General features: G+C 46.9%; 9 protein-coding genes, 1 long non-coding RNA gene and 3 other non-coding genes across 104 annotated transcripts; 7 read left to right on the top strand and 6 right to left on the bottom strand.

Moving 5' to 3' along the window:
* The first annotated feature begins 161,001 nt into the window (after nt 1-161,001).
* LOC118708619 lies at nt 161,002-161,108 on the top strand. The gene has a single exon (XR_004984672.1). It is a non-coding gene; the product is annotated as a U6 spliceosomal RNA (small nuclear RNA).
* A 58,970-nt stretch (nt 161,109-220,078) lies between these two features.
* Nucleotides 220,079-484,233, top strand: CELF4 (CUGBP Elav-like family member 4). Of its 50 annotated transcripts, XM_045574983.1 has the most exons (16): nt 220,079-220,509; nt 295,077-295,159; nt 425,424-425,502; nt 457,444-457,572; nt 457,866-457,945; nt 458,362-458,505; nt 459,789-459,936; nt 462,039-462,188; nt 465,931-465,996; nt 467,018-467,101; nt 470,895-471,038; nt 471,638-471,703; nt 475,384-475,462; nt 476,079-476,250; nt 479,996-480,082; nt 482,050-484,233. In XM_045574983.1, exons 1-15 carry the CDS (start codon nt 220,224-220,226, stop codon nt 480,047-480,049), a joined length of 1,764 nt encoding a protein of 587 aa, XP_045430939.1. In that variant the 5' UTR covers nt 220,079-220,223; the 3' UTR covers nt 480,050-480,082; nt 482,050-484,233. The 50 variants fall into 50 exon arrangements, with proteins under 50 accessions (XP_045430939.1, XP_036275454.1, XP_036275451.1 ...); XM_036419561.2 differs by lacking the exon at nt 471,638-471,703 and having other exon boundaries at nt 425,424-425,472; nt 457,447-457,572; nt 465,931-465,993; nt 467,021-467,101; nt 470,895-470,978; XM_036419558.2 differs by lacking the exon at nt 471,638-471,703 and having other exon boundaries at nt 425,424-425,472; nt 457,447-457,572; nt 470,895-470,978.
* Nucleotides 479,932-640,998, bottom strand: KIAA1328 (KIAA1328 ortholog). 4 transcript variants are annotated; one of them, XM_045574982.1, is made up of 11 exons: nt 640,644-640,998; nt 634,283-634,318; nt 633,487-633,629; nt 629,385-629,479; nt 622,524-622,639; nt 589,917-590,044; nt 555,743-556,410; nt 553,231-553,338; nt 525,228-525,409; nt 515,272-515,380; nt 479,932-480,377 (listed from the first exon to the last, which is right to left on the bottom strand). In XM_045574982.1, the coding sequence occupies exons 1-11, from the start codon at nt 640,996-640,998 to the stop codon at nt 480,368-480,370; spliced, it is 1,950 nt and encodes a 649-aa protein (XP_045430938.1). In that variant the 3' UTR covers nt 479,932-480,367. The 4 variants fall into 4 exon arrangements, with proteins under 4 accessions (XP_045430938.1, XP_036275437.2, XP_036275439.1 ...); XM_036419544.2 differs by lacking the exon at nt 479,932-480,377 and adding an exon at nt 495,138-495,428; XM_036419546.2 differs by lacking the exons at nt 479,932-480,377; nt 640,644-640,998 and adding exons at nt 495,138-495,428; nt 640,390-640,408.
* Nucleotides 640,999-641,010: 12 nt separating this feature from the next.
* On the top strand, nt 641,011-656,331 carry TPGS2 (tubulin polyglutamylase complex subunit 2). 4 transcript variants are annotated; one of them, XM_036419606.2, is made up of 7 exons: nt 641,011-641,206; nt 643,843-643,922; nt 649,638-649,725; nt 651,749-651,877; nt 652,727-652,840; nt 654,351-654,511; nt 655,391-656,331. In XM_036419606.2, the coding sequence occupies exons 1-7, from the start codon at nt 641,011-641,013 to the stop codon at nt 655,628-655,630; spliced, it is 1,008 nt and encodes a 335-aa protein (XP_036275499.1). In that variant the 3' UTR covers nt 655,631-656,331. The 4 variants fall into 4 exon arrangements, with proteins under 4 accessions (XP_036275499.1, XP_036275501.1, XP_036275500.1 ...); XM_036419608.2 differs by lacking the exon at nt 651,749-651,877; XM_036419607.2 differs by lacking the exon at nt 652,727-652,840.
* A 3,444-nt stretch (nt 656,332-659,775) lies between these two features.
* FHOD3 (formin homology 2 domain containing 3) lies at nt 659,776-994,801 on the bottom strand. Of its 23 annotated transcripts, none has more exons than XM_036419534.2 (29): nt 994,511-994,800; nt 951,801-951,907; nt 941,715-941,779; nt 855,013-855,080; nt 848,887-848,992; nt 794,232-794,326; nt 786,611-786,722; nt 781,222-781,316; nt 772,242-772,385; nt 765,692-765,933; nt 750,003-750,104; nt 747,049-747,384; nt 746,338-746,412; nt 742,645-742,758; nt 734,350-734,484; nt 730,585-730,638; nt 725,531-725,745; nt 708,082-708,354; nt 702,842-703,722; nt 694,712-694,870; nt 685,175-685,357; nt 683,455-683,574; nt 682,094-682,255; nt 679,864-680,054; nt 675,072-675,264; nt 671,670-671,693; nt 669,965-670,139; nt 668,501-668,662; nt 659,776-660,320 (listed from the first exon to the last, which is right to left on the bottom strand). In XM_036419534.2, exons 1-29 carry the CDS (start codon nt 994,673-994,675, stop codon nt 660,238-660,240), a joined length of 4,836 nt encoding a protein of 1,611 aa, XP_036275427.1. In that variant the 5' UTR covers nt 994,676-994,800; the 3' UTR covers nt 659,776-660,237. The 23 variants fall into 23 exon arrangements, with proteins under 23 accessions (XP_036275427.1, XP_036275428.1, XP_045430925.1 ...); XM_036419535.2 differs by having other exon boundaries at nt 730,585-730,635; XM_045574969.1 differs by having other exon boundaries at nt 734,350-734,448.
* Nucleotides 807,120-807,224, top strand: LOC118708519. Its single transcript, XR_004984599.1, has one exon. It is a non-coding gene; the product is annotated as a U6 spliceosomal RNA (small nuclear RNA).
* Nucleotides 849,786-858,704, top strand: LOC118708322. The gene is made up of 3 exons (XR_004984532.1): nt 849,786-849,797; nt 850,166-850,167; nt 858,547-858,704. It is a non-coding gene; the product is annotated as an uncharacterized LOC118708322 (long non-coding RNA).
* Nucleotides 994,802-1,006,266: 11,465 nt separating the features above from the next.
* On the bottom strand, nt 1,006,267-1,048,126 carry MOCOS (molybdenum cofactor sulfurase). 8 transcript variants are annotated; one of them, XM_045574321.1, is made up of 15 exons: nt 1,047,532-1,048,109; nt 1,041,938-1,042,027; nt 1,038,544-1,038,610; nt 1,037,065-1,037,700; nt 1,034,948-1,035,024; nt 1,032,766-1,032,965; nt 1,030,057-1,030,173; nt 1,027,703-1,029,454; nt 1,024,824-1,024,986; nt 1,021,522-1,021,600; nt 1,018,656-1,018,780; nt 1,014,321-1,014,426; nt 1,011,489-1,011,627; nt 1,008,238-1,008,342; nt 1,006,267-1,006,475 (listed from the first exon to the last, which is right to left on the bottom strand). In XM_045574321.1, exons 1-15 carry the CDS (start codon nt 1,047,677-1,047,679, stop codon nt 1,006,323-1,006,325), a joined length of 3,957 nt encoding a protein of 1,318 aa, XP_045430277.1. In that variant the 5' UTR covers nt 1,047,680-1,048,109; the 3' UTR covers nt 1,006,267-1,006,322. The 8 variants fall into 8 exon arrangements, 5 of the variants coding, with proteins under 5 accessions (XP_045430277.1, XP_045430278.1, XP_045430280.1 ...); XR_006740254.1 differs by lacking the exon at nt 1,011,489-1,011,627 and having other exon boundaries at nt 1,047,532-1,048,118; XM_045574322.1 differs by lacking the exon at nt 1,008,238-1,008,342 and having other exon boundaries at nt 1,047,532-1,048,115.
* Nucleotides 1,048,127-1,053,531: 5,405 nt separating this feature from the next.
* Nucleotides 1,053,532-1,082,200, bottom strand: ELP2 (elongator acetyltransferase complex subunit 2). 4 transcript variants are annotated; one of them, XM_036417530.2, is made up of 22 exons: nt 1,081,892-1,082,200; nt 1,080,790-1,080,868; nt 1,076,765-1,076,835; nt 1,075,784-1,075,940; nt 1,074,729-1,074,806; nt 1,072,783-1,072,847; nt 1,071,924-1,071,990; nt 1,071,342-1,071,482; nt 1,069,505-1,069,600; nt 1,068,353-1,068,453; nt 1,068,048-1,068,179; nt 1,063,691-1,063,840; nt 1,062,973-1,063,161; nt 1,062,038-1,062,107; nt 1,061,453-1,061,548; nt 1,061,253-1,061,310; nt 1,060,114-1,060,186; nt 1,059,243-1,059,435; nt 1,058,281-1,058,402; nt 1,056,695-1,056,828; nt 1,056,076-1,056,189; nt 1,053,532-1,054,061 (listed from the first exon to the last, which is right to left on the bottom strand). In XM_036417530.2, the coding sequence occupies exons 1-22, from the start codon at nt 1,082,027-1,082,029 to the stop codon at nt 1,053,905-1,053,907; spliced, it is 2,481 nt and encodes an 826-aa protein (XP_036273423.1). In that variant the 5' UTR covers nt 1,082,030-1,082,200; the 3' UTR covers nt 1,053,532-1,053,904. The 4 variants fall into 4 exon arrangements, 3 of the variants coding, with proteins under 3 accessions (XP_036273423.1, XP_036273424.1, XP_036273426.1); XM_036417531.2 differs by lacking the exon at nt 1,069,505-1,069,600; XR_004984248.2 differs by lacking the exon at nt 1,056,695-1,056,828 and having other exon boundaries at nt 1,053,825-1,054,061.
* Nucleotides 1,082,201-1,082,709: 509 nt separating this feature from the next.
* Nucleotides 1,082,710-1,101,223, top strand: SLC39A6 (solute carrier family 39 member 6). Of its 3 annotated transcripts, XM_036417535.2 has the most exons (11): nt 1,082,710-1,082,954; nt 1,084,440-1,085,234; nt 1,086,660-1,086,701; nt 1,086,906-1,087,089; nt 1,089,685-1,089,854; nt 1,092,369-1,092,587; nt 1,095,103-1,095,208; nt 1,095,853-1,096,230; nt 1,097,536-1,097,616; nt 1,099,036-1,099,226; nt 1,099,995-1,101,223. In XM_036417535.2, the coding sequence occupies exons 2-11, from the start codon at nt 1,084,449-1,084,451 to the stop codon at nt 1,100,145-1,100,147; spliced, it is 2,310 nt and encodes a 769-aa protein (XP_036273428.1). In that variant the 5' UTR covers nt 1,082,710-1,082,954; nt 1,084,440-1,084,448; the 3' UTR covers nt 1,100,148-1,101,223. The 3 variants fall into 3 exon arrangements, with proteins under 3 accessions (XP_036273428.1, XP_036273429.1, XP_036273430.1); XM_036417536.2 differs by lacking the exon at nt 1,086,660-1,086,701 and having other exon boundaries at nt 1,082,714-1,082,954; XM_036417537.2 differs by lacking the exon at nt 1,097,536-1,097,616 and having other exon boundaries at nt 1,082,716-1,082,954.
* Nucleotides 1,087,562-1,087,685, bottom strand: LOC118708553. Its single transcript, XR_004984627.1, has one exon. It is a non-coding gene; the product is annotated as a small nucleolar RNA SNORA21 (small nucleolar RNA).
* Nucleotides 1,101,224-1,102,864: 1,641 nt separating the features above from the next.
* On the top strand, nt 1,102,865-1,138,051 carry RPRD1A (regulation of nuclear pre-mRNA domain containing 1A). 2 transcript variants are annotated; one of them, XM_036418027.2, is made up of 7 exons: nt 1,102,865-1,103,168; nt 1,116,623-1,116,752; nt 1,120,247-1,120,353; nt 1,120,804-1,120,901; nt 1,124,560-1,124,686; nt 1,124,810-1,124,985; nt 1,135,362-1,138,051. In XM_036418027.2, exons 1-7 carry the CDS (start codon nt 1,103,018-1,103,020, stop codon nt 1,135,509-1,135,511), a joined length of 939 nt encoding a protein of 312 aa, XP_036273920.1. In that variant the 5' UTR covers nt 1,102,865-1,103,017; the 3' UTR covers nt 1,135,512-1,138,051. The 2 variants fall into 2 exon arrangements, with proteins under 2 accessions (XP_036273920.1, XP_036273921.1); XM_036418028.2 differs by lacking the exon at nt 1,135,362-1,138,051 and adding an exon at nt 1,126,719-1,126,799.
* A 3,134-nt stretch (nt 1,138,052-1,141,185) lies between these two features.
* Nucleotides 1,141,186-1,146,579, bottom strand: CUNH18orf21 (chromosome unknown C18orf21 homolog). Of its 2 annotated transcripts, XM_036418029.2 has the most exons (5): nt 1,146,359-1,146,568; nt 1,146,246-1,146,268; nt 1,144,523-1,144,722; nt 1,143,417-1,143,616; nt 1,141,186-1,141,813 (listed from the first exon to the last, which is right to left on the bottom strand). In XM_036418029.2, the coding sequence occupies exons 1-5, from the start codon at nt 1,146,433-1,146,435 to the stop codon at nt 1,141,660-1,141,662; spliced, it is 654 nt and encodes a 217-aa protein (XP_036273922.1). In that variant the 5' UTR covers nt 1,146,436-1,146,568; the 3' UTR covers nt 1,141,186-1,141,659. The 2 variants fall into 2 exon arrangements, with proteins under 2 accessions (XP_036273922.1, XP_036273923.1); XM_036418030.2 differs by lacking the exon at nt 1,143,417-1,143,616 and having other exon boundaries at nt 1,141,721-1,141,813; nt 1,146,359-1,146,579.
* Nucleotides 1,146,580-1,153,433: the final 6,854 nt, after the last annotated feature.

The raw sequence follows: 1,153,433 nt of genomic DNA, 5'->3' as shown, positions 1-1,153,433 counted from the left end.
TAAATACTTAAATATTTATGCAAATATTCAAAAATCTGAGCATGAAATTGTGATTGGACATCAGTAGACTCTTCATAGTTCGGTATACTTTTTTCCTGGCCATCTTAAAAATTGATCCAAGTCAAACAAAAGCATTCTCCAGTGTTTTTCAACTTGATGTATTTCATCATCTTGACACAGCCTTGGGACAAAAGCCTCATCCAGGACAAACTGGACTTTATGTTGATGGCTTCCAGACAGTTGATACATAGGAGGAGAGTGAGGGCGAGTACATGTGTCACAAAAAATGTCCAAGCCTCATTGTTGTCACAATTTTTACAATCTAAAATAACAAAACTTTAGTGCCCCTAATTGCAACTTTTCCCTAGTTTGGGTTTACTGGAGAGAACAATGGATTAGCCTTCTGCCCAACAGCTGGCTCAGACTTCTCTCCTGCTGCTTTAATAGCCTTTTAGGTAATAACCTGTTTTATTAAGACAAAGACCCAGACCCTTTAAGTCCCAGTAGAGATTAGCTTAAAAATGAGGCACTCCAGGAGGCCATGAAAGCCACTGAAACTTCTCTGTTCCTTTCCCTGAGTTTTAACCTCCCCTAGGGCAAGAGTTCCTGACCTGAAGACTATAAAGCAGCTTTTGCGGTCCATTAGTCCATTGCAAATTTATATAAAATGTTGGATAAATGCATTTTTCTGGGAAGAAGGTCTACAGCTAAAATATTTCATCCTCAAAGGACTCTAGGCCTACAAAAGAGTCAGAGCTTTAAAGGATCTGTATCTTGATAACCACTAAAAACACTGGGCTCCTGAGAGCCAGAGTGGCTTAGCAGGAAAGGTGTTGAATGTGGACACAGACAGAACTAGGTTCAATCCCTAGCTTGACCATTATCATCTGTGACCCTAGGCAAAGAATTGCAACACAGTTCAATTTCCTCATGCAAGCTGCACACCCTTTCTTTGCAAGGTTGTGGTCCAGACTGAGATAAAAGCATTTAGCAGGCATTAAATAAAATAATCCCTCCTGTAATATTCCAATCCAATCTGGATGAAATAACACCATTTACTCAGAAGAGATACAACCTCCATGTACCTCCAGGAAAATATTTTGGTGTATATTTTAGTAAATTCTCCTGTGTGCAGCTGAAGAGATGCGGGGGGTGGGGTGGAGGGGGCACCATTCATTGGAGTATCTAATAAGCATCCAAAATCCAGAAGGGAAGCCAAAGGGGAATCAATGCAATGAGGGGTATATCAGGCCAATGATGAACAAAAACACACCATTATTTTCTTACAATGTGGTGGAAAGACCACTGACATAAGAGCCATCACAATCAGATTCCAGTTTGAGCTCCATACCTATTACCCTTGAAAGGTTTTCAACTAATGACTGTTTCCCTTCTGTTGAATGAAAGAAATAATACCCACCTTGCCTTTCACATAGGACAGTGATGAAGACAAAGAAAATCTTGGATTATATGAAATAAAATAATGAGTGTGAAACAACTCTGAAAGGGCTGCAAAAGTAAGGAATGGTCATTACTACCAGCATCACAATTTTCATCATCAATCCATGAAGACATCTTTACAGGACAAATAAGCAAACTGGGTAGAGATAAAAAAAGAATAGTGCTGCCGTGATAAGCAAAATGATCTGGCCTCATTCAGTGGGAGGATAGCCATCTGTTCCCTTTCTCCTTTTCATTTTCCCCAAGACATGAGGAAATATCACATGATTCTGCATGTGGGCACTCATCCCCTCTATGACCAATGTGTGCCAATTTCCTTGTTTTATATATTCATAAAAAGATACCCATTAACAAGCTCCTTATGCCATTCCAACAATGAAAGCCTCTTCCTCCTACTCCTCCTCCTGCAGCTGCTGCTGTCCCCCAACCCCCTCATACATGTATTTCTAGTTGTCCCTCTCTGTCCATGCTTTTCTACCTTTCCCTACCTAAAGATACCTGGCACTTCCATGTAACAAAATTCTTGCTCATACCTCACTCTATAGCTCAGAGGCCAATTTATGTAGACTTCTCTATAACTCTCCCAGCCACAGTGGTCTCTTTATCTTCTGCACTCCCATAACTCATGGGATTTGGGAACACGACCCTGCGCTTTGCCATCCAAATGCGAGATTCAAATGTGTAACTATTCATTATTACCACGAGGGTACAGGTATAAACATACATCCTGGGATAACAGAAATACATGGTGCCTCTACGTCTGGGTTACAAATGCTGGGCCTTTCCCATGTAGAACCTAATGTCACTATGTCACTATGCTCCTTGTAGGAATCTGCTTTTCCAAGCTGGACTCCTAGGATATAAGACTCATCTTACTTCTCCTCTACCACTCTACATTTATCTAGTGGGTTTTTGTAAATCTTGTCCCATTTGGAAAGAGTCAGCAACGGGAATTTGCATGCAAAAGCATATTGGGTCATGCCATCAGAAAGATCAACTGTGGTGGAGGAAGGGAAGTAGGACAAGGTAGAGAGAGAGAAGGGATGTAACAGAGGCTCCAGACTATCCCAGAGGCAGCTCAAAATCTGGGATGGAGCATCCGAGTTTCCCCAAATGGAGGCAAGGAGCTCAAGACTTTGTATGCCTCCATGAATTAGTCATCAGATGCAGCCTGCTCTCAAGAAGGGGACATAACTTAACCAAAGCAGCTTCCTTTAGTCCAGAATGATTTCTGCAGAGACATGGTTCTGAGTACTCCACACAGCCAGGAGAATGAGTGATTTTGACCTTGTTTGTATTAGTTCCTATTGTTGCAATAAGAAGTTACTGATGCACAAATTTAGAACTTAAAAGAGCGCACACTTATTAGATCACAGTTCTATAGTTCAGAAGTCCAAAAAGGTTTGGATGAGCTCTCCACTTGGAAGCTGAAATCAAGGTGGTAGCTAGGCTGCATTCTTATCTAAAGCCTCTGGGAAGAATCTACTTCCAAGCTCATTCAGGCTGTTGGCAGAATTCAGATTGCAGTTGTAGAACTGGGGTCTCTTATTCCTGGCTGTCAGCACAGGGGTGCTCTTAGCTCTGAGAGGCCTCCTTCAGCAGTGGAGAACACTCTTGTATTGATTCCCTTATGTTTTGCATCTCTTACTTCTTCTACCAATAATCTCTAGATCTAGATCTAAGGACTCATGGGATTAAGCCAGACCGATCCAGCTAATTTCTATATTCTAAAGTCAACTGATTAGAAATGCAGTTCCATCTGCAAAATCCCTTCACAGCAGTACCTAGATTAATGTTTGATTGCATCACTAGGAGAAGGTTTGTACACATCAGGGACTGGGAATCTTCAGGGTCTTCTTGGAAATCTGCCTACTATTGTCCTAAATGGTAAACAAAGCTGCAGAGTAAAATCCATTATAACCAGCTACTACTTAAGTCATTCACAGCTAAGAGGCAGCAACAGGTCAAGATGAGTCCCTGTCTACAATGGGCTGACTGAGGTCATCAAAGACAGGAAGAACTGACTGGGCCATGGGAGTGGCAGAGGATGACATCACTCAACCCAAAATTCAAGATTCATAATAAGACCAAAAGTCATTTTACACTGCATCATAATATCTAGTACCTATTATAAACAGGAAATCACATTTATGTGTTGCATCAGCAATCTATCCATTCAGGGAAAATGCATTTTCTAAGAAAATTAAAATCATTAATTTACCCTGAAATTTTATTGGGGAGAAATTCTGTTGTATTAGAATACAGATGGGAGATAAAAGATGCTGGAGTACTCCATTCTTCCCTTTATTAATGAATGCCCATTAAAATTACATAGGAGCCTTGTAAGCATCTCTCTATCTTATGACTCATCATTTTCACATTTGAGAGCAGAATTTCTGTGAGAAGGTGTTACCCTAAATACAGTGGCACCCACACTCACATATACACAGAGATTGGTTGCATTCATCCATTTATTTTTTCATCCCTTACTTCAGTAGATAATATTTTGAGTATTGAGAGTATACCAGGCATCATCCTAGTTATGGGGACCATACATGAAGTTCCTGTTCTGCAGGTGTCTAAAGTTTAATAGGGAAAATGAAGAAGCAAATAGGCGATTAATGGCAGGAAAGCCCTTGAGTCCTGGGGGTTAAGGTTAGAAATGTCTAACTCAGACTTGAGACAAGAAAATCAGAGAAAACTTCTAGATGAAGAACTAAGGAATAGTGGAACTTACCTGTGAAAAGGAGAGAATGACACAAAGCAGGATGTTCCAGCCCAAGGAAGGAACACTCTAAAAGGCTTGGGAGAAGGAACACTCTAAAAAGCTTGGGAGAAGGAGAAAGGTGGCACATTTCATAAGAAAAACAAAAATATAGCATTACAAATCTTTCCAAGGGGCTTTAGCAAGAAGAACACAGGGAAAAGGAGAAAAAGTATGGGTTTGAATTTTAAAAAATAAATCCTGTCTTTGACATTTATATTATAAGTTAGTGATGTTTAAGAAAGAAGTCAACCCAATTGCTTAAAGTCTATTCACTCATCTGTACAATTAGAACAGTGCAAAAATTAATTTTTAAATATATGCAAAATATATTGTTTTCAAGCAAATATCCAATAAATACTAATTACAATCCTTCAACTGTACCTTGGAGTTTAGGAAATTGCGTAGCCTTATATTATTAGAGAATTAATGGAGGTTTCATGAAGTAGGTAACATCTAAAATGAACTTTCATGGCTGATCCCACAGAGATAGGGATATGAGATGATTCAGGAGAACACAGGTAAGTATAAAATGTGTGGGCGAATTTAAGTTTGTAGTATGTGTCTGAGTCGTGTGTGTGTGTGCGTGCACGCAAATGTGTGTGAGTGCATGTGTAACTATGCATATATGTTTGTATGCAAGTGTGTCTGCATAATATGTATTTGTGTGTATAAAGCAGAGAAATGGAAAATGAAATTGGCAACATGGGGCCAGTCTTGGGATGCCCCAGCATGGACATGACCTATACAACTAGGAGTTCATTCTTGGCATTTGGGGGCACTGGGACAAATTGTAAGGGAGAAAAGTCATCACCAGGTTAGTTAGCCTTGCAGAGGAAGAGGGCAGCATTAGCTCACAGAGCATGTAGGATGGGGAGAGATCAGACTCAGGCAGAGATATGGGCTGAAGGGAGGGATGCTGGGCAGCCTTGGAAAGAAAAAAGAGTCACTAGAGAGTAAAACTGAAAGCACTTTTTAAATGGCTGGTAAATAGGAAAAGGGGGACTTCGTGATGGTTCCAACATGTGGGGCAGAATCACCCAAAGCGTGTATACATAAGGGGAATGTGGAAAGGGTCAGGGCTAAGATGCCAACTCGGCTTTTTGGTTTGGGAGCAGGGGAGAGAGGAAATTATTTTAAAGCTATATATTAAAGTTCAAACTCTCATTTTTAAAAATCTCCTCCTGGGTATTCTATCATAAAAACTGTATTCTAAAGGGTCTTCAAGTCTCCTTGGCTCCCCACAGAGAACTCTCATTTGAAAGCAAATATGAAGGGAGAGATAATATTCCCTTCTCTGTTAACCAAAGGTCCAGAGAGAAGTAATGCTCATTAGTCATCAGGCCAGAAAGTTCTGAGAAGAGGACTCTCACAAACAGGGACTTGTGTGAGAGCCATAAGAAAGATGTAAGCAAAATGCTACAATGCTCTGGGGGTGGCAGAGGAATGACCATGTGCCACAGGGCAATCAGAGACATCCCCATGAAGAATTTAATCTGGGGCAGAGGAAGGCTGCAAGGAAAGGCAGAGAGTGAGTGGGCATTGTGGATTTTACCAACGGCCAACCTGAACACATCAGGGACCAACAAGAGAGCAATTTCCTTAATATTCAGCACATTCCAGAGAGATACTATAAATATAGCTATGGCTTTAGGCTCTGGGCTGAGGCTGAGGTATATTACCTTGCCCAGAGTAAACTTGGCATGAGGCTTCTTCACAAGACAGCCCTGGGTCTTCTTTGCTTCTCGCTCTTACCTATCTTTGCAGACCACACAACATCAATGGGATGAAACGGATCCCTGAGTCTTCTGAAGCAGTTATTCTGTCCATCTATAAAGGACAGAAGCTGATAGTCCCAAGGCCAAGATCCATGAACTCAGTGCTGGGCACACTCCACTAAGCTCCAAACTGAAATCCCTACAATAGTGAGCACCCAAGAGTCCTGTGCTGGTGGCATCACCATCTCCCAACTCCAAATTCTCCCACTATGATTTTTTATTTCCTTATAATTGTGGGGTTTCAGGGCCCAGTATACCATTCTCTGATGAAAAGCAAACCCTACCATATGTGGCATATATTATAGCAGCACAACATTGTCATTAGGGCTCAGTCAATTTTACAATGTCAACATAAATACTGACCCAGAGAAATCATATAGTAGTGCTCAGTATATACAAGTCCTTTAAAAAAAAAACATATTTTTGCTTATATTTAGGTAGAAGAAAAGGGGGAGGGAGAAAGAGAGAAACATCAGTATGAGAAACATGGATCGGCTGCCTCCTGCATGCCCCCATCCAGGTATTGAGGTTGCAATTGGGGCATATACTTTGACAGGGAATCAAACGTCAAACAATGTCCAACCAACTGAGCCACGCCAGCCAGGGCCAAATCCTTTGATAAATAGCACCCACAGAAAAGGTGTATCCTGGCTCTTCCAATAGAAATAAATAACCCCCAAGTCGCTTATACTGGGTTCTAGGATGAATTTCACTATTTTATTAGAAGATTATATATTTTGCAATTGTCTTTTCTTTCACCCAACTGAAATTTTATAGAAAACATATTATCAGCCAATAATAATTTTTAAAGTATTATTGAATGCTGAGTTCAGCATCAGACACAACTACAGAAGTAAAAAGAACACTCAGAATGTTTGGATGGCAAACTCAGGAGGCTTGAACAACTTACAACTCCAGAATCTTAGTCTCCCTTCTAGAACTCTAGAGCCCTGTCTACAACCCTTCCAAGCCAGCACAAAACCTCTGCTCTAGCAATCCATGGCAGAGAACATAGTTTTTTTCTTTAAAGTCCAAGTTGCTTTCCAATAGCTAGAAACCATACAAGTTCTAGTATAGTGCCTGAGAACTTCCCTCAAATGTTCTGAGTTGTTTTTTTCCATATAGAAGAGAAATAATTTAAAATATGTACATATTCAAAGACTCAATCTTGCCTTTCCTCATTCTATTGACAGCTATTATTCATGTTGGCTTTTCTGATCTCCTTTGTCTTTTCTCTTTCATGTTAAATGGCTCCCTGGCTTTCAAAGTTCCACAGGTGAAAAACATTTAAGGGGATAAGGATAAACCCCAAGATCAATATGTACAAAGAATGGGAGTAACAAACCATGGGTACTAATCACAGTGAGGCTATCAGGATCTACTTCTAATTAGTGATCTTCAGTTAACAAAGACATTCAGGGAGGCCTATAAGGTCCAGAAGACCTCATCTGACTCTGCATCTTTAAGTCTTGTCCCTAGTTGGCTATCATCTCCAGATTTCTAGCACTGGACAAACTGGTCAAAATAATCTTTATCATTTTGTGTTTTGTTAGCTATATTCTGTCACATGTTTGCTATATAGAGAAGAAACAAGGTAAAGGATCCAGGTTGGTGGCAACATGCATTTACTTGCTGGACTTGCCCATCATCATTCTGAGAAATGAACATCATGTTATAATCAAACTTCACACATAACACCTTCCTTTTATTGGCTGATTTTTTTCACCTCAATACATAACTCATCCTAATTATGCTTTAATCATTTCCTGCTGAAGAATTGTATGCCCTTTGATTAGTAGCAATGATTTTACAATGATTATAAGTCTTTGTTATAGAAGCATGCTTTATATGGAACATTTTGAAGACTTTTTAGCCACTGGTACTTTGATGTTGGTAGAATGTTCATGACCAGGTCAATCAGAATTGGCCACTTATATTTGGGAACATTGAGAAGTGAACTTGAATGAGAACAGTAAATTCATATTCTGGAGAAACTCAGTTATAGAAATGCTAGAGAAAATGAGAATTCCAGGAGTACTAATGTGAATATGCTGTTTGGGGAGGATTAACCTGGAGACCAGAGGCAAGACATGTCCACTTGGAGCAGGGACCTGGAGGCAGAGCAATCACTAGAAGCTTTTGCCAACATACAATGAGTGTCTATCCCAGACTGGCCTTAGTGGAAATGAAAAGAGGAGAGAGAGTTACCATGTCCTAGACCAATACTATTTGAAGTATGAGGGGGTGGGGGAGGTAGTCAGCCTTGACCAAGTAGGCACAGACCTGATTAAGTAGGAGCATGGTAAACTGATAGAAGTATCTTTCCATTTGCTGAGGTCACAAAGAGCTTGTACAGAGGGAAGCCATGCTGGGAATAGGGCCATAAATCATCCATACTTGAATATTCCATGTATTTTTTTAAAGACCCCCTTGCTACTCTATTTGACCATACAGTATTGGGGCAAACAAACAAAACAAAGTATAAAAAATATAATTCTGACCACATTTCAGGGGTAAAGGTGGAACATAATATTCACAGATGTCTACCAAACAAGACAGCATATACCAGATGCATACCCCAATGCAAAGCACTTATGATGCTGCAGTGCAAAAGAGCTCTGGCTTGAAGACCTCTGGGGGCCTCTTAGCCATCTCCCACCAAGGAACAACAGTACCAATAAGACAGAAATCTTAGCACCCTCTGGATGGGCACATAATAGAAGTCACTGGAGAAAGGAGAGAAAGCATGAAGAGTAGACATAAGGTGAGACACAGCTAATCTGCTGGTTGCATTCACCAATGAGGTAGAAATGACCAGCAGAACAGTGGCAGGAGGGCCAAGCCTGCCTAGCAAATCCATACAGCTTCACACTGAGAAAGAGATGAAGAACAGCACATGGATCTATGCCTTTTACCTCCGGAATGCTGCCCACCAGTAAATAATCCCAACCAATCGTGCCTGACTCAATCAATGACATTGGGCTATTCCTTCTTTATTGGGGTAGAAAGGAAGCTAAGAAGGGACTGGTGGAAGCAGGTAGGCCTGATATGGGAGAAATGATTGAAGGATGGAGATATTCTCTCCTTAATGCTAACTTAACTATCCTTCAAGGTCTGAGCAAAGCCACCTTCTCTAAAGTCCTGAAAAGCCTCATAATTTACCTCAAATAACAAAGGATTTCAATTATACTCTTTATGTTTCTAATCCTCTTTTTGGTTTTAAAATTATTTGGTGTGTATGTGCCTAAATTATAAGCTTCTTGGAGGCAGACTCTGGGTCTTATTTATCTCAAAGCCCTTCCTCCATGGCATCTGATGTAAGACACACTCAGTAATGAGTAAGTGTAAGCCCAGGTTCTCAATATCTCACTGAACTTTCCTGCCTTCTGCAAAAAATCAAGGCCCACAAAGAGGAAGCCAGTATCAGGAGCCAACTTAGAAAGGGAAAGGTTGCTTTCTAACTGTCAGCTAAGATTTAAAAATAGTAAATGGCTGCATCCTCAGTTGGGGAGGGGGAAAGTGCCTCTGCTCAGGGGCAAATTCCACACCCCTAAGCATGACATTCAGCTTCATGTAGGAATAAGAAAGTTAAAAGTCAGAAGAGCTAGAGGAGCTAAAGAGGTTCGGGCTACTAGGAAAGGTAGATGGGGACAGTTCATAAGCCATAGGTTTTTTCTAACTCCATGAAAGAAAACCTTTTCACAATTTATCAGTATACCCCCAGCATTTAGCACAGTGACTGGCACTAATAACAGTGAGCTGACTGAATCCATATAGCAATGAATAATGAATCAATTGATTGGTTAATGGATATAGGAAATCTACGAATGAATTCTGAGCCAACTGTAGGTGCAGGGAAAAGGATCCTGATCCCTTCTGTGTCTGTTTGTCCACTTGTCCAGCTTTATTGGGAGGGCAGGAAGCCAGAGCTCCCATTCTGCCTGGAATAAAGGGAAGAACCAGACTGCGGTGTACAATGTCTTGGCTGCCATTCTTCTGGGGACCCTAAACCTGTTTGTGTGGACCCATGTGAAAAATTCTTAAGGTCAGACCTGAACATATACTGGAACTGAACAGGATAGAATGGAATAAACAGAACTGAATGCCAAGATAAAGAAGTGAATAGACTTGGGCCAAATTCAACTAAAGAGATGAAAACTTCCTCAGGACTGTCAGGTCACTGAAGGCGTGGAGTCGCAAAGACATAGCCAAGCTAGCCAACAATTTCTGTAATCATGGAAGGTCATGCCAGATAAATAATCTAGGATCTCAGGAGTCAGCTGCTCACTGCACGGCCTGCAGCTCCCTCTGGGCCTGCGTTACATCCCTGCACCACCCGCTGTCCAGGGTTTTATGTATGAACTTTAGGGGGAAAGGCAAACAACTCTGTGAAAAAAAGGAAGAAAAGGTATTTTATCTCTCCTCCCCACCATTTTTTTTCCCCCCTTTAGCTCTTTACACTCCTTGAGAGGCATAACACATCCAAAAGCTATCAAAAATTCAAGCTCTCGAGAATGATGAAACAGGATAACACAAGAGGGGACATCCAGAGCAGCCAAAGGCTCTTACCTTGCCCACAAGTGGTGGCTGGGGCTCTGAGCCCTTAGGAAAGACCCTGGAGAAAGCAGGAAGGGGATCAGAACAAGATCTGAACAAGGGAAGGAGGGGCTTTTGGGAAAGGGCAGGAATCCAGGGACGGAGACACAGGTGATGATGATTAAAGAGGAGTGATGAGGAGTCACCAGGAAACACGTTTGTCCTTCCTATCTGACGGGGCTGTAATTACAGGAGGAGTGAGCTGATGAGGCATGGAGGACCTTTTCCGCTTATGTTTGCATCTTTCCTCCATAATCATCTTTGAGAAAAATGTGAATTTGGAGATGGATAAAAGGCTCAGAAACTCAGATCATTGGCTCCATGGGTGCAGAGTCCCTGCAACTGGACTGAGTTTATTCAGACCACCTGTTTCACCATCAGAAGACCCGGCTTTCCTGTGTACGCACGTTCCCAAGTGCTGGGGCACATCTCTGAGATGAATGACCATGATCTGAACCAGCTGCCCTCCCAGGCCCAATTTGGAACACAGATGGGCAATATTGAGGATACTTATGAAGAAAGTGTGGCACCTGCTTATGGCAGAATTGGGAAACACAAGTCTCACTCCATGAAGAGGTCAGAATAGTCGAGTCAGACTCTGGAGGAATGGCTCTACAAATCTGGGAGGTTGGTGTGATTTGGAGTATTAGGAAAACATTCCCTGGCATGGTAGGACTTCGTCTAGGGCTAGGCCTTGACCACTAAAAGGAAGACAGGGAGCTGGGCTTCCCTGGCAGGCTAAATGACAATTACCAAACCAAAGATGCCATGTTGAAGTGAGTGTGGCAAGGGAATAGGTTCTGAGAACCAATTTTTTTTTTTTTAAACAACCTCCCTTCTTTGAGATCTCCTGAAATACCCCTTTATCCATGGAGATTATTTTTTCCATTTTCCCCATTAGCAGTGGCTTTTATTTCCACTGAACTACTAATAATCTGTTGTTTTTGATGCCTTTCAAGGAGTGCATCTTATATTGCCTTAATGGGGGTTATTTATTTATCTGATCTAAATTTTTTACTAGACTCTAAGCTGCATAATGTCCCTATGAGTGTGCTTCACCGAGATTGGAAATGTAGTGTAGGTTAGTTTGATTGATTGACTTTTTCATGAATGTTAGGAGTATGTGTGGAGGTATGGCTGTGCCTTGCATATCTGATCTAAGTGCAGAAACTGGACACCTGCAGCTCTGAAGGGAGCCACATGCTCTTCACTGGGGTGCTTTTGATCAGCACCCTCTCCTAAATAACAAGGTTCTCCCTTTTTTTTTCTTTTTTTTCTTTTTTTCCTGTGTCTTTTGTAGGCCGGGGTCTGGGGCCAACCCTCTTGGTGAAAAATCTCTTATGGGCAAGCTCCTCCCCAGTGCACACACGAACAGAGAATTACTTGGAGAAAAATTGTGAAAACTAAAGCCCTGGCCTGGTGACAGCTTAAACATAAATATATGTTTCAATATATGGAGAGTTTAAATAATCGTATAGGACAGAAACTTTATGATCCCAACAAAAGATGAGTAGTCTGAATGAAATTCATTTTACATTTATTTTCCTTTTACAGAATATTTTTCTTTCCCTCACATCAATTGGTCTGAGCTCCACCCTCTACCTTCTCTTATGGATGGAATCTCCCAGGCTCTGCAGCAGTCTGGCTTCCCCAGGCCCTGGCAGAAGCTTGGTGGAGGGGGAATGAGAGACAGCACTCAGTCTTTATTCCTTCATTTCCCTCCCTGCAGTCTGCAGGTCAGCTGTGGCCGTGTTTCTCCATTAAAATCTTCTTTTCAGCAACTGTAGCTACAAGTCTCTCTGGATTCAGCAACTGCTTTGTTCCTTCAGGCCTTGAGCTACTCATGTTGGTAATGCCTCCTCTTCTGCTCGTGCCAGCTCTGGGAGAACTTCCACATCTTGTGTCAATTTTCCATAACATTGCCAATCTCCTACCCCATTTGGGTACTGCCTGTCCCAGTTTCCTCACTAACACAAAAATGATGACCACTTTTCTATTTATATTTTGATCCAGGGTTAGCCTGATTGTTTAATGTGTCAAGCAATACTGGCTATTTGGATATTTAGACTGGTTGGCAACATGCTTCCATAGATTTGCTCAGAATCTTAAGTCTCCATCATGACTAACCAAATAAAATCATGAAAAGCTGCATTAATTAGTTTATGGTGAGAACAGAGGAAACTCTTAGAGAAAGAAAACTCACAGACCTTGCCCCTCTGTACTTGGTGGGGGGAGACCTCTTCGGTACCCTCTCTCCTGGTCCATGTTAACTTAAAGCTAACAAGAATTTCAGAAAGAAAGGAAGGTATATGCTGCAGCCATGAGAGCTGTTTTATTTATTCCTCTTCTACCTGTATGAGACAGAGATAGAAAAGACACATGTAAAATGTAATTCCAGGCTGGAAATCTTATTTTCATAGAAAACTCAGGCCTCAGAAGTTTTTGGCATTTAGCTGCTGCCCATTGGGGAGGTGTTTTGCTATAAGGTGTCCAGATTGTCCTAATGTGGCAATGCCAACAACTGACCTAAGCTCCTTAAGGGAGAAACTGACTGTGGTGTTCACAGCTCTTTAGATGGTCAAAGCTTCCTTTCCTGGATTTGGGGGACAATCTCTAGGAGCCCCATTGGACACTCTGCTTCCAAAATAAGACTCTTGCGCCAAGAGCTCTGAGCTTCCATGCTGTGCCAGCTCACTCTTCATTGATTGATTTTATGTGCACACTACTCAATGTTTGCTCAGTTGTCAAAATGGCTTTTAAGTTTGTTCTTGTCAGGGTTTGATGCCATAGCCTATAGGCTCCCCAGTGGCAGGCATCTTGAATTATCAGTTACCTTATGCAAAACCCAAGTAGAAAGGGAGGTGGGGGTAAGAAAAAGTGAGATTTTTATAAAGCACTATGCAAATACAGATTATTAACATCGTCATTATTAATAGATTATGATGATAGTAAAGGCATTGATAATGATTATAATAGTCCCTCAGAAAACATTCTTGTCTTCCTCCCTTTAGAATGCACAGATTGGCCCACTCTGAGGTTGACTACAAAATGCCCATTTGAGAAATCCTAAGTAAAAGCTTTCTTGATTTCCCTGAGCTTCTGATGCAAAAAAAAAAAAAAGGCACAAACGTATATGTGCATGTGTACATGTTCACACTTGCGTGTGTATGTGCATGTGCATGTGTGTAAGCACGTGGATAGATTGCCTTTTGTCTCCAACAGGAAATGACTCCAAGGTGAGGCACAGGGGGAAGCTTTGCAGACTGCAAGCTCCTGGGGTGTAGTCATAACCATAAGGGAAAATAGTTTGCAGTGTGGGAGATGTTCCTGCATTTGAGGGGGAGCATTTCTTCAGGCCATTGTGGACCAATAAACAGTTCAATTTTTTCATTGTTCTAATTAATTTAATTAAGTTAACTTCCAAGGTGTGTTAAGAAGCAATGCCTTGGGTGATTAACTGTTCCCATATCAAGGTGTTTTCACAAACACATTTACCCTGATTAGTGTACACATTATTATGTAATTAAATACCTCACACAGAGGAATTTATTAGTGCCTCCTTGTCTCTGAACAAATAAAGCAGTCCTCAGAATCTCTTGGAAAGACAAATTCAGTTGCTAGAAAAGAGGGACAGACAGATGTGGAGACACACAGAGGTTAAACTTTAGAGAGAAGGACCTGCTGCCCCTCCCAGGGCTGTGCCACCTCCCTGAGAGTTAAGTCTGACCCACTCCTGTGCCCACTGTTTCTCTTCTCCTCCCCAGTTGGTCCCATAAAGTGCATATCACCTTCCAGCAAGACTGCTTCTTCCTCTTCTCCTTTTACAAAGAGGATAAAAAGGTCTTTTCATAAAGGAAATAAGGACTCTCTTCATCTATGTACATCCCTCTGGTCTGCAGAAATCTTGTGGAGTTCACAAAGCTTCATTTCAACATTGTCCATCTCCTCCTCATCCATTCACTATATGCCACAAACTATTAAGCCAGATTCTATAAGGCCACCCTCTATTGCTTGAAAGGCTCTGTCTTAGTCTGTTTGGGCTGCTGTAATAACATATCATAGACTGAATAGCTTACAAACAACTGCAGTTTATTCCTGACAGTTTTGTAACCTGGGATCAAGGTGTTGGGAAATTCAGTGTCTGGCGAGGGCTAGTTTTCTGGTTCATAGATGCCCGTCTCTTGATGTGGCCTCATGTGGTGGAAGGGGCTGGGGAGCGCTCTAGGGCCTCTTTTATTAGTGTACTAATTCCATTCATAAGGACCCCACCCTCATGATCTAATCACCTTTAAAAGGCCCCCACCTCCAAATACCATCACATTGGAAATTAGGTTTCAACACATGAATTCTCAAGGGGCCGGGGTGTGGGAGGAAGAGACACAAACATTCTGTCCATAGCAAACTCGTATTCTGGATTACTGAAGTAAATGAGTGCCAGTCAGATACTGGGTTCTGAGACAGGTCAGAAGAGAAATTCATTTTGTACAGCTCACTTTTCTCAAGGCCTTTTCCCTCATGTCTACCAACTTTATTATATGTATTGTCAACTCTACAAATTTTAATTGTGTCCTAATAATCATAATATTAATAACTTGTACTTACTGATTACAACTGTCCCATACTGTCCTAAGCACTTATGCCCCTGATCCAATTCAATCCTACAACTCTATGTGGTAGGTATTAGTATCACTATTTAACAGATGAGGAGACTGAGGCATTAAGTAATGAGGTAACATGTTTAAGATCACATAGCTGAGAAATGGCAGGGATATGGAAATAATTCAGGACCATTAGACATGCAAGCCCCAGCCCTGGCCTGTGTGTTCAACCCCTGCCCCACCTCAGAAAAAGAGAACAGAAGCATGAGCATGAGCATGAGCCCTGATGTCTAGGCCTCAAGGCTCCAGGCCCATGCCACTGATGTGAAAAGCCAAACACGTTTCTTTGCTCACCTGAACTATTTGGTGCAGTGAGGCCCAAGCAACTTAGCCACATCAGCGAGGATAAAGTAAGTGACATTTCTGGGGACTGTAGAAAACACTACTGAAAGCCAAGTGAATCAATGCTGAACACAGAACAAAACAGTTCCCACACTGGGATTAGACCATTCAGGTTGGTGGCAGGGAGAGAGAATTATGTAAGCTGGGGCCAGCTCCTGAGGGAGCTGAGATTGATTCTATATGATTGATGACTCCAGGACAGAATGCCAAGTCATCAGTTGCCTCAGCTAATGCCACAGATCACTTTTCCCTGGTGCCCAGCCTGAAAGATTTCTCTTCTGTTTGTTTGGCCTGGGGCAGGCGCCTGCCAGGCTCAGTTTGTAACTTCATCAAGGTCTTCTGAGAAAAGACAGGTGACAACATCTGGCAGGAGGGCACAGAACTTGAAGAAACAGCAGAATTGAGAGTGCAAAGGTGGTATGTGTGTGTGTGTGTGTGTGTGTGTGTGTGTGTGTCACAAAGAAAGAGAGGTGGCAATAGTCCTACCCTAAGAATCCTAAATTCCAGTTTCACATGTGCGAGTGTGTAATTTTTGACCAACTATATTTTCTCTGTGACTTGGTTTCTTCATATAATGAATCAGAATAATCAAGATATTTCTCTATCATTAGGATATTAGGAAAAGGCTCTCAACCCTCTCTAAAATTTCCTCATTATGGCCTTAGGGTTTAATATTTTCCTCAACCTTTATCATGTTTTCTTGGCAAAGTTTAGTTTGCCTTATATGACCTCACACTTCATACTGTATACTATTGCATGGTCCACTGTGGCTACCTATATGAAAGTCCTATCACCCAATTAATCTGGATGTGTCTTAAAATTAAAGACTACAGTTTTTCCTAGATCTTCTATAGTCCTGGGTCTTAAACAGGTCACATGATCCATAACTATTTCCCCTGACTATACATATACATACACACACACATATACATATATGAATGGTTTATATATAAGTATGTTAATGATATAGATCAAGAGCTATTTGTTAAATCACTTAAAGATTATGATATGCTAAGGCTGTGGTTGGCAAACTCATTAGTCAACAGAGCCAAATATCAACAGTACAATGATTGTCATTTCTTTTGAGAGCTGAAAACCAACTTCTGCGCATGAAGAAGTTTCAATTGCACTGTAGGTGCACGCCCACACATGGTATTTTGTGGAAGAGCCACACTCAAGGGGCCAAAGAGCCACATGTGGCTCTCGAGCCACAGTTTGCTGACCACTGTGCTAAGGGACAGTAGTGAGAAATCTCAATTTCTAACTTTCTATTTCACTTCCTCTGACAATGTTTTATAAACTTTAACTTGAGCTGAGGTAGGTCATTGCTCAGTGGTTAAGTGTTGACCTATGAATCAGGATGTCACAGTTCGATTCCAGATCAGGGCACATGCCCATGTCACAGACTCAATCCCCAGTGTGTGATGTGCAGGAAGCAGCCAATCAATGATTCTCTTTCATCATTGATGTTTCTATCTCTCTATCCCTCTCCCTTTGTCTCTGAAATCAACAAAAATATTTTTTTAAAAAAACTTTAACTTGAAAGATAGGATAATCTAGCTAAGAAAGAATTTAAATAATATAAGTAAAAGAAAGATGGTAAACCACATAGCTACTTTTTAAAAATCCCTATGTATGATTATAAAATGGATAATTCCTACACATAATAAAACAATTGGGGGAAAAAGAAAGATAAAAATAATAAATATCCATAAACCATTATTATTGCTGGACATTATTAAATACTCCTCATATTTCTCTATCACTCCATCATTCTATATGTTTCTGTATGTGCTTATGTGTACATTTAATTAGAATTTTAATATTCAATTCCTGGAAGTTAGTTCAAGTCTTTGCACACAGACTGAGTCTCTGCCCCAGGGTGGAGAAAGCGATTGGGATCTCTTACATAAGAAAGTGATCAAGAGATCCAATGTGAGTTAACTAAACACCATGCAAAAATAGACTTATTTTCTTCTTAGGCACAACATATCATAATCTTTAACAAATAGCTCTTGATCTTCTTGAGGATAACAGAGAGAAATATTGGATGATATATATAGTCCAGGAATGTAGGAAGTGGATTCATGGCTTTCTTTATGTGTTGGCCATACCTACAGATTGTTGGAGGTGGTCCAGAAAGGCTCTTCTTAACTTAGCTACGCATTCACTCATTTGCGTATTACTCCAACCATTAGTTCCTAAGGGCTGCCCTAAACCAAGCACTGCTTTAAGGGCCCAGAGTGTGACAACCAGACTGAGTTTACAGAAAGGGAGTTCCTCAGGCATAAATCCATGGATAAAGGGAGCAGATTGAGTAACAAACCCTACACTGAAGATACTGACTGACAATTTAATACTACTAAGTATAGCAGGGGAAACTATAGAGAAACCTATATTGACTAGGCTTCCCCAGAGTAAAAGAAACATCAAGAGCCCAGCTGGTGTTCTCAGTGGTTGAGCACTGACCTAGGAACCAGAAGGTCACAGTTGGATTCCTGGTCAGGACACATGCCTGGGTTGTGGGCTCAATCCTCAGAAGGGGACATGCAGGAGGCAACAGATAAATGATTCTCTCTTATCATTGATGTTTCTCTCTCTCTCTCTCTCCTTTCTCCTTCCTCTCTAAAATCAACAACAATTTTTTTAAAGAAATGATAGAAGATGCAACCAATTCATTATACAATATTGGCCCATGTCCTATAGCCGAATCTCTACAAATTGGAGACTCAGGACAACTAGTGGTATAGTGTGAAGGCCTGAGAGACGATGATTGAGATTCCAGGCTGGGTCTGAAGAACTGAGAATCATAAATGCCAAAGACAGAAGAAGATGGTCACCTCAATGAAAGCATTCAATTCCACCAGACCTCATCCAACCTTCCTCTGCCTTTTTTTTTTTTTTTTTTCCTATTCAGGCATGTAATGGATTAGAAGCTGCCCACCCACATCGGGGTTGGCAATCCACTTGACTCAGTCCACCAATTCAAATGCTAATCTCTTCCAAAAAGGCTCTCTCAGACACACCTAGAAAAAGTATTTAACTAAACATCTAGGCACTTTATGGCCAGACAAGCTGATACAAAAAATTTACCATCACAGCTTCCATCTGAGTTCTAAAAACCAACCTCCTGGCAACAAGATTGCAGAAAACCGATCCAAGAGCCATTCCCAGAAGAATGAGAAATTCCTCTTAAGTACTAGCCTAACAACAGCTAGACACAGATGCTAGAGAAATTAATCTATTCTTAGACTAACAAAGTATAATTTCAATGTCCACCCTAGCAGAGGAATAGTCCATATTCCTTCCTCTCACTGTTGTTAGGCTCAGTTCTGGGCTTGGGACTTAAGAACGGATCCTGACAACCCAAGATAGCAGCATTCAGACCTGAGGCCAGGGGCATAAGAAGAAAACTGATAGGTTTAACTAGAGTAAAAAAAAATCACATATATGGGAAAGAATAGCAGAAGGAGGCATAATAGGCATTTCCCTTTGAAACCCCTAGTAGACTGTTTTGGAAGGAATGGTAGGTTAATCCTGCATTGCTCCCAGGAAAAGGGTAAAAATTACTGAAATAGCTAAAGTCGTAATTCGATATAAAGAGGAACTTTCCCCTGATGGAGAATGCTACATAGACTGGTCTTGGCTGTGAGATGGTGAGTCACATTCCTCCAAGAGTGTATGCAAAACCAGGGTCTTCACGCGTCAGGTCAGAGGTTGAAGCACAGGCCCCAAGGGGCCTTTCTGTTAGCAATCCCCTGGTTCTCTGATTGTTTAAATCTGGAGGCATAGAAGGGACTAATAAACTGGGGAAATGTTCATTTTTTTATTTCTTTTTTTCAGTTCTCTCCCAAACCCCATGTTATCCTACTGGCTCAGGTACCCCAGAAAACCTTGTTCTTAGTTATCCTATCACTAGAAAAGAGCATGTGTGTGCTTCCTTCTTTATTAGGGACTCATCCTTGGGGCTATTAACATGTTCATGGCATTAAAACCTACATTTATAATCTCAACTCCCATCAGTGGCATATCAATCATCAGGCATAGGTGGGCAGGGTAATGTTTCCTGGGGCAGTGTGGATCCTATAAAGTTCCTCACATTGTGCTATCTGGCTACATTTGTGATTAAGCTGGCTGTGGGAGAAATGCAATTTATGTTATCAAACTTCTTCCTACAGACACATCCCCATCTCTTCCATAAGGCTTTCCAGGACCACTCTGAATACTGAGGCATCCTCTCTTTTCTTATCACCCCTACTTAGGCATCTGTGATGAATTCAGTTGGGGAGGGAACAGCATCTGTTTCATAGTGGCAGATTCAAATGTTAGAGGCTCTCCGTTTGAAGACCTAAAGCCATGGGGTGTTAAATGGAAGGGACAGATAGACAACACTCTTTATTCAAATGAATTTTCCCCAAAAGCATAAATTTATCAAGCAGATAAAGCACATCTGCTCTGCCAGAAGCAGTAATTAGGGGTGAAAGAGTCTGGAGCCCCATTCACTTATTCCTCTGCATCTTGCTTCTGTCCCTCAGGGGCCCCTAAGAAGGCTCTGCAGAGAATTACTTTACTTGTGGAGAAACTGAGGCAAGGGGCACAGAAAAGAAAATTGATATCCTCAATTTAAGATTTAATTAGCAATTATGTGGAGTGTGTTCTAGTTACCACAGTGGGTATGTCTATGCATGGGCACATGGCTAAATTAAGATAAGAAAGATGTATCCTAACCAGAAATGATGAGTCACTTTACTTCTTCATTGGACCTGGGATTAGTTACACCTTTTTTCCCCAAAGAATATGGTACTTTGTGACAAAAAGGAAAGGGGAAGGAGTGGGGGAAGAGATGAGAGAAAATTCTGCCTTGGCATTATATATATATATATATATATATATATATATATATATATATATATATATATAATGCCAAGACCTAAAGCCATGGGGTGTTAAATGGAAGGGACAGATAGACAACACTCTTTATTCAAATGAATTTTCCCCAAAAGCATAAATTTATCAAGCAGATAAAGCACATCTGCTCTGCCAGAAGCAGTAATTAGGGGTGAAAGAGTCTGGAGCCCCATTCACTTATTCCTCATATATATATATGTGGGGTTTTTTTTGCAAATTTGCGTCCAGTCATAAATTGGGCCCCCCCCCCCCCACACCAAACCATGGAAAGTCACTATTTTTAGTCTTAAGAACAGCTCTCTCAGCAGAATAATAGTTCTTGGTCCATGGAAGTTGCCCTTTGTTTTTTTAAAACAGAAGTTTGAAGCTCAGTGAAAATGGAATGTCTACCCCATCACCTCCCTCTTTCCTGAGATTCCTGGCCCTAAAGAGGCTTATTGTGTGGCTTTCTAAGGCGGGACTGAAGCTGGAGACATTTATGAAAAGCATGAAAGGGAGTTCTCTTCTAAACTAGAGTTCAACACAGTGGATGTTGCCCATGGAGGCCAGTCAGCAGATGAGGACTTCTGGGGGACAAGTGAATCAGCCTCCTCCCTCTGGACCTTACCTGGCTGCTGCCCAGCTCATGGGACCACTGCCAGATGTCCTAAGGCCCTGTCTATGGTAGGCACTACTTTATCTGTTACTTTGAAATTTACCCCATCTTTTCTCATTTTGTAAACAATCTTCACAATAAACTCTCAGCAGGAAATGCTGTATATTCCATGTGATCTAGCAATGCTGAGCATGCTCTCCATAAGTAATTGATAAATTAATTGAAGTCAAGGACACCATGTGGCCACCACCATATTTCCTTATTTCATCCTCATTTTCATCTCTTCTTTCTCCCCCAAAGAGTATGTGAACTTGAGTCAATCATCTATCTTCTCTGTGCATTAATTTCTTCATCAGCAAATGTAAATATTATGTGCTTTCATCATAAGCTGTTTGTAAGGTTAAATGATGTGCAGTGAAAATGTTCACTAAATATTAGTTTCCTTCTCCCTTTCTTTCTTCCCCTGCTTCAGCTTTTCTTCTTTATCTTTCTGCAATCCTTTCAAGCACAGGTACACAGAAATGATTGTACTTGTCAGGTTAAGTAAGTAGATACTTGACTACCCAAGGTTTCTTACTAAAAGTGATGCCTTCATACCTCTTCCTTATTTTCTCAGAGGGATATGATTGACAGAGTATTCAGCAGCAAAGCTAGGGATCTGGTGCTAGGGGTTAGGAGAGGAGACTTCTAAACCAGACATGCCTTAATACATGTGGAGTCCATGGGCCATTTGTAGCCATCATCTAAGAGGATCAGGTAAGAAGCTGAAACCATCAAGCCATGTACTCAAAGCAGGAGGGTTTAGGGTAATGGTACTTTAGGCTCCCTTAACCACATTCCATAACCAGTGATAAGCATACAGATATGAGAGTGGTATTTGGAGCTCTGAACATTTCTTAAAAATAAGGAAACCTACCTGACCAAAGAGATGGAAAACCCTGAGGAAGTATGCCTGGCCATCCTTTGGATCTGCCCAGCACCATTTTCTAACAAGTCACAGCCTCCTGCCACTGGGTGGGCATCTTATTCAGGCCCACCCAATCACAGCTCTTCAGAAGCCCAAGGGAATCTTTGTTGTTGTTTATAAAACATCTTCTACACTAAGCCCATCACAGTGTTGAGTGATTTGCATGGATCGCTCCAATAACTGTCATTATTATTATTATCATCTATCAGTATTCCTTTGTAAAAGAAACTGAAGCAAAGGGAAATGAAGCAGACTCCTAGCTAGTTGTGGTATGTACCCTGAGACAGGCTGATTGGATTGCCTTTCCTAGGATTTCTCCAGACTTGATCTAGAGTGGAAAAAATGGTGGGCTGCCCTGCCCAACTTGGAGCTGTTATTTGGGTCCATTTGTCTCTTTCTCCTGCTCTTCCAGAGTGAGGCTCGCAGAATGTGAGCCAGGATCTGCCTATAGCTGTAAGCCTTGCCTCTGGAGAAGGCTGGTTTGGCCATCACCCACATAATAGAAAGGAGATGGAGAGCCTGATGAGGTGCCACCTTGAGTCTCATCATCCCTAAGGCTGGCTCTGTTTCTGGCCTGCCTTTTCTTGTGGTCTTGTGTCGGGGGGCAAGAAAGGCAGAACCCCTCCCTATCCCACACACATGTTTTATTTCTGACTTACTAGTGACCTGATTTGAGATGGTTTTCATCACTTGTAACCACAGAATGCTGATTAATTCAGATGGCTTCCTCTCTGTAACCCTTCACCTAGTGGCATGCAGTCCTGATAGAGAATAACCTGTACTCACATCTGGAATCCCCAAAGTATATTTTGTCAAAGACCTACTAGCACTTTAAATCTGTACAGAAAGTTCTGGGTTATCTGAAATGAGCTCACCCCAAGTAGGAATTCCTCCTCTAGCACCTGCGATAAAGAGTCAGTTAGTGCCTGCCCGACATCCCACAGGGACAGTGGGCTTTGTGGGGAAGCACTAACAAGAGCTGGTTTGTCTGGATATAAATGCTCTTTAGTCCACTTCACTGTCTCCTTTTAAAATTTCTATAACTTATTCACTCACCATATAGTTATCCAAATTATGATATATTTTAAAGAAACATTTCATTTGTATTCTCATAATCCAGATCTAATGGATATTAATATTTTGATATAGTTTGCCACAGATGTTTTTTTTTTCCCTGAGAAAATAGATAGTTACATATACAGCTGAAGTTACCTTTATAACTTTCTCCAATTCCATTCACCTAAATGTATCCCCAGACATAACTACATCACTTTCTCTGTAACTTTAGTACTATGGCATGTCCATAGCCAGAAGACATATACATTATTTGCTTCTGTATGTACTGCATCCTTTACACAATATTAAGGTTTCAACTTGTCCATATGCATACAGGTTGCCTAGTCCATTCATTGTAATGGACACTTAGATGTATTAGGTGAACATATAATTTATAGTATACAATTTATTTTTTTAAATATTTTATTGATTATTTTTTACAGAGAGGAAGAGAGAGGGATAGAAAGCTAGAAACATCGATGAGAGAGAAACATCGACCAGTTGCCTCCTGCACACCCCCTATTGAGGATGTGCCCACAACCAATGTACATGCCCTTGACTGGAATCAAACCTGAGACCTTTCAGTCCGCAGACCGACACTCTATCCACAGAGCCAAACCAGTTTCAGCAATAGTATACAATTTGTTTATCTCTCTCATATTGATAGACATGTACATTGTTTGCAGTATTTTGCTCCCACAAATCATGCTGCAAAACTACACCCTTGTGGACATTTGCTTCTACACCATGGTCTGCGTTTCACTAGACTAGACTATCCAGTAGTAACAGAATTTGAGGTCATGAAGTTTAGCATCTTCTTCCTGTGGTTCCTAAGCACAGGTGTGGCCTGTGACAGGAAGATGTGCCAATGGCCATCTGACCATGAGCACTTAGTACACAGTTTCCATGTCCAGGGCCGCTAAATAAGTTATGAGAATTTGGCGACAGTTTCTGTAAAGTGCTGGCCACAGTAGGCACTCAATAAATGGGGGCAGTAGTTAATGGTTTTCTCTTCCTCTCCTAATCAAGGGTTTTGGTTCCACCAGGCCTTCCTCAAAACTGTTTAATAAAGTCAGGAAACCCTTTGAATAAAAATGGTGATGGAGTATATTGCCTAATTAACTGTGCTGGTAATTAAATTGCAACACTAACGGCCTGTACGCATTTAACTAGGCATTTATTACAGCTTAATAAGGTAACGATTGTATGATAAATACATGCCACTTGATTACAAGGAATAGATTCTCTGAGCACTAACAAATGCTGGTGACAGGCTGAAAATATTACAAAGTTTGTGGAGTCTCTCATTTACTCTCTCACACATTTCTGTATTCATATAAAAAAAAAGATTCAATCGGTTATATAAGCACAATGAAACAATCTGATTAGTTCCTGTTGCCACAGTTCATCTCCACTGCTAGCTCTGTGATTAAGCATGGGTAGAATCAGATGCCATGTAGAGTAGTAAGGTTGGGAGAGCCTTGGAGGCCACTTGGTGTGCTCCCTCAGGAGAAACCCAAGGACCAAAGAAGAGGCATGCCTTGCCCAAGGATACATAGGCAAGAGGTTCAGAACAAGAACTAGTTTTTTGGACTTTTTTTTCTTTTTCAATTATAGCTGACATTCAATATTATTTTATATTAGTTGAAGGTGTACAGTATAGTGGTAAGACATTTATATAATTAGTGAAGTGACCCGCCCCTGCCTCCCCTCCCCAGGAAATTTAGTACCAACCTGGCACCATACATAGCTATGGCAATATTACTGACTATATTTTCTATACTGTACTTTACATCCCCATGACTATTTTCTACCAGTTTGTAGTTCTCAATCCTGTCACTTTTTCACAATAGCCAAGATATATAAAAACAAAACAAAAACTAAGTGTCCATCAATAGATGATGGAATAAAGAATATGTGGCACATATATTCAATGGAATATTACTTAGCCATAAAAATAGAATGAAATCCGACTTCTTTTTATATGTTATTTTCTCTCCATAGCAGAGATATGTGCTTTGGAAAGTTCTTCTTCTCATTTTGTCTGTTAATACTTTCTCTACCTGCTTATTAACTGGGAAAGACCTCTTTCTCTTCTAGAAAGGCACATTTTCTGAGACAAGGGGCTGAGAGCCTAAAATTCACAGTAAGACTCAAATGACTGACATGCAATCCTTTTCAGAGAGTCAGTTTTGACACAGATAGTAGGAGAAACTGGCAGCACTAGAGCCAGCAGTAAACTCTAGCAGCTCCTACAGGATCAGATTGCCAGAGTCAAATATGCATATCCCTTTCCTGCTCCACAGGGAGGTCAAGTTGGTAGTTCGAAATCAGCCCTGATTTCAAGGAGCATTTACACAATAGAATTCAGCAAAACCCTTGATTTGGAGCTTGTTTTTTTGTTTGTTTGTTTTTTGGTTGGTTTTAAGTGGTTTAACAGCAAACCATGAATTAGGGCTCTAAAGTAACTGGGTTACAAGGAAGGAAGAATGCAGAAGGTTGACTTCAGTTGAGTTTGATGAAGTCCAACATAGCCCATTTTCCAATTTTACCAAGAGTTGTTCTCAGGCACAGGTTCTATCCCCAGAATCTTTTTGACCCAAATCCATGCACACAGACATTTTTTATAAAAAGGAACACAAAAAGGAGACAAGTAGAGCTACAGAAGAAAAATAGTTTAGAACACACTTCTGCTTAAGTAAGCTGATTATATGTCCAATAGACAGAGAGAGAGAGAGAGAGAGAGAGAGAGAGAGAGAGAGAGAGAGAGAGAGAGAGAGAGAGAGAGAGATATGAAAAAGACTCTCCATTGTTTGGTCATAAAATATGATGTTTGCCAAAAGTATTCTAGATTTTTAAAGATTTATAAAACTGAGGTATAAACTCCAAAAATTATCACTCCAAAAATGATTAATAATCATCTGTCACTTAATTAAAATTCAGTAATTGCCTTATTAGATCAAAGGAAATCCTTCCTGAATGTATGTAATAGACAAAAAGAAAAAAAAAAAAACACCTAAATTTAATTTTTTATTAAATCAAGCCATTTCATCTTTGTCACACTAAAAAACTAAAGAACAATAATAATTGTATTATCCCAATCATATGAGCCAGCATTTGAGGATAGGAATTGGAAATTAAAGGGATATTGTGCCAAGTGAGAAATCACATGTTTAAAACAATTATGTGCTTTATAACTAACACACATTAAAACCAAGGAGATTTAGAGAGGACCCAGCATATTTTTTCTTCATTATTTTAGGGTTATTTTTTAAGTTGAGGCCCTCAGAGGTTGAAGTAACCTCTCTGCCTTCCATGGTTCTACAAGGAGATTTGCTTCCTATGATAGCAGAGGACGCAAGCTCTCCCTCAGCAGGCCTAGGAGGTGGTGACGGCTGATCCTAGGGACCAAGACCAGTAACTCTAGACCTCTGTGGCAAGCAGGTGGACAAATGACTCCACAGATAGTTCAAAATTCTAAGGTGATTGGATGGGTAGCTAGGGCACAGAACTACCACTCCTGGTCCTTTTCAGTCCTTTCATGTCTCGCTCTCTCTTGTAGGTGAGTCTCTCAGGGTTATTGTCAAAGTGCAGAGTACAGCACAGATGTCTGCTTTCCTTTTCTCCCACAACATTAATCTGCTAAGAATAATGATCGTTATTCTTATAGCATACTATCTCATTTATACCTCAAAATCATTCTTCTAGGGCTGTGGTCAGTAAACTGCGGCTCTCCAGCCACGTGCAGCTCTTTGGCCCCTTGAGTTTTTAGCAGAGGCCAGCTTAGGAGTACCCTAATGAAGTTAATAACAATGTACCTACCTATATAGTTTAAGTTTAAAAAGTTTGGCTCTCAAAAGAAATTTCAATCGTGGTACTGTTGATATTTGGCTCTGTTGACTAATGAGTTTGCCGACCACTGTGCAAGGGTATTATCATAATATTTTGTGATAAAGATGGTTTTTTAAAAGTGTCAGCTCAAATTAGGACAATACTGACTATAGGTCCAGACTTCACCACATCCTGTGTCTCAGAGCACCCCAACCCCACTTGAGGCAAATACTGATGCCTGGCCTCGCTCCACAAGATTCTGATTTAATTGTTGAGTTCTGGGGATCACCATTTAAAAAAAAAATCCAAGAGAAATTCAGTATTGAGAAGCATTGATCTGGAATTCATAGTCAAAAGTCCTGGCCATTCCAGCAATCCCAAGAAAAGATGCCCAACAGTACTAATCATTAGTAAAATGCAGATGGAAACCACAAGACACTATTGCCACCATTAAAATGGCTCTTATCAAAAGAACAGAAAATCAGTATTGGCAGGGATGTAGAGATATTGGAAACCTCATGTATTATTGCTGGGAATGTACAATAGTAAATATGGACTGGAATTCTCAAGTATGGTTTGCAGAAACAGCACATTTGAACTACTTCTTGAATTAGGTTTAGAACTTGGCACGAAAAGAAAAAAAAAATCCTCCAACATACCTATTTTCCTATAACTGCCTTCATGTTTTTCCTCCTGCCTAATCTCTGTTATAAATTGCTCACTGAGGCTCTCATAGACCCAGAGCTCCATTCAGTGGGCCTTGCCCACCAAGAGACCACCCCACTAAAGCACCTTTGAGTTAGTTTCCAACTTAAAATGAGACTCACCCTATTATGCAGCTTCCAATTGCAATAGCTACTTAATTTATGAACCCATAAGGCTCCAAGCCACTGAAAGACAGAGCTGCATCCCTAGCTGGTTTGGCTCAATGGATAGATAGAGTGTCGCCTGCAGACTAAAGGGTCCCAGGTTTGATTCCAGCCAAGGGCACATGCTTGGGTTGTGGGCTTGATCCCCAGTAGGGGGCGTGCAGGAGGCAACTGATCAATGATTCTCTCTCATCATTGATGTTTCTATCTTTCTATCCCTCTCCCTTCCTCTCTGAAATCAATCAATAAATATTTTTTTAAAAGACAGAGCTGCATACATGAGTTTTACCTAGGGTGACTCCAAAGCCATGAAACAAAGGAGTGGGCTCTGAGTGCAGACAAGTTGGCTACTCCGCAAGATATGGACCCAAAAGAGGCCTTTTGACCCTCATCTAAGAAGAGAAGAGCAAACCCTAGGTTGCAAGCCAGCATCAGGACCAACCCTAAGTTGGTCCATGTTGAGCATATTTCACTCGGCTGGGTGTTTGAGAAAGTCATGATTACACATCATAGCATGTACTTTTGTGTGCTTAGAATCTGCAGTGATTCAGGACTGAGTGCCTTTACTAATGAGAATGTGAAAAAAATATTTTTCCTCTGGTGAATTGCTAGGATCTTAGAAACAAGGAAGAAGTCTAATTCAGTCATTTGGGGTCTTTGATTAACTGGAAAGGTTTTTTAATAGTGTAAAATGTGGTCTCCATCTGGGACCAATAGGAGACTCTCAGGCAGCAGAATCATTTGCTGGTTAGTCTTTGCTCCTCCCAGGAGAGAATTCTGCCTGAGGTCCCTTTACTATCCCCATGTTGAGCAGCACAGCCAGGAATTCAGAGGAGCCCCACCTGTGCTCTTTAACCACAGAAGCAGCTAAATACACACAGCCATGGAAATCCCACTCCTGAAGCCTTTCCCTTACAAATTCAGAGGGAGTGAGAGTGAAAAGTCTCCCACTCCCAAGACAGTTCTCTCGAAGTCTGCTTCTTCATAATTCAGAGGACTTTCAACCCAGGAACATCTTCAGGCTGACAAGGGGAAAACAAGACTCACCAAATTCCTCCAGAATCTCCCTCAAGAGATGCTTTAAAAATTGCACTATAATCCTCACATTCAGCAGAGCAGAGTCCAACAAGTGCTGGGATCAGCCTTCTTCACAACCAGTGGGCAGCTCTGGATAAGTCCCATAAACTACCCTAGGCCTAAGTTTTCCTTCAGACAAAACCTCTTAATGAAGTCCATCATATCTACCCCAGAAGACGAGAAGTTATTAGACAAATGTAGCTTATGAGGATACTTAGGAACACAGTCTGATGAACTCTGCATACATAAACTACTTTCACCTTTACAGCATTCACGCTGCCTTCAATGGAAGCATCCAGTCTATCCCCGAGATGAAAAATGAGGAGTGGCTCTTGGCATTTGGCAACAATTTACAACATGGATAAAAACACCCACCTTGACATTTTCAATGCCTGGCTCAGGAGAAAAAGTCCTTTTTCCTTGATGCATTAAGAGAAAATGTACATGATTATCATCTGCCTTAAAAAATGGGGAGAGAAAGAGGGAGGAGAAAAGGAATATAGCTGAAGTGACACCGAGAAACTCACCATTTTATTCTGCTCAATTGAACTTCATTAATCATAGAAAATCAGAGATGGAAAAGACCTATTAGGTCACCCCATCCATCCCTTGGAAAGCATTAAAAGCTTTCAAATGAGACGGAAATCAGAGGTCCTGATTGCCGACGGTCATTAAAGATGTTTTTTGTGAAGGAAATGTTAACCTTCATGTCCCTGACAAATTACACTCTGGGTGGTGACAGGCTTATGTCGCTGGAGCACCCAGGCTCTGGGGTGGGAGGTCACCACCCCTTCGTATGAGTGTCCGCACATGGCTTTGGCAGGAGTCCCTATTAGATAACCACTATTTGCTACTGAGGGGTGCTGGGAAGAGAGTGCAGCCTATTTCCCTGCTCTGCCTACAGCAGAGGAGGAATGTCATTTCCCTCACTAAACCACTTCCTTTCAGATCCCACTAAACCACTTCCTTTCAGACTTTTAACAGGGAGTCTCCTTGCTTTTGCTGGCTTACAGGCTTACAGCCTGGCCCCCATAGTGAGCCTTCACAGCCTTAAATTCTGGGCAGAGCAGCCCTCACCCATGGACAGAGCTCCCACTGTTTGTCCCAGATTTCCTTGCCCCTTTCCTTAGCAAGTAACACCCATCTTTATTTTAAGGAGTTGTCCTTCTCTCACTCCATGGCTCTTATGAGGCAGGATCCTCATTTCTAGTTCATAAGAGTGGCCACATGCCCCAGGTCTGCCTACATAGTAGCTTAACCCTCTCACTACAGTTATTAGCCAAGAATGAGTACATGGCCCAAGCCACTCCACTACAGGTCATTCTCTGGAATTTTACACATCGACTCTGAGAGAAAGCTTTCTATTTCTTCTGATGTCATTGAAGAAGCATCAAAATGAACCTGAAATTGTAGTGGCCTTCCCCACTGCATGGAGTAGCCCGTCAGACCAGAACAGCATGAGGACCACTCTTGGGAGAGGGAGAGAGCTGTTTGTATCTCATGAGTCCCTAAGAGCAACCACCCTGTATTTCCCAGTTATATAAGCCAATAAATTAAGCTTCTTCACTGAAACTACCTTGAACTTGGTTTCTCTCCATGGAATCCTGACTACTAAATGCCCACCAGATAGGTAGATAGGTGCCTGCCATTCTATCCTTATTAATCCACAGGAGTCTTGACTCTCCAATAAGATGATAGCTCCCAGGGGCAGAAGACATGTTTTCCCCTTCTCTTCAGTGCAACAAACAAAGCGCCCCCTCCCCAGATCATTATGAAATAGTAGATATTGCATTTTAGCCAAGTATCTTTGCCAGTAGGTACTTGCTTTTGCTTTTCTTCCCTGTAGGGATTCTGGTAACTGAGAAGTATCATGAGTCATACCCCTAACGTATTCATTAATGACACCCCAAGAAGGGCAAGTAATCCCTCTTCTAAGGATACAAGGAACATGGTTGGGCTGGCTGAAGTATCTTTCAACCCATCAAGTTATTCCTGGCATTGACCTCCCTCCACTTCTCCAGGACATCTTATGCCATGGTTTTCTTTCTGTTCAGGGCTCTGCTCTGCATTTTGCATATCATGTGAATCTGCTCACACCAACCAAAGACTGATCCTTTTATTTCCTTCTCATCACATCTTCCTGCTGCATTGGTTGGCTATCAGGGCCAGTTTGGGTACCTGCCATTCAGGACCAAGGACAGAGGTTGGTAGAGGGAACTTTAATAAAAGCAAAGGAGACACCTGTCATCAGCAACCCTTTACCCCGAAGGCTGAAGGTAACAAAAAAATTAGTCTCAGTGACATAAGAAATAACTGAAGTTAAGACTTAAAACAAAACCACAAAACTTGTATGCTCTCTCCTCCCTCGTAGCATCATCCCTGTCTGTACCCCTTCTCTAGTGCCCATTCTCCAAAGTAACTTCCTTTCTTTTTTTCCTAGGGACTCCTCAAAACCTTTATGTAGCCAACCTCAGACGGGCATCAGGAGATATGTAGTGAAAGCCAGTTTTTATTAATCATCCCATGGGTGAGCTGTATGTTTTGTATTTGTTTTTAATACTGAATCCAATAATAGCAAAAATAGTAGCAGCAACAATGACTTACATAACACTTCCAATGTGCAGGCACTGTTTTAACTGCTTTATAGAGATCAATTCATTTAATCCTCACAATAAACCTTGGAGAGAGAGCTAATATAATCATTACCAGTGAGGTTAGGTAATTTGCTCATCGACACAGCTGATAAATGACAGTGCTAGGATTGTTTTTACCAAGAAAATATCTGCAGTCAACAGAATTAGAAAATTCCATTATTTCCATTGGGGATCAATTGGGTGTTGGAATAAGTTGATTAGGAGAAATGGGAAATGGATGTTGAAAAGATAAGTCAGAATGGGCAGGTGACTGGGGCTCACCTTGTAGAAGTGAGAAACAGGAAGGGATTTGGACTGAAAGTTGGAGGCTGAGAAGTATGAATGCCCACAGCATCCAGCACTGCCCTAGGGGGGGTAGCAAAGATGTCAGAGGATCCTCAAGGTGCAGTGGCCCAGACTAGCTCCACGCAGCCTGTGGGAGGATAACCTCAGGGAGAATGGCACAGACACAACAGGAATAGAGACCCAAGCAGGGCTCCATGATTAGCACTCAGGTTCTTCTGGACTAGGACTTCATTTCCAGAGAGAAATATAATCTGAATTTCAAATGATAATATAATGGTTAGAACATGAAAGATCCATATATTACTATAATAAATTACTTTGATAATTTTAATTATCCTAGTAAAACAGATGATTTATATTTAATTGCCTTACTACAATAAAATTAAGTGGTTGTAGCTACAATTGTTATATATAATATAGAATCAATACCATAAATGAAAACAATTATATTATAAAAACAAACAAATGATTTAGTTAACAATTTTACATTTCAGATATTTGAACTTGGGGTTTCTTGTTGTTGTTGTTCTGTTTTTGCTTCCAGGCTGATTCTCAAGTTTCTCATGCAGAGGCCTGTAAAATTCTGTACCCCATTGCCGAGTCAGTTTGTGTATGCTCCCTTCTTGGGTGACCAGTGGAAGAAATGATCTCCTTATCCTTGACAAGTCAGCCTCAACAGAGAAAAGGCTTACCTTATTTTTAGAAGCTCCTTTATTAAGATACTAGAGGCCTGGTGCACAAAATTCGTGCATGGGTAGGGTCCCTAGTCCTGGCCGATGACCAGGGCTGATCGGGGCCTTCGGATGCCAACCAGGCCTCTCTTCCCCAGTTGCTGGCTACTAGCCTAGACCTGTCTTTATTCCACACCACCCATGGTAGTCAATACACTTCATAGTGAGCTATCAAACTCCTGGTCTCCCAGTCAACTCTTGAGAGGAAAATTTGCATATAGGCTTTTATATAGAGAGATAATTTTCCTATAAAATAATGCACCTATTTGAGCATAAAACTCGATACATTTTGACAAATTTGTACTTTAAGGTAACCATTATTTCAATGCATGACTATTGAATTGAATACAAACATATGCAAAATGTATGGCACATAAAAATAAGTTTCCTAATAATAAGGAATGTTATATAAAAATAAAAATAAATAACCCCCACAAAAAAATAACCCAACCAAAATCATCACAGCCTTGTTGGCCAGGAGTTCAAAAGCAGCTAATACAATGCCTGGCATATTAGGCTTGATGATAAGTTTTTTAAAAAGTGAAACAGCTTCTATGTATCAAAACAGTGTTAGACTGTAAGTACTGTGCCACAAAATATTGATGCAAACAACTGAATTAGTAGCTAGAAAGTAATGCAAACCTTGAGAGAGGAGCACACTATTGTGGAAATTAAGAGAAAGAAATGAGGAAATGCAACTATAGAAACTTGAAAATCACTTAAGGTAGCATCTGAGGTGAGATTGGATAAATGAACTAGCTTTGAAAGGTATAATTTGCAGTTTTCAATGGTGAGAATAGCTCTCTAAAGCAAAGGTTCCAGCATAAAGCACAGACTCCTGAAAGCCTGGTATGTGTTCATAAGATACTTATAGAATAACAGACAAAACAAATAAGCAACAAAAAGTTATAAAGGTATGTTGCTATGAGAAGTCCCTCTACCCTGCCTAGCTCTCTGCCAACAAATGCTCCACCAGAGCCAATGCATTTATTTGCTCAAAGCCTTTACTTCTTATTAAATTACAAATATGCACATGGAGCTGTTCTATCCAGTCCTCACCAGGCATTTGCTCCTAAGATAGAAAATGGAAGTAGGCTTTGAAGTACGGAAGAAGAGAATAGATTACCAAATGCCCAAGAAGAGAGAGGGTTATGTGCCCAAAAGGTACCTAGGAGCAGGGAATAAGCAGACTTTAAAGTCACTAACTGGCATGAGAGTCTTGCTCCAGGTAATCCTGAAAGTTGACTTGCTGGCATAAATCAACTATGGGATGGCTATATCTTATGAGTCAAAAAAAAAAAAGTTTTTGCTCAGACATCTTGCCATGAGACTTCTCTCCATCACTGGCTCAGACCTATCTCAAAGTGGCAGCTCTCTGAAACACTCCTCATCACACTATGGTGATAGCCTGGATCCCAAGAGGTTAAGCCCAAATTGTTGAATACAGTGGGATGGATTAAATGTCTATCAGCCCTCATGCATTTGATTCTTTCTCTCAGTACTCTTCAATTATGGGAAAATCTTAGCCCTTTGGTTAAGGTTATTTTGGGAGCCAAGGGTAACTTCTGCCAAAGACCAAGAGTGATATGTACCATTAGGATCCAGCAGTTGAGTGCAGCTGTTTTCTGGGAGTGTGTTTCCTACAAGACAAAAAAAAAAAAAAAAAAAAGCCAGTTGCCACTCTCAGAAGTACTGATGCAAAGAGGAAAAAAGGGTAATGGGCAGTTCAGACAGCAAGCTGAGGTTCTGGAATTTCAGGTTCATTTAAGATGTTTCAGACATTCTCAGAGCCTGAAGGACCTTAAAAGTGCTTTGCCTTAAATCAAGTGAACTCTAAGCATCCCCACTGTTCTCAAGACTTCAACTCCAAGTTCGACTTCATCACTCCAAGAATACTGAGGATAATCTAAACTAATAAGTTAAAATACATGTATTGCTCATACAATGTTTTCTGGCACTCTCAAGAAATTGACTTTCTGCCCTGCCTAGGTAGCTTTGATTGTTGGAGCATAGTCGCATAGACCAAAAAGGTTGCAGGTCCGATTCCTGAACAGGGTGCATTCCTAGGTTGTTAGTTTCATCCCAGTTGGGGTGCTTAAGGGAAGCAAACAATGTTCCTCTCTCTCTCTTTCTCCAAGATCAATAAAAAACATATCATTGGGTGAGAAGTTAAAAAACAAAGAAAAGAGACTGACATATTGATTGGCAAAATAAGATACCCAATAATGAAAACATAGTCAATGAGTGATGGACACAACAAGGACCAAAGACATTCCAGGGTCAATAATATTACACAGATTGAGAAATTATTTTCTTTTTAATAATTTATTATGGAGAAAGTTGGGGATAAGACTTCCTTTTCAACTTAAATTAAACAGAGATTTAATTTTTATACCCAACTCAGATTTCCCAGGCTTTATTTTTTATTTCATAGGGCCCTAAACAGTCATAAAAAACAGCTCATTACCAATCAATTCATTAAGTTCATTGATTCCTCGGGGAAAAAAGACTGAAATGCCCTTTTTAAAAAAGCTCTTCTTTGTCATCTTAGACTCTGACTATAGATTTCTTTAATGTTCTGACCTTGCTCCTCATCTGTACTTTTGACATACTCTTTCCTGAAAGTCTCAACCACTCTCAAAGTGTTAGAATGATAAAAGATCTTACACTTCTATGGAAATTATTTGAAACCATACTGTGTTCCAAGCACCAAACTGAGACCAAGACAGAATAGCTGACTTTCTGAGATAATTCCACAACTCCATTTTGGAACTAGTAATAAAATCTCTGTCTATAGTAGCGCAATTCAAAGGAGCAAACTTACATGGCTTTGCAATGTTTTCACTGAACTGGTTGATGAGATGTTTATAGATTATGTAGATACAATATCAATCCTGTAGCCTTGTGCTTTTCTCAACAAGTGTAGTTTAATGATCAGGTGTCCAAAGATGAGTATTGGCCCTTTGGCAGAATATAGATTTTGGGTCATCTAAGATCAGTGCTTCTAAGAATAACCTTTCTGGAACTATTTTATTAACAAGACAGACTCTCTCTTTGGCCCACATTGTCAAATACAAATCCTCTATCACCTTTCTTATACTAGTTAACTAATAGTTCCAATGTATCTACCAAATGAAATAAAAATATATAGCTCCCTAATTTCCTCTCCCTTCTGCTTCCTTCATCTCCTAGGTAAAGTCAAGATCCTTTGAGAATGGATGAGAGGTCTAGGACAGTGCTGAAAATTGGCCCTAGTACAAAGAAATAAAAGGTCACTAGCTTACACATTTTATCCAGGTTCCACTATTAACACACTGACCATATAAACCTCAGCAATCCTCCTTACCCTCAGAAACATAATTCCCTTAATTGTCAAACAAGAGTAATAACTACTCTGCCCACCTAGAGTGGTCATTCTTTCTAAATAAATACCTACAGGCTATGTTAAATCCAAGTACCCCTATGGATTCTATGGCCCTTTATTCTTCCACCATCTTTCATGGCAGATATTACCATTATTTATTCAGGTACTGAAGACAAGTCCAACCCAAGAAAGTCCCAAAACCTACTATATCAATACAACCATTTGATTCCCCTTCTATTAATATAATATTTTGTGAAGTCTTCCTCCTCCTTATCCCTTTTCCTCATTTTAAAATTATATCATGCTTCATTGAGTTATTCCAATGGTTTCTGGTTTGTCTTTGAAGCTCCCTGCCTCCATCTTGGCCCTGTAATACCATTCTCCAAAACATCATTTAAAAACGTTAAATCCCAAATTATCACTCTCACTGACCTATTCTTTCCTACCTGTCCTCAAATATCCTTACCCCACCTACCACTTAATAAATTAGCTACATTGTGTCAAGAAAATGATAGTGATAGAACAAATGTAATTTAAGAAGAGAATGGAATGAGGGGGAAAAGTGTTCACCTATTGTCCTTTTACTTTTGCAGATCATTCAAAACATATATGAGCTTTATTGCCCTGACTGGTTTGGCTCAGTGGATAGAGCATCATCCTGCAAACTGAAGGATCCTGGATTCAATTCCAGTCAAGAGAATGTACCTTGGTTGCAAGTACATCCCCAGTATGTACTTGCAAGTACATCCCCAGTATGTACTTGTGTTCAGGAGGCAGTTGGTCAATGTTTCTCTGTCATCAATGTTTCTAACTCTCTTTCCCTCTCCCTTCTTCTTTGTAAAAAAATCAATAAAATATATTTTAAAATCATATATGTGCTTTATTATAATTTATTATTTTTTAACTAGAGGCTTGATGCATGGAAACCCATGCACTGGCGGGGCTCCCTCAGCCCAGCCTGTCCTCTCTCACAGTCTGGGAGCCCTCAGGAGTGGGAAGTGACTCAGCGATCAGGGAAGGCGATGCCCCCATTACACCTCAGCTGCTGCCACTGCCGAAGTGCAAGCCTTGGCCAGCCCTTGTTACCTGAGCCTTGGGCCGCCCTGAGCAGCTGGGCAGCTGACATTTGAAGCTTGCCTGTGCCTTGGGCTGTCCCTGGACATCTGGGGGGCTAAGGAGGCTGGGGGACTCAGGAGGTAGGTGTACAGAGTGGCTGGACCTGCCTGGGGATTGGCCCGGCCGTGCCACGTGCCAGCCGCCCCAGCGGAGCTGAGGGGACTGGACACCATCATTTTGTGCCTATGGGTGCTGCCATCTTTGAGGGCATGACAGTCAATTAGCATATTCCCTCCTTTTTGGCTGTGGGCATCGCCATCTTTGTGAAGGTGTGGTAGTCAATTAGCATATTCCATTTTTATTAGATAAGTTGGGAAATATTTTTAAGCATTTATTGCCATAACTGATGTCCTTAGGCTTTAACACTTTATTTTCTCTGATTCCTTGGCATTTCCTTAATTTTTTGTCTTTTGTTGGATTGTAATGTAGCTTCTTTATTTTTTTAGCTCCATAGAAAGTTATAAATCCTTGTTTTAATTATATTCATGTATAATTTTAAAAACATTTTTATGAAGTATAATACATATGCAGAAAAGTGATATTACACATTTCTCTTTCATTATATTTTTAGAAATATGAATCTATAGAAACAGCAAGCATCTCAAGAAACAGAACTTTCTTGTATGTTATCTCATAAACCCCTCTTGTCCTCCATTCTAGCCTCTGACCTTCCAAGGACAATAGCTCTCCTGACATTTAAGAGCACTGGTTAGTTTTGTGCTTTTATATAAATGGAACTATCCAGTATGAACTCTTTTTTGACTGGCTTCCTTAACTCAACATTATATTTATGAGTTATGTCTGCATTGTTTTATGTAGTTACAGTGCATTCATTCTCATTGCTACATAGTAGTCCTTTGGGTGAATGTACCACAATATATCTATCCATCTGACTGTTAATGGGCATTTCGTAGTTTCCAGCTTGGGAGTATTAAGAATAGTGCTATTTCTGGCTTCTGCTTGAGATGTAGAAAGCTAGCAGGAGCATAACTCCCACTCTTACAACAGAAATGCTGAACAAGCTATAAATTCATAATTCTGCTTGAACTTGTCAGTGATCTGAGCTTGCAGAACACACAAGGGATCTGACATCTAAGTAAACACAAGTGTGTGCAAGGAAAGACAGGTATGGGCACTTGCTTACCTGGGGCAGATGCTTCCAGCCATTGGTAAGAATTCAGCCAAAATTGTTATTGAACTGTTATAGCCAAATGATGGATCTCAAGAAGATAAAGAATTCTGAGATAGAATGCAGATAGAATAGAAATCTACACCCACTCACTGGCCCTTCTCTGTGCACCTTCCTGGTGATGACAAAACTCTGACGGGAGTTCTAAAGAAGCATCTCCTGGTAGTGCAAGCCTAAAGCAGCTTTGGCAGGAGGGCCATGAAACCACATCCTTATCCCCAGGCCTACTGCCTCTTTGTAATAAAAGACTTTATATGCATAACCCATAGACATAGACAACAGCGTGGTGGTGGCCAGACGGAAGGGGGGCTGGGGACTTGGTAGGAGCAGGCAAAAGGGGGAAATAGGAACATCTGTAATAATGTTAACAATAAAAATAAAGAGGGTGCACCTGCTCCCACCACAAGCTAAGAGGCATACATAAAGTAATCGTAGAATACTGCGGGTACAGGGACAAGAGCAGGGAAGAAACTCTCTTTTCCTAACGCATCGCATAAAGGGAAAGCCTAAAGTTAAGAGTGGATTGGACATTGAGAAAAACTCTCTTGGCAAACAAAATCCCTACCTCAAGACAGGGTGGACTTGAAGAATTTCAAGCCTGTGATGCATTGAAGGTAACCATAGCAACAGAGAATTGTAAGTCTAGCTCAACTCCAGCTACATTCATGCAAATCCCCAAACTAAAGTTCTAACAGAAGGAAAGCCACATCCATCTTCAAGCATATAAACTACTTACTTCAGCCTCAAGTGTCCTGCACAAGATGTGTCTTCCAACAATAACTTAAAAGACACACATACCTCCCTAAAAATATTTTGTCAAGACAGTGCAATCAACAAAACCAGATACATGTACAACACAGATGTTGAAACTATTAGAAAATTTTAAATAACTATAATTTATATGTTAAGGCTCTCATAAACAGATGGATAACATGCAATATCTGCTCAGTGGATAGAGCATTGGTCTGCAGAATGAAGGGTCCCGGGTTCGATTCCAGTCAAGGGCATGTACATTGGTTGTGGGCAAGTCCCCAGTAGTGGGTGTGCAGGAGGCAGCTGGTCGATGTTTCTCTCTCATTGATGTTTCTAGCTCTCTACCTCTCTCCCTTACTCTCTGTGTAAAATCAATATATATATATATATATATATATATATATATATATATATATATATACACACACACACACACACACACACACATATACTTTTAAAAAAAAAACATGCAATATCTGATGGGCTATCTGAGCAGAGAAACAGAAATGAGGAAAGCTAATCAAATGAAAATGCTGGGAATGCAAACTATAATACATAAATACATCATGAGCTCATCAGTAGACTGGACATGGCTGAGGAAAGAATAAAAAAAATTACCCGAGCTGAAACAGAAGAAGAATAAAATATTATTAACAATAATAATAATGGTAATAGAACAAAGCACACAAAAGCTATGAGACATGGTCAAAAAGTATTTTACACTGACTCTCAGAAAGTGAAAAGAGAGAGAATGGGATGTAAGAAATAGATGGAAAAATAAATACTGAGAATTTTCTAAAATTAAGGATGGTTATGATACTAAACAGGGGGGGGAAATAAAACAAAACTGTGTATCATATACAAACTACTGGAAACCAAAGAAAAGAAAAATTGTGAAGGCAGCCAGAGAAAAATGACATCTTACCTACAGAAATGAAGAACTATAATAGAATACTCATCAGAAACAATGCAAACCAGAGAAAAATGAAATGGCACTTGAAAGTATTTTTTTTAAGCTTTCAATTTGTTATACTCAACAAAAGCAAAACTCTTAAAAAATGGATGAGCCACAAATATTTTCTCCAAAAACAAACAAACAAATGGTGAGGATGCAGAGAAAAAGGAATCCCCATGCACTGCTGGTGGGAATGCAGACTGGTGCAGCCACAATGGAATACTATGCTGCAGTAAAAAAGGAATTCTTACCATTTGCAACAGCATGGATGGACCTGGAAAGCATTAGGCTAAGCAAAATAAGCTAGTCAGAGAAATATAAATATCACATGATCTCACTCATTTGTGGAATATTAATGAACAACATAAACTGTTGAACAAAAACAGATCCAGAGACAGAGAAGCATTGATCAGACCATCAAACCTCAGAGGGAAGGTAGAGAAGGGCAGGGTTAAGGGGAGAAATCAACCAAAGGACATGTATGCATGCATATAAGCCTAACCAATGAAAACAGACACCAGGGGTGTGAGGGTAAGAGGAGGCAGGCAATGCGGGGATAAGGACACATATGTAATACCTTAATCAATAAAGAAAAGAAAAAACTAAAAAAAGAGAGAACCCATTGTCAGGAGAACAGTAGTGAAAGAAATATTTTTAAAGTTTTAAAGAGAAGAATATGATATCAAAAGAATATATCAAGCAAAAAAATGAAGAGATGAAAACAGAATGTATATTTAAAATAAAATTTTCTTTATTCTTATTTTAACAGCTCTAAAACACAACCTTCTAAAGCAAAAATAGCAATGTATTGCTTATAGCTATATAAAAGTACAATGTAAAATAAAAAGATACAAATGCTTTAAGAAAGAAATTGGGGCCCAGCAGCGTGGCTCAGTGGCTGAGCATCAATCTATGAACTAGGAGGTTGTGGTTGGATTCCCAGTTGGGGTGCATGCCCGGGTTTCAGGCTTAAACCTCCTTCCCAGTGAGGGGTGTGTGGGAATTGGCCAATCAATGACACTCTCTAACCATTTCACTCTCCCTCTCCCTCTTTTTCTCCTTCTCCCTCTTTCTCTCCCTCCCTCTTTCCCTTCCTCTCTGAAACCAATAAAAATATATTTAGCCCTAGTTAGTTTGGCTCATTGGCTAGTCAGCTTGTGGACCAAAGTGTCCCAGGTTCAATTCTGGTCAAGGGCACATACCTTGGTTGCAGGCTCTTCCCGACCCAGATCCTGGTAGCGGCTTGTACAGGAGGGAGGCAACCAGTCCATGTTTCACATCAACTGATGTTTCTGTCTTTCCCTCTCTCTTCCACTCACCCTGAGAATCAATAAAAAAATATCCTCAAGTGAGGATTAACAAAAATAAATAAAAATAATAAAATAGCCAAAACCGGTTTGGCTCAGAGGATAGAGCATCGGCCTGCAGACTGAAAGGTCCCGGGTTCGATTCCAGTCAAGGGCATGTACCTTGGTTGCAGGTACATCCCCAGTAGGGGGTGTGTAAGAGGCAGCTGATCTATGTCTCTCTCTCTCTCATCCCTGTTTCTAACTTTCTATCCCTCCTCTTCCTCTCTGTAAAAAAAAAAAAAAAAAATCAATAAAATATATTTTAAAATAATAATAATAATAACAATAATAATAATAAAATATATTTTAAAAAGAAATTGGGGATGATATTCATGTGAGTGAACATAATCTGTTGTATTTCCCCAAGTATTTAACTCTGAATTTTCTGCCCACTCCCTATATATGGAACTTCTGGGGTGGCCAGAAGCATATTTAGACATGGGGAGAAGAGGCAGCCCGCTCCCCATCCACTGGATACTCTCAGCACAAAACCAGACAAAGTGAAAACCTGGTGTGTCCCCCACCCCACCCCCAATCCTGGAGTCAGGAGCCACAATGTCATTCACAAACACATCCAAGGAGAAAGGAAAGCTGATGGTTCTGTTTTCCTGCTGCGCGTTCTTCTTTAGGCCTTGACTCACTTTCCAGACAGGTGGAGGAAGATCCCACACTTATTCCTGGTCTAATGCAGCTTCTTTTCTGAAGCCCCAGCTCCCGGGACAAAGAGTCTCTCTGTAGAAATGGAAATATTCGTGCCACATGGACTAGGGGACGAACAGTTCCCAGAGTATTTTCTTTCTTTTCTCCCACCATACCAAAGGAGCCCACTTAGAAGTAAATTTAGAGCAGAACTGGAAATCCAATCTCTCGGGCAGAAAAAGAAAAAGAAAAAAGCTGCTAAGAAAAGCTCAGGAAGGTAAAATTTGAGAAAGGAATAGCTACAATTTTGATCGTGTGTCAAATCCTCAACGGCTGAGTGATCTCCGGAGCTGCCTGGCACTGCCCAGCTCTGGGGTGCTGAGCTGAGCTAAAGAGGTTGGCAGGTGGCGACGGAGACAGGGCAGGTCTGGTATGGGCAACTTCTGACAGGGAGGCAAGGGGCAGGCTGGGGGTTTGACACAGACCCAGTTTTACTCCAGAGCTGCCTGCACCATTCTATCATGATCCAATAAAACATGAGCCTGGAGAGAGCCATTTGTAAAGCATTACGCAGCTACCTGTGTGAGACCCAGGCCTACACAAGATGAACCCTCTAGCAGCAACCCGTGGCACAGGCTGGCACCCTGCAGCTGGAGATGCCTATATTGCACAGAGCCTGGGAAGCGGCCAAGGGCAAATATCAGTAGTCCCCACACAGAGCAGAGAGCCACCACTAATGCGCTTCCCAGGTGGCCCCTCACATCATCCTGCATGTGTCCAGGAGGTGGTCTGGTGAGGATCCCAGGTGAGGGTGGGTTGCTCCTTCACCTCCCCTCCACCTCTTGAGACTAGACTGTGTCGTTGTCTACACTGCAGGGGTGGGGAACCTTTTTTCTGCCAAGGGCCATTCGGATATTTACAATATCATTTATGGGCTAAACAATATTATCAATTTACAAATTAGCCTGCTATAGTTTGTCAAACATTTCATTAACTTCACCTAATGTTTTGACAGGGCTAGATCAAATGATTTCTCGGGCCTTATACAGCCCATGGGCCAGATGTTCCCCACCTCTGGTCCACAGGAAGCAAAACTTCCAAACGCTGAGCTCCAGGACAGACTGCCACTGTGCCGAGCAAGCTCCAGAGCTTCCACATGCAGCCCAACAGGCTAGCATCCCTGAGACCACTGAGAGCCTCAGAACATTGTTAATCCCGCTGTCCTGCCTGAAAGAAAAATAGCCTCCGCTAATGCCAACCTGCTCATCCTTCAATGTCGCCTCCGCCAAAACCCTCCTATGACTGTGGCAGTGAAAACTGATTCCCTGAAGGTATTTGTCTAATACTTAGATACAACTTCCCACCTAACAAACAGGCAAAGACAAAAATACCCAATCTTGGCACATTTGAAAAGAATTAAGGCATTCACAGGTGGGCTGAGGGTGTGTGTCCATTGGTACATTTCTCTGAAGACAGTGCGTATAAAATAGATAAGGTATATAAGCCTAGACTTGGAATTCTTCTCTGGGGATTTCTCAACAGGGACGTTTGTTGTTGCAGCTTATGATCAGAGAGGTTTGTTTTGCAGCTCATACTGAGGGTGAATCTGGAGACATTTCCTAGCTCTGGTTCCTATTAATTAAAAGTTCTAATACCCTCTCAACCTCAGTTTTTATATCTGAAAAAATGGGATTATACACAGGGTTGATGTAAAGATTAGATTATATAATGCATGTAACTTGACATATAATGAAAACCCAGTAACTTTCCATTATTGTCATTTTCTTGTAATTCAAATATTTTCAGAAACTTAGATAGCCATCAATAGGATTTAATCAGAAACACTGTGATAGGTCTATGCAACAGAATACCATTCAGGTTTTTTAAAGAATACTAACATTGAATTTAAAAAAGAACAAATTTCAGAAGAGCCTCTGCATGTTTAAGTCTACGGCTGTGACTCTGTGTGTATGTGTGTGTGCATCTGCATGTGTATGTGACTCTGTGTGTGCATGTGTGTGTGCAGAGTATGCATGTGCAATGTATGTAAGTCCTGTGTATATCTGTGGTAAGTTTTCTGTGATCATCTGCAGGGTGTTCATGTGTGTGAGTTCTGTGTGTGCTGTTCAGTATATTTTAAAAGATCTGTGTGTCTATAGTGTGTGCATGTTTCATTGGTACATGTGAGTTCTGTGTGTATCTGGTGTATCTTGTGTAAATTCTGTGTGTGTCTATAGTGTATGTGCCTTCCATGTGCATCTGTGGTATGTGAGTGTCTGCAGGGTGTGAATACTAGCTCTATATACACATTGAATTTTTTTAAAAAGAACAAATTTCAGAAGAACCTCTGCATGTGTAAGTATATGGCTATGACTCTGTGTGTGTGTGTGTGTGTGTGTGTGTGTGTGTGTAGTGTGTGCATCTATAATGTATGTCAGTCCTGTGTGTATCTGGGGTGAGTTTTCTGAGAGCTGTGTGTGTGTCTTAAGAGTATGTGTGTGAGAGATGTGTGTGTGTATCTTAATAGTGTGTGTGAGAGAGAGTTATATGTGTGTTTGCAGGGTGTATGTGAGAGAGAGAGCTTCGTGTGTATGTCTGCAGGATGTGTGTGAATTCTGTGTGTGGGTCTGCAGAGTGTGTGTGTAAGAGCTGTGTGTGTCTACAGGGTGTGTATGTGAGAGCTGAGTGTGTGGGTCTGCAGGGTGTGTGTGAATTCTGTGTCTGGGTCTGCAGAGTGTGTGTAAGAGAGAGCTGTGGGGGTGTCTGTAGGGTGTGTGTGAATTCTGTGTGTGTGTCTGCAGGGTGTGTATGTGTGTATGTGAGCTGTGGTGTGTGTGTGTGTAAGAGCTGTGGGGGTGTCTGCAGGGTGTGTGTATGCGTGTGTGTGTGTGTGTGTGTGTGTATAAGAGCTGTGTATGTGTGTGTGTGTGCAGGGTATGTGTGAATTCTGTGTGTGTCTGCAGGATGTGTGTGTCAGAGCTGTGTGTGTGTGTGTGTGTATGTGTGTGTGTAAGAGCTGTGTGTGTGGGTCTACAGGGTGTGTGTGTGTGTGTCTACAGGGAGTGTGTGAATTCTGTGTGTGGATCTTCAGGGTGTGTGTGAGAGAGCTGAGTGTGTTTCTGCAGGGTTTGTGTGATTTCTGTGTGCCTCTGGGTGTGTGCATGGCTGCATATGTAGCCAGTATCAGAAGGTGAATAAGCACTGCACTGCACCCAGGAGTGAGGGAAGCCTGATTGGGTTCTGCTGTGTCACATAGCAGTCCACCCTGGCCAAGTTATTCAACTCCTCTACTGCCAGTTTCTTTGTCCATCAGAAAACTGCCACCTCCTTCCCATGGGCTGCATGAGGAAGTTCATTCAAGGGTCTGACACATAGTAGGTGCTCTATAAAGTGCAATAATTGCTCATCATTGTCACAGTCATAGAGATGTTTGGACAGATATCATCTGACATCTAAAACTCAGCTGGGTGGTAGGAATTGTGTTTTAATTTTATCTTTATAATATTCTCTATTTTTTATGTCCCATATGCATATATATTATTTCTATAATGCAACAGACAATACATGTGTTTTTCCAACAAAACCACAACCTGAGCCTGGCATCAGTCACCTTCACAGTGCAGCAAACAACCTTCCAAACCCGACCGCAACCAAACATCTCCACCTTTCAGAAAGCCCCTCTCTCCTTCCCCGACAGCCCCACCCTTAGGGTCTCAGTGTATTTAATCCAGCACTTCTGGGTTTAAAGCCGAGACTGTGATATTATGTCCAGAAAGTCCTGCTTTAAATCCCCTTGACCTGGGATTGGCCAGTTGTTGGGGCAACGTTCCATCTTAATCCCATGAGAATTGATTTTTCTAAGCAGATTAACTTGTTGTCACTTTGGAAGGTATGGTGGTAAAGGGCAGCCCGGTGTCATTCGGTCAGAGTGGGAGGTTGGGAGCCAGGAGGGATGGAGAGAAGAATGTGGCAGGGGGAAGTTCAGAGGTGAGCAGTTGACACCCACAGGCTGCGGAACAGGGTGTCTGGAAGCCCTGAGTGAGTGGGGTGGAGGGAAACCAGAAAACTAAAGGAAAACTTCACTTTATGAGTTGATTCAGGACAGAGTCCCCATTCGGCTTGTTTATCTGAATTACCTGGAAAACTTGTTAAAAATTCAGTTCCCAGGCAAGACCTTTCTCTCTACAGAAGACCCTGCTAACAGTGTGAAGTGAGGCCTGGTCGTCTGTTTCCCAGGTAAGAACCAGATTCACCATTATAGAGCAATGAGGCTTTGGGGTCAGAGTCCCACCAAATACTGTGTGTCTTCAGTGTAGTTACATGACCTCTCTGGGCTCTTCAGGCCAGGGAAAGAAGGGTGATGGTCCAGAACAAAATGATGATGAGACTATTAAGGTGGGGCATTTTCTGTGTAAAACGGAAGCTAGTTGATTTGAAGCAAAAGCACAGTTCTCCTGTTGTCTAAGAGGATGCTCTAAGGATGGTTTCTGATCCTAAGGTACCCCAGGCTGTCTCCCCTGCCTCAGAAGCTTCTGCTGAGCTTTTCCCATCCTGCTGCTGCAGGCAGCCTGCGAGTGTGCTCCACTGCCCCCTAGTGGTCTAACATGGGTAGGTGAACAGACTCTCCCTGTTGGGCTTTATCCAAATTCTGAGCAAAGACAGAGCAGACGGGCCAACATAGTGGAGAAGGGAGGGAGCCACATAAACCTTTCTCTGACATTGTGGGGCCTGAACCGCCCCTCCCACCACACACACACCTGATCACTGGCGCTCAAACTGTGGAGCGTCACCACTTTGCTTAAGGTTTCATCTCCCTCAATGCCTCCTGCGCCCTGGGCCAGGCTCTTGCTGGGAGCAGCACGTGGGGAGGGGCTGGTGGGAAGAGACAAAGCTGTCACCTCTGGAACTGGAAGAGCTAATCTGACCCTTGAGACCTTGGTTGCTACATGTGGGTGACGCATGCAGAATTCTCCACTTGAAAGGGTTAAAGGCCAGCCCTGAGGGAGCACACTGCAGGCTCCTCGTGCCATTTAGCTCAAGCTCACAAGGAAAACTAACCAACCTGCTACACCTCAGGGTGCTGCCATCTGCATGGCTGGCACTGGTCAGAGAAAACCATCTTCAGCTTCCAGCCCAGGCCTCATGGGTGCACACCTGACCTGTCTGGCCTTTCTTTTCAGGCCTCAGGCTATACCACTCCAGAGGCCAAGTCCACCACCAGCCCTGTCCCCTGTTCCCCCAGCGAAACACAGCCACCCTATACCCTGTACCCCCAAACACGTACCCCTGAGTTTGGCATTTGGGCCTCTGGAGTCAGAGCTTCGCCTTCGTTATCCTATTCCTAAGTGACCCTGCTGGTGTCAGATGGTGGTCAGGAGGACCTGAGGGTGGCTAGTGCTAGAGGCCTCAGAGGGCTGGGTGCAGTCTTCTACCCAAACGCACATCATCTGGACATGGCCCAACCAAAGGGAGCAGACATTTGGGGTCGCTGTCACAGCACTGTGTAACCTCCGGTGGAGTCATGAGAAAAAGAGGGAGGTTGTGGTGTCCAGGTGGCCCTCTTGAGCATGGATGAATGAACTAAGTATTTTCCCAGGAAGCCCCTACTCCTCCCACCAGCAGGTCTTCCAGAGAACAGTCTTCTTAATGAGAGAATGTGGAGGGAGCCCACTGAGGGCTAATGCCATGTAAATATGAAGCCTCACTTCCCGATGCTGCACTCCTTGTGCTGAAAGTGGTCTTATCAGAGTTGGATCAGCTCCCTTTCTCTCCCTGGGATTTCCCTAAACACCCTCCAACCAAGACTATTTAGCCCTGTCCCTTGGTTTTGCTTCCCCTAGGAAAGGTGGGTTCTGACCTCCTCCCTCCCCCACTCATACACACACTGATCACCATGTAGCAGGTCCTGTCCTCTCAGGCCAGCTAGGCTCAGGGCTCAGGGCCCAGGGGCTCAGGACTAAGGTCACATGGCTTCCCTCCTACTAAGCCCTGCTTCCAGTCCTGACCTGGTGAAGGTAGTGAGCAGGTTATGACAGAGCCTAGCATTTCCCTCACTTGACATTGGGACACCATACTCCCTGTTTCCCTCCCATCTTTCTATCTGTTATATCTCAGCCTTCCTTTTTGGGGCTTTCTGGTTCTCCTAATTTGTAAACTTTGCAGGGCCCAGGCCAGTCCTTGCTCTCTTCTCTGTCTATACTCACTCCCTCCTGAATGTCATCCAACCCTAGGGACTTCCAACATCAAATATGTATCCTGATGACTCGGTTTCTACTACATATGACATCATCATTTTATGTCATTAAGAACATCAAAGGTAACATGGGTGTCTTTGTTTGGGCTACTATAACAGTGACTTATAAACAACAGAACTGTACTGCTGGCAGTGTGAAGGCTGGAAGTCCAAGACTAAGGTGCTGGCAGATGCTGGGCCTGGTAAGGGCTATCTTCCTGGTTCATGGCTGCCACCTTGTCTCTGGGTCCTACATGCTAAAATGGACAAAGGGGCTTTCTGGGTCTCCTTTATAAGAATACCAGTCCTGCCGAAACCGGTTTGGCTCAATGGATAGAGCGTCGGCTTGGGGACTGAAAGGTCCCGGGTTCGATTCCGATCAAGGGCATGTACCTTGGTTGCGGGCATATCCCCAGTAGGGGGTGTGCAAGAGGCAGTGATCGATGACTCTCTCTCATCGATGTTTCTAACTCTCTATCTCTCTCCCTTCCTCTCTATACAAAATCAATAAAATATATTTAAAAAAAAAAAAAAAAGAATACCAGTCCTGCCCAGCTGGCATGGTTTAGCATTGATCTATGAACCAGGAGATCAAGGTTCGATTCCCAGTAAGGGCACATGCCTGGGCTATGGGCTGGATCCCCAGTGTGGGGAGTGCAGGAGGCAGTTGATCAATGATTCTCTCCCATCATTGATGTTTCTATCTCTCACCCCCTCTCCTTTCATTCCTGAAATCAATAAAAATATATTTACAAAAAAAGAATACCAGTTCCATTCAATGAGGGTTTCACTCCTTATGACCTAATCACATTGGATATGATTTCAACATACAAATTAGGGTGGTAAGGGAGGGGATTGAATACAAACATGCATTCCTTTGCATAGATAACACCAAACTCTTCATTTCTCCCCAATCCTGATTTCCAGACAGCCTCCTGGCACTTCAGTAGAGGCAACTATGTCTTCCCGATGCTCAGGCTAGGGAATCCTTTTATTATTACAGAATATAGATATTTTATAAAGTCCTCCATTCCCAAAGCTGGGATTCCCATTGGTTTCTGATTACAAAGAACAGGCATGCCTCCAGGACACCTAGCATGGAGGTGGCTGTAACACAGGCAGGCATCCTGGGGCCAGCTCTTTCCGCTCTCTGCCTGTACTGGCCCATGACATATTTGTGCCCCCAGGAAGGGCACTTTGTGTTCTCTACTTCCTCAGATGCATTTCTTCCAATACAAAATATCTATATTCTATAACAATAAAAGGGTAACTTGCTAATTGTACTGAACATCCTTCCGGGCGTCATTCCGGATATCCATCTGGACAAAGCCAGGGCCAGAGTGAAGCCAGTCCAGTCTCTGGAGAAAGAGCCAGGCACGGACAGATCGGTGCCACTGGTGTGATACAGACAGCGCTGCGGACTCCTGGAAGTTGGGATTGGGCACCATGGCCACTTTCCCTCTCTTGATTCTCCACAAGGAAGAAATAATATAAAAGTGGCTGCCAGGTGGCTCCCGACAACTGGTGTAAATGTCGGTGGGACAGATTCAGAGGGCTGAATGTGTCCCACCCCCACCGCCCTTGGTGAGTGCCAGATGAAGGGCTCACAGCTGAGTGCCACTGTGGCAGCGAGAGCCTCTCCAGATCAGGACAGACTGGACGCAAGCCTGCGGCAGGCACAGCGCAGCCAGGATGAGCAGGAGCCACAGGCAAAAGTGGCAGGCATTGTTGGACTGCTGGTTTTGGCCCAATCCCTGCAGACCACACCAAGGGACTCCCCAGGAGCTATTACATATACATATATAACTAGAGGCCCGGTGCACAAATTTATGCACCGGGCCTCTAGTTATATATGTATATGTAATAGCTCCTAGGTGTGGAGTGGAGGGAAATTAATGAGACAGAGATTTTAAAAAATTAATCAGGAATAAAATTAAATTATCTCAGAATTTGTAAGTCAAAGGGAGATTATTAATTTGTCTGCAAAAATAAAAAAGAAAAGTCAATTTACACAAAACTTTTGCAAGAACAAAAAACTGATTTCTAAGTAACTAATTCAGTCACGAGCTTTAGAAAGCTGGCAGGAAGGTAAACGGGCCAATCTCCGGCACCAGCAGGTGCCTGCCCTACATTTCACCATTCCTCCTTCAATACACCATTAGCGCAGCCACCCCAGACTCTGTGCACTCCTTCCATGTCTGGCCTCAGGATCTTCCTATTCCCAAGGAGTGACCTCCAGAATCCCATCCATCTTTTAAGGCCTATGTTCAATTGTCCCTTCTCCAATTTTTTTTTTTTTTTGGCAGGACCTTTTCATCTTGGGGCACTTAATGGGCATCATCATAGCTTCCTTGAGAGCAGGAGCAGGGAAGCCCTAGCCTGTGCCCTGCTGCCTGTCCCTGGGCCCCATGTTGAGAGACGGCTTCTATGGAGAGGTATAAGCCCAGCTAGGATGCACCAGGTCATAGAATCAGGCAGAAGCCCAATCAGCTCCAGAATAGCAAGATAGTAAACATTTCTGGAAATGAACCCTTTTACCAGTGGCCCTCATTCCCAGCAGTCACCCCAGCTTTAGCACCAGTGCTTAGAGTGTGCTGGGCACATAACAAGTATGTATTGAGCAAATTAAGGAATAAATAAGTAAATGAATGAAACACACACCATACATATTGTTTCAAACATATCTGGTTCCCCAGTAACCTGGGCTCTATCCTGAGTTATTATCTCTCAGTTCATCTGCTTCTCAGAGCCTTCTCTGAGCTCTGCTGGGCACCAGATTGAGACAAGTACTCTGTTAAAAAACTACCTCTCATTGGTGCCCGCCCCCTCAGTCAATGGCACACTCTATGGCTAAGACTCTGGTTCTTATAGTCATACATACACGGAGTTTGTAATCAGAATTCAGCAGGATCTATTTTAAACACACAGGGACTACAGTACATATGAATATGCTAATCAACTAAGCTTAATAGTTCTGGTTTGTATTAATGCAAATTAAGCAGCTGCATTTCTCACCAAATATTTTCCTTGGTATTTACTGAGGAAATCAAGGTCCTTCTGATAAGTTCTAATATTTAATCTAAAAGCTCTAAAGAAGGTGCTTTAGTTGAGCATAATCTAATTTCACTGAACAAAATTGCATCTAAAAGCAATATAAAGTTACAATTTGTTCCTTGTCAAATAGTAAAAATGGCCTTTAAATTTTACATGGTTTTGACCTTTGGTTTTTGCATTTCAATTAAACTTCCCTCAGAGCCCAGAGAATCAAATGTTCCCTGAGTGTGAATTAGGTCCTGGCGAATGGTGGCCACTGACCCCTCTGTTTACTTCCTTTCCAAACTGGCATCTGTCTCCCTTTGGACACAGAGCAGAAGTTTCTTCCCTTGGTGGCTGGAACAGAGGTAAACAGAAATCCCAAGTCTACACAACATCCTTAGACATTAGACATACACAACATCTCAGAGTCGATCTTCTGAGAGTGATCCACTCCTCTAAGCCTCATTTGAACAAGGATTTTACCTTTACAGAGCTTGTGCACACCTGTCATTTTCCTCCTGCTTCATGAGGACCTAGGAAGCAGAGGAGAGATTGTCTTTTTATTTCTGGTAGAATCCAGTACTTGGACCTGAAAGTCTGATGCCATTCAATATCCATTCTCCCTATCTTCCTTGGCAATGGAGTCTGATTTTTATTCAAGGCAATAATACCCCCAGCTAAAAATACTACATTCCCAGCTTCCGTTGCAACTAGTGAAACAAAATAAAATAAAAATTTTAATCCTAGTTTTCTAATGATATGGTGGAACCTCCTCAGTAGCCCTGATTATTACCTCTAAGTATCTTTTCCATGACAGAAAGAAACCAGATAAGTTTTATGTGATATGCAACTAAATCTAATAATAACTCTTGTGAAATTAGGATAGCACAGTTCCAGGCACATAAGTACTCAATAAATTATATCAGTTAGTTTAAGAATCAGATGGAACTGAGCACTATTCTAAACATTTCACATGTATTAATCCTTCCACATCCTCATAACTCTAGTGAAATCATACATCTTCAATAAATACATGTTGAATAAAAAAAATAGACAGATTGATAGATGACACCTTGCTTATTGTATCTGAACCTTACCTACTCACTATCCTGGGTAAAATCCAAGTTAAATGACACACTAACTCCTCAGGCCCATAGATAATGTATCCCCCATGACCATTTTTTCCTCGAGATTGGGATCATTTTATATCAAGCTAACTGGAGAATCCTTGTATGTATATTTCTCCCTTCAAAGAGAGAAGTGTATCAGTGCATCTCTTTCCTGAGCATGCAAACATGTAAGATTTTGCCATTGACCTAGTGGAACAGGAGGTCCAGAATGACAACTTTTTTTTAATTTGAGAAAGGAGGAGGAGGAGGAGGAGAAGGAGGAGGAGGAGGAGGAGGAGGAGGAGGAGGAGGAGGAGGAAGAAGAAGAAGAAGAAGAAGAAGAAGAAGAAAAAGAAGAAGAAGAAGAAGAAGAAGAAGAAGAAGAAGAAGAAGAAGAAGAAGAAGAAGAAGAAGAAGAATGGTAGTTGATCTTCAAAGTTCATGGCCTCCAGGAGGAGAAGGAGAGGGAGGAGCAGGAGGAGGAGAAAAAAGAAAAAGGAGAGAGAGAGGGTGGGGGGGCATCGATTTGTTGTTCCACTTATTTATGCATTCACTAGAGGCTGGTGCACGAAATTCATGACTTGGGGGGTCCTTCAGCCTGGCCTACCCCTCTCCCAGTCTGTGAGCCCTCAGGGATGCCCGACTGATGGCTTAGTGTTGCCGTGGAGGTGAGAGAGGCTTCTGCCACCATCGCTGCGCTCGCCAGCCGTGAGCCTGGCTTCTGGCTGAGCTCAACTCCCCCATGGGAGCATTTGCCCCCTGGTGGTCAGTGTGCATCATAGTGATATATAGTTCTGCCATTTGGTCAATTTACATTTTAGCCTTTTATTATATAGGATTAGTCATTTCTAGTATGTGCCCTGACCAGGGCTTGAACCCACAACCTTGGTGTATCGGGAGAATACTCTAACCAACTAAGTTACCCAAGGCCAGAATGACAATTTGGATAGGGAAGTGATGAAGGCTGAGGACACATCAATGACCATATGACACACCATAGGCCTAGACCCAAGCAGAGAGCTCTGGTACTTACACAGTGACAGGCCATGAACTGGGCACATACATCAGTACATGTCATCTCCACAAGAGCCTCATGAAGTGGAATATTATTTTATCTAAAGACACTAACTAACAGAGGCATTGTGATTTCTTTTGTTCATTTAAACTTAATAAGCACTTATTATGAGCTAGGCCCCTGGTCAGCAAACTGAGGCTCACGAGCCACATGCAGCTCTTTGTTCCCTTGAGTGTGGCTGTTCCACAAAATACCATGGCCTAGGCAAATCTATTTTGAAGAAGTGGCATTAGAAGAAGTTTAAGTTTAAAAAAAGTGGATCTCAAAATAAATTTCAATCATTGTATTGCTGATATTTGGCTCTGTTGACTAATGAGTTTGCCAACCACTGGGCTAAGCAATAGCATTGAAGGATATAAGGGAGAATATGGCATATACCTTTAAGGAGCTTAGAGTCCAGTGGGGGAAGATAGACAAATAAATGAAAATCATATATGGTGACTGGTGCTGTAAGGAAAGTATTCGGTGCTGTGGGGGCAGATTAGGACCAGTCACTGTGGAGGTATGGTGAGAGCTGAGGCACATGTTGGGGTAGAGATAGGAGGCAGAAGGGAAGGTATTCCCAGGGCAAGAATTGTCCAGGGATGCAGAGATGTTTAAATACCTGGGGCATGGGTATGATGGCTTAATACTGTGCTGACTAGGTAGGCTGAACTACATTTCACATAATTTCCTTTCCTTCTACGTTTCCAGTCAGGGTAAGTTATGAGGGACATTCCTGGAAATTAAGGGAAAAGGAGGCAGAAGTAAGCAGCAGCCATTTTATAACTAACACTGTTGCTGATCTGATGATTTACCAAAATGGCATGAAGTAGCCAGGAGTGAGCAATTTTTCTACTCTCCCTTGGAGCCTACATCAACTCCTCTGGCTCCTGGGCCAGGCATGTGGTTAGCTCTTTGATGGGAAGCTCTGGCTTCTGCAGAGTAACCTCATCACCAAAGTCAGAGGCAGTAACATGGACACAGAATTCAGGACATGGTCATGGGTCCCAGCTTGTATACTTGGGGTTGCAGCTTATTCATGATCTTCCTTTCCTAACTACCTGCCTTTGGACCTGAATCTTCTACATCAAAGGAGACAATAGTCCTTTAGAGACTGCTTACCCAACTCCCACAATTGTGTAAGCTGGTAACAATAATATATATGTAGTATATATGATCTTACTGGTTCTGTTTCTCTTGCTGATCCTGACTATTGAATTTGGTACCAGAAGTGGGGTACTTCTGAACAACCACCTGAAAATGTGGGAACAGGCCGTCTGGAAGAGTTTTGAAGGGTATGACAGAGAATGCCTAAATTGCCTTGAACAGACTGTTCATAGAAATATGGCCAACAAGAACACTGCCAATCAGGCTCAGAAGGAGGTGCAGAGTGAGTTGCTGAGAACTGGAGGCAGGGGGTCTTGTTATGCAGTGGCAGAAAGCTTAACACAGTTGCCATCTGCTGTACAGGGGAAAGCTGAACTTGTAAGGGATGAACCTCGTTCTGTACCTACGGTGATTTCCAAACAAAGTGTTGAAGGCATTGCCAGATTTCCTCCTGCTGCCTATATAAAATGTGAGAGGAGAGAGATAAGCTACAGGAAGAACTGTTAAATAAAAAGAAATCAGGACTTGGTGGGACTGAATATTCTCAACCCCTCTAGGTGGCAAAAGATGTTGAAATGAAGAAATAACTTCCAAGCAGCGGCAGGAAAACTTGGCAAACATGAAGTTTTATCTAAGTATAAAGCTACTACAGCTTCCTAAACCACCTCAGGGTCTAATTCTTGAAGAATGAACCTAAAATGCATTCTTTCTTTTTTTTTTTTCTTTTCTAAATTTGAGATTTGAAGCTTAACCACACCATCTTTCAAAGTCTAGGCCGTCACTTTCTCCTAGCTTTCTCCGTAATCTTGGGCTATTCTCTCTCAGTGCCTTCCATGAGGTCCTCTTTTTAAGCCCATCATACAAAAGCGGGTGCTGTCCAGAGAGCTCTATACTCACCAGTCATAGATTTTGTACCATTCCACATTTTCAAATTCAGTTTGCACACTGACAAACTTATAGTTCACGCTGCAATCTTTCCCTATCCCTCTCCCTTTCCCTTTCCTTCTCCCTCTCCCCCCCCTCTCTCTCTCACACACACACACAAATATCAGAGCAAATCCTCTCTCAAGCATTGCCACTTAATCTATGAAACTAGGCCACCTGGATTTGAGTCCTGCCTCTACCATGTCCTGACTATGATACCTTGGACAAGTATTTTTTTTTTTTTACTTTCCTGTTTCAAATTTTTTACTTATGATTTGAGGTTAATAATAGTTCTTACCTCATTAGGTTATGATGGTAAAAATGACCTCTACACATAAAATAAAATAAAATAAAATAGTGCCTGCACATATTGCACTCTCCATAAATTTTAACTCTCAATATTATTATATCTTGGTAAATTGGATCACACAATAGTCCAAGGAGAAACCCTTGAGGTCAACTATTGCCCCACAATACACACATATTCAATTAATAATCAAACAATACACACATATTCAATTAATAATCAAACAATACACACACATTCAATTAATAATCAAACTTGTTGGCTTTACCATTTGAACATCTTCAGAATCCACCCTGACTGTCACCTCTTTAGTTTAAAACGTTTAGGTTCCCTCATCAATCTGAAGCAGTGTGCACTTGCCATTTTGTGTGAACTGTAACCAAAACAACCCTATCCCAACATACCCCCATCCAAAGCCCTTATCCATACTGTAACAAAAATACCTTCCTACATTAAAACCCTCATCATGCCTCACCCCTGCTCAATTAGCCATAGAAATAAAATCTTGACATTTTAGCTCAGCCTCATACAGCAGCCTGCCAGGGCTGTTCTCTTTCCTTGGTGCTCACTGTGCTCTAGTAAGTTTGAACTATTGGCAAATTTTGAACTGTTTGGAACTTTAACATGTTCTTTCTCCTAGAGTGTTCAATGAGGAAAAAGAGGTTCTCTTTATATCAAGTTAAAACCCTCTCACCATAAGTGTCCAGAGCTTAGCAACAGGTGGGAAAGGAAGTGGTCCAGGGAGAACAGGAGGGGAGGAGACCAAACCAAGCAGGGAGAAGTGCATGTTAGCCCTGGGCTGCTCTGGCCACCTCAGAAGGCAGCTCCCAATTGAATATTACCCCAAACTCTGCTTTGCTTGCTTTCAAAGCAAGGGATAATTTGAGTATTGCCAGGTAACTAATCTAACCCTGCAGATGTCAGAAACTCCACCAGTGAAAACAGGTCCTGCAATAGCACCAGAGGAGATTTTCATAGCAGAAACCAAATCCAGGAACTCCAATAGGAAGGCTTTATGTTATAGAGTTTGGGTATTCTTTAAAAAAAAAAAAACAAAAACAAACAAACAAACAAACAAAACAACAACAACAAAAAACCTTCAAAAAAAAAAAAAAAAAAAAGTACTCCAGAGGCTGTCAGGCACCTCCTGTCTCCATTAGAATTCAGAGTATTCCACGGTAATTACAAAACAGCTGTAATGGAAAATTGGTAGTCAAACCCATTTTCCAGCGACTAGAACGGTGAATGGGCTCCATTATGTTCCTAATTCTCATTAACTTAATTTGCATAGGAAACAATGAAGGAATACATAATGAGGTACAGTGGGCTAACAGCCCAGCCCTTACCCTTTACAGTGCTGGGTTCAACCCGCAATGACCCATTCCCAGGGAGGGAGGCTGAGTGCCCAGCTGGGCTGCACCATGCTGGGGTGACTGTGGCTGCAGCCCGAACTAGTCCAGGACAGGCAAGGTGGAGGGTGACAAAGAAATTGTCTTGCCTCAGCACACTCCAATGCAGACTCCATTTCCTCTTCCACCCCCATCCCTGCTCCTGGTACAGCTGAAGAACTGGAGCAGAAGGAGGAGGGAACTTGTTTTTGGGTAAGCAACTCCAGGCTTTGGCTGTGTGTGCACGCGTGTTGCTTCCTACAAATCTGGTTTGAAGTATAATTAGCCCTGACAAAAAGATGAGATCAGCATCCAGGGAGCTGGGTGTGTTGGGGCTGCAGGGCTGGGCCTGAGATGGGTCCCCCTTGACAGGTGGGGCCAGCAGGGCCTTGTCCCAGTCTCCACTCAAAGCTGTGACCAGAACATCTGCTGGGAGACTAAATGGGACTTGAGATGAGGCAGGGGTGGATCACAGCCAAAGCTCAGAGCTTGAATAGCTAAGTTATCTCCTGACTCTTATCTATCAAGCTGTGAGTGGTGGAAAGCCAGAAGTTATACTCCCTGCTTTAACAAATCAAATTAGAAACTAAGAAAAAGGCACAATCTGTCATAGACGATTTGTGATATTTCAGACACTATACTGGACAGTCTCACTGAATCATTGTAGCAAAAGTGCAAGATGAAGTTACATCCATTTTGCTGATGAGGAAACTGGGGCTGAACTGACTTGATATGCTAGGATTACTGAGAGGTTCAAAAGCAAAGCCAAGACTGAAGCTGTGTCTCTAAACTAGATGGTCTAGTTAGGCCAATGTTCTCCATGCTTCTCAATGGCGTCCACGAAAATGATAATATTGCATGATACCCCGAATGAAGAGTTTTGGTTTTGGAGCCTAGAAAATGTCACCCTAATTCCCAACTAGGTGATAGGATCAATATTTCATGCCATGTGGATTGAAAAATTCAAGTCTAATTCATAGAAAAAATTATGGACCCTTGTGTAAATAAATTGAGAGTTCCCCAGAAGACAGAAATATCCTAACAGTGTCTCCCTAGGTGAGGCAGAAGTGCCTAAGATGTTACTATTTGATTGAATTGTTTCCCTCACCATATTCCCTTTCTTCAATGCATACTTCTGTGGATGGTATCATATTCATTCCACAGAGAAACATAATGCAGGGAGCATTTATTTACCTTAAAGTAAAGAGACCTGGGTTTGAGTCCTAACTCTGACCCTTAAAAATGGAAAGATCTAATGCAACTCACTTCTGCAGAACTGAACCAGATAACCTTCCTGCTCTTAAAACTCTGCAAATGTATTTATCATAGGCTTTCCCCTTGAAGTGGGGACAGGTCAATGGTATGCAATGTACTAAAAGGAAGAATAGGATAGGCAAAGTCACCAAAAACTAACTTTTCCAACAATCAAACTTTCCCAGTTGACCTACACCAACTCTTTCACCCCCAAAATCTCCAACAACAATTACTTGAAAAACTACTAAGTCCTGGGCATCACACATTACATATTGAAAAACTGTAACAACACTGAGATTAGTTTCTCCATCACCATTATTTGAGGAAATTATCACAAGATATCAAAGCCACACAGCCCAATGTTCTGCCTAAACTGGGTGTTCAGCTTTGTATCACCACAAAATATTTATTTTTTGCAACAACTTGCTGCCTTTCCATTAGGAAATCCTTCTCTGCACCTATAGTTGATGGCACACTTTCCAGCATTTCACTGAGTTCTCCATGCTCAGGGTGGGTTTGAGAACTCAGGCATGTCCCACCTCATTTGCTCCTCAACCTCATCCTCAGAGATGCAGTCTGCATCCAGGAGACCTGGAAACAGCTAGCTTCAGCAGAACTTCTGGTTGACCTGACCAACTGGGTTGGTTCTTCAAGTATCCTCCATGAAGCTCAGACAGAGATACCCTAGAAAACCAACACAGAGACCCCTCATGAATGAGACAAAGGCAGAAAGCCAGTCTGCACTACTATGCACAGAATCCCTGCCTTTCTGTCTGTGACAATCAGCCACCAGTTCATAAGTGCTTTGTAAGTGTTTGTTGATTAATGAATCAACTTACTGCTTTTATTAGTACCCAAGATTATTTACTATGTACCTGATATGTGCAGTCATTGTTCCAGGAATTGTAGAGGATTTACATTACTCCAGTTCATAAAACACATTCCAATTTTCTAAGTATTCATGTTATTATTCAAAACTGTTTGGTTAGTCCTAAGAACTGGGAGATGGTCATCTTTCTTGATACTAATCTCATTTTGGGCAGGATATTCTGCAACTAATGACCAGAAAAAGACTCAAGAGACTACATCCAATGTTCTAATGTTGTGTCATTTCACCCTTGGTTTTAAATATAAATACCAGCTCACCTATAGAAGCAAGGACCAATCTCAAGCAATCCCCCATATTAGATGGATAGACTTTTAGATTAGTTTTCTTGTATGTTCTCCAAGCACAGTTCTTTTTATCTCTCTATGTAAAAAAACAAAACTGAAGATATTCTAGGAAGATTCAGGGCTGGTTTGTTTATTCCCTTCTTGGGTTCACTCAGTGGCACTTATGCACCACCAAAAGCCCACTTGTGACTGAAGTTCCCCTCACAGAGTTGCAGGTACTCCATGTTCCCTAAGTAAGAGCCTATCACTGTGTTCCTGGGAACTAGCACCACACAGCTCTGCCAACTGCATTCACTTTTAGATTCTGGGCTTTGAAACCAAATAAAAATTGATATGTGTGTAATCACATTTGTTTAATTAAAGGAACACATCTGTGCAGTAAATATTCCAGCACGAGCTGGTCAATAGCAAATCCTCAGCATGTACAGTAATAATTGACTAATGCAATTAAATGCATGTCAGAGTTTTAAAAGAAAATATAATGAGATTTCATCATTTTATATGTACAGGTAATTAGTTCTTAGAAATGTGAGTAAAAGCAAATTATCTACAGATTTGAACTATCAGCAGATAATTCAAATGACCTAGTTTGGGAAAGAAAATGATATCTGAAACCTAGAGAAATTCAAACCAAAACAAATGTTCCCTACAATTACATCTGAAAGCTGTATTAAGAAATGAGCATGTACAATTCTGTTCAACCTATTTTCATTGAGCTTTCCTTTTGGATGAGTTGAGCCATAGTGAAGGTACCAGGATAGACAACATCTCTCCTGGCTCAGGCTCTGCTACAGGCCAGTTAGGCAAGGAAACTTTCAGCCCAAGCTCTGAGTCACTTTGAACAAGTCTTTGTTTTAGATTCAAGTTGACTCCATCTTTTGCTGCTTAATAGTTCCTATTTGGTGTGAGTGTTGTCAACTTGGATTCTGGACAGTATGTGCACAGTGGTCTGTGGAAGGGCATTCCAGGAGGAGGGAACAACATGAGCTGATGTAAAGAAATAGGAAAACACATGGCCTATTTGGGAAGCAGCGAGGAGCTCAGTCTAATTGGAGAAGATTCCAGTAGGAAAAAATTCCAATATGGCTGTCAAAATAGGCTGGGAAATGATGGGCAGAGACTTGAATACCAGCCAATAAGTTTGAGCATCATTCCTCTGAAGGCAATACAGAGTTGCTGAATATATTGTTTTCTGATACTTCACTCAACAGTAATCATACCAAATGCTTCAGAAACCCCAACACTCAGATGTCAACTCTCTGCTCTTATAGTCAAATCTTCACCCCCCAAATCCTGGCCCTTTGAGATTAGGACTCCCCTTATTTGGGATGGGAAGCTGTATGGCTGTTTTTCCCTCCCTTCCCCAGATGATTCCTCAGTTCAAATGGCTTCCCTTCGCTAAACTCTCAGAAGTGATGACACTGGCCACCTTAATGGCCCATCTTAATGACCATGGTTCTGCATTGTAAATCCTGTCTCATGTAAATCTTATTGTCGTAACCAGACCAAGGTTGGGTGAGCAAGGACAGTGAGCCATTTCTGTGCATGCAATTTTAGATTTTTAATATGTATTTGTAGGCTGTTTGATTGCATCTTTGCTGCCATGACCCCATGTCAGGAAATAGCAGTGAGAAGACAGAATGAGCATGAGAAGCACAAGACATGAACATTATTTGATATGTGAGTAATATGTTCCTCACTAACTGGAGGGAAAAAGCTTTATCTGGTCACACAGTTAGATGCTATACTGAGGGGCACCCCCATCTGTCCCCTGGCTTGCACCCCTCATAACCAGATCCTCTCTTCTGTGGACAGTTTATGTTGGTGCATTGGTGGCTGGAACTAATAGTCATCCTGGACCCACACTTAGGGCTTAGCAAATGGAAGTTCCTTCAATGGCAACAACAACAACAAATGTAATAAAAGTGATAGAGAGAAAACCCACAGAATAGAAGAGACAATGAGACATATGAAATAACAAAGTACAGACCTTATTGGCATCAAACAAACAAACTGGAAATATATACACATATGTATAATATATAGCAATTTAATATAATGAATATAAATAAACAATTAGAGAAATATAGATACTTACTAGATATTTGTGTATAATGAGTTTTTGTTTTGGGTTAAGTTTTAAGTATGATCATTGTAACATGGTTATAACTTGTTTATCTTTTTAAAAAGAAACCTTGCATTTTATAGATACAAACCAAAATAGAATGATAGGATATCATGATGTCTATATTTCCGTCACAATAATCCAGGGGAGAATAAAAAATGGAGTAGATAAAGATGTAAATGAAACAAAAATGGCCAATTTTTGAGGTAAGTACAAAGGATTTAATATACTAGTTTCTTGGCATCTGTATATATTTAATTTTTTTTCATTAAAAACGATGATGGTTATAATTTGCAGTTACTGAGGGCAGTGTGGGGCTGGGTTGTTAGTTTATGGTCAAGGTTTAAGGTTGCACTGGGGCGGGAGTCCTGGGTTCCATCTGTGGCTGGAGTTATAATTTATCAGGCATGGAACAATCTGTGACCAAAGGAAGAACTCAGGAGTAGTCAGAACAAGGAAAAGACTGTATGATCATGATTCTAAAATAACTTTGGATCTGAGCTAGGGATCAGTCTGTGACCAGCTTAAGAGGAAGCTAGAATTAAAAAGAAACTGTAACCAAAACAGGAGGTCATTCTTTCTGAAGTTGAAATGGTCTATACCCTCAATTGGGAAATTACCTATTTCCAGGGTTAAAATTTAAAGTTGTGGCCAAATAGAGAGGAAATTGTAAATATTCTCTATAAAGATGGTGTGGGGTAGATAGCATGTTGGATCCAGCATAACATTATCCCAGTGATTGACACCTGTAAGCCAGTACAGTTGAGGTCATGGTCAGCTATGACTGATTTGGAAAAGAGTTAGTTGGTGAAAGAAGTTAAGGGAGTCTATGGTTTAGTTTCTTGATAGGGTTAGGAGGTGGTTTCACACACTGGGCTGCATGTTTGAGTTACCTGTGCTGGGGCAAGATGGAAGAACACATAAAAGTGCCAATGGCAAGACCTCAGCTAAGAGCCTTGGCCTGGTGAGAACCACTGAGTTAGGGTGTCAAAGGGTGTTAGGGAGCCTTTGGATCTGGAGTTAAAGGTATTTGTGACTAAAGTTACAAGTGTAACTGTTCTACCTGTGACTACATAACAAAGAAGAAGTATTGGGGCCTCCATAATTGTGTAGAAGGTTTGCTTCATGAGCACTGGGTTCCAATCCTGGGGACCCAGATTCAGGCTATTATGGAGATATATAAACAGATGTGGTGCCTTGATTTAAAACAATGCTCCTAACTCTCCCCTAAGGCATGTGCTGGAATCCTTTTACCTGGAGCAAGAATGGGTTTCTCCACTGAAAAGACTCCATACTAAGAGGTCTAGAACCTGTGGCCATTCAACAGATCACAAATAAAATGGTTCATTAGGAAAATGAACCCCTGACCTTGGCCTTAGTGGACCCATGTGCCAGTCCACTTTGTTAATCATGAAGTCCAAACAAGGATGGAAAAACCCAATAGCAGGGGTACCAGCACATAGCAAACGATATATAAGAACTGAATGTCTGAGAAAAGAGCCCATAGTAGGGAAGACACTATGACAACTGAGTTCAGAAAACAACATTCCTATGTAACAAGTACTATTATTATCCCTACCTGTTAATGCAGATGAGGAAGCTAAAGTTCTTTGAGATACACAATCAAGCATCCAGCTAGAAGCAGAGGATCAAAACCAGGATTGGGAACACAAAACCTGAATTATTTCATTTTTTGTGGCCTTAATTGTACAGTGCAACAAATTCAGTGTGTGTGTGTGTGTGTGTGTGTGTGTGTGTGTGTGTGTGTGTGTGTAAGGAAGGGGCAAGAAGGCAGAGGGTCAGCCAGGAGAAAATGATGATACAGATAGTCCTGAAAGTCTAGCAGAGAGGTTTTCAGTTGACTTGACAGTAAAGAAGATCCATTGTAACTCCTTGAACCAAGGCAGAGACCATAAAAGTGGTGTTTGGGGATGCTTAATCTTGCAGGGAGAATTGAAAGATAAAAGCTGTGGGAGCAAAGCACTCAGGCTTCACGAATCAGTTATTCTCATTCCCTTCCATGGCCACTGAGTCAAGTATACCAACTAGTTTCTTTGTCAGTTCCCCCCTTCAGTCTTGTTTCCTATTTCTAGGATGGGGTGAAGGTTATCAACTATGATTACTTGTACTGGTATCTGCACCTCTGAGACACGTTTTCCCCTTAAAAACACAGCAATCTGTGCAATCCTCACTGGTCCTCATTTCATCTGAAGAGAAATGTCACAGCAATGCTCTCCACTGGTGCATTGTGGGACTAAAGTTAACCTCCCATCTAAAAGGGGAAAGCCTATAAACAGAGCCAAGAAGAACAGGCAGTCCTCTATATCTTAGAAGATGGAACTCTCTTGGATAGGAACTTGGAATAGATGGTGTCAGGGTCTCCTCCAAATGATGATGAGATTCTCATTCTTAAAAATGTGTCAGGCTCAGCCTTCTGCCTTTAAGCAGGCCTGCACTCCTGGAGGAAGCTCAATTCCTGAAGCTTGCCAACCCTTTCTGTATTCCAGGGTTTTGGCACTTGCTGTTTCCTCTTCCTGGATGGCTCTTCCTTTTGCTCTTTGTAAAGCTGGCTCGTTTTCTTCCTCCAGAAGACACTTGCTTTAAATGTCTTTTGCTCACAGAGGACTCACAACCACACATTTAAGTAGATCATTCAGTTTTTTTCTTTCTCATTTTAAAACCCTGATTGTTTCCGATGTGGACTGATAATCATATACAATTATTTGTTTGATTGATGCTTATTTCCCCAATTAAAACACTAACTGCACAAATTTGTTTACTGGTGGATTCCTAGGATGTAGCACAGTGTCTGGCACATAATAGGTACTCAAGAAATACTAGATGGATGGAAAGAAGATTAGATAAAATAATGGATGGATGAGAGGGTAGGTGGATGGAGAGATGAGTTGATGGATAGATGGATAATAGATGGATGACTGATAATTAGATGAGTAAAGAGAATAAAGAATGAATAAATACTTTATTGTGTGTCATGAATAAAGATGGGTTCTGAGGTCAAATGGCTTTGAAAAATATGTTCTTTTCCCTTCTTGGAGATTCACAGTACACATTAGCAATTTAAAGAGTCTGAAAATTCCCCAGTAAGAATGAACTTGCTTAATTTTATTTACCCCAGCATTTCCTAAACTTGTTTTAATTTAAAATACTTCTTTTTCATGATACCTTTACTTAACATTCTGCTAAATAATGTTCCTTAAAACAAGATTTGGAAAATCTGTTCCTTTATGACTATTGCCATGTTGAAGAGTATTTTTTAATTTTCCTTCCAGGCTGTAAGATCCTTAAAGATGTACACTAAGACTCACTCATCTATGTGCCCTCATTGTATAGTACAGTGCCAAGTACAGAGAAAATACTCAAGAAATAATTGAGAACTTGAGAATGAAGAAGAAAGGATGGAGGGAGGAAAGTAAGGAGGGAGAAAGGGAGAGGGAATTTAGGTGGGTTAGTCAGTAAGTGATTACTTCCTGATATATAATTTCCATTGACTTTGAGAAAAATAAAATGCTAATAATAGCCTTACCAAGTCAGAAGTCAGAATTTCATTAATAATCTTAGATAAATTCTAGATTAGTAATTTACCTAGGATTAGGATTCTAGCTAAATCACAATAAACCTTCCCCACCACCCTCTCACATACACACATATAAACATGGTGTTCTTATGATGAGCTTGCTCCTCTTTCTCAGAGACATATAATTACTATACTTAGAGTGTTAGCAACAGTATTTCATACTGGATAAGAGTATAGGCTCTAAAGTAAAATCCATTCTCTACCATTGTCTGAGTCTGAGTGGCTGTAACAAAAATACCACAGGCTGGGTAGCTCATAAGCAACAGAAAATATTTCTAACTCTTTTCAGAACTCCAAGATCAGGGAATGGGCAGATTTGATGCCTGGTTAGGGCCTGCTTCCTGATTCATAGATGGTCATCTTCTCACTGTGTTCTCACATGGTGGAAGGGTGAAGCAGCTCTCGGAGGTCTCTCTTATAAGGGCACTAACCCCACTCATAGACTTCTACCCCAATCAGGATCTAATTGCCTTCCAAAGGACCCCCATATCCAAATTCCATCATTTTGGGAGATAGGTTTTAACATGTGAATTGGGGGGTGGGGACACAAACATTCTGTCTATAGCAATCACGTGAAAACTTTGACAAACTAAGCTTTGTAAGGCTCAGTTTCTTCACATGAATAATACAGGTAGTAATATTAATAGCATATAATTACAGTGCTGTTGTGAATATTAAATTAGATAAACATGCCATGATCTTAGAGGATCATGCCTGGTATGAACGAAGTGAGCAACCACCTCTGGAACTCCATTCCTGATGGTGACATCAGGAGCCAAGGCATTCCATCTCTCAGGAGAAATGCCTAAGGAAATGCTTAACTCAGAAAAGCAGTACTCACATTGTAAAATGTCAGACCCATAGAAGGACAATTTTAGTGACTGGGCTCTTCAAATCACACCCTAAGATTCTATTTCCCCTTTGAACATCTTGTAAAATCACACACCAGCCCATTTCTCTAGCAGTTTGTAGATGCTCTCTGTACCAAGAGGCTGGTGAGAGACCAGAAGTAAGCATACTTCTTCCAGAAAAAAATTCAAGCTATACTGGCTTATAGCAATGCACCTGGACCTGGCTTTGCTCCACTCTTCCTTGTAATCAGCTCAAATGGTCTTTACCATGATTTTAAATAAAATTTAAACCCATTTAGAAAATTCCAAACTTTTAGAAGAGGAAGGGATTCCTTCCTGAAATCAAACATCTTTGACAGATGGCTAGACAGACTTGGAGGGTAGATGGGGGTGAGTTCAATAGCTGCATCCCACATCTTTAATCTTTAGAAAGTTCTCGTGTCAAACTGAAATCTGCTTCACTGTAACTTCCATCTGTTGTTCCAGGTCTGCCATTTAGAGCCAAGCAGGACAGGTCTGCTCTCTTCCTTTGGACCCTCATTCATTCCTGACCCTACCTCCTATCATCTCTCCTCTGCACCACACACCCTCCTTCTCATTGAATGTTCTCCGTGAATACTGTGGTTTCATTCCCGTTACCATGCTGGTGACCTCCCTGAGAAGCCACTATATGGTTATTATCTATTTTAAAATGCATCTGCTGGAACTAAGCCCAATGCCCCAGATGTGTTCAGACCAGAGCAGCAAAGCCATCAGTAGTTAAGAACAACAGCTTTTACAGTCAGACACTTCGGTTCCACTTTGTCTTAGCTCTGTTGCCTGGTAGAACTTAAACATTCAGAACCTACGTTTCTCTATCCAAAAGTGGGCATAGCAATTAGGTTGTCAGAGCTTGAATTAAGCACAGTTCCTGCTTCCTGGCTAGTACAAAAATAAATGGTGGCTACAACTAATGCTGGTGTTATTTGTATTATTAGACATGATATTCCATTAATTATGTGAAAATTTAAAAGCTATTCATGCTTTTCATTCACAAAAGATGAGTTACCCAAAACACATTTCTCCTATAAGTTATTGTTAAGCAAATATCTCCCGTATCTTACATTTGTGCAACTTGTATTTTGAAATCCAAATTTAGAATTTGACTATACTCACATTTATCTTCTGGCTCAATGACCCAATACACAAATAACATCCACTATGAATAAAAAAGAAGACTTTCCCTTGGCCACAAATCACAGGACTTCACTGCACACAGAAAATGGAAGCTTTGCTAATATAAGCAAGACTCTCCTGTAGTTGGGCTCATCTTGCCTCAAGTTTCCTTTCCCAAAATATATATATAAATTTATGGAAAACTTTCTAGAAGGATTCACACAAAATGCTCACAGTACAGTGGGTCCTCAACTAATGTTTCATTCAACATTTTGTTATAACACTGATGAGATGTGTAAGAAGGTAACTTGTTTATATCAATTAGTTTATTGTACATTGGCTTTATTAATGCATTCTCATTTGAGTCGCAGAACCAATGACATTAAGTAAGGACACTGTCATTACCTCGGGGGAAGTGCTTGAGTTCAGAAAGGGTAGTTAAATAGATTTATTACTATTATTATTATTATTATTATTATTTTAATCATCACCCAAGGATATTTTCTCCATTGATTTTTAGAGAGAGGGAGGGGGAGGAAGTGGCGGGAGAGAGAGAAAGAGAGAGAAACATCGATGTGACAGAGGTACAAGGATTGGTTGCCTCTTGCATGTGCCCTGACTGGAGCGGGGAATGAATCTGAACCTGAATGCATACGCCTGACCAGGAATCAAACCTGTGACCCTTTGGTAGGCAGGCAGACATTCTAACCATCAGTTGAAGAGATTTTAGTTATTATTTTTAATGTAAGGTCTTAATATTTGGAAGGAGAATATTTCAGGAATTTCTTGTGCAATGAAACCTAATTGTGCAAAATTACACACAAACTATTAATATTTGGATAGAGATTAACTGGATAGACTATAAAATGGAGAGAGAAGAACAAGCTCAAACTTCCACATAGCACTAAATATGAGAACTGAAAAAGAAACACATAGAATTTCTAAAGAAAGTATACAACCAACCAAGTGATCATTCTATGAAAACAATATATCTTATAAATAAAATTGCTCAAAACCAATTAGACAGCACAGCTAATAATTTAGAAAAAAAGATTGGGGTTCAGCAGGATGGCAGTACCAAAATCTTTAAGTGTAGAATTGAGTCTATATGGTTGTAGGAAATGCAGATTCAAAACAAAATAAAACAGTTTAAAATTGAAAGAATATGTATAATACAAAAATAATGAATTATTAATATTCTAGTTCTGAAATTCCTTGGTAACCACAATTAAAAAAAAACAAAACAGGAAGCAAATGGAAAGCTAAAAGCATGACATAAAGTAAACAGCAATAATTTCCTCATCTGCAGAGAAGGCAATTGACAGTTTCTGCTTCATTTAGGGAAGTTACTTAACCTTTCTGTGTTTCCTTATAGTGACATAGTGAATAAATATATTTCATTTATTTATTTATTTTTATTCAGCACAGTGCATGGCATTTATTAAGAACTCAGTAAACATTAGCTGTAATAATCATATAGTTGTCATTATATTGATTTTGATATTTCTAAAAATATAAGGGTAATTCAGTTTTTACCAGAATTAAAAACCAGACATATACTTACCAATTAGCAAGAAAAAAACAAGAGCAAATAAAATATAATCTACATATGAACAACAGAGTACCAAAAAAAAGAGAGAGAGAGAAAAAAATAACAAAGGATGAAATAAAGATAAAAAAATGAAAACCACATTGTGTCAGTTAGGTGCTCCTGGCTACAAACAACAGAAACTTTGATTTTAATAGGCCAAAAAACAATAAAGAACTGCCTAATTTTAGGTAACAGGAATGCAAGTTGTAGGACAGCCACAGGGCCATTAATTCATAAGCTCAAGGATACCTCCAAAAACCCATGTTCTTCCCATCTCTTTGCTCTGCCATCCATATGAGGGCCTCACCCTAAAGTGGGCAGCAGGGTGGTGCTTTAGGCGCTATGGAAGGTCCAGGTGCAGCCTCCAGATGTGATGAGACCCAGCAGCTGTAGACTGACCTTTCCCACAGCTCTCTTAGGAGCAAAGAAATTTTCTGCAGAAAGGCCTCCCAAACCCATTTCCTTTCTCAATATCTTAGTCAGAACTGAGTGCCCGTTCATGAGCCAGTCGCGGTCACAGGATGGATTATATTGGACTAAACAGGCCCGCGTGAGAGCTGAGGGTGGAGTCTGCTTCTCCTGGAGCTTTAGGGTACATTTCTGGAAGTATCTGGGCTCCCCCAGGACAAAGCTTGAGTGAACAGAGACTGGGCAGGGGATAGCAGTGTCCATGTACCGGTTTAAAAAACAAACTATCAATCTAATTAACTTCCTCATTAGTAGACCAAAAGCTTTTTATGTTTGGTCAAAATAGAAAATACACAAGATACAACTCAAACAAGGTCAGAAATAAAGACTAAACACTAAGATATATGTACACAAAAATAAAACAGGGATAGAAATCGCAAACAAAGCATTAAATAGGCCAAGAGGGGCATTTTAAATTGATTACTAGTGTAATCCACAATTAGGATACAACAAATGCACATCTTCATCTCATTATATTATAGCACCACAAAACACAAAGCAGAATCTCTGACAAACAAGAAAATTGAAAGCCATGCAACAATCAGAGAAAAGTCAGGCACATTTCTGTAAGGTTTAAGAAAAGAGTGAAGCGTTCCTAATAATATAGCTAATGATGTTAATTTAAATATTTCTCATTTAAATGTCTTCTAACCACACTAGTTTGATGTAAAATAGAATTAAATCTACAGCTCCAGTTATGATCATTGAAGCACCACCTGCCCAGGCAGGCAATAACACCCTTGAATGGCTTATTTGCTGTCCCTTATAGCCCCTCAAAGATCCTCAAGCCACAGAGCTGCCTCATCAATACCAAAGAGCAGCCCTCGTTCACCTGCTCTGAAGTCCCCTCCACTGCCCAGCACCATCTTTGTTGCAGATGAACCTGGTCAGGCCCACTGTCTAGCAGAAGCCATTTCCCCTTTCCTTTCTGCAAAACCTAGAGGAGACCTTTCCTTTAAGATCCATGGCTGAGCCAAAACGGGTTTGGCTCAATGGATAGAGCATCATCCTGTGGACTGAAAGGTCCCAGGTTCTATTCCAGTCAAGGCCACATATCTTGGTTGCGAGCACATCCCCAGTTGGGGGTGTACAGGAGGCAGCTGATTGATGACTCTCTCTCATTGATGTTTCTAATTCTCTATCCCTCTCTCTACCTCTCTGTAAAAAAATCAATAAAACATTTTTTTAATCCATGGCTGAGAGCATATCACAGCCTTTAGCAAGGATTTACTCAGAGTTATTGCCAACAGATGCACCCACTCCCAGAGGCTCTAGCCAGCCGCCCTCCCTGAACCCTCTTATTCCATCCCTGAGATTCACCTTCGTGTGCAACTTTGCTCCCAGGCTAAGTTCTGCTTCCCCAGGCTTGGCCTTCCCAGGCTTGACCACAACAGAACCTCTACTCTACACATTAAATGACCATAGGAAGTTCAGTTAGATCCACATGGAATCATTCTCTTCTCCAATGGCATGCAGTATGTGCCCTTGTCTCAGTGAGGCCAGACAGCATTTACCTTCTATCTATTAAGCTTACAAAACTCTTAGGGCTCAATTTCATCTTCAGGAATCCCACACTGACATGTATCTAACTCTACATACTACCAAATAGAGAATGCAATATATCTTCAAATGTACACGAAGCATTACAAAAATGCTTCCTATATTAACATTAATAAAATCTGAGTAAGTTGCAAAGAGGAGAAATTTTACAAATTAAAAGCAAACAGCAGGAACAATATACAATGGAAAATGAAAAAATAGTTCTAAATTATACTAAAACTATATTTTAAATGCCTATTTAGAAAGTTATGACAAATGGAAATTATATTTCCTGTTGCAATAATTTTTTTTTTCAGTGATAAATATTTGGCCATAAATGCCTACAAAATTAAAAGTGGAATCCTATATTGTCCATTACACCATACTGTCACAACCAGTTCTGAAGGCTGTGTCCCTGCCCTATGCTCAGGCAGCTGCAAGGCCTGGGGTAGGATAGGATATGATAGGAGGGGACAAGAAAGGAAAGGGAGAGGAAGGCAGGCCTGCATGTAGACAGGCCGAGAGGAGAAATAGAAATATAGAAAGGGAACGAGAAAAAGATGCAGGAATGGAAAAGGGAAAGAAACGTGGGGCTGCATGCGTGAGGGGGTGGCAACCTCATGGGTGGAGGGCTGGAGCTGGTATGCCTGGCAAGGAAAGGGACACAGGTGGCACGGAGTGGGAGCCCTGCACAGAAGCAAGGAGAAGGGCAGTGGCCCCTGGTGTTGGCAGGTCCTGCGAGTGAGGGGTGGATGGTCCGAGTCCTTCCAGGCAGAGGTGCTCCTGCTTCATGGCAGCAGCGCCCAGGACACATGGGCCTTGGCCACCCTCACTGGGCTGGTTGTCGAGGGCAGGGAATGGGAGAAGGACAGCAGCAGGGAGACTGAGGAAGGTGGGGGAGTGGGGCAGCAAACACCTGGCCGGGCTGAGCCCTGGGATGGGGGTTAGTGTCCCCCCACCTCAAATGGAAGCTTTAAGAAGGAAAGGAAGGAGGGAAGAACTTTATAAAGGAGCCAGTAGAGAGCAGAGTAAAAGAAGGAAAGAAGATGTATAAATGAACTGTAGGAGCTATAATGAAAATCAAGTGTAATTGTGTACTGGGGAAAGATTTTAAAAGTAGGAGTCCAAAAAGAAAAAATATAAATGATAGTGAATAATTAGGATGGTAGATAAATAGGTATTAAAACATTGAAAGTAAGTAGAGAAGAATTTATGGGAAAGGTAGGATGAGAGAGAAAGAGGGAGGGAAGAAAATTTTTAAAGGGGAGCCAGTAGAGCTTAAAAGGAGAATGGTAAGAAAGAATAAATGGGGGAGGGAACATAGCATACCTAAGGGGGAAGTAAATAAAAAAAATAAGGTGGGAAGGGAAAAAAAGGGGAGGGAGAGCAGGGGTAAAGATAAAGAAAAGAAGGAATATGGGGACGGAAGGAGGGTAAGAGAAAGATGGGAAGAAGGATGATGGAACAGAAATAGGAAATAAGGAGAAAAAAAGTTTCTAAATTATGCATCAGTAGGAAAAAAATGTTACATAAAGGAGAGAGAAAAATTGTGTGAGAAGGAGAAGCCAATAATGTAGTCAAATACAATTGTGTGGGAAGGGGATAAGATTAAAAAAAAAAAAGTTAATAGGGGCAACCAGGCTGTCAGGGGAGGACAGTTAGGGGTGACTAGGCTGGCAGGTGAGGGCAATTAAGGGATCAGGCAGGCAGACATAGCAGTTAGGGCAGGCATATAGATGAGTGGTTAGGGGCCAGGGGTCCCAGATTGTGAAAGGGATGTCCAACTCCCAGTTTAGGCCTGATCCCTGCAGGCCTGATTATCCCTATTAACTGGCAGTTGCATATCCCCCAAGGAGTCCCAGATTGGAGAGGGTGCAGGTAAGGTTGAGGGATCCCCCACACACACACTGGGAACAAATTTCATGTACCAGGCCTCTAGTATAAAAATAAAAGAACAACACATCTAACTTAGTTATCAGAAGAAAAATATAGTAAATCTGAGGAAAGCAGAAGTTTTTAAAAATCATTTAAAGTAATGAATTAGAAATGAGAAAATTGATGTCCTAGAAATTGACTTTAAAAGGAAAAGCCAAATATCCAAATATCTAGCAAATATATTCAAGCAAATAGTAAAAAATACACAAAAACAACACATTAGAAATGAGAATGTAAATATATTCATAAGCTTTTTAAAAAAATGTATATAACAATAAAGAAATGGGCAATTTTCTAGGGAAATATAAGTGCACAAAACTTAATCATGAAGAGAAAGAATATCTGAACTGATCAAAACAAAGAGAAAACTCTCAAAATATAAATATTTATTACCTCCTAAATTATACAGGAAAAAAATGTGAGTTCTTTAAAACTCTTAAGAAACAAACAATTTCCACTTTATATAAAGTATTCTGGAATTCATTTTTAATGGAACATTTCCAGTTTGTTTTCCACAACCCTGATACTTCAACTTGATAGAGAAAGCACACACATACCCACACATCCCACATACAGCTATACACAAATACCTACAGATGCTATTTCCTGCCTATGCAAATGAAAAAATCCAAAATAAAATAACAACACAAATTAAAAACATAAGCATGATCTAAGAAATGTAAGGATTGTTATGATTTCAAAAATTTACCAATATATCATTTTCTTAAAAAAAAATTAATACTCCTGATATATACAGATACTAATAATAAAGTTTTTGTTTCCTTTAAAAAATCTGTCTTAAGAAATGTAGTAGAAATTTGGTGAAATGAAGAAACACTGAAGGAATCTATATTAGAGTGAGCAGCAGTACAAAAGATAGCACATCTACTGCTTTTACACAATACTTTTGAAGATACAGTCAATGCCACAAAACAAGAAAAAGAGGAATATATCCTAAGATTCCAGGAACACCAACCAGAAAGAATGTATACACCCCTATGTTCATAGCAGTGTTATTTACAACTAGAGGCCCAGTGCATGAATTTGTACATGGTGAGTTCTGGCTGGCACAGCCCCAATTGGGGCAAATCAGGGCTGGGCCTATTGGGAGGAAGAGATGGTGGGAGATTGGCTAGCCAGCCCATCCTGATTGGAACAGATAAGGGCTAGGCTGGTTTTGGGGAAGGGCCAAGGGTGATTGGCAGGTGGGCCCTGCCCCCAATTGGGGGGGATGATTGAGGGCAGGGCCTGCTGTGGAGATGAGCTGTGGACCAATTGGGGTGGTGGGGGCTGATTGAGGGTCTGGCTGTAGGGAGGGGCCCTGGGAATAGGGTGTATGGGGGGAAATAAGGGACAAAAAATTTCCTCCAAAAAGAATTAATAAGTTTCAGTTCATTTCAATCAAAATGCTCAAATTCCTTGGAAAGATAATATAAAAATTCATCTAGAATAGGGGTGTCGAACTCAATCAGAGAAGGGGCCAAAATCTAAAATCCAGCCTAAATCGCGGGCCGAATGGTTTACTGAACAGTCATAAACTGTCATTGTGATGGAAACGCAGCGGAGTGCAGTGATGACAGCGCGGTGCGGGCCACATTGCAAGGCGTGGCGGGACGGATCTGGCCCGCGGGCCTTGTGTTTGACACATGTGATCTAGAAGAATAAATAAAGAACCCCCCTAAACAGAGAATAATGAAAGGAGACTAACACTACCAGATAATAACATGTGCTACATTATAAAGCTCAGTAATTATAGCAAGGTGGTGCTGGAGCAAGAATTGTCCAATGAATCAATGGCACTGAGGAGCAGTTCTAGAAATAGACTCTAATACTAATTACAGTTCAGCTTTTGACCAAGATCACCCTTTAAATCAAGGGAGAAAGAAGAGAGTATTTAATAAATGGTTCTTAGTCAACTGATTACATATTTGAAAAGAAAATGTTAAATTTCTTCCCTATACCATACCCCAGAGGTATTCACCCATTAATTATAATATGGAAAGGAGTAAGGGAGGGAGGGAGAGAATGAATATAAGACAGAAGTAAATAGATATTATTTTAAAATGTGATATGAATCTAAAAACAAAAACGTTAGTGAAGAAAAGGATAGCTACATTTTAATACATGAGTATTAGGAACTTCTGATGAGAGGTAGAGAATCACTATGTAATTTCTAAATATAAATATATTGGGAAAATATTTGTATTATACAGCAAAGCTCTACAGATCAATAGAAAATGAGCAAAGAATATGGGCATGCAATTCACAAAAGGGAAACAAAATATAAGCAATGATAAAAAGAAATTATTTCGTATTTCATACAAATTGAGACAACAATGTGATTTCTCTTTTGCCTATTTAAAATTCCATTCTTCAATTATGACAGGGTTGCATTGGAAATATGTACCTCCACATATTGTTAATGGGAGTCTAAATTATTTCAGACTTTCTAGAAGATAATACAGCAATAAGTATCAAGACCCTTAATATTTTTAAATGTACTTTTAGCAATAATTTCTAAGTAAATAAGTTGGGATTTGCCCCCAATGTATAAATGTGCCCACAGATGCTATATTTCTAGTTTTTAAAATTAATAAAGAACCACTTTCATGCCTTCAAGACAGGGTTTTGGTAAAATATTTTTTTTTAATTTGACAAAGGTTCTCATGATACAATGTATTAAGTAAAAAATTCTGATGAGTAACTTTATCATGCACAGCATGAATATGGACTTAAGTTTGTAAAACTCAACAAAGATAGATGTGTGTGAGGGAGACAGAGAGAAAGAGAGAGAGAAAGAGAGAGAGAAAGAAAGAGAGAGAGAGAGAACAAAAGAACAAGAGAGTGAGCAAGTGAATAAACATAACAAATGTTAGCTAAGAGGTGATAAATATAGATGTGTTCTGTTTTCTTATTATAACTTTCTGGATGTTTATTCTTTTCACTTAATAAATAAATATTGCTTTTTTTCTTTATTGATTAAGGTATTACATATGTGTCTTTATTTCCTCATTATCACCCTCCCCCCCACTCATGCCCTTACCCTCCTGGTATATGTGACCATTGGTTAGGCTTATATGCATGCATACAAGTTCTTTGGTTGATTTCTCCCTCTTATCCCCACCCTCGCTTGCATTCCCTCTGGGGTTTGATGGTTTGATCAATGCTTCTCTCTCTCTAGATATGCCCTTACATTGCTTTTTTAAAAAAATGTAGGAGAGAGATAGAAACATCAATAACGAGAGAAAATCATTGATTGGCTGCCTCCTGCATGCCCCCTATGGGGAACGGACAACCAGGGCATGTGCCTTGCCTGAGAAACAAACCATGACCGCCTGGTTCATAGGTCAGTGCTCAACCACTGAGACACACTGGTTAGGTGACATTGCTTTTAATATCAGAAAAAAAGGATTTCATTTTTAAAACAGTGGTTGTTTGTTTAGAACTCTTGTTTATGCTTATGTATTTTTTAATATATTTTATTGATTTTTTTACAGAGAGGGAGAGGGATAGAGAGCTAGAAACATCAATGAGAGAGAGACATCCTTCGATCAGTCACCTACTGCACACACTCTACTGGAGATGTGCCCGCAACCAAGGTACATGCCCTTGACTGGAATTGAACCAGGGACCCTTCAGTGTGCAGGCCGACACTCTATCCACTGAGCCAAACCGGTTTGGGCTAGGCTGATATATTTTAATTAGAGTTAGGTCTTCTTGTGTGACCACAGAGGGAGGAGTCAAAAGTTTCTCAGCAGAACACCAAGGACTTCTTCCGGGTTCTGAACCTTTGCTTTGGTTTTCAGAATTCCCTGATCCCCATCTGTTGGTTCCCTCAGTCCCTCCCTGGGTGTAGTCAGGGAGATGAAGGCCAGCCAGCCAGCCCCACAACTGGGTGAGATGTGTCCACATCTCATCTTGTGGGCCCGACCACTTCCCTCAGCTCCAAGCAGCCTCTGTATTCCACAACAGAGCACTCTGTCCTCACATGCTGCTCTCCTTAAATGAGAAGGAAGAGAGCAGTTGGCCCACAGACAACTACACAGAAAGATAGGACTCACGGCTCATGAGCGCAATGGCAGTGGCAGTGTTAAGAAGCAACGAGCCAAGTGGAAAGGAGCAATGAGCAAGCAATAAGAAGTCAGGGGTCCTGGACTGTGAGAGGGCACAGTCTGGGCTGAGGAATGCCCTCCACCCTCAATGCACAAATTTTATGCACCAGGCCTCGATTATAGTGTAATATAATATAGTATAATATAGTGTTAATTTTCTCAGGATGTTATAACAAAGTACCATAGACTGGGCGGCTTATAAACAACAGAAATCCATTGCTCACAGTCTGGAGCCTGGAGGTCCAGATTAGGACCAACATGGTTGCTGGCAGCCAACTTCTTATTGTGTCCTCACATGGTAGAAAGAGAATGAGAGGGTTCTCTGGGATCCCTTTGATCAGGGCACTAATCCTCTTCATAAGGGCTCCACCCTCATGACTTAATAACTAAAAGGCTCAACCTCCTAATACCATTACATTGGCATTAGTATTTCAGCATATGAATTGCAGGGGGATACAAACATTCAGTCCACTGCAATGTATTAAGTGAAAAAGACTGATACATAACTTTATTATGTATATAATGAATGTGAACTTAAATTTGTAAAACAAAACAAGTTTATCCACCCTACCACCCCCATCCAGATATGGACTGCTAACCAAGGACTCCAAGAAGGGCTTTCAATGGCATCAAATGTAGCAAGAAAAAAGCTGGACTAGGAAGAGAAGCCCGTTCGTAACCAAGACACAGCACATACATGCTTATCACTTAAAAAAATGACACCTCTCCCATAATTTTGGAAGCCCTCATAATTTAATTCTTCTCAAAACTTAATCATACATTTAAAGACCAGGTGAGACATTCCAGTAAGGGGAACTACATAAGCAAAAGTGAAGGACTTGAAATGCTAAGAAGAATAAATGCTTGCATTTTCTTCCCACATGTTTATTATTATAGTCTGTCTCTGCTCTAAATTTAAAACCTGTTTATCCCTCCTCACATCAGCATGTGTCAAAAAAAAAAAAAAAAAAAAAAAAAAAAGCCACAAATTGCTTTTACCCAAAGGATTTGTCAACATAGGAACCATTTTTTTCCTTGTTTTACTCAGGATGTTTGGTCCTCCTACTTGGATTCCAAATGGGAGAAATAATAATCAACAATTGATTTATTTGTATGGACAAAATGATTTGATGCCATTTTTTGTCATTGACAGATTGAACTGGGTGGAATTGCATCCCATTGATAAAATTGTGACGAAATGTTATCCGTTGGATGAGTAAAGTTACAAGTCAAGAGAAATTGCTTTGGCTCACATGATGTTTTCTCATCCGTCAGTCATTTCTTGGCATTTGATAACATCATTGTGTCTGCTCCCATCATATTGACTTTTTTTTTTGTCTGTTATTAATTGAAGCATGACTTTTCTTCCAACACTACAAGGAAGAGCACCAACTCAGAAAATGGAAGAAGTTCCACTTTTCCTTTTCCTGACTCCCTGACTGGTGGGTTCCCTCCAGGGTAACTAGCCTTCCTTATTGATCTACTTCAAATATCAAAACAGATGTGTCCTGCTTTTATAGTCATACAAGAAACTTCCTATGACTTGACTTCAATAAACTTTCTTGCTATGAAGTAAGAATATTACAATTCACTGAGAATAAAAAACTGATAACATCATAGCGTAGATGCATCCCACCAGCATAATGCTGAATGAAAGAAGCCAGATACAAATCTTGCATACTAAGTGAGTTCATTTACATCAAGTTCAAAACCAGATGAGACCCCCTCACTGATCTTAGAAGCCAGGGGAATGGTTACCCTTGGAGATAGTAAGTAGGAGGTGGCAGGAGGGTACTCCTGCTCTGGCAAAGTTCTCTTTTTAGATCTGGAAGGTGGTCACAGAGATATATTCACTTTTTAAAAAATCCCATCATGCTCTACACTTACAATAGTCTTTTGCATGAATAGTTTAATAAAAATGTACTAATTAAAAATATTTAGTTGCTATAAAAATAATTTTTTCCTTTCACAGCCCTGCACTGATGTGATATACATGTGACAAGAAATGGGACTGTAGAGTGATCTCCACATTTCACTCATGGGCAGGTGCATAGGGGACACAGTAGAGAGTCTTCTTGTGGGGTGAAGAGGAGAGGTGGGTGTGGAGAAGTTTAGTTTGAGGTATCTGCAAGGAAGCACACTCAGTCCCCTCAAGGGGACAATTGAAATATATATATATATATATATATATATATATATATATATATATATATAGGAATTGTCAGTCCAGTGATAACTAGAAGCTGTGAAGAAATGGGATTAGCAAGGAGAAGAGGAAAAATGAAAAGGAGGAATGAAGAAGAAGCAGGAGGAGGACATGAGATAAGCTACAAATTTTTATCCACAGGGGCATGGGGAGGGTGGACTTTCTGGCCACTCAGTCTTTATAGAGCAAGACCAGCCCCTGGGGACCATCCATCTAGCAGAAGATGGGTTAATCCTAGCGTCAGTGCCTTCCCCAGTTTACCAGCTAAACCTTGACCTTGATTTTTCCCATTCACGCCCAAGCTCCTTGCATACAGTTGATAATGAATGAGTGCCTCCAGACAAGTCCTATTTTATAACAGCATTGCTAGGCTTTTCCAATGCCAAACAAAAATGAAATAGACATCCACAGGTGAATGCAATTGGTGTGTGTGTGTGTGTGTGTGTGTGTGTGTGTGTGTGTGTGTGTGTGTTTGGGCGCGCGCGCATGCGCGCGCACGTGCGCTAACAAAATGAAAGCAGAAATTTTCAGCACATATTGGAGGTATATGAGTTTTATATGGAGTTTGGGTAGAGTGGCAGTGTGTGGAAAGAGGCACAGTTATTAACATTTCTCTCTTATAATTCCTTGCCTCCTTCTCTCAATTCAGTTCAATAAGGACACCCATAAAATAAGTTATTTTATTCTATAGGCAGTCAATAATATCTGACAATTGGCAGATCAGCAAAAATGACAGTTTTATCCATAACATGAAAATTACCAAAGAAAACCATTGTTTGTTTTGAAATTAATGCCTCTTAGAATCAATCATACATTGGAAAATTGATGTTGACTGCAATGTGTTTATGGGGATTTTCAAGGCTGGTTGCAGGTTTGCTGGCTCCCTTTCTTCCGTGGTGGTTAAATTAGTAAGTCACTGTGCCCACTAGTTGTCCCACTGTCCATCTCATTCTCATAAGTGCCCAAAACCTAGTAAGAGTCCAGGGAATATTAACAACTATTTGTCACTGTGCATTTTGAGACATCAGTGTTTTGTCTTTTGTTGGTGGAATATCACTATGAAGTAGCAACGCTATCTCTAATATGGATTTACTGTGTTGATGCCAACCTTGTATTCAGCTCTGTTAGAGACCCTAAGGAAACTTGTAGATAAGATGAAGCCTCTCTCAGTGTCAGAGCCTAACCTAAGGAAGTAAGGTTTAGGCCACATCTGTGCCAACCACTTTGTTTGCCAGATGAGTAAAATAAGGCCCTGCGATATAGAAACTGAGTCTAGAATTCAGATTTGCTGAATGCCTGCTTGGGAGAATTTAAAGTATGGCATGGAATCCCTTCTGTATTTCCATAATCACATCATAGCAAACACAAGAAACATAGAAAATGATGAAAACTAATGTGTTCATGGTTTGTGATCCATTGTTGATTGGTGACAGTGTGCACAGAGAGAAGGAGTCCTAGAGGCAGTGAAGTGGGGTGGAAAGGAGCAGTAGTCTCAGAGCCATGGGTTCAAATCCCAGCTCTGCCACCTTCTAGCAGGATCATCTGAGATAAGCCATCTAGCTTCCCTGAGCTTCTTTTTTTAAATTAAAAAAAAAAAAAGATAAAATGAGTTCCTTACAGGTAGCTCTCAGGAACAAATAAAATAATGTATAAAAACACCTAACAAAGCACCTGGCACATCAGTCACTCAATTAGCTCTTCTCTTTTTTCCTTTCCTTCCTGGAGCAGCCAGCCAGAGGTTCACAGTGACTACAGACTGGAGATGAACCCCAAGCAGTTTGGATATTTTCTTTTCTTCCGAGTTGCTATGTTCAATGTTGCCATCACCTGCTTGCCCCTGCTTGCATAGGTATGGGGTATCTAGTCACACCCCAGCCTCATTCTCTAAAGTGCAGTCTATGGGGAACGGAAAACAGTTGTCCACCAGCCTTTCCACTTACTGGCTGCCAACACACAAACCAACCATGCAAACCAAGGTTTCCATCTTTACCTCTTCTTCAAAGTCATAGGTAACTTCTTCTAGGAACCTCTGAAAAAATCTGCATGTCTTTCATCCATCCAGAGACCATCCCTTCAAAAATAGTGAACCAAGATAAAGTTCACTAAGGAACCTCTGGGGGCTCCCTGGGACCCAGGGTGACTGTGCACTGACTCTGACCTTGGGGCCCACATGTCTATTCTCCATCACCTCCATCACTGAGTCCCCTAATAGGTTCCTTCTCTCCTGAGAATGTCAGAAACTTGTTGTATCCACTCCCTCTTCCTGGGCTGTGTCTGTGTCTCAGGCCTTCTGATCTGTAAGGAGGGAATACAGGACATATTTCCTTCTGTGAGCACTACATGGTGATGACTGAGGATCCACTGGCAGCAATCCCCTGGACAGCCTCCTGTAAGATGATCTTACCCAAGCAATCTCAAGAGGGTCCCAGGCTCAGATCCTATGTCTTCCCCAAGTCAGGGGAGCTGGAGCTTTACCCAGGGACACAAGGCAGAGGGAACTGACTATTGCATACATGATGCTAAAAGGATCACAAAGATTTTGCCAATCTGAAATAATAGCTGTAGGCAAACTCAGACCCAAAGAGCCCTGTGACAGTCTCAGAGCCTGACTCTGCCCTCCTCCCCCATGTATACACACACACACACACACACACACACACACACACACACACAACACACACACACACACACACACACACACACACACACACACCCTGGAGAAGACAAGACTGAATCCTCATTGAGGCAAGGCATCAAGCTCAGATGAATCAATGAATAGCAAATATGCAGAAATAAATACCTGCATCTCTTTTCTCCTGCCTCTCTGAATTTTAGTCTTTAGGGAGAAGGACTATTTGCTCCAGAGCCTCAGGAATTGCTGGTCGGGATGATTCAAGCTTCACCACTGAAGAGACTAACAGGATGGCCAATGGCCTTGAATGAGAGCTGTCACCTCATTCTGTGGCCTGCTGGAGCTGTTTAGCCACTGGGTGGGTGTTCTGCAGACCCGAAGACTGGTTTCGGTGAGGTCTAGCTTCTTCCTGGGTCTTAGGAGTCTCCTCGCCTGGATTGCAGCCCTGCCTCTGAATTTTACAGCTCTCTGTTAACCTGGTCCCTTCTAGGCACCATCATCTGTGCCATCCATTCTACTAGAAACGTGAGAGTTGGACATTGCACATCCGAATCCTTTTAGCCACACAGCTGGTCCAGTGCTTTGCTCTGAAATATTTGATGGATGAGTGAGTGAAAAAATAAATTACGAGTGACAACCACCTCCTCTTTGAATATACATGTTTGCTATCGCCTTCATCTTTCAATAGCCTCATAAGGCCAGAAGGCTATAATTATTAAGCTCATTTTATAAGCTAGAAAACAAGATTAGGATCTATGACTTTCCTCATGGGCTATAGCTCATCTGTGGCAAAACCATCCTGGTACTCCCCACTCTAAAGTCCTGCTTTGGTGCCCCTTCCCTGGCACAGTACTGCCTCACCCAGCCACTGAGGTCTGAATGGCATGCTGGACACAAGTCTCCCATGCTTGAGCCATCCCCCCCCAAAAAAAAAAACACCACAATGACCATCTCTTCAATGGCAAATAAATAATTAACAGTAATAGCCATGTCAGAATCCTATGGGAAGGAAAGAAACTTCAATGTATGTTTTTTTTTTTCTTTCCTCCAAGGACAAGAGTTCATAAGCGCTCCCAAAAGTTCCCTCTCCCTCCAGGCTCAAATACGGATACCACAGGACAAAACAGGAAATATCTATCCCTATGAACATCTCTGAGAGCTCTCTGCAGAACTGTTCCCTGGCATCATCCAACTCTTCCTTTCCAGTCTAGCAGTGAAGACACAGTTCAATAAAGTCCTTCTAAAGCAGCCAGCCCCTTGGGCCCATTCTTAGTGAAATCATGGAGACAGGTAAGAGAACATTTATAAGGGAAGCTCTTATATGGAACAGTGGGGCCATTCAAAAAGTTTAAGGAAAGCCAGCTGCCCCCAAAGAATCCACCCTACCAGCCTGTGGCCATTGCCTAAAATTCAACTGTCCAGGACATCTTTGTTGTATTAGTCAAGGCCTCTGTTACAATGTCAATGCCAATGAAATGAGGGAACAAGGCCGCTATACTTTAGGGTCAATTTGAAGTTGTGTCCTATGAACTGGTTGATTAATGGTTGTTAGGAGAGACTTGCAGCATTTGGCCACTTAAAAGAAACGCAGATTTATAAAAATTCTGCTGTCTCAGAAGTATTGGCCACCATTGTCTTTCTTATTTCACAAAAATTCCCCCAACAAATAAACAGGGAATTTCCCAAACTGGGTTTGCACTGAACAACTTTGGACAGGCATTCCTAAGTTTCTCCAGTTATACTCAAAGGGAAACCAATTGATTTGTCTAAATAAAAACTGCAAGTACAAATGTTTTAAATGCAAAGTGGGAAGATAGAAGGGACTTCTGGTCAATCATCACTGTAAGAAAATTTTGGTTTCTAACCAATTCCCTCAATGATCTGAAAATCAGGTGGCCACAGCCATACAGTCAATAGGTAGAGTTTCCCCTAAAATACACTCTCCTAACTCATCACTTTACTTTACATAAACAGGAATAAAGTGTAAAAAATAAAAATATTCCAAACAAGAGATGCAATTATTTTAGGTTCTTTGCCACAGGAGAAAAAAAACATCTTCCTGCTATAATTCTCTCTTTACTTCCCTCCCTCATTCTCTTCTTCTCTTCTACCTACTGTTTAATGGGCCCCAGAATTTTTCTCCAGAGAATTTTTTCCCATCATATAACACAATCTTGGAAATAAACACTGGCTCCAATTGTATGGCCTGAAAAAAGCAGAATGGGCCTAAAGGAAAGTATCTACCATTAGGAAGCCAAGTCTATGAGTTAGATAAGGCTGGATGGTTTCTGCTTCCTCCCATTTCTTTACTCTTTACCACTTTAAGAAAACATCCTAAGATTGATACTTGGCCTCATACTTGGCAAAAATAAACAAACAAAAATAAAAAATAAAAAAATAAAAACCTGGAGGTTCTTCACAATAGCCTGGGACTCAGCACTGTTAACGTTAGCCAGTGGGCCAGTCCTTGATCCAGGGAACTTTACCTGATTCTGATCAATGACTTCTTGCTTTGTTCCTGAACCCATCCTAATCATTCACCCAATGTCACGCCACTCCAGGATATGCTGCTCTAGACCCCAGCTACCACCCACAGGGACAGCCCTGCTCTTGGCTAACTCCATACTTGCTTGCTGACTTTGCCTAAATTGGCTGACTGCTGGGTTCATCAGCTTTAAGCTGCTCCCCTCAGGGCCCCACAGAGAAACAGTAAGGGAAGTTGTAAAGAGCATGCAATCCAATAAGATAGCCTGGGATGGAGTTCTGTACCATTTACCGTATGGGTGACCTGAGAATGACACTGCCTCACTCTGACTCTACTTCCTCATCTGAAAGAAAAAAAAAAGAGAGAGAGAGCAATAATACCTGTCTCAAGGTTGGATGTGCAGGAAAAAGGAGTTAGCACATAGATTGCTGAGAACCCTGCCTGACACACAAAAACACTCTTGGAGTGTTTGCTTCCTCCTAGGAAGCTCGCCATTGTGAGTTTCTTGTGCACTGACTATCCCATTGCTGATCACCCAAGCCCATTGATTATCAGGTTGTCTCTTTACTGGACTGAACTCCCCCCACTATTTACCCCATGCAATTAGGCCAGTCCAATTATAGGACCTGCTCCTTTCCAAGTCCTAGCCACAGCTCCCCCCACCTAAGTTACTATAGATGAAACAGCATTGAATATAAAATGTCTCACCCCAAAATCATGTATTGAGCACTTACTATGTGCCAAGCACCATACTGTAGGCGAGAATATACAAAGAAAAACTTATACTACATTTTCTTCCTCAAAATGTTTAGTCTAATACTTTCATAAAATGTCTCTAAAATCACAATGGAAGTTTATAGTGAAAATAAAATCTTGCGTCTTCTGAAATGGGACTACCACATATATTAGATTGTCCTCACAGTTGGATATCCATGGTTTTCAAGGCTGAATTCTGTGGGTTGACTGAGATGAGGATATCTGAATCATCTATTACAGCATCCCATTTGAAGACTGACTTTCTCTGCATTGTGGGCATATGGATCTACAGGGAAGGGACCCTGAAGAGGAAACCCTTCAGCAGGTCTCCAGTTTTTAGATATAAAACTCTTGTTGCCAGCAAGAGATGGCTATACTGGGAGACAGAATCTTGCTATATTATTAGAAAACTAATGAAATCAGTAATCCTTGCTTCTTCTCTAACTCATTCCATCATTGCCATCAACTGTGTCTTCCCAAAATTCACATATTGAAACTGAAATCCTAGTGTGCTAGTGTTTGGAGGTGGGGCCCTTGGGAGGCCATTAGGTCCCAAAGATGGAGCACTCATGAATGCGATAATGATCCTGAGTTTCCTATGCCCTTCCAGCAGAGCATTGCTCCTGAGTATGAGCAACGACACCCTGCAGCCCTGAGAGTTTTGCTTTCCCGCTCGGAGGATGGGACCCTTGGGAAGGCACAGAGTCCGTGCTTCCTCCCCTGAACCTTCAGAAGGAGGGTACACTTAAGTCATCATGTACTCTGAAGGTTATGCTTGGCCATACTTGAATTATAGCTAAAATTGACTTCCCAGAGGTCCTTTCACAGGGCTATTTCAGAGGGCAATAGCCCTTTACTCTGGACCACCACACACCATCCTCAGCATGGAGTTCAGTCCAAACCAGAGACAACTGAGGGAGTCATGGCTGTGCAGCTAGACTCCCCTTTGTGGCGTAATTCTGTGGCCCAAATATTGTATGCAAAGTGGTTTCTTCTAAGTGAAACTAGCCAATAGTGTTTCAGAGGTGCCCTCCCCTCCTCAGACAGACCGAAATCCAAACTCCTAGTCACACTCAAGGCTTTGCATCCCTCTGGCTAGGGGGACCCAACCCACTGAACTCCCACTAAAGTCCCTTTTTCTACAGAGAATTCTCTTCTCTGCAGTCAACTCTGGAAATTATTGTGCCCTACAAGGGGCATCCAGAGTGTGGCCTTACTCTACGACCTCAAGGGGCTACCATATATAATACAATAATCAATGAGCCCAACATTTATCTAAGAAGAAGACAGGTTCATTGAGGCAGGTGGGGGTATGTTATTATAACCTTTTCTTAATTCACTAAGTTTCAATAAATAGAATATTGCTTTCTCTCCCACTGTTCCATCAATAGAGATGGCTGCTAAGTCCACATTAACTGGGGACAAGGTCTACCATGTCAGTTTAGGTTCCAGAAAGGGAAACAGAGGTATATGGGTAGAAAACTGCTCACCAAGAAGTGACAGAGCCAATAGGATACACTAGTTAGTCTGGTAAACTGATTCTGGCTGATGTGCTAACAGACTGGGCCCAAGTAGCCTCCCCACTCCTTTCCAGCAGCATCTGTGCATATGTGGGGCCATCTGGAGGGCGTCCCTGCCTAATGATGATGGGATCTGATCTGAATAGCCAAGGGTAGCACTGCCTGGCACAGACCACAGGCCGGGCCTGTTTGGGGCACAGCTCTACACAGCCTCCCCTACGGCTGGGACACACAGTAAACTCCAAGGGGAGAAGCAGGGGGCAAACCACAGAGGGAGGGCCTGTTCTCCACTCCTCTCCTATTTTACAGCATGTATTCCATGGTTAAAAGAAACATATCAAGGGCAGCTTGAACAACACAACTGAGAGTCTAAATACCCCCTCAGACATGGAAGAGAGAGCAGCACGGTGGGAGAACCACATGAACAAAGGTTTAGAGGAGGTGATTGCATTGTGTTCTGGGAAAATAAAAGAAAATAGCTGATTTGGCAACCAGTTTCTTTTTTTCCTACTGAAAGAAGATTGGGGTTTTTTCTTGTACTTTTTAAAAAAAGAAATTAAATACTCTATTGATCTCCCAGAAAGACCACTACTTCCCCTAAAGAACTTAAAATCTATTAGTCAGTAGGAGATAAAATGTATTATAATGAGGCCTGGATGTGAAAACACCATAGGACATGAGGGGGAGGCATGGAGGGGTGCTTACAAGCAAAGACAGTTTCAAGGGAGGCTGGAAAATGCCCGCATTTAAGAGTGTCCGGATGTAAGAATCATGTCAAGAAAACTTTCCCAGGACTTGCAAATACTGCCCCAGGGAACAGCTCCTCTGGGCTTGGCCCCAGAAGTCCACATGCTGTGGAGAAATCAGGGAAATCGTTTTTAGGTAAGATATGCCCACAGTTGCTGCTTCGGTGACTCTGCAGGTGGAGACTCATATCTTTCCTGTCTCAGTGATTTATAATAAATGCTGAGGGTGCCTGGAGCCATCTCTCTGCATTACTAAGTGTGTGGTTCACAGCTCTTTGGGGAGAGATGGAGCGGTTGAGCCAGGCTTCCAGCCTGTACAGGTGAGTGGATGAGGGCTATGAGATTTGCAGTGTAAAACCAGAAAGAGCTTTCCCTTCATCTTTCCCTTGCCTCTCTTGTGACCTCCTTCCCCCACCCCCCAACCCCCCTTGAACTCAGCCCCATACATCAGTGGCACAGTAGAATCGGATATCAAAGGAAGGCTTGTACTCCCAGCTTCCTGGACCTTTCCTGCTGCAATGAGAGAGGTGTCCACAAATTAGGGGCAGGACCTACCTGGGCTAGACATCTATCAAGACCCTCCCATATCCTATGGAGCAGTGTTGCCTGGAGCTGGTTCACACAGCAGTGCTGCTGATACTGTGGAGTTTGTTGCCCCTTCAGTGCCTGTCTTCCTGGCCTTTGGGGATGGTCAGTGATTTCTGTTATTACAGGAGAAAGACTCTTTCCTACTTGATCCAAGGTAGCATGACCAGCCAGTGCTCGGCCTGCAGGGAGCTCTGAGAGAGGCATTCAGACAAGCAAAGGCCTGTGTAATCCACAGATAGATGTCATTTCAGGTGGCAGCTCTGCATGGCTTTTTGGGACCTTGGACAAATTACTGCCTATTTCCTTACCTGCAAGTTGGGTGTCAGAAAACCTAACTTTCAGAGAGCTTAAATGACTAGGTTCTTGCATGCAAAGTTCTCAGCTCAATGCCTCGTGTATATAATTAGATCTTTCTTTACATCACTTACCAAATAAAGCACAGATGGATGAAAGACTTGATACTTTTTAAAAATAGAAGAAAATATTGGAAAATGTGTCTATGATGTTGAGGTTAAGCACAGTCTACTTATAAATAGGATACAAAAGCAAGTCATTAAAGAACAGTGATATAAATGAACTAAATCAAAATTAAGCACATGCATAGAACAACAAGAAAACAATAGAAGAGAGAAACCACTGTCATAATGTGTAACAGAAAGAATTATTATTTCAAAACTTGTTTTAAAATATCTTCAAAAATAATTAAGAAGCAAACAAACAAACAAAAAATAACTCAATAAAATATAGGTAGTGAACACAACAATTAAATCCACAAAAGAGAAAATACAGCTTGACTTCATCAGAAATAAGGAAAATTGTAATTAAAACATCAATAAAATTCTTGATTCCTTTTACATTGCTTAGTTTGGCAAAATTAAAGTTAGACAATATAAAAGGATGATGAAGTGGTGCAAGGCATATGCTTTGTACACAATTGATGGGAGTATAAGTGTGCACAACCATTTTGGAGAGAGAAATGACAAGCTTTGAGAAAATTTTAAGATGTATACATACATTGAGACATCTACAAGGATGTTTATTATAGCACTGTCTCTAGTTAGAGGAAATTTTAAACAATGACTAAATTAAATGCGATATCCCCACAATATGAAATAGCAGAGTTGCTAAAATGAATATGGTATTCTTCTATATTCTGAATAAAATAATCTCTAAGGTACATGCTGAGTGGAAAGGACATATAGTATGAAAATATGTATGCCAGATTAGATAGAGACTTACATACGCTCTATTATTTTCTACAAGTACATATATGTACATAAAAATCTTTTTAAAAATCCTAGAAGGCTGTGTACCAAACTGAAAACCAATAAATTCTGGGGAGGAGCTGGCAATGGAGACAGTAAAAATGGAATATAGTTTTCACTCTAATGTTTTAACTCTTTACAAAGATAATGCAGACATGAATTCCTTGTGACATTAAAATTAATTTTAATTGAACAAATAAAATACAATAAAACTTATACCTCATCACAATCTTCAAATTCTTTTTTTTAATTTTTAAAAAATATTTTGTTGTTTAAAGTAGTACATGTAGTAGTAGTACATATATCTCCTTTTTTTCCCCATTGACCTTCCCCCAGCTTCCTCTACCCCCTGTCACATGCCCTCTTCCCACCCTCCAAACTTCAAATTCTTATCTAAGGGATACATAATAAAAAGGTCTAATTGAGAGATGATCAAATGCATATCCGGTGCTAACTGGTATCTATGTGTATCTCCTAGATTTACATGTTTCACTATTTTCTATGTTTTCACTATTATCCACAGGACACCATGATGAGGAGGCACTGTTGTCATCTTTCCTGTGAATAAGGGGGCTGACGCAATGGGACGTGTAATATTGCCTACAGTCACCACCCACAAGGAGTTGTAGAGCTGAAATTTGAATGCTGGCAGCCATTCTGGTTGGAGGAGCCCTGCTCAGCTGTCCTCTAGCTCCTCCTGGCTCATGGAAGACCATCTGTGGCAGCAGCCTTCTGGGCCCAGGGAGTGGGCAGCCCTTTCCAGCTTAGGGCCTGACTCTCCCCCAACAAGACCAGGTCTGCCTACTCACAACCAGGGCACCTCACAATGGGAGATGGCTTGCTGAGGGTGGGTCTTGAAGAGTAAGAAAAAAATGGAGAGCCACTGCAGGCACATGGGACATGGGGGAGGGACATCCCAATAGCCCTGCATCAAACCTTCTGTAGCAATACAGAAAGCCTGGGACTCCTGGGGGTGGGGAGAGGGTTCCCAACAGCTTGGCCTCTGTCTCCACTGAGGAGCAAGATCCTCACCTGCAGCTCTTGATGGAGCAGGAGATCAGGCCACACTTAATCCTTCTAAATGGGACATGAATTATTCAAACAAATTAAAGAAAAAGAAGAAAACTCTCTTGTAGTAAATGTGACTCTCATGGACTCTGATATCAGGTGATTAGCAAGGGGCAAGTGAAGCATTTAGTATGGGGTGAGAGAAATAAGGGAAGTGTTTCCACTGAGACAAACCCAGCCCCAACTCCAGCCTCAAGTAACCAAGTACCAGGAACTTCATCGGTTGCTGCCCACCGGTCAGCCAGAGATCCTTCCAAGACAAATTTGCTAATGAGGGTCTTCTCTCAGAAGCCAACCTCTGCATGGTGAACAGGAGGCAGCAGACATACAATTTAGGGGCCACCACAAAGTCCTGCTTAACCCAAATGTGCCCCAATCAGAGCTTCCATGATCATGATCAGAGAGCTCCAGGATGGCTCATCTCAGCATGTAGACTGCATTTCTTAAAGGAACACTGGTTTTACTTCTTGACCCTTTTGCCCCCTGCCTCCACCACCCCAGGCCCTAAGCACAGTTCCAGTTGAGGAGTAAGTGTCAGTCCAGGGAGAGTTCCGGACCCAGAGTCCAGAAGCTGCAGCTCACAGCCCAGCTCTGTAATGAAATTAGCTTGGGCAGGTCCCTGCAGCGGAATTAGCCTCTGTGTCCTCATCTATTCAATGGAGATAATGTCAAATGGGGCTCTTTAACATAATACTTTTTAAAGCAGCTATCTTTTATTAGGTGTGATGGGCACTATGCTGGGACCTCTGACATATACCGACTCTGATTCTCAGGAGCCTTCAAGGTAAATTATTATTCTCTTTTTTCAGATAAAGAAACAAGATTTCCAAGACTCCAGGTGGCTTGGCTAAGCCTGCACAGCCAGCAGTGATGGGAGAAGCATTCCTACCCAGAGCCCTTTGATTCCACATCACATTCTCTTTCCCCCTCACCACCCAGTGTGCTAAGCCTTTTCTTTATTCCCTGGATATAATGAGAGCCAAATGTGATCACAGATATATCAGAAGAGCTGGATGGACAATGCTGTGATTAAACAAAACAGCTCTAAATCTCTGTGGCTTAAAACACAAACACTTATTTCTTGCTCTCACCACATCAGGAGTCAGAGGGCATTTCTGTACACCATATTCACTCAGGGACCTGGATGGAGCAGTAGCCTGACTGGATGTCACTCAGGGGAAGCAGGGCCAAAGCAGGAAGCACATGGAAAGCTGCTGCTCATTGAAAGAGGTCTATGCCACATCTACTCACCTCCAAGCAACCAAAGCCAGGGGGTTGGCTAAGCATGGCCAGGGCAGAGAAGAAAGAATAATTGTGAACTTTGATGGATCCATATAGAAGACCATCAGTGTACAGAATACTTGAAACAGCATGGAACACGCTTTCTCCCATGGAGGCACCCGAGGCCCCATGACTCCAAGCTGAGCCTCCACATCTGCAAACCCACAGATATCTCCTCTGTTATCAGAAATCTAATTATGACTCTGGGTTTCTGCTCAATTATTAAAGACAAGGCAGTGAAGAGCCATGAAAGAGGGGAAAGTCTGTTTTGCAGTGACGACAAACCATATTTCATATGCATAAAAGGAAGAAATAAAAGAGCATTGCTTTTACTCTTATAATTGCAATTTCCTTCTTGTTTCCTTTTCGAATTAGTGGATGTAATTGTTTGGTAATAAAATACCAGCATAACATATTAGAGGTAGAGAGCAGACGGGCTTATGGGACAGTTGCCAGGAATGAGAGGGAGAGAAAGGAGTGAATAAAATCTGGGTGTACAAACCTGTGGGGCTTTTGCAAAATTGTATACCAGACTATATCAGGATCAGGTTCAGACCAGAAAGACTGAAAGAGCAGAGTGAAAGTTCAGTAATAACCAAATGACTGTGGGACACAACAGTTTGGGAAACAAGTTTCAATTTAATACCAGCTCCACTATCTTTTGGCTGTGCCACTTTAGGAAGATGATTAACCTCTCTGAGTCTCCACACATTCATTGCTAAGGGAGAAACAAAAAACAAACAAAAAAATAGCATTCCTTAAGAATTAGGTGCTCCATGAAGAGTAGCTACTTGTATTTTTAGAAAATGACAGCAGATGGGTTAGAACCCTGCAGAGGGGACAGTGATGGACCATAGGAGTCACTTTGGGCAAAATGTCAAAACTCAGGAAGACTTTATTTGTTGTCTTCATTGCTATCATTAGTTTCCCTCTCCTCGGTCCTGCCTCATTTCCCCCCCAAACCTAGCTCATGTCCCTGTGTTGCCCTCAGGTCAATGTTGCATGTTGATTGCCAGGGTATTAACAGGCAGCCAGTGTGCTATGTGATAAGAAAGCCTGAAGAAGCAGTCCTGGAGGAATGAAAGGCTCCTGGATTGGGGACATGCTTCTGCCTCCCACACACACTGTCAACTCAGCTACCCCTTTAATGCCTGTCCTAATTGAGTAGCTGGACCCCATAGGCGAGCCCTAAATTGAGAGCCATGGGAGGTTAGAAATTAAACAGTAGATTCAGTCTGTAACCTCAGAAACCTCCAGACTGGTGCAGGGAGGAGAGGAGGCCCAGGCCGTCCACTGTGGAGGTTCATTGCTTTGTGGCTGTCATGCGTGGGTGCACTTTGTGTGAATACCTGGGGGTCCTCCTGCTGCTCCAAGGGGGCTCCCAACCTTTGATGGTGACAAATTGTTTCCTTATACAAACAGAGGTGAGTGCAGATGGAAGGTATCCTCCACTTATCCAGGGATTTCACTGGCTAATTCTAAGGGAGAAGTTCCTGAAATTTCTCCATCACCCTCCTGAGGAAGGTCTTAGTGCGGGGAAGTGGGTTTTGGTAAGAACTTCCTGCTTCTGCCTGGATCGCACCCTGAAGTTTTCCCAGGAGAACAGGAAGTGGAGAAAATACCCTCTGTTTCAGGCAGAGAAAGTTAGTCTACACAGAATGGAACCTTCTGGCAATAAAGAACTGAGGATGTGGGAAGCCAGCAGTTCTCTGTCACTCTGTCCCCAAAGCTACCTCAAATCAAAGTGCCCCCAGTGGCAGCATGGTGAAAGTTTTACAAGTATAGGTAGTCCTTTTCCTCCAGAGGGAGAAAGACTGTATAACAAATCCCCTGAGGGAGACACCAGGCCAATACCTGGGGGGAAGAACAGGAAGGTAGAGAGAAATGCTCAAAGGACAAAGGTTCTTGAGAAACACTTCTGTTCTGTTGGGAGCACTCCAGGAGGTGTGACCTTGTTCTTCCCAGCGCAGCCTCAGGGGCCTCATCCCAGTCAGGGTCAAAACTGGGGCTACCTTACATCAAAAGTTCCCTCTCGGGTTCCCAATCACCCACAAACACTTAGAGTAGTCATACTATGTGCCAGAAAAATGCACTAGGTACTAACTAAACACAACATAAAAATTCAGAGGTGTTAGACTCCTTGAGTGTAGAAATAGTGAGTCATAGGCCCTGTAAAAGTCTTTTCCAACATTAAATGCAGTTAGTACCTGTGCATTTGGGGAGCCGGCACTGGTTACGTAGTGAAGTTTTGGGGGATACACAATAGATTCCCACTTTCTGGTGAACGTTTTCTGGACTATGGCAGCAGAAAGGCATCTCTTCTACTGAACTGACCGGGTACTCGCTGTGCTCACATTCAGCCATGTGGTTACACTGTCCCCAGTAGTGACTAGGGTTATTGGGTGTGTGCCTCTCGTCTCCTGAGCAACTGCAAGACTTTGCTTCTCTCACAATACCTGTAAAAATCTTGCATGAGATGATAGATGATATGTACATTTATATATTGAATATATTTATATACTGAATGAACAATTGGGTGCCTACAGGCCCCCACACTGTTGATGCGGGTCCCCACCCAGCTGCTCTCTCATGCTGGGCCCTTCCCATAGATGTCTGCCACTGGGTCCCTCCCTGATCACTGGCTTCACTGCCCCAGACTGTCCTTTCAGCTCTCCTATTTGCATCTGAGTTTTACATTTCAAGGGTCTGGTCTTGCTTGAGGATGAAAGGCTTCTGATAAAATAATTCTATCTCCACTTGTGACAGGAAAGGGAAATCTCTTTCAAAGGCCAAACCAAGTAACCAACCTAAGAAAGAGGCTGTGAGCGTCCTTTGCCAGTCCATCTGCTTTACCAACAACAACAGCAGAAAAGTAACCATTATTAAAGAATTACTTTTAAATTTCCTTTTTACCATTTTTTACACTATAAAGACCTGATCTGAAGTCACAGTTAATAGAGTAGTATTTCCCTACTCTTATAATTAGTGTCAAAGGCTCGGGTGTTTTTTTGTTTGTTTGTTTGTTTTGTTTTGTTTTTCATCCTCTTCCTATAGATACCAAGTCCTCCATACCTTTCCCACTTAAGGTTTGTTTTCCACATAAGAGGAAGTGATTCTGACCCTAAAACCTCCCTGATGGTCACATGGGAGAAAAAGAAAAGAAGAAAAGGCAAATGAACAATAGCAACAAAAAATGACATTCTGGTTAATTGAGAACTTGAAAAAGACATGCAATCAACTGGCTCAGAAGTTGAGGAAATCAGGGGGCTCTACAGCCAAATGCAAATAGACTCTCAGCAGAAAAGTGGTGTGGGAGGCAATGGAGGAGTGAAGAGAGGAGAGAAGATGGGGATTTCTTTCGTACTTACCTGTATGGCACTGGCTTCAAGGCGTCTTTAAGTAGAACTGACAGCAGTACAAACACAATAAGCACTTTTGGACAAACTGGAATAGCAATCACTTCAGGAGCCGGGAAGCATTCACGATTTTGCTGTTGTCAACGCTTTCAGTGGCTTTAATTTTCAATGGTAAGCACAACTTCTATATAGTGTTGTCAGAGCCGCAATGAAGTTATGTCATTGAATATTAAAGGCCCAGCCCGAGGAATGCCAACCTACAGATTTGAATTTCATGCTCACTTCTAAACATCAAGACAAATATGTCTAATTTCATAAAAACCTGGCCAGCCCCAGGGAGGCCGACAATCATATCTATTGTTGCCCAAGTTTGCTGGAATAAAACCTGGCCCTGCTCAATGTGTGAGGCCAAAAAGGAGGGGGGAGAAGAGGCAAATGAGAACTAACATTTACTAAGAGATGCAACAAAAACTGGCCAAATCTGTACACGTTTTGTTGACTAGGAGCAGAGCTCTGATTGCATGTCAACTGGTGTCTATCTTGACCACTTGAACTCAACATTCCAAACTGATACTATGAGTCTACTCAAAAGGAATTCTTAGAGCCTAGAAAAGTGATATACTTCTCCTCCAAAGAAATGTGTAAAAATTGTTCCAACCACATGTCTACCTGCACTGAACATAGGCCCCAATGTACTGAGGTGAAAGGTAACCAGGACAATTGGGTTGTAATGAGATGGGTATTAGGAACAAGCAAGAGTTAAAAGTTTGAGAGGAGGATGGGTACAAAGGTGGGTATGATTTCCACTGGAGACTTTTCAGCAAGTATTAACATGTTAAATGTGGTGTTCTCAAAGATGATTAATTCTAAAATTTATAGGAGCTCAATTTCCTTTAAAAGAAAGAAGAAAAGGCAGGCAAGGATACATAGTGAGCCATTTATTAGAAAGTGGTTAGAATAGGTTCCTCCTGATCGTCACATTCATTTCAAAAGGTAGACCCTTTGTAATCTCTCTTCAGACACCAACTCTTCCACCCCAACTGCCACTCACACCCAATATGTACATCATATTTGGAATATCAATTGTAAAAATTTATCAACCAGAGTAATAGATGACATTTTCAAGCCTTAGTAATCTGTTTTTGCATTATGGTATTTTAAGACTTGAAGGTGTTGTCATATCTCTTATCCAACTGAATGCTCATATTGATTCTATAAAGGAGGTACACTAACGCTAGTAATTTGATAATCATCCCCTCTAGCCATTTTAAAAATGCCAATATGATGCCCAGAGGATCAGTGAATTGCCCATTGTAATACACTAATTTTAACTTAAGTTAGATCCCAGGAATTGTGACTCCAACATTAATCATTATTTCGCCTCATTTTCCCTTAGGTGCAGTTCCCATGTCTCCTTCCACAGAGCTTATTCCCTGATCCAGCTGAGATGCATGCAAAAGAATTTAATAAAAATTTGGTTATTTAGCCAGAACATGATTCTTGGTTCAGACATGGTGATGAGGACAGATCTTAACGTCCACTGAGAGTGGACAAAGTAATTCTTTCCTTTTGCATTTCACAAGAACATGTGTAAAGGCATGATCCTCTCCAGAAGTTGGGGGAGAAATTAGCATGGTGAATGGTGAAATAAAGAAATAGTGGGGAAAAATTAGAGGTAAGAATTGACAGCAAATGTCTACAGAAGAATGATGTGGGTCTGGAATGATAATCTTTAGGAATAATGGTACTGTGGGCATACAAAACAGCTCCTTAGAAATGTTGAAAATCTAGTAAGGTATTAAACCCACCACTGGCATGGGTATAGTGGGGTTTTCTCCAGGTATGCCTACCAGTTTGAGTACTGGTATATGACTGAATCCACAGCTAAGGATTCACAGAAGGGTTTTATGTGGCTATAGAGTTACAATGGATAAGAATAAAGTAGACAGTTGCATCTATCTAAGTAAGTAATGAATAGATAAATGGGTGGCTGCCCAGATAGATGGCAAGTTTCTGAGGGGGGCTCCGGGAGCACATGACCTATCAGACCAACTTAAAGCAAGGAGTAAGGCAAAGCAGAAGCTCATAGCCCTCACTCAATCCAAGTACCATAAGCTTATGAAGAGTTGTGAAGAGCCTTTAAGAGCAGGCAGCTATGCCCTAGGAAAGCTAAACTCTATAGTTATGCCCTAAATCCTAGCCCAGAGCAGCCACTGGAGCCCAGATTCTTAGGAAGAATCATGAGGCCTGGGCTGCCTCTTCCTAAATTCCTTAAGTTCAGGAGCTATTATTTTTTAATAGAGCACTAGCATTTCTAGCCTCATTTCCTTTTTCTCTTTTTCCAATATCCTAATTTCTTTCCTTCAGGTGCAAGTGGGTTCTTGCTTCCTCAGTGAAATCTCTCATGCTCCCCTCTCTAACCCCCATGATTCTTCCTCAGGCCGACCTTCCATCTTTCCATCATACAGAGTGCAAGCTCCATTTCATTTTTGCCCTGGATTGCATACATTAGCCTGTATGATTTTTCTATTTCATGGGTCAATGTGACATAGCTGAAAAATCAATCATGGTTTGGAGCTAGAAAGGCCTAGCTTTAAATTTCAGCTCCAGTCCAGCTTGAACTGCTTCTGGCAGGGCACCTGGTTTCTTGGGCCCCAAGTTTCTGTCCATAAAAATGGAAGTCATAATACTGACATTGCAAGGTTAGCCTGAGAATTGGGGACAATTTACATAGTCGACTCCTTGCTCCAATATCGGACATATACAAGTGCTCATCACAAATAACCGTCATTTATTCATGATCATCATTAATACTGTCTTGATGGTATGTGATTTCTTCTACCCCAGACAGTCTGGACTCCCCCCAAGGAAGGGAACATGCCTTTGCATTTTAACCCCCTCCCCAAACTGACTCGAGCCTACAGCAGGGTGCCCTTGTTGACAGATAGCCTTTACCTGCAACTTTGAGTGTGACTGTAGTTAAAGTCACCCAAACCAACTGTAAATTGGAAGATGAGAAAATTGGGAGCCCCAAAACCTAGAGCCAAATCCTGACCCTGCCTTTAAAGAGACTTTTCATGGGTGTATCAGTGAGGGTTGGAAATGAAAAGCACTCAAACTATGGTTTAAAAAAAAACCAATTTAGTTAAGGGACTAAAAGCATGTTAAAGAAGCCAACAAAAACGTCAAGGCACCCAATGGTTAGGAGAGCAGGGTTTGTTGCCACCTTAGGCCGAAGAAGGCAAGGGCAGGAGGAAGTGTGTTACCAGAACCCAGGAAAGCTGAAGTCCTGGAAGAGGGCCCACCTGGCAGGAGCTACAGGTGCAGGAAACAGGTACATCCAGTCTGCTGACCAAAGTGGGGAAAGAGTAGAGCAGATATACTTGACCTCGCTCTCCCCATCACATTCCCTGCAGCATCCTGCCAATGTGTCCCATTGCTGACCCTGATGAGAAGACAGATAGAAGGCTGCAAGGGAGCCTGGGGGAGGTAGTGTGTGAGGTCAGCATCCCAGAGCAGCAAGCAGGACAATAAAAGGCAGACCAGATTGCAGTGGGGTAGCAGATGGAGTGTAATCAGCACAATTAGCAGGACCAAATGAGGGAATGTGTGCAACAAATACATCAGACAAAGAGTTAATATTCTCAGAAAGGCCTGGACACTGAATCCGTAGGTGGTACTGACCATAGTTGACTAAATGTTTGCATTGTATTTGTTGGGGACACAACAGGAAAACCAAGCCAAGCCCAACCAGACAGAGTAGGAGCAGTGCCAGCTGGGTGTGGGGTTGCATGACCTTGAGTCTAATAGCAAATCAAGGGATGATTGTGAAACCCTCCCGGATGTGAGCTACATCCACGTCTCTTTGCCAGTCTTGGTCTCATATCTGAAAATCACCTTCACACAGGGATAAAAGAAATTTTTAAAAATAAACAGAGGCCTAGCCCCAAGAAGGGAAGCAGCCCTAACTTTGGAAGGCTTTAAGCAATGAAACAAGAATGAGTGGGTGTCAGTCAGTGAAAAAGAAAAGCCCCCTGGAAATACTGTGGGGAGGGTGGTCATCCCTCTGGAGCCACTGTTGGACAATGCAGGCATGGCCACCAAGGCTCTGATGGAACTGGCAAAGAGACTTGGGTGTAGCTCACAGACCAGTGGTTGTTTTCTTCCTGGAAGGAAAGCAGGCGTGGAAATAGGCAATGATGCTCCAGGGATTAACGGTGTGGCCCCCACTGTGAGCAGTTGGTGGCTCAGCGGGCTGGAGAGACAGAGCTCCATCTCCCTTCCCCACAACAACTGTGAGTTTTATTAAGAGATACTCAGATTCTATGAGAGTGGGGATTATGTGGAACTCATCTCACCAGCCATTTGACTCTGTTCGTGAAGTTACTTTCTCCAAGGCCTTTCAGTATGAATGCTTGGGAAGCTGGAAAGGAAGAAACCAGTCCCCCACAGCCCCGTCCCCTTGATAACTGGGCCATAAGGACCCCAGACACAATTCCCATCTAGACTCTGCACCAGTGATCATCCCCATAAAGGTGGCATATGGAAGAGAGATGATAATAGTAGCAGCCCCTTCCATCTTTATAATCATTCTTTTATGATATAATACATGAAAACATTTTCTGAGGCAAATATAAGGTATGATAATAAGGGCCAAGAAATGTATCTTCAAATGCAAATAAGACATAAAGTTAAACTTTCCTCTGGATTCAAATATATGTATACATAATCCTACCTAATAAAAGAGTGATATGCAAATTAACTATCACTCTGCTACACACATTAGCCATGCCCATCAGCCAATCAGAGTGAGTATGCAAATAAACCCAACTAAGATGGCTACAGCCACAGAGAGCAGGAGGGAGATTTGGGTTTCCCCAGCAACAGAGGAAGCTAAGCTTTCCGCCTGCCCTTACCAGCCTAAGCCGCCACTCAAGGCTACAAAGTTTCAATTATAGAAGGTAAACAAATCCAAACAGAAATGGCAGCAGCCACAGAGTGAGCAGGAGGCTTGGCTCCGCTCCAGGCTACAAAGTTTCAATTGTAGAAGGTAAATAAATCCCAGATACCAGGGCCTCCACTTGGGTTGCCAGGGGGCATGGCTGGCCTGCAAACCACCACAGGCCCCTCGCTCAGGCTGCCCCACATCCCAAGGGAACCCCCACCCTGATCCAGGACACCCTTCAGGGCAAACCAGCAGGCCCACACCCATGCACCAGGCCTCTATCCTATCTAATAAAAGAGTAATATGCAGATTGACCACCACTCCAACACATAATAGCTGCCCCCATGTGAAAAAGTGGCTGCCCTCATGTGGACATAAGATGGCCACCACAAGATGGCCAGCAGGGGAAGGCAGTTGGGAGGCACCAGTCCTGCAAGGGAGAGCAGTTGTGGGTGATCAGGCAAGCAAGGGAGGGCAGTTATGGGTGACCAGAGAGAAAAGAAGTCAGCAAACAGGCTGGCAGAGGAGCAGTTAGACATAAATCAGGCTGGCAAGGGAGTGATTAGGGGGTGATCAGGCTGGCAGGCAGAAGTGGTTAGGGGCAATCAGGAAGGCAGGCAGGCGAGCATTTGGGCCTGTAGTCCTGGAATGTGAGAGGGATGTCCCAGATTGGAGAGGGTGCAGGCTGGGCTGAGGGATACCCCCTCCCCAGACCGGTGCATGAATTTCATGCACCAGGCCTCTAGTAATACACATATAATTATGCATTACTAAGCATCAGACCCTTCAGTAATGCTTCTTATTTCACTCAAAGCAAAAAAACACACAAAGTCTTACAATGTCCTATGACACTACATGATATGCCCCACTCACCCCTTCAACTCTCTAAACTCATCTCCCCCTGGCTCACACTCTCTCACTTCAGCCATACAGAACTCCATGCTATTCTTCAAACATGCTTCACCTTAAGGTTTTATCACAGGCTGTTCCCTCTTTATAGATGCTTTTCCTCCAAATACCTCCATGGCTAACTACCACACCTACTTCTTTTCTGATATCCTTTCAATAAAGCCTGCTATGACCTCCCTATTTAGAATTACTTTCACCCCAACCATAAAAGTCTCTATAGTCATTACTGTGCTTTACATTTCTTTTCTTTTATTTCCACAATACATCACATTCTATCACACTATTTAGTTCCCTTACTTGTTATATTTATTGTCTTCTGTTTCCTTCTTTAGAATGCAAGCTGTGCAAGGACAATGATCAGTATGTTGTTCACAAATGCTTAGAACAGTGTGTGGAATATATAAGGCAGGAAGTAGGTATTTGTTGAATTAGTGAATGAATGAATGAATGAATGAATGAGCCCATGTACCAGAGTTTAATTACAGGTCTTTTTTCCACTCTGCTTATTCCTAACATACAACTTGTCACAAATTAATGCTTCATTTAGGTTAATTGCATATGTCATTTATTAAGACCTGATTTTAGCTGAAACATCATGAAAAACTGTACCTTTCAACTGCCTTGCTGATGGGCACTTGTATGACTAATTGTCCAATGAAATGTGAATAAGAATGACAGTGTCACATCCAAGATGAGTTCATGAAAAGCAGTGACAAGAGGCCCTATACTCCCAGGTTCCAGGTGGAGCAGGCCACCTGGCGTGGATCCTTGAACAAAATAAAAAACTTTGTGTTGTTGAGCCATTGACATCTGGGAATCGTTTATTCCTGCACAACTTGGCCCTTCCTAGTTAGCAGGGGTGCAGAGGAACTATAGGACTAATAAGAATAAGAACTGAATGAGTAACTTTCATGAAGCCAGATTAACAAGTGGTCAGTGAGTGGCAGACAATCTCTGAATCTGTTGAGAGGCAGAGTGTTAGAGAACTGTTGGGTAAACTGAATGAAAGGCCTGAGAGCATTGTGAAGGTGAATAGAGCTTAGATAAGCAGAGGAAAGGGGCATATTGTAGTTGGACAAATGGCCAGAAGTGGGGCATGATGATGATGGAACTTTGAGAGGAGTGCTTAGTGAAAACAAAGCCATCTGAGATCATAGGGACAGGCTGATGAACTCACTAATCAGTCTCGCCTGACTCACAGAAGTGTCAGCATTGGGAGAGGCTGCAAATAAACAAGCACATTTCCCCTCACACTGCCCACACACATTTCACCGGAGCAGATGTTACTTAAAATTTAATTTACCCTTTTTTGGTGATTTAGAGTGGCTGTTTAATTAGTTTTTAGCATTGCACATTGTTTATGGTCAATAGAAGTTAAAACTGAGAAAGTTTACTGTGCCCTTGATTTATAGACAAAGTCACTAACTGTTCCAGATTTCTCTCCTCTTGCCACATTTCTGATTTAACAGAGTCTCTGACCTAGCAAATTGCTTCTAAATCATATCACTGGGTTTCCTGAATTTCTATTGTGTGGAACTTCTCCCCAAAGACAGCATTCCTACAGCTGAGAAAACACATCTTCTCTTGGTGTTTCAAGTGATAGGATGTCTGATAACAAATGCAATAGGCCAAAAGAACATTTGTTTTCTGAGAATGGCATCATCCTCAATAAGAAAAATTGTAGAGAAAAGCTTCAGCTGAGAATTTCACTTTGGAGTCCACTCAGGCTGGTCCCTGAGCAAACCTAAGACTTTCCCATGAACCAGACCTTACTTGAAGAGGACACCAAGCAGAGTCCATTTCTTCTCACTGTGGGTCTATAATGAATACACTATGGGGATCAAATATCAACTACACGCCAGACCACATGCTGGGAATTATGGGAGATGTAAGGAGAAGAGGGTCTGCGCCCACATTCCTCACGGCTCCGTTTGAGTTCATGTAATTAATTCTCATGGAAAGGAGGCTCACATTGGCTGGATGGCTTGTTACTCGAGCTCCCTTCCTGCTGCCCTCAGCATCACAGCATTTGATGGACCAAAAAGAGGAGTGATCTTAGAAAGAAATTCAAAACATAGGCAATTAACAGGAATAAAGGTGAGGATTACCTAAAGTTCTAAAAATTAGACTGGAACAAGGTTGAGATAAACACAGCATATGAAGGAATGGTCTATTTTAGGAGTATTCCTATTTGTGGAAATTGCATAAGTTATTAGAGGGATATACCCTTTAAGAGGGAGGTTTTTTTACTCAAAATCCACCAGGATTTTTCCATTATAGGGCATCTTTCCTTCTTGTCACTCCTAACATAACATCATACACTAATTAATATGACCCCTCTGCCCTGCATACATGCACGCTGACATGCACACACATAGCAGAAAGCATAATTTGATGGTTAGAAGTTTGCCAGACCACTTGGGTTCAAACCCAGCTTTATCGTTCTTTACATATTTAACTCTAAGCAGGTTACTCCACCTCCCTTACATTTGGTATTCTCATTTGTAAAACAGGGTTAATCACAGAATTTACTGCATAGGTCTTCCATGGGAATTAGGCGGAGTAATATATGTAAAATACATAGAACAGTGCCTGGCTTGTGCCTGTGTCACATGTTGCTATTACGGTTCTCTCTGTGTTCACATCAATTCAATGGGCTAGAAGAGTCCTTGCAATATGGTGAGCTATAGGCTATATGAGAGTGTTCCACTCCGTGGCAGGGGATGACATTTTTAGAACAGTAGGGCTGGGACCTCCTTAGAAAAAAGGTGGACTTCACCCAGGTGATGAGAGACCAGGAATCTTCTTTACAAAGGGAACCAGGGACCAAGGTAGAGCAAAGTCACTGATGGCAGACACAAACTTATGAGAACAACCTCGGGCCACTGGTCTCGCTTGAGCCAAGAGGGTTGGATAGAAAGTGGGGAGTGGGAGAGAAGTACATGATATCAGAGAATATGAATTGTTAAAACAAATTGACCAACAACTCTATTTGCCTTGGGGCCCTGGCCCCACCATGGAACATTCCATGGGAATGAACTTAGGGCTAGAGGCACTTTAATCAGAACCCTGGGCCTTGCACCTGATCAGACACTGCTTTAGTTTTAAGTGGTGCTATTCTAGAACATGCCCCTCCTTAAGATCTCCTAGCACTGCTTTTCCTTCGCACCAGCCCCTTCATCCCAGGGCAGAGCCGGTGCACAGTAAGGAAGATACCCCTGAAACTGGGAAAAGCTGCAGTTGGAGACCAGGATTGCAGAAGATCCAGGCTTTAATCCTGAACGATTATCATGTGACTTTGGGAAATTCACCTAAATTCTCTGAACCTTTGCTCTATCACCTATAAACCAAACTTGAGCTACTTGCTTCTTTAATGGAAGATCAGCTAGAAAAATACTTTAAAATGAATATGCAATTCAAAGCCTATATACCCCAGACCCTGGCATTCACAGATTCTACTACTCCATCTCATATTGCTTGCAAGAGATGCCCAAGTCCCATAGCAGGATGTCACCATTTTGCTGGGATCTGATCTCTGCATGTACCAGTAAGGCCAGGTTAGCTGTGTGCCTAGTGAGTGAGCCTAGCTGACTGCCCAGCTTCCACTTCTCCCCAAGTGCAGTAGGTCTACCCATACCTCTCATTAGGAACCTGAAGGAGCAATGGCAGTTTTTGTGTCATCCACATCTGCATAACATGTCTTGCATTCCTCATATGCCACTACCTACCCACCCTGTGCTTTCTCATCTCCCTTCGACTGTCACAAGGCCCCCCGGATTAGTTGACTTACTTCCACTCCTTGTCCCTGATAGTCTGTTCTTCAAAGCAACTGGTGTCCTTGGAAATCATGAGACAGACCCTGTCATCCCTTCATTCAAATTCCGCCATGTCTCCACAGCCTCCCCATCATGCCCAGGGCTCTCAGAGGGCAGAGCATGTGGTGGTCAGCAGGTGGAGGTGACTGAGTGACTGTCTGCAGAACGAATGACTGATTGCCAATCTGCATCTGTAGAAAGGGGGGATTATGCATGATTGTGTTTTTCATGTATTTGAGATTCACAAAGACCTCAGGATAAAAATCTCACAAACGTCAAGATTTTCCTATATGAGGATAGTACATAATCTATAAATATATAATTGTATATGGAAGTGAAATGAATTGAATGACAACTAAATCCACATTTCCAGGCAATGCCTAGAATTAGTGTACAAATAAATCCAGGACTGTGCACTGAAGCATGAGGTTAGTACACATGCAACCCAAAAGAAGGTGGGGGGTCATGTGACAGGGCGATAGTCCTGGACAACAACAGAAAGCCCTCCTAGAGCTGGTCAGGGCAGGGCAGTGGTCGCTGCACGCAAGGGAGAGGAGCAGCGCTGAGGACTTGCTAACAGAAGTCTGTGGAGTATGTTAATTTCTGTGGGACTTCAGAGGCCCCATAACTCTTGGAGATTAATAAGAATCTGGGAAGTATCTGTCTTTGCCGGCTGCTTTCATTTGCGCAGTAATAAAGCTCGCCTTTCTTGTTTAATAAAAACAATGTGGAAACAAATGGTTCTGTGCACAGTGGAACTTTAGAGAAATGAATTCGGCGGCACGGAGGGAAGCGTTTCATCACGCTGCCAGCTCCCCAAACCTAACATAGAGGCCATAGTCCCTTTGTCCGGGCTGTTCTCACACACCCCAATCCACATTTTGGAGGTGCGTCTGGACCCTTTCCTGGTGTACACAGCTGCTTAATGGAAGAGAGAGGGACAGGCACACATTTGCTTCTGGGGTCTGCACTTGTTCCTTAAACAGAGGAAGCCAGGACTTGCTCCTGAGACCCCGGTGGCTGGAAGGAGGTGGATGGAAGCCCAGTCCCAGGCTGGCAATAAATATGATAGGGAGGAACTAGATCTCCCTAAAGGGAAATCTGCCCAGAAAGAGAAACAGGCTGAGAAATGGCTGAGAGACATCACTGGAAAATGGATGGCAAATGAGTCCTAGGGGAACATGTGGGTCCCCTAGCCCATTTGTTTGCACGTCATGCTTAAGTAGATGGCACAGGGAGGATGGACAGTCCCCCTCCAACTGCCTCAGCCATTAAGAGATTCCAAGCACCAGCTAAACAAATCACCCCTCTGTCCCCAAACAGTGCTTCTGATGTCCCACACCCTTGGTTTCTCCATTGAGGATACCTGAGCTCCCAGCATAGATGTGGCATAAAAGCAACAGGCTTTGCTAAAAGGGTTATATTTTCTCTTTGGGATCCTCTATGATCATGTGGAAAAAAATAGTTCTCAGCCTGGTAAAGATCTAAGTGATGCTTTATGATGAAGAGGAGAGCTAGTGGACAGCTTCCCCTGTGGAAGAACCCAGAAAATAGAGGATGTATAGGATTTATTAACTGCCTACTATGTGCCCTGCCCTGCTGGCCACCATCCCCAGGGAGAGGCATGAATCACAGTAATGAATTAGAACCTCATTAAATTAGACAAGTAGGGGGTCTAGCCTATCTGCATTAATGAAGATCTGATTTATGAACTATCTTTAAAGAAATGCAGTTTTATTACTTTCAAGTATAAGCATTGATTCATATCAAGTGCCAACAAGTATTGCCAAGTGGAGGTCCTGATGGCCCTGCCTTAACAAAAAGATAAGATTAATTTGTAATTAACGGCATCCATTTGCATGAAAACAATTAATGGGCTGAAGTCCTCATAAAAACAGTGCCATCTATTAACTAGATTAATAATGCCCCCTTTGCAATCTAGGATAACTTATTAGTTTTTTCCAGAAAAGGCAAAGGTTAGATATCCAGGAGCTTGGGTGATACACTAAGTCCAGAGAAAGCGATAAAAATGCCCACACTTGCCTGCACAGTCCCCAGCTCCCTTATCTCTTCCCTTCTCCGGTCCTTTCAGTTGGCATTTATTGAGGGCAACTAAAAGAAACAGAAAGAGGAAAGTATAGGATAATCTTTGACCTCTAGGAGCTAACAGGCTGGCTGGAAAGATGAGACACGGAAATATTAAAATATTAAGTTCTCCATCAGGCAATTGCATTGAACTAGTAAGCGGCATTGAACCCCTTAGTTGTGCTAGTCACTGTAGGAATCCCTTTACAGGCGTATGTTAATGTGGAAGCAACGCTGGGAAGTAGGCCTGATAGCTTCCTTCCCCAGTCCCCAGATGAAGAAATTGATCCACTGAATACTCTATACTTTGTCTGCATTCACATAGCTGGAGAGATATTTAAATGTCTTTAAAAATGCCCCTGCCATGAACCATACAGCATTCACACTACTGTGCAGACTCATCCTCTTGACGAGGGCTGTTTTATGACTTGCTTTGACCAGCAGGAGCATTGCAGGAGTGGTGCTTCTGTGATGGGTCACACGATACCTTAGTGTCCGCCTGGCCTCTTAGAACACTGCTTTGGGGGAAGCCAGCCCATGTAAGAATTTGGCCATCCTGATATCTTTACACTGTGAGCAAAATATGCTGGTGAGTCTCTTAAAAAAAACACCCTGGATATTTCACCAGGTCACTTCCTCTGTGTTCTTATTCCACCGGCTTGACCTTCTGGTGACTGTCTATACCCCCAAGGTTTTATTGGGATCCCCTTGAACAGCTCAGAACAAACATTTGGAGAATGAGGCTGTAAAAAAGGATGGCAACTTCCTTCTCTCTTCCATCCCGTTTTCCATACTTCCAGCCCCAAGGGCTTTAGAAAAAGCTCCAGACTGAAAATATCTTTCCCAGAGAGAGCATAGGACAAGCAAGTACATAGCATGTGTGAAAGGTGAGTGCCTGGAGATATCCTCAGTTGAAGGCTCTGGATAAGCCTCATGGAACCAAATCATACAGCTAGGGTCAAAAGCCCTGATTGGGGCAGCACCCTGAGCATAATGAGTACAGAAATCATTGTTAGATGTGTGCCAGGTTTGGGACTATAGGAATCCCAAAACAGAAGAGATAATAATATTTGGGAAATATATATGGGGGACGCATATCACAGTTCCGCCAGGAAAGGATGGAACACTTAAATTAGGAGGTTTCTTTGCAGAGCATTTACTACAATGGGGCAGGGAGGGTGAAGAAGAAGAAACAAAAAGAGGGTCGATGAGGGACCCAGGGGTAGCAGCAGGGAAGCTATGACCAGCCACAGGCGAAAGGGATAAGGACAGAGAGTGGTCACAAGCACTGAAAGGGATTGGAGAGCACGCCACAGAGAGGGGCAGGGACCTTACAGTATCAGGTGATGTAACCTATAGGATTGAAGGAGGGAAAGAAACACCTTGACCCTGCATCTGTAGCTTTTTATTGGCTCAACCAATCGGAAGACAGAAGGTTCATGTGCCTGTTGATATAATTCATACAGGGCACCCTGCAGGCATCAGGGCATAGGGCAGGTGAGGAGTAGATCTGGAGGGCCAACCGGAGGTATGCAGCAGTGTGTGTGTGTGTCTGTGTGTGTGTGTGTGTGTGTGTGTGTGTGTGTGGTGGCAGTGGTGGGTTGGGGGGAAGGGCCTCTGGATTGTGGCTGGGGTCTGAGTAGATGGGGAGAAGAGAGTATCCCATTGAGGGATCCAGTATTTGAAGGCAGAATGAAGGTGTGAGATCCCTGGGAAGCACTGGAGAGTGGTAAACCTGGCTTAGCTGGTTGGGTGAGCTGGATATGAAAAGAGTAGGTTTGAAGTTAGGCCAAATGTTTAGAATTATGGGTTAGATCATCCATACATTCTGCATGTGCCCATCACAGGGGAGGAGCTCGGTAAATTTTTTTTAAAGAAATAACCCAGCACAATCATGAAATACACAGGTATGAGGATCTCAGATGCCACAAAAGGAAGCCCTCCCAGATCCTGCAGTGCGAGCACAGATCAGAGCTATTGTAGGGAACTGGGAGAACAGGCTTCCTACCTTTTGTAATTTTGCTTGTTTGTGGCCTTTATTCTTGAAATCACTGTCCCATTGGGCAGATAGAGCCAATGAGACCCAGAAAGCCACATTTCCTTCAAAAAGAGTCTAATCCTAGGTTGTCACCCCACTTTTTTATCTTGAGACATTCATATTAAAATTACTGGAGAAGGGGATGGGGGTGGGGGTGGTCTCTGGGTGATGAAGGGTGCTACAGGCAGAAAAGAGCAAGGAGAAGCCAAGCATAGAGGTAAAGTTTTCAGACCATGGTCTGAAGACAGTTTGAACTGAAGGGCTTCCTCTCTCCACACTCATATTAACACTCAGTTAGGGCTGGGCTCTCCACAAGTAATGTAACAAGGTCAGGGAGTGTGGGTCTGAGGATCCAAAAGTCTGGGGCCATCTCGATAGGATGAGTGGTTGGAGAATGGTTTCCCAGTTGAAGGAAGCAGACTGAGGAAAGGCAAGTAGGTCAGCACAAACAAGGCATGTGTCCTGAACAGAAGCTCCTAATTCACATCTACAAATATTGACACACACACTCCGAGTGATGCCTATGGCACAGGGAACTGAAGATGAAACCGCCAGGTCATTGCCTTCTGAGAATCTAGGAGTGGCAAGCAACTAGCCCAGCCCTTACCCCAAACAAAGATTCTTTTCAGAGAATCGTGGAAGGCTGGTGGATTGGCTTCTGCTCAGACATCCCCAGGTAGAAGATGGCATGGGATCACTTGATCCATTCTTGGCTAGCTGGGTAACTGATAGAAAGCTTATTCTGTAATAATTTAAATCATCCCAGTTGTTCCCACATGTTTTATGAAAATCAGCATCATCATTATTATGATGACGATCATGCCTCAATTTCTCCTTGCCTACTCTTTTCTATGGACTCCTCCCCAGGACACCATGTGACTCTGCTAGAGTGTGGAGGCCACTGACCTCCTGGGCAGAACCTGCACCAATGCCCCTTCCCTTTCTCTAGCCCAGGGACCTCCAGATAAGACCACCACTTACTCCCAGCCCCTTGGCCTCTGCCTAGGTCTCAGTGGGAAGCCCATCTAAGGCTCTAGCTGGGCAGGACAGTACATGTTTCTGGACAGTAAATGGCCAGAACTTTCATGAAAAAATGTCAGATGGGATATCGTAGGGCCTCACCCACGACTACTCTCCTTCCCACCCTATTGGCACAACCCTCTGAAAGTTATAGGAAATGGCTCGTCTTCTTTTAATCAAGGACACTCTTTAAGATGCTTAAGTACAATACTATTTAAAAATGGGCAGTTTTATAGAAAGGAAGGGAGAAAAAGTACAGCAGGGATGTACAGTATATCAGATTGAATTAGCTTTTGTGCCACAACATGTAAACAAATCTGTTTAATTAGAACACCTTGTTTCTATTGCATTCTGAGCGATTTTTCGATGAGGAGGAGGAAATAAGACAGTGGAGATGGGATTTTGGATCTTCTCTAGGCCCCTGGTGACCCCAACTCCTGGAGTTCTCTTGTACATCCCGGTAAGTGCTCCCTGGGACCTCCCTTCCCTTTTTCCCCTCCCCCATCAGCCTTCAAAATAACAGCCTCCATTTGCAGAGATTTCAGCAGCTTTTACTCACAGAGGGAAGATAAGATGTAGTCTCTGATATGATAAAACTTGGGACCCCCAAAAAAAAGAAATATAGAGAGGAAACCTTCAAAGCCCCCAAGCCTCCTGTGGAAACTGGTGGAGAGGAGCAGCCCTGAGCTGAAAAGTCCAGCATCCTTTCTGAATCTGGTGTTGGGCTGGGCTGGGCTGGGCACTGGGTCCCCGCTCAGGCCTCTGTCTCTGCATTTCTGTAAGGGAGAGCCTAGCTGACATCACCATCACCCCCACACTCAGAGATTCAGACTTGTTCCTTGGACCTTATGCTAGTATACACTTGCCTGGTATACAGAGGCCTAAATATAGGAAGCTGAGAATGATTTATAGAAAGTAGCTGGTTGCCCCTCGCCTGCCCAGAGCCCAGAGGATGTATCATCTCCCTTCATTCCCTGCCACAGTCCTCTCCTCCCAAAAGTGAACACTCTCAGTCTTTAATATGTCCCTGCCTCTCCCTGTTACCCCCATCATTGTACTCACACGTGCAGGGATGTGTGTGTGTTTGTATTTTTGGTTACTGGTGAGTTTCCGAACAAGCAGATTTAAGCTTTTAATCCATCTGTTGGGTGCAAAGCATAATATATTCTGGGAGTGGATTACAGACTAAATTTGGGAAATGTGCTGTCAAAATGTGGTTTTGCAATGCAAGCTTATTGACGAGGGTGTCATTTGGAGTCTGAAGGCCTTTTTGGAGTTGCTGTGTGAGAAGGGGTGGAGACTAGGGCAGCAACAGTTGCACAGAACTCACCATCCACAAAATGGTGGTGGTAGAACAGTTTCTTTTGGGGGGTGCCCCAATCACAACCATCTAGGCTCCTCTCCTCTCCTTGTTCCCTCTCTCCTGGAGCAGGATCCACACCTTTCAGAATCCCTCCCTTCTACAGGAGCACCTAAAAAATTCTGATTTATATTTAGTCACATTTAAGCATGATCGGTAATAATAAAACATAATTCTCCATTTATTTTTAGGGCATGTGCATTTAATGATGTTCAAAACCTTATGTTCTCATAGAGGGAAGACAGGCATCATTCAATATTTAGAGATGATGCTAGAAGGAGGGACAGACATGAGCACCTCTGGTGGCCTCCCATTCAAGTGACACCTAGCATTCCATTCAGTCATTAGAACACAGAATCCCTCCTGCACATGGGAATGGCCAAGAAATGACTTCAGTTTGCCTTGTTTCTGATGCTGCTCCCTGCAGGAAGATCATATTCCAGCTTCTATATAATACATTTGATATAGAAATTGGGGGTGAAATCTCCCATCAAACCCACTCTGCTCTTCCAGGTGACCTAAAGGTGAGGCTGGAACTGTTTCCAGTTCATAGGCTTTGCCCCTATCTTGCCCCTATCATCCCCCAGCTACAAAGTACCATGTATTAACCAATCAGCTATTCCACTCTAGGAAGTATAGTGCTTGGTTTCAGAAAGCTCACAACCCACATGGGGCTGGGGGAGAAACTGAACCTAGGACACAGAGAGTGATGTCAATGAGGGGAAAGAAAGAGGAAGGCAATAGGGTGGAATTTGGCTGCTGGTTCAGTAAAGTTAAGGTAAAAGCTAAGACCCTTTGTGAATCCACAGACACCAGGATCCAACCCCTGCCACTGTCCCCACATTGCTTCTGAGTAGGACGGCCCTTACCTGCCCCATTTCTCACCTGCCCCCTTAAAATCAACACTCTCAATCCCAGTTTGTCTCAATAGGACCTTGGTGTTTTCGAGTTTGTCTGTATTGCCTCTTGGACTAAGATCAGGAAGCCCAAATCTGATTTCTCGTGCATCTGAGGAAAGCACAGAAAATGGTTCAGGACTCCATATTTAGAAAATAAAAAAATGTCTTGCTACTGCTGTGCCCTGCATGAAGGGATAATAGACAACAGCAGAGGAAACACTGACACTAATGATGGGACTGAGACTACCAATGGGACTTGATGCAATAACTGAACAGGAGAGAATCATAATAATGTAATAAATATCCTTTTTGGGGTAAGGAATACCAGAAGTAAAAAGCCGGAAAAGCTTGAGCAGTTCCTTTGGTGGTGTCCATATCACTATCTTTCTGCTGTTCTCTCCTACCCTATCAGGTTTTCACTCTCCACTGGATTATTGCCACCAGCACATAAACATGCCACTTGACCCCACTTCTCCAACCACGGACTCATTTATTTGCCTCTGCATGATGGATGTAGAGGCAGAGGGTTATTTATTCTCTCAAATTCCTCTCCTCCCTTTCTCTGTTAAAGCCACTCCATCCAATTTTCACAAACACCTCTTAACCAAAACCATTCTTATCATGATTCCTAGTCACCTCCATAGTGGTGTACCCACCTGTCAATTCCCAATCTGTTTCACACTTGCCCCAACAGCAGCATTGGACTACACTGTTTACCTCCCAGGACTCCACACTCTTTCTACGTGTTGAGTGCCTTGGTCCTCTTTTCTACCAATATCCACCCCTACCTAATATGACCAGGTCCATGACTTCAAATGCTGCTATGGCCTCATAAATTCCACATTTGACTCTCCAATGTGGATTTTGCTCCTGATTTCTACATGTGTGTCTCCAACTGCCTAGGACAATCTCCACTTAAAGGTCCAAGAGCCCTTTCAAAGAGAGCATGTCCAAAATTGAGCACCTAATTTTTTCCCTCACACCCTGGTCTTATTCTACACACAACCTTTCCTATCTTAGTTGCTCAGATGAGAAACCATGGAGTGTCATCCTTGACTCTGCTTTTTCTGTCACATTCTGTATCTCATCTACTGTCACACCCATGCCCAGTAGATTATGTTGGCTCTACCTTCAAAACGTATCCAAATTCCAGATCTCACCATCTTAGCTGTCATCACCCAAGTCCATGATTCTTACCTCCCTCCTGAATTATTCTCACCGCCTCCCTTGCCTCCTTGGAGGGATTCATAACACAACAGCCACCAGGAATGCTTTAAAGCATAGTTTCATGGCATTGGACATAAGAATCATGTCATGTCTATTCAGAACCTTCCAGTGGCACCCCACTTCACAAAGAACCAACTGCACTCATAACCAGTTTTGCTCAGTGGATAAAGTGTTGGCCTGCAAACTGAAAGGTCCTGGGTTTGATTCTGGTTAAAGGCACAACTTGCGGGCTTGATCTCTTGTGGGGGACATGCAGGAGGCAGCCAATCAATTATTCTCTCTCATCATTGGTGTTTCTATCTCTCTCTCTCTCTCTCTCTCTCTCTCTCTCTCTCTCTCTGCCTCTCCTTTTCTCTCTAAAATCAATAAAATATATATTTTTAAAAAAAGAAAAAGAAAAAGAAAGAAAACTGCAGCTCTCACAATGACCTACAAGGCCCTCGGTCCCCATCATCTCTCCAGACTCAACTATTCTTACTCATCCCCTGATTCATGGTCTCCAATTACATTGTTCTCCATGCTGTTCCTCAAACATTCTGCATCTTACCTTAGGCCCTCTGATCTACAATAGAACTCCCTTGATTAGAGCATTCCTTCTCCCGTGTCTGCTTAGATTACTCCAACACCTTCTTTCAAGTCTTGACTCTCTTTCTCAACAACGTCCACACAGCCACCCTATTTAATCCTGTCACCTACCCCCATAGTACCACTGCCAATCCCCTTACTCTCTTCTATATTCTTTCATAGCATCAGCATACTGTATCACTTATTTTCATGTTATTCTATGCATGTATCTTTCCCTAGTGAAATATAAGCTCCACATGGACAGGAATGTCTGTGTTTTATTCTTGAATATCTATACTCAAGTGCCTATGGCAGAGCCTGAAATATAGGTGTTCAATACATATTTTTTGCATGAATAAACTTCCCTTTAACAACCTAACACAGCCTGCTTCACCCTCAGGGTGAAGGTCTGGCAAAGGTCTCTATGAGTCTTGCTCTTTGGGATAATGTGTTTACATTTCTGATGATAATGGTCATAACAGCTATAGGAGCTATAATTTACACATTGCTCAGAGGATACACAACTTCACAATCACATGCAAAATGCTCACAACACACCAGGCACCATGCTAAGCTCTTAACAAGGATCATATCCTTTATTTTTTCTAATAGTTAAGTGGAATAGTAAATTCATTTCTGGATCCAATACTTCACCCCACCTGTAGCATCCATACCATGAGGGTGCTATTAGGGTGAACAGAGTGTATCCCCACTCCCCTTAATTTTGAATCTGACCATGTGATTTATCTTGGCCAATCACAGAAATTAAAATGATAGCATTGAGTTCCAAGTCTAGGCCCCAGAGACCTTTCAAAGTTCTTCTTGTCTTCTTGCACCTCTGTCATTCCCATGAGCACCTGCCTGGGATGGCCCTCTGGTGCTAGAGAAAGATGAAGGACAGAAAGCCATCTGAGGGAAATCCAGCCTAGAGCAGACATCCCTTATCTCAGCCACATAAGCAGTAAAAATGGTTTGTTTTAAACCACTGAGCTTTGGGGTGGTTTGTTGCACAGAAATGGTGAAGTGATAGAGATTCCTGTCTCCCATGTTAAAGATATTGAGAGAAATGAGGCTTAGCAAAGGTGAGGAACCCACTCAAGACCTCAGGGCTGGTAAGGCCTCCAGATCCCAGAGCCTACACACTAACCACTAGCAAACACTATCAACTCCCTCTTGCCTTCCTGTTCTTTGCACCACACATTGCTTAGACACATTCTGAATTCCTCCCGGAATGTATTAACTTATTCATTTGTTCATTCATTCATACTTTCAAAAAGTATAAATAAAAAAGTGATTGTGCATCAGTCATACTGTGCCTGCAATCTAAAAGTTGCTGATATGCTAAGATAGAACCTGAACTGTGTAAACAGAAATATACAGAAGGGAAGTAAACACACATTGTGTAACTAGAGAGAGAGATATGTCCAAATGAAACTGAGAACAATCACAAAGTAGATAGTGCTGGTGACGATAGTAAAGTTTCCCAGAAAGTAGACCTTAATATGGCTTTAGGGAAAGATACTTGCAATAACTAAATGATTTCTATTCTGGGTGCTGTGTGGATACTCCTTAACCCCTGTGACCTTTTGCTTCCCTCTCCCCTTGGAGTAGAATAAGAGAACCTAATATTAGCTACTGTCACTCGACTTTAAAAATAGACTAGCCATTTTCAGGCTTCATCAAAACAATATCATGATGAGTCACTTATTTTTTAGGATTGTGAATATCCAGAAAATATTAAAAATGTTCCCAAGACAATGAGGCAGTTCTCATTATAAGAAAATGTGAGTGTTTTCTTTAATTAATTTTTTTAGAGAAGGCGAGAGAGATAGAGAATATCAATGCAAGAGAGATGCATCAATCGGTTGCTTGTCCCATGTGCCTCTACTGGGGATCAAACCTGCAACCTAGCCCTAGCCGATTTGGCTCAGTGGATGGAGCATCTGTCTGGAGACGGAAGGGTCCCAGGTTCAATTCCAGTCAAGGGCATGTACCTTAGTTGCTGGCATATCTCCAGTAGGGGGTGTGCAGGAGGCAGCTGATCAATGTTTCTCTCTCATCAATGTTTCTAACTCTCTATCCCTCTCCCTTCCTCTCTGTAAAAAAATTATATATGTATATATATACACACACACACATACATACACACACACACACACACACACACACACACACACACACACATATATTCAACCTAGGCATGTGCCCTGACCAAGAATTAAAACTGAGACCTTCTGGTGCATAGGAAATGTCCCAACCAACTGAGCCACACCAACCAGGACAAAAATGTGATTATTTATGAGCATTTGTAATTTACCTGGTACCATAATATTAATGAGTGGCATAATCAAAATGAGAACCAGAGTATTTAAGGACGAGTAGAGACAGTAAACAGAGGAGGGAAGCAGGTCATTTGTTGACCTTGGGTGAACTGGCAAACCTATTTGAATCTCAGTTTCTCTATTAATAAATTAGAAGCAATAATATCTAGTTCATAAGGTTGTGGTGAAGATTAGGTAAGTAAAAAACTAAAGGACCCAAAAAGATATTTGGCACCAATTATTGGGCATAGATACAGCATTGGAACATTCATTCAATAAATATTCAGTGAATGTCTATCACATGCCAGGCTCGTGCTATGGCCTAGAAATGCCTGGATACCAAAAATTGACCTATCCCCTCCCTGCTGAAGCTCAGTGTCTAGTCAAGGGTGCAGACAAGGAAAACAGGCAGACACAGCACAGTGAACCAAGGGCTCTGATGCTCTGTGGGTGGTTAGAGAGGATGACAGTTTGCAACTTCAGACTGATACTTCCTAAACCTGAGGCACTTAGTCAACATCTCAGAAGAGATTCTGAATGATAATTCAAAGAACATACTCCTCAGGATGTATTCACACTGGAGCAAGATGGGAAAGACCCATTTCAAGCACTCTGATGTCGCAATCAGGGAATGAGGGCCCCCAACCCAAAGAGAAATGGCCCTGCACCAGTAGAGCTCAATGAAACACACCAAATTGTGCCCACTGGGACCTCCAGCTATGCTCGTGTGCATTAACCCCACTTATGTATTGAATGCTTACTCCACAACCTCCTGTGATCCTCAGAACATCCCTATGAAGTGAGTGCTGTTCCTTATCCCCTTTTCCCTGATTAATAAGAAGTCCAGTAAAAGCTCAAAATTGACAGCTAGAAACTTCAGGGCTGCGACTCAAACCTAGAGCCCCTTAAGCAGAGAGGGTCTTTCCCTCCCTTTGAGTAGGCCCGTATGGTGGGCCCAAGGTGCCTCGGCAGACATTTCTGTCAGGCATTCTTGCAGACCTAAGTCTATTTATGATTGTTCAGTTACCAAGAACCACAAGACCAAATTGGGGTTATAAATATAAGGGCTGCGGATGATCTATGCAGTATGAGTTATTAGGGGAGAGTTTGAAATAGAGTTAGGACGTCACTTTGTGCCTGGGTGGAGAATAAAAGCAGCACTTTCCCTCTCCCGTTCCGTAATTCTTTTGATAAAGATGCATGTTCTGTGCACTGAGCTGCAGTTTATTTCTAATCCGTCCGCTTTTGTCCTCTTTCTTAGAACATCTTAGATGCATAACAAAGAAAACAACTGAGCTGCTTCTCTGACTGAAATTACAGCATGGCACCCTCGTGACTGAGGAGTGAGCCACTTCGGGGGCTGGGAAAGGAGGGACAAATGTGAAGGGAGTCACCCATGCCCATGGGAGGGCAGGTCGTGGGGCCTGCAAACAGAGAAGGAGCATTCTCATTGCAGGAGATTCTCATCTGCTCCTTCTAGCAAGCCCAGCATGACCCTGACATAGACACTAGTTATTAGTTCTAGATTCTATCTGCCCCTGACCTTCCCAACAGAAATAATTCTCTCTTCTCAGCCTTCCCATGACCCAGTAACTATGCCTCTTTAGGGGAACTTAGTCCTTCCCATTTTTTACAGATTTATATTGATAGATGTGCAAGTAACTGCTTTTGCTCAACTTTAATCTCCTTGAGGGCAGGGTCTGTTGTGCTGCATCACTGGGGCCCGCACAGCAGATGCCTGTGCCTGTTATTGTATGTTCCACTAATGTTTATTGAAGGGATGAATATATACTTCTATCGCTTTAAAAAATATATGTCAATCACACTGGCTTCTTTCAAGAAACTGGGTGGAGGGGAAAAAAATAATTTTGCTACTGTTCTCAATTTCCACACAAGAATGTCTGGCCCTTGAAAATGTCTGTTTATGTCTCTGTAAAGTGATAAGTGCTCACATAGGTTTATGAAGAGCCTGGATAAGGTCTGAGGACATGAGACACTCAGAATCAGAGCAAATAGTGGAGAAAGACTAAATCCAGCAAGCCCCTCACATCCTTTGCTTGTTCCCAGCTTCACCTCTTCCTGCTTCACTGTCATCATCCATTTTCTCACACCACCATCCACTTGTTCACATCACTGCCCACTTCCTCACATCTCCACCAGGTCCTCATCCCTGGATCCTCTAGTATTTCATAAGCTCCTGACCTTAATCACTCTCCTCTTCCTTCTACATGCCCAATGTTTCCAGATCAACTTTCTGAAAGGTGCTTTAATTATATTAAGAAATGAATGCACATAGTGGTTGAACACAGAGCTTTGGAAAGAGCCAGATTTGGACACAATCCCACCCCAACCACTTACTAAGTAAGTCTCAATCATCTCATCTGTAAAAGGATGACAATAATAGTACCTGCCTCACAAGGAGTGGTGAGTATTAAATAAACTATCATTTAATACTCATATATATAGTCACCAAAGTGCATGGCTTCTTGTACTTAAGAAATGTGAAAGAGAAAGAAGAAAGAAAGAAAGAAGGAAGGAAGGAAGGAAGGAAGGAAGGAAGGAAGGAAGGAAGGAAGGAAGGAAGGAAGGAAGGAAGGAAGGAAGGAAGGAAGGAAGGGAGAACAATAAATAATTTCCCTATTCCCAAACCTACAACAGTTCTCAATACTTAGAAGGCACCTCCCTTTGCCTGAAATCACAGGCCTCCAGAATCCAAGTACATGGCATCTGCAGGGCTGCCCCTCCCCTGCCTGACTCCCCCAAGCCCTCCTTGCTTCATCCAGACTCTCATCTCTCTTTCTCCCTTTCAGAGTGACTTCCCCCTCTAGTCATCTAAGTCCTGGCATCCAACATCTGGGCAAATATTTGAGAAATAGTCTCTTAGAGAACCATAATCATAACATATTTTAAAATATACTTCAGATTGATTCAAAAGCATAGGTTTTATACGTGTGTGTGGGTATATTTGTTTGGGTGTGGATATGTGCATGACGACAATGGGAAAACAAAGTAAAATTAACCTGTTATTATTGTGACTAAGAGTTTTCATATGTAAGAGCAAAATGAATATGTATAAATAAAAGATTATTGGATTTTATCATATAAAAAATAAAAAATAAAAAAATAACTCCCTACATCTAAAAACATATCACAGAGCTGGAATGCAAAAAAAAAATCAAATGAGAAAAAAAAAATGATTGTGCCTTACATGCTAAACAAATGATTAGTAATTTATGAAGATCTATTACTAATCAATAGGAGGAAAATGGAAGAAATGGGCAATGAACTTAAACTAGCATATCACAAACACACACAAAGAAACCCAGAAGGCAAAGAAATATATGGAAATAGGATACTGCCATCCTTGACACTCTTTGAGCTGTTATTATCTGTGTTATATACTCACCTATTTGATCATATACTTTCTGTTTCTCCCCATCCCTGGTGGGATGGTCAGTTGAGTATACCCTGTCCTGGAAGTCACTAGAACAAGATGTTTGGAAGGTTTTTAAAAATGCGGATAACTTTGACCACTAATTCAACCTTTAGAAATCACTCCTAAGAGAAGAATGATAGGTGAACACCAAGATTTCTACATAAAGGTTTTCATCACAATGTGTTTTGCAATGGGGGAAAAAATGGACCTGCTTCAATTTCCAACAGTAAGAAGTTGAAAGTAAGTGGTAGTGTATTCACATGATAGAATGCTAAAGCATTACAGATTATACTTTAGAAGAATATTTAATAGTTTAGAAAAACAGTCACAAAATTTTTAAGTAAAAAAAGGTGGGTAGGATTCCAAATTCATAATATTTGCCTAGGGAAAAAACCTGGGAGGTGTGCATAGAAATGTTAAGTTGTTATCTCAGCAGGAAAGACTTACCAATAGCTATTATTTTACTATCATTTCTTTTCTGTGGGTGAGGCAGTGAATATAAACTACAATGAGCATGTGAATCCTCCCCAGGCTCAAAGTTCTACTTCTTCCATTAAGTCTGCTCTGATCACTCCAGACCGCACTGATCTACAAATCCTTCACACTCTTTGAGCTGTTATTATCTACTAGAGGCCCAGTGCATGACATTCATGCACTGGGGTGGAGAGGGCATCCTCAGGCCAGCCTGCGCCCTCTTGCAGTCTGGGGGATGCCCACCGAAGCTGACAGGCAGACATTCCCTGAGGGGTCCTTGCACTGCTGCAGAGTGCACCAGCACTGCATTTGCCAGCTGTGAACCCAGCTTTTGGCTGAGCAGCACTCCCACCATGGGAGCACACTGACCACCAGGGGCAGCTCCTGTATTGGTGGTCAGTGTGAGTCAGAGCAACCAGTCATTCCACCATTTGGTCAGTTTGCATTTTAGGGTTTTATTATATAGGACTAGAGGCCAGGTGCATGAAATTTGTGCATGGGTGGGGTTGTCCCTCAGCCCAGCCTGTACCCTCGCCAATCTGGGCCTCCTTGGGGGATGTCTACACTGATCAGGCTTAAACCAGCATTCGGGCATCCCTCTCACAATCCAGGACTGCTGGCTCCCAACTGCTCGCCTGTCTGCCAGCTTGATCACCCACTAACTAGTCCCCTGCCAGCCTGATTAATGCCTAACTGCTCCCCTGCCAGCCCAATTGCCCTCAACTGCCCTCCCCTCCTGGCTTGATCACCCATAATTACTCTTCATTGCCAGCCATCTTGTGGTGGCCATCTTTGACCATATGGGAGCAGCCATATTTGACCACAATGGGGCAGCCATCTTGTGCGAGGGTGTGAGGGTAAATTTGCATATTTCCTCTTTATTATATAGGATAGGTGATGGACAGTAGCCTTTTCTGTTGTCACTACATCACAAGTTAGCAGTCCACTTCTTCTATTATTATGATTAGAGGCCCAGTGCACAAAATTTGGGGGTTCCTCAGCCCAGCCTGCACCCTCTCAGTCCAGGAACCCTCAGGGGATGTCAATCGGACATCCTTAGTGGTGCTAAGGAGGCAGGAAAGACTACCGCCACTGCTGCTGTGTTTGCTAGCTATGAGTCCAGTTCAGGACTTTTGGCTGAGTGGCACTCCCCCTGTGAGAGTGCACTGACCACTAGGGAGAAATTCCTGCATTGAGTATCTGCCCCCTGATTGTCAGTGCATGTCATAGTGACTGGTCGTTCCGCTGTTTGGTCAATTTGCATATTAGCCTTTTATTATATAGGATGTTTATACTTACCTATTTGATCATATGCTTCCCTGTTTCTTCCCCTCTGATTATCCAAAGTTTAACAGTATTAATTCTTATTTCATTGAAGGGCCATTCATATCTGGATCTGTCTTACCCTTGGCAGATTGTATTTTCCAAAATAGCTACAGCAATTTCTCGCAACCTACATGCTCTTCCTACATCAGCATTAACATTCCTCCTATGAAAAGGTACAGTCCATGTTCCTTGCTCTTAAATCTGAGCAAGACTCTCACTATAGCCGAAGTGATACTACATGACTTCTGAGGCCAGGACATAAAAGAAGAGACGGCTCCCACCCAGTCATCTGGGGATGCTATGTTTTGGAAACCAGCTACCATCCTGTGAGGAACCCCAGACCACATGGAGGGTCCATGTGTGGGTGTTCAGCAGGCAAAGAGGCCCAGTTGAAGTTCTCATCAACAACCAACAACAACCACCAATATGCAAGTGAAAAATCCTTTGTGATGACTGTGGTCCCACTTTCTATGTGCCTGAAAATACGTGAGATACCTTGAACAAGAGCTAGCTGAGCCTAGCCAATCTCTGAACCTTGAGAGAGGATAATAATAAAACTATTGCCATATTTTAAGTTATTAAGTTTTGGGGTAATTTTTACACAAAAATTGATAACTGAAACTTACTTATACTTCCTTTTTTTTTTTTTTCTTTGTTGCCTCACAGATTTCTCTGGAACACTTTCAGTCCTCAATCGCTTGGCTCTATAAAGATTAACCCATGTATATTTGTTTTATTAATGAATTAGTTAATTAATGGGACTAACCATCACTGCATTCCTTAAGCTCCCAACTTATATATGCTAACGAGTTTTCTTACGAACAGCCTGATCTAAGAGAACCAGCAAAATTAATCATTTCATACTTTTTCTTCACTTTGATTTCTTCTGCATAGTTTCTCTCAGTTACACCTCTAGCTATACCAAAATTTTACTCACTGAAAAAGAAAAGCTAATGAAACAAGAGGACTGATGAAACCAACAATTCTGAGCTTGCCCTTTTTCCAAAAAGCAGCCACTTTCTAAGGAAAGGTGGGCTCTCTTTAACAACCAACATGTTGCTGCTGTCTTTATCCCCTCAGTCAAAGGGATATGCAATTTACAGAACTAGAGCTCCAAGGAGCAGACAGAATCCTCAGTCCCAAGATGCTATGCCATCCGTAACTCTCATACATGGAACCACTTGTGTGGTGTTGTTTGAAGGGCAAAGAGCCCTTTCTGTGCGAACCCACCATTTCAGATCCCCTCACAGGGAAGGCATTTTCTTCTTCAGGCTCTCACTGAAAAGAAACTCCCCTGGGAAGGAAGCGTGTCAGTGTAACAGCACTAGCAGCAGCATTCTCTTTACTTTACTCTAATTCTCAGAGTGAATGTGCTCCGGGAGTTTGTTCCTGGAGTGGAGAGTTCATTGTGCACCACTGAGGCAGGGGTTTGTGAGTGAGGACATCCACAGAGAAGAATTCTGAAATCAATCAAGCTTCTCGTGTTTCACAATGCCACCCGAATTGGTGTATGCTGCCAGCACATCTCTCAACTTGATGGCCACTGATTAAATTTGATTCATCATTTACTTTGTGCTTTTGGTAATCAATGAAATTGTGAACACCTAGAACTGCTGTCACCCCCACACACACACACACTTTTATTAGGCCCAGAGCCCTAACCTGGGCACACGTCAGCTGGACCTCAAGTCCTCTTTGCCTCATGCTGTCATCTCACCAGCTGGACCAGTAAGTGGAAAGGCAAGGAGGTTGTGACCCATGGGTGGAAACCAGGAAGTGGAAGAACTTATTGCAAGTACAGCCTCCCATGAAATGTTCCTGCAAGGCAGTAGGACTGTCTCTGATCCCAAAGAGGAGTTTGGTGATTGACTATTCTCACCTCTCTTCTCTTCTCCAGACACTGTTCAAAGTAGGGATATTAGGAGGATTGGTTCCTTCTTATATAAACCCAACATGTGAGAAGTCATCAGTTTGTTTGCAGCCACTGTCATAGCTGGAGTTTATATTTCAACATGCCCTGAGCTCACTAGATAACCCACCAGAAAGCCAGTGATAAGTTTGACACTAAGTATACTGTGTGACAGGGCTAACCACAAATAGTATTTTCTTTTCCCCTTCCCCACAGGCAAACATTTTTTTTTCTGGTTTACCAATAATCTACTTTGCCAGACAATAAAATGAAATTCAAGTTTTCCCCCCAGAGTTCTCAACAAATTCCTAAAACTGAGCTCCCTGCACTGTCATCATCATCACCTCCCTCACCATGTGCCCATATGCTCCATCTCTCCCATCACCTCATCAGGGTGGCCTCCTTACAGTTGCCACCTCCATCACTAGTGCCAATTAATTGCCCTGAACATCATCGGAATAATGGCCTTCACAAACCCCAACTAGGTAGGGCCCATTCCCACCACAGCAGCGGTTTCCACATGAAGACTTCCATGTCTGCAAGCCCTGAGATACACAGATGGAGAGGAGCCCTGGGAGAAGCTGGAGGGAAAGCATGCCCCAGTCGCCTCTCAAAATATCCAGCCGGCAGCCCTCAGGAAGCGTGTGGCCATTCTTTGAACTCCTTCAAAGTACCTTTCATCTGTTCTAAATCCAGGACCGTCTTTGTACAGGGCTTGTTGCTTCTGGATAAATCCTTGGCCCCTGTTCAAGACTAGGGCTACGTCAGGATGTTCCGCAGACCCCAGCAGGGAGCATTGCTCAACCAGCCTTGCCAGCAGGAACCCTGCTTGTGACACGGATTCCAAATCCCAGCCTGGAGCGTCTGTGCTCAGCAGTGTAACACAGCAGCGATGGCATTGCATCCTTATTTCAACTCCCTCTTCCTAGAGGAGGCCCCCACACCTTCCACGAGGTAGTCCTTTCCCAGGGCACTCTATTTTCAGCTATATATTGTATCACGGACTCTCTTTCCTTATGAAGCAGGCTGGTGAAACATTTTTTTTTTCTCCTGGACTAAGCATTCACTTCCTATCTGACTCAAATCTCTAACCTGGAAATGGAGAAAGGCACCAGAAAAAGCATCTCTTGCTCTGCCCGCAGACGCACCTCAGCCCTGAGACTCACTGTGTGAGGAAGAGTGATAGCTCCCCCTTTCTGAGACCCCATCTCATTGCCCATTGTCAGAGGAAGAGTTTTTCACCACCTGCTTCCCTGGGTGGGGCAGAAGACTAACCCTGCTTTCCAATGTGTGGTATCAAAATTAAACACTTTCACCTGGTTTGTTGTTTTTTGTTTGTTTGTTTGTTTGTTTGTTTGTTTTCTGGTTGTCCAATGATCCTTTTTTAAATATTTTCCTTTTCAGTTTTTAACTAGCTGGGCATTTCACCCCATTACACTGGTGATGTCATCTTATACAATGTCATGGAGGCTGCAGTCATTGACATGGCAACCCTAAGGCTGTGTAATCCCAGGATCTCTTTAATGGTTCCAGAGAGTTCTGTCAGGCCATGTTGACAGTGTCATCAAAAGTGGTATTTTGCTGAGCTTAAAATTTTCTGCTTGTTTCTATCTCTGACTAGTTCCTTGAAGACTTTGAAAATCAAGCTCAGGCGAGGTCTATATGTCCTGAATGAATGGGCAGTTCCACTGTGATCCCTTAGACACAGTAGCACAAACATGAATAAGTCACAAAATAAGCCCAAAACCAGTGGAGGGGAGCAAGAACACTATGAATGGACCGTCTGTGAAATGTGAGTGGGCTGTGAAAAGAATCCGTTTAAATATGACTCATGGTCCTCTGAGGACACTTTCACTCTAAACCACGGATGCTCCACAGGTCACACTAAGTCACAGACACCCCATCCATGATCTCAGTGCTAGAAGAAGACTAAGAACACCTCCATTCTATTAAAAAGAGGAGTGAGTCTATAAGGTCTACCCACATAAATGTGATGCCCCTGATGGGGGAACAGCTGAGGGCAGCAACAGGCAAATTGTAAAAGGTCTGGGTGATCCAGATCACTGTGGGTCTGAGTGGGGCAGTAAGAGGCCAAGAGCACCAGGAGCATTCTGGGGCCAACAGGGAAGGAAGTCTTGCTGTTGGGAGAAGAGAGCAGGAGAATAGGAAGGTGAGATGGCAAATGTCCTAAACAAAGCTTTGTTCCTTCATCCAGACCTCTCATTTTCTCTCTCCCTGGGAGGCGAGGATGGGGTGAGGGGAGGTTGCTGCTATTGTCTTCCTTTCTGCACAGACACCTGTAATGGGAGCTGCATCAAACTCCCTGTCCTTGCTGGGAGGCTGCTCACCACAGTGAGAACCTCAGCTTCTGTCTGGAGTTGCCTAGCAACTCAGAGTCCTGAAAAGAAAGCAAGAAAGCAAAGAAGCCAGACAGGAAAGGACAGATGGAAGGGGGCCTGCCAAAGAAAGGTGATAACCAGGAGCAAAGAGCCCTAAGTGCAGGCTCAAAATGCAGGGCAGCTTCTCAAGTCCTTAAGACCACTCCACCCCAGTCTCCTGCTGTCTCTCACCCTCTGTTCTGTGACCGACAATCCACCACTGCAGATATTTCCCATTCAAACCACTCCCTTAAAGTGCAAATCCTCTGGACAGGGCTGCCCCAAGTCAGTGTGGAAGGAATTTATCAGACCCTCTGGGAGAGGAGAAAAGGCAAAATGTGGAAATGCAGTGTTCTCCAGCCTGTGTTTTCCACTATAGTCTATACCAGTTCAGGTGATTCCATTCTTCTCCATTCAAAGTCTGTCCACGAGTACAAAGATGTCAGCTTTTGGTGTTTGGCAGCAATCTGTGTGACACTCGGTGACTTCATGGAGACTCAGCCCTATCTAAAATAATTCCCACTCATGAAGCTGTCATCAAAGTTATGTAAAAAGGGTGTATTTGAGAATATCTGCACAATATCTGCATATAGGCAGCACACAGTGTATCTTGATTTCTTTCCTAAAGACTGTCATATGCCCTAGTCATTGGATCCCCCTGTGGTCTACATATCCCTCTTACTTTGGTGCAAACTAGCCAGATTCTAATTTTGTACCTAAATGAAGTTTAACTCCAAGGCTGGAGAAATCCCTAGAACCCAACCTTGATTCAAAGCTGGGAGACTTTAATCCTTGCTCTTTGGGAAATGCATCACCCAATGAGCAAGGCAGAACCTCAACAACAAAAAATATCACAGAACTCTGTAGGCAATGGCACAGTTAATCAAGTGGTCCACCCTTGGGGCCATTTTTCATCTGGCTGCCTTTGATGGGTCATTTCAGTTAAACTATGGTGGTGCTTACAGCTCAGTCTACCTGTAATCACAGCCATGGGAGTCAGGGCTGGGACTAAGAATTGGTCTGCAATTGGGTTTGCCATTTTTTGGCTGGTGGTAGACTCCTAGATCAAATCAGGGCTTAATTCCAGATCCTTGGGTCAGGGTTGAAGATTAAGATGTGACCAGCAAATTGAATTGTTTTGTAAACTAGCAGTCCTATATTTATCCATCAATCTATCTATCTTACACTTAGTAAGTTGGGCCCAGTTCTACACTAAATGTACGGAATACATAAGAAAGAAGAAAATGGTCCCTATCTGAGTTTTCTGCCCAATTAAAAAACAAGAGAAAATGGCCCATCTTTTTAATCCAGAGAGAGCTATTGGTCTTGCCAGAGCAGGAGCAGTTCAGTGAAGAAGCTGGACATAGTATGGTCAGGCAGAGGTCTCCTGGGGCAGAGGGAACTTTTTAAAGCTCCCTACCTCCACCAAACTACTAAAGCAAGTCAAAAAGATAATGTGATCTTTTCCAAATTCCACATTCCTAGACCCAACTAAAACCTAAAAAAAATGTATACCTAAGGATGGAGAGAAAAGTGAGAGGCAAGCAAAGGATTCCCAAGCTTGAAGGATATTGAAGCTGATGGAGAATTGACAGAAGAGAGAAAAGGGGGACAAGTATGCCCTGGTGTCATCTCTACTGTTACCTGTTGGGTGTCTGACTGACAATTTCATGTATCACCTCAGCCCTGAGTCTTCATTATTTCATTATTATCAAATTTGAACAGTTCTGTCTTCTTTGTTCCCAAGGTTTGTGTGGTTTTGAGTGTGCACATGTGTGTGCACATTCATGTATGTGTGCTGGGGAAGGACATGTGTGCATGCTAAGGGAACAAAGGGGTACCTACAGTGTATGCATGTGGAATTTGAATTGCCTGTGTATAAAACCATGTGGATTTATGACGGAAAACACTCTGATATTAAAAAGGATATTAAACATTAAATTTGTATTAAATAACTGGCTTCAAAATCAGAAGTCCCTAGAACCTTTGGAAATACCTAACAATTATGTTTCTTGTGGAGCCTCTTTAGGTTCTTTTATTGGGTAGAACTCTGTCTACCTTTATTGCTGGACAAGTGTGTACAGCAGAGACCATCTGAGGTTAGAGCCCTTTACACTGAGCTGCCCAGAGTCATCCAGTGATCATCAGAGCATCCTCACCATGGCTCTGGTTGTATTTCATATTTATCACGTGTGGGCTGGGCTCCTCCCCATTTTGGGGACAGGACGTAAGACTTGGGCATCAGAAGTTTGGTCTCTGCCTAACATTCTTGTCGTAGGAAAGGTGCTGGTGCTGGTGCTGGTGCTGGTGCTGGTGTTGGTGCAGGTGCTGGTGCTGGTGCTGGTGCTGGCAGGGAAGGGACACTGGGGCCCACTCCTCTGTTCTTCTCTTCTATGCTAGTTAGGAGATTTCTCATTACTCCCAGAATATGGCTTTGCATTCCAATTCCTGGCCTTTCTCTGGGGTACACCTTCCACCAAGAACACTCTCCTGCTGCCTGTGGTGCTTCCTCACCCCCAACTGACCCTTCCTAATCCCTCACCCACAGAATGTGCTCTCCTTGGTATCCCCTCAGATTGTCTGTGTGAATCACTTCCTGTTTTCTCAGTCTTTCTCTCTGGGTTTTGTCTCTCCCAATGAGGCATGAGATTACTGCAGATGTCCTTCCCTCGTTGGCACCTCCTGGCTCTCTACAGTCTCTGGGTTAGACCATGGTCCTTCATAAAACCTACTTCCATTGAATTAACTGGAGCAGCCCTGCTGGGAAACTTGCAATTGGACGGCATGAAGTTCACATTAGCTGAGGACTTCAGTTTTTACACCAGGCCACATCCAATGATGTGGTAGTACAATGATGTAAAACACATCATTGGAGCCTCAAAATACCCCTTTAAGGAAGCCAGAAATGGGCTTACTATGCCCACATCACAGAAGGAAGATGAAATTCAGAGAAATTCATGATCTACACTGAAAACACATAGACAGACTAGGGAGCCCAGCCGGTCTTCATCCCACAGATCCCACACTCTTCTCGCAACTACACATGGGCAGGCATTTCCTTGATGCCATTCACGGCCTCATCTCAGCTGTTTATGTTCACCCAGTGCCTTCAGGTGATGCCCCCACCCCCAGCTGCCTTTTAACTGACCTTGCTATCCAAAGTCCCACAGCAGGATGGGTCATAGCTCTACCCAGCCAAATGGAAAGAGACTTAAAAATTTAATCACTGTTGTTAAAGATCAATAGATTGATGAAAAAATGAACCCTTAAAAGGGGATTTGACTTGTAACAGTAACAATCCTTATACCACTCCCTTCCCCTGGCCCAAATGGCAGAATTTTAAAAGAGAAACATTATTTAAATTTGTTTTGTCCAACTGGTGGGCCACCAGCTACATGGAGCTACTGAGCAATTGTGAAGTGGCTGATCCCAATTGAGATATGCTTTAAGTGTAAATACACATGGGATTTCGGATCTTAGCATGAAGAAAAGGATGCAAAATATATCTCATAAATATTTTTCTAATGATAATATGTTGAAATTAGAATATTTTAGGTATATTGAATTAAATAAAATGTATTAATAAAATTAATTTCACCTGTTTTTTTTTTACTTTTTTTAGGTATTACTAGTAAACAGTACATTTCATATGTGTTTTGCATTTGTGGCTCATATTCTATTTCTATTGGACTGTGCTTATATGGACAATAGAGCTTTTCCAGTACTCTTCAAATAGCTCCACACAGGTATCCATATGCTCATATTGTGCTTGAAGTCCCATTATAAGCAGCAATAAGAATTCAGGACAGTCTTTCTAGAAGTTGGTGCTTCTTTCTCCTAACAGGTACCCATAGAAATCAGCTTCTCCAGCCTCCCAGGGTTGATGATGGTCAGCCCCACCACAGAAACATGCAGTGTCCCCAGCAGAGAGAGTCCAGACTGAATTCCCTGAGCTAGGTTCACCATCTAGGCAGTGGTTTCTCTAATGCCTCTTTCTGCACATCATGGAGGGAGGGCCCCTAATTTGCCATGCCTTAAAATTCTCCAAGCTTTCATGAAGTACTGCAACTCTATGCTCTCCTACAAATCTCTGATGTTTTATAAGAGGTTGCTGGCTTTGATCAACGTGAAGAAACTAACCCAGACTAGTTTGGAGTCAATTAAGTTGGATTGACAAATAATACCTGTTGGTATTATATAAGACCACCTGTTGGTATTATATAAGACCACCTGTTGGTAAGATCTGTCCTACTATGTACTACGTGTAATGTGTACATAGAGTCAGTTACTGTAATCCTACCCTCATCAAATTAGAAATATCTCTCCTCCATAGCAAAAACTGAAATGCAACTAAAAACAAACCTCACATCAATAATACATGACTTCTTTTCTTATAATTTAGAAGTCTTCCAGTTAATGTTGATACCTGACACAGCCTCTGTGGCATGGTGAGAAAGAATCGACTACCAGCTGAAGCTCAGCACCAGCTCTGTCACTATTGAGCTGTGAGACTCTTGGCAGAGCAGCCTATTGTCCACTTGGACCTCTATCTTCATATTTTAAAGAGAGAACATGGGCTGGTTGATCTCTAGGCTACTTGCAATTCAAGCCTTCTAGAATGCTGCAATCTACCCTTTTGCATTCCCAAAAGGCCCACAGCCACTGTTTCAAACTTTTTGTGGCATGGAGCTCCCTCCTTGAAAAATATCTCTAGTTGTTTAGAAGTTCTCTACTGACATTTTGCCCTCTCTAACTTCCACCTGCAAATTGGAACCCAATGCATAAGCAGATACAAGTTGTTCTGGATTTCAGAGGAGGTCAGTACTTGTCAAGTTGGGGGAGTGAACAGCTAGTCCAAGGAGGGAAAAGAATATCAGTGGAGCCGAAACCGGTTTGGCTCAGTGGATAGAGCATCAGCCTGCAGACTAAAGGTCCCAGGTTCAATTCCGGTCAAGGGCATGTACCTGGGTTGCGGACACATCCCCAGTAGGATGTGTGTAAGAGACAGCTGATCGATTATTCTCTATCATCGATGTTTCTAACTCTATCCATCTCCTTTCCTCTCTGTAAAAAATCAATAAAATATATTTTTTTAAATTAAAAAAAGAATATCAGTGGAGCCTTAAATATAGATATTATTGGACACGTAGAAAGCAAGAGGCTAGAACAAAACAAACCAATGTAAAAAATGAAAGAGCTAATCTATGGCCTGAAAGAGAGACCCAAGGAAAGAGAGAAAAAGAGATAAAGTTCACAAAGAGGAAAATACACAGCTCTTCAACTGCCCATTTTAGTTTTCAGAATACTAGCTCTAAGTGAGATAATATTTATAATCAAGATATAAAATACCTGACCTTTACTGAGTATTTACTTTGTGTTTGGCACTTTATTTTTTTATTTTTTTTAATATATTTTATTGATTTTTTTTATAGAGAGGAAGAGAGAGGGATAGAGAGTTGGAAACATCGATGAGAAAGAATCATCAATCAGCTGCCAACCAAGGTACATGCCCTTGACTGGAATTGAACCTAGGACTCGTTAGTCTGCAGGCCGATGTTCTATCCACTGAGCCAAACCGGTTTCGGCTGTGCTTGGCACTTTATATTATTCATTAAAACTTCATAATTACCCCATGAAGGAGGAATTAATGACTCCCATTTTATAGATTAAAAAATGAAGGTTATTTGCACAAATGTCTTGTTCTGGTTCTAAAATCCTGTTATCCTATGTGCTTCATAAAAGTAAATATCCCTTTCTCTTACTGAGAGGTACCTAGAGATTTAAGGCAATTTATGAGGATAAAATGTTTTCATCAGACCTCCTATTCCATGTGTGCTCAGTGGGACCATCAAGCTGAGGTCCATGGTCAAATCCCGGACAAGAAAGACAGGATTGCCTGGGAGGTGCCCACAGTCCATCCTGCATAAATAGCTCCCACTGGTTTCTGCTCTCATGCCCATGCCTTGATAGGGTGGAGAAAGTCTCTAGAACTATACAGCTTCTCTCCAAAGACTCCACATAAACCAAAGGAGGCCTCTTTCAGAGGCCACTGTTCATCTCAGCTCCAGCAAGAAGCTTTGAATGAAGCAAAACTAGATACACACAACTAGCCTATTTCCAGTAGAGCTAGGTCTCAGGGCCCCTGAAACGTGAATCCACAAAGCTAAGAAAATCTCTAGATCTCCCAGCTGCCCCTCACTCAGAGATGGGGATAGGGGTATAGAAAGATGTCATTTCATATGATTTAAGGAATATTGCATAAATAGAGCCCAGGAAAATAGAATAAAATATAAACTAAAAATAAATGGTTGAGGCAACTCATCTTTAATGCCTTTTCGTGTAACATCTATTTTGTATAATGGAATATGACTTCCATACCTCGACTGCAAATTTAACCTTGGCCACAAGTTATGATGTACATTACAATACACTTTTATTATGTTACACAGTATTGTAGCGGTTTTTTTAATCTATTGCTAAGCCCCTAACAGTATGTCTGTGTCAGTGAAGCCCATCTGTCACAACCACAGTGGAGACATTATTATGTAAATAGTTCTAGGGCCTCCTTTTGGGGGAATTTAATATACTGTCCTAATATCCCAGCTGGAAAAAAAAAATGTTTATGAAAAAAAACCTTTTTTTGTTTTTTTTTTTGGTTTGTTTGTTTTGTATGTAGAGAAAGGCAGGTTGAGTTGCTGAGGGTTTAGGGTGTTTTTTTTTCTAATAGTTCAAATCTCTTCTCTCTCACACAATGTCTTTAAAAGCTAATGATATGGCTCCTAATAAAATAAAATAAAATACATGAGAGACTTCTTTTAAACACACCAGCTGAAGTGTAGAGCATTAATATCTCTCGGCCTAGCGCATTAGCCATCTTTTCTATATTACAGTCATATTTCAATAAACTAAGTTTTCTTAGCAGGTGCCATCTTGGATTATTTCTTTATTAGATGGAGTTATAAAATATGAAGGTGGTAAGCTGGATTTTTTTGTTATTTATTGCTGCTTTTAAATCTTTGCCAAAATACACACAACTAAATCTTCCTCCTCAGAGGTGGAGAGGCAACACCTGGAAGGGACCAGCAGGCACTCTCGCTTGCAGAGTTGCCAACCGGTGGCTGAGGGGACAAGGACAGGGCCAAACGAATGTAGTTTGCAAGCAGAAGATGCCAGTTCCCCGTCCGTCTTAGTGCATCTTAATTAACTAAGTTACGATTTTAAGGCAGCACACAGAAAGGGGCTAATCACAAGAGGGAACTAGGCTGCTGGGACCTACCAGTCCCACATCAGTATGTACCTGTTTGTGCCCAATAAGGCATCACATGTTTGCTGAGCACTTGTCAAGGGATGAATGCTTTATGAGAATTAAGTAAAGCAAAGGAAATACTCCAAGACTTCAAGGGTCACCCAGTCTAGATGGGAAGGAATAACATTAGGCAGAGAACAACTTCAGGTTGTCTTAGTCCATTCATGCTGCTATAGTAAATGACCATTAACTAGATGGTTTAGAAATATCAGAAATGTGTTGTCCACAGTCTAGAGTAGGGGTGTCGAACTCAATCAGAGAAGGGGCCAAAATCTAAAATCCAGCCTAAATCGCAGGCCGAATGGTTTACTGAACAGTCATAAACTGTCATTGTGATGGAAACGCAGTGGAGTGCAGTGATGACAGCGCGGTGCGGGCCACATTGCAAGGCCTGGCGGGACGGATTTGGCCCTCGGGCCTTGTGTTTGACACATGTGGTCTAGAGGCTGAAAGTCCAGGATTTGTGTCTGGTGACGATCCGCTTCCTGGTTCTTGCAGTGACTTCACATGGTAGAAGGGAAAAGGGGGCACTCTGGGGCCTCTCATAAAGGCACTAATCCCACTCCTGAGGGCTCCACCCTCATGACCTAATCATCTCCCAAAGGTCCCACTTCAAAATACTACAATCACATTGTGGGGTGGGTTTCAACAAATGAATTTTGGGAAGACACAAACATTCCGTCTAAAGCACAAGTAAAAAATCACAAGATTGTATTGGTTGTAGGAATTGAACAGAGAGAGTATGGTACAGGACTGAACAATAGAAGATTCTCAAGGCAGTGAGGCTTAGATGGGACTTGAAGAGGAGTAGGATTTAGCCCACATGTGTCAAACACAAGGCCCGCGGGCCAAATCCGTCCCACCAGGCCTTGCAATGTGGCCCGCACCGCACTGTCATCACTGCACTCCGCTGCGTTTCCATCACAATGACAGTTTATGACTGTTCAGTAAACCATTCGGCCCGCGATTTAGGCTGGATTTTAGATTTTGGCCCCTTCTCTGATTGAGTTCGACACCCCTAATTTAGCCGGTTGGAGCAGAGGGAAGATGCCACCAGACGTTACAACACAGGCATACATCTCTGCTCACTTAGCTAGAGAAATGGCATAAAATTGTGTGGAGGCAGAAAAAGCACAGAGGAGATGACAAAGGGGCACATGGGTTAGAGTAGCAGGTTCCCCATTTTAGCTTGCTGGGATCAAGACAGGGCTAAAGTGAGACATGGGACTCAGAGAATAGGGGAGGCAGCAGTGCCCAGAGGAAGAAGGGGTGCCCAACGCTTGTGCAAGCTATGCCCCGACGGGTGGGGCCTCTCACCAGACTTAGAGGAAAAAGCACATGAAATGCCATCTTGAAGTTAAGTGACTTGATAGAAGGATGACATAAAATACATGAAAGACCAGGCCCTTGACAGGTGGCCATAGTGAATGTGATTCCATTTATACCAGCACCATGTCCTAGGGAAACTTGGTGTATACAGATGAGGGCAAAGAAGTAACACAGGCAAGTTTCTGGTGTCAAGCACAGGAATGTTGGACTGTGTGGCAGCACTAGGCTATGTGGGCAACTAGCTGTTTTTATGCACTTTGCTGTCATCAGTGAGAATACAGCTAAGATCAGAAAAGACTAATCCCTACCTTCAGAAAAGCTGGTTATGGTCAGGGACAGGCAAAGGAGAGCCTGGGAGAAATCCCTGGCGCTTTGCTACAGTCATCACTCAGTTTCTCCACCAGTATGCGCGTTAGCAAGAGTGGTCAGGGAGAGGCACTGTGAAAACCCTGTCTGTGCCAGCCAGGAGCTCCCAACACAGGAAGGAGCCCCATATGAGGAAGACTTGGGTCGTCCTGTGCGCATGGCAGCAGCTCAAGACACTGGTCAAAAGGAAAGTATGTTACAAGGAAAATGGGTGACCTCAGAAGGACTGAGTTGGCAGCTGGCTTTGAAATGCAAGAAGAATCCAACTTGTGAGTAATGAGGAACTCATAGGGAGCAGAGAACAGGCAGTGCCAGGTTGTTCCCATCTCACTGCCCCATGGCAGTCAGGATCCAAACATTCAAGATTCTCCTTAAAATTCTGGGTTCAAAATCCCAGCTCTGCCATTTGCTGTGGTGCAATTTTAGGCTTATTTTCATAATCTGAGTCCCAGTGTCCTCATATGTAAAAGGAACATCATAATGTTCATCCAGTAGGATTGGTTTAAGGAGTGGATGAATTATGAAATGGCAAGAAGTAGGAGTTTAACAAATAACAATTATCTTCCTGTTCTGCAGGTCCACTCTGATATGTGGGATTTATGTGGAGAACTCATATAAATATCCCTGTGGCATCTAATTACATATCCATCAGCACTGTCCTCTGGGGGCCGTGAATGCCATAGTTGCTTCCTTCACCAGGGATCATCCTCAATGCTCAGACACACCTTTTCAGTGTCTCCCCCCAAGTTCCATTGCTCATCTGAGGATCCATAAAATTCCTGCTTTGTAGAGAGCTTTGAGGCAGCCAAAACTAAAGGAGACTAATAGTTGGTGATTTCAAGGAGCCCTGCAAACCTAAACCCGTTGCCATGCATAGATTGAGAGGCCTGAATACCAGGAGTGGACCTTCCTCAGTTTCATTTCGTGTCATACATGTGCAATGCTGCAGGGAGGGCTGAACTCTAACCCACTCCCATCACCACCACTACTCTTGAGAGGATCTTAGCAGGGTGAATGAGAGTAAAGAACCTGAGGGAGAAGGGCTCCCAACTAGGGCAGGAACGACTGGCTAGTCCTGGAATGATGACTTCACCAGCAGTTTCGCTGTGGCCAAACCTGAAAGTTCAATTACAGGTGTTCCTCTAGAACACATGTGTCAAACACAAGGCCCGCGGGCCAAATCCGTCTCGCCAGGCCTTGCAATGTGGCCCGCACCGCGCTGTCATCACTGCACTCCGCTGCGTTTCCATCACAATGACAGTTTATGACTGTTCAGTAAACCATTCGGCCCGCGATTTAGGCTGGATTTTAGATTTTGGCCCCTTCTCTGATTGAGTTCGACACCCCTATTCTAGAATGAGACCAACAACAGGAGCTGAGTTATGGCATCATCCAGGCTTTCCCCACTAGACAAGCATGGGGCTGAGCAGGTCCCCTGAGATCACCTCCCACCCCACATAAGTGAGGCCCCACTGCCCCAAGGATATCTTCCTCAAGTACATTGGAATCAGGAGAAAGAAGGAGGCAGGGTAGGAAAAGGAAAGACCAGGAGAACAGCCAACTGGGGAAAGAGCAGAATGCCCTTTAAAAGTGAGATGTCCCAGGGAAGAGCTAAACAAGGACCTCTTTTCATCAAATTAGCACTTGGAACCTTCCAGGTCTTGTGGCAGTTAACAGAGATTAATTATCTGTGAGCTGAAAGGCACAGTGGGGCAGATGCCTGAGGGTGACACCTGGAGATGGGGGACCCCAAAAGAAACTAAGAGGACACCATAGAATCCAGGGATGCCTGGAGGACAAGTGTTTTTCCTTCTTACCAAGGCTGAAGGTTGGCCCTCACAGCAAACCATCTGGCACCCCCCAGGAAGGTATCGCTGCAGGGCCCCCCTTGGTGGGACCTCACCACAGGTTTGCGATGCTGCAGAAAGATGAAAAGCATTGAAGAGAGGGTAACAGCTTTCAACTTTCATCTGAACTCTCTCTACCAAAAGCAGGAACCAAATAGTAAAGAATGTTACACTAAGATCCAAAATGGTCAGAAGTGGCTCAGCCCCTTACTTCCCCAATGACAGAACTGACACTCAAGAAGACTCACAGCTCACTAAGATGACAGTGACTCGGTGCCCCAGCTCCGACTCCCACCCACTGACTCTGTCCCCCAATCCTAACTCCCACTCACTGACTCCGTCCCCAATCCCAACTCCCACACAGTGCCTTTGTCCTCCAGCTCTGACTCCCATTTCCTGGCTCTTTTCATAAACTCAGTTATTCAAGAGGGGGACAGGGCAGCCTTGGTCCAGCCAGTCAGCTCCTCTTGTGCCTGGCATCATCATGTCCAAGAAGAAACACTTCTCTCCCTGGCTAACCCCAGGGTTTCCCCATAGCTAACCCACTGCCTATGTCCAGAGCTGATTTAGCTATTTAGGCTTGAGTGGTTGATTAGTAAGAGGAAAAACAAGCACTTTGGCAGGGGCATAACCGGGCAGGCACACAAATGTGTGGGGCAGAAGTCCAGAGAGGAAGCAGCTCCATTTGGAAACACCCCCACCAGGATGCAGATGTTCCAGCAGCTGGCTGACCAGCAGGCCTAGCAGGAAGCTGCTCCAGCTCTGACCCCAAAACTCATGCCTCTTGCCCGACCCCCTTCTTGCTCTTCCACTCCAGTCTTCTCTCTGCCTCTCTCATTCCCTTCTGCTTATTCTATTCTTCGCACCTCTTTCTCTGTCCTTTGCTGCATTTCTCACCTCCCTCTACTATCCCTTACACCTTATCCCTTCCCTCCAGGTTCGTTCCCTCTCCCTCCCTCTCTCTCTCTCTCTCTCTCTCTCTCTCTCTCTCTCTCTCTCTCTCTCTCTCTCTCTCTCTCTCTCTCTCCAATCCTTCTTCCTTCTTTTCCTTGTGTGGACATTCTGGTGCTGAGTAGCTCATCTGGGAAGAGCCTACCTGGCAGTATTGAAGTATTTGGGTCTTGCCCTTCTGGCCAAAAGCAGCATGTGCAAGCACAAGCAAAAGTGCTCAAAAGGAGAGGAGGGTTCTTATCTAAGGACACACTCCATTTCATATTCCCTGCATTGGATAGATGAAAAAAGAGGAAGATAATCAGCCCACTGAAGAGTTGGAACTCATGGGGCATAGACATAAAATGATTTGCTTTTTCTCCAATCCCTATTTTCAAAGAGGCTCTGTCGAATCCCCTTTCCCAAACATTATGACAATCCAGGCATATCTTGCTGCTGGTTTATCACTTCCAATTATTAAAAGCACAGATGAACTGAGCCTTGTTAAGAACTCCACCATATCCTACATAATAAAATAGTGATATGCAAATTGACCGTACCTCCACTATACCCACAAGCCATGTCCACCAGTCATGCCTACCAGCCAATCAGGAACAAATATGCAAATAAACCCAACCAAGATGGATGGCTGAGGCAATGAAGAGCAGGAGGGAGGTTTGGGTTTCCACGGTGATGGAGGAAGCCAAGCTTTCTGCACACCCTGGCTGGCCCAGGCCTCCACTTAAGGTTATAGAATTTTAATTACTCAAGGTAAATAAATCCCAACAGAAATGGCTGTAGCCACAGTGCGAGAAGAAGGGTTTGTTCCATTCCAGGCTACAAAGTTTCAGGGCCTCTGCTTGGGTCACTAGGAGGCATGGCTGGCCCGCAAACCACTGCAGGCCTCTCGCCCAGGCCAACCCTCGCCCCAAGGAAACCCCCACCCTGATCCAGGACACCCTTCAGGGCAAACCAGCTGACCCCAACCCATGTACCAGGTTCCTATCCTATCTAATAAAAGAGTAATATGAAGATTGACCATCATTCCAACACACAATATGGCTGCCCCCATGTGGACACAAGATGGCCACCACAAGATGGCCAGCAGGGGAGAGCAGTTGGGAGGCCCCAGGCCTGCAAGGGAGAGCAGAGTGTGGGCGATCAAGCCTGCAGGAAGGGCAGTTGTGGGGAACCCAGGCCTGCAGGGGAGAGCAGTTTGGGAGGACCAGGCCTGCAAGGGAGGGCAGTTAGGAGTGACCAGGCCTGCAGGGGAGGGCAATTAGGGACAAACAGACTGGCAGGGGAGCAGTTAGGCATCAATCAGGCTGGTAAGGGAGTAGTTAGGGGCTGATCAGGTTGCCAGGCAGAAGAGATTAGGGGCAATCAGGAAGGCAGGCAAGTGAGCAGTTGGGAGCCAGCAGTCCTGGATTGTGAGAGAGATGTCCGGCTGCCCTCAAGGGGCCCTGGATTAGAGAATGTGCAGGCTGGGCTGAGGGACACACCCCTCCCCATGCACAAATTTTGTGCACCAGGCCTCTAGTATCCAATAAGGCATCATCTCCTCCCTTCCCCAGCACTGCAAGGCTCTGGCCCAAAGAATGAGCAGATGAGAGGGGGGCTTGGTCTACTCTTTGGACATCTTTTACTCTACCCTCTACCCTTGGTGTGTTGGGGCAAAAATGATAAATATAAAAGATAGAAAGTTTGATAGGTGTGGTGTTCTAGTGGTCCTCCTTTGAATTGACTGGCCATTACTGCCCATAGCTTTTAAACCTTAGCTCACTTGTTTTCTTGTGGTGGCCACATAAAGTCTTTGGGGGCCATCTACATGAGCTATCATTCACAGTCTCCTCAGGGGAAGATTCAGCTCCCCCTCTCACCATTTTACCCTCTCATCACCCTCCCTACCTCTGCCACTGGGTTCTTCTCCCTAGGCAGTTAACCCCTTGGTGGATCAACAGTGGAAGGTGCTGTAGAGGCAAGGCATGCAAACTGGAGGTACAACTCAACTTCTGCATTCCAAATTATTCTTTCACTGGGAAATCTAGAGGGGCCATGTTCTGGTTCTTCATTAGCTAGCTGAGTGGCAACTGGCCTTTAAAGGTAATAGAGCTGAATTCAAATTCAAGGTCATGACTCGCACATTAAGTGAGTTTGGCCAGTTATCAGCCTCTTTTTCACCCATTGCTTCATCTGCAAAATGAAGATAATATTATATCTTCCATCCAGTGCTGCTATATATGACCACACTTTGCACAGGACTGCCATAAAATCAATGTCTGATAAGTACTAGGCACATTACCTTGCCTTTTGGAACCCAACCCCCTCTTATTTAAAATAAAGAGGAGGATTTTGAGCTCCCAAGATTCTTTTCAGCTTTCAATTCACTGGAAAGTGCATACATGTATCTTCTTCAACTGGGTATTACCAATGTGTATACTGGCAGGGACACAACTCTCCTTCCAAGTCTGCCCAAGTGTATTTAATGAATGAAGAGGCTGGGGAACTCGGCTATTAACAATTCAACCCATTCAGTAAGTCAGTAACCATCACTAAGGACTCACCAAACCTAAGAATAAATAAGGATAGATGACTCAGTATTGTCCATGCTCAGTACTAGAGATGGGATATCCAGAAGACACTCTATTCAAGGGAGTTAGGACTGCTGTCTGAATGTCTGGAAAACAATAATTTCTTACTGTGATGTATTTATTTCTTAAGTCACAAACCACACACCAACAATGCAAGCCATCTCTAGGAAATGGATCAAAAGTTGCAGTATCATTCTCCTGCTATTTTGGGGAAATTGAAAAATATAAAAGGAACTTCTTTTGCCCAAGGTCACACAGTATGTAGAATTAAAACTCTCTTTATCCCATAATTAGTCTAATGGCCAAATTGCCTATAAAGCACTTTTCTCCCTCTCCTTGGCCATCCTTAGCTTCTGCTTGGAGCAATGAGAGGAGATCTGAGACCTCAGGGTTGCCTTTTACTTTGTTCTCACTCCAAGCTGGTCAGACTGTGAGAGCCACTGACATTCCACAAAGGCAGAGCAGAGCTTATAGATTTGGGATGAGGCCAATTTAGAGCATTCTCCACTCTCCTTGGGTTCTCAGTGAAAACAAAACCCAATAACCTTGGGATACCAGAAAGAACTCGACAGTATATTCTGGTTTCCTGAAAACTCATGGAAAACTTGGCCAGGCAAAGAATGCATTAACAGCTTTTTTGATGAATTCAATGTAAATGAATTAGAAACAGATGGATAGAGTTTCCCTTGAAATACACATGTGCCAGAGAGACGCAGCAGAGAAAATGCTTATACCTGTGTATTTCCAGGGACTGGGTCAACCCCAAACAGAGTGGGATGTTTTGCTGAGTCCCAAGCACTGGCTTCTTCTCCTGTCCCTAAAAATAACTGAGCTGTCCAGCTGCTGAATGGATATTTTCTCCTTTGGTTTTGTTTCACTTGGTTTTCTCACAAAGCACCAGGGTGATAAATGACTTCAAAACCTGATGGAATGTTCTAGAGGAATCAGTCATCCGGAAAAGTTTTTTTTTAAAAAAAAAAGAAACCTGCCACTATGCTCACATCATTCCCCTCACCAGCCATCCTGCCTCTTGAACATTATCTGTCTTTACTTACCCATCCGTCAATGTCAACCCGATATCTACGACCCCTGGGAAATCTTTTGGGATTACTTTGGTCATCGTGGACATAAAAATCCATTATTGCAACAATATTTTGATCACCTAGTGTGTGCTCACAATATTCTGAACATTCAGTGAAGGTTTAAGACGAAACCCTTGCCCACAGTGAGTTTTTATCTAATTAAGAAGCTCTACAAACTCATGAAACAATTAAGAGATAATGACATGTGGTTCAGGGAGGTCAAAATTAATGATACAAACATTAGATGGCTTCAGGAATTCAAACAATGGAGAAGGCACTGTGTATATTAAAAATGCCAGAAATAGTGATAATAATTAACATCCATGAAATGCTATGTTTAGAGGAATTTTAACAAATGTTTTCCCTTTGGATCTTCACAAAAGTCCTTTAACATAGACAGATATTGGTTTTGCAAATGGGAAACATGGACTGGGGAAGATTAAATGTCTTCTTCAAGGTCACACCACCAGTAGTGGTGCAGCATTGGAGCCCAGCCCGTGCCTTCTAGATCAGGCACCTTTGCCACTTCTTACGAAGATATGTTAAAGTCAGATATGTGAGGCTCCTGGTGTAACTATGGCCTTATCCTGGAAAATCCCTGTAACTGGAATCTACTGGACATTTTTGAATATCTCCAAAGTTGATTTGCACACTCCCACCTTCACATGTTGCTAATGAAGTGCACTCATCTGGGATTTTCTCCTCTTTGCTTTCAATTTTAAAGATCAGCATGAATTTGTACTTTGGATTTTTCTAGCCTAAAATCTGTTCTTCTTTGGAACAAGTAGGACTTCCTCCCTGTGTCTCTTACTGGGTTGCACATCACTTCTTTTATCTTGGACTTTTGTTTAAATAATATTAGGTTATTATTTAGCACATTAATGTTTCATCTTCTGCAGAGATTAGCTACTCTCTGAGGAGACTATTTTGCCTGATACCTGCTTCCAACTGTTTCAAGAGTAGGCCAATGCTATGCTGAGTAAAGGCATGTTAGTAAGAGTAAAAATCTCCACCCCATAATGAGGACTCCCACATCTGTAGCCCCTCTTGCTGTAGAACTCTCCACCTGCATGTTCCGCATGCTTTTCAAGTGTCTCACGTTGGCTATGCTACTATCTTCCCCTAAAACTAGCTTTGTTCCTAGAGGTTTCTCTTCATGTAATTCTCCCAATCAGACTTGGACATTATCTAGCTGCTCCACAGCACTTCACCATAAGGTCTCTCTTGCAAAGCTGGCCTTCCACCTTCCCTTGCCCTAGATTTCCCCACCCAGAGCTGTCCTCTACCTACCTGGGTCTGTCCAAGACATTAAGTCCCATCATAGCTTCCCTCTGTGCACCCAATCCTACTAGGAGGCAACCTGGCCACAACATGAGATGAAGGACATGAACCACACAAGGGATTCATTCATTCACTCACTCACTCATTTACTCATTTCCTTCTTCATGACCTGGATTCCAGAGTAAGGGCAGGTAAACACCTTTGTAAGAGTGCAACACAACATTAAGTATATAATTAGCAATAAGTTAACTACTCAAAAGCTAATGGCTTAAATTGTATCATCGAGTTGGCATTTCAATTTTGACTCTATAGTGGTAATGTTAGATTTGAGAGACCAAATTTGTCCAGGACTTGGATAAAAACTATAAAACCTTATTCCTATGAGAACACCTGTTTGAAATGAACACAGTACCATTGTCATGCAAAGACTTTGGTGGAAGCTTTGCTTTATTTATTTACTCAACAAATGTTTATTAAGCAGGCTCTGAACTGGGGATACAGAGAATAGGCACCAGGGGCATTGTCCTCTAGGGTTTCCCAGTCTGCTTACTCTGTAAAGGCTATAATGGGGGTGGCCCAAACACAGAGGCCTGAGCCGCTATGGAACAGGAAATTGGGGAGAATGTTTTGAACACAGAAACTGGGACTATGTTTGGCGGTCAGTGATCAGCTGGATTCTTTCCCCATATCCACTTCCTGCTTCCCTCTGACACAGCTCACTACCTTTACAGATACATTTTTCAAACTGGAAAAGCAAAACTAAGCTCTGTGGGTCTGAGTGATTGCTTACTCTAAATTAGTAGAGTTTGAGTTAATGAGGTTTAAGAGGGTCGTTTTTCTCCTTCTAGTCAAGTGGGCCTATGCTCTGTCCATGAGGGCCCAGGAATAAGATATTGTTTTGTTTCTTCAGTCACTTATTCCATATGCTCAGGTTCCTCACACATATGTCTAATTATCTCCTACTAGACAAGCTGACCTGAAGTACTTTACTGTTAGGAAGGCTGGTAGGTCATATCCTCTAATGTCTCTGCTCTATTTCTCAGTTTATTACCAAGCAGAGTAAGTATTTAATAATCTCCAACTGTCTAGCTGTTTCTTAGGTGTCAGAGAGTTTTTAAATAGGGTTCCTATGCTAAATATACATATAATCTAGGTAGGTGGACAAAATATATTTTTATGATGACCTAGTCAGTGGTTCTCAACCTTTCTAATGCTGTGACCCTTTAATACAGTTCCTCATGTTGTGGTGACCCCCAACCATAAAATTATTTTCATTGCTACTTCATAACTGTAATTTTGCTAGTTAATTATAATGTAAATATCTGTGTTTTCCGATGGTCTTAGGCTGTACAAGCAGCAGTTCTCAACCTGTGAGGCCCACAGGTTGAGAACTGCTAGTGGGGTTGTCCAATCCACCACAGCCTCAGCCAGCCCTGCTCTCCTAGGTTCCTGTCCCAGAGATTCCACATGTGCTTAAGTGGCCTCACCTAATGTAAAATATACCCCAATGCCGTATGTGAACTGAGCAACTCACATATACTCACATCTATCTTAGAGTGTGAACAAAGCAACAGGAGAGGCCCACTCCCAGACCTCCGGCTCCTGTTTGCATGCTGAGGTATGAGTCTACCATGCACAAAGCAGAGCTCAAAGGCAGACAGCTAATGGAGACCCAGGTCATAATTGTTAGAACCAAATCACTTCTGGTGACAACAAGGTGTGCTCTGGAGGTGCATGGCTGCCCCAGAGAGCTGAAGAGGCCTAGGAAGAGGAAAGGGAAGGGCATTCCCTGAGGGAGACAGAACCTGGACCCTCTTAGTGGCTGGGAAGACAGGTCCATCCAGCTGTCATCACCCTCCCACACTCTGGCCCCCAGATCTGGGTCAGGACAAGTGGGTGGTAAGAAAGAAGAGAGGTGCAAAGTGACAACCCTAAGGTGACAAACAGAAAAGGCCACGGGATAGGTTGCTTCTCTGGAAGACACTGCAAAGCATGCCAACACTTCATGCAAATATAGCTCACATTTATACAAACACCCCAAGGGCTCTGCTAGTTGCCAGGGGAAAAACATTGGGCTCTGATGGGAAAGGGCTGCTGACCTCCATTCTCTCCCAGTTTCTACCTCCCTGCCTTTCTCTCCTGCAGTCAGAGGGTGGGACACAAGGCTTCAACCATTGGGTCTTTGGGAAGCTCAGCCCCAACTACCAAGAGACATGAAATCCTTCAGCAGGACCAGAGCTCCCTTTAGGGGTAGCCAGCTTCCCTGCATTTAGATACTCAGACTTAACTGCCCCTAGACCTCTCCCTTCCCTGAATAGTGGCCCATGCTATAAACCTTTCTTCTCCCATTTTCCATCCAACACATCTCTCCCCTCACTCTGAAATGGACACTAAGGACTCCACCCCAAGCTGACTCCTCCCTTTCTGGGAATCCTCACTTTGGCTTGTTCGTTTTTTACCAGTATTTCCCAAGTGGTTCTGCACCTGAGGCAACTCCCTGGAAGGAAAGAAAAAGACTGAATTTTGAGGAAATAAGTCCCCTGGAGGCCCGACCAGGGCTGGCTTCTGGAATTCATTTTCCAGCTAAGCACTTTAGAATCATGTTCCTCGTGGTTATTAGCACGAGTGACAACAGCCTTTTCCTCCCTGAGCCACGCAGATTAAAGAAACCGAAGACGACATTTCTAAAAGTGTTTCCATCTCAACCCACAGAGAATCAATACAAGAGAAGAGCATTGCCTTAAACACTAATGTTATCCAAACTCAAATTCATTTTTGATGGATTGGTGGTAACTGGGTTTCCTTGAGGCAAGGCCAGGATAAATTTACACATTTCCTGAGTCTTTCTCTCTTGCCCCACCTCTATATCAGCACATGGAGAAAGAGTGCAGTGAATGACACACTCACACCCCTTGGCCCTCAGAACATAATCTGTTTGGGGGAATTGAGAAACTATTTCTAGCAAAGAGGTCCTGGGGCTATGCCTAGGCATCTGCCAGCACGGACTCTATGACTCAAGGTCCATTGTCTGCTGGGAGAGGCAAGGGACAAGCTGCATAGCCTTGGGCAGAGGATGCAGACGCAAATACCAGGACTGTCTGCTGTCCCTATTAAACCCAGCCACATCCCCATACCCTCCCACTGCTGGCCCCTTGATTCCTGCCATCACCACTGTGCATTCAGGCCCAACCCTGCCATGGAACTCAGGACCAAGAATGGCCTGAAGCAGAGGGGTGATCGCAAGCCCAGTCCCACATTTTAAGGCTTAGCATCCAATAGCTGCTAGCCTCACACATGTGCCTGGCTCCCATTCTACTCTATGAATACCCAACCTCACTTTCCCAAGCCTCAGGGCTCGGCTCAGGCATCAAAACCCTCATCCCTGACCTACTTGCTGGGTTGGCCTCTTTTGTTTCTCATCAGAAACACCTCCTCTGAAATTCTGACCACCTGAAACTACAGGTGGATGTCTGTGTAGCTCCAGTGCTACCACATGAACTACTTGATGATAAGGTCCACATATTACTCAGCAGATCTGAGACAGGGCCTGACACACAGTAGATCATAGGAAAAAGAGGAGAAGGAGGAGGAGGGGAGGGATACAGGGAAGATGAAGAGGAGAAAGAACAAACAAGTAAATGACAGAAGGAGTAATTAAATAAAGCCCAGACCAGGCACCTAATTAATAAACAAAGCTTCTGTCCTGCCCTGATGACTCAGGTGATTGAAGCTTCATCCCATACACAAAAAGGTTGTGGGTTCGATTCCCTAGTCGGGACCTCTACATATGCTCTTCTCTCTACTAAGTTTCTCCCTTCAGTTTCTCTCTAAACCTGCCAGCTCCACTTCACCCTTCAAGTTTTGGCTTTCTTGGCCACCCATGCTAAATTATGTTCTCCATACTTTAAGTGCTTCTCAACACCCCCCCCCCCCCAATTATTTCTTCTCTATGCATCTTTCCTTCAAAGATATTTTCATAATTTTTAATTATTTCATTAATTTCTTCATTAGTTTTAGTCTGTTCTCCTCCAGGCTCTAAGAAAGAGTACCATCTGTTTATACCAAGATTGTCCCAGGAACCAATAGAGCTACTGGAATATCCATTCATTTTTTGGTGAAGGAGGAAGGAAGGAAAGAAGCCATCCCAGTCCATCCCAGGATGGAATGCTTTTTGGCTCTTGGCCAAAGGGTGTGTCCCTCACTATTGGCTGTCTCAATGCCATGAGACACTTTTCATTTCTATGCATGAGTGTTACTTGTCCCAGTCCCATTGCTGACTCAGCCCTTATGATTGAAATGTGGCCTGTGACTATTGTGCCAGTGTGTCACTGAGTTTTACTCACAGGCCTGAATCTTCTTCTGGAACTTCCCATGGGTAGCTCAGTGGCCCCAGGCCTCTATTATCCAACCACCAAGGACAGCATTGAATCTTATTCACACTAGGTTTTCCTCATACCAATGATCTCAGACCATGTCTGGCTAGGTCTTCAAATATGTTACTATCAAAAAAAAAAAAATGACCCAAAGGAAATTACAAATATGATACACAGATAAAACCAATTCTATACCCAGGAGGTCCATGGTACTACTGGCATTTTTTTATATATTGGGGTCAGTTCAGGTGATCAAAAAGACAGTTTAAAAAATCAACACCCCAGCAGAGCTCTAATGGAAGACAGAAAAGGTAGATATAACCCCACCCCCCAACTATGATGAGAAATTAGTGGGATGGGGGAGGTGTGTGAGTACTATAGTATGGAGAGGAAACATTGAACCATCAATCAAAAAACATGACAGAGGACCTACTGTGTGCCAGTCCCAAGATCTCCATCCAAAAAAAGCACAGGAGGCAAATATTAGCATAATGAGAAAATCAGAGTCACTTTCAGAAAAGTCACTAATTAATCTAAGTTACTGTGATACTGTCCCAGATTGTTGTGGGGATACAGAAAGAATTAGGCAGAGGCAACCAGGGTGAGGTTGCAACAGGTGGGCAGGGCCTGCTATGAGACGGAGGCCTGGAAACCACACAGAGATGTGGTAGGCCTACCCCAGGTCAGGAAGCAGTGGGATGAGGTGCAAACCCCTTTCTTGTCCTAACCCCTAACTGCTAACCCTGGTTCAACCACAATTCTCATTCTCTGGGGAAAGAGAAAGCTGGATCTAACCCAGAAAAGAGCTACCTCACACCAACAACAGGATTTGATAAAATGTCACTTGATTTATTATCCCCTTAATATGACTGGGAAGGGCCTACCTGGCAAGATTTCAGGCATGAGAATTGTGTCCAGCTGTCCTTTTTCCTCCTGAATCTCCTGGTTTGAGGTCTATGCTGTTCCAGTCCTAGAAATTGTTCCACTCCACCTGAGCATCTTCTGTCCAGCACAGTGATCCTGCCCTTACCTCTTGGGCTGGGTCTGATTTTGTCCATTGTTTCTTCAATGTTTATTCAACTTGCTTCCTCCAATTTTGTTGTGCTGGATGATGATAGAGCCATCATAAAGCTCAGTGCTATCTGCTTTATTCTCCTTATAATCACTCAAATAGAGCATACTGGAGGGATGGCACAGTTGCTGTCATCATCATGGTATATGGGAAGCCATCATCCACCTTTTCCTGGCATTTTGCAACAGTCAGTCCAAATTCCTGGCTTGGCCATTGGATGGGCGAGAGAAAGACCTGAGTCAATGACAATGCAGATTTGAAGGTCAACTTCTTGAAAGTTTGGCAGAAGTCAAAATATTCCGCCTTCCTGATAAGTGAGAAACAGGGAAAAAGAACAGATTACAAAGGCATCTTAGCATTGATCTCAGTTGCAGATTCCTCATACACTGAGCTGAAGGTTAGGGATCCAGACCAAGGACATGGCTGGACCTCGGATCTCCAGAACAGGAAACTCCATACTACATATTCAGTTATATCCTGGAGTTTTAGGATAGATCAGGTTGGGCCCATGGAATTCCAAGAGAATAGACACTGCATTCTTCCAGGAGCCCCTAGTGCCTGTGTTGTATTGATGGGCCCTTCCTCTGCCTGGCCTATAGCTGAATGGAGGGATCCATGGCCAGGAAGAGTATTACACAAGGGCAGGAATGTCTAGCCCTCTTTCTCAGATGGTTCACCTTCTGAAAGCTATAGTCTAAGAAGGTATCACAACAATGATATTTATTACAGAAATCCAAATTGTACGCCATTTGGATAACATTTATAATTCTAAAATTTCTTTCTTTCTGGGGAAATTCTTCACTACTCACCATATAAAACTAATGGCTAATTTTTAAGTTTTCAGGAAGCAAGGGTAACATCTTTTTAGTTTGGTTTTTCCATAGCATCTAACCACATAAAATGGCAAAAGAAATAATTTCTATGTTTGACTGAAGTTGAGTGAGGTGTGTGAATGAATGATCTGTGAGAGAGAATGGGAATATTGACCAGCGATTGAAATGTAGCGTTTATTGTTAGAATATCCTTTCCTTTCCAGTTTCAGGTTTGAGACAAACCAACTTTAACCCAAAAGAATCCAAATCAAGGCCTCTGAAATAGTTCAGCTTAGCAGATATGCTCAAGACTGTCTATTTATGATTGATTCGTTCACTGATTAATACTTTTATTAAGCACCTACTAGGTGTAGGCAGAGAATTATTCCCACCCACAAAACTAATGAGGGAATTGAGTGGGAGCTAGAAAATCCAAGCCAGAGATGAACATTGCTGGAGAGAATGAAGTCAGGCAGTTAGGCAGGAAAGAAGAAGCAGGGCTTTCTCTTTGCATCACCATTGCAGAATTACACAGTGATATCCCCTTACATTCAATGCAAGCATTCTGCTTTCTCCAGTTCCTGCAGTCCACCCATTTTTTTTTCTTTCTGCAATATTTATTCTATAGTATTCATCTGAATTTAATCATGCCAATCTCATCTTGGCAATTTCAAAAGTAAAAATCCAGTGTACATCTCATCTCCTCCTTGGAGCTAATCTCAGTCCCATCTAACCCTGCTTCATTTAATATCAGTGTGCAGCTATGTCTATGACACCTATTCTGGCACCTTAATATAATTTATTTTTAATATACCTGTGGGATTCTAGGTTCCTAGGAGGCCAGGTCTTCTCCTTCTGTTTCCCTGCACTGGACAGAATACACAGCTTTTAAAAAATTATCATATGTATGAATCAAGAGGTAAATAAATGGATTATTTAATAGTTCTCCTAGATATGGGAAGCCCTTGTACTTGGTAACTGAGTCATTTAAGTGTTAATTTACACTAAAATGTTATTGGTTGATCATTATAAATTATTATTTCTGCAGGAGGACATCTATATTCAGTAAGGGATGTTCAGAGTCTTAATCCAAAAGAATGTGTTACAGTTAGTCATTAAATGTAACAAATGTAAGCTCAATTCATGGTGCTGTCATTCATTTAACCCACTGACAAGTTCTGGCTCCCATTCACAATATCAACACTATCCCCAGTTGACTTGATAGTGGTATTGTAAGAAGTCTGCATGTTAATGATACTGAAGGCTAGGAGGCATATAAGTATCCCCAGTTCATGCTAGCAAGCTCTGACTTTCCCTAGGTTATGGGAAAAGCAATCACTACCACACCCACACTGCCTAGACACACACATACACACAGACAGACACACACACACACACACACACACCCCTAGAAGTCTCACAGTTCCTCATAAAATTGTTTCTCTCAGGAGAGAGTGGGTTTTTAAGATAAACTCCTTTAAATGTTGTGTGCCCGCCAGCCACTGATGCAAAGAGCATAATTAAGATGAAAAACAACCAAAACCTTAGAGGAGCAGAGGCAGAACAATTCTGGGCTGCCTCGGTGAAAAGGCTTCTCTCCCCTGTGGTTCTGTGCTCAAGTGCTCTCCACAACAAAGAAATAAGTGAGTGTAGAAAGCAACACAGGATTAAAACAAAAGGCATTAATTATGGAGCTCTTTTGGGCAATCCCGATACTGCCCCCTGCTGGCTTGACCCTAGGGTCACTTCCCAGTCTGAGGCTGGATCACTGTGTTCTAATGTTCTTTTCACAGGTTCCAGAATTGGGAAGCCAAGTGATCTCAAGTGGGAATTGTGCTGAGAGCTAACAGCAGAGCAGGCGGCAAAGGGGATGATGCCCAGAGGATAGTTAAGAAAATTTGGTGGAAAACTATAGAGGCAACTTCAAATCAGGTTCCAAAGGTCCCAAAAAGTTGTAGCAAAACCAGACTTAGCCCCAGCAGGCCCTGACTTCCTCAGAACTAGTGTTCACAGGGTGGAAATTATCTGGCCCACAGGAGAATCCAAATGGCAAGTATTATAAAATTTAGGTATGAGCAGCATTCTGGCATAGGGTATTTGAGCCAGAAACTGGCTACCAACTTGGGAGGCGAGGAACAGAGTCCAAGCCCACAGAGTCTAGGCAAAAACTTGCCAGAGAGTCAAGGCCAAACCCAGATGGCCTGTGCTTCAACACAACATTCTGTCTATTCCAAAGAAGTAATGGCAAGATAGAAACAGCCAGAGCAAACTACCCTGAGGATTGTATCACTGGGTCTGAAGGGAAAAGTTCCAGAATCTGGGAGATGTGGGCTAGAATCCAGCCTGTTCTTCATTTGAAAAATGTGGAAAGTAACTTCCCCTGGAACCGCTGTGAAGACTAAATGAGATAAATAAAAAGTGGTTAATACAGAGCCTGACTCATATTCACACTATCATGATGGTACTGGTTGCAGAGACAAGGCTACTAGTAATGAATGACGAATGACAAATTTTAACAGTGCCATCCAGGGCTATAGCCACACTTTCAATTTCAAATTCAGGGCAGAAGCACCTAAGAGCTGTAGGCCGAAGCCTGCACCAGCTCCAGTTGTCCACTAATGGAAATGACAGATGTTAGGCTCAGGGGACAGAGGCAGCTTATCTCTCCTCCCACAGATACACCACTGGCTCATATTGCAGAGTGAAAAGGCATATTAGTGATCAGCTTGCCCGTACAAGGTCAGGGATCTGGCCAAGATCACCTAGCTGGTTTGTAACAGAGCAAGAGCCAGAGTTGAGACCTCCTAACCCAGAGCCTAGCATTCTTTCATTCCTCTTTGAGTTCCTTCATCCTCATAATGAGCAGGGTGAGAGAAAGCATCCATACTTCTCTCCCTTCTTCCCTCACTTCCCTACTATCAGCACACAGATCTATCCTTCTAGAGTTGGGTAGACTGTCTAATGGGTAACAGGCTAATGGAAAGGACAGGCATGGAGATACTACACACAGTGCATGATCCTGCCCTTTCTAGATGTGGAAGCTACCTCCTCACTGAGGCACAGAGAAGGGTTGTGGGTGCCATGGCAAGCATGCCATGGAGAAATGCCAGTTTTTCCCCAATAATTCAGGTGCAGGTCCATCCTCGTCTTCCATGCCATTCTTATTTGTCGTGAGACACCAGCTACTCTATTCCAAACACGATGCATGAATCAGAACAAAAACTCTGTTTCTTAAATTCACAACTGAAAAACAACAGCATTTATACTCGTTATTTTTGTCTAGAATACAAGGACAATCTATGAATAAAATATACACAGTTGGAGAGGAGGAGACTATTCATCCCACAGATCTCTTCCAACCCAAAGGCCAACTAAACCATTTTCGTGACTTTCCATGGTTAAGAACATATGGCCAGCCAACTAGTGGTTTAATCAATGTTTGGTGTATTGAATTCAGTTTTTACCTGAGCTTATTTGAGTTACTGATTTAAAGTATTAAATTGAAGTAAATTAATTTGACTCCATGAATTACTGGGTTGAATAGAGTTATCTGAAGAAGAGTAAACTTAAGTGAATCTAGGTTAATTCACTTTTATATCGAAAGTAACTAGAGGGTTTTTTTTGTTTTGTTTTTTGTTTTTGTTTTTTTTTTGTTTTAAATATATTTTATTGATTTTTTTTACAGAGAGGAAGGGAGAGAGATAGAGAGCTAGAAATGTCGATGAGAGAGAAACATTGACCAGCTGCCACTTGCACACCTCCTACTGGGGATGTGCCCGCAACCAATGTACATGCCCTTGACCGGAATCGAACCTGGGACTTTTCAGTCCACAGGCCAACGCTCTACTGCTGAGCCCAACCGGTTTCGGCAGTAACTAGAGTTTTTAATACTGGGTTGGTGACCAATGGATATGGATGTTGACCTTGAAAAACTGAGATCTTGGGAAAACTGGCATTAAGATGTGTCCTGAGCAAAGCTCCTCCAGTTCCTGCACGTTAGGCCAATTTGGGGACTGGAAAGGTAGGTCTGCCATTAGGGAGCAGCATGCATCAAGGAGAGAAAATGGTGGTTCATTACTCGGGCAAATCCTATAAAATGCAGGTCTTGCTCATATCCTAGCCTCTTAATTTAATGCAGTCTCCTGTTACTGTAGAATTGCTAGTATCAAAATGAAGAGCTATGTGCATATGGAGCTGCTGAAAGGAAAGCCCATGTAGAGCAAACCACACAAAGCAAGAGACTATTTTAGGCATCATCTCGTGTCCTCTACTCTCCTTCCATGTAAAATTAAATGTGTTCTACACTGTGAATGCTCTCATATCCCCCAACCTGCCTGCCCACCAAGAACATTATTTCTACTTCGATCAATTATTTCTTCAATGCCCATACTCAGAAGCTGAGTATCTTAGAAATAGGTATATGTCTTTAAAATAAAATAGGCCTATGTATATACTTTAGCTGTGAATATGGCATTCAAGCAGTCTCCTACTTAAGAGCAGGCTCTGTGCCAAAAGTTTGAGTGTATATCAGTTTCCTGGTACTCAAAATGCATTTTCCCATAGAAACCATGCTGTCCATGGTAGTTAGGTGCCCAGGCAGCCCACAGAAACCTGTTAAAGCCCCGTATACCTGGAGTGCAATCACATCCCTATAGTGTCCTAAACCCTGACATGTTCCTGTGCGAGAGCACATTTGGAGTTTTAACTGGGAATTCCTCCTCCCCTCCAAATCCTACCCTTACTGGTTGTTGGAGTGGTCACAGGATCACCCCGGCTTCTCAAAAAGATGGATCCCGTATCTCAAGTTCCAAGCTCTACCTCAGGAACTCATTAGTCTTCCCCTCTGCTTCCACATCTTGCTGTTACCAGTTAAGTGTTTTCCCCACAACACATCAGTGAAAAACAGGCAATCAGACAGACACTCATCCAAGTTGTCCTGCCTTCAGAGAGGGAGAAGATGGAAAAAGCCACATCTGAGAGGCAGAGAGGTGGCCACTCTTGTAGGTTCTATCAGGCTTTGTGGCTAGTGGAGAGAAAGGGAGGCCCAAGGGAGGTAGGCGGGAGGGTGCTTAAAACTCACTTCATTGTCTCAGGAAACACCCTTAATGCTCAGAACTGCATCAAACACATCCAAACACTAACAAGCTATACATGGGGGTTCAAACTCAAAACAACACTGATAGATGTTCCTTTAAAATGACCATCATCCCTGGGTACATTATCAGGTGAAAAACATTTCAAACAAAACCAGACAAGGCAGCATGTCCTGGGCTCCCCCAGCCTGTGAAAGCTTTGGCACCTCCCACCAGAATTCCAGTGGAAATCCCATTAGGTTCTCCACCAGGGTGATTTCTCAAGTGTTCCCGAATACAGTTGTTTTATTTTTAACTTCAGGTTTTGTTTTGGTTTAGCGTTTAGCCTGAAGTCACCTATTCAAGGAAAAATTTATATAATGTTTGGAGACATGGAGTCCATTGTTTCATTATTTCTGAAAGCATAAAGTAGATAATTTATCCTCCCAGCTTGCACTACATTCTTTCTACCTTCAGCTTCACCTGCAGTACTACAGAAAGAAAAATATTTTCACACTCAAGGTTTTAGGACTTCTTCTAATTGTCTAGAATTGCCTTCCCTGGTGAGTAAGCACCAAGGAAACCTGTGGAAGAAACAACCTGGTGGCTCTTACCCATCAGGAGAAACACAAGGGGTGAATAAGCCCACCTGCCATCCCACCCTATTGTCCTATAGGCATCATCTCTGAAAAAAAGCAGGCTTCTGTCACCACCATATGAATGGATAAACAAAACATGATCTATACTTACCAAAAGTATTATTCAGCTTTAAAAGGAAAGAAATTCTACTTAGTATACATAGTATGTTATCCTATTATACATATTTAGTATAATAACTGGTATTATCCCCTTTAGCGCTTTGGCTTAAATTACTTTATTTTAAGAAACTGAGTAACTTCCCCCTATCTCAAGATGCCAACATCCTTCTGTTCAGAGGTCTCCTTGGGCCCAATATAAATTTCTTCTATCACCAATTAAACATAGTTTGAACAAAGTGAATATCCAATAAATGTTTTGATTTGAATGGGGGAAAAAAGCAATTCTAACACTTGCTACAATATGAGTAAACCTTGAAAACATTACACAAAGTGAAATAAGCCAGATGCAAAAGGGCAAATAGTGTCAGATTCCATGTATATGAGGTAACTAGAGTGGTCAAATTCATAGACACAGAAAGTAAGGTTTGGGGGAAAGAGAGGAAATGAAGAGTTAGTGTTTAATGGGTTTAGAGTTTCAGTTCAGAATATTCTGGAAATGGATAGTGGTGTTGGTTGCACAGCAATGTGGATGCACTTAAGGGCACTTAACTGTACACTTAAAATAGTTAAAAATGGCAAATTTTATGTCATATATATTTTACCACAAGCAAAGATAATATATGGGCTTCCAGCCTCTACTCAAACTCTCCACTTCATTCCAAAACCACATTATATTGAGAGATGACTACATGCCAAGCATTATTCCTGGCTTGAGGGGAGGGCAGTAGAGGGAGGATTGCAAGTTTAAGTTGGATAAGCAGAGGAGGATTCATTACGAAGGTGAAGTCTGATCAAGAACTTAAAGTGGAAAATTAAGCCTTGCCAATATATGGAGAGAGCATTCCTGGCAGAGAAGAGCAGTGCAAAGGTCCTGGGGTGCTTTATGTCTGGACATACAGGGGCCAAAATGATGCTGAGGACTTGTGTGGGTCTGCATGGTTGTGAGTGCAGAGGCTCTGAGATTGCCAAGCAGGGATGCTCTACAGGCAGTTATCTCTGAGTGGTCAGGGATAGAGATACCCAATTCAAGTCTCATCTGTTTGGAAGCTAGGGTGCTATGATATGGACTATGCATGGTTTTCATTTAATTGCTGTTTTCACTAAGGCAGCAAACCCAACCCTCTGCTGTGGCCAGTGATGAAGAGTTTGGGCCTCTGCGGTTCAATTTATACAGAGACTACAATTCCCTTCTCCTGCCACGGTGTGAAGCTGGGTACTGAAGGAACTCTGGGGGACCAACAACTCCCTAAATAGACTTTCAACAAACCTCTTTTGTCCACCCACTTTCTGAAGGGACTGAACCCTTTTTGTTGAATAAAGGAGTCAATTGGTGAAAAAACAACATACATGACACAAACCAGGGTCTGGTGCTGTAATATATAGTTAGGATTCCTCTTAGAGGTCATATGAGAGTGAGATATCACAGGAAACTTGAGAAGGATTAAGATTAGTGTTGAAGGACAGGGGCTGTGCAAATGAAATACATCGCGGGGCCAGTACCAAGTGTCTGGGAAGGTGAGGTTGAATGGGGGTCCCTACTGAAGATATGTCCTAGAATTTCCATTCAAAATGCCAGAGTGCATCTCATGCACACTTTGGGATTATACTCACCAAATTCTAAGCTTTCTGTTCTTAAACTCATTCGTTCTTGTTGGTGCTCTCCCTGGAAAAGGGGAGATTGAGAATGCCTAGAGATTTCCAAGAATTCTTACTACTCTAGAGAGAAGTTTTGTTACATGAAGTTGTATTTGGCATCTGGGCTTCCAAACCAGTTTGAGGGTATTTCAGAACATTAAATATATTGTATTTCACTCTGTTTCCAAACTATATATCACTCTGCTCATAAAGACCATGATCTCATCTAAGGAAACAAGGATGCTGTGTTCATTTTTATAGACTATGTTCACAGCGCAGCATCTAACCATAATTGGTACTTGGTAAGTATTTATGGAATAAATCAATGACTGACTATTATTGATGAAACCAGAATAAGGTTTCAGTATTGCAATGTGTCTTAATACCCCATTTCTCCTGCTGTATTTAGGAGAACTGGTGGGAATGGTGCCATTTTACAGATTAGTGACATTAGGGGTCCGTTGATTATTTATTGGTGCATAACAAATTCCCCCCAAACTTAGCAACTTGGAACAAAGCACAGTTATTAATCATTTATCATTCGCTCTTTTATTTTCCATTTTCTGTGGTTCAGGAATCTGAGTACAGCTTAGCTGGGTCTTCAACTCCAGGTTTTCTGACTGGTTGTAGGGCTGTAACTAACTCTCACAGGCTGTAATCCAGGTGTCAGCTGTAGCCAAGTCATCTCAAGGTAAAAGGAGGCAGTATCTGCTTCCAAACACACATGGTGGCTACTGGCAGGATTCCTGTCTTCAGAGGCCATCAGACTGAGGGTCTCAGTTTCTCACTAGCAGATAACCAGAGGCCGCCCACAGGTGCTGGCCATGTTGGTGTCTCCACCGTGGCACCTGGCTTCATCAAAGCCAGCAAACCAAGAAGAGTGCCAGCAAGGTAAAAATCAGAGCTTTCTGCCCTGGGCAGGGGACTCAGTTGGTTAGAGTATCATTTCTGTAGGCCAAAAGGTTGCAGGTTCAATCCTCATGACAGAAACAACCAATGTTACTCTCACATTCTCACATCACTGTTTCTCTCTCTCTCTCTCTCTCTCTCTCTCTCTCTCTCTCTCTCTCTCTCTCTCTCTCTCCCTCCCTCCTTCCCTCCCTCATTCTCTCTCCCTCATTCTGTCTCTCTTATTCTGTCTCTCCCCCATCCTTCCTCTGTCCCTCCCTTTAAAATCTATTTTTTTTAAATGTCTTCAGATGAGGAATAAATAATACCAGAGCTTTTTATAACCTAATCTCCACAATGATACCCCACCACTTTTGTGGTATCCTAGTCATTAGAAACAAGTTGCTAGATCCAGCCCACACAGAGCGTGTGAACACCAGGAGGCAGAAGCCTTGGAGACCCATTCAGTGCCTACCACAGGGGCACTGAATGGACCTACATCCTTCAAGATCATTCAATAGATCTGAGGTCAGATTTGGTGATTGGAAATGTGAGTTCTCCACTTTCCTCCTTCCCCTCCATTTTAATGGTGCTGTGGGGCAGGCCTGGTGTGGGGCAAGTGGACTGGGAGGGAGAAGAGCAGAATAGTGAAGGAAGGCATCCTTCAATCCATTTCCCCAAATTCATACTGGAACAGAATTTACATTTTTCAAGTTATCAAACAGTTAGACAGAAATCCAAAGTGACTGCAGGTATGGATTTATGACCATTAATGCAAAAGTTATTTCTAATGATATTCTAAGACATTTCCAGGTAATACATCTGTTAAGTTCACATTTATAATATAACTGGGGCCTGGAAAGAAGTGCAGTGGTGAACAGGGAGGGCTGAGTTGCTGCGTTTCCTGGGACTTTGTGTGCAGGTTTCTAGAAGCAAGTTAAGTTGTTGGGCTGATTTGGCTCTATAAATCATGGCTGGTGGCTTCAGCCAAAGCCAAACCCTCCACTCACTCCCTCTGGGAAACTATGGATCTATCACTTCAAAAAGACTTAGGAACCACCAGGTAGCAACAACCACCAGGAGGACCCTGCACCTTTGACCCTTTCGCCATCTATTTTTGTTTGTTTGCTTGCTTGTTTTGTTTATTTTCCCTGTAGTGACTGACAGTTGAACACTTTAAGTAAAGGGTCTTATGACCCATGTCAGGGACAACAATGATAATGAAACAAAAATCTCCCGCTGCCCAATCACCCAGCAGGACTGCAGAAACCAGGGAGAAAGAAGCAGTGCTGGCAGAGGGAAGATGCAGAGACCTGATGGAGCCCAGAGAGGGAGAAAGAAGGCCAAGAGGAAGGTCTGCCAGTCCCCAATAGTCCTGTGGAATATAGCTGTCCCTCTCTCACAAATACAGACACTCCCCGCACATCCATGCACTCACCTTTCATTCTCTCACTCACACACTAACTTGCAGCCTGCTGTCCTGTTGGGAGCCGTCTTGGATCTCTCCCTCTGTTTTATAAATTTTAAAATGTAAGTAAAAATACATGCTTGTTTTGAATGGACTTCAGGGTTGAGGATCTCAATGGGCACCATTCCTGAAAGACTCTGGGTCAGAGAAGGAGACAGCTCAGCAGGGACATAAAGACAATGGTCCCAGAGCACCTGGGAGATACCCTCAGACATCCGGGATGAGCTGGGAGACAAAGAGCCCAGAAATACCAACCCACTGTCTCTAGACCCCCCATCTGGCCACTGAGTAGTCCCAAGCCCTGAGCTCTCTACTCACTCATGGCCCTCACCACCCTACTGTGGGATTCTCCCTGCCCTGTCTCAAGCTGCCTGGGGATGGGGCCATGCAGAACAGTCAGTTGCCTACATTCCTGAGGCTGAGAGCCACTCCTTGGTTGGGCTACTAGTCATTTCTGCCTTCTAGTTACCAAAGGAAAAAAACTACTGATTGTAAACATCACTTTAAAAGTATGCCATCGGACATCCAGCTGCAATACATCAGCCTGAATTGTACTCATTTATGGTGAAGCATTTCATATTAATGTTTCCATTGCTTATCACAGACGCTGGCTTTAAAGTGCTTAAGCCAGCTATACTGAGTTATTTATTAGGTTTTTTTCCCCCCAAGTTTCCTTTTCCTTAAATAAAGTGTTTGTTTTACCTTCATAGATTTAAGAACTCCTCTAGTCTTCTGTCAATCACTTCTGGTGACTGATATGCCTGCATCCCCTATCTCCCCAGGATATGCTCAGAACCTCTGGACTCACATGTGTCAAACACAAGGCCCGCGGGCCAAATCCGTCCCGCCAGGCCTTGCAATGTGGCCCGCACCACGCTGTCATCACTGCACTCCGCTGCGTTTCCATCACAATGACAGTTTATGACTGTTCAGTAAACCATTCGGCCCGCGATTTAGGCTGGATTTTAGATTTTGGCCCCTTCTCTGATTGAGTTCGACACCCCTACTCTAAAGTATGAACAGATATCCAAGGATCAGCAGACATTTAAGAAAAACTCTAACAAAAAAATAAAAACAGTAAATAAAGGACTGAGAGAAAACAAAGGTAAAATAATTTTTTAAAAAAATGATTAATATCTTCAGAAAAAATAAGATATGTACAAGAACAGAAAGCTATTGTAAAAGAACAATCATAAAACTAAAAAGAGGGCATAGGTATTAAATATGAAATAACCTTAAAGAATCAAATAGACTTCTAAAAGATTAATATAAAAAACCTCTTAGGAAGTATAAAAAGAACAATAAGATGAAAAAAAAGAAAGAAAGAATGGAAAAATGAAAGCATTCATCAAGGAGGTCCAATAGTCTCTTAATAGAAATTTCAATGACAGAGTTCAGAGAAAATAAGGGAGGCAATTCCAAAAGATAAATCCCAAGATTTCCATAACTAAAGAATATGAAATTCCAGATGTGAAGGATTCATCAAAAGCTCAAATATAATGAACTAAAAAAGATACACATCTAGATACATTATTGTAAAATTTCAAAGTGCCCCAGGATAAAAAGTAGGGATAAATACTTTCAGAAAAGGGTGAAAAAGAGATCAATGGACAAGGTTAGAAATCAGGAAAGCATCAGACCTCTCAATAGCAACACTAGACCTGGAATACAGTGGAGCAGCAATTTTCAAATGGTGTGCTGCGAGAATTTTTAAAACATGCAATAAACTGACCATTTAGTCATGGGCACTGAACTCTTTTCGCTTGGATTGTCAAATAAAAAAATGACAACAGTCTGACCAGTGTTGTTCAGTCGTTGAGCTTTGACCTAAAACCAGGAGATCATAGTTTCATTCCTGGCCGGGGCATATACCAGGGTTGTGGGCTTGATCCTCAGTATGCGGCATACAAAAGGCAGCCAATCAATGATTCTCTTTCATCATTGATATTTCTATTTCTCTATCCCTCTCCCTTCCTCTCTGAAATCAATAAAAATACTTTAAATGACGACAGCCAACACAATAATAGCCATCCAATGTAAATGAATCAAAATTATACCTATCTTTTTATCAGATCTGGATAATGAAATTTTTGGTGTACCATAGAATTTCAGTGTTAATTAGTTTATGTGTGACATGAAATAAAAAAAAGTTGAAAATTGCTGCAGTGGTGCAATGTACTTTCATCCTAGAAATCTATATCCAGCCAAATGGTAAGCCAAATATGAAGAGAATATAAAGACATATTCAGATATGCAAGTGCTCTACAATTTTACCCCAGATGTGTTTCCATGAGAGCTTCTAAGAGGATTTCACCAAAGCAAGAGAGAGAGAAAAAAAAAAAAAAACATATATATATATATATATATATATATATATATATATATATATGAGATCCAGGAAGAAGATCATCAGAGGAGAGCAGTGCAGGGGAAACTAAGGCATGAGAGGTACAGCATACCTAAAGGGAGCCAGTCTAGAGCACATAGAGCTTGAGGTTGGGGTTTCAAGGAAAAATCAACACTGTTCAGCCACCCACTGGGCTTGACTGTGTCTAGGGGATCATGGTAACTCCACTGGAAAGTTTGGGGAAGAATCAATGGTAGGTACATAGAAAAGCAGGCATCCTATTAAATTCTATAATTTTAAGTTCTTGGGAAAATAAAAGGTTATTTTAAAAAGGAAATAAGTGCTCATTTTGGCAGCACAAATGCTAAAATTAGAACACTACAGTGAAGATTGGCATGGTCCCTGTGCAAGGATACCATGCAAATTCGTGAAATGTCCCATTATTTTTACAAGGAAAAAAATGTGTTAATCCATATGGGATGATAAATTTATTATGATAATCATTTCACAATACATTAGTTCCCCTTATCCACAGTTTTACTTTCTATGCTTTTAGTTACTGGTGATCAATAGCAGTACACAAATATTAAATAGAAAATTTCAGAAATAAACTATTCAGACATTTTACTTTTTTAAAAACATTTTTAAAAAAATATATTTGTACTAATTTCAGAGAGGAAGGAAGAAGGAAAGAGAGACTGAAATATCAAGGATGATAGAGAATCAATGATTGCCTGCCTTCTGCACACCCCTTACTGGGGATCAAGCCAGCAACCCAGGCATGTGCCCTTGGTCAGAATTGAACCCAAGACCCTTGAGTCCACAGGTTGATGCTCTATCCACTGAGCCAAACCAGCTAGACCTATTCATACATTTTAAATTGCACACTCTTTTGCATAGCATGGTAAAATTTCTCATTGTCCTGTTCTTTCCCAATCAGGACATGAATCATCGCTTTGTCCAGCATATCCACTCTGTATACACTACCAGCCCATTAGTCATTTAGTAGCCAACTCGGTTATCGGACCCACTGTTGCACTATTCCAGTGCTTGTTTTCAAGTCACCCTTATTTTACTTAAAAATGCCCTCGAAGCACAAGAGTAATGATGCTGGCAATTCCAATATGTCAAAAAGAAGTCATAATGTGCTTTCTTTAAATGAAAATAAGTATCTTATTACAGTGCAAGAAGCTATTTTGAGAGACCATATTCACATAACTTTTTCCACAGTGTATTGTTATAATTGTTCCATTTTATTAGTTGTTGTTGATCTCTTGCTGTGCCTAATTGATAAGTTAAAATTTATCATAGATGTGCATTCAAAATATAGTATACTAGGGTTTAGTACTATGCATGGTTTCGGGCATCCCCAGGAGGTCTTGGAATCTATCCCCTGCAGATAGAGAGGGATTACTGTCTGTGTAACTCAAGTCGTTATTCTGTGCATCAGAACTGCATGTCAGTAAAACTCGGGGAAAAGAAAGGAAATAATCATATTTTCATTCCTTTGTGAATATCTTCATAGATATAAATATGAAAATCCTAAAAATTCACTTAATGGAAAATTGCAATATAACTGTTCTGGGAGAATGGAAGAAAAAGAAGGCATGGAGTCAGACAAAAAGAAAAAGCCTACCATTCTATAGATGGAAGTTAAAAAAATAATGTCCTGAAGATAGAGCAATATAATAACATTATTTAGAAATATGAAGGTAAATGCCAGCAATAAGAGCTTAAAATGTTGAAAATGGTGTTTCTAGGGAGTAAGACTCAGGATTAAGGAATGGGGAGGCCAACGAAATGCTGGGTTTTATTAAGTCTTCTCATAAATTCAAATTTTGTAATGATGTACATGTACTAGTTTGATAGAAAGTAAAAATTTAATTCAGATACATAAACTTAATGCTATATGCATAGCTGTGTATTGCAGAAAAAGCAAGAGTCCACCATGAGCAGATGTACAGTGAGGAGCAAAAGCAGGTACAGATCCTGCCCTCTTGAAACCTCTCTTTAATCATAACATGCTGTCTCTGACCTCTGGGCTTACCTGCACAGAGCTTTCCCTGACACTTGTCCGGCTAAAATATGCTGACTCAATTACCAAGGTTCCTTTCTCACCTTCCTTGACTCCCCCCAGGCAGCCAGGCCTCTTCTGGGTCCTACAGTCCTTTGTGAAAACCTCCACTGCAGCAATAATCTCATATGGAACATGTGTATTTGCAGGTATATCTATCAGCTAGTCATATAAGGACCTCATTTTATCCTGAGTATGTTCCTAGCACAGTGTCTGCCTCTATGGCAAAGCTCCATAATTACTTGTCAGATAAAGGCAAGCATGCATGGGTGGAAGGAAGGATGGGTGAAAGTGTGGGTGGGTGGTGGATGGATGGATGGATGGATGGATGGATGGATGGGTGAATGGAGAGATGGATAAGTGCATCTATAGAAGGTCAGGCTGCATTTTCTTGTTACCATCTAAAAGAAAGATTAATATTGGTTGGATTAGTAGACTGGTTGAAAAGAATACTGAGAAAGCAAGAAGTATCCAGGAAATTGATTGTACCATCTTGCCTAGGCTAAGCATAGAGGCTGCACAGACTGAGACACTAGCACAGTGGGAACTAAAGTACTACATTATTGCTTCCACAATACTTGGGACCCAATGTGGCCCAAATGGTGCACACAAGAAGGCTGGAAGGAGGAAAGTTATAGAGAAACAGGAACTCAAGACACACTGTGTAGGTAGTGGCACTTGTTTGTGCTGTGACTTACAGTGCGAACCTCAAATGCCTCGTAGGTGCTGCTCCCAGCTAACAGTGATCCCACAGGAAGGAGCCAGTGAGGATGTGCCATGTCTGGTACCACAGTCTTAACGAGCTGGTAGAACTCTTCTCAAGTCCAGCTTGTGGGTGCAATCAGCACAGCTTAAGCTAACACTTTGCATTCTTTCCTCAAAGATCCCTAAGCAAGTAGACAAGATGCATAGCCCATCCAGCACAGCCATTTCCTAAATTAGAGACCTCATCTTCATAATCTGAGTCTAAAGGGCAAGGGGCATTTACCAAAGACTCAAAGGAAACTTCTAAATTTCTATTGACTCCACTGTATATCCATCAAAAGGATCCTTAGTAACTAACTGAAAGTTAAATGAATTTCTCATACATTCACTCAACCAATAATGATAGCTGATCAGCTTTGCAGCATGAGTTAAGGGCTCTGAAAACACCACACAGTCCAAAAATATCTCTACACTGGCCTGAAATTCTTTTTCACTTTATAATCATGCCTGAAATTCCACCAATTAGAAATTCATTTATAAGCCCCTCTTGTAAAATGTGCTAGAGTGATTATCCTTATTTGATGCTGCTCCACAGTCTAAAATTAGGACCAATGGTTGGGCCTAATAAAGAAAAATTGAGGGGCTTTAGTTTGACTGAAAAAGGCTCTTCTGCCAGTTCTTGCTCTTCAGCAATGGGACTGGCAACTCCCATGAATGACAAGCAATTGCTTACGACAAAATTTTCTCCTAAACAACTCTAAAGGGTAGAAAGTTCTTCCTTGCTGTGGCTTAAAATTTGCTTCCTGACACTCAGTGGTTTGCCCTAGTTCTGCTCTCAACAACACGAAGGGAGTCTAATCACCATCCCCTTGTCAGATATTCTAAGCCACTCCTCCTCTCCCTTGGAGTTCCAGTGGTCCTTCCTCCATTCTAAGAGCTGGGCAGTATGTGTGCATTGATTTGGTTAAATAAGGCATGGCTCAGGATTCTAGAGGATAGAATCTTACAGTAGAGTAGAAGTTGCAGGGTGTCTGTGATATTTGATAACACCCTGTAGTGTCTACTTACCACTGAAAAAGCACCCTGGAACACACATGGGTGTGTGTAGTCAAGCACCAGTTCATGCCGCAGTGTTTCCCAAAGTGTGGTACTCGTACCCCCAGGGGTACAGGAAGAGTTTGGTGGGGGTACACATTGCACTGGAGTTTGGTGGGGATATGCACTGCACTGTGCTTAGCTGCGCCTAATTCTACGTTTTCATGAGTACGAGGGGTACTCAGCGTTACGAAAATTATAGAAGGGGTCCACATATGTCAAAAGTTTGGGAAACACTGATGTAGAGGGAAGTCAAATCAAAGAGAATGGCTCAGGAAGGTACAACATCTAGACTAGTTGGGTCTAGCAATACATGTGCCAGGGCACAGGAGACCCTAAGGTGCAGTCTGATGCCAAGCCAGAGGCTGTTTGCTTTCTATCTCTCCATGCAAGTTCTGTACTTGAAGGTATAGGACCTAGCCTTCTGTCCTGGGTCAGCCCCTACTTGGAGGATTTGAGTAAGTTTCTTAACTCCAATGAGTCTCTCTTTCTTCATCCACTAAACAGGACTTTTCTATCTGGCCCCCTGATCGAGTTTTGGGAGAATTCCATGAGGTGACAAATTTGAGAATGCTTTGAAGGCTATAAAGGAAAGCGGTGTGCAATGGCCAAATCTGGGATCACGGATGATTTCTGTCTGGCTGGGGACATCCCATGCTCAGTTGGGAATTATGGCCAGAAGAAGAGCCAACACCCTTCAACAAAGTGAATTTCTGATTAAGGCAGGATCCAAGGGCTGAATGTTCTAGAAGTGTAATGATTAACTCATTGCCACTTGAACCTTTAGGCAACAAAACAGCATCTAATGAAACTTTCTGTGTGGTTGTGTCTCCTGACACATTGTATGCAGCATGAATGTTGGAGTTGGTGCCACAGCATAGCCCATTGTTTGGAGATGCCTCACTGGCCACGAGGTTGTACAGACCACAGAGCCAGCCCTAAGCAGATACATCTGTTTGGGTTACTCACCAGCCAATCCTAGAGCAGATCTTCACTTTTACAGACATTCAGGATATGGGATCCGGAGGTAGAAGGGAATGTGGAGCCTCTCCTAGCAGAGAATGGAATCAGATACCTGGGGGGGAAACAAGTTTATGAGTACACTCTCCAAGGTGGCCTTAACTGAGATGTAGCAACTTGGTGACCTAATGCCTGGTACAAATAAAGACTGGGCAGTCAGGAGGCCTGGGTTCCTGCTTTTCTACTAAATGTGGGCACAACTGGGGGATTTTCCAGACCTCGTTGTTCTCACTTGTAACTAAGGAGCAGGTCTGGATGATCATTTTATATGACTTTCATTTTTATCGTTGCATTCTACTGCCTCCACCCCAAACAGTGCTATCTCCAGGCAACCTTCAAATATCAGCCTTACCTTTGCTTTCTTGGAAAGGTCTTCCTCATTGCTCTAGATCAAGCTAAAGAGCCTGTCAGACACTGACACAGCACTGCTGGCCTCTCCATGAGGACTCTGTGGCACCCTACCTTTTTGTAGCTCAATGTGCCTGGAAATTAACTTGGGAAATTAAAATTTGAGAGAGAAAGAAAGAGAGAGAGAGAGAGAGAGAGAGAGAGAGAGAGAGAGAGAGAGAGAGATCAGCTTTCTTAGAATGCAAAGAGAAACTAAGAAAGAGCCCACTGCCCTAAGCAAAGGTTTTAATTGCTATGATTAAATGCAAATAACCACAAGTTCTTGGCAGCAAAGCATATTCCATCAGAAGCAAATTTGATTAAGAGAATGTGTGACATCCAAGCCTAGGCCTCAGAGGTCTTGTAGCTTTTATCTTGCCTCCTTTGGAACCCTGAGACAGCCTTGTGAACAAGCACGAGCTAGCCTGCTGGACGTTGAGAACCCCCATTGAGAAGAACCATGGTACCCCAGTCGACAGGTGGCCAATTCCTGGCCAATAGCCTGCTAACATCCAGATATGTGAGTGAGACATCCTAGTCATGAATTCACCAGACAGCCAACCCACCAGGTGACCAAGAACACGTGAGAAAATCCAGCACAAACTGCCCCATCAAACCACAGAAGCACGGATTAATTAAATGGTTCTCATTTTAAACTACTACATTTTGTGGTAATTTGTTATGCAGCAAAAGCTAATGGCTAAAGTTTTCCCTCAGCCCCTTTTTGCTGAACTTTAGCAGATCAGACTTATGGCATGTGTCATAGGAGGCAGAGGAATGGACTACGTTGTGTTAGTTGAGTTAGAAGCCCAGTAGCCTTTTGAAGGGGACGTAGAACATTTCCTAATTCCTGCAGCACAAGCTTCTGTTAAGGAAACACATGGGGCAGGTGATCAGTCGAGACAGATAATGGCTAACACACTTTTATAGTGCTTATTGCATGCCAGACGTTTTTCTACGGGCTTTATTTCTATTACCTCATTTAATTCCAAAGCAACCCTATAAAATGGGAACATTTTTTCCCACTTTACAGATGAGAAAATTGAGATACACAGATGCTAAGTAATTCTCCCAGTCACAGTGCTAGGAAGTGATGAAGCTGGAATTTGGTATGAGGCAGGCCAATCTCTAGAGTCCTTGCTAGTCCTTGTACTCAGCATGCTAGTCTGACAAGTCCTCTGGCAAGGAAGGAGGACAGAGACCCCAAAAAGGATCTCCTAAGGGAAGGGGAGATGTAGATTTGTGACACAGAACCAATCCTAGGGCCTATGGAGTTTCACAGGGACAAGGTGATTTTGACACAGGATGCAGTAAGAACTGGAAATTCCTCAGGGCCCAGGCACTCTTGAGAAATAGAGGCTCAGTACGTGAGAACGAGGGGCCAAGTACAGGAAACTCCAGAAATGGTTCCGAGTACAGGAATCTGGACCCACAAAGGCATCAGCAGGGTGCCAAGCAGGAAGTCACAGACAAAACAGGACCTGTGACCAGAATTCAGCAAAGACTCCAGCACCCCCCAATTAGCAGGCAGAGTCACGAACAGATGGAGCTTTTAAATTTCACTCTCCTGTTTTGGGATAATCTGCAGATGGGGAGGGGGGCAGGGTGTGTAATAAATAAGGAACTGTGCTTCCTAATAACAAAAGAGTAGGTGAAGTCTTAAGTGATTGATGAGAAAAATAAAAAAGAAGTGAGCATATCTGCACCCAAAGTGAGTGAAATGGCTTAGTGATTTCATAAGAATTGCTTAAATAGATCTGTACTGTTTGTGAAGCACTTTTCAAATATTTTATTTGCTTCTCACAACAACCTGCAAGGTGGGTAGCACAGGTATCACTCTCTCTCCTTTTCAGATGCTGGGACTGCAAATCAGGGGGAAAGCCTTGCCCATGGTCATGGAGCTTGTGGAAGGCACAACCAAGACGCCAACACAGGGCTTTGTCCTCCTGGCCTAGAATTCCCCTCCACCCGGCCCTTGGCTCTTCTCTGCACACAGTAGAAGATCTGTAACAATTCAAGAAATGGCATAACTCATAACAGGAAGCCAAGGGAATGCACATTGGTGACTCATTCTCAAAAGAGGAGCCCCAGACTCTAAAGAAGCCACGATAAGGTCACTGTGTCCCCCACACAGACCTTCAAGGAAGAGGGCAGGGGCTTGGGCTTGAATTAATTCATTCCGGCAAACCTGTTTTGCAAACAAATGGTTATTTAAAAAGTTGCTGATGAATTCCATCCAGTTCTTTTTTTCAGCAACAAGTTGCTTGGGGCTGATCTGCAAAATAGTCTGCTACTGGACATAATCCATTTTACCCAAACTGTTTTATGTGCTACACAAATCATGGCTAATTTTTTTTTTCATGTCTGCTTGTTTGTTAGCTTACAAGCAGAGGCTGTTCTAGAGCAGCAGCCCCACCTCCTGACCCCAGCACCTGCCCACTCTGGGCCAAGTCCCAACTACGGTTATGGCTTCCAGGACAAACACAACCTTCCGTTGCTCACTACTGAGCAACTAGGAAGAGATACAAGCCATGAAGAGGACCTCCCACAGCAGAAGTCAGCTCTCTGGAAATGGGTTTTTATTGGGTGTGGCATAGAGAAATCGTTGAAATGGGAGGAATTATCACTTGGAGTCGTCTTTGGATAACAAATTGCTGAGGCCTAAATATCCACAGATTATTCTATCTGAGTTTATCTTGTTGCGACAGTTCCGCATGCTGTAATCAATCACTCTGCGTATCCATAAAACAGCTTGATAGTACACATGTATTCTTCTCAAAATAAAGTTGTAGCATTTACACATAATAACTTATTGGGCTGCAGGCTTTGCCTGACGTATGCTCAATATCATTTGACGTTTTATTGGATCCCACACAAACTTTTGCCTAATATAGTCATTCTACGGGGAAAAGTTAATTGAAGTCTTGACTATAATAAAGAAAGTTAGGAAGAAAGAGAAGTAACTGAGGCAACCTGCTCTGGGGCTGAAGAGAGGCCAAGGTGGGGAGAGCTTGGGGGGGAGTCTGATGTCATCCCTCACTGCCTTAGGCTGCAGGACAGGTCGGTTCAGCTCTCCATGCCTCAACTGCCAGCTGTAAAACACTTAGCATTACCAAGTGTTGCATGTAAATTACACAAAGGGAATGGGAGAGATGATGGAGGACAGAAAGCTCCTGGGAGAGTTCCTGGGCAGGAAGGAGGTACAATTGGCCATTTCAGTCAGGAAATACAAAGGCCACTTCCTCTGACTTCGTAGAGGGCTGGATGAAGTCATAACAGTTTACAAATAAGTTTGATGCTTTCTCTATTGACTGTCATTCTTACAAAAATCTGTACAAATGTTATTTGTTGACTTATTCTATCTCCTACCACACCCCAGACTATCAGTTCCATGAGGCAGAGACTTGGCTGTGGCATCTGCCGTGCCTAGCTGATAGGAGGCACTCAGAAAGCAACTGATGAATGAAGGAAAGATAGATGAGTGAAAGTAAATTAGGCCTGAAATATACTGTCTGACACTTTCAAAAACTGTCACAGGCGTCCTGTTCTGAGCAGCCCCTCTGGCCAAAGCCCTCTGCTCTTTCTTCTCCCACCGCCCTCTAACCTTGCCTGTGCTGTGCCCATGCCCTCTGCAACAGACACAACCCAAAAACAGCAAGGACAGAAGGTCATGCTGCTCACTGTGGGTGACATCAGGGTCCCTATACTCTCTACCCTGATCAGAGGACATGTGGAATGTGGAATCCACTTTGGGGCCACTCTAAGAAGCCCCAGAAACTAGGATGTGCCATATTAATAATGCTTTTTATGTTGCAGAAGTGCTCCATGGATTGGGTGAAATATAGAACTGTGTTCGTCATCCTCAGGGCATCAAAATCATCTGTGAAACTTTATCAACTCGACACTCCAGGCTCTACTTTTATAAGTTGGGACTGAGGAGGTTTATGATGGAGCCTGGACAGCTGTAGTTCCTACAGTTTCACAGCTGATCTTGATATGTTCTGAAAAATAAGAAAATAGGACCAGGCAATGGCTGACATCCTTTCCTTCTTCAATTCCGAGTGTGTAGGGGGGATAAATGGTGATGAAAGACTTGACTTGGGGTGGTGAACACACAATGCAATACACAGATGATTCTTCTCCTACCTACATTATGAAACCTATGTGATTTCATTAACCAATGTCACCTCAATAAATTCAATAAAAAGGGAAAAAGAAAATTCCAAATGCATTTTTTAAGTCTTCTTTTTGGTGGTGGTGGTGGTAATGGAGATAAATATTTGTGGTTTTCTAAAACCCCAGAAAGTCTTATACAAAACAAGTGACTAAAATAGTATGAGTAGGTCCCTCTTGTCTTCACTGTCCACTGAGCATGCCATGGTCATCCCTGCCCCAGTCCTCAGATATGGAATTCTTCAACCACCTACATTGCCCATTGGGTCCTCAATATCCTCTCCAAATCACAGCCATTTGTTTGTGGAAATGATTGGCTAGGGATAATCTTGTGAAAAGCAGCTAACGTTAGGACAAAGAATCTGCCTCCACACTGTCTTGCTGAAACCATTGAAATTCGCCTTGGGATGCTCCACTCACATCCACTCATTTCCTCACTGAACAAACATATTTGACCCCTTCTTACCAGAAACTGTGCTGGGTGCTGAGTATGGAACAGTGAACAAACAGATATGGGGATGCCATCCTTGCGTTGTGTTTAAGCCTCATTGCTTAAGAGTTATTTGCAGTCTCCAGCTTAGTGCTTTAGGAAGTGGATGGTGTAGACAGCTCCCAAGAGTTTGAGACACAACTCTCAAGAAAAATCACAGACATTATCCTGATGATTATCCACTCAATCATCCAAGGTTTTGTTCTCATGCCCTAGTTGGGAAATAAGAGGCTAAGATTTCTGTCCCTGGCGAAATATACAGGCACATCTCGTGTTATTGTGCCTTACTTTATTACGCTTCACAGATGTAGCTTTTTTTTTTTTTTGCTTTTTTTTTTACAAACTGAAGGAAGAAAAAAAGATTATGACTCACTTTGTGTGATACTCGTTTTATTGCGATGGTTTGGAACAAAACCCACAATATCTCGGAGGTACACATAAGCAAATTGAATTTAACCATAAACTCCAGAATATTTGCCTTGAATATGGACCTAGTACCTCTGTTCCTAAACCTTGCTGATACAGAGCTGCAGATATTCACAAGGTCATGTGTCTCCCTGGTTACCATGGCTATGAGGTGAGGAAGAGGGGCCAGGAGCATGCTGAACACAGGCAGAAGCAAATCAGCCTGGTGAATCCAATGCTACCGAGATCACTACAGTGTTAAAGGTCAGAATTCTTCCCTCTTCCAGGCCAGGCTGTGTCCCTTGCACAAAGCAGTTGGAATGGCTTGTGTTGGCCTGGGCCAGCCTGGATAACCGAGTTACAAGCACAGACTCGGGTACTGGGACATTTCCCATGACACTCCACACTTATTCACAGGCACAGGGCTCTAAGTTTTGCTCTCATCCTTCTCTGCACAGGCCATTCTGTCTCTCTAGAATGAAGGGAACAGCTCCAGGATGGCTCTGGACCTTGGAAATGGACCAGGTAAGGAGGGATTAATCACCACCCAACATTCAGGCTTTTCATGTCTCAGTTCCTACTGCCTGCAAGTCCCTACTTTCCTAGCCAGGACTTATGCTATGTTCAGGGTAGATCTACGGGCCCCACTGCACATATCCTCTCCCTTTATTTAATCTAAAGCCAGCCTAGGATTTTTAGAAGGAGCCCTTATTAGAAAACCCTGGGAGCACAAAGAAGAGAAATGCATGCCTGCAATAATGTTCCACATTTGTATAGCACTTTGCAGTTTGCAGAGCACTCACACATTCATTACCTCATTTACCCAGCAGGAATTCCTTCTCGTAACTTAAGTAAAGCCTAGCCAGAGATTGGCACCAGCTCTGCTAGGAGCTTCTTCCATCCCCGCCTGGCCATCATTCCCCAAATCCAACCCCAACATCGGGGCAACACTGTCAGCCTTCTTGGGGCTTGATGGTTTCCAGAAGTCTAATTCTTGGTCCCAGGTCGTAGTCTGACCACCTCCTAGAGGTCACTTTTCTGGAAGCATTCTCATTAGCTAGTTGCTAAATGGGATCCTAACCACTGTAGAAAGAGAAATCTCTTGTATCCAGAGCAATCTGGTCTCTTTCAGCCTATTTGTGGAGAACTATACCTAACATTTACTAAGTATTTACTGAGTGGCAAACATTGCTTTTCATTTATATGAACTCATCTCTTCCTCACAGAAATCGTCAGGCAGACAGTATCATCCCCACTTTATAGATAAGAGAGGCTCAGTAAACACAAGTCATGTTGCATGTTGTAGACGCAATCAAGGGATTGGAGGAAATGCAGGACAATCGAGACTACAGTGTCCTTCATTCAGTCATTCCTTTATGAATACATGCATTCAAAATGTTTTTCCCAAGCTCGTTCTGTATGGCTGGCTGGCCACAGGGACCTAACAGTCATTCAGGCATGTCTCCGCCACCAGGAACACACTGGATGGCTGGTCCCTGTTGGTCTTATCACAGAAGCCCACGCCTGGTCCAGGGGCCAGAAAACATTGCTCAGAGGACCTGACATTCATGAAGAGGGGTATATGTTACCCCAAGTTGACAGAGCGATAGACACAAAGGTTTGGAGATAAGAGAGAGCATGATCAAGCAAGGTGGACTGAGGTGTATGCTGAATTCAAGAGTGAGAGCTTTACCCTGAAATTGCTGAAGCACTAGTGATGGGCTTGAAGCAGAAAAGTAATATGAGAGGGATTTCCCCCTGAATTTACTGTTTAAATGAAGTCCCTACTTATCATCTTGTTGTCCTGTAGTTGCCTCTTTCCAGTAAAAGTGAGTTCAGGTTGGGGGCACCCAGAAAATAAGTCTCTCTGGCCATGGGTGCTACTAGTAGTTAGCTTGTTTTGCCACCCTCTATCGAGTAAAAGGGAAGGTGGTTTTCTCCATCCTCCATTCTGTGCTGTCCCTGACTTGAAGGAGCTGATGCTCTTTTGGTGCAAAAGTCAACAGCACATTCTAGGAACGTGTCTTTGAATACTTCCAGCCTCCATTTCTTCTGGACTTACCTCTAAAATAGTCACCTGCTGCTCACATATGCTGTCAGAGTTCACAAATTGCCCGTCACTGGCTAATGCATTTGTTAGGCATGAAAGAGCTCAGTGGCTTGTGCTCAGCCTTTGGCTGTTCCCCTCTTTGGAGCAAAGATCTGATTTGTTTCCACAAATCAGAGGGGCCTCAGAAACTGAGTTCTGACCAACCTGTACTACAATCAAGGCATGAGACACTAAGACAATGGCACTGCCTTTTTGGGGGGACCGGGAGCCCTTACACTGGGACCGGCATAGCCTGGAAGACTTGGAGAGTGCTGACAACCATCCACAATCCTGTGAGGCAGGTGTGTGCGCTGCTTTCAACAGCCCCCGAAAGGTGTCCGTGGTCCCTCCAAAGGTTAAGGAGCTTGATTTAAAAAAAAACGTGCTGATCTACACTCACTGACTCTGTTGTAACCCACCGAGCCTAAGAAAGCCCTCCCTGCTGTGGGTCTACCCAGTCATATCCAGTTGACCCAACTAGTGCAAACATGGCAATAATTTATTTCAGTTCAAAGAAATGCAAATTGGGTTAATATCCCTTTCTCTGAACCATCACATATTCAATGTAAACTAATTCATTTCCACAGCAGTGAATTTTTCTAGAAACAAATGATACTCTATTCTGTACGAGTCAAACTAGCACATTTTTTAATGCAACAAACATTTATAAACCACCCCTTCCCTCTCCCCTTCCCTCCTTCCTAAAAATACCCATTGCAGCACCATCTTCGAGCCCACAGCCTGTCATCCCGAAGTGCTGCATTGTATTTTTATAATGGGGCTCTTTCAATCCCAGCCATCAAATTATCCTGTTTATTACTATCTCCATTTTTCAGATAAAGGAACTAGGACACAGGGAAGTCACCTGACCAGCCCCCAGCCCCGCAGCAGGACTATGATGGAGAAGATGCGTTTCCAGGTTAATGCAGCCTTAGGAGAGCAGTGGTGGGCAGGCTGGCATGATGATGCTTCCAGAGAAAACAAGCTCTTAGAGAGAGATGATGCCTGCTGCCCCCACCACACACACACACAGCCCAGGCAAACACTGAGGACCATGACCTCGAAGTCATGAGAGGCCACTTCAGCCAGTCGCACTGGACAGGATGTGACCACATGCAATAGCGGACATTTCGAGACGGGTGAAAGGAGGCTATGGGAGAGAAGGAGGCTAATGGAGAGAAGGAGGCTATGGGAGAGAAGGAGGCTGTAGGAGAGAAGGAGGCTATGGGAGAGAAGGAGGCCATGGGAGAGAAGGAGGCCATGGGAGAGAAGGAGGCCATGGGAGAGAAGGGGGCCATGGGAGAGAAGGAGGTTATGGGAGAGAAGGAGGCTAATGGAGAGAATGGGGCCATGGGAGAGAAGGAGGCCATGGGAGAGAAGGAGGCCATAGGAGAGAAGGAGGCCATGGGAGAGAAGGAGGCTATGTGAGAGAAGAAGGCTGTGGGAGAGAAGGAGCCTAAGGGAGAGAAGGAGGCTGTAGGAGAGAAGGGGGCCATGGGAGAGAAGGAGGCTAATGAAGAGAAGGAGGCCATAGGAGAGAAAGAGGCCATGGGAGAGAAGGAGGCCATGGGAAAGAAGGAGGCCATGGGAGAGAAGGAGGCTAAGGGAGAGACGGGGGCCATGGGAGAGAAGGAGGCCATGGGAGAGAAGGAGGCTAAGGGAGAGAAGGAGGCTGTAGGAGAGAAGAAGGCTAAGGGAGAGGAGGCTATGGGAGAGAAGGAGGCCATGGGAGAGAAGGAGGATAATGGAGAGAAGGAAGCTATGGGAGAGAAGGAGGCTGTGGGAGAGAAGGAGGCTAAGGGAGAGAAGGAGGCTGTAGGAGAGAAGGGGGCCATGGGAGAGAAGGAGGCCATGGAAGAGAAGGAGGCTGAGGGAGAGAGGGAGGCCATGGGAGAGAAGGAGGATGTAGGAGAGAACGATGCTGTGGGGTGAGAGGCTTCTCAGAGAAGCAGCAGCTTAGGACCAGCCTGTAGACCTGGATCCACAATGTGAAAGACAGGACCAGGAACCCAGGCCTGGGAAGGGCTGCCACTCCCCCCCTCTCCCTCAACCTCCTTTTCTAAGTGTCAGTGGTGATCTAGATGCCATGCCCCCAACAGACAAGCAGTGTGACCAGGGTACTGGTAAAAAAAAAAAAAAAAAAAAAACTAACTCCTGAAATCACCCCGGAGCCCCTCCCTACATAGGGTGTGAGCCCTCCCTAGCCGGGGCCTTCCCAGCAGGCCTCCAGTCAGGCACAAAGTGTCCCAGACCTCCTGCTGTGGCCTGTGAGGGTGCTGTGGGACAGCCAGCTCAGCTGATAATCACCAGGCAGCTTGGAGGATGACGTCACCCTTTATACAGACAAAATCTCATGCATGTGTGTGTGTGTGCGCGCGCGCGCGCGCGCGCGCGCGCACACACACACACACACACACACACACACACACGCTTTTTTTTTCTGAACACAAAGCTCTTGATTTAAAGAACTAAACCCCAGGGTGAGATTATTCCTGGGCCCCTACCAGGACCCTGAGGGCAGTATTTGGGGTCTCCACCCTGGCGCCATTTGAGTGTCATATCTACATACCACCTACCCAAGAGCTATCTGTGAGCTGTCAAGTTTTGGACTCCGAGGGCAAAAGAAAGTGCTCCCTTTGTGTTTGTGCTCCCTCCTGCCTCCTCGCATGGCCCTGCGGATATCCAGCCCGGGTGCCTGACATGGGCGCAGGGGCTCTGGGCGGTGGCCATCAGAGCCACAGCACCCGGCTCTCCTGCAGGAGGACACGTTATTAATAAACACGCTGCTGCGAGCATTTGCTCACGATTGTTTGATATTTCAGTTTTCAGTAATTTTCTCACTTAATAATTTATTAAATGGATTATTTGTCATTTCAATTTATTAAAAATTGATAAAGGGCTCATTTCTTTCTCCCCAAGCTAGGACACGGGGAGAGATAGACAGGCCAGAGTACAAATGAAAGGCTCCTGCTTCCTTCCCGCCCCCTGTCCCCGCCCAGTGATTCCCACTCTGTGAGCACCCTTGGGTCCCCTTCCTGGTGGCTCTATGCCAAATCTGCTCTCTGGCCAAGGGATGAGGCTGGATGGCATGACCTCACCTCTCCCCAGCCACCTCTACCAGACATCCCTTGGCTCCTGATCTCTGTAATCGCCCAACCACGCTGGAAGCTCAGGCCTCCTGCTGCCACACTCAGCCAGGAGAATGCTTGTCCTGGGCCTGCAGCATGCTGGAGACTGCAAAGCACCCTCCTCCAAGGGGGCAGCCCTGTGAAGAAGAAGCCTGGGACAGTGGTGGGACCTGAGACATAGTGGCTGGAGGAGAGGGAGGTGTTTAAAGCAGGAGAGAAAGAACTTGCAAGGAACCTTGAGTGGCTACCTGCTCTCCTTTGGGCGGTACCCACCTGACAGGCAGCTCTCCTGCTTTTGTGTTATCAATTACTTCATGGTTTCTATATGCTGACCGTGGCCCTGACTCTTCTTACAGAACAAGCATAGAGAGGCCCTTGAGGAGAAAACATAAGCAAGATAGTCTCCTGCTCCTCTTCCTCTTCTTTCACCTCCCCATCTTCCTTTTCTCCCTCCATATGCTCTTCTGTTTGCTCCTTCTCTCTTTCCACTCTCTTGCCATCTCCATGTCCCTTCCAGCTTCTCTCCACCTCCTTTATTGCTCTTTGTGCTCTCTCCATCCTCTTTCCTGTACTGTTTTTCTATCTCCCCCCACCATACACACACACACACACAAGGACTTGGGATGCTTAAGCAAGTGAAAGCCTGCCTCCCCTGCCTTTGGATAGGGGAGCCTTCCCAGAGCTCCATCACCAGCTCCATGGAGTGTGCATTGCAGAGGGTCACACAGTTCTGTGGCTGTTTCTGGGCTGAGAGCTAAGCCCCATGTGCTTGGGTCCCGACCTCAGGCCCACCAACCACAGCAAGAAAAGATGACCGTGCCCTTTGGATCAAAGCCAATGCAGATGAAGCCCAGCCCAGCCACTGGCAGAACTTTAAGGGCAGAGAAAGGAGGAGAAATCAGAAGAGGCAGGAAGGTGAGCAACTAAACAGCAGCCACCTCAAAATCACTTTACCCAAGAGGGTTTGGCCATCATTTTGCCATTTCTGCCTGCCTTCCCAGGCTCCTTGAAATCCCATGTATCACGGTTTTCCAGAGCACTCCTCCCAAGATGAGTTTAATGGCCTTATAAAAGTCACATTGTGCACAAATTGGGAAGTTTCTGAAGCATCGCGCTGGCTCTCATGCATATACACAGCAAAGTTCCCACAGCTGAGCAGGGAAGGCAATTCAATGCGCAAAAACATCCTTGGGTAAATTACTTCCTATTAGTATGTCACATATTTCTTAGATATGACTGTAGTTTCAGGAGGTGACAGCAGCAGTTGACAATAAAACTTTGCACTTCTTTTTATTTATACTTTCTGTGCCTTTCTATTCTGTTTGTTTTAGGTGTTTGGTTTTTGGGTCTTTTTTTTCTTTTTTCTTTCCTTTCAAAGTTACATAGCAGCACATCCAACTGGAAGTCTCCTTGCTTTCAGGGAAGCAAAACTCCCTGGTGTGCCCGACTCCCACCATGCCTCAGCACAGGGTTGTCCAAATAGACATGTCACCTCAAGTGCTAAGGAGGACACTCAAAGGGGCATTGCAACTTCCTATAGACAAAGGCTTCCCTACTCCCCCCCACACACACACTCCACTTCCTTCCAATTCCATTGTTAGCCACAGCTTCCTGATTCTCTCACTAAATAATTGCCCTAGACCTGAGCAAATGAGCTAGAAGAGGCAAAAGAAGACAGTAGCTCGTCGTGTTCTGAAATAAGACCTACCTAGTGAGACAACCTCATTAAAAAAAAGGGGGGGGGGGAATATCTGATAGTGACAAGGGAAGTACTGTAACCTAACCAGACATCAGGAGCTGGAGGGGACCCAGGTCAGGTTAAAAGAGGCTGTGACCTAAAGTGAAGCTTTGATGGCAGGTTCTTTGCAAACACGGTGACACCTCTTCATTTAAGAAGATGTCTGGATGGAGAATGAGAAGATAATGCACTGAGGTAAGGCAAGAATCCCCACCAGTGAATTGATCTCTAAGATGAGAACTTTCTCTCTAGTCCCCTAATATCTTAAAAAGTCCAGTTTGCCGAACTTTGAGATGGGTGTGCATTGCATGGGCCTCTAGACTGCAGCCTAGACCCCTTCCTTCTCCTAGGTCAGGACACCCCAAATATCAAGGAGATGACCTCTTGGGAATCTCTCCATCCTCCAAGCACAGATCTGAGCTTTTCCTGGCCTTTTACCTTGTGCCTGTTACCTCCTCCCTCAACTGGGAGAATTCAGAAGCCTACCCTCTCCTGGAGAAGATAAAATCTCACCTCACCTTCAGCTCTCAGACTCCCTGGTCCCCATCTAGTTCCAACTCTCCCACCCACAGGAGCCTGATTCTGGTTCCCCTCCCACGCTCAGAACCAACTGTGGCACTAATGGAAGCCCATACTTGCTCATTCCCAAAAACATCCATCTCATTTGCCTCAGAATCCAGGTCAAGGTCTCCCAGCTCAAGTTTACTAGTATAGCTAAAGAAGAGGTTCAGTTATTCTGCCTGGAATATTGCAACCCTGTCTATGTATAAAAAATAAGGACTCCAGAACCTAAAGAAACAACAGAAACACAAAATGTAGACAGGAACCCCATCCCATGAGGAAGAAAGTGGGGAGTGGGATACAGAAGCTTCTTAAAAGGGTCAGAAAATGAAGTAGTTTTGCCATAAATGGACAAAAGAAAGAACAAGAGTTAGGGAAGAGGGGTTTTAGGAAGCTGTTTTGGGTAAATGCCATAAAACCTTCAATTTAATTATTTTTTTAACTTTTCAGCCAAAAGTTTTAATACTGCATTCATTAAATGGAGAGGAAAGTTTATCATCCTATATAATAAAAGCCTAGGTGGGGTCACGTGACATCATTATAAGATGGCCACTGCGATGTTGTCACAAGATGGTCACCACAAGATGGGCGGCAGGGAGGGCAGTTGTGGGTGATTAGGTCACCAGGACAGGGCAGTTGTGGGTGATCAGGCCAGCAGGTGAGGGCAGTTGAGGGCGATCAGAACTACAAGGGAGCAGTTAGTTGTCAATCAAGATGGCAGAAGAGCAGTTAGGGGGAAATCAGGCTGGCAGGCAGGAGCAGTTAGGGGCAATCAGGCAGGCAAGCAGGTGAGCAGTTAGGAGCCAGCAGTCCCAGATTGTGAGAGGGATGTCTGACTGCCAGTTGAGACCTGATCTCACAACCAGTAGTTGGACATCCCCCAAGGGGTCCCAGATTGGAAAGAGTGCAAGCTGGGCTGAGGGGCATCCCTCCATGCACAAATTTCATGCACCAGGCCTCTAGTTAAATAACAAAAACAATGTCATATAAATCCCCTAATTGTGACTTGTCCAATGCCAATTTTGGGGGGGGCCATTTAGAAACATCCTGAATATTTTAGGATTTTTGAACCTCAGTTCTCTACTACTTATAATTCAAAATTGCATCTTCCCCAGCCTTCTCCCAGGACTCTTAATTTCTCTTCTCTCTCCACCATTATTTATTTAAGCCTTCTAACTGTATTATTTATTTTAACACCATATTTTTATTATTTATTTTACTATCGCTCTATAACGATATTATTTAAGTCTATAAAATAAAGCTTTTTCCCTTGAACTCTCTGTGCAAAATAAAATTGTATTGTACTAAAACATTCTTTGAAATGCCCTTCTTTTCTACCACTGGATAATAATAATAATACTTTGCATTTATATAGTACCTTTCATCCTGGGATTATTTAAGTCTGCAAAAGCAGCCTGTCTGAATCCTCTAAGAAAAAAAAAAAAAAATCAAGCTGTATGATGATATTCTTTGAAATGCCCTCTATTTCCCACCACCTGCTGCTTTGGAAATGCTCTGTCTCTATGCACTACTCTTCACCTAGGAATGTCCCTGTAGTTCGTCTTACTAACATTCACCTGCTTAGAAGTGGCCAGGTGAACTGTGTCCCTGCTTTCTGAGTGGTGAAGAGGAAGCAATAAGAAGACTTCCATGGCCAGAATATCTGAGTAAATCAGAGGACAGCCGACCTCAAAGCTACTCCCTGGTATTGGAACAGCTCCTCAGAGTCTCCCTCCTCCCATCCATCATGCGGATTTACCAAAGAAATGTGGACTATGCTCTGCAGCCAGACTGCCTGGGTTTAAATCTACATATTCCCAGACTCAGTTTGCTCAGTTAGACTCAGCATGCTCCTCACACCTTGTGCTTACCTCAGGCCTTGGTCACATCCTAAACCATCCTATCCTACTCCTGGCTACTTATTCATCCTCCAATACCCAACTTTAACTCCACGCTAAGAAGAGTAAACAGCAGCCCTGATGTCTCCAGTCATAGTAGCCAGTAACCATCACTTTCTTTTTGACTGGTCCTTTGGTCTTAAGTCTCAGGTAACATATCCTGGAGTTAGATTACATGTTATTTTATACTAGAGGCCAGGTGCATGAATTTATGCACCAGTGGGGTTCAGCTGGCTCGCCCCGATCAGGGCTGATAAGGCCGGGCTGGCCAGGGAAAGGGGGCACGGAAGCTTGGCAGGGGCTTGGGGGTGGGTTGGCGATTGGGGTCAGGGCCAGCTGAGAGGAGGGGCTGTGGGCAGCTGGCCAACTGGCCCTGCCCTACGTCAAATTCCTGGTCAAACTCTCTATCAAGGAGACAATTTGCATATCAGCCTTTTATTATATAGGGTGAATTTTTTACTCTCTCTCTTACAAGTGAACTTTCATTTATTAATTGATTTATTTGACAAATATTATTGAGTATCTACTGACTATGTACTGGGAACTCTATTTAGCTTTAAGAATACATATATGAACAAAACAAAAGCCCCAGCAATCTCAGAGCTTGAAATCCTGTGGGAGCCCAGCCAGCATGGCTCAGTGGTTGAGTGTTGACCTAGGAACCAGGAGGTCACGATTCAATTCCTGTCAGGGCACATGCCTGGGTTTCCAGCTTGACCCCCAGTGTGGGGCATGTGGGAGGCAGCCGATCAATGATTCTCTTTATCATTGATGTTTCTATCTCCCTCTTGATGTTTCTATCTCCCTCTCCTTCTCCCTTCCTCTCTGAAATCAACATATATATATATATATATCATCTTTAAAACTCTATGGGAAAGCACATCCACTATCCAGTCTGTAAAGCTAAGCTATAGCAAGACTCCAGACCACAGTGTACACAGCAGGGGAGCAGAAGATACTTTTTACCTGATTTTTAAAATATTAATGATAAGGCGATAGAAGTTTTTGAAATTATAATGTTAACAGTTTTCTCTAGTTTCAAAGAAATTGTTTTTTTTAAGTTGCCTCCAATCCCAAACTGGTAATTAAGTCCCTAAGTATCTTTAAAATATTTTATTTGGTCCATGTAATTCTTCCCAGAAGTACCTATCCCAGTGTGCAGTAGTCAAGTCCATAATCTTCAGTTACTCATCTGCCATACAGCTTAGTGCTTGCAGGTGTTACTGCAAGGAAACAGTGAGAAAGCCTCTGTGTGGAGGGCATAGGGCAGGCCCATACAGCAGCAGCTTCATATACCACAGTATTACATTCTTCCCCTTCTTGAGGCTCTGGTCCTACCTAACTCTATATTATAACTGAGACCAAAATGTTTGGAGTGAAAAGGACTATTTGCTCTCCCCAGTAAACTCCCCCTTAGAGAAGACCCTAGAGCACATGTGTCAAACACAAGGCCCGCGGGCCAAATCCGTCCCACCAGGCCTTGCAATGTGGCCCGCACCGCGCTGTCATCACTGCACTCCGCTGCGTTTCCATCACAATGACAGTTTATGACTGTTCAGTAAACCATTCGGCCCGCGATTTAGGCTGGATTTTAGATTTTGGCCCCTTCTCTGATTGAGTTCGACACCCCTACTAGAGCATGAGGAAGGATTCCTGTCTCTTCTGGGGTTCATCCCCAAGTCCCAAGCATTCCGCAGACTTCATTAGAGACTCTACACACCATCATAATGGGGTCTGGCCTTGCTCTTTGCCTTGTCAAACCACTTCCATTTTCATTCATTCTTTCAAGCCCTCCTCCTTACCATTGATTGTATTCTTTGTATATTGAATTCTTTTAGTAGGTACTTTGCATTCTTCCCCAGAATGTCTCATCCTGATCAATTTCCAAGCCAATGTTGCTCCTTATCTTATCCCATTTCCATCACGATGTTCCCACAGGAAGAGAAGGGTAGTGGATGCTTAATAAACATTGTTTGCAGAGAATTTGGTTTTACACTGTGAACTATATAAAGTGGTTATAATTACCCCACTTTAAGATATCACAAAGGGAGATCTGCCCCCTCCTCGACTCCCCTGATATCCTACCCATGCTGCTTCACCCCTCTCAGGGAAGGGGACCCTTCCTCTCCAAAGCTGCTCATCATATGCTCTTCCTGAGCACCTGCTCTTCTAAGGCCCTTTAAGGAATTGAGGCATTGCCCTGAGGTTACCAGAAAGACAATGAAGTCACTGAAATAGATTAATCAGAGAAAGTCCAATGGGGTAAAAGTGGACTCTAGGGAGAAAATCAAGGGGGTGAGAGATAAGAAAACCTGAAAAATTAGAGAAGATTCACTTAAAGAATATTGTGTAAGTGTGTCTAAAACTGATCATATGGGTAGAAAACCCTAAGCAGTAAACACACACACACACACACACACACACACACACACACCGAATAGAGCTAGTAAATTGGGCAAAGTTGCAGGATACAAAATCAACACACTAAAATCAATTGCATTTCTCCATACTAATGATGAACAATCCAAAAAAGAAAATAAGAAAACAGTTACACAACAAAACATCAAAAACTATAAAATACTTAGAAATAAAGCTATCCAGGGAGGCAAAAGACTTGTACACTGAAAACTACAAAATATTCCTGAAAAAAATTAAAGGCACAAATAAATGAAACAAACATCCTGTGTTTATGAATTGGAAGACAATATTGTCAAGTTGTCCATACTACCCAAAACAATCTACTCAAAGTTCTCAAGATCAGAAATGCCAGTAGGTGTGTGTTTCTTGGCACAGCCTCTACCCTACCTTGCGCCATGGAATCAGTCAGTGGACCTTTTACAAAGTGGAATGAGAGACCTGTCAGGTAGGCAATACATAATAACAAATCCCCAATCTCCACTCTAGCAACCCAACCAAATTCCTCTCATAGCAAATGGAGCATCTTCCAGAGCTGTATGAGTGAAATAAGGAAACAGTACAGCCTGCAGCAAGCAGAGTAAAGACATTGGGCTCCAAGGTATGTCTGTAGGGCTTTAGGACCAAGAAAGCTCATGTGTGCAAAGTCAGTTTCTGAAACTCAGCAAAGGCAGGGATGACTGCCAGCATGGGTCACAGGGCTGAGGAGTGGCTTTCTGAAGAGCTGGGTTCAGAATTGATGAAGCAGCAGGGCTATTTATTGACCATCTTAAATTCCATAAAATAGGAGAAAAAAATTATCTACCATAAAAATGAAATTGTGTCAGTAACCCCAATAGGCTTGCCCACCAACTAACGAGAACAAGGTAAATTTGAGCTCAATTTACTCAGATGGATAATAAAACTTTCAATTATGATTGCATTATTTGTTGCTATATGGTTGAAAGATTAGGTGACAATATGCAAAAAAAATAGTTTCTTCATATTATAATATTTAGTAATGTCGTTTTATTTTTTATATGTTTCATTAAATTGTTTTGTGGCTTTATTATCTACCCAGATGCACAGCCCAGAAATACAATTATTCAGATTTAGAAGCAATAAAATTTGGCATGCATTTTCTCGTATTCAGAATTCCTGCATGTTAAAAAGAAATTATAGCATTCTTCCCACATTGCACCGCTCTGAGGCCCTCACAGACCCATTCATTAACCAAAGACATTACAGAAAGCACACCATTTAGGTTAAAGGGCCCTTCGGATAACAGATATGCATGCATGAAGCAAATATTTCAATGTAGCCCCGCCTTTTGATTATGACAATAATAGAGGCAAACGGATATGCGTTTGCTGTAATGTGCTGCTTGGTGATGGATCCATTGAGTGGTGAAAACTCTGATTGCAAAGCAGCACACAGAGAAAGCATTATGACAACAAAACCTATCTTTGTAACTATCAGAAAGTGGGAGTTTTACTACTTGAAGAAAAAGGAAAGCTTCCTGGGGAATTGCATTCCAGAACAGTTCTATAAGATGAGAATCCTTAACATATTTCAGCTGCCCATAGAGCTGTGGGTATAGACAGGCATGAGTTGAGGGGTGGTGGTCCCTCTGGTCAGGAATACTTCTTCCATGTCACAATCCTAGGCCTTAGACTCCCAGTTAAGTGCAAATAAATACCTCCAGGATACTTTTGTACCAGTAGGATCCCAACACATACTTAACATATAATTACCTAAAATCATGAAAACTAAAATACAGATATATTAAGAAATATAATACAAGACTATGGTAAGTATTGGTTCTGTTTTAGGGATAGTTGATGGTATCAAAATAGGGATAAAAGGTTCTAAAATGTGATTTTGTACACCCAATGGAGGAAAAGAGAAATCACAAGTTGAAAAAATGTATTTTCCATGCATACTATCAACAAAGGTTAGTATTGCGACCATGTAAAGAGCTATTCTAAATCCATAAGGAGCAAGCAACATGATATAAAGAAAGGGACAGAATATGTGAACAATCATAAATATAATACACATTTGAGGAAACATCAAGAAAATTCATAATGATATGCCTTTGATACCCATCTGATTGGCAAAATTAAGAAGGTTGATATTATCAAGTGTTAGAGATGATATGGATACACAGGATTGGCAGGAGGGAAGTAAACTATTGAAACATCATTGGGAAGAATTTTGGTTTTATTCTATAAAGTCAAATTGTCATATAACCTACAACCCCAAATTCCATTTCTGGATATGTATTCAAAAGAAACTTGTACATATGTGCACCAGGAAAGATGTACAAATGTATTCATAGTAATACTATTCTTGGAAGATAAAATCAGGAAACATTCCAAATGGGTAAGTAGATTCTAGAGTACTACACAATGAAATATTGTGAGGCATTCAAAACTAATGAACTGCATCTACACACAACAATATGGTTGACTCTTGGCAATACAATATTGTTGAAGAAAGTTGGTCCCAGGAGACTATAGGCAACATGATTTCCTTTTCTAAAAAATTAAAAATAACAAACCAAGCAATATAACCTTGAGAATATACATATATACAATAACACATATAATAAAACTATGTGTAAAAGGGAAAGATAAGCACAAGATTCAGAAAAGCAAGTAGCTCACAATGTGGGAAGAAAGCAATGAGCTAGAAAAGCCTCACAGTGGAGTAGGCAAGTTCACAGGTGCTAGTCCCTGCAGCAGATATGCACTCTTGGATACTTATGACAACAGACACACACACACACACACACACACACACACACACACACCAAAGGAGGCCATAAAAAGATATATAGACAATGACAGCAGTGTGTCTGGGACCAAATATTATCCCAAGTCTAAGCACTGAAAATATTACGTGATTATTTAGAGTTCAAGTCCCTTTCATGCATGTTTGTGTATATATTTCATCATACACTTGCCAGAAAAAAATGTGACTTGTCTCTAAATGGGTACTTAAAAGGAACCTATTAGTATTATAATGAAGATGAAGAAGTAACAAAACATGCTGAAATTTTAATCATCAAATCATAAGGGAGGGAGGAGGAACCTAGTAGAATAAGACAAAGACAGAAAGAGCAATAATGACCCAGCTCGTGTAACTTAACCTGCAGAGTAAAGGTTTCCTTGGAAAGGAAAGCCACAGGGTAGAAGGAGGTTTAAGCAAGAGAGAAGACTTCATCCAGTGTGGTGGTCCTCAATCTCACTGTGCCTGAAAAAGCAGCTAGTGAGTTTTGAGAAAGTACAGTTGTATGAACCCCACCCTCTGAAATTCTAAATCCATTCATCTGATTCAGGCTGATATCAGAATGTTTTAAAAAGTCCCCAAGTGTTACTAATGCGTTACCAAAGCTAAGAACCACTACTCTAGTGGAGAAAGCATTAGGCTGGGAATGAGGTTGCCTAGGTGTTCTAATTCCATGTCTTCTATTAGCTACAGAAATTTTGATCCAATAATTTTATCTCCATGAACCTCTATTTTCTCATCTTCTAAATGGAGGGTGCCAGGGGCAAGGAGGAGGGGGCCAGTAGACTCATGGCATCTAAAGATCCTCACAGACTAATTTCATGACCTCCTCTTTATGTATGTTCTAGACAAGAGTAATCTCAGCAAAAGGGGCTTCACTGGCTCCAATGCAGGAAGCATAAAATGGAACAAGCCATGAGTTTCCTGGCTGGATAATGAGATCTTGCCTTAAGATGTGATTAATTAAAGAGGTAATATAGTCTGGTGGATAAAAGCAGGTGCTGGGAAACTTCTAATCATGATAACTCAATGAATTCCCACTCTAACAAACCTCTCTGCTACAAGGAGTTAAAATCTTAAAAGAGAAAACCAATAAAACAAAAAAACAAGCTTAAAAAACAAGATAACAATTGCTATGGACCAGGAAAAAAAGGACAGAAAATCAAGGGGTTGATTAGACTTATGGGTCTCCTGGGCCCCAGACTAGAAGCAGGAGCCTTAGAGTTTGGCTTTTGCAGGTTAACAGAGACCCAAAGAGACCCAGTTAGATAGGAAACCAGCTAGGACCAACTGCATGAGGTTAGGGTGCACAGAATCCTCATGTAAGTGAAAGGAGACCACGGGAAAATGATAGCCTGCTGCCAGGGCCAACGGGCTTGTGAAGATATTGCAGTGAAACTGGAAGAAAAAATAGGTCATAAATTGTGGCCAGGATGTGAGTCTCATATCCTGTCACAGATTCTATGTTAGGATAAGAGAGATGTCAATGTCAACACAGAACAAGAACCCCAACACTTAGATCCAGCTGGAGGCAGCCACCATATTTACATAAAATGGAAAGTATCAAAGTCTTCTTCCCCAAGAACCACTAGATACAGACAATGTTAGAGGTAAATATCAAATATACAAAGAATAGACAATTCGTATGTTATATAAAATATTTGGTAGAAAGAAAAAATAAGGGAGAGTTACACATCTCATCTTATTGGTACCAAAATGTGTCAAGGACAGTACAAGTAATCAAATTATAAAACATTCTTGTGAACACAAATATAAAAATCCTAAATAAAATATAAGCAAATAGACTTCAGAAGTATATTTTTTGAAGTCTGACCAAATACTTTTTTTAAATATTTTTTATTGATTCATAGAAAAAGGGCAATGGAAAGAGAAATAGAATCATCAATGATGAGAAGGAATCCTTGATCGGCTGCCTTCTATAGACCCCCTACTGAGGATCAAGCCCACAACCTGGGCATGTACCCTGACCAGGAATTGAACCTCCTGGTTCATAGGTCGATGCTCAACCACTGAGCCACACCAGCTGGCCCTGACTTTTATCAAATGAATATAAGGATGCCCCAATATAAAGAGAGAAATACATTATTTTCTCAATAGACACACACACACACATTAAAAAATTGTTTTAGATGTCCTAGCCAAGTAAAAATATCAAGATGAAAAGAATTAGATAGAAGACTTGGAAAGGAATACTCAAAACTAGCCTTATTTGCAGTAATAAGTTGCATATATAGAAAATCTGAAGCATCTATCAAGTATTAGAACAAGAAAGTGAAGCAATCCTAATAAAAGATAGTCCTTACAAAATGAATAGTATTTCTTCACACTAATTTGAATAACTAAAAATTCAATTTACAATAGCAACAAAAACTGTAAGATCCCTGAGAATAAAACTAAAAAATTTGGGTAAGAATTTTACAGAGAAAATGGTCAAGTTGTTACTGGAATCATAAAAGAAACTTAAATAAATGGGAGCTACACCTTTTGCATCCTTGAGAAGTCTCAATTGCATAAAGGTGCAATGCCACCCCCAAATAATATACAGATCCAAAGCAATTACAATCCACATTCTGACAGGGGTTTTTTATGGAGCTTCACAGGCTGACTCTAAAGTGCATGAGTAAAAGGCCAAAAAGTGGAAGAATAACATCAAGAGATGTGCCCTTCCCATATCAAGTTTTATGATAAAGCAATAGCATGGTGTCGCCACAGCAACAGACAACAGAACAATGAGCTAGAACACAGAGCTCAGAGAGAGCTTTCATGGGGCACAGAAGTAGATGGAACACAGGGTGAAGACTGGATTCCTGAGAGAAGCGTCCCAGGGTAAGCCATTCTACATTTGGAAGAATGAAAGTCGATCTCTACCCCCATCCATGCACAAACATTAAACATCAGAGAGATGCAATACCTAAGTGAGAGGAGACTCTCTGGTATTAAAAAAGAAGAGGATATCTTGAGGACAGCAAGGGAAAATATTTCAAAAATAGGATCCACAAATCGCTGGCCATAAAAATACTCTGAAAAAGATGAAAAAGCTCACCACAAACATTTGATTAAATTTCAATAAGTAAAATGTTCTGCTTTTTAAATATCATCATTAATAAAGTGATGATAGTTACAATCCACAGAATTAATACCCAGACTTCACAAAAAATTTCAACATGTTAATTTTTAAAAGACAAATGTCCCATCTTTTAAAATTACCGTAAATGTAAAGCGAGTATAGCAGAATATTAAGGTCTAATAAAATTGGGTGATGGGGCACAAGAGTGTTTATTGTGTTGTTCTCTGAGGTTTTCTTTGGTTGAAATATCTCAAATTAAGGTTAATAGAAATAAAAGCAGTGCTTTAACATCAGACAGGCCTGCTGCATTCAATTCCTAACAACTATATATGATACACTTGAACTTTGCATTTAAGGATCTCAGTTTGCCCAGCTGGTGTGGCTCAGTGGTTGGGCATCAACCTAGGAACCATGAGGTCATGATTCAATTCCTGGTTGGGGCACATGCCCGCGTTGTGGGCTCCATCTCCAGAATGGGGCATACAGGAGGCAGCCCATCAGTGGTTCTCTCTCATCATTGATGCTTCTCTCTCTCTTTCTCTTCATCTCCCTTCCTATCTGAAATCAATTTTTTTTAAAGGATCTCAGTTGGAGAGGGGGAAGATGATGATGTAGGTAAATACCTGTACTCACCACCTCCCACAATCACATCAAAATTACAACTAAAATACAGAACAACCATCATCCAGAACAGCTGAAAAGCTGGGAAGTTCTACAACTGGAGAAGTAAAGAAGAAAGCACACTGAGACTGGTAGGAGGTATGGAGTTGTGGAAAGGAATGGTCCGGCACTCATGTGTGCCACTTTTTTAATCAGGAGAGAGATTGTCTCTGTGGAGGCCGCCTGGAGAAGCAAGGGTTCCCAACACAACATCAGACCCCAGCCTATGGTCCTAGAGCTGGGGGGGAAAAGTCCCTACAGGCAGTAAAAACTACAAGCTGTAAGAACCTGTGCAGATTAGGGCTCAGTGACATAGAGGCTACTGGAGACCCAGCTGTTCCTCTTAAAAGGCCAGCAGCAGGAACCGAACTTACAAAGTCTGCTTCCTGTGAGCTCCAGGGCCAGGGCAAGGCTCTGGGGGACTCAGACACATGAGGAGGAACTGGATGGTCTGGCATCAGGAAGGAAATTAGAGGTGGCTTTCTCCCTGACAGATGTACTCATAGAAATCATTGTTCCTATTCTGGGACCTCTCTAGTAGCATGGCTGAATGGCAGCCATTTCTGCTTGCTCTGCCCTGGTGATTCCCTAAGACCTTGCCTCATCCTATTTACTACCCCACCCAAGCTGTGTGCAGCAGGTTTTGCATATGAATGCCCTGCCCTTGCTTAGGCTAAAATATCTCAAACAAGCTGCAGCTGGATCAAGGAGCCCCATACCTAAAACCCAGCAGCATCACCAGGCTGCCTTTCTTTATAGCTAGGCCTCATCTGGGCAGTTCCAAAACTGATACAAAGAGGAGGAATCTGCAGATCTCTCTATAGTTCCTGTTGGGTGACCCCAGACAGTGGCTGACTTTGCACCTTCCTGGAGACCCAAGAGCCAGTGTACTCAGTGGTCAGTATCAGACCACACCAAATTACAACTCTACACATCCATAAATCACACAATCAAGGGGCAGATCCAGTGAGCACCAAAGACCCACTGAAGCAAGTCCTGCTCCATAGGGGTGTCTCTTGCACAGGAACTCTCCCACTGTAGTTGCAGCTGTTCCTCACAGCCAATTGGCCTGGAAGTCAATTCCTCAAAGTGACACTAACAGCAATCAAGTCTCAACTACAATAAGGCTGTGCTCACGGCCCACAAAGGGGTGTACCTAGAGCCCCCAGCTAAGGTGACTAGGGAGGCTGAGGCACTGGAACTACTATACAAGGCCACTCTACCAACTCAAGAAGACATAGGAGTTCTACCCAATATGTAGAAATAAACACAGGGAGGCAGCCAAAATGCAAAGACAAAAAAAACATGTTTCAAATGAAAGAAATGAAAGAAAGCAAACTACTGGATATAGAATTTAAAACCACCATTATAAGGTTACTCAATAATCTTCTAAAAATCTCCAAAAAAAAAATAGAAAAGAACCAGTCAGAAATTAAGCATACACTGACTGAAATAAAGAATAATATACAAGGATTCAACCTTATAGTAGAGGATTCTGAGAATCAAATCAATGATAAAAATATGAGAAAGCAAAAAGCACTCAACCAAAAGAACAAGAAGAAAGAAGAGCCCAAAAAAATGACGATAGTGAAAGGAGCTTTTGGGACAACTTCAAGAGTTCCAAAATTTGCTTTAAGGGGATTTCAAAAGAAGACAAAGAAAGATATTGAAAAGTTATTTGAAGAAATGGCAGAAAACTCCCCTTACCTGGTGAAAGAAATAGATTTACAAGTCCAGGAAGCACAGAAAGTCCCAAACAAGAGGAATCCAAAGAGGACCACACCAAGACACAGCATAATTAAAAATGCCAAGGGCTAAAAGAAAGAGAGAATCTTAAAAGCAGCAAGAGAAAGCAGTCAGTTTCCTACAAGGGAATGCCCATACAATTGTCAGCTCATTTCTCAACAGAAATTATGCAGGCCAGAAGGGAGTGGCAAGAAATATTAAAAGTGATGAATAGCAAGGACCTACAACCAAGAGTACTCTACCCAGAAAAGCTATCATTTAGAATTGAAGGTCTTATAAAGAACTTCACAGATAAGAAAAAGCTAAAGGAGTTTACCACCACCAAACCAGTATTATATGAAATGTTGAAAGATATTTTTTAGAGGAAGAAGACAAAGATTTTTTAAAAAAATTAACAAAAAAATGGCAACAAATACATGCCTATCGATTGAATCTAAAAAAAAAAAAAACAATTGAATCTAAAAAATCTAAAGATCAAAATAAATGAATAACTAATCTAATGAACAGAATAAGTTGGTGAATAAAATAGAATCTGATGTACGGAAATGGAACAGACTGAAGATCTCAGAGGGAAGTGGTGGTGGGGGGGGGGCAGGAAGAGATTAAACAAAGATCTTATATGCTCTATATGCATTATCTATGAATATAGACAACAGGATGGCAAAGGCCTGGAGTAGGGAGTGAGCCAAGTGGAGGGGGACCACAAGGGGGGAAACATCCTTAATAATCTCAACAATAAAGATTTTTTTAAAAAGGGATCTCACTTTCCCTACCTGTAAAATTGGAGCAGTAATAACATATACCTATGGGTAAAGGGCTTCATATATGGCTTAGTATTTAATAAAGGCAGTTTCTTTTGTGTTAATGAAAAAATAATTAATCTAATCCTTTTTTCTTTATTACACATAATGTCCCAAAATCCCGCCCCCCAAAAAAAGGTAAGTAAACTTTGACCTAATTGATGTAGCACATGCTTTTAAAGTACGTGTGAGATGTATTTATTTACAAGAAGGCTCAACAGGTCCAGACCTGCTTGAAATCTAAAATATAACATGTAATAAGTCCTTGGTGCCTACACAATCCTTCAGAGTTCCCTAACAACTCTAAAGCATTTACCCTCTGCTATTTCCTGTGTAGGTGTTCACCCATAACAAAGCTGCTTGTGAGGGTTTCTGTGTTTTAGAGAGTATTCTTAGAAATAAAGTATCTTTCAGACCTAAAATACTGATAATTAATAGCTGATTTCCTAAACTCTCCCAAACCACTCCAAATAGAAATTTATTTTAAAGACTGGAGCTGGAACTGCCAAAGTCATGTGTCCTGACTTCTGAGCCAATATTCTGGCATTTATATTAAAACGTGACACACACAGTTTTCTCACCCAACCTCGGCTTCCATACAGAAACAGAGCCATCTAGAAAAGAATGTTTATTACCTCCTCATATCCTGCTGTGCTGAAGGGTAAAGGTCTTGTCCCTGGAAGGACACATGGACTCCCCTGGGAAGGACAATCATCCCTAGAGTCAATTATCCAAAGAGGTGGCAGTTTCCCGAAAGGCAGGCCTCAGGCAGAGAAGAGAATCTCCTTTCTCTTGGAGGATCATTTTACAGGCACTGCTCTTCAAGGAGTCAAGATGCCTGGGGTGAGCTCCTGGGCATTAGATGCTAAAGTGATGCCCACCCGTGGAGACAGGCTGGGAGCCTGGCTGGATGAATCTCTTCACTTCCAGAGAATAAGTCGCAGCCTCGACGCTGGTCCTGGAGCATCACCATCTCCTGGGCCTGTTTCTCTTTGGCTTCCTTCCCAAGGCCCCAGTATGCATTGTTGGAGCATGCTAGCACCACCATCCTGCGCCCATGCTTGCCTTGTTAATGCACACTTATGTGTGAGAATTAATGGCAAGTCCTCTAATAAAACCTACTTTTTTATGTTTTTAAACTCATAAATTGAGAACACGATTATAAAGAATGTTTAAACATGGAATTGCATGTCTTCCTATGATTCATGACCCCAGTCCTTGCCAAACACCCCTTCCTCTGATGGAGAGGCTTTTCTATTACAGACTAGCTCAATTAGGCAATTAGATCTTCCTGTGTGACAAACTGCTTCAAAATGTAGTGATTTTAAAATAACAATCGTTTAGTATTAACTCGTGATTAGGTGGGTGAGCAATTTGGGCTGGGCTCAGCAGGGTGGTTCTGCTGGCCTCCCCTGGGCTCGCCCATGTGGCTGTGGAGAGCTCACAGGTGGGATGTGGGTTGCTTGGTCCACAACAGCCTCATTCGCAAGCCTGGGAGTGGTGGTAGCTGTCTGTGGGGGTGGCGGGGGTCAATAGTCCATAGATCTCAGACAGGCTTCCCCCAGTTCATTGGCAGACATTCTGCTGGTTAAGGGTTCCCTAGAGCAGCAAGCAGAGACAACTTCAATGTGCAATTGCTTTTCTTTTTCTTTTTTTCTTTTTAAATATATTTTTATTGATCTCAGAGAGGGAGAGAAAGATAGAAACATCAATGATGACAGAGAAAATCACTGATTGGCTGCCTCCTGCATGGAGCCCGCAACCTGGGCATGTGCCCTGATAGGGAATAGCACCTTGACCTTTTGGTTCATAGGTTGATGCTCAACCACTGAGTCGCGCCGGTTCTCTCTTTGTGTTACATTTATTACTGTCCCGTCAACAAAAGAAAAGTACACGGCAAAAAGGGTGTAAATGCAAAAAGGGAATTATAGTAGCCACTGTTTCCAACAATACCAATCTTGATAAGTCTGGGTCTTATTATGAGAAAGGGAAGAATTTTCCTTAGACACACAACATATCCACACACATTCACACACACACACACGTACACACATGCCTATGAAGACTCACTGGATATTCACACATAAAAGCATATGTGCATTCACATCATCAGCGAACATGCCCCCAGACACGGACACTTGCCCACAAGAGTTACATGAAGATGTGCATAAACTCAGTCACATGTGAAAGCACAAAAGCCCATGTACAAGGCAAGGGTTTTTTTTGCCTTACACACTCTGTCTCACTTTAACCACCAGCTTTTCTTTGAGAAAACCTGCCATAGCGAATTCTTGAGGAGGAGGAATCTGCTGCTACAAACCATCCTTTGATAGGAAGGGTTAAGCGATTAAAGATGACCCAGCCTGCCAGCTGCAGGCTCGTCTCTGTGGTCTGATTTCTCAAGATGATACAGCTCACTTCCCAGCGGTGATTGCAAGATTTAAATCTGAGTCGGAGAGAGGAAAATGCAATTCCTAACATGATGTTGGTTAGAGCACAGCGAGAGACGGCATAACCGATGAAGAGACGGTTTTACAGAATTGTTTAACCATTTTACTATATGGAAAATGAGGAGACGTGTTTGCATAGAACTTCAATGCTGCCGAGCCTGAGGAGGTGCCCCGCTCTCCCTCCCTGAGTTTCTAAAATGATGTGCTACATTCTGGGGAAGATATGGCTTTTTAAATAAAGATCTCATCTTCTACTGAAAGCAGAGTGCTTTGTTCTATATTTTTACATCTCTGTGCACCTATTATCAACAATTTATAATTATAAGTGTTTATATTCATACTTTAAAAAAAATTACAATATCATTGAAAAATATGTTTAAAATAGGATTACACATATTTTCATTTCCCTCAAGGTTCTTATGCCTATCGGGGAAAAATGGTTTTTGCCGTAGAGCAGCAAAATTTCTAAAGAGTTTTTATCTAAAGAGCCAAATGGGGCTTCAAATATGGAAAGCTCACGGACTTGCAGTCCCTAACTACACCCCCTGCTTACTGCCTCTCTGATTCAGCCAAGTATAGCCAGCCCTCCCCCCTGCCCAAGGGCACTGGCTGCTGGATCACACCGTGCCTTAGTCAGTGAGGGTTGCTAGAACAAAAATACCATAAACCAGGGGCTTAAACAACAAACATGTATTTCTCCTAGTTCTGCAGGCTGGAAGTCCAAGATCAAAGTGCCAGCAGATTCAGTGTCTGGTGAGCACTCACTTCCTGATTCACCAAGGGCCACTAATAGTATTCATGAGGGTTCCAACCTCAAGGCCTTCTCACCTCCCTAAGATTTTACTTCCTAATACTATCATTTGGGAGTTAGGTTTCAATATATGAATTTGGGGAGAAATAGAATTCAGTCCTTAACACCCAGACTTTGAAATACAGTAGAGAAACTGCCAGAGCTTGCAATGGGTGGGAAGTGATTACTTTGGGTTCAGAAAACTGTTTGTGATTAGTGTGGGCAGTAATTCGAGGCGGACATAAGAGTACCCCCAGAGGCCCACCGGTGTAGCTGACCAGCTTGAGGATGCAAATCCAAGCACTCAGAGGCAGGTGGCCTAAAGGGGGAAGGCAGCTGGGCAGTGGGTATAACTCCAGAGTGGATGGTGCCCTCTCTGCTCAATGGCAGGGATAATGGCCCAATGGGTCCGGCCTTTTTTAAATCTTGGCAACTAATTAAAATTATGTCTGTCTTTAGGCCGGAGGACTTAATCAATCAATCAATCAAACCAGCAGGAAAAAGTCAAGTTTCCAAAGCACATACTCTGATCTTAAGAATCCCAGTAAAATGGGGAAAAGCAAGACTGAGCTCTGAATACCATTATCCACAGACATCTTTGATCTGGCTCCAAGTGGACGAGATGCCAAGTGCAGGGCTCCCTTCCTGCCCTGCAGGCCTGAGGACAGCCTTTTGTTCCACAGCTGGGGGAGGCAGCGGGGTCTGAGCAGTGTGATGTGTAAGAACAAACACCTATTTCCCAAATTAAACCTTGCCCTGGTTTAAACTTTCAAGTCCTCTAGGGCACTTCCCTCCAAGTTCTGCCTTATTCATAGCTGATTTTAAAAGTGATGCACTAAAGAGCCTCTTGCTTGATGTACCCCAACCATATCCAGGTTCCTTTTCCACCAGGAGAAGCCCCTATAGTGTGACTTTCCCCAACACCCACACATATGTGCACACACATACGTGGGGAAGGTGTCTTGCTATACTGAACTGGTACCGCTTTATACTAAAACAATCCATTCACTGCATAACTATCCCATGATTGTTTTTAAAAGAATCTTTAAAAAAGAAAGAGTACACTTCTGTCTTCTGTCTCCAGCCATGAAGACAGAAGAGACACAATCCAGAGATGGAAGATGCTGATGACGCCTCAGCATACCAGCAGACAGCAGCTGCGGGTGGCTGAAGGATGCCCAGGACCAAACCAGAGACAGGCGGACCTGCATTACCACCATTTGTCCACCAACCAGATCTGAAATATCATGGCTGGCATGCACACATAAGGAACTATCTGGCATTGAAATTGGGACTCCAAAGAACTGTTGGCCCAGAAAGGAACTCACTAGATGGATTCATTTGCCTCTCAGCATAACCATTATGTAGGTTCTTACAAGGGTATTTCTTGGATCACATGATCTCACACATCTAAATGAAATAATGAACAACATAAACAGACCCAGAGAAAGAGAACCAGCGATCAGACTCTCAAATCTCAGAGGGAAAGTAAGGGAGGATGGGGATAAGGGGAAGAGATCAACCAAAGGACTTGTGTGCATACATATGGGCCTCGCCAGTGGCCATGGACAACGGGGGTCGGGGAGGGAGGGCGTATCTAGGGAGGGGTTTGGGATGGGAATCAGGGAATAAGGACAATTATGTGAATTATGTGAGACCATAATCAATAAAAAAAAAATACATTTTCTTAAAAAATTTTAAAAAGAGTACAATCCACTCATCAACAATCTATGAAAACGAAGAAGGTGAGGCTGATGATCTGGAGTTTAAATTGGAATGCAGCAGCAATGACTTGATGCAGAAAGTGACTGGGGTGCCTACCCCATCCTCAAAAGTGCATGTCTGAACCCTCACATTACCTCATCTTCACACAACCCTGTGGGCCAGTGAGCAGCTGGTTATGCCCATGACAGAAAAGAAAAAGGCCCAGAGAGATCACAAAGGAATCGTGCTAGATCTGGAAGCTGACAGATTCGTTTGGGAATTCATTATGTGTGCACACATGAATTAACAGTGAGGTTTCCATCTGAGCCTCAGACCTTTAAATGTTCTTTGGGCTCTGAGTTCAGAGCTCTGAAAAGAAGGGAGGGCCCAAAAATCCAGGAAGGTTTTCACAGCTTAGATCCTGGGCCTGAACCTCCAAGAAGCAGCAAACAGGGATGGGGGGCATGATGACTGGCAGGGGGCCGTCGCAGGCAGAGGCAAGAGGTGCAGACTCAAAGGAGTCCAGTTGTAAATAGCACATTGGACACTGACTGATCAGGGCACAGGTTGGAATTGGCAGTTAGAGAAATGATACTGGAGGTTCAGCAGATTCAGATCACATGGGCTGTGAATCAGCTGACCCATTCATTCCCTCTCAAGGGAAAACAACATCATGATCTCCCCTTAGTCTTTTGACATTTAGCAGAAATCAAAAGAAACATAAGCCAGATGGGGAATCAAATAACAACAAGAAAATACAAAGACCTACCCCCAGTCCTAGAGGGCACCAAGCCTGGTGTTGTACCCAAGGTCCTTGCAAATGGTCCCAGACAGGTCCTGTCTACTCTGCAGTTACTAGTGTAGTTCTGTGCAGATCTTAACGCCTGCACAGTGCCTCCCCTGCCACACACAAATCATTCAAGCACTTCTCAGATGGCCACGAGGGGGTAGTGTCAGCCATCACCCTACAACAGAGCAGATCGGGGAAGCACCCAGAGCCTCAGGTAGGTGTGGGGACAGGATGCCAAGTTCACCTAAGAGAGCTGCTTAAAAGCTGCTCTGTTGCTCTCTGCCAAGGGCGGGAGATGGGGCTGGACATGGTGCCCCAAGCTGATAAAGCCAGAACCTCTTTGACACTGAATACCCTTCTCCAGAGTATAAGGGAATAAAGGAACATCAAGACATTGGATATAAATCTGATAAAATAAAAGAAGTTATTCATTTTTTCATTTTAATTTCATACCAGGAAATATTGTGCATAGTTTGTTAAGACCAGTTGTAGGAGAAGGCAGTAATGATCTGGTAATGATTTGAGGAAAAACTGGATGGCCCATTAAATATCTCCCATCTGCCATTGTGCCTTTTTTCCATTATTAAACCCTGATTCATACACAATGCCCCATTAGAAACTCCACAGACTTTTTTTAGGATTGATATCAATTTCTCTTTTACCTATACCAATAAAAGCCTAGGTGGCCCTCACGTGTAACATCGTCACAAGATGGCCGCCACAAAGATGGCCACCACGACCCGGCGGCCACTCTGCACAGTGAGGCCTGGGGGTCTCGGAGTTCTAGGCGGCACAGAGGAGGCCGGCCCCAGTGTCCCCCCCCACCTCACGCTGAAGAGGGTGGTTCCAGTGGAGGAAGCGGGTCACAGCAGGGGAGGGCAGTTGGGCTTGGAGGAAAGCAGTTAGGCACCAATCAGGCCAGCAGGAGAGCTGTTAGAGGGCGATCAGGCTGGCAGGCATAAGCAGTTAGGGGCAATCAGGCAGGCAGGCAGGAGAGTGATTAGGAGCCAGCAGTCTCAGATAGTGAGAGGGATGTCTGACATCCCCCAAGGGGTCCCAGATTGGAGAGGGTGCAGGCCAGGCTGAGGGAGACCCCCAAAGCATGAATTTCATGCACCGGGTCACTAGTTAAAATATATTTGACATGTGACATTGTGTGAACTTCAGGTGTACAACATGGTAATCTGATACAAAATCATATACTGTAATATGAATGCCACTATAGATATAGTTAGCAACTCTATCACATCACATGGCTGTCATTTACTTTTTGTGGTAGAAATAATTAAAATCCAGCCTCTTAGCAAGTTTTATGACTATAAGACAATATTGTTGTTTACATTCACCATATTGTGCATTAGATCTCCAGGACTTATCTACTAGTTTTTAGTTGTATTCTTAAAAATCATCTCTCCTACTAGCCCCTAGTAACTACCACTTTCTTTTTTTACACGTTTGGCTTTTTTAGATTCCACTTGTAAATGCTGTCATACAATATTTATCTTTCTCTGTATGACTTAAGACTTAGCATAATGTCCTGATCCATCCATGTGGTCCCAAGCGGCAGGATTCCTTTCTTTCTCATGGATGAATAATATTCCATTGTGTGTGTGTAGAATATTCCACATCTTCTTTATCCATCATTTATTTGTTGAAAGGCACTTAGGTTGTTTCCAAATCTTAGCTATTGTGAATAACACTGCAATAAACATGGGAGTCCAGATATCTCTTCAATATCCTGTTTTCATTTCCTGTGGGTATATACACAGAAGTGAGATTACTGGATCATATGTTATTGTACTTTTAATTTTTTGAGGAGCCTCCATATATTTTCCATAGTGGCTGCACCAATTAACATTCTCACCATCAGTACACAAGTTTTTCCTTTCTTCCACATCCTCGTCAATTACTTGTTGCCTCTTGTCTTCTTGATGAGAAACTCCACAGTCTGATGTCACTGGGATACTTGGTGTTCTCCCAGCATAACCCAATACTCCATGCTCTCAGATCACCAGTTTTCCTGCTGGCCAGAATGCCTCTGTCATTTGTCTATCAAGTGACTCCTGCTCCTTCCTAACTCAGCTCAAATCTAGCCTGGGCTGCTCTCACAGCACTACATCCACCTCTTTTTATCACCTGCTCACTTTTATTTGATTATCTATGTAGACACCGGTGTTTACGCTCCACCCCCTCCCTACACCTCCCCACTCCCTGCCATTGGAAGTCTCCAAGAACAGAGGTCATGTCTTATTTTGTATTAGAGTTCTTCACAGGGTGCACCTAATAAATGAGTGCTAAATGCAAACGCTTTGCTCACCTTTATCACCTACTGGTATTTCCCCTGTGCCAGTTTGTCAAAATGGGCAGTAATTGATGCAGGAGAATATCAGGAACCAGATAGGAAGTTGTGCCTTAGAGGAGTATATGTGCTTCTTTATCTCATATAAAGGTGAGGGAACTAGCCATAGACAGGATAAACTTAGTCTTCCTTAAGAAAGGAAGGATACCCACATGGAGAGACCCTCCCAACCTGACCACTGATGCCTAAAGAAAAGTAGTCACAATGGGGTAAAGTCTTGTGAGATTGTTCACCTGAGTGCTTCCTGTTGCCCACGTGCTACACTAAACAGCTGACATTTAATCCCTACAACAAAACTGGGAGGGAGGTATGCTCACCACATTTCTCAAGGAAGGACTCTCAGAGCAGAAAAAACACTTGTTGAGCATACAGGATTCAAACTCATTCATCTACCACAAAGCACTTACTTGCAATATGCTGCTGAACAAGAAATCAGGCTGAAACTTCAGGTCCCATTTGGTAGAAAAAAACATGTTTATGTACATTAACATCATGTACTTCAAATCCTTTTGTGCCATAAGAAAGTATTAAATAACTAATTTAAATAGAGAGGTTTTAATAAATTCACATCCACATACCTTACCTAAAGTCAATTCTCCCCATGAGCGTGAGCATTCCTGTGAGATGGGAGATGCAAGTGCCAGACTCCTGAAATGGATGACATTATGGAACAGGTGGGTAATGGGAGAAGGGGGAGAGGCTTAAAAGACAAGCTGCCATATAGGCAGCTCCCAGGCTGGCAAATCCTCTCTTTACAAATCCCCTTTGCTACCCACAGCTACTGTGGGTTCACAACCCTGCTTACCCTCCACCCAATCACCTGCAGTTGCCTCACAAGGATTCGCCTGCTCCCTGCCCCTTCCATCCCAAAATAGCCCTCTCACTAGTGCAGCCTAATCCCACTGGAGCACAGGGCAGATCTGCTCAAACCCATACAGAGACTCTCACTCTGTTATAACTGAAGTTTGAATCCTCAGCTCAACTCAATGACTTTCATACACAGCCTGCAACCCACCAAACAGATTTGACCAGTTACTGATCTAGATGTTCCAGCTTCAGCTTCAGGCCCAGAGTACAACTTACTGCATCCCCAGTATGACTTGCTCCTCCGCTCTACTGTTTCTCACTCTTCTCTCCTCTGAGAACATCACTGCCTTCTTCCAGGCTGCCCACAAACATCTGTAAAGAACTTACTAGGAATTAGATACAATCCTGGCTTGTAAAATCAGATTTCTCCTCAATATTTAGAGTTCATTAGTCTCCTGATGAAAAGTAACCCCATCCTTCTCTATATGCTCAAATATTTATGCTTGGCTTTGAGCTACAGGCATACATCTGCCTCCCCCAGCCCAGTAAGCTCCTTAGAGACAGGGAGATGGCATTGATGGCATTGAGCCCCATTATTGATCATCAATCCAATCTTATTTGGACTGATGGCAGTTCCATCATTTCTGGATCATCATTCCCCATTGGAATATAAACCACAAAAAAAAAATGTATATTTCCCTAGCCAGTCTGGCTCAGTAGATACAGTGCTGGCCCTCGGACTGGGTTCCTGGGTTCTTCTCTAGTCAATGCATATACCTTGGTTGTAGGCTTAATCCCCAGCCCTGGTAAAATCAGGGCTCATTTGGGAGAGTCAAACAATCGATGTATCTCTCTCATACCAATGTTTCTCTCCTTGTGTCTCTCCCCCTCCCTTTCATTCTCTCTAAAAATCAAGGGGAAAATATCCTCACATGACAAAAACAAAACAAAAACAAACAAAAAAACAGAAACAATTATTTAAAATATCAAGGAATGAATTACCTTAAATATGTAATTGATGCAAAAACATAATAGAAATTGCCCAGTGTCCTGGATAATTTTTATTTACCTAACTTTTTTATTATGTACCTACACAATTAAAAAGACTATGTAAATCCATAACACTTTGTGCTATTAAAGAGAGTCCCTGTGTAAATCATTATAAAGAGGATCAAAACTATATTTTACGCTCCCTCTTGGGCTTAGACTCTACCTCTAATGTTAACAATGAAAGTGATGTCAAGCCAAAACTGGTTTGGCTCAGTGGATAGAGCATAGGCCTGCGGACTGAAGGGTCACGGGTTCGATTCCGGTCAAGGGCATGTACCTTGGTTGCTGGCACATCCCCAGTAGGGGGTGTGCAAGAGGCAGCTGATCAATGATTCTCTCTCATCGATGTTTCTAACTCTCTATCCCTCTCTCTTCCTCTCTGTAAAAAATCAATAAAATATATATAAAAAGAAAAAAGAAAGTGATGTCAAGCTTGAGACCCATTCATTCCATCAGCCAGTTGGAAACCATTTATTAAACACCCACTGCATCAAATCTTAGGCTGCAAAGTAAAGAGACATAGTTCCTTCCTCCAGGTGTTTCTGCTCTGGTCAAGAATACAGACAGCCTTAAGAAAGCACCAAGATAAACCACACATAAGCAAGAGACAGGTAACGCAAATTATTTACATGGGTGCTGAAGAAAAATCAAAGTAAAAGAAAAATTCAGACAAGGTGAAGGTAATCAGGAAAGGTGCACTTGAACCTTCTTACTTTCTCAATAGAGATTAATAATGAGTTTCAGTAAACCCTGGATTAACCATTTTAGGATGTCAAGTCATGATGGAACCAGGGGATATAACACACTGTGTGTGGGGGGCACCTGATCCTTTAGGCCTTTCATTTATTCCTCAATTCATTATACAGCCAGGCCCTGTACCAATGCCCAGAGGATGGTGGTGAAGGAGAGGGACATACATGGTCTTTATGAACTAGTGGAATTTGGAAATACTGCAGGAGAGGATCTTTTTTTTATTTTGGAACATCATGCTTTCAAATGTAGGTTGATATTCAAGTCAGTTAAATTCCTAGGCACAAAATGAATGATGATTGGGATGGAGGCAGGTTAGTTCAGAGGCAGAAAGAATGGCAGGAGGAAACTATAGTGAGGATAAATACCAGTCATAATTTATAGCATTTCAAGGATGAAAGGGTTGATAAGGAGGTTTAGGGGGCAGCAATGGGGATGAAGAAAGGACAGGAGTTCACGCCCAAGAAAGGGAGTCCAAAAGGAGCTCTGCACAGGGTCAGCCCCCACCCCCAGGCTGAGACTTGGCACTGCTGACATGGATGGCAGAGCCAAAAAGTAAAAAACAATGAAATGGGGCTACCATCAATGAGGAAGCATCATGCAATGCCAGCATTTGATTTGGAAAGTATTCATAAGGCTTTCTTGGCTAGGATATTTAAGACAAAAATAGAAATATTCTCATCAATGATTTATAAGATTGCTTTAGAGATGTGGGGCAGAACCCAGTATAACAAGGAACAGAAAAGCAGCCTCCCATCTTGTCACTGAACAGGAGAGTATACGCTGGTGGAGGGGGTCTGGGGGTGGCAGGAGCCATGAGCCAGAGTTTCTTGCTTCTATCACAGAAATTCCAGCTCACAAAAGCTACAGAATTAGCTGGTCTGAACCTCAGTACACCAGCCACTTTTTGGATTCTTTCAACTCCAATTTTATTTTTCTCTGGGGTAGAAGCCTCCAGAGGTGATATCTGTAAGTTGCATATGGACTGTGGAGAATGAGAGCAATATTAACAAATTAGCAGTCAATCATACTGGAACGTTATTCCAAACAGAGGACCCTCTTCCTCTGGATTCCACTCTTGGAAGAGAGGAGATAGGGAACAAGGGATGAAATAAGAACAGATTTAGAAAGAGCAGAAAGTGAGAGGAAACCTTCCCAGAATAAGGTAAGGCCTTTTCACAGTTGCACCCTGAGCTATTAGAAGGCCATTCCTGGATTCTGTTCCACTTCAATTATCACACATTGACTCCATCTCCTGACTCGCCATTAGAAGCATATGGGACACAGAGGACAAGTGATTCGTTTCAGACCCTAACTTCCTGCCAGTACTGCTGCCAGTCCCCCAGTCCCTAACACAGCCTTCCTGAATGAAGTTCCCCAGCCAATCTTCATGAAACTCAAAATCTCATCAAGTCACCATCATAGTGGGAACAATCTTCTGCCCCTATTGCCCACTTAAAGGATCAAGTTCCTACCAAGACTGACACATAGGAAGCTCTCCAGTCCCCTACTCAGATGAGTATTTATTGTACACACAGGGTACCAGGCACTGGGGTGGAGAATTGACAAGAAAGGCACAATCATGCCCTTGAGGACCTTAGAATCTATTAGGATGGTGGGGGGCGGCAGGGGGGTGGGGGGAAGGCAGGGAGGTTTCCACCAGTAATTAACTCAATAATGATAATCAGGTAGATGGCTATAAAAAGCAGAGAGTGCCAAAACCGGTTTGGCTCAATGGATAGAGCATCGGCTTGGGGACTGAAGGGTCCTGGGTTCGATTCTGATCGGGGGCATGTGCCTTGGTTGCAGGCATATCCCCAGTAAAGGATGTGCAAGAGGCAGCTGATCGATGACTCTCTCTCATCGATGTTTCTAACTCTCTACCTCTCTCCCTTCCTCTCTGTACAAAATCAATAAAATATATATTTTAAAAAAAAAAACTAAATAAAAAGCAGAGAGCGACGGCCATAGGAGTGCACAATGAGTCACCCATCTTAGTCTGTGGGGTCCAACAAGTAAGGCCTCCCTGAAGCAGTGATGTTCGAGGAGAATTGGGAAAACTGAGCAGCATTTAGCTCTGAAAAAAAGGGAATGAGGGCTGCAGGATGGGGAGCAGTATGCACCCAGACCCCACATGAGAGAGAACATGAGGATGAGACTGGTAACAGCTGGGGCTAAGGACCAGGATAGGGGGAAGGGAGAGGTGACAGAAACTAGAAGAAGCAGAGGGGACAGGGTGAGTTATGAGGATTCCTGGGATACCAAGCCAACAAGGCTGGGCTCTGCACTAAAGGCAATAGGGAGCCATTCAAGGCTTTTAAGGAGGGAGTTGGCATGATCAGATATATGTTTTATAAGCTCATTCTGTGTGCAGAGTGAAGAGCAGTTATGTCAGAAAAGGTAAGGCCAATAGCAAAAAGACCAGTCAGAATTCTATGGCAACAGTGTGAGTAAGAGAGAATGAGGTGGGGAGAAGGCAAATATGTGGTGGAGCTGACAGAGCTTGGAGGATGGGTAAGAGGACATGGTCAGGAACAACTCCCCTTCTGTCTGAGATGGCTGAGTAAGTGAAGGGGCTACCAACCAAAACAGGGAGATTTTTTACTCTCATAAGAAGAGAGAATCCCCAAGTCTGAAGGTCTTCTGATAAAAACTTCAAGAAGTTGTAAATAAAGGACTGGAGCTCAGAAGGGCAGAGGGGACAGGTCATGTTCAATTAGGACCATTGGCACATGACAAGAAATTACTATTCTGTGCAGGAATGTGGCTGCCCTGGGAAACTGGAGCATAAAAAAGAAGAAAAATTCAAGGAGGAGAATAGGATAACTCAGCATTGAAAGACTAGCCAGAGAAATGACCTGGTCAAAGGGACTAGTTGGAAGTAGTGGGTGTACAAATAGAAAACAATGAATTTCTTGAAGGGAAAAGAAGATATTTCAAAGAAGTGATGAGCAACATTAAGATGAAGACTAAAAAAGTAGCTACTGGATTTGGCCAAGGCAGCCACTGATGACGTTAATCAGAATAATTCTGGTGAAGTGGGAGGGGCAAAAGCCAAGTCTAAGTGACTTACAGAACAAATGAACACAAAGGCATAGAGAAAACAGGGGTGGCCAACTACCTACTTCAAGACCTTTGGTGGGGAGAAAGGGGAACAGGGAGCATCTTGAGAGAAACATGAAATGGTGGGACTTTTTAAAGGAATCAGCCTGTGGCTGGAGATGGGTAGGCAGACTGCAGTGGCCTCAGAAATGAGGGAGGATGGGGTCTTCCAATGGGTGTGGCAGTCAACAAGAGGACCTAGAGCTCCATTCCAAGTCTGAGATTCGATGCCTCTCAGGTGAAGAGACACATCCAACAGTCATTTCCACAGGAAACAGTCATTTCCTCAGAGTCGGTTTCAGACAGGGAGCCACACTTCAGCACCCGGAAAGCTTGATGAGAAGGGGAGCCTTTTCCTCTGCCTCATGGATATGAGACAAGGAGCATGTGAGTCTTTCTGAAAGTGGTATCTGAACTGGGGCCCACGTGGCTGGGGCCAGAAAAAAGGACTCAGGAAGGAGGAATGGCAAGGAGATAACCCTGCTCCCTCCTCCTGAAAGCATGTCAACTCACCCAGGAAAAAAAAAAAAAAAAAAACAGGGAAAGAGGATCAGACTGAACACAGACCGCATAATAGTGAGGCCAACCCACCCTCCTGCCTCTGTGCCTCTTCCCCAGGACGTAGGCACTGCTCCTGGGCCCAGGCTGCTGGCTAGCAGGGAACACACTGTTGCCTCTACTCTCCCCAGTTTTCTGTGGACCCGGCCTGTGCCACCTCAGCTCCCAGCCCAGGAACAAAGAGAGACAGACCCACAATGAAAAGGAAACACAAGGGAGGAGAGAGAAACAAAGAAAAGCTGAAAAATTAGGAAATAGCCACCTATTACTATTAAAATGAGTGAATGTGTGTGAGAAAAAGAGAGAGAGAGAGAGAGAGAAAGAGAGAGAGAGAGAGAGAGAGAGAGAGACCTCAAATCTACCTCTGACCCTTGAGCAAATCACTGAACCCTTTTGTATGTGTAAAAAAAGAGAAAAGTATATTTGAAGGTTCCTAAGGTTCCTTTCAGGTTGAAAAATCCTGTGTTTCTCAAATTCTGCATCTGTATATATATAGCACCCCCAGAGGCCAAAAGCATTAGCAGCACAAAGGAAATGCAATAAACCCCAATGAGGAAGATGCGCTCACAGGTACGTGTCCCTGACAAACCCGTGCACTCCAGCACCATGCTTGCACGCACGCACACACACATACACACACACACACACACACACACACAGGAGGGCTGGTGCTATGCTGAAGGGCATGCCTACAGTGATGAAAGTAGTCAGAGCACAGTAGAGAGAGCGCTCCACATAGAATGTGTCAGCCCAATTTGCAGTTGAGCCTTTTCCACTAGCTGAGTAAATGCTAAATCTCAACTAACCTAAATATTTGACAAATGAATCATTTTAGATTATCAAGCTAAGTACTTAAGGATTTACTCTTCAAATGATCAAAAACTAGTTTCAAATGCCACCCCCAAGGGAAATATCTGGATGGTTGGGGGTTTTTTGTATTATAAATATGTGAAGCAGACTCTGCCAAACCTGACTCCGGGGTAGGTTCCTGATAGCGCTGGTTGTCTCGCTGTTCTTTCAACATTCTGTGCCATGTTCTATACCCCCGCTGTGCTCACTGTGACCGGGCTGCAGGACCACCCTCCATTGCTCCAGACCTGGGGGCAAGGGGCAGGGGGCAGGGTACAGACTGAGCAGTCTCTGATTTGGGGAGAGGAGCCCAGAGTAAAGACAAGAAGGACAAGTGTTCTGTGCACAGCAGTACCTCTCACCCCAGAGCTGGACCTCAGGTCGGGGAGGAGGAGGGGAAGAAAAGGGCACATTTTTCAAAGGAAGCTGAGAGCTAGGGACTGGGTACACCTCCTGTGTGCCTGGCTCTGGGCAACCTGGGGTTACCACCCAGAGCGGGAAGAGGAGAGTGTGTTTAGGCAAAAAGAAGGGTTTGTACAGATTTCATCAATCCTTTCACCCTGTTCCCCCTACTTGCCTGATATGTGGGAGAATCCCAGAAGCTCTCTGGCTGCCCTCCCGGTGGGATATACAAGGAGAGAACTGAAAGCGAGTCTGCTCAGCCCCTGGGTGACGGTGGGAGTATAGCAGATCCTGGGACTCAAGGCTCCTTATGACATCTGGGCGGAAACCCATTGGCCCCCAATCTGGGGTTCCCAGGATGGAGAAGATGGCTGCCACACCACAGGGAGCCCACTGAGGCCCCAGATGGCAGCACAAGGACACCCCAAGCCCCTTCCCCACCACAGGGCGTGTAAGCTCCTCCCTCTCTGATGCCAAATAAGGAAGATTTGCCCCAACAATGCTGGATCACCCTGAAAAGAGAGTGAGCCACCTTTCACTGGCACACTTTCTCACGCCCTGGCATGACAGACACTGGGCCCTGGGACAGGAGAGTAACATGAAAGAGCAGATAAAAACACTTGGTCTTTCCCTCTCAGCAGAAAGTCCCCAGTGCTGTTGCAGGTGGGAGCCGGGATGTGGCTGATCTGGCAGGTCCTCACCTGAGGATCCTTTGCCAGCTCTTCCTGACGGGCAGCCAGAGAGGCAGGTGTGGGTGAGGGAGGCCAGGGAATGCAGCACCCACTGGGGGAGCAGTGAGCATGTCAACCCCAGTACCCCTGAGTGAAGGCTAAGACTGAGCGCACCACCTCCCTCAGAAGGAGAGGCAAAGGAGAGGAAGGCTGGTTCCCTCCTAAGGCATCACACCACCCTCCCAGCAGTTTACCTTCAGGCCAGCCTCAGACTGAACGGATAAGATTTCCGGGCGGGAGAAGCCTCGGGCTACCCCAAAACGGTCCACCAGCAAAGTTTTCTTGCTGCCAAGACAAAGGGCTGAAAAATGCAACAGCCCGTGAGAACCATTCAGACAAAGGGTGAATGGGCCTGGGAGGAGGAGAGTGAGTGTCTCCTGGGCAGGACTGGGCAGACCTGTGCAGGGGCCTGGAGGTGGGTGAACCCAACAAAGCAGGGGCCCCAGGCCTCTGAGACCTTCTTCACTCACAGCCTGGAGCCCAGTGTGACTGCCAATAAACAGGAGCCAGGAGGACACTCTGTGCTGTGGCCTTCAGAGCCTCTCTAAGTTCTCAGCCCCAGGGTCCTTCTGTCCTGTGCTGGACACACTTCTATCATCACAGGCTGGAACATTGTAGTCACTGTGCTCCATACCATGTGCAGGACTACACACACCCGCTCACACACACAGACACACACGCCGAGACAACCAGCACTTAACATCTGCTTTGGTCTCTGGTCATTTAATCGGTAGATTCTAAGTGATGTGAGAATACTGACACCCTCGGGTTCTGCTGTCTCCCAGTGGTGACACGGGACGTGCATGTGCATTTGCAGCCTAGAGTTTGATTTTTGTCATCACCTTTAGCACCAGCAGAGCCAGGTGAGACGGCGGAGATAACCACATGTGTGCCATACAGACGAGCGAGGGCCCCCGTCAGGAGCAGCAGGGATCACGCTCCAAAAGAGACAGATGCTCATGAGAATACGAGTCAAGGTTAGGAAGGGGAAACTCAAGCAATGAGCCCCGTTGTATCCAATCTGTGCACAAGAGACTCATGGGAACCCAGACGGCAGAGGAGAGGGAAGCAGGGAACACATGCTGCCCACACAGGGCTGAGGGTACCTGGTTCAGGCTGAAAGGCTGCACAGCAGGGAAGACCAGAGCTACTGCAGTGGTGGGGATGGCTTTCCAAAGGAGGCAGCACTGAGCAGAGCCACCAAGGCAGGGCAGGACTTGTGAGGAAAAGAACTTGATGGCACAGCCTGAGGATGAAATCAGCTCACTGACTTTGAATCTTCACTGTCATTTCCTGGCTGTGTGGCCCTAGGAAAGATACCTAATCTCTCTGGTCTTCGGTGGCCTGGTATGTAAAATGCCGATGCCTCCCTTAGAAGTATGCAGAGATAAAGAACAAAATCTGTAGAGCAGCTGGTACTGTCATGTAAGGGTAAACAGAGGCAGAGAGGCTGCAATGACAGCAGGGGCCAGGGAATGTGGATGGCTCTGGACAGCACAGAGGGACAGGCCCCAGGAAGGTGGAGCACACAGGATGCAGAGGCTGTGGCTGCTGGAGACTGCCTCTGTGGTTCCATCTCTACAGAAACTGCTGCTGTGGAGGTGGCAGTTCTGCCAAACAGGTTATCAGTCTAGCCCTTCGGAGGCTCTCTTCCCATTGGCCAGGATCTGACAGGGAAATCAGCGGGCCAGTAGTGCGGGCCCGGGCTTTGCAACAGACAAGGCCCTAGGGACAGCTTAAGTGGACAATAATTGCAGGTTATTATATACCGGGCTGCAGCCAAAAGCCAGGCAGCTATTAAGTGTGATTGGGAGAAATAAGCAGCAGGAGGAGAATGGATGTGAGAACCAGGTTGCTCTCCTGTTCTCAGGGCTGCTCTGAGGCTGGAGCTGTCCAGAGGCAGGGGTGGAATGAGTGAAGAGAGGAACTCATCTACAATATATGCAACCTGCACTCCAGGAAGCAATACCGTCCTTGCCTCTGATTCCCCCCACTCCCAACAAGATCTGTCCCAATTACCTGATTTGTCCCAGGTGGCAGAGCAAGGATTGCTGTAATAAATGAAAGAATGAGGTCCAGAGAGGGAAAGCAAGTGACCCAAAGACACACAGCAAGTCTTGCTTGAGTCCATCAGAGCTGCTGGAGCTCCCGTTGCTGTATGGCACAGAAGTGACTTGTGGCAAGAAATCCCATCCAGACCTGGCTCTACACTCAGAGGGGCAGGATGAGCAGGAACCGTCTCAGAACTGGGACTGGAAGCAGCCAGTAAGACTCATATGGGGTACAGAGCTCACGGTGTGGTCACCAGCTCATCAGTCAGGACAAGGACAAGGAATATGAAATGTGGGAGGGGCAGGTTTATAATAATACAACCGGTCATTTGTTAAAACTTTATATATTCATTAGTGATTCTCTGGGATAGAAGAGGAATTTCATGCCTATTTTATAGATGAGGATACAGAAACCAATAGCAATTACATGATTTGTCCCAGGTGGCAATGCTGTCAATCACAGGGCTTGTCACAGCTGCTGTTCTAAGAGCCTGAGGACTACCCCCGGGATCTGTCTATGGGAGACCTTGGCAGAGGAGACCCTGATTCTGCACTCCATCACCAGGCTAGGAGAGCTGAGGCTTCATTCCTCCTGGCTAAAGTTTCCTGTTTCATCAAGAGGCGGTTCTTCTCTTTTCAAGCCAAGGATGGCATGAGTTTGAGCCCCAAGGGGTGACACTACCCTCATATGAGGAGTGGATCAGACACCTTAACCTCCTGTCTCCCAGCCTTCGGCTCCTCCAAGCCCACAACTCAATTTGGAAAAGAGGAAGCACAAACACCATGGGAGATTCCCAGAGACAAAACCACTTTCTTCACTATTTCCCAGAGGCAACTCTTACGGAGATGGCTCTACCCTGATGGGGACACACTAATGGAGGCCAATGAAGGAGCACATATGTTGGTGGCAGTGGCCCAACCCCCAACTGCTCCAAACACAAAACCTCAGGGGACATCCAGGAACATCAGCTCAGTGCCATCCTCACTTCTCATTGTCTCTCTCCCTCCCAGCATCCCCTCTTGCAGCCAGGCCTCCACAGCCACGGTCTGGAAATGACCCTAATTTGGGTCACATGAGTGCAGAAACCTGGCGAAGGGAAAGATCAATTACATTGTGACTCAGCGAGAGAGCACAGAGCCAGGGAGTGAGTCATGGAGTTTGCCTACCCTTCCCCCTTCTGGGGAGGGGGTCCTGCTGGCCCATGTGGGAACCTCCCATGTGCCAGGGCATCAAATGTGTGAATGCAAGCTCCCTGGGACAATGAGAGCAGAGATGCTACAGCGTGGGCCCCTGCCTAAGCCGGAAGGCAGCTGGGCATCACTGAGCTTCCATGTTGCAAGAAACTCATGAGGTTCCTCCCTTATATGGGCTCTGCTCCCCCAGCTCACTCATGCAACACTGCACCCACAACTAGAGACTTAGATCCTTCTCATCTTCCCAACACCCTGGAAGGACGACTGAGAAAAAAGCCAGCTGTCCTCTTCCTTTAGAAAATGTCCGTGTCACACATATTCTAAATACTACCTTCTGCTACGGCTTATCTTTATATCTAAAAAGGAGAGAGTTTATTTGTTTCCTTTATCCTCACCCTACGATGTGTTTATTGATTTTGGGAGAGAGAAAAACATTGATGTGAGAGAGAGAAACATCCATCTGTTGCCTCCCATACACACCCTGACCAGGGACTGAACCCACAACCTTTTGGTGTATAGGACTACACCCTAACCAACTGAGCCACCTGGCCAGGGCTAATTTACTTTTTAATGAATATACTCATAATAATCACAGCTAACACTTATTGGGGCACCTACTATAAGGCAGGCATTCATTACCTCATTAATTTATTATCTCTTCTTGACAATCATATGCAATGTTATTATGCCGTTTCAGATAAGGAAACTGAAGCTCTAAGAGCGTGGCTTACACAGCTGCTAGGTTTAAGATCTCTCTGGTTCCAAAGTCCAAATTCTTTCTATGCACATTGCATGAACTTATATCTACATATATTACTGATATATATATCTTAAGTCTTATATTTGTATTTTAAGTATTGATAGTAAATGCCCAGTTGTATTTAAAAACTATATTTCTTTACATTTTACTCTCTGAACAAAGTTTATATTAATGTGTCTATTTAGTAAGAGACCAGAATTTATATATACAACATTACATATACACTTAGGAAGACTTTAAACTTATTAAATAATTCCATTCTGCCATCTGGAAATTATTTGAGGGAGGCATCTTCTTTAATATTCCCAGTGGTAGCAAATCTTCACCCTTTATATGTAGGCAAAACCTATGGAAAATGGGCCTGATATGGTGCCCCTCCCACTTAGGACATGTATGTCAGGGCAGGGGTGATTTCTCTCTTTTCACCCATCCTTCATAAATACCCACGCATTTTCTTTGTATCACTGGTTATATTCTTCTGTGTTACCAGCAGCAATCAGCACATGGTTGGTGAGTCTCTACCCTATGTTTTTCCTATGAGCAGGCCTTGCTGTAAACCCCCTTCCCCACGGTCATCCCTGGAATCAAAGCCTACATCCTTCTATGGCCTTCAGTGCTTAACTTGACTGACCACATGCCCTCTCCATCCTCAGCCACCTGCTGGGAGAGTGAGCAGGAGAGGACCCCCTGCCCCACGGTGGGTGAGTCTGTGGTCCCCAAATAACAACCCTTTGAAGATCTGGCCTGGTGTAAATGTCCTGCAGTCTCACCTTCCTGAACCCCTGTTCAGCTGGGGTCCCCCTATCCCCTCCCAGCCACGTGACTCGTTCATGTCACTGGCAAAGCCTGTGACACTGAGTTCTTAACACCAGCTCTATTGGGAATATTGTGTGCTAGACTATGGGAGCCTGACAGTGGTGGGGAGAATGAAAAGATTAGAGAGCCTGGCCCAGGTAGAAGCTGTTGATTGAGCAACATTATCAGGGAAATAGTGGCCACGATAAAGTGACATTCACTCACAGTAATGTGTGTGTAACAAATACAACTTACTATTCCAGTTTCTAAAGTGAGCCCAGTGTCTGAAAACCTCAGGGCTCGTGTACAATAAATTAACATAATTAAAAACTAATTAGTAAAACATCACAATTAAAAGGACTTGCGCAGAAACTCCTCTCAGGTAAGAAGGGGCCGTGGAGTATCAAGCAGCTGGTACCTAAGGCAGGCCCCAAAAAGAGGCATGGATGTGAGCCAGGCCTACGGAAGGCTCCCCATCCCAGGAGCACCTTGAGAAACACCTGCAGCAAATGAGGACACTCACTCTGGTCCCAACTCCGGCCCCAGCCAGAGGGAGGCACCCTTCCTTCTCAGTAGGAGGAAGGGGCAGGGTTCTTGCAAAGCTCTCAGCCTCCAGTGGCTGATCAGTGATGCTGACCTAAGCACTTTACCTGCATTGACTCATTCAACCCTAGTACTCTCCCTATCCTACAAATAGGAAACTGGGCCACAAAGAGAGGAAACCCGCCCAAGACCACAGAGGTGTAAGTGGGAGAGGCTGAAGCCAGGGAGTCTGGCTCAGCCCACTTTACCTAAACGCACCTGCCACTGTTGGTGAGAGCTGGGACAGGGCTCCTTTTGAAAAGAATTACATGCTTTGGGAAAGGCAAGAGGTAAAATCCTAACCCTCCAGGACAGACCAGTTAGCTTTACCTGCGCCCTTCTGGAGCCCATTTGGACCCCAAGTCCCTACCTTCACCTTAATTTTTCAGAGGAGAACCGTGAGTCGGCTGCCTCCCAGAGAAGCCGGTCTCATCTTCTTTTATGGGATGTGAGGAAGGAAGAGAGGGCATAAGAGAGGCCCGCAGTATCCACTTCGCAGAGGAAAAAGCTGGGGCCAGGGACAGCAACAACGCGGGTCTCTGCCCTGAGTTCTGGGCCCTCAGATCCCGTCCACGCAGGACTTCCGGTCCAGAGCTTCCGGTCCCTTGATCCCGCCCCTTGCACTGCCTTTCCTTCTCCACTGCCCTCAGTGAGACAGAGCCCCCTGTTGAGATGGAAGCCTAAAAGAGGGCAATGGAGGGCGGCCCCTGCTGACCCAAATGCTCAGAGATTCTCAAAAGCATCCCCCCCAATCCCCCCCACTGCAGCCTGGGCTGGAGTCACCACAAGTCCAAAGCCATGTGTCCCTGGGACTCAGCCAGCAAGGAAAAGAAGCCCAGAGGCCCCTCCCTCACCAGCCCTGACTCTTGTCTGAGTTCCCAGGCAACATAGTACCTAATAGGATTCCCTTGGGTTTCCCAGCATCTTGCCTCTGATTCTCTTCCTCCCTCCAAGAGTTTGCTCCCATGGCGGGCCTGCTGTGGACTCAGGACAGGAGTGTCCAATGATGCTCTACTCTGAGTGGCAGGAAGCTGCTAATGTTAACTGAGAGAAGGTAAAGACTATTTCTGTCTTCCTTTCCAGTTTATACATATATATATATATATATATATATATATATATATATATATATATATATACCTTCCCAAATTATTCCAGGACAGAGAAGGCCGAGGCTTGTGGAGAATATTAGAAAAAGACTTCTGAGGCTGCCTGCAAAGCCCTGTCTCGCCCACCCAACCTACCTCCACAAAGGAGACCCCTGCAGGGGCCTCCACTTTCCTACCCTCACGCAGGAAGCCAGAGCCCATTGCCTACTCCTGCCCTGGCAACACCACCCACTGCCTCAGCCACTCTCTTCTCTTCTAAGCTGACACACTCCTTCCTGGAGGGCCAGCTTTCTCCACCAGAAAGCCTTTCCGGGGCACCTCTGCCCACACAAGCTGCACCTTCTCCGGAGTCCCCTGGCTTACATCACCAGCACCTTGTACTTGGTTGGGTCATCCCCTTGTGTGGTTACTGGATTCTCTGAGTTAGTCTCCTTACCCAAACAATGCCTGAACTCTCTACAGAGAGGAAGTGAGTCTCTCTCAGCCTACCCTCACTGCCCTCTGCAGGTCTGGGCAGAGCAATCACTCCACGGAGACCATAGAGATGTTTATTCTGAGGTCAGGTTTCAGCTCTGTTTTCAGCTTGTTCTCATCATAACCTTGGAGAACCAGATGCTTCTTGCCCTCCAAGCCCCAAGGCCAGACTGTCACCCAGTGCTCTGGCCATCTACCGCCTTCTACATCCTGCCTTCACCAGGGTGACTCTCTCCTCAAAGCTGCTACCCCCTTTGCAGATCATTACACGAAACTTGGATGGTTTTCTGTTTTCTCGAATGTAGAACTCCTTGGGCCTGGAAGACATTTAACCATCTGTTGCTGTTTGCTGTTTTGAGGTTTTTCACTTGGTATGACTTTGGTCTCTCTAACTAAGCAGCAGGTTCTTCCCAGGCCTATCCTTTGCTGCTCCCAATGGGAGGTTGGAAGGGCTGGATGAATGCAAGAATGACTGGGTGGTGATGCCTCCAAGCTAAGCCATGTAGTCTTGAGAGTGGTGTGTCTTCACAGACTTGTTCTCAACCTGAGTTCTGAACTCCTGGCAGAGAGTCTGCCTGGGGCCCTACAGCTCCCCATCCTTAGGATCCAGATGAATGAAGACAGTATTGCTCCTCACCCACACACCCCCCCACCAAAAAAAAGAAAAATGTCAGATTAACCTTTGATGTCTAGAAACTCCATCTTGAGGACCGACTGTGTGCTCGTGCCTGTTGAGAGGGGCTGCAGAGGAAGAAGGGAAGGAAGGGCCTGATTACTGGGTTTTTGCCCTCTGCCAGCTCACAGTCTAGATGGAGAAAGAAGATCCATAGGCAGGAGAGCCAGAGCATGTCTGAAGGTGTGTGGCAACAGCTAGGGCTGTGGAGTGTGGGTCACTGGGTACTAAATGGAGGAGAGCAATGGTGGCTCAGCTGGAGGGAAGCTGAACACAAAGAGGGCTTCCTCATGGAGGAGCAGGAGCAAAGGGAAGTGAGGAGCAGGAAGCAATGGTGAAGCCTCCATAACTTCACCACCTGCACCAAGATCCACACCACAGGGGGCTTCCTGATTCCCCCAAAATAAATCAGTAACTAAATGTAAACCCCAAATACAGAGAGAAAATGAGAAGCAATTGTGTCCAGCTCCCACTTCCTCTTGCCAGCCTACTCCCTCTCAGTGGATGGAATAATTGTGTTCAATAAGTGGCACTTGGATAAGTTTTAATTTTTAAATGTCACGGTAGCACTTTGCCCCCATCTTTCCCTAATTACATTTCTCTTTGATGATCTAAAATTAAAAAAATACATATTAACTCAAGTCTTTCAAGGGCAGCGAAACCAAAGAACAAACCTAACCCTTGTTCCTTACAATTTTCTCAGGGGTCCTGCTTCTTTATTATATTAGTTTGAGACACGAGTTACTATTTTATCCCCAATACTCTCCTGTGGCAGAAAGATGGGAGCCTAAACGATCCAGCTCTGTACCTTTAAGAGATCAATGCTTTGGCAGAAGCTGCTTCTGCTGCTGTTTACACAGGGTAACTCAGTTATATGGAGCCTTGTGTCCTGGTTGCTTCTGTCCCGCAACCTGGGGGGAGGTGGGGCATTTCACCAAATACCTGTGGTTGAGCTGAGAAGTGAGGAATGTGTTACCCCTAAGGGGAGACAGCCCAAATCCAAAATAAACCATCCTCAGGTGGGAGAAGTGGAAGGGTAAGGAGCATTCACATAAGAAAGGGGCTCTCCACAGCGTGGTGTCCATATGTGGAGAGATACAAGGAGTGGGCGATGGTGCACGGGGAAGAGGCACAGTCCTAGAGGGAGTGGCCTTATGGCATCTGGAGTTTGCACAGGCATCTGAAATCACCACATGCCCCTTTCATGAACAACTCCACTCTCTCACCTACTCCGGCCCAGGGACTGCTTTTATTTATGTATTGACTATTAATATTAATAATAATATAAATAATTAATAATTCATTTAAAGGGGGCCTCCCTTGTACAAGCCCTTCCTTCCTCAGCCCTACTCAGCTGGCTCCCTTCGCTTCCCCTTGTTCTTGCTCCACTTTGAGGAGAGAAAGGGGCAGGGAGAGAGAGAGACCTCAAGTAGGAATTATTCTCCTAAACTCCTGCTTTGGCAGAAACTACATTCCACTCCTGTTGTGAGATCCTGGGTGGTAAACACCAGGGCCACAAGATGATGCTGGAGGAGGTATTTTGGACAAAGTTACTGGCCTCTGCTGATGTGTCCTGAAAGAAAGGGAAGGAGAAGGTCTCAGCCTGGTGGGTATACACACACACACACACACACACACACACGCAGAGTGTGGATACAAATAGGATCTAGGTACACATCCACACAAGCACCCGCAGCCCTGATAACACATACCTTCTAGCCACACACGCAGACCCTCTGTGGGCCTACCAGGGACATGCTTCTCATTACAGCACTTCGCAGGCACACCGAGCACACAGGCACATGGCAGAGAGCCTGTCTGTGTGAGTTTCTGTTTGATTCCGTCAACTTGGATGATTCTTAGGCCATTCATTATATAACACTGGATAACGTAAGCCCGGGAACCGAGTTATGAATCAAACTATACTTACACATGATTACATCAAGCAAAGGCAGGAAAATCTTTAAATGAAAAGACGCAGTTTCACTATTACAGAATCGTACTTGCTGTGCGGTTTGGGCCCAGGATCCTCCGGGAGGGAGAGGTGTCCCAGGTGGGCTCTGGGCCTGGGGCTGCACCCCTCAGGGCCTCCTCAGGCCTCCTCCTGGCGCTGGAGAGCTCTGCGCTGTGGTTGTACCAAAGAGTCTCCGTCTCGGGTTTCCAGCAATTGGGGTCTCGTTTCTTTAAATAAAATTGTAAGCGTATCGTCTAGTAACGTCACGTCATCCGAGGGCAAGAGAAGAGAAACCCTAAACACTCCAAAGAGGGTGCTGGGGGGCCAGGCTAGGGTCAAGTCAGCAGCTCTGTCCCGAAACCCCACTAGGGAGCGGCGAGTTATTTTAATCAGCCCGGCTCTGGAGCCAGGAGGATGCCTTGGAAAGGCAACTGTGAGAGAGGATGGGATACGGGATTTTAATATCATGAAAATGAAAATCTCTCCCAACCCAAGTTTACCACTACATTCATCCCAGGCGAGGCGGGGCTGCATGCTCCGGCGCCCGCGCTTGCCACTCCCTCTCCCCGCGCAGCTGAGGTTCTGTCCCGGCGGGTCTGGCGGGGACCCTGCGGAGTCCGGGCTGGGCGGCCGGACCCCTGGCCCTCGCCCGCAGACGCGCTCCCAGCCCCGCGCTCCGGAGCGGCAGGTGCCGCCAGCGAAGCCCGCGGGGGCAGCGCACGGCGCCGCGCGCGAGTGTCTGGGTCCAGTTGCAGCCCAAAGAGCGGTTCGGGGACTTTATTTCTTTCATGATCGATTACGAAAGAAAGAAAGAAAGAAAAAATTCTTTCCATTAGAACCAGTAAAGTGGAGACGAGGGCAACATCAAGCCGGTCCCACGCGCTGCCTCACTGGCCACCGCGCCCGGAGCCGCCGACTACCTTCCCGGCGGCGAGCGAGCGGGCCGAGGCCCCGGCTCCTACCTTCTTCCCGCCACGGCCGGCCAGACCAGCCGCCGTCCTCCTGGGCGGGGGAGGCCGTCCGTCCGGGGACGGAAACACCCACCTCCAGCCTTCGCGGGCGGAATGAATCGCTATTCCTCGTCCCCGTCCCCGTTCCTCTCCCTCCCCCACCCCACCCCCCCCCAGCGGCCCCACTGCCCCCCAGTCCGGTCCTCCCAGTGGCTCGGGCGCCGGCGGATGCCGGGCGGAGGAGGGCGCGGGTTGGGGGCCGCTCTGGCAGGTTGGGAACGCGAGGAGGGAACGAGCGGAGACCGGGAGACAGCGCGCGCGCCAAAGAGAGCCCTTGTCTACAGATGTATCCACATCATATATATTTATGTAGCTTTTTTTTTTTCTTCCTCTCGACACTGATCAATGTGCTGCACTCGGATCTCTGGGCGGGCTCCCTCCAAGCCGGCTCCCTTTTTTCTAATCCAAATAAATAAATAAAAGGGAACCAGATGGGAAAGAAAAGCGCCCGTGCCACCTTCGCCGCCGCCGCCCCGCCCGCCATCCCTGCCTTTGCTTTGCCCGCCTGGCGCCCCAATAGAGATCGGTGGATCATGCCCCCCTACTACATACCACACGAACATGGAAACCTATGTATTTGGAATACAAAAAAAGAAAAAAGTTGCACCTGCTGCTATTATAAAAATAAAAATAAAAAGGGGGGTGGGGGGGCAAAGAGGAGGCCAGCAGCCCCGTTTCTAACGGGAGCCCGCTCCCCGTGGCTGCTGCGCCGGAATCTCAGCGCCTCCCGAAGAGCCATGCGCCCGGCGCTATTTATAGCCGGGGGCCGTCCGGACCGTACCACCGCCGCTCGCCGGGGCCGCCGCCGGGGGAGGCGCGCGGGGCGGCACCGCCCCAACCGCCCCGCTCCGGGCCGCCGCCCGCCGCCGCCGCCGCGCGGGAGTCCGCCCGCCCAGAGCGCCCTCCCCGGGCCCCGCGCCCCCCTCCTGCTCCAGCGCACACTCGCCGCCCCCACCCCTGGTCAGACTGGGAACTTGAACCGGTCCAGCCTGTTTAAACGGAAAGGACAGAGATCCTGTCTGTTCAATGTAAAAAAAAAAAAAAAAGAAAGAAAGAAAGAAAGAAAAAAGAAAAAGAAAGAAAGAAAGAAAAAAAAATCAGATCAGACCGCCGAAAGAGAGAGAAGAGAGGAGGAGAGGGAGGGAGGAGAGGGAGCGGGGGGAGAGGGGAGAGAGCGCGCGAGCGCGAGCGAGCGAGAGAAGAGAGGAGAAAGAGAGAGAGAGCAGGGAGCGAGGTTCAGAGCCACCGAGGGGGAGAGAGCCCGAGTGTGTGCATGCGTGTGCGCGTGTGAGCGCGAGCGAGCGAGCCTGCGAGGGAGAGGAGCGGGAGAGTGCGAGCGAGGAAAGAATAAAAGGAAAGAAGATTTTTTTCTCTATGTATATAAAGATGGCCACGTTAGCAAACGGACAGGCTGACAACGCGAGCCTCAGTACCAACGGGCTCGGCGGCAGTCCGGGCAGCGCCGGGCACATGAACGGATTAAGCCACAGCCCGGGGAACCCGTCGACCATTCCCATGAAGGACCACGATGCCATCAAGCTGTTCATTGGGCAGATCCCCCGCAACCTGGACGAGAAGGACCTCAAGCCCCTCTTCGAGGAGTTCGGCAAGATCTACGAGCTGACGGTTCTGAAGGACAGGTTCACAGGCATGCACAAAGGTGAGTGCACCTTATCCTCCTAACTTTGCTGGGGAGGAGAGGGCGGGCGGCGGGCGGGCTAGCCGGCCGGCCGCGGAGAAACCGGAGAGACGGCGCGAGAGAGAGGCAGCCTCCCTCGGGCGGACGCCGCCGAGGAAGGAGGCGCTCGGGCAGCAGAGACCAGGACTGGGGTGCGTGGGGAGCTGTTTGCTGGGGCAAGGCTGGGTTTTGGGGAAATGAGCTGACAGAAGCGGTACCGCCGTAGGGAGAGCAACTGGAGCAGAAGAGGAAGAGAAAGAGAGGAGGTCGAGGAGGAATGGGGCTTTTATGGGGGGGGGGGGGGGAGAGAGATACCGCGACTTGAATGATTGGGATGGGGACAGCTGCACCGCCGAGCTGCACCGGGACGCTGAGCGGCAGGCTGGCAGGCGCGCAGCCGGGCAGGGACCGAGGGTGCTGTCCATCGCTGTGGTGCTGAATATACTGAGAGGAGATCCGGTGGTCCCCTGCTCAGGGCCAGAGTAGAAGCGAGAGTGCAACCGTCTAAAAAAAAAAAAAAAAAAAAAAACGGAGGGAGGTGACAAATTCAGAGATATTTTTATTTCGCTACTAATTTAACAGTAAACTCTCCCTGTCGAGCTGTGTTTCTCAATAATCCAGTTGTGCTGTGAGTGGTGGGGGAGGGGGGTGGATATTTGAAGGAAGGAGGGACAAAACCCAAGATAAGAATTAGCAAGAAGCCAGCCATCCCCTGGGTGGTGTGAGGAGTCGGGGAAGCCTGGATGATGCCCCCTTCTCGGGAAAGTGGGGTTTTACGGGGAAATCTGTGCGTGCAAGATGTGCATTTTAAAGGGAGTAGCCTAATTATCCCAAACTCGCCATGCAGAGAGGTTTATAGTACATTATTCCTCTCCCTTGAAGCAATCAATGCTAGTGAGTGCTTGGGGGAGGGGAGACAGAATAATCAAAGAATTAAAACCCAGCAACTTTTTAGGAAAGTGGACATGGGAATTGTCTGCAGCCTGCCTATTTTCTCCCCTTGTTTTATTATCTTTAAGGCAGAGCCCCAAATGTGTTCAGTTGTAGGATGTGTGTGGGTGGCTGGTGGGTGATGAAATTAGCCCAGTGCTCTGCTCCCTAACAGTAATGTATAGGATGTGCAGCGGGGATTATTCGGGGCTGGAGCTGTGTGGGCAAGTTAAATGCTTTCTGAGAGAGACTGATTGTCAGGCAGAGGAGCACCGTTCTGAGGAAGTTGTAAGGGATGTGTACGGATGTTCTGTTTTTAATAAACAGTAGTGTGGAGAGCCACTGAAGATGCCGTGTTAGAGCTGGTGGTTTTAATGATGAAAACACACACACACACACATGCACATGCACACGCACACCCACCCGCACAGAGAGAGCAGCCTCATCCTTGGCCACAAATGGGCTATGAACAGAGCTGATCCTCCGGCACATTAGGTGCAGAACGCAGAGCTGTCTGGCTCTCCAAGCAGCAGTGGTTTCCACTATCACAACCACCCTCCTTCCCCAGCCCTCCCTTCATCCGAATACTAAGCACAGCTCCAAACTCTTCATAGTTGGAGTCCCAGAGAGCAGTTTTTATTGGCTTTAGCATCTTCCAGCTTGCCTGCTGAGGAGTAAATCTTAAAGTTAATGGCATGTTGAGCTGCACAAAACCACGGCAGAATGGAAATATACTAGGTTTGTTGGGGTGGGGTGAGGGAAGGGGCTGTAATGGAGAAAGAAACCAACCTTTATCCAATATGGAGAAAATGTTCAGAAGAGAAACTGCAAAGGTGGACTGGGGAGGCAGTGTCTGAAATAATATTTGTTTCCTTTCTGCCCTTCCCCAAGTCAACCATATCTTTGTAGTTTTTCCTTTTCCAATCAAGCTCCATTGAGGCTAATCACTGTTTGTATCAAACCTTTGTTATCCCAATACGTCCCCAGATTTTAAAATAGTAATAATGAAAATTAAAAGGCATAGGTAGAAAAATCCTTTACCCATCTCAACAATCAGTTCTTGTGACCATTTGAGATTTTAAAGTTAGAAAAATAGCAGAACCCACTAGAGGCAAAAGACAGTTGTAAAGACCTGGGCTTCCTATGAGACCTGGGTTGGAGCACTTTATTTGATGTTTTATTTCAAATGAAGATAAACTTTAATAATATTTCTTGCTTTCTTCTCACGATCCTTTCTTGCTGGTATCATCACTGTTTCTGATGTTATTTGGACTCCCTTGTATTGTAGGGGGAAAAAGTAGAATTATCATCATTTATATCAAGAAGGTAGAGATTATAATACAGTTATATTGTGTGCATCACCTCACACACACACACACACACACACATATATATATGGCCAGGATTCCTAGGACAAGCAAAACTTCATTTTTCTAAATAATTCTTCCCCTAAACTGACTCAGTCTGTGGCAGGCAGGCCCGCTGGCCCGGCATGCTGGGTACCTCATTGTCGCAGCTCACCCTTCAGAACCTGAGCATATATTTTTTTCCTACGAAACTTCCTGCCTCTCCTTCACTTGGATTTTTATAGGCAGGGTTGGACCACAACATCCCAACAGTGCCTGAAAGCTTCGGGAGAGCTAAATAAATGAGACAGTTTCCGAGGTCTGTTTTATTCAGTCCTAGAAGAGTTTGAACTCCTCCTTCAGTGATACAGCCTGATTTATTAGCTAATCCTAATAAAATAAGCCTCCGGCCACCTTAAAAAAAATTACTCGCCTGCCATTGGTGATTAATTACTATTAAGTCAAAAAGCATGATGAGACTTGAAGAACAAGGGTTGCATTTGATTTCTAGATTTTCTCCAACTCTAAATTAACACAAGGTTCTCAGGATAGAAACATGCCTTTGTTGAGCCTGCTTTCAGGGCATATTTGTGGTTCTTTCTCTCCCCTTCTTGAATTTCTAACTTCTAACGAATCATACTGGGATAAAATTGAGGGATAGCACAGGATAGTGGCCTCCAGTGTGGATGGCATATGTATGTTTTTGGTTAAGGGAAAAAAAGTAAAAGATAAATTAAATGTGTGCAATTTCAGGTTGCTATCCATTTGCTGGCCACCTGCCATTTCAGGTAACTAAAGAAGGAAGGGCTTCTAAGGGTTAACGGAATACCTGCCATGTGTAGAGTGAACCTTAAAAGGCAATTACTCCAGTCAAATTGGGAGTCTGTGGAGGAGGGAGAAGGTGGGTGTTGTGGAGCAAACCCAGCCATATCAGAGAAAAGCTGTTGAGCTGGGGAGGCAAGACAGCACATAGCAGTTGTGGACTGGGTTAATTACTGTAAAGGTAAATTGACCCCCTGGAGACCAGAAAGCAATTGGGAAGGGGGAGATCTGGGTGCTAGGTTAAGAGAGAAACCAGGGAAAAAACACACTAGGATTACAATTTGAAGAAACAACACCCAAAGAAGAAGACACGGTGTAATGCAAACTCTCATGGCTAATTCTGAGTCTTCTTTTTTCCCCCATTAGAAGCACTTTGAGAAAGATTGTTTTTTCCATGCTCCAAAGAAAAAGACATTGTGCTATCGATTTAAGAGAACAGAGGCAAACTCCCAGGGTAGCAACAGAAGTGAGCTCAGGACTAACTTTGCCCCTTGCTATAGAATTGTTCTCCCTTGAAGAAGGGAACAGGTCACCCACTGGTCTAATTCTTCCCTTCTCTCACTTTTTGTTCGTTTCTCTTCTTTTTATTTCCTGAAGAACAAATGGAGCCAGTGACTGAAAATAGATACACACACACACACACACACACACACACACACACACACATTCATGACTGCTAACACACACAGCAGATCACGCATGAAGAAGCCCACAATCCATTCATAACTTTGGTCTTGTCAAACAGGATAAACGGCAGCAAAGACTGAGTTACTGGTCGACATAAAGACTAGTGCTCTCTGGGTAGCCATATTATAATGCATTATCTTTGAAGTCATTTAAGTCCAATTTAAGTGGTATTTAGTATAATATTTATGAATTAATGTAATCTAAACATAGGCTGTCCCCAAAGGTTTGAGCAGCCTTTACTACTGAAGTGTGCTTATTCCTGAAGCCTGCAATGCATTTTAATCTAAACAGCCAAGTCCACATTATAGTCCCTCTAGTTAACCAGCTAGAACACATCTGTGGCCTGGGTAGCCGCTCTGCATTGAGGTCATCCTCCACTGCAGGGAGGAAAATCTAGTCTACTGGCAGCCCCGGGGGCTCCCAACCCAGGAGCCACAACAGCAGAAACTTTTGCCCCTCACACTTTCATACGACATCCAGAGGGAGGGTGGGAACAGAGTGATGGAACCCTTTGTGGACTGAGGTCTGGAGAGCACATCATTTTAAAATGTACTCATCACCAGATGCACAACCCCTCAGTTCAACGGTACCTGACTAGGAAATGCCCGAAGCCCCATGATTTGGGGTGGTGCTGGGAGAAAGGGAAAGGACAGGAGTTGTGATTATGTTTTGGTGATTTGTGACCATCTTCATAAAATTATGACTTGCATTTTCATGTAAGATGTAGCAAGTCTCGGAACATTGAGTTTCCACCGCTTGACTTTGGCTGAGCTGGCTAGTTGTTTTCCTGAAATAGGTGAACTCAAGCCGGCAAGGCTCTGGTGCCCGTGCCCGTTCCAAAGGAGTCTAAGAGGCAGTGACGCTGAACCATTCGCATGGGCATCAGCTCAATTAACATGAACTTTAAAAAAAAATATTTTGAAAAATAAAAATTTATTTCTCTCTGGGGAGACTGATAGAACAGCTGAGCACACACCCATAGTTGTTCAAAGAAAGATGTGCCGAGAGAGAGAGAGAGAGAGAGAGAGAGAGAGAGAGAGAGAGAGAGAGAGAGAGAGAGAATGGGATAGCTGTGATGAGAAAAGAAGACAAATGTGTTAAAAAAAAAACACAAAAACACAAGTTTCACTAAAGAAAATAAGCAATAGCAATCATTAAAAAGCTAAAGTAAAGCAAACCAAACAGCTCCAAAAAAAAAAACCTTCAAATTTCAGGTGTTGATAAGTATCCTATTTGGGAGCAAAGAAAAAAGTATTGGGAAATGATTCCTTATTTAAGAGACTAGTGGTTATTTGCTGCTTGTGCACAATTTCATTTATCTTTTAAACAGACTTCCTCAGAATCAACACACAGGGATAAATTAATATGCACATGTGCACGTATCTGCACCCATGTGCAAGCATGACTAAGCGCATCCCACACATATGGGAACCAGGGCTGGCCTAGATTTCACTGCAATTCCACAGGGAGATGTTAACCATCTTTCCCCCCCTCAGCTTTAATGGGAATTCTAGATTAGGTTGAAAGAACCCCCTTGGCACACTTTCACTGTCTCCACCTGCTCCAGTTGGCTGGATGTCGTGGCTTCTCAAACACAAGACGAAACAAAACAGAAAGAAAAGCTTTTCTTGAGTGAAGTCATAGCTTGAAAACAACCCAAAGGAAAACAATTACAAAAATGCATGCCATAGATATGCACCCGACACAAGCATGTTGTTGAGTTATCGGAGTGCTTTCAAAGAGCTGGTTTCCAGGGGCATTCTTGATGCCCAGTGATCTCTCCATATCCCAGCAATCGGCCACTGCTGCCACTATTATTAGCATCCTCATCTTCATTATTATAATTTATGTATCAGGATGGAAGAGGGGCTTCTGAGCGATCCTTGGAAGCTCTCCTGGGTTGAGAGCCGGTTTTACTTGCTTCAGATAGATTGGAGGAAAACACTGCACTACTCACACCTTCCATGTCGTCAGAAGGCAGTCATTTTCCAAAATGACCCAGGAGGGACCTCACTAAACAGAACTTGGGGTAGGCAGGCTGTAGAAGAGAGGGAGATGCAACAGAGAATGAGGCCCAACATCATGAACAAAAAAAAAAAAAAAAAAAAAAAGGAAAACAGTTCTGAGAGTTATAGGGCCAAAAAGCCAGCTGGAAGCTTGGAGCGCTGGTTGACAGTGGCTATAACTGCAGCAGCTTCCAAACTTGGAAGGGAAATCCCATTTGAGATGTGAAGAGAAGAGTGAGGGAGTGTGAAACTCTGTGTGTTTCTGTGGGAATTGGGGGAATAAAGGAGGAAGGATGCTGCAGCCTGTGTGGGTATAGGTAAGTGTGTGTGTATGTGTGAGTGTATGTGTGTGTGTGTCCGTGTGTCTGCAGAGGAGAGATGACAAATGTAAGTGGTACAGAGATAATGTTAGGGGTAATTTCATCCTGAAGGCTATGTGCATGATCAGGAAGTTGGTTGATGGAGAGAAGGAGGAGATCTGGGAGCAGTGATGCTGTCCTTGTGATTCTGTACTGGCACCACCTCAGGACGGGTGGCTTGGATTTGCCAATGATCTAAGTTTCAATGTGGATATTCCCACCTAAAAGTCCAGATATGGGAGAAGGTTCCATCTCCCCAACCCCCTCACCCTTTGCAGGCTTGCTTGCTCACCTACTGACTTATTTTAGAACTGACCTTCCATCCAGGATCTGGGTGGCAAGCCACTGAACCCAGCTCTTTGCAGAGATAACTCTCTCCACCCACTCATTTCTTCCCCCACCAGCTTCCCCTTGACATCCCAGACCTACTTTTCTCTCACTGTGTTTTCACACACACACACACACACACACACACACACACACACACACACGAGTGTGCTTTGGCCAAGTTGATCAAGCTGAGTACTCCAAGCAGAATGCTGCATTTCCCCTAAAGGCAAGCAGGTGTGGCAGGGATCTGGCTGCCCATCTTTTGGACTCTCTACAGGAAAAGCTCATCCCTGCTTCCTTTACTTTTGCCTTCTCTACAGGTCTTTAAATACACAGACTCTCCAAAAATCACAGGAAGCATCCAATCCTACCCAAATAGCCTAAAGAAGGAGAACAGAGCCCCCCAGCTTAGTTTTAGCCCTTTTATCATTATCCTGCTTCTCCCTTTTTTCCTTCTCCTGGCTAATTAAAGTGCCCTCACAATGCCCAGAGTGAGAATTAAAGAGGAAGGTCCATGTTCCACTTGGCAACATAGGGGTGCAGTGAAAGATGCCAGGGCAGAGAGACAATGATGGGGCACAAGTGGTGGCAGAGGAATTTCCCGACTTTATGTGCTTGCCCTAAGGGCATCTTCCTTCTCTGCTCACCCAGCTCCCAGTGGCCCTGGATGGGTATAAAGCCAGAGCCAAAGCCCTGCCTACAGAGACCAGCCAGGCAGCCAGGTGGGCAGGCCCCGGGTAATTGCCCTCCTTTTTGGGTCCCGCTGTGAGTAGAAGGGGATGTTTTCAGGGCCACACATTCATAGGGCTTCTCCCCTGCCCCTTGCTCCACATTTGGCTTCTCTTATTCGCCCCTGTGTCTCCCTTTCAGCTGAGCTGAGGAACACTCGCAGACGGAGCGATTCCCAGCAGCTCAACCCGGGAACACATCCTACGTGGCCATCTGCAAGATGTAAATAAATGAATGCCCTCATGGAGACAGATGTAGTTCTGGGTCCCTGAGGATGGGACAGCCAAAAATAGTGATCAAAGCTCAGGGGGGGAAATTGATAATGAGTTGGCCTCCAACAAGAGTTTAAATGTTCTGAAAACCGCTTCTGGACAGCGACTCACCTGATGTGATGTTACTTTATTGCAATGCACTCGGCTTTAATTAATTATCACCTTGGTTAAGAGCATCTCCAGATCAAAGGTTTCCAGATACTTAACAGATCTTCCTAACAAAGCCCCCATGCATTAGGCTATCCCACAGCTCTCTGGCCAGACAAACAAGCTTTCTTTCCTCTCTCTAAGCTGCTGGCCATCCTCTTTGCTGAAGACAAGCAATTCTTTCTGCATAGCTGCTCTGTCCTAGGATGGAGATTGTGATGGGGTGTTGTCCGCTGAGGGCGAGGGGCTGCTGTCCAGCAGCTGTTTCTAAAATTGCACAATTGGGACATGGTTCACCTTCAAATCTGACCGGGCTGACATGGGGAGTGTTGACAAAAGAAAAAAGCGTTCATGGAAATGTAAAAGGTGTGTGTGTGTGTGTGTGTGTGTGTGTGTGTGTGTGTGTGTGTTTGTGTGTGTGTGTGTGCACACACACACGCACGTGCCCCAGCACCAATGTGCGCAGCCACATAAATATTATGGGATCAATACATTTCACATCCACTGCCTACACCTCTTAACTTCTCCCTCCTGTCTCTTGAGCACCTGTGCTACCATCGTATTTCACTCTGAGAAATGCTTGCAGCTGAAGCGTGCATAGATGATGCTGTATTGAACCAAGCCATTGTTTGGATTCAGTGGGGGAATCTGAGTGCCCATTGAAGGATGGTCCTTCCTGAGGTAGGAGGTGCCTAAAGAATCTATTTCTTAAGGTATGATAGGAACCTCACCCTCTGGAGTCCCCAAAACCTACAAACTGACAGGTGACTTACTTGAAAGCAACCCTTGCAGTCATTCTAGGCAGATTTGAATGCCATACGTGGCTGTTTGTTCATTATTCTAATTTAATGATGCAGTCACACCTAATTAATCCATGTCTGGTTTATTCATACACTATGTCTGAGGATCCAAAAGATCTCTCTAGCCAGCCGGCTTCCCTTTACAAAGCCGAGTGCAGAATCTCCCACGACAAGTGAGCATGTCTGTCACACGTCTGGGTCCAAACAGGAATGGATCACTGCAGACCAGTCTGGTAGAGGCACTGTCCCTGACACCACTGTTCACACAGGTGGAGGTGACAGTAATCACAGGTGTGCCTCTATCCATGCGATCTGTGTGCCTGTGCAGCACACACATGAGCACACAAAATGTGCCTCCTCACACAGACCCCTCCTAATAGGCAGTGGGCCACAGTCCATGTGTAACAAGGGGCAAAGCTTGTGAAGTGGCCAGCATTCCCACGACTTGGAGTCTCAGTGCGGAAGGTTGAGAGATTGAGCGGAGTCGACCTCCCTTTTTGTGCAGCTGGATTCAGCACATCCACTGCACAGAGAAAGTGACTGAGGCTGGGAGCGGTCTGTCCCCGGAGCCAAGTCTGCAGCATGGCCTTCAGCGCTCCACCCTGTGGCTACTCTGGCCACACGACCCCAGTGAGTCCTGTCTCTTGCCTGGCAGGTACATTGAGAGAACGAAGCATCAACCGAATAATATCCTTATAAAGCCAAGCCTCCTGCACAAGTCCTAGGAGACAAGAGGCATCTAAAGATCAAACAGTACATCACAGTGTATTTGTAGGAACTCTCTGATTCTGCTACCTCCCTATAATGCTCTAATTGACTATTTGATCAGCTCGAAAAGGGCCGTGTTAAAGACAGGCTCACACCAGGCATTCATACACACCCATATACATGTCCACATGTCCACACGCACACCCACTCACCACACAAGCACTTGCACACAGACCTTCTCTTGCACAAGCCATTGCACCCAGACTAGCTCAACCAGCCAGAGTAGATTTTTACAGGAGATGCTTGAAGGTGAGTGAGAAGCAAACACCTAAGGTTGTGCCTTCCCTTCCAGTAATGGGCTTATCAATACCTCTAAAAGAAATGTGACAGCCAGCCCAGTGTGATTCAGTTGTGTGGACAAAGGTCGGCATATAGATATCCATTATTAATAATATCAATATCTTGGTTGACCAATATAACCAGAAACTGTATCATGTCACTGCTGATGGGTGAGGCCGGGAGGACTCCGCGGCAACGGCAGGAAATGATGCCCATGTAAAATTAATCATATTGACTGGTTCTAAGAATACACGGAGAGGCGAAGATGACGGGAGTGCTCACCGTGATGGGAGAGAGGGACCTGGTCCCCAGAGGCCTCATGGTCTTGACTCCTGGAAGGGGACCAGGGGAGTGAGGGCGTCCCTGGGTGAGTGATGAGAACAGTCTTCCTCATCCGGCCTCTGCGTGCCAGTGGGGTGAGGTAGAGGAGAGGTGTTCTCTGAACAGGAAAAGAACGAAATAGGATCCCCTGCCCATTATCCCCACCCCACGTATCCATATCTTTCTCTCAAATCAATACTTGGCTTGGCTTGGTCTCATCGGATGAGGCTCAGAGAGCATCCTTGCGCCCGCTGTGTGACAAGGTCTGTCTCCAATAGGGTGGCATAAGCCTGAAGCAACATCTTCCGTTATGCGGTGGGACACTGGCCCCAGGAGATGCCAGTGTGCACTCTGGAACTTAGGGGTCCCAGAAGGAGTAGCTTCTCATCAGATCGATCACCATGATTTGGTTCTTGGGACGAGACTCGGGGCTCTGCCCCATCATCACTGCTGGTGGGAGGAGGAATACTCTGCATGTCAGACAGCTATTGCTCCCTGAGGCTCACCTCTAGTCACAGTGAGCGGGAAGGAAAGTGAAAGCCACGTGTCCTTGGAATTCCCTCCAGGCAGGCCCCTTGCCTTCCGGAAGTCCCTGGGCAACACCTGGCAGGCTGTCCTGAGAGGGGAGAGGAAAGGAGAGAATCCCAGTGGCTGGGTGCTTACTCGGAAAGCGAGAGAGGGAGCGGGGCTGGCAGGGGAAGCCCAGCGAGAGTTTGAATGCTCCCTTTTCCAGGTTCCATGGTGGGGGGATGGCAGGTGATAGGGGAGAGGCTGGTCAGGGCAGGGGATGTGCCCCTGACTGTGAAAGAGGGTGAGGAATTGATGTCTCTGCTGGGATGTGAGATGGGGCTTCCCAGAGGGAGCACTTAGGCTCAGTAAACGGGCCATGCCTGGTCCTTCCTTAACCCCATCAGCCTCCTCCTTCACCCTCCCCAGGGCTCCCAGGGGTGAGCTTATCCCTCTACTTCATGCACACTCAGGCCCCCCAGGTGCGTGCACCCAGGGTCTTGGCCAAGCTCTGCTCCCTCCACAGTGACAAAGGCCCAGTCTTCCTAGCTGAGCCCCAGTCCCTACGGCCACTGGGACAGTTCACAGATCAGAGCTTCTAAAAGGGCACAGGCTCAGCATGGCCGTAGTGGGCCTGGCCACCCTCCCTCCAGTGCCATGTTCCCTCCTCAGGCTCCAGTCTGAGTCTTAGGAGTCCTATGAGAACAGCCCAGAAGCCAGGCCTCTCCTCTAGACCTTCTTCTACCTTGAGGAGGGGCCCCCAAACTCCCCTCTCTTCCAGTGGTGGCCTGCCCTCTGACGGTGAGAGGGGGAACTTCCTGCACTCCAGTGAGGGCCCCTCGTGCCCACAGCAGGACTCTGAGGCTAGGCGTCAGGGAGCTGCAGACCAAACCTCTCCCGCACCCCTGCACCCCCAAGGACCAGGGTGGATCACTCCTCTTTTGCACGGGGTCATTTCCCCCGCTTGAGTGGGCAGCATGAGACCCTGGGCCCCACCCTTCACTCAACAAGTCAGGCCTGAGCCTGGGCCACCAGCAGAGACCAACAAAACAAGAGATGAGAGTCAGAATAATCCAGACAGTTTTGTAGTTTCCGTACAAATGTCAGTTTTGTTTCATTTTAAAAAATGAATAGCCAGATTATGGCTTAGGGTGCATTTTAATTCTTACTCCCACATGTGGGGGCTCCAGACCCATCCATACCTACAATCCTGTGCCTGAGGACCGATCCATGGGTGCCCATGGGCACACCCGCCACCCCAGCACAGCGACCTAAATCCAGCCGGTCCTCAGCGCGGGAGGCACGGAGCAGGAGAGCCATCACTGGCTTATTACCAGGCTTCATTTTCCCTTCCAATTAAAAATTTTTTAATTAAAACATAAGACCTTTCTCTTTTACTCTCATCTTATTTCAATAAGTAAAGTATTATATTTGTTTTATAGTGAGATCTGTTGTAACCGCGTGGGGCCGGTTTGAAAATCCACTGGAACCAAGAGCCAAGCGTGAGGCCTGGAACGAGGCAGCTGAGTCAGTCGGCAGAGAGGGGGGAGAAGCACGCATTTCAGGGGTGTCTCCACGCAGGGAAAGCAAGCCCTGAGGCTGCAGGGAGTGACCACGGGCAAGCCAGGTCACACGGGCTGACTGGGAGGGGAGCCAACGGAGCAGGGCCCAGGCCACACACACACACACACACACACACACACACACACACACACTCACACAGGAGGGGGGGGAGGCACTGTCTTCCCTTGTCTGTGGCTCACACTGTCTCCAAGGCCTAGGTTGATTTCTCCCTTGTTTCTCAAGTTTCTCAGCAAAACATTAACTTGAAATGTCTGACCTGTCACAGCTGAGCCATTGCTCACAAGCCTGGTCCCCAGCAGAGGCCACCCAGCAGGGAGGAAAGTGTCACCAAGGCTGGCAGAGGCAGGAGGAGGAGCTGCTGAAGCAAGGGCTGCAGCAGCATCAACCCAACTGCAGTCGGCTTCCGGGACATCCTCCCCACCATCCCTGCTTGGGGAGCAGGGTCCCACGCTCACCCCATGGGGCAGGGGCAGGTTTCTGCAAAGCAGAGAATGTGGGGCATTATACTTTGGTGGGGGAGACGCACCAAGCCCCAGACTGGGGAGCCTTGGGTCTAACTGGACAGGAAGGGACCTCAAAGAGTCCCAGATTCTTGTGCAGCGCAGGTACTTGAGGGCCAGGCTCTCTCCCCAGAAGGCTGGGACCCACCCTCACCACCATGAAATAACTGGCTTCAACAGGGGCCAGCAAACCCACAAAGATAAGCCTGCTCAATGCAAATGTCCCCTGCGGGAAGTGAAGGAGCCCCCAAACCAGAGTAATCACAGAGGGGGACACAGGCTCCCGGGTACGGCAGAAGGGGAGGAAGGCAGAGATGCCCATGGGAACAGGCAGCGCACGGAGGCTGGAGTGCCGCCGAAGAGCCGGTTGTTTTGTTTCGTTTCATTCCATTGTGTTTTGTTTTTGTCCCACTGCAGTGAGGTCTTACTCTCAGGCTGGTGGACAAAGGACTTCCTCCCTTTGAAAAAATGTCTGCCCAGCACCAGTCTGGCTGGGGGAGAAAGGGTGGGGGTCCGGGGTAGGGGGATGGGTGCAGATGTGGCCGAGGAAGTCGGGGACACATGTGGAGCCTGCAAGGGCTGTCCTCACCTGCTTCGGGGCTGCAGTGTCCTTCAGATGTCACAACTGCAGCCCACTTAGGCCGAGAAATTACTCAAAGAATATTTAAACTTGGTCCCGGGTTCTCAGTCACCGAGGCAGGCATCCATATTGCCCCCACAGGCTCACTTATGTCCCAAGCAATAAACTAGGGAGTTCTGCAGGTTAGATTCCCCATTCCCTCCACCCTTTCTCTGTGTCGGCACCAGCTCAGGAGGGGCTGGAAGCAGCCAGGCAGTGGGACTGAAGAGGGGACAGTGTTTCGGGGGGTGACACGGGTCTTACAGCTGGAGAGATCTGGCAGATCTTAGGAAGCACTGCTCCCAAGGTGGACAGGAGGCATGCCAGGCCCCTAGGGGGCCCATGTGCTGCAAGGGAGCAATGGGGGTGCCTCGCCGGGCTCTGGTAGAGAAACCCAGCCCAGAGGAACTGGGAAGCCGCTGATTTGGGGGTGCCACGGACACAGGATTATTTGTGGCTGAAGGATCACCCCTCCTCTGGGCCTTTCATAGAGCTTGGCCCCTGGAATCTTCCTGAGCCCCAGGAATTCCCCAGGGAGGAGCAGAGCTGGGCTGCGGAGCAGCTGGAGTGACCACACTGCTCCCCTCCCTGCAGGGACATGGGGGTCAGTAACATGGCCTTCCCATGCCCTCCCCGCTCGCTCACTTAATCCACCTCCTCTCCTCCCACCATCCTCAGGCCCCAAACCCCAAGCCCCAGTGCCCTCAGGCCTCCCAGCCTTCCTAGGACAGCGGTCCCCACCACAAAGTGACCTCCTTTTGCTTTCCTTTTAAGTCCTGCCCCTTGCTGATCTGACAAATCAAACTGGGCAGATGTGTCCTTGGCGGTTAATGGACATTAATGTGTTACTGTTTCTGGCGGCACGTGCCTCGTACCGGGACCTCTTAGAGCCCGGGCTGTAACCTGAAGAGACCTCTCTAATAGGGGAATGTCCAGCACAGCGAGGGCAGAGGAGACGCTGGGAGGCCTCCGGCTACTCAGAGGCGCACGGCCTGGCCTACATCTGTGCCACTGCAGACACGAACCCCAGCTCCCAACCCACCGGGCCAGAGGGACCCAGGCAGCTGAGGGCTGCTCACCCTGCCCATCTCCCTGATGGCAGGGCCAGCACACCCCGCAGCTGCTGAGCCAAAGGTCTAATCAAATATTAAGCACGGTCAGTAAACTTAAGCCCGCGTCTTCTCTGGAACGCCAAGTCCCTTCCCCCAGAGCAGCCCAGGGCAGGGGACATTTCCAGCTCTGCTTTGCCTTGCCGCGATGTGGGGTAGGGGCCTCTTGGTTCGTGCCCCACTGCGGGCAGGAAAAGGAGAGACAGACTGGGACCATGGCAGGGAGGGAGGGAGGGAGGCTCCCATTCTATTATTCATTTCCTCTGATTTTTATCTAATCTCTCTTGATTGTCTTGGTGAAACTTAATAGACAAAGTGAATTTTTATTACATCATCAATATAATCTCTAGCTAATCAGCAGACACGGGGCCACCGCAATCCCTGTAGCTCCTCATCTGGCTTCATAAATAGCGGGAACAATCACTGCCGAGCGCGTGCGATCTCCCACCTCCTTCTGAGAGGCTCCCCCTCCCCAGACCTATTCTTGGGAGTTCAGCCCTCCCTCTACTCATCACCCCCTCCCCGCCCTGTGGGCCCCGTTGCCAGTTCATAGAGAGATCTTCCCCGTTCGCACATATTTTTAGTTTTCTCCCTCCCAGCTTCAGCTGTTAAAATCACAAATCTGGGGCTTGTGTTTCGAATGCCAAAATAGCCTAATGTTGACTGATTTTTATTCTGCTTCTCTCTGTGCTCGGAATATGATATGTCATGAGATATTACCTAATTCTGTGGATCACAGCGTATACGATACGCTGCATTATGTATCCAATTAAGTGACATTATAGCTCATACCTAAATAAGCTATGAACCCAGGTGTTTTGGTCATTCAAAGTCAAACCATGTGTCTGATACACTGTACCCCGGATGTTATTTATATGTTCTTTTATATTATAGTGTGCCTTCCATTTGTATAGCATGTTCCTCTGCAAGGCACTTTCTTGTATAGTACCCCTTTTATTCCTATTGCAACCCGAAAGAGTTGATGCCTTTTTTTGTAAAGAAAAATGGAAAAAGGATCTTGAAGGAAAATTACAACCTGGTCAAATCTTGCCAGGATACAAGAGAGCAGCTCCGGCTCAGAATGGGCACCGAGAGCCAGGGAAGGAACCTGGGCGAGCCGAGGGCCAGACGCTCTGGCTGCTCACCAGACACGCCAATTCCTGGCTGGGCCTGCTGGGCAGCCCGGGGCCAGGGGGCACCCATCATGTAAGAAAAGGTTTGATTGGAAGTCCCCCCCCAAAAAAAAAACAAAAAAAAAACCTGTGCGAAGTTAAATGTGAAACTGGGTGCACCCCCAAGAAATCTCCATGGGGGCTGGACCGATTCTGGACTGAAAGGCTGCCTTCTCCCCACTGCGGGGCCCAGGCCACACAGCTCTGCATTGGCTGGGATTTTGGGAAACCAACCGGTAAGCACTGCGTAGAGCCAAGCGCTATAAATAAAGTGGGTGATGAGGCTGAGGAATCTGCTCTGTGCGTCCACACCCTGGACCATTAGGGGAAGGTCAGAGCAGCTCTGGGAGTGGCCGGCCTCCCTCTGCGGGTCTCTCTTCCAATTCCCATGCTAAGGGCCAATTCTATGCATCTGTTCAGTGGGTGGTCTGGGGACCGTAGGGGGCTCCTCCAGTTTGGGCCTGACAGTTCAAGGAGGCCCCAGTCCTCACAGGGGTCCCCAGGGCAGGCAATGTTTAGCACTCAGGACAGAGGCAGCTGGGGCCCAGGGGATGTCCTGCACCCAAGAGCTGGGCACTGGGTCCCTACCCACCCTGCCACCCCACTCCGTCTCAGCTTTCTCCTCTCTCACATCCCTACAGTGACATCTGCTCTTCCCACCCCTTAGGGTCACCGGGAGGAGGCAGTGAGCTGAGAGGAGGGGAAACATGGTACAAAAGTGAAACTCTCCAGGGTCATCATCATGTATTAAGTGCCAGCACCCTCCACAGACCACGGGGAACACTGGCAGTCCTGCTGGTGCAGAAATCAGACCACCTGGATGCATCAGGCTCGGGGTGCACTGGAGGGAACACTGACAAAGCACCTACTACCCGGCACACACGGGGTCTTCCCCATCCTCTAGCTCACCAAGCCCTCCTGACAGAGCAGTGACAGAGACGTCCCTGTGTGCCTCTAAGTACCAGGGGGACGGTGCTCTGGGAGCAGTAACTCGATGTGGGTTATGTACTGGGGAGACGCAGTGCCAGAATTTGCACCCCAGTTTGTCATAGTCTCAAGCCCGCCACATCTCTGTGACTGCGGTTCCCTTCTGGGGAGGGAATGAAAAGGTTGTCTCTTCCACCTCCTTCGTTCTACAGATGGGGACACCGCAGCCCTGCTGCCTCGCAGGCTAATGTTTCCTTAAGTCAGTCCTCTCTGTCTCTTATGAAGGCTCTGAAAATGTGTACACGCACACATGCACATGCCAGACACACAGATAACACAGAGACACACCCACATTCTGACACACTCAGACATGCTTAGGAGCACATCAAATATGAACACTCAGATACCCATGTACACAAGCACACACACTCAAACATACAGAGACACACAGACAGTGTATAGACACAGAGTCACTATAGACACACATAGAGACACACGCACACTCAGTCGCACACCACTTCTTAACAGGCGTAAATAACTACAAGGCCACAGGCACACGTAAGGCACATGACTCTTTCAGAAGGAGAGATCAGCCCAGCTGCTTTGTCAGGAGAGAGGGATGACAGGGGCTGAGCCTGGAGGCAGGGAGGGGGCACAGTGGGTCCCTAATGCACCTTTCAGCCCCAGGCTGAAGGCCAAAAGTCCTCTTGCTCACACTGGTGTGGCCCAGGGGCCTCGTAAAGGCCAAGGCCAAATCCTCACTAGAAATAAACAACAACAACAAAAAAAACAGAAGGTGTTTGCCGAGAACACTCCCTCTGCAATCTCCCTTCTGCGTCAACCCTCAGGATCCTGGCCAAATCCCTGCTCATCTGACCAAAGCCAAAAGCAGGTCCCGGAGACATTTCGGGCCGGCCTCCCAGGGGCCACTTGGTCCCACGCGTTGACTATGGCAGGTCCCTTCTAGGTCAAGCCAAGGCTGTGAGCAGACAAGGCCCCCTCCAGAAAAGATGGTTGGGAGGGGGGAGAGGAGGCCTGTAGGTTTACAGCCAGAGTCTGTCCTGGAGGCCAGCGTAGGCTCCGGCTGCCCCACTCTGAGGCTGAGCGAGGGAGGATGTCGGTGCTCACTGAGCCCGGTGCCGTCCACCCAAGCTTGCCCTGGGCCAGACTGTCGGCTCCTGTTGTCTATGGGATTACATTTGATTTGGGCTTGGCAGGGAAAGTGGCCCTTTCCTTGTGTATGAAGGGACTGCGCACACACACACACACACACACACACACACACACACGGTGAGCTAAGTGTTAGCAATAGCAGGGAGCTCATCAGAGAATAGGAAACTTAGAGTTTTCTTTTTTTTGGACTAAAATCCCGAGGACCTGGGAACTAGTTCACTAAGACTCCACCATCCGAAGACAGAGCAGACCATTCAGAAGTTGAGGCGTTTGGGGAAATGGGGCAGGCCTACTTTGTAATGCGTGCATTTCAGCCACAAGTGCTGGACAAGAGACGCTCCGGGGTGCCATAGGTGATGTGCATGTGATGCTTTTCACGTGAACATATTGTGCGGGAGGGCCATGAGGGGTGAGGCTTCGTGGCACCTCTGGTCTGTGGCAGAGAGAAGGCCGTGCATGACCTTGGTGTGGCTATGCCCCTGGCCTGTGGTGCATGGATGATGTTGTCTCCTGGGTCCTCTCCGTCTCTGGTGTGTGTGAGCGAAGTGTTGGCGTGGGGGTCACATGTGTCAGCTGCAGGAGGGCTGTGTTTCTGCTGGATCCGGACAAGACAGGGCGGATGCAGACAGGCTCTCTGTTTCCCTGTGGTTTCAAAGCTCCCTCATCTGGCATTTGCTGTCCTGGCGAGCCCCACCCTTTCTCTCAGACCACGGGCATCTCACGCCAGTTTCCTAAGGCTCTGAGTCCAAGCAGAGATCCAGGACCCGGAGCCTCTCCCACAGCTGCCCTGAGAACTGTGTGTGTGTGTGTGTGTGTGTGTGTGTGTGTGTGTGTGCGCGCGTGCATGCGCGTGCATGTGCACACACACCACCTCCATGTGAGCACACCGAAATCTCAGCTTGTGAGGCAGGGCGAGGGATGGGCGGATGTGTGTGCTCAGACGTGCCGAGCGTGGGCAGCCATGTGGGAGCTGCCACGGGCTCCGGTGGGCCAGTTTTTAAGTGACAGATTGTGTGTACATCTAGGATGAGATTTTCTACCAAGTGCTTCTACCAAACAGCAGGAAAAAATGGGCACGACTCCCTGAGTGGGCACTCCCACAGTTCTCTGCCCGTGTGTGTGAGTGTGGGTCTTTCTCGGGGCCTCTGGCCAGGGTGTGGAGGGGATGTGGAAAGGTCTGTGGGAAGGAAGGGCCGTGTGGCTTGGGGCAGCCTGACGGAGTGGGACACTACGTGAGACAGTGTCCTACCGACACCTCGCTGCTTTCCCAGACGCATGGCTGGGCCATCTGTGGCATGTTCTCACATGCTGCCCACAGATTCCCCTGGGAGACGGGAAGAAGAGGGATCGGGGCTCCTCAATGCCCCAGAAGGTAGCCCTGAACACCCAGCTCCCCAAGGAGACAACAAAAGTGCCGATGGTGCATGTGTGTGTGTGGTGTGTGTGTGTGTGTGTGAGAGAGAGAGAGAGAGAGAGAGAGAGAGAGAGAGAGAGAGAGAGGGAGCGTGAGCGAGCGCTGGGGGCGGCAGCTATGAGAAGAGAGAGCCCCCTGCCCCACTGCCTTCATCTGGGTGGGAGCAGATGGTGCTCACACCTGACCAGCAAGGCCAGAGGCTGCTCTGGGAAGCAGTGTGTCCTGAGGAGCATCCCCAGGAAATGCTCTCTGGCTGAATGCACCTCTGCCCGCTCAGATCTGTCCTCTGTCCAGGCTCACAGAGCCCCTGAGCCCAGCCCACACACCCAGCTACAGGTGCCTGCGCCTTTGCCTCCTCTGGGCCATGGGAGGCTGGCCCAGTTCCTGGGCGCAGACACAAGGGCAGGCCCTCTCTGAGCATGGCCCCAGCATGCGCTCACTCCACTCCTTGGTGGCATAGGAGGAAGGCCAGTCCCACCTGCCCCCAGGGGCCCTGGGCCTCAGGCATAGATCTAGCAGTGACCTTCACTCACCTGAGGGCTCTGCTGAGCTGCCCCTCCCCCATCTGCAAGGCCAGAGACCCAGGGTTGTCATGTGGGCTTTGCCCGCAATTCCCTGGTGGGCAGAGCCCTTCGGTGAAGCCTGCTTGGCCTCCTGCAGCGAAGACTGGATCCTGACCCTCCACAGACTATCCCAGGACGCCCGTGTCAGGACCCTGAAAATCTAGTGGGAAATGCAGATCCTATCTCTGCCCTAGACCTCGGAATTCCCCAAAGATGGGCCAGGGACTCTGTAGTCCCAGGGTCTCCACACACGCCACTGCCTGGTTCCCAGAGCTGCTTTATGGCTGCCAAGAGCCCCCAGATCGGTGCCCAGTCCAGACTGTAAGAATACAGCGGCTTCCTCCTGCCTCCAATCTGGACACCCTCTGAGTGTCCTGTAACTTCCTGTCCCTATCCTATGGCCTGCGGGGCTGTGCTCTTCCCCAGGGGAATGACCTCCCAGTCCATCAGGACCAGGTGCGTGTACCGTAAAGCCCTTCCTTAGGCTGTCTTCATACCCGCCAGCCCGGATGTGTCTTCCCCACCTGTAATCTCACTTTCTTACCTTCACACACCCCACTGCACACACAGACACACACCCAGACACAGTCACACAGACACACACAGATATGCACACACAGAGATACATGCACAGAGATACACTCACACACAGGGACACCTGCATCCACACATACACACACACACACACACACAGATATATACACACACAGATCTGCTCACATGCACACACAGATACACTTGCAGTCACACGCAGACACACACAGATTCACACACACACACAACCATGCAAACGCACCCAGAGACACACAGATGCACTCACACACACAGATACACAGAATTGTGCACTCACTTCTATACCCAACCCACCCCTCTGGTAATACATTATGTGCAAGTTCTTTATCACGTGGTTTACTAGTAAACTAGTGTCTTGACTAGCCACCGGAGTCATTGCCCTGCTCAGCCCCTTCTGTGGCTTCCCAGGCCCTTCCAGATCTCCTCAGTGGGAGGGAAGGGGGTCCCTGGAGGGGCACAGAGGCTGTTAGGCAGGCAGTGCTGAGGTCAGACCCCGTCCTTTCCACTGAGAGGCAAGCATTGTGACCTTGAGCAAGTGGCTTTACTTCCTGGGCAGCCTCAGTTTCCTTGTCTAGCAAATGGGGACAAACAAACTGCCTAAGTGGGTTGTTATGAGTGTGAAATGTAGCAATCTACGCAAAGCACCTGACACAGGGCCTGGGACTTGGGGAACCTGAAACGTGAGATCAATTGTAGCCAAGTAGCAAATGAGCAAAGATAGTCAAGAGGCTTGCACGCAGCCCAGACCGCTCGGTTTTGCTGCGCTTACCCTCATGCTTCCTTCCTGTGAGATCAGTTCCTTCTCTGCACCTGCTCTAGCTGCCCCTGCCTGGTGCCCCCTTCCCTCTGCTTCCTTCAGACCAAGGCCGGCTGTTCTGCAGGCGCAGCCTCCTCCAGGAAGCCCGTAAGAGTGCACCCTCCTCCATCTCTCAGTCCCCAGAGCTTGGATCTCCCCCACACACACACCCTGCCTCGCTCCCCAAGGACTTAGACCCCCTGGGGTAACTCCCTGAGCTCCAGACATGCCTTCTCTCCCCTGGAAATGGAGATGGCATTGATCAGCTCTCAGAATGCTCACTTCCTCACAGTCTGTCACCTTCTGGGGTGAGGTTTGTGCTGGATTTAGCATCTGGGATGGCACAGCCATTGGGGACTCTCGGAGGCTGGGGCAGCCATGCAAAGATTTGAGGACCTGCTTGGAGACCACAGTCAAGAGTCAGAAGTAGGTGGAAATGGTGAGCCCCTGTCAAGATTGAAGAGTTTGTGACTAGGGCTTGCTCATGGATTGAGGTGGGGTGTGATGGCTGGCCCTCCTTAGTGCTGGGTTTTCCCCAAGAGCGAGAGAGGAAGCAGAGGTGCCATGGAGAGAGCACCAGGTCTGGAGTCCGATGCCTGAGTTCTAATATTGAGAACTGGATGATGACCACTGGCGTTTTAGTCCCTGAGCAATGAGCCCTCCTCTATAAATCAGCACCAACAACACCTACCTCACGGGTTATTGTGGCAGTTACATGAGAATATGCAAAAACATGGAGAATAGGCTTGTGTGATGGCAACAGTCATAATAGTAAGAGGAAAATGGTTGCCAGGTCTTTATCATTCACCACATGCTCGGCGCAATACCAAGGATTCTAAAGTGCCATCTCATTTAACACGCCCAGCTCACGGTAGGAAGAAGGTTCTGTCTCTATCTCTATTCTGCAAACAAGGAAACAGAGGCTCAGAGAGTGTAAGTAACTTCCAAGGTCACACAGTTGGGAAGTGGCAGAGCCAAGATGCCCACCGGTGTCTGCCCTCAGGAGTCATGGGCTCCACGGAGAATACCCGTGCCTGCCCAGTGGCTAAGCCGGGTGTGGGGCCAGGGAGCCTCTGTGTGTGTGTGTGTGTGTGTGTGTGTGTGTGTGTACACACCACGATGGAAGAGGGGAGCAGCCAGCTCCCGAAGTTCAGTGGATACACAGTAAGCACTCAATAACGAATGTTTATTTATTGCTTCTGTTTACAGCTTTATTCCCAAAGTGAATTGTTTGTTTAAATAAGGAGCATTTACCTTTATTACAGTCATTGGTAAATAAAATTATATTTGCATTTCCACAAATATGTATGAGTTTAATTAGTCTTGCAATCCGTACACAAGTGCCAGGCCAGGAAACACAGTCATGAACTCACACTTCTACCTCAGGCCAAAAAGCCTCCCCAGACAAACACCGTCAGGATTAAATAATTCATTCATTCACCGATAGTCATCGATCACCCTCTCTGTGCCAGGCCGTGAGTCTAGTTACTGAGACACACCAGTGACCAAGGAAGATGAACCCCAGGTTTTCCTGAAGCTTCCATTTTCATGAACAGAACTAGGTGATAAATTAAAATTTAAAAAAAAAAAAAATTTAAGTGTCCCCTAGTAAATACTATATGGAGGATGAAAGTGTATGGATGAGGTGCTGAGTGACTGAGGCTGCTCTGTCCTGGGTGAGCAGACAGTGGAGCTGAGATCCAAACCACAAGCAGGAGCGGAGGGAGAGAGTCCTTTGGGCAGAGGAAACAGCGGGTGTAAAGGTCCTGAGGCAGGAATGGGCTGCATGTGTTCAAGAGACAGGAGAGCCAAAACCAGTTTGACTCAGTGGATAGAGTGTCGGCCTGTGGACTGAAGGGTCCCAGGTTTGATTCAGGTCCAAGGGCATGTACCTTGGTTGCGGGCACATCCCCGATGGGGGGTGTGCAGGAGGCAGCTGGTCGATGTTTCTCTCTCATTGATGTTTCTAGCTCTCTATCCCTCTCCCTTCTTCTCTGTAAAAAAAATCAATACAATATATATATTTTTTTTAAAAGAGAGAGACAGAAGAAAATCCAGTGGACAGGAACATTGCGGGGATGACAGGGAGAGGAAGGTGGGGGAAAGAAGATGGGGGGGGCATCTTGTGTCAGGTTTGGCAGGTTGAGGGGGGTACTTGGCTGTATTCTAAGTGTAGTGAGAAACCAGAAGGAGTGTGCTCTTATGTACATTTCTCAAAGCTCTCTCAGGCTGCTGTGTGGATGCAACACCACAGGAAGGCAGGCGTGGAGGCAGGTGGCCAGGGGAGCGATGATGGTCGCGTGGATTAGGGTGGGCGGTGAAGGCGCAAGAAATAGATGGGCTCAGGATGTGTTGGGGTGATAGGGGGTCCCGGGACTTGTTGATGGACTGGGTGTGGAGCTGAGAGAAAGAAGGGAGCCCAGGAAGATGTGAGCCCGTCAGCGACGAGCGGTGCTATTTGCCAGGAAGGAACATGTTTCATGGGTGGAGATCAAAATTCCATTTTGGCCATGCTGCGTGTGGAAGGCCAGTTAGACACCCCAGTGGAGACAGTCAGAAGGCAGGTGGCCCATATGAGCCTGGAGCTGAGTGAAGGCCTGGGCTGCTGGTACACATGTGAGAGGCATCGGTGTGTCCTGGTCTGTAAAGTCACTTACAATAGAACAAATTAAACAAGCCTTCGGAGATGGGATTGTTTTTCTTCCTAGTAAGGTCCGAGCATCAATTAGGTCGCAGACGGTGAGATGCACACTATGAGTCAGGCATGCGTGATGTCCCAGACAGAACCCTGACTCCCATGTCCCACCCCCACCTTGAGGCAGGGGCCCACCAATGCTAGACACCATTGACCCCCCCCCCTTTTGTCCTTAGGGCATGTTCCTCCCACCTGGATTCCACCTCCCACCATCTCCGAGAGCTTAGCTGTCCTTCCTGTGCTCCCACCTGAGTCCCTCCTGCTGGAGCTTCATCCCCTCTGGCTTTGGCCAGGGCCCCTGCACGGCCCAGCCTGGGAGCATCCCTTTCCCAAGAGGCCAAAGCTGCACTCCACCAGGAGGGAGAGCGGGAACTGTCCGGGGTGAGTCAGCCAGATTCGCCGCGGAGATGTAGGTCGCTGCGCTGCCTCCTCTCTGCTCTGCAGCAGCTGAGGCCTTCCCACCACCACCCACGTCCTCGTGGCCGGCACCCCTCCCCAGCGGCCCCTGCCTGCCTGACCTCGCCAGAGGCTTCTCTGAACCCCCAGAACTGAAGTGCCCTGCAGGGACTCCTGCGTGGCCCCCAGAGTCACCACCAAATGCCTGAGGCAGACGGCTGGCCCTTTTTTCTCTCTTTTCAAGTTAAAACTAATAAAACACACAATGAACTAAGCTGATGTTTTACTTACAAATCAGAGCTGAAATCGCTCACAGAGGTGAATGGGAGACTCCAGCAGGTGGGGCCTGGGCTAGTGAGCCTGCAGGCAAAGTGTCCCCCCCCCCCCCCCACACACACACACAGGACACAGATTGCTCTCCTTAGACACCCCGAGCCAAGCCTCCCTCCTCATCACCACTGTCAGGAGGGTGGTCTTCCAAAGGCCCCCGTGAAGAGGACGGGGGCGGTGGGTGGGAGGACAGACAGAGACCTGGGGACGGTGTGCACACAGATGCACACGCCGTATCACAGACCTGGCAGGAATAGTAACTGTGTACCTGTGGTTGAGTTCTCGGACATGCCAGACAGGGCTGCACTTCCTCACTTCATCCTTGCAACCACCCCATCAGGTGGCCAACAGGGCAGCCATCATGTAACTGTTTCCATGCACAGTTAAGTTCATTTCGCTTTGATGTGATTAGAAATTCAGTTCCTCAGTCTAACGGCCACGGCACAAGTGCCGAGAACCACAGGTACTCAGCAGTGCAGACATAGGGCACGGCCTGCATCGCAGAGAATTCCATGAGACGGCATGCTCTCGTCATTGAGAGCACGCACACACTAACACGTGTGGAAATACGACATGGACAGCTGTGGGCTTCGCTGGAGGTTTCACATATGCTCACACATGGGCCATGTGGTGTGTGGTGTGTGTGTGTGTGTGTGTGTGTGTGTGTGTGTGTGTGTGGTGTCTAACCTCTGCCCACCATCTCCAAACCCTACTGCCTGGGGGAATGTGAGAAACCAAACTTCCTGGGTTCAAATCCTGGTGCTCCCGCTGTCCCTCTGTGTGACCTTAGACACGTGGCTTCCCTTCCCTGCACCCCGGCTTTCTCTTTAGAAAACAAAGATAATAATAGAGCCGTGGCAAAGGGCTGTGAGGAGCATTCCATGAGACAATGCGCGCAAAGCTCTCAGCGTGGCTCCCGGCACATCGCGAGCTATTAATAAACGTGAGCTGTTACCAGCATATCCAGGAGGCAGCATGTTTGCTGGGCTGGGGCCGCCTTGGAGGAATCACAGAGGCAGTGCGTTGAGAACTCTAAGACAGGAGTTTCACTTTCATGCTCAAGCCCCATGTCTAAGGGCGGGGCCAGGGATGGAGAGACTCTGCAGGGGACCCCCCCTGGCCCTGGGAGAGGAAGAATGCTGGCATTGGGAGTGCAGACCTGGGAAGGTGTGCACGGAGAACCTGTGTTAGACATGTTGGGCCTTCACGTGTTCTTTAGAGCTTGCTTCTCCCTGTCTCGCCCTGGAAACGCACTGCCTGGAGAGGGAGAGAGAGCACCATGCGCAGAGCTGTTTTACAATGTCACAATTGCTTTTCACTCCAGTAAAGCATCAGGACAGCGATTCTCTCCCTCGCACCTTGCCCTCCGGGATCTAAAGCCTCACCTGGGAGATGAGGCCAACCCACAAGCGACAACTGGAATGAAAAAGAATCCAGCCGGGAGACACCTGAGGGAATTCCCAGGTCAAGGCAGCCATTTTAACACAAATCAGTTCAACAGGTGCTTGTTGCCTGGAAGACAGCCTGCCTGGGATTCAGAATCAGAGCAGAGATGTGAATGAGTCTCTGCCCTCAAGGCGTTGTGAGCCTGAGAAAGAGGCCCAAGGCCCTGGCAGCCCAAGGCCAACATTCCCACTGGGTGGGGTCCTGCGTTAGGAAGCTTATGATAGGAACCGGCATTGGGAATGTGCTTGGAAGAATGAGTATGACCTTAGGGAGAACAGTTGGAGGTCCAGAGAGGTTGGGCAGCTTGCTCAGGGCCACACAGCTAGTCAAGACTAGAGCCAGGCATGAGGTCCTTCCACCTCGGGGGAGGATTCAGAAAAGAGGATGGGTCCCTGCTCAGGCCCAGAGCGCGGGCCCTGGAGATGCACTGGAGAGAGGCGAGTTGGTCCCCTCCGCCTCCCCTGTCTGTCCTGGAAGCCTGGAGAAAGGTCCCGCCCAGCTTCGGGCTGGAGGCTGCCTGTGTTTTCAGACATGGCCAGCAGAGGGCACCAGGACCACTGCACAGCCGCCCGGGTTCAGGATTCAGAGCCTGGGGTCCTGGGCTCAGGGCACAGAAGTCTCCCACAGGCACACACCCGGATCCAGGTGCCCTTGTGGGACACCAGATGGGAGAGCTACACCCTCCTCCACACACACAGCTGTTAGGTGGAGGGTGGGGCCCAGAGGGCTCCACAGCCAGGCACGTCTGCACCGGGAGTGAATCAAAGAGATTTTTCCCAAGATGAGCCGGGGCCTGATTGTGACTTAAAATGGGTGCGCTCTCTGGAGTTTACATTTCGAGAAGGCAACTCTCCATCTATCATCACTTTGGTTCATTCCCAAGTCCCCACGGCCAACCAGTGGAATGGAAAGAGCTCTGCAAAGGAGAGTCTCCTGGGAAGTCAGGGACAGAGGGGGGAGCCTGCACCGCCCCCAAAGAGCCACAGCTCTCATGGCCTTCTGCAGACGCGTGACCAGGACCCACGTCCTTTCATGGAGACCTGCCTCCCCGCCTGCCTGTGGGCAAAGGCCACTCTTCGGGGGCACGTGGCTGCTCTCCTCACAAAGACACCCCCACAGACTCCCCGGGACTCCTCCTGGCAGCCTGGGTCCTCAGACTGTGCACAGCTGGGGGAAGATTCCCAAATTCCAGAGGATTGGGGTGGGAAACCCAGTTTCGCTTCTGGCTCTGAGAAACCAGCATGCCTCTGTTTGGGAGCTGGCAGTTTGGAGACTCAGAAGACAGGAGAGATCCAGGCGGTGATAACCACCTTGCAGAGCCGGAAGTGTGGGAGCAGAAGAGGAGAACTGGGAGGGAGAGAGGTGGACTCAGAGGAGTAAGCGACAGGAGAGCAGAAAAAGGCCTGGGGTGTGCTGGGCGGCCAGAAGGGCATGGGGACATCCAGCTGACCTGGTGACCAGCTGCACCTGCCGGCCCTGCTGTGGGACAGGGCCAGACTGGCCATGGCTGGGCCGCGTGTGCCACTGCAAGTCACATCTGTCCTCGGCTGTATGTGTGTGAATCTTGTGAAGTCGGTCAGCCAGAGCACCCTGACAGGTGGGGGAGGGCCTCCCCTTTGCATGCCGCTCGTGCCAGCTGGGAGGTGTCGTCCCCGGCTTTCTGCAGACCATAGGAGTGTGGTGGGGACGCAGTGAACTGGGGAAGGACGTCTGCAGGAGCCTGTGGCCTCCTGAGGCAGGGGCTCACGGCCTCGGGAGGTGCGGGGTTGGGAGGAGCAAGTGCAAAATCCATCAGGACCTGCCAGGCTGGGGGCCGGGGGCTGGAGGCTGGGGCTCAGGGTTTTGGTCTGTCACCACCATTCATGACCTCATCCCCCTGTCTCAGGTGTGTCCGAATCTCTTCAGGTTCCGTATCTGCCTCGGAAAGGGCGCATGGTAACCCCTGCCTGCAAGGTTGGGCAGGAAGTACAGGGGAGGTGTGTGCACCACGCCGGTGCCCAGCACAGACCCGTGGTCAGGGACACCCAGCTGTCGCTCAGCCGCTTCCTTAGAGAGGGAGTGGGCACACAGGAAAGGACATGGAAGGGAGGCTCAGCAAGGAAGGGTTCTCATTGTCCAGGTCCAGCCCTCCCTTTGTCCTAAAGCTTGTCCCTGGGGCTCCTGGAGACCACCAGCCTCCCCCCTAGCCCTGTGGCGGCTGGGCCATCCCTGGGGAACCCTGCTTCCCCCACCCCCACCCTCCCCACCCCCCTCCAGGGAATATCCTCCCACCTCCCTTCATTGTTGCAAACAGCTGTGATTCAGAGAGAGTCATTTCCAAGGAAACCAAAAAAAAAAAATTTTTTTTTCCCAGGCGTCAGGGGAAATTTCAACCACGACGTGAGTGGCTCCAGAGGAGCATTGATGGCCCCCAGGACGCAGCTTGGGGCTCTCAGCATTGTCGACACGGCTCTCAGAGGGAGGGACGTAAACAGACATATGTGCAGGGGCGTGTGGGGGAGATGAGCGTTTCCCCAAAGTGGGAATTAAAGTTATCAACGGTGTGCTGCCACAGCCGCCGTTGTTTAGCCGCGGGGCCCTTGCAGCTCCTGGAACCGAGAAGAGCAGGGCAAACGTCAGCGAGGGCCTTTCCTCAGGGCTGGACCCGGCTCTCCGCTTGGCTAGTCATGTAGGGATTCCCACGGGTCCAGCACGGAACCCTGAGAGGTTTGGGCACACCTGAGCTGGCTCCTCGGGGGCCTCTGGTTCTGATGGCAGCCCCGCACCCCCACCCCTCCAGCGATCCCACACCCAGGACCCTGGTTACTGCCTGTTCCCTTGGAGCTCCCGGTACATATTGTACATGCACTTAAACAGTACACTAGTGTAGACTGTTTCTCTGTAGCCCACGTCTGCACACACAAGTGTGTGTAGCCTAGGGGGTGATGACATCCATGACTTTTCCCTGTTCCCATGATCCTATGCAGAATTTCTTCCGGACAGTGGCATTGGCCCTGTTTTAGCATTTCTGAAGTGACTGACCAGGAAAAACATCCAATGGAGGCAAATAAACCTAATACAAGATATGCTCTCTCATAGCTTTGGATGTAAAGGGTTAGGACTTGGCCTCTCCAAAGCATGCAGAGGTGCTGTTTTGAATTCTAGAACTGCCCACTGAGGCAGGAAGGGCGTCCAGCAGGGTGTTCTGTAGGAGAGGCCTGGGTGCAGGGAGCCTAGCAGCTGGGGCCCAGCGCTGGCTGTCCTTCAGTGTCAAGAGGAGCGGGTGCAGGGGGCAGCTTTCTGCCAACCCACAGCATAGAGAGGTCTGCTTCCCCAATTCTGCACCTCAGACCCCCTTATTTCCCATGGCGCGCCAGTGGCCTCAGCCCCCTCTGGAAGGGGTGCCATACACACCCCGTTGCCTGCTCTGTGAGGCATGCCTGGTCTCTAAGCATGAAACCCCGCGAACAATGGGCCAGCTCGGAAGTGTCTGCATCCATCTTCAGTCCTCTGCCTTCCTTCCCTCTCCCCCGCTCCCTCTCCTTCCCCTCTGGCCCTGGGGATGTATTTTGCATCCTCTAAATGATCTTGTTTATTCTACGTTGTCGGAATATAGTTATCTGAATATTAATTATGGCTCTAGTGTGGAGTTCATCGGTTGAATGCAGGAATCAAGAATTCCTGCTTCACTTTCAGCCACCTGCTTTGATTTCTCTGTTTATCTGCTTGACTGAGCTGAAATCAGTTTCTGTAAGTGAAAGTCGGCTGCTTGGAGCAGATGTTAATGCTCAGAAATAGTGTACGGTCTGCTATTAGCATAAGTAGCATGATGCTAATAAATAGAGGTGTGTGGCCCTGGTGGGAGTGGCGGTGGTGGGGACTGAGGACGGCAGCCTGCATGGTGGCCGGTGGCCGAGCTGAGACTGCCCAGAGGGAGAGAGAGCGGCCTGGGTGCTGGGCCCCTCTCTGCCCAAGCCAGCCCCGCCCTCCCCTGTCCTCGGCACCCCTGTTATGCAGCCGGCCGGGGGCTGATGATTAATGATGGCAAGGGCTGTAACCAAATTGTAGTGCCATTAGCACCAAGTCACGACTGACAACTAGATACATCATCTCTGAGGTTTCTATCCAGCTAACTAATTTAACTCTGTGAATACAGGAAATGCTGCACTGTTGCCATGAGGCAAATATCACCAAAGCCAGGAGCCTGTTGGTAACGGATGAGAAAGCAGGAATCCTTCAGGTTCCTGTGGCCGGGTCCGCAGCCCGGGCTGGTGGAAGGACTCCACATCCATCCCATGGAGCCAGCTCAGTGGGGGACTGGCCAAACTAAGCTCTCACTTCCGCACCATCCCTGCTCCCTGCTGGGGAGCTAACAAGGTTTCCTTCTAAGTCAGAGGAGGATGGGTTTGATGCTGACAACGCCTTTATCTCTGTCCCCCCGAATTTCTCCCTGTCTCTGCAGCTCCCCACTTCCTCCAGGAGAGGGACTTGCAGGAGCTTTGATGAGAAACAGGTGGGCCTTACTCTCCTCACAAGAGCTGCGCCTGAGATAGTGAATGCAAATTGTTATTATCTTGGTTTTTGTCATTTTTTTTTTTTACAATGAATCCATTTGAAATGTGCTGTGCTTGCTCATCAGAAGAACCTTGTAAGGAAATCTTTTAGAAATGAAAGGATCCTCTGCCACATAGTCACCCTTGAATTTATCTGGTTTGTGAGCTTGGGGGTCTCATGGGGCCATGTGTTCTAAAGCTACCAGCTGAAATTATTCTCTGAATCAGAAAGCCCCCATTCTAGCCACCCCCTAAGGAGGGCAGTGGCTGGGGAGACAAGGGAGCAGGGACATCCACTCCATGGAAAATCTTCCATTCGCCAACTGCTCACCTGCCCACCGCAGGCAGGAAACAGCCAGCAGACTCTCTGGGGCTCAGCACAGCCAGCCCTGCCTGGAGGTTCTCTGACTCCCACCCAAGGAATCAGCAATGAGCTCACAGGATAATGTCTGTGGAAGCAGACATTTCAGAAAACCCAGAGCACTCCACCAATCTGCGGGAGACGACTGTGCATGAGCAAACATGCAGGGCTGCCTCCAACCTGCAGCCCCCAACCCTGACTTGGGTGAGGGTGTTGTACCTGGGAGGGGTCGAGCCCCCTGCTAGAGGGCACTGCCGCTGGAGGTGGCGGCCCACACTGGCAAGCTCAGAAGATAATGGCAATAACCCAGACAATGCTGGGAAGTTTAGCTTACCTGAGAGATATCCAGACAATGGAGCCGGGAAGAAAGACATTGGCGCCTGAACAATTGCAAGCGCCCCTCTTTCTGGAGAATGGAGAATGCACTAAGGCAATAACTGTAGGTAACCCATAATTATCTAAATAGGTACTGCACGCTGTATCTACAGAGCACTTTCTCCCTTGCAAGCTGCCTCTTTGCTTCCTCTCCTGCAAGCTTTGCAGCTGCCCTGTGAGAGCAGTGAGGCAGGAATTACGACCCCAATTAACAGAGAAGGAAACTGAGGTTGAACCTTGTTGTCAAGGGAGGAGGCCAGTTATTTCTATAAGACAAAGGATTAGGCTCAGGGAATGAACGCTGTGTCGCTGGATTCTTACATGCAGCCTATCTTCCAGGTAATCAAAAGTCCAATGCCTGACCTGCCATGCTCTAGTCTGTTTATCTCCCAGGTGCAAAAGCATGCATTTCCTCAGCCTCCCTCAAGGAGGATATTATCATTTCCCTTTAAGGGCTGTTCTTTAATCTGAAGGCTGTTTCAAGTGTAAATGGGGTGCAGTCTCCCACAAAGATAGCATCCCTCCCTCCATCCATCATTCCACACAACGTGGACGGAGGTTACAAAAGTGGCTGAGACCCGGCCCCTGCCCTCCAAATGCCTACAAAGAAGCAAAGTATAAAGCCACCTTCCCCCACACTGCCTCTGGAATGCACACTCAAAGGGCCGGGAACGTTCAGAAGAAGAAAGGCTGTCTCTGGAGGGGGTGACTTGGGGAGCTGCTGCGCGGGGTGTCCTTCGATCTTGGCCTTGATGAATGGATATGATTGTGAAATGCAGAGATCAGCAGAAGTGCCCTCTGCGGGGAGGAGAGAGCGGCTTGAGTAACGGTGGGTGGAGAGGTGCTGAGAGAGGAACCCTGGCTGGCTGGGCAAGGCGGCAGGTCCCCATGTGGGCAGGAGAGAGGAGATGGCATGAAAGGCCTGGGGCCTGGAAGCCCGGCCCTTGCTTGAGGAGACTGCGCAGGGTGGGCACACCAGATATTAAGACGAAGGGTGCCAGGTGGATTGCAAGGAGGGCTGGGAATGGGCCTGCCTCACTGGCCCACGAGAAGTGATCAAAGCAGGTCAGTACCCTGCCCACCCGACCTCTGGCTGCCCTGCACTCAAGGATTCCAGCGGCTCAGGAGCCCGGGCTGCTGCGGCCTGGCTCCCCCCACTTGGGGCTGCATCCTGCACCCTAAAAGCTCTCCTGGAACAGGCCTTCCAGCCAGGGTCCCAGGGAACAGCTCCACCACGGAAACCCCTGTTCCCAAACTCCTCACTCCCAGGACCTCCATCGATTCCCTTCCACCCACCCCACCCTTGAGTCCGCCACTTTCTCCTTTAAAACAAACTGCTGTTATTAAATAAATAATTGATTCCCTTCCCCATTTTTTATTAATCAAAGGCTAATCAGAGTGCAGATCGGCATGCGGCAAACCAGTGTTAGCCACACGGAGTGGATATAATTCCTGCTAAAAGCAGCGAGGTGCTATTTCTGTTTTCCCCGTGCAGCCTCATCCAGGGGACATGTGCATTGTCCATTAGGCTGAAATACCGAGAAAGAGCTCGGGTTCGGGGACACCGAGTTGGCAAGCTCAGCTATACAGTCCACACCCTTAACGGGTCCCAGGGCCTGGAGGAGGCAGTGTGAGGGCCCGGTTCCTACACGGTGGGGACTAGCAGGTGGAAGAGAAGGGTCTCCAGCTCCAGGCAGCCCAGGACTCGGAGAGCCTCCCTGGGCTAAACTTCAGTCTGGAACCTGCCTTGGACTGAGGCTCAAGGTCGTCCCTAGGCCCCTCCCACAAGCCTGTGACTTCATCCCATTCCTGTTCTGCCCCAGGCAGCCCCCACCCCAGCTCCTAACCCAGCATACTGACACCCCCCTCCTTCCTTGCCTGCACCACCCTCTAGCTTAAAGGTACACAGCATCATCAAGGTTCTACCACCCGACCAGATCCTTATCAGTCCTCTTTTTTTAACCTGCTGACTTTTTTTTGCTTCCCTTTTTTCACTCTTTATCTCTCTTTCTCTCTTTCTCTGTACTTATTGATCCCAAACGAGGGAAAAGCCTATTAATCCTAAACCCAGAGAAGATTGGAGATAGGGCCAAAAGGGCTTGTCAGGACAGAGCCACTCGGCATTATCTCCCAAGATGGTGCCCACGTCACCAGCAGAAGGAGGAGGGGAACAAAGGGAGTGGAACAGAAGGTGGCAGCCCAGGAAGCATTTGTGGCCCTCGGTCCACCTGGCTGAGGAGGAGCCTCCAATCTCAGCTTCTCGCCAACCTCCCTCCCTCAGAGGTGGGAATTCACTGGGAGTGGGGAGACGATGGTGATGTCACAACCCACCTCTGCCTGCCCTTCTCCACTCTCAGACCACCTTCCTGGGCAGGCAGGGAGGGGGGTTAGCTCCCTGGGGACCAAAGAAACGTGGACCCTTGCCTGGGGATGCCCACCGTTGGGCATGGCACCGGGGTCCTAGCACAGCCCCATCCAATATTTGCATCTAATTAGGACCCTGGGACTGCTGGAGTGGCATTCAGCAGGCTCTCAGGCACTGGATGACCCACCAGAGACCTTAGCCTCCGTTTCCTTTTCTGAAAAACAGACACAACTGTAAGAACCTTGTAGGATCATGTTGAGAATTACATGAGATCGTGTTTATGAAGAGCCTGAGTGTTAGTCTTATTATTAATAAATAATTATCATTACACCTTCATCCAAAGTTAAGAGTGAGACCCACTGTCCTCCTTGTAAGATGAAGAGGATTGGGTGCAGTTTTTAGGGACAATACAGACGTGATGTGAAGCAGTGTGTGGACAGTGATGCAAACAAAAGCATGAGGATCAGTGCAGCGACTGTCGTCCACTAAGTGAACCACGTGGCAAACCCAGAGGACTTAAGTTCATCCCTTTATCTTCTTACCCACCCACCCACCCCCCACCACCACCATCACCACATCGCAGCCCCTGGGCACCTAGGCTGCAGACCTTGGCCCACTCTGAACTGACAGAACCAGGATTCCTGGGGCTGAGGAACAGGCACGAGGTGGTTGCTGGGTGCTGGTCCCCCGCTGGGCATAGAACCAAGGCCCCTGTCCTGCCACCAGTGCCACACCACAGTCTTCCTCAAAAGGCTTGTCCAGAAATCCACCAGCTGCTTGCAAAGCAAATCCCAAACATCTGGCTTCCCTTGCCCATAGGAAGACACGGCACCAGCCAATTCACCTATTGGGGTGTCCTTTTCTCCCTCCAGTTGCCCTGTCTCCATTCCTTGTCAACACAAGAGCTGGCACTGGCTGTTTGGACAGTATCTGCAGGCACATGAGAATCGTGACTCATGTTGTCCAGAAAAGACCACTGGACAGGACAGGTAGGGCACACTGTGTCCTGCTCACCTCTAAGGTCTGGAGTGGGCTCACTGGACCAGGGGAAGAAGTGAAGGTCACCCACGGGAGTCTAAGGACCAGATACACGCATTATGTCATCTGTTCTCCCACACACACTAGGAGGCTATTTCTATTACTATCCCCATTTTGCAGGTGAAGACAGGGACCCAAAGCACTTTTGAGGGACTTGCCTTACAAATACCAGTCTTGAGAGCTTGGCTATGAGCCCTATACTATATTACCTCCACCTAGGGTGTCCCTCCCATAGCCTCAGTCCCTTCGGAAAGCAGCAATTTGGGGGTTAAAGAAATAAAGGGATGAGGGAAGAGCATATGGCTTGTTTGTTGTTTATTACCTACTTGAAATGATGACAATTAGACTCCAAGTTACAGATTTACAGAAAAATAAAAGCAAGAGTACAGTGGGGGGGAAATGCTCAACTGAGAGACGTCAGTGTTGAGGTTTTTCATTATAAAAATAACACATGCATGCGGCAAAAAGTGCAAAAGGGTATACAGCGAAGTGTGATTCTCCCTCCCACTCCAGACCCCCTCCCACTCACCAGCAGGAGCAGTTTCCTGTGTATTCTTCTAGAAATATGCCAAGTTACAGACAGGCACACGCAAACACACCCACAGACACTTTCTGTTGTGGAAATTGGAACATGTTCCCCTCACTGCTCTACACCTTCCTTTCTGACTTTGCAATATATCTCGGATCTTTCCAAATCGGCATGCCAATGGGTCAACTTCATTTCGTTTAGCAGTTGCATATCCACTGTATGATTCCACCTACAGAATACATTCTAACAAGTGAAGTTATTTCCATAGACTTGAACATTCTATATTTTGATTGATATTTGCTTTCAAGAATATTGTACCAATTTAAGCTCTCATTAAATATTTTTTGAATTCCTGTTTCCTGAAGTCCTACTAATATTTCGTATACAGGCATATCTAGTTTTATGGAGTCTCGCTTTATTGCATTTCACAGATGTGTTTTTTAAAAAATTGAAGGCAAGACTCTCCCCCAGCAAAAGATTACAACTTGCTTTCTTGTGGTGGTCTGAGGTGGAACCACAGTATGCCTGTCATCAAAAAATAATATTTGCCAAGATGTGGAAGTAAGTGGGAGGCCTTGAAGAAGTCACTCTGGACTCTGGGCCTCAGTTCCCTCACCTGTGAACCAAAGGCTGGCCTAGTCGATCTTTAAGGATCCTTTCAGCTCTGCCTGTCTGTAATTGTAGGTAACTACCAAACGTGTGCTGTGTTAAAACTGTGCTTGGACCCATGAGTTCTCTTAGCCTAAGGAAACTTAAAAATTGTTTGGGGCGTGGAGCACACAGATTTAAAGAGCAATTTGGGATCATCTGAATCAAGTGAGAAGTTGTGCAGTTTTGTTTGTGGGCTTGTAGAAGGTCTTAAGTGATCAAAGGGGCCCATGCCCAGGTGTGTGTGTGTGTGTGTGTGTGTGTGTGTGTGTGTGTTGTGGGGAGGGGGGTTCTTAGTGAAGTAAGCAGGAAAACTCACAGAGGTGTTTGGTTGGAAATGACAATAGGAAAATGTATTCCATTCCCACCCAGAGTCTGGAAAATCAGCCCAAATTCTCTCTCCCCCCACAAGCACCCTCAGTCTGCGTGTTTTCTCACCGCGACTGAATCCAAGTGAAACATCAGGTTGCCGCGGAGCGTGGTTTGATGTTCTAGTTCAGTGAGGATCAGTTCCCATCCCAGCAGTTGCACTATGTGTTGTGTACTTTGAGGAAACGTCAGTTCCGTTTACTGTTCTGGGAAGGAAAAATTACTACATATAAGCCTTGATTACCCCCAGGTTCTCACAAAATGGAGGACTCTGATGGACTCTGTTTTCTGGGTCGCGAAGGGCAAAGAGGGTCTGGAGGAGGCTCGAGCTCCTCTCCCACTTCCATCAGCCCAGGCCCTCGCAGATCTGCACACGAGGCAGCCTCCCAGGCAAGGCTTCCTGTAGCCAGAGGGTCACAGGCTGAGCTGAGGGTGATGAAGCTGATGTTAGGGAGCTCAGGTGTCATCTTCTGGCTTTCGGTTGGCTCTACAGAACCCAGGGCTTGCTACTTTCTTCTTGACAATTGCACTCACGTGATTGAGTTTGGTTCATCTTCCTGAAAAGGGCACGGGGACAGTGAAAGACCAATGATGTGGGCTGAGGGTTCCGCTCAATCGATGCTATGTTATGTGGGGCTTACACACATTAGTGGTATCAGCCATGGTTGGTCAGCACTGGACAGGCTCCTGGTCTAACTGCTCACTCCATCGATAAGGAAACTGAGGCCCAGAGAAGTGGAGTGGCTTGTTTCCACATTCTCAAAGAACCAGAGTGGCGACCAGGCTACATGGCTTGCCCAAGGTCACACATAGCCCCGAAGGGGCAGAGCTGAGGTTCAGACCATATCCATTGGACACCAAAGCTTCTCCCGGGGGGTCCCAAGGCCCTGGGTGCACCTTCTCCATGGCTATAGAAGCTGTTTGTTCTTGGAGTCTATATATTTAATTTTTTATTGGTTTTATAGAGAGGGAAGAAAAGAGAGGGAGAAAGAAAGAGCACATCAGTTTGTTGTTCCACTTCTTTATGCATTCATTGGCTGCTTCTCGTGTGTGACCTGAACGAGGATCAAACCCAAAACCTTGGCGTATCAGGACTACGCTATAACCCACCAGTCGCCAATCAGTGGTCCGTGGACCACTGGTAGTCCATACGGTTTGAAAGGTTGGCAACGACTGTTAACCAATTGAGCTTCTAGGACAGGGCTGAAGTCAATATTTTAAAGGGCATTTGAACAGCCCTGAGGCAGGCTGTCGGTGTGAAAGATGCTACTCTACAAGTGCTTTCAGTGGCCCCATTTAAAAAAAAAAAAAATCTGCTTTTCCTGCAAGTGGCTCTGCCCCACCCAAGTGTTAAGTATTCTTTCAAGGAGCCTCAAGGATCTGGAACCTTTTCAACCCCTACGGGTCACAGACTTACAGCCAGGCCAACACCAGTCACCTCTCCAGATAAAAGATTTACCTCCATTATGGGCTGCTTGTGGGTTGAAATAAAATACACCCCCTAAAACCCTTGAAGGCAGAACTAGTCCTAGCCCTGCTCCTGCTAACACCTGCCACTGTTCCTTCAGAGGGAAAATGAAGACCATCATTTCCCCACCACCTCCTGGAGCTGCTGGGATCATTGAGGTCACTGGTGCGCAGACCAGAGTGCTTCAGACTCCCCTAGACTCTAGGGCAGTTGGTCGGCAAACTGCAGCTCTTGAGCCGTAGTTTGCAACCCTATTGACTAATGAGTTTGCCGACCATTGGTAGGGGCTTAATCACAAGGAACAACAGCCTTAATTATTGGAATGGAGAGTCTAGGTCAGTGGTCAGCAAACTCATTAGTCAACAGAGCAGCAAACCATGGCTCGCGAGCTGCAGTTTGCGTACCACTGCTCTAGGGCCTAGAGGGCTCTTTAAACAGATGGCCAGCCCCTTCCTCAGAGTTTCTGACTCAATTGGTGGGTGAGGCCCAATGATTTACATTTCTAAGTCCTCCCAGGTGATAACCAGGGGCCACGTCATTGGTCTGGGGACTTGAAGGACTACGATTAAGGGAACTTGTGAAAGGGATTGTTATTATTATTTAAAATGTTGTCAAATACAAGACCTTTCTTTAAAGTGGAGAAAGTCCTATTTAGTCCCTCCAGCACCCGTTAGCTGATACATGTAAGCTTTCACTAAATCCCATTTGCTTGTCTGTGGACGTTTTAGAAAATGTTACAGACCCATTGGCCAGTACCCAAAAGATCCCTGGCCACTCTCCCTACCTCCTCAGGAAGCCCAAAGGTTCTCTCCCTTAAAAAAGAGAACCATTAATCTAAGTTACTTGCTCAAGTCCACAGCCTGCCTGCCTGCCCCCACCCCCTGCACGAACCAGGTCACAGACAGCCGGCACCCACGCCCACCCCAACCTGCGAAGTTGCTCCACTCCTCCACACCCCTGAGACCCAGGGCTAGTTCCTCCTCTGGATGGGGGGGGGGGGGGGGGGGGGCTCCTGTCCTAACGCGGGGCCATTGTCTGAGTCGGAGAGAACAAATTAAACATGGGAAGGGTTCCTATAAGTTATGAGCCGCCAATCAGAAGGGCCTGAGGCTGGTTCCTGTTGTTCCTGGGCATGGAATCTGCTGGGAGGGACGGCGGCGGGGGCGGTGCGGGCAGCGCTCAGAGCCTGCACCCAGGACCGGCTTGGGGAGCCACCGGTGGCTAGCTCGGGAGGGAGAGAGGGAGAGGCAGAAAAACAGGCATGAAGGGTGGTCCAACAAGCAAGAGACAGCCCCACAGAAAGAGAGGTTGTAACAAAGAGAAAGAGGAGGGGAGCGGAGGGGGGCAGGATGAGAGAGAGAGGGAGAGGGAGGGCTGGAGCGCCCGCCCGGAGCCCCCGGAGGGGCCGGGAGGCGCAGACAAAGAGAAGGAGAAGCCGACCGCAGACAGCCGGGGGCCCACGCGCCCAGACCCCGAGTTGCCCCGCTCCCCCGCCGGCCCACGGGGTCTCCCCGACCCGACACCCAGATGAGGTCACCGGTATGGACCGCAGGGGGCCGTGCCCCACGCGGGGAGCCCAGCTCGCTCCGCTCCCGCCCCGCTCCCTGCCCTTAATGGCTCCGTAATTGATTGGCCCCGCGTCCCATTTTCACCGCGGGCGGCCCGCGCCAGGATCCGCTAATATCAATACTTCCCGCGGCGGCTCCCTCCGCGGTCTGACCCCCCGCTCCTGGCTGGCCCGCCGGCCCAGAATTCACCTTTGGTGTAACAAGAAGTGGGAGCCGAGTCAGGGAAAAGGGCTTGTCAAGTCAAGTGAACACACATACAATAATAATAATAGTAATAATAATAATAATAATAATAGTAATAGAAAAGGAGGATAGGTAAAAGGAAAAGAAAAAAATCCTCAATAAGGCGGTGGGCGCAGTCCGGGCAGCCTGGGGTTAATTGCAGAAAGGAGGGAGGGAGGGAAGAGGAAGCAAAGGCAAAAAAGGGAAGAGATGAATGAAGAGAAAGAAAGGGGATTTCTTATTCCTGCAGTTGGCACCTGAAGACATCTGTAATGGGCCATTTTCCTTCTTCCCACCCACCTGTCACCAGCCTTCCCCCTCCTCCCGCCACCACCACCACTACCCCAGGCAGGCCTGCAGCCTGACCCATTTTCTTATCCCCCCCCCCCCCCCCATATTATCTGGTCCTACTTTAAGTGCCCCTTTTTCCAACCAGATGTGACTCAACATTTATGGAGAAATTGCTATATGCCAGGCACTGTGCCAGGGGATAATCAAATATTAGCTCATTTAACCTCCACAGCCTCCTCCGAAGACAGGCTCCATGGGTGCAGGGCAGGGTCTGCGCCCCAGCACCCACCCTCAGCACCCAGGCAACCAGGAGCTCAGACACAGTCACAGTCTGCGGAAAGATGAAATGAATGTGGAAATGAAAGGCAGTAGCCTCCGAGGGCAGACATGGAGGCTCAGCCCGCAGCCACACACTCCTTCCTTCCTTGCCACCACTCCTCCTGCTCCCATCCCCACCTCTTCTCGACTGATTAATTGTAGATGATTGATCGGCGGTTCTTTATTAAAGACGGTGTAGGGATTCAAATGTCACTCTGGTTTGAAGGAACTGAAGGGATTGGTAAGAGACGTTGGGAGACAAAGGGCCGGGGAGCCCCGGAAGAAGCCCGGGCAGAGCAGAGGGACTCCTCCCAGCAGGCCGTGGGGTCTCAACCTCTCTCCCCAGGACCCATTTCACTCACAGCCTGAGCCGAAGGAGTCAGCAGACCAGGTGATAGGCCTGACTTTCTCAGAGCTGAGCCTGGGCATGTTCCCCTGGCTGGCTCTCCCCCTGATACTCCCCCAACAAGCCTGTCTCCCCAGCTCGAATCACCCCACTTCTCACCCAGGGTGGGGACTACAGGATCCGAGAGCTGGGGGCAGCCCAGGAATGGGGACGCCTGGCAGGATTAGGTGGTAAACAGTGGAGCTCCCTGGGGGGACGCTGACCACCCTGCAGGAGATGAATGGGTTCCCAAAAGAGACCTGGAGAAGCAGGAGGTGAATCCAGGTCGGCTCTCACCTTGCAAGAGCTCCCCAACCACGGAGCCCCTTACGGCTTCTCCAGATCCATGGGGTCCCTCCCAGATCCAAGGGGTCCTCACCTTTGCTCCTACTCTGACCCAAAGTACGGAAGGGCCCAGTCCCAGCACATCTGCACGTGTGCCCGGCCACAGCGTGAGGGTGGGCGGAACAGGAAGAGGAAGCAAAGCCGTCTCAGGCTGGTTGTGGAGAAGAACCCTGTCGGCTGCAAAACAAGGACAGAATGACGCCAGGATGGGTGGCAAAGGACACTGTCCCGTGGCCCTTCCCGCTGAAAACTCCACAGAGTTCAGAGGCAGAGCTCTCCCTGTCGCTTTGCTGAAGTGGGATGCTTTTGTGAAGGAAAAGGGTGGGGAAGGAGGGGGTGGGTGCAGTGCTAGAACCTTGAGGCAGATCACACGATAGGGAACCCGGGAGACTTTCAGAGGCTGGAAAAAGCCAGCGATCAGAGGCATGGCCCCAGGGCGTCCGGCAGGCCCTGCCACCTGGTCAGCAGGTGTACAGTGAGAATGGAACCACTGAGGTGGCCTGGAGCTTCCTCAAACAAACAGTCCTGCATCTGTTGAAAATGTCTCCTGGCCCTTCCCTCAGCCCTTCTCCCAGCCTCTGTGAATGTAAAGAGGATAATGCATTTTACATTACATCATTGTCCCACCCCCTTCAACACACACACGCACGCACGCACGCACGCACACACCTGTGTAGTCAGACCTGGCAGATTCTCAGCAGAGAGGTGGCTAGATTTCCCCTTGAGGTCGATTCCTGAATCCCAATTTCAAACCACTCCCCATGTTGGCTCCGCCCGGCTCCTGGGCCAGGGCCGGGGACAGGCTCAGGAATCTGTGTGTTTCCTTCTGTCTGGAGCTCACAGCTCACACAGACCAGAAGCAGAGATGAATCTGAGATGGTCTCTGTGCTGGGGGGTAGGTTCTGTATGGCAAGGGCAGAGCTACGGGGCCAGGAAAGGGTCACCGAGGTCAGAGGAAGTGGGACTCATTCGGAAAATAATCCAAGCATCGCCCTTTCCTGAGACGTCCCTATGTGTGCTGGGCACGGCTTCAATGATCTCATTCAGCCCTCACATTTCTACCGGGAGGGAGGTACCATTTATCTTCACGTGGAGATGCAGAAACCGGTGTGCGGGGAGGTTAAGAGCAGAGACTAGTGGCGGAGACAGGGGTTGACCCCAGAGCTGCCAGCTCAGAAGCCCTAACTCTTAAACTCCCTGGGTGCTAAGTGATGAGGACTCGCTAGAACGAGGTGGGCTGGAGAGAACAGCAAAAGCCCCTTTGAGACTCAAGGAAAATAAAGCAGGAAGCTGGATTCTCCTGTGATCCCGAGGTTATGTGGGATGGTGCCCGCCGCTCTCTGAGACTGTCTGTCACTCCTCAAGGCCTCATGCCTGGCTGGCAGGATGAAGGACAGGCTTTCACCGGCAGGCGGGAGAGGCCAGGGTCACTGCAGGCAAGGGCGCGTGGGGCGCCGCTCCCGCGGCCCAGACGGGCGCTCTGATCCTCCCCCGAGAATGTCACGCGGGAGACGGGCGCGCTCTGATCTTCAGAGAGCCGCGGTGCGTCTGTGATGACATGTGGGCATCAAGATTTGCATATTTATTATAGATAAGCTGTCAAAATGTATGTTGTCAATTTCACCTCATACTCCGGATTTAATGGTGCGCGTAAAGGACAGAAAATCTTTAATATTAATATTAATATGATTTTAGATTATAAGACCGCATTGTAGATATCAATCAGCCAACCCTTAAGGACATGTCACTCAAGTTGATATAGTTTATAGAAAATTAATGTAATCCATCCCGTATGATCTATTACAGGGGCAGGAAGAGAGAAAGGAGTGTGCGGTGTGTGTGTGCGCGCTCGGGGACGGGGCTGGGGGGCCATTATTACTGGCCACGGTTCTCTCTGCGCGCTAATTTGTGTGCATGCCTGAGACATCAGAGGGGGGATCTGAGGGTTTCAGACTTGGCAGGGACCTCAGAGACCAGCTGTGCCAGCTCTTTCAGCGTGCTGTGAGGAAAGGAAGGCCAGCGAGGGGAGCGACAGGGCCGCAATCACTCCTAATTGGTGACAAAGGTGAGCCCAGAGCCCGGGCTTTGTGAAGGCCAGTCCTGCCTCCTCCTCTGCTTCCCGGGGCTCACGGATGCACTCCCATCCTCCCTCTCATCCCCTTCCCAGGAGGCTGTCAGAGCAGGTGGCTCCTTCCTCTGAGGGACTCCTCCTTGTGACAAGGGGCCTGAGGGGCCGTGGCGATGTGCAGAGGGGCTCTCCTGGTGACTGCAGAGGAGCCGGGACAGCCTGGAAACCCCCGCTGCTTGCCCACCTGTGTCCCAATGCTTGCGGCCTGGCATGGACAGCCCTCTCCCTTGGATCGTGGACTAAGCCTCTACCGTGGGCATGGCAGCATGAGTGACCTCCAGAAATGCAAGACATCCCAAGACTGTTCCTCTGGGCGGGAAGGGATGATCCCAAAGACAGCTGAGGACCTGGGCTAAGGCCTCTGCCCTGCCCCGAGGTGGTGCTAGCAGCGGAGGCAGGCCCAGGGGCTTGGAAATGGGCTCAGTGGAGCTGAGCTCCCAGCTCTGAGCCGGGTCCTGCTGTCCCCATGCCCACTCACACCCCTGGCACCCCGGCAGCTTGCTTCAACTATGCGGCAGGGGGAGAGGGGGTATGGGAGGGGGACAATTCTATTTTCCATCCAGCCACTCTAAGTCTTTCACCCTCCCTCAGCGAGCTTCTGGCCTGGCCAGAAAAGCAAGGATTGCTCCCAGGAGCTTGGCCGGCTGTTCTTCTGGATCAGACTCAGTTAATTAGGATGACCTGGGCTTGGGGGCAGGAATATAGACCCAGGAACCAGAGGGTGGTCCTCCTAATCTGCAGACCTCTCCTCCCTCCTTGGGGCCTCACTTTCTCTGGGAGCTCCAGTCTTACCCAACGTGATGGAGGCACAAAGATCTTGGTGTCCCAGTGTCCACAGAGACCTTCTCTCTGGGGTTGTCCTAGGCCTCAGCTGAACATCTGGTTTCCCACTAGTCCGCCAGCCCAGGAATTGCACACACCCACTTCCCCACTCCCCCGCCCCTGTCCCATCCCTGCTTAGGCCCCTGACTCTCAGGCTCACTCTCCCTCCCTCCTTCCCTCCCGAGGATAAGAATCAGGCAAATCCTGGTTGGGATAGTTCATGACCATAGAGCTTCTATGCATCTGCTCTTCTTCCCTAAATAAGTCAAGGCCTGTCGGGGCTCCATACGTCACAGATGTGGCAAGGCCTGGACCACTGGTGGGGACACTTGCTGTCACGGCTCCTCAGTGACCCCTAATGGGCCCAGCCAGACAGAGCTGCGCTCAGCGGCCCACAGGCCGGCATCTTATTTACATACTGCTGCAGACGGCCCAGCCCCTGGAGCATTTTTCATCCTGTTCCAACTACAAAAGCCGCCCCGGGTACTTCTGTGTGAGTGCTTCCGCTGGACAATGGCAAAACGCTGATAGGATGAATTGTTCTTTTCTTTTCTAATCTCCCACCCAAGCCTCTGCAGGGCCCGAGGGAGGTGGGGGGGGAGGAGGGAGGCACACACAAAGCCAGGCGAAGGAGCCATGACTGGGCGTCTTTCTCCAGGGAAACGCAGCAGGTGTGAGGGCCCATCAGGGAGTGTGGTTGCCCTGCCTGCTCAGAAATCCACCAGCTCCTTCCCAGGTGCTGTGAAAGGCTTAAAGCTGGGGGGGGGGGGGGGGGGGGGGGGACTGGGGGGGGGGGGGGGAGGCAAACCCACGTGTTCAGGAAGAAAGGAAACTCAGCTGGGGCTGGAGAGGCATCCCCTGAGCCACCTTTCTGTGGGCTCTTAGCACCTCCAGGTGGAAGTAGCAGGAGACAAGTGGCCTTGGTCCTGTCCAAACGCCAGGAATCTTAACCTAATGCTCTCAGCCAGGGGGGGGGGGGGGGGGGGGGGGATCCTAGATCAGTTTTCAGGGATCTGATGCCTTCCCCCACCCCCGCAAATTGTATGCAAAAACGCTGTGTGTGAATGTGTGCACAGAGTGTGGGCACATCCACACATGGGCATGCACTGGGGACACTGCTCTAGGAAGGACGCCTTTCATGGCCATCAGTCTTAAAGGGCAGGAGGCACCTGGGAAGCGCTAGGGAGAGAACCCTGGGCTGCCCCGCCAGCTGCACGGGTGTGACTGCACAGCCAGCACTTTGTCTGAGTCAATCCCACTCCAGCCAGTTCCTGGGGAAGATGGGGAGGAGGGGGGTGTTCTTCAGGCCCAGCAGCTGTCAAGGGTGCAGGGGCCTCTCTTCCCGGAAAGGGAGGTCAGGGGGTGTCCGAGCCGCTGTGACTCTGAGCAGGCAGGTTTTCTGAGTCTCTGGCCCCCTGGCCCCCGTTGCCCGCCCAGAGAGTCTCTCCCTGACCCTCTCTGTGTATCTCCATGTCACCAATATCTGTTTTTATGGATTCTCGGGTCCCCTTTCTTGCTTTGCTTCCATTAATACTTCTCATTCAGGGGAGGATAAACAGGGTCATAATCACGCCATAAAGTGAGCCACGGGCTGTGTGTCGCTTATTGCCCAGGGGTCTGCTAATTGGAATTTATAAAGTTCAATAAAACTATAATCCAATAAGGGCTGAAACGCTTCTTCATTCATCTTAAGGGTAATATTCTGCCTGCCCGCCCACCCGCCTGCCTGCCAGCCAGCAGTGGGAGGCCAGGCAGCAGCCACCAGAAGGCCTTCCCATGGGTGGCCAGGCAAGGGTGGGAGGGCCTGGTGGGGCCAGTCCCCAGCCAGCCAAGATAGTCGTGCCTTTGAGGCTTGGGGGGACAGGGGACCCTGCAATCCTAGCATTACCTCTCGCTCCATTACAGATGCAAAACCCCTCCCCCTCCAGTTACGGGGTACCTGTAATGGCCTCACCCCCAGCTCCCATCCCAACCCCCACCCCTCTAGGGAAACACAGGTGACCAGCTGCAGAGACTCCTGTATAAGGGTGCTGGCCCCACTCCAGGCATTGAAGGTGCCTTCCCTGCCCCAGGAGGTCCCACAGGGGAGGGTGTTTCCACATGCTATCACCCCAACCAGAGGTGGAGCCACCTCAGTCGCCCAGCCATGTCCATCAGGCACGGCCAAGGGCCATTTCCACACCAGACTCCACAGGGAGGGAGGCAAGAGGAGGTAGGAGAGGGGTGCCCACAGCCAAGTGGGGTGGTCACACCTTGGAGGGGGGCGGGGAAAGAAGAGTGTTAGATGAGGTAGGTGACCCACAGTCCTGGTTTTCCCAGGACCCAGAGGTTTCCAGGACATGTGACCTTCTGTGCTCACCCAGCAGCAGATGCGTGTGCCTGAGGAAACCCTGCTGCCCCTGCCTGGCAGCCCCTCTGGGAACACTATCACTTCCTGCCCAACAATTCCTGCAACAAACGGTGGAGTTTCCCATCACCCCCCCAGGAAGCCTTCCTTTAAAAATAAAATAAATGCCCTCCAGCAGGAACATGCCTACTAGCACCCCAAACCCACGTGCCTGCAGCTGCCCCGTGCTGGGTTGGTCAGAGCTCAGGCGTTCTCTGAGTGGGGAGAGGGTGGCAGGTCACAGAGCCTCCACCCCAGCTGCCAACAGGACAAGAAGGAGTGACTGGGTGTCTGGTCCCCTGGCTCCCTCAGGGCTAGGTAGAAGGCAGAGGCCTGCAGAGCCATCTGCCCTCACCAGTCCCCATAGATGGGGCGGGAGGAGGGGCAGAGGGGGGTGGCACACATGTGATGCCTAGAGTAGAAGGCACAGCCCCTACCTACAGCCTCAGTCTCACACAGAGACAAACAGGCCACGTGATTGTCCTCACGTAGCTCCTGGAGGACGGAAGTTTAGTCAAGAGGTGGAACAGGTGGAGAATCCCGGGGATGCCCAGGTGCTGAGCCTTCAGCAAAGGAGTGCAGCTGGCAGGAGCCAGCCGCCCGTGCCACCCTCCTGTGGGCCCACGGCCCTCAAGGCCGGCGGCGTTGTGGAAGTAGCTAAGACCTCAGAGCCAGACCTGCCTGAGTTCTGCCACGTCCACGGTGTTTAGTTTAGTCTTGAGTCAGTCAGTCACTGTCTCCAAGTCTTGGCCTTGGAGGAACCACGCCGTAACTCACAGAAAACGCTGACCACGGCGCCAGGTTCACATGTAGTTAATTCCAGCTACTGTTCGGAGTAATTTATATTTTGTGTGGAATGTCCAAATGGAGATACGGGTCAGTCTGTGGCCAGGGTTGGGGCTCTGCCTTCCCTAAGCTCCCTTTGCTGGCCACGAACCAGGTTAGAGTTGGCATGGAGACAGAAGACTTAATGAGAACTTGTCACTGGGGGACCTGACTTGGGCTTTGGAGTCAGGAAAGCATTTCAGGAGGAAGCGGTGTCTAAAAGTGGTAGGAAGAGCCCTGGCCAGTGTGTCTCAGGGGTCGGAGCATCGGCCTGCACACCGAAGGGTGGAAGGGTCTCAGGTTGGATTCCCAGTCAAGAGCATGTATCTGGGTTGCAGGTTTGATCCCCACCCTGATGAGGGGCGTGTGCAGGAGGCAACCAATCAATGTGTCTCTCACATCCACACACAGCTCTCTCTCTCTCTCCCTTCCTTCCACTCTCTCAAGAAATCAATGGAAAAATTATGCTTGGTCAAGGATTAACAAATAAAATAAAAGTAGTAGGAAGAGGGGGGGGGGCGAGCCCCTCAGCAGAAGGAACAGCATGTGCATTGGTGGGAACAGTGTATGAGGGCCTCACAGGGCCCGAATGGAGCAGAGGGCAAGCAGGGGCTGAGGGGGCTCTGTGCTTTGGATGATGCAAAGTCAGGAAGTGATTTTTTTTTTTTTTTTTTTTTTTCTGGAAGAGGCAGTTTGCCATCTGGGACTGAAGAGGTCTTACAACCTAAATCCTCCTAATGCATCTCCAGCCTCTCCACCCTTTCCCTTCACACCGTCATCATTCATTCAGCTCACTCATTCACTCACTCACTCAGTCACTCACTCCATCAAAGTACATCAGCTGCCCCCAGGAACCTGGCCCAGGTGGTGGGACACAGCAATGAAGAAAGCAGAGCAAGTGCTCCCATCTACCAGCATGAAGTACCCTCGGCCCATCTGGGTCCTGTCTCTGCTCAGGCTGCTCCCACCCCCACCCAGAATGCTCTCCTTTTCTCCACCCAGCTCAGTCTTTCAGAGTCAGGCTGAGGTCCCTCCCCCGCACCCCCCACCCCTCTGCGAAGCTCTTAGCCAAAGGGCAGCACCACCACCTCCAACACCCTCAGTTTACCACCAAGGCGCTGATCCAGCCCGTCTTCCCTCCTGTGCCTCCTGTGGGTCTGTTCCCGCTCCTGGACAGAGGGTGAGCTCCATGAATGAGGGAACCCTGCCTCCCTCTGGCGCTGTGGTCGCCATGCTACCTCCACCAGGTGGAGGGAGGAGAGCATGACTATGGGCCGAGACATGCAGAGTCCTTCCATTTGGGGTCAGGAAGCCTTGGTCTGTAAGAGGTGGGGAGAAGGGAGAAAGACCTGAATAGGATGAGATCCTCAAGGAAGGAGGTCAGGCTGGGGAGAAGGGCTGGGGGGCGGGGAGTGGTGGCGGGGAGCAAAGAGAGGCACACATCTGGGGGAGGACTACTTGTTGCATCAGAGAATGATGAAACACAAAACCAAAACAAAAAAAGAGTAAGGGAAGTCATGGGGAGGCGGTATGTAGTGTAATCTGAACCGCAAATCCTCCACCTCCAGGCTCTCTGAGGCTTTTACTGGACTATAAAACCCGCTGCAAACAGCAAGCCTGCTCGATGACAAAGAGAGATAATTGGCTCTCACGCAGATTTAAGCCCAAAGTTATCAAATAATAATAGCACGTAGAAAGAGGCCCAGGCAAATGGGCCTGGAGAGCCCGCTTCTTCCAAAAAGATGAGGGTTTGCTCAAAGTACCTAAATTATGCTCCTGCAATGGAACAGGGAAATGGTGCATTTAAAAAAATTTTTTTTCTTTTAATGCTTGGATACATTTTTAAAAGTTCCTTTATAATTAGGGCTGTAATTTATATAATTTATTTTTAAAATATCCTTTTTTTAATTTCCACCCGGTCCAGTTAAAGTTGAACTGAAAAGCCCACAGTAAATGATTTTTTTAATAAAACCATTTAAAAGAGCCCCAACCTGAAGCAGAATAGATATGCAGATTTTAGAGGAGGGTGGGGGGGGGAATCATATATATTGAAAAAATAAATTTCCTAACCCATTTTACACCCCAGATTTTATTACCACCGGAAGGTTTTTAAAATTCCAATTCCCTCTGCTTCCCTTACGCTGTTTGTTTGCCACAGGGGGCTCCTTGGGCTGGGGACCAGGAGCTCCGTGGATGGGTTTCAGATGAGTGGCTGAGGCATTTCCCTGCCTGGATTCCTCACAGGATTTGTCTTTCCATGAGTGCGCCATGGGCCTTGCTCTTCCAGTGAACTCTGAGCTCCCTGAGGTCAATGCCATGTCCAAGGAAGAAATCCCCCTTCCCTTCTCTTGAGCATCCAGCTCAGTGCTATGCATACAGTAGGTGGTCAATAAATGTTTGCTGGTTTAGTACGTCCTGTGGAGAACCCTCCAAACCAGAGGCGATCCTAGGCCAGAAAACACAGGAAGCCTTGGTTCCTGTTATAATGCCCCTTCCCAGGTGGAAGTGGCAAGGGGACCACGTTTTCAGTTCTTAGTCAAGGATTCATCATCAGATGGGAAGAAGAGGAGCCAAAAGCAGATTTCCTTGAGCACCAGGGCCAGAGAGTATAGGGCTCTGGTGGTGTGGATGGGCCAGGGTGGGGAGAATGCAGGAGGAGGTTCCAGAGGGTCTGTAAACTAGGGGCTGATGTCACTACCATTCCGGGGACTTGCCCTGAGCATCTCGTAGGTTTGTTGGGCTCAGCAGAGCCATAATCTCAGAAGTGCCCATTCTGTACCTATCCCAATGTTAGCATGCATACACACACACACACACACACACACACACACACACACACACACACACACACACACACACACACCACCCATGTGAAAGGGAGAGGGAGAAACTTAGGCCCTCTTGAACCAATCACAATCACAAAGGTGGTTAGGGCTGTTACTGCTACAGCAAGAAAGGGTGGAAAGGTTCATGAATGCTTAACGGAGGCTCTATGGAGGGGGCAGAGGGCATTTGAACTTGGCCTGAGAGCACAGGTTGGATAAAGATAAGCAGGACTGGGGGGGGGGGGGTGCAGAGGCTGGAATCAGCATGAGCACACCATGGTGAAGGGAGGGAGAGGACCGTCTCAGGAACGGGAAGGAGAGCTGCTCAGCACAGTCGCGGAGATAAAGCTGGAGAGGGAAGCAGATGTTAATAGACGTATTGTGGTGATCATTTCCCAATATAGACAAGTATCAAATCGTTACTTTGTGCATCTGACACAAACCTCATATGTTATGTGTCAATTATACCTCAATTAAAAAAGAGAGAGAGAGAAACTGAAGAGCTAGGTTGATGCAGGTGAAGGAGCAAGTGTGAGAAGGGCCCAGACCCCTGCTCAGTGATCTCTTTGGAAAGTAAAGCTCCAGCCAGCTGCCCACCCCGCTGCCCACACAGGGGCATGTGTTTGCCGAACACCTACGGGAGCCCAGAAGGAGGAGCTTTTGCTCCCACTCTCAGGCTGCTCCACACTTTCCAGATGACAGACGGGCTGGGCCCTGAAGGAGTGGGCCTGGCAGGCAGCTGTTCCAGTGGGTGCAGCCAGGGAAGGCTTCTTGGAGGAGGGGAGACCAGAGCTTGTCCTTGGAGAAGGAAGGAACCCAACAGGGGCCTGGAAGGGAGGGCCTCTGTCCCGCTCCCAGCTCCCCCTGCAGGACCACACACAGCAGTCCAGGCAGCTGCAGGGTGTGGGAAGGTAGGCATTTTTTCGTGCCTGCGGAACCGGCTCACTTCCTTGGCTTTTGCCAAGGTCCCTGAGCCAGTGAGATCCTGCCATACCTCTCCTAGCCTCTGAGAGCTGCACAAACCCGAGAACGCCCTGCCCCTCAGCTCCCTGCTCCCACTGTACACACCCAGGGGCCCCAGAGGCCAGCACTCCTGCAGAGCCCCAGGGAGAAGGGTAGGGTCTGCAAAGACAGAGGCAGAGAGAGGGAGTAGGGAAAGGAGACAGTGGCCTCCTGGCACTGAGCTCCCCAGGGGGCTTTCCCACCGGGTGTCATGGATCCATGGGAAGTGGTCTTGGAACGTGGATCCTCTCCACCGTGACCCATCCACGCTGCCCACCCAGATGTCTGCCTCTGCCTGCCCACAACACCGGTCTGGGAATGATGACCTGCAGCTGGGACACCAATGGGATTCAGTCCTGGTGGCTGAGGAGCAAGTGAAAGCAGCTGGGGTGTCCCGAAGAGGGGACTGCTCTCCCCCTAACCACCCCCCTGGGGCCTGACCCAGGTTAGGATGGCAGGGCCTGGCTGTTGCTGCTTTGTTGTTAAGGAGACCATAGTTGCCAACTCCATAGCTGTGTAGGGTTTTTTCCTGTCCTTTCCTTTCCTTAAAAAAAAAAAAAAAAAAAATTCTGGGCCTGATGAACTGCAGCGGGCCTGGCTGCCCCCTCCCCGCCCCCGGCCCCAGGTGCTGACTCTGCATTAAAGGTCGAGGGCTGCAAACAGCTGCCTTCCAAAATGACAGATGCCCCTGCTTGAGGTAAGCATGGCGGGAAGGCGACCATTTGTCAAAGTATTTATAAAGTGGGTGGGATGCTGAAGTTGTGTTCCCTCTGGGTGAAAAAATAAAAAAGAAAGAAAAAGAAAAGAAAAAGGCTGAGTGTCAGGAGGGAAGGAGTAATCCAGCCGCATGCCTCCCGAACCAGCCCTCCCAGGCCTCTCCTTTGTCATCAACTGGAGAAAATCCTGAGTGTGGAGCTCACTGGCCTGTCTCTTGCCCCCTGGGGGTTCACAGTTTGGGGCTGGGTTGTCAGAGGCAGTGGAAGGGGCATGAGATGTGTCAAATCGGTATTAAGGTCAAGTGTCTCACAGGCTGCGTTGGAGAAGGGATGGCAAGGTATGGGGTGAAGGGTCTGGACCCAAGGTCTGCAGGCGGAGAACACAGCTTGAGCAAGGCCTTTGGGGTTGAGAGAGATGGTATTAAAGGCAGGGCCCCCGGAAGGGGGGACATGCCTTACTCAGGGAGCTCCGTGTGCCCAGGTGTTCAGATTCTGGCTCCCCTCTGCTGGGCGGCACATGGTGGGGCCAGGCCCAGCGCAGTGCCTCGCCCGCAGAGGGCAGCCATGCGGGCCGTGGGAAGGAGAGTAGTGAGTGAATGACAAGAGGCTTGTGGCTCCGGCTTGGACACGTGGGGGTTTGGGAAAGAACGCTGGAGAGAACCTCCATGACCAGGAGGCGGGATGATGGGTGTAGTAAGCGGAACCCTGGGCCAAAGTTCACAATACACTGCTTGCTCCAAGAGAAGGGGACAGCAGCCAAGGTTGTCCTGGAAGGCAGAGACATCTCCAGGAGGTGCCCCCCCCCCCCCCACACACACACATTCTGGGTCCCCAGGCTGCTGACTTCAGTGATGTTATTAAAGTGGTCACATGCCAGAGGGTCACGTGGGAGCACCTAAGGACTGAGGGAGGAGCCATAGAGGCCCCAAGAGAAATGGGGCCAGGAAGGAGACGTCACGTTGTGTGATCCTAGGGAGGGACTGTGGCAATGTATGTGACACCTTCCCCTCAGACCACAAGGCAAGCAGGAAGGCTGGGCCAGGGCCAAGGGCAAGTCAGGTCTCATTCTCTAAGGAGAGAGCCACCCTCAGCACCCAGTTCTCCTGGGCTTCAGACTCTCCTCACAGGGCAGAGAGCAGCAGGCAGCTCGTGGGGGATGCCTCAGAAGAAATGGGGGTACCTCTTTGTCCAGGGCTTGCTCTGTGGCTGAAGGAGGCTTGCTGGAGTTGCCTGAGTGAGTATGAGAGCCCTAGGGCTGAGGCATCCCAAGTGCCCAGATGTACCCTGGGACAGGGGGTCCATGCCAGCCTCAGTGGTTTGGCCAGCAGGTCGGAGCAAGGACTTGTGTGGTGTGTGCTGAGGATGTGATCAGAGACTCCCAGACAGGAATATTCTGCTCTAGGGGAAGGGGGAGGGCAGAGCTTCTGTGCTTTGGTGTGTGTTCATCTCCCCCTGATGCTTTCTTTTATTTTCCCTTCTTTTTTTAATTACCCATTAACCATTTAAAAGTGTACAATTCAGTGGCATTTAGTGCAATCACTGTGTTGTATAACCATCACCTCTCTCAGATTTCAAGACATTTTCATCACCCCAAAAGGAAACCTCAAATGCATTAGATAATCGGTCCCCGTTCCCACCTCCTCCCGGTCCCTGGCAACCACTAATCTCCTTTCCATCTCTGTGGATTATGTATTCGGGATGTTTCATAAGAATGGACTCCTGCAATAGTTGGCCTTTTGTGCCTGGCTTCTTTCACTGAGCATAATGTTTTCAATATTTATCCACATCGTAGCATGAATCAGAATGTCCTTTCTCTTTATGGCTGAATAATATTCTATTGTATGGATATATCACATTTTGTTTATCCATTCATCAGCTGATGTAAATGTGGTGTGTGTTTTTTTCCACTGTGGGGCCACTGTGAACAGTGATTGCTGTGAATATGTGTATCTATTTATTTAAATACCTATCTTCAGTTCTTTGGTGTATACAGCTGATTGGAGTTGCTGGATCATATGACTGATGCCTTTTTATTCTTTGTAAATTTCTGAGCTGACTTGTGTGTCTCAAGGTCTTTATCTTGATTCAGATGGACTCAGTATGTATTCAGTGTCTTCTATGTATCATGCCCTCACTAGTCTTAGGAGCTACCCTGTCTGAAAAGTTATATCCACATTTTACAGATGACAAAGCTGTGGTTCAGGTAGATCAGGTCTTGGGTCAATCAATGGAGAAGTGACAGGAACTCAGATGACACTTCCTGGATTTTTTCCACCTGGCACTCCCCTATGGCCAGGACACCCAATGCCTGGATGTCCCAGCTTCATGGTTTTCTTTGCAGAACTCAAGATATCTACATATATAGCTCCATGTGAAACCAGTATCCTCTAGATTCTATGATACAGTTGCAGTTGCCGGTGCAAATTTTTTCTTTTTTTCTTTATATTTATTATATTGATTGGGATGACATTGGTCAACATGAACACAGAGGTTTCAGCTAATTTTTTTTTTCAGTTGGAAGGAAGAATGTAAGATTGATAACATTCTTTCATTCCATTCATTTTGTATAAGTGAGTTGAAGAAAGACAATCTGAAGTCCACTTCGACGGCTGAACCCTTAAGCCCCACCAGTGAGAGGGAGACGTGTGTTATCTCAGCAAAGTCCAGATGGGCCTTTGGGGTAGAGGGACCACATCAGGGCAGGCGAGGTGTGGGCAGGCGAGGTGTAGACAGAACTCTCAGGAGGCCGAGGAGAGGTAGAGGCAGCAGAAGTGACCCTCAGGGCAAGTGAGCTGCAGACACCGAGGCGGCTGTTCTCTCCCTAAGCGCAGACTCTAATCTCAGGTTGGTATGAGCATGTGCACAGTTACCATGGCTTGGCTTGGAGGGAAAGGGCCCTCCCCATCTCCAACCCACCCAGGCTCCCCCAGCCAGGAAGAGGTGGTTAGCTAAGAGGACCCATCATGGTAGGGACAGGGCTCTAAGCCCCCAGCCCACCAGACCACTGGAGCTCACAGCATGACCTTGAACAGCACATGCAGGTGTGATGAGAGCAGCTGGCTTGTGTCCCCTGCGGCTGCACCTGTGGCATTTGTCAGCCTGGAGAGCGGGCATGCCCTACCTGTGATACCTAGTGCCATCCATCAGCCCAGCAGGAGGTGTGGAGGGGCTGCCAGGCCATGCTCATCTCCCTAGCACTCCACCTGACCCCCACCCCTCCAAAGACCTCAGCTGCTGTGTGTGTGATAAGACCACAGCCCAAGTCTTGGACACCTGCCCTGCACTTCTGTCAAGCAATTAGCACAGCAAATGGGCCCAGAGGGGCCTGCCTCTCGGGAGTTGCCCTCCTGACTCCAAATGCTTTCCCCTGGCTCCTCCCAGGTGCTGGTGGCAGGTGATGGTGCAGGCAGCCTGTGCTCACCAACCAGAACCTCCATCCGCTCCGCAGCCTCTGACGTCAGAGGCTAGGCTTTGCGGTGCCCCAATCAGGCCCACCCTCTCTCCTCTGCCAGGGCTGTTCAGCACCAGATTTCAGCCACATCGGGGAAAAGAAGTGAGAGGAAGGAGAGCCGGCCTGGGAACACTGGGGAAGAGGACACACTCGGTGTGTGATGTCAAAGGCTGGAACTAGGCCAGAGCAGGATAGAGAGGAAGAGCCTGCTCTGGGGATGACTATGGAGTGCATGAGGATGAAGAAATGATATGGAACTGTTATGTTTCTGGCATGAGAGTGCCAATCACAGCAGGCCTCTGTTAAACCCGGGAGAATGGGCAGGTGTTGGCAAGACAATGGGAGCCCCCGAGTCCAGGCTGAATATAAGGCACAAGGAGCCCTCCAGGCAGCGATGTTTAGTAGATGGTGGTGTGTTTGGGAGATGGACACTCCCCACTGTGGCTTCAGGACCACCTGGGAGCCACTGTGATTCCAGGCGAAAACGGTGAAGGGATGAATCCCTGTCTTCTCTTAACGAGGTGCCTCCTCACCAAGGAGCCAAGATTTAAAGAAGGGGATGAGGAAAACCAGTGTCACAAAGAAGGCACAGCTGAGACGGAAGTGGTGATTTTAGAGGAAATAGAGAGTCACAGAATGTTTCCAAGCAAGGAAGTGACAGACCAGAACCTACCCATAGCACAATCGCTGTACTGGCCAGAGACAGGGACACGGGAGGGACAAATTAGGAGGCATTGTAATGGCTCAGACAAGCGAAGATGACGAGGAGATAGCAGGCAGGAGCTGCCAGGGGCAGAGAGGAGACTTCCGTCCTTAAGAACCTATAAATCGGTTCTGTTGAAAGCACATGCAAATGTACCTCCTCTGAGGGGAAGAGGTACAGGCCACGGAGGCCTCCTCAGCCCCTGGGTCCAGCTCCCATTCAGAGGAGTCAGGGGACCTTGATCTTGGGCCTGGGCCCAGGGAACAGAGGAGGCCTCTGTGCTCGGTGGGACCTAGTTGGGGGCCTTGAGCGGCCAGGCCGGCTGTCCAGCCTGACAAAGAAAGCAAGGAACAGCAGCCAGGTGCCCAGCCCTGAGCCACCCTCCCAGTGACTGTGACCGCTGTCGGCTATTTCTCCTCTCTGGCCCCTCATTCCCTCCCTGTGAAATTGTCCAGGAAGGTGGCAGTGTCCTGTCCCTGGGAAGCCAGGCACCTGAAGTCCGCCTCCGGAAAGTGAGGGCCGCGGGAGGGAGCCTGGGAACTGGGAAAGGGACCAAGGAGGAAGCAAACGTCTCAAAGTGAGAAGGAATGTGACATGGGAGACGCCGGATGTTCTCCATCTCCCAGCAAAGCGTTGCATCCTTATGGATGCAAAGCAGGCTGCACAGTGACCTGCAGGGGGCTGCTGTTGTGGCGAAGGCAGGGGGAACGGAAGAAAACATTTCAGGCCTGCAGGATGCGAGCCTGCCACCGGGAGGGCCCAGTCCGACCTCAGGGAGGTCTCGGGGCCCACGTGACCATGCGAGACTGTTCCAGGAGTCCCATCCGCCCTCCCCACCTGCCTCCATGGTGTAGCCTGAGTTAGGGGTGTCCGTGCACTTTGGAAAGTCATCCCTGGGCCCGTGAGGGAGGCTCGTCCTGGTAACAACACTATGTCAGCCCCTCTCGGAGGACTGGGTGGAGGGAGGCGGTTCTGGGAGAGGGTCTTGCAAAGGGCCTGGATCTCCAGGGAGCTGGTCAGTCTGTTCACACACACACACACACACACACACACACACACACACACACCACGGTGGGTGTTTTTTTGGTCCGATGCATTTTCCCCAAACAAGCTTATACAATTAGTTTCTTCTTGTTTCCTAAATTATTTTTGCCACTGCTAATTATTTCACACTCCATATACAAGAGTTATTGGGGTGGGTAATGGGAAGCGAGGGATCACTTCGCGGGAGCATCGCAGGCTCCGAGACACGCAGGCGAGTTTGATTTGTTTTTCTGCTCAGCCGCCTGCCTGGGAAGGAGCGGAGGAGGCTGCTAGAACAGGGGGACTGCGTGGGAGGCGGCAGGGAGGGCGAGACACAGATGTGGGCCGAGGCTGTGAAAGGCACAACCCGCCCACAGCCCAGGAGGGGACACGTGCCAGTGAGGGGAGGGAGGGGGCCGAGGCCACTGCCCTCCTGTCCCAGGACAGCTCAGGGGGGCTGTACAACCCAGAAAACAGCTTTGCTCAGTGGTAGCACTGAAGGGATACTAGAGAGGCCTGGCACCATCGCAGGTGCCCCAGCAGGCCGATGCTGATTCCATCCTGCGGTTTGGAAAGTGGGGCTCAGAGAGATGAAGGAGCTCCCCTGAGATCACACAGCCAGGAAGGGATGGAGCACAGAGTCACCCAGGTGTGTCTGATGCCACAGTCCACGCTTCTGAGTGTCCTGCTCCCCTGCCTGCTACTGGGCCCTCTTTGTTTCCCAGAACACACCCTGGGGGTGCTTCCCGAGGAGGACAGCCTGGCCCCCACAGTCACCCCACCTGGCCCCCCAAAACCCACTGTGCCTGAGCTCCAACCAGAACAGATGTGCCCATTGCGGTACTCCCCTCGGGGTAGCCCTCCTAATGGGCGTGTCCCTTTCAGCTCGGCTTTGCTGGAGGGAGGTGAGAATTCTCCCACAGCCGATCACCCAGGAACGTAAGTGGGGGAGCACCAGGAGAACATGTAAGAGCCATTGAAGGGAAGAGAGGGTATCTACCTGGCAGGTGTACAGCAGGTGGGACGTGGTGCCATGAGGCCCCATTCACTCAAGTGCCCACCTTCCTTGGCAACGGATGAGCGGACTCTAAGGAGACAAGGGACAGTGGGAGGGAGCCTGGGAACTGGAAAAGTGACCAAGGCTGGGTGCCCGGCGTTCAGAATGGAGGGGCTGCCCAGAGAGGTCAAGGAGCGCTGCCTGGCCGAGGTGGGTGTTTCCCAAATCCTGGCTGATGGCAGGGGAATTCGCCAGGCAGAGAGGGAGGAAGAGGCCGCCCTCAGGAAGGCCAGACCCAGTGATCTGGGCTTGAACCCACAGGGTGAGAAGAAGGCGAGAGTGGGGAAGGAGTGAGTGAAAGCAGGACAGGTCAGGGGCCGCTGTAACCTCCAGCCATGCCCAGTGGGGCAGTGGGGGACCTGGCCACCCCTGGTACCAGCCTGGTAGGTGGCCTGGCCCCTCCTCCTGGGCCACTGTGCTGTCTCAGGAGACACCCTGTGCCACCTTCTCTACCCCCCCCCCGGGGGGGGGGCTGATTATACCCTTTCTGCAAAATAAAGGAGGAAGAAAAGAAGCCAGCACTGCCCTCCTCCCCCTCCTCCCTCCTCCCACCCTCCAGGAGCCTTCCCTCCTCCCCAACCCCCTTGTTCTCCGTTGCTAAGTAGATGGTAGGTTTATTTGTGGCTGTCGGTTCCCAGTAGAAAAATTTCGTCTTGGAGAGCCGCCTGGATGGAAATGGCTTCAGCGCCGACTTCATGGAGAAGGTCTGTGCAGTAATTAGTGTTCATGAGGGAGGAACTGGACTGGCAGGCTCCCAGGAAAACTACTCCCCAAAAGTTAGCTCGAGTCCAGAGGGCTACATGGAATCCAATTCCAGAGTGTGCCTCACAGCCGCTATATATAGACCCGCAGACGGAAGCAGCCTCGCAGTGGCTCGAGTTCACGGGGGACCCGCAGTGGGAGGCAGAGGCAGTCTTCTGCCCACCGCACCCCGTGCCTCTCCTCCCCTCCCTGTCCCAACTTGCCCCGGACAGACACTTAGCTAGAGAGGAAAGGAAGGGAGAGGGGGAGAGGGGGAGTGGGGAAGCAAAAGAAGGAGGGCCAGCCCTGTGCTAGGCAGCTCCGGAGGGCATGTCTGACTGCAGATGGCCAGGTGTGTTCAGGTCCCCACAGAGCAAGCTCACTTCAACCCTAGGAATGCCCTCCCCTGCTTCTTTCTCCTCCCCATACCTGTCAAGGACCCAGGGACACTCCTTGCCTCCTTAAGGGCCCCCATCACCCATTCTGTCCCTCCTTCCCTCTCAGGCTGGGTGCTGCTGAGGTTCGGTGTCTCCTCTCCTCTCCTCTCCTCTCCTCTCCTCTCCTCTCCTCTCCTCTCCTCTCCTCTCCTCTCCTCTCCTCTCCTCCTCTCCCTCCCCAAGCCAGGGTTGAGCAAAGAGCAGGTAACCTGGACACTAAAGCATGAGGCAGCAGCCTTAGAGCCTGCCAGGAGGAGGGGGACTCAACTGTGGCCCCCACTTCCTGGGCCTTCAGGTTGAAGGCGGAATAAGCAGAACAGGACTGAAATCCAGAACTCTGGACCTTCCTTCCCACTTCCATTCCCGGGGATTGGCCGGTGCTGATCTTCTGCTGAGGTTGGGACGTCACAGACAAGGAAGCCAGCGACCCCAGAAGGCCAGCAGCCCTCTCCTGGCCTGTGATCCAAGGGGCACGTCCCAGCCCATGTCTGTTCACACGTCTGGGCCCTGAGACCCTTGTATCAGGGTCTCCTTCTGTCTGCATGCCTGTCACTCCCACCTTCTGTTCGCCCAGGTCCTGGGCCGGTGCTCTCAGACAGCCTGGCCCTCATAGAGGTCAGCCCTGCACTTCCCGGGGCGTGGAAAGCCAGGTGATGAGGGCCACAGATGCCAGGAGTGAAATGCCAGAGAGGCAGTCCAGCAGCCACCCTTTTACCCACCCCCGCCCAGCCTTCCCCTCCTGGGCCTCAGCTCTCCCAGCTGGCCTTCTTGGCCATGGGGTACAGCCAGCTCAGTCAAGCCAAAGCCAAGGTCTAAAGGAAATTTCCAGGAAGCTGAGAGAAGGGGTAAAACCTGAGGACATAAAGGCTGAGACGTGGCCAAGTGTGAGAGTCGGACCCATTTTGGAGTGATGAGGGCAGGCCTCTGGTTGGCTCTACCTGGGACATTTTATGAGCCCTGGCCTTGGGTTCCCCCCAGAATCCTGTCTCCACCCACCCCCTCTTTCCTACCCCAAAACCCATGAAGGGCATTGAGAACAGAGGCTAGAACCATACAGGCTTCTAGGACATGTGAGCATTTCAGACCTGTGCTTCCCTCTACCCCTCCTCCCTCCTCCTTCTTCCCTCCTCTCCCCTTCCCCGCACCAACCCCAGCCCTGCCCACTGCCCTCCATCCTTGAAGGCAGGAGCAGGTACACTGGAGGGACTCACTCCATCTGCTCAGGTGACTGTGTTCTCCGTGTCCCTCAGTTTGGTGCAGAGGCTGGAGACATGCCCATCTGTTGGTTTAGTCTGCTTCCTCTTCCTTTTATCTGGCCTTCCATGCTGACCACCCAACATCTGTTTGCTCCCTCCTCCCCAGGAGCACTGGGCTCCCAGCCTCTCAGAGACTTGATCTCCCTCAACCCAGCAGGCCAGGCCCTGGACCTGAGCCTGGTTCTCTCACCAATCAGCTTTGTGATCTTGGGATTGATCATGTCACCTTGACCTGCACACACATCCCTTTCCTCTTCTGCAAAAGAACAGTGTTCACTCCCTGCTCCCTGCCTCCTGCCACTCACCCACTCACTGATGAATATGTGCTGGGACCCACGTTGGGCCAGGACGGTGCTGGAGGCTGGGGACACAGACTCATAGGCAGGGATATCAAACCCATTTCACAGAAAAGGAAACCGAGGTCCAGAGAGACATGTCAACTGGCTGGAAGCTGTGGTTTACCTGTCAGAGGTTGTCTTTAGTCGGCATTCTAAGCCAAGCCAATACCCTCCCCTCACCTGTGCCTCCTGCCCACCCTAGGCCCTGTGTCAAGAGGAGGGCATACAAGGCTCAGAGTAGATGGGGTGGGCCCTGCCATCCTGGAGCTCCCAGGGTCCTCTGGGAAGTCAGGGAGTGCCGTGGATCAGAGTACTCAATCCACATGCACTCCCTCCCTCCCAGGCTGCCTTGGCAGTGCTGCCAGGGGCCTGCCCTGCTACGGGATGGGGGTGAGACACCCCCAGTTTTCCCCATCCCTCTCAGCCCGCATCCACCCCTCCCCCCACCCTGCCTCCCCGCCTCCCCCCATCCCCGGTGTTGGCAATTCCTCTCACAAAAGCAACAATTGACACAGAGGTGCCTCTTTGGGGAAGCATGAAGCCAGCTCTTTGTCACTCAGCTCATTACTTCCTCCTGTCATTAGCATATCAGGTACACCAGGAGACAAAACACACTTGCCTCCTAGACCTCAATGCAAGCCGCCTCAGTGGCTCCGAGCCCCAGTGTGCCAGCCTGTGCACAGGCAGGAGCACCAACAGGGCGCTGTCCCTGTGGTAATGGATGGGCGTGGGAATAATCAGGGAAATGAGCTGGTCCCATGCGAGGGAAGCAGACAGCACCAGATAGTGTAAATGCCAGAGCTATTTTTCACACAGCAGGGAACTTTTAGCATCATATCACAACTGCTGCTCTGGACAACGCAGCCACAGTGATCCCCCATTAATTTTATGTCAGGCACCCTACTGGGTGCCCTGGCCCCAGTGGGCAAGTGTCCTTATCCCCACTTCCTGGGGAAGGAACCCGAGGGTTGTGTAAACCTAAACTATCCGGGTGTCTCCTCAAGGCCAAGGCTATAGTCAGAGCCACAGCCCCCCTCCCAGGTGGCAGACTTGCCCCAGGGCTCCAGATGCAAACAATCAGGCCACAGAGTTAAATGGCTTTTTCAGAGGCACCAGCTGGCTGGTGTCAAAAACCTGGGGGACAGATGTGACCCTCGTTTAGGGGTGGAAAAAAGCAGTGTGTCCTGGAGGAGTCAGAGTGAGACGTAAGAGAGAATATGGGGTTCCAGCACTGAGACAAAAAAGGAAAGAAAGGAGGGAGAAAGGAAAGAAAGAAGGAAAACAGGGAAGTGATGAAGGGGAAAGGAAAGAATGGGAGATGAAGAACAGACCAGGGAGAAAGCCACAGAAAGGTGTTGAGGAAGGTGTCTGGAGGAGCTCTGAAGGGGACGGGAGTGGGCCCGAGCTCACCCTGCAGCCTGTGCATGTGGGGAGCCCTTTCCCCAGCACGTCCTTCCCATGAGGCTGCTCTCCCTGGGCGGAGTTGAGAATTCTCCGCCATTAGGTGGCAGAGCCCATGGTTAAGGTCATGAGCTCCTGCAGGCATCATGACCCAATTCATAGCGCAGCTCTGGCCTTAAGAACGTGGGCAAGTGTTTCAACTTGAGTGCCTCAGTTTCCTCACCTTTAAAATGGGTGTGATAATAGTGGCATTTTACAGAGTTATTGTATTAAGTGACTCAATACATGGAAAGCAGTCAGAACAAAGTCCAACCGCAGTAAATGTGCGCTGTTATCATTTGGGCCATCGGTGAGCCCTGCACAGACTTCAGCTTGGGAGGTATACTTGTCTCATGCCCATCACCTGGCCTTGCCAGCGTGTTTACCTAGGGTTTCCTTTAAAGCAGAGGGCATTTCTCTCATCATCCGGCAAATGGCAGGCTATCAATAAATGATTATTGAGCTCTGGTTGGTCTGGCTCAATGGATAGAGCATCGGCCTGCAGACTGAAGGGTCCCAGGTTTGATTCCAGCCAAGGGCACATGCCTGGGTTGCCAGCTTGATCCCCAGTAGGGGACGTGCAGGAGGCAGCTGATCAATGATTCTCATCATTGATGTTTCTATCTCTCTCTCCTTCTCCCTTCCTCTCTAAAAATCAATAAAATATATATAAAAAAAATAAATAAATGGTTATTGAATGAATGAAGGAAGCATCTTTCACTCCATCCACAGATAACAGTACTCCAATCCCACTCACACAGTCTGAGTCCAGGAATTAATTAGCTCAGTCTTCTCTCTTGGTGGGCTCCGAGGGCACGTGGATGGGTCTCTGGGAAGAGAAGAAATCAAGCTGCATGCCATGCTCTGTCCCCCTCCCCAAAGATCCCTCTCCTCGTTGGCCAACAGCCTTTCACCCACCTCGGGCGCTCCCAAGGACAGCTATAAATAGTGGCTCTGCCCGTCCCAGGATGGGGACCAACTGACTCTAAAAAGCCAGAGCACCTACCACGCCTACAATGTGAACGACACTCCATGCCTCTGATAGGACTGGGAGGGCTCCAGGGGTCAATTCCCAGAAGTGAGCATCTCAAGTCACATTTGCCGACTGCTCCTTTGCCACAGCCCCGGGTTAAATATTGCTAAATGCCTGTGACTGAACCATCTTATTGATGTTGGGCGAAGCCCAATGCTCGGCCAGGAGAGTGGCCTAAGTCCCCAAGATCGTGAGGGAGAGACACCCGCCATGGGAGCTGGACCATGGCCTGCCAGGACTGTATGAGATTGTTTTTCTGCTTTAGAAAAGAAAATCACATTTTCCAAACATTGATCCTATAATATGGGGCTCTTGGCTATTGGTCTTTTCAAAATAACCTGTCTTGGGTGCTGAGTTTGGAATTTCTTGGTTGGTGTGCTGCTATTTCGTTGTTGTTGTTCTTTAAGTGAATTAGGGCCCGTTAGGAAGGAGCCAGAGAAGAGAGGTGAGATTAATTCACCTCACCGGGCAGACCCTGAGTACCCATGTGCATTCAAAGAGGGGTGCATGGCCCCCCTCCTGATTCTGAGCTGCTCATCCTCTCTTGTGAGGCCCCCATCCTGGGCTTGGTCAGGGATGCTAGAGGGAGGCACAGCCCCATGGGCTGGAGTCTAGTTGGGGACACATGGTTCCCACCTATAAAAACAACAGAAAACTCTGTTTAACCAGGTGCTTACTTGTATGTTTCGAAGCCTTGAACTGGAAGGACTTTTTGGAGGGAGAATTGGCGAGTCTGGGAAGCCAGGGAGGGCTCCCGGAGGTGGGGGATGGGGTGTCTAAAAGAGGACCCAGGAGCAGAGAAAGCATCCTGGTGGAGGAGAGGAGCCCGAGCAAAGGCCTACAGATGACGTGGAAATGAGCTGCGAGAGAGCATGGTTCAGTATAACTGAGACACAGGCAAAAGGACACTCAGTTCCCTATCCTCAGCCCCGATACCCACTCCTTTCCTGAGAGATAGGAGCCAGAGAGGCAGAGCCCCATCCTCCTGAGGGTAGAGAGCTACTCCTGTGGCTGTGTCCGGGACAGTTGTTGGCTGGCTGTGGGGACCCCAGGAGGGATTCCTTCACACCTCCCTCTGCATGGGGAGAGGGATAGTATTGGGGAAAGGACCCCCACCTCAGTTTAGCCAAATCAACCACTGTGGAAAGGCCAACACCGGAACTCCATGCAACTCAGCAAGCATTTATTGAGCTCCCTCAAGGGGCCCAAGAAGTACACACAACCAGGGGAATGCTGGGCTCACTGCGGACTCAGATGCCGTACTGAGTCATTCCTACGCACGGAGGTGCTCAGCATGTCTGGCTGGGGCCCAGCAGCGTGCCAAGGCTCTGCAGCTCCAACCAGACAGGCAGAGAGTGAGAGGCAATTTTTAGGCCGGCTCAGAGATGGGCCAGCCAGAGGGCGGGAGTGGGTTCCCTCCTAGATGCTGAGGTGGCCTCGCTTTCTCAGACACTGCCTGTTGCCTATCTCCCACAGCTTAGCAACCAGCTAGGCTACGCCAAGGGAGCCCCGAGACCCCCCTCCCGCTGTGGCGTTCCGGGAGCCAGGGGGCCATTCTCCTGGAGCCAGGCCAGCCTTCTCAGCAGGTGCACCCTGGTCTGAGAAAATCCGAAGCAGGGAAGTCTAAACTCCCCGACCAGGTTAATTAAGAGGGAGCACAGTTCCTGGTGTTCCTGCAAGTAGCGAACGCCACATGCATTTTAAATTCAGCCTGATGCTCAGACAGAGCCGTCTGCGGAAGCCTGACTTTGATTGACATGGGACAGGGTATCGGAGTTGAGGGAGAACAGATGCCTGTGGCCCCAGAGACCTGTGCTGTCTCCACCTGGGTTCTTGTAGGAAGAGAACGAGGTCATCTGTGAGTCCCTGACCCCAAGTGCATGCCATAAAGTATGGAGGGGAACATTTCTGGGCTGGGCCTCTAGAGGGGCTTCAGGATCCAGCCCCAAACCAGCCATCGGGGCCCAGGCGTCCACTCTCCCCCATTCCCTCACCCTTGGGGTCAGAGGCTGACGACAGGGGCCTGGGCTGCTCTGCGGTGTAAGCTCGGTGAGCTCCTGAGCAGGACAACACCTGGGCCAGTTAAGGCCTCCGCACAAGTGAAGGAGCACTGCTGGCTGTCCTGGGGACCAGCAGGAGCCCCGCCCGGGGTGGGGGCAGGGGGCAGGGGCAGCACCCGGGCTACAGAACAAAACCCAGTACAACTGTCAGCCGGACAGGCTTGACTGCTCTGTGCGTGGACACCTTCCCTGCACCAGCCCCCAGCCCTTGGCCACAAACCAGGAGCTCTTCGCCGAGAAGGGGTGATACTGTCACTCTGTCAGGTCCACTCTCTGTCCTTTCTCACGGTGCCATGAGAGGTCGTGGTGCACAGCAAACAAGGAATTCTCCGGCACCGAGGGTGCAAACAAGGGCAAGGGGCAGGGGCAGGCACTTGGCAAAAGCCTGCCTGCTGGTCCTTTCAGCCTCAAGGTGCAGAGTCCTTTAGGCCCCTCAGACCGAACTATGCCCAGCAGGAAGAGAAAGGCAGGACTGTCCCTGAGGCTTCAGTCTAGGTCTGGGGAGATCTGGACTCCTCCCCACTCCCCATTCCAAATCCATCTCTGTCTTGTGGCCACAAAGGGCAGGAGGGCTGAGAGATGATGGAGGCACATTAGAGTTGGTGAGGAGAGGTCCAGTTTCCCATTCCTACACCCCCTTAGCCCCGAGATGCGCTCCCCTGGACTTTCTGGTTCAAAGGGAGTGAACACAGGAGGGCAGTGCTGAGCCCAGAAGCAGGACGCCAGCCAGGGGTGGGGTTTCAGCACTGGAGGGCCCTGCGGAGGTGAGCAGACCAGCAGCCCTGATTCTTTGGCTGAGGGTCCCATCTGTCTCCCCCTCCCCCAGCCCCACCATCCCCATGCCTCAGGCCGCCTCCAGGAAGATGGGTGGCTCTTGCCCTCACCTGGGCCTGAGCCATCGGGCCTGTATCCCAGACCCTCTCCACAAACCCGATGGCCCTACAGCCAGCCATCTCTTCCCAGCCATTCAGCTCCCTGTCACCCAGGCAGGGGCAGCGTGCACTTAGCATCCACTGCACTCAATGATGTCTGTAATGGGGGTGGGGGGGTGGGGGGAGGAGAAAGGTCCCTGGACTTAGCAACATCTACAGTAGAATATTTCCATTTGGGCAAACACATGTAAAAGTGAGTGGACAAAGATGTGCACTCTAACTGCCAGATAAGAGGGGCCGTCGCTGAGGGCTTTAGGAGAGTTGGGGGTTGGGGTAATCAGGGCAGGCTTTCTGGAGGAGGGGAGGACATGAGGGCTCCAAAGCGGGTGGTGTGGGGAAGGCAGCAGGGAAAGGTGGGGGCCCCATGGAGGTGGAGGAGAAGAGGACACCAGAGCCGGGTGGTGGGTGACCATTGCCCTCGGAATGGAGGGAGAAGAGCAGGGACTGTTGGCATGCCCACAGGGAGCACTCCCGGGGGAAAGGGAGGAGAGGACCAGTAAGGGCCAGGGAAGCAGGACTAGGGGGACTGGAAGGGCCAGGGTGGATCCTGGGAAGGTGCTACGAAGATCACCCAGCGTCTGGGCACTGGGGAAGGGGCGCCATTTCATTTTTCTCTGCATATTTCAAAGCCCATTTTCCAGGAGCTCTTGGGGTAGAGGTGGAGGCCAGGTTCACCCTGGGGGCAGACAAGGGCATGGCCACAGGAATCCACAGAAAGTGGGACCACAATGGCTGGGGCTTCACTGAGCAGGACCCAGGAGGTGGGCCTAAAGCAGCACAGACCCAGGCAGGGGCAGCGCTGGCTGAGGGGCGGGGGAATTCCCAGAGGAGGAGCCCTGTGAAGAAGTCTGCAGCTGGGGAAGGGGCATCTGCTGACCCAGACCAAGGGGGACAGAGGCTGGAGGAGGGGACAGACGTAGCCTTAGAGCTCCAGTAATCCTCTTTCCAGGGAGGCTGGTGGAGTTCCCTCTGGCCCACCTCTCTCCCTGCACCCTGCCCCCTTTCAGATTCTGCCTCAGTTTCCCTGTAGCAGCCCAACTCCGTGTTTCATGTGATTCTCGGGTGCAGCCTGGGGTGAGAACCACTCCGGAAAGATGCTCTGAGGGGCGATTTCAGGATTATGACAGGTCAACGGTGGAGATTTGGGCTTTCCTGGACCCCCTTAAGGATATCACCCCAAACAGGGATCTGTGGGTCTGGCTAGTGGGTGGGTTTCCTGCTCCCTTTCCTCCTGCCCCCACTCCCCCCCACCTCCCGCCACTTCCTAGGGCCGGAAAAGTGACTGGCCTGAAGGATCTGATGTTTTATTAAAGTCCAGATCTCTGCATTCTCCAGCCACCTTCCCCTGGCTAATTCTGTAATTCAATTAGTAAGGAAGCCGAGGCCTGGCCGGGGCGGGAGGAGGGAGCGTGTGGGGAGCCTTCCCCTCCGCGATGATTACACCCCAGGCTTCAGCCCTGTTCAGAGCTGGGCAGGAAATTGTACTTCCTTCGCCTCACGATGACAAGGGCCTTTTATGCCGGCACACGGGGCTTTGTAAATTACTGCCGTCACCGTGCAATTAATTCTGCCGCTGCGCTGTGTGCCTCCCCACGTGGGGGAGGGCGCCCGCCCACCTTCTCAGGAATCAGCAGCGCCCCTTGCCCCAGCTCCCCGTGGGCTGCCCTGCTGGAGGAGGGTGGCTGCCACAGCCTATACCCCGCCTGGTAACAACCACTGTCAGCCTCTCCTGGCCACACCCTCCTCCCCGTTCCCTCCCTTCGCTGCACCCAGGGCTTCCTGCTCTCTCTCTCTCTCTCTCTCTCTCTCTCTCTCTCTCTCTCTCTCTCCCTCCAACACCCCAGTTGGTGGGTCTCTTCCCCAGCCCCATGCTCTCACGATCGCCCTGCTCTCAGACACCTGAGCAGGATGATCAGCCTTCCATTCTGAAGGTACTGTCTCTGCTCTCGGGGAACTGACAGTCTCTTCAGAGACCCGAGACGTGAAACTGATGAAAAGAAGGGACAGGTAAATAAGAGCGGTGAGTGGGAAGAGGTTAAATAGCAGCATATGGGAGTGTGAGTGCAGGCCAGGGTCAGTGCATGCAGACCTGAGAGTGGCGAAGGGAAGGCAGGCCCCTGTGGGTGGGTCACATGGGTGGGTGGGAGTCCGCCTTCAGCAGGGAGCCCCAGGGACCCGCTGCACATGACAGCACTCTCTCTCGAAGTCTGACATCGCTCGGCCCCCAGTCCCACCCCCGGCAATTTTCAAAGTCCATCCCTGCCCTGCCAGGCTGCTCTATTCTGTTCAAGTCCATGGTTCAGGAGGGTTGAGATAAAACACGCTGACTCTGACTCAAACAGGGGGACGGAAGAGGAGGGAGACCAGGGCCAGGTCACCCCTCACCCGGACATTCCCTGGTAATTTCCTCGGCTTCTTCCCTCAGATCCTGCCGGCGGGGTCATACAGCTGGCCGGCCGAGAAGAATAAGAGGGAGGGCAGCGATGGGGAGGCTCTGGGTGCCATCATGGATTCCAGCCCTCCCTCCCCCCATCAACTGCTGGAACTTCAGGCCACGGACCAGCATGAAGGCTGTCTGTAGTTTGCTGGGCAGAGAGAGCTGCTTCAGTCCCAGAGCTAAAGGAAGCTGTGAGGCCAGGGGATCGCAGGGCCTGCCATGATCGCAGGGAATTTGCCAGGAAGCTGATACCCAGTGATGGCTGTCTGTTCAAAATGGACTATGAGTCCTACCTCCTGCCTGGCTCCCCCATTTTCAACCCACCTGCTTTTTATTTCACACTCCTCTTTCAGCAAAGATTTTTTTTTTAAATCTTTAATTATGCAAGTGATACATGAATCTATTCTACATCCAAAAGTGTCAATCAAAACAAAAAAAGAGTTAAACTCATGGGAGACACCCCCCAGCCCCCACATCCCTGTCCTTGGCGGGGCGTGACCCTTCCGGACTCACTGTAGGGCAGACACAGAGCCGAGTGCATACAGATCTCCTGGAATATGCCCCCACGGTATGCACATGTCGTATGTGACTTGCCAGTCTGCTTTCTCCCCTGACAATGCCTCTTCCCATGCTGGTACACGTAGGGCCATTTCATTTTTCAGATTGCTTGAACAGAGGGAGCTTTCGGTGGCTTCCGATTGTTGCTCTTCCAAATAGCCACCATGGACCCTTGCTCTCTCTTCTGTGGGCAAGAGTACCCGTATGCTTGAGGGTTCAGGCCTTGGAAGGGAACCGCGGGGCCTGAAGGAGGGAGAGGTTTCTGTCTTGCTAGCCCCGTCCCCAGAAATCTCTCTTGCTAGCTTCCTTCTCAGACTGTCCAGGGACTCCAGGTTCACAGCCTGGCGCTGGCCTTCTCTTCCCCGTGGCAGTGTGTGGAGGTGCAGCCGCTCCCGGAGAGAACCCATCTCCCAGCTAGACTGTGAGTTCCCAAGGGGCCTGGGTGTGTCTCTGGGGACACCTCAGCGCGTCCACAGGGGAGTGGGCCTGGCAGATGTCATGACTGCTGAGCTGCGGTCCCTGCCCCACCCTCATAGCTCCAAGCCCCTCCTCAGCTGCTGTGAGGCGAAGTCAAAACTAGTTGTTCTGTTCCTAGCTGGTTTGGCTCAGTGGGTAGAGCATCAGCCCTCAGACAGAAGGGTCCCAGGTTTGATGTCCCAAGTTAAGAGCATGTACCTTGCTTACAGGCTCAATCCCCGGCCCCAGGTCACGGTGTATGCAGGAGGCAACCAATGTATGCATCTTTCTCACATAGATGTTACTCTCTCTGTCTCCCACCCTTCCTTCTACTCTCTCTAAAAATCAATGGGAATATATCCTCGGGTAAGGATCGACACAAAAATAATAACAAAGAAAAATGCTAGTTCTTCTGTATGAGATTCTGTGTGTACTACCTGGGCACCCTCTCTCTCTCTTGGCCACCCTCAGCCCCCACCTCGGCCTTCACCGCAGGCCTGCCATGCTCTAAAACACCCAGTGATGGCAAACTCTCCTCACGAAGCCACCCCTCCCCACCAAGACACCATCCCCCAGGCTCTGCCTTCAGCAAGGGAGCAGACTTGGTACCTCCAAGTACAGGGTGTCGCTGCTTATCCAAATCTGCCTTTTTATTTTTTTAATTTATTCTTTATTATTTAAAGTATTACATATGTCTCCCTTTCCCCCCATTGACTTCTCCCTAACCACTCTCACCCCCCAGCACATGTCCTCACCCCCTCCTCTCTGAGCTCATCGGTTATGCTAACATATATGGGTACAAGTCCTTTGGTTGATCTCTTACTGCCCCCCCACCACCACCTTCCCTCTGAGGTTTGATGGTCTGTTTGATACTTCTATGTCTCTGTTATCTATTTTTGTTCATCGGTTTATGTTGTTCACTATATTCCACAAATGAGTGAGATCATATGATATTTATCTTTCTTTGACTGGCTCCTTTTGCTTAGCATAATGCTCTCCAGTTCCATCCATGCTGTTGCAAATGGTAAGAGTTCTTTCTTTTTCTACGGCTATGTAGTATTCCATTGTGTAGATGTACCACCGTTTTTTAATCCACTCATCTGCTGATGAGCACTTAGGTTGTTTCCAAATCTTAGCTATGGTAAATTGTGCTGCAATGAACAAAGGGGTGCATATATCCTTTGTGATTCCTGTTTCTTATTTCTTGGGATATAGTCCTAGAAGTGGGATTACTGGGTCAAATGGGAGTTCCTTTTTAATTTTTTGAGGAAACTCCATACCGTCTTCCAAAGTGGCTACACCTGTCTGCATTCCCACCAGCAGTGCAGAGGGTTCCTTTTTCTCCGCATCCTCGCCAGCATTTGTCGTTTGTTGATTTGTTGTTGATAGCCATTCCAAACCTGCCTTCTTAAAGAGCCCTAGTGAGACAACTCATTTCCCGGGTAGACTGTCAGAAGCAACATCTGACTGGCTGCAGAGATGGGCAGAGAAGGCCAGGGTGGGCTGCCCCGGTGGCCTCTGCGTTAGGCTGGTCTCTCTGGGCAGAAGGGATGCTGCCTCAGACCTCCCCTGCACGAGAGTCAATATGTGTTTATATTATACCACACTCTGCAATTACAGAGATCGGCAGAGGTTGTTAATACTCATGGGCTAGTAGAGTGGTCAGCAAACTCATTAGTCAACAGAGACAAATACCAACAGTACAATCAATGAAATTTCTTTTGAGAGCCAAATTTTTTAAACTTAAATGTCTCCTGATGCCACTTCTTCAAAATAGACTCGCCCAAGCTGCGGTTATTTTGTGGAAGAGCCACACTCAAGGGGCCAAAGAACTGCATGTGGCTCTAGAGCCATGGTTTGCCGACCTCTGGGCTAGTACATCTTCCCCCAAGCCACGAGGGGAATGACTATCCCCATTTATAGACCAGGAAACTGAGGTTCACAGAGAGGAATCAGTGAGTGGCCCCTAATTGGTGGGAATCCACCTGGCACAGCTTCCTGTCTGGAACTGCGCATCACCCTGTCCAGGGGACCACCACCTAGAGGAGGTACGGGGAGTGACAGTACCTGCCCTGCAGGCACCGGGAGGATGGGCTGAGAAAGCCTTGGGGAAAAGAGCCCTCCTGGCCGGGGCCACCTGCTGACTATCCCAGACAACCTTTGTCCCCTGCCACGAGGGAGGTGCGGTGTGCCTCAGTGTCCTCGGTCAGCTCCCAGCAGCCTCAGAGCATCACTTCTGTGTCCCCAGCCCAGTCCTGGTGATTGGTCCCCTCCAAAGTAGCCGAGGTGTTCGAGATTCAATGCTCTCAACAATAGGCACCGAGTTCCTGCCCCTGTTCTGGGCCCTGAGGACGAAACAGGAACAGAACCCATTTGAGAGTGAGGAGACTGCTAATCAAGGAGCAGATACACACTATTAATAGGTCACTGAAGAGAAGAGCAACCACGACGAGGGATCAGAGAGTGAGTGTGTGTGGGGGTGGGTGACCATGTTCAATGAGGTGGTCCGGAGAGCCTCTCTGTGGAGGTCACAGAAGCAGAAGCCTGAGGGGGACTGAAGGGGCAAGGGGGTCATTCTGGGGAGAGGGCACAAGCTGTGCAAAGGTCCTGGGACGGAGTGTACCTGGCAGGGCTGAGAAATAGGAAAGATGCCAGGAGGTGAGGTCAAGGAGTAGAAATGTCAGGGGAAGTTGCCTGGGGCCTGGGGGTCCCTTAAAGATTCTGTTACAAAATGCAGCTGTGAGTTCTCTCCAAAAAAAAAAAAAAACTGTGGCAGAAATTCCTGGAAGCTGGAAAAGACAAAAACAGCAGATAATTATCTTTTTATCTAGAACGCCTCCCTTGTTATCCTAGGCCATGGAAACAATATGGTCACTTTCTCCCTCCTCTCCTCCCTCCTTCTCTTCTTTCTCTTCCTCTTTCTCCTCCCTCCTCCTCCCTCTCCAAACCTGCCCCTGACCTTGTCCTGAGCTGGCTTGCCTGCACACAGCTAGACAGTGGCGGCCTCCTCCTTGCAGGCAGGTGCAGGAGGAGGACAAAGCAAGAGAGGGGACGGGAGGAAAGAGGCTCCAGAGAGGCAGGTGGCAGCACGAGGGACCAGGTCACGGGGGCCTCTGACTGCTATTCATCTCAGCCCCCTGTGTCTCCATCAATGACCGTCTGCCATGGCCAGGAGGGAGAAGCAGGGAGGTGAGGAAGAGGGTGGCCTGGGGTCTGGATGGGGAGGGATGAGGCGGAGTGGGAGGGGCTCCTTGGCGCTGAGCTCCTCCCAGCCTGGGGCAGGAGTCTGAGGAAGGGCAGAGAGAGCCCCCGGGGACCCTGAGAGTTCTGCCTTCCAGCTTTCTCTCCCTGCTTCCTCCCTTCCTTCCGTTTCTCTGTCCTCCTCACACATAGATTCCCTTCCAAAATCCTCTCTCTCGGAAGCCAGGAAGTGAAGGGAAGCGGTTCTAGTTTCCACATTGTAAGAGGAGGAAAAGGGCTTCACTGGTGGGTGGAGGGCTCAGGAATTGGAGGGGCATTGGGAACACTCTGCATCTGGGAAAGTAAGAGGCCAGAGCAAGCCTGATGACAAGGGCTGGCATTGGCACCCGATCAACACCACCAGCCTACAGGCCTCATGAGAGGAGGGGGCCATCAGGCCTGCCTGGCACAGAATCTGACTCACAATGGGACTCAGGAAGCGGCTGATAAATGGCCACAAGAATGACCAAGTGGTCAGCTGTGGACAGTTAAGGAAGGAGGCTGGCTTGAGATGGACTAAACCAGTCAAGGAGGGCTGCCTGGAGGAAGTGATCAGATTCTTGAAAGATGGATGGGATTGGGAGAGGTCAAAATGAGGAAAGAGGCATACCAAGTGAGGCGACTGTGAGAGCAAAGAAAAAATAAAAGACAGGAGGGGGGTGGGGGGAGGGAGATAAGAGAATGAGAGAGTGAAAAGAAAAGTGAGCCGAAACTGGTTTGGCTCCGTGGATAGAGCTCCGGCCTGTGGACTAAAAGGTCCCGGGTTCGATACTGGTCAAGGGCATGTACCTTGGTTGCGGGCACATCCCCAGTGAGGGGTGTACAGGAGGCAGCTGATTGATGTTTTTCTCTCATCGATGTTTCTAACTCTCTATCCCTCTCTCTTCCTCTCTGTAAAAAATCAATAAAATATATTTAAAAAAGAAAGAAAGAAAAGTAAAACAAGGGAAGTGGCCAGCCTACAAGGTGCCTGTTCTGGGGCCTTGGAAAGTCTGAGGCCACTGTTCCCCAGGTCAAGCCTGCTGCTGGCCAAAATTATCTTTTTTGCTTTCCCTGCGGTTCTGAGCCTGGCAGGCCTCCCAGGTCACACTGGGCCAGGTCTGGGCCAGGTCTGGGGGCAGAAGAAGAGGCCCCTGGCCCTGGGCAGTCTGAGGGAACTTTCAGAAAGCATTCTCTCTGCCTTGTCACTGTGCCTGAAAGGCCAGCATTAAAAAGCCACCCCTGAGTCAGGAACAGGGCTCTTAAAATCCAGATTTCCTGCTGAGGCACCATCAGAACGCCTCCAGGGAAAACGAGGCTGAACCTCAGAAACCGGAAACCGATGAGCCAAACCTCTGTTCACACTGAGGAGACCAAGGCAGGCCTGGAGCTGTGGTTCTCAGGGGTCACCAGGGGAATTAGAGGCAGGGCAAGGGGCAGCCTCAGGCCCAGCCTTGCCCCTCGGTGGACTGCATATGCCCACGCCTGGAGCAGGTGTGCAGATATCACTGCCCTAGGGCAGGGGGCACGTGGGCAGCCCCATTCACTTCATTAGGACAGCTGATGGAGCCTTTGTTTGGAAGGCCAAGGGGGTCCCTCCATCATCCTGGAGAAAGCAGCCAGCAGCACTCCTGAGGGAGGCCCCACCGCAGGGTTTCATGGTCCAGTGTGGCCTGGGGTGCAGCTGGGCGAGGGGTGAGAGCTGCCCTTGGGAGGTGCTGGGGCTGGAGCTGAAACAGACAGAACAGCGCCCAGAGGACCGGAGGAAGGGAGGGAGGCAGAGAGGGCTGAAGGGAGAGAGCAGAGGCCCCCGAGGTACCAGGGAATGGGGATGGGAAGGGACTATCGAGAAGGGAGGGAGGCAGAGAGGGCTGAAGGGAGAGAGAGGGCAGAGGCCCCTGAGGTGCCAGGGAATGGGGATGGGAAGGGATTATCAGGGAGAGGGGGCGTGGTGGGGGAAGAGGCCCCCCGAGGTACCAGGGAATGGGGATGGGAAGAGACTATCAGGGAGAGGGGGCGTGGAGGGGGAAGAGGCAATTGGGGGGGGGGGAGACTTTGCCGAGGGAGGGAAACGGAGCAGTAACCACGCGAGGGACGAGAGGCAGGCAGGCAGGCGGGCAGGCAGGCACGCGGAGAGGCAGGAGGCTTGAGCGGAGCGCGCGGGAGAGACGGCGGGCGAGGTGGGGAGCGGGCCGGGCGCGGGGAGGGGCCGAGACGGCGGGCGGCGGGCGGCGGGGGCGGCGGCGGCGGCCCGGCGCCCACTGACCCTCTCGCCGTTGCTTCCCTCCAGGCTGCGCCTTCCTCACCTACTGCGAGCGTGAGTCAGCGCTGAAGGCCCAGAGCGCGCTGCACGAGCAGAAGACCCTGCCCGGGGTAAGTGGCGTCCGCGGGCGCGAGCGCCGGGCGCGCCGACAGGGGGCGACTGCGGGAGGCGGGCGGGGCGGGGGCCGGCGGGCGGGCGGGGGGATCGCGGTCCGGGCGGGCGCGCCGGCTGCCTCCGCTCCATCCCCAGCTCGTCCCGCCCGCCCCCCGCCCCTAGAACAGCGAGGGGATCGGGCCAGGGGGCCCCCCCGCACCCCGCCGTCCAGGCCCCTCCTCGGAACCATCCCGGGGAGGGGCGCCTGTGCCGCCGCCACAGATCCGGGCGGGGCTCCTCCCCAGCTGAGCGGGTCTCTTTCCCCCTCCCCACCCCCTGCCCGCCTGCAGGCAGCCCGAGACAGGCATGCCCGCCGGGGGTCCACCCTCCCCCCGCCCGGAGTAGCCTCCAGCCGGTCCCGCGGGGTGAAGGTGCAGCCAGCCGGAGCACCAGCCCATCTACGTCGGATGCTGCGGGCTGTGCCCAGGGTGGGGTTCGGGGCGAGAGGGAAGGGGGCGCCCCCCCATCCAGGCTTGGCGCCGCCGGAGTGAGATCACTGTGTTTACTGAAGGAGCCAGCCCTGGTCTTTGATAAACTATCGCGCCTCAGCCCTGGTTTATTCCTCCTGTGCAGGGTGTGTGTGTGTGTGGGGGGGGGGGGGAGGGGAAGGGGGGATTATTTATGTCCCCCGTAACTGGGTGTGATCTCAGCCGTGGCTGTTACCGAGGCCAGTTCATCACCATAAAATAAGCGTCTCTCAGGTCAGGGGTCTGCATGGTGTCTCCTGTGGGTTCAGAGAGATGCGGGGGAGGGGGATCCGGGAGCTGAGACATACAGCTCACACGGAGTATGCAAAGATACATGGAAAGACGGGAGCGTTTGTGGGCATCGTCTGAGGAATTTATAAATGTACCGGGGGTTTACGCTGTATTATGCAATGGGCACTGCGGGGAAGCACGTGTGTTCTATACGTGTGCTCACCAATGTTTACATATGCATGTTGACAGTCTTACCCAGCCAGCGGTAGGTAAACACACGTTTCCATGCCTGCCCCGCAGCAGGAAAGGTTAACCAGGGAGACGGAGAGAAAAGCAGCCCCCGGTGGGGGCAGCCTTTCCTTTGTATCAGAGCTCCTGCTTCACCTGGTTAGGGGATGGGGAGGGCCTGCCTTCCGTTAAGACAGCCTCTGGATTGTATTTTTGTACTTGTGATTGCAAAGCGCAGGGCTGAATCATCTTAATAACGTACCCCCGGATGCAAATGTATGGAAATCGTGCGCCACACGGGTTTTTATGTGGAGCCCAGCTCGGGCACGGTGGCCAGTCCCCAGTTGGTTCTTAGTGGCGCGGCTACAGGCACATATATTATAGTAATTACTTTCTGGGTGCCCTCTGTAAGATGGCAGAAATAAGCGCCACGTCGCCCCATGTTATGTGTGAGTCACAAAGCCACCGCATCAGATAATCAAAGGCTTCTGAGAAAGGTCTGTGCTGATTCATAAACTGTGGATGGTACTTTGTTTGGGGGGAGATGGTGATAGATATTTTAGAGTCGCCCGAATGGAAGAGAAAATACCACATTGTTTGGGAGGCCCTTCGTTGGCTGGAGAGAGATTGCTGGGGAGTTTCGTGATGGCTAAAAGCCAGGTAGATGGGGGAAACAGAAAGAGAAAGTGGGAGGGGGAGGTTTAGGATTTTTTAAGAGGGAGAGAGGCCCAGGACTGGGGGAATTTCAGTAGCAAATGTGGACTGTGCTGGATCTAGCATTAACTTGTAGTTGTTTATTTTACATATAAGAGAATAGCTAAATGATGGAGTGTATTAGTTCTTTAATAATTTATAGAAATACTTTGATGTTGCAGTAATTACATTAAAGGTCACATATCAAAGGTAATTTGGTTGAGCAGCTGTGATGGTTTCTCAGAAGCAATCAATACCACTGTCCGTGGTGCTGATTTCACTAAGGGGCCTGCCAGATTAAAGAAGGCTTATTACCAGGCAGAAAGGCCCAGGGGAAATCAGGAGCACATTGGAGCGACGCGCCGGCCCCCCTTCCACCGATAATTAACACTGTTCCCCATAATCTGTGCTAATCCTTCATACTGGGAGATCCAGTGGCATTTTTCTAAAATCACAAAGACGGGTTGGGCAAGTTTTGAGGAAAGGACAGAAAGAAATGTGAATGCAGTTGGGGAGGTGGGAGAGCTGAGGACGGAGTCCAACCACAGAGCTAACACAGAGCCTAGAGTCCCCCTGAGGTGCCTGGAATGCTGTCCTTTCTTCAAAGGCCTCACAGGGAGACTCTCGGCATCAAAAACCTCGTCACAATTCTCAGGGCTGGCACAGCCCACAGGGGGAGTGGCGGAAGGAAAGACAGGATTGCAGCTAGAACTTCCCAGGGCACAGAGCCCCTGTACAAACTTACACGGAGGCAAATGAAAATAAAACGATCCAAAAAAATTATGCCTTAAGGTGGAGCCATTTGGATTCCAGAAAGCAGAGCTGGTGTTATTCTTGTTGGTTGGTTCTCTCCTCTGAGATCAGAGAATGCAGGGACAGGACCAAGCAAAATACCCTCCCCCAAAGCAATAATGGGTGCTCCTGTCAGCTGGGGCTGGGGAGAAAGAGACCTCTTCTGGTCTGGGGTGACCGCAGTCGGTGCCTGAGTGAGCTCACTCTGTGTCTGACTGAAGAGAAAGAAATGGGGGAAAAAAGAACCTGGAAAACTGGTAACCTCAGCAATTTAGGCACTTTTCCAGACTTCAAAATCCATTAAAGTCAATCCATTAAAACCAGCCCTCCACTTTCTCCCTGAGAAGACAAGAAGGGAGAAGATAGTGCAGGCAGCCCATTCTGTTTCTTTCCCAGCACGTTACAGAGCTAGCATCCTGCTGGCAGCGGGGAAAACAGCCCCATTGTTGTCAGGCACAGACACACAACCACAACCAGAACAATAACAAGACAGAACTAGAGGCACCCTTCACACGTGTTCTTATTTGGGGACGGAGAGGAGCTGACATTTCTCTTGGGATAAGTGGGAGCTCAGAAACCAGACCACCGTGTCTGCTCTTACAATTCAGAGATTGGTGTACCTGATGTCATTATTCTGAACCAGCCTAACCAAAGGGTGGCTGATGGAGCCATCCCGGGACCAGTGTCACAAATGGATCCTAACTTTTTGAGTTGCCGTGACTTCAGGAGAATGAAATTACTGAACCACAGACCCTCATCAGGCTCCCTTTGCTCAGTGTTTTCTGTCAGCATCTAGGCTGATTCCACTCTCCGTCTTTCTCTCTCCTTCACACTCTCAATCTCACTTTCCTGGCCCCCTGCCTCTTTCCAGCCCACCCTCTTCTGTTACCAATGTTTTTCCACTATTTGTAGGGCACAGTCAACGTGGGGCAGTTTCTCAATCCATCAAGTATTTTCTCAGCGTGTGCTTAGAGACCTGGCAAACACGAGGTTAGAAAAATGTATCCCCACCCCTCTTAGAAATATCCAAGTTGCAGACAGAAGCCACACACATATGTGCACATGCACGTGTGCGCGCGCGCACACACACACACACACACACACACACAGAGAGAGAGAGAGAGAGAGAGAGAGAGAGAGAGAGAGAGAGAGAGAGAGAAATGTCATCAGTGATACCAGGTAGCACATTACTATAACATAGGTAGTGTGGACAATTGTTCAGTAATAATAATAATATATATTTATTAAGCACTTACTATATGACAGTCATGATGCAAGCATGTTATCTCCATTATCTCATTTTATCATTATTATCCCCCGTACATGAGGATGCCTAGGTTTAGAGATGTTCAAAAATATGCCCAAGGTCACACAATTAATAGGTTGCTAAGCCAGACTCAATCCTAGATCCACTATGAAAGCACAGGATAGCCATTCTCTTTCCTAGGGCCACAGTTGCTTTAGAGAGGACACAGATGACTATCAAGTGTAGGAGTTCCCCAAAGGTTTTGTTCCGGATGTTGGCAAGGTAGACCTAGAGAGTTGGGAGATTGGTATGTCAGGGGGGAGCACTGTTCTGAGAACCAGCCTAGACACAAGGCACACATGACAGGTCAGAAGCTATGAGCTGGGCAGATGTCCGTTGAGAGCTCCCTGAGGCTGAGCATGCACAGGAAGCCTTTTGGAAGAATTCTGTTCCTTAAAATAGGTCCCTGCTGCTTAGTCCCAGCTCCCCCAGCCTCTGGGACTTTGCAGGGAATTTCTTCCAGAAAGAGCTCATCTGTTTCCAAAGTTAGGAGTGTAGGGCCTCACGGGAAAAACTCTGATGAGAGAAAAGCAAGGGGACGTGGCCAGCCGTGGCCGGCACTCTACTCCTCTGGCAGCAAAGGGCTCCTCACCAGGACTGCTGGGGAGGAGCTGGGTCCAGTTAGCAGGAGGCCTGGACACAGAGCCAAGAGGGAGCTGGCAGAGGAGAAGGGAGGAGAGGGAGTTGGCAGGGGGAGGGGGTGCGGAGAGTGGGAGCTGGATCTGCTTGGTAAACATTAAAGTTCCAATTCACTAGCTAAAGATTGGCTTCTGTGCCCTCCCTTTGGCAACGTGAGAATACAAAGCAAACCTGCACGCTCCTCTGGGCCATCTCCCACCCCCACCCCTGGCTCAGCCCAGCAGACATGCAGCATCGCTGCCATCACACCTCCTGACTCATGTCGCTCCAACTCAGGGCGGGTCATTTCCATGGAAATTCAATGTGACCTTCTTTGGGTTTACCAGGAAAGATGTTAAAATGGAAAAATAGATATATATTTTTAAAGTTCAGTTGAATTTCTGGCATCATTGTGTCAGGATGGTCTTCTGTCTTTCTCCCTCTTCCTCTCACTTTCATTTTCCTGAGTCCCATTTTGTCTTCCTTTCTTCATCTCTTTTTCTTTTCTTTTTTTCCTTCATGCTTCTTTTTCCTCCCCTCTCATCATTCTTTCTTCTGCTTTCCCCCTTTCCTTTTTTACCTTTTCTTCTTTCCTCTTTTTCATTTGCCTTTCCTGTCTCCCCTCTTCCTCCTTCCCTCCTACCCTCCCTCTCTCTTCTGCCCACTCCACCTCTAATTGGGACCCCACAGGGACTCTCGGGGGACCCCCACCAGCTATCCCGGGGCTTCCCTGATGAAGCCCATCTCCTCCCTGACAGCCCTGCCATGGAAGGATCCATCTAATTTTATGTACAACTTGTAAAGATGAATGATAAGTAGAAAGGATGCAGGCAAGAACAAGATGAATAAATTATAAAGGGCAAATGATGACAAGACAGGGGCCCCCAGAGACAGTGATATGATAACAGAAACTAAAGACAAATTTATGATGGATGTAGTTAGCATGTACGGAAGCCGTTAATTCTTCGGGATAGTTTTACAACTTCTAGTGATTGGCACAATCAAAGTGTTTTATTTGAGGGATGTGATGTATTTCCACTCATCTGTCCTTTAGGCACAGAGTTAGCTTTTGATTCTGTGTGGTTGAGTCTGGGCCCCGTCAGCTCCTGCATCTTGTCTCCCAGCTCCTGCCACCTGCTGAGTTTCTGCGTCAGAAGGTGGAGCCATGCAAACCAGCTTCACCTCCAGCCACCTGGCCCTGCTGCTTTTCCTCTCGCTGGGTGTATTAGTCTGGGGGCTGCTTTAACCAAGTATCACCAACCAGGTCGGGGGGTGGGGGGATGCGCTTATATAACAAGAATGTATTTTCTCACAGCTCTCAGGTTAAAAGTCCAAGATCAAGGTGTTGGAAAGGTTGGTTCCTCCTGAGGGCTGTGACGGAGAATCTGACTCATGCTTCTCTTCGTATCTGCTAGTCTCAGGGGTTCCTTGGCTCATCAGTGGTGTTTTTATGTCTTCACATCATCTTCCCTGCGTGCATGTCTGTCTCTGTGTACAAATTTCCCATTTTTGATAAATCATTTGGGATTAGGGCCCACTCTAATTGCCTCATCTTAATTTGATCATCTGCAAAGACCCTACACCAGGGGTTAGGGCTTTGACATGTTTTGGAAGGAAACACAATTGGACTGTGACACTGAGAAATGGGCAGCCCTATAGCTCTTCCATGATGGGAAGTAAACCAGTTTTCAATGATGTTTGAGTCCCAGGGGTAGGGTGATGGGTAAGAGAAAGAGGTCCCACCAGCCCTTCCTCCACCATCTCTCCCCTGGGGAAATGCTTCTGTTTTCTTCTCTTTGGGAAATAATTGACATAATCTTTCTTATTCCTCCATATCCAAAATAATAAAATTTTCTAATCTACAATAATAATAAGAAAATATTCAACTGTCTTTTGAGGCCAGTGGTACTCAACAAAGAATAATTTTGCCTTCCAGTGGACATATGACATTGTCTGAAGACACTACTGGCATCTGGTAGGTAGAGATCAGGATGCCACTAAACATCCTGCTATGCACAGGAGAGCCTCCTCAACAAAGGATTACCTGGCCCAAAATGTCAGGAGCATGGGGGTGGAGAAGCCCTGCACTAAGGCCAAGGGTAGTTGGAAAAGACTCCATGAGTCCCTGGAACTGAGCTTTCCTCTCTTTCATTTACTGGTTTTCAATCAAGTGGTGGACAAGCCCAAGGGTCCTTAGAGGGTTAGAGGTGGGGCTCATAGGGACCTGTGCTCAGAGGGCATCAGCACAGAGGGAGTAATGGGTAGTAGAGGAGGACAAAGCTCACGTCCAGGCACTAGAGGGCATTCCTAGTTGGCAGGTCACGCACACTCATATCTGTGACCAGATTTGGACCCAGGGCTGCCATCTCAGCACTGAGTCCAGTTCAGTTCTCTCACGTTACCCACATGGCATCTGTAGTTTTAGTGAAATGGGTTGAGAATTTGCTTGTGACAGAGATGGGATCAGAACCTAGGCCTCCAACGCCGACCCACCTGTGGGGTTTCTTTAGTTCCTCCCTTCAGAAGCGTCCCCACTCTGACAGGAAACAGATCGGGCAGGCACGGGTCCATCCTGCAGCCCATCTACAAGTGGCTTAGACCATGTCATGGGTCGAGGGCTCAGGTTGAGAGCACAGGGACCCCTGATGCGCCCATTATGCAGAATGGAACACCAATGTGTTCCAAGAAGGAAATTAGAAATGCTTTTTAGTCAGAGACTGAGGTCCATCTTGGCACAGAGGCTACATTTGGGGCATCCTCAGATCTTGCCTCTCCTCTTCCCTCCCCTGCCCACACTGGCCTGGGTGGGAAGGTGTCCTTATTTTTCAGGCAAGTGTCTCTCAACTCCCACAGGGACCCTGTTGAAGTCTTCTTTGTGGCCCTCCTGGCAGACCTTAGGCCTGGCCATGGCCTGGACTCGCTAAGACCCCCTAACAGTTTGTCTGGAAGAACCAGAGAGCCTGTGTCTACAGCCACCCTATCTAGCTTGAAGGAGATGAGAGGCCCTGTGAGATCATGGACAGAACTTGCCCAGGGGAGGTCAGGGAACCTGATCGTGCCAGGTTCAGCTTGCCCCCAATAAGACAGGTGTCCTGGGCAAAACCCTCGGCTTGGAACCTCTCTGGGCCTTCATCTCCTAGACTGTGAAAGGAGGCGGTGGCACAGATTGCCCCGGAGTCCCTTCGAGCTCTGACGTTCTTGAAAATTCTAAGAATAATAGACTTGGCATTACTCACATCCCTGAAGATGACAGAGAGATGAGGGGAGAGTGGGAGGGTGACGAAGAGTGTTGCCCGCCCCCGCTCTCCACTTCCTGGCTCCATCTGTAGCAAGCGCACTAGAGCACAGGTCACATGTGTCTCTCCCCAACTCAGACCAGCCAGACTGCCCGCCCCTGCGGACCTGCTCTGGAGCAGCGCTGCAGTGGAGGGCTGGACCCTGTGGCACAGCTGCCCTTGCTCCTCAGCCAGAGCCTTTTCCCACCCTCTGCTCAAGCCTCTTTCCGAGGGAAGCAGGCAGGCATTTCACGGCAGTCCTCAGCCTTTGCCCTGGTGTGGTTTGGAACACTGTTGCCATCACCCAGATCAGCAGCAGCCATGTTTATGGATCCCCTGCCCCAGGTAGAGTTCTTTCATGGGAGGCCGGGTGTCTGCCATCAGACAAAGATGGGAAAGACAGCCAGCCCTTTGCCGGAGGAGCGAACAACCAGGTTTGGGAGGCGAGTGTGAAGACAGCTACGATCCAGAAATAGCTTTGTGTTCTGCAAAATGGTAGTGATGGAGTTCCCAGGAGTTCAGATGAGAAAGACTATGACAAATTCAAGTGTCCTAGAGGAGGCCGCATCACCACGGTGGCCTCCTGCCCCCAGACTCCCACCCTTCCAATGCGTTCTTCGTAGGGTGGCCCAGATTTCATAAAGCTCTGACTGCCGAATCCCCTGCAGGCTTCCTGTCGCCCCTAAGAAGCAGCTGGGTGGCAGACTCCTCTCCTGGCCACTGGCCCCCCAGACCCACAGAGCCTGCACATCACCTTCCCTTAGGCCTGTCTTTTTCACGCCATTCCCTCTGCCTGGTGTTTGGAGTCACCCTTGGAGGCCCAAATCCAACATGACTTCCTCTGTAAATATACTCTGGCCCCCTCTGAAAGCTTCCCCATCTCCCGGGTCACCTGACACAGCCCCTTGGTCCCATGCTGCCAGGTTAACTCCATGTTTCACCTTTCAGTGTTCCTGAACTTGATGCTTCCCTAAGCCTGCACCTGTACCTGGAGCTGGTCAGAGCTAGTGGGCAGCAGGGCCATGGCTTCTCTTTCTGCTCATCGACCTCGCTGGCCTTGCCACCTCCCAGTTCTCACGGCTCCTGTCCCAGCCACATTCCCTCCAGGCCCCTCTGGAAAGTCGCCAGCTTAGTTCAGGCTGCAGGGTTATGTTTGGAAAGGCGAGGTCTCACTCTGCAGTCCATCTTGCTTGTGGGAAGGAAATGCTGTGTGGAAGGTGCTCGGGCAGTCGCCGCTGGCAAAGGTGTGTGTCTGGGTGGTGGGTGGTCAGAAGTGAGGGGAGCCTTCCTGCATGTGTGATAAGCCAGAGGGGTGGACGTGGCCCTGTGAGTCCAGGGGAAGCTCCTAAGGGGCCTGCTGACCTTTCGCCAGAACAGGAGGCTTGAAGGTGGACTGTGTGTGAGCTCCTGGTGCCAGACGGATGTGGGCTAGGACCGGAAGAGTTTCTTCTAGAGCACATGTGTCAAACACAAGGCCCGCGGGCCAAATCCGTCCCGCCAGGCCTTGCAATGTGGCCCGCACCGCGCTGTCATCACTGCACTCCGCTGCGTTTCCATCACAATGACAGTTTATGACTGTTCAGTAAACCATTCGGCCCGCGATTTAGGCTGGATTTTAGATTTTGGCCCCTTCTCTGATTGAGTTCGACACCCCTATTCTAGAGAGTGTGTGCAGGGTAAGCAGAGAGCCTGGGGTCTGTGTTGTTGGCCTGCATCGTTCCTGAATGGGGAGCTGCCATGTCCCATCAAAGATGGGCAACCCTGGGTGAAGATGGCAGAAAGTGGTATGGTTCTTTGTTTTTCTGTTCTTGATGAAAACAGTTGCTGTAAAGAGAAAAGGGCTGGAGTCCGGGAGGATGCGGTGTCTTTGGTCCCAGCTCGCTGTGGCTCCCGTGTGTGCTTTGATCAAAGGCCTTTGTTGGCGTTCTAGATGAGAGCAGCATGGGGTGCCAGGCATGAGGCTCCATCTCCTGGTGGCAAGCGAGCCTGGTGTGCCCAACTCTGTGCCCAGCAGAGAAGAGGTAAAATGATACCACCAAGCTGGATGATTTGTCCGTGGAGGACACCAGCCAGCTATGTGACTTGGGACAAGCCACCTGACCTTTCTGGGCCTATTTCTGAACTCTGTGATGAAAATCTGACGTGTAAAACCCGCATGTGCTGTGGATTGCTATAAATAATCCAGGCATTATTGTGAGTGACCAAACAATGATGTGAGTGTGGATGGCCTCCGGGACCTTGGCCACAGTAAAATCTGGTGACTCCTAATTCATACCTGAGGTAATCACAGCACAACAGAAATACAAAATGATCAAGCCTGCAGTTTGAACTATCTGTCCCATTACATTTCAGAAGAGGGAGATGACTGTGAGTGAGAATGACTCCGTAGAGGGGAAACAGAGTCCGGAAGTGTGTAAAGGAGAGGAAATTGGAAAGGTCTTAAGTCTGAATGTTCCTCCTGGCGCTGGGGATGAGAACAGGGAGGATGGAGCTAGAGGATGAAGCTGCTGTCCTGCAGAGCCTCCAGCCCCGCCCCGGGCAGCCAGCCTGCAGGCCTTAATCACCTCCTGGTAGATGAGTCACTGGTCTCCTGCTCACTCTGGGCGTGGCTTCAGATCCGCAGCAATCCCCAGTTTTCCTCCTGCCTGGAAAGGCCTGCCTCCCACTGCCCACACACCACAGTCCTCTTAGGGTTTCAGGGATTAGCTCCCAAGCCTGCACGCCTTCTTCCAGGAAGCTCTCCCAGACTGCTCTAACCCACATCAGCGGCATCAGGTCTGCTCTGGCTCTTGACCCCAGACTCCAGAGTGGGAGGGCAGTTAGCAGAAGCCCGTCTCTCTGGCCACACGACAACTGCTATTCACGGAGTGTCCCTGTGGGCCAGACCCATCACAGCTATTATCTCACCTGCCGGTCAAGGCAGCAGTGCACTTGCTCTCAGGACTGCCAGTGCTGTCCTGCAGAAGGGGACATGGGGTGAAGGGGGTTGCTCAAAGCAACGTGGCCAAGGAGAAGTCTGGCTCCAGGGCTTGCGCTCCTTCCACCGCATCCTGTAGCACCTACTCTGGGAACACCTGAGCTTCACAAGGTCAGGAATGACGTCCCTTCCTCGATGCCTGTCACCCCAAGGCCGAGACCAGGCTACCCCATGGGAGACGCTGGTATAATTGCCAGGGCCATGTGAGGCAGGGCAGGGGCCCAGCAGGTGTTCTGCATCAAAAGCAGAGTCCCATTCCAGCCCCAGCTCTGCCTGGGGCCTTACTGTGTGCCCTTGGGAGGCCACGTCACCTCTCTGAATCCCATTTTCAGTAACTACCCTGTTAGTTAGAAATGCATTTGGCTGCAGTGGCTGCAACAAATAGAGCTTTGCTTTTCTGCATATCACAGAGTCTGGGGTCTGGGGTTGATTGGACAGCATGACCATGTCAGCCTCAGAGTCTCTGTCCTCATGGATATAAAATGGCTGCCCAAGCTCCACACATTACATCCACAATCAAGCAGAATAAGTCCAGCTTTTTATCAGGAATACAAACATTTTCCCACAGGCTCCTCCCCAGAAGACTTCTGTGCGTGTCTCATTGGCCAGAGCTGTGTCACATGGCTACTGTAGCTGCAAAGGAGGCTGGAAAAGGAGCTATGTTGCCAAAGACAAGACATATCTGCCACGATCAAAACTGTACTTTGGTTAGTGAAGGAGAAGAGGGGATAGATAATGGGTAGGAGCCAGTAGATGGTGCCCCACCAGCCTCCTGGAGAAAGGCAGAGGTCATAGAAGAGCAAGCTGGGCAGAGCAACGAACGCCCCCACACCCTCCCCACTCCCCCCTCCCCACCCCACACACATAGTGTTTGCCTTCAGCTCAGATCGTGACCGGAAGCTGATATGGAGGAGGCTGAGTCAGAAGGAGTAGTTTCACAAGGTGTTTCTTCAACTGCTCACTCAGCACATTTGTTCAGCCACTGGCCTGGCTTCTCCCTCCGTGGGATTCACAGCAGGGGAGGAAGGGTTCAGCCCTTGGGTACCATACGTTTATCATCTGTATCTTGGCTTCTGTCCGTCTGTACCTCTGCATGTGGCTTACATTGTAAAGAATCAAAGGCATCCCATGGTCCTCTCCCTGCTCACATTCCTAAGACCACTGCAGTGGTGGGTGCACACTTTCTGAGACCGGGCCCAGCCAGTTTCCAGGGCCAGCAACCTTTATCTCAGGCTGAAGCAAGACGCTGCTGGCCTGGGGTACGGGTGTGAAGTGAAGTGGGTGTGCTCTGTGTCAAGCCCATCTGAGAAATGAGAATTGGCCCTTGTCATAAGCTGCAGCTGGGCTGGCCTGAGGGCAGGAAGGAAGAAATCTGCTTCCCAGGCCACCCCCACTCCCTCGTGTCATGGGCTGTCCCCAGAGGTACTGAGCGAAGTGTCCAAGCAGAGTCTCAGTCACTTGGGTGGAGGGGCAGGGCCATGCAGCTAATTCCTCTCGTGAACCCAGCCACTTCCAGGAGGTGAGCCAAGATCCATGATTTGATCTGTGTGTCACCAGTTTCTTCGAACGAAAGGCCTACCGCACCCATCCCAGCACTCAGCGCCTTCGCCAAACCCAGTTGTCCTGCATTCCCAGCCTGACCCAGGAGGAGGTGCTCATGACCACCCCCAACCTCTCCCTTCCCTAAAGATCCCCAGGACCCCGAGATCAAACCTGCCACACTACCGGGCAGGTTCCGGCCCCGATTTCAGCCAACCCAGCTCCACGCCTCTGAGCTGCATGGTCTTAGGCAAATCACTCCTCTGTGCCTCGGTTTCCTCATCTTGGTTCTGGGACACCAATAGTGCCTGTACCCAGGGCTGTTTGCCACAGTATGAAGTGATGCACCCATGGTACAGAGCACCCCGTGTCCACGTGGGAAATGGATGACGTCTCTCCCTGCCACTGCTGTCGCTTCAGCCATTCTGTCTCTCCTCAGAGGAGCGGCTTCAGGCCCCTCTGATCTGCCCCGGGCCTGCCTGCCCTGGTCTGCAAGACAACGGACCTCAGGGGGCACAACACCAAGCCCCCCCAGCTGCATGGCCAAGCCCAGGGGCTGGCCACATGGGGAGATCAACAAATCTGCTGAATGGAAGCCAAGCATGGGCTTGGCAAGAAATCCCAGAGGCCGCTGGCCCTCTCCCTGCCAAGGCCTGGTGGTGCTGAGAGAGGGTGGTTTGAGATGGCCACGTCATACCCCCAGGAGAGGGGGTAGCTAAGTTGGTCCTAATGGTTCGCACATTCCCCACATGAGGCTCAACTATCTCCCTCTCCACTTCATGTTCACCGACCCCACTCCTGGCAGCGGGGGGAGGGGAGTCAGGACATCTAAAACCCTAACCCACATGTGTCAAACACAAGGCCCGTGGGCCAAATCCGTCCCGCCAGGCCTTGCAATGTGGCCCGCACCGCGCTGTCATCACTGCTCTCCGCTGCGTTTCCATCACAATGACAGTTTATGACTGTTCAGTAAACCATTCGGCCCGCGATTTAGGCTGGATTTTAGATTTTGGCCCCTTCTCTGATTGAGTTCGACACCCCTACCCTAACCCATGCGAGCAGGTTAAGCCAAGTCCCACACAGCTGAAGGCAGTCTAGGGGCCCTCCGTGGCAGGACGGCCCAAGGATCTGAAATGAATATGCAATCGGCCTCTCCCTGCAGCCCCGACAGCTGGCAGCCAACAGCTGGGCCCGCTCAGAGCCTGAGAGGTGGTTTTTAATTCAATTCATAAGTGTTTCCTGAGCCCCCACCAGGATCACGACCCGTGCGAGGTGCTGGCTGGCAGGTGGAAGCCAGGAGAGGCCAAGACCCTGCCGCCCTCGGGGCTTTCCCTCCCACAGAGGAGAAAAGATGTACATGCCAAGCAATTAGAGGACAATGGATTGAGACTTTGGACTAAAATCTAGAGGCCTGAGTGGTCTGGGAGCACAGGCAGCCCGGCGGTGTTTACAGCGTTCCTTCCATGAGTGCTGGGAGCTGGGAGCACTGCCCTCAGAAGGACAGGCAGAGTGTGGGTGGGTAGAAAGGGACTGGAGGCAGCATCTCAGTGAGGTGACACCATTCGAAAAGGAGGGGACAGAGAAGGTGCTGAGGGAGAAAACCAAATACTGCAGAGGTTGTTAGAGGAGATTTCGGACTCCACTGGGAAGAGCTTGAACATCCCACTGAGCTATTTGGCCTCTTTGCTTTGGGTACTTGGGAGCCATGGAAGCTTCCTGAGTCAGAGAGTGACAGCCTGCAGCTGTAAGCAGCGCAGTCTAGACAGGGAAGGCCTGTGTGGTCCCAGTGAAAAGCTGGTGTGGCCTTGGGAGTGGGACGTGGGGGGCGTGGAGAACCTCCCAGTCTCCTCTCACCAGGCAGCCTCAGTGGGCAGAGCTGGCACACCTAGGGCACCGGCTGGCCGAGGCTACTCACTGTTGGAAGGCCTGCCGGAGGAGGGTTCAGGGGGGAATTGGCTGCCTCTGGGACTTGCAGCTGGTGAGGGGAACTTGGCATCCCCTCCCCCAACTGCTTGGAGGACTAGGCCCACCCAGAGGAGTATGGGGGCAGGTTCCTAAACCACCTGACTGTGCCTCGGAGACATTCCAAGGCATTCAGGTGTATAACCCATGCAAAGGAAGAGAGAGGATCTCTCTCTCTCTCTCTCTCTCTCTCTCTCTCTCTCTCTCTCTCTCTCTCTCTCTCTTTCTCTCTCTCTGTTCTCCCCCCTTCCCCAAGACAGGGTGTGGCCTGGGAACCTCCTGGGTGATTTCAGTGCTCCTCCCCCTCTGGGACCCGGGACACCCCCACTCTGTCCAGTGATGTCAGGAAACCCTAATTCCTTCTCTTTGGCCAGAAGAGTTTGATCCACAAATGAGACTCCCCTCTGCCATCGTGTCTCCCTCCTGAGCGCCAGAGAACCTCAGAAATCAGAGTGAGGCGGGACCCCCGCCTTCGCATCCCCCGCTCTGCACCCCCAGTTTTGCAAGGGAGACACAGAAGCCCAAAGCGGGCACAGCCTACAAACGTGGGCAGCCGCTCTGCCAAGATGCCACGTCCCTGTCCTTTCTCATTTGTGACACGGCCTTTATCTGAACGAAGCTCCTTGGCTGAGAAATCTAGTTCGGAGAGCTGGGGAGGGCACCGTTTGCATTAGCATCCATATTATGTATGGGGTGTGCTCAGTGCCGTTTTATTATTTTTGAGTAGACAATTCAACGGCGCTTCCAAGTTAATGTCCTGCCAAGCTGCCTTAATGAAGGGACGCGAGGCACGTGGAGTCAGCACGGTGACGGGGTGGCCGCCGTGGCGAGCTGCTCACGAGCGCTGCCTTCTCTTAGGCAGGCAGCGGGTTCCGCAGACGGCAGTTTTGTCCGTGCTGTTTATGTGCTGACCAAAACTGTTTGCGCCGTGGCGTTTGCAAAGCCCCGACGTCTCTCCTCAAGTCCAAATTACCTTTGCTTCCGACTTGGTGGGTTTGACATTCACAGAGACTTCCACCAGCTCCCTCAGCCGTGAGCATCTCACAGATGGGAGAGACTTGCAGTTGGTCCCGGCCCTTCCACCAAGCCTCCCTGGGTGGAGCGAGCCCCATTCTCTTACCCACCCACAGGGTTTCCCTGGGATGTGGTGGCTGAGGAGGCTGGATCCCACGGACACTCCCCCTCCTCTCCGACCCCCTGCAGCCTTACATCGCCTCATGTGCTTCAGCCTGTACCCTGCCCAGAGCGCCTAAGACACTCCCAACCTCTGTTAGATTCCGGGCAAGATCCCCTTCCATCAGCCATCGTCCGTGGAGGCAAACCCCCATCGGCTGCTGCGTGAGCCCCCCTCCCTCCCCCACCCCCACCCTGTGCTCCAGGTTCTGGGAAGACGGGGTGTGCCATCTTCCTCAGATCTTATTAAATGATTTATCTGGGGGAGCTTACTATTTTCTTTTAGGATAAACTGAGCTAAGGCAATGTGCTTGTTTTAATTAATGAGGTTAACTGACCTCATTATCCGTGGCGTCCGGTTACATCCTGGTGCCTGGGCCAGCTGCAGGTGTGGGCCTTGAAACCTACCAACAGGAAATCTCTTACAACGGGCCGATCCAACCAGCAGGTCTGCCGGAAGGGGGGATTTCCTAATAATACGTGAATTTATTAATAGCCAAAGATAAATAGAGGTGGTGTTTACATTAAACACATGCACGAGGAACCACGGTTGTCTGCTTCCCCACCTCCCCAGTTTACATCCCCCAAGTGCTCCTGAGACTATACGATGATGATCCCCTGCAATCTGACGCTAGGGGGAGCGGGCCTGGCAGGGGCGAAAGACCTGGAGTTGGTGGACTCCTGAGGCAGAAGCCAGGAATGTCGCCAAGGTCCCTAAAGCTGGTGGTGCCTAAGGAAGGAAGGTGATGAGTCCATTGCCCCTAAGCTGGGAATATGGTCCCAGAAACCTGTGTTTGGGGCTGAGAGCTACAGCTCCCAGAGGGAGTGTGTCCAGGGAGGGTGACAAGGGAAGGAGAAGGAGCTAGCGATTGGCTGGTGACATCCAGCCGGAGCAGGACAGCTCTGACAGATGTATCGATAGGCTGTGGCCAGGTCAGGGTGGCAGGAGAACCCTAGGGAGAGGGGATGCGAGGGACAGCCCCTCACACACAATGCGGGGCTCTGGCTTCCCTGTCCCCGCCTCTGCCCTGACAGGAGGAGCTGCCCATCCCGCGCTGAGAGGTGAGGCTCCCGAAATCTCTCAGGGGCTGAGCCCAGGATGCGAGCACCATCCGGGGTGTGTGGAATTCTAACTCCAAAAATTCACGTTGCTCGAAAATCCCACTAGCCTTATTGTTTGGAAACACGGCTTTGGCATCAGGCCAGGCCGGCCGCACTGCATTGGAAATTCATTTCCCATTACCTGCAGCCCATTCGCCCTGACAGCCTGAGTCACTCAGTGCTGACCTGTTTTCAGCTGGCGTCAAGCTTGCCCTCTTCCACATGAGTGACCCTGGATAAAGTCACACTTGCAAAAAGGCACATGTGGACCAGCGCACACATGCAGCATGTACATGTGGACACACAGATGCAGCCGTCTGCACACACTTCACATTCAAAGGCACACACGCCAGGGCTCATGGCATATATGTGTGCGCGTGTACACATACACACAGAAATGTGTGCACACATGCACACACACTCTTCCTCTGGCTCCTTTAGAATCGAAAGAGAATGTAGCTCTACAGGGACAGCTGAAGATAAACTCTTGATTTCTGATTTCCAAAGCAGTTCGGACAAGGTCCTCTGAAATGCATTAAAATGCTAATCACAGCATCTGTCTGAACCCTGGCAGCTGTGTGACTTAGGGGGAAATCGAAGCAGAATGGATTCAGAAGCCTGGAACTCTTTGCCTCTCCTTGCCTGGCTCTCTCCTTTGTCTCCTGCCCCACCTCCCCTTGCCTGTCCCCACCCCCACCCCTACAGCCTCCACCACGCACCGCCCTCTCTGCACGCTCAGCTCCAGCCTGGGCCACAGTGGCTTTGACTCTGCCAGCCTGGTTCCCCCAGAGCACTGTTGCTCCCAGTGTGGACAAACAGCGCTGCCGCCCTTCTGCCTGTACCCAAACTTCCCTCCAGGGAGCTACCCCAGCCAGGGCTTGGAAAAATGACCTCCTGCTGCTCCCCAGGGCCCCACGAGGCCTGTAGGCTCCAGACCCCGCCCCACTGGGGAGAGCAGAAAAAGTACCTGCGTGCTCAAGGATGGATGCTGAAAGCATGCTCTATTCACCCAAAGAAAGAGCAGAATCCAGGCAAGTCCTGGAGCCATTTTCTGACGTCCTCCATGACACCGTCTGTGGACAAGGGAATGGGGTCGGGGAGAGTCACACACTCACACTCCTGGGGAGCACCTCACACTGATGCTCTACACCTTCAGGTGGCATCCAAGCCTTCCCCTGCCTCAGCAAGGCCTCCTTTATTGAGGACTGTTAGACCATCTTCTCTCCACCACTCCCACCTGACACAGGATCCAGGAACACGCCAGTATTCCTGCCCCCCTCTGTGCAGCCTCACACCCCATGCTTTGCTTCATTGCCTGGAATTCTTCTACATCCCAAGCTCTTTGCCGGTCCACCAGTTCCTGATCGACATTCCAAACTCAGCCCAGATATCACCTTCTCCGGGGAGCCTTCCTCAGCCTGGCAGTGGATAAGATGCCCCTCCTATATTCCCAGAAATTCCTGTGCCTGCCTCAATTGACCGAGTTTAATGTGACCACTCAGCCGGTCCCTCCTCCTGGACATGCACTCTCAGAGGGCACACCCACCCCTGTGCACCCAGCAAGGGTACAAGGGGTGGCTGCTAAGTGTGTGAATGTGTGGGTGTGGGTGTGAGTGTGTGCATCTGAATCCTTGGGCCCAGAGCCACTTTGTGGGGCTCCACAGCGGACATCCTAGAAGTATTTTGCCCTTTCTCCTGGGACCTGAACAGGCTCTGGTCAGACCTCACACCAGGCCCCATGTTCCCACCTCCCTCACCCTCCACCCCATGAAGATCGAAGCTCTCAGCATACCACAGTTCCATTTTCCTCTTAAGCATCCGACTGTCATTTCACTAAACACCATCTGGAGACTCCTGGCTTCAGCCCCTCATTTCTCCCAAACTCTTATTAATGTGACGGGTGTTTATTCCTTCTTTTTCCTCTTCCACTTCCTCCAGAACCTCTCAGCTCTGTGGCCTGCAGACATTCATCTTATCTTTGGGGAGCTCAGCTCTGCTGGGAGGGCGGCTGGCTCTGAGCAGCTGACAGTGATAAAGAGCAGACAAAGCCGAGCGAGTTGTGGCGGGCCCTCCCAGAACCCAGTCCCCACCAGACTGCGAAGGGGGTGGCGGAAGGAGACTTGGGGAAGGAACCTGGTCTGCAGCGGCCTGCAGCTCAGCTACACTGACCTTCCCAGACCCTCAGGTCCTCTGGACTCCTTGAGGCTACCAAACAAAGCCTGGATTCCAACCCCAGTCCTTGGTGACCAGGTCTTCCTGCCTTTCCCAGCATCAGCAACTCATTGGTGGTTCATCTTTGCCTCCACCTCATGTTGTGACTCTCATCTGAATGAACCATCTTCTCCCCCCCTCCCCTCCCCCCACCACACAGTTCTTGCTTGTCCTGGAAAATGGAGCTCAGGCCTTGATCCTCCAGGATCGACAGCAGTGACCCAACTGAGATGAGCCCCGCTCAAGGGTGCCTGCTTGCTGGCATCTGGGTGCTGGCAGGAGGAGCCCTCTCCCCGTGCCCACATGGAGCCCCTCCCATTCCGGTCCTCCTCCACCCCCTACTGTGGCCCAGGCTGGCACTCAGAGGCCAGCTCGCTTCCCCTGGTAGAGCATTAAGCTAATGCGTGTTGTGTCTCATTAGTGGCGTTCTGTTTGTGCCAGGGCCAGGCAATTTGATGGGTAGTTGATTGGATATTCTGTTTATTTATGGCAGGAAAAGCATTCTTTATTGAGGACTGGGCAGCACATTTCTGTCCCTATGGCACTAAGATCCTCTGGCAATCATGCAATTATAAATTAAGACTAAATAAATAATATATAATCAGCAATAAGGACTGCATGCCTCCATGTAAAGAGCTCCGTGAGCAGACCCTGGATCTCCTCGCAGCTGGGCCTGGGGACCCAGCAGAACCCCAAGCTGAGAGGCACCAGCCACTCCACATTCTCGGCCGGGGTCACTAGCAGGGTGAGCATGGCGTCCATGGGCCTCAGTCCTAGCACCTGTGAGTGTCAGCACTCGCAGTGACAGGAAGCATTCAGCTTCTGCTCCATCGATCCTCACAAAACCTCGAGGAAGTGAGGGGCAGGCTTTATTGTGTCCCACTGAGAGGTGAAGAAACGGGGTGAGGCCATGGAGGTTGAGAGACCCTCCCGGGACCACAGGAAAAGGCGGGCTGCTTAGAACCCCATTGTCCTGCCCTGTGGCCTTGACCTTTCAGAGGTCGATCAGGGTGGAGGTGATCCTCTTCCAAGGGCCTGAGTTTGGTGTTGCCATTCTTGCAAGGGTAAACGCAGATTTGACTCTCACATGAGGAAGAAAAGTGAACACCCACATTCCACCTCAGAGCTGCCCCTCCACACTCACCCTCCACACTCACCATGCCGGAGCCCCCAAGCCACCCTTCTACCTCAGGGTACCACTGAGTCCATGGGAGGTCGCCACCGACCACCCACTACTGGCTGCTGGTTGGGCCTGGGGAGGGGTCTGCTTGCATCCTGGAGCCCTTGGGAGGTGCAGGTGGTTCTCTTAGAGGGGACCGGGCCGGGGCCCTGCTCTGGGCAGGTGTCCAGTGTGCAGCGGGCTGAATGAGCTGCGTGTTGAAGTCTGGAGATCACACTACAAGCTCTGGCTCATGTTGAGCAGCCAGGGCAAGTAGCAAACAGGGCCTCCCATCCTCCACATCTGACGGCTACCTCCCCTGTGGGGCCAGGGAGTGTCTGAGCTCTGAAATTCACAGGGGCCTGATTCTCAGCTGGTCCCTCTGCAAAGCTCACCTCCACACCTAGCGCGCTCCAGGCAGGGTTCCGAGTCTTGAGACAGACATGGGCCCAGCACAGTCACATTTTCTCTTAGTGCAGCAGCCCCATCCAGGGCCCTGGAAAAATCCTCCTGAGGGTGGGGTGAGGGTGGGGGGGGCAAGATGGGCATCAGTGGATGGGGTTCTATCCCAGCTGGAGCTGGAGGACTGGAGGCACCAGCGAGGCCCTGCAGGCAGGCCGGGTGTGGGACTTGGATGTACCCACTCTCCTCTCCCCCGCCCCCTCCCTGATCCCCCCACTCCTTCCCTGCTCTTCCTCTTCACCCTCCCAAAAACTAATTGTCTCCCTCACCAGCCTGCGCCCGGTGCTTTCTTTCTAGAGGTTTCTGCGGGAAACTAATTATGCACCGCTAATTTGGAAGCTAGCAGCTTTCCCGTTAACGTTGATTTGATTTGGGTTGTTCTGCTGAGTGGCATTTCTGTAAATATGCCACAGGGCTGGGGGCCTATCAGGGAGGGTAACCCTGGGGTCAGGAGGAGGGGCCTGTGGGGGTGGCCAGTGTGTGGGAGGAGAGAGAAGGCTCTATTAACATAAACCTGGGAGACTGCGGGGGTGGGGGGGGGGGGTAGGGGGCACAGAGTGAAAACTGGCCCACAAAGGTAAAAAAAGTTCTAGGTGGTCAGGAACGCTTAGTGGGTGTGGGTGCTGTGGTGCAGGGCAGGAGCTGGGAGCTAGGCGAGGCTGAGCTGGAGAGGGGTGTGGGGAATGCGAGATCTCTGCCATGGAACCCTCTGTCCAAGAGCGGATCTCCAGCCCCAGTGGGTCCCGGAGGGCAGGTGTGTGAGGGTCAGGTGGGAATGGGTAAGACAGGGCCTGAAGGATGAGTACAGCTCCCTTTCTGACCTGCTGTAGCCAGGCCCGGCTCAGGGCCTCTGTGTGTTCAGGCACACAGAGCCCTGTGCTCCGAGGACCCAGGGCTTGGTTTAATGCTTACACTGTCACCATCTTGAGATTTTTAACTTTTGAACAAGGGACTCTGTTGTTTCCGTTTGCACCCACGAATTATGTGACCGGTCTCCCACGGACTGTGTGTTCATCAAGGATGTTCTCTAGGGTCTTCTGGGTGTTTCTCGTGCTTCCTGGAAAGGAGTCCCCTGCAGACAGGACAGGATGGGGTCTGCTGGGTTGTTCTCGAGTGCAGCTGGGCCTGGTACATCCCTGCAGCAGCATCTTACCTGGTTCTCACACATCGCGCAGCCACACCATCCAAGATGAGACACATCAGGCTATCTGTGCACTCTGCCCTTTCCCCTTTCCCTTAAGGGGCCTGGCAAGCATCTCCCAGCAGTCCACTCCCCAGTTCCCACCCACCTGGGAGCCCTGCTCCCACCTCTACGGAGAGAGTGGATGTCAGCACCTGCCTCAGTGTCTGCTCCCAGCTCCCAGCTGCTGACAGCCTGGATGTGGACTCCCATCTCTGGTGGCCGGGAGCCCGCCAGGCTGGCAGCTCCGAGCTCTCGGGCTCAGGCACGTCCACAGGGGATGGATTAGCAGAGAAGGCAGATGAGGCCTGCAGGGCCCGAGGATGGCCAGCCAGACAGGAAGGCCTCAAGGGGAGCACAGAGGAGGGTGGGAAGAGAAAGTGTGGCACCAGGGCCCGCAGTGGGAACCCCAGCTTTCTGCCACAGGGAAGCGGGGCAAATTGCCCTCTGGGGACCACTGGATACCCCCAAGAGATCATCCATCTGTTGCTCCTTTCCTTGCCTGAGACCTCCACACAGTATCAGAGAAGCTTTTCTGGGACAGGGGTGCCCAAAAGGGATCCCAGGTCAGCTCCCACCTCTGTTAGGCTAGCAAGGAGGGAGTCCCAGGGAATGAAGTGTTCGTGGTGAGCCCCCAGCTCATTGCCTGTCTTGCTCTATTGTCCACTCGCTGTGGGCCAAGCCTTAGATCACTTACTGATCCTTGGCCCCATTCCCCGGTTGGGTGGAATGGATTTGCTCCTCCCCTAGCCCTTTTAACATTGTCCCTGCCTCTGCCAGTTCCTCCCGATCCTGTCCTGAGTGTCCTCACCCACAGTCAAACATACCTGGGTTCTAACTCTAGCCTAATCAGACCAGCCATGTGGCCCTGGAGCTGATCCCCTAACTGCTCTGGCCCTCGTTTCTTTTCCTGCAAAACACACTCCTCAAAGTCTTCCTGTGAGGGCTGTGGAGAGGAGGTGGTGATGGCAGCCACTCCTGAGTAGAAGCTACTACTGTGATGTGGTGACCACTCTGATGTACAGTAATGTGGCTTGATGGAGCCATTCTGGCTGCCTGCGATGCTGCTCTTCCTCTCACCTGCCCTAACACCCACCCATCCCTCACAACAAACCTCAACCCCTGGCTCATCCAGGGGCCCGACGAACTACAGGACTCAACAGTGACTCCGCCGCCATGCCTGTGGGTTAACTGGCTGTTTCTGTGGGGCAGCGCTGGTCTTACAAGCCAAGTATGAGCCCCATGCTCCCCGGCACACAGTAGGCAGCCAGGACGGGGGTGTTGAAAGGAATGTTCGAATGTTGTGCCCTACACTCATGGTCTTCCACACGTAGAATGTGTTGTGTTAATAGGGCTGGCTTTTCCCTCCCCTGATGGGATCTCAATGTCCTTTTCCATTAGGCTTATTCCATTCCCACAGCCAACCTTGGGGGACTTACCTCCCCCCCATTGAAGCAGCCAACACATGGCTGTGACTTGATGTTGACTTAAGGTTATGTGAGTTTCTAAGACTGCCTGAGAGGCAGCCTCACGCTGAGCCATATTGACCAGCCGGCTGTGGTAACCAATGCTGAATAATGGTTCGAATGGTAACCAGCATTAGCAAATAGTTCCTGTGATAATTGCAGCCTAATTTGTGTGTGTGCACATGAATTAGCATGCATCTGTATGCCATTAGCACTCTGAATTATCTCCTGAGCAGCAGTGCTTGCCTCAGGCCCTGTGGACAAAGCCAACAGTGAGGCCATTTAGAGCACAGTTTCTTTTAAGAACAAAGAACAGAAAATGGTTTTAAGAAAGGGAAAGGTTGTGCCTCTAGTCCACTCCATGCACTCACTCCATATGCTGGACCTCAGGCCCTCCCAAGGCATGGAGGCAGAGAAAGTTAGGAAAGTCCAGACCTTATCAATATGTCATCGGCCCAGACAGTGTCCTCAGCTGGAACCTCCCTGAGCTTCCTGGGGAAGAAATAAGGAGAATTCAGGAGCCCTTACAGCTGAGAGGGAGCTGGTAGTTGGGCGGTGGATAGAGCATGTTTCATTTGTAATGTGTCTGGGGAGTTATTTGAAGTTTAGTAATCACCTCCTGACTTGAGTTCTCATATCACAGACTTCTGTGATATGAGAGCAGAAACCCTTGTGTTTAGACATGATAAATCCTGGGTGGTAGTAATACTTAAAAACTCACCAAGAGGCAGATAATCCAGTAGAATCAGAAAGTGTCCAAGGGCTGTATGTCTCCAAATAGTGTCAGACTTGTAAATAGCCCAAGTTCTCTGACCAAGAGGAGTTTTACAAGCAACGAAGGTTCAACAGGCAGAGTCACTTCCTGCAGACAGCAATAGCTTTGTGAGTATCGATGAGCTCAGCCTACGAAGCCAGCGTCTGCTAAGGACAACAGAGTCTACAAACATTACCTGTCTCCAAAGCTAGTGAAGAACTCTGCAAACAAGGACTCACCGGGCCAACAACAGGCTCCACAAACTGCTATGGGTTCTGCAAACTTTAGTGACCTTTGTGAGCAATATCAGGCTCTACAAACCCCAAGGAACCTTGCAAGTGGAAGCAAGCCTTGTGGCTAGTGATGAGTTCTGTGTGCAGTGCCGGGTCCTGCTAATAGCAGACTCTACAAACAGCAGCAGACTCTAAATCTAGTAGTGGTGAGACCTTCCAGAAACAGCTGACCCTACAAATAGCATTCTTGCTCTGCAAATATCAATCAGCAGGCATGAGCTCGGCAAGTAACACCAGAGGTGCTACAGACTGCATCCGGGTCTTCCATGCCTTAGCCTCCAGAGACAGAGGCTGAAGGAAGTGCTCCCCGCGCGAGGAGAACTCTCCCCTTTCCTTGTCACCCAGGCTCTCTCTATGGAAGCCCATGGGTGATGACAGGATTCTCTCCTCGGCAACACTTGAGTGGGATGGCCAGTCTCCTCCATGAAGAAATCTCCTCTAGTGGTGCATCCTGGGGCAAAGAACACCCCCAGAGGTGGGAATCCCTGCAAGCACTTTGAAGTCTCAGAGGTGGTGCCAGGGATGGGTAGGGAGGGAGCCACAGTTGGTGTTTAGACACTCATATTCTTGGGGAAGAAGCTGGGCCCCAATGAGAGGAAACGCTGCTGAGGACTGAGCAGCCCCGGCCCTGGGCACAGAATGTGGCCACTGCAATCCCATCCCCTTAGCAGTCCCTGGGAAGCGCTCTTGGCCAAAATAACCCACTGCCTGGCATACCTCTGATGCCTGAAATTTCACCATCGGAGCTTATTCCACTCAAGTCAAAGCATGACCCTTGTTAAAACGAAATCACCACCCACCCACCAACTCTCTTCACGCCCTCATCCTGACACCTCCGTGTGAATCAGCTTGTCATGTCCTCTCCCCGGTGACAGACATCCAAGAGCAGCATCGGAAGGTGTGTGGGAGCCAGCACACGCCTGAATCCTTGGAGCATCGGATGTTATGCCAGGGAAGGAGGGGCAGGCGTGGGCAGGGGTGGAACAAGAAGATAAAGGGTGGGGCCGGACTTGAAAGCAGAAGGTCAAGGTTACACAGTCCTTCCAGGCCAGGTCCTCCCGGGAACGTTGAGATCCATGGGTCATCTGAGAGACCCGGCATCTCCCAGGGCAGCGGGTGCCTCGTTGGAGAGAGGAGGGGGAGTGGGAGTTGGGAATGGTCTGGCTGCAGGATGTGCGGTCTGCTCCCAGGCCGAGCTCCCAGACCTTGTCAATAGCAGGAAGCCTTGCTCGGTTAATTAATGAGTTATTCAGGCTGACCCTTGATCTCTGGAGCAAATCAAGGGCTTTGTGCGGCTCCCATTAACTCCCTGGATTTGTTCAGCGCCTGGCTGGGCGGTGGGCTGGGGAAGCCGCCTCCCCCGCCCTTCTCCAAGCTCTCTGCATTGTCCTGGAGGCCTAGCGAGGACTCAGCCCTGGTCTCTGGCTGTGAGGGCCCCAGAAAGAGCGGGCGGAGGGTCTGGAGGGGCTTTTCGGAGAGGAGGCTCCTCGGAGGGGGAGGAAGACGCATTCAGCAGTGTCCCAGGTTGCAGCTGGGCCAGGGGAAGCAGCCTTGTCCCTTCCACAAACCCGCATACGAGGCCCACCCCCACCCAGGCCCCTTCTTGAGTTCTTACCAAGCACCGTGCTGGAGGGTGGCTGTCAGGATTCAGAGCTGGACATGAGGCCTCCAGAGGGAAGGGAAAGGTCACAGTATCTGCCCCGGGAAAGGGAAATCAGGTCAGGACAATTCCAAGTGCAAAAAGCCTGAGGGTAGTGGTAGTGGGAAGGAGCTGGCACAGAGGCAGGACCAAGGCCCCAGAGTCCCCAAAGCCACAGGTTCCTGAAGGTGTTATAGACACTCCCGAGGCCAAGGGCCCAGAATCGGCCACAAGCATTCCCTCCCTGTGGCTCGTGGCACTGGAGGTACAAGCAAGCGTGAGCGAGGTATCCGGGGCAGTCAAGGCAGGTCTTTCCTCAGAGAAGTCAGGGCCTCCTGGGCTCTGGGTTTATGATCAGCCACTCTCTGGGGAAGACCCCTGTGCTGACCCTGTCTATGGCCTGAGATCCTGTGTCCCTCGAGGCTGGATCTTCACTATGGCCCACCACCCATCCACCATTGCCTTTGCCTAGATACACAATATGAGATTATCCCCAGTCCTAATTCCGGGGGATGGGCACAGAGCTCTCTGGGCTCAGACCTGTCAGCTCTTGTTCCCCATCATGGGGAGGACTTCCCAGCCTTTGGGGTCCCCAGGTACGTTCCTTCCCACCAAGACAGTAGGGAGCTTTTCCAGGAGGAGGAGGAGACATTGCAGCGAGAGGCAAGTGTTGGAACTTTGGAATAGGGGCCAGGAAAAAGCAGAGACATTTTCAAAAGGGGGAATTTCAGCCCAGCTGGGCAGGACTCAGTGATTGAACATCGACCTATGAACCAGGAGGCCTCAGTTCAATTCCCAGGGAGGGGACATACCTGGGTTGCAGGTTCAATCCCCAGTGTGGGGTAGGCGAGAGGCAGCTGATCAACGATTCTCCCTCGTCATTGGTGTTTCTCTCTCTCTCTCTCCCTCTCCCTTCCTCTCTGAAATTAACAACAACAACAAAAAGTTTTTTTAAAAGGGGGGTATTTCATTGACATGCACCCTCAGAATGAGTAAATCCTCTATCTTTGACAAAGGAAGGGAGGATTTTCCCCCCGGGTGTGGAATGCTCCATACTCGGTAGCTTCATCCTTTGGAGGGTAGAAGCAGGTAGGCTGGAGAAATCCACTGCTTCCCACCTGCTCCTCCCGCCTCTAAATGCATTAAATCCATCAAACTAAATGAAAGCAGCTGCTGTTTTAAGGAAATAAAAGCTCTCATATGAAAAAGCCCAGAGATTTTGAGTGGAGAGAGAGAAAAATATATATGAATGTAGTTTTGTGTAGGTTTTTTTTTCCTCCTCCCAAAGTACCACTTAGCAAAGCAAACCTTGGGCAGCCCTGGAGAATGTGCGGGTGAGCAGGTACGGGATGGGGCTGACTCCAGGGATGGTGTCTCCCCCGCAGGGTGGCCACGCCAAGGAAGAGCCCAAGGCCACCAGGTAACGGATGGCCACTCTCCTTGCAGAAGGCTCTAGCACATCTCCAGCCTGTTTCCTGAGCCTGATAAGGTGCAAGCAGTGTGTTTCATTGACTCTTTCCTTCCCAAGGTGAAGCATGTGATTTTTATAAATATCTTTCAGGGCTGACGGCCCCAGTGGAGACTGTTAATTAAACAAAGCATGACGCTGAGAGCGAAGTCTCCTTTGCAGGCTGATCCTATTTCCTTTTTCTTAACACCTGACGGTCATGTCCACATGGACAGGTGTGCACAGGATAGCCCTGATGCACATCTGTGCCGGCCTGCCGAACACGTTGCACATTGCTGGGATAGGAGCAAAGCTGCGGGCAAACGCAGGGAAGATGAAGCCACATCCCTGCCTTCAGGGAGTGTAAGGGTGAAGACGCACAAGTGAGAACCAGGAGAGCGAGCTGTTCGACGCGGGTGCTAAGGGTGCAGGAATGAGGCCAGCCAAGGGCTGCTGCTCCCCATCCAGCCAAGGATGCGGCCCCAAGGGAGTCCAGTGGTCTGACTGGGGGCACTGGGGCAAGGAGAGGCTGAAACCCGGCTCCTCCGCAGGACGGAGCACCTGCCTCCTGGCACCAGCCAGCACCTTCCGGGGCAGCGAGGAGCTCCTTCCACCTGAGGGGTGCAAAGGGGTGGGCTCTGCTCTCCTGCCTCCCAATGGGCCCGTCTTTGCAATGGTTGTTTCCAAGTGTGTGTTATGGGCTTTGTTTTTTTTGTGTTTTTTTTGTGGTTTTTTTTTTTTTTTGTGGGTTTTGGTGCTGTTTGCTTTGTAGTGTGTTTTGTTGTAGTTGTTTGGTTATAGTTGTTTTATTTCAATTACATCTTTCCTCTCCTAATGTGATAGGTTTATGTGGCAGCAAGGAATTGGGTTTGGGGCTAAAAAGAGAGAGTAGAGAGGAAAGAATGGGGGTGTGATTCCTTGAGCAGCGTCCAGGGAACTTGGGGCGGTGGTGGGCTGGGCGCTTCGATGGCAGGGGTGTTACTGACGCAGATCCACGTGCAGAAAGCCTTCCCCAAAGGCAGCTACTCCACGGCTTCTCGGAAACACAATGCAGGCAGTGGCATCGCAGCCCCCGGGACCTGTGGCCTTCCTACGCAGGAAGTGCTGGGTCCTGAGAGCCCTGCAGCCCCCAGTGAACTGCCCACTGGGGCCTCTGGGACCACCTCAGGGTCCCATGGGCATGGCTGCCAACAGCATGGCCGCCAAGAGTGCAGTGGCCTCAGTTGGGCAGGTGACCTGTTTCCCCACCCGTGCAGAGTTCAGAGAGAACCACGCTGTGGGGTGTGGGATGCTAACCATGACGCCTATACGTGGTGGCCCCTGAATAGGCAGTAGCTATTATTGTTTGGCTGCTATTATTACTATTATTACATTACCAAGTGTACACTCACCGGCCACCCTCATGGTGGAGAGCAGACCATCAGATATACTCAGGTCCAGGAGACCTTGCCCTGATCCCACGCTCCCACCTCCTGGCCATAGGCAGGTGGCACATGCCAGCCCCCAGAAGGGCCAGCAGAGGCTGAGTCCTGAGCTCTGGCACAGCATAGAGGGCAGAGCCTTGTCCCCCTGCCTGCCTGGCAAGAGTAGGTCTCAGATGCAGAGCGAGGAGGCAGTGGACAGAAAGTGCTAGGACACCCCCTCACCTCCAGGTTTGCTGGGAAGGGGATGGGCCTGGGGTATGAACACCCTCTCTAGTCCAGGCCCTCCTCGATGCAGGTGCCGGGCTCAGTGCCCCAGCAGAAGTGGGGTGGCAAGGAAACAGAGCCGGTGCAGGCCTTCCTGGGAAGCTCAGGGCCAGCCCGTGGCTTGCTGCATGGCTCCTCAGGGTAGGCGGACTGGGTGCTAAGTGCACCCGTGTCAGGACCCACTGAGCTGTGAACACACTCTAACATGGCCTAGCTCAGAGTCCAGGGGAGGGGTCTGTGGAGGGGAGTATGAAGCAGGGATGTGGGACGGACACACACACACACACACTCACCGCCTTCCCAGCTCCCTGCATGGGCTCACATCCGTGAACCACAGTGGGCCTGCCTGCACCCTCCAGGCACCAGGAAGCATGTCCCCTTCTCATGTCCCTCTCCTCTTGGTGCTCATTGGGTCTCCACCCTCTTGCTTTCTTCCCAGGATGGGGTGGGGGGTGGGGGGGGGGAGAGGCAGCTCATTCTCCTATAGAACTACAGAACGGGGCACCCCGGAGGAGGGGTCTTGGAGCTCCTCCCTCTACCGTGCTCACCATCTCCCAGTCGCCAGGGCTTGTTCAGACAGAATCTGCCATAAATGGGCTGCTTCGCGTTGACAAGCCTCCCACACCCATGGTGGGTGTGGCTGTGGCAGGTCCACATGTGAAGGGATAGGGCCTAGAGCACAGAGCTCTGACCTGGAACCCTTCCTTCTCACCCCGAGAGCCTGGGCCTAGGCTGGTGGCAGAGGAAGGCTTTGTCCCTTCCTGGGAGCTTGTGTGTTATGGCACCAGACCCCAGACTGCCCCGGGGAGTGGCGGGGGGTGGAGCTAGGGGTGGAGGAGGGGGAAGGCACGGGGGACTGTGAGGGGTGCTGAGGCAGCGCCTGCCCTGCCGCCTCCAGAGTGCCCCCGAGGTCAGCTCCAGGGCCGGCAAGGCTGTGCAGCCCGAGGCCCCAGCAGGCAGATCGGAGGGCATCATTCCAGCCACGGAGATCATCAGGGATCGCCATGGCAACGGGGGTGCAATTAAGGCCCGTTTCAGCTGGGAGCAGCTGTGCGCACTTTATCTGCCTTGAATAAGGAGCGAGAGAAAAAACCTGGGGAGGGGGAAGGGTGGGGAGGCGAGAGGGAGGGTAATCGCAGTCCTTTGCAGACCTCTTCCTGTTGTGAGAAAGAGAGGAGAGGGGGCAGGGAGGAGGGAGACCAAAAAAGACAGCCCAACAGGGAGAGACAGAGACAGAAGGGGAAACTGAGAGACTGAGAGCAAAACAGAGATGGAGATGAGAGAGAGATAGACATGGAGAGACATTCACACACACACACACACACACACACACACACAGACAGACAGACAGAGACTCAGACAGACACACAGACAGGAACAGAAAAAGGAAAAGAGAGAGAACAAACTCAAGTCCTAACTTAGAAGCAGACACATGGCCAGAACCTCTCCTCTTGTCCTATACTCAGCGTTTTCCCCAGCCACAGTGGGACCCTCAGTCTCCCCCTTCCTCCCAACACACACACACACACACACCAGCCTCCAAGCCTTTGCTTCTCTGGCCCTGCCTCAGGCACTCCAAAGGCAGACGCTCCTTGGCTTTCTCCTCCAGGAAGCCCTCATGCCTTTCTCAGGACTTCTCCCACCTTAGCAGGAACGGCAGCCTCTCTGCCCAGTTCTGACTGCTGGGGCGGGGCATAAGTCTCTGCCCCGGGCCTGTGTGTGGAAGAATGAACCTCAGAGTAAAGAACCTCGAACTATACCGAAACCGATTTGGCTCAGTGGATAGAGCGTCGGCTTGGGGATTGAAGGGTCCCGGGTTCGATTCTGGTCAAGGGCAGGCATGTACCTTGGTTGCAGGCGTATCCCCAGTAGGGGGTGTGCAAGAGGCAGCTGATCAATGACTCTCTCATTGATGTTTCTAACTATCTCTCTCCCTTCCTCTCTGTACAAAATCAATAAAATATATTAAAAAAAAAAAAAAAACAAGAACCTCGAACTACATTAGGGACACACATTGAGGTTAAGAATTCAGGGCCTCATCTTTTCTCTACTTGGCTGGGTCACTGATTCCAAATTTCACCTTTGGGTCACCTTTTAGCAAATAGTGACCCAGGCCTCTAGATGGCTGAGGAAAGAACCCACCTCGCTCGGCCCCAGGCACAGGAAGGGGCAGTGCACATGCTTCAGCAGGTGCTGTCTTAGGGGTGAGCTAGAAATCCCTGCAGTCTACATGCTTCCACAGGTTGTACATGGCTCTTCTTCCAGCTGGCCCAACACACAACTGCCTCAGGGCCTTTGCACATGCTGTGCCCCAGCCTGGAACATGATTCTTCCGCATACTCATTTGGTTCATCCCCTCGTTGCCTTCGGGGTTCTTCTTGAATGTCACCTTATTCAGAGAAGCCATCCTTCTATTATACACTGAGTGCCCAGATTATTATGATCTCTGAACACATGATAATCTGGCCACTCAGAGTGTGTGTGTGTGTGTGTGTGTGTGTGTGTGTGTGTGTATTAGAGGCCCAGTGCATGAATTTGAGCATGGGTAAGGTCTGGCCAACCTGGCTAGGGAGAGGGGACATGGGCAGTTGGCCGGCCTGCCTGTTGGTCGAACTCCTGGTCGAGAGAATAATTTGCATATTAGCCTTTTATTATATAGGATATACACTGAGTGGCCAGATTATTATGCATTCCGAGATCATCATAATCTGGCTACTCAGTGTATAAAATAGTTATCCCCTGGCCCCAGAGCCAGCATCTTCTCTCCTCCCCGCCTGCTTCCCTGTTTCCATTACAGCCCCACCCATTAAGCCCTGACTGCAAGTTTATTTCTCGTCTCCCTCCACTAGACTGTGTGCTTCATGAGAGCAAGCACCCTGTCCGCCGCTCTGTCCCCAGATCCTGGCACAGGATCTGTCACACAGTGCCCGGGGCCCACTCAATGAACCCTGCAAGACTCAGTGAGTGAGTGACAACTCCTCCCACTGGTCCAGAGTCACACAATTGCCCTCAAAGCAGAGGTGAGGTTGGGCGCCCAATGTCTCAATGTCACTTTCCTGGGTTCCACGTGGTCACAGACTCCGTCTGTCTCCCCTGTTCCCCTTGAGTGCACTGTCCAGGCCACGCTGATCTATTCGCTGTCACTTAAAGGCAGCTCATTCTCCTCCGTGTCTTGGGACGATGTCCTTCTCTTCTCTCAGGACCTGAGTGCCACCTGTGCAATAGGGTTTAGGGTTCCCTTTCTATCTGAAGTCCTCTCTCCTCCAACCCTGAGTCATCTTCTCCCCATGGACAGCGTGGCGCCTGGCTGGGTGAGGAGCTGGGGGTTGGTGGCCTGTTCCTGCTGCTAGCAAATTGTGACTCTGAGCAAGCCACCTCATCACCCTGGCACTGTTTCTTGGCTAGAAAGCAAAGAGGCACAGCTCTGTCGTTAAGGGTTCCTGTTTCCAGGCCTGTGCTGGGCTGCTGTTGAGCAATCAATTGCCTCTGCACCTGGTTGACTAACCCAGTGCCCGCAGCTTGTTGGCCACGAGGTGGGCAGGGTAGCGTCGCTGTGCTGTGGAAGGTGTGTGGACACATTCTCAAGAGCCAAGACCAGGGGCCAAACTGAGCTTTCACCCCTAAGGAGCCAGGCAGCCGGGCTGAGCACGCCTCGGGAAGTGCGCAGAGTCTGGAGAAAGGGCACTCGCAGGCTGTCAGGCCCACGCAGGCGGTGGGGTGGCCGTATCTATTCCTGGCAGTGCCCTTGAAGGCGGTCAGAGCTGCTGGTGGCAGTTCCCGCCAGCCTCCCAGATGCCGGAGCGCTGCTGGGGGCCAGCGCCTGCTCCACAGCCAGAGCAGAGAAGGGCATGGTGATGGTGGCCGTGCCCCTCCTGGCCAGCCAGCAAATGCCTCATAACTGGGCATCCCTCTCCATGGCACTGAGGACAGAGTCTGGAAAATGAGAGACCCACTCAGCTTCTGAGGGGCCAACAGGGGGCCACACCATGGGAGGCAGGTTCAGCGTGGGGCAGGGCTGTGGAAGTCAGAAAGGCTTCCCGGAGGAGGTGGGCTGGGGCCTTGCCCCATTCTCAGAAGGACCTGTGACCTCCCAGGGGAGAAAGAAAGAGTCCTCGAGACCTGCCTGGTCGCCAGGAGCCCAAGGCCTCTGGTGATGAGAAACTCCCTCCCTCTGAGTTGGAGGCGGGAGGTGGAGGTGTGGTGATGCCGCTTGGTTCCAGTGGTGTCAGGACTGACCCAGCCTTTCTGCAAAGCTGGCCTTTCGGTGCCATGCGGTTCTGGCTGATTTTAATACAGGGAGCACCGAACTCCACCATGGGCTGACTCGGGCTTCCCCGGGTGCTTCTGAAAGGAGACATGTTCCTGCCAGCATAATGGAGGCTGAGGGTCCTCGGGAAATGGGGGGAGGAGGGAAGCTAGTGTGCAGAAGTGAGGGGCCCTTGCCCAGAGGTAGTGGCCAGCCAGTGCTTGGAGGAGTGAATGGACTGGTGAGCCAAAGGACTGGATACATGGAGTGTCCCCCAGAAGACAATCACTCAATAAGAAGTCTGGAACTTTGGCCCAAACCTGAAGCTGGGGTAGATGCAAACCAGAGGAGAGAAACCAGGCTGCTGAGCTAGGAAGAGGGCTGTGCCTTCGGCAGCAAGGCCATGCTGGGTGGGCCTGGGCTGCTCCGAACTCCTGGGCCCGGGGGCCGAGCCTGCACATCGAGAAAAACAAAAGCCGCCGCCTCAATCCAGCAGCGATAGGAAGGCCCAGTGGGGGCTGGGGTCTAAAGGGAGCCCTGGGTGCGAGCGAGCCTGGGGTTCTGGTCCCAGTTCTGACCATCAGTGCTGGGGAAGGAGACGGGGGGGGGGGGGGGGGACGAGGGGTGGGCACTGAAGGAAGTTGCTGTCCTTCATTTTGCAATGTCTGTAAACGACATCCGGGCACTCAGCTGTGGCCTGGCTCCCTCCCAGGCTGTGGAGAGGATGCAGAGAGAACACACACGAGGCCTGCCCTGGGCGGTGTGGCTCAGCTGGCTGAGCATCCTCCCAAGCACCAAGAGGTCTCCAGTTGATTCCGGTCAGGGCACATGCCCAGTTTGCAGCTCCATCCTCAGGAAGGGGCAGCAGAAGGCAGCCAATCCATGTTTCTCTCTTCCTCTCCCATCCTCTCTCTCTAAAATAAATAAAAACAGTTAAAAAAATAAAATCAAACACACAAGGTCCTTCCTAAACCTCAACCAGGAGGGTGAGGTTATAATCAGGTCGGAACTTCTCTAACTCCTTCAGGGTTTGTGGAAACTCAAGCTCATTTGTCCGGTGGTTTGGCTTCTGGGCTCGGAGCCCCTGCCAGCCCTGCCAGGCAGCCCCCAAGGCACTCCATCAGCCTCACGACAGTGGCCCTCGCCTTCCTTTTACTTAAACTCTGCTTTTGGTGCGTGCAGGACCTTGCTGTATGCCCTCACGCTGCAGCAGACCCCACCCTGCAGGAGGGTGAAGGCACTGCTAATGGTGAATGAAGGAGGGAGGGAGGGGGGAGGGAGGGAGGGAGGTCATGTGCTCCTCTTGTTTGGTAGAAGCTCCAGGAAGGGAAAAGAAAGGCCGATGTGTCTTGTCCTGGATCCAGGCTTGCGCATGGAGAAATCGCCCAGTGGAGTTGAACCCTGCCCCACAACACCGGGGCCCCCCTATCTTGGCTCCCAGCCTAGCAGAGGCCCGGCGCCTAGCAGGCCCTCTGAACACAGGCTTGAGGCTTTGGGGAGAACGGATGGGACTAAGGAGCAGGGGGGAGGTGGGAAGAGAGGAGGGGGCACTGAAGGAGAGCAGATCATTATGAGAATGATAAAAGTCAGCAGGCATTCACCAAGCGTCTGCCATGTGCCCGGAGCGTGCTGGTGCTTTACCCAGGTCCGGTGTGGTCGTATACCAGGAGGCCGGGGCCAGGGCACACGTGTTGCGGCTGCCACAGGAAGTGGGGGACCTTCCTCAGGGCACGTGGCTCCTTCGTGGCAGAGTCGGTACTCGGACCTGAGCCTGTGGCATCTGCCGCCCAAGGTTGTCCTGCTTTCTGTCGCTCAGGGAGCCTGGCAGGGGGGACCCCAGCCTGTGTTAGGGAGCAATTGAGGTGTCTCCCTGTTCTCCCTGGTATCCTGGCCACGTGTCCCAGGGGAGCAGCTCCAGGAGGGGCCTAGGGGGCTGGCATGTGTCAGCCAGGCCTGGCCCTTCCTGGCTAGGGCTGTGCACAGGAGGGCTTGGCAGGGGCTCCCTAATTTCCCAGCCTCTCCCTCTCCTGGGGAACCCTGGGTCACCGAACAAGGTCCTTGCTCTCCGTAGGGAGGGTGCAAAGTGTTGGATGGCTGTAGTGTTGGCAGAGTCCCCAGCCTGCTCCCCCTCTCCACCACACACGGACAGAAGACAGAGCCTCACATCCCAGGGGTCTCTTCGGAAGCAAATCTTCCTTGTTTGGAACCTTCCTAGGAGCAGCAGCAGCAGGCATGGGGGCTGGGGGGGAGATGGTGCTAAGGAGTCACAGGTCAGAGTGTGTTCTGTCCCTTCCGAGCCTTGGAGGCCGTTGTGAGGATAAAAGCCGACGTGCATGTGCTGCCTGGCACCGCGTGGACGCTCACAGGGCAGGCAACAACGAGGAGGAGGCGGAGGTGCTGGTGGAGACGGAGGACGGAGAGGAGAGGGGCCCGGGGCAAGCAGGCCGCGGAAGCCCCCTGTGGTCTCTCCTCCAGCTCCTCAGGACAAGCTCTGCGGGAGTTTCAGAATGAATCACACTCATCCCTCCCTTTCCTCCCAAATCCCTTTCCTTCCAAGTCCTTGTCCTTGTGTCTGTCTCTTTCCTCGTCTCTCTGTCCTTCTGCCCGTCTCTCTGTCTCTCTGCTCTGTCTCCCCGTGTCTGTCACCCCATCGGCAGGTCTGTGTGTGTTTCTCGCTCCCCATTCCCCCCTCTTGTGCCCCCCCCCATACACACACATGCTCTCTCCTTTGCTTAATCATCGTAATCATTGTGTCCTTGTAACTCAGCCATGGCAGTCTGGCGGTAGCAACACCCCACAAGGTGACAACCCTGAGTCACACACACATTTGGATGCCAGTGTGGTGACTGCCAGACCCTGGACCTCTTCTTAGCAGGCCCCAAACTCCCCTCTGGGACTCTGCCTCCTGAACCCCAGTAACCCTTCCTAGCTCTGCTTCTGTAGGGGTGTGGGAGGATGGAAAAGCAGCCCCCCCCCCACCACCACCAGTATGCTCACTGGGGCAATGCAAACCAGACCCTGCAGCAGTTTGGGGGCGGGGGGGGGGGGAGAGGGGGAGGGGCTATGCCACATACCTTTCTGGCCCTGTCTTCAGCCATTGCCTGAACCAGCTGGCATTGGAAGTGATGGCTGGAAGGCAAGTTCCAGGGTCCCACCCTCGGGCATACTGCCTTCTAACAAGTGCACCAGAGTCAGATTGCATGGCCCCTCCCCCTCCCAGAGGTGACCAGCCCCAGCCCAGGCCTCTGCCCCTGAAGCAGGCCAGCCAGGCCACATGCCCACTGCAGCCCACACACCCAGCACCCTTGTCTCATTCACAGGATGTGCCAACAGCACCCTCTCCTGGAAGTTTTGGTTGGTTTTTGGAGAGGCAGAATCCCATAGCTTTTGTTGACTGCACCCGGTGCCTCTGAGAGCCTGGTTGGAGAGGGGAGTAAGGGGAGGCAGAGGGGCGGGACTTCCGGGAGGGTCTACCCTGAGCCTGTGAGGGGCCCTGATCTGAGCATGGTCCCAGGCAGTGCAGAACAGAGCATCACCTGTTCTGGGAAGCCAGGGTGTGGAAAGTGCTCCTGTGAGCCCACCCCTGCGCTTCCTCCTTCCTCCTGTGCCACTCTGTGTGTGTGTGTGTGTGTGTGTGTGTGTGTGTGTGTGTGCGCGCGCGCGCGCGCGCACCTACGCATTGCTCCTGGAGAAGAGCGGCTTTGTTTATTATGGCTGTAACCTTGACTTTTGGGTAGGGCAGGACAATAGCACTCTTTGGAGCCTGGAGCAAAGAATTTAATATTCATAAGTGACCTCACCGTAAATGGACTCCAGTGCCCCTGAAGGACTCTGCTTCCTCCCACTGTCGCCTCTCTTAGGGGTCCATCAAAGCCTCAAGCAGCAGCCCCTGCCTGACTGCCCACAGTGTCCCCTAGGCTCTGGCTCCTCCATGCTTCCAGGTGCCTGGCCCTGCCCACACAGGAGGTCTGTGTGGGATGAGGGTCCCAGGTGCAGGATGAGCAGGGTGGGGTTAAGGCGGGGGTAGGCTCAGCATCTCACCTAAGCTCCACACATAGGAGGAACTCCGGAAATAACAATCGAATGGGTCTGATCGAAGCACTTACACATGTTAATGTATTTAGTCAGCACAAGGACCCATTTTACAGATGAGAACACTGAGGCAGGGAGAAGTTAAAATAACTGGTCCCAGTTCACACCACCAGTATGGGGCAGTGCTATGACTCAAGGGCAGGCTTTTCAGATCCTGAGGGGAATCTTACAGACACGTGTGAGTATGTACCATCGAGCCTATATTCAATTATGTAACCTCTAAATTTTAGCATCTGTTTTAGAGCTCTTTTCTCAGAATATGCACAATGAATTCAGACATCTCTGACTTACAATGCTTGGACTTAACGATTTTTCAACTCTACAATGGTACGAAAGTGACACGCATAAGAGGTTATGTGAAATATTCAACATTTTATTATAAAATGGGCTTTGTGTTAGATGATTTTCCCCAACCGTTGGCTAATTTAAGTGTTCTGAGCACATTTAAGGTAGGACAGACTAGGCCAGTGGCCGGCAAACTCATTAGTCAACAGAGCCAAATATCCACAGGACAACAACTGAAATTTCTTCTGAGAGCCAAATTTTTTAAACTTAAACTTCTTCTAATGCCACTTCCTCAAAAGACGCTCGCCCAGGCCGTGGTATTTTGTGGAAGAGCCACACTCAAGGGACCAACGAGCCGCATGTGGCTTGAGAGCCGCAGTTTGCCGGCCCGGGACGAGGCTGTGGGGTTCGGTGGGTTAGGTGTAGTAGGTGCATTCTGACTCACAGTGGGTGTGTCTGCACTGAACTCCATCATAAGAGGAAGAGCATCTGTACTTTCGCGGAGGTCTCGCCGGGCAGTTTGTATTGGGCAGTAAATACCTGGTAGGTGAAGGCTGCCTGAATCCGGCCCAAAAGAGACTGAGCTTGTGTGCTCAGTCAGAAGCTGAGACTCCGTGTCGGTGACCGCCGTGATGAGGGTGAGGAAGCCAAGAACTCAGGGTTCTGCTCCCCACTCTCCCACACTGATGACTGCAGAGGCGGGGAGCCGGCCCTTCCTGAGGGCCGGAGCCGGGCAGCCTCTCTGCAAACCTCCGGCGATGGCGCAGTGCGCTGGGCTCAGAGGCAGACGTGGGGCGGGGCAGGTCCAAGCTGCACTTAGGAGATACCCCCCCTCTGCCTGCCTCCAGCATCTGCTTTTCAAACAGAAGGATGGTGCCTGCCATTTCTTCCTCCACTTTTGTAAGCAAAGGAAGGAGAGGAAACAAATCCCAGGAGGTCTCAGGCAGAAACAGGCGAGGGCTCTGCCCGGGCGAGGCCCTGCAGCCTGGCACCAATCCACAGGAGAGGGGGCCTCACAACCCACCAGGCCGCCCAGGGGCACGGGGTGTCCTAGAGAAGCAGGTTCTGCCCCCCCTAGGGGCCCGCATTGAGGAAAACAAGAGCTCTCAGGTGCTTCACAGGCAAGGATCCTGCATGCATGGAGGTGAGGGGCCTGCGGACCGGGCAGGGTTTTTGAGCCCAGGCCTAGGAGGACCACGGGTGCGAAGGAGCTCAGAGCATCAGGGACGGAGAGGCAGCGGCGTTGGTAGCCGGCATGGTGCAGAGCAGAGAGGGGAGATGGCGGAGCCCTGCCCGATGCTCCTTGGACAAGTGTGAGGTTCACATTGCCTCCGTTCCCGGGCATGTGGCTCCCACTGCCCTCCAGCCGTCTGTGCCGTTGGCCACCCAGCCACCTCGAACACATGTCCAGAGAAGAAGCACAGCACACTCTCTTTCCTGCTATTGAGGAGCACACCCTGTGGGCTGAACGCCGCCCCTGTCTGGTTTCCTTCTCCCCAGAGCCAGAGCAGAGCCTCTCGCGGCTCCCCGTGCGGTGTGGGCCCAGCCTCGCTCAGCAGCAGCAGCTGGCCCTGTGAGGACCATCACCCCCAGCCCCGCCTGCCTCAGATATTGGCAGCGGCGCCATCCCTTCTCCCTTCCTGGAGGGGCCTGGGCCCACCCAGCCATTAATTTGCAAATGGGCCACTTTCTGCTTCAAAGGGAAAGTGATTTTTTTTTTTTTTTTTTGTATGAGATCTGCAGTTTTTAAGTATTCTCAAATGACTAGCCCAAATCAATCTGAGATCTAAGAGTCTGGTGCATGTTGAGTGTGGATTCTCAACTTCTGTCTTTATTTCTTTACGAGAGGCCCAGTGCATGAAAATCATGCACTGTAGGGTTCCTAGGGGCTGCCTAGCAGGGGCGCCTCCCTTCCCCCCAGCGGCCCGCCCCCTGGTCGAACTCCTGGTCAAGGGGACAATTTGCATATTAGGCTTTTATTCTATAGGATGACAAGACCCAGTGAGCAGGCAGATGAAGTGGGGGGTGGGGGGGAACACACAGGCCACATTACTCCTGTTTTTATTTGTTTCTTTAACTGAACTGCTGCTGGAAATTTTTATCTCTCCTTCCTCCTCCCCTTCCATTCATTTTCCCAAAGCCCCTGTGTAATTCATTCTCCTTTCCTCACTCAGGTGTGGCCAGCAGCATGTCCAACCCTGAGCCTGGCAAGGGGAGTGGTGGTGGTATGGGGGAAGGCCCACCAAGGAAAAGCCCCAGATAGAGGGTGCTGTGTGGCCAAAGGTCTCTCTGCCGTGCAGACTTGGGGTTCAGGGGGTTCAGGAGGGAGGATGGGTGCAAGTTTCAATAGTCAGGAGGGCTTCCCATGGAGGAGGCTGATGGGAAAGAATAGAAGGATCCCCAGGGCCACATGTCTAATGGTGGATAGGGGTGAACTGTCACCCCTGAGACCCCAGGGTTAACAGGTGTCCTCTTCTGTTCCATGTGCACCTTACCCCAAAGAGGATGACCTTGTGAGATATCGGGTGACTCCAAGGCAGGTCGTCTGGCTCCGGATACTGGCCCCGTGGCTGCCCATCATCTGTGACCAGCCAAGCCACCCTGGCTCACGCTCGCCTCTCCTTCCTAATTGCCCCATCACTGTAAATAATATCTTCCCATCTGAACAATTAGCTTCCTGGTTTTGAAGCTCCCAGTTTGTTTTTCTGGTTCTAAAGCTCTAACGTTGGAAACACAAACACATCCGGCATCTGCCTGCGGTTGCCCTGCAACCAGCAGGCCCCTAATGCTCTCACAGCCCCCACAGGCCTGCCTCTGCCCCTCCCCGGTTCCTCCCTTCCCCTGCTGCTGCAAGGCAGGAGAAGCCAGCTCTGAAACAGCAGGAGAAGAGGGAGGGGACTGGGCTGGGCAGCTGGAGCTTCCTCCAGGATCTGGGAGGAGATCTTTAAAAACAAACCCCAGCCCTTCCTCCCCGGAGGTGCTGAGGAGCTGGTCCATGGAAGGGAAAGTGGGGAAATGTCTCCGGTCAGAAAGGGCTTAGGTGTGAGCAGCATGGCAGTGATGGTGACAACAGCAATAATGTGCCCCCATCTGGTATTATTTGCACTCTGGGTACCACTTTACACTTCATCTTCAGGCACATCAGATCCTTTCGGTAAGTTCAGGAGGAGATTGGGGGTGGGTGGGTCTTATCTCTACTTGCAACAGGAAAAACAAGGCTCAGAGAGTCTGCTCCATTTGCTCAGGGTCCTCAAAAAATACTTTGGGCAGGTGAGTTGAGAGTGGTTGAGGTAGGAGATTAGGTGGGTGAGGCAGGTGGTTAGGTGGGTGAGGCAGGTGGTTAGGTGGTGAGGTAGGTGATTAGGTGGGTGAGGTAAGTGGTTAGGTGGGTGAGGTAGGTGGTTAGGTGGGTGAGGTAGGTGGTTAGGTGGGTGAGGTAGGTGGTTAGGTGGTGAGGTAAGTGGTTAGATGGTGAGGCAGGTGATTAGGTGGGTGAGGCAGGTGATTAGGTGGGTGAGGTAGGTGGTTAGATGGGTGAGGCAGGTGGTTAGGTGGGTGAGGTAGGTGGTTTGGTGGATGAGGCAGGTGGTTAGGTGGGTGAGGCAGGTGGTTAGGTGGTGAGGTAGGTGATTAGGTGGGTGAGGTAAGTGGTTAGGTGAGTGAGGTAGGTGGTTAGGTGGGTGAGGTAGGTGGTTAGGTGGGTGAGGTAGGTGGTTAGGTGGTGAGGTAAGTGGTTAGGTGGGTGAGGCAGGTGATTAGGTGGGTGAGGTAGGTGGTTAGGTGGGTGAGGCAGGTCGTTAGGTGGGTGAAGCAGGTGGTTAGGTGGGTGAGGTAAGTGGTTAAGTGGTGAGGCAGGTGGTTAGGTGGGTGAAGCAGGTGGTTAGGTGATGAGGTAAGTGGTTAGGTGGGTGAGGCAGGTGATTAGGTGGGTGAGGTAAGTGGTTAGGTGGGTGAGGTAAGTGGTTAGGTGGGTGAGGCAGGTGGTTAGGTGGGTGAGGCAGGTCGTTAGGTGGGTGAGGCAGGTGGTTAGGTGGGTGAGGTAAGTGGTTAGGTGGTGAGGTAGGTGGTTAGGTGGTGAGGTAGGTGGTTAGGTGGGTGAGGTAAGTGGTTAAGTGGTGAGGTAGGTGGTTAGGTGGGTGAGGCAGGTGGTTAGGTGATGAGGCAGGTGGTTAGATGGGTGAGGCAGGTGATTAGGTGGGTGAGGCAGGTGATTAGGTGGGTGAGGCAGGTTGTTAGGTGGGTGAGGCAGGTGGTTAGATGGGTGAGGCAGGTGATTAGGTGGGTGAGGTAAGTGCTTAGGTGGGTAAGGTAAGTGGTTAGGTGGGTGAGGCAGGTGGTTAGGTGGTGAGGTAGGTGATTAGGTGGGTGAGGCAGGTGGTTAGATGAGTGAGGCAGGTGATTAGGTGGCTGGGTAGTTAAGAGGTCGATAGGAAGACCAGGTGACTTCAGCCAAGATGCATCTCTCCCTTCCTGGCCTCTCAGGGCAGTGATCACCTGCCCAGTAGGATGCAGTTAGTTGTGTTTTAAATTAAGCCAGTGCCATTCACTAATTATCCCCGAGGGTCTCACCTCCTCCAAGGAGGGAAACCAGCTTCCCCTCTGTCTCTCTCGGCACTCCCTTGGCTGTGTTTCTGGAGCAAAAACAGACATCTGGTCTGAGGAGGCGGAAAGCTCTTTAGACGCTAGGAGCAGTGAAATCAGGCTGCCCCCAGCCCATGAGGTGAGCTTGGTTACTGCCCCTCTGGGTCTGGGACGAACCGGGTGCCCGGCCGTGGTCCGCAGGGCCTGCTGGGGCTGCACAGGAGGCAAGGGCCCGCCTGCCCTTCCTCCCAGTTCTCTAGGATGTCCTGGGAGCTCCACGGGGAGCGCCAGCCCGGCTCTCTCCTCTGCACCTGGTTGTTAGTTCCAGCACGTTCCCCCTCACACAGCCCCCCAGCCAAGGCTGCCTGGAAAACTCTACCGGGAGCGTGTACAGGACACCTTGGGTCTAATGTAACATTTAATGGCCAAATCTCCGCAGGCCCCTGCATTAATGCGAAACTATCTCGCTGAGTCTCCCCAGACAGAGTCACACTGCTAACAGCCCTCGGGCCCAGCCGAGGCAGAAGGAGGTCATGAAGGAGGTGGTGGCCGAAGGGGCCATTCCCAAGGCCAGTGGTCTGCCCCTGACCTCTGAAGGCAGGCCCTGTCGTGTTCAGCTCTCCATCCGGGAACCCGAGGCAGGGTCTTACACACAGCAGGCATTTGATACGTGAATGTATGGACCACTGTGCTTAAGGTTCCGTGGTCTTGGGAACAGATAGTTAGTTTCCTAGTGACATGCAAAGATGGACCTACACCTTCCCTGTCCAGCCTCCCCTGCCCCCCAGCCCAGAGCAGAAATGACACGATTCTGCCTGTACCCCGCTTCCCAGATCTGCCCGAAAGGCTTTGTTTGCACCCCGAAGTGGGAGCTTCAGGGGTTGGGGGGATGGAGGGGGTGGGGGAAAGGTTCCTGAAGGTGCCTGTGAAGATGGCCTTGCAGGGGTGGAGGTCCCTAAGGAGTCCAGCACGGCCCAGGCCTCGAGGCCCTGTAAGGCTGGGAAGGAAAGACCCCTCGAGAGAAGAGAGCCCAGGACACAGAGGAGACGAGGCCAATGGGACACCATCACAGGGCTGTGGATGTGTAGAGGGCAGTGGTCGGCCCTTTGGGCTCCAAGTTGTTATACACACATGCACACATGTGCACACACGAACAGATGCATGCACAGCCAGATAAAGGGCCTCCAGAAATTGTCCTCACTGGGCCCTGCTCTACGGTTTGGAAACCCTGCTCCAGGTCCCGTCTGTGCCCCCTCTGCCCCTCCAGGTAAAACAAGCTATTCTTTACCAGCGCTCCCTGCATCCAGGCCCAGGTTCGGTTCTGGCTGTGCCTCCTGCCAGCTGCTCCACCTTGCACAAGTCCCCTGGCTCCTCCGAGCCTCCGTCTCCTCACCTGTAAAATGAAGGGCGGGTCTGGAGAGTCCCTCGGGCTCCCAGTAGCCTCCGCTCCTCACAGCAGGGGCTGCCGGGCGCTCAGGTGGAGGCAATTTCCCAGATCACTGAGCCCCACCTGGCCGCCGCCGTGCGAGGGCCTCCCCTGGGCCTCGGCCGTCTGGAAGCGCTGCCATCCATCTTTGTGAATATCTGGTTAAAACACTCACCTAATCCTAACCTAATCCTTTCAATTTGGGGAGAGAATTGAAGAAAACACACACACACACACACACACACACACACACACACACACAAAAAAAAACAAAAACAAAAAACAAAAAAAAAACGCAGGCAGCCTGAAGCCTGAATGCTAACAGATGGGTAAAAAGTATGTATAAATTACACCCGCTGCTGTCAATTCAAGCTCTCCAGATAAAGTGATATGAAAGGTGTTTCATTTATAGGGGAAATTAATTGCCAGCTGTATGACTGGATGGTGTGAAGAAACCACAGCCACACGACGTGTCCCATATATTTTCCTGGCTGGGTCCAATACCTTCCATGCCCAGGGCTCCTGTTCGACTCCAGACCTGGGGGGAGGAGGCACCAGGGCAAACATGACCCTAAAGCAGTCATTCCCAAGTTAGGGTGCAGCCGCGAAGCCTCAGGCCTGGTGGAGGCACAGGGCATCGGGAGGTGGGCTGCCACTCCCCCCACCAGCCCTGACCTCTCTGGCCTCGGTGTCCTTGTCCTTCAGGGCCACTGCTTGAGCTACATTTCTCTGTAAAGACACGCCTTCTACTCCACCTGTGCCCCGAGAGTAGGACATGGCAGCCCTCTCTGCGCCCTGCCCGCCTTGCCAAGCACCCCACCAGGGAGACTCAGTCTGTGTGTCAATTGGGTAACACCGGCCGAAACCGGTTTGGCTCAGTGGATAGAGCATTAGCCTGCGGACTGAAAGGTCCCAGGCTCAATTCCGGTCGGTCAAGGGCATGTTCCTTGGTTGCAGGCACATCCCCAGTGGGGTGTGTGTGTGTGTGTGTGTGTGTGTGTGTGTGTGTGTGTGTGTGGAAGAGGCAGCTGATGGATGTTTCTCTCTCATCAATGTTTGTGACTCTCTATTCCTCTCTCTTCCTCTCTGTGAAAAATCAATAAAATATATATATTTTAAAAATGGGTAACACTGGCACCTGGACGCCAGTCACATCACTGTTCAGTGACCACCCTGCTCCGCACTTGGGCCACTCTCTCTCTCAAGGCTCTTAGCTCAAACTTCCACGATAAAATACCACCAATGACTTCCACAAAAGACATCGATTTTTCATGGTTCTGGAGGCTGGAAAGTCCAATAGCAAGGTGCCGGCAGACTCTGGCGCTGGTGAGAGAGCCCACTTCCTGGCTGCAGATGGCTGCCTTCTCATGTGCCCTCACGTGGTGGAGAGGGATGGAGCTCTGGTCTCTTCCTCTTCTGATAGGGCACTAACTCCTTGATGGGGCCCCACTCTCCTCACCTCATCTAAAGCTCGTCACCCCCCAAAGGTCCCACCACCTAATGCCATCACATTGGGGGTTAACACTTCAATGTGTCTCAGGGGACACAACAGAGGTGCTTAACGGAAGGTCCACACCTCCCTCCCGGCCAATGCCCTCCTCTCAATATCAGAGTCTATCGTCTCTGCTGCTGCCTGTGGAGATCAGGAGGTGGGGAGGATGTCTCTGTGGGAGACAGAAGCAGTAAGGACAAGCCCTAAAGCCTGCCTGAGGGTCCTCCCCAGAGATGGTTTATAGGGGAGGAGGTAGGCCTCACTGTTTTCCTGGGACATACATTGGGGACCAGGGGGAGACAGAGCAAAGACAATTTGCACCCCATGCTCCTGTTTCCATGGGAGATTTCCAACTGAAAGCCTTCACTGGATCATCTAGTGAGGATGTCTTGATCCCAAATCATTTCTGAAAAGGGCAGACAGATGCCGAGACGTTCACAGCTCTCAGACCACGTAGGTCCCTAGACACTCAGAAATTGGAGTGTCCCAGAGCCTTCGCCCCATCCTGAAAGGAAGGAGGAGGGCCTCCCCCCCACTCCCCAAGCCTCTGTTCTGCTTCCCCCGCCTCCCCCTTCTTTCTCTCTTGGACAGGAGCTGGGGTCCACCCTGAGAGAGCCAGTTTTAGGACCTGCAGGGACCACACGTGCTCACCCCCACCTGTGCACCCTGGGGTTCCCGGCACAGACCCCACCCCCATGGCATGCATGCGTCTCCCCAGCGGCTTCCCAGGCATGTGGGGTCTTTCCGTGCTGCCTGGGGAGAGGGCGTGTGGGAGGGTTTCCATCCCAGCCCAACCCCCCCCCCCCAAACATTTATCAGAACTCCTAAGACAATGAGCTAATATCCTATTCAGATTTAAATAATAAATTAATCTGCATTATCCTGAGGAGGCCTGAGAGAGACTTAATTATCTGGTGTACTTTAGGGTGGAAATGAAGGTTGGGGATCGTGCTGGGAATAGACAAAGTGACCGGCGATCACGCTGACACAGACACTTAGATGCCTGGCCCCTGGGCAGAGAGGGGAAGCGCCTGCTCTTTCCAGCCCAGAAACTGCCCACACGCTGGGGGCGGGTGCCTTCCTTTCCAACCATCCCCTAGGGCAGCCATTTTCATTATACCGATGGCACACATACACTAATTACTAACATTCTGCGACACACCAAAAAAATGTATTTTTTGCCGATCTGACAAAAACAAAACAAAACACAATAGGTATAATTTTGATGCATTCACACAAGATGGCTATTGTTGATGATCTAAGGGAAAAGAGGTCAGGGCCCCTTTTAGCCAGTCAGCTATTGCATGTTTTAAACAGTCTTACAGCACACCGGTTGAAAATTGCCGCCCTAAGGGGCACCGGAAACACGGTTCCTCATATCGCTCTCCTGAAGAGGAAGCAGACAGCAGCCTGGGAGGTAAGGGATGGGATCCGGAGACCCTGTATAGACTGAAGTGTTTGCTGGGGACCTGCTGGGTGGCCAGCCATTCAATGAGAATAAGAATGGTCCCTAGAGGGGCCGGGGTCAAATAGCCCTGGCTCCAGACCTCGCTTATGTGCTGTGTGACCTCAGGAGGCCTAAGTACGGTAACTTCTCTGAGCCTCCGTTTCCACATCTATAAAACGAGGGTGCTCACCACCTGCGTCCAGAGCGGCTGGAGGATCAGATGCTACAAGGTGTGCAGCTTTTAGCGCAGTGCCAGCGGCAGGAAGCCCTCGGGAAACTGGGTGGTGCCGATGGGGCTCTGAACGTGGGAGCATTTGATGTGTGCTGAGCTGGGCAGGGTGGGGCTGTGGTTCCTCCGTCTTAAACAGTTAGCAGTCAGTGGGGTTGAGGCGATGCCTGCATTCCTCAGCTCGGCTGGCAGAGGCCTGTGGCTCCTTGTTCTTGTTGCTGGTTCCTGCCCCACTCCCTGGGAGCGAGCTTTTCACACTCGGAGCTCAGGAGAGGACCATTTTCAGCCCAGCAGCTCTAGCAGCCAAGATGTGAAGTCACTCCTGCTGCCTCCAGCTCAGCCTTCCTGGCTGCCCCAGCCCAGGGGAGAGGCCAGAGAGAGGCACCTGAGCTGTCGCCTGGGACTCCCGGAACACCCCACCCGCCCACCGCCTCTCCATGCTGTGACCTTGGCAAACCTTTCCGGTTCTGTTTCCTCACACCCACCAGCTTCTCTCCTCCCCTCCCGCAGGCTCTCTTGAGGTTGAGGGGGGGGGGGGGGGGGCTCTGCCTGGGAGATTGGGGTCCCTTGGGTTCTGCCTCTTGGGAAGACACGCTGAGATGGGCGAGTGGGTAGGGATCCCGGGTGGCCATTGAGGCTGAACCAAAGGCTCTGGCTGGGGACCCCATGGGAGCTGGGACTTGATACGTGGACAGTGAGGATGGGGCTCAGGGAGGCACCTGAGTGACGAGTTATCGCAGAGAAAGAACCCAGGCAAGGGGGTGTGACTGGGACCCGGAGCTGAGAAGAGCTTGGTCATTTGTTAAGTTCAAAAGCTGTACGTCATCTCAGCTCTGCAAGGAGAACTAAGGATGGGAGATCTTCCTAAGGAAGACTCGGTGGCCCGGGGAGCTGAGAGCAGACAAGCGATCAGGAGCTACGGCGACCCGAGAGAGGGAGCGCCCGCCAGGCTCCAGCCTCCTCCCAGCTTCGCAATCTAAGTGGCCTCTGCATGTCACCTCCTCCTGGAGACACTTCAGCTGGAGCAATTCCCATCGTCTCAGATCAGCTCAGAAGGGGTTTTGTCCACAGGCAGCCAGGATGCTGAAGGTCTGACTCCTAAATTGTGGAAAATGGTGAGGGGCAGCACTGCCCCCCAACCCCAGCTCCCAGCATGGGCCCAAGGGAAGCCCGACCAGGGAGAGGCAGGAACCACTGAAGTAGGGCAGGGTCTGCTGTGGACCCTCCCCACATCCCCCTGGAGCCTCCCCCTGTGGACCCTGCAGTTTTCTAGGAAGCAGCCCAAAGATCTGCATCCTCACCGCCACCAACACAAGCTGCCACCTCCCCAGGGAAGACAGGAGGCAGCGAAGGAATAAGGGGCCCGTTTTTCCCGCTCCGGGCTTCAGATGGGGTTGGGGGGAGGGGAGTGCTCAAGGATGGGCTTAGGGAGCTTCACCCCAAAGCAGGCACTGGGGAGACATGCAGAATGGGATACAGGGACCAGCGTCTCCTCTCCACTCCCCGCACTGGGACAGGCTGTTGGCTATTGGTGTCCGTTGACTGCAGCTGTGGCCTCCGGACATCAACAGACCAGCCGGAGGGACGGGCAGGGAGAGACAGCAGAGCCTGTTCTGCCCTTTGGACAGGAGCCACAGAGACCCTCCCCTCCCCCAGGGAAAATGATGGACAGTGGCACCCCCTTTCCCGATGAGCTGTGGGAGGGATGCCGGGCTTCTGACCACTGGGGGTTCCCCTGGATGGTCCTTGGAAGCCCAACCACAGAGGTCACAACGGCAGTGAATAGATCACCAGTTCCCGAAACCAGCCTCCAGGGCTTCCACGAGACCTGCAGCCGGAAGGGGGCGCTCCCTCCTCCTCAGAGCAGCCCAGGGCTATGCTGTCTGACCCCGTCAGGGGTCAGGGAGCAACTCATAGTGTGTGGCCTTCCAACACCACTTCCCTGCTTATCCGGAGCCATTGGTTAGCTCTTGTGTTATTCATTTACTCGTTATGGTTTGTCTCAGAGTTTATGTGCAGCTGCCCTGCTCCCTGACAAAACTCTAAGCTGAGGGAAGCCAGACCCCAGGCCTGGTTTCCTGTCTTACCCTCAGCACCCAGCACGCTAAAGAGCGCCTTACGCGTAAGGAGCGCTCAACTCGGGTTTCTCTATGTAAAACCGTCCAGACTCTGCCTCTCCCGGGCATTTCAAATCCTGAAGGAGATGGCCCGCCTCAAAGACTGCTTTCCACAAAGCAAGCCACCGTCCAGGGCTCCGTCCCGCCTTTCCTCCTCAGAGTGACAGCATCAAGCCTCAGGGAGAAGATGAGACTAAGAAATCGTGGGTCCTCCCTCAGACCCACCCTTGGAATCCTCTCCCCGGCGCTTCTCACAAGCCGTCATCCCGTCTTCGCAGGTGGCGACCTTTCTCAGGGGACTGCGTTTGCCAGGTGGCCCGTTCCAGGGTTGGCCTGTGCTTCCTAGATGTTTCCTAGACAATAACATTGTGGCCGTCACATGGCACTTAAAGATCGTTTCCAAGACCGAAGGTTTTCGCAAAAACGGCTCTGATGTTCTCAGCCCTGTTAGTTGCCAGCTGTGTGCTCTGTGCTCCACTGGACCCGCCAGGGCCGCGGGCAGAGCAGCAGGGGTGGCCCTGGCCTCAAGCAGCGCTCAGTCTCACCTGGGGCCGGGCAGTAGAAACATGGCCCCCACAGAACATGTGTTGGCAAGATCAGGGCACGGGACACAGCCCGCACCGTGTCTAGGTCCTGTCCCTATGCAGGGTGGCTCCTTCCCGAGGGAGACCCGTAGTATTTAAGAGCGTGGGAATATCTGGCCCCTGGGCCATCACGGCCCTTGAAATCTTTTGGTCTGGCCCTGAAAAGGCAACTGCAGGTGGGACTCAAAATTCAATAAATCTAGGAGCTTTTTTTTCATAGCAACATAAATGTCTCTTCACTGAATTATATGAAGTGAATGATGTTAGAAATATCCAGTGGCCCTTGGCAGAAAAAGGGCGCCCCACCCTGACCAGTAGCAAGAAGGGGTGGGGCCTGATGATCCCTGGAGCCCCTCTGGCTCTGGGATTCCTGGAAGCACAGCTGCTTCTTAGGGAGACATGAGCTCAGGAGACACTGACCATGGGAAGGTGGGGGAGCAGCACCCCAGGATGCATCCCAACCACACCCTCCGTCTCTCCTCACCTCCCGCAGGCAGCTCACCCCCTCGCCCTCTCTGTCACCTGGTTTTAGGAAGTATCGGAAGATGTGCGTGTGGCAGTCGAACCCCTGTGCTGTAGCTCCCAGGACTGGGACGGGAGCCGGGGATCAGAAAGGCTCTTGGCACCGTGTGCAAGCTCACTGCGCACCAGGAGCAAATCAAAAGAACATCAACTAAGGAGACTCTGAAGGTGCTGAGAGGACATCGTAAGAAACGCATTAGAGGCAGGAGGCTGATCCAAGAAGCCTTCCTCTAGCAGGAGAATGATGGGGAGGCCTGGAGCAGTGAGTGGGAGGTGCTGGCCGTGTCCCAAGGGCAGTAGAGCCGATCTCTCCATGGGGGGCTCATGAAGGTGGGGTGCCACACAAGCAGGCATCCTGGGAGCTGTCCCCCAGGAGCCACCCAGGTCCCCGCCCTGAAGGATGCCACCAACCCTAAAGCATCACGTGTAAGTGGCCCCTCATTCTCATGTGACACGGACCATGGAGACACTCTGTGTCGCCATTTTTACCAAACCCTGTGAGTGAGAGCACCGTCTTCTCCTGCGCTTTCTATTTAGAACGTGTGGGTAGCATCGTATAGCTCCTCTGACCCCCTGTGCCGCTCTCCGTGGCCTGCAAAGCAGGCAGCCCTCACTGCCCTCGGCTTGCTGTTGTCTATAAAGTTGGAGGACGGGGTGGCCTGCCATTATTTCTCTTATTTGTTCTCTTGTTTCTCTAATTTGGACTTTTCATATACGTTGCAGAAGAACAAACACCCTTTCCCCCGCCCCACCTCCCAGCTCCCCACTCTGGGCTTAAATGGGGGGTGTGCAGAGGGCGGGGAGACTCTCCTGGGAGGAGGCCAGTCAGGGGGATGCTGGAGGCTGAGTCCACACACTGTCTGGTGACCCTCACAATAGCCCTCCATCTGAGATGAGATGCTCAGACGAGAAGGTGGTGTCCACTGAGGGCCAGTGTCCTACAGAGCTGGCTGTCCCTCAGCCACTGGGAGCTGAAAGTGGGGGACCGGCAGGGGGGACCCAAAGAGAGGACTAGATGGGACTCGAGGCAGCCTGCCTGGTCTCCCAGCCTCCTTGCCTCCGGGCCTAGGCACAGCAATAGATAGGGACGCTTTGTGCCCTCGTTCCTTGCAGTCGGTGGAAAATTAAATGTTCAAGGTGGGGCAGCTTTTCCACAGAACAGAAGCCTAGGACTCAGGAGGCCTAATTATGCGAGCATGCACAAGCCGCCGCCTCCTGGGACCTCAGTTTCCCCATCTGCACATTGGGCATGATGGTACCTGCCCAGGCAGCCTTGCGGATGTGTTGGGAGATGGAGATGAGAGGATTAATAAGAGTGCACGTAGAAAGGCACAGAGAGCTCCACTCACCTCCCAGGGAACTTGATACTTTAGCTTATCCTGCGCTTGACAGAGGTTTCGCATAACTTAAGGGGGAGAGATAGAGGCTGCATAACAGAACAACAAAAAGTAAGAAGACACACACACACACACACACACACACGCGCACGCACCTTTGTCACATGCCTTTTAGGAAAGGAAGCATAATGGCTTTTTAATGAATGAATTGGCAGCCTTTCACCTGGTGCCTACTGTATGCCAAAGCGTGAGCAGGTGATGGGTAAGGTGGAGTGGGAGAGCTGTCCCAGGCAGAGCACGGAGGGTCCTGGAGCACAGCTCACTCATGAAGCCTTCTCCTCTTTTTACTCCTCCCAGAACCCCGGCCACACCCAGCGGCACAGCCTCAGCCACCAAGCGCGGGGACGCGTCCCCAGAGCCAGGGTTGAGGGAGGAAGCAGGCCATGGAGGGGGTGTGTGTGTGTGGGAGGGGAGGGTGTAGGTGGGAGGGGAGGGTCAGCTTTATCCCGAGACACTTGCAGCTATAAAAAGCTCCTGCCCCCGCCTTCAGACCAAGTGAGAGCTGCTGCTGTGAGCGCCCTGTGAGATCCCTGGGGGTGAGGAGAGGCAGCAAACACCTCCCTGGGGGCAGGGCCAAGAGGGGAGCAGCCTGGGCCTGGCATCCAGGAGGGGCACCGCTGGAGGGGCTGACACTCCTGGCTATGCACTGTGGGGGCCAAGACCAGGAGGCACTTCCTGCTCAGGGCTCCTCCTATCACCCCATCTGCCCCTTCTGCGACCCTCCCCACCTGCCAGCAGACTCTCGATGCACAAACAGCTTCTGTAGCCTTTTGTGTGCAAGCTAGGCCCTAACCTATAGCATCCCGGGTTAGTTCCTGCACCGGGTTGGGGTTTGAGTCTGGCTCTGGGTGTTATTTAAAGCCACAGCGGGCTGGAGCTTGTTGTCTGCCATAATATACACCGTCCTCCCTGGCTCTGAGCCTCCCCGCCCCAGGTGTGCGCAGGGCGGCAGTGCGGACCCACTGCAATGCTATTACAGTATTTGCATTTATATGAGGCACAGACCCCAAGTCTCCCGTCTCTGGGTGCTTTTACAGCCCTGTGTATACATAATTTATTTTTGTTGCTATTTAATCAGTCTCCATGTTGAGATGAAAAGTTTCCAAGGGGCCCCAGGTTATTATGCAACTTTCAATTCCAGCAACATTGACTGAGTGCACGGGGTCCCCAGCCCCGTGCTCAGATGCAAAGGGGTGGGGGGGGGAGGCCTGGGCAGGAACCGTGTGGTGTCTGCCCACCGGGCAAGCCGAAGCTGAGGCCAGGTGGCTGGGGGCAGGGGGCAGAGCCAAAGTCCACCTTCCGTGAGGCGCGGCCAGAGGGGAGATGCTGAAGGAGGAGGTGCCCCAGGGAAGAGCACATTCTCAGGAGGAACCAGCTGGCCTGGGCTTTGGGGTTTCAAGTTGGGAGACAGAGGGGCTAAGCTGCAATGCTGGGACATAGTGGGAAGTAGGAGCTGCAAGTAGGAGCTGATTCAGAAGGCGGGGGTGGGGGTGGGGATGCACCCCAAGTGTGGTGTCTTCAACAGAGTTCAGTCTAAAAAGCAGACGAGGTCGTTCTGGGTTCCTGAAGTGAGCCTTAGAGGATGCCAGAGGGGAGCCCCAGGCTAACCAAGATCTCCACCTCCATCGTTTGTGGAGTGCAGTGGGTTATAAATAAACAACGGAACAAAGAGGCGTGAGCTGATGTTCCTGCCTGCCTGCCGGAGCTGCCCTGGGCGGTGGTGTGAGCTGGGGTCCTGCCTGCCAGCTAGAGCTGGCCCTAGGAAGAGAGCAGAGAGTGGTCCCGGTGGGGTGGCACTGCCAGCTTGGAAATTCCAGGACCCCCGACATAAACACATAGCAGATGTACACAGACACGTTCAAACATGCATGTAGACACACAAAGACACACAGATCTGTCTGCTCAAACATATGGGTAGATGCCTGTGGACACAGACACACAGGCACACAACTGCAGCACACTGGTGCTCACACGCACACCTCCCCTCACAGTGCTGTCCTCCCGAGAGAAGGATGATCAGAGGGGGAGGGGGAACGTGAATGCATGTGCTCCCTAAGAACGCATACTGTCAGGGGCTGAGGTTCTCGATGCAGGGTAGAGAGTAGCATGTCCAGCGGATACTCGGGGGCTCACCACCCATGTGGCCCGGCCCTCTGTCCCACATAACCCCGCTGCCAGCAGATCTTCCTTGGAGGCCGGATTTAAACGATATGCAAAGCGGAGACTTTAGGGCGTTTGGTGATCCTGTCTGGGGAAACAAAAAATGAGTCCTTCCGAAGGCCTTGTGTCCACCAGCTGGGCTGGAGTCTGCCAAGCTCCTGCGGATGGGAGCTCTGTCCCAGCCCTGTCCCAGCCCTGTCCCAGCCCTGTCCCAGCTGGGCTGGAGTCTGCCAAGCTCCTGCGGATGGGAGCCCTGTCCCAGCCCTGTCCCAGCCCTGTCCCAGCCCTGTCCCAGCTGGGCTGGAGTCTGCCAAGCTCCTGCGGATGGGAGCCCTGTCCCAGCTACCCTGGGTGACACCGCCTACGCATCCTCAGAAACACAGCCACGCCCCACCGATGCGCTCATGGAGAAAACCCTCTGCTTAGCTCTTCCCCCGCACCTCCTTCCTCACAGCCAGGAGTCTGCCTGGGAACAGCCCCGGCCCTCCTTCCTCTCTCCCCGTGAGGACACTGACCCAGCTCGGGAAGGTGACATCGCCTTCTTTACCCTTCCCCTGCCCACGCTGGCTCAGGATCCAAGCAGCGCCTGGCCAGGCCCCAGATCCAGATCCACACCACCGCCTCACCTCCCCTCACTCCGCATTCACCGAGACTCGGCTACTGGCCCGAGCTTTTATTTTCCTCTCATCACCCTGATTATTCCCTGTTTAATTAAAATTTGTTTCAGCTAATAGGCCTTAAATTAGTATTTTCAAATATTGACATCTACGGGACCCTCATTCATTATTTTCGAAAGCTCTGGGGCTAATTGCTTTATCACCCGCCAATTAATTACTTGTGCACCGGACAGGTAGCCACTGCCCCTGGAACATGGATGGACACCCTCACAGGTAGGTGAAGCCACACATACAACAGATGCACACAGACATGCGTGAGCACGTGTACACACACACACACACACACACACACACCCTGGACATTCTCCCAGTGGAAGTGAGGCCCAGTAGGATGTGTCTGTGCATGTGTTGGGAGCCCAGGAGGAAGGCAAGGCCCTGCACAGGTCTTTGTCACATGACTCCTCTGTTAGACAGGGTCTGGGGTCCTCTTCGCTCTGCTCTCCCTTCAGTGCCCCGGGTGTGGAGGGAGGGTCAGCAACACAAAAAGGAGACACCCAGAGCTGAGGAAGGGCTCAAGAATGGCAGCCAGAGCTAGTCCCCGGGGGCCTTGAGAAGGCGGGAGACCCTCCAAGGCCCAGCGGAGAGAGTGACGTCTGCACAGGGAGTGAGTGAGCCGCAGGCAGGAGAGATGCTGCAGGGAGGGAGACGCGGGGAGGGGGCAGAGAATGAGCAGAAGACGGAACATCCCCTGGACGCCCTCAAGGTCAGGCCCAGGTCGGCTTCTATTCAACGAGGAGGTGACTGTGGGCTGCACCCAGCTCCCTAGAGGCGCCCAGTTTGGGGCCTGGGCTGATCCGTGAAGGTCTGTGCTAGCCATCGAGCAGATCCATGTGGCCCTGGGAGGATGGGGTTGGGGAGTTAATGGGGAGTCTGTCCCTGTGCTCATTCCCACCTCCGCCACTGAGACCTGAAAAGAGACATAATGTGTTCAGGATGCCACCCCGGGACCCCACCTCTCTCCCTGGCCCATGACCCAGCACAGCCATTTGGGCTGGAGGAGGTGAGACCCGTGTCTTGGCCAGGATCTTCCCCCAGGCCTCCGCCAGGGTGTGCCCTAGCCTCTGAGACTCAGCTTTACCCAGGGCACCGGCTTCCCCATCTGTATGTCTGTCCGTGTCCCCACTGCTGCCAGCCGGCCAGGGCCCAACCTCGGGGACGCAGAGCGGGAAAGGCTGGAAGAGGTTGGAAGGTGGCACTGGGCTCCACTCGGGCAGCGTTTGCACCCTCCTCGTAAACAGTCTGGAGTGATTGGGATTAAAGTCTCTTCAAGTTGCTGGTATCGCTTTGCTTTCTGGCAGAGCCTCATAATCCGCGGGGATTAAAGAAACAGCCGTGCTCATCTCCCACAAATGAATATCTGTCAGAGCCATTGACCTGGTAAAATAATGAATTTTATGTGCAGCAAACCGCACAGGGCGGCGGCAGGAGTGGCCTGGCGAAGTGTTCCCACGTGTCCTGATGAAAGTCCTAAGGAAACGGGACCCCCAGGGGCTGCCCCCCCCCCAGCCCTCCACACCCTGGAACCCCCTTCCCCTGCAGCCTGAGCTGAGAGGCCCAGGCTCCTCTGAAGGAGGGAGGAGAAGGAGGGTGCCCTAGAAACCATCAAGCCCGCCCTTGCTCTGCCCACTCGGAAAAGGCCACGGTCCCTCTCAGTTTCCTGCGTTTGCTCTGGACTTTGTGGGCTGTGGTGGCTTCCTCCAGGGCTCTCCACAGCTCGGCCCGCTTTCAGTCTCTGTCACCAGACAGTCTGTCCCCCTCTAGCCCCTGGGCCCGCGCAGCTCACCAACCCACCGCCAAACCCCAGGACCCAGAGCTGGGGGCGAGAAAGCCTGGCACCCAGGCCAGAGCACTCCTCTTACCTAAGGGGAAACTGAGGCCCAGAGAGGGGACTCAACATCTCCTCCTCACCTTGAGTGTCTGTGGCAGACCGAGGACAGGGGTCCCCGATCATCCATCTCCTGCTCAGTCCTCTGTCCACACCCCTCTTCTGGGGAACACTGAGAATGGCAGTCGGGGGTGGCTGCCTGGTAGCAGGCATCCCAGCTCTCCCGTGGGAGAGGCATGGAGCCAGATACGGGACTGGGAAGAAGAGGTGGCCTGGCAGCTAGGTGAGGCCCTGTGCCTGGGGGTAGCTCCAGCTGGGAGCTGAGGGGCCATCCTTGCTATTGTGGGGTCAGGCCCAGAGCCAGAGACGGGACCCCATTTGCCCGTCTTGTGGGCAGGAGGCTGTGTCCTGTGCTGACCCTGGGGACCTCTGCTTTAACTGCCAGGGTGCCTTCCACCCCTCCAGCCAGTTCACGGAAGCCAATGTGACACACAGCCAGTCTGGCACCTGGCCAGGGATCCGCCCTTGTTGGGGGCCAGGAGAGGTAGCATGACGGACCCCAGGGAGAGATCTGTGTGCGTCTCAGCCATGGCTGTCTCTCTGAAGCCTCCCACTGCCACTCTCCTGGAAGTTTTAGTGGAGACAAGGAGAAGGTAGAGCAGGCAGCCCCCCCACCCCTCTTCCATGGGGCATGGGAATGTGGGAGAGGGGTACCCTCGGGAGCCCAAGGCCATGGTTCTCACTGGGACTTTGGGCGCCTCCGCTGCTTCACCCAAGCCCCCATCCCTGGGTTTGCCTCTGGGGCTGGGGGTGGAGGGAGATGAGACCAGTGATCCAGGGAAGCTTGTGCCAGCCACACAGGGAGAGCGAGGAGGCAGCCACCCTGCTCTCTGCCAGGAAGGAGACCAAGGGTGCCAGACTCCGCCCATCTTTCTCCAACAATGTCTCTTAATTCACCTGCAGACCTGCCTCCATCTCCACCTCCTCCAGGCAGCCTTCCCATCCCATTCTGACCCCTCAGGGACTCCCTTCCCCATGAAAGCCACCCCTGAGTCAGTACCTCAGAGTCAGTCAGGACTCCCAGTCAAAGCTTCACTTATGGAACAGAAAGCTCCTCCCAGCTCCGGATCAGACCTGGACCAGCCAGGCCCTCCCCCATGCCCCACCCCCTTGTCTGCTGCCTCAGCCCCCTGCCTGCAGCAGGGTCTTTCATGAGCACATCGCTGCTCCGGCACCCTGCCCCCCGCCCTATGAAGCAGCAGAGAAAGCCGCTGGGGGACGCAGGACCAGCACCGGGCCACCTGTGAGTTCCCCCGGAGAGGCGAAGCTGGGAGGAGCAGGAGCATTTGTGGGCCACTTCCTCTGGAGAACTAAAGCTAGGGATGACTTAGGAGGCTTCCCATTGAGAAAATCAGGAGTGGGGGTGGTCTCTGGACGGTTTCCATGGCAAAGCACGGCAGGCTTCATGGCAGGCGTCACTGTGGGATGCGTCTCACCAGGGCACTTGTCAGAGGCATCATCCCCAGACACAGGCTCCCCCTCACTCCCGCCCACGCCCACGCCCACGCCCAGTCACACGCTCACTCTCGCTCTCGCCCGCCCACCATGCATCAGACACGCGTTCTCTCTCCCTTTCTTCAGATACAGCGCACCCTCCTGTCTCCCCTCACTCACTCCTGGCCCTCGCAGGGATGACTTCCCAGGGGTCGTGACCTTACTGAGGGCCAGGGCTTGGCATCCAAACTACAGGAGTCTGCGTGACAGGGCTCTGGGAGCCAAAAAGCTTATTGGTTCTCCTGGGAAATACCATGCTCGTTTCACAGGCTGGTTTTTTCCTAATGGGCCACCCAGCCTGCCAGTGCCTGGCCATCCCAGCGGCGGGCAGGCTGCCATCCCTCCCCGCCCACTCCACTCAGAGGTGGGCAAAGGGATGCTGCCCCAGCCCTAACCCTGTCTGAGACCCTGGGGACATCTCCTGCCCCTAAACTCAATTTCCCCACCTGCCTCAGGGTAGCAATGCGCTGCCCGCAGCCCGCAGCGTGGCAACTGGCTGGCATTTCTGCAGCAGAGGGCTCGGCGTTAGAGGCTGTGAAGGACTGGCTTTTGAAAGTAAGAACCCCACCCCACCCTCCGAGGCGAGGACCCAGGAATATCTTTTCTCCCTGTGTGCTCACACTCCGCCAGCGTGGGGGAGCGGGGTGTGTGTGTGTGTGTGTGTGTGAGGATCGCCTTCCCGGAGAGAATGAGGCCAGGCTAATCCACGCAGACTGTGGCAGGCCTCACGTCAGGCATCTGACAGCTCACGTTGCATAAGCTGCACGTGACTGTCCCGAGGTGGCCTGGGGTTCATCCGCCCCCTGCGCCCCTTTCTCTACGGACAGAGCAGATGCCGGCCTTCCACGTGAGTCTCTCAGTGAGTCCCCCTGGGTCCCCACTGTGCGCCGAGGCTCCGGGGGCGCTGGAGAAGGGAGCGCGTGGCCACTGGCCAGGAGACATGACTCACACACATGACGCAATGGAGAGCAGCGGGCGGCCGTTAATCAGAGCAGGAGCATCAGGGTCGGGCTCCCGGGGGCTGCCTCCCCCATCCCTGGCAGAGGCGGGGATGCTGAAGTGGTCAGAGAAGACAGCTTTGTGCGGGCCCTGGGAGGAGGCCCCAGATTTAAGAAGGCCCGGGGGCTGGCCAGCCAGAGCTCAGGGAGGAAAAGAAAGTGGGCAGAGCAGAGAGCTTCGGCCTGGCAGTGGAGGCCTGAGCTATGGGGACAGCCTCACCGCCGCGGACACTTTCTACTCAACCTTCTGAGCGTAGTTCCCACCTCTACAAACTGGGTGCCCAGGAGGATCCCTGCCCCACCCCGGCTCAGGTTGGGGTTCCTTCAGAGAATGAGGGTCTGGGGTTCCTTCAGAAAATAAGGGTGGGCCTGGGAGAGCCGGGAGGGAGAAAGTGGGGTTGGAGTTGGGAGGATCAGGACCAAAGTTCCAGTAGATTCTACACTTGGATCCAATGGTGAGAAAAGAGTCCTAGCTGATGTGGCTCAGTAGTTGAGTGTCATCCTGTGCACCAAGAGATCACAGGTTCGATTCCTGGTTCGAATCCCACATGCCTGGGTTGTGGGCTTGATCCCTAGTGTGGGGCTCATGGAAGGCAGCCAGTCGGTGTTCCTCTCTCCCTTCTTCTCTTCCTCTCCCTCCTCCTCCTCCTCCTCCTTCTTCTTCTCCTTCTCTCTCTCTCTCTCTCTCTCTCTCTCTCTCAAATCAATTTAGAATCATTTTTAAAAGATGCAAATCCAGTCATTTAAAAAAAAAGAAAGAAAGAAAGAAAAAGAAAGAAGAAAAGAGTGAGTTGGGGAGGCGGGACCTTGGCTAAGGAGACTTGGGGTATCATATTCCGGGTTCAGACCATGTCCTTACTTGAGTAGGAGCATCACTGGCAATGGGCAGGGCATGGGACTCTCCCTGGGGAGAGGCGAGGCCTCCAGAGGCTGCGATAGAGGGAGGCATAGCCCTGGGCGATGGAGCCTGGGTCAATGTGGGCGCCCGAGGACACTTTTCATGGTTGGTGGTGAGTGCATCTGGCGGTTCGTGCTCAGAAAATTCACTTCATGGGGTTCAAGAAACTCCTACCTGTTGACTGAAGCAATTCTACCACCAGGCAGGCCCAGCCCTCATGTTCAGGGAACCAGCACTGTCCCTGCTCTCTGCCAGGAGCGGGGGACCCTGCACCTCCCACCCTGTCCTGTTGGACAGAGCATCTCCAGGTCATCTTCCCTGAGGCACAGGGTGCGGGCAGGGGTGGGGGACACAGCACCCCTGTGCTTCCAGCGCTGCCCTCCCTCACACCTCACTCATACCGCTCCAGGCACTTCCCTCCCACCTTCCAGCTGGAGTCCCACCTCCCACACAAACCTCCCCTGAGGCTTCCCATCCCTGCAGCCTTCCTCATGCTCAGCTGACCCCCGCCCCCCCCCCCCTGCCCACTCTCCATTCATTCCTAACAGCCCGCCAGTGAGGTGCCCTCTCCCTTTTATTGGTGAAGAAACAGAGGTGCCCTGAGATGAAGCAGCTGCCCAGAGTCACGTGGCCAGGGAGGGTGGAGCCAGGATTTTGACCTCCAGCCACAGGGCATGCGCCCCTAACTGTGAGGCCATCCAGTCTCTCACTCTGCTCTCAGCTGGCGACAGGGGCTAGGTGGTGATGGGGGCTGGCCTGAAAACAAACGGGTAGCTCCTGTCTGAGGGCCAGTGTCCCCTCACTCCTGGCAGCCTCTTTTAACAAGGGCAGGGCTTGGGTGCTTTCAGTCCGCCCTCCCACTCACCCTCCCTGCCCCCTGCCCCCCAAGCCCTTCCCTCTCCTGCCAGGGCCATCTGTGGGTCACTGTGATTCTGGGTCAGAGGAGCAGATGGCTCACAGGAGCCCGAGGTGCAGCTGCAGGAAGCCCTGAGTCACGGAGGACACCCTTCCTGGGGACCCTGCGCCATCCCAGAGCTGATTCGGGCCCCAGAATCCTCACTGTACACCGGCCACGCCTCAGGCCCAGGGATTTGAGAGTAGGAACAGATGGGCCAGAGCCCCAGCAGGACTGTTGCTCTTTGTCCTTAAAACCATCCTGGAGGGACCATCTCCATATAGGATGGACCCTTGTCTTCCCAGGATCCTCCACTATTGGTGCCTGAGGGTTTTATTGTCCGCCCTCCCCCAGCTCCACCCTGCCAGGGAGAGGATGGCCCACTGACCTCCTGACTAGCAGGAGTGGAACCCACCCACATGTTCCGGGCCTCCCTGAGGCAGCTCCTTGGGCATCTGACCTGTGGGCATCCCAATGTCCCTCTCCCTGACCCCTCCCCACAGGAAGGGTGGGATGGGGGCTCCAGCATTTCCCAGGATTTGGTGAATCCTTCTCAGGCTTGGCCCCCACTCCAGTTCCAGGCAGCTCAGAGGCAGGGGTCCCGGATAGAAGGTTTCTCTGGGGTCACGGACCTCAGCCTGACCCCTTCTCCCCTGCCTCTTGTCCGAATTCACAGAGTGGCTGTGGTTCCCCAAGGAGAACGTTCCGGAGGGACTATCCCCTTCCCCAGTACATCCCCTTGAGTTTCAACCATGGAGATACTTCTGGGATCATTGTAAGGAAATGCAGCTTCATCACTTAAAGGTGCAATTTATTTGTAAACCCATGTGCTCACACACAGGAAAGTAAAACCAGTATTGATTAGCAATTAGTCTATATGTTCCATCACATTGACTGAGCCCCTCCCAGTGCTAGCCCTGCACTAGGGCCTGAGGCAATGAAAGGAATAGGGCAGTGCCTGCCCTGGGGGACCACGGGGCCTTGTACCCCAGGAGCTCACTGCCAGGCCGCTGTCAAAGGATCCAGCAGGTCCACTCCACCCTCCCCTCTGCTCTGCGTGCACCGGCCCTATGCTAGACATGAGGTTAGCATGAAAAGCCACAGAGCCTTCCAGAAGAAATTGTCAAGTGCACCTACCCTGTGAGTCAGGAGCTCAGAAGGCCTGGTGCTCACTAAAGCGGGTGCCCGCTCAATGACGGGAGGAGCTGTGTGCCTTGGGCAACCTACTGAATCTCTGGTCGCCATCACTTCCCTCAGATGGCCTTCTTCCTGTGTGAGGAGTGCTTGGCAAAAATTTTTTTTTTATCCTCACAGCAACCCTATAAGACAGGTAGAATATATGTTATCCCACATGAACTTTTGGAAAGGAGGAAAATGTAAGAGAGGCCAAGAGCCACCCGGAAGGCTGGAACCAGGTGGGCTCACCGGGGTTTAAGAGTGACCTCACAAGACAGGAAGAGGCTGCTTTTTTATCTTCTATTTCTTTCTTTCGTTTTTCTTCCCTTCCTTCCAACCTTCCTCCATTCTTTCCTTCCTTCCTTCCTTCCTTTAATATTTTTCTTTCACTTTCTTCCTCCCTACTTTCTCCCATTCTTTTCTTCCCATTCTAAGTCATCCCCCATCTTTCCTCCTCCTTCTCCTTCTCTTTCCTCCCTTCCTCCTCTCCTCTCTCTTCCCCAGGGAGACGCTGCTGCCCCTTGCATTTCCACCTGCCTTGCATCTGAGTCTTTCTGATTTCAGAATTCGGTATTTCTTTCTCCTCAGCACAGAACAGGTGCAACAAGGGACGAGCATGCGGAGGAAGGAGGAAGAGAGAGGAAAAGGCCACAGTCCATTAACACACTCCCATAGCCCCACAGCCACTTGAGGGCCCAGCCCTGGACTTGATGCATTAAAAGACAGAGGGGCCTCCTGGGCTGGCTCGGCAGTGTGCCCACAGAGCCCCTGGGTCCTCTTTGAAGAGGCTGGTTCAGGACCCCAGCCCCAGAGTTGATTAAGTATGTGCGGTGGGGCTCTAGTGTCCTCTTTTTAAAGAGCATACCAGGTGATACAAAGCAAGTCGCAAGATAGTTTGAGGAATCATAGGCTAAGGAGACAAGGCACTCACTTGAAAATTGTGTTAGGTCAAGTGTGGATCTACCCCAAGCTGAAGGCTGAGGAATTCCAGGGCTGGAGAAACGGGGTCCTGGAGGTGGAACACTTGAGCTGGCTCTGATTGAGAGGATTTGCATGGGTTGTCGGAGGAGGGAGGATTACAAGCAAGAACAAATTATTCAAGTCAGACACTTCAAATGGCAGGCAATAAATTGGATGGATGGATGGATGGATGGATAGATGGACGGATGGTGGCCTCAGTTGGCCCCCACAGATTGCTGGGTGTGCATTACTCTGGTTGTTGGGTGTCTGTGGTTTCAAGCCAGAGTTTTGAAAGGCATGACACAATACCCCTAACCCAACCTCTTACCCACTTGCCATCACCCTTCACTATCCTTCTTTGCTCTAGAAGAGACTAAACAAGGGAATGAAGGTTAAATCTGGCTTCTTCCTCCTCCCTGGCCCACCCTGGGCCCAGCGTTCAGAGAAGAGTTAAGTGACAGAGCCCCGTTCTCCTGTATGAATTAATAATTGATTCGGTAACAAATCACTAATATTGCAGTAGTCGTGGTGAATAAGATAATGAATGTGTTCTGTCCAGGGAGTGTCGTGTTGTGAGGATTCAGCTGAAATTATTCATAAATGTGCTACTTTTCCTCATCTCCAACTGCTGCTAGTTTAGCTCCTCTTTTTAATCTTCCCAGCCTGTCACATTCAATGGTGGAAATCGTCAGGCTCCATATACAACAGAATATTAAGGGGGAACTGCCAGACATTATGTCAAATTTCAATAGGTAATAGAAACAAAGTGCTCACAGACCCCTTCCCATGACTCTGAAAGTTAGAATATAAGACTTTTAAAGAAAACTTTTAGGACGGGCTCTTTGTCTCAGCTTCCGGAAGAAGACCCCAGGTGGAGGAGCTCAAAGCCTTGAGTTGTGGTCCCTACTTTACCTCACACCTGCTTGGTGACTTTGAGCCAGACACTCAACCATCCTGCACCAAATTTCCTGTCTCTGAAAGGAGGTAACACCACCTCTGTATTCTTGTCCTGGGGATAAGGAGAAAGAACGTGCTCTAGGTATGACAGGTTGGGCTGGATTTTCTCCACTCCTGCCCCCTACTTGTTCATTGCACACCAGGCAAGCCGGGTGGTTCCCTCTTCTCTACACACGACTTCCAGTCCTACCACTGGAAGGACCCCTTCCTGGTCTTCCTCCTTCTCTAGTTGATCCATCTGGTCCTCTGTACTCAGCTCAGCTAACACCTCACTCATAAAACCTTTCCTTATCCTACAGTCAGACTTGCTGTCTCTTCCTGCAAGCCCTCCTCAGAGAACTCTGGCCCCTTTTTATACCGTTTTTCGCTTACATCTATCTTCCTAGTAAACTACAAGCATCTCGAGAATGGAAGGTGTCTTCTATATCTTTTCATACAACCAGAAAGAAAGAAAGAAATGTTTGTATAACGAAGCCATTGCTGAGTTGGTGGATGGATGGATGGATATAAGGGTGGGTAGATAGATGGATTTGTAGATGAGTAGATGGATAGGTGGGTAGCTGCAAGGGTGGGCAGTTGAGTAGACAAATAGATGGATGGATAGATGGATGGATGGATGGATGGATAAATAAAAATCGTGAAACTGGCATCGTGCTATTTTCAGCCAATGAGCAATGTCTGCTGAGTCCTAGCTGTGTGCCTGGCCTTGGTGTCCATCTCTGCTGCAATGGGTTGAGAGCAGGAGAGGAAGTGACAACGACCTGACACTGAGTGTGCTTGAAGTAGGATTCCTGTGGTCCCACTGGGATGAAGAGTGGAAATCACAGCATCACAGCTTGACAGACCTTTAGGATGGGCTTTCTGGAGGCCTTTTGGTGGCCCCTCACCCTACAAAAAAAGCCTGGGGTACAGAAAGAGCTTAAACACTTAGCTTGACCTCACAGCTGGTTACACAGGGTCAGATACCAGGCCCCCAGACTATCATTCTTCCTTCATACCAGAGGGCAGCGTACAGAAGGGAGGAGGATGGGCTGTTAGAGAGCTGTAGGTCTTGAATGGGTAGGGCCCGGCCAGTGTGGCTCAGTGGTTGAGCATCAACCTATAAACCAAGAGGTCACAATTCAATTCCCAATTAGGGCACATGCCCTGGTTATGGGCTTGATCCCCAGTGTAGGTATGCAGGAGGCAGCCAATCAATAATTCTCTCTCATCATTGATGTTTCTATCTTTCTTCTTCTCTGAAATCAATAAAAACATATTTTTCAAAATTATGGAGGGACAAAAACTTTTATAAATAAAAAATTGTAATAAAACGTATCAAATACAGTAATAAAAAATTAAAAACAAAACAAGGGGGACTGCAGAAAAGGGAGCTAGACCCCCAGATCAGATGCCACGGGAGTGGAAGGACACGGAGGGGCAGGAGCAAGGATTGTCTTATTCCCCTGTCCCGTTCACCTGTCTCCAGCCCCTTTATCTGAACACAACCTAATGAAATAAAACTTTTCCCACACACCCACCGCACGCCCATCCCAGCCTGAACCACAAAGAGAAACCCACAGGCTGCAAAAAGAATGCTGACACCCACCCCCTCAGACTCAGGTGAAGCCGCCACAGATACCCACATCAACAAATGCAGAAACGCAGGCCATAAAACACACACGCGTGACACGGACACAAAGAAACACGCCCGCCCATCCAAACCTTCATTCCAAGTAAGTTATTAAAAATGTAGACATCGCTGGCTCCCAGGGTCAATATGTTGTTTTTAAATTTAAACATGAATTTCCATTTCATTGAGCCTCCAGGGCTAACAAGATGTGCTGTGACAGGAGCAGCTAGCTGGAAAGGCATGATTGAGGAGCGAGCCAGCAACTGTGTGTGCAAAGCCTGGCTGGGAGGGAGCCTCCCCAGCCCATCCCCCATGGCCTGGCGTGAGCCGTGGGCAGGCGGTGAGTGTGCTGCCAGCCCTCAGCACGGAGCTCTAACCCGCTTGACCATGCCAGGCTTCCAGAGCGAAGAGGCAGGGTGTGATAGAAGCGGTGACATCCAGGTACCCTCCATCCACCTATCCATGCAGCCATTCATCCTTACATCCATCTGTCTCTACTCTATAAAACCCCGAAGTCCTGAACGAAGGACTGTGACGGTGAATGCAAGAAGGAAAGTGCTTTCCCTGCCCCGGGAAGTTTCTGCTCTGAGTGGGATGTTCCCGTGAACCCCAGCCTGGAGACCCCAAATGTGCTCCCACCAGCCCCTCTGTGCCTCAGAGAGCGCCAGCCACTCTGGTTTATAACCATCACTCGCAGACCAGGCTGTCAGTGCTGTGCAGGAAGGTAGCATCCAGCAGGGACCCTCGGCATCTAACCCGCAGCAGGCTCTCGGTGAACGTTGGATGAACTTGTATGGGTTGAACTGAAGTTCACGAGGCAGACTCTGAGGTTTTATGTGGTTTTGCCCTAACTCGTCCCCTGGCACCTGGCTGGCAGGCAGTGCCTACGGCTGATCAATAGAACGGGGATGAGAGATAAGTTAACAACAGCAAAGAAAGGGGTGCTGAGTGGGCAGGACTGGCTCCGTGGAGGAGGTAGACAGGAGAAGGTCTCTCGTCACCCTGACCACAGAGCGTGGAGACACAATGGCAAGGGGGGAGGCCACGGCCTTTGTCCTGGATGGGAGTGGAGCAGCCACAATTGCTGAACTAATCCTGAGGGCTATGATGCAGACACACCCGGGGCGGGCCAGCGCCCCAGGCAGCCAGGCCTCCGCTCTGCCCCCTCTGCCCACCCTTCTCTGTCAGCTGCAGGTCTGATGCTCACCTCTGCCCCTGGGAGAGCTCTGCTTCAGCATTGGCCGTTCTCCCGGGCTTCAGAGACCTGCAGTTTGGTTGAACCCGTGGGCACTGTAGGATCTCAGGTGTGTTATGTCTCAAATGCCCATCAGTTCCCACCAGTTCTCACGCTCAGGGGTTAGCGTGAGAAGGAAGGAGCGGCGGCAGCCTGCATGCACACATTGCCCATAACCTTGGCTCCTGGAGATGGTTTGACTGAAGCTGGACCTCCATTCTCTTTCTCTCAACACTACACACACACACACACACACACCCTACACTCACAGAAACACTACACACAGACACCGTGAACATGCACACACACATGACCAGGAACCAGTGGCTACTGTGAATCAGGCTCCCCAAAATAGTTTCACCCATGCAATCACATGCACACAGAAACATGTACATGTTTCCCTCTCTCTTTTAGATGCTGGCCTCAGAATTAATTCCAAGACTCTTTCCTTAAAATGCAGGCAACTTGGTTTCTGTCTGTGGAACAGCAGCCGCGCTCTCTGTGCCTGGATGTCCAGGAGCTGGGGAGCAATACCCCAGATGCCAGCTCCCATCGTGCCAATCCCCTGACAGGGGCTTCATGGCCACATGCCGCATCTGCCCACTTGCACACCCCCTCCTCTCTGCTCAGGTCGGGGAGTGTGCTAGAGTGTGCTAACTCAAGCACACCCAAAGCACACATTTGTGCCAACACGCAGGCACAAAAAAGGCAATGCTGGGCACACACAGAGCCTCCACATGCCACATCTATCCCTCCCAACATGTACACACATGTCCAAGCTGTATAGGGACCTGTGTGCAGAGATGTGCTGACACGGATGTGTGCAGGATGCCCACGCATATACAGGAGCACCCTGGGGGTGGATAGAGGGCAGGAGCTGCCCGCAAGGACCTGCAGGCCCAGGAACGGAGGCCTGGACCTCTGGCCCTTTAAACGTCCGGTTAAAGTCTCATCTCTCAAATAATTCAGCAGCGGCAGCAGCCAAAAGGGCACACTCTCCTTCCCTTGTCTTCGGGAGCCGGAGAAGGAAGGAGACGGGAGGGTAGATTAATTGGACCTGGAACGGGAGCCAGGGATTGTGGGAGTCAGGCTGCCAGGGACACAGGGCGGGTCCACAGCCCGCTCCTCCTGTCGCCATCTCTGTCCTTCACCTGTCACATTCTCCCAAGGACCCAGGCGCATCTCACGGGGATCTGCAGCCTCTTTGTTCTGAAAATGGTCCCTAGATCACCTCTGCCTCCGACACTCTGGTCAGTCTTTCTCAAACCCCAAAACCAGCATCACCCACAACCTTAGAGGAGGTCCGGGGGCAGCTGGCTTGGCCCAGAGGGGCACATGGTCCCCGAAGCACTCCTGGGCACGAAGGGTCGCTTCCTAAAGCCGATGCTGGCTCGGTTGCCCAGAGGGAGCTGGGGATGGCAGGTGTTAGGCCTGGGCAGGGAAAAGCAAGAAGCCATCCTGTGCACTGAGTCACGACCCCTGGGGTGGATCCCCAGTGCCTGCTCCTCTGTCCCCCCTGACACATACACCCATCACACACCTCAGCCCCCACCCCTTCCCCCTATCACTGGCTCTGCGCTGCCACAGGGTAGGGAAGGTGGGGAGGGCTTCTCAGCTTTACCCTCCATATCTGGCCCTTCCTGGAGGTAGCCCCATCCTAGACTTCCTGATCCTCGGTGGCAGAGTCGGGGCTTGGTCAGCCTGGCCTCCTCTCGGGATACCCTGAGGGGCCAGGAGTGAGCGAGATTAGCTGGCACCGTGAGCTGGGCCTGAGTAGCTGGCTAACAGCAAGGTTGTCCCGGATGCAGGCGGCCTCCTGTGCAGGCCCAGCGCCCGGCCCCGCCCAGAAGCTTCCCCAGGGTTCCTCCCAGCTCAGCCCTGGATGAGCTGCCTCCAAAACTCAGTGCACCTCTCCGTGGGTATCAGTGCATTACATCAGGGGGCACCCTCCCACTACCACCCACTACGCACCTCCACCCCAGCTCCTGGGGGCACTCGGTGGGGGGAGGGGGCAAGAGGTGCCAATCCTCGCATCCCCCCCCCCGAGTTTTTCCTGTCGTCTCTGGAAGCCCGTGGGAAAGTGTGAGTTCGAGTGGGAAATCCACGTCCTCGGACACGAGCTAAGTAGGTCAGGCTCCTGTTCTTCTGCATGGCCGCCCCTCGATGTCTGAGGAGCACCAACCCCCAGCCACCCCCCAACCCCAGCCTTCACTTATAGTCAGTCATCCGTCTTTTGAAAGGGTGGAGTGTGGGTCCAGTTTGGGTCCAGTTTATGGTTTGGGTCCCCCTAAGAGAAAGGCGGCTGCCTGAGCTCAGTGCAGGAGGCTTACACCTGAGATGTAATTTTATCTTGGGGAGATAGCATTCCAATGAGGAGTCCTGCTTTCTAAAGAAAACAAGCCCATTAGCAGAGACCCTGGCACTTGGTTTGGGGCCGGGGGGGGGGGGGGGGGGGGAGAGAAAGGGAGGGAGGCAGGGAGGAAAGAGAGAGAGAGGGAGCCCGAGGTCAGGTCTTCGCCAAGTTCACTTTCTGCCCTCCACCTGCACCCCAGCCACGTTCCCTCGCGGAGCCTCTGTGCCGGGCGAGTTTTGGTACACATGGAGAGGTCAGGGTAGCCAGGCCTTTAAAAAAAATCCCTTTCTTCCAAATCAATGTAAAAATATTCTGCGGTACTGAGCCGATTTAATTAAAAAGGGAAAAGGTTGCCTGAAATATGCCAAAAAAAATTTTTTTGAGCTAATGGGAATCTCATTCATTATTTAATCTCCTGCTTATCAGAACAGGACCAAAATGGAATCGAATATGGCATATGCATGGTGTTGTCCTGGAGAGCAGACAGAAGGCAGGGAGCAGGAGGAGGGGAGACGGCGAAGGACTTGCCATTTCACTTAATATATTAAACCGGCTGCAGGCTCTGAATCAGATTAATAACACTGTGAGCCTGAAAATCCCAATAAATGTGTGCACGCGTGTGTGTATATAGACACACACACATACATATACATTTATCTGGTAGCCCAGCCTTTGCATTACCCTGTAATTCATAAACTGCCACACGACTGGATTTTATTAAATACAAATAAATGCATCTCCTCTGGCAGCAGCCCTGGAGATGATGAGATGGGGGGGGGGGGAGAGCGGGCAGCGCTGTGTCTGGCTCAGCGTCTTATGCTGTGTTGGCAAAAGCCACCTTGTTGTAAGGAGGCCCTGGCGGGTCCTGGAGCAGACCCCGTGGCACCCTCTCCGGCGTGCTGCTGGGAAGCAGGCCAGCATCGCGGAGCGTCCCTGTGAGAGCATCATTGTATACTCTGCCTCTGACCCCCTAGCAATGGCAAAGGCAGTGTCGTCATCTTTGTCCTGCAGGGAGGGAAACTGAGGCACGAAGATGTAGGGTGAATAGCTCAGGTCCAAAGAAGTGTAAGTGGCAGATCTTTTCAACCCTGAGATTGCCGTTCTTCTCACCAAACCACGCACTTTCCCCCGGTGTGTCGGCGTGAGGCCTGGCATCCCCCCTTTGGTGGAGGGACGAACTGATGCTCAGACCAGTCACAGCTCTTCTAAGTTTCCATCTTGTTCCTCCTGATCTCTTACTACTGCCCCCAGACTGTGCACCTCCACTCCCCGGCTCACCTCCTTCCCCTCCCCCCACCCCATAACACCTTGCCTGCCCTCCCCAGCCTGCAGTCCCCGAGGTCCACCTCTGAGCACATGCAGAATATGAGGCCTGGAGGCACCATCTGTGGTGCCTCCTCTCCCACCCCGACCCCCAGTGGAGCACCTGAGGGACTATTGTCTCCTTTCAAAGTGCTTTGTGGCCACCGAAACCGGTTTGGCTCAGTGGATAGAGCGTCAGCCTGCAGACCGAAAGGTCCCAGGTTCGATTCCAGTCAAGGGCATGTAACTTGGTTGCGGGAACGTCCCCAGTGAGGGGTGTGCAAGAGGCAGCTGATCTCATCGATGTTTCTAGCTCTCTATCCTTCTCTCTTCCTCTCTGTAAAAAATCAGTTAAAAAAAAAAATAAATAAATATATATATATATATATATATATATGTATATATATATATATATATATATTTTTTATTTTTTTTTAAGTGCTTTGTGGGGCCTAGGTGACAAATGGGTCATGTGTGTCAGGACAATTTCCCAGCAAAGTCACCTTCCAAGTTGTCCATCTGTGGAGTATTTATCATACAGATCCTTTGTGCCCCTGACAGCAGCATCCAGCATGGCATCCCTGCACCCCACCCCATTCCCAGCGGGCCCCTAGCACGTGATGTTCGGTCTGGGCCAGAAGAAGGGGGACATGTATAGATGGCAACAGGTTCTAACTGGAATGGATGTTCCTATCACCTGGGCTTATCCTGACACATTCCTCCCCCTCCCCGTGGTCCCACCGACCACTTGTAGGGAGCATGCATGGGATACCTGGGGCATTGTCACACCTGGAACATGTTTCCCGGCTTTCCCGCCAACCAGGGACAGCTGTCCTTGACTCTCATCTTCTTGGAAAGTCAGCTTGAGCTCTAGGGGAGGTTAAAAAAAAACACAAAAACAGAGCAGGGCACCAGAGCAGCTACCAAACAACTCCACCAGGCAGTTTCTCCAGCAAACCTGCATCTTATATCTTCTGTGACAAAAAGATTTATAGCAATTTTTTATTAAAAAAGAGAGAGAGAGAGAGAGCGTGCCACAGATAATCAGATCTGAGACGCAGAGACGGGAGCGTGGGGGTGTTCTGGGTGTAAGTTATTTTAAAATATATGTTAGGTGCGTGATGGATTTTTCCACTCCCAGCTAGAGCGGGGCCGAAGCTCCCCCAACCCCATGCCTGGCTTCAAGTGATGAAAATGATGTGTGAAGGGGAAGGACGGGGACAAGTGAGGGTTCGAGGAAGCAGGAACCTGGCTAACATTGGGCAGGAGCACTCTCTCCTGTCTCAGACTGCTGCCTCCCCCCCACCCCCACCCCATCCGGCCGATGGCTGCTCCCTCAACAGGTAGAGACTTTTGCTGCCTTTTAGAAGGAAAGACACAGCCACAGGAAGCTCTTCAGACCAGAAGCAACCTTAGGACCCTCCCCAACTCCCCCTACCCTCCATCCCCAACCCCAGCCAGTGCTAAGCTCTCAAGTAACGGATGGTTATAAAGAGAAAGGCTCGCCTGGACTTTGGAACATGGGGAAGGACCTCACTGACCTTGGTGCTGAGATACACACACCTTTATCCTGGTTCTCTGACCTTTGGGAGCTCCTTTCCCGGGCAGAGCCCCCTGCCTGTCCAGGGAAAGGCAGGAATGGGGCCAGTCTGTACCTGGGCAGTCAGTAGAAAATACTCCCGCCCCCTAGGAAATTCCCTACATAAAAGGAGACTTAATCTGGGCTATCTGCAGAAAACACTGCAAAAGGAATAGGTTTTACCAGTCACTAGTGAGAATGACTGGATGGTGAGGTAAAGGAGGTTGCGCTTGGTGAAACAAATCAAAGACATTTATTTATTTATTTATATTTTTAAAATATATTTTATTGATTTTTTAAAGAGAGGAAAGGAGAGGAATAGGGATAGAGAGCTAGAAACATCAATGAGAGAGAGAGAGACATGGACCAGCTACCTCCTGCACACCCCACACCAGGGATGTGCCTGCAACCAATGTGCATGCCCTTGACCGGAATTGAACCTGGGACCTTTCAGTCTGCAGGCTGACGCTCTATCCACTGAGCCAAACTGGTTTCGGCAATCAAAGACATTTTTAGAGGGTGACGCAGAATTAATGAAAATATTGGGGCAAGAAAAATGCAAGAGACGGGGTGAGGCTTGGCCCCAACATTAAGTGTCTATGGCAGTGTGTGGCCACCGAGGCAGACTCACAGGGGAGATGCCGGCCGGGCTGTCCGGTGCCTTAGGTGGCACTGTGGAGGTGCCACATCACCATCCTTGTATCTGAGTCTCCTCGGGACACCTCCCATCCCCCCCGTGAGCCCAACTCACTGAGAGCCAGAGCATGTGCGGCGGGAGGGCCCGCCCGGGGCAGCCAGAGGAAGGCACAGCCCAGGTGCAGGAGGCTGGTGAGCAGGTCGGGAGCTGGCAGGAGGTAGGTGGGGCCACGTGGCCGACCACAGGCGCCTGCCTTGAGGTCTCTGAGTTGAGCTGTGGCTGTTTGGTCTGTGAATATAGCTAGTTGCACTGGTCACACACCTCTGGGGTGCAATGGACACAGGCCGTGGAGACTTGGCCCTGGGAGGGGATGCAGAAGGAGTGGACGGTGATCTACATTTCGGGCAGAATGTGGCGGCTCTGACCCCCGTGGCCCCCTGGTAAGGGTTCTGCCTCCTGGGCAGGTGGCCTCATGGCGGGGGCCAGGCCAGGGCAAGGCCGGCCATTGGTATGTAGGCTGGCAGGACAGGAAATGAGAATTGGGGCCAAAGCTGGGGGTCTGTAGCTGAGACCCACTCTGAGGAGGGGTGATGGCCTATTTCTCCAGAGCAGTCCCAGCCCAGAGGGTCCACAGGTCTGTCTCTGCCATAGTGTCCGCCTGTCTTACCCACAGGACCCGCTGCACATCATTTGAATGTGCGTATATGGAAATGCTGGCTGTGCCACTCACGCTTCTGCCCACCGCCACAGCTCTGCCAGGTGGGAACAGGGTGTCACCTGTGCCCCAGCCGTGAGGACAATGTGTCGCAGCTCCAGCACTCAGGCCCACCACCCAGCCGCACAGCCAGGTGGGCCAGCCTCCCCCTCTGCACGGCAGCATGAGCTGTCCCAACCACACGTGACCCCCGCACCATCCCCAAGTCACACAGGTCACACATCATCTCATGCAAACCCTGCTACCCGGGTCCTTACACTTGGCCTTCCCTGCTGGATGGGCTGGCCAGGGGCGGGGTGGGACAGGGAGGGGAGAGCAGCAGGAGAAGGGGTGGCCTCGCCTTCATGGAGGGTGACTCCTGGTGATATTTTTAAACCTTCCCCTCATTTGCTAAATGAGGCTTTCGCTCAGGCTCCCTTTGTAGCGGCTGCTCCCGGCGGGGGGTGGGGTGGTGGCCTGGCAGATGCTGGAGGATTTATGGGTGAAACGCGCTGACTCAGGCCCCTATCACTCTCTGTCCCAGGACTGTACGGAGTCCGGTCAGTGCTGCTCCCTGGCTCTCCCTTCCCTCCCCCACACCCCCTTTTTTCTGCCTCTCCCTGTCTCTCTCCCTGTCTCAGCCCAAGCATCTTTCTCTACTCTCCTCTTTTTTCACTGGGTACCCCACTGCCTCCCAGCATCTCCCCACTAGAGGGGACAGTGCGTCCCACATAGAGCCTGTGTGTGTATGTGTGTGTGTGTGTGTGTGTGTGTGTGTGCACGGAGGAGGGGGGCGTGAGAATAAGGTTGCGGTGGAGTAGGAGCTGAGGAAGGGCCTTGCGCTGGGCCTGGTACAGACCTTGAACTTGGCAGGTGGCGGGGGGCACCAGGCTGCCTGAAGGAGGAGCAGGTCCCAGTCCCCGGGTGGAAGAAGCTGAGTAGGGGGACAATGGTGCGGTTCTGTTAGGGACAAGGAAGTCCATTGTGAATTTTATAAGTTCCCTTCATGTTGAACATTGGCTTGTTAGCTTATTCATTGTCTTTCCTCTTCCTCATCCTCCCACCCAGACCCTGGCTCTTTGTTGAAATAAAGAATGCCCCTGCCCTGTCACCCACCCACACTCTGTCTGTGGGAAGGAGAGAAGGATCGCGATGCTGGGCCAGGGCAGGGGGTCAGGGAGTGGGGCGGCTCCATTGGCCCTAAGGAGGTGGGTCACCTGGCAGGCAGCCCAGGCAGGTACAGGAGAAGGAGCATTTAGAAACGGGAATGAGCAACCTGGGGCCCAAATGCCTCTTTTCCCACACGGGCAACCTCGAGGACGATGGTAATTACACTTGAATGCAAATTAAAACGGTTCAAACCAAACACTTCCACACTCGCCTCTGCAGCCTCCATACTCACTCCCAAAATCATTTGCTCCATGAAAAGGGGCCCGTCCCCTGGAGGTGGTCCTGGAAATAAAAAAGAAAGGAAAGTCCAGAAACAAGGAGCCCAACTGACCGAGGACTTGGGTGGGGATGAGGCCCCAGGCCACCAGCAAACTAGTGGCACAAGCATGGTTAGGTGTGAAGGCCAGTCAGTCCCAAGGAGAGAGCAGGGCGCGGCCAGGGAGTGACACACCTGGACGGCAGGAGGAGCTGTGGTCAGTGCAGGCCCCGGGCAGGCCATCTCAGCTCTGGCAATGACAGGCTCCCATCTTGACCAGGCTGAGGAGGACGGAGAGCCACCTGCGTGTGTGGTGGGGTGAGAAGGTGCTGGATTGCTTCCCTCAGTATCTCCCCATTCAACTGCAAGTGCCTTTAAGGCTGGGGGCTTTCCGATCCAAACTGGTGCCAGGGAACCCCCAGTTCCAGTTCTGCGGGGTCGGGAGCTCTTCCTGAACCAGGCCCAGGGGTCCTGGACATTTTCGGCCAGGTTGTCTGTCGCACTGTAGACCTGCTCATGGGGCTGTCTGAGGACTAAATGTGTCCAGGCCTGGACAGCATCTGGCCAGGATCAGCGCTCAGTCAACATGAGTGATGCTGACACCTGAGGTGGCCAGGGTCACCCTGAGAGACATGCCCCTGAGGCCTCCCTGACAAAGGCAGCACCCACTCCCTCGTCCACGCTGCTGCTATGCCCAACGGGGGCTGGCCAGGCTTCCACACAGTAGGTGCTTGCTCAGCTGCCAGGCACAGCCAGCCTCACAAAAGGGTTTGCCCGTGAGACTTGCGGGTCAGTGTTGGAAGGAGTGGCCTGGTGGGAGAAGGCAAGTTACAATGACGATCTTTCCCAGTTCCATCTCTTGCTTCTCTGAGTGAAGAAGGCCTGCCCAGATGCCCAGGTCCACAGGGCCCCCCAGGAAAGCCCGGCCATGCCAGCAGCCAAAGTCCCAGTCAGGAACCCGTGGAGTCCAGCAAAAGCAACTGAGAAAGGAATGCCACCCCCTATCCCACCCCTGCCCTGAGCCAATCCTGTCCCCCCTCATCCCCCCCACCCAAGTCCCAGCACTGCGTCAGGACAGCCCAGGACCTGCTGGGATCAAGCTGTTCCAACAATGAAACACAAATCAGCCGCCCTCGGCCCTGCCATTTGCCAGAACCAAATTCATGAGCCTCTAATAAATAATTCAGGCTTCTCCATCTGTGGAAAAGTTGAATTTGGCCTAATTTCTCTCATAAACAGAGAACATCATCTGCTCAGAGCAGTAAAGTAGACACCAGTCAAAAAAAAAAATATATATATATATATACACACACACACACATATATATATACATATATATATGTATATATATGTGTGTGTGTATATATATATATATATAGAGAGAGAGAGAGAGAGAGAGAGAGAGAGAGAGAGAGAGAGAGAGAGAGAGAGAGAGAGAGAGAGAGAGAACCTCATTCACTCAGGAGGGCCTGGGACCCCTGACTCCAGTTTGCCTTCTATGAGTTTGGGGGGACAGGGGGGACTGAGACAAAGTCTGATTTGAGAGCTGGGGGCCTGGTGGGCGGCTCCATGGAGACGAGGAGAACACATTGAACACCAATAGACGTGTCTCACACAGGGGAGTGTCCATTTACGAAAGTTGGCTGCATGATCTGTTTCTCCGTAGTATTTGCTGAACGAGCGTAAAAGCAACGAACACATTTCCCTGAAACTATCCTTGAGCCCAGGAGCATCCATCCAAGTTCTTTGGAGAAACAGACCCATAGGAGACATAGGTATACATGTGACCTATAACAACCTATATTAAATATATACATATTCATACGTGTTAAAGGGTTTCTTTCAAAGAATTGACCTGTCGTGGTCGTGAGGGTCTGAAATCTGTAGAGCAGGCAGCAGGCTGGAAGCTCCCAGGCTGGAGCTGAGGTTGCAGTCTTGAGGCTGGATTTATTCGTCCTCCGGGAAACCGGAAACCGCGGTTTGCATATAAGGCCCTTCAACTGATGGGGCGAGGCCCGCCGCCACCATGGGGAATAATCTCCTTTACCAAAGTCAGTTCTCCACGTCTTCAAACTGTCTTCACAGCATCGCCTAGACGAGCGTTGGGTTGTCTAACCGGGTGCTGTAGCCTAGCCAGGCGGACACAGAGCGAACCTTCTCGCCAGGTCTGCCTCTGGTGTTCGCTTCTCCCTCGGCGCCTCAGCCCCCAGCCAGCCTAAATCACTGAGGCTCGCCTTCGTGAGCGGGAAGCACAGCCTCAGGGAGCATCCGGGCCTGGGGTGTGGGGCCCAGGGAGGACAGGACTGAGGACACTGAAGCCAAGAAGCTGACCTGGTTTGCCCCACAGTCATACCTCATGAGCTGGGCGGTGTGTGCGGGAGTCAGACCACAGCATTCTTTGCCAGCCCCGGGAGCAGCACCTTGCCCGCCTCTGGGGCCTAGACAGGGTCGTGTGCCTGGGAAGGCGTGTGGCTCTGTTACAGACTGCCTCTGAGCTACTGGACGTGACAGGCAGGTCTCGGGCACCTTGTGTTTCTGTTTATGTTGGGCCCCCTAGGCTGACTGTCACCCACTGGTGAGTAAAAACCCCCATGAATGCATGGCACCCATTGGCAATCAAGTGTTTCCGAGGAGCCATGACCGTGAACTGTTCTGCACGTTCACCAGCTCGGTGCGCGTCATCCGGCAGAGACAGGCCCCGTGGATGCTGGCAGGATAGAGGGGCCGGCCTTTCCACAGGTGGGACAGTCGTGCCCATGACTAAGCACACACGTGTCGTGTGGGCAGCCGGCAAGGCCAGGGCACATGATCTCTGCGAGCCCTCCATCCCCTGGTGGCCATGGTTGCAGAACGGGGCTGGGAGGGGGCATTGGCAGGAGAAGCGGTCTCGCCGAGATGGTGGGGCTTCGTGCCCAGCAAGCCCACCCCTCACATGAATCCCACTCCTCGGAGACCAAGGCCAGGGACTTCACATGGTGTCTCTGCTGCTGTCTGTTCCTGCTCCTCTCCGCCTCTAGTGTCCTGAGAGGGACCCCTGGGGGCCCAGAGGAGGGAGCTGGAGGGAGCTGGTGCAGCCTTCTCTCAGCAGGAGGCCCTGCCAGGAGCCAGCTACCCTGCCCGCCATTGGGTCACTGCCAGAGCCTTCCCTTCCCACCACCACCCCACCCCCCGCCCCTGAGCCAGCTCCTTCTTCAAGGTGGACTGTAGGTCTGCCTTTCCGGCCCCTCACAGTCCAGAGCCAGGCCTGGGAGCAGCCACATGGGCTGGGGCGCAGGGGCTTCTTCCCGGCCAAGGTCACCGTCCAGAATAGGGCACTTCTCCTCGTGCCACGCTGTGCCCACCATCCGCCCAGGACCGGACTCCCGGTCATCCTGCCTCTGGCACACATTTCCCAGCCCCACTCCCCTCTGACCTCCAAACTCCAGGACATCAGAGGAAGGAGTCATGTGGCCAAACCACATGACTTCTGAGAGGGAGGGGAGGCAGGCCTCAGGCTGCGAGAGGTCTCCCTGCCTCCCGGCAGCGGGGCCACCGTGCTGTCCCTCACCCAGCATCCTCCCTGGAGCACCTGCCCTTCACTGCCCGGATGGACCCAGGGCCCTTTCACAGCCCTGCTGCCCGGCCCAGGCCTGGGCAGGGAGGACAGGAGAGGGGACACAGCCCATAACCAGGACGGAGGGCGGTCAAGGAGCCCCCCCCCCCCCCCGCCCGGCCAGAAGCCCCCAGTCGAGCCCAGGGCGCCTGGAAGGGGCAGGGCTCAGAGGCAGACCCGGGCTCCACAAGCTGGGCCTGTACTTCCTCCCTCTAACACGCCCGCCACCCCTCCTCGTATGCAGGCCTCTTGCGCAGTCATTATTTACAAACAGAGAGCCGTAGCCAGGCTCATTCCTGGGTCAGGCAGTCACTGCCCAGCCTGGGCCTGGTTTCTGGACAGCGTGACCTACACGGCTCAAGGGGAAGTGGTGGGAAGGGACCCCAAGCCCAGGCCCCACCTCCCACCACACACACATACACACACACACACACGCACATGCACACGCACTCCCAGGACTCCTCGGTGCACTGTCTGCAGGTCCCAGGCCATGCCTTCAGCCTGCTAGGAGACACAGGAGCCCAGAGAGGCAGGAGGCCCTCCCAGGCTGTCTGGCCTCTGCCTGCATTGCCCTCCGCCTCCCCAGTTCAGGCCGGAAACTCCAGAAGGACAGGATAAATCCAGCCCAGCACAGACAGACAGACACAGAGCCCAGCAGACCTCCCTCAGCGATGAAGGGTCGGCCAAGGTCCCTTGTGGCCAAATGCACGGGCTCCCTAGATGGAGGGTGAGGGCTGGGTGTGTGGGCCCCGCAGGGAGTTCAGAAGGTCGAGGGCCACCGCCAGGCACCGAGCCCTGCACAGCTGCTCCGCGTCTGCAGAGGGGAGACCCTCAGGCCTTGTCAGGTTTGGGACGGGCGAGGGTCTGTGGGAAGCTGGGGGTGACTGGGCAGCGGTGAGGCCAGTGCGCCGAGCTTCCGTCGGTCAGGCCCCCCCTCGCTCTCCTCCCCGCTGAGCCCGTGAGGCCCGCGTCCGGCTGCCAGCGCAGGCGGGCACACCGACGGCACAGCCAGAATGAAGACATCCAGGCGCGAGGCTGCACCTTCGGAGACGGAATCCTGGCTCTCGCTCCTTTAATTAAGAAAAACAAAAGACATGAGCAGGGCGAGCCTGCCGGGAGGTGCCAGGGGAGGCGGGGAGATGGTTCTTGGCTTCCTCCAGCAGGGCTGTCTGCGAGCAACGCTCGGCGGTTTGGCTGTGCTGTCAGCGAGCCTGAGGTCACAGGTCCACAGCCCACAGCAAGGATAGGAACCCCCAGTTCCTCAGCCTGACTCACCCCAGCCGCCTGCCCCCTCGCTGTCTCTCACCAGGACCCCTCAGGGACACAGGGCCAGGCTCAGCACCCGCTCGGGATTTGTCGGTGGTTGTCTGTTTCTAGGCCTTTTCAAAGCCTCCTCCCATCAGGCATCCTGGGGAAGGTTCTCCACAGCCCGCGTTCACAGATGGGGAAGGGCGGTGAGCAAGGACAGGGCTTTGGATGCGCCTTGGAGCACGCGTTCCTGGAGCTTAGAGCCGGTGCCGTGCCGTGTGGGCATGGGGCCAGGGGTCCACCACCACCTGCTGGGCAAGGCCATCTGAGGCCAGGAGTCCTGGTGGTCTCCAGGGGGGTGGTGTCGGGGTGAAGGCCGTGGGGGAAGCAGAGGATCGGCCAGCCTTGCAGGAAGCATCTTCCCAGTTCACCCATTTGTGCCTCGGCGGGGCCCCAGGGAAATGGAAGAAGCAGGCGCCTTGCCCTGGTGGCTGGACGGGGAGGGAGGGCTCGCCCTCACAAACAGGAACAGGCACTGGCCTGGCGTATGCTTGGGTTTGCCTGGACGGGCAGGAATCGGGAGCGGCATCAGAAGGTGGAACTGCTGAGCACAGCTCTGATGCGGGGAGAGAGGAAGGAGCAGGGCCATGGGAGAGCGGGGCGAGGGCTGGCGCTGGGGGCTGGGTTCCAGGCCGGGAGCCCACCCTGGGCGCCCTGGGCTGCGGGAGCACTGAAGGCAGAGTGCCCGCCTCCCTTCTCCTCTGGGGGCAGCACTGCCCGGGGGCGGGCTTCGGAACGGGCCTGGTACTGGGTGTGCTCTTGGGAGTCCTCGTGGCCGCAGGCAGAGAGGTCCCGGCCTGCCAAGGGGTCCACCGGTTTGCCTTCAGCACCCCCTAGCTGACAGTCTTCCCCCCAGCTGGAAACCTCCAGGTGGCGCAGTCAGGGTTGGAGGTGGGGACCTCAGCGTTTACCCCTCCCTGACCAGGCTTCTCCGGAGGGGGCGGGGGGGGGGGGGGGTTTGATGTCTTACTAGGTGACCCAGAGAGGGGCTGCCAAGTTCAGCATGATGACCTGCTAGTGGTGAACCCAAGACACTGTCACTCATTCTCTCAACAAATCCCGGTGAGCACCTCCCTCCCTCCTACAGGAAGCGTGGGGCACAGGACGGGGACGGTGCACGGGCTCACAGGGCCTGTACTTGAGAGGACCGATCGATCGTGTCCGGTCCTTCCCACGCAGCCTCGCCCACTGCGGGAGCGGAATCCTCCGCCGGATAGAGTGCGAGAGCGAACTGTGGCAGGAGCGAGCCAAACCCATTTCCGCCGAGGCCGAGGCTGTGCATGCCGCAGTTCAGCAGCAGGCCGGACACCGGAGGCCGACGCTGCCCTCTGCGTGGGCTCCGCTGGGCAGAGTTTCACAGGGGAGGCGACCCAGCGAGAGCATAATTAATTAGACAGGGGTCGTGGGCGAGGCCAGCAGAAGTGTCCCCTGTGGCCATTTTCCATTTTCCCTCACGGAGAATGCTCATCGGGAGGGGTGTTGCAGATTGGAGTCTGGGATTGTTGGGGAGCCGGAGTGGAGAGCCTGGGAGTAGTGATGGGATCACTTAGGGTCATGCCAGGGGAATGGCAGGGAGCTGAGCAGGAACGAGGGGCCACCGATAGGTCCCCAGAAGGTGGCAGCCGTTGCCGAGCGAGCTCCAACCACTGGCCACTGACATGGCTCGGCTCCTGGGTATGGAGGCTGCCGTTCGCTGCCCTGCCCGCTGGTGGAAGCTGGGAGCACCCAGGGCTAGGAGGTGCCGCCTGGGGCCGGGGCACGGCGGGTCAGCAGTTCCCTGTGGGGGTGGGCAGCAGACGGTTTGGAGTCTGGAGGTAGCACCCTGGCTGGGCTGGCCTAGGGGTGGGCTTTCCAACCCTCCCACCCCTTGTCCCCTCCGCACGACCCCCACCTCTGTCCGCAGTGCCGTGGAGTGGATGCAGGGTGCCGGGGGAGGGCCCTGGCATCGAGCTATTAAGACATCTGTGTCTCTAATGAAAAGTTACCCGTTGCCGGGCAGGGGAAGACACAAATCATTATGAATCAATTTAGCTCTGGCCAGCCATCTGCCCGGCCCGCGTGGGGGGAGCCAGATCGCTGCAGGGAGGGGCCGCCCGCTCTCCTTGCCCAGCCCGGCCTGCCTCCGGGCTGACGCACTGCCCCAGGAGCACTCAGTCTACCCCTGGCCCAGGCGCTGGGCCGAGGACAGCCAGCTGGGTCCCCATCCCAGTGCCTGCCCTGGGCAGACGCCCACGGTGCCCCCGTGGTGTGCCTAAGGGTGCAGGCCAGGTCCAGGGGCCAGGCAGTGGCGTGTGAGCCAGAGGGGAAAGGCGGCCGATTCCACCCTGTCCCTCTCCCTGCTGGCCATTCACTTTGCGCCCTCCGTCCCGCCCCTCCCTCTGGATCTCAAGTGGGTGGCAGCCGTTGGCTAGTTCACTCCGACCACTGGCCACTGTCATGGCTCCGCTCCTGGGTATTGAGGCTGCCGTCCGCTGCCCTGCCCGCTGGCCGGAGCATCTACCTAGGGCCCCTCCTGCGGGCCCAGAGCTGGTCCTGCCCAGGACGGGGCCAGTTGTTGCGTGCGCCGCCCCCCCCCCCCCCACACACACACACTCAAGCTGACAATTTGTCGTTGTTTGTCAAGTGCTTTTGTCATGCAAATCCCAGAGCTGCTGCTGGCGCAGCGCTGGGAGGAGGTGGTGTGTTTTGCTTTATGTTTCCTCCCACAGCCTTCCCGGTTGCAATTGTTAGTGCTGCTTAATTTTGTTAAGGCAGGTAAAAATATCACTTACTTAGTTCCCATCGTGCTTGGTGTAGCTCCCCAATGCGCTCCTCTCCTAAGAGGCTGCCAAGGTTGGGGTGGGGGTTGTTGATTAGGAGGTGACAGAATCTGTCTAGAGAGGCACCCCCTCCCCACCATCAGGACAGACGCAGGCACCTGGGCTGGGCTGGAGCATGGGAGCCGGACTCCAAAACCACCCCCTGGCAGTGGAACCCACTAGCACCTCCTCTGGGATGTCCCGTGGGGGAGAGGCCTGGCAGTGTGGACCCCCCAGACCTCGGGGGATGTTTCCCTAGGACGGCTGCAGCCCGCACCGTCTGGGCCTGAGTGTCCAGGCCACACTCTCCCCCCGTCTCTGGGCAGCCCCTCCTGGTGGCGAAATTGGGGCCCCCAAAGGCCATTATTTTGTGTCAGATTCCCAAGGGAGAGGGCCGGTTCTCAGAAGGCTGGTTCTCAAAATTTGACGAATTCTTAATGAGCGTAATCATCCCTGAGAAGCAGAGTGTCCCTCGTCATTTACCCAGGTTAGAGCTCCCTGTGCTGAGAAGCATGAGCAGGCCGTGAACATGCCCATCAGCGAGGCCTGGGGTCTGCCGCCGGCTCTCCCCGCACCAGGCAGCCATGGGAGGACGCCAGGGTGTCCCCCAGAGGCAAGGAGCCAGTCCTCAGGCCTCCGCTCCATTCCTCTGAGCCCAGTATCCATCCATTCAAGATAAGGCCTGTCCCAGTCCGCTCAGGCTTCCAGAATGGAATCCCACAGGCCTCATCCCTCAGGATTACACAGGTTGGAAAGTCCAAGATCGAGTGTCTGGTAGGGTGGTTCCCTGGGGAGGGCTCTCTTTCTGGGTTGCAGACAGCCTCCTTCCTCCTGTGCCATCAGATGTCGGGAAGAATGAGAAGCAAGCTCTCGGGGGTGTCTCCTAGAAGGGCACTAATCCCATCATGAGGGCCACACCCTCGTGGCCTCCTCTAAACTGAATCATGTCCCAGTGACCTTCCTCACCTCTTTGAACCTTGCTCTTTCCTTCAAGGTTCACCGTCTGCAGGACGGTCTTCCAGGTGCATGAGAACAGAGACCTGGCTCCTCTGGCAGCAGCAGATGGAGTGTGTGTGTGTGTGTGTGTGTGTGAGTGTGTGTGTGTGTGTGAGTGTGTGTGTGTGTGTGTGTGAGTGTGTGTGTGAGTGTGTGTGTGTGTGAGTGTGTGTGTGTGTGAGTGTGTGTGTGTGAGTGTGTGTGTGTGTGTGTGTGTGTGAGTGTGTGTGTGTGTGTGAGTGTGTGTGTGTGTGTGTGTGTGTGTGAGTGTGTGTGTGTGTGAGTGTGTGTGTGTGTGTGAGTGTGTGTGTGAGTGTGTGTGAGTGTGTGTGTGTGTGTGTGTGAGTGAGTGTGTGTGTGAGTGTGTGTGTGTGTGTGAGAGTGTGTGTGTGAGTGTGTGTGTGGGTGTGTGTGTGTGAGTGTGTGTGGTGAGTGAGTGTGTGTGTGAGTGTGTGTGAGTGGTGTGTGTGAGTGTGTGTGAGTGTGTGTGTGGTGTGTGTGTGAGTGTGTGTGTGTGTGAGTGTGTGTGTGTGTGAGTGTGTGTGAGTGTGAGTGTGTGTGTGTGTGTGTGCGTGTGTGTGAGTGTGTGTGTGGTGTGTGTGGTGTGTGTGTGGTGTGTGAGTGTGTGTGTGTGTGAGTGGTGTGTGTGTGTGTGAGTGTGTGTGTGTGTGAGTGTGTGTGTGTGTGTGTGTGTGTGTGAGTGTGTGTGTGTGTGTGTGCACACATCGCTCTAACACAGAATCAGGGTGAGTGTGTGCGTTGCGGAATGGGTATTTGTGCCTTCAGACCCGGTGCTTTGGGGACCAGGTGTTTCTGGGGAACAGCGCCCTGGCCATGCTGCCTGGCCGCTCTGTGATGCCTCCAATCTGCCTGTGAACACAAAGGAATTTTCCAAGCGCAGAACGGGCCTTTGGCTGAGAAAGGCAGAGCCTGGCCTTGCAGGGGTCTCCCCTCCTCTCTTCTCTCAACCTGGGTTCTTAGGGGCCGGAGTGGTCAGCGGGCAGGTTCCAGCTGACGCTCACCGAGTGGAGGAGGCTGCACACGTAAATGGGGAGCATGTCGATCTCATGTTCGGGGGTGCCCCTCACGTGAAACAGATGCCAAATGCAAACCCAGAGGCTGATACAGGGGGCTCCGCATGCCATTCCTGTGGGTTCCCGAGGTGTGGGCTGGGGGGCCATGGGGAGGAGGACCTGCCAGCCTGCTCTTGGGGGAAATTTCCCCTCCTCCCCCTCCCCCTGCATGGGGATAAGCAGATATGCACAACGAAGCTGAATCATCATCGCAGAAGCAATCCTGCTGGAAGGGGAGCAGCGCCCATGGCCCCCCAGGGTCTGGATTCGGTTCCTGTGACCCAGTTGCAGGCAGCATCATTTACCCTCCGCGCTCTCAGCTCCACACACGAAAAGCCACCCTGGGACCAATTGTGCCCTGGATCCGGGCTCTTGGGGTGGGTGCAGCAGGCAGACGCTGAGCTGACGAGGCCCACCGCCCTGCCTGCCTCCTCTCTGTGCTCAACACGCCCCTCCCCGCCGCCCTCCCTCCCCTCTCTCCTGCCCCACCCCTGGGTGCCCTGCCCTGTGTCCTCTGAGACTCAGTGCACAAGCCTTCCTGAGTGCCAGGCCCTGTGCAGGGCCCTGAGAGGTGAGCAGGGAAGACAGCTCCCTCAGGAAGACAGGGCTGCGTGAGAGTCATTGGGTTCTGCTCCCTGTGCGGGGAGAGTGGGCACCGAGAAGCACGAAAGGAAGCTGGGGCCTGCAGGGAGACGGACTGGAGAGCAGATCGCAGGATAGCAGGACCAGTCCGGCCTCCAGCCTGGAGGGCAGGGCCTCACACACACACAGAGCGCTCTGGCAGCTGGCACAGGGCCCTGGTCCAGCACCACGGAGCCAGGAGGGCCCCCTGAGTTCTGAGCCAGCAGGACAGGCTTCCGAGGGGAGAAAGCTGCTGGCGGGGGCTCTGGGGTGAATCCCTGGGGGTACAGGTGTGGGTGCAGGTGCTCCACCCTGAAGAGGGGCAGGCTGTGTCCCTGTGTCCTAGGCGATTAAGGGAGGGTTTGGGGGTCCCGACCCCCTGCTGCTCTCGGGAAACAAATATGAATAAAAGTGTGGTGGTCTTATGCCTACGGCCTCTCCGCCTGCTCCTTGTGCCTCTGTATCCGGCCACCTACAGGCTGTAATTTAGTGCCCCATCCCCAGGTACCACCAGGCTTCCTCCTCCCCCTGCCTCCTCCTCCCCTGCCATCTCCTCCCCTGCCTCCTCCTCCCCTACCTCCTCCTCCCCTACCTCCTTCTCCCCCTGCCTTCTCCTCCCCTGCCTCCTTCTCCCTCTGCCTCCTCCTCCCCTGCCTCCTCCTCCCTCTGCCTCCTCCTCCCCTGCCTCCTCCTCCTGCCTCCTCCTCCCCTGCCTCCTCCTCCCCTGCCTCCTCCTCCCCTGCCTCCTCCTCCCCTGCCTCCTCCTCCCTCTGCCTCCTCCTCCCCTGCCTCCTCCTCCCCTGCCTCCTCCTCCCCTGCCTCCTCCTCCCCTGCCTCCTCCTCCCCTACCTCCTTCTCCCCCTGCCTTCTCCTCCCCTGCCTCCTCCCCCTGCCTCCTCCTCCCTCTGCCTCCCCCTCCCCTGCCTCCCCCTCCCCCTGCCTCCTTCTCCCCTGCCTCCTCCTCCCTCTGCCTCCTCCTCCCCTGCCTCCTCCTCCCTCTGCCTCCTCCTCCCCTGCCTCCTCCTCCTGCCTCCTCCTCCCCTGCCTCCTCCTCCCCTGCCTCCTCCTCCCCTGCCTCCTTCTCCCTCTGCCTCCTCCTCCCCTGCCTCCTCCTCCCTCTGCCTCCTTCTCCCTCTGCCTCCTCCTCCCCTGCCTCCTCCTCCCTCTGACTCCTCCTCCCCTGCTTCCTCCTCCCCTGCCTCCTCCTCCCTCTGCCTCCCCCTCCCCTGCCTCCCCCTCCCCTGCCTCCCCCTCCCCTGCCTCCCCCTCCCCCTGCCTCCCCCTCCCCTGCCTCCTCCTCCCTCTGCCTCCTCCTCCCTCTGCCTCCTCCTCCCTCTGCCTCCTCCTCCCCTGCCTCCTCCTCCCCCTGCCTCCTCCTCCCCTGCCTCCTCCCCCTGCCTCCTCCTCCCCTGCCTCCTCCTCCCTCTGCCTCCTCCTCCCCTGCCCCCTCCTCCTGCCTCCTCCTCCTGCCTCCTCCCTCTGCCTCCTCCTCCCTCTGCCTCCTCCTCCCCTGCCCCCTCCTCCTGCCTCCTCCCCCTGCCTCCTCCCCTGCCTCCTCCTCCCCCTGCCTCCTCCCCCTGCCTCCTCCTCCCTCTGCCTCCTCCTCCCCTGCCCCCTCCTCCTGCCTCCTCCTCCCCCTGCCTCCTCCTCCCCATGCCTCCCCCCGCCCCCGTGTGGTGGCAGCCCCTCCCGGCTGGATGCGACCAGACATGACGGAGACGGCGGCCTCCTCGTCTCGGCTGCAGTGACAGCTGACAAAGTTACAAGGACGGGATGTCAGGGAGGACCGGCCGGCTCCCTCCGGCAGCTGCCCCTCTGCTCCATCCCATTAGGATTGATCCGGCCGGGTCAGGGGTCTGCGGGGCCTGCGCGGCTCCGGGAGCTCTCAGGATGACGGATGGCAGTGCCACCACTGCTGCCCTTCCGCCGGCCCTTGCCTCCACCGCCCGGCTCCTCCCTGGTCCCTGTCCAGTCCCTCCCTCTGGCTCCCCTTCTAGCTCCTCCTCCCTCCCTCTCCTCCTTCCTTCCTGCAGGACTCCTGCTCCCCCCACCCCCAGCTAAGCCGCCCCCCTCATCCTCCCACTCACTCAGCGCCCACTCCGCGGAGGGATTTCCCCCACAACACGCCTTGCCTTGGAAAGGCCCCCTTCTCACTCTTAATGGACCACGAAGCCCCAAGTGCCCCTCGGGAGAGAGGGAGGAAGCCCGGAGGCCTCACTGAGTGAGTTTCCCTCCAGGAGCACCCGCGGGGACAGAATCCAGCCAAGCCTGGGTAGGAGAGGTGGGCAAAGAGGTAGTGTGAGGGACAAGCTGGGCCACCTCCATGAACCCACACCACCAAGCAAGTGGGCTCCCACACATGCTGCCTGCACACACAGAGGGAGGGGCACTCTGAGAGCGACCTGGCGAGACAGCTGGTGTGACCCTCTGCAGGGCGTGGCCCTGTGTTTGGGACCCTGTTGGTTCACCGTGTGTGGCCGTGAGGGTTAGGTCTGGATGGGCAGACGGATTAGCTGGCATACTTGAGGCAGGGTCTCAACCCATGTCTGACTGTATGCATGGCGGGGGGCAAGGGGAGGGAGGATGTGTGTGTGTGTGGGGGGGGGGTGAGCATGTGACATTCCAGTGCCACCGTGTGGCTGTAGGATGCTGACTTCCAGGTCTACAGGAGGTGGCCATGCTCAGAGGCATCTTCTCTCTCCTCCTTCTCCATCCTCCTCCCTCCTCCTCCCTCCTCCTCCCCGGGCACCAGGGGTCCAGCACCATGAGCAGATCTGCTCAATCCCTCCCTCTCTCCCTTTTCATCAATTTGGCGCTTTCTTGTCAAGAAGACAAGCTATTTGCTTCCTGAGGATCAGATGGTGATGGATGAAATATAGGGAATAATTAAATTAGCAGTGTAATGGTGGTGCAAACCTCAATTAAAAAAATATTTCCATTGTCATAAAGTCTAGCCATAAATTCTAGGAGCCCTGCGTCCCTGTGGCCCGCACGCTCAGCAGCTGGCCTGGCCGCCCGGCGGTGAGGGTCCCCCTGCGTCTGGGAGCCAGGCAAGCGGCTGGAGCCTCCCCCGCACGCCGCACCCACTCTGTCCCTGTCACTTCTGAGCCTCACAGTCAGCGTTCGGGCTGTCATGGATTTCAGCCTCCTGTGGCAGGTGTGTCCCCAGCTCTCAGCCTTGCTGACCCCTCTCCCTCTGTGCTCCTTACGCTAACGGCCAGGAAGGAACTTTAGGGTCCACCAGCCCAGGACCTCAGCCTGTTCCTGAGGTTCTGGCTCTGTCCCAGGTGAGAGGGTGTGTGTGAGGGCCCCAGGGGAGCCCCAGGAAGACCCACTGGGAGGGAACACAGCACCCATGTGCAACAGGCACCCCATCTTCCGACAGAGCGGCCTGAGCACCCTCGGGGGCACAGGGAGAGTCTCCCCGGGAGAGAGGGCTGAGTGCTCCAGCAGAAGCAGAGGGGGAGATCGGAGAAGGGACTGGAGAAGGGGTTCTCAGGGGTCCTGTGAGGCCCCAAAAAGGCCCCCATCCCGCTTCGGAGGCACTGCCTTTCCTCCCTCCCATTAGCGTTTAAGGCCCATTATACCAATGGGTCACAGCAACAGCCGTCAATGGGCGGCTATGGCCACCTTGAGCTCATTAGTAACTGAGGAGGGGCCCCCACGCACCAGGAAGGTTGGAGAGGGAAGAGGGATGGGCAGGTTCAAGTCTGGACCAGGGCAATGCTGGGGCCTGGAGGGAGGGAGGAAGAAGGGCAGAGAGGAGGATGGGAGACAGGGGAGAAGGGAGATGGAGGGGATGGTGCGGAAGGAGAGGGAAGAGCCAGAGCAGCAGCAGGCAGCGGGCTTCGGGAAGGAGGAGGGTCCCCACCCTCTCTCTGTTCGTAGCTCCTGGCCCCTGAGGGGCTGGCCATGACCCCACACGCTCACCTTTCTTTTTTTCCTTCAGAGAAGCCCCTCTCCACCTCAGAGGGCCCCTCCCCTTCTCTTTCCCCTTCATAAAACCTTCCTCAGGAAAGGACTTGTCTGACTCCCATGCTGTGCCTGCCGGGGGCGCTGCATTGCATTGGGGACAGGACAGCAAGGCGCTGCGGGAGGCAGAGGTCCTCAGCTGGTAGGGAAGGAGGGTCTGGGTGAGCATCGTGGGGAAAGCTGGCTGCCACTAGACCCTGGCTCTGCTGGTCGTGGGCGTTGGTGCCCCTCACTGCCCCTCGCTGCCCCAGGCTCCCTTGCGGGCCAGTGTGGGCCAGCCCAGATCCATTAAGATTAAAAGGAGATGGAGTAAGGGGTCATGTGGGAAGCAGAGCTTGCAGGTCATCTGCTCCAGATGGTGCTGGAGCAGGGCTGAGCCACGAGGGAGCTGCTGAGTACAAGAAGAACCAGGGCATTGATGAGTTCTGGACTCTCCCATCTGCCCCTTGAGGCCAGAAAAGGCCCCTGACCAGGGTCCTCTGGTTTCTTGCCATCTCTGGGTCTGTCCAAAGAGGTTCAGATGGAGCTAATTAATCTGTCCCCTGGGGTGGGGCCTGGCTCCGCCTTAAGTACAGCACTAGCTAGGCTGCAGATCTTCCACCTCCAGGACTGGACACAAACCTGGGCTTGGAGGTTAAGGAAGCAGCTGACTGGCTGTGGTTCCTGACCCCCAGGGCTCAGGCCAGGGGGCAGAGGCCAGCCATGGCCCAGGGACACGTTCTGGGAGCCCCACTGCCAGGTGGGGAGCAGGGCCTGGCACAGAAGTGCGGGTTCAGCTTCAATAAAGGACCCACCCTCTGAATCCCTCCCTCTCCTCCCCCCTCCCCGGCTGCCAACAACGTGGAACCCAAGGAGGGCAGGAAAGGAAGGGTGGGGTCCAGACTTCTGCTGAAGAGTCTTAGGCACAAATAATGCCCAGGGACCCAGAGGAACTTGGGTTCTCTCTCTCGTTGAGCTGCTAGCACATCCCCAGGTGTGGCCGGCAGGGTTTGGGGAGCTCCCGGTGCAGCAGACGCAGAGGGAGGTGGGAGAAAGGTGGTCTGGCCCGGGCGCTGAAGAAGCACCTCGGCTCCTGCTCTTCTGGACACTCTCAGCCGCATCCCTGTCCACCCTCCCTGCTGTCCCCTCTGTGCCTTTGCACCTGCTGGCTTCTCATCTCCTTCTGAGCAGAGCCCCTCCCTTCCCACGGACACACAGAGTCCTGGCAGAGTCTTTTCTTTGTACTCTTACTTCCCTTCGAGGGCCTCCCCTTCTTTAAGCTCATGATTTGTTTCCCTAAGTGCTCAACACACACTATATGATAGTACCTGCCACCCTCTCTACACCTATCAGTTCACCAGAGCAGGCATCCTTTTAGGAGTTGGGGTGCGGGGGGCGGGGAGGGGGAGGAGAAGAGATGCTGGAACATCAGAGCAGGTAAATTAAAATAGTAGCAAAGTAAAGGGGGGGGAATGTGTTAATTCGTGGTCTCCAGAAAACAAAGCTCAAAGCAAAATAGGTCTATACCAAGGCACACATCACCACCTGGTGGCCATCCTCAGAATTGTAGGTTTAGTTTATCCTGATGAAATCGAAATGTGTGAACTAACAATAAACGTCCCAGTTGAGCCCTATTCGTACCTGGAAACAATAGCAAAAAGTGTGAGCTGGTGACATCACTTTAGAAAACTGAGAAGTATTTGTTGTGCACAAGCCACATATCTGCCCGTGCCAGGTACCCCGCAGGGGAGAGTGCCCACGTCGCCAGAGAAACAGATTCACAAGTGAGACAATGGGAGAAGCAGTCAGCACTGCAGGAGGGCTGCACAGTGGGTGACAGAGAAAGCATCCTGGACGCGGTGTCAGCGAGGGCTTGGCTCCCAAGGCAGGGTTTGAAGAATGGATGAACCAGAGCGTAGCAGGACAGGGATGAGGGTGGAGGGGAGGGGACACGTTGGTGCTGATGGCTAATGGCCTGTCTGATGATTCAGGGTGTGGGCCTGCTTTCCTCATGACATCATCACAGCCACTATCGCCATTGCTGAATCTGTTAGAGGTGGCCATGTGATCCTAACAGATCACCAGGAGAAGGTTTGGCAGAGAAGGTTTGGGATGGGGGTTGACCCAGCAAATCGAGGTGTCTGGTTCTGCACTCGTTAGTACAGGATGGGGGATAGGAGTCTGCTGAGGTGGCTGGGGGACGGCAGAGAGAGGAGGCCACCCGTTTGGGTGTGGAGGACACGCCCTGGTCCAGGGAGAAGCAAGTAAATCAGAAGGGGCTTCTTAGCCATTCCTCCATCCCATGACGCCCCTCCTGTGCTCTGCTCTGTGGTCCGCACCCGCACCCTCCATGGGCTCAGGCTTCCTCAGCCTCCCCTCCTTGCAGGACTCCCAGCTTGGTTCAGAGACCTCCCAGGAGGGGCCGGAGGAGTGTCCCAGCGTCTCCATCATGGACTGGACCTGCTGGGCCGAGCCTCAGTGCTTCCCACTTCCCACTGCAGGCTGGCTTCCCTCCCACTAGCCTTTGTTGGGAGGAGCTGTAGGCCCCCACCAGGCCCCCCTCCACCCTGCCCCACCTGCTCTCCCCTCCTCAGCCCCCATTCCCAGCCCATCCCCTCCCTCTCCAGAGCTGAGGCCTGCCTGAAGACAGATATTAATGTGCAAATTAGCACAACCCGACTGGGTCCAGATTGCCACTTAGAATTTGCATATTAATAAATGTTTTTGTGACAGCATTTAGCAGCTCAGGAAGGACAGAGAGCCTCCCCTCCCCCACCCCCATAGGCGAGATAATAAGACTTGGGAAGCCAAACTTGTCCCCTTCCCATCACCCAACCTGCACACATGCCTCCCATCAATCAATCTCTCTACCTGCCCACCTGCCCCTCAGTGTCACATGCCCCTGCCCTGTCCCGCACACTGAGCTTCTCCGCCCAGTCTCACAATGAGCCAACATGGAAGCAGGACGGCTTGGAATCCGGGATTGGGGTGCGAGCAGCTGGGGTGCATTCACCATGGCTAGGGGATCTGGAAAGTGGGCCAGAGGAGGGAATCTCTGTCCCCAAACAGGACAGGCTATAGTGGTCTGAGAGAGACTTCATTCCTTCCAGACATCCTGAGAGTCCCTGCCTTCCTGGCCAGCCAGGAGAGGGGCTCCGGAGGCAGCGTGGGCCCTGGCCTGGGAGTCCGAAGACCCTGGCTCCTGTGGGCTCAGCCAGGACTCACTCAACACCAGCATCTCTTTGAGCCTCAATTTGCTCTTCTGGGAAATAATAGGGCTCATATCTGACTGCCTGTGTCAGAGGACCGACAGGGGAATCAACCCAGATACAGGATGCGGACTGCAGGACGCGCTGTGAAAAGAAGGGCGGGGCTTACAGCTGCCACGCTGCCCTTGGCGCGGGAGGAAGATCCTGGGGCTGTGTCTGAGACTTCTGTATAATACATGAGCCATCTGGAAATGAAGGATTATGTATAACAGCGCCTTCCGCTGGCTGAGTCTTGCTTCCTTCAAGCACCAAAACTTTTAAACCAACATTTTAACTTCTCCAAGAAAACATCTTTCCGAAATGCATTCCGGTGCCAGCTTTCTCCTCCGGATCCGAGGCTGTCTTTCACGGGGATGGCAGAGGGGGCGGTGCTGGGTGCGGGCAGTGGCCACCGCCCACTGTGTCTGGGAAGCTACTGCCACTCCCAGGAGCCGTGCCGCTGCGCTGCCTCTGGGTGCTTTGATTAAACCCGTGGCCCATCGGCTCTGGTGGCAGAGACCAGGGTCACTAAGCTCCGCTCAGTCCTGCAGGCGTACCCATGTGCCAGACGCCGATCCCGGTGCGGGAAACAGCAGTGTCTGAGGAGGGAACTGGGTGTGGCTTGTCCCCGGTGTTGGTAAACCAGTGGTTAATAGCCCCAGAGCGGGTCTTCTATGCGCTAAGTGCACAGAGTTTTAATACGCGGGCCGTAAATATTTTACATTTGTCGAATCAATGAAGGGATTAACAAACCTTGGGGGCCTTTGTGACCTACTTCCTGGCGCTCTGGTGCTCTGAAGAGTGAGGAGGCCTGCTTGCTAGTTGTGTTACAGAAGGAAAAGGCATTGCATGTGTGTGTGTGCTCGCGTGTGCACATGTGTGCATGTGTAGATATGCCTGTTGGAAAGAATGAGCAGAACTTCTGGAAGCACAGGGCCAGCAGGTGCCCCACCTTCTCCCGCACCTGGAACAAGGGGAGGAGGAGGAACCCTGAGTCTACGGTGGCCATGCAAGCGATGGAGTCTGGCTGGGTTGCAGGCCAGCTGGGGGAGAGGGACAGGGTGCTGAACCTCCCTGGGTCTGCGTTCCCCATTCTCTACAAAAAGCTTCGTTCAAGAGAAACAAAGCAGAAGAGCGGTTAGAGCATTCTCAAGGGTCAACCTTTCCAGCTCGGCTCCTACCAGCTTTGTGGGCCTGGGCAAGCTGCCTCACCTCTCTGAGCCTCAGCTTTCCCACCTATAAAATGGGCCCGTCATAGTCCCCACCTCACCGCTGTGAATAATATCTGCAAGCAGACACCAAGCTCTAGAACAGTCCGTGTTGGCACGTAATAAGCTCTACATAAGCATTTGGTGGGGTTTTGTGTTGTATTTGTTTGTTTGTTTGTTTTTTGTTTGTTTGTTTATTTATTTATTTTTTGCTTTAACTTCCTTACTGGGTCATTTTAAAGTCCACGAGAGTTCATGTCAAGAGTGGTCCTTCAGTGCTAGTTATTCCCTTTGGACTGCCTCCCAAGCCCGAGGCTCCTGTTCCCAGGATGGGGGCGTGGGAAGTGGAGGACCCTTTACAAGCCCCTGGGCTATCTCTGCTCTTCCCTCCTCACCCATCTGAACCCGTCAAGAAATACCCAGTCAGTGCTGATGAGTGATAGAGGACACAGGTGAGGCTGGGGCGGGGCTGGATCTTGCTGTGAATTCTCTGTAGACGCGAGAAGACACAAGCAGGAGGGAAGGCAGGGCCAGCAGGAAGCTGAGCCTTAACGGAGATGGTTAAGACCTTCGCTGCACTCTGTTTAAAAACGTCCATCCTGGCCGGAGCAGTGGGAAGAGACGGGAAGGAAGAGAGGCAGCACCCCTGCCAGGGGGAGGCCCATGTGTACATGTCAGTGGCCAGGCCCTCCTCCCCTCCCATTCGAAGGGAATGCTCAGTGATGGAGGGTCAGTCCCCACCCAGGGCACCTGCAAGGCTCCCACCGAGGGGAGCTCACCTGCCTTCTGAAGCCCCCATATTATCATATGCCCCAGCCTTTCAGCATTTTGGGGTCTTGGAGCCTGGAGCCAGCAGGCCTGAGCTGAGCCCAGAAGGAGGGTGAGGATTTTATTTCATTTTCCTTTAGCACTCACCTTCTCCAAGAAGCCTTCCTTGCTTTTCCCCCCCTGATTTTGTGACTTAATAGCCTAATACACTGTCTACAGTGTGGCTCCTTGAAGAACGAGACTAGTGAGGGGCTTGGTATCAAGTAGGCCCTCACTACTGGTTATTGATGGATGGATGGATGGGTGATGGGTGGACAGATGAATGAATAGATACAAGGATGGATGAATACATAGATGGGTAGATGGATAGTGGGTGGATAGATGGGTAGATGGATGGATAGATAGGTGGATGTGGGTAGATGGATGAAAGGGGTGGGTAGTGGATGGATAGATGGATGGGTGGTAGATGGATGAATGGGTAAATACTGGATGGACAAATGGGTGCATGGATGGATGGATGGGTGGATGGCGAATGGAGGGAAATGTGTGGATACTTGTAGAAGAGAGGCAGGAGAAACAAGGCCAGGGCAGACAGGCGGACGTGTGTGTGGGGGAAGGCAAGGACACAGGTTTCGCGTGGTGGGAACGGTGGGGAGAGGGACGTTGTGCAGACTCTGGCCTGGAGCCCAAGAGAGGAGACTCCGCCCCATGTGTGCACTGGGGAAGGCAGACATTTCCCCGGAGAGACAGTGGCAGGTGAAGTGGGGCCGAGGGAATGGTGTTTGGCAGGATATGGGAGGGATGGCAGCCGCTCTGAGAGAGAGGTAAGGTCAGGGAATTTTCTCTCTGCATCTCCAAAATCACCACAGTTTTGGGATGGCCAATGCCATCACTAGGGACACCCTTGGGATCAGACAAATGCAAGACCGAGCAGGAAGGTGGGAACCTCACATCCTGGCTAACGTGGAAGAGTAGACTTGAGGCCGAGTCCTGAGTCCGCAGGCCCCCAGCCTCATTGGTCCTGGGTAGGAGGGTGGGTCCCGGGGTAAGGGGCTCAGAGCAGGCCAGTGGCTTAGTCTCCCTGGCTGAGGCTCCTGGGGATCCTGACCTTGAATCTGTCCCTCTGCCTCCCTCCAATATTGTGTCCCCTGAACAGAAGGGGGAGAAGACAGCAGGGCCAGCAAGGGCCCAGGGATCTTTCAGCAAGCACTGTCTCAGGAGACCCTTTTCCCTCTGTGCTCACGGTCCAGCTCAGGCAGGAAGTCCTTCCTTGAGTCTGACCCCCCTCCCTCTTATTGTGGCTCTAAATGAAGAAGCCGAGGAAGTCCAATTGCAGGTCCTAAAAGACGGTTCTTAGAATGTCCTAGGACTTGTCTAGGGTCAGGAGACACGGACAGACTTCTCTGCCCCACCCTGGGGCCCCGGATCTCCCAGCTCACTGAAGAGCCAAAGACTGGACTTTTTTTCTCTGTCTCCTGGCCTCTTGTTTGCCTCTGCCAGAGCTGGCCATTATGGAGGTGATTAAATTTAAAGACACAGCAATAAACTCCAACCTACGAAAGGCAGCCAGCATCGTTAACACGTAATTGGAAGCTAAGCTTAATGAGGTAAGAGAGGGGAAAAAATAATATCCACGGTCCCCTTTAGGATGGTCACCACCCCTCGGCTCCCACGTACTTCCTCTGTAGTGGGCGACCAAAGTCCGCCGAGGAGGCGTGTCTCCCACCAGGACAGGACACCAGCCCGTGGAGAGAGAGCAGGGAGACCCTGTGGACACGGAAGACTCAGGAGTTGAGAAGGGGGAGCAGGCGATCAGTGAGGTGGGAACGGCAGGGGACTCTTTTGGAGAAGGAGAGAGGTCAGCCTCGAAAGTTCAAGGACTGGTTGATACCATGAAGTTAGGGACCTGGGGCTGTCTTGCCTCCCTGGACCCCTCATGTCGCCCCCCCCCCCCCCCCAACATGGGCTCAGGGTGCCTGGCACCCTCTTCCCGTCAAACCCGAGCACCCCCAACTGTGGTTTCAGGACCCTCGCAGATGTTGCCAGCACCTGAGGGTTTACATCAGACCCTGCAAAAGGAAAGCATGCCCCCCCCCCCCCATGTGCCGCTCCCCTTCCATTTGGGGTGTATAATGTATACGTGCTTATTTCACGGCCACGAATGCTTCCAAGGGACCCGCTGGTGGCGAACGTGGCCTGATTTATGTCCTCTCGGCGCGCCGAGAAGGATGCGGTGGTTAATAACAATAATGCCGCCCATCTTACAGCGCGCTCTGCTTTTCCAGGGGCCTTTTAAAATCCATTATCCTATTTAATAGAATTGTAGACTCGCCGGGGAAATGGTGACGTCGGGGCAGTTTGTCCGCGGCCACCCCTCCGGCCGCCAGCACCCGCCTCCCTCGCCAACGCCCTGCTCCTCTGTCCGGCTGCCCGGCCAGCCCCAGTCCCTGAGACCCAACAGGGGGTGGCCCTGAGCACGGGGGCCCTTCACTGCTGGGGGCGGGGTAGGGGGAGTGTTCTGAGGGGCTTCCCACCTCCCGGCCTGTGCTGGAGGCCAGAGGAGGACTGGTGTCCTAGGGGAAGGCAGGGCGGGAGGAGGGGGGCGTTGTTGTCCACTTTGCCTGGTGAGGGGGAGGGGGAGTGGCCTCTGTAGCGTCTTGAGGTTGTGCTGGTTGTGACTGTCTTCCCCTGCCCAGTGCGAGGCCCCCCAGCGCATCAAGCCTGCCCCTGCGGGGGTGTGCAGGGCCCTGCTCTCTCTCAGACCTCATCCTCCCCTTCCTTGTCAAGGTTTCCGTCTGCCTATGGCTCCCTATTACTCTCCGCCCTCCCCCTCCCCCCCCAGCCTTTGGAGTTCCAGCCCTTCCTGCCCTCGCCGCCTCCCTCAGTGCAGCCTGCTCCCCGGCTCTGTGCTCCCACAGCCCCACGGCCCAGGGAATGAGTCCGTCCACAGTCGTCCTCTGACAGGTCTGCCTCCGTCTCAGCCCCAGAGGCGCCTGCTTTGCTGCTGAGGACCTTGCACCCCTGCCCAGGACGGACTCTTTTCTCTCCGGTGGACGGGTCCCCCGGGGGTGACAAGCCGCCCTGTGTGCATTCCTGCCGTTTTCTCTGTTTTCTCTCGCGGCTATGTCCTCGGGGCCCCCCATGGGTAAGGCCTTCAGAAAGGGCCCCTCCGCCGGCACATGCCCACGCCACCCTGCACCCAGTGCTGGCACGTTAGAGCCCCCACGGCGCTGGGGAAGCAGATCCCACGCGGATTCTCACGGACGGCTCCTGGGTGGGCGTCCTCTCTTTCCCTGACGCTGCGGGCGGTGCTCAGGAAGCCCGCTGGGACCCGAAGACAGTCCTTCCTTCTCCGCAGCCCCCAGACAGTCCGTCCAGGGGCCATCGGCAGAGTGCTGCCCTGCACCCCCCCTCCCCTCCCAGCCCTGCTCCTCCCGCAAGGACCCTCCGCCTTCCTGCCTCTCGCGACACTCCTGTCCACTCTCCCCACCGCACTCCTGCCGGAACCCTCCGTGTAACCCCCCCAGGGTGCCTGTCTGCTCTGCTTCGGGTCTCACGGCCCCCTCACGCCCTGAGCTCCAGGTGTGAGCACAGAGGAGAGCTGGCCTGCCCTCCGGCTGCATGCTGGGCCGAGAGCCAGGCCGGCACTGCTCCCTGCTTTGCAGGGGCCCCAGGGAGATTGTGAAGTCAGGGAAGTTTGTCCTTGGCCACCCCTCCAGCCCGACAACCCATTTTCACCAAGGCAAGGCCAGACACCTCTCCTTTAGCCCAGAACCCCAAGCTCCTGGGGACGCTGGGGCATGCAGAAGAAAGGTGGGAGGGGCCCTGTTCCAGCCCAGCCTTCCCCGAGGCCCTGGCAGTCCGCCAGCACCCAGCACTGCGCACATGGATGCCTGTGGCCAGAGGAACACTGCGTCCCAGCCAGAGGCTGGAGAGGCGAGCACACGGGGCCAGGCAGAGCAAGGCAGGGAGGGGCAGGGTTTGCAGAGGGGCCGGCTGGGCTGCAGGGCTGGGGCCCAGCTCAGGAGAGAAGGACCGCCAGGCCAGGAAGGGGCTGGGACAGACTGAGGAGGGAGGGCCCCGAGCTGACTCCATGGGGGTCGGGAGCCACAGCAGCCTCCTGAGAGGTGATTGGGCTGAGAGGTGGTTGGCCAGAGAGGGACACAGTCTGGAGATGGGGAGGCTGCCAGGTCAGGGAAGGGATGGGCGGGGTGTCCTTGCAGGGAGAGAACAGGGCTGCGGGGAGGGGAGGGCAGGCGGCCATGGGGGAGTGCTGGACGCTTCAGGTACACTCATTAAGAACCCAGTCTCTGCTGCCGAATAACCTGCCCCCGAGTCTGGGCTCAGTAAAGAAAATTGATTACTTTCCATTGCAATTAACATCTGGTCCCGGGTCACATCGTTAGGATAATTTGTTACAGGAAAAGCAAAGGAACCGGCCATCAGGTAATAAAGTTCTTGTGGACCCAATTAAAGAGGCCCCCTCCAGCCCGTGGGGAGAGTCTGGAGTGGGCAGGCTCCCCTGGGCCAGAGACGAGGACCTGGGAGCCTGGGAGGGTCACCGGAAGCCCACGTTTGAGGGTGAAAGAGGAGGGAAGTTAGAAGTGGCCCGGGCCCCATCCCCACTCTGGCGCCTCCAGTGCCCCCAGGCCTCGGGCACAGCTCTGGGTGCTGGCCAGAGCTACCTGGCCTCACACACTCGGGTCTGCAGCCTGACTCCTCCACTCAGAGAAGCCATTCCCTTCTCCGCGCCTGTGTCCTCTCTCCTGCACCGACGTGGGGAGGACTCCAAGCGCTGAGTTCCTTGTACAGGCCGGAAGGTCAGTGCGGGGTAGTTCAGGATGGGTGATTCAGCATCTGTGCCATGCAGGCCTCCTGGTTCAGTCATGGGGTGAGGGGCCCACAAGGTGTGTGCCTCCCTCCTGGGCCCGTCCTGAAGGCCCGAGGTGACCCCGATGCCTGCCTGGGTCCAGACCCAAGGGCTTCCTTACGTTAATGCTTTTTCCTTCAGTCCTCAAGCCCATTGCCGAGCACTATTGTAAAACCCCCCAAAGTTACCTTTGCAATCCATTTGTGTGCCAGGCGGGCAGATTTATGGCAGGTATCTGTATAAATATTTATACTCTGCAGCAAGGAGCTTTTGGAGGACACACACACACACACACAAACACACACACACACACACACACACACACACACGGGGTCCTTGTGGCCCCCTCCCTTGCCCAGGCCACCGGATGTAGCCAGTGGCTGAATGGTGGCCACCCATGCACATACTCAACCAGAACATGTGTGTCCAAGGCCAGACAGGCCCACACCACAGACACACGAAGCTCCCACAGGCAACCGGCATCCCGCTGAGCTGGGCTCTGTGCCACCAGCTCCAGGCAGCCACCAGCTCACTCCATCTCCGCTCCACAGAGGAAAGGCCAAAACTCAGTGTTTCGGCACAGCATGCCGGTTAGGCAAAGGGAGGTCTGAGGTCAGCACTGAGCAAGGACACTTCTCTACTCTGTGCCTCCTCCCCTGAGGGCCTAGCTCTGCAGGAGAAGAAGCCAGGCTAGGAGGGGATGCTGGCCTGCCTGAGGCTCTTCCAGCAGGATTGACTCAGAGCAAGCACCGCTGCACCTAGATCTGGGAGTACCTGGCTGTGGAGGTGGGGGGTGGGGTGGCCACGCTGTGTGCCCTTAGGGGAATGTCAAGGTCAGATTCAGATCTGAGCAGCCCCCACGGCAGGACAGGAAGGGAGCTCCATGTGGCCAGAGAAGGTAGCAGTCAGATCGTGAGAAGAGTCAGCCTCCTGCAGGGCAGGGACAGCAGGTAGAGGCTGGAGGTCAAAGTGCACCAAATGTGATAATGAGACGGCAGCAAGGGCCAGGCTTCTGCTGCCTGTGCAGGACGGCACAGACCCGGCCTGGCTGGGCTGGGGGTTCGCAGCCCCACTGTCTGCCTCTAAGGTTAGTTCCCTGAACTAGACGCTTAAACATACTCAAGGCAGTACGTTTTATGCTACTCGTATTTCACCACAATTTTTAAAGTTTAAAAATCAAATCACACCATTGCAGAGCTTGAAACAAACAATTTTAAAAAGAAAGAAGAAAACTAGTCCTGTGGAGCCTGTGAGGGGCAGGTAGGGGGTGGGGGTGTGAGCCGGCCCGCAGGGACCGCCTTGGTCGAGCCAGCGGGCAGCCCAGCGGCTCAGTGCTGGGAACAGCTGTCTCTCGCTTGGAAATTGCTGCAGATTTGGGTAAAAGGCACACTCCCCGTCCATCGCTCACCTCCTACGTTCTTCTCCGGAATGTTTCATGGGTGAGAGCTGATGTATGCTGGCTCCTTGCTCCCTAATATTATTGTTCGATTAGAGCAGGCCTTTCACCCGTCCGCAGCATAGATCACCCGCCTGACAGGAGCCCACGGGCAGCTCGCCCGAGGCCGTGCTGTGGGGAGGGGCCTGCCCACCTGGGCTGCTCAGGTCCACACCGACTGGCAGGAATACCACTGCTAGCCCCCCCTCCCACCGCCCCCTCCAACCACCCCCGTCATCTGCTGGCACATGCCGCCTGGATGGCCTGCTCAGCTCCTCTCCACGACCCACTGCCTGCCACCCCGAATTCTACCTCCTCCCAGTGCACCCCTCCCCTCGGAGGCTGGTCCTCTTTCACCTGGGCCGGAGATGTAGGGACAGCCCTGAGGCAGGGTGGTCTTGCATGCTCGGGTTCTGTGTTCCGACGAAGCGCCTCAGGAGCCAGGGGCTCTGTCTCCTCCGTGGAGCCCTTCATTGTCTAGGGGCGGGGCCCGTGGTCAGCGGGTGGTGCGTGCACAGAGCTCAGTCGCCGCTTACCAGGTTGGATCCATCCACCCTCTGGGAGCCATGGCATCCCTGTGAAATGGGAATCATCTCTTCCCTGTGCACCGCCCTCACCTGTGTGAGACGGAGAAGAGATGGCGCCTGTGAACGCACCTCCAGAGAGGAAGCAGGTGGAGGGGGTGGAAGGGGTGTCTGGTGTTGGAGTGGGTCTCCCAGGTGGGAACGGTGTGATAACAGGGGCTCTCGTGTCCCCCGGTGCACCCCCCACCCAGCCCTCAGCCCAGTTCCAGTCACTTGCCCACTGAGAGCATGTCTCTTCCCAAGGCTGTGCTCCCTGCATTGCGTTTACCAAGCTCCACTGCACTGAAGAAGAGAGAAAACATTTGCTCACGAGTGTCTGAGCGCTGCCCGTCCCCAGGCCAGTCCTGAGGTCCCCCTGCCCCCAGGGTCCTGCTCTCCCCGGACCCCGAATCAGTGGGCTGTCTCAGTCATGGCTACTCTAAATAGATGGCATGCGAGTGCTTAGAGAAAGCTGTTGGTGCTCCATGGGCTTTCCCAGGACTCCCCAAGAAGCCAGGCTGGACGCTTGGTTTCCTTCATGGACAGGTCCGTCTGCGTCGGCCGACCCTCAGCACATCTTCTCATGAGGATCTTGTGGGCATTGGACAGAGAGAAGTGTGATGACAGAGTAACCGGAGAGGTCCGGGCTGGAGAGCATCCGCCCTGGGAGATGGATCCAAGAGCCCCTGGCTGCTGCTGGCCTTGGTCCTGACAGCCTCGTTGTTGGCTGCAGAGTGTGGGTCCCACTGACCGAATTTCAGGTGGCTTAAAACTGGGAGCGCAGGTGCATCTCTTTGGGGGCGGAATTCAAATGCAGACACACCTCAGCAGAGGAAAGCGATGGGCTGAATCCTACAAGAGGGAGTCCAATAGGGAGGAATTTGGGGGCTTTCCCTTGGGTGGGCGTTCCAGCTGCAGGTGCACAGACAGGAAGGCGATGGAGCTTCAGGCGGCTGCGGACAGTTCAGTGGGAGCCTCCAGTATCACACAGCTGCCTGTCCCCTAACGGCACCGTAGAGGGCAGGAAGTCACATGCCACAGAGAGAGAGAGAGAGGGAGTGCGGCCCCACACTTCTCTGCAGTTGAACCAGTTCTGGGACCCAGTGGGGTCAGCACTAACGTTTTCAGAGGTGTGTGGGAGGTTGTGGAGACTTCACATGGGAGACATGTGGCATGGTCTCCGGGAGGGAGGACCCACTGGGAAAATGCTCCTTCGGGGTGGTCCCAAGAAAAGGGCTGTTTCCTGTGTCCCCAAAAGAGGAAATCAGGGCCCCGTATGGAAACTGCCAGAAGTCAGACGTCAGATAAACAGTGACAGCACCCTAACATGTGCAGAGGAAGCGTGGGGACTGCGGTAGGGTGATCCCTCTATCCCTCTATCCTGGGACATGTCTACCGTCACCACACCCAGGTCACAGATGGGATCTGAGACCCACACGGCCCACAGGCTGCGTTACGATGGGGCTGGAGCCTGGCTCTGAGAATCCCAGGGCCACCTCCCTCCTGCACCCCCAGCCCATGTCCCCAGGCTCCCAGCCCCTCCTCCCTGCCCCTGCTGGGAGCCTGGCTAGGCCTGCAGGGGTGAGGGGTGGGGTAAACACAACCCAACCATTAACTGGAATTGCACAAAGGGAAGGAAGAAGAGGGGGAGGCTTTTGGCCACGCACAGTTGGTGCAGGGCGAGATGGATGAACTTTCCCTCTCACTGGCGCCTCGGAGCTGACAGTAAATATCAGAGGTAATGATATTGACTTTAAGGAATTATGGCTCCAAATGTCACTTGTGCTCTCCTCGCTTTCTCTCTCTTAAGGAAAAAAGAGAAAGAAAAAAAAAATTCTCCTCGATTTGATTTACATTTTCCCCTGTTCCTAGAGTAGGGGAGATGGAAACAGCCAGCACCGTGTCCCTGGTGAGCTCGCCACCCCAGAGTTCCGCAGACACAGCCGGTGCGGCACCCCTGTCCCTTTGGGACCAGTGTCTCATGCAGGACAAGGAAGATAGCCCCAGCGCATCCTTTTCTTCCTTCCGCCCACCCAACCCCCTGCTCAGGACCCTCTGCAGCCCCCAGGCTGGGAGATGCGAGTTCAGGGGCTGGCAGGTTCTGCCCCAGCTCCCCCAGCTACCTCTCTCTCCTCCCATTTGTCTCCAGGCAGACTCTTCTGCCCCATCATTCCTACCCCCCTTTGACCATGCTGCTTCCTGCCTGCCTCTCCACCGGCTCCATCCTCTTCAACTCTCAGATCACACCTCCTCCAGGAAGCCCCCCATCACCACCCCCTGAGTCCTCTCTCCCTAACTTGCTCGTGCAGACACCCCAGCACCTACACCCTGCGACACCCCCTCCTTCTGTGGGTGGCCTCCCAAGTCTCCTCCCCCAGATTGTGTCTCTAAACCAAGATAAAGCTTCTCGGAGGCCAGGATCCCAGCACCCCTATTCCTGGACCCCATAGCACTTAGCATTTTCACTCCATTGCTCTTCATGGGGACACCAGTAAGGAGATGCTCAGAGAGCTCCGTGGGGAATGGAAGGTGGGGAAGCAGAGGGAAAATAGGAGGGTGGGGATCATCAGATAGGGAGCTCTAGCTGTGGTGGGAAGAGCAGGATGTGGGAGGCAGGCAGGGCTGGGACTCTGAGACCCCAAGGACCATAGTACTCTCCGCAGGCCCAGGTCCGGTTTCCCACTGGGAACATCCACGGATCCTCCAGCTGGCTCTGTCTCCATGGGAACTGAGCTTCAGGTCCCGCTGATCCCGGAGAGGACCAGGCAAGGGGCCCAGAGAGGAGTATGGGGTAGATGGGATCTGAGTAAGTCCCTCCACCTCCACTCCCACATGAGCTGCCCACCACTGAGCCGTAAGAGATCGACACCTATCCTGCAAGCCATGTGTGCGGTTGTGAGCTACCGGGTGACATCAGGAGGAGAGGGCTTGAGACCCAGCAGAGCAGACCTCTGGGCGTGATGTGGATAACCTTGGGGATGTTCTTTACAAACCAGGGTGACCATAAAGGCTGGCCAGGCTGGAGCTCGGCACTGAAAGCCGGTTGGGGTCCTCTGTATGGGGTTCCAATCCCAGCCCTATTCCGTGGGCACCTCGAGGTCTGCTTCGGGAGAACAGAGACCATCCTTCTCGACAGGGTCTTCCGGGGGCCAAGAGCCAGAGGACATAGTGACAGGCAATGCCCCACCCGAGAGGAATGCGGATGGGGCCAACTCACAGGGTGGCTGCCAGTGAGAGATGCTGGCCATTCTCCTGCCCCAAGTAAGGACCGTGAACTGCATGCTTGTGGAAGAGCTGGCTCTAAGGGCAGGGCCAAAGGAGGGGACACATGGAGCAGGAGGGAGAACGAAGCTGCCGGGGGCAGGCAGGTGCCCCTGAGGGGTCCCCTAGCTGACTGTGAGGCCAGCTCTGCAGATCTTCCCACAGCAAGCCCCCTGGCAGCATGCCTCCTCGGGGGACTGGAGGTGAAGACTGTCAGAGGCAAAGAAGCCCGCGCTGGGCCAGGAGAGTCTCCTCTTTTCCCTTTCCAGCCCACTCACCCAGCGGCGTTAGAAGCCGTGTCCTGGAGACCCAGGGGCTGATGAGGTCCCCACGCTGACAGCCTTCCATGCAGCCTGGGGACCCAGGGTAGTGTGGGGGCATGAGGCAGGGCCCTAGATGGAAGCTGAGAAATACACGGGGTGAGAGAGGTCCCCTCCAGGGGGCGTTCGCAGGGACAGCCTTGGGGCCCAAAACCTCAGTTTTCCAGAGCCTTGGTCAAGAATGTTCTTTTATTGCTTGTCTCGTTTTTGATTCTTATAAATATATTTTCAGTAGGACATGATCTCACTCATCTGGGGGAAATGGTGAACAACATAGACTGATGAACAAGAACAGACCCAGAGATAAGGAGCCATGGGTCAGACTGTTGGACCTCAGAGGGAGGGTGGGGATAAAAGGGAGCGATCAACCAAAGGACTTAAGCGCACACATATGAACCTAACCAGTGGTCGAGGACAATATGGGGGTGGGAACATGAGTGTGTGTGGGGGGGTGGAATGGGGGGTTGAGGACAAATATGTGATACCTTAATCAACAAAGAAATTAATTTTTTGCCGAAACCGGTTTGGCTCAATGAATAGAGCGTCAGCTTGAGGACTGAAGGGACCCGGGTTCGATTCCACTCAAGGGCATGTATCTTGGTTGCGGGCATATCCCCAGTAGGGGGTGTGCAAGAGGCAGCTGCTCAATGACTCTCTCTCATCGATGTTTCTAGCTCTCTATCTCTCTCCCTTCCTCTCTGTATAAAAATCAATAAAATATATATTTTTAAAAAAGAAATTAATTTTTTTAAAAAGAATGTACTTTGAATAACCACAGAGAGGCCAGCTCACTGGGAACCCACACCCCTTGAACACCAAAACCGCACTGTCCTCTCCACGACCCCTTGCAAGGGGCCTGGCAGCCCACAGTCTCTACTTCCCCCAGCGCGCCTCCTGGGAACACAGCGTAGCGCAGTAATGCCCTCGCCCCTCGTTCTTGTCTGCGTAGGACACGGAACATCAATATGTTTACGATTCCCCCTCAAGTAAGAGTTATAAGGCTGCACGAGAAGGCCTGAGAAGATCTATGATATGAAAAATGTTTGTACTTCTTTTCTTTATGTTGATTTGGGTTACCTGGAAAGATGTTTCCTCCTCCGCTATTTCTTGTCCGTGTCCCGGTAGGTGATAAATTTCCGTACGTGAAAATACTGCCTGGGTGGGGAGTTCCCTTCCCGCAGCGAAGCTCCTAATGGCTTTTTGGAGGCACAAACGCATGCTCAGCATCTTCTAACCTCACCCACCCCTCCTTCCCCCGCCGATGGCCCAGGCAGGCCTGTGAGTTTCTGCCGAAGGAGCCTGCGGCCCGAGAGGCAGGGTTCCACTGCAGACACAGAGAGGAAGGAGTTTCAGAGAGAATCAGTAGAACACAGAGGAAACCAAGGGATGCAGGGAGGGCCTACTGGGTGCCAGGCTGTCTCCTGGGCACTTTCTCCCGTGATCTCCCGAGGGACCCATGTGTAGGTATCATCTCCATCATCCAGATGGGGAAGCTGCCCATGCCACATCTGCACCCTGAGCCAGTGCGCGCAGAAGCACAGAGATGTTCTGAATGGGATGGAGGAGACCCAGGTAGGCAGGCCAATGGACCGCAAGCAGGTGCCCAGCAGGAGACGCAGGGCAAGGGGCGCAGGAGAGACAGACAAAGAGGGACACAAGGAGAACTCAGGAAGGGCCCAGAGGAGAGGAGGGGCCCGGGGGCTGATCCTGACCTATGGGACCCTCAGAGAGGACCAGGGAAACTCCGCTCCGGCTGAGGCAGCCCTGAGGTCTCTGTGTCGGCTGGCTGTGTGCACTGTGCAGCCTGCCCACTCCTCAGCCCTGGAGCCTGGACCCCGCCCAACCTCGCTGGGCCCCTTCCCCTGCACCTGGCTGGCTCCTGCCCCTGGGGGAACAGGACCTGCAGAATCCGCTGACCCAGATCAAGTGGGACTGCCTCTGGGCTTGGCCTCGACCCTCAGTAGCCTCTGGGAGCAGAGCTGGGCAACCATGACTTGATTAACATTTAAATGCCAGTTGGTGTGAGGAGGGGCCGCAGTGGGGAGTGGGGCTGGAACAAACAAACCCCTGGGCTGGAGCTGTGTGTGGCCAGAGTCCAGGAGCCAGCCCAGCAGACTCTTTGGTCCCTGAGGGTCAAGGTAGTGGTGAGGGCCAGACCTTCTTCCCTCCTCAGGAACCTCAGGCCCAGCTCCTCCTTCGCCTCCTCGCTCATCTCACCAAGACCGAGGGACAGTACCCACCAGGTACACATGCACTCATGCACACACATGCACATAGATGCACACACGCGGGCACACACATGCAGACACAGGGGTCTTTGCAGTTCTTGGTCAGGCACTAGTCCAGGTGGGGTCTGACCTCAGGGCTTCTCTGATCTGTGGGCTTCCTGCTTCCAAAGCACATGGCCTGGCCTGGCCTGGCCTTTGTGCGCCTGGACAACAGGGCTCAGGCAGACCACCCTCCGTAGCTCCCTGTGCCCACCCCCACCCCCCATACCCCGCATTTGTCGTCAGCCCCTGCCCTGTCCTGCCCATCCCTCTCCCCCCCCCCCCCCGACTCCCCGGCAAGGCTGCCATAGAGCAGCTCTAATAGGCCAAGGCCAGGTAGCTCCCCACCAGCCCCTCACTGGGTCTCTCTGAGGGGAATCTTTGCATTGAGACTTGAGGTTTTGAAAGTCACTTAAAATGTCCTGGAGGAGGGAGTGTCCCCTCAAGAGGAAAAAGGCTAGCCTCCAGCTTCACCCCACCCCACACTCCCGTCTGCCTGTGAGTGAGGCCCGGGCCCCTTTCCAAGGAAACTGAGTAGGGGTGTGATTGTCAACTACCCAGGCCTCATTTCTGAGCCAGCCCTCCCCCGCCCCCGCCCCCCGCCCCAGCCTAGCTTTGCATATCCAGGAGGAGTGGGGTGCTAAGGAGTCATTGACACAAGAGCCTAAATGACTTCACGGATCCTAATCCTGCATTCGCCCTCAGCGTGCCAGCCTGCAGCGAGCCTGGGCCAGTTGGGCAGCCACAATGCAATTTCCAGTCTGGCGCATTCCTCAACCCTTTATACCACATGTGTCAAACACAAGGCCCGCGGGCCAAATCCGTCCCGCCAGGCCTTGCAATGTGGCCCGCACCGCGCTGTCATCACTGCACTCTGCTGCGTTTCCATCACAATGACAGTTTATGACTGTTCAGTAAACCATTCAGCCCGAGATTTAGGCTGGATTTTAGATTTTGGCCCCTTCTCTGATTGAGTTCGACACCCCTACTTTATACCCAAGGCTAGCTCCTGGTTGACCTCTGCCCTTTAGGCAGATGTGTTCGCTGAGCCAGCTCTAGGGAAGGCATACAGCACTTCCAAAGATCAACGCCCTTGGGGAAATGCAAGTGTACCTGTTCACATGACAGCCCCTTCCTCAAGCTCCGTTTCTCCCGGCTGGGGGTCCGGTGGGAGGCGGTAATAATAACTGGAATTTAACGAGCACCCACGATGGGCCGCACCTGCTTTCTAGCCTGCGCCCTTAGGGAGCCTCATCCCACCACCATTCTCATCCTAGGACAGCATTCTCCTCCTGGGCCCACGCCATGGAGACTGAGCAAGGGTAGGCAGTGTTCTTACCGTCTCAACTCGGTGAGACGGAGATTCAACCCCAGGCCCATCTGGCTGCAGAGCCCAGTCAGGCCCCACTGCATCCACCGGTGCTCACCCCAGATCTGCAGGTGCCCGTCCAGAGCCCAGAGGTCGAGCCAACAGAGAGCCTTCCCACCCACCACCCCCCCCCCCTCCGAAGGACGCTGGCCCTTAAACGCTTGGAGCTGGAACAAGGCTATGGCCTCCAGACAGGCTTTCCTCTCCCCAGCTGCATATCTTTGGGCAACTGACTGCACCTGTCTGGGCCTCAGTTTCCTCGTCTGTCTAAAGGGAATATTGTCAGTAGTCCCGCCCTGCATGTCATGTGAAGGGTTTGGCGTGGGGCCTGGCACAGAGCAAGCACCCACTTGTGGGTTGACCTGGGACACAGCTCAGCAGTCTCCACGGGAAGGGCCCTGCACAAGGCCTGGGTGGTATACTCAGTGCAGGCTAGTGACTGTGTAGCTGGTGGGTGTCAGCGTTAGGTGGTGGCCTGGCCCAGCAGCAATGACAGGGCACCAGCCTGGAGTCCCCCAAGGCTCCACCCCTGGTGCACACCTGGACCTGGTAGGCGCTCAATGAAGTTCAATTTCTCCCCTAAGAATTTAAGTCCGAAGAATAACATTCCAGACCCACACCTCTGGCTCTGACCTTTGTCCTAAGGACCAGTTGCCACCCTCCCACTGGTCCTCCTCCCGAGTCCACCATCACTCCCCCCTGACGTCCTTATCACTGTCAGTGGTGTTGCTGCCATCAAGTCCCCTGGGACGGTCCCTGGTCCCTCCTGCACTCCGCCCGAACCCCAGTGTCCTTCCCTCGGTCCCATCGCTGCCAGCCTGCTCCAAGCCCACAGTGTCCCAGCTGGTCTTCCTCACACCCCACCCCATCACCTGTCCAGCTGGTCCTCCTCACACCCCACCCCATCACCTGTCCAGCTGGTCCTCCTCACACCCCACCCCATCACCTCCCACCCTGTCCCCTGGGACTGCCCCCACCGGAAGTTTTATTCCACCCATAAGATTATATGTCTGACCCAGAAACCCCTGGCTCCTCAGCCCCTCGAGAAAGGGTCCTTCCCAGCACATCCTGTCGCCCCAGCCACCCACACAGCATCACACCAACGGCATGCTCTGCCACTCCCACCTCTGTGCCTCAGTTTCTCTTTCCCCACTTTCATGGTGCCTCCTCTCCTCTGAGTCCTGTACCCCCTCCCTTCCTTTCTGCCAGGGGAAGCTCCTTTCACCTGAGCAGGGATCCCCAACCTCTGCTCCAGCTTCCAGGTTCTCACCTGGATTTGGCTGCTGAGAATGACAACAAAGGGCCACCAGCTCCGGGCCCAGGGGGCTCAGGCTGCAGGCCCGATGCAATTACATCCCATAGAATGGGGAGGCGGCAGCATGGAGGACAGGTGGGCAGTGGGGTGCACGCTCTGAGGTCAGTGCCAGCCCGAGATGAACACTCAGACTGGTAGCTGCCCGGTGGCTCGTTTGGTGTCCTTGCCCAGATCTTGCCCACACGGCCCAGGCCCCTCTCCTTGCTGCGGCCAGGGCTCCGGAGTAGACCCCAGGATGACAGTTCCCAGCAGGAAGTGAGGCACAGGAGGAGGAGGCTGCTTGCTTACACTGGTCCCTGCCACCTGGGCTCCAGCTGCTGGCCCCTCCCCTGCAGCCGCCTGGACCTCCACTCACGCAGGCAGTGGAAATTACTTGTGAAAGCATTTTTCCTAAACATCACCTCAGTCTCAGGGAAAAGTCAGTCCCTTCATATGAAAGGCAACCCGTTTCGGCAGCCGGTCGAGTGGAGTGGAGGACGAAGGCGAACGTGGGCAGGAGGTTTGGGCAGGTGGAACCCTGCGGGCTCTCCCGGGCAGGGGCCTGGCGGGCGGAGAGGGGAGAGGCCCGGCGCTCTTGGAGTGGAGGAGAGGCCGCATGTACATAATGCGTATAAATGTATATAATAATCATTAGCAGCGATTCAGCTGTCTGCCGCTGGTTTGCAAGATAAATTGCATTAATCAACACGATGCCTTCAGAACTTTTGGTGAGCCGTTTCTTATGCTAATTGGGCCACTTAAAGGAGACTGTCACTGTACCGGGATCTGGCTGTCAAGGCAGTTACTGGCATGTGCAGGCCCCTCCCTCCCAACCCCCTCGTCCCCCATCATCACCTTTCCTTTTTTAAATATAATATTAATGGGTAGAGCTCTGCTAATGACTTGGCCAAAAATAAAACCTTGAAAGGAAAAGGGGAGAAGTGGGTAAGGATGTGACCATCCTTGGGTCACCTCGAAGGCAGCATGGAGAAGCCCTCTGGATAGGGTGCCCCCTGGAGGAGGCGGTAAGGAAGTCAAAGACCAGGCCTTACCACCCCGGGGCCTGCATTTCTGCCGGGATGGAGTCCTGATTCATCTTCCCTCTCCCTCGAGACCCTCAAGACTCAGGTCAGACACAGCATGGACTCTGGGCATCCCAGAATCCTAGGGTCTTGGGCAAGAGAAACCTACAATGTCAGAACCAGACATTTCAAGTCTTCTAGACTATAGATTCAAACCCTCTGAAAGGCCACCTGATTTCAGCCTGTCTCTCTGAAAAGACCAGCGAGATGACTCACTGATTGAGCAAAGCCAAGTTTATTGCTTATGTCAGTGAGAGAGTTCGCCACGGGCGGTCTTAGTGCTGTGTCAGAAGGGGGAGCGTTGGACAGGGCTGGGGGTCTGGTTGAAGGTGGGTCTTGCAATGTGGGGACCTGAATGGGGTTGGGCAGGGTTGTCAAAATAAAAACCAGAGCTGCACAGAAGCAGGTTTTATTCAGGAACTGCTGCACTAGGGCTGTGGTCGGCACACTGTGGCTCGCGAGCCACATGCGGCTCTTTGGCCCCTTGAATGTGGCTCTTCCACAAAACACCACGTGCGGAAACGCACGTATAGTTGCAATTAAAACTTCGTGGCCCATGCGCAGAAGTCGGTTTTCGGCTCTCCAAAGAAATTTCAATCGTTGTGCTGTTGATATTTGGCTCTGTTGACTAATGAGTTTGCTGACCACAGCTCTAGGGAGATGGGGACCCCAGCACAGCACTGGGCTCAGTTGCAAACGCCAAGGAGCAGGGTGGGGAGAGTGGATGGGAAATTCCTAAGAAGAGACATCGGGGTCAGGGGGATTCTGGCCAGAACTGGGCGATGAGGCCAGTAAGGACAGACACCAAGATGGAGGCCTAGAGAGTGGCAGGAGCTTGGCTAGCGTGTCATCAGGTGCCAGCCTGGCAGGGACACGTGGTGGCCTGGCCCTGGTGGCCACGGTGTGGTGAGGGTTCTGGCAGATGCGACTGAGTGGGCAGAAACTCACAGGAAGCAGGTCTGCCCCGCTGAGTAGATTTGCAGGAAGTTCCAGAACAAACAGTAAAGTTACTAGCAATTCCCTCAGGCCACCGCAGGCAGGCGGAGGAGGGCCAAGCCCTCTCCCTGACAAACGCTTCCAGCCCTGCCCCACCCAGGAGGGGGGCCCATGCACCATGCACCCCAAACCTTCAGCGGCACCAGCTCTCTCGTCACATTTCCTGTGGAATCTCCCCTCCCAGCGGAACCGGGAGCCCCCAGTGCCCTGACTCGCCGCTGGTGCCCAAGCGAGAGGCGGAGGGCAGGGCCAGTGAGGAACCTGATGCAGAGTTTGTGCAGCTGCCCGCCCTTCCCCTAGGGAGAGGGGCAGGGAGGCCGGGATAAAAGCAGATGAGCTGGGCGGGGTAGCTCACTAACCCTGCTGCCCTGGGCTGGGTGGGCCTCCACACCTGCCACAGGTGTCACTAGCCTCAGCCACACCATGCCGTTGATGAAACTGGTGACCACCCTGTCACTCCATTCCCCACGCTGAGCTGCTCTCCTGCCTCCTCTCCCTGGGACCCAGAGGCCCGTCTTTCCTGGGCCCCCACAGAAGTGCCTTCCTCCTGTCTTGTTGTTCTCTGAGCTGTCCCATCCCAAGCGCCGTGCACTCAGAGGGGACCTGGTGAAGGCGCTGTGGCTCAGTCAGTGGTGTGATGCTGAGTGGTGTGATGCTAAGCGCTGGGTGGGCCAGCTGAGGAGGGGGCGCTGCTCTGTTCTCCACACGCAGGAGATGACAAACCGGGAGGCATCTTGGCACCACACTCCAGAGATGGCCTCCCCAGCGGCCAGGGCGACAGGCATGGCGCGCCTCTCCCCAGGAAGGTACCATTTGGAGCAACCAGTGTTTTAGTTGCTAGTAATTAAACGTGCGTAACCTGCCCAGCTGCCACTCCAGGAACTGGGACAGAGCTCCTGGGGGTGCCAAGAGTCAGGCGTCACCCTGAGTGGGGAGTGGCCGCCCTGCCTCCGAGGAGGGGGCCTGGGCCAGTGGGAGTGAGCTCGAGTCTCCAAGGACCCAGAGCCTGCCCTGTGTCTCCGAGGCCCCAGCCTCGGGGGGCTGCTTCCAGGTTCCCTTCAGCTGGGGCGGCCAGAGGCCAGCCTGAGTCCCCCAGGCCACCCACCACCCACAGAGCGAGAAGCTAGCCCACCACACCAGAGCGCTTCGTTAATTTGCACACACGGACCCCTCCATTAGGTGCCAGCGCGGAAGCTACCCTCAGGGAGCCCACAGCCCCAACCCCACCTCACACCAGGTGAGAGGGAGACGGGGGGTGGGGGGCTCCACCCAGCTCCACGTCACACCCGCTCTCAGCTTTGACCTTTGCTCTACCCCTGGCATCTCTCACGCTCTCTGTCCTGTCTCTCTCTCTCTGTCTCTCTCTCCTACACCTCTACTTTACCTCCTGGCCCTCCCAGAGCCGCCTGAGGTCCCCCAGGTGGCTCCCTCCTCTCCTGCTTGGCTTCTCTCCACCCCCTTCTTCAATCCCCCACACACACACCGAGCACCACCATGTCCTGCGTCCTAGCACACGGGGGCTTGTGTGGACCCTGCACACACAGGACAGGGGTCCAGCGGGTGGTGTGGGATTCGAGGCCATGGGCGCTGGTGGGAGGAGGTCACACGCCACTCAGTCTTCACGAAGGAGGACGAGCTCCTGAGTGCATCCCCGGGGACAGAATCCAGGAGGTCACAGGCCCCCTGCCGCTGCGTGTCCCTCATCTGTCAAGCGGGCGTGCTGACAGCTCCCGTCTGCAGGCGCACGAGCGGCCATGTGCCTCTGAAGGCCCTTTGTCGACATGTAACACGGGGTTAGTGCGTGGAGAGCAGCCACAGACGGAAAGACAGACGGCCATGCGAACGGACGCCTCGATTGTGGCTCTCACTGCCTCCTCAGGACGAGGGCTCCCTGCCTCACACCAGACCCTCTCCGGGTCTCGGTAAGGACAGGCTCTTAGAGTCTAACTGTAGTTCGGCTGCCGCACCCAAGAAACAGGCTCTTCCCCACACCTGCCAAGCGAGCAGACAGCCCCCCTCTGGGTCTTACAAGCAGCCCAGGAGCCACTGCCTTCCCAATTACCTTTGTCCTGCCCCTCAGGGACCTGTGTCCTCCGTCCCAGGGCCTGCTCCTGGGGGGTAGTCCAATAGCTTGTCCTTGGTACCGGCCCCCTGCGATGTCGTGGGCAGGCGAGTGGGGAGATGTGCTCCCCAGTGAGCTGGTTTTTACCTGGCACTTGCTCTGGGTGGCAGGCCCGAGCTGGGCACCGCCCTGCCCTCGCAGGACTTGGCGAGTCTGGACAGATTCAGAAATGAGCTAAGCATTGTGGGCATGACAGACAGACAGACAGACAGACAGACAGACGGTCCCGGCAGTGGTTGGTCAGAGAAGGAACAACATGGGAAGGAGGGCAAGGGGTTGGTGCTGGGCAGGTCCGATGGGCTTCCTAGAGAAGAGGCTCTTAGAAGTCTTGGAGGACTGGGTAGGCGTAGTCAGAGGGCGACCATTCTTGTTGGGGGAACAACATGGGTAAAGGAGGGAAGGAGGGGGAAGCCACTGGGAGAGGCAGCCTGGCAGGAGTGGAAAGTGAGAGTGGGAAGGCTGGCTGGGGTCTGCTCCAGGCACCTGCCAACTTGTCTGCACACCACACAGTCGAGAGCCAGGGTTTGCAGTTTGCAGGGATGGAGTGTGGGCACTGCCCAGGCAGACACACACACACACACACACACACACACACACACACACACACACTCACACACAATTGGGCTGAGCACAAAGCCAGCATGGTGGGACAACCCACAGTTCTGAGCCCTTAGGCTGCACGTGCCCGCCATCTGGTGGTTGCTTGGAGCACTGCACCCTCCGAGGTCTCAGGCCTCTTGGAGCCTTTGGGGTATCACACTGAGAAGTGACATCCCTGGTCCTCACACACACACAGAATCATCGCTGGATGACAGGATACCCCCACCCCCAATCCAAATGCATACAGAGCCTCGCAAGAAAACCCCAGCTAACGCACAGGAACACAAGTGCAGACGTTCCCAGCTGCACGTCTTTTTTCTCTTCTCACCACATAACATTTTAGGAAGGAGGGGTAGGAGACACTCCTCCCAGCCCAGCACAGCACAGCACAGCAAACACTTCCTGTGGGTGTCCACTCAGTCTTCACCTGCATCCAGCATGCTTTCCATCCTCTCGTGGTCCTGCTGAGGCAGCTTTCCGCTCACACACCTTCCTGGCACCCACCTGGTTCCAGGATCTCCTCCTTCCATGGAGACCTGGGAGGGTTCCCCAGGCAGCCCCCACTGGTGTGCACTAGTGTGAACACACACACACACACATACACACACACAGGGGACAGGACACTGGGGGCCCATCCCCTAATCCATCACATGGTACAGCCCAAGGGGCCTCCTAGCACTAATAGGGACGGCGGAATTAAACACACTCTCTTGCATTGGTTTTGTCCCGTGAGGCTCACAGCACATCTTTACACACACCAGCTCAAACACCAGCTATTACTTCCCTCCATTATCTCCCCGACAAAGGCACTGAGCTCCAGAGTTAACTCAGCCAGGGGCACGGCCCCGGAGCTGGTTGCGGGACCCTGGCCCCCGTTCCCAGTGCCTGGCCTGCACTCCCTGGGGAAGGAGGAGCTGCCTGCAGAGCAGAGGCCCACGGGTGATGTTTCCAGCCCCGGGGAGGGGAAGGGCAGAGTGTGGCTGCAGAGCCCATAGCAGGATGGATGCCCATGCCCCCTCCGGCTCTGCATGGCCTCCCAGAGGCCTCCCAGCTCTGTAAGGAAGGGCCCTTGCCCACCACGGCCGCACACAGAAAACAGAATGTGGGTCAGTGAGGCTGTGGGAGGCGAAGGCTGCCCCGGAGCCACCCGGGGTGGTGGGAGGGGCTGGGAGGGTGGCCCTTGTGCTCTTTAAGCTGAAGCTGCTGTCTTTGAGGAGCCCCAGGGACTGCTGTCAGGAAGCAGGGGGGGGGGGGGGAGGCGGTAGAGAGGCAGCCACATGTGTGTGTTTGTGCATGTGTGTGTGTGTGTGTGTATGTGTGTGTGTGTATCTGTGAGTGCACACAGTATTATATTTCCTATATGAATGCAAAATGGCCCCAGCCTTCCCAGAACAGTACAATCTCAGGTGGCTCTAGGAGGCCAGGTAGAGGGGACTGGAGGAAGAGGAAAGAGGCTGGAGGTAGCACCTAGGATGAGCTACAAATGTCCCTCTATCCTTTGATACTGGGACACACACACACAGACACAGCCCCACAGACAATGCAGCTGGCAGACACCCATGTGTGGGCACAGCACAAACAAGGGGGAGCATGCAAATCCTAGCAGAAAGGCCTATTATCCATGAGAGATGGGTGGGATTAATCAGGGCTGACTTCCTGGAGGAAGAGGAGGGTTTTGAGCCTAGTGCCTCAGCAATCCAGTAGTGCTACAAAGGCCTGCTATGCAGCAAGCACTGTTAGCAGCTCCCTGTGAATATCGTCTTTAATACTCATAGCAACCCTTATGGTAAGAATTGTCGTTTCACTTTTTTATGGGTGAGGAAGCTGAGAATCAGCGAAGTCAAATAACCTGTCTAAGAACCCACAGCTAGTAAGTGGCAGAGCTGTGAAGAAAACCCTGGGCTTCCTGGCTCCCAGGAGCACTTGCTTTCGTCATCCTACAATCCTAGCGTCAGAAAGAAGCCAGGTGGTCGTGGGGCCCCATTGTGTGTGCACGAAGTTGGCAGCCCCAGGTCCGGATGGAGCGCCCTCACCAGGCAGGTGGCAGTCCCACGTGGCCAGGTGGCTTGGGCCCTTGTCAAAGCTGGAGGCATTGCTGCCACCTCCTGACCCCAGAGCTGGGTGACAACCCTTACAGCCACCCAGTACTGCCCCCCAGCCCGTTAGAGACCCTTGGTGCACCCCTCATGGAAGGCAGCTTCTAGGCACCCCCCTAAGAGGCGGATCCACTTGGATGTTCTCATCCTATGTCTGATGACCCTGCATTTCCACCAACATATCACCATCCCTGCGTGGGCTCTGGCCGGTCTTCCCCTCCTCTCAGAGCAGTTGGGATCCTGAGCTGCTTGGACACGTGGGTGCTTCCTCCCGTCCCATCCTTAGGGTTTCCAGGGCTACTGATCTCCCAGAGAGAGGCTGGCCCATACGTCCGGCCAGGACCTCCTGCGGGACATACAGCCACCCCTCAGACCTGATGTTCACACCCACGGATCCGCTTCCTGCAGGTTCCTGTCAAGCCTGCTGACACCTAGCTTCCTGGTCTACCTCATCCCACCGATACCCCATTCAGGGAGGCCCTCTCCCGCCAGGGTGGAGCTCAGCACCATCCCTGCTTTAACTATTGTCCTGAAGAAGAGAGATCAGGCATTTCCTGTGTGAAGGCAAGGTGCAAAGGGGTGGACGCTGCAAGTCGCTCAGGCAGAGTGCGTCAAATGGATCCTCTGACTCACGGGGGGAGGGGAGGGGGGTTGAGCGCCCCATCATGGGAGGCACTCCACCTGTGATCCCCCATGGCTCTCATCTCCATCAGCAGGAGCACGTTTTTTAAGAACAAGGCACGGTTAGCGCATCCACCTGAGAGAACTCAGCAGACCTGCCCAGAGACCTGAGTCTGGGGGGCCCGGGTGTGGAAATGGAGAAGGCACTGGCCCCTTGGGCCCACACGCTGGCCTGTGGGACTGGGGCACAGGACGGGGCACTTAGCTCGCGAATACTTGTGAAATGAATGAGTGAGTGAATGAATGAATGAGTAGTGGTTGAACGAATGATTAGCCACAAGACCTACTAAATCCTCTGCCTGCTCCAAGCTAGTCCCCAATTTAGAGAACCCACAGGCTCCTCCAAAACTCCCCATTGTACGGAGCACAGCCCAAAACCTCATGAGAAATGCTTTGATGTTGCACCTGGGACCCGGTATCTCTGGCACCAGCTGGCAGAGGCATACGCCCAAGAGCTCGGAGAGCCGTAAACCAGCCTCGCCCTCCGAAGGAACGCAGCATTTCCGAGGTCAGAACGAACGGCCCAGCCCGGGAGCTGACTTCATTTCCTGAGCCTGGGATTTGTAGGAAAATGGGCACTGATACCCACCACGCAGCCCCAGATGCCCATGTGAGGGTTCACGGAGGAGGTATTGTTCGGGGGACACAGCGGGACACGCAGACTCCCGAGTCCCTGGGCTGCCACGGCTGGACCGCTGCACCCTGGGAAACTCAATGCAGGGACCGGAAAGCCAGCCCCCTCCCTTCCCTTCCCTCCCCGTGCCCTGCTGCCATGCATTCATCCGCTGGCAAGAGCATCACCGTGTGCCCACACAAAACGCACCCCAGGAAGGAGACTTCCAAGCCTTGGTGGGCACACACGCGTCCACACGCCCAGGTGCCAGGAGGACGCACACAGCTGAGATGAGCACCCAGCCTAGCCCCAGCAGAGGCCGAGTTTCCCAGCAAAGGTACCCGCTGGGGGACAAGCACTCCCCTCCCCGTGCCGAGGGAGTGGCTTGGCGCGGGGTGAGATTTATCATCATTATCCTAATATCATCTCCAGGCCTGACAGTGGCAGCCGCTAAAGAAAATACCAAGGCTTAACTTAGGGCACGTGGGAGAATGAGGCAGACGATAGGACGTATGATTTATGATGGAAATCAATGCAATCATCAGACTCTGTGCTTGTAAAATCGGGCCGCGCCTTCGGTGCCCACAGACCCGCTTCATTTAGCCCTGCCTGTCGGAGGATTCTGGGGACCCTGGGACCTTGGAGGCAGGCTGGGCAGAGGGAACCAGATGTTTGGGACACCGCTCCTCTTTTTTCCCAGCCTTTGGTGGGGGGTTTGCAGGGCACCTGAGGAGGAAGATGAGAGGGAGCCAATCAACCTGCATCAAACCAAGTCATGGGCACTCTCACCCACGTGACTTGCTCCTCTTGCCACACGGCCCTGTGAGGGTCGGGAATTCTGTCCTGTTTTTTTTTGTTTTTTTTTTTTTTAAAGTTATTAGTTTTATTTTTATATATATTTTATTGATTTTTTACAGAGAGGAAGAGAGAGGGATAGAGAGCTAGAAACATCAATGAGAGAGAATCATGGATCAGCTGCCTCTTGCACACCCCCTACTGGGGATGTTCCCACGACCAAGGTACAAGCCCTTGACTGGAATCGAACCTGGGACCCTTCAGTCTGCAGGCTGAAGCTCTACCACTGAGCCAAACCAGTTTCAGCCTGTCCTGCATTTTTAAGTGCATTAAACTGCAGCACAGACAGGGTAAGGACTCCATTAAGGTCACACAGCTGGTCCTGGCAGAGCCAGCTGTGCTGTTCCCATGACTCCACAGCCTCGCCGCACTGGTGTAGAAAGGCGGAAGGGGGCTGCCCCTGCCATGTGGGGTGAGGGGCCCCAAGAAGGATCCACCTCACCCAAAACATCCCCCGGCCTACCCCCCATCCAGAACTCATCACTGGCCACATCCCCGTGAGTTCTGTCACATGCTGTTTAGTTTAGACAGTGCAGCAGTGCTGGTGGTGACAATGACAATGGTGGTGGCATCGGAGAGGGTGACAGCGGTGGTGACCATGGTCCTGGGAACAGTGGTGATGGCGGCAGCGGTGGGTTTTCTGACACACTTGTCACTACCCTAGGGCAGGGTGTCAGGGCAGACTACGGACAGGCATTGCCGGAGGACTGGAGAGGAGCATGTTTCTACGGCACACCTTCTTCCAGAAGAATGAGCCGAGAACTATGCCCGGGGCCTGAGAGACCCAGGAACGGGTGGAGCCATCTTTCTTCCCGGAGCTTCGGACAGGAGCATTCTTTTCCCAGGCGTGCACCATCCCTGCCCTCCATGGCCAGCTCCGGGCTGAAGATGGGGGTGGGTGGAAAGATGACTTCTAAGGCCTGGCCACCTGGTTTCCTGCCCATCTGGGGGGAAGGCTCCCACCACTGAGGGTGCCTCCTGACAGGGCGTTTTCTTCTTCGCTTCTCTTAGAGCCGGGAAGGGCTCCCGTCAAGCAAAGGAGTGACGGGGCAGGGGACGGAGTGATAAGGCACATGGTACAGGGAATGAAACCAGACCCCGGTGGAGGCAGCCTCATGGGAGAGCCAGGTCTCTGGGGAAACAGAGGCCAAGAGGGCACAGGCCGAGTTCAGCCCCAGGGAAGTCTGAGGCCAGGAAATCACGGAAGGAGCCTTCCATGGGCTCTGAAGGTGGGGAGAATGTTGAGGAGGGAGCATGGGGCTCCTCAGCCTCTCAACAGCATCCCCCTCTCTCTGTGCCTAGGGGGACACCGGACCCAGGGGACACTGGGACCCGGGGCCAACTCTGCATCACAGCTATCTTCCACCCACGGGCCAGGGGCCACTGCAGGGGCCCTTCTGGTCAGCATCTCTGAGCCACAGGGAGGATGTGCAGACAGGACTGGCAAGCAGGAGCGAGCGGGAGGCAGACAGGGAGGAGGAGGAGGACGTGGGCACCCAGGCTGAGAACCCCCACCACCACCACCACCACCATGCAGGGAGCAGGGAGCAGGGAGCAGGCGGGCGGCCAGGGCGAGGGGGAGACAATGAGATGAAGAGGAATGGGGCAAGACTTCTGGAAGCCTGGGGTCGCAGGAGGTCTGGCGGGCCGGCTGGGGCCGGGTCAGGGGTGACCTCTCTGGCATTTGGAAGGGCACCGGGGCCAGCGCCTGCCCCGACGAGACCTCGGGGAGCTCGATAGACTTTCCAAACCTAATTAGTGTTTAATGGCCTGGAGAGACACGGCATCCGCCGTCACTGGCCGGACTGCGCCGTCCGCTTCGGGCTCCTAATGACCGTGCGAGGCGACGAGCCGCCGTGGCCGCCTCCGAGGCTGGGTCCACTCCCGTGTGTGTGCTGCGCGGGGCGGCTCTGCGGGGGAGAGTCTGGGGGTGACTCCAGCCGCCCCTTGAAGGCAGGCTTTCCTGTGCCCCAGGGCAACGCTTCCCACCCACCCGGTGCTACTGCAGGTGGTGTGTGTGGAGGGCAGTGCTGGGACAGGGGAGGGGCAGGAGGGAGAAGCAGGGAACAGGGCTCCCAGGGGCCGAGGAGATGCAGCCAGAGCGGTGGGGTGGCCTCCGGACCAAGGGGGGCTCATGTTTAACACGTGGACAGGCGTCCCTCAGGGTTACCAGCAGGTCGAGGCTCAGCCTCCCGCTTCCTGCCCAGGACGCGGGGCCGGCAGGAGGAGGGAGCCGTCCAGGCCGGGGACAGTAGTGCCCGGAATAGTGTTAGATTCCAACCTGCGGGCACAGAAGGCGTTGGCAGGTGTGGCCCCAGGCCCCTGGGCAATGGCAGTGACATCCCCACAGCCAGGCCACCCAGAGAGAGCCAGGCTTGGGACTGGAGGCCACGCCTATATGTGGGACCGTGCAGGGAGAATGAGCAAGGGATCCAGAGTGGGATAGGGAGAGAGTGGGGGTGGCAATGGGGGTTTGGGGGTCGCCTTCGGGGAGTGCAAACGGGAGAAGGAGCTGGTAAAGTCCCCAGGGGAGAGGGGGACAGGGACGGGCCAGCAGGGAGGGCAGGTGACTGGGAAGAAAAGGAGATGAGGACACAGTGGAGGCAAGGAGGGGGCACCAGCCTGCACACACCACACACACATGAATCACACTCACACCTACGCCGGACACACTCGTGGGCCATGCCTGTGACCCAGAGACCCCGGTGTGTTCTGGGAGGGGGTGGGGCCCGTGATCGATGCTTATTAACGAAGCTGCCGGCAATGGCTAATTGATGGCGGGTGCGGCTGTGGTCTGCAATCTAACCTGATTCATCACTCAGGCCGTTGGAGGCTACAGCGCTGTGTTAATTAACGCCAGGGACGTGGGCTGGGACGGGCTGGCTGAGGTGCCTCGTGTTAGAGAACCGAGAGCAAGGGGCCGGGGGAGGGGGGGGAGTGAGAGAGAGAGAGAGAGAGAGAGAGAGAGAGAGAGAGAGAGAGAGAGGGAGATATTAAATCTAAAGCCCAGAGACAAAACAAATTCCAAAAAGCAAATGCCGCCGCCGTTCCTGGGATGACTCAGATGTGCGCTGTGTGGGGATCAGGAGCAATTTCCTCCAGATTTGTCCTTTACTCGGTGCGGGCTCTGTTCTTCCCTCTCACGTGCCTGGGGACTCTCTCCAGACCCAGGGCCGAGCCCCAGGGAGACAGCGGAGGGTCCCAGGTCATGGGAGGGCAGGCCCACAGCCCAGGGCATCCCGGCGAGGTTCCGGGGGAGGACTCGGAGCATCTGACGCAGGTTCAGTCTGAAGGGAGACAGGAGACATGGAGGGGACCGTGGCCGTAGGAAACCCAGACGAGGGTTTCTGTCCAGCCTCCAGCCAGGCTGCCCGCTCCACATGGCAGCCCCGCCCCCTCAGCTTGCTGAGAGGCTCAGCGTGCGGGCCAAGAAGGCAGTGCCCCCCCCTGTGGGCTGGGAGGAGTCAGGCCCTGTGGGAGAGGCCCCCCCCCCCAATGCCCACGGTTGGACCCAGGCAGGTGTGTGCTCTCGGCGGGGGGGGGGGGGGGGGGGGGGGGGGGGCCAGAAGCCTGAGTAAAGGGTGGGCTGGGAGCGCTTTGATGAAGAAACTAACTCTGGAGTCTGGTGGCTGAAGCAGCTTTGGAAGAGGGGCTGGACTGGACCCGTGGAGCTGAGGGGAAATGGGGGTGGGGGAGAGTGGGCTGGAGCTGGAAACATGGCCCCTCTCATCAGTGGAGCCCACTAGAGGGAGCCCCGCCCCGCCCTCTGGTTCGTGAGCAAATACTAAGGAAGGGACTTGCACGGGAGTGGGTGGCTGGTCCCTGACAAGTGCCCGGCTGTGTGGCTGGGATCCAGGCCCCCTTCCCATCTGTGGGAAGGCAGCTCAAGGCGTATGCATAGCATGTGCTCAATGGGTTGAAGTACAATTTCCCCACTTTGGCTTGAATTCTTGAATTCTCTGGCCCCAGCCCAAGTCTGGCCCTGTGTGCCTTCCACTTGGAAGGGAGAATGGAGGACAGAGTGGTCCCATCATAGCCTGCTAAATGGCGGAGGCAGAGGGGACACCCTCGTGAGGTGCGTGCAGCTGAGCTGACTGTCCCCCGGGCACAGTGGGGTGGGGCGCGCTGTGCATGGGGTGCGGAAGCAGGCGGGTCACAGAGCCTCGTCCTGGCAGCATCTTTGCAGCCGCCAGCCTCCTTGGTCCGGGCCCACAAACAGGTCCCTGGCAGTTGCTATGCAACAGGCTGCTCTGCTGGCAGCATCCAGCCACAGCGAAGACACTGACGGAGCCTATTGGTGGGGCCGTCTGGGGCTGCCCCTCCCCTTGTCTCTGCCTTTCTCTCTCATCCCTCTCCAGCCTCCACCCTGTCCTTGCTCTCTGCAATCTAAGTTTACAGAATAGTTCTGCTTCACCCGCAGGACAGGGTTGGGTTGGCACAAAGAAAGTGCTCCCCCTCCCAGTCCCAGGGGAGTCTGTTGAAGGAGGCTTGAGAGGTAGCTGGGCAGCAAAGGCCGCCAAAGCCACTGCTGCCACGGGCAGCCTTGTGAACGGACCCACACACCCTGGGAGGGCGCCGCCCACTGGCCTCTGTAGGGTAGACCTCACATTCTAGACCAAGCATGTCAGACTCAAAGGCTAACACGGGCCAAATAAACAAGGTTGACGTTTATGTGGGCTGCAAAAGCTTCCATTTTCATAGAAACATAGTTTTATTTCTATAGAGACATGAGGAATACAAAGGGCTGAAATAAATGAGTCATCGTTAACATAAAATTGTACAACATTTTAATAAAAATTAATACTTTTTCTTGAACATTAATTTACCAGACACTGAATAACTGCGCAAATTAATAAGCATAACACAAATAAACCTATTTTTCTTGTTCTCCAAAAGTGAAATATTTCCTGTTGCGCACACCAAACCAGCCAGTCCAAGACTGATGACGTGGCCATCGGCTGCTAAAAAATTCGCTGCTGGTATTAGTGGAGAGAAATGGTGTGCCTGCGTAGGCACGTGAGGGAAATGAAAGCAATACCATTATAGTGATCAGTCATTAGCAAAAACTGTGATTCATTACTAATTATTATGTACAACAGGATATTGTAAAAATTAAGTTACAAAATTTTTATTAAAACGTTTCTTACACAACCATTCTATTGGCTGGGCCACAAAAATATCCGCAGGCCATGAGTGTGACATGCTTGGTCCAGACCAGCAGGCCGGCAAACTCATTAGTCAGCAGAGCCCAATATCAACAGGACAATGATTGACATTTCTTTGGAGAGCCACGTTTTTTAAACTTAAACTTCTTCCAAATAGACTCGCCCAGGCTGTGGTATTTTGTGGAAGAGCCACATTCAAGGGGACCAAGAACCGCATGTGGCTCGTGAGCCGCAGTTTGCCGACCGCCGTCTTAGAATACATTTTAAAAAGGCCATGTCCCCTCTTGCCCACGTACCTGGAGAGTCCCTGGCACAGTATCACCAATGCCCCTGAGTTTCCTGCTCACTGAGGGGCTGCCGTGGGCACAGTGACGTCTGGCTTGACCTCCCGGGGCCCGGCCTCAGCGGAGCTGCAGTGTGTCAGCCTGCAGTCAGTGGAAGGGGGGACCCCGCAGTCCCCGGGCCCAGGCTGACCCCCATGGTGCAGAGTAGCTGAGAGGGGACCCTCTGCCTGAGAAGATCTTCCTCCCCAACCTTCCTGCATCTGGCCAGCTCCGGGCACCCACATGCCACCAAAAACAAATGGTGTCATTTTTTATGATTCTGCCTAGGACTTACATGTTCTGATATTTTTGCATTTAAAACCGGCATCACACAAAATAAAGATGAATGGTAGAATCCATGCTAATAATGTGAAATTTATATTTTTCTCTACTTTGAGAGACATCAAATAGCAAATAAAAATACCATGACAAGAGAGAGAGATGGTGGAAGAAAGGAAAAGCTTTATATTTCAGTGATTTAACGTTGCTTCCCCCCCCCCCCTTGCTTTTTTCAACAAAGAGCCTTGCAAATGATCTCTCTCTTCCCGGAGCAGCAATACTGCCGGGACTGGGGCTCAGACGTCCCAGAGGGCCCCACACACGGGATCTGATGCTTCCCGTTTCAACATGAAGCCGGCTTCTCTGCGGGGGGACGAGAAGCAGCAGCAGGGATGGGTGAGGACCAGGAGCCAGGCTCCTCACACGTGCATCAGCGTGGGCAGACAGGGACGAAGACCAGCTCTGCCTCCGAGGATGCCTGCGGCCTTGGACTAGGGACCAATGGGCATTCCCACACAACTTCGTGACTGGGGGACATGCAGGCCCTTCTGGTGAGGAGGGAGCTGGGTGCTACCAGGCACTCACACATCCCAAAAGGGTCCAGAAAGGCCCCTTGGCTTGGAGGTGTGGACACCCCCCCTCCTGGAAGTGCAGTGCTCTGGCTGCCCCCCCGCAGCCACCCCCACCCAGCACCGTGCAGAGACCTCCCGAGGACTCCTGGACACAGAGCTGAAACCCGTGTGGAGGCGGAGCTTTGTTGAGCGACTACTCACCTTGCAGCGGACTTTCCTCCCAGATCCCCTTTAATCCCCAGCCTACATGAGTTCTTTTAAGATGACTGTGATGTCACACCTGTGCTACTTAAGCATACACATGTGTGTGCGTGTGCACCCCACACACATGAGAAAGCAAGTGGGGGCGGGAGAGGTGGGGGGAGAGCGCTCTGCAGGCCCAGTATGACCAGGGGCTGAGTGAGAACCAGGAGGAGCAGGGTTTGGGTGTCCGGGGAGGAGTGACCGGGAGATTTCCAGGTCCTTTACTTCGAGACAGCGGTGGGGCCCGGCAAGCAGAGGGCTGTGGCGGGTAAGGACACAGGTGGGGGAGGCCCCAGGAGATTCGTAGGTTGTCAGGGTGCCCAGTGAGGCAGGGGAAAGTTCATGAGCTGGCCTGGGTGGGTGTCAGCGGAGGACGGGGCAGCGGCCAGCCCTCACCCTCAAGAAGTGGGAGCAGCAGGCGACCAGCCAGGACATCCCTTCGGGACCTGGTGACTGAATACATCCAGCTCTCAAGACGGGAGACCCCTCTGCAGGCCGGCCCTGCTCTGGTGGGGCACTCACTCCAGCCTCAGGGAGCCGCACAGACAGATGGGGGAGAGGAGAGACACCGACAGGGAAATGGCTCCCGCACAGGACCAAACCCGGGCACACAGCCCAGGCTGTGCCGGGAGGATCGGGCAGAGGAGCGGCTGGAGTGGCAGGTGAATCAGGGCCACCGATGGGGGCGGGCCGCAGAGACCTGCAGACACCTGCGAGAGGGAGAGTGGGCTGCCTGAGGACAGACGGGAGGGAGGGGCTGTGGGAGGGAGAGAGGGAACCACATCTAAGAGCCGGGCTGGCCTGTCTGTCCGTCTGTCTGTGTGCCTGCCCGCAGGCCACGGGCCTCCTGCTCTGCGGGGAGCCATGCTGCACGGACAGGTGGAGCGGCTGGACCAGCTCAATCATCATATTTATTCTAACTGTAGTGTAATCGTCCCCAAGGAGCCCGGTTCAAATGAGCTTGACATTATTAAAATTTTAATGCCCAGTTTTCATAGCTGAATGAATATTTAAAGGGTATGTCCCAGCTTAAGTTATGATGATGAAGAAATTAATGGAATGTCTTGTTTAATGCATGGATATGTGTTGATGCAAAAAGTGGCAGAGACGGGGAGGGGGAGGGGAGGCCGAGAAGGGGTCCGGGAGGGAAGGAGCCATCGACCCGCAGCCCTCTGCTTGGGCTTCGGAACAGGGAGGGCCCCAAATTCCGGGCCGGGAGCATTCAACCCCCAGGAGGGGGCCTCGAGCTGGAAGCAGAAGCACAGCGGACAGGAGGTACTGATGTGTCCCAGAGGCCTGGCCCCGGGAGCCTGCCGGGCAGCTCCGGGGAGTGGTCCTGGCACCTGGAGGCCACATGGGATGCTGAGGACACCTCAGAAAGGGAATCAGCAGGGGCAGTGCCCCCGCAAGAAGGGCATCACACCAAATAGAGGGCATCACACCACAGCCTACCTCTCCCCAGCCTCCAGCCCCAGGCCCTCCCGGAAGGAGGTACAGTGGCCAAGGGGGATACGGGACAGAGGAGCAGGAGAGCGGGGAGCGGAAAAGCACCATGGGGCTGGCTCTGGTGCCTTCACAGCGTGGTGTTCACCTGAAAGGGATGCAGTGTTCACCTGGGGCCTGTGCGGCAGGAGGTCCTGAGGCTGAGACCACCCACGGCCCTAGGGTGCCAGGTTAGAAGAAGGACGAGGAGATGCAGGTGCCCCTCCCACCTTCTTCCCCGGTCCTCTCCCAGGATGGCTCCCTCTGGGCACACCACCCTCCATGGTGAAACCAGACCTGGGGAGGCTGGACGGGGCCGGTGTCTGCACAGAGCCTGCTCCAGCTGAGAGTCCTCCCAACTGCGCCTGACACTTCATCGCTGCTGGGGATTAAGAAAGCGCGCGCGCGGGGCTGTATTTTCTCTCTCCCTCTACCTGGCACCTCTCTGGCAGTCCCGAAAAGACTGTCCGGACGCTGACCATCCCTAGATCATAACGGGGCGTGAATAAGGAGGCAGGAGTCACAGGTCCGTGGGGAACAATTCAACTCCGCTCCCGCAGTCTGTTAGGGTCACACCCTGGGGGCTCCGCCGGGGGCTGAGGGCGGGTGGGAGGCCTGATGGGGCCAGGAAGCCCAGGGTCAGAGAGAAGCAGGGTGGCGGTCTGGGGGTGCGGGCCCGGGCTGGCCGGTCAGAGCTCCCCCGGGCCGGAGGCTGAGCGGCGAAGCCTGGTGCAGAGCACTCATGGAGAACAGCGGGATGGTGGCTGACTGCTCCCCCCACCCCCCGCAGGTGGAAGGTTCCAGGCACAGGCACAGGCAGATTCCACTGGTCTTGTTTAACATTCCATGGAAGATGGGCCCCGTTCTATCAGAAGGAGCCCTCCCAGCCCTAGTCAATCCACAGGACTCACCCCAACTGCTCTTGGACCCACATACACTTTCCTCTCCCTTCTTGCTGGGAAAGCTGAACCCACCCCCATCTGGCCCCCTGCCCTTCCCCCTTCCGCCTTGACCTTTCCTGGACCACCCCCAAGCCCATCACGCCTGCCTCCCAGCAGCTCCGTGCAGTCAGGTTCTTGTTGATGTCGCCGTTTGCCGACTGTGTGACCTCGGGCTAGTTGCTTAACCTCTCTGAAACTCCATTTCCTCACTTAAAGTTAAGGATGTCTTCACTGCATGCATCATAGGGGATGCTGTGATAATCCAGCAATGCCATCAGTGTAACAGCTAGTTCTGTCCCTGAGTGTGTACCCCGGGCGGGACTGAGTTCCTCCTCCAGCCACTCACCTCCCAGCCTTGACCGGACCTTGGCTATGGAAACGGGAGAATGTTGGAGGGACCTGTTCTCCGGGGTACCAGGAAGGCTTCGTGGTCAAGAGGAGGAGGCCGCTGGGGCTGGGAGAGGAGCTTGCAAGTCATGGGCTTGCAGGGCATGGGCTTGGGAGAGGAAGGCGCTGGGGAGTCGGGAATGGAGTGATATACAGGGTCAGGGGGGTCTGATGTGAGGGGCCCGGCTGAAGAGGTTGCATTTGATGTGATGGCCCCGGGAACCTGGCCCCCAGCTCCCCTGCCAGATGGGCATGTCCTCCCGGGCTTCCTCCCAGATTGGCCGGGGTGAGATAACATGGAGGCGGCCCACCACTGTGCTGTTAGCCCTGTGCCTGCCCGTCCTGGCCGAACCCTAGACCTGCTGCTTCTAGGAGCTCTGGCTCCTTGTCCGAGGAGAGAGATAACACTCCCTGCCTCAGGGACGTGTAGTAATTACATAAGCATGACAACTACAGAAACACTCCCAGGAGAAGACAGTGCCGGGACTGGGGCCTGGTCAGTAGCAGGAGTTTTCTGCAGGAGAATATTGCAAGTTTGGGGGAGACTGGGAGGCAGGGACAGTCTAGGAAAGAGGGACAGTCTAGGAGACAGGGACAGTCTAGGAGACAGGGACAGTCTAGAAGACAGGGACAGTCTAGAAGAGGGCCAGTGACGACTCCCAGGAAGTGCGGGATGCCTGCTCAGCCTTCTGGACCCTTCACTCAAACACTGGAATGGAGGTGGTTTACTGGGAGAGCCAGGGGACCCTAAGTGGAGCCGGGACTTCACTGAGTCCCTCTTCCTTCCTTCTCCCTGTGACAGGAGCCCCGCATAGGTGGCAGTTCCTGTGCTGGGGGAGCTTCCATGCACAGCACCTTTCTCCCCCTCCACTCCGCATGGGGCAGAGTGGGGCCCACGGGCGCACAGTGGCCCCTGACCCCTCACAGTGATGGGCCCCAGTGTCCTGTCTTGTGCCCCTGCCAGCTGGCCTCTCGCTCTCTGTTCCCTGCCCTGCCTTCTGCTCTGTCCTTCCCGGCGGTGCGTCTGCCCTTCCTTGCAGTCACCTTGCTGACTCACGGCACCCGCCTCCCCCTCCCGCCTGTCTTGAAGCAGCCAGAACTCACTTCCAATCAGAGCCCAGAAGCCCGGGGCAGCTTGTGACTGGCTAGCCCAGCCTCTGGACCCGAGGGCAATTGGCCACAGAAAGTCACCCAGCGCAGGACAGAAGCTCCATAGTAACCCTGGCGGGCCAGGTTCCTGGGCCCATCCGTCCCTGGTGGCCCTGCCTCCGCTTCCCCATCTGTAAAATGGGGGTATGCGTGCCGGCCCCGCCTGCCTTTCAAGGTTTGCTGAGAGAGATGTGCAAATGTGATGAGGCATGAGGGGTGCGTGGCAGACAGACGCTCCAGCAGAGACATAACGTGCGGTCCATTGGCATGCCCCCTGCTGTGTGTTGCTTGGAACATCTTGGGACTTTGGGTGCCTCCTGCATCCGGGAGGAGTGGACAGGCTGCGGAGCGGGGATGCCTGGAGTTCAGAGACCCCTAGTGGCCTGAACGGGCATGGAAACAAATCCCGGAAAGAGGCAGGTGCCCTGGTGTCCTCCTGGCACCCAGACACCCCGTGAGTCCAGTAATTGTGCCAGCTGTACACACACTTCCAAGGGGCAGCCCTGGCCACAGTCAGGAGCCCCAGCCCTGAGCTCTGCACCAACCAGGAGCCCGGAAGCTCAGGCACCCTGGGACCCACAGCTCATGTCTCTGAGGTGGCATTGGGTGAGGTGCAGCTTGCTGCCAGGCTCCAGCCTGGGCAGGGGGCAGTCTTCAGACAGAGACCAGCTTGTGTGGGCAGGGCCAGCTGGAGATGTGCTGTAGGGACACTCAGAGCTGCTCAGAACTGGGACTGGGACAACCTGCGTCCTGGTCCAGAGAAACTCTCTGCAAAAACTGGGCCCGGAGGCTGCATAGGGAAGGGAAGTGGGTGGGGCTTGAGAGAGGACCTGCAGGTTTGCAGCTCTGTGGGTGTCTGCTCCTGCGACCAGCCGGTGTGGTCTGTGTGCCTAGCACCTGTGCACCCGCTCCCACCCCCGCCTGCTCTAACACTGACCTGCTCTGGCACTGACCTGCTCTAACACTGACCTGCTCTAACACTGACCTGCTCTAACAATGACCTGCTCTAACACTGACCTGCTCTAACACTGACCTGCTCTAACACTGACCTGCTCTAGCACTGACCTGCTCTAACACTGACCTGCTCTGGCACTGACCTGCTCTAACACTGACCTGCTCTAACCCTGACCTGCTCTGGCACTGACCTGCTCTAACACTGACCTGCTCTAACACTGACCTGCTCTAACACTAGCCCTGCTCTAGCACTGACCTGCTCTGGCACTGACCTGCTCTAACACTGACCTGCTCTAACCCTGACCTGCTCTAACACTGACCTGCTCTGGCACTGACCTGCTCTAACACTGACCTGCTCTGGCACTGACCTGCTCTGGCACTGACCTGCTCTAACACTGACCTGCTCTGGCACTGACCTGCTCTAACACTGACCTGCTCTGGCACTGACCTGCTCTGGCACTGACCTGCTCTAACCCTGACCTGCTCTAACACTGACCTGCTCTGGCACTGACCTGCTCTAACACTGACCTGCTCTGGCACTGACCTGCTCTGGCACTGACCTGCTCTAACACTGACCTGCTCTGGCACTGACCTGCTCTAACACTGACCTGCTCTGGCACTGACCTGCTCTAACACTGACCTGCTCTGGCACTGACCTGCTCTGGCACTGACCTGCTCTAGCACTGGCCCTGCTCTAACACTGGCCCCTGTGCTCTGTTGCAGATGAACCGGCCGATCCAGGTGAAGCCTGCGGACAGCGAGAGCCGAGGAGGTAGTAGCTGCCTGCGCCAGCCCCCTTCACGTGAGGGCCCACTTGTCTCTGCCCCCTCGTCCCCTCCGGCCTCCCTCTCCCAACACAGCAATGCAGCGACTCCCGCCGCCCGCTCCTGTCTCCCCTCAGGCTGGGTTTTGGAGCTCTGGGGGGACAGAGTAAGGAAGAGGGGTGACTGGGGTCTTCCAGGGGGTGGGGTTCGGTCTTTTCCATGAGAGGGCAAGCAATGAGGATGTCCGGGACACTCTTCTGCTGCCTGTAGGACACGGGAAAGATGCTCCTCCCACTTCTGTGTCACCAGGGAAAACCCCCCTGTGATGGGGCTTGACCAGTGGGAAGGATGTTGGGCCAGGATGTGGGCAATGGAGGTGGGACATGGGAGGGTTCAGGCCAGAGAGGGCAAATCTGAGGAAAGCTCCCTTGGGATGTTGGGCTGCTGAGGGCAAGATCCCAAAGCTGGATTTAGGGAGGAGGTGTCTGAAAGGGAGCAGAGCAGAGGGCACGGCCTCACATCTATACCGGCCCCCTTCTCACAGAGGAAACTGACTTCCGCCCGTGAGGCCACCAGGGCACGCAGGCTCAACCAGGCCGGGCCCTTGGCTCCCTCTGCCAAGAACCCATGCCCTGGGGCCTAGCCTGTGCCCGTGCCCACACCATGCCAGGTCAGGCCCCTCTGCCCCTGGGCTATCCCCGTCCGGGTGTGGACAGGCAGGTAATAAGGGATTTCTCTCTCCCTTCCATTCCCTCCCCACCCCCCAACATTTTCTAGCAAATTAAGAGCAAAAGGTAAAATGGGTGAAAGCTGCTTGTGAATTCAGAGCCAAGATCCTTGTCCTGAGAGAACTCAGGGCGGTCACACAAAGAGCGCCTCCTGCTGGCCGGGAGAGTAAGTGCCACCTGCCGCCCTCTCTGGGGAGCCAGGAGCGGAGCAGGCCTTGGAGGCAGTAGCCCGAAGGAGGGAGAAGCCACACCTGGAGAAGTTGGCCCAGGAGGCAGGCCCCTGAGGTGCAGCAGGGGGCGCCTGTGTGCGGAGCAGACAGCTCACAGTCCAGCCAGCTTCTCTGGAACCCGAGCCCGGAGCAGGGCGGCGGGCACCCCTCTGCCCAGGGAGGCCGCGTCCAGCTCTAACTCAAACCTGCGCTTGCCTCCGAGGCAATAGCTCTCTGACTCCCAAGTTGCTAACCTCATCTCCTTTCTCCCATATATCCCCTGCCGCTGACACTTGCCCCAAACCCGATTAATCAGCTCTTTTATTCTTCCCGCGGTGGAAGGGGGAAAGCAGAGCCAAACCCAAACATCTATCTATTAATTGCATATTCAATATTAAACAGGGAGGTGATCCTGAGTCAGCACTATCACCGAGCTAGTTTTTAAAAAGCGAAAGTATATCCATTAAATACTTCTTCCAGGCGGAGGGGCGGGGGGAGAGGGGAGCATTAAAAAAAGATGACATGAATGGGAACAGGAGGGGGGTAGGAAGGCAGGGGAGGGAGTGGGAAGGGGAATGCTATGGGCAAGGTGAAGGGAAAGGGGGCAGGAGGAGCGAGGCCCGGAAGAAAGTGGGCTGGAGGAGGCCAGAGAAGAGAAAGCTCATGTTGGCCTGCAGCAGGCAGGGAGGGCTTCCTGGAAGAGGTGGGAATTGGACCCAAATGGTGTAGACTTGGCAGGAGACAGTGAGCACGAGTAAAAATGGAGCCCTACACACAAGGCCAAGGGGTTGGACAGGTCTCCATCAGAAGCAGGAGCCACTGATCCTGATGGGGGCACAGGGCAGAGAGAAGGTACCCCAGCTGTGATGTCAGGAAGAGCGGAGACAGCTCCTGCTCCCACTACCAAGAGCCCGGCTCCAGCTCGGCAGGGAGAGAAAGCCGAAGGAGGAGCCTCCCTGGGAGCCACCAGGAGGACCCCACTCATGCTGCAGAGCTCGAGGGAGCACATTGTCGTTAAGCTCAGATTCACACCCAGAACCGAAAGCCAGGCAGGCACACGACACACGCCAGCCGCCCGGCTGACACAGGAGCGGCTGGAATGGAGGACCTGAGCCCTCCCCTCCGGCTCCGGCTCCTCCTGTCTCCCGCTGGGAGGGCCAGCACACAGGGGAGGGTCCGGGCAGGTGCGGAGCCTGAGAGTCAGTCCTTCCCACGTGGGTCCCCAAGGCCAGTGCAGCCCAGGCATTCAGCCAAGCGGGCCCCTGCAGCCCTCCGCTGCTCCCCAGTTCATCTCATGGCACCTCCCGGCGCCTGCCCCGCCCCAAGGCCGGAGCCGTGTGGCTGCAGTCCCGCTGGGCTGGCTAATGAGGTTGGACACAGTGCGTGGGAACGCCGAATCTGGGGCCCTCCTGAGGCCACGTTCCCCACCACGAAACCGTGGCTGGTTCTGTGCTCGCGGCCCCTCCGCCATCTGCAGCCCCATTGGCTCCTGCGGCTTTATAAGTCCTATTAAGTTCCTCATTTCTCCTCCGAGCATCGTTTTATTTTAAAACAGACACAGACAACGCACTATCAGGGAGGCCCTTGAGGGGCTGCTGTGGACCAGGGGATGGGTGTTGCCCCTCCTGTGCCCCTCCCACCCACCCTGGCCCCCACCCCAGGCCTGAGGCCCTCGGAGCCCTGTGGCCACACTGCTGACCTCCAGATGCTGGCTTTCTCCCTTCTAGACTTTTCTAGCTTTTTAGCCCCATATTCTAGGGAGGCAATTCAGTGGGCGAGCAATTTAGATGAAATGGGCGTGTCGGCTGGTCCAGCTTGATAAAAATTCAATATTCAGGAGTTTCCACTTTCCTCTCATAAGAGGCAACAAATGGCTCGCTTCCCAAAAGCTTCTGGGTGAACGGGAACCCCTAGGGTCCCGCTAGGAAGCCTTAGGCCCAGGCGGGAGAGGGCACACTAAGCATAAAGCTCAAGACCACAGCACATTGGAGGTGGATCTGGAAATTATGCTGAGGCAGTGGGAATTAAGAGTTTAAAAAGCAGGTTACTCTAGACGAGATGCATGAGGGAGGAGGGTGGGAAGGTGTGGGGAAAGCCTTCAAGGACAGGTGTGAACAGCCTGTGGGACCCCCGGAGGTGGCCCTGGCGGGCAGAGTGTGGGTGGGCAGAGACTCAGCCCCACAGAACAGACGCATTTGTCAGCAGCCAGTCGAGGCCCAGAGCAGGAATCCAACGCCCTCGCCCTAGCCTCTCCTCTCAGAGACCCCAGGGTGGACAGAGGGCTCCCCCCGGGGCTGAGAAGGGTCCAGTGACTGAGCCCCTAAAGAGGAAGGAGTTCCCCACCTTCACCTGTCCCCCTGTGTCCCCTCAGAAGCCCCCGGAAGCTGGGCGTGTGCACACCCACCATGGGCCCATGTATGGCGGAGGGTCCATTTCCACTTCACCTCTGATCAGACCTCACAGACCCCACCATCTTCACCTCATACCGGACAGCCGCACCCCTGTCCTCCCGCCCCACAGCGATGTTGGGCCCAGGGCCTCAGGCAAGAGGTCCTGGCCAACCTTTGGCTGGGGCACAGTAGCTGCCCTCGTGGCCAGGACACAGCCCCCCGGCAGCCCGGAGCCATCCCGTGCACCCTAGCCGGGAGTCTCCTCTCACCCAGTCCCTCCCGTCTAAAGCAATCCAGAAGGAAAGCCACTCCACAGCCTCTCAGCCTCCTTCAGAGCACAGGGACCGCTTAGCAGCCTGTCCTTCCGTATTCCCACCAAAATCTCTCAAGCTGCAGAAGGCAGCTTTTTCCCTTGAACCACAGCCCCACAGCCAGTGTCCTGGCAGATCTCAGTGTATGTGAATCCTATGTGTTTGGGACCAGCCTTTAAGAAAAGCCATTCAGCTTGGGAAGTCCATGTCAGACACCAGGCAGCACAGCCCAGACCCACTAGGTGTGCAGGGAGCAGCCGGGGCAAGGCTGCAGGCCCTGGGGAAGGGCTGAGGGTCAGACTGCTCATCACCAGGCCAAGTGCCACACACACACACTCACACACACACCCACACAAACACACACACACACACTCACACACTCACACACACACACTCACCACACACACTCACACACACACTCACACTCACACACACACACACTCACCACGCACACTCACACACACACACACACACACACTCACACACACACTCACCACGCACACTCACACTCACATACACACACACACACACTCACCACACACTCACACACACACTCACCACGCACACTCACACTCACATACACACACACACACTCACCACACGCACTCACACACACACACTCACCACACACACACACACACACACACACACACACCCCTCCAGGGCTTGGCTCCTTTGATGGCCAGGAAGTCCTGCCACATACCTGAGCACTGTCCCTCCTACTTTTGACTAAGCATTCCCATGGTAGGTTCCTTAGAATAAATCATGGTGCCCGGTCCCACTGCCCTGCGGGCTTTATTCTCACACCTAAACCCAAAAAAGCAAAACAAAACAACAACAAACACCGCTACCTCTTCCCTTTCCCTAGCCCCCTTTAAAAAGAAAATTTAAAACTCCACGCAGCTCCCCAGTTCACACAACTGAACACAAATAGCAACGGCTCCCAGACGGGCCTTTGTGGGGAGGGAGGTGGCCGGTGGGGAGGGTCCCCCTTGGGGCAGGCAAGCACATCACAAGTCCCTAGTCCCTCCTGCCCTAGGTGCGAAATTATAATTAACTGCAAGCCTGCTGAGCTTAAATGGACTTTGCATTTTCAGCTGGGGGAGGGGTGTTGATGGATCTGCATTTTGTTTTTGTGGGGTGTGTGTGTGTGTGTGTGTGTGTGTGTGTGTGTTTTAGTCCATTTGGCAAGTTAAGTTGAGGCTCGCAGCTCCTTGCCAAATTCCCTGTGGCCCCGGCTAATTTAGCAAAGGATTGTTTCAGGGGAAATGGGATGTTAATCATTGCAAATGGGCTCCTGGATAGTATTTGAAGGCTGCCTCCTGTGTGCCCAGTCTGAAGGAGCGGGTATCAGGAACAGGAATGACGGAGAGAGGAACCCGGACCCTCTGGCTCCCACCCATCACCACTCCCATGGCGTCTTGTGGCAGGCACTGTGTGGGCATGCAGGAGGAAGCCGGGCAAGTTGAGAGAGAGAGTGTCACACGCAGTCCTCCTGGCCAGCAGTCCTTAGTGCTGCAGAGACCTGAGGAGGGCGAGGTGTCTCCAGTGCCCTCTGGGCCCTGGCTCACCTCTCTTGCAACAGCCTGATAGCAGCAAGGAAGCTGTGAGGTTGTGCAGGGGGAGAGGGGGGGGGAGGCAGGGGGAGACAGCTCACACCAGAGAGGTCAGAACAGGTAACACCTGCTTGGCCTGCAGAGGGAAGAGGATCTGAGCAAGCAAGGACCGAGTCAAAATGAGTTTGGGGAGTCCCAAGAGGCTGGAACAGAGGGTCTACCTTGTGGGGAGGGCCGGAGATGGAAGCACTGGTTTCCAGAAGGTGCTTTAAGTGGATGCATTTGGGCAAAGGGAAGCCCTCCAAGACGCTGGGGTAGGGGGTGGCAGGTAAGAGTGGCCCCTTGGAAACTGTAGCCTCAGAACCCTCGGCCAGCTTGGGGAGGGAACCACAGCAGGCCAGCAGGGACACTGGGCACTGCCAGGTGCTCTGAGGACGAGCACCCTGTCTGCTCCACAGCGATGCCTGCCACCTCCTTTGGCAAAGGGAGGATGACCCCCCTTTGGAGCTGCCAGAGGGGGAGCACCTGCGGAGCCCTCCCTGCTGACAGCTGCCGCTGTTGTTTCATTCTTAGAGTTCAGGGGGAGAGCAGAGGGGACGGGGTGGGGACCTCCGACAGGGTGTGGCCAACAGAGTGCGAATGGAGGTCATCCGGCCTAGGGCCAGAGCTGCGCTGAGCATGTGAGTTAGGCGGGACCAGGAAGGCTTCCGGGAGGAGCTGATTATTGGGATGGCAGGGTTACCGACAGGCAGCACCTGGGTGAAGTGTCACAGGCAGAGACATGAAAACAGAGACGAGAAAGGCGACTATGTGCCATCTTAGGTATTCTTTAAATAATGCAGAGGAATCGGTTCGGCTGCAGAGGAAGGTTCGCTTTCTGGGAGACTCCAGATGAGGTGCATCGTGTGTCTCGTTGCTCCTCAAATTCCGGAGCGTGGACCCCTACGCACACACAAGCTGACCGAGTCTGGGGGACCTTGTCTAGTGTCACTCTTCAGTCCAAGTTCACCAGGCCTGTCCCAGAGTCTATGTCCTCTCTGGGGCTGCCCTGCCTTTCTGGTGAGCCATGCCCTGCCTACCCCATCCTGCCTCCTCCTTACCCAGCCCAGCCCAGTGCCCACAGGTGCAGGCAATGCTGCAGCAGCTGCGGCTAAGCCCAAGCCAGGGCTCTGAGGGGGACAGATAGAGCCAGGAGGGCCTCCGTCCCCCATGAATCAGCCAGAGCCTCCAGTGCGAGCACCTCAGCCCTGCAGTATCCCAGCGAGATTGACTGAGCAGCGCCCCCTTTCGATGGAGGGGGGAAGAAGAGGAGACCACACAGAGCATAGTCTGCCTGCCCACCTCAGCCTCCCTGTGCCGGCCTCTGTGTTTTGCTGCCCTTCTCATGGGTCCGTGCTGGATTCTGACACACAGAGAAAACTCTCCTGTTATCAGCAATGCCCATCAGATGCCCAGAAGACAAAGCTGGATCAGAATGGGGGGGAGGACAGATAGGGAACTCGGGAGGGTCTAGGGTGGCACTTGCCTGGGCACAGGCTCAATCGGCAGCAGGATGAGCCTGTCTGCGGTCCACCCGAGTGTGTAGGGTCAGCAGGAGGAGCAGGTGGAACACCCACATCTGCCCAGCAGAGGAGAGCCACCTGGTGCTCAGGGCCTTGTCAGTCTGAGCCAGGCAAAGAGAAAGGCTTTGCAGAGGCTGGGGGTTAGCAGCCAGCATGGGTTTTTGTTCTTTGTTGTATGTGGTTTTTTTTTGTTTGTTTGTTTTGTTTTGGAAGGGGGGGGGCGTGGAAAGGGGCACATCAGGGACCGACCATGATCCCAACCTCACAGATACCACATCCCAGCGCTGGGTAACTGGCCCAGGTGTCAGGAGACTTTTGGCTGGGACACAAATGCCCGATTGGAAGTGGCTCAAGTCCGCAGACAGCTGCGCATGAAAGAGAGATGTGCGGGGTTCCAGGAGGCCTCGCTGAGCTCTGGCCCCAGAGCAGCCACCAGTCTTGGGGGAGACCAGGCTATGGCTGAGGGAGCACCACTGAGCAATGGGGACAGTGAGCCCGCTGGCAAAGGGCAGAGCCGAGCAGGCCGGGCAGGCAGGGACGGCTTGCAGAGGAGGCTCTGTGTTGGCGGGGAGTTGGGCTGAGAAGCTGGGGGGACGAGGAATTGGGACCGTTGGCCTAGAGCCTCTGCGGGGAGATGAGGAAACAATTGGCTTGAGGAAGGGGTCCCAAGGCATGCTCCATCGCACAGTTGGGGGCTTTCTGGAAGATGATGGGGCGTCCTAGAGAGGATGGGGAGGCGGGTGTTTGATGGAGGCTGGGCCTGGGCAGGCTGGCCACCTGCAGGGAGGACTGGACAAGGTGCCACGAAACCAAGGAGAGATCTGTGCCCCTGCAGCTGCGAGAGAATGGGCACGGGGCCTGGGAATGAAACCAGGAGCTCAAGAACCCTTTTGTCACCGAGAAATACAAAGTTCCAGACCATCCCTGCCCTGCCCGGGACTGCTGCTGCCTTCCAGGTCTCTCCCAGCGCACATCCACTGCCAGGCCAGTCCACCCTAGGCGGTCCTCCCGGGCCCTTCCTAGCCTCCAGCTCCATGTGGTCAGGGCCCTGGGCAGGGTCCACTGATGGGGTGAGATCTCCAGAGCTTCCTCATGGGTCTTTCTTCCCAGCTCGGAACCCCCTTCCTGCTCTCCGTCTGAGCCACAGTTAGACAGTGGGTGTTCGCTTCCCATCTCCTCATAGAGACTGTGCCCTTCTTGGGTCAGACCTGTCCGGCCTCCACAGAGCCTCGCTGGCCCCGGGCCCATGAGTGGGAACCTCCCCTACGACCCTGGCTCTCTGCCGCCTAAAACCAGTCCCCTCCTTAGCGTCCCCCTCGACCCCTCCAAAGTCAGGCCGCAGGCAGGGGGTGGAGGTGGGCAGCAGGGAGGGTGCCCCTGACATTGGCATTCTCCTTGCAGCGCATCTTAATAATTTAATGGCTATTAGCGGGGCTGCGGTGGTGGAGGGGGGAGGGGGCACCGAGGGAAGATTTATAGAGAGAATTCGCTCCAGGTTGGGGTTTGTCTTCCTCTGTTTTCCTGGCATTTATCATGCATGTTTTAATTTGGATCGGAGAGTTGCTACCATCTGGCCATTATCGCAAAGAAATATTCATTTTCGCTGAGTGACATAGGCCCCATTCATCACGGGGTGCGCTGATTGCCCGCGAGTGCGGGGCTGCGCTTTCTCCTTCAGTAGCAGCGAGCCTTGAGCTCAGAGCAGGTCCCATTTGCCAGGAGCCAAGGCATGGGGGCAGGCGGCTGCCCCTGACCTCCCAGCCAGGCGGGCAGGGAGCGCTCTCCTGCCATCACAGCCCTCCCCTGCCCCTCCCCTCTCCTGGAGGTGGGATATTGGTGGCCCCCGGCATGGCTCCCAGGCTTCTGACAGCCGTCACGTCCAGGGCTTTCCCGGGCCAGGCCACAGCGATGGCACAGGTGGCCCCTCTGCCCGGTCCCTGGGCCTCAGCACCTGATAAACGCCGGATCCTGTCTTGCCAAGGGCGGAATCTGCTTAAGCAACTGTTCCCTCAGAGAATAGCGCTCTAGTGGCGTCATCCCAGGTCAGGGCTGTGGGGACAGAAGGGCCTCCTCCATCTCTCATCACGTTCTGGTGGCACCATCCATGCTGGGCCTGTGGGGAGAGATGTCTGCCTCAGGTTGGAACATTTCCAGGGTGTCACCTTGTATCCGCTCGCAGCTCACAGCAGCTCACCATGCAGGCCGCCAGGGCCCCCGGTTCCTTCTGTGGGCGATGGGCATGGAACCCAAGCATCACACCGGACACACGGGGCCGTCACAGAGCGTCCTTGCTGGGCTGAGCGCCACTTTGTGTCTACTCCATAAGCAGGCATTCGGTCTGCAAAACTCAGAACAGAGGCGGAAGTCTCCTTTCACATGTTTTAAATCATGGATCAGAGCACCCAGAATTTGGGGGCCCTCTGTGTCCCCCCATGTAGCAGCAGTGGGGATTCAGACACAGCTTGAAGATGGCAGCTGAGCAGTGCAGTGCCCCCCCGAGCATCAGACACTCCCAGGAGGGGACTGGTTTAGAGCCAGAAAGGGCTTTCTAAGGGAGATGTTTGCTTCGCCAAAAGACAAAACCAGGCATGAGGGCTTTCGTCTACAGAGGTTCCGTGTCCCCAGGAGTCCGTCCCGGAGGCTGTGGCCAGACTCTCTAGCTCTCACCGCACTAGGACCCAACCCAGATTTGGCCACAACCCCGGGGACTGGGCTGAGAGGCACCAGAGTCCAGGGGAGGCCCGATGGAGCCCTGATCTGGGCACTTGTGGAACTAAATCAGCCATCCTCCGCTGACCCCTCAGACCCTTGGGCACCCAGCAATGAGAGGGGAGGACCCCACCGCCCTGGAATGCAAGACGGGGGGCGGGGAAGGGGGGGCTTAGGGCCTCTCCCCGCCCGCCAGGCGTGCTTGCACGGGCCACCCCCTCCTCCTGCCAAGTGACACCAGCAGTTCGGAAACATCTGCTCCTCCATCCCGGGCCCGCAATTTGAATAAATTACCCGACATGGCAGCAGCTTGTTATTAATGGCCAAGTTTTAGATTAGAAGATGCTTTCGTTAATAACACCGTAGAACTGGCGCTGCGCTTCTCGCGGATACTTTTCAGTTCTCCCCCTTCCCCTCCTCCTGCCTCCCTCCATCCGATGGCTGCCCCCAGGGGTCCCGGCTACCACCACCCCCTCTCCAATCCCCTCACTGCGTCCCTTCAACTCCCGCTGGGAACCTGAGGACACTTACCCCATGGAGGTCCTTGGCTCCATGTCAGCCCCTCTAGGTGATTCACACTCACCCTCCCCAAGGCTCTCCTTCTGCACCCCTCATCCGATCCCTGGAGCTCTGCTGGCATCCAGGACCCTAGAGAAGCTGGGAAACGGAACCCACCTCTCCCCAGGTGGGCTGGCAGTGCCCTCCACTTGGTTGAGGCTGAGGCCCAGCTTGTTTCTTTATTTGCAGCTCCTGGGTGTTCATTCTCTTATTGATTTGCGCTCTGGCACCACACCCTTCCTGCATGAAGCCCTCCCAGGTTGCTTTTAGCTCCCTCCCCTGGCTCTTTCTACTCCTTCCTCCACTGCCCCTGCCCTCTATCATTTCTCCTGCAGCCTGACCCCTCCTGGCACCCCTGGGGCCTGGCCAACTCTCTAGATCTGTCCGGGTTTGATTAACAGTAGGCGCTCACACAGTGGGTGGCTTCCGACAAGCTTGTGCAAGCCTGTGCGTGAGGCTTCCTGCAAAGAAGGAAGAGAAGAGGGAGAAAGAGAGCCAGCCTGCCAGGGCGGTGTGTGTGTGTGTGTGTGTGTGTGTGTGTGTGTGTGTGTGTTCGATGGGACAGCACGTAGAAAACACTGAGGTGTAAATAGGTAGCCAGTGCGGTCCTGTCCCCAATCTGCTCCCCCAAATGTAGGCCACAGTCATGGTCAAGTGCAGAGAGGCAGGCTCCTGGCAGGTTCAGCCCCAGCTCAGGAAGCAATGGGTCCAGGCCTGGCAGGCGGGGCTGTGCGCAAGGAGCTGGCTTGCCAGGGTGGGCTGCGGGCCTGCCTCCGGGAGGGCACCAGAGTGGGTGTCCGGGAGCAGGAGAAAGGAAGGGGCGCCTGTGTGTGGTGGGAGGGGGAGGAAGGAAGGTGGGGTGTCCCACAGGCAGAGGTTCTGTGAGGCCCCAAAGCCCAGGGGCAGGGCTCCAGGAGAGGTCTTGGGGGGGCTCTCTGTGCCAGAGCTAAGTGTACTGTGGGGTGCCCTGCTCCTGGGGATCCGGGGGGGGTGACCCTGACACTGGCTCTGATGGGAGAATGTGCTGTTCCCTTCCTAGTCACCCCCCAACCCCCCCCCCCCGCCCCATCCCCAATTCTGAAGCTCCAGAGACCAAGGCCCGCACCGCCTCCCGTTCGGCCTAACATTACTGTGGGACTCTGCCTTCGCTAAGAGCCCCGCCATTATAACATAATTACTGCTGAAAATGACCTTTAAAATATATTTTAAATTCAAAATGTCTTTAAACCCTTCACTGAGCACCATTTTTCAATTTCAACGACTGTTTTCCCTTTTTGGGGGCAGCGATGGGTGGGGAGGGAGAAAGGGCCCTCAGAATGGATTTCAAATGCTAATCTCTCCCCGTGACAAGGGGGCTGAGCTGCCCAGGTGGTGCCTTGCAGGGGACCCAGGTGGGTGGGGCAGAGGACACCCAGGACCAGATCAGGGTCCACCCTTCCTCATAGCCTCCAGGTCTGGGGGCCTCGGCCTCAGACTCCCCACACCTGCCCAAGCCCCTGTCCCCAGCCCAGCCCCAGCCTTCGCTGCTCGGACCCCAGGTGACCAGCAGGAGCCAGAGGAAGTGCTCTGGACACGGGCGGTTTGGGCCAGTTCCTCACAGCCTCCTCCTCCACCTGCTTTGCTTCCCTGGCTGCCTCTTCCTGGACCTCCATTGTCACACAGTGTTCAGTTTCTGGCCTTCTCAGCAGCCTCTGGGGGCCCCACGCCCACTCTGCTTCTCCACTGCTCCACTTCAGGGCCCCTTTGCCTGTCCCTCAGTCAGTCTGCGCCCCTGGCTGCCTCTGACCACTCAGTGACAGTGAAGTAAGGTGAGAATGAATGAATGAATGAATGAATGAATGAGGGAGGAGAGGCGGTTGCACAGCTGCCCCCACCCCGTTTTCCTGAAGGATCTAGCCTGCTGCCACACTGCACTCCCCAAATATTGCTGCAGCCCCACCCCCATGGACCCTCGTTTAACGAAACCCTGCTGTGCCTCCCACCTGTCATGTCCCTCTCTCCCCTCACCACCTCTGGGGACCTGGGCTGGGGAGCCCTGTCTACGCAGCGTCACCTCAGCCCTTTCCCATGTGGCCACTGACTGTGTCCTCCCCTACAGAAGACCTAAGGGCAGCCTGCCTTTTGTTCAGCTTGTCCCCATTGGAGGGTGACTCCCAGGGCCTTGGCTTGTCCTTGGGTGCCGACCTGAGTGACCATGAAGTGGCTGCTTGCCTCAAGGACAAGATGACAGAGGCAGTGAGAGGCCATCTGGCCCCTTCCAAGAGGGGTACTTTGGGGGGCCCAAGTCCTGTGGCTATGGATAGGAATTGCACCTCACCGTTCCCTGGGGACTTAGCCATCTCCAGCAGCAGGAGGGGGAGATGCAGGCCTGGGGGAGAGCATGAGAGGGTAAGGGCCTTATATGGGTAACTCCATCCAGGAAGGAGTGGCGAGTGGGCATCAGACAGTTCCTCCAGTGTATTCTTGGGACTATTCCTAAAATGGCCAAATTCCCATAGCCTCTGATTTGTTCACTATGAAAGTCAACATGCATCCCAAAGCCAAATTGATGTGGGTCGTGTCCAGCTCTTTGGATCACCTGAGTTTTGAGATTGTCCATCGTTTTGAATGATCTCGACCGATCCTCAGCCATAGACACCAGGATCCCTTGCTGCCCTGCCTTGATTGAGGTTTGGGTGTGGCAGCTCCTTGGCCTCCCACAAAGGAGCTCAGGGTATGATAAGGGCTTCCAGAGCTCAGCTGAGGGGGCTGTGGAGATGGTGCAACGGGGTGGCATCCATGGCCTGGTTGTGAGCCCAAGTTCAGTCTCAGAGGCCTAGTTGCTGCTTGGCAGGGCTCTGAGGAAGATAGATGGCGGCAGGTGGGTGAGGCCAGACTGAAGTGATGCGGCTTCTGCAGGGAATGTGGTGCTGGGGGGACAGAGCAAAGAACAGCATGGGGGGACACCAGCCACCATCCTGGCCACCCTCTCCACTTCCAACGCCTTTCGAAATAATATCCTACCCACCTCCACTAGATTGGCATTCCTGAAACCATCCTGATATTCTTGTTCCCAAGCTCAGAAATCTAGACCATTTCCCTGTTTTCTATTCCCTTTGATTGCCTTTCAAGAGTCTCCTCAATCTGGCCCCACCTGTCCATCCCTTCCATCATGAGTAGAGGGCAGGCATGGAGTTGCTTCGGAATAGCCAGTATGAAGAGCTTTAATGCAATTCATCTTGTGTTATGGCAAATCTTAAGAGAAGTGTGATGTCCAGAATAGAGGGGGTGTACTGGTAAGACCACATGCCCATTTTACAATGAGGGCCTTGAGGTTCAAAGAGGACTCTATCACTTGCCCACAGTCACACAAAAATTCAATGGTGATGCCTAGACTGGAACCCAGATGTGCCTGAGATCTTGGGTCTCAGTCCCTTCTTTTATCATTCCATCTCTAACTCCTGCCTAGCCTTCAAGCCCAGCTCAAAGCTTCCTTCCTCCAGAAAGTCTCCCCAGACTGCATCAGCCATCCTTGTCCTCTCCCAGCCTTTGCACAATCCTTGTGTGTGTTGTGTGTGCGTGTGTGTGTGTGTGTGTGTGTGTGTGCACTCCTCAGTAAGGCCTAAGTTCCCTGAGGGTTAGAGAGTAGACATAGCCCACACGCCTTCCCTCAGTCCTCTCCAGAAAACAGGCCCATTTATCCCCCCTTACCCTCTTCTACTCCCCCGGACCCTGGGAGAACCAGGGTGGAAGAACCGGGCAGCTCCATCTTCCCACACCAACCTCCTCCTCTGCTTGCTAAGGCCTGGGGTAGGCAAGGGGTCTGGACAGTGGTGCAAGGCCGGCAGAGCAAGGAGAAGGTGGAAGGTAGAGGACATGCCACTCCAGAAACACACATGCTCCATCCACAATGTATAGTCACAGCGTATGCCTCACTTCCCATACGGTCATAAATATCATATTTATAATATCAATTAAATGCCAGTGACTTAAATCATTTATAATAGAGATACAGCCACTCAATGAACCATTAGCAGAGTCAGCGACTTCTCGCTCCTAGCAGGGTCTGACAGAGAGTGATGGCTGGGAGGAGGGGTGGCACGGAGCAGGAGCGTGTCATTCCCACAGCACACTTCCCGCCTGGGAGGGAGACTCCGGCCAGGCTGAGCTGGGGGAAACCATCTGGTCATTTGGTCAACCACCTGCCTTGCATGCAGACGTGCCCAGTGGAAGGGATGGAGGGGGAATGCCTGTCCTCTGCGCTCTTCTGGGAGGCACCTCCAGGAGCCCGCACACTAAGCCTCACTGCTGGGGCCAATGCTAGCCCTGGGGGAGGGGCTTGGGGGGGACAGTGAAAAAGGTGAAGGGATTCAGCAAAGAAAGAAACCCTCTTACACATAGACAACAGGATGGTGATGACTAAGGGGAAGTGGATAGGGAGGTAGAAGAGGGTAAAGGGGGGGGGTAAATTATGATGGAAGGAGGCTCGAGTTCAGGTGGTGAACATACATTACAATATACAGACGATTATTAAAAAAGAAATTGTCTCAAAATATATATATATATATATTGGATATTAAAAAAAAGAATCAGGCAGAGACAAGAGTCTGTGGCACGGGGGCCTATGGGAGCCCCTGCAGTGGCCCCTTGCTCTAGCCAGGGCAATTTTCCTCCACCCCCCGGCCCACTCTGAGTCCCCTCCCTCTCCATGTCCCCTCCTTTCCCTGTCCCTACCTCCTCCTGTTCCCCACAACCCATTCTCCACACCGTGGCCACAGCAGAGCCTGTCTCTCTGGTCCTCTCACTCCAGTGGGAGTCAAGGTCCTCACCACCCCTGTCCTGCTGCATCCAGCTCCACCCCCAGCCACCTGATCGCTCCATCCCTTCCTTAGCCCCCTTGCTGATGGCTATTGTTCAAACCTCTCTGCTTCAGCCTCAGCACAAGCGCCTCTTCCCCCATATGCCACGTCTCAGCCTAGGCGTCCCTCTCACGCAGGCCTATCCTGACTTGTCCACTAAGGCAGCCCAGCTCCACCACTGGCCACCTTGTTATATCATAGTCATGGCACAGACCACTCCCTGATTTTTCTTACCCGCCATCCTCTTCTCCCCACTTAAAGGGGAGCTCCGTGCAGGCAGGGACTCTGTCTGTGTCCTTCTCTGTGTCTTGGAGCCTTGCACAGTGCCTAGCTCAGAGCAGAGGCTCTGGAGCTGAAAGGTTGAACAGAACAGGGACCCCCATGGGTGGTGCTATGAAAGAGCTGGGTGCAATCAGTGAATGTCTACAATGCCAGGGTTACAGATCCCCAGCCCGGGGCCAGGTGCCAGGGGTCAGAGGTGAAGGGGGAAGGCCCCACCTTAAAAGAACCTCCAGAAGCACAGAGGAGCTTGTGGAGAGGGCTGGGAAGCTGGGAGCAGTTCCCTGGTGGAGGGGGAGCTGGCAATGGACCCACTGCACTGGGAGCTCCGGGTGGTGGAGCGGGTGGGCTCCCAGCTCTGAGCCCTGGGATGCCGGGCCATGTCCACCCAGCGTCCAGGTTGGATGGGCTGCTGGAGGGGGGTGTTTAGAAGGAGATGGGGTGGGGAGGGGAGAGGGACTGCACGGGGCTGGAAATGCGACTCACTCAGCCTGGCCAGCTTCCAGAAAACTCTGTGCAATCAACCAGAGAAACACATTTGAGAAAACAGAATTGTGAGAGTAACTTTGAAGCCTTAGTTGCCATGGGAACATGTCTGTAAATACTTAACTGCAAACGTTAAGTGGCACAGGGGATGGAAGGAGGGAGTGGGAGGCAGCAGTCTCCCTGCGGGAGCTGGCCACATCCGCTGGCACCTTTCATCCTCAGCCAAGCCCCCTTCTTCACCCTCCCTCTCCGCATGCCTGGCCGGGGTCCTCTTTCTTTCCCCTCCCCTTCGTTCCTCCTTGTCCCCAGGATCAGCGAGTAGGAGGGTTCCAACTGTCCCCCTGACTCCCTTTCTGTCCCAGTTTGGCCTCATCCCTGCTCCCCACACTGGGACCCTGGAGTCCTCACCAGGAGCTTCCTAGCTCAGAGGTGACCCAGCCCCTGGCCACCCTCCACCGCCCCATCCCCCTTGCTGTTAAGGATGGATGCAGTAAAGCAACATGTGCATCAAGGAAGTCTTTGCAACAAGCATGATTAAGAAGCCCAGATATTTTGCCTGAAGGAACTCTTGGCCTAGATTGCCAATTACGGACCTGCCCCCTTCTCCCCTCCCCCCGCCCCCCTCTCTCCACTGTGCCTGCTCTGACCTGCCCTTGGCCAGGGCCACCCGCCTCCAGTTGGTCTCTTCCCCCAGGGCTCTCCTGTGACTCAGTGACTGTGGCTGCGTGGGGGCCTGGAGGGGGCTCACCCCGTGCCCTCTCTGCCTGGCCCACACTGACCCATCTGCGCTGGTTCTGCCTAGAGGGGTTCAGCCTTTCTGGGTCACAGACCCCATTGAGAAACCGAGAGAAGCTTTTCATTCATCCGTCCAATTGTGCCCAGAAGGTTAATGAACACAAGCAAGCCCTGTGCTGAGGGCTGGGACCTTCCACCCTCCCAGGGCTTCCAGGGCTTACAACTCAGGGGAGGAGCAGACTGGAAGCCAAGAACCCCAATCAAAGCTCCAGCATGTCAGCCCCTGTCAGGGTCAGCATAGAGCCCAGGTGGTTGCCGTTGGACGAGTGAAGGGATATAGGGGTGGGCGGTGAGGAAAAGGGCAGATCCCGTGTAAGATCTTAGAGAGAAGGGTCAGGCTTTGCTTGCTCTAGCTGCACATGCAGACAGACTGCAGAGGACAATGTGGGAAGCAAGGGACAGGCAGATAGGAGGTCATGAAGGTAACAAAGGAGAGAAGGACATGGCTCAAACCCTTGTGGTGGGTTGCATGGTGAGAAAAATTATGGCCCTTGGAAAAGATCATTCACTCATGCTTGAGGCATTTTGTGAACTCTATCAAGATGCCCCTAGACTCCACAGTCAGCCATAGCCCTCCAAGGTTCTGTGCCCCTGCGTTCAGAGCCCACCCTCCTGGGCCTCTCACCCTAACTCCAGGGGATACCTCTATTCCTTCGCCCATCGGTGGGGCTGAGGCAAGCAGGTCCCCTGGTCCCAGTACAGGCCACATGCCCTTCCCAGCTCCTTCAGGAGGAGGGCAAATGGATATGGGTGGCAGTGCCTCTGCCTACACCCAGCAGCCCCTCTGAGCACCTGGAGCAGGAAGGGGATGCCTGGCATTGGGCCAGAGGGCCCTTGGTGGCCCAGGCAACGTGGATGAGTCTTTCAGACATGTTGCCAAAGGAAGGGAGCCAGACGAAAATGAGGACTTTCTGTATGACATTCTAGAACAGGCAAGACCAAACTGTGTGAACAAAGTCAGAGCACTGGGCGCCTTTGAGGCGTTTGGCATGCTGCCCAGGAAGGGTCGAGAGGGACCCTCTGGGAAGGTGCCAATGCTTGATACCCTGATAGGGGCCTGAGGTACATGGGTATGTGCATTGAATTATACACTTAAGAAGTTTGCACTCACCGTTGGTAAATATTACCTTTTTAGAACATAAGAAGGATGGTGAGTCCTGGATAGAACAAGGAGGAGACAGCTCATGTCAGTTGAGAGAAATAGTCCCCCATCCTTGTCACAGGCTCTGAGGTCCTGCAGGCAGGAGGAATGCGATCTGATAAAGGCAGCTGTGAAGTGTTAGCGGTTCACCAAGGGGATGGAGGGACTTTGCAAACAGGATTTTGAAGACAGTAATGCTTGCCCCAAAGAGATGAAGCTGTGAGGGCCGGATGCAAGACCCTTGGCAGGCAGTCGGGGGCAGAGGGGGGCGGGGTCCCAGTGCCCTCACCACACATCACACCTCACAGGTGACCTGCTCTGTGAGCATGATGGACAGAAAGACAGAGAAGTGAGAGAAAGAAAAGTTCATAGCTGTCCCTCCCTTCCAGATCTTCTCCATTGTCCCATCCTTTGCTCCCCCAACCACTCCACACCCCCCACACACACCCGTTTGATTTCCCTGCTCCTCTCTTCTCTCCCCCTGGCTGTTGATGTCACCTAATTGATTTCTGGTCTGGCAGAGAGGATCTGGTTTCAGTTGGGTGTGTTTTTTACCCTGTTCAGAAGAGGCCCCACCGGTCCATGGGCACCCAGGAGGGTGATCCTGACTCAGCCTGTGATGGTGGGAGGGGTTCTCCCATTTGCCATTGGACTTCCCAGCCCCAGAACCCTAACCCTGCTCAGTCTGACTGGAGAAAGAATCCCTCAGGAAAATAATGCTGGACCAAAGGTGAGGCCAGAGTCAGGGGCTGTCTCCTGAGTGAGGCATTGGTTCGGGCTGGAGCAGTCCGAGGGCTTCCAGGGAGGGGTGTGGCTGAGCCCACCATACTTCATGGGTGACCGCTGTCCCTGACTGTGCACCTGAGCACTGCCACGTGGCAGCCCCTGGGTTTCGCCAACGAGAGGATTCCAGGCCCCTTGAAGAGAAGTTAGAAACCCCAGCACATCCATCTTACGAAGTTTTATTACAGCCTGCCAGTTTAGACTAATGACTAATTCATTGTATCCAACAACAGCAGTATATTTTTTATTTTGTTAATTAATTCTCTCAAACAAAGGTGAAGTTTATAAGAAGTGTCCGGAAACGGTGCACACTGTAAAATCGCCTTGCAGCAAGAGATGGAATTATTACTAATACGGGATCAGATTGTGACTGCATTGACTTAGTTACTTTATGACTTGGTAATGGATTTCTTCATTATTTTCTCAGGATTGTGGCATTCATGATTGCATTAAACCCGGTTAATCTATGCAAATATCATTAGGCACCACTAATAACCAGGCAACTTTCCTCCGTGTTCCAGGGAATGTGCTAAGTACGTGGGCTGCATGGGTCACTCCTGGTCAGCAGGGAGGGGAGAAAGGCAGATGCTCTCCTGGAAGATGGGCAGGCCCTTGTGTAGGGTGGCTTGAGGGTCTTGGGAAGGTCTCCTTGCCCCGAGCTATCACACATCTTCCCCCACTGTCAGAGGAGCTGACTTGTCACCATTAACCTCATTCCTTTGGCCCAAGAGCCTTGCCAAAATGCGCCTGCTGGAGAGAAAAACCCATTGGCTCAGTACCCACCCTCAAGCTCTAGAACCGGCACAATGTGCCAGGGGAGCACAGGGCCTTGCTGTGCTGGGGCACCCTTGTGGTCAGAATGGAACTGGCCAAAATACAACGTTTTGGGGAACGACCATTGGCCGTGGAAACTGGGAGGGACGGGTCCCCTGTAGTGGGTGGAGGAATTGGATGAGTAGAGGTAACTGCCCTGTTAGCGACCCATGAGTTAAAACCATTCCAACTCCCCATGGCCTCAGCCACCAACCTCAGGTCAGCCCGCAGTTGCAGGTCCAACAGTCCTCATGGCCCAGCAGAGGCGGTGACACCAGGCAGAGCCCCTGACCCCGTCACAGGGCGCATCATGGCCCCCAGCATTAAGGCCAAGGCAGGCTCCCATTTTATCTTTCATTTTTAAATATATTTTATTGGCTTTTTCCAGAGAGAAAGGGAGAGGGATAGAGTTAGACACATTGATGAGAGAGAAATATCAATCAGCTGCCTCCTGCACACTCCCCACTGGGGATGTGCCCGCAACCAAGGTACATGCCCTTGACTGGAATCAAACCTGGGACCTTTCAGTCCACAGGCCGACGCTCTATCCACGGTGCCAAACCGGTTCGGGCTCCCATTTTGTTTTTGCTGAAGGAAGACCCCGATCACACCACGGGGTGGAGTGGAAAGGGACATGTCTGGTGTCCAGGCTCCCTTCCCAAACTTCTCAGATGAACCCTCCTTATCAATGCATGGGTTACTGTCCCTCCGACAACGTGTGCTGAGCGTGTGCTCCACGGCAGCCCTCCCCCAGCCGCTCCCTGTGGAGGGGAGGCAGCAGCCCCCTCCTGCACCCACAGCGATGCAGACTCACGGTGTCTAACTGGAAGCCATTGGGGGATTCAGTTATCTTGCTCTCATGGCACATTAGAGGAGGAGCGTGAGGACAGGCTCAGAGAAGGGCAGACACCAGGCGCAGGGCCCAGTTTTGGGGGACTCAGAGCCAGAAGGAGTTTCCCATCTGCAGGTCCGGGTGCTCCCTGCCCCTGCCACGATCCTCCCTCTGGGCGGTGACACTGGTCTTGGAGTGGTGGCACCAGGCCTACGGTTCGCATGTGCTGCTCCTCCAGCTCCCACTGCCCTCCCGGAACAGCATGCCCAGGCTTTTCAAGGTTGAGAGCCATTTTTAACATCAAAAATTCATCAGCAACCATCCTCCTCATAGATGTTTTACTTGAGTATCCATTGTTTGAGAGAATGCAGAAGGGCAATAAGCTACCTTGAACTCCGAAGTGCTTTCAAATGAATTGGTACTTTCAAAATCACAACATGCATTTGAAAGGCAGTCACATCTTCCTAGGAGTGAAGCAGCCAGGAGACCAAGTTTGAGGTGCCTGGGGCCCCAAGGTCAGATGCCCCCTAGGCTCTCTGTGTGCTATACATTGGGAAGAAAAAAGGGGCTCCTTGGAGGGAGGGGGGTATGTGGCTGCTATAGCCCACATTCCCCATAGACTATCACACATGGCCCCAAGATCCTGTTCCCAGCTCACCCCCCAAACCCCTCTGTGCCCTCTGACTCAGCACCATCACACCCCTTTTCCCAGAACCCTCTCCCCCCTCCCCCAGCCCCTCACCTTCCCTCTCAGCTGCTAATCCTCCCCAGGATCTGTGGCTCCTTCTCCAGCCTCAGGCACAGCAGCCTAAATGCTTCGCTCATCCCTTTGATCATGGAGGACATTTTCTGGCAAAGTCAGTATGTTGAGGCGACAGGAGCCACCACATTTCTAAGGCCTCCTGGAAGAGAGCAATGCTGAGTCCAAGGCTTAGAACCCAAAGGGTAGAATTCAGGCCCTGGGGTAGGCACATGTGAGTCACATGCTATTTTGCAACTCAGAGCAGGTGTGGCATAGCCAGCAGAGGCACCTGGCACTAATCCCACCTAACGCCACTTACTGCCAGGTGAGCTTGACCAGCTACTCAGTCTCTCTGAGCCTCAGTTAACTGATCTGTCAAGTGGGGATATCGTTGTGTTATGTTGAAGCACTGTAGTGAGAAGTGGGCAGAATGTGTGGAAGTGCCCAGCTGGCACAGAGCTGACTGTCAGGACATCCGAAAGGGCAGCCAGCACTATCCCTTGCGGAAGAGTCTGGCTGCCCAGAGCAAGGAGGCCTGGCGGGCATGCCATAGCCAGCCACTGGGGCTGCCATGCCTCTCCCTATCCTCCCAGAAAAGCCTGTCCCCAGGCCTAATGGGCCCCGTGCTTGTCACCGCCATCTGTCCTCTCCAGAACCTACTGGTGGGAGAGTGTGTCTTGCTTTTCAAACAGAGATTCTGTAACTTCCTGTGATCAGGCACAATTGTATTGAGTAAAATTCTTTGCATTTTCTCCTCTGCCTCCCACTCCAGGTTCTTTCTTATCTCCACGCTTGTCTAACCAACTCTTCCCAGAAAAGAAGGCAGGGCAGCCCGACACTTGTCACACTCCACACTGCTCCCCTCTGGCAGCCCCCAGCCTGCTCTGCCCCCATGCTGGGCCACATGGCCACAGTCTGTTTTTGCTCAGGGACCAGGTCTACTCTTTCATCTTTCAGTCCTGTACCTTGCACATAGTTTGTTGACCAACTGCATGAAGGATGGAAGGGGTCCAGAGCTGGCAGGAAAGTTCCAGAATCATGGAATTTCCCCTTTCTGCCACTCTGCTAACTGAACTTCATGGTTAAGCAAACGTGGCTAACCTGAAAGTCTCAGGGCCCTTGGAATGACAAGAGCAGGCTCTCCGGTCGTTAGCGATGCCAGCCACACACCAAAGTTAATATGCTGCCACCCTGTGAAACAGTTTGTTCTCTCAGGGAAACTGACACTCCCCGCACAGTCTCATTCGTCATCAGAAATAATAGCCTCTTGCAGACTGTAGCCCTTTCAGCTCCCAGGCCATGTGCTCTCTTGAGTTCAAAGAGAGCCTTTTGACCATCTGGTCTGAGGAGCAGCGCAGGGGGTCCCTTCTACCTGGAGATGAGAACTCAGAAGCCAGGCCACCTGGGCTCAACACCTGGCCCTGCAGTTGATGAGCTCTGGGACCTCCAGCAAGTTGCCAAACCTCTCTGTGCCTCAGTTTCTCCATCTGTAAAATGGGAGTGAGAGTGGTACCCACCTCATCAAAGTCTGCTGAGCAGCCCTTGGGCTGTGGTGAGTGCTCAGGATGAGTCAGCTGGCACCGTCTTCTCTGAGGGCATGGACCCCAACAGAGGGAGTGAATGGATGAATCTGTGTATACCAGATGGGCTGACACTGCCATCATCTAACTGCAGGGGCCAGTTCAGACTCTCCCACTCCCAGAGCCAGCCTGCTCTGTGGGTTTGGAGGGCATGGCCCTGGGCATTGAAGAGCATGGACCTGTGGGGGAAAGGCAGACCTTTCCCTAAGAAGGGAGGTCCTCATAGGTACAGTTGGAGCTAAGGAGGTGTCCCTGACCTGCCTCCAAGCTCAGCGAAACATCAAATAAAAGCTTCATGTCTATACAAACCAGCCCCACTGTAACCTGCACCAACCGCAAACCCATCAGCCATGCGGAGGTTCAGGGACCTGGGTTAAAAGAGAAGTTGCTGTAAGTTAGGTACAGAGCAGGACCAATACCTCAGCAGGTGTGGGAGGCCATGGCTAGTTTCTTGACTTTTTGCATTTAGACTTCAGGTATCTGAAGTCCTCAGAAACATCCTGGCTATCCATTCATCCATCCACACTCACCTATTGCTATTTATGTGTCATTGATCATAAATCTATCTGCTCTCTGCAATCATTTTTCTCTCATCTGTGTATCTATCTATCATCCAACTTTTAATCTGGATATCTGCCATCCATTAATCATGTTTGCCATCCATCTATCTCTGTGTCTATCTGTAGTCCCTATCAGTCATGAGTTAACACAGTGTGTACTTAAGCATGGGCCATTTGAGTTCTATGGGGACAGGTGGGGCACCAGTGACTCTAGGAGGCCTGGGGTGGCTGCAGCAAGGATGGATAGGAAGGAAACTGCAGGGTTAATGGAAGAGGAGCCTGGTACCATCCTCTCAGAGCAGGGCTGGCTGATGGATGGAGAGGATGGGGGACTGGGAAAGAGAAGGCAGACGAGGCGGCCAGCAGTGCCATTAGAGTGGGGTGAGCCTTGTGCTGACCTAGTGGTTCCTTCCATGTCCCTCTCCAAGTTATGACGACATCTGTCTAGAGTGAGCCTGTGGTGGGTGGACGGCTGTCCAGGCTCAGGTATCAGGGCAGAGAAGGAGGGTAAGAACCCTGCAGTCCCGAGGGCTGAGCTTCTGTGGGCAGGCTGAGGGCTGGGGACCTGGTATCTTCAGAGAGATGGCAGGGCAGCCTGCAGCAGACCTATCCCTGCAATTCCCGCCCTGGCTGTGTGTTGGTATCACCTCAATAGCTTTCAAAATAATAAAAAATCAAAACACTGATGCCTGAGCTCTAACCCAGTCGAATGTCAGGGGCAGGCCCAAGCATCTGTATTTTTGGAAGCCCTTGGGTGATTTTCATAGCGGCCAGGACCAAGAGCTGCCCTCTTACAAGCCCCAAGGCCTCTGGAGACCCCAGAAAGAAGGAGCGACCTGTTGTCTTCCAGGGCAGGGCTTGGGTGCTGGGCAGGGTTGGGCTCTCCGGGGGGGGGGGGGGGGGGGGCGGCACAGGAGGCCACTTTCTTCTCGGCTGCCTCCTGGCCTGGGAGGAGGCTGGTGAGCCTTCGGCTAGGGTGTCAGGAAGTCTCATCCCCGCCTTGGGTCATACTATAGGAGGCTGGGCCAGGTGACCTCTGAAGATACTGTCCTCCACCACCACCGAGTCCCCAGAAGTCCTCATCACGGTGTCCAGGGTGGAGGATGGCTTGGTAGCTGCAGCCTCTGAGTCCAGCGTGACTCCTGCTGACCCGGGAGCAGTGCTGACCCAGGAGCTTGCACTTCCAGGGAAGATGGGCTCAGGCTGCTAGAAGCTGGCGTGCCGTCCACACTGGTCTCATGGGAAGCAAAGTCCCAGTCCCCTCAATGCTAACTGTGGGTCATGGGTCAGAGGGGCGGGAGGTCTGCCTGGCTCTCTGGCATTGTGTTCTGACTCTGACCCATGACCAGCCCTCTCTCTGTGAGGCTGTGGGAAATTGGGCCATAGCTGGGAGGGTCTCCAGCCGAGATGAGAGTCAGCCTGTGACTAGGGTTAGAGGTTGGGCTGTGGCTGGGTCGCCTGCAGGTAGTGTATCCTTGCAGCCACAGCTCTGCCGCTCAGCCACCAAGTCCCCATCGGTGACTCATAGAGACCAGCCGCGCTATATGCTTAGGCTGAGTCGTGAAGAATTAAGGGCTGGGCTTGCCAGGTGGAGAGGCATGGGGCCTTGACTAGATTGTCTGCACTGTCGACAAGACGTGCTGAAGGCATTCCGTGGTCTGTCCCCCACCCGCCGTGGACCACCCTGCAGACACCTCCTGCCGTGGCTGGAATAAAGAAAGCCCTACTTTGTCTCCTTGAGAGCCGAGGACAAACTGGCCATAATTTATGCTCACACATAATATAAAGGAGAAAAGGCTCCATTGTGCTATAAATTATCCTGTGATGGGCGAAACGCTGGAGTGTGCGCCAGAAGCCAGTGGAAGCCCCATTAGACAACAGCGTTTGGCTGCTGAGAAGTCCCAAGAACCCCGGGCCAGCTGCCGTGCGCCCTGCACCCTGCAAGGATAATGTAGCAGATCGCACGTGTAATCAGTTACCTGGCGAGTTGGCTGAGCACCACTGCCCAGCAAAGGTGACTTCTGCTAGAGCCACATCCACGTCCCCGGCTCCAGCTGGGAGCCCTGGTGCAGACTCACCAGCGTGAGGGTCAAGGCTCAGAAGGTCAGAGGGCCAGAGAGGGAGGCAGCAAGGGGGGTGGATGTGGCTTCCAGACCTTTCACTGTACTGAGCTTCCAGGGCTCTGTTCTTGCCCAGCTCAGAGCCCTCAAGCCTACAGAGTGCAAGAGATGAGGATACAGGGCCATTCATGGCCCCCAAGGTGGTGACAGTTCCAGTCCTGTCTCCCACACGTGCTATAGGCCCCAAGGGCTCAGAGCCACTCTCATGCCCTGGGCAGCTCGAGGGGGCCGCAGAGGCCTAGACAGCGCTTAGAGGGGATTCTTTCAGCATATCTGTCTTCCTGAGTAGTGAGGAGAGAGGGTCTTTCAGCCTAGACCTTGGGGAGGGAAGGCCTGGGGACTCAGCAAGGAAGAGCATTACTTAATTGGTCACCCAGGGACCTCAAGACAGCCAGGCTCTGGGCAGAGGGGTGAGTGAGACTGGAGAAGGCCTGTGAGGTACATCGGGGCTCCCTGGGCAATCAAGGGTCCACAGGGACCCTGAGTGTCCCAGCCATTCCCCCTTCTGAGCTCTGTACCCAAACCTTGCCCTTGCAGAACAGTAGGGGACCAGGCCTTTGCCAGTTGTCCTTACTGAGCTGGAAGGTGGAGGGAGAGGAGAGAGGCCTCCAGGTAGCTCCACCTTCCACCAGGAAGGAGGGTGACCTGAGAGCTCAGCTCTGTGCAGACCACCTGGGTCCAGACCACCTGGTGCAGAGCACCTGGTGCAGACCACCTGGGTCCAGACCACCTGGGTCCAGACCACCTGGTGCAGACCACCTGGTCCAGAGCACCTGGTGCAGACCACCTGGTGCAGACCACCTGGGTCCAGACCACCTGGTGCAGACCACCTGGGTCCAGACCACCTGGTGCAGACCACCTGGTGCAGACCACCTGGGTCCAGACCACCTGGTGCAGAGCACCTGGTGCAGACCACCCAAGTGTGAGTCCTGGCTTCACCAATGGCCAAGTGTGCATTCTTGGGAAAGGTATTTAAGTTCCCTGTGCCTGGATTTCTTCATCTATACAGTGAAAACAATAAAATAACCGCTATATCTGTAAAGTGCTTACCTCAGTGTTTGGGTCCCAGCAAGCTTCATACATGAGAGCCGTGATGATTTTTATTTATTATTGCTCCTGGAGCAAGCAACTGAGAGCTGCGGCCATGGGCAGCGGCATCACCGGGGCCCGGGAGGGAGGCGGTCTATCCAGGGCTGTCTGGGGGCAGCAGAGGTTTTGTGATGTGGGAGTCAGGTCCTACCAGCTGTTGTTATGAAGGGACTGGGATGACACTGAGACAGCATGGGCTGGTCTTTGAACTAGGGAGCCAGGCTGAACCAAGGGAAGAATGGTGGGCAGTGAGAATGGACCCAGGTGGGAAGCCTGGACCGGGTCTGAGTCCCAAGCCAGGCTTCCATGGTCAGAGATGAGGGTCCAGGCCTTGGGCCTCAAGGGAAGTGTCTAGAATATGGTGGGTAGGAGCTGTGTGTGTGTCCCTCACACCATAAGCCCCATCACACTCCTGCTTTTGCACAAGCTGCTCCCTAACCTGGGATTCCTGCTCCTGCCTTTTCCACTTGGCAAGCCCTGTCCTTAATTCTTCAGGGCCCAGCCCAAGCCTTTAGCACACATCATCCAGGCTCTCTGCCCACATGGGCTGACAGCCACTCATTTCCAGGGGCCACTCACACTCTACTTTCTGAGCATTCCTACAGTTCATCCTGCAGATGTCTAAGCCATGATCTCTGAGACAAGAGGAGGAACTGCACGTGCAAATGCCCTGGGGCAGCGATGTGGCTGGAGTATTCCTGAGATAGCAGAGAGACCTGTATGTCTGGAGTGGAGGGATGGAGGGACCAGGGGAGAAAAAAAATGTGTGGAGTTCCTGTGTAGCCCCTTCCCGGTCATTAGAAGACTTGGGCTTGTTCTCAGAAAATGGAGCCACTGTGGGGTTGAGCAGGAGGTAGACAAGATCCGCCTTGGGTTTAACTGACCCTCCTGGCTGCTGGGTGAGGAGCAGAGAGCAGGGGCCTGGGTGGGTGTCAGGAGACAGCGAGAATGTGACTCTCATGGCCTGGGTCCACTTTGAAGCATTGGAAGGCAGACTTGGCTGAAAGAATGCCAGTGAGGGAAACGCATCTAGTTTTACAGGGGACTAGATGTGTTCTCCAGTCTCCTGCCTCCTCCCAGCCCAACTTCAAACAGAGACTGTCTGGAGGGAGCCCTGCACGCAGATCAAGGCCTGGCACAGCCTCCCCTGGGGGCGAGAGCAGCAGAGGGTCCTCATTTGCATCCCTGTGGAGGGGGAGCCCCATCTCAGCGGCACATGCCTCCCCATCCCCAGCAGCCTTTGATCTGGTTTGATGTCTCCTTCAGCCTTCTTCCCAGGCAGGAAGGCTTTCATCCTCCCTCCCGAGGCTGCTCCCGCCCAGCTGTGCCCTCGCTGCCTCGCTGCCTTGGAGACAGCGTGTGTTGTGGGGACAGAGTAGGGGGATCACTCCTCTACTTACTGGTTTGCTGCACGCTGAGAGCCCTCCTGGGCCCCAGGTGAAGGGCATGCTCTCCGGAGCAGAGCTACCTGGTCCCATGGCTGCAGAGGGGCCTGAATCCAGGCCTTTTACCCTGGTGTGGATGACACGGCTGGAAAGTGCTCCCTCCAACCGGAGGATGAGCCATTGTTGGGTTTCCAGGCACGAAAGGAGGGGCTGTGGAACCAGGACCTGTCCACTGCGCCCGGATCCAGAGGCGGGTCTGAGACTGTGTGCCCCCCTCGGGAGTGAGGCAGGTCACGGAGGAGGCAGAGGAGGACTCCGGACTAGGGGGGAGGGCGGGAGAGTGGAAAATGCACAGATTCAGATGATCAGTGTGGTCCCCAATGGTCCGTCAGGTGTCATGGGTGTTTGATGAGGCCGAGTCAGGAGAATTTGTGGAAATGGCACTCAGTGGGGCTCAGCGCCTTCAAGGGATTGTCTCCTGTCCTAGTTGAATCCAAGTACACCTCCTGGAGGAGACTGAGAGCTTCTTGGGGGTCCCCCATTTGGTCAGGGGGTGCAAAGGGAAGCCTGGCTTCTTAGTCTGGCTTGGGAAAGGCATTCTTTCATTCCCTGGGTGTCCCCTCCATACCCTGGGGGGCAGGGGGCAGGCCTCCCCATCTACCAGCTGGCCCCCAGGGTGACAGTAGGAATATCTGTAACCAGCACAGTAAGGGCAGAATCCCCAGCAGCCATGAGAGGGGAGTGTGACTAACACCCCTTTTACAGACAAAGAAACGGAGGGCCAGTGCGGAGGTCCGTGACTCACCTAAGGTGGCACAGCCACCCCCCTGCCCGCCAGCCCTCCTGAGAAGCCAGTTTCCTCTCATCCCCTTCGCCAGAAGGTTCGCTCTGATCCACCTAGAAGTCAGAGAGAAGGAACAGGTGTCCCCCTGGTCTGACCTGTGAGCCCTGGGACACCCAGGGAGAGCACGTGGCCTCTGGATCCCGGAGGTGCCCTGGGAAGTCCCCTAAGAGATGCTCAAGGGCCCTGCCAGGGACAGTGCTCAGGGCTCCAGGCTCTGCCCCCAGATGGGGAGCAGGGGGGCATGGGGCTCTGGCTTTGGCTTCGTCTGCCCACCCCAGAGGCCAATAGCTCATGAGCAGAAGAGAGGCCACAGCCCTCAGAGCCATTCATTCCCCATCCTGGTCCCCAGCCTCTGGTTCTCCCTTGCTCAGGTTCCCCGCAAACCCTCCCCAGCAGCTGGAGGGGAGAGAACAGTAAAAGTCTATTGCGGCAATAAAAGGCATTAACCATCTGAGCTCGCCCAGTGGCCCAGCAGCCGGCTGTCCTTAAGCAGGAAATATTGTTTAATGCCGATGGTAATGAGCGAATCAAATTTTGGAAATTAAACTGGAATTTGAGCATTAGTGCCAGGGCGCTGGCATTTGGCAAGTCAAGTGGTGCTGCTGCGACCTATCCCTTCCTCCTTCCCCAGGGGCCCCTGTGCAGACAGCGAGATGCCACCGGCCGTGGTTGGAGGGGGGGCACCACCCTGAAACTTCCGTCCCAGGGCCTGTCCTAAACCCACCCTGGGGACCTGCTTCTCTTTTTCCAGGGCTCTCCTTTCACAATACAAACCGTGCCAGCGGAGCCCTGTTCCTCACCACTGCCTGAGTGGGGAGCAGGACTGGCTCCTCAGAGGGAGAAATCCCGTCTTGTCAGAGTGCCTATGCCTACCGGGAGGCAGAGGCACCCACTGCTTTTTATGGGCTGGACAACAAGCTCAGAGCTCAGTCAGTCGAGGTTCTGAGAAAATGCCTGGAGGCCAGAGGGTGGGGATGGGGTGTGTTGGTGGGAGAGGGAGCAGGCATGGAAAAGCAAAGGCGGCCTTCTGCAGGAAAGCTCCGCCACAGGCAGCGGCCACTGGGGAGCAGGTGGAAAGAGATGTCAGAGAGGGTGCTCCATCTTTCAAACTGTTCTAATTCCGCTGTGGCCTGGGGACCCCCGCCCCTGCCCCTGGGCAGCATGACTCCAGCCGCTCACCTCCTCTAGGAAAACGTCACCGTTTTCCCTTCCTCTCTGCCCCTAACCCCATCTTCTGCCATCCCTCCTCAGCCTCACCCCTTTTTACCATCTCTTTCCCTTTCTCTTGGTTTCCCAGTCTTCACCTCCACAACCCAGAGCTGGAGTTGGTGAGCCCTGGAGATAAGACAGGGGCTTGTCCAGCCCTGCCAAGGCCCAGAAGCCTGGCTGAGCTGGGGCAGTTGGCAGGGTGGGGCCTCCAGGCCCCCAGCTTTGGCTAAAGCCCACCAGTGGTGGAGGTCCAGGCTAGGGCGTCCTAACCCAGAACCGGTAACAGGAACTGATGCCTGCAGGGCATGGAAGAAGTTGGAACCCAGGGCCGTCTCATCACTGATGATATGCCCAGTGCTGCGTGCTCTGGGTGAGGCGGACCAGCAGAGCAGTGGTTAGAGCTTCCTGAAGAGGAGGAGTCTGGAGTGGCTTGTGAAGGAGAGCTGGGGTCTGGAGGTTTCCTGCTTCGCTCCAGACACCAGGGCAGCCCTCAGCAACGTGTGAACTCTCCTGGCTGTCGGTGAGGGGGCTCTCTGGGGCAGGAGGGACCAACTGCCCAGAGTGCCCCACCTTCCAAGAAAACCATCAACACATGACCACTTGCAGCTTTGGGGGTGGGGGATGCATTTCTGTAGTCTTAGCTGTCTGTGCCCATGTGTGCCAGTCACTCAACAGCCTACAGACATCTAGCGAGTGCCTGCTGAGTGCTGTCACCACAGGGCCCCTGTTCCAGCCACGGAGGCTGCATAACAATGCAGCCCAAAGGGAGGGGTATGATACAATCATTTATTAAGCTCTCGGATTCCGTGGGTCAGGAACTCAGACAGGGCACAGCGTGGAAGGCCTGTCTCTGCGCTAGGATGTCTGGGCCTCTACTGGAGAACTCAAAGGCTGGGCCAGGAGCCGTCTGGGGACTCATTCACTTCAAAGTCTGGTGGTCGATGTTGGCTGTCAGCTGGGGCCTCGGTTCCTTTCTGTGTGCACCCACCGTGTGGGCCACTGGGTGTTGGTCACAGGGCACGTGTCCCCCAAAGAGAGACCCGAGTGGAAACCGATCCCTTTTATGATGGAGCCTTGGAAGTCAGCGGGCATCCATTCTGCTGTTCATGATGGGTTAGAGCAGTGATTGGCAAACTGCGGCTCGTGAGCCACATGCAGTTCTTTGGCCCCTTGTGTGTGGCTCTTCCACAGAATACCACGTGCGGGCGCCCACGTACAGTGTGATTGAAACTTCGTGGCCCATGCGCAGAAGTCGGTTTTCGGCTCTCAAAAGAAATTTCAGTCGTTGTGCTGTTGATCTTTGGCTCTGTTGACTAATGAGTTTGCCGACCACTGGGTCAGAGCAGTCACAAGCCCCACCCAGACTCAAGGGAAGGGGACAGAGGCCCCAGCCTCTTCATGGGAAGGGTGAAGTCACATGGAAATAAAAACCTGCAGGGTGGGAAGTCTTTTTGAAGTCGAGGTGATCTCTGTCATCCTAAACACAGAGCTGACCTGTGTCAACAAACCACTTGGTGTTCAACACAAGTGTGGGGAGGCCACTGAGGGGACCCAGTCTTCAGGCTCTCCAGAAGGACCCAGGGCTGAATTTTGGAGCATGAGCCTCAACCAAGGAGGTAAAAACTTGTGAGATAGAAAGGAGACGTGTCCCGTGGAATGGCACAGAGCATTCACTTGTCCCAGCACTCTGTCCCCAGGGCCTACTCTGGGCCAGGGAGAGGTCTGTTCTCTTCCTCAGGAAGCAGATAGGCGGGTAAGAGGCAGTGGCAGGGAGCTGGACAGAAACCAACTACACAGGCAAAGCAGGAAATAATTATCTTTTAAAAACCAGGCCCTGAGAGTGAGGGGCTGAGACAGAGAATAAAGGAGAGGTGGAAGGAGGAGCCTGGATGAGAAAACAATGTTTACGCTGAGACCTAGAAGAGCAGTAATCAGCCTTGTGATGCGGAGGGCGCCCCCGGCAGAGGCACCAGCTTTTGCAAAGGCCCTGCGGCAGGCTTGCTTGTTGTGAGCTCATTTTGGCAGCTGTGAGTGAAGGCAGATGAGGACGAGAGTGTGTGCCTGAGAGGAGGGAAGCCGGGCGCCTTCAGAACCGCATGAGTGACCCCTGAGCCTGGGTGAGTGGCCAGGCCAAGGGCCTTGCTCCCTTGTTGTATGCGACAGGAAAGGGCAGAGTCGCTGCAGTCTAGCTCCCCCTTCACCCAGCCCTTTCTGCTTCACCACACCCTCTGGCTTGGCCACCCCCCCTCTACTTCCAGCCCCTACCCATGTTGTCCCAGCCCCACTAGCTACGCCCCTTCCCCCCATGCCCTCTCCCTGCTGCCCTCCTCCTCCTCGGGTCTGAGCCCTGCCTCCTCGCTTTGCCCAGCTTCTCCCTCCCCCGAAACCCTTCTCCTCCCCGGCTCGCCCCGCGCCCCCGGGCCCCCCCGCCCCGGTAAGCATCTCCTAATTTTGTTCCAGAAGATAGAAAACTCTTCGTGGGCATGCTCAACAAGCAACAGTCTGAGGACGACGTGCGCCGCCTCTTTGAGGCCTTCGGGAACATCGAGGAGTGCACCATCCTGCGCGGGCCGGACGGCAACAGCAAGGGTGAGCTGCGGGCCGCCGGGTGGGGCGGGCGGGGGTGCGGGCAGGGGGGAGGTGGGCGCGGCGGGGACCGGGTCCGCGCCCCCTGGACAGCCAAGTTCAGAGCCGCCCAGAGCTGGCCAGGGCCGGCCAGCCAGCGAGGGGCGCTTGAAAAGGAAGGGGCGGTGGAACACGGTCTCTCTGTCTCTGCTTCTTGGTGGCTCTCCTTTCCTCTGGATCTTTCTCTCCGCCCTGGTCCTGGCCTCCCTCCGGGCCCTGGGCCCTGGGCCCCGGCTCAGCCCGTCCTGTCCCCCCAGGGTGCGCCTTTGTGAAGTACTCTTCCCACGCCGAGGCGCAGGCCGCCATCAACGCGCTACATGGCAGCCAGACCATGCCGGTGAGTTGGGCCACCCCTGGGTGGGGAGGCTGGGACGCAGGCAGCAGCGACCGGAGGACACCCCTGCCCATCCCAGAGCACCCTCTGCAGGGTCCTGCCCACCACCCTTGCACGGTCCCTACCCTGCAAACCCTGGCCGCGCTGCTTGCTCACTGCCTCTGCAAGAGACAGGAGGGCCTCACCGCCATCCCCTACCTCAGACAAGGACACGGAGTCCAGGGGTCTAAGGAACTGGCTCGCAGTCCATTAAGACCCCAGACCCCTGGGGCGGGCACCGGTGCCGTTCACCCCGCAGCCCCCAGAAGCGCCTCCCGGAGGAGAGGGAGGGCCTGGGTCAGGGGCACGGACAGCTGGACAGCTGGGAGCGGAGGCAGCCAGGGCAGGCGGGCCTCACGCGCAGTCCCGGCTGGCTGCAGGGAGCCTCGTCCAGTCTGGTGGTCAAGTTCGCCGACACCGACAAGGAGCGCACGATGCGGCGAATGCAGCAGATGGCTGGCCAGATGGGCATGTTCAACCCCATGGCCATCCCGTTCGGGGCCTATGGCGCCTACGCACAAGCAGTAAGTGGGGGCGCAGACGCGGGTGGGGGGTGTACGGGTGGCGGTTCTCAGCTAACTCTGCTCAGAAACCCAGGGCAGGGGCACCTGTCTTTGCCAAGAGAGCCCTGTGTCTCTGGCCTAGAAAACACTGCCCCAGCCCTGGGGAGTGAGGAGTGGTCGGGAATGAACCCGGGGCAGAGGCCAAAGGGGGTTGAGAGAAGTGTGGTTCCGTCCAGGGTGGCTGGCTGCCAAGAGTGGTGGTTTGCTGTCCAGGTTCTTAAGGGGAGGAGCTGGAGAGGGGGCTTCTAGGCAGGGCGGCAAGGTGGGTGATCCTGAACGCTCCCCCTGCTAGCCAAACTCTAGGAAGCACCAATGGAAGTGGGAAGGGTGCTTCCTAGAATTTGACTCCTGCCCCTGCTCATGGAAGGGTGTGCTCAGGCTTCTGGTCGCTCCTGGCAGAGGTCCCTCAAAACCCATCACACCAATGCGTTCACTGCAACCCTTCCCTTCTCCCCCCAGCCCCTGGCTCACCAACTTCATCCTTCCACCGTGGGGCCTTCTTGGCCAGCTTCTCCCCTAGGCTGCCTCCCAGATCCGTAGCCACAACCCCCTCTGGTGCCACCCACCCCCGTGCACCGGAGCCTGCACAGGACTCATCCACTGGCAGTTTGTCTCAAAAATGTTCTGGTCTCAGGGGAATCAAGGGAAGGCGGGATGTGAGCCCCATGAAGACCATGATCTGGTTTCGGGGGCAGGGGGCATGTTATTCAGGTTGTTTCAGAGAGAAAAGGACATGAACCCTTAGGGTGGCACCGAGGTAGTCCAGGGCCTGGTTCTAAAAGGCAAGCTCGCCTCCCTCCTTCAGCAGCATTCAGATCTCAGATCCATGTCAATGGCCTCCAGCACCCAAGCACCTTGGTGCAGACATTGGGACTGAACCCCATGCTACATTAATCCTGCGGAGGCTCATCCAACATGTCTCTAGAGCTCTGGGCCTCACAGGGCATCTCCATGATGACGGTCTTCACAGGACTATGGGGCCGGTCCCTCCCCCCACCTTTTATGGCAGTTTCAGAGTCTCTGTTTCTACCATGACTTTGGAATAGTTAGCCCTTTGCGGGTGATTTCTAACAGCCTTTGAGAGCTAGGGCAGCCATGGGGGAGACATTTGGGGGATAGGGAGCTGTGTCTGAGCTCCCTGGGGTTCAGAGCCTAAGAGGCTGGTGTCCTGGAGCTGAGCTCCCTGGTGGCAGGGTTGCCCCCCCTGGAAGCGCGTGATATTTTTTCCATTCCTTCTGCCCCAGCTGATGCAGCAGCAAGCGGCACTAATGGCGTCGGTCGCGCAGGGCGGCTACCTGAACCCCATGGCTGCTTTCGCCGCCGCCCAGATGCAGCAGATGGCGGCCCTCAACATGAACGGCTTGGCAGCCGCACCCATGACCCCAACCTCAGGTGAGCCAGCAGGCACGGACCCAGGACACAGCTGAATCCAGGTCCATCCTTTAGTTTGGCCAGTTTGGGCTACGATGGACCACCTTGTGGCAAACAGGATACGGCATCCATGCCCACACAGGCCTCATCTACTAGCCGTTTGTCTCAGAATGTTCTGATCTCAGGGGAACAAGGGAAGGCGGGATGTGGGCCCATGAAGTCCATAGTATGGTTTCAGGGGTTGTGGGTTTCATTCGTGTTGTTTTGGAAAGAACTGGACATGAACCCATCTCCCCTGAGGCCTGAGGGGAGAAGAGCCCTCTGGGGCCTTGTGTGGTCCCTCGCCCAAGCATAGAAGGAGCTGCTTTTTAAATCTTCCTTTAACCCAGTGGTTCTCAACCTTTCTAATACCGCGACCCTTTAATACAGTTCCTCATGTTGTGGTGACCCCAACCATAAAATCGTTTTCATTGCTGCTTCATAACTGGATTTTGCTACTGTTAATGAATAATAATGTAAATATCTGTGTTTTCCAATGGCCTTAGGCAGCCCTGCTATTTGGGGTCTTAGGCACACCTGTGGTTGAGAACCGCTGCTATAGAGCCTAAGACCATCGGAAAACACAGATATTTACATTACGATTCACAACAGTAGCAAAACTATAGTTATGAAGTAGCAACGAAAATAATTTTATGGTTTGGGGTCACCACCACATGAGGAACTGTATTAAAGGGTCACGGCATTAGAAAGGTTGAGAACATAGACTCACTGGCTTTTTTTCAAAAGAACTACACAACAAGCAAGAGAGAACCACAGTTACTGAAGGACAGGGGGTGGGAAACAGCCCTGCTCACAAAGTGTGATTTTAATTGGATCCTGATTGGTATCCAGTTCAGTGATTCTCAACTGGGGCAATGATTTCATGCCTACCCTCTCCCCACCCCCAAGGACATCTGGCAATGTCCTGAGACCCTATTGGTTGTTACAACTTGGGAGGGGAGTGATCCTCTGATGTCGTAGGTCGAAGCCAGGGATGCTGCTAAACATCCAACAATGCACAAGATAGCCCACGCGACAAGGAAATGTCTGACCACAAATGTCAATAGTGTCAACGTTGAGAAAACCTTGTCTAGTCCCAAGGGCTGGTCCTACAGCAGGGGCTTTCAATCACCAAGCTTCCTTGCTCTCTATATCCAGGTCATAGCAACAGCCTTCCTTACACCCCCGAGAGATTCCTTTCCCAGATAAAGTCCATAAAAGACTGTGCCATCTCTAGGTTCAACTTGAGTACTACCTCATAACTCTGATCCCCAATTTAGGGCTACTCCTGGACCCAGGCCAGCCTCATGTCCTAGTCCACAGAGAGATCCTGCTTTCTACACGAAGGGGAAGGCCCTTTCTAGCTTTGAGGCCTTAGTACAATCACCATGCCAGCCACCCCTGGGATTCTACCCACCTTGCACAGAGAGGGCACAGTGTATTGTCATCTGCTCCTAACTTTACGCTCGCCACTGTGAACATAACCATAATCTCCATGGGAGGAGGCCAGGGTGTCTACTGTACATGGATAGGGCTGAGTCTGGACTCTGCAAAGTCCTCTCTTCCTAATTGCAGGGGAGCTCCAGAATTAAGACCTCTTCCACTCACATAGTAAAACTTCTCCCTGGGGAGGCAGGTTAGCCCCTCCATGATCCAGGCAAGAGCAAAGCCAGCGACTTAGAAGTCTGTTGATGGCTAAACAGGGACTAGCCCATCCTGATTTAGCTGGAGTGAGCAAGAACCACTGAAAAGGACTAAAGGAAGACCAAGTGTGGTCAAATTCAAAGGCACTGAGAAAAGTCTATGTGCTGTAGTTCCAAGGTTGAGTGGTCAGTGGCCAGGGAAGGGTAGGTGGGATTTGGACTCTGCCTTGAAGGATGGGTACGGGTGGGGTGAGTGGAACCACTCCATGCATGGAGGTGATCCAAGATGTGATTCACAGATAGGACTGAGTTGGTGTGTGAATTCCAACTGTACACACAGGCCCTTGGAGCCAGGGGGTGGCGCTCCATGGGTTGGCCTTTCCTCACCTTTGTTCTGCTTGCCTCCCCTCCTCCTCAACCCTTCCCCGCCTCTGAAACCAGGTGGCAGCACCCCTCCGGGCATCACTGCACCAGCCGTGCCTAGCATCCCGTCCCCCATTGGGGTCAACGGCTTCACTGGCCTCCCCCCACAGGCCAATGGGCAACCTGCTGCGGAAGCTGTGTTTGCCAATGGCATCCACCCCTACCCAGGTAAGCACGTCTGGCAGCCCTTCTTTACCCATGCAGCTCACCCCTCATCCATTCTCCCCCCCCCAACCCCTTTTGTTGTTACAACCGGGAATGTGTGGCTCCAGCCCTCCGTCCATTCCTTGGTGGAAGCCCAAATGTGATCAGGGAGATCAGGGAACCTCTGGTGGGAGGAATCAAGTTCCCATCCTTGGGGAGGTGTTCGTCTGGTAGGCGAGAAAGAATGCATTCCTGGGGCTCCTGCAGGGGAGAAGAGAGAAGAGATGCAGTAATTGTACAACCAGAGGCTAGTACCCGTAACTGCAAATTAACTGAGAGTGAATTTGACTTATAAGAAGTCATGGGACAGAAGCTAAAATAAAAAGTATACCTAGTGTTAAGTAGAAAAATACTCTTTGGGGAAGGAAGGGAAAATGCACAGATTGACATTCTGGCGGGAGCATACTGGTGTCCACACAACCCCCCGTCAGCACCTCGCACAAAGGATCAGGACCTTGGACAGCTCCCAGGTCCTGCTATGATTCATTCTGACACACAGAAGATCCCAGAGGCCAGGGCCTGATTAACTCTGTTCCTCTCAAACTCAGCAGCTCTTTCATGGTGGGACTGTCCAGTTGACTTAAGCAGCTTTCATTTCTGGCCTTGAGGATAGACAGAGCAGAAGAGCTGGGTCCAAAGTCCTAGGGTAGACTAGCAAGGGACAATGTCTCAGAGATGCGGGGAGTGGTATCCTCCTTCCTAGAGGGCAGATGACAAAGTTGCAGAGTCCCCATAAATACGCGTAAGTGACCAGTCTGTGCTAGATGGAAAGGGACCCACAGAAGATGGGCAGTATGGGGGTCTCTCCCCTGGGAGGTCAAAGTCCAGTCAGGAGCACAGTATATATCAACAGAATGTTGAAAGAATAAGCAGAATGGTGTCTGATCAAGAGTGGATGTTTCCATCGTGAAGCACTAAAGGTTTCAAAGGAAGGGAGGGTTCTGTAGATGGTTCTGAAGAAGCCCAGCAGAGCTGTCTTTCAGGAGGCTCAGATGGAAGTTGACAATGGGTAGGAATTGGATAGGAGAGGACAGACAAACCAGGGGTACACCCTGGGGAGCGGCTGTCCCGGATGCCCATCGAGAGGAGGGGGCTGCCTGGTAGGCTAGGGATGGTGAGGTTGGCCCAGCCAGGGCAGAGGAGGTCAGCCTGAAGGGGAGTCGGTCAGCCATGGGCAGCAGAGTAATGCTGCCCACTCTAGTTGTCCATCAGAATCCACCGTGTGGCTTTGTAAAACCACAGAAACCTGGAGGTTGTGATTTCTGTTAGTGATTTCAGAAGTGAGGCCCAGACTTTAGAAATATAAAAGTTTCAGCAGCAGAGGACAAGGTCCCTATGCTAGAGAAAACCAGAGGAGAATGTGCTGACTTTGAACTTGGAGTTGTGCTTGTCTTATCCTAGTGTTTGCCCCTCAACTCACCTCTCAGTGCTCAGAGAGGAGGCTGGAGAAGCCTAGAGAGAGAAACGGCAGAGCCCTGGGTCTGGAGTTGTTTCAGGACGAAGAGTCCAGGCTGGCAAGGGAGGCAGGGCAGGGGCTGGGCAGCTGGAGGTGGGAGTGGGCCCACCAATCTCAGGTTCCCGGGCTCCTCCTGCCTCAGGCTCATGGGCTGGGAGATACAGTCCCCGCACATCTGGGCGGTTTCATTCCCCCGCCTCCGTGCCCACAAGCCCATCTGGAGCTCTGGATTTTGACAAACCTGTTCTTTCCCCACCCCCACCAGCATCTGTGAGCTATTTCCCTCGTGGACTTTGGAACTGTTTCTCTCCCCCATTTGTAACAATCTGCCATATCCCATAAACAATTCCCTGCTGGAGCAGGAGGGAGGGGAGGAGGGAAGGAGAGGGGAAAAGTAGTACATTAAAAAAATTAATTTACCATCTTTAAATGCGGAGTTTGGAGCTGCTGTAATGAGCGAGATCCTTCAAAATGTTCACTCTTTGGCAGTTACTAATGAGGTCATTAAGCGGAGAAGTAGAGAGGGTCTCAGAAATGCCTTCCTCCATTCCCTAGCCCCAGGTAGCTTCCCTGCTCTCCCCTTTCGCATGGAAAGCACACAGTGTGGCCTTTACTGCCACATAACACCCCTGCAGGGGTGTCTCTATAAATGTTAAGGATGATTCCTTCTTTCTTATGTTACAGTATTTGCTGAGCACTTGCTATGATCCTGGCACTGTGCATGTGTGTGTGTGTGTGTGTGTGTGTGTGTATGTGTGTGAGTTGGGGGGGTCATGGCTGTCAGGTGAGTTTGCAGGTTTTGTGTTACACAGGGCACCACACTATGTGCCAGAGATAGAGATAACTCTTTCTTTAATTGGCATAAAGGCAGTATGTGCTTAAGCGGCTAGGGAGACCAAGAGCACAGCCTGGAGATGGGTTCCCTCTAGAGAACTGGGGGTCAGGAGGGGGAGCAGCAGGGAGGAGAGGACACCCCCAAGCACCACCACCACAGCCTCAGCACTGGCAGCTCCTGGCTTCAGGCCCCACTGGGGGCGAAGGAGAGGGACAGGGCTAGGATCCAACTTCAGCCACCCCTCTGAGCAGCCCTGGCCCCGCTCCGCTGCTGCAGCCGCAGTCTTTAAGCATCTCTGCCCCATGATTTCTTGGGCTGCCCTGAGGCCCAGATGCTATTGTTCCAGTGGGATGTTACTGAGGCTCAGAAACAAGAGCTCAGGATGGAAGTGAGGAATTCTTCCTGATCTACAAGGCCCCTAAGACTGGCACTGCCAGTTATCTTGGCAATCAAGGTTGCCAGGCAGATAAGTCCTGATGGTTTTCTTTCTACCTCCCTGTTTATCCAGTTTGCTCTGAATGTACTGCGTCTAGATCTGTCCCCTCCCACTGCTCCGGGCCTCCAAGGCCAGCCTACTCCCACTAGCCATCGCCACCAAAGGCAGTGCCCACCTTTGTCCTGCACTAGGCCTCTAAGACCCAGCAAAGGCAACAGAAGTGGACCGAGCCCGGATGCCCCCAGTTGCTTGCCAACATACCAGCATGAGGACCCTCTCCTCGAACCAGGCAGTGGACATCCAAGAGTCACACATTTGGGCTGGAGGAAGGTCCTTGGCCTGCCGGTTCCTCAGTGTCTGTGGGCACCACCCCTCTCCCAGGCCTGCCCAGAGTGTCTTAGTCACATCTCCGGGATGGAAGCCTCATGCCTTGTGCCAACCCCCTAGATCACAGGAGAGGGTCCCTCTGCCTGAGCAGCCATGGGTGGCCCTGGAGGACAGAGTGGCACTGGGTGAGGCCCCCTGTGCCCTTTCTTTCACCAGCTGGTTCTGCCCCTGACTTCTGCTGAGGACAGTGAGGGTGAGACCAGCCTCCTGACAGTCTCTCACCCACTTTCCACAGCCCTTCTCCTGGGCCAGGTCCCTCATGTGTCCCCACTGAGCCCCTCATGGCCAAGCTGCTGGCATCTTCTTCTCAGCCCTTCCCAGCCTTCTGCTTAAAGCATCTGTCTCCCCCCACCCCAGGCCAGCTGCAGGCTGCAGCCCCCATCCAGAAGGGCACCCTCCACCCTACTGAGAGCCCTGGACTGGAGAAGGGGGAACCCCAACAAGGCAGGCAACTCAGATGACCTGCCCCAGGGCAGGCACCACAGGGCTTGGGAAGGGCAATGCAGCCACTGCGTCATCTCCATGGGTGTGGTGGGAGAGGGGCTGGCTTGAGGAGGGCATCACTGACCTCTGCCCCTTGGCTCCCCTGCAGCGCAGAGTCCCACGGCCGCGGACCCCCTGCAGCAGGCCTACGCCGGAGTGCAGCAGTATGCAGGTCGTTAGTACCCACGCGTGCCCTCTGCTCCCCCAGCTTTGCTCATCCCCACTTGTGCCTGGGCACCAGGGCCCTCCCCACCCTAGTCCTGGGCTGCGCACTGTGTGGGAGGGAGAGGGGAGGTGGGGAGGGGCTGGGGAGCTACGATGAAAGGAGGGAAGGCTATACTCCCAGAGGCCCCTGCTTCAGGCTGCCACCCTCCCGCAGGCCCCTAGCATTCCAGCAGTCTCCCACGGGGTCCTTGGAGAGGTGGGTGGTCAGAACTCCAGGCCCTGTGAGCCAGGCTCAAGTGTTGACCTTGCAGTGATCATCCTTGAGGCCAGATTGTCCTTCCCATGGGGCTGCCAAGCCAGTGTGTCTAGTTGATCCAGCACCAAGCCACACAGCAGCATGGGGTGGGGTGGGGCGGTGAGGAGCTGGGGTGCCGCCCACCGCAGTCCACAATTGCTGGTCCTGGAAGCTTAGATGCCCGGGTTTGCGAGAAGGAGAGGCCCTGGAGGGGAAGCAGTTTAGCCTTCCATGCCCCTTCCGCCCCCGCCAGGTAGTGGGAGTTGGTGTGAGCAAGGCTGACTAAGAACAAGGGAGGCTAGGCTGCCAGAGGTGGAAAAAGGAGGGGTAGATGGCCTTGGGTCACTGAATGGGACGGAGACCAGCCACTACAGAAAGCCCAAGGCAAGCTGTCAGTCATGCTTCTCTCACTCCCACCCTGGGCCGGGCACACACACACACACACACACACACACACACAGGAACATGCAAGCACTAACATGCACACACACGCACACACACCTCTGTACATACAAACATGAACATGCACACACTTATCTTCACGGCGCGCTTCTCCTTTACACCCGAGAGCCAGCTTTACCTTACATGGCTGCCCTGAATGCACGTGTTGACTGGTCTGCTTGTATTGCTCAACACTGAAATGTCTCTTCCTTCTTGCCTCTCACCTTGTCGTCTGTCGCTGTCGCCTCGCTGTCGTCGCGTCTTGCCCTCTTGCCTCTCCGCTTTGGCCTTCCAGCAGCCGCCTACCCTGCTGCCTATGGTCAGATAAGCCAGGCCTTCCCTCAGCCGCCTCCAATGATCCCCCAGCAACAGCGAGAAGGTGAGTCTGCACGCCGGGCTCCCAGGCCCCTCCCCGTCCCCTTCTCTCCGAAAAGAGGCTGCTCCCGGGCTTCGGTGGGCTTTTTGCGGGAAAATGACCGTGTGTGTGTGCTGTGTGGAGGTGAGGGCAGAGGGCAGGCTTGTGAGACGTGGGGCTCTCCAATCCAGCGGGAGGTGGGCTTCTCTGGCGGCTCTGCACAGCCCGGCGGGGAAGGTTAGGAGGCTGGGACCCTGGACGACGGGGGGGCCCAGGAATTCCCTCTTCCCCAGTGGATAGGAAGGGCAAAAGTAGGGGTGCTCTCAGCTGGTGTGGGGGTTAAGGCGGTTGGAAAACTATTGTCAGAAGTTTTACCCTCTGGGTGGGTGACCAGGTGAGCCAGGTGGGGACAGGGGCCCAAGGGCAGGCCTCTGGGGAGACGGAGGTCCTGGGAAGCCACATCCAGAGGCCCTGGTGTGACCAGGGTGGGCCAGGCAAGGCCAGGGGGCCCGGGGAGGCTGGGACTCATTAAAACCCAGTGTCCTCCCGGACCTGAGCTGGAGGCCTACAGGAGCTGGGTAAACAAGCCCGCCCTAGGGGCTCCGTGGCCTGCACAAACTCAGTGTGACAGGCAGGAACAGTAACAGCCCATGAAAAGGTCGCCCTGCCAGTGAGGCCACCATGCCCAGCAGCCCACATGGCCAGGGGGTCCGCTGTCTCAGTGGCCGGCATGAGCTCTTGCTGCAGACCGTCCCACAGCCGGGGTAGTGAGTCCTGGGGAGGTCATGTGGGTCTGCGGCCCAAACCCCTATCTTTGGTCAGACAGGCCCCGAGCAGGCCTGGAGCCTGAAGGGCTGAGGCCCTCCGTCTGCTCCCTGCCCTGCCCCCACCTCCCGCTGTGCACCACCCCTTGGGCCCAGCTCTGAGCATCTTCTCGTACCTTCTCTCCATCTGTGGGCAGCTTCCTCCGCACCCTCACGCTCTGTTTGCTAGATCAGACCCTGTGTGGTCAGCCACCACTGCAGCCTATCTTCTGGCCTAGGGTCTCCCATGCCTGTCCCCATTTCCCTGGGGTTGGGTGCCCACGATGAGCGACCCTGGGAGCAGGGTGTGGGAGGAGGGAGATGTGTACCCAGATGCCTGCCGAGCCACACTGCGTACAGGGGATGGCTCCTGGTGCTGGGGGCGGGGTGTCAGGGAGGGCTTTGGGGGCACACAGAGGTAGGGACACAGGCATGCCTGGCGGGGGTCGGGGAGGGGTGATAGGCTGAGGGGGGTTGCGAGCCAGACCACAGCTGTGTTCCACGTTGCATGCGGCATGGATGGGAAAGAGAGCTGTGTTCCTCCAGCTGGGCCTCGTCACATCACGGCCGCTTCCCCCTGGGCAATGTGGGTGAAGTGCCAGGGCACATGGGTTGCTCGGGAGGACCTGCCTGGCAGTCCTTGTCTCTGAGTGGAGCCTGAAAGCCAGCAGATGCCTGACTCCCCAGAGGCTGTCTGTGTCCCAGACAGGCCATGGTGCCCCTCAGGGTTGGCTCCATCCCTGGCTCTGCCAGGGCAGCTGTGTGGTCAGAGGTGGGCACTCTCTGTCCCTGGAGCTCCATTTCGCCACTTTTCAGAAAGCTGGGCTGGACCAGATGGATCTCCAAGTCCTGCTGGCTATGCCATCTGGGTGCTCTAGAGTCTGTGAGCGAGGGAATACAGTGCGAGCTCGGGGCAGCTGGAATAGGAACACGTGTAGGCTTCATGTTGAGGGGTGAGGGGCAGGGGACTGGTGGCGCTCAGCCACACACCACACTGAAGGTTCTTTGTCTTTTCATGACAACATAACATCCACATAAAGCATCTTGCAGAACTTGAACTTGGAACATGGGCCCCAAGTTCAAGTTAGATGTCAGCATAGGGAGGAGAGGGAAGCCCTGAGGAATGGGTCTGGGAGGGGAGAAGGCATGGGGAACTGGGGTGGGGGTAAAGGTGGATAGGTCAGGAGGAGGCAAACGCACCTGCCCCTCGAGAGCACCCTGAGAACCTCCTAGACATGAAGGAGGAAGAGCCTCAGAAGACCGGCCTAGTACGGAGTGTGGACTCAGGGAGCCCTGGCAGGGGGAGGGTGGGGAGCATCTGGGTGGGGGTCCTAGAAGAGCTGTGCCTTAGATTAGGCCTTCAAGCTGGCTCCTGCCCCAAGGGGACTCATATCTAGCTGGGATCACCAAGGGACACACAGAGCATGAGCCAGAGAAGGGGGTGGGCTTGGAGAGGTCACCAGAGCTTGGGGCATCCAGCACCGGGACCCGGGTGCACACTTGCACGGGTTCTGAATAGTTCTGAATGCCATCACCTGGCCATTTACCTGGGAAGCAGCAGTCCAGGGAAGGGAGCGGGTGGGGACCAGGGACCCAGGAGGTCAGCAGCTCAGAGGGTGGCTGTGGGGGTCAGAGGAGTCTTTGCAAGGAGGAAGGCGGAAGGTGGAAAGGGAGGGAAAGGCAGGGAAGGGCAGAGACTTCAGAGCAAGCTCTGGGCTCCAGGACTGGGCTGTCTGGCAGCCTTGGCCTTCCCAGAGAACCGTGACCATTGGCTCTGGCCCGGAAAGCCACACAGCCCACGCCGGGGCCTGACAGCCTTTGATTCTGAGCTCCCACTTAGTTTCCACCTGCTCCGTGGAAGCCCCTCAGCTCGTGCACACCTCTGACTAAGGCAGCCGTTTCCTTTGCATGTCCTCCGTGGACGGGAAGCACTGTGATGACTGCGCTCTAACAGGTTCCGTCAGAGGAACCAGGCTATGCTAAAGATGGCGGGAAAGAGATGGAGTATCTTAGCTTTCCATTTCAACAAGTTAAAACGGAGCATTTGGGTCATTTAAAAAAAGAGAAATGTAAATCTTCAGCTATCTGGAGATTTCAGAAATTCTTCAGAGTTTCTGGGGCATTGAGATTTATGACAGACAGGTAGAGATAGGAGACAGCACAGACTGGAGGCAGGTAGCCTGGGTCTATATCCTGGCTCCCACTAGCTGTGTGACTCTTGGAAGGTGACTTAATCTCTCTGGGCCTCAGTTTTCTCATCTGCGAAGTGGGGAGGACGAGCTATCCAAGAGGCAGGGCTGTGATAAGGAAATGATGCTCACAGGCAGCAAGGCCGGGCATGGAGCCTGGCTGTGGAGCCCTCCTGTGCACCCAGCCCACCAGAGGAGGCAGGGTGAATCTGACTTCTGCCTTTGAGACTGGGGCTGAGGGTGAGAGGGTGGGGCTGTTGGGAAGCAGACAGGAAGGGGTGGCCAGGGAGGAGGCCAGGCTAAGCTCCCACCGCTGAGTGCAGGAAGGAGCTGAAGTTTCCCCCCCCCTCACACCAAGGCGCCCGCACCATTGGCGTGTCTGCCCCAGGACGACCCCCTCTGCCCTCCTCTGAGCAGGGGCTGGGCAGGAGGGAGGCCCGCAGCCCCTCCCAGGTCTTCCTACCTCTGCTTCTCCTCAACGTTTGGTCCCCACTGCCCTCAGGCCTATGCTCACCCCTTGTACTCCATCTCTCCATCCCTGGAGCCTTGGGGTTGCTAGGCAGGCACCCTGGTATAGATCCATTTTGCAGAAAAGGCGACTGAGGCACAGAGAGGTTCAGTGACTTGCCCAAGGGCAGACCAGTGAACAGAGCTCAGATTGTGGGCTCAGCAGCCCTCCTTCTTCTCTGATCTTGGATGAGACCCCCCTTCCTAACCTTGCCCCACCCCTCCCCGCTGCCGCTGCCTAACTCGCTCACCTCTCCTCTGTCTCTCTCTTCCCCCACCCCGCCATCCCTCCTCCCCCGCCCCCTCCCCTCACCGCAGGGCCCGAGGGCTGTAACCTGTTCATCTACCATCTGCCCCAGGAGTTTGGGGATGCTGAGCTGATGCAGATGTTCCTCCCTTTCGGTAATGTCATCTCCTCGAAAGTGTTTGTGGATCGGGCGACTAACCAAAGTAAATGCTTTGGTGGGTAAAGATAACAAACCAACTAGCTTCACCCAGGACAGGGCGGTGCTCGCACCCATTTACCACAGCTGCTTTTAACCTGCCCCTCACACAGCTTCCCCCCACCCCACCACCACCACCAGGTGCCCCCTGTGGCCCAGCTCCAGCCTCCTCCTCTCACTCTTCTTCTCTCTTCTGCTTTTGGCTTCTTGGCTTTCCCTGCCTACCTCTCCTCCAGCTCCCCATCCTCCCCTTCTGCGTCCAAGAGCTAGGTTTCCCCTCCCGGCTAGGAGTCCCAGTTCCCACCCACTGAGAAGGAGGAGGAGCCACCTTGGGCAGAGGTGGGAGGGGGCAGCAAGCAGAGCATGCCACCAATATCCATTCCTCTCCCCCAACATCTCCCCCTCCACAGCCCCTCACCTCTCACCATGGCTGAAAGTTGAGCCTGATCCTTGGGGGGGGGGGGGGGGCTCTGCCTAGCTAAGGCCCTCCCCCGCCTCCCACTTGGCTTCCTCCCATCCACCTCTTTGTCCCTCTCCCATCCCCCTTATCTGTCTACCCTGCTCTTTGCTCCCCTCCTGCCATCCAATGGACTCTCCTTCCCCCACCCCCCCTCTCAGATCACCAGAGCCACCCTGTTGAGGAGTCAGGAAGAGGAAAGTGCTCCCTGCCTCAGGGAGCCTCAGGTCTGAGCTTAGATGGAAATCACACCCACTCAACAGCAGTGCCATCTGCGAGGCAGCTAGGGATGGAGTAGGGAGACAGGCAGGGGGGTGGCAATGGCGGGAGGGGAGGGAGTTCCAGGCAGGGAGGAGAGAATGGAGGAGGACCCTGAGGGAGGCTTTGGGGAGAAAGGAGGGCTCAGGGGAGACCACCTGTGAGGGCGGGTCTGTGCCGGGGAGGGCTTGACCATTCGGATGAGGCTGTTCCATGTGGTGTGGTAGGCAGTGGGAGGTCCTTGGAAGTAACGGAAAGAAGAAACAGCTGTCAGGAAATTTGCCTGGTGGTAGGGTGTTAGGTGGAGGAGGGAGGACTGGTGAGGACTTTGGAGTTGTCAGGTAAAATATGGGGTGCCCAGTTATATTGGAATTCCAGGTGAACAATGGATGCATTTTTAGTATAAATATGTCCCAAATGTTACATTCAATGTGGCCCATGCAGGATTTGAGATATATGTATGCTAACCAAGCATTCACTGTTTATCTGAAAGTCTAATTCAGCTGGGCATCCTGTGTTTTGATTGGCTTCAGACCTGAACTCACACCTCATGCTCACACCTCTCCCCTCCCCACCTCCTCTCCCACCTACCTCAGCCCTTCCCTCTGGGGCCAGAGCCACTCCTGGTTCACCAAGGACTGAGGAGTCCAGCCCCCAGAGAGCCCAGGTCATAGCTGGGGTGGTGAAGGGAGAAGGGACGAGTATAGAAGCATCAGGAAGAGCGTGTTAAGGGAATTCCAGTTTACAGACCAGCTTGCCAGAACCACGACCGGCCTGAGGTTAGGATCTGTGCCCCACTGTCCCGGGAGGCTGTGTTGCTTGAGTGCACGTAGTGGCCTTATAGCAGCTCATTTCTCTCCGGGCACTGGGAGAGCCACGCCAGAGAGAAAGGCAGGGCTGGCCAGCGTCTCCTCTGGCGCGTCACAGTTACGTACGTAAGAACTGGAGAGCCTCCCCTTGGCTCTTCAGTAAGCCCCGGATGTTACATGGACCTGAGGACACTGCTCAGAGCCCGCAGAGTGCTGGCACCCGGGAGAGAGCTGCTTGGTCTCCAGCCAAACCTTTGTTGCATTTGCTCTGTCCCCGGCTGTCCCTGATGTCAGAGCAGCCCAGCTTTTCCAAGGCACTTCCTTAGTCTGCGCAACCAGGCCCCTGACCATGAGCCCATTTCAATTCTCCACGACCGAGGGTTTTCCTCTGGCTTTTAAAAAAAAAAAATCTTCTGACCACCTCTACTCTGGCTCTCTCCTCTCTTCCTGAGCGAGCTTCCATCACCCACATCCTCCACCCGCCTGGAAAAAGGACAGCCTCCCGCCATGCCTGCCGGGTTCTGGTCCGCACACGAGCCTCCTGCGAGGCTCCCAGAGGCCTTTTGTGTGAGAACAAACCCCAGGGACAGCCATTGCCCTCTGAGCACCAGTGTCCGTGTGTGTGTGTGTGTGTGTGTGTGTGTGTGTGTGTGTGTGTGTGTGGAGTAGGACGTCAGCAGTCAGCCGTCCGGGAGGCTCCGAGGTTACATGGGATGGTGTGTGTGAGGGGCTTGGCCAGAGAGGACCCCTAAGAAGTGCCAGATCTCCCTCTATTCCCCCAAAGAGGGGCCATTTGTTGTAAATGTGGTCCTGTGTTAGGAGAACCCCTCAAAGGCCCCCCTCGCTTGCTCGCTCTTTGTGAGCATACACAGAATCTTCCAGAGGCTTCTTTTGTGAGCAGTGGGCAGGGTACCCTGTTGCTAAGTTGAAAGAAGGGCTTGGGAGGGGGCCCCAGGGTCTGGGAGTCAGGAACTTTCTCCGGGAGACTCTGGGAGAAGGAAGGCAGTAACCATGGGAGAGGGTGCTCAGAGCCCAGCCAGTGGAGGACGAGCTCCCTGCCCAGGCTGCCGGACAGTTAACAGAATTAGTTGAGGAAGAAAAGTTCCCTCGAGCCTGGTGTCCTCCCCACCCCTGGGGCTTCTGGAGACTCTTAGAGTCTCCCACAAAAGCTGGGCTCTCCTCCTGCGGGGCCCCATGCCCCTTCTCCCCACTCCGTGGCTGTCCCTCCCTTCACTCCACAGCCCTCCAGCCCCTTTTATCTCTCTCCCATCTCCTCCTTAGCAAAGACAGCCACTGAGGCAAGGTGGTGAGGCAGAGCCAGAGCTGGTGGTGCTGGGGGCCCAGCAGAGGAGGGAGGGGTGTAGCTGTCACCGCAGGTAGAGAGGCTTTGGCTCACCACCTTCCTTAGTGGGGGGGGGGGGGGGGGAGAGCAGTGTAACAGACACTCAATTCACACATCCGCTCTGCTAACAACTTGACCAGCCTTCAGACATCTAGGTTGGTGAGGAGGGGATGGGTGCTGACGGGATGAGATGAGAAGGCGGAAGGATTATTCACACTAATCTCCAGCTATGGGTCATCCGGAATCTCTCTCTTCTGGCATTTGGACTTTTACAGACGTCGCTTGTGTGGCGCTGGGACCGGCTCTAACCAGTTCCATCTGAGCTCACATACCCCTGGCAGAGAGAGCCCTCACATGCCCCCACACACATCCTCCCCATCCTCCGTGGTACTTGGCTGCAAGAGCAAATGTGAGCAAACGCAGGCAGTGTCTGGGGCAAGGGGGAAAGGGCAAAACAGCCACTGCCCGGGAGAGCGAGGGAGGGGCCCCCGGCAGGTGACAGGTACTGGGGACAATTAACCCAGAAGGCAGCTTCTGCGTCAGTGTTTCTATACATCTACCCATTGTATCTCTAATACTCTTTGAGGACAAGTTCCCAAATGAGGCAGGTTTGCAGGACGGCCTGGGAACTTCACCATGCTTAGTTTTCATACGTTCTGTAGGGAGATTGTATAGGAAAACTAAATAAAAGGCAGGTTTTATAGGAGAAAGGGCCTCTAAGTCAAATTCCAGGAAATACTAGGTTAAACACAGATTTATTTATTGGCGAATTTGGGGTGGGAGAGGAGACTTTTATTTGTTAAGGAGCCTTGCACTGCCCCCTCAGGGGCCTGGCTTTAAAGCTAGGGGGCCGCAGAAAGCCCCTTGTCAAGGAGGCCCATCAGGGCTGTTCTGGGAAATGCTGACACAATTCGCAGTCTCTAAGGAGATGCACTCAGTTTCAAAAAGGTGACTTCTCACTGGACTTTGGAACCTGATCCAACTGGGAACTGGGTGTTTCAGAAGGTGAATGGGAGCCGTGGGTGATTCCACATCTTGTCCTGGGATGTTGCGGGGGAAGAAGGGGTAAAAGAACTTGTGCAGGCTCTGAACTGATTGCTGCTGAGAGTGTTAATTTGTACTGTCATTGTTATGATACTATTATTATTATTATTATTATTTATTATTATTGTTATGGGGGTCCCATGGCTTCGTCCAGGCCAAGAGCACTTGCTCCCAGGGCTTGGCATTTTACAAGGCGAAAGGGAGATGCCCACAGCCCCTGGGTACGAGGTGGTGGGTGAATGGAAGTCGGTGTGGACGGAACCCCGGTGTCCACCAGGAGCCCGGCTGGGGCCAGGCCCGGGAGGCGGGTGGAGGGGCCGCGAGCACTGCCCGCCTCCGCCTCCCCCGTGGCCGGCCGGGCGGCACTCGCGCAGGGGGTGGCCCCGATCGGCGGCGGCGGCGTTTCCTCCGTGCCGCCTCCCTCCCTCCCCCTCGCACTGCTCTCTCTCCCCAGGCCGGCACCCCGTGCCCTCCCGCTGCCAGGCCCCCTCCTGTCAGGGAGGACAGTGTCCAATAAACTCCTCCGCCCGCAGGTGTGTCCGCCTCTCCCGCCGCAGGAGAGGGCCGAGGTGCGGGGCCGGCCGGGGTGGGGGGCGGGCGCCGTCCGAGCCCCGCGGAGCCGGGCTCCCCGCCCGGGGGAGAGGGCGCCGTCCGGGGAGACCCTGCCGGGCCCGCGGGTCGGCGAGGCCCGGAGCCTCGGAAGCGCCCACCCCGGGAGGGACCACGGGCTCTGGGGCTGGAGGGGGTGAGGCCGGCCCGGGCGGGGCCCGGGGGGAGGAGCCTCGTGCCCCGCCCCTGCCCAAGGGGGAGCTTCTAGCCCCGCCCCCGCCGGAGGGGAGGATACTGAAGCCCCGCCCCTTGCCCGGAGAGGGAGGAGCCTATAGCCCCGCCCCTATCAGGAGGGGAGTAGACTACAGCCCCGCCCCTTACCCGAAGGGGGAGCCTATAGCCCCGCCCGTTGCCCAGAGTGGGAGGAGTCTGTAGCCCCGCCCCTGTCCGGAGGGGGGCGGAGACTATAGCGGGGCGGGAGCGCCGGGAGGGGCCGCAGTGGCCCGCCCGCCCCGCCTTTGCCCGGACTTGTCCCCACGGACCCCTCCCGCCGGGGCGGCCCAGTGGAAACCCAGGCCCTCGCCCCTCGTGTCTCGCCAGGCTTCGTGAGTTTCGACAACCCGGCCAGCGCGCAGACCGCCATCCAGGCCATGAACGGCTTCCAGATCGGCATGAAGAGGCTCAAGGTGCAGCTGAAGCGGCCCAAAGACGCCAATCGCCCGTACTGAGCGCCGGCGGGAGCGTCCCCCGGGGGAGACCAGGACTCGCACAGGTGACCGGGGGCCGCCGGGGCGCGGGGCCGGGAGGGGGCGTTCGGGAGGGGGCACCGGACGGACCCGCCGCCTCCCCGACCTCCGTGGCCTGGACCCGCTGCACCCGTCTGGACCTGCTCCTTGCCCGGTTCCTGGGGGCCAGGCGCAGAGCTGTGGTCATCCCCCGAAGAATAGTCATGGCCACCCCCCTGACGCAGGGCCGAAGGGGCAGAGTGAGGGGACCGTCCTGGGAAGTGGGAGGGCCCTGGCCTGCGCCTCCGTGGCAGGCTCAGGGCTGGGAGTGTTTGGGGGCGCAGAGCAGGTCCTGTGGGGAGCTGTGGCCCTCCGTGAGGCCTCCTCCTAGCCTCCTTGGCTCCCCCTTCCCCAGCTCTCCTGCCTGGACACCTGGTCCCCTCCCCCCTCCAATTGCCCATAGCTCAGCCTGGAGAAGAGGAACAGGACTTTTCCCAGGGAACTTAACAAAACCGGATAGGACAGAAGCTGAGGACAGTGATGCTGTACCACGGGCCATTTCCCTGCCTGCCGTATGGAGGCCAGGATGGGTGGGCAGTCGTCACCCTTTCTGCTCAGTCTGGGTCCTGCCTTGAGCTGGAGACACAGTGGGCCGCCCCTCTGTCTGCCACCTGTGCCCCTGAGGGAGGCGGCCTCCTGGGAAAGTGGGGAGGAGGAGCTCTGCCAGGACATCCAACGTCCCCTCTCAGCCTGGGCTGCCCGTGGCTGTGAGCTCCTGCAGGGAGGGCCTGCTCATTCTCAGGCCAGAGACAGGCTGTGCAGCCCCCTCCCCTCCCCGCTCAGCCCCCATTTCCTCCCCCCATTCCTTCAGCAGCGCTGTGCCCGGAGTGAGACCGACAAGAGTCCATGTCCTAAGCAGGGGAGAGGGACAACGAGCAAATGCATGATCAGAGAGTAAATTCCACAGCGTGTCAGAATTGTTGGCCACAGTTATATCAGGGAGTCAGGGCAGGCTGTCTACCAGAGAAACTGACATTCAAGTGGAGATTCTAAGAAGGTGACTCAGGGTCTGAGGGAGTTTCTCCAAAAAAAAAAAATATTTACCGGGAGTCTCAGAGGAAGAAAACAGAGACAGGAAGAATGGGCAAAGAGTGGGCCAGGCCAGGCCAGCTCTACAGCCAGAACCTCCAGTCCCGGCCCCACTCCAAGCTCACACCAAGTGCTGGGCCCCAAGCTGAGGTAGTTCTGGGTTGGAGGACACTGAGAATCGTGCCTAGCTCCGGTGGGAGTCCTGTGCCTCCTGCACCCTGGGCGCCCGCACAGAGTCTGCTCTGAGTGTTGGGAAACGGGTGCTCCGGGTCCGGCTCGCAGGGGGCTGGCCTTCCCTGGCTGGAGCTCTGCTGTGTTTAGGGCCAGCATCCAATTGGCTGCGGCCAGGCCATCATTGCCTCACCCCAGTCCTGAGCTGGGGCCTCCCCAGCCTGATTCAAGCTCCCCCAGGCTGGTCAGGGACCCTGTGCAGCCAGGAGGGCACCCGGGAAGGTCCCAGGTCCCCCAGCAGGCAGACAAGTTGTTCCCTAGTGAAGAGAGCAGTTGGGTTGAATGATCTTGTGTCTGTGTGTGAGATGTGAGATGCCGGCTTCCAGATCGGCGTGAAGAGGCTCAAGGTGCAGCTGAAGCAGCCCAAAGACGGCCCGGGATTGAGCTTGGAGGAGGGGCGTGTGATACGCAGGTTGGGGTCCCCAGCACCTAGGACAGCGCCAGGCACTGAAGGGCAGGTGGAGGAAAGCTGGGGGCAGGAGCCGAGCAGAGTCCAGGAGTGGGTATCTTTCAGAGCTCAGGACCAGGGGGAGGGGAAAGAGAGGTCTCCAGGGGACCCCTTAGTTGTTCTTGCCGTAGCCCACACCTGCTGGCACTGCCCTCCTCCATTCTGAGGCCTCTCCTCCCACCCCAAGGGGCCTGCCCATTGAATATCCTGGGTGGGTCCAAGGGCTGTCTTCCGGAAGCGGGTGGCGGTGCAGGGGAGGGTGGCATGTCAGGACTTGGAGGGCACGCCGTGGGCCCTGGTCTGTGTGAGGGAGACTTGCTGCTGGAAGAGCAAGAATCCAGATTGGCAGGCAGGTTGGGCAGGGGCCCGGGGAGGAGGAGGGGCTGGGAGCTGTTCTGAGAAGGCAGAGCTGGAGGCTGGGCTTGGGCTTAAAATAGTCTCCTCTCAGCTGCTTTGCAGCTTGTCCACACTGACATTTCACGATCCCAAGCTTCTCTTCCACCTTCCCATGAAGGAAAACAAAACTGAGAGTGGAAGTCAGTGGGGCTGCGTGTAGAAGGCTGGTGGGTGGGGAACCCTGCAGATAAACCCGATGCCTGAGTGCCACAGGGGAGAGGGCTGGTGAGCAAGGTGAAGGGTAGTCATGCCAAGGGGATAGAACTGGGGAACCCCACCCCAGATCCCTAGATGGGGGCAAAGGACCTGGAAATGGCGAGGAAACAACTCAAAGTGAGGAGAAGGGGACCCAGCCTCAGCCACCTAGGGCTCTGCTGGTAGAGGAGGCAGGCCAGGGCTGTGAGATGGTCAGCCAACAAGGCCGTACAGGGAGGCCTGAGGGATGGAGAAGGAGGAGGTGGACTAGGGAAGGCCAGCAGAGCGAAAGTGACAGCAGCAGAGAGAGATCTGGGGCCACAGCACTCCCTTTCCGGTAGACTGTCCTGTTGTACTACCTGCCCTACTGGGCACCACATGGGCCTCCTGGGGAGCAGAGCTCACGGTGGGAGGTGATTGGGACGTGAAATCGGCAGTGCCAGGGCACGTGTACAGATTTCTGGGAACGTCGATGTGGTTTCCTCCAAACTGAAAATTCCATGCATTCCTGTTCCGAAGGTTCTGAGGGAAGAGGGTTGAGGCAGAGCGGAAGGGGACGGGATCCTAACATCCTCACAGTGGGTTCGCTTGAAGAGGAGGCTTCCTTCCCTGGGGACGGTGGCCCAGGTGGGACCCAGAGGGTGGGAGAGCGAGTTGCTGCCAGTGTGGACTGTACTGTGGCAGCAAAGTATGTCATGGATGGACTTGACGGATCCACAGCCACCTTAGCCAGCCTCCGGGCCCTCAGGTCACCCTGACAGGCTCCCCCTGCTGGTCCACAGGCAGAAGCCATAGAAGGCTGGGGAGGTGAGGAGAGCCAGCACCTGAGGGAGAGAGAGAGAGAATCATGAGTGTGATAGAAAGCAGAAATGTGCTCCCGAGCTGCTGGCCAGCCAAGGTGGTTTAAGGGGCTGTTTTATTTTGTTCTGGCCCCCTTGCCAAACTGCCCACGCCCCCCTCCCTCCAACGCATGATGGATGCCCTCAGTGGCCCTGTGTGAGGTCCTGCTGCCGTTCACAGTGTACCATGTGTCTGCATAAACAACGTGTATGTGTGTGTGTGCGTGTGTTGATGTGCTCATGTTGTCCGTCTGCCGCTTCCTCCATCCTTTGAGTTCTTTTCAGTTCTCTTTATGATTTGACTGCTGTTCTCTCATCCGAGCTGTTAGATTGGTGCTGTGGTCTGGTGCTGTATAAATATTTTTCCTTTTTAATTTTGTTTTAATTTCTTCCTTGCCCTCCTTCACCCTCCACCCAACTCTCCCTGCCCTCCCACACTCCCCCTACCCCACCCGCCCCGCCCCGCCCCACTCCTTCCCTTCCTCCCCCCTTACCCACACTCTTGTCCTCTCTCTCTCTCTCTCCATATATAAATATATATATATAAATCTTTTCTTCTTTTGTCATTCAATCAAATTCCAACAACCCAACCAGAGCCAGTCAAATCCACCACAGTCTCGCGCTGAGCTAGGAATAAAGTTCACGTAATCACATGAGAGTGGAGAAAACAGTCCCCCATCCGTAAGTTCAAATCAACTCAAAGTTCACAGTGTGACATGATGGCGTCATGTAACAAGGCTAAGAATCGGTTGCATGACAATTGCCGTCAAGTTTCGTGGAGGTGCTGTGATTGGAGCGTTTTTCTTGGATGTTGTATCAGTTGATGATTGGCCAGTCATGATCACACGTGCATTCTCTTGACTTTTGTGCTGCCACGATCTTTTTTGCTGTGCTCATTTTTGTTTCGTTCTTGGTGCTTGCAGTGGTTTTACTTTCTGTTGTTTGGTTTTTCTTGTTCAGCGTTTTTTATGCTTCTCTAGATGTCACATAGAGAAAAACAAAAACAAAACAAAAGCACAAAAAAATAGTAAAAAATAAAGATGAATTCCTGAATTATCGAACACGGGATCATTTAACTGTGCAAACCGTTATCTTTTTCTTTAAAAAAAAAAATAAGGAAAACATCTTAAAAATATGCGTGGTTGATTTACTTGCACTTGAAAATATTGTGATTTTATTTTTTTCTAGAAATTTGGGGGCCTTTTTCAATTGACACTTTTCCTGGGTCTGGTCTTTTTCCAGTTAGGCCATTTTAAATCTCACTTCAAAAGGAAAACCAAAAAATATATATTTATATATCTTTACAGTAACAGAATGATTAAAAAAAAAAATTCTAAACCAAAAAACTAGAGTACAAAGCCAGAGGCCTCTGAGAGAGCACCTGGTAACGATTGTAAGGTTTGTATTTTAGCCACTTCTGCTAAATTAAATGTGGGCAGGGGACCCGGGGCCCAGGGTGACGGGAGGGCTTTTAGGTTGGTTTGGAAAAAGCAAAATGCACTTTTTTGTTTCCAACTGAAAAAGGGTCCTTGACAAGTGTTTTTTTTTTTTTTTTTAATTTTATTATTATTTTCTTTGGTGTTGTAATTGTTTAGACTGCTGTGTACGGTTTGCTGTTTGTTGAATCAACAGTGTGAAAACCTGCCAGCATGGATTGATATACGCATGACATGGGCCCCTCCACGGGGGCTTTGCAGTTCTAACTCTCTCAGTGTAACCAGTCACCCCCATGTATAAGTGGAAGCTGCTTGCTAGAATGGAGATGAGTCTCATTTGTTAACTCACAGTGATTAAGCATTCTCCTCTGATTCTAGTCAGATCATGATTTTTTTTTCCTTAAAAGCAAAACAAAACGCCAAAAAAGCCACCATTCAAAACGAAATCAAGAACTGAGTTATGTTTGACGATTAAATCCGTTCTGACTTCTTTTAGGTTCTCCCATCCACCCCTTGAAGATCTGAATTTCCTCTAAATTCCCTGGCATGTATGAGAAAAAACATTAAGTGTGTGTATATGTGTGTATCTATGCATATACATACACACGTATTCATGTATATCCACATATGTGCAGGTGAATATATTCTACACATATATCCAGATAAGCATATATATATACACGTAGCCTCGCAAATAGTTACTGACCTTGGGAAAGAAGCGGTTGGTGGTGGAAACTGGGCAAGGATTCAGCAAAATTCATGTCATGGCTCTTTCTGCCTTTTCCTCAAGGCGGGAGGAGGGGGCTGGGCTGCTAGATTGTGCTACCTTGTTTGCTAGGCTTCTGTATACATATTGTATCTGGGATAGATCCCTCTGAGATCAGCTTAATTACGAATTCATATCCCACCGTCCCAAATTCACCCCTTAGACTGAGCCATCCCCCAATCTAGAACTCAGAAGGAACCTGAATCAAGACCCCTTCCCACAGCCTTCACGACTAGACCTCTCAGTGGTTTCTTGCTCTGAAGAGAAGAGTCGATTTCTCCTTTATGTATCATGATCATGACTAATTCTCATCCCGGTCCTTCCCTCCCTCCTGCCACCCCCAGAACCCACCCCCCACCCCCGCCCCAGGCAGGCTCCTTGTGGTGTTTGGATGCATTTCGTGTTTCCTCTCTTTGCTTAATCAGCCCTGATTTTCTTCATTTTAGGGCAGGATGCTGAACGGGCTACATTAAAAAAACAAACCTCTCTCTCTCTCTATTTATAAATGAGAACTGTTGGATGAACACCTTTGACATATCAGCCAATACCAAGCAAGCTGAGGACTCCAGACACTCTGTGACTGTAACATTTCTTCAAGGGAAGTATAGCGTCTATGGAGTTCAGAGGGCACGTTGTTTGGGGAAAACACATATGACATAAAGAAGAAGAAGAAGAAGAAGAAGAAAAATTGAGAATCAAAAAAACACATACAAAAAAAAAAGGCAACTTTTCAAACAAAATAACCTGAGACCAGACGGGGAGGCTGAAGGGCTGGGAACTGGACAGAGACGCTGCGCTGCTTACCGATCCCCGGGGCTTTCCAGCCCGAGGGCGCCTGCGGCAGGCTGGGGCGAGCGGTGTGCGGGGGCCTGGTCCCCAGGGGGCGGCTGGGAGCCGCCACGGAGCATCTCTATCTGTCATTCCTTTAGCTATTTAGGGACCAAAGGACCAAACTTTTTATTGCAGATGTGTAGCTCTATGTCACACACAGGGGGGGCGGGGGAGCACCTCCTTTCTGTCTCCTGGCTGTTCTCCAAACAGCTTAGAGCGATTCTATGAAAAATATTAAGAAAAAAATTAAAAAAAAAAACCCACAAAAAACTACAAAAACACACAAAAAAAGGAAAAAAATAATGCTTACATGCTTTTAAAACAGCAAGATAATAGTTCTTTGATACTTCGAGAGGCGCTTTGATTACCCTCATTCAAGTCTTAGACACTTTCCTATGGTTTTCTGTATTATATGTCTGGACGGAGCTGTTAAGAGGAACACATTGGTGGATATTTGGGAAAAGCAACAAAAATATTAAAGCTCCTTAGCTGTAAAGTGTGAGAAAAACGAGGGGAAAAAAAGGGACTCACAAGGCAAGAGAATCGTTGTGAAAAGTCTGTAAATGCTTCTAACTTTTCCCCCTCTTACAAACATAATAGTTGTACAGAATTTTAAAAAAGGAGAAGTTTAAAATACCTATATAATAGAAGAAAAAAATTAGAGGAAAGCAACAAATAAAAAAAATAATAAAAAAGGAAAAAAAAACTTATAGAAGTTAGCATTACTGCTAAAATCCCAGATGTTGTAGGACTGTACTTTTTGTAGAGTTTAGACTGAGCATCAATCCCTTCTCCCTGCGAGTGAGTGCTGTCGGATGACGACACCGTTGACCCCGAGGGCCAGGCCAATGGCCCCAGACCTGCGGGCTCCTGGCTGCCCACTGCCCAGAGGCCGCATCAGGGCAGCAAGGCCAGCCGCCCTCACCTCGCTTCGCCGGAGCTGTGTGCTCGCTCGCCGCCCTCCGAAAGCCCTGGACCTCCGCTTCACTCGCCTTCCATGCTTGCTCCAGAGACTTTCCGGGCAAGGGGACCTGGGAACTTTCATCTTAAGACAACTAGACAATACACACACACACACGTACACACACACACACACAACCTTAAACAAGAGAGAGAAAAAACAATCTTTGAAGAATTTCTGAAACTGTTTACAAGGAATTTTGAAAAACAGGGATGTTTAAATGATGCCGGCTCTGTTTTTCTGTAAATAAATTTGCATATTTTGTAGGACTTTTAATTGTAATGATAGAGAAAAAAAAACAAGGAAAACTATTTAATGAAAGCACGATATTTATCTTTGGTAAATGACTTTAGAGCAGTTAAAGACATTGCTTAAAAAAAAACTCAGAATCAGAAAAACACTGATTTATTTAAGAACGCGTATATTTTAAAGTATGACATATTTATTATAATTTATTTGCGCCGTTGGGAAGACTTGCTTTGGCATTTGCCCTGTGGCCCTCCCCATTGGCCGATGCCAGGTCAGCGTGAGGCCAGGGGGCGTGCGGACCTGCCATGTTTTTCCTGTTTTGTTTTAGCTGGTTCCTCTCGGACCTCCTGCCTTTCCTTTTTCTTTTATTTTGTTGGTTAATTATTCTTTTTAAACTCTTCTTTTTCTTTCTCTCGGCTCCTCCTTTTAGGATGTCCAGAGGTTGTAAACAAATCAAAACAAAACCGCTGCAGTTCAGTACAACTGCTCTTTTCACACTCAACTCCCTAAAACTCCTTGTAACCTTCTGTAACTATTGGATGACGCTTTCTCCAGCTTAGCCCTAAATAAAGCACAGTTTAAAAAAAAACAACACCCAAAACACACAACAAGGCTCTTTTTCGGTTTGTGCTTCTCAGAGTCTGGCCAGCTGTGTCTTGGCCCAAGGGGTTTCCTGGGCTGGGAAGCAGGGCAGCCAAGGTCTCTGTTCCAGGCATGGCTAACCAAGAGGAGGGTGAAACACAGGGCTCCATGCGACTTGTGTCCGTTCTAGAAAAGAAACCCTCTGTTTAAAAACCACACACCCAGTGACTCCTGTATGCCCAGCACATGGGAGAGCGAATACAGCTTGTTAACCTCGGGGGGGTGGGGGGGGGGGTGGGGGGGTGGGGGGAGGGGGTTGGAGATACCTTGAAAACTTGCTGAAAACTATCCAGTCAGTTTGCACATGATCACAGAGTGATTGGGGGCCCTGCAGCTCATCCATCACCCTGGCTGAGAACCCCTGGTTCGTAGTGTTAAGAAAACCCAAGACACAGTCCTCATTAATTTCTGCTTATGCTCTATGGCTTACCTTCCTCTGCCATCATTCTAAACCTTTCATCTCAAGCTTAATGAAAAGGAGATGCTTGCACAAGGCATTCCCCTGACTCACCAAGTCCTTTGGAAGCAATCCCAGTGGTGGGGCCATTTCAGGAGTAGGGACTTCAGTTCCCTCATGCTTTTTCTAAGGGCTGGCTTCGGCTTGCTGGGCAGCTGTGCCCCTGCACAGTGTGGGGGGAACTGTGGCCTTCCCCAGCCTTACCCAAAGGCGGCCCCAGGCCTCCCTCCAGCCCGTTCCAGATGGCACTTTCAAAGGCCTTTCTGCTTTTCATCTACCAGTTTTCCACATTCTTCTCTCCCTTCTCCTCTCCTTCCTGTGTGATGCTCACCTGAAAAGAATGTTTATTGAGACCTTTCGGTTACTAGCACCCCTCTCTTTTCCTGTTCTGAGCTGGATCTCACCTGCTGCACACACAGCAGCAATCGAGCAAGACACATGTCCCAGTGCTTCCCCACCCACAAGAGTGACCCAAACCCTCGTGGACAAACCCGCAGCTCCCCCTGGCATGGGTCTGCAGGGCCAGTGGGGTGGAGGGGGGGAGAGATAACCCCCGGGTTGAACCCAAATGAGCAGTCTCACTCTGTAAGGCAGATAGGGACATCTGGGCAGTGAGCTCAGGAGCCCCACTCTGCCCAAGGTGACAGTATCAGACTTGTGGATGCCATTCTAGCTCCCCAAATGGAACCTGCCCCAAATAAACACTCTGAGCCCCCACTGATGCCCCACCTTCGACAGACCACTCCCCAGGCACTCAGATCCCAGTCCCTGTTGACTCATGCTGCCTAAGGGTTAAGGAAGGAAAGAACTAACCAGATACCTGAGGCAGGTTCCAGAACTCTCAGTCTTCATATCCCTTCCCTCCTCTATCTCAGTTTCCTTAACTGTTTTCTTAACAGTTCCAATTTTACCTTTGAGAAATGGCACCAGCTGTATTGACTTAGGCACCAGTCCTTTTCTTCCCTTCTCTCCTTGATTTTCTGGGTTGGAAATGAACTACCTAAAGGTGAGTGAGAAGTAACAAATGTGCTGCGAATGAGCCCACGGCTCTCCCTGCCTGGGAGCACCACTGGCGGTGGGGAAAAAGGGGGCATGGAAGGAAAGAGACACAACCCAAAGACCCACACAGCTCTTATTAGTGAGGAGGGGGAATTCAATGGAAACAACTGTAACACTTATTAACATTTTATGCTGATACTGGAAGTTCAAGAACCCCCTGAGCTGTGTCAGCTCTTTCCCCCAGCACACTAAACTCTGGAGAAAAACAAGCTAATTCTTAAGATCCGTGCCAACTGGTTCTCCATCACTCAAATTAAGGGGTGATTTTGTTCATTTCTGAAGGTCCTATCCTCCTCCAAGTGAGGCGTGGAGGTTCCTCTGTCTCCGGAGTCTCCTGGAATCATCTTTGCCACCATCCTTCTCTCCCTGCCTGTTCTTGGGGCCCAGCTCAGGGGGCAGGGGCCCTGGGCTGGCAGAGATCCAGTGGGCCCAGGTGCTGCCAATCTTGTGTCCCTTCCAGTCTTCCCTTGGGGTCCAAAGAGGGAATCCAAAGCAAGGCAACCAAGGTTCACTTTCACCCTGCATGACAGGCGAGGCATGGGCTTCATGAGCAGTCCTCCCACTCCCCAGAACTGACATGAGGGCGCTGGGCCGACCCAGCACACCTGTCCCCTGCCCTCCAGTCCTGCTCAGGGCCTTGGATCCCACTGTTGGGGCTTTTTCTTTGTGTTAGACTTGGGTCTCACTTAGTTCTGCTTTTTAATGAAAATTACCTTGGGATAGGGGCTGCAGGTGTTCCCTAACCTGCTCAACCAGAATGTTTGTGCACGGACCAAGGGTCCTGTGCAAAGACCGGGGCTGGAGTGATGAGGTCAGTGACGAGCCAGTGCATTATGGGTATTCTCTCTAGTCCCAGAAGTAACCCTGCAGGAGCACTACTGTTTAGAAGAACAATCAGAGACTTGGGATGGTAAGTAACTTGCCCACAATCACATTGCAAGAAAGTATTAGAGCCCAGATTAAAAGTCATTTGTGCTCATCCCCCATATGAAGTGCCGCTATTACAGAACTACAGAACCTGAAACATACATAATTTTATCCACCAATGTCACTGTCACCCCAGTACATTCAATAAAAGAAAGAAAAGAAGTTTCCTGACATCAAAGCAAAAGACCACTGCAGGCTCCCGTGATAGAACTGGGCGGGGCCCAGGAGAGCCAGGGGAGAGAGGCAGGTAGCCCAGCCTCTGAAGGAGAAGGAGACACCTGGGCCGAGTGGAGGAAGGAAGGACTCCAGGCCTTTTGAAGAACCACAGGATGTCTTAGGTAAGCGGGATTATATGTAGGAGCTCCTGGGGCCTTATTTAAAAACAAGCCAGTTACTGACTGCCAGGCACCCCATCTCAGTTAATCTCCCCCACAACACTGGACCCACTTTACAGACAGGCTGCAGGTGTGCTGAGAACCACAGCCCCCTCAGGCAGCTCCCGTGCTCTACCCACTGCGTTACAGGGAAGAGGTTACCTGTTCACAGCACATGCACAATGCCTCCTCCCAGGAAGCTCTTCCTGGGCTCTCCCTTCAAGCCTCAGAGGTGCACAGTGGGACCACAGGACAGAGCAGAGTGGGGCTGTGCTGGGGAGGCACAGACCTCTGCTTCCTGCCTCGCACAGGGAGCCCTGTCCTGGGTCTTAAAGGTTGGGCCCACCTCCCAGGCGCAGGAGCTCTCTGCTAAGTGCTGGGGAGGCGAGGGGAAGCGAGAAGGCCAAGGAGCGACACGCCCTCAAAGTCACCTGGATTAGAGGACTCAGCAGTTCTCTTGATTCTGCTTTCAGCCATGGGCAAAGCCACCTGCTGCCTAGCCCAAGTGCCGGGGCCTGAAGAGGCCTCTGGGCTCCAGGCAAACCTACTTAACCAGGGACTGGGAGCATCTGCACTTCCACCACTCTACTCAATGCCTGGCACATAGGTGCTGAGTAATGTCTGCTGCATGCATAAAAAGCGGTGTGGAGGGGGGATTGAATGCTTCTCACAAGCCCCTTTGGAAGCGCCCCAAGCCTGGCACACCCTTAGCACGTCTCCTCTGCCCCAAGCCCCCCAACCCAGCTCTGACCAGGGACCTGAAGACAGCCCGGTAGTGCCGGTGCCCTCAGTACCTTGTGGGTTCCTTGGATGACAAGCATTTGGGACAGGGTCTGATTGGGGCCCTCCAAGGGGGGTAATGGACACAGATTCTCATGCTATTCCAGGTTTCTGACCACTTAAACTCCCCCTGACCTTAGCTCAGGGTCTGCCTGCTCAGGGGCTGAAGCTCAAACAGAGCGCATTCCCACTGCCCTGCGCTCTGAGGCAGGAGCTCCCTCCCCAGCTGGAGGCCCTGTGGACAGGAAGTGATCCGGCACCTTCTCTGATGGGACTCCTAGCACTGGGCTGGCCGGAGGGCAGTGGGGCCCAGCGGAGACAGGGTTTAGTGGAATGTGCCAAATCATCATGGGCGCTGTAACTGTGCATAAAGGATAGATGAGAAACAATATTTACATGATCTCAAGTATCCCTCTCCATCCCCCCCCCCCACACACACACGATGTAAATTGCAAAGGAAAGCTTGTAATTGTTCAGTGGAGGAAGCTGGCCGGCATCAACTTAACCAGGTAATCAAAGTTAGCATCACCTGCGATGAAAGAAATGGCGACGCTGGGCCTTGCTGTATGATTTACAGCATTTCTATCCTTGCTGAAAATGCAGAGTCTGAATTTAATTAGAAGGAAACAAACAAACCTAAATTGGGGAACATGCTACAAAAGAAATGGTTTGTACTTGCCATTTACTTTTAGCATGTCAACTAAAAGCAACTTATGATCATACATTTGATCCCGGGCTAGAATTTATTTTTCTTTTGTTAAAAAGGGACATTTGAGCCCTGGCTGGTGTGGCTAGGTGGATAGAGCCTCTGCCTGCTGACTGAAAGGTCCCAGGTTTGATTCTGGTCAAAGGCACATGCCTGGGTTGTGGGCTCAATCCCCAGTAGGGGGCCTACAGGAGGCAGCCGATCAATGATTCTCTCTCATCATTGATGTTTCTATCTCTCTCTTCCTCTTCCTCTTTGAAATTAAAAAAAAAACCCACATATTTTTCAAAAAAATATTTTAAAAAGGGACATTTGAGGCAAGGAAACCTTTCCTTCAAAAGGAAAGTTCAAAAGGAAACATTGCAAAATTGAAATAAGGTCTGCAGATTAGATAATGGCAGCATATTAATGCTAATTCCCTGATCATTGTACTATGTCTGTGTAAGAGAATGTAGGAAATATATGCTGAACTGTTAGGGGAAAGAAGCATATTATGTCTGCAATGTACTCTCAAATATTTCAGAAAAGAAGTAATCGTGTGTTAATATATGTGTGAGAATAAGTAGGTGAGGAGTATTTGGGGTCCTTTGTGTTATTTCCAAAACTTGACTGTAACTCTGACCTCAAAGTGGAACATTGGCCAGTCGCAGCATCAGCTGGGGAGCTCTCAGTGCCTGGTGCTTGGACAGGCCAGGAGGAGGCGAGAAAGAAGAGACCAGCGTGCGCCCCCCCTCCCCCCCGCCCCCCCTCCCCCCCCATCCCTGGAAAGCACTGGGAACCTGAAAGGAGGAACCCCCTAGCATGCACATGAGAAGTGGGTGCCATGGGCAGTGTCTGCAGCCCCTCAGTGAGATGCCCCCAGCCCTGGCTCCTGAGGGTGCCTGTCCCCACTCCCCTCCCAGGAACAGCCTGCCCAGCCAGACAAGATCATCTTCAGTCCTGAGGAGAGAAGGGACAGATTAGAAAATACTAGAGGTGGAGAGTGGAGACTGGGGAGGGGATGGGGAGAAGGAAGGGTGGTGAGTGATCCACAGGACCCTCATGGGGAGGTGGGCCACAGCTCAGGGTCCCCTCTCCAGAGCAGCTCTCAGCCTTGTCTGGGCCCGACAGTCCTAAGGCTGGGCCTGGAGAGTCAGGCTGTGCAGGCAGAGCTGCCAGGACCTGGCCCAGGGGATGAGGCCATGGCTCTCCACTCCTGGGAAGGCAGCCAGGCTGAAGTAAATGACACTCTGAGACTGGGCAGAGGTGCCCTGGGTGTCCTGCTGGAGGCCAAGGAGGGCCCTGGGAGCGCCGCCTGAGGAGGTGACATGGAGCTGGCAGGCAGAGCTGTGCGTGGCTGTCATGAGCCCCCAGCCCTCCATGCTTCTGAGGGGCCCTCTGCCCCTTGCCGGCCTTCAGGTTAATGATGACACACCGATGTGTTTAAAGTGCTTTCAGCTGTTTGCCCAGCAGGTGCATGAGCCTCCCTTCATCGCCTCACATGTGGACTGAGTCGGCAAGGCAGGGTGGTCACATGCGCTCTCTGTGTTTTGCAGACAGAGGCAACGAGGGTGCATGGGGGCAGAGCCCTGCACAGGGTCTCACAGCTATGGAGGCAGAGCCAGGACTTGACCCTAAGCCTCTGACGGAGCACGAGGGAAACTAAACGGTTGCCAAGTCCCAGAACCTTTGCAGGTCTCTTTCCACTGGGCCTCGCAGCTCCTCCAACTCCGCCCTAAGCGCTCTTCCTGGAGCTCCGTCTCCATGCCTTTGCCCAGTGTCCCATCTTCTAGGGAAATTCTGGGTGATCCCACTCAGGGTGGTGCCCTGACCCTGAGAGCTCACTGCAGCCCCAGTCCCAGCTGCAGGAGCCGGGGTCCTGGGTCGGGGGGCTGCCTAGAGCATAGTGGCCAGTCCAAATGCTTCAGGTTTTACCGGCTCCAGTGATTCCTGACCTCTGTGGATTGCAGGTTCTTTTGAGAATCTCGTGAAAGCTATGAATCCTCTGGTCCAAGTGAGCATCCAGGGAGCAAGCTGAGACCGGTGATGAGAGAGGACAGCTCCCACCCAGACTGATGCTTTAGAAGGGATTTCACATCACGGGAGAGAGAGCTTTCATTTCTGATAGAGCCCCACTCAGACACCTCCTCCTGGGCGGGCCCCCACAGAGGCCACTGGGTCCCTGGCCCCATTTCCCTGCTCGAAGGTTCTTCTTAAGCTCAGCTGGGCGATTTCAGGGCTGCACCCCAACCAGACCCCCTGCAGTGGGGGCACCTGCTTCCCCCCCTGGGGTAGGAAGCGAGCAGAGAGGAAAGCTTCGTTGGGGTCATGTCCCCAAGTCCTTTCCCAGATTCACTGCTACTCAACTATTTTTCCTCCAATGCCGTAAATCTCCTTCTGTTATTCTCCAAGTTGATATAGTAAGCTGTGTCATTTTGAAAGAAATACATAATGGTATATTAGAGGAACATCTCCTCATTCATGCTTAGAAAAAATTTATTACAATGTGAGAAAGTCTGAATAGCGTGAATTTATTATAATGATTTAACACTTCTGCACTTGAGTTAAGAATGCCCCTCCATAAATAACTGTCTCTGGAAACACAGAAAATTTACACAGTTTACCATTTCCCAATGTTGTATAAATCCACCAGGCTTAAATCACCTCCGCGGGCAGAGGGGGGGCGGGAGGGGAGGAGAAAGCCCAAAACTGGACTGTGAAGTTCATCCCATGCAGGGACAAGGAGACGGGAGCAACCTTCCCCTCCTCCAGCTCCCTCAGCCCAGCACCAGACCAACCCTCGTCAGAATGCGAAGGGCTGAAGGGTGGGGATGGAGAGGATGCGGGAGACACAGTTTATACCCGCAGAACAGGTGGCCTCCCTGGGCCTCGGCCATTCTGTGTGGTGACCCCGAGCAGAGGACTTGCTACGTGTGCGCTCACCTTGGCCCACGTGGCCTGGCTGTTCAGGCCGAGTTGCGATTCTAAAAGCCATCCACCTGGGAACACACTAGGCCGAGGCAGTGATATACTGCCATGGGGAGTGCGGGCTCAGTGGCCAGACCGGCCACTGACGGGACGCGGGAGCTCACAGGGCACATTTCCTGGGACTCTCTTCATCTGTGTAAGGAAAGTGGTGGGTTGTGTGGGCCACACGGTCCAGCCCCTCCGTGGAATTCTGTGGCTCTGGAGTGGGATGGGGATGAGGTTAGGGTAGGGGGAGGGGTGTGCATTTTCTGGGTGCTCGCTCATTCTCAGTGTGTGTGGAGGAGCTGAAGCTTGAGGGCTAGAAGGTCCCACTTCCGAGGGGAACAACGAAACCCCAGGGGCTTCGACAGACCACCTAGAACCACAACTCTGAGAAACCATGACCAGTAACTTGTAAAACTGCTTCTCTGGCTGCCGGGTTAGTCCTTCCCTCCCCCTGAGGACTAGGGTGTCACCCTCACCCCACTCATTTCCAGCTTGTTCCAAGCTCAAGGGGGACAATTAGGGGCAAACATTTCATACTGCGAGCTGGTTGCATGATGGTTCTACTCTTGCCACCTGTGCCTGAGGGGCAGCTGCCAGCTCCTCGCTCAGGTGAAGGTGCAGGCTGCTTGGGAAACGGGCAGGAGGGGTCTCTGGCTGCCATAGGTGTGGCCTCAGAACTGGGCATTTCCGCACTCAAGCCCGCGCCCACATTCTCCCAGCGCCTATAGCCAACTAGGCGGGAGCATTTTCTGTCTCAAAGAGCAGAGGCAGAAAAGGCTGGGTGTCCATGTGATGGGCATGAGCTGGAGTTGACCAGGGCCACCTGTTAGGAGGTGGCAGCCATGTCCTTTCTCTCAGCGGACCACAGCTCCCGTTGCTTTAGCAAGTACTGAGGGAAAGGACATTCAGGTGACCTGGGGGCTCTGCTCTGATTTACAAGCCGTGTCCACTGATCTGATGAGGGATTATTCAATATCAAAGCCACACGGGGACGATGACCATGGAGGTAATTTATTAACTTAAAACCTCATACGTATATGAACAGTTGCCCACGTTAGAAGGAAGGAATGCATGCCGAGTGGAGATGAGGTGTGCGCTGGGAGTGTGCTCAGGCCCCAGCGCCGCAGTGACTGTGGGCTTCCTCCAGCTCTGCTCCGTTAGCCTGCCCCTCCCCAGAGCCATGGTGCTGGAAGGGGCCGAGTGAAAAGTGTCCCTCCCTCCCCATGACATCTGGGCCTGGAAAAACACAAGTGTCACCCTGGGAGGGTGACTGTTGGCAAAAGCATCTCCTTGATTGGCCTGGGCTTTCTAAATCAAGCACTTGGCTCTATGTACAGAGCTTGAATTCACATACTTTGCCCCTTTTCCATTTTGCAAACATTGACTGGCTTTTGTCTCACAGAATGGTGGGTACGAGGGGGGTAATGTTACGACACACTACCCATAGCACCTCCTATATGTGTCCAGTCTTGCCCCCTTTTATTTTTAAATACTTTTATTGATTTCAGAAAGGAAGGGAGAGGGGGATAGAAACATCAGTAACTTACTGGGGATTGTGCCCGCAACCTGGGCCATGTGCCCTTGACTGGAATCTAGCCAGGACCCTTCAGTCTGCAGGCCATGCTCTATCTACTGAGCCAAACCGACTAAGACGTGTGTCCAGTCTTGTTTAGGGGGAGCAGCTAGAGGCTGGGCAAGCAAATCACGACCAGTCACTTCACAGAAAGGAAAAGGCAGATTCCTATGTGCCAGACCCTCTCTCGGCAGTTAGTCAATTCATAATGAAAACATTAGATTAGGTACAAATTCACATCCCACTGACACCCAGGAAGTGCCCCAGGATGGATACACATGGCTGGGGATGTGGCATGTGAAAAAAGTTGATGGATGCTCTGCTGAAAATCAATCTTTGCTCTCCCAAGCTGCTCATTAAGGAGAGGTAGAGAAACAAACTCCATTCTGTGGCATGTGACCCCCCAAACCCTCAGTTTAGATCCCGCTTATGACTCTTCTAAAGGCAGACAAGCTTCTTAAAGAAGCCACAGCTCTCTTCTCAGTCCTTCTGGCATCCTGTGACGTTGGAGGGCCGAGGACACTGGTGGCCGGAAGGGAGGAGTGTGGTGTGGATGATCCCTGGGAGTTGGGTGCATTTAGGTGGTCATGACATCTGCAGTGAGAATATATGGCTCTGGAAACCTGAGAAAATGCCCACCCATTTTACCACACCAAAGAAAACCACTCCACACGCTTTCTGAAATGGGATGAAATGGACTTGGCGACTCTCACGGCAGTGAACTTGAAAAGGACCTGAGTGAAGGAAGGTGGGGGGAGGTGACGGGGCCTCAGCCTGAAGAAGCAGTGCGATTTAGATCTGTCCAGGCAGGGAGGCTGCTCAAGGAGTGGTAGGCTGAAATAAGCTATTTTGATGGAGAATTCAGGGAAGCCACGCAGCTCACTAAGTGCAGCTACCCTGGGGCGTCTGGCCTGGCCTACCGATTCCGAATGATGGGAGTCTTGCTCCTAGTTCAAGCCTGGGGTTGGTGCGAGGGAGAGAAAAGCAACACAGTCATGTAGTAATACACACCAGGGGACATATCTTCCCCTTGATCCAGTGCCTGGAAAGGGTTAAACTCACTGGCTCTATGCGGTCATCACCCAGCCAGCAGCCTGAGAGGCCGCTAGAGCTATTGTAAGCTGAAGGATGGAGGTCCAGTGGGAAATGGAGAGGCTCTGTTTGGGGTGGTGGAGCATAACCAGCTGAGTAGAGGTGGCTACTTGGAGGCATGGGACATTATCCCTGGGCAGCTAGGGTCTTGGATCCTCATGGAAAGAGAGGGAGGGCCAGAGAAAGCCTACCAGACTGCAGGAACTGAGGCTACTGTCCCTTCAGTGGTGTCTTCTCCAGGCACACCCATGGGACACTTAGATCAACAAAATACCAAGAGATTACTCTTACCCAGGCTTCTACCTCCACTGGTGCAGTCACTCTTGTGTGAGTGCATGCGGGTTTCCAGGGGTGGGGTGGGTCCTGTGGGTCCTTCCCTTGGCCCACTGAGCCCTCTTGGTTATGGGATGCACAGCTGCCAGGCTGATGACCAACGAGCCTGACTCACACTTGGCCTTCAGTGTTGCTTGTGATAACAGGTGCACCAACTCCAGCTTCAGAATTAAATGACTACACACTGAGATGTAGGTGCGGAGAGAACAGGGTGAAGAGGTAAAAGGAACTCTCTGCCTGAAATTGCTTGTGTTACAAGGGGCTACTTTTATATTGGAGGAGTATTTCCGTAGATAGGTTTTCTTTGTGTACAAAAGTGAGCCAACCTTTTCCAGCAAAATATTGAGAAGGAAACACGCTTGAAGCAAGGCTGCATGAGCAATGGCCTCCACCATGCAGAAGTGTCCCATGTTGAATTTTCTCATCTCTGTTTGGCATAGAAAGGATACTGCCCTCCATCCCATCCCCCTTAATGTGTTACCTACTGATGAGTCTGATCAGAACACCCCAGGGTTGTCAGGACGATTTCTATGTTCAATACATAACAGAATGCTAGTGAGAGAGGGCCCTGTGAAAGGAGAGACACAATTACTTGCAATTAAAAATTTAAAATCCCAGATCGGTGTAGTAAGAAACCTACAAAGTTCTTGTGGAAATTTTGTATCAACTGCTTTGATGTCAAATGAAAAAGATGTCTTCCAGAATTTGATTCTCTTGTAGGTCATCGGGGGTCCTGCCTGCCCCCATTTTCTTCCGGGTTGATTTCAGTGAACTCAGTTGGCAAGTGCTGTGATTCCAGGCCCTGGCTTCTCTGCAGGGATGGGGCTGAGGTTTAGAGGCAGACTTTGGGCTCAGAGATTGAACTAAATCCAACAGAGATGTCTCATACCTGCAACACACACAACCAGACAGAGAATGATAAGACCAGTGGAACACAGAACCCACGGAGCCCACAGAGATGGCTACCCATGGCCAGAATGGGGCATCTGGTGCAAGAGGGCCTCCCAGGAGCACTTCAGGGAAGGTCACAACAGAAGGCCCCCTCTGTCCATCCATAAGCTCTTCACTTCCGCTCACTTCTAACATCCTTTCTTTTTTAACTTTAAAAAATTGTGATTACACTTATTGGGATAACATTGGTTAACATTATATAAATTTCAGGTGTACAACTTTATAACATCTATATACATTTTGTGCTCAACACCGGAAGTCTAGTCACCTTCCATCACCAAATTTTGGCCCCTTTTACCTTTTTCATTCTTTGCTCATCCCTTTCCCCTTTAGTAACCATCATTCTTTTTGTCTGTATCTAAGAGTTTTTTTGTTTTGTTCATGTGTTGCTTTTTGTTTTATATCCCACTGAGTGAAACCATATGGTTCTTGTCCTTTTCCTTCTGATTTATTTCACTTAGCATAATAATCTCAAGATCCATCCATGTTGAAAATGACAATATTTTGTCTTTTATTATGGCTGAGTGGTATTCTATTGTATATATATACCACACCTTCTTTAGCCAATCATCTGTTGAAGGGCACTTGGGCTGTTTATAATGTATTGGCTATTATAAATAACTAGAGGCCCAGTGCACAAAAGTTGTGCATGGGGGTTTGTGTGTCCCTCACCCCAGCCTGCACTCTCGCCAATCTGAGACCCCTCGAGGGATGTCCTACCGGGATCAGACCTAAACGGGCAGTCAGACATCTCACAATCCAGGACTGCTAGCTCCCAACCTGCCTGCCTGCCTGATTGCCCCTAACTGCTCACCCCCTAACCATTGATCACCCTCTAACCACTCCCCTGCCAGCCTGAATGATGCCTAACTGCTCCCTCTGCTGGCCCAATTGCCCCTAACTGCCATCCCATGCTGGCCTGGTGCCTCCCAAATGCCCTCCCCTGCAGGCCTTGTCCCCCCCCAACTGTCCTCTCCTGTAGGCCTTGTCCCTCCCAAGTGCCCTCCCCTGCAGGCCTGGTCCTTCACAACTGTCCTCCCTTGCTGGCCTGGTCTCCTCCAACTGTCCTACCTAGCTGGCCCGGTCACCCCTATCAGCCATCCCTTGCCAGCCTCGTCCCTAATGGCCCTCCCCTACAGGCCTTGTCCCTCCCAATTGCCCTCCCCTATGGCCTGGTTGCCTACAACTGCCCTTCCCTGCTGGCCATCTTACAGTGGCCACCTTGTGTCCACATGGGGATGGCCATCTTTGATCATATGGAGATGGGCCATTTTTTATCACATGGGGTGGCCATCTTGTGTGTTGGAGTGATGGTCAATTTGCATATTACCTCTTTATTATATATGATGCTAGAATGAATTTAGAAGTACACATATCTTTATGAATACTAGTATATCTAATGGCCATCTGTATGTTTTCTCTGGAAAGACATCCTATGTCTATTCAGGTCCTCTGCCCATTTTTTAATTTGTTTGTTTTGTTGTTGCTGCATTGTTGAGTTGTATGAGTTCTTTATATATTTTGGATATTAGCCCCTTATTGGATGTATTGTTTGCAAATATCTTCTCCCATTAGGTTGGCTACCTCTTTGTTTTGTTGATGGTTTATTTTGCTGAGTAGAAGCTTTTTAGTTTGATATAGTCCCACTCATTTATTTTTCTTTTTATTCCCCTTGTTTTGGGGGCTTGGATAACTATTGTTAATCCTACTAGATATCAATTGAAATATCACTACTTCAGAGAGGACTTCCTTAACCCCAGTATGTAAATTAGGTTGTCCCAGTTATTTTTTTTCTCATAATAATTTGCTTTACTTTATAGCACTTCTCACAATTTATAATTATTTACTTATATAGATTTGTTTAACATCTTCCTCCCTTATTACACTGGAAGCAATATAAGAGCAGAAAGCACTGTATCCTAAATGTCAAGTACTCAATAAATAATGAATGAAACTACCTGATCATTATTTTCTTAAATTTTTTAAATTGTTCAAATAATATAAGAATATGACTTCATTATAAAAACTGAAATACATAGAATTATACAAAGAAAAATGAAAGTCCTCTCAACTCCCTATCCTCCAACCAAATGCAAACTCCGCTAGGCTTCCCAGAGAGCACTGTAAACAGTTTAGTATATGTACTTCCGAATCTTTTTTGTATAATTAAATGCATTCATGTAATTACACAATTAGACACACATGTATTTACAAACTTAAACTGAGCTTTGCTTCTGTCCTGATCTATGATCTGCTTCACTTACTGGAATGCTTCGGAGATTGTTCCACAATCGTGCATATGGACCTACCTAATTCCTGGAAGCTGCAGCAGGGTTCATTTTATGGCTGTGCCATTGCTCTCATTTAAAAGAATCCCCATAGCTTTTATTATCTTAGCCTCGCTAAATTTTGTATTTAGCATTCCTGTTCCATTATCTTAAGGGGGAAAAAGTCAGTATTTGGCAATTAGTGTTGATTTAAGGACAATTTGCTTGAAAACATTTCCTTTACAGAATGCCTTTCTTGAACTTCCTTTCTACCACATTCACACAGATAATGTCAACATAACTTGCATCAATCAGAAAATAAAATGGGAAGACACAGTGAAGGTTTTAAGAAATCTCAGGTAAAGTAGCTCAAATTAGGTTTGCTTTTATCCTGCCATAAACTAGCCAGGTTCACAAAGATCTAGTATCTCCCTTCCTTTCAGAGACATTGAATTCAGGTGTCTATCAGTGACCTCGTGTGATCGGTAGTTTTTTCATGCCAACCAGTGCCCACAGTCTATGAGCAGGTATGAAGCTCAAGTGTTGTTCTGGTGTGGGGATTGCAGAAGTTAGAGCTGCTGTGAGTTCTCTCCTGCCTTCCTATTGCAGAAGTTATAGAGACAGTTAAACAAAGTGTTGGCTCGAAATTTTGACTCTTATCTCTATACCAATTTTGTGGTCCCAACCTCCAGATTTACAAAGTCAGTATCATCTATTGTGTTGGGCTTTCAAAAGTGGACCTGTCCAGCTGCTGTGGCTCAGTGGTTGAGCGTCAACCTATGAACCAGGTCACGGTCTGATTCCCAGTCAAGGCACATGCCTGGGTTTCAGGCTCAGTTCACAGTGGGGGCACGCAGGAGACAGACGATCAATGATTCTCTCTCATCATTGATGTTTCCATATCTCTCTCCCTCTCCCTTCCTTTCTGAAATCAATAAAAATATATTTTAAAAAGACTGCATATATGAAATTTAAAACACACACACACACACACACACACACACACACACACACATCCTGTGAATTCTGAAAAACATTTGGTTCTGAGAGTTTTGGATGAGGGATGGAGGACCTGCATCATTTTTCCTCCCCCTGGCTCTCAGTCCTGAGTTAAGTCTTCACATGAAGATACTATCATGAACAGAAATTGACTTCCAAAAGTTACCCAATCTTCTTCAACAAGACCCACCATTCAAGGTTTGTGAGTTATCTATTCTTGGCTTTTTACTGTTGTTGTTTGGAAGTTTGTGTTAAGGACTGTCACAAGATATGCAAGCAATCTACATGATCTCAAAGATTTTGATATAGAAAGCAAATTTGGGCAAATCTGATAATTTGTACAACTATAAAAATAAAATTAAAAAAGAATTTCTTTTCTTCTTGTCATTGTAGCAGGAGCTATATACATAGATTAAAACAAAATTACCACCCCTTTGTCCTATGCCTGCACTTTAAGTATTGGAAACCTTGAGGTAACTGACTTATTTTCTAGCATCCTAATCATCTTGTGAAATCATGATGTTAAATAATGGCCATTTAAAGAAAATGTTCTCTTTTCCATGGAAATGTGACTTCCTACTAATTATGAATTAAAGCCTAATTGAGTATGGCTGGAAGCCAGAAGGACAAGTAAAATTTATAGAGCCCAGTGTCGGTGATGTGAGAGAGAAGCACTGTGAGGCAGCCCGGAGTCAGAGGGTTACTGCGAGGCTCCACGGGCAAAGCAGCGAGCTGCCCGCTGGGAAACGTAATGCAGAAACCGGGAGCGAGAGGAGGAGTGCTGGCCTTGGACATGACCAGGCCACAGTGACGCTGGGTGACCCTGCTCCTCAGCATGCAATTTTAGAAAGTTCAGGGCACGTGTGGATAAGCACTCATCCCATTTTATGCTACCCGTTATTGAAAACACATTCCATAACATAAATAATTCATCAGTGCGTTGTTTGAAATTTAAGATTACAAAATTGAACGGTAGTGTTCTGTTTTATGACTGTTTGTACTTTCAAAGAGAAAGAAAATATGGATAGATGGACTTTATAACCTTTATATGAACCTATTAGAAAGAACAACCCAACAGAAAAGAAACAACCTTATCCTCTACACACACACACACACACACACACACACACACACACACGGTGTGTGTGCCACAGGCGGTTAGCTTTAGGCTTCAGTAAAGCCAGGTGTTTAGTGCTGACACAGGGACAGAATGACTGGGCAGTAAGGAGTCCTACTCGCTCTCAGAGCCACAGGAGAAGCTGGGAGATTAGAACTGATTGTGAGCAAGTGGAAACAGGAGTTCTTTGGGAGGAAGATTCTTCCAATTTAAGATAACAATTATATCTTTCCATCCTCTTGCCACAAAGAAGGTGGTACAGGCTGGCAGAGGGCAAACTCATGAAGCATAATCGGTGGGTGTATGGTTAAAGGGCTCGCCTAATTTGTCGGTATTGCAGGATGGTGAACTCTTGACTGTTTTCCTAACTCTTAATGTGGCTGCATGGAGAAGCATGTTTGAGTTAATATGTTAGCCCACTAGCCATTGTCTATGACACACACCTAAAGTAAACATTAGAGATGGGAGAACATCCAGCCATATGAGAGTGTGCCCAATGTGACTGCTACTGGTGGCCGGGGGGAGGGAGGGAGGAGAGTGCAGGAAATTGTACCTGATTTACCAGCCCAACTACCTTTAGTGCTGGGAGAATTAGAACAATTCAGCAGAAAGGGAGAAAGGAAGGGGAGCCACCCGAGGAGAAAACTAGTGTAGCCAGATAGAGTGGGAACATTTCAGTTGTTGCAAACACATGGAATGGGAAAAGCAGGAACTGATGAGGAAACATCAGTTTTAACACAGCATTACCAAGCCTGCCAGGCCCCGCGGGTTTCTCCCACTGCCCTGGCAGTAAAATAGCCCAGACAGATCAACATCTATCCCAGTTTGGAAGAATTTAGATAACTAGATGACAAGGAAAAGTCCCATGAATTTGATATTGAAATACAAGCGATGTCAGGTAAGAACGACCGAGTCTAAGGAAGACTGATGGGAAGACCGGGATTTTCTCGCTCATCAGAGCTGGCCCTGGGCCAACAGAGAAAATTGAACCTGACATTCCCTGTTTGGGTCAGAACCACTGATAAATGGAAGGGATACTAGGTAAAAAATAAGTAAATGGGTTATATGAAGGTGAAAATCCAGCCTTATCTTGGGGTCAGAAGAGAGACTCAGAACAAGAGAAACACTCTTTCTTAGCTCAGCTTCCAGATGCAGTCTGAGTGCGAAAGCCACCTCTACTTTGGGAGGACAGAGTGGACTGGAAGCAGCAGGTCCGAGCAGATCCTTGGACAGTGCCTCTGCCTGCTGCACCCTCAACCAGGAAGAGCCGCTCTATCACCTTTCCTCCACAAAGAAATTCATTCTACTTGCGAGATTTAACTTTAACACACATTTTTCTCATCTCAAAGATGTAGGAGTCATATTTAGAAAATGAGACACATTTTATAGCAGTGACTTACATCTCAGATTATATTTGTACACAGATGCAATAAAGAAGAAGAAGAAGAAGAAGAAGAAGAAAAAGGAGATTAGTTTCACCAGAAACACAATCACACTATTGCATTCCTAAGGTAACTCATGAGAGAAACATGGACATTTTCATTCCAACAATCAATCTTGCTAACAGACAAATTTAGGCAATTTTATTTATCACCACTAATTCCTACCTGCCTCTTTTTAATTTATTCAAGAAATGGTTAATGCAAAGAAGAGTGTATGCTTTTTCCAGGTAGTTTATAATTTAGGGGAAAAAAGTCTAAAGAAAGAGAAGTGTATAAGAAGCAAAGGAGAAATCTACTAAATCTATATATATAAAAGGCTAAGTGTCTGTCTGTCTGACTGGTAGCTATGATGCACATAGACCACATGTGTCAAACACAAGGCCCTCGGGCCAAATCCGTCCCGCCAGGCCTTGCAATGTGGCCCGCACTGCGCTGTCATCACTGCACTCTGCTGCGTTTCCATCACAATGACAGTTTATGACTGTTCAGTAAACCATTCGGCCTGCGATTTAGGCTGGATTTTAGATTTTGGCCCCTTCTCTGATTGAGTTCAACACCCCTAACATAGACCATCAGGTGAAGATGCTCAATGCAGTAGCTGCCATGACGTGCACTGGCCATCCTATATAATAAAAGGCTAATATGCAAATCGACCACGGTGGAACGACCAGTCACAATGGTGCACTGACCACCAGGGGGCAGATGCTCAATGCAGGAACTGGCCCCTGGTGGACAGTGTGCTCCCACAGGGGGAGCACCACTCATCCAGAAGTCAGGCTCAGAGTTGGCGAGCACAGCGGCGGTGGAGGGAGCCTCTCCCACCTCTGCAGCAGCGCTAAGGATGTCTGACTGACAGCTTAGGCCCACTACCTCATATGGCTATCCTCACCCATATGGAAATCCATATTAACTGAAAAGAGTGATTTTTTTTCTCCCCTTAATAACAGGTTTTTTTTTTCTATCTCTGTCTGGAGATCATAAATGGATAAACTTTACTTTCTTCAATCTAAAATGAGTGTGACACTGGGATTTACCCTTTATGCAACAGGAGTAAAGAGAGCACAAAAGACTATGAAGTCTGCAGGGCGTGAAATTAAAATCTTCCCATCGACACAAAAGACTCCAGTGAAACAATTCTGCAAGCCCAGTGTGACACCTTCTGGTTTGAATAAAAGTCAATGCCATGTGACCTATAGTTTGTACACCAGTAGAAACAAAGTGCTGTTCACAAAAATATTTATATTGAAGGAAGAGACAGAAAATTGGGGCAAGCTGTGGGGAAGCAGAAGCTTACTTATGGGGCAGCCCTGGGTGGAGGAGCAGTGGGAGCTGCAGAGCGAGCTGGGGGCATCTGTGAGCAGTGCAGATCCGCCCACTCCCAATGCTCCTGATGTCCAGGGGCCTGGCTCTGTGTTCCAGGGCCAGTCCAGTCAGTTCTGCATGCATTGGTTGGCTCTTTGTAAAGCACGGTTTGTGTTACAGTTATGATCCACCTCTCAGCTTTCAACAGAACCCAGTGCTTTCACCCCAGTCCACTTCTTTCCAACCATAGCCCAACAGACGGGAGCTGTGTGTGAGCTCTGTCAGCTGGTCCACAGAGAAGCTGATGCTAGGAGCAGCCCATTTCAGTCATGGGTAAAGACCGTGAGGCCAGCAGACATGGATGGGGTGAGGGACACTGACAGGACCTGCCCCTGAGATAGTAGGCTCAGTGCGTGCTTCCAACCCATCAACAGAGCGCATCTAGAAGCATCCTGATGGGAGTCCACACAGAATGCCATTTGTGGCAGAGTCCATTCTTCACGTGGTAGGGCAGGAGTCCCAAGGTGAGATACTTGCAGCCTTCATCAAGTTATATGCAGTGGCAAGTATGTGACTGCGATGGTTTTGCCAGGCAGACTTCTTCCAGGGCACAGGGAAGAGACAGCCCTTGATAAGATATAGCTTCCCATCCCTTCCCTCAGCATGGACTGGCATGGTGCCCAGCTCTAGCTCTTACAAGTGCCTCAGCAGGGTGACTCAGAGCCCCATAAAGACATCCCCAAGATGTGACTCCCAGCATCCTTTTGTTTATTTAATGCATGATGTTCAAAAAATAATCCTGCTGGCTGAGCATGCTTTTTATCTTATCTTTCCTATATATTTTTATTATTAATATGAACATTAATCAAAAGGTTGAAAGGAAGAATTCTTCATATATGCTAAGAAACACGACTGTAACACGGCTTTTAAAAGACATGCAGCCGTATACGAGGCCTGTGTGCTTTCTAGCTTGCTGTTCTGGTGTTGGGTTGGGGCCCTCTGTTCTGGCTCTAACACTGGCTCTGGTTTCCAAGTAGCCCATGTCCTGTGACGGGGAAGCTTGAAGCGGGGTCCCTATCTTAATACACATCCCACCCATCCCAGAATCTCCCAGCTTTCCCAAAGGAAGCAGCAGCCGCTCCTACATAACAGTAACCACTCCCCCTGCGCCTGCCAAGAGGCTTCCAGTCCAACCAAGCGTTCAGGGCTGAGTGCCAGGCAACACGATGATAATCTTTCAGCCTCGGTGAGTCACACTCAGAATGCACCCATGGCAGAAAGAAAAGTGATGGAAGCATGCTCAGTAAACAGGTGATGCGTTGTCAGTTACTCTTGAGTTTTAAGACCAACTTGGAATCATTCATTCAATGGGAGCATCAGAATTTGTACCAAGTGGCTCATTCATATTCTCTAAGACAGCGAAGATGTTTTGATGAGAATATGATCCAGAAGTCTTAAGGCTAATGAAAATAAAAATGTTCATGTATTTTTACTGTTTTTAAAGAACTATCATATATGTCTCTTTATTTTTGTGATTGAACTCATAAAGGCCAACTGAAATAAAAAATGACTATATTTTTTTGAGGGGCATATCTCATTAATATGAAAAGCAAATAGCTTATGGGAAAATATGAAAGTATTAAATATATTAGAAGTGGTTATATGTGTACACACATATTCAGATGTATAATAGAAACAGTATATAAAGGTGTCCAGCCCAGTGGAAGATTAGTCAATGACCACTTACTGCCTTTATGCTTGGTCTTCTCCATTCTAAGTCTTCTTACTGATCAAGTCCTTGATATACTCAGTAACATTCTTGGTACTAGAAGGCCCAATCCTGACCATTTCTCCCTGAGGCAAGGCATGCAGCCTACCCTAACATGCACTCATTTTTTCTCTGTGGCCAAGGACCTCAATTTGGACTTCTAGGATGCTATCTTTTCCTTTCTCCTGGAGTCCTCCATAAAGCAAGAGCTGATGTTTAATTTCATTTGAACATTAAAAAAAAAAGAAGAAAGAAAGACCCTCAGTAACCACAGGCTTGTGGAGCATAATCCAGGACATGTAATTTGCACCTGGTCTTCTGCTAAGCGAGAAGCCAGAGGTCCCCACAGAATCGCTCTGTGCCTCGCGTGAATGACGCGGTGCCCTTTTCGTATCTACTTAGTAACATTTCTAACCCCTGGCCAGCAGGAAAACGCAAAGATCTGGAAGAGAAATCTAAACCATGATGTTGTGAAGCCAACTATTTCATTATTTTTTAAAGGTTCATTTTTGGAAATGTGTAAGTGTGCAATCTTAAGATAGAAGTGTGTGCTCTTGTTTTAATTTTATTTCTGAACGAGGGGTAAGGTTCGGACATAGGACAGAAGGGAAAACATGAGGTTCCATGTGGTCAAGGGACTTTGTTAAGGTTTTGCTGCTAGTGAGTGGCAGAGGCAGGTTCTGATGAATCCAGGTGTTTGGACTTTAATTCTAATGCCCTCTCCTCTAAGCTATGCTGCTTGTCTGCACTGCAAGGGTTTCACGTTGAGAAAACCAAAACACAACTAGCCACAGGCCAAAGCAGCGTCAGAGGAAGCTCTGTGATATGGTGGAACACCTTACAGCTTGTCAGGAAATTCAACAATGACCACTGTTATTTAGCCTTACACTAGCTCTGTGCTCAGTGCTCTACGTAAACTATCTTGCTTAATCATCACAGCAAGCCTATGAGGGAGATATTACTATCTCCACTTTATTTTATTTATTTAAAAATATATTTTATTGATTTTTCACTGAGAGGAAGGGAGAGGGATAGAGAGGTAGAAACATCAATAAGAGAGAAACATAAATCAGCTGCCTCCTGCCCACCTCCTACTGGGGATATGCCTGCAAACAAGGTATATGCTCTTGACCAGAAACAAACCTGGGACCCTTCAGTCCGCAGGCCGATGCTCTATTCATTGAGCCAAACCGGTCAGGGCAATTATCCACACTTTATAGATAAATGATTTGTTCAAAACCACAGAGCAGGCATTCAAACCTTGGTTATAAACCTTGGTGTTATAATTATTACACCTGGCTCCAAACTGTTCCATAATAGCCTCTTTCAGTTTTATATTATCATGACTGTGAGGGTTACACTAGGTAACATATAAAAGGGTTTTTATAAAAGCATTAAGTGCCTAGAACAGAAAGTGACACTCAACAGTGCTTCTTTACACTGAAGTTAAGGGAATGTAATGACCTTGGACTAATGAACAACTCTAGAAAACCAGTCCAAGGGATAAAACTGTGAAGGATAGCAGGAACGGGCATTACCGAGCAGGCCACAATCACAGTAGGTTTCAGAGTTCAGTGCCGAGAAGACACACTGAGGAGACATAATCCTGCTGGCTCAACAAACAAATAACATATTTATATCATATGCTCCAAGGGCAACCTGAGGGTTTTTCTAACCATTTGGCCTATAGGTTCTAAACTTTTGAAATGGGTTTGCATCCTACAAGTGGGAGTCATTTGTTTTTTGTTGTTTTTTTTAATCCTCTCCCGAGGATACTTTACCATTGGTTTTTAGAGAGAGTGGAAGAGATAGGGAAAGAGAGAGAAATATCAATGTGAGAGAAACACCTGGATTGGCTGCCTCCTGCAAACGTCCAGATGAGGGTCCCAGCCAGGGAGGAGCAGTGCGTAGGCCGACACTCTACACCCGTGTGCTCAAACTGGATAATTATGTAGGTAGCACATTGTTGTAGAGCATTTGGAAAATACAGAAAAGAGTGAACAACAAAATAGCTCTACAATCCTTTCACCTACAACTTAGAAAGATTTCCTAAAGCCTCGGACTAGACTAAGTGACTAGTAAATATAAGCTGCTGTACATTTTCCCCACCCGTGTGCTCTTCCTCTGGTAAGAAGGTCGTGACAAACGTCCTTAGGCTGAATTCACTTCTTGGAATTATGCTATGTCTTAATTATTTCTACTTCCCATTTGTTTCTGTTTTCCTAACTTACACACTCTATAAATAGAGTGTGCAAGAGAAATGGATGGTTATATTAATGGCTTTTAACAGTGGGAATTAGAATAACAGCCCAACATCATGGCTTAATTAAAAGCAACATCTTTTCATCAAACACGTAAGAATGTTCAACTGCTCTTGGTGGTAATGCACCACTGGCAGGGAATTTCAAATCATTAACCCAACTTCAATCAGACACTTTGGAATGGTTGGGCTTTTCATCCCCCTGATTAAGGATGGAAGGCAGAGAGGCATATTTATAACTTCATATTTTTGAAAACATATTCAACACATTCTTTTCTGAAGTTTTCAGATTATTCCTTTTTATTGTCATCATTTTATGTGTACCATTTCATTAGGTTTTGTTTTAATGATAGTTCAGGGCCAAGTGCCCCACATTTTAGGAAGTTATTTGGAAAATCTAGAAGAAATTCTATTTAATACTATTATGAGACAGACTGACTAGTCATCACATTGCAATGATATGTATATAATTTGTAAGAACACACACTTTGAATGGACATATCTACACATGTGTGACACAGCAGTCCTGGAAGAGTAGTCAGCATCGTCATTCACAGCCATCACTCAGATACACCATTTCAGAGAGGCAGAGAGGCCTGCTGGGGAAAGCTGCGCCATAAGCCCAGGGCGTGCCATGGGCTCCAGCTTCCATCTCCCCACCTTTGGGAGAGTGACACATTGTCATTTCCTCTGCTGGGCACGTGAGGGAACCCGGCTGAGTCCTCACAATATCTGTGTAAATGTGTAGATGAGATACAGTTCTATTTTTTTTTTTTTTTTAAGTCACTGTTAGGATTCTGGGCACAAGTGCGAGAAGGCACTGCCATTTGGCTGTTGTGTGTAGTGAGACCACAACGCCCCCTTCTCTGTAGGCTAAGTTTCCTCCTATCAAGTTATAAAACAAATTCCAACCATCAAAGTCAGCTTGCTTCCTCTAAACCAGAATTCGATCAGCTTAGTGTTGACAACTCAGAACCAAATCCCAGTCTCAGACAGTTGGAGAGAATGAAACAACTCTGAGATTTGGAATTGGAAGAGCAAAGTTTAAGCCCTCTTTCCCGCTTCCTCATTGTGTGGCTTCGGGCAGCCACTCAGCTTTTCTGTTCTCATTGCCTCACTGTAAGGTGGGAGAGTACAACCCTGCACCTCGCAGGCTTGTGGTGCAATTTAAACAAGACAATGAATATGAAGAACACTCTGTTAACTCCAAGGTATATGCCAAGGATTGTGAACAGGTAATTATAATTTTCGACATTATATACAATATTTATTACCAGCATAATAAGAAATATGTTTCTTGAATCCTCTGTCAGCTGTCAATCCAGAATTTTGTTGCTTGAGATAAAACAGATCATTGTTAGAATTATTTACACACTTTTCCCTTCTCTGCAGATAGCTCCAGCAGTACTGACTTCATTTTCTTTGAGTATATACCCAGAAGGGGAATGCTGGATATTATGTAGTTCTATTTTTAATTCTTTGAGGAACCTCCATACTGTTTTCTATAAAAGCTGTACCAGTTGAACCTCCGAGGAAAGTGGGGGAGGGTGGGTGGGTGGGAAGAGATCAATCAAAAAACTTGTTATGCATACATGCATAACCCATGGACACAGACAATAGAGTGGTGAAGGCCTGGGGTGAGGGGACAGGGGTGGGCTAGAGGAGGTCAATGGGTACTTATGTAATACTTTCAATAATAAAGTTTTTTTTTAAAGGAGGTATCTGCAGAGAAGGGAAAAGTGTGTTTACCAGTTTACAGTCCCACTAAGTATATAAGAGTTGCCTTTTCTCCATATCCTTCCCAATAATTGTTACCTTTTATCTTTTTTATATCAGCCATCCTAACAACTATAAGATAATGTCTCACTGTTATTTGGGTTTGCATTTCCCTGAGGATTTGTGATGTGGAGAATCTTTTCATATACCTGTTGGCAATTTGTATGTCACCTTTGACAAAGGGCAGCATCCATTCATGACAAAAACTCTCAACAAAATATTTAAAGAGAAAAATTTCCTCGATACAATAATGGCCATTTATAAAAAGCCCACAGCTAATCACAGTCCATGATGAAAAATTGAAAGCTTTTTCTCTAAGCCACGGCACGAGGCAAAGATGCCTGCTCTCGACATTTCTATGCAACAAAGTATAGAAAGTGCAGGAAGAACAAGAAAAAAGAAATAAAGAAATAAAAGACATTCAAATATTTAAGGAAGAGATAAAATTATCTCTGTAAATGACATGATTCTATATGCAGAAAACCCTAAAGACTCTGCAAAAACAAAACAAAAACCTGTTAGAACTAATAAACAAATTCATAAAATTTGCAAGACACAAAATCAACATACAAAAATCAGTAGTGTCTCTTTACATCAAAAGTGATCTATCTGAAAAGGAAACCAAGGGGGAAAATCCTATTTATGATAGCATGGAGAAGAAAAAAAAAACATACTAGGAAATAAATTTACCCAAAGAGGTGAAATATTTGTACACTGGAAACTATAAAACACTGATGAAAAGAGCTGGAGATGATACCAATAAATGGAAAGATATCCCATGTAAGTAGAGAAGTGAACAGTATATCTAATAGAAATAGGCTAACTCCAGCTTCAGTTCTAAAAACTCACTCTCAGGCAGATTTGGTGAGATCTGCTTTTCTCTCTTCATTCTCATGGAAAAAAACCACAAAGAGGCTGAGAATACCAGCATTAACTCTTATGAGCCAGGGAAGGACAGAGATGAGGTTTTAGTAACCTTTTCCTTCAGAGACTGAGAATGTCATCCCATCCCTGTACACCTGGTAGGTTCTTCTGTTGATCAGTTTGGAATAATCATCACTGTTATCACATGACTAAAAGAAAGGAACTCCACCAAGTCTGTTTCATTGAACAATCCCAGAAGATATTAAAGATCTCCATCTTTAATACAAAATATATCAGATCTAAATAGAAAATATAGAAAAAAATCAATATACAAAGGATATACAGCTGCAATAGACTCTTTTTCCCAGTCAAATTTGAGATAAAAGATTTGAAGATCCAAAGCTACATTAATGCAAATATCTGCTGTTGCAAGTATACTTTTTGATTAAATTGGCATACATCAAGCACAATTAGAAAGGCTATTTATAACGAAGAAATACATAATTCTGCATCTTAATGGGGATGACAATTACAGCTGATGGTTGCTAATTAACATTACTTCTTTTGCTCTGGGGGCCAGATATTTCTTACATGATCTTTATTGCTGGCAATGGACACACCTAATTCTGGAAGGCACAAATGGGTTAATTATCAGTGCCATTTGTGCTCATAACAAATTCATTGGTAACCTGCCCGGATCTGGCTTCACACTGGAGTACAGGATCAAGTAGAAGCGTAAACTGACTCAGTATCATGACAGGAAAAGGGCTGAACCTTTTGAGTGAAGGAGACCCACCCTCCTTGTTCAGAATGACAGGGAGAGCAGCCCTCTAGTGCCCTCTCCAGGAGGAGGGATTGGTGAGTGTTGCCTGCTTCAGCTGAGCGGAAATGCATGGCACTGTTTAGTTCAGTGGCACCACCCTCTTTACCAAGATAACCATGTTTCCTCTCCTGGGCAGCTCGGGGGAGAGGAGTGGGGTGTGTGTGTGTGGGGAGGGGGGGGGGGCGCAGAGGGGGAGGGGAGGATGCATGGGTGCTGGAGGCCAGAAGTAAAACAGACATATTCTAGCTCCCAGCACAGAAAACTATAAAGCTCTCTCTGCTTGTGTTATCAATTACATATTTACTTTGTTAGCATGAGATAGATGAATATTTCTACATACAAAGGTGCCCAGCTAAAATCAGGCTAAGTGATATTAATGTCCTATGGTCAGTATTATTGAACCTCAAAAGCAATAAACTTTATGAGTCAATAAATATTACATTTGCAGCATAGTTAACATTCCTTTACTGTCTCTAGCTCTTATTACACATGGTAACTGCAAGTCTACAATACATTATTCATATTTGGGGTGTCACCAAGTGATGGATTGCTGTGGGAGAGGCTGTCCTTTAAATAAATCAACAAATAAAAATGCAAATGTTAACATTTTCAGCCACAACTTTTTCCATCTTGAATGGGGAATGAAAATTTCACATTATATTGACAGGCAGCAGAGAGAACAATTAACAACCTACACTGTGAATGAGAAAGATGACTTTGCCACGCCTCATTTTATCACCTGCATATGGAATGATGGGGGGTTTCTAGGTGTTAGCACTTTGCAGAGAACAAAGGGAAACCTGTCTCCCACTAGCATACGTCCCACCCCCATACTTTCTTGCAAGACTTGCAAATTCTTGGGATTTTGGGGTAGACAAAGGTCTTTTACTCTTGTTTACCTTAGTATTAACTTCAAAGATTTGTTGCAACAAAGAACAATAGATTTTTCTTTTGCATTGAGTTCCCTGTAACTGAAAAGTAGTCTATATAAAAAAAACAAACGCCTTTTCTACACTTTGAAATAAAAATAATTCAAATAATCCCGATTCTGAAGTCTGGAAAGCAACCACTGTGCCTTCCTGGTAACTGATTTCATAGCACTGAATCTTTTTCAACTCTGCACTTTGTAGAATAGACCTATAACATGCCATTGTGCATGTCTAAGGACAAAACCTGGTGTGCTACACATTGTTTCTTTAGCTTTAGCTAAATGCTCATTATTTAAGAAGCTTCTGAGGATCTATATTTAGCTGATCTGCAGTATTAAGAACCAGCAGATACAGAATCCTTTTTCTTAAGGTCCATAAATATGCGTCTTCACAGCAATTTTTACTGGCCTTGTAAAACCCTACAAAGTTGATACGGTCCATTCAGAAATTGTGTGCTGAGGATGTTCTATAAAACTTCCTGGGAAGCACTTGTTTTTACTTTTTCATGCTTCTCACTAAACTGAAATGCAAGAATCAAACACACATTAAAATAGTGTTAAAGGTTCCATTTTAATCTCCAACAATAGGGAAATTCACCAAGACTAAAGATCTGGGCTCGCCCTCCCCTTTGCCTGTAATTCCTCCAGAGGACTGACTCCCTGAGATGAACAAGGACGGATCCTCTGAGCCCAGGCGTTCAGCCACAACGTTAAGCTGCCAAGGTGGAAACTCCATCAATATTGCAGAACCACAACTCACTGTGGGTCTTTGGCAAAATAACAACAGCAGCATTAAGAAGAAAAAAAAGGAGTAATAAACAAAGCATGTGGTAAATGAATTAAATTTTCTTTTGATTGTGGGTGGCCTCCAAAATGGGAAGTTGTCTTGGTCAACTATTTTAATATTTAAGATGCTGGCCTTTGGGGCCTGAAACACTGGCTCACCTTTCATTGGCTATGTGACTTTAGGCAAGTCCCTCAGTCTCTCTGAGCCCCAGTTTCCTTATTTTTAAAGTGAGGGCGACAGTAATACCACTTCACGAGGCTGCGATGAAGATTAACTAAGTCAGATGATGCACACAAAGGGCTAGGAATATGCATGCTTATTGGATGAAAGACATTATTGTCATCCTCTGTGTCATTTCCCGAAAGTTTTTAAAATTAAAATTGTCTTAAAATTTGTATTCATCTCATAATATACTAGGTATTTAGGTGCTCAAACAATCATATTTCCAAGGAAAAATAAATCAAGCCCTTTTGGACTTGATATTTATAGTTTCAGCCATAGTATATAAATGAGAGTTCACTTATTAGATATGAGAATTCTTAATAACATATTTATTTTCCTATTCCAAACAAGACTGGTCAAATTATTAGCTCTCCATTCAAATTTCTCTGTTATAAGTAAATGTTGACAGTCTTTTAATTGTTGTACAAAATCCACTATATTTTTCAAAATCAATAATTCAGTTAGTTAAATTTACAGTCCAGTGTATAACCATTCTGTGATAAATTGGGAAGGACTTGCTGTTAAGCAGATTTTTTATTTTTATTTTTTTTATGAAGGAGGATTAGTAGTGTTTCCATGGAAATCCTTGCCAATTACTATTATCAACTAGGGAAGGCACGCTTAAAGAAAGGTGCTCATGAGCTCAACCAGCCAAATCTAGATGCCAAATAAAGACCTCTCTCCTGAGTATCAGCCATTAAAAGAATCAAGATTTTTTTCCCACTCTTTATTAAATAAACCTCAAAAATGCTACATGGAAATAAAAGGCTTCCCAAATGTAAAGGAACAAGTAAAAACTGTCACTATTTGCAGATGACATGATACTACACATAGGAAACCTTTAAGATTCCACCAAAAATGTATTACAATAAATGAAATCAGCAAAGCTGCAGGATATAAAAAATTAACACAGAAATCAGATGCATTTCTACACACTAATAGCATGCTACCAGAAAGGGAACTTAAGAAAACAATCTTATTTACAATTGAATAAAAAATTTCTAGGAATAAATTTAAACAAGGAGGTAAAAGACCTGTACTTTGAAAACTATAAGACTCTAATGAAAAAAATTGAAACAATACAAATAAATAGAAAGACAGATCAAGCTCATAGATTGGAAAATTAATATTATTAAGATATCCATATTACCTAAAGCAATCTGCAATCCCTATCAAAATACCAATAGCATTTTTAACATAACTAGAAAGAAGAATCCTAAAATTTGTATGGAACCACAAAAGACCCCAAATAGCCAAAACAATCTTGAGAAAGAACAAAGCTAGAGCTATCATGCTCTCTTGTTTCAAAGCATACTACAAAGCTACAGAAACCAAATCAATATGGTACTGGCATAAAAATAGACATATAGATCAATGAAATAGAATACACCACTGAAAAATAAACCCACACATATATGGTCAATTAATTTATGACAAAGGAAGAATACACAATGGGAAAAAGACAGTCTTTTAATAAACGATAATGGGAAAGCTGGACAGTTATATGGGAAAGAATGAAACTGGGACACCATCTTACGCCGTATACAAAAATTTACAATGGATTAAAAACATGGATATTAGACCTGAAAACCATAAAACGCCTAGAAGAAAACATAGGCAGTAAAGTCTTTGACACTGGTCTTAGAAATATGTTTTTAAACTAATCTCCTTAGGCAAGGGAAACAAAGCAAAAATAAATAAATGAGACTACATCAAACTAAAAATCTTTTGCAGAGTGAAGGGAACCATCAACAAAACAAAAGGCAACCTATTGAATGGGAGAAAATGTCTGCAAATCATACATCCAAAAAAGGGTTAGTGTCCAAAATATATAAAGAACTTACACAACTTAATACCAAAAAAACACAAAACACAAAAAACCAGATTCTGATTAAAAAATAGGCAGAGACATTTAAAAAATATATATATACAGATGGTGAACAGACACATGAAAAGATGCTCAACATCACTAATCAGGGAAATGCAAATCAAAACCACAATGAGTTATCACCTCACACCCACCAGAATGGCTATTATCAAAAAGACAGAAATAAGTGTTGGCAAGAATTTGGAGAAAAGGGAGCCCTTGTTTGCTGTTGGTGGGAATGTAAACAGTATGGAGGTTCCTAAAAAAATTAAACATAAAATTACCATACCATCTAGCAATTCCACTTCTATGTATTTATCCGAAGAAAACAAAAACACCAATTTGAGGAGATATGTGCACCCCTATGTTCAATGCAGAATTATTTACAACAGCCAAGACATGGAAGCAAAGTAGGTATCCACTGATAGATAAGTGGATAAAGAAGATATGGTATGAAAGTAAGAATCCTTGTTATTGTTTGGGTTATATTTTGATTTTTGAAACTCTACTGCATGAGTTCTGTCCAGATGCTGGAGGTAAGAGTGCTTGAATAAATCATCTTGTGAAACATACCCCCCCCCCCCACACACACACACGATGTATATATGTAACAGAATATAGCTCAGTCATAAAAAGAATGAAACATTGCCATTTCCAACAACATGGATGGACCTAAAGGGTATAATGCTAAGTGAAATAAGTCAGACAGAGATAAATACTGTATGATTTCCCTTATATGGGGGATCTGAAAAGCAAAGCAAAAGAACAAAAGAGAACAAACTCTGCCGAAACCGGTTTGGTTCAGTGGATAGAGCGTCGGCCTGCAGACTCAAGGGTCCCGGGTTCGATTCCGGTCAAGGGCATGTATTATACCTTGGTTGCGGGCGCGTCCCCAGTAGGGGGTGTGCAAGAGGCAGCTGATCGATGTTTCTCTCTCATCGATGTTTCTAACTCTCTATCCATCTCTCTTCCTCTCTGTAAAAAATAAATTTTATATATATATATTAAAAGAACAAACTCATAGATACAGGAAACAAACTGGTGGTTACAGAAAGGGGAGAGGTTGGGGGGGCAGCTGAAATAGATGAAGGGGACTAAGAGCTACAAACTTCCAATTAAAATAGAAATAAGTCATAAGGATAAAATGTACAGCATATGGAATACGACCAATAACATTATAATAACTTTGTATGATGACAGATGGTAGCTAGATTTATTGTTGGGATCATTTCCTAATGTATATATCAAATTGCTATGATGTACACCTGAAATTAATATGATATCATATGTCAATAAAAACAAAATTTAAAAAATGCTCTTCTCTGGAGACTGTTCAATCAAAGAACCCCTAAAGCTTACCGGGAGGATTCGGGTTGGAATGACGATGTGGTTGAGCTTAAAAGGTCCTTTTGGCGTTCTATTGTCATAGGAGATGTGGACGCATCTTTTCTAACTCCTGTCACTGTCCCTGTATGAACAATAAAGGAAACAATTTGGGAAGTCAATAAAAAGAAATGGAAAAGCCCATTCTGAGTAATATATTAGAGATGATAGGAATTCCTAAGTTTTGAAATTAAGCATTCCCTCTCCCCCTGTGAGATGAAACAATGACAGATGGAAAACTCAGCGGGTTGTTTTGATTTTGTGAGCATCAGAAATCTGCAATATCTTATTTAAAAAAAGTACATTTTTGCAGTAACAGACTAGAGGTTTTTTTAAAATATATATATTTTATTGATTTTTTTACAGAGAGGAAGGGAGAGGGATAGAATTAGAAACATCGATGAGAGAGAAACATGGATCAGCTGCCTCCTATACACCTCCAATTTGGGATGTGCCCACAGCCAAGGTACCTGCCCTTGACCAGAATCGAACTGGGGACCCTTCAGTCCACAGAATTACACTCTATCCACTGAGCCAAACCAGCTAGGGCTAACTAGAGCTTTTTTTTTTTTTTTAAATATATATTTTATTGATTTTTTACAGAGAGGAAGAGAGAGGGATAGAGAGTCAGAAACATCAATGAGAGAGAATCATCTATTAGCTGCCTCTTGCACATCCCCTCCTGGGGATGTGCCTGCAACCAAGGTATATGCCCTTGACCGAAATCGAACCTGGGACCTTTCAGTCTACAGGCTGAAGCTCTATCCACTGAGCCAAACCAGTTTCGATTAATTAGAGCTTTTTAGAAAACCCAGTTCCTCTTATATTCCTGCTGATTTGTGTTTACTGTGAAAATACCCAACATGGTAAATTGCTTTACTTCATTCCCCTTAATGATCATAATAAAAGATCATTCTTCTCTTGACAAAAATAGAAGATTCCAGCACTCTATATCTCCACCCCCCCCCCCCAAAAATCAAACTTATCTTGCCCTCAAAGCTTTCAAGGTAGTCATGAACCTTAAATGTTTCTTTCAAAGACTCTACACTGGGCTAAAGGAGGTATCTCACTGGAAGAGATGCTCAACCAACCATCCTGGGCCCATGTGGCCTCCGCTCCTCTCCAACAAGCAATGTGCATCATTTCTTTCCTGAAGTGCTAAATAAGAAGATATGGACATGAATATTTATTGTTATTGTTTGTTTTTAATTATCAATATTTCTAATAATAATAATGTCTCCTTCTTAATATTATTTTCCAAACAATACAAAACTTCCCTGTCTTTTTATGGAATGCTTATTCACAATCTTCTGATTCCTCAGAGACTATAATCCAGGTTGCTTAAAGAAGTTATTTGGAAAGATTCACTCTTTCTTTGAGAAAAGGGTGAATATTCAAATAACACAAAGATAGCTTTGGTGTGTTGGGAATACCAGACCCTAAAACACCAAGCACTCAGTCTGCTAACTTCAGGAACGGAGCAGTTTAGGTATGACCGCAGAAAATCAGAACTAGAGAGAGCAAGAGCATTCACCATGGACCCTGGCTTTCTAAACTATACTCAATATTAGCTGCTCACTGTTATGTGTGGACGTAAACCACCAGCCACTAAATGCACAATGGTCTTTTGTGTACAAAAACTTTTGGGACCCTCAACCCAAACCAGTACATTCTCACACTAGACATTAGTCGTCAGTCCACATGATGCATTCAGTCAGTAAATATTTGCTAAGTGCCAGGATTAAGCTCAAGCTTAGTTTAGGAGGAGGGGAAAGAAGGTGTGAGAGCAAGGGGATGAGTTATTCTCAACAATACAGTACTGTAAAGAATCAAAAATGACTCAAGGCAGTATGCAGCAGTAGCCACAGATACAGTATGCTCAGTATGTGCTTGACACTCTTCTAAGTCTTTTCCATATACCATACATTCTTTTTATAATAAACAGTTTCATTAAAGCATCATTTGAATACCATAAAATTTAACTGTCTTAGGTATACAGTTTGATAACAGTAGCAAATTTGTTCAGCTATGAAATCATGGGCAGTTTGAAATATTTTTGTTCTGGTATTTGCTTATTTTTACAGCCCAGTTTTATAATATTTCCACATGCCAAAAAGGCCCCTTATGCCATTTGTAGTTCCCTTCACCCTGACTAGTCTGTTACTGCCCTCCCCTCCCCTGCAGCTCTATGTCTATTGTTTGGCCATTTCATTAAAAAAAAAAACACAAAACTTTACAATAGACACTACTTTTATATCTAATTTACAGGAAATAAGCCATAGGGACTTTACATGACCTGCCAAGGTCACAAAGTCAGTACGTGAGGGAGCCAGCATTCCTATCCAGACATTTTGATCCAGGAGTTTTCACCATTCTGCTAGTTACTGCATATTAAATAGGATGAAAAGTCTGAGGAATTAACAAGGGAGCGAGATCACATCGGCTGTCGGGGAGACAACACAGGAGCTGGAGTTTTGATAGAAGGGATAGGGAGCATGGAATTAGCAGAAGCACTAAATTAACAACCTCACAGCTATCTGTTTAGTATATCCAGGAAATATTTATTGAGTATCACTATGTCCTGTTCCTTACTAATCAATTTAAATGCATTATCTCATTAGTCCTTAATTTATATTATTGCCCTCATTTTGTGGAATAGGAAGTGGAAAGTGAGAAAAGGTCAAGCTGCCTGTCCAGTATTACAGGGCTGTTCAGAGCAAGGCTGGGTTTTAAATACAACCAAGGCCTGTACTGCAAACTCAACACTGTGCTAGTTGGCCTAAAAAATAAAACAAAGCAGCAATAATGACCATTGAAAAAACAACAACTGGGCCCAACAGGTGTGGCTCAGTGATTGAGCACAGACCTATGAACCAGGTCATGGTTTGATTCCCAGTCAGGGCACATGCCCGGCTTTCAGGCTCGATCCCCAGTAGTGGGCATGTAAGAGAAAGCCTAACAATGATTCTCTCCCATCATTGATGTTCCTATATCTCTTCCTCTTTCTGAAGTCAGTAAAGCAACAGCAAATGAACAAAAGGAACCCTAATTTTTATGTAAATAAACAGCTTTCTGTAAAAAACAACTGGCCTTTGGAGAGATTATTTTTGTGCTGGAATTTAGAAGAGAGTAAGAGAGAAGGGAGGCAGGAGAAGCCATTTGCCACTCCTATCACTGTCTGGGCAGAGCCCGGGATGCAGGGGAAATTAAAATAAGCACCTGAGAGCAGTCGCAACCGAGGAGGCCTTGTGGGGGAGGTGAGATGGAAGGGCTGCCTGGGGGCGACGGAATAAATGTCTTTTTAGTCAAAGAGGCCTCAACATTATCTTTTTCTGTTTTGATACTTCCATCAAAAGTTTGGTTAAGACAATTGACATTTGATGGGAATAACAGGAAATAAAACTTTTTTCTTTTTTTTGTCTTTAACAGTCTCCTTTAATTATTTATATTTGCAATATGAAACAGAGGCTGGGCACCAACACACACATTCACGCCGGCCAGAGAGGGAACTGGGTCAAGGTCACTTGGCAATTGGGCTGAACCCCAGACCCTCAGGCACTGGAGGGGGACTCCAGTCTGACCCCACCAAGCCCCCACCCCATGGTCTGTGGGAGGCGCAGGGGTCTCGTGAGTGGGTTAGGGCCTCATGGGAATGTCACCAGAGAGCGGCCAGGTCCGGCGGAGGATCCTTGAGCTCCCAGGGAGAAAGTAAAACTTTTAACAGGGGGTCCAAGGACTTCTAATGGGATCCATGTATGTGCTTCAGGAATGTGTGGATGCCTCCTAAGTGTAGATACAATAACATGTGTCTATCTGCTCATTCATTTTCAGGGGCAAAGGGACCAGAGCTTTCATCAGATTATGAAAGGTTATGAAGCCCAGAGAAGTTAGGAATGACTGCACTGAGGCACAAAGCAACACCAACGGGTGCAGATCCATGGATGCACTTCTACTATGTGTGAGTACTATGCCTTACAGGAACTTTATTCCTTTTTTTTAAATTCTCTAGGCTCTATCCCTTATTAAATTTCTAGAAAGCCATATATCAGCTTTTAATTATATTCATTCCTTCTATAAAATTTGATTTAGTGTTTAGTACACCAACAGTTACATACAGTTATGCATATTCATAAAATTACACATTCCTCTATATTTACACACACACACACACACACACAAAGACAATATACACATTTAAAAAATAAAAGTGGTGGTAAGAATATTATCCATTAGGCTGATAAATTTCATATATAAGTGTATATATTTATATATGGGTAAATACATGTGAATACATTTATGTAAATAAACATATATTTCTGCATACACAGATGGAACTGGAGAAACAGCACCACAGACCTGGTGCCCACAAAGCAACACTTAGCTTCCCCCAGGTGGGACACAGGCCCTGCCACCACCCCAGAGTGGCAGCCCACCAAATCACAGCATACCCTGACAAGACCCCAGGATGCAAAATGTGGCCCATAGCCCAGCTCAGCCCAGCCCTGAAACTGTTGCTGTGGGCACTGGGTAATGATGTCACATAGCAATGCCCAGCTTCTTCTCCTTAGCGACTAGCCTCTTTGGAGTTTCTTCCCCCCCAGGAACATGACTTGTTTTATAGCCAGGTGCAAACATTTTACACTTTAACCAAATGTCTGTGAAGCATTTTCCTATGCCTCATCTCATTTGATCCTCATAGAAGTCCTGGAGTAAGTAGAATGCTATTTTCTTTTCATTAGCTGGAATATGAGATTTAGAAAGTTTAGAAACTTGACCTGACCAAAAAGAAGTAAGAAATGGTGGACCTTGAAAATGACTTCAGGTATCTCTCTGCATAGAATATAACACTGCTGCAGTTAAACATTTTACCCTTTGTTCTCCCTGTATGATCTACAATAATAATTTGCTTCATGTTGATATTTACTGCTGTATTTCTGACAATTACCTGAAAGAGAAGTTTGGGTGCTTCACTGGGCTAGAAAAAGTTTTGCTATATCAGAAAGCAGCTCTAATTAAGCAAGTTTATTCTATATCTATAAAAGGCTAAGTTGACTTGTGCATGTGTGATACAGATAAAGCTCTCACTGACACCAATCACATGCGTGTGTTTCCATCTGTCATTGTTGATCAGGAATTTGGTTGACACTTCTATTATAGAGAAAGGGCGCATAGTGATATTAAAATATTTCTTCTAATTATTTCCTTTCAATGTGCACAAATTTGTGCACTAAGCCACTAGTTTAATATAACTGGTGGCCTTATAAGAAGAGGGATATACCAGTGGTGTTTGCTCACAGAAAAAAGGCCTTGTGAGGACACAAGGAGAATACAGTATGTGCAAGCCAAAGAGAGAGACCTCATGGGAAAGACACAGGGAATTATCATGAAGAATGGACATGGACTACATCTTAACTGGGTGGCAGTTACATAGATATATACAATTGTCAATGTTTTTCAAATGCACAGGAAAGACCTATGCAATTTTATTGTATGTAGATTAAATCTCAATTAGAGTAAAAGAAAATGAAGAAACCCACAGTTTTCTTGACTTTCAAGGCAGTGCTACTTTTAAGACTCTAATGTTATCTTTTTGACATTGCCAATCAATCACCATAAGGACTCCAAAGGGACAAGCTTATGCATTCCTTAAATCACTAAATCATTGCAGGTAACGGGGTCAAAAGGTTCAACTGATTAGGTCCTTTTTGTGGGCAAGGACACAGAGAGAAAAACCAGTATCTATAATGTCACCTTAATTTACTCAACAAATATATAATGAACATTTACCAAATATTAAGCAATGGTTTAGGGTAATACAACAGTGGACATATGGGGTGCTTATCTTCTAGTGGGAGAAATGGAAAACATAAATAATAAGTAAACTATATAGTATTTTGAGATACTTCTTTCTATTATAGAAGATGGAAAATGTACAGGTTTTGGTATAAGTTATAAGATGCCATATATAGCAACTTCTACTCTCAATGCTAGTTTCTTGCATTTGAATTCCTTTTTTGAGTGATCTGGGCAGGACAATTTAATCTACATGTTTGGGATTAGCCCTGTACTATACTTATCTTCTGTGTTCTATTAATAAAGGCATCAACTTTTAACCAATCTTTTAGCTCAGCCTTCTGGAAATCAGAAGTGATATCTTGTGCTACCTTTTCTAATGATCAAACAGATAATCATAATGATGATGCTACTAAAAAATAAACACAAGTAAACACTCCTTAGAGGCAAGATTGGAATGGTTTCTGTACTTTGGATATTCCAGTGTGTTTTCTTTTCTTTTTTTTTAATATATATTTTTTATTTCAGAGAGGAAGGGAGAGGGAGAGAGAGATAAAAACATCAATGATAAGAGACTCATTGATCTGCTGCCTCCTGCATGCCCCATACTAGGGATCAAGTCCGCAACTTGGGAATATGCCTTGACTGGAACTCTAACTGAACCTTCTGGTTCATAGGTTGATGCTCAACCATTGAGCCACACCAGTTTGGCCTTGTTTACTTCTTTATTCACATGACCCATGACTCCATCACGGACTAGAAAACACTCGCATCGCTATGAGCCCAGATGCACTCAGAGGAGCAACTAGAGCTTCAGAAATTACTCCTCACTTCAGATGGGTCTTCCATAACCCTCTTCCAGTAAAAGACAAGTGCACATGGAAGCCCCCCTGGAGCCTCAATCAGTGACAGCTGCTGAATATACGTAACCTAAAATACCCAGAGACAAAATGAAAGGTGTGGTCAACCCGTCTGTAGATTGGAATTATTCGAGATTCAGCCTCTCTTAAACTCAGAATTTTAAGGGGATTGGGAGATCAATGAAAGAGGAATAAACAAGAGGTGGCTCTAAATGTAGCAGTGGGCTTTTGATGGCTGATGTAGGAGTTGGCAGTGACAAGCCCTGATCTACCATATCCATTTACCATGCGTGTTCAGTGCCTCACAGCTTCTGCCAGACCTTTCGCATAACTGAAAAAATCCCTCAGCTCCGTGGGCTCCTGTGAAAGGGAATCAGTGATTGCTCAGAAAAAGTTTGAGACAAGCCTGGCGAGCAGAATGACTCACAGGGGCCTCCCTCAATGACCAGGTATACCATAATTTTTGCTAATGCTCCATCTCTATATATAAAAGGCAATATGCAAAGTGTCCCCTTGGGAGTTCGACCAGGCGACCAGGAGTTTGATTGCTTGCTCTGAAGTGCACTGACTATCAGGGGCAGCATAGAACGAAGGAAGACCCTGGTGGGCAGCCGGAAGGCCCTGATTGGTCCTGATTGCCCGCCAGGCCTAGGGATTTCACCTGTGCATGAATTTCATGCACCAGGCCTCTACTATTAAAATAAAAGAAGAGAAAAATACGATAAAGCCTTTCTTATGAGTAGGAAAAAAAAAAAAAGTTAATTCTTACAAGTACAATGCCTTAAAACAAAACTCTTTAAAATATGAAAATGTTTCAATTTTTCACTGCAACACTTTACCACCACCTCCCCACTCCCCAAAAATGGGGGGGGGGGGGGGGGGGAGACACCTAATGAAAAAAATAATACCATGAGTGAAAGCTGTTCCTGAAAACTTCGCAGAATTGTAACAGCTTTCCCCTGGTTAAATTGATTGGTATAGCAACATTATAAAATGACTATTAGGTTTCATTGTGCACAACAGAAAGTGCTGAAATGTCAGCAGACTGTACAGCAAAAAGTAATGGGTTCTGAAACCCTGTTAGTCAAAAATGATTTTGTTTCAAATTAGAAATTGATTTTTTTTGGACACAAGCCCTTTCTAGGCTTCGGCTTCTGTGGCCAGGCCTGGGAGAGATTAACCTCCATCGTGGCAAGGGCTGGCCAGATACCTATCTCAGAGTGCCTTTTCCATTGCAGCTTTCTAGTGTGGCTGTGGTCTTAACCAATCACACAGGTTATTTGTCCCTTTGCTATTGCACTTCATTTTTCTCACTGTGGCATTTTATTTTAGTGCTGACATACAACACAAATTTGGTGACAAGTTAACAGAAGACTGCGTTAAGCCTTGCGGTGCAACCACCACACCGATTCTGACAGGATCTCCACTCTCAAAAGTGTGATGATTGAGAATAAAGCCTCGGAAGAGCCACCCGTTTCTGAAGGATCACTCACAGAGAGGGACGATAGTTCCATCTCAGGTTCTGAGCCTCCTGAATTGCATTTTTGTTTCTAAGTTACCCAAAGGTGATGGAAGTCTGCAGAACTTTTCACTATATCAAACAAAATAAACTTTTGCTTTTGTTTCAGATTGTGCCTAGACTCCTTCTGAAGTTTGGACTAATTATCATCAATTATCTGGGAAAGGATTAAATAATTTCTAGATTAATCACAATTAAAAACAAACATGACAATGCTGGCAGATGAAAGGAAAGAATGGAGCCATACCTGCAGCTCCCATAAAATGCCCACAGCTCTCAGGGAGCAGCTGAGAGTGGCTAGAGAGCTGATGAAAACGTGGCCACTTATACCAGACTAGCAGCCCGGTGCATGGAAATTCATGCACTGGAGCGTGGTTCCTCAGCCTGGCCTGCCACCTCTCACAGTCCAGGAGCCCTCAGGGGTGGGAGGTGACCTGTCGATCAAGGGCAGGCGATGCCCCCATCACCTCTGCTGCTGTCATTGCTGGCAATGCAAGCCTTAGCCGGCCCTGGTTACCTGATCCTCGGGCAGTCCTGGGTGGCTGGGCATCCGGCATCTGAGGCTTGCCTGCACCTCGGGCCGGCCCTGTGGCTGAGGGCAGGTCCGGCCACACTGTGAACCTGCTGCCCTCCTGGCTGGGCTTAAAGAACTGTGGGACTCTGGCGGCAGGTGCAAGGAACAATAGGTCCAGCCACACTGCATGCCTGCCGCCCCCCTGGCGGGGCTGAGGGGACTGGGCACTGCCATCTTGTGGCTATGGGTGCTGCCATCTTTGTGACTGCATGATGGTCAATTTGCATATTCCCTCTTTATCAGATAGGATATGGGGCAGGGCAAGTTCAATGGAAAAGAGGAAATCAGACGGAAATCAGGGTTAATGGCTGTGAGCAGGAAGGAGGTGTGAGCAGAGGGCACCAATGTGCTTTTGGCCCTTTGTTTCCGGGAGAGCTCTTCTGTACAATATGCCAGACTCCTCCCACTCTGCTCCTAAATCCTTCATCACTCCAGGAGAACTGGGGTGGTGAACACACAATACTCTATATGGATGATGTGTTAGAGAACTGTGTACCTGAAGCCTATATAATTTTATTAAACAATGTCACCCCAATAAATCCAATAAAAAAGAAAATAATAATTCTAGGAGAGATGAAGTCGGAGCCAACCAGAAACAACTGGGAAACACAATTACATTTAACTGCTTCGCTCAACATTTCACACAGTTGTTTATAATTGATTTAAAAAAAATATCCATGACATATAAAATAAGAAGAATCACTGGTACTTAAGACTGCTAGGCAATATATGCTTAAGACTTATGAGGTTCTGTTGCAGCCACAATGTAGAATTTATCCATGACCTCTCCTCCACCCTCCCCATATTTCCAGTTAATTGAAGATTAACTGTAGTTGTTAGAGTTTACTTTCCCGGCAGAGATTTATGTTCAGTTTCTTGTCCTCTTTACTCACTTTGAGCATTATTTTGTGTCTATGATCATACTTACTGCTGAATAATTCTTACGGTTGGCTGCTTGCAGAAAGAGGGACAAATGGGATAGTTTCTCATATGAGTATTCTAAGAGACATGCTGATGTAATTCACTGATCGGGATGGGATACCTATGGCCTTGCAGGCGCATGTCAGCTTGTGACATATTTAACCTGCTCAGGGTTGTAGGAAATCATCTGAAGGTCGTGGCTAGTAAGATTCTAAAACTCCCAAGAAGCAGGTTCTCATTTTGCTCCTTTAGATGCTATGCTTACCTCTTTGGGGTTGATATGTATCTGTCTTTTGACACGTCCACAGGGCATCCTGCTCCATAGGTGACTGAAACCCAACTGTCTTCTTCTCTCTTCTAGTCTCTACACTGCTACTGGACTCTTGCTGCTTTTTGATGGATGATGATGTTCCAAGCAGCCAACCATCACATGCTGACTTCAACAAACTGAAAAGAATAGATACGAGTGAGCTGCAGAGAGCACAGAAGGGGTACAGATTCCTCAAAGGTGTATATAATACATTCCGCATGAGTTGAGATAAAATTCATGGCAGTAAAGACATTCTTTTTCTTAATTTTTTAAACTGAGGTATAATTTAAAGAATTCTTTGAAGGTCTATTTTGTGTCCTGTCACAACAATGTTGGAGAAGAAAATGTCTTTCTCCTCCAAAAACCTGTACTTGGATTTGGAGAACTGAGACTCAAACTCAAGAAACTGCTAATAAAGCCACGGACAAAGAGCCAGAGCATCTGCAGAAGTAACAATAAAAGCAAGCTAAGCAGGATCTGTGTAAACTTTACACTGTAAAGGAAGTGCTTCCAAGCACCGAAGATGAACATCAGGAATTAAAATATCACCAGTTTGCTTCAAAGTGCATTTGTGTTTCCCATTTTCAATTGTTAGAGTATTTGTTATGTACCCAGTATATAGAAGAAGGCAGTACAACAGAGTATGTGGAAGATTTGGCCTCTGTCCCCTCTTAATTCCATTATAAAGTAACAACGTAAATATGGAGTAAGAGGAATTTTAATAAAAATAAAAACCTGCATATGCTTTGCTCTAAACTAAATTGTGTTCCCATCTTAGCACATTTCCTCTCATAACATTTTATTTTTTAGAGAGTAATGTTCTGATGATGTATATTTATCCCTTAATATTCAGCCAGCCTTTTCCTTCTAACGTAAGTTCACCACAGACTCATGACACTTTGGTTTCTCTTCTCCATGCCCATAGAGTAAAAATTAAAAGTGAAAAAAAAGAAGACTTTTACTCAAAAAGTAAAGTTCTAAACATTAAGATGTTTAAACTCCCCAGAAGCAGAGATAATATCTAGACAATAAAGACTGATAGCGTGTTATTGGATCCATTACTAAGCCCCAGTTGCCCTGGGGCAGAAGTCAAATCTTGTAAACCCATCAGAGTCAGTGGGCTTCTATTTGTATTGATCAGTAATGTTTGTTTATATTTTAATCCTATATAATAAAGAGCTAATATGCAAATGGTTATCACAATATCACATTGTAATGGCTCAGATGCTCAACATTACGGAGAAAGGAATGGGGACTAGCCAGGCTGCACTCTGGGAGAGGGTTGAGCTGCCTGCCCCTTGGTCCCAGGCACCAGCAGCTGGGGCTGAGGCTCAAGAGAGGGAAAAGCCACATGCCCCATGGTCCAGGGTGCCAGCGGCTGCCCCTGCAGCCTGGGAGAGGGACAAGCCGCCTGCCCTATGGTCCTGGGCACCAGTGCCTGTGGCTGTGGCCCAGGAGAGTGACAAGCAGCCTGTTCCACAGTCCCGGGTATCAGCACCTGCGGCTGTGGCCCAGGTTAAGCCACCCGCCGTGGTCCCCTGCGGCTGCAGCTGCGGCCGGCTAGAGGGAGGGAAGCCCAGGTCCTGAGTGCCTGTGACTGGCTCGAGGAGGAAATGCTGGGTCTTGGGTGTGGGACAAAGCAGAGGCAGTTAGGCATGATCAGGCCAGCAGGAGAGCAGTTAGGAACAATCAGGCCAGTAGGGGATCAGTTAGGGGTGATCAGGCAGGCAGGCAGAGGTGGTTAGAGGCCATCAGGCAGAGGAATTAGGGATGACCAGGCAGGCAGGCAAGCAAGCAAGAGGCTAGGAGCGAGCAGTATCAGATTGTGAGAGGTAGTCGGACATCCCCTGAGGGGTCTAGATTGGAGAGGGTTCAGGCTAGGCAGAGGGACTTTTTTTTTTTTTTTAATCAGAATCTAGGAATTACTTTCCCATGAGGAACACTAATGAATGTGTATCTTAGTTCATAAAACCTCTACTCATGGGACAGGAAAACAGGAAACTAAAACTAACTCACTGTGGACAGGAAAACAGGAAACTAAAACTAACTCACTGTGAATGTAAGATAAATAACTTACACCAGAAGCCCCAAACCCAGGCAAATCCAACTCTACATCTCTGCTTGTTAATGTGACCAAGACTACTACTGGCTTCCCCCAAGTTCACTCATTCTCAGCTCAGCTGAGCTCCCAACACCACCAATTCTGATCAGTTGTAATACTGATTGCTTTCTGCTTCTTTACCCCAGTTTACACAGAAGGTCTTCTGTAGCTTTATTCCAAACCCCTTCCTGGTAATCCTCTAACTCAACAGGGAATTTGGTTTCTAATTTTCCTAAAATAAGAATGACTGTATAAAAAAGTAGTTCTTTCATTTGCATTTATTCCCATCTTTACCCATTTGCTATTCCTCTCTTAATATCTCTAAAGAAAATCATACCTTTTATTCATACTATTTAAAATATATTTTTTATTGATTTGTTTTTTTTCTTTTGAGAGAGAGGAAGGGAGAGGGAGAGAAAAACACTGATGTGAGAGTGAAACGCCTATTGGTTGCCCACTATGGGAATCGAACTGTCAAGCTTTTGGTGCACAGGATGATGCCCAACCAACTGAGCCACTCCCGCCAGGTTTATTCATACTTTTGATACCATTTTGGCCCATGCCCTCTGTAACTACGGCCTGTCAATCATCTCCTTTTCTTAATAAACTCCTCCCTCCTCTCAACCAGATTTTGTCTCAGAATTATAAACGACATCAAAATTTCCATTAAAAATCAAAGCCAAACTTAAGCCTAAAACTTCTTAAGTGGATAAGTATAATAATACTTGATGTCAGTGAGGGAGTGGAATGACAGCATTTTAGTAACTGATGAAGGAACTGCACGTTGGTATTGCTCTTTTGTGGGTGATATGTCAACACAGATAAAATAAGTAAAAATGCATCTACCCTCCATTAGGTCTGATCGAACAATGGAATTGATATCCCCTCCCTTGAGAAACTGATCATTTTGTGATGACATTCCATTTCCCTTAGACCACATTCTATTTGCTAAGACTAGTAAGTTCCCCTTGCCTAAGATCTGGACCCACTCAGTAAACTCCCCTAGGAAAAAGCCCACTAGAGTCCTTTAAAAACTCTGACTCCCCGATCTCTCAGTGCTGCTGCCATTTTGAGGCTCAGCCCATCTGGTTTCCAGATGATCTAGTAAGTTTATAATTCTTTATCACTTCCTGCCTTGTGCATTCCTCCTTTGGAGACCCTAAACACCTTCCAGCTAATTCTGCTTTTAAGAAGTTATCCCATAAAGGATGGTCACAGCAGAATCTCTCTATATAAAAGGCTAATATGCAAAGTGTCCCCTTGGGAGTTCAACCAGGAGACCAGGAGTTTGATCGTTCACTATGTGCTGACCCACTAGAGGGTGGTGCAGAACGAAGGGAGGCCCCAATCAGCTCCGATCACCTGCCAGGCCTACGGACCCTACCTGTGCATGAATTTCATACACTGGCCTTCTAGTTATTTACAACAGTGAAAAACTGAAGGCAAAGATCATTCAATAGGAGAATAAGAAAATAAACTATGATACATCCACCATAGGAGTACTATTAGGCCATTAAAAGAAATGAGGCACATAGTTCTCCATACTATTGTGAAAAAACTTTATGATATACTATTAAGTTTTTACAAAAAGCAATTTGCAATAAAAGAATACACACGAGTATTTTTAAAGTTCTGAACATATAAATACCAAATCAGAGAAGTAGAAATTGAATGACTAAGAAAAATACTTCTATAATTTAATTTATATTCTTTTGAATATTCTTATTTCTTCTAATAGGCATGTACTTTTATAATTAAAAAATAAAAACTTTCACTATCTCCTTTATATTACCACTTCCTCTCTTTCTCCTCTCTGCCAAACTTCTAGAAACAGTAATTTTAGCAAACATACCTAGTAAAACTATTTTTTAAAGGACAAATCTAATGACCTTTTCATTTTCAACAGTCTTGCTTGTTACTAAACCAACAATTGACTCCTTTCTTAAAACATTTTCCCCTTAGACTTCATAATATATTATCTTGATTGTTGCAATAGTTTAAAGAGGCTTCTACTCAGATTCTTTTACTGGGAACTCTTTTACTTCTTCTCCCGAAATGCAGACATTCCTGAAGATTCTGTCCTTGTCCTCTCTTGCACTTTCACAGGGATCCATGCCACACACAATTATGATTTCTAAATAGATTTGCCCTGCCTATAGTGCTGTCCACAATTGCTACCTTATCCAGTACCTCCTGAAAAGCTGTGAAAGGAGTCTTGTCATATTTCCCAAACCAATTCATGTCAAAGCAATGCATAATCTTTATCTCGAAACTAGTTCCTCCATCTGTTTCCATTCTCATTGAATGAAAGCCCTCTTCTCCTTGTCATTCAGATGAAAAACTCCAGTTGTCTCAATTTCTGGTTTCCTTATTCCAGTTCAATAAATTACCAGATCAATCATTCACTTATATATTCATCAGCTATTTACTGATGACACACTGTATGACAACATAATATGCCGTGGGACTGTGGTGGGCAAACATGAAAACAGATATTTACTGAGTACTTGATACATGCTGGATACTGGGCATACATAGACCCTCTGGCTCATATTTTCAACGTGATTTTAAAGTTGGAGACAGAGGTGGAAACAAATCCTTTAAAATCTGCTAAGATAGAAGCTGAAATTCAGGAATACACAAGTTGTTTTGGGAACACAGAGCAGGGCACCTAAAGCTATGTACATAACAGAAGGGAAATTCCTGAAGCACTTACACCAAATCTTAGTGGTTAAGCAGAAGATGAGGATGAAGGGTAGAAGGCAAAAGAAAACAGTATTAGCAAATACACCAAATAGTAAAGCTTGATCATATATTTTGGTCAAGTTAAATAGTTTGGTATTGTTATAACATCAACTGTGGAATATGTGTGGAGAGAGGAAGGTGAAACAGGACAGATATGGGAAGGTCAGATCTTCAAAGGTTTGGTCTTGCTGAAACCGGTTTGGTTCAGTGGATAGAGCTTTAGCCTGCGGACTGAAGGGCCCCAGGTTCGATTCTGGTCAAGGGCACGAACCTTGGTTGGGAAGCACATCCCCAGTGGGAGGTGTGCAGGAGGCAGCTGATCCATCTTTCTAACTACCCTTCTTCTCTGTTAAAAAAAAAAAAATCTATATATCTATATATCTATATATCTATATATCTATATATCTATATCTATATCTCTCTCTTTATATATATATATTTTTAAGGTTTGATCTTCCATGTCAAGGGGCTTGAACTCTATCTTATAGGCAAGGCAGAATCATTAAAGGAATGTCTGTAAGGGGGAAAATGGCACGATCCACCTCAAATTTATGAAAAATTACTCTGGCACCATTTCGAGAACAGACTGCAAGAAGCTATGAGTCAGAGGTGCTGGCACAGCTCTGAGGAGATGATGAGGGTCTGGAAGAGAAGCAGTGGTAGGAATGGAAAGGAGAGCTTTTAAAACATATTTAGGATTCAAAATTGGCAGAACATGATGAGCTCTGAATGTCAAAAGTGAGGGAGAAAAAGGAGTTGAGGATGATTGGCAGAATTTTGGGTGGATAAGCAATACAGAGAAGATTTGGGAAGGGTGGGAGAAATTAAATGTAGCTTGAGGTGCCTATGAAACATTTGGGAAGATATTTCAAGAAAGCAGTTGGATCAATAACTAGCTTTTTCTAGCTGGCTGGCTGACTTTAGGGTGGTGGGGTTGAGAGAGACAAGGTTGAAGAAGTATATGCTTCACTTTCAAATTTCTTGGTGAAGGCAAAGGTAAATTCATTCCTGTAGTAGAAAAAAAAAAATGGGTGCTGAGAGTGGTAAAGGTTTGGAGTATGTATTGAGGGAATTCACAATAAAAATGGCCAAGAACAAGGAACAGATTTCCCTACAGTGTTGAAGCCTACTCATTAGAAATTATACATTTGTATCAGGGTGAAGGTACACATATGTGGAAGCAGAGAAAGTGGCCTGAGAGCTTGCTCCAAGGTTAGGATTTTTTTTGGGGAGGGCAGCAGACTGCAAGTCAATGCCAGGAATCAAACTCTGATATCCAACCCCTGTGCAGTGCCCAGTAGGAAAGTCCTCCCCACCCAGCACAGGCCTGCTATTGTGCCATGATGCCCGCCTCTGTTAGGGCATAATGGCACAATAGTGTTAGGGTATGATGGGAGACAGGGATCAAGGCTCACTTCCCTCCAGGTCTATATCCAGTATATGCAGCATTATTTGTTAAGAAGACTTCTTTTTCCACAGAACTGCTTGGCACCTTTATCAAAAGCAACTGAACATATGAGCATGTGGTTCTATTTCTGAACTTCATTCTGTCCCACTGACCTATTTATCTGTCCTAAGGTGAATACCAACCTGTTTTGATTACCTAACTTTAATTTACATACCTAAAATTGGGCAGCATAAATCTTTCAAATTATCCTTCTAAATTGCAGACTGTCTTTGCCTTAGCTGGTTTGGTTCAAAGGATAGTGTTACCTGCTGACCAAAAGGTACTGGGTTCGATTCTCGTCAAGGATATGTACCTGCTTGCAGGCTTCTCCCTGGTCTGGGCTCCTGCAGGAGGCAACCAATCAATGTGCTTCTCTCACATTGATATTTCTCTCTTTCCCTCTCTCTTCCACTTTCTTAAAAAAAAAAAAAAAAAAAAAAAAAAAAGCAATGGAAAAATATCCTCGGGTAAGGATTAAAAAAATATATATAAGTAAATATATTGCAGACTGTTTTTGCTATTCTAGTCTCTTCATATTTCCATATAAATTTCAGAATGTTTGCCAATTTCTATAGCAGCATGCTGAATTTTTTACTCAAACAGCACTGAATAAAAGCTTCAATTTGGAAAAAAATGGTATCTTATTACTGAGTATTCCAATTCAAGAACATGGTATATCTTTCTTTCCATTTATTTAAGCTTTCTTAAATTTATCTCAGCAGTATTTCATAGGAATTTGATAGTTTTAATGCTACTATAAATTCTTTCTTTTTAGAATAATTACTGTTTTATATCTATTGCTATAGGATAGCTAATTGCTGTACATAAAAATAAAATAGATTTTTACATGTCAAACTTGAAGTTGAATTCTGTGTTTCATTTGCTTAATAATTTTAGTAGTTGTTTCTGTATTCCAGTCATGTTATTTAAAAGTAAAGATAGTTTTACCTGTTTCTCTACCATATTTTTCAGGGATGATCATACTACCTAGGATTTCCAGAGTCAGATTGAATAGAAGTAGTGCTAGTAGATACCCTTATATTGTTTCTACAAGTTTCATCATTAAAGAGATGCAGCTTGTTCATACCCTCTGTCAGTTTTCTAGTTGTCATTTTTTTAAAAAAAATTTGGATAATAAGGATTGGAAGAGTTAGGTTAAATATTTTTTCTGCATCTGTTTAAGATGATGTTTTTCTTCTTTATTATGTTAATATGGCAAATTGACTTTCAAACATTAAGCCAATTTTGTATTCCTGGGATAAACTTTATTTAATCAAGCTGGATCATCCTTTTTAGATATTCCTGGATTTAATTTGATAATATTTTGTTAGGAAATGTTTTGTTTTGCATTTGTGTTCATGAGAAAGAAAAGGAGTTGGGAAAAGTTCTTTTTTTGTCTAGTGTTGTGGTTCTCAAGTTGGGTAGAAGAGGTTTTTTGCTACACAGGGGGCATTTAGCAACATCTGGAGAGTTTTTTAATCCTAATAAAGAGGGAATATGCTAATTGATCCTCATACCATCGAAAGATGGCAGCACCCACAGCCAATAAGGAGGAAATATGCTAATTGACTGTCACGCCCTCAAAGATGGCAGCACCCACAGCCACAATGACAGCGCCCAGTCCCCTCAGCCCTGCCATCTGCCCAGGGCTAGCATACCTCTGAAGTCTCCTAGTCCCCTCAGCCCCCCAGCCCTCCAGGGCCAGCCCGAGGTACAGAAAAGCCTCGGATGGTGGCTGCTCGAGGCTCAGGTAACCAGGGCTGGCAGAGGCTTGTGCTCCTGGCAGTGGCAGCAGCAGAGGTGTGATGGGTGTGTCACCTTCCCCTGGTCGCTGGGTTGCCTCCTGCCCCTGAGGGCTCCTAGACTGTGAGAGGGGGCAGGCCAGGCTGAGCGAGCTCCTCCACTTCCAGTGCATGAGTTTTCATGCACCAGGCCTCTAGTTTAAATATACTTTTATTGATTTCAGAGAGGGAGAGCTAGAGAAAGATAGAAACATCAACGATGACAGAGAATCATTGATAGGCTGGCTCCTGAATGCCTGCCACCTGTGTTTGTGCCCTGACTGGGAATCAAATCTTGACCTCCCAGTTTATAGGTTGATGCTCAATCACTGAGCCACACTAGTCAGGCTCTGGAGAGGTTGTTATCATAATTGGTTGGTTCTATTAGCCTTTATGAGTAGAATACAGGAATGAATGTCTTCTTATAAGCTACATCCAACAATGCATAGAACAGCTCCCTCAAAAAAGAATGACCTGGTCCAAAACGTCACTAATTCCAACGCTGAGAAATCCTTCTCTATCCGCTGAGAAAGTCTGGGTGAGGTTTATATTATTTCTTATGTAGGTGCTGGAGGAAAGCTCATACTTATTGAAAAATATAACTTCTTTAAACTGGCTCAAGAAGAACCAGAAAATGTAAATATCCTTATATCTACTAGAAAAATTGAATTCATAATCAAAATCTTTCCACAAAGAGAAATGATCAGGTGGCTTCACCAGTACATTTTGTGATACTTAAATAAGAATTTTTATTAATCTTACACAAGCTTTCAGTAAACAGAAAGGAACACTTCAACACATTTTATGTTACTATGATACCAAAACCTTAAGTTATTACAAACTAATATCCCTCGTGAACACAGACACATGGAGTTTTAAAAAAATTTTAGCAAATCAAATCCAGTAATACATAAAATGGTACTGCTTCATGGCCAAATGAGTATTTTCCCAAAATGTAATGGTGGCTACACATTAAAAAATATATCCATGTAAATCTCCACATTAAAAGAATAAAGGGGAAAACCATATAATTACATCAATAAATGCAGATAAAGTATCTGACAAAATTCTGACAAAAACTCTCAACAAACTAGAAATAAAAGGGAACTTACTTCAATTTGATAAAGGGCATCTAACAAAAACCTACATTTAATATTATATTTATTGGTGAATTATTAAATGCCTTTTCATTGAGAACAGAGCAAAGTTGTCTTAATGGTCAATATTTACTTCTATTCATTACTGTAATGGAAGTTCTAGCTAATGGAATACATCAAGAATAAGAAACTTAGAAAGACAAAAAATAAAGCAGTTATTATTCACAGACAACATAACTATGAACTTGAAAAATCCTAAAGCATTTACCAGAATCCTGCTAGAATATGTGCATTCAACAAGATTGTAGTACACAGGCTAAATATTAAAAAATAAATAAATCTGGCTCTGGCCAGGTAGCTCAGTTGGTTAGAGCATTGTCCCAATATGCCTAGTTTGCAGGTTTAATCCCTGCTCAGGATACCAAGAATCAACCAATGGCCCTCGCCGCTTTGGCTCAGTGGATAGAGCATCAGCCTATGTACTGAAGGGTCCTGTGTTCAGTTCTGGGCAAGGGCACATGCCCAGGTTGCGAGCATGCAGGAGGCAGCAGATCAGTGATTTTTCTCTCATCCTTTATATTTCTATCTCTTTCTCCCTTTCCCTCCCTCTCTGAAATCAATAAAAATATATTTTTAAAAAAGAATCAACTAAATGAATGCATAAATAAGTGGAACAACAAATTGATGTTTCTCTCTCAAATCAATAAATGAAAAATTTAAAAACATTAAAAATATGTTTTCTAAATGTTACCAACAAATTCAACAAAAAATGTGCAAGACTGTTGCATGAAAAACTACAAGGAATTTTGTGTTCAATTTCAAAAGATCTAAATACATGTAGAGATATACCATGTTCATGAACTAGGAAACAATATTTTTAAAATAATTCTTCCAAAATTGATCTAATAATAAATTTGCTTTCTTAAAATAAATTAAAAAACTGAATCTAAAATGTAAAACTGAATCCTAGAATACCTAAAACAGTTTTTATTAAGTTGGACGACTTATCCAATCTGACTTCAATATTTACTACAAAGCTAAAGTGACACTGACCTAACAATGGAAATATAGATCAATGGAACAGAAATCCATAAATGTGTGAGTGTGTGTGTATGTGCCTTTTGAAAAGACAACAGGCAAGTCAATAAAGAAACAGTAGTTTTTTCAACAATTGGTGTTAGAATAACTGTATATCTGGATAGTAAAAGAAGAAACCTTGAGCCCTAACTCACACTATAAAAATGTATTTGAAATGAATCATAGACTTAAATGTAAAAGTTAAAAGTCTACAAGACCTATAAAAATCATAGGAGAATATCTTTTTAGCCTTCATCAATAAAAAGTCCTGTTTTTCAAAAACACCACTAAGGAAATAGAATGGCAAGTAGCACACTGAGAGAAAATACTCACAATTCATATATCTGATGAAGGTTTATATCCAAAACATGAACTTGGATGTTTAGAGCAGCTCAGTTTTTTTTTTTTCCTTCCCAAATGTAGAAACATTCTAAATGTTCATCAACAAATGAACTGACAAACAACTTGTGGTATATAATAAGCTATTTATTACTCAAGAATTATTTATTACTCAAAAATAAAAAAGTAATTGACTAATGAAACATGGAGCAGCACAGTAAATCTCCAAAACATATAGTGAGTAAAGGATGCCAGATACACGTATATACTATCACATTTATTTGAAGATTTAGAATGTGCAAAACTATCTTATGTGAGAGAAATCAGACCAGGGGTTTGCCTGGGCCAGAGGTTTTTGGGAAGTGGGTGTGGTGGTTCGGTGGGCTTCCTGCTAAGTGACATTCTGGGGTGATGACATTTGATACTAATTGGGGTATCAGTTACACAGGCATATTCATTTGTTAAAACACATCAAATTTGATGTGTGCATTTTATTAAATGTAAGTTTCAATAAACTTGATTGAAAAATAATGTTGATTAAAACAGTACAAAGCCGAAACCGGTTTTGCTCAGTGGATAGAGCGTCAGCCTGTGGACTGAAAGGTCTCAGGTTCGATACAGGTCAAGGGCATGTACCGTGGTTGTGGGCACAAACCCACTAGGGGGTGTGCAAGAAGCAGCTGATCGATGATTCTCATCAATGTTTCTCTCTATCCCTCTCCCTTCCTCTCTGTAAAAAATCAATAAAATATATATTTTTTAAAAAGTACAAAAATTTTTATAAAAAAATCTAACATATACTGAGATGTATTAAAATTAATAACTACAGGGTGTCCTATACTTTGAATAACTACTAATTCCAATGGGTTAAATCTGAAAAGAAAGAAGCATCAATTGAGCTATCAGCTCAATTAAAGTGTGTTTTTTTTGAAACACCCTGTATGTTATTTCCAAAACTACACAGCACCAAATATTAAATTCAAGAAACATTTACTGACCACATATTTTATAACCATTCCTTCACTGTGTGAGGCAACATAAAGTTAAAACCTAATAGTATTTTTTTATCACTTCATACAGTCCAGATAAAATGTGTACAAAATTCACTGAAGAGCTATGACTAATATAAGGCAACATAATTCGTTGACATGATGAAATTATTAGGAATAGTTCTGTTATTCTTATTCAGCATCTGTTTGAGCTGTTAAAGTACTGATAAAATTATTAAAATCAAGACAGCAGAAGAAAAGAGTTTTAAACTCATGACATTTAGAACTGCCACTCTGTATAAGTCACTCTCAAGTTGCTAAGATTTTATTGAGTCATATCTCCATATTTTATTGGATAAAACTTATAAAATACTAGATGGGAATCTTTGAGTAAACCCGATGTAGGATGGAGAAAGGAAAACACTTTCAGTTCTTCAAGTTCCAAAAAATACTAATAATCCAAAATTCCTTGAATTTTTCTTTCTATTTTGCCCAAATCTCATATCATGATAGTCTGTCTGTCTGAGCTTGAATGGCAAAATTTAAATGTCATTCAGGACCAATTGAATACCACTTGTATTTGCATTCTTTAAAAAGTAGAAAAACATTAACCTTTTGTTTTATTGAATTAAAATGCCACGGAAATGCTGATGTAGTCTTGGGAGACTGGGGTACTTTTACAAAGAAGAATAGCTGTCATTTATTAAACACAAAGAACACTTACTTGATAGGATGCTTCCTGACAAAAAGCAGATTGGTATTCTCATCATAGAAAAGGCATTATAAAAAAAATCTAGCCTAGACCTCTGAGATTTGAATAATTTAAAGCTGCATTTGGTGCAATTTGAATTTTTCTTTAGGGAGGCAAAGTTAAATACCTTTAATTTGTTCTAATTATTTCAAATTTGCAAGTTAATTATGGCTGATCATTAAATAACAAAAAGGACTATCATCTCCATAGAGTTTTACCTCCTACCCTCTGCATTACTTAAGCTAGATTTTAGTATGCATGAATTAACTTTCTAAATAATCACACAATTTGACTAAATGGCTCAGTAAAATGAGCTCTGATCCTCAGAATAAGCATTAATGGACATTAGAAATGCTATTGGGACTCTTGTTACATTATAAGTATTTTTAATAGGGCCTTATTTACTAATTTTTATGTACTGTTCAGGCTAGAACACCATATATATATGTTATTTTGGTTTACTGGAGGAAAAGTTCAATCTTTGAGACAATAAAAACAAATGTCCATTAACACAAACTAGATTCATTTTGAAATATTCATGGGATGTGGTGATGGATTTTAACTTGTTTTAGCTGTTCATCTCAATGAATCAATCTAGCAAAATTGGTCTGCTTGGTCTGGAAATGGACTATTATGGATCCATGGATGTGCTAAGTGATTCAAGTAGCAAAAGGAGGTCCAATAAGCTAGGATTTAAATTCTACCTGCTACTTTGAAAGAAAGAATCCACGGTGTCTGGTGTCTTGTGTTGGGAGAGTATCTTGTTACCAATCCTGTGCACACTTGGCTATCAATGAATGTGCATCAAGGTGGCACATGACCCTACTGCTCAGAACTCTTACAAATAATTTTCTTAAATATCCCAACTAAATCTTCATATTCCCCAGAGATGAACCTGTAAATCAGAACAAAATATTTTAAGACCAAGAAGTTTAAAGGATAAAATTTCAAAAGTGATGTAGTCCACATACTATCAGATCTTCCTATTTCCCATTTCAATATCATCAGTACAAATTTTATTTCTAAACACACAATGATTTTTCTGATAACCTTCTCTATGTCAATTCTATGTTTGGGCATGGGAGTACACAAAGAAATAAATGACTAGCTTTGAATATTTACAGATAATCAGGAAGAGACAGCCCAATAATGAATACACAATGTGATAGGTTGGCTATGACAGCAGCATAACCAAAGTGCTATTGGGAGCTAACCCATGTAACAGGAAGCTTGGGAGGAGAGAATGGAGGGTCATAAAGGAAACAATGCAAGGAAAGTCAGAAAAAAGAATGATAAAAGTAACTTACTAGCATAAGCTATGCAAATGCACTTGCTTGGTTCCTTGTTTCCATGGCACAGGAAGACAGAAGGGGGGCAGTGTGGGCAACCCGGTTGGCATGCAGAGGCAGTGAGGAGCAATCAAGCTGGCAGGGGTAGGGGAGTCCAGTTAGGGGTGAGCAGGCAGGCAGGCAGGCAGGTGAGTGAACAGGAGCCAGCAGTCCAGGATTGTGAGAGGGATGTCCACCTGCTGGTTTAGGCCCTATCCCTGGGATTGGGCCTAAACTGGCAGTCAGACATCCTTGAGGGGTCCCGGATTGGAAAGGGTACATCCAGGCTGGGCTGAGGGGACCCCCGCCCCTGTTCACATATTTGGTGCACCAAGCTTCTAGTATTTTTATAATTATACTAAGACTAGAGGCCTGGTGTCCCTCAGCCCAGCCTGCACCCTCTCCAATCTGGGACCCCTCGAGGGATGTTAAACTGCCCGTTTAGACCCGATCCCACTTAGTCTAAATGGGCAGTCGGAAATCCCTCACAATCCAGGACTGCTGGCACCCAACTGCTCGCCTGCCTGCCTTCCTGATTGCCCCTAACGCTTCTGCCTGCCAGCCTGATCACCCCCCAACCACTCCCATGCCAGCCTGATTGATGTCTAACTGCTTCCCTGCCAGCTGTTTGCCCCCAACTTTTCTCCTCTGCCAGCCTAGTCATCCCTAACTGCCCTCCCCTACAGGGTTGATCGCCTCTAACTGCCCTCCCTTGCAGACCTGGTCCCTCCCAACTGCCTTCTTTTGATGGCCATCTTGTGTCCACATGGGGGCAGGTTCTTTGACCACATGAGGACAGCCATATTGTGTGTTGGAGTGATGGTCAATCTGCATATTACTTTTTTATTAGATAGAATTAGATAGGATAGAGGCCTGGTGCATGGGTGGGGGCCAGCTAGTTTGCCCTGAAGGGTGTCCTGGATCAGGGTGGGGGTTCCCTTGGGGCGTGGGATGGCCTGGGCGAGGGGTCTGTGATGGTTTGCCGGCTGGCCACGCCCCCCGGCGACCGAAACAGAGGCCCTGGTGTCTGGAGTATTTACCTTCTACAATTGAAACTTTGTAGCCTGGAGCAGAGCCAAGCCCCTCCTCTGTGGCTGCCACCATTTCTATTTGGTTTTATGTATCTTCTATAATTGAAACTTTGTATCCTTGAATGGAGGCCTAGGCTGACCAGGGTACGTGGAAAGCTTGGCTTCCGTTGCCTGGAAAACCCAAGCCTCTCAACTGCTCTCTGTGGCTGCAGCCATCTTGGTTAGGATTAATTTGCATACTCTGATTGGCTGGTGGGCGTGGCTTGAGTAGAATGATGGTTAATTTGCATATTACTCTTTTATTAGGTAGGATTTATTGTCTTTTCACTCTCATTATCTCATGAATGTACAGTAAAATTTTCCAGGAAATATGATAATATATGACATCATGACAGATTTTACTCAGCATAATGTCTTTGAAAGTCATCTAAATTACTGCATCTGCAATAGCTTGTGCCTTCTTATTTCTGTGTTGCATCCTATTGTTTTGATTTACCAGTTTATCCATTCATCCATTAAAGTACATTTAATTAGAGTGGCTTCCTTGTTTTGGCTACTGCAAATATAAGTTACTATGACACTTCATGTAATAAAGGGAGCTCCTAACCTTTAGTAAGAGGATAAGTCTTCTGGCTCTTACCATTTGACAATACCATGTTTATAAAGGAGTCCTGTTTCTTAATTTTCAACAGATGTTTTGTGACAAACTTTAAAAATACCATCCAAAGTTGCAGAGATCAGACTGTGTCATTTACATTAAGGGAATGCTTACTGTCTGTTTACTGAAGGAAAGTCCACTTACCTTCAAATAAACTCCTTGAAATGTATCAGGAGTTCTAATTCCAATTTGTCCTTCCCTTCTGCTCATTCAAGAGACTCCCATTAACCCCTCCCAATCAACAAGCATCACAAAAATAACCCATTTCCTGGCATTTCTCAAGTGTTTTGAGCTCTGACTACTGAGTAAAACTAGCAAGAGGCCACATCAGCAGGCTTCCCTGTCTCCTGGGCCCCAGCAGCGCAGAGGACCTCCCTCTAGGGCTTTGATTACTATATAGGGCACAACTAAGTTGCCATCCTGCGACTCAGAATCAATAAACCTTCTTTAAAAATACTGGGTGCACCAGTAGGCTACAGCACCTTTTATGTTTTCACACACTCATACGACCATAAGTATATACACAGCGCTCCACTACAGGGCCCCAGAACTGGCTCACAGCCGTTTCATAGCAGGCGGCTTTTGGTATATGAATAGCAATTTTGAAATCCATTTCTTGGCCAGTAGGTCCTATTCATAGACCCATCATCCACTGAAGTAAATGAGAATGTAATAGAAAACTGAGTAAAAGAAAAATAGCATTAAGAGGGTTTCAAAGAAAACACTTTAAAAGGACCCATAATTAGAGCAGCCAGGTTCCAGGTGTGAGCTATTAAACTGTGGATTTCCTACAGTTTGGGCTATGCCCGGGGACCCATTTGACCTAGAATCCTTCAACAGGATGAAAAGCCCCAGAGCATAAGGCTAAAATAAAAGCCTTACTTACCCCACTGTGACAAGTTTGAAGGAAATCAATCATGCTACTTAAAGTTAATAGTTATATATAATTTAGACAAAGACAGTCCTTTGCATGTTTTTCTCATATAATGTTTGTTGCTGTTGGCATTGCTGTATAGTTACCAAATGAGCCATAGTTTTCAAATTCTGCAATTTAAAATCGGTCTCCTTGTGTTGCGCTGCTTTGCAAAAAGGCTTTTGTGCAGTAAGTGTGTTTTATCAAAGACCTCCCTGCGAGGTGCCACACTGGGTTGCTTGGGGAAAGGTGAGAGGCAGGAGCAGGAAGATGCTAAGTGTGAGTATATAATAACTACTTGGTTATGAAAAGCAAACCATGATAGCATATTATATCTATTAGCTCATTAATTTACAGATACAAGCTCCTTTTTCTTCTTATTTATTTATTTATTATTATTATTTTTTTTACATTGCTTAAAGGCTCTGCAGACAGAATGAAGCAGTCAGAAACCATGGTTCAAAAGACTGGTTTCAGATGGCACCACTTAGCCATCTTTGGCACTTATGTGTGCTCTGGAGCAAGGACAATTATGATACTACAGTAAAAATATGAAAAAATTATTTGCTAAAGGTAACGACAATAGTATCATAATAAGGAGTTTACTGAACATCAGTTACATCATAGCAGGATATGTAAGACATAAATGAACTCACACAACAAGCACAATCTGAGCATAGAAAGAATCTTGTCTAGTTGGTCCCAAGTAGATATCACCTTGGAGCTTTCTGAAAATGAAGGTCCCTAGGCCCCATTCACAGAAATTGTGATACAACAAGCTGAGGTTAATGTACTTGGTTTCCTCCACTATTTCTCCTCTAACATGGACTTCAGTTTCCATAGCTCTGTGAAGGGACTAATACCTAACTACAAGATTCCCCCTAAACACCATTTCAGCTGCATCCCACAGGTTTTTATATGTTGTATTTTCATTTTCATTCAGTTCTGTGTTTTCATTTTCAACCCTAGTCTGCTTGCTCAACAAATTACTTACATATTTCATCAGATATGCATTTTGCTATTTTCCTTGCAGCCCGACAAGCATGGGTGTTCTCACTCTTTAATCTCTGCCAATATGAAGAACAAGAAGTGAGAGTTGACTGCTTTTTCCTTAATGAGTAATAAGCCAATCATGTCAGAACTTAGAGATAGACCCTTCCAGACAGAAGAAACTGAAAATACAGAGGGGTTGGCTGAAAATAAGCTAAGTATATCTTCTAGGATCGAAAAGGCCACCGTGGCTGGAATATTGTGAGCAGGATGACAGTAGATAAGACAGAGCTGGAGAGAATGCCAGGTCACAGCATGGAGGGCATGGTAAATTGATAGAGTTTAGATTTGTATGTCAAACATGAGTGGAAGGCATTGGAGACCTTGAAGCAGAGTTTGGACATGGATTCTGACATACCTTTTAAAATGACCACTCTGACTACTGTGTCAAGGATGGGTTGCTGGTGCTATAGGTAGGAATAGGAATACCAGTTGGCAGGCCACACAATAATACCAATGGACATGGTGGGTTGGATACAGTGAAGCAATGGAGAGGGAGGGAAGATGACAAAGCAAATATTTTTGAAAGTAGAGTCCATAGGACTTACTAATGAACTGAATAAAAGAAGGAGGGGTGAAAAAAGGAAGGGTATAAATCAAGACGGTTTATGCAGTTTTTTACCTGAGCAATAGGACTCAAATCTATTTGAAATGGGTAAGATGAAAGGTTTAAGTTTGGGTTTTCCAAACATCTTTTCTTTGTCAGCGTGGAGGTATTCTGTAGGAGAGCAGGGTAACCATACGTTTTATCTGCTTTCTCAGGTCATAAATCATCTTAGAATTAAGAATCAAGTCCAGAATTAATGTCTAGTTTATTGGCATATAATATGCAGAATCCATTTCCTTTCTATTTTTTTAAAAAAATTAATCCACATTTAGCCTCTTGGCACCTCCAGTTGTCTACAAATCCTCAAGGCTAACAGTAAAGGTCTTTCAGCCTTATCTATAGGAACTGTTTTGACACTGAGATGTAGATAAAGAAGCTAGAAGAACTGAATTTGCATATCTATATCTATGTATGTGAATGTGTGTCCATACATATTTAAAATCAACTCTTCACTTTTTGCTTTTGTTTTCTTGTAAAAATGGTTGTTCTACTCTTTCTAGACCAAAGATCCTTCTTCTTGAGAAGAAAATAACTGAGGAGTGTTCCATTCTCCTTGCCCATGAGCTAGCACATCTTAGGTCCTAAATAATAAGCCTATCCTAGATTTGCCCTTAAGCCTTTAAACAAAATCAGATAAGCTATTCCAGTCATCCACAGCATGTTTTAAAACCCTCAGCCTATTTTGGGCTTTAGTATATTTGATAGTATTCTTGCTGTTCTTTGAAATTCTCTTATATATACACTTTGATGTATCTTTTTATTTCTGTAATCACAATTGAAAGAATCCTCCCTTAATTTGCCAACTGATTTGTTTGCATGGTCAGAAATTATATGTTTGATAGTTTCCCGACTCTTTTGACTCTTATCTTTTTGAGTCTTAGATCAGAAATTCATGCTTCTCTCTTCTCAAGTTTTGGTTACACATCTAATTATGACTAATTTTTCATTTGTCAGAACTAGGCTGAACATGACACCTCCACTGGCTGCCTTCATCTCCTTTTAGGGAATTTAATGCTAGCAGCAGGCAGTCAAGATTCTTAAGAGTGGAGTAAGACTTCCAGCTTTCCTTTATCTCTGACTTTACCAAAATGCTCTCCAGTATAACAACAGCAAGCGAGAATGCTTCTCCCTTAAGTCTGACAACCATCCAATGAAGTTGTCTTGAGAAAAGCTAGGGAAACTGAGGCTCAGCGAGGGTAAATTATTTATCTAAGTTCATACAACTAATGTGAGTGGCAGAGCTCACACTCTATCCCGATCTCCGTGCAGTGGTTGGGCTATGAGATCACTGCACTGTACTGTCTTATAATGATCCATTCCCAGGAGTATGAATTCCACGCTTGTGCATATTTTCCTGACATACATCATTACTTCCTGTCCTAGGAAATCTACTTTTCAAAAAGGCAGTACAAATTCAATGTTTCTAAAATCAGTTGGACATGCAATGCCACCAGATGTCTTTTCCTTGTCAGCACACGAGCCTCTCCCCCCCCCCCCCCCTTCCTTCTACACAAAGAACCATGCACAGGTGAAGTATTTGCTGACAGCAAAGTGTAGCGAGGTGGCAAGTGGAAAAAAGTGTTATAATTCCCAACTACAGCCATGTGGCTAGTTGCAGAGATGAGAACTATAATAATTATGAATATTTCTCCTTTACTCTGTTATGGGTATGTTTGTATATGTATATTAATTACATATTTTTGATTCTTTTCTTCGTTATCCCTTTATCGCCTAACTTAAGATGCAGTAGTAATAATTACTTTTATACCACAGCACTGACATCATAGGACCTCAATGCGAAGAGTGACCATCACCCAGGACTTCACATTCTCTTGTGGGGAATGGGTTAGCATGTTACAGGTGTATGTGGGAGAAGGCGTATTATGTTAGTATGCCTTTTATTTTCTTTATTTGGAGATTAAGTATGGTTTGAAGAGATGTACTTGGTGCTAAGTTGACAAGGGGTGGGCTACAACGGTCTTTTTGATATGCCAACTTAGCTAGGCTACAGTCCCCAGATAACCAAGCATGAATCTAGGTGAAGGTATTTTGCAGATGTGATTACAATCCCCCAAACTTTAGGCAAATATGGATGGGCCTCATTCAATTTCTTGAAAAGTCTTTAAAGCAGAGCTGAGGCTTCCCTGAAAACGCAGCTTCAGCCTGTCCCTGAGCTTTCTGCCTGTTCTCCCTACAGCCAGCCATGAACTTCAGGGTGACCTAGCTCAGTAGTTGGCAAACCCATTAGTCAACAGAACCAAATATCAAGAGTGCGATTGAAATTTCTTTTGAGAGCCAAATTTTTTAAACTTAAACTTCTTCTAACACCACTTCTTCAAAATAGACTCGCCCAGGCCGTGGTATTTTGTGGAAAAGCCACACTCAAGGGGCCAAAGAGCTGCATGTGGCTTGAAAGCCGCTGTTTGCCAACCACGGGCCTAGCCTAAGCCGATTCCTTGCAATATGCCTCTTAATATATATCTCCTACTGGTTCTGTTTCTCTGGTTGACCCTGACTAATACAATCCTTCACCATGCCACATCATAGAACAAAGAAAAATTCTTTTTCCATCAAATAGCCCAGGGCTCAGATTCAAGGTTAAAGGATTAAGGCTTGCATACACTGTTTACCAAAGAAGAAAATGCCAAATAGCAAAAGCAGCACAAAAAAATCAATCCTCTGCACCACAGGAACAATATGAAAAGCAAATGAGTTGAGTTCAATATAAAATGTTCTCTGTGGGATTATAAAAATTAGCACTGTTTCATATGTAATATCCAGTTCTCCTGAGACTGGCATCCACCTACAACAAACCACCATGGGCCAATCAGGATCACAACCACATCCTCAGATACTTGATGATAAAAAAAATATATATATATATGCTCAGAAACACAGTCATTATTTCTTTTCATCTTATCTTCAAACAAACCTCCAGTTACCTTATCTATCCAGGAATCCCTCCATACAACTACAAATAAAAGAATGCACTTGTTTTCCAAACTTCTGTGTTTTTATGTGTGTCCTGTGTGTATCCAATTGTCCTGTATCTAAAAATAAAATTTTAAACTATACTCAGATAGTTTGAAAAGCTATTGCTAATTAAAAATAAAAATCATTTATAGCATCTAAAAATTTGATGTCCTTTCAGAGAGAATTCTTGAGATGTCTGAAAACAAGAATAAATAAATCAAATTAATAATTACTAGTCTTAATCTTGCTCTCTCCACTCTTTTACATATAAAAGCCTTATACATCAATGTGATGTTTTGGTAAAATGCTTTTGGCTTCCATCCATTTTGTATTAGCTCTTACTCCCTCTTCCCACTGAGAAGCAATACTGAGATGTATAAACGAAACACAGCCGTATATTTATAGATTCCTTTTATAGAAATATCTAATGTAGTTGTAGAATGAAAAAAAGAATTAAGAACTGGATATATTTTATCAATTAGGTCATAATATCCAAAAACGGTCCATTGAATTCTACCAAAGATTTAGAATTAACATGACAACTAAATCTGCAGGTGTAGGCTTCAGGCTAATCTATATTTATTGGGACTTGCAAAAAAAAAATGCTAAAAAATAAGTGACACTTTTAACCAGCTGATACCTCTAAGATGACTGTCTTTCTCTCTCTCCTGGGAAACAATGTTCACTATCCAAGATGCCACCTCTGCTCCATATTGTGACAAGAACCCATATGTTGCAGATTGGAACAGGGTAGGCAGTCACTGTCTAAAAAGAAATCAAACTGCTCTTATTCCAAATAAACCTAGGAATGAGGTTACTGAAGCAAATTGGCTCAAGTGGCAATGAAGCATCCAACTCCCAAATTCCACTAACGTTGCTGAAGAAAAGTACTTTCCCAAAGATTTGTGTAAGTACATACAATGAAGGGTGAAGACTACCACTATTCAATTCATCTGTGTACAGCAGATAAAAGTGTGTTTCTACAATTTATTAGAGGCCCGGTGCACAAAATTTGTGCACAGGGGAAAGGGTGGTCCCTCAGCCCAGCCTGCACCCTCTCCAATCTGGAACCCTTTGAGGGATGTCCGACTGCCCACTGGGATCAGGCCTAAACCAGCAGTTGGACATCCCTCTCACAATCTGGGACTGCTGGCTTCTAACCACTCACCTGCCTGCCTGCTTGACTGTCCCTAACTGCTTCTGCCTGCCAGCCTGATTGCACCCTAACGGCTCCCCTGCCAGCCCAATCATCCCCAAATGCCCTCCCCTGCCAGCCCAATTGCCCTCCCCTGCTGGCCTGGTTGCCTCCAACTGCCCCTTCCTGCCAGCCTGGTCGCCCCATGCAGCCTACTGTTCAGTCATTTGGTTGTCCCTCACTAACCCCCCTGCCAGCCTGGTCACCCCACGCAGCCTCTGGTCAGTCGTTACTGTTATTGTGATGGCATACCAGACAATTTGCATATTCCCCTATTATTAGTATAAATTGTCCAACTCCTTGTATTAAACCATTGATAGCACCAATATTCTTCAGGAAATTTCTCTAATTTCTATAGATGATGCTCTCTACCTCTGAACCTCATCTACCTGGAAAAATGCTATGCAGCTAAAGAATTTAACATCCTGAAAATCTATGAACTGATATTTGAAAATATTTATCTCACAAATTCAATATATACTAAGATGACAAATGTGATTAAAAATTATCCAGAGCTAAATTATTAGCTTCTTCATGTGGAAACTAATTCAAAGGACACCACATACAAGGGAGGAGCAGTGGGTTTGTCTTTTTCTGTTTGAATGCTGTCAACCTGCCAAGTTCAGCACCTGTAGATAGCAGTTTAGAAGAGCCTGAGCAGTCTTGAGCTTCAATGTTTCAGCCATCATTCAAAAACCAGTGTTTGTGACAAGGGTAGAGGATTAAGGTACCTCAGTATAGAATATAAGAATAAAGTACAGAATATAAGATAACTGGTGTGCCAATTATCAATGATAATTAAAAATAACTGTAAAATGATATTCCAAAATTGACCACCAAAGTTGCTTTAGCAACTTGCACACCTACCAGCAGCATATCAAAGTACCTGTTTCTCCTCACCTTTATGAACATGTGATAATACTAGACTTTTCAATGTTATGTTTTTGTTGTTTTTAATTTTCATCTTTCCAGAATTACTTATAAGATTTTATATACATACTGATTGTTTGGATTACTCTTCCAAGAGTTGCCTATTTGAGGTAGTTTATCTTATCAATTCTAGGGAATTTATACATTATGAAAACATTACTTTTTATTGATCATCTTTTGGTAACTTATTATACCTTCCCTTGAGGCTATTCCAAGTATCTCCATCCTCCTCCTAGATGTTTCCCTTACTGTCACCTTTCTTAGTTGATAATCTCCCTTCATGCTATAATGAGGAAATTAACATTTAAAAAATTCATTCAACAAATATTTCATGGGTACCTACTATCTACTGAAGATACCATCTTTATAATATAGATGTTATAACATATCATACGTAACAAGATATAATCCTTGCACTCACAAAGCTTACAATTGGGTAGTAGTATACAGTACTTAAGAGAACTGAGACAGGGAACAATGGGGTGATCGGAGAAGTATCTGCTCAGGAGATGATGTTTAAACTTTTATCTAAAGAAGGGAGGGGGGGCAATGTTAAAATATGTACACAGATAATAATTTAATAATAATAAAAAAGAAGTTAACGTAAGGAAGGACAGGATTAAAGTGTTAAGGGCAGCACTAGGTATGGTGTAGCATGTACTAGAAACTGAAATGTCAGCCAAAACCAAATGAAGTTGGATCACAGGATGCAAGGAAGAAAGTGCAGAGTCAAGATAGGAGAACATAAAGGCCGTGGTAAGAAATTAGAGTTTTAACTACAGTGGGAGTAGGGGTCACTAAGTGTTTAGAAGGGGAGTGGTATGAGATGAGGTAAGCCAGAGTTTATGCAGAGCACCATGCCAGCCGAGGAGCTCAGCTTTTATTCTACACTAGAGGCCCAGTACATGAAATTTGTGCACGGGGAGGGGAGGGTCCCTCAGCCAGGCCTGCACCTTCTCCAAACTGGGATCCCTCGGGGAATGTCTGACTGCCTCTCACAATCTGGGACCGCTGGCTCCTAACTGCTCACCTGCCTGCGTGCCTAATCACCCCTAAACACCTCTGCCTGCCAGTCTGATCACCCCTAATCACTTCTGCTTGCCTGCCTGATCGTCCCAACTGCTCCCCTACCAACCTGAACATCCCTAACTGTTCTCCGGGGCTGGCCTGATTGCTGCTAACCCACCTCTAACTTGCCCTAAACCTGGGACCCAGGATTCCCTCCTCCAGCCGGCCAGGACCATGGGGCAGGTGGCTTGTCCCTCTCCTGGGCCGCGGACACAGCTGCTGGCGCCCGGGACCATGAGGACCGTGGGGAGTGTGGACTGTCCCTCTCCTGGGCTACAGACGCAGCCACTGGGCGTGCGGCTTGTCCCTCTCCCAGGCCATAGCCTGGCTGGTCCCCATTCCTCTCTTCCCAGTGTTGAGTGTCTGAGCCATTACAGCATGACAGCGTGATGATCATTTGCATATTAGCTCTTTATTATATAGGATGTCCCACATATACTGTGATTTCCTTCCTTTACATCTACTCTTTCATGTCTTCTCCCACCTGAAACACACACACACACCCCCATAGATATGCCTACCTATCAAAATGCTAGGACTTATCTCAAATATAACCTCTTCCACAAACCTCTTCTTAGTTTATCTGTATTTCTTTTATAGCCCATATAGTCTATATATGATCAATATTTATATATGTGACTTACTCCTCTATTAGAGTACATGAAGTAGGGGCTTTTTCACATCTCCTGTAGTACTTGGTGAGCCAGGTTTGTGTGTTTTTTTTTGTTTTGTTTTTTTTAATAAAGGTCATCTTTGCATAGCCAACAAACAAATCTCAAGCAAACTAAGTAAAAAACAAACCAGAGAACCTATAAGCAATCAGAGTTGCTCGTGAATTTTTAAGACATTACCATCTCTCATGTGATAATTATCTTCCAATGGTTGGCTCAGCTGTGCCCCACTATTTGCTCCTACTTGTCATTAAAGCCTCACATATTATTCATTCTCATTCTATAGTGTTTATGCAGGAAGGCAGCAATGTAAGCTCCCTTGCCTGTGATTCTTCCCACAGATAATAGAAAATAAATTGCAATTAGATTTTGGTAATTGTATATAATTAACTCAAAATGAGCTGTTAATTATAAAAAATATGTTTTTTACATCCTCGTTATCTCATTTATTTTAGTTCCAAATTCTTAATGCCCCACTTGAGTAAGTTTAATATTTTAAATACATAATATTTTTAATACTAAGATAATTTAAATTTCCAAATAAACAAAACTTAGCTTAAAATTAAATTTTATCTCGGGAGTTCTACTGGCAAATGACTGTCAAACTCTTAAATGCAGTTAACATTGACATTTTAAAATATATATATATTTTTATTGACTTCAGAGAGGAAGGGAGAGGAAGAGAGAGAGAGAGAGAGAAACATCAATGATGAGAGGGAATCATTAATTGGCTGCCTCCTGCACACTCTCCAATGGGGATGAAGCCCGAAACCTGGGCATGTGCCCTTGACTGGAATTGAACCCAGGACCCTTCAGTCCACAGGCTAACACTATATCCACTAAGCCAAACCAGATAGGGCTGCAGTTAACATTTTAAAGGCCTTAATCAAATACATGTTAAAAAATACTTGTTTGAAAGTAGTGCATGGTTCTAGCTTATTTTTGTCATAATTATCTGAATGTAGGATATGGACGCCCAGGTGTACCTGAACTTCTAAAGCATGTCCATCTCTTAAACTAAAGCACTAGCTTCTAAAGCATTCACTACACTTACCTGAACAGCAGTAATGAAAACTTTCACAAACTGGGAGTATGAGTTGCTGCAACTTTTTGCAAAAGAAAATTGGTATTGAATCTTATAATTTATAATTATAAATTATATAGAAATATATGTAGGTAGAAGTAACAATTCTATTTTGGGGAATTTATCCTAATAAACAGATGTAGCAGAACACAAGAATAAGTACATCTTGCTTGTTATAGTATTGTGTAGTGGTAAAAACTTGAAATAATTTGAATGTCCAACAATGGAAAAGCTGGATATGTTAACAGTGTTCATAGAAACTACGGACTGTTATGCATTTATAAGAAATGAGTTAGCATTGGAATTAGTGTTCTATTGTTGCTATAACAAATTCTCACAAGTTTAGTGGCTCAAGCAACAGACATTTATTATTCTATACTTCTGTAGATCAGAAGTCTGACACGGATCTTACTGGGTAATGGGGTGTTGGCTAGGTTATGTTCTTTTCTGAAAGCTATTCCCTTGCTCATTTGGGCTGTTGGCAAAATTCAATTCCTTGCAATTGGTCAGTTGAGGTACCCATATCCTTGCTGACTGCCAGCTGACGACTGTTCTGAGCTCTAAAGGCTACTTGCATTCCTTGGCTTGTGACCTCCTTCTTCCATCTTCAATGCCAGCAATGGCAAGTTATCATTCTCATGCTTGAAATCTTCCTTTCTCTTTCCATATCATCTCTCTGACACAGCAAGAAAAGACCCCCCAGTTTCCAGAACTGGAGTGATTAGGCTGAGACCACCTAGATAATCCAGGATAACATCCCATCTCAAGGTCTAATCCCTTCATCATATCTACCTAGTCCCTTTTACCATGTAAGGTAACATATTGAGAGGTTCCAGGAATTAGGACACAGACACTTATTCTGCTTACCATAGTTCTATATTTAAAAATCTGATAGATGACCATGAAGTACTAATGTTCAGTGAGGGATGGGAATTAACAGTGAAGGATGGGGATGGGAATGTAGTGAATGCTTTGGAAGATAGTGCTTTAGAAGTTCAGTTTCATATAAAATATTTATAGATATTGTACATATATGGAGACATAAAGAAAGGTATAGAAGAATATTAATTTGAATTTAACCAAGATAATCATAATAGGGAATAGAATGGGGGATGAAATATGACATATCCTTTCTTGATGTGTTTTTGGATGTTCTACTTTCTATAATAAAATATTTTTCTTTTGAAATTTAACGAAGTTCAATTAAAAATAAAATGGAATATGGAAAAGCACCTGAGATCTTGCTTCCCAGCACTGTTATTAGTTTGGCTCAAGTAAACTCATTAAAAAAAAAAAAAGGTGGAATATGAAACAAAATGTATAATATAAAAACCCAGCTCATGCCTGGCCTATATGACTCAGTGGTTGAGCATCAACCTGTGAACCAGGAGGTCACTGGTTCGTTCCTGGTCAGGGCACATGCCTGGATTGTGGGCTGGATCCCCAGTACGGGGAGTGGGGGAAGGAGGCAGCCAATCAATGATTCTCTCTCATCACTGATGATTCTATCTTTCCCTTTCCCTCCCTCTCTGAAACCCATAAAGAAATATCTTTTTAAAAAAGAATCTTAAAAGATTCATACATAATTTGAGCTAGCAGTCCACTTATAGGAATCTATAACAAGGAAATATAATAGGCTGAGATAAGTAAATTATTTATTTACAGAAAGGGTCTTCAAAGCATAATTATAATAGCAAAATCCTGTATTATCCAACAACAGGCTTATAGATAAACACTGAATAATAGATGTCACACATAAATATTTGTTGAGTGAATAAATTACTGTGTTTTCATAAAAATGTAATGGCATCAGAAAATATGATATAGTGAAAAAAGCAAATAAAATTCTATACAAGCATAATATTACTAAATATAGAATATATAATTATTAAAGAAAGATTAAAACAGGAAAAGGGCTGAAAAGATTGTTTCTGATGGTAGGAATATAGGAATAATTTTTATTTTCTTCTTTATACTTTTCTATATATATTCAAAATTTCATAATGAAATATATTTACTCATATGATCAGAAGGCTGGATTCACCAATATGGAGATTTAACTATACATATCCTTCATCTCTATGTCCTACATATTCTTGCCTTGACCCACTGCCCGAGTTTACCTTGGTCCAGAGTCACTACCATTCATATCCAGGTTGAGTTCTCTGGGTTTAGTAAGCTGGTTATCAGCAATCAGTTCCTTTGAGTTAAACACAGCTTGAGTTCTTAACCTGTAAAAATTAATTCAGAGAAAGTTTTATCCCATGGAACCTAAGAAACTGAATGCTAATCCTTAAAAGACCATTCTCTTATAGCTATATTATCCAGCAGTTATTTTCAAATTAAAAAGCTATAAAAAATACTAAATACACAATAATAAAGACAAAGCAGTTTCATAATAATTTGAATTTTCTTTACTTATAGAGGATTGGAGGAAGACTGTTGGTTAGAATATAATTTAAAAACTCAACATTATAGATGTTTTAAGAACACATTAAGTCTCTCCTCTAGAAACTTAAAGCTTTCCCATATCCATTTTTAAGCAAATGTTTTGATCACCAGAATCTAAAGTGTAAATTCTAATAACACTAATTAAAATGATCCTGACCATCATATCCATAGCTGCCATTTCAATTTAACATAATACTGATAATACTAGCCAAAGCAATTAGGTAAGAATAACAAAAGGTATCCCTGTTAGAAAGGAAAAAGTCAAATTGTCTGTTTTCAGGTGATACAATCTTATATTTAGAAACCGTGACTTTACCAAAAACTGTTAGAATTGTTAAGGGAAGAACAGTTTATTACTTGTTTATTTTTTAAACTAGAGGCCCAGTGCATGGATTCATGCAGGGGGTTAGCATCCCTCAGCCTGGTCTGCATCCTCTTACAATTTGGGACCCCCTTGGGGGATGTCTGACTGCTGGTTTAGGCCTGATCTAAACCAGCAGTTGGACATCCCCCAAGGGATGTAGCAGTGCACCAAGAGGCAGGCAGCCAGGGAGGAGCCTGAGCTGGGGCTGGGAGCTGCTCACGCTCATCTTGGCCCACTGCACATGCCACCACTGCTTGGTAGCACTTATGCGGAGTCGGGAGAGACTCCTGCTGCTGCGGCTGGGCTTGCCAGCCTTGAGCCTGGCTTCTGGCTGAGCAACTCGCCCCTATGGGAGCACAATGACCACCAGGGGACTGCTTCTGTGTTGAGCATTGGCGTCCTGGTGGTAAGTGCATGTCAGTCCCCTGTGGTGAGCACACAGCAGGGTGCTGCTTGCCCCTTGCCAAGACACTGAAGGTCAAGCAGGCTCTCGCAGAGAGCAGAAAGCAGGGCCCCTGAAGCAAGCAGACAGCCAGACCCTGCAGGCCCCTTGCTGTTGGGCCAGGGGGCAAGCAGGCCCCCACAGAGAGCAGACAGCAGGGACCCCATAGAAAGCAGACAGCAGAGCCCCTAAAGTGAGCAGACAGCTGGGCCTTGCTTGCCCCTGGCCGTGGTGGCGAGGGGCAAACAGGCTTCTACAGAGAGCAGACACTAGGGCCTGCGGTGGCATCAAGTAGGCAGGTCCGCAGAGAGCAGAGAACCACAGGGAGCAGGCCTAAGCTGTCAGTAGGACATCCCCTGAGGGCTCCCAGATTGGAGAGGGTGCAGGTCTGGCTAAGGGACCCCCACTCCCATGCAAAAATTTCATGCACCGGGCCTCTAGTGTGTGTGTGTGTGTGTGTGTGTGTATGCCAAGCAACTGGAATGACAGAACAACCGGAATGACTAGTTGCTATGATATGCACTATAGCAGCCAACTGGCCATATCCCAGCCCTGATCAGCACCCTCCAACTTCCCATGGCTCCACCCCACAACCAGCCCCTCACCCTACCCCAATCAGGGGCAGGGCCGGTAGGCCAACCACTCACAGGCCCTCCCCCCTGGCCCCCTGGCCAGCAATTAGGGCCAATCAGGTTCCCCCCCATCCTGCCTCCTTTCTTCCCCACCTACACGCTGCCGCCACCACCGTGTGGTTCTCCTCCTCCCAGCCTCCTAGTCTCCCTGCTTCCTCCTTCCCTTGCTCTCTCAGTGCCCCGCCACCACCACTGGTCTCCCACCATGTTCCACGCCACCCCATGGTGATCAGCTCACGTCATAGTAAGCGATCGAATTCCCAGTCTCCCAGTTGAACACCTGGGGGAACAATTTGCATATTAGCCTTTTATTATATAGGATGTTATGGTGGAGAGACAAAAATATGGAATGATGACAGCTAGTCATACTTCTTTACAATTGAATTCCACATGCTGAAATCTCAAGCCTTTACTTAAATGCCTAATGTTCTTTACAATGACATCAAACAGTGAAGGATTTTGTGTAATGGTGATATCATTAAAAAATATTGTCATTGAAATCTGGCAAAAATTACACTGTACTTTTTAGTAGTAAATATTCTAAGCTAACTTTTTGGGAGACAAGGTAATCTTTCAAATCTTCCAAAGATGACAGTGGAATTTACTTAGTAGTCATAATCTGTCCTCATCCTGAGAAAGCTAAGACCCCAAGGAACCTGTTCCTACACATTTGTTACAGAACACAGAGTCATTTTATCCTGTGCTCACCAAGCGACAGATGCTGCTGAAGGACAGGTAGGACTCACCAATTGTAGTCCAGGCGAGACTGATGAAGCTGCTGCTGTTTTAGGAGAAGCTTTGTCTCCTGCTTGGCCAGCAGATGCTGAAGGCGCTCCTTTTCAATTTCCAGCTCCATTTTTTGAAGCATAAGTTGCTGCCTTCTATCTTCTGATAGCTGCTTTTTGAAATCAATTTCACTGGGCTGCAGTACCTCTTGGCCATGCATCAGAGATGCCCAGGAACGCCCACAATAATGGCATGATTCCGGGTGTGTCTTGGAATATTGAGGGGCCATGTCTGTAGGATGGCTAACGGGAACATGATCTGCATTTTCAGAAAGTCTATCAGCACAACATAGTCTAGACGAAGTGGGCATAAGATGCTGGCATTCCTTCATCTTCAATGCCTCTGGAGGAACTTTCTCTGTAGGGACTACCTCTGTTAGTTTTTTCCCTGGGGACCCATAATCACATGTTCTGGTTTCTGATGGCATCATGTCAGGAGCCTCTTTGGGATAATGAAGGGCTGATGGTTTCAAAGAATTGTTTCTGAACTCCACAGAGGGTTCTGAAGCTGAGTCCTGGTCTTTAGGCCTTTGCTTGGTATGATGGTAGATTTGTGGTTTGGCTACACTCAAGTAGGAACCATCCAGTTCCACAGATGAAGATGGGAGAGTGCTCTTCCTATTGAGAACCTAAAAGGAACCACAAGACCACTTGTCAAATAGGAGCACAATTAAACGAGTTATTTCTTTTGGCTTTCCAGAATCCATGATATATTTTCAGCAAAACAAAGTTGTTTTATCTCCTTAAATAACAAACGCTGCTATTTACACAACTAAAGAAACACGTGCCACGAAGCTAAATCCACTTTTAAACAATGGAGATTTCAGTAAATCCGTAAGGATGAGAAAAAGAAAGTGTTGCTACTTGCTGCTTAAGCAAGATTTCAGGAGTTGCAAATAACGAGGGCTACATAAAATCAACGTTGAGAAGAGGCAAAAAATGCAGCATTAAATATTAATATCTTAAAAGGTTTAGTTTTGAATACTAAGCCAGGAAATCCATTGAGCCACCTTAAATACTCTTTGAAATACTCTTTGATTGGCCATTACACAGTATGAGATTTGATGTAAAGCCTTTCACCTTATACTAATAGGATGTAAGTTACCGCTAGAAATGTGATGAGTTTTTATAAGTATTTTTACAGAACATAGATAAAACCAACACTTTCAACAAAATATGATTCTAATCAAAAGTGGTTATTTAAATACAAAACATTTAATTCCAGCTATAAACATAAGTGATTTTTCAATTAAGCTGTTCAAGTGATTATAGTCTGATAAAACCCAGGCAGAAAGGAGGCAGCTGCAAATTACCTTTGACAGTCACAGTGCGCTTTCCCAGCCTTTTGCCTCAAGCTTGTTCTATTAGGGAGAACAAAATTTGGTGTAGACCCTGATTCTCAAACTTTAACAACTATCAGAATCACCTGGGGGGCTTGCTCAATGTCACTTGCTGGCTTTCATGCCCCGAGTCCCTCTTTTGGGAGGTGTGGGGCAGAACTATAGAACCTGCGTTTGTAAGAAGTCACAGGTGCCGCTGTTGCCGTTGAGGCTGGGACCCACACTGAGAACTACTGTTCTGTATCATGGACTATCTGGTCTCTGTATCCTTCTTCTAAGGACTGTTCTGATGAGATTGGGTTCACTCAGGTAATACTGAACAATTTCCTCATCTCAACATCTTAAACATAATCACATCTGTACAATCTCTTTTCATACAATGTACTTTACACCATATAAAATGACACTGACAGGTTTCAGGAATTAGGACATGGACAAATTTTGGGTGGGGCATTATTCATTCTACCAGAACTTCTTTGTAAATAAATCATAAACAGGTGAGATGCTCATCTATTCTAGAGTCACAGAAGGAACAAATAATTGAGATCCCTAGCAGAAGGGGAATAAAATCCCACCAGTTTACTTAGTAATAGTTGAAAATAATGACTGGTAAAAAATGCCAACTAACAGAGATATACAGCAATGCTATGTTTCCTATTCTAGGATAAAAGATGGCTATTACAATTATTCTTTTAAAAATAAATATATTTTATTGATTTTTTTACAGAGAGGAAGGGAGAGGAACAGAGAGAAACATTGATCAGCTGCCTTTTGCACACCCCCCTCTGATGATGTGCCTACAACCAAGGTACAAGCCCTTGCCTGGAATCGAACTGGAACCCTTCAGTTTGCAGGCTGATGCTCTATCCACTGAGCCAAACCTGTTAGGGCTACAATGAGTCTTAAGATTTTGAGTTTCTAAAGCAATTCAAAAGGAATTCTATTAAAATGAGAATGAGAGGCATCTGGGGAGGAGACCAGGTTCTCTTCAGGGCAGGCCATTCTGTACACCCTGAGGGTGCCACTGAGCAGATTACAGCTGCAGGAAAAGGAGCGAGGCCTATGGCGACACTGACAACAAACTCCTCATAAAAAAATTAACCTTACTTTATGCCAAAAAGGAAGCTCTAGTCCACATTAAGCGTTCCTAATGTGGACTTCAGTACCACTTACTGTCAAAACAAATACTTAACATTTATCGTGTGCTATTTTGTATGGAAAACTATCTTTTTACAGAACTATTATATTTTAAAACTGACAGATACATTTTTTACTGTTCCAGAGAGTTAAATTGACTATTTTACATTATCATTTATTTTCTAATACATGTATGATTAACATAACAATAGATAGCATATATGTATTATTTTATATTCTGACTTTTGTTCCTTAATATTATTTACATATGTGCAATTAAAATTTTTCCCCATGATTATTAGCTTTATTTATTTTTTGTTTTTTAAAATCTTTATTGTTGAGAGTATTATATATATCCCCTATTTTCCCCCTTTGACCCTTTTTAGACAACTCCCCCACAAACTCCCCACTGGCCTTCACATCTCATTCATATGTGTAACCTAACGAACAAAGTAAACTGATGCACAAAACAGATCCAGAGACATAAAAGCACAGAACAGATTGTCAAATCTCAGAAAGAAGGTGGGGATGGGAAGGAGAGATCAACCAAAGAATTTATATGCATGTATACATAATCCAGGGACACATAAAAAATATGCTTTTATTGATTTTAGAGAGAAAGAAGAAGAGAGAGGGATAGAAAAATTGATGAAAGAAACATTAATAGACTGCCTCCTGCACACACCCTACTTTCTAAACTATGGCATATTTTTAAATAGACTGGATAGGAAATAAAGACGTTGAAAAATATGTATTATATGACCCTGTATACATATATGCATGCACATGCAGGGGTGTAAGCATATACATGAACACACAGAATCACATACTATTCCTACAGCAATCCAGGGTTTTCCCATGCTCTCGCATTCTATAAATAACGACTGCAGTGTTGCTTGTGAAATACCATCAGCAAGAAAGCAGTGATGTTTTATACATTTCTGGAAAAATCATTTTTACAGGCAAGGCTCTGCTTTAGAGCCAAAAGGAGAGATTTGAACTAGACTGCAGTTATTATTTCTTACAACAGGTCATTTCCTTTGCACAATGAGGAAGTGCTTACTTACAATGTACTTATGAGATGTTAATCACAGGGTCAGTCAATAGTACCAATAGGTCTTATTGGTAATTCCTTTGACCACAAATAATAATTTACTATCATGGCAAGCAACTTGCTAACAATCCTCATATTCCCACTGACAGCATTATAATAATGAAAATCTCAATTTTGTAACTTTAAAATTTTCCCTTGTGCTCTTCATTTGATTGAGAGGTCAGAAATTCAAGACCTAAATAAATATCAGGGGTCCCCCACAAATACATACACACATTGAATAACCATAAAGTCAGAGTTTATTAAAATACATTTCATTTCCAAACTGTAATAGAACCTACACACAGTGTGTATACACCTTTCCAGGACACCCTAAATTACTGTGTGGGGGGCAGGTCATTGCATTGGCTGCAGAACATTTTCAGTTAATGGGAAGTAAGGCCCGAATGACATGCTGCATCTTTTAAAGTCAGGCTTACATGAACCAGTTATCAAGCTGACAGCTATGTAATGCAACAGCTGCACTGTATGTTTTGCCAAAGTCTCATCCTGAATAAATGTTCATTCTCCCCAGTGCAATTAACTCTCCTATACTGGCAGATTTTGCTAGAAGATCATCAAGGTAGATTACCTTCCAGTGTTATGAACTAAGTACTTACAGGTGTTAGCTATATCATCAGTTATAACTTACAAACTTTTGCATTTACCAACACAACCAGGCAAATGAATCATCTAATTTATGAATTATTTATAAGAAGTTCACAGCATGCTCCTGGCGTCATCCGTGGCCTTTACTAGGTCACATGACACCAATTAGAGCTGAATTTTAAATTATTCAATAACCTGAACTCTCTTGTCATTTAACATATAGATATCAATGCAGTAAACAAGTTAAATCTAATGGGCCCTAGAGGTTTAAGCTTCTCTACCGCTCAGCTGAAGCTGTGGGCCATCAGCGGAAGAGAAAAATAACAGAATGCAGCAAACACATTTGCAAGGCTCTAATAACTTATTCTAGTTCCCACAGGGATTGTAGCACAACTTAGGAATATTAAATCTAAAAGACATTAAAGTCAGTAATTATGAGTTTTAAAAGAATATACGCACACAGTAATGTATAAATGACAGAATACTAGCAACAGACACCAAATATAATACCAGCTGTAAGGTATGTACATCACAGGACTGTCAAAATTTTAAGTCTCAGAAAAGGCTAAAACTCATATTCTTTAATCAATTATCACATTTCCTGAACGTTGGAATTTGTTGAGTTGCTATAAAAATGAAAAGAAAGCATGGAACCACTGACCATAAACTTGAATTCAGGTCAAAAGACCTTAAAAAATATTTTTGTTGATTTCAGAGAGGAAGGGAGAGGAAGAGAGATGGAAACATCAATGATGAGAGAGAATCATTGACTGGCTGCCTTCTGCACGCCCCCTACTGAGGATGAAGCCCGCAGCTGGGGCATGTGCCCTTGATTGGAATTAAACCCAGGACCCTACAGTCCACAGGGCAACGCTCTATCCATTGGGCCAGATTGGCCAGGGCCAGGTCAAAAGACCTTGATTAGAATTCTGGTGCTGCTACTTAGGAGTGCTATTATTTTTGTGGAGTCATGTTAGGTCTCTTGGGCAGTTTCCCCATAAATGCTTTTTCACTTAATAGTGTTATTCAATGTGTATACTGGTACTCCAAAACAAATACAGCCCTAGAACTATTTGAAAAATGCTTAAAATAAATTTGTTTCCCTCTGTTCCATACTTCAAGGAGCTGCTCTGGTGCTAAATCTAAGAATAAAAGATTAGGATGACAAACATTTTGGGAGTAATAATTATTTTTTCTTAAGTCATTATGTGGAAAAAAATAGAAATGGACACATCTTCTGTAGCTAAAAGACAAGTCTTGTATACCTAACAATAGAAGGGAAAAGTATATATAAACAAAACACTATGAATAAATCCATTCAGTATATCTTTCCACTCTATAATTTTATCTAGAAGTATAGGTTGCCTCCTTGGGGAGGGCAGGCAGGATGAAGATCTGCAAGTATCTGCCAGACACTGTGCCAGCTCCCAGGGATTCATTTTATGTGATAAGGTCTATGGCCCTCAGATTTTGGCTAAGGGAAAAAACATTTTATGTGATAAGGTCTACGAAGAGTTGAGAAGTATTAGTGAGATTGGTTTTGCCTTTAGCAGGGTGGGGGGAAAGCTGGGAAGCTTTCATAGTAAAGGAGAAATTTAAACTAAGTTCTGGAAGATTGGAGTTTATTAATGATAAAGTTATGTGTGAAGATGTGCTACATGTGCAGGGTAAGACATTTCAGGTAGAAGGCAAAATATGGGTAGAAAATAGAGATTGTGAAAATGAATATGTTTGGTGACCTCTAAGTAGTCCAAAGCATTGTGAGCAGTGTGATGGGAGATGGATAAAACCAAAATGCTCAGTAGATACCATAGAGCAAATGGTGTAAATGCTATGTTAAAGAAGTTCCACTTTAGCTCTGGCTGGTGGGACTCGTTGGTTGGAGTGTTGTTCCATTCAACAGAAGGTGGCAGGTTCCATCCCAGTCAAGGCATGTGTGGGAGACAACCATACATGATATTTCTCTTTCTCTACTCCCTCCCCTCCTACTTCCTCTCTCTCTAAAGTCAATGAGGGAAAAAAAAGTTTGATTTTAAGTTTTATATGTCTACATAATACAGGAGATGGCCAATGAGCCAAAGGGTGGGCAGTTGGAAGAAAATAATAAAAAACAAGAGAATCTGTACTCAGTAGCTGAAGGAATCCAGACATGAAATTTATATGAGGTAATTATAAAAGACAAAGAAGAAAGGAGTACCACAGGCCAAAACACTAACAAACCAAAATGACAATTAAAATTCAAGTGTTCAGATCTACACATTATGTTGAATGCTCTTTGGAAAGCAAGGGAACAAGGTAGAGGGTAGATGCCTGGCCAAGGCATAAAAGGAACTACAGAAGGAGGCACCAACAACCTTTCTAGAATTCCTTGATTAAGTACTCCATAATTTCTTAAAGGGCCAGTGTCTGCATTCTCAAAAAGGTTGGTCAGAATCCACTGTGGATTAGTGTTTCTGTCAACCTCCCTTTATGAATAATTATGAGGACAAAATATTTTTAAAAATCTGTTTGAAAGTACTGAAGTGTTACTAAGGTAGCAAGAACATGAAGGGGCCAAGATTCCAGATAGAAAGAAGACAGGAAAAGACAGCTTGACATTAGTTGTCATGTTTCTGTTCAAGACATTCTAAATTAGGAAGTGCTGGCTGAGAAGAACTTCAAGTTATCTCATAGTGCTGGAAACAAAATTCGAATTTCAGAGCCTGCCAAGAAAGAGAGGTTCTGTCAAAAACCCCAGGCTTTCAATTAAGACCCCTGAAAAGTAAGCAGTAAAAAATGAAATAGAAAAGCCCATGTACATATTAAAGCTGAACTTCAACTACACTCAGTCCTGGACTGGGTTAAAGGCATATGAATCAATGCTAACAGTATGGACAGGGAAAAAGCAAATTCTCTCTGGAGAAAGACAACATCAAACAGAGATCCATATTAAATCCAGCTTTTTTTTTTTTTTATAGGCAATGTCTAACATTCAATGAAAAATTCGTAAGCAAACAATAAAGTAAAAGTAGAGTTAAGAGGGAAAAGAGATAATAGAAATAGAGCCATGAGATTTAGATATTGGCATTCTTCCAAACATGGACTTTAAAGTATTAGTAATTATTATTTATGTGAATAAGATACTAAATGGTATTATAAAGAATACTGTAAAGAAAAAAACTAGAAAAAAATCAAATGGAAATGTTAAGAATGAAGACTCAATAAATACAATAAAAAACTTAGCAGATAACATGTATCTGAGGAGGCAATTGGTGAACTGAAATAAACATCAGCAGAGAATATCAAGACTAACATGAAAAAATGGATATAAAAGAGTGGGAAAATGTAAAAAACATAGGGACATGATGATAAAAGCCTAAAATACATGTAGTTACAGTACCAGGGAAGGGAAAGAAAAAAAAAGAACGAGGAAAAAATAATAAAGAGATAATATAGAGAACTTTTCAAAACTGTGTCAAGCCACAAATTTAATAGTTTGTGTGACCTATTATACAAAGAAGGATAAATATAAGTAGAGTTACAACTAGAGCAAACCATAGTAAAATTGCCAAAAACCAAGAACAAATAAAATTTTTCAAATGCTAACATTATTACCTTCAAGGAGACAATAATAAGACTTACAAATAACGTTTGAATAAAAAATAATTCTATTACCTAGGGAAACTATTCATTAAAAAAGAAAGTGAAAGATTTTTCTTTCAGTCCTGAGGAGTAAGTTGGCAAAAACCAAATGGCTATCTACTGTATGATCCCATACATGGGAAAGGCCCAGAAAAGGCAAGTCTATAGAGACAGAAAGCATATTAGTGGTTGCCTGTAGCTAAGGGTAGTAAAAGAAATGAATGTAATTGGGCACGAGGAATCCTTCAGCAGACACAGTCTTTAATGGATCAACACTGATAAAAATGTTATAAAACTGACTTAGTACTGATTGCAGAACTCTGTAGATCTACCAAAAACACTAAGCTATACACTTAAAAGAGTGAATTTTATAACAAAAAAGACAACATTCATTCACTAACACTTACTGAATGCATATCATGTATAAAGCACTGTTCTAGGTACTATGGAATCATCAGTGAATATAAAGAGCTTGCTTTAACGAAAAGTCATATTCTGGTAGAAAGAGACAAACATGTAAACAAATAGGTTATGAGGTCATCTGTAAGTGGTATCTACACTATTAGAGTAAGATGTAAATTGACCATACCTTTGCAATGCCCACCAGCCAACCAGGAGTATGCAAATTAACCCGACAAAGATGGCAGGTTAATTTGCATATGCAGGCACTGAGCGGCTGGGGGCGGGGCGGGATGCTTGTGGCCTCTGGGCAGCGTGGGAAAATGGAAAGGTGGCTCCCGGCCAGAGCGAAAAGGCAGCTCTCTCTGGAGTGAAGGTGGTGCAGCAGCCAGGGGAAGGAAGGCCCATTGTTGCACAAATCTTTGTGCATCAGGCTTCTAATAAGACAATAAAAGTATAGCTGTTTAATAAATAATTGGGGTGGATGATAAAGGCTAACTGAATCCTTTCCACCTCTTTTATTTGCCTCAGGATTTCCGTCATCTTTACAAACCCCTTCTGTTTTGATGGGCAAGTGTCATTCATATGGGAGATGCACACTTCAACTTTATCTGGTTTCACTGGGCCTTTAAAGCCTACTGGCTGAAAACTAATTTGATATAAGGAGAGATTTATTGCAGAGAGCCCTAAATACTTACGACAATATAAAAATAGTGAATAATACAGTTTGCAGAAAACAGGTGTAAAGAGATAAAGTTAAGTATAATGACAACAGAAATGACAAGCTTTTCAAATAGTGGCCAGATGTTGCTTGCTTTGCTGCTATTAAGTGAGTGATGATGAAAATTCAAAAGAAAAATTACTGCAACAATATTTATAGTACACGATTTCTTCAGTGTCTGGAAATCACTGAGGTATTGTATACTGTATAATTTTGGGACATATTTTGGCTGTAGTCATGAGGCAGAAGATTATTTAAGCTGTTTTATTTTGTTCTTTTATCTAGACTAAGTCTAGAAATTAAGAGAAGCCCTGCTCACAGAGACCGCCCTAAAACACTGCAGTGGAGGGGAGGGATGGCTTTTGTGTGGAAAAAACACAAATGGCACTTTTCATGCGAGAAGGAAGAGCGCGGACTCGGGCACCTAAAGCAGGAGGCCAGCCCCGGCAATGACTCCAAACAGAAAGAGCGGGAGCCTGTGAGCACAGTCTTCATGTTCTGCATGTCTCACCAAGAACTCATCAGCTCCAATTGCCTGGGATACCTGTGCCTGCCAAAATGCCAACATCTGTTCAGCACAGTTGATGAGTCCAAACGAATTGTATGGAAAGGGCTTCCACAAAACAGTGTCACCTACAGAGATGGACACAACTTCAATAGTCAGAGACAGCATCAGGCCAATCAGCTTATTAGCGAAGTCCTAATCATCTAGTGTAGGGGTGTCGAACTCAATCAGAGAAGGGGCCAAAATCTAAAATCCAGCCTAAATCGTGGGCCGAATGGTTTACTGAACAGTCATAAACTGTCATTGTGATGGAAACGCAGCGGAGTGCAGTGATGACAGCGCGGTGCGGGCCACATTGCAAGGCCTGGCGGGACGGATTTGGCCCGCGGGCCTTGTGTTTGACACATGTGATCTAGTGATTTAAATGGCACCACAATCAGTGTGCTTTTGATTAATCTGCGGACAAAAACTTTGTCTTACAGAAAGAAGGACAGGGCAAGCTGCCTCCTCCGGAGAAGCTTGGACCTAGAAGTTCTGCCTCACATATAATATAAATTACTTCTATACTCAGTATTAGAATTCTGCCCAGTTAATACTTTTCGGGCTGGTGTAATGGGTGTCCGGTGTTCAGTACAGCTGCTAATACATAAGAGATCTCACATACTTCTTCAAACTATAAATAAACAATTGTGAATGCTGACTGACATGGCTATGAAAGACTGCTAAATCAGCCTACTTCAGGGCGCAGGAAGGAGCTGTCTTTAATTGTTACAAACAATAGTATCTTTCAACATTCTCCAGAAACTATCCTGAACAAAGTTTCTAGGCAGCACCAAGCACACAGGAAATCAAATACAAAATAGGTGACACTCGTTTTGGGCATTACTGGGCAGAGAAGCAGCCATTAAAATAAAACCTTCCTGATATTTGTAAATCCAAACCTGGCTCTAAACACAGATTCTCCCTTCTCAGGCCCACTGTGAGGAAAAAACAGGGGAAAAGCTAAGGGTCATGGAGAAGATGAGAGGGAAGCAGTGAGGAGGAGGGGAGAGAGACTAAAGAGCCAGGAAAAGCTATATTACAAAAATCACTTTAGAACATTTCAAACTTGTTTCTTTAAAAAGGATTTTACGCTAAAGGACTCATTTTTGTGCTAAAATAGCTTATTTGATGATCTCGCTCTAAACTGGTATTAGTTTAAATCCTTTTATCAACACACAGAATCACAAGAAGCACATAATATAAGAATGGGTAAAAGTGATGACAAAGGGAGAGACCTGGGCAAGATGAATTCAGCTCATTTCCTAGCTCATAGATGCTCCTGGATTCCTAGCACTGTGTGCTTAAGCACATCGATCATTTCTTTAGATAGAAACTATTTCTAACAGATCTGTACTGAGAAGATAATTTGGGGAAATTTACTTATAAAACTGCAGGCGATAGGACTCACCACTGATCAACAGATAACACTGTTTCCATCAGACCAGCACAAGGTTCTCACTTCAGTGTGCTGAGAATCACCAGAGGGCTTATTAACATGCCCGAGTTTCTGACTCAGCAGGTGAGGGCTGGGCCTGAGGGTGAGCATTTGGGTAAGCAGTGCCCAGTGACGCTGGTGGTCCCACTCTGGGCACATTTTGAGAACCACTGCACTGGCCCGCACCTTACTTCGTGGGTAGACTCCACCGGGCTGTGGGATGTCAATATCCAGTTTGGGTGTTTTTGTTTCCTTACTTCATACAACAGGCTGCACACAATTTCCATTCCTGCTCTGGCCTCCCGTAGGTATGACTGGCCTATACCTAGACATCTATCACTCTTCCTCCTTTTGTGGAACAAATAATTCTTTCCCATTAAAATAAGTATGTTCTGTCCATAAATTATTCTTTTCTTACAGATCTCTGACTGTGTGGTCTATATGTAACTAACACAAGAAAAATACATTTGGAGTTCTTTTCCCTCTTTTCCCTCTTCCTTTATTCATATTTTATATCCATTACTTTCACCATATCTTTTAATCCTGCACAATACCAGATGTACCTCATTTAGTTCTTTTGTTCAAAAGGGTTGATTAAATTTTCTACCTCTCAGTTTATCTGAAATTGCTTTTATTTCAAGTCTAAATGTATTTATGACAAAAGCTCACATTAACTTTTGAGATGCAGAGAATTAGTAATCTATCACTAAATGCATTTCATTTCTCTGTCCTTCCAGGGTATTAACAGACTTTTCACAAAGCAATGAGTGTATCATAAAGAAGGCATATAAGATGTATTTGTTAAGAGCATCTTTTATTGTGTGAAGTAAATGTTTATTTTTATTAAGAGTTAAATCTAATTCATGTAAGAAAATAAAGGAGCACACAAATACAGATGCTAAAGACACTAATAAGTTAATAAAGTAATAATATGAACAACTTTCTGTTACTATATATGACAACTTAAGTGAAATGGACAAATTTCAGAAATTATCAAAACTGACTGAAGACAAAAAAAGTAAATCTTAATACCTCCATATCAATGAAAAAAATCGAAGTAGTAATAACATTACCACAAAGAACACTCCATCCATGATGGCTTTAGTGGTAAATTCTATCAATCAAATAATAATAATAATAATAAAAAGAAAAAGGAAGAATTTCCAATTCATTTAATGAAGCCAGAAATGCCAATATTATCTTATATCAAAACCAGACAAAACTTGTACTAGAAAAAAAAGTTACAGATAAACAACCCTCATAAACATAGATTATATTAAAATGTTAGGAAAAAGAAGAAAAATAAAAACATTGCAAAGATAACCAAATGGTCATTGCTCCTTGCCACCCACTGCCAAAGTCTCCGTACACAATCATTGTTAACTGTAGACCAACTACACTCAATAGTTCACAGGTGTTCATAGACATAATACAAAAATGAATCTTCCTTTAGAAATGTAACATATAAAAACTTTGAGGTAGAACTAAGAAAGATACATATTTAGGTTTATTGCTATCTTATGCTTTACTCCAATGCAGATCCCAATTTTAGGAAGACAACCATGGGTATGAAAAATAGGACAATCATTTGCACTTAAGTTTCTGGAGGAGGAGTGTGTGACCTTAGAGAATGCTAACAGTGTCACTCTAGTGAATGCAGAGCTCACTTGTTTGCTATTAGAGTTGTTCAGCAATATGTTAAAATTATTTGCCTGATGGGCTAGGAAACTTTATCCTAAACCAACGGAATATGTATGATGGCTTAGATTTTCATAAATATTTCTTCATTTTAACATAACTCTCAACAAAATTTAATGAGAACAAAGCCATAGTACAATAACATCTCTATTAGTTACATTCAGTTAAACATACAAAATGGCAGAAGCGATGGAGTGAACTTGGGACTCTGACTAATCTCCATGTTTCTTTAACTGCCATGTGACCATGTATTAAGCAAAAGTATCCATAATGTACTTTTAAAGAGTTTCCCATTGGACAATGTATGCAAGTTAACAACCAAAAGTATTTATTTCCACACTGTAATATTGAATAACAGCCTTTAAAAAAAATCTTTTATTGAGTTTTTACAGAGAGAAAGGGAGAAGGATAGAGAGTGCTCGCAACCAAGGTACTGTCCGGGACCCCTCAGTCCGTAGGCCGATGCTCTATTCACTGACCCACACCCGTTAGGGCAATAGCAGCCTTTTTAAAGGCACTTTGCTATCTTAATTGAAACTGAGCTGTAACCAGTTTGGCTCAGTGGATAGAGAGTTGGCCCACGGACTGAAGGGTACTGGGTTTGATTCCAGTCAAGGCTCCATCCCCCCCACTCCAGGTTGGGGTGTTTGTGGGAGGCAACTAATCAATGTGTCTCTCACACAGATGTTTGTCTCTCTCTGCCTCTCCTGCTTCCTTCCACTCTCTCTAAAAATCAATGGAAAAATATTCTCAGGTGAGGATTAGCAACATAAACAAACAAACAAACAAACAAACTGCAACTGAAACAGCCTTCCAGGCTGTGCAGTGTAGGCCTCTACCTGTAATGTCATCCTGAGGCTTCAGCCACCTTTAATGTTAAGACCGTCATTCTAAGAAATTTCAATTGGAAATATAGTGGTTGACTGAGGGTCTAAATCAGGACTCCACTACCAGAAAGTTGATTATTACCGGTACATGAGTTTCAAAAATTAAAATCTATGTAATCTGAATATTGCTCATTTTTCATTCATTGCTCATTTTCATCCATTTATTTCTTAACACTCTTGATAAATTTCTTCGGCTTCTGAGTGTCACCGGCTCTCCCTTTCTTAAAATCCTCTCTGACCTCGATTTCACGGAAGCACATTTGGGGCCCTGCCAGGGCAAGTGGTGACTAAATTTTTCAATCACGTTCTAACTCCTGTGAGGAGCTGTCAAGGAACTACCTTAATACTGAAACAGAAGCAAAGAAAACTTATCAAATAGTCTTTTGTTGTTGATGTTGTTAATCCTCACCTGAGGATATTTTTCCATTGATTTTTAGAGAGAGTGGAAGGGAGGGGGAGAGACAGAAAGAAACATCAATGTGAGATGTGAGAGAGAGACATCAATTGGTTGCCTCCTGCACGTGCCTGACCAGCCGGAGATAGAGCCTGCAACCAAGGTACATGCCATTGACCTGAATCGAACCCAGGACACTACAGTTAGCAGGCCAAACCGGCTAGGGCACAAGTAGCTGTTAGAAGTTGTGAAGTGCCATGTCTAGAGTCAGAACTTGTTAATTGTGCTAAGGACATTTTTCCTTCTTAAAAAGTTTCTTATACAATAGGTTTCATTACAGGAATGTATTGATTGAAACTAGTTTCATTGCCACTAATGTTCCACTTAATTTTAAAGATAACATAATATTGAACGGAATAATGTGTTCTATTAATAACATTATATTGGAATAGTAAACTGACTTATTGCATTTGTTTGTCCAAATAAGCAATCTGATCATTTGCCATAAATCTTCTTGAGTCTAAGCAGAAGGCTGAGATGCAACTTGATAAAAATAAAAAGTTATCATAAGACATAATGAAAAATCCAATTTGAAAATTAAACACTGCACTGCCCAGCTTCATGCTTTATTTAGGGTCTGAAGCTTACAATGAAGATAAAAGAGCTGCTCTAGTTTACTTAAAATGGCTACTGCAAGTCTTCATTTGGGGAAAACTATCAAAATAATTAAAATCTGTTGGAAGAAGTCTGGCCATTTAGCTTCTGAGACAATTCACTCTAATCTCATTGCTTGCATACTTTAAAATAGCTTATTTTTTGTTTAAAAATTTTGGTTTAAAAATTTCATAAGTTGAACTTGATTTTGTGGGGGTGAAAGTGGGCAGAACTTAATACAAGACTTGTGTTCACAAGCTGAACACTTGTCCTTAAAGCTTTAGTTTTCAGCCAGGCTATTCAAACACATCCCTTTGTGTGTATGAGCATGAACACAGACTATTGCTAGTAGGTTATATCTCAGGTTGTCATCAGCCATTCCTCCATGAAAAGTGATCCATACACTATCCGAATGCCAATATTTTGACCTCACAGCCAAGAGAGGTTATGTACCCCACTGTCACTACATATTTACCACTAATATTATATCAACTTGCTAATTGATCTGTAGCTGATTTCCCTCACATAGAAAGCTGTCAAAGATCTATTATATTATTTCACACACAAGTGAGATCATGTGATATTTATCTTTCTCAGACTGGCTTATTGAAAATTTCTTATTTTCTAAATTTATATATGGCATTCTGGATATTAGAAAGTCTAATCTGTGCTGTAATCTTTCAAATTAATTTTGAAAAAGATAAGTTATTTAACTATTTTCAAAAATAGCAATGTTTTACAGCACAAATTTTAAAGCAGTATTGCAGAAACTGCAATATAAATACTGGCTTTGGTATATGCAAGATTTAAGTTAAACATTTAAATTACCAGAATTTACTAACCAACACTCAATCAAGCCTGTGTCTTATGGAATACCTACCATTTGGGTTAACCCTTCATCTACTGTATACATACTGCAATTTATTAAAGTTCCTTATTGATGGGGATTTAGATACTGTGCTGACTGTTGATAAATGGCTCACTCCCCCCTCTGTTTACTAGTAACTGTAAAATCTGGGAAGCTGCAAATCACTAGACTCCCCTGCAGACAGGGATCTGGGTGTCATTTAGATTCTGCTTATTTCACGTGATTTTGGAGCTCTCCTTTGTCTCTCCAGGCAAGGACAAAGGTGAAAACATTACAATTCTTTCTGGCAATAACTCTTCAGGGCACATTTTTCAATTTTCTGGGTTAGAAGTAGTTGTGACAGCAGCAGAAGCACCAATGGTTTGTTAATCTGGCTCCCTAACCCTAAATTCTCACTGATAGTCTAATTCTACAGTTTCCTGGGGTCCAGATAAGTGCAGCAGCAACAGATGCATTGCTCTGCAGTGTTTCCCAAAGTGTGGTACGCGTACCCCCAGGGATACGGGAAGAGTTTGGTGGGGATACACGTTGCACAGGAGTTTGGTGGGGATATGCACTGCACCGTGCTTAGCTGCACCTAATTTTACGTTCTCATGAGTACGAGGGGTACTCAGCGTTACAAAAATTATAGAAGGAGTACACATATGTCAAAAGTTTGGGAACCACTGGAGAGCATTACCTCTCAAGGACATTGGATCTACTAGTATATTGTTTGGAAGTCACTATGGTATTCCAACATAAAACTTGTTTCTTCACCCTTTCAACATTTTATTCTTAGTACTAAATTCCTCCTGCTTAAAATACCTAGAGTGGTTTCTGTTCCCTATACTAAAAAAGTCTTTTGTTATTAGTAACAATGTACTCTTTTCCCCTAAATTACACACAATAAGATTTATCCTTCACATTTTATTGAATTTATTTGGGTTACTTTAGTTAATAAATTGATGTAGGTTTCAGGTGTACAATTCTTGTTTAAAAATTTATTTTTATTTATTTCAGAGAGGAAGGGAAAGGGAGAGATGGAAACATCAATGATGAGAATCATTAATTGGCTGCCTGCTGCACACTCCACACTGGGGATTGAGCTGGCAACCTGGGCATATATCCTGACCAGGAATTGAACTGGGACCTCCTGGTTCATAGGTCAACGCTCAATCAACAACTACGCCACGGCAGCTAGGCCACGTGTACAATTCTCTAACACTTCATCTGTATACTAGAGGCCTGGTGCACGAATTCATGCACCGTGAAATCCCTCAGCCTGGCCTGCGCCCTTTCACAGTCACCATAATATCGAGATAACTCCATCATACCGAAAAATTTCCCATACTTTGTAGTCAACCTCTCCTCTAACCTCTGCCCTGGATTTGTTTCTGTCTTTGTAGTTTTTCTTTTCAGGAATGTTATATGAATGGACTCATATAGCATGTAACCTTTTGAGTCTGATTCTTTCATTTAGCACAATGCATTTGAGATTCATGTATGTAGTGTGCATACCAGTAGTCTGTTCTTTTTTTCTTTTCTTTTCTTGCAAAATAAGGCCATTTGGATTATTTACAGTTCTTAGTGAATATGAATGAAGTCACTGAGAATACTCTCAACTAAAGATTTTCATGTGAATACAGATTTACATTTCATTTGGGTAGAAATGTAGGCAGTAATACAGGTGAAAAGTGCACCTGGACTAAGATGGGAGCAGTGAAGACTAAGGTAAGAAATGGAAGGAGGTGGGATATATTTAGAAGGAGGAATGGGCTAGATTCAATGGCGAGTCGAGTCTGGAGTGAGAGAAAGAGAAAAAGACATGCCAATTACAACTTTAAAGATTGTTTCCTAAGAAACATGAAGAATGGGAGTGCCATATATTGAGCTGAATAGATGGGGGGTTAGTTACAGGTTTGGAAGGGAATCAAGAGTTTAATTTTAGTGGAGCTAAATTTGAGATATTAGTGGACAGGTCAAGTGTATGTTTGCTGTTAGCTTCAATATAATGAATCCCTTCAGGGTTTTTTATAGGGTAAAATCTATATATTTTATTAATATATGATTTTCTTCATATATTGTAAAAGAATGGGTTAGAAGATTTGGGAGTGCTTTTCACTCCTAAAATTCTGCATTGAGAATTTACAAGTGCACTAAGACTCTTATATTCCAAAAATGCCTTCTTGTAGGGTCTCTATTATTTAGGTGAATACGGCATTGCTCTGTGACAGCTAGAATCAGCATGTACAATATATGTACCACTTTCTTGAGAGCATAAGGTAATTTCTTGATTAGGAAATTTTTTATGTTGATTTTTTTCTTTTTTTATTCCCATCAATTATTGCTATACCACTATCCTGTTAGATCAGAACAAACAGCTTTAGTTCCTTAGATCACAGTGTGACATAATCTTAAATGACAGCATCATTTTAATTGAGTTCCAGGAGTGGAGACAGCATTTTAGCTTTGATGTTGTCCCCATAATCAGAAAAGGAGCCCAAAGAGCTCAAACAACTTTGCTATTCTTTCAGTGTACACTCTGCTTACCTCAGCACTTCCCTTTAGTGGACCTGCAATCCCAGGTAATGGAGACGAAGGCAGTTAGGTCCCTATGTGATCGAAGAAAGCTGCAGATCTAGTGGAAGACAAAGTGACCAAATTCTGGCACCGGAATGAAATACATTACAGCAGACAGAGAAAAGTGCCTCATTAAAGAAACCACAGAATGGTACAACGCCTTTAAAGATATCCCTAGTCTTTCAACACTGGCAAATGTATGACAGTAGCCAAGCAATTCTCATGTTCTGTCAGATTTTATACAACTCTACACAGCAAGTACTCTTTCTTCCAAATGCCACTTTGTGCAGATATACTAGTATATCACTGTGAGCTTTGCCTTATTCTTTACAATGCCTAAGACCTCTTATGACTATATTTTAGCTATCCTAATTTTAATGACTATTTCTAAATAAATAGCAATTATAAAATGTGTAAGAGGAGATAAATTCTTTAGCTTAAACAGATTAGATGTTTTCTTTTTCTTCCAATGAGGTATCTGGAAGCAGTGCCAGCCTAGAGGACTTCAGTTCCTTCTATCTTTTCGTTCAGATGTGGACCTGCTATTCAAGCTCCCAGTTCAAGTCAGCATTCCAGAGAGCCAGGCTTCTCCACATGGCCTCCTGACACTTGGACAAGATGATGCTTTGTTGTGTGGACTGTCCTGTAGACTGTAGGATATTTAGCAATATCCATGGCCTCTACCTGCTAGATGATAGTAGCAGCACCCCACATTTTGTTTTGTTTTGTTTTGTTCTGTTTTGTTAATCCTCACCCAAGGATATGTTCCCAATGATTTTTAGAGAGTGGAAGGGAAAAGGAGAAACAAACAGAGAGAGACTTCAATGCGAGAAAGACACATTAATTGGTTGCCTCCCACACGAGCTCCCACCAGGGCCAGGGAATGAGCCTGCAACCAAGGTATTCACCCTTGACCAGAATTGAACCCGAAACCTTTCAGTCCCTGGGCCAAAGCTCTATTCACTGAGCCAAACTGGCTAGGGTGCAACACCAATTTTAACAATAAAAAATATCTGCAGGCTCTAGCTGGTTTGGCTCAGTGGATGGAGTGTCAGCTTGTGGACTGAAGGATCCCAGGTTCGATTCCGGTCAAGGGCACATACCCGGTTGCAGGCTTGATCTCCACTAGGGGACGTGCAGGAGACAGCCAATCAACAATTCTCTCTCATCATTGATGTTTCTATCTCTCTTTCCCTCTCCTTTCCTCTCTAAAATCAATAAAGATATATTTTACCAAAAAAAAATCTGCAGACTTTGCAGAATTTCCCCTAGGGATAAACACTGACCCTACTTGAGAATTACAGCCATAAAGGAAAAACAGAATGGACAAAGGAAAGCACAAAAGATGAATAAACATAAGGGTCTTCCCCCAAAAAGGATATTTTTGGTTTTCATCCGAATCCATTTTACAATCTCTAAAAATCAATTATAACAATAACAATAACAATGATAACTGTCTGGAGGCTGTTATACTGGTACTCACTACCTGTGAGGTACAGTTCTATATCTTTTGCATTTATTAACTGATTCAATCCTACCAGATGCCCTCTGAGTTATACCAATTACATTTGTCCCATTTTGCTGATGAGGAAATTAAGGCTCACTGATGTTACATAACTTGCTCAAGGTCACAGAAGTGCTTACTGTGTAGGAACCCAAGCTCCAAAGTTCATGCTCTTTGCATGGCACTCAGAGGAATCCTTGAGTAATCAGAAAAAATAATGTGTCCACCAAACAGCAGACTCTAGAGTAAGACTATAGTTATAAAACAATACCCTCAAATATGGCTTATGAAATAGAATGGTATAGCTTGTCAAATGATCACTTAAAAAAACTTTTACACACACGCATTTTTAAAAACCATGAATTGTATTCTGGGAAATAGCCAAATGCCTAACATTTCTAGCTCATGGTAATGGTTGCCTATTTAGTGGTCAAGAAGGTAGTAATTTATTGTGGCGTAAACCAATGAAGTGTGCATAATATCTAACTATCTCCTGTTAACAAGCATGGTAAAAAATAATTGAAACATGGAAATTTCCAGTTTTATAGCTGCTTCTTCAATCTAAATTCACTTATATAAAAATGTCATAGTTAAAAGAATTTAAAAGTCAAATTACCTGGAGAAAAGATTCATATAAAGTTTATTTTCAGAAACTGATATTCAGCCTATTGCCATCAGAGTTGATTGCTCTTATATGTAAACTTCAGTCAGATTTCTGCAGGTTTGAAAATATAGACTGGCATTTAAGGCCCGTGTAATGAGTCATTAAAGAGAAATTAAAATGGGAACATTTCCACTTTGTCAGGAATACATAATTTGTCAGGATAATGGCAATACTAACTGCTTACAAGTTTCTTTTGTGCGTATTAAATAGATCAGGCTAAATATATTACAGGGAAAAAGAGCTAAACTAGGGCTGGGGAATATGCTCAGACCACAATGAGGCCAGGCAACAGAAACTTAAAGGAAAATCATGTATTTTTCAAACTACTGCAAAGCTATTGAGGTATAACTCACATGCAATCAACTGCATATTTAAATTGTACAAGTTGATGAGTTTTAATATGTGAAAGCCCAGGGATCATAACTGCTATCAAGATAATGAACAAAACCATCCTCTCCCAAAGTCTCCTGTGCCCCTTTGTCATTGCTCCCACTTACTCCCCTGTACTCCTGCATTTGCCCAACCAGGAATCTACTTTCTGGATTCAAAGATTACTCTGCTTTCTCTGGAGTTTTTATAAATGGGATTATATAACATGTTTGTCTTTTTAAGTCTGGATTCTTAAACTCGGTGTAATTATTTTGACATTTATTTACATTGTTGCACATAATCAGCAGTCTTTTTTAATTGCTGAGTAATATTCCATTATGCACATATACCACATCTATCCGTTCACCAGCTAATAACATTTTGGCTGTTTCCAGTTTGAAGCTATAGAAAATAAGGCTGCTGTGAACATTAGTTTGTGTGTATACACTTATTTCTCTTGAGTAAATACCTAGGTAAAATGGATGAATCATATAGTAGATATATGGCACTTTCTTAAAAAGTTAAAACTGTTTTTGCAAAATGGTTGTATAATTTTACATTCCTATCAGCAGAGAGTGCATGATAGTTCCAGTTCCTCCACATCCTTGTTGGACAGGACAAGCCTTTTTAATGCTGGCTAATAGCCAAATTTCTAATACATATGTAAGTGGGGCATTATTGTGGTTTTATGTTAATTTCCCTAATTAATGATATTGACCATCTTTGCACATGCTTATTTGCCATCTATACATCTTTTTTTGTGTGTGAAGTAGCTGTCCAATCTTTTACCCATTGTTTTAATTCAATAGTTTTTCCTTATTATTGAATTTTGTGAGTTATTTATATAGTCTGGATGAATCCTTTATCAACCATTCACATTCCAAATCTTTCTCTCAATCTGTGCCATGTCTTTTTATTCTTTTAACAAGGTCTTTTAAAAAACAGAAGTTTTTCATTTTAATGAAATTCAACTTCTCAACTGGTTCTTTTATGGATGGTGCTTCTGATGTTGTAGCTGATAAATCTATGACTAACCCAGGGTTGCTTAGATTTTCTCGTGTTTTCTTCTGGGATCTTTATACTTGTAGGTTTCACATTTAGGTCTATGATTCATTTTGAGGTAATTTTTATACATGGCATAAAGTACAAATCAGGTTCACTTCTTTTGCATTAGAATATGCAATCGTGAGATATCCATATGGATATCCATTTGTTGAAAAGACTATTCCTTCTCTACTAAATTTCTTTTGCATTTTTATCAACTAATTATTTGGGCATATTTGTTTGGATCTGTTTCTGGATTCTCTATTTCACTGATTTGTCTATCTTTGTATCAATACTGCACTATGGATATATATATAAAAGCCTAAGCAATCATTATGACCAGACGACTGGCTGGTAGCTATGATTCACACTGACCACCAGGGGGAAGTGGTCCCTCCTCCTGGTTGGCCAACCTCCCACGGTCCCTCCCCCGGGACTGGGCAAGATAGTCCTGATCAGCCCCGATTCGTGCAACTAGTAGATTTATAATGAGACTGAGAATTAGGCAGTGTTAGCCCTCTGAGTTTGTTCTTCTTTTTCAACATTGTTTTGGTTATTCTAGAGCCTCTACATTTCCATATCAATTTTATAATTAACTTGCCCATTTCTTAGAAAAAATATTGCTGGGATCTTGATTGGGATTGCATTGAATATTTAAATCACTTTGAAGTGAACTGACATCTTTGGTTTTGGCATCAGGGTGATGTTGGCCACATAGAATGAACTCTGAAGTATTCCTTCTTCTTTAATTTTCTAGAAGACTTTATGTAGAATTGGGATTATTTCTTTAAATGTTGGTACAATTTACTAGTGATGCTAGTAGGCCCTCTAGATAATATTCCCACCTATTATTTTACTAATATGAATTCTGAAGTGAAATGGTCACTTCCTCTGAAAAGTTCCTATCACTTGCCCCTCACCAATTAGGTTTTCCTTGTTAGTTAAAATTAACTCCAAAGTAATAGTACTTCTTACTACTTCCTTTACCTTCACTTGGGCCAAACACTATTATATATTCTGAATTTACAACAATGTCTTTAGCATATGCTCAATATTATAAATTTTACATCCCTATTACTATAATATCTTATTTCTATGCTAACCTTCACTCGGTTTTTAGGGCAGCATCATCTACTCCTATTTTGTTTACTACCACAATTACATCACTTCCATATCTCTTCTTATTATCTTTACCCAAATGCTTTTAACTGGGATTCTACCAGCAGAATAAAGCATTTTCTTTATTCTTAAATCTTAAATCACTTGGAAGTATGCAATGACAGTGATTTAGACCTGATTTAAAGGCCCAATTTATTTCTCAGTCTGCTCATATAATACCTACAATTTATACCTATTATAGACATAAGAGCTTCCCTAGGGTGCTATAGGTTCAACTCTAAGGTTTCTAAAAATTAAGCATTTTGGTAGCTATTCATGCAATCTTCTTTCAGACAATATTAGCCTGCAGCTTTGAGGGATAAAGGAATCTGGTTAAAGGCTCAGATGCAACTATGAGGCCATATTCTTGAAGAACAAAGCAAAGCAAATTAACACACACACACACACACACACACACACACACACACAACAGTGGCAAGGATAAAGAAGAAAGATTTGGTGGTATAACCTAAAGACATAGAAATGGTGCCATTAGGCAAAAGAGTAGGTGCATAGTACACTATATTTCTATTAATCTCCAAGTGACACTAATGATAACAAAAAAAGACTGTGGAGAGATTAAACATAAGGAAAGCTACAAGTAGGTTAAAGTCCCAAGTCTGTATGCAGCATATCCAGACATAGAAAAAAATTAAATATCATGTCAGAGACTGCTATCTTTAGAAAGGCTGCTTGTAAAGCTGGCCCTTGGCTGGCATGATGGGAACTTGGATTTTGGGAGTATTCCCACCATTCCCTAAATGATAAGTGGTTTTTGTAAACAATGTGGCTTATGCTTGACATGTGCTTTCCTTCTGGAAGCCTGGAAATTAATGTATTCTAGATAGAAGGTAAAACATGACTAGCTTCCAATAAGAACCCTGGGCACTGAGTCCCTAAAGAGCTTCCTTGGTAGAGAATACTTATATATGTTGTCATCTTTAGATGCTGGAGGAATTAAATGCATCTCATGTGATTCCACTTGGACAAGATTTTTATAAGATTACCTGGTTTCTTTCAGACTTTACCCCAAGTATCTTTTTCCCTCTGCTGATCTTGTTTTGTATCTTTTCACTATATAAATCTTAGCTGGGAGCATTACTATAATATTTGTCATAACGTAGTAAACCAACAAACCAGGGGGTGGTCTTGGGAATCCTGATACACCAAGTTTGTGGGTTTAATCTTACCTAATAATAGACAAACATGTAAACTGACCGTACCTCCGCAATGCCAACAGCCCATCAGAGTGAGTATGCAAATTAGCCCAACAAATATGGTGATTAAATTTGCATATGTACCTGGGTCCCGGGAACATCCTCAGCACCCAGGTCACTTCAAGCCAGCCATTGAGGGGCGGGGGGCAGGGACCGAGTAGCAATCAGAGGGGTAGAGGGCCCCCTGGCCAAGCCTAAAGCCTGGGTGGCCTGAGCTGGCGATTGAAGAGGCTGAGCCTGTGTTCAGAGGGAAGGGGAAAAATTCAATGGAAACATATCCTCAGGTGAAGATTAAAAAAAAAAAAAAGGAAGAAATGTCATATCCCATGAAAGACACATCTTGAAAATGCCTAAAGAAAGTTGTCATTTTTTTATGGTAAAGGAACTGGAGTCCGTGTTGATGAAAATATCTTCGCAGCTACGGTGACTGGCAGTGACTGCAACAGGAGGGTGGTGGGCTGACACCTTCCCCTTATCAGTCCAGTCGCCTCCCACAAAGGGGAGTGGGCCTAAGCCGGCAGTAGGAAATTCCCTGAGGGCTCCCAGTATGTGAGAGGGGGCAGGCTGGGCTGAGGGACCCCTCCCCAGTGCACGAATTTTGTGCACTGTGCCCCTAGTTGATTAATATAGTCCTTTGCTTTAAAAAAGTGAGGTGAAGGTGGCACACAGTTCCAGGTGGGTGTATTTCTCTTTGAGACAGTATTCTGAGTATTCAGGCAAAAGCTCTGAGAGAAGAGGCACCGAGCAGAACTCATTTATGTAACAGCATAAGGATGGAGAGAAAAATGGTAGTCATTCAACCTGTCAAGCAGGCAGGCTTTCAGCAAATTCTTATTTCATGCCCAAAGCAGAGCAAAATGCTTAAGGCTACACACCTGTTGAAAGCTCTGATCACTGCAAAAGTGTAAGCTAAAGAGAGCAATAGACTTATGAATCAACAGAGCATTAAACTTAAAACATTAGTGTGTCTTGACTCAGTCTGGAAGAAGACTGAAGCTACCAACATAGTTGGCTAACCAACCAAAATAGTATTACCTGCCAATGCCACTGAGAGGCCTACTGATGCAGTGAAAGATGAAGGAGCAGGGGACAGAGGCTTCAAGCTGTTCCTTTTGTCCATCAGTGCTACACAGTAATGGATTCAGGGAGACACACAAGTACCTTTTATGTTTACACATCCTTTCGCCTACTCTCTTAACATGTTGCCTCTACAAGAAGTATATTTATAGCTGACTGAATATAAAGCATGATTATCACTTTTAAAAAAGCTATTAAAGCAACCAGGATGATATCACATTCTTGGAATATTTACCAGAGTTTTCTTTTAATCGATGCTCCATTTAAAATGAAATAAATTTACTTAGCAAAACAGAAATCATTCACATGGCCTGGGAGATTAAGATCATATAACAACACAAGTCACACGCTGAGCTCCAAATCTTAAATTAATCTGACTGCTGCACTCTCAGAGATTTCCTCCTGCTCAGCATTCCTAAAATTTAGTACCATAGAAGTTAGAACTGGAAAGAAACTTAGATAACATCTAATCTATTCAAATGTGTGTCAAAAGAGACTTAATGTACTTCTCCTGTAGCATTTAGAGTATCTTGCATTTTTTTTTTCTTAAATCATCCAACTACCGCACCCTTGTGTTCTCCTACCCTCCTCCTCCTTCCACACATCTATTGTGTCTCTTAAACCAGAAAAAGTCACTAAAAGGAATGCCCTCCATCTACTTCAGATTTTGGTGACTAATGTAACCTGGAAACACACCTGCAATAATTATATTTCATTTTGACATTGAAATTTTCATTTGACTTCATTCCTCAGTATTCAACAATAAAATTTTCTACCAATGGATAGGTAAAAAACATAATATACCAGGTTCTTTCTGAAAGGACAGATCTCACCTAAACTAACAAGCTCAGTCAGAACTAGTTCATCTCTTAAAACTGTCAACTTGTTTTGGGAACATATAAGCTTCTCATAGCCAGGATTAATCACCACCCAGAACTGCACTGTCCAATATGGCAGCCGCCAGCCATGGGAAACTGCTAAAATTTAATTTGTTAAGATTAACTTAAAAACTCAGCCTCATTAGACACATTTCAAGTGCTCAACAGCCACACTGTTGACATGCTACTACATGGGCAGTGCACACATAGGGCAGCTCTATGATCATAGTTCTAGTGGGCAGCTGAGATCTCAGAGCTATTCCACTAACAGGTGGCTGGATTCACAAGAGATCTATGTCTTTCTCTGTTTTGTTTATTTACTATGACATGTCTAATCCAGTGGCTCTCTATCATGGCAAAGAGTAAGCATATAGCCAAGACACATATAAAAAATACAGTAATTACAGTAACCACATGGTAGGACTTTAAAATTATTTGGCCATTAATTCTAACTGAGGGGGACAAAAGCTTTAATCAGTTATTTTTAATTTAGAAAAGTTATTTAGAAACAAACAATAAAAAATAAAACATTTAACACTTATATACTCTTTACCAAGGTTTGCCTATTGTCTACATCAGCGTTTTTCAACCGCTGTTCCGCGACACACTAGTGTGCCGCGAGATGTTGCCTGGTGTGCCGTAGGTACAGACAAGACAAGAATTTTATAATTTTTCACTATTTTGTTTACTTAATATTTCATAATAAAGTAATTATAAAATACTTTCTTTGTGTTTATTTGATTCCTATTCAAGAGAATTACTTTATATATAGTCAATATAGGCACAGAGTTAAATTTTTTAACATTTTCTAATGGTGGTGTGCCTCGTGATTTTTTTCATGAAACAAGTGTGCCTTTGCCCAAAAAAGGTTGAAAAACACTGGTCTACATTATCTCCTCTCTATCATTTCCACGTATATATACATACATTTTTGGAAGTATTTGAGGGTAACTTTACATACCTTATGACCCTTTATCCCTAAACATTTCAGTGAGCATTTCTTATGAATAGGAATGTTCTCTTATATAATCATAGAAATTAATTTCAAAAATTATATCTACTCCATCATCCATATTCTGACTTTATCAACTGACCTAATATTCCTTATAGTATATTCCTCCAAACATTACACAACAGACAGTCCAGGATCAGATACTGCATTTAGTTGTCATATCTTTTAATTCCCTGTTAATCTAGAGTATGTCCAGATCCGTTGTCTTTTCTGATATTTCCATGTTTGAAGTAGGCAGCCCCCTCCCTCCTTTATTTAGTAGGAAGATTGTCATTCTGTGCTTGTCTGATGTTACTTTACGATTTAGATTCAGGTTATGCATTCTCAGTTGGAATACTGAATAGGTGACGTGTTATCAAAGTTTAGCATCTGGAGACATAAGAGTCCACCAGTTCTCATTGGAGATGTTAATTCTGATCTCCTGGAACCCTTCCCCCTCCCCGCACACTGTGTAATTACTGTTTCCTTTCACTCCCTCGCAATCACTAAGTAGTCTAAGGGGAGACGCTTAGAGGCCACTGATATTCCTGCTCATCCTCAGTATTTCTCACTAGTTTAGCAGCCACTGACGTCTTGTGCTTGCTCCTCTCTTTCCCATGGTTTCAAAGGAATGACTTTCCAACTTCAGCACTCCTCCCATGTTTTCCCGCTGGCCTTTCAGCATTCCACTGTAAATAAATCCACCTTCCTCCCCCATCGATCCATCCATGTATGTATCTATCACTAATATTCATGAATTTCCATTATCTCCCCAATAGTGTATAATTCATTAAATCACTACTGTTCTTAATTATTTAGTTTATTTAAGTAAGTTCTTATTAAATAAGGGAGTTTCTATATTGGTGATATTACTTAAACAGGAAACAATGACTGGGTTAACACAACCCCATATTGACTGGAAATATCAGACTGATGCCTGATGATGAGAAAGTGAGATAGGGGGAAGGGAGAGGAGGGGACACAGAAGGCTGGATGGTGTGGAAGTATCCCCATATGGACATCAAGCTTATGAAAGAAAGGGGCCCAGAACAAAATCGGCCACAGGCTTTCCAGCTATGTCTGTTAGCCACAAATGGAAATGTCCTATTTTCTGTTTAGAAAATTGGCTTCTATTTAAGGAAAAACATATGGTTAATTTTCTTCTGCACAAGAAAATTCCTGAGAAATCACGATGCACAGCAAAATGGGGCTAAAATAAATGGAAAAGAAAGACAAAAGTGGCAGCATAAGTTAAACATGAATAGAATCAGGACTATAGTTCAATACAAAATATGGTTATAGCTGCTCTTTTAACTCAGCAGCTTCACAATGACTACTGTTGTCCTCATCAGAACAAGAAACTATGTAACTTTGCCTTGCATCCTCACCTCCACTATCTAATTCAATCAGTGTTCAAAGTTCCTAAGGAAATGTGATTTTTTTTTAATAGTTAATTGAGAGCTGCGGAAAAGGGCAGAATTGTCACTAAATAACTACTGACGAAAAGGAGAGATCTCATAGAGTCTAAAAGAATAAGAAGACAATTGCTTTTGTCTGTGAAAACTTAGAATTAAGTTTTCTGGCTGAGCATGTTCAAAATGATGATCACAAAATTAATTTCAGTTTGAGGATAGTGTTCAGAGACAGAAAAAGTAGAATCTGAGTGACATCCTGCTGGGAGGAAAACAGAAAATGGCTGCCGCCAGCAAGGAAAGCTCACTGAAACCCTGAGAGCATATAATACATGTGCCACTCAGGACAACAACTTTCACATAATCAAGCCTCAATGTAAGGAGAGTTAACTGGTGAGGAAAAGGGAGAAAAGGAAAAGGGTGTGGGAGGGAGGAGGTTGAGTAAGGGGCAAACAAAGTGAAGAAAAATTGAATAAGAAAATAAAGGATGTTAGAATAGAAAGTATTGTACCTTATACTTCCTTCTTCTCTTTCCTTCTGTGGTCTCATTTTCTATATCTCAAAAACTGGATAATTAAATGACATATCCAAGTGCACACGACTGAATTATCAAAAGAGTAAAATTAGAATCCCAATCTTGTTTCCAACCAAGCAGCTGAAGTGCAACAGAAAGACACTAACCTGGAGATCACAAGTTTAGGTTTGAATCTTCACTGCCACTGGGCATGAGCAAAAGTCATGAGATTTCATGAATACTTTGAAAGAAACTCTGGCAGTCTAAGAAAAGTGAGTTAACAGATTTCTGTGAGTAGAGACCGGGGTAGCATTAACCACTGTTAGTTCATGTTAAGAAGTCCCAAAGTAGAACTCTAAGATGTAAGTGGTAAACCTACAAAACCAGAGAGCATATAATTACCTCAAGTATTGCTTTTAAGTTTTGTTAGGTAGAACCAAAGCACCTTTTAGTCTAGGGTTGAGTTTGCCCTTTCTGACACAATAGGCTTCTAAAAAAGCAAATAGTTTCCCACCATATCTACTGTACTTGATGCCAGCCTATGTAAGCTCCAAAAATTGTTCCCTCATTTGGTAGTTCTTTCCCCCAGACTCATTAACTATTCTTATATTTATGCTTGATCATTAACTAGTTTAAAATGTGGGAGAGACCCTGTGCTGGTCTCTGAAGTACCTTCCTATTGCAGCTCTCCCTTCACTAGTTTTCTGCTCTGCAATCTCACCTCAACTTAGTCCCCTTAAACTCCCAGCTCTATCTCCTCAGCTCATGGCATGGAGACCACCTGTCTCTATTTGGGCTCCCCTATCTGGATAGCATCCTCAGGCAATTGCATGGCTCATGTAGTTTGTTGTCTGGAGGCAGAAGTCCTGGAAGATCTTTAAACCAAGAATGAAAATCAATTTTGTGTCAACTCGAATGGACTAACTGTGGCTATTGGGACTGTAATTAAGACTCTAAAGTCATCTCTGTGTGACAGGAAAATAGCAGAATGTACACCAGCTCTTAACTTACAACTCCAAATTGCACTAGAGTAGATCTTTAATTCTATATATGATTACTAAGTAGATATGGCAAATGACTCTCAACTAAAGAGAACTCATATTTTTTTTAAAACTGAGGGATTGTAGCCCCAAGATTATATGACATAGAGTAGTGGCAATGGAAGTAATGAGACAGATATTTAAGTAATTTTGGTACAATCAGAGGGGAACACCTTTATTTAGGGATTCTTCCATATGCAGGAGATAGGAAACAATGTAAGCTTCCCTGAATGAGTAGGAGGACAGACAGAATGGTGGGGGGAAAAGCAAGAGAATTAGAACTTGAAAAGCATCTAGAGACTTGGTGGGAAATAAGGAGAAGCCAGAGAACGGAAGGGGAAAGAGAAACAAGAGGAAATAATGAGCAGCAATAGAAAAGGGAGCAGAGAGAAACAATACTAATAAAAAGGAATATAATGGCCAGATGAGAACAACAGCGATTCATTAATATCCACTACTGCTGGCTAAAATGTGATAATGATTTTTTTCCATTTTATAAAAAAGGGAGAAATCTCAAGAACATTCCAAATCTACCTTTGTACATTTAGAGAGAGAGAGAGAGAGAGAGAGAGAGAGAGAGAGAGAGAGAGAGAGAGAGATAAGAAAAATAATGTTAGGCCTGAATACTAAAGTTTTAGAAATACAGCTACTCAGATGCTGCCTAGGCTTTATCTTAATATTCTCTTAGTGAGGAGAAATGAGGAGAAACTAACATTTCTAAAATGGTGCAGCCTATCAAGTACAACTGAAATAGAAATTATAAGCATCACAGTTTGAGGTGACACTGTTTAAGCTCAGGTTCACAAAAAAGAAATACCACTCAATTATGATAAGAAAAGCTATATTCTAAAATGCACATTGGTCAAAACCATGGTTACTGGATCCTCCCATGTCCCAGACTAAGGCTACACTGGGAACTGTTTCTTAAGATAAGGAAATGGATTAACAGACACACACCAGTGAAATATCTCAATCTAAACGGAACAAGAGAAAAAACCTTTGTAGAATCCACCACGAAAAACTTGTAATGATTTCCAAAATGCATTTATCTTTGAGGCAAAGCAAGAAAGAGAATGAGAAAAGCAAAGAACAATTTACCTTGTAAATGGACCAATTTCTTTTCAAGGAAACAGCAGAAGATAAAAAGGAAAATCATAAGACAGGGCATTCTTCTGTAGAACTATGGATTTAATAAAACTATAAGCAAAACCTATAATATGCAATTTGAGCCAGATGGCACCCGATACAAAGAAGCAACAGAACAAGTCTCTCAAAGTCAAATGAATGTCTCATGAAGAATGAACTGCTGCCATCTTCATCACAACATCTGGAGATGAGGTTGTTTTTTAAACACACACACACACAACAACAACAACAACAACAACAACATACAACTTATTTTGAGAGCAAATTAAAATTTTATGTTTACCTGACATTGTGGCTACTCACAGGAAAAGCAAATAGTTTCCCACCATATCTACTGTATTTGTGCTTTGGTGTTCAAAAACCATATGTCAGATTAAGAGCCAACAAGGGTTAGCCATAAAGACAAGGACATTTATAGCAAACATTTGTTTTAGCTACTTAAGTTTTTCTTTTTAATAAAAAAGTCCTGGATTGCAAAAAAGAAAATAAAAGAGAAAAAAAATCATAGACATGGACAATAGTGCAGTGATTGCTGGGGAAAAGGTGGGGGGTAGGGTTGGGGGAAGGGGGTAGAAGAGGGTACAGTTAGGATAAATGGTGATGGATGGATGGAAACTAAAAAATAATAAGTTATTTACATAATCTTTATTTTAAAATATTTGAGTCAAACCCTATGTTAGGCTCTAAGTATACAAAGACCAATATATCAGGATGAGAAGACAGGTGAATAAGCAATCATCACAAAAGAACAAGAACGGTGCTGTGACAGAGAGGAGTACAGTCCACTTGCAAGCACACAGAGGACATGAAAGTTAATTGCGTCCTCATTTAGGCTAAGTCTTCACAGTGACGCCCTTCCTAACTGAATCAGACTTGGCCATATCTACCCGATTCCCACAGGAGAAGGTGCTGCCTTTGCTCAGCAGAGAGAAGCTGGTACAAAGAACAAGTCGGGTACCATAGGAAACCATACTCCTCTTAGTATTTAAAACGAAACGTGGTTTCCCCTCTAGGTTCAAATGGCAGAGCCTAAAAGTAGCCTTTTACTCGCAATTTCATTTTCATTGTACAGAAGACATAATCTAAAACCTGGCCACCAGGTACTCCTTGAAAATTTTCTCAGCATTAAGTAAAAATGAAAATTCAAGTCTTTTTTTTTTTTTTTTTGAAGGTATATTATTATCCCCATATACTTGACCAACATTTTCATTCTAGTATTTGTGATTCTTTTTTTAGTGCCTCAAAGTTAAAGTTAAGAAAGGAAGTGTTAACTTTGGTTGGTCTCTAGTGAAACCTCCAAGTTTCACTATGTTAGATTCACTAATCTCTGAGAAAGTTTTCTTTTCCCCAGTCTCAGAAATAGATAGAAAAAGAGTCAGGCCTCTTATCTAGATGCTTTTAGAGCCCCTAGTGCTGATTTCTGTCTATATCTTTAAGGTCATAAGACTCTATGCTGGCCAATGAAAGGCCCCTTCACTTCTCACAAAACCTTGGCAATGGTTTTGTGCAAATCATTTATTTCTGTGCCCTCTAACACACCTATGTCACATACAGGGAGGGAGGGAAAAGGCCAAAACAAAAGTAAAACATCTGATCTTCATGCTACCATTTTCTCTGTCCCACCTAGAACAATAGGCGAGGGCCACCTTAAAAAACGCCTGCTGTTTTCAAAGTGGCGGGAAAAATCCAGATAAACACAATCAAGACTGACTATGTTCCTCTTCATAATTCTACAGCCTAGGTCTTCAGAAAACAGAACGAAAGAAAATATTTCAAGTTAGAATACAAATAAACCATTCACACCTTGGCCATTTTTTATAGGTGTCATGACTCAAAAGAAAAGCAGATTTTAAAAATCTAAGTTTTCCCACATTCCAGCAAAATTATTTTTTTAAGTTTTCCATATGTCCAAACTTGAGGTTAAAAACTGGAGTTTTCTTGGCCAAAACTCTTAACCCACCAGAGGCAGCTGCCTCTAGGTTGAACAGCAATGGTGCTCTTCAGATGGGCTGCACAAAGCCATTCGGTCAGGGTTCTAATTCAGAGGGGAGGAGCATACCAAAGCATATTACCCATGCTTTAACACAGTGTGAATGACTCTGACTGTACGACACTTTTTTCCCCTGATTTTTTTTAATATACAAGACTTATCTTCATTCATTTGAAGATTTAAATTCATATGGATAAGAAAATGAAATAAATTCCTGAAGAGCAAGAAGTCGATCTGTAAAGCTTGTTTCACATCATAACAGGCAAAGTTTTGAAACTTCATTTAATTATAGAATATATACCATTTGATGAAATGCATGTAAAATGTTTATCTATAAACACTCTCATATATTTATGTGACTAATACATATACACACAAACACAAAATCATGCAAAATATTTTAATTCTATCCAGGTAAAGCCTTTGTAAGTTAACAAGTCACTTTTATGACTTTAAAAATGTAAGTACAAGTTAGGAAAGACTCATTAGTGTTTTTCTATGAGTAAGGAACAGGTCACCTGATTTTCGCTAAGCAGCATAGCAGCAGCCTGCTTTCCACTCCTGCTGTCCTTTCACACAACCAGGAGTGTCCCCACTGGCCCACAGCTGCTTCCGGACTCCCGGGCTCCAGGAATAGGAGAGGAAAGGGAAAGAGGGAAGTAAAAGACACCGGCTCTCCCGACCAGTGTGGCTCAGTGGCTGAGCATCGACCTATGAACCAGGAGGTCATGGTTTCATTCCTGGTCAGGGTACATGTCTGAGTTATGGACTCCATCCCTGGTGAGGGGTGTGCAGGAGGCAGCCTATTGATGATTCTCTCTCACCATTGATGTTTCTATCTCTCTTTCCCTCTCCCTTCCTCTCTGAAATCAATAAAAATATATTAGATTAAAAAAAAAAAGACACCAGCTCAATCACATGCTGCATTTCCATGTTTTAAGACAACATTCCAGGGTGGAGCAAAAGTAGGTATACAGTTGTGAGTACCCAAAACAGAGTTTGTGTATTATTATTTATTAACTATTGTACTTTTTCATACAAACAACTGTAAACCTACTTTTGGCTCACCCTATATGTACTGTGAGACAATTACAGTAAAAGGCAAATGACCCTTCTGACATCATGCTGATCCAATAAAGACAAGAAAAGGTAAGAATAAAGACGCTTACCTGTTGTTCCTGCATCCTAGCAGTATCAAGCCCTGAGAGAGACACGGCGAGCTTCTCTTGCTGTTCTGATAGATATTTCTGATAGAGGCTTAGAAGATCTTGGCATTCTCTATACTGTAGCTGAAGAGGTGAGATTGCAAATTAAGGGGAAAAGACCTAGTAAATGGATTCAAAGTGCATCCATGAGTGCCGCTCTGCAGATCCCAATAAGCAGAATAGAGACAGAAAAGCACCCATATTAGGCGAGAGTGCAGGTAAGTGCAGTCTTCGGATGAACACAATAAAGTATCCCCCCCCCCCCCCCATCAGTGAAATAACATTCACAAAGAGTAGCAATGAGTATCTCATTTAAAGACATTTCTCTCTCAACATTGAAATTGTAATAAATAAAAACAAATGCAAACACATGCAAAAAATGAGGTTGGACTTCTGCCTCACATCATATACAAAACTAACTGAAGAGGGATCACTGATCTAAATGCAAGAGCTAAAACTAAAAAACTCATAAAAGTAAATCTTTGTTTCTTGGATTAGGTAAGAATTACTTAAAAAACAGCATCTAAAGAGTAAGTAAGCAAACTGGACTTTAAAATTTAAAAGTTTGTGCTTCAAAGAAAGAAATTAAAAAGACAATGTCAATGAGAGAAAATATTTGCAAGTTATATATATAAGGGACTGGTGTCCAGAACATAAGACCTTACATACCTCAACAATAAACACTATTAACCTAATTAAAAATGGGCAAAGAACTTGAATAGACATTGCCCCAAAGGAAATATACAAGTGGTCAAGCAGCATAAGAAAGGATACTTGTCACCACTAACCATTAGGGAAATGCAAATCAAAACCACAACAATTTACCACTTTGCATCTGCTAGGATGATTATAACAAAAAAGACTGACAATAATAAACACTGACAATAATACGGAAATATTAGAACCCTTCTCCATAGCTGATGGGAACATAAAATAGTGCTGCTGCTTTGGAAAATAATTTAGCAGTTTCTCAAAAAGTTGATAGAGTTACCATGTGAGCCAAGAGAATTGAAATATGTGCCCAAGTAAAATCTTCTACATACATATTCAAAGCAGTTTTATTCATAACTAGAGGTCTGATGCATGAAATTTGTGCAAGGGACTCGGTCCTCGCAGCCCTGGCTCTGCCCACTGGTCATTCCAGAAGGTCGTTCCACAGTCCAGTCTCATTAGCAAATTAGCTCTTTATTATATAGGATAGTAAAAAAGTGAAAACACCTAAATGTCCATCAAGTGATAAATGAATAAATAAAATGCGGTATATCTATGCAGTGGAGTATTCTTCAGCCATAAAAAGAATCAAAGTATTACTACCTGCTATTAAATAAATGAACCTTGAATACATTACACTAAAGAAGCCAGACACAAAATACTATATATGATTTCATTTATATGAAATTGTTGCTCTTCTGTTTGTTTTGAATACCTCTTCCAATAAACTAGGGCAGTGGTTGGCAAACTCATTAGTCAACAGAGCCAAATATCAACTGCACAACGATTAAAATTTCTTTTGAGAGCCAAATTTTTTAAACTTAAACTTCTTCTAACACTACTTCTTCAAAATAGACTCGCCCAGGCCGCGGTATTTTGTGGAAGAATCACACTCAAGAAGCCAAAGAGCCGCATGTGGCTCGCAAGCCACAGTTTGCTGACCACAAGAAAGAACAGTAGTCAGTTTTAAGGATACCAGGTTACAATAGGAGTTACATACATCCGTGGCCACTTTCTATTCCCTTCGCCAACTTTGTTAAGTACCAATTATATGAGAAAAGCTGCAGGAAAGAAAAGGAAATGTCCAGGTTAGGCAAACCCATTCAGACAGAAAGTGCATTAGTGGCTATGAAGGTCTGGGCGGTGTGTGGGGGGTCAGGAAGCAACTGCTAATGGCTACGAGTTTTAGGGGGGAGGTAATAAACATGCTCTGGAAGTAGATGCTGTCTTTAGGAATACACTCAAAACAATGGAGTCTTATATAAGTGTGAATTTTATTATGTGAATTATCTATATATAAAAAGCTGAGTGTCTATCCAACGGCTAGCTATGATGCACACTGACCACCAGGGGACAGACGCTCAACGCAGGAGCTGCCATTACATGCACTGGTCATTTAAAAAATAATGGCACCAACAAACCAACACTCAGCTTACCCCAACTGGGACACAGGCCTGCCACCACCCTGGAGCGACACCCCACCACATCGTTGTCAATACTGCCAAGACCCCATGGCGCAAAATGTGGCCCCCAGCACAGCCCATCCCAGAAATGGACATTGTAGGCACCAGGTAATGACGTTATGTAGCAATGTCCAGCTTCCTCTCCCTAGTGACCAGCCTCCTTGGGGTTTCTTCAGCCCAGAAACATGACTTGCTTTATAGCCAGGTGCAAACATTTTACACTTCAATCAAATGTTTTTGAAGTGTTTTGCCATGCCTCATCTCATTTGATCCTCACAGAAGTCCTGGAGTAGGTAGATAGGAGACTTGGTAGAATCCTATTTTCTTTTCATTAGCTGGAAAATGGAGATTTAGAAAGTTGATAAACTTGACCCGGCTGAAAAGAAGTAAGAAATGGTGGGACTTTTAGATGACCTCAGGTTTTCTCACTGTGCAGAATATAGTCAAACACTGCTATAGTTAAATATTTTACTCTTTGTTCTCCCTGCATGATTTAGAATAATAATCTGCTTCATGATGTTATTTACTGCTTGCTGACAATTACCTGAAAGAGAAGTTGGGGTGCTTCACTGGGGTGGGAAAAGTTTAGTTACATCAGAAAGCAGGTCTAATGAAGCAAGTTTATTCTATATCTATAAAAGGCTAAGCTGACTTGTGCATGTGTGATACATAAAAAGCTCTGGTTGGCCCCAATCGCACACTTGTGTTTCAATATGTCATTGTTGACTGTGAATCTGGTTGACACTTCTATTACAGAGAAAGGGCAAATAGTGATATTAAAATATTTCTTCTAATTAATTTCCTTTCAATGTGCACAAATCCGTGCACCAGGACACTAGTATTAAACATAAAGGGTTTAAACAAGATATAATTAGATTTTTGTCTTGTTTGCTTGGTTTTTGCATACTGTTAATTAAGTCAGTGTTTAAATAATAAAACCATCATGAGGACATTTTCTGTCCATATACCTCTTTACATTTTTTACAGTCTAGTATGAAGAACATAGCAACCTAACCTGGGGCACCTTTTCTAACAGCTCCTCAAACTTGCGAAGTGCTCAGGATGAAGATGATAAATGGAAAAGGTCACCTAACTGTGTAGATAAGGTGTCTGGGAGACCGACAGTTCTATCCGAGAGAGGCCATTCCTCACTTCTCATTGTGGAATTTTCCTCCCAAGGCCCACATTTCTCTCAGATCATTTCTGAATCTTATCCTTACACTTAATTATGTATGCTGTTGGTATAAAAATTACTGTCCAATGAGATTATTCTGTATAAATACTTTTATAACAGGTCATCATGATTAAAGTGGGAATAGTATTTCTTAAATGTCAAAAATGGTGATTGGTTTCAGTATTCCGTAACATTTTCATAACCTAATCACCACTTCTGGGCAGATTCCTGTTCTAATAACCTTTGTCAATCATGACTGAATAAATAACCACTTGCTTCATTATTCTCATTATTAATCTTTAGCAAAAAAGGAACCATAGATGGCTTGTAGAAGAGGAACTGGTTCATAATGAAAGGAGAGGTATCTAAGCTCGAAGAATACAGTAATTAGAAGAGCTTGTTGAATACGCTGCAACTTAAAAACAACAGTAACAATAACAGACTGAACAGTGGTCTAAGTAAGCTTAGTATTTTTTCAAAGTCAACCTATATCCAGCAGTGAGGGCAGGTAATGAGACACATATTATACTTAAAATAACACCCGATGAAAGTAGTGGCAAAAACATTATGTAGTGCTATGCTAGCATGTCCTAAGAGGACTTACATGACTGAGGAACCACAGAAAACCTCTTGTAGAAAAAAACTGTTCAAACGGAGAGGAGGAGGCCAATGTAACAACAACATAAAGCGCAGGCAGATAAAAACGAATCAATAAAAAGATGTGGTCAACTGTGTCCAATGCTACAGAGGCCACTCCAGCTAAAGATTGAGAGTACAGGAAGCTACTGGTGATGTTTGCCAAAACACAAGTGTGACATTTGTTAGGTGTTCATGTTTTGATAGACAAAAGTTATGTTATTTTCATATCGAAGAAAGAAGCTCCTGGACAGAAAGAGATGTTTTATTCAGGGTCACCTTGAGATACAAAGAGCTGACTATGAGGCTGCAACTTGAAGCTATCAATTAGTCACAGACTCCCAGGGAAAAAGAGGTCCAAGATTTTCACTGGGGCAGATACTCTTTCACACTGAACACCTATATACTATTATATAAAGACAGCATATACTATGTATTCTGCTTATACTTTGCCTGCCCTCAATGTGACAAAATTCCTACTTATCCTTTCAAACTTGTTTTTATTTCATCTCCTCCTCCAAGCTTTCCCTGACTTCCCAGATAGAGTTAAGCACCTTTCTTTTAGTGAATGGTAGAAAGCTCAAATTATTCAGTTATATTACTATTACCTGAAGTGGCTTGTATTTTTTTCGGAAATCACAGTATATTAATCTTGGTATATTTCTAGAACACAGAAGATAGGTCAAAAATGTTAGAGGAATGAATTAAGGAATCAAGGGAAAGAAGTGCCTATTGAATTTCATGTTAGCTTTGAGTTTAGAATTGAAACAAACAAGAGACAGACCATGTGGTCTTTAAACTAGCCAAGAGGAAGGCTAAAAATACTGACTCATTAAAAATTTTAAATTGTTCCAATCTCACAAGATTTTCCCATCTGAAGCAAGTATGCTTTCTGACCATGCCGTATTTTCCTCACAGGCATGTCCTTTTCTCTCCTTTCAAAACCCCTTCATATTCTCTGACATGAACACTAAGGTTCAAATAATATATGTAGTCTGGTACTCAATGATAATATATGCAACTGAAAATTATTTGTTGTTAAAATAAAAACTGATACCAGGTGAACTGACTAGCAGAGATAGAAAAGAAGAGTGTGTGTGTGTGTGTGTGTGTGTGTGTGTGTGTGGGTGTGCGTGCGCACACACTCTTTTATTAAATTGTGCTCTCTGGTGGAGTACAACCCACTGACTGATACAAGTTTGAAATTCCCCGTTAATTAAAAGAAATTTATGGCAAATTCCTTGCAAAGCCACAGAGTTTTTCAATTTCCTCATGATGGTTATCACTGGGAAGGAGAAGAAATCTCTAAAACAAACAGGGAAAAACTCAATGTTCTGGATATTTACAAAGGGAAAAAGTCAAGTGCCTCACACCCAGTTTCTTCTGGACTCAACAAACATGTGAGCCATAGAAAGATGTCTAGTTACAGTAATTAACTTGTTTTTTTGTGTTTGTTTTTTGTTGTTGTTTTTTAGTTTCTAAGCATTATACTCGCCATCTTGTTTCCTGGAAGTTACAGACAAGGTAGAGTAGAAACATACTTGGAATTGAGAACATTTATTTATTTTTACTTTTTAAAACATATTTTTATTTGATTTCAGAGGATGGAAAAGTGAGAGATAGAAACATCAATGACGAGGGAGAATCATTGATCGGCTGCCTCCCGCACGCCTCCTACTGGGGATCGAGCTCATAACCTGGGCATGTGTCCTTGACCAGAATCAAACCCAGAACCCTTCAGTCCTCAGGCCGACACTCTGTCCCCTGAGCAAACAGGTTAGGGCGGAACTGAGACCATGTAGACTGTCGTTTTCTCAGATCATTAGGCCTTGAGGTTTTCTCCGGAAAACAACTACACAGTTAACTTCTTATCCTAAAAAGCAGGCTATCAATGTGCCACACTGATCAGAATTTTTATTTCTTTACAGTTTTCTTTTAACATAATACTCTGCATATACATTTTAAAGCATTCATGGTTAAAGACAAGGTTGCAAAAACATTTCTATTGAAAACCATGCATTTTCTGTTGCTTCTAACCTGCTTAAAAATTTATCTTTTGTTTAAAGGTTCCATATTTCAGCTAGAAGGAGACATACTTTTTCCATTTGGAAGCTGCTTTAAATCAATTCAGCCTTTTTTTTTAAGTTGCAGACACTAGCCTAGAATTGTGGGGCAGGGGGAAGGGGGGGGGGGCTGTTATCACGCTCCTACCCCAACCAGAAGTTACTTTATAAGGTGAACTGCAGTAACAATGATCAAACTCTTGAAATTTTCCAATTTCAGAACAGGTAAATGCCTGACAATACAGACTATTGAAAGCAGTCTACACACTAAGATTTCTAGCCTCTGATGTGAAACTGTGTGTACAATGCTTTGTGAAGCAGAGCTAAACACGCCAGGCTGGGCCTACTAGCTCCAGCCATAGGGAACACGCTAAATCATCTTAGGAAGAAGCCATCTCATTCTGCTCCCTATCTTCAAGTGGAAGAGCTTCATTCTTGTCATTAAATTAAAACCCTGCACAAACTATCAGTATCAATACATATGATACCTCCCTCTCTTCAGACTCCTATATTAGTCTATTTGAACTATTTATGCTGCTATGTAAGACCATTCGTTTCTGAGTAGAGATGTAAACTGAATTTAAGAGGTCCCTTAATCTTCTCTTTGCCAAACGAAGTGACCCAGTGGCATTATGCTTTCCTTATATAATTCATCTTACAGCTCTTAGAATTTTTGTACTTGTCACTTCTCCCTTCTTCAGATTCTTTGTTGGAGTTCTCTTATGAGAATCAGACACCACCATCACCTACTGCACAATTAATGCTGATCACCAGGAATAGGTACTTGAATTAGAGTATCTGAGGATGACTCAGTATAACCTCTACGTGAGGGTGGGCACTTCTAAGTGCTGCAAAGATATTTTCATATTTGAGTCTAATCAAAATAATAAAAAGAACTATTATTAGCTCCTTTACAAGTGAATCTGCAGCACAGAATGGTTAACAAGTTAATGGTTAATCTTGGGTTGCCAGTGAGCTGAGATTTGGAATAAGAACTATTATTAGCTCTATATTAGATTTGGAATAAAATCCTAGAACACCTAGAGAACAATGCTTCCTAAACAGTAATGTACATGGGAATCAGCTGTGTATCTTGCCAAGGATACTGGTTCCGTAGATCCCAGGTGGGGCCTAAAATTCCACATTTCCAACAAGCTGCTGAGTGATGCTGCCTACTAGTCTGGGACCACATCATCACCCAGTACCCAGCATCTCCAAGCGCCCTCCCTCCTCTGTATCAGCAGGAGGAGGCTGTCCTCCCCTTTTATGGTCAGTGTAATACATTACTGGACTCCTTTTTTCCTCCCTTTAACCTATCCTTAGAATATAGTGTTGTTGTTGTTTTTCTCTTTGGCTTCCTGTTTTTGTTCTGGGAAAAAAAAAGCATATAGAAAATAAAATATGATATGCAAAATAACCCACTTTCTCCTTTGGAAGGAAGCAGTAGTCTGGATTTCCAGAGCAGTATAACATTTCTATTGTGGCTGACTACTGCACTAATAACAATTAGCAAATATTACCTGTAGGGCTTGAGAATTTATATTGGGGGAAGAGTCCACAGAAAAAAAAATAAACAAGCACATTTTTTCTCTTCTACTTTCAAATAGATATCCATCCTCTACATTGCCCAAGCACACTTTTAAGCCCAAATTTACATACAATACAGCTTCTGAATCCAGTTTAACATTGCCAACCATTAGCTACGGCCTTAGGGAACAGCATTCTTGCCACACTTTCATGTCCTTTTTAATGTGATTTGAAAATCTGACCCAATATAATAATGCTCAGTAAAAATTAAACTATTGCATAACATAATATTCATAACTAGAGTGAAAAAGAAGAGTTCTTATAGAACGGAATCACATCTAACATTTTAAGGTTAAATTAGAGAAACTAGTAGGAATATCTCATTTCTTTCCTCTTTAAAATGACTGAGGCTACTGCTCACAAATGTAAATTACTGCTCAGAGAAAAATTAAGTAACTCCTATGTGCAGGTTTATTATCTAAACTCAGCAAATGCTCCGAAGACCGAAGGTAATAAAGCATTTTATGAAGAACTTCACTTCACTGGTTCCCAATATAATTGAGCTTATGTGAACTGTTTAGCGGAGTGATATTTTAAGAACTGGTAAAGAACCAGATTATTTGCTTGACCCTTCACTCAAGAAATATTACAGAGAAATACCCAAAACACTCAAGGAGAAAAGTTTGACAGTGTCATTAAAGTCAAGAAGTTAGGTTTTTGCCTTACTATTTTAACATTATTGGCTGATAAATAAGTTAATCCAAGAGGCCATATTTAAAAGAACAATTCCTGAGACCTAGGTTTTTATCTATATACTAGAAGCCCCGTGCATGGATTTCTGTACAGGTGGGATCCCGCAGTCTGGCCTGCGGGGATCAGGCTGAAATTGGCTCTTTGACATCTCCTATCCCAAATTGTGAGAGAAAGCAGGCCAGGCCCAGGGACCCCACCGGTGCACAACTGGGGCCAGGGAGGGAACAAAGGAGGGCTCCAGGACATATCCAACCTGTCTTGCCCATTCCTGATCAGCCAGACCCCAGCAGCAAGCTAACCTATGGGTTGGGAACATCTGCCCCCTGGTGGTCAGTGTGCAACGATTGAATGGTTGAACGACTGAATGAACGGTTGGACACTTAGCATATTAGGCTTTTATTATATAGGATGCTTAGCAAAAGAGAATTGAATCTATTGCTTCAATGAGCAATTATAAAAAATGCTTAAAACAAATAAGTCTCATAAATACAAAATATAAAGCTCAAGTGAAAATTTTAGAAAAGTACAATGACCAGAATTAAAAAAAACAACAAAAAACAAATTTACTAAATGGGGCTAAACAAGAGAATGGGGAGGACACAGGAAAGAATTAGTGAATTTAAAGATAGAATAATACAAATTATCCAATTTGACAATGAAGAGAAAATAGACTGAAAAAGAACAGGAACAGAGCCTCAGGGATCTGTGTGTTTATAACCAAAGATCCAGCATTTGTACCACTGGAATCCCAGAAAGAGGGTAGCTTTTGGCTTCTCCCATAAGCCTTCAACAAAGCACATCCTAAGAAAAGCTCTCACCATATACTAGTACTTCTTAAGTTGCCAACATCTCTCTCCTCCCCACTGTTACCAAAACTCTGAGATTCATCTACACTCATTGTCTCTACTTCCTAATTTCCAATTTAAGTTTTGGCCCAGTATAATATGTTTCTCCGTTTTCTTGACAAATATCATCTAATCTATTAATTGCTAAATATAACCACCTGATTTGGGGTTTTTATCCTCCTTGCTGGCCACTTTCTCCCTCTTCAAATGATCTCTCCTCCTGAGTTACTGGCCCATTCTGCTTTTCCCTTTCAGATTATTCCTTTTTAAAATCTCTCTCACTGATTTTCCCTTTCTTTACCCCCCATTAATGCAGATATTCTCTACGATAATTCCCTAGGACCTAGTCTATTTTCATTGCCTCTTTCCACAACATTATATTCTACTATAGCTTCAAACTTAATGTATGCGGGTGACTCCCAAATATCTATTCCTTATCTATAAAAGAAAAGCAGTGTGTGAGGTTCTCTAGCAGTCCTGTATTCCAAACATGACATTATTCAGTAGAGTACATGCACATATTTGGCACTATATAGTTTATAAAATGTAGGTAAGACGACTGGTAATTTCTCACATCATTTTCAGTATTTCAATTCATAATGTTGAATTTTTACATTAAAATAACAAAAGCTAATGCTCCAAAAAAGTTTTAACACTCTACTACTCTTTAGAGCATCATCAAAATGTTATTTAATGGTGTCACTGTATTGCAAAGAAAGTGCTTATACATACCATTTTCCTTTGAAGGAAACATAAAATTTATCTTACTGGAAAATAATATTGCACGTTTAATTCCTGACTTGATTACCCTTTGAAGTGAATTCAAAATGACATATGGTATAATACAAATGAATAAAGTTAGGGTTACCTATATACAATAAAAAAGAAATCACACTGAATAAAGTTAAGGGCTATGTTATTCATAAAAATAAAATTTACTCTTTTTCTCTAACTGGCATCAATAAGATTATAGCAATATTCAGTTTTCTGACACCTAAATGAACTGTTTTCTAGTTCCATCTATACTGTTTGTGCAATAACTTTAAAAATGACTTAAAAGCAATGAAAAAAGTGCCACATAATTCACCACATTGGTAAAATCATTAATATGACCTAATTATACTAACAGAATAAAGATTACAAGTACTACATTTCTTTACTATACTTGACATTTTCAATGAACAACCAGGTTATGTATAGCTTCCCCCAGTTTGGGTAATGGCTCTGAAATATACAGACCAGGTAGAAATGACAGACTGTGTTTTAAGATACGCAGATCACCATACGGCAACAACAGGTATTAATGCTGAGCACGAGTTTGAATAATGAAAGTAGTTTTGTGCTTAAATAAATATGGCAAACAAAACTTTTGTCCCTTTACTCAAAGCAAATCTTTTCTAAGAGATATGTATTCAAAGTTGGATCACGGTCACCTTCATACAAGTAGTAGGGACCAATTATCTGACACTCCCTTTGAACACAGAAGTATCACACAAACAAGGCAGGCATTCTTCACATCTTTTCCTGGCACACTGTTAGCTCCTTCAATTAAAAAGAAAAAAAAAAAGTTGTGTATAAAGATGCCAATAGGCCCTGATAACGAAGTACCCAGCGGGCAATCTGTACGAATCCTGATAGGGCTCAGGGAAATAAATTGCCTTGGCATTATTTCTGAGGATGCCCCCTGGAATAAAATTTGGGGATGTTCTGGCTCTAGAAAACGGTAGAGGATTTTTAACTTTATGTAAGTGTCAATCCAATTGCCAGAGCAATCTCCCTTTTAATAAGAGTAGGGCCACGATAATGTAGCTGAAAACATTCACTCCCAGAATACAGACATAATCCCTCAGCTATCTGCTCCAATTGCTATCATACACAAGAGATTGATTAAAAATGAAATGCAAGCTCCACTGGGTGGCACAAGACTAAGCCGCAGGAAGGGTTACTTTCTCCTATTACTAAAATGTGCTCGGCCTTTTATTTTCTCATTTAAAAAATATATTTAGATTACAAAATTAAAACAAATAAAAGTAACACTGCATAATTTAACTGTCGTTTTCTACCAAATTACTTATAACTGTAACCATAAAATGATAATAATCTGCCATATGTGCAGCTGCAAAACTAAGAAAAGCACTGGTCAGTGCTGCTGCGAAATGTGGGCCTACTACTCCCCCTGGTGGCTGTGCAACTGAATTGCAATAAAATAAAAGGTCCATTTCTTTAAGAAAGTGTGAAATTTCATATAAAGTACTGTCAGTTCTGCTATAATGCTTGCTTTGAAAGCACAAATTTATGTTAGTGCATTTCATGTATTAAATAATTTGAGCAAAAAGTTGAATATCACCCATGAGAAACCGTAGGTGCAGGCAGAATACGGCACTCAGCTGACCCAAGCCCAGGAGGAACGCACAAGACACATACACACAGGCCTCATACTCCAAAAATCTACCAGCTATGGAGTTCACCTGTGTCTAATGTTAAGCCGTTCCATCCAATCACAGCTACCTGTCTACCACTTTACAATAAGTCACAGACTAAGACCCTTTTGATATCTATTCCACAAGCATACTTAAGGTATTTTCAAGATCAAATGCCATATTTATTGTAGTATTGTATTTATACATTTCTTTTTTTTTATGCCCTCACCCAAGAACATGCTCTTACTAATTTTAAAGGGAGAAAGGAAGGAAGAAAGAGACAACATCGATGTGAGAGTGAAATATCGATCGGTTGCCTCCTGCACGTGCCCTCACCAGGGATCTGCACCTGCCACAACCTGGGATCCCACCAGCAGTAACCTGGGTACAGAGCCCTGACTGTGATCCAACCTGCAACCTTTCAGTGTCTGGGATGACACTCCAACCAACTGAGCCACACCGGCCAGGGCAATATTTATACATTTCTTAATTATTTAATGTTCAAAGCTGTGCTATCATTTTTACCAGGTTACTTTAAAAATATTTCACTAATGAACTTTTTGAGTGTTGGCTCCTACACCCATTTTCCCATAAGCCCTGTAGGTTTTTGTTTTTCAGCATCATTTTGCATGTGGTGATGTTTGGGAACACACGTTATTATAGCAGAACTAATTGTGTAACAACTAGTAAAATTTAAATGCCTCTACTATATTAGTGTATAGGATAAGAGTAATTACAAATAATTATCTAAATTTTGTAACTTTAAAAAACGTGCTTTATTTCCATGAAAGTACTGACTTTTTTTTATCTTCTTTTAGGAAGGCGCTCTCTCTTCAGTTATAGATGTTTACAATATTTTAGGAGGGGAAAACAAACACATAGCCACTACTCTCATTCAGGCTATTCATTGTACCAAATAGTTTGTGCTGCTGCTCTGACAACCAAATTTTTCCTGAAGTCTGAGGTGGGACAAGGTCAAAATAACCCAAACACTGTCAGGATGATTCCTGTTTTGAGTTCACATGTCATTCAAAATTTGAATTGGTCAAAAAGTTGCATAAGAGAAATAAGCAGTCCATTAAAAAGAGAGACTAGGTCTGAGGGAACACAAACAGCCCGAGAGCTGCTCTTGCAGATGTTAAGTGGAGTTTCTCACAGGCCTCCCATGTTCTGAAAAATACCAGCATTACATTCAAATAAAAGGGAAGTCAGAATAAAACCTTTAGGGATTCATAATCCTTCACTTAGCTGACATTCTTGATCATACTGAACACCTCACTGTCACATGCCTCCCTTACCGAAGTGCACTTCAATATTAGCAGCTTGCCTCCACTGGGCTTACCCTTCCCACTATCAACCTGCTTCACACAGAGAAACTCACTGCAGTGTGGTCCATGGACAGCAGCCTTGGTCTCACCTGGGAGCTTGTGGGAAATGCAAAACTGTGGGCCTCTCCAGAACGGGCCAGAGCCTGCACTTCTCCAGAACGGGCCAGAGCCTGCACTTCTCCAGAACGGGCCAGAGCCTGCACTTCTCCAGAATGGGCCAGAGGCTGCACTTCTCCAGAACGGGCCAGAGGCTGCACTTCTCCAGAACGGGCCAGAGGCTGCACTTCTCCAGAACGGGCCAGAGCCTGCACTTCTCCAGAACGGGCCAGAGCCTGCACTTCTCCAGAACGGGCCAGAGCCTGCACTTCTCCAGAACGGGCCAGAGCCAGGTGACTGATGTACACATTCAAGCCTGAGGAGCCCTGCTCCAAACAATGAAGCTCCACACTCCACCTTGCACTTTTATAGAGTTAAGAAGAGCAGCTTTCCTGCCATCATAGTCAAGCCTCTTTTACAGTAAATTAACAGGAATGCTCATTTTAAAAAAAATTACTGCTATTTTGTTAGGCTTTTGAAGCTTGTTAGAATACTATCTGTTTGGATCACAATAAATAAGAATGAATAAAATGGGATAAAATGGATTAAATATGACTATATATTAATTTCTAAGTAAGCAGAGTTTCATGTATAAGTATATATAAAAAACACATGGTATATATAAAAAAAAACCTCTCTATCCCTCTCCCTTCCCAGAGAGGAAGGGAGAGGGATAGAGAGTTAGAAACTTTAATGAGAGAGAAAAATCGATCAGCTGCCTCTTACAAACTCCCCACTAGGGATGTGCCCACAACCAAGGTATATGCTTTTGACTGGAATCGAACCTGGGACCTTTCAGTCTACAGGCCGACGCTCTATCCACTGAGCCAAACCGGTTTCGGCAAAACACATAGTTTTTAATGTGCAAAATAGCAGACGTTTTAACACGTGCAAAATAGCAGACATTTGTGAATAAAAGCCCAAGCAATTTATGCTTATGTCATATTTCATTAATTACATAAAAAAATTTTAAACCTCACAGAATTCATGTTTTCTTCCCAAATTGGATATAAAAGCACCAGTTTATCTTAGTTACAATGAATTAAAACATACAGAAGAAAAGGTTTAATAATGGTACCCTTATTATATTTGGGGTGATAGGGTATTTACCAGAGCTCTACCGAAAACCACTATCTCATTAATGCTTGCCTATTCTATATAATAAAGAGGTAATATTAACTCTCACAACCTCACAAGATGGCTGCCTACGACCAGGTTGGCAGAGGGTTAGTGAGGGAGGACCAAACGACTGAACAGCAGACTGCATGGAGCAACCAGGCCACAGGGGGGCAGTAGGGGTAACCAGGCCAGCAAGGGGGGGGGGGTGCAGTTAGGGGTGACCAGGGGGCAAGTTGGGGGCAACCAAGCTGGCAGGGGGGGGGGGGGGGGAGTAAGGGGTGATCAGGCCTGTGAGTGGGTGGCAATTAGGGATGACCAGTCAGGCATGCAGGTGAGCAATTAGGAGCCAAAGGTCCAGGATTGTGAGAGGGATGTCCGACTGCTGGGATGACTAAACCAGCAGTTGGTCATCCCTGAGGGATCCCGGAACGGAGAAGGTGCAGGCTGGGCTGAGGGGACCTCCCCCATGCACAAATTTCGTGCACCAGGCCATCTCAGTCCTGCTACTCCCAACAGCCCTTCATCAATTCACCGAAATAAAGAGCAGAATTCACTTGTGTGGCTCGGCGTACTGCAGTTCCTTAAGGTCCCCAATGACTTTTTGTTCAACACATCCACTGTATACTTTATAGTTCTCTTATCTGACTTCTCTGGATCAGTAACTGTTGAATTGCTATCTTCCTTCAGCAATTTTTGGCACAACTCAACACTATTGCTTTTCGATCGCTATTTCTTCTCATCCTAAGCCCCTGTCTTTCTACACTTAATAAGTGTTAGGTCCTATCCTTGGCTTTTATCTGTCTTCATGCTTTAAGTTCTTCCTGGCAATTTCACCCAACTCTAAACTTCAGAAGCCAATTACATTCTGATGACTCTCAAAAGCACATATTGGGTCCTGAATCTTATTCTCAATTCCACATTCTTATCTTAATCAAATTGAGCTTATCTTCAAAGTTAATATGGCCAAAATTAAGTCATCACCTTTTTCTCTTTTGAAAATCTTTTCCCCATATATGCCTATTCTATATTCCCAATTCAGAAATCAGGATCATCAGATATGTTAGGTCCCTATTCTATTCTAAGCCACTGTCAAGTCTGTCTTGTCTTCTCTGTCCTCATTACCTCTGGCTCAGTCTTTACCATCTCTTTCATCTGGACTACTGACTTATTATACAATAAGCATCTGAACACTAACTTCACCCTTTCAATACATTCTTCATACTGCTGCAGAAAATTATTTAAAACACCCATCAGACTAAATTATTGGCCCCTATCTTCAATAATCAAAATCACTCCTCCTCCCCTAGCTGATACCCAACAGAGTAAGTCCAAACCCCTTTGCCATTCAAAACATTCAATGATTTGGACTAAACTTACCCATCCAGGATCATTTCCTCCATCTTGCCTTTGCAACTTCCATTTCAGTACTGCAAGTTGTACTTTCATTAAATCAAACTCCTGATGTTTCCTAAACACATTGCAATAGTGCTATCCAACAGAATCGTCTGTGATGATGAGACGTTCTATAACCATTCTATCCAGTACCAGTCACATACAGGGAACCAGGGAACTGAAAATGTGGCAAGTGTGACTAAGGTGCTGAATTTTTCATTTTATTCAACAGCAATCAATTTAAATTTAAACGGTCACATGTAGCTCATGGCTACCATATTAAACGGTGCAGGTCTGTGCTCTCTGTATCTCTCTATGTTGGAATATGTCCTTCTGTCCAGAATGTTTCTTTCTTTACCCCTTACTTACTGACATGGTAATTTTCTATTCATCTCTCAAGTTTCAACTCACTGTTTTATACAAAGTCTTCTTTGCTCCAAACAACTCCCACAATGGTTTATGCCAAAAGATAAAAATTTAAAAATAAAGTACCATTTATCATACTGTGGTTATTCTTTCAAGACATTTGTAGTGTCTGTTGTGTGTTAAATGCTGTGCACGACACTGATGTCACAAAGAAGAATAAATCAAACTCTGTAATAAATTTTTGCTATTAGGACAAAGAAAGAACTGCTAAACTATGTGAAAGGTGCTACCCTGGAAGCATCTGCCAATATTGTTCTCTGGACTACGCCCTGCTCTTTCTAAATCCTGGTGCTTTTCACATACTTTTCTTTTTGTCTGGCACTCCCTCCTTTGCCTTCTCTTCTTGATTAAATTCTTTGTGCTTTAAGATTCAGATCAATAGTCAATTGCTCTGGGAAGTCTCTCTTGATCCCCGTTAGCCTCTGCTCTGCTCTCTGAAATTGTACCCGGAAAATATGTTTACCACACTGCATTACAATATCTTGTTTCCCAAATATAGTCCATAAGACAGTACCTAGTACATAGCTGGCATTCAAAAACTTTGCGAAATATATGTCTACGTACTAAGCAAGAAAAATATTATAATTTTACATTATTCTTACTTTCACTTCTGCTAATAACATACATAACTCTGACTTCACTGAACCTTATAAGGCCAATTTACATCTTTGGTAAATGGACATATTCTGAAAGACCTACGAGTCAAGTCAAACTGAACACAGCCAAAACTTATTTAACTTATCCAAAAAAACTACCTGAGCCTTGTCTTGAGTCCCTGCCTCTTCAGGGGACCAATACCTACAAGGAAAAAAAGAGGTTTTATGCATTTTGCAACCAAGTACAATAAATGTTATACATGGTTCACTTTTACTCAAAACACTACCACTGCCTATCAACTATTTTATCTTTCACTATCTTCTCTCTTAAATCAAATCAAATGACCTAAAAATTATGCAATAGCCATTTTATAATTTTGGTTGTAAATGCTCAGAAGAGCAAAAAGTAATATCTTTCAAAGAGCAAAACCAAAATTGCTCATTTTTTATTCTTTATTCTCCTATTATGCAAAATTCCTATGAAATTAAATAAATGACAACAAAACAATAGGGGGGAAAAACTTAGGGATAATAAAAGTGTACCACAAAAAGTATTTGTCGCACTGAATTAGTAAAAGTTCTATTTATACATGAAAGTAAAAAAATCATAAATCAGTTTAAAATGATTATTTTCCACTTAGGATCAGAAACAAACTTCAAGCATTGTTTCTGATCCTAAGTGGAAAAGTATAAAGTCTTCCCATTTAAGAATAAGTGCAAGATTTTCACAAATGTCCTAAAAAAGACTGAGAAATTCTATTCTATTTCAAGTTGTCAAAGAAATTTATAATGAACTAGAGGCCCAATGCACGGGTGGGGTCCCTTGGCCTGACCAGTGATTGGGGCCAATCAGGCCGCTGGCTGGGGAGAGGGATTGTGGGAGGTTGGCCGGCTGTGGGAGGTTGGCTGGCTGTGGGAGCACACTGATCACCAGCGTACAGCTCCTGCATTAAGCATCTGCCCCCTGGTGGTCAGTGCATTATCATAGTGATTGGTTGACTGGTTGTAAAGGTCGCTTAGGCTTTTGTATATATAGATGGATGTTGCATTCTGTCATATTTTTTTCATCCATTGAGATAATCATTTTGGTTAAAATGATGAATTACATGGACTATTTTTTAATTTTGGTCATGATTAGTATATTATAGATATTTTTATGCAGCTGGATTTGACTTGCAAATATTCTGTTGAGAAATATCCTCTTCAATTTTTAGGAATAGTTTGTGTAGGACTATGTGCAGGGAAGAGACCTGTTTGTGATTGGCCCTTGAATGACTCTTGGGAACTGACTTCTTAGAATGTTCTGATAAAAACTGTTTTGCTCATGTAGAGCCTTGAACTGTACCAATTTGTCTGTCTAGACAGTTTTTAAAAATGATGTGCACACTTGCTTTTGGTAACTACACTCAGTCACACAGAAACTGTGTGACTAATCCCCAGTAAAGACCATGAAGTTGGTGAAATAGCCACTGGAAAGAGGCTGGATAATTGCCAGAGCTCACACAGGGATAAAAAGACATAGCATTCCTATCAGCCAGAACAGAGAAATTATATATTACACAAGTATTATATAGGGTTTTCAGAGAAAATGGCCCCAGATTAAAGATTGCTATGGACACATTGAAATGATGCTTAAAAACAAGATTCAAAAGACACAAACTGATTACAAATAATTTTGTTTCAGTGTCTGAATAATGACCCAATCTTTTTATAATCTACACAGAAAAGTATGTGAAAAGCACCAGGATTTAAATTCCACTTTAATAAAGTATATCCTGTAATCCCTAAAGCAACCACTAAATAAAACTATAAAGTGGCACAACTAAAATTCCAATAGAGGAATCAGAATAATGCACTAAACATTCAGCTAATACAAAACAAGCAGAAAAGAAGGCTCGGACAAATATGACAAACAGTAAACAATAGCACAATGGAATACCTAAATCCAACCATATCTATAATTAAATAAGTGTAATAGACTAAGCACTCATTTTAAAATACAGACTGTCAGACTGGATATAAAAAACAACACCCAGCTATAGACTGCATGCATAAATGCACTGGGGGGAAAAACAATAGATTTCAAGTATAAAGGATGGAAGAAGATAGGTCATGCAAACAGTAAGCATAAGAAAGTCACTGTGACCAAATTAATATCAACATGGACTTAAGAGTGGAAGTATTTCCACAGACATAGACACAAATTTCATAATGAAAGTGTAAATACATTATGCTCATATAAAAATAACAAAGGCATATATACTTAGTAGTATAGCTTCAAATGACACTATCAAGTGCTTTGGTTCAATTAACATTTAAATTTAGAAAACACTACTACTAACAACTACAAAGTACATACGTACTATCAATAGTATATATTCTTTTCAAGTGCACATAGAGTCATGAAGATATACTACATACTGGGCTATAATACAAGTCTCATTAAATTTTAAAGGGTAAAATTATATAGAATATGTGTAGGCATAAAGTAAATAAGTCAGAAATCAATAACAATGTACTCTAAATAGTTCATGTAAAATTTTTTCAAAAAAGTAAAAAATATTTTAAACTGAATGATAATGTAAATACGTTATTTCACAAATTATGTAATGCAAAGAAATCAGAGCTTAAATGGATATTTATAGTTCTTAATGCTTATGTAACAATGAAGAAAGTCTTAACAATGATCTGTTTCCATCGTAAGATGCTAGAAAATAATTGGAAAGAATCCATATAAGAACAGAAAAAACAACAATAACAACACACACACACACACACACACACATACACACACACACAAAATCAGACATGATGGAAAATGAAAAATGCCCAAAGTGGGCTTCTTGAACATTAATAAAATTGATAAGACCATTGCAAGACTAATAGGAAAAAAGAAAAATGCTAATTGCCAATATGAGGGGGGGAAAGAGGCGGTATAACAGATGTTATACAAATCAAAAGAAAAATAAGTAAAATCGCACTTCCTGCAATGATGAAATAGTATACTTGTATGGGTGTGTGTTTTTTTTTGGTGTTTTAAAAAAATTTTTTTAATAGTTTGTTTTGAACCAACTCTTCCACAGCTCTACACATAAAAACTATAGATGTAAAAAACAAAAACCATCTACCTCAAGGCACTGAAGGTTAATCAGAAACAGGAAAAGTAGGAGGGGAGTTGCCAATCAGAAGAAGGAAACACTGGGCTAGTTTCCTGTTCTATGGCTTTTCCCCAGAGTGCAAGTCCTATATCCAAGGACTCGTTCCCTAGCCGAAGTCACTGCTGTACCTTTGTCCAAAGCCACTGCGACACTTGTGGGGGCCCAGTTCTGGAGTGTCTATGCTGCTGCATTAATCTATGGATCTATCCATTGACTGTACTGCACTGGATTTCTTGAACTAAGCTGTGTCGAGGAAGTCCTCTAACTTTTTTTTTCTTGTAAAAAATTGTTTTAGATACCCTAGCTCTTCTAACTTTCCACATAAATTTAGAATTTCCTTGTGTATATCTACAAATAATGTTGCCTGGAGTTTGGTAGGAATGAACAATTCCAGAAAAAAATAACATATTTACTATGTTAAATCTTCCACTCCGTGAACATGGTTGGTCTATCTGTTTATTTAGGTTTTCTCTTATTTTTTTCATCAGCATTTTGAAGTTTTTAGCATACAGACTCTGCATATATTTAATGCCTAATTATTTTATTTGTGGGGATGTTGTAAATGCTGCTTTTAAAAAATTTTTAGTTTCCATCGCTTCTCGGCCTTTTGGCTAAGATCAAGTGTAAAAAATTTTTAGTTTCCAGTTGTTCTTTGTGACAGATATTTGCATGTTGACCTTGTATCCTGTAATGTTTTCAACTCATTTAATAGTTCTAGAATTATTTTTAAAAAGATTCTTTGGAATTTTTATGAAGATAACCAAGGTATCAGAGTTTAAAGCTAATATCCACCACCATATCCAAAACTCTTTGCTGTCTCATCAAAAGACTTTCCCTCTGAGTGCTTATTGTATGCTTTAGCCCACAAAGAGAGAGGCTGAGCAGCACTGCTTCTCACGTTACTCACTATATTTGTAATACATTCACACTATGTGAGGAAAATAAAAGCTCAAGTGACTGCACAAATCACCCGAAGACTTTGTCACCATGAGCCTCCCTTCCTGTATATTTTCAGCTAAAACTTATATTACCCAGGTGGTAGAAGATGATAATCCAGATTACAGAGATTACCACATGACAGAATCCACAAAAGAACTTGAGGGCATAAAACAATGTGTCTATAAAAATATATATTTCAATAAAGCTATATGTTTTTAATTAAAGAGAGAGAGAGAGACAGACAGACAGACAGACAGACACACACCCCTAGGGGGAAAACAAAACCCAAGTCAACTTTGAAAGAAAACCTACCTTTATCATAAACCTCAAATACTCCCCAAAGATAAAACTATAAAGCAGTAAGTAATTCACAGCAAAAACTTCAGTAACTATTGTACATGGCAACAAAACAACATAAGAAAGAATCAACAAAAAAACAGAGACTTACATGGGCTTCCTATCTGTCCCTTAAAGTAACTATATTTAACATGGGTAATGAAAGAAAACAAAAGATGAACACGTGAACAGAGGACAGAAAACAATAAAGAATGCCTAAGTAGATTTGAGATCCAAACAAAATGTTTTAGCTATAAAAATATGATGGAAGTTTAAAATTTTAATGATGTACTTAATGCAGTAGCTTAGACAGAAATAAAATGAGAAACAGAGCTTAAGAGAGATCTGAACAAGTTAGCTGCATAAAGAGATGATATAAGAGTTGAAAAGGTAGGAAGGATAGAATTAAGTGATCTAAAATATAACTAGAGTTTTCTGAAGGCAAAGATGGAAAGAATGGGCAACAGCAACATCTCTTATACAAAAGGCCCGTGGCCGTCACGCCATGATGCCATCACAACCAAACAAGCAGCAGCTCTTCCAGAGGGCAGGGTATGAGCTACTAACGAGAGCTAGGAGTGGCGGAGGGCAGGGTGGCCAGCTGGGGCAAGTGGCTACGAGTTATTTGTGCACAATGGGTCTCTGACTGGGCCTCTGGTAAGGAAATAACAAAATTTTTCACTACCAATGAAATACAAATCAACAGTGATTCATGATAACAAATGAATCCTGAGCAGGGTAAACAGAAGGAAATTCATACCTAGAGTCATTATGATGAAACCACAAAATTAAACAGATAATGAAAAGAGGATTGGGAATTCTCAAAAAAGATGAATAAAAAATGGAAACGAGAAGACAGTGAAATATCTTCAGTGAGCAGACAGATGTAACTGTCAACTTAGAATTTTAAGAATGAAAACAAAATAAGAACATTTTTAGACAGAAATATAAGTGAGTACCAGGAAATCTTCACAAAAAGAAGTGCTAAAGAATGTACTTGAAACAGAAGGTAAGTGAAGCCAGGTAGAAGATCTGAGAGGCAAAAAATAATTTGTGTGGGTTTTACTTAGTTAAAACTCAAAAAAGTTAAAAAAAAAAAATACCCCCCAAATTCAAATGGTAACGACAACATACAAACTGGAGATCAGTAATAGGATTAATGTGTTGTATGGGTGAAGAATAAAGATATTAACTTCAGACTTTTGGTAGGTTAAATACATATGTAAAACTGTATTGAGGAACCAGTAAAAAAATATTCACTTAAAAACAAAGTGCAGATCTTTTCTCAGGCAAAAATATCTAAAAGTGCACACAATGTACTATAAATATTTATAAGTAATTAATAAACAATTTTAAAATAAGGGCAAGAACATCTCCCAATAGTGTGAATAGGGAAGATTAATTTCCTTAGTTGGCAGTGGAGAGACTTAGCTAGATAGAGGATAAAATCTGCTGTAGCATGAAAAACAGACAACATGAATAAATAAAGAGAAAGGAAATTGTTGAACTAAACAGACTTGTTTTAGGATAAGATAGCTATATAACATGGAGTCAACTAATGCAAAGACAAATTGCCAGGCTGACCATAAATAAAAATAAGCCAGAAAAGTATTTGAAACTGCAAAACTGACTTTTATGCTCTTAAAAGTACTGATTATTTGTATATAATTGAAAGATAATAATCCACAGCTGTCAAATAGCAGACTGCCACTTAAACATTAACCTTTGTAGTAACATTGGAAATCAGAGGAAACTATACTTAAACATTATTTTTGAAGTATGAAAAATAAAGTCTATATACATATATTTAAAATTAGACCACCCTATTTCAACACAATACATAAAATATGCAGTCTTTTTATATTTTCATCTGAAAACCAACTGCTTCTTTAGTATAAAAGTGTCCCTGCTTAACTGGAAAGAGCTAGAGCTTCAGGGACAGGGATGGATCCAAACCAGCTGGAATACTTACTAACTGATTAACATTGGGTGAGTTGCATAACCTCTGTGAATTTCGGTTTTCTGAGCTGTTACCACAAATATACTAAGGACTCACCATCTTTTCAACCAGCCATTATTTATTCTTGTCACTACAGGTAATCTTGATGTGTGGCTATTAAAAGAACCTTACTTTCTTTTATTTCTCAAAGTTACATCAAAGGCATAATTAAGTGCATTAGATATTATCAGACTGGGAGGAAAAAAGACTAAAAGGAGTCACACACAGTACTTATGATCATAACAATGACAAATTGCTTCCCAACTCAGTGCCTATGAAACTAAGAAATTTCTTTAAGTCTGTAGTACTCATGTATGTTTTAAAAAAAAATAAATTAATGAGATACAACCTTATTGCACTCTTTATAAATTGTTACAACTCCACCCAAAATCACTGTAGTGAACACTCCCTACTAAAAATGACTTATTTCAAAATAAGATTAAGGACTGAAAATGTATTCAATGCTATAAAAGTATTAAGGGAAAAATGTATTTTATTGTTGGTTAAACAACAATAAAAAACTCAATTCTGTCACTACTAAGTAAGCTTGGATGGAAAATTAAGCCTACTCCAATTTGGCTGTGGAAATAGGGATTCTTTTGTGAACTTTCACTAACAATAAAGTTCATTTAAAAATGTATTATAAAACGGGGAAGCTACTCAATTTACATGTAATATATTATTATAAAAAACTGGCATCACTTCCTTTTAATCAATAATTAATATACAGATTTGATTTCCATAGCTGCAAATTATATCGTGAAATCCCCTGTACATATATTCACACCTGATATAGTCTCTCAAGTTAGTTTGCAAAACTATAATCAGAATCCTATATAATAAAGAGGTAATATGCAAATTGACCATCACTAACACAAGACGGCTGCCCCCAGATGGCCACCACAAGATGGCCAGCAGGGAAGGGCAGTTGGGAGGGACCAGCCTGCAAGGGAGGGCAGTTAGGGAAGGCAGTTGGGAGGGACCAGGCCTGCAAGGGAGGGCAGTTGAGAAAAACCAGGCCTGCAGGGGAGGGTAGTTAGGGGCAACCTGGCCAGCAGGGGAGAGTAGTTAGGGGTGACCAGGCTGTCAGGAGAGGGCAGTTAGGGGCAATCAGGTAGGCAGGCAGGGGAGCGATTGGGAGCCAGTAGTCCTGGATTTTGAGAGAGATGTCTGACTGCCCGTTTAGGCCCAATCTCTATGGGACTGGGCCTAAACGGGCAGTCAGACATCCCTCAAGGGGTCCCAGATTGGAGAGGGTGCGGGCTGGGCTGAGGGACATAGACCCCTGTGCATGAATTTTGTGAACTAGACCTCTAGTTAGCTATAAAAAACCTTTATGGGTTCAAGATAAATTGTCTGTATGTTGATTAAATAAATGAAAACAAATTACTTTAGTGCCTTGGTAAATAACAATTGTCTCTCTCAAGTAACTATTGCAATATTAGGCCTAAGCTCAAGAAAGGACAAACTGAGCAGTTCCTACATAAAGAGGTAATAACTGTTTCATACTGCTTTTTAAGTTTATTCAAGAGGAAGAAAGAAAAACTAGCTGATTTTATTCCAAGTTAGTTAAAATTAATATAATTTAAGATACTGATTTCATTAATCCCCCAATTAATGCATTATTCCAACTTTATGTATATAAATTTGAAAACATAGAGGAGATGGACTAATTCCCTAAAAGACACAAATTACCAAAGTTTACTCAAGAAGAAATAGGTAACCTGAATGACTCTATCTATTCGTGCCAAAGGCCATTATTGCCTTGTTCCAGATTTTAGTGGGAAAGCATTTAGTCTCTCACCATTAATTATAATTTTAACTATAGGTGAAAATGATGCTACACTATCATAATGTAGCTATTGTATAATTCATAATTGGAAGGTTGGCTATTATTAGTTAAAGGTATATATATATACCTTACAGCATCCAATAAGTATCCAAAAGAACAAAGTGGCAGCAAATAAGTCAACAAAAAAATAAAATACAAATTTTAAATATTCCATTAATCTAAAAGAAGGCAAAAAAAAAAAAAAAAAAGGAAAGACGAAGGAATAAAGATCAAATGGAGTAAATTACAAAATGATAAACACCAGTGTAACTGTAGTAAGAATCATATAAAATATAAAGGGTGGAAATGCCTCAATTGAAAGGTATAGATATTAGACTGGATTAAAAATAAAAAGTACAACTCACCTATCTGCTGGCTATAAAACATGTACTTTAAATATAAAGACACAATCAAGTTAAAATTTAAAGGCAACAAAAAGATATACCATGTTAACACTAATCAAAGATAGACAGAGTAGCTTAATAAACAGGAGCCATTGTAGATTTGAAAGCAAAGAATATTACCAGGCATAAAGAGGCTACTTCATAATGATAAAGAGATCACTTCATCAGGAAGAGGTAATAATCTCAAACTTTTTGCACTTGAAAACAGATTTTCAAAATACATGAAGCAAAAATGGATAACACGGCAAGGAGAAATAGGTAGATCCGTAATATTCAGAAATATTAATTCCCCTTTCTCCATAATTGGTGGAACAAGTGGTTCATGAAGCAACATGCACACAGGAGCTCTGCACCACACACCTGACACCTGTAGAGTAATCCACCTAACAGCAGCAGAAGACAAGTTAGTGGAAAACACGATCTCACACACACTTCCCAACATGACCCAAAGGTACAAATTGAAAAAGGAGAACTTAGAAGACAGTGAAACTTACATTTCTCCATTGCTCATATCTCTTACACAAAACATTCCCATTGCAAGAAATTGGCATAGAGAGTGCTTTAATACAGGGATATTGTTAAAATGCAGGTCCTGAAAAGTGAAGTTCAGCATGAGGCCTAACATCCTACATTCCTAACAGGCTCCCTGGTGTTGTTGGTGATCCTCCCATCACATAGCCAAGGGGTGCCCTTGCAGGAGCAAGGGAATGACATGAGAGGAAAATGAATAAAGGAAGCTAGGGTCCCTTTATCTTTGCCAGCTTCTAGAAAGTCAATGACAGGCTAAATAAATAAATAAACAAACTTTTTTTTTTTTTTTTTTTTTTTTTTTTTTTAGTGAATCTAATGTGGTTAGTCGTGGCACGAAGCATTAAATATGCATTATTTCATTTAATCTTCACAACAACTCTTTGAAGTAAAGGCTATCATTATCCTCGTTTCTCAGAGAAGGCATCTGAAGTGTGGAGGTCAGTTATTTCCACACTCACAGAGCTATCTAGTTACTGGGCTTAGCAAGGCTCAGGTGTTCCGAGCGGCACTAAATGAGCTCTACGGGCATTTCGTTTTCCCAACATTCTCCCTAAAATCATATTCATTTCAGGCTTCTCTTTCTTTTTAGTCCTTCCTCCCCTTCACTGGAAAGACCTAAGCATGACCACCAAATAAAGCAGCGACCTTTTGGAAATACCATCACACAATTGAACTGGCAAGGATTATTATAAATATTATATCTGCCAATAAACACCTTTTGGCTGACTTTTCTGTTGTATTCAAAAGAGATGCTTAATATTTTACCTCAAATAAAATATAATTAATTGATACAAAGTTAAAGGTAAGATATCTGAAAAATTCTAATTTTTACTGTAATGTCAAACTAGACCTACTCGCATCCATTGACATGATTACATGATGAACTAGGAAAACATGAATATTCTATACACTGGTGATTTCAAGAATGAAGCAATATTCTGCATTATTTAAAAATATTCCATAATGTATATATGTTTTTAAAATCAGCAAAAAGTAGGTTAAATTTTAAAAAATTAAAGAAGGCATTAATTATTAAGTATTCTCTACTAGCACAAAGTATTCAAATGCTAGAACTAATCATAGAGTTGAGGAAAGATTAACAGATATATTTGTAAATATCACCACAGGCTAGAGAATTCTATCAGTAATTACTGTCCTGGAAAACAATTGGGGGAAATGCAGTGCAAATTCAAATACCCTACATCTGTGGTCAGCAAACTGCAGCTCACGAGCCACATGCGGCTCTTTGGCCCCTTGAGTGTGGCTCTCCCACAAAATACCAGAGCCTGGGCGGGTCTATTTTGAAGAAGTGGCATTAGAAGAAGTTTAAGTTTAAAAAAATTTGGCTCTCAAAGGAAATTTCAATTGTTGTACTGTTGATATTTGGCTCTGTTGACTAATGAGTTTGCCGACCACTGCCCTACATGAAAAGTTCCTTAAACAGGTGCAGCAGAGTGGCTGCCTGAGTGCCTACAGCTTTGCAGAACAGGAGGCACTCTCGCAATGCTTCAGGTTTATTTCGAAGCCCTTGCATCATCTCTGAAAGGGAGGTGGTCACTGTGTTCTTCTAGCCATAAAAGAGAAAATCAGTATAACCAAACAAGTAATGTCCTCTCAATGGCTGGCACTTTATAGATAACTAGTAGCCCAGTGCATGGAATTTGTGCTCGGGATGGGTGGGGGGCGGGGGGAGAGGAGGTGTCCCTCAGCCTGGCCTGCACCCTCTCCAATCTGAGACCCCTCGAGGGATGTCCGACTGCCAGTTTAGGCCTGACCCCACAGGACTGGACATCTGTCTCAAATCCAGGACCACTGGCTCCTGACCATTCACCTGCCAGCCTTCTCTCCCCCTACTGCACACACACAAACCCCCCCCCCCCCACCCAGCCTGATCACCACCAGTGCCCTCCCCTCCTGGCCTGATCGCCCCTGACCGCCTCTCTTGGCCCAGCTGCCATGGCTTTGTCTGGAAGGACATCAGGAAGGTCTCCAAGTCTAATTAGCATATTAGCCTTTTATTAGAATAGATAATACAACTTTCTCTAGAATTTTTAAATGTGTAAGAAACCTACAAGGAAACTGTCCTACAACCACGGTCTTTTATCCTCTGAAGTCAGGGCTTGAAAACCAGTAACTTAGCACGTAAAACTTGCTGCCCTGGAGGTAGGAAAGTTCTAGAGAAGCAGACACTCTCAGGGGCAAGTGTCAGATTAAATATCAAAATAAAACTGAATAGGCAGATGAAATTTTCATTTCGACATTAAACCTCTTCCCAGAAAAAGGAAAAAATGTGTATAGGGAGGAAAAAGATAAATGGTGGTTTTTTTGGTTGCAAACTGCACCCCACCAAATAAAAATAAAAAAATGTTGTCAATGAAGAATGTAATCACAAATAGCTTTATAAATAGCTGAAAATATTGCCTTGCTTATAAATGAGGCTAGATTTTCAGAACATTAAAAAATTTTTTCATATACAATGGGCTATCTGGCAACAATGAAGGCTACGTTTTTGCTAAACAGCAGGACACAGTCAATGTTTTCAGTATGATAGTTCAGAAGATCCCACTACTGTGAGAAATCCTAATCTCATACTATTTCAAGAGCTCACATAGAAAATCCATAAAAAAGTCGGGGTAAAAATGAATAGCTATGAAACTCCAACTCTTTCGTAGTTTCTTCATAACCCTTATATTTCTTCCCTGGCAAAACCCCAAAGAAAAGAAGTCCTTGCAAAAACATCAGTTGCCTCCTGGCCTCATAAGCCAAGTAACAGTTCTATCCAAATCATCCTTATATGCTGCATCGGTTTTAGGCTCTGTCAGTTCTCATATATTTTTAGCAAGTATTTTGGGGCAGGAACACCTCTTAAAGCCACTTCTTTCCCTATCCTGCCAGGCTGCCGACCTTGTGTTTTGAACTTTGCAGACTAGCTCTGGCTCGGAGGGTCTAAAGCGCTGCCCTGAGCTGTCAGAACACAAGAGAAGAAGGGGCCCCAGAAGAGCTATGTCTTTGTAGTGGGCACCAAAAATACCTGAATCCGCTCTCAAAACAATTCTCTACTTGGTTCTGTTTAAAAATCTCCAGCAATCTGATTGGCAGCATTCACAAAAGCATCCACATATGAGAGACACAAAAGCTGATAGTACATGTAATATGCAAGGGGCAAGTACCTTCCCCAAAAACCTGTCCTTCCATATTAGCTCTGCTACCTCACTGGCATGTTCTTGGCCTCCCATCTGACACCCATCCCCCACTGGCTGACTCATTTTTTACACTGAATATTTTATAAATGTATACAAGAGCTTGGATGCCCAAGAGCGTTAACAATAACATCTCCCACAGTGAGATATTACAATCAGGTTAAGAAATGAAAGGAACAAAAATACAGAGAATACTTTTAGAACTAACACTGTGGCCTGACGTATTCAAAGGCCCTGAAAAACTTGCATCTCAAGATCAACATTTCAGAAGCAGAATTCTAAATATTCATAAGCAACCAGATCTTTCCTGAGCTCATCTGCTCACTCAATGCAACGAAACTAACCCTAGTCAGGTAGATAGCTACTCATAATAAAGTACTTTGAAGGGAAAACCAGATTATAACATTTAACCCTAAAAATTTTATTTCATAAACCTATTTATATGGAGACAGGCTCTATATCTAAAAGTGCAGATTTCAAAATTTTTTCTTTGCCATTTGGGGGATGGAAAAGCATCCCTGATTTGTATATTAAAGCGCAAGCATCTGTCCTACTGATGATATTCCAGGGAAGCACATTAGCATAAAATTTAACGATGTCAAATAAGTGGATGTGAAATAGGGACTGCGTAAAGACACTATTTCCAAGGCTGACAGAAACATCACTGTTTAGAAATGCAAATGAAACCATTATGTTCAATAATTATATGAAAATATGAACAGTTCAGCATGTTTTCCAGCCCTGATGGCGGTTAATGGGATGTATGCTTATGTAAATAACTACTATTAAAGCTAATGCTGAAAAAAACTAATAAATTCATACTAAAGCAACTGATTTAGTATGCTTTTAAACCCCAGCAGTGCTCACTTATTAGAAAAGAGTGCATTATTATGTTTAGAACTCATTACTGCTACAAGTCACTGCAACTCCATCAATTACCATGCATTAATGAAAATGGGACACATACAAAAAAATTATTGCCTCTCAGCAGTTTTTTTTTTTAAAGACAAAATCTAGGGGTATTACCGTCATGGGGCCTTGTAGGGAACTTATCCACACTATAATCTTTATTACTAAAATGGTACTCCCAATACTATCATTCTAAGGTATTTTGACCATAAGAAGGTCTAACCTTTATGTAAAAATAACAACATTTTACAAAATTGACCATTTAGCACGAATAAAAAATTTTTAATATCTGAATTGCATTTTTAAAAACTTTTATTAACACATATGTGGCAGTTGGTCCATTTTACAGTATTTCTTTTATCCTTACCTGAGGCTATGTTTATTGGTTTTAAAGAGGGAGAAGTGGAGAAATAGAGGGAGGAGGGGATGGACGGAGGGAGGGAAAAAAGGAGGAAAAGAGGGGGGGAGAAAAAGAGAGAGACTGCTTCCCATATATAAGCCCCTGACCCAGAAAAGGGATCTAACCTGCAAGCTAGGTATGTACCCTGTTGAAGAATCGAACCAGCAAATTCTTGGAGTACTGGACAATGTTCCAACCAACTGAACCACCTTGCCAGGGCAGACAGTTAATTTTTTTCCCCAAGGGAGGCCAAGAAGTGAAAATACACAGTGGTAGTCATACCAGTATATAGAGTTAGATGGCCTCATTCAAATGTAACAGATAAAATCCCACCCAGTTCTACATTTATGTCTCAGTGAATTCTGTGCAATGAAGGGACTGGATTTTTAAGAACAAACCTAAAATTTCCTTCTTGGCTACAAGATGGACTTTCTTGCAATATATTAAATATTGCAAGATATTAAGAAGCTGAAAAGACCTTGTTTAAAATTCAAGTTTAACTTGCACCTAACAGGAAAGAAATGCTGATGGAGCAGGAATGCAAATATATAAACACCTTTGCTCTCACTCTATTTGTGTCAACTTTCACAATTTATTCTGTTTCCTTCACATATATAATTAAACTAATCTTTCATTCTTTTTTCACATCCAGGAAAACAGAAAGCACTTCAGTGCCTACTAAATGTTAAAAATATTTGCTAAACCTCAGACATACTCATGTTATATAAAATGAGTATATGTTTATTTTGAAATTATTACAGTCACATTTGCAGTTTTGGCTCTCATTATTTCTTCGCCTCTCAAGAAGCTTCTCTTGCAATTTAGATATACTCACACCAGGTGGTGGTAGAGTGCAATGATGTGCAGCTCTAATAGCAAAATGCAAGTTTTCTCTCAAAAACAGTAAAATGCAGACATTCTCTGATCAAACACCACAGATTTAACAATTCATTCACATAACAGGTATTTTTTGAGTACATACTGAGTATCTGGTAACAGGTCTTGCATAAGATTCTCAGTGTACAATAGTGCACAAGGCAGAAATAATGTCCCATGAGGGAAACAGACAATAACTAAATGTATAATGAATGCCAAGTGCCCTCAATAATCTAAGCCCATTCACAGCTATAAAAACAAAACAAAAACTTCTTATCAAACTGAAATGAAGCAAATTCCTCAGTGTGATCAAAGATACCTAAAAAAAAAAAAAAAAAAAGGATAGCTCAGTTGGTTAGTGTGTGGTTCCAAATATGCCAACGTTGTGGGTTCAATCTCCAGTCAGGGCCCTCACAAGAAGCAATCAATGAATGCATAAGTAAGTGGAACAGCAAGTTATTGTTTCTCTCTCTCTTCCTCTCTAAAATCAATCAATAAATAAAAACTTTTTTAAACCTATAGCTAACATCAATCTTAAGGCTGAAATTACACATTTCTCCTAAAACATGGAGTTCAAGAACAGGGTGTTCTTTCTCATCTTTTATTCAATACATAACTGGAGGTATTGCAGAAAGACAAGAAAAAGAAAGAAAAGGCTTAAAGATCAGGAAAGAACGAAAACTATTTTTATTTGCAGATGACATAATTGTTCTCACATAAAACCCTAAGGAATCTGTGAAAACAACTATTAAAATTAACAAAGTGAGAATTTAGTATGGTCAAAGATAAAATCAGTATAAAAATTTAACTATGTTTCTAAATCCAACAACTGACTTCTTGCTGACTAGAATATGCACATGATGGCTGAAGCTTAGAATGCCATGACTCTCTCAAATCAATGGAGTCATCCCCTGCCTTGCGCCAAAACTCAAATGTCTTTTACAAGAAAGAGGAATAAACATCTATCTTGCTTTTATTACTGTTACTTCAGCATTTCTTGCTATAAAACAAGAAAGCTTGATCCTGACACAGATTCATAAAACATCCTTTAGCAGGTTCCATCTAATCCTAGCCTTTTCAGTTTTGTTTCTGCATTAATTTCCTTGAGATCTGTTCTATGCCTTGTCAAAGCAGCACATAATGAATGGTGAGATTCCTTAGTAATTCCTGCCTGACTTCTTTAGCAACAAGCTTTCTTGAATTGCTTTAAATATTTTTTAAAGGATGCTCCCTCATAAATCAAAAAACATTTTGCTTCAAAACTATACTGTCTCTTCAAAAATTAATTACTGTAAACTTTATCATCAATTCCTCCCTGTGGTTAGCATTAATACCTAAGTATTTTTAAGAGAACAAAATAATCTTTAAGTATGGTTTTGGCATTCACAAAAGGGTCAAACTTCCTGCACATTAAAAAAGAGAACTTTCAAAAAGGATATCTTCCCTCTCTTTGATGATCAGTTCATTCTGTTCTTCCAACTGCCTGATCTTCTTCTCAAATGATTCCTGCTCAGCTTTGAGTCGTTCTTCGGTCACTTCCTTTTCCTCGCTTACTCTAAAAGAAATAAAGAAATGAAAAGAAAATGCCTATGAGAATACAATACAACATGTGCCTACAGCTGCAGTTTACCCAAAGTAGATTTCTCCAGAGTATGCTTACCTCTTTCAAAGGTTTCTTCAGGGCTACTTTATGTATTTTTTTAACTAACCTTATATAAGGCAAACTTTTACAGCTGTCCAATAAAACACGCATGTGAGTTTAAAATCAAGAATGTTTCCAATCATCAAAAGTATCTTAAATATGTAAAGTCCAACATAAGACACAGGCTCCTAGTTATAATCTGGGACAGAAAAATATCTAATTTTTAAGACATTAGGTTTCATTTCTTCATTATCAAAATAGGCACAATCAATTTATTTTAATTTAGATATTTTGTACTTTCATTTAAATCCTGTCAATGACATAAACAAATATAAATCACTTAAAATTTCACTAAAAAGCCGAAACTGGTTTGGCTCAGTGGATAGAGCATCAGCCTGCGGACTGAAGGGTCCCAGGTTCGATTCCATTCAAGGGCACGTACCTTGGTTGCAGGCACATCCCCAGTATGGGGTGTGCAAGAGGCAGCTGATCGATGATTCTCTCTCATCGATGTTTCTAACTCTCTATCCCTCTCTCTTCCTCTCTGTAAAAAAAAAATCAATAAATATATTTTTTTAAAAATTCACTAAAAATACATAAGCAATTTTATCCTTTTTTTCTGGAACTAATACTCTGTATTCCTTAGTAGCATATAAATAACTACATTGGAATAAAAACACAGCATTAGCATAAAGCTTGCACTATATTTATTCTTAGTCCAACGATAGGGTGGTGAAGGCCTGGGGTTGGGTTGGGATAGAAAGGGTCCATGGCGGGGGGGGGGGGACATATATAATGCTTTCAACAATAAAGATTTTTTAAAGGATTTTAAAGTTAAAAAGACCGGCCAATAATTTTGATTCTTTAATGTCTAATTCTGAAAAGTATTCCAATTTGATATTATCAGAAAGGGGTGGTTCCTAACAAGAACAAAGAAGAAAACAAATCTTTAAAAAAAAACATGAAAACAGCTAAACAACAACATTAAAAGTTATCTTAAAATGACAGCCCCAATTTTCATGTTTGTCTGTGCACAGAGATGCTAGCCCTGAATTTCTGTTACTGGTGCCTGTTTCTCCAAAGAGAATACAACGCTTATCCACAGGGCCACAAAGGATGTGTGTGAGTGAAAGCCACGTCCTTCCTCTGAGCTCCCACCTTCACCTTCTCTCAGAACCCTCCTCTATCAGAACAATTTCTGAAGAACATGAACTCCATAGCTTTTCCTTTCTTGCTAGCCTTCCGGTGAAGATATTAAAATCAATGATATAACACAATGAACATTAGAATTTTTTGAATGTTCAAGATTGATTGCTTTTCTTTGAAATAATATGTGTGAAATGCATGGCACACAATAGTGTTCAAAAACAGGTTTATTTCTTCTTGCTCATCTTGACAATTAAAATAATTTCCTCAACTATATTATTTATGGCTAGCATCATATGAGGCCCATGAATGGGACTCAGGCCCCTCTTCCTAAGAGGGTTATCTTTAAAACTGATACAATTACAAGGAATCCAAACAACAAAGAACGAATATACCTAAATGAAGAGGATTTCTACTCTGGTCTCAGGTAATCTTCCTGCCTCCCTTGTAGATGGCCACTTTTACGTTATTATGGAGGCATACCCCAACATTTATTTACTCCCTTTGTTCAGCCTGAAAGAGATCCATGAAAACTCCAGAGTTCATTGAGGGAGTAAAAGTTGTACACACATCCCATAATTCCAGAGTCTATGATGAGCTTTTCCCAAAACTTGAAGTGCTGTATCCTGAAAAATCACTCCTTTTAAAATTTAGTTTCTGGAGTATGTTTGAAAAATGTATCACTAAGCTATTTAAACAGGCCTTTTTTTTGGGGGGGGGGGGATCTTTTTTGTTATGCTGCTTTATTAGACTACCCGTTAGCAATTATAATATTATGCTCTGGGAGGCTATAAAATTAACAAGCTGTGGTAAGTACAAAGCATAAGTCTTCCTCCACAGGCCTATCTAAAGATACTCACAGCTTCTTTGTGGCCTATTAGCATAGTTAATATAAGCAAGGATATTAATACAGCCTTTAAAGGCAGAGGACTTGCCAATAAAACAACCTCAAGATTTGATATCCACTCTGAAATCTGTCTTCTTGTTTAATTTATGTTCAATAATATTTCCCATGAGGTATATATAAGAGAAAATATCTGGTATCCTGATCTACATTTTTCATCAAAGCATGCTCAGACCACAAAGTAACATAAAAAGACCCAATTCTCTATCTCATTTAGAGTAAGAGCAACAAGTTAATTAACAAAATGAGAAGCTAAATACAGGAAAGGGAAATGACTGACTAATAGGATAAAACAGTTAAAACTGACAAGAGCATATTCCCAGAGTTGGTTTGTTAATTATTTACAAAGAGGACAATAGCCTGTTCATAAAGTAAGATTGTTAGCATTTAGTTAATGCCTCAGAGTATATATCAAAAACTTCCACAAAATGTATTTTTATCTAACAAGAAAAGGGAACTCATACCCTTAGAGCTGGGTGCTTGGGCTAGAAATTGTGCTGCAAGTACTGAATATCTTTGAAGTCTTAAAATTGAAGTCTTAATTTTTTATTGTACTGAGATGTACATTTAATTATGACAAAAATAATTAGTTACAAAAAAACACGGAATAAATATAAAATAATAATGATCTACTTATACTACAATAGGAAACTAATGATGTTACATTTCTATTTTTCTTCTGAGAATGTCAAGTAGAAACAGCAAACTGTCCTTTGGGAAAAATCAGTATCTGAGCCTAAAAAAGAACCAGTCCTCAAATGAGTTAGTGCACAAGTATTCACTGGGGAACCATGCATCTCTGACAGTGTGGGCACAGGACAAGAAATAGTGGAGATGTTTTTAGGCTTCTTCGAATATGGCTCATATAAAAAAAAAAATGCAATGTGGCCAAGATTATTTTAAAACTTTTTTTCTTTAAAAACTAAGCTATAGTAGTTTGTGCATTAGTCTATGGCAGCAATTTTCAACCTTTTTCATCCATGGCATACACACGCTAATTACTAAAATCTGCTGCACACCAAAAAAATATATTTTTTGCCAATCTGGCAAAAAAAAAAAAAAGGTATAATTTTGATTCAGTCATACCAGACGGCTATTGTTATGTTGGCTGTTGTCATATTTTTAGAGAAACATCTATGAAAGAGGGAAACATTGATCTGTTGCCTCGTGTACACCTCCTACTGGGGATGGAGTCCGCAACCTGGGCATGTGCCCTGACTGAGAATAGAACCTGCAACCCTTGAGTACACGGGATGATGCTCAACCAACTGAGCAACACTGGCCAGGGCAGTTGTCATTTTTTAATATGACATTCTAAGGGAAAAGAGGTCAGTGCCCTTGACTAAAAGGCCTGATATTACATGTTTTAAAAATTCTTGCAGAACACCAGTTGCCACAGCACACTGGTTGAAATAGCTGGTCTACAGTAACCTCCCCATCTTAAAAAGTCTCAGTAAAAATTAAATACCGTAAATAAATAAATAAACAAACAAACAAACAAATAAATAAATAAATAAAAATGCAAATGCATACACAAGGAAGTCGCCATCTCTCAGCACTAACTACAATATTTTGCAGAGTCATTCATTTTTCAAGTCCCCATAAATTGCACTACTTTTCCCACCAATGCAAACAATTCATTAATTTTAGTATTAAAGACTTTCTGAGATCACTTAATTCAGCAATTTTGAACAAAAAGAAATCTTCCTATCCTTATGCCTCCAAAAATGATCAATCAATATTCCACTTTTTCTTCTGCAAATGTAAATCAATGCTAGACACCTCGGGAAATGTGATCATTTACTTCGAGTCCATATATTATTATCAAGTCATCTTTTACACTCTCTTCCACCAGCTAAATAATTCATAAAATCCCTGGTATCTATTCCCCATTAGCCTATTAATTTGTATGTGTACTCCATTCTTTTATTAGTGTAGTTAACACAAGTAAAAAAAGTTCCCTGAGCATATATAGATTATTTAAGGAGGCATCTGCAGATTATTAACAACTCATACTATATTTTTTGGTTTTTTAAATCTATTTGGTTTCTTGCCAAATAGCACTATATTCCTTACTCATGTTCAGGCTAAACTGAACTATGAACCATGCTTATTTTTTTAATGTACTAGGCCTAATCAGTAAATCTTTCTCTTAAGTGAATTTCTATTTTATTTTTATTCTTAGGCATATAATATCCTGCATTTGTCACTATTATCTTACAGCCTGTTTGAATGAATCTATTTTCTAACCTATTAAGCCAATTCTTAAATCTTATTTATACCTTCGGTTAACATTTATTTTCGTTTAGTAACATCAGTATATCTTATAAGCATCTTTTTGCAACTTTCACACATAGTACCAATAAAGATAATGATTAAAATGGACCTCACAGCTAGATTCTCAATGGAATAGGTAAGATACAGGTAAGCCAGTCTTAGGATTTAGACATATACAGTTTTCCCATTAACTTTGTTAAAGGCTATGTGTTTTTTAAAAAAGGCTAATGCTTTGGTAAGACTGTTTTTCACCTCAAAGTCACCATTAAAAAAAAAAAGCTATAGTTTTCATTTGGTTTTATATTGCATGTCACTCTATAATTGAAAAACATGCTATTTGTTTTGTACGTTTTGCTGAGAGCTACTGGATATTTATGATTCCGAAAATATGCCTGTTAATGGTCAGTGTTTGTGCTAAGCACTCTGACTTCTCCCCTAAAATAATGTTGGTGCATCTTCATAATAGCGGAAATTCATTAAGTATGCTATACTTGAATATATCATAGAAATACACAGGTTTTCTAAATCTCCTGACACTTTCTCCATTTGCCTTGACTTTTACACACCAAAGTTTTAAATAAATAATACATGGGTCAAAGAAGTCTCAAAAGAATTTTTAAAAAATACATAGGGCTGGATAAAAATGAAAATACAAAAATCAAATATGTAGGAAGCATTGAAAACAATAATGAGAGAGAAGTTTTTAGCACTAAGTTTCTACTTTAAGAAATAACAAGAAAAAGAACAAAATAAATCCACAGCAACAGAAGAAAGGAAATAGAGTTAAGAGCAAAAATCAATATAATTGAAAACAGAAAAAAATAGAGAAAAATCAATAAAACAAAAAGCTGCTTCTTTGAAAAAAAAATCAATAAAATTGATAAAACTAACAAGGCTGACAAAATTAAAAAAGAGAGAAGGTGCAAATCAATAATACCATAATGAAGCACTACAGGCTTTGCAGTCATTAAAAAGATAAGAGAATACCACAGACAACTTCATGTTCATAAATTTGACAACTTAGGAAAATGGGACCATTCTCAAAAACCACAAACTCCCAAAACTCAATCAAGACAAAACAGACAGCTTGAATAATCTTGTAACCATTTAAAAAAAAAAAATGAATTTGTAATTAAAAAGCTCTTTAAAAGAAAGCTCCAGGCCCAGATGATTTCACTGGAGAATTCTATAAAATATTTACAAAAGAATAAACCAATTTTATACAATTTCTCCTAGAAAATAGAACTCTTCCCAATTCATTTTATAAGGCTAGTATCACCATGATACTAAAAACAGACTAAGCAAAAACAAACAAACAAACAAAAAAACTATAGACAAATTACTCTCATGAACATCGATGTACAAATTCCAAACAAAATAATAAGAAAATCAAAATTAGGAATGTATAAAAACTATGATAAAAACTGAGATTTTTACAGGTAGCAAAATCAACATTCAGAAATCAATTTGTATAATCCACCATATCAACAGCTAAAGAAGAAAATACATAATCTCACATTAAAATAGGCTCAAAAAGTGTTCCACAAAATCTACCATACAATCATAACAAAACCTCTTATAAAGGTAGGAATATAAGAAAACTCCCTCAACTTTATGAAGAGCATCTTTAAAAAATCTACAGGTAATATCATACTTAAAATCACACACACACCCTGAAAAACCCAAATTGAAACAAACACTGCAAAATAGATAACCAGTATTCTTCAAAAGTATCAAAGTCATGGAAGGCAAGGACACACATGAAGAAGACCAAGGAAACATGAAAACTGAACACAAACGTGATACTGGAGCAGGAAAAAATATACTAGTGAAAAAAACTGGTGAAATCTGAATACTCTGTAATTAATATTATTGGACTAATGTTAATTTTTGACAATTGAATTATTTATTCAGGGTAATAAATTTAGAAAAAGTTATGTGAAAGGTATAAAAGCCTTCTATACCATTTAAGAGATTTATTGAGATATCTTACATATAATAAAGTTCAATCATTGGGTACAATTCAATAGTTTTTAGTATATTTAGAGTTCTGTAAACACTAAATATAATTTTAGAACATTTCATCCTATCAAAAAGTACTCATTCCTCTTTCTCCCAATATTTTTTCAAATTTTCTATAAGCCTAAAATTATTTCAAAATAATACAAAAAAGTAATAATTATATTACATTGAATTAAAACTTATATAAATATAATTTTTGACACACTATATAATGACATAATCAAGAAAGGAAAATGACATTCATGTGTTCTAAAGTTCTTAAATTTTCTCTCTTATATAACAATGCATCTCATATACGGTTTGTCTCACCTGGCCAGTTCTTTAATTAAATTTGCAATGCGTCTTTTGTCTTCAAGGCATAAATCCTTTAATGATGCACTCTTCATTCCTCCCTTGCAGAAATTCTGAAACAGAAAAAAAAAACTTTCGTTTAACCTTTACTAAAAACAATTTTAAGACTCTTCAATAAATTTCTTAAAATAAGTACAGAAGTGAAACTTGCTAGATACCTTGATCTTGTGGAAACACTAGTGGCCTGTTTCATTTAAAACTGACTATGAACTCAAAACAGGCTAAGGCACTGTCTGCCCGTCAGAGGACATCATGAAATTTACACAGAAAAGCAGACAGAAAGAACTCAAAGCAGGAATGCCCCTGCCTACATACTAGGGGATATTTTAAAAAACAACTCTCCCTTGGTTGAGTGCTACAGAAAAAAACACCCAATGGAAGACACTGAGAACCTTTCTTACATCACAGCCCAGCTTAAAACTACGGTTGGCAGCAGCTGCTCCTGTTCTAGCCTCTCAATAACCCGAGGTTCATTCCAAAGGGTACTAGGCCAAAGAGTAAATAATAATAATAATAATATTCTTAAATAGCTAATAATATCTAGTGCTTACTACTGCCAGGAATAGTCTAAGTACTTTACACTTATTAATCCATCTTATTTCTGCAAATAATGCTATTAGGTAGGTATTATTCTTATTTTAAAGTGAGGATATTTATCTTGTCTAGTATTAAGAAGCAGATCAAGACCAAGTTCCAGAGTCTGTGCTTTAACCACTGTACTATCCTGTCTCCATGCTATAAAAAATTCTTGACATTATTAACAGGATTTTTAAACCATGAAACTCGGGGAGTCACAAGGGAACTGGAGGTAACATGTAAAAGGAAGGAAGTATAATCCTTGACATGTATGCAACTGCAAAATAGGTCAGCCCAATTATTTCTGGAAGTCAAGAATAATCCAAGACCCTTAAAATGAAACATGGAAATACTGAGAGCCAAAGACAGGAAAGAGAAGAGAAGAGAAAATGAGCAAGGAATGGTAAGAAAATAAAATAAGTTTGGTTTTAGATACATCAGGCCAATTTAAGATACCAGGAAGACATGCATATTGAAATGTTTAGGTAGAAAGTCGGAAATGTGGGTCTGGCTCTCAAGTCAGAAAAAAACTAAGATTTAAAACTGAGCTATATGATATTATGGAGGATGTTTAGATTTTTTATTATTTTCATTATACCTTTGTTTTAAAATTTTCCTTAAAATTAAGAAAATATTATTTTTTAAAAAGCATCTACAAATCCAAGAGAAAAAAAAGTCTGTCTAAAAGAACAAGAGGAGAATCGGAAGCATAATATATTGTGGGAGAAAGAAAAGAAAAAGTTTCAAGAAAAGTGTGGGGTTAACAGTGCAAATGACTGAAAAGCTAACAGAATGTGAAATGATGCCACTGGATTTACAATGGGCGAAGCTGCTGATAACCCATGAAAAGACATTTCAATACAGGTGCAGTAAATATAAAACAAACAAAAGATTTTAGCAGCATTGTATTTACCAATAACAGCAAAAACCTGAGAATCAGGTTTTATTCACTGTTCACTAGAGCAGTGTTTCCCAAACTTCTCTCATGAGGAGAATCACCTGGTGGAGTTGTTAAAATAGAGATTCCTGAATCCCAACTAAGAAGTGCTAAACTAGAATTTTTGGGAACATCTAGGTAAAATAGTATACTTACAATTGTATACTAAGCTTAGGGCACTAGTTAAGTATACAATTTTACCTAGATGTTCCCAAAAATTCTAGTTTAGCACTTCTTAGTTGGGATTCAGGAATCTCTATTTTAACAACTCCACCAGGTGATTCTCCTCATGAGAGAAGTTTGGGAAACACTGCACTAGAGAATGATTTCACTGTGGTATATTTATTCAATGGAATGCCATAGGTTCTGGTTGCTATGCTACTGACTTTCATTTTCAAATCCACCCTTCCACGCTCTGTGTTGTGATGCTGGGGCTGAGCCTCTGGACACCACCTTTCTTCTTTGCCACGTGACTCTCTCTTAAACTCTGCCAATGCGAAGAACTAGAGGGAGACCAGGGCTTGTTAGAGAGAGAAAGGACACATCCCTTCCTATTTGCTTCCTTTTCCGCCAGTCTCAGCCTGGCAGGAACAGCTGATTCTATTTTGCAATTTCTCGTGCCCTCAGGGAACCAGCCTTCCTTTATCCTGTTTCCTCAGGGACAGCAGTCAGGCTGGTTCCCCATCACCAGAGTCCAAGTGCCAGTTCTGAGGGGTTCATCCTCAAAACTTCCATGCTTTAATAATTCCAACTTGTCCCATCTGTTCTCCCAGCCCTAGAAATGGTAACTGCTTCTTAGAGATAACTGAGTATTTTCTTTTTGTCTTTTCAGTTCTTCAGCACCAATGTAGCAAGTATTTAGTATTTTCAGTTAAGATAAATGACTAAATCCTAACTGAAATACCAGTGAAAAAATGAAATATAACTATATACAACATAAATAAATCTCATGAACATAACATTGAGTAAAAATGCAAATCACACACTATACAAAGTATAAGCTCATTTATATAAGGTTTCAAAAAGTTATAAAATTAAATATTCTTTAAAAAACAAATATATTTTGACAGCGGTCAGTAACCAACAGCTACAAGCCAAATCTGGCCCACCCTGTCCATTAAAATGAACATTCATCTACACACTGATACTTACCTACACGGCTCTATTCACAGGACAGTGGCAGAGCTGAATACTTGAGACAGACACTATGTGGCTCATAAAGGCTAAAGTATTGACTATCCGGCTCTTTACAGAAAAAGTCTTTATGATATTCTTTTCCAAGTGAAGAAAATAACAACAACAATAATAATGCGAGCTAATTTTCTTTTAATAAAAACACCTTTCGTATATTTTAGGGCTTATTCATCATTAACTAACAAATTCAAGTGAACAGAAATCATAAAGGACACCTAACCAAAATACAGCTGTTGTGGATTTGATTTACTAACTCCACACAGATCAGAATGTAGGTCTTTTGAGACATACCAAGATAATACATTTTCTTAATTAAGATTTAAAGCAAGCCCAAATATTTTGGAGCTAAATGCTTTATATTCATATAAGCATCATCAAAACATGCAAGAATCCTCTGTAGCTTTTCAGAATGTGTACAGATGACCTAATGTTCTTTCAAGGACTCTTCTGCCCACATACATCAGTGCTGGTCATGTGGTCTCTGAGAAAGACGATACCCTACCAAGGAGAACTCAAGGTGACTTAACTGAGCTTAACGTAAAACAATAACAAATAAAAAGGTGGAGCCTACAAGTCATTTCTGAACATACAAAGTGCACTTCATGGAGAAGCCTGCACTAAGCTTCCTGCCTCCTTCACTGAACTGCCTTCCTGCAACGAGTTCCTGCCATCTGAGCCACCCAGATAGAGGAGTTCCTGGAATCCTGTTCTAACCAAGTGGGCTGAAGCATCTCAGGCTTACTCAAATGACCTAGTTGTATCACCTTCAACAGCTTCACCACCCAATACAGCAGCTCCATCCTAACCAATGAGGACAGTACTTTTTGGACCAATACTGCGAGTATTTGGAGTCCTCATTTGCATGAGGACAGATCAATCAGGACCAGGGTAGGGACTTGAGTCATTTTAAACCAGCTCCCTTCTGGCTCTGGGCATGCACTTTCCATTTCCACCTAAGATTGAAAACTGCATTTCTCAGGCTGGAGGTGAGACCCCGAAGATGACTAACCAGAGCAGAGCAGAGCAGAGCAGAGGCGACTGGTGCAGGGTGAGGTGGACCTAAGCAGGTAGAAAAGACCAAAATTGAGCAGAACTGCCTCTCCCAAAAGGGCCTCACCCCAGGGCCACCCTGCCCACTACTTCTTCACAGCCATGCTGTTTTCATAGCTCTGATGCATCACAATGGAGCTGTTTCACATTGTTTTTTTCTTCATTGCAACCCAAATCAGGAATTCCTGTTGGCATTGAACTGGCACCAACAGCCATCAATTGACAGTGCACAAAGAAAAATTAGTAACTGACCAACATTTATAAAAAATTGTAGAATGAGAACAAAACAAATAAATTACTGACCTGTTCACTTACGAAATCTCCGGCACCTTTTAAAGACTCCATGGAGATTGAAGCAGCGGTCACCTTGGAAGTCTTAACTTTAACATTAGCTTTTGGACTCATTGACTTGTGTCTTGATCTGATATTTCCTTCTGTAGAGATCCCTAAGGATTTGCATTAAAGAAGATTTCAAAATTATAACTTCTCATTCTCTAAAGCGCTCCCCCCACCCCAATCAAGTCTTCATTGATATCCTCTATTTTATAGGATGTAATACGGAAAACTCTTACTTCATCTTAAGGCCCTCTTAATTAATAATGAATCATGAAAAAAATATGTTTTGAATATATTAAGATTCAACTGAAATATTTTTAAAAGGTGCTGGCACATTCAAATGTCATATTGAAACCAATAAATAAAACATGCCGCAAATACACTCACTTAGGGAAATTAAAAACCTGATTTGTCACATAATTGGGGTACTTTCAATAGTCCAGTTTTACTCCTCATCTGTAAAACTTAAAAGAATCTATCACATAAGCTTTATGTCAAGTTTCCACACTTTTATTTGAAATATTAAATTTAGGCTCTTATTTGTAAAAATAAATAATAAGAAAATCTCTTGCTCCCTAATACATAAAGTATAAGGCAGTGTTTTGAACCCTAAAAGGGTTTCTTTAATTTTTTAAATTTTATTTTAGGTTCTAATGAACTGTTCCGCATTCAGTTATAACTACAAAGGTATCCTAATGTTTCATTTTCCTCTTAACACTTAAGAAGCAAATGAAGCTTAACAAATTAACATAGAAAATCATACCTGGCACATATACTACTGATTGTTCTTCATCAGAAACTATGCAGAAAAAGACATGAAGGAAAATACTAGGAAACATTTGCCATCATCCAAATGCTACTATGGTTCGGTACTTTTGTTATAATTTGTAATTTCTATTTGACCTTGGAATTTAGTTTTTAAAAGTAACACTAGAAAGCAAAGTAATTGAATTAATGCAGCAAAGTTAATATTATTTTAAAGTTCTTTTTATATAATCACAACTATATGTTTTATAAAAGTTTTGGAAGGCCTTGTTCTATAAAACTTTTATTCATGCTTATTCCCAAGGGAGCTATCCTATACTATAAATTCTGCTGTGCTGTCATTCCATTGCCTTTGTAAACCACGAGTTCAGTGCCCCAGTTCACTCATTACTGGAAAACTGACAAGTTATTCTAGGCATGAATAAGTAATTTCAAAATGAGCTTTATCTTTGAAAAACAAACACTGTTTGAGGGCAAGTCAATCATACAAACACAGAGGCATTTTTCTATTCTTCGTAGTGCATATGTGTAATGTCCCACGAGGTCCTACTATTTAACAAGTGGAAGAAACTCAAGACAAAAAGAAGTACAGATAATAACACTGCTTTAGAAGACAACCATTACAATAAAAAAGCATTCTTCCAGAAACAAAATTTTAATCAGAACCATATCTAAATCCAGATATATGTACAGTTTGATAACATTTGCCAGAAAGAAGCAACTGAACATTTTTTCCACTGACTGACAACATTCTAAAGTTCTCTGTTATTTGATAAAATGTTTTCTTTTCCAAGATTTCCAAACAAATCAATTACGAGCTATTTCATTCCAGGCAAAGAATGGAGTAAAACAGTAGATTTAATAACATGTTCAAAAAGTCCATGTATTTCAGCTCACGATCAACCTTTGTAATGGAATCTTCTCAGAAAATGCTGAGTAGCTATGCCTAGGATCCCCAATGGAATTTGGGAATGCAAAGATGATGTCTGCAGCTTGAGCTGCCAGCTGGTTTCTAATCGCTTTCCAGAGCAGCATAAACACTCGCACAGCTTCAAGGTTTTGGCTGATAACTAGTGCCCCTAAACTTCAATCCCCTCAAATCTCAGGGATGGAGCTGGTATTTTAAGAGGCACATAAGACAAGTAAGCATACAAAAATTAGACACCACCACTCCTAGAAAACTGAGAGCAACTAACACAGGAGCAGAGAGAGAATTTATAGCCTCACTAACATCCAAGCTATAAAAGACCTTACAAAATGAAATTGTGCAGGCTCTATTTGATAGCAAAAACTGATTCTTTTTTTTTTTTTTAATCTCTTGGGATCAGCACACACAGTAGGTGCTCAATACATATTTAATTACTTACTGTTGGAAATATACATATGGAATAAAGAACGGGGGGGGGGGGCAGGAATTCAAGATGATTCAGGAATTGTTCCAATTGTTCCATATGACAGTCTTCAATTAGAAGATACAATAATGATGAATGTGCAGACTATTCTCCAAGGATGGCCTGTGGACTAACATAACTGAGTCCTGGAAAAAAGACTACTACATTTCCCTAAATCATCCACAAATAAACTTGCTCACAACTGGAAAAACCAACTATCCCATTCAGCCGCACCTTGATTTGGAAGCTAACCAAGTATATTATAGTTTCCTCTTTGCTCAAATCTAACACCACTTCTTCATCCTTATTGTCAACTAATAACTTTGTTTCTTAAGAAAAGAAACAAATAGCCCGGCCATTGTGCCTCAGTGGTTGAGCATCAACCTATGAACCAGGAGGTCAGGGTTCGATTCCCAGTCAGGGCACATGTCCAGGTTGCAGGCTTGAGCCCCAGTAGGGGGTGTGCCGATCAATGATTCTCTCTCATCGTTATGTTTCTATCTATCTCTCTCCCTCTTTCTTCCTCTCTCTTAAATCAATAAAAATATGTTGTTGTCTTTTTAAAATAAAACAAACAAAAAACTGTACGGACCTTCTCAAGCTTCTATTTGCAGGTGACATTATAAAGACTCCATCTTAAAAACTGTTAAAACTACTGAATGAAATCAGTAAAGCTGCAGGACATAAAATCGATATACAAAATTCTACTTCGTTTCTATAAGTTAATAATGAAATGCCACAGAAATTAAGAAAGAAATCCCATTAAAAAAATACCTAGAAATAAATTTAATTTAAAGTCTAGTACATTGAAATTATAAGATGTTGATAAAAGAAGTTGAAGAAGACACAAAATAAATGGAAAGATATTTCATGCTCATGGATTAGAAGAATATTGTTAAAAATATCCACACTACCTAAAGCCATCTATAGATTTAATGCAATCCAAATAAAAATTCCAATGGTATAACAATCCTAAAATTTGTAAGGAACCACAAAAGATCTCGAATAGCCACAACCTTGAGAAAAAAGAACAAAGCTAGAGACATAACACTTTCTGATTTTAAACTATATTACAAAGTTATCGATATAATAATCAAAACAGTATGATATTGACATCAAAAACAGAGACAAAAAAAAAAAAAACAACAACAACCCATAACAGCTAGCCCTTTCCAGCTTTATTTTTCTCCATAACACCATTATCATAGATTAGGGGTGTCGAACTCAATCAGAGAAGGGGCCAAAATCTAAAATCCAGCCTAAATCGCGGGCCGAATGGTTTACTGAACGGTCATAAACTGTCATTGTGATGGAAACGCAGCGGAGTGCAGTGATGACAGCGCGGTGTGGGCCACATTGCAAGGCCTGGAGGGACGGATTTGGCCCTCGGGCCTTGTGTTTGACACATGTGTCATAGATATTTTACTCATTTCATATCACTGAAGTGGAAGCACTAAGTAGGTGAAGATTTTCATCTTTTGCCAAATGTTGTATCTGCAAACATCATAGAATGCCTGGGTCATAGTAAGGACTGAAACAGATATTTAATTTTATGAGGCATTGTACAAAAAGCTTTAGTGTTATCTTTCTTTCCTTATCTCATTTAAAATATTCAGGTAAAACCCATTAGCTACATCCATGATAAATTTCGTTTCAATATAGAAAATGCTAAATAAACTGACCTTAACAAAAGTTGTTTTTTTTAAATAAGACTAAACATATTTGAAATTGCCTCCATTCTACCTATCTTTTCTAATCACTTCTAACCTATCTTCATTTTAAAACAAAATATATAACAAACTCATAGAAGACCACTTACTGGGTTCTATATGCTACCTTATAATTACACTTTGGTTTCTTTAGAAGCACCTCTATAAGACGCGTACAGCAAATTAGAAAGCACCCTTAATACTAATACCAAATCACAGAATCAATGCAGAAGTTAGAAATCCAAGGCAGAAATGGTAGAGGGGAAACAACTTGTCCATCTCAGGTCACCAAGACCCGAGGGAAATAAACTTAGTACTGTCCACTCTACTCTAACCTTTGAGCCTGAATCACTAACCAGCAACATATGTAATACACATATGTAATTATTACTGGCCACATGACTTTCCTGCTTAATACAGGCATGCCACATTTTATTTGTACTTCACTCAACTGAAGGTAAGGCCCTCCTCCAGAAAAAATATTACAGCTGGCTTTATTGCAATACTCAATGGTCTAGGACAGCACCCACAATATCTCCAAGGTATGCCTGTATATTAAGAATAAACATTAAGCCGAAACTGGTTTGGCTCAGTGGATAGAGCATCAGCCTGTGAACTGAAAGGTCCCAGGTTCGATTCCGGTCAAGGGCATATACCTTGGTTGCAGTCACATCCCCAGAAGGGGGTGTGCAGGAGGCAGCTGATTGGTGTTTCTCTCTCAACATCGGGTTCTAATTCTCTATCTCTCTCCCTTCCTCTCTGTAAAACAATCAATAAATATATATATATATATATATATATATATATATATATATATATATATATTTAAAAAAGATAAACAATAAGTCTATTTGTAATTGAAAGTCAATGGCAAGCATTATAGATATTGCAAAGTTCTGACCAGATGTCTTATAGTTCATATTTAATATCAAGTTACTAATACGGTTACTGATAGTACACCTGAGAGCATTTAAGCAATCAAATTTAAATACTGCAGAAACACTAACTTCTGATATTATCAGGAACTATAACAAAGAAGGAAAACAATTTATGGCTGAAGGGGCATAATTTTACTTGCAGATTTAACACACAGTTATAATAACATGGCATGTCCATTGTTTACATATAGGGTACAAAGACACACTTGTACAAAACAGCATTGCTGAATCATACTGTGCAGGAGATGCATCACTCAACATAAAGAAAAAGAGAGAGAGATGACATTCAGTCACAGATGATCTGTTCTCACATGATGGAAACATCTAGGATGGGAAATCTCTCAATCACACTTCTCTAGTTGTTTAGGGGAAGCACTGAATAATCTTTCAATAGTGAGAAAAGAATTCCAGATTACAGATACATACTTTTTAGTTTTTTCCTTTTGAAAGTTCTACTATAAAGTTTTTGGGGTGGTCTGGGAAGTCTGTGACAAGAAGAGATTAAGATACAAAGACACAACACTAAACCAAATGATTCATAACTATCCCTAATGCTTTTTTTAGTGAAAATCAGTAACACATCCACATTTGATATTGCTTTTCAGTCCTATGGAAATAGAAAATAAAAGTATTTGAGGCTAAATGTTAGATAGCCTGGGGGAAACATCATACTGATAAACTTGAAATCCCTTTCAAATACCTGAATTTCCATAGAATTTAATCACCATCATTTCCCCCATACAATTTCAATGTTTTAAGTTCAATTTATGTACAATAGTATTTTATATAAATATTTCGAGTAAGGGAGAATTTGAGAGAAAGGGGAAGCTATGTAACTTCTATATGAAAAGGGGAGCAATAGGACCACATGGATTAAGTGAGAGTAAAGGGTTGCAGAGTCCAAGAACATAGATTCATTTACCATTAACTTAATCAGAACCACTGTCACAGGCTGTCTCCCTTTCCCCCAAAATCATTTACTCTGCATCAGAACTGCACCACTGCTCATATGTGGCGATGAATGTGATTGAACTGAAGAAGCACATTATAAGTTAATAAACTTCAAAAATCTCCTCTATCGCGAAATTGTATAGCACAGAGGCAGTGTTTCAAGAGAAAAAGGCTCATCCCAGTTTCCTGCCTTCTTCATTCAGCTCAGTTCTCAAGGCACATACTCTTGGCATCCTTATTGACAGGTGGAGGAAAGATGCTTAATCCGCACCGCGCACTAGAGTGCTTTCATCCACAGCGCGTGTACAACTTTCAGTCTCACTAACCTATCTGAGACAAGAGGTAAACACTAAGCACGGACCAGCACGGGATGCAAAAGTACGCCTTGTAAATCCTAGTAACTCAAGGGGAACTGATCATATAATTTTGTTAAGTTTCCCTGGGAGCTCAGTGGCCTGTGCAAAGAAAGAATCCACAAAGTTAGCAGCGATGCCTCCAACAATGCTATCACCAGTCCAGCAAAAACCAGATACAACCGCTCGCCCGCGCCAGGCACCCAATGCACCAATGGCCTTGCTCTCCAAGTAACACTCTTGTAAGGCACACGGAGTAAACGATCAGGACCAGAGCTGGGCTTGGGTCAGGCTGCCCAACCCGGGGAGAGAACCACTCAGGTCACACACATCTCATCACAGCCACCGAGAAGATGCATCTAGGGGGGAAGACCATCCCGAGAGGAAAAGCTCTACCCCGAACAACCCAAGAACTTGAATCCCGCTTGTGGTGACCTGCAAACTCCGCGCAGGTGACACCATCTCCAGGCACGACGCTGTGCAAGCTTATCCCACAGCCGGCGCCTCCGGACGAGCCCCCGCGGACCGCGAGCCCCACGCCTCCAGGAAAGTCCCAGTGTCAGTCATCACTGACAGGCCCGGAGTCCAACAAGACCCTGACATCCCTTTCAACAGCGGAGACTACGGACAAGGCTAAGACAAGACAAACAAGACCCCCGATCACCCAACACCCTTTCCCTCCTGCACAAGCTAACTGCGCACAGCCGGCCCGAGGTCGCCGAGGGCTGGGCCCCCAGCCCCGGGCCATCATCCCTGAGCTCACCGCCGCGCAGGGCCGGGGAACACCTGGACTCAGCCCCACACCTGGAACCCCAGCCTGGCCACCGATGCCACCTAACCCCCCTGCCAGGCGGGATGCGGGGCGCCCGGACCGCACGGCCCCGCCCCCGGGGTGGGTGAACGCCGCCGCCGCGCCTCTCCCTCTCCCTCCGCCCAGTCCCACGCGGACAGTCCCAGGTCGCGTCCCCGCCCCGGGACGCCGGCGCCGGCGCCCCCTGCCCGGCGGGGAAAGGATACAGTCTCGGCTCCAGAACGCCGCGGCGCCGGCGCGGGAGGGGCGCGCCGCGTCCGCCATCTTGAAACAACCGCCACTCGGGGCGTCGGGCCGGGGCCGCCCCGCCCCGGATGCCAGGCGCCGCTCCCATTGGCCGCTGGGCGCGGAGGTCCGCCCCCTCCTGCGCGGCCGGCCCCGGCGGGCCGGTAGGGTCCGGGCGGAGGCGTCGTCGTCGCCGAGACCCGGCGGGTCGGAGGGAAGCTCTGGCCTGGGCCGGGGGCACGAACGCCCCGCGGATCTCCTCTTCGCTGAACAGCCCGGGCCGCCCATCGCCGCCGTCGTCGCGGCCTCCGCGCCGAGGACTACAACTCCCGGCATGCCGTGAACGCGATGGCCGAGGCGCGGGGGCGGGGCCCGGCCCTGCGGCGCTCCCCGCTCGCCCGCTCGGGCCCCGCGGCTGCCCGGGCGGCGCGCGGAGCGGGCTCGCGAGCCATGGAGGAGCCTTCGCCCGCCGCCTCGGCCCAGCCCGCGGGCTCCTGCAAGCCGCACCTGGAGAAGCTGACCCTGGGGGTGACGCGCATCCTGGGTGAGTGGGGGGGCGGCGTGCCCTGCGGCGCGGGGGCGGCACCGCCTTGCACGCCGGTGGGCATCGCTGCTGCTGGCACTCGCGTGGCCGAGGAGGAAAGGGCGAGCTTGGCAGGGGGTGTGGGGATGCAGAGTTGGGAAGCCCGGAGGAGGAAGAGGTTCTCGCACCCGAGGTCGCCCCGCAGGCCCCGCAAAGGTGGGCAGAAACGTTGCAAAGGAGCAGCAGGCACCTGACAGGTGTGAGTTCTGGGCGGAGGGAGGCCCCGGAGAGCCCTGGGAGCTGGGAGAAGGCTGCAGCCGCCTCCGGGGGCAGCAGAGCCTGGCACTGCCGAATGGGCGTGTCCGTGATCGCACCATTAGTTAGCCACCAGCGCGATGTCCCTGGGACTACAAAGGTGAGGAAAAGTGAACACATTCATGGTGGTGGTGGTGGTGGGGGGGGGGGGGATGTAAAGACGAGGGCCCCAGAAAGTGAGAGGAGCTCGGCGACCTATTGTTCCGAAGCAGCACACAGGAGTGGGTGATTGGCCTCATCTGGGGCTGGAGGAACATTGGCCACACGTGACGCTGGATTTTGCAAGACCAGCGGGATGTAGTGAGATAGCCAAGAAAGAGAAAGGCAGGCTAAGCCCGCAGGACAGCGTGATGGGGTGTCCTGCCGTCACATTGATTAATATAATAAAAATCCAAATACTGAACCTATGACCCAGGCCCTTGTGAATTTCCCTCATCGGCCTTTCTGGTTTTTCTGTGTTTGTTTTGTTGTTGTTGTTGTTGTTTTGTTTGTTTGTTTTTGTTTTTGTTTTTGCCTTGTTGTACCATAAACACGTTGAGCTTTGCAGTTTGTGAGACCCGTCACTGAAATTGCCTTTTTCCTAAATCTCCCTCGTGTCATTCAGATCTGTGGGTCACAGAGCACCACCTCCGTGAAGTCTTCTCTGATTATATACAACACCTTTCCTTATCACTCTCTTGTCCCTTAGCCTACCTTTTTTAAAAACCCTTATGGCTTTACCACGTCTTGGAATTGTGTATTTATCTGGTTACTTTTTAAAGTTGCCTGTCTCTTTTCTGTAATAGAAGTCCATGAGGATAGGAACTGTATTTCCCAGCGCCTGAAACAGTCAATGAGATATGAAACACCAAGCTGTGGTTGGGAGAATTGATAAATTTTAGCAACGAAGTTATCGAGTGGGGCAAGGAGAAATCTAATGACCACCACCTATCTCCTATCTCATTGTCATGCAGACTTCTGCTCTGTTTCTTACACTCCTGGTTAGGGAGGTCTTGGCTATTTTACAGGCTTGCTTCATTATTCTCTTTATAAATCTAGGACTTTTTCAGTAAGTAAGTTTTCTTTTGATTAATGTTTAACCCACTTAAGTCCAGCTATCTAAATAATCCTTTAAACTGTCAGTTCAGTGTAAAGACCTGAGTAATTAAATGACTGTAAACATTTTAAATTCTATTTGTACTGTTAATGTATTCTATTACTCTTTTCAGATGTTTGGCAAATTGGTAGTTCAAAGCTAAACCTACCTAAGGAATTAAACAACTCTGGTAATTAAATGTACGACGAATCTAGCCTCCCATTAAGCATTCTCTTTATAAGTTTAATCAAAGCTCATAATTTCAAGTTAATCACAAATTGAAAATCAATTATATTTTTATTTTTTCACATTCGTATTTTGTTTTGAAAAGATAAAATATTAAGAGGATTTTTTAAAACCAAGTAGCTAAAGTAAGCAACCCCCCCCCCAATCTCCTTCCTAAAAATATGAAATAACTTCACAACTGCAACATTTCTGTCCAAAAACAAACATTTAAAAATCCTCAACAAAATACTATCAAACTAAATTCACCAACATTAAAAATATTATATACCCACTGTGAGTTAGCCCAGGAGTGTGCAGCTTGTGGAACATATGAAAACCAATATAGTGCACCTTGATAATAGAATAAATGACAACTACCACATAATCATGTCAGTAGGTGTAAAGAAAGCACTTGAAAAAATCCAACACTTTTAGTTTAAAAAGGAAACACTCAAAACCTAGAAGTAGGTTATCTAAGCATCATAAATAATAATTCCCCTTTTACCACTTCTTTTCAATATTGGATTGGAGAATCTAGTCAGTACAATTAGCCAAGAAAATAAAGTCATACAAACTGGAAAGAAGGAAATAAACTATGTTATTTGTAGATAACATGACCTTGTCTATTTATTTTTTATATTTTATTGATTTTTTAGAGAGAGGGTTAGAGAGTGAGAAACATTGATGAGAGAGAGTCATCAATCAGCTGCCTCTTGCACACCCCCCACCGGGGATGTGTCCGCAACCAAGGTACATGCCCTTGATCAGAATCGAACCCGGGACCTTTCAGTCTGCAGGCCGAAGCTCTATCCACTGAGCCAAACCGGTTTTGGCCATGACCTTGTCTATTTTAAAAATCATAATTCACAAAAACAAACAAAAGAAACCCTACAATCAAGTGTAAATTTGGCTGTCATTTGGCCATGATTTTTAAGTCAGGTGGAGTCCACTTTCTCTGATCTGAGTGCATGCACCTGTCTGTTACAGAAATGTCTGAGAGCGGCCAGTAGCAACTCTACAGGCTCTCATTTTCCTCTTTCAGAATCATCTCCAGGTGTGACAGAGGTGACCCTCATGGAAAAGCCACCTGCTGAACGTCACATGATCTCTTCGTGGGAACAAGTAAGTGTTGCTCTGTACAATTCTCATTTTCCAACAAAGGTCAAATTAAGTGCTCCTGAGAAGGAAAGATTAGGGCAGGAAACTATTCTTATCCAAGTTAGAGTTCACCCTTCTCTCTCTTCTGTTCAGGCCACTTAACACTCTCTTCCATTCTATGCCATATCCCAGCATGGGTCATTGCCTCTGAGCCTGTCATGTGGAGGCAGTGGAACATTCAGAGTTTATACAACAAAACTAAAACTCCAGCAAGGAAAGGAAAAAGTAAATGTCAATCCCCATGCCAGCAGAAGTGGTTAGTGTTATGGAGAAGTGCTAACCAGATTAATAGCTACTGCTTCCCAACCCTCCTCAGAACTTCCATTCATTTATTCAACAAAAGTTTAAAGCTTTTAAGATGGGCCAGGCATTGTCCTTGGTGCCGAGTCCTGGGCAATCAGTGGTAATAAAAAAGAGCACCCAAATTCTCCGGAGCAGCCGCGGGTGGGCAGGCTGCCACCAGGGTTTCAGGTTAATTTGCATAATCACTCTGGCTGGTAGCATAGTGGAGTGATGGTAATTTGCCTATTTCTCTTTTATTAGTGTAGATTTCAAATGTATTAAATAATAGATTTAGCTGATTTTTTTTTCTATTTTCATGATCTGAATAATTTTTTAAATATTGGAATAAATGCCAGTTTTTTTCTTCAGTGAAATCAATACCATAATAAATTTTATAATCTCTGCTTCTAGAATTCTTCAGCATAACTTAAAGTTTAACAATGCCAGCAGCTCTTCTCAGGTGAGATCTCATAGAATCCAGGTTAGGAAAGGCTCATAGGCAGTGGTTTCCTGTGTTTACCACTAGATGGCTCTAGTGACCAAAATCACAGCGGATACTGGCCTTCTGAGGGATAGAAGGCACATGAACTTCTTTGTCAGGACACTGGTATCTGTAGGCTTCCTGTGCTAGGGTGGGGGAGGGGGAAAGGCATTCTGGATGCTCACTTTTCCTCTCTGAAAGCACAGACGATATGCCATGGAGGAGGCAATAATATACTAAGTAAGGGTTTGATTGGCTAGAGACATGGATGGGCATGTGCACGGATATGAGTAATTTAGAATTTAGAGTATGTTCCTAGTACCTCCTGAAATTATACTAAGCTTGTTCTACCACCAGTTTGGATGATTTGCTGTCCATATAAAATATTTGTTTATATCTTATTGATTGTACTTTTTGACTTTCAGAACTATTCATTTCACTACATTAAATGTTCTAGAAGTAGATAGAGCATCAGCCTGCGGACTAAAGGGTCCCAGGTTCTATTCTGGACAAGGGCACATGCCCAGTTGCAGGCTCAATCCCCCCCAGTAGGGGGCGTGCAGGATGCAACCAATCAATGATTCTCTCATCATCGATGTTTCTCTCTCCCTTCCTCTCTGAAATCAATTTTAAAAATAAAGGTTCACATTTATCCAATAATTTGTTTCAGAAAGTAATTATGAGCATGGGTCTGAAGTTTTGGTAGTGATTGCCTTGTTCCGACATTACCCAAACTTTGCCACAGATCTCCTCTCACACCAGGCTCCTCTGAGTCTCCGCCTCAGCTTGTTTTCCTTGAGCAGCCCCTTCTCCGAGCAGCTAGCTCTCCACTGAGGCATTATCACGCAGAGCAGATACCTGCTCTGCCTTATCAGGTGAGACAAGTATCAAACTGGTGACTGCTCTAATAGACTCTTTTTATTGAGATATCCTATCTAATAAAGAGGGAATATACAAATTGACTGTTATCCTATCTAATAAAGAGGAAATATGCAAATTGACTGTCATGCCGCAACAAAATGGCTGTGCCCCCAGTGAAGGCTGAGTTCCCGTAATAAGCCTTAATGAGCAATCACCAGGGACTTGAGGCTGTGTGGCACTGGGCCCGGGGCGGGGGACCTCAGGCTGTGCCCCCACCTAGCAGGGCTTGATGGAGGATCTCAGGCCATGCCCCTCTCCCTATGGCCAGGCTGGGGGACCTCAGGCCGCACCCACCCCACCCACCTTGCCCAGGCGCCAGGCCAGAGGACCTGAGGCCATGCCCCCACCCTTTCACGCTCACTTTCATGTTCACTTTCACCTTATCTTTATATCTGAAGTGAATCTCTTGTAGGCAACTTATAATTTGGACTTGTGCTTTTTATTTTGTTTTTGTTAATCCTCACCCCAGGATATTTTCCCATTGATTTTTAGAGAGAGTGGAAAAGAGAGAGGGAGAGACAGAGAAACATTAATGTGAGAGAGGGCAGGGACTGCGTTGCAGCTAAGGTACATGCCCTTGACTGGAATGGAACCCGAGACCCTTCAGTCCAGGGGCCAATGTTCTATCCACTGAGCTAAACTGAGCTTTTTAATCCTTTCAGACACTTTTTGCCTTTTGATTGGAGAATTTACATTAAAGTAATTATTGATTATGTTTGGACTTACTGCCATTTTATTTTCATTGATTTCTGGCTGTTTTATAATTTTTTGTTTCTTGTTCTCTTGCTCTCTTCATTTGTGATTTGATTATTTTTCTGAAGAAATATGCTTAGATTGCTTTCCCTTTATCTTATATATCTACTATAGGCTTCTGTTTTGTAGTCACCATGAGGTTTACATAAAACAATATATAACAGTCTGTTTTATTAAGTTGATAATAACTTAAATTTGAATGTATTCTAAAGCTCTGTGTTATTTTTGCTCTCCCTCCCTACCACACATTTTAAAAAATATCACAGTTTATACCACTTTATCTTGTATATCCATTAACAAGTTACTGTATAGTTATTTTTACTACCTTTGTCTTAACATTTGTACTAGATTTATAAGTGATCAGCCTATCACCATGACAGATTATTCTGAATTATACATTTACCTTTGCCTGTGAGATTTATACTTTCATTATGTTTTTCTGTTGCTAATTAGTGCCCTTTCAACTGAAAGAAGTCTCTCTAACATTTCTTGTAAAGTTGGTCTAGTGGTCATGAATACCTTTAGCTTTTGTTTGTTTGGAAAGCTTTTGTTTCTCCTCCAATTCTAAAGGACAGCTTTGCCCAATAGAGTGTTCTTGGTTGACTCCCCCCACCCCACACACACACACACACTTTGAATATTTTGTGTCGCTCTCTTCTGGCCTGTCAAGTTTCTGCCTAAAAACCTCCTGGATAGCCTTAATGGGGGTTCTCTTGTTTGTAACAAGTAATTTTTTCTCTTGCTGCTTTTAAGATAAACTCCTTTAACTTTTCACAACTTAATTATAAGGTCTGTTTGGATTAATCTTTTTTGGAATTCTGAGCTTCCTGGATTGAGATGTCTCTTTCCTTTCCCTGGTTAGGAAAGTTTTCAGTCGTTATTTCTTCAAATAAGCTTTCTGCCCCTTTATCTCTTCTTCTGGGACCTCTATTATACAAAAGTGTTTGTTCGATATTGTCCCATGTCCCTTAAGCTATCTTTAGTGTTTTTCTTTTCTTTCTCTTTTGGCTGATCTCATTGGATGAGTTCCATTACCCTGTCTTCTAGTTTGCTGATCCTTTCTAACACTTCATCTAGCCTGCTGTTAAAACCCTTCCCATTTTATTAATTGTACTCTGCACCTCTGTGATTTCTTTTTGGTACTAATATTTTCTGTTTGTTGAAATTCTCATTTCACATGTTTTTCTCCTGGTCTCAGCATTTTATGACCATTATTTGGAGTTCTTATCAGTAAATCACTTCTTTTCATTAAAGAAGTGATTTGTTTTATCTTATTCTTTCATTGGGAACATATTCCTCTACTTTTTCATTTGCTTGACTCTCTGTGTTGGTTTCTGTGCATTAGATGAAAAAGCCACCTCTTTCAGACTTGAAGGAGTGGCCTCAGGTAAGGGATGAACTTTATTGTTCAACCCTGTCCTAGCTCTTGGTTTTTTGTCATATGTATATGATTTTCCAGCCTACTTTGTCCTTATGGCTCCCAGTAGTTGAGGGTGTGCCAAGGTCTATCAGTGTCCCAAAGGGGAGAATTTCATTGAGCACCTAGAAGCAACTGAATGAAAGCTGCATTTAAAATATGCAAATACTGCCGAAACCGGTTTGGCTCAGTGGATAGAGCATCGGCCTGCAGACTGAAAGGTCCCGAGTTCAATTCCGGTCAAAGGCATGTACCTTGGTTGCTGGCACATCCCCAGTAGGGGGTGTGCAAGAGGCAGCTGATCTATGATTCTCTCATCGATGTTTCTTACTCTCTATCCCTCTCCCTCTCTGTAAAAAAATCAATAAAATGTATTTTAAAAAATAAAATATGCAAATACTTTGGAAATACTCTTTAGGGTAAGATTGGGAGATAGGCTTTTTTGTTAAGAACTGTTTCTTTGCTACCATCCCGTTGACCTTGTGAACACAAGCCCTGCTGGCCACCAGATATGGGCAAAACCTCCATGTACAGAGGTACCAAGGACCAGGGGTGGGGGAGAGGAAGAGTTGAATATGGCACCCACTGTCCTCCCCATTTCTAGAAGGGACTGCAGTTGGCACTTACATGTTGTTAAATTATAAGCCTGACCCTCAGGCTGTACCTTTTAAGATCTACAAATAGGCTTAAGGGAATACTGAGCACTTCATTCTGCTGCTTTTGAGCTGTGCTTTGGGGATACAGTTAGTTAAGAACTGCTTTTCTGTGTGTGACAGTCCTGGGGGCCCCAGGAATGTAAGTCTGGCTGTCCACCAGCAGCAGCCAACCAAGAGCTGTGTCCTCTGAGCAGCAGCTACAAAAAGCCAGGGTGTCAGATATGCACAGGCTCCTTTCCCAGAAACACCTGCCACCTGGAGTGAGGCAGAAGGAAAGATTAAGATATTGCCAGCCTTGCCATTGGCTCATCTAGATGTGTGTTAAATTGGAAGCCTGCTCCTCAGGCTGGTTTTAAGATAAGCAAATATGCCTCCTTCACCACAGGCTCTGATTTCAGTCTGTTCTGCACTGGGCCCTGGGAGGATAGCCTTGGGAGTCCGTCTGAGCCCTTTGAGAACTGCCTTGTGAGTCTCTTATACCCATTGGCTTTCAGAGCTAGATGCTCTAGGGCAGCGGTCGGCAAACTGTGGCTCCCGAGCCGTGGTTTACCGCTCTGTTGACTCATGAGTTTGCAGCCACTGGGATAGGGGCTTAATCACAAGGAACAGCAATAACCTATAATTATTGGAATCGGGAGTCTCATCAGTGGTCGGCAAACTCATTAGTCAACAGAGCTGCAAACCTCAACTCGCAAGCCGCAGTTTGCCGACCACTGCTTTAGGGAATCCATCTCTCAAGTGCAAGTCTTAAAAGTTGGGGTGTCAGATGTGTGATCCAAACTCTTCTGCAGGAAGAACCTGGAAGTTAGAGGCACCGACCAGGGGTGTTTTCTAGTGAGCTTGTGATCAGCCCTTCTGACGTAGCTTTCTGAGTTTTTTCTCGTTTGCCTGACATGTCGGAATCATTCAACTAATTTCTGGATTTCTTTTGAAGGGAACTATTCAGTCTGTAGCTGTTGGGTTTGGGTGTCAGTGGGAGGAAGTGAGTTGAGGAGCTTCCTTTGTTGCCAATCTGACCCTGGACTCGAATAGAGTTTTGTAGATAATCACCACCACCGTCTTCCTTTTGGGGGAATCCGAACCATGATACATAGTGTCCCCCGTTGCTGTGAGGTACAGCCCTGTGCTCTCTTTCCCAGCCCTCACCTGATCTTTTCTTGCGATTCTAGAGAAATAACTGTACCCTGCCTGAGGACTTGAAGAATTTCTACCTGGTGACCAACGGCTTCCACATGACATGGAGTGTGAAGCTGGACGGTGAGTCAGCCCGGCTGTAGGGGAACGTTCCCCTGCCTGCGAGGGCAGATGAAACAGCTCTGAGGACTTTACAACTTTGGAGTCTTTGAATCTGGATGGTTTTCGTGGTTTCTCCTAAAGTGCAGTGCCCAGAAGCTGTAACCAAAGCTAAAATACGTGTCATTTCTCCACCCCCAACCCCCAGGCCAGAGTCTAGCCAGTACTTAAGTAGAAGTTCATTTTAGAGGTTTCCTATTGAAATTAGGTGGAGGAAAAACATAAGGAGTCCACAGAAATCCTGAGCCAGTTCAAATGAAAAGCCTCTGAGGACTCCCGGTGAGCTGCAGTGACGGCCCTGGCAGTCCCCAAAGAGCTCCTCCCTTCTCGCCCTGCAGAGGAAGCCCTCAGGGCTCCGACCCCAGGCCAGAGCTTTCCTTCTCTCCCTCCCATCCCAGCCAAGTCACCGTCAGCCTCCGCCTCCACTGAATGGACCTGGCCAGGCGTGTGTGCTGCGGAGGTGGGAACTCCTGGGAACTCACAGCAGAGAGGCAGGTGCTGTGTGGCGTGAAAGGCAGTGCTGCCCACTTAGGTGGTGGCTCCAGTAACATTTCAGAGGCTGGGAAATCCGCAGTCCAGCCCATTCTTGGTACAGACTTCCTGTCCCCAGGAGGCCTGAATTGCCTCCAGTCTCCATCCACACCCCCAGGTCTCCCTCGTCCTTGGGAAATGCAGTGCCTCCTCTTGCATAGTAGATCTGCAGAACTGACCTCCTTCATTGCCTCTGCCTCCTGAGTCGCCCTTTTTTTTAGTGATTCTCACAGCCTTACTGTTTCTCTCTCACAGATGAGAAGAAGCACTTTTTATAGCTCGCTACTGAGCATTTAACAAGAACTTTTAGCTTAAAAAACTTTCCTCAAATGGCCTAGAAACATTGTTGTCACCAGTATCAGAACCCTCCTTTGCAGCATGGCCATGGCCTCTGGGTTGTAGAACAGAGAGTGGGGAGTCTAGACTGCCTGTCAGAACCCCTGGCCCATGTCGTGCAGCGAGGTTAGCCCCTTCACAAGCCTGCCTCAGAAAAGAAGCGTTTCATTGCCACACCCATTTCCACTGGGTAGCTAGTCAGTAACAGAAAAGCCAGTGGAGGCAGCTTCTAATGTCTGCCCCTATTAGTGGTCTTTTCTTCTGGACATTCGTACACCAGCTGCTTTATTGCCTCAGCCATTCCAATGTGTGCCATCCGTGTCCACCATCCTATATTGCAAGGATTCTATATTTAGGAAAGGGAAATACGCAGTCTGAATATTTTTTATTTTTTTATTTTTATTTATTTTTTTGAGAAAGAGCAAGCAAGTGGGGAAAGAGAGAGACATGGATATCGAGACATCATTGTGAGAGAGGAACATTGATCAGTTCACTGCCTGCTCGTACCCGGACCAGGAATCTAACCCGACACCCTTTGGTGGATGTGGCTGTGCTCCAACCAGCCGAGCCTCACCGGCCAGGGCAGTGCGTGCGTTTCCTATTTACACCCTAATCACAGAAGAGGAACCAAGCAAGAGGCCTCTTAAGTTTTCTTACTGAACGAGGAAAAATGAAGTGGAGCAGGAGATGTTTTCCATCGTGGAAGCTTATAACAAGGAGGTTGAAGGGTCAGGTATATCAACAAAGCTGCTCCTCCTTCGGAAAGTACATATGACTTAATGCAAGGGGAAGAAGGAACAAAGACATTGTTAAGTCCTTTGCTCTTCAGACAGGGCTCCTGCCCTAGATCTCGCAGTTCCTCTGGAGCATCCCTTTGTCACTGTCCTTTAGTGCCTGCCCTGCCACGTGCGGCGGGGACTCTTCGCCTGTGGCCCCGGCTGTTGTTTTTTACATGAAAGGTTGGTGCCTAGAGCAGGTTGTGCATTGATCTTCTCTCCATCAGCTTCCTCAGCCCTAGGATCAAACAATAGGCGGGATTGGGTTACTTAAGCAGAAGCCTTACTGACAACCATGGTCACTAAGGTATTCCTCCAAGTAATTCTTTGTAATGTTCCCATAGACCACAGCATCCCATTGGGCAACATGGCAATTAATAGTATCTCAAAACTGACTCAACTCAACCAGACTTCCATGTACTCACTCCCTAATGCACCAACTCTGGCTGACCTGGAGGACGATACACAAGAAGGTACAAACTTCTGCTCTGAATTAGAAATTAGCCTGCTTCTTTTCCTTTTGTAATGTACTAGAGGCCCGAAGCATGAAATTCAGGCAAGGGGTTCGGCCCTCACAGCCCCACCTGCCTTGGCCAGCCCTCGCAGGCTCCGGCTTAATCCGGACGTTGTTCTGGTTGTTCTGCTGTTCAGTCTAATTAGCATATTAGCTCTTTATTAAATAGGATATGTAAATATTATATTTATATACTTTGTTTAATCTCTCCTGTGTTAGTAAACTGCACCTGTCACAAATACTAATATTTATTGCATGTTAGCTATAATGACAGATGAGAAGGTTTCTGATGCTTGCATTTCTAAGAATCTTTTATGTTATTCCATAATATTTGATTTCTAGGTGGGTATTTCTAATTGGAACTAGACCTAGCATTAATTATAACATAATAACATAATTAAATATATACATTTTAGACTGAGAAAAAGGATTCTAATCAAAAGATCATAAAATGCTATAGAAAAGGGGAAAGTAGTTGCCTAAGGAAAAGAGAAAAGCTATATCAACACCAGGTCATTCAGATCACTCTGCCTTTATGGAGTCCCACTCCCAGGAAGTTGAGTTCATTCTCCTCCTGCTACCTTCGCCCAGATTCATGGCACTGTTGGTGATAAGGGAGCCCAGACAAAAAGCCTAGGATCCGGGCATTTAAAGTATAGAAATCATGTGTCCCTCTCTGGAAAATAGTTAAGGCTATGTCTGTGAGAAGGCCTTTTACCCCATTTTTACATGTGAGCAAAGCTAGATGCATAAGTGTGTGCTTGAGTTGAGTATATTTGAACATCACCATTACCTTGTGGGTTTGCAGACAGTGAGAACCAGCCAGAGAAGCCCCACTTTGACTCTCGCAGTGTGATATTTGAGCTGGACCCTTGCAACGGGAATGGGAAGGTTTGCCTCGTCTACAAAAAAGGGAAACCAGGTAGGAACCATTGACAAGCATGGTCTGTGGTTTGGGGACAGCCCTGGCTGACCCTTGCTCTCCAGCCACACACAAAAAGCCCCCTACTCCTGACCTGGCATACCACCCGGGTTCATATAGGTGCCAAGACCTCTCTGAGCACCCTCTCTGTGCCCATTAGTAGAGTCTTTTTAAGCTATCATCATTTGTGACTTATTGCAAAATAATGGGATTAGGGTAATAAGTGAATTAAGACTAGAGGAAGTCATTCTATTTATAGCTCCTCCAGCAGGCACATGTGTTAGAAAAGCATTCAGGAGAAACATGGTCTTTCTTCAGTGCTTCTTTATGTTACCCAGTTAAACAGCACTAAAAACCTGAGTTACTAGACTTCAGTGTAAGCACAGATGGGAAATGAGGAGAAAAGGGCTCTGGCCTTGAGCAGGGCTACCACCTGGCAGCTACCAGCAGTTCAGGCCCTGGCCTGGGGCTGTGAACAGAGCGGGACAAAGCCCAGCCTCCTTCCATGCTCTCTGGCTGGTCGGGAGAGAAGACACACAGGACTTACCTAACCTCCGGGAAGGAGAGGGGTCTTCAGCTGAGGATCTTAGTGAAAGGCCTTTGAGCCGCCTCTGACACAGGGTAGGAATGAGACACGGGGTGGGGCTAAAGGGTTCGCTGGCGAAAGAGGCATCCAAAGAGGGACAAGTGAAAGCCATGTCGTAGGAAAGACCAACTGATTTGGGGGGAATGACAAGGAATCCCAGTTCACCGAACTCCCATGGTTCATCCTGTGGATAAATGGATGAAGCCAGAGGCTGGTGGTTCCCTTTCAGTGGCGTTCTGAAAGCCAGGTGAAGGAGTTTGGACATAGCGTAGAAGAGAGGAGGAGCTCGAGGATGTTCTCCAGGAGAATGGCGGGATTCCGGTGAAAATGAATGAGACCATAAGCAGTTTGGGAAGAGGGAGAGCCTGGAGGCCACTTAGGGAGATGTGGCAGCCATTAGACAGGAGGTGAAGTAGGGGGGCCGGCCAGTAAGAGTGGCAGGTGAGAAGCAGGTGTGAGGCGGGCCCTGGAACAACAGTGCCTGCTTCTGCCCAACCAGGACGTCACGGCAGCACAGGCAGGCTCCCAGGCGAGGGAGCTGGTCCACGGTGGTTCCCATAGCACGTGTAACTCTTGACAGAGTCTTTAGAAAGCCAGAGCTCTTTGGGATTCCTCTCCCTGGGGAAAGCTGAGACTGCAGTGTGTGCCCGCTGGGGAGGGGAATACTGTTTCCACGGGGAAAAGCAGTGCTGCTGAGATAGCCTGCTGCACATGTGGCAGAAGCCCGCACAGGGATCCGTCCAGGGGTCAGGAATCCGAAGGGCACCAAGCCGCGGCAGCCAATGGAAAAGGGGACCGGGAGGTGGGAAGAGAAAGAAGGGAACTTGTACTATTTGAATTTTTTTAAACGATGAGTATATATTGACTTTAGATAAAAGGAAAAATGTTAAGCTATCCTTTCATTTCTGTCCTTTGCTGTTTCAGCATTAGCAAAAGACTCTGAGATCTGGTTCCTGGACAGAGCACTATACTGGCATTTCCTCACAGACACCTTCACCGCCTATTACCGCCTGCTCCTCACGCACCTGGGCCTGCCTCAGTGGCAGTATGCCTTCACCAGCTATGGCATTAGCCCACAGGCCAAGGTAAGGACCCCCTGTCCACACAAACTGTAGAATGTATCAGAGCCTTCTGAGGAATGCAGGCTCCCAGTTCTCCCATCTGATTGAGGAATCCCCGGTGGAGCCCAGAGATCCCTTTCAATAAGCGAGGCAGGGGATCCCTCCTCACTTTACACCAATCTAGGTCAGTGGTTCCCGAGCTGGCTGGTCCTCAGAATCGCTGAGGAGTTTTACTCTAATCAAATGTTGTCGGGCCTTCACTCTGATTGAGGGTTTTGATGGGCAGCACACAGAAAGGTTGCCAGCATTCGGTGCCCCTCCCCACAGGCAGCCATGTTGGAGTTTCTCATGTGCCCTTACCAAGACACGCAGGCATGTGGTTTGGGTTCCTTTTTCCCCCAGTCACAAGTGCAGGATGCTGCTCACATCTGTGTGTCCCTTCTTTTCACTCAGCACTCTGTCCTGGAGCTCATTCCCTATCAGTACATAAAGAGCTGTCCTCCTCAGTGACAGAGGATTCCAGAGCATGGGTGTGCCTCCTTTATGTTACAGATCCTGCCAAACCTACCCAATGAGCAATGCCTGGTTTGAGGGCAGAACACTTAGGACTCTGTCCCCCGGATTTGGGACCAGCAGCCCCGGCTCAGGGCTCACTAGATCAGAAGGAAGGAATCTCACCAGATTCCTAGTCCTCAGACTGCATTTACTTGAAAGGTTCTAAGATCTCCCGGAGCAATGCGTGTGTCATCACGTTCACAGGAAGTCTAAGAGAATTTCAAAGGCTTTTTCATAAAAACTTACTCTTTGCCTCATCTGTCTGGCTCTTCTCTGTATCCCCACTGAATAGCATAAACAAGAGCATTTCTCTTTTGATTGTGACCCTCTCTCCATTCTGCCTTCCAGCAATGGTTCAACATGTACAAGCCCATCACCTACAACACGAGCCTGCTCACTGAAGAAACCGACTCCTTTGTGAACAAGCTGGATCCCAGCAAAGTGTTCAGGAGCAAGAACAAGATGTTAATCCCAAAAAAGAAAGGGCCTGTTCCGTCTGCAGGCAGCCAAAAAGGGCCCTCGGGTCCTCCCTCCGCCCCCTCCACCCCGAAGTCCACCTCTGGCTCTGGAAACCCTGTGCGGAAATGAGTCCCTTCCCGCCAGCTCCCTGCAGCCCCACAGCGATGATTTCCAGGCACAGATGCCCAGGGGGCCCAAGCCTGAGGGCCTCCTCCCATCTGAGTGACCAAACCCCAGGCCTCTTACTCCCGTGAATTAGCCAGGAGTTGGGCATACTCAGGTCTCCCCCGGAGTCCTCTCATGACACCCCTACCTCCAGACACTGTGCAGAAATTTAGATCGTCTTTAAAGTAGCCAAATAGATCTGTTCAGAGGTTCCTCTCTTCCCAGAGCAGCCCTCTCAGCAGGAACTGAGGAGTGCTCCAAAGAAGCCGCTGGTTTAGAACCACGAGGCATTAGAACTGCAATGTTCTGTTGGTAGCCACTAGTCACATGTTGCTATTTAAATCTAAGTTATACTGCAAATCCACGTCCTTATAGCTACACTTGGAATATTCATGTGGCTAGTGGATTCCACTTGGACAGCGCAGAGATAATGGGACATTTCTATCACCACAGAAAATTCTATTGGATGGCACCCCATTAGAATCATCCCACTGTTCTTCCTCAGTTCAATTAATATTTGTTAGGGAATGTTGATATCTTAATTTGATGATTATAATGTTCTATGGAAACTCTTGAAAATATAATTGTATGTTCCTTATATCCTTCACCACAAATCTGCATATTTTTTAGTTTGTTTTTTTTTTTATAAAGTTTCTTGCTTCCAATTTTGTGTTGTAATGTTTGCGCTTTTGCCAAAATTACCTTTCTCTAAAGGAGAGGAGATTCTGCTGGACTCCAGCCCTTTAAAACCATCCCCGGAGAGGTGCTTTGCAGGACTCCATAACAGCTGAGTCACTTCTAGCTGACGTGAGCCCAGTGCAAGCACAGAAATGAGGTCTCTGGTTCACATTCAGGAAACAGTCCCATTAAAGGTACTAAAGTGTTTTTCCTTCCTTCCATGGCCTCTAGCAGCTTGTTATGGTGGTTTTTGCTAGTTAACGCTATTCTAAGTAAAATTAAAATTTTAAATTATTAGTGTTTTATCATTCATCTTTATTTTATCTAACTCCAGTTTTAGCTGCAAATATAAAACATTTACTCATGCAGAACAACCAGAATTACATAATTTGTGTTTCATACTTATGTATACATACTGTGTGCATATGCATTCTTACCAGAACTGTGAGAACACTGCATAAAACTAGCTCAAATGTTGTTTCACTTCTTGATATATACACATTCTATAAACACTTTCAACTTACTGATAAATAAGGAAGTTCTGAGAAAAAGAAACTCTGTTTTCCCATATGTTTTCCTTCTCTAAGTCATCATTTTTCACCATAAGTGGTTGACTGATACTACCATGAGTAAGAATATGTTAGGGTTCCGTGGTCATTCGTGTTGCTTAGAATACCATTACCCTCTTTTGCATTTGAATCAATTCTCAAATGGAAAGTAAGGTCTTTTGGGGTTCAGTGCCCCACATAATAGGCTTGTATGCATAACAGGCTTACCTTGTCCTCTGAATCTCTGAATGCTCCCATCCGGTGGGCCCACACGAATTCTCTGCTCACAGGCATCACAGAGCTGTAAGCAAATGACAGTAAGAATGGTGGACACATGTATTGCACACATCTCTGCTCAGGTGTGTTTCCTTGCCTCATCAGACTTCACTTAAAACACACAAATTCAAAGATAAAACTACAGAATAGTGACAGAAGAGCATTAAACCAAGTACTGAGGCCCTTCTGAGTGCAATGCCCACCCAGGAAGCTGGCCCTGGAGGAGGAGGAGGGGAGCATCCTGGAGAAAGGCTTCAGACAGAATGTACGTTGAGTGGGTTACATTGGAATAAACTCACCCGTGAGGGGATGTTTTGAAAGAAGAGTGATTAAAATGGCAATAGGCTCTACTGTGAGGCAGCCTTACCCCAAAATATGTCATCCTGGAATCAAAACAAGACCAAATGGCAGAATGCCTCGGGAGAGAAGAGTGCGGATTTGCCAGCACCCAGCATCTATCACAGAATTCTCCTCTGAGGACAAGAATTCCCAAGCTCAGAACTCAGGTAGGCAGTCTAAAGCAATGTGATACACACATTTCACACAACCTCCTAGATCTAAAATAAACAGCAACTAAGTACAGACAAAGGTGTGTTCTCTCAAACCTGGGCGAATAAGCACAGGTAGACATTGAAACTTAAAATGTTTTCCTTAGTCTCTAGCCACCATTGTGTTCAGCAGTCACAGTAGTGACTACCACACTGAACAGTGCACAGAACACGCAGCAATGCAAAAACTTCTCACAGAACACCCAGAAATGCCAAAAGCTCTATTTGGGCAGCTCTCTCAGACCGCATGTGGCTTTTCCCCACACATTTACAGTTCTTAGAACAGTTCTGCAATGCCTTTTTATAAGATACTAAACTCAACAAAGAACAGACATTTACCTAATTTAAGACACCCTTTTCCTAGGACACAGCATCCTTTCCTACTTCATGTATGTTCACAATATATAGGGAAACCCAAGGGTGCATCACTGCTCAGCTTGGAAAGGGGCCTTGGTCCTGGCTGCAGAGCGGCTGCGCCAGGGCCTGGGCTCTGCCGCACGTGTTAGCCATAGGCAACAAAGCAGCTCAGCCTGTAGGCCCCTCCGCAGTCCCCGGCGTGGAAAGCTGTAAGAAACGAAGGAGCAGGTTTTCTGCATCTCACAGGACCCTGTGGGCCCGGCTGAGAACACCCTCCGGAGCTCAGGAATGATCACCCAAGAAAAGACATTTCTCCATGAGCCTGCTATTAACCTTTTTCTCTTTTCACCGCATAAAGACTGGCAAAGAATACTTTGTAGACTAACCAAGACAGGAACACAAACAGCCCTCAGAAAGTTCAAATCCAACCAAGAGAGAGGCCTCATCCCCCAAGCAAAAGCTGCAAGGGACAAACTATTGACAAAATTAAGATGGAAAAGCAGCTTACCTTTACCAAGTCGCCTTGTACACGAGGCCATCCCTCGGGATAGAGGTGGAAATACAGATTGCTCTTGCTCTTGGGGTGCATTTAGGTGCCTGGTTCCCGAGGCACATCCCCCTCAGGTGGCTCTGGCCCACGACCCCTGGAACAGCTGGGATTCTAGAATGTAGGCTTACTGAGCAACTTAGTAAGAAAAACGATGAGGCCTTAACAACTTTACATCTTTACAACTCGTGTTTCAGGCCATTTAAAAACAGGTACTCGCCATCAATATTATAATGTCAATTCCCAAAGAAACCCAAATTCAGGCGTCTTTAACAGAGAAGTATTTGCTTTTCTTTACCTGCTGGCAAGAGCCTGCCGTGGCTCAGTGAGTGGGGGTGCAGAAAAGGGCGACAGTCACAGAGGCATGTGGGGTGACTCTATGGTCTTTGGCTCTTCGGACAACACAAATGCGGTTGTCTGCCAATCACATCTGCCCAGGCTCAGGAAGACAGAGTCACAGAGGTTGAAATGAAGGCAAAGGTAGCATGAGTGACCCGGCTATCTTCCAGCCCCCCAATGACCTGCTGCTGTGGTTTACCTTTCCCTGCTTCTGAGGCAGAGACTCTTCACAGGAGCCACGTGACCTTGGACGGAGGGACTTCTGGGAAGGGCTCAGCGACCACCTGGGCAGCAGCCCCTTCAGCGTGGCTCTGCCACTGCCAGGAGCTCCTCACGGCGCATCCCACTCCGGACACCTTGGCTTCTGATGACCGGTCCTTGAGTGCCCAGGCCTCCATTTGTCATTCTCTGCACTCAGAGCTTAAAATGTTCATTTTCTTTTGGTGACAGTAAACTTTTTGAGAAAATGAATTTTTACATGAACGGGGCAAGTGAGTGAGTTACAGAATAGTTCAGATTTTTAAAATGCTACTCTACATTTTTGCTTCCACATCGCTATGGAGCAAAGCAAAGCATACAGGTAAGGAGGCTATTGCTAGCTTGATGACTAATTAATGAGGAGTTACAGAGAGCGCATTGTCAGGCTCCTCATTCTAGTAACCAACTGGAACCCCCCGGCCCCCCACCCCCCAGGCCTGAGACAGTTCTGAGCCAGGGTCCTGGTGAACCTGGGGAGAGGTTTCGCTGACTCAGAAGGAGACAAAACTGTGAGCTATTTAAGGTCCTACAGCCAAGAGAATAAAAGTTTCCCATTACGACATTAAACTCTATTTATTTAGTATCTGAAACATGGTGTACATTTATGAATCCATATAAACATTTAGTACATCTAAAATCCACAACTGGCCAACAACCTGTGCTTTCCTTTGTGTACAGTTTGGGTTTTACATCGGGATACTTTGGTGGTGTGGAGAGACCCAGTCCGTGAATCTATTCCCTTAGTCACTGACAGAGTGATCTGCTCTGTAAAAGGTCCGTTCCTCACACAGAAAAGGTGTCACCCTTTGGAACTACTAAACCGGGTGCCAAGGAAACAAGAGAAAGTACAGGAAGGAGACTCCATGCAACACAGCCCGTGGCGCCACAGAGAAATGGGCCCTTTCTCTCAGACCTTTCGATGCTGATGCTGACACAGAGCCTCCTCGCCCCGCACTGCAGGGGCTTCGTCCAGCAGGAGCATGCGCTCTGCGCAGGCACACTTCTTAGGGCGTCCCCAGGTCACAGCTGCAGCTCCGAGGTGCCCACCAGGCCCAGGGCGCGGGCTTCTTCTGGGGTCAGGCCGCTCTTCAGGGTCCTCCGCACTGCAGTGCATGAGCGGGTCAAAGGAGTGAGAAGAGAAGGAGGGATTAGCAGCCAGGCACAGGGAGGTGGCCCAGCAGCCTCCTTCCCCAAGGCCTCCAGGCCAGGGGGTCACAGGGTTCCCGGAGGCTCGGCCCCCATCTGGCTCCTGTTGGAGAGCCCTGACTGGCTGGTTGGGGCTGCAAGAGGCTGACCTGAAGATGGCACAGAATCCAACCTGCACGCTCCAGTGGAGGAGGGGCCTTATAAGGGAAGAAGGGAGAAGAGGCCCATCCTTACAAGGTTTCTGAGAAATAGGTGCAAACTGCGAATGGGCAGGTGGCATGTGAGAGCTCAGCCTCTGACCGGCATAAGGAATGGATCAGAGCTGGAAACAGTCATCACGGAGCAAAGGAAAATGCAAGTGCCAATGATGCCCATCAGGTAAGATCGCCCCACAAACCCATGACCTTGGACAGCAAGGTGTCAACAGACCCCAGGGCAATGGGCAGCAGTCAGGGGTGAGTCTCTGTGTGTTCACTCATCAAAGGGTCTCTAGAACGAATAACCAGGAATCCCCTGCAGACTGGCTGCCACGAAGCAAAATGCCAGGTTTCTCTGGGTGGATCTGTGGATGTCCTCTGTGAAACACACAGGGTCAGGAAGGACCAAACGACCCCTTCACTGGGCGTACACCTGGCCATCGAAGAACGCTCGAATTTCATGGACTTGGAATTGGCCTCTGTGTAGCCCGGCATCATGGGTTGTACCATGGCTCAGTGTTGATCAGTTCTGATGTCAAAACAAAGGCTGGATAAGGGTGAGTGAGTAGACAGCTGCCTTTCAAAGCCAGGCCTTTCCTTTGAAACTTTGCCTGATTACACTTCCCTTCATTTATAAGTTGTGTTTGGTCTATTCTCTATGTAAGCTCATATAGAGTTTAAGGGATATGTCCTATGTTCAGAAGAGGCATATTAGAGATCCGCCTTCCATCCCAAATCCTAAATATGCCAGAGTCCCCGAAATGAGTAGGGCAGGCCCTTGATCAGTAAAGCTCACCCTTATTCCTTTCCATGTTCCCTTGCCAGACCCAGTTCCCTGAATCTGCTCTGTGACCGTGAGCCTGTCTCCTCTGAGGCCTCCCCACAGGCAGGGCCCCACCTCCTGTGTCTGCAGGCAATACCCCACATTCCATGTCTCCCCATGCTCCCGTGTAGACAAAGTATCTGAAAGATCCATGCCCGTTGGAACGAACAGGGGTAATATCTATGAGTAATGGTGTCTTCTCTCCCAGGGATCAGCACTTTGAACAGGGACCAACATCTAATCTATCCATTAGTCCATCAACAAATGTTTTATGGAGAACCTACTGTGTGTTTGCCCTTCACTCAGCGAATCAGCACATTTTTGGAAGGCTCTCAGACATCAAGTGTAGGTTTTTATGGAGATTCAAAGACTTATACTGTGCCACCAACACACCATACCGTATCCCAAGCTCTGGGCCTCACGCTGCCCTTCTGCAGCTGCTCCTGCACAGCCTCACCCCTCCCCAACGCAGCCCCTGGGGCTCCAGACTGAGCGTCTAGCTCATCCAGACGAAACATTTGGCTCCAGAGCCTGGGCTGGAGGCAGACTGCATTTAGTTGAGTAATGGAATTTGTTCCATGGGGCAGCCATAAAAATACTAGTTTGTAATAACCTTTTATGTCCTTTAAACACTCCTTCAAGTGTTTGTCAAAGAAAGATAATTTTAACGGCAGAAAAGAGGATTAAATCTTTCTCATTCTCGATAAGGACTACCAGGACCTCCTCTTATCCAAGATACGGAATGCCGCCCGGAGAAGTCCATGCAGCATCTTACGTTTCATTAGCTGCGGAGGCGGCATGGACACGGGCCCACGGACCAGTTCTCGGTGCCTTTGGGTAAGCATGCTTGGCCGAAAGACGGCGGAGGCTCTGTGAACGGGTGGGCATTTCACCCACGGTGGCGTTTCGGATGCCGCCTTCACACTCCCGGCCACACCCTGGCTCCCGTCCTGTGACTGCGGTGTTTGGTTCAGGGAAATACTTGAATAAGACCCCTGGCAAACGTAGAGCGTGTGCACTGATGTCATAGAGATGGGCACGGGCCAGCTTGGCTCGGAGAACAGAACAAAGCCTACCCAGCGCTCAGCCGGCCCTCCCGCTCGACCAGAGGCTGTGCCTCCAGCCTCACCATCTCCTCCAAGTGCTGATGTGCAAGGCCCCTGGGACCCTCCTCCACCCCCACCCCCCCCTCCGCGTGGCGTGTGTGTTCTCTGCTGCGGGGGAAGCCTACAGCTCTAAGGCCCCTCTGCTGGCCAGATGTGTTCCTGAAAAGTGAACCTCCCTAGAAAAGTCTGTGTCGTCTGTAGAATCCTACCTTCTGTAGGCCTTCGTGACAATTCGGATAAATCCTCTCACAGTGAATATAATACATACATAATAACCCAATAAATGTGACTATATTAGCCCCCCAAAAGACTTAAAGGACCGGAATCCTTCCTTCCTTTGTTAGAGTCAAAGTTAATTCATGTTCCGCTTGAAGGTGTGAAACGAAGGAAATCAGTTAAAATCAGGTTTGTATCCCAATTCAAATCGCATATAGAAAGGGTTCGCTTATCTGTCTGTCTGCTCACCAGTTCACTCATTCATTCAGCAAACGTGACTTGAGCCAAGTGCTGCGGGCAGAAAGGCAGGGGGCAGCGAGGCAGGGCTGACAGGGATCCGCAGACCTGACCAGATAGGGATTTGGCTCTCACTCTGAAAGCAAAGAAGGGGGGGCGGGGCGGCAGGGGGCAGGGGCCTGAGAGAATGAGGGGCCAGCGGACGGGGCTGGCTGGCGGGATGTGGGACTTGTACAAGTCTCCCATCACATAGGGGATTTCTTAAGTGCTCGCTGAGGTCTGATAAGGTAATGCTGGGGCTCCCTCCACTCCCTGTTCCTGCTTCCCTCGGAAGGCTCTGGCTGGAGCTGCCCAGCCTGTCACAGGCGGCCGCCTCCCTTCCTCAGCTGCTTAACAGAGAACAGACCTCGGAAATGTTTATCCCCGTCTGCCTCGCAGCTCTTCCATACAGGGCGCCGGTCACTTCGCTGGCCCTGCAGCCGCTCTGCCCGGGCTCTGTGACAGCTCTCCCGCAGCCCTGACCGCAGTGGGATCCTGGGCTGGGACACGGGGCGCCTCCGCCTCCACAGGCAGCACAGGGGCATCTGGGGCTCACAAAACCCACATTCCTTTTCTCATCTCCCACCCTCCTAGGAGTGAAAACAAATGTTAATCCTGCCAAGTGCTCTCGGGTGACTGCCGAGATGAGTTGAATCCGAGAATGATGGCAATGGTGGCCACAATCTGCTCCATGAGCCAGAACATGGACTCTTCCATTTGATCTTTGTGGAAAGCCTCTGGGATGAGTACTGTTATCTCCCCAGTGAGTGAACAAACGGCAGTGATGAGGCCCTGCCCCAGGTGCACACAGTAAGTGGGAGGGAAGGATTTGAGCCAGGACTTGGACTGGGCTCCATCCTGTTCCGGCCCCTCTGCTCCCGCAGCCCAAGGGGCACTTGTTCCAACACCTACAAGCCCTCGAGTCGCCCTCTAAAATATAATGACTCTCGGCCATAGGTGGGTAGCTCTGTTGGTTAGAACATTGTCCTGATATGCCAAGATAGCAGGTTCGAGCTCCGGTCAGGGCCTATACAAGGAGCAACCAATGAATGCATAAAAAGTGAAACAACAAGACTCTCTCTCTCTCTCTCTCTCTCTCTCTCTCTCTTTCTCTTTCTCTCTCTCTCTCTCAATTCAATAAATTAAAAAAAATCAATCAATAAAACAAAATGTGCCGAAACCGGTTTGGCTCAGTGGATAGAGCGTCGGCTTGTAGACTGAAAGGTCCCAAGTTTGATTCCGGTCAAGGGCACGTACCTTGGTTGTGGGCACTTCCCCAGGAGGGGGTGTGCAAGAGGCAGCTGATCGATGCTTCTCTCTCATCAATGTTTCTAGCTTTCTATCCCTCTCTCTTCCTCTCTGTAAAAAATCAATAAAATATATTTAAAAATAAAAATAAATAAAACAAAAGGTAACAACTCCCAATCCAACACTTGGTTTTCTTGTGGGCTTGTTCTATTTATCTTCCTGTCCTGTGTCCTGTCCACCTGGGTAGGCACCCTCAGCTGTCTTAATGAAGGGGTCAGAGCAGCTTTAATGAGTCTGAATGATCAGGTGCTCACTAAACAGCAATGACGCTATTGTTAAGAAGATAAAAAGTTGGACTGAGGAAGCTTTATTTCCTTTCAACATCTTAGTTTACTACATCCCAAGAGCATTAGTGTTAAAGCCTCTGGCTTATGGCCACTGTTATCTCGCACTATAAATATAAATTTTGTGTAAATATAAAATTGGATGATGGTAAGGAAGGACTATTTAAATTAAATGCAGAGAAAATTTTTAAAATGGGATTCGTGGGGGAAATTCCTCGGTATTTTCAAACACCACTTTGGAAAAGTAGAGACAACTGAACTACGTTGTGCACGGAATCCAATCTTGTGAGGTATAAATCATGTTTCCCCAAAACAGATCCAATAATTTTTCAGATTCCATCATTCTCTCTCTCCATGAATGCCTGCTTAATAGACAGCATGGCTACACCCCTCACTATTCTGTAAGAGAAATAAAATAAGATTTTAGTTATGTCAAATGTGCAACATGGCCTTGGAGAGGAATGCCACAGCGTCATGAGAGACACTGAGGGGGAAGGGTGGTGTGAGGGACCAGTCAGGGCGAGAGAGCAAGTCCGAGTTCTGTGGTCCTTTCCCAACGGGCACTGGAATCAAACTTTTGGCTCTGCCCATGGAAAACTGGGTTTGTTTGTTTTTGTAAAGGTGTCCACCATTATTATCCCAACAAACTAAGAAACTGGTCGATTACATGCAGGTCACATCAAAGTGATCACATCTATAGAGAAATACAGCTCTGAGCCCCACACTCCATGGTCACATTGCAACAGGGCCCAGGCACCCCCCTTGGAGGAAAACTCAGCAGAGAAGGGGCACCTGCCTCTCTCAACCATGACACGACCCTGGGGACAAGAGATAAGGCAGACTGTGAGTCCCCAATCCCCGCTCTGTTCTGTGGTCGTCTGGGCTAGTGGTCCCATGCAGGCAGCCACCTGGGTGGAGACCCTCAAGGCGGGTCCAAGAGAAAAGCATGCTGGGGAGGAGCCCCCTCTCCACCGCAGTCACTGGGGTCCATCCTGCAGAATCATACCCGTAAGGATACCTCAAGTGTTGGTCAGCTTCCGGGACCTCTAGGGCAGGTCAACATTCAGGAGGCCTAAGAGAACAAGTAGCTCTGGGACAAAACACCTGTCCCAATATTATGAAAAGAAAAACCAAAGTAGAAAAAAAAACAAAGAAACAAAACAACCATAAAGCTCAGAGAACATTCTCCCTCTGCCCGATGCACCGGCTGATTGGAGGGCCTCTGGACCATCCATTCCACAGGCCAGACCCCAACCACATAATTAGGAACATTTTGCTTCATGAGGCCGTGAGGGCATCAGCTGGGAAAGCAACAGAACCAAGTCATGGGAGCCTGCGAAGTGGTGAAGATGCCCTTAGTGTGTCTCCACTGGCTGCCCGTTCCAGGCATTCACAGGGCATTTGGCGTGTGTAGGCCCGGCCACCAGCGCCAACAGGAAAGTGGATATGGGATTTTCTCAGAGGATTCTTAAAAAGGCTCACAGGTCATAAATTTGTAGGTTATGGGGTGGATTCTGTTTAGTTTCCTGCTATAGCTGGACTATTACTGTCTTTGGCCAAATGGGCCAAGGCGCAAATATGTTGGGTATTCATTATCCACTTGCTCACTGCCACCATTAAGCAATCAAATAAAAGACAGGGTGGAGCCCAAAAGGCGAAACTTTGTGTTGATTTTGCAAATTATTGTCTTCTGATTCCTTTAACCTCTTGTGAAAAGCTGGAGTTTATCACCCCTTTAAATGGAAATCAAAGTAACTTCCCTTGTCTTAAATGTCTGCGGCTTGTGCCATTACTAATAAGTTAAACCTGTTGCAGATAAACATTTACATACATGCAGTGCTGGAGTCACTGAAGTAACTGCATCACAGGATGAAATGTGTTTGGCTAAATAAAAAGAATATACGACTGTTTCACATAAGATTGGAATGGAAACGATACCAAAGGATCGTGTATTATATCAACAACAAAAATAGGAAAAATATCTCTCTGGCCAGATTGAAGTGGGAAATTAATTATGACAGTGTGACTATTCCCAATGACATCGTGTGTCTCTGTAAGAATCTGGTTCTCTCTAGACCAGAGGGCAGGGCTGGCACTCTGCCCACACAGAGGTGGATTCCTTGAGACTTCGGGGACTGGCAAGGCCACTGTGTCATGTAGTCTCTGTCTCTGAGGTTCCTGGCTCACCCCTGCCCACCTCTGTGAGGGCACACCCTGGCTTGGCATCCTTTCTCCACTCCCCGCCATGGTCCCTGACACCCTCAACACACACACATGCTTTTCCCAGTTCCTCCAGGGTGACTGTTGCACTAAGGTGCCCCACGGTGGCCAGACCAGGAGAGACCGGGTACCACGTTTCTACCATTTGACTACCTGTTTACTGAAGTAGGTAACAGGAGGGCAATAAAGGCAAATACTGAACACAATCTACGGAAGACCTCCGAAAGCCTTTCATGAGTTCCATTTTAAAAAGCTCTTTAACAAATAGGTTTCTTACCATGAAAAAGAGCAAGAGAAAAACAGGCAAACAATATGGACAAGCCATCCACCAAAGAAGAGATGCAAACGGCACAAGAGGCAACTCAACTTCCTAGTGTGCAGGGGAAAGCCAGTTAAAGCCACACAAGGATACTCTTTCATCCCCTTCAGGCAGAGAAAAAGGGAGCTGCTGCCTTGGTCTGGAGCAGCTGGAATCCCCAGGCAGGTGGGGGGAGATCGATGAGCCCACGTCTTTGGAGAAGAGTTTGTCAGAGAAGATGCACATGCAACTGAGGCCCCTGTAACTCCGCTCCAGGCCTCAGACCTGAGCACTCTAGCTCACTGTGCCCGAGTCCACTGGAGACCTTGTTCACACAGCTGAGTCAGTCGTCTGGTTTAGTGTTCTTTACCCTGGAAACAAGCGTGCCAATGGGTCACGCACAACCATGGGGTCCAACCTATGCAGCCCAAACCCCATCACCTCTTGTGTGAATGTCAAGGGTAGCACCACGAGGTTCCCCGAGTTGGAGTTCTAACTGAACTCCCTGTCTACTTGGAGTCACTCTGCTGTCACGTTTGGGAGTCTAGACATGGGGAGGCAACCGGCCTTCCTTCTGGTGAAAAGTCATAAATCCCTTTCCTAGTCACCACCCCTTACTCCAGGAAGCAGAGCTGGTAAAGCTGCCACTTGTGTGACCAGCAAGGGCCAAAGCTTGGGAGCTGAGCTCTCAACACACACCAGCGCCACAGCCAACACAAGTGACATCACAGAGCTGAGAGGAACCCTGCTTCCTGATGGTCTCTATGAGAGTTGGCACAGTGCCCACACAGGCAACCACACCCACCACTTGGGCAGGGGCAGGAATTGGGCTCCAACTAAAGAGAAAGCCAGTTGCTCTGATGTAGTTGAATCCTCTATTTGGTCGGAAAAGAAAAAAAATAACTGGTCAACCTAGGCTGACATTACGTGTTTTAAGCATCCTACTGACCATAAAAATCACTGGTTTTTACCTTGGTCATGTTCACCGGCAGCAGCGAACCCCTGGGGAAACCACCTCCAGCCCAGAAAGTGGCCCCCAATGCAGGGAGAGAGGCAGAAATATAGCCTCTGACAAAGCATCCCGGCCAGGGCTTGGCAATGGGCTGCCCTGAGCCCACCGCCGCCTGCCAGAGCCATGTCAGGGCCTCTTAATCTTCCAGGGACAGAGTACGAGTTGAGGGAGGCCTGGCCAGAAATGACAACTATCCCGGGACAGGGGTGACTGCAGCGCCCTCAACAGGCCAACGCTGACTGCCACGTAGGAAACCTTTTGCTGACGAACAGGTGGGCCTCCTGGCACCAGTGACAATTCCCTGGGGCCCACCTCCGAGTCTGCCCTTCCCAGTCATACAGGACTATAGGGCACGTACCTGTGGGCGAGTCCCTCACCCCAACTCAAAGGCACTTACGAGATTTCCGGTTGGCCCGGGAGCGCTTCCTCTCCCGAGGCACCACTCGCTGACTGGGCACCTGGGTGGCAGACTTGACGATTCGGTCCATGATCTCATCGGCGGCATCATCTGTGACGTTGGGTGAGTCATCGTTTCCCATGGTCCATGAGCCAGCGGATCCTGAAGGATTAAAACAGGGAATGCAATGAAGTCAGAGAGGAGGATACCAAAGAAAACCAACGCACAGCGCTGCCCCCGCAGCTGAGCTGCCCGCCGCGGGCCGGACTGGGAAGCCCACCCTCAGCAGAGCCGAGTGCTCGCAGGTCCCCACTGTGGGAAACAGGTGGGCACCCCTCCAGCCACCATCCTCCAGGCTCTGTCCTCCCTAAAACCCACACTTGGGGCACTTAAGTCACAATACCTTGCACCACAGCTGTGCTCTTGTCTTTCTCTGCCCTTTAATTTCCTGTGGCTGGATGCGTCCCTCCACCTACCAGGTCACAGGAGGGCAGACCCCCTCCCCGCCCCAGACCCCATGCCGCACGGCGATGTGAACATCACAGGTTTCCAGTGATGTATGTGCAGTAGCATCCATTTGTGAAGTCAGTTCTCTAACCCCAACTTCTCATTCAGTGGGATAGAAATCAATGGATTTTTGAAACATAGTTTGTCTTTGAAATATCATAATAAGATTGTCCTCTACAACCAGTAAAGGTGGAATTGACGTAGTAAATCCTCTTTGGTACACTTCTCTGCTTGCTGACAAAAAAATACATTTATTAATAACTCCAGGTCTGGCATGGAAACATCTGCCTATTCACAAGCAAGAAGAAAGCCCCACAAAAACATAATTCCCAAGTCACGTTAAAGAGGTATTAATCAACTAGAGGCTCTGTGCATGAATTCGGGCATGGGTGGGGGTCCTGCTGGCCTGCCCCAATCAGGGCCAGTTGGGCCAGGCTGGCTCAGGGGAAGGGCCATGGGCAGTTGGCAGGCAGGCCCCACCCCCTGGTTGAACTTCCTGTTAAAGGCCTGGTGGCACTCCCGGTTGAGGGACATTTTGCATGTTAGCCTTTTATTATATAGGATGCTATTTTAATAATCCAGGATGAACTTACTGTGAAATCTCTCTATAAAATGGGAACTATGCTTCTGTAAGAAGACAGATACACATATAAGAATCTGTTCAAAATTGTGAATTTCCTCTCCCTACACTTCTTTTTGTTAACAAACACACAACTTCAAAAGCCTGCGGTCTCCGTCGCACCCACACAGCTCTGCCACTGCGTGAAAAAGCACCACCAACAATGCACAACCCACCAAGTGTGGCTGTGTTCAGTAAGACCTTACCTACAAAACAGAGGCAGAAATATAGCCTCTGGCAAAGCATCCCCCTCAGCAGCCCTTTGCAGCCACAACCCGGGTACAGACCTCCACGGGGCGGTTTCCTGGGAAGATGTACCCGGCCCAGCCCGGAGGTACCTCGACTCATCCGGCTGCGTGTGCGGATGCCCAGCGCCGGGGTGGCATCGTCCAGGGTCGGGGACGAGGTGTTCAGCACAGCCTTCATGTTCTCGTGCTCCGCGGCGTCCTCTGCGTAGCTCAGGCCCTGCGGTTGGCTCGCGGGTGCCGGAGAACTGCTGGAAAACTTGCCGGACTGCAAGACCAAAGGGGGGTGATGGCGTGAGCTGACATCCCCAAAGTCAACTCAAGCCCTTAACATGCTTAGTTGAGGGAAACCTTCTCTTCTGTCCCCCCCTCTCCTTTGGTTTGTGTGGATCCTGCAGACGCAGTCCTTACAGCAGTCACTGAGGTTGTGGATGAATAATGACAACACATCTGCGAACACGGAAGTTCTTTTATGGGAAAGAAAAGCTCTGGTCCAGAAGGACCGCGCCCATCCTTCCACTGTCGCAGGCATCTCGGCTCTCTCTGCAAGATCCCTCAGTGGGTGCCTCCCGGGGGCGACGGAAATCAGCTCTGGGAAGAACTCAGAAACCAAATCCGTTTACGAGGATCAATATATTTAATGTGCTAATTAAATATATTGAGCTTTAAGTTTTTTGTGTTTTTTTTTTAATTTAGTGTCAGAAAGCAGTTAAACATTTCTTACATATCATTTATGACAGTCGGACTTGAAAAGAGGGATTCAGCCACAGAATGAGACAAGATTAGGAGTTGGGAAGAAACTTTCCAGATCTAGTCCCACCTCACTTTGCTGAGAAGGGAACCGAGGCCCTCCAAGATTAAGTGACCCCGATGGGGTTGGTTTCAGTCGTGTTCAATCAGAGCACGACTCAGAAATTCATGAGGAGTCTGAGTTTGGTAAAACTTACTACTTCAAAAATATAGTTGTTTAAACAAGTAGTATGTGCACAAAATATTCTCTAATTCTAGCTGGACAGCCAGGACCCAGATGTTTTACAAGAGGTATGCCAGCACAGCGGGCCCCAGCACACCGTGCCCAGCATCTGGGTGAGACATAAACAGTCTGTTAGGTTGGCAGAGAGGAGCCCCATAGATCTGGGCTTCCTCTTTCCATCCAGTGGTCTCTGCCAGGGCAGCAGAGAGCCCAGGACACATCTGTGGCTGGCACATCTGTTCTGCCCCTCCCTCACCTTCCAGCTCTGACTTGGACTCTGGATTTGACATCTGGACCAAGACGAGGAGCCCTTGCCCTCCCACCCCTCACACACTGATCCCACCAGACCCAGTGGATGCCAATGGATGAAATGGGCACAAGTCAGAGCTCCCCAAAGCTGCTGAGCCGCTGGTCTGGCCTGGCTCTTAGCCACTGCCCCATTTCCTCCCTGTTAGGGCTCTTCATGTGGCTGTTCTAGAACCAAGTTATCATACTTGTATTGCCAAAAGGCTCAGACAGGGCCGGAGGGAAAGTTCCCTGACCCCTCTCCTTGCAGTAGAGAGAGCTGTGCTGGCGCTGCCACTCTTGACAGGGCCTGGAGATCAGGGACAGCTCGGAAAAGCAGTCAATCCGCCAGTCCCTGGCACACACGGCGGGACCAGGACCCATGTTAGAAGGTTAGTGATCACACAGAAACCAACCCGAAAACGTGCATGCGTGGTTTAAAGCACAGAACCGTGCTGACACTTCAGGCTGCTTAGGTTAGACTCTCCAGCGCCCCTGGAGGTCAAACGTGGCATTCTACACGATTAGACAGAGTCCTACCTCCATGTCATCCTCTTCATCAGTCTACCCCAGAGGACAGGACAGGATGGAAAAGACAGAAGGGATTCTTAGAAGGCACGGAAGTCAGCAAAGATGAGATCATCTCCATGTCACATCACATTCCAAAGGAAGAAATTGGCCCCATGAGCAGGGCACACCCTCTTGATTTGGGAGTGGCCAGGCCCTGCCTCCATAGCCCACCTGCCCTCCTCTGGAAACTCCTCAAGCGCTATCCTGACTACAGTCAGAAGGGATGTTGGGGTTCGGGCCAATCTCCCAAGGCTTCCCATGAGGTTGACAGCCAGCTTACCTGGCTTCTGGCCACTGTATACCTCACTCTGTGTCCTGCTCCTCATGTGGCCACATTCTGTGGATCCCACTCCCTCAGCCCCCATCAGGGCCTCAGCAAGGGGACTGGCCTCCCTCTGCCCGGCCCCACCTGTTAGCAGCCGCTCCCCTCGCATCCCCAGTGCTGGGCCTCCCTGCCCAGGCTGCCGGTCTGCGCCTCTGAGAACCTTCCACACACAGGACAGACAACACAGGACCAGAGGAGCCGCTGCCCATGCAGAATGGGTCATATTACTGCTCCCTCAGAACCATGAGATTAGGTTCCCTTCAAAATCTCATCTCCCTGTGCCTCCTCGAGGCTGTCAAACTGACTCCCATACTTTCAATTCTCATCAGCTCTCACCAGATAAACTCCCTGAAGCCACTTCAAATAAAACTCCTTTTCTAAAAATAAATTGAAGGTGAGAGTCATATCAATCTCTTAATTTTAAACCAGCATGCTCTCAATTTAACGTGTGCTTGTTTCCGGTGAGGATGGAAGGCGAGGCCAGCTAATGCGACACAAGGATGTTGAGAACTGACTACACTTCCGGGAGCTGAAATGACACAGTGCTCCCGGTACATCACCTTCCCAGCCAAGTGGCCTCGTGACAAGAGGTGGCAGTTCTGCTGTGCCGTCTTTTAAAAAAATCTTAGAACTTTTTATTTAACAAGGATTTGGGGTTTCAGCAATGAGTACATGTGTGAGGTGCCAATATACAAGATCTCTAACCCTCCCAATATCTCCAAAGTAACTAGCATTCCCTTTTCACAAAGAGGAAGCTGGAGAGAAGGCCAGGGCCTCACCAGAGTTACCCCTGCCTCCATGCGGGAGTCCTGGGGTCCTGGGCAGCCTGCATTCTCACCGCCCAGCTGGAGTGGAAGGACAGCAGACAGGGCCGCAGTGGCCTAGGCCACCATTTTGCCTAGAACCATGTGGCGACACAAGGATGAGGAATGACTTAGTGTCTCCCTGACCCTCCCTGGAGGACTCCTGGGCTTTAAGAAAGGAAGCCTTCTGCATGTTCAGAAACAGCGGAAGAAGAGGAGAGACCAGCACATACAGCAGATACGGGGCTGATTTTATCACCACACAGGGTCTTTAGATTTAACCCAGTAAGCTCTGTGCCTAAAAAAAATAATGGTTTTTCTAAAACTGTCCCTCTTTAAGGGCTGTCGCTTCCATCCTCATTGCTCAGCATCTGCAATAAAAGTGACTGGCAACACAGTTTTCTCCAAGCATCGCTTCCAGCTCTAATGCTCGGGCTCTGCTTCTCCATCTGTTGCTTGGATTGTTTTTAGTGATGTAAGCGGTGGAGATATTTTTATTGACCAGATTATGATATCCCGAGGGTATAAGCTTATCTTTTACAGCAGCCACATCTTCCTCGTTGCCCCATGCTGTTCTGGGCACTCAGAGGGTGCTTGCTTACTTGAGATGTTGGGAAAACGGGAAGCTGTATACATTGCCATAACTGACAATACTCTGTTTTACCAGCAGATGGCAACCTTCCTACACAGATGATGCCATTTTGCCCACTAAAAACAGGGACTGTGTCCAGGATAAACCCTGAAGAAGCCAGTAGTGTCCAGATATTAATGGGAATTGAAATATTTTTGAATAAAACCCTAGAAAATTGTATCCCTGCTTATAAATAGGAAAGCTGAGTGTTTACAGAGAAGGACAGAATTTAAAAATTAGTGGGATCTGTAAAAAAAAAAAAAAAAAAAAAAAACCTCAAGAATTTAGCAAGAAATTTTGACGTGTTTTCCTAACTATGAGCATATTGGACTTGTCTTTTTCACCCTCTACTGTGTCCCATTTCCACAAAAATTAAGCTCTCCCCTTTTACAACTTTTAAAAATAATACTTTGGAATGAAATGTGGGACACAGTTCGCCCAAGTGGAGTCCGTTTGCTTCCCGAGCTGCTGTCCTCCAGGAGACTCGGTGGAACCCAGACCTCAGCAAAGATGGGAGACTCGGCTGGTGGCACCGGTGTCCAGGGGACTGCGGAAAGGGCACCGTGTGCAGAAAGGGGATCTGAGCACTCTCTAGCTAAGGGTCCAGAAAACTCCAAGGAAACAGGGGTCTGGGTGAGGGTAGGTGGTGAGGGGATTAGTCCCCAGTTCTCCTCTGCCTTCTTTTAAAATTACTAAGATAATGTGTCCAGGTCTCCATGGAAAGGTCGGGCCCCCTCAGGAATTCGGACAGTAATTGTGTGCTCCCTGTTTCTCCTACAATGTGAACATCTGGGCACAGAAGGCAGCCCCGATAAAGTATTCTTAATTGATGTTATTCCTCCCCAAAGAAATCCACCTGACTCGAGTTCAGCTGAGGCGTGCAAAGGATGATGGCTTAGTCGCTAACCCATTCCATTCCCTGATCACTGAAAGCCAAGGTGCTTTTCACCTGTAGAGACAGATGGAATGAATTTCGCAAAGGCATATCAGAAAGATGCACTGTCTGTCTCTGGCAGCCTCATGCGTCCCTTCCTCTTCCCTTTCCAAGCATCTCCCTTCTGAATACCCACAGCGCCCATGGCCCAGCGGGCTCAGGAATGAGGTGGGGGAGATGGGGGAAGAGCCCAGGAATGGGAGAGACATGTGAGTGTGCAGAGATCCCCAAAGGGGATCCCTTCCCATCCTGGTCATCTCTGACTGAAGGATCTGCCAAGAGCCCATCTAATTGCAGCTTTGAACAACCACATCAATTATTTCTCTATTAAGATGCCTCCAATGGTGGTCCACGGGTCAGCTGATAGGTTATAAAGCATCATGATGAGGATTAAAATCCTGAATCAATTCCCAAGTCAGTGCATTTGTCTTCCTGCAAGTGGCATTACCTTCCATCACAGAGTTTGAAAATGGAAACAAGCATTTAATGTCATCAACACCATATAACACCCAATGTGGGTTACTAGCTCCTCCTCCAGCCACACATTCTTAATGTACATGTCCTAGTTCCTCATTTGTTCATAGCAGATTTAAAAGAAAAGCAGCGCAGTCCCCGAACTGTGGGCATTTTATGGTTGATTACACTCTCAAAGGAAATAAACTGATTTCCTGAAACTTACATCGGTGATCATCTTCCCTCTGGTCTTATTTCTCTCCCTGTGGTTGGCCCGCTTCTGTTTTTGCTGCAAAACCCTTTCCCGGGTGGTGCGGTACTCCAGGGCAAATTCACTAATGATCCTGCAGAACTTGTTTATGTTCACTTCCCGGATCGCATACGGCGGATGCCCCATAAAGAGCAAAAAGGAATGGAACCTGCAAGGAAAAATAATAGGGCCAATGACTTCAGTTTTAAGGAACAAAAATTGATTATCTACAAATGTTCAGTAAAAACAAAACAAAACAACAACAACAAAAAAACATCAATGCAAGACAATGTTCTTTCCTGGGGCCTTGAGGTTGAAGAATCCTCTCAAGTGACGAGACCAGAGGTCAAGTTCAACTCACTTTCTCATTGAGGATGGTGAGATGGCAGGATTGAGGAGATTAAGTACATTTTTCTTTTTGCTTACCTGTGTTTTAATGCTTCCTAAAATGGATATGTGAAAGTTTTGTAACAAAAATGAATATTGCAGTTTCTAGATTATATAAAAATTAAATAAGAAATAAAGAAATGTTGCTTAGCAATTCCTTGGGAACTGCTTCAGTGAAAACTTGGAAAAGACATGGATATATTATGAACAATGTCAATTAATGGTTTATAAAAAGATGCTTATAAAATTTTCTCTCAGTAAATATTTTGATATCTTTTCTTGGAATTCTACATAGAATCTTAATTTAATTGGAACACATTGAACGAGATGCACAAAATTATCTCAGCTATTTAATTTATAAATAAGAAATTGTTGACTGTTATTTACTTAAAGTTTTTTGTAAAAGAAATTAAGTGAGCAGACGTGTGTCCAATTTTTAGTTTTCAGGATATGAGGAAGAAGATAGTAGGAGACAGAGTGAAGTTTTTATGTAAGCAAATAGTATTATATAAATGATACCACTCTTTGTAGATAAAAACTTTTGGCATTGATCATTCTAATTTGTACACTTAGAAAAAGGTTTCGTTTGTTTTTCAAATGAGTGACACTGACTTATTCTTTTTGTGAAAAGCAACAAAGTAAAACATACAACAGGAATGTAAGGTAAAGAGGACGGAAAACTGCTGCATAAAACCAAAAAATGCTAGTAAAAGTATGAAACTCTTAGAAGAAAACAAAATGTCATGACTTTTGATTAGGAAATCATTTCCTAGCTATGATACCAAAAGCAGAAGCACCCAAAGAAAATATAGATACATTCAACTTCATCAACATTAAAGAGCTTTTGTGCTTCCAAGGACTCTGTCAAGAGTGAAAAGACAACCCATAAAATGGAAGGAAACATTTGTAAATCACATGCCTGACAGGGTGTTTGTATCCAGAACATATAAAGAAAGGTTACAACTCAACACTAAAACAAACCAACAAAAACGTCTGCAGGATCTGAACAGACATTTCTCAAATGAAGATATGCAAATAGCCAGTGAGTGCATGAAGAGATGACCTTTAGTCACCAGGAATGCAAACCCAGACCACAGTGAGATGCCCTGCACGCTCACTAGGATGGATACAATGATGAGTGTGTGTGGTGAGGATGTGCAGAAACCGGAACCCTCCCGTGGCACTGATGAGCCCATAAACATGGTTCGGCTGCTGTGGACAAGTCTGGCGGTTCCTAAAAAGCTAAAATGGAGCTACTTTACGACCTGGCAGTATCGTTCCTATGCATGTACCCAAAAGAAATGAATATATGTACAAACTTCCACAAACTGTTCATAGCAGCATTAATCATGATAGCAAAAAGTAGAAAAGAAACCAATATCCACCAGCAGATGAATGAATAATAGGTGGTATCCTTACACAAGGTCTCTCGTAACTGGCCTATTACCTCTCTGACCATATCCGCTGTGGTCCCAGTCACACTGGAACCTCCTGATTCCTTGAACAAGCCCACCTCAGGGCCTGTGTGGCATCTTAACCTTTCCTTTTACACTGGGGGCCCTAAAAGAACACGGGGACCTGCAGGGACTGAGGGAAGAAGGGGTGGGGAGGCCACTCCACTGGGAGGACTAACAATACCATCTGTTCTCTCTGCCCAGAGCATGGTAGCATCCTCTCAATCCACAGGTCTCTGCCCAAATATCACACCTTCAGAGAAGCCTTCCCCTTGTAACTGCAGTGAATTCCTGGCTCATGCTGGTCATCCCATTGAGTGGCCAATAGTGAGTAAACTGGGATTGAGAGCAACATCATCCGGTGACCTGCTTACCAGGGAGAATTATCCATACATATAAAAGGTTAAGTGACCGAACGTCCGTCTGTCTGACCAGCCAGTACATATGATGTGCACTGGTAACTTAAAAATAAATGTTGACTCTTGCATGCACGATAAATATAAAGCTCTTGCTGGCGCCAATCGCATGCGTGTGTTTCTATCTGTCATTGTCCATTGTGAATGGGGTTGTTTTTGTTGACATTCTGAAGCTGAAAGAAAGCTGCGGCACTGACAGAATATGTCTGAAGACCAACTATTGGCACAACGTACCTCTGACACTTCTATTATAGAGAAAGGGAAAATAGTGATATAAAATATTTCTTCTAATTAATTTCCTTCCAATGTGTTTGGATTCGTGCACTTGGTCACTAGTATATAAATAATTATACACACACACACACACACACACACACACACACACACTATAGATGGAGCACTGAGTTTTCATGTGTCTGGGATAAAATGGTTAATGTGACCAGACAGAACAGCTTTACAAGACTTTCATGAAATCGCTCCAGTTTCGTAATATTCCAAATGAAAACTCTTTGTTTATTTGAGCAGTTTTAAGTGGGAAATCACTTGTATCATATCAAGCGTGGAGGACCAAAGCAGCTCGTGCCCTGCCTCCCTCCGTAACCATAATAAATATGAAATAAAAGCAGAGTGTGCTTGGATTTCAATGGGAAATATGGCATCTCAGGTAATGTCCAGATTACCCAAAAGGGGTAACGCTGCCATGAGGGCAGCTGTGAGGTTTGGATGGGGTGCAGCGAGGGATCTGAACAACCGCATTCCAAAAGCACTCACCAACCTGGAGGGAAGAGTCTGTTTCTTATTCCTGTTCCTAACAGTTAAAGAAGACCCCCATCCCCATGCCTACCCGCCCTGAACGGTCTCTGGAGCAAGATCCAGGAGGTCTGGTGACCAGAGCAGCAAAGGACACCAGCTGGGAGAGGGCTCCCAGACAGACAAGAGAATCAGGTCCTTAAAAATAGTCACAGGGAGGTCAAATGCAGCCCAGGAAATCCAGTCACCACTATTGTAATAACTACACAGGGTGCCAGGTGGGAGTGAGACTTATTGGGTGATCACGTTGTAAGACATATACGTGTTTAAGTACCGTGCTGCACACCTGAAACTAACAGCATACTGTACATCCACTGTAATCGGAAGTGAAAGGACTGTATGACTTCATGGAAGGTGAAGGAAGGAAATAAGGACAGAAGGGGAAAGGAGGGAGGGAAAAGAAAAAAAGAATTAAAAATGTGGAATGTTTATGAATAAACGAAAAAACACACACATCTGTTTGGAGACGTATAAAGTGCTCAGGCAGAGCCCAGGGTGTGTGCCGAGGAGCAGCCCTCTAGCACGGCCACAGCTGAGACGGCCCCCGGAGCGCAGGCTCCTCACACAGCTGCAGCGGGGCTGGCTCAGGGCCTGCCACCCGGGCTCTGCTGCAGGCTGCCCACACACCGCAGGTCTGCAGAGCCGCATGCTCACTTGCCAAAAAGCGAGGCCCAGGGCAGAGCGCTCAAACCTGCGAGATCAGAGTGAGGAAGCAAAGGGAAAGAAAGCGGTGGTGTGTGGTAGGCAATGCCCTGGCCTGGCACACTGGAAGTCCCAGGCTCTGGCCTGGCTGCTGCCTCCACTTCCAGGTGAGATGGCCCTGGACGGCCCTGGAGTCATCCTAGATCCCTGCCAGCCTCCTTGTAGGGAAGCAAGGCCTCACACAGCCCTGCTGTGCCTCCCAGGGTTCTCTTGGATCCTGTGACTCTGAGGAAGGCTGGTCCGGAGGGTGGCACAAGGCACACCACAGCACAAAGCCACCACCGAGAACCAGCGAGCGTTAGGTCTTAGAGGTCAGACTGTGGGTCGTATAAGGAAGGCATTTGCCCGGTGGGGGTAGCTCAGTGGTTGAGCATCAACCTATGAACCAGGAGGTCATGGTATGATTCCTGGCCAAGGGCACATGCCCAGGTTGTGGGCTCAATTCCAAGCAGGGGGCATGCAAGAAGCAGTAGATCGACGATTCTCTCTCATCCATGATGTTTCTATCTCTCTCTCCCTCTCCCTTTCTCTCTCCGAAATCAATAAATGTTTTTAAATGAAGAAAAGGAACTTTTCTAAAAGTCAATCTGCCTCACAATATGTGTGCTGTCTGCAGGCAAGACTGTTCAAACAGAGAGGGAGACTCAGGGCTCAGCAAAGGGTGCCTGCGAAATAGCGTTTCCTAAGAAACCCCTTGTCAGCGATGCTATAGATTCAATTCCTGATCCAGGAGGAGTTGTGAATGGCATCTCTAAGATTCTTTCCGACCTTAAGATTCAATGGCATTATAGTAGTGTGTGTGCATGTGTGTGTGTGTGTGTGTGCGCGTGTGTGAAAATTAAGCGCCCATGAAACAAACATGTGCATCAAAGGCACCCTGGCCATGTACCAAGAATTTATCACACAATTTTTATAAATGTAACCTTCAGATCTTGGTGTGCAGAATATTTCCAACATGCCCTCTTACTGGTACTCCCATGTGTTCCTCACTCTGCTCACCTGTTAATTATTCTCCTATGGACAATCTTTAAAATTATAATTCGCTCAGCACAGTCTTTCAGGAACTCTGACATGCGTTGTTTTAAAACGGGTTTCATTTCATGTTTTGCAATTGCCTTGAGGTGATCCCACGAAGCCTTGCATCTTCTCTCCAACTGACATAAATTATCCTGAAGCTGATCAAAGTCAACCTGAAAATCAGAGGGAGAGAGAACCCTGATAAACGTGCTGAAACCGCCAGACCCCAACCTGAACCAGGAAGCCCGATGGCCTTGGGAAGAAATAAACATCAAAACCAAATGTACATCTTGAAATACAAACATATTTACAGCCTCGAATTTATCCACATGTGGATCTGTCATTATCTCGGCATCAGATTATTTAGCAATAGAACCCAAGTGAACCCAAAGCAATGGCAACCTCCTTTTTTTTTTTTTGCCACATTTGGAAAAGAATCTTAGGTAAGCCTTTGAAAACTGTAAATTAAAACATGATATCAAGGAACCCTCGTCCGAGATGAACTAAGCAGATGGGTCATAAAATTTCCCAGTGCGCTCTTGTCCTTCCCAGAGGCTGGCGGAATGCACCGCAGTCACACATGGATGGCGCTGATGTGTTCCAGCGAAGGGGCAGCCTGCTGCTCGTCACAGGGACCTGGGTCAATAGTCACTTTTAGTAACTGCCAACGTGAGTGGGCAGGAGCCAAGCTCCAGGCAGAAATACGTTATTTAGTTATTAGTTTGAAAGAGGCCTGATACTGAGGGGGGTCCCGGGGCTGTCGCTGGGGTCAGCCTGGGGTCAGGACACCCAGGCCAGGGCTACTTTGGTGACACGCAGGCTCCACCTAGGGCAAGGCCCTAGGAAAACACAGGACCACGTGTAAAAAGGGAACCGATTTGTTCTAGATGGTTCTGGAAACAGGATCACGGTGAATCTAGACAGCCAGACGATTTCCTAACGAACTGTCTCATGGGAAGGTGCTCATAGGGGGTGTTAGCAGCAGCTGGGAATCCCCTTTGGGATACTCACAGGGGCCTTTTGCCTTGCTCAGGGTATAGAAGGAATATTTGCAAAGACCTCAGAGCAGTGCCTGGCACAGAGGAGCATGGTAAGAGTGCCTGCGAAATAGTGTTTCCTAAGAAACCCCTCGTTAGCCTCTGAGCTGGGGGATCGTAGGCCGGGCTTCCTCCCGCCTCAAGGCAGGTCCACTGCCGGGCTGGCTCAGGGGTCACCTGCTCAGTGTCCCTGGCAGTTGCCAGCCTGTTGGTCCTGGGGCAGTTGGAGATGTTCCAGCCCGTGTGTCCCCACAAGCTACTTCTGTGGGAGAAGGCGGAGGGAGGGAGAGCCTTAGAAAGCCCCCTTTGCTTCCTCCCCCTTCTGCTTCCTCCCCCTTCTGCTTCCTCCCCCATCTGCCCACCACTCTCTCCTCTGCTCACACTAGATTCCGATGTGACCCAGACCTAAAGGTCACTCTGCTTTCAGCTCCTTGGCCTGGGTTGTGTTTCCAGGAGTTTCCACCACACCCCTCCCAGATGCGTTGGCTGTTGCCCCCAAGATCCGGACATCTCCGGGCTCTGCTGCATTTGAGGTTCCGCTGGGCTGTGGAACCTCAGCGATGCTCCTGCAGGGGGCGCAGCTGGCTGTCCGGTGACCGCACTGTCTCCCTTCTCACACACCACCTGTTAGTGAAGGTTTGCACTCTGCACTACATTTAGGGGCTTGCAGCTGAGGGACCAGGGCCACGTATAGTTACAGCCCTACGAACCCATTCCCTCTGGGGGCCCTCACAGGGACGGCCAACCTGTGGGGCAGGGGCCCTGTGAGCCCATTTCCTGGCTCAACACCTCCCTGCCGGCCCTATGGTAGTCTGAGGAGGAGCCAAATTGCCTCTTTTTGACACCTCTGCCCACATTAAACAAGCGGGGAGTTTGAATGCCTGAGAACGCAGCCTGGTGAGTAACACAGCTCCTCCGTGGACTCAGCAGTTGGGTCGGGGATGGCAGGCTTGCTCACATACCTCAGTAGGAAAGAATCCGGCAGAGAACCAGAGACGGGAAAAGGATCTTAAAAGTGCACTCCAAAAGGCACGAGACGAGGCCTCGTCACAGACGCCAGAGCAGGAGATGCAAGCGGCCCCTGGGCGTCTTCCTGCACGGAGCCTGTGCTCCTGAGAGGACAGCTGCGGACCCCGCCCAGGGGGGCACAGGCCCTGCTCTGAGGCCACACATACCTTGGCTGACCTGGTGACGGCCCCGATCTCCGAGTACAGGTCGGAGCTGTCGGGGAAGTTCTCCACCACCATGGTGCACACGTGGTGGAGGAGCGACTGCTTGTGCACGGTGTCTTTCACTTCCGGAACCTTCTCGAGGTAGCTTAACTCAAACGCTTTGGCCTGGTAGGTGAACATCAAATAAAAGGCAGGAAGGACACGTTTTACGCAGGTTCTTAGAAAGACACAAAAGGTTAGACTCCATGCCCTGTTGGAGCAGCTCAATATATATTTTTTAAAGATATGTTTTGTTTTGTTTTGTTTTTTTTCAGAGAGAGGAGAGGAGAGAGAAAGAGGGAAAAAAAAAATCAATGTTGAGAGAGAATCATAGCTTGGCTGCCTCCTGCATGACCCCCTTTGCCCCCACGGGGAATCAAGCCCTTAACTTGGCCTGTGCCCTGACTGGGAATCGAACCGTGACCTTCTGGTTCACAGGTCGATGCTCAACCCCTGAGCCACACCGGCCAGGCACCAATATTTGGAGTGAGCGCCTTTGTGGCTGCAGCTTACACACTCTATCATTCCTAGCGGATCACACCGGGATGAACCACACTGAGAATGAGATGAACCTCCAGCCCTTTCCCACCACAGCCCTCAGCCGTGGGCTGTCCCAGGGCTCTACCCCGAGGTGCTGGGAGGCTGGGACTCTGCTATCTGGGTATCTACACTCCTTTTCTCCCTTTGCCTGTTTCTATTCTACTTCCTGGCTGAAGATAGGCTCATTTTTAAACAAGTCTGTTTATAATGCATATAACTACAAATATTTGAGTAGTAAAAAACAATTATTTGGCCCTGGCCAGTGTGATTCAATTGGTTGGGTATCATCCTGTGTACTGAAAGGTTACTGGTTCGATTCTTGGTCAGGGCACACGTCCTGGTTGTGGGTTTGATCTCTGGTTGGGGTGTGCGCGGGAGGAAGCAGATTGATGTTTCTCTTTCACATCGATGTTTTCTTTCTCTCTCTCCCCCACCTCCCCTCCTTTCTCTTTAAAATCAATAAAAACTCATTTAAACCCAAATATTTGTACTTACATACATCAGACAAACAACAGAAAAGCCTGGAAGAAAACACCTCCATTACCAATTCTGAGAGTAGCTGACCTTCGAAAGAATAATGTGTTCATTTTTCTAGGTTTTCTCATTTATAGCAAGATACAGGTTCAGATACATAGGCCCTGGTATTTTAAGAACAAATGTCTTCTAGAATTTTAGCAAGAAAATATGAAAGCTGGTTTTGGAAGACCAGTGGAATGGCCTCCACCAGCAAGCGAAGGGCAGGGATCCTGGGACAAGGGAGGGCGGGGAGGGAGGGTAAGACTTACATTAGTTCCATTTAGAAAGTTCCCGATGGCTAAGAGAGTAGACAGGATGAAGCCCAAGGTTTTATTGTTCTCCAGCTGGTCTATTCCTTCCTTCAGGTCCAAGAGCGGTTCTGCCACTTCCTTTCAATTAAAAAAAAAAAAAAAAAATGGAAGAAGCTGATAATGTTCATTTGGTTTGACTTTGTTCTTTTCGTTTCTGTACAAGGTAATCACACATTCTCCTCAGCACAGGGCAATCCCACCAGACCTGCATGTGCTCCTTGTCAAGGAAAAAATGCCGAAGCAGCTGGGAACAAGTCTAGTCTCTAAGTCTTCCCGGTGGTTAGCCACGTGGGGGCCCGTGGCTAACAGAAACGTGTGCTGGGGAAGAAGTAACCTGCCTTCCTCCTTTCCCACCCATCTTCCAAGCACGAGGACTTAGCACCCCGTCTCCTCTCATCTCACCACGGCTGACTTCTATGACACCCCTCCCTCTCGTGCTCCTTCACAATCTGGACAGTCTTCTCTGCTTTTCCCCTACCAGGCAGATGACACTGGACACCGTGGCCTTCCTGTCCCTGGACCACCCAGGTCTCCAAATTTCCCCTCTAGGCACTCTGGCCAGTCACCTCTTGAACTGAGGTCCTTTCTAGAAGGCCACCACCCTCCTCACTCCCACAGCCTTCCTCAGTCCCACCCCCTCAGGCGGGTAGCCTGCCCTGCAGCCTAATGGCCTCAGTCCCTTTTTTACTCTCACTGTGCTGTCCTCACTCCCATGTTCTTACTGAGTCTCTCCCAGGGCTTGCATCCCACGGCCAGAGGCCTCGCCTCTGCCCTGCCTGTCCCCAACCAGGGCTGACCCACCTGTCTGTTTTCTCCATGATGCCACCTCACCGGGCTGGCGAGAGCCACCGAACCCTGCTGTCTGATTTTGTGATCAAGTCATGCCCAGTCACCTGAGCAGCCCAGGTTTCTTCATCCCTGCTTGGTCCCCAAATGAATTCAAATGCAGCCGCTTCCTCCTGAAGCCCCCCAGACCCATGCCGCCTCTCTGGTCCTCGTAGAGCACGGTGCTCTCTCTGCTGCAGTAAGGGAAGGCCACGCAGGCTCTCCACCCGAGCTTTGAACCGTCTCCTCTGGGCACTTCCTCTCCATTCAACTCACCTCCAGCTCACTGTCCACCTCTGCCCTTTCCTCTCCGCTAGTTCCATGTGCTCAGCTGCCCAAAGTGCTCCTACCGCCCGGAGTCAGAGAGGACTCCTGCTCCTTCTGCTTTCTACTCAAGATGTGCCCCCCACCTCCACCCCATGCCTTTACTGTCAGGGTCCCTTTCCTTCTGTGCTCCTCTCAAGCCCTTGCAATCTGTTTTTCCGCTTTCTTCTGAGACATGCCAACGACCACCGTCAATGGCCGTGTAGACGATTATCATCAAGTGGATGGATGTCAGGTCACTTTCTATGCTGTGCTTGTCTGTATGCTCCTAATGTTCTACAATGAACCTACAGAATCAGAAGAAAAGTTAATAGCTTGTTTGAACACGCAAGCACGTGTCTGAGGCTGGTGCCAGGCACACCCATTAGGATAACCCAACACTGGCAGGATCCTGATCACTCAGCACAGACACCGCCTCGTCATCATCAACTCACCCTCCCTCGAGGATGGCACTCCACTCCCTTCCCCGAAGCAAACCTGACTTCCTCAGCATGGGGTGCAGACCTGGCGGCCTCTCCTCCATGCTTACCTTTTCTGTGGTTTCATAGTCCATCTTGAACGCCCAGAGGTGGAGCCGTGCTGAGAGCTCGCTGATGGAGGAGAGTGTGAGGAGGAACTGCTCTGCGCTGCCCAGCGGTGCCTCAGGGTTGGCCAGCTGGGCCTCCTGGATTTTCTGCTTCTCCTCTTCCGTGGGGATCATGGTTAGAATTTTCTGGAAAAGACGAGATGATACAGTATATGTTCTTGCTTAGTGATGGAACCTATCTCACCCCTTTGATATAGTGAAATTCATATTATAACTTTCCAACCAGGTAGGCAAGATGTTCTGTTGCCAGTGTTCTATTTCATACAGGTGTTACCTTGTCATAAATCAAATGTACATTGGAGAAAAGCCCCACTGGCATCTAACCTGACATTTCTTTGTTCTAAACGTCCCTCTTTCCCTCTCGCCCCTTTAACCTGTTTCATAAGCAACTTGTCCCCAAATGTTCTGGGTCTTGTACATGAAGGACATTCTGAAATCCATCCTCTTGATGAAGGTGAGAGAAAGGTGATAGGATAAGATAGAAGATTAGAGAACGGCTTCCTGTTACCTAGAAAACAGTAAAACATCTCAAGGATGTATGTTTTCTAGTCCTTCTGATTGATTCATTTTAAAGCTTATAAAAGCGAGTCACTTCCAAATAACTCAGATCGACTTATCCATGGGACGTATAATTTTAAGTGTTGTAAACACTTACACTATATTTTAAAATTTATATAGAAATGAAAACATTTTAAATGATATCGAACTCAATTGAACAGGTAGTGAGTTGACCCATTTTCCCTCTGGCATTCCTCAGTCTGGGTGTAAGGGAGTGGGAAACCTGGAAGAGGGTTTCAAGTGCAGAGCATTCCAGTGAACCCTCTCGTCCTGACTAGGAGTGGGAAAGGGGCCTCCTAGCAGAGGCAGCAGGGGCTGAAGGCACCTAAAACTCCAGAGGAAGAGAACCTTCCTCTCCAATCAGTGATGCTGTGGTCCAAACCCCTTCTGCTTTTCTTCTCTCTGTCCTCCCTTGGCTTGGCCCTAAACGTGAGCATAGTTACAGAAGGTGGATGGCAAAGTGAGATAACAAAGCCCCAGCTTTCAGCTGGAACACCAAAACGGAAGGCCCAGGGCCCTGGAAAGTACTGGAAAGGTCCCGGAAAGCTAAGAACCTGGCAAAGCAAGTGTATAATGTTGCTTAAGAACTTCTGAGTTCATCCCTGAGCTGTCATCTGTGAGGCTGACCTTAACCAGCACATCAAAGACTTGGAGACCTGGACTAGCCTTTGAAAACTTCAAAAATGGATCCAAAGCTGGAACCACAGCCTGAAAGATGAAGTTCTGAATCCTGGCCTGAACCCAAGCAAGGGAGGGCTAGTTTTCAATTCTCTGTATAAAATCAGAATTACCCTGATACAAAAACTACACAAAGATAATGCAAGAAAAGAAAGCTAGAGACCAATGCCTCTGATGAAATTAGATGCATAAATCCTTAACAACATAATTTAAAATATATAATGTCAGTATGTTGAAATATATAAACACATGACTATATTTTATATAGCAATATAACAAAAATAATAACCACAAGGTTGATTCAATATGCGGTAATCAATTACTACAATTAACGTACAAGATTAATAATCTGAATAAGAGAATTCACATAATCATTTCATTTGATACAAAAACTTTTTTAAATAAAATTCAAAATTCATGACAAAAAACAAATAAACTCCCAGCCACCCAGCAGTAAGATAGATCTTCCCATACCTGATAAATGACATTTTATAAAAGACATACAGCTCACATCATGCTTAGTGGAGATAAGCTGAATGCTTTCTCTCTAATATTGGGAACAAGATAGGAGGTATTTTATAAAAAGCCACATGGATGGAAAAGGAAAAATGTAAACTGTTCCTATTGCACCAGGTAGAATTGTCTACATAGAAAATTGTGAGGAACCTAAAAAATTTATAAAACAGTGAGTTTAAAAAATGCTGTATGACATTAGGTCAATATACAGAAAAATCTATTTTATTTCTATATTGATAATGTACAATTACAAACTGAAATTTAAGAAAAATGCTATTTATAATGGAATACTTAGATATAAATCTAACAAACCACTCATGTAAGGTCCGTATGCTGGAAAGTAGCAAGTGCTGATAAAAATGATTTTAAAAAGACCTAAGTAACTAGGAGACATACTATGTTCATGGACTAAAAGACAATAAAGGTCATATATTAATTTCCCAAAATTGGTCTATAAATTTAACTCAATTCCAATGAAAATACCAGCATAGTATTTTTTGTGGATACACACAAACTGATTCTAAGTATTATATGGCAAAGCAGATGAACCAAACCATAACAATTTTGAAAACGAATAACTTTGAGGGGGTTACACCACCCAATTTTAAAATGTATTGTAGATCAATAGTAATAAGCCAGTGTGGTCTGGGCAACAGGACAGACATAGATCAATGGAACAAAACAGGGAGTGCAGAAAGAGACCACACAAATACAGCCATTGATTCTGACAAAGAAGCAAAAGCATTTTAAAGGCGAAAAGATAGTATTTTCAACAAATGGTTTTAGAACAATTGGCATTCATATGCAAAAAAAGGAACCTCAATTTAAACCTTACAGTTTACACGTGGATTAACTCAAAAGAAATAAAAGACCTAAAGTAAAAGCTAATACCGCAAAACATTTAGAAAGAAACAGGAGAAAATCTCTGTGGCTCATGTTAGGCAATGAGCTCTTAGACATGATATCAAAAGGTCAGGTTGATAAACTGAACTTCCTCCACATTAAAGACTTGAAAAACACTGTTAAGAGATTGAAAAGGCAAGGTGCAGCCCCTCAAAAGTTTAAACGCAGAATTACCACATGAACCAGCAATTCCACTTATAGGTTTTCACCCATGAAAACTTATGTTCACACAAAAACTTGTACCTAAATACTTGTAGCACCTTTATCCATAAATTTCAAAAACTGGACCAAACTATATATTCTTCAACAGCTGAATAAAGTGTACTCAGCAATAAAAAGGGACAAACTACAGGGACATACCACAACTAAGAAGACTCTCACAGACACACTGAGTGAAAGAGGCCAGTTATGATTCCATTTATGTGAAATCCTCCAAAAGACAAAACCATAGTGATGAGACCAAACCTGTGGTTTCCAGGGGCCAGAGGCGAGCTCAGATTGCGACTAGAAAGTGACAGCACAAGAGCACAGTTTTGAGGGGAAATGAGGCTGTTTTGAATCCTAACAATTAGGATTTGCTATAAAGCTCTTAGAGCTGTATAGCAAAAAGTTTCATTTTGCTCTATATTAATGCAAAAAAAAAAAAAAAAAAAAAGAACAAAATTGAAATCCTGGTCCCCTGACATCATAATTGGCAAACGTGCAGGTGTTTCCAGGATTGTGCCCCAGGACGCGTGTGGCGGGGCAGAAGCCATCTGGGTTTGCTGAGCATGTGATCAGGGAGGGCTGTCTCAGTCCTTCATCGGGAGCCAGTGATGCCCAGCTGCATGGGAGGCATGTGTTCTGTGCTGCAGTCGGAGTGAGGTCATGCCCTCGGCCCTGGCTGGTTTGGTTCAGTGGTTCAAGTGTTGGCTGTGATCTGAAGGGTTGCGAGTTCAATTCCCTGTCAAGGGCAAATACCTGGGTTGCAGGTTCAACCCCTGGCCCTGGTCAGGGTGAGAGCAGGAGGCAACCAATCAATGTATCTCTCTCATGTCAATGTTCCTCTCTCTCTCTCTCTCTCTCTCTCTCTCTCTCTCTCTCTCTCTCTCTCTCTCTCTCTCCCTCTCTCCCTCCCTCCCTCCCTCCCTCCCTCCCTCCCCTCTCCTCTCCTCTCCTCTCCTCTATCTCTTTCTCTCCCCCTTCCTCCTCCCTTCTATTCTCTCTAAAAATCAACAGAAAAAAATATCCTCACCCAAGGATTTAAAAAAAAAAAAAAAAAAAGAAGGTATGCCCTCAGATACCGCCTCTTCCAATATGCTCCTCATCATGGCCTCTGAGATGATGCAGGTGGGATGTGACATCGGGGCGATATGCAGCGACAGTGCCCCTTGCTCTCCCACAAGCTCTGCTTGGACCCCACCTGTTCCCTCAGATGGTATTAAACAACAGGCAAAGCAATCCACGCCCAGGATTTGAGCTCAATCTGCTTTCAAAATAAAAACGTAACTAAAATTTGTATTTTAATTTTCCTCCTGCTCAAATTGTTTTCAACATGGACAAGAATTCCGAAATAAAAAATTGTCAACACTTTCCCTTCTTCAGAAGGCATTTTCCTGCCACGGTTTTGAGTTGCCTTTTTCCTTTGGGAAAGCAATCAAACTCTCTTACTTTTGTTTTTCACGTCTCTGACTAATTGAAACCATTTGTTCAGTGTTGAAAATTTATGAGGCTGCCAGCTGCCGGTTTGTTTTATTTTTTTCACACATCACTGACAATAAAAATAGCCCCAAGACAGTGGAACGGCAGGTCAGCGCCACCTCCTCTGAGGTGAGGGCTGTGTTTTTCCAGGAGCAGATAAAAGGAGATGAGCAGGAGGGGGAACCCCTGATTTGCTCTTCTCTGGGCCAGTAGATCTACTGATGATTTTATGATCGCCATTTGGTTCCATGGGGAGAAAAACATCAAATAACTCCCCTACGCAATAATGCAATGTCTTTTTGTTTTTTATTTCTTCCCCCAACAGGGTTTCACTTGCTTGTGTACCTGAAAGCCAAATGTCAGAGAACAATGCACAAGTTTCACTTTTTATGGACCCAAATGGTTAAGGGGTTTGGCCATCTCATTCACATGCAGATGAGGTCGCAATGAGGAATTCCTTTACCTTGTGAGTTTTGAGCAGAACCCTGGCTGTAGCTCTGGATGAGAACCTCACACAAGGATTTTGGTGACAACAGCAGAGAGCTGAAGAGCTGGGCCTGGTTAGTATACAACTTGTATATTCTCATGAAACAATGGCTTTCCATTTGGGTATTGAGTCTCATGGACATGGAGGGATCTTTTTGGGGGGTCTTGATTGCCATCTTCTTTCATTGTTGGGACTATTTAGGGAAACACCTGGGGCAGAAATGATTGCATCAAACTTGCAGATGAAGTGAGTTGCCTGAGAGAGGCTGGGCCCACCAGGCCAGCACTGGAACCACTCGGGAGCCCCTGCTGCTTTCCCAGCACCAGCTCCATGGATCACAGCAACTCAACCAGAATGCAAAGCTAACAGCACAGTGGAGGTCCAGCCACAGGAACCCTGGGTCCTGGCTCTGCTGACCCAGTGTGACACCTGACCGAGTCAGGCTCACTGCGTGCATCGGTCACTTGCAGATCGGGTTGTATAGCACAAAGTGCTTGGAAAGGCGCCATAGGTTTGTACCTGTGGCCAAAGGGAATTTCTGTCTCTAGGATGCTGACTGGCCAGGCAGCCAACCAGGCCAAGTTCAATGTTACTTGGACCATTCAATTGTGCTACCCTCCATAAAAATCAAAAAAGCAAAAAAACAAACAAAAAAAAATGGGGGGGGGGGGGACTCCTCATACTTCCATTGTGATACCAAAGCAATGTTCTAAAGTTTAATCCTCTTATGAAAAACTACTTCCATAATGAAGTTAGTCAACGGCTCCCTCAGGTTTGCACAGCAAACCGGACACATACCATTGGGTTGCTAAGCAAAGCCACAGGATGTCATTGAATACATCCTAATCACATTAGGCACAGAGAGGTTTCAAATGGCCCTATTAAGTCGTGCTGCCATGCTCCGGTGCCTGCCTCCCAGAAGCAGACAGTCTGGCACAAGACCCTTGGCACGCAAGCTAGAAATCTCATTAGTAAAGATCTGTAATGCACAGCTTCCATCTCTTCATGGAATGCATGCCCTGACTTCATTCTTGAACAAGTCTAGAGAAAAACTCTGGAAAAGTGGATCAGCACATGAATGTAGACCATGCTATGCCCCCTAGGTCCCGGAGATCAGCAGTCAGAGGCAGCAGGTCATGGGTTCCAAGTTCTCCAAGAGAACTAGTAGTTGCTGAACAAGCATTCAAAAAATATATGTATATAGTTTCTGGATTCACACAGGCAGCCTTAAATCAGGGGTTCTCACTCAGTCAGGGTGATTTTGTGCCCAGGAAACATTTGACAAAGGTTGGAGACATTTTTGGTTGTCATCACTGGGGTGGTAGGAGCCAGGGATGTTGCTAAACATCCCACAATGTACAGGGCAGCTCCCACAATAAAGAACTGCCCAGCCCAGCCCTGGGAACAATGCGGCTCAGTTGGCTGGGTGTTGTCCCATGCACCGAAGGATTGCCGGTTCAATTCCTGCTCCAGGTACATACCAGGTTTCAGGCTCTATCCCCAGTCCTGGGTGTGCAAGAGGTAGCTGATTGATGTTTCATTTTCACATCCATCTCCCCCGCACCCCCCTAAAAATCAGTTTTTAAAAAAAATCTTAAAAAAAACAAACTGCCTAGCCGAGAATATCAATAGTGCCACTGTTGAGAAGCCCTGCTTCAGATGAAAACTGCTATAAAAAAGTGTAACTCTATGTGTTGTTGTGGCTAATCATAGATTTACTGAGGATTCATGGCCCAATAAACTCTCAGGAGGGTTGAGTAGTGTTTTCTACAGCCATGTCTTCGTGCTTCATATCATTCCTTTCTTCAGCTACTCTCAGAGGAAAACCACAGGCAGCACTGTGAAGTGGACTGCGCGGCCTCCTGAGTCTGCTCACCCCCCTTTCAAATTCCCTCTTATTCTTTTTGGCATCCGTAGGCCCCCCTGGCCAGCCATCCCCAAGGCCTGTGCTCTGCCCCTTAGACTCAGATTCTAGAGCTCATATTGCAGCTTAACCTCTCACTGGTTTGTGAACTTGGGCACAGACTAAAACTGAGACTCGCTCTCTTCATCTTTAAGATGAGAAACGTGATAGTATGGCCTTCTGATCATTGCCAGTGTGAAGCACCTCGCTGGTGCCTGGCCCACGGGAAGAAACTGATGACAGCTATTTTTGTGCTGGGATGCCATGCCCATATCCATCATCTCTATGGTTGCTCTCATTACTCCTTCCGGGATCAAAAAGGCGCTCAGCTGGAAAGCAGTCAGAAAAGGAAAAAGCAATCTGATTCGTTCTGAACCCTAAGTAACTTATTGCATCTCAAGCAATAAGTTTCCCCAACCAGGAAGAGCGACATTTCAGGAAAGAAGAAAGGCAAAGCCCAAAGGAATCCATCTCTCCTAATGGACGTTCAAGTTCTCAGCACAAGAATGGGAAATATTGTCAAAGGGGAAAGTTTCATTTCCCCCCCTTTTATCAGGCTGGCTCTGGCAGCATTTGAAGTCTCTCTTTGAATGAGCCTGAAGCTTTTACAACCTCTAAAGACCCTGTTACATAAATAGGATGGTCCGAAAGTGTGCCAGGGCCCACCTACCATGCTCTTTGTCCTAGATGAACGTTTGTTTTGTCCAGGTGGGAAGCCCCCACCTGCCCAATGGCAAGCCAATGCCTTCCCCCTTCTTCTTGTTTGGGAGTATCTCAATGTCCCTTTCTGTATGTACCTGCTGTCACCTGCATTCTCCTTTATGCTCCCTGCCCCAATCAGCCATGTGCCTTCACTCCCTGGCTGCCCACCTGGATATGTTGACCTGCTCTGCTGCCTGGCCTGACTCTATACTTGGGGCTCAATTTCCTTTCAGGAGATGTATTCCCTCCTTGTACTTGCTCCTTGGGACAGGGTGTGTGTGTGTGTGTGTGTGTGTGTGTGTGTGTGTTTCTAAGAGTAGAGCTGCTTAAACTTATAGTGGTTTCCTAGCGTGGCTGTAACCACAGAGTGAATTTGAGAGACTAGAAGTTGCTTATCAAGGACTGGGTAGGGCTATGTTCTCTCTACAAGCCCCCGGTAAGGACCTGTGTTGCCTCTCCCTAGCGTCTGGTGGTTGCAGGCAATCCTCGGTGCTCCTTGACCTGTAAATACATCACTCCAGTCCCCGCCTCCGTCACCTCCCGCCACTCTGGTCTGTGGTCTCCTGTGTGTTTTCTATCTGCGCAAAGCTTCTTCCTCTCTACATCTACTTGGAAACATCCATCTTCTTATAAGGATCTCAGTCCCTGGAGCAGGGCCCACGCCCATCTAGCACAAGTTTATCTTAACTGGATCACATCTGCAAGGACTGTTTCCAAATAAGGTCATATTCTGAGGTCTTGGGTGGACATGGGTTTTGAAGGGACCCTGCTCCATCCAGCTTAAACCTCTAGGGACTCTGTCTCCAGTGGAGGCCTCTTCTTTTCAAAGCACAAAGGCACACCCTCTCCCCTCCCCCCACTGCAACCTCCCACACTCAGGACTGGGTCAAGTCTGGCATCCTGGCCTGAGCCACTCCTTGCATCCAACTCTTTGGTCAAGGGCTTGCTTTCCTCATTGCAGTCAGTCCTCCTTTGTTCTCTCTACTCTCTCACATAGTCTTTCACATAAGACTGTGCATGAATGAACCCCAAGTATGGAAGAATATTAAAGGAACCCAGGGCTTCTTGCTGATAGATGGAGTGGCTATCACCCAATGCTGTGAAGCGGGGTCCTCCTGTCCCCACTCTGACCCGATGGGCCTCAGCCTGTATCGCCCATCTGTCTTTGTTAATCCTCACCCGAGAATCTTTTTTCCATTGATATTTTTTTAAAGAGAGAGACACATGGATTGGTTGTCTCCCGCACATGCCCTGACTAGGGCTGAGGATTGAGCCTGCATCGAGGTTTGTGCCCTTGACCAGAAATCGAACCTGTGACCCTTTGGTGGGTGGGCCATCACTCTAGCCACTGCACCACGCCGGCTAGGCTGCCCATCTGTAGGAATCTGAGGGCTGGGTCATTGGCTCTGTCTCCATGATTAGAATAGCACTCGCCCACAGTGAAGGAAGCACAGGTCCTGGCGGGAGAGCACTGAGCCCTGCCTGGCAGAGCAGGTGAGCTGTGGCTCCAGCGAGGCCACCTACCAGTCATGTAGTCACAGCCACGTGACCCAACCTCTCTGCACTTGTGCCATTGAGACCAGCACATGCCAAAGCCCCAGCTGGTTTGGCTTCTCCAGTTACTCAAATGAAACTTATCTCTACACACCCTAACAAGTGCAAAGAGAGAAACAAAGTCATTTACCTGGATATGAGCACACCCTACTTTTAAAAGTGCTCCTTAATCATATTTGATTTGAAATGATGTGAAAGAAGATCCTGAGAGCCTCCTAAGGGGGTTATCACGTTCTTCCTCCAGGATGACGTAGGAGGAGCACGGTCAGAAGGAAGTCAGTAAAGGAACCATGAACTTCATAGGTAATGAAGGGCTTACCCATCCCCAAGAAGTTAAAAAAAAACATGAGAATTATGAACACTGTTCAGAGTCTGGCTGAGACAAAAAGAAAAAAAATGGCAAGCCACCATAGAGAGAAAGTCATACTGAAAACAGGAATGCTTTGCATACACGTGACACATTGCAGACACAAAGGATGCGTGGCAGAGCGGCTCTCACCTCGATTCCCTCCTTATTTAAGGCATATTCATCAAAATTCAAGATGGCGATCTTGATCGTTCTTGGCGGGGGCAGCACGGTCAGCCCGATGTTGATGGCGTTGCTCCTCTTTGAGTCCAGGACAATGATCTCCTGCCTTTTCCCGTCCGCGGCAGTTTTCTGGGTAACAGAACAAGGAGGATCCAAGATTAATGCCTCATCTCTCGTCCTTTCTGTGTCTCATTATTAAAAGCAAACTCACTACTTATTCAGAGATGAAAACCAGTGGCCCCACCGAGGCGCAGAGGACTGGCTACTGCTCAGCACAGAAGAAAGCGACCAGGGCTTGGCTCTGGGCAGCCGCCAGGCGCGGGCCAGCGGTGGAACTTCGCAAGTCAGACACATTACAAAACAAAATTGATTTTCCTTCAATTGGGAACAATGTGATATTTTGCAGGAAACACACACACACACACACACACACACACACACACACACACTCCACTCACCCCTGTTTTTTTCCCATAGAAGCAGTGGAAACAAAACTAAAACCTCCCAAAGCTTCCTCCCTGCGGTCTGCAAGGAATCAGAGTGTGCTCTGGTTGGCCCTAGGGCATATGGTGTGTGCCTGGGGATGGAGACGGTGGTACACATGCTGAGGAGACAGAGGGATAGGGAGAACCTGCCACTACTGGCCAGTCAGCCCCTCTGGATCCCTGGCCACATGTCTCAGGGGCTCCTCTCACCATTCAAATCTCCCATGCCCCTTATTCCAGAGCACCTGCCACACTTGCACATGTGGGCAGCTGCCACTAGTGGGTGGGGAGGGACCTTCTTAGGAAGGAGATCAAAGGACAGGTGCTGGTGAAGAGGAATGGGGGACAAACAGACCTGGAGGCCAAGGAGGGGAACAGGGCACAGAGGTGTCCAAGTGTCCTCATAGAGCCCCCATGTGTGGCTTCCCTGCTGGGCTGAGTGCTTGAAGGCAGGCCCTGGGTGTGTGTTGCCTAGAGATGAGGTGACAAGGCCTCCAGCTTCCCCCTGAGCTCCTGGGAAGTTAAGGGAAAGGGCCGTGGGGACAAGTGGACAAGGTCTGGTCAGCAAGCCCCCTAACTGTGCAAACAGAGCTGGGAGAATGACTATTCTTATTCAGGTAACAAGCCTAGATGACAATGATGAATTAGGCAGAGTGGACCGATCTCTCTTTCTCTCTCCCCCATATACACATGTATATATAATTGATTTTTACAGAGAAGAAGAGAAGGGAAAGAGAGTTAGAAACATCGATGGGAGAGAATCACCAATCAGCTTCCCCTTGCACATCCCCCATTGGGGATGTGCCTGCAACCAAGGTACATGCCCTTGACTAGAATCGAACCTGGGACCCTTCAGCCCGCAGGCCGATGCTCTATCCACTGAGCCAAACCGGTTTCGGCAGAGAGTGGATCTCTTGAAGGAAAATATGGGGTGTTCACAATGTGAAAGGGCTCAGCAGTGGGATAACTAACTCAACTAGTGTTGGGGGACAGGGCCTGGAGGAGCTGTCACCTCCGCTGGGTCCTAAAGAGTGTGTAGGATCCAGTTTGGAAGAAGATAAGGAGTTAAGAAATGTCAATCTTTGTCAAGATTGCTAGGGACTGCCAGAGAAGAAGCTAGAGGTTTGGGGGGCCACATCTGGGGGCCCTCAGGAGCCAGCCACTCTAACTCCATTGCAGGCGGGCTCCAACCGAATGGCTGGCTGCTGCTCACCCTGGGTGTGGCTGGGCTGGGAGCAGCGGAACTGTCAGGAGAAGCTGGCCTGCTGCAACACGAGAGGCTGAAAGCTGGCTGGGAGAGGACTGCGGCCCCTTACGTCCTACTGAGCCCTTCCAAACTCAATTACTAAAATGCTATTTTAGATCCTTAAATATGCATTTGGGAATAAATTAAAATTTCCTCCAGAAGAAAATAATTGAAAGCATCCCTGCTGCTCTGGGGCCTGGTGGCCAGGAGGAACAGTGCCTGTGGGTGTGGCATCACTCTGACTGCCAGCTGCCAGCTTCCGGGAGGTATGGCATATGGACGCACCCTCGTTCCGCAGGGCAACTATCCATTTAGCCCAATGAGCCTCTCGGGAACCCTTGAAATTTAGCTTTTAAAATATAGTCACAAATAGTATTTTGTGCATGAAATGCTAAGAAGGAATGAGAAAGGGGTTGGCAAATGGTGACTACAGGCAATGAAGAGGGAGGGGTGAGAGGGATATTAAGATTTGAAATTCCCACCCACCCAGCACTCACTCTTTCTTCCCTGCTCACAGCAGGACCCTGACTTCAGTCGGGCTGGCAATGTGTCAGTGACATCAGTCCCATCCCTGAACCCTTGCAGCCAAAGCTGGGCCTGTGACCTAGGTCTGGCTTTTGTTTTTCTGATTAAAAAGGGATAGACCCAGAGGGCCATGTCTGTTGCCCTTCCCCTTTTTTTCCTGCCGAGAGTGTGGACATGAGGCTAGACAAGGATGGCAGCACGGAAGCAGCCTGGGCCTGGCATTGGAGGGGCACTTTCCCCGAACCAGGCTCCAGTGCAGAGGAACCCAGAGAGATGCCTGTACAGGCCCAGCCCAACCAGAGCCTTTGTGCAAATGAATGTGCAAATGAATGAGACACATTCCCATGCAAACAGCCTGAGAAGAAAGCACCACTCAGATTTCAGCCCTGACCTTCAGCCAGTGTCTATGTGCCAAACAACATGCACAGGCCTATATGGTGGCCCTGAGCCTGACGTAACCTTGTCCTCATCTCAGTATAATTCAATGGATACCAGTGAGCACAGCCACACACTCCCCTGAATGTTGGGGAGATGCCTCCAGGTATCCTGAGACACTGGGGAAAGCTGTTCTCACAGATGATTCTCCATGTTTTCAGAGCTACTTCCACCCACTTTGTGAAGGAATAAGAATTAAATATCTGAAATTGAATTATTCAGTCTCTGGAGTTTATCCAAGAAATGTTTTAAATGCTGTGCTTCATAATGAAAACAGATTCCACCGGACGCTATTTGAGCACACCAGTGCCTTGGGGTTTGTCTTGCCTGAAATAAGGTGGTGGCTCATGTAGGGCTGTCCTTTCTTCCCACAGTAACCTAGAGAAGCCCCTGCAGGAGCGAGCCAAAGTTCCCCCTGCCTGTGTCTAAGGGTTAGCCCAAGAGCCCGTGCCCGTGTCTAAGGGTTAGCAGTCATCAATTCTGACCCATTTCAATCATCTTTTTGGGTTTAAAGTCCTCGATCATAAGTATGACCTTCACTCTAACCTTCACATGGTCCTGTGACACAGCAATGGCATCCATCATCTTCCGCAAAACCTCTCATGCCCCTGTCCTTCGCTCCTACCACCTCCGCCCTGAGCCCAGCCCCTGGTGCCAGCCTCCACCCCTGGCCTGCTCCTAGTCTCTCCTCCTCCCCAGCCCACCCATCTCTCACGTGCTCACAGCCTTTCTCAGTCGCCCATTTCCTTATTGCACTTCTTTTTTTTTTTTTTTTTAATATATTTTACTGATTTTATACAGAGAGGAATTGAGAGGGACAGAGAGTTAGAAATGCCGATGAGAGAGAAACATCGACCAGCTGCCTTGCACATCCCCCACTGGGGATGTGCCCGCAACCAAGGTACATGCCCTTGACCGGAATCGAACCTGGGACCCTTCAGTCCGTAGGCCGACGCTCTATCCACTGAGCAAAACCAGTCCCAGCGTTATTGCACTTCTTTGATCAGAAAGTCAGAGACTATCCATTGTTTGAAATTAGAAAAATAGGAAATTGGTCAACGATGGAAAGAGGATGTGAAGCAGAAGCCAAAGAAGAAAGAGTGGTCCTTGTGAAGGAGATTAGGAAATGTTAAATGCCCTTCTGAAGGCATCTAGAACAAAAGGGTAAGATGTGATGGGAGGACGCTGGCACAGGACTTGGGAAGATGACAGGGGGCATTACTTCCAGGCAGGAAATCAGAAAATTGTCCTGCATCTGACAGGAGACTTGACACACCCCGAAAAGCAACTCCCAAACAAGAAAGCAACAGACCAAAACCTCTTGACATATCGACACAGGGCCAACTGAAGGAAAGTAATAAAAGAAGTTGTGAATAAAGGAGAAACAGCATATTCCTGGATAGGAAGTCTCAGTGTTAAAAGAAGGCTCATTATCTCTCATCTAATACATACATTTAAAGTAATTCTAATAAAAACCCAAAAAGATTTTTTTTAGAATTAAAAAACATTTTAAAGTCACTATGAAAAGCTGTATGTATATAAAAAAAACAGTAGAGTTATATATAATATTTACCCAATCAGCAATAAAAACATTATAAAACCAATATAATTAAAATGTGTAGCACTAGAATAGCTAGAATGATAGAACAGAAAAAGTGATAGTACAGAAAAAGCTCTCAGACAACAATCCGGGACATTCCAACACAGACCAAGATTAGTGAGTGACATTCATCTGAACGCCCAATCTCTAACGTTCACATAATTTATCTAGTATCCCAGCCTGGACATTGCCACCGCTGAATTTTTTTTTTTTTTTAAGTAACAGCTAATAGATTCTGATACATTTAGAAACTTCAGGGCAAATAAAGTTGAGCAATCTCTCCAAATCCATTCTAGAGCCCCCTCTTCATGATAAACAAAAAGCACTGAGCTCCCAAGGGAAAGCCAAGTGCCCTTCTTCATCGCTTCCCCCCACATCTGTAACGTGGGAGACAGAGGCTACCCTTTGCAGTCCTTTATTAGGCACATCAGCTAGACGGCCCCTTCCTGGGCTCCTCAGGATGACATCAAGTTCAGAGAGGGTCTGTCCCCAGACCCTCAAGGGCTTTCTGCCTTACCTCTTTCTCTGGGGACTCTTCTGCCCTAGGGTTGGCAAACTCATTAGTCAACAGAGCCAAATAGCAACAGTACAACGATTGAAATTCCTTTTGAGAGCCAAATTTTTTTAAATTAAACTTCTTATAATGCCACTTCTTCAAAATAGACTCGCCCAGGCCGTGGTATTTTGTGGAAGAGCCACACTCAGGGTGCCAAAGCCCCGCATGTGGCTCAAGAGCCGCAGTTTACCCACCACGACCCTATGTGACTCTCCACATCTTAGACCAACAGTAGAAATACAACATGATGAAATTTAGCACAGGATTTCTGTCTTTCTCCACAAAACATAATTAAAGTCATCTTACTAAAAAGGCCATATATATATATATATATATATATATATATATATATATATATTTTTTTTTTTTTTTTTTTTTTTTTTTTTTCCTGCAGAAACAGAGAGAGAGAAATGTAGACCCAGTTCCAGAAACTATTTGGAAAGGGAATAAAAAAGCACATCTTTCTCTTATCGTTTCTGTGAAGTGCTGACTTGCCTGGCTCTTGCACACGAATCTTTGGTGGGGGTGGGGAGGACTCGGATGGTGCCCTGTTCTGACGCTGGCATCGTGTAAAGTCTCTAACGGAAACGGAAACAGACTCCCTTTGCTATATGCTGTCTTGCAAAATTGACTTGATTTTATTTTTGTTGCACTCCATTGTGTTTAATGAAAAACTTCTTGTGAGTCAGGATTCGGAAGTGGCTGCTTACAGCTGTGTTTCATAAAAATCCCAGTCATGCATTAGAAACCGAAGTTAAAACTGGCTATAGCTGCAGTGGTAGCATACACACGATGGACCCAACTCTCAATGGACTGCGTTTTAACCCGTTTTCATGCTCACCTCCCGTGGCATTTGTAAATTAACCCCCTGCTCACATTCCCTATCTCCCCAAAACAAAGGTTGGGCTCCTGGGTCCTGTGGTAGAAAATTCTGGAGTCCTTCTGATAAATTTTTCAATATATTACTTTCCTCTTACGCTTTCACTTTATACAAACTAGGCAAATGTGTGCCCTTTGTCTAGGCCCTTGGTCAGCAAACTGTGGCTCGAGAGCCACATGCGGCTCTTTGGCCCCTTGAGTGTGGCTCTTCCACAAAAATACCTCGGCCTGGGCGGGTCTATTTTGAACAAGTGGCCTTAGAAGAAGTTTAAGTTTAAAAAATGCGGCTCTCAAAAGGAATTTCAATCGTTGTACTGTTGATATTTGGCTCTGTTGACTACTGTGTTTGCTGACCACTGGGCTAAGCAATAACTTGTTTTAAGAGGTCACCACCTATAATATATCAAGCAAGAAGGAACCTTTGGGCTCCTGGAAGGGCATAAACCAGACTTGTCATTGACCACAGTGGGACCACGAGGAGGGAAGGGAGGGGAACTGCCCATTTAGGGTCTTCTCCAGGAAGCTTCTAATCTTACCATGTCCCTTGTAAAAATAAAGTCAGAAGTACCTTCACTGCCAACCTGTTCCTCCCGTTATTCCTCCTGCCTGGAGTTGAGGGCCAGCCTCTCCCCAGACACCTCTGAGGTGATGAGCTAGCAGGGGTGGGGGTGGTTGGGGGGTTGGCTAGAGGGCGAAACCAGTCAGATGAGCCTGGAGGGGGGTGGAGGGAAGGAGGGGGAAGAGGAAGGAGATGTCCAACTAGATCAGCAGAGTGGAGGCTGGAATGAGTGAAGTCAACTGTTGGATAATTCCTGGCAACCAAAGACAGCTGTTTAACCCAGCCAGGCCCGTTATCCCCAAATGCCAGGCCCGACTTTAAGAACTGAAAGGACCCGGCCTAGGAGGCTCAGGGGTTGAGTGTCAACCTATGAACCAGGAGGTCATGGTTTGATTCCCCATCCCCGGTCCCTGGTCGGGGTACATGCCTGATCCCCAGAGTGGCGAGTGGAGGAGGCAGCCAATCAATGATTCTCTTTCATGATTGAATTTTTTTCTCTCTCTCCCTCTCCCTTCCCTTCTAAAATAAAAAAATATATATTTAAAAAAAACTACAGGGCTGAGCTGAGCACCACATGTTACCAGTCCTGGAAAGTCACACACAAGATGAGTTTTAACAGAAAGTTGACTGGTTACAGCCCCCCTACCTGGTCAGTCAGCAATGCATGGACAGGCACCAGCTCTGTCACTGGAGTCCCTGTCTGTGGGAGCTCTTGCCCAAGGATGCCGCCCATACTTTCTGGTTCGGAATAGGAACCTGGCTGGCAGGCCAGAGAGCCTGACTCAGGCAGCCTATCCTCACCCAAACAATGGTAAATGGGGAAACACGCAAAGCTAGAACTAACTCCGAGAATAAGTTCTGAAGTGGTCACTCTAAATTATACTTTACAAAGTGTTTCCTTACACCCCTGGTTCCCGAGAAGTTAGAATCGTCTTAAACCTGTTTGAAAACTGTAACACACCCCACATAACAAAGGTTTTAAAAACAACCACCCACCAGTTCTTTAAGACCCAAATCATTAGAAATAAAACCTGTGATGCAGGACGCTGCCGGTTCCTTTCTCATTAACCGGGGCTTTATCCTTAATGCCCACTGACTTCGTGAACAGTGCTGCCCATGATATGACATCTCTATTAAAAACACCACCGCAGCAAAGCCTGAAGAATTCTCAGACACTTATACGAAGAATCAGAAATCTAGATGGATGCCTAATATTTATAGGAGGCCAACGCTTTGGCTGTTTGGAACCATCTAGATAGCTGCTGTATGCTGATGCAGCCGGGAACTATTCAAAGAAATGGCACTTGAATTACTGTCTTTGCAAAAGCACTGTGTGGTTACAGCTGAGGTTCAAACTACTACTTTCAGCACTAACGTCTGAAGGTTAATTAATCACGTGGATAAAATCCATACGTTGGATAAATTAGCAAGGCTGCTTTCCTCTAGTTGGGAGGAGGGGGGGGCAGGTGTCAACATCTGCTTTCAGGTGATGCTAATATTCCCGGGTTAACCTTTTGGATTTTTCCTCCAGGTTATTTGGGTCTTTGAAAGCTACTTTACTTAACGGTGTTAGTGGACTGCTATCTACGGTCAGCTACTGAGCCCCTTACTCATTTAGCTTACACCTTGGATGTGGCACAAAGAGTCAAAGGTTAAAGGTCAGATTTTTATACTGACTGCCTCCTTCCTTTTTTTTTTTTTAACCAAACAGCACAAAAGCAGCACAAAGAGAATGTTACAGACAACAAACTTCAGCCCCACTCCACAGCAGAAAAGACTCTGCAGGCCAGGAAGCGGGCCAGATGCTGGCGGTACCTTTGAGACGGACAATTCCTTAGACTTCGACTCGAACAGGTGCTCCAGCTTGGACGTGTCCACCTTGATCGGTTCCAGTTTTGACCAGAGGAATTCTCTGCAGTGCCGGTTGTTCTTACAGGGCCACTCGAAAGGCCGAACCTCATTCCAGAACAGACGGATGGTCTTCTTCTTCTTCGTGAATGCCGGCTGACCCCTGGGTACCTGGGGCCACCCTAAGCCCTGAGGAGCACTGAATACTGGAGGAGGAGCCAATAAATTACCGGGGACGGGAGGGGGAGGCACGCTGTCCAGCAAGGGTGGAGGGGGCGGGGGTGGCAGACCCAGAAAGGTAGGTGGCGGCGGGGGAGGCGGCCCAGGGGCCTCCCCGTGACCCAGGTCCACGTCTAGGACGTCGATGTCGTCCTCCTCTCCCAGGTCGGTGAAGTCCATGTCTTGGATCCTGAGCTCCCTCGGGTTGGCCATGAGCTGGTCCCAGATGTGGTCGGATTCAGTCTTGGGCTGGGGGGACGATTTCTCTGGGACCGTGTCATCGGGTTGGGTGTCGGAGGACACGGGCCCTCTTCCTAGGTCCCCGCTGTTGAATTTCTCCGCGAAGGCTTTCACACTGCCCCGGTTGTCCAGGCAGCCCACGTCCACCCTCCTGACACTCTCGTCCTGCACCAGGGAGCTGGCCTGCAGCGTGGATATCCTGCTGGCCAGGCTGGGCACCGCCTCTGCCCCCTGCTCAGCGCCCGCGGGCTCATCCTCCCCCTTATCCTCGGCATCCGTGGGCTTTCTGTTATGGGCATACAGCATGTCCAGCATGAAGCGTTTGTTGGTGAGGATGTCGCCACACTGTTCATTTACACTGGCATCCTGAACCCCCGCGGACCACAAACCTGAAAGCACACAGGAGAGAGAAAAATGAGACAGGCACAGGGCCATACCATGAAAAAACCAGTTAGGGAATCTGTGGGCTTTCTGTACACAGCCACTCAGAGGAGACAGGGAAACAAGACCCTGAAGAGGAAGGCAGTCATGGCTGACGAAACACCCTCGACCAGATGCAGATGCTGCATCTAATGCCCAGGACCCACGGTGCCTGCAGGTGTGACACTGCCCAGGCTCCTGGGAGACTTTCCCTGACCTCTACTAGTCACCATGACAGCTGGTCAGGACCCAGCCACAGGCAACCAAGGGGCTTCTGTCCTAAGGACACAGGGAGGCAAGGAAGATGGGCCCTCCCCCACAGAGGTGTCAGAGAGGCTGTGGGGTTATTTCCGTTGTTCTCCCTCCTCCACATCACACCAGGGTAGCTCAAATCGCCAAGAGAAATGCACACACCATGCCACTGGTTGCACTTTAAATTCAGGAGGCCCTTAAAGCTGCCTGTCTGTCTAAGACCTCTCCTAGGTGACCTTTCATACCCTCCTCTTTCCTCTACCCCCTTACCTAGCTCATCCTCGCATTGTGGCCCTGCTCCCTAGTTTAACAACTTCACAAAGCCAGAAAAGATCCTCCAGGGCTTTCATTCCGCCTCCACCTGAACATGGTCTAACTTCACCCATCTTAAAACAAGACAAAACACACACAAAAAAGTCCACCAGGTAACTCCACTATCCCTCCTGCTATAATCCAACTTTTCTCTTTTCCTTTAAAGTAAAGATGCTAATGCATCTTTACTTTAAAGGTGTTCTTGTACTCATTGTTGTTTCTGTTGTTGTTGTTGTTGTTTTTCTCACTGTTTCCAGTTTCTCTATTTTCTCTTGAACGAGTCTCAGGAAGTTTTTGCTCCTTCCACCTTTCAAACCTGCTCCTTCCAGGCAACCCCCGACTTGCCTGCTGCACTAGCCCCAGCTGATCCCCTCCTCCCTTACTAAGATTCTTTACTTGCTTCACTTGGCTTCTGGGACATTGCACTCAGCTGGTTTGCTTCCTTTTTTCTGGCTTTCCCTACTCAGTATCCTGTGCTGATTCCTCCTTTATCTTTAACCTTGAAATGTCCTTGGACCACTTCTCTCCATCTATACTCACTCTCTTAGTCACCATCTCATCCAATCTCAGAGCTTTAAATATCACCTTCTGCCCTTGCCCCCATCCTCCTCACGGAACCTGCTTCTCCTGCAATTGTTTCCTGTCTCAGATATGGAAACTTAATCTTTCTGCCAATCCCCCAAATCCCAGAGTCATCCTTGATGCCACTTCTTTTTTTATCCCACACAGCAGGGCATCCTATTAGTTAAATGGTCATGTTATATCCAGAATCCATTTTTTTTTTTTTTTTTTTTTTTTTTTTTTTTTAATCAACTCCCCTGTCACAATCCTGGGCTTAAACTGTATTTATTTATTTATTTATTATTTTTTTTTTGAAATGGGATGTTTCTTTTATTGTTAATAAAATACAATACAAATTCATGTGTAAGAGGTCCATAGGTTAAAGTATTATACTAAATAAAAATGGAAAGACACCAGCATGCCCCTGTCTCATTTTTAGTCCCAGTATACTAAGAACCATTTAAACTCCATATGTGTGCTTTTTTGTTCTTGTTGTTTTTATTTTAAAGAATTTTATTACAGGATGTTAATGTTCAGGACACTTCAGAGCACCTAATACCACTTCTAATCATATTTTTTGGTAACTGGTTTAGAAGTGCTCCTTGAGATTGTTTTCATATTGGTTTTTATTTTTTTATTTTTTTTATTTTTAATATATTTTATTGATTTTTTTTTTGCCTCCTCCCTCCCACACATCCCCTCCCTCCCCAGAGTTTTGTGTCCATTGGTTGTACTTATATGCATGTATAAAAGTCTTTCGGTTGATCTATTATCTCCCCCAGATCTTCCTCCCCTCCCCGCTGTAATTTGACAGTCTACTTGTTGATATACTGTCTCTTTATCTATCTTTTGGTTCATCAGTTTATAATGTTCTTTATCATCCACAAATGAGTGAGGTCATGTGGTGTTTCTCTTTCATTGATTAGCTTAGTATTTCACTCAGCATGATGTTCTCCAATTCCATCCAGGTTGCTTATTTACCTTTCATTCTTAAAGGTTATTTTTGCTGGATATAGAATTCATGGTTGACACATCTGGTTATTTGGAAGCTATTGGGTGAGATGAGAATGGGGGACAGGACAGCCACAGATTTTCCCTTAGTGCATGACTAGGGCAGGAAAAGTATTAATAATAAAAAATATTTTCTGTTAGCCAATCTTTTGGCTAGGAGAATAAACTTTACTTGATGCTTCATTGCCATGTCATTCAAGTCTGAAGGTCCCTAGGTAGTCTAATTTCTTTGCACCTCTCAGTGTCTCCCTATGATTGGTTGTTCGGTTATGCCCAGGATGTTTATAATTTAGTTGTCAGAGGGAGAACCTGGGAGCAATGGAGCTTCTCAATCTTAACCAGATGCCTCCTCATTAATTTATTCATCAATGGTTTTGCAAGCCCCTACTGTGTTCTGGACACCCAACATGAGCTCACAATGAACAAGACAGACATCCCCATTCTCATGAAGCTTACATCAATTAGAGACAAAGAACAGTTACACACAATTACAACAAAGTGTGGTGAATGCTACAATAATGCCCCGCCATACGATAATGCATAGAATGGGAAACACAAAACAAAGGGGAAAAAAACTACACAACCAGAATAAGTTGAACATCTTTCAAGCCTTGCAAGTTCATTTTCAAATAATATCAATAGATGCAATCATTAGAATAAGATTGGAAATCATTTTGATGGTCTTTGTAATTTAGTTGAGAACATTCTGAGAAGCAATAGCTATGCTGAGAGAGCTGTCCTGACTCTACAGCTGCTAATGGTGCCTGAGCAATAGGTTTTTTTTTTAAGAGTCAAAGAGCTATCACATATAAACATGATCACATCTCTTAGCACCAGACTGAAGCAGAAAAGTCACTGCAAATCCCAAACTCCTGAGTGTATAAACTTGGACACTACTAGCTGTTGTTGAAAAAGTCCATGGTCCTTCCCGGGGAGCAGAGACTCCATTTTTAGAAATTGTCCTTATTTGGAAGAATATTGGACAATCTAATCCAAGAAAGTTTTGTTCCCTGACTTATGTTTACTAAGCCAACTCATTGATATGTTTTAGGCCTGCTACATCTAGTTATAAGGAATAACACTGAAAGCTCTTCATAAACATAAAACATTTTAAGGCCAAAATGTGATTGGGAAGACTTTCCCAACACCTTGTACAATGACTATAATTACATTAAATGCGAATACACAAGAAGAATTTGGGAGACTAACTGCAATCTGACTTTGAAAGAAATTAAATAAATAGTAATACATTTAATACAACTTAGCACATAACATCTTCAACTAAACAGACACAAGATTTTCAATGCAATATTTCCTAAGATATAAACCAGAGGTGAGAGGTGGAGAACGTCTGGCCTGTGGGCCATATAAGGCCCATGAAATCATTTAGTCTGGCCCTGCCCAAGCATTTGGGGTGAGTTAATTAAATGTTTGACCAAATATAGTAGCTAATTTTTAAGTTAATAATTTTGTATGGCCCAAGAATGATGTTATAGTATCCAAATGGCCCTTGGTAAAAAAAAAAAAAAAAAAAAAAAAAAAAAAAAAAGGCTTTCCACCCCTAATACAAACTAATAAAGTATTTTTGTCTTCTTTTGACTAACATTGTAGTAAATAAAAATCTATTATAACTGGTGAAAATTCAATTACTAACTATTTTAGACTAAGCTATTGATTGACATGTATCATGGGAAACATTTGGCTCTATTCATTCATTCAATTTTCATTCATTCACCCATGCTTCAGACATAATATATTCTTAATCTGTGAACTAACAAGCCAGGCGTGGGTCATGCCACTGGTTGGCGGGCCATGGTGGAGCTTTCATGCTGCCCTTAGGGCTCCTTGAATATATGTCACTCTAAGCTTGATGAAGGTTGGCTGTAAGACTTGCCTCCACTCTGAGGACTATTAGTTGACAGAGGTGGCTCCCTGCCATCCTGACACCTCTCAAGTCACAGGTAGAAAAACCCCATAGTTTCACATGCAAATAATAATTTAAATGATTGTATAAATTATTTGCAACTTCTACATTCCTCTGTGGCTCCCTCCTCAAGTCCCTACTGAGGACTAACATTACATGTAATCCCTAATCATAAAATCACTATTACATGATGTGTGAGGTAGGCCAGCATCCCAGGACGCCCGCCCTGGGTCCCCTGGAATGTTTATGGAAAAAGGGGCTTGATTACCAGTGCCCCTGTCCCTGGGGAGCTTGTCCTCCTTCTCCTCCCTTTCTAACGTGCTGCTGGAGGATGAGATGCTCGAGGCAGAGCAGTTGTCCCTCTCGTTCACCTCCTCGTTCCGCCTCTCCTTCTCACTGAGGGAGGCTCGCTCTTCCAGCTCCTGCTCCACTTCGCTCTCAGTCCCCACGTGGGCAGGGGCTACTTCCTGGTTGGCCTCATCGGCCACCTGCCCCACCTCCTCCTCTGGTCCTGGTTCTGGTGCAGGATCCTGGGTGCTTGCTGGTGGAGACAACAATGGAGATACAATCACAAGAGGAAGCATCAAGCATGGTGAGAGGATGGATGTGAGCTTGATTTCTCTGTGCTTTCCTGGCAGGCAGAATTCTACAGATGGCCCCCAAGACTCCTGTCCCCTGGCAATTCAACCAAACACATTCTGGGCACTGCTAGGAAGGGACTGTGCAGAAGACATTGACCTTAAAATATGGAGATCATCCAGGCCGGCCGGATCCAATCCTGGAGGCTTTTGAAAGCAGGATGCTTTCTGATTAGCAGTAGAAAGAAAGTCAGAGATATTGGAAGCAGGGAAAGGATTTGACACCACGCTGCAGGCTTTAAAGATGGGGGGTCATGTGACAAGAAATGTGCGTAACCGCTAAAAAGCTGAGAGTGACTCCAGGCCTACAGAAAACAAGGCATAGGGATCTCAGTTTTATAAGCCCAAGAAACTGAATTATGCCAACAACCTGAATAAACCTGGAGGTGGATTCTTCCCAGAGTCTCTCCATAAGAGCCCAGTCAATACAACTTTGATTGTGGCCTTGGGATACCCAAGGCCAAGAACACTGCTGAGTCATGCTGGACTTCTGACCTACGAAAACTGTTGGGTAATAAATGGGTGCCATTTTGAATTGCTATTTTTCAGCTAATTAGTTATGCAGCAAAAGATAACTAATACATGAACCTTCTGCCTCTTCAGGGATAGAGGGGGAAAAAACATCCATTGTGAATCAAGTTGGTAAGCAAGTCGCGGTTCGATGTTTTATCAGTGGCTACACCAATGTCACCCTTTGCTTGATTCATTTGCTCATAATGTAAACTAGTCCATACTTTTGAAAGCTGTGTGAACAATCCCTCTTGGGCACAGACTATTTGTAAATCTCTCAAGTCTGGAAACATGACGCCTGTCCCCAAGATAAATGCCCTGCCCCTGTGTGCCGTCCTCTAGGGAGCAAAGGGTGCCACCAGAGAGGGGCTTTGTTTGCGCGCTTTTGCTGAGCAAACTCTCTCCTGTGGGCTATGGATAAGAAACAAAATGATTGAGAATTCAAAAAAAATTCTGAGCCAACTGCCACATACGAGGGCCAGAAGACTCGGACTGGCAACCCCTGAGCATCTTTGACCAGTGAGGGCACAGCCATATTGAAGGAATCTGACATTGTGCCCCAAAAGTGTGAGCTCAAGCCCTAGGCAAACACAAATTCACATAGGATCTGCCCAGGGTAGGAACTGTGAGAGACCTTGCCAGACACCATAAGAACAAGCAGACCAGGGAGCTCTCTCCACGTGGGGGTATCCTGCCAGCTCAGGTGAGCAGGGATGGCTGGCAGTGGGGTGTGCACAGTGTTTCTCTCCCCCCCCCCCCAATAGGCCAGGCAGTGGCATTACCATGGGTGAGGAAAGCTCAGCATCCCAGCAAGAACTCATACCATCAGGAGTCACTGGGCCCGCAGCCCTATCCCTCGTCTGCTCTCAGCCTGCCTTTCTCTAGGAATGCTTCAGGGAACTTGGGAAGGAAGCAGGCAGTGGGGAGGATGAGAGGCCTGGGTAACTTCCAACCTCCACAGGAAGAAATACTCTTCGGTGGGAACCCCCTGCCCAGTGCCCTTCAGGTAAAAACTGGGTGTAGAGGATGGAGGGCCTCTCCTTTCTGCCTGCCCGTAGGTTGGTGACACATTATACACCTTCTACTGGGGATCCCAGCTTAATACAGGAGCCTCTTCCCTGGGAGACTGCAGGGAGGGAGGCCTGACAGCAAAGGCCCCTGCCCTCCACTGGCCGTCCCTGCTGCGTGTCTCCAAGAGGGATGGTTATAGGAACTGGTGATAAGAGGGCAACGTTTCTGGGTAAAGGTGCACTGACTGGCAGTAGCAGGAGGAAACCACAGGGCATGACCGTGAACATGAACCTACATGCTCATGAGTGGGCATGTCAGGCACTTTTCCTTAAAAGCCAAACCTGGGCTGGTCCAGGGAAAGAGTGAACCCGTCCTTGAGAAACATTCCCTTTGGTGTTGAAGGAACTGTAATGGTGACTTCTCTTCATCTGATAACAGAGTACTTAACAAAGAGATACAAAACCCTCTCTCTTTCACAAACATGGCGAAAGCAGGGTTTCAGCAACAGCGGTGTCATCATTTGGTTGACAGAAAGCATCTGTTCTTGCGCACATTAACTTCAGAATAGCCACATCAAAACGAAAATGTGTTTCCAACAGCCTTGCATGTGGCATGCATTTGAGTTGTAATTGGGGAGCATATGGCGCAAACTGGCGAGGGTGTCTCCGGGTGGTTTCGTTATTGACAGGGAGACGGGGCGCAGTTGGTTGCCATAAGTCTGTGTCTACTCATCCTCCCCGGGAGATGGGCAAAGTGGGAAGGATCCAGGACTTGATGGTTGTTTGACTCTAGCCTACATGCACCCTATCGTCATTTCCTTCTCTAAGCAGAGACTCTGGCCTTTGATTAGCCAACCAGGAGCTGCCGGGATAGGTGTGGAAATGAGCATGCAAGCTCTAGGGAGCCACACACCCTTGGGAATAAACAGTGCAATTGCATCCCCCAACTTTAGGGCCTCGCTTCAAAGATGGAGTCAGACGTTTAAATGTGTGATCCACTGGGATAGTTTCTTTTTCATTAGCTGGGGAGCTAGTCATCTCTGAAACTGATCAAGCGCAGACTCAGTGTCTATCAGGTCTGACCACAAACCTGTGGTATCTGAGGTTGTCCTACTGATGAACAAATTTAATACTATTCACACAGACTCAAGTCAAGCAAAACCACCAAAGATGGAGAGAGTGAAGGCAGAGAGCAAACACATAGCTGCTCATTCCCAACGATCTCTGTACTCATAAATCCGGCAACATCTGTGGCATTGACATAACACCAGCCTTGTTTTCCGAGGGCTCCCCATGTAGCTAAAACCCATCAGTAAGTCACAGTGGTATGTGGCCAGGCACCTACGTGAGTTCACTGTGTGACAAGTGACAGGAGTCCCTGAAAGGAGCAGCCAAGGTCCTCAGCTATATTGATCGGACACAGGAACAAGGGCAGAAGGTCCCTGAGGACCAAGACCACGCCTGCCTCTTAAGTCCAAATGCTTCCAGCGAGGTCCTGAGCCAGCACCTGCTCACAAAGTTCTTTCTCGGTGATACTCAGGAAGCACCCCGAGAGTACCCATGAAATTCCAGATTTCTGCCCCCCTTTCACATTATCTTTCACCAGGGCCTCCCTCGTCAACACCCCCTTTCACACCATCATTGCCTTTAAGTCATTGCCCCACACCAGGCTGGCTGCTCTCTGGGCAGACACAGGGAATAGTACCATCTACACTCGCAGAGTCCCCAATAAATAGAAGAACCAAGCCTGCAGGAAAAGTCCAAAAGACAGCTAAGGTATTTGCCAACACCCAGGGTGAAAACTGCTCACAACTTCCCACCCTTGCTGGTCCCAGTATTTATGAGCCTTTCTCTGGCCAGCAGTGGTGCTGGTGGTGAGAGAGACAGTGATGCAAGACAGACCTGGCTCTTGTGGAGGTTATAGAGGAGCCAGGGATCCTACCCTGCCTGCCTGGCCTCTGTCCAGCAAAGGTGGGCCAACCTTGCTACAGATGGACCCAGGGAAAATTCAGCCCTCGGCTCCCTCTAGACACAACTAAAAGTATTCATCCGAGTGGCCAGTATGGCTCAGTGGTTGAGTGTCAACCTAAGAACCAGGAGGGCATGGTTCCATTCTCCTTCAGGGCATATGCCAGGGCTGCGTGCTCGATCCCCAGTAGGGGGCGTGCAGGAGGCAGCCGATTAATGATTTTCTTTCATCACGATGTTTCTCTCTCTTTCTCCCTCTCTTCCCTCTGAAATCAATAAAAATATTTTTAAAATATTTATCAATGTTACAGCTGTTGTAAGAGCAAAAGCATGATGCCCTGGAGGGTATGGTCAGGGTCTTTGGGGTGGGATATGTGCATCTGAGCTAAAATGGCATTTAAGCAGAGTCTCCAAAGATGACAAAAAGTTAAAAGGGAAAATGTAGACATGAGAACGTCTGGGCAGAAGGAGGAGCATGTGCAGAGGCTCAGAGCACAGGGTGTGCTGCAGGAATGAAAGAGGCCAGCATCGGGGGCCAGGGCCACGGTAAGAGGTGAAGGCCTGGAACTTCACTCTCAGGGCCATGATGGCTGCTCAAGGGGAGACAGGCGGTGCTTCAGCTTGTCTGAGAGAAGCCCCCGATTACAACTGCATCGCAATCAAACCACACTTCCCGCTGGGACAGTTCAGGCATGCCTGCTGTTGCGAGGGAGGCGCCTAGTCTGTATGGAGCAAACTGACAGGAGGCAAATCCTGCAGACCAGGATGTGGAGGCGGAGGTTTGGAAATAAAAGGAGGACATGGCAAAAAGTGCCTGGCAGCATGCAAGGTGTCCAAACCTGGGATCTGTCCTTCTGGACCACATCCAGAGAGAGCAGGCTGGGGGTGGGGGGGGGGGGGGCTTGGCATTTCAGGGGCGCTTAGCCAAGGCCAGAAGAATGCATTAGGCCGGGGCCTGCACTGACCTGATGGAGAGGGCTTCCAACTAAATTTTAAGGCTGGGGTGGGGGAGTGTAAGGAAGAAGAAAGAAGTCAAAATTCAACTGTATGAAGGAATACGGAAATGGGTCATTTAGGTAACGTGGAAGGAAGATGTGTATGGTATATTTAAAAGGAAGTAACCAGGAACCTGGTTGTTGCCATTCTGGAGGAAGGACCCATGACCTGAGCATGGTCACTCATGGGAATTCTTTATCCAAAGGAAATAGACTTACAGGAGACAGAGGTTGGGGAGCCAGGATGGGACTATCGATACAAGAACCCCAGGAAAAGAGGGAACATTTTTTTTTTTTTTTTTATTGAGGAAACATAAGAGGGTGGCCCGTCAGGTGACTGGTATTCCTTTCATGCAGATCACAAAGGTGGGAGAGCAATGAGGACAGCACAGGCCTTGAGGATTTCGACCACTCAGACCTGGTCCAGGTCAGCCAGGGCAGACATCGACCCATACCAACTAGTTCTCTCTGTCCCCCACGAAGCCCAGCCCCAATTCCTCATCTCCTCAAAATCCCCAGGCCCAGCGTGGCCTTAAAGTGAAGTAAAGAAAGACGTTCCTATGGATTGAGTACCTTCTATTCGCCAGAGAAGGCCTAGATAACACACACTAATCACCTTATTTTTCTCAGATCAACCTTATGAAGATCAGTGTCCCAGAGAGAAATGAGGAAACAGGTTAAGAGAGGTTAACAGAGGGTCAGGGCTACATTGTGGGCTGGACACCCACAGATTGCTCCTCCAGACCCAGGCTCTGCTCTGCTCTGCTGGCCTCTATGGAGAGCACCTCCCAGGAGGGACCAGCCAAAGTGGGCAGAAGGAAAGGATAGAGTATTTATGCCCCCGCTCTCTTCAGATGGGTCACAATTGGCAGAAGCAATTAGTTAGGCCAGTAATTCTGTGCAATAGGCTCCCTCCCAAGTCTACAGAGATCTTATTAAGTTCCTCCAGGCTAGTTTCTGGATGTTTCCCCACCCTCAGATGGTCCCCTGACCCTCTGCACACCTCTGTAAGGAATCCCTCAGGCCCTCTCTGAGCATGTATCATCTTCCAGAAGGACTCACTGACAAGCTGAGCAAATGCTAGGATTTGAACCTCGAATGGCCTGAACAAAAAGCTTGGGCTGTGAATCATGATGTGCCTGTGTGGTGACTTACTTAAGCCTTAAAGGAAAAGTATACTATAATCACTTCTTAAAAAAAAAAAAAAAAAAAAAAAAAGTACGCTGGACACGAATGTTCCAATTCTGCTTTCATCGATGTCCCTCACAGCAGAGTCCAGTGTATCTAATTAGAATCTCTTGTCATGCAATTTTTCCTTGAAGAGATAAATTGTTGGTAGAAAGATCTGAATTTAATAAGATGTTGGGTGACTTCGATTGATTTCACTCTGTGATGGTGTCTCGATGACTTTGCCAGGACTTGGCTTTCTGGCAGGTATTATGAAACCAGGTGCTGGGCCAGCCAGTTCTATAATAGTGCTCCAAACTGCGTAGGTTCCAGGGACCTCCCCAGCTCATAGCTAATAACTAACACCATCGTCTTTCAACTGTGGCTGAATCACAGAAATGTGAAAAAGGTCCCAAGAGCAAAAAGCTCAGAACTTTGAAAATTCTTTAGCCTTTGCTTTTGGTGTTGGTCCAGGTCTCTCTAAGCTGTTCACTCAGATCTACTCTGCTGCTGAGTTTCTTAGCATCGCTACTATGGATATCTGAGATTGGATAATTCTTTGTTGTGGGGGGCTCTCCCGTGCACTGGAGAATGTTTAGCAGCTTTCCTAGGCTTCTACCTATGGGAGGTCAATAGCATCTGCTCCCCAGTTGTGACCACCAGTCACAGCTTCAGGTATAGCCAAATGTCCCTGGGGGAAGCGGGAGGGGGACGACAGGAGTTGGGGAACAATTACCCTTGATTGAGAATCACTGTTCTGAGTGAACAGCTTCATTAGGATGGGCACAAACTCAGCTCACTCAAGCTGTACAAAAGAAATACTTTGTCACCTGCAAGATTCTGAGTCATCCATAGAATGAATTTGTATGCCTTTCAATTAAGCCCAGTTTTGTTCTCAAAGTTCAGAGCTAGATTTTCTAAACCATTAAGGCCAAAGCTATCTCTTAAGATGAAAACCATACATGGTCAAAATGACCCTCAGAAGTCCTTTTGGAAGATGCCACTTTATAAAGCCCATGCCCATCCTCACAGTTCCGACAATCAAGGTCTTCATTTCGCTTCAGTGGAATGCTGTTAGAAATACTGAGCTTGTTGCCATGGGCCAGTTATCTTCAAATACAAAAACTTAAACTCTAAAATCACATTTAATGTAGAAAGTCATTCACGTTGGCACATAAGAGTCAGGCATGGCCCCAGAAAGAAACAGATCTGTGGCCCTCGTGTCATGCTCACAGGGGGACATATGCCTGAGTCCATGTTGGGCAGGATTATGAACACAATTAAATTCTAACTTCCACTCCCCTCCCCCTTTCTGTCTATAATTGATTATGTTTCTGACAGAGTTCACTTAGTTAAACACATATATGCTACCATTCCACTATAGTATCATGTGGGACAAAAAGAAGCCAGTTTTAGGTCTAATTATTCTAATGGTGAGCATATAAATTTTATTTCACACCATAATGAGAAAATTAAGAGCAATTTGAGATTATTGTATCATTTATTACCCTCTCATTATTTCGAACTTGAATCTTATACATGATTTCAAACATCAGCCCCCATTTATGAAGACTTCTTTGGAGCTTTTTAAATGTCTACTTTAAGGTTAGGTCTTGTCCTGGTTCAAACAGAGTCAAACAGGATCAACCCTAATATCAGTTTGTCATTCCATGCCCAGGAGGGCTGATAGAACTTCTAGGTTAACTACATGACCATTTTCTTTTGTCCTTTCCTTTTCTTTCTTTCTTTCTTTCTTTCTTTCTTTCTTTCTTTCTTTCTTTCTTTCTTTCTTTCTTTCTTTCTTTCTTTTTTAAGAGAAGTAAACTTCTAATGTTTTTTAAAAATATATTTTTATTGATTTCAAACTGTAAGGGAGAGGAAGAGAGAGATAGAAACATCAATGATGAGACAGAATCATTGATTGGCTGCCACCTACACATCCCCTACTGGGAATTGAGCCAGCAGCCCAGGCATGTGCCCTTGACTGGAATCGAACCTAGGACCCTTCAGTCCACAGGTTATCCACTGAGTTAAACTAGCTAGGGCCATTTTCTTATAAGAACAAACTAGGAGAGAAGCATAGCTTCAAACTGGCAACACATTTCAACAGCACCTATAGCTCTTGTCAAGCCCCAGAAAGAAACATCAAAGATGTCAACACAAAAACTGCTATTTTGAAAGAGATATACTACTATTAAAATGGATAGTCCTAAATAATAATTGCTAGCAAATAAATTGATTGAATTTGAGGGTGTGTTTTTTTCCTAATTCGTATTTTTTCAGGTTGAGCAAGATAAAGTTACTGTTAATTAGATGTTCTAATGTGATTAGTAGCAACCTCATTCATTCCATAAATATCGACTTAGACTTTTCATAGACCAGACACTGTGCTAGGCACAAAGAACTAAGATGTGAAAAATTGTCTTCCTTAAAATATTTTTCAAGCCAAAGAGGTCTCTTAAGTCAGAGTCAATAAATATTATAATATCAAAACAACTAACATATAAGGAAAATATTAGCTCTTCCTCCCAGTATGACTAAACCTAGCCTAAGATTGGGATAAAACTAGAAATCCACATTTAAATTCTTATTGCAAAAGGTTGAGCCTCTCTCACATCTACTCACTAATGGATGTGGCTTTCCACTAATCAATGATTCAGTTTATTTGTGCTTGTTAACAAATTCATTCACAAAGAAATGGAGAAAATTTCAATTAAAATAAGGGCAATTGAATAAGTATTTTAATTATAAATTTGTTGAGGATCATTCTCTGAATTTTCTCTTTTTAGAGTTTGATATCAGAAGAAAATGGCTCTCATATATTATGTCAACTTTGTAAAAGTTCCCTCTCTATAGTAGACCACAATCACTTTTTCATTTTTACAGAGTGGCCTATATAGTCAAAGATGTGTCCTCTATTATGGTCTGTGTAATAAATATTACAGGGGAAACAGCTGCTTCTGTTGATTAATATGTCTGCTTTCTTTTTTCATGTTGTTTATTCATTCATGAGCTCATAAAACCATCATTAAATGCCTAATCTGCTCCAAGGGGATAACAAAAGTGAGTGAAAGCATGGGTCCTCCTCTGAGGACCCATGAGGAAGGAGAACATACAGATGAGGAGGAAGAACGATTAGATATGAAGTGAGATAAGCCCTGTATCTTAGGGACGCACAAGCTGAAGGGAAACACAGAAGAGGAAACAAGTAATGCTTTATGGAAGGGAAGATGCTTTAACTAGATAAATAAAAGTCCAGTGGCACCCAGTGGAAGAGGGCAGTCAGGCACAGAGGCATACCTGAGAGAACATAGCACCTTCCAGGTACTAATAGCACTTTGTTGTTGATGGAACATAACATGTGGGGGTGGTTGTGGTGGTAAAAGCCTGGGTGTAGGGACTAGATGACCAATAGTTAAGGTTTTAACTTTATGTTGTAGATAACGGAGAGCCACTGGAAAATTTTAAGAACAAGGTATAGATAATGACTTTTTTTGATTGGGTTGCTAAGACAAACCTAGAAGATGTAAGATCTATTAGAACCAGATCAGAAATGGCTAAGACTGAGACTAAGGCACTGGTGATAGAAAGATAGAGAAGAAAGAAAGAGGCACAGAAACACTTGATGTTGACTGGATAAAGGGAAGAACAGTGAGGGAAGAGTAAAAAATTACATGTATGCTTCCAGCTTAAATGACTAGGCCAGGAAAGATGGTCTTAACCAGATGAGGACTAGAAGATACAAGTAGGTTTGAAGGATGGAACTTTACGGTTGAGAGATGGGTGACACTCCCCATCTGAGTGTCTGGCACCCATTATCTGCAGTGTCTTAGAAACATTCAAATAGTGATATCTAAAAAAGCTAAATAGATGCTTCCTGAGCTCAAGAAGGCTAAGGCTGAAGATACAGACCTAGCCCTAGCTGGCTTGGCTCAGCTGAGAGAGCATCAGCCTGCAGACTGAAAGGTCCCAGGTTTGATTCCGGCTAAGGGCACATGCTTGGGTGGTGGGCTCGATCCCCAGTAGGGGGTGTATAGGGGATAGCCGATCAGTGATTCTCTCTCATCATTGATGTTTCTATCTCTCTCTCTCCTTATCCCTTCCTCTCTGAAATCAATAAAAAAAATATATATATATTTTTTAAAAGATATAGACCTAGCAATTTTAGCACATGGTAGGTAGTTAAGACTCACAGGTAGGGATTCAAGGTCACAGCCATAGGGTGTGGCATGAAATGAGAGGATTACTGGAGAAGGGACTTTGGAAAAAACTTGACACTTAGGGGGCAGAAAGAAAAACATTAAGAGGGTTGAAATAAAATGATGAGAAAATAATAATAAAAATGTAGAAGACATGAAAGTCAATTAAAACACTGAGTCTGGAGATTATCTAGTGGGATACACAGGATTCCAGAGATGCTGGACCTAGAAAGTCAACAAAAATCTACTGAAACTTCTCACTGTATACAGTGGAGGAGCTTTCTTAGAGGATGTTTCAGCTTCAGAAGGCTCGAAAGATTCTTGCCATGTTCAGAGGCAGATACGATGCATTCCAGGGATTCTCTTGAAACAGCATACTTTTAGGGACTAAAAAACCACTGTGTGATTATGTTGCCCCACGTGGCAGGCATTATATCATTTAGTACAAATATCTTATGGAGGTTGGTGATGGAAAGATAGGGATGCTAGATGGAAAAGGGGAGTGGTGAAGGTGACAGAGTGGTGATTAAGGTTCTGACCACAGATAAAGACTCTAAAAGGAATCAGTGAGTTCTTTATTTTTACTATTGTATAAGGAACCAGAGAGTTATTCTTTTTTGCTATTTCCCAGTCTCAGTCACTGACTCTGAAAATTCAAAGGATCACCTGATTAAGAATGCTCATTGTCCCTACCTATGGAAGCCTCCTCACTATACTTGGAGCATTTTCCCGAGGCTCTCACCTGGAATGCAAAACACTGATGTCTTTCTGGATTCCCTGTTAGCACCTCTAGGTGCAGAACTCATTCACCCCGGCCCCCCGCCAGAGACTGGTGCAGACAGAGTCTTGAAGCTCCTGATCCTCTTTTGCTATGTCAAGAACAAACAAGCTAATTACTATTCAAAACCTTATTTTTTTTAATTTACATTAAAAAGATTTTAGGATGCAAATTTGATTATAAAGGTTGGTTTAGAACCATTATAATCCATTGCTTAGAAACAATTCTCCAAGGGTCTCTGGTCTCTTGTGTTCTGCAGTCCTGCAAGCAGAGGCACTGGTAGCCTTCGCTCTGGACTACTTTCTAAGGATAGAAAGTAGTCCAGAGCGAACAGCCTTGGAAGACAGAGATAGTGTCTCCCTCTACAGCACAGGACAGGTTTATTGTCCACTGTATAAAGGACAATGTCTTTCTCTGGGACAAAGGGAAGGCATGCTAACTGCCCACTCTCAGAGTTGGAATCCCTAAGCTCAGGGTTTCTCTTTCTGTGCATTCAGGAACTGGGGCTTGGAAAATGGCACAGATGCTGATACTCTGGCTCCTATTGTTGTTATAAGCAATTAAGTTATTTGTCTCTGATCCAGAAGTTTCATGTCTTCTGCCAACAAACATCCATGAAATTGTGGCAGGCTAAGTTACTAGCATACCAAGTACTGTAAAGTCTTAGACCCTTCACAGATTTTGATACCTGATTGCTATCTGTAAAGTTATGTTGATCACATGATAACCTTCTTTAACAACTTTCCCAATGCCATTATTTGCTTTGTCTTTACTTAAGTATACTTAAGTAAGATTCATAATTTGTGTACATCGAAAGGATTCAAGACTGCCTGGCTGGTGTGGCTCTTTGGTTGAGCATCCACCCATGAACCGAGGTTACCAGTTTGATTTCCGGTCAGGACACATGCTTGGGTTATGTAGGAGGCAGCTGATTGATGCTTTTCTCTCATTAATATTTCTCTTTCTCTCTCCCATTCCCTTTCTCTCTCTCAAATTAATAAAAATGTATTTTTTTTAAAGAACTCAAGACTATTTAATGGTCTAACATATGGTGCAAGAAATGCACTGCAGGCAAATGTTCTCTATAGGAGGAAAGATGGAAAGGTTTTCCTTTCTCCATGTTTACAGAGCACGAAATAGCAAGGGAAAAAAAAAAAAAATTCTAATGATTTGCAAAGGCTCTCAAAAAAAAAAACTCCATAGCAGGTGTAGCAGGCAGTGCCTTAGCCTTGGGTAGAGTTCCGAGAGATTTTGTTTAATTGACCAAGTGGCATCAAGTAGTAGCAGTAAGATGAGGAATGGGAAGGTGGGGCAGCCCTGAGTCACAGAACCACAAGGAACCTGGTTTCCTGCTAATGCATGAAATAAGGGACTGAAGGTGTCCAAAGCTTTATGCAAAGGAACTAGCATGCATTGGGCTGATGACTGATGATATTCTGCTGCTACTGTGCCAACTGGAAATAAGATATCAGATGTCTGATATCTGCCATGTGGATTAGGTAACTTATCATAGCGTCTATGCCTGAAGGAGATTCAAAACATGTCACACAACAAAAGTGACCAAGATGCTCAATGACTGGTAACATGATGATGAATGATACCTACATGAAAAATGATTATTATTTAAACAAATTGAACATTTTATGTATAGGTATATGTCTATATTTTATTTATGGATGTGAAGATCAGGAAGTTAGAGGCATTGTCCTATTGACCAGTACTTTCAACACTAGAGTATCTAAGAGAAAATATCAGCATACCATGTCAACAATTTCCATGAATGCCTCCAGGTGAATGCTGGTGAGTAGGGCATGGCCATATACAGCATAGTATATATCTCCAATGGCCAAACAATGAGATATTTGGAAATATCTAGAAATCCAATGGTAGGTAGAAACTAGTGTTGAATATATTTTTCCCCGATGGATCTCAGAGGGAAGCGGGAGTGGTGGTGGAGGGGTAGGGAGTGATTACTAGTAACCAAAGAACTTACATGCATATTTGCATAATCCATGGACATAGACAGTAGTGTGGTGAAGGCCCAGGGTGGGGCAGGAACCAAGTGGAGGGGGGCAGCAGGGGAAAAAATGGGGGACATCTGTAATACTCTTAACAATACAGATAAAAAAATTAATATAGTATGGTAAAATTTTCAAATGCATCTCCAAAGTATTATTTCTGTGTGCAATATATGAGTGGGGCAAAGTAGGTTTGCAGTTTATTATTTTCAAGAGGAAAATAATACAATAATTAATAATAACAATGCAAGAATAAACTGTGTTTCCAATACTCCAACTGTAATCCTACTTTGCCCCACCCTGTAGAGCACTAAACTAAAACTAAGGAAAATAACCCAGCCATTATACATGCTTTCATGGTGTCACCAGTAGGTGAAAGATACTTATGAACACTTGATGGCAGCTTCCTTTTACCAGGGAAGGCCATCTGTCTCCATCTAGATTCAGGAGGGACTCGGGTGTGTGAGCCAAGGAGCAAGGAAAGAACCCAGTTCTAATTTCCAAGGAGGAAGTTCAACCCTGGGACACCATGCAGAGACCACCATCAATGCCTGGTTTTGAGATGAGTGGTTTTCTTCACTATCCCCATAAGATAGGATACCTAGATCCTATCTTATGGGGATAAAAGGTTACCTTGCTATGTTGATTTCACTTGTGGATACACAGATTAGTTTTAATCCTCAGTGTAACTTCCTTCAAGAGTCATATCAAAGAACGCTATCCCAATAAGAATGCTGCATCTTTTTTTTCTCTGGTTTATGAGAATACTTTACTTGTTCCTAGAGTCATCTGTGAGTTTTTTGAAATAATAGAAAATAAACTTATTAGATAGATATTCTGATATATATACCACCAGAGCTCAGAGAAAATAGAATTACAGTAATGGGTGAAGAGATAGGCTCTTCTGTGTTTACCTAAATTTGGGGCTGATGGTCTCTGTCCATTAGAGCACAATGCAAATGAGAACACATGTATGTGTTTCTTCCTCACTTGGGCCTGATAGCTTCACACAGAGGAAAAATATTCAGGCCAGCACCACTAAATTCTAGCAGTATTGGGACAAACATCCGCCATGAGCCACAGAGGGCCAGATGGAAAAACAATTCAAGCGCACACTGACCTGAGGGTGGGGGTAGTGGCACAATTCATCCAAGTTACAGCGATTCAGCTGGGAAGGTTTGGGGCTGAAAGATCTCACTAGATGGCTCACAATGCCACGGGTGTTTTAGCATTAGCCCTTCCCTCTTTAAAAACACATTTTGTAAGAGAAAAGGTAAAGAAGCTTTTGGTATTTTCATATCTTTTGCTATTAAAAGCGGTCCAGTATCTGAGTAAAGGGTTTTAATGAAAGACCCAAGAAGTGACTTTTAATCCAGAGGTACACAGAATTCGATAACAAATATACATCTTTTTGTAAATAGAATTCTGAAATGTAGGCCATGATATTGTACCACCACAAATACTGTGATGCCACGATGCCCCGAGAAATGGCTGGGCCGGGCACCAAAACAATAGCTGTGCTCCAAGCAGGGTGCCAGCACCTTTTTGAGACTTGGTAAGGGATGGATACTAGCCTCCCCATTACTTACTCAGACAATAACTAGCAGTATTGGGGAGGAAGGGACGAAGCATGGCAGAATTATCACACAATTCCACAAGGTGAAAGAATGAAAAAGCGAGTCAACCCCTGGCACATTCGGACCACATCATGCCAGGTGTTTGGTGCAGGACAAACATCTGGATGTGTGATTATATTTTTTTATTCTTCCTCCAGATACTGGGATATCGTAAATGTTAGGGATAAGCAAAAAATTACTTTGATCATTTGACAATGGGAACTGGGCCCTGGCCGCTGTGACTCAGTGGATAGACTGTCAGCCAGCACACCAAAGGGTCACAGGTTTGATTCTCAGTCAAGGAGGTTTGATCTCCAGCCCTGGTCAGGGCTCATATTGGAGGGAGGGTATCTCTCTCACCTCTCTCACATCTCTCTCTCACACATCTCTCGCGCTCGCTCTCTCTCTCTCTCTCTCTCTCTCTCTCTTTCTCTCACTTCCTCTCCTCCATTTAGCCCTTCAACTCTATAAAAATCAATGGAAAAAATATCCCTGGGTGAGAATTAACCAAAGGGAAAGAAAACAAGAAAAGAAAATGGAACCTGGTAAAAAGAATAGGATGCTAGGATGTTTCAAAGAACAGTAACAAATGGGGCTGAGGGAACCCTTTCTATAATACCAACTTCGCATGACTGTCCTAAGGTCGAAGGCCCTCAGGTCAGAAGACACCCTCAGCAGTTCTTTCAGAAACCATTCTCTAGCAGCTTTCTCCTCACACACTTATCATTCCCAATGGAAGGACTCACTTAGGTATCAGGACAAGAATGTTAGACTACTCTACTGGTCCCGACTGGCTTGGATGAAAATTACTTAACATGGCACGGACAGCTCTTTTTGATTGCATAAGAACCACTGCTTTCTTTCTCAGACAAAAGCAAACATCACCCAATGGTATGGTACCAATCTGTAATTATGTCTAAATTCAAGTTCCTATTCCTTTTTCAGAGAAAGAGGTCACTTACTGTATGATTTCAGTCAAACATTTGCTCAGTCTCTATTAATTTCTTCTTTGTAGAGGAAAATGACATTTACTTAAAAAAATATTGCTTTGAGAGAGAGAGAGAGAGAGAGAGAGAGAGAGAGAGAGAGAGAAACATGAGCAATGATGAGAGAGAATCACTTATCAGCTACCCTTTACACATTCCCTACTAGGGATTGAGCCCAAAACCTGGGCATGAACCCTCCTGGTTCATAGGTTGATTCTCAACCACTCAGCCAGACTGGCTGGGCTGGCATTTGCTTTTTATCTTTCTGAAAGCATACTGAAATAACTTTATGTTCTCCAAATGCATATGGTATGTACTCAAAGCAGTATTTTCTGTGTCCTTATTGAAGTTTAAAATGTTCTTTTTCATTGGCTAGAACAGCCTCCAATTTGACTCTATAACTGGACAAAATAGGTAAGGAAACTCTCTCTCTCTCTCTCTCTCTCTCTCTCTCTCCCCCCCCCCCCCCCCAGATATCAACTAGATTAAAATTTTTTAGGACAAAGACTAATTAGAGATACTGACAATTCCCTCAGCATGGGGCCTCTCTGTATTTCACAGCTTTGACAGCCATTCTGTAAACTTCTGGAGGTACAACAACTAGCATGAGAAGTGCCAAGATCAAGTGCAGAACCCCTCTGCAGGGAAATGCCTTTCCTATCGCCAGCTCAGTCAGAGCAGCGCTATCAGGCAGGGTTTGGGAAGCACAGAGTTGTCAGAAAACAATCATTTTTCCCGATTCTCAGAGTCTCAACATTTTCAGACCGACATTACTCATCCATGACTGAGCCATCTGCCTGGGACGGTTTCCGCGGCTCACAGACCAGGAGGACTGGCTGAGATGCAAAGCCCTGGTGCAGCCAGCCTGCCTGCAGAGCAGCCGGGGGCCAGGAGAGCCAGCGGAGAATTGCACAGACAGTTCTGTTCCGTTACAGCCAGTTCTGCTGAGGTCACGCAGCCCTGCCTTGTTTAAATTAAACTTGACGCCATATTTAGGCAACCCTCCTAGAGTGAAGAGCGGCTTGTCTCTGTTGTCTCCTCTGGCTCCGTCTGGGTCAGGCTGCAAGCCCTAACACTCGGTAAGCCCACCAGGGCTGGCTGCAGGGTGAACTGGAGGCCAGCACGCTGGAGGCACCTGTGCCCAGAGCCACCCCCTCCGCTGAAGGGAAAGGAAACGGACCCACAAGGTGCGGAGCAGCCAGGAGAGCAGCGGATGCTCCAAGGCTGCAGTGCACGATGTCCTTGTTTCCCCCAAAATGAAGCGGAGGCGACAAGGAACTGTTCCAGGGCCAGCCTGCCTGTCTGCACCCACGCACCTCCACCCGTGCCACCTGCCAGTCACCTTCACTATTTTCCTTTTTATTTTCTCCTTTGACACTGAATGCCTGTGTTCACGAGGTCCACATTCTTCTCTGCCTGCGCTGCTTAATTTTATTCTCCATCAGTTTAATTTAAACCAGACCGACAGTCCCTCGGGTGAGAACAGTTCAAAGTGGCCACTTGATGGGGCAGATCCAATGAAGAAATAGCATTCAAATGATAGAGGGCTATGTTAAAACCCTGGGATTTAGAATGAGATGTCAAAGTCAGTCTTATCTTTGAAATTTTGTTTTTTCCAATGACCATACGCGGACCCTGTTTGCAATAACGTAGCTCTCGCTCTCATGGACGTGGTCTGAACGCCCTCTTGCACCTGTGGCAGCCCAGGCTGCCGTCCCCCCTCGGCCTACCCTTAGCTGCCTGTCGGTGCTCCTTTGAACGTAGGAATGGGTACCACTGCCCAGAAAAAGCTTCCCTGGGGTTGACGAACCCTCCCCTCTCCCAGCACTCACCTTGGGGATGCTGAGGTGTTCCCGGGCAGGACGGTGCTCCCGGGAGAGCCTCCTGTGAGTCTAGAGAGGAAGGTTCCGGACTCAGAAGGGCGGGGGTGGCCGGGACTGCCGATGAGGTCAGGTCCAAGGAGAGGTCAGCTCTGCCCCGGCTCCCACTCCGGCTTCTGAGCTCCTTCTCGTGCGCCTCGGCTGCCAACTGCTCCAAGTATTTGTATCTGAAAGCGAAATTCCAAAGGGTTTCTGTAAAAAAAGAAAGAGGAGCTCCTGGCCGGTGCTTGTTTATGGACGAAACACCTGCAGAGAGAGCGAGCTGGTTTCCTGATGCCGAGCTCAGCGCGGGGCTGGCTGGAGGGCCCGCTTGCCAGGAACGCCCAGCAGAGCCAAGACGCTAGTGATTAAACATCCCGCACCAGGCACAACCAAACAGCCGGCGACATGGGAAGAGCAGGGGGGGGGGGCACATCACACAGGCCCCAGACGCCGGCTTGCGGCTATAGAATCCTAGCTTGCTCTTCTAGGAAACATTTGTACAAATAAGCAAAACAACAGCAATGACCGTCAGAAAGGCCCCACAGTGACAGCTGAAAACCACACGCCCTCAGAGCTCACAGCTGTGAAATGGGAGGGTGCCCCTGTGTGGCAGAGAGAAACGGTGCCCCCCAAGTACCGAAAGGGGGTGTTGGACCCAGGCCTCCCCGAATGTCTGAACCTGCTTCAATGCTCCCAGCAATGCGACTGGAATTCACTTTGTTCTCCCGGTGTCGACCATGGAAACTTTTTTTTTACATTCTAAAATATTTCTGAGTCGGACTCAGACATCCAATAGCTTGGACCTGACGTCACATATAGTTTATTCATCAAAGTCAGTTGAAAAAGAACAAAGATACATCTGTTTTGCATTTCAGGCAGGCAGAACCCACTAACTGTTTATTAAGACCAGCTACCAATCATATTCCGCATGGTGCGCTTTATAGATCAGACCAAAATAACTTTGAAATATGTGCCTCTTCCAGATGTCTGCTAATTTTACCCACCGTTATTTGTTCAGGAATAAATTTATGGATCCAGCTGTAGCCGGGTCCTGACTATCGTACCCACTACGAGACTTGGAAATGGCTTATTCAGGACTCTCCCTCCCATCCACCCAGATGTATTGATTGCTTCAGTCCCCTCCCTCCCCCCTTCCACCCCTGCAACGGGCAAGAGCCCAGCTCTGGCCCACCATCGCCAGTCCCATTTCACCGGGAGGAGAAAGGCGGGGCACCTATAGGAGCCACTGTGAAAAATGCATTTAGGAAGCATGCACTTCTTCATTCATTCTTAAGGTGGGCGTGGCTCCCATCTGTCATCATCGCCTCCTCCCGCGGCAGCCAGCCCCGGGCCAGCCTCACACGCACGCCTCCCATCAGGCTGCCTTGGCCACCACAGCTGGAAGCGATCGGGCCTTGCATCGGAACTCATGTCGGATATGTAGCCCATTCAGCACAGATGGCATTTTACATTTACTGCCTGGCATACTTGGTCGTCTTTTCACATGCATATGGCTGTTTTCAACAAGCAGATAATAGGATTTTTGAGAAATGGGAGGGTGCCCCTGTGTGGCAGAGAAGATTACCCTCCTTTGTTCTTTCCCTCCTGCCTTGCACTTGTCCGCTGACCGGAAGTGAGCTAAGTGCGCAGGGAACTGTGCAGGGCAGCACTCCACCTGCAGGGGTCGCTGCAGCACGGGGTGCAATGGGGCGGGGGGGACGCACCCACTTCACTTCGTGGAGAGGCAGTGACTTGCACAGGAATCGTTGACGGAAGGGGTGGTGGGTCTGCATATACACAAAGGCCTGAGGTTGGCTCAGAGCAGCGGCCTCAACGTGAAGGGTGGAGACGCTGGGCCCAGAGAGAAAGCTCTGGAAACTCTGGACTTTCCTTGCCAACGAGGTCACCTCTCCAAAGGCAGGCAAGGAGACAAAAGAAAAGTATTTCTGCACTTAATTCTGACTGGCAAGGGAAAGCCACTGGGCTGGAGGGGATGGGACTCTTGGAAGAGAGTGGTCTTGAGGGTCAGAGCCCTTAGGAGGCATATTTTAATGAGAAAGCGGCAAATGCAAGGCCAGGGAGGCTGCAGCCGAGGAGTCTGTGAGCCCAGACATCCCGCGTTGAGTCAGAGCCTGCGACAGGAGAAAGGGGCAGGCAAGGAATGACCTGTGCGTTAGGGGACCTGCATGGCCCGAGAGACTGGAGACCAGGAGCAGGAAAGTTGTGCTCATCCAGATCAGAAGAGGGCAGAGAAGACGGTAACAGAGCCAGGAGGATGGCTCATTTCTGACCTTCACACTTCACTGGGTCCGGCCTGGTCCTGGCCTCTCCAAACCCCGCCCGCGGGCACCCAGGCTGGCAGGCATGTGCTAGCAGCCAAAGTGCTAGCCTGCTTCCTGGGAGACCCCAGGGGTTCCACACCCAGAGGCTGGGCATATAGGACTCAAAGGCTATTCCTGTCTATGGGGCCATCCTTGGGATCCAGAAGCCACGGGAAGAGTCACAGGTGTGATCTGAATCGTCCCAAGGGTGTGTATGTGGCAGACCAGAACGACAGGGAAGGGGACAGGGGGACTTGAACGGGTGGAAAGTTTCAGTTTTACGAAGTGAAAAGCGTCTGAGAAAGTAAGGAACACAGACCCCACACACATGCGCGGTTCCCAGGAAGAGTTAACAGACCGAGTCTTTGTCCTTATTTCTGAACCTCTGTCCATCCCTCGCCTCCACCAACATCCCCACCTGTCTCTGAAGTCCGTTACACTTGCAAGTCTTATCTTTCCCCCCGGCAGCTTTCCAAATAGGGATGAAAGCTCAGCTCCCTCACCCCATCCTCAGCAGCTAAGTCAAGAGGCAGGCTCCCCAAAGTGGGGGTCCAAACCAGAGGGAAAGGTTCCGAGGCTTCCCCAAACCTCCTTGAACACAGAGAGGCGGGCTGTAAGGAGAGACCCTCCCACGGGGCCAGAGAGAGCCCGCTGCTGCCAGCTAAGAGGCCCGGACAGGTGAGTGAGAAAGGCCAGAATGCACCAGAGTGAGAGCGGGGCAAACTCCTCTGCACACCTTCTCCAGGGGTAAGCGATGTTCTGCTTTGGGGAAAGAACAGTAAACAATATCTGGGAGCAGGTAGCCTTTGGTGGTTTGGGAAATTCTGAGGTCAGCCTGAGCCAGTCAGACCTGACATCTCCCCAAGTGCCTGTGCCGATCGAGCCTGACAGCCCTGTGGCCAAAAGCTCGAAAAAGCGCAACATCTGGAGGGAATGCTAAAAAAAAAAGCAAGATAAAATTGAATTTCTTAAGCTTTGGCACAAAGCAACAGCATTTCCAGTAAAAAGTATAGATCATGTCCATCAACGTAAAAAAAAAAAAATATATGGTACGGCCTGGCCAGCGCAGCTCAGTGCTTGAGCATTGAGCTATAGACCAGGAAGTCACAGTTCGATTCCTGGTCAGGGCATATGTGTGCTCAATCCACATTGTGGGGCGTGCAGAAGATAGCCAATCAATGATTCTATATCTCTCTCTGATGTTTCTAACTCTCTCTTTCCCTTACTCTCTGAAGTCAATGAAAACACATATATTTTTTAAGAAATGGCACAAATTAGAGAAAGGGAAGTTTGTTTCTTTACCACCATCTTTCACTCTACATTTGCTGTCCACAACTGGTGATGAGGATGGCAATAATCGAAATGTTTTATTCATGATGCTGACCTAAGCATCTAATTTTTAAATTGAACATAGACAGACTCCACTCCTCTATGCCCCAGTCTGTCCTGATCTATTTAGCTGATGGCGTCTTAAGAAGAAAAAAAAAATGAGCACGATTCCACTTTTTATTGGCAAAGTTCAGATATTGTTAGGTTCCCAGTTGGTTCTGGTATGAAACGAGCATTTCCATCTCTCCGTGCAGGAACCCCACCTGGTGGTGGATGGAATAACTGCAGGGCTACAGGGTGAAAATTGGTCTTTTCATTGTTCTACCTCCCAAAACATCCTCATCTAAATGAATCAACTTTGTGTCTTTTAGTGGGGTTAAAAGCATGTTGCCACTGAAATTTTAAAAACTGGTTTACAGCTTAGATAATTGAAAGAAAGCTGTTTGTTCACTGGATTTATTCTATGCATCTTTCCAGAGTGTCGAATATGTGCCAAGGATGGTGGCAGGCACTGGGACAACCCAGGGAAACCAGGCATGGTTCCTGCCACCAGAGAGCTGAGGGCCAGAAACTGAGACAGGGAAGTAACAGGCACATTTGGTGAGAGTCTCAGGTGGGTGTGCTCCCCCCCCCCCCCCCCAGCCAGTGCATAGCATGTATGGTCCAATATTTGCTGAGCACATGACCTGGAAGCATGCAGCAGAGACACCGCATGCAGGCTCAGCAGTGGTGGCACAGGATAGGGGAAATATATTCCATAGGTCAATATACGAATCAATGTGCTCACTTGGAGAAGAATTTTGGAGCAGACATATACAGTAGGTCCTCGGGTTACGTCAGAGATCCATTTCTACGGCGCGACTTAATGGGATTTTCACAGGAAGTCGGAACCCACCTACATAAGCACTATGTCACTCACATGGAGCACATACACAGCAGTAAGGAAGTGACACAGTAAAAAAAAAAAAATTTAAAGATAACAATTGCTGACCTTTCCTTGTGGTAAATAGATAATAAACAACATAAAGCACATATGTACATATGTTGAAATGGTGGAACTTTTATATATATATATATATATATATAAATAAATGGGAGAATGGCAACGTAACCATGAAATGACGTATGTCGAGTCCATCGTTACCCAAGGACTGTCTGTATTTCACACCATGATGGCACCAAATCAGAAACCTGTGCTTCCTTGGAAAATGTAGATAACCTGACACTTATTCTGCAAAATACCAGTTACCAAAGGCCCCAGGTCTCTTAGGGAAAGCTGTGATAGTTTAATCCACACAGTCTCCACGGCATGCTGGGTTAGGAGTGCCAAGTCACATGCGGTTTGCTTACGTGGGGAGGAAGAGAGATACAAACCTTTCTTCTCTTGCTTGTCTCTGCTCCTCTTTTTTGTTTAAATACTCTCGGCTACTAAAAATAGATGGAAGAAACAAAATAGGGAAGAAAAAGAACAGAATTATGTGCTCATAAGATTGCTAAGAAATTACTAACAGTATGTAATGAAAGTCCACTATTGCCTCAGAAGTGGAACGTGGCTGTAGCTGAATTTTTAAAAATCAAGGGTAAAGACTGTGCTTTAAAAGTACGAAATAGAGTGGATCTTCTATAAAATCACAGGGAGTCCGAAATCATGGGGTTGTTGGATTCACTCATGGACATGACCAATTACTCTTTGGAAAGAAGAATGCATGCCTATGGGGGGAAGGGAGAAGCGAAATATTTTTTAAAGGTGAAATAATACATTAAAAAAAAAGAAAGTATAGCTATGACAAGCAAGCCATAGCTTTCAGAGGTGAAGCACATTCAATCCAGCTCTGGGAGCACCACAACTTGCACCTCAAGAATTAAATCTGAGCGGCTCAGATTGCTGTACTCCCCGTTTTGGATGTTGCTCCCACAGCCCAGGATCTCTCTCTGCACCCCTCACATTCTGGCTCTCTGCAGAGATCCCTGGAAGCTCTCACTCATGCAATCTCTTTAGCCTGTACCCCCCGAGATGCCCAATTTTGTCCAATTTTAATGTTTGTTTTTCTGTTCCTGCTGGTGAAGTCCCAACGTGAAGCTTAAGACTGATGTATTTTCCTGGAGAATTCTGACATTATGGTTTCCTACACTGGACCTAAGGTAGTCTGAGCATTCTACCCCTCGATGCCCTGGCAGCTGGATATAAAGGAGTAGTAAGTCAGAGCAACTGAAACAGGTTAGGAGGGGGGGAAAAAAAAAAGAGGCTCAAATTTGTTATCATTTATAAACAACCATCCTCATCGCTTTTCATACTAGAAAGAAATTCTTCCATAACCCAAGAGGTTTAAGATCATATTCAACAAAAATAGCAGCAGATAAGAAACAACCTTTAGATGGAATGCCAGGGAAAAGGCCCAGGAGCATGAACAACTTAAATCAATGTAATGAGTGGTGAAAGGTCAGCCATTTCCGTGTTCCCAGGACTACTTTATAAAGCTCTTCCTGTTTCCTCTTTTGAATTTCTTTTCACTCATATCCTCAGACTTAGGAAGAAACTGTCATCATTATAATTAAGAGTTGTGTGCGGTCTGTCCTGATAATCAGCATACCTTCCTGGACAAGGTTTATTTGATATTTTCTATCTATATCTATATCTATATCTATTATCTATACCTATCTATATCTACCTATCATCTATCTATATCTATTGATGAGGATTAGATCCAGACAATCCATTTTCAGAGACCATGCTCATAGCTGTTGACTCTTTGCTCTTGTTACCAAATGGATGTCATTTGTTACTTAAGAGCACAGAGAGATTCTGGTTGTGATATGTATTTTTTGGTACATATCATATATATTATGTATATTGTAACATAATGACTAAGGTATTGCAATGCACTATGTACTCTTCTAGAACTCCAACATCATGAATGCTAGACGTTTAGGAATTATTCTATGGGTCCATGAGGAACTGCTCATTTTTCCCCCCCAATGTTTTGATTCTTAGATTAGATTATTTCTACTGTTCTGTCTAAAAGTCTTTGGCTTTTCCCCCTCATTTCCATTCAGCTATCAAGCCCAAGCAATGAATTTTTCAATTTGGTAGTTGTATTTTTCAGTTCTACTTAGTTCTTCTTTATATCTCCTATTTCTTTGCAGAGACTTCACTTTTCATTTGTTTTAAAATTATTTGCCCTTACTTCTTAGAGCCTGTTTGTAATAAACGCTTTAAAGTCTTTGTCTGATAAAGACAGCGTCCTTTTGTGGTTAGCATATTTTGGTTTTCTTTTCCTTCTGAGTTAAGACTTGCCCTGGCTCTTTGTATGACAAGTTATTTTGGATTGCATTCTGCATATTTTTAAATATTTTGCAGAGATTCTGGGTCTTATTTACATTCTATGAAAAACCTTGTTTGTTTCCTTTTGTTTTCCTTTAGAAGGCAAACGATGAAGTTAGGTTCAGCCGATAAGTGCTGTCTTTCCATATTAGTTCCAATATTAGCTCAATTTAAAAATATTTTAGTGCTATTGAAATCAAGCCCCACGTGTAACCCCCCCCCCCCCCCCCCCCCCAGTGGCCAGTCTGAGACCTGAGTGGTGGTTCCTCAGCACTTAGTTCTCAGTCTGCGGCTTGCAGTTTAGGTTCTGAGCCACCCCTGCACAAATCAGTCCTCTCTTAATCTCTCTACTCTTTCCTATCATTTCCTGGATTCCTTGGGCTGGTTCCCGTCCTGGTCCTCCAGCCAGAAAGCTTGGGCTTTCTTTTCCCTGCTCTGCTGCACACTTTCAGAGACTCCATCCGCACCCAGCAATGCAGCAGGACCCGGATATTACAACGGTGATGTGCCGGGTGCTCTTAGGGTCATAGCTCTTCTGGTCAGAGTTTTAGGCCCTGCCTGGACACTGCTGCTATCCAGGGGCTTCTAAAACAACAAAGCTTGGACCCTAGGGTAGGAGAGAAGGAAAAAATATAATAAAACAGATTTTCTCCACTCTCTGACCCTTAGGAATTCCTCTCACTGCCCTTTAGCCCAGAAAGAGAGGCCTCCTCCCAGAACTGTCAATGCACACTTGGTATGTGCCTCTGGGTTTCGGGGAGTCTGAGTATGAGCCAGGTGATAGTGGAGGGAAAACGGTAAACTCGCCGGTGGGACATTGAATGCTAGTCTCCTCTGCCAAACCTCCTGCTCTCTACACACTGGGAGTGTTTGGAGCTCTGCACACCGTCCACAGCTTTGGTGCACACAGTAATGCAGAAGAGACTGGAGGGGCAGAAGAAACAGGACCCTGGACCTGTTTTCAGAGGTTTTCAATCAAAATCTTTAGATGGGTAAGCTAATCTCTGCATTTTCCAGGTGTTTTAGCAAGATTCTCTGCTGCTATTTATGCAAATCTCCCAGAAAGCCCTCACACAGGAAGCCTTTAACTTGTTCAAGTTGTTTTTTACAAATTGTTCTTTCCAAAAGTGACACCTCCCAGAGCTACATCGTGAGAAGTGGTGCATTTAGGTCTGTTTCCATGTATCACCTGACAGCATGGGGCATGCCACTCGATCGTGGGGGGACTGATGTTGGCTTACTCCATGCAGCCCATTAACCCAGTCTTACCACAGCCAGGATCAGCATTTCAACGCAGACTTGGGGTATTTGTTTTCACATAGTAGTGAGTGACAGTTATGGCAACCTCACAGCTCTGATCACTTCTACAATTACACATACTCTTCCTGGCTGCTGACAAAAAAAAAAGTTCTTGAACCTGGAAATCCTCACTGACAATGCATTATATTCTTTGTAGGTTTAACTGGGAGGAATTGATGGGAAGATTGTTTGCCAAAGAAACTGAACGGATGCAACAGGAAATGGAGATGGGGAGAGAAATGAAAAGAAGAAAGAATACAGAAGCTATAGGAGAGGTAACCGGAAGATGAAGGGAGAGAGAAGAAGAAGGCAAGGAGGAAGGAGCGAAAGGAGGGAGGAAAGGAAGAATGGACGGAATGAGATGTGTAAGGATAGACTCCACGTGTTTTGCATTCCATAAAGTGCTGCACAGCATGAAGCCCAGGGCAGAGGAGTGACTGAAGGTGAGGATGGGAGAACAGGTGACATGGCTGAAAACTGAGCAACTCATTATCTTAGAAATCGGAAAATCCTCTTACCTGAACTTGTTCCTTTCTTCCCGTTCTATTCTCTGCAACCTTTCTTCTCTCTCCTGCCGCCGCCTCTCTCTCTCGGCTGCCAGGGACTCCTGGTGCTGCCTAAAGGATGACGTGACAAGACCACTCAGTGATGACCTAAAGATATAACGAGGTCATGTTTTAGTGGGTTGGCCTACGATTAAAGGTACTGAAGTAGGAACCGATCAGACATTGGTTAGAATTGAGGGTCCGGCTGGACCTAGGGAGTTCTTGGGGAAATCCCCGAGCGTCTCAGGTCTTCTGTTTCTGGATCTCCATCTCTAAGTGGAGATAAGTAACCTGCCACAGACACTGGAAGGACAAAACGGTGTCATGTATAAAATTCTAAGCGTTCTGCACAGCAAAGAAACCATCCACAAAAGGAAAAGGCAACCTAGAGAATGGGAGAAAATATTTGCAAATATCCCAAATGTATAAAGAGCTCATGTAACTCAACAGCAAAAAAAAAATTGGGTAGATCTGAACCAACATTTCTCCAAAGAGGACATACAGATGGCCAACAGCTATGTGACGAGAAGCTTGGCATTTCTAATCCTGAGAAAAACGCAAACCCCAAGGAACAGGCAACTTTCCCCATCACCGTTGCTTCCCTCCTGCGACATCTGCCATCGGAGAGGGACCTGGATTCCAGGCTTCCTCGTGCTCTCTCTGCAGCGGGTCGCACACTGCATTGGTGAGAGCCGAGCCTCCCCACCATGGGAGGGCCCGGTGAGGCTCCCACAGCTGCTGTGGAGATGGGCCCCATGTGCAGCCTTACCTCACTGTGCTGGCTCATGCATCAAGCATGAAGCGACTGATTCTTCCAGGTGTGGCTGGCATCACACTCTGGCCTGTCCACTGGCCCTTCTGCAGGCTCGAGCCCGGGGCATGCAGCAATTCATGCCCCTTTCCTTGTACTCTCCACCCTCTTGGCCAAGACCATGTGAGTCCTTCAGCAGAACTCACCCAGCTCCAGGTCCACCCTGCTTGGCTTCATAATTAAACCATTCTCCTGGCAGCTTCCAAAATCACCACCCGCCACCAGCACCTTGTGTCCTACGATTTCCAGACTTTACTGGCCCGGACTGAGGCCCATCCTTTCCATCTTCTCCCTCTCTACTGCAGGCCAGCTTTCCCCTCCCTTAGGCACTTACCTCTGCTTTAAACACCTAGTTTTTCCCAAAATCAATCTCCCAGGGATCTCAGGACCATGTTTTTAAGGAAGATGTGAACCCTATTCTCTCATCTCCCTCTTTACCTTCCCTTCTGCACATACTCTCACCTGCCACTGGGCAAACCTAGAGGCAAACTGCAAGTTGTCTCACATTAGAGACAGTTTCTCAGACTTCTCACCAGAGATGTCCCCTGGGAGGATGGGCCATCCGTGCCTGGCTCCCCTCTCTCCAGCTTCTCTACGAAGGTTCATCACGATGTTTACTACAATGGAACTCACTATGTGTGTATGGTGTGCTTATCCTCTGTTTCTGCGACTATATGTGACCCTCATGACGTCAGGGGTAGGGTCGGAATGGATCAGTGTCAGATTCCCATGCCAAGCACAAGGTTGGCACATTCAGTATTTTCTGAATGAAATACATGTGTACTATGTAGTATTTGTAACTGTGTGTGTGTGTGTGTGTGTGTGTGTGTGTGTTCAGCCCCAAGGGCCAGGTTTCCAGCTGTCCCTGGCTACAATGGCACTGTTTATTGGCATTGTTCAAAGATTACTGAATGAGAAAGGGAGGGAGGGGGTATCTATCTACCATTCTAAGTGTGTGTAACTATCTATACACTAAATTTCTCCCCAATCCAGTCTGTCCCATTATACCACTAAAGCATCTCACTCATTGCTGGGCTTTGAGGTAAGGAGTGGGGAACTGAGATAAGAGAACAAATATCAGGAATCCAGGAATACATTTTCTGAAGGGAAAAAAAAAAAAATCTCCCTCTTTTTGCTCCGTAACCTTTATACACCACCAGTGCAAAACCACTGTAGCCAATGACGACTGGAAAGCTGGCCATCAAGGGCCGTGACACAGCCAGGTGATGGCACAGAGCTCAGCTGACAGCACCGATGAGCTGTGCCATCTCCAGCTCTGTGGGTGTAGGCATTCTGGTCTGTGATAGTTGCACTTTCTTGTTACAGATCTCACCTAATGCTAAGTGTCACACACACTGCTCTCACTTCCAAACAGAATTATAATATACACCTCTTACAGCTGTTCTGTACATCCTTTAGGTAAATAAGGGTGAGTGAATTATCTAGTTTAAAAAAAAATCCAATTCTGCTTTCCAAAGGAAGAAAACTCATGAGTTTGTTCGCCTGGCTATTTGCAAAGCAGCACAGGGAATCGCATGTCAGAGACAGAAATGGCTGCTGACTGAGAGTAAAGAGCCCTAAAGGCAGAAGACGGGGAAAGTGGGAACAGCACAAAGTGCCCTCTGCAAAGGCAAAACACCTCTTTACCCTTCCAGGGAACATGGATTCTCCTAAGCCATGTCCTGTTTGTCTTAAGAAAGATTTCCCCCAAATCTTCTCATCAAATGGCTAGTCCAGGAAGTTGAAGCATCTTCATCCTGTGGCTTTGTGGGACCCAGGTTCACTGCCACGGACCCTGGGGATTGTGAATCCCGAGAAACAATTGGATAGACACATAATGATTCGAAGGGCTGAGAGCTGACATAGCGAAGTCTGGACTCAAGAGGATGTTACAGTTCATCCTGCCAGAAGAAGTCAGGAGTTTTAGAGGATGCGGCGGAATCAAGGGGCAGAGCACATATGAAGAAAGGGGCCTCAGAAGAGCCTGCTATGTTCATGGGACATTTGCGGGAGGTGGGGGTGGGGCTAAAGGACGGGGATGATGGGGGAAAAGCTGGAAGATGCATACAGGACCCAAACATGAGGCATCCTCCAGGCAATGGTAACCAGCTGGGCTGTGTCCATAGGCAATTGGAGTCATCAAGGTTTCTAAGCAGGAAAAGTCAACTGCTCGGATGTGCATTTCAGAAAGGATAGAAGACACACTCCACTGCAATATAGAGTCTGGGCATGACGTAGATCTGGAACTAAATCTGTGGTCGTAGGAACCATGAGGAGTCAGATTCAAAATGCACGTGGGAGGAAGAATCTCCAGCATCTGTTAGGCGCCCAGCGTCTCCCCACAGGCAGAGGGCTGAGCCAGAGCCCGGGTTCCCAACGCCCACAATTGTTACATAAAACTGCCACGAGGGAGCCAGACCCTATTGTAAACTCACTCTGTCAACTGACCGGTGCTTCTCCTCTGCACTTTGGATGTAACACAATCAATTAATCAGGACCACATTGTGCCTTACAGGAACTCCTTGTCTGTAACGAGATTGCTATCAGGAGTAGCGGCCGCCAAGGGGGCGTGGGGGGGAGGGTCTGCTTGCTATGCGGCACAGCACAAGCTCGTGGCTTCTTTGTTTGAATGTAAGGAACGAGAACGATCCACGTTGATAGCCTTTATTTCCTGCTGGCAGTAGTGAGCTGAGTACCATTAACCGTGATCACAGAAAAAGGCATGATTTTATCCCATCTTCCTTGCCTTTTCTCATTGCTTGTTTCATTTGAATATTTGACCATGAATGGTTCAACTATTCCTGTAATTACGTTTCCCTTTAACAAGAAAACATTTAGAGCTTTTCCACTAAAAAAGTACTTTTTTTTCTCTCAAAATTGAAGCATTTTAAGTCGGCTTTCATTACACAGTTGCATCTTGTGATGTTTTTTACATATACTTCGATCAATTGAAAAGAAAAAGTTTACCTACAGCCCATTGGACAGTGGGGCTCTTGACGCCTCTGACATGGAATTTTGAAAGTACTGTGTGGCCCAGCCAACATGACTCAGTGGTTGAGTGTCAACCAATGAACCAGGAAGTCACGGTTCAGTTCTGTCAGGGCATATGGATGAATAGCAAGTTTGATTCCCAGTGGGGTCATGCAGGAGGCAGCTGGATCAATGATTCTCTCTTATCACTGATCTTTCGCTATATCTCTCCCTCCCTCTCCCTTCTTCTCTGAAGTCAATAAAAAATATATTAAAAATAAATAAATAAAAAGTACTGTGTAGATCAAGTGATGAACCACAGCCAGCAAGTATTTGGGATCCAGACAAACACATGGGTCATATATTTGAAAAACGCAATGATCTGAAAACCCAACAAGTAGAACCTCAAGGCAAGGGAGATACTGGTGGAGGAAGAAGTGATAAAAGCCAAAGTTGATTAGAAGGGGAAAACAAAGCACACACAGAACAGACAGTCACATGGAGGAGGAAGTCGGAATGAAGAAGATATAGGCAGCAGCAAATTCAATCAGGGCTATCGTCAGCAGTCCTGCCACACAAGTAAGAACTACATGTGCTAACATCCCTGAAAAGAGATAGAAAGACATAGACATAGACATCATCATTCTGAGGGAGGAGTGACCACACCAGTGTGGAAGCAGGTCACAGGGAGTGAGGTCCCATGACGTGGAGTTGAGCTGGAAGAAGCAGCCAGCACTAGGCACCATAGGGGCCCTGCCACTCCTAGTCTTTGCTTCGTGGTCTCAACTTCCCTATACCTTCTCCGGCTCTTTATCCCAGCCACCAATTTCTGCAAAGGACCACAAGATGGAGATGTCCCCACAGGAATGGGAAGAGAATGCCATCTGCCTTTCCCAACTTCCAGGAACCACAAATTCATATGCTGTGATTACTGTTTGCTTGCTTGCTTGCTTGTTTCATTTGAATATTTGACCATGAATGGTTCAACTATTCCTGTAATTACGTTTCCCTTTAACAAGAAAACATTTAGAGCTTTTCCACTAAAAAAGTACTTTTTTCCCCCCCTCAAAATTGAAGCATTTTAAAAGTCGGCTTTCATTACACAGTTGCATCTTGTATCCCTGAGGGCCTTTGCAAATAATCTGGTTTTTCTCTTTTGTTTTGGTACAATTCAAATTCCGATGTCATGAAAATTAATGCCTTACTGTCTCTTTCTAAAAGAGAGCCCGTTACACGAAGCTGTGATAGCAGATGTGGAGATGGACTGGTTTTGATTCCCTTGTTTTGACTTGGTTTTGTATACTGTTCCTTCAGTTCCTTCCTTTCTGGGTCAATTTATCATTCCACGTTTTATTAACATCCAACTCACTGACATGCCTGGGGAGACTCTGGGAAACTTAAAGTGCAGATTGATGCTTAGGAGTCATGTCCAAGGCGGCCGGCCGGCCCCAAGGGCTGCTTTAGTTGGCCTGGTTTTCCCAGGACTTCTGAGAAGAGAGCCTTCTTTCCAAGTCAAGGGAATGAAGTCCTAATGTCCTGAGTTCTGCCCTGGCATACGCTCGTAGTCAGGGGTGTGCTGTCAGTTGTGGGTTCTCATTGCAAAAATGCAACTATTGTTCGTAAGAGTTCAATGTCTTTCCTAAGAAAAAAGTTTTTCTTTTTTATTTCAATAAAATATGGATATGTGAAGCATTTCAACAATAAGTCTTACACATTTCACTGAAGAACATAGCTCAGTCAAAACAATCATAGAGCTCCATAAGGCAAAAATTCTCACAGAGGTGAAAATAGATTATGGGTGACATGCAAAGAATTCAGTTGTCAAACAGAAAACATTAAACTATACAAAACACACATTATCATAAATGCACCTGACCTCACATGCTTGGGCGATGGGGCACAAATATGATTTGGAGTTGAGGACTCCTCTTATTTTTTATTTTTATTTTTTGTTTTGTTACAATCACAAAACATAAGGCAGCAAGGTGAGAGTAAGAAGAGATGATGCAGCCAGATCTGATGTGTTCCATGGTCTTAATAATGAAAATGCACATCCAATGTTTCAAATGATTCATTATAGGGTTTTTCAAAGCCACAGATGGTGAGAGTTGAATCCATATGCAAATGGAAAGAAGCAATAGACCCTCTGAAGCTACTTTAGCCACTGGTGAATCCAATGGATGGCAAAGGTGCTGAATTTCCTGTGCAGAAATGCCCTGTGAGAGGGAACAGGCCCCTGGGAAGGGGCTCTTGCTGTTCCCTGGGACCAGGTCTCGGCATACAGGCTCCCAGAGGGATTTCATCCAGCGCCTTCTTCATGCTGAGGACCGCAGAGCCCACATCTCCCCGGCTGTCATAGATGCCTCATACCTTGCATGTCCCAAGTTGGACATCTCCACCCTCCATCTGCTCTTCCTCTAGGATCTTCTTAGTTCCTTTCTTTTCATACGCACATGCAAGCTTGACCCCTCACTCCTTTCACTTCCCCTGCTCCCACCCTCCTTGTGGCAGCCAACTCTGCCCAAACTCGGGACTTCTCCCGCAATCCCCTGGGTCACTGGCCTTCTTGGGCATGGTCATCTCTCTTGGAGTTGGAGGCAGCCTTGGCCCTCTAGGTGCCATTCATTGATGTGTAAGAGGACATCGCCAGCTGCTTCCAAATCTGAACAGCCCTGTGGCCTCAGGATAGAGACCAACCTCCTCCCCAGAGCAATCAAGGTGCTCCTGGATCCAGCCCTACTCTTCCTCCTCCAATTTCTCCCCCAGGAGACACTCAAACAGATCAAGAAGGGAAGGAAACACAGTCCTTCAGGAGCATTCACCCCTGAGCCTTCCAGCTTAACCCTGTCCTAGGTCTCTAGGAGTCAGAAAGAGGGTAGAGACCGGGACTTCACCATTGGGATCATGGAGGAACTTCCCCTAAGCCCAGGACTTCAGGAACTCACAGGTCTCCTGTCCTTATAACTTCTCACCTTTAAGGGCCTCCAAACAGTTCTCAAACCAATGAGTAGGCAATTCACCCAATGACCCAACACTGGCTGCCACTTTGCCGTGGCCAGAGTTGGGTACTGTGGGGGACACAGCACAGAATGGAGCCTGCTGCCCACTCCCAAAGAGCTGGGAGCCTCGTAGGCGTGAGATGTCTCCTGTAAGAGGGGTCAGACTCTCATATTCCTCACATTGGCCCCAAATCCTTCATCCCACAGGATAAGGATCTTCTTTATTAGTAACCTCTCTGGGAGCACAGGCAAGCTCAGCTGACCCTAAGAGGAGGTGTCCCAGGGTAAAGGACAGAGGGTGTCTTCAGGGTAATCACCTTGTGACCTCATTACCAAAACCTAACTGAGCCTGAATATGCCCAGGCCAGGGCCACACTGAGCTGCGGAACCTGAGGGTTTGACACCATGGGGCTTACATAGCATCTTAGAAATTAATGCTGAGGGGTGGCAGGGCAAACTACATTGGACAGCCCTTCTTCCTGGGACTGTGAGGACGTGCCTGCTCCACATCCTGATCAAATCTCTCGTTACCAGCTGCACTTGGTCAAACACACTCTCCAACACACAGGAGAGGACCAAAATGAAGTACACAGATTGAATGTGTTTCAGATTTAGGACTTGCAGCAAATGACCCCCGGGGCATCATTCATGTCTAGATTTCTGACCAATCATAAGCTGCTGGACATTATATTCCATCATCACACCTTGTCACTTCTCACGGGACTCACATAGGGGGTCGGGGGAGTACACAGAGAACTTTCACATGTACCTTCCATCTGTTCATCAAAACCACCCTCTAAGGTAAGGGTTGGCAGAATTGGTATTTTACCCTTAGGGTGCAGGAACTTCCCAGTGAGTTGGGGCCCTAGCCAGTGTTCTCTACCTCGGCAATCTTGCCATATAAGGATAACTGTTTTCAACTGTTCTAAAATTACAGGACCTACCTTCCCTTCCCTATGAACACATCCTTGTGCAATCAGGAGTAAGTGCAAGGTAATTTCTGGTGGTCTAATACTCCTGCCAAGTTAAATTCCTGCCCTGAACCCATATAATTCTTTTCTCTTCTGGTAGGTCTGGATTAATTACACAACACCTTAATGGTCCCAGTACTGACTAACACAGAATTAATCATTCAGAGATGAAAATTGATGTGTGTAAGACAAATTGCAGAGTTTATGCTCGATCTAGAACAGCTTTTGAGTGGTGAATCAAATCATTTACATTTAAATGCTTTGGAAAAATAGTTCTTTCTTTCCATGGAAAGTGGGTAGGGAGATGAGATAATAATAAAAATATCTCTAACAAAATATTTACTGACTAAAAAGTGTAAAAGAAAACAGCCTTGACTCTGGGATATATTCTAGAAAGAAAAATACTCTAGATTATACTTTCATTGACACTTTTCCATTAGGCACTCTTCATCAAATGGATCCCCTGTACATGAGGACAGTGAAGCCATCAGAATGCTCCCTATAAGATAAGACCTACCTGTCCAGCCTGGGATCCTGGGGGGTTGGAAGAGATGATGTGGAAGCAGTGGGCACAGTGGATCCAGAAGAAGGTCTTGAAGGGTGGTAAGAATGGTTGCCAAAGTTGTTGTATCTAAAGAGTGCAGAGGATTAAGTCGGGAGCAAGGGGAGACAGGAGAAATGTGTACCAGTCAGTAAATAAGGAATAGCAAATTATCTTAAATTTTCCAAGAGAAACAGGTCTGGAAACTGTCAGTGATGGCACTAATGCAAAAAATAAATAAATAAATAAATAAATAAATAAATAAAAAATCACTAACTGTTTTGTTTTGTTTGTTGCTCATTAGAGACATTCTCAAAGTCCAAACCCATTAAGCAGCAGGATTCTGAGAAAGGGTTTAATAAGGCACTCGTGTACAGTCAAACTATTTGCTAACATAAATTAGAGTCCAAATTATTTTCATTTGAATCATGAAGAGTTTTCTTGCCTCTCCTGGTGGTACAATTAGCATTAAATCCATTCTTTAGCCAATTATCTGGTAGACAAATGCCAGATGATTGGCTAAAGAAACATTTTGTGAAAAATTCTGCTTTAGGTATTTCTGAATCAATTTCATTCATTATATATAATCTCATCATGTGGCTGGTGACGAAGAATAAGATGTCCCGGGGCCTTGAGGATTAGCTTGTTGCTAAAAAGTGCAAGTGTCTATTTTTTCATTCGATATTTCCCCAGGAATAATATCCCAGACACTAGGTTTAAACAAACTTTCATCATTTCACAACCATCTTTTATAAATTCCAGGACTTGAAGAATTCTAGAGTTTTCTTTGTTTTTTCAGAATAGATGCCCTTTAGCCATCTTCACTCCGTGAATTCCCAGAACACAAGCTAGTAGTTGAAGCCCTTGCCTGGGCTAGACACTCATGATTAATTACAAATAACAGGATTCAGAGAACTTTGCCTCCCAAACTACTCAGCCACTCCTTCCCCTGAACCAGTTAGTGATCTTGTATTTGGGGATATGGAACCTCAAGAGTCATTTGTATTTGGCTACTTGGAACCTCAAGGGTCACTATGATATAAGTGCACAAAGACCTTCCTACATAAGCTGAATCCAGCCCAAACTCCTGCTGACAGAAATCAGTTCTAGCCATTCTGGAAAGCAATTAGACCTCAATATGTAGATGTCCTTTGACAGAGTAAGTCCACTTTTGGGGAGTTATCATCACCCTTATGGTTATTTATGTACAGAAAATATCAAGTAGGAAACATTATGGAGATCATAGTGAAAACTGGAAACTACCCAATTAGCTAACAATGCAAGAACAGGTAAGAAAGAGTATTACTCATTAATGGAATATTATGCAACCATTAGAAGTTATTGCCAATTTTATAAGTGATAACATGGGAAATGTCTATATATATATATATATATATGGAAGTTTATATCTACATATATCGATATATGTGGGCTGAATTAAAACATCAAGATATAATATACATTAAGTTTGATCACATCTTTGTGTAGAAAAAAAGTATAAAAAAACAGATCATCTATTTTAAAAAGTTTAAGAGATAAAATGTCAGTTTTTCTTAATAAATTACACTATTATAATGAGAAATGAAGTATTTCCATTTCCCCAAATCTATCCTGTGTTAAGTCTTGTTTGCTGGCTGTTTCTCTCACTTAATTATTTGGTACCACATGCAAGGCCTGTGCTCGGAACCAGGCCTTTCGGGGACCCAGATCCACAGCATATTCCATCGTCTGCTCATTGCACACACCACCTTCACAGGACTTGGTTTCTGGCGTTTATTTTCTCTTCTCTTAAAAAACCCAACACTCTAACATGTTTCACTGCTTCCATGAGTGTTGATTTGATTTTTCTGTTTTATTTGATTTTTCAAGAAGATAGTTCTTGAAAAAACCAAGTCACAGGCACAGAGCAAAGGATGAGAAGAATGTACAAAGAAAGGAAGATGCAGAGAAGGAAGAGAAAAGCTTAGGAGCAAAGAAGAGGGAGGGAGGGGAGGAGGCAGCAAACGGTGAGAGGTGGAGGGAAGGAGGCTGCTGCTCCCCCTGAGCTGAGTCCTTGGGGAGCTGGTCCCTGGGCTCAGGCTTCACCTTGGGTACCAGCTGCCTAGACTCCCCGCTGGTTATTCTCTGCAACTAAAACAAGTCCCTTCCAGCCAAATGTGGACATGGGGGGGGGGGGGGGGGGGGGGACTGTTCTAACAGGATTGCTTTACTGAAATTACGTTAAAATGATGCTATGGAAATAAGGCAAGCAAAATGCTTTCTCTCCCCCTTTGGTCTTTCTAGTGGCCAACAATTCATTCAAATACCTCACAGCCTGTCCAGTTTTGCTTCTCCATTTCAGAGAAACTAATTGGATCCTGCAGTTCACTATTCAGTTTTCTTTTATTTTCCTAATTTTCAATGACTAACTGGTTGGTCTCCAGTATAATCCATTTAATTGCAGTTATCTACGAAAACCATCAGAAAATTAATGGGATCAAACAATATTTAGACAGCATTCAAATTCCTGTCAAATATTTAAAGATTATAAACTCTTCTCCATTCAATCTAAGTCGGTCCTCATTCACAAACATGTGGCAGCTTTTCGTAATTTCCATGTATAATCGTGTCAGCAATTTGTATGTTTCTACTGCTCCCTCCCCCAAGGGCTGTAAGTAGTAGTGAAGCTTGGAGACCAAGTTTGAGGAACCTGGGTCCCAGGAAAGCCCCATCCATCAGAGGCTGTGAGACCATCATCAGAAAGTCCTGGATCGCCATCTTGAGCAAATACCACCCTGCTGGGGGAAATGCGGTTGCCAAGATATTTTTATTCCAGTGAAGCATACAGCTCTTAACTTGCACAGAGATCCTGTTCTCAGAGGGCATACGAGCCACGTTGGAGGCAATCCATAAACATTGTGGGAAAGATGACAATAATCCAAGACTGTTAAATCTGAAGAGACTGGTCGGGAACTTGTAGTTGGGAGGTGTTTGAACTGGAGTCCACAGACTCCTGGAGGCAGGGTATGGTGAGGGTAGGCCTGGGATTAGGAGTTCTGTGTCCCTGAGTCCACAAAGGAGACAAGGGGACAGACCGCCTGGTGTAGAAACTACTCTCCACTTATCCAGCCTCTCTGTGCCTCAGTTTCCTCTTTTATAAGTAAGGGCGAGCAATAGAACCTACTTCTTAAGGATTAAGTGATTCTTTAAAGCTTCAATTTTATGGAAAGTACAGGACCTGGCTCTTAATAAATGCTCAATAAAAGTTAGCAATGATTATTATTATTACTCTAAAATAGGAGCGGCCTCCAGCATTAGCAGTAATTGATTTTGGACAACTGATTGCCCAAAATATACAACCCTCTGTTCCCCATTCCCTGCTCTGCAGCCCTTTCCAATCCAGGCATTGGAGAAGGGCAAACATACAGGAAAGCTGACAGGCACTGCTGAAAATTCCCTGTGTAGTCTTGATTTACATACCTTTCTCCCCCTACCCTCCTCTCCAATTTTTATAAGAATTATTGAAGTGTTCATACTTTAAGTGATATCATTGTATTAGTGTCCATGAAGTGATTCCAACTACAAATCTTTGCCATCTCATAGGCTATGAGTAATCTTCAAAAGAAAAAATGCATATTTAGAATAAAAACAGAAAGCTATAGAAAAAAGAAAGGAAATAAAGACACCCACCTATTAGAAGAGAAAGACCGGAAGTTGTAAGGATCAGAGGCAGAATTCACGCTCAGAAGGAGAGAATCAGAGCCACTGCTAAAGGAAAGAGCACCCCACTCAACGCGCCGCATGGGAAGCCCACTAAAGTACTTGGCTGAATTCTGCAGGTCAAAAGGACCCAAGCCAGATGCATTGATTATGTCAGACCATGCACAGTTTCAAGCTTTACACTGAAAATCCATTTTCGGCCCAGTCCGGTGTGGCTCAGCAGTTGAGCATCGACCCAAGAATCAAAGGTCACAGGTTTGATTCTAGGTCAGGGCGCATGCCAAGGTTACGGTCTCGATCCCCAATGGAGGGTATGCAGGAGGCAGCTGATCAATGATTCTCATCATTGAAGTTTCTCTCTCTCTCTCCCCCTCTCCCTTCCTCTCTGAAATCAATAAAAAAATATATTTTTAAAAAAGGAAAGTGGAAAAAATTCCATTTTTAGTAATTGTTTTATTACACAAGCCCCTTAATTTGAGCAGATGACAATTTTCTTGTGCATCATGCCTAACTACCGGTAGGTATTTAGTGAGTGGTCAGGGAGTTAGTTCACACCACAACTGTGCTCTGTGCTAATCGAATCCACACAAACAGCAGAAGACAAGACAGGCGATGTGGTTAACAGGCTGTGCTTCCACCCCCGGGTTAATCTCACGCAGGCCTCCACGCGGGCCCATCTACCTGCTTTCCTTCTGGGCCTCGGGTTCCTTGTCCTTGGCGGATAAGGGTGAATCCTCGAAGTCATAGGAGAAGAGATGGAAGGGGCTGTGGGGCACATAGGGCAGCTTTGCTATGGTCTGCGATGCCTTCGGGGGGCCAGGTGTGGAGGTCCGAGAGGCAGGGGTGGGGTGGGGCAGCAGGGCAGGCCCAGAGGACCCATTGCCCCAGGGGCTCCCCCCTGCAGTGCTGGCTGGAAGCTGCTTTCCCTGGGAGATGGAGGTGGCACTGGAGGCAGGGGGGAGGGTTGGGCTCTCCTGCCCAGTGTGCTTCTGCTCTGAGGCAGGGCCGGCCTGGCTGCTGGTGCCACAGGGAAAAGAATCGAAGGCAGGGAAGGAAGGGAAAAAAAGAGATTCAGGAGAGAGAGAGAGAGAGCGAGCAAAAGTTAGCAAAGAGGAAAAAGCATGTAAAAACCCACTACTGCTATGGCCGCTTAATTCAGAGTCCAGCGTTCGGAACCCCTGGAACTGCAGCAGGAAAGCCCGTCACTGACGCTCTGGTTTGCCCAGTAATCCTGGGGTCCTAGACTTGCCAATCTGGGAGGCAAGACCCACCAGGCCTATGGGCATAGAGGCCTATGGGAGGGCATTTAATGGAACCCCAAAGGCTCTTCTGCACCTGCGCTTCACCCTTCCACACACATTTCTCCCCACTGGCTGTGTTGGCACCTGAATCTCCACAACTTGAACCTTACTTCTTTGTCTTGGTCAAACAGAGTATCAGGCCTCTTCCTGAAAAGCCCAGCCTTGAGGAAGTGACATCCTAGAGCCCATACTTTACTCATTCCTTTCGTCCTTTCTTGAGAGCAGGTATGGATGAGAGCAAAGGGAAAGAGATGGGCCAGCAAGAAACACGAAGAGCAGGAAGGAGGGTCAGTGTGAGGAGCCAACATCTTGCCCATTTTACACTTTCCCAGGGCCTCCTCCACTCTAAGAATTTGTGTTAAATTCTGCAGTTTTCAAAGCTATGGCCCCCTCCCAGAGAATCTGACCCCCAGCCATGCCCATTTGGGGATAGGATATGAGCTGTTTTCTTTCCTACCTCAAATTCTGTGATCCATCTACATATAAGGGCAGGGACATGCCAGTTTCCCTGGCCTGATGGGAGGGTGAGACCACACTGATGTGCTCAGTGCAGGCCTGACATGTGGTGGGCACACACAGCAGGCACACGTGATGGGTATGCTTGGTGGGCACACACAGCAAGAACACGTGATAGGTATGCATGGTGGGCACACACAAAGAAGCAGCCAGCAGGAGGGGTGTGGGCAGCAGAAGACACCAAACCCACAGAAGCAGGATCTTCCCACCACAGTAAAGCCCAATAAGCTTACACCAGGGCACAAATAGCATGCAGATTGACGTGAATTAACACCTTGGTACTGTCTACATGGAGCCCTGGTGTTCAATATGCACACCTTTATTTCCTGAAGCTGAAACACCTGACTGTAATGTCTGATCAAGGACACCCTCCAGTGTCAGGCATGACATCAAAAACACTTCAGAGGGTTAGATAACAACCACCTACTGTGCAAACAATCCTATGTAAAGACAGCACAATGTCAGCAGGGATGCCTTTGAAAGCTACCCATTCTGGCCAGATTCCTACATCTGGTCCATAGGAGCTGAACTATGTAAGTCACTGAGGGTTGAAAGGTGTGTGTGTGGGGGGGGGGGGGGGGGGGGGGGGGGGAAGAAAGGGGAAGGGACATGCACATTTCAGCACATAGAGAGCCATACCTGTGTATTTATTGAAGGTCTACATAGTTTTTATAACTAATTTTTCACCTCAGGAAGGACTGTTAATTAAACCTCCTCCCTTCCCAGAGCATCTGTACCTAAAAAAATCACTATTGCCCAGCAGGCCTCTCGGCATGCACTAGGAGCTCTGGTCAATGCCACCTTTCTCATCCTCGCATTCTGAAATGTATGGCTCACTCTCTGTCACCAGGCCATTCCATTCCTCTCTCCATATCCCTGGCTTCTTCCCAGTTATTTCCAAAGAAGGGAAGCAACCATTAGTTTGTCAGTTCAGAGAGGATCCCATGACCCATGGGAATGGTGGGAATCTCAGGATGTCAAAGGAGCCTATATGAGCACTTTTATTTGTGCTGGTGACCTGGAGAATGAGGCCACAGCAGCAAAGAATCACATTGGCTTTGAAGTTAGTAAGAGAATGAGTTTACCCTAATTCATCCAAGATCTTCTTAATTTTGCTTTTTTGGAAAAAACTAACAGTAAAAGTGTCAATTTGCAGTATAATCAATTAAGTGGAGGAAAAAAACACCTGCAAGGTGCCTATGTCTGTTACCACTGACTAAAGACAAAAGAATGCACCTTGGAGAAATGAGCAGAGAACAGTAAACTCTCCAAAGGATCCTAGATCCATGTAAGTTGTGCTGGGCATAAAAATAAATACTGAAAAATTTTTCCCCCCATACTCTAGTAGATAAAAAGTGTGCCTGTCTAATTTGATAAAAAACAAACTTGCATCATTCACACAGGAGTTACCCACACATTTTAGCTAATGTTGTACTGGTTAAAATTAGTAGGAAGAAGGAAACGCACATAATTATTTTTAGTACAGTGCTGAAAGGGATAAAATTTTCTGTCAATCTGACTGAGCCAAAGGACTTAATGACGGAGGGAACAGTGGGAAGAAAACCAATTGGGTGAGTTTTCCATGAAGCGTGGTTAGGAAGGCTGAATTGGAGTAAAAACTCAAGTTCTGTAATGAAAACATGCACTGTGATTTCTACAGACTAATTGCTCTGTGGCTCTGTGTATAGGGTCAGTAAAGGTTTGCTGGTGGGAGCTGGTGAGGAAGGGAGGAGACTACTGACAGGAGGCTGCAAACCATTCATTAGGAGGGAGCCTTGGACTTTTAGTTGGGGCCTGGGAGGGTCCAGCCCTTGGTACCTGTCCTTGCCCTGAGAGGGGGCATCATCCTCTCTCTCTTCCTCTGAATTGGGTTCCGTGACTGGCTGCTCCTCTTCCTCCTCTTCCTCCTCCTCCTCATCCCTGAGAAGAGGCCAGGAAAAGAGAAATGCACACAGAGACAAGATGGAGACGTGAGATAAGCATTACAGACAAACAGGAAGATGAAGCAAAATAACTCCAGCTGGCTGAAATGAAAAGAGCACATTCAATCTGTGAGGAGAAGGAAGAGCGTTCTGAGATGGGGAAATTTCAATGCGGGGTGGAGATGCAATAACCCAGCACAAGCCAAATTTCTTTGTCAATTTGGCTGGATGCCACTGCCTTGCACCCCATCGGGATTCAGAGTAGCTTCTGGCCTTGGGCAGGACTCTTCTGTGGTTTTCCTCCTCCACACGGAGCCATGCAGGGAGTGCGTGGTGAGGCCCAGCTCCTGCAGCAAGCAGGGCCCTCACCTTTTCACTGCACCTTTGTTGGGTAGAAACCACTGAGGGTCAGCCCACAGGGGCGCCTCCATGGGCACATATGATTTTTGCATGCCACTCCCTCATTCTCAGCGAATGTGATTCGCAGCGGAAGGAAGGGAGGACTGATCCACTGCAAGGGTAGATTGGGATGAAGTCAATTCATATCACCCCTGGGTTTCTCCTGGTGTCTAAGTCTGGAGCCACTTATCATTTCTAGGGGAAGAAGGCTGCCTGTGAGTGAAGCCGACCCGAGAAAAGCAGAGCTGGAGAGAGAGAGAGGGAGAAGAGCAGCCCCCATGGCAATTTTAAACCTGGATCCAGTACTTGTGAAGTTCCATTCTGGCCTTACTAATAGATGATAAATTCTCATTTTTGCTCTAAATAGTTGAATGGGGGTTTTGCCCTTGCAGTTGAACAAGTACAGACTTTAATAACTGAATCATTACCTTCCTCCGGCCTCTACATTTTGTCAACACCTGATTTACTGGGTGCTGTTGTCTACATGAAATACCTACCCGAGGCCATGTGGGCTTCTAACGGCCTTGACAAAGGAATTGACTCCTGAGCTCCAGTGACCTTCACCTTTTTTCTCTTCAACCCCTCACACACTGGTCCTCCTCACCATGACACAGAACTAGCCTGCCTAGGAAATCTGACCACAAGCCCCCATTCACCCAAATCTCTCACTCCACTCCTCCCACCACTAACCTTTCTGCAATCTCATAGTGTCCTTCCCCTACTTTCCTTTTTTCCTTTCCCCCGCTAATTTCTAAAGTAGATGCTTCTGTAGACCTAGCACTCCTTCAAGGCTACCTTCCAATTGCTTCCCTCCCCTACTTCAAGTAGCATAGGTTAGCTTTGCCTCCTCTCTTCTCCACCTAAGAGGAATCCTATGTGTCCAGCTTCTTTTGTGTATTGTCACATTTCTGAGATTCATCTACACGGTTATGTGCACTTGAAGATCATTCATTCTCATTGTTACACAGCATTCCCTTATATGAATATACCACAATCCAGTTATCCAATTTGTCGTTGATGATAATCAGGTACTTTTCAGTTGAAAACTATGCCCGCTTGAGCCTGAGGCCACCTTCCCTCAGATTGATTAGAAATTGGCAGGTGTTATGAATATCGGTCTATCCAGACCCCACAGATCTCTACCCTGCCACCAAATAGGTCTCTCCTCTTTAAAACAAAACTGTTCCTTCTGAGCAACAACCTCCCGAACTCTGCTTCTCGATCCTCCTCTCACATAGCACAGCCAACAAAACACACTTTGCACAGCTCGCTAAAAGACAAAGTTGTGTGTGGCCCCCAGGAGGTCTGCCCAGTGGCCCAGTCACCCGAGACTGGGCTGGTGGCCCTGAGGGAATCCGTCTTGGCACAGGTATGACCTGTGTGTGGCAACTAGGTAAAAAGCTCTGCTGTAGGTTTAGATGAGATGAAGACATTTTAAATGCCCCATTTATTTCTATGAAATGCTTGGGAAAAAGCATAATGAGATGAAAAAAATATTTCATAGAACTATTTTGTTAAATTTACAACAGAGAAAGTGCCCCTTTGGGCTCCTCTGCATTGCTCTGTGTTAGAGGATGCTGAGACTGGAGTTTGAACTCAGCCACACAGTGACTCACATTTTCTGTTAACTTTAAGGCTGTTTCTAGGTTTCCAAGGGTACAATTAGTGATCTGAAACAGTTAAGACATATATCTGACCAATTGGAGGAGTGCTTTCATTAAAAAATAGTGTTTTGTTGTCTACCAAAGAGAGAAAAAAGTTTCCCTCTAAAGATTTTTGCCAGCCAAGAGAATGAAAAGACATCTAACAGACCTCAGCTGTTACGCTGATGTTTCCATGGTGAGAACCCAAAGTTAGACAGGAAAGTATTTATTGTCCCTGTAGCACGCAAAGCATAGAAGGAGTATACGGTCCAGGCCATGAATACTAAATATACCCAAGAACAAAACCTTAATACATAAGCCATTATTTTGCTATTTTGTTTTAGAATGAATAATGGATTCAGCACATTCCTTTTGCTAAAACTATAGAGCAGTTTGCCCAGCCGGGTGTGATTTAGGGGTTGAGCATCAACCCAAACCAAGAGGTCATGGTTCAATTCCCTATCAAGGCACATGCCTGGGGTTGTGGGCTCAATCCCCAGTAGGGGGTGTGCAGGAGGCAACTGATCAATGATTCTCTCTCATCATTGATATTTCTATCCTCTTCTTCTTCTCCCTTCCTCTCTCTGAAATCAATAAAAATAAAATTTTAAAATACACACACACATAAAAGACAACGATGGAGTAGTTTAATATAATGGAATTCCAGTCTGTAGAGCATAAATATCAATAGAAGGGGGAAAAACACAACTAGTAGCTGAGTTGCAGATCTATTCATGCATAAAACAAGTCAATCCAGTGATAACCAAAGGCCTTGTGATGTCTCACTTTCTTTTGTATGTACATTGATTTTATGATTATAAAACCTTTACTCTCAGCCACAGATATTAGTAAATTGCTTTAAATGTCCCTGAGAGGTCTTAGAGAGCAGAAGAGACACTAGCATGACTGAGGACTGGAATTCTCTATGAACTTTTGGAAACAGCAAGGATGCCAAGTACAGTGCAGGGTTGGGGGTTCCAAGTGGCAGTGTCAAAAGGTGAAAACAGTCCTGCCCTGTGTCAGGCTTGGCTCTACCCTGAGACCCTGGGGCTCTCTTATCTTGCCCTTAAAATAAAGTGGAACAGCAGAATGGGAACCTCCAACTCTGGGGGTCTGTGATATCTGAAGAAACAACACTGTGTGGCCATTAGACAAGTGTTCCCAATTCCAGTTGTCCAACCACTAGTCTAAACCCTAGTTTTATGTGTGTTGTCTGTCAAGCTCATTTCTAAGTGTTTCAAAGAATGGTACTCCCTGCACACATTCAGTATTATGTGTTTTTTACAAGTGGGAAGGAAATGATACTAAAGAGTGAAGGACTATTAGTCAGTAATGAAAGAGACATAATACATATGTATTTAAGCAGCAGATATCAAATATAACCCATCAAGAGGAAGTCAAACGTGTCTGAGCTTCAGTACACAGTAATATCTTTCTAATTCATGACTCAGTTTCATTGTAAAACTCTAATTGCCTTTTTACATGTTTTGGACTTCAACACACCACAGTCAGCTCATAATATGGTAATAAAGTACAGATAATTGGCATCTAGAGATAAACCCCAAATCTTCTATTTCAGCCAGTGTTCTTCCCAACAACCTCATTTTCTATTTTCTCCCTCTCTCAAGTCATGCCCCAAATTACCAAACGTGACCACATGGACTTTTTTGGGTAGCATTTGCTTTCTACTTCACTGACCATCTGCTGGTGTGGATGCCAATGAAGAATGAATTCTGTAAAGTGGAGAGAACAGGAAGAGAAAAGAGTGGCAACGGGCCAGAATGATCGCGAGACCTTCACCAACAGAACTGGACACATGTCACAGGTCCACATGCTGCCCTGCACACTCACACGTGTCCCAAACAGTTCTGGGCTCAGCCTGCCCCAGGAGGGTGGTCCTGGAAGATTCAGCAGTGAGTCGTGCTGCCTTTCCAATGCATTCTTCCACCTCTGCATGGCTCTCCACAGTCAATGGCAATCAGTGATCCTCACCCTTAGGATATACTCTTTAAAAATGTGAAGGCTTAGATCTGATTGGTGGACAAATGGTGGTAATGCAGGTCCGCCTATCTCTGGTTTGGTCCTGGGCAAAAGAACTGTTGGCCCAGAAAGGAACTCACTACAGACTGATTCATTTGCCTCTCAGCATAACCATTATGGCTTGTTGCAGTTTAGGTTCTTACAAGGGTATTTCTTGGATCACATGATCTCACACATCTAGAGGAAATAATGAACAACACAAACAGACCCAGAGAAAGAGAACCAGTGATCAGACTCTCAAACCTCAGAGGGAAAGTAAGGGAGGATGGGGGTAAGGGGAAGAGATCAACCAAAGGACTTGTGTGCATACATATGGGCCTAGCCAGTGGACAACGGGGGGTGGGGGTGGGGGTGGGGCATATCTAGGGAGGGGTTTGGGATGGGAATGGGGGAATAAGGACAATTATGTGAGACCATAATCAATAAAAATAAATAAATAAATAAATATGTGAAGGCTTAGACTCTACCTTCAGAAATTGTATTAAACAATTTGGGGTGTGGACTGAGCATGGGTTATTATAGATGCTCCACAGGGTTTTGCCCTAGTCCAAGCTACCCATGTTTTTCAGTGGTTTTGGATCAGTAGCAAGCAAGTGTCCCTGTTTCCAATCTCCTTCACCTTGATCCAATCCCACCAAGCAGAAAGGCATCTGTTCAGATGTGCACGGCATGCCAAACAACAACAAGACTCCGTGCTGTGGTTTCTAAGACCCTGCATGACTTGACCTGCTTACTGTACAACCTCACTCATCTCTGTTCCACCTCAGTGTCCCGCTCCACACTCAGTAGCCTTGTCTCTTGAGACACCTATTAGTTACCCGGGTACATCATGCTTTTTCCTCCCTGTGCCATTGAACATGGCATTCCATCGGCCTAGACAGCTCTTTTCATCCTTTAGGATTCAACCTCAATGCCTGAGAAGGATTCTTGGATGAATCTCATCTCACTATCCTCTTTTCTAACGAATCTTTTAAAATTAATATTAAACTACAAGTATCCAAACTCCATTTGAGAAAGTATAATATTACTAATAAAAATTAAGTCCCCTTTGACCAGAGGTAATCAGTGTTATAAATTTGGTGTATAAATTTCCAGATGTAAAAAATTAGACATGCCCTAGCCAGTGTGGCTCAGTTGTTTGGCTGTCATACTATGCACTGAAAGGTAGTCAGTTCAATTCCCAGTCAGGGCACATACCCGGATTGCAGGCTGGATTCACAGGAGGCAGCTGATTAATATTTTGTTTTTGCATTGATGTTTCTCTCTCTTCCTCTCTCTCTAAAACCAATAAAAAAATCTTTATAAAAATTAGACATATTATTATACTTTTTTTTACACAGCAATTTATGTGACAAATATCTTGATACTTATGATATGGTGCATTTCTTATGCTGTTTGCCTTCCATCATATAGATATTGCATGTTTTACTTGCCTGGCCAATCCCCAATTATTTGCTGTTATAAATGATTCAGTAAGAACAACCCTGCGCGTGTCCTTGAGCACATCTGCAAGTTCCCCTCAAGGTCATATCTTTAGATCCTGTTACTCTCTACCACACAGCCCTATTTGCTCCCTTCAACAGCTCTCCTCCAAAGCTACACCTGCCTTGTTACAATATTTATGTGTGCACTGTCCTAGGAGCCTGGATACTTCATAAACATCTTGTTTACCACTGTACCCTCAGGACCAAGAATGTGGATGGCACAAGAAAATATGAGTTGAGCGAAGAATGAATGAATATGATTCTGCTCTCCTTTAGCTCATGAGCTAGTCTAAGTTCATAGCATGTCAATACTGACACAGAAGTCCATCAACGTAAGCTTTCTGTGAAATAACATGTGCAGGATTGGGGTTTGTCTCCTAGCTGCTGGCTTGCTCACATGCCTATAGACATGTACTACTATAGATGTGGACTCAAGTCCCAGCCATGTTTTAACAAGCATAAGGTACTTCATCTTTGCCTCATATTCCCCCCCCCATTTCCTGATAAAAATCATTTACCCTTATCATTCAAAGGCAATTTCACAAAACTTTCTATAGGTAAAAGCATATATATAAACAAAGAAAAATATCTTCTCAAGTCCAGAAAAGCATGCAGCCATTCTACCTCCACCCGACTCAGCCTGCTCGCCTGAGACCTCTAGAAAAGAAATGCCTGCAACAGCAGGTCCTGACTGGCCAAAGCCTTGTGGGGGCTCATCTCTAGTCAACTTTTAATCTCATGTTTATAAAACCAGAACCACACGCTGGAAAAATAAACCTCAGGAATGAAATGATTTCTCCAGGGCAGTGTGAACACTGTAATTGAGTATTCCGGAGGTGTGATATAATTGCCTCCAAATTCCTTCCTGACCTCTGTGTCTCCGAAAAGCATGCTACATCAGAATGATCAAAAGGCATTGAGGCTGCAGATGCCTGCCCTGAATGTGCCCAGGTTTCCTTGCCCACTGCAGGGCACTCTCTGAGGACAAGGGGCAGGTTCCTTTTTTGCGTGGTTCTGCCTCCCTTGGATCTCTCCAAGAAAAGCAGGCTCTACTCAGAGGCCTGCAGTCACCCACTAATTCTATTTGCTTAACAACATCTGTGCCGGGTACTCTCATGCTGAGCACTTCACAGAGTTCACTCATTTCATCCTATGGGAACTGCCAAGATAGATACTATTATTACTCCATTCACAGAAGAGGATCTGAGGCACAGAGAGGTTAAGGAATTCTCCCAGAGTCACACAGATAGTAAGCCAGGATTTGAACCCAGGCAATTCAACTCTAGCATCCAAGATCCGACCACCGTGCTCTGCTACCATCATTTCTTTGTGGCTCGAAAAAGAAAATGTCTCTTCCATTTAAGGACTGAAAAGAAGCCAAGAATTCTCCCTTCTTTCAGAGTCTCCCCTGAACATTGATGCCTCTTCTCACTGCACGCATGTGCATGGGGAGCCTAGCAACTCTCACCCCCTGCCCATCCCACCAAGTCCCCATCCCACCAGAAGGAGAGCTGATGACAGCTTGGTATGTGGCACCACAAGACGTACTTGAACCATGACAACAGCCCATGTTAATTCTGATCAGGTTCTGAACCATAAACATTACCTCACTTAGGAATGATACTTTTTAACATGGATATGATGCTTCTGTGATCACTACCAGCATGCTGAGCACGTGGTGTGAGACCAGACTGCCATTGGGCCCTCTTTCTCGGGGCCTGGCCAAAGGGCTCCCTTGCCAAGTGCTTCCCCAGCATCCCTCTGCCCAGGCCTCCTTTTCATTGTGGTGGATTTGGCCTCTTCCACCCATATTTTCAGGGCTCTGTTTCTCTGTTCATTCAGCCTTCCTCAGTGAAGAATTACCAGCAGGCTCCCTCACACGCAGACTCTTGTTGAGCAAAGATAATCTCATTCCTTCTTCCTTGATGGGATTCAATTGGCTCAGCTTAGCAATGCTTGGGAAGCCTCTGCTCACTTCCAAAGGGACCTGGGAATTCCATGGGGTATAAAGAGAGCCTGGTTTGCAGGACCACCCACACCCACACCTGTCCCTCCCTCCACAAGGCGCCCAGGAAAATTAAGCTCTCCCAAGAAGGACTGTGAGCATTCAGAACACTGGGTGGAAGGGGTGTGTTATAGGGAATGGGCTTGACCCTCAAAACGAAAATTCCCAAAGCAAATCAAAGATGTAGCCATAAACAAGAACCTCTCCTCTCTGAGCAGTGTGCCCGCCAGAACACCCACAGTAAATCGCTTCTTTCTCCCTGAAACATACCAGGAAAGGCCAGTCTAGCTTTAGAAACACTTAACACTTGAAGACAACCGGTTTCAAGGTTCACTGATGGGGAAAGACAGTGAATTCTCGGTTTTAGCATTTCCTAGGGCTTTATCTGTTCACTTCTTGGCTCACTCCCTTGGTTTCCACTGGGTTACAGCATTTATGCCTAGGTGTCAACCCTTACCTCCATGTACCTGAGTCCAGAAGAGCTTATTCCACTGGCCAGGGACACTTCAACTAAAAATGCCCAAAGCTCACCATGTGGCCTTACAACCATCCCCTGACCCTATGTTAGTGGCAGGGTGGGAATCACCTAAGATCCTTCCTCTGCTTAACCATAAGATCCAGTCACTGTCCCACAAATGATGTCCTGAATTTCATCACCTCCCTCTACTTGCCATTGTCCCTGCCTGCTGCAAGATTCTCCCCACCCCAAAACCCCCACCCCCACCCTGTTTCCAGTGAGCCCTCCTCCAGGGCACTCTCCTTGCTCCTCCCGAGTGGCCTTCCTTGAAACACAAACCTACCTTACTTCCTCACTTAGAATTCATCAGTATCCCTGTTAAGTTTTAAGAATCAAATTTGCCATTTTCTTCCCAATCTAGAAAGTTCTCCAAATTCAATTCAGGAAAATCCAAATCTCCCAAGAAACCTGCCATTTGGTCCCAGTGAATCTTTGAGAAACTGAAAATCCTGCCCGGAAGTCAGAGGGGCTGTGTAAACTGACCTCCCTCATGCCTCAATGACACAGCCTTTTCTTGGTGGAGATTTTCCCAGTTGTAAGCTGACCGCCCTTTGTCCCCAGCCCTCTCCCCTCTGTCCCTTCCTTGTTCAATATTCAGGAAACCAGAGCCTCTTGGACACGAAAGGATAAATCAGAATCACGGGCTGTACTCCAATCACACCTACCTCAGGAGGTCACAGCCCTTGTGGGTGAATCCCATTTATAATGAGTCATTTACCATCAGATAAGTCTTCCCAAGTAGCTACTTGCCACTCATAGTACCAGTGGTTGTTAACGTGGTGGTTGTGAAATCCCCTCGTGTGTTTATGCCAGTGCACACACTTGTCTCCAGGTCATGTCCATGTTTATTTGGCAATTACCTTCTTTAATAGAACAATATCTGGGAAGGCTCCAAGGAATGGAGTGACTGCAATAATAACAACACCGAGGAACTGAGCACACAGTTGGGCTGCTTCTCTTCACTCCCTCCCCAGCCCTGTTAAAAGAGGCACTGTCATCCTGAGTTTGCAGTGGAGGAGCCCAAGGCCAAGCTTTGTCTGCAAAGACCATACCTGTGCTCTCAACCACCTCAGCTGCTGTACTGCACTGGGCCAAACCTCCAGGGGCCAGGACTAAGCCCGTCACCCAAGTCATAGGTTTCGTAGGTTAACACCAATTACTAATACCTACTACTCTCATAATGTCTTTTGCTTGCAAATCCATTGCTCCTTGCCAACTGTTTCTAAGACAGAGCTGGGGGGAGGAGGGAAAGGAGAGAGAGGAGGTCTGTATTTCTGCTATAGACCCTGCAGCTAACAGGGGAATGAATTCTGTGACCCCTGGCAATGAAGCCCTGTAGACAAGGCCTCAGACAGACCAGAAAGCACTGCACTGCTTACAACTCAGCATCCACGCTTATCTCCTTCCTGTCAAAATACTCAGGAAGATGAGCTCACCCACACTACGCGGTTCCATAATTAGGCTGCCCCATTTGTCCACTCGTTCCTGTGGTGGTGGCAAGGTGCCAACCCCCTTTCTTACTCCTGCAGAAAACACTGCTCTCTCCAATGGCCTCCTTCCAGCTCCCACCCTTGAGGCTTAGCTCCCCTCTTTCCACCACCCACAGGGCCACTAATTGGTGTGCATCAAGCATGATCCTCAAAAGGTGAGGACAGCTCGGCCTCCAATAACTGACAGGAACTGTGGCTTCCTCCCAACCATGAGTTTCTGTTCTCTATACACCTCCCTTCCTCCCCCATCACCAAGATTGTGGCTGGTTTGTTGCGTGTAGCTGAAGGCTTGTCCCAGTGCTGCAATGATTGCTCTGACACTTTTGGAGCTCCTCTTTAGGAACCGTCTGCAGTGCCAGTTTATGAGAAAAACAAGCAAATCAGGATGGTTCTCTCAGGATCAAAGTCAAGCAGTGACTATACACAATACGGCTCATTAGGATTTCCAAGTTCCAGTAAACATTTGCTCTGTGTGATGTTTTGCTTTCTCAACAAATCTAATTCATCCTCAAAGAGAAAAAAACACGTTACTACTGAGAACATGCTATAGGCTCAGATACTGGCCCCAGGAGAGTGTGATTCTGAGTGTGTGCAGGCTCTGGTCAAGGGCCATCTGGTGTCAAACCCAGCTATGCCACTTCCCACCCATGAGATCTGAGGCAAGCCCTTTATCCTCTCTGTGCCTCAGTTTCCTCACCTGGAAACTGGGGAAGGCACTACCACCTTCTTCATGGGATTTACAACACATGTAAAGTCGCTGGCACAAGAGCCAGCACAAAGCAAGATGCTCCACAATGCTGGCTCCTGCTGTCACTACCGCTCCTCCTACTTATCTCAGAGGGTGAAGAACTGCAAAGCCTTCTCCCAGGACAACACAAGGAGGCTGCAGTTAAAAAGAGGACACACTGTCCTAAGAGAGCATGACATCTAAAAGCCACACAGGAAAAGCCTCACAGATTGGACATGCTAACAATATATTGTGTGCATACATCAAGAGGCGTCATAAGTTAAATTAAAAGATATTTGAAAGACAGGGAGAAAACAGCTGTCAAACAGTTACTACCTATAATATACAACAGAATACTTATGTCCTTTCTGTTTTTATATCTGAAAGTTTCTGAATTAAAAACAAAGAGTAGCTATTCATTAATTTAAAAGGACACACCATGCAGAAGACAGAGGACCAGAGAAACAAGCAGGCACTACTCAGAAAAGGCCAATAGCTGATGAACTAATTGAAGATGAACAACCTCAGCAGCAATCAAAAATGCAAATGGCAATGCTGAGGCACATTGTACTTTTCAGAATCACAAAACTTCTGAAAACTTGTGCCACCCAGTGCTGGTGATGGAGTGGGGAATGGCCACATGTGGATGGTGGGACAGCAAACTGGATTGACCATTACAGAGAGCAATATGGTGATTTCAATATTTAAAATGTCTGTATCCTTCATCTAGAATTCCTCTTGTAAAAATCTCTTCTGAAAGAATGCTAACATGTTCACAAACGTGTGTGTGTGTGTGTGTGTCACAAGTTTGGTACTACAGAAAAACAGGAATCAAGCCATAGCAAAATGAATGAAGGTATTCCCATACATTGGAACACGAAGCAATGCTTTTTTTTTTAATGTACTGACATGAAAAATCTAAACTTAATAATATAAAAAGATGGCGACATACATTTATGAATTACTAATGCCAAGTACACAGTATATTTGTTTTATACCTACAGATTCACAGGGGGAAAGAGGGATTGTTTAATAAAATTGTGACGGATGGGAACTATGAAGACAGACCTCCTGAACTCTAAAGCCAGCTGCACCCTATATTAGCTGTGGGACTCTGGACAAGACACTTCAACTCCCCGTGCCTCAGTTTCTCCTCCAGTGACATGGAGATAATAGTAACTACCTCAATATTCCACTGTGCTGTGGGATCTCATGAGCAACCACCAGCCAAATCCCCTACAGCCAGGATCTATTCACTCCTTGTTCTAACCCTGAACTTAAGGATATGCTGTTCTCTACAGACCTCTCCATAGCACGGTGGGTTCTTCTCTCAGAGCCCACTTACTCCTCTTTGCCAATTCCAGGCCATTTCCCTCAACAACCCAGCCCCTCAGGACAGGGGATGGCAAGCTACACTGTAGGCTCAATCTGGCCTACCACCTGCTTTTATACAGTCTAACAGCTAAGAATGCTTTTCACATTTTGAAATGGTTGGGGGGGGGGGGGATTTAAAAGAATATTTCATGACATGCAACGTTCCAATCTCAGTGCCCATAAATAAAGTTTCACTAGAATGCAGTCATGCTCACTTGCTTACTGGTTGACGGCAGCTGCTTTTACAAAGGCAGGATTCAGTTGAGTAGTCGCAACCCATAGCGCTTGGCCTGCAAAGTCTAACATATTTACCGTCTGCCCCTTGACAGAGGGAGTATGCGACCCTTGCCGTTGAGGCATGTGGCAGTAGTCTGTACCATCCCCTCCCAATCCAGCTGCCATCATCTATAACCTGCCAGGTTTCTGTGCCATGTGTATTAACATACACACAAGACTGACAGCTGGATGGCACAACTACTAACATCAGTGACTGAACGAAGTTCGACATTACCTCTAGGGGTTGGAATGTTCTGTGGAAATCAACAGGATGAAATGGAAAGTGCATCTACTAAGTCCCAGGCAATGCTCGTGATCAGAAAGACTGACATATAGAGTAGGACCAAGACCTGGTGTTTGCTGACAGAGGGGAGAACCAGGATGAATAGGAAAATGTTACGGGGAAATTGTATCCATATATAATGGAAGGCTAAGCAGTAATAGAGCTATAACATCATGGAGCAAATTGAGGTCAGATAACTGTCCTACCAAGCAGAAAAATCGCAGATAGAACAGGATGACCCGGGAAGGAGAGAGCCTGAGTCTGTACTGCACAGAGAGGGCTCCGCTCAGGGGCAGACAACCTTGAAGACCTGTTAGTCCTATGATTACATACTATTATGTTCCAACCAGAGACTCTGGTTCTTTTACTAATTAGATGCTACAAATAAATTTTCTTGGGGGTGGGGGGAATGAAAAGTACCAACATTTTTTTTCTCCCCAAATTTAAGTACAAAGATGAAACACAATCACGAAGACACTTTTAGGTGACAGATGACCAATAAACTAATATCTTATTTGGGAAGTGTTTGGTGAGGTTGAGTCTCTAATTACTTCAGAAACCAAAGCAAAGCGATATGAATTTTGAGTCGTGTCAGTCCTTTGGATTAAAGCACACATAGCCTCATAGGCCTAAGTCTATAAGGAGACTTGCAGATTTTCTCCTTTTAAACTCTCTGTGAAGTTTTATGTTTATCCTCAATAGGAACAGACCAGTATGATATATAAATCAAATGCCCTCTCTAAAAAGTCAGAAGTGTACATCTCACTCAATGACTATGTTTAGGAATGGTTGGGAAGTGGTTTTTGTCCAAGTCAGTCACTGAAAGGCCAAGACCCACAGCGTGAATGTAATCCATGGCTCAGCCACCTAGTCCTGTGATTCGTCTCAAGGCACCAACCCCGATTTGCTTTTTCACTTGTAGAGTGAGGATGACACCTGTCCTTTCTGGATCCTTGTGAGAGTTAAATGATGTAACGGTCACATGATGCAGAAGAGCCATCTGAGGGCAGGTGGCCATATACATTTTAGGACATCATGAATCTCTTTTTAAGACTCTAACATTTTTATCTTCTTTTCAAAAATGTCAGCGCTGGCTGAGTTACAGAGATATAAAATCCTGCCTGAGATTCCTCCTGGGTGGCGTATGCGGGCATGTTGCTACAAGTTAGCAGTTCGCCGGGCCAGAACCTTCAGGTAGATGGAGAGTAATCTAGGTCAGGCATGCTTCTGTGCTGTCCAAGGTCTACAGGGAACCTAACACAATGGATTACTTAGTACCAAGGTAATGTTTAGAGGCACAGATGTCGAGCAGGTGACTAAGCTATGCATGCGGAGATCCTTTCCAACTCTGCTTCTCGCCACCCTTTCCCTCTATCCCACACCCAGCTGCCAAAATCGTGCTGTTGCTTTGGGGCCATGAAGCAAAATCCCTCCAACAGGCCTTATGGATGAAGCCACATGGTAATCATCGACATGTAAAACCTTATCTGCCTTTACAAGCTAGAAAGGTAATTTTCTCAAATAAATGCTACAAAATGTACATAAAAGTAATCATTTCTGTAACGTGAAAGAGCATCCCTGTCAAAAAGACTGAAACAGCAGCACTCAGAGCAACGTCTGTGGCCTCCCTGTTCCAGATCCCACCCAGCCCAGCGCCTCGAAACTGGGATCGCTGCCCAGGATGGTCCACTCCCTGCTGTTACCTATCACAGGGCACTGTTGCCTGAACTAACAACATAGGGACCTCTGAAAAGTGTTAACAGCAAGAAACAGAACAGGAACAAACATGACACAAGTCATGTTTACACAAGTAAAAGATCACTAAGTGCTGCTGACAAAGTCTCCTACCTCTGACCTTCAGCATCTTTGGTGGATTTAATTTCAGCCCATGTATACACTTTCCTCAATTCTCTCCATGTTGATTTTTCAAGAGTTAACGAGAAGCAGTGCTAGAGAGAGCTTCAAGGGCTTTTGAACATTGCCTGAGTTTCTTGAAGATCTTAATCACAAAGTGCAATGTCCACAGTAGATGATGTTTTTCATCAATCTGTTTAGAAGTTCTGGTGTTCTTTTCACTAAAATAGAGCTTGCTGTACACAGACTCTCAGAAACAGGAAAACCTGGAGCTAGAGGCCTGTGTGGTAGAGAAGGGTGTCAACATGGACAGTGCCTTGCACACCACTCCCAGACCAATGCCCTCCTCCACCTGCAATAGGAAGCACCAAAGGCATGGGCTGGCTCATCTGTTAGTGATTCTGTGAATATCAGGCCACTAAGGGCACGGAGAGGAAGAGATATATCTTGATCACTCTCTTAGGGTCACCCAACTTATTCTGAGTTTTGTTCTTGTCCACCATGCAGCCTCCTGACCTATTTTTGGCTCCAGGTGGATCCTCATGATGGGGGAAAAGCTCCATCCAATGAAATGAGCAGGGCTTCCACCCTGGGCAGCAAGAAGAGGGGCACTGGCATTGGTGTATCAGCCCAGTGGACCAGGCCGATATGGACTGGTCCATAGAGCCCCATCGTCCTAGTAAACTGACAGCAACAGGAAGACAGAACTGGCCTCAGGCCCCAGGGCAGCATGGCCATCCTTTTGCTGCATCTGTGTTTTGTGGAACCACTTCTGCATTCCCTTAGCTTTTGTCAAACTTTATATTTTTAATATGTGCAATTCCTCATGAAATTGTCAGTCTATCCATCTCTTCCTATTGACTTTCCTCATTCTTACTTTCTCCCAGCCCAGATGTGAAGTTCCTATGGACAGAGATCACCTCTTTTCAATCACATCTCTTCTTGGCTTCAAATAGTCCTGGCCTAAAATAGACACTTAATAAAAATGCTTGCTATATGACTAAGTGATGGCATTTGTATTTACCGAAACTTTAAGTGTATACACAATTATATATTTTATACTTATGCACGAATAAATTAAAACTCACACAGATTTGTGCTATTTAACTTAGCCTCAACTATGTACTGTCATGAGTATTTCAAGACTCTCACATTGATGTGGTGGCCTACCATTTATTCCCAGGCCAAAGCTTCGTGTTTTGGATTCTTTTTCATTAGATAAAGCACAGCTTTTAAAAGCAGATGTTAACTTTGATATTAAATGATATAAAAATACAAGGGGGTGAAGAAGAGTTCATGGGGTTATAAGAACAATCCTGTGCTTGTCACCAGGGGGCACCTTGCCCTGGGTAGTCCAGGGGGAATAACTGGTATTTTAATGGTGGAGAAGAAGCAGGGGAGTAAGAGGGTGAGGGTGGTAGGCACTTGGGGGGGTGGGGAGTTGGGGCCTCCCTACCTTGTATCTTTGCGCCTTTCTCCAACTGAATACTTACTTTTCACGAAGATCCCACACTTGACTGGGCTTGAAGCTTGGAGCTGTCTGGGAGCAGGGACTGGTTGGGGCCGAGAGGGGACCCCTGACGCTCTGCACTGAGTGCCTGCGACTGCGCCTGCGGTCCAGGCCCCGCTGCTCGCCCACGCTGCCCGCGGAACACAGACTGGCCCTCCTCCGTTCCCGACGCCCACTGGGGGGCGGCTCAGCAGTCTCATCACCATCCTCCTGCCGCAATGCCACCTGCAAAAGCAGAGGACGCCCAGTGAAGGTCAGACCTGACATCCTTTCAGAGCTCCTGGTAAGTGGGCTGTGCACCTCAGGCTCATCCCAATGAGAAGGTAACAGTCTCTCCCCAATCTGCAGCTCCACTTTGCAAGGGTCCCACAGCCACACCAACCCAAAGTCCAGTCTGCAAAGTGAGAGACGCCTGCCACAGTGCATTTATCCAACCAAATGGATACGAAAAGGGCAAATAATGTCCTGAGCAGATCTGAGAAATGTTCTGTAATCAGATGGCATCTTTACCCTGGAGCCCAGCTTTGCCATTTCTCGGGCCCAGGAGGTGGAGGCCCCTCTGAAGCCCAGTGGTTCCTAATGGTTCCTGAGCTTGCTTTCCCAATGAGGGAGCTAAGAAGAGCACAGTAAGGATTCTGCAGAGGCGGGAGCCACAGCGGCCAGGTGAGGGGAATAACCTCACCCACAGATCATTTTTAAACCTCACCTGAGGACATGTTGAGAGAGAGAGAGACATACATCAATATGAGAGAGGAAAACATTGATAGTTTGCCTCACCGGGGATAGAACCTGTAACCTAGTATGTGCCCTGACCAGAAACAGAACCCGCAACCTTTTGGTATACAGGATGTTGCTCCAACCAGCTGAGCCACCTGGAGATCCATCTGTATCTCCAGTTTCTTTCATTGTTTATGCCTACATTCTCTAAAAGGGGACAGTCAGAAGGGCCCAAGCTGTCACTGACTAGGCTTCTGTGTACACACAAGATGGCTCTGCCATTAACAAACAGGTGTGACCTGTAGTAAATGGCCTGCTCTCTCTCTAGCTCACCAAATGAGGAAAATAGTATTGCATTGGCAGGTTTGTAGTAGGAATAACTTACCTAAGGGTAATTTATGTAAAGCTGCTAGAGTAGGGTGTTCCCTGTGGCTGGTACTCACTAAATATGACCATCCTCCCCCAACCTATGTCCTCAGATTAAGGGGCCTGGGATATCCACAAGTTCCTCCATCATACAGAACTGGTGGATCAGCCACTTCCAAGCCCAGGTAAGCCAGCTCCACCAAGTCCAGCAGTCTCTCTGACTTGTCAACCACAGAGTCCCAAAGTCTCAAGTCCCCAAAGATGCAACTGATCTGGCTCTTGGGTATTCTCAGTCACATTTCACAACTTGGTCCCGATATGAGAATGGAGAAGTAATATAAAGACAAAGAGGTAGTCACACCACATGGTTTGTATCACGCATTCTCAGAAAATCTGGCTCCTGCAAAATCAGTGATCCCCTGTGACAACCACACACATCAAACAAGGTGAGCTTGGCCGAGTCAAGGCCAGGTTGGCCATGCTGGTTCTGAGGAATGAGCGCCTGAGACATGATTGTTCACAGGAGAGCACCCACCCTTAATCGGCCCCATCTCCATTTCCTCCAGCTCAGTGTCTAAAGAAGGCAGATTTAGTGAAAACTCTTGTCTCTGTGCCAGACATATTTTATAACAAACTTTCAGATATATAAAGGCAATTTAATAGTATTTTGACTTTTTGTGCCTCTGAATTTACTAACCACACATCATATTTTTTTTTTTGGGGGGGGGTGTTGAGGTAAAAATTGATATGAGTTTAGAAAAAGCTCTGTTATAAAATCTCATTGGAAAGTTGTTTCCTAAGGGTCCCCTGTCCGGTTTAACTGGAAGAACTGAGAAATGATGCATTTGGTTAATCACATTTATCATCTCAACTTTAACACTCTAACTGGCATTCTCTGGGGAAAGTTTTAAGATGATTATGTATCAAACCAAGGACAGTGTTTTTAAATAGTTCCTGTCAATTACTTTTTCTTCATTTTGAGATAAAAATTCCAGACCTTTTGAACTTAATCTGACCTGGGTATTGATTCTGCTTCTGATTAAGCACACATTTGGAATAATAAGATTAGGGGCTAAAATAGAGATCAGATAGTTCTAATTCCTTTCTAACCTCAGAGATCCAAAGATCAAATAGCATTCTGCTCCCAGTTCCCTGTGTGAATGAAGTGAAGCTCAGTTCAACTGTCTTTTGTCAAGGAAGGCAGAGACAATTGGAGAATTTAAATGGAAAAAAAAATTCTGGAAAAATTATCAAAGCAACACCATAAAGTGGAATTCAGTGGGGACCTCTCAAAGTTCAGATCCTCAACAAAACATCCATTTTCTTAAAACAAGAAAAGAGTGCATGGAGGGATGGGAGGGGCACAGCCTGGGCGTGGCAATCAGGAACAGCAGAACATGAAATTGGCGCTGGCGTTCGCTCATGGTTTTGTTTTTACAAGGTGATTTATAGATTCAACAGTGTCTGCTGATAACAGGAAGAGAGATTTCGCATTTACATTAGGGCTACAGTGGCAGTTCCAAATACTTGCGGTTCTAGGGAGCCCTACAGATTAGAGTCAGAACCCTAAGAGCTGGAAAGCACCTGGAGAGGACAGAACTCACTACGAGATGTGGTGTGGAATCTAATTAATTCTAAGTGCAGCATGTGTCCTCCGTGGGTGAAAGCAACCCTGTCCTGGAAGATCCTTACTCTCACCCAAATGATGCAGAGACTCATTTGCTGGACCTCTTGTCAAATACCTTCTCACTCTTTTAATTAAATGTGGAAACTAAAACCCAGATGAGGAGCAAGCAGACTGCATAATCCAGCACTGACTGCTCGCACACTCTGCCCCGCCTCACTGAGAAAGCAGATAGGAGCAGTTCAAGGTGGCATCTGCGACAACTCTCACCAGCCCTTGAGGCTACTGAATGACCTGAGCTTTCTTTCTAATGTCTTCTTGTGGAAATGTTCAAAAGCACACTAAGTACGTTAAAGAGTATAAAGATTGTGATGTGCTCAACTCCTGGCCAATCTTGTCTCATTTACACCCCATTCCCTGTGTGCCCCAACTCCACACAGCCAGTTTTTCTTCAGAGGTAAATCCAAGATCCTATCATTTGTAAATATTTCCTTATATATAACCAAAAGATTAGGATTTCTAAAAACCATAACCACTATTCTCTTAAATTTATTTCTTAATATCATCTAATAGCCAATAATCTCAACATTCCAGATGAAGGCCAAAAGCTATTAGCAATTTCTATGAGTTGATATGGTTACATTACTATTAATATCCATGACTGGCAGCCATTTTTATATAACATGTGCAAGCCTTTTTCATATTGCTATTCCATACCTTTGTTTTAATTCATATGCACAAAACTTGATTGAGCTTTTAGGTGAAGAGGATTCCAGTACTGGAACCATTTCAAAAAGGAACTAAATGTCCTAGTGCTTTGGACAGAGCATCAACCTGCAGAATGAAGGGTCCCTGGGTGTGATTCTGGTCAAGGGCACACACCGGGCTTGCAGGCTCGATCCCCAGTAGGGGACATGCAGGAGGCAGCCAATGAATGATTCTCATCATTGATTTTTTTAATCTTTCTCTCCCTCTCCCTTCTTCTCTGAAATCAATAAAAAGAAAAATAAAAATAAAAAGGAACTAAGCTGCTGACAGGTTGTGGCAGACCATAACAGTGCTAGGCTCCCAGAGAATAGCACTTCCCTTACCCTTGTGTAACCCCCCCTACACTGAGTCCAGGATTATCCACATGACTTCCTTTGGCCAATGGGATATCAGCAAATGCAATGCAAACAGAGGCTTGAAAGGTTTTGGTGTTTTGGGACTTGTCCTTCTAAAATGTTGCTATCATAAGAAGAGGTGTAGGCTAGCCTGGTCTAGCCAACAGCTAGCATCAAATGCCAAACCAGGTTCATCAGGCCATAGACCCTTAGCCCCAGTCCAGCCATTAGATGACTGCAGTTGCATGAGAATCTCTCAGTTGGACCAGGTCTGAATTTCTGACCCACAGAATCATAAACAACACTTGCTGTTTTGGGTTATGAAATTTTTGGCATATTTGTTATGCCCAAGAGCTAACTGACAGACATTTTTATCACCTATGACAAAGAAGGATCTTAAGAGATTAATTTAACCTATTAGTCAATCATTTCTAAAAGTATCATTTATCCCTCACCCCCAAAGTCTCCAGCCTTAAGATGCTTTTCCCATTACTAGGACTGCATTTTAAGAATTGAAAGTTAGAACACATAATCTGACAAACGATTTTTTTAATTTTGATTTGTGAATTTACGTATTTGTAAAATTATATGAAGCAATAAAAATTCAAATGAATGAAACATTGATTAAATCACCTTTCTGAAATGGAATTAAATTACATGGAATTGGGCCTGTCCGCAGAACATCCAGGACATATGGTCACCAGATATCCTCCACTATTAAGGAAAATTCTAGAAGCCCAACCAAGTTTTCTTTAATTGCTTACAAACATTCATAGAGGAAATATTGGCTTTGCTTACGGTCCCCTTGTTTCCCTGTGTATACCGAATGTAGTTGTCCTGTGACAATAAATATTTTTTTAAACTGCATTAGCTTTTGAAACAAAATAAAAATCTTGGCTTTGACTGGTATATACAGCACTCAGTTGTCACGTTGAGTTAATACTCAGGACATCCTCCCTCTAAGGTTAGCTGCTTTCTGGTTAAAGCATGCCCTTCCTTTAACCCAGCATCGGACAAACACTTTGTCATAAAACATGTGATATTAAAAGAGACATCTGAGCACTTCCTGAACTTCTACTCTGGGCAGGAGTGCTGGAGCTAGAGAGAGGAATGAGACATCTGACGTAGAGTAGCTCAAAGGGAAACAGACAAGCAAGTACTGGTACCTCCTGAGGACTGTTCAGTCCAGCGTGTACACATAAGGAAGTGCTCTTCCCTGGGTTAGAAACAAAGGGACAAGCAGCAGGAACCCTTTTACCTTGCCAAGGAAACCCCATGGATGCAGGACACCTGAGGTGACTATCACAGGAGACGTAGGAGTTTGCTAACGTGATAACTAGAAGGATTTCAAGGGCTCTGCTTTCACCATCTTGAAATTCTTATTATTTTTAACTTTAAACTTACGTTTTGTAAGTGAAGTCCAATAGGACAATGGAGCAGGTGCATGCTAGAGGAAGCAGATGCATTATGCATGTCTGCCATTCAACAGGCCCATGAGCATGGAGTTCTGATAGACCCTGATACATGGCTATTCAGTGAGACTACAAGTGAGTACAAGGTGAGTGTGCCGCACCTCTGACTGGCTAAGCAGTCATTGACAGCCAGAAGCCATGCATTCCATTAAAACCAGGACTAGCTATAAAAGAGGAGAGATGGTAACACAAGGATTCTATCCTACCCTTTCTCAACAGTGTTACTTTTCCATATGAGCCAACCACTTATGCTGAAATGATGACATATAAAATAAAATAAAAATGAGGAGATAGGACAGCCCATAGCCCGCAGTTCCTTTTCCTTTTAGCCTTCCTTACTCATTAGTGAACTGAAGATAGAGTGTTGACAGAATGAACACATACCAAGAAATGAAATAAAAATAGCTGAGCTAGTTTTTACAGTTCTTCCCTGTTCCAGGAAGAACAAAATACCTGCGCATGTAAGAGGGACAGACTCCACATTCTGCTGATTCTGCACACAGGCTAGATGCTCTTATAACTGCATTTTCAACTGGTAGTGCACAGTATCAGTAAAACTCCTGATGGTAATTCAAAACGTTAACTTTTTTCCTTACAATGACATTAATAGCGATTAAAAAGACACCAGAACAAGGTGAGAAGGACCAGGGAAGAAAGTAAAAAGATGTTTAGTATTTTTAACAGCAGTATCCCCCCCCCTTCATTTTTATTTTGCCCTATAAATTATGTAGTAGGCCCTACCTGAAGTTCCACCCCTACAAAATGTAAGAAATATGGCCTGTCTTGCATGTCTCTCTCCCTCCCTCCCTCTCTCTCTCTCTCTCCCTCTCTCTCTCTCTCTCTCTCTCTCTCTCTCTCTCTCTCTCTCTCTCTCTCTCTCTCTCTCTCTCCCTCCTTCCCTCCCTCCCTCCCTCAGCCTGAATGAAAGTATTGCTGGAAGGATGCATGTTCTTTACATTAAAATAGTAATAATTAAGTAAATAAGCAAGGAAGCAAGTTTCCAAGTTTCTGCTAGATCAGCGCTTCTCCCACTGGAGTGTGCATCACAGTCACCAGGAGGCTCATGCAGACAGACTGCTGGGCCCACCCACAGAGTGTCTGACTCAGCAGGCCTGGGCCTGGGCCTGAGAAGTTGCATTGAGAAAAGTGCTGCTATAACACACTCGGAAACACAGGTCTAGGGTATGTTGACATTGGCCTTTGACATTTGTCCAAGCTGGAAGATACCTTACAAAAGGCATGTTCTGTTACCTCATAAATGTTCAACTGCTCCACTAAGTCCAGGTCAGTCCCCTTCTTGTTCAAGTGCCGCTGGGACACGGCCGCAATACCCAGCTCCTCCAGGCAGTCCACCACGTCGTAGAAGGTATCTTGGTCTGGCAATCCTGACAACGTCTGGATGGAGAAAGAACAGGACACAGACATGTCTTAGGGAATGCCTTAAGGCTCTCAGGGCATTGTTTTACATGGTAGACAGTGGCTGTGATTATAACATTACTAGAGACCTGGTGCACAAAATTCATGCACTCAGGGTGGGGATAGGGTTGTTCCCAGACTGGCCTGTGCCCTCTCCTAGTGTGGGAGCCCCATGATCAATCTCCCCAAAGTGGAAGACCCCGCCCACCCAGCCAGGGTTCCTCAATGGGTTGCCTCAAAGAGGTCCCACCCCCTCGGCTCCATACAGAGCTGCCGGGACCCGCCTCCACGCTGCACACGCAGCGTCAAGTCCCTGCCCACCCACGCACGCCTTGCTGGCTCACAGCCCCACCTACCCGAGCGCGCCCACTGCGCATGCAGCCTCTTGGTGATGGATTGTTATGGCATGACAACCACACAGGCTTTTATTAGTATAGATGGGGGCAAAGCCAGACAGATGACAAGTTCATCTGAGAAAAATGTTCTGTGGCATAAGCAGAATGAACCCCAAGATCCCACCGGTTAGTCAGGTGCTCTGTACTCCCCGCTCCTTGAGTGTAGATAGACCATTCCCATGACTGGGTTCCATTACATGGCAAGGGTGACGGGACTTTACAGATCTCATGAAGGTCCCAAGTCAGTTGATTTTGAGTTCATCAAAGGAGAGGTTAGCCTGGGTGGGCCTGAGCTAACCAGGTGAGCCATTTAAAGTGAGCTAAGGCCTTCCCTGGACTCAGTGTTGGAGAATGATCCTGCTGGATCCAAAGCAGCAGCAAGCCACCATGAGTCCTACAGCTGCAAGGAAATGAGCTCTGCCAACAACCACAAAGCTTGGAGGAGGACCCCAGCCCTCAGCTGGGACTCCAGCCCCAGTCAACACCTTGACAGCAGCCTGTTAGGCTCTGAGCAGAGGACCAGGCAGGCAGTGCTGGGCCCCATCCCATGGAAACTGTGAGGTGATAAATCTGTGCTGTTGAAAGCTGCTAAGTTTGTGGTAATTGGTTACATGGCAATAGAAAACCAACATAGTCAGTGACCGGCAACTCTTGTTAAGATCAATCTATTGCTCTAGCTTGTTTGGCTCAATGGATAGAGTGTCGGCCTACGGACTGAAGTGTCCTGGTTTCAAATCTAGTCAAGGGCACATGTCCGGGTTGTGGGCTTGTTCCCCAGTAGGGGGTATACAGAAGGCAGCCGATCAGTGATTCTCTCTCATCATTGATGTTTCTATCTCTCCCTCCCTGTCTCTTCCTCTCTGAAATCAATAAAAATATATTTTTTTAAAAATCAATCTGCCAATAGCTGGAGTGATAACAATGTAATAGTTCTCTTTTCTTTCAATTTGATAGGCCTTCCCTTGGTCTGTGAAATTTAGGAAAACAGGAAAAGTTCCAAAGCAGCAACCCAGAGACAAATCAATATATAAATAACCCAAGAAAGAAACAGGTGACTTCTCTGAATTCTACCTGTCTTATAAGAAGGATGATCTCAGACCAGCCCTCTGCTCAGCACTGTAAAGACCTTTATTTAGCCTACCTGGCGTGGCTAAGTGGTTGAGCTTTGACTCATGAACCAGGAGGTTACGATTCAATTCCCTGTCAGGGCACACGCCCAGGTTGTGGGATCCATCCCCAGTAGGGGGCGTGAAAGAGGAAGCCGATCAATAACACACTCTCTCTCTTAACAATAAAAATAAATATTTAGAAAAAAATAACTGGAAGGCTGTTGAGGTGATTTACTACAAGTCTTTTATCTTATGAATGAGGAAGATAAAGACCTAGAGGGAAGTTACTGAAGGTCTACAACCCTGGTCGGCAAATGCGGTTCGAGAGCCACATTAGGCTCTTTGGCCCCTTGAGTGTGGCTTTTCCACAAAATACCACGGTCTGTGTGAGTCTGCTTTGAAGAAGTGGCATTAGAAGAAGTTTAAGTTTAAAAAAATTGGCTCTCAAAAGAAATTTCAATCATTGTACTGTTGATATTTGTCTCTGTTGACTAATGAGTTTGCCGACCACTGGCCTAGGACAAACTTCTCTCAGAGGTGCTATTCTCATCTCCTCACACACTCATGCTTTCTACACAAGTCATTCTGGCCTTCAGTTTCAGACACAGACCTTTAGTCCCTATTTATTTTACCGTATTTTCTGGCGTATAAGACGACCCCCTAATTTTACAGTTAAAACATAGGTTTAGGCATATATTCGCTGTATAAGACTACCCCCCACTTCCGAGGCAACACCAGTTCTTTTTTTTAATAGACCGCTTCTCTGACTCTGGTCAATCTGAGCAGGCTTTTTACTAGAACCCAGTGTAGCTTTGGGTACAGAACATGTATAATCCGCATGCATAAAAAGCCTGCTTGGATTGGCTGAGTTAGAGAGGCGATCCGAGCAGCCTTGCAGTGATTGGTGTGGGATCGAGTTGGAAAATTCATTTAGTGGCATATCCAGACGTTTTTCGGGATATACTCGGCATTTAAGACGACCCCCGATGTTTGGTTGACTTTTTTTCGTTTCCAAAGTCGTCTTATACGCCGGAAAATATGGTACTACCTTTGCATTTCTAAGAACCCTGCATATACATTTCAAAATTATTGTAAACATGGCGACTGCCCCAAGAGAAAAAAAAAAAAAACACACAATACTTTCCTAACAATCTTTTCACGACACCACTTCCCTAACACTTCTAGTTTGGGATTATTGATATTGGAAAGAATGTCTCTCTTCATAATGCAAACAAAGTCTTTTTCCTTCCGAGGCTGAGCCAAGAGGACACGACTCACTGTTACTGAGCTCAGAAACGAACGCGAAGTAACTGGGGTCCAGTCCACTAGCAAGTCCAAGGAGCAGGAGGCGCTGAACCAGATGAAGCCATAATCAACGGTGCCCGCACCCGAGTGGCCAGGTGTGCCAGCACGCGCCAGTGTCTGCTGGTGCCAGGCCAGGCGGCCCCTGAGGCATCAGCAGGTACAACAGACCACTGGACAGCCTGGCTCCCAAAGTGACCTGAAAAAGTAGGCACCTGCTCAAAGAAGGCTACCATCAAGCAAGCCATCCTTTGGGTTCGGTCTCTAGAACTTGGTTAGAGAATGAGGAGGTGGAAATGGTGACACCAAGGCCAGAGCAGGGCTGACGGCAAGGTGCCCTGACCACTGACTGTGCCAAACGCACAACTGAGGGAATGCGGTGTGTTGACGTTTGGTGTCGGATTGAAAGCTTTCTATGCAACAGAGCGGGGCCAGGACGAGGGACCGAGAGAGGCCTCTGGCAGTCTCCTCAGCTCTCTGGCCCCCTCCTTCTTTCCTTCTTCCCCTAGAGTTCATCTGCTCAGAAGTTTCCCGGGGGTTGAATTCCTTGATCTAATCCCCATCCCTCTAGCAGGCCGAATCAATCATGGTTGGGAAGATTACTATTAAATGCTTCAACAAATAGGTCTATGGAACCAAACCGGTTCATGGAGCCTTGGCTCAAAATCAGGCCCAGAATGGAGCGTATGAAGAGGTCTTTGGTCAGCTCCTGCGAAAATGCGGGTTTGAGCCAAGCCTGCGTTCCTTTCATGTGTGACTACGGCTACAGGGGAGGCAGCTTTCGTCACAAACAAATACAGCTTCTTTCTCTGCCTGCACAGGAGGGGACTATACATCCTAGAAACACACTCACCTATTTTCAGCAATTCTCTAACGTGCTGGCCCATTTTGCCATACACCCACCTCTCCCCCAGCCCGCCCTCCCATCTCTCCCCTGAAACCTCTCTGCCACTGCACCTCCTTCTGGCAAAGATGGCAGCTCCAGAACTGTCTGTGAGGAAACATCTGCTGCCGTATTCACGCTCAGGGGACATCTCATGGCCTGCTGCCTGCTGCCTCTCACAGCTTGTCTTTCAGGCCTCGTGACACCTAGATCTTGACAGGCACTTCTCAGGGGGAGAAACCTCTGCTCTAAAGGACATTTTCTTTTCTTCTCTGGGGGTTTTCACTGATCCCTTCTGATCTTTCTTGTAGGATAAAGCCAGTGTGGCCAAAGCCTGAACACAAACGTTTGTAGCAGCATTATGGGTGAAAACCAAAAGCTGCAGACACCCCAGTCTCCTTCAGTGGGGGGAGAGAGAAGCAAACTGTGGAGTATCTGCAATGCACATGGCTCAGGAGCAGGAAGGAGAGAGCTGTTAGGACAGCCAGTAACAGACAGGCCTCTCCCACTGAGAGAAGACATCCTCAAAGGGATACAGCCCATCCGATTCCATGTAATATTCCTGAAATAACACCGCGATCATGATAGAGAATAAATCAGTGTTTGTCAGGGGCACGAATGGGGACCAGGATGTCATTATAACAATAGAGAGATCTTGAGGGGGAAGGGGAACGTGCTGGATCCTAATTATGAAGGCTGTCCACAACTATGTATGTGTTAAAACGTATACAGCTAAATACCAAAGGGGAAAGGCCAATTTTTCTGTGTGGTAATTTAAAAACAGTAAAATGGAATATAAAAACATAGGCGAGTACTAAGCATGAATCCCATCTAGGTTACCTTCACCCTGGCCCTGCCAGAACAGCAGCCCTTCCGGGGCTCCCAACTCCCTCCTGCCCTAACACTCCTGCCAGCCCCATGGTAACGCTCCTGTGGCTCCGGCCCTCCCTGACTCATCCTGTCCTAAGAGGTGGTCAGTATGGCCCACTGAGGGAACTTCAGCTGGATCAGGGCAGGACACTACAGTGGTACCTTGGCTTTTGAGCTTATTTTGCTCTGGAAGGCTGTTTGAGAAACAGTGTGTTCAAAACTCGAATGATTTTTTTTTCCCCATTAGAAAAAATATATAAATGGAATTAATCCTTTCCTGACCCCCCAAATAATTCCTTATGTTAACCTTTCTCATATACAGTACATGTCTAATGCACTTTTAAATCTATCAACAACACTTCTAAAATTCAATGAACCGCTCCCTACCAGCCTTAAAAGAACCATTTTTCTGCAAGGATGTCTCTCAGGAGGTCAGCAGGCGGCATCTCTGCTTTCTCACAGGTCACTGCTTCCAAAATGCTGTCACTGGCTGACTGCTTTTCCTTCATCCAAACCAACCACAGTTTTCCTGCCTCTTCAATGGCCCTTCACACCTTAGCACCATTAGCACTCTTAAAAGCCTCTTTATGTTTTAAAAGTGTGCTAATCATGGATTTGCCAGCAACAAAAGCGCACGTGTACACACACACACACACACACACACACAAATATGTTCACAGCACAATTTCCTGCGATGTTAACAAGGCAGGTTTAGCTGTAAACTGACTCATATTGGTGTATTCGCTTCTTTGTCTGTGGCCCAAGAGAAGTTAACCAAGACATTTTTTCCGTGAACAACGCGGCTGAGAACCAAATTGTTCAAGAAGGGAGACTTTTGAGAACCAAGATGTGACTGCATGTAACTTCAGCTTGCAGGGTAAAACATGGTTTCTGAAACCCCTCCATCTTTTGACAACATGGGTGGAAGGTGGGGGGATTAGTCTGGATCTTGGAGGCCCCCCATTCATGCCCCTGTTTAACAAGGGGAGGTTTCAGTCTCAGTACCATGAGCAGGCTAGAATTTAGTCCCCTTGTTTTGTCATAAAACTGTTAAGTTTTTGAATTCCGTGTCATTAGGCCTTCTTTTACTATATTGAAACAAAAGTTAGAAACCCACTGTATTAATTTCCTAGATTTCAGAGTGTACATTTTTTCCAGAACCACGTCACATTTCACTGCGCTGTTTTGTTTTGGGATCTTAGAGGATTTTACTCACTGGGGCAATAAACATGACTAAAACTCAACAACAGAAAACAAACCCAGCGTGGGTGCCAGCTGTCTGCTGACCTTTCTGAGGAAAAGATGACATTTGAAGTAATGTCCTGGGGACCTGCCTGGACCTCCTCTGGGCCAGAACTAACAAAAGATGAGACAGAACTGCCAGAAGAGAAAGAGTACGCGAGGAATTCCTGGACATTAAATGCCGTGTGATGCCAAGGAGAGTCTGACACGCACTGGGTCTCTGCCGGGGGTTGGCAGCAGAAGGCCACACCGTGCAAAGGCTGCCAGGGCCATCAGAACAGCTGGGCACGGCCGCCACCAATAAAATGGATAGCGTTACAGTGGAAAACACTGAGCAAGAGAGAAAATATCACTTTTTTTTGCTGAGCTCAGTGTTTTCCAAAACAATGTCAGTGACTGGAGATGACAGGAAATTGATGACCTTAATCTTTGAAACCCAACAGAAAATTGCTTTAAAATTGCATGGTAAAATAAATTCACAGATTTAAAAATAAAAGCAAAATGTTCGTCTACCAAAAAGTGATGCTTATTCCCCACGAGGACTGTCGTGGAGGTTGCTGAGCCTCACCAACAAATGCCTTTCGTTAAAAAGCAATCCCTGGCTCTGGGAAATGTTGTTTTCCTGCGCATTTCTCTTAATCTCAGTAGGCTTAATGCTATTACTTTTTCCACTCGGTTCTTAATATATTTAGGGCAGTATCATTTTCTGGCCTATTTTTTTGCTAACAATTTCCTAGTCTGTCACTTGCCTTGAGCTTTTGTTTGTAGTTTTCATTTCTAATGATACGACCTCGGAGAGTTCAGTTCACTGAAATATTTAAGTCCTTCCCTTCGGAATTTTTCTTTTGTATTATTAATGTCACCTTTACCTACCAGAGGCCAATTAATCTTTTACGTACAGGTTTTTGGGTTTTTCCCCTTATTTTTCTATAGCTTGATGTGTTACAATGAACTCTTGAATTGATCTGGAATTTATTCTGGTATATGAATGAAATTTTCATTTATTTCCATGTAGCAAGACCTCCTGATCATGAACAAGCTAACCCACCCCCTTTGATGTCAGTCACAGCGTAGGAAATTCCAATGCATCAGGTCATTTCACAGTTCCTCCGCTCCCCTTCGCTCCCCAATACTGCTTTACCATTGGAGTTTGCACATCTTAATATCTAGTAGAAGCTACTCCTTATAATGCTGCTGCTTCATATCTGTCCCCCGTTCATGAGGGAAAATGTTTCTCCAGTTATATTTCAGGAAGAGATATGTGGTCTGCCGTGTAGGCCTACACGCCACAGCTTGAACAGTACACAGGATGGCCTGCGGAGGGGCTGATGAGGGGCTGAAGGCACATGGCAGGGCTACACCTGGTCTAGGGTGTAGTGATTTGCAAAAGGTAACTACCTAACCCCAGCCTCGGTGATGAAGGACTGAGCCATTGTCATGAACGAAGTCCAGTCCCAAAAGTGGGCTGACCCAGGCCAGTGTAAGACTGACCTGTGGCCAGAGCAGCATCTCTGGGGATGAATACTGAAGACTCCGACTGACCGGGACGGACATGGCAGAAAGGTGTCACCGTCATAAAAGAAGGATGGGGCCCACTCCTGGGAATCTCATCTCAGGCCCCCGTACTCAGAATTCAATAAGCAGTGCAGTAAGGGTGCTTTCATTTCTCCTGACTGCGAATTCTTTCCTGACAGTAAAACTTGCTCATTACCCTATTTTTCGGACCATAAGACGCACCAGTTTTTAGAGAAGGGAAATGAAGAAAAAAAGATTCTGAAACAAATAGTGTCCTAAAATATTTAATGTGCATTAAAACCCAACATCACAGTCATAAACACATGTAATCAACCCTGTAAAGTAAACAGCAGCATTTAGAACCATTTTAGAGCCGGGCAAGCACACAGAGACCACACAGAGCCGGGCAAGTAAAAAAACTTTTTTTTTTAAGTATATGTGTAGGCTATATTTGGACCATAAGACGCAGGGACTTTTTCCCCCCACTTCTGGGGGGAAAAAAGTGCGTCTTATGGTCCGAAAAATACAGTAATTGCTTAAAGAAACATGTTTTGAAGGGGACAGCTTGATAGGAAAAGTGGTCTGTCATAAAATTTCCGCTATTAGAAAAGACCTACCCCTGCCTGGTTAGCTCAGGTGGCTAGAGCATTTTCCAGATACTTCAGGGTTGCAGGTTTGATCTCCAGTCAAAGCACATACAAGAAGCGACCAATGAATGCAAAAATGAGTGAAGCAAATTGATGTCTCTCTCTCTCCCTCCTTCCCATTCCCTCCCCTCTGTCCCTTCCTTGCTCTCTCTGAAATCAATAGATAAAATTTTAAAAAACAAAAAGGCAAAGACCAAAGCACCAGAAGCAAGCAGACACTCACAGGGCTTCACACGTGTATGCATCAGCACAGGGCACACACACCATGTGTGAGTGTAAAGGGTTTTCTCCTGCAAAGAAGCACACAACCACAAGGGTCCCAGCCACCATGAGGGGGTCCACAGGACGTGGCTCTTAGTCAGAGGGCACATTTTAAACTTCCACGTTGTCTTAGTTCCCTAGGGCTACCGTAACTCATCACCACAAACTAGGTGGCTAAGACGACAGGGATTGGTCCTGTCATAGTTTGAGACTGGAAACCAGACAAGATGTGGACAGGGTCCTGCTCTTTCTGAGGGCTCGAGGAGAGGGTACTTCCTTGCCTCGCCCTAGACTGGCTGCTGGAAATCCTGGCATTCTCTGGCATCATCTGGCTTAGAGATGTATCACTTGAATCTCTGCTTCTGTCTCCACATGGATTCCTTCCTCATGAGCACGTGTGTACGTCTCTCCCTCTATGCCTGCCTCTTTCTGTCCTTAAAAGGACAGCAATCATAATGGGTTAGGGCCCATCCATGTGACTTATATTAACTTGATTTGCAAAGACACTATGTTTTCAAGTAAGCTTACATCCATAGGTACCAGGGATAGGACTTAACATAGCAATTCAACCCATAACAGACATTGACCAACCTTGTTCACTAAAGTCATCGCATAAACTAGCAGCTCCGTGTCGACCCCGTCTTTCTCCTCCAGGATTTCCATGATATTTGACCAGGGTACAACTCCTGCGAGCAAAGCAAAAATCATTAGGAACAGCAACTCAACATTTCTCATCCAACTCACTCCCAAGTGTATCTAAAGGCTCTTCACCCAAACGTGGCATGCCCTTCAATCCACCGAGAATAAGCATGACACAGGCTTCAAATCAGGTGACCATATACCACATTATCCTTGTGCACTTGGAGATGTATATTCTTCAGTGTGAGGAGGCCCAACAATGTGCTTGAAAGTTCCCATTACGAGAATTGCGTAACTTTTAAGAATGCGTTCACATGCAGCCTTTTAGGCCATGCGTTTCACTTGCTGCGGGCAGAAACCCTAATAAGTTCTCTCTGTGCATCAGCATGCTACAGTCTGATCTCCTGCAAGGAAAGGAGATGTGGGAGGTCTTAACACTCACACGGGCTCTAAGAACTGGCAGTGAGATGCCCATCCAGCAAACATTTCAAGAACAGAAGTATATCACCCCTATGTAATCAAGGCACAAATACCATCGAAGCAGAAACCAAGCAGAAGGAACTGGGTCTAGGAGGAGGCTGCCATCAAGAGTTTTATAATCTAATAGAGCAGTTAGGCCTAAGTATAATACAAGAACGCACGTCCACACAGAGTAAAGGCACTCGCAAGGCACGCACATCAGCACTGCCAAGGCCACAAAGGGGACGCATGCCCCCCGACCCACTTCCTGTGCCTGAGACAAGCATCTGAAGTGAAGTGTTGCTTGCCCATGGCATGGCTGTGTGGAACAGGAAGCTCTTTCCTCTTTCTCTTTACAGACCTCAAATGATAATGCTCATTTTTTTTACTGATAAAAATTCTAAAGTAATCCACAGCCAGTGGCTTCTAAATGCTGGTTCTTGGATGGGTTGTGTCAGGGCTGAAATATCTACAGAAAAGTGAATGGAGATCTTTGCAGGCAGGAAGTGGGTTAAGCTGGTGCCGTCGAAAGAAAACCAGAGAGTAAGTGCACACAGTCAGAAAAAGAGAGAAGACCAGAGAATATAAGAAGGAGCGGGCACCTAAATCATAGAATCTGAATCCTTCACATAACAGAGAAAGAAACAGAGCCCCAGAGTGGTGGAATGAACGATGGCTCAGCAAGTGCATCTAAATTGGATGATGGTATCAACCTCATAGGATTGCTGGGAGGTATCCTGGAGATAAAGCCCTTGGCTTTTTTGCCTTAGCACTGACCAAGCACATGAGAAGGCAATAAGTTACTTAACCATGATCAGCTGTCTCTCTCCAACTCCACCCTCAACCCCTGGAGTGAGTGTAGGCTCAACAAGAGCCTGTTTCAAGCACACAATTGGTATTTAAACATAGGTTAAACAAATTAGTTTTGTATAAAAATTTCTTAGCATAGAGCCTGTTCCCTGGTAGGCACTAGAATATCAGTAGCTGTAAGTGTAATGGTGGCTGGGAGTGTGATGACACCCCCAGAGGACAGGCTCCCAGGCCAGTCCTCTCTTAACCCAGAATAAATAACTGTTCAATACTTTCCTCCTAGGTCTCCGAATTAAACCCCAAAGAAAAGAAAATAGTTCGCACAATGCCTTGTACACGAGTTGGTCTTATATCCAAACAGAAGGCCCTCATGGTATGTTCCATGTCTTTCAACACAATTGATGAACACACTTAACACACATACTTTGGCTATAAATAATAATGGGAATGGGGCTGGCGTTCTGTCATCCCCTAACACCCACCATACTTTGTGTGCATTTTTTGCAGATCCATACATCCTGAGCAGAAATCAGAGACAGGAGAGCTTAAAAGGATGGCGGGACAGTTTCCCCTGTTAATCATGTGTGCTACACATGCTGGAGAATTATGTCATATCTCATCACCTCCCATGCAAATGAAAAATGAAGCTTCTTCAAAAGCAGCGCTGAACCGAATTGGTGCTGACTCACCATTTACAATGGAAATTTCCGAATGGGTTACCCAGTCTGGTTACTTGCCCCACCCTCTGTCTGAGATTATCAGAGGGAAGGATACCCTTCCCAGGGCTACTGAGGGTTCGCAACCAGTTTCCAGTCCATCACTAGGGGAATTCTCAGGGAAAGGAGGCAGATGACAAGGCAAGGCCCCCTCATGGGCTCTGGAAGCGCTCACTGCCTCTGTATCTTCCTGCGAGGCTCTGTCCGTTAGAAAGAGAAGGTGACTTGGAGATCCAAGCCAAAGAGAAGATGACCTAGTAGTCTGAGCAGACGGGTGTGTCTGCTTTATTAAAAACATTTATTTTTCTTTCCTTTTTTTTTTTTTTTTTTTACAAATTGGGAAAAGATGGCCATCACTTTGTCTTGGGAGAGAAACTGGAAACTGAGCAGAACGCAAAGCCTCCTTGCCACGTGCCTCAGAGACTAGCCCAAATCTACCTTTTCATTCCAGCCCCGCAGCAAAAGCGCCAACTGTCTGGATCAAATGGGGCATTTTAGACTTCCATTAATTCATAAATATTCACCAGCCCCTAAGATGGACTTAGACTCCTCAGCTTTTATTCTGGCTCCCTAACTGGCCCACAGTTGGCCAAACTATCCATGCACATATAATGCACCCTTCTGGTTAATCCAGGCTGTAAAGCAACCAGGGGGGATGTATCCTAAGAGAACTTCATTGGCTGCTAGTGGTAGTAATGTTTGATGATTCCTAGCTTATTTGTTGATTCTTTAAATATGAGAGTTTTCATCATCCAAAAGAATTCCTTTCTATTCAAGCAAACCCAGTCTATGCTTTAATATGCCCATTCTCCACCCCATCTGCCCAGAGGGATGTGTCTAATGCACCTGAGGAGTAGAATTTACGGCTTCAGCTTGTGCACAGTGGACATGCTTGGCTGGCCCTCGTCACCTCTGGCACCTCTGTCTGCTCTCAGAGGCCGAGGAGGAAGTGGACAGCTGCTTCCACACCTATTGGTGGAAACACACCTGGGAGTCAGGGGCCCTCTGCAAACACCATGATATATGGATATGTTTCATTCCACCACGGGGTTCGGGAACACTGACTAGCAGTAAAATAGGATGATGTTATATGCATGCATTACGGCCAAGACCACACATGTCTATAAGAGGAATGTACTGTTGAACCACATGTGATAAACTATGTGTCTCAATTTGTTCCACTGGTGATATTCCTTTTTTTCTTCCAGCTTCTAGTGCTCAGTAGCAGACAGATGACAGTAGTTGCCCAAAACTTAAGACATTTTATAGGCAAAAAAACCATGAAGCTAAGTAAACAACCCGTTAACTTGTTTAATTCCCCCCCCCCCCTTTGTTTCATTCTTTTTTTATAAGTTGGGAAAAGACGGCCATCATTTTGTCACAGGGGACAGACTGAGTACAACTCCAAGCCTTTGGCTGAGCCAGTGGATGGAGTCTTGAATGGGACATCATGCTCTGGGTTAATCTCAGGACCATTCCTCTACCCCATGACACACCCTCACGAAACGTGAGGCTCAAGGAAGGAAACAGCTCCCAAGTCAATGAAGTCAAAGCACAACCCAAGGTCATGAAAAGACTAGCCCCTCTAACACGGCCCCCACGATAAGGGCCCATGGGTTAGCTGAATTTAGGACAGGAAGCTGAAGAGTCCATTCATCATTCTAAAGTAATCCCCAGAGTTGGGCACTGACCATGATTCCTCTAAGCATGAATGAAAGGATCTGCTTCGCTATCTCCCCAGAAATCCATCTCTGGCCCTAACTCTCATTCACTGGCCTTGGGAAACTCCCCACCACCACTCACTTACCGCCCCCCTGTCCTGTTTCTGAAGTCACTGGCAATCTTCATTGAGGATTCTCAGCTGGCCTCATGATATACTATTGGCCATAGGAATTTCAAATCTAGTACCAGATGACACCATGTTGTGATAGAAAGAAGCACACAGACCTGTGCTAGTCTGGAGCCCACCTTCCAGACTCACAGTTGTGACCATGCATGAGTTTGTCTCTGTCACACACATCCACACAGAGGCCCAGAGACGCCCCAGCCTGAGATCTGCCGTGCAGGGAGCTGACATCTGCCTGCGCATTCATGGGAAAGGTATGGGGCCCGATGTATGGTTCTGGCTGGTTTTCATTAACTTACATTCCAATTTTCAAAGGAACCAGCGATCTACTTTCTTCCACCTTCCAACTGAGCCCTGGAAGGTGGGTCTGGTTGTATCTCAGCTGACTTGTGCATAAATCTGTGCAGGCACACACACACCATAAGGAAATGTTCCACCGTGTTAACACGATTGCTGTCTGGTGAGATGAGAGGTGATGCTGCAGTTGTCTGCTTTATACAGTTTCCCCACTTCCCCCAAATTTTCTACAGAGAGCATTACTGTTATAATCATACAGAGAAAATAAATGTTATCAAGTTTTTTACCATTATCATCACCAATTCTTACTGGGGAACAAAACTAAAAGTTTGTTTTTTTAAAAGGACAAAACAAAACAAAACCCTCCAACAACTTGGTTTCAGGCTTTACAACATTATAGGGGGCCACACAGCACGTTACACACTGAACCAGATCCAAAGCTGATCTTCATCAAGTGCGCAGGGCAGGCCCGCCAGGCACTGGGACACCAAGAGGAGGGCACCCTGTCCTCAGGCAGGGCACACACCCGGGAGAGACGGGCAATGAAAACAGTACAGCAGAGAAGAGGGGCGTATGGGGCGCTGAGAGCTGTCTGACCCAAGGGAGGGGGGTGTGGCGCAGGCCAGGTGGGAGACACGTGGCAGGTAGATAGGGGCTGGATGGTACAGGGCCAGATGGAGGGTTTGGACCTAATCCTGTGGGCACTGGAAGCCATGGACAGGTATCAGATGGAAAATGGTGTGAACAAATGTGTGTTTTAGAAAAATCCTCCAACTGCAGAGGCCAGCGTAGCACCAGGTGAGAGACGGTGAGGGACCCCAGGAGGGAAGGGACGTGTGGTGGAGGAAAAGGGAACATCTAGGGGTCAGAGTGGATCAAGCCTGTGTGACAGGAGGGGAGGAAGGAGCCAGGGCAGGACAGGATGGGAAAGAAGGAGAAAGACCTGGTCCTGCCTGTGCTCAGTGGCGGGGGACAGAGCGAGAAGCCAAGCTCAGGGCCAGGCCCCTGCTAGGTGTGCCCACGAGGGCTTTTCTCCCCCTGCAAAGCTCGCTCTGTTTCTAATCTTTATGCACTCACTGTGTTTCCTGCAGGGGGAGGTCCACACCGAGGGAATTCTGCTCATCCTAATTCTGTGTGGAACGTGTAAAAAGCGGGAGTCTTCCCACATCAGACATTTTCCCCTGGATGAGATCAGGGGGTGGGGACCGCTCACCTCGCTTTGTGTCCACCGCGGAGACCGCCTGGATCAGCAGGGGCGCGTTGGACTCGGAGTACTCCACGAAGACCAGCAGCAGCTTCAGGGCCGTCTTCACCACCAGGCGGAACTGCGAGGGAGAGAAACCGTCATGCAGGCGCCCACAGCCCCTCGCACCCAAAGGCGCCATCTCTGACAGCGGCGGGCAGCGGGCACCGCGCGTGCTTCAGACCGGGCGCTCTCCTCCACAACCACACAGGCTTCCTCCCCGGCGCCTCCGAAGGCAGGTGTGAGCGTTATCCCCACTGCTCAGATCAAGGAACCGAGGCACGGAGCACCCTGCCCAAGAATAACAGAACCCAAATTCGAACCCAGGGCCTTAGGTCCCAGCAGTCTCTCAATGCCCCAGGGAGTGGTGGCTGAGTCAGTTCCAGTCGTTCCTCTTCCCCTTATCGGTGGGGATAAGCGCCAAGATCCCGAGTGGATGCCTGGAACCAAAGAGGGTACCGAACCCTTCATTCTATGTTTTTCCCTATACATACACACCTACGATGAAGTTTAACTTATAAATTAGGCACAGTAACAGATGAACAACAACCTATAATAAAAAACGACAACTCTATTGAACTGTTTGACATTGAAATTGGGTCTCAAAAGAACTGGTGGCCCAGAAAGAAACTCTCTACAGACTGATTCCTATGCCTTTCAGCATAATAATCATTGCTTGTCTCATTTTTGATTCTTGTAAGTATATTTCCAGTAGGACATGATTTCACTTCTCTAGAGGAAATGGTGAACAACATAGACTGATGAACAAGAACAGACCCAGAGAGAAGGAGCCATGGGCCAGACTGTTGGACCTCAACGGGAGGGTGGGGATAAAAGGAAGAGATCAACCAAAGGACTTGTGTGCACACATATGAACCTAAGCAGTGGTCAAGGACAATAGGGGGTGGGGGCATGAGTGGGGGCGATTGGAATGGGGGATTGAGGACAAATATGTGATACCTTAATCAATAAAGAATTTTTTTAAATAAAGGACAACTATAACAATATACTGTAATAAAATTATATGAATACAGTCTCTCTCTCATTGCACTGCACTCACTCTTCTGATGTAAGATGACACAGACCTACGTGATGAGATGCAGGAGGTGATGAAGCACATGGTGTGACGTAGTGTTAGGCTCCTATAAGGGTGACATGAACACAAGCACTGCGATACTGTGACAGTCCTTCTGACAACCGAGCTGGCCACGGCATGACCACCAGGCAAGCTCGGAGCGTGTCTATAGGGCGGGTCCACTGGGCAAAGGGATGGTTCCTATCCCAGGTGGGACGTGGCTGGGCAGCACAAGATTTCATCACACTACTCAGACCGGCAAGCAACTTAAAAGGCATGAATTGTTTATTTCTGGAATTTTCCATTTAATATTTTCAGGCTGCAATGGAGCATAGGTAACTAAAATCACAGAAAGCAAAACCACAAGTGAGGGGGGAGTACTCTACATGACTTTTTTTCTAGACTTGAGCACTGTAGAGTAGGAATGATGACCATTCTCACTTTTCTGGTGAGGACTTGGGCTGCAGGTTTGATCCTCGCTCCAGTTGGGGCCCATATGGGGGGCAACCAATGGATGTGTCTTTCTCACATCAATGTTTCTCTTTTTCTCCCTCTCCCCTCTTCCTCTCTCCCTCCTTCCCTCCTTCCCTTCCACTCTTTCTAAAGATCAATGAGAAAAATATCCTTAGGTGAAGATGAATGAGGAAGGAAGGAAGGAAGGAAGGAAGGAAGGAAGGAAGGAAGGAAGGAAGGAAGGAAGGAAGGAAGGAAGGAAGGAAGGAAGGAAGGAAAGGAGGGAGAAAGGGAGGGAGGGAGGGAGGGAGGGAGGGAGGGAGGGAGGGAGGGAGGGAAAGCTTGTTCCATCCCTAGCAACTTGTTTGTCAGCTGCTCATCCCTCCCAGGCAGGAACACAGCCTGAAGAGAGGGGCTTATCTGCACTGTTTACAGGGCCTGGAATGGCATTTGGCACAGAATGGGCTCAGTGATGTTTCCTTAATGAAAGAATGAGTCAATTCATGACAAGCCAATCAATGCGTGGCCCTCCCCTCCGTCACCATGGTGGTGAACTGGCTCCAGGTTCTCCACTTGCAGCCTAAGGAAGAGCCAGGGCCTCCTGGAGTCATGTTCTCACATCAAAATCTTAGGGACCCATGGGACTTTACAGAGAACTTGGGACACCGTGCACTCCCACAGGGAGCAGAGTAAAAGCACCACCCAACCCCAAGTCATGTCTCCAAAATCATGCAGACACCTCCACTGCCCTGCCCCGCTCCCCTCTGTCACACTTCCCTAGTAAACCACCGTGTCTTTTCCTTCACTCCCCACCTCTTTCCCGCCTGTCCCGGGGTTCTCAGCTCCCCTGTATAGGGAAACTTCTCAAAAGAATTCCCACACTGCTGGCTCCAGTTCTTCACTTCCCAGTGACTGCAGGACTACACTGAGGACATCCATCCTCACGACCCTGTCCTTACCCCCGGGAGTGGAGCTCTCCGGAGAGCCCTCAGCTCTGCAGGGCATTTTACCCTCATAGTCCGAGTCCTGCGCTTGGTCCTCTGTGCCCTGGGAAGGAATCAACTAAATTCCTCACCAACTACAAGGTTGGGGGTAGGAGGGAAGGCAATGGCACAATAAACTGCACTATCTTTCTACACTTAGAGCCCAAGAAATCTCTCCAAGTAAATAAAATACCCAGCAAGTCCAGGCTTGGCGACTTCCTTCGTGGGCGGACTGTCATTATGTGGTTTAGGCCTTTCGCAGGGCCTTCCTGGGAAAGAACCTGGCTGCTGCCCAAACCTGCTCCCCATCAGCCGATCTCAGCAGGGCCGCTCGTGCCCATCTCATCAAGGTTTCTTCTGAGCATCTGTGGTCCTGGGTCTTGGCCCACATAGTCCCAGAACCCAGGACCCCCTGAGCCACTCTCCGATACCAGGCTCTCTAATTAAGAAACCTCTGTTTTCTAGCAAATCCTTTTCTATTGGTCTCAACATGCCTATTCATGTCTTCTCTTTTGCTATAAAGACTCTGTTTGGAGTATTTTGGGTATTGAGAGAGAGAGAGAGAGAGAGAGAGAGAGAGAGAGAGAGAGATCGATCCCCAAACTCATTCATGATTTCAGGTTTCTATCAATTTGGTTACAGGTGAGTCTAAGTTTATGTTTGCATGTGACATGTGTTTGGAAGACTTACTAAGTGAAATTACTAAGCATATTGGGTAGTTAAGCTACTTCGGAAAAGAGAGAATATGAGAACATTAGCTTTATGGAAATGCATGATACTAATTGAGAACATATCCTAACTAATCATCAAAATACAGCGAGCAGGACTCCTCAGAAATACCTTCTTAGCATTGCTGCATACACCTGGAAATGATAAAAGTACGATTACTTCAAAAGATCTCTACATCAATCCCTCATTTATCCAGAAAGCACTTAATTTGATGCCCTCAAGTAGGTAAATAAAATACAGTCAAAACCCTCCAAAGCTTTGGAACAACCACAGGGAAGCCACATACCCATTCTTCCAAGTCCAAACATATGGTCATCTCTATGCTCTTAAAAATCCACATTTGGTGCTACTTGAACTTATCTGAGGCATTCTAATCAGCTCGGCTGAAAGGAACAAACCAGAGGCCAGTGACAGAGCAGGTAAGGCAGGTCCACTGTAGCACCAAGAGCGAGGACCACAAAGGAGGAGGGTGGGAACAAGCCACGGCCGCCAGGGCAGCCACCACCACTGGCTCAGATGCAAAGGTTTCCCAAAGGGGTGTGGCCTGGCCTCTCCCATCTGAACTGTCTGGTGTTCAGCTCTGCCTGGTACTCCTTCGTGTCCCAATGAAGAGTCTCATTGAAATGACTTATCAGCTCAAACGCGTGCCCACTCGCCTAGCACCGAGGGAAGATCAATCAGAATGGGTTCTCATTCTTATGGAAGAGCGATCTTTGGAAAGATAAAAACAACCAATCACAATGAATTCTACAGAGATACAGGGCAGCAAGAAGTCAGCCACAGAGCAGGGGTTGAGGCAGAGAGCGCAGTTCCCACATCTGGATGTTCTTGGTGGCCACTCGCTAAGGTGATTGTTGGAGGAATTCAGAGCCTGGATGGAGGGGGACTGGCTGCACCGTTTAAGGTCCCTCCCAATTCCAAGATGCCCTGCTTCTTTCAATGTCTTCAGCACCTTCCAGATGCCCAGGACCCAAGGAGGTGTAGGGCCCAGAACACCTACAACACACAACTGAGAGTGTTCCCCACACTAGAGGCCGTCAGGGCCACGGCTCCGAGGACAGAAAGCCTTTCCCAGGGGACAGCCCTTTCTGGGAAGAAGAGAGCCGGTCGGACAGGGTGGGTCCAGCCACCTTTCTGGGTTTCCACGGAGCAGAAAGGTTATATGACCGCCTCCGGGCTCCTGCTCACACAAACGATTCCACTTCCTTGGGGCTGGAGGGAGCACTAGATGGTCAAGACTCAGCCTTTGGGCCACACGTTACCTACTTCTCACTTGATCACCCCCTAGCGAATGCTAGTGTTCTATTTTATTGTTTTCACACACATACACAGCTAAATGACAATATGTAACAGGAATCAGAGACCAGCCCTTTGCACTGGGCTGGCGGGGAGACAGGCACACAGAGCCAGCTGCGAACTTTAGCACATTTGGGGAGGGGGGGGGAGGGCAGACTGAACTTTCCTTTCTGCTCCAGCTCTCACTTCGCATTCTCTGTTCCTGTTCAGCGTGAAACAGAGGCTGAGTCCTCACGGGGACAAAGAGCCTTTAACGCAGGGATGTACATTCGTCAGGCCTCCATTGGGGCCTGAGCCTCCAGTCTGCATAAACCACTCGAGGTTCCAGCATTCCTCCCTGCCCGGGAGGCTGGGATGGAGGGGGTAGCAGGGTGGTGATGACATGGTGTGCTTTGCCGGGTTTTTCATTTTCTGGATCAACCCACAGAGAGGGTGTGGAGTCAGCCTGAAAAGAACCCGGGTGTCCAGGTTTTAGATAAAATGTAACCACCACATGTATGGAAAAGGAATAAAAGGCAATTTTCCTCCATAAGTGTGCATTTGAAAGCAAACTGGAGCTCCCTGAACGTGTTTATTGTACTCAGAGAAACCCAAAAACTATACATAGCAGGTTAAATACGTAGAAATAAAAGCATTTCCCCCAAAATCTCCAAATTCCTACTCCTCTTCTAACAATGCAACCACCATAAAAAGAAAACAATTTCCAAACCTCAGGACTTAAATTACAAAAGGGGGAGGGGTGGTCAGAAAAACATGCTTCGTTCTGTTTGTTCCATTTTCCACTAAAAAAGCATAAGTACATGTTATAGAAGTGGACGCTGGCTATTAAGAAGGAATTCAAAATCCGCGAGATATCTTGATCTGCAAAGCTGGACCACTGTTTACAAGCTTACCAGAAAGAGCTAAGAATACCTGAATATTTTATCAACAGAAAAATTCTGGTGATTTAAGATACCAGAATTTCTTAATGAAACACTTTCTTCCAATGGCATATACTGAAGCTTGAATTCAGTATATGCCAAGGATCTCCGATCAAGCCCTGAAGTCTGTGTCACCATCTGTCCATCAGCCCAACAGATACATCTGACTGCGTAGCTCTCCGCCTTCCAGTGTTGATACTACACTAGCCCTTATCCTATCATCCCTGTCAATTTCTCCTCACTCCACCACTCTATTCTACACACCACGTACCACTAATCACCCTCATCATCTTACAGTGTGTGTGTGTGTGTGTGTGTGTGTGTGTGTGTGTGTGAAAGGGGGCTGTGGCCAGGACTTCCCTCAGCTAGTAGCTGTTCTGGGAGGAATAGGGAAGCATGACCAACATCACACAAGTACCAAGGATATTTAGAGATCTGTGGTCAGCAACCTAGGGCACCATTGGAAGAATGCAATTCAGTGGGGCTGACAGAGAACTAGAGAGAATGGAGCAAGCCAAGGTGGACAGCACCATAGATGGGATAGACTCCATAACTGCATCAGGAGTCACCCGCAAGGAGCTGGGGGTCCCTGGGGCCTCCCCCATGGGTCAGAAGGGGATCCATACGGCACGAGAGAGAGGCTGTGTCAGAGACAAAAGGCTATGCCGTATAAGCTGAATCATCTTATCCCAACTAATGAGACTTCCATATGCATGAAGAGGAAAAACTCACACATGTGAGAAGTCACAGGGTGGACAACTGCTTCTTACCTCTGACTGGGGTTTAAGGATGGACTTTGGTAAACAGACTAAAGCACTTTATTGAAAACACTTTTTCTTTCTCTTAAAAAGTAATTCTTTGGCTGCAAATACATCATTCTGTCCTCTGAGTCTGAGCCTCAAATATCTGCAAATATGCGTTGCACAATGACCCTCTGGCAGGCCTGATGGTAGCATCACATTGTGTTGCCTTTCATGGCAGGAAAGGGGAAGGTTATGAGGACAGGATGGCAAGGTTTCCCTAACCCAGGATTTCAGTATCAACTCTGTGCCTGTTTAAGGTAAAAACCACAGGATCTCAAGGCAAACCTTTTAGGATCTGAAAACTCAACTCTTAGTCAAAAGAAAGCCTTAGGGGCCCCTGGCTCCCCCGACTCCTTCATTTCATCTGAACTGGGAGGAGCTCTGTGGCCCTATCGCCCAGTTTGTGTGTTTAAGGAACTAAGGCTTCCTTCCCAAAACCTAAAAAGGTAGGTTGTTGCATCTTTTCTGCTTGCAGATTCCTCACCGTCTAGATGCAGGGTGATGAGGAGTGTCAGGGGACACTGGGTTGGTTTTGTGAATAAGAGGTAATCACATTAGAATTGCACGGAAGACAGCCAAAACCGGTTTGGCTCAGCAGATAGAGCGTCAGTCTGCGGACTGAAAGGTCCCAGGTTCGATTTCTGTCAAGGGCATGTACCTTGGTTGGGGCACATCCCTAGTAGGGGGTGTGCAGGAGGCAGCTGATCCATGTTTCTAACTCTCTATCTCTCTCCCATCATCTCTATAAAAAATCAATAAAATAAAATAAAATAAGAATTGCATGGAAAAAAAACTTGGTGGCTGTTGGCGCTGTTGACTTTTGGCCACTGGCCTGAAACTGGGCACAGCCTGCAGGGTCATCGGATGTCACAGTGAGCGAGCATGGGCTGCGGGCCATCGCCCATGGTCTGTCCCCTTTCTATCACCATGGCTGCGAGGCTTAGGCTGCCCTGTGGCTCTGTTTTCTCACCCTCACAGTGACCGGCCCAGTGTGAACACAGGAGCCAGAGGCCACTGTGGACCTTCCTTTGGGAAAATGACAGATGGAGAAAAAGCAGCACTGATCTGGAGATGATGCCCCAAGTGAGAAAGCAAATGCCCAGCTCAGCAGAGGCCCAGGCCCCCACCACTGCATGTGCTACCCAGGAAAAGGGGGCTGGGATGCACAATTCTTACATTCTCATTCTTGAGGGCTTTTAATCTGATGGTTTCTCCATGGTATTTAGAAACGCAGTAATTTTCCCTTCTGCAAAAGCTTCTCAGACAGGATAACAGAAAAAAGGCAGATGATATTGAATCTGAACGCGATGTTCAACCAGAAGCTTCTCTTACCTTTGACCCGATGAGAGTGTACAGCCACTGAATGGTTTCATTGTGGTTTATTACTCCGTTCATCCCATCCACATACAGCATAATCTGGCCCAGAGCTACAGAGAAGGAGAGAAAAAGAAGCAAGGAGACATTATGGTTTTACGTGTAAATATAATTTTCAACGATCATAATGGCCATTGAGATTCCCACACGCTAAGTACACAGTATGTTAAGAACCAAATTTGAAGAAAATGCCTGGGCTCTGAAATTAGCAAAATCTCATTTCAGAGACAAAAGTGTGGACCACGGCAGAGGAAACAAGGGCTATTCCTGGTGCCTGAAAGATGCAATTAAGGTACCAAATCCAGTGATTGCTGTTTCTCTGTGTCTTGATGTGTAAATGCATGTTTTGACGTTTCTATATCTGTGCACTAGATAGGCAGTGATAGCCACGAGATGGTGTCTGAGCTGTAGCCTCCTGGTGGGGACCGAGGACAAATGAAAATTCTACAAGCAACCTGTCTAGTTGTCCCCAGAGGCTATGGGACCATCCCCAGCTGATGCCGTTTGAACCCTTTAGATAAGGGATATATATGTGTATTTTAATATCATTTGTAATTCCTTACAAAGATTTGCAGAGTTTAAGATGTCAGAAATCACGAAAAATATCATTTTTCAAACGCGAAGTCCTAAATCCTTAGTGAAGGAAAATAGTCATCACATATAGCCATTATTGAAAAAGGAAATCCCAGCCATGGCATTTCCTTTTTCAAAAATACATGAACTCCATGCTTTCAGCTCCCTCATATCCAAACAGCTTGGACTCTAGATAATGAGCAGAAGTTACATACTCTAAGTAGGTTCCTTAAAACCATATCTGACCTCCTAAATCTCATTTTACCCATAATTAATGGCATTGACATTGTTAGGCAATACTTTCTTTTCATGATGACAGTAGGACATCACAAACTGGAAACATAGAGGAGTGCAGTAAAAATAATTCATAATCCCATAATTTAGGTTAAGCAATCTTAATATATTAATGCATTTTTCTCACATTCTTTCTTTTCTATTTTTGTTAATCCTTACCCAAGGATATTTTTCCCATTGCCTTTTTAGAGAAAATGGAATGGAGGGAGGGGAAGAATGGAGGAGGGAGAAAGAAGGAGAAAGAGAGAGAGAGAGAGAGAGAGAGAGAGAGAGAGAGAGAGAGAGAGAGAGAGAGAGGGAGAGAGAGAGAGAGAAACATTGATGGGAGTAAGACACATGCATTGATTGCCTCTTGCACATGCCCAGGACAGGGCTGGGAATTGAATCTGCAACCTAGGGACATGCTCTTGACCATGAATCAAACCCAAGACCCTTCAAGGTGCGGGCCAACACTTTAACCACTGAACCACAGGGGCCAAGGCTCACATTCTTTCTTTTACGCATTACACACACATACAAATTTATATGTAGGTTGTAGGAAAGTCTATGTAAAATGGTGTTAGTTGAAAAAAGTAAAACAGGAAATAGTGAGTATATAATAATTGCAAGCATACAAATATATGTGTGTTATTAGAAAGCTATTATTATCCTACCCAACAAAAGATCAAATAACACAACCACATAATCATTCTGGAAAAAATTATGCCCCTAATATGGAAAAACTCAAAACTTAAAAAAAAAAATTACTTAGATCCTTGACACAATAAACAGCATAATTATTGTAATAACAGAGTCATATTCTATTTAATGGTGAAACACTGGAGCTATTCCTATTAAAATCAGGAATCATTTTTAAATTATGCCTCCTAATCCCATCTTCATTTAACACTGCCCTAGACTTCAGGCAAATTTAATGACATGAAAAATAATAGTGAGATGTAGGATGGTTGGAAATTAATACATAATTTTGTCATTTTTGCAAGGAATGTCATAGATTCAATAAAATATTCATCTACAGAATGTATAATGAAGAGGTTATTATTGCAGCCACTTTTTCATCTGAATGAGAAATATGTATGTCACATATAAAGGAAACCAAAGTTTGGTATAAAAAGATAATAGTAGATAAAGGACATATGAAAGTGAATATGATAAATGTTTAAATAATGTATTATATAAATATTTCATATATACATATATATATATATATATACACCAAGCAACTGGAATGAAGGAACAACCAGAACAACTGGTCGCTATGCCACACACTGTAGCAGCCAACCGGCCTGATCAGGGTCCCCATCAGCCCCCCACAAGCTCCCGTGGCTCCTCCCCTGGCCAGCCTGGTCCCCAATCGGCCCCTCCAACCCCGACAGAGGGTGGGGCTGGCCAGCCAACCACCTGTGGCCCCTCTCCCAGCCTTCCCCCCACTGACCATGGCCCCTCCCCACATACCCATTAGGGTGGGCTGGCCAGACCCCACCCATCACAAATTCATGCACCAGGCCTCTAATTGATAAGAAAATACTAAATGCCAACAGAAAAAAAGCCAAAAGCATTTCATAAGAGACAACAAGCTGGTACACATAATGTACAAAGATGTACATTCTCACTAAAAAAAAAATGCCAACTAAAACAACATTGAGGCAGCATTTTCACCGAAATGATCAAAGATATATTTGAAAGAAATGATCCAGTTATTCATTGCTAGTGAGGGTAAACAAGTAACTTCATACATTACCGGTGGCGGGGCAAATTGGCACAAATCCTGCAATATGACTATTTAGTGCTGCCACTGTTTTTTAAAATAGTTGCTATATAATTTAGAGCCTATTATGTGCCATGCTCTAAGTGGGGGGAGGTTTATATGTGTTATTAATGCAACAGCTCTCCTGTGCAGTGGATATTGTTACCCCCTCCTGACAGAGGCAAAAACTCAGGCTCTGAAAAGTGAGGGAATGTACCCCAAACCCACCACCGCTGAGGAGTGGATCCCACCGCCAGCCAGGATGGTCTGGCTTCTCCTGGTCGGTACTCAGAGCTTAAAAGTCCTCTCTTCCCCACCCACCCCCCTCCACCCCTATCAATGTGATTTCAGGAATCTACCCTAAGGAAATAATCCTATGTTAAAAGAGGAAAAGGGATGAAGCAACTCACTGAAGTGTCATCGATAGTATTAAAATGATCACCTAAATACCTATCATACCTCTGGAACTCAGCCTACAGTCATTTACCAAAGCTATGTCCTAACTATAAAGTGTTTATAATGAAAGAATTAAAATGTAGAAAATCATGAATAAACATCACATAATTCAGGTAATCACTAACATCTTCATGCGCAGAACGAAAGGAAGCCCCGTGATACATTAAGCATGATGATTGTGCATATGTTCTTTGGATGTACTATTTTCCTACTTACCCACTTTTCCATTATGAGCATCTTTTACTTCTATAATAGAAAAGTAAACCTCCTCTGTAGAAAAGGGGACGAAATCAGACTATAAAATGTTAGATGCTTTTCTTTGGTTTTTAGGTTTTTTCACTAGCAGTGCACCCCTCCCACCTCCACGTCAGGGAAGCGCTCTGAGAATTCAGCGCATCCTGCCCCGCGTTCCCCTTCTCCCCTCTTGCTCCTCCTCTCCCTTCGAAAACAAGCTGGCGAAACTCCAGGGAAGGGAACTTGCACCACAGTCCTTTTCCCACTTGAGTTTCCGCTAGTGGATACTAGAAATATCGGGGGAGCACTTTGTAAAACATGTGCTTGCCTAACCACTATGCAGTACACCTGAAGCTAACCCTATATAATGAAAGCCGAATATGCAAATTGAACACATGGGGGAACCAGTTGCTGTGATGCACACTGACCACCAAGGGGCAGATGCTCAATGCAGGAGCTGCCCCAGCCCACAGGCCCCAGAACAGCCAAGGCAGGTGCCAGCGTGCACACCCCCACCCTTATTACCTTGCCAGTCACCCTGCAGAGGGAGGTGACCAGTGGTGGTGGGGGGAGGGGGGCAGGGCCGGCAAGCAGGCAACGCCAGGCCACCCAAGACGGGTGTCAGAGGGGGCACCTCCCTCCCTGATCGCCCAGGTGGTCTCTCCACAGATAGGCTCTCATCAGGGACCCTGCCTGTGCAGAATTTCAATCACTGGGGCTCTAGTATAAAATAATATTGAATGTAAACTATAATGAAAAAATAATAATTATTTTAAAAAATTAAACGAAGAAGTAAATCTGCAGGCGGGTTTTAGCATCTTCTTCTAAATCTGTCCGACAGCACAGAGGAGACAATGCAGACTCCTCAGTCTCTGGAAGGTGCGTCCCTTGAGCCCTCCCCCCAGGGCTGGAAAGGCAGGAATGCATGTCTCCATCCTGACCTCTCAGGGCCTCTGGGGCTTCAGGCAGCCCAGAAAGCTAGGACACTGCTCCAGAACACGCAGGCAAAGCAAGAGCTAAAGGCCAAAGTGAATGTTTCTCTTTATGATCAGTTTCTCTCACAGATTCTATTGACTGATCACATTGCAGAAGGGAAGTCACGAGAAAGTTCATGTGTAGTGGAGTTCAAGTTTCTGATCACACTGATTGATGGTAATATTTGGGAAATCAAAAGCTTGCCCACTAGGTCTTTTGTTCCCCAGCCCTAGTGCTAAAACACTGCTTTCAGTAAAATTCACTACAGACACAAGATGGCGCTAGATAGATTCAGGTGGGTTAATGCGGGGATTCAACAGCAGAAAACCAGCTAGCCTCAATGTGAGCCTGTGAATAAAACACACACACACACACACACACACACACACACACACACAACTGTACATAGTGTGGGACATTGGAGCCATGAATATTAATGACTTTGTTTTCAAGTAGGATGAGCAGGGTGAGAATGTCAGACTGAGTGGGAAAGGGCACAATCTCATAAGAGACTGCCCAGGGCATTTGTAGTTCACAGAATTCACTCTAGACATCTTTATTAGTATTTCTGTGCTTCAATTTCCTCATCTCAAAAGTGAGATAGTACTTATTTGTCAGGGTTGTTGTAGGATTAAGTTAGAGCAATGCTGGCTCAGAGTCACAAAAAACTACCTCGTAGAAATCAAACATCAATCATCCACCAAACAGAAGCACAAGCTGAAAGAACCTCAAAGACCCAAAGTAGGGGCATGGGCCATGTGCCTAACCCAAAGGGACAAAACTTTTCTCCTTTGTGTACTTCTAACATTTTTATAGTTTCATTTTTCATATTTAGATGCGTGATTCATTTAGAAATAATTTGTATATGAACTTAAGGTTTAGATTGAGGCTCTCTTTTTATACAGATGTCCGACTGACCTAGCATCATCAGTGGAAGAGACTATCTTTTACTTAATTGCTTTTGCAGATTTGCCCAAAAACCCATTGGCTATGCTTGTGTGGATCCATTTCTAGATTCCAGGGGTCCTCAAACTTTTTAAAGTGGGGGCCAGATCACGGTCCCTCAGAGAGCTGGAGGGCCGGACTATATGAACTACTAATTCCTACTGTAACACCTCGGCTGCGCTCACTGCCCAAAAAACCTGGCGGGCCGGATCAGACTCCTCTGCGGGCCGCATGTGGCCTGCGGGCCTTAGTTTGAAGACGCCTGCATGCTGTGTCATTGATCTATCTACCCTTTTGCTAATCCACACTATATTGATCACCATAGCTTCATAGTAAGTTTTAAAATCAGGTAGCATGACTCCTAAAATGTCATTCTTCATTTTCTGGGTTGTTTTGGCTATCCTTGTCCTTTGTCCTTTTTTTTTTTTTTTTTTTTTTTTTTTTTTTTTAATTACCTGCACATTTTCTTTCTTTAAAAAAAAAAATATATATATATATATATTATTGATTTTTTTTTTTTACAGAGAGGAAGGGAGAGGGATAGAGAGTTAAAAACATAGATGAGAGAGAAACATCGATCAGCTGCCTCCTGCACACCTCCCACTGGGGATGTGCCTGCAACCAAGGTATGTACCTTTGACCAGAATCGAACCTGCGACACTCTATCCACTAAACCAAACAGGTTTTGGCTCCTTTGTCCTTATTATATAAATTTTGGAAGCAGCTTGTTAAATCCATAAAATATATATATATATATATATATATATATATATATATCTCTTTCTGGAAGAATTATGGAAAATGCACTAAATCTATAGATAAAGTAAAGGCGAACTGACCTAGTTGAAACTTCTAACCATGAACCTACTCTGTCTATGAATTTAGATCTTCTCTGATTGGTTTCATCCATGTTTTGTCATGTTTAACTACAGGTCTTTTATATATATATATTTGTATGTATACAAATATATACAAATATTTTATAAACTTTTGTATATTTTATAAATATTTTATAAAATGTGTATATATACAAATATTTTATAAACTTTCCCATTCCCAACTGTTTATTACTAGCATTTAGAAGTAAAATAGTTTCTGGGTGTTGACTTTATATCCTGTAAGCTTTTGTTAAATGTATTAACTCTAAAAGTTTTTCAGGTTTTGTTTTTGTGGATTTCCCGTGATTTTCTACCTAGATAATAATGCTGTCTGTGACAAAGAACAATTTCCTTTTTTCCTTCCCAATCTATACACCCTTCTCCCTTTCCCCCTTATATACTGGTTAAGACGTTGGTATAATGTTCAATAGGAGTGATAAGAATAGACCCCCTTGCCTTCTCAATATTAGGGGGAATATTTAGTCTTGCCCCTTCAGTTATGTTTGGTGTAGGTGTTTATACATTACCCTATATCAAGGTGAAGAAATCCCCCCAATTTCTAGTTTGCTCAGAGTTTTTTTATATATAACAAATGGATACTGAATTTTGTCAAGTGCTTTTTCTGCTTCAACTGATATTATGTGCCCTTGCTTCACGCTGTTAGTGCTGTGATTTACACAGAGTGAATTTCAAACATGGTACCAGCCTTGCATTCCCTCTCAGCCATGGTGCATCATTCTTTCCAAATGTTGTTGGGCTTGCTGATATTTTTTGCTGAGGGTTTTTGAATCTTGGCTCATGAGAGAGATTGGTCTGCAGTCTCCAGACTTTGTCTCATTTCATGTCATGGTAATACTGGCCTTAGAAAATGAGTTGGGAATGAATCCCTTCTTTTCTATTTCATGAAAGAGATTATATATGATTGCCTTTATTTAGTCTTTAAATGTTTGATAGAATTTTCCAGAAACCATCTGGGCCTGCAGGTTCCTTTTTCAGAAGATTAACTGCATATTAAATGTATTTAATGGTTTTAGTTAATATCAGTTATAGTAATGGGGCTAGTCAGTCTCCATTTTGGTTGAGTAGCTTTCTTTTTCTTTTTCTCTCCTTGTTTCTTAAGGTTGGTGTTTACATTATTGATTAGAGGGTTTTTCCCCTAATTAAAGCACGTAATGCTATAAATTGCCTCAACCACATCCCAGAAATTTTGATATGTTATATTTTCATGTAGTTCAAAATATTTTCTAATTTCCTTTGAGAATTTCTCTTCAATATATGGATTACTTAAAAGTACGTTGCTTAATTTCCAAGTATTTGGAGATAATCTTGTTATCCTTCTGTTATTGGTTTATAGATTAACTAAAGGCCCGGCGCACAAAATTCGTGCACAGGGGTGGGGTGTCCCCTCAGCCCAGCCTGCACCCTCTCCAATCTGCACCCTCAAGAGATGTCCAACTACCTAAAAGGGCAGTCAGACATCCCTCTCACAATCCAGGACTGCTGGCTCCCAAGTATTCGCCTGCCTGCCTTCCTGATTGAACCTAACAGCTTATAAATTAATTCCCTTATGGTCAGAAAACACACAATTCCAATTCTAAAATTTCGCTGTGACTTAGGATACTGGATATAGCCTATTTTGGTGAATGTTTTATGCTCACTTGACAAGAGTGTATATACTGCTGACATTGGATCCAGGACTCTAAGAATCCCAACTAGAACAAAATAGATCCAGAGACATGGAAGCATGGAACAGACTGGCAAAACTCAGAGGGAAGGGGGAAGGCAGGGGTCTGAGAAGAGATTAACCAAAGAATTTATCTGCATTTATGTATAACCCATGGACAGAAACAATACTGCAATGAAGGCCTGGGGGCGGGGTGGGGGGAGGGAGCCAAGAGAGTGGAAATGTGATGGAGAAGGCCAATGGGGGAAAATAGGGACATCTGTAATACTTTCAACAAAAAAAGATAAACTTAAACTTAAAAACAACAAGCCAGTGGATGATGCTGTTCACTCCCTCCACAGTCCTACTGATTTTTAGGCTACCAGTTCTGTTGATCGGCAAGAGGAAATATGTTGAAGTCTCCAACTGTAACTGAAGATTTCCCATTTCTTCAGTTCTTTCAGCTTTTACTTTATGTATTTTGAAATTCTATAGGTTTTTCCATGTCTGAGTGAATTAATCCTTTTGTCATTATAATGTCCTTCTTGATCCCTTGCTAGTTTCTTTATTCTGCAGTCTGCTTTCTCTAACGTTATTAATAGTCTCCTTTTGATTAGTGTTTGCATGATCATTTATTCCTCAACCCTTTTGCTTTTAAGCCCCCTGTTCACAGCATTAGGTGGGCTCCTTGCAGGCAGTGTTTAGTTGGGTCTTGCTTGGTTTACCCATTCCGATTATATCTTTGATTATTATGATTACGTCAGTGACATTTAATATAATTACTGGTGCATCTGAATTTAGGTCTACTGTTTCCAATCCGTTACTGAGTCCACCTAGTGAGTTTTTTGTGGTGCTAATTGTATTATTCATTTCTAAATTTTCCACTTGGTTTTCCTTTATACTTTCTCTTATCTTTCTTTGCTGAGACTTTCTATCTTACCATTTATGGCAATAGTGCCACCCTTGCTTCCTGAAGCATTTTTATATTTAAAGTATTTGATAAATCCAATACCCATGCTACCTTGGCAACAGGGTCTGTTGATTTGTGTTTTCCCATGAAAGTTGAGATTTTCCTTGTTTATCCTATGCCACGTAATTCTGGCTTACATCTTGATTATTTTGAAGATTATGTTATAAGACTCTGGGTTACCTTTAAATATTACAGAAGAATGTTGAGATTTTTGTTGAAGCTGGAAGTTAACCTGGTTCTGTTCAAAGCCAAACGCTATGACCTGTCCTTCGAGGGCTATGGTTCCAGTGCTAGTTCAGCTTTCAAAGCCCTGGCCAAGCCACTGGGTTGGTACTGCATGTCCCTCCAGTGGCTGGTCTGGGAGCTGGGCAGTAACCTACCGTCTTAGTCAGTCAATCCTCAGATTTTTCCATATGCTGTTTAGGGTCAGATTCATGCATGCACATGTGGGGTGAGCACAAGACTTCACAAAAGACTGCAGGTCATGCTCCTGAGTTCCTCCTCCATGATACTTTTGAGGTCCCCAGGGCTCCCGTTTATAATCCTTCAACCAGAAAGCTGGTTCATTATTTACCCTGTTCTGCCAGCATTGCTGCCTCAGGTCCAGCTCCCATGGTCTCTTCTGGGTTGTAGCAACTGCTGATCCTGGCAGGTGTCCCTGCCTGGCCTCCTCCTCTTTTCTAATCTGTGAGAGATGTTTACCAACTGAATCTCCCAACGCATTGGAAATATCAGCTGATTCTGCTCACTTCTGCCTCAGGATAAGGCCCAGGGCTCCTCTCATCCCCAGCCAAGCCACCTTCCGCCTTCTTGCCCACGCCGCCTAGATTCCTATGTCTCTGAGACCTTCTGCAACCATCTCAGGGCTTCCATCCTCAGCCTATCAGTTGTCAATTAGCTACCTGTACCTTGCATGGAAGAGAAATCTTTATGTACAAAATATATATATTCCTTCTATAAGCCAGAAGTAGTCATACTTAAAAAAAAAAAAAAAAAAAAAAAAAAAAAAAAAGGATTTCTTGCATACCGGAGACATACCAGAAAACAATCCCAAATCAGTTATTTGCCTGCTTCTTCATGTCCCTTCCTTTGGCCAAAGATGCCAAAAATGCCATGGAAGATGCTGAAAGGTAATTCCTTCCTGCCAGAGTCACCTGGCTTTCTAAACAAAGAGCTCTTAAGCACTGCTGCCCTATGTGGTCTTTTCACAAACCCCTCATCCATGTGACAGTGACATCGCGGGTCACGTGTTCTGTAGCTGGGCTCAAAGATGCAGGAGGTGCGGTTCCTTGCTAAGGAAGTTACACTGTTTAGACCTCGGGATTTTTATCTCTCTTTTTTGAAAATATATTTTTATTAATTTCAGAGAGGAAGGGAGAGGGAGAGAAAGGGAGAAAAACTTCAATGATGAGAGAGAATCATGGATCAGCTGCTTCCTGCATGCCTCCTACTAGGGATGGAGCCTGCAACCTGAGCATGTGCCCTGACCAGGAAGTGAAGTGTCAACCACTGAGCCACATAGGCTGACCCAGGGATTTTTTAATGCAACGTGGGTTGTCTTAGTTTTGAAAAGCACTGTCATAACTATAGATATATCACACTTTAGCACAAACCAGTCCTTTTTACATACTAGACAAGGCTCTGGAGCATATCCTCTGGCACATTTGACTCTACAGTTCCCATGAAACGAAAACTCGTCCCACTGAAATCTGACTGTTCCGATCCGCCTTTCCAAAGAACTTTCCAGTATGTTTTTTCCCCCCATTTTGAGGTGACTTTTAATTTTGATAAGTTTTCAGAATTACAAAAAAGTTGCTAGAATAAGGACTCTCTTTTTATCCATATATTTTACCCAGATTCATTAATCCTCTATATTGTGTACCATTTACTTTGTCATCCTCTCTCTCCTTTCCTAAACTTATAAAAATATTTTTAAAAATAAAAATTGCATTTCCCTAGCCAGTTTGGCTCAGTGGGTAAGAGCATAGGCCTGCAGACTGAGGGGTGCTGGGTTTGATTCTGGTCACAGGCACATACTTTGGTTGTAGGATCCGGCCCTGGTTGGGGGCATGTGGGTGGCAACCAATCACTGTGTCTCTCTCACATCAGTGTTTCTCTCTGTCTCTCCCTCTCCCTTCCACTCTCTCTAAAAATCAATGGAAAAAATACCATCAGGTGAGGATTAAAATAAAAAATCCATCTATTTAAGGTGGACAACATGATTTGCTATACATGCACACCAGTGAAAGAACTACTGTAATCAAGCTAATGAACATACCATCTCCTCATGTAATCCTTTTTGGGGTGTGATGAGAGCACCTGAAATCTACTCTGTTCGAATATTTCAGGAATTCAATACAATACCACTAACTACAGCCCTCACGCCTGCGCAGTAGATTGCTAGACCTGTTCACCAGCTCCCCGCTCTTGCCTTGATTTTCGTTGCACAAAGACAACAAGAGGGAGAGTCTACTCCACAGCCATTCCATAAGGTTGGACATTACACCACTTGAAACTGTGACTAAAAATAACTCCTATTTCTCTCAACCAAAAGTACAGGGGGAACATGGACCAGTGGTATGAAAAATTGAAGAAGAATTGTCCCACTACAGGAAATTTTCTGCTAAAAGCAATTGTCAGTAGTCACTAGAGTGGGTTTTGTGGGGGAGTGTGGGGCTGTGACTTGCACATTGGGAGTGAAGACGGAGGTGCTGCGTTTTCCGAGGGGGTGAGTTCTTCCTGGAGGCCAATGTGAGCCCAAGACTGACACTGCTTCCTCCAGCCAGAGCGCAGGGGGCTCCGACAGTCACGAGAGTTCTTAAATCAACGTTATCTCCTGAGAAGGAAAACCCATTACTACCAGTAAAACTTTATCTTCTAGGAAAGAGGGCTAATAGACCTAAAAGATGGGATTTCATCTTGCTTTAATTAGACCATTAAAATGGACTCCCCTGAACTCTGGAATGGATTTGCCGACCCCCAATTTCCATTATTCGCCAAAGCAGGCAGTAAATATTGAAAAGAGGTTGATAACGGTGACGTTCTTAGAACTAAATGGAGGCCTTGGAGTCTGTGTTGTTATTCTTCTCGCTCCCACTTAACTGTCTTCCCTACATAACAAGCCCAGGCCAAGTTCTCCCCAAGGGCAACTGTCAGAGAAGTATCCTTTCAGCGCTGATTACTGCATGAAAATTAAGGAGAAGAAGCTGCCAATTCTAGACTGAAGACAAGAATTTGATCTGCACCAAGAGCTCCAACTAGGTGTCAACGTTTTTGAATCCCCTGCTGCTATTTAGCAGTATTTGCAATGCAAATTTTCAGAAGCATTCTTGGGAAAATTACTAACTTCGCTCCATCCCAGAATTCCTGCTTTCTGAAAAAGGGTCCCCAAGATAATTTTTTAAATAAATCAGACCTACGGGCTTCTCTTAACACTTGCAAGTTTAATCAGTAACTCTCAGAAGACAGAGGGCCAGCCCTCTACCAGAACCCCTAAAATCATATCATTGGCGTGGTTCTTTCTGTTTTGTTTTTTTTTAATAACTTCAATTCTTTTTTAAAGATTTTTAAAACTGATTTTTTCAGAGGAAGGGAGGGAGGGAGAGGGGGAGAGAGAAACATCAATGTAATGTCAGAGTGTCTCCCACACGCCCCCTACAGGACGGTAATGGAGCCTACAATCCAGGCAGGTGCCCTGACCTGGAATGGAACTGGCAACCTTTCTGTGCAGCGGAAGATGCCCAACCAACTGAGCCAGATCAGCCAGGGCTGGGGTGGTTCTTTCTGATCAACCTTCCACCAGGACATTATGCAGCCAAGCTCTCTGCATCCTCTTCTCCCATCTAATGCCATACACGGAACTGGTTCATTTCTTCACCTTCCCACCAGCAGCGAAATTTAAGTCCCAGACTCCCACACTAAAGGTTAAAAGTGGGCCCTCGCCGGCCACCCATTCAGGATCAGCCTCATTACTTCTGAGGCTGTTGTGGCCTCGATCACACTCAGGCTCTCCCATTCCACATTCCCCCATTTCGTAAATAAGGAGGAAGCAAAGGGGTGAAGAAAGGTTCCATAGATTAGCCCGTTTTAAGCTTCTAAAGAATGTTGGGGGCTGCTTTGGCGGCACATAGACTAAAATTGAAACGACACAGACAGGATTAGCACGGCCTCCTTACGCAAGGATGACACGCAAATTCACGAAGTGTTCCATGGTGTAGAAAAAAAAAAAAATGTTGGCAGACTCCTAATTTCTCCATAAAAAGAAAAACAGTCATTTTAACTCTCTGTTCTATAACAATCTTTCAGGACTTCCATCCAATGAAATGAAATACCAGTGGAGGCACACACACATCCTTCCCACGGCGCCTCAGAGCCGGAGAGGAAATGAAGAGACTCCACGGGCTCGGCAGTGACTGGACCTCCCTGATGGTCTCACGTGCTCCACCTGACCCTGCTCTTCCCCCGAGGACCTGGGGTGCCATCGGGAGTCAGTGACACGGGCTCCCTCGGACAGTGGCCCTGGGAAGCAGCCCCTCCCCTGGCTTAGGGAAGGGAGGCACAACAGGTAGACGCCTGATGTACCCCCTCCAAAGGGCTCGCCTGGATTCCGGGTGACAGAGCAAGAGGCATGAAGCTGGAGAGAGCAATTAAGCCCCAGCGCAGCTGGCCAGAGCCCATAAGCACCCCGAGTCATAGCAGGGTGGGGTTGGGGTGAGCCGGAGTAATTAGAGAGGGTTTCATGAAAAAGCACAGCACAGCCCTCAGTTAAAGGAGGAGGCACCATTCGCTGTGAGAAGACATGGGAGCTTCCAGGCAGGAGAGAAGATGCATCAGTGGTCAGTCCCCCTGATTTCTGCTTTCAGGACAGTGAAGCCCCAGCTCCAAAATTCTACATCATCACAACATTTCTCCTCCGAAGCCATTTGTGGGGATAGAACACGAGGTGCCTGGCACCAGGGAGAGCACTTCTGATAGCTGTCTATACCCGCAGTCCCTGGTGACCCAGGTGTGGCTCCATCAAAAGGAGGAATTCGCTTTGGGGCATTATTTATTTTATTAAATATATTTTAATGATTTTTTAGAGAGTGGGATAGAGAGTTAGAAACATCGATGAGAGAGAAACATCGATCAGCTGCCTCCTGCACACCCCCCACCGGGGATGTGCTACAACCAAGGTACATGCCTTTGATTGAAATCAAACCCGGGACCCTTTAGTCCGCAGGCCAACGCTCTTTCCACTGAGCCAAACCGGTTTTGGCATTTTGGGGCATTATTTAAAGCACTCGGCGTATATTCTAGTATGTTGATTTCTGTATTTCTCTCTATTTAAGATTTCAAAACCTTTACAATGTTAACTTCCTAAAACAAAAGCCAACTTCCTAACATTCTACCAGTTGGTAGTGGGCCTGCATCTAAGGAGGCCCTCTGCTAGCCTCTCCAGAGTGTCCCCTCTGCCGCCGCTGAAGACGCCCTGTGTCCTGAGATTAACTTGCCTGCCAGCATCCCCGGCAGACCCTGCTCAGGGCTCTCCAGGCTGGGATGCAGAAGCCTTAAACCACAGCTCCCCAGCCTCTTTGCCACCCACCCCTAGCACTTCATTTAAAATTGGGCCTGTGCATGGACCCTGGGCGCGGCATCTGTGTTTGTCAAAGCTCCATAGCTGATTCTCTACACTAGGGGTGTCGAACTCAATCAGAGAAGGGGCCAAAATCTAAAATCCAGCCTAAATCGCGGGCCGAATGGTTTACTGAACAGTCATAAACTGTCATTGTGATGGAAACACAGCAGAGTGCAGTGATGACAGCGCGGTGCGGGCCACATTGCAAGGCCTGGCGGGACGGATTTGGCCCGCGGGCCTTGTGTTTGACACATGTGCTCTACACAGCAAGAGATATGAACCCCAGTCCGTGCTAAACCAAGCCATTTCCTAAGAACTCTGCTGGGTTAGGGCTCTCTCTTGGCTCATTAGCAGTACCTGCTACTAACCAAAACCAAACTCAAAGGTAAACACAGGAAAAGCCAAGTTCCATGCTGGGGGACGAGGGGGAGGATGCAGGGAGAAGTTGAGGAGGTAGAAGACTGTGGACATGCACAAGGTATAAATTCCCACCAGCCTCGCCTGCTTCCTCCCATCCCTAACTCCAAATTCCTGGAAGTGGCTCCCAGGTCTCATCATGTTTGATAGACAGTTTTTAAATTTCCACTTCTAAACATTAATTTAAAACCATAACATCATGCAATGCAGTTAACTAATGTTTTAAAATCAAGCAACCCTTGTTTCTTCTCAGAGGACTTTATTATGTGGTTGGGGCCTCCACAATGGGATTGCAAGGACTTGTTAGAATGTGCATCCAGGGCAGGAGTCATTTGCCTCTGACTTCATTAAACCTAAGTTCTTTAGAAGTTTTACAAGCTTGACAAATGTATTTTATGATATTATTTTATGACCTAGAACAAAACCAACGCATGCATGATCGGCAAAGAATTGGAAACCTTCCTATTGTGACTCATTCATACTATTGGCCCTGAATCAGTGATGTTCAAAGGTGAAGAAAAATAATGGAACTTCCTTTAGAAAGAGAAGAAAAATAACAATCAGATCTCTCCCATGATTGTGCATGTTTACTCTGTGATCCGCATTCCAACAGACTGAAATATGAATGGATCCACTTAACACATAGCTACGTTTTGAGTCATATCAAATACATGCTATGTCATGGATGAACCCTGAACAAAGATGCATGCTAAGAAAGTAAGCCAATCATAAAAGCACAACTATTGGATGATTGCACCTCTATGAAATATCTAGAATAAGCAAATTCACAGAGACAGAAAGGAGCTGGGGTACAGAGTTTCTGTTTGGGTTTTTAAAAAATGCTTTGAAAATAGATGGTGGTGGTGGTAGTACAACATGGTGAAGGTAATGAACGCCATCAAATTATACACTTAAAAATGGGCAGCATGGCCAATTTTATGTGACATATAGTTTACCACAATAACATAACTAAAAATAAAATCATATCAAAATACTACTTGGCTAGAAATCAATGGCCTAATATCCATAGCAGAAAGTCCTGAAACCAACTAACACAATGCCTCCCGTGTCAGATGGCCTGGCCTCCTGACCTGGGCGCCCGTGGTCTCTAACAGTTCTGGGGAAGTTTCCTGTGTACAGAGAGGGACAAGACTAACCCATGGACTTGACCATCACCCATCCTGTCTCTTTGGCCAACGTACTGGACTCCTATTTATTTAACAGCTGCTCACTGGCCACTGTAATCACCAACTGATTAGGGCTGCATTGTTTGGCCATGTTCACAGTCATCACGGCTGTCAATGATGAGCGCTTTGTTTTCAGTTCTATAAACACATGAGCAATCCTCATGTCATCAGCTACTTAAACGGAATAAATACTTTAGGCCATGCCTTCTCAACAGGAGCAAGAGCCAAGGAGATTCCTTCTTAGGGACAAAGAACACCTAAGATATGACAATGGTTTATGGTCCTCCACAGGGGCACAGTCTATAAGAGAAATGCAGAATGTCTTTGGGATTAAAATTTGAGGGGAGGGAGGGGATGGTTAAGTACAATAAAAGTGCTCCCTGAAAGGATGATTATGGGGAAAAAAGGTTAACAGATATGGCTTTATAGCCTTTAATTAAATTTTTCCTTAAACCAAAAATAAAGAAAAAAACAGCTGAAAGGGAAAGGGGGAAAAAAACTTATGAAAAGAAGTTGTCATTAGAGACCAATGTGGGCATTGCTGCAGGCCTCCCTCCAGTCTCCCCAGCATAACGTGCACCCATAGGTGAGGGGCCTTACCCTCCATTTCGCCCCAAATCTCTACTTTTCCTAAGACCAGCATATGCGTCTAATCATGCAGGCAGTCGCGGATGTTGGTTAAGTACCAGGCACTCTGCTAGGCCCATTTGGCAAGACCTGCCTTGCCCAAACAGACAGAGCCCTGCATACGCCAGGAAAGGAGGAAGCCTTGACCCCTCACTTTGACAGCTTTGAAGAGAAGCAGCAGGCAGTAGACCAGTGAAGCCAGGAAATCAGGTTTGAGGCCAGGTAGCATTGGCTCTTATCAAACAAGCAACTTGGTGCAAGTGATCAAGTGATTTGACCTCTGGGAAAAAGAGATAGTGATGTGTTCCTTACAAGGATGCAGTGAGAACCAAGCAAGAAATGACAATAGACAGGCGTCCCTTGCAAGCTCAAGTCACTGCTGATAAAGCCTTTTCAAATGAAATAATAGAACAAACAGAAAGTACACAGCTATCTGTCATGATTTCCATTCGTGGATACTGTGTACCAATACCCTCAGCCTCCTGACAGGGCCCCACAACTCTCTAGGAAGGAGGGCAAGCACTCGCTTCAAGGTCTTACAGAGAAGAGGCTCCGGCAGGTCAGGTGCAAAGCCCCGCCTGGAACAGTAGACGGGAGCTGCAGCAGGCAGGGTTTCCCAGTCAATGAAGAATTTCAGCTATGTGCATCCCTCTTTTCTTATCGAGCCAAGAAGAGAGGGACTCATGCTGGGTGCCCAAGGACACACTGAACTTACTTCCCACATACTTGAACTAATAAGCAGACAAAGAAGTTGGCTGCCTTTGGGGTATGGGGCCCTAGAAGGAACAGCTTTGAAAACTATGCCTCTCCCCAGCTTGCTGAAACTTTTTCAGTGAGTACATGTTTCCATTCCAGGTAAAGTTCCAGCATATATCCCCTAGGACCAGGTGCTAATAAAGCTTTCACTCCAGAGCCCCTCACTCTCCCAAGTTCCTTTCCCAAAGGTTGGCAGGGAGGCCTGGTAATGCGTTCTCATGGTACTATGTTTTCATGCAATTTGCAAAAGGAAGATACTGTAAGAGCAATCACTGAAGACATGATCCCTTTCCACGCTGCTTCCTTCCATCACACTTTGACACATGGCAGGTGGTAGGATGATTATGGGCCATTGGGGGAGCCAATAGGAAAGGGAAGTGGGGGTTTAGTGGGATATTTTTACCTGGTTTGTCATCTCTGTGTGTGCAGTTAGGTCTTTGCTGGAGATCCTGATGAAAGAACGATTCCCTGGAGTATAACTCCCAGTGCAACAACCCTCCAACTGCGAGACCTCAGTGAGGCCCAGCAGTTACACTGCAGTCTGAACAGGTCCTAAGTGTGAAGCAAGTATGTGAACAGGAGGAAAACCAGCACTTTAGATGCTAAGAACAGAAAGCTTGTCTGTGGTATATACTCTTCCAATTCCTATAGCTCCCATATGAAAGAAAATGAACATGCCCTCGCTGGTGTGGCTCAGTGGATAGGAAGGATCCTGGGTTTGATTCCAGTCAAGGGCACATGCCAGAGTGGCAGGCTCCATCCCCAATAGGGGTCGTACAGGAGGCAGCCAATTAATGAGTCTCATCATTGATGTTTCTATCTCTCTCTCCCTCTCCCTTCCTCTTTGAAATCAATAAAAATACTTTTTTTAAAAAAAGAAAAGAAACATGAAAAGAAATCCTAGACATTTCCAAGAGATTACACTGAATGAGCTGTGAAAACAAAACAAACAAACAAACAACAACAAAAAAAACAGTCTAAAGCAAGGGTTGGCAAATTATGTTTCAACAAATTATAGCCCATTGGTCAAATCTGGTCCACTCCCTGTATTTATAAATAAAGGTTTATTGGAGACACAGCCACACCCATCATTTACATATTGCTTAGGGCTGCCTTTGCCCACAAAAACAGTGTTGATTAGTTGTTACAGAAGCCAAGTGACTCCCAAAGCCTAAAATATCTTTTTTCTTTTTTAATCTTCACATGAGGACATACTGAGAGAGAGAGGGGAAAAAAAAATCAATGTGAGAGAGAGAAACATCCGTTGGTTGCCTTCTGTATGTGCCCAGAGTAGGATCCAACCCACAATCCAGGCACGTGCCCTGTCCAGGAATTGAACCGGCAACCTTTTGGTGCACAAGACAACACTCAACCACCAACTGAGCCACTCCAGCTGGGCCAAAGTCCTAAACTATTTATTATCAGATCCTTTACAGAAAATGTCTGCTTACCCCTGCTTTAAGCTATTAATAATACAAAACAGATACTGATCAGTCATACAGAACAGACTGAATTTTCACCCTGCTTTCTCTATAGAAAATGCTCCCAAATCATGGTAATATGAAGAGAATAGCAAGCATGTAGCCAAAATAAGCAGCAAAACTGTATTTAGAGGCAGGTTAGTTTGGTGACTACAACAGCATTAAGATTTTTTTATTCCTTTTTTCATTTTAAAAATATTCACTTTTGTATTTCACGTCTTATGACCTTCAGGCCGCACCAAAGCTGAGTAGGCACCTACTAATGTATAAAGAAATGGATTGCTGCTGTGTTCTTCGTCACTCCCATGCAGAACTCTCATTGACCTTGGGGATGGGTGGTGGGGTGGGGAAAACCGATAGAAGAAGCATATAGCGGAGGCAACTAGTTGTAGACAAGGAAGCTCAGTGTAAGGCAGTGATAAGTGAAACAGACACATCTTCAGGGAGCACTAACCCTAAAAGCTCTGTTTAAAATCTGAGTGTGTTCTGTCCAAGCAAGATGCTAAAATAAAGTGTAGGCAGGGGTACAGAGGATGCAGAGGTACTGGTAGGGGTGCAACTGAATGCTACGTAATTAGTAAGCAATAATCACATGCAAATTGCAGCCTATTGGAAAGCAGGAAAGGGTAAAGTCAGCTGGTCCGATTTTAAAAGCTTCCTTCTGAGCGGAGGGAAGTTTTCTCTCTCTCTCTCTGCTGAGCCAAGAGAAGCAGCAGCAGAGAAGGGGGTCCTGGGAGGTCAAATGATGCCACTGGGTGGTTAGCTGGCAGGTAGATGGTCTTGCAATCGTGAGGTCATCAAAATGGGAAGATTTTGAAACCATCTGGCTTTTCTACATCATCCTGCCCCAGAAGGCTAAACAAGTCCCAGAAGTTTCCAACCCCAAGAAACTGTCAAGGAACATCAGGAAGTGACAGTTGACTGTGGTCCAAGGAGAAGGCCAAAGGAGAGAAGGCAGTCATTTTCAAAAGGGGAAGATGAGTGCGGTGACTGGAACCATGTGCTTCTTCCTGTGAAAACATTGGTGGCAACAGGACAGGTTGCCGAGGGAGATAGAACTGAAAGCTGAGCAGAGCACAGGTCTGAGTGGGAATGAGAGCGCAGACCAGACACATTGCAGCCTTATAGAGAGGCAGCGAGGTGACTTAGCCTAAGGTGGCCCAGCAGGAAAGTCCCAAGGTCTCACAAGGCAGCATCGTTATGCTTCAACAATCACTATGAACGGTACCAGAATAGATGCTGCAATTCTAAGAGGCTCCCCTAATTCTAGAAAAGTAGGGCATAGCTATAGGGATTAACCAAAAGGTTCCAATTGTCATGAAAATCTCAGTTAATCTGATTAATGATGCAATTTGTGGTGCCTTTGCTTTATGAAGAATCACATAAAAATGTTTTTAATATGCACCTGGAGATAGAAAGCACACTTCTTCCAGAAAACAGGTCAAACCAGAGAATATAAAGCTGAGCTCCATAATATGCAATGATTGACCTCACACACCTGTGACTTCTCTCAGACTCATGTGCTCTATCTAGCCCAGAGAAACACGCATGCACAGGAGCCAGGTATGAGGATTTTCATAACATCCATGTCTGTAACAGTGGGATACAGAGGCAACCCGAATGTCCCTCAGCAGGAGATGACTCATGATATTCTTCTTTTTAAAAATTCTTTATTGATTAAGGTATTGCATCTGTTTCCTTTTCCCCCCATTGCCTCTCTTCATCCAGCAATAAAAATATTTCTTAAAAAGAAAATTTCCAAGCCATGACACAGGGAAGGGAGGGCCAGGCATTCATCAGACTTCCTGAGTTGGGAGACCTGGGAGAACAAGATAGAGAGATTCATTGGACCAAATATGAGCGAAAGCTGCCCAGAGAAAGAACTTGAAAATCTGCAGCGGATCTCCTTTGAGTCTACAGCAGGGTACTAACTCGTGCATGCAAGTACCTGACACGAGGGAAAGAACCACCCACAAGGATGAGAAGTTAGTGCTCATACAGGGCAATTCCCCCAGTCAGATTAGGAAATCTCCTAACTCATGGACCACTGGGTACAGTACTCAGAGGACCTTGACTTAGTCATGGGGAATCATTAGTCCCCACTAACTGCTTCTCTGAAGCCACCTAACTAATCTTAAAAACAAAACCCAAAGGATCAAACTATTTCCAAGTAACTAATCTGTGTCCCAGAACAAATTTTACAAATATTTGTAAGAATACTAAAATATCAGCATGCAACAAGGTAAAATTCAGCATTTGGAATTCAACTTAAAAAAAAAACAAAACTGTCAGGCATGCAAAGAAGGAGGAAGAGATATCCCTGATTTGAAGAAAAAAATAATCACAACTAAACAGAACTGTCACCAATATGATTATTTTAGACAAGGACATTGAATCAGGTCAGAATCTGACCTCTCCGTGGGCATGTGAGTAGAATGTGCATTCTGATGTTGTTGGGTGGAATACTCTATAAATGTCAATGAGGTTAAGTTGACGGATATTTTTGTTCCAGTCTTCTATATTCTACTGATTTTCTGTCTACATGTTCTATAGATTACTATGAGAATAGCATTAAATTTTCCAACTCTGTGGGTTTTTCTAATTTCTCCTTTCAGTTCTGTACATTTTTCTTCTGAAGCTCTTCCATTATGTGTAGAAACAATTAGGATCATTATTTCAACTTGATAAATTGAGCACTTTATTGTTCTGAAATGACATTCTTCACCCCTGGCAATATTCATTTATCTTAAATCTATCTTGACTGACATTAACATGGTCTTTGGATTAGCATTAGAATGGTTTATTTTTTTCCATCTTTGTAGCTTATTTTTATCATTATAGGAAAAGTATGTTTTATCTAGGAAGCATTTGGGTCTTGCCATATGTGTATGTGTGTGTGTGTGTGTGTGTGTGTGTGTGTGTAATCTGACTTTAATTATTGAGTGTTTAGAACAATTATATTTAATGTGGTTAATCATATGTTTATGTTTAATCCTATCATTTTGCTATTTGCTATTTGTTCTATCTGTCTTTCATTACACTTTTTCTCCTTTTTTGGATTATTTATTTTTTTTTAGAAATTTTTAAATCTCTTTTGTTGTCTTTAGCTACATATAACTGTTATTTTTCTGGTTGCTTTAAGGCTTACAGTATACATATTTAACTTATTACAGACGTTCTTCATGTGATATTATACTACTTCATGTACATTATAAGAAATTTATAATAACAGTTTCATTTCTCCCCACCAGTCTTTGATAATTCTTTTAAAAATTTTATTGCAAAATATTAAAATCACCTGGAAAGGTATAAAGAAGAGATAACTATTTGTGAACATATTATTAACCTTAAGTTATCAAGAACAATACTGTAGTTAGAGCTCCCCTGCAGAGCATTCAGTACATGACTTTCTCCCCCCTCCAGAGGTAACTACTGTTCTGACTACACATATATTAATCTCTAATCTGTATATATATAGTATTGTGTATATATATTTTAAACAAATGGTGCAGGAACCATTATTTGTACGTAGGAGGGAAGAAGAACTTTGGTCCATATCATATGCAAAGATTTACTCAAAATAGATCATAGATATAAATTTAAAATCTAAAACTATAAACCTAAAATAACAGATGGGAGTAAATCTTTGTGACTTTCACTTAGGTAAAGACTTCTTAGATAGGATACTAAATGTGTAGTCCATGAAAGAAAAAATTTGATAAATCAGACTTTTCTAGGTTAAAAATGTCTATCTTTCAAAGAAACCATTAAGCAAAGACAAGTCACAGATTAGGAGAAATATCTGCAAATAACATATTTGATAGAGGACTTGTAGCTGGAACATATAAAGTACTCTCAAAAAAAAAAAAAAGAAAAACAATGTAAGTAACACAATAAATATAAAATAATAACAAACAGGCAATCCCATTTAAAAACTGGCAAACGATTTGAGCAAATATGTCTACCAATGAAAACAGATGGATGGTAAGTAAGCAAATAAAAAAGATGTTCAATGTCATTAGTCATTAGGCAAGTGCAAATTAAAACCCTATTGAGTTACCACCACTCAGTATTAGAACAGCTGAAACGAAGCAGACTAACCATTCCAAATGTTGGAAAGGATGTGGATGAACTGGGCTCTCATACAATAGTGGTGGGGATGTAAAACTGTATCACCACTTTGGAAAAGTTTGTCAGTTTTTAAAAGTCAACGATTCCCTCTTAGGTTTTTACCACAGAGAAATGAAAGCATATGTCTACAGAAACACTTGTACACTAATGTTTACAACAGCTTTATATTGAGTAGTCTATAACTAGAAACACCCAAATGCCCATTGACATGGAAATACATAAATAAATTGTGGTTTATCCATATAATAGTGTTACCATAGATAGTCAGTCAAAGGGCGGGGAAGTCTTCCCCATTGGCCAAGATGGCACAGGAGGAGGCTCTTACACTGAGCCACAAAAAAAAAAAAAAAAAAAAAAAAAAAAACCAACTAGAAAGATAAATAGACAGGTGCCAGTGCAGGAAAGCTAGCAGGATAATTGGATTTTTAAAAAATCTTCCTCCTTCCTATCCCTACAAGAACAGCAGGCTTGAGCAGGAAGAGGGGATGGTCTTTGAGAGGGTGGTCCACCATTCTCCCAGCTGTGGCACGTGGATAAGCCTGGTCCCTTTTGCACCAGCACCTGTCTCAGGAGTCTGGCTTTCCTTGAGGCAGGCAGCCAAACCTGCATCTCCGTTACAACAGGATGCTACTTGGCATTGGAAGGAATGAACTGTTGATAACATGCCACATCGATAAATTTCAAAATAATTATGCTGAGTGAAAGAAGCCAGAGAATAACAGAATACATACTGTATGCTTCAACTGACGTTAAGTTTGAGGAAATACAAACTAATCTATGGTGACCGAAAACAGAGCAGTGGTTGCCTGGGGGAGGAGCCCGTGAGGTAGAGGATGAGAGGAACCACAAAGGAGCACAGAGAAACTTTTGGGGGATGGAGACCTTCACTCTTGATCGTGTTATGGCTTCACTGGTATGTATGTGTATATATATATACACACATACATCAAAACATATCAAATTGTACACTTTAAACATGGACCGACTACCGCATGTCAATTCCAACTCAAAAGCGTTTAGAAATATCAGTGGTTGTACCTAACAAAATAGAAACATATTCCACAAAACAAAAAGATAACAAATACACTCTGTCCGATAAATCACTTCGAAGCTTCTTGCAGCCTCACTCAGAAACTGTTGCACTCCTGGAGGTCAACACAGTACCTGGCAAACTACCACTTTGCAATTGATGGTGTTTACTCAGTGAACAAACACACTTGAAGTATAAACACTCATCAAACCCAGATTTCACTCCTCCACATTAAGCTTTCTTTTTGCTCCAAAGACCAGCTCACACTATCTGCTTCGTGAAAGAACTGGCTACCTGGGTGCCCCCAGCCTAGCTCGTGCCAGGCCTGACAAGTACCACACAGAGGGGAGAATCCAGAGCGTACAAAGCTATCAGCAGTGGCCAGCTCCCACACTGCTACTTCCCTTTCTGATCTTTGCTAGGGTTTCTGCCCTTCCATGTTTCCTCCCTCCCTCTCTCTCTCCTTTTGTCTTATTGCATTTGTAGAAATCATTGTTTAAGATCCTTATCCTTGCTGTTAAAATTATGTGTTTTTAACCTGTTAGGAATCTACCTCACAGTAAGAAAAACAAACAAAACAATATTTGCTTCTACCTTTGATTGTCCTCCTGTACATCATGGCTGTTTTGCTTTGAAACAATGATCTTGAAGAGACTGAGAGAAGGAGGAAGCTCTCCCGCCTGGTCAGTGCATCAGACCTCGGACTTTATCCATGCAATGGACCAGCCATGTGCCACTGGGGGCTTGGCCTTTCCTCACCCATATTCTCTGTACCCGCAGGATGCCACTTCCCCCCAGAGAATGTGAACGTTCTCCCCAGAGACTGGCACAGGGCAGGGAGGATCAGCTTGGTATGTGATATGAGTCTGTGACACTTGAGTCTAAAGTATGTATGTCGTAGGCAGCACTGGCTTTAAAATCCCTAGATCACATGTCTTGCTTCAAGCTTCTATACTAATTTCCCCTAAATAAAAAGAAGAAAAAGGAGAAAGAGGAGGATGAGGAAGGAGGAGGAGGAGGAGGAGGGGGAGGAGGAGGAGGAAGAGGAGAAGGAAGGAGGAGGAGAACAATAACAGAAGGCTTGAAGAAGCCAGCATATGAGAGCCAAAGAGAAGCATTAAGTAAGTATTCTGTGTCATTGCTAACTTCTTCATGCCCTACAAACATGTGCCTCCTATAACATCCAGTAAATATTACACTAAAATGCTCTGTGTAGCCCTAGTCAGTTTGGTTTAGTGGACAGAGCATCAGCCTGTGGACCAAAGGGTCCCTGGGGTTCGATTGTGGCCGAGAGCACATACCTGGGTTGCAGGCTCCTCCCTGGCCCCGGCCCTGGTTAGTGCTTGTGCAGGAGGCAACCAATCCATGTGTTTCTCTCAAATCAATGTTTCTCTCTGTCTTTCCTTCCCTCTTTCTTCCACTCTCCCTAAAAATCAATGAAAAAATATCCTCAGGTGAGGATTAACAAAAATAATTGTTTAATAAAATAAAATGCTCTGTGTGTAGGGGAGGGAGGTCCCTGAGTACAAGCAAATACACTCATCTATGTTGATGTACTTGAGATCCTAATGCCCAAACAACCTGCTCCATCTTGCAGGAGGATAACCTAAGTCTTCCTAATGAGCATTCCAGCCTGCCCCTCTCCTTTCCTGTTGCTGGACACGGAACTCAGGGAACTTCCTAGAGTTGCTCGTTAATGCCACTATCTCTGAAGAAAACAATGGACCAACATCTGAAAAACTGCTATGCTCCTAAGACAGCCATTATCAGCCAAAGATGAAACTCGCCAACCATCACACACATGTTTAAAGTTCCTTTTAGGTTGCCCAGGTCAATTTTTTAAAAAAATGAAATATCAAAACCAGAAGCACAAATGACAGAAACCTATGGGGAGATGGAAAACACTAGGGGGGAAAAATGTGAGTAATAAACACACAAATGTGGAATAAAAACAGCCAAAATGCACGGAGAACCTGACCAGTACATCCCTAGGGATGGTAAGCAATCCCGACTTATCGGAACACTAAAGTCAGATGATTACCAGAAACATCCAGAGATGGCATGCAGTAGAGTGACAGCCTGAAAAAGTGGACCTACAAGGAATTTCTTCTTCCCATACACTTACAAAACAGGGCTTATTGTACACTTAGTCCCAGCATTTTTTTCTCCAGGAGGAAAAACCTGCGGTGACACACACACAGATTCAAGACCGATTTCACGTTGCATTCCAAAAGGCAAGCGCACGTTACACATGGAGGGCCCTTCTAGGAAAGAGGTCTCCCAGGCAGCTCTCAGCAACGCCTCACCTGCAGCCGGCTGTTCTGAAAGCTGTGGGGGCATAAAACTGTTTTTAAACAGCATTTTTACATCCTATTTTTAAAAGACAGAGATCTGTAAAGTTTTTACCTATTTCCATACATCAAAGGAGCAATAATTGAATAGTTCCTTTCAATCACTACTTGAAGGAGGCCCAACACTAGCATCACCCAGTCCTCTGCCTTCAGATGTCTTCATAGAGATAAAGGCACTCTCCCTACACATACCAAAAACACACGTGCATGCATACACACACACACACACATGCATACACACACACACAATTCAGAAATTGTTTCTGGAACCTAAAACATTTTATGATGAACATCTTTGAGCTAAAATGCTATCAGTAGCACTACTGGTGGCTGACATTCAGAAAACTACTTCAAATGCCTTAAGCCATCCCTTTTTAAATTTTGGATATAGATTAACCTCCAGCTTGCTTCCTCTTTCAGCAAATGTCATCTCTTCCATGAGGCCTTCCTTATCCACCCTACATAAAATAGATCTCACACCCAGCACCCTTCTTCCCTAAGCCCCGTTTCATGTTTTTCACAGCAGTTACCACCACCTATCATTATTACATACTAGAGGCCTGATGCACGAAATTCGTGCAAGAGTAGGCCCTTTCCCCCGCCTGCCGGCACCAGCTTCCCTCTGGCACCCAGGACCTGGGCTTCCCTTGCCACCCCAGCTTTGTCCAGAGGTTATCTAGAAGGATATCTGATCTAATTAGCATGTTATGATTTTATTATTATACAATAGATACCCTTTATATGTTCCTGTCTCTTGCAGTGGCCAGAATGGAAAAGTTCCAGGAGGCAGGCACATATCTGTCTTGTTCACCACTGTATGCTCTGATCCTGACTCAGCACAAAATAAATTCTTGTTAACCAAAGATGAAAAGCAAAAGGGGACTGAGCAAGACTAAATTTTACCTTCTGAAGCCTCAAGTTTGCATTACTATCTCTCAGATCACTCTCGTGTATACAACATTGAGATAATCTACAAGCACTGCTCCATTGAATCCTCGTGACAAAACTAGTTGGATAGTATTATTAGCCTCATTTTAGAGATGACGAAACTAGATTTAGAAAGTCTAAGTTATCTGCCTGCCACTTAAAGGAATCTCAACTTCTGAAGATAGGCTGGTTTTTGTTAAATTCTTTCAAGTTACACTCATCTGCAAAATGTCTCTGTAGAGGTTCACAGATAGCTTGAAAAGTACCCATCGCTCTAACAGAAGGAAATGCCTGGTGAAGATGTCAGGGAAGGAAGGAGAGAGCCGAGAGGCTGAGCAGGAAAGAGGTGCGCACGCTTAGCTGCCAAGCCTGACTCGTCCACCCACACTCACCTGGTTTTTAGGTCTCCTCCCAAATACATCGACTGCTCCACAACGCTGGGTGGTTTACCTTAGCTTTTTCAACCTGTCACCAACTCTTCAGCTCGCCAAAACTTTTGTCAGTCCAGAGGCACCGGGACAGCTGGGTACTGTGACTGTGGCGGGGCACTGTGGCGTCTGCTGCCTCAGCCTCTGAGTGACTCAGGTGCCCAGGCAGCTCACAGCAAGAGCTGACTCGAGACGCAATCTGATTCATAGGGCCCAGAGGACGCCTGGGCTCTGGCCCCAACTAATAAACCACTTACCCAACTAATAAAGCATTTGCCCCCAGACAAGATGCAGTGAGACGGCAAACAAACGAGGAGAAGTAAAAAGGAAAGTCAACACGAGGTGAGCAAATGGTATATGCTCTTCCTCATCAGCCCACCATGAGTGAGCGAGTGAGTGAGTGAGCACAGCACGGCAATAAGGAGCGTGTGGGAAGGAGGGGCAGGGTCTGTGCTGGTCTCCAGTACTAACTGAGCAAGCCCACCTCTTCATTGGGAAGTCTTCTCTGGAGCCTTTCTTCAAGGGTAGCACCTCCCTGCTCTAATATTCAAGGACCTAACACCACAGAAATGAATGCGTGGATCTGCCTCTCCGGGGAACGGCCGGAGAATTTCTCATTCAAGTGACATATTTAATGAATGCCTGCAGGTGCCAGAAGCCTATAAAAAGACTTTAAAAACAATTTTATGCTTTGCATGAAGATTTAATTTGCTACAGCTCTATTCAAATCTCCTCCCCCACCCCAGATCACTAATCTGGGTTTTGAGCCATCAAGTGCCCAGCTTCCATCAGAGATAACTAGAAGAGATTAGGAAGCACGGTCATTTTCCATAAACACTTTTATTTTAAGAAGTAGATTTTTTTTTTTTTAAACACGGAGCACTGGCAATATTACCAAAAGCTATTTAAAGAGTACAGAGCACAAACAGTGTTACATTTTGGTGCCTTGCTTCACAGTACGAGGCTGGCTCTCGCCTTACTGCCAACATACAGGACCTGTCACTTCCCTCCCACCAGAGGTTCCCCGGTGGGGGCTGGGCTCCTAGGTCTTCAGTACCTTAGCCAGGCTGGGCTTCAAAAAGCTTTTCAGCATCTGGAAACTGCAAGAACGTTCTCTTCTGTTCATCCCAGGTGAGCTAACTGATTCAAGCACCCTGACCCTCTGAGCACCCTGACCTTTCTCCCTGGACATAGCGGGAGGAGTGCAGAGGGGACAATCCAATCAGGCTACCAGGAAAACACCATGCCATTTAACTTCCTGATCGCAAGTTTCTCTGCTGGTGGATTTCTCTCAAAGGGGAATGTACCTGCCAGGGTTCTCCCGAGAAGCAGCCCCAATGGAAGAAAGAGAGGTGGATGGGTGGATGGGTGAATAGATTTTAAGGAATTGGCTCACATAGTTGTGGAGTCTGGGGAATTAAACCCTGCAAGGTGAGCTGGCTGGCTGGGGACCCAAGAAGAGCCAATGCTGCAGTTCAAATCCAAAGGCCATTGATCGGAGAAGTTTCTCTTGCTTGGGGGAGGTCAGTCTTTTGTTCTTTCCAAGCCTTCAACTGATCGGGTAAGTCCCACCCACATTATAGAGGGCAATCTGCTTTCTCAAAGTTCATTGATTTAACTGTTCATCCCCAAGACACCCTCACAGAAACATCCAGAATAATGTTTGGTCACACATCTGGACTCTGTGCTCCTGCTAAGTTGCCATGTAAAATAAGCCAGCATGGGGATCTTAATGATTCCCTCTTCCCCTTCCTCACTTTTTTTATGCTTGAAGAGACACTAAATGTTTTTTGGGTTTTTTGTTTTTTTTTAATATAGTAACATCTCAGCAATGCAGGTGCCCCTACACACTTCAAAGCTTTATAAACTATCTTTGACAACTTAGAAATGTCAAACCCCTTTACAAAGGCTGTCACACAAATCTCGAGTTTAAGAATTTTTTCTCTAAATAGGCTATTCTTTATAGAAATTTCAAAATTCAAATTTTTATAAATAGGGGGGAAAAAGAGTGTTTTAAGAAAAAGTGGATATTTTTCAAATATAATTCCTTTTCAGCAGATTGATTCTGGGGGTTGGGGTGAATAATAAATTTAGCAGGTGAAAAGGTAACTGCTAACACCAATGGTAATAGAGCATACTCAGTGACTCTGGCCTTTTCTAGCATTTCTTCTCCTTTTTTACTTTCAGAAAATATTAGTGTGAAATAGTTACCTATTATCATTCAAATTTACCAAACATGAATGCTAATCCTTAAAAATAAAAACCAATTGAATAAATTTTGAGTCCATAAAAGAGATAAAGTCACCTCCACCCCTACTACCCTTGATACCTATGATTTTAAAAGCACATTAACCACGGAACTTAGGATAGATTGTACTTCCTGCTTCCTGTTTGGGCGCCAGCTCTGATCCATCTAATTTTCACAGGGCATCTAGCATCATATAAATGCGAGGATGGTGCTCCTCTACAAAGAGCTGTGGGGAAACCCATTAAAATTAGCCTCCGTGTAAACAGCTCTATCCTGGGTACATTGGCCTTTTAATCCCAGCATCATAAACTGGGGGCCAAGTTCCCATTGGAGGCAGCTTTGATGTTGGGATGGTGAGGACTGGACTGGCAAGGAATAGTTCTTCCTGGGAGCCTTTGGAGGTTGGCACATATCTGCTACCTCTCCCTCCGGCTAGTGTCCTACTAAAGGGTGCTTTATAGGCATGAGGATTGTTATCTGAAGATCTCTGAGTACTTAAAAGAAAGGGTATTCATTTCTCAGAATTCTCAAGGGGGATAGCCTAGAAATTTGGCTCAGTTCAATTCTGAGGTGCAATTCCAATTTTGTCCCATAAAGAGGCTCGTTAGATTAAGTGCCAAATTTTAAAAAATTAAATATTACATAGGTTTTAAAAAAAACGATGGATCCAGAACCTGAACTGTGAACAACTTCCCTTCTAGCCTAATGCCCTGGGGCTAGTTCTGCATTTCACTAACTACCCAGTCAACCTCCCGCTTGATCTGAAAGGAATAATGAAATGGGAAAAAATGAAAAAGCACAAACACCTGTCTCATGTTTCGGATTTGACTGCTGAAGTGGAAAGCAAAAAAAGTAAAAGTAAACTGGTAGGCACATGTCTTTCCCTAACCTCCCTTTGAAAAGCCACATTAACAGGAAAAGAAACAACACAGAATCGAACACTCCCTGGTGGTGAGGACCTGCAGCCTGGAGAGTCAGGGGAATGAGCCCAAGTGAATGTCATTGGGCCCGGATGTGCTCTGCTGCCTGGGATCAGGGATGCAACCAGAGTAACTAGCTCCACCGGAACTAGTACTCTAATGAAATCAAGAATAATCCCAGAAAAAGTATTCTTTGATTTTAAATTTTCTCAAAATAGTAAAAATCAAGACATGGTCCATTTTAAGGTTCTGCCACCCCTGATTCCACCACCATTGTTTGATTTCTTTAATCACAGCTTGGCTGGTGGCCTCGGGATGCCTTTGGTAGGTGCCCGAGGAGTCCCCATTTCTGCCACTGCAGCACCACCTGAATAGGATCCCCGATAGATGGCACTCAACCTGCTGACTACTCCAAGCATGTTTTAGCAATGGCAGAGCCGTGACCTGTTGACCTCTCAGAACAGTGACCAGATTTCCTTATACTGAAGCCTATTCTCACTCCAGATACTTTCTATCCACTGGCCCTGGTTTTGGCCTTGGGATGTACACACAGCGTAGTTCCACATCTTCTTTATCTGTGAACCATCCAAATAGTTAAAGTCCTAGCCTATCCTCCCTGGCAAGTCTTACCCAGGTTCCCTCAACTACATCATATCCTGGATCCCAGCCAGTCTGGCCTATCAAATCGAAAGGGCAGAAGAGACTGAAGGTGAGTCTAATCAGCACAAGGACTATAACATCCCGTCATCAGACAAACAAATCCATTAATACAGCCATGCTAACTGTAGAAATTTTTGGCCAAGTGGGAGGAACTTTTATAGCAGTTAAGTGACAGATCACACCCACTGATCTTTTTTCTTTTAACTTTTAAATTTGAAATGTGAATGCACATGAAACTACAAAGATAATACCAAGAGGTTCAGATACTCTTCACTAGTTTCTGCCAAAGGTTACATCTTATAAAGCTCTACAATATCAAAAACCAAGAACTGCACATTGGTGTAACAAGCATAGATGTTCCATATCATTTTATTATTGGGCAAATTCATGTATTACCACCCCTGGTAGGGTGAAAATGACTCCACCCCACAAAGATCCCCACATGCTACCTCTTCACAGACACACTCACTTCACAACCCACCATCTTTAACCCCCCAGTTCCCATTTTTCTTCTCTATAACAGTGTTGTTTAAAGAAAATCCTATATAATAAAAGTCTAATATGAAAAGTGTTCAACCGTTCAACCAGCCACTATGATGCACACTGACCACCAGGGGGCAGATGCTCTGACCAGTAGGTTAGCTTGCTGCTGGGGTCTGGCCCTTGCGACTGAGTGAAATGAGCCAGACATGCCCTGGAGCCAACCTCCTGTGGTGCCTCCCCAGCTGGCCAATTTCCTGTGGTCCCTCCCCAGCCTCTAAAATATTTCTTCTAATTAATTTCCTTTAAATGTGCACAAATCCGTGCACTGGAACTCTAGTGTTACATATGTAATGGAATTATACTATATGTGACTTTATGGGATTGAATTTTTACAATCAGCAAAATCCCCTTGAGATCCATCTAAGTTGTATATGTTAATGGTCTTTTCTTCTTTTCTTAAATAGTATCCATTGGTATGACTGCATCACATTTTTTTTAACATTTACCTGAGGACAATTAGTCCATTTTATTGAAGTTGTCAAATTTGTGTGTATAAGGTTGTTTGCAGTATTCTCTTATTGTTCATGTGTAGGGTCTGTAGCAATATCCCTTCTTTCATTTGTGATATTAGTAATTTGTATCTTCTTTTTTTATCATCTTGAGATTTATCAATTTAATTGATCTTTTCAAATAACCAACTTCTTGTTTCATTGATTTTTCTCTATTGTCATCTTGTTTTCAATTTCATTGATTTTTGTCCTTATCTTGATTATTTCCTTCCTTCTACTAGTTTTGGGTTTATTTTGCTCCATTTTCTCAAGTATCTGGAGGTGGGAGCTTATATTATTCATTTGAAGCCATTCTCACTTTCTAATGCAAACATTTAGTTCTATAAATTTCCCTGTTTTTAAAGTGTAGCAAATGTATTCCACAAGTTCTGATGTGTTGTTTTTTATTTTCATTTTACTTATAGATATATAGATATAAATTGAGTGGCCAGATTATTATGACCACTCCATCAGTACTTCGTTGGACCACCTTTTGCCTTCAATACTGAGGCAATTCTTAATGGCATTGACTCCACGAGATGTTGAAAAGTGATACGTGGAATCTGACACCATGCCTGATGAATAGCACTGCACAGTTCTGTGAGATTTGATGGTTGTGGAACCAGCTGCCTGATGGCTTTTAACTTTATTCCACAAATGCTCAATGGGATTGAGATCTGGTGATTGTGGAGGCCACCTAAGCAAGGAAAAGTCTCCCTCATGTTCTTGAAACCACTCCTGCACAATACGAGCACCATGGCATGGCGCATTGTCTTGTTGGAAGAAGCCATCTCCATTAAGATACACCATCATCATGATAGGATGAACTTGATCAGCAACGATACTTAGGTATGTTGTGCTATTCAGACCTTGTTCCACACGAATTAAAGAGCCCAAATCATGCCAGGAAAACATGCCCCAAACCATAACACTGCCAACACCAGCTTGAAGGGTTGTTATCATGCATGTGGGGTGCATGATTTCATGCTGTTTCCACAAAATTCTCACTCTGCGATCTGCATGATGCAAGTGGAAACATGATTCATTGGATCACATGACTCTTTTCCAATGCTCAACTTGTGTCCCTTTGCGAATTGGAGACATTTTATCTTGGTAACTGCAGACAGCAAAGGTGTTCGAACAGGCCTCCAGCTTCCATATCCCATACAATGCAGTGTACAGATAATTTGCCTACAAATGGCAGGTGGTCATAATAATCTGGCGATGCAGTGTATATTTCCCTGGAGATGTCCCCTTTGAAGGATACAGTTTCATTTCCAAAGGACTGGAGATTTTCCCGTTATCTCTCTGCTATTGACTTCCATTGTGGTTAGAAAACTATACTCTGTATGATTTCAGTTCTTTTCAATTAAATAAGGTTTGTTCTATGACCCCATGTATGGTCCATCTCAGTATATATCCCATAAGCCTTTTAAAAAATTATGCTGTTATTGGTTGGAGCATTCTATAAATTTTCGATAGTGACACTGATTTCTTCTATATCCTTCCAATATTCTAATTGTTGAGAGAAGGGTATTAAAGTCTCCAACCATAACTAACTGTGGATTTGTCTGTCTCTTCCTTTAGTTTCACCAGTTTTTGCTTCACGTATTGTATTTTGCAACTCCGTTGTTTTGTGCATCTACATTTAGGGTTGTATACCTTCTTGGCAGGTTGAACTTTCCATCATTACATCATGTCTTTCTCTGTCTCTGGAAGTTTTCTTTGTCTTGTTTTAAGTGAGCAGTAGTAAAAGTCCTGACTGTCCACTTGGCCTTCTCGGAACCACCCACCCCAGCAAAGAAAAGGAAGGGCACCTCCTAGCCACCAGGGAGGGGTGGACCTCCAACTCCCCATTGAATCCTGGGAGATGAATGTTCCCCATCTGACACTAGTGTGGAGAACTGCCAGGAGGAGACCAGATGGGGTAGTGAAGGAACTCAGAGCAACCGTTTGACATCATGGTGACAAATGAGGATGCCAAGAAACACAGAAAATTGGGGTCCTTGGCTTACAGCAAGTGTGAGTGATGGAGTTTCCTAGGCTCTCACTGGCCAGAGTCCCCACCCTGAGGTAAAAACATGGTGGCTGTGGTGGGGACGTTGGTGCTGTGCCTGCAGGAAGACAGGCCAGCTGACTACCCACCAATAGCAGCAGGCGGCCGTGCAGGCAGAGGCCTCCGCTTCCAAACGAGCAGGGTGAGGCCTGCTCTGAGGAAAGCCAAGGCCAGGTCAGACTTCAGTCAGGTTAGACTTTACTCAAACTCGGATTCTGTAAATCTACCTTTCTCAACATTTGTTTTTCTTTCCTTTCATACTGTTAATTCCAGAAAATGTTCCACTTGAAAAATTACACTACTTTAGCTGAACTAAGGGGAAATAAAGGAGTATTTCCCAGGCATTTGCACCCGAGCCAGGATTGCTGGCAGAATTAGTGCATCCCCACTGGCCAGGAGATGCTGCCTCCCAGCAGCAAGAGCAGACAGGAGTGTGGGAACCAGGCCTTCCTCCTCCTCCCGGCTTTGATCCTCAGGGGGATGCTGCCTCTGCTGCCTGCGGGGAGTCTGGGCTCAGGGCAGGTGGCTGCAGTCACAGGGGCAGGGCAGTAGCGTGCGTGCACATGTGGGACCAGCACAGGGCCTGGATGGAGGAGACCAGGCAGCCAACCGAGCACATGTAGGAAGAATGAGAGGGTGACCCTGTCTCGCTGATTTTAGAAGAAATGCCTACGTGGACTCAGTGGGGCACCACCTTCCTTACATCCATTTCTGTTAATGACAGGAAATCACCAAGACCTCTCTGTAAAATCACACGCAGATCAATGATCTAAAACCAAGGTGTTACAAAGTCCATCAGCATGGCGAGGCCAGGAAGTTAGAGAGCGCTGCATCTGTGTCAGACCAGGCCATTACCTCGCCCCGCTGGTGAAAAGAGGCATTTTCCAAGCCCATCATTTGTATAAACCAGGAGTCGGCAATCCACAGCCCACAGCCCGAACCTGCTTCACCACTTGTTTCTGGACAGCCTATGGGCTGAGAACAGCTTTTCACAGGTAAATATTTCCACTCAATTTGATGACAGGAAATACAACTCTTGAACTTCAATTAATCTTTAAAGATTAAAGAAATGTTATCTCTCCCTACCAAAATTTTACTTGCATCATTAGTAAATTTGAGTTACAAAACCATTGCACTCAATTATTATTATTATTACTAGAGGCCCAGTGCATGAAATTCGTGCACTCAGGGGAGTGGTCCCTCAGCCTAGCCTGCGCCCTCTCACAGTCCAGGAGCCCTTGGGGGATGTCCAACAGTTGAACATCCTTAGCACTGCTGTGGAGGCTTCTGGTTGAGTGGTGCTCCCCCTGTGGGAGCACACTGACAACCAGAGGGCAGCTCTTGCATTGAGCGTCTGCCCCCTGGTGGTCAATGCATGTCATAGCGAGCAGTCCTTTCACCATTTGGTCGATTTGCATATTAGCCTTTTATTATATAGGATATTTTGAACCTAGTCAATAAAAAGTCTGCAAATTTGCTTTCTCTCTCTTCATAAAAACACTTAAATATCCTCAATTTCGCCTCTTGATCCAAAACACCTAAAATATTAAATTGCTGGTCCCTTACAGAAAAACTTTGTTGGCTTCTGGTATAAATTAATAATATAAATAAAATGGCAAAAAAAAAATTGAGATATTGTTAGGGCAATCAGAGAAATAAAATATGTGGATTTTAAACATGGGCCTGACCATTACAGCACAACTCAGCAGCATGCCACTGGCTTATTCTCTAGCTTAAAAGTAGCAGGCAAGTGCATTTTAAACAGTTCTCTAACTCAGACAGTTTTCCTCTAAGGCCACTTCTATTTTCAGGAAAAATAACATAACATCGGACCTAAATAAAGGGATTCCTGCTAACTGCTTTCCTCTGTGACTCCCTTCCCCACCCCCCACCCCACCCCCGTTTTACTGTTGATGACCTTCAAGTGTTCAGACCTCAGATTAACCCTTTACTTCTCCTCAAAGTCACTAGGAAGTGACTGCGGGGGGCAGAAAGCAAAGGGATAGGGACCAGGGAACAGGAGAGGGGGCTCTGCCAGCCGCACCCCAGTCTTGGCTTACAGGCCCCCAGGGGCAGGCGGGTTTGAGAAACCCCAGTTCAGGGACCCATGCTGGGGCTCCTAACCTGGGATGAAGTTTTCCGTCTGGAGACTTTACTGGTGGAAAGTGAAAAACTCACATTTAACCCCACCGAGCCTGTATCTTAGCTCACAGCCCAGTATCGCAGGTACCATTGTTCGGTATTGCTAAGTTTCGGTTTGTTTATAACACATATTTTTAATCTGGGGATGGTGGTGGGGGGTAGAGTTTCCAAGGGTAGCAGTGGGATGGAGTTTGAAGGAACAGTGGGATGAGTTTAGTAAAATAAGAAACACACACACACAAAAAAAACATGATAAAACATCAAAGTGGCTCTGACTGGCCCAGCACGGTCTCGGGCTCACTGCTCCCAGGGTGGGCAAACTTGCACAGGCGGGCTCCGTGTTTTGAATGGCCTTTTAAGGACAGCAACTTTATAGTCAAGTAAAATCTGGGGTTTGTAGCACCAGAGAAACAACCCCCTCTCCGGTGCGGGCAGGGAGAGAGGGGGGCGGGACATCTCTGGAGCCACTGGGCTCAGCAGAGCTTCGCACAACAGGAAAAGACAAACAGGCAGGTGGCTCAGTTCCTGCACATCTCTTGAAGGCACTGGCGAGATCTGTGAAGACACTGATGGACAGTAATAACCCAAGGTGATTGCAGAGGTCGATGCTCAATTTCTGAAGCACATTAATAAAATTCCATCGCTGATGGTCACCTTGGGTGGGGACCAGTCCCTCTCAAGACCAGCTGTCCCTTCCTCCACTTCACCCTGAGTCCAGTGCCCCCCACCCCACGCCTGAGTCCCAGCTTCCCTACAGGATACACACATCCTGCACCTCCAGGCCCTGTCCTACCTGCAGCCTCACCAGGCCTGCTCTGACCCCCAGCGGTTAGCAGTGCAAGGCAGGAATGACGCTGTCCCTTGCCCTTGTACCTTTATTCTCCTGTCCCCTTGTCAATCCCAGTCACACAGGCCGCCTACCCCTAAGCCTCACCACCCACCTCACTTGTTACCATCTCTTCCCTGCCCCCTCCTCACTCCTAGCTGGGATAGTTGCCACTCGGGCCCCACAACACCCCCAGAGATTCTGCTGTTCAATACTGACCCCCTGGGGACAAAGGGGTGGACTTTTGCTGAATCTGTTTCCCCAGCCAGATAGATAAGTAGGGCCTTTATCTTACTTCTCTCTCTCTAGGCCCAGCCCTCAGCAGGCACTCAATAAATATCTGTGAATGAATTTTATCCATACAGCGCCTCACCTAGAAGCTTCCACATGGCACAGTTCCTTTAGGGCAGATGTTTTTCTTTTTAAAAAAATATGTCTTTTTTTTTAATGAACTTTAGAGAGAGAGGAAGCAAGGGGGAGAGAGAGACAGAAACATTGATATGGGAGAGAAACATTAATCGGTTGCCTCCCGTACATGCCCTGAACAGGAATCAAACCCATAACCTTCGTGTATGAGACAATGCTCCATCCAACTGAGCCACCCAGCGAGACGGAAGACATTCTGAATCGTGGCCATCTCTGTGATACTCACACTGCGAGGAGAAATGAGACACTCCGTACTTTAAGCCTTAAAATTACAGAGCCGTGCTGATGTCCCAAATTACAGTTCTGGAGGATAAACAGCAGGGGCCCGAGCTGGGGCTTGGGAGGGACTCGGGGTTGTCCTCCAGTGACGGCATCCACACCGCATGGCGGGGAGGTTTCTCCTGGGGCAGAAGCAGGCCTCTTGGTGAAGACGCTCTCCCACCGGAAACAGAGTGGCTGGAGTGGACGGCTCCCGAATCCCCAGCAGGAACATACTAGAAGCGACTCACTGTAGGACTAGTACTCAGCTAAGCAAAAGCAGCAGACACACCACAGGTCAGAGTCTACCTGGCCGAGAAGGAATCTGAATTTAATCCGATTGTCCTTGAACACCGCCCCATTTCCAGAACAGCCACAGGGACTTCCCCGCGATAGGATTTTCAGAGAGAAGCATTCTGGCATTCAGCTGTGTCTAGAGAAGCACCATCCAAAGCCAGCCTGAGTATCACCGAGAGCTAAAACTCCAAGTACGCAATCTGCCTGCAGACACGCTCCTTGCAGCAAGTGATGGTGACGTGCGTGCGCCTGGGTCGGGATCCCCCCCGAGGGTAGGAGGAGTTCGCTACGAACTGCGGCACTCTGTCCGGCTGACACCAATCCATCAGCAGGCTAGTGAGTGTGTGAGAAGCTGGGTGATTGGTGATTTGGCATGGCACACTGGCACAGAAGCAGGTGTCGAAATAGGTGACATCATGTACACAAGACCAGCTTTCTAAAGAACAGAAGTAGGGCAATGAAGTCAACTTTTTCTCAGCAGCCAACGCCTTCGAGGCATCATCCGACAAAACAGCCATGTTCTCTTGTTAATACTGTAAGAGGTCTAGTTAACATAGAAAGCCAAAGGCACTGGGCTGTGCACAGCACGCTGGCTTTGCGTAAACACAGAGCAAATGAGATCACCCGGCCCCCCGAAGACCACAGGGCGAGTGCCCTTCACAGCTGGAGGCTCAGAGGGGAAGCCTCAGAGCCAGGAGACACCAGTGCAGGTACCCAGGCGAGGGAGCTTGCATCCTGGAGGGGAGAGAGCCAGCACATTCTGCACTGCCCTTGGCTCTCTCAGCACAGTGCCCTTTGCTCAGGGAGAAACAGACTCCGTTCTGAGAGACACGGGACCCCCCAATCAGGAACGCAGAGCTCTGTGTTACAGCGAACCATTCCCAGTGCCCAGTACGAGGCCAGTCATTTCTGGCTCACCGTATCTGATATGGCAGACTGAATGGACAAACCAGGAATGCCCAGGTCCCATCGAACTGCCCACATGTGCATGGACATGGCTTTCGCTATGGTCCTGGTCTTCCCTGTGGGTCTTTTCTCCTGTTTTTCCAGCTTTTAATTCTAAGACTTCTCCGCCTTATCCATGTTGCCTGGATTTGTTGTCTCCCTGACATCCTCTGGACCACAGTTACTGGTAGATTCCTTTATTGAAGGGCCTAGCAAGCACCAGGCACTGCATGAGGGTCCGGCTCAGAGTGAAATGGGGGACGGGGGGTGGGCCCAGGTGCAAATTAGAAGGAGAGTCTTATCATTAAGGAGGTCTCAATGTAGTCAGGGAGGACTGGGGGACAAATGGTTACAAATGTTCTATGAGGTGGGAAGGCCATGGCCCCAGAGGCCTCACAGGAAGGGTAACACAAATGGTAGAGAGAAACCCTACAGGAAGCCAAGGAGGAGGAGGCAGATGGGTCAGCCTGCATAAAGGGATGAGGTGGAGCCCTCCCCTCCCAGTGGATTCAGACACATCCATTTAACTCAGCTTCACATGCACCCCAGCACGGAGCAAGTGTGGAGGTGACATAAGTAGTATACTGGTTAATAATGGGGATTTTTTTTTCAATACATATATGTTTATATGCGATTTGATATGTAGGCTATTCTGTTGTATTGACAACAACTTCAATACTTCATAAGTCAAATTTTCTGAAGGTGTTAACATCATAGATGTTTTTATACTTAAAAATGTTGAATTTCATACAAAAAACAAAAAAACACCAGAGAGTATTTGTGGGAAGTTTTAATTCATTACTTTATTTTGAAGAAAAAGTTATGCTGAATACTTTGGGAAGCTTATGGTGAACATGCTCCAATCTCAAGATACTTGTGATCACTGGCTTAAACTTTTTAAAAGTGATGATTTCTATGTGAAAGACAAAGAACGTCTAGGTCAACCGAAAAAGTTTGAAGGCCAATACAAGCATTATTGGATGAAGATGCATGTCAAACTCAAAATCAACTTGTAGGAAGATTAAATGTTGCTTAGCAAACAATTTCCAATCGTTTACAAGCAATGGGAAAGATTTTAAGGGAAGGAAAATGAGTGCCACATCAACTGAACGAAAGACAAATGGAAAACCAAAAAGTCATCAGTAAAATGTTGCTTCAGTGGCATGAAAGAAAATCTTTTTTTGCATTGAATTGTGACTAGTGATGAGAAGAGGATTTATTTTGAGAATCCCAAATGCACAAAATCATGGGTTGATCCAGGTCAACCATCAACATCGACTGCAAGGCCAAAATTGCTTCAGAAAGAAGACGATGCTCTGCATTTGCTGAGATTAGGAAGGTGTGGTGTATTATGAGCTTCTACCGTGTTTCCCCGAAAATAAGACATTCTCCGAAAATAAGACCTAGTGCAACTTTGGGAGAAAAAATTAATATAAGACACTGTCTTATTTTCAGGGAAACAGGGTAAAACCAGGTGAAACTGTTAATACTGATTGCTACCGACAATAAATAATCAATTTGAACCATACTTTGATAGTGAAAACGACCAGAATGTGCCAGAAGACACAATAAAGTAATTTTGCTTCATGATGAAGCACCATCACACATTTCAAAACCAGTTAAAGACACATTAAAAGATCTTGCCTGGGAAGTATTAACCCACCCGCTGTATTCACCAGACCTTGCTCCTTCAGATGACCACTTGTTCCAATTGATGGCACATGCACTTTCTGAGCAGCGTTTTGAAATGTATGAAAGAGCCCTACCAGTTTGGCTCAGTAGATAGAGTGTCGGCCTATGCACTGAAGGGTCCCAGGTTCGATTCCAGTCAAGGACATGTACCTTGGCTGTGTGTACATTCCCAATAGGAGGTGTGCAGGAGGCAGCTGATCAATGTTTCTCTCTCATCAATGTTTCTCTCTATTCCTCTCCCTTCCTCTCTGTAAAAAAATTTATATATATATAAATTTATATATATACAAAGAAGTGGAATATTGGGTCTCTGAGTGGTTTGCCTCAAAACAGAAAAGTTCTATTGGCTGGTATTCACAAATTACCTGAAACATGGGGAAAATGTATAACTAGCAATGGACATTACTTTGAACAAAGCACTTAGATGTTTCTCTTGAAATTATCGTGTTTTCTTTGATTACAAAACCCTCCTTATTAACCGGTACACCTGGTAGCAGTGTCTTCTCAGTCCCACTGCCAGATGCCAAGACAGCGAGCAGGCCCTTGGCTGGTTTATGTGCCAAGGCCAAACAGTGCTCCTGGCAGTAACCATCAAGAGACACCACTGCACTCAGCGACAGGAGATCCAGATGGTGACAGAGAGCGGGCGTGGGAAGCTCCTGTGTGCTGACCACCTTTCCTGTCAACCACATGGGAAAAATAGCCCCAAACCATCACCACCACCACTACAGTGGCCTACAACCAGCAAGCCTGCAAAGACAGCATGGAGAGAGAAGTTCTGATCATTTTGTTCAAGGAGCCCATTAGGTTATAAGACCGGCCCACTGCTACCATTTCTCAAGACTGGGCAGCTCAGGGAGCAGTCCCAGGGTACTTGCAGTTCCTTTTCAGTAAATGCTTTCTGATGAGGGAAGTGTACTATTTTCTCAGGGCAGGACTAGTCAGAAAGTCCAAGTTAGAACAGATGACAATATACCTGTTCCCTTTGGCTTAGAGAGGACAACAGCATACCTCGCTCAGACACTAACCAGGCACAGCTCCCGGGGGACAGTCAGAGGGTCTTAGGCTGGAAAATGCTCCCAGGATCTCTCTACCAGGGATGGAAGAGCAGCCAGTAGGCACTGTCCCCTTGCCCAGGGCCACAGCACCCAGCTGCGGCCTCCACAGAGTATCTGCTTGTCCAACCAGGTAAGAAGCTAACAGTGCTTCTCAACAGACCTAGAAAGTCACTAGTCACTGCCATCTCAATTCTAATTTACCCAGGGGCCAGCCCTGCACGGTGCCAACCCCCTTTCGCATTTGGACTTGAACTGACGTAAGAGGGATTTGGTAATCCGCATGGAATTCCAAAACAAAACCATAAAATTACATATTTCCTTTCTTTTCAAGCCTGATAATGCCTAGGAACCTTTGGGCTGTGTTTTGCCAACATGAGAATGAACCGTTGATTCAAGTACCACATTTCATATTTTATGAAATTCCCATGAAACGTGATACGTTAAGCTGATTCCATAAAGAAAGAAAAGCTGAATTATGAAAAGCAAACATCTTGAAGGACAGAGAAAAAGAATAGCTAAAAAGGTTACCCATGTCTTCTGAAATGGATGATACAGGCTTGAACTACTTAAAATCTATCAACCACCTTTGGAAACAATGCTGATGCAAGCAAAGTTGAGAGGGAAAAGAAACAGGATTTCAGGATTTTCATCCAAAACCTAACTTAATACAGTGTTTTTCTGAATATCCATCTTTACTCAGTGGCTCCTATCCTAAGACCACTGCCAAGTTCCTTGTGGTGAGGGGCCTCGGCTGGAGCCCTCCCCTCCCACGGCAGCTCTCTTCGTTGGGCATGTGCTGGATGCGTGAAGGAGTGGAGGATGGGGATACAAAGACAGATGAGCAAAAGCACCTCTGAAAAGAAGCAAGACTTGCCCCAGAGCCCTTGGGCCCAGGTACCTGTCGCTAGCTCCTGGGCAAGATCACTCAAGATTACCCAAGTGATTGCTTACCAACCTCCCCTCTTTTCCTAAAGCCCAGCCCAGTCTTTATGTTCTCTCATGACACCGGCATACTGGAAATACTGAATTTTCTTCCAAATCATCTTCTCCTTTAGTTACTCATTGTGTGCAGGAGAGAGTCCTTCAGTCGCCTGGGCATGGATGTCACCACCATTGCTGTTGTTGTTGTTGTTTGAGAGACTCAAATGAGTACCCACCACCGGAGTGAAGGGTTTGATCAGGCCCTGCGAGAGGCTCACACAAGCAGCAGGGAGGAGCAGGGGAATTCAGTTTGGACGGGTGGCCTTTGGTTGCCTAAGAGGCCCAGGGAGAAACTAAGAAGGTGCTGCCTCTGTGAAACCTCCCCCTAAACCCCCTTCACCAAGACCCCTGCTTCTGCTGAGGCCCCATGGTGTTCTGTACCAAGGTTAGCATGTCCAGATGGCGCTGCATTACACTTTTTTTGTATGTAACTGCATTTGTTTTCTATTGCCGTGTAACAGATTACTTCGCAGCTTAAAACAACACACATTATCTCACAATTTCCATGGGGCAGGCGTCCAGGCACAGCTCAGCTGCGTCCTCTGCTCGGGGTCTCACAAGGCTGCAATCAAGGTGTCAGCTGGGGCTGTGGTCCCTCTGAGGCTTGGGGTCCCCTTCCAAGCATATGTGGTTGTTGGCAGCCTTCATTTCCTTGCAGCTGTAGAAATCATGGCAGCTTGCTTCTTCAAGGTCAACGGAAGAGAGTGTGTCTCTGACATTTAGTCTCTCTTTTCAGGGCTCACCTGTTTTAGCCTGTCCCACACAGGAGAATCTTCTTTTAACTGACTCAAACTCAACTGATTTGGGACCTTAATTACATCTGCAGAATCCTTTTCTCTTTGCCACATAATGTGACCTAATCATGGTCCCGTGATGTTCTCAAGTCCATCATGATCAGAGGTCCCACCACATTCAAGAGGAGAAGATTACATGGGGTGTAGAGCAAAGGGGCAGAAATCTTTTGGGCCACCGAAACCGGTTTGGCTCAGTGGATAGAGCGCCGGCCTGCGAACTGAAAGGTCCCAGGTTCAATTCCAGTCAAGGGCATGTACATTGGTTGCGGGCACATTCCCAGTGAGGGGTGTGCAGGAGGCAGCTGGTCGATGATTCTCTCATCGATGTTTCTAACTCTCTATCCTTCTCCCTTTCTCTCTGTAAAAATCAATAAAACATATTTAAAAAAAGAAAAAAGAAATCTTTAGGCCATCTTAGATCCTGCTTACCATAGTATGCATGTGTTATAGTCTAAGATCCTTCCTCTTAGCACCTTATTTTTGAACTTAATAGCATCATTTGTAATTATTTCTTTTGTGCTGTTCTCCATTACCCTCTACTCAGACACCAAAGAGACTTACTCCCTCAAGTCACACTCACTGATGAGTAAATGAAACAGTCAACTCACCTTTACTTACTGAGGGCTCCAACCACAGAGAAAATGGGGCCAGAGCTGACAAAAAGCAATGAAATCTCAAATCTGGGGGAGGTTAATCTTTATGGAACCCTCCAACCAAAACCTGGAAGAGTGGAAAAGCTGGGAAAAGGCAGAAATAAGAGCTAGAAAGAAGGATGTGGGGCAGTAAAGTGCATACAGGGAAAGAAAACATTTGGACCAAGTTGGTAGTGTGAGTAGATAGCAGGGAAGTCAGTAAGGCAGCCCTGTGTGAGGCCCTTTCCTCACGACTATCCGCTTTCTTCTCCAGTCCTGCCTTGCTTTGACCAAGGAGCCCAACCCCTTGAGGTTTCTGTGAACATCCTGGCTCTCAGTTTTCAAGTTCTGGAGAAGCAGCAAACCTACCACTGTCTCCAGACCTCAACATGTACATGTGAATTCCTAGATATATGCCAATACTCACCCCGCTAAGCCTTCACAACTCTGCAGGTCAGCATGAAGAACAGCCCCTTAATGACTAAGGCAGCTCACCTTCCTTTTTCATGACTTGGCTGGGCTCAATCTCATGTAACCAAATGGCCTTTTTGATGCTAAAACAGGACAATGTATGCTTGGTGATAGCCTGAGACCCTATAGCAATGAAGACAGAACATAGAGAAGGGGAGCCAAACAGTTCTGCTTTCATCCCTTTTCTTTTTCTATTTTACTCAGAGACACAGAATCTTAGAGCTGGAAGGCGTCTAAGAGGTCATCCTGTCGTATCCTACCCCAAATCTCACAGCCCTAACAGGCCTTCTGGCCCCTGCTGGAGCAATCCCAGAGCAAAGAATACTGTGGTTAGCCTAAACCAGTTTGGCTCAGTGGATAGAGTGTTGGCCTGCGGATTGAAAGGACCCGGGTTTGATTCCAGTCAAGAGCATGTACCTTGGTTGCAGGCACATTCCCAGTGGGGGGTGTGCAGGAGGCAGCTGATCAATGATCCTCTCTCATCGATGTTTCTAGCTCTCTAGCTCTCTCTCTTCCTCTCTGTAAAAAATCAATAAAATATATTTTTTGAAAAAAGAATACTAATTACCACATACCTGTCTTAAATCAACTCAACAAGCATTCTGAAAATGCCCATTATTCCCCACAATAAGCAAATGCCATATATAGTATTCCTGTGTTCACCCCCCACCTCTCAGGACGCTGAGAGACATCGCAGATCAGCCATGGCGCTCTTTCCTGCTGATGCTGGATGTGGCTTCAGAATTCTCAGCAGGGAGCTCCAGAAAGTCGCCACTGATCAGTTTACGTTGGCAAAGGAAATCAACTAATTTTCCAACCCTATTCTAGCAGCTTGTCTTCAGTCAAAAACCACTTCCCTATAACTCCTGCTCGTTGCTCCTAATCTGCCTTTAAACGCAACAAGTTTGCCCCTGTCTCCAAAAACAACCCTACATATCTCACTACATCTAAACTTATCCCCACTTATACCTTGGCAGGCTCGAGCCCAGTCCCAAGGGCAGGGTGACTGGGTGGGTCAAAGTAGAGGTCTAATTCAGGGATGATCAGGGTGCCCTCGTAGTGTTCCAGGGTCTGAGTCAAGTGTGTGCAGTGGGGGCTATGGGTCGCTCTTCTGCTTGTGAGAACTGGCTCCAGACATGATAGGTCAACCTAGAACAGGTGTGGCTTTGGGGGAGTCCAATCTTAAGGAGCAGAGGAAAGGCGAGGCAGGGAAAAGGAAGCAAGGGATAACATGGTTGAGCTCATGAGGATTCTGAAAACCAATCAAATAAAAATGCTCCCAATTACACATCAGCCTTTATCATATCACTGCTGTCTCCCCATTCTGTACCTTCCGACCATGCATACCCAGTTCCCAGTATAGAGTATGCACTTACCCACACTCACAAAGCACTAAGGCCAAGACAGAGCTCCGTGGTGTGGCTGTAAGCACCCTTTCCCATTCATTCACTCATTTAAGTTTTTAAATCAAGTAGCCGTTAAATGTCTAGGAGGCATCAGGATCAGACTAGAGCTGGGACCACAACGGCTATGACAATGCTGCCACCATGAAATTCACAATCCATCTGTTTCAGAGGCAGGTAGAGAACTCCTTAATATAAAAACGGGTTATACAGTACAATCCATTTTGTATGGATTTTATCTTCAGAAGGCATGACAGTTAAAATCAAGATACATACCATCTTGATCTATTGAACTAGCAAAGTTATCCAAAAGAAAATTCAATAATTTAGCATTTTTTTCTAAGTACCTAAAACAAATCAATATGTGCTCCATGCCTCAGAAACAAAACAATCTGGTGAGCTAAGCTTCAGGTCAGCAAATCCAGGCTGCCTTTGATTCTCAGTGTAAACCCACATCTTCCTTGGGATCACGAGTGCTCTTCCCTGAAGACATTCTATCCCTCATCTCTTCTCTCCTCAGCCAATGTCCAGTGAGCTCCTAAAATGTGCCTGGCACTAAGCATGAAAACTGGCATGCAGGCAGCCAACCCTCTCTAAAATAAAGAGGGGTGCTTGCCTGATGCACGGTGGGGATGGAGAAGGTGGAAAGATGGGACACTGACAGGTATCCTTTCTGTCACGACGCGTCAGCAGCACCAGAAAGAGTGACTCAGCCTCCCTCCCCACACGGGCGGACTGTGGCTTTCCTGGCCCTGGCTGTGGCTGGTTCAACCTGGTGGCCCCATCCCCGATAGCATGCCAAGTGGGTAAGCAAAAAAGGTCAGACCGAGGTCAGAACGCTGGGGCACTGAGAACGTGAGATGCCAACAGCAGAGGTTTCGACAAATATGGGGCTAACAAAAACAAACAAACAGTGAAGACCAGGTCCCCACCTCTGAGTGGCCCAGCTTCTCAGGCCTCCCCAGCCCACAAGCCACAGCTGGGGAAGGCCCGGAACCAGCAGATCCATCTCCAGTGGGCCTGTGACCAGGCACGTGCTCACAGGAAGAGTTTTAAACCTAAAAACACAGAGGAAGAGGCAGCTAGCTCTCCCTCCGGGAGAGGGGACGTAGCACACAAAACTCGTTGTGGTCACTAAGCGGTCGCCACGCTGAAGCATCCAGGCCCCCAGACTCCAGTGTTTCCCTGATGGAAGCAAAGCACACCCATGGAGGGCGAGAAGGGTCCTTCGTAGGAGCTGACATCCCCAAACCAAGCTTACAAAATAAACAGGAAAAGGTCCTCAGAGAATCCTCTCCCTGTATCGAGTGGTAAATATCAGGCCCACTTAAAACGTGAATGAACAAAAATAAACAAACAAACAAGTACCATGAGGGATATGCATAAAATCCTTTCACGAAAGAAAATGAAATAGACATCACACCCAAGAGTGAGGTGGGGAAGATGCCCTCGAAAGGGATTTGTCTGGGGATGTGGACGTGCACGTGAGCAATCGTTTTGAATTTCCAAATGAAGTTGCCAGTGCTTCCCACAGTAACTGACAGATTTAACTCAGGGACAACCAAAGTTACAAATCGCTTTGTAAGATGGACTATGAAGTTCATCGGCAGGAATAAGTATGCCCTAGTCACCAGGAATGACAAAGGCAATAAGGAATGATCGCCGCAGGCCCCCGGGTGGGTTCAGAGGCTCACAGTTTAGGACGGAGATGAAAGCCTGGCTGTCCTCACAGCAAGTTCAACCAATGCAGCCAGTTTCCAGCAGGGAACTTGTCAAGCAGCTCTGGCCTCAGTGAGTGCTTTGCCTACTCTCTGCCTCCATTCCCATGACGGGACAGCGCTGTCCGTGTAGTGACAGGCTGTCCATCCTTAGATAATCACAGACGGGCTTGAGGGGGAGGGGCGGAAGACGGTGCTGAGCTGTGCACGTATTGAGCAGCAATGCCAGGGTGAAGGGTGGGGGAGTAAAGAAAACATTCGTGTTGGACCGGAGAACCAAGTGCATGAAGTAGCAATGACAACGGCTGCCCAGCTACAAGGAAGCCAGGCTTCTCAACTTTAGATAACTGTTATTCTCATTTCATAGAGTGTGAGGTCGTTAGTCAGGAGGCGCAGAGGCCACAGAATAAGTGGAGCAGCCCAGGAGGCAGACAACAGGGAGTGGTGGGGACTGTGGTAAACACAGCCCAGCATCCCAAGTCAAGGGCAGCTCCCTCCAACTCCAGCTACCTGTGGCCTCACAGCAATGAGGACCTGTGTTGGCGCAAGTGTTCAGTTTTTCACAGGAAGCCATATATCCACTTATTTATGTCAAATCTCCCAATTTTAAATTTCATGACTATTTTAAAATTTAACATGGTAGATTGGCAACCAAAATGCCCGCAGGTTCCCTGGTCCCACAGGCTGCCAATTTGTGCCAGCAGACACGATTCCCTCCATTACAGTGACTCAGCAAAGGGAGACATCAAGGGAGAAAGGACCTCATCCTCCACCCTGGCCTCCACCTCCAGGGGCTGGTGGCAGAGTCCACTGGGGCATTGGTGCAGCTGTGTCACCCACATCAAAGCTGGGCCATGTGGCTGCCATAATTGATGCCTGACATCCTGATGAAGCACAGAAAGCTCACAGCAAGAGGCAGGAGAGAGGCATGCTCCTCCAGGCCAGCAGGGGAGCCCCAAGGCCAGAGTCGGGGATGTGGGAGTCAGGGCAGGTCGTTCCGTGGGCCACACGATGCTGAGCTTCTGGCCTCAGTTCAGGAAGTAAGCAGCTCCCCCTTCTCCCAAGTCCTCGCCGTGGGACTAGTTTGAGCGCCTCCCTAACTACTGTGTAGAGTCTGAACCCAACCTCGCTCTCCTCTGTTGCTCTGAAATCCCAACACATGCGCTCCAGTGTTTCTGAGATGGAGGATGTTGGTTTAATTAGCATTTGATCACTTTGCACCACTGACCTAGCATCATAAAATCTCTTCCTACGCGGTCTGTAATATTTCTGGTCCTCATGACACGGATGCCAACAGGAACCATCTGTCCCGAAGTCCTGATCCTCATTAAGAGATCCCCTAACAGGCAAGGCAAATTTTTCCTGTGCTGAAATATAGTTAAGTGGTAGTTGGCAAGCCTCTGAATTTCTCAGGTTGTAGTTTTTGGAAGAAAAAAAAAAAAGTCTAAAATCTGGATTAAATATCCCATTTTTAATATTGGCAACCATTAAAATATTTTTAAAAACATATTATGGGAGGCTAAACAAATATCTGACATTTTCTCCTAAAATTAGAGGGTCAAGCCAAAGGAGTTCTAAGACCTTATCCAGTTCTGTAATGACGGAGGTGTGTTTTATGATTCACAAATAATTTGCTCTAGGATAAAATCAACTTTCTCCATGAAAGGTGCCTGGTCAGACTAATTCTCCGTGTCTGCTTCTCCCTTCTTCCCCAAAGCATATCATCTACATGCAATTCCTAAACACAGAAGACAAGTGCCATAAAGCACACAGACCAGCCATGCCCAGCCCCTCCCAGGAGCTCCTCTGGGGCAGAGCTGTGTCTCAGTTCCACTGCCACAGCCCAGGGCCAGCAGAGCCCACAGCTGAAGGCTCAGCGTGTGTGTGGAAAGTTTAAGTTCCCAAGAAGATACCACTCTAGGTCTTACTGCAATAAGAAGAATTGTGAGTACAAATTCCACAGATTTATATTAAATACTGTCTATCGAAGAAGAAAAAACACAACCTTTAGATCATTAGCTATAACCATCCAAGAATAATAAGCCAGATAAATATTATTTCTACATGTTGTACATTTAAGACCTATTCCCAGCAGCCGGCTCACATTTTTTGGAGAGCACTTGGCTACACCGTAACTCAAAACCTATCTTTGCTTCTCAGCAGATGCATCCTCTACTAAAAGCAACGGATTCCTGGGCCTTACAAGGGGAGCTGACAGAGGGCCGAGTGCAAAAATAAAGATAAATTAAACGAGTTCTAAAAGCAGATGTGGAAAGCAGTGGGCTCTCCAACTGTGCTTGTTTCCCTTGGATCCAGGGACTTGCACATGGTCACACCAAGTGGGTCCTAAGGCACTCCCTGCAGGAACTCCTCCACGGCACTGGACAATCAACCACTGCATCATATTTTTTTTTAATATATATAATGGTATCACATAATTGTCCTCATTCCCCCATTTCCATCCCAAACTCCTCCCCACATATGTCCCCACCCCACTGTCGTCCATGGCCACTGGCTAGGCCCATATGCATGCACACAGTTCATCATATGTGTTTTGTTTTCCCATTGATCTTAGAGAGAGGGAGGGAGGGAGGGAGGGAAGAAGGGAAAGAGGGAGGGACATCAATCGGTTGCTTCTCACACATGCCCGACAGGGGATCAAACCTGCAACCTAGGAATGTGCTCCAACCAACTGAGCCACAGAGGCCAGGCTGGCACACCAGGAGTCCTGGAATGCCATCTTGACCAGGCTGAAGTCAGTCAGTTCCCCTTGCCCAGCAGCTCAAGTCCACACTCCCCACCACCTGCCCTGTGGGCTCTCACCCTCCCATTCACCCAGGGCCAGGTAACAAAAAAACCAGGGCCCACTAAAATTCTTCACACTGGCCACTCCTAAATCTCCTTCCCTTGCCTCCCCATGGAAACCACAACCAAGGTGCTGCCCCCTGAGGACTCGGCGTAACCTCGGGTAGCATGCTGAGTGCTCCCCAAGAGACTGTGAATTACAAAACTGAGACTCTTTCCAGCTTCTCTCTGTTGATCTGCATCTAGGGTGATAAAGTTAAAAACGGTTGGACAAATAGAGGTGATGTGAAGGTCATCCCGATCGCAAATGTTGCCTGGCCGGTGATCAAGCCCGAAAAAACCTCCATGAGAAGTTGTTCAAAGTCAGGAAGGGGTGACTCAACATGTGGCCTAGGAAAAATGATAGTTTCCTTGTATAAAAACACAAAAGTCACACCCCTCAATCTGTCATTTACAGCTCTCAGAAGGTACTTTCCTGGCACGCGTTTTGGTCAAATACTTCAAAATGTGCTGAGGTTTGTAAGCGCCCTCGTTTACCCGGTGTCCTCCAAGACTTAGCTCATATGAGGCAACCATGCAAACACATCTCCCCACCCCTGAAACAGACACCTTGCTGTCACCTGGAGGGGCATGGCGCACATGCTCGAACACATGGGAACCTTCTGCCTCCCATACATGGACGCTCCTGGGAAAGCCAAGTCTAAAGGCCAGGCCCAGTGCTGGCCATGGAAACGTGGAGCATACCCCCACACGAGGAAGAGGTATCTGCCCAGGGTCTTACCTCAGGGGCACTTTCTGCACAGCCAGAGAGCATCAGGCGGTTGACAGGGCTCTCCCTGGTTGTGCTTGGACCTTCTGATTCGTAAACATTGGTAGTTGCCTCTGTTACAGATCAGGACACTGACAAGTCATAAACCACCATGAGCTTAATGATAAGCACTCCCTAAGGTACAGCGCCTGGCAGAGGTACTCTATGTCAAAGCCATCTTTCATTGCCACGAAGGACAATTCACTCAATTCATGGCTCGGGGTCTTGTGTAGCCATTAAGCTTATTCTGCCCCTTAAACAACGAACCATTCCCTGGGCAGCAGGGAGGCCCTCACCACCTCCAACCGGGTCACCCCATGGCTGCTCTCCAGCAGGCTTTCTTATCCAGACTGAGTTGTTTTCTTCCTAATTCCCTCTACATGGAAGGCACTGGTAACCCTCAGATCCAAATCCATGCCTTTCTCTCTTGCTGCCACCCCTCAGAGTCCAGGAAATCAAATACAGCGTGTCTTTGAGTAACACTGTTTCATTCAACATCATTTTGTTATAATGCTCATGAGATGCCATAGGAACTTCACTCTTGTTTATATCAATTACCTATGGTCAAACTGGTTTTGTTTCATCGGTTTGACCACATTTCCAAGAAACTATAGACACGTTAAGTGAGGACGTATACTCACTCTGCCAGCCTCACTTGCAGCTATACTGGTCACGTGACCCAGTTCTAATCCATGGGATGTCTGCAGGGGGCTTCTGACAAGAATTTTACCTTGCTGATAAAAGGAGGCTGACTATAGCTGGCAGAGCCCTACCCATCTCTCCAGCCTTGAATGTAGCTGTTTATACTGATGATGACTCAATAAAAAATGCACATATACACTCCTAGATAAGGTTAGAAGAATGACGATCACTATGTAGATGGTTTTAATATTAGTCCTATAGAGGTGTGCGCACACATATGTTCACACAAGCATTGGCTAGAGAAGACTTCTTTTTTAAAGTTAAAATGATACATACTTTAAACATGAAAGTTTGTCAATTTGGACTCCCTATTCAGAATTAGGCAATTTTAAGTATATTTCCTTCCATGTGTTTCAATTTATGAACATCCATATTTATAGGTCACCTTGAAAATAAACTAGGAGAATGTCCTCCATCCGGATTTCTGTGCCTTCCCCTATGTGAGGTGTTGGACTAGTGGGAATGGGACATGAGGGTGAGAATCAAGGCTTGCACCATCTCCTCAGACACAGAAAGACAGCTGCATTGGAAAGCAACCATGCAGGACAATGTTCTGGTTAATTTGTCTACACACCCCACAAATGTTTCCACATAAATGTCTTAATTATATGGCGGGCAGAAATCCTTCAATGCACCCATAGAGCCTGTCTACTGACAACTTGTCATGAGGATCCATCACAAACCCAGGAGAAAACTGAAGTTCAACCAAATGAGACAGCTCCTTCGTCTTACAAACACCATGAACTAGAAAAGCCAGAGGCTGAGAAGCTCGCTTGCACACACACATTTGGAATTTACCAAGGGAATAGGAGCTACCTACACTGACTTGAAAATATGTCCTTAATTTTTTTTAAATGAGCCCTAGGTTTTCTCTTTTGCTTTTGCCTCTTGTGACAGTGGCTCTCCAGGATTAGGGAAAAGGGAGTTCAGAACATCAGGACACGTCTCAGGGTAAAACGCAACTGGAACTGTGGCAGACAGCTCCATTTTGCCTGTCTCCAACTAACCATGGGCACTCGATATTAAGTCAGCCGTTGCATGTATTTTTCCTTCATCCGAGGGAAAGGAAAGGAAGGTTTTTTCCTTATAGGATCACAGAAGAGGGCACATGTGCAGAAGAGGGGCCAGGCCCGCATTGACTTGGCTGTGCCCCAATGCCTGGGCATGACCCCGATGTGACCACACACCAGCAAAACTGATTTTATTAGACAAACATTCCAGCTCCTGGAGTCTCAGATTGTTTAGCTGCAAAATTAGGATAATATTAAACTATGTTAAATTTCTCTTATGATAGGTCAAAACTATTGATAACAATGATTTCATATGGTCCAACCTAGTTATTCCTACCTTAATACATTCACAGGTTTTCTTATAGGATCGAATAACATTGAGGTTTATATGAAGGGGCATCAAAAAATAAAAAATAAAAAATAAACCCTGTAACTATGAAAAGAGCATTAACTTTATGAGCTGGAACAATAATCACCACTCCCAACTCCACATGTGCATTGCTTTATAAAAATGAAATCATGGAGGGAGATATCAGAATTGCTTCTTATGATGCAAATTCCTGGGAGCACCCCAGACATAGCGAGTGAGGAGCAGAAGGATCTGCCCGGCGAGGAATGTGCACTCTGACACATGCTCTGGTGGTAACTCAAGTTGGAGAAAATACTTTTCCCAGGAAAGAAATGGGCCTCTTTGGATTTGGGTGGCTTTCTGCTGAAATGCAGACTTTGCCAAATCCACTTCGTGTGTCCCCTTCTTCACCGTAAAAAAGATTACAAAGAACCTAGTTCATAGTATATCCTTTTTTCTTAAGAGCCAGAAAGACTTCATATGAAAGTTAGTAAAATTAGCTCAGTCGCTAATTCTTCAAAATTGATGAGGCTTGATGAAGGTGTCATCTTTTGCTACAGGGTGGTTTCATCATCTTACTCCTAATCCAAGCCTTTTAAAAAGTTCTGGGTGTTGAACTTCCTGGAGGAAACCCTCCCTCCCCCCACCTCCTTTGCAGCAAGGGCTGGCTGCTGCATGGCCCGTGGGAACTTACCCCTCAGGATGTAGTTCTGATAGTTCTGGTCGGCCTCAGCTCCCACTTTGATCAAACAGGTCAGACCTTCAGCCACCACAAATTCATGCACCAAATCCTTGTCATCCTGGCGGGAGAGGAGAGAAAAAAATTAACTGATGAACAAAATAGATCCAGAGGCATAGAACCAGAGAACAGACTGACAAATTTCAGAGGGGAGGTGAAGGTGGGGGTTGGGGAGGTGAGATTAACTGGGAAACTTATATGCATACTAGAGGCCCGGTGCACAAAATTTGTGCATGGTAGGGTCCCTAGGCCTGGCTGGCAATCAAGGCTGATCTGTGGGTAATTGGTGGGGCGATCGGGGAGGGGTGCCCACTGGCGCATGGCTTGGCCAGCCTCGGGCCTGCAGGCTCGGGGCAGCTCTTGCATTGAGCATCTGCCCCCTGGTGGTAAGTGTTCATCATAGCAACTGATCGTTCCACAGTTCAGTCGATTTGCATATTAGGCTTTTATTATATAGGATATGCATAGCACATGGACACAGACAATAGTGTGGTGAAGGTTTGGTAGGGGCAAGTGTGGGGAGGAGGGGGTCAATGGGAAAAAAACAATAACAACAAAAACTAAGGAAACATCTGTAATACTTTCAACCATAAAGATAAATTTTTAAAAAAAGACACATGAATGAAAAAAACACACACAAACTTCAAATCCTGTCCCAGCCCATCCTCCATGCAGACTGTGCTGTTAAAACTATGCACAAGCCTTTGAAGCCAGACCGACCCTGAGATTGTTCTGCTCTATTCAAATGAAGCATCTCAACTGCTGCCAGAGGAATTTTACAACCAGTCTTCGCATTGTTGTTTGCCAAAGACCCAGGATTGCCTTCTGGGCAATCTAATAAAGATAAAGCAAGCGAATCCTTGTCTGTCAGGAATATTTAAAGCATTCTGTTTCTCATTCTTCAAAAACCAGCAGGCTCTGCTCCCTCGTGGGTCCCTAGGCATGAGCCACATGAAGCTTGCTGCATTTAACAGCGGGAGCATCCAACAGCAGCATAGACCATCGAGTGAAGGGTTCAAAACACCCTCAAACCTCCTTAAGGCCGTATCAGAACGTAAAAAGCAGACTCTCCATCTCCTGAGCTGTGGGCTTGCCAGACCAGCGTGAGGCAGAGCACAGTTCCCTGCATGGATCTGGAATAGAGTGCCACCCTCCCAAAGAACCGCTGTGGGTGGCCTGCAGCCTTGCTCACAGAAGGCAGGCCAGGGAAGGAACCTCGGGGTTATCGACTCAGTAGTTCACAAAGAGAGGTCTCCAGACCCATGGGGAGCAAAAGGGTCACCTGGGAACTTGTTAAAAATGCCAACGCCCAGCTCTACCCCTGACTTACTTGATAAGAAATTTGCTGTGGAGACCAGGGTCCTGTGGCTACCACGCCCTCCAGGTGATTGGGAGGTGCACAGATGGGCCTCAGCCCACTTAGGATCATCTGGGTGCTTTGAAAAGGAAGAAGAAGCAGGACCCTTCCCCGGAGGACTTAACCAGAATTTCTGTGAGGGAGGCCCAGCTTTGCTATTAAATGCCCCAGGAAATCCTAAAGGCCGATCAGTTCAAGAACCACTGATCTAATCCTACCTTCTCTTTATAGATCAATACTCAAGAGTGAGAGTGGCCAAGGCACCGATGTCCCTCGCCCTCCTCCAGGGCACCCTTTCCTGTAGTAGCCACCTCTGTGCAAATGTAGGAGAGGGATCTTCAATCTACTGCTGTGGGAGATTCCCTCGGTTGGACAGTGCCTTGTCTCAAACACAACCAGGATAAGGCTGGAACATTCTTCTTCAATTATAACAACAGAGCAAAACTGAAGAAAAAAAAAACCCTCAGTGATGTAAATAGTAGAAAGCTTAATGGAATAATGGAAGGTTACTCTTCTAGGAATGGTCAGCAACCCTGGTTGATCTCCAAAAAAAAGAAAAAATAATGTAGACGAACTGGCACACTCCTCCAGTCTCTCTGTTAAATCAGCCCCTCGTTTGGATTTTACGGCATTTTCCAATTATATGGATGGAGGACGTGAGCTCAATGTGGGCAGGCCAGGCCCGGGCTCCCTTTGAACCAAGAAAGCGCTCCCCGTGTTCACAGGGCACCGGGGGAGGGGGAGTGAGGCCTGTGCCCCGGAGGTAATGAGAGACAGCTGTGTTAGTTCAGACTTGAAGATAATCATGGCTTTGGAAAGCAAGAGAAAATGGGACAATATCATGAGTTTTTGGAAAATTACTTTACACTCCTATGTAGAAAGGAAATAAAAAATAATTCTCTCTCCATCCCATATCCTTTTCCACCAGCATATGTGAAAAGTGAACATTTAGATGAGCTCATGTCTAGTCAGAAGGTTTTTCCAAGCATGTAACAATGTTTATTACTTTTAACTAAAACTAGATTCACACATGACTTCATGGTGAAAAAGTGAGAACAAGCTCTCAAGAAACCACTCAAGCTAATCACTAATATTAATATCGAGTTGACTGTCTGGAAAAGGTACCTAGAAAAAAACACTGAACGGAGGAGATGGTGTTTATAAAAATAATTCAGAACCCAGAGTAAACAGTATGCATATATGTAGATAAGGCACTGTAGGAACTAAAAATGTACAGATAGTAAATGTGGAGAGTATCTTCCAAATAGACAATGTACTAGCTTTTAAAACACATATCCTAAAATGTATAGGCGCTAATAAGTGGTTCTTGAAACAACAAGAATGAAATCAAAATGTTAACACTAACGAATAAGTGATTACACTGCATTTCAGAATATTCTACAAGAGTCATGCATTAACCTGTAATCATTTTTTCATGCCTATTAGTCAAGGAATAGGCAATGCAATCCAAATGGGCAATGGCTCAAATTTTTGTTGTTGTTGTTGTTGTTGTTGTTGTTTACCCCCTAATTCCAAATAGAACCTCCACATCTATAAAACACAAGGGATGGTGGAGAGGCAGGCTCATGGGTGTGAGAAGCGATCGAGGTCCCAGACAGCTTGCAACCTGTGTAACCCATTCAATCCCCAATGCATCCTTGCTCTGTGGTTTACAGCTGTTTTGTGTGCACATGGGTGGTCTTCCAGACAGGTTATAAACTTCTAGTGGCAAACACCTTCTCCCTTGCCTACGAGATGTGGACAAAGGCTGCTTAAAAACATTTGCTTAATGAATAAACAGTAGAAACAGCATCCTTGAGAATCCAGAGCCAACACTACAGAACAGGTGTGGTGAGGGGATCTGCTATAAGACCCCAAACATATTTCTTTTCTTTTTTTAACTTTTCACCATAGAAAACTTTAAACATATTCAAAATAAGACAGAATAATTTAGTGAACCCCTGGTGCCAATCAAGTCAGACCAATACTGTTTCTTCTGTCACACCCCCAGTCTGCTGTCTTATTAATTTGAAGCAAATCCCAGACATCACATCATTTAATCCATAAGTATTCCAATATGTATCTCCAAAATAGGAACTCTTTAAAATTATGTACTCATAATAAAAAAATTAATACTTTCTTATGTTATCAAATGTCCAGTCAGTGACCAGATTTCTGCCTCATAAATACTGTTTTCTTACAATTTGTGTCAGGATCCAAATAAGATCCACATGTGGCAATTAGTTTATATAAATTTTAAATGTATTTTAATTCGTCTCTCTTTTTTCCCCCTTGAAATTTATGTGTTGAAGAAAGTAGGTCATTTGCCCACAGTCTGGGTTTTGTTGATTACACGCCTGTGGTGTAGTGTAACAAGCACTTCTGTCCTGCATCATTTATTCACTGGTTATTGCATATAGAGCATGATCAGCTCCAGGACTGACTTTGTTGGCTTGACCACATCATTGATGGTAGTGTTTCCATGGACGCATATAGCATTTGGTTCTCTTCATTGTCACATCAGCAGCTGTGGCTGCTCAGACCTATCTATCCATTCATTCATTAGGGGTTATAAAATCAAGTTATTCTAATTATGTCCCTCCTTATTACGTCTTAGCTAGAATATTTTTATGCATAAAACTTCACTTCAATGACTATTTGGTTATCCTAAAATTCACATAGAAAGAGGTAAATATGAGATTCTAAAACTACCCATTTTCAAAATTATGAGCTAAAAACTAGCATTTTTCCAATGATGAACAATCCATTGAGTTTATTTTTTTCTAGTATCATGATGAACTCATCAATGCAAATACTTGGTGTTTTTAACTCATTGAAATTATCAACCTTATTGGTGCTTACATTGTCCCATCTTTGGTGAACCAGTGGGAGACTTTATTTTTAGCAATAATCCTAGTAGTATTTGACAGCTTCCTTGCTGTCCATTAAAAAGGACCCAAGTTTAGCCAAAGCCAGTTTGGCTCAGGGGATAGAGCATTGGCCTGCGGACTGAAGGGTCCCAGGTTCGATTCCACTCAAGGGCACTTACCTTGGTTGCAGGCACATCCCCAGTGGGGGGTGTGCAGGAGGCAGCTGGTCAATCTATCTCTCTCATCGATGTTTCTAACTCTCTGTCCCTCTCAATTCCTCTCTGTGTAAAATCAATAAAATACATTTTAAAAAAAGAAAAATAAAGAAACAAATGTCATATCCTATGAAAGACACATCTTGAAAATGCTTAAAGAAAGCTGTCATTTTTAAAAAATAATAAAATAAATAAATAAATAAAAATAAAAGGACCCAAGTTTATTTTACCCATTTCCTTCTCCAGACTTAGAATCAGCTGTTTCTCCAAAGAGCTGTGCTTCCTCTCAATATTTCAAGACCACAGTCTTACTGCTTTGGGTGCTTTTGGCTAATGGGTTGATCATTGCTTCTAGTCCTTTTCCATAAACAGAGCTAGAAATGTGCTTATTTGCTTGTTTGGTTGTTAAATTAATATGCAACGTGGGTTCAGTCTGATTTTTCCAGTTCAGGAATACAGAGCTTTTAAATTAACCTCTTCTACTTTTCTATCTTTTTTTCTACCTCACACCAAGAATCCCAATCCCTAAGAATTCTAAGAATGACAAAATTGGGATAACTATACACCCACACAGTGTCAGAATAGCAATACCAACATTACCACCACAACCATGATTACTGTAAACATGAAAACAGTGCATTTGTGTGTGTGTGTGTGTGTGTGTGTGTGATTCAAGATGCACAAATTACAGTATTTTAAAGTCACTTAGAATAGCTCTTCTTCCATCAACTGGATACTCAACAAGGTGAACATAAGTTTTGAAAGAAGTCAAAGCTGAACAACAGAAACACGGGCAGACAGAGGGACTGCATGAGTCAGGGTGAGGAGGGGCATGGGCATGCCTCTGGGGACACAGTGAAGTCCAGCTCCACAGTCAGGGATCTGAGTTTGAGAGAGGACGTCATGGAGGGTGAAGAAGTTTTGCTTTGTTCATCTGAGGAACAGGGATACCAGTTGAATTCGTGGGAGGTGGAGTTTTGGGACAATGAGTCAGTGAAGCACTGACTAAATTAGAGACAGGGAGGACATAAGACAGACATCTGTTAGACTATTCGGGTTGCCCAGCCCATTCATTGATTGCTTGAGTGGCACCAGACACTGTGGGAGGCCTCAGAGACACAGCAACGGAATCCAGCGAGCTCCCAGGTGACTGGACTCCCACAAGTGCCCGAAGTATCGTAAGGTCCATACCATAAGCACAGATGGCATCAGGGGTATTCAGAGGGACCATGACTGTGGTGAGGGGCAAAGGTGCAGAAGAGAGAAGGCACAGATGGCTTCCAGAGTGCAATCACAGGCAGAACTTAGGATGCAGCCAAGGACAGCAAGGTGTGAACAGAAGATTGGTCCAGAAGGGTCTCCATGTTATACTGAGAAATCCAGAGGTAATCCAGAAGGCTATGAGGAACCAGCAAGAGAATGACACCCTCAAACCCTCTGGTGGGAAGTGGGAGAAGAGATGGAGCTGGGGAGGCCCAAAAGCAGGCAGTGTCTGTAGACAGCTGTTTCAATTTTTTTGAGATGCACACTGAGGACAATGACAAGATGGTTTACACTGAGGCAGACAGTAACAATAAAAGGCATCTCATTCCACAGCAGTGCAGAAACAGAACCCGAGGGCACTATCTTCCTCTCTTACCTGAAATATCTGCTTCAGGGAGAAAAGGGCCCTTCTTAAATCTCGCCCACTGGAGTTGTACAGTTTTTCTGAAAGAAAGAAACAAGATATAAAATTAACTTATAATTGATTCAACAGATGGTAAAAACAGAGAGAGGATATGAACAATTACAGAATTTCCACTGGAAAGGTGAGTAAACCGAATCCATTTCATTTAGGATACAGGCCTCACCTCCAATAGACCAAAAATAGTCTGGGCTGTTACTGGGGGGAGGACAGGAAGTCTTGGGGGGCCCTGGTGAGTTATAGAGAATGATGCCCAGGTTTGCACCCTTAGCCAACACCCTCCCTCTCTCCAGCTCTCTATGTCCAGCTATTTAAAGACAATTACACTTGATGGTGAACAATATCTAAAAAATAACAGCTAAAACTGAATTCACCCTCTACCCGCCTCCTTCCTGGCCTCACAGCCCCTGTCCCACCAAGCTCTCTGGCTCCAGTATAAATCATTCTGCGACTGCGCTAAGAAAGCTTTTTCAGTGCCGCCTTTTCCCTGGGGGCTGATGGTCGCCTTGAGAGACCCAAGGGAAGTGGCCCTCAAGGTTTGGCTCCTTCGATGACAGGAGCCCAGCTGCAGCTGTGCCTGTACCAGAGCCCTCACTCATGTTCTAGGATGGGCCCTGGCTTTGAGCAAGGCAGGTGGAGGAGCCCTGGCTTATATTCACTGGTTCAGGACTCCTTCCAGCTACTTCAACCACACTATTCAATGGATCACATTTAGCATTTGCTGGTTAGGCCAGGCCTTGTGAATAAGGAGGCGAACCTGACCCAGGACTCGGCCTCCCAAGGTCACAATGCAACAGGATACACAGGTGAGTAATCCAAAGTTACTAGCAGAGAGAATCCCTCTTTATAAGGTATGGAGGCCTGCATTAGACTTTCTGCCATGTATCACCTGACAACAAGCAGAACTCTGCCTTCCATGAATTCACAACATCACCGCCCTCTCTTAGTTACCAGCAATCTGTCATGGCTTCTGATTCTAAGGAATGAGAATGGAGGTTACTTGTGTTCTGAGGGCTAAGGTTTTAGTACTTTACGCCATTGCTGAAACAATCCCTTTAAAAAAAAAAAAAATAGGGGTTAAGCATGTTAGAAAATAATTAGCGAGAATGACAATATTTTGTTGGAGATTTTTACATGTATAGTCATGAGCAATATGGATCTGCAGCTTTCTTATAATGAGGTTGACAATGAAGCAATGTTGACCTCTTAAGCTGGAAGTATTCACTCCTTTTCTGCTTTCAGAAAGAGTTTGTGTAACCTTGGTGCTATATCTTCCTTAAATGTTTGGCAGAATTCTCCAGTGAAGACACCTACGGCTGAAATATTCTTTATTGTTGGGAAGTTTTCAACTTTAAATTCAATATTTTTTCTATTAAGATAGGACTATTCTGATTATCTATTTCTTTTTGAATGAGCTTTGGTAATTTGTGTCTTTCAAGGAATTTCTCTGTTTCACCTAAGTTATTAAATGTACAGGCATAAATCTGTTCATAATATTCCCTATTATCCTTTTATTGACTATAACAATCTCCTCTCTTTTGTCTATGATATTGGTAATGTGTTACTTCCCTCCTTCTCACTTGGTTAAATTGGCTACAGATGTATCAATTGTATTGATCTTTTCAAAGAATCAGCTTTTTATTTCATTGTTTTTTTTCATTGTTTTTCTGACTTCTATTTCACTGGTTATGTTCTTCCCTCTGCCAGTTTTTGGTTTAATTTGCCTTTTATTTTCCAGTTTCCTAAGATGGAAACTTAAATAATTGATTTAGACCTTTCTTCTGTTCTAATGTAAGTATAAAATGCTATAAATTTCTGAGCACTGCTTTACCTACATTCCACAAATTTTGATATATTGTGTTTTCATTTTCATTTGATTCAAAATTAAATCAAGTTTGCATATTTCATTCAATTCAAACGGGAATAACTTAATCCTGTGATTTTTTTTTAAACTCTGATATAGTTAAGTACTATGTTGCTAACCTTCCAAATATTTGGGAATTTTCCAGAGTTCTTTCTGTTACTGATTTTTTTTAGTTTAATTGCTCTATGATGAGAACTTTACATAGCAATTACTAAAATTTATTAAGGTTGACTTTATGGCCCAGAATTTTTTTTTTATCTTTGTAAATGTCTAATGTACACATGGGGGGAAAAATGTGTATTCTGCTGTTATTGGGTAGGCTGTTCCATAAATACTCACTAGGTCACACTGAATGACAGTGTTCCTGAGGTCTTCTATTCTTACTGAATTTCTGTTTACCCGTTGAAATCAACTATTATCATGGATTATCTATTTCTTCTTTCAGCTTTGTGTGTTTTGCTTTAGGTCCCTTGATGTTCTGTTGGAAGGTGCATTCACAGTTAAGGTTGCTACGGCTTTCAGGTGAACTGACTTTTACCATTATGTAATGCCTTTCTTCCTCGATATTCCTTGTTTAAAGCCTGCTTTCCTAATATTTTCTAATGTGAATATGGTCATGTAGTATGTGGTTAGTGTTATTAAGGGTGTATTTTTTCCATCCTTTTATATTTAACCTGTCTATGTAGAGTCTCTAGTACATATGTTTGAAACTTGTTTCTGTCCAATCTGCCAATCTCTATCTTCACTGGTCTGCATTAATTGTGTTTTAACCTCTAGGATAGGGGTGTCGAACTCAATCAGAGAAGGGGCCAAAATCTAAAATCCAGCCTAAATCGAGGGCCGAATGGTTTACTGAACAGTCATAAACTGTCATTGTGATGGAAACACAGCGGAGTGCAGTGATGACAGCGCGGTGCGGGCCACATTGCAAGGCCTGGCGGGACGAATTTGGCCCGCGGGCCTTGTGTTTGACACATGTGCTCTAGGACATCATCAGTGATGCCTTACGTGGCCCAGAACAGAGATGCCCTGGGAGGCCTGACCCCAGGGGGCCTCTTTCCCTTTGATAAGAAACATCCTTGTACAAACACCAATGATATCTTTGAGTGGAACCATAGAAAAAACTCTCCCCTTTCTCTTTTGCCATGACTTTTAATTATAACAAACTAGAATTTCTACTCAGGGAGTAAGTACTTTACATTCCAATTGTCTTTAATTTTTTTAAAAAAATATATATTTTATTGATCTTTTACAGAGAGGAAGGGAGAGAGATAGAGAGCTAGAAACATCGATGAGAAACATAGACCAGCTGCCTTTTGCACAGCCCCTACTGGGGATGTGCCCGCAACCAAGGTACATGCCCTGGACCGGAATCGAACCTGGGACCTTTCAGTCCGCAGACCAATGCTCTATCCACTGAGCCAAATCGGTTTCGGCTGTCTTTAACTTTTAAAAAATACTTATAATTATCTCTTTTACTTCAATAATTGTTGATTCCAAACAATGCTGAATAATAAAATAGTATGGCTCACAAATAAAAATTATTTCTTTTATGTGAGAAAATTAACACTACAGACTTCAGAGAGAGATTCATGGGTTTTCATACAGATTTTTGTTCTTTTAAGACATTGTGGATGGATCACGAGAATTCTAGCTTCATATTACACAGTGTTTTACAAAGTATCATACTTTAAAAAGATATTAGCTTGTAAGAACATGTAATAAATAACTTCAAAATAAAATGGGTATTTAATTTTAAAGAGTGCCTTTAACATTTATGTAAAACCTTTTTTGTACTTGTTCAATAGAAACTTATCTGGCCACTGGGTAAAGCCAGCAATAAAACTACTGGTCTGCCATATGTTAATATTAAAGCTCAAAAGATCAACTATATAAGAATATTATGTATTCTGCTTAAATGACCTTTAAAACACTTTTAATATTTATTTTTTTATTTTTTATTTTTTTAATCCTTCCCCTTGATTTTCAGACAGAGTGGGAGGGATGGAGAGAGAGAGGGAAAGAGAGGAAGAGAAAAAAGGAGGGAGAAAGGGAGGGAGGGAGGGAAGGAGGGAGAGAGGGAGATAGAAATATTGCCTCCTTCCCAAACCCCAACTATGACCAGGGATTGAACCCACAACTGAGGTTCGTGCCCTTGACTGAAAATCAAACTCAAGACCCTTTGATCCACAGGCTGATGCTCTAACCACTAAGAAAAACCAGCCAGGACTAAAACACTTTGTTATTTTAATTCCATAGCTACAAAGCACTAGATGAGGTCTAGACCAGAAATCCTTCCATCTGGCATCTAAATTGTAGCTTTTTTTAAATCTTAAAAAAAAAAAAAATGGCTTGTATACATGCATATAAGTACAACCAATGGACATAAAACTCTGGGGAGGGAGGGTATGTTTGGGAGGGAGGGGGGGCATTGGTATATGTAGAAAAATAATAACTTAATAAAAAATATATATATAAAAAAAATAAAATAAAAAAATGGCCGAAGCCGGTTTGGCTCAGTGGTAGAGCGTTGGTCTGCGGACTGAAAGGTCCAGGTTCGATTCCGGTCAAGAGCATGTACATTGGTTGCGGGCACAACCCCGGTAGGGGTGTGCAAGAGGCAGCTGGTCGATGTTTCTCTCTCATCGATGTTTCTGGCTATCTCTCTCCCTTCCTCTCTGTAAAAAATCAATAAAATATATATTTTTTAAAAATCTTTAAAAAATGATAATGAAGTTTTATTTTTATGGACAAAGATACTCTCTCCCAAAGTACTGCAAACCTTTCCTTTTCCTATGCAACCAACACCAACAAAAACGTCATATGAGAACAATACTGGAGCTATCACCATTATGATTGACATTTAAATGACTAAGTACTCATTCAAAGAGATATTGCCCGAAACTATTGATTTTTGGGAAAGATAATTGATATTATCTCTCTTCAAAGAACCAATATCATGGTGTAAAGTGAAAGGAGAGTGCTTAATTAAAACAAATTTTTCATCTATACCCTACCTGGCTCGTTCTGTTGATCCTTATTTTTTATTTTAAATTATAGTTCACATGCAATATTGTATTCGTTTCAGGTGTACAATATAGTGATCAGGCATTTATATACCTTAGAAAGTAATCACCATGCTAAGTCTAATAGCCATCTGTCACTGTACACACTCATTACAATATTATTGACTATATTCCCGATGCTATACATTACATTCTCATGACTAATTTTATAAATGACAATTTGTACTTCTTAATCTCCTTCACCTTTTTGCCCCTCCCCCCACTCTGTGCCATCTGACAACCATCAGTTTGTTCTCTGTATCTATGAGTTTGTTTCTGTTTAGTTTTGTTTGTTCATTTGTTTTGTTTTGTTTTGTCAGAGTCACCATATAAGTGAAATCATTGTATCTGTCTATCTCTACCTGACTTATTTCACTTAGGTTCATCCATGTGGTCATAAATGACAAGATTTGCTTCTCTTTTTTGGCTGAGAAATATTCCACAGCTTCTTTATTCATTCATCTACCAATAGCTAGGTTGCTTCCCTCTCTTGGCTGTTGTAAATGATGCTGCAATGAACACAGAGGTACATGTATCTTTTCAAATTAGTGTTTTCATTTTCTTCAGCTAAATGCCTGGAAGTGGGATTGCTGAGTCATATGGTGATTTTTTAAGAGGACTCTCCATACCATTTTCCATAATGGTTGCACCAGTCTACAATCCTCACCAGCACTTATTCTTTGTAGTCTTTCTCATAATAGACATTCTGGCACAATGAGATCTCATTGTGGTTTTGATTGTATTTCCCTGATGCTTAGTGATGTTGAGCATCTTTTCATATGTCAGTGGGCCATCTGTGTGTCTTGTTCTGTTGATTTTAACATGCATTTTAAGAGACACCACTGTTTACCAAGAGGTTAGGAAGGACTAGGGATGGAAGATGGTGGTAAGTGACATATAATTTGTCATTTTATGAGACACACAATTTCTGCTGGTAGAAAAGGAACCAACAGATGTTTCACCACTGCAGATACTGCAGTCAAACCAAAGACTGCTGATAGCCCTTTGATGTGGCTCAAGAGCAGCCTCCAGCCGAAACCGGTTTGGCTCAGTGGTAGAGCGTCGGTCTGCAGACTGAAAGGTCCCAGGTTCGATTCCTGTCAAGGGCATGTACATTGGTTGCGGGCACATCCCCAGTAGGAGGTGTGCAAGAGGCAGCTGGTCAATGTTTCTCTTTCATTGATGTTTCTAGCTCTCTATATCTCTCCCTTCCTCTCTATAAAAAATCAATAAAATATATATTTAAAAAAAAAAAAAAAGAGCAGCTTCCATAGGCCAAAGGCGTAGTATTCCTTCCCACAGCCTCATCCTGGCTTCCTTGCTACTGCGTTTTGTAACCAGCAGCTTTCACTGCTGAGATCAGAGAACTGACTGTTCCATTTGTGTTGCATCCTGGAACACCCTACAGAAAGTCAGACTCTCCATGGCTGTGTGGCCCTCCCTTTCAACTTAGACTAGAGTGTGCAGGGCTCACCTAGGAACAAACTATAAATTAGTAGTACAAAATAGTCTTAGAATTATAAAGTACAGTGTAATAAAGTCAATAGCACTGTAATCTAGATATATAAAAGGCTAACGTGCTAAGTGTCAGAGGTTCTCGGGTGACGCACCCCAAAACCAGAGAGGAGGGAGCCCGATTCCTTTTGGGGCCTTGTGATTCCACCTGCAGCCATGGGTTATGTTGTTGCTGAGTCACTGTTGGCTCCAAATCTGATTTATTGCACACTTGTATTGCCTTCCACACCCAGTATGACAGCAACTTAGTAGAGTGCCCTCTTGCACTCCAGGACTCCTCAGGGGATGTTGGAGAGCCAGTTTCAGCCCAATCCCCGCAGGCCAGGCCAAGGGACCCCATTTGCCTGAGGGACCCTGCTCACTCCGCAGACAACCTTCGAGCCACGATGCCAACTCAGGTGCAGCTGGCCGGGGAGGGACCTCAGGAGGTTGACTCCAGGGCATGTCCTGCCCATCTCGCCCAGTCCTGCCCCACCAGTCACCTTCTAATTAATTTCCTTTCGGTGTGCACAAATCCATGCACCAGGTCACTAGTAAGTATTTTATATATATATATATATATGGTGTCAGGTGAAAATATAGGAGGAGACACTTTGTAAAGTATATGGTTGTCTAACAATTATGCTGAACACCTGAAACTAATACAATATATTGTTGAATGCTGAAAATAAGAGCATCAGAAGTAGGGCTGGGATCAGGTTGGAGTCCCAAAGTTTTGTCATTCTCCTGAGCTTTAAGGCTGCCAGGTGGGAGGTATGCAAAGAAGGCCCCTCTCCCACCAGCACAACCCTGAGGAGGGATCATAGCTCAGGCGGCAGGAGATGCAGGGAAGAGGTGGGGCCAGGGCCAGCAGCTAGGAAGACGCTGGAGGATGGACTATACAGCCAGCAGAGCTCATGCTTGGCAAATAAATGAATGTGGGCATTTATTCTCCCACCCATTTCCAAGTTGAATTTACCTGAAGTGCAATCATTTGTGTGGTGCTAGCCTTTGAGTAAAGGGCCATTGGGAGCCTACGTTTGGTGGGGAAAAGAGATGTAATCATATCACTTGATAAAGTCTTCATAACTGCCCTTCCATATTTTCTCTCCACACTTCTTGCCCTCTACAATGAAACATGTTCCTTTAAGAGATGCAATCGATGTGTTACCCTCTTAACTAGCGTAGAGTCGCATGGAGTAGAGAGCAAATTAGTTAGAGGCCTCTGGGAACCATCCCCACTTTGCCATCAGGAAGGTCCCGTGCCTCCTGCTCAGCCAGGAGCGCAATGAAGAAAACCTCGGTGTGTGGGAAGAGAAAGTCCAGGACATTGGAAGAAACCAGTGAAAAAATGAGAAGCAATTTGCATCGTCAACAGAATGTGGACAGGAGGAACCAAAGGCCTCTGTGAGTGTGTCGAAGGAAGCGGAGAGTGGAAGCTACATCTACAGCGTGCTTAGAGGCTGTTGAAATCACTGACTTTAAGACAAACCATGCCAACACACCCTTCTCTCGCCAAGTGTCAAACATATTAACCAAGCAACACGTGGACCGAGACCCCAGAGGCCGTCCTCAGTAAGGGAGACAAAAACTCCCCTTTTGCCCCCGGGCTGCTACAAAAGACGTCGCCCTGAGGAAACAGATTTATTCCTAGGCAAAGTGCCCATGCCTCGATTTAAAAGTCTGTTTAGACAATATAATCATCATGATCTTTCAGGAGCAGCCACAAGAGTGAATTCCTCCTTTTCTAGCATGTAGCTGCGTGACGTTTGCTTTCAGACTCACGGTGAGAGAGGGTGGTGAAGAACAGCTCTGCGGAATGACAGCCAGCAGGAAACCGGTGGCCAAGGTCTGCCCCTTACCCTGCCAAGAAGCCCACAGCCCAGTCATTGTCAGAAGCATCCCACTCTGGAAGTTCTTCCCATGAGTTCAAATGAGCCACGTGATACTCTGATGACAGGAAGCACAGCCCACTGCACCCTGCAACTGGGCTTCCATATTGCATGTGGATACAGGGGCCCAGGGGGAACCTTATTTTTTTTTTTTCCTGTGAAAACCCTGCTTGGTTGGCTTTTGGAAATACCTCTCTCCAGTGGTTTTGAAGGTTTGGGGATCACAGACTCACTGGAAAGACCTATACAAGCTGCAAAGTGATGTTCAGACACACGCGATGTTAGTCCTCTTTCCCTCTTCCCTTCCTTCAAACCATCACTGGCTACTTGTTGGGTTCCGGCTGGGCCAGGCAGGGGCGGGAAACAGACAAACACGGCATGACCCGGTGCACAAAGCGCAGAGCCGGTGTTGGCGAGGACACGGGCGCTCTGGGCTGTGGCAGCGAGGACCGTGCCCACGACAGGGGCGGCCTCCAGGGAGCTGCGGACCGGGCGGCAGCACCAGGCTTGAAATGACAGGATTCTGTGCCGGCTTCCTTGTCTGTCACCACCGTCTGGTCATCACCACCTTGCTGAGCCCCACCCAGCTTCCCAGTTTGTTACCTTGGAAACCACTCTGACAACCCTTCTGCACTGAGGAGAGCAGCCCTGCCCCTCTGGGTCCCATCATCCTGGGAAACCGGGGCCCTGTCTGCGGGAGCTGGCGAGCTCTGGGCCCAGCGAAGCGCACTTCCGCCTGCTCCCACCTCTGCCTGCACAAAAGGGTCCCCTCTCAGAGGCAAAAAGGCCGGGGTCAGCTAGTGCAGGCCACCTAAGGAAGGGAAATTCTGTCTGAAACACGCCTTCTTTCTTCCCGGATCAAAGGAGAAAGAAGGGTCCTCAGAGGCCGTCCAGTCCCGCGCCTCCCTCTGCGGAGGAGCTGAGCAGCTGGCCAGCCCACAGAGGGGTCAGCACTGCCCACCACCCTCTGAGGAGGCTCTGACCGGGGATCAGGTCATTAGCATCTGAAAGCAGCAACCAGCCGCGGGACAAACAGGTGTGGGCCCTTCCACTTCAGAGGAACTCTGCTCCCTGTCTCTACCCTCCCCTCTCCCTCTCTCTCTCTCACAGTCTCTGTTTCTTTCTCCCTGTCTCCCCCACTCCCTCTCCTCCTCATAAATGCCTTGGTCGCCTCCCCCCTGCCTTCTCCCTCTCCTCTCTTTCTATACTTCCTTCTTCCTTTGTTCCCTTATCTCCTAATTAGGCATCTGGATAACCTCAAAATATTTACTTTATTTACGGCCTTTTTATCATTCCCTGTCTTTATTTGAAAATTAAATTGAAACATTGAAATGTTTGTGTTTTTTTTCAACATTACATATATATATTTTCTTCCTGGTCCTGTCACCAGCAGCAAAGTAGCCCATGGACAGGGCAATAGGTAGTGAGGACATGGGGGGAAATAGGGGCGGGTAGGGGCTGGAGGATGGAAGTAAAGCAGGGGGGGGAGGAGAGATAGCTGTAATACTATCAACAATAACAATAAAAAAATAAATAAAGAGACTGCACTGCCTCCAGGTTGGCATGAGCGTAGGGCGTGTTGCTCCTGAGTGGCCACCCCCATGGCAACCCCAGCCCACAGCTCAGCCCCTCCCCTGCTGGCAGGGCCCAGAGGGAAGAGAGGCTTCCTGCACCAAACTACTCATTCTCTTCTCTCAGCTCTTCCGGAAGCGTCCAGAGTCCCTGGTGGTGTCCACGGGAGACCACCCCTCTCAGCAATGCCCAACTCCGCTTCACTCTCCAGGGAGCAAATTGAAGAGAAGAGAACCATCCCAGCAAAGGGCACACCCACCCCCCCCAACTCCAGCAAGCACGCTGAAACTGTGCGGCCCTCGTCCCTGGGCACTGACTGTAGCCAGGACCGGCCTAGTCTTGGCCTCAGCAGAGCACCCCACTCTCCTGGCCTCCACTCACAGAAGCTGCCACCCGGGGCCCTGACCTCCTCTCCTGCCAACCATTGGGGCACTGTGTCCTCCTCACTTGCCCCCTTGCACTACTGCACTCCCAGCTAGCAAGGTTCCCTCCCTGCACGCTGCCCCTGCACCCTGTGCAGCCCTGGTATGCACGTGGCCTTCTGCATCTCTCCCTATCGCTTTGGACAACACCAGCATCTAGACCCCTAAACAGATGTTTCAGAAGAGGCTCCTCACTGGGCCTCAGTTTCCTCATCAAATAAAGCAGAGCTGAAAATACACATCCCAACGTTCAGAAGCCATGAGGTCATCCTATCTAGATAATAAAAGAGGGAATATGCTAATTGGCCATCACTCCATCACAAAAATGGCTGCACCCACAGCTGAGGCCAAGTTCCCAGAAGGAGCCTTAAGGAGCATCACCAGGGGCCTCAGGCTATGCCCTCCCCCATCCTGTGGGGCTTGACATGGACCTTAAGGTGTGCTTTTGGTCCTGGCATCAGGCTGGGGGACCTCAGGCTACACCCCCTGCCCAGCAGGGCTTGAAAAGGTTGGGACTGGCCAGGTCTGGATCTAGCCCAATGGCGGGGGTGACAGAGAGAAGCTAGGTCTGGTCTCACACGATTTTGAGGTGCATGTGGGTGGCAGGGATTTGACTCTGGTGAGCCCCAGACTCTGCTAGGAGGAAGGTTTTCATATATATTTTACTAATTTTCTTTCATCTCTGACACTTCTATTATAGAGGAAGGGCAAATAGCAATATTGCATTATTTCCTCTAATTAATCCCCTTTTAATGTGCATGAACTTCGTGCACGGGGTCACTAGTGAACACAATAATGTTGGTAAAACACCTGGCAATCTGTGGTCAACAAGGAGTCCTTTCCCTTCTCTCTCAAGGCTTCCGTGACATTTCCAAAAACCAGCCACGGCCCCACCCACCGTGACATGTCAGGCCTCTCATGGGCACTGCACCCTGGGCTGGCGAGGCACCTCCTGTCATCTGCCAGGTCCTCACCTGACCTCGGATGGCCTGGCTGGGGCCGGGGTGCCTGTCCAAGGCATGACCACCCCTGGGAGAGATGGCCTCTTCCTGGGGTCAGCGGCTCTTGGCAGGGAAAAGGGTCGCCATCCCTGCCCTGGACACTGTGAGAAAAGAGAGTGACTGTCCAAACCCCGGAGAGAAGATAAGGATCATTGGCGGGGTCAAAAGGGAACAATCTGGCATCCATCTTCCCGTGAGCGAACAGCTAAGCTCAGCAGTTCCCTGACGCACCCCCGGGGCCAGGTGCTCCTCAGTATTCGTCAGCGTGGAGGCGGCCCTTCATCTCGGCAAGCGGCCCACGGTGCCAACAAAGCCGCACCGGAGAGAAGGGCTTTTACAACGGCTTTTCAGCCAAGGGGGAGGGGCTGCATCAGTCAGAGCAGAAAGCATTGTCTTTTTACACATAAGCACAGCAGCCCTTAAATACTGGATTTGTCTGATAACAAATTCACATCTGAATTGAGGGTTTCTGCACATCAAAAGGACAGTCCACATCCCGGCTTTTCCCGGGCACCTCCCCAGTGGGTTTACTTCCAGGTGGTGCCAAGGTCCCGTGCCAAGGAGGGCAAAGCCCAGGGTGTAGAGGGCTGCCTGAGAAGGCACATGGACATCCTTTAAATTGTTAGCTGAGCTCAAGGCACTGGCAGAGTACCTTTGTCCAGGTGTCAGCAGGGGTGGGTCTAGATACGTAAATCCAGTAATGCTAGAGCCTATTTAAGAATGCAAATAAGCTCCTTTGACCCTGTAAATAAACCTGCATGGCTTGGCGGGTCGCCTTTGCTACCTCTCCATCAGAGAGATGGCCCCCACCTAGCACCCAGCTTGACGAATCTATTTCTGCCTCCACGTCTTTCTTCTTTCTCTAATTTCTTAATCCCCAGCTCCTCCACTCAGGAGCCTGTCGTTTTCCATGATGGACACGGAAAACAGAGAAATAGCCCACCGCACCAGGGTGCCATGGGGCTGCGGCAACTCACCACAGTGAGAACACGAAATGCCTGGACCGGAACCGCTCATACCACCCCCCCCTCGCTGACAGCCAGGTGAGCCGACAGAGCGGAGTTCGTCACTAGGAAACACTGAGGACGCGGATCCCGTTCCGGGCAGATTTCCACTTCAAGGAAGAGGACAGAGACCTCAGGGACATCAGCACAGCGGCCCCTCCCTCATCCTCAGGGACAAATTCCAAGACCTCCAATGGATAGGACCAGACCCTCCACCTGTATACACTTTAGGGTTCTCTTGGGCATATCCGAACTGTCAGCATCGCTGCTCTTGCGCTTTGGGGCCATGGATTAAGCAAAATAAGGGTTAATTGCACACCAACACTGCCACTCCGTGTCCAGTTGACCCGATCTAACCAAGACGGCTCCGTGACTAATGGCGGGTAGTGTACACAGTGTGGATACTCTGGACAAAGGGATGACTCACATCCCCGGCAGGACGGAGCCAGACAGCACGAGATTCTTATCACGCTCCTCAGAACAGCGTGCACTTTACAACTTACCAAGTGTCTATTTCTAAAAATTTCCATGTAATATTCTTGGACCACGGTTGGTCACGGGTAACTGAAACTGCAAAAGCGAAACCGTGGATAAGGGGGCACAGTGACCGTCTTCCTGGACGTCCCGTGTTATCAGTGTTTCCCAGTGAAGTCGGGAACGGGCCTCGCGGTAACTGCCCCGCTGAATAACGGAACCGCAGAACAGCAGCACACAGGGAAGGGGAAGGCAGAAACTGTATGGAGAAGGCATTGCACCCCAGCCTCAAAGATAAATGAGACACAGTGCCCCCGTGAAGAACTTAAAAGTCTGATAGGAGAGGCCACTGGTGGACACATTCCGTTTGTGCGGGAAGCGACGAAAGTGTCCTCCTAGCCATTCAGGGAGGCTTCCAGAAGCCCAGCTGCCCAGGCAGCCATGGGAAGATGAGTCCGAGCCACTCAGGGAATAACAGCAGACACTGCTTTCCAGGCGGAGGACAGATGCCCCAGACACCACGAAGTGAGAGCGCCTGGTGGTGGCGGGAGCCTTGTAGCCTGCAGTACCAGGGGGGAGGAGCCAGCGATGGCAGTCTCGTCTCATCTCCGATGAGACACAGGCATCGGCCACGCTCCTGGTAGGTGGGTGGTGTGCAGTCACCCAACCAAAACCATGTTCCCAGCTCCGTGATGGTTCACCCCATGTGGTTGGTGTCTGGTGAGGGTAGTGCCATCTGTTAGCAGATTAGAGCACCCCGCCTGCCTCTGAGGCCCTTTCTCAGGTTGGGGTGATGCTGACTTCCTGTCCCCTCCAGGGTCTGCCTCGGGGGGCCACTCCACACTGCAGTCCGCCTGCTCTCCCGAGTTCGGTCACGGGAAGCGCGCTGGCAGCCCTGGATCTCACGGAGCGAGGGCAGGAGCAGCTCGGGTGCGGGCCATGGACCGCGACCAGGACGCAGGTGGGTGCTCTGTCAGCGCCCCTCCCAAGTCAACTGGGGCCGGAGCCAAGGGAGCCGTTAAAGAAAAAGTCACAGACACCGGCCACAGTGAGGAAGAGACAAGCACAGGGACACCTTCTTCTCACGCTGCAATACAGTCATCAAATCTCCACAGATCAAGACAGAGACGCTAAGTGAACTTCCGACTGTACGTGACAATGGTCAGGGCATGCAGGAGGGGACGGGGATGAAAGCCCCTTTGCCAGAGACCAAGCTCCATACACATCACCCCCGGATGCAGATGGCAGCCCCCTCCTTCCCGAGGGCAGCAGTGTTTCCGGTAGAAACTCAAGTGAGAGATAAAAGAGGGTGGAGGAGGGGCTGGCTCGGCCACATCCAGGCAGCAACCCCAGAGGCAGGGTGTGAGGGCCGGGGGCACCCAGCCAGGGGACCAGGATTGGGAAGCTGCCAGGCTGGCTCCCTTCGGTGCCCCCAGTGTGGTCTCCCCGGGGCGCTGCCCTCCGTGCACACAGGCCAGAGCCACAGGCATGGAGAATGGCCTCAGTAATCTCTGTGGTGGGACAGCAGGGCCCCAGCCTTCACCACACCCCCGAGGGGCTGGAGTGCTTTGCTTGGGAAAGAGCCGAGAACCCCCTTCATTATTCCGTGCTCAGGGCCCCCCTCAAACACTGCCTGAGGATGAAGGTGCCGGGAGGTTGAACCGAGCGGCGCAATGCCCTCGGTTGCTCTGCGTTGCAGGCAGGCAGAGCTCTGGTCTGTTTCCTCCTCGTTGGAACAACCTGGGGAGGCAGGCCTGCTCTCTACATCCTCGCTGGGGCCTAAAGCTGGGTTTGAACATTATCCCACCAGTTAAGACCTCTCTTTAGAGGATGTTTAAGCAAAATCAGCTGCAAGGCAGGGAAGCACATTCAACATCTCCATGGATCAAATAAAGAGCAGCCTTCCCTGTCCAGTCCCAAATGTTGCGGGTGAGGGAACGGGGATAGCCCTATGCCACCTCCTATTACAAAGCAAATCATCCGAAATCAGGGCTTTTCAGTGACGTATTAAAGGAACTGCACAGGTGAACAGAAAAAGAATTCCAGAAACCAGCAACAACAGGGAAGCAACGCCAAACCCAGATTGCCTATACGAGAGGGATATTCATGACGAAGAGTTATCCACAGCTGCCAGCCTCGCGTGACGTGACTTATCTTAAGCCGGTGGCCAGCAAACTGCGGCTCGAGAGCCACATTCGGCTCTTTGGCCCCTTGAGTTTTTAGCAAAGACCAGCTTAGGAGTACCCTAATTAAGTTAATAGCAATGTACCTATCTATATAGTTTAAGTTTAAAAATGTTGGCTCTCCAAAGACACTTCAATCGTTGTCCTGTTGATATTTGGCTCTGTTGACTAATGAGTCTGCTGACCACTGTTTTTAGCAGACCAGCGTAAACAGCTGATGCGCGGGCCCTTCCATCTTCTCAGGCGTGAATGTGCACAGAAGCCCCAGGGAGGCAGAGAGCACAGTGCGGATTCAGGGGGTCCGAACCAGGCGGCAGGCAGTCTGCATTGCTACCAGGCTCAGAGGTCCCAGGACCACACTGGGAGAGCCACTGACCTTGGGCATTTGGTGAACACCGTGAGTCTGAAGGAGAGGCTGCCCGCCAGGGGGACCAGTTAGAATGTGAAGGAGCCCACACCAAGGGTGACAGCACACGTGCTTCCAGCCCCGCACTCTCAGCCTGTTCCCAGAGCCCAGGGACCACATCGGAGAACAGGACATGCTTCTCAGAGGCACAGTGCGATGGTGCTGAAGGGACATCCCCGTCAGCTGGAAAGCCTGGGAGGCACCACCACCCTTTAGCTACATACAGTTCATCTCCAAGCCAGGCCTTCACTGGGGAAAACGGGGAGATAAAATCTGCCCTGTTCCAGGGAAAATGCTTGGTAACGTATTTTACCAGCATTCGTTATGAGTTTTTCCTCCTAGGAATAAAACCAACAAGCCAGTGGGGAGTGAAGTCCTCTGACACATGTGATTTTCACACTCAGTAAACAGGTTAACTAATCTATTAAACCGTGTGTGTGTGTGTGTGTGTGTGTGTGTGCATGTGTGCATGCACCTGTACACACACCACACACACACATAACACATAATACACACATACACATAACACACACCACACACACACACACATGCACACTGGAAGAGTGCAGAGCAGCTGTGAGCTTCCTGCCACTTCTCCTTTCCCTCTGCAGAGACACGGGCTGGCTGTGCTGAGTGGAGCCCTAAGCAGAGCCAGTTCCCCTGGGAGCCATTTATCACTGTGTTCACATCTGGCTGTGCCCCTCCAGACTGCTCCTGTCTCTCCATCAGCCACACCATCCTGCTGGCTTGTCCTAGGTTTGGGACACACCAAAAACCTGACCTTCAAACCAGAGATCCTACTACCTGGCAAAAAAAAAATCCCAAATTCTTCCAATTCCCCCTTTTCAAAGCATGGTCCTCCCAGGAGGGGGCCTGGGAGGCTGCATTTGAAGTGAGGCTGCACTTCTCTCCCCTGCCTTCTGAGCGGGCGCATGTGTTTCGGGGAGTGGGTGCATCCAGGTGGCTCAGAGAAGAGCCCGTCGTGGCTCTCGGCTACCACTTTTCAGCAGGGGAGCCACGCATTCTAAGCTTGGCAGGTGTGCCACACTGTTCGGTCTCTTAAATGCTGACCTTGGAATAGCCCATTCTGTTCCCGCCAGCCTTTGCTGGACTCCAGGAGAGAAGGAAGGAAGAAGAGAAGAAAGCAGGCAGGCCACTGCTCTCAGGGAGCTGGAGACCAGTGTGAAAGCAACTACACAAAATATGAAGCAGGACAGATGGACAGTCTCAGGGGCTGCCTCGGTATCTGGTGCTCCAGCAAGAACCCCGGGGGCCAGCCTTCCCATCCCTCTCTCTGCTCCCACAGACTCATCAGGCAAGCATTCCCTGCACCCCTTCCTTAGGATGGCGCTGCTGCACCCTGCTCAAAGCAGACACCCCTTCCCGGGGTCATGCAGCGCCTCCTTCCCGGTCTCCCTGCTTCCCCCTGACCCCCACTTAGTTCACAGCCTCAGAAAACACCCCCTTCTGGGCCAGAGCTTCCCGGCCACTGACAATCTCTGACATGCACTCGAGGACACACACTTCAGAGCCACTCGCCTGTTGTTCTCCACTCAGCATTTGTCACTGTCACACTGCATTCTGCGCATTAACCTTGTTCCTGCCGGGCTCCCCCACTGCAGTCTCAGCTTCACGGAGTAGGGCTTTTCCCTGTCTTTGCATTGCCAGAGCCCAGGACCTACACACGGACTGACACACAATAGGTGCAGAATACATTTCCGCAGAGTGAATGGAAGGATCAGGACCCTCCCCCCTTGCCCATTTTCTTATGAATAGGGTGTTTGAAGGCTGTTTCCACCCCCTCTCCTTGTTTATAAGTTCTGAGGGCTAAGAATAACTTTCCGGATCTGTAAGGCACACCCACCTTTTGCCAAATTTAATACTCCAGCCCAGATCCTGGCATAAAATAGTAATTTGCTTTCCTTCACGTCATTGTCTAGAATTAAGGAAACATGAACTAATTTCACCTACCTTGGAGGCGGCAGCAGCCACAGGTTCAGAAAGCCTGCCTCTGCCCAAGGAATGTAAGAACCCCCTCCCCCCCCTCAGTGAGTAGGAGGGAACGAACGCTGTTTAAAATGCCAGCCATCCGATACTAGCACCTGTCTTTGGTGGTTAACATAAAAATTGTCCAACGTACTTCCAACGTTCATGTCCATGTTGAATTGACTTGGGGAGCAAGAATAAAAGTAAATTTTTATCATGTGCATCTTACATTTATGCTGAGGCACGCGTCACAAGTCAAAATAGGAAGAGACAAAAATTATTTCTTTGGTATCTGTCCATGGTACCGGCAGAACGCAAGCGCCTCGTTTTCGGAACCTTGAAAGAAAAAAGAAAAAAAAAAAAAAAAAAAAAAGCTCTTTCTGTGGCAACCAACCTGGGTGGGAAGAAAAAATAAACAAACAAACAAACAAACAGGAAAGAGGGGGAGGTATGGAAGGTTGCCTTCCAGAAAAACAGACTTTTCCTCCTTTTCTCCAGCCACCTTTTACCAAGAAAGGACTGTAAGGAAATTTCCTCATCTCCATAGAAGGAACTCACATCAATGGGCTCTCTCTTTCTTGCCATTGTCTTCTCCCAAACCCTGCAGGCCTGGAGAGCTGCGGCTCCCTTGAAGAGCTTGGTCTGAAGGAGGCCAGTGGATTACAGCTGACTGCAGAAATTCCTGAGGCAATTTACTGAGAAAAGAGGTGTGGGACGCAAACACAGAACAAACAATGATGTCTAACCCTCCCCTCCTTCCTTCAATCCTCTTGCATGTTTACTTCAGTGAAAGGAAGGAGCTGTGGGAAATGAAGGTCTATTTCCACGCCCGATGGAGAACACTTTAGAAAGAATTAAAAAAAAAAAAAAGTTATGCTTTTCAAAAGCAAAAAGACTCCTAGTGTCTCCAGCCCAGCACGCCACAGAAACTGGTGCATGGAAATGGCTTGTTTCCAGAGAAGTCTGAATGCCTCCCACTGGCTTGGAGAAAGAAAGCAGAACGGGTACCTGGAGGCAATCCTTCCTGTTGGCCTTGACATTGAGATCATCGCCAATGTCTGGTGATGTGCGTGGAATAAAAACCACTCACTCACATTGGAGTTGGTCTATGAGCCATTGCTTCCAAGATACAGAGTTAGGGCCAAGCGCTGTTTTGCCTGCTACCGGTTGTTTTGCACATAAGAACTGGTCACGATGGTGAGCAAGTTGACTAAAGTTGTTCTCCCACTTTTCTAGAGTTTACAGAAACTGCAAACCTCCGGAATAAAGGTTAAAGGCTGCGAAAAAGTGGGCAAGGCCTTTGAATAAATAAAATATTTCTCAATAGTGATCATGTTCTTGTCGCCATAGGCAGGAGCCTCATGTTGAAGGTCCCTAGGCCAGAGATACCATAGTCAGGTTTGCATTCCCTCTTCTGAGTGGACATTTCAGCTGCCCCCAGTCTCCCATCGCTTTGATGGACATTTGACAGTGGCTATCTCCAGGCATGTGTGCAGATACTTCACCACAGAACTGAACCAAACGTTGCCCATGATTCTAATGTGCCTGGGGCTGGGACCCAGCGAGTCAGAAGCAATACATGAAGTGAGCTATGGGATGGGAAGGCTAGGGGGTCTTTAGAGCAGCCCCAAGGAGGAGAAGGCATCTGGCCGGTGACCTCAGAACTGACTGAGGCTCAGGGGAAAAACATCTCCATCTGACTGAGCCAAGGGGCTGATTTGCAGAAAGTCTATTTGCCTAAACCCACTCTGCAGAATTTACTTGTTTCTCTTTAGCCATTTGTTTGGATGTGCTGGTTTTAATAACTAATTCTGCCCAGTTCTAGATGACCAGTTTTTAGGAATGGTTTGTTTGTGTCTGCCCCAGCCCACCCGCAGCTGCATCTGGGAAGAGCCGAGGGGAGGGTGGAGGGTGGACATCAGAATTGCCTACTGGACAGTAAGCTAAAGGGGCAGCCAAGGAGGAGGCAGAAGGCAGGGTGGTGCAGGGTCAGGCCATCTTACGTGTATACATCTAGTCCTTTGATATGGACATTCCTTCCTTGATAGAAACCTTCTCCAAATAAAGAAACAGCCATTGCAATAGTCGAAAAGTTCTTAAGAACATACATCCAAGAATGGCGAGTATTCATATTAAGTACGTTCCATCGTGAATGTTCATATTCATTAAATACATTTCAAACATTATATATTCCTAAAATCACCTTTTATGATCTGACCAAATGACCATTCCTCAAGTGCTGCTAATGGGACAAATGCAGGCCAACCAATACGTGGCAGACATTTTTGAGTGATATCAATGTCATGGCAGAACTGATACAAGTGGCTATTGATTTTACAAATATTAAGAAAAGAAATAGATCTGGCAAAAAGGACTAGAGTATTACAACTCATACTCAGACCTGAAGTTCATGACAAAGAAAGGGTTAAACTATGGATAGGTCCAGCATCTTTTATATACCAAAGGCATAAAACATGAAATACAGAGTACCTGTCACATTTACACCACAGTCAAACTTCTTTAATTCTTCAAGGGATCATTTTCTATTTTCTTTAAGAAAAAAATTTTTTTTTATTTATACAGCTCATTCCACTTTATCTGTATAATGTGTGTGATCAACTGAACACAATGAAGACATGCAGGAATGGCTACTGAGAGGGAGGCCACAGGATGTGAAAAAGACAAGATCCTAGCTAGGACACTTGTCATTTCAACCTCATTGAGTGAAGCTGATAGAAGTCCTTCACACCTGCTCTTTCTATAGGCAGTATAAGATATAATTAAATCCTCTCCTTCGTGTTGCTACTTGAGGAAAAAAACAAAATGCAAAATAATACCTCAAGTTCTAGTCTTGACGACCAGAATGGCAAAGTGTCCATAGTTTGAAGATGGGGGGAGGGGGAAGAAGGTTGGGGGTGAAGCCAGAGGGAAGAGTGGGAGGTTGTGAGGAGGGCACAGCCAGGCTAATGGATGATATGAAGGAGAAGAGAAGATAAAGGTAACAGATTTAAGCAGAGACATGAGACACAGCCCAACATGGGTTCCAGAGAGATCTCTCCAGCTACATTCAGGGTGGAGAACCATTCAGAGGGACCCACGGTACTTGACAAATATTTGTTGAGTGGACAAAAGGAAGGGAAATCTGTAATTAAGTTGCCACATTCATCAGAAAAATGACTTAACTATGGCCTGGATTAAGGTACTTTGCTAACATTGCAGGTGACAAGACCAAGAAAAGTAACATTAAAAACCTTTAAATCTTTCTCTAACACACCAGCGTTACAAACTACCAATGACTTCTCACCTTCCAGAACCTTCTGCTCAACGACCTCCACCCATTCACTGCCAACAGAATAGACCTTACATTCTCCCGCTTCATGTTTTGTCTCCTAGGGTCTTCCTCCACCCTCTCCAGAGCCTGTTCTTTCTGCCAAAATCTGGCCCTGTGTCAAGACTGATGGAGCGAGTTTGTTGGACCAGAGAATCTCTGCAGTCCTCTTCGCTCTGGCATCCCATGGTTCTTTGTCTTTCTGGACATTACAGCCCAGGGACTCTCCTGTTTTCACCCACATTTCCTGTGCTAAGGGCCATGCCCTGCCATAGGAGCTGGTATTCTGTAAGCGTGCAGCCGGCGCTTCACGCGTGTGCCTGTTTGTTGGATTGTGAGGATATGGGGGCTCCCAGGAATGTTTGCCAGACATTTGTGCCTCCCCAAGTACCTATCACAATGCCCAATACATCCCTGGTATTCGACACACACACACACACATGCACCTACAACTGGTAATATCCATGCATTTTGACTACTGTCATGTTATAGGAAAAAAAATCACTTGACCTCTTAGATCTCAGTTACCTCTTCTGTAAATAAAGAGCTGTAAGTTTAATGATTTCTTAATCATGTATGGTCCTAAGATTCAATGAAAAGTGATAAATATTTAAAAACAATATAATAATCTCCTACAATATCCACTTTAAAATTAGCATTAAAAAAAAAAGATCACTAACTTCATTTCACACCTCATCAGCTGACAAAGACTCTCTCTTGACCAAACTCTAGCCAGGCTCCTCACAGCCTCTTCTAGGCTGCAGCCTTGGCCTATGGAGACTAGAACAAACACCAACATAGTTTCTAACAGCTCAAGGCTGCATCCCTGGAATGACCCCAGCATCCCTTAACGTGACCGCCTGAGAATCTCGAGGCTGTGAAAAGAATGTACTGTTATAGCCACGCGGGAGTGCAGGGGCCTAACTTCGATACGTGCCAGTTTCCAAACCCAGATGGGCTTTCCCGTGGACCAACCCCTCCTTCCCGCTTTTCGTAACATTTCACACCCCTGACTCTGTTGAACCCAGCTCAGCCCAATCCTTCCCTCTTGAAACCAACCACCCAGTTACCCCTGTACAAGTGAAGTTGGGTTCAGTTCACATGGGCCACTTCTCCCTACCGCAGTAAGTGTATGACTGATTAAAATCTGCCTTGCCCCTTTAACTACTGTCCAGCCTAATCTCAACATTTCATCCAGCTTCAGGGACCCATCGTTAGTGGGGGCCACTCCATCCATCCAACCTCTACCCCCTCCCCTCAGCCCCGTTGAGAAGCTGGGTCTGAGCATCCTCGTGCATATCGCAGGGTTCCCCCTCCCTCCTCTGCTCCCCCTGCAGTGCCCCTCCTCCTGGCTCAGACTCTACAGACTCTACATACCATCACAGAGGACTGTGATACGCTCCTCACCAGCCAGCCAGCATCCCACCACGGCTGCTGCTTCTCTCTTTGAGGTCTCACAGCACACCTCTCCGTATCACCCAAATCGCCACTTAATTAGACACCATGTGACAGTTGTGCAGTGTGCGGCTCTTGCTTCCCCAACTAATGACAGGTAGTTTTCTGACAAAACCTTCATCCTATGTTCCTTCTACATCCTGGCAGCTGTGAGAACATTCCTTCGTAAAGAAAGTGTCCAGTGGGTCTTCACTTTAATTGACCTCCATTCGCCCACAATGGAACAGCTTTATCCAGTTTGGCTCTTCCCAGTTAGGAACAGTTGATTTTGGAAGGAAGAAAGGTCAAGAGATTGGGTTATACATCAAAGGAAAACAATTTGCTTCCAGATTCCTAATTTTTCCCATGACTTGCTTTGAAGCTGCTAAAGGATGTGAAATTACCCCCTTTGATCATGGGGATTCAGTGACTCAAACTGGCTTACAATCTGACTTAAACACAAACGCCAAGTATTCTCCAGCCCTCTTCTCGTTCTGGGGGCTCTCAAGGCAGACCTTGCCCTGAGCAACGTCTTGGAGAGCTCAGTATTCCGATCCCTTCATCTTCAGTCTTAGGGGCTTCTAGGGAAGGACACTTGGGGAATAAATCACTCTTGCATTGTCTGGAAGAAATTGCCTCTACCACGATATCTTCATCATTCTAGACAGGCAGCCCAGAACCCCAGTCCACGTGCCCTCCCCACGCACACAGGGCTGTGGCGAAAGGGTCCACTCTGGGTTGACCTGCCCTGGCCTCCCAGCTCACTCCTTCACACCCCGTCAATGGCTTGGCCTCCACCATGTCCTATCTGCCTATCGGCGAGGCATACAACATCAAGGCTTGACTACCTCATTAGTGTATGCTTCTCCTGAGAGCCAGGAGGTAACCAGGGGTTTTAAACCAAGCCCGTTATAATTAGATCACTTTATCTGGTCCAAAAGTCCTATGAGCTTTTTTCCTGAAGGTCATTAACCCATAAAAACAAACACAATGATGGAGGAAAATTTGATATATTTCCTGTAATAAGAGATTTTTCAGAGAAAAAAAGAGAGAAAACATATGGCATATCTGTTTGTTTGTTTTTTTTATTTTATTAAGAATAAGAGCTTTCGTCTGGCTGAAGTGGTTCAGTGGTTGAACATTGACCTATGAACCGGGAGGTCACAGTTCCATTCCTGATCTGGACACATGTTTGGGTTGCAGGCTTGATCCCCAGTGTGGGGCATGCAGAAAGCAGCCGATCAATATTTTTTTCTCATCATTGATGTTTCTCTCTCTTTCTCCCTCTCCTTCCTCTCTGAAATCAATAAAAAATATGCTTATAAAAAACAATAAGAGCCTTCAGGTTATTCAATAAATATGGCAACTCATAGGACATGACTTATTTTAATATTAATTACAACTAGGGGCAAATGAAGGAGGAAAGGGGGATTCGATCTATGGAAATAGAGGAGAATTAGGAAGAGACATCCATACCCTTCCACCCTGAGACATCAGCACTCCTGGTTATTAGGCCTCTGGACTCAGACCAGGGCTCATCCCATCAGCCCCACAGGTTCCCAAGCTTTCTAATTCAGACCAAATTGTAGCACCGACTCTCCTGGTTCTGCAGCTTGCAGATAGCCTATGTTGGGATGTCCTGTTCTCCATAACTGTGTGAGGTACTTCTTATAACAAAGCCCCTCTTTTATATGCATTTACATTCTAGCGGTTCTTTTTCTCTGAAAAACCCAGACTCATACACAAGTATTACTTCTACCTGAGGATGCCTCTCAAACCTGCGTGCTGAGGAAGGTGCCCTCTGTATCCAGGTATTCCCAGAGCCACTGACACACGCTCCAGTAATGAGGGATTCCACCTGAGGGGTGGAAATGCTGCAGAGGGAGGCTAGGACCTGGGGACTGGGCGGATGAGCAATACACTCTGCACATGATGAAGGGTGAGGATAAAATACCTTGCCCTAGGTTCCACCTCTTCCACCACTTCAGTGCTATTGGTTTCGTTTCTTGAAGTGGTGAGGAAATTTTTGATATTTTATAGAACAAGGCATTCTAAAAATGTCCCAAGGAATAAAAGTCCATCTAGACTAGAAACTGGAAAATCACAGTGCCCGCCCCAGCTGCGTGGGACTCAGTGGACGCCCTCCAACTTTCAGGAGCGGGGACCCTGTGAAAATGCAGGTCTGAGGCAGCAGATGGGGTGGGATGGGATTGAGACTCTGCATGGCTAGCCTGCTCCCAGAGGAGCCGGTGCTGCTGGTTCCAGGAGCACACTCGGAATGGCCAGGATTAGAGCAGCATGTTTCCTTTCCCTGGGCTGGCGTCCTACCTTCCAATGAAAGCAACTCAAACTTGGATTGGATCATCTCTAAGGACTCTGCCTGTCATGAAACCCTGCATTCTTGGGAGGCAATACAGAGGATCAGTGACAACCACATGCAGACAGCAAAGTTGTTGGGAGCCAGGTTCAAATCCTAGCTCCTTCAACCCACCCAATGTTCACAGCAGTATTTTCAGAAGAGCTAAAAAAAAAAAAAAAAAAAAAAAAAAGTGAACATGACCCATATGTTCATTAGCTGGTAAGTGGATAAGTGAAATACGGCATATGCACACTATGGAATGTCATTCGGCAACAAAAAGAAAGAGGCAGTGCTATGTGTTACAGCATGGATGAAGTTCTAAAATATTATGCTAAGTGAAAGAAGCCAGTCACAAAAGACTAACGATTACATGATTTTATTATATGAACTAGAGGCCTGATTTGTGCAAGAATAGGCCTTCCTTCCCCTGGCTGCTGGCACAGCCTTCACTCCAGCCCAGAGCCACCTCCCGCCTCTCACCTCGTCACATCAATTTGCATACTTCCTCCTTATTGGCTGTGGGCGGGGTTGTCTTTATTAGCTAGGATTGCCCAGAGTAGGCAGATGCATTGACAGAAAGTAGATTAGTGGTTAGCTACCTAGGGCTGTGGAAAGGAACACAAGGAATGAGCAGCAACTGCTAGTGGGCATGAGGCTCCCTGGTGCAGTGACAAATGTTCTGGAATTAGAAACTGGTGGTGGTTGTGCAACTTTATGGATATACTAAAACCCATTGCATTGTGTACTGTGAAAGGGTGACTGTTATGGTATTAAATTTTATCTCAATAAAGCTATTTTTTAAATTTCTAGCTCCTTCACTCACAAATTATGCAACTTTGCACAAGTCATTTTTTTTTTTTTCATCCATGGAACAGGAAAGCTCTGAGAGTCGTCCCATCAAACTGCCATGATGTTAACATCAGCAATCCCCACCTTGCTCACGAGAAGCCTTCCGCAACATTGGTCAAAAACACTACCAGACGCTATTCATGTCTGAAAGTTCAAAAAAGCTGCATCCCCAATGGGAAGCATGTTGGGCAAAATATTTCCAGAGTCAAGATTATGATTAAAAGATATGCGCAATCGAGCAATGGAATTTGCACTCACCACTCTTCACTTTTTATTAGACACTCCCATTTTTCCGAGCAATATCATTACCTGAGTTCGACCATCCCATCGTCTCCACCGTTGTTTGCTGAGGTCCTGGGAACCTTGGCACAGAAATGACTGGTAGCAGCTACTGACTCTCTTACCTGGTTGGATTCTTTCACAGCTATTTTGTTCCTGTCCACAAACATCTCTGAAAACCACGAACTCCCATCATCCAGTTTATGCAAAACTCCCCGGGGTGGGAGCAAAATTGCGCTGTGGAATCTATGTCCCTGAAACAACCTTCCCGTGTGCTACAAAGAAAATAAGCCTTCCGCCGTGGACAGACAGATGAGCAATTGTGGGATCAGCAGCACAACCACCACCTTTAATCACGGCCATTTTCCCATAGGGAAGGGCCAGCTCTCTATGGTCTCTGGCCTGGTGAGGCTCATTTCCTACAGCAAAACCTCCAGGAGAACTCTCCAAAGTCAGCAATCTGGACAAAAGGAGCCTTTACTTGGAGAAGCACTCAATAGGCCATTGTGTGGGCCCTAATTGCCTGCTCTGCTTTTTGTTCTGAGTGAAGCCAGGGCTCCAAGGGGCCTGGGGACCACCAGTTCAGGGCAGCTGGTGACAAGCACTTGTAGCGCACAGAGGCTGACCCGGGGAAACAGAAGGGGTAGCATGTTCCCATAACCATCTCACAGCCTTTGGGGAAGAGAGGTGACTACAGAATCCTGGAGAGAGCACATCACATCATGAAGTGGAGAGCAAGGCAGCAGGGGTCAGGTGGGAGGGTCCCTGAGGCGTAGGCTGGCGGCGAGACTGTCACGCCACTCAGGACAGCGTCCACAAGCTCATTTTCCTCTGCCTCCTGTTCTCAAAGCCACTCTCTGCCCTTTATTTTTATGGCAGATAAAAATGTGGGGTGCTGCCGAAACCGGTTTGGCTCAGTGGATAGAGCATCGGCCTGCGGACTAAAAGGTCCCGGGTTCGATTCCGGTCAAGGGCATGTACCTTGGTTGTGAGCACATCCCCAATAGGGGTTGTGCAGGAGGCAGCTGATCGATGATTCTCTCTCATCGATGTTTCTAACTCTCTATCCCTCTCTCTTCTTCTCTGTAAAAAAATCAATAAAATATATATTTTTTAAAATGTGGGGTGCTGCCCTATCTGAGCCCCGAGGGAGTACTCGTGGGCATTCAAAATCAGGACTGGAAGCCTGCAAGCCTCCACTCAGAGAGGTGAAGGAGGCCTCCCACATCGTGTGCCATCGTCTGGCCACGAGAGGGTGTCAGGAGGTCAGGGGTGGAGCCGCCAGCCAGGTAGCCTTCACAGCCACCTGCCACCTGCCAGCTCGTCACCTGTGGCTTCATTTCTGACCACATCACCTTGGCCATTTGATCCCTCACTGCCAGTGAGACCATCGATGTCCAGAGGACTGTGCCGCACACTCCACAGCTAAGCAGGAACCTGGCGAACTGTCCACGTCTGCCCTCTGGAGGCGGGTGCTCCTCTCTTCTGCTCACCAGGGAACACACCGTCACCCAGAGGACCCAGGGTCTGCAGATCACTGAGCGCCACCCCGGTAAGACTCTCTTGGAATAACAAGCGTTACATATATTAGGGATATGCAAACACGTAAATCAACGTGTTTCACAAGCTCCCAGAAATCAAACCTGTCCTATATAGCTGTCGCCGGACCAACAGGCAGCTGATGCCGACACGAAAGTCACTTGGCAGGAGCGGCAGGTTCCATATAGGGACCATTTAGGTTTTAACAGCAGGGACATGAGAAAGTCTGACAGGCAGGGCTCACTCTGCTGCAGCTCAACCCCCATCCCACCCCTGCCTTCCACTCCAAATGCGTGCCTCAGAACCGTCTCTGCTAAGCTCTTCTGTCCTGCAGGACAACTGTCACGGGCGTGAACGACAAATCCTTTGCTGACTCTGAGCTAACCCAGTTTTCGTTATGCCTGAAGACATGGAGGGCGGGCTCATTCATGAAGACTACCGGACGCTCCTTCATCTCACTAACATGAACTGTGCCAGGCTACTGTCAAACATGGAGGAGACCAAAAGGGGGCACGGTTCCTGCTCAATGGCAGAACAGAAGCCCACCCACGGGTCTCCTGACTAAAAGAGGACGCAGCTGACACCTCCCCTACCTCCTGGGCTCACACCTATTCTCTGTGCAGCGCGCCCTGGGCCTGACCTCCGCCAGGGTCCAGAGCAACTCAGCAATGAAAGCAAGGCCCCTCCTGGGGGCACACACCCTCTCCTACCATCTGGAACTCCTGACAGCTCTCCACTACAGAGCTTCCTCAGGAACCAATTTCCTAAGCTTTTGGGTCAGCTCTTGACAAAGAGCAGGAACTCCTTTTTCCAAAGACTCCTTCCCACACTTATGCATTCCATAATTACATGGATCAGGACACAGGGGGAAACGTGCATGAAAAATGGCTTGATTTGTGGAAACAATAATGCTTATCCTGGCGCAGCCACAGAGCCCCGGAGCTTCCCCCGCAGACCCACTGCCACTGCGTAACCTCCAACCACCTCCCCAGGGCTTGCGAAAGCCCACACTCAGGACATTCGACTGCCCTCAAACCCCGGTCAGCACCAACTGCTCTCACGCTATGATCGAACCCAACAGGAAGAGGCCTCGCCACCCCCGGTGGAACCTGCCGCTCCTGCCAAGTGACTTTCGTGTCGGGCGACAGCTATACAGGGAAGGTTTGATTTCTGGGAGCTTGTGAAGCACGTTGATTTTCGTGTCCCACACAAGCCATTTTGTACCCCCAGGACCAGGGACAAGGCGGTGGATACCTTGCCGGGGCCTTGCCCAGCCTGCAGGGCGTGGGGCTGAGGGAGGGCCGAATGCTCTGAAGCCGCAGCCCTCCTCCCAGGGGCAGCCCTCGGCCAGACAGCTGCCCGCAAGGCCCTCGGCTGGCTCCGCCACAGAGGCTGTCGGCGAGGCTGGGGATCTCTGAGCGTGGTTTGCACAGGCCCCTCCCTCTGCGCCCAAACCCACAGGACCTAACCCTGGGAAACATCTCTTTACGTCCCTTAGAGACGAGTCCACAGGCATCGCCCTGCCCCACAAGGACTCCCGTGGGCAGCTCAGGACCCGGTGCCAGGCTGGGAGCTGGGCTGGGGCCCGCGGGACGGACAGCAACACCAAAGTCACGAGGCAGCAACAGACTCATCCCTGGGGTGCTGAGTCCCCTACACAGCGCTCCTCACAGTCTGAACCTGGTGTTGCATGGGTGGCCGCCCTCTGTGCCAGCTCCAGAAGGCACATCCTTGTCTCGGGGGATCCTCATCCTATCCCCAGGGCAAGGCCGGGACCTGCAGCCCCGAAGGGCTCAGCGTTCACCTGTGGGACTGATGGGCCTGCATTCTTGCCACCCCCTCCTGGCGGTGCCGTGTACTGGGGGGGGGGGGGGGGGGGGGGGGGGCAGAGACAGGCAGCTACAGGAGGGAGCGAGAACCCCGTAGGAGGACCCAGAAGAGCAGGGGCTGAACCAACGCCACCAGCCGCCCTGAAGGGACGCCTCCACCAGCCACAGGCTTCTCCCCCATCAAGCACTGGGGTGGGGGCAGCGTCTAGGATCGCTAAACTCCTACCGCCCGCTCCGCCTGCCTGTTCCCCCTTCCTGTGCACTGGCTCAAGGGACACAGCATGCGCCCATGGCCGTCTCAGGAGCCCCAGCTGCACATTCCTGTGTCTCAGCCCCTATCTTATCACCCCGTTCTCTCCCCACCACCCCCGCCTTCCCTGTCCCCAACTGCCGTCCCTGACCACCAGGGTCCTTATCACCTTGTCTGGCTGGCTATTCTTAGCACCACATTTTCCCCTTGCGGTCCCGGACTCCTCGGGCTGGCCTGGTCCTCTCTGCAGCATCACCCAGCCGTGTGGCTTGGTACACAGGGACTTTAAGGGGTATGGCACAGCAGAGACACTCCAGCCAGCCTGGGGCCCTGCAAGTGATGAATCTGGCTGCTACGGAGTTAGTATTCCCGCTTTGTTGCCCATCACCACCACACAGACACAGACAGACAGACAGACACACACACAGACAGACAGACAGACACACACAGACACACACACACACACACACACACACACACGAGCTCCACATGAGCGCCCAGCTTCATACCAGCGTACAGTGGGAGGAGGAGTGTGCAGGAGCCTGTGTCCACCCTCACTGTCCAGCTGAGCACAGACCTACCCTCTGCCTTCAGACTGTGCAAATACCTTTGGGGTTTCTTGCCATTTGAGTTTGTTTTTTAAAGTGTCTGCTTTTCCACCAGGTCTGCAGTACAGATGCCCAGGCCAGGGATGACGTCTAGTGTCATCCCCACCTCCCACCACCTTTCCCGCAATATGAGCACCCCACGTCTTATGGGCGCCGGAAGGAAGGAAGGGGAGCGCGTCCTTGAGGACCAGGACCGGGCGTGGAGCGTGTCTAGGGACAGCGTGGACAGTGTGACTGCACTTTGCACAGGCTCTTCTGTTGCTGTAGTAAATCCTCACCTGAGGATATTTTCCCATTGATTTTTAGATAGAGTGGAAAGAGGGGGAGACAGCAAAACATCGATGGGAAAGAGACACATAGATTGGTTGCCTTCCACACGTGTCCCGACCAGGGATCTAGCCTGCAACCAAGGCACGTGCCCTTGACCAGAACCGAACCTGGGACCCTACAGTCAGCAGGCGGACGGATACTCTATCCACTGAGCCAAACTGTCTAGGGCTACACGTGCTCTTAACGGATCCTCAGGACAGTGCTGTGAGGAGGGAAGGGTGTTTTCCTCTGTTTTGTAAATGAGCAAACTGAGGCCAGGAAAACCAGGTGATCTACCTCCACCCCCACTATACACTGAGGAACTGAGATTCTAATCCAGGCCCTTTACCTCCTGCCCATCCTGCCCGTTCTGGGAAGAGCACCCAGGGGCAGCCACAGGGCGACAGTGCCACCTCTCCCCACCCCCCCGGCCCCCGCAGTGTCTCTCCCCCTGGGGAACACAGGGTACATGGGAAGGGGCACTTCTGGTTTTAAATGTTCGGGTCCTTTCTAACCACCTCAGAAAACATTATTCTGCGGCGTGCTGAGGTCTGCCGGAATTATTAAGAGGTCACTGGAAGAGGAGCGAACTAAAAGCACCCAGGGTGCTTCCGTCTAAGACAAAGACAAAAGTGGGGAGCACCCAGGAGAGGGTCTCCCACCCCGAGATGCAATGTCTTCCTTAGCATCTTTAAAGAGTCGGACTCGCCGGTCCGAGTGAACGGGGTCTGGGAAGACCAGTCCAGGTGGCCAAACTCAGACACAGGCTCACGCAGGACACGAAGGCAGATCCACCCATTTATAGGGAACCATGCCTGTGCATGGCAGCCGGAGAGTCCCTCTCTCCCTGGGAAAAACATGGACCACAGCAACGCCCACATGGGGCATGGCAGCTCTGCCGGGGAGCCAACACGTCTTTATTTCTTCACAAGACTTGTGTTATGGGGTGTGGGAAAAGGCAGTTGGGGGGGGGGGGGGGGGGCGGGCATGTAAGAGGTGAGAGAGCCAGATTGTCTAAAAGCAACTGACAAGTATTATCCACTTTGAGGACTTGCTCTAATTTTATGCTTTAGAATTGAGGTCAGATCCAATCTCGTCTCAGGCAAAATATATGTACATGTGGAGTGGAGAGGATGGAAAATCTAAGCTTAACGTAACTTGGAAGATTTAGATTAGAAAGGAGGTGGGCATCCACGCCTCTCAGATACGGCCTCAGAGTCATTCTTAACACAGCAGCCTGAGAACCCAGGACCAATCAATAGGTGTTGGCTTTGAGATAAAAGCTTCTTGGGACCTTTATTTACACCAACCATCTCTGGCAGGTGTTAGATGAACCTAGAAATATTAGGAGAATATTGGCCGTGCTTTCTCCCGTTACATCCCTGGAAGGCTGTGGGACGGGTCATAGGCTAGAAGGGCTTCCATGAGGGCTGGGAGCAGTGCCTGGGCTAGCTTGCTCCTACCCCAGGGCTCTACAGAAGCCAGGCAACGAGTTTCCCTTGTCAGGCCTTGTGTCATCCTATGTCCCCTCGGTTACGGGAAGGTGGCCACAAATACCCTGTCTACTTTTACCTAAAACCGTCACACCACTTTTATTATATATTATTTTTACTTTAAAAGTTTAAAGCATTTCAAGGAAATCTGCCTATGTATGTTCCCTGTGTGTGTGTGTGTGTGTGTGTGGTGAGAGTGTGTGTGGGGGAGCGGGGGGGGGGCAGCTAGCCTATGTATGTGCAGGACTAATAGTACCAAAGAAAGGAGGGAAAGGAAGAGAGACAAATGGAGAACAAAGAAAGGGGCTGAGAGATGGGTCTTTGTTCTTGCTTCTATTGACCAAACCACCACCGCCTACTTCGTGGGGCCTCCCTCCCCATCTCTTCCTCATCCCGGGCTTCCTTCCCCTGGGGACCCACCCACATCGCCCTCCTGACTCTGCATCTCTGGCGCTCTCTCTTTTTCTCTCTTTCCAGTTGCACACAGATCCTTTCCACTGCTCAAGCTATCGCACTGGCAGTCTCCAAAGGAAAAGAAACGCAATGTCTCTTCACTGTGAGTTGGTGGAATTTTATCTTCTCGACCCAAGTTTCCCTGGCTGGGCCCGTCTCGCCCCACAGGAGCCAATCCGCCCCGGGTCCAGGCCTCCTGGGTGCCAGGGCCCAGGCTCATCCCCAGCACAGCCCGGGCTCAGCCCCCAGAGGTACCCCAAGGTCAGCCTCGCCCCACATCTCAATCGGCAGCAAGCGAGCTGCCCCCATTCAGAACCTTTCCTGGAAGAATTTTAAGAGCAGCAAAATGTCCTTCAGGAACCGTTGGAACATTATTAATGAGAGGAATGTTTATTGCTCTGTAACGGACTTGTACTTTCCTAATCCTTTCCCCAGATACCTTTTATCAGAGAGCCATGCAGTTCATTTCTTCCACACGTCACTGTGGACACAGTCATCTGAAAACTCAAGTGGAGTGGCATGTTTCCCAAGAAAATTATCAACCTGGCCACAGATACGGTCCACGTCGGATGCCAGCTACTGAGAACAGAAGGCTCTACTGACTAAAATTAAAGATGGTTCCTTTCTCCTATTTAATCTCATTGCAAAAAAAAACTACCTGCTCTAAACAACTGGTGAAAATATTTCTATCGGTACTGTGGGTTTCTTTTTAGCTTAACCAATTTTTTAGGGAATTTATGTCTCTGAGTATCTTATCAGTAAACGGAAGCCCAAATAAGAAAAAAAAAAATACTCTTTTAAAGACTATTATTATTATTAACCTATCCATCTATACAACACTTTCAAGAAATTATTGGGTTTATTCTTCCCAACTTCCAATGTTTCCTACAGCTAAAAACACAAGAAGACATTGAGAACATTTCTATTTTCTTCAGGTAAATTGGCACTTGGGCACAGTGCTTGTCATACCCTGCGAGAGACTATCAGAGAGGAATTCCTAGGTATGTAATTCTGACGGAAGAGAGATCATGGAAACCAAAGACAACCACCTAACAAATTTGGATTTTACAGAAATTGTTTAACCCTGGAGATAAAAAAAATTAGGTAACCTCTGGAGGTAAAAATTCCCATCAACAAAGCTGTTAATCTTAAATAAATAAATAAATAAATACCCAGAAATCATGCAAATCGGAGTTACAATGGGTTGGTATGCAACTGGCAGATCATTGTTTGATGCCATCTCTAAACTACTGGGAACCTGCAAGGGTTCCGTAACAGATAATCTGACATAATCAGACTTTCCACCATTGAACCCATCAGAGATGGGAGAAGGGAAGGGAGACAGCTGGAGGGGAACCTACTTGCCTGTAGGTTCACAAAAGCCCCGAGCAGGTGTGACTCCTTTTTCCTCCAACATCTGGCCCGTGAGCAATGCCATGGGCCAGGGCATAGGAACAGGTAAGGCAGCCCAGAACACTCTACTAGAAAAAAAGAGTAACAATAAAGATACTTTAATAAAAACAAGTTGCTGAAAATCCTCTGAAAGTCAACAAAACTACTTTTACTTTTGCATACTGTGTTTTTCTACGTGGAGCCTAAGTTCCTAGATCTGAGAGGGACCTTTAAGATTGTCCAGTCCGACTGGATTTTGTTGAAAAAGAAATGAAAAGCTCAGGCTTCGGAGGAATTGGCTCGGGTCCCCGGTAATTTGTGACAGACCCATGACTAACGCAGAGGCCTTCCAGCTCTCAGGCAGCACTCTGTCCACCGCATTACCCAGGCCTGTGAGTCCTGCTGCTTCTTACACAACAGGCAGGCAGAACCCCAAGTCTGCAAGGCGAGCTGCTTACCTTCCAAGAACTTATTGGTGAATTAGTGACTTGAAATTAAAAAGAAATTTCCCAATGAAAGCAATGTGGCCTGTGCTGGATGAGTTCCCAAGCCAGCCCACATAAGCGAACTTAGAAGCTATGAGAAGCAGAGGTGGGCAATCCTTGAGCCTTTTGAGATTCCTTAAGTCCTCAACTACCTTGGATCATAAGCCAAGTCACTGTCAAACCAGGAGGGCAAAGTGGGTACATAGAAAGCTTGGAATGAGACCAGCCTGAGTTCAAAGTCAGGTTCGCCCAGCCTTAGCAGACAGCTATGGACTTCCTTCCCTTAGTAAGACTCTAATGGAAAAAGAGGAGGGGGGGGGGGGGGAATCCTTTTACTCTCCGAGTGTGCACCCACTGTGAGAAATGTGTTATGTGAGAAATCAAATCAGTCCTTCTTCCTTCAAGAAAACATGAAGAGAGAGCAATAGTGAGAAGGCCAGTCTCTCGGAGGAAGGAAAGCAGCCCTATGGAAGGCATGGATGGTGGCAATGGAAACGGAAGAGGGTAGCCAACCCCAGAGTGGGGCAGGAACAGAGGAGCCCAAGAGGACTTGCCCAGAGGCAGCTTCCAAGTCCTGCCCTCTTTACTCTGCAGGGAAACCCCTGATGCTAGCTCTCAGGACCCTCCCTCTCTCCAACCCCATCCTGTGCACCTCTCCCATCTTCACCTCTTCCACCAACTCATCTGCTCCAACCTGGAGTCAGCACCAGCATCTCATGCTGGGGAGACTTCACCTCCCCTGGAAATAGGGCCAAGTAGTGGGCTTAATAACCATCTGCTTCATGGCAGGCTCCTCACAGGAACTTCACAAAATCGCCACATCAACCCTGACGTGGGTCCCAGTGTCACCAATCAGACAGCAATGCTCAGAGACGTTCAGGGACTTGCCCAAGGTTACATGGTAAGCAAATGGGGTTCCAATCTACCCCTGAGTGATCCCATGGGAGAAGAGGAAGGTGTGTCAGCTGGCACTATACTGTAAACACACACCGCTGTCAACAACAGCACACAAAACTTAGGAAACACTGAACTCCACAGTCTACACAGTGTGATGCATAAGCTGCTGGGCCTATTCAGGAAACAGTTTCTAGAAACACCTCACGGGAACATGACCTCCAGAAAGAGCAGGAGCTGACTCAGAGGAAACAGGCTTCAGATGCAGACACATCCCTGCCCACCTGTGGAGCAGGGGCGTGGCCTTCTCCTTCCTTATCCTATCAAGCAAGACTGTCAGACTCTGTGGAATCAGTTTCAGCTCTACCAACTCTACTCATAAAAGCCAACTACACATGTTTTTCCCTTGTTTTCCTTTTTGAATACTCTGGGGTGTTTTTTTTTACTGCTGGATTCAGACACCTTAGCATTTGAATTTAAGCCAGAAATACTTGCAAAAAACAGATGTTCTGTACAGAAACTTGTGTCTCTCACAGTTTCCTATCGCATCTGAAGATGCTCTTCCTCATGAACAATCCACCAGTGCTGATAGCTACAGCTCCCACAGGGTCTGTATGAGGACCCATCGCAGGAGGGCCCTCACCAAGCTGAGGACTCACACAGCTGTGCTTCAGCATGGCACCAGATTCATTAAAAAGTGCAAGTCCAGTATCACAGCAATCCTCAATGGCTTTTTAAATCCATGTTGAAATCTCTCGAACAAACATCAACATACAGCAAAACATCCTCGAGGTTTTCTTCACCTTCTCTCTTCCCCATGTCATATACATCTTGGCAACTGTTCCCTCAACTTCCTGGACTCTGTCTCTCTGGACTCCCGTCTTTCCCAGAACTTTCTGGACTCCATCTCACTTGCCACTTGCCAACCTGCTGGTCTACCCTTCTGCTCTCTGCTGCATCTCACCTTTCTCATCCCTCTCCCGTTCTTCTCTTCACTGTCCCACAAAACTAGCAGTGCGGGTGCGAAAAGGGGAGATGTAATCCTTCTCAAAAGGGAAAAAGCACATCCCAGTATCTTTCCTCTCAGACTTACACTCATCAGCACTACCTGGTGCTCTGATATCCACTCTGAGACTGAGGGAGATGGCCCTTGTCATTTTTTGGGTCCTGCTTCACAAGAGCTGGGTGTGCACAGCCCTGGCCTTCACGCAGGGCTCCCAGGAAGTGTGATGCCTTCAGAGAGCTGGACGCAGGACGGCAATGGAAATGAGTCCCTCTCTGACCCCATCACTGACACTGTCACCCTGGGAGGCTCACAGACTGGAAACCTTTCCCCACGTCTCTCAGCAACACCTCCTTCGCCACTTAAGGAACCATGAGGGCCTCATTGGAGAGTTAGAAAATCACAGGCTGAATGATTTCTACAGCCCCACTCCTATTCCACCCTTACCTAGGGCATAAGAACACGTCTGTTTTTACAAGAAGTGACCATGTCTTTTCAAAATACCTCCTCATGCATTATAACCAACTGCCTTTTCTTTCTCTCTTGGGAAGAAAAGGAAAACATCAGCTTGTCCAACCCACATTGAACTCCTGAGTGGGTGCAGCGAACAGTCTTCGCCTGAACCCCAATCCAATGGCCACCTTTTTGCATTTGTCGGAAAACTATACTCCTTTTTCATCGCTGTCAGAGGTTGACTCATCACAGGCCACCAAAGGTCTTGCAAAGACGGAAAATCATGCATAGCTGAGACATTATGTGAAGCCTGCAGTTAATTATAACTGCACGGGGGCCCAGAAGCCGGCTCGCCAGTCACTGTTCACTGCTCCAGACAAAGGGAGTCCAACAGGAACAGAGCCCCATTAACTCCAGGGGGGGGGCCTGGAAAACAGCGGAAAAGTACAGGCCCTCAGGGATGCAGCTCCACATGCCAATGCAGGGCCAGGGACGTATTTCCACGCAAAGCTTCTGAATTTCGGTGCAGCACGCAGGAGATGCTTACTCTGGCAGGTGGTTCCCGCCATAGACGTGCCACATGGAGAGTGACTGGGAGGGAAGGGCAGGACCAAGCCGCAGATGGACAGGGATGAAACTGTCACTCTCCTGAAGGCCACAGTCCCATCCATCTGTTTCTACCATCTCCCCAAGCAGTAGCTGCAGCCAGAATCAAGATGTGTGCATCTGTGCACGTGTCCGTGTGTGCATGAGCACACGTGTGCGGTCAACGTGCTCAGAAAACACTGAAATGAGTGTGCCAATAACTGCTGACTCATCTCAGGGCCTCGGGAAGGCAGGACGGCCCACAATATGGTTTATACTTTTATCTATTTTTTTTTTATTATTATCCTTTGGCTCTTTCCCTTATACCTGTGATCCCAGCTTCAAGAAGAAAAGGAAAGTTTCACAAACATTGCCAGCACCTGTCTAAATGAAAAACAAACCTCTTGTAATAAAAGTGCATTAAAAAGTTTTCTCTCATAAAGAATCGTGATAGATTACCGTTGTAGAGATCAAAACAGAAGATCTGCTGTGATACACTCAAAATGCTTTCCCTTTCTCCTCCCCGCTCCCCCCACACACACACACACACACGCGCTTCCCTAACCATTTTGTTCTGAAACGCAAGCAATCCTTGACAATAGACTCCTCCCTGGATTAGGACCCACAAGGCTGCTCATTAAGCAGTTATCTCACATACCTACAGTTCATTTAAAATGTAAAAATAATAGTGAATCCATGTTTTCTAAATAGTCTCTAACCCAGTGATTTTCCTTAAAAAAATGAGTTATGGATCTAGTTTGGCTCAGTGGATGGAGCATCAGCCTGCGGACTGACGTGTCCCAGGTTCAATTCTGGTCAAGGGCATGTACCCCGGTTGCAGGCTCAATCCCTAACTATGGTCAGGGCTCGTGTGGAAGGCAACCGATCGATGTGTCTCTCTCACATCATTATTCCTCTCTCTCTCTCTTTCCCTCCTTCCCATTCCTCCTAAAAATCAATAGATAAATAAATAACAAAAAGTGAGTTATATCAATCCAAATGTTCTTTTATCATTTCACCTCAAAACACTATAATCACTTCATCTCAAAACACTATAGATGATTTTACATCCGATCTCCCAACAGCACTGTCTTCCCTGTTCTCTGAGGGAGCCCACTGGCTTCCTTCTCTCTCCCTGGAACCTGCTCCCAGATTTATCACTAGCTCTTCATCAGGTGTGGACTTTCCTTTCCTTTATCAAAACTACAATAAAAACATGACTCCACAAAATAATGAAATTGGACTTGGGAAGCATTTTTCCCTAAATAAGTCTTATTTTTAGGAATACCCATCAAGGAAAATTTACCAGACAAACTAAATATTATGTATATCAGAACAAGAGGGAAGAGTTGTCATTTTTTTAAATTCCAAGAATTCCAGCCAAGCATAAAATACTGAAAGCATTTTTAAGACTTTAAATTTTGCGGCTACTTTAGTATGCCTTTCATTATCTCCTGTAGTAAGTCTGTGGAACAAGTAGGAGAAGAAAGGAGGAAAAGCAAGGAAAGCAGTTAACGCAGTAAGTAAATTCTGGGGCCAGATGAACTTGAGTTCCATCCTGCTCTCTGGCTCTGAGATACTCGGCAGATGCCTTAAGCCCTCAGATCTCCACACTCCACCTGTAACATTGAGATAACAAGGGCATATAATGCAGTTAGGGATGTAAAGAAAATGAAGAATTTATTGTAATAGACTAAACATTATCCAAACTATAAACTTAATGTGCTGCGCCCTCTTTGTATGTTTTCTCTTACAAACATAATCAAAACTTAAATAGATGTGTACCGTTCCCTTTCGCTTGTCCAGCAGTCCAGCCCAGGGACAGAACTGCCTTTAAACACAGAGATACAGGCAGCCTCGACGGTGAAGTTATCTGGGGGCCACTGAGAGGAATGCAGGGCTCCTACACGGCTCCAGAATGCCCCTGCTGTGCAACCTAAAATTCTGCCATTAGGGATTAACTGCTTTAGATAAAATACCGTACTCTTTGATCATCTTATAAATGCAAATACCTCTGTGAGGCCTCAGATGAAGGAGTTCTTCCCATCACTCCCAGGAGAGAAATGGCTGTTTTGAAGGGGCGGGGGGGGGGGGGGGGGGGGGGGGGGGGGAGGGGACGGGACAGGGGAGCCCAGGATTGAGTCAAGGAGGACAGATAGAAGTTTTCTGTATGGTTGGTCACAGAGAGTGTAGGGGGGTAAGGCCTCAGAGGAGTCAAGCAGCACAGCAAGGAAAGGCACCCAAGACAAGCTCCTCAGTAGCAACAGCAGCCATGGGGCGCCTTTTCCATTCCAATGGGGTTCAATTTGGGACGCGTGGAACTCCCTACCCTCGAAGCTTATTTTTTAGGAATTTTACACACAGCCTCATGGGCAGTCAGAGGAATGAGGCAGCATCCCTCTTCTTACTTCAAATAAACTGAACAGGACTAGGGAGTGGAGAGGGAAATGACTTTGACTGTGCAACCTTCCATTTATGGCTTATTTACTCCTCACACCAACCGTGTCCACCCTACCAGACACCGTAAAATGTACTTCCCATACGTAAGTATTTATTATTCTTATTTTTCGGGGAGGTTAAACAAAACGCCTGCTTAGGAGTCATACCATTAAAATTCAAGGCAGAACTCACAACAGAAGTTTTTATCCCACCTCCCATCCCCACCCCAAGCTCTTTCCTAAAATAAGGGATTGTTTCATCATCACTCCAAGCAGTGGCCCATATGTCCCTTGAAAGAAAGAAAGAAAGAAAACTGTTGGCCTCCACAGACTATTTTCAGCCCTTAGAATGCCACATACTTAGAAGGATGTCTGAGCCCAAATCTTACAGACACATCACATGCAACAGCGTGACCGGGACATGGAGGACGGGAGCGGGAGCAGGCGTTCTGAGAACACGTGGGGTGTCCAGAGCCTGGAAGTTGCTGAGTTTTCCAGTCCCTGGTGATGGCAGCTCGAAACTGTGAAAAATGATGACTCTCACACCATGCATGACTCACAGAGGAAACACTCTGTAATCAGTAATTTATTATTCTATTCCTCAGCTTCACTCACTGACACCGTGAACTGGAGTAAAAATCCTAACTTAGCATAACGTGGCTTGGCCTTTCTGATTTTGGAGAGGTGTGAGGAGGGACTTCTCTTTTTTCCATCATGCAACGTGTCACTGTAATGACCAAGGTCTCTTCTTGCGTGACAAAACGAATTCGATGAGTCCACAGCTGCCTGAGGAGGTACATTTGTTCCACAGGGCAGCACCGCATCTACAATGCGACTGTGCTGTCCAGAATTAAGGCCCATACATGCAACTGCACAACACGACTGTTGGAGTGATGGTTTCCCAACGCACCATCTCTACAGGGACTGCAGAAAGCAAAGGCCAGGAGCCCACCAGAAACACAAAGCTCTGCCCTCTGCAGCAGCTAGCAGACACCCCACCCACAGCAGGACTGTCGGTGTACTTGCTGATGCCTTTCCTGTCACAGGTGGGCCTCCTTCAGGCTCCCACCCTCTGTCTGGTCCTCCTCCTCCTCCACGTTCCCATAGAGCCCTGAGCCTCCCCATGGCTGCCACTTCAAACAGTGAAACATAATCGGCCGCTTCCTTCCCTCTCTCAGAGCTGGGCTTGCCCCACCTGGAGGCAGGGTCCATGCACAGCCCCTGTGCCTCCCCAGTGTCCGGCGCTGGCCCATGCAGCACCCAGTACATGTTGGCGGGTGGAGCAGTGGAGCCGTGGGAGGCACACATGAGATGTGTGCAATCCTACTATGGAGCACGTGTCGCTCATGTCACCCGCTTGGCTGAGCTCCTGCACGCCAGGCAGCGTACTAAGTGCTGAGAGCAAAGACAGAGGAGGGGCTGGCCCTGGGGTTGAGAATTTAGTGGGGGAGACTGGCCTTAACCATGTAAATGATGTGATGACAATTGGGAAAAGCATGATTTAAAAAAAAAGAGAGAGAGAGAGAGAGAGAAGTAGAGCAGGGCTAGAAGATCATATGACTAGATGGCCTGACCACAGGAGCTCCCAGCTTTAAAAGAGCACCCGCAAGAATAACGAGGTTCGGAGGGGGTGGAATAATCTCAGGGGGCAGGTGCAATGCGATGCAACCATTTAAGATCCTAGGAACAACATCCGGAGATGAGCCGAGTGCCAGCCCCAAGGGAATGGCCACACATGGCCTTATCCCAACAACCTGTGTAGCCCTTGAGAAATGGCAGGTATGCAAACAATGCTGATATGTGGGGAGACATTAATAGAGCGTGTTATGGACTGCATTCTTTTCTACAGTGAGGGTGTGTAGGTTCATTAACAGAAAACTTCAGAAGGTGGCCTCCACCGCTCCTGCCCCAGGCCAGCCTGCACTCCTGGGGTCCAGCAGCCGTGGGGACGCTCGGGGTCCAGCTGGCAGAAGAGCAGCAGCAGGAGGGCTTTGGAGAGCACCAGTGGAGCCCCTCATTTTCCAGACGCAGACTGGTCCTGTGGGCCCGTGCCTCGTGCCCTTTGCACCCACGTGCGAGCCTCTCAGGGGTCCCTCAGAGAAGGAAGGGAGGTGGGCGATCAGGTGGGTGGCCACATCCTCCATCAGGAAGAAAAGGCTCTCCCTGGGGGGAAGGGGGACTTCCTGAACCGCCCTGTAGCCTGCTCCTACCACAGATGGGTGGGTCCCCACAGCAGGTGGCGGCTGAAACGGAGTGCCCCCCTATTTTCTAAAGGCTAATGGTTTATTCCTCACCCACTCAAAGTAAGGAGCCTGGCCAGCAGCACCCACATCCCCTGGGAGCTTGTTAGAAGCCCAGAACGCTGGTCCCGCTCAGACCTACTGAATCAACATCCGCATTTTAACAAGATCCCCGTTTTAACAGGAGTCCTGTGCACACGGACACCTGAGAAGCACTGATTCCGTCCTTAAGCATAGAGGACTCGTTTATTCATTCCTCAAACCTTCATGGACTCCTCTGCTCAATCCCGGGGCACCTCCGAGGTCCTCTGAAGACACAGCCAGGTGAGCAGGTGGCGCGGCAGCCCTTTTGCAAGTCCCAGAGTGAAAATCCACAGCTGAAAACACGTGGGATCTTCTGAGACAGATGCCAGAGGGTCCAAGATTGGGGGTGAATCTAGGAAAACCACACGTTCCACTACCAAGAACAAGCACTCGGTAAAACCCATCGAGGGCCTGGGCCCCAGCTTCCTTCCTTCCTTCCTTCCTTCCTTCCAGGCACTGCACTGCTCCTTCCACCCAGCGTTCTCTCTGGTAGAAACGCTCAGTTCTCTCCCGACCAACATCTCCAGGAGATGCCAGCGGATTAACTGTATTTCATTGTGGACCACCAAGTTCCTCAGCGGCAGGCATCAGCATCTGACTGTGCTCAGCATGACCTAGAGTTCAAGGCTGACAGACAGCCATCCAAAGAAATGCTCAGATACTTATCAGCTCCAAGGTGAGACCAGACACTTATCAGCTCGGAGATCCTTACACAGCAATATAACTCAAACCCCAAACCCAACCAAGGGCAGGCCCGACCTTACAAATCCCACCACTCCCAGCCCCGAGCCTGAGAGGGCAAACTGCCTGGTGATCTCCCCAACCAGACGGCCATATTCTCTGTGTGGTCCATTCTTTCACCAAGGTTGTGGTCCTGAGAGGCCTGGCTTTAAAGACCTCTACACCTCCTTGGGACTAGGGTCTCCTCTTCCACCTACCCTGCTAGGTGCCCCTTGAACTTCAAGATTGGCTGCTTTCACATCAGATCACATCAGACCTTTTCACTTATGAAAAGGTCTCTGGATGCTAGGGGTTTCCTGTGATTTCTTGTTACCTCTGCCACACATTGAAAAGGATGCTCAGCATTTTATAGCCAGCAGTGCTAGTGTTCTGTGAAATGAGGGTTTTCAGGATACCCAATTTTCCATACTGCCAGGAACATCCCAGCGTATACAATCAATAATATGAGATGTTTTTAACCAAGCTTTTGTGCATGCATAACTTAAATCCCATCTCATCTAGCTTCTCACCCATGAATGATCAGACCCAGTAGCCCACTAGCTGCCGGAACAAGTCAAATGAACATATTTAACAAGAGGCTGAAAAATGCAAATAAGTGGAAAGAAAAAATAACACGAATCTCTTACAATTAGACATGTAGTTTGTGTACAGTGTCTGTTATTAAAACTCATTAATGCAAAAAATAATACTTTAAAATGAAAATGTTTACATTTTGTATTTCATCAGATTTCATTAGCATTCATTTCTGGAAGTTAAATTTCAGAGACAAAGAGAGTAAACTTGTAAAGACTCCTCTGAGTGATAAAAATAAAAGCTACCCTAACTGGTTTGGCTCAGTGGATAAGGCATCAGCCTGCAGTCTGAAGGGTCCCAGGTTCGATTTCAGTCAAGGGCATGTACCTTGGTTCCAGGTACATTCCCAGTAGGGGGTGTGCAGGAGGCAGCAGATTAATGTTTCTTTATCATCAATGTTTCTAACTATCCTTCTCTCTTCCTCTCTGTAAAAAAATCAATACAATATATTTTTAAAAATAAAAATAAAAGCTAAATACGTGCTGCTTAATTGCTTTTCTGAAAGAACTATACTTCCAAAGCCAAGTGTGAGAACATCCACTCAACAGTTTTACCAAGTCTGAGTTGTATACATAATTTTATTCAAGAGTCAGCAAGACACAAACAATGAAAGAGAACAGGAAAGAGAAAGATAGGGCTTTAATCAAAACTCAAAAGGCAGAGTATCATAAAACTGGCGGGGGGGGGGGGCGGGAAAGGCCATCAACCCCACCCCCAAAAAATATACAGTACAAACATATGATAAAGAGCAGTGAACCGAGTCAAGACAGCCCTTATTATATACGAGGTAAGCATTTGCTTTTCAAAAGCAGCAAGAAGGTGCCACTTACTGCCTCCTGTGGTTGGCAGTGACCCCTAAGTGCCACCACTGCCTTGGTCCCGCCTGCCTGCCTCCCCCTTGCCTGGGTGAGCCTAGCGTGCCCAGAGAAGGACAGGCAGAGCCAGGCACCCAGCACACCCTCAGGTCCCCTGAGAACACACATTCCCATGCTGTAGTCCGAACACTGATTCCAGAAACCCGCCGGTTCTTCCCTCCTCGGTGTGAGAAGAGGCTGGGGAGGTCTCCCCACCCCTTTTCTAAGGGGGAAAAAAGACTCTTCACATAAATCCGAAACTGGTGATTTTGTTTTCCACCTCCCCATCCACTGAAGTGAAGGAGACCGAGATGCATCTCACCAATTTCTGAACGGCAAATCACCCAAATTGACAGTCCTGCTTAAAATGTTAAAACTAGAGAAAGAAAAGAACGTCTTTAAATTGACATCCAGCTCGTACTCCGTTAGACTCTTTGTATAGCGGATTTTAAATTACAGATGAGAGTAAAACAACAGGGGCAAAAATAACGAGTAATCAGGGTCTCTCACTCTGCAGAAAACCTCTGGACGGCAAGGCCCCGCCGGTCCCCCGCCAGCCGGGCCAGCTGTAATAACTGCCCTGAGCACAGCCGCGCAAGAGGCAGGGCTTCCTCGGTCAGTCCAAGCTATGATTACTGGAAAGTGGAAACACTCAGAAAGAATCACCAAAGGGAGAACGGTTTTATCAGGTGGAGTCAGCCGTTAATGCCTAAACACGAAATGTATCCGGGGGGCATGGCCCACACGCTGCATGCTTCCTGCACGCTCTGTAGTCCCTGTATACTTTCCCAACTAACTAGTTTATTTTACCATCACAATTACATGCAACAAAGCTCGCTCTCTGCAAAACAAGCCTAGTATCTCTTGCTTCTCTGAGAATATCCTTGAGCCTCCCCACCGAAGGGAGAGTCAGATCACAGGTTCCTTTTATAGTATCGCACAGCCCCAATTACAACGATCAACCCGTCTCTAAACCATACGTTAGTGGCTCTGAAATTAAAGCAAAATGTAGATTGTCCGGGACTGCCGAATCTAAGATTTTGAAGGAACCTCAGAGGGCACCAAATCTACTCTCCACCCACAGGAGACTCACCAACCTAGCCATCAAGCTCGCATAGACCTGAGTCCCATCTGTCCACAGTGACCGCTGCCCACAGAAGAAGTGCTGCCCTCAGAGGCCCCCAGGAGAGGCCAGCTTCTCCCCAGGACAGACCTGACCATGAGGAGCTAGGTTTTACAGGGAGGCCTCCCCAGGTCTCTGGCCGGACACCCCCTAAAGAGTCAGAGCACCTCCTAAGATGCAGCTTGCAGACCACTGCCGCTGGGCCTTCGTGTCCCTTTAACAGGATATAAAAGTTTATAGGCCAGCTCAGCCCATCAAGTTTTATATTCTGTAAAGGTAGTCAACTGAAACCTACGGGTCATCTTTCACAGAAATGCTGTTTTTCCAGTTTCCTTCTGTGCTCCTGTAATGACATTTTTAACCCAAGGGACGGAACATGTATTTCAATTACATTTCACTTGTTTCAGTTGATTTCAACCTTGAGATCTCAACTTTGTCACGTAACCTATTAGGGATTCCTATCAGCCAGCTTTCTGTCACTTGAAGTTATTTTGAGGATGTCCTCCACAGAGAGAACACTGATTTTTTTCAAATTAATTTTTCAATTACAGTCGATATACAATATTATATTGGTTACAGTTACACTTACGTAACTTAGGAAGTGATTCCCCCTGCTAAGTCTAGGACTCATCTGACGCTACATACATAGTTATTACAATACTATTGGCTAAATTCCCTATACTCTCATTTACATCCCACGGCTATTTTAATATCTGATTGGACGAATGTTTGATCAAGCCACAGAAGACCACTGGCAGGTCAGCACTTCAAGGCCACCATCTCACCTTTTTGGCTGCAAAGCAGCAGAATGCCTTGCCAGTGCTGGCCACGCATGCTCCTTCCAAGGCGCTGGGGGACCAGGAGCGGCCTCTCCCTGGGCAGTGCCTCCTCTTTGCCAGCAGCTCCACTGGCTGCTTCCTCCGGGGTGCCCTCCATGTGATGTCCTCTCTGCCAAGCCTCAGGCTTCTTTCCACCTTGACTCCCCGATTATTTTTTCAGTCCTAAAAACCTCTTCATCTGTGTGCACAAGCTAAAGGTGGAGCGACTTTAAAGCCTTCTTTCTTAAAGAAATGAGCTTGTCTGTAACAGGGAGAAAGGAGAACCACTCCAAAGTAAGAAGACCGATGGCAGCCGCTCCGCAGCACTGCGATTGGTGAGAACTGGGCCCTCTGGCTCCCCGGGCCTGCCACGGACACTGCCACTTCTCAGGGCAGAGTAAGCCACCTGCACGGCACTCCGAAATCAGGGAGCTGCTTTTCCTATGTTTTCTTCGAAGAGTTTCATGGTTTCAGCTCTTATATTTCTCTTGAATCCATCTTCAGTTAAATTTTGGAAGTGGTATAAGACACAGGTCAAGTTGCATCCTTTTACATCTGAATATCCATTTTCCCTGCACATGTATTTAAGGACTCTCTTTACTCCATTGAGTATCTGCGACTCCCTTTGTCAAATGTCAGTTAACTATATATGCTTGGGTTTATTTCTGGACTCTCAATTCTGTGCCATTGCTCTGTTTGTCTGTTTCTATGCCAGTATCTTACTGCTTACACGGTATAGCTTGAGATCTGAAAGGGTGATGCCTCCTGCTTTGTTCTTCTTTCTCACGATTTCTCTGGTTATTCAGGTTCTCCTGTGGCTCCACATAAATTTTAGGAGTGTTTTTTTCTATTTCTTTAAAAGTAACATTGGAATCTTGACAGGGATTGCACTGCCCCTATAGATGCTGCTAGAAATAATGACGATATTATTTCAGCCCATCCCTGAGCTCAGGGTGCCTATCCATTTTTTGTGTGTTTTCTTTGCCTCCTTTCACCAGTGTCTTATGGTTTTCAGGGTGCAGGTCTCTCATCTCCTTGATTAAATTCATTCCGAAGTATTTTATTGTTTTTGATGCTACTATAAATGGCATCTTTTTTATTTCTTTTTCAGAAAATTCATTGTTAGTGTGTGGAAACACTACTGATTTCTGTACACGCCAGCCACAGCCTGCCATGCTAGTCTGTCGGACTTCCTGGTGGCAGGGACTTCTGGGAAAAACAATCTTCAGTTTCTCATTGGACCGCAAAACTCATCGTGTGGTGCCACTTGTGGGGCTAAAGCTTCGCACACCAGTACAGCGTGTCTCTCTCTTGTCAGTCCAAGCAGGTGAGTGGGAGTTATTCACCTGGGACCTAGAAGGATGACTAGGATGTGGAGAGGCAGGAAAGCAAATACACAAAATTTTGAGATTTCCTAATTGTGATCCACTGAAAGCTATCTATCTATCACATGTCTTGTTCAAAACCTATTTTGCATCCTAACTTCTGAAAAACATTATTTTTCAGAAATGATGAAAAGTTAATTATTCCGTTCCTATGGATAAATAATTCATCCAGTGACAGTGGCTGTTATAGTTCCCAATTTAGAACAACTTATTAACCACGTATCACACTTTTTATAGGATAATTCAAAGATTGTGTCTATTCATGCACCACCCACCCACTCACCCATTCCACAAGCACTGACCACGTGTCCCAGGCCTGAGGCAGGCACTAGTAGCGTGAACGTGGATAGAGCTAGCCTTTCCACGAAAATCCTTGAACCGTTTGAAGAGTCAGCCAGTGGTTGCAAACAATTGGACTGGGTTCCTGAGTGAGGTCAACAAAGATTTGGGAGACAGAAAGATGAAACAACTAAGTTTTGCCTGAGGGATTTGGAGAAGTCTTCCTCCAGGTAACAAACCTTGAACTAGATTTTGCAAGAAAGAAAGAGGCCGTGCCTTTTGGGAAGAGAAGAGCTTGGCTGCATTATTACATGAAAACACACAGACAGCACTCAGGGCTGGAGAGAGGAGTGCTCGTGTGAGTTGCCTGGAGAGGTGGCAAGAAACCGACGATACCATTGGACATCCAAGAATCATCCTCTGTAGGTAAAGAGAACCAGGAATAATCACTTTTTTCCCAGGTGAGAGACAGGATCAGATCTGGTTTTGAGAAGAAACCTTCTATTGGCCATGGGATTATCCTTGTCTCATAGTTAACCATATTTTAAACCACGTCACTGTAAACTGTGGCAACCTGATGATTTTTTTTCTTCTAAATATAAGATAGTCATTATTCTAGTACACATTTATTTTTATTAAGCTTTGAAGGAACTGAAGCACTTCTGTCTCAATCTCCTCCCACATTTGTTCTAGAAACACACTTCAACATCTGCCTTATTTACATAGAAAAATCAAAGGCTGTGAAGACAGATCTGAGTTCAAATCCTAACTGTGCTCCTTCCTTGCTGTGTGTCTTCATTTCTTTTTCTCATTTTTTAAATTTATTTTTATAAAATTGGTTAATAAAATGGCCAGTTTCAAGCGATCAATTCTGTGATATATCACCTACACATTGCATTGTGCCCAACACCCAAAGTCAAAATTCCTTCTGTGAGTAAAATCACATGGTTCTTACTTGTTTTCTGTCTGACGTATTTCACTTAGCATGATATTCTCACTAAGCTACTTAGCCTCTCTGGGCCTCAGTTTTCTCTCCTGAAAGATGAAAAAATAATAGCACCTGCCCTGTGGGGCTGCTGTGAGGGTGAAAGGAAGTAATACCCAGTTTCAGCACAAAGTCGCATGTGTGTACATGCACACACATCTATATCTAACAACTGACCTCACAGTTTTACATGCACAGCCAGTCCATGCCTTCATCTACTGAGCTGTAACCATATACATATTTTAAATATACATGACAGGTGCTAAAGCAGTGATGCGATGATGTAAGTGTTTTAGCTTAAAAACAATAACAACTATCAAAAATATCATCTTTCTGAATTTTTTTTAAAAATCATTTTTCATTTACTAAATTCTCTTGAAATCAAGTACCATCTTTAGGATCTCTCCTTTTTCACTATTTTTACTAACTGAGCATAACCCCTTTCATGGGTCTGGCCGCTTTTGCTATTGTTCTGATTGTTCCTCCTTTAGTTGACTTTGAGTATATTGTTAGAACATTCCTTTTCAAATTCAAATGCTAACAAGCTCTGTGACCTATATCCCACATTTCCATCCCTGCCCTCCCTTGATAAGCGATGTCAGCCAAAGAGGCAGATGTGTTTGCCAAACTCAACAGTTATACTATATCCCTTAACTGTAATAATCCTTTCATTAACAGAACTTTGCAACAGAATGCGGCTAGAATGCTATTTCCAGTAAAAGATCTGATGATTCATTCATTCAACACATGTTTACTGAGCCCCTGGCTCTGTGCCTGATTCTGAGAAGGTGCTGGGGACATAGCAGTGAGCAGATGATCCAAAGACCCTGCCCCCCACGAGCTGACATGCAGAGAGAGGGGACACAGAGAGACAAGACATGAACAACAAATGCAAGGCAATTGTACTTGTGCAGTCAGTTCTGCCCAACACTACGTATGTGTTCCTAAAAATCAACATGCTATATAAAAACCGCTCACTAAAGACCAAAGGACATATGGAGGGAAAAGACAGAAATCTAATAAAAACTGTAGCACAATGCTATACACGCTGAATGGTTAAGAAATTCATAAATGCTACAACCAATATGGCACTGGACAAGGAAAAAACCTTGCAGAAGTGGGCAGAGTGTGCCTCAAAAAACAAGACATTAATGAGGCAGGGCAGATGTGTGAGGTGTAAGCAAGTGTGCATTTTGTGATTCCCATAGGGCTGGGCACAGCTGGGTGCGATTTTCTGTGCTCACCTACTGCTTTTGCAAAGAAAATCACACATGAGCAAATGTAAAACTAATGTTATGCTCGAAATGGTCCCTAATAGATCAATCGCATTAAAATAGATGGATGTTTTAAAAACAAGTGTTATTCAGAAATGAGTGTAAAATATAAGCATAGAGAATACAACCAATAATATTGTAATAATTATGTGTGATGCCAGGTGGATAAGAGAAATATTAGGGGAACACTTTATAAAGTATATAATTGTCTAACCATTATGCTGTACACCTGAAAGTATACAAAATATTGACTGTAAACTGTAATTGAAGAGGAAAGAAAAATAGAGTGGATTCATTTATTTAAAAATAAATAAAATAGCCCTAACTGGTTTGGCTCAGTGGATAGAGCATTGGCCTGCAGACAAAAGGGTCCCAGGTATGATTCTGGTAAAGGGCATATACCTTGGTTGAGGGCACATCCCCTGTAGGGGGTGTGCAAGAGGCAGCTGATTCATGTTGCTCTCTCATTGATGTTTCTAGCTCTCTATCCCTCCCCCTTCCTCTCTGTAAAAAATAAAATAAAAAATTAATCAATAAATATATTTTTAAATAAATAAAATAAATATTTTACTGCAAATAAATAAATACATAAAAATCTATGTGTGCATTGCGTCTGTGGATGAGCCTGCAAGCGCTGTGTGCTTCTTCCACCTTCAGAAGTGCCCGTTGTTATCCCAGGGCCCTTGCTCAGAGCCCTTCGACAGAGCCTCGAGGTCCTCTTTGCTAGTATCCACTATCATGCACACAGCAACATGATCCGATGCATTGAATTGGCAGCAGTTTTTCCAAATCAGCTCCTCTGTGTGATCCGTGACCCCAAGCCCATTCTCAGCAGCCACCACCATTCTGTTCTCACTGTGTGTCCAGAAATGGTCATCAGATTGACCCGGGCACATGCTGTGAGGTGGCTTTCTCTTTACGCTTTCCCCGCAGTTGAAAATGTGTTGAGATGATGTTGCCCGTTCCACATACTTTGAGAACTTCGCCCAAATTCAGTTTACTCCATTTCCAACCTTCTTTTGCATGCCTGCCAATCCTAACAAGACCAATCTAATCTCTAACAAGACTGCAAACTTGTAATCACAGCTTGAAATCACAACTACTGTCAATTTCCTGTCATAGTGTGTATAGATGCTCCTTGACTTACAATAGGGTTCTATCCTGCTAAACCCATCAGAAACTGAAAATACAAGTCCAATACTAGGGCTGCTGCCTGACTTCGCTCCCAGAAACTGGTTCTTGCTTTAGGGAAACACTGCCTTTTCCAAACCTGGGGGTGAGAAACATTTAATATCAAATGTCTAGCCGGTGTCAGCTAAGGCTGGATGGAATCAGAGGCCGTGTGGGGGAAGGACCAAACCCAGGTAAAACAACCAGCTCACAGGCTCCCCCTCGGACCCCACAGCCACCTCCTGAGGCAGCACAACAGGCCCTGGCACCCACCCCGTGTGAGCAGACTGGCACTCAGAGCTCAGTCACGCTCGAAGGAGCAGTGCCACCCCAGGTGGCAAGCAAGAGATGCGAGTCTAGGTCGGCGCGTGATGGACCATCCGCTCCCTAAGTGACCCCAGCTGGTCCAGGACTCACAATCTGTCCATCTCAGTCCCCCTGGCACCTGACTGTGTTTGACAGCCACAGACTACACCCGCAAATCCTAGCTAGCCGGCCTCCCAGTGCACCATCAATTAATCCAACACTGGCGTGTGCCTGGCACTGTTGCTTAGGTCCAAAAGGGTGTAGACAGATGGGTATAAATCCACAACGGTAGGGAATGCACGGGGCCCACGCCCTCCCTTTCCAGCCTCTACATCCAAAGAGAAGCTCGGCTTCATCACACAGTGAGCCCGGCAAAGGGTGGTCACAGAAGAGGTGGTCAGGTGTCACCAACACGGGGGCCCCTGGGAGCTTGCTGGCGCCTCTGAAAGTCACGTAGGCCAACGTCTTCTTCAAGAAAAGGGGCAGATGCCTTGTCGGCCCTGTACCGAGGCCTTCCCAGGATCCTGTACCTCAGAGCTAACCCAGCTGGCTAGCGCCATCATCCAAGCATCTGCCTTTCAGGACCTGGAAGGACAAGCAAAACTGAGTCTGTGTGGTCCCTTCGCTGAGTTCCTCCCGGCCACATGGGATGGCGCTGGCCCGAGGAAGCCCTCCCGTCTCTGAGGTCCACCAGACACACAAACGTGCTATTTCTAGATGCCCGTGCACCCATCACACACACCCCCCTCCCCCCACGAGAAGAGCCCGGGTCACTCCTAATCCAGGGCCGGCACAGATGCAGGCTTGCCTTCAGCATTTGCTCCGACAGGAAACCTAAAAATTACCAGCAACAAGCCGCCACAGGGTAGCTATTGGGTGTCCGCATTCTTTCCTTCCATGGTTTATGTCAATCTGTGAGAACATGTGTGAAGCATCTGCCTTTTCATTTAGACAGAGAGCGAGAGCTCGGATTGCTGGGCTAAACCCCACAGCTAAATTGGGAGCGCCGTCCAGGGGAGGGGCACCCTTGAGCTGGGTCGCCACAGCTGCCCTGGCCACCAGCTGCCCAGCAGGCCCCCACTTGAGCCAAAGGGGGCACCGTCAACCACAGAGCCAGGCCAGCGAGTCAGAAGACAGAGAAACCGCTCTGCGCAGCCAGAAGGTCTGATCCCGAAGCTCTCTGGCCTGTCTAGCAAACTAGAATTGTTTTTAAAAAATTCCTTCGCCAGCATCCAGCATTATTTCACAACATTTTCCTTGAATTTGATACTGGTAAGAATTTAATATGTTTTGTGGCCAGACCTTTTGTAAAACTAATAAAGCTTAATTTTAACATGAACATCGGGCTTCTTCTTAGAGCCCAATACTTTCCCTACCCTGCCTCTCCCACTATCGCTGAGAATTCCCTCCCCGACTGGTGGAAAAGGAAATTCCCCTTTAGCAAGGGAATGCAGATTCGGACCAAAGGGTCTGATTTGTGTCCCACAGTGAGAACAAGGCAGCAAAAGTCAAGCCTTTCCTGCAAACGTTTTCCATCCCAAACCTGAATTCCTGCTACCTCCGTTTCACAAAATAGGGGGGGGGGGGGGTGACCCCCAAACCCCAACCGGTCTCATTCATGCACCGAAAGCATGCAAACTAACGTGGAATATATTCAAACTCCTGCAAAATCAACATGGGTGCTTTCTTTTAAAATTTAAAATTAAAAAAAAAAAACTGCAACAGAGGATACAGCATCTTATTCACTCTTTCTCTCTTTCTACCCCTCAGGTCTTCCCTGGGAATTAGACATTGTAAGTGCTCATCCCTAGGAAACTCATTCTCAGAGGCCGTGAAAACGTGATGCCACTATGACCACCTGCGCTCTGGGACCGCCACCTCCACTCGGAACCCGACCCAGAATGGATGTTTGTCTAACGAACCGAAGGCGCGGCGTTTCCAAATTCCAAACGACAGCCAGCCCATGGGAGCAAGAGCGTCAGTGAATCGCTGAGGTGAACCGACACGTCTCATTTTTTGGCAGAAAAACCAAGAAATATGTTTGCATCGAATAATATGTATAAATACATTGCATTAGTATGCCTGATGCTTTTCCTTTTTGTTGAAAGTACTGCTTTTCAGCCTACATTTCTTGAATTAGTGATAAGCATTAATAATAAAATAACCTCTATAAACCAGATAGTTTTCCAAGACACTCAAGGAAATGAGAAGTCAGTAAAAGAAACGAAAGCTCATATTAAAGTCTTCTCTTCCTTCAGTAGTTCATTTGCTGAGTGGCTTGTTTACCAAACACCAGTGAGGGAATGCCATCGAAAGTTCCCTATTTGCCTTCTTCCTCTCTCCACAACCCCTGGCTTTCAGAAGGTTTTTGGGGTACATAATCTCATCAAATACAGGCATGTGTATATAATATTCTGGTTCCTCCAGTACTTTTCACCCAAGGGGTGACACTGAATAGAAATAAAGAAGTAGATGCCTTCAGTTTAAACTGCTTCTTTGCAAACAAGAGTAAGTTGGGTGGCAAAGGAGGCAGGAGGCGGTGTGGCTACTGCAGAGGGCAGAGGGCAGGGTACTCTGCCCTCTGCAGTGGCCACACCGCCTCATGCCTCCTTTGCCACCCAACTTCCTAGAGGAAAGGATGGGGGTTGACTTTAAAAGAATTTAAGCAGCCCAGCCAGCATGGCTCAGTGGTTGAACCTATGAACCAGGAGGTCAAAGTTCAATGCCCAGTCAGGGCACTTGCCCGGGTTGTGGGTTTGATCCCAGTGTGGGGCATGCAGGAGACAGCTGACCTCTCCTTCTCCCTTCCTCTCTGAAATCAATAAAAAGGCCTTAAGCAGAAGAATTCTGTTACTGATTTTAAAGGTGGGCCAATAGAAAGGACAGAGGGCTACCCTGGTAAGGTTGTCCTCAAGTGCAACCCCAAGGCTCTGCAGGGTGCTCCAGAGCCTCAGGATCTCTAAATGGGAATCTGAGCAGCCAAGGCCTCGTGCTCCTCACCCTCACCCAAACAGTCCCCATGGCATCTGCCTTCCATTGCTGCTTCCTCATGAGATACGTAAAGATGCCCAAACCGGTTTGGCTCAGCTGTAGAGCATCGGTCTGCAGACTGAAAGGTCCCGGGTTCAATTCCGGTCAAGAGCATGTACATTGGTTGCGGGCACATCCTCAGTAGGGAGTGTGCAAGAGGCAGCTGGTCGATGTCTCTCTCTCTCTCATCGATGTTTCTGGCTCTCTATCGCTCTCCTTTCCTCTCTGTAAAAAATCAATAAAAAAAATATTTAAAAAATAAATAATAAATAAAAGCCATCACAGGGGCCCGCCTGTGTTAAACAACAGATGAGGCTGCAACGTGAATGGAGGGCAGATCAAAGGCCATCCAAGCCTGCAGCCCTTGAAGTGAATTTGCCAACTGGCCTCATCAAGAACCTACTCCGTGCTTGGCAAGGCTGGGCACAGACCCCTGCTCAACTTCCGGAACCCACAGGCAAACTGGCCGTACCATGTTTTAAACAGAAACAGAGTCTCGCACCATGTAAACCAGCCAATAGAGAGGAGAGGGAAAATGATTATCATGCAATTCCCAGCATACATGAACTTTACAGCCACAAACAAGAGCCATTCCTCCATGAGGATGAGAAGCACATCTGCTCCACATTTTGACACGTTCACAGTCACATTAAAATGTCTTCACAGCAGGCTCCTTGGGAACCTCATGCAGATGTGTGTTCCTCGTCCACCCTGAGTCCTAGAAACATTGGCCCTGATCTCTTATGCCTCTGTGGGTTTGGATTGTCCCATTTTGGCCTGCCTCTTACATATTCAAGAAACCCTTCGCTGAGATGTCACACATCTATCAAGGAATGTAGGCAAAAAGGAAAACTTTAAAACTGTAAATTACATCAGCAAGCATTTCATGCCCATCAATTTGGCTCCTAACATGACACTTCCCTCCAAAGAAAGCAGAGAGGGCACGACACAGGAGCAGCTGAGAGCTTTAAAAATGTTTTGAGATATTTATATATATATAATTGATTTTTTACAGAGAGGAAGGGAGAAGGATAGAGAGCCAGAAACATCGATGAGAGAGAAACATCGACCAGCTGCCTCCTGGGAATGTGCCTGCAACCAAGGCACATGCCCTTGACAGGAAATGAACTCGGGACCCTTCAGTCCGAAGACCAACGCTCTATCCACTGAGCCAAGCCAGTTTTGGCAACACGTTTTGATCTTTGAACGAAATCCTTCTGCAAACTAACACCTGTTTTCCTTAAAGTACAATTAGACAATCTGGTGGAATCTGAGCCTCCTGCTCATTTTCATTTAACAGCTCAGCGCTCTTGGGCCCATTTCACAGATGTACAGATGAAGGGCTGGAGAAGTCAAGAGAAGCAGCTACTGGATGACAGAACCAGGAATTCAGCTCTGAACTTCCAACTCTGTGTCTGTTTCCTGTTCTGTCTGATGGGGGTTCATGTGTCTTAAATAAGAAATGGGGGCGGGGAGGAGAAATAGTCAGTAATGGCTTCACCAACGCCAAAAAGTGAAAAAAAGAGTACTGGTTATACTATCATTTAGTAGTTTATTGGTTTTATATCACAATATAAATATACACTGGATAATTCTTCTAGTGATGGGTTACTAGAAGGACTGAAAATAAATCCAGACAGAAGCTGGAACTGCTCACAGCCACACCAGGCGAGCACCAAGCATGCAGCTCTCGAGCCCAGGAATGGGCCGAACAGGCCACCCTACAGAGCCCACACCCCCTCCTCAGCTCGCCAAAGAGTCTGTCTCGGGACCTGCTGGCCACTGTGGTAGGTGCATGAACATCCCAGAAGCTACCGATTCAGGCCTTAGCAGCTTGGAACTATCAGAAATGCAGGATCTCTGGCCCTGCCCCAGACCTCCTGAATCGTGCCCCAGGGATGCGCACGCTCACTGAAGGCGGGGGAAGCGGCCCTCCAGGCATTTGGCACCTGGCAGGGGGTCCAGCCGCATCATACACAGCCTGTGTCCTTCTTACGTGTCAGCCACCATGCCAAGTCCTTCTTACTTCTATCTTATTTAATCCCCTATCGGCTCTATAAGGGGGGCACTATAACCCCTGACTTACCGATGAGGAAGAGGACACCTGAAGAGGTTAACTGAGGTCACAGCAGCAAGAGACCGGGTCTCTGAACCCACGGCCCCTGCTGCTTCCATCCCGGGGGGGGGGGGCGGCCAAGGAGTGTCTGTCACCAACAGCCCAAGTACACACCACATTGGCATCTGCCTGCCCCGGGGGCTGGCTCTCCAGAGGGCTTGTTGAAGGAGATGTTCCCAGAGGAGGCTCAGCAGGAGGCAGCACAGCGCCCTGGGAAGTGAGGGAGGCCTGGGCTGGGGCCAGCACTGCCCACACTTTCAGGGTGCAGCCTTGGGTGAAGGGGTCTTAAGTTACTCAGCCTGGGGGGGGGGGCTCAATGTCTGCCCCTGTGGGGGGGGATAATGAACCCTCCCTGCTCCTGAGGCAGAAATGTGATCCCACAGCAGTGCGCTCAGCACAGGTGCAGCCCGGGGCGCGGCGGGGTCCAGTTCCCAAGGCCACTGGGGCGTGATGAGCGCCGGTGTGAGTCACCTGGGGAAGCTTACAGGGCCCCAATGTTCTCCCAGCCCAGCCAGAGCCAGAGCCAGAGCCAGAGCCGGAGCCCGCGGGGCTGCAGTGGGGTCCAGGCACCAGTGTCTACTAGTTGCTCACTTATCTCAATGTAGGGGTGTCGAACTCAATCAGAGAAGGGGCCAAAATCTAAAATCCAGCCTAAATCGCGGGCCGAATGGTTTACTGAACAGTCATAAACTGTCATTGTGATGGAAACGCAGCGGAGTGCAGTGATGACAGCGCGGTGCGGGCCACATTGCAAGGCCTGGCGGGACGGATTTGGCCCGCGGGCCTTGTGTTTGACACATGTGCAATACAGTGACAGCATTGCCCCTTCAAGTTGATGTGTCTTTGACTGACAGGTGCTGGGGACACTCCACAACCATTTGCAAAGTGAATTATCTGAAGGAAATCTGACATTATTTTGCTAAGGTCTTCTGGTAACTTTTTATGAGACTCTCCAGTGTGGTCTGTGTTTTTCTTAAGATGGCTGTGTATTAAAACCCTCTACTGGGCATACGTTTCCCTATAAAGTTGAACAGTGAGGGCCCTTGGAGAGCCCATGTTTGTGAAAATGCCCCGGAACCCAGGGGAGTGTCTCCTGCTCCAATCGCAGCAGGTGGCCCAGAAGGAAGGCTTGCCACTCATCCCACAGATAATCTGAGAATTTTTTTTTTTTTTTTTAAGACGGGGAGAGAATCCTGGGGTTTGTGAACTAACCAGGAGTCTTCTTTCTCCACTGACACGCCCTTTGGCGTGTGTCACTGTGAGTGATGTCCCTCTCCATCCTGCTAATCTCATTCCAAAGGGCCAGGCTGCAGGACAGCCGAGGAGCCAGGCACACCCCGGCCAGACCCTCGAGGAGACAGGAGGGGCCCAGCCCCAGAGCCACTGTCCCAGCCCCTCCACTTGCCCAGGCCTTTCCAGCGGGGCTGGCCCCGCAGCTAGCTCCAGCCTGGGAGAACTTTCACGGAGTTCACCAAGGGCCCGGGATCTTCGCCACCACAGCCCCTTCCCAACAGAACCAGCCTGCAGACTGTCGCCTCATTGTCCCGATCAGCAGAGTCAAACCCGGAGAGCTTTCCTACAACGCCCTGCCAGCGTCAGTTTCTAACTTGCATCACCGTTGGCTGCAGCTTCGGGCGGGCAGACAGGCCTCTCGGCAGATGTGAAACAAAAGATGCTGCTGTGGGTAAGCGCTGGGTTTTCTGCAGCTGATGGAAACTCACTGCGGTTCTGGTTCCGATGCCCTGAAAGCCGGGACATCGTCGCTAAGGCCTTAAAATACAGGAAGGTAGGAAATTCCACTCCCCACAAAGCCAGACTTAAGGAAAGGGACCCCCCTCAGTGTCACATTGAAGGAGAAGCCATGACCAGCAGGGAATGTCTAAACTCCCAGAAAATCAGACTCTGGTGCCGGCCCTGCCAGCGGCTGGCTGTGTGGCCCTGGCCAAGTCCCCTCTCCTCGCCGGGGAGTTTTACTTGTATCTAGACATTGGCCAAGAGGAGCACTCAGGTGCTTTGGGTCATCAAAGCTGGGGAGTCTCTATTCCGGAAGGCCTCTCTCCTGCGGGGATGGATGGAAGGAGGGCGCCCGGCCTGCTTCACCCCTGGAGCTTTCTCCCGTTTTCCGCGTTGTTTTTTACAATTGGTTTTCTTTTATTTAGAAGAGGAAATAGTGAAAATGCAATCAAAATGTGCTTTGTTCCAGGATAATTTTGTTTTTAAACAGATCACTTCTTTAACATGTGGTTGCCTTGGGCATATAAACGGAAAGACCGTGAGCATATAACTCCCACCCCAGGACTTTCTGCTTGAGAGACTTCAAGCAAGGCATTTAATCATGGGCATCAGATCCCTAACCCGGTCTATTTATTTAAAAAATCAGGGGAAGCGATTGGTTCTTCTTCTCTTCCATGAGGCTTACACCTCAGCCGGGCAGACTTGGCTCTTTCGCCCATCCTGGCCGCCCCAGAGGCCACTGCCACCTCCGTCTCTCCTGTTCTCGGGACTGTAAGTGGACAGTCACAACTTCAGGGGAACTGTGTTTAAAAGATTCCCGCCCAGAGGAACCAGCGGGTTTTTAAATGAAAGTTAAAAGGAGATGCGAGAGAACTGAAAACATATGTCCACATAAACACTTGTACGCCAATGTCCATAGCAGCATTATGCTAACACCCCAAAACATGGAAAGAACCCAGAAGTCCATCAGCTGAGTCTCGGGCAAGCCAAGGGTGGTAGCTCCATCCATGAAATGTTACTCAGCCTTGAAAAGGAGTGACGTACTGCTCCATGCTCCAATGTGGGTGAACCTTGACAACATTATGCCGAATGGGAGAAACCAGACACAGAAGGACATGCCATGATTCCATTTACATGAACTTGCCAGAGTAGACAGATCCATAGGGACAGAAAGTAGATTAGTGGCTGCAAAGCACTTGGGGGCGGGAGGGGAGAGAGAGAATAGGGAATAACTGCGAACGGGTACAAGGTTTCTTTGGGAGGAAGGGGTAATGAAAATGTTCTGGAATTAGACAGTGGCGATGGTTGCACAGCTCAATAAATATATTAACAACCAGGTGGCTACACTAAATGCTTTTGTGTGTGTGTTTTTAAGGAGTGATCTGTACAGTGTGTGAATTGTATCTCACTCTTATAAAAAAAAAAAAAATTGAGTTTAGGTACCGCAGTATGTGGGATGCTGGTGTAAAAATATTACAGTCCTGCTGGCAGCATCACTGAGCTATAACTTGCCCTGGCCCGTGGCCTCCAGCCCCTATGAGACAGGCTGGCCACCCGGGGCTGCCCCCATCTGACACCAGCAAATACTGGTTTTAGTCATGCAACTAATCAACCTTCCCCCCCTTACACCCAGTTACACTCCAGCTCCCAGCGAGGAGAGAGCTGACCTGGCCAGTCTATGTGAGCCTCCTCTCCTGGGCATCTAACATATCTCTACATGCAAATCAATAAAACACCCAAAAGGACGTTCAGGCTTGCTAGCCCATGAGGGCTGCCCCGTGGTGCACCCCGCGTGGGGTTCCCTGCAGGAGATGCCCCGTTCGTAGAGGCCCAGATTTCTAGCGCTTCACTTTTACTTCTTTGATCGCGTCTCCTCCTCACAAAAGCCCAGAGGCCATAGGATGCAGTTGTGCTCATTTTAGAGATTGGGAAGCTGAGGATCGTAAGTGCACCTAACTAGTCACCTAACTAGTAGGAAATGGTGCACAGAGCCAGCTGGGGACCCGACCTCCTGGTCCAGGGCTCTCTTAAGACGCCTGCCTGCCCCTCCCTCCCATGCTCCTGCTGGTCGAGAAAGGCATTCTTGCCAATGACAGGCCATGCATCACATCCTCCAAAACGCTCCTTTCTTCACAACTAATATTCAGTGGCTCACCTCTGACCCAGCTGTCCCCCCGGAGCAAGAGGCCAGCCAAATGCCCATCTGCGTGTCTGGGACACAGAGACAGATGTCCAAGGCCCCTGACCCGTTCTTCCCTCTTTCCTCCTTAAATCTCCTCCCTCCGTGTCAAGTGTCTCCACAACCCTGCTGCTTCTTTTCTGACCGTTGCTTTGCTCCTGGCTGCGTCCTCCCCTCCGCTGTGCATGGAGAGACAAGAGGGCCTGCATCCTGCGGGAGGTGCCTGCAGGGACTCACTTCCTGCTCACATGCGGTCAGACCTCTGCTCCCACCGGCCTCCCTGTCCCAGGGCTGGCCCTGCCCTCACCGCTGAGGACCTGCTGAGTGAGAAGAGCACGTCCCCGGTGCCCATCCCTTCCTACTGCCCCTGAGGCCTCCCTCACCACCCAGCCCAGGTGGCTTGTCTCACCACTCACCGCCGGATGGAGGGGAAATGCAGGCTCTGCTGGGGCCTGTGATGCTGCATTCTCGCCAGGCGGTGCCAATGCTGCTGGCCTGAGAGCACGCTTCCTCCACCGAGGCCCTGGGCCTCCCACAGAGAGCCGGGGGTGGGGGCAGGCAGACACCAGCCAGATGTAAAGGACAGTCCCTGCCCGTGAACAAGGGAAGTGAGCACACAGTGTTTCTCCCTCTCTTCCCTGCCCCTCACAACAAAGGTAACCATTTGTGGAAGTAACTACTTTGCAAAACTGTGCCATTATTTTGAATGTCTCATTTAAATACTGAGCGTTTCTAGCACATAAGATTACCATTTCTTCAAAAGCATGTTTTATGTCCTGTTCGTTTTCTCCCATGGCTCTATAAACAAGCAAACACAAATACTGAAAAGTAATTAAAACCACCCAAAAGCTCTACTGTTGAGAACCAGAGCTGGAGAAATCGGACATTTCTGTTCACAGAAAGCTGCACTGCCAGCCGAGTGGTGATTTAGATCCGGAGCCTGCGCATCCCACCCCACAGCCTCTTTCTACCCAGTTGGGGAGAACCTTCCCATATCATTTCTCTGAAGGCAACTGAAGGTTGGATTCTACTGTTCGTGAGAAGTCAAGTCAGATTCTGCTCAGCCCTGCAGAAGGGGAGCCTGGCCTTGCGGGATGTCAACTGCCTTGTGCCTTCGAGCCCATCATGGTCCTCTCATGATGTCCTTGTCCGGTCTCCTTCCTGGCTGCAGTGGAAACCCAGGCCGCCTTCCTGGTGGCAGAGAGGAAATACTGGATTCCCAGCAGCAGCTTTCTACAGGCTTCTGAGCCCAGAGAAGCTGCCCTAAGCAGGTTCACCGAGGCTGCACAGGCAATGAGGCAGGACGGGAGCTGGGGCACAGGGCTCGTGGGCTGGAGATGCTGCTGCCAACAGGCACTGCCCCAGTGCCACCCAGCAAACAGCCTAAGAAGAGCTTCTAGATGCCTCAGCAAAAGACACACAATAGCCTGTCTGTGGGCACATGAGATTAATTCAACAGCAGAAAACTCAGCTATGTGTCTAGTCACATTGAAGTGAGACAACGTACAGCCCCAAAGAGGATGCAGGCCGGGACAGGCAGTGCCTGGCATGGCCTGGGTCATTACCAAAATGTTTGGTTTACACACTGCCATGGGCACTTGTCCTCCTTGGGAGAGGTGAGCAGGACGTTCAACTTGGCCGGGCTGGGAATCCAGGGTCATGGAGGGAAGAAGCATGTGACTGACACCTTCCTGGGCTCCACAAATAGTCAGGTGGAGTCTCAAAGCCAAGGCATCTGTTGGGCCTGTTTTCGGAACAGCACCGCCCCCTTCCCAGGATGCTGAGGTCCCTCTGTTTGCTTGGTGTCAGGCACAAGCCCTCAGACTGTCCTGCAACGTGAGCAGCTTTGGACAGTCAAGTCCTGGGTCACAAAAGCCCTAATCTCCCAAAAGAGTAAGTCCCACCTACAGTCAGACCAAAAGCCAGGAAGCCCAAACATTCCCATGGACCACATATTCCTCCTCTGATCCCCACCTTTGACCCTCACCTCTGCCCTGGGCCTCCCTCCTCCCAACACACTCAATCACTTCCCTTCCCAGTGGCCACAAAGACCGGATGGCACCCACTGCAGCTTCCTTGTGGAAAATGGTCAGGCTTTTGCCAGATCTGGGAAGCACTTGTAGGAAAGGTTGAAGAAGACACAGAGCACATGTGGATGAGGGAACTGCAGGGCCACTGCCTAAAGTACTGCCCAGCTGAGGTCCTTGTGCCCTCACTCAGCCACCAAGCACGCAGGAGGCACCGACTGTCTGTGCAATGGACACCCTCTGCCCTGGCTGCTCCTGACCCACTTAAACCATCTCAGTAGAGCAGCCATTCAACTCAGCCCCAAGACCACATGCCAGCTCCATTGCCCTAGGGCCCCTTGTGCAACCAAAACCCAAACCAATATGCAACCAAAATCCAAACCCATTACTAAGTGGCTGCATTTTCCTTCTCCAGAGACAATGGTTATAGAATTGCTGTGTGCTCCAGAGACTCCAATCTTGGGTATAAACCCAAAATAATTGAAAGCACAGCCTCAGAGATATTTATACACCCGTGTTCCTAACAGCACTATTGCCAATAGCAAAATAAAAACGAAAGCAACCCAATGTCCGTGTATGTACGAACAGGTAAACAAAATGTGATGGACACAAACCATGCAATATTATTCAGCCATAGAAAGGAAGGAAACTCTGATACATGCTTACAACATGGATGAATCTTGAGGACATTATACTGCTTGAAATAAGCCTGTCTCCAAAAGACAAATACTATATGACTCCCCTTTTCTAAGGAACCTGGAGTAATCAAATTAATAAAGGCATAAGGAGAAAGAGGGTGGTTGCCAGGGACTGGGGGGGAGGGAAGGACGGGGAGTCAGTCTTTAATGGGTATGGAGTTTCAGTTTTGTAAGACGAGACAAGTTCTCAAAATGGAAGGTGGTGATGGTTACACAACACCGTGAACATACTTAATACCACCGAGCCGCACACTTAAAAATTGTTAGGATGGCACATTTTCTGGGTGCGGATTTTACTGCAATTTTTGTAAAGCAGGGATTGGAAGGAGAAAAGGTCAGTGACTTGCTTGCAAACTTGGATAGCTAGCTGGGGGGGGGGGCACATTTCAAACTGCAGACATTGTGAACAAAAAGCAAGAGCAGGAAAGACAAGGCACAAGGGAATGACAAAACAGCAGAAATCATGGGGAAACAGAGCCACGACCTATAAACTGTCTACTTGAGGAAAAAAATGCCAATGTTTCTCTTGAAAAATCTGATGTTTCTGACCAAAAATACTTTATTTGTGTTGCCAATGAAGGACCTGACTCTCCTCATCCCCCGCAAAAATGATAACAGGACATTCATTGCATCATACCTTCTGTGGGAGAAAACCAGATATGGGTAACTGCGGTATTCAGAGCTTAGTAGAATCTCTCCCAATTAAGCGGAATTTTTATTTTTAACCTTTTGAAAAACAGCAAATCATTTTGAAGCAAGTAATAACAAGGTCTTCTTTGCATTTAAATAAAAATAAAAGAAGGGTTGCCAGAAAATGCCCCCTATGCTTTTGGAGATTTTATTAAAAAGCTATTTGTTTAGCCTCTGTACTACGGCTGTGCTTTCTTTTGCAAAAGGCATCTGGCCCCACAAAAGGACTGCAATAAATTAGCAGTTTCCGAGTAAGAGGTGAACAGATGCTTCAGTCCAAGAACTACACCCCAGGAAGTGCAGAGGGAGCCCCTTTCAGCCCAGGTGGCAGTGCCCGGACCACCTGAACTGTACCCATTTATCACTAAAGCATGTCCTGGGTTTCTCCATCGCAAGATAATGGAGGTAAGGATTCAAACAGATAAGGGTAGACATTCAAACCAAAACCACAATGAAACATCACCTCACACTCATTAGACTTGAGTGCAATAAAAAAAAAAAAAAAAAGAGAGAGAGAGAAAAACAGCCAGTGTTGGACAAGGATGTAGGGGAACTGAAATCCTCACGCACTGCTGGTGGGAAGGTAAAATGGTGCGGCCGCCATGGAAACAGTATGGAGGGCCCTGAAGAAATTAAAAGTAGAATCGCCGTATGACTCAGCCATCCCACTCCTGGGCGTCTACCCACAGTGATTGAAATCAGGGTCTCAAAGAGGTATTTGTGAGTACGGAGCATGTACACGTATCCATGGTGACGTTATTCATGAGAGCCAGCACACAATGGGAAACTGGGGGTGCACCGTTCATTACCCCAGTCACCGACCCTCTATGGATCCCACACTTTACACAAGCGTGTGCCCGACACACGTCTTCCAGCTCAGACTTGGATTCTACCAAATTCTCTGACTCTAGTAAATCATGGAGCTACAACCTCCAAGAGAATATCCCAGCTTCTGTATGAAAACGGGAAAGTTGTCCACTGCCTCTGCCTTCTCCCCATGGTACATGTATTTCAAAGGCCCTAAAGATGCTTAGCTATCTAAAGAGTCAACATTAAGGAGCCCAGAAACCCTCCAAATCCACAGTCACCTCCGCTTGGATGTACTTGGGGGTTGGAATTATTAATTACCACCCTTAAAGGACAGTGACTCCGGAAGTACAGTCAGAAGGGGAGAAAAGAGAGCATCTCTCTCTCTCCCACCACTGAGTCAGAGCTTCAAGATCTGCACAGATCCGATGCCATCAGCATCTGAGATATGTGCAAAAAGTCTAATTCATAGCACTGAATTGTTTTCATTTGCAGAACAGCATGAATTTAATAAGAAAAATATGTTAAGATTAAGATCATGCTCAGAATGTCCTTTTAACTTCCCACATAGTTATTTGTATTTTGTAAGTTTGTACTCAAGCACATAGCAGGAAAAATCCGTTTGTTCATGAGTTGCCTATCCCACGATCCACTCTCCCTTCTCACCATTAAGACAACCCCCATTTCACTCAAGGAGGCCTTGCAGCCTTGATGCTAAAAGAAAGCATCTGCAGGACTCTGTAGCAGCTACCTGTGGCTGCAGGACTGGATTCTGGCCAATTCAACACAAGCAGAAGCTTCCAGAAGGTCTCTGAAGAGGAGGGGACAAGCCCTTCCTCCTCTCTGCCACCTGGGATGCAAGAGTGATGACTAGAACTCAGGTGGTCACCCAGGATTGGGAGGCGAAGTGTTGAGAATGATAGAGAGACAAGAGAGAGAGACAATGAGAGAGGGAGCCACAACACTGATGACCTTGGAATTACCACACAAGACTCAGAGGGCATCCTCCAGACTTGTACATGGCAGGGAAGGAAACGTCTATCGTTAAACCCCACACTGTTCTTGTTGGGTTTGGGAGTGAGGAGGCTTGTTATACAAAGGTAAACTGAAGCCCTAGCTGGTTTGGCTCAGTGGATAGAGCATCAGCTTGCAGACCAAAGGATCCCAGATTCGAATCTGGTCCAAGGCACATACCTCAGTTGCAGGATCTTCCCTGGTTGGGGCGCTGGTCAGGGCTTGTGCAGGAGGCAACCAATGGATGCGTTTCTCTCACATGGGTACAGTTCAGGTGGTCCGGGCGCTGCCACCAGGGCTCTCTTCCACTCTCCCTCTAAAAATCAATGAAAGAATATCCTCAAACGAGGATTAAAAATAATAATAATAATAAATAATTTTTAAAAGGTGAACTAACTTCTAAGTAACAATTTTAAGAAAATTCTTTGAAATCTTAAAAATTAAATTTTTAAATTTTTTCAAAGTTCTTTGAAAAAATTTAAAATCACCAATAGGGAAGAGGATTCTATGAAGATGGGAGACAGTGACAAAGGCAGACTTCTTTAATCTTCCAGAACCTCAGGTAAAAATAAGGAAACCATGCGTGATGGGTGTTATGAGAATCTCTCTGTATGATTTCTTACAACTGCACTTGAAGCTACAAGAATGCCAACATAATTTTTTAATTTCTAAAATCTATCTTTAAAAAAGCAACCAGATAGCAAAACAAAAACCTCATAACCATATTTACAACAAAATGTCAAATACAAGTGACTGACAAAAAAATTCCACACACACTAAAATGTAAGTGGGTTAGAAGAAACCACCAACAGCCACGAGACATGCATGGAATTGCCATCTGCTCAGCAGAAAACGGAGGGAAGCAATGAGGCATCTGATAGATGTGACAATAGGACAACCCAAAATAGTGAGCAGGTATTCTGACGGCCAGTTCGGGGGCAGAAACGAAGAGCAGTGTTGACCAGTCCAATACCAGACAAGCCACTGATTTCAGGGTTGGAACTGAGAGGTCTTGAGTAGTATCCACCCTGTGAATTCTTAAAACTGGCCCCCAGGGTGCCCTTCCGGGATAGAAGCTGCTAGAATAAGGATTCGCGCTGCCTCCAGGTTTCTCTGAGCCCTCTCGGGTCTCCCCAAACCCAAGTGTGAGCTTGGCTCCCTGCAGACTCAGCCTGCATGGACTTTAACGAAACACGCCTGCACACAGGTTTCAAATGCCTCTCAATACTTGGGGGCCCTGCAAGAAACCAGACCCAGCCTGCTGTGCTCCGCTGGCTCCGCTGAGCTGCCAAAAGGGGTTGGCAAAATGGAAAGGCCACCAAGAAGGCCAATGAGGCGGAGTTTTTAAATGTGCCTCCATGTATTCAGAGGTTAAAGATAAGAAATGCCCGCCCTTGCCGGTTTGGCTCAGTAGATAATGTGTCTGCCTGCAGACTGAAGGGTTCTGGGTCCAATTCCAATCAAGGGCACATGCCCAGGTTGCGGGCTCGATCCCCAGTTGGGGGTGGGGGGGAAGGGGGAGCATGCAGGAGGCAGCCAATCAATGATTCTCTCCCATCATTGACGTTTCTATCTCTCTCTCCCTCTCCCTTCCTCTCTAAAATAATTTTTAAAAGAATTAAAAAAAAAAAAAAAGGTAAGAAATGCTCATTTTAACAAGGTTGGGGGGGTGTCTTAAACCTATTGCCAAAGGCCTGTTCTTTGCCTTTATATAACGGTCTAAATCAGAGCCAAAGCACTGGCTCCTCCCTCCAGGCAATCTCTAATGGGCATCCCACACAGAGCAACATCGAGGCTGAGGCAGCAGCCACCCTTTGCAGTTAAATACCAGAAGTTCAGTGCTAACTTCAAACGACCAATGCTAGTAACTAATGCATCCCGGAGGGCTGGGAACATCCATTTTTTGTTCCTTATCATTTGTCATGATCCATATTTGTTTGTTTGGCATACTGTTCTGTGCTGTTTCAATGCTGCACACCTCTTCCAGTGGTTTTGGAAAGCCGGAAAAGTCTGACAGTCAGGGCCAACCACTGCTCTCCCCAGCCACCCTTCTCAGTGGGAACTGGAGACCCTCCCCACCACCAGGACCCCCTCTGCTACCCTGGTGGTGGGGGCAGCGGGTCGGCTACACCCATCTCCTCTCCTCCACCCTGACTTCCTGGCTCCTTCCCACCCAATGCATCCCAAATGCCATTTCCAGAACATTCTTCCTTAAATGCTAGTCCCATCCTGCTTCTCCCCTGCTCAAAATCTGATTTCAGTGATTTTGTCATTTTTTACTTAGTAAATTAAATCTCTCGTCTGTTGGTAAAGACTGTCCACACAAAGGCCTTAATAATCATCCTTATTTGGGCAACCAAATATTTAAATTGATATTATCTTGTTTGAACCTGACAATGAATCCATGAAGCAGATAATATCTCTCCCCAGTAGACAGCTCCAAAAACCCAGGCGTTTCTCCACCTGATCTCTCTCTCTCTCTCTCATACACACACACACACACACACCATTGCTCCGGCCTTGCTATTCTGTCCAGTCCGTACGCTGGGTTCTGTCTGCTGCCAGGTCTCTGAGCTCCTACTCAGGCCCATCAAAGTGTCTTCTCTCCAACCACCACCTCAGCCCCTCCTGTTACCGAGGCAAATCCTTCTGGGCTTCCCTCCAACCACTCCCCTCCATCACCTTTCCTGAGACCAGTTTATCTGAAGCCCCCAAACCTGTGTCTACAGGTGGCTGAGCCCCTGCCCTCACATGCAGTACCATCAAAACCTAGATTTCTGCCAAGGGATGGGAGTTAGAAAAAGGTCCACCCTACAGCCGGCACATTTTAAAGGGAAGTGTCTGGTCCCACCCAAACACCCTTTCTTAGACCTCTTACGCAGTGCGGGCCATCTCCCCTCGCTCTGTTCTCTTGGGTCTAACACACCAGGCAGGGACCGGGGCCTCATGATGATGGAGTCACAGCAGACGAGTCACCACTGTCTCTGTGTGGATGAGTCCAACCAGACTCCTCCCCCAGCACCCGGGCCGGCTGTGGGGAGGACTGAGGCTCCCTGGTCCCTCTGCGGCTCTCTGCGGGGCACCGCCAGAGCCGTGGTTCTCACCTGGGGCGGGGTCTGCCCCCCAAGGGGCATTGGCAATGTCTGGAGGCATGTTTACTTTCACAGCTGGCAGGTGAGGGGGTGCTCCCAGCATCTGGTGGGTGGGAGCCAGGGACGCTGCTAAACTCCCTCCAACACACAGGACAACCCACCGTCAATGAGTATCTGGCCCCAATGTCACCACAGCCAAGGTGGGGAAAGCCTGCTCCAGCGGGAACAAGAGAGAGAGAGCGCCCAGAGGACCCAGACCACCCACCCCAAAAAAGAGGTGAGAGAAACACCACAGCCTCCGTGGCCAGACCCAGACCCATCACGAATGCTTTCGCAGTGTGACGACGTGACCCTAAAATAAAGCGGGGCCGCCCCTGCCCCGCTGCTGCTGCCCCAGAACCACGCGGCGGGGCCGGCAGACACGTGGCACGACCACATCACAGGCTCCCGGAGCGGCCGCCGGCTCTGCCTGCTAATTTTAATCTCTCCCTCGCAAAGGTCAGGAGTATTTTCAGACCTCCGAGCACAGGCCGACGATGGGCGGGCTGGACGCACGCCGCTTCCAGCTGGCAGCCCGCTCCCTTCGCCGGCACCGGGAGCGGAGCTACAGGCTTAACCTTGTCCCCGTCACACTGTCCGAGGGACTTTTTAGTCCATTATCTTAATTGGCAGATGATATGTGAGCACCAGAAGGCCGTGTGCCTGCAATTATATTTACAAAGAAAGCTTAATCTCAGAGAGAAAATGGTAATTCATTAAAGCCACCCTCCCCACCTGCCATCCCAGCAGCAAAGAGAAAGATTTGTGTGCATGCCTATAAGCCTAACTAGAGGTCATGGTCAACAGGGGATGGGCATACATGGGGATGGGTTTGGGGTGGGAATGGGGGAATGAGGACAATTATGTGACACCATAATCAATAAAGAAATTTTAAAAAATAAAAAAAACAAAAAAATAAAAAGAAGAGAAAAGTGGCCACTCCGTGATGAACTACGCATCAGCCTCCAACCAGGAAACAAGGCCAAGGCCGGGCGGAGGGGAAGCGGGAGAGGCATCCTGCCTGGTCTCAGCAGAGCTCTGCCCTCGCTCCCTCAGGGGGGCGGGTGGGTAGGGGGTGGGGGTAGAGGTGGAGGCCACAGCAGCCGGAGGGAGGGTCAGGGCCTGGGAGGGCAGGGAGCGGCCCTTCCCCTGTCCACTTCAGCGTCGGCCACGACCTCTCGCCAGCATCTCGGGAAAACTGGAGAGAGAGGGTTTGGGGAAGAGAAGGAAGACGACTCCATGGCCTGATAGTTCAGCTCAGCTCTCACCGTCATTCCAAACTCTGCTGCCCTCACTGTCCACGTGGATACAGTAAGACCCACCGTACACCGCGCAGGGTGCTGTGGAAGCCAATGCAGCTGCCCACGGGGCTTCCCGGGTGCTGGGCAGGGTGCCAGGTGCCTGACGGGTGAACTCATTTAACCCCCAGCACACCAACCACGGCCTTGTTTCACAGATGAGAAGAGAGAGGCGAGAGGAGCGCCCTGAGCAGGCAGGGCAGTCTGCTATGGGTTGAGCCGGCGTGAACCGGTGGACCGACTGCAAAGTGTGCCCTCCTGCATGGGGACCAGGCCGCCACGGCAGGGCCAGCACTCGCCTTGCAACGCCAAGGGCTATGGCCAACCCTGGACGTGCCCCATCTCATCTGCGGGGGCCATGGAGGACCACACGTTACCTTCCCTGGGCTCTGGCAGAATACTGGAATCGAGCCCAAAAGCTTGAGTAGGAGCCAGCAATCATAGCACCCCAACACAAAGCTGCAGGACCCCGTGGCCTGCGTGGGAAGCCAGGCCCTCACCCCACCCTGTGAGGGGCACACAATGGCCAACCACTCCCTTGCAGGGGGTCCCCAACCTGCCGGGGGCATCTCCATCGGGCTTCAAGATGCTGCCCGGGCCCTCACACCCACTCTTCAGATGCAGAGCCCCGGTGCTCCTCCCCACCTGTTCCAGGAGCCCTCCCGCTTTTAGCTGGGCACACTTTGTCCCCAGGTGCCAAGTGGCCCCGTGGTCCTCCAACCCTGTTCCACAGAAAGGCTGTGAACCTCGGCTCGCCGTGGCCTACACCTGCCCAAGGAGAGGCAACCCACCCAGGGGTGTCGGCACCATCCGGGGAAGCCAGGCCTCGTGCCTGTGGAAGATGCTCCAGCAGCAGCACCAGCCCTGACGTGTGACCATGATGCCAGCTCTCGGGCTCCCTGCCCCCAGTCCTACCTCCCCAGGGCACGGGCGGCCATGGGGCGAGTGTTCCCGGACCATCTTTGTGGCGAGAGGAAAGCAAGCCGAGGCGGTGCCACTTCCTGTCCACGCGGGTGAATGCTTGCTCTTTCCAAGTTGGTTTCATGCATGAGCTGCAGGCTCTTATCCACGTGGTCTGGCCATTATGTCCCCCCAATGTTAGCAGCCCGCCCTTCCGTGAATTCTATTGCGTGAAGACTCCAGACCCCCGTGTTTAATGGTTTAATGACTTTCGACTTCCCCTCGGAGTGCTCTGCATGGAGAGTCACGTGAGGCAAACCAGAGCCACCGTCACTAGTGAGTGTGTGTCCCTGCTCATGTCAGTCACTCATACAGGGACTTTTCTTTTTACATATTTTTTTTAATATATTTTATTGATTTTTTACAGAGAGGAAAAGAGAGGATAGAGAGTTAGAAACATCAATGAGAGAGAATCATTGACCAGCTGCCTCTTGCATATCTCCTACTGGGGATGTGCCCGCAACCAAAGTACATGCCCTTGACCGGAATCGAACCTGAGACCTTTTAGTCCGCAGGCCGATGCTCTATTCACTGAGCCAAATGGGTTTCGGCTCTTTTTACATATTTTTAAGTTAGTTTTTTTTTTCAATCACAATTGACATTCAATATTATATCTGGGAGTGGGGGGGAAATAAAAATAAAATATTATATCCGCTTCCGGAATGCAGCATAGTGGTTTGACATTTAGATTATTTACAAAGCGATACTATAGTTGTTAAAGCGATACCATAGTTGTTACCCAGCCCTACCATAGTTGTTAAAATGGTGTTGACAATGGTCCATAGACTTTTCTAAGGTGAGTTTGCTGCAAATGCGCTCATCTCAAAACCACGTCTTGTCCACCCCTTGATACACCCAAGAGACAGAGGTCAGAGTATTATATGATGCCCTAAACTGCTTTTGTTACATGATTCAGTGTTTACTGAATAGATCGAGGCACAGATGTCTCCCAGAGAATCCGAACAGACAGAGCTGAGCACAGAGGCTACGGTCCAGGTCAGCGCGGGACCCAGCGCTGGGACAGGCTCTGGGACAGGCTCTGCCGCCACCCCGCAACAGTGAGCAGAGCGGGCACTGGCTGCACCCCACACCCCACACAGTCACACTTTATTTTAGACTCACTCCCTCTCTTTAACCTCAAACACTCCAGCCTTAAAAAGAACAAAGCTGGGGGCACTTCCAGGTTTAATTTAGCCTGGCACCGCCCCGCTGCCCCAAGCTGCATCGCTGCAGCGGGGAGAGAGGCAGGAGCAGCTGCGCCCCATCTCCCTGGGACACCGCTCCCTCTCAGCTCACCCTCCAGGCGGCTTGGCCCTGCAGCCTCAGGCCTCCAGGAGGAAGGTGACAACTAAAGCCCCCACATGCCCAACTCCTGAGCCCCGTGTGCAGACAGCCTCTGGGGGGTGAGGGTGGTGCTGGGTCCATGGATAACAGCTGGTCTTTCCCTCCTGAGCTCAGAAGCAATGGGAAAGGCATCCATTCGGGCAGGCTGAGGGAGCCTTACCCTGACACCGTGCATGAGAGAGCTGGCCTCACGTCTGCAGTCAGAGGGCCACCTAGCAGGTTGGGGCATGACCAGTGGCCCCACAAGGGGGCTTAGCTGCCTGCTGAGAGTCCCCAGATTGGGCATTCCAAGAAGTGGGAGAGCCTGAACCCCACCTGCTCCCTGACTTCTGCCAAAGCCACCCATCTTTCCTTGGAATGAGGCGGGGGGGGGGGGGGGGTGAGGGGAGGTGCCCCCGTGTCCTCCCGGGGAGCTGAGGCGAATTCCCTGTTCTCTGGAAACAGGAAGAGTGGGACACAGGTTCACCTGAGACGTGCCTGCACCAGAGGGCAATGGAAATTCATGCCACATCATCAGAGGGTCGGTGTAGGCAGAGACCACATTTTAAACGTACATGCTCCTGTCTTGAAATATTAATGTTTATTGCATGTAAATGGCTAATTATTTTGTATCTACAATCCAGCAATAGATTTATTTTATATAATGTAAAAAATAATAATAATAATAATAATAATAAATAATAAAGATAGTATGCATTTAATTTCAAATAAATAAATAAATGCTCCTGGATGATCATAGGGATGTAAAGGAGCGCTTGGGAAACACAGCCAATGCTGTTGCAATAACTATGTATGGTGGTGACAGATGGGTACCAGACTTATTGGGGTGATCACCTTGCAAGTTATGTAAATGTCTAATCACTATGTTGTACACCTGAAACTAACCTAATATTGTATGTCAACAGTCATTGAAAAATAAGATAAAAATCCATGCTCCGGGGAAGGACGATAACCAGTAATTATGTATGTTCGTCTTGACACAAAGAGGTGAATTCTTCAATTCTTAGGTCTGGAAGTGGGGCGCTCCCAAGGGATAAGAAGGGGAAGAGAACCCCTAGTAGGAGCAGGCAGGGAGGGCTGCCTGCCCCAGTGAGCTAGTCCCAAGAAAACATTCTGTCCATTTTCTGTTTCCAGCTAAAAAACAACAGGCCTATGGAGTCACTCGGGGGCTCCATGGTTTGTTTTGTTCTCTCTGCTTCGCCTGTGCCTGACATCTAAGTCCGATGTGAAAATCAGGGTAAAGTCAGAAAGACACGGAATGCCCCAAAACCAGGAGAGAAATGAAGAGCAGAGTTTACAAGCAGATACCCTTGGAGAAAAACACACAGGAAAGAAAAGATTCCAGGGAAAGCCCAATGACGTACCACATGTGTCAAACACAAGGCCTGCGGGCCAAATTCGTCCCGCCAGGCCTTGCAATGTGGCCCGCACCGCGCTGTCATCACTGCACTCCGCTGCGTTTCCATCACAATGACAGTTTATGACTGTTCAGTAAACCATTCAGCTGGATTTTAGATTTTGGCCCCTTCTCTGATTGAGTTCGACACCCCTAAGTCGTATACTATTCAAGAGGCAAAAATAATTTTTAAATGTATATGGAGAATTCTCTGGTTTTCAAATAAACTCCCCCCAAGTTCAGGTGTGGACATTGAGGCTCAGGGCTGTTCTATGATGGGCTCCCAGAACCTCAGCCTCCTCCCTCCTTCCAGGCCCCGTCACCCCTCCACCCACCCTTGGCAGGCACCCGAGTCGCTGGGAAGCAGCAGGACACAGAACTCTCACATGCAACCGGAGAAACACGAGGGGGGTGGCACTGGCGACATGACAGGTGAGGGGCAGCAGCCATTCCGATGGGGTGGGGGCGGGGTGGGGGGATAGGGACATAGGATGGAGTTCAGGGATCCAGTGGACATGGCACGCTTCTCAACGACAGACCCAGACCTGCGGGGAGGGTTGGAAACCAACCACGCGGCTTTCAATTAGACTCGGGAGAGAGGACAGAACTGCTTTCTCTTTGAACTGCATTTACTCACATGCCTATCTGTCCCCTTTCTAGCGCCTAATGCAGGGCTTGCACCCAGTGGGCACAGAGCACCCAGTGGGCATGCAGTGCAGGTGGATGAGTTTTTCCTAAGTCAGGTGTGAATCTGGACCTTTCTCATGCGATAGTAACACAGAATGGCGATGGTGTCTGAGCCCACAAGACTCAGCTGAACCCTGACAGCAGCAGCCACAAAGCTCAGGTTTGAGAAAGTCCCCCAGTGTTCCAGATACCAGCTTCTCCGCCCACGGCCTCCTTTCGCCAGCCCTTGCAGCAGCTCATAAGGGGAGTGTGAGGGTTAAGACCATGTTCCAGGTCTCTCCAGAATGCGAATCCTCCCACACCCACCGTCTTCCCTCAGCCAGGACACCCCTGGAGAGGGACCAACACCGTCACTTCCAGGGCCCTGCTTTTTATTTTTATTCTTTAAATATATTTTATTGATTTTTTACAGAGAGGAAGAGAGAGGGATAGAGAGCTAGAAACATTGATGAGAGAGCAACATCAATCAGCTACCTCTTGCACCACCCCTACTGGAGATGTGCCTGCAACCAAGGTACAATGTCCTTGACCAGAATCAAACCTGGGACCTTTCAGTCCTTAGGCAGACGCTCTATCCACTGAGCCAAACCGGTCTCGGCAAGGGCCCTGCTTTTTAAATGTTTTTTTATTTTTATTTTAGCTTCTAAGCCATTTACTTAATAAAAATTAAGATGTGCCAGATGAGGATTATAAAAAATTTTTTTTAATTAAAAAATTTTTTAAAAACCTGGTATGTGTTAAATATTACATTTTGAATTCTAGGCACAACCACATTTGGAGGTGACATCACAAGTCCTTCCCACAAGGCCCAAGTCAGAAGTCTCTTGCTGCATCCAGGCGTGGGGTGCTGGGCTCAGGACCCCACATTTCCCAAGACCCCTGAGCCAGACATCACAGCCTGGAGCCCCCTAGGAGTCCTGACAAAGGCTGGGCCTTGAGTCGGACCCTGGAAATGACTGCATCTCAAACCTTCAGACAAACAAGGGGAGGCAGGGCTGCCACGCTGCCCTCTGGGGATCACCATCCCGAAACCCAAGACCCTGACGCTCGCTGCGGGAACAAACCAGCAGTCCGCCTGCCGGAAGCCTGGCCACAGCTGCCCCGAGCACCCTGGGAGGCCATCTCAGTGGACACCTCTCTTCCCGATTCCACCAGAGAACATCTACAGCAGGAATCCCATCAGGGACATAGCAGCCTGGCCAATTCCTGGCCAGGGCCGCTCTGAGGAGCTGTCCTTTCCAAAGTCCCTAATGGGCTGGTAATTGTTTTATGGCTTTCTAATGAAGTGCAAAGTGCTCCGCCGCACTCCGCATTGCTTCCTGGTGGCCTCAGAGCCAATGCCTGATGAGGGGACAAGTGCCTGGTCAGCCCATCCCCAATCCCTGGCCCCAGGCCCCAGGCCCCATCCCCTGGTGCCCTGAGCTGCCAGCTCACGGCAGGCAGAGGCGGGGAGGAGAGGCCAATGCCTGACACCCTGGAAGAGCTTTGTAAGGTGCCCTGGGCCAACTATTTTTTAAATCCTCCAGATACTGCCCCAGCTGCCAAAATTACTGTTACATGTGCAGTGAAAGCTTACCATCACAGAGTGGCTGATGTTGGCACAACAAGCACACAGATTGTATCTTTTGGAGTGATTTGAACAGGCATATCTATGCATTTTGTACATATCAACCCCTGCCGAATATTCTGCCTACTTTTATAATGCTGAAAACATACATTTTTACTTTAAAATTACTGTTCAATGTAACTAGCACTTGGTGTTATGTGATGGTCTTTACATGCCTTTACATGCATCCGACTGTCTTGTTACACCTGGGCACACATGCTCAGGGGCTTAATTACTCTCTATGTCGGCAGCCCCTTCCCCGAGAACACGATCTTGGAACAGTGATGGGGGCAATAGCATCCCACCCCACTCCCCAAAAGCACAGGCCGTTAGCCCAGGATGCACCATTTTAACCTCCAACCTCGGGACCCAGATTTATGCTCACACATCCACAGAGGCCCCTGGCCACCCCGGGTGGGGACAGCACGTCCCCAAGGCCCCACTCCCATCGCTCTGCCCAGCACAGGCACAGGCCACGAACACTCACAGACCCTGCAATTGCAGTCACACGATACCCCGAAGAACCGAGAGCCCGCTCTCCTGGAAACACTCTTGAAAATGACATCCTACCCATATTCTTCCTCCTGAGAAAATACCAAAGAAACTCCTTTCTGAAGTAAATGAATTAAACATTGATCAGTGCCAGGACCTTGGAGCAGCTTCCTTTAATCAACAAATAATGCCATGTCTCCTTCTGTGGGCCATATACCGAGCTGTGCTCAAGAACCAGCTGCTACCTGGCACAGAACGCCAACCTCATAGATCTTCCCAGCAAAGAGAAGGACTCAAGGCCTCCGGCCCAGACCCTTTTGTCCCCTTCAGGCAGCTTCTAAAGCTGGAAGCAAAAGCGTGCACTCTCATCCGCTGAGTCTTCTTTCCAGGGATTTCTCAAGGTGAAGCCCGAACGGTGAGGCTGTGTCCAGAGGGTCAGGGTGGGAGCCGGAAAGAAGGAAGCCCAGCTCAGGATGCAAGGGCAGGCTGGGAGGAAGGGCGTTGAACTGCAGTACTAAACTCAGGCAGTTCTTGAAGGGTGCCATCCCGTTTTGTCGGCTGGCTTGCTTTCCCCTAAGGCAGTGGTCGGCAAACTGAGGCTCTCGAGCCACATGCGGCTCTTTGGCCCCTTGAGTGTGGCTCTTCCACAAAATACCACGGCCTGGGTGAGTCTATTTTGAAGAAGTGGCGTTAGAAGAAGTTTAAGTTTAAAAAATTTGGCTCTCAGAAGAAATTTCAATCGTTGTTCTGTGGATATTTGGCTCTGTTGACTAATGAGTTTGCCGACCACTCATCTAGCACATAAACTTGAGACTAGAACCCTTGCAGCAAATTCCCCAGCACCTTTTCCTCTTTGAATTAAATCTGAACTAATATTACCTATTAGGTATGTTTTGCTGAACTGCTAATGCTTGTCAAGTGATTTTTCCCCAACTTAAAATATTTCCCATTGGGTATTCATAACACAGCAGAAATCAGTAAAACGCCCTAAGAATCCCCCTCCCCAGGAATGTATTCTGAGTCTCTCAGTAAGACCTGAAAAACATGTGTGTGCACACCCAATCCTTAAAGAACCTCCATTTGGCACAGCCATTGTAGCTCAGTGGTTGCACACTAACCTGTGAACCAGGAGGTCATGGTTTGATTTCTGGTCAGGGCCCATGCCCAGGTTGTGGGCCTGATCCCCACTAGGGGGCGTGCAGAGGCAGCCGATCAATGATTCTCATCATTGATGTTTCATCTCTCTCCCTCTCTCTTCCTCTCTGAAATCAATAAAAAAAAATGTATAATTTTTTAAAAGAATCTCTATTTAGCAAGACATCTGTGAGCACCTCCTCGCACCCCCCGCCCCCCTCCTTCAGCCCCTATGCCCTCTTCAGGTCAAGATTTCTATCAATAAGACAAAGCATTTTGTTTCCCAACATAAACTCCGTTTGATAACAAAAATGAAGTTGTTTCTTCCCGGGCACAGTTATGGGCACAGAGGTCGCTGGGTTTAGCATTACGCTCAAGAGCAGGTAGGCCTGTGGGGCAGCACGTGTAGAGACTCTGGTAGAAAACTGTTCGAAAGCACAATGGTTCCCTTACTAGGGGGGTGTTTTCTGGGCATAACTGAAGGCCCTGCTGGGCAGCAGCTTAGAGTGTAACTGCCAGCACACTCTTAGAGTGCACTAGTAACTAGTCTTGTAGCATCTGCTTCAGGTGTCCCCACCAATAGGACTACATTTTCTACTGTCCTTGTTTTGCCAGTTCCTTGTTGAAGATATAAGCAAGGATTGGACTAGGGCAATGGTCAGCAAACTCATTAGTCAACAGAGCCAAATATCAACAGTATAACAATTGGACTACATTTTCTACTGTCATTGTTTTGCCAGAATGTCATGTTCCTTGTTAAGGATATAAGCAACAATTGGGCTAGGGCAGTGGTTGGCAAACTCATTAGTCAACAGAGCCAAATATTAACAGTACAACAATTGAAATTTCTTTTGAGAGCCGAAAACTGACTTCTGTGCATGGGCCACAAAGTTTCAATCGCACTGTATGTGCACGCCCGCACGTGGTATTTTGTGGAAGAGCCACACTCAAGGGGCCAAAGAGCCACATGTGGCTCATGAGCCGCAGTTTGTCAACCACTGGGCTAGGGCAAAGCAAGCACATTGATAATAGTTCTAACACATACTCAAATTCCATGGTCCTATGTACCCAAGAGGTGAAAGGTAAAGTCCTAATGAGGCAAACATGAGCAATTTAAGTAGGAGCACTAATAGAAATGAAGCTGCTGTAAGAGACGTGCCTGGGTGGGAATGCAGACTGGTGCAACCACTGTGGAGAACAGTATGGAGTTCCCTCAAAAAACTGAAAAAGGAACTCCCATTTGACCCAATAATCCCACTCCTAGGATTATATCCCAAGAAACTAGAAACACCAATCAGAAAGGATATATGCACCCCTATGTTCATAGCAGCACAATCTACAATAGTTAGAATTTGGAAACAGCCTAGGTGCCCATCAGCAGATGATTGGATCAAAAAACTATGGTACATCTACACAGTGGAATCCTATGCTGCCATAAAAAAGAAGGAATTCTCATCATTTGCAGCAACCTGGATGGAATTGGAGAACATCATGCTGAGTGAAATAAGCCAGTCAATGAAAGAGAAACACCACATGACCTCACTCATTTATGATAATAAAGAACATTATAAACTGATGGACCAAAAGATAGATATAGAGACAGTAACGCAACAAGCAGACTGTCAAATTACAGTGGGGAGGGGAGGGAGATCTGAAGGAGATAATAGATCAACTAAAGGACTTGTATACATGCATATAAGTATAACCAATGGACACAAAACTCTGGGGAAGGAAGGTATTATGGGAGGGGGAGGGCAATGATAAAATATGTACACAGATAACAATTTATTTTAAAAAAATAAATGTAATTTAATTTAATTAGATTAAAAAAGAGAGAGAGAGACGTGCCTGTCTTTCTTTCCTGGGGTTCAGTTCACTTCTGTCCCATTCATGTTTCCTTTCTTGACACCTCTGAATTCCCAGAGCTGATCTGAGTTTCCAGCTCCGTCTGGAAGGTCCTCGTCTGACTCTCTCACAGGCATGCGTCTTTATTTCCTTGTCCAGTTTGCCTGCATGTCTGTAGATGGTAGGGCCATTCTTCAATTTCTCTAGTTTCTCCCTTCACTTTGGTGAGAAATCCTTCCGGACCTGTACACTCTAAGATCATAGCATCCGTGAACAGATATGTGACAGAACGGAATACCCACCAGTTTTAAACACTGGGCTCTCACACAATTTAACAAAACCAGTGGTTGTTTTAAATCCTTCCCATATCCTTTCTGTCTTCCCTTGGGGGAGGGGGCGCACCTGCCAATCACTGTTTGATGATAAGGCACCTTCGACGTAGCCACCTACACAGCGGCTGACCTGCCCCAGCCCGGCCCCAGTGCGGACATTCTGTGGGTTCTGCCTCCTGGGGGCTGAGGCAGGCTAATAGGAAACAGATGGGGGGCAGGGAGCGGGGCCATTTATCTGATTAACCCACAGAGCTTGTTTTTACCTAGACTCTAGGTCCTAGAGAACAGAACCCTGGGCAAAAAAACAATAATTTTTTAATGGGTCACAGACTTGATGGGTTGTAAAAGGGAGGAGGTTTAATAAATACAGGCACCACGAGTCTCCTGCTGCAAAGGGAGACTCAGGGTTTCAGACCAGCCCCTGCGTGCCACGGCTGCAGCCATCTCCCAGACTGTAGGGGTGTCGAACTCAATCAGAGAAGGGGCCAAAATCTAAAATCCAGCCTAAATCGCAGGCCGAATGGTTTACTGAACAGTCATAAACTGTCATTGTGATGGAAACGCAGCGGAGTGCAGTGATGACAGCGCGGTGCAGGCCACATTGCAAGGCCTGGCGGGACGGATTTGGCCTGCGGGCCTTGTGTTTGACACATGTGTCCCAGAGGACCCCGCAGGAGCTGGTGGGGGTGGGAGTCGTTCTCCAGGTTTCTAGAGAACCAGTGGATTGCAACATCGAAGACAGAAAACAGGAAAGGGGGCTGAATGTTCATGGCACCACTAGGGAGGAGTAGGGCCAGGGCACTGTCAGCTTGGCCACTGTGACATCCGGGGACAGGACTGGAGGGAACACCACCCCCCACCAAATGCTGCTGTGGCAGAGGCAGGACAGGAGGAAAAGCAGCCTCCGCTGGGAATGTGGGAGAGTCAGCAAGAAGCCCAGGTCGAGGTTGTGGTCAGAGAAAGCAAGGCAGGGGCCCGAGAGCAGGGAGCATGGCTCTATGGGGTCTCCTGACCAGAGATCAGCCTGTTTCACTCTGTTCCTGCCTTCACACCGTGGACACCCATGTAGGGGGCCTGCCCTGCAAATATGACAGAGGATGAGCAAGCAACACCTGTGTGACCCACAGTGCCCCGAGGCGCTGGACACCCACGCTAGCACCGGTCACCACACAGGCCTCAGGTGTGTCACCACCTACAATTACCACCCAGGCGCTGTTGGGCCCAACAGGGTCCAAAAGTCATTTTGCTGTTTTCAGAAGGAAACCTCTAAATTTTTTTTGTTTTGTTTTTTATTTTAAAGAGGGAGGGAAGGAGAAAGGAAGGAAGGAGAAGAGAGGGGGAAAGGGAGAGAAGAGAGAGAAACATTGATGTGAGAGAGAGAGATATATCCATTGGTTGCCTCTCCCACACAGTCTGACTGGAGATGGAACATGCAACCTGGGTATGTGCCCTGACCAGGAAGGGAACCTGTGACCTTCAGATGCACAGGATGAAGCTCCAACCACTGAGCAACACCAGCCAGCGCAGAAACCTCTAGTTTTAATGGACATTCCCTACAGTCAGCCAAGGGGCAATGAGGGCCACATTGGAATCCAGTTAATGCTCCGAAGTCTAGTGTCACTCAGCAGCCCCCCAGAGAGGCAAGTGTAGCCGGAAGCTGGACAACAGCCTCCTGCAAAGCCAGGAGCGCTCAGCCACACAATACCAGCCCACAGGGACGTAGAGGAAGATTCACCAAAGGGAGAAGCAGTACTCCCACACACACACACACACTCCCCCAGCTTCAAAATGAAAAGCAAAACAGAGCAGGGACTGGGGAAGGAAGGTGGAGGAGGTCAGGGTCACGGATTACAGCTCCACTCCTCATCCTCTGAATGCAGAAGGCCAGGCGCTCCGCGCTGGAGCTAGAGGTGATTTGGACCCTGGACAGAATCCGTACCAAGCCCCTGAGCTGTCATCACACCTTACGGACCCACGCCACCTCCATCGCCACCAATGAAAGCGGCTCCAAGACAGGAATTTCCCATTAAAACGGCAATGGCCTTGGGGTCCTCCTCAACACTGTGCACATAAGAGTCCCCTGGGTCACTCTTACACTAGAAAGTTCTTCCTGGAGCACTGCCCCCACTGTCTGCCATTCACCTCTTGGCGGTACAGTCTACAGCAGTCTGGTTTGGCCCTTGAGAAGAAAATGCTTTGCAAGTGATATTTTGATGCCTCATTCTAATCATGTTTCTGCTGGAAATTGATGAACAGTCACTTCCTACATTGCCTTCTTGCCTTTTAAAGTTGTCTTGATCACTGGGATTTGACCTTGAACAAGCAGTGAGACTAATCTCATGCAGAGATGTGTCACTTCAGCCACCTGGCTAGCTTCTGCCTACCTCACCTCTACCTCCAAGGGGGACCTCATCTCCTAGTTTGGGGAACATGTCTCTGAAGACCCTTTGTGCCAGGTTATTCCTGGCAACTACTCACATACATGACACATTGAAGCCTTCGGCCAATTTTTTCATCCTTCTGTTTAACTAAGACTGGGTAGTTGACCGTGCCAGCCTTCTAGGTCCCCTGACACCCATCAGCCGGGCCTGTTTTCTCAATGGGAAAACAGGGTCTGCTTCAGAAAGCAGAGGCACATGCGTTTTAAGCCAAACAAAATGCCTTCCGTCAGCTAGTAGAGAACATTCAGACATGAACATTAGGACCCTGATGACTTCAAACTTTTTTTTTTTTTTTTTTTAATTCTCTATCCCTTTCCTCACCCACAGTTCTTCTCCTCCTTTTCTCTCCATGGTAAGAGTTAGTCATCGGAGCCAGTTGGCCCTCCGAACATTCCTCTGGTGTCTGGAAATAGGATCGCATGCAGGGATCAAAAAATTTATTTTCTCTCGCTAACCTCATAAAATGCAGCCTTCTTGTGCCTATGGTAGATTTTCCTTTTTTTTTTTTTTTTTTTTCATATCTGTAACTTCATGCCCATGATCTGACCAGCTAGATTCAGAAGACAAGTCATGCGCTATTTGTCACCATATGTTACTTCGAGTGGTCATACTAAAAATGTGCAAAGAAATAATTACAGTGGAGGGTAGAGGTGCAAAAAGCTGTGGGTGGGGGCTCTCTCCGTACCAAAATCTCATGCCACCTTCCTGCCAAATGCTTCAGAACTATTATGCTGTTAAAGAAGACCTATCTCTTGCCGAAAACAGTTTGGCTCAGTGGATAGAGCGTCTGCCTTTGGACTGAAGGGTCCCAGGTTCGATTGCAGTCAAGGGCATGTACCTTGGATGTGGGCACATCCCCAGTAGGGGGTGTGTAGGAGGCAGCTGATCGATGTTTCTCTCTCATAGATGTTTCTAACTCTCTGTCCCTCTCCCTTCCTCTCTGTAAAAAAAAAAAACAATAAAATATATTTTAAAAAAGAAGACCTATCTCGCTGCTAATGGTGACCAGCAAAGCAGTGCCCCCTGGCCTTCATTTCTTGAGTTTTGCTCAGTTGCTAGCCATGAAGGCTCTATTCTGCTCTCGTCCCAACTGGCATGGAGTTCCAAAGTTAACACTGGAGAATTCCCAGGGCATGTCACCTCCAATTCATCAACATGCAGTCCTGGAGTCTACACATTCTTACACTTAATAAAAACAGGAATGAGGGAGAAGAGTGAGGAAAACATTATTTTCGAGGAATTTACTTGATAGCATCTTAAACTCATGAGCCAGAGCTGTCCTGGGTCCTTTGAATCCAACCGTGATGTGGAAAGGAAGATGGCTGGGGAAGCCGCATGTGGTGGACAGCTTCAGGCAGCAGCCGTTGTCCAATGCCTAGAACAGCTCAACTATTTATCGTATTGTGAAGAGGGAAAATAACCTCGAAAAGAAACAAGGGCTCAGACAACTGATGTGAAAGGTTCTTGTCCGTCTCCCAAGTCATGTGTTCCTCTTTTATTTTGACTGAAGATGGTGCCGGGTATGGGTTCTTTTTATCCCCAAGAAATCTCACCTAATATTGCCATTTGGAAAGGGAACAGATAGGTCACAATGGAGGCTGATTCTTCATACACATGATGCATACATTCCTGAGGATAATATTTAGTACTATTATAATAAATATGTTCCATACCTTGCAAATAATAAGAGGATTTTTTTTTCATACAAAGGAAAAACTTTGTCTTTTTGGGTATATCCAACCTTCTTCTGATACTCTCAGACCTAATTAGTAGTGAAAACTGATTAAATCAGAAAATTCCTTTAAAATGATACATACTAGCACATACCTTAAAACTTTAGTTGAATGTGCAGCTATAGTGACTGACCATCCTGACTTGCCAGGGATGAGCAGCTGGGCATCCTGTTTATAGCACATAAGGGGACACATCCACATACCCTGTTTTGAACCATGATGTTTTTTTTGAAGAAGGATCTACTACCTGGAATTCTACATGGACCTTCTTTCATGAACCTCTCCAATAATATGGCCTATGATTTCCCATCTCAGCTTCTTTGAAGTCAAGCAAGAATAAAGATACTTGTGAAGACTAGAATCCTACATTTAAAAAAACAAAACAAAACATGTTTTTATTGATTTTAGAGAGAAAGGAAGGGAGAGGGAAAGATAGAAACATCCATGAGATGAGAGTGAAACATTGGTTCACTGCCTCCTGCATGATCCCACTGAGACTCAAGCTCAAAAGCTGGGCTTGTGCCCTGACCGGGAATCAAACCAAGGACATCTTGGTGCATGGGACAATGCTCAGCCACTGAGCCACACCAGCCAGGGCAGAATCCTACATTTTTTTTTTAAGGTTCTTTATTTATTTTTAGAGAGAGGGGAAAGAGAAGAGAGAAAGAGAGAAACATAGATGTGAGCAAAACATCAATTGGCTGTTTCCTGCACACCCCTTACCAGGGGTCAAGCCCACAACCCAGGCATGTGCCCTGACTGAGAATTGAACCAGTGACCTTCAGTGCACAGGACACTGCCCAACCAACTAGGCCACACTGGCTAGGGCAGAAACATATATTTTCACAATATACTCGCACCTTGTGTAGTTGTCACAACCCACTTATGTTGATAGAAAGGTTTTTGCACTAATTTTGATTTTTTTCCAAAATAATCAATGAACTTTCAAAGCAATGACTTTTTACACTCACATTATAAAATATTTCATTGAATGACACAATTCCAATAATAAGTGCAATTGGCTTAAAAAGGTTTGGAACAAACACACTGACCCCATAAGCACCCAGTTCACCCCCTGGAGCAGAATGTCCTGAGTGTCCTTAGAGAGAGTGGGCTGAACCAGCTAGAGGTGCTCAGCATGCCACAGGGACAAGATACGGGTTTCACATGCATTTCATGGAGTAATGGAATACATCAATTAATGCAGAGAGTCGATAACATGGCAGCAAATTAGAAAACTCCCACACTAAAGTATGTCAGCCCATACTACAAAAGCGTGAATTTTCTTCAAGGAGCTAGCTCATTGGGATACTTAACAAGCCCATTTTAGTATAAATCTGCCTCCAAGTGCCTTATTATTTCTGGGAAATGCAAATTCATGCTCAGGCCCCAAATCCTACGGTTAACCAGTTACATTTCGACCAATATTGAACTCTAAACAGTTCGGCACATAAGTGCTTGGGTTTGCTCTAGAAACTGCATTGGGGGTGGGAGAGGATTCATCCAAAAGCGTTTTAGGCCTTTTCTTCAGGTAGACAGGATTGATGCCTGTGAAATAACTGGAAAAGTATAACCAATTAAACATAACCAAGTGCCATACATGGGTTGTGGTCGCTCAGTGCTACAGGCAGTTGAGAAGCGAATGGTTAATGTTGGCCAAAGGTCCTACAGGCCTTACTTTGCTTCCAACAAGACTACAAACCCTCCTGAGTTTTATGAGGCCACTACACAGTTACCCTGGACACAGCGTTAGACAGAGGCTGTCACTCCAGGCACCTGTCCCTCCACCATACCTAACACCAATGGAAGGAAGCTGGCACGGATTTCCCTCCACTTCCCGCCGCTCCCTCACCCCTTCCCTGGGTCTCCAGCGTGGACGCAGGAAGGAGGAGGAACCCAAAATGATTCCTCCCGCTCCACCCACGCACACCACACTCCAGGTGCAGCCTGCGCCTCAACAGGATGACTTACGCTCTCCTAATTAGAGGCCTGAATTAAGACCACAGTGTATATTCGGTAAAAGCGAAATTACTCAGATATGGAGAACTTCTATGCATAAAGTAAAATTAGCTCCTTCTTGTTCTTTCTATATGTCATACTTGCCTCAATGTGGCCCCATGCCAGGCGGAAACCAAGCCAGTTTCAGAAGCGCTTTTCGCAGAGATTGTCTAGTTTGCATAAATAATTCCTTTCATCGCCATTCAACCCTCGTGTGTTGGCTGAGAAACCAGTGGGGCCAGAAGAAAATCAATGGCTGTAGGAACGACCCAATGAGGTTCCCAAGTGATCACAGGCCAGCCAGCCTGAGCCACAGGTACATGCAACACTGTATTGCTCAGCACCCACCTGTGCCCACCCTGCCCTGACCTGAGGGTGCCCTTTCACTCACCTGACCAGAAACTGCATCTCAAACCTCACTCCCCCCAACCCAACCGAGGTAACTGCACAGACCCACCAGGAAGCACACGGCACGCACTTCCCTGGCATGAGATTCACACTGGCACAGCCCCAGGAAGGCCTCCGTCTCTCCCACATCCCTAGAAGGAACCTCGGCAGCAATGTCTCACCTCCAGCTCTCTTCACTAACCAAACCACAAAGGGGGTCGGGCGGAACAGGGCTGCCAAAACGACTGCTCGAAATCACTTCACTAAAAACTTGAACAACCCAATGACAGCAGCGAACCCAAGCAGCAGTGACTATTTCTTCCCAGGAGTGGCATTTCTCATCACACGTTTAATCACGGGAGGCAGGTGGCAAGCATCCCCACCACCTACGCACGTCACTCACCGATGCAGGCGTGGACCCTCACAGACAGCTGTGTCCTCAGGATGATGCTGTGCTTCTTGCCCCGCCTGATGGAGAGAAAACACATGCGGGCGTCAGAGGAGTCAACAGGATGAAGCCTAGGTGCCGTCCATCATCTCGAAGGTTCTGACACATCCACCAGACAGAGGCTCCAGATGAGCAGGGGGCCTCCAGACAGAACAAGAATCTCTCCTGAAATAGCGGGATGCCACAGGGCGTTCCAGAAAAGAATGCAATCAAGTTTGACTCCGTTGGATGGACAACACGCATTTCATTGCCAAACCCGGTCAGCTCGTCCCATCCACAGAGTCGGCGTGTTCTCACGCTTGACCATGTTGGGAAAATTTTCAAATCTGTGCCCATAAAGCGAAGTCGCAGGAATGTAACAGCCCAGATCTGCCTGATCATTCCCAGGGCTATTTTTACATTTGTCTGGATGTAGGAAAGGGGCACATGCCGTGGGGGGTTCGGGAAGAGCTGCTTTGCTGTGTATCAATTCAAGACTACCGGGTTTTTCTCTTCTCCGGGAAGATGGAGTCCACCAAAGAGCTTCTAGGCTCTTTGTCATTGGGAACTCCAGTTTACACACCTCGCTTCACCTGTGTTTCCTTCTCGCTTCATTCCTCATGAGGAAGCCAAGAGCCGGCCCCTCCCCAATTCTGTTCCCACGGGGCTCACCCCACCTTATGCAAAGGAGGACGAAAGCACCGAGCAGGCGACAGAGAAGATGATAAATGGGAAGAAATGTGAGTCCTGGCTACCTGGGGGCAGCAAAGGCTTTGAGACTGGGAGAAAGCAGAAGCCAGTGGACAGAGGGAAAACAGAGCCAGCCCGCCAGCATGGAGCAGGGAAGCGGCTAGGGCTCTCAGGGGCAGAATCGCCCTTCCATCACTCTGCTGGCCTCTCATCCCTGCCCATCAGGGCTTCCTCTGTAAAGGAGTCTGGCAGTAACTTCTGGTTTGACGGTTGTGTTAGAGGGGACAGGAACAGACATCGCCCTGGGCACACTGTACTATTGTGATGATGGATTCTCCGTCATCGATGAAACAATTCTATTTCTTATTCTTGAGACCAGATCAGAGGGGAAAGTAGGGTGTCAAAAGGTGGGGGGTTTTTATTCTTTTAAAGGAGAAAGGAAAGCCAGCTGCATAGTCCTATAAAAGCATGCAGTGGCCTCCCGCCCTGCAGCTGCTTGTAGGTAGAGAACCTGCATCGGGTCCTTTCAAATCCCCAGGGTCCCCCTCCCTCTGCCCCTTCCCACTTTGTTCATTTGATTGATTTACATATGCTGTGTGCAAGGCACTAATCCTAAAGAGCTTACAATGAATCCACAGCCCTGACCCATCTTCCGAAGATGGATTTGAGATTTCTAGGAGGGCACACTTCTTCAAAACTTTCTTACACACATACACACACACACACACACACACACACACATACACACACACGTTTTCTCTCTCACAATCCTGGTGTTGACACTCTTTCAATTCCTTTAACGGTACCAGAAAGAAAGTTTCCGTCAGTGCCCTGTGCTCAATCATTGAAGGGCCTTCTTTGTGAACTTCCAGGAAAGGTGTTCTGGGGCGGGGGTGTCTTGGCGGGGGGAGCCTCCCGCAGAGCTGGGAGCAGAGACTGAGGAAGCCCTGAGGGGAGCCAGGCCCCAGCCTGGAGGAAAAGCAAACCTGGAGCACCGTCAGTCCTCAGTCCGCAGCCCTGTTATCAGCATTAGGAGTCGATGATGAATACCAGACGACAGGAGGCAGAGCACATGCTTTGGATGCCCTGAGTGGGGAAGCAAGGATGGCCAGGGAAACAGTTCAGAATACCTCAGGTTCTGGAAAGTTCAAAGGGCCCTCACTTTTATCTTCAAACAACTGCAGAGTCACATTTTGAGGAAGCGCTTAAGTTTTCCCAGAGATCTCCGCAGTCCCCCAGTGAGAGCGTGGGGCGGTCGCTCTAGGATTCCAGGCGCCTTCATGAAAGGCAGGACAGTCTCTGAGGCGTCCCTGGAGGGCCAGCCCCTCTGAGGTACCGTCCCTTCTGTGCTTGTGCCTCGAGGAACCAGGCAATCGGATGGGTTAAGCCAAACCCTGGTGTAACTTAAGAGACCACAGCACAAAAAAGGCCTATTTTATAGTAGTTTTCTCTCTTACCATTCCAATTCTGTACCCTCCTTCCTTGCCTGCCCTTGTACACAAAACCCTGAGATGGGAGGAATCACTGTGGAAATTCTCAGAATAGAGCCAAGGTCTATGGAAGCCACCTCAGGGGCTGAGGTGCCAAATCCCAGGAGTGACTGGCAGAGGAGGGAGCTGGCCAAGGCGGAGACAAGTGGCGGTGAGTGCAGGCAGGTCCCCAGAACGTGTCCCTCATCCCCCACTCCTCCCTCACCCACCTCCATTTTTCCCATCTTTGATGTGGGTACCGTCACTGTGCCCATTTTACAGACGAGGAAAGCAAAGCCTTTAGGAATGATGTAACCTCCATAAAGTCAGAGGGCCGTTGGAAATCGAATCAGGCCTGCAGGCAGAGGGTCTGGCTCCACAGTCACCAGCCGCACCCTGCCTTTTGCTGTGCAGCTGCCTCACTATACAACCTTCTCCACTTTTTTTAGTGGTTTAACCTCAATGCTAAAATCTATTAAAAAGGACACACATAAAAATTAAAATGCAAAAACCTAAGAAAACGTTGCCAAACCAAATAATGAAAATAGTAGAACAGGACCAAATCAGGTTTCTACTAAGACTTCAAGGATTACAGGACGTTTAATGTTTTATTTATATATATCAAATGCCAATGTATAAAGGGCACCCGTCATAAAATGCCTTTAAATCTGATTAATGTTGATATACGAGTATTAGAGAAAAGTTGATTTTCATGCATTTCCTTTGTACATGGCCATATCTCACTGCTGTTATTAATTCTAAAAATCCTTGGGCCAATTCTTTTATGGGCATAATCATGTCATCTATTAAAAATAATCACTTTATCCCCAGGCTTTTTGTAGGAAGTATGCCCTTGTCTTCTGTTTCATGGCTAAAACTTTCAAGGGAAAATTAAATTATCATGGGTAGATTTTCCCCCTGCCCCCAGTGGGATACTATGTCAGTTTGGGTTTGGAAAATAATATTCATAACAGTTGTTAAAATTCGTGGAATGCTTATCACGTGCCGGACAAGAGTCTGAGTACTTTATACAGATTTGATCTTCAAAAAATTCCTATAAAGTAGGTAACATTATTGCCATTTTTAAAATGAGGAAATGGAGGCCCAGAAGGGCTAAGCAACATAGCTGAAGTCACACAGCTAGAAAGTCATAGAGCTCAGATTCAACCCAGGCAGTGGAACCCACAGCCTGTGCTCCCATCACCTCCCTGATGGGTGTTCCTTCATCCCCTCCCTCATTCCACTCTATATGCGGTGCACGCTGCACGCTCTGTCTCAAGGCAACAGCAACCTGGAGATCCTGCCTGACCCGCAGGTTTTGGACGTAAGACTACAACATCAGTTCTTACCCGAATTTCCCCCCACTGGCCCACTCTACAGACTTCAGACTTGCCAGTCACCACAACGGAGTGAGCCAATTACTTCAAGGAAATCTCTCCAGATATTCTCGGTAGACCAGATAGATTAGATGAGAAAGATTAGACCAGATGGATGGGTAGAGAGATAGCTTGTGGGTTCCATTTCTCTAGAGAACCAAATACAAACTTTGGTGTCTGCCTTCATGGAACTTCCATGTTCCAAAAATCAGTGGGTTCTGCATAAACACTTGAATGCTCCTTTCCTCCCTGATGTTGACGTGCTGTATCCGTTTCACAGCTGCCCCTCCTTCTGAGTTCGCCTGCTTGCAGCAGGGTGACCCTGAGGCAGAAGCTATTTCATTTGACCTGAAACTCCCCAGGGAGACTCAGATTCCATTCCTATCAGCACAGCCACTGCCGGGGAAACATCACCACTTTGGCGATTAGCCACAGCCAATCAGGTATCCACACCCAAGGCCAGTGCTACCCAAGTGACAAGAAAGCTATCTAAAATAGGCACTCAATTCAAGGGAACTCCAATCAAGGCAAACATGCCAGGGATGTGAGGGTGCTGCTGGGGAAGGAACTTTTCAAAACTTCCTGGCTTCTCAGAATACACCAAGTTTCTCCTACAACCATGCCTATGGCTTGGGGTGGGAATTGGGTGGGGCGGGGTGTGAGAACAAGGGTTGGTTTAACCAAGTAAGTCTTCCATGTTTCAATTCTGCCCCAGTCTCTCAAGAGAATATTTTTATTTGTTTTTAACATATTTGTATTGATTTCAGAAAGGAAAGGGAGAAAAACATCAATGATGAGAATTACCGATCAGGTTCCTCCTCCTACTGGGGATCGAGCCCATAACCCCGAGCATGTGCCTTCACCTGGAATCTAACAGTGACCTCCGAGTTCACAGATGGGATGCTCCACCTCTGAGCCACACTGGTCAAGCTCAAGAGAATATTTTTACAAGAATAACATATGGCGTCTTTTTGTGGCTATAAGAGCAAGTGCATACATTAATTTATTAAGTGGCATGCAGCCAAAAACTTGATGACTTTTTCTTGCAACCAACAGCAAAATGAATGCCCCCAATCATTCCTCCATTCAAATTGGAACTAAACTATGATTTCAATCAAGAGTAGAAAACACGTTTGACCACATGGCAGAAGCAGAAATTAGGAACCCCTCAGCAATGGCCCCGGGAATAAGCTTCCTTTTACTAAGCTTCTGGAGCGGTGAGGTGCAGCCAGTGTTCCGACTGAGGGATAAAGAGATGAAGAAGGATTTGAATTAGTCATCAGCAAGTGAAAAAGATAGTGTTAGCTGAGATTATTTGCTCAAAAACTTCAAGAGAGCCAGTTGCAACAACATTCATCCCCAGATGCATTCTGGTCTCTCCTAGAAGACAGTAGAGGTGAAAAGCACAGACTCTGGAGCCAGCTGTGTGATCTTAGCCTCTCTGAGCTCCAGCTTCCTTGTCTGTAAAGTGGGAAAATAATATTATGCCATTTGGTATCATACCTAAGAAATGAAAACTGGCTCCTATTTTCTTCTAAGATTTTTAAAGTTTTAGCCGTTCATCCCCAGGTACCTCTAATGGGAAGGAAACCTTGGTTGAATGCGCTCTGGGGCCATCCTGTGGCCTCCCCTACTCACTCCTCCATTCTCTCCCCCCACCCACGACTATTCTGCTTCCTCTCTCCCTAAATCTCCTCCTTCGACACCCTGGTCTGACCTTGGTCCTCTCACAACCTGGCTTCTCTGTGGTGGGCATGGTGTTAACTGCCCTTTCTTTGATATTTTCTCTCTCCTTTGCTGAGGCACACCCTGCTGGTTGCCTACCCAATTTCCATTTTCCCCTTTGGTCTCATCAGAGAACCCAATTTTGTCTGAGCGGACAACGTACCCACCTAAAACTGCCTTCTCCACTCTCCTTGGCCCCCAAGGGTGGCCACGTGACACAGTTGTCCTCCGTGAACTGAACGTGGAAGTTGCTGGTGGGGCTCCTGGAAAAGCTCTTTAAAAGGGGCCTACCCACCCTAGCCGATTTGGCTCAGTGGATAGAGCATCGGCCTCCGGACTGAAAGGTCCCAGGTTCGATTCCGGTCAAGGGCATGTACCTTGGTTGCGGGCACGTCCCCAGCGGGGAGTGTGCAGGAGGTAGCTGATCGATGTTTCTCTCATATCAATGTTTCTGACTCTCTATCCCTCTCCCTTCCTCTCTGTTAAAAAAAAAAAAAAAATCAATAAAATATTTTTTAAAAGGGGGACCCACCCAGCTGGCCACACAGCCACGAGACTCTGACCACCAGGCTACACTGCTGTGTCCTATGCTGCCCTCGGATGCTAGAGGCCCTCTTGGAATCCCTGCTGATACCGGGAGGGAATCGGGCTGGCCAGGTCACACCATGGCAGGGTCAGGCATAATCATTAGAGGCTTCGGAGCTCCTGTTTCCGCTACTCACTTCCCTGGCCTTGGAAGGCACTGGCCAGGCCTGGCTCCCTCTGCAGCAGAACAATCGCTCTGTCCTTCCACTTCTGAAGGTCTTTCCCTTCCCCTCCCTTTTGCCACAGCTTGAGTGATCATTCTAAACAAGGGGTGAGTTAATTTTTAGTCCTGGCATACAAGAGCAGGGCAATGAGCGAGAACAAAGAAACAAACTGCTCCGGCAAGGAGAACTCACTCGGAGCGCCCCCTGTGGGAAACACCATCGTTTTCCCATGGCTGGTCCCATGTCTCCGTCAGATGGTCTCATTAGGGGACAATTTTGCTATGACTTACACAAAGGAATCGAGAGAAGAATGCCGTTTCATTTGACCTCTTCGTGCCTATGAGGGGCAATTGTTAACTAGGAAGGAATTACATTTTAACTCCCATTCGTGGGAGACATGACTTTGCAGGCACCCGGACTCCGCCAAATGCCATGCTCCCCGGAGAGGACCTGGGAGGGATGCTCAGGGCAAGTGAGGCTGCAGGTGTGTGCGGACACCTCCCGCCTGTGCAGGAGGGCTCAGCCTGTAGGCTGCTCCCAGCCAGCGCTGCTGGAGCTCAGGAATGGCCAACAGCCCTGGGAGCAACTGGGGAGAGCTGGCAGTGCCAGGACAGTCAATCCTGGCATGTCTTCTGCAATCTAGGCCAGGGACAAAGGGGCTTCCCCACCGAGAACAGTGAAGAGTGTGGCTTCTTCAGCTCTTCTGGATGAAGGGTGGGTACCAAAAACGAAGACTATTTCAAAGCCATAAAGCCTGCTCTGGGGTGAGTTGTGACACAACTGTCAAATGCACAGGTAACCCAACAGCATTAGGGCTACTTTGCCCCATTTGCAGTCGCCCATGCCATCAGTCCTGCCTTCTTGCCCTCCTTCATTTTCCCAGCATCGTGTGCTGATAAGGATGCAGAAATGTGGTCAAGGACCATGGGCCCAAAGCCAGGTGATGATTCAGAAGGGAACAAAGGGAGAAAGGAAGCCAGGATCTACTGTGCTGACCTAGCGGCAGGGCCCTCGCTCTTTAGGAGAAGCCTCCAGCTCCCGATGCTGGTGCTGACAGAGCGAACTGTAGGTCAGGGCCAGAGGACAGCAGCAGATGCGTCCTCCCTGCTGTAGGGTTAGTGCTACTTCAACCGTAGCCAGTGTTTTAACCTGGGACTGAAGGTGTCCTTGCAAGATCCACCCTCATGTCACCCAAGGTGTGGATGTACATCCTCAGTAGAATCTAACGTGCCTTTGCCCAGGTGCTCCTGGGATGGTGGAGGAGTACACCAGCCTGGGAGACACGGTGGGTTTGGTTCCAGACCGAGGCAGTAAGAGTCTCACACGAAAGCAAGTCTCACAATAAAGTGAGTTGTAATCTTTTTTGCTGGTGAAGGACCTCACCTTCAGTTTGTAAGAGAGGCAGCAACCATGAAGCACAGTAGGAAGCGTGCCTGTACAGACTTGGGGACTGGTCACACTGATGTTCAAACCTGGCTCCACCATCCATTGCAGCCCGATATGAGAATGTAAGGTCTGACTCTTAGTTGTTTCGAACAAAAAATAGGGACGATAAAATCCAGCCACGTGGCTGGCAAGAGGATGAACTATTAAACAAACAAACCTGAATGAATAGTAGTATAGAGGTTCGCTTGGCTCCATAAAGGTTATTTTTCTCCCTAGCTCTTAATTCTTGATACTGTTGCCTAATAATTAACACTTTTTTTTTTCCTAAGCTGTTATCTCTAAATCATTCAACTTTTGATAAAAGAGAAGAAAATCATACAGGACATAGTTGTTAAGGATAACACTTCTAGAAACATTTTTCAAGTTGACAATGATGTCCTCCTAACACTCCCAGTGTCTGTTAGATCTTTAGCCATAAAATCACCCAATTAGACTATTGCCCAGCCTGAATTCTGACATCTTAGAGATAGGGATATCATGGTCAAGTACTTGGTAAAAACTATGACAATGGAATTCCCTCAAATCTATCGGTCTCATACTAATTATTTTTTGAGTGATAATGAGTAGAATCTGATGTGAACTAATAACGATAGCCCTCATGTGCCCAGCCGAGGGCAGGCTCCGGGTCTTGCCCCACGCGCTGTTGGTGTGGCCGTGGGAACCTCTCCAGAGACAGGAAGGGCGTCCTCACAGAACCTTGCTGGTTCCCACCGAGGAGCCTGGTTTTCTTGGTGCTCATGGTCATGATATTCAGGAATCCATCCTGGGACCCTCTTATTTCTGGCCACCAGCATTCACTCAGTGCCTACAGGTATTGAGAAAATGCTAGGCCCTGGATAGTCAGACAGGACTAGTCCTGACCTTGTAGAGTTTTAGCAGCAGAGGGACAATTAGGAGAAATGAACCATAAATTGTGATAAAACAGGGGAAACCCAGGAAGTCATCAGTATACAGTGGAGTCAGGTAGGAGACTAACACTAACAGGTTCCCTTTTTTTTTTTTTTTTCCATTGAGCTGTTCATGAAAACTTAGTATTCTCTGAAAGTATTCATCTGACAGTAATATATTTTTAACTAAAGCAAGGTCAAAACAACTGTTGGGGAGGTCTCTGACCACCAGATCAAAATAGCTGGGCATTATTGGGAATGCAACAGGAAGCCCCTGAAGTTCACTAAGGAGAAAGGTGATAAAATCAGAGATATATGCGGCTCAAGATGGATGAGGGATAGAGAAAAAGGCAGGGGCCCTCATAGAAGGCTATCTCAGTCCTATATAATAAAAGACTAATATGCAAATCAACTGAACGGCAGAACAACCAGTTGCTATGATGCTCACTGACCACCAGGGGGAAGACACTCGATGCAGGAGCTGCCCCCCTGGTGGTCAGTGTGCTCCCACAGGGGGAGCACCACTCAGCCAGAAGCTGGGCTCATGGTTGGTGAGTGCAGCAGTGGTAGCGGGCACCTTTCCCACCTCTGCAGCAGCACTAAGGATGTCCGACTGACAGCTTAGGTCTACTCCCTGCAGGGAACAGACCTAAGCCATCAGTCGGACATCACCCAAGGGTTCCCAGACTGTAAGAGGTCACAGACCAGGCTGAGGGACACTCCCCATCCCCAGTGCATAAATTTTACTATTAATCTAATAAGTACAGGAATGGTTGATTGTATAAGTATATTCCTAGAGAAATTTTACTCTCTGGACACATCTTTGATTTTATATATATGTTGCTTTATTCAGACTGAGCTATCAGAAGTATGAAGCAATTCTAGATTGGCTAAAAGTGATTTAATGTTAAGATAATAATTGTTTTTCCACTGTAATGAGTTCAAAAGATGATACAATATAATATGATATACTAGGGCATCTGGCAAGAAAACTAAATATTCAGTGAGTTTTCATTAAGAACAATGTTTAAAACAATTATCAGTCCTAGCTGGTTTGGGTCAATGAATAGACTGTCGGCCTGCAGACTGAAGGGTCCCAGATTTGATTCCGGTCAAAGGCACATGTCCAGGTTTCAGACTTGATCCCAAGAGGGGGGCATGCAGGTGGCAGCCAATCAATGATTCTCTCTCATCATTGATGTTTCTCTCTCTCTCTCCCTCTCCCTTCCTCTCTGAAATCAATAAAAAACATTAAAAAAAATTGTCAATCCACTAAAATCTTAAAATATTAATGTAATTATATTTGTCTTAAGGGAACAGTATGTAAATACCATATGCTTAATTAAACCAAACCAGAAATGCTCCCACCCTTGAGGAGCCTTGTCAAGAAGAGTTACTCAAATAGATGGTGTCAGATAGGTTCTAGACTCATCGGAGGATCGCCTTGTGAGTTGCGTACAAGTCTCACCACTGCGGTGTGCACCTGAAACTAATACAATATTGAATGTCCGCTGTAATAAAATTTTTATTTTAAAAAATTAGTTACTCAAAATACAAAAGAGTTTGCTAATGACTACAGTCATCACTTGCATCTCCCTTCTTTTTTGTGTGACTGCGAGTGAAGAGAGGGCCCAAGGTTTCTCCAGAATACTTCAGGTCTCCCCCTCCCCCATTTCTTGGAAGGTCGGGACCCGTCAGCAGGGACCGCTGTGGCTCTTACCCAGCGTCATCCTGGAAGCCTTCTAGCTCGTCCCGCTGCTCTGCCAGGGTGGCCTCCAGGTCCAGGTAGGTGCCATTGTGGGACAGCTGCAGCGTGCAGTCGTCGAGCTGCAAGAGAAAGAACCTGGTCAGCCCCGCCGGCTTGGGGGGGGGGGACTCGGCCCAGAGCGGTCACTGCATGTCGCCCCAGGTGGGTTTTTAGTCGAGCATCACTGTGAGGCTCAGATCCCAGTTGGAGGTAGTGTGTTCCTGTGAACAGACTGGGAGCAGAGTGCATACTGAGTGGACAGACAAGACACCTATGAAGGGAGTGGCCTTGACAGGGCCCAGTGGCTGTCGATGGGGGTGGTGAAGGAGCCCTTTGGGCCAGTGCCAGTTTGTACTCTGAGGGGGCCCAGCAGGACCTATGGGTGTGGGGAGTGGTAACCAAGCTCACAATGCTGGTATGGACGTGGATTAAGAGTCCTAGAGTCTCAAAGGCAAATGTGATGGGGAAACACGTTGTTCCCGGGTCCCTGAATGGCTGCTCAGAACAGATCCCTTTGCTCAGAGCAGTGAGAAGCCTGCTCACTCAGGTTCTGTCAAGCTTGGCACATGACAATCAATAGCTGCCCAATAAACAACGGAGCGAAAAGCAACAGTCTCATTTGGATGACAGCATACCACAGAGGGCCTGAGGTCCCTGCTTACTAGTCTTGGTTGTTTATTTTTTTTAATGTATTTAACAAATACTTATCTGTCATACATAATTCTAAGCATTTTGCCTATGTTGCTTCATTTGTTTCTCATATGAACCTTACTTCTATTATTATCCCCACTTTACAGATGAAAAAACTGGGGCATAAACTAAGAGATGCCCATCTGGTAATGGTGGAGCTGGGATTTGGATACCAGCCGTTTGACTCATGTGCTCAACCACTAAGTTCTGATCCTTTCTATGGCCTGAGCTCTACAAAGAACTTAAAAATATCCGTCTTGCAATATATAGCTTATGGCATCCGAGTGCTCTGCCATGTGTGTGTCAACCCCCTTCCCTTTCCCTCCTGGACACACAGAACACATATCCCAGCCTTAGAGTTGGTTTTCAACCGTGAAACTGAGTCCTGACCAATGGAAGGTGAGTGACAGTGAACAAGGCCCCAGCACTCTGGCCACAACAGCCCTGCACAACCTTCCACTTTCCGTCTCTTGCCTGCGGCCAGGTGCAGAGGGGCCAGCGGAAGACTCCAAAGTCTAGAAACCACCAGAGCCCCGGGTTCCTGAATGGCTGCTCAGAACAGATCCCTTCGCTACCCCTCCTCCACTGGACCACAACAAGCAAGACACGCGCCTCTGTGTCGAGGAGTCGTGAAGATTTTGAGGTTGTTACAGCAGCATCACATGACATTTACAATGATCGAGTCACATGAAAATAAAGGGAAGTTATGTTACCAAAGATTAAAACTGACATGACGAGTATGCCCAAATGTATGACTGCATGCTTGATTTCTCAGTCTGTAGGGTGGCTCTTATTATTCATCTACCTGCTGAGTTAGGCTCTCATTTCAAACTGACAGGCGGTTGGGGGAAAATAGAGGTGAACATGTGGCTACTTTAAAATTTCTAAATAAATATTGTATGTGATAACGCTTCCGCAGTGAGATTTCAAACAAGGAATTATTCTCTTGATCCCCAACAAGAGAAACTGAGACTACCTTCTTATCTATATAGAATGAGCAGTTCTAAGAGGCTGCTGATCGGTTTGTTTTTGTTTTTTGGTGTGTGGTTTTTTGGGTTTTTTTTGTAAAATCAACTTTATTGAAATAGAATTTACATTACATTGCATAGATTTTAAGTGTACAGTTTGATGAGGTGTTGTTTTTTAAGTTGTTTTTTCAATTACAGATTAGGCAGGTTCATGTTTCTGGTTATCCTCAACAAATTGAAAGGAATGTGTTCTTTGTTATTTGTAAGAAACACCTAGTTAAATTGTTTAAAGGGGTTAATCCTATTTGATGCACTTGTTTGATTTCTCTAATAACAAACTGTTCCTCTAAGGGCGTGCTGGTGAGGGTCAGCATTCTTGATTGGCACAGACAGATCATCTGATCCAAGGAATTCAAGTTGGCCCAACTTATGGTTCTGAAGTGTCAGGAGTGCACCATGGTTTTGGGGAAACACACAGGGAACTGCTCCCCCAACCTGTGGAACCAGCAGCCAGGAATGGTTTCCTGCAGAGGCATCTCCCGGCCCAGCGTCTGCTGAGGACTGAAATCCGACTTTATCCTTCCCAGGTGGAAAATTCCATGAGGCCCTGGGCCTGCTAACATGGACACTGGACCATGTGGATGGCTGGACTCACAGCTACTCATTCTCGCTTTTAACTCCTACAGGTGTAGTTAGCTAAGAAAGCTGCTTGGTCTGTTGTGTTGATAGTATCCGCACATTTGCTTATTTTTAATCCCACATATAGTCAACAGTCCAGACCCATGGTCGGCAAACTGTGGCTCATGAGCCACCTGCAGCTCTTGAGTGTGGCCCTTCCACAAAATACCACGGGCCTGGGCGAGTCTATTTTGAAAAAGTGGCGTTAGAAAAAGTTTTAAAAATTTTGGCTCTCAAAAGAAATTCCAATCGTTGTCCTGTTGATATTTGGCTCTGTGGACTAATGAGTTTGCCGACCACTGGCCTAGAAGGTGGGGGTGACGAAAGACCTTTAGGCCATAACAATTTCTTGGGCTTCATCCCTTAAAAACAGGTGAGCCCAGAGAAAGCTTTTGGGTAGAGCAGGGGTGGGGAACCTTTATTCGGCCAAGGGCCATTCGGGTATTTATTACATCATTCATGGACCACATAAAATTATGAACTTAAAAATTAGCCTGCTATATCTGGTCAGACATTTAATTAGCTCACCCCTAACGTCTTAGTTGGACCAGACCAAATTATTTCGAAGGCCTTATGCGGCCCGCAGGTTAGACGTTCCCCACCTCTGGGGTAAAACGTTTCTGCCTCTCCCTGAGGGCGTCTGAGTCATTCTGCAGTCCCCACGCAGGCCCCGCGAGGGCCCGGGGGATGGGGCAGCCTGTGCAGGGGGATGTGGTATAAATTCTCCCGCTGAGGCCATGTCAGCCAGCAGTGTGAAGTCACTGAGTGTGGGGTTACACAAGATGTGCAGCAACTCACCAGTATATGGTACGTTTGTCAGATACAGGAGATGTCAGAAACCCCAAAAGCATGGGGAGCAGGAAAATGTAAGAAAACATTTAGGAAGTGACAGGTTTTGAGTTGCTAGTCTTATCTTTATTTTTATTTTTTTATTTTTTTGCTGTTTTTACGAGAGTGTAGTTGACATACAATCTGGTATTAGTTTCAGGTGCACAACATAGGGATTGGACATTAATACAATATAATGTACGAAGTGATCACCACCATCAGCCTAGTAACCCTCAGTCACCGTACAAAGTTACTACGATGTTACCGACTCTATTCAATGGGCTGGATGTTACATCCCAGTGACTTATTTTATAACCGAAAGTTTGTACCTTATTATCTTTGTTTTTAATAGAACTTATTAATGGTACACGTATATCCTTAAGTTTTTAATAATAGCTATGTTGAACAGCTGGCTCACAGAATCCCGGAGAATACCCATCAGCCCTCTCGAGTCCCCTGGGCCCACTCCAGCACACTCTGCTTCTGGCCCTCCCAGGTGCCTAATTTGAGGTGCCTAAGGTGGAGTGGGTGCATGAAAGGCTTGCAGCCCTCCCCACCCCGCCCTGGCCCTATGCTGTTCTTAGTTAGGGGGGAGTGGGGATTCCTGGTGGCCAGCAGAGGCAGCCCTTATGGCAACTCTGGCTATCTTGCACATCATCTCCACACAGGCCTTCCGACGTTATTCCCAGCCAGCCAAGGTGAATATCTGGTTTTCCTCACCCTCACCCCGGCCCCCCACGCTCCCAGCCAGCCCTGGACCACAGCAGGAAGCCCCACACCTCTCAGCTCTGATAGCAGGATCCCAGGACTGCAGAACCGCCCATTCTCCTCACGCCTCCCCTCACACTCAGGGCAGCATCAGCCAGGGCTATCTCCATAGGTCAATTCCAACCAAATCACATGTCAGGCACAGGCTGGGCACCAAGGAACACGTAAGTGCTTCCTCCCCTCAAAGACCATTTTATTGAGTAAGAATGACACAGAAGAGAACAAAAAGCCATTTTAAACCAACTGTCCGCATGTGTGGAAGCTCACCCTCAGTTCTGTTCCTCCTCTGTAATTAGCACCCACAGTCTCCCTGACCCAAGCATCCTCCACAAAACCGCCCGGCCCCCTTCCGGAGACAGGCCGTCACTGCTTCCGGGCCAGTGTCACAGCCCCGCTCCCCCTGCCCAATCGTTGAGCCATTTGTGCTCGCAAGTCCTTCCACCAAAACAGAAAATGGGACCATGTGCCTTTTGATCCCTCAAGAAGAGTGTGTATGTGTGTGTGTGTGTGTGTGTGTGTGTGTGGAGAGTCCTCACGGCAGGCCTACAGCCAGGGTCAGACCCCACCGCCTTAGGGAGCCCAGACACGTGGGCACTAGAGGGGTCCCAGCAACACGGCTGCCTGAGAAGACACCAAAGGAATGGACACACACACCGCCCACCCGATCCCATGATACAACCCCTCCCTCAACGTGACACTGGAGGGAGGCAGGCGAGATTAATATTTAAACCATCACATGAGCCAAGGAGTTGGAAGAAAGGGCTTTCTTTCTGGACTGACACATTGAAATGTGTCAATATTCTAGGGAGAAGTTTTAGGTCTTTTTTAATCCTCACCCAAGGATATGTTTATTGGTTTTATTATTATTATTATTATTATTATTATCATTATTATTATTATTATTTTAGAGAGGAGGGAAGGGGGGGAAGAGAGAAAGAGAAACATCAATGTGAGAAACATTGATCGGTTGCCTCCCGTCTATGCCTGGACCAGGGATCAAACCAGCATCTTTAAAAAAAAAAAAAATTATACATATATACAATATATGTGTGTGTATGTATATACACACACACACACACTCACACACACACACACACTTTATTGATTTTTTTTTTTTTTATGTTTTCAGGAGTTTTAATGACCAAGTGTGGGGGAAGGGTGAGAACCCATGTTGTTAGTGAGCTCTGGGAGTCACAGAGTCACTTAGGTGGAGGGATCTCCTTGACAACGGGGTTTCTGGTCACATGCTTCTCTAAGTGACAGTCACTGAGGACAGGGACACATCTCTCCACACCTGCATCATCTTCACAGATCCTGGGTCCAGGAGACAGGGAAATTTGAAATATTCATGACCATTTACTGAAACCTTGTACCAATCTGACTGCACCAAGATGCTCAGGTCAAAGGGTTGGCCATCTCCAAAGGGCATAATAGTCGATATCGCTGGTTCACGCCATATCCCACCCTGACGGGTGTTCATCACCACTTTTTTGCCAAAGCACACGTGGAAACAGAAGGCGATGTCCGAGTCTACTTTATTTCCAGTGTGGAAATCTACCTGCATTTGTGGGTCCATACTCAAAGGCATGGCAGATGTCCCTTTGATGTAAACTGAAGAACCGACAGACAAGGATATAAGTTGTATATATGGTACCGGTAGCAAAGCCATTGTTGTGCCTTCTGCTAGGAAGCTCTTCCAAATTGTGTGTAGTTGTGTCCACTTTATTGATTTTTTTGCAGAGAGGAAGGGAGAGGAATAGAGAGTTAGAAACATTGATGAGAGAGAAACATTGATCAGCTGCCTCCTACATACCCGATACTGGGGATGTGCCCGCAACCAAGGTTACATGCCCTTGACCAGAATCAAACCTGGGACCCTTCCGTCTGCAGGCTGATGCTCTACCCACTGAGCCAAACTGGCTAGGGCCAAACCTTTTGGAGTTGGGGACAACGCCCCAACCAGCTGAGCCTCCCAGTCAGGGCACTTCGAGTATCATTTTACAAACCCATTGATAGGGACGCTGAATAAATTCTTCGGTCTTGTTGGGGATGCCCAATAACAGTTATAAGCGAGAACAACAGTGTGAGGAGGCGGTGTGTGGTCCTAAGCTCCCAGCTGGTCACTGTGAAGATTCGGCCAGAGATACCCGGACTCTGCCTGCAGACTGAAGAGGGCTCAGACACCTCCTGCCAGACCAGCTCCCGCCGGGAACCTCAGCTCCTACTTAGAGGCAACCTGATCCCTTGCCTTGGCCTCTCCTGTCAACTGTCTTCCCGGATGACTGAAGGGCCCTGGAATTTCCTGACTCCAACGATTTTCGTGTCAACCCTGAGCCCCTGGCAGCATGTCCCCTACACTCCTTTCTTGGCTCCAGGCTCAGTGGCCAGGACACTGCGGGCACGTCAGGACAGAAGACAAGGCGGGAGGGTAACATTTCAGGGCCGTTACACAGTCCGGCGTTAGGGAAGTTTGGTGGCAGTGGCAGAGCAGGAACACTTGGGATCAGGTTGCAGGCTGTAAACCAGCGGCTGGGACTCGGTGGGGGGCGGGGTGCTCTAGAGGGAATCGATCACAGATCTACAAGGAGGGACCCATGCAAATATCCTGGAATTTTGTGCCGCTCCTCCTGGGTCAAAGCGAACCATGAAAATTTGCTCTCGCCCCGGCTGGTTCGACTCAGTGATTTAGTATTGGCTGGCAGACGGAAGGGTCCCAGGTTCCATTCTGATCAGGGCACATGCCTGGGTTGTGGGCTCCAGAAGGGGGCGTGCAGGAGGCAGCCGGTCAGTGATTCTCATCATTGATGTTTCTCTCTCTCTCTCTCTCCTTCCTTCCTCTCTGAAATTAATAAAAAATATATGTAAAAAAAAGAAAATGGGCTCCTGATCTCTGGGGACCTGGAAAGAGCCCCCTTTCCTTGAAGAGAGGCTGCACAAGGCCAGCTTGGGGTTTAGACGGTTCCTACAGAGAAGGCTCTGCATTCAAAAACAAAGGGCAGACTCCTCATCCTGGGGCGGAGGGAGTGGGGGCTAATCTAAAACAAGGCTGATGTCACGTCTCAATTTATTATATATATTCTTCCTCCCCTGACCCAGTGAGGCGGCGTGCTCCTGGGAGGTTTAATGATTACCTGGGCTTGGCAGCAGGTCCACAGCAGGCCTTAGTCTCAGCAATAAAATCTACCGTGACCCTGAGACAGCCTCACACGGAACCATTCTATAAGCACACGCGAGAACTATCCTTGGAGCTCATTTTGGTCACAGTTCAGAAGTGGGAAAACATATGCTAATTGGTAAAAGAAATAAAAATAAAGAAAAGCTCAAATAAATGTCATTTTGCTTATGTCATGTAAGTGGTTCCTCCTGCCCCTGAACCCACATCTCTCCCAACGGGTCCTGCCGCTCTTCCCATCAAGGCGTGGATCTTTCTCGAGTCCTGGGAGCTGGGCTGGCCTGTGTCTCGCTTTGGCCAACGAGGCAGCCGATGGGACAGAGCGGAGACTGGAGCGGCACTTGCTCACGGAGGCGGGCTGTCCTCTCCCGCCGCCCTTGGACCTCTGCCCGCACACAAAGAAGCCCGGCTTAGCCCGCCTCCAGGGTGCCTGGTCACTCCTGCTGCCCTCCTGACAGCCTGCCAACGGCCACACGCTGCAGGAGGCATCCGGATTGGCAAGCCAACAGGTGCCCCTCCAGCCGACAGCAGAGAGCCCAGCCGAGATGGGTCCAACTGGCCCACACCAGGAGGACCACCCACAGACGGTAGACTTGTGAGAAATCCTGTATGATGGCTGCTCCTCTGCCCGAGGAAAAGCGAACAGGTGGCCAGCAGGGATTGCAATTTCACACTCGAAGGGCTCGGTGCCTGGGTCAGTGGTGAGGGAGAGGCTACCCCACCAAGGTGCCCTCTGAGTGTGCCATGACACTGCCAGCTCAAGGCAGGAATGCCACCACCATGCCCAGCCCTCAGATGCCACAGAGCGGACACGCCTGGCACTGGCCCTGCCCCTCCTGGAGCCCAAGCCCCTGTGCAGACTAAGGACAGCCGCGGTTGCTGGGTAGAAAAGGAGTCGGGAAGCAGGCAGCTGGGAGCCCCTCCCAGGAGGTCAGGAGGGTGAGTTGTGGCCCCAGGCCCCCAGAGTGTGTCATCGCCTCACTGTACTGCACTTACAGCATGCACATCCAAAGATCGGAGAACGGAGACTTTCAAGATAGCAACTGCAAGCGCGGGGCCCTTCTGACCAGCGGCACTGGCCACACACCCACGAAGCCGGCCTGTTCCCGGCTCAGAAGGGAAGGGCTGCTTGGCCTCGTCTCGCTCCAGGGCCCAGTTCCCTGTGAGCCCCTGAGCGCCCACCTCGGGCTCATCTGAGAGCACCCAAAGGTGTCAGCAGGTGCCACTCGGTCTGTTCCAGAGAGCTGCACCCACTTCCCCCGCAAACTATGGGGCTTCCTTCAACTTTCTGGTTCCTTCTAAAGGCAGCAGAGATGCCAAAACCGGTTTGGCTCAGTGGATAGAGTGTTGGCCTGCAGACTGAAAGGTCCCAGGTTCGATCCTGGTCAAGGGCATGTACCTTGGTTGCAGGTACATCCCCAGTAGGGGGTGTGCCAGAGGCAGCTGATCGATGATTCTCTCTCGTCGATGTTTCTGTCTATCCCTCTCTCTTTTTCTCTGTGAAAAATCAATAAAATATAAATTAATTAAATAAATAAAATAAAGGCAGCAGAACAAGAAACTGGTCCTCACTGACAAGCAAAAGAGGTTAGGTTAGGAAAGCGCTTTCCCGCAAGCAGTGCCACGTGTCCCTTCTGGTTCTAAAGAACACAAAACCCTGGCTCAACCATCAAGCATGTGTGGGCCATGGTGCCCCACACCCATCATGCCCACTGCAGAGGGACAAGGCTGAGGGCACAGATGCCATGGCTTCCCTCTGCCATTTTCCTAAGATGGGTAGCAAGGACATAGCATTCACTTCATTATCCTGTAAGCTACATACACGTTTCCTGTTTATTCCTTTGTGTCTATAATACATTCACAATTAAAAAAAATGGCTTTGTTCATATAAAGAAGTCATTTTTCACGTACAAAAAATACCTGTAGCACTTGGTCAGGTTGCTGAAGAAAAAGACCAGATGAAACTAATTTACACAACATCAGAAGAAAATAGGTCCTGTTGACTCATCCCAACAAATAGCATCAATCGTTTTCAATCCCCGTGGGCCCATCTGGAACAACGTATACATTGCAGATACTTGAATAAATGTTTTTGGGTGAAACGTGAGGATATTTTTAAAGACGCAGCATGCATGGTTTATGAAATAATATCACCGAATTTATTCTGAACGCAGTTGGATTTCAGTGCCTCAGAAACCTTGAGTGAGTTGTGTTATTAGTGGCCACCAACCCCGGTGAGAGAACCGACATCCTAAAACTGCCTTAGGCAGTTTCCAAATCAAGCCCTACATTTTAATTTGAGTCAACAGACTTGCACAGCTCACCAACCAAAGGCAAACGTGTCTGCCAAGTTCTACAGGAAAGACAAAGGCCAGGCTTCCCCTATTAAGAGCTTAAACTGAGGGGGTGTGATAATCTGGTAAATATTTGAGCTCTTTTAAAAGACCTTTTTATCATTAAATAAATAACTAAAAATGCATTAAACTTCTCTCTTGAGAAAGGCTGGACTATACTGACATGTTTACAGGTACCTTTCCCCATTTTGTTTCACTTCCGCCAGGTTGAAAAATAATGTCAGCACTAAGATTCAGGATTCTTATTGATTCTTATTGATCCGTTATTGTTCGCTCGCTCACTCTCTCATTCAAATTACCGGTCCTCTCCTGGGCTGGTTCTCTAGGCCAGGCACTGTGCCACATCCTGGAGCGGCCATGAGTGTGACAGCCAGGCCCAGGCCCAGGCCCCCAGGGCTATGGATGGTACAAGTCACCAACAGCTGGTGGGAGTTCAGGGACATGAGGACAAAGAGTCAGTTACTGCAAAAGCCTGAAGGAAGGTCAAGGGCTGCAGAGGGGGAACCTTCTGGCCCCCCTAGACTTTAGACTTGATTCTAGGGCAACCAGAAGCCGTGAAAGGGTTGCAGAGAGATGCATGCAGGACGATCTTTGCAAGGTGGGGACGGAAAGGGAAGGCAAAAGAAGAGGCCATTGCTAGAATGGGGGGTGGGGAGAGGGGCAATCTCAAGGTCACTGAGACAATCACAGCAGCAGTGGAAAAAGAGGGGAGGAAGAAAGGAGAGGTCCAAACGACATGATGATTGATCCAATGTGGAGATATCCAACAGAGATAGGCAAAACCTTGGATTTCTCGCTTGAGCAAATTAATAAGTAGTGATACCTTTTATAAACATGGGAAACATTAGACAAAAAGCAGTTAGGGTCAGGGAGATGGGATAAAATTGGGATTTTTAGTTTCTACATGTTATGTCTAAAGCAAATGATGATATTGAATAGGAAAATATATTTGGGGGCTTGGCATGAATAAAAACACAGCAGCTGAAATACCACAAGTGCATTGATGTGCCCAAAGATAACAGCTACCTTTTCGTGTCTTGAGAATGTAGAGGTATCCCCCTTTTCATTCCTGATATTGGTAATTGGTGCTTTCCCTTTTCTTTCTCTAGCAGTTTATGATCAGTTCTTTAGTCACTTATAGTCTTATGAAAGAACCAACTTCTGATTACACTGCTTTTCCATTATTTTAAGTTTGTTTTCTACCTCATTAATTTCTACTCTTATCATCATTATTTTTTCCTTCTACATTCTTTATGATTAATATGCTGGTATTTTTTCTAATGTCTAAGATCTTAAGATTTTCCATCTTCTTCTTTTCAATTTTGTGCATTTAAGATTAGAATTTTCCTTTAACCAGGGTTTAACTGCAGCCCACAAGATCTGATGTGCCATATATTCATTATCTTCCATCCAAAACAGTTTCTAAATTTCACTGGAAATTTCTTCTTAATTTCTTCTTTGACCCGTGGGTTATTTAGGAGTATACTGGATAATTTCCAAATATTTGGAAATTTACTAGTATATTTTTATTGTTCATTTCTAGCTTAATTTATGGCCAGAATATATACCCTGTATGATATCTATGAAATTTCTTGAAACTTAATCTGTGACCCAGTGGAAAGAATGTGTACTCCACAGCTTCAGAGTTTGTTAAAAGAGAACCTCAAGTCTCTTCTGTCCTTACTGCTTTTTTTCTTTTTGAGCTTTTTTAAAAAATATTTTGATTTTTTTTTTTTTTTAAGAGAGAGAAAGAAAGAAAGGGAGAGGGAGAGAGAAGCATCCAAGTGAGAGCATAACATTGATCAGGCTGCCTTCTGCACAACCTCTAGTGGGGATCAATCCTGCAACCTGGGCAGGTATCTTGACCAGGAGAACATTTAAAGTCTTCAAAATCGACCCATGCCATTACATTTACTTTATTCCCTTTATTGCCAAAAAGGGAATATATATATAAAATCATATATATTATAAAATATATATAATTTTATTTTTATTTTTTTCCATTGTATGGAACCCTGTCTTTGGTTCTGAGGTGTGAGCCGGAAGAGCCAGCTGACCTGCCTGTTCCTCTGATCCACCTGTGTTGCTGGCGGGAGGGCCTATCAATGGGGAGGCCCTGCTGCCCAGTGCCTCTGCCATCCCCAGAACAGTGGTTCCTAAACTTGTGTGTGCACAGGACCTGGGGAGTATGTCTAATAGGGAGATTTCCGGGTCAAACCCTAACATTCTAACCCTGAGAGGTGGGTGGGCGGGGCTCAGGACATGCTCCACTGTCCCCTGCAGACCTGCTGCAGTGTCTGCGGTCCACTCTGCGAACAGGCGACAGAGATACCTCACTGCAGCTCCCTGGAGGAGGGCATAAGTCTCAGGTTAGGCTGAGGAACAAGAGCACGTGCCTGAAGCGGGTGGAGGTCGGGGTTGTCTGAATCTCTTTGGAACTTTTCCCTCTTCACCCAGTCACCAGCTCCTTCCCACTCCTCCACACCTGTACACAGTGTCCGTGCTGAGCAAGCCCATCTCGGGGCCCAAGTGTGTGGAGAGTGACCCACCACCCAGGGAAAGTCGACTGATATCATAAGAAGACATACAAACGGGCCAAGAATCCACCTGGCGTGTGCGAACTGAACACCCCGAGCGGAAGCCACACCTCAGGGAAGTCCAGCTGGCTGTGACGGAGAACTTCTAGGAAGCTCTTTCAAGAGCAATAGAGGTGAGCAGCCCGGCAGCCAGAAAACCCGGAACACCCTCATTGTGCTCGGAAATGGCCCTTGGGAAGGAAAGAAAACCAGCCTCGAGTACCAACAGCTGGGCCTACAGGCCTCCAGCTACCACCAAGCCAACGTGCGCACCTGGGGCAGCTGGTCATTGTGTCTGTACCATAAGGGAGACCAGCGGACATCAGAGGGCAAGCTGACAGCTCGCTGGCACGCTCAGTTTGCCCTCATGGCATGGTGAAATATTTTGGTTAGTTGCCAATACGTAGAAGAGATTGTATGTAAAATTTAGGTTTTCGGTCTCTTTTGAATGAGAAGATCCAGAAACCCTGGGCCATTCCTTCTGGGCCCAGGGAGACTGGACTGAACAGAACCAACCCTTTATTTGGAGCACATGCTACCCAGGTCCCCTGGGCCACCGTCCACCAGGCTCGTTTCTATGACTGTCTGGCTCAGGTAACTCAAAGATCCTTTTTCCTCAAACACTCTAGGATTAAATGTTCCATTTCTTCATTTAGTTTCAGCACATATAACACCAATGTCCTTCTCAACAACCAGAGGATTTCCAAATCAGCAAGTATTTCACTCCACTCCATCCCCTCAGTAATGCAAGCACTGTATGACCAGACAGCCCTCCTTTAGTGATCAGCGGAAACCCCTCAGCAAAACACTCTAATCTTTAGTACCTCACGGAGGTTTGGGCCGTCTTGAAGATCGCCAGCATCCCAGATACCCAAGTCCACATCGGCCGCCCATTCTGTACAGCAGACGGAAAGCCCACAGGGAGAGGCCTAACACACTGCCCCATGGCGGAGCCTCCTCCACCTGGCATGACAAAGTACGGGGCTGGCGAGGGCTATAATTAAAGCCCGAGCTCACTGTACTCCTTGCCACAGCTTTGTAAATCCCATTTAAAAAATCCACAGGCATCCATGTATTTCTAAATTACAGCTTGTCCATTTTTAATTGAAAAAAGAACTTGACCCTTGCTCCCGAGCAGAAGAACACACATCTCTTGGACAGATCTCTCCTGGAGCTGCCAGGCACTGAAGGACAGCCTTCCTAAGAGCCAGGAAAAGTGCAAAAATTTCCATTTGGGATGCCACACACTCAAAGTAAATATTCCTTGAAACACCCCAAACATATTGTCATTTTCAATTAGCATTTGATAAATATTTGCAGAGAAAAGTCATCACCTCTTCTGGGATTATTCAGCAGCTGGGGCTAACTATAACCAAGTCTGGGGGATGTGAGGATCTCATTCATTATGCAGGATGTGTATTACTATCACCAAAAAATCAATATTATCAGTATCTGACCCCAGGTAGGTTATGAGTTGGCATATTTGAGAGTCTGGAGAATCTGAACTGTGATACAAAAACAACTTCCAATGTAAGATGGTTGAGGATCAAGTTTTCAGAATCAAGGAAAATGTAATATGTTTTCTGGTAAGTGAAAATCCACAGTAAAATTTTGAAGAGATTGACATGGAATATTCAAAGTGATAAAAAGCAAAAACCTACAACCAAGACTACTCTATCCAGCACGGCCATCATTTAAAATTGAAGGAGAAATACAGAGCTTCCTACACAAGAAAAAGCTAGAGTTCATTGCCACCAACAAAAAATATTAAAAATATTACAAAAAATATTAAAGCGTTTTTTCTAAGAATAAGAAGGAAAACACAACAACAGAGGAACATAGTTGAAAGAAATTGAAGTGGAAGCATTTAATATATTCATGGATAGGAAAAATTAACATAATTAAAATGTCCATTCTACCCAAAACAATCTATAGACTCAACGTAATTCCTATCAAGATACCAAAGGCATATTTCACATGACTAGAACCAATATTCTAAAATTTACATAGAACCACTAAGGACCCTGGATAGTCACAGCAATCTTAAGAAAGAAGAAGAAAGTTGGAAGAATTATGCTACCTGATATCAAAGTATAATATAAGGCCATAGTAACCAAAACAGCCCAGGTACTGGCATAAAAACAGATACATAGATCAATGGAACAAAATATAGAGCCCAGAAATAAACCCATGTCTTTTCAGTCAATTAACATTTGACAAAGGAAGCAAGAACATACAATGGAGTAAAGACAGTCTATTCTTACACGATACACAAGAATAAACTCCAAGTGGATTAAAGACTTAAATGTAAGACTGAAAAACATAAAAATCCTAAAAGAAAACATAAGCAGTAAAATTGTGGACATTTCTTGTAGCAATATTTTTTCTGATATATCTCCTTGGGCAAGGGAAAGAAAACAAAAAATAAACAAATGGGACTATATCAAACTAAAAAGTTTTTTACATTTAATAAGCAATGTCACCTCAATAAATTCAATAAGAAACATCAACAAAATGAAAAGGCAGCTCACTGTATGGGAGAATATATTTGCCAATGATACATCTGATAAGAAGTTAATATCCAAAATTTATTTAAAAACTCATACAACTCAATACCAAAACAACAAACAACCCAATTAAAAAATGGACAAAGGTCCTGAATAAACACTTCTCCAAAGAAGACATACAGTTGGTCAAGAAGCAGATGAAAAGATGCTCGACGTCATTAATCATCAAGAAATGCAAATTAAAACCACAATGAAATATCACCTCACACCTGTCAGAATGGTTATCATCAATAACTCAACAAACAAGTGTTGGTGAGAATGTGGAGAAAAGGGAACTTTTATATTCAGTTGGTGGTTAATTGCAGCGTTATTTACACTATCACGATTTGGAAGCAGCTCAAGCGCCCTCAGTAGATGAGAGGATTAAAAAGCTGTGGTACACAACAGAATACTACTCGGCTATGAAAAAGAAGGAAAGCTTACTTTTGTGGCAGCATGGATGGATCTAGACAGTATTATGCAAAGTGAAATAAGCCAGTCAGAGAAAGACAAATATTATATGATTTCACTTATTTGTTGAATCTAATGAACAAAATAAGCTAACAAACAAAATAGAAACAGATTCATAGATACAGAGACCAAATTGACAGGTGTCAAAGGGGTAAAGATTGGGAGACTAGATGAAAAAGATGAAGGGATTTAAAAAAAAACACCTTATAGATACAGACAACAGTATTCTTATTACCAGAGAGAAGGGAGGTGGGGAAGCAGAAAAGGATAAAGAGGGGATAAATGGTGACAGGACAGAAGACGACTTGACTTTGGGTAAACAAAATACAACATACAGATAATGTATTAGATTTGTACATTGAAACCTATACAATTGTATTAACCAATGTCACCCCCAATAAATTCAAAAGTCAAGATGTAAATTTTCTCTAGGGGCTTCAGTCACAAGCAGTGGCACGTTTGTGTCAGCAATCAACTCGGGCTCGAGTCCCTTTCCAGCTGGGCACTCGAGGTAATGGGACTCGGTGCTTCTGAAGAACGATTCATAGCTGCCACTCTCCCAGAAGAGCACACACAAGCAAGATTGCCTGCTTTTTTTTTTTTTTTTTTTTAACTCGAGGATATTTTTTCCATTGTTCTTTTTTAGAGAGAGTGGAAGGGAGAGGGAGAGACAGAGCAAAACACTGATGTGAGAGAAACACGTCGATTGATTGCCTCCTGCCTGCCCCCAACCAGGAACGGAGTCTGCAACTGAGGTGCGTGCCCTTGATCGGAATTGAACCAGAGACCCTTGGGTCGGCAGGCCGACACTCTATCCACTGAGCAAGACTGGCTAGGGCTTCCTGCTTATTTTCCTAATTCACCTAAACGTGGTGTTTCTAATGGCCACCACAGGGTTTGGTTGAGAACAGACAGTAATCACCCCCAGGTGGCCAGCAGATGCTGCGGCACCAGATGTGTCTGTCTGATGTATGAACACATCCTGTGTCCTGTAAGGTTGCCACCAACACGATGCTATTCTGGCAGCAAGATGCCTACGTCATCATGTGCACAAACACACCTGGTTCTCACACGCCTTCTGTGCTGACACTTCAGAGCGCCACTCCCTGGCAACAGAAGTCTGCAAGGAGCACAGCAGCACCCGAGTCCCTGCCCACGTGGAGGCTGAGAACATGTGTGCACAGTAGCATCCACACAGAGCAAGGTAGGCACTTGCCCGCACAGCCGACCCAGGCACTTACCCAGGAAGGAAACAGCTCTAGCAGAGTTGGACACAGGGGACAGAGCTGAGAAACATGGGATTGTAACTCCAAGGTCACAATGGTTTCTACTAGGTGACTGATGTGCATCCATGAGCCCAGACCAGACTCTGAGGACGTGCAGCTGCTCGGAAACAGCTCCTGAAAGACGGGGGGCGCACAGCCAGGGTGCTGGGCTGACTGGGCTAAAGGTGGACTCTGGAATGCTCCGGGATGGCTCTCACCAGCTGCTGGGCTCCCTGCAGGATTAATTAAATTAGTCCCTAGGCTCTGAGCCAGAGTGGCAGGCAACGGATCCCCTCATTCCCCACCCCCGCCCCCTTCACACTGGAGAATTCTAGTAAAACCTACAGTCACGTTACCAGTTACAGTTCTCAGAGTAGGTCAGACAGTGGGTTTCCTGGTCCACAGCCCCTTGACCATCACAGCGAGGTGAACGCAATGCTTTTGCATCAAGCTTCACTGTCCCTCAGGAAAGCCAACCATGGAGGTTTCCGACTGAGACATTCTGGCCACTACCCCAAGGTTTAGCTTAGCTCCAAACCGCCTTGATCTACCTCTTTAATATGCTAGAGACAACAACTTCTCCACCTTCAGAGTAGCAGGGAATTCTTAAATTCCCCCTTCTGTGTCCTTAAAAAGTTACCGAACACCTCCTTTGTGCGAGACATGGTGTGGGCTGTTGTATAAAGCATGACTCCTGTCTCCAAACAAGGGCATCTGTCCTAGAACAGAGGACATCAATAGTGACTCCCAGAGCATCCTCTCCTGTCAGTGTCAATCTCTGGGCTTTTCTGTATTTCCCACTGTTTTCCTAATGAATAAGTATGATTTAAAAGGTAATCCGTAGAAAGATGTATATCTTTTAGTACACTCAGAGTGGTCTGATCAGTGCTCCCCTAACCTTCAAATTGGATTGAAATCACCTACAGATTTTGAGAAATCTGAGGACATGCAGCTGCTCGGAAACAGCTCCTGAAAGACGGGGGCGCACAGCCAGGGTGCTGGGCTGACTGGGCTGTAGGTGATTTCGATCCAATTTGAAGGTTAGGGGAGCACTGATCAGACCACTCTGAGTGTACTAAAAGATATACATGTTCTCAGCTTCCAAAGGTGGGGCAGGGCCAAGATTTTGCATCCTAACAAGAGCCCAGTCTGCTGGTGTGGCTCTAAGCCTTGCAGGCGTCTTCAAACTACGGCCCGCGGGCCACATGCGCCCCGCAGAGGAGTCTGATCCGGCCCGCCAGGTTTTTTGGGCAGTGAGCGCAGCCAAGGTGTTACAATAGGAATTAGTAGTTCATATAGTCCGGCCCTCCAGCTCTCTGAGGGACCGTGATCTGGCCCCCACTTTAAAAAGTTTGAGGACCCCTGCAAGGGGACCACATGCAATAAACGTTTAAATGGCGACGGGGAGAGGGCAGAGAGAGCAAACCCCAGCCAGAGGGCGAGGAAGCACCTGTTGGGGGATGGAGGTAGGCTAGGCAAGACCTCGTGAGGGAAATGGAATCTGACTCTGAGCAGGTCCAACCCTCACAGCGACGGGCGCAGGACCTGCCCTCATGCCTGAGTGTGCCAATAAAGACACCCTCCTTCCAGGGACTGCCAAGCTGTGATGGGAGCGGGAGTCCAAGACTGTAGGCGCACGCCCTCCAAGCATTTGGCACCTCTGGTTGGCTTGAGAAGAGAGGGGGAGAGGGAAGTGCCCTCCGTGAGCCGGCAAGGGTGCCACTCTGCCAACCACAGCACCTCACGCTCAAGTCAGGAAGCACCTCTGGCAGGAGCGCTGGCCTCGGCAGCCGGCTCATGGCACACACACATCCATCCCGCCAGCAGGCCGGGAGAGGGCCATGGTCCTCCCTACGGCCGTCCCAGCTGCCCCAGCTCCAAGGGGAAGCTGTGGTCTCATAGGAGAGCCAGCCCCTGGGAGAGCTAGGCTGGAGAGTCAAAGGGGCAGCCCAGAGATAGGGGACACCCTGCATCCCCTCAGACGTCCTGGGGCCACAGGTGCTGCAGGAAAGGGGGACCCCAGGAGGCCAGTTATCAATGTATTTGCTCTCAGCTCCAGATTCCCCCTTGGGTACACGCTCCACAATAATAAAAGGAATTCCTTCCATCACATCCCCGTCACACAGCGCCATGTTAAGTCAGCTGTCTCCACAGAGGGTGCTGACGGGACGCTGGGGGAGCAGGGGCTGCAGGAAGCAGGTGGGTGGCATGGGGTGAGGACATCCGGGGGGCTCTGTCTCCCAGCGACCTCCCTCCCTACTCAGTCCTCTTAGTTCAGACACGGCCCCCAGGCCTCCTGCCCCCACTGGCACCCGATTCCCTCTGCTCCCTCGTCGCCTCCCCCCCTGGTTTGTCTCTGGGGTCCCCCGGATAGTAAGGCCTTCTGAACAGAGACCCTTGTGCTCCAGGCCTCCCGCCTGCATGGGTGCCCCGCTGCCCTGCAGGCCCACACCAGCGCCCTGCCTGAACCCTCGGGGTGAACCTAGGGGCTGCAGACCAGCTAAGCCAATGAGCTTCTCTGCCATCAGGGCAGTCAACAAGGTCCGAGGCCTTCCAAGTTTGTCCTTCCTGGGGCTCTCCTCAGCCCTGGGGCAGCATAGAGTTGTCATATATGCTATCGTTGCCTTTTCATTATAGTTTAATAATTCTTCATATTAAACTAACCCTGCTTAACTCCCTGTGGCTTCTGTTTCTTGATTGGATCCAGACCACCAGGGACACCCTGCAGAAACCCTACAATAATGGTGTGTGGCCTAGGCCGGCCAGCCCTGCACCATTCCAGGCTGCATCGATGTTCTTAGAGAAACAGGGCTCCCCACACAGCAGACAGACTAACTTTCCTCCCATCTCAGCAAAGGGCAGCTCCTACCTTCCAGCCTCGAACCATCCGTGACTCCTGTCTCCCTCCCCATCCCACTGCAATCCGTTAAGAAAGCCTATGGCTCTGACGGCACAACATTCTCAAAATCTCTGGGCTTCTTCCACTATCATCTTCCTAGGGAGGCTCCGGCCATCCACCCCTCACCGCACTGCCTCTCCTCACCACCGTCCTTTGTAGTGTGTGTCAGATCATGAAACCCAAAGCCTCCCAGTGACCGACTGCTGTCCAGTTCTAGGGCGACCTACAAGACCACGTGAACCGCCCCTTCCCAGCCTGCCTCTCTCCCACCACTCTGTCCCTCACTCACTGCACTCCAGCCGCTCTGGGTTCCTGAATGTTCTTCAAGCATTCCAGGCACCGGCCTGCCTCAGGGCCCTGGCACCTGCTGCTCTCTCTTCCCGGAACACTCTTCCTCCAGGCAGCTGTGTAGTTTATGTCTTCCCTTCCTGGAGGCCTCTGCTCTAGTGTCACCTCTTCAGAGCCCTTCCTTTACTGTCCCGTATAAAACAGAAGCCCTGTCACTCTCCAAACTCATGCCTTATTCTTCTTACCCTTCACCACTCTGTCTTCCCACCGGAATGTTAGTTCCATGAGCTCTGGAACTTTGCTCTGGCCACTGCGCTATCCCCAGTGTCCGGCACACAGCAGCCACTCAAGCACTGGACAAATGCAGGACTTTGAAAAGCAGATCAAGTAGAAGGCCTTCAAGACAGTGATGCTGTCTACAGAGAAACGAGAACACCCTGGGAGGTGGGGGCTTGAAGACAATAGAAGGTGGCATGGAATAAAGCAGGGGCCAGCTAACTTTGGCCCAAGGGCCAACTTCCAGCCCATCCCCTGTTTCTGTAAATAAAATTTTATTAGAACATAAACATACACATTTGTTTAAGTATTACCTGTGGTGTGAGCTACTGTATGATCCACAGAGGATAAAATACTTACTCTCTGGCACCTTATAGGAAATTGTTTGTCAACCCCTTGCATAAAGCTGTATTTTTCAACTATGAATCCATAGGCAACCCCTCCCCCATGAAAACTTCCCAAACCTCCTGGGAGGCTCAGACCCCAGTATGAGACATGGTCACAGAGAGAAAATGGTGGCGGAGAAAAACTTGGATTCAGTCCCCGGCACTGCCACTCGGCGGCTGTGTGGCCTTAAAGTCATTACTTAACGTCCCAGGGCTCTTCCTCCTCACCAATAAAATGAGAAATATTACCTTGCGGAAGTATTGGGAGGAGTCAGGATTCTGTAGGTGAAGCGCCTAGCAGTGGCGGTCTCACCCTTCTGTTGAGAATTCACTGTATTCCAGGCGCCATCAAAATGGTACACATGTATTAACTCATCAAATCCTCCCAAAAACTCTACCAGGGCTGTGCCACCACTACATGGATTTTTCTTACCTTTAATGAATACAATTTTTAAAAATTAAAAAAATAAAACCACCTCCTTTAACAAAGGTGACCGTTCCAGCACTGTTGTGGGGAAAGACTGGCTTCGAGGGAGTGGAGAAACCCCTGAGCTGCCTTGGGGAGCTGCCTCGATGGCAGGCAGGACCTCTGCCAGGCTCCTCGGCGACTTCCCAAATTAGCAGGAAAACCTCCCAATTCAGAGAAGCCTCATGACACACTTCGCAGAGACACGGCGGGAAGCAGCTGAGCCGGTGCCTATTTTTGGCTGCTGAGCAGCTAGCCGCTCGCTGCAGCGCAGACTCTCCAACGGCCGGAGCAGGAGAGCCGGCCGGGCTCCGAGCAGAGCACAGTGGAGGGCAGGGCAGGCGGTGGCCTCCTCCTACCTTTTCACAGACCAGACAACCCGGTATTCTTTTCTCCAGAAGAGAAAAGAGTGACTGGGACTACTTTCCTGGTGTGAACATACGGGGGGATGTCTGCACCACGGAAACATACCGTCCGTTAAATCGAAGAGGAGAATTTTCAACTCTGACCTGATTGATACATGAGAAGCAGCACTCATTAAGAATCAGGAGAAAAATCTTTTACGATCATATTTTTAAGACTAAATAAGGTTTTTAACTTACTTGATCAGACAAACAACAAGCAGAATTTAAAGGGACACCCTGGCTTGGGCATGGAGCTAATCAGGGCACCGGTGTGCACATTTGAATCTTTCCGTTCCCATCAACCCAGGTGTTTCTCCTCTCTCTCTCCTAGACCCTCCCACTGCCAAGGCGGGGCCGGACTGAAACCCCAGGGCTCACGCAGGTAATTTTTATTCACCTCAACCACCAAGCTCACAGCAGCGGACATGCCTGGGCTGCTGAGTGGTCCCAGCCAATGGCACGCCCCCAATGCCCCCAGGGGCCAGGCGGCTGTGCTCCCGGACGCAGGAATCAGAGCTGGTGACATGTATTTCCCTGTCTCAGCTCGGGCTGCTCTCATACCACAGCAGGGGACTTAGCAGATATTTATTCCTCACAGGCGAGGAAGTCCAAGGCCAACGTGCCAGACTCAGTTCTCATGAGGGTCCTCTTCCTGCCACTATCTCCTGGTGAGCTCACATGGCCTTTCTTAGTGTGTGCATGCATGCATGTGTGCGTGCCTATGTGCATGTGTGTAGAGAGGTATCTCTCCTGTCACTTCCTCTTCTTATAAGGGCACAAAATCCCCACTGAGTAGATAGAAGGGCACTACTCCCAGGATGGGGCCCCACCCTTATGACCTCATCTATAATAAATCGAATTACCTCCCTAAGACCTCCCCTGCAAACGCCTTCCCGACAATGGAGGCGAAAGCTTCCACGTATGAATGGGGTGGGGGCAAACCCAAACATGCAGCCCGCAGCATTCCCTGTCTGAAGTCCTCAGGCCATCTTTCCATTCAGCCTCTGCCAACAGAATTCCCGCCTTCGCCGAGAAGCCCTCTCTCCTGCCCGCCCACGGGGCCCGTGGCCCACTGCATTCTGAAGTCTTCAGCATGTGTGTCTCAGTCTAGAAAATCCTAATTTGCAGCTGTCCTTTTTTAAAAATAAGCGTCCTTCTGTCTTTTTCATCTGTGGATGTGGGCTCCCCAGCAAGCATTCCGGCTGCCTGCAGCCAAGAAAGAACAGGGAGGGGAGAGAAGAGGAAAGAGAGCTCCCCTGCTCCTTCCTCCTGCCACAGCCTCCGCACGCGGCCGGCACTGTGTGCCGTGGACAAGGCAGAGGCAGGGGAGCGCTGGTGTCTCCAGGGGAGACGGGGGGCCACAGGGATGGCCATCTCACTGCTGTCTGGTCCTCAGAGACGACAGTGCTAAAGCACTTGCTGTGCTCAGCGACGAGGCTCAGTCTGCCCCTGACAATCTTGGCCTCGCGCCGGTGGTGGTATTTTGTGGAAGAGCCGCACTCAAGAGGCCAAAGAGCCGCATGTGGCTCAAGAGCCGCAGTTTGCTGACCACGTTCTAGTGGGTGTGCAGAAGTATTTCTATGGTGTTAATTATATGTCCCCGATGAACAGTCTGTCACTCCATCTTGGAGTTCCTCTTCAAGTCTCTTAACCATTCTTCTATTAGACTGCTTTTTCTTGTTTCCATTTATTAATAGTAGGAGCAGGGGCCCTTTACATATTTTGAATACGAGTCCTTCATTGAAAACATAATACATGCATGCATACATCCAGATAGACACAGAACACATAAATATCTTCTCCCATTGTGTGACTTGCCTTTGCACTTATATTGGTGCCTTTTGATGAACAGAAGAACTTAGTTATCATGTACCCCAGATGATCACATTTATTCTTTTATGACTAGTGCTTTTTGTGTCTTGTGTAAAAATCTTTGCCTCACAAAGTTGTGAAAATATTTTCCTTCATTATCTTCTAAGGGCTCATTGTTTTACCTTTGACTATTAGATCTATGATCCATTGGGAATTGAGTTTTAAATAGTGTAAGATAAGGGCATACTGTATGAAATGTTTTTTTTCTCTATTATGAGCCTATGAGGTTTCCTCTTCCCACCCATTAGCTTGTTTATATCTGGACCAGAGGCCTGTGCCAGGGGTTCGGCCCTTGAAGCCGCAGTGGCTTGCCTCAGCCCTCATAGCCCCAGCTTCGTCAGGAAGGATGTCCTGTCTAATTAGCATATTACGCTTTTATTATTATAGATACCTAAATGAGGACCACGGCCAGTGAGCAGAAGCAGCTGGTCAAGGAATGGTGGGACGGAAAGCAGGCTGTGACTATCACACTGCGAATATCGAATTACTTGGGCATTTGCTCAGAGGATCCAAGCAAACGCCTCTAACCAGACCACCTCGCTGCCCTCAACCCAGATCGACACAGCTCCCTCGTGGGCACCATCTGCCCGGCCCCAAAGGTGGGGAGCCGGCAGCAGCAAGCAAAGCAGATGGAAAGGAAAACTTAGACCACAAAGCTCTACAATGGGGCACAATGTCAAATTCCTCCACTTAACACTATGGCAAAGGAGACACTTAAAAAACAACACTGCACTGGATCAGATGATCTGTGAGGCAAGATTGCAGATAATGCGAAGACTTCAAATAGCATGTTTTATTACTCACAAAATGCAGCCCTTGGTGGCTTGGTGGTCACAGCCCAGGCATATCCGGATGCCTCTGCCCATCCCTGCTAGCACCCCGTTTTGTGGGGTCAGACGAAGGGAAGCTTTTGCTTCAGAGGACAGGCCTTTGCTGCTGCTAGCCTCAGTGCCCGCTTGCTGGCCTCCACCACCTGGGGCAGCCCCCAGCCCTCCTACTCCCTCGGAACCGTGTCCCCTCGGAACCGCAGGGGAGTATTTCTCCCCAACTAGTTTCACCCTCAATCATAACACTTAGTGCACAAGGTCAGAATTGCTCATGTAACTGTCCTTTTATTCTGAGTCAGTGGCAGGCAGGCACTGCCTAATACCTCCCTGGACGTTCAGTCCACGTCTGACACTCAAAATGCATCGGTTGCATTTCTCCATTTGCTTGAAAGCCTTGGAACTTGGCCCCAGGTCTCCTGATCATCAAGACTCATTATGAATAAGCCCAACCCTGGTTTCCAAGGCCAGAACCTGGGCCTGGCACCCCAGGACCTTCATCCTCTGGCCTCTACTCATCTCACGCTCCCCCTCTCCAACCTCCAGCCTACTTTCCCACCCACACTCACCTCCTCTTCCCAGGCTCAACAGCATCCGACCTCCTGGAGGCCACCTCTGGCTGCATCAGTCTGACTCCCACTGGGGAAGGGACCCAGTCAGGGAACTCCCAGCCCAGCAATAATACACAGAAGAGAAGCAGCTGCGGCAAGACACCTCTATCCTCTGAGGAGCCACGCTTTCCAGATGTAGTTTCATCAAAGGCTTGAAGCCACCCTGAAGCTCAGAGAGACTGACAGCATGTAGGTGGGATCAAATGCCTGTGCTCCACACCGTTATACCGCACTAACCAGAAGGCCAAAGGAGCACCCACAGGAGCACCCATGTGAACAGGAAGGAGGGGTGGGGACAGTGGCAGCACCCAGCAGGCACATCTGGCACTGAACAGGCAGCAGTAAGTGCCCGTGGATGAACGAGAGTTAATGCCAGAGCAGACTGTTTAAGATGAGCCAGGAGAAGGGGGCAGGGGAGAGGGAAGGAGCACAGAGGAAGGGACAAACAAAGAAAAGGCAAAAGCAAAGGTAAAAAAAAAAAAAAAAAAGGCATGAAGCCAGCCCTTGCTGGTGTGGCTCAGTTGGTTGAGCATCATCCCATGTACCAGGAAGCCACCAGTTCAATTCCAAGTCAGAGCACAGGCTCAGATTACGGGATCTATCCCCAGTAGGGGGGCTTGCAGGAGGCAGCCGATCAATGTTTTTATCTCTCATCACTGTTTCTCTCTCCCTCTCCCTTTCTCTTCCTTTAAAATAAAATAAAACTTAAAAAAAATAATTTAAAAAAGGCATGAAGCCCTAGCCAGCTTGGCTCAGTGGATAGAGCATTGGCCTGTGGCCTAAAGGGTTTGATTCCGGTCAAGGGCACGTACCTTGGTTGCAGGCTCTTCCCCAGCCTGAGCCCTAGTTGGGGCTCATGCAGGAGGCAACCAAAGTGTTTCTCTCACATCGATGTTTCTTTCTGTCTTTACCTCTCTCTTCCATTCCCCCTAAAACTCAAATGGGAAAATATCCTCGGGTGAGGATTAACAAAAATTTTTTTAAAAGCATGAAGCAGCAAGGAATGTGAGGAACCAAGGCAGTCAGACTGCTGAAGCATAAAACACGAGACAGAGAAGGAAGGGACGAGACTGGGCAGAGGGGGCCCTGCCGGGTTGCTGGCGGCCGCGATGCCTCATGAGGACACACGGACCTCCAGGCGCTGATGACAGCAGGAGCCGGAGAGAGTGGCCGTTGGTCCCCGATGCTCCAACTCAGCGGGCCCAACACCCAGCCCACCCACTCCCCATGAAACCTGCTCCCTTAAACGCGGCCCAGCCTCTCGAGGGGCGCCAGTCCTCACCCACATACGCCAGTGGCCCAGCCTGGTGCTGGGTGTGCACGGGAGAAGCCTGTCTCTGCCCCTAGCGGGTTCCTCCCGCTTTGGCAAACACCAGTCGCCAAACACTGCCCAGAACAATGCACTTTCTACTGCTTAGACTTGGTCGAGCTGCCAATGTTAATTGAATGGGACTGGTATCCTCCGCTTCAGAGACCGGGCAGGCGAGGAACTTTTGCAAAAAGGAAAGCAAGGGCGTCAGGGAAGAAAAGAGCTTAAAGACACCAGAGCCCCGAGACACAAAGAGCCCAGGGCCCCTCCTCCGCCGTCCCGCTCCTCAGCCTGGGACCAGCTCCGTGTTATTCAAGCCTTCTCCCCGTGGCCTAGTGTGCGGCTGCGGCAAGCAGGGCGCTGCCACGTCAGGGCCTGGCAGGTGGCCATGTCAGGGGGCTGCGCACGGAGGAGGAGACAGGGACACACACACCAAGTTTCCAAAAGTCGGGGTGATGACAGGCGTGAGGGGGGCTTTCCCGGCTGAGCCCGGCTGGTGTTCACTGGGACATCCCAGATCGGGGGCCTCTCTCCAGGCCTGGTGTGAGGTAAGAGCTAACGAGGTGCCCATGTGAGCACAGACAGGCTCTGGGCCTTCACCAAAGCCCTCCCTCGCTGCTGACGGGAGGCTGGGCCTTTAACCAAGGGCTGCTCACCAACTCTAATGTCACAAGCAAATTTCAAAACCTCAGGATGCGCCGGGGCTGGCCCCCACCTCCCCCTGTGGGAGCCCCCACTCTCACCGGTACAAGGCCCTGTGAGAGCTTCTGCACACGGGGGAGTGAGCGCCGGGGGCTCAGAGGGGGGGACATTGCAGAGGGAAAGACTTTGGTCACAGGCGGCAGGAGCTGGGATAGAAAGCGTTTGAGAAGCCAAGGAGATGGGCAGAGGCCAAGAGAGAGAGAGAGGGGGGGGGGAGAGAGAGAAAGAGAGAGAGAGAGAGAGAGAGAGGGAGAGAGAGAGAGAGAGAGAGAGAGAGAGAGAGAGAGACTGACTTTGCAGGGAGGCAGGTAAGGGACACTGTCTTAACCTTCTTCCCACAAACTAAAGGGTCTAATGAAACTCAGCTTCACTCAGGCCAGTCACCATTCCCGCATCAGCACAGTCCCCAGCTTGCACCCGGCGGCATGCCAAAGCTCACTGGGACTCGGCTGTCTGTGCCGGGACCTCCGAATGCATTTTCCACATAAATAAAGTGACACCTGTGGCTAGCGTACCGGGCCCTGTGTCACCATGGCCTGTGAGTTCTTGGCGACAAGGCCCAGGCTTTACTCTTCTTGGGTTTCCAAGCCCACCACAGGGAACCTGATGGCAGGCGAGGCCTCAGGCCTCGGTGCGCGGAGTGAAGGACTGCGGGGGCCAGCCCCATCTCACACCTCCCTTCCCCTAGGCGCCCAGAGACCCGCGGGCCAGGCCTCCGCCTTCACAGGCGCCTGGGGCAGGGGACAGAGCTGCCCCTCGCGAGCCGGGCCCTAAGGTCTGTGCCCGGACAGCCTGGGGAACGGAAGCAGCCCGGGGACCCTGCAGAACGGAACGGGAGCAGACGGCGGGCTCTGCCGAGCACTGCAGGCAGGGCTCCGGCCGGGAGCTTCGTTCGGCCAAGCGTGGATGGACCGTGCGCGAAGGCATCCTCCACGAGGGCCACCTGGAGGCCCGGGCGGCCTCTGGATGCTGAGCCTCCCTTTACAAAGAGAAGTGCAACCCGTCCAAACACCGGACCTTCACTACTCCGGCCTCTGAGCTTCAATAGCGCGCCCCCTCCCACTGCCCCTGCCGCCGTCACTCTGGATCTGTCCTCAGAATGGACGGCCGGCCGGCCACCTGCCCCCGTCCCCGCTTACCTCATCGCCATGCTCAGTGATCAAAGCGCATTTTTCAAACGCCAGCATTCGCCAAGGTTGCTTGCTGCTTCGTTTATTTATGGCATTTTGCCACGAGAAAGCATTTCTGATGATCTGTGCTCCGTGAGGTCTGAAAACGATGCCCACCCACCTCCGTCAGGTGGAGGAATGGGGGCACAGAGTGAGGGCAGGGAGTGCCAGGGCTGGGGGTGATGAGCCTGCAGGGGGAGCAGGGCTTCCCCTCACCCTCACACTGAGCCTCTGAAGGCTTAAGAATAAAGAACACCGCTGGCCGGTTTGCCTCGGTGGAGAGAGCATCAGCCCATGGCCTGCAGGTCCCAGGTTCGATGCCAGGCAAGGGCAGGTATCTCTGTTGCAGGCAGGGGCACATTCGGGAGGCAACCAATTGATGCATCTCTTTCACATTAATGTTTCTCTCTGTGTGTTTCTCCCCCTCCATTCCACTCTCTAAAAATCAATGGAAAAGTATCCTCAGGAGAGGATTGACAACATCAAACAAAAACAAGAAGACTAAAGAAGCGTCAGATAAACAAACGGTGGTTTCTACATGAAAAGTCCTTTCTGTGGGCAGAGCTTTAGAACGTACTTACCCTCTGAAGTCCAAAGACCAGAGCAACAAATTCTCCTGCCACGGGGTAAGGTACCTAACAACCTCCTGGCAGTCCGGCTAAGGAGGGGGCCAGGGAATTCTCTGCCAGGAAGCAATCTCATTTCCAGGTATGTATCCTGGAAAAATGAAAACTTGGGTTCACACAAAATCTGCACACAAACGGGGATGGCAGAAAAGGGGTGACATAGTAGCTAAGAGACTCAGCCTCCAGATCACATGTTCGAGCAGCTTTATTTGTCACCACCCAAAACCAGAACCAACACAGAGGCCCGTGAGGGAGCGGATGGACCAATGGCCCATCCACAGAATGGAACACCACTCGGCACTTAAAAGGAATGAACCTCTGATGCACGCAACAGCTTCGGTGGATCTCGGGGGCATTATTCACAGTGACAGAAGCCAGTCTCTGAAGTGTGCATACGGCATGATTCCATTTATAGGGCATTCTAGAAAAAAACAAGACTCCAGGGAGAGGGAACAGATTCCCGGTTGCCCGGGAATGTCGGATGCTGGAACTGCTCTGTATCCCATGGTACAGAAGGTCTGCGAATAATGTCTTTTCATTCAACGTCCTTTTGTTATAAGGTTGATGAGAAGGGAAAAAAAATCAATTCCCGGCTGGGACCACTGACTATGCGGAGTTTGTGTGGGTTTTCTCTGGAGACTCCGGTTTCCTCCCACATCCCAAAAATGTGCAGGTTGGTTCAACTGGCATGTCTACATCGTCACAGTCTGACAGCGTAGGCGTGGGGTCTGACTGGGGGTGAGGGCGTGCTCCCTGCCATGGAAGGGGGTCCTGTCCGAAGTGGGCTCCTGCCTTGCGCCCTGAGTGGCTGGGATCGGCTGTAACCACACCCACCCCTGAACTGATGAGATAAGTGGGTTGGAAAAGAATGCTCTTGTTGTTATTAATCCCTCTTAATCGTATGCATAGCTCACATGTATTTCAATGGTTACTCTTCCGAAGTGTTTGGGATCTTCATTTAGAAGTTTGGTGATGTTTCTGCGACCAGAAATAGCCCATAGGAACGTAACTCTTGTCAATATCCATTAGCCTGTGGTAACACAGCAACCTGTAACCCTGGTAACACAGCGATCTTGGGGTGCACAGGACAATGCCCAACCCACTGAGCCACATCTTCCAGGGCTCTGGGATCCCTTTGTATTTTTGTCCACAACCGCCCCCCAAGGGAGATACTACTGTTCAAAGGCTGCAGGAGAGGGCACGGGCTGGGCGGGAGCCGGAGCCGGAGCCCACCCCACCCTGGTGGCCCTCGGTGTCCTTTATTTGGGTTACTGTGCTGGCCTTGGCAGAAATCACTTTGTGCACTGAGGACGACGGCCCGGTGTGGCAGCCCCCGGCCAGGAGTGTGAGTCACCACCTTCCCCTCGGACACTCTCCCCTGCCCTGGGCCGTTCTCGCTGAGCCTGCCCCGGGGCCCCTGCCCGCCTGCGCCAGAGGCCCTTCACCTTCTCACACCTGCCCGCTCCCTCCATGCAGTTCACCGGGATTTCCCCACGTCTGCCATTTCTGTGGCCCACATCACACGTACGCCTCCGTGGTCATGTCACGTCTACGTTTATGACTTATTTCCCCAACGCATCCTGGCACGATACTCATCATGTCCCGGGACCAGTGGCACAGATAGAAATAAAGCTTTCCCCTGAGCCAAACTCTGCAGCCTAGCCCCACAACAACCCTCACCACGTGCTGACATCTGATCTCCACCAACTCAGCCAAAACCTGCCCCCACTGCATTCCCTCCACCAGCTTCCCTGGGTGTCAGGGACTGTTCCTCATGTTCCTCTCCGGCAGACTGCCACGGGGAGCCTCGCTGGAGGGGCTGGGCCAGAGGCCGGAGGTCTCACCGCCACCCTCTGAGGGCGGTTACTGGGCCGCAGTCATGAAACCGACTGCTTTGTTTTCTCCCCTTGGCGGCGGGGCCCGCTCACCCCGTCGCACCCGCTCTCGAGCCAGGAGAGGACCAGCCAGGGAACCTGTGTCCTGGGGCCTCGTAAACTGCACAGACATGCCGTGGCTCCGTTACTGGAGCGGCCTCCGATGAATCACTGTCCACAAAAATGCACCCTGTTCTGGGAACAGAAAATCACTCATACCCGGGCTATTGTTCTCGACAGGGGACCCGACAGCTCTCCTTCCCTGCCCCCCGATGCAGGGCGCTGGTGAACGTGGACGGAGGACCGCAGGGAGACAACCTCTGCCACCCCTGGGCCTCTCGGCCCAGGTCCTGCTGGGCCTGCGGGAGCCAGAGGTGTAGTGATCTATGGGAGCTGTGACCGGGCGCCAGCCTGAGCACTCCGACATGGTGACACATCCCTCAAGTGAGCACAGCGCCATCCCTGAGATAAAATCTACCTGAGCCTCCGAGGCTGGCAGAGGGCTGCATGTCCCCATGGAGACAGAAGGCCCTGGGCCTCTGCAGGCGCCACCACCGTCTCCCAGATCCACCTTCTCTTGGAATGTCCCACTCATGACAGATGCTGCTGCCACCCCGGCCTCAGGGACCCGCCTCAAACAAGCTCACAGCTGTCCTCGGCCTCCGTGCGGCTCAGCGTGAGCAGGACCAGTAAACAAGGCTGAGAGGAAGGCAAGGGAACAACTGGGCAAGTGGGGACAGGTGTGCACCAGGGGGTGCTTCCCATCTCACACTACAGGCCTGGAGTCCGGCCCACGGAGGACCCCTCACTGCCTCCGCCCAGCAGAGCCCCACGGCATTTGCAGGGCCCTCAAGCTCAATGGGAAATGGCACTGACAGGACGGTGGGCCTTCTCCGGCCAAACCCAGGCTTCCTGTCCGAGGACCCAACACGGACCCAGCACAGAAAAGGCAGAGAGGTTCTTACACATTGAAGAGTTGGCTCTGCCTCACTTTCAGTTTATAGGGGAAATGATCGTATCCAAATACACCTACAGACTAGGGATCTGACAAAGGTTTGAGAATATCAGCTGTGGAAGGTTAGGGGTTTGTAAACATCATTTATATAAAGACTAGAGGCCCAGTGCATGAAATTTGTGCACACGTAGGGTCCATAGGCCTGGCTGGCGATCAGGGCCAATCGGAGCCTTCCAGCTGCCAACAGGGGCCTCCCTTCATTCCACACCACCCCCTGGTGGTCAGCAAACATCATAGTGAGCAACAGAACTCCCGAACTCCCTCAGGGACACTTTGTATGTTAGCCTATTATATATATAGGTCTACTACAATTAACATTCTTGCAAATATTCGTAAGTCATTTAATTGGGCTTATTATATATCAGGCACTGTCCTAGGAACTCAGAACCAAAAGGTGAGCTAAAGTGCACTTCCTGCTACTGGTTCACACCTGGTTGGAGGATGTGACATGGAAGGCGATAAGAACCGAGTGTCATAGGTGAGAGGTGTACAGAGGGTGTACCACATGGGACTGGAAGAGGCCAAGAAGCCCAGCAGCAGTGACCCCGAAATGCAGCCTTGGGTTTTAATACTCTTCTCAGGACACCACCTGGTGGTATTCCCAAAATTCACATGTCACTCTCAGCTGGGACACCAGCTGCATGAGAGAAGGTGGAGGTCAGACTGTGCTTCATAGCTTGGCCCGACAATGATTTAGGGACTATCTTTCCAACGTTCAAAATGGGGAACTGCTCTCATCCAAGGTGAATTCTTTGCCCTTCTAAGAAGCAATCAAACATCTAGGAATTCATCTTAAAGAACTAATCAGATATGAACACAAAGGTGTTTTTTTTGCGAATATATGTATTGAAGCATCGCCGTTATTTTTTTATTGGCAGTCACCTAAACATCGAATGGCTCATTCATGCATGCATTCGATTTAAAATTCTTTACCTCATGGGACATGGCACATGCACAGAGTAGGTCACCATGCTGTCCTTAAAGATGATATGCTCCAGGAATATTCAATGGCTTGGGAATGTATTCAGATATAATGTTATATCTTAACATACATAACTATTGAAATTCTGGCAAGACGCAAAAGTGCTAAGAGCAGTTCCTCTGGGTGGTGAGGAACTTTTTGTTTCTTCTGGGTGCTTTTCAGAGCCTCCAAATGCGCTCACGTCTCATTCGCAACGGGAACAGATGCTCTGTCGTATGAGGTTAGACTCCGTGCCTCCTGGCTTCCTCTCATTGGGTCTAGCTTTGTTGATGGGACCGTCTCCCAGCAACATCACCCTGACTCCACACACACACAATCTAAGTTCCCTGCAAAAGGAACTGCAAGTGGTGAAGATGCCTTAGGGAACCAGACCCATACATATCCATACACACAAGTTACTCAGCTTGAACAGGACAAGAACATAGTCTTTTACTTCTTCCTCCACAGGCAAAAGCCAGTGGGATCCAGCAATCCCCTCGAGGCACCATCTAGAGGTCACAGGTCACTCCACTACCAAACCCAGAGGTCAAGGTTCCTCTGGCTTACCCATCCTAGTGCCATTCCTTCAGGCAGAGTAATTAGTTGTCCAGACTGACCTCCCTCCCCATGTGTGGGAAAATGAGGATCCGCCTCTCCAAGTGAAAACCGGGGATAAATAAAGAATAAAGTCTAACAAATAAAGTTTAAACATGGAAGAGGCCAGTCTTCAAGAGAGGAGGCCACTGCTCACTGTCTTACGTGAAGAAGCAACTAGAACACCCTTGGCCAGAGGCCTTACAAAAGGGCCCTCTGTGTGGACATGGCTTGGATGAGACCACTTGTCCTCCCTCCGATGCTAAAGCTTACGATCACTCACTCACTCAGATACTATTTGCTGTACACACACGATGAGCCAGGGGCTGTTCTAGGCTCTGAAGCTACATCAGCAAACCAAACAATCCATAAAACCCACCAACCCTGCCCTCCTAAGCAGCTGAGGCAGTTGACCCTGAGTCTTGGAGAGCTGAGGGCGGTTTGGACCGAGGAGTGACGTGGTCCCGGACTCTCCCTTTTCTCCTTATACCCGAGCATACAGGCTTGTTCCTTCAGTCCACTGGATGGACTCTGGTCCTTGCTTGCCTTTTTCCTATGTTAACGGCTATATTCCAGGCCGAGGAGGGCAGGTCCGCACCCCCAGACATCAAGAAGTACTGTAAACTACCATCAGTGAGACAGTGGGGTGTTAGCACAAGAACGTGTTGCTCAATAATGCAGCGGAGGGCCCCAAAACACACCCCGGAGGCTGCAGACACGATGTGGGTCAGGGCGGAACTGGAGACTGCCCTCCGAGCCCTCCTTACTCCCCTGCAGCTTGGATGTTCCCGCCGTCTGGTCCCCAGTGGGCCACCTTCCCTCAAGCTAAATGCAGCCTGTGTGATAACACCAGAGGACCAGACACAAGTCTCCCCATGATCGCTTACAAGGGGTGAAAGCCAGGTGTGCATACCGTATTTTCCGGCATATAAGACAACCTTTGAAACGAAAAAAAGTCAACCGAAAATCAGGGGCAAAAGACCAAAATTGCACAAAAATTACCTGCAGATCTTGACGGCAAAGTAAGTTTTTTCTTTGAAGTGGGGGGTAGTCTTATACAGTGAATGCAGGCCTAAACCTATGTTTTAACTGTAAAATTAGGGGATCGTCTTATACGCCGGAAAATACGGTACTTAACATTAAATTCTGTTTCCATCTAATAAAACTAGAGGGTAGGGGGCACTGTTTCAACCAGTTGTCTCAGCCCCAGGACACAGTCATGTTTTCATGGGTTGTAAGCGATGTAACCATCAACTCTACATTAGTGATTACAATGAGGGAAGGGTTAGAGAAGGTGAGCTCAAGTCACAGATAAAACAAAACTTGTGCCCAGCCATGGCGGCTCAGTGGTTAAGCGTTGACCTATGAACCAGGAGGTCACGGTTCAATTCCCAGTCAGGGCACCTGCCGGGGCTGCGGGCTCAGTCACTGATCATGCAGGAGGCAGCCGATCAAGGATCCTCTCTCATCCTTGTTTCTATCTCGCTCTCCTCCTCCCTTCCGGTTTCTTTGAGATCAATAAAGGTATATTTAAACAAAACAAAACTTGTGCTAAAGCAGTGTAAAATGTAATCAGAATTAAGTTCTTTAGTCAAATGATGGCCACGCTAGGCAGCCACAGCGAGTGGCTCAGTGCTGTTTGGGACGGGGGCGCAGTGAATGGCAGCAGCCCTGTGGGACCCTGCTTCAGCCAGAGGACCCTCCTCCTCTTCTCCTCCGAGTGCCCGCTGCTCAGCCCCCAACCCGCCGCAAGCACGTCAATGCCGAGCCTCTCGGGAGCGTCTGCCCCTCAACTCATTTGCTACAAACCCCAAGCCACTCCCGGAGCTGATGAGCCAATCCAAGAGGCGTCGTTTTTCTCCTCTTAAATAATCGTTGGCTGGCCCCGTGACCTCTGGTGAAGACCCTGGCCTTTCGTTCGCTGCCATTACAGCCGTGCAGGGAGCGTCAGCATCGCCAAATCAATAACAAAGAAGTCTTCTTCTGGGCTTTCTTCTTCCCCAGAACGCTAAGAATAGCCGATGAGGTGATCAACATACCAGTTTTCCTGTGTCCCCGTTGGCCAATCTAGGAGCATTGTTCTACATCGAACGGCAAGATGTTTATTTCCCTTTTTCCAACACGTTCAACAATTTCGAAATTTTCCCCCCCTAACATGAAGTTCCAAACATGTCCCCTTCAGTCCAACTTTTTTTTTTTTCAGTCTAACATTTTAATTTTTATAAATTGACTTTTTTACAGAGAGGAAGGAAGAGGGATAGAGAGTTAGAAACATCCATGAGAGAGAAACATCGACCAGCTGCCTGCTGCACACCCCCCACTGGGGACATGCCCGGAATCAAGGTACATGCCCTTGACTGGAATCCAACCCTTTCAGTCCGCAGGCTGATGCTCTATCCACTGAGCCAAACCGATTTTGGCCAACATTTTAATTTTTAGGTTGCAAATCTAAGTGGTGAGAAAGAGGTGTTTTTTCAAGTTGTAAATAGAAGCAAGGTAGATTCTACTTGTCACTATGTGGCTCTAAAAATAGGTATCGTGATGGCTGTCCCTTCAGCTCTTTCCCCGGAGCCACGAATCCCAGTCTCACCTCATGCTACCCTAATCCTGCCCGCTATCCACCCTCCCTCCACCAAAGCCCAGGGTAAGTGGCTGCAAATGAGGATTGTGCCTTGGCCCTTTAGGGGGGTGCCTAAACCTCCATTTCTCCCTGGGACAGGATCCATCTGATTTTCACAGCCAGGTGTTCTGTGGGCGCCTCCTCCCGGGGTCTCTGGGTTGGAGAGCCCAGCGTGTGGTTGAGATCCCAGGCTTCCTGGGGGACAGGGTGGTGGGGGGAGAACCTTTGCAGCTGAGACATCCCTTTGGAAGCTCAGCCACTGCTCGTGGGAGCTGGGCCAGCCCTTTCGGTGTCTCCACCATTCCTATCAGTCTTGATGTGGCTTCTTCTGTAAGTCCTTGGTTATAAGACTTCGGTTCAGCTCGTCTTCAGTTGGTTATTCAGGTTGATTGCTCTTCATTTTGGTTGTAATTCCGGTTTGGTCCTGGGAGGTGATGAGTGCCACATCCACTTACTCTGCCGCCACCTTGGATTTCCTTCGTAATCAATTTACGTTTTTAGATGCGTTACAATACCCCTGCGTTCGGAGATGCTCTCCTGGGCCCACGGAAGAGGGAGGCAGAGCAGCTGAGTGGGAATAGCAAGATCCTAGCTGTGGCCTTGGAAGCATGCCAGAGACTCCAATAGCCACAGGGAAACTGAGTGCCAATCCGTCAGTATCACAAATTACAGTCCTCTCAACATCTCAGGCTAGTGATAGAAATGTAAGGGCATCCAGGAAGCTCCATGTATTCTGCTCCTACCTTCGCACTTTCTTTACCCACCTCACAGTTTAAGGAACTGCGGTTTGCTGACTTCATCATCGGAATTGACTGAGCCTAGAAAGATGACCCTGGGCATTCAGAAACGTGATGTCCTGTGCTTGTTTCTCAAAGATCCTAAGGAGAACATAACGGTCAGGGTTGGGAGGAAAATATCAGTGGGACACAATAAAAAACGTGCTGATTGGCCATCACACCTGCAGGAAACACGCTCCGGACAAACCGTGACACTCAGAGAAAGGACTGTGATCCCAAAGGGAACACTGGACCATGCAATCCAGTTTTTAAGCATTTATTCAAAAATGTTCAACACATGCAGAAGAACAGAAAATAGTATAATGTCCTCCCTCCCCTATACCAATAACCCGGCTTTAACTCATGCTCTGTCTTATTCTATCTACACACTCACCCACCCACTTGCCTCTGATCCAGCACTATTTTGAAACAAAGTCTGGACACCACATCATTTCATCTGCAAATATTTCAATATGCATATCTGCCAGAGACAAACTTTTCTCTAAATATCCCAATACTATTATCATACTTCCACAAGTTTATCATCAAATACCTTGACTTTACATTATTAATTTAACTTTAATAACCTTTCATATCCAAGAATCACTATTCAATCTTCCCCTATGATCTCAAATATCCATTTGTGGTATATTTGTTTGAATCAGTATTCAATTAGAGCTACACGTTGCAATTGGTTGATAGATCTCTTAATTCTCTTTTAATCTAAAGTTTCCTTCCATTTCTTTTTTCTTTGCAATTTATTTGTTTAAAAAAAAAAAAACTATTATTTCTCACAATCTGGATTCTGCTGATTACATCTCTGTAGTGAGGCTCCACATTCATTGTAACTTACTTTCCCCCATTCTTTCTTCCTTAGTTCAGAACAAGGCACAGAAAGCAGTTCCAAATAGAATAGCTTTTAAAAAGAAAAAGAAAAGAAAAACAAAAAGTCTGGTTGTCTCTGAAAAGAGCAGACGCTGACAAACCCAGGATTCTGCAAGTGGAACCCGCTAACCCGGACCAGAAAGCCGAATTTATTTATTTCTTTAGAGTTTACATTCGATATAGAAAGCCAGGTTTCAATCAGGGACGTTCCCGAGCCAGCCACAGCCGGCAGAGGCATCCTCCGGAGAGGAGGTGTGCAGGCTGCCAAGAGCGGTGGCTGTCTTCGCTCTGAGGACGAAGGGAGAAGTTCCCACGTGTTCCCGGGTCATCCTCAGAGACATGGACCCCGGAGGACCCAGCGGCTGGGGGAGGGGTGCTCCCGGGTTGGCCTCAGCATGTTAATCAGTTTCCAGTCTGCCACCACGAAGAACTAGCATGTCAGAGTCTGGAGGGGGAGGGCGGAGGCAGGCCTGTTGTTCTCCAGGACACAGGTTGGACCGTGAGGACAAAAGGCACAGCCTCGCAGAGCCTCATGCTGGAAAGCCTTCCCGGAGCCGGACCATTGAAGTCACAGCCCGGGACAGGCAGCCCCGAGGGAGACGCAGCCCCGCCCCCTCCACACCCCTCCTGCACAGAGAGCTTGGGCTCTGCTGGTTTTCTAATAATGGGACACGGTTGGCTACAGGCTTTGAAATGAAAAAAAAAAAAAAAGAAGAAGAAGAAGAAGAAAAAAGAAAAAAAGACTCGGCCTTAAGTCCCAGCTCCTTCACATAAAAGCAGTGTGGTCTCGGAAACCCGGCCAGCCTCCCTGTGTCTCGGTGTCCTCATGGGGTAACTGGGGGCACCACGGTCTGTCTGCCAGAGTTGTTATGAGAATCAGTGAAGTTATCCGAGGAGGCCTACCATGCAAACCCATTACTCGTTAGCCCTTTCCCCCCAGAGGCTTCTACCGGTCCCTTCCAACTCAGAGCCTTCTGGGGAGCCATGACGGCACCTGCTGCACGTCTGCCGGGGTCCCTGATGCCGTCTGTGGCCGCCCGTGAAGCAAAGCCAACTGACCCGTAAAGGGTTCAATCCCATGATCCTGATCGCAACGGCCCAGCGCCAACCAACTAAGCTAATTACGGGGGAGTCGGAGGCGTCCCGGCTTGCACAGAGGTGCCCCCGAGGTGGCAGTCCATACGACATTCTCAAACACTTGTGTCCTGAGATGCTAAGTGACACACCACACTTGCCAACTTTACTACTGATCTCATCTTTCAAAAATCTTAATGTAACGTAGCAAACAGATGTGTCACTTAAGAGGATTAGGGTGGAAATTCATTAGAGCGGTAATTCTAAAACTAACCCTGATCAATCAGCTAACTCAGCCCACGCTCCACCTCAGCACTCCCCGGGAACCTGCTGGAGGCCAGCCGGTCTTCACCCTCAAGGAAGTTATCTGAGAACGGGGGAGACGTGAGAACCCCCACCTGCCAGAGCCTGACCTAAATGACCTCTAATCCACACTGCTCAGACGGCAGTGTGCACAGGCATCACCAAGGCATCTTGGGAAAATTCACGTTCTGATTCAGCAGGGGAGGAGGGAGGCCTGAGAGCAGTTCTTTTCTTTTCTGTTAATATATTTTATTGATATTTTATAGAAATATACTTTATTGATTTTTTACAGAGAGGAAGGGAGAGGGATAGAGAGTTAGAAACATTGATGAGAGAGAAACATCCACCAGCTGCCTCTTGCACACCCTACTGGGGATGTGCCCGCAACCAATGTACATGCCCCTGACCAGAATCGAACCTGGGACCCTTCAGTCGGCAGGCTGACGCTCTATCCACTGAGCCAAACCAGTGAGGAGGGCCTGAGAGCATTTCTGTTACGAGCCCAGGTGACGCCCAGCGCAGACTCGGATCGCCTAATCCTCACTGCAATCAGCTGTGCTCCAGTGGGACCCACCAGGCAGCAAGGTAACCACAAAGAAATGAACGGGGTTTGTCACAGCGAATCCAGAGGATGGAACTCTGGACCGTGGACAGGCTGCTTGGACGGAGAACATTCAAGACAACAACGTGGAGTCATTAAGAGCTCAGACCTGGTGTCAAATTCCAACTCTGGGGCTTCCCCCTCCTATGGTCAGGTGACTTGCTTCTGCTCCGGTGTCTTCAGCTGTGAGATGTAACAGTACCAGCACCTGACCCCCAGGGAGGCCGTGGGCTGGGGAGACAAAGCGAGTCTAGACAAAATAGTTACTATTACTCCACTTTCTAGTCCACAGCAGACACCACAGCACTTCCTGAACTAAATCACTAAGTCATACTTGCCATTTTGACGCAAGCTAATTATCATTTTCTTTGTAAAAATATTCTACACTCGCAGCTTCGTCTATCAAAAGGAAACATGAATCCTTACAGCCTAACCTTCAGCGTCAATCAATCCGAACACATTTAAGCTTTGAAAGGTCTATGATTCTATTAATTCTACCACATCGTTTTTCTACATGAGAAGTCCTATCATTACAATTGTTTTTCTTTGAAAACACTACACCAAAAATAAACACCTGTTTCTACAGCGTTTGAAAACAAAAGGCCACACACCCAGTCCAGGCAAAACATATAACTACCAAAATGAGCATCTCCACGGTGAGAGCACAGCACCAGTTTTGACCTTTTCATCAAACTAATCATTTATTTAATCATCTCCCCTGGAACTACTCTACAAAGCTGGGGGTTCCTCTTTTCCAAAATAGCAGGTTGAAAAAAATGAAAAGATACAGCATCATAAGTGCGATGTATTGTTTTTGTCTGAGACGGTGGTTTCATTAACCAGGGGTCCTCAAACTTTTTAAAGTGGGGGCCAGATCACGGTCCCTCAGAGAGCTGGAGGGCCGGACTATATGAACTACTAATTCCTACTGTAACACCTCGGCTGCGCTCACTGCCCAAAAAACCTGGCGGGCCGGATCAGACTCCTCTGCGGGCCGCATGTGGCCCGAGGGCCGTAGTTTGAAGACGCCTGCGTAAGCAAACAATTCACTTCTAGTGGCGGTGGCAGACGTGAGCTGAATAAATATGTCATCAGGTTAAGAAAAGATGCCTGGACTCGCGTTTGGGCTGGGAAGGACCTGAGAGGTCAGCCAGGTCAAAGGCTCCCAGCCCAGGAGAATCCCAAAGGAACGTTACCAACGGGGACCCTCTTCTGGGCCTGACAGGAGCGGGTCACACAGGTGTGTTCGTTTAGAGAACACGCCTCCGGCTGCTCCTTTATGCCCCGCACACTCGCCTGTGTGTTCACACGGGATGAACACACGGGATGGCCGAGAACAGGGAGAGCATCTGCGTGTTCCGCAGTCATGCTCCTCCCCTCTCTCCACCACCCAGAATGCCCCCCAGGGTCTCCTCCGCTTGCCAGGCTGGGCTCCCGGGGAAGCCCTATCCACGTTGTCTGGAGTGGCAGCTTGTCTACTCTATGCTCCTTTAACTCATTCACGGGAGGGAGGCTCCATAACTGTGTACTCCCACCTCTGACGGTGAACTCAGACCAGGCCAGGAATGCCGGCCCAAGGCTCTTACTCATGCTAGTAACATTCATCTACCCCGGGCCAAAAAGCACCTAGCCCAAGGCGGTGCTTTGGCGATCTCCCCAAGAGAGTGGAACAAAAGCCCCAGGCACGGGGAGGCGGGTCCTGCCCACCAAGCCGGTCCAGGGAGCAGAGCAGCACTGGGGCTGGAAGTCACACAGGCCTGAATCTCTCCGCTCCCCACTCCTAAAGGAGAAACCAGATTCCTTAACTACTCCCTGCCTCAGTTTCCTCACCTGTGAAATGGGGATATGAAAGTCTCCACACTCACAGGGTTGTGTGGTATGCAATGAGATCATGCACGGACATCCCTGGCAGAGCACGCACCTGCATGCCAGTGCACAGAAGCTGTTAGGTCTTTTTATCACAGGTGAAGCATCCAATGTTAAGATTCCCTGTTGGAAATGAACCAACATTTTGAAAGATGGAAGTGCACCCAGGCCTATAAATGCCCTGAATTCTGCTTTACAGAACTCTGGCTAACAGCATCGGCCACTCACTCAGCTCAAGATTTAAAAAAAAAAAAAAAAAAAAAAAAAAAAGCCAAACATAAGAATACACTGCAGCCGTCTTGGGGCAAAAGACTCCGAGAATAAAGCTGGCTGGCCCCCAAGACAGGGGGGTCAAGGGTCTCTGTGGGGTATCTTCTGGTTTGTTTACTCCTCGAGGGCCACCTCAGAAAGTTCTGAGAGCCAGTCAGTGGCTGTGCCGTAGCCTCTATGGGGGGAAGGGGTTAGGGGAGAGCAACTACCACAGCAGCCACTCTGAGTCAAGACTACAGGGCTCTTCCGTGCGACCATAAGAAGGTGTGTCAGCTTCCCACTTGAAAGGTCAGCCATGTATATAGGGTTTGAAATCCAAGGAAACCACTTCAAGGTCATCGGGCCACAATTATGTCTCCTGCGGTTTCAACAAAAGATCACTGTAATCAGAGCCCATAATGAATGGCATCTCATCGTGCTGAAGAAGCCCTTCGAAAACTTTCAGCTGAATCCACTGACTGAGAGGAACCAAATCATGTACCAGAGTGACTCTGATAAGCTGCATCCACAACACGTCATTCTGGGTGTCCCATCTCCCCATCCAACCTGTTTTGATGGCCAGAGAGGTTCCCAGGAGGTGACCGGACGCATCCGGGTTTCCACGCACAACCGCCCCCTGCTTCCTAGGCAGGTGACCATTTCATCCAGAAATCGAAAGAATTTTTTTACACCAATTTTGTCTTATTTTTTGTATCACGGGTATATCTCTTCCAAATATTTATCAATATTGATCCTGAAAGAATAAATCACCTCCAAGCTTTGCTATGGAGTCTAAGCGCGCGCGCACACACACACACACACACACACACACGCACACTCACGCACACACGCACACACGCAGTACCCGGGAAGGAATTCTTCCAGCTGCAGTCACACTGCAGCGTCCTCCCGGCTAAATGGTTAGCTTTCGCTGTTCATCTCTTGGCAACACACACTTTGCAAGACGCCCGTCCCCCTGAAAAGGGTTAAAAGGAAACTCCACCGGGTGGACGGGGAAGCCTTTCTTCCCAGGGGACGCTCACTGCGGCCGCGGCCGCACGGCTCCGGCTTTGTGCGCCCCCGCCCCTGGCCCCGCAGCCCCGGCGCCTCCGCGGTTCCCAGGGCCACCTGCTTCTCCAGAGAAAGGGGCTCCCCGAGCGCCGCTGCAGCGCCTCCGCATCCCGCCGGGGCGTGGGGGGGGGGGGGGGGAGGGGGAGGAGGAGGAGGAGGAGGAGGAGGAGGAGGAGGAGGAGGAGGAGGAGGAGGCGGCGGCGTCGTCCCCGGGAGGAGTGCTTTGTCGCGAGGGTCGGGCGGCCGCCTGCAGTGGCCCCGGAGGCCCTAGAGATTTGGTCCCGGGCACCGCTCGGGACTCTCCTCCCAGGGACCCGAGTCCTCCGGGGCCCAGGCTCGGCGCTCTCTTCCCGGGAACCGAGGCGATGGCCGTGGTCCGAGCCCCCACCCCGCCCACCCGGCAGAGCTAACGGCGCGGCGCCCGGGAACCTGCCTCCCGCCGCCTCGGCCGGCGCGGCACCTGCTCCGCCCCGCCCGCCCCCGAGCGCCGGGCTGTCCCCCTCGCCCGCCCGGGGGATCCCGCGCCCGCCGCCCGCCGCCCGGTGCCCAGGCCACGCGCTAACGGGCCCGGGAGGTCTGCAGCGCCCGCCCCGCTCCCCCCGGGGCCGCGGCGGCATCCCGGGGGCCCGGCCCGCCCCGGCCGTACCTTGTGCGGCGCCCGCAGCAGCCGGTGCACCCCGGCCAGCTGGGTGCCGAGCGCCAGGTCCTGGCGGAACGTGAAGAGCGGCGGGCGGCTGGGCTCGGGGAAGCTGGTGCTGTTGAAAGGGTCCGTGTCGTCCAGGAACTGCACCCGGCAAGCCAGCGTGGCCATGACGCATCCCGCCCGGGGGCGCGGGCCCCGGGGTCTGGGGGCGCGGGCCGGGCGCGGGGCGCGGGGCGCGGGAGCCGGAGGCCGCTGCGGGCGGGCGGGCGGGCGGGCGGGCTGCTTGCTCGCGGGCTCAGCGCTCCCGGCTGCAGCCCGGGCTCCGGCCGCGGGGGCGGGGCGGCGGGGCGGGGCCGGCGGCCCCTCGTGCCCCTCGCGCCCCTCCCGCTCCGGCTCCTCCCCGCCGGCCTGAGCGCCGGGCTGGGCTGCCACCGCCGCCGGCCCGCCGCCCGGAGCGGGAGGGGAGACCGGCCCGCTGGCGGGGAACCCCCGCGGCTGCAAACAGGGACGCCCCTGGCTCCGTCCGCACGTGCGCCCTGCGGCCCGGCTGCTGGGCTGGGAGCTCCGGGATCGGAGCGGGGGCGGGGGACGCGGCTGTCCTCCGGCTTCTCACCCGCCGAGGAGAGGGTTAACCCTTTCCAGATCCAGGCGGCGGCGGCGGCCCGGATTCAGAAAACCCCGCCGGGCTCAGTGGCCTGCGGACTGAAAGGTCCCCGGTTCGATTCCGGTCAAGGGCATGTGCCTTGGTTGCGGGCACATCCCCAGTGGGGGGGGGGGGGGGGGGGGGTGCAAGAGGCAGCTGATGGATGATTCTCTCTCATCGATGTTTCTAACTCTCTCTTCCTCTCTGTAAATAATCAATAAAATTTATTTTTTTAAAAATAAAGAAAAAGAAAACCCCCAGCCGGGCGCCGGGCAGGGAGGGGGGCAGCCCCGGAGCCCCGCCGGGGTTTCCCAGAGGAGGAGGACACTCAGGAGGAGGAGGAGGGAGGCCGGGGAGCCCGAGCAGCTCCTCTGCAGGATAAGCGCGGGGGGCGGGGGGGACGGGGCAGGAGAGAGGCCTGTGGGGGGCATGCGACGTTGGGGGTTGGGGGGAGCGGGGGAGACCCGGCGCCGGGCCGGGCACTGGGGGCTGCTGGTGGACCTCCGCATCCCCGCGGCCCCTCGCTCGGGGAGGTCCCCGAAAGCCCTCCCTGGGCCGTGCGGGGCCGCGGGGGCCGCTTCCACGAGGTCCCCGAACCGCTGCGGGGCGGCGGGGAGCTGGGGACCCGCGGAAACACGGGGGGAAGGGGACCCCGCTCGGCCCAGCGGGAACCGCGAGGTTCCTCTCCGCCTCCGGCCGCTCTCCTCGCTGCTCGCGGGCGCCCCCTTTCGTTCCCAGGGAGAAGTCACGGTTCTCTCTGTCCTGGCTGTGGCTCCTCTGGCTCTGGCTCTGGCCAGGTTCGCACTTCATCTCACCTCCTGGAGGTCACAGAAGGGTACCAGCGGCCCTCGGCATCCGCCCCTGCACAGGGCGGCTCTGTAACTTGCCTCCCTCCCTGTCTGCTGCCCCTTGAACCGCCCCTCGCTATGGATTCTCCTTGTCACACACGCACACCTGTGCCTGGTCTTAAAATAACCATGATCCAGCCGAAACTGGTTTTGCTAAGTGGATAGAGCGTCAGCATGCGGACTCAAGGGTCCCGGGTTCTATTCCTGTCAAGGGCATGTACCTTGGTTGGGGGCACATCCCCAGTAGCGGGCGTGCAAGATGCAGCTGATCGGTGACTCTCATAGATGTTTCTAACTATCTCTCTCCCTTCCTCTCTGTAAAAAAATCAATAAAATATATTTTTTAAAATAATAAATAAAATAAAATAACAATGATCCATAGCACTGTGGCTCATTCCAGACCTTCTAGCTCTCCCCTTGCTTTTGCTGTTTCACTCTTTGAACAAGTCCCCTAGACCAGGCCCCCCCAACTTCACCAGCAGTGCATGCCCAGAATACAAACCCCACAGATTCTCCTCCTTTGATCCAGGCCTCCTACCCTCCTCCCACTTTCATCTCCAGCGACCTCCTCGCTGAGCAAGCCTGCCCACCTGTCTCTCTGGACACCCCATGTCTCACCCATGTCCCAACATGAACTCCCTGTCATGTCCAGGGCATGCTGGCCACAGATCTCTCTCAGCCTCCCTTGCTCCTGCCCCATCTGCCACCTGCAATGACGTGTGTCCCCCCCCCAAAAAAAAAAAATCAGGCTCCTCAGGGCTGCTCAGCCTGGTATCCCACTGCCCTCTGGCTGCCACAAAATTGTCGCTCTTCTCTACCTACAGATTATTCAGCGAAGAAAACCATCTCTCCAGCATGCAGTCCTTGGCTTCTGGCACCCTTCCCTCTGGGTTCCATCTCCCCATCCCAGGAGATGGCCAAAGTCCTGTTTTTTCTCTTGTGCTCCCTCCACGTGGACCCTCCCTTCCCAGAGGCAGGGGGCCCAGACTCTGCTGTTGACCCTCCTCCCCAGGCCTTTCACCTAGGAGAGCCCCACACTGGTTTCAGGCTCTGCTGTTACTGTCTTAAATTCCTCATCATGTCAGGAGAGGCCCCAGGTTTTCACTGTGCCCTGGCTTCCTCCACAGCTGGTCCGGGTGAGAATAAGTACTCACGTGTTTCCCATCTTGAAAGCAGCATCTTTATGAAGCCTGCCCCTCACTAGCTTGTCTCTTCTTCACTTCCTGGCCAGTCTCTAAAAGCAGAGCTGTATTGCCAAGACCAGTTTGGACTAAAGGGTCCCAGGTTTGATTCTGGTCAAGGGCATGTACCTTGGTTGCAGGCCCAACCCCAGTAGGGGGTGTCCAGAGGCAGCTGGTTGATGTTTCTCTCTCATCAATGTTTCTAGCTCTCTATCCTTCTCCCTTCCTCTCTGTAAAAAAATAATAAAAAATATATATTTTTTTTTAAATAAAAACAGCCGAAACCGGTTTGGCTCAGTGGTAGAGCGTCGGTCTGCGGACTGAAAGGTCCCAGGTTCGATTCCGGTCAAGGGCATGTACATTGGTTGCGGGCACATCCCCGGTAGGGGGTGTGCAAGAGGCAGCTGGTCGATGTTTCTCTCTCATCGACGTTTCTAGCTCTCTATCCCTCCTCCTCTCTGTAAAAAATCAATAAAATATATTTTTTTTAAAAAGAAATAAAAACAGAGCTGTATTCATTTCTCAGCATCCTCACCACCTTTCTGCTCCACACCCCACTGGTGTTTGGTGGGCAACCCTCCCTGCTGTTCTGAGATCATCGTGCATCTGGGAAACTCCTCACCCCTGCTACCCACTTACTTGGCAGCATCTGTCTCCAGGGACCACTCCTTTCCCAAACTCTTCCCCTCAGTTTCACAGCTCAACCACCCTGGGTTCGCCTCCTCCATATCTGACATCTTCTCAAGCCCCTCAGGGCTCTGTTCTCTTGAGAATGGAGCATTGCAGCTGCAGTGACTTGAGAATTTGTTATCTGTGTTTCCACTAAATTGAAAGCTCCTCTAGGGCAGGAACCATGCTGTATTTACCCTATTACTCCCCTTTCCCCTCCCCTCTCCCCATCGCCCCAGTACCTGGCAGAGTGCCTAGCAAAGGCACACAAAAAATGTCTGACGGATGAGTGAACCTCAGAGTCATCCATGAATCCTCTATCTTGTGTTTGGTGGCTATGACCTGTCCCTGAATCAGCCTCTGACATATGTCTCAACTCTTCCCTCCGTCTAGCCCTCACTTCCTATGCTGGTTTTCTACCCTGTTTCCCTGAAAATAAGACTTAATTTTTTCTTATATTAATTTTTTCTACCAAGGTTGCACTAGATCTTATTTTCAGGGGATGATGTCTTATCTTTCCATGCGCTAGGTCTTATTTTCTGAGGATGTCTTATTTTCGGGGAAACATGGTAACGAGTCTCCTTCCCCAGTCCGGAATCCTTCATTTGATCTTCCACTGGCTTCTCCAGCGCCAGTGATCATTCTAAGCTGTGCCTTTGATGTGTCACACCTTAGGATAAAATCCTGGCACGCTAACCCCCTTCGCGTGACCAGGACCCTCTCTGACCTGCCCCGGTCTGCCCGTCGGGGCTCATCGCTGGCCACTCGCCACTCCACATCCTGTCTCAGGCCACCTGAACTCGTTACCCTTTCCTAAACGGGCTGATGGTTTTCATCGTGAGCTCAACCTGGAATGTCCTTTCCTACCTAATTAGCCAGCTGAAGCCATTTATCCTTCTACACTCACGTCTAGGGAGTCATCCCTAACTGAGCCCCAAACGAGGATGGGCTCTCTTTCCTCTGTATCTCAAATTATTTCCCACATGTCCTTATTCACGTAGCACTCTTCATGTTGCAGTGTAAGTACCTGCCTCCCTACATGCCCACCCTGCTGAACTAGAAGACTTTTGGGACTGGGGTTTTCCTTACTCAGTTTTAGTCTTAAAACATCACATGGTGACTGGCATTTAAATTAAAATTAATCCTTTAAAAAAAATTTTTTTTTCTATCCTCACCCGAGAACATTTTCCCTTTGATTTTTAGAGGGAGTGGAAGTGAGAGGGAAAGACAGAAACATGGATGTGAGAGAGACACATGGGTTGGTTGTCTCCTGCATGCACCCTGACCAGGGCCTGGGCCACGGAGGAGCCTGCAACCAAGGCACACACCTTTGGCACATGCCCTTGACCGGGAATCAAACCCAGAACCCGTTGGTCCGCATGCCAACACTCAATCCACTGAGCCAAACAGGCTGGGACACCATTAAATGTTTTAATCATATATGTTATCCTTGGTTCTTTTGTGGATTTTTTTTTTCTCTAACAACTCCCTTGAAACTGTTCTTAGCAATAATTTGTCCTCTAATAACCAAAGATTATTTTTCTCAACCTATTTTTTGAAATCATTATTTTTTAGTAATGTAATGCATTCTCTTGGTTTAAAAAGTCAAGAGTAATAAAAAGTTATAACAAATATGAGCCCCCTATTTTACAACCCACTCCCATCCCACTGCATTTCTTAGAGGTACTCACTTCTAAACAAAGCAAGTACACTCCTGTACTTTGACCTAGGAGCTTAATACTCTGACTTTCTATCATGCTACATGTGGGTTTTTACCTTCATTCCAGACCACTTCCCCTTCTGGATCTTCCCAATATAGTTTTATCCCAATTTTAGTTACATTCTTGCCCAGCGATTTTAAAAATGATGGTTGTGCCCTGACCCATTTGGCTCAATGGATAGAGCGTTGGCCTGCGAACTGAAAGGTCCCAGGTTCGATTCCGGTCAAGGGCATGTACCTTGGTTGTGGGCACATCCCCAGTGCAGGGTGTGCAGGAGGCAGCTGATGCACATTTCTCTCTCATCGATGTTTCTAACTCTCTATCCCTTTCCCTTCTTCTCTGCAAAAAATCAATAAAATAATTTTTAATTTTTTAAATAAATAAAAATGATGGTTGTGTTACCATTGTTCACGTATGTGCCAAGTGTGCACATGATTACATGACCGTTCGTGTACAACTTTTTGTTTTTCCTGAAGTTAATATAAGCATCCGTTTTTGCCATTGCTTACTTTTTCTCAAAGAGCTGGTTGTATCTCCTCACATCTCTGAAAATGCCTCTTTCAATACCGTCAACTGCTTTCTCCTGCTCTTTCCCCAGAGACGCCCCTCTCAGAGGCCTCCGCTGGGAATCCCGCCTACCTGCTCCGATTTGGAGTGTGGCTCTCTCAGCTGCATCCTCTCGGAAATTTCCTTGGCTTCTCTCGTGTGGGAGCCCCCTGGTTTCTAGATCACTTGACTTCGTGTTTGTTTGTTTGTTTGTTTGGACTCTCAATATTTGTAAATACATGGCCTAGTCACTTCCTAAGAGAAGATACATTTCTGAGAACCTTGATGTCTGAGAGGCTCTTTATTTTCTGTCCTCACACTCAGGTTGGTGTAGCGGTTTTACTGGTAACGATGGCCACAGTGATTCTCCCAACCCCTCTTATTCCCACCACCTTGTAAGACGGCTTTGCCATTCTCCTGTCAAAAGGCAGCCTGTGCCCTGGCCCCTGGCCAGCGTGGTGGCTTGCTTTGCCAAGTAGAATATGTTGGAAGTGGCATGTGTGACTCCTGGAACTAGAAGCCTTACAATATCTGCTCTCCCCGCTCAGAACGTGGGCCTGAGGCTGCCACGTGAAGAAGCCAGGTCTCGCCTAGAAGAGAGGTGGGAACGTGATTGCTGAAGAGCAGGGACGTGGCTCCCCGTGTTCTGTGGCAATGGAACAGCTGGGGAAACAGTTGGCTACGGTAATTTGGAAGGTGGGAAATATATGTGATGAACTTGTGGTCTTGACGAAGGAGACCTCTAAACAGTATGTAGAAAATATCTGCTAGGTGTTTCCAGAAGCATATAGGCATTCTGTTTTCAATTAGATAAATATAGACAGCTTAAACCTCGAGAGGTGGTAAAATAAAAGGATCTCTCATTCCCCAGACTGTCCAGTTAGCAAATGACCTTGATAAAGATCAATTTTTTAAAATATATTTTATTGATTTTTTTACAGAGAGGAATAGAGAGTTAGAAACATCCATCAGCGGCCTCCTGCACACACACACACACACCCACACCCCCACCCCTTCACCCCCCCCCACACACACACACACTGAGGATGTGCCTGCAACCAAGGTACATGCCCTTGACCTGGGACCTTTCAGTCCGCAGGCTGACGCTTCACATGTGTCAAACACAAGGCCCATGGGCCAAATCCGTCCCGCCAGGCCTTGCAATGTGGCCCGCACCGCGCTGTCATCACTGCACTCGGCTGCGTTTCCATCACAATGACAGTTTATGACTGTTCAGTAAACCATTCGTCCCGCGATTTAGGCTGGATTTTAGATTTTGGCCCCTTCTCTGATTGAGTTCGACACCCCTAGCCACTGAGCCAAACCGGTTTCGGTGAGATCAGTTTTTAAACGTGGCAGTAAGACCCTTTGTTAAGGTCTCAGTGAGTGCCTAGCACATCCTCTCATTTCACAAAGAGGCTTCTTAGAATCTTAAGTGTGTTGCTCCATAGCAGTCTGACAGGCCCAAGTGAAAAAGAATTATGGGTGTAGTGTTTGGAACATGGAATAAACCCCAACAAGATTCACAGAAAAGCCGCAAAGGGTTTAATTTGGTTGTGCCGATGAAATAACAGCAAGCTTGGAGCAAAGGGGCGGAGATTGTTCAAAACACAAAGAGAACTCTGGACTCCAACTTGCCGTGGGTAAGAAGCAGGACTCAGAAAGCCGTTCAGCTGTAAGACATAGTAGCTTAAAACAACAACTATTTTATCTGCTCCCAATTCGGGAGGTCAGCAATTCAGACAGGGCTCAGCCGGGGTCAAGCATGCAATTGTAGGCATCTGGAGGCTTGACTGCTGCTGGTTAAACTAAAATAGCCTCGCTCAGCCCGCCTGGCTCAGTGGTTGAGCGTTGACCTATGAACCAGGATATCAGAGTTGGATTCCTGGTTGGGGCATATGCCCAGGTGGTAGGCTTGATCCCCAGTGTGGGGTGTGCAGGAGGCAGCCAATCAATGATTCTCTCATCATTGATGTTTCTCTCTCTCTCTCTTTCCCTTCCTCTCTGAAATCAATTAAAATATATATATAAAATTTTTAAAAGTAGCCTCTGTCCACATGTAAGTATAGATGTCGGCTGATCTAGGGAGCTTTCGGTGGGATGGCTCAAGTCTCCTCCTTGTGGCTTTTCACCCAGTAAGTAAGACCTGGCTTCTTACAGTTGAGCACAAAAGCTTCAGGTTCCTGCTGAAACCGGTTTGGCTCAGTGGATAGAGCGTCAGTCTGAGGACTGAAAGGTCCCAGGTTCGATTCTGGTCAAGGGCATGTACCTTGGTTGTGGGCACATCCCCAGAAGGGGGTGTGCAAGAGGCAGCTGGTTGATGTTTCTCTCTCATTGATGTTTCTAGCTCCCTATCCCTCTCTCTTCCTCTCTGTAAAAAATCAATAAAATATATATTTTTTTAAAAGCTTCAGGTTCCTTTGAGCCTTGGGCTCAGTCTATTCTGTCACTCTCCCACTTTTGTTTTAGTCAAAGTAAATCAAGGCCAAACTAGAATCAAGGAGCAGGGAAATAAGCTCCACCTCCCGATGGAAGAGGAAGCAAAGTCACATTGCATAGAGGCATGAGTACCCAGATGTGAGGAACTGAAGCCGTCATCTTTGCATTCTGTAATACACATTCTAGATCCTTCTAAGTGGGAAGTTACGTTCACTCAGAATTCTGAGGCACTGCTTCAGTGTTCGCACGGAGAAGGCCTGTGGTATGGTGACTGTTCACTTTGTGTAACTTTTCTTTTCCCTCTCTCTGCAGGATTTGGAACCTTCTGGTTACTTGCAAAACACTGAAATTTCCTGCTGACATGCCCTAGTGTGAGTTCCTTTTCCTTCATCATGTTGATATTCCATTGGTGTTTTTGACCCAGAGATCCTGTTCTTTGATTTGTGGGGATGTCCTGGGATCATATCTTGGATCATTTCCTCTCCACATTTTTCTCTACTTGCTGAAACTCCTGTTATTTGGATGTTGGACCACTAAACAGATCCTCTAACTTTCTTAACTTTTTCACTCTGGTAAGTTCTTATGATGTTGTTATAATTTCTGAGAAATTTCTTCAACTACATGTTCCTCCTCTTTTACTGAACTTTTAATTTCAGCATTCATGTTTTTCATTTTCAATAGCTTTTTCTTGGTCTCTGATTTGTTAAAAGGCATCTTATTCTTGCTTCCAGCATTTTCCTGATATTTTTAATTACATTTTCCTTTACATTTTTATTTCATTGCACTGTTTCTCAGGTCTTCTTTTCCTCTTTCTTTCAGTTTTGTTCTTTTGTAGGAGAGGTTATCCTCAAATTGTCTGTGGTTCTTGGCCGTTCATTTACATTAAAAGTGGATTGGAAGCTCTAGGATGTAACAGGCACACTGCCTGGTGGGCTTCACTGTAGATGAAGCCAGTGGGCAAACGGCTTTTTCCTTGAGCATCTCTAGGTCTTCTCTCCGTGGTAGTTCCCTTTACCCAGAAATGCTCTTACTAGTGTTGCCCTTGGCCCAAGCAAGAGGGTCCTGCCTTCCGCTTCGTGCTATCAGGGCCTCACTTTGCCCACCCTTCTAAGGGGCCAGGAGCCCATAGGGCCAAGAGTTCATGCCCTCCTGGGACCCACCCTGCTCTCTCTTTAGCGTGTTCTCCAAGCCCTGGGACCACAGAACCCCCTGCCCAAAAGACCTCTATTTCCAAGGCCGGTGTGTGCCTTCCTGGATGACCCTCCTAAGAGCAGACCCTGCTGCACCCCAGGCCTGAGAAGAGGCTAAAGAGTGGCTGTTTTCAGGGGCGTATAGATGGAGTGGAAACAATTAGTTTCCAGCCACAGGTGGGAGACAGAAGGCCAGGACAGCTGAAACCAGTTTGGAGCATCGGGCCTGAGGACTGAAGGGTCCCACGTTTGATTCTGGTCAAGGGCATGTACCTTGGTTACAGGCACATCCCCAGTGCGGGGTGTGCAGGAGGCAGCTGACCAATGTTTCTCTCTCACTGATGTTTCTAACTCTCTATCCCTCTCCATTCCACTCTGTAAAAAAAAATCAATAATATATATATATATATATATATATATATATATATATATATATATATATATATATAATTTTTTTTTTTAAAGACCAGGACAGGTCTTCGTGTGGCTGTTTATTTTAGAAAGTGAACAAAATGTGGTTTATTCTGAAAACTGAAAGAAAAAAAAGAAGGGGAAAAAAAGCAGGAATAAGAAAGGAGAGCAACAAGAAAACCTGGCAAAAGTGGATTCGTTGCAAAAAGAACAAAGCTTAGGGTGAGGGCCTCTCACTTGCACAGACCTCTTCCAAAGCCCTTTCTTTTCCCAGCCAGGTAAAATTTCCTTTTTGTTCCTAATTTTTATTTTGTATTATTTTCCTTAAAGATGATTTTAAAATTGCATAAGCTTCACAGCCACAAAACCTGGATCTGCATTTAAGACCAGGAACTATATTTTACGACTTTATATAGAGAAAGAGAGATAATGAGACAGAGATACATACCTGGAAAAAACAGCTGATTCAAAGCAGCATAGGTTTCTTGAAAATCCTAAGAAAAAATAGGGGCCCCCAAAAGAATGGTTGATGGGATGTAAGTTGAAAGTTATTCTGACCAAGAAGTGACTCAGGAACTAACTTTTAAAGGACACCAACATCAGTAATGACAATTGCTCAGAGTTGGTCTGTTGGGGAAGCCAGGCAAGAGATGTGCCCTAATACTGGCCACCCTTTTGATTTGCTGACCAATATGAGCCCGTTTTTTTGAACAAAAGCTGCACTTACCTAATGCTGACACCAGGTGGCAGACGTGGCTTGCTCAAGCATGATTTTGCCACACTGCTAAAACTCAACATGTCTTTTAATTCTCAAGTGCCTCCTCTCACTGACCACAAAGCCCCCACGAGTCAGAGGCCTTACATGGAGTCCTGCGTGCCAACGACAGTGGGAGCACAAGGCTGCCGCCCAGCACCCAGAGAACAGAGCCACACCCCACCCTCCACAGCTCCACATGCCAGGAACGGCACAGCTCCTACAAATCAGATAAGGAAACAAACACCTCCTGATTCCCAGGGCTCTGATTAGTTCAGACACAGCAGGCTTGGCAAGACCGGGGGCAGAGAAATGTGGGGACACCGGCCTTCGGAAGAGGCTGTGGGCCTTGGGGGCAGGTAGAAAGGGCTGAAGTCCTGGCCAATGACGTGGGGTTCTCTCAGGGACTCCATGCCTCCAGCAGAGAGGATGTGGGTGTGTACAGTCTCACTCGATGTTGCTCCGGATGACAGGGAAGACCCATGCCCAGAAGTCACCGGGAGGCAGATAACAAGCTCAATACAGGGAGGACATTGTGAGCAACTGGATGGGACAGGTAACCTCATTACCCGTTCAGCTGGAGCTCTGGTCACAGTGTACAGACAGACTCCCTCACCTCCAGAGTTCCTCTTGTCTGGGGTCTGAAGACTCTGGGGTCAGTGGACCAACACCGTCCAGTGGCTTGCAGAGGGGAACACAATTGCTCAAACAGCACCGCCCTCAATGAGTGTGACTTCAGGCTCGAGGAGTCCTTGGTGCAGCAACTCACAGTGGGAGAGGGACGGTGGGCAGGGATAGGAAGCGAGAGGAAGGGGGCAATGGCCTGTGCCTTTGCTCAACACATGGATACCCTGGCCAAACCTCTGCTAAGGATCAGGGCCACAAGGCACACTTGGGAGCCCTGAGCATAGACCCACCTCCTCTGTGCACATGGAAGGGGGGGTGGGGGCATATTCTCACTCCCTCAAATTTAGACTACCTTCCCACACACAAGGGGACTGAAGAGCACCTAAAGATTCTTTCTGAAGACAAAGTCACAGTGTGGGGAAATGGCAAAACGAAGGAGGTTAAATATTCCCAGTGAGCATCTCACTAACGAAGCTCAGCTCATTAAAGCGCATACTTTCACTACCATCGGCGGGTGCAGCATTTCTGCCAAATTTGCCCTTGGAGAGCACAGGGGCCTCGAAACTGCCCTCCTGAGTAGGCCGGGCCAGTGCACAGGGGGAGAGTAAGAAGTGAGAGGAAGGGGGAAGCCAGAGAGAACGCTATCCACCTCCAAGAGGAAAAGCACTCTCCTCATTGGAAAGACCAGGTTCTGCTGAGCCACGTGATGATCTTAGTAAAAGGAAAGATGGTTGTAAAAGAGAAATTTTAATTTAAGCTGGGGGCTGGGGGTGGGGAGGGGAAATCTTAGGAGACAACATCATGATGTTTCTCAGGAGCAGGTAAATCGTGGCATTCTGCATTTTCTTTCAGCACAGGGATCACCTGAGATCCCACAGACAGGAGACAGGGAGAAGAAGAATCCAAAGACGTGTGCATCAGGTACACTCCGAAGTTCACCTGGGGACAGAGCAGCGGCAACGAGATGATTTTAGCAGCTGAAAACACTGGGTAAATAATGTGCAGCTGAAATTAAGTCACATCATTAAAGACATCCTGGGAAACCAGGGGAATCCTCATGGCAGACACCAAAGGCCCTCCTTCTAAAGGGTCCTTTCCCAAGTCACCCCATATTCTTTTTTAAATATATATATATATATATATATATATATATATATATATATATATAATTTATTTTTTTACAGAGAGGAAGAGAGGGGGATAGAGAGTTAGAAACATCGATGAGAGAGAATCATTGATCAGCTGCCTCCTGCACACCCCGCACTGGGGATGTGCCCACAACCAAGGTACATGCCCTTGACTGGAATCAAACCTGGGACCTTACAGTCCACAGGCTGACACTCTATCCACTGAGCCACACCAATTTCAGCCCATATTCTTCATGGCTGGGCCCATTCTGTTTCCTCCTTCCTGCCCAAAATGCCTTTCCCATGAGAATGTGTGATGCCAGTGAAATTCTCCAACTTGTCCAGAATAAAGATGAAAGGTCCAAAATGCAGTCTGATCGAGGCCTGCTGTCCACACCGGTGAGTCAATAAGAACCCTTTGGTGCAGGCGGCGTGCCCCCAGACCTGCTCATTCCTGTGATAACCTCAGTCGGCCACCTGCTCCCCATGTTCCAGTCCCCGGACGAGGGGCTGGGACAAATGAATTTCTTAAGGTTCGTGCACATGTGGGCGAAGAGTTCACAGGAACTCTATGCATTATCTTTGTAATTTTTCTGTAAATCTAAAACATATTCCAAATATTAAAAAATAAAAGATTTGTGCACATGAGAATTCTATGCCCTGATGCATCGTAGTGTTTGTGCCCACCCATCTCCTGGCAACACGGGGCAGGCTCAGGGCCCCTGTGCCCCTCGTTGAGACAGCAGCCTCAGCTGAGCAGACAGACCTGCTGGTATAACGCTCACGTGCAACCTCTCTGAAAACCGTTTCCACCCCGTGTCTGGAGGGAGATCGTGTCAATCAAATACGGTGAGACCAAACCCTGGTCTTGGAGAGACTCAGGGAGCAGGGCAGAACATTCTACCCTGACTTAACCTGCCAACGTGTGACTGGAGGGGATTCAACATTTGCATTGTTCCAGTTAATTTTCAAGAACTGCTCTGCGCAGCCTCACAGCTGTCTTGACTTCCTGGAATTCTTTGCAACCAAAAGGTTCTAATAGTGGAAATAAATAAGTTTAGCTTTTATAATCTGGGCCTCACACCAACAGCACTCGGTCATTTTCACCCTCATGAAGATGACTTACAAGCTTAGTACACTGAAATGTATCGACTGTTTCTATGCAGCTACTCTGTGCACCAGAAGTCATTTTACTCTGCATAAGAACTCTGCAGTGAATAAATAAATAAATAAATAAATACATAAAAATAAAAACTAAAAAAAGAACTCTGCAGTGGAGAAAAGAATAATTTAAAAATAAAATTACTCCACTTTTACTTATACTCCACATCTCTTCAACATGATTTGAGGGTATTAAAGATACACACAATGAGAGCCCCATACAAGGGAAGATACAGACAGAAAGAGAAGATAGGATGGTGCCACAGATGATGTCAGAACCTTAATGGTAGCCCACCAGCCTCTGAATGTTTTCTGCTTCTAAAAATTACTCCGCACTACGAGGGAGATAGTTCTGGAGTAGATAACACACCGGGATCTTAAAATGGGGTGCCATGCTTCGCAACCCTTCTTACCTTTCTTTCTCGGCTCTCCGAAAGCTTTTGGAAAACATCTTGGTTTCGTTGCCCGGTTTGCTGGTCGATGCAGATCATCTGGCACCTGTGACAGGGCCCCGACACCTGGGAGGCGAGGACAGACGAGACAGGGTGGTCGTGAAAGTGACCAGACCCCCGACTCCGCAGGGATGACTCTGGATCCAGAGGATTCGGGCTGACAAAGGCCGTCCCCGGGCCAATGTCAGACTCACAGAGAGATGCTGGATAGTCTACTCCTAACTGTGAGGAGCCAGAAAGCGGCACCCTTTCCTAGTGCCCCTGGGGAGTCAATCCGCAGTTGTGTCTCAGCTGGAAGGTTGCTGCTTCGGGGCTTTGCAGAGAAACAAGAGCGGTTGTGAATCTCTCTTGGGTGGTTACCAGGGAATGCTGAAGACACCTCCGGCAGAAAAAAACCAACTGAGGGAGGACTAACCGGGGAAATGAACAGCCACAGACCCAGCCCTGAGTCTCTGAAAGAACCCAGCAATTTCACTACCAGGGATTCAACACAAAAAAAAAGGAATCCGAAGTATAAGCACAGATTCTTATCCAAGGATATTTCTCACATTGGTTATCGTAGGGGAAATATGGCAGTAGAGGAGAATGGTTAAGCCAACCACACCACAAACATGACATATATCATGCAGGGTTTTTTGGTGTATGTGTGTGTTTTAAATATGTTGTTATTGATTTTTTTTTTTTTTTAGAGAGAGAGAGGAAGGCAGAGGGAGAGTCAGAAACATAGATCAGCTGCCTCCTGCATGCCTGCTACTGGGGATTGAGCCTGTAACCCAGGCATGACCAGGAATCAAATCAGTGACCTCTTGGGGCATGGGACAGTGCTCAATCCACTGGGCCACACTGGCTGGGCTTATACGGTTTTTAAAATTAACCTATAAAGGGCTTTAAATAAAATAGGAAATGTTTATTTTTACAACTGAAGTAAGCAGGAAACAAAATTACATGTGTATTCTTGTATGCATGTGTACTTTATATATGTACATATGTGCACATACACACACTCCATAAAACACACTACACAGCCTCTTACCAGGGGTCATACTTCTATTCTGGATGGTCCACCATGAGCACGAATTGCTTTTATAGAAAGAAAAATACCCCATAAATGTGAACGTTAAAAAAAAGAAAGAATGCAGGTTAACAGTGGCAAGATGCTCTTTCATTCCACACAGAAAAGGCACCAAGGTGCCTGGCCGGTATGATTCAGTTGGTTGAACATCGTCCCATGAACCAGGAGGTTGCTGGTTTGATTCCCAGTCAGGGCACATGCCTGGGTTGTGGGCTTGATCCCCAGTAGGGGGCGTGCAGAAGGCAGCCGATTGCTATTTCTCTCTCATTGATGTTCCTCTCTCTCTCTCCCTCTCAAAATCAATAAAAAAGAAAAGGAAAGTATGAAGCACACGTGGGCAAGCACAAAGTGATCACTGAAATGAGAAATACTCCGCTAACTCTGGGTATGCTCCGGCCTCTCCCTAGCACTCCAATTCTGGCTGCTGGGCATGAAGCCAGAGGAAACACCACCTCACTGTGGTACCAATGTCAAGACACCAAGCCTCACAAGCAGCTGGCAGGCGAGCCAAGAAGGAGTTCTGCCCGGTATTTGCCTTGGGGCGCTTGCAGACCATGACTTTGCCAGGCTTCATTCCCCACCCAGCTCCCTAGCTGGACTTGATAAGGAGTCCAGACATTATTTCCGAGAAGCCGAGCACAGGCCTGGTACTCCATCGTGCTCAGACGTGGACACTGTCATGACGATAACATGAGAAGCCCCGAGATAACTTCATACAACCGGCTGCTAACACAGCTGTTATTAACGGGACCTCAGGCCTCACTGGAGAACCAGCACATGGAGGGTGGATGACCCAGCCTCTGCCCCTCGTTGTTCCTCACCTTTCCTGACCATTCAGCACCTCCACAATCACTGAGCACTGACTCATTCAGCACCTCCACAATCACTGAGCACTGACTCATTCAGTACCTCACTGAGCACTGACTCATTCAACACCTCCACAATCACTGAGCACTGACTCATTCAGTACCTCACTGAGCACTGACTCATTCAACACCTCCACAATCACTGAGCACTGACTCATTCAGTACCTCACTGAGCACTGACTCATTCAGCACCTCCACAATCACTGAGCACTGACTCATTCAGCACCTCCACAATCACTGAGCACTGACTCATTCAGCACCTCCACAATCACTGAGCACTGACTCATTCAGTACCTCACTGAGCACTGACTCATTCAGTACCTCACTGAGCACTGACTCATCCAACACCTCCACAATCACTGAGCACTGACTCATTCAGCACCTCCACAATCACTGAGCACTGACTCATTCAGTACCTCACTGAGCACTGACTCATTCAGCACCTCCACAATCACTGACTCGGGCCAGGGTTCTAGGCCCTAGCCGTATGGTAGGGAACAACACAGATGTGGTCCCAGGCTTGTGTGCTCTGAAGGAATCAGTGGGCGCTGTGCAGAGTTGGCCACGTGGTGGGTCAGGAACACCCTTTGCAGGAGGGAACTTCTGAGCTGAGACCCTGCAGTCGCTGCTGAGAGAACGCGTCAGGCAGGAGGACCGCCTGGACGAAGGCCCTGAGGGAGGCAGGGAGGTTGCTTGTTCGGGGAGTGGAGAGAAGGTGGGGATGACAGGCAGAGGGCGGGCTGATGAGCTGGAAAGGCTGGTGGCGAGTTAGGAGGGAATGGTTTAGGTCTGGGGGATAGTGGGGGGCACCTTATGCTCCCGGAGCCTAGGGAGAAGGGGCATCCGGTAGCTTTGCCTCTGACTGCGAGCTCCTCCCTGCAAGGCGAGAAGCTGGAGCGCGGGGAGAAGGCGCAGTAGCCATTGCACGGATGGCCCACCAGCCATCGGAGGGCCTCCTCCACGAGCTTCAGACAGCCAAAGCCCACCGAGTTCAGCAGGACGAGCTTCTCAGAGTCACAGTATCCTAAGAATTTAAGCCTAGACATAATGACGGCGGGGCGGGGGGTGGGGGATGGGGGAGAGGCTCGCACTGAGCTCTCCATCCCCTGCATGGGGCACATTCTCTCTCGCCCCGGTGGGGAGAAAGGGTGGTCATTCCAACAGATGTCACCCACCCTCCTGCCGAGGGCTTCCCACCTGCCACCATCCCTGCCTCGGATTCCGACTCCCTGAGCAGCCCGTAAGGAAGGATGACAGGACTTCCCAGAACTCACCTGGAAATGCAAGGAACCCACTGAAATCGCCTCCCATTTCTCTTCTTCAAAAGCACTTGCTCCGCTGGTGATAATATTGGCACGGAAACGTGAGATGAGATCTCTCATCGGGAATGATTCCTCCCTTCCATTCTCATCACTATGGAAGACAGGCCAAAAAGGGAGAGGGGTGAGTGTGTGGAATTTTAGGGTGTTGTAGCAACTTAGTGATTCTACCACTCAAAACCCGACTTCATCACCTGTGCTCTGGCCTGAGGCCTGGATGACCAGAACACGCTTTTCCCATGAGGCCCAGCGGCCCCGACGTGGTAGATCTCAGTGGTCTCCCAGGGGATATGATCCACGTCGGGGAGAGGCCCACAAGGTGTGGTGCAAAGGGGGAGCAGATCTTTGTGTCAGACATGGAGGATTTTGGAAACCAGGTGAACAGAGGTTGAGTAAACGAACTGAGAAAATACCAGTTCTGCAAGGCGAGTTAGGGTATGGCCTTGAAAGAGTGTCAAGCTTACTTACCAAGACATCACACTCTCTGGCAATACTAAAACATCGTAAAGCAGCGTGGTTGATATTTATTTTCTGACTCCCTTCTGTTTGCAATTAGCTAGCATAGGCTACTTTTCTAATTCTCGTGCAAAGGTTTTGTTTACTGCCAGGAGGCCCCGTAAAATGGCTCCCTGCACCTCCCCACACTCCTCCCCCAAGGCAGAAAGCACTCAAACAGCGTCTGAAAGCTTGACAAGCAAGCGCACTGCTGTATGCCATCGTGTGGAGTTTAAGAACAGGAAAGTCCGGACACCGGTGGCCTTCAGTGGGGCTGGCTGAGAGGGGGAGAGGCAGCTTTCTGAGGCACTAGAAATGCTCTCCATTGACCTGGGGTGTTTCTACGGTATGCCCATCAGTAAAGCTCACTGAGCTGTGGAACTTAAGGATTTTGCACTTGGTTGTACTTCAACAAAAATATTTTTTAAATTAAGTTGGGAGAAACCCTTGAGTACGACGGGAGTTTTCCCTGAAGATGGGATTGAAAGGCTCTGGGGGAGGAAGGGGCCCACGGCTGTGTCCCAGTCCCCTTCCAACAGTGAGGGGGTGGGGAATGTTGGGAGCAGTGGGCAAGTCTAGCTTTGCTCCCAACCAAACAGCTCCCATGTGGACCTAGGAGGACCTCAGTGTTCTCATCCACAATGAGAGGGTTAGCACTTGCCCATCCTAAAATCCTTTTATTGTGTATTTGCCCTCATGGCTATAAACCTTCCTTCTGTGCTTCATAAAAGGGGAAGTGTCATGTCCGAAAGCTGCCCTGTCCACATGGACATGGCAGCAGCCAGAGACACATCAGCCCTGGGACTGCTCCTCTTACCTCTGCTCACCTGACCCATCCCCACTCCCACCCCCGTACCCCCCTCCCTCCCCCTCCCCGTCCCCAGGCACTAAACCAGCTGGTTGGGAACGTGGTTCCCTCCTGGTGGGAATCGGGCCTATCTCCCCTCCTACCTTTCTATACCCAGAACCCCAGGAAACCGCGGACCTGCTTCCCCCAGCGCACTGGGGACCTGGAGAGGAGGGCCACTCAGTGGAGCTACAACTCGGTGAACAACAAGTACCAGCCGTGCCCCACGTCTGCTCCCATGAGGGTGAGGGAGGCCACGGCAAGGGAACAGTGTGGTATGATTTTGCCAATGACTATCCTTCTCACAGTCTAGCTCTGTTGCAGTTACTACGCTGTACTTGTGCATTTCTGCAAGCGTGCACGCAGATGCCCGGGGGCATGTGGCACGTGGGAGGCACAGGAGTGCCGGCTCAGGTGCTGACAGGCGTGTGCACACCTCTCTCTGTCCCATGGACTAGGAAGGAGCAGCCCAGCTCTCTCACCACAGTGATTTCCCCCTAATTGTCTGATCACCTTGGATGGACAACAATTTCCTCTAGACAACAAGGGGGCTTGGACCAACCGAGACCCCTTGTAGAGCTGCTGACCTCTCACTGCTGCCAGGGCCCTTGGGAGAGCACCGGGCAGGTATGGACAGGCAGGGGTGCCGGTTCTGTCTGGTGGTACCAACAAGTCACACCTACAATCACAACTGTGAATGCTTCCTAACCACTTCTCTTCCCTCAGGAGGACTGCGGACATAGAGCAAGGCTCCTTGGGTACAGAGACAGTGGGAGGGTGGGCAATGAAATTAGATCAAGTTGGTAGAAATTCCATGATAGCAAATGATAAGGCATGGAATTTCTAGAAAAATGAGGCTTGGGCCAAAACTGGTTTGGCTCAGTGGATAGAGCATTGGGCTGTGGACTGAAAGGTCCCAGGTTCGATTCCAGTCAAGGGCATGTACTTGGTTGCAGACACATCCCCAGTAGGGGGTGTGCAGGAGGCAGCTGATGGATGATTCTCTCTCACTGATGTTTCTAACTCTCTACCCCTCTCTCTTTCTCTCTGTAAAAAGTCAATAAAATATATTTTAAATTAATAATAATAATAAAATAAATTAATGCATAATGCATTTTAAAAAATGAGACTTGGGGTTCTCTACTAAGCATTTTGAGGGCATCAAGAAGGACATTGGGAGGCAAAAGAGAATGATTTTAGGACCTGCACAGGTGAACCTACTTATTGATATATATTGGTCCTATATTGGAAGACAAATGACAAAACGATTCCTGAGGACTTCCCTAAGGGCTTGTGATTTCTCTGGTCTCATGAAGAGTCTGGGCTCCAGGACTGACTCTGGGGACTCTCTCCCCAGGTAGGTGCCAGGCTACCTGCAGGGCAAGTGGTTACACCTCGATGTTACTCCCAAAGTAAACAGCAAGTAGTAAGAGGATCTTTCTTACCTGGCACTTAATTGCCGCTGAAGTTCCAAAACACTGGATCTGTTTACCAGCAGATACTGGGCCTCATTCACCAGAGAAAGAGTGGCCTGAGTGCCAGCAGACTGCCCTGGAGGGATGGAGTGGGTATTTAGAAGAAGAGATCTGGAAACAGCCTTAGAGTCCACAGTGGACGACTGGGTAAAGAAGGTGTGGTACATGTAGACTACACCATGGAATATGGGTCAGCCATAAATAGAAGGAAATCTTGCCCCTTGTGATGCGTGGATGGGCCTGGAGGGCATTGTGTTAAGCGAACTAAGTCAGACTGAGAAAGACACATACCATATGGACTCACACACATGTGGAATCTAAAGAACAAAAGCTAAAACTATCTCCCAGATACAGAAAACAAACTGGTGGTTGCCCGAGGCAAAGGGTGGAGGTAAGCAAAATCTGTGAGAAAGGAAGGGGAGGGGGGTCAAAAGAGACAAATGTTCAGTTATAAAATAAATAAATCCTGGGATGTAATATGCAGCGTGGTGACTAGAGTTAATAATACTGTATTGCATAGTTGAAATTGCTAGAAGGGTAAATCTTTAAAATTCTCATTACAAGAAAAAACATTTTGTAACCGGGTGTGGTGATGGATGTTAACTAGGCTAACTGTGGCGATTACGTCACGATATATACAAATATTGGATCCAGATAAGTAGTTGAGTACACCTGAAACTAACCTGTTATATGTCAATTATACCTCAATTAAAGAATGTTAATGAAATTAAGTTTTTAATTTTTAAAGTAAAATAAAAGAAGAACTGCTTTCTTGGGCTGCAAATGAGTCATGCTCTATTGACCGCCATGTTTTAAAAGTAGAGACTATACCTACACGTGAAAAAGTGGTGCCCTTGAACTAGTACCAACTGTCTTAAATTGGCTCAAACCTCTCAAAAACAAAAAGAAAATGAGCTGGTAGAATACTCCACTACTTATATGAGAATAATAATAATAATAATAATAATAATAAAATGCTGCGGTGAAACTTGCAGCACTGACTTGGAGGCGACATTCCGAGGAGGAGAGATGGGCCTCGGGGGGAGCAGGGCTGGCCCGGACAGCAGGGGAACCAGGGCCTTCATGCGTACACAGGCCCAAGGAGCTCTCCTGAATTAGGGAAAGGCTGGTTTTTGCCCTTGGGAGAGTGTGAAATAATCGACTTCAGAAATAGATAATACAAGTTTAAAACTGCGGAAAGGGAAAGTAAAAGAGTGAAAGGAAGTATGAAATGTGCCCAGCACTGCTGGCAGCCCAAGCCCAGCTTCCACCTCCCATGGGGGGCCCGCCATCGCTGTCTTTATCCAAGATGCTGATGGAAAGGGTTGGCTGGGCCAAAGCCTGGTGAGCTTCCTGCATAACCGGGCCTGAGGACCCCGTTATACATGAGAAAGGACACTTCTAAGAGAGCCACCTTCCAGACCCTCCACTTCCAACGGCCCCCTTTGCTGCAAAGGCGCTGTCAGAGAAGGGGCACACCCCAGCCCCTCCACAAAAGGCCTTTCTCCCCTGCACAGAGGGCAGGCCACCCCGCCTGCGGGCACCCTGCCCCTGGGGGCCAGCAGTCTCCATGGCGGAAGACAAAAGCCCATTCAAAGCCCGCCTGTAGGTCAGATGGGCTGCCATTCTTGGCTCTCCACAAAGCTGTCACACCTGATTAAGTTGTCAAGTGACATGATTAAAGTCATCTCAGTGTGAGATCCCTGTGTCTCAGAAAAAGGGTTGAGTGACAGTAGGTCAACCAAGCGCCTTTCATCCCCAGCTCTTTATTCACTCAGATAAGGCTTTTCAGAAGAGAACGGCTGAACGCCAGCTCTGCTAGTCACAGGTGGCAGTTATTCATGAAAATGGGAGTCAATGGCGGGCAGCCCAGCCATCTCATCAAGAATTTGTTTTCAACTGTGTTTTCACTATCTTTGGAAATGTATAATACGTAAGTTGTTGCTTTGATCAACTGTATACTATTAGAAAATTGTGATAATTTAACCTATAAGAAATTTCCTAACACTTGGACTCTTATGATCACAGGAAACTCTACAAATGTTTATACATTCCAATCTATATAGCATCTTAATTTTAGTAAATATGATAGGTTGATCAAGGAAAGAGTTTCAAGCATAAAATATATAACACTGAGATACAACCCCATTAAAGAAGTAGAATGGAAATATAAGTTGAAGAAGAAAAAGGAAAGATATAAAATTTCTGACCATTAAAAGACAATTTGTATATATATATATTTTTTTTTTTGAATGTTCATGGAATCAAATCACTGTAGTATTGAGATTTTACTCACTAATGTTTAAAAGGATGACCTACGAGTTTTCATTTGAATGACCACACTTATAATTTGCTAGAAATAGCTCAGACCTCTACCCCCTGGCCCAGGCAGCTGAGTCCTCAGCCCCGTGAGAGCCCAGCAGGGTGGGGTAACAGGAAGTTCAGCAGGTGGGGCTGCTGCATGCCCCCAGGTTGACTTCAAGGAGAGGAGTGCTCCACCCAAGAAAGATGACACCTGTGGTGTCAGAGCGAGACACAGCCCAAGGATCCTGGCTGTCCCTTCAGCTCTCTCCCCAGAGCCACAAATCTCTCCTCACAAGACTGACTCTGCTCTGTACTCCCTCTGCCAGAGCCCAGGGTGAGTGGTTGCTGCCAAATTTGTGAGTGCTGGCTCTCTAAGAGGGCACCTGTGTCTCTAGCAGACTTCTGTCTTTCCTCAGAGGACAGAATCCCAGCTGCTTTTCACAGCCAGATGTCACACGGTGCCTCTTCCTGGCGCTGGTGCTCTGGGCTAGGAAGCCCCACATGTGGTTGAGACCCCAGGCTTCTCGGGGGAACCTCTGCAGCTTAGACATCCCTCCGGAATCTCAGCCACCAACCCTGGTGCTCACGGGACCAGCCCTTTCCGAGTCTAAATCCTTCCCACTAGTCTCCTGTGGCTTCTTCTGTAAATCCTTGGTTATATGACTTCTGATCAGCTAGTGTTCAGTTGGTTATCCAGACTGTTTTATAATTTAGTTGTCATTCCAGTTTGGTCCTGAGAGGAGGTACCTTCCATCTCTTCTGCAGCCAGTTTGGATTCTCCTTTAAACTCGTTTTTAAAATTTAGATGACAATGGAAAAATGTAGGAGGAGGTAATGTAGCTTTAAAAAAAATTCTTCTAAGGTGTACCAATGCAAAAATGTCTGAAGATCTGAGACCTGGACCGTCAGAGATTTCGCCTCCATAAATGGCATCCCTAAAGTGGAAACAGTCACCGGCTGGCACTCCCTGGTCCTGACTGCCCCGTGCAGGACACAGCGTTCTCCCTGTGCCCACCTCTGCCCCAGCCAGGCCCCCTGTCCCACCAGGACAGTGACAGCCCATCTCCTGCCCATCCCCTTCCTTCCTCTCCCTCTCCAGTGCCCCCTCCATACCTTGCCAGGAGTGTCTTTCTAATACACACAGCATCACAAAACTCCAGAGCTTCAAAATCTTCAGTGAGTGCCCACAACCACAAGCTAGCACGTCCTGACTCCTCAGCTGCACACTGAGCTGCTTGAAAATGGCCCGTTCCTCCCCTGAGGTGCTGCTAACACTCAAAGCACTTTCTTCTCCGCTGCCTCACTTCATCCTAACGGCAGCTTTTGGCAGGAAAACTGACAATCCTGTTGGAGACTAAGTAGCTGAGATCAGCAGAAGTGGAGGCCCCAAGGAGTTGCTAAGGTCTCATGCCATGTGGAGATGGAGCCAAGGCCAAAACTCCGGGTCTTCTGAGGACTCGGCAAGCTACCAATGTTTTCATTTAACAAAACGGAAGTTTGGCCGAAACCGGTGCGGCTCAGTGAATAGAGCGTCAGCCTGCAGACTGAAGGGTCCCAGGTTCGATTCCGGTCAAGGGCATGTACCTTGGTTGCGAGCACATCCCCAGTGGGGGGAGGTGCAGGAGGCAGCTGATCGATGTTTCTCTCTCATCAATGTTTCTAACTCTCTATCTCTCTCCCTTCCTCTCTGTAAAAAAGCGATAAAATATATATATTTAAAAACAACACAGAAGTGTGCTTCCAAATGTGCATGGCTGAGGCAGAGGGCTGAGCAGAGGCCAAGCAATGGTCTGGGACCCCACCCCGGCCTATCGGGCTTCTCAGGAGCTACACCTGGGTCCTGCTGACCTGGGGCCACAGGGTCCTCTCTGCCGGAGGCAGGCCGCCCCACTGTCTGTACGTGAGCAAGCTGCCCTGTGACTCCGCGTCACGGGCTGACCTGGGCGCATGCAAAGGTAAGCCTGAGTCCCTGTGCCCTGAGAACAACCCCGAACGCCATACCTTTGCCGCGGCTCTTCTTCGCGTTTCGTTGAAAGTCCGAACTTTGTTTGATCAAGTGACACGAGCGGCCCAGAAACCTTGACAACCAGCTTGAAATTTTTTCTCCACAATCATAAGTTTTTACCCTGACCAAAAAAATAAATAAAAGAAATGGTAAATGTTATTTCGTATTATTTAGTAACAATTTAAATGGCAAAATAATATAATATCCTATATAATAAAAAGGCTAATATGCAAATAAACCAAATGGCAGAATGACCGGTCATGATGACGTGCACTGACCACCAGGGGGCAGTCACTCAACGCAGGAGCTGCCCCCTGGTGATCAGTGAACTCCCACAGGGGGAGCACTGCTCAGCCAGAAGCAGGGGTCACTGAAGGCAAGCACAGTGGCAGTGGCTTCCAAACTGTGAAAGGGTACAGGCTGGGCTGAGGGGGACCCTGCCAAGTGCATGAATTTCGTGCACCGAGCCTCTATTTGTATAATAATCATTGAGCCCCAGCCAGAAGGAAGCCTAGAGTGGCAGGCGTTCTTAGGAACCTGCAGGGAGCTTTCCAAGGCACAGCAAGACCTGAGACCTGGGCTTGTGCAGAGCTTTAAGATCAGATAAAAGAGTTTAGAGGTTCCTCTTGAAAAACCTACTTTAAGTTATAGCCACTGAGAAAACAACCTTAGAATCTCGGACTTTCCAGAGCATTACCTTGCTCTAAGAAGCCCTCGCACCCAGACATGTGTCTTGGTGTTTTCCGATGGGCCTGACTATAGTCTTTCCCCTCACAGCCATCCCTCATGGGCTGACATGTTGGCTTGTGAAAGAACACCACTGGGCCTATAAATCACCAATGTAAGTACATTTATTGATCTTTAAAAAAAAAAAAAAAAAAAAAAAAAAAAAAAAAAAAACAACTCTGCAATCTTCTAGAATTTTTAAATAGAATTCCAAATTTAAACGTTTTCTAATCTGCACATCACCAGAATTGATAAGGAAGAATTGCTAACATCTTACCCTGGGACTATAAGACCGCTATTATTGAAAACCTATCTCATCCTTAATTTTCACTCAGAAGAATGGTTGCCTTTCTTTTCTAGAAAGGGGAGAGAAGAAGGAAACCTCACCTTGTAGCACCTTCTCTCTGGTGCTTTGAGCGATTGCACTAATTCCATTTTCATTCTATTAAGTTCTCACAGTTCCTAGCTTAACCTCTATGGGCCTAAAAGCTTTATTACCCAGAAAAATGGAATCCCCCTTCAGACGCAGCTCAATGAAAGGCAAAACCAGGGACGAGCTGGTGAAGTGACTACAGCTGCTCCTAAATGGCTGTCTCTCTCTCTCTCTCTCTCTCTCTCTCTCTCTCTCTCTCTCTCTCTCTCTCTCCCTCCCTCCCTCCCTCCCTCCCTGAGATTTACAGCGGTGACGGGCAAAAATGCCTACCCGAGACTCGGTGCCCTCAGTTGTGTGTTCCGGTGAACATTTCCTGGCACAGCACGGTGGAAGGATGCCCACTGTGCTGGCTCTCAGCTCCAGGATGGCCCCGTGCCCATGGCGCTGAGCTGTGCCCAGCAGGATCATCACACTGCACCTGCACCTGCATACCTTTCCTGAAGTGCAGCCCTTCATCACCCAGGGGCCCTACACCTGTGAGCCCAATTCAGATACAGCTTTATTATTCCACAGGTCATTCCATGAGGCAGAGCAGAAGTAAATGCAGTCAATGCCACGCCGGGCAGTATCACCATCGCCATCGACTGAGCACAAACACCCATGAATGAGCTTATTGTGTCAAATAATAGACAATTAGCAGTTTAAAAGCCTTCTCTAAATAAATCCTAGTACACTGCTCCAGTTAACTGTTTTAGTATTGGGGAGTAAATTGGTGGGGTATCAGATGGACTAAGTAGGTTTCCACAATCAGAAAATTTGCTCCTGCACATGTTTTGGGGCCCATGTTAGACTTGATAGTCAATATATTCAATAAATAGATCTATAAACATTCATAATAAGAAATAAAATAGAAATGCTCTTATTGCATTCCACTATCCACATTTCCTAGAATTTAGCCAATGATTTTTCATCAGTAACTCAGATTAGGCCATCATCCACAACTGTATGAAGTGTAATTGATGGGTTATCACCTGAAAAATTATACAACCTGAGAGACATGACATACCCTCAGGCTCCACATCCAATCCATCAGTTGGGCCAGGTGGTCTACCTCCAGGATAGATACTTGACACCCACCTGGTTTCCTGACCCTTCGCCTTGTCTCAGCTGGCCTTCTCACTTGCACCCTCACCAGCTTCCAACTATTCTATGCCCATAGCCAGTCTTTTCAAAATACAAATCAGGTCCCTACCCTCACCGCTCTACAGTAGCCACCCCACCCAAGCCCCTCCATGCCTCCTCTGAACGGTTCCTGGCTCACTATGCCTCCCCCACAGCCTGTTTCAGGTTGTGCAGGAAGCAGCAAAGCCTGAGCCCCAATTGGCATTAGCGGCATTAGCAGGAGGGACTAAAGACAAAGGTTGGGTAACAGTCCATGCTAAGGAGAAGAATGCAGCCGGACAAGCAGCGAGGGAGGGCTGACTCTGTGGGAGGCCAGGTGCCTCTCTGAGAGAAGGGCTTTTCAGCAGAGACCCGGGGGCAGTGAGACTGAGGGAGCTGAGGGAGTGAGCCCCCTGGAGGTATATTAGGGGAAGAGCATTCCAAGCAGAGGAAACAGGAGGGCAAAGCCCTGAGAGGGAGCCAGGGCAGTGAGCAGAGTGCGGAGTGCGCCATGGGGAGTGGCAGATGGAGGACTCAGCAGAGGACTCGTCCCCTCCTGCCACCTGCAGGTGGACCTGAGATTTCCCCCGCTGCAGCCTCACCTGTCCGCACAGACCTTGCTCTGGCAAATCGGAGCCCATTCACCGGTTTCCTCAAGAGGCACCTCTATAGGCTCCATTCCTGATGGGCAAAGGGTAGAGAGAAACTTGTTACCAAGCAAAAAGAGCAACTATGTACATTGAAGTCTGTTGTTAGGAAATTTACAAGAATCTTAATGCCCCTGGAAACTGGTTGGATCAAATATGTGTCTGGGTCTTGGAAATCTAACACAATGATTCTCTTCAGCCTGATCCGTGCCCAGCAGCTGTGCATTGAGCGTAGTTAGCAGGGACCCTGCCGTGGGCAGCCACATCCACAGTCCCCGGAACACTGTAAATCCCTTTGGAAGTTTTCTCTACCTCTGGGAGACTCCACATCCCAAAGTCATTGTTCTCTGAGCTACCTAAAACTCTTTAAAAACAGGCAGGCAGGCGTGAAGACTCATTCTGCAAAGATATCAGCACAGAGTGTCAGCTCTTACAGCCCTTGGAAGTCAGCATCAAATTAGATTCCTACACCAAACATCACTACTTCAAAGAGTCTGTTATGCCAATGGGTTGAGAAGCTATTTTTTAATTGTTATAGATACATCATACATATAAAGGAGTATATAACACCTGTAACAGGTTAAAGAATAGCATTAACACTGATCTATACACTACTCAGAGAATAGAAAGTGAAATAATCCACTCAAATCTTTTTTGTGTATTATCCTGGGTACCTGAACGTGAACAAAAAAAGTACAATAAAAGAAGTAATATATCAATCTCACTAATAAAAATAGATATATGATATCTAATACTAAAAAAAAAATCAGCAATCCAACTTATCAACAAATTATTGCCAACTAGTGTTTTCTCTACCCCAAGAATGAAAGAATACTTCGGTATTGGACAGTCTGCTAATGTAAGACATTACACTCATAGAATATAGGAGAAAAATATAACCAACAGTTGCAGAAAAAATATCCAATAAGAAATGACTGCCAAAACTGGTTTGGCTCAGTGGATAGAGAGTCAGCCTGCGGACTGAAAGGTCCCAGGTTCGATTCTGGGCAAGGGCATGTACATTGGTTGTGGGCACATCCCCGGTAGCGGGTGTGCAAGAGGCAGCTGGTCGATGTTTCTCTCTCGTCGACATTTCTAGCTCTCTATCTCTCTCCCTTCCTCGCCCTTCCTCTCTGTAAATAAATAAATAAATAAATAAATAAATAAATAAATAAAATATATTTTTTTTAAAAAAAAGAAACTATCATTTTAGAAGACAATATGCCAATTTGCATAGAACATGTGACAAAATCTTCAGATCAACTAACAGAAATTCAGAAAAAATTCTGGGTAAAACATTGATATATAAAAATCAGTATAGTTTCTATATGGCATTCATAACCAATTTAATAGAAAAATAATAATATTCAAAATACTCAAACTATTATATATCCAAAAATGTGCAGAAAATTTCTGGAAAATATTATTAAATTTTTGGAGTAAGAAGTTTTTTTGTTTGTTTTTTTAAATATAATTTATTGATTTTTTTTTTTTTTTTTTTTTTTTACAGAGAGGAAGGGAGAGGGATAGAGAGTTAGAAACATCGATGAGAGAGAGTCATCTATCAGCTGCCTCTTGCACACCCCCTACTGGGGATATGCCCGCAACCAAGGTACATGCCCTTGACCGGAATCGAACCCGGGACCCTTCAGTCCCCAAGCCGATGCTCTATCCATTGAGCCAAACCGGTCTCAGCTGGAGTAAGAAGTTTTAAATGAAGAGAAATACTATCTATAATAATAAAAGCATAATATGCTAATTAGACCAGACAGCTGAATGACCTTCTGGACGTCCTTCCAGAAAACCTTCCTATGAAGCCGTGGCAGTGGGGGCCGAGGCATGAGCAGTTAGGGGCGATCAGGCAAGCAGGCAGATCGGGAAGGCAGGCAGAAGGGTTAGGGGTGATCAAGCAGGCAGGCAGAGGGGTTAGGGGTGATCAGGCAGGCAGGCAGGCAAGCAGTTAGGAGCTAGCTGTCCCAGATTGCGAGAGGGATATCCTACTGATGGTTTAAGCCTGATCTCACAGGTGGTTAAAGTCAAACCTACTTTTGTGTCTACCCTTCTCCACCCCCCCAACCCCCCCACCCCCACCGTATGCACTGTTTGCTTTCATTCTCTCTGCTGGCTTTTATTATAGACTGGTAGTATACATAAAATTATAAATCAGCTCTGTCCTATGGAACTTTTTGTGATGGAGGAATATTCATTCTCTGCAGGATCAGGCCTAAACCATTAGTTAGACATCCCCTGAGAGGTCCAGGATTTCAAGAGAGTGCAGGCTGGACTGAGAGACGCCCCCTCCCATGCACGAATTTCATGCATTGGGCCTCTAGTTTATATATAAAAGACAATATTATATTACATAAATTCTCCTGAACTGAATATATGGCACTACAATCAAAATATAATTACAAATATATAATTGCAAAATTCATGTGCTATTCAACACTGTAGCCACTAGCCACAATTTAAATTAACCAAAATTAAATAAAATTTAGAATTCAGTTCTCTTGTCCGGCTGGCCACATTTCAGGTGTTCAGTAGCCACATGTGACTGGTGGCTACCAAACGGACAATATAGAGAATGCATATTCCACCATCACAGGAAGTTCCCCTGGACAGAGCTGATCTGTGACTTTATGTATGAAAATCTAAGAAAGGCCAGTAGAGAATGAAAGTATGCAGTGCATACAGGAGCAGGGTGGAGGAGGGTAGAGACAAAAGTAGGCTTGCCTTCAACCACCTCAGGAGGCAGTGGGACTGACCCAACAGGTCCTGAAATTCGGGTTTCTTTATGATTTTCAAAAACGGCAAGGATGTGCAAAGAATGAAGGCCGGCACTTGAGCGCTTACGAGATTGTACCTAAGTGCCTGGCGCCACCGTGGCATTCTTTTGAGTTAATAAAGCTGTTGTCATAACCATGTCCTGCCTGTCTTTTTCCACACAGTCATAAGCCTACTTTCACCCACCCTGTATGATGATGACTGAAGGGCATAAAAGGAATGTAAGTGAAAAAGCTCGTCACGTAATTCCAGAAGTCACGCCTCTTTAGTTTCTGAATGGACCCTCAGGTCTTCACCTTTCCCCAGAAAATTCCCACAACACGAGAGGAACACGCTTCCTGTTGTCTCTACGAGGCCTTGTTTCATTTTCGGATCCCTTCAATATCTGGTGGAGGAAAAGCCCTATCTTCCTTCCACGTGAGCATCGAGGCCCCTCTGGCAGCTGCGTGGTGAAAAGGAACCCGTTTTCGCACCTTTGGCTCTAACGACCATGATCTTCTGCTGCAGGTCGATGCAGGGCTGGACCAGGCACAGCCGCGGCTCCTGCTTCTGACTCAGGCAAATGCCGTTGTGGTTCACAACCATCCAGCTCCGGTCGTACAGCAGCCCTCGGGGTCCCACAGGCCACTGTGTCACCTAAACAGAAAGGGAAGCGAGTGGTAGGCCAGGTTCTCCTCGACAATGACCTTCGCATTGTTGGGCAGTGGCTGCACACCGCCGGCTAAACCTCAGGGACTCAGCACATACTCCTGAAGGAAGAACGGGAGGGAGAGAAGAAAGTCAATGAAGAGGACAGCACAAAGGACCTGGACACCTTCCACTCACCCTGCACACCCGACCTTCTCCAATTCAACCCGTTTCTTCAGTAGGTAAGGCATGTGCAGTACAACACCCAAATCCTCCTCACCACCACCCCACTCTTTGCCCCCATGTCTTTCTTTCTGTTCCTCCAATGGACCAGGCTCCTTCTCACCTCGGGGTCTCCTCATAGGCTGTTCCCTCTGCCTGGAATGCTCTTCCCCCTCTTTCCGTATGCCTGACTCCCAGGTCTCCGGTTAAATGTCCCCTCTTCAAGAAGCCTTTCCTGCCGCCTCCAAATACAGTCTAAGTACACCACTGCAGTGGACTGTCTGTGTCACCCCAGAATTCATGTTACTCCCAAGGTAAAGTTGTTGGGAGGTGGAGCCTGTAGGAGGTGACTCGGTCACAAGGGTAGGGCTCTCATGAATGGGATTAGCGCCCTTTTCACAGAGGCCCAGAGAGCTCCCTCACCCCCGTGATAGGACACAGCAGGAAGGCAGCTGTCTGTGAACCAAGAAGCGGACGCTCACAGGGCAACACATCCACCTGTGCCTTCACGTTGGACGTCAAGCCTCCAGACGGTGAGAAATAATGTCTGTTGTTCATGAGCCACCCGGTTCACAGGTTTGCTATAGCTGCCTCAATGGACTACGTCACCCACCCACTGGGATTTTCTCTCTGGCATCCCCACCTTCGCCGTCTTGGCCTTCATCAGCAGTGTCATTCCACTCCTTGGGTGGTGTTTGGCCTCTGTCTGTTTCCCTCCTGAGACAGTCCCCCCACTGTGCCCCACCACCACCAGGGAAGGAACCGTTCCCACTTTGCTCATCACCGCCCACCAGGTTCTGCCCCACCGCCTGGCAGGTAGCAGGTGCTCAGGTGGTCAGCTTTGGAAGGAGCAGAGGGATGGAAGACCTTGAGCAAGGTACGAAACCCCTCTGAGATTCGGTGTCCCCATCTGCGAGGTGGAATACTAACTGCTGCCCGCGCTGCTGTGCGATGCAGCTGTCCCACGGAACGGGACCCATCTCTGAAGAGACAGGCCCGGTGCACAAGGGCACGTGGAGTCCCACCTGCCTCCGTTTTGAAGTGGAGGTGAACTTGCTTGATTTTTGTTTTGTTTTGTTTTTTCAACAATAAAATTTAAAGAGAGAGAGAGAGAGAGAGAGAGAGAGAGAGAGAGAGAGAGAGAGAGAGAGAGAGAGAGGGAGGGAGGGAGGGAGGGAGGGAGGGAGGGAGGGAGGGAGGAAGGAAGAAAGGAAGGAAGGAAGGAAGGAAGGAAGGAAGGAAGGAAGGAAGGAAGGAAGGAAGGAAGGAAGGAAGGAAGAAAGAAAACATGTTTCTACAATAGTCCTGATAACCATCAAGTTGACTGATGGTGACTGACTTACTTTCCTCTCTGTTGGTTTCCTATTCTTTTTGGACTCTGCCTTCTTTGTTTTGTTCTTTATTTCTTTCTTTCACATGTTTAATCTGGGACATCTCATCATTCTGTATATCCGCCCCGCAGGTAGTCTGAGTCGTGGCTTCAACTATGGGCTTCAAAGGGCTGAGGAAACTGGGCTGTTCCTTCATGTTTATGGTTCAGCCTAGAAGGCGGGCTGTGTGGGGCACCCCCGAGAAGCAGGTGACACACAGCCCTGACCCCCGTCTGTCTCCCCAAGAGCCAGGGAGCCTGTCACCCCAGAGGTGGACCTGGGCCTGAGACGTGGACACACAGAGATGACAAAGGCGGACTCACTTGGGCCACTGCTGGGGGTGCCATGGTAGGTGCCCCCGTCTCCCAGCTCAGTGACCCCAGGCAGAGTTCACTTCCACGGGGAGGGCTGAGGGGGGCACATCGCATAAGGAGTTCAAGCCCCTGCTCTGCCCTGTTCGTAGGTGACCTGGGAAAGTGCTCGGCCTCAGTGGCCTTCCAGCTCCATCTTTACAAAATGGGGATGATCCTCCCGTGCGCCTCATGTTGTTGTTTCAAGCATCGAATGAAACCAGGCACCTAAAAGGCCTCCTTAGGGAGTCAGCCCATGCACTCGCTGAGAGTTGTATCCACAGTTATTAACAGAAAGCAGGCAGGCCCTAGCCCGTTTGGCTCAGTGGATAGAGCGTCCTCCTGAGGACTGAAGGGTCCTGGTTCAATTCTGGTCAAGGGCACATGCCCGGGTTGTGGGCTCCATCCCCAGTAGGGGGCATGCAGGAGGCAGCTGACCGATGATTCTCTCGTCATTGATCTTTCTCTCTCTCTCCCTCTCCCTTCCTCTCTGACACCAATAAAGAAACACATTATTTAAAAAACAAAAAACAGGAAGCAGGCATTCACCACTCAGGGTCGCCTCCAGGGTCCCCGCAAGCAGGCAGAGCCATGTTGGACAGTCAGCCCAAACCAAGAAAGGCAGACAGAATGGCTCTTAATACACCACCGTACTCTGACCTGGAGTGGGATTTTCTGCATGTTTTTTCATATTCTGACCTTTTTTCTGCACTTTGTCCAAAACACACACCCACATTATAAACAAAAAAAGAAGCACCCTCCGTCCTGCCATGAAGACCTTACCTCAAACGCAGCGCAGGACTTGATGGGGTAGAGGAAGAGGTTGGTAACGACATGTGGCCCGAGGCCCTCACCCGGGTCTGCTGCCGCCGTCTCCGGAGGGGCCTGCAGGGGCCTGGTGGCCCCCAGCGGTGAGTGCCCACGCACAGCACCCAGAGCAGGGGGCCAGGCATTCCCGGCCCCGGAGGCTGTGGGGGTGTCTTCCGGAGGAGAGGGACTAGGTCTGTGCCCGGTGGCGGGCATGGTGGACACGGTGGCAGGCACGGTGGTGGACACAGTGGTGGGCACAGTGGTGGGCACAGTGGTGGGCACAGTGGTGGGCACAGTGGCGGGCACAGTGGTGGGCACAGTGGCGGTCACGGTGGTGGACACAGTGGCAGGCACAGTGGCGGGCACAGTGGCGGGCACAGTGGCGGGCACAGTGGTGGACACGGTGGTAGACACAGTGGTGGACACAGTGGCAGGCACAGTGGCGGGCACGGTGGCGGGCACAGTGGCGGGCACAGTGGTGGACACGGTGGTAGACACAGTGGTGGACACAGTGGCAGGCACAGTGGCGGGCACAGTGGTAGACACAGTGGCGGGCACGGTGGTGGACACAGTGGCAGGCACAGTGGCGGGCACAGTGGTGGACACAGTGGCGGGCACGGTGGTGGACACAGTGGCAGGCACAGTGGCGGGCACGGTGGCAGGCACGGTGGTAGACACAGTGGCGGGCACGGTGGTAGACACAGTGGCGGGCACGGTGGTGGGCACGGTGGTAGACACAGTGGTGGGCACAGTGGCGGGCACAGTGGTAGACACAGTGGTGGGCACAGTGGCGGGCACAGTGGTAGACACAGTGGCGGGCACGGTGGTGGGCACGGTAGCAGGCACAGTGGTGGACACAGTGGCGGGCACAGTGGTAGACACAGTGGCGGGCACGGTGGTGGGCACGGTAGCAGGCACAGTGGTAGACACAGTGGTGGGCACAGTGGCGGGCACAGTGGTAGACACAGTGGCGGGCACGGTGGTGGGCACGGTGGCGGGCACAGTGGTGGACACAGTGGCGGGCACGGTGGTGGACACAGTGGTGGACACAGTGGCGGGCACGGTGGTGGGCACAGTGGTGGACACAGTGGTGGGCACAGTGGCAGGCACAGTGGCGGGCACAGTGGCAGGCACAGTGGTGGGCACAGTGGCGGGCACAGTGGTGGGCACAGTGGTAGACACAGTGGCGGGCACGGTGGTAGACACAGTGGCGGGCACGGTGGTAGACACAGTGGCGGGCACGGTGGTAGGCACAGTGGCGGGCACAGTGGTGGACACAGTGGTGGGCACGGTGGCGGACACAGTGGCGGGCACGGTGGTAGACACAGTGGCGGGCACGGTGGTGGACACAGTGGCGGGCACGGTGGTAGACACAGTGGCGGGCACAGTGGTGGACACAGTGGTGGGCACGGTGGCGGACACAGTGGCGGGCACGGTGGTAGACACAGTGGCGGGCACGGTGGTAGACACAGTGGCGGGCACAGTGGTGGGCACGGTGGCGGGCACAGTGCTCTGAGCCTCGGTCTCTGCTGGTGCGGTGCCAGCCTCCCCAGGGGCGGCCCGAGGACCAGGCTGGCTACTCTGGGGGCGCAGCCGGGTGGCGATGATGAACCTGAGAAAGGCTTGGGCGTCCTCCAGCGTGGACATGTATCCAAACGAAATCCGCACGGACCCCGTCGGCTGCCCATCCACGAGGTCCACATCGTCTCCACAGACGTGACCAGCCTGGAAGAGGAGGGAACCGAGTCAGCAGCTCCTCACAGATAGATGTTGCTCATCTTGCGAAATAAACGGAGCGGGGAGGGAGGGGGGAGGAGGGAGGAGGGAGAAGGGAGGGGGGAGGAGGGAAGAGGGAGGAGGGAGGAGGGAGGAGGGAGGAGGGAGGAGGGAGGAGGGAGGAGGGAGGGGGGAGGGGGGAGGGGGAAGGGGGAGGAGGGAGGAGGGAGGAGGGAGAAGCTCTGATGGATGCGGAATGCCCCTGGGAGGGTCCCCTCCTCACTCAGCCCAGGACAAGGGGACTCCAGCTGGAGATGTTTACCCTGATCGGGCTGGGCCCTCTGTAAGAGCATGTTCCCACGCATGCTCGCCCCCTGTCAGAACCCCTCTTCAGCCTTGACATGTTGCCTTCACAGTAAAAAAATGGCTTCCATGGAGATACCCTCCTGCAGCATTTTCCTGCTTGTTGATCCGTTTCCTTTGCACAGCCAAGTGGTGGGCTTAGAAGGTGAATCCGAGCCCACCCCACACCAGGCCGGCCTCCAGGATTCCTGGGGGTGCCACCTGGGGTGCTGCTGGCATGCGTTCGGGCCACGGGGCCTGACACCCACCTGGAGGTGCTTCTTGACCATGTCGTCGCTGAGGCCCAGGTGCCGCTGGCAGGCGCCCGTGTTGCAGAAGCAGCCGGTGCGCAGCTGGATGTTGAAGAGGCTGGCCATCTTCTCCACCTGCGGGCGGGACGGGACACGGAGCCCGGTGAGGAACGGCCGGCGTTACTCAGTGACGCTGTCCCAGGCCACTCTCTGGACCTCCCTTTCCGAACAATAAAATGAAAACAGGAGCCTGCCAGTGTGCCCTAAAGGGCCATGATCTTCTCAAGTTTACGGAACGCATTGTATAAGAGGCTACCGATCATTAAGGTGGATCCAGTGGGATACAGATGGATGCCTGAGGAAAGAGAAAGTATCGCCCTGGCCAGGTCGCTTGATTGGTTAGACTCAAGGCAGTTAGACTAACCCTCAGAGTGTCATCCCACTACACCAAGGCCAGGGGTTCAATCCCCAGTCAGGACACATACAAGAATCAACCAATGAATGCATAAATAAGTGGAACAACAAACCTCTCTCTCTCTCTCTCTCTCGCCCCCACCCCCTCCTTTCAAAAACAATACTTTTTAAAAAAAAAATTTAGGCCAAAATTCCAAGTTAGGGCCCATTCATTTCAAGCGAGATGATTAAGCACAGAACCCGAGTGCAGCTGCCACGTGGGCAGCCCTCGCACCCTCCGCCACGGGGTTGACCCCAGAGCAGGCCCAGCTGAGCTACCACCCTGAGCAGCCCCGCCTGGGCCCACAGCCCGTACTGAAGACATGACTGTGTTGACCCTGTGTGTTACCCGTTTGCTTGTCATAATGCCCTGACTCTGGGCTGAATCCCAGAACCGCTGCTCAATCCAGAAGCTCCCAGGTATTTTCCCATTTCCCTGGCGGCGCTGGGAGGTGACTCCCATTCACTCAAGACACGCAGGCAGGGTTAGCATGAGGGACCTTTGTCCCAGCTCTCCCGCTGTGGGCCAAGGGCTCCATGCCTCTGAGGGCCTGGAAGCCCAGTGAGGGGTCTCAGCCCCGGGAACTGGGGTTAAACTCAGAGGAGTCACCTAGCTGCGTTCAGGGAGACAAATACAGCTGGAGCAGTGGGGTAAGCCCTGGAAACTTTCCTCCCTGGGAAGTCACGTGTTGGGTCACCAGAGCAGCCAGGAGGATACGGCGCCCTCTGCAGACCACAGGTCACCTGGGCCAGCCCGGGCCCCAGCTGGGGAATGCTGGCAATGGTGCGTACCTCTCTTGTCAAGACCATGGCTGTCTCCCCTGGACTATCAGAATGAGAAGAAGCTATTCTCTGGGCTGAACCAAGAGGCCTCCGAAAACAACTCCACTCCTTAGTCCTGAGGAGCAAGCAGCTCAGTGATGTGGAAACCCAGTCATGATATCTCAGGAATCTGAGAGGAGACGTCTGGCCAAACCCATTCCCAGGGTCGGAGGAAGGGATTCTTTGCAAGTTGCGCCCTCTGGTGGACATTCTGAGAACAGCGCTCTAGTAAGGGATTCGGGGCGATGGTGCCCCTAGGGGAGCGCATCACTCTCCCAACTCCAACTCCCGCCACCACTCAATCAGAAGTCACCCATCGCTGCCTTCTCCCCACCCACTCCTCGTTATCACTGCTGCGCAACAAGCCACCCACACCTGGTGGAATAAAACAACCATTTTACTGTGCTCTCAGCTACAGTGGGTCAGGAACTGAGAAAGGGCACTGAGGAGGTGACCTGACCCTGATTCTTCATTTCTCAAGTCTCGGTTGGGAGGACTCAAAAGCTGGGAGTGAGGTGGCATGGGATGCTGGAATTGCCTGGGGACTGGCTTCCTCATGCGTGTGCCTGGCCTCCCCGGCTAGGCGGGCTCAAACTCGCACTGCCACCATCGAGTGCCTACCCTCAGCCTCTCCCCGCCTGTAATGCTCCTTCAGGTGACCACCAGCTGCCACGTCTGAGTGCTTGGTGTGGCTTTGGACTCTTTCAGAGACTGGCCAGTGACCAGCTTACTCAACTGTGGCAAGAATGCAAGCAGCTCCTGGTCTACAGACCCCTCCTAGCACTATTTTCATGAGAAAATAGACACAAAGGATATACCCGCAGAAGCGCCTTTATAACCAACCCATCAAAGCCTCTGAATTCATGCTAGGCATGAACATGGCACAAGCAAGGGTTTCTGTGGTACTAAGGACATTGTTTCCGAGAGAGGGGGGGGGGGGGCAGGGAGGGGAGGGGGGGGGAGGGGAGGGGAGGGGAGGGAAGGGAAGAGAGAGAGAGAGAGAGAGAGGAGTTCCGAGTTGCAAGCAACATACAAACAAATGGTGACAGTGCGCCTATGATTCTGCATGACACTGCGATGTGCTCTTGAATGTCACCAAGGCTACCAAGCTGTCTGTACACCAATGACCTCAGACATGGTACTTGGTCTCCACTGCTCTCCTGCCGACAGGACTTTAGGGCATGCTCTTTGCATTGCTGTCAGAGACTCGCCTCTCTCTCCCCACTTGCCCTTGACTACTGGCCGGATAAAGAGGACAGAAAACTAAGCAGACATGCTTGCAAGGAGCAACCTCAGAAGGAGCCTGTCCTCTACGGCCGAGCCTGGGCTTCGTCATGGCTCCTGCTAAGGCCCAGAGGCCTTGACCACACATTTCGGGGAGGCTGCCAAGTTCCAGACAAGGGCCACCCTGCTGTGGACAGGTAGGTGCGGTGGAAAGAAAAGAAAACCCACCTGGGAGTAACCGACGACGCGCCCCTCGGCGTCGAGCACGTTGAAGTTGATGACGGGGCCCTGCACCTCGGGGCTGCAGAACGCGGAGTCGCAGTAGATCCGCACCACGGGGGCCCCGCTGGGGTACCGGAGGGCGCGCAGGGCGGTGTAGGTGTACCGAGCCAAGGTGAAGGTGTGCTGCTGCACGTTCTCCATGCCGCCTCAAAGACGGGAGAAAACGCCGGAGAGAATTACTAGTTTGATAGCAAATCCACTCGCTCCTTTTCAAGAAAACGTGATCCTTATAACTGGCAGACCTGGACCTGATGTTCATGATTTTAAATACTTGTAAATATTTGGTGCTGCCCACAAGATAAATGTTCAGGTCTTTGGTACTAGACAAGTTTACCATTGCTGAATTTTCCCGTGGGAATACCTGCCATCCTATCTAATAAAAGAATAATATGCAAATTGACTGTCACTCCAACACACAACAATGGCTGCCCCCATGTGGACACAAGATGGCCAGCAGGGGAGGGCAGTTAGGGGTGACCAGGCCTGCAGGGGAGGGCAGTTAGGGGTGACTAGGCTGGCAGGGGAGAAGTTAGACTTCAATCAGGCTGTCAGGGGTTGGTTAAGTGGTGATCAGGCTGGCAGGCAGAAGAGGTTAGGGGCAATCAGGAAGGCAGACAGGCGAGCAGTTGGGAGCCAGCAGTCCTGGATTGTGAGAGAGATGTCCAACTGCTCATTTAGGCTCGATCTCTCTCCTCGCTCCCGTGCATGAATTTTGTGCACAGGGCCTCTAGTTCATATATATATAATCTTACACACCTACTACAATCTTTTTAAAAAACAACAACAAAAAACAATGAAGTTGGAAAACTCAGGGTTTGCTCTATTGGAAAACAGACATTGTCGATCTACTTTCAAAGGTGCCCTGGCCCTGTCAGACCCTGCCACTTGCATTTGGGTGCCATGTTGATATCTTTCCTAGGGAAAGCGCCCTTTTTCAGTGCCCATCCTGATTACCACCTCCCTGTCCTGGTTGACGCCCACCCACCTCCCTGCAGGGCACCTCCCTCCCCCCATGAGGCCGTCCGGCTGAGACTAAGGACCTGCGGGGCCCCATGGCTGTGACGAAAGAGACGGAGAAAGGGCTGCCCATCCGTGAAGCCACGCTCCTGGTTCACCCCAGGGCCCTCTCCACATGGGCACAAGCGGTGCCACCAGCTCTAGAAGCTCAACCTCCAGAAGGGGCACAGCAGGATGGCGGATGCCCGGCTCACCGGCCGGAGCTTCCTCCAGGCCTGTACCTTTGTGTCCAGGCCCAGGTGATGGGAAGTGGCATCTGTGTGTGTCAGATTACAGCGAGCGCCCACACTCCTGTGCGCTCATCAGGAGGGAAATATGCAGCTGAAACCGGTTTGGCTCAATGGATAGAGCGTCGGTCTGCGAACTGAAAGGTCCCAGGTTCGATTCCGGTCAAGGGCATGTACCTTGGTTGCGGGCAAATCCCCAGTGGGGAGTGTGCAGGAGGCAACTGATCGATGATTCTCATTGATGTTTCTAACTCTCTATCCCTCTCTCTTCCTCTCTGTAAAAAATCAATAAAAAATATTTTAAAGAAGAAAAAGAAGAAGAAGAAGAAGAAGAAGGAGGAGGAGGAGGAGGAGGAGGAGGAGGAGGAGGGAAATGTGCAGAGGCCGGAGGCAGACACAGCGATTGGAGGCTCGGGGTCAGGCCTTAGTCATCCTGCATGTAAACCCACGCCTCCTGCCTGCCAGCTCCCCAGTCCTGGAGAAGGCAGTGGCCTCCCTGAGCACTGGAGGAGGCAGGCTAGCCATGGGCCTGGGTGGGGCTGCAGGGGGCACCCAGCAGGGTGAGAGTGGAGGAGGCCTTGGGACCTGTAACCCATCCCAGTGCTGGTGCCTGGATGTCTCCTCTGCTTCCGTGAGGCCATTCATGTCCTGCCTCGGTTGTCTCTTACCTACAAAACTGTCTGTCACTGACAAAAAGCCCGTCCCTTGCTCTTGCCTCCGGGGTCCCTGAGAAGCCCTTCAGCGCCTGCTCTACAGACCGTCCCTGTACAGCTGCCGTGTGCCGGTCATGCACCCCCTCTCCTTCATCTGAACCCCCCCAGGCTGGGCTCCCCGCAGGACGCGGGCCCCGGGAGCCAGTTCCACGGGATGACCATGTCCCCTACCTGTGAGGCGCTCCAGGGCATCAAATCCGTGCTTGAGCGCTATCACGTCGAGGAACGGGATGGTGCCATCCTCAAACCTGTAGCCAGGGTGAGAGAAGGAGGTCAGGTGGGGCCGCGTCTCCACATGCATGTGGTGGCACGTGATGACGGGCTCAGCCACCTCTGTGAGCGCCTTCTCTCTGCCGCCTCAGAAGCATCCCTCTCCTCCTCCTCAGGGCAGGGGCTCTGCTCATCAGACCCACCACAGCCTCCTCGGGGCGGCCGAGACCCAAGGCCTTAAAGACAGTCGCCGTCTGAGACATGAGCGAGCAGCGAGATGCCTGGCTGCCCTAAGAAGACACACCTGCCTGGCACAAGCTGCCCACCTCTCCCTGCCTTCACAGGCCCTGTTGGCTCAGTCAAGTTTGGGTGTCATGTTGTTCATATGCTGTGGCTATCTTTCTATTCTCACTTAACCATGTTACACATTGACTTATCACACAGGTATTCAAAAGGTTTTACATTAGTGTTTCTGTTTTAGGGTCCCCCAATGACGGGGCGGACGTTCTAAATAAAAAAGACGTCCACTAGCCTCACAATGTTCCTGATGCCAACCCCATCCTGGTGCTTCACCTCTTAGCGCTAAAGAATAGTATCTTGCTAGAGAGCCACTGTTTTTATTTTTAATCCTCACCTGAGGACATGCTTGTTGATTTAAGAGAGAAGGGAAGAGAGAGAGAGAGAAAATCAGTGTGAGAGAGAAACATCAATTAGTGCCTTCCCATATGTGCCCCAACCGGGGATCAAGCCCATAACCTAGGTATGTGCCCTGACCAGGAATCGAACCTGCAACCTTTCACTATATGAAATGACACTGAGCCACACCGGCCAAGGCCAGAAACCCACTTTATCGGAAAAACAGGAGGTGCTGAGATCAAGCCACTTGCCCCTGACCCCACGGCTGGGGCATGTTGGAGTCGGGACTCACTCCCCAGCGAAACCAGCTCTGGGGCCTACACACATGGCCAATCACTCCGCTGCCGAAGCCACGCCACTCTCTGCAGGACCCCTGAGTCTGCTCCTGGGTCTGTGGAGGACCTGACCCCCTTCCCATCCAGGCCCCAGGCCTCCTCAGACCCAACCTGCCCCAGCCCCGTGGCACCCCCTCCTGTTGGGACCCTGAGTTCTCAGCTGCCCGTTTCGGCCTCTCACATATTAGCTGTTATGGGTCCTATCGCCATCGGGGAAATTCCTGAGCATGAAGCATGGTGCCTGCCTGCAGCCAGGGAAAACCCCGGCAGAGGCCTGTGCGTTGGATGCCACCACCTGCCTGCCGGCCCTCCACTGTCCTTCGTACCGCACGGCGGGGCTCACGGAGGCAGCTGCTCACAGTGCTGGCAGCCCCGTGGCCTCTCGTTCAGCTGATTCCTCCTATGAACCGGGCCAAGCAGGGCTGATTCCAGCTGCTCAAAGCCAGCGATGCTGTCCACGTGTGTGCACCCTCGTTCACAATCGTTCAAATTGCCGAAACCGGTTCGGCTCAGTGGATAGAGCGTCAGCCTACGGACTGAAAGGTCCCAGGTTCGATTCCGATCAAGGGCATGTACCTTGGTTGCGGGCACATCCCCAGTAGGGGGTGTGCAAGAGGCAGCTGATCGATGTTTCTCTCTCATCGATGTTTCTGACTCTCTATCCCTCTCTCTTCCTCTCTGTAAAAAATCAATTATATATATATATATATATATATATAATTTTTTTTTTAATTGTCCAAATCGCTGCTTTCATGGACACCCCTACCGGAATTCTGTGCAGAGGTCTGGGGCCCCTCCTTCCTCTGGGAGGACCTCTCACCTCTTCTGCGTGCAGCCCTCACCCACAGTCCATCTGCTCCCCCCCTTCCTCTTTAAGGGCCCTGCCAACAGGAGCAGAGTTCACTGAGCCATGGCTTCTGCCCCCCGCATCTGAGCCTGCCGCCGGCCTCCGCGTCCCTGCCAGGCATGGTCAACCCCTGACCCCCGTGGCCCAGCCTCTCCTGACCCCTCCCCCCCTGCACAACCCCACAGGCTGCACAGCCAGACCCCAGACTGGCTGGACTCTGCCCCCCGCCCCTGCCCCGCCCCCCCCCCAGGCTAGATGACCTTTCTGCCAGGGACGGCCTGGGGACGTAGAAGTCCTCTCCGGCCAGGTAGGCGGCCGCCGTGCCGCCTCCGAAGTAGGTTTTCCGCAGCAGCGGGGCGGCCCGGCGGTGCACCAGCAGCGCGCCCAGGCCGGTGGGGAAGCCGAGGATCTTGTAGAAGGAGAGGGCGACGAAGTCCGCCGGGTGCGCCGACAGGTCCAGCGGGGAGGTGCCCGCGTAGGCGGCGGCGTCCAGCAGCGCGAACCAGCGCCCCGGCGCGCCCTCGCCCGCCGGGCACAGGCGCCCCGCCGCCGCCTCGCCCGCCCAGGCCAGCGGGTACCGGGTGCCGGCGAAGTTGCTCTGGGCCGGGTAGCAGAAGAGGTGCGGCGGCTGGCCGTCGGGGCCAACGGCGGCGGGGGCAGCACCCCGTTCCTCCTGCGGCCGCAGGGCCTCCGGCCGGACCGGGACGCAGGTGGCACCGCGGGCCGCGGCCACCGCCCGCATGCCCACCGCGGAGGTGTGGCTGTCGGTGAGGTAGCAGAACAGGCTCCCGCGGCTCCACGGGAAGGCCTCCGCCACCAGCTTCAGGGCGGCCGTGCTGCCGGCGGTGAAGACCACGCTGTAGTCCTCCGGGGAGGTGCCGAAGTGCGCCAGGACCCTGCAAAACACGGAGTTCGCAAGGACCTGCATGTCCACTGCACGGCGCATCCCACTGCCCCCATAGCTAGACCCAAGCCCAGGCAGGCTCTGCCATCGCTGTGAGGTCAGAGCAGGTGTGAGAAGGATTCGAACCGGCAAAAGCACCTTGCCTCCCCGGTGCCAGCCCTCACCACAGGAGAGGAAACCCACAGCGGCCTGGCCTCAGTGGAAAACACTCTCGCCTCTCTACCACCGTGCGTGGCAAGTCCCCAGCTCATTCCATGTTGCTTTTAAGACTGGCGACCCAGGATCCCTTTCAAACTGGAGATAATTTGAAACCGTATCTATTCAAGTCACTAGGTACCCCTTGGAAATTACTTACCGAACACTAATTACTACGTGTGGAAAAATATTAAGAGTCGTTTCATGTGCAAATATTAGTTTAAAAGAAAGGGGGGGGGGGTGAATAAAACAAGATGCCTAATGAAACATGAAAAAGAAAAACCAGAGAAACTGTTTTTATTCTCTCTGAAAATAAGACTTAAGACCTGTGTCGCTCCTTATTACTCTGGTCCCCAGGAACGGGGGCACCAGCCCAGACACACACACACACACACACACATACACACACACACACACACACACACACACGGCGGTACGCCCCTCAGCTGCCTCCCTGTCAGACCCCTTTGGCACCTGCTCACTCTCACCTTCCCAACCTTGGACCCTGATCTTGTGTGTGTGGCCATTTAACTGAAGGTGATCCTCCTGAAACCAGTTCAGAACCTGGGGTGTGGGCAGGTGTAGGAAGCGTGTCCGTACACCTGGGAGAGCCTGCTCCAGAGGCCGTCCCTCCGCTCACCTGTAGCGCACCTGGTCCACGGTGTCCTGGGTGAGCCTGCTGCTGATGTTCTGGCTGTGAGGGTTACCTGAGGGGTTCCAAAGACAGCCATCAAGTCACTCACTGCTTATGGTCTCTCCTTTTCTACTCCTCCAAATCCCTCTCCCTTGATTTCTCAAAAAGTTAAGCATGAAACTATTATATGATTCCACTCCTACATACACAATAGAAATGGAAACATGTCCACACAAAAATTCATGCACAAGAATGTTCACAGCAGCTCTATTTGTAAAGCTAAATTCTGGGAACATAAGTGTCAATCAACTGGTGAACAGATAGATAAAATGTAACATATCCATACAATGAAAAATTATTTGGTGCCCTAACCAGTTTGGCTCAGTGGATAGAAGGTCGGCCTGCAGACTGAAGGGTCCCAGGTCCGATTCCGGTCAAGGGCATGTACCTTGGTTGTGGGCACATCCCCATTAGGGGGTGTGCAAAAAGCAGCTGAACAATATTTCTCTCTCATGGATGTTTCTAACTCTCTATCCCTCTCCCTTCCTCCCTGTAAAAAAAATCAATAAATATATATTTTTAAATTTTTATTTAGCTTGAACCTCAAAAGCATGCTAAGTGAAAGATGCCATAGGGTGGGGTGTGGAGGCGGGCTAGAAGAGCTCAATGAGGGAGGAAAGGGGGACGTATGTAATACTTGCAACAATAAAGATTAAAAAAAAAAAAAAAAAAAAAAGACGCCAGACACAGAGATCACATCTTGCATGATTCCACTTGTATAAAACTAGAAACCTGGTGCACAAAATCCGTGCATGAATAGGGTCCCTAAGCCTGGCCAGTAATCGGGGCCAATCGGGGCCTTCAGGCTGCCGGCTGTTGGCTGTGGTTTTCCTTCATTGTGTGCCGCCCCCTGGTGGTCAGTGCACGTCATAGCGAGTGATTGAACTCCCAGTCTCCCAGTTGAATTCCCCAGAGGACACTTTGCATATTAGCCTGATAGATAGATAGATAGATAGATAGATAGATAGATAGATAGATAATAGATAGATAGATAGATAGATAGATAGATAGATAGATAGATAGATGATAGATAGATAGATAGATAGATATAGATATCCAGCAAAGATGACTGTATAGAGAGACTAGAGAGACAGAAAGTAGTAGATGAGTGTTGGCTTGGGGTGAGAGTGAGTGGGCAGGTTGAGTGGTTGAGAAAGCAACAGAGATCAATGGCCATCAGAGATTTTATTGAGAGAATGAAAATATTCTAAATGATTTATAGTGAGACTAAAAATCATTGAATTGGCCGAAACCGGTTTGGCTCAGTGGTAGAGTGTCGGTCTGCGGACTGAAAGGTCCCAGGTTCGATTCCGGTCAGGGGCATGTATGTTGGTTGTGGGCACATCCCCAGTAGGGGGTGTGCAAGAGGCAGCTGGTCGGTGTTTCTAGCTCTCTATCTCTCTCCCTTACTCTCTGTAAAAAATCAATAAAAATATATTTTAAAAAATAAAAAAATAAAAATCATTGAATTGTACACTTGAAACATGTGAATTTTGTGGATATAAAATATTACTCAAGAAATCTGGCCCAGCTGGCATGGCTCAGGAGATGAGCATAGACTAGGTCATAGATCAATTCTCAGTCAGGGTACATGCCCAGGTAGGTTGTGGGCTGGATCCCCATTGTGAGGCGTGCAGGAGGCAGGCCATCAATGTTTCTTTCTCATCATTGATGTTTCTATCTCCCTCTTCCTCTCCCTTCCTCTCTTGAATCAATAAAAAATAATTAAATTTTAAAAACCCTGCCAAACAAGTAAAACAAACAAGACAGGATCTAGGAAGAGCCTCTGGAACTGGAAGTCAGCCAATACGAGAACCTCTTCTAAAAGTTTCCCAACAGGTGGCCAGCCCGGTTCTGTCATTAACTCCGGGCAGCCACGCTGCCTAGAGACTCCGCTCCCCGGACTGCACCCAGCCCAGCGCTTCCTGACCATGTGGCCTCGGGAAAATGACCTGCCTCCCCGGGCAGTCCCCTCGCATGGACAGAGGAGAGGTAACAGGACCTGTACCTGAGCCTGCCCTGAGGAGGGAGAGATAATGCAGGTGAAGTATTTGGAACAGTACCTGAAGCGCAATGAGTGCTCAGTACAGGTTATTGTTATCATTTATAGCTATTATCATGACCATGGTTACACCAGCTACTACAGTTATTTTGAGAAGGAAAACCCCTATTTTGTTAAAACAAACAAAAAACTGCTGTTTGGAATTTTCTGCTGTTTATTCTTAGATAAAATGTTTGCTTTCTAGCCTGCTTGTAAAATGAGGATCATAAAATTAGCTGTCTGACCTGGCAGGTCAAGATTAGGTATGCCCATAAAGTTAGCTGTGTTTGTTTTCAAGGACAGCAGGGAGATAACCACTAACTGCACAGAGAGCTGGCTCCTTAATAAAAAGGGAAGCTCTGCTTGTAGCCTTGCTTAGAATTTGAATTCATTTTCTCTATGCCCATGGCTCCATGAATAAAGTGAGTCTCTCCAAACTCTCCTCCTGCATTGTTTGATTGTTCGGTAGCTCTGTAACAATTTCAAAGTCGCTTTCCAAAGTTATCTCCTGAACACATTATGCTTTCAGTGGCTTGCCATCGTTTCTAGAATAAGGTTCAAACTCTACAGAGCACCCATAAGGTACCTACCTACCTTCTCACTCATGCCTCCCTCTGAGTTCCCGGGCTGGTTTGAAACCGCAGCAGGGTCCTGGCTCATGTTGTTCCCTTTGCCCTCCTCCTGACTCTTTTCCAAGTGAACTCCTGCTCATCCTCCAGCATCGAGCCCACTCCTCAGAAACCTTCCCTGACGCTCACACTGCCCACCTGCTGTCCCTCTGCAGATCCAGACGCCATGGCCCAGAGGCCTCTGGTTCACAGCCCTCCACACAGTTGGTAATTCACATTAGAGATCACTGACTTGACGTCTTGCCCTGACTAGACCAGAGTCCATGAAGGCAGGGGCTGATTACTTTGTGCCCATTTGCACCATGCCCCCGACACCAGAGGGGCTGGCAAATATTTAGGGAGTGAATGAATAAACACATGCCTGTTCCCCCAGTCCCAGAGGCCCTCCCACCACCAAACACAGCATCTTGTGCCTCTGTGCCTTTCCTGGCGCCGACCTTTTCTTCTGGAAGTGGCACATGTGCCCCTGAGCCAGGTCCCCCATCCTGGCAGCAGGCAAGTTGTAAAAAATGACGTGTTTGCCTGACCCCCTCATCATCGTGCTTATTCAGCTTTGGGTCCCAGTTCGGTCCCGTCTACAAACCCAACATTTATTCAGCAGAGACAGATCCTCTGAATGTAGTCAGCTAACACCCAGTGCAAAAATGAGTGACGGCGCATTCTTCTTTACCGTAAACATTTTCCAGGAGGTCGCGCGTGAAGCTCCTGAGCTGGCTCTCGGGGAACAGCGTGGCTCCTGCGTGGTCCAGGTAGACAGTTCCTGAGAGAGAGCACAGAACGAAGCTGTGGCTATTTTTTAGACGTTTCCCACTGCTTGCACCTAGATCTTGTGTATGTGAGCGTGAGCAGTGCCCATGGGTTGCGTTTGGGCTTAACAACAGGGTGCTTCTCAATCCAAGTGCAGACACGAGCAATGGAAGAACTGCACTTTCCATAGTTAATGAGCCTGAGAGTCTTCCTGACTAACCAGCTCTCTCAGGAACCTGGGAGAGTTTCTCACACAAAGGAAGAGCCAAACAGACCCTAGAGCTAGTTCACCTTCTGACTCACACCCTCTTCCCGTTTCTGTGCCGCCTCCCTGGCCTGGAGACCTGATTCTGCTTTCAGTGGTGAATTCTACATCTCTCTAAAGCTTTGAGCACTCCAGAGAATACTAGTAACTTGCATGATCTTTCCGGCCTCTTTCACAAACAAGGAAGGCAAATTCAGATGAGAGTAAGAGGTTTATCATCAGGTGGTCAAGACCAAAGGGTTGGATAACTCACTGCATGGGTGAAGGCATGGGAAAACAGGCCAGCTGGTACATGGCTGGTAGGAAGGCAAATTGGTACAACTGCGCTTTTTTAAAATATATTTTTATTGATTTCAGGGAGAAAGGGAGAGGGAGAGAGAGAGATAGAAACATCAACAATGAGAGATAACAGAAACTAACCTACTGGGGATCGAGCCCACAACCCAAGCATGTGCCCTTGACCAGAATCGAACCCAGTTTATGGACAGCAATTGGGCAATATCGGTAATACTTTACAATGCAAACTCTCTTTGACCTGCCAATTATTCTATCTTATAAATAACTGTGCTCTTATGAAATGGGCTCTCTATGAAGATATTTCTTTCTGACCTTTATCAATACAATATTGTCTGATATAGACAAAGATCAGAAATGATTTAAAGGTTCATCACCATGTATTTAAAATAAAGGATTCTTATACACTTCTCTGGTACTTTAAAAGTACTGATAGGGAACAAACTCTGAAACACATTTTCAAGAGTTATACAATGTAAATAGATCCATTCATTTTCTTGGCTAGCTATCCTGGCTAGAACCTCTGGTGCAATGTTGAATACCAGTGGCGAGAACAGATATCCTTGTCTTGTTCCTGGTCTTAGCGGGTAAAGCTTTCAGTTTTTCACCATCAAGTATGATGTTGGCTCTGTTTATTTGTTTATAGATGGCCTTCATCTGGTTAATTAAATTTCCTTTGAGTCCTAGTTTATTGCATGTTGTTATCATGTAAATGTATTAGCTAGTCCAGAAAATTATTGTTAAAATAACATTCTTTTTTTTTCCTCTTTTTTTTCATTATTTTCTGTGTATATATCTTACCATTGCCCCCCCCCCACCTCCAATACATACCCTCCCTCCCCAGAGTTTTGTGTCCATTGGTTGTACTTATATGCATGCATATAAATTCTTCGGTTGATCTCTTATCTCCCCCATATCTCCCTACCCTCCCCGCTGTAATTTGACAGTCTGCTTGTTGCTTTACTGTCTCTATATCTATCTTTTGGTTCATCAGTTTATAATGTTCTTTATTATCCATAAATGAGTGAGGTCATGTGGTGTTTCTCTTTCTTTGACTGGCTTATTTCACTCAGCATGATGTTCTCCAATTCCATCCAGGTTGCTGCAAATAATAAGAATTCCTTCTTTTTTATGGCAGCATAGTATTCCATTGTGTAGATGTACCATAGTTTTCTGATCCAATCATCTGCTGATGGGCACCTAGGCTGTTTCCAAATCCTAGCTATTGTAGATTGTGCTGCTATGAACATAGGGGTGCATGTATCCTTTCTGATTGGTGTTTCTAGTTATAACGTTCTCTTTAAGTGGAGAGTCAGTGATACAAATTACATACAAAAAGAAAGGCTTCCATCCCCCCCCTCCCCCCAGGCCCTGGGGAAGATGATCCAGGACCCAGGACCCAGGTAAAACCTGAGGGGGGAGGGGAGGAGGCTGAGGCTTTGCCCACAGACTTGTGCAGGGCCAGGGAGCCATTTGGGAGAAGGCTGCACTGGCCTTTGGTCCAGAACCTCATGTTGCAAAACTAACTAGAGATCTAAATCAGCTAGAGATCTGCTCTTAGGAGGTCAGCCAGCACAGTGGCTAACAGTGCAGAATCCAAGTCAAACCAACCTTAATCAAATCCTGCTAGCCATTTGGGGTCCCTATTCCTTCATCTGCAAATGGGATGGAAGTTAAATGAGTTGGTGTATGACAGGGCCCAGTCCAGTGCCTGGCACACATGCCACAGGGTTCGGCTGTCCTTAAAAGAAGGCAAATTACTCCAAACCAACTGGCATTAGGTCTTCAAGAAAGGAAACCCCAGTGTCTCTTCTGGGTCATGCTCCTCCAGCTCTCAGTTCCATCAATAGTGGCCATCAGCACCCTGAAGCTTCAAGAAGCACTTGAACCACGTCTGTGTATTGAATATGCTCCCTTCACCAAGACGAAGAAATTCCCACCCAACTGATTAGGCAAAATATTTCAGACTTGAAGGTTAAGCATTTAACTACCCAGAACTACCACTTAACCAGGCAAATTCTCAAGCCTGCAGAAAATCTGTGGGGTGACGGGGAAGGAAGAGAAAGTAAAAGTCATATTATTTTGGCTTGTTGTGTTTGTTTGATTTTCCTCTGCCCTAGGAGGGGGTGGAGGGGACAGAAATGTTCCAAAACTCCTAGTGGTGGGAGAGGTGAGTTTAGTCCACAAAAGCCTACTTCAATCACAATGCAGAGAAAAACGCTGGAAACCTGCACCAAGTAGATAAATAGATAAATAAATAAGGATGCACACAGCACTACCACAAGTGCAGGAAGTCCCCAAGTTAGGATGATTTGACTTAACAAATTTTATTTTATTTTTACTTTATGATGATATGAAAGTGATACCCATTCAGCAGAAGCCATACTTTTTGAATTTCGATCTTCTCCTGGTCTACTGATATGCAGTACAATCTTCTCTTGTGATGCTCAGCAGTGGAAGCAAGCCGTGGCTCCCAGACAGCCGTGCCATCGCAGGGTGAACAACGGATGCCCAACTGCAGGTTAATGCAAGTGCTCTGAGCACGTCTAGGTAGGCTAGGCTCAGCGATGGCGTTCAGTAGGTGTATTCCATGCATTTTCCACTTACGATATTTTCTGTGTATGATGGTTTTATCCAGAGATAACCCCCAGTAAGGGAAGGAGCATGTGTACAGTGGATGTTAAAGGGGCTCTGAAGCCCAGCCTGAAACCCTGGCTGTCCCATCCAAATTACAAATTTGAAGGGGAAGGTGCTATTCCTTAAAGCACATGTGTCAAACACAAGGCCCTCGGGCCAAATCCGTCCCGCCAGGCCTTGCAATGTGGCCCGCACCGCGCTGTCATCACTGCACTCCGCTGCGTTTCCATCACAATGACAGTTTATGACTGTTCAGTAAACCATTCGGCCCGCGATTTAGGCTGGATTTTAGATTTTGGCCCCTTCTCTGATTGAGTTCGACACCCCTACCTTAAAGGACAAGAGTGAAACTAGGAGGTGCCCAGAGAATTCAGCACTCCTTTTTTATTATATTTTTTTATTTTGGAGGGGTGAAGGGTGGGGTCAGAGCTGGAGGAGATTAAGGTGCTAAAATAATTCCTGACTGAATGACTACAGCCTCTGGGACTTGCTTCAAATGGAAGGGAAATCTCTCTCCCTCCCTCCGCACCTGTGGGTGTTCAATATACTGGTCTATGTCGGTGGGTAGGAGATTTCTATCATAAAAACGCTCAGGGAGCTGAAACTGGTTTGGCTCAGTGGATGGAGGTCGGCCTGCGGACTGAAAGGTCCCGGGGTTCGAGTCCAGTCAAGGGCATGCACCTTGGTTGCGGGCACATCCCCAGTAGGGGGGAGAAGGGGATGCAAGAGGCAGCTGATTAATGAATGTTTCTCTCTCATCTAGCTTTCTATCCCTCTCCCTTCCTCTCTGTAAAAACTCAATAAAATATATATTTTTTAAAAAACAAACAAACAAACAAACAAAAAACGCTCAGGGACAGAAGGTGGAAGCAGAGGGACAAGGGCACAGTCTCCTGCAGGTGAGTGTGCCGCTTTCAACCGGGAGGGAGTGTAGCAGGCCGGCCTGCAGGCCCGCCTTCTGCCCGAGCCTCCCCCCCTTAACTACAGTCCGGGACACGCCAAAAGCAGGCCACACCCCTCAGAGCCCCCAACGGGGGGGTGGGGGGGTGAGCGGGGGAGAAGAGTCACTAACTGGAACTTCAGGAAATAACCCAAACAGCTGGATCAGCTAACCGATTCATGACATGTGGGTGGCCGGTGTCTTGCCACGGGGAGGCGCAGCCACCAAATGCCCACCGAAACCACAGGCACACCTCCTCCGGGCGCGGCACCCCACCTGCCACTGCACCTGAGCGCCAGCCCCGCTCCGGGCTAAGCCTCCCACGAGATCTCTGGCAGAGGGTCAGTGCTCCCCTGCGGCGCGGGGCGGGGGCGAGGCGGGGGCGCGCGGGGAGCCGCCGCAGGGCCAGATCGGGGTGGATCTCACCCTTAACCAGCTTGTTCCACCTCCCAGAACCCAAGGGCACCCCGACCTCGTGCCCAAGGTCCAGGCTCGCCTTGTACCCCAGCTCGTTAGGGGGTGGGGACTGAAGGAATGAGCAAACTGTCAAAGTTGACAGTTTGCTCATTCCTCCAGGCCCCACCCCCTAAGGAGCTGGGTGGGGGCAGAGGCATTGTTCTAAAATGAGGAGGGAAAAAAGGAGGTTTCGGAAGTAAAGGCCGCCTGTGCGCTATCTCAGCGGACTGGAACGCAGCTGTGGGGCGGGGGCCCTGCCCGGCGGCCGCGGCCTCGGCCCTGCAGGCGCGCGGGCCGCCCCCGCGGAGGAGCGGGAGCCGCAGCCCGGGACGTCCCAGGGTCAGGCAGCCCCGCTCCCTCCCAGCCGGACCTTCAGAGTCCGCAGCCTCGATGGCGGAATCCAGAGCCCTGATCGCGGAGGGTGGGGGCCGGCGAAAAGGGCGTAGGTCGGCCCGATACCCCCCGGAAAGTCTGGCAAGAGCAGCAAGAAGTCCCGGGGCTGCAGGCGGGGCCTCGGGGAGCCCTGTGCACGCAGCAGACGCGAGGGCAAGTCCCTCCAAAGCTTCCCATTCAAAACGCGCCCCAAGCCGAAACCGGTGTTTCTATCAGTGGTAGAGCGTCGGTCTGCGGACTGGAAGGTCCAAGGTTCGATTCCGGTCAGGGGCATGCACCTTGGTTGCGGGGGATGCCCGCAACCAAGGTACATGCAAGAGGCAGGTGTGCAAGAGGCAGCTGATCAATGATAGATGTTTCTATTGATAGTTCTCTATCCCCCTCTCTCTTCCTCTCTGTAGAAAATCAATAATTTTTAAAAAAAAAACCGCTCCCCAAACTAGGGAACGCGCTGCCCCCTGGAGCAGGAAACCCCTTAGAAGCCGCGTGCCCACCCCCCACCCGGAGCCCCTGCCACAGGTGCCCGGCTCACCTGCCAGGCGCCCGAACTCCCGCGCCCGCAGCGCCCGCAGCCCGCGCCCGCCCTGCCCGTAGCCGTAGGCGGGGGGCTGCGCGCTCGCCGCCCGGAACCGCTCGAAGGCCAGCAGCTCGGCCCCCGGCCGCGCCGCCCCGTCGGCCATGGCCCCGGCCTGCCCGCCGCGCTGTCCGGGCGGCCGGCCGGGAGAGGGGAGAGCCGCCCGAGGACTCCGCCCGGCGCCCGGCCGCGCCTCCCTCCCGCCTCCGCCCGCACCGGCCGCGGTGGGCGGCGCGTCCGGGACGGACGGGATGGGCCGGGCCCGCCTGGGCCGCGCTGACTCACGAAGTTTCGCTTCTTTCCTGCCTTTCCCACCTGCGGCCGGGGACAGCGTGCCCGTGTCTGTGGCCGCTCAGAGCAGCGTCCCCACGGCGCCCGCGGAGCTGCCCGGACACGGGGGCTAAGCTCTCCTTGTCTGGGTCCCACCGGGAGGCCGGCGGAAGAGGGAGCAGGTTGCATGTTCTGCTCGGCATCCTCGTCGCCCTCCCCGCGGACGCTCCCGGGTCCGAGCTTCACAGTTCCGGGTCCGAGCTCTCTGCAGCGGGATCCAAGATCCGGGGTGCGGGGCAGGGCGTCTGCAGGGACCTCCCCGGGGGCGCTCCCAGGAGAAGCGTGTGCTCGCAGGTCCTGAGAAGTCGGCTGAGTGGGGTGGGGGTAAGACTGGACATGCACGAGGCTGTCTAATGAAGCCCGCACCCGGTAGCCAGGAGGAGACCTGGACCAGAGCGCCCACATCCCGGATGCCCGGAGCAGTGGCCGGTCCCGGGACGCTATTGCGGCCAGTGCTGAGGGCATGCCGGGGTCCCCCTCCCCCCCACCCCCCCAGCTCAGGAGGTGTGGGGCCGGGCTCGGGGCGGTCGGTCAGGTGCCCAAAATAGGGCCCCGGTGTGAAGTAGGGGGCCTGTCGGGGAGTGGAGTGAAGGGGGCCCAGGTCCGGGGCCCCGGTGGGGTGCACGGGCAGCGTGCTGGGTCCTAAGGGATTCAGAAGGGGGCCGGGTCGGGGACCCGATGTGGGGGCCCAGGAGGGGACCTCTGACTCTAGATCACGGCCGAGGGACACGACGGGAAGCGTGCGCTGCAGCCAGGCCAGGGGCCCAGCCTCTCTGCCGTACAAAAGCGCAGAGATGCCCTGGCCGTTGGGTCAGGTGGTTGAGCGTCGCCTCTGGCACAGAAGGGTCACCAGTTCCATTCCCAGTCAAGGCCTATGCTGGGTTGTGGGTTCAGTCCCCGGTTGGGGTACGGATGATGCCCATCCCACCCTTTTCTGATACCTTCTGGTGATACTTCCAGCAAGAACTGTGGGTTCTGATGCCATCTTGGCCCCTATCCGCCGTGCTTCCTCCTGTAAATGACTTCCGGCAACGATAATGAAAACTGTTACACCTGTCCCTGTGTACCGGGAAGGGCACTCCTACCTGTGCTGATGACTCAGCAATTCAATAGGCAGGCGTATGAGAAAGAGTAACTTGCTCAATGGCACATAGAAGAAATGGAGAGTGGGGCAGGGAAGGTCCTCCCAGCAGCGTCACCGTGTGTGTGTGTGTGTGTGTGTGTGTGTGTGTGTGTGGTGGAGGAAGAAGGTGGGGCAGGTTTGGGGCAGGATTTGAAAGGCTTTAAGCCAGGCTAAGGGACTGGAATTTTGTTCTGAAGATTTTTAAGATGGTTTGGCAGACTGTCTAATGGCGATGACCAGGGTGGATGGGGTGGGGAGAAGTGGGCACAGGAAAACCAGCTACAGCTTCTGGCAACTGTCGAGCCTGGAATCGCTGAAAACGGCACAAGCTTTGTCAGGGGCATTCACCTGCATTCCCTGGGTAGCTGCTCCCTGCTAGGGACACCGCAAGTGCTAAGAAGACAGCAGTCCACAACACGCCTCTGGGCCTGAGAAGGACATGAAGGAGGTGGGTCCGCAGTCAGATCACCCCTCCACACTGCAGAGGCAGCGAAGGTGGGGCTGAGGTGAGTCCCACCTGGGGGACGGAGGGCAGCACTCATGTGTAAAGGCCTGGAGGTAGAAAAGGCTCAGAACATTCCAGAAGCAAGAAGTTCAATGCAGCTGAAGCACAGACTGTGGTTGTGTGGGGGGTGAGGGGTGAGGACGAGCAGCGAGTCAGACTGCAGTGCAGGAGGACACCGGGAGTCCTTCAGATCAGCAGCTGCGACAGTCTCGTCTGACCCCCTGGCAGCAGGAGCAGGAGTGGGGTGAGGGAGGATGCAGGCGGCACTGTCCTGCAGAGACTGGGCAGGAGCTTTGGTGAGGAGGCCCAGAGGGTGCAGAAGTGATGGAACTCGGAGACAAAAGGGGATGAAGGAAGACTGGCTCAGGGTGACGGGTGGATGCAGGGAGCAGGCATCTAGACAACGTGAAGCTCAGTCTAGGTCTAGGATGTCTAAGTGAAGATTCAGGCCCAGAGTTCAGGAAGGGCAGTGTTCAGGGTTGGAGACACAATTTATGGGACGGGTCATCCCAGGAGCTGGGGAGTGTTCAGGGAGAGGGCAGAGCCTGGGGATAGTAACTTTTCAGGGGTCCTGGCCTCCAGCCCCTGGTTGGTGAGAAGGTACGAGGTGGGAGGAGCCGCAGGAAAGTGCCTTGGCAGCAGCTAAGGCTGAAGATAGGTGGCATGAATAAGGGTGGGGAAGGCAGTCCATTGTCATTGCCAAGTCTCTCCAGGGGAGGAACGGTAGAGGTTTTCCCACTGGCTTACACCTCCAGGCCTCGTGACCATGGAGGTAGCTGGGGCCGCAATTATGATGGATCAAGTTTCCTGCCAAGTAATTGGGACGGGGGTGGGGTGAGGGGTCAGAGGCTGGATTTGGCTTGGGTAATGAAATTAATCTAGTACTTCCTGCTAGAGCGAAATGCATCCCTCCCGCTCAGTGAGAAACGGCTGGCTGCGTATCTGGGTACCTGAGGAATCAGAAGCAGGCTGCACAGCTGGGATCAGTGAGAGGAAGCCACAGAGCAGGCTTCTCCTCAAAGCCTGCAGAGTCAGAGCTCTGGTGCAAGGACTGGAGAGCAGCGGAGAGGAAAATCGGCAGCCCAGGAAACTCCTCCCCAAGGGACAGGCCTTTCCTGTGGATGGAAGCTAAAAGGGCAGCTAGTTGTTGGGAACAAGGCTCCATTCTATCTAAGCCCATCCTGTTCAAAACAACAAAGCCCCACCCTTAGGAGGCAGACCGCAGAGAGGACGGCAGCCCAGCCCCGGGCAGGGATCTTCCTGAGGCGGTTTTTCTGGGGATCGGCTCCTCCCCAAGTTCATTCAGGGGAAGGCCATCCCCTTCCTGGTCCCTTTTGTGTGGTCTCCTTCCTCCTGCTCTTTACCCTCTAGCTCTTCATGCCACCAAGAGAGGGAAAGAATCTGATAAAATGCTCTTTACTGACTGGTGGCTTACACTGGACGATGCTTCCTCCGCCAGCCAGCCAGCCAGCCATGCTGTCAAACTTACCTTGAATTCACCAAATATTTGACAACGCTGGATGCTGTGGAGAACAAGAAAACAAATCTGATGCCCCGGGGCTTAGGCTTGAGTGGGCTTGGATAGTGGGCTGTCGTGGGGTGCCTGCCCGGTTTCGCTTTGGAAAAACACCCAAGGCAGAGATGCCATGTGGTTCTAATGGAGCCCACCCCGCCTCCAGCTCCACAAGTGATCTCAGGACTCTGGGTCCATCAGATGGGCCCTCAATGTGTAGCTTTCTCCTGCCCACTATGTTTGGTTCAGGATGTTCAGGTCCAAGTAACGCGAGCGACTTTCATATTTAAGGGATTATCAGTAGGCTCTTTGATATGAGCAAGGAAATCTGCCACTTCAGGGGCTGCTTTTCATCCATGAAGGAGGGCAGCCCATCCGCTGACAGAGAGTTACTGAGGAAGATGCTTCAGGACAACTTGGGAAAACTCTCTATAAGCTCAACTAGCAAAACAATAACCAGCCATGGATTCAGTTCTCCAAGACGAGGCCTGCTCTCAGGGGAATTTCAGGGATTGGATTCTATGCTGGAAAGGGCTCTGAAGGACTGAATCTGCTCTGGAACCCAGCATGCATGGGATCTAACATCCCCGAGTGCCAGTGGGGTAGGAGGCTCAGGTCCTGCAGCTGGGAAGCAGGGAAACAGCAGTTCAGGGAGTGCTGCCTTCCGAGGTTGGGAAGCTCAGATGCTCACTGCCTTGGTGCGTGCACACACACACACACACACACAAACAAATACAGACCCAATTGTCTAGAACTGCAATATGGGTGCCCACTAGCCACATGTGGCCACTGAGCGTTTGAAATGTGGCTAGTCGGATTTGGGCTCTAAGTGTAAGATGCACTTTATTTGTACAAAATATAATCAATGGGGGGGGGCAATGTTAAAATATGTACACAGATAATTTAATTAAAAAATGTAAAAAATATATATATAATCAATAATCTTTTCTATTGATATGGTGAAATAATACTATTTTGGATACATTGGGCTAAATGAGTCATTAATATAAATTTGACCTGCCCTAGCCAGTTTGGCTCAATGGACAGTGTCGGCCAGAGGTCTGAATGATCGAAGGTTCAATTCAAGTCAAGGGCATGTACCTCAGGTGCAGGCTAGATCCCTGGCTCCAGGCGGGGTGTGTACAGGCAGCACCCAATAGATGTCTCTCTCTCACACCGATGTTTTTCTGATGTTTTTATCTGTGTCTCCCTCCCTCCCTTCTACTCTCTCTCAAAATCAATGGAAAAATACTTTAATACTAGAGGCCTGGTGTGGTGGGGTCCCTCAGCCTGGCCTGCCTCCTCGCAATCCCGGACCCCTGGGGGGAAGTCTGACAGCCTACAAAGATCATCAGAAATCCATAGTCCGCCATCCCGCCTAGGGGTGTAGTAGTGCACTAAGCGGCAGGTGGCTGGGGGAAAGCCTGTGCTACTCCACTCATCCTGGCCCCACTGCGCCTGCCTCCACCGCCTTCACCGCCACCACCACCACCCAGCAGTGCTCCCGCGGTGGGAGCGCACTGACCACCAGGGGGCAGCTCCTGCATTGAATGTCTGCCCCTGGTGCTCAGTGTGCATCACAGCAACCCATCAACAGGTCATTCGGTCCCTTTGGCTTTTATATAGAGATTGAAAATTAAAATATTTTAACACTCCCTTCAAAATATCCAATGGAGTAAAATATTCTTGATTCCATGTTCCAAGAGTATCAGGGCAAACCTCCATTCTCGCCTGAGTCTTCCTACTACCTCTCTTTTTTATAAACCCTCATCCGATGATATTTTTCCCATTAATTTTTAGACAAAGTGGAAGGAAGGGGAAGGGAGATGGGGGGGGGAGAGGGAGGGAGGGAGGGAGGGAGAGAGAGAGAGAGAGAGAGAGCGAGCGAGAGAGAGAGAGAAACATCTACGTGAAATAGATACATTGACTGGTCACCTCCTGCCCCGTATGCGCCCTTACAGGGGCTGAGGAACCTGCAACCAAGGTATGTGCCCTTGACTGGGAATCAAACCCGAGACCCTTCGTGCGCAGGCAAGGCTTTAACCACTGAGTCACACTGGCCAGGGATCACATCCCCTCTTAACATTTTCACCCCAACTTCCAATCCCTATACCCACCTCCCAAACATCAGCTGGCATACCCAACATTGTTTCTCTCACCTTCTTCCCTCTGCTCATTCTTCCCGGGGACACCCTTTACTCTCATGACTCATTTGTGACTTCTGATAAAATCAAATGATTCTGAGCGTGACTTTTTAGTCCCTTCATCTATCAGACTACGGTAAGTGTTCAGATATTCTGCTGTAAGTCAAAGCCCAAAAGAAGAACCCATCTACTTTTAAAGAATGAAAGAAGTGGCTGGCTACACTTCAAGCTCCCGATGGCCTGCCAAATTCCTGGAATGGTTGGTGTGTACTGGGAAAAGGGGTTAAGACCAAACTTTGTGTGGTCTAATTTACAAAAACTGTTTTTAAAAAATTGAGTAATCTGGCTTTCATCTCTTTTTTATTTTCTATGTCTTCCTCTGAAGATGATGATTAATGATACATCCCAAAGAGAGGCATGTAAAAAGAGAAATACAAGTTCAGTCAGGAAGCAAGACAGAGTTCTTATCTGAAATATATGGATGCAGATCTGAATCCCAGAAGGTATGGGCAAGGTCCTGAGGGGTCTGTATATATAACAGTTTTGAGTAGAGTCTGAAGCTTTCATCAGATTTCAAAGGGTCTGTGATACAAATTAATATACTCCTATAGGACTTACAAATGAAACTCAATGAAATTATGAAGACAGATAATCCATTTACATGATTTAATGATGTTAAGACACTAATGATTACGTGCTTGTAGTCATTAAGTCCATTACAGTGCACTTCTGTTTACTTTGTATATCTTCACAGTATGATCTTCACCACAACTTGCAAAATGTAACCACTCAGGGCCTTCTGCTTCCTTCTGCTCAGTTTTTCCATTACAATTCTTCCAGCATAGTTTTTTGATAGCAAGTGTATGGCTTTGACTAAAACAAAGACAGAGAAAGCATTCAATGAATGTATTCTATAACTAAAAAATATTTTACTGGGTGCTTACCTACATGCAATTTAACTAGTATACTCTTACTATTAATATTAACATAAATTAAATCAAAACCTGAAAATCACAATGTACAGGTTTTAAAATACCATCACTAATTTTAGTAATTTTATTCTAACCTTGGAAACATCTTTTACTTCATTACTAATCAAGGATACCACCAAAAGTGCAAGAAATAGATAATGACTTTCCATCAAATTTTGTTTTAACGATCAGTGGAATTCATGACATGGCTGTTAAGACCAGCCTTTCAGATAACTTTACTGAATGTGTTTCTTTAAGAATTCTAACACTGCAACATATTCTAGATTATTCTTCTGATACTGCCGGAAGCCAGATCCAGCATGTCATAATTGCAAGAGTTTCATCAAAAGGTTGATGGAGCCAAACCGGTTTGGCTCAGTGGATAGAGCGTTGGCCTGCAGACTGAAGGGTCCCAGGTTCGATTCCAGTCAAGGGCATGTGCCTTGGTTGCAGGCACATTCCCAGTGGGTGGGGGGTGCAGGAGGCAGCTGATAGACGTTTCTCCCTGGATGTTTCTAACTCTCTATCTCTCTCCCTTCCTCTCTGTAAAAAAATCAATAAAATATACTTAAAATAATAAAATAAAAAGGTTGATGGAACTTGTTGACTCAACAAGGGCTGAGTCACATATGTTATTGCCTGCTGGAGAATGGTTGGTTAAAGGCATTTCCCCAAACCTGAAAAGGATGATTATTTGGTCATCTTAATATACATGTAATGCCTCCTACTGGCCAAACACCTGTACAGCCACAGGCAATTCCCCAATCTGACAATGCTTCTGTAGGAAACCCTACCCTTTGATGTGTATTTCTCCACCTTGCCTTAGGACAAATTGTGTTAATAAAAAGCAAAGGGTCCTGAGACGAAGAGAACTTTGCTCCTTTAGCTAGGCTCCTCTGACCCCCAATGCCTTTCAAAATTATCTTTTGTCACTGGACTCTTAAGTTACACACAACCTTTCTCCAGATTGCTGAACCCTTCTTAATGCCGGAACAAGAACTCCAGCATGACACCCCTATGACATGGATGGACTCTTACTCACATATTTACTGCTGGGTGAGGAAGAATAGTAAAAGACTTAATAAAATGCCCAGTGAAAGAACCTTGGTCTTTAATGTGATCTTCAAGTGCATGACCTTGAGCAAGATGCTCATATTAATGCCCACCCCCACCCCCAAGGCAGACCTACAATGCTCCCAAGCATAGATTATTAATAGACATCTATGAAAACATATTCTCTGTAATTTAACCTGCAAATCAGGCATCCAAACCAAGAAGGAATAAAGTGAAAGACTTATATTTTAAGGCAGTAAATGAGAAAAATGACAGAGCACACAAATTAGACTTTCAAACTGAGAGTCTCTGTCACCTGATGCACTCGCAGGTTCAAAGGCAGGACTACAGGTTAATCTTGAAGCCTGAGACATTTAAAATCAGCACACAGGGAGCTATGCCACCATATGACTGAGCCCTCGCGAGTGGCCCCTCTGGGAGGTCACACACATCTCACAGTGCTGCTGTGTCTCAATGCTTCCGGAAATCTTTCTAACGGAAATGCTTCCACAGTCTCATATTATACATGCTATGACTTAAGTAGAATCAGTGACAGCTCATCTTCGCATGAGGATGGATTTGATTAATAAAAACAGTTAAGTCATTTGAAGATGAGCTTTAAATGTGTAATCTGTAAAGATAATATGCAAACAAGCAATTCAGTCAAGCAAATTCTTAAAAAACAGAGTTAACAAACATCAATTTCAAGAGATATACCATACAACACAGGGTTGCCATTCAGTGGTAAGCACTACAAATTCAGATCTGTGTCCTCCTCCATGCACACATGGCATAAAATGTGCCACTAAAGATTGCATGGTTTCTATGTAATCTGATGGAAGCAAAAAATAGGAAGAAAATACCTTTGGCTTGTTTCCACACAGGGGGCCCAGTCATTTACTTCAGGAAATTGATTAGTCTTTTTCCAGGAGTATAAACAAATCCTTCCACACTCTAACCCTATTGCAACAATGTACCTGTTTTTGAGGGAGGAAAGGAGGACAGTTATTAATTTAGCAAGAATTTCTGTTATCTCAACCATCACTCCATGTAGCTCTCAGTGTTCCCAACCACCCCACATCTACAGAGATCTCTATTTAAAACCACCAGCCCAGAATAGGGGCCCTTGCTGTCCTGTGCCCTCAAGGGGCTTCCTCTCCATTGAGGGTGCCCACAGTTTTACCTCTTCCTCCCCTGGCAAAGCCCAAGAACCAATGTTTCCCTGGCCAGCTGCAGGGGCCCCATTCTGTTGAAGATACTTATTCTACAGAAAGTACCACAGTCCTGACTTTGGTGAAGTAAGAACCTTTGAGCCACACTCCCAACTTCCCTTTCACCACGTTGAATATCGCAAGTTCTACCAATTTAAAAATTCTTATGAGAAATATAAACATTATGAAAAAAAAATCAGCTCAGAAGCTATGAGCCCATAAGTGTAGGAGGGCTACAAACTGAAACCCATGAAGCCCTACAGAGACTCACCGTTGGGACAGGTTGAGCACCGGGCAGACGCTGACGGCTGTCACAGACCCACCCACGTCCAGGACGGAGGAGCAGGGGCCGACGCTGTGCTCGATGGCGTCATCACTGGAGTCGCACTCACCCCAGACAACCACCTAACACAAACAGGCCAGACTCTGTAAAGCTTTCTCTCTGCGAGGTTTCCAGCAATGACATAGATATGCAAAACAACTGCTCTGGCAGTCAGAAAAATTCAGCACTTGCATGTGTGTTCCAGGACGGAGAAGACTTTAAGCACACAGAGAAGCCACAGTGTAGCAGACACAAGTTGCTGAGACCTCAATTACCTACGTGTGTCACCCAAAGACGGACTGTCCCTGCCAGGGGTTATCTAGCATGCTCTTCACACTCGGGAGGTCTGATCCAACGAGATTCAATCGATCCTGTCCTCACTGAGGGGCTCAGGCACCTGCCCACGAAGTTACCACAAAATGTACAGGGACCCATACATCACCCACTCTTCCTCTACATCACCCACTGCTCAGGCATCAGCCCAGCTGTGGGGTAACCTTGAAGATAATCCACATAAGACACGAGGTTTCTCTGGAAGCTTAGTCCTGAAGGGGGTGTGATTGGTCAAAAAGAAGTGGAGAGGGGAGTGAAGTGGACAGTAATTGCAAAATGCAAGACAAGATTATGAGTAGAAGGCTCTGCCCAAACAAGTGGAAGAGCATTTCTGAGCATGTGCAGTGGATGATGCCCTGTCTGTTTCAGCCCTGGCGTATCCCTGAGAGCCACAGCTGGGCCATCTGCTACTGGGCATGACTGTGGAGGGCAGGGCAGCCCTGCTCCCTGGGCAGCTAGCAGAGCACAGGAAATAAATGCCAGGGAAGAATTAAATAAAGTGAAGGTCTGAGGAAAAGCATTTCAGGGGTTGACGTGTCAGCGTCTCACTGCTCATGCTGGTCCTGACTTCAGTAATTTGTACCATGACTAGGACTGGCAAGGGCAGGGAAACACTCCATGGTGTGCAAGGAGGACCTTAGGAAAAGGAAATCAAGAGTACGAAACAGAGGAAAGACCAGGAGCCAGGAAAACAAGGGTGAGGGTCCTGGTCAAGAACCCATTGCTAGCTAGCTTACTCTGGTTTCTGAAATGTTGGCGCGCGCGCGCGCACACACACACACACACACACACACACACACACACCATTCTCACTATTGAAGGAAAAGGTAATAGTCATTTGCTATAGAAAACATTTCATTCATAAACACATGAAAAGGAAAAGCAGAAACTTTTTCCCCATATGTCCTTTGCCCTGCTCCTGATCTCCTCCTTTCTTGGTTTTGATCCACTTCATTTATTCTTTTTCTCACACTGGCCATATAAGAAAGGTCTTTTCATATTTGAGATTTCACAGAAATGTATTATATAGCATTTAACATGAAAATACTTTTTTATGCATGTATATGAAAAACACAGAGGGAATATATAAATTGGTTTTTAAAAGTTGTATCAGAAAGTCAGGATTATGTGGTTTCTATCCAAACATACCTGTAACAATATTATTTTATATTAAAAAACTATTAAGTTTTAAAAAAAATTACCTTTTTGTCTCGGCTTCCAGTGAAGAAAAACTTGCTATCAGGACTCCAATCACAAGACCAAATAATTCTACTGTGCACAGCAGTGACTTTGTTGGTGAAGGCAAAGAGACTGAAAATTGGGTCTGAAAGAAATACACAGGCACCAATCACAAAACAGAGAATGCTGGCATTTTGGCTGTTAAAAAGCTATGTTTAAGTGCCATGTACATCATGCAATTTAGTAATTAATCTCCAAATGCTAACTTTTGCAACAGACCATGGCTAGGCAGCTGATCCCTTGCCAGAGGCTCTGGGAATACCGTTATTTTTCTAGTAGGGAATGAGTTATATTGACAAGTTGCTCTCTAGTGACTGATGACAAATGTCTTCTAGGCACTTAGCTAAAGATCCAGTTTATGCCTACGGAAGAAGACTGAAGCAATTCAACCTTATTTGGGAAGTAGCCAGATTTTATATTAAGCTATGGGGAAAAAATTAATGCACCCTTAAGTAATATTTTAAAAACACAAACTTAAAAAAATTTCCCTTTTAAGGTTTAAATGTAAGCTAATATTTAGTCCTTATATGGACTAAAACTAAAACATAACTCTTATGAGGAGGAAAGAAGAAGGTATCTATTAATCCATAATACATAAAAATACAGAAAATCAATGGGTATGTTTTATCACTTTAACTTTTTAAAAAGTAAAGGTTGCATGTTACAAGTCACTAGTTATTTGCAAGAGCAATCAGTCTTGTTTCACACGTACTGGGACTGTGACACAGACCAGCTGATCAATGCTTCTCTCTCACTGACATTCCTAACTCCCTATCCCTCTCTCTTCCTCTCTGTAAAATATCTATCTATCTATCTATCTATATATATATATATATATATATATATATATATATATATGTTTGTTTTTTTTTAAATGGATAGAACTGTCTTCCTATTCATCTTCCCAATCAGAAACTGTTTTTACCTAACTCAGGGGAGATTGTGTCCTGCCTTCGCCACAGTGACCAGGTCCGATCTCTGGAAACAGCTAGTAAGAACTTGTCATTAGGTGAGAAGGCCATCTGTGTGACAGTCAGGCTGTGGAAAATCAGATTCTGCACCTGTTTCCAAGATGAGGTGTTCCAAAGAATGATGGCTGCATGCTCTTTCTTAGCTGCCTATAGGACAGAGATGAAACGATGGTTTAAAAACATTCACTTCTAGTCGAAACCGGTTTGGCTCAGTGGATAGAGCGTCAGCCTGCGGACTGAAAGGTCCCGGGTTCGATTCCGGTCAAGGGCATGTACCTGGGTTTCGGGCACATCCCCAGTAGGTGGTGTGCAAGAGGCAGCTGATCGATGACTCTTTCTCATCGATGTTTCTAACTCTCTCTCTCCCTTCCTCTCTGTAAAAAATCAATAAAATATTTTTTAAAAAATAAAATAAAATATATTTTTTTTAAAAAACATTCACTTCTAGTCAATATGGAGTAGCAGGGATCAGATTTACTCTCTTGTCTGAAAAAAATCAAAAATCCAGACAAAGTATAAGAAAACAATCTCTATATATAAAAGTAAAATCATAAAAAGCAATCAATTAATTAAATATAACTAAAATGGAACAAAAAAATAGATAAAGTAGAAAGCAAATAGTAAGATGACAATTTAAATCCAACCATATAAATTAAGACATTAAATGTAAATTGTCTAATAAGATCCCTATTAAAATGAGATTATTGCCAAAACCGGTTAGAGCAGACACCAGGGCCGTTCATACAGTGTTCTGATTAAAATACTGCCAATCTAACGACTCAAATACCTGTGACCAAGTAGAGTAAAAAAGTAAAATTCCCCTACCTTACAAGCTGAGGCGAGCAGAGTCTTTGAATTGTTACAAGCAACACTAAACAACTCGTAACCATGTCCATATCTAAAATTTAAAACGAGAAAACACATGACCCCCGTATTAGTAAATAGCCTCATGCTGAAAAGTTTTAAAATGTGAAAAGAATAACATCAACCTCTCTAGCTGACATACAGTTCTTTTAAGGAACATTAAATTTCTGCCCAGGCAAACATTTTGGGGGAAAAGAGAGACTGGAGAAAAATGCCAACGTCCTAGAAGTAATACAACTTATTCAAACAATAAGGTTAAAATACAAGGTTTGGCTGGCCAGAGTTAACTCAATTGGTTGAGCATCATCCCATACACTGAAAGGCTGTAGGTTTGGTTCCCAGTCAGGGTATATACTTAGGTTGTAGGTTTGATCCCAGTAGATTGTATGGAAGGCGACCAATCGATGCTCTCTCTCATACTGATGTTTCTCTCTAAGCATGTCCATGGGTGAGGACTTAAAAAAAAAGAAAGAAAAAAGCCCTTAGCTTGTTTGGCTCAATAGATAGAGTGTCGGCCCTCGGATTGAAGGGTTCCGGGTTTGATTTCGATACAGGGGAAGTACCTAGGTTGCAGGCTTATCTCCAGCCCTGGGTGGGAGGCAACCAATAGATGTATCTCTCGCACATCGATGTTTCTCTCTCGGTGTCTCTCCCCCTCCCTTCTACTCTCTCTAAAAATCAATGGAAAAATATCCTCAGGTGAGGGTTAACAAAAAGGAAAAATAAAAAAGACACAAGTTTTCACCACCAGCCAGTCAGTACAATAAATAATAAACCATGGAAAGGTTTTGATGGGGAACCAACAAAGGAAAAAAAGACAAACAGAATAACAAATCTAAAAGTGTTTTGTTTTTTTTAATGGAAGATACACAAATATGTATTATTAAGACCAATAAACAAACCTAGTAAATAAAGACACAGTAATATAAAAATCTATGTGAAGTTTGATTCTCACCTATTATAAAAGCTACTAAAAAATCTTTAGAGCAAGAGGGAGGGAAATGTAGGTTAGAGGAAAGCCAAGGAGAAAAATCAAGTTGGAGGGGTGGAAATCACAAGTTATGACAGAATCAGACCAAATTGCTAACAGTTTAACTCACAGTTTTTGAACTTCAGGCCACAATGTATTCTGCAAAAGCTGATCCTCAGTGGGAGGTTCTACAATAAATTTATAGCACTGCAATCATTTTTTCTATTCCCGTGCAAATAAAAAAGCAAATGCTAGAGCACTTAGTTAGGCCAGCAGTGGCAAATATGAGTACTAATGATTCTATTAAATCATATTTTTGTGAGTTCTTACCAGAAAGTATGGTGGGTTGAAAGGCCATCTGATGAGTCTCAAAACCTGCCCTAGTTAACAGCTCTTCTTCCTCAGAGGGCTGAGGAGCTATATCCCCTGGTTTAAAAGAAACACGTAACATCATGAAGATAGTCACCATCTTTAGTCTCCTCTACATGCTCCAATATTAAGGCCACCAGTTAGAAAGTAGTGGTGCTTCAAAGTAGTGTAATTCAAAGCCCTATCCACGTGATTGCAAAGCCAAGGGCGTTTGTTTCTGCTACTCGTGTTTCCAATGTGCTCCTAGGAGCACTAATCATAAGGAATCCATAAGGAGTCCTTCCTTTTCCTTTGACCTAACATTTCCCAAGCTTACAAAACATGGAACATTCTTTCAGCCACCCATATTAGCATCCGTGGTTGTAGTGCTCCATGACACCATTTCAGGGTCTGCATGTGTACAGAGTACTTACCATGAAATACGTAAAAAAGGAGACAGATGTGTGTATTGTGATTTTAAAATAATACCGGCTATAATGAATATTAAGTATATGTTATACAAGTGTGTAAGTAGATTTACATACCAATAATTTTTTTCAGCCTTACCTTGAAAGACAGCTTTATTTGATAATCCCAAAGCAGGAACAGTAGCGCCTTCTGGAAGATCACCGTCTTGCTGGAAGGTACGATATTATGTTTAAAAGTACGATATATGTTTAAAAGTTACTATTACATCAGGCCCTACAAAACTGTCATGCTCACAAATGCTGAAAAGCAGTTTAAAGTTCACCTGTGTGTGGATATCTGCCCAGCTTTCATTTCCTGAACCAACAGATGCAATGCTAGGAATCACTCTCGAACAGACAAGTTCCAGCTAACCCAAACTGCTCTACCCAATCCAGAAAGTTGGGCATCCTCTCATCGAATCCTAACAGCTCACCATATTTTCATTAAACGTATTTAAATACTCAAATATTATTTAAAAATTTTTTAGAGTACCATCTGAAATGCCAATAATCCGTAAGTTATGTAAATCAAATTATCTCTTATGAAACTGTGTAACCATCAGAACCGGCACAGTGATGATATACAGTATCCCTACCTTAATTTAATATTTAAAAGTTTTACTCTCTTGCCGGGACCGGTTTGGCTCAGTGGATAGAGGGTCGGCCTGCGGACTGAAAGGTCTCGGGTTCGATTCTGGTCAAGGGAATGTACTGTGGTTGAGTGCACATCACCAGTAGGGGGTGTGCAGGAGGCAGCTGATCGATGATTCTCTCTCATCGATGTTTCTAACTCTCTATCCCTCTCTGTGAAAAATCAATAAAAATATACTTAAAATTTTATTGTCTTGATCTAATTTGTTATAAAACTTCTGGTTTTAATGTTTAAATATTTCATATTTAAATTACTCCACACACGTTTGTCAAGCCAATAAAAAGGTTTGACTTCCTTTCTACCCATTTATAGCCTTAAGCAAAATTTTTAAAAATGTAAATGAAATGACTAGATTTAGGTAAAACATTTAGAGGGATACTCACATTACAAAGTACATGATTCAACGATTGGCCTGTAATGGCACAAAAATTTTCCACAAAATTCCGAGGTGCAGAAAATACTCGAAGAACTTTTTCATCTGCTCCAGATACAAACTGAAACCTATCAATCATTGCCAAACATTTCAGGTCATATCCATGTATCTGAGGCCGGGCAATTTCATGCCAAGTCACCTGGGTATTAACATAGGATAAACAAAAATGACCATCAAGTTCTCTGAGCTAAGTCCAAGATTGAAAAGTTTCCTGGACAAAAATCACTCTCAACCACTATTTACCTAACACTATGACTTTAGAAATTAGCTTTTACTACAGACTTGCTACTATTTCCTAATGAATTAATTACAAGGCATCACAGAACTTTTGTGTGGAACTGAAGCAAATACATTTAACAACAACTGAAGTATGTGAATTATAAAGAATGCATGTATGCATACGTTTTTAAGAAAACATCATACTGTTTCCAGAATGCTTGTATCTTTTTACACTTCCTCTAGCAATGTATGAATGTTCCAGTTGCTCTGTATCCTTATCACCACCTGTTACTGTATCTCTTACTTCAGCCTTTCCAGAGGGTGTGTAGTGACATCTCATCTTGGTTTTAATTTGCATTTCCCTAATAGCTAATGATGTTGCTCCACTTTTCACATGCTCATGGATATTTTTTATTAACGGGGATCCGTCAAACATGACAACATTTTACCTGTGATTGATCTTTTCTATTCCATGGAGCAAAAAGTCGAGTTGTCTGGTCAGTACCAACAGTGATGATAAATTCTCCTTCGGGATCCCATATTAGATCTTGGACACCATCAAAGTGTCCTGAAATGACAATCTCTGGAGTCCACTCTCTCTGTAATGAAAGTGTTCAGGACACATCAAAATAATCAAAGACCACTGTCACTCAAAATAAAATCTGATAATACCTTCAGCCCTCAGGTCTTCTACTAGGAAAGACTGAAATCCCCAAACAAGATGAAAAGCTAAGTAAAGATGGGATTTTAAAATAACAGAATCTGGCCGAGACCGGTTTGGCTCAATGGATAGAGCGTCGACTTGGGGACTGAAGGGTCCCAGTTTCGATTCCGGTCAAGGGCATGTACCTTGGTTGCGGGCATATCCCCAGTAGGGGGTGTGCAAGAGGCAGCTGATCGATGACTCTTTCTCATCGATGTTTCTAACTCTCTATCTCTCTCCCTTCCTCTCTGTACAAAATCAATAAAATATATTTAAAAAATATATATATATATATATAAAATAAAATAAAATAACAGAATCTGGGTGCTCTCCCTCCTGGAAGCATACCATGCCTTTCCCTGCCCTCGCCCTCTCCATCTCCCCACCCCCAAGGAAAAAACAAACAGACTCTTTTTCAGTCAAGCATATTAGAACTTACATTCAAATATGTTCTATGTCCTTCAAAAATTTAACTTTGGGCCCTAGCCAGTTTGGCTCAGTGGATAGAGCATCGGTTTGCGGAACAAAGGGTCCTGGGTTCGAGTCTGGTCAAGAGCACGTACCTCAGTTGCAGGCTCCTCCCCAGCATGGGCCCTGGTCGGGGCCTTGCAGGAGGCAACCAATCGATGTGTTTCTCTCCCATTGATGTTTCTCTCTGTCTTTCCCTCTCTTTTCCACTCTCTCTAAAGATCTATGGAAAAAATATCCTTGGGTGAAGATTAACAAAAATTTAAAAATTCTTTAAAAAAAGTAACTTTGGGAAATACCCCTCCATTCATCATTTATTGAATACCTCCTAGAAGCCAAATACTACTTAACCTTTCTATGCCTAAATTAACTCTTGTGTAAAATTACCTAATTCATAGAATACCTAATTATGAGAATTAAATGAGTTTATATTTACAAAGCACACACAACATCAGCACAAAGGAGGTACTTTGTGAGTATTTATTTGTTAAACTAAATAATCAAAGAGTACTGTGTAAAATGAGGTATTAGATTCCAATTGTATGCCTCAATGGCTTCCTTTACTAAGTAAAGGGAATTGCAGAGTAGAAAACAAAAAGGTGAACCAAGCCTAGTTGGTTCACTTTCTGAGGGAGCCTACACAAGCCACCATATAAATAATGATAACGAAATACAGAAAATGTCATTTAGCTGGTCACCCAAGGATATGTCTTTATTGATTTTAGGAAGAGAAACATTGATGTGAGAAAGAAACATCAATCGATTGCCTTCCATATGCGACCTGACCAGGGACTGAGCCACAGCCTTTTGGAGTAGGGGACGACGTTCCAACCAACTGAGTCTCCTAGCCATGGCCACAGAGCATCTTTTTTCTTTTTTAATTGATTTCAGAGCGAAAGGGAGAGGAAGAGGAGACAGATACATCAATGAAGAGAGAATCCTTGATCGACTGCCTCCTGCATGGCCCCACTGGGGATTGAGCCTACAACCCTGGCATGGCATGTGACCAGGAATCAAACCGTGACCTCTAGATTCATAGGTTATGACTCAACCACCGAACCACACCAGCCAGGCTTGACAACTTTTGAATGTCTATTAGGGCAAAAACCAAGTGATGGTAAAACTTGTCTTAAGAGGAAAATTAAATTTGTCTAAATACCTAAAAGGTCATTCAGAGACAAGACTGATGAATGGGGTCAGTGATTAAGTTAAACTGTACTATTTTCTGGTCAAAAATAAATAAAAAGGCTATGACAAAGAAATGCTATTAATTTCCTCTGTGGCACACAACTGATTCTGAATTTAGCACTAATGGGGGTTTCCGGAAAGTACTGAACAAAGGGCAGCTTTTTGGACTATCCGAACAGTCTTCCACTGCAAGTCCTAAGGCAGTTTGTTTTTAAAAACCACACTCTTGCCCTACCAGTTTGCTTCAGTAGACAGACGTCAGTCCATGTGCTGAAGGGTCCTGGGTACAATTCCCGTCAAGGCACGCACCTCGATTGCAAGCTCAATCCCTAGCCCTGGTCTGGACATATGTTGGAGGCAACCAATTGATGTGTCTCTTGCACATCGATGTTTCTCTCTTTCTGTCTATACCCCTCCCTTCCATTCTCTCTAAAAATCAATGGAAAAAATATTTTCGGGTGAGAATTAACAACAACAACAAAAAATCACTCTTGCTCATAACAGATGTAAATCTCTGGTTTAGGATGTTGACATGCATAAGGTTGGGGGTGGTGGCCAACAGGCGGGAAGGGAGGGCTTATATGGGAAATCTTCCATGCTTTCTGCTCAATTTTTCTTTGAACCTAAAACTGCTCTAAAAAATAAAGTCAATAAAAAAAAAAATCACGCTCAATACTTGTAAGTAGCTATTATAAATGTGAAGCACAAGTATAGTGAGATTATGTCTTCTGGTTTGAGTTTCTCCTTACTCATCTGATGCTTTTTCCTATGAAGGGTATAAAAGACCACCTGAAATACAGCTCTGAGTTAAGAATGAAATTAAATTTATCCCCCAAAATATTTCTTTCTAAAAGTCATCACTGATGATTTCCTGTTTCACTTAATAGTAGAAACAAGCCCAGCCAGCATGGCTCAGTGGTTGAGCGTCAACCTATGAACCAGGAGGTCAGGGTTCGATTCCAGATCAGGGCACATGCCCAGGTTTCAGGCTCAGGCTCAGTGTGAGGCATGCAGGAGGAAGCCAATCAATGACTCTTTCTCAGCATTGATGTTTCTATCTCTCCCTCTCCATTCCTCTCTGAAATCAATAAAAATATATATTTTTTAGAAAAAAAAGTATAAATAATCATGAAGATCAACTACAAATAGAAGACATAAGGGAAAGAGCAAGTCACCCTATGTACTGAGCAGTCAAATCCTCATAGGTAACACACCTATTACAAAGTCCACAAATTAAACATTATGCAAATCCATTAATTTGTACTTTATAAAGGAAGCTATTATCTGGTGATTCACATTTCAGTCAATGTTCTGACTTCTTTCATTTGTTAAAATACATTTATATAGTATCCATTATATGCCAGGACCTGTTTTTTATGCTGTACAAATATTAACTCATTTAAGCATCATAAAAAACTTAAGTTTAGATGCTATTACTATTCACGTTTTACAAATAAAAAACCTGAGACAGACTTAGGTAATGTCCTCAAGGACAAACAGCTGGTTAGTAAGTGCTGGCACGGAATCTGAATTCAGATGTCTTTTTTTTTTTTTTTTTTTTTTTTAATATTTTTTTTAAATATATTTTATTGATTTTGTACAGAGAGGAAGGGAGAGATAGAGAGTTAGAAACATCGATGAGAGAGAGTCATCGATCAGCTGCCTCTTGCACACCCCCTACCGGGGATATGCCTGCAACCAAGGTACATGCCCTTGACCGGAATCGAACCCGGGACCTTTCAGTCCCCAAGCCGACGCTCTATCCATTGAGCCAAACCGGTCCCGGCTGAATTCAGATGTCTTAGTCCAAAACCTGTGCTCTTAGCCACTATGCTTCTGCTACTGCATTTCCCAAACCCAAGCAGGACATAAGCAAATTAGAAAGTAAAAGATGTAATAATGTTCAGCATGATCAGAGGAAGATTACTTATCTTTGAAAAGAGGCCAAAATTATAAGAAAAAGCTAAAAGGGCCCAATACTTGTAAGGCGATGTAGAATTACACATAACAGCCCGAGAGCATCAATATAACCCATCACAAAATAACAGTGTTCAGAATGCCGTTTTGTCAGTCACTTGTTCAATCATTATCTATGGAGTACCCAGTCATTCAACAAGAAAATATCAAACTATGTCACCTTCTTTAAAATAGGAAAGTTACACATTTTAGGAAAAGCTCCCATAAAAATATTTATATAGCTTAAAGGAAGAACTTAAAATGTATTTAGCTTAAAGTTCATTTATGTAGAAATTTTATATATGTGCAAATTTCAATGCCTCACGAATGCTGGAGAAATGAATACTTTCATTCTTAGGAAAATATGAATTTCTTACCTAGTAAACTATAGTATAATGCTTACAAAAAGAAGAGATGTCATTAGAACTTAAGTGTCTCTACTGGTACTATGTAGTGCTATAAGTTAATTGGGTTTCAAGTGCTTTTCTTACTGGGTTAGCTGCATTCTGTTTCCATAGGTGCAATGCTCCATGGAAAGCATGAGCGATGATCAGAGAGCCATCTTCATTGAACTGGCAATCATAAAATCCCAGAGTATTTCCACCGACTTCCCCTACTCGAACCTAAAGCAATAACAGAAAACAATTCGTAATCAACAGAAACCACTGGTTCCAGAGATTATGGTCTCACTCATTTAACATATACAGAGAGTGAAGATCTGCAGCTCTAGGAATACAGACTTGGGAATCAAATATTCAGTTTATAAACCCAATTCCTTAAATATCCACATTTTTACCTGTTCTAGCCAAACTCCTGACTCTTCATCTGGAGCCCAGAGAATCATGCTTTTATCCATTGAGGCGGACAATAATCTCATTGGCTGCTGTAGAACACCATCTAAAAAATATAAACTAACTTCTTTAGGTTTTCACCAGGCATTGTGTTTGTAGATTACTAGAAAACACAATATGGATATTGCAAAAACATTCCCTTTAGCAATGCAATAGCAAAATCTGGAAACACCAGATTTGTGTTTATGTCTACCATAAGAACAAGTAAACAAGTGATGGCATAAATAGTGTACTATTAAACTGCAATAAAAATAAACATGAATCAACATGGATACAACTCCAAATGATTAGCATGGTAAGCTAAAAAGGCAAGTTGTAAGAGGATAATGACACACTGAGATCATGTCAGTCAGTAGCTGTGAAACTGCTGTTTGTGGCGACATCAATGTGTAAAGTATAAAAACATGCCTGGGAATGCTAATACCCAGAATTCAGTACTGCAGTTGCCTCTAGGGAAGGATGGAGAGGCAAGGGCTCAGGGAATACACAGGGGTCCTCAATATCTACATCTTTTTTTTTTTTTTAAACTGTAGCAAATAAGGTATAATATAATTAAAGCTGAGTAGCGGTTACCTGAACAGTAATGATGGCTAGTCTCTATTTCAGCTCTGGGGAAGAAGGAAGCTGTGCCTTACTCAGCTCCACCTAGCACCAGCATGAGCATGCACACAACCATCACTCAGAAGTGGAGGTTAAGGGCAAAAGGACGAGGGGATCTTATTTTCTCATAAATTATGCATGTCAGTATTACCATCTTTGTATTGCCAAGGGTAAAGGATCCAGTGAAGTTTGCCCGAAAGTCAATTTCTCTTCAATCCCATAATAGTCTGAAACTTTCCAGAAAAAAAAGATACTGGGGTGAGGCACTTTCAGTAACTGTGGCAAGAATCACCCTTTTCCTGCTCAGGAGCGCAATATGCAGTGGAATTGAGCGTCCAGCAGAACAGGGCTGCAGTATTACACTTTGTCAACTTGAAAATGTCTTACATTTGAGATTTCTAATCACATTCAAACTGCCCTCCATTTTGGTCAGCGTAACATTCTGCGTGGGAGATTTAACTGATGCGGAAGGGATTCGTGTATGTTTTTTGTCCTACCTTTGTAAAATGAAGGCTGCCAATGAACTGCATTCACCCAGCTTTCGTGACCAGCCAGCACTGTCTCCAGAGTAACCGCAAACTCCATTTTAATACCTTTAACAAATGCAATGAAGAAGCGCTGTTTCCTCAAAGCTCTCCCAGATAAATTTTTCTCTACCTTTTCTCTACCCGGTCAGAAATAAACATTAAAGATGATACTCTATTTTTAATATTTTCTGGGATATATTGTTATACTACCAATTTAAAAGCAAAAAGCAGGCACACCAGCCTCCTGGCTGTGCTTATCATCATTACAGTATAATAATCTATTGTAAATTGCCGTTTTAAAAAAATTAAGATAGCCCTGGCCAGTTTTGCTTAGTGGTTACAGTGTTGGCCTGTGGATCAGAGTCTCGGGTTTAATTAAAATATCTTCAGGTGAAGAGTAACAAAACAAACAAAAAAGATAAATGCAGAAGTACAGGAAGACAAGTCAGTTTGAAAGTTTGTGACCTTTCAAACAAAATAATTCATAAAAATATCACACACAAAAATTCAACTTTGGGAATAGCTACTTATAATATGCGGGTTATACTATTTCTTTGCCCTCTCTCCACCCCCTATAATACTGTTACCAAAATCTCAGCCCTGGCTTGTTTGGCTCAGTGGATAGAGCCTGTGGACTGAAGGGTCCCGAGTTCGATTACCGGTCAAGGAACATGCCTGGGTGGCAGTTCGATGCCCAGTAAGGGGAGTGCAGGAGGCAGCCGATCCATGATTCTCTCTCATCAATGATGTTTCTATTTCTCTCTCTCCCTCTCTCTTCCTCTCTGAAGTCAATAAAAATATTTTTTAAAAACTGTTACCGCCGAAACCGGTTTGGCTCAGTGGTAGAGCGTCGGTCTGCGGACTGAAAGGTCCCAGGTTCGATTCCGGTCAAGGGCATGTACATTGGTTGGGGGCACATCCCCAGTAGGGGGTGTGCAAGAGGCAGCTGGTCGATGTTTCTCTCTCATTGACATTTCTAGCTCTCTATCTCTTTCCCTTCCTCTCTGTAAAAAATCAATAAAATATATATTTTTTAAATAAAATAAATAAATAAATAAATAAAAACTGTTACCAAAATCTCAATTCTTATGGGCTTTATAATTGAGAAGAGTAATAACAAAGAAGAGAATTCATGGGGGAACAATGCTCACTGAGAACTAACTTCACAATTTAGATGCATATCCAACAATACCTTCTTCAAAAAACAAACAAAAATAACTTCTTCAAATACAATTATTTCAACAGGATCACTACCGCATGCAGGGATACTGTTCTGATGCCAGACAGTGTGAAAATCAGAAATATGTATACTCCTCAACTGCAGGGATTTAGCTTGTCTTGTACAATAGAGTATCTTCCAACTAAGGTACGGCTAATTCACATGATTTCTTTTGATCTTCATATGCTAAAATTACAAACTTAGTAACACTATACAAATTAATGTATTGAGAAAACATTTTGAAATATTTTCAACCCTTTTTAAAAATCTCACAAGTTCCCCTAACCGGTTTGGCTCAATGGATAGAGCTATCCCTCTCCCTTCTTCTCTGTAAAAAATCAATAAAACATATATTTTAAATTTTTTTTAAAAAAAAACCTCACTAGTATGGCTTACAACAAAAATAAGTTTTATATATGAAAAAAGATTTGTTTCATAAAAATTTTAAAAAGGAAAAATGCACAGTATCAAATTTCATGGAAGGCTCTGATATTTCTGAAAAACTAACATGGGTTTTCTAATAAAACAAAAATGATTCAGCTAGGAGACCTAAGTATTATTACATCAAATATTTTCATTATTACTCACTTTCATTTTCTACAGTGAAAGTATTTTCCTTCAGTCTTATATTATCATCATCCTGAGTTTCTAATGATGTTGATTTTAAATACATCCTCCATACTCGTATCAGGCAATCTTGTGAACAGGTTGCTAGGAAAAGATCTTTACCTAATTAAAAAAAAAAAAATTATTATTCCTGAAAAAATAAGATTTTGTTTCCTTACCCTTCATTCATTTGACCTATATTCAGTTTTACTGACACTGACAAACATAGTGCAATGCTGATAAATGATTGTAGCATGTGATATTCTTATATACTGTCTACTAAGATCTACAGAGAACTTTTCAAGAATGCCTGCATGTGGAATAGTAGGCTCATGTCCTATTTTAAACATCAACTTGTTCATCTTCTACCACCCCAATTAATAGTTAGCAGAAAGGATAAGGATCCTCTTTTCTAATTAATCGTTAACAGAGGAATAAGTATCCTCTTTCCTAACAGTACATACAAAGAAAATTTTTAAATGAAACATAGGGGGCTGCTTTCTTGGAGGTTACACACACCAGTCCAGTCCTCATCTCAGTAACTTGGGAAAATTTCATACTGACCAAAGGCTGCCCACCCCACGCCTCTTATCCAATCCTCGTGTCCACCGAGAAGCAGCGCTTTCTGAAACTGTAAGATAAAAAATCATTAGGACCGGTGTAAGAATTTAATATTTTCATGTATATCTTTCATTTGGTCTCAGTTGGTCCTGCTGCATCTATTCTAAAACACACACACACACACACACACACACACACAATAAAAATAAAATTAAAAACCTGGAAACACTACCATATTAGACACAAGATAGAGGTCTCATGAAAAATCTCATAATCACCTATATCACCTGAGCAATGCTAAGTAGATTTGTAGACCTCAAATACTCTAAATGTTTACAAAATAGAATGATATACGCTATGATGTAACATAGATAAAAGGTGGGTAGTGGGACATTCACAACCATTTTAAACTGTCTTACAGAATGCAAAGAAACTATCTCCTTTATTAAATAAAAGAGGTTCTAGTTAACAACCCCCTTTCTAGAAATTCCCTCCCCTAGTTTAACTACTCAAAGTGGACATAAGGTTCAGAAGGATCAATAAACACTACCAGGGAGTGTTTTCACTGTAGGTATGATGTTCTTCACTTAAAACTTTAAAGAAAAAACACTACCACAGAATCTCCCTTCCCTTCTTCCCCCACCTAGCAACACATTTCCCTCTAACAACCCTGGACCTGTAGTCAAGGCAGCAGCAGCTTGGTGGGAAACCATCTAACAAAGAATTGTAAAAGAAATACTCCTATTGGATTATTTTGATTTAGATGAGAACATTACTGAAATCCTATAATCTGGAAATAGACATTAAGAAATGTAATTAAGCAGAAGGTAATGTCAGTCTCTTCATAAACATCATCAATTACCTGATCATTCTCTTGAACAAATAAGTGGATTTTGCAGTCATCATTGCCACATGCTAATATCGGTACTGGGGGAAAAAAGAGGCTTTGCTGTTAAGTATTCAATCAGACATTATGATTATCACCTATGATGGATTCTAAGCTCTAACTAAAGAACCGTGTTTCTATTTCTCACATCACTGAACAAATTGAAAATGCTCAATAAATGTCTATAGGAATAAAGTAAACACTCTAAATGTCCTATTAAGTGGTTACTTGGCAATGAATGACTACTGATTCCCTTTTCTCCATGATATGTATTTTATGATAGAAGAAGCAGCAAAAGGAGAAGCTCGAGAGCAGTTGGGAGCATTTTCACTGTTAGACCAAAGACTAATATGGAAAGTTAATCCAATCTATGTATATAAGAGGCTAATATGCTAAGTGTCTGACCATTTGTTCAACTGTTCAACCAGTCACTATAAGTATGGACCACCAGGGGGCAGACGCTCCGATTTACCTTAAGTAGGTTAACAAAAATTTTTTGTTAATCCTCACCCAAGATATCTATACTGAGCATAGCATATTGTACTACAGAGGATTAACAAAAAATAAAAACTCTAAGTAGGTTAGCTGCTGCTGGGGTCCGGCAGATCGGGACTGGGTGAGATGGGCCAGGCATGCCCTAGCCCTCCCGTGGTCCCTCCCTGGCTCCAATGGGGTCCCTTGGACTGGCCTGCACCCTCTCACAACCCAGGATCTTTTGGGGAATGTCAGAGAGCCAGTTTCAGCCCAATCCCCACAGGCCAGGCCGAAGGACCCCACCAGTACACAAACTGATGCACCGGGCCTCTAGGTGAATAATAAAATGAAGAGCTACTTTCAGCCTGGCATCATGGTTACTGCACAAAGATGCAATCATGGTATGGTTGTTACTTTGAGGGTCTCACATTTTGAGAATCCAATAGTAAAACAAAATTCCTGAAGCAATTAGAGAACCAAATAAAAACACATATAATTAAATACCTGGTTAAAAAGCTATGAGAGGTGCAAGTGTAAAATTGGTTTTCTTTAATAGCACAAAAAAGTAATTCACATTACCAAGAGATAGCCTTCATGACTGTGGAGCAAAATAAAGTAGGAATTCTTTCTCTAGGGAAATACCTTGCTACCAGGTGAATTTTTCAAAGATTTTATCACTATAAATCCACTAAAAACAAAACCAAAAAACTCCAGTCACTTGGCCTCAGTGTATGTGGGAAGACGTTAAATTCGAATTTATGAAACCAGAATGTGTGAGTTCCTCCTCCCAGGGAATCCTCACACAAAATGGAAGCATCACAGGAAACCATGAGTTCGCAACTCCTACCCCAAAAGGCAAGAGATTGGTGGCTTCCAGACCCGCCTCTCTCCACCTGGCCTATCCTCCAGGCAACTGAGGAGACAGAGAGTCAGACTCACACTGGCCATCATCACTGCAAAGGATGATCAAAGGAAGTACAGATGGGTTTCATAGCAAAAGGGAAAATTTTGTTTGGAGATTTTAAGTGAGTGGTCTTAGGCAAAAATGTTATCATGCAGGATGGAGAGGGGCTGTCCTCTCATAAGAAATGCTCACATGGTCCACCTTCAGTACTTTTCCAACTTATCCCAGACCTTCACCAACTAAAGAGCTAGATAATTTTCCCAAATTAGATCTACATACATCAGCAATATACTTCATAAATAGCAGTATCAATCTTGGTTACATTATGAAGTCATTTAAATTTTCAACAGCTACCAAATCCTAATAGCCTCTTTTAATCTTATGTTCTATATTCAGATCTTTTGAATATTGAAAACAAAGTATATTAGCTAGGTCTCAACCTGTTTCATGAAAAAATTTAGATACAAAATTGAGACCAAATGTTTCTTTTAGGTTCTGGTCATAGGGAGATATAAAAATATATTGCTCTTAAGAAGATACTCACCATCAGTATTAGGCAAAAAAGATAAGCAGAGAGCCAGAGTGAATCCATCTCCAAAGCTCAAGGTCTGAAGGCAGGTTACTAAAAATTAATGAAAAACACCATGAACGACTGACTCTGAGCTTATCTACCTAGAGATTGAGCAGCATCAACACACTAGCAGGGGTTAGAGCCCCACACACCATGTGAATTGAAATGGTCAATGTTTAACAAGGTTACAGAGAATAAAATTACTTATATGAAAAGGCTGGGAGGAAATTTACATCTACCTTGTACATACATAAAACCCTAATATGCAAATAGACTGAATGGTGGAACTAGTCACTATGATGTGCACTGAACACCAGGGGGCGTGCAAGGAACATGGTAGGTGCAAGGAACAAAATTCTTTGTTCCCAAGCACTGAGGTCCTGCCAGCCACTTGTACCTGCTGCTGTCGCCCGCGCCTGCTACCAGCACCAGACCCACTTACACCCGCTGCCGGCACTGGCCCCAATTGCTCCACGCCGTCAGTAGGTGTAAGCGGGGTCAGTGCCGTCAGGGCATGGGAGTGGCAGCAGTGGAAGAGGGCTTCCAGCAAACAGAGGGTCAGGGATCATGGCAGAAGGTGCCGGTGGGGGCGTGGAGGATGGGCCGAGACCCACCCCAGTGTCCACCACAGCTTCGCAGCCCATAGTTCCTTCCAAAGTGCACGAATTCATGCGCTGAGCCCCTAGTTCTATATAATGAAAGGCTAATGACAAGTGGCTATGATGCACATTGATCTCCAGGGGGCAGACACTCAATGCAGGAGCTGCCCCCTGGTGGTCAGTGCGCTCCCACAGGGGGAGCACTGCTCAGCCAGAAGCCGGGCTCACGGCCGGCCAGCACAGCGGCAGTGGTGGGAACCTCTCCTTCCTCCATAGCAGTGCTAAGGATGTCCAACTGATGGCTTAGACCTACTCCTCCAAGGGTGCCCAGATTGCAAGAGGGCGCAGGCCAGGCTGAGGACCCCCATCGTGAGTGCACGGATTTCACGCACTAGGCCTCTAGTTAGGTTATAAAGTCTTTAAACATACCTGCTGAACCCTCTTTAGACCAGACTCGAACAGTGGAATCTGAAGCTGCAGAAACCATCAGCGTACGCAATGTAGCATCCGATACCCTTCTCTGGTAGACAGCATGCACTGCGTAAACAGGTCCTTCATGGCCGTAGAGAGGAATCGCTTTTAAAAGCTGAGTCAGAAAAAATGGCAAAAACATTGTGATAAAAAGGAATTACCAGTTTCACCTCTAACTGGAATCACAGGATTAATGAATGGTACTGATAAAATGTAAGACCTAGAAGTAGGTCCTTTCAGTTGAAGAGAATGTTAACTTTCAAGAAGTCTATCTGACCATATTAATGACACATAAAATGTGCATAACCTTGACACAGCAATCTCACATCTAAGAATCCATCGGAGGTGCTAACAGCAATAGTTTAACAAGTAATAAAAGCTAAATTCATCACACTGGCTTTTTGTTTTGTTTTGTGTTTGTTTTGGTAGAGGATGTAGGCATTGATCACACACTTTATAATAGTAAAAACAAAAAAATTATTCATAGGGAACTGATTAATTATTCCACACATACACTATGGCCAATAAAAAGGATAATGTAGGTAAATATATGCTTATTACTATGGAAAAATGTCCATGTCATTGAGAAATTAAAGAACATAGGCCAGCTTTGTGGAATGGTCCTTTCTGAATTAAGTCTGATGTTTTGTCATCAATACTATCTAAGTGCCTCACACCCATGATGTCAACCTGTCCCAATTTTAGTGAAGTTAACCTTGATATCTTAGTAAAGGTAGTGTCTGCCAGATGTTTTCACTGTGAACTTAAAATTTGGGGGTTGATAGATTATACTTTGGAAGTATTCTATTCTCCATCAAACTACTACGTGGTGATTTTAGCATCCCCACAAGACACTTGCCTAAATCAAGCATAGCTGCAAAATGGAACATGGCAAACAGAACTGGGACATTTCTTACAACTATAAACATGCCTACCCACCTGGTTATTCTCTATTTCCCAGTGAATCACTTGGTTATCTGATCCTCCAGAAACTAATTCAGTTGAAGGAGCTGAAAAAGATATCTCAGTAAATATTTCTGTTCATTTTTTTTAACAGTTACTTAGAAAAATTTCAAAGCTATAGGAAAGTTATAAAAAAACTCATATGCCGTCTACATAGATTCACCAACTGTTAACATTTTGCCATAGTTGTTAATAGCTTGTTCTCTATGTACAGAGTGGGGGAAAAGTAGATTTTAGTTATGAGTATGCGAAAGTTTATTCTTGTATTATTATTATTTACTAATTACTGTATTATTTTCCATACATTCCAGTCAAGGGCATATACCTTGGTTGCGGGCATATCCCCAGCAGGGAGTGTGCAGGAAGCAGCTGATCAATGTTTCTTTCTCATCGATGTTTCTCTCTATCCCTCTGCCTCTCTGTCTGCCTTCCTCTCTATAAAAAAAATTAATAAAAGCCGAAACTGGTTTGGCTCAATGGATAGAGCGTTGGCCTGAGAACTGAAAGGTCCCAGGTTCGATTCCAGTCAAGGGCATGTATTATACCTTGGTTGCGGGCACATCCCCAGTAGGGGGTGTGCAAGAGGCAGCTGATCGATGATTCACTCTCATTGATGTTTCTAACTCTCTATCCCTCTCTCTTCCTCTCTGTAAAAAATCAATAAAATATATATTTTTTAAAAATCAATAAAATATATTTAAAAGGGGAGTGGGGGCATGAATGGGAGGTGGGGTAATGTGGGAATAAGGAAACATATGTAATACCTTAATCAATAAAGAAATTTAAAAAAATAATAAATTAAATTAAAAAATAAATAAGTTACAGACATCAGGCCCTCTGATCCTCAAACACTTTACTATGGATCTCCTAAGAACTGGAACATTCTTCTACATAACCACAATACTATCACACCTGAGCTTTTACTCATGCTCGTTTTCCTACCAAGAATTCTCACTCCTTCAACTCCTCCCTTAAGATTCAAAACTCTCTGCCAGTAGTTTTGTAGACTGTCTCTCAATCTAGGTTTTTTAAAAAGGGAAAAATAATATATAATTTTAGTTTGGATTTTCCATTTATTTGTTTCTTCTGGCCTATGTGCTAGATAGACATTTAGGGGAAGCAGCTGGGGGACTGTCTAAAGAACATTAGACAAGGACTCAGAAGTTCCAGCTTCCTCCTAACCCTGCTCTCAGCCAGCTATGGTCTTAGGATTTAATACCTTCAAGCATCACGGAAATTAAGCTATTTAACTATGTGATTCTGAGCATCACCATAAGACACCTGATCTGTGGGTTAGAAAGAATATGGCAGAACCCTATTCTTAGAGCAAATCAATCCTAATAGTTACAGATTAGCGATGCACAAGCAATTTATTTTACGTAACCTCATTTTTAAGGGGAAGATAAAATATACAAGTCCAAATTTTTTATAGCAAATCCGTATACTGAGATTCAAGTAGTCTTTATGTCATTTGGTGGCAATTAATAAAATTACGATTGTGTTTTAATATTTGCATTAAAAGCCACTTTTTCTACTATTTAATCATTTTTACTAACCTAATGTAATCAATCCTGCATTACCAACTGAAATAAGTAGCTTATTCAACTTTTTTTTTTTAATGTCACAGACAAAATCAAAGTAGGTCTCACTAATTCAGGAAATTCTGTATTGGTGCTTGGCTCAGAATGCTCTTATTATGTGTTTGTGGAATAAAAATTAATTCAGAGTCCATAAGAAAACTCCATTAGGCATATTTAAGTCATTTGAGGAAATTGCATCGTATTTTGGAAGCAACATCTAAAAGCAGTATGCTAACTAAACACTCTGGAAATACAGAATCCTATCTAATAAAGTTGCTAATTGACCCTCACACCATCGCAAAGATAGCAGCACCCACAGCCAAAAGAGAGGAATATGCTAACTGACTGCCACACACTCAAAAATGGTGGCGCCTATTCCCCTCAGTCCCTCAGGGGCTACAGGCTCCACGCACCTGCCTCCGGAGTCCCCCAGCCGCCCAGGGCCGGCCTGAGACGCAGGCAAGCCTTGGATGCCTGCTGCCCAGCCACCCAGGACCGCCCAAGGCTCAGGTAAGCAGGGCTGGCCAAGGCTTGCACTGTTGGCAGTGGCAGCAGCAGAGGTGTGATGGGACATCGCCTTCCCCTGATCACCAGGTCCTCCCAGACCGTGAGAAGGGGCAGATCGGGCTGAGGGACCCTTCCTCCAGAGCCGCTAGTGTTAGAGATAAGAGAGACCTGGAGATAATCTACTTGCTCTCAGGACTCCTTTATGCTCTTAAAAATGTTTGGGGACCCTATAAAGCCCTTGTTTATATGGACTGACTCTATGTACCAATATTAAACACATTAGAAATGTAAATTAAGAAATCTGAAAACTACTTATCATTTTTCTTAAAAACTAGAGGCCCAGTGCACGAAATTAGTGCATGGGGCCAGGAGGGGGGTGTCCCTCAGCCCAACCTACACCCTCTCCAATCTGGGACCCCTCAAGGGATGTCCGACTGCCAGTCAGACATCCCTCTCACAATCCAGGACTGCTGGCTCTTAACTGCTTACCTGCCTGCTTTCCTGATTGCCCCTAACCGCTTCTGCCTGCCAGCCTGATCACCCCCTAACCACTCCCGTGCCACCCAGATTGATGTCTAACTGCTCCCCTTCCAGCCTGTTTGTCCCCAACTTACCTTCTCTGCTCGCGTGGTCACCCCTAACTGTCCTCCCCTAAAGGCTCGATCGCCCCCAACTGCCCTCCCTTGCAGGCCTGGTGCCTCCCAACTGCCCTCCCCTTCTTGCTGATTGCCCACAGCTGCCCTCCCTTGCAGGCTTGGTCCCTCCCAACTGCCCTCTCCTGCTGGCCATCTTGTGGTGGCCATCTTGTGTCCACATGGGGGCAGGATCTTTGACAACATGGGGGCAACCATATTGTGTGTTAGAGTGATGGTCAGTCTGCATATTACTCTTTTATTAGATTATTACCAGATGGTGTGCTCAGTGGTTGAGCATCTATGAACCAGGAGGTCAAGGTCCAATTCCTGGTCAAGACACATGCTTGGGGTTACAGGCCTGGTCCCCAGTGGGAGGCAGCTGATCAGTGAATCCTTCTCATCATTGATGTTTCTCTCTCTCTCTCTCCCTTCCTCTCTGAAATCAATAAAAAGTATTTTTTTAAATAATAATAAATTCCATTGCATGTTAACAAAAACATTTTTATGGTAAAGAAAACCTCTACATTTTCTATAACAAAAAAAAAATTAGTAAGAGGTACTGTTTTACATTTCTGCAAATCTCTTTAACATCTATTAGCATACAGCTGGATTATCATATCTGTTTCTGTATTTAACCTGTTGTGTTAAATACATACACCACACAGCTGCTTAAAGGGCCACTGTAGAACTGTTATAGAATGAGAATGAAAATTGTGAATAACCCCTTTGTATTATTCTGAAAGTAAGTTTTATCTCATAGGTGGCACGAACCTCAAAAGTTCCCCTGATTCAGTCCGAGCCTTTCCTTTTCAGGTGTTACTAAGGTACAAACCGGGGTCAAGAAAAAATGCAATGTCCTGCCTAAAAAAAAAAAAAAAAAAAAAAAAAAAAAAGCTTGTCTGTGGCAGGAACAAGCCAAATTTTTGGAATCCCAGCCCGGGTCCTACCATGGGCCCTGCTTACAGGCGTTCAAGCAGAAGCTCTGGGCAATGGCAGAAGGCCTTACTACAGTCAGGGCTGCCTCTACCCTCACCCTAAGCTCTGCTGTGTTTTCCTTACTTCAACTGCAATAAAGGAAAAATACAGGTCAGATATTTTTCTTTCTTTCTTTTTTTTCAAGTCAGATATTTCATTGGACATAACGTTCATTTTTCTTCTATTTTCCAATTGCACAATATCAGATAAGCTGATGGTAAGAGACGTGATGAAAGAAAAATGATTAATCATACTTTATTAGAAAACAATTCAGATCAGCTTTAACAGTTAGATTAATACTTACAGCCATCCTGTTTACAAATCCACTGTACGCAATTGACTCGAGCGGTGTGACCATTCAGGTTGGTAACGACAACCCTTTCCTTTAACAAAGGGGGCACCAGTTAGTAAATCAAAATCTATCCTACAGAGGAATCATTAAATTAGTAAAAATCAGGTTTCAGTATTTTTTTTATGTAAGTTCAGGATGACTCCAGAAAAAATCACCTTCCTTTCATTTGTAAACTTGTCACTGTGGCTTAAACCATCCAGTCACTGATTTTTTTCACACTCCACATTCCCAGTGTCCCATGCTCTCATCATACTAAGCTCTCCGGTCTCCATCTGCCTCGGTCCTGTGCACGACTCACGTCCCCTTCCCACTCCCGTCCTCATCTGGGGAGCCTGTCTTGATACCCCAGGCTGGATAAGAAACATCTTCCTGGTGCTCCCACAGGTCTCAGGGCCCTACTTCTATCATGCTTGCATCAATCTGACGGTTTTGATAAGGGAGGGAAAAATCTCCAATAATTTGCGATTAACGGATACAAATTCATGGTTCACTTTGCATGCCATGACTAATCAGGTATTGATCCTCACCTGATGAGTGCTGAGGATACCCTCCCCCTATGACCTTTCTACCCCAATGGCACTTTCTTTTCAATGTCCAATTCCAGCCATGGCAGGATAGCTCGGGTCAGGGCACACACAAGAATCAGCCAATGAATGCACAAATAAGCGGAACAATGAATCAATTTCTCTCTCTCTCTCTCTCTCTCTCTCTCTCAAATCAATAAATGAAAGAATTGCTTAAAAAACATAAAATGTCCAAAGCTAAAATACAAGTGGCAGTTTATAACTGCAGGAAATATAGAAATGAGATAGCATCTGTGATCATGGATTTAATCCATACCTACATTGCAAATCTTTCAAAACCCAAACTAATTTTTTTTTTAGCAGTTCTACTGTTTCCACAGAAGGCTTCAGAAAAGATCGTCCTCATTCGGGGGCTAACAGGTCACTGGTGGGTCACGGTGCCCGCGCCCGAAGCTGACCAGACAGACCGCACACCCCGCCCCCTGGCCCGGCCGCGCCCAGCAGTCGGCCCGCCCGGCCTCCGCGCTCACCCGCGGGTCGTAAAGCACCACGGAGCAGGACGTGCCGAAGGCGAGGAGTCCTCCGGGCCCGGAGTTCCAGCTCAGGGCTCCCCGCACCCGGTTGGGGCAGCAGAATACGTGAGATGCCTCCAGCACGGACGCCACCATGGTGCTGGCTGGTCCGAGGCCGAGTCCGGGGGGCGCACTTCCGCCCTCGGAGCGGAACTACGCGCGAGGCCGCCGATCCCGCCGGCGTGATCCGCACCGCGTTTTGGAAGCAGCCGGGGGGCGGGGCGGAGGCGGGCCCGCCCCAAGCCCCGCCCCCCGGCCCCGGCCCTGGCGCCAATGGCCCCGCCCCCCGCCTCGCCACCACCCCTGGTCTGCTGACCGTGGTGCTGCGCACACACGCGGCCTCCGTCCCCCGGACAAAGCCCGGCCGGAGCAATCCAGGACCTTCCAGAAAGGCCTCGGCACTTGAGCCGGGACTGCGTCCGGAACGTCTCGCTGCCCCTCACGCCGGGACTCACAGCAGCAGCGGAGTTGACTCAGGAGGGAGCCTCGGCGAGCGAGTCTCGGGCCTCCGTAGCGCAGGGGCGCGGAGGGCTTCGAAGAAAGAAAGGGTCCCCGCCCCCGCCTCCCCATCGGTCTCGAGGCTCACAGTGCGCTCGGCCGCCGTGCCTTCGCGCCCTCCGTCCCGCCCCTGCGTGCCCCGCGGCGCCGGCGAACAGGCGGCCACGCGGACTCGCCGGCGGGGACGGGGTTCTGGGCCGCACTGCGCATGCGCCCGGGCGGGCCGGCGGCGGCGGCGGCGGCGGCGGCGGCGCAGGTTCCCGGCCGCGCGGCGCTGAGCAGTGATTGTCCTGCTCGCGGGCGGCGAGGCCGCGTGGGGCGCGGCTTCCCGGCGGCTGTGCCGCGGCACCCGGGCCGAGGGGCGTCCGGGCCGATGAGATCGCCGCTGCCCCGCGCCCTGTAGAGGTTTCGAGGCGGAGAGAGAAGCACCGGGCCGGTTCCGAACCCTCCGGTCGGACCGCCTGTGCGGGGGAACTGAACCCGCACGCGGGGCCGGACCGTGGAACGGCGAGGCCGCGGAGAGGTGAGTCCCGCGGGGCCGGGCGGGTCTGCAGGAAGGGGAGGTGTGTCTCCCCCCCGCCCCCCCGCCCCAGGCCGCGGGGGTGGGATTCCCAGGGTAGGATGATGCCGAGATGGGCTGGGGAGTCCAACCGAGGACTTTCTGGGGAGGTATGGATGTGTATTAAAAATAAGAAGCAAAACCCTTAGAAAGAGTGGTCTGTCCTCCTTCCCCTTTCTCTCCACGGGCCTCTCCCCCTGCCCTTTCTTTGTGCTTTTTGCCAGCAGCGCTCGCGGACTTGCAGGGAAGGAGGTCCGCCCGCGGTCCTCCGCCGCCGCCTGGAGCATCCTCGCGGGAGAAAGGCGCGGAGTTACCACCCCTCCCTCCTCCCCAGTGCTTCCGCCTGTGCTTGTCCCAGCCCATCCCGCCCCTGGCCTGTCCCTCCTGCGAATGATTTCTGAATGGTTCTAGTTTGCCTATTAAAACTTCAGGGCGAAAGATGGTTCTTGCAGGAGCCCATCCCGATGGTACTTGGGTACTTCCATTGTCACTGCTCCCCGCGTGATCAGCCTCCGGGCAGCACCGCCCACCTTGTTTGGAAACAAGCGCTTCCGTGTACCCGTTCGTGTAGTTCCCCCAGGCACCCCGTGAGTGGGTATCGCCAGCTTTCCCTGGTGCGAGGGGAAGCAGCTGAAAGTGGTAAAAAAAAGAAAGCTAGGTTGCCCCAGGCCTTTGCTCTCTCTGCTGCAGAGTTTGGTGACGACTGGTTTCCTTGAGATATCAGTTTATCCGCATCTATGGACTTGTAGCTTCCTCGGCTTCACTGAATTCTGCTTTTCAGGGCTCAGCTCGATTTCGGTCTTCAAACATCCTTGTATGGATGGATGAGTGATGATGTGTGATGAAATGAAGTTGAACTTGCTTAAGGAGCCATTGTTAAGCCACCATTCTAAAGCATGGGGTCAGTCTATAGGTGCTGACCTGAGACGATGTCATTTTTGAATAAGTGTGGTTTAATTACACACCTCCCGAGGCATACTTGGGTGACTTTGAAGAGTGCTGTTGGGGAAAGAAGTCTTAAATTGATTTGTATATGGTTTAAGAAAAATTTTAACTGGGAATAATTCTGAGATTGCTGTATCTTCTCCTTTTGATGTTGAATAATGTTTTATGAAATGACGGTGGTAGAGGTAAGTTTTGTTTTAAATCGTTGTTCTCAACACAGTAAGGAGTTGCCAGTATAGTTGTGGCCACATGGACCTCTCCAGTGCCTCAGTTAATATTGCTTTTGTAGTGCTAATTACCGAGTCTTAACACTCAACAGTTCTCCGGTTATTTCTCTTCTTTTGGTAATGCCTGGGTAGAGCCTAGGACTCGGCACTGATCACACTACATGATGTTCTGTAGACCTTGATGGTTTGATTTAGACATCAGTGTTCAGCAGGAGATTTTTTTAATTCAAATTATTACAGAAATGAGGACAAAGTTTCTTTTCTCTGTCTTCTCTAGGAAGGTGCAATGGCGAGGAGTTTATCCATAATCTTCATCCTGACCTTCACTCTGTCAGTCACAAATCTCCTTCATGAAGTAGAACCGGCAACTGCCCTCCCTCAGGCCACTGAGAAAATCCCAAACTGGGAATCCGGCATTGATGTGGACTTGGCAGTTACCGCCCAGCGGCATCATCTGCAGCAGCTTTTCCATCGCTATGGAGAAAATAACTCTTTGTCAGTGGAAGGGTTCAGAAAGTTACTTCAGAACATAGGCATAGATAAGATTAAAAGAGTTCATTTACACCATGACCATGACCATGACCATGAGCATCACTCCGACCATGAGCATCACGCCGACCATGACCATCATTCCGACCATGACCATCACTCTGACCACGAGCATCACTCTCACCGTAATCATGCTGCTTCCAGTAAAAATAATCGGAAAGCTCTTTGCCCAGACCATGACTCCGATAGTCCCAGTAAAGATACTAGGAACAACCAGGGGAAAGGATCTCGCCGATCAGAACATGCCAACAGCAGAAGGAATGTTGTAATCAAGGATGGTGTTGGTGCTAGTGAAGTGACCTCAACTGTGTATAATGCTGTCTCTGAAGGAACTCACTCTCTTGAGACAATAGAAACTCCAAAACCTGGAAAGCTCCCTAAAGCTGTGAGCAGCTCCACTCCCCCCAGTATTACAGAAAAGAGCCGGCTGAGCCGGCCCACCAGGAGGAAAACTAATGAGTCTGTGAGTGAGCCCAGAAAGGAGTTTATGTATTCCAGAAACACAAATGCAAACACTCAGGAGGTAAGATGAAGGCTGTTCTTACTTTAATCAATATGCCTGCTTGTCTGTTCTGTCATTGCCATTCTATCTCTAGTTGTAAGGAGTTTAGAGTAAAAATAAAATGGTGAAGTTACTGAAAAGAAAATTTCTCAGCAAGGCACTTGGCCCAAAGTGTTCCTACCATGTTGTAATCATTTCTGATTTAAAAAAGAAAAGAAGAAGAAAAAAAACAAAAAACTTGGAGGATAGAAAGAATAGAGCTGCCTTCTAAAACTTTTTTAAAATATATTTTTATTGCTTTTAGAAAGGGAGAGAGAGAGAAATATCAATGATGAGAGAGAATTACTGATCAGCTGCCTTCTGTTCACCCCACACTGGGCATGTGTCCTGACCAGGAATTGAGCCGTGACCTTTTGGTTGATGCTCAATCACTGAGCCATGCCAGCTGGGCTAAAACTGTTTTCTATATAGAATTTAAAATAAGTATAAAAAGCAGGTATCAAAGTTATTTTTGGAGAAAGTTTTTAAAGGCGAGTATTATTAATAAAAAGTAGAAAATGGGAGGTTGAAAATGCGGGGGTTAGAACCCATGTTTTAGGGAAAGGCGTGGTTGAAGGGGTTGCAGAACGCAAGAACCTTAATACCTCCTTGCAGATGGATTGTAATTTGTGGAGTCATTGGAACTGCTGCCAAGAACGACGTACTGGACAAGTGAATGCCTGGGCAATGAAGTTCTGATTTCATGTGTTTTTTCTAAGATTAGACTTTTCTAGATTAGACTTTTAGGCTGTATTCAGTTTGCCTTAACTGAAGGATGTTAAGAACAGGGAGTTAGTTGATATATGTTAATAAGCAAAACTTAAGTACTTCATGCAAGCCATCATGTGACCTGTTCTAATTCTGGGATAATATTACTAATGGTCATTGCCATAGTGACACTGGTAATAAAGTGTGTTCTGTGTAGTATTAACCAAGAATTGGTGGAATTTAAAATAATTTGCAGATGATGAGAAACAGTTGCTACCACCAATTCTGGGGGAATAGAAGGAGCTTAGGTTACTCAACAGATTCTCTTCAAACTAGCCAACTCATTAAATTGTTGAAACAGCTGCCTGCCGGTACAGGTTTGCTTTATTACCAACTTTACCCTGTGTGAGCGTAATGTACATACTTTAATATGCTCTCGTAGAGCATTATTTTGCCAAGAATGTAGTCAGAACTGAACTAAGTTTTACAAGTATGGTGACTGTGGTTAGAATGACGTGTTTTGGGCTTGTTTAGGCCAGGTAGGGTAGCGTTGGTACTAAAATAACATATGTGTCAATCTCTAATGACCCCCATCTCGAAATTAAAGCTCATTTCCTTAATAGGTTTATACAGTGAGTTAACAGGCTTGTGAATGTTCATTTATTCTCAAGCTTATTTCACTTAAGGCTTTGTCCCTAGGCGACTAGTGGTGTAACTTTCCACCTAGAAGTAAGCAGAGAGGTGAGATAACACTATTATGACATACTATCTCCAGGTAGTTTGAGAAATTCCAAAGTACTTAAAACAGAAGCTGATTTTAATCAATGTTAACTTAAAATTAAGAAGCAGCTTCAGTAAGGAACGGGTGTTGTGTGATCAAACAACTTTTTTGGATTATCTAATGGGAATGCCTTTTGGTGCTTTTCACTGCTTTGTTTTCTTTAGTGTTTCAATGCATCAAAGCTGCTCACATCACATGGCATGGGCACCCAGGTTCCGCTGAATGCAACGGAGTTCAACTACCTCTGCCCAGCCATCATCAATCAAATTGATGCTAGATCGTGTCTGATTCATACAACGAGTGAAAAGAAAGCTGAAGTCCCTCCAAAGACCTATTCTTTACAAATAGGTAGAATTGAGATTTTTTTATGTAAAAACAACTTCCAGTAGATACATTTATGTTGTAGTGTTCTTTATATTTTCAAAAACCTATTCATTTTTAGCATAATTTCAAATATACCATCTTTTTTAAAATATATCTTTATTGAAAGTCTTACAGATGTCCCCCCCCTTTTTTTCCCCCCATTGATCCCCTCCACCCTGCACCCAACCCTCAAAGGCCTGCACCACACTGTTGTCTGTGCCCATGAGCTATGCATATAAATCCCTGGGTTATCCTCTCCTCACCCCACCACTCCTGCCGTCCTTCTTAGATTCCTCAGTCTGCTCCCTGCTTCCATGTCTCTGGATCTATTTTATTCACCAGTTTATTTTGTTCATTAGATTCCACATGAGTGAGATCATTCTGCCTTAAGCAAGCATGTTAGCTTGACCCTTAAAAAAACTTAGGTTGTAACTTGCCTTATTTTTTTTTTTTTTTTTAACACCTCTTCACAGATTGAAGCAAAACAATTCAACAGCTGCTGCTTCACCCAAAAGCGGTGTTTTTACTTGCCCTTTTTTGACAGCTCAGTGGGTCATTAGCAAAAGTGCTTTTAAAAGGGGTACTTGCCATATCTTAAAAAAAAAAAAAAAAGATAAATGAGTAAAACATAGGTTGTAATTTGCCTGAGATCATGAAGTGTCAAGGGTTATCTGAAATCTGGGCTTTTTATATTGTCACCCTGATTGGGAGAAGGGTCAGAGTTAATCTCTGCTTTTTAGGAATCTAATTCTGGTCTGTTATTTATTTTTTTAATATATCTTTTTATTGATTTCAGAGATGAAGAGAAAGGGAGAGAAATATCAATGATGAGGGGGAAATCATTGATTGGCTGCCTCCTGCACACCCCCTATTGGGGATTGAGCCTGCAACCAAGGTACATGCTCTTGACTGGAATCGAACCTACCAATCTTCTGTCCACAGTCTGACACTCTATCCATTGAGCCAACCTGGCCAGGGCTCTGGTCTGTTATTAATAAATCAAACCAGGATAAGCTGTGCTATAGTGTAGAGCAGGATTGGGGAACCTATTTTCTGACAGGGCCATTTGGGTATTTATAAATCATTCACTGGCCATACAGAGTTATAACTTAAAAATTAGCCTGCTAGTAATACATCTACACAATGGAATACTACTCTGCTGTAAAAAAGAAGGAACTCTTACCTTTCATAACATCACTGGCAGACATGGAGAGAGTTATGCTAAGCGAAATAAGCCAGTCGGAGAAAGATAAATATCACATGATCTCACTCATTTGTGGAATATAATGAACAACATAAACTGGTGAACAAAAATAGATCCAGAGCCAGAAAAGCATTAAACCATTAAATAGACCATCAAACCTCAAAGGGAAGGTGGGGGTGGGGGAGGTCAGGGCATGTGTGGGGCGTGGGAGTGGCCAGGAGAGGTCAATGAGGGGAAAAGGAGACACATGTAATACTTCAATCAATAAAGAATAAAAAAAAGCCCTAACCAGTTTGGCTCAGTGGATAGAGCATTGGCCTGCAGACTGAAGGGTCCCAGGTTCGATCAAGGGCATGTGCCTTGGTTATGAGCACAGCCCCAGTAGGGGGTGAGCAGGAGGCAGCTGATGGATGTTTTTCTCTGATAGATGTTTCTAACTCTCTATCCCTTTCCCTTCCTCTCTAATAAAGCAATAAAATACATATTTTTTAAAGAATTTAAAAAATTAACTTGCTACGTTTGGTCCTTTAACTCACCTTTAGCCTTGGCAGGACTAGACCAAATGATTTCACAAGCCTTATACAGCCTGCGGGCCGGATGTTCTAGAGACGGTCCTCACCTCTGGTGGCCTTATAAAGTCTGGTGGGCATTCCTTACCTCTGGCCAGACCTTATAAGGCTTGGCTGTAAGTTCCTCACCCCTGACTAGAATTTTCAGTGCTCAAAAACTATAATGAAGCCGAAACCGGTTTGGCTCAGTGGATAGAGCGTCGGCCTACCAACTGAAAGGTCCCGGGTTCGATTCCGCCGGTCAAGGGCATGTACCTTGGTTGCGGGCACATCCCCAGTAGGGGGTATGCAAGAGGCAGCTGATAGATGTTTCTCTCTCATGGATGTTTCTAACTCTCTATATCCCTCTCTCTTCCTCTGTGTAAAAAATCAATAAAATATATTTTAAAAAAAAACTATAATGAAGAAATAGTTGCTTTGTTTACTGAGAAAATAATTCTCTGTTTCCTTTTTTTTCTTTTTTCCCTTTTTCTCCTTTAACATATTCCTCTTCTCTTTCATAATTTAGGTGTTACAGGAGTCTGAAAGCTCAGTTTCCAAATGAGCTAGAATTCATCCTTGTTTATCATTTCTTTCCATTTCTTTGCCTTTTCCCTTCTGTCACTACCAGCTGAAGGATTTTCCTTTAGGTTATGCTCTTTACCTAGAGAGTTTACTCACATTGTTCATTTGAGCCCAATTGTTGGTTGTTGAGTTTGTATTTCTTTAAGATTGCCTACGTTTACAAGTTACTTTATGCTACTCCAAAGTCTCTCTTTTAAAGTTTATCAATTGTATGTTTTTTACCTTTGCTCTTTTCTTTGACAGCCTGGGTTGGTGGCTTTATAGCCATTTCCATCATCAGTTTCCTGTCTTTGCTGGGTGTTATCTTAGTGCCTCTCATGAATCGGGTGTTTTTTAAGTTTCTCCTGAGTTTCCTTGTGGCATTGGCTGTTGGGACATTGAGTGGTGATGCTTTTTTACACCTTCTTCCACATGTAAGTATGATATTGTATTATTCAGCATTGAAAATACACATACATTTTTTTTTATTTGTACTAGAATTTTTTGTATTGATATTTATAAAGGTAAGAAATTTGGTTTAGAGGAGTTGATTTTAAAATATATTTGGTAATCAAAAGCCGCATTTTGGGGCTTGATCTTTTTATTATTGATTTGAGAGAGAAGCAGAGACAGAGACATCAATGTAAGGGGAACATTGATTGGCTGTCTCCTGTACAAGCCCTGACCGGGTATCGAACCCACAACGTTTTGGTGTATGTGATAATTTTCCAACCAACTAAGCACACCAGCCAGGGCTGTGCTTGATCTTATTACATTGTGGGCAGTTTTTACTTTCCTTTATAAAGACTAATTTAATTTTGGGGGATCCAGACAGATTCTATTGATGCTGGTATTATGACAGTCTGCGACAGTGTGAATTGTCTGCTTACATATTAGTGTAATTGCCACAACAATAAAAAATGTGGCTGTCTACCCAAGAAAATTGAGGGTTTTTCTTCAGAGTTGAATTAATGTGTATATTTACAGATTTTCACTTGGTGACATGAGTGAATTCTTAAGTAAAGCAAGTTTGGTAAAGTGAGTTTACTTTTCCATTAAATATTTGGGATAGGTGTGCAGGTAGAAAATACTTGGATCTCATTTTTTATTTTTCCCTTGGAGATTTGCAGGTAAGTGTGAGGTGGGGGGATTATTTCTAGAGTTCTCATCATGCTTTCCCCAATAGTGAAAGGAAGCTGTTTTGCTGTGACAAATTCCCTGACCATCAAAGGGCAGGTGTTCAGGAATACTTGCTGCACAGAGTGACATGTATTAGGTCTAGTAATAATTAATGTCGTTTTCTAATACTTTTTTAAATCGAATTTATTTAAACAATACAACAAAATTTAATCAACAATATAGTTGCCGTTGTTTTCTACTACTTGTGCCCAACGCTCAGGAAGCATTTTAATCCCTCTGCTGTAAAATTCTTGTGATTTTGATGCAAAAAATTCGGTCAATGCATTTTTGAGGCATTCTTCGTTATTAAATTTTTTTCCAAGAAGAAAGTTTTGCAAAGAACGAAACAAATGGTAATTGGAAGGGGCAATATCAGGAGAATATGCAGGTTGAGGGAGAACTTCGCATTCCAACTGGCGCAGTTTTTCAGCAGTGATTCTTGCAGTATGTGGTCGTGTGTTATCGTGAAGAATTACGCCCTTCCAATTTTTTAGCGCGGGTTCTTTTTCTCTTAAAGCTTGGGCTAACCTTTCCAATTGGGCACTATACACTGCACTTGCAATGGTTTGGTTAGATGGTAAAAGTTCATAATGAAGAATTCCTTTAAAATTCCACCAAACACACAACATCACTTTTTCCGCATGCAAGTCAGGTTTTGGCATGGGCTGCAGAGCCTCATTTTTGTCCAACCATTGAGGCCGCCTTTTCAAATTAACATACACTACCCATTGTTCATCTCCGGTAACAATTTGCTCTAAAAACGGCAAACGGTTTTGACGAGAGAGGAGCGAACTGCAAATTGTGACTCTTTGATTATGGTTGTTGTCGGTCAACTCATGAGGAACCCAGTTTCCAAACTTTTGGACTTTGCCAACTGCATGCAATTGATTGGAAATTGTTTTTTGTGAACAATTTAAAGTTGTCGCAAGCTCTTGTTGGGTAATTTGAGGATTTTGCACCAAAAGAGCTTGAAGAGCTTCTTGATCAAAATTGGACACACGGTCTCGACCACTCTTGTCATCTAACGAAAAATTTCCCTCGCGAAATTTCTCAAACCAACGCTGGCATTTTCTGGCGCTAACTGCATCTTCACCAAGAGCACTACAGATGTTTTTTGCAGCCTCACTTGCTTTTCTTCCTAATTGGAACTCGTAAAGCATGCAGTGCCGAATATGCTCTTCATCCGCCATCTTCTTAGCCCTAGTTTTGCAACAAAAACCAAACCAAACACAAACTTTTTCAAGCAAAACTTGTTAATTGCACTTCACACGTTCTGTAGATACCACGTGTTTGAAGGTTATGTCAATACAAGTCAACGCCAAGCAAGATTTTAAACGAATGTTTAAAAACGACATTAATTATTACTAGATCGATACAGGGGGTGTATCCTGTAACCCCACCACCAACCCTAGTTTCTCCTCTGTGTATGTGCCACACTCAACTTCCTAACATGAAGTAACATAGTCTCTGCTGCACCCTGAAGGCCACTGGCCAGTGACCCTGGATCAGGTTCTTGCCAGAGCTCATTACATAGATTGGGCTTCTTGTAAGCACATGGATGACAGTGGAATGAGCCTTTTAGCAAGGAGTGGAAGCAGTAATCTCTACAGATCTAATAAGTCCAGCAGTTCCCTGTTACTTAATGTTCTAAATTTCCCAAAGTATCCTTTTAATTACCTAATTCTGAATTATTTCAAATTGGACCTTAGGCAGTTTTTCTGACGTGTGAAACTAATGAATTTATAAAATGTATGGTGTTTTGCTTTTAGTCTCATGCAAGTCACCACCATAGTCACAGCCATGAGGAAACAACAATGGAGATGAAGAGAGGGCCACTGTTCAGTTATCTGTCTTCTCAAAACATAGAAGAAAGTACCTATTTTGATTCCACATGGAAGGGTCTCACAGCTCTGGGAGGATTGTATCTCATGTTTCTTGTTGAACATGTACTCACATTGATCAAGCAATTTAAAGATAAGAAGAAAAAGGTAAGGAAAAGTATATTAAGTACTGTACTTACTATGCATCAAACATTTATTTAGAGTAGTATTCTAACTAGACTGTTAGCAGAGCTTGTCCTGGGCATATGATCTTTGTTTGAGAGGTATTGAGCATTTCTGAGATTCTTTTAGCTCTGAGAGACATTAATGGAGAGTAAGTTTGTATCTTTATAATATCTTTATAATGCTGGAGTTCTCTACAGAATTCCCTTCAAACTCATGAGAAGAGTGAGAAGGGCAAGGATAAACATTTATACAAATGACCAAACAGGGCACAAGTCCTTGGAGATTGGAAGATTCATGATTATGGCCCTGATGGTTTCATGGGTGTATACTTACCCCAAACTCTCTGAATTATATACATCAAATATGTAAAGCTCTTTATATCTCAATCATACCCCAGTGAAGTGACTTAAGAAAAACCATGGATATACCATCAATATTCATTGGTAGTTATGATTATGTGATTAACTCTTAATTATTTATCTAGTAGCTAGATATTCTGTGTTTGTTTTTTTTTTTTAAGGATATGTAGCTTTCAGATATGACCTTTGCAAATTTCCTCTAGAAAATAGTATGAAGCCAAACAGTAGACTTTATTTCTGGCAAAAATAACTTTTGGGTTGCCTGTGGTTATTTGCCTCCTCTTATCTGATGTGACCAGGGAAGTCACTAGAATAGCAAGGAAGATGGAGAGAAAGGAAAAATTCTGGATACATTTAATAAAACTAGGTTGGACATGAGGAGGAGGGAGATGTCATTGATGAGTCTCGGATTTCCAGCGTGAGCAATAACCTTTACTGGCAGAAAGTTTGAGGTTGAACTGTTCTCCGTGAGAACAGAGACTCTTTGTTTCTTATTTTACGTTGTATTGCCAGTGCTTAGCAATGGGAACATTATAGGCCCTTAATACTTAAAGAATAAAAGAATTCATTAAGATCTCTAAGTTCTAGAGAGAGTCATTGCCCAATGAGAAATGAAGCATTAAGTAAAGTTATTTAAAATACCCTGAATTGTTTATATTCACAGATATTTAAATACTTCCTCTGTATTGTGTTAAGGGTAGGTATAAAGATTTGTTTGTGTGCTTGCCTTTCAAAATTCTTATAGCCTGTTGGCATAAGAACATATAAAGCTGTGAACATTTTGAGTTTATCAGAATTTACTTGAGCCAAACAGGCCATGCCTGGGAGCAGGATCTCATTAGACTGAGAACAATGCTTCCCAGAATGAGGGTTTGCAATTTCTTTAATGCATTTGGAATTAAGGAGGGAAGGAAGGAAGATTACTTTAAGTGAAAGGGCAAGGCCAGGAAATATCTGTGATTCGGTACAGGATGGTTGACAAGACTATGTGCTCTCCTGAAGTGGTTCTGGCTCCATTCCTAAAGTATTGTATATGAAAAAGGCATTCAAAGGTGTGTTAGCAGATGTACAAAAACAATGGACAGGTAACCTTTCACTAGGGAAGTTCTATACCATAACCTTCCCGGTTAGACAGTTATGATCAGATCAATTGCCCTGAGAGGTTACGTTCAGTCACTGCACTTGTCAGATTTATTTTAGAGCCTCTTTTGCCTCCACAAACCTAAGAATGTTCAGATATCTTACACACTGTCAGAACTAGAATGAAATCTTAGGTATAATAGTGATTGTTTAAGTCATATTTATAGGTACTACAAATGTAATTTTTGAGTGACATTTTTATATTTTGAATATTATCTTCTATATAAGTATTACCATTGTTTAAACCAGCAGTCGCCAACTGGTGGTCCATGAGATCCGAAAGGTTGGCGACCACTGTTTTAAACAGTGACCTTCTGCTCGGGCTCAGAGATTGGAGCAGTATCTCAAGCATAGTGGTTAAAAACCCTGGTTATAAATTCAAGGCTACCTGAGATTTATTTAAAGAAAGAAAGCTTGTTAATGGTGTTATGTTATAGGAAGAGTATTTTAGTTATAATAATACAGCTAACACATAGCAATGTCACAGTGTAGTTTTGGGATGTAAAAAGTATGGGAAGTATGGGTTTTCAGCATACAAAGGAGAGATGGAGGAAACCTAGGACTAGCAGATCACTAAATGCCTGAAGAAAATGCTCTCTGGCTGGTTCTACATTGATAACCTGAGACAGAACTCCTTTTTAATGTGTATGTGAGTCATGGGGATCTAGTTAAATCCCCATCTGATTCATTGGGTCTGAGATGGTGTGCAGCTTACGGAATACCGCACGTAGAATAGATGACCTCGAGGACATTCATAAAGATGAATGTGATTTTTCTGCGTTTCATTCTTCACCCTTTGAACAGTTACTGTGCCTAGGACGCATTGCTGGGTGCTGTGCAAGCTAAGTGTATGCCCTGTCCTTTTGGTGGCCTTTATTCCAATGAAAGTTTGTTACTCTGCAGGTTTTTTCTGTATCTTTTGCTTACGTGTCTATTGAAAGTTGTACACATAAGCAACCCAACTATTTTTAAAGTATTTCTTTCCCTTGCTATGTTAGAATCAGAAAAAAACTGAAAATGATGATGACGAGGAGATTAAGAAGCGGCTGTCCAAGTATGAATCTCAACTTTCAACAAATGAGGAAAAAGTAGACGCAGATGATCGTAAGTCCTTATGAATCTGGGAGTTGGAGGGAATTCGTTGCTCTTCTCGGACTGTATGGAAGGGATGGGACTATGTCGTGTGTGTGTGTGTGTGTGTGTGTGTGTGTGTGTGTGTGTGTTGTCCCGTCTTCCCTCCCCCCACCTGCTTTTTTCTTTCTTTCTTTTTTGACTCATACTTTTTTGAATTGCCGGTGAGGAGGTTGTTTGTAAGGAGGCAGAAGAAATTAAGGGAGGATCTGGGGAGTGATTATTGCAGATTAATGTTTAATATCTACTCTTAATATGTGAGACCATTTAATTTTTAAAATTCATTAAAACCTATTAATTTCCCCCCCCCCCATCAATAATACTCTAATGGCCCTAGCTGGGTTTGGCTCAGTGGATAGAATGTTGGTCTACAGACTGAAGGGTCCCAGGTTTGATTCCAGTCAAGGGCACATGCCCAGAGGCAGCCAATCAATGATTATCTCTCTCTCCCTCTCCCTTCCTCTCTGAAAGCAATAAAAAATATATGATAAAAAAATAATAATACTGTAATGTTCAGTCCTTCAGGTATATGGGAGATAGTTGCTCCATTTTAAGATCTTTTTTGCTTTTATTGTCAGTGGAACTGTTTGAAACGTGTCCTTTTTGTTTATACCCAGGACCTGAAAGCTATTTACGAGCAGACGCACAGGAGCCCTCCCATTTTGACTCTCAGCAGCCAGCAATCTTGGAAGAAGAAGAGGTCATGATAGCCCATGCACATCCACAGGAAGTCTATAATGAATACGTACCCAAAGGGTGCAAGAACAAATGCCACTCGCATTTCCACGATACCCTGGGCCAGTCAGATGACCTCATTCACCACCATCATGACTACCATCATATTCTTCATCACCACCACCACCAAAACCACCACCCCCACAGCCACAGCCAGCGATACTCTCGGGAGGAGCTGAAAGATGCTGGCATCGCCACACTGGCCTGGATGGTGATAATGGGCGATGGCCTGCACAATTTCAGCGATGGCCTAGCAATTGGTATACATCTACATATTTGCCTCTTATTGGTTGATTATCAAAATGTTGTTTCTTCTTTGGCTACTTTGGCATTTACCTATATTGCAACTACCAAAAGTTGTTTTAATTTGTAAGGTCTTAAGATCAAGTTCCAATGTGTGAGCTTTTGTCCCCTATTCATTTAAGTTCACTTACCTACAATATAAACAGTATTTATTAAAGTAAAAGAATCTGTTCTATCACATTTTCTTTCATGCTATAAAGGACTCTATTTCTGATAAGCTCAGTTACCAATCTCTATCCAAAGAACTATAGAGTTTTTGTTATTAAATTGTTATACCACAATAGGAGGTTATAGAATACTTAAAAATGTTAGTAGCTTAGTGCTGAAAGGAACCATGGAAATAGCTATAAACCAGGCAGCTGAGGCCTGGCAAGGTGAACCACTTGCCAAGGAGATAGTGCTGTTTGAGATGAGCCCAGGCCTTGGCTGCCTGGGAGCCTAGTGCTCTTCCCCCTCTGTATATTGTGCACATCAGAAGCAACAAAAGAGAACACTCAAGTACTAAGTCATGGTTTATACCTGACCAGCTGTAAAATAAGTTAGGTTTAAAAGGAGGAGAGCTATTTGTCTTAGACTCTTTTTATGAGGCAGTAAAAGAATGAATGTAAACAAGTCTGATTACGTAGTGAATTCTTTTGAGGCCAGTGAAACGATTTGTACTCTTTACTGATGAGTTTTTTTCTAAACATTTTAAATCAGTTTATTTTATATTTTTAAATAAGTGTTTGGCCAAAGCCGGTTTGGCTCAGTGGTAGAGCGTCGGCCTGTGGACTGAAAGGTCCCAGGTTTGATTCCAGTCAAGGGCATGTACCTTGGTTGTGGGCATATCCCCAGTAGGGGGTGTGCAAGAGGCAGCTGGTCGATGTTTCTCTCTCATTGACGTTTCTAGCTCTCTCTCTCTCTCTCCCTTCCTCTCTGTAAAAAAAAAAAAAAAAAAAAAAAAATCAATAAATAAGTGTTTGATGACATAGCAATTCTCAGGTTTTTGTAAGATTATCTAATCACTGTTAATGTGTAGTGGACTTTCCCTTCTTAAGCATGAGCTCCATTGGCATTTAAACCTAATTGAATGTAATCTGAGATTATTTACAAAGATACAGAGTGCCGTTGGGAAAGTTCTGTTTATTCACAGCCAGAATACCGTTTATTTCTTTTACCTCATTTTGTATGCTGGTAAGATTTATTTATTTATTTGTTTGTCTTTTTAGAAACACACCCATAAAATAATGTAGTCAGTCTTTTTCTGGTTGATTTTTATACAGGTGCTGCTTTCACTGAGGGTTTATCTAGCGGTTTAAGTACTTCTGTCGCTGTGTTTTGTCACGAGTTGCCTCATGAATTAGGTAAGAAGACCATGTAAATGGTATTTTCCAGGTGGCTAAATTGGCTGAGTGTCACTAGCTTTTGCTTCTTCATAACTTCTATGCCTTCTCATAAGTCTGCTAACCTAGCTAGCTTTTTTTTTTTAATCAGTGTACGTTTGTTTCCAGCCAGAATTCGGACCCCATAAGTACAATTACACAATTGCCTGGGTGGGGTTGCCTAAGAGGTACCTGGGCCTCCTTTTGCATTCTCTTCCCTTACTATTTCATAGGCCAGCATACTGCTGACCTCAGTGGTCATTTCTGCAATGTGAATCAGACCACGGGAATCAAATGAGTCATCTTCTCTTAACAGAGAGAATCTCTTCAGAGCTGAAGAAAAACCCCAAAGTTATTCTGGATCCCAGTCATGTCCTTGTTTTTTCCCTATAAACACATATTTGCACACACCATGACACTGTTTTCACTCCCTTCCTTGGCATGTGTTCTGCTACTCAGAAGGCCTCCCACTTGCCTGCTTAGTGCTTATAATCAGCACCTGGTTTCTGTTCTGTTCTGGATCCTTCATGCTCCATGAAGCCTTATCTATTCCCATCATAATGTATCTCATTTTCTCCTTGTATGACTAGAACATTAAACTCTTTAGCTCTTAGTTATAAATTGCCTTTATCATTTGCTGATCATTTCATATGTGTTCTCCACGCTCCTCTTTATGGCCAATTATAAGGTCCTTAAAGACAGTGTAAGAGCATAGTAATAGTAGGTTTGTATCACTCATTAACAAAGTGGGAGCGTTCAGAAAAACTTCAGATAAAAAAAAATCTTAGTTTATGGAGCTGTTAGGGTGATTTACACCTTAAAAATTAGACAATTTTTCCTCTTAAAAATTAGGTAATTTCTAAAAAAATTTTAGGTAATTTGTTAAATCTGTGAAGTCTTTTGGGTATGTGTTGCTATTTTTGTTTTTGTTTGTTTGTTGTTGTTTTGGTTAATCCTCACCCAAGGATATTTTTTTATTTTTTATTTTTAGAGAGAGTGGAAGGGAGGAGTGAAGTGGGAGGAGAGAGATAAACAGATGTGAGACACACATTAATTGGTTGCCTCCTGCATGTGCCTGACCTGAGCCAGGATCCAACCTACAACCCAGATATGTGCCCTTGTCTGGGAATCAAACCAGAGATTCTCCAGTCCAGTGGTTACTAACTGGTCCATGAGGCCCAAAAGGTTGGCGACCGCTGGTTTAACATTTGGAACAGTGGTTGTCAACGGTGGACCATGGACCACTGGTGGCCCATGAGGTCTGAAAGGTCGACGACCACTGTTCCAGTCCATGGGCCAACGTTCTAACCACTGAGAACACTGGCCAGGGCAAAGTCTTAGGTATGTGTTTTTAAAATGATTTTTCAATTACTTAATCCCCTTTTTTTGTTTTCGTTAAAGGTGATTTTGCTGTTTTACTAAAGGCTGGCATGACTGTTAAGCAGGCTGTTCTTTATAATGCTTTGTCAGCCATGCTGGCATATCTTGGAATGGCAACAGGAATTTTCATTGGTCATTATGCTGAAAATGTTTCTATGTGGATATTTGCACTTACTGCTGGCTTATTCATGTATGTTGCTCTGGTTGATATGGTAAGTATTGACTAGCAATAAAATAGACTGTTTTTGGAAACCTTATTTTTAAAAAGGCTTTAGATTAAATGCAGTAGTGATAAGTCATCCTATACTCAACAAGGTAGAATGTAAAATATAGTTCCTTTAGTTTAGAGTTTATCTTTTTAAATTGGTGATCACAAGCACATCCTTATCCTGCTTAATGTGTCTGAGGATGCAGAGAAATATCTACCCCATTCTGATTTAAATGTTTTTATTGATTTGAGAAGGACAGAAGAAAGGAGGCGGAGAGAGAAACATTGATGAGAGAGAACCATTAATTGGCTGCCTCCTGCACGTCCTCTACTGGATCTCAAGCCCACAACCTAGGCACGTGCCCTGACCAGGAATCAAACCTGAGACCTCTGGTGCATGGGACAACGCTCAACCAACCAAGCCACATGGGCCAGGGCACTAAAATTTTATTTTATATAGTTTAAGGTTTTCATATATCTGAACTCGAGTATGCCATAAGTTACAGTCTGTTCAGATACAGGCATGAAGCAGGAGCAAATGGGACCAAATATAAATTTGACTTGCTAAGCAAATAGTAAATAATCATTGTTAATTAAACTGCTAGGAAATGCTATGTGACATTAGCAAGAATCAGTATGTATGTGGTCTTGTTTTAAGGAATTGACTCAGTATATCCAGCTACATATAGTACAAATAAACTATCCTACAAAGGCTTATAAAAACTAATCTGTAAAAAGTTGCTCTTTTTTTTCTTTTTTCTTCTTCTCTAAGGTACCTGAGATGCTGCACAACGATGCTAGTGACCATGGATGTAGCCGCTGGGGATATTTCCTTTTACAGAATGCTGGGATGCTTTTGGGATTTGGAATAATGTTGCTTATTTCCATATTTGAACATAAAATTGTGTTTCGTATAAATTTCTAATTAGGGTATAAATGGTAGAGTAGCTTAAAAAAATGCTGTCTATAGTTTGAATAGGTCATAGGGAGATGAGAGTAGTTACTGTGATATGCAGCATTTAAAGTGGATTTTGTGATTTTCGTATGGAATATTGCCACTTGTTATGCTTATAAGGTCAGTTATGGTGGTAACCTAACGGTACATTTTAATATTTAAGTTATTCTATTTTGGGAATATAATCTATATACGCAATTTACCGGTTTTACCAGTCTATTGTATAAACAAGAGATTTGGCATGACATGTTCTGTATATTTCAAGAAAAATGTCTTTAATGTTTCTTCCTAGAACTAATTTAACAGTAATTCCCATGCTGGATTTTAGGCCTCCATAGAACTGCTCGTGTTCAGGAGTAAGAATATACATGAAGCCTCAAATACCAATAAAGCTTGTACTGAATTTAAGTTAAGAAATAAGGAGGAGCAGAAAATATGTGAGAATTAAAAAGGCATAAATTTATTTTTTTAAAATCACACAAGTGTGTATAAAATAAAAGGAAAATTTAGATTTAAATTAAAAAGGCAATATTGGTGTAGAGTACATGTGTACCATTTTTGTCAGGGTATTAATGTTCCCATAAAACCATAGTAAGCACTTTTTATTAATTTAGTTGTACATTTAACTTAGTATCATGGAAACGTCTAAATATAATTAATGAATTCAAACACACTACCACTTGACCAAGAAATTTGAATTTTAAAATACTTGTGTGGAGATATACCCGATGAGTGTGAGCAAATTTCTGTATTGCCAGAAGACTTAGACATCACCAAGTTATATATTGCCTGAAGTTGCAATTGGATAGTTAACTGGTTTACCAAATGTCAGCATATTAGGACTTTGAGAAAAGGACATTAAAACCATCCTGAGTTTATTTTGACCTCTGTATTCAGGAAGTCCTTTGGTATCTTTCAGTGCTTCAGTGTTGTCATTATGAGCAATTCTCATGTTTGTATATGTAGAGTACTTTAGACATACTAGGGCTATATGAAATTCTTTAGATGTTGCTTTTCTACAAAATAAAATCCCCATGATATCTTGATATTAAGTGTCTGATATTTCTTTTAACCATCTTGAACATTTTAAAATGTACTAGAGGCCCAGTGCACAAATTGGTGCTCGGGTGGGTCCCTCTGGGTGGCCTGCAGGGATCGGGCCAAAACCCGCAGTCCAACGCAGCTTTCAGCTCCTACCTGCTGCTCCCACTCATCCTGGTCCCGCTGTGCCTGCTGCGGTCTCGCACCCAATCAGTCCAGATCCCTGATCGGGAGAGTCTAGTGCCTCAGCAGCGCTCACCAGCCATGCCCTGTGTCTGTGCATCTGGCATCCTCCCAAGGGGAATAGCCTGCAGGATCAGGCTGAATTGTCCACTCGACCTGGGGTTTGACTATGGGGTGGGCCAGCCAGCCAACATCCTGCAGCCAGTTCCCCCTGCCAGCCCAGCCTGATCAGCCCTGATTAGGGCAGGCCAGCCAGACCTCACCCGTGCATGAATCCGTGCACCGGGCCTCTCATATAATTATATGTTTACTAGCTTGAGGAACTGCCATACCATTTGCCATAGCAACTGTATCATTTTAAATTCCCACTGCCGTGGGGCTTTTTGAAATCAAGGATAAAAATATTTGCATTTGGGTATTATATAATTAAATTACCTCTTAAGTGTAGTTTAAGTGTAAAATTCTCTAGCTAATTTAATAAAAAGCTTTTTTTTTTTTTTTAATAAAAAGCTTTTGAACTGATCTACAAAATTAACCATCATTTGTAAAGCTGTTTCTTGTAGAAAATACTTGTAGATTTCTTGTGTTGACTTAGAAAGCTTTTTTATATTTGGGGTTACCAATACTGGGAGTATCTACAATGTATTTAAACAAGTTCACTAGCCAGATATAATGGAACCAGTCTGCCGCCTTGTGGAATTTTGATGAAACTTCCAATTTTTACAGATTGAGACCATGACAGTAATTTAGAAATGATGTTCAACTATTAGTTATATGTCAACTTAAAAACCAGTTTTCTTTAACATACCTATGCAAGATCTATATGAGGACAACCAAAACACTGCTAATATTTGAATAAATGTAGAGGTATTTCTGTTCTTGGCTAGGAGGAATGCACAAAAAAAAAAAAAGTTGAGTATTTATGGGAAAAGATTCAACTTGCTTTCATTATATAAAAGACTAGAGGGACACCCCCTCCCTGTGCATGAATTTTGTGCACCAGGCCTCAAATAGTCTTCCAAAATGCCTATACCAATTTACACGCCCACGTAGAGATTTTTAATCGCTTTTCTTTCCAATATATTTTATTGATTTTTTTATAGAGAGGAAGGGAGAGGGATAGAGAGTTAGAAACTGATCAGAGAGAATCATGGATCAGCTGCCTCTTGCACACTCCCTACTGGGGATGTGCCCACAATCAAGGTACATGCCCTTGACCAGAATCGAACCTGGGACCTTTCAGTCAGCAAGCCAACACTCTATCCATTCTGGCAAACCATTTAGGGATATGACTCCTTTCCTGGTTCTGAGACTTTTCCCCTAGGCCCAGAGGATACCAGGCCGGGCAGACCCCGCCCACCAGCCCTGCTCAGACCCAAGGCACGCCCCGCCCCCGCGCTGCTTCCGCCCCGCCTATGCCTGAGGTCCCGCCTCTTCCTTGACGTCACATCCGGCCGGGCGCCATCTTGCTGTTTCGCCGTGGGTCCCGGGCGTCAGGCCGGCGGTGGCTGGGGCGTGGGGAAGGGTGGGGTGAGGGGGCGAGGCCGCGGCGAGTGCGGCCGGACTCTCCTCCCCTCCGCCCCACCGCGTGCGGCCGGCGGCGGGAGCGCGGCGGCATGTCCGCCTTCTCCGAGGCGGCGCTGGAGAAGAAGCTGTCGGAGTTGAGCAACTCGCAGCAGAGCGTGCAGACCTTGTCCCTGTGGCTCATCCACCACCGCAAGCACTCGCGCCCCATCGTCACCGTGTGGGAGCGGGAGCTGCGGAAAGGTGAGTCCCCGGGAGCCCCGTGCCCCGATCGGCCCGGCCCCGCGCCGCCCGGCGCCCCGGTCCCCCGGCCGCGGGGTCCCCCGGCGCCCGGCCCCCCGGCTGCGGGGTTCCCCGGCCCTCCGGCCCCCCGGCTGCGGGGTTCCCCGGCCCCCCGGATGCGGGTCCCCTGGCGCCCCGGCCCCCTGGCTGCGGGGTCCCCCGGCCCCCCGGCTGCGGATCCCCTGGCGCCCCGACCTCCTGGCTGCGGGGTCCCCCGGCCCCCCGGCTGCGGGTCCCCTGGCGCTCCGGCGCCCCGGCTGCGGGGTCCCGGGGGCCGGAGAGCGGCGTGCACCGCGCTGCCCGCCAGGCCGGCCCTGTGTAGGTATTGCTGGATCCAGGGGCGAAGGGTTAAAAAAAGACCGATTGATTTAGCACAGAAACAGTCACTAGGGGCTCAAGACTCCGCACCTAACGGGTCAGACATTCAGGCAGCCGGGCATTGTTTTTGTTTTTGTTTCTTTCATTCTGCACATCAGTGATGGAGGCTGGCCAGGAGAGAAGTAGGGAGGTGCAAAGGAAAAGATTGGTGTGAGGGTGGGGGTGACTGTCATCATGTCTATAGCACATCAGCACAATCTTGTAAAATTAAAGGAATCAGTTTTAGAACTGGGAAGTCTGCAAGAAGATGTGGAGTGCCAGGGGGAGAATCCTGGGTGTATAGGTTTTAGAGGACCTGGGTTGGGCAGATTTCTATTTGTTTGTTTGTTTATTTAAATTATTATTTGTGTACATATCTTACATTGCCCCCCCCCCCTGCATACATGCCCTCCCTCCCCAGAGCTTTGTGTCCATTGGTTGTACTTATATGCATGTATACAAGTCCTGCGGTTGATCTCTTATCTCCCCCATGGGCAGATTTCTTAATCTCGGTATTGGAGTTGCTTCATCTGATTATGAGATGTTTGGATTAAATGATCTAGTCATTTCTTGCTGATTGTGTGCCTCTAGGGCAACCGTCTTTGTTTTTCTGATGCTGCTTCTGTAAGGGAAGTTAACTTTTTCCAGTAGTAATTTACTCTCACTGAAATACCCAGAATCATTTCACTTCTGCACAGCACCTTCATCTGTAAGAACTGATTGCATGTTAGTGCGACTGAAAATTTAAAAAAAACAAACAACATTTGCTTAGTTTGGATTTGTACCTCAATTCTTAATTCGTTGAGTAGAGAAAGTGGGTACTCTTTGTTGTTGATGTAGTGAAAAGATGGTTATTTATTAAAGGTTTTAATAAGTTGTTATTGATCAAAACAGACGCCTGTTTACCGACCCATGTGGAAACCATTATGCTGTATTAATTAATATGAGAGCCAGTGTAGCCTTGGCTATTTAGAATGGAGACAAAACTTTTTTTTCTTTCGTGTTAATTCAGTAGAAGAAATTGATTTAGAGCTCCATTTTCAGTTCATATATAAGTGTGTGTGTGTATTTGACTCTCAAGGAGGAATTTATCTTCAGTGAGTTGGTCAGAAAGGTTTGAGAAATCCATATATGAAGGTCTGGAAAATAGCTGTGAATTTTGACATGGCAGGAATGTCTTTGCTTCTATACCTTACTGGATTTCAGAATCAGCAACAGGTTTATCCTTTTTGGCAGCTGGAGCATTTAAAAACACTTACAGTCAATAGGGGGTTGATACCAGACTATTTTCAAGAACGGCCACAAATCAGTAGAAAAATGGTGATACTGTTAAACGTGAGAGAAAACTTGAAAGGCCAATAAATGATACTTAATCTTACTAATCAGGGAAAAATAAACCAGTGAGACGCCACTTTATATTCTTTAAAAAAATAATAATTTTCATTCTTTTTATAAAAAAAAATTTAAATTGATTTTAGAGAGTAAGGGAAGGGGAGAGATAGAAACATCAATATACATCTCATGTGGGGATCGAACCCAAAACCCAGACATGTGCCCTTGACTGGAATGGAATATGGGACCTTCAGTCCGCAGGCAGACACTGTCCACTGAACCAGACCAGCTAGGGCTCCACTTTATATTCTTTATTTTGCAAAATTAAAAAGAAAGACAATGTTCTTAAAGTAAGTTAGAGAAAGAAATGTTATTAAGAAAAACATAACATCCTGGCCAGGAATTATATAATGAAAGCAAGTTGAATCTTTTCCCATAAATACTCAACTTTTTTTTTTGTGCATTCCTCCTAGCCAAGAACAGAAATACCTCTACATTTATTCAAATATTAGCAGTGTTTTGGTTGTCCTCATATAGATCTTGCATAGGTATGTTAAAGACTAGAGGGACACCCCCTCCCTGTGCATGAATTTTGTGCACCAGGCCTCAAATAGTCAGTGATTCTGATCATTGAGGATAAGGAGAAGCGAATTGGTGAGGATAAGGAGAAGCGAACTTTTTTGGGGGGAGGGGGTGGAGAGAAATGAACTTTCTCATCCTGCCCGGGAGAATATAAAAAGGCAATCAGTTTTGCAACCTCGAAAAAGTTGAAATATATGTTTATCCTTTGACCAAGCAGTTTTCTTTCTAGGAATATATCCTAGAAACTAGTATTTATGCTCAAGGAGTTATGTTTATTGCAGACTGTTAGTAACAAAATTAGATACAGTTTTAAACATCTCAGTGTATGAACAACTGTACTGTGATATTTACATAATGTAGTACTGTCTGGTTTTCATGAATGAACTAGAGTTATATAAAACATGACAGATTAAAAACAACAGTAAACAAAATATTGAGCTGAGAAAGCAAGGTACAGACCAATATGCCATTTAGTAGTTTGAAAACATGTAAAGCAATACTCTAGTTTATAGATATCTGTAGTTTCAGTTACATGCATCATAAGGATTAACACCCTATTTTATGATAGTGGTGTTGACATAAGAAACATCCAAATTGTAGAGAATTTTTACAAGATTTTATTTGAGTCAAACTGACGACATATGCCAGAGAGTGAAATCTCAAATGCTCTGGAGAATAACAGTTTTGCAGTTTTTGTGTATTTGAAATTCAGGAGGGGAAAGGAAGGTAGGGATTGGATTACAGGATAGTTAACAAGATTATGAGTTCTCTTGAGGATTACTATGCCCTTTGAGGGGATTCTGGTGGATCAAAGGTGTGTTAACTTGGAATCATAAGAACAATGCGCTGGGCTGGTTTAAAACCTTTCTCTGAAGAAGTTATAGGCCTGGGGCATGGCTACACCATCACCTAAACCAGTTAGGAATTTCTGATCAGATCTACCTGTGACGTTACTTTCCATAGAACCCCCCCTTTTTTTTAAATTTTTTTTTAATTTTTATTTAAATCAATCTTTATTGTTCATAATATTACAAAGGTTCCTCACTTCTTCCCCACTCCACCCTCCACCCCCTCCCCATCCCCCATTGTCCTCATCCATGGGTGCACAGTTTATGTTCAGTCTCTTCCCGCATCCACCATTCCCCCTTTCCCTGATAACTGTCAGTCCACTCCCCTCCTGTATCTCCAACTCTACTACAATCAACAGTTAATATTGTTCATCAGGTTTTTCAATCTCTTTTTTTTTTTTTTTTTGCCCCCCTCCCTCCCTCCCACAAATCCCCTCCCTCCCCAGAGTTTTGTGTCCATTGGTTGTATTTATATGCATGTATAAAAGTCCTTCGGTTGATCTATTACATAGAACCCCTTTTATTTGTCCATCGTGGTTAGTTACCATAAAGGAGAGAGGAAATGAATATGGGTTTGTTACCAATTTTTAAAATATTGATACAAATGTCAGAAATGATAGATGTGTCATTTATTACCTGTGTTTGGGGATGTTTCCATGTTTAAATGCTTCATAATTAGAAAATTTAAGGCATATAAATAGTTGCTTTAGGAACTGAATGGTGTTGGTGATTATAATAAGGTTGGTAATAGTGATAATTCTGTATTTAATTTTTATACTGTTCACAGCGGCTGTCCCGGTTTTAGATTGCCACTTACACTACACCAAGCCATGTCAAACTCAAAGGCTAACACCGGCCAAATAAACAAGGTGTAACTTTATGTGGGCTGCAGAAAAACAAAAGCTTCCATTTTCATAGCAACGTAGGTTTATTTCCATAGAAGCATACTGAATACAAAGGGCTGGAATAAATGAGTAATCATTAAAAAAAAGAATAGGACATTTTAATAAAAATTAATACTTTTTCTTGAACATTAGCTTACCAGACATTGAATAACTGCACAAATTAATAAACCTAACACAAATAAACCTATTTTTCTTGTTCTCTGAAACCGAAATAATTCCTGTTGTGCACACCAAACAAGTCAGTCTAAAACTAATGACTTGGCCATTGGCTGCTAAAATATTTGTTGCTACAGTGTTAGTGGAGAGAGGGTGCACCTGCGTAAGCGCCTGAGGGAAATGAATGAAACACAGTTGTAATGATCAGTAATTATTGAACATTGTAGTTTGTTATTAATAATTGTGTATAACAGGCTATTGTAAAAATTAAGTTATGAAGTTTTTATTACATTTCTTACATGCCATTATATTGGCTGGGCTGCAAAAATATTCATTGTGGGCCACATGCTGCCTGTGGGCCGCAGGTTTGACATGCTTGCACTATACCATGGTCCCAGTTCCTGCAGGTGCTTATTTTGAGTTTTGAAAAGAAGTCAACCTAGTGAGTGTGGAATGGTATTTGCTTGTGGTTTTATTTTGCATCATAATGATTAGTCTGACTATATAGTGAGGATTTATTTCTGGGCTCTTTATTCCATGGGCTACATGCCTCTTTTATACCACAATTGACTCTTGAACAATGCAGGGCTAGAGGGATACCAACCCCTAGTGCAGTCAAAAATCTGCAAATAACTTAGCCCCAAACTTTACTAATAGCTTAGTGTTGACTGAAAGCTTATGGATAGCATGATCAATGAACACATTTTGTATGTTATATGTATTATATACTATGTTCTTAAAGTAAGGTAGAGAAAGAAATGTTATTAAGAAAAACATAACATCCTGGCCAGTGTTGCTCAGTGGTTGAGTGTCAACATGTAAACCAGGAGGTTGAGGTCCGATTCCATTCCCATTCCCCGTCAGGGCACAAGCCCCAGAAGGGGGGCATGCAGGAGGCAGCCAATCAGTGATTCTGATCATTGATGTTTCTATCCCTCTTTCCTCCCTTCCTCTCTCTAAAGTCAATAAAAACATTAAAAAAAATCATAAGAAAGAGAAAATATATTTAGTATTTGTTTAAAAATTAGCATTTAAGTGGACCCACACAGTTCAAACCTACATCTTTCAAGGGTCAATTGTGTTCTGATTACTGTAGCTTTCTAGTAAGTCTCCCTATTATAATTTTCTTTTTTGAAGTGGTTTAGGCTATTTGGGATGAGAATATATGAATTTTAGGATGGATTTTTCTTTTTCTGCAAAAATGCCCTTGGGAGTTTGAGAGAGATTGCATTTAATCTGTAAGTCATTTTGAGTATTGTTATCTCAATATTTACTCTTCCAGTTCATGAACATTGGATGTATTTCAATTTATGCCTTCTTTCAGCAGTGTTGTAGTTTTTGGTATATAAGTTTTATAACTCCTTAATTAAATTTATTACTATTTTATTGTTTTGATATACCTGTAAGGACTTGTTTTCTTAGTTGCCTTTTGTATTGTTCAGTTGTAATTGATAAGTATAACTGATTTTTGAATGTTGATTGTGTATCTTGCAACTTTGTTGAATATGTTTATTAGTTCTAATAGTTTTTTTGTGGAATCTGTAGGGTTTTCTACAAGTAAGATTATGTCATCTGTAAACAGAGATAATATTACCTCTTTTATTTCTTTTTCTTGAGTTGCTATGGGTAGAACTTCTAAAACTATCCTATATAATAAAAGCCTAATATGCAAATTGACCAAATGGCAGAATGACCAGTTGCTATGATGTGCACTGGCCACCAGGGGGCAGACTTTCAACACAGAACTGCCCACAGGCCCCAGGCCAGCCAAGATGGGTGCCAGCAGGGCCTCCCCCCCCAATCCCGAATCGCCCTATCAGTTGCCCTGCAGAAGGAGGCAACTGGCAGTGGCAGGGGCGGGGCTAGCCAGTGAACTAACTGGGCGCGGCTCCCGCATTGAGCATCTGTCCCCCGAGAGGGAGGCGGCTGCAGGGGGCAAGGCCAGCATGGGCCCCCCTCCCTCCCTTTGCCTCACCCATCACCCCACACATTGGCCCTGATTGCTGACCTGTGCACGAATTTTATGTACCAGGCCTCTAGTGTTAAGTAAAAGTTGTGAAAGTGGACATCCTCCTCTTCCTGAATCTTAGGGAGAAAGCTTTCAGTCTTTTGCAGTTAAATATGGTGTTAGATGTGAGTACATATCTTTTTAATGATCTGTGTGACAAGATGGGAAGAGTACATAAAGTACTATTCATAGAACATTCTGGAGGAAATATACTTATGTGATTGAGTTATGAATGAAATCAGCTGCTTTTTTCATGGTGCACCATTTTTATTTAAAAAAAAAAAAAAGACAGAGAAACTGGTTATTCAGACATGGCTATTTGGCAGGTTTTTCTCATAAGTGAATGTAGTGAGCCTGTTTTGTCGAGGAAGAATACTGACAGTATTTGTTGCCCATTATGAAATTCAAGGTTTCAAGCAAAAATTAGAATTTTGGAAAATTTGCATCTGCCACCCTGAGTCTAAAAACTTTCCAATACTTTTTAACACTTTTCCAGTGAAATCAATAATGATATTTACAAATGTGATTTTTGATACTGCCTGATAAAATGTTTCAACGTTTGGAATATCTGTGTAACTAGCTGAACCAACATTCTTCAAAAGACTGATGCACAATGTTACAAAATTCTGCATAAGTAAAACATCCATGGTAGACTAACGGGTTTTAATATTATAAAGTTTTTTATATGTTTTCAGATTTTATATTGTAATTGAGAATCTTAAAAATCACAACTTGTTGGGTTTTGGTGTTGTTTTAAAGAAGATATCCACAATTTATCTGTAAAGGCCATTAAAATACTTTTTATCAGCTGTATGTCTGGGGGAGGCCTGCTTTTTTTCATTATTTCCAACAAAACCATTTATTGTGGTTAAGTTTTGGATACTTATCTTTTAAACAAATGTTATTTATGTTAGCATATAATGTTTTTCTATTATTGCTCTTGGATGAATTAATACATATTTTTAAATTTCCAATAAGGTAAGTATCGGAAGCTCTTTTTTTTTTTTTAATTTATTGATTTTGTACGGAGAGGAAGGGAGAGAGATAGAGAGTTAGAAACATCGATGAGAGTCATCGTATCAGCTGCCTCTTGTACACCCCCTACTGGGGATATGCCCGCAACCAAGGTCCATGCCCTTGACCGGAATCGAACCCCGGGACTTTTCAGTCTCCAAGCCGATGCTCTTATCCATTGAGCCAAACCGGTTCGGCTCTTTAGATTTCTCAAAAATTACAAGAGCATGAAGGGTACCGAGATCAGAAAATTCGAGAACTACTCTCACATTAACAGAGACCATGAATGCTTTACATTAATTTTGTTTTATTTAATTGTAATCTTGCCTAATTTATTATAGTTATTTTGGTTTTCAACACCAACTTTTAAATCTGTGTAATTACTATTAATAATCCATAAAAAATATGTACAGTAATTCTGAAGTTTCTTCCAACCACCTCTTCCTAGGAGTGCTTTAGCTCTGAAACTAGAGGCCTTAATGTGGAAATTTTTAAAAATACTATTATAGGTAGATAATTATAGATTCACATTAAGTTGTAAGAAATAATACAGAGAGATTCTGTTTACCCCTTGCCAGTTTCTTCCAATGATAACATCATGCAAAACTAGTTTTCTATAAAATTTTAAAGCTAGATATTGCAAAACAACACTGCAACTGTGATATTGACATTGATATAGTCAAGATACAGAGCATTTTCATTATCACAAGGAATCCTTGCGTTGACTTTTCACAGTGACATCCACTTCACTCTTGGTACACCCTCTACTTAACCCCGGTTTTTCAAATTTTTATGAATCAAGTTTTCAGTGTCAATTTTAAGCACTCTGCTTAGCCCTGGATTCTGAAGATTTTTTTGTACATTTTGTTCTAAAATGTTTCTAGTTTTATATTTAAGTCCATGATTCATTTAGAGTTAATATTTGTATAAGGTGTGAAATTTAGGGTTCACTTTTTGCATATGGATATTTAGATGTTTCAACATCATTTGTTGAAAAGAGGAATTTTCATTCATTCTGTTGCTTTTGTGCCTTTGTCAAAATTGACCTGGGCATAGCACTTGGCTGGTTTTGTTCAGTGAATAGAGAGAGTGATGGCCTGATGACTGAAGGATCCTGGGATCAATTCTGGTTAAGGGCCCATACCCAGGTTGCGGGCTCGACCCCCAATAGGGGGCATGCGGGAGGCAGCTGATCAATGATTCTCATCATTGATGTTTCTATCTATCTCTCCCTCTCCCTCTGTGAAATCAATAAAAAAAATATATATTAAAAAGAAATTGACCTGGGCATATTTGTGTGAATCTATTTCTGGGTTCTCTATTATTCTAGTCTACTGATCTATGTGTATCTCCCTCAACCAATACCATACATAATTTTGATTATGATAGCTATATAATAAGTCTTGAAAATTGATAGGTTATGTTTGCTATATATATTTTTTTCTTTTGCTATATTTTCAAAATTGTTTTAGCTATTCTGGTTTACTTGCCTTTCTATACAGACTTTAGGATAATGCAACTTTTATCAAGATCTTAACAAAATAATCTATATTGATACAAACAAGATTATCCTAAAGTCATTCGCAAGGAATACTTCATTGGAAGTGTTCTGCACTTTCGTTCCATCACATTAACAGATGCATAATGTGAACTTACTTTATATTTAAGGACAAATTTGATCATTTGGTGTGTTATGAATCCATTATACAGCTCCCCATCACCTTCTACTCAGTGACTGTAGCAGCCACTGATGAGCTGGTTTAACCCTGTTTTTAAAAAATCAGGGGTTGCCAAAATGTGAATTTCTAAATTTTTTTATACTTATTTTTATTTAACATGTACCAAATATTACATGTATATTGCACACAAATATTGGAAACTTTTATTCCTTTCTGAAAGCACTTGAGATGAAAGGCTTAGACATATTTTTGTCAAAACCTTTTAAAGTATTATTTTATTTCCCATATTTCTTGTCTGGGTACATTAATATTACCTTATACATGTATATGCTTGTAAATATATACTTAACATTAATGTATGTGTAGAAGGTTGAAATGTAGCAGAAACAACAGAAAAGGAGAGAAAGAAGACAAGAGACACAGAAAATAAGCAGATGTGACGGGCAAATAGTGAATGTCTAAGGCCTACTCACTGAGTGAAAAGTAGCCAGTGGCCTGGTGGAAGTCTCACCGCTCTGGCAGAACCTGAGATGAAAACTGCCAGTTCTGAAACTGTCTTTGGGGGTCAGTCATTCTGTGTTTACAATCCAGAATTCTTCTGTAACCGAGATTCTCAAAAGTGTGAACCCCAGGCTGCAACATTAGTATGTCCTGATAATTTGTTGGATATGCAGATTCGTGGGTTCTACCCCAGATCTACATCAGAAGTTATGTGGATAGGAACCAGTAATCTATGTTTTCATAAGCCTTCTAGGTGATTCTGAGGCATACTGAAATTGTATAAGAACTTTCTTTCATCAACCATTGGTGACTCTGAAATGCGGTTCAAATAGGCACAACAGGATAAATGTTTACTTTTCCCCTTCGTCAACTGAGTCATTTATTTAGCAACCTTTTTTTTTTTTTTTTTTTGGAGGTATAATGGCCATAACAGTTTTAATATAATAACCAGTCTTCACAAAATAACTTTAATATGTTGTGTCTGGGCTAGCAGCATCTCACACTGTGACATTCCTATCCTATATAATAAAAGGGTAATATGCAAATTGTCCCCTTGACCAGGAGTTCGACCAGGAGGCAGGTTGGCCAACTGCCCGTGTCCCCTCCTCCTGGCCAGGCTGGCCGGACCCTACCCATGCATGAATTCATGCACCAGGCCTCTAATATATATATGTGTGTGTGTATGCAGATACCTGCATCCATCTTTATAATTCAAGGTTGCAGTTAAATACTCCTAATTCACTTGAATTACCATTGTAATAGGTGATCAGAAACTTTGTACTTTCTAAAAAAAGACATGCTTAACATTTTCTGACATTACTTCTAAATTCAGGTGAAGCACAAAATCCCCCAAAACATATATTCTGCTCTAAAATTAAGTGGTTGAGAGTTTGTAGTAAAAGCTATCATGTTTTAACATTTCCACCACAGAGTACATACAAATAAACATAAATAATTGCTATTTAAAACATGTAATGGATATACCATGATTTCTTTAATCATCTTTTTTTATTTTTTAATATATTTTGATTTTTACAGAGAAGAAGGGAGAGGGATAGAGAGTTATAAACATCGATGAGAGAGAAACATCAACCAGCTACCTCCTGCACACTCCCCACTGGGGATGTGCCCTCAACCAAGGTACATGCCCTTGATCGGAATCGAACCTGAGACCCTGAGTCCGCAGGCCAACGCTCTATCCACTGAGCCAAACCGGTCAGGGCTAATCATCTTTTTTGATGTTATCACCAATATCTTTAGTGATTTCTTTTTTTTTTTTTTTTTTAATATATTTTATTGATATTTCACAGAGAGGAGGAAGGAAGAGAGTAGAGAGCTAGAAACGTCGATGAGAGAGAAACATCAACCAGCTGCCTTTTGCACACCCACTACCAGGGATGTGCCCGCAACCAATGTACATGCCCTTGACCGGAATCGAACCTGGGACCTTTCAGTCCACAGACCGACGCTCTACCACTGAGCCAAACCGGCTTCGGCTTTAGTGATTTCTTTGTGCAGTTATGATGAATAGTATATATTTATATTTATCAATAGTATATATTCCTAGAAGTGAAATATGCAGGGTCAAGGGATTTGTGTATTTACATTTTTTATAGATATTGTCAGGTTACTTTTTAAAATATGTGTTTTTTATTTTTTAAAGGGAGAGGAAGGAAGAGGAAGAGAGAGAAACATTGATCAGCTGCCTCCCTTACCCACCCCACTAGGAATTTAACGGCAACATTTTGGTGAACAGGAGGACAATCAACTGACTAAGCCTTACCGGCCAGGCTGCTGAATTACTTTTCTAAGACATTGCACTAATTTATATTTTAACTTCCAATATCTGAAGGTATCTATTGGTGGTACTCTTATCCATTCTCTTGCCAATTTTAGTTAGTGTCATATTTTCATTTTGATTCATCTAAAATGTTGAAAATGATGATTGTTTTTAATTGCTTGACATTTGTGTTTTCTTTGACCTTCCCATCACAGTACTTGCCCATTTTTTAAGAGGTTATTGATTGTGAGAACTCTGGAATGGAGGGGAAGAAATGAAAATATTTTAATTCAAAACACTGAAAATAAGCAAGAGCTGCTGAACCTGTAGGAAAGTTTGTCTTTCATAATTTGAAATTGAGGTTGCTGAGAGCAGTGTAATTTTAAAAGTGTTCCCCTTTTCAGCTATGCAAGGTGAAGTTAAGATTGAACACCAAGTTCTTGGTACAAATAATTAAAGACATAGGTCTAGGCCAAAATTTATTGACATAATAAATACCGAGCAAATTCTGAGTCAGCTGCTAGGCTTGATTTTCATAGATTGGTAATTGAGATTGACAGCTGTTGCTTTCCATGGAACTTTATTTAGTTGGAAATCACAAGATTACATAAAATAATTATTAAGTGCTTCATAGAAAATGTACGAAGTGTTACGAGAACACATCAGGGCTGCCTAATCTGTGTGTAGATGTAGAGGAACCCAGTTAGCGGATCGGAAGGCTGGGTAGGTGTTGAGGAATAGTAGTAGTAGTGGTGGTGGTGGGCATGAAGAGAGTAGTGTAGAGGACAGACCTGCTAGGTTCTGGGTTCACAATAATGAGTTAAAATGTTATCTGGAGAGCCATAGAAAATCTTAAAAGGGGTTAAAGCACAAGGGACGGATGGGCGACTAAGTCTGGGGCATCCTGGCAGCGATGCCGGAATACACCAGCTCTATCCATTTTCACCCACCTCAGCTTTAAGGAGCAGTGCTTGACTGAACTCTTTGTCCAATCTGGGACAGGTAAAGCCCTTTTAAAAACTAACTGTTGATTATGCACTCTCTGTGGCAAAGAATATTACTGAGTTAAAGTAGAGTGTGCCTTACAAGTCCCATCCATTTACCGAACATGTATTTTTGTTTCAAGATAATGGCTTTTCTGATTTCTTTCTATAAAACCTATAGTAATGCTCTTCAGGGTGTGTGTGTGTGTGTGTGTGTGTGTGTGTGTGTGTGTGTTCAAATTAAGAAAATATTTTTATTGATTTCAGAGAAGGGAGAGGGAGGGAGCTACAGAAACACCAATGATGAGAGAGAATCATTGATTGACTGCCTCCTTCACTCCCCTTACTGGGGATGGAGCCTGAAACCCAGGCATGTGCCCTGACTGATAATCCAACTGTGACCTGCTGGTCATAGGTTGGTGCTCAGTCACTGAGCCACGCCAGCCAAGTTGTTTATTCAATTTTTTTCTGCCTCAGTCCATGTAGAAAGCTTTCCCTGGAGAGAGGGTTCTGAAATTTATAGGTAGCACAATATAATTTTAGCTTTTTGTTGTATTCATCAAATCTGTGATTTTTAAATTTCAATCTCCATGGAAACATGGGTGATTAAGTTAGATTATGATATTCTGCATTATATCAAAATGAGTAGGCATATGGTCTGTACAGGTTAAGAAAATAATTAATGACCCTATTACTTTCTGATTATGAATAAACAAAACTAGATTATGAACTGATTGTGAATTAATGAAATTAGATGGCATTTCTAGAATCCTGATTAAATTTGTTTCATATTGTTTATTTAATATCCCAGATTCTGGTTTTTGATACCTTGTAATTGATTTTTCATTTGATTGTGCATTATTTTTAAAGATTGGATTTCATATAGTGCTTAATAGTATTAATAAAATTCTATACAGATAGAGTCACAGAAGTGCATTTTTGCACAGACATGAGGATTTCAGTGTATAAAAGTATTAGTTTGGGAATAGCGACAAGGCTAGTCATCAATGAAAAGTAGTTTGGTTGTCTTAGTAAAACAGCAATGAAACAGAAAGATTCCTAATTGACTACATAATTGATCTCCAGAAACCATAGAGTAGTTATCCTGATGAGTTGAAGAATAGTAACTTGATAAGTTTGGTTGTAGAATGAAAAACTAGGGTTTAACATGATAAATAATGGTCAAACAGATTAATTCAGGTGTTGAGAAAGTTTGTTCAAGTTAAGTGAGGATATTTTAAGTAGATTTTAAAATTTTTTTATTTTTCAGCCAAGCCAAACAGGAAGCTTACTTTTCTCTACCTAGCCAATGATGTCATTCAGAACAGCAAAAGGAAGGGGCCGGAGTTTACAAAAGATTTTGCACCAGTTATAGTGGAGGCTTTTAAGCATGTTTCAAGGTATGATCACTATTTTGGGTACTAGGTAATCTGTTTTAAATGCATATGTCCTTTTGCTAAACTTGCCTTAAGCTATTAAATTAAAAACCAAGGAATGTATTTTTTTGAAGTTTTTATTTGGAAAGATTTTTATAAATGGCATTTGTAAATGTGTTACATATTTCTGTGAAGGAAATTTTTTTTAAAACTGTTGCTAAAGTGGGCATTTAGAGTACTTGAATTACAGCTTTCTTTGAAGAGAAACTGCCATATTGGAATAAACATTGTTCAGAAGAATGACGGTGTTGAATTGAAAATTTGTGGCTTATAAAACTATCAATATTTCAGCTAATGTTTCTGGATAAACTTAGTATGTTTTCTCCTCATATTACTTATATTGATTTTAAGGTTTTCTAGTGTGTGGGTGGGTATATGTCATAATATTGTTAATTGCTTTGAAAATCTAGGATATTTAAAATAATCATCAACCTGCTGAAAAATTTTGCCTCAGAAAGATTCTGAGAGTAGGAGTCTCCTGGCTATGTCCTTTTAAAATGCTTATTTCCAAACATCATATGGATATACTTGGTCAATAACTGGGTAGCCATTATTGGGATAGACTATTAGATCAGTCTAAATTACATAGTTCAGTGGTGAATGATGATTTGTGTTGAATGAGTTAAGGATGAAAATATACTCACCCATATGCCTTTACAGATTTAGTCACATTGGATGCATTCTTTTAAAATTACAGAGTGATATACTGCTGTATGTTGTTTTCTTGAATAAATATTATTTATCTTTTAAATTAGATATTGTCTTTTATCATCTTTTTAGATGTTGGTATTTAAATCTTAGAATTCAGTCCTAGGTCCTCTTCTGGGGTCATATTCTTCCCTTGCCCTCTGCATGATTTCATGTACTGCATGTAACTATTGAATAGTTATTATCCACAGCCAAATAACTCACAATCTTATGTTCCAGCCCAGATATTTTTTCTTGTAGACTTGTATATCCAGCTGTTTATTGATTTTCTAGCTGTGTGCTTCCAAACAGCTCAAACTCACTGTGACTGACAGTGAACCCAGTGTGCCCTTGCTGTGTGCCATACATTGCTCCTCCTCTAGGTTTCACTCTGTGAGAAATCAGGTGTCATCTTTCATTCTCTGTGACTTATACCATGCTCTGTTCTCTCCTCCTCTCCTCCTATTCCATATACTGCATACAGTTCCCTCAGTTCTTTAGATTTCTCCCCATTCCGATTACCATATTGTCATTTCTGTACAAGTTCAGTAGCCTCCACTATTGTTTAATCCTTTTAGAAACTAGTCAGATTTGCAGAGCTGATCATAACACTCCCTTGCCTTGGAGTCATTCTCATTTGTCCTAGAGATCAGTTAAAATGTCCTGAGCAAGACTTAAGATGTGTCTTTATCTTTGACACATCTTATGTGGGTATCTCTCAGTTGGTCAGGGCACGTACAAGAGTCAACCAGTGGATACATAAATAAGTGGAACAACAAACTCATGTTTCTTTCTCTCCCTCCTTCCCTCTTCTCTGCCCTCCCCTCCCCTCCCCTCCCCTCTCCTCTCTCTTTCTCTCTCTCCTCCTCCTCCTCCCTTTCCCTCTCTTTCCCTCTTCCCATCTCTAAAAAATTAGTTAAAAAAAAAAGAAGAAAAAAAAAGATGTTGCTTCATGGCCCGGTCTACCTCTTTAGACTCCTCTCTTTCACTTCTTCCACACTCATACTCTGTAGTGTACAGTTTAAGCTAACCAAACCTCTTTTTATTTCTTTCTGCTTTAAGGCTTTTATATATTGTATTTCCCTAGAATTCAGTAAAATATTTATGGTCTGCCTACATGTACTAGGTCCAGAGGATACAATAATGAATAAGACAAAATTGTGTTCTAGTGGAGCTTACATTTCAGTGGATGACACAGATAATGACTAGATAGACAAGTGAATATATATTATAATGTCAAAGATAAGAAACATAAAGCAGGGAAGGAACTAGAGATATATGACGTTGCTCAGTTATATCATGAGGTAAAATATGACTATGTTAGGGAAGTGGCATTTCAATAGAGACTAAAGAAAAGGATGAAATGAGCATCATGTGACTTGAGGAGAGAAGGATTCTAAGTAGAGAGAACACTTGACAGAAACATTGACACAGGTGTGTGCTGGGCATTTTTGAGCATCAGCAGCTAGGGGATTTTTGTTGTTAATCCTCACCCAAGGATTTTTATTTTAAGCAATATATTTTTATTGATTTCAGAGCAGGAGGGAGAGGGAGAGAAACATCAGTGAGAGAGAATCATTGATCGGCTGTCTCTTGCACGCTCCCTACTGGGGATCAAGCCCACAACCTGGGCATGTGCCCTTGACCCAAATCAAACCCAGGATCTTCATTTTGCAGGCTGACACTCTATCCACTGAACCAAACTGGCTAGGTCCTGAGGATATTTTTCTCATTGATATTTAGAGAGAGTAGAAAGGAGGGGGAGAGACAGAGAGAGAAACATTAATGTGAGGAAGACATTAATGTGATTGGTTGCCTCCTGCATGTGCCCCAACTGGGTTTGGGAATCGAACCTGCAACTGAGGTAAATGCCCTTGACCTGAATCAAACCTTCAGCCCTTCAGTCCTCAGGCTGACGCTCTAACTACTGAGCAAACCAGCTAGGGAAAGCAAGGAGATTTGTAGGAGAAGATATTAGAGAATGTGGACTGAGAGGTAGACAGGAAGCAGAACATGTCCACCTGGTGGCCCAGGGTAAGGATTTTGAGTTTATTCTTGGTATGATTGACAGTAAGGAAAAGCAGTGTGATCTATTCACATTGGTAGAGAATAGTGAGAATAAAGTATGGGAGACCAATGAGAAGACTTAAATCCCCAGGACAGAGATAGTAGCGGCTCAGTCTACATTGGTAGTGGTGAAGGCGGAGGAAGTCCCTGGGAGTAAGTCTGTTTGCCGCTCCCATGTGTATCCAATCTTCAATCTCAAATATTACTTCCTCAGATATCATTCTTGATACCTCTAGAATTGGGCCAGGTCTCTGTTATGCCTCTCTTTAACACCTTGTTCTCTTTTGTGGCATTTATAAAAACAGCTGCCATAAATCTCCTATGTATTGCCTATGTCAAAAATAGTGCTTTGATTAAATATTTGTTGAATAAATTTCAAAATCACCCATTAGAAATCTTCCTTAGCCTCATGTTTAGCACCCGTTAGATTAGGGGCATCTTCTTTGTAAAACCCTAGTAGCTGGCATTAAAACATTTGCATTTTTCTTTGTTCTTTGTTTAATAATATGTCTATAAACTCTTTAAGGGAAGCAAAAGTATCTGTTTGGCTCACTGCACCCCTGAATTGCTGGTCACATAATGGTGCTCAGTAAGCAATTTGGAGCTCTTTTCAGGGAATGAGTGTCTGATTGTATTTAAAATTACTCTTATCTTTTCAGTAGCACTATACTTTTTACTGTTGTATTTTTTCTTTTTTTCTTTAGTGAAACTGATGAAAGTTGTAAGAGGCACCTTGGAAGAGTGCTTTCTATTTGGGAAGAAAGATCTGTTTATGAAAATGATGTATTAGAACAACTTAAACAAGCTCTGTGTAAGTATATAATCTTTTATCATGATCTCTTCATTAAAATGTATTTTTAAAACAATATCTTTTTATTGATTTCAGAGAAGGGAGGGGGAGAGAGAGAGAGAGAAACATCAATGATGAGAGAATCATTGATTGGCTGCTTCCTGCATGACCCATGCTGGGGATTGAGCCCGCAACCCTGCATGTGCTCTGACTGGGAATCGAACTGTGACCTGCTAGTTCATAGGTGGACGCTCAACCACTGAGCCACGCTGGTCTGGCAAAATGTAACCTTTCATTAAGCCTATTGAGTAGCTCAGCTGGTTAGAGCGTCATCCCGATATACCAACTTTGTGGGTACAATCCCTGGTACCCACAATGCTGTGGGCACAATCCACTGAATGCATAAGTAAGAGCATTGACAATAACAAAAATGTGTTCTTTCATTGAAACCTAAATTTTCTTTCAATCCAGATGGTGATAAGAAGCCTGGGAAGCGAACTTATGAACAGATAACAGTGGATGAAAATGAAAACTGTTCCGCTCTGGGATCTCCAGGTGAACCACCACAGGTAGAAGTTTTTCTCTGTTAAGGGAGTTAACTTCATGTGGCCACAACGCTTATTAATTTCAGTGTTTCACTTTTATAAATTGATTTTTATTATAGTTCTGGGCACAAGAAAAGCTACATGAATATCTTATATTTCTGATTAACATTTGTCATGTTTAATATAATACGTTGTGCAGTGTATATTAGGGCGATCATATATTGTATAGAAAGGATTTCTGATTGCTTAGTATGATGAGATCTGGTAAGGTACCTACTACTCAAAACAGTTACATTTTAAATAAATATTACATAAGACTATTTGTTGCATGACTGAAGTACACTGAGCATTTCATTTCTAGAGATAATACTGCCCCTTTTTAAGTATTTTTGCTTTTAAATATGTAAAAACCAGTCTTAGAAGAACGAGTTTTGTGTGGCTATACTAGGACTGTGTAGTTTCTTGATAAGATAAATTGGATTAGAATTGTTAACTTAATATTCCATGTTCTCCCAGGTTGATGTAGTATAGCATTCCTTACCTACTAGATGATTCCAGAAAGACATTTTTAACTTTTAATTATGTGGGCATTGAGTCTTAAAGCTTCCTCCTTCTATGTTTCAAACATATAGGAGGGACAGATAAAATTTAAAAGGAGAAAATGAAGACATAGCCATACTCTTAAAACAAGGTAAATATCATGGTGGGCTAGAAATGGTACAAAAACATAACTCTGTGTGAGCGAGGGCCTGATTTCTGCTGAGCTGTGATCTGGAAGCAGACATGGGTTGCCAAAAATTAATATCCTAGAGGGTATCAAGAAACACAGTGTTCTGTGGGAGTTTGAGGACTGGACCCAAACTCTGCATAAAACCAGAGGCTGGTAGAGTTCTTTTCTCATGACAGGCGCTTGAAAGAAAGGTACAGTTGGTTCCTTCATAGAACTATGGATTTATGTCAGTCAGTACTAAGGAGGCAGAAAGAATCCAACCAAGGTGCTCAACTAGGGCCTTGAGCCAAGCTACCTGTTGATGCAGTGACAGAAATGCTGAAGCCAATGTGGTCTCCAAAGGATGAGAGCTAAAAAAGTAATAAGAACATAACATTTGAACCAGACAAATACTAAGGTCTATATTTCTTTCCATTTGGTAATAAGGCAAAAAATCATTTTGTTAAAAGATTTATTATGAAGTCGTGAACAGTAATTTATCTGAATTCTAGCGAGTCTGACCCCTTCCTACAGTCCCTGATGAAAAAGTAACCTCAGTTGTACTTCTTAGAACTGTCTTTGAGTAACCATCTGCTGCTCTATTCTCTAGTATTTATATAAATATTGTTGCTTTTAGTTTTTTGTTGTTGTTTATTTTGTTGCTTTTCGTTTTATATTGACAACTTTCAGAGTAGTTATAATTAATCTGATAAAATGGTGACTGCTAGCTTTGTAGTCACCTTTTATTTATCTCATTCTTTGTAAGAATGACTAAAATTTTTCTTTGTAAGATCCAGCGAACTCATTTCATTCTCCTCTGTTAGAAAGTCCTAGGCTAGAGTTGTTCCAGACAACTTTGCTTTATTAACTGATCCTTGACTCAGGATCGGGAATTTAGAATTAACTCATGGGAATGTGAAGATGTGATGAGAATAAGTTGTAGTTAAAGCATGCATGTGTTGTCAAGACCAGGAAGCCAGGCTTCTTGGAACTCCAGAAAATTTTAGAACACTCTAAGACTGCTGAAAAAATTACACACACCACCAGGGGTGGGCAAAAGTAGATTTACAGTTGTTCATATGGGAAATAATACACTAATTAATAAATAATAATACAAGAATAAACAGAACAAACTGTGTTTGCCATACTCAGAACTGTAAACCTACTTTGGATCATCCTGTGTGTGTGTGAATTGGGGCACCATGAGAAACAAGCTTCCTGGTAATTGTCATTGCTCTTAAGTTCACTTTCATTGAAGGGATATACCGTATTTTTCGGACCATAAGACGCACTTTTTTACCCCCAGAAGTGGGGGGGGGGGGGGGGGGAGTCCCTGTGTCTTATGGTCCAAATATAGCCTACACATATACTTTTTAAAAAAAGTTTTTTTACTTGCCCAGCTCTGTGTGGTCTCTGTGTGCTTGCCCGGCTCTAAAATGGTTCTAAATGCTGCTGTTTACTTTACAGGGTTGATTACATGTGTTTATGACTGTGATGTTGGGTTTTAATGCACATAAAATATTTTAGGACACTATTTGTTTCAGAATCTTTTTTTCTTCATTTCCCTTCTCTAAAAACTGGTGCGTCTTATGGTCCGGTGCGTCTTATGGTCCGAAAAATACGGTAACTTATAGTGAAAAATTTTTTTAATATTGGGATTTGAAACTTAGTAATGAATTAAACGTACTTATTTCTTATTGGATTCCATTCATTCTTATGCTGTTAGTCATTTGCTGTGTATAGATGCCAGTGATAGCTTTTTTTTGTAAGTGAATAACAAAGAAAACTCAGTATTCTATCTGTCGGTGTCATCTTAATATATACACAGAATTGGCAACTTTCTGTATTTTTCAATACGAGTATAATTAGTGCCCCATGATCTATTAATAGTTTTAGAGATTAAGAAAAGAAAGGAGGTAGGATGGGATGAAGACTAGTAAAAAGAAAACGTAGTAATTTTTATTTGGAATCACTGTATAGATATTATGAATTGTCAAATCAGCAAAGATTTCACTTCCTTCCTAATTATAACTTGCATATGAAACAATGCAACTAAAATTTCTAATAAAATAATTACTGGTTAAGCATTATGTAAGTACTAGTCAGATACGTGGAACTTCGTAATATTTTAATAATCTTCTTAACAAACTACAGAATAATTGAAGGCACCGTATTTAAGCATATTTCAAAACTACATTTTTCCTATGCTTTAATTGTATCATTTAGAAATGGAGTGGGGGAGACTCTTCTGTGTTGTGATAGGTGATTTGTAGATCCTTCCCCCAATGTATACTTTCATAATGCAAAATTCTGTTCAAGGATAATGATAATATAATGATTATATCATATATAAAACTTGTTTTGTCCAGGTTTAAGTTATAGTCTCCTTCCCTTTTACCATTGTGTGTGTTTGATATATAAATCAACCACATCAATTTAATAGATAATTCTTTTTACACTATCTGTCTCTGCCACTGGAGTATGAGTTCCTCATGGCCAAGGGCCACATCTCAGTTATATGTTTCCAATTTATATATTTCCAGTACCGAGTGTAGCTTTTTTTTTTTTTTCCTTAATATACAAAAGAAATGGAGCTGAAACTGGTTTGGCTCAGTGATAGAGCGTCGGTCTGCGGACTGAAAGGTCCCAGGTTCGATTCCCGTCAAGGGCATGTACCTGGGTTGCGGGCACATCCCCAGTACGGGGTGTGCAAGAGGCAGCTGGTCGATGTTTCTCTCTCATCGACGTTTTCTGGCTCTCTCCTTTACTCTCTGTGAAAAATCAGTAAAATATATTAAAAGAAAAAAGAAAGAAATGGAATGTCTTCTAGAGCAATTGATACTTCAAACTTTGAATTAGTAAGTAGCTCATAAGGATTAATAAATGTGAGATAAAAATTTCAAAACTATGAAATAAATTTTCTATTTGTTTAAGCTTCCTTTATTTTTGTTCTAAAGTTGAATAACTTTTTAGACTCTAGATCTCGTTAGAGCGTTACAAGATTTAGAAAATGCTGCTACAGGTGATGCAGCAGTTCATCAGAGGATAGCTTCTTTGCCTGTTGAAGTCCAAGAAGTATCCCTACTAGATAAAATAACAGGTAAGATGTCATAAATGTGATCTGAATTTTGGAGGGGGTTTGGGTGAGTGGTGGCATTGTTTTTTTGTTTGTTTTGTTTTGTGTGCGTGCTTTGGCAGTAATTTTATTCTGTGCTTTTCTTAGATAAAGAATCTGGAGAAAGGCTTTCTAAAATGGTAGAGGATGCTTGTATGTTGCTGGCAGATTACAATGGCAGATTGGCGGCTGAAATAGATGATAGGAAACAACTTACTCGAATGTTAGCAGATTTCCTTCGTTGTCAAAAGGAAGCCCTTGCAGAGAAAGAGCATAAGTTGGAAGTGCGTAACCTTTTCCTTCTTTAATGTTTATTTCATTAATTTCTTTTTTTTTTTTTTGGTAGTAATTTATATCTTGATGTTCCTGTACATTTTTTTTTTTAATAGACCTTTTTTAGACAGTGGCCCAGGTAAGTTATTACTTGCATTAATTGGTTTCTTTCTATTTGGATCAAATCCACCTGCCTAAGTAAATTTAGAGATTTGAATTAGCAGAATTGGTTGCATTTAAAACTTACTCATTTGAGATTCTAGTTATAGTAATTTACCTTATGAGTTAAAATCCTTATTTTCAAGAATAAAAATAATGGGGACATAGCAATTATTATGCAGTCTGGTGTCAAATACAGTAAATTATGTTTGGAAATATTTAATTCTTGTTCTGAATACATGAAATCTTTTGAGTATACAAAAGATTTAAATAAAAAGACTTTGGGGCATAGAATTTGTTGGGGTATGCTTGTTCCCAGTCTCTATTCCTGAGCAATTCATCAGTTTTGCTCAGGAAAGTAATCTTTAAGTTATGCCTTTGTTTTATCCCTGATCCTGATTCTTAACATATTCCCACCTAGCTCATACATACCCTTTAAATTGAGAATTGACACTATTGATGAGAAATTTGGAGGTGTAGCAGTAAAAAAAAAAAAAAAAGAAGCAGCAGCACTCTTCATATTTCCTTTGAGCAGAGTAGCAATTGTCAGAAGTGGATGAGCCAGATTTGGTTTTGTTTAAAAGAATCTTTCATTTTACTAGTTCTTGTTTAAATTGTATACTGCTCTAGTAATTTTTTATTCTATTAATACATAAGAGACTTTCTAATTTATCTGGATCCCTTTATTTAGAGATTGCTCTCTGCTAATTTGTAGTAAGTTATGATATCATTTCTATTAAATTGCTTTCCTTTATTAGTGTTTAGTTGTCCTCTCCTCCTCTCAGGGTCAAGACCATATAATTCAAGCATTTCATAGTGTTTAGTTCTTGTTTCAGCAAACTCTGTGCCATAGATGGTGCCATTTCTACCCCTGAGAGCATCTGCCTGATGAAGTACCAGAAGTAGAGCTCTTATCCCCCTATATCTGGGCTCTTCATTTAGCATTACCCCTTTTCAATTTGTTTCTCCTCTGCTCACATTCAGGGTGGGCAAAACTAGGTTTACAGTTGTGAGTATAAGAAACACAGTTTATCCTTTCCTTTTTAAATTGAATTTATTGTGATGACATGTAATAAGATTATATAGGTTTCAAGTGTAGTTCTAGAACACATCATCTGTATGTTGTATTGTGTTCACTACCCCAGTCAAGTCTCCTTCCTTCACCATTTACCCCCCCTTCACCCTTTTTTACCTCCCCTATAGTAATTACCCTCTGGTAATTGCCATGCTGTTGTCTACCCAGAGTTTATTCTTATATTATTATTTATTCTTGTGTTATTTTCCATATGAATATCCTTAAACCTACCTTTGCCCCACCTGTATATGCTCTTAGAACATAGTTGTTGACAACATGCTCTTTCTGCCTTTAAAGAAGTTGCCTAGTTCTCCATAGAAAGTAAAAGAATTTGTTTAAAAGATAATTTTGATAGTTAACTTACTAGTTTTTGATCTTGTAATGGAACTTCAGTCTTAAACATATTATTACTTCTTTTATTAGCAGAACTAAGGGTAAGTAAGGTCATACAGTTTTTGTCTTTAGCCTTTTGGTATGGTTTCTTTAACTTCTGTTGAGCTTTTGTTGCAGGTATTGGACATGGCGTATCTTCTAACGGTGTCATCATCATTAGCATATTCTTCCTGCTAAAAATAAATATAAAACTCCAAAGCCTGTATTGTCTCATGTTTTTAAAAATTGAGAATACTGAAACTGTTATTCTACTTTATATTGCTTTCTCACTTAAGTCGATTATTTTTCACTGGTTAGGAAAATAGAATTTATGTTTTAAATGTAAATGTAGAAATTAGAACAGATTCTACACTCCTACTCCCACCCCCTATTATATGATGAGGTTGTGATGAGGTTGATGCTAATAACAATAACACTATGTATATCAGGTACTATTCTAAGCACTTCACATATGTCAACTCATTTAATCCTATATATCAGGAAGTATTATCATCCCCATTTTACAGGTAAGAAAACTTAGGCACAGGGACATTAACTAACTTGCCTAGGTCACAGAGAAGTAGTGAATTATTTAGAGCCAGAGAATCAGTTTCCAGAAAGACATATTTGCTCTTAATTTTTACTTAAAGAAATGTAAGATTAAAACAAAACCTAAGTCCCATCTCTGCAGCTGTTCCTGCTTCCTCCCTCAGAGTTAATCGCTGTCTTGAAATAGTCTTCTAGGAGCTTTTTTTGGGAGTTGTTTTTCAGCATGAAAATTTTCTATTATAAAGAAATGACCTAAATGATTTTAAACATTTTTTATATGTAAAGAAATATTTAAGTTTCTAATGAACTAGGATATTATTACACAGAAATTTTTTCTAAATTGTTATTTATTTTAAAATATATTTTTATTGATTTCAAAGAGGGAGAGGGAGAGATAGAAACATCGATGATGAGAGAGAATCATCGATTGGCTGCCTGTTGCGCGCCCCCCACTGGGCATCGAGCTCGCAACTTGGGCATATGCCCTGACCTGGAATCAAACCTGTGACCTCTTGGTTCCTGGGTCAATGCTCAACTGCTGAGCTACACTGGTCTGGGCTAAATTGTTATTTATAACTAAGTGATTCCTTTGCCATAAGATAGAAAAATATTGAGATATTTGGACATTTTTTGTATTAAGTAGGTGGCATCACTTTAAAGTTGAGACTAAGAAAGAGGTCACGATTTATAATTCCAAATCAGCTGTGACATCAAATAGTTTTAAATTCTCATTCGTTTTTGAACAACAGCCGTGATTAACCAGGCATTGATGTGTCATTAAATGCTCTTTTACTTTAATAAGACATAAATTTAAAAGTTCAGGAGTTATATCATATTTTGTAAGGAGGCTATTATTAAAGTAGTAGAGGCCTGGTGCAGGAAATTCGTGCAAGAGTAGGCACACATTTGCTTACAACTTCATTTGAATTAGGACTGCCTCTGATACCCATGGCTCACAGTTCAATGATTTGTTGATAGCTAACCATTGCACAGAGAATGGGATTGATATGGGACTCGTAGTACTTTCATTGTCTTTTTTCTCTGCTTAAAAACTTCTGCTTATGCATTTAGATTCCTCTAAGTTAAGTGCATCAATGTGGTCAGAACTAGACTTGGCATCACTTCATGGGAGGAAGCCCTGGTCGTGTAGCTATTAGCACAGTGACAAAGCTGGTGTGAATAATGTTAAGCTGCACTAGATGTTCATGGGATGCTGGCTCAACCACAGCGGGATTTCTGTTCAGTTCTGGATTTCACATTAGTAAAAGGAATTAACTTACACCGTAGTGTGTCCAGAGGCAAGGACCAAGATGGAAAAAAGAAATGGAAATAATATCTCAAGACTATCAGCTCAGGCTTCTGGATAGACATGAATTATGTTAGGGCAAAAAGAACAGTGGATGTATTATATGTGACAAAGACCATTCTGTCAGAACTGCTTAATGCGAAAGGACTGTTTAATAAAGGAGCTTCAGCCTCTGCCATGTATACCTACAGCATACCCTAAACACAGTCCAATAAAGTAACACAATCCTCATAGAATAACATAAAACTCACCAACAAGGCCAATTTACCTCAGTTCCCTATTACTCTTTCTCAGCTTTTGGAAAAATTACAGCACATGCCAAAAGGCAAGTCACACTGCAGATTTTTTATTTTTTATTTTTATTTTTAGGAAACAGACTCATATATGATACAAATTTTGGGATTACCAGACCAGGAATCTAAAATAACTGATTATTAATATGTTAACTATTTGAAAAGTAGACACTGTATGAAAACATTTTTAAAAAAAAATATATTTTATTGATTTTTATACAGAGAGAAAGGGAGAGAGATAGAGAGTTAGGAACATCGATGAAAGAGAGTCATCGATCAGCTGCCTGTTGCACACCCCCTACTGGGGATATGCCCGCAACCAAGGTACATGCCCTTGACCGGAATCAAACCCGGGACCCTTCAGTCCCCAAGCCGACGCTCTATCCATTGAGCCAAACCGGTCCTGGCTGCTGTATGAAAACATTTTAGAGAGATAGAAATGGTCAAGGAAAATCAAGTGCTAGAAATTAAAAAAACACTGACAGATGAAGAGTACCTTTAATGGTCACTTCAATGTACTGGACACTGGTAAGAAAAAAACTGAGCTTGATGGTAGATCAATAGAAACTTCCCAAACTGAAATGCAAAAATGAACAACCAAAGAGCCCAGAATATTCAAGAATTGTGGGACAATTTGGAAAGGTGTAACACATGTACTTGGAATAGCAGGAGAACAAATGAAGCAGAAGAAACATTTGAAGTCATGCCAAGTATTCCAAAATTAATGACAGACATCAAACCACTCTTCAGGAAACAACAAACTCCAAGCAGGACATATTGTACTCAACTGCAGTAAACTAAAGACAGGGAAAACCTTGAAAGAAGCCAGAAGGATGAGAATTACAGTGTGTTTAGAACCATGCAAGCAAGAAGAGGGGGGGTGAAAAGTGTTGAATGAAAACAGACCTAGCGTTGTATAACAAAAAAAAGTGAAGATGAGTTTGCTGCTATTGGCGGTGGTCAAGAAAAGGTTCAAGGACAACATTGGGTCTGATGTTTGCCATTATAAATGGTTCTGGGAGATGGTATTACGTATTTCAGTGATTTTGAGGAATTTTACAAACCAGATTCCACTCTTGAAACTGTTCTGTAAATGAGCATATTGAGGGTTGGAGCAGGAATATAGCAGACACTTTTGCCTCAAAAAAGCCTATGACCTCTAATTTATGGCCTATTAAAACCTTGCTGAATATATTCCATGAGACACCCAATTTGGGAAACACCAGATTAGCTGACCTTTATGACCCTGAGGTCATGTGATTCTTTAGTAACTAGATAATGTATGCTAAGGGAATGAGGTTAAAAAGTCACACAGAAAGTGAAAATGTTAATATAGCATGAGTAAGTCTAGTTCCTCACTTAAATATCAGCAAGAATGGGAACATGAATGTGATTGTTGCAGATCCCATCTAGGATATCACATTACATTTATTTGTCATGTCTCCTTGGACTCGTGGCTGTGGCATGACTTTCCCGATGCCTGATGTCCTTGATAGTTTTGGGGAATATTAAGGATTTTTGTTGTATGGCCCTCAATTTAGATTTGTCTGATATGGACTAGAGTTATGTGTTGGGAAGACCACAGAGATAAAGTGCTATTTTCATCACATTTTATCAAGAGTACATTCAGTCAACATCACCAGTATTGATGTGCCCTTGATTGGCTGGGATAGTGTTTGTCAACTTCACTTCCTTTTCCCCCTTTTCATATCTGGGAATAAGTTTCCATGTGCAGCTGACACATAAGGTGTGGGAATCCATTAAACTTTTCAGATATGTAATACTTTATTTTTTTATTTTTTAAAATATATTTTATTGACTTTTTTACAAAGAGGGAGAAGGATAGAGAGTTAGAAACGTCGATGAGAGAGAATCATTGATCAACTGCCTCTTGCACACCTGGGATGTGCTTGCAACCAAGATACATGCCCTTGACCGGAATCAAACACGGGACCTTTCAGTCTGCAGGCCGATGCTCTGTCCATTGAGTCAAACCGATTTCAGCAAAATATGTAATACTTTAAGTGAACCTTTTTCAAATATCAAATTTCAATCCATTTTTTAAATTGAATTCTAAGAATTTGGAGAGCAGATAGTCTAAGTTGGTTAAGGTATCACAGCTGAGTTCCTCAGAGAATGGGTATAAATACCCGTGTTCTCAAAGGGTTGGGTTATTGCCACATCACCCAAAGCATCTGTTGCTAAAGGTGGTGTTTTCCTAAGATAAAAAGTTCAAAATTTTCCAAATAGATGCTCACTACTTTTTTTTTTTTTTTTTTTTGGTCTAATTCACATTTTCTACCTTTTTTTCATTTCTTCCTGACACTGGGAACATTCCTGCATTCTGCTATTAGCCTAATTCTCTTCCATATTGGAATCATGGGATGTGTGAAACGATAATTCAGAAAACCACGTTTCATGTAAATGCATTTTTCTTGAAACAAAATACAAAATTTGACAATCGTGGTTGACGGTGGATGTACAGAAGATAAGGGTGAGGCAAAATGGTTGAAAACCATGGAAAAACATTGCCATGTATGCACTCAAAAGCCTAATTGGCTCACAACTCAAGGTTTTATTTTTTTAAATTATACTCATTTCTTTATCAAAAACATCTTTTAGAGGCAAAGTGGGGGAGAGAGAGAAATACCAATGGTGAGAGAGAATCATTGATCGGATGCCTCCTGCATACCCCACATCGGTGATTGAGCTGGTAACCTGTGCATGTGCCCTGGCTGGGAAATGAACCATGACCTGATTCATAGGTTGAGGCCCAACCACTGAGCCATACTAACTGGGCCATCTCAAGGTTTTAAATCGACTACTTGCTCATGATAAAGCCCAAATCTTCATTTCTATCCCAGAATGCTAGAATTGCGTTTCCAAAATGCTGCCAACGTCCCAAGGACAACTTCATGCTGGAACCAGCTGTTCCCAAAGGAGTTTCTGCCTGTCTTTTGCTCTGACATTTTAGCACCTGGATCCAGCCACTTATGGAGCCTGAACCCTTATTCACATTGTAACCACATCCAAGTCCTGCTGAGCTTTCTCACTGTACAGTGTGTGTCTTTTGAATGAAGTTAATGTACACATAGTATGGTTTGCGAAGCTCTGTTACTCTTGGCTTGGTTTAGACCCTAAATCTTTGCTTTCATAGACGATGAAGTAAACCGGCTGGGTTTCTTCCTCAGTTATATTCTATATCACCACAAATCCTCTCACAACTGCAATATGACCGTGTGTGGTAAGGAAATTCACATGGCACCGTGCACTATAGTAATAGTAAATTGCCATGTATATATTATACCCTTTATTCTCTGCCCTTTTGTGTTGTTCCATTGAACTGAGTGTTTTTACCTCTCCTCACTTCTCAACCCCTTCCCTGAACTCTTTAGTGGGGGGATGCCCTCCACGTTGTATGTCATTGGAATTAGTTTTTGCCTCTGATGGAATCCATCATACTTCGTTTTGCTTACCCGTTACACTGTGCTTTTCTGTATGAGGATTGTGTTTCATCTTTGTGTCTCCAGCACAGTGATGGGCACATACTCTGATAGATGTTCAAATGTTTGCTGACTGAAGTGTGGTCAGTTGAGACCTTTGAGTTCAGATCAAATGACCAGGCTATGCTTGAGAATTTTAAATAATATGCAGTAATGGCCAAAAGCACAGTAGAAGACTCAAACTGACATCCAAAATGTTGGTTGTAAAGAGTTATAAACCATGTGCTTATTTTCTATAGACTTGCTTTTGACCTTCTTGCCCATCACACATGGTATTCACCTTAATACTTGCATTAACAGAAATCAAATTGGTCTTCCCAGGAAGTCAGATTAAATTTGGGTGGAAAGTATTTCTGTTGTTTGAGCTTGGTACCTACTGCCTCTGGAAAGACCAGCTCACCTTTTCCTTTATCCACGTGAGTTTTATTAAAAGTGAATTTCTTAGTAAAGTAGCAGAACTTGGAATCCATTTTCCCATTTAAAACAATACTATCAGTGGAACTTACTTTCTCAGACTAACAAAGCCTCCCCCACTTTCACAGTTTGATTGAGATGTAATTCACATACCATGTAACTTACCCATTTAAAGTATAGTTTTTTAGTACATTAACAGGATCACTGCAATATATAATTTTACAACATTTTCGTCCTAAAGGGAACTTCTTACCTATTTTCTCACCAGCCCACCTAAAGCCCTAAGCAATGACGGATCTCCTTTCTGTCTCAATTTTTCTATTCTGGACATTTGCTATAAATGGAACAACACAGTATATATGGTCTATTTGGCTTCTTTCATTTAGCATAATGTTTTCAAGGGTCTTCCATGTTTTAGCACATATCAGTATCCATTAATATTCATTGCTAAATGATATACTGTAGGGGATATACCACATTTTTTATTAATTGATGGGTAGTTGGATTTTCCCCTACTTTTTGGCACTGACCAGTTACATTGCAATGGACATTCACGTGTGAATTTTTGTACGGACATACAATTTCATTTTTTTTTTAAGTAGAATTGCTAGGTTATATAATAACTCTGGATGACTGAGGAACTAACTGTTCCCCACCTTAGTTGGACCTTTTTACATCTCCACCAGTGGTACATTTTTAGGACTGTGCCCTGGATTGTACAATCAGGTAATTATCAGGCTAACATGAGACAGTTTACCACTGCTACTGAAATTGCCTGTCTTTAAGATGACTTGTTTCTAATGTGGGAAAGCTTTATGAAGGATGATCTCATAGAGGGGGTTAAATGAGGTTATTTTAATGCCCAGCACATAATACAATAGATGTTCAATAGATTGCAGCTTTTGTTATGTTTACCAGTGTTTTTTTTGTGTGTGTGTTTTTGTTGTTGTTTTTTTTGCGTGCGATGTATACTAGTTGGCTGAGGGCTTTTAATTGCCACAAATCTTTCTGTTGTTAATCCTCACCTGAGGATATTTTTTTTCCTATTGTTTTTTAGAGAGAAAGGCTGGGGAGGAGAGAGAGACACACATTGATTTGTTGCCTCCCTCATCCTGCCCAGGGCCGGGCATCGAACCTGCAACCTGGGTACATGCCCTTGACTAGGAATCAAACCATAACCCTTTAGTGCTCAGGCCAATGCTCTAACCACTGCGCACACTGGCCAGGGTGACACATATCACTTGAAGGAAAGTATTAAGAGAAATCTTAATAATTGAACATCTTGTCTGGATGCTAGAGACTATGATGGGCAGTAATGACATTTCTCAAAAACATTTGGTACCTAAGTATTGTGCTGACCCCAGAGCATTTTGGGTATTTTTTATTAAAAAATGACTCAGCTAAGAACAATGAGACAGATGGACATACTCGCATGTCCTAAGGAAGAAGCATGTGCTGAGTATGGAGATGTGTGATGAGACCCAGCTGAGATGTATGCAGCTCTAATGTGAAATGCCCTGGTGCCCATCTTTGGCATGCCACTGTGCTCTCTGCTGGAGCCTCCCTGGTGTTTGTGTCGCTGGTGAAGGGCGAAAGGGAGAGGAAAATCTTGTCTTGAGATTATGGCTCCCTATTAAACTTTTAAAAATTTATTCTTTGTTGCTCCTCGTGATAGATTAGAAATGCAGGGACATGTAAGACATGGCAAGGATTTACTCCTCTCCTGTGTCCAAAGCTGTCCTTGACTTACCCAGCCTTCAACCACGTCTGCTTTGTCTGCCAGTGTGCCCAGGTCCCATCGTGTCAGAAGCCTCCTTTCCCTCATTCTCTCAGAGCAGTTGGGTTATGGTAATTCTGACCTCAGTTGTAGTTATCCCAGTTGTAGTTATTCTTTGAAAGAGAAAGGTCAAGAGTACAAAGAAATGTTACTAGTTGATTAAACTTTAGGCAGAACAACTGCAAGGAAGTGACTCACAATTCTGTGTATCAGCATCATTTTGGGGAGCTTTTATAAAGTTCACAAGCTGTGGGCCCATTTCCAGGGATTCTCTTGAAAAATCTGAGTTCCTTGCCGAAACCGGTTTGCCTCAGTAGATAGAGTGTCAGCCTGCGGACTGAAGGGTCCTGGGTTCGATTCCAATCAAGGGTATATACCTTGGTTGCGGGCACATCCCCAGTAGGGGGTGTGCAAGAGGCAGCTGATCAATGATTCTCTCTCATCGATCTTTCTAATGCTCTATCCCTCTCTCTTCCTCTCTGTACAAAATCAATATATATATATATATGTGTGTATATATATATATATATGTGTGTGTGTGTGTATATATATATATATATATATATATATATATATATGTATATATATATGAAAAATCTGAGTTCCCTAGGTGATTCTATGTGCAGTCGGGGCACACACTCAATCCCTATTAGGGGCGCATTCCAAAGGCAGCCAATTGATGTTTCTCACATAGATGTCCTCCCCACTCGCTCCCTCTCTCTCATGTTTCCCCCCCCTTCCTCTCTCTAAAATCAGTAACATAAAGTTTTAAAAGATTGTGGTTATTCATAAGAATAACAGCTTACCTGGTTGTGCATTTCCGAAGTCTTTTTTGATCCTAAATCTCACATTGCAATAGTTTTTTTATTCAGCATTAACTGAGTGTATAGCACTTGCCCGAACTGCCAGAATTCTAATGAAAAGTGTTTGATGTTACAGGAATACAAGCGCAAGTTAGCCAGAGTTTCCCTGGTGCGCAAAGAACTCAGGTCCCGGATCCAGAGCCTGCCGGACTTATCTCGATTGCCCAATGTCACTGGCAGCCACATGCACCTGCCCTTTGCGGGGGACATCTACAGTGAAGATTGATGACCGGCCTCTCCAGGGCTCAGGACTGTGCGGGAGATGGAGACAGGTTAGGTGGATAGTCCTGTAGCGTTATTTTTGTATATTGTAGAGAGAGTGACACTAACAAAAAAAATGACAAGTAATTTATAAAATTGTTAAAAATGTTGGTTTGTTTACTATTTTATTGGTAAGTTAACATGACTTAGTTTAAACAAAGTGATCTCTGTGTATTAATAAGCTCACAGATAGTGGTTATTTTCCAAAGCTCTTTTGTAAATTTTTTTGATCCAGGGCCTTGTGAGAAATTCCATGTTTCTATTTCTTTGTGTATTTTCAAATGTTTTTCTTCAGTATATAATTACTATATAGTATGTAATTCCTGAAGGGTAAGAGCTAATCAGGACTTGGTTGAGACTTAATTATGGTATAATTAGACTTGATTGTAGAAGGGACTTAATGTTTCAACTTAATCTTCACCCTCCTCCCCGACCAAAATATCATTTGTGTGCCTCTCAATGCCTTTGATTCCTTATTCCTTAGATGTCAGTAACTTAACACTAATCATGGATATCATTTTTAGGGTCAAATCAGAGCACCATAGGGGTCCATTCCAGCGGCCAGTGTTTAACAAGAGGACTGTAAAGTAGGGACCCCATTGGTTAAACTGTTTAGAAATAGTTGATCAGAGTAATATGAAATGCTTGGGAATTGCTATAATGTTGACGTTTTGCTAAGAGGACAGCTTTCATTTCGCCAGATCAGTCTTCTTTTAACATATCGATTCCTTTAACATAAAGGAACCTGTGGGACTAAAAGAAACAAATAGTGATACTTTTATTATTCCCATAGCCTTTAACTTTAAAAGCAATGGTATTTTTAGCTCTAATATCTCAAGGACACAATATTCATTAATGTTCAATGAAGTAGCCTGGAACATTTTCAATGTTTCCTTAAGATTTTTGAATGACTGTATCCTTGGAAATGAAGCAGTGCTGCACTACAGGGTAGATCTATCGATAGTAAACATTATATTTGTATATTTAGGATTTCCAAAACCAATGTACTTCTACCTTTCATCTTAACCCTGTGTGTTAGGGCAGTTGCATGCTCTTCTGCTTTCTTCTTAAATCACATTGTTAAGCTGTGGATTTGTACTCAGTAATGACTTAGGATAAACATTTTTTCCATTCATTACTTTACATATTAGACATTTTCCTTTTTGTTGTAAGCAGGTTCAAATTAGATAGTCAATAAAACATCTTTAAATCTGAAAGCCAATTCTGTCTCACTAGTCTGAATGGCTTCACTCTTTCTTCCTCAGTATGAGAGAGTATAAAAAGAATTTATATGTGAAAGAGAAGGCAAATGTTTATTTTTAATAGCCAGTAGTTCTGGAAACAGTGGTTCTACCAATTTAACCTTTCTTCAAAGCAGACACATGCAAGTGGTCCCCATTCATCTGGCTTCTAGTTCAAAGCTTGTTAGTTACCTTTTGGGAGTTGGGGCCCATGTTCTCACAGGACCAATTATAATTAGGTTCCGTGTGAACACCACCACAGAAAACTCACAGGGAACCTAACCCACTTAACCATGGATGCAATCCATGTTGACATAATGTAGTTGACAAATGATGTGCAGCAGCCAGACTCACACATTGGGGTGTCTGTCTTGTGTTCCCCCGTCCCTCTGTGTAGGATATATAAGAAAAAGATTCAGCTTGGTAGATGCGTGTAACAAATGCACAATTATAAAAACATAGTTATAACTGTTTTAAAAGTATATCATGTGAGTTGGTTTTTTAAATTAAAGTGAAAGCAAAAACTTGTATATTAATTTATTTTAAAAATCTTGACCTTATTTATGATACGCTAAAGTGGTGATTTATTCATTCAAAATATATATTTTTTCCACTTAAAACTAATTTATAAACTGTATGCCTGGGAAGCTTTGAAATCTATTAGAAGTTTGTTGAAATATTTTCACCATTTATGACAGACTTCTGACTTAGATACTGATTTTAATGCCAGTGTCCACTCTAAATATTTATTATAAAAATGCATTATTTTTTTAAAGAGCTTGATGCAATTTATGGATAGTACTCAACCTGAATCCGAACCCCAATCCCACCTTATGACCAATCCTTCTCAAACCTCTGGTTGTTGGTTAATTCACTCACTGAACACAAATGATACGGTGTGGTTTAGAAGTTACATTTTCAGCCTTATGACAGTTAAAACATGGTAAGCCTTAGTAGTAAATAGTCTTTTCTAAAAGGTAGACTACTTCTCAAGAAATGGGCTTAGATGTGAGTATTGTAATACCAAATTCTAACTCATGAACATTTTCTCCACTGTGTATGTGAGGCAAACCATGTATCTCTGAGTGCAGTTTGGCCTGGCGCTCAAAAGAAAAGTGTATCGCCCCACTTGCATAGGGTGCTGTAGTGTGAACAGATACCGTCACTCTTTTCTCCACAAACAGTGAGAGCTGTCTGGAGCGGCAGTTTGAGCAGATTCCCGGGCGGAAGTTCCCTCTGCTCCTTCCATCAGGCGCTACAGTGAGTAAAGAACCACGTGGGCAGCGGGGGTCAGATGAGCTGTGCTCAGTAGCCAGCCTCCCCTCTGGGAAAGGAGCCCTGATGCAGCTGTTCTAGCACCTTCTCTCTCAGGCACTCCAAACCATCAGGGCTTTTCTATAGGAACTCCTTCAGAATCAGCAAAAGCTGGGGTGACCCAGTCATCTTGATTTGCAAAAAAAATTAAAAGAACAAAAACTAGGTTGTCAGTTGCCGCTGTAAATGAGCAACACTCAGTCTATGAGTGAGTGAACTGGTTCTGAGAAATCTTTAGAACAAAGAAACTCAAGTACAAATTCGTTGGGAAAGTTAGAATGTCCTTTCTGAAATTTCCATTCTAAAAATTGACATTATATGAAATAACGTAGGCAACAAAACTGCTTTGTATTCTATTAAGAAATAGCTCCTAAAGGTAAAATATTCAGTTGTTGCGCTTTATGAAGCTTTTTAAAAAAGTGTAAGCCCAGTGCTCTGTGTAGAAAGGGAGCATTGAGTTATCTACTGAATTTAAACGTAGCATTTGTTGCCACCTGTACTTCCAGCCACCCACATGAGTGTTCTTCTTCTTCTTCTTTTTTTTCTTTAAGTGAAGGCAGAGTTGAGCGATAGATGCCCTCTAGCCAGGAGGGACCCACATGGGTTGCCGCACACATGGTGTTGAGGTGGCGGTAGCACATGGGATGATGAAGTTTCCCTGTTTCTTTACCCCTATTTGTTTGGCTTTATCTGATGACAATATACAATGTTCTTAATAAAGTTTTATGTTCTTTTTGAAATGTGTAGCTTATTTTTGTGAATGTGATTGATTAGATATGGGGAGGGGAGGGAGAGACTAACGGACTGGAAGGGAAGGGAAGTATTGGAGGTATGCAGCGTCGTAGGTGGAAAAACTGCCGGAGATTCCTTTTGCTTGGCCAGTGGTCCCCAAACCTGAGCGAACATGAGTCACCCAGGGGGCTTATTGAACTAGAGCTTCTGGGGTAAGGTCTGATTGTTTGCATTCCTAACTACTTGATGCTGATACCACTGGGACTGTATTTTGACAGCCCTGCTCTAGACAGACTTTTGAGGTCCGTGACTTGGCTCACAATTTAAAATTCCAGGAGATAAGATAATTAAGTATGGGTTTTACAGTTCATTATATAGTAAGTTCCTTTGGCCAGAGGATAAGACCACATCTTCTGTTGTGACTCCTGCTCAGTAGTGCTTAAGTGCTTTTGAATGAACAGACTCACTGTTGCTTGAACTCCTTTGGAGCACAGGCCTTCTCACCACACCTTGCATTTAGAGCAGAATAGGGGAATACTTGAAATTTGGGAATCTCTGGCAGTGTTCACCAAACTTCTTTGATAAGACTCAGGACATTTGTATACGGGCACATACCAACTGAATCAGAACTTTCTGTGATTTTTATCATTTAGACATTCTGAGAGATGTAGTCCTCTTGACTGGTGCTTCAGTTCTCCATTCCTGGATGGGAGAATTACTTAGCTATATATACTGTATATGTAATTCCAAGATATTGAAACAAAAGCCCAAAGCATGGATGCTAAACGCCATTACCCAATCTTCACGTGAGCTTTGTGTGATCTTTTCCTAAGTTCAGAATAAATAATGAAACAACTGATCTGAAATGACCATGATCTTATGATCTCCCTGGAGAGTTTATATTTTTAAAAGTTAAGGATTCAAAGCTATGCTTTAAATATTATAAATTATATCTATATTCTATGCATATTTATACTAAAATTAGTGAGAAAGCCCTTGCCAGTTTGGCTCAGTGGATATAGTGTTTGCCTGCCAACTGAAGGGTCCCAGGTTTGATTCAGGTCAAGCACATGTACCTCGGTTGCAGCCTTGATTCCCAGACCTGGTAGGGGAGCATATTGGAGGCAACTAATCAACGTGTCTCTCTCACATAGATATTTCTCTCTGTCTCTTCTCCTATTTCTCCCCCTTTCTTCCAATGTCTCTAAAAATCAATGGAAAAATATCCTTGGGTGAAGATTAACAACAAAAACAACAACCAAAAAAGTAAGAAAATATTCTCTAAAAAGTGGATAGACTTGAAAAGATAAATGAAAGATTTCATATCAAGATAAGTTTTTATATCCACGCTACAATTTTAATATTCTCTTTAGAGATGCCTAAAGACCCTTCTGGCCGAAACGGTTCTGCTCAGTGGTAGAGCATCGGTCTGCGGACTGAAAGGTCCCAGGTTTGATTCTGGTCAAGGGCATGTACGTTGGTTGCGGGCAAATCCCCGGTAGGGGGTGTGCAAGAGGCAGCTGGTCTATGTTTCTCTCTCATCGACGTTTCTAGCTCTCTATCTCTCTCCCTTCCTCTCTCGTAAAAAAAATCAATATATATTAAAAAAAAAAAAAAAAAAAAAGACCCTTCTGCCAAATAGAAAAGAAAGTAAAAAATACATAGTCTTCAATTTGCAACTAAGGTAAATAGCTCCCGGCCTAGGAGTTCCCACTTTCACTACTTCTTACTTTCCAGTCATGCAGTTGGAGAGGATGTTAGTTCTAAATCTAGTGTGAACAAGTGGGCTAAGGAATTTGAATTTAACTACCATAGTTTAGGAATATTTGCAGAGCTTGTGCTATGTGCAAATATTCTAGGTGCAAGAAATTAGGTACTGAGATCACAGGCAGTTAGGGACAGTCGGAAACGGAAAACTACAGGACCACCAGCACTACGGGAGGAATGGCCCTCAATGCAGTGGGGTTGGAGTAGATGGCGTTCTCCAGAACCATGTGCAAAGGCCCACGGCTGGCAAGAAGATGACACATTCTGAGAACTAGAGCTCATATGTCTGGGTAAGTGAACAGAAGAGCAGAGAGTTCCAAAGAAACATGTTCCAGTGAGAAGTTAGCCAGAAAGGTACAATATCTATCGTGAGCAAAGTATTATGCCAGCTGCTGCAGCCTGTGGCTGGCAGTCTGAAGTTCAGAATGATGGCCCTCACCAACCCTCTTTGATGATACTCGTTTAATTTCACTTTACACGACTCTAAGACTTACTTGCTATTAACCTTGGCCACCAAGTTTACCAAGCCCTAATGGAAGAAAAATTAGTTTTAAACTTGTAGTAATAGAGAGGCTTAGAAACAGATTATAGTTTAAATTATCTACATTCTTTATTTACAGGTTTTTAAAAAGCAAACAAACAAAAACATGTTGAGCCCAGGCTGGTGACTCAGTTGGTTGAACATTGTCCAGTATACCTAAAGGTCAGTGGATTCCTGGTCAGGGTTTAGACCCATGTTGAGGTTTGATCCCTGGTTGGGACACTTATGGGAGGCAACCAATCAATGTTTCTCTCTCTCTTCCTTCCTCTCTAAAATTAATAAACATTATTTTTTAAAAACTACCTATAAGGACCTTTCAAATGTTTTTGATTCTCAGAATCACCCTGAGAGAGAAGCAGGCTTTAGTTATTCATTCTAATGAGGTATTTTCTCCATAAACACAGTAGACTGCCAAGAAAAGTTTGCTTTTGGACCCTAGTTTTTAAAAAGCTGTTTTTCTGGTAAGTTTGCTTTCAGAAATTGTATTTAAACATTTTTTATTTTAAGAAGTCCATCCTTTACAAAGAAGATAAGAAATTTCTGAAGTCCACCTTTGAATTCTTTTTGGATTCACTCTGGCTAAGTAACATTTTTAGTTGAGAGAAGTGTTTCTTTGTTCTGTTTACAGTTTTTGAGGAGCAGGTGGGTGTCGACTGTCCAGATGTAGGTGTTCTGAAATGACACATAAAACTACACTTAGGAATACTGACAAAGGACAATTTAATAAGTGTTCTTCCTGCTTAGCCTAAATGACTGCTATGAGACACATTTTCCACTCTTGGCTGTACCCAGCAGTCAATCCCAAAAACCTCCTCACTAAACAGGCTACAAGCAACATTTAGTTGGTATATTGGGTGGTTCTGGAAGCTTCTACCTCACCTGAAAGAGAAGGCTAAAGGTTAAGTGTCATCAGCTTTGAGTTCTTTTTAAGTCTGACATCAAGACTCATGACAAAGCTAAGCAATGACTCTGAAGGATCTCAACCTACACATAGAGGTACCATTCCGTTGTACCTTCCCCAGAATGGAAGCTCCTCGGGGCAGGAACTCTGTACTAATTATAACAGTGCCAGGCACAGAGGAGGCTCTCTAAATATATCCACTTCATAAATGACTCCCCACCTGGTACGTGTATATTTACACCTTATTCTATTTTATTCTTTCCAATTGTGTTTTATCCCAAACCTTTATTGGGGGTTTGTCAGCCTGAACCCTCTTTTGCCTCCCCATCTATAAGATAAATGTGACAAATACTTTTCTCAGTCCTGGATGTCTAAGAAGCAGTCTGGTCTAAATGCAAGTGAATTCTTTAAACACACCAAATTTTCTTTTACCTATTTTTATCCAATAAAGTGGAAACTCCATGATGAATTCTTATCATACCAAATAACAATTAAACCAAGAATAGAGAGAAAACTGGCCTTGAAAGTTTAATACTTATCTAATAAATCCAACATTAAAAAAACTCAATTCAGAAAGCAGAGAGAATCCAGTCCTTCCTGAAGTTTGTTAGAACGTGCCCAAAGTTAACTCAGTATCGTTTGACAAATCCTTGTTTAGTTACATCTCCACAGGAATTTATTAGAGGAAATAGCAAGAACAAAGATTTAGAGCAGGAAAGTAAATGGTGAGTTGTTCAGTTTTGCTGACACACAAGACACATTAAGGCAAAGTAACACAGGCAGACAGACCGGTGCCATAGTGAGGGCTGGACAGCTGGCTGCATGGCCCAAATGGCCCAGAGGAGGTGCTTCTAATCAGAGCTGTGCTTCAGGAGATGAGAGTAGAAAGGTTAAACAGGAAGATTCACCAAAAAGAGAATAAAGACCTGAACAGATAGCGGCAGTAGGGATGTAAACATCATGAAAATAGGACCATAGAAACTGGCAGCTGACTGGAGAAGGACCAAGGCAATGGTTGTCAACTGAACTCGCCGTTTCAGAATGTCTAGAAGAGCATGTTTATTCACAGAATAAGGAACATAAGGAGGATGGGCAGGTTTGAGTCAGCCGTGGGAACTTGCAGGGGGTAAAGTAGATATATTTAGCGTGCAGCTGGGAATGGAGAGATTGCAAGTAGAAGCATATACCTGGAAATCACGCAGAGGTGAGAATGAAAGCGATGGGAGGATGTGAGACTAGAGAAGAAAAGGGTCTGGAGGAAAATAGAGGGCCACGGCCTGGACTGTATGGCAGGTTTGGGCACTGAACGTAACAGGAAGTTAGAAGACGTACTCAGGAGTTCCTGCAATTTAAATTACTTAGTGAGTTAATTACCTGAAAGTCCACGTTGGGCTCTTGCCTTTGGAACCGGACAGCCTGAGCTTTAGGTTTGCAGAGCCCAGAGACCTTCTCTCGGGAGTCTTCAGGCTGAGCTTCCTCGCAGGTGTGGCAGGGCTGCTCCTCAGGGCTGACAGGAAGCTTCTACTCTTACCAGGATGTTTAACTGTTTTGTTGCATGTTTTACAAGTAACCAACTACCATAAAACCAAGAAATACACGGCGTGATTTCTCATAAAATTTAGTCCTATAAAATTTAGTTCCTTAAATTCTTATATGCATCAGACAGGTACTGCAGGGTGAGTTACAGAGGTTGACCTCAGGGAGCTTGTAATCTTGCAGCAAGAATCAGACCAAACACAAATTTAAAATGAGAAAATCTCCAATAAAAAATTAATGACTAAACTTGTGTATTTAGTTTAAAACACCTTTTAAAGATAACAAAGTCTCTATTTCCTCAAGGTAAAACCATGTTTGGGGGGAATGGAGGAGACTGGGAATAATACCCTTTCACACCTGGATGGTTTAATGAATCTTCTGCTAGTCGTCTCTATTAATAAACCACAAGTAATTTGATTTTGGTTGTTTTATTCATTTTATATCCCCAATACTTACCATTATATGATATAAGATAGACCCTCAATAAAGGTTTAATGAATGAACATAAGATGTAGTTACTTTTGTTGGGCATAAACATAAATACATACTCTGACATGGAAGAAGGGATGACTGAAAAAGTGACACATGCCTGACAAATAAGCTACTGTTATTTGAAGAAAAGGACCATTAACTGAAAAAAGTAATTTAGTGGTAGCTGCAGTTCAGGTGAAGTCACATTGGTCTGCTCAAGAAATCCTTCAATTTGTAAAAATAACTGTGCCCAACAATGAGGTCTGAGAACAATTGAGAGTTTGTGATATATGATTTTAAGTAATTGTAAAAAACAAACAAAAAAAGCTGTACTCTTACTGAAACAGTAATCACTGGAAAAGAAATATGCATATATTTTGACAATTGAAATATACTACTGTAAATCTCTGAGCTATGTTTAGTTGATTCTCTTATCCTCATTTTGAGAGAAAGTCTACAAACTGAAATCTTACCAGTACACTTTTGGAGTCTTGGTACTTTTTCACAATTTTTGCTTCTTTAAAACTGAGTGCACAATTTCTTGCTTCTCGATTAAGAAGTTTCTGTATTCTTGGTGTTAGTTTGGACTTGGGTTTGAGGCGTACTCGAGAATTATCCAGAATCAGCAACTGGAAACAGTATGGGCATGTTCCTTCAAAAGTGCTTTTAGCATCTAAAATTATACAAATGGAACCCATGATTCAATAAGTTAGAATACTTTTTTTTAAAAATCTCAAACTGCCAATTTTATAAATGAAAAAAAGAAAGGCATGTTATTATTTAATATAAGCAGGTATACATTGTCCTTAAGCAAGCTCAAAATAGGAGAATTTATTAAAAGATAAACTGGAGATGATTTATTTTGCAAAACACTATCACTGTATCCATTCATTCCTTTTAGCAATGGACAGGAATTCCCCACTGTTGCTCCTTACTTGTACTAAGTAAAAAAGACTGCATGACTCACCTATTTTTCAAACATACTGATTACAAAATATGAAAGTTTACTATGACTCTTTTTTTAAATAATTTTGTAGCTTGTGGGCTGGGCTTGTTGCAGGAAGCTCTCTCAGTATAAAGTAAAACAACATGCCCAGACCTTTTATGCAATCAAGAAAACATTCCCTGCCCTAACCAGTTTGGCTCAGTGGATAGAGCATCAGCCTGCCGGACTGAAGGGTCCCAGGTTCAATTCTGGTCAATGGCATATACCTTGGTTGCGGGCACATCTCCAGTAGGGGATGTGCAGGAGGCAGCTGATTGATGTTTCTGACTATCCCTCTCCCTTCTCTGTAAAAGTCAATAAAATGTTTAAAAAAAAAGGGGGGGGGGGCTCTTGGGCACAGTTTTCAAAGACCCTTAAAAAAGGGGGGGAGCAGGTCAGAGAGACGATGCCACCAGTGATGTAAGGCTTTGTCGTCCCTTTACGAGATTTTCACTTTTACTCTGAGATGGGAAGTGACCTGAGAGCTTGTAGCAGAGAAGTGACATGGCCTGGCTAAAGCTTTTCCTGGGCTCCCTTTGGCTGCGGAAATGCACGGGGGCTGCTGGCAGTAACCTGGGAGAGAGACTGGTGGCGGCCCAGGGTGTTAGATGGCTAGAGGACGGGTATATTACAAACCGGGCAGTATTTGCTGGCACATTGGTTTGGGAAGGGAGTCCAGAATGGCTGATTATAAAGAGGAGTTGTTATTCGCTGAAATGGGAAGACTTGTGTTGGGGGATAAAGCTTGGGTTTTGGCCTAACAGACATTCAAAAGTTGCCAGAAGGCCTGAGGATGTGTGTAGAGCTCAGCGGAGAGGCCTGGGTGGGGTGGGGGTGGGGGGAGATATACATTTGTAAGTGCTCAGTACACAGAATTTAAAAGCCATGAGCCTGGATGAAAAACTGTCACCAAGGAAGACAGTGCAGCTAGAAAAGAGGTCCAAGGGCTGAGTGCTCGTGCGCTCCAACATTGTGGGGACTGGGGGAACCAGGAGGACTGGCTGACGAGGTAGGAGAACGAGGAAGCTGTTCGGAGAGGCTGATCAATGTGTCAAACCCCGCTAATGGGACAGGCCAGGTAAAGCACATGGAGCCTGGGGGTGGGGGCGTGCGGGCAGTGGGGGGGTCAGCTTTCTCTCGTCCATCAGTCTGAGTACTGTGCGGAGCGGAGGGGCGAGCCTGACCCACCCCCGACGGGCGTTTCTCCCTACCTTGTGACGAACTGAAGGCCCAGCTGAAAGAGAGAGAGGCCGTGAGGAACGCGGCACACCACCCGTCGCGCTCCGGCCCCCGCTCCCGCCCCGCCCCCCGCGCCCAGCCTCACAGGAGATAGCGGGCCTGGCCCGGGCAGCGAGCCTGCAGTCTGCGCGCCGCAGCCTCGAGGTAGTGCTTCTGCCTCATCGCCACCACCGTCCCGCCGCGACACCGGGAGACTCCGGAAGTTGGACTCCCGGCGTGGCGGACTTTGACGTCGGGACCCACGCTCCGTCCGGAAACGGGCGCCCTTGAAGAGGCGTTCCGGTCTCTGGCTCGGGCCCGCGTGGTCCAGCTCCCCGGCCCCGCCCCTCTCAGCTCCGCCCCCGGTTGGCCCCGCCCCTGTCCCGCGCAGTCCGGCTCTCTCCTCGGCCCCGCCCCAGTCCCCGGCCCCGCCCCGCCCCACATCGGGGCGCCGCCACTTCCGCCTGGCCCCGCCCCTGCCCCGTGCGGTCCGGCTCTCTCCCCGCCCAGGCCCCGCCCCGGGGCCCAACGAGGGTTCTCCGCAGACCGGGGCCTAACCCGGCAGTGGTAGCGACGTGAGGAGCAGAGTCCCACGGGTTCCTGGGTCTCTCCCTCCGACACTGTCCTTTCCGATAGCCCAGCTGTCATCTCCTCAGCCCTCGTCGCCCTCTGGTTCGCGAGCCCGGGTGTTGGCTCTGGCCGAGGCGGGCGGATGCGGGGACGCGAGGGGACCAGCAGACACCTACACCAAAGAGCTTACCTGTTTTGTTTTCTTTTTCTGCTTTTAATTGAAGTGAAGCTCACCGAAGCTAAAGTTAACCGTTGTAAGGTGAACATTTGGTGGCGTTTAGGACAGTTACAATGTTTTGCAAATGTCACTGTTATCTGTGCGGAAACTTTTCTATCGCCCTAAAGGAAACCCCATGCCCATGTAGCAGTGGCTCCCATTTCCCCTTCTTTCCCAGCCCCTAGCAACCACGAGTCGGCTTTGTCTCTATATGGGTTTACCTACTACGTACATTTCACATCTAGGAGTCATACTTGTGATCTTTTGTATCTGGGCTCTTCTACTTAGTGTGATATCCCTGAGGTTCTTCAGCTTGTAGCATAGGTTAGAACTTCCGTCCTTTTTATGGCTGAGTAATATTACATTGTACACAACACGTGCTGTTTATCCATTCATTTGTTGATGAACATTTGCTTGTTTCTATTGTACCTATTGGCTATCGTGAATAGTGCTGCTATGAACACAAACATGTATTTGTTTGAGTACTTCTTTTGGACACAGGTGAAATTGCTAGGTCATATGGTAAGTCCATGTTTAACAAGAGTGCTTCCCACCCTAGCTAGTTTGGCTTAGTGGATAGAGCATGGCCTGCAGACTGAACTTCCAGTCAAGGGTACATGCTGAGGTTGCTGGCTCGATTCCTAGTAGGGGCTGTGCAGGAGGCAGCCAATCAATGATTCTCTCTCATCATTGATGTCTCTCTCTCTCTCTCTCCCTCTCCCTCTCCCTCTCCCTCTCCCTCTCTTCCTCTCTGAAATCAATAAAAATATATATTTTTAAAAGTGGTTCCCAATTTCTCCATATTCTCACCAACATTCATTATATATATAAACTCGATTTCGGAGAGAAGAAGGGAAAGAGAGAGAGAGAAACATCCATTGGCTGCCTCCCTCACACCCCCTACTGTAAATCATCTGGCAACCGGGCATGTACCCTGACTAGGAATAGAATCAGTGACCTCCTGGTACATGGGGCAAAGCTGAGCTACACAGGCCAGGGTTTTTTTGTTTTTGTTTTTTAATTCCAGCCGTATTGATTTTGGTCCAGAAAGACCTTTACAGGACTTCTGACCTCCAGAACTGAAAGACAGTAAATCTGTGTTGCTTTACGTCACTCAGTTCATGGTAATTTGTTATTGTGGTAATAGAAAACTAATACAACACATATTTGGAGGTTCTTTCTTTCCATGGATTTGTCCCTGGATTACCACCCACCCACATATCCACCCAATTTTTCAATTCTAGTGGCCTCAGACTCTCTCTTTTCCCTTCAAGCCAGTGAGGCTGTGGTTCTCTGCAGTTAGAGCTGCTCATGGAGTGTGGCTGCCCTCAGCTGAAGAGCCTCAAAGTCACAAATCTCATAAATGTCCAGTCATCCTTCAAGGGTGGCCCTCCAGTTTTCTGCCTTCTTTTGGTAAATCTCCAAGGCCTTCAAATAATTTTTAAAATCTTTTTTCAGGCTTTAAAAATATATAGTTTTATTGATTTCAGAGAGGAAAGGAGAAGGAGGGAGGAGAGAGAGAGAGAGGGAGAAGGAGAAAGAGAAACATCAGTGATAAGAGAGACTCACTGATCAGCTGCCTCTTTCATGCCTCCCACCAGGGATTGAGCCTGCAACTTGGGCATGAGCCCTTGCCTGGAATCGAACCCAGGACCTTTCAGTCCAGAGGCCAATGCTCTGTCCACTGAACCAAACCAGCTAGGGCTTGATCAGATTTTTAAATTATTATCCAAAGGAAGGCTAGTCCACCATTTCCAAAAGCTAGCAACTCATTATACTCTTCTGCCTACTTAGATATTTGCAATTTTCCACCATCATTTTAAACAGAAGAATGAGGGGGGAAATGGTTGTATGCATGCTTAATTTTTCTCATCTCATTTACCCAGAGGCTGAAAATGAGTTTCCTTCTCTTGACATGACACTTTAAAAATAAAATGAATAAAAAGGAAAGTTGTCAAAAACGTTTGATGTGGGGGGCGGGGGAGAAACCACCACCCTCGCTGCTAGGAAGGAAGGAAGCCTTAGTTACAGGTTTGCTCCACCACATGCAGTTCCCGAAAGTCACCAGCAGGGGGAGAGCGTTCTGTCTCCGATGGTCCCGGCGCATCGCCGCGAATTCGTTAACCCAGGAAAGCAGGCGAGAGCAGCGCCGGGCGGATCTCGGTGGGAACTGGCTCCGAGGGGTCACTCGGACCGCAAAGGCCCCGCGGGACAGAGTCCACCTATTCCCAGAAGCCGCCCCTCTCGAGGCGCCCGGGAAACTTGGCTGGAACTCCCGGCTGACCTCTCCGCCCCGCACTCAGGACTGCAGCAGCACCAGCAGCACCAGCAGCAGCAGCAGCTCCGAGCCGCCTCCGAAGCGGCGCCGGCTGGAGGGGCAAACCCTCGTCCGGTTCCCAGGTGGTGAGCCCGTGCCCGGGTCCGAGCGGGATCCAGGGGAGCGTGCGCCCCGAGTCCAAGTCCGCGAGGGACCAGGTGAGCCCGCGTCCGGGTCCGCAATGGAGCCAGGTGAGCCCGCGTCCAGCCGCTCCAGCATCTCGGTCGGAGCCGGGTGGCAGGACTCGAGCAGTCGGTGGGCAAAATGGGTTGAAGCCGAGAACGAAGGCAGCTGGTGGGGGTGCAGGGCACGGGCCCGGGCACAGCTGTGCGGTCCAGGACTGGGGGGAGGAGGTCGGAAAGGACCGCTCCTTCCCCCCAGTGCGTCCACAGGATGACCCTCCTCAATAATCCCCGCTGAGGAGGTGCTGGGGGCGAGAGGGGCGGGCGGGCGGCTGTTTTACTGGTGCTGAACGCGAGCCACTCTCTCGCGGACCTTGGCTGCACCGTTATTTGGAAGCAGCGGTGGAGCCTGGTCTGCGCCCTGAGCGTGTGAATGAGTGACTGCATGGGCAAATGACAAGCGACAGACGGGAGGAAATACCACCACTCCAGGGGGATATTTTAAGATTGGAAGTCAGTGGCTACTGAAGCAGTGAGAGAGAGACTGGAGAAAGAAAGCAAGAACAGAGAGAGAGAAGAAGAAAAGATGCAGGAAGTCTGAAAAAGAAGCCGAGTGGACACGGAGCCCCGTGGACCCCAGAGCTCGGTGCGGGCGCGCAGGTCAGGGGCAGAGCGCTGTCCGGGTTGACATATCAGAAGAGGGGGGATCTGAGGGGTGGGGTGGGGGGAGGAGGCTGGGGGAGGAGCCCTACCCTGAATAGGTCATTGGAATTGAGGAGGTCTTTTTGGTTAAGAACCCATGGGTTATGGCTGGAATGTTAAGGTTATCAGGGTAGGAATAAAAGCGTATGCAATTGGATAGGCAACAAGTTTTCTTTTGGCAAATGACCAAGTGAGACACAAACATTTAACTGGATTAGGAGAGAAGTTGTAAGGAGTTTGTGATTCTTCTATACCTCATGATCATTCACAGAAGATCTCTAGAAAAGCATTAGTTGTACATAATTAGACTTTGAAATTGGAAGTGTTGCAAAATAGCACAATGATTACCCTGTCTTAATAACACTGTATATAGCATCAGTAGTATGTCCATTACACAGGGGTGGGCAAAAGGGGAGGAGCCTGCAACCGAGGTGGGTGTCCTTGACCAGACTAAACCAGAGAACCTTTGGTCCACAGGCCCACGCTCTATCCATTGAGCTAAACTGGCTAGGGTCCTATTCTTGTGTTTTAAAACTTGCCTTTTTACTCGGTATTTTAAGGAGGAAAAGGCAGGCTACATGTCCATGAATCAGACATGGCAATAAAGCCTCAGTTATTGGGGAGGGATCCTTCACCGAATGGGAAATAAGAAACTGAGGGGGGAGATGTGGTGACTCCATTGGCACTGTATGCACCATTTCTTCCTAATGGCGGGCGATTCAGAATAGGCAGTCAAGCATAGTTTTGGCTAAAATGGAAGTATTTTTTTTTTTTCAGGAAGTGTTTATATGGAAGTATTAAGTAGCTTCTTAATACCTTCTCATAAGGCCCCGGGGACTGACTGACGCCTAGCATCTTAGAAGCAAAGTACTTGTCACTAAACCTTTTACCTTAAATCTTGCTTTAGTATATGCTATATGGCTCTAAAAGAACTTACCAATTAATCAGGATATGTGCTATTAGTTATATATTTTTTAAATATATTTTATTGATTTATACAGAGAGGAAGGGAGAGAGATAGAGAGTTAGAAACATCCTTGAGAGAAAAACATCCATCAGCTGCCCACAACCAAGGTATTGATGCATGCCCTTGACCGGAATCGAACCTGGGACCCTTCAGCCCGCAGGCCGATGCTCTATCCACTGAGCCAAACCGGTTTCGGTTAGTTATATTTTTTAAAAACAGGAAATGTCACATTGTAGGCTAAGGGATTCCTTCTGTTAGTTGTTCACACTTGAGCCTATGGACACTGGGAAAACCAACTAATTGTTTTAAGTAAGACAGAGGTCTATGGTTTTGTTTGTGTGTGTTTTTAACATAAACACTCTGGAAGTAGACAGTCCCCTGCTGGTGCAGCAGCTCATCTATTTCCCCAGGAACCTGCTTTTTCTCTTTTTTTCTGCTATTATTGCAGCTGGAACTAGGGTTTGGCTGCCTGCTGCCACAAAAGGCAAACTTGTGAGACAAGTGCTGGTGAAAAAGGAAGGAGGTTTATTCAAGTGTCAGCACCTCAAGAAGATGAGGGACTCTTGTCCAAAGCCCATCTCACCATCTCAGTCAAGCAGAGGTTTTTATAAGGAGGCAGAGGGAAAGGGAACAAAGAGATCAAGGGGAGGGGTTGAAAAGTTCTCTACGTGCAGGCCAGCACAGTACCTCCATCCCGATGAAGATCTTGAAACTGGGCAAGTAGCCGAAACCTGTTTGGCTCAGTGGATAGAGCATTGGCCTGCGGACTATAAGGTCCCGGGTTCGATTCCGGTCAAGGGCCTGTACCTTGGTTGCAGGCACATCCCCAGTGAAGGGTGTGCAGGAGGCAGCTGATCGATGTTTCTCTTTCATCGATGTTTCTAACTCTCTATCCCTCTCTTTTCCTCTCTGTGAAAAATCAGTAAAATATATTAAAAAAAAAAAAAAAAAAAAAGGAACTGGACAAGTGATGTGTGACATCCTGGTCTTCATTATCCTGGTTCTATGTCATCATGGTTCTACAGTTGAAGGTCAGCACATCTCCTGGAGCTGGGATGATTGAAGGTCAGAGAGAGTGCTTGTGAATACTATTAGCATGTGCTCAGTAACTGGTAGCCACAACTGCTACTGTTTTGCTTTAAGGTGCATAAGCAACTGTGTGCTTTCTTTGTGGATTTATGATAATGAAAACTTACACTATCAAGTGATGCTTTCCTCTAGAGTCTGTCATAAAATGAGAATTCTTTTCCACTGAAAACTTTATTTTCACCGATGTTACTACATTTAAAAGCTTTTTTTAAAAAAAAATACTGTAGAACTTGTTTCAAAATCATAAATGGAGAGAAACATTATCTGATAATGTTGGCAGCAAAACAGCACCAGAATGTTACCGGCAATTGTACCTGAGTTCAGCAACCTCAATACTTGAGTTCTGGCTAAGAAAGAATTCAAATGCAAGCCTCAAATAAAAGTAAAAGATATATGAAACGAGCTCTGGAGAAGTGAGCCAGCTGGGCTGTGTGGGCTCAGGAAGCAAGCTGAAGAGGCAAAAGGAGGGCCCTTGTAACTTAAGAGAAAGGAAACTAGGATGTAAGGGCCGGGGGGAAGGAGACGGGGAGACACTCCAGTGTGCTTCAGAGAGCACGCACACATGCACACTGGGGAAAAGGAGATGTTGGAAAAGGTAGAGAGAGGGAGAGAGAGAGAGAGAGAGAGAGAGAGAGAGAGAGAGAGAGAGAGAGAGAGAGAGAGAGAGAGAGGAGAAGAAGAAGAAGAAGAAGAAGAAGAAGAAGAAGAAGAAGAAGAAGAAGAGAGGAGGAGGAGGAGGAGGAGGAGGAGGAGGAGGAGGAGGAAGAGAAAGAAGAGAGGAGAGGAGAAGAGAAAATGAAAGGAAGAGTGTGCTGCACTGAGGCCTCAAGGACTTTTATTTTGTTTTAAAAATGTATATATTTTATTGATTTTTTACAGAGAGGAAGGGAGAGAGATGAGAGTCAGAAACATCTGATGAGAGAGAAACTTCAATCAGCCGCCTCCTGCGTGCCCCCCACCCCCACCCCCTGCTCCACTGGGGATGTACCCACAACCAAGACACATCCCTTGACCGGAACCCAACCCGGGACCCTTCAGTCTGCAGGCAGGCAGATGCTCTATCCACTGAGCCACGCCGGTTGGGCCTCAAGGACTTTTAAGGGTAGGGATTTTAAGGGTGGTCCCAGGGGAGTATCTCCATAGCATATTCATCAGCTTTTCTGGGGTGTTCTTTCAGGGTCATGGTCTGGTCTCAGA

The sequence above is a fragment of the Pipistrellus kuhlii genome, unplaced genomic scaffold, assembly GCF_014108245.1.
Source record: "Pipistrellus kuhlii isolate mPipKuh1 unplaced genomic scaffold, mPipKuh1.p scaffold_m20_p_6, whole genome shotgun sequence".
Lineage (NCBI taxonomy): Eukaryota > Metazoa > Chordata > Mammalia > Chiroptera > Vespertilionidae > Pipistrellus > Pipistrellus kuhlii.
Note: the sequence above shows the minus strand (reverse complement) of the source record. Positions and strands in the feature narration are given on the sequence as shown.

What these genes read in the sequence shown, in the direction of transcription:
- CUNH18orf21 (XM_036418029.2), bottom strand. Translation starts at nt 1,146,435, where the DNA reads ATGAGGCAGAAGCACTACCTCGAGGCTGCGGCGCGCAGACTGCAGGCT. An exon ending in GGCCTTCAGTTCGTCACAAG is followed by an intron (nt 1,144,723 to 1,146,245) that starts GTAGGGAGAAAC and finishes GTATAATTTTAG; the next exon opens with ATGCTAAAAGCACTTTTGAA. An exon ending in AAGACTCCAAAAGTGTACTG is followed by an intron (nt 1,143,617 to 1,144,522) that starts GTAAGATTTCAG and finishes GTTTTATGGTAG; the next exon opens with TTGGTTACTTGTAAAACATG.
- FHOD3 (XM_036419534.2), bottom strand. Translation starts at nt 994,675, where the DNA reads ATGGCCACGCTGGCTTGCCGGGTGCAGTTCCTGGACGACACGGACCCT. An exon ending in GAAGAAAGGAACAAGTTCAG is followed by an intron (nt 730,639 to 734,349) that starts GTAAGAGGATTT and finishes ATCTATTTTTAG; the next exon opens with TAGCCGAGAGTATTTAAACA. An exon ending in TAAATAAGGAGGGAATCGAG is followed by an intron (nt 685,358 to 694,711) that starts GTGAGAGCCGCT and finishes CGTCTTTTCCAG; the next exon opens with AAAATTCTAACCATGATCCC.
- SLC39A6 (XM_036417535.2), top strand. Translation starts at nt 1,084,449, where the DNA reads ATGGCGAGGAGTTTATCCATAATCTTCATCCTGACCTTCACTCTGTCA. An exon ending in CAAATGCAAACACTCAGGAG is followed by an intron (nt 1,085,235 to 1,086,659) that starts GTAAGATGAAGG and finishes CTTTGTCCCTAG; the next exon opens with GCGACTAGTGGTGTAACTTT. An exon ending in GACCTATTCTTTACAAATAG is followed by an intron (nt 1,087,090 to 1,089,684) that starts GTAGAATTGAGA and finishes TTTCTTTGACAG; the next exon opens with CCTGGGTTGGTGGCTTTATA.
- CELF4 (XM_045574983.1), top strand. Translation starts at nt 220,224, where the DNA reads ATGTATATAAAGATGGCCACGTTAGCAAACGGACAGGCTGACAACGCG. An exon ending in ATGGCAGCCAGACCATGCCG is followed by an intron (nt 457,946 to 458,361) that starts GTGAGTTGGGCC and finishes GGCTGGCTGCAG; the next exon opens with GGAGCCTCGTCCAGTCTGGT. An exon ending in ATAAACTCCTCCGCCCGCAG is followed by an intron (nt 475,463 to 476,078) that starts GTGTGTCCGCCT and finishes GTGTCTCGCCAG; the next exon opens with GCTTCGTGAGTTTCGACAAC.
- ELP2 (XM_036417530.2), bottom strand. Translation starts at nt 1,082,029, where the DNA reads ATGGTGGCGTCCGTGCTGGAGGCATCTCACGTATTCTGCTGCCCCAAC. An exon ending in GGGAAATAGAGAATAACCAG is followed by an intron (nt 1,075,941 to 1,076,764) that starts GTGGGTAGGCAT and finishes TTTCTGACTCAG; the next exon opens with CTTTTAAAAGCGATTCCTCT. An exon ending in TGGCCTGAAGTTCAAAAACT is followed by an intron (nt 1,060,187 to 1,061,252) that starts GTGAGTTAAACT and finishes TTTAAATTTTAG; the next exon opens with ATATGGACATGGTTACGAGT.
- KIAA1328 (XM_036419544.2), bottom strand. Translation starts at nt 640,998, where the DNA reads ATGCCGGGAGTTGTAGTCCTCGGCGCGGAGGCCGCGACGACGGCGGCG. An exon ending in TCTCGCCTGGACTACAATTG is followed by an intron (nt 553,339 to 555,742) that starts GTGAGTCCTACC and finishes TAATTTTTACAG; the next exon opens with GTTAAGAACTCAAGCTGTGT. An exon ending in TACATATCAACCCCAAAGAG is followed by an intron (nt 515,381 to 525,227) that starts GTAAGCATAGCA and finishes TTGTTCATACAG; the next exon opens with GGACAGTGACAGGAGTTAGA.
- RPRD1A (XM_036418027.2), top strand. Translation starts at nt 1,103,018, where the DNA reads ATGTCCGCCTTCTCCGAGGCGGCGCTGGAGAAGAAGCTGTCGGAGTTG. An exon ending in GGAGCGGGAGCTGCGGAAAG is followed by an intron (nt 1,103,169 to 1,116,622) that starts GTGAGTCCCCGG and finishes TTTATTTTTCAG; the next exon opens with CCAAGCCAAACAGGAAGCTT. An exon ending in CTCCAGGTGAACCACCACAG is followed by an intron (nt 1,120,902 to 1,124,559) that starts GTAGAAGTTTTT and finishes ATAACTTTTTAG; the next exon opens with ACTCTAGATCTCGTTAGAGC.
- MOCOS (XM_045574321.1), bottom strand. Translation starts at nt 1,047,679, where the DNA reads ATGGCCGACGGGGCGGCGCGGCCGGGGGCCGAGCTGCTGGCCTTCGAG. An exon ending in AGCAAGGTCTGTGCGGACAG is followed by an intron (nt 1,018,781 to 1,021,521) that starts GTGAGGCTGCAG and finishes TTTTTTGGTCAG; the next exon opens with GGTAAAAACTTATGATTGTG. An exon ending in CGGAGAGCCGAGAAAGAAAG is followed by an intron (nt 1,006,476 to 1,008,237) that starts GTAAGAAGGGTT and finishes CTCTGTCCCCAG; the next exon opens with GTGAACTTCGGAGTGTACCT.
- TPGS2 (XM_036419606.2), top strand. Translation starts at nt 641,011, where the DNA reads ATGGCCGAGGCGCGGGGGCGGGGCCCGGCCCTGCGGCGCTCCCCGCTC. An exon ending in ATGGAGTGTGAAGCTGGACG is followed by an intron (nt 649,726 to 651,748) that starts GTGAGTCAGCCC and finishes ATGTTCCCATAG; the next exon opens with ACCACAGCATCCCATTGGGC. An exon ending in GGAGGACGATACACAAGAAG is followed by an intron (nt 651,878 to 652,726) that starts GTACAAACTTCT and finishes GTGGGTTTGCAG; the next exon opens with ACAGTGAGAACCAGCCAGAG.